A 1153433-nucleotide genomic window follows, 5' to 3' on the forward strand; every position below is an offset into this window, starting at 1 on the left:
TCAGTAAGTTTCGTCTTAGTGAGATCATTAGGCTGTCTATTTCTCGAAATTTCCCCATTAAATGTTAAATTTCTAACAGGCTGGGCACTTTTTGCTTGCTTCAGCTACTATCCTCTAGACATACTCGTCTTCTCTGATTGTTTCCCACTGTAATCTCTTTGTATTCAATAGGATCCTCAGGTGTGGACCTTTCCAAGCTATAAAGTCACTCTTCTCCAGCAAGGGAGCAGAGCTTCCAGTCCACATGGACTGCCTGCCCATCCAGGGTCCAACTTCTGAGCCACAGAATTGGGCTGCGAGACAGAGGTGGATGAAATGATCGCTCTCTTTTACTGAATTTTATGGAGACTTTCTGGAATAAATATGTCCTAACATTATACTGTTTGGCCAGTTTCCAGAGACAACCAATGGTTACTTTTAAAATTGTAAAAGTAGTTTTATTCCAGTTTTATTGCTGCCTTTTGGTGGGGAGTGAATATACCAAGACCCTCACAAAGCCATTCTCAAAGTCCCACCTGAACAAAATGATTTTGAATTATAATTTTGTTCCTTCAAACATTTCAGGAAACATTACTTGGCAAAAAGTATTCTTGATTAGACCTTTTATAGTTTATGAAATATTAAAACTGTTAAGAAGGTACCTAATTATTAGTGCCAGTTTTAAAAGAAATTTACGACTACAAAAGTGATGTTGTATTAAGATGAGGAGTGATGACTTGCACTTGCTTGCCTTTTGAAACAGCTGAACCCTTGGCTAGAAAAAAAGAAAAAAAAAAAAAAGGCAGGGGGGAGCTTCCTGTCTCCTCTAAACAGTTATTTCTGATTATTCCAAACTCAGAGACTCGGTGACTACAACAAGGAAATTGAACAGCAGTTATTTTGCTCAAATAAACATTACATAATGAGTTGAGAACATTTTTGTGAAAACACTGATTAGACACTATTTGCTTATTTCACACAACCCTCCATGAACTTTGATATTTTCCACAAAGGGATTTACTAAAGTAGCTTCCCGTTAGTATACTGAAATACAAAGTGATGTTCATAACTGTTAATTTAAAGTAACACCACCATCACTGGAGTACTTTTAGTTATATGTGATTGGGACTATCAAGCATGTTGCTCTTATTCAGTGTAATCCTAATCTCATGGGTATCCACTGTTGGGGGAGAAGGTAAGTTGAAAACAGATCCGAATATTTTAGTTCCTTTTCAAATGTATTTATTGATTGTGTGTGTATATGCATAAGATTATTTTTAAATGAATAAATAGCTGAGGATAATTTGAAAGGGTATCATAATATTCATCTATTTTCTGGAAATATTTTCCAACATGCAATTAGTAGGAAAATAAAATGAAGTTAATTCTCTCCATTCTCTAGTTTGCAAAGGGTAAATGGTCACCAAATAGATAATGTAAAGAGAAATCAAATGAGAGAAAATCTGCTATAATAAAGGTGACAAGGTGAAATATTAATGTAATTCTGCATAAACTCCGCAATGCCACTGACTGGAAAAATCAACCCCAAAAAGATTTGGCCACCTTCAATATGTTTTTAGAATTTTATTTTCATAGATTTGATAGTTTAAATTTTAAATGTTATTAAAATGAAGGAATTATCATTTCAGTCTAATTACAATTCAACAGGGAAATATATTTTAATGAAACAATAGAAAATATTATTTTATATGTAAACCAGTGAACTGCCAAAAAACTGTTCCTTCTGAGCTCTTCCACAAATTTCAAAAGTGAAATAATATATCACCTCTTTATTAATACTATATACTGGTTCTTATAACATTATAAACTATCCTATTTTATTTCATGTGAAAATTAAAGCCACCATATCAAAAGAATTGCAAACAAAATCTCTAACAGGATCTAGGATACTGATTAAACTATGTGTGTACATGGAGTTTCAGTCATTGTGCTATACTCTTTGATTTCCAGAAAGTTTTTCTTTTACTGCTTTACTGCTTTCTAATGTTTACAGATCTTTAAATTTTTTTGAACACTTTCTTCTCAGTCCTGACATAAGAGAAAAATATGAACAATAAAATACTTTCTTTTTAAGATACGCCCTTACAAATGTGGCAAAACATTATTTCTATGGGCCTGAAATTCATTTAATTTTGTTTTCACTTTTAGTACTGAGTTGTAATCACAGGAGTGCGATTGTATGAGTGTATTTGATTTTTCTTAAGTCTGTGTTTATGATATTTATTAAGTGGCTTAAACATCTGTTACAAATGGCATTACACAAGGATTTCTAAATGGGGGTGGAAGCAGAGGAAGGTAAGTGAAAATTATGAGGATAATATGTAGAATTTTGACAATTCCTAATCCAACAAAAAAATTTCAAACTTTAGTCCAGTCCCAGGATAAACTTTAGTGAAATTCTGTCTAAAAATTGTCTAGGTGTTAAATGACCTGTAAGTGTGCGTTACACTTTTATTTTGGTGTCTATTTAGAAACTGGCCAAACAGCAGAAATAACACACGAAAGCAACACTTTTGTACAAACAGAAAACTGCATGCTTCCAGCAGGAAAACATTAATCAAGCAATATATTGTACTTCATGCTGTAGCAAAGAGGCTAGAAAGAATATGACAACCCCACCCATGCCTCCCTACTACTTAGAAGGTCCTAAAAGAAAAGCAAAATGTAAATAGGCAAATAAATTGCAAGGTTTTATATACAGGTGATTGTGTGTGTGTGTGTGTGTGTGTGTGTACACTCATGCATCACTTAATGATAGGAAAACGTTCTGAGAAGTGTGTCTTTAGGCAATTTTGTCCTCCTGCAGACATAAACAGAGTGTACTTATACAAACCTAGATTGTATAGCCTACTACCTAACTAGGCTATATGGCCTGTCACTCCTAGACTGCAAACCTGTACACCATGTTACTGTACTGAATACTGTGGGCAATTGTAGCACAAATGTAAGAACGTGTTTATCTAAACATAGAAAATGTACAATAAAAGTACAATAGAAAATATTAAGAATGGCAGGCTTGTATAGGGCTCTTACCATCAGCAGGGTTTGCAAGACTGAAAGTTGTTCTGGGTAAGTCACTGAGTGAGTGGTGTGTGAATATGAAGGCTTAGCACATTACCATACACTACTGTAAACTTCATAAACACTGAATACTTGAGCTAGAGTAAATTTATTTCATTTATATATTTATTCAATATTTTGGGGGGGAGCAGGTGGTTCTTGGTTACATGGATAAGTTCTTTAGTACTAATTACTGAGCTTTTGGTGCACCCAGGATAGACTAAATTTATTTTAAAAACTTTTCTTCAATAATACATTAATTTATGGTAAGCTTTTTACTTTATCAACTGAAAATTTTTAAACTTGTAACTCTTTTGTGATACATTTAGCTTAAAACACATCTTGCATAGATGTACAAAATATTTTTTTCTTTCTATTCTTATTCTGTAAGATTTTATCTTTTATATTTTATTTATTTATTTACCTTCTACACCTTTTTGTTATAAACAGACACAAACACACACATTAACCTCGGCCTACAAAGGGTCAGGATCATCAGTACCACAGTCTTCCTCCTCCACTCTTGTTCCACTAGAAGGTCTTCAGGGCAGTAACACACATGGAGCTGTCCTCTCCTGTGATAACAAAGGTTTCTTCTGGAATAGTTCCTGAAGGACCTGCCTGAGGATGTTTTACAGTTATTTTTTTTTTAAATGAGTAGAAGAAGTAAACTATAAAATAATGATAACAACTATAGTACATTAAATACATTAACTAGTACCATGGTCATTTATTATCTTTATCAAGTATTATGCACCATACATAATTGTGTGTGCTATTGTTTATATGACTGGCAATGCAGTAGGTTTGTTTATACCAGCATCACTACAAACATGTGAGTAATACATTGGACTGTGATGTTGTGGTGGTCATCAGTTGATAGGAATTTTTCAGCTACATTATAATCTTATGGGACCACTGTGATATAAGTGATCCGTCACTGACCAAAACGTCATTATGTGATAAATGACTGTACGTCTGTATATATGTGTGTGTGTGTATACATGTATACGTGTGTGTGTGTGTGTATATATATATATATCTCAGAAGAAATGTATTCATAGTATTCTATCAGAATGTTGAGACAAAGAAAATTATTTTCTGCTTTTGAAGTGGGTGATTGTGTAATGGTAAGCTTGCAAAAGGACAATAACACTCTTAGCTAGCACCATTGCGGATGTGCACAATGGTTATACGATGCGTGTTGTAGAGCAAGTTCTGAAGGATAGGTAGAATACAACTGGATGATGAGAACAAAGTTATTCTGGATAGTGAAGAATACGTAAGTACAAATGTATGAAAATCAAGTACTATAACTGCAATTTTCGAGGAGCAAAGGATATTTAAAAGGAGTTATGATAGGTTAATACTATGAAGACACGAGGGACTCTTTCCCTCAATATCTTCTCCAAAACTATCTAATGTCGATTTTTAAACAGTTAGGTAATAAATTTAAGGTTTCACAAGGTTAAATACCACAAGAAGTATTTCAAATATTGTGCAACATTAAACATTACTTCTAGGTAGATTAAAAAGAGAAATTTCCCTCGATTGTCAGCTGAATTTCTGCATGCTTTTTCTAAATAAGGTGAGAAACAAAACAATTTCTTACGCAGCAATGCTATATTGAGAAAATATCTTGAGCTAAAAAATGAGCACACTATATTGAGGAAATATCTTGAGCTAAAAAAGCATTGAAAGATAAAGTACATCAAATCCATAGAATGTACTATATCAAGAGTAAACCCCAATGTAAACTATGGACTTTGAATGACAATAATATTGATGGGGAAGGGGGCTATTCATGTGGCAGGGAAGAGGAAGTGTTATATAGGAAATCTCTGTAACTTCCACTCAATTTTACTGTGAAAAAACTGTAAATAAAAATTAAGTCTAATAAAAATTATGTGTATACATATAAAATATATATACACAAAAAAATAGAGTCAAAACATGAAGATTTCACCCATTTTCTACATTGTTTTAATATATCTTGCACCACAGTGGGTATGGATGTATGTGTAAGTGTCTGTATACATATATCCAGTAGTATCCTCAGTATCCTTAGTATCCTCAAGGAATTGTTCCAGGACTCTTTTCACCCCCAGCAGATAACCAAATCCACAGATGCTCAAGTCTCTAAGAGAGAATGGTGTAGTATTTGCATATAACATATGCACATCCTCCCATATAATTTAAATAATCTCTAGATTATTTATAATATCTAATATAATGTAAATACCATATAAATTATTGTTATATTGTATTTTTAATTGCATTATTTTATCATTTTATTATCTTTTTATTGTTTTTTCTTTTTCAGATGTTTTGGACCTGCAGTATAACAAACATTTATATATACAGCAATTACCAGAATTTAGCTTTAATTTTATCTTAGTTGAGTTGTTCTTAGTGATTTTCTTATACTCTCTAAATTATTTCCACAAAAACTATATAAACTTTGTAACCAGAAAGTAATCAGAATATTAATAAGCAAAAAATCAAATTACCTACCCAACATTTTTACTGCACCAGAAAAAAAAAATAGGACAGATTTTTCTGGTGGAGATACCTATGACAGTCGATGAGTATAGAAAAAGAAAGAAATTTGAGAGCTGAGAGTAATCCTATCACTCCTCTACTGTACACTACACTGATCAGGGAGATTTGCCACTCTTACAGTCTACTTTCATTCTTAAATTGTTGTGTGAGGATATTGTTCTTGAAGACATTGCAGAAGAGTTCAGATTTCATAACACCCCAAAATATAAATTTTATATTCATTAACAATGACTTCCTCGGTCCGGCATGGTGGCTCACGCCTGTAATCCCGGCACTTTGGAAGGCCAAGGCGCATGGATCACCTGAGGTCAGGAGTTCAAGACCAGCCTGGCCAATATGGTGAAACCTTGTCTCTACTAAAAATACAAAAAAATTAGTCGGGTGTAGTGGCAGGCACCTGTAATCTCAGGTACTCAGGAGGCTGAGGCAGGAGAATCGCTTGAACCTGGGAAGTGGAGGCTGCAGTGAGCCAAGATTTGCACAATTGCACTTCAGCCTGGGCAGCAAGAGTGAAACCTGAAACTCCCCCTCAAAAAAAAATAAAAATAAAATGACTTCCTTAAATACTCTTGTATTCTTATTTAGTGATCTTTCTTCATTCCAAATTAGTACACTGGAAAGCATTTAAGCTAAAGGCATTTAAGTTGAATGAAAAACAAAACTATAAATGAGATGATTAAAATATAATCTAGTGATTCATTAATGTAGCTTTTTATTTAATTCTTCAGTTTTGTGTTATTTTTCCCAGCAACACTTTGTGATTTTCCAAAAATACGCCATGGATTTCTGTATGATGAAGAAAATTATAAGCCATTTTCCCAAGTTCCTATAGGGGAAGTTTTCTATTACTCCTGTGAATATAATTTTGTGTCTCCGTCAAAATCCTTTTGGACTCGCATAACATGCACGGAAGAAGGATGGTCACCAACACCAAAGTGTCTCAGTGAGTAAATGCCCTGTTCATTAAATGGATGTCATTCAGTGAATAAAGAAGGATGTGCCAGACAAGATCATAAGGTCTTGATAATCACAGGGGCAGTGACCAGAGGAGCTGGAAAGATGGGAGATGTAGTCCTCCTAGTTTGAGATGCCTCCTATGAGAATCAATGAAGAATAAACATATCAACTGTCTTGCATTACCTGGAAATGCTCTACATGTTGAAATATATTAATTGTTTTAGACTGATGATTAATATATTTGACTGCTAATATTTCTTTACTAATATTCATTTGGCAGCAGCCTGATCATAGTTTTCCTTTAAAATAAGTCATTTTGTATAGATATTCTGTTTTGAATTTACCATTCTCTTGCATATTGCAAGGTAAGGTTTGGTATTTTAACTTTTATATTTTCAATAAATCATTTATTTGGTCCTTCCAAGTGTAGCTATATTAATACTCCAATAAATATAGAGACCAGACTCCAATGACAACAGGTGTATTAAAGAAGAAAAACAATGGGAGAGAGATTAGATGAGGCAACAAAGGACATAGTAATGATCTTTCTCCTTTTGTAAGAAACGTTTATGGGAATTGTGAGAAATATTTATATGAAGATATGGTTTTATCCCTAGAAGAGTTTATAAACACAAGATATTTTGTTATAAAAACCATACAGCAACAATATGAAACATTAACTTTCTTTTATATGTACATATATAGGAACAAAAATATATTTCGTCATTTATACAATAGCATGACCTAAATTATTTTGAAAATTTACACATTATGTCAGTTTTCAAAGTTTTCCTTTCTTAATAAAATATTTTAAAATGCACTTTTTTTACTACTTCCATCTTGTACATTAATCAATTTTTGGTCCTTAGGAATGTGTTCCTTTCCTTTTGTGAAAAATGGTCATTCTGAATCTTCAGGACAAATACATCTGGAAGGTGATACTGTACAAATTGTTTGCAACGCAGGATACAGCCTTCAAAACAAGGAGAAAAGCATTTCATGTGTAGAACGGGGCTGGTCCGCTCCTCCCAAATGCAGCTTCACTAGTAAGCAAAATACTGCCTTCTAGTTTTGCTAATTATTTAAAGAAATAAGTCTATTGTTTATAGATTAAATATAGGTTAAATATAGGTTTCACCACTACTTCTATCATTATTTATTTGATTTTCAGTTCCAATTTTGTCTAAGTAGATGTGCAATAACATAGTTTGCCTACCTATATAAATCAAATGTACATAAGAAGAAGAAATATTAGAGAAGAATACACTTTGAAGATAATCCATTAATGTAACACCTGTTTGTTGTTTATATTATCAAGTTAGTTCACAATAAATGGTTACAAAACTGAGATATTAAAGTGCAAATAAGTCCAATTACAGTTAAAATGTCTTATAAGGAAGTTTTTAGTATTTATCTTTATTTAAATTAATATGTTTGAGTCAATAAATCATTTTCTAAGTTGTAAAAAGTCCGTACTTCTGAGAGGTATGTTTATTTGTGAGCAGCTTAGAACTTGGGAAACGATTCTTTTGGAAGTCTGTGGTATAAATGATGGCAACTCCCAGTCCTGTGTGAACTCTTGTAATTCTTCGTCTTTACTGTCTTCAGTAATTGTTCTTTGCCCAGCCCAATGCGATTCCATCCTGTGCTTGCACAGCTCAGTATTCAACCAAAAACTTAAGGAAACTTCCATAGCTCTTTCTCTTCATAATACTTTCTCTCTGCTACTATGTCCAGTAACTTCTGGCCACCACAGTCTCCAAGACTGACCTTACTAGTCTCAACTAAAGAAGACCACTACGTTCTTCCCGGTTTCTCCCTCCTTGCACAGTCCAGAAAAGGCCTCCCAACACACAACTGGGGCTATCATTGACTTTGCTTTACTATTTTGAGGTATTGAGGGTTTTTTCCTTTTTTCAGTCATCACAGTCCTGAACTGGGTGATTTCCAGCGTTCTGAAAATAAATTTTGTAAAATTTTCTAAATTTTTTTTCAGTGGGATGATATGTTGATAGCAAGTACTCCATCCTACCAAGAAATAAAATCTATGGTATGTTTTTCAAAAGATGGTGTGTTATCAAATATCATTCCACATCTTCAATTCTTAAATTCAAACCTCCAGAGCTGGGCACAGTGATGTGCACCCGTAGTCCTGATGTGCACCCGTAGTCCCCACCACTGGCAAGGCTGAAACAGGAGTTCAATGCTGAAGTGAGTTATGACTGCACCAGTGCACTCCAACCTGGGCAACAGAGTGAGAACCTTCCCCACTAGAAAAACAAAACAAAGTAAAGCAAAATGAAATTTAAACCTCTAGAAATGGAGTCTTTTTAAAACAGCTGGAACTGTGATACTTTTTCAGTAAACAGTTAAGTCCTGGTCTCTTTCAATTACAAGGGGTTAAAACATTATTAACATTTGCAAAAAGAAATAAAATAACAAATGTTACCAAAACTAGAAAATTCCAGTGATTGAAAAGGGTTCAAAATTTATAGGCTTCAATTATGGTATAAATATTTCCACGCCTTCTCTTGTCCATACCTGTTCATGTCGTGAACAAGCTCTCTTCATTTTGAGAGATGATGGCTATTGTCAGCCCAACAATTATATTTTAGAAGCTTGACAAATTAAGTTTGGCCAGCTGTAACCCATACAAGCTGGCTCTGTGTGCAGTCCGTAAGATTTTGTTAGTCTTTGAACAATTCGGTTGCTTTGTGACACAAAAAATATCTAAGACTTAAGTCATGTTTCCACTGCCCTGGAACTGGAATCAGCCATACCTCCAATAAGCCCTGGTTCCATTTAGTGGCAATGACATTTAGAAACTAAGTTGTCAGAATAAACTTGTTTCAAAATTTGGTAGATTTTATTTAATCAGAAAAAGCACATCTTGTTGTTCAGGTTCTCAGAATATTGCTACCTTTCCCTTTCTGCCCGTTGCTTATTCCAAAAGCACAAGACAACATGTTGAGGTTGCCAGAGCAGACGGAAGAAGTCAGAGTCTCCAAAGTGGAAGAATTCAGCAGAACACTCTATGTCCATTGAATGATAGCTCACAAACACCGTGGAGAGTTAATAAAGTTTCAGGGCAACTAGACTCCTGATGACAGCTTAGCTGCACAGTCTGTTTTTTCGTGTAAGGTAACATCTTACAAGTTATGGTAATCCATGTTGCAGGGATTAGTAGAGTGCCATATCTGGGGGTCGTTATTCCATTTACACCACCATGCAATAACGATATACGAATAAAGCAACTGGAAATACTACATTGGCCAAGATCAATTATTTTCTTTTTTTATATATACTTTAAGTTCTAGGGTACATGTGCACAACATGCAGGTTTGTTACAAAAGTAAACATGTGCCATATTGGTTTGCTGCACCCATTAACCCGTGATTTACATTAGGTATTTCTCCTAATGCTATCCCTCCCCCTACCTCCCACCCCACAACAGGCCCCAGTTTGTGATGTTCCCCACCCTGTGTCCAAGTGTTCTCATTGTTCAATTCCCACCTGTGCGTGAGAACTTGCAGTGTTTGGTTTTCTGTCCTTGTGATAGTTTGCTCAGAATGATGGTTTCCAGCTTCATCCATGACCCTGCAAAGGACAAGAACTCATCCTTTTTTATGGCTGCATAGTATTCCATAGTGTATATATGCCACATTTTCTTAATCCAGTCTATCATTCATGGACATTTGGGTTGGTTCCAAGTCTTTGCTATTGTGAATACTAGCACAATAAACATATATGTGCATGTGTCTTTATAGCAGCATGATTTATAATCCTATGGGGTATATACGCAGTAATCAGATCACTGGGTCCAATGGTATTTCTGGTTCTAGATCCTTGTGGAATCGCCACACTGTCTACCACAATGGTTGAACTAGTTTGCACTCCCACCAGCAGTGCAAAAGTGTTCCTGTTTCTCCACATCCTTTCTAGCATCTGTTGTTTCCTGACTTTTTAATGATTGCCATTCTAACTGGTGTGAGATGGTATCTCATTGTGGTTTTGATTTGCATTTCTCTGATGGCCAGTGATGATGAGCATTTTTTCATGTGTCTGTTGGCTGAATAAATGTCTTCTTTTAAGAAGTGTCTGTTCATATCCTTTGCCCACTTTTTGATGGGGTTGTTTTTCTCTTGTAGATTTGTTTAAGTTCTTTGTAGATTCTGGCTATTAGTCCTTTGTCAGGTGGGTAAATTGCAAAAATTTTCTCCCATTCTGTAGGTTGCCTGTTCACCCTGATGGTAGCTTCTTTTGCTGTGCAGAAAGCTCTTTACTTTAATTAGATCTCATTTGTCTATTTTGGCTTTTGTTGCCATTGCTTTTGGTGTTTTAGTCATGAAGACCTTGCACATGCCTATGTCCTGAATGGTAAGGCCTAGGTTTTCTTCTAGGGTTTTTATGGTTTTTAGGTCTAACATTTAAGTCTTTATTCCATCTTGAATTAATTTTTGTATAAGGTATAAGGAAGGGACCCAGTTTCAGCTTTCTACATATGGCTAACCAGTTTTCCCAGCACCATTTATTGAATAGGGAATCCTTTCCCCATTTCTTGTTTTTGTCAAGTTTGTCAAAGATCAGATGGTTGTAGATGTCTGGTGTTATTTCTGAGGCCTCTGTTCTGTTCCATTGGTCTATATCTCTGTTTTGATACTGTACAATGCTGTTTTGGTTACTGTAGCCTTGTAGTATAGTTTGAAGTCATGTAGCATGATGCCTCCAGCTTTGTTCTTTTGGCTTAGGATTGTCTTGGCAATGCGGGGTCTTTTTTGGTTCCATATGAACTTTAAAGTAGTTTTATCCAATTCTGTGAAGAAAGTTAGTGGTAGCTTGATGGGGATGGCATTGAATCTATAAATTACCTTGGGTAGTATGGTCATTTTCACGATATTGATTCTTCCTATCCATGAGCATGGAATGTTCTTCCATTTGTTTTTGTCCTCTTTTATTTCGTTGAACAGTGGTTTCTAGTTCTTCTTGAAGAGGTCCTTCACATCCCTTGTAAGTTAGATTCCTAGGTATTTTATTCTCTTTGAAGTAATTGAGAAAGGGAGTTCACTCATGATTTGGCTCTCTGTTTGTCTGTTATGAGTGTATAGGAATGCTTGCGATTTTTGCACACTGATTTTGTATCCTGAGACTTTGCTGAAGTTGCTTATCAGCTTAAGGAGATTTTGGACTGAAATGATGGGGTTTTCTAAATATACAATCATGTCATCTGCAAACAGAGACAATTTGACTTCCTTTTTTCCTAATTGAATACCCTTGATTTCTTTCTCTTGCCTGATTACCCTGGCCAGAACTTCCAACACTATGTTGAATAGGAGTGATGAGAGAGGGCATCCCTGTCTTGTGCCAGTTTTCAAAGGGAATGCTTCCAGTTTTTTCCCATTCAGTATGATATTGGCTGTGGGTTTGTAACAAATAGCTCTTATTATTTTGAGATACATTCCATCAATATCTAGTTTATTGAGAGTTTTTACCATGAAGGGCTGTTGAATTTTGTCAAAGGCCTTTTCTGCATCTATTGATATAATCATGTGTTTTTTGTCATTGGTTCTGTTTATGTGAAGGATTACATTTATTGGTTTGCCTGTGTTGAACCAGCCTTGCATCCCAGGGATGAAGCTGACTTGATCATGGTTGATAAGCTTTTTGATGTGCTGCTGGATTTGGTTTGCTAGTATTTTACTGAGGATTTTTGCACTGATGTTCATCAGTGATATTGGTCTAAAATTATCTTTTTTTGTTGTGTCTCTGCCAGGCTTTGGTATCAGGATGATGTTGGCCTCATAGACTGAGTTAGGGAGGATTCCCTCTTTTTCTATTGATTGGAATAGTTTCAGAAGGAATGGTACCAGCTCCTCCTTGGGGGTTGGGGAAGTTCTCCTGGATAATATCCTGAAGAGTGTTTTCCAAGTTGATTCCATTCTCCCCCTCACTTTCAGGTACACCAATCAAATGTAGATTTGGTCTTTTCACATAGTCCCATATTTCTTGGAGGCTTTGTTCATTTCTTTTTACTCTTTTCTCTCTAAACTTCTCTTCTTTCTTTATTTCATTAATTTGATCTTCAATCACTGATACCCTTTATTCTACCTTATCAAATCAGCTACTGAAGCTTGTGCATGCATCACGTATTTCTCATGCCATGGTTTTCAGCTCCATCAGGTCATTCAAGGTCTACTCTACACTTTTTATTCTAGTTAGCCATTCATCTAATATTTTTTCAAGGTTTTTAGCTTCCTTGTGATGGGTTTGAACATCCTCCTTTAGCTTGGAGAAGTTTGTTGTTATGAGCCTTCTGAAGCCTACTTCCGTCAGTGCATCAAAGTCACTCTCTGTCCAGCTTTGTTCTATTGCTGGTGAGGAGCTGTTATCCTTTGGAGGAGAAGAGGCACTCTGGTTTTTAGAATTTTCAGCTTTTCTGCTCTGGTTTCTCCCCATCTCTGTGGTTTTATCTACCTTTGGTCTTTGATGTTGGTGACCTACAGATGGAGTTTTGTTGTGGATGTCCTTTTTGTGGATGTTGCTGCTATTTCTTTCTGTTTGTTAGTTTTCCTTTTAACAGTGAGGTCCCTCAGCATTTTGCTGGAGGTCCACTCCAGACCCTGTTTGCCTGGGTATCACCAGCAGAGGCTACAGAACAGCAAATATTGCAGAACAGCAAAGATTGCTGCCTGCTTCTTCTTCTGGAAGCTTCATTCCAGTGGGGCACCCACCTGTATGAGGTGTCAGTTGGCCCCTACTGGGAGGTGTCTCCCAGTTAGGCCACATATGGGACAGGGACCCACTTGATGAGACAGTCTGTCCTTTCTCAGAGCTCAAATACTGTGCTGGGAGAACCACTGCTCTCTTCAGAGTTGTCAGACGAGGACATTTAAGTCTGCAGAAGTTTCTGCTGCCTTTTGTTCAGCTATGCCCTGGCACCAGGGATACAGTTTACAGAAGCAGCAGGCCTTGCTGAGCTGCAGTGGTCTCTGACCAGTTCAAGCTTCCCCAGCTGCTTTGTTTACCTACTCAAGCCTCAGTAATGACGGTGCCCCTCCCCCTGCCAGGCTGCTGCATCACAGGTCAATCTCAGACTGCTGCACTAGCAGTGAGCAAGCCTCTGTGGGCATGGTACCCACCAAGCCAGGCACAGGATACAGTCTCCTGGTATGCCATTTGCTAAGACCACTGGAAAAGCACAGTATTTGTGCATGAGTGTTCCGATTTTCCAGGTACAGTCTGTCACAGCTTCCCTTGGCTAGGAAAGGGAAATTCCTCAACCCCTTGCACTTCCCAGGGAAGAAATGTCCTACCCCGCTTTGGTTTCCCCTCCATCGGCTGCATCCATTGTCCAACCAGTCCCAATGAGATGAACCAGGTACCTCAATTGGAAATGCAGAAATCACCCATCTCCTGCATCTATCACGCTGGAAGCTGCAGACCAGAGCTGTTCCTATTCGACCATCTTAGAACAGAATTAAGATCAATTATTTTCAATGGCATTTTGTCTTTAACAATTAGATTAAAAAAAAAAAAAAGACTATAAACAACCAATAAAGAGCTGCCACGCAAAATACTAGAATAAAAACAGAGATTTAGGGATACATATTTTATTTTATCAAAATAAGGCACATTCTCTTGGGATTTGCTCAAGTAAACTGTGATCAATACATTAAAGTGCCAATAACAGTACATAAAACTAGCTAGTTTGAAAATATTTATAAGATTATTTGTTAGAAAATATTTCAATTTTATTTTCGTGTATGCTTGATTTCTTCAGATTATTTCATTTGTCTTGAATGTCAATTATTTTTACATAAGAATATATAATTGTATAAACTAATCTTTAATGAAAGATTATTAAATAAGAAAACTACACACATATTCATATACATATCTATTTCTAATTGAATCAGAATATATTCATAATGAGTTAGTTTTTACAAACATATTAGTGATAGAGTTGAGTATAATGGAAAGATTCAAAAAACCTAGATGGGTTTTTTAAAAGTCTTTTATTTAGTTACCCTTTTGTAAAATTGAGAATAATTTGCTTTTTAATATTCCCTTCAACTTAACATTTATTAGTTGTATCCTGTTTTGTTGTTTCACATATCTACTTTTTTTTGAGACAGGGTCTCACTCTGTCACCCAGGCTGGAGTGTAGTGGTGCGATTTCAGCTCACTGCAACCTCCGCCTCCTGGGTTCAAGTGATTCTCCTGCCTCAGCCTCCCTAGTAGTTGGGACTACAGGCACCCACTACTGTGCCTGGCTAATTTTTGCATTTTCAGTAGAGACAGGGTTTCAACATGTTTGCCAGGATGGTCTCGAACTCCTGACCTCAGGTGATCCACCCTCCTTGGCCTCCCAAAGTGCTGAGATTACAGACATGACCCACCATGTCCGGCCCACATATCTGCTTTTTATACATCTTTTTTTTTATTTTACAAAAAGTAATTAAATATGTTGCAATTTGATTTTGTTACTTGAAGGATTTTTTTGTGATTTAAGTGTGAAAAAACCTTCATATTCTGTATTATAAACAAATAATGTTATTAAACTTATGTTTTAAACAACAAAATTAAAACTCATATTGCTAATTAAACAAATGAAATAATTTACTGTATTAGTAACTTCACAGACTTTCTTATTACAATCCTGAAGAGATTCTCCTAGAAAATGTTACCTTGCTGCAATTTCCCAATTTGCCTGAGGGGTCTGAGATATAGTCATTGGATATAAATAATTACTTTATATGTTTTCTCAAAGGCAAGAATATATTTTATACTCCTCTGTATATGAAGCCCCTTGCATCTTATTTTCATATAGCACACATTAAATTTGTTTCTGCAATGAAAATTCAATGTATGTTCATTTAATTTTATTTTTAGAAGAAGAATGTCATGTTCCAATTTTAGAAGCAAATGTAGATGCTAAGCCAGAAAAAGAAAGCTACGAACTTGGAGATGTGTTGAAATTCTCCTGCAGAAAAAATCTTACAAGAGTTGGACCAGATTCAGTTCAATGTTACCAATTTGGGTGGTCACCCAACTTTCCGACATGTAAAGGTCAGTGTTTATTTTAGAAGTGATGAAACAAGAATTTGATTTTTATAATAATGCCTATATATTTTTATTGGAGCTTATATTACATCTATAATCTGACAAAGTGGTAAAATGGCAAAGGTAGTATTTTATTTAGAAAGGAGAAAGGGTGCAGTTCTGTAGTAATTAAGTTGCATCCATTATTTAGGTGTCCTTAATCAAGGAGTAATTCTACTTCTGTGTTTGAAAATACATAATAGGATTTTATGGGTCAAAATATAGTAGCTGGAATTGAGATGTGTTAGGATTTTTCCATCTAGCTCAATAAAAAATTTATACATTTTAAAAATATTGTATGAACAACATTATATTTTATTAAGTAATTAAGAAAATAATCAAGTCATTGCATATATGAATTATTCATTAGAAAACAATGATGATTTGTACGTGCTTCAGATGGCACTATTTTTTATCAAAAATGGCTTATCACATTATTTCAGGTATGTATTAGTCCATTTTCACAATGCTGATAAAGACATACCCAAGACTGGGCAATTTACAAAAGAAAGAGTTTTAATGATCTCACAGTTTCACGTGGCTGGAGACACCTCACAATCATGGCAGAAGGTGAAAGGCAAATCTCGAATAATGGCAGACAAGAGAAGAGAACCTGTGCAGGGAAACCTCCCTTTATAAAACCATCAGATCTCGTGAGACTTATTCACTATCATGAGAATAGCACGGGAAAGACCTGCCCCCATAATTCAATTACCTCCCACTAGGTTCTTCCCACAACATGTAGGAATTGTGGGAGTTACAATTCAAGATGAGATTTGGGTAAGGACACAGCTAAACCATGTCAAAGTATTTCTAGATATTAATAAAACTTATAATTATACATTGCATATGTATATTATATCACATATTAGATAACTATTTACTTTTATGTAGCATTCAGAATATTGACCTACTTAAAAATCTTCAAGAGTACAGCTTAATATCCTGATTATAATAAACAGCCAACAAAATATTGGTAAAGATGGACAATCAGGATGTTTAAATACAGAGAGGATATAAGATTGTACTAAGAAAATATTATTAATTTGGTGAAATGTAATAAGATACTTTGTATATGTAGGCAAATGTCTTTATGAGATAGCATTCTGAAGAATTTAGGACTAAAATCTCACTGTCATTTACTTTCAATTACTTCACAAAAAATAAGTAAATAGGGCAAAGTGTAACATTTTTATATCTAGATAATCAGTTTATAAGTGTTCATTATGCATTCTTTCTCCTTCCATTTGCTCAAAATTGTTCATCATGAAAAGTGTCAATATTTGAGGAAGTGAAAGAAGTCAATACACTATGTACACTGTAAAAAACACATGTCCCCAAAAATAGAAGTGCAATATAAAGATAATTAATTTCTAAGTCAAAAACATAGTAGCTCCACATTTTGCTATACTTATAAGACCATTTAAGCATTATTTATGGTTTCTTTATAATAGGACGAGTACAGTCGTGTGGTCCACCTCCTCAGCTCTCCAATGGTGAAGTTAAGGAGATAAGAAAAGAGGAATATGGACACAATGAAGTAGTAGAATATTATTGCAATCATAATTTTATAATAAAAGGACCTAAGAAAATACAATGTGTGGATGGAAAATGGACAACTTTACCCACTTGTGTTGGTAAATAAATATTAACATTTAAACAGCACAGTTACTATTACTTTGCACTTACATATAAATAGACATGTAAATAGATTTAAAAATATTTTCAGAGTAAGCACTCATTTTATTACATTTTCTTAGAGCAAGTGAAAACATGTGGATATATACCTGAACTTCAGTATGGTTATGTCCAGCAGTCTGTCCCTCCCTATCAACATGGAGTTTCAGTGGAGGTGAATTGCAGAAATGAATATACAATGATTGGAAATAACAAGATTACCTGTATTGATGGACTATGGACAGAGCTTCCTATGTGTGTTGGTGAGAAAACATTCCTAAACTTCATATTTGATTATTTATAATTTCGATTGGGATTGTATTAAGTGTTTAAATCTGGCTAGAATTACAACTTTATTGATACTGACTCTTCCTTTCACAAGTAAAATATGTCAATCCATTTATTCAGGTCTTACATTAAACTTTGCCATATGGTTTTATGAATTTCTTGTTATTACTGCACAGATTTCTTCACCAGTTTATATGGGATTTTTCTGGTATGATGAATGGAAACTTTTATTTACTTATATGCTTGAATAATTATACTTCCTATATGTAAGAATGTGATTTAATTGCATACATTAATTTTGTTTCCAGTAACCTTGTTGAATTTCTGTATTAATTCTAATATTTAATTTGGATATTGTATTTCTACAAATGATGGCAATTTAATACATTTTATTTCATTGCTCTAACTCAGTCTTTACCTCAGCATGTTCCAGATAGAACAACCTAAAAAATAACAGTGTAGCTTGAGTTCTATTAAATTCCAGAGTGTTTGGAGTCCCTCCATAGAAGAAGAGTAGGGGACTAGGACCCAGGAATTAGGCATGATCCTTGCTCTTTCTGTCCCCATAATTCTCTTATTTCTATTCTTAATTTTCTGGTCAGTTTGTCAGTTTCCTCCACAGAAGTAGTAAGTAGTACGTAGTAGTAGTCTGTCAGCCTGTGTGCTCTACTCTTACCTTGCAGCCTCAGGACTTACAGCCTTGACACTTAAGTATTTGCAGGTTTTCTTCCTGACACCCTCAGATCCTGGCCTCTTTTGTTCTATCTCTAGCAAACTCAATACATTAAAGCCTCTAATTTTGAACTTTAAAGACATGCAGATTTTCTGCTGCTGTTCTCCTTACAGAAACTGAAACAGAACCGCCTCTCTCTCCATCTCGTGGACTTTTGGATTATCGATTGGCCCACCCATTGCTGGGAAAAATTACAGTAGGTGTTGCCACCCATTGTCCCAGGCAAATACCTGGTCAATGGCCATCCATGATGACCTATTGTGAGGGAATGTTTTCCACTACCAGGAGCCAGAACTCTGTTATGGGAAGATGTAGATCATATATCTTCATGGTCATCAACTTTTATGCAAACATCAACCTCTAGCCCCATATGGGATAAATTAAAAATAGAAACTATTGCAGAGAAACACCTATAAGCATAGAAGTAGCAGAGCACACTCCATGTCTCATTATCCCAAACTTTTACACACTAAGGAAAAGGCTCCATAACTATCTACATGTTTATGGGAAATGGGAAAGAAACTTAACAATGAGAACTACTTAGACAAGTAGGCTTATTAGGAATGTATGTTCTGAAGCTCAGTCATGTTATTATCGGTGAGTTTTTCCCCTGAGAATACTCTGACTTACTGAGTCAGAGGTTTTGCTGAGCTTTTGAAATGTGAGAGTCATTGAACCTCAAGGAGGATCTAGATTTATCTCTTACTGATGCTTTGCTTCCTACAGACTTACCCATGTATTGCCTCTTTTTATTATTTAAATGTTTTGAAGATATTTAAGACAGTTTAGTGCAAAACAATCATACATGCGTACATTTTCAGAGCCTTTAACAATTCATTTGTAGCTTCCTAAGAACTATCCTTCAGTCAAAACTCCCGCCAGGAAAACCCATCTTGCACTTTCATTTCTCAGAAAACTTTCTGACCTCCTTTCCTGTCATTCAAAGATGGGATACAGTTTTTTGTTTCATTTTTTCTTTTTTCAACAGCATTGCCCATTTTATGCAATGAGATCAAGAATAATTTTTGTGATGTTGCTTAAAAGCATCAAACATAATTATGCTATTAATATTTCAGATATTTTATTGACATAATTGTTTAGTTTCTATTTAATGTTATTTTTTACAGCAACACACCAACTTAAGAGGTGCAAAATATCAGGAGTTAATATAAAAACGTTATTCAGGTCATCTGGGAATGAATTTAATCACAATGCTAGAATACGTTACAGATGTTTAGACATCCGTGGATACAGGCACTCAGTCTGCATAAACGGGAAATGGAATCCTGAACTAGACTGCACAGGTAAGATTTGTTTAAAACATTTTGTTGATGCTGTTCCTTCTTTACAAGAAAAATTATTTTGAAATTAGAATGTTTTTAAATTAAATATTTTTTGTGGCATACAATTTCTAAGCTAATAGTAAAGTTAGAAACTAGTTATAATACTCTTTCTGGACAAATGTTATTCTTTAAAAGCCTTGTCTTTCTGGTAAAGATGAGCGAGTAAAGCTGTTTTTACTCTATTACAGTCTCACAAAACCTTGAAAGAAAAAAAGAAATAAAGAACTGTAAAAAAAGAACAAAACTTAATCTTCAATGACTTTAAGAAACAATTAAAACCCCAATTATGAACTGTGAAACAAAACTAACAGATATTGCCAATTCTGGACCAGACAGTAGGCTGAGTAAAAAGTAGGCTGAGAAAGAAAATATATTTGAGTAATAAATTATTTCCCTAAGAATAAGTCCCACATTCCTCCAAGGCTTATATTCAAATCATTTAATTTGAGCAATAGGATTATAAATTACAAGTAATTATAAAATGGGGCACCCATGTTAAATTAAAATAAACCAGAATTAGAGAAAACAAAGTGCTTAAAAAGGAATGACAATAAAAGACAGAAGATAGACTGCAGACTTCTCATCAGCAATATAAAAAGCCAAAGAAAATAGGGTAATCTCTTCAAAGTGCTTAGTGAAAGTAACTGGCAACCAATTATTCTGTATACCAATATAATTGACTAATGATTCCAAAATAAAGAAATTTTCAACCACAGGAAGGATAGGAGTTTACACACAAGATCATAATTTGAAAGAAATCATATAAAATATACATTAATGAGATAAAATACTAATTTATAACAAAAGGTGTGAGGTCATTAGAAATTGTGAGGAAAAATACTGGAATATATTGTTAAACACATAAGGATTTCAAAATGATAACTACAATCTGTTTAAAGCAACTGGAAAATTTTTATGTTTATAAAATATTTGATTTTATTATATATTTTTTTCTGTTTGAGGAAGAGAAATATTCTGATAGTGGAAAGAAGTTTGAAGCCTTTTATGTGTCTGTGAAATGTTTACTTAAATTGGCCATTCAGCCCACAAATAATTCTGACAACTTCAAATATTAAAGCCCTATAGATCACTTTTTATAACCACAAACAAATAATATTAAAAGTGGAATAAAAGTTATCCACTTCCTTACCCTTCATTTTGGGTAGGGAAATAATTTACTTCCAAATAACCTAGCAATGTAATGTTTAAAATACTAAGAACTATGTTGTAATTATAAGGACACATAATAAAACCTATGAGGTGCAACATAACCAAAATTTAGAATGATGTGGCATTCTAAAAGTATACATATATACTTTTTCCAAAGTAGATAAGTTTAAGGCTATGAATGCCACTATGAAAGTATATATATATATATATATACTTTTATATATGTATATTTTTATATACATATACACTTTATATATGTATACTTTTATATATGTATATATGTATATCCTAAAAAGCTAGGGGGAAAAATGAATTCAGATATTAGGAGGAAAAGGAGATAATAAAAGTAAAAGCAGAAGAAAATGAAATAGAATCTTGTATTTCCAACTAATCCAAGCCATGAAACTAATGTTTTGAAAAGATTAACAAGCACTTTGGGAGGCCGAGACGGGCGGATCACGAGGTCAGGAGATCGAGACCATCCTGGCTAACACGGTGAAACCCCGTCTCTACTAAAAAATACAAAAAACTAGCCGGGCGAGGTGGCGGGCGCCTGTAGTCCCAGCTACTCGGGAGGCTGAGGCAGAAGAATGGTCTAAACCCGGGAGGCGGAGCTTGCAGTGAGCTGAGATCCGGCCACTGCACCCCAGCCTGGGCGACAGAGCAAGACTCTGTCTCAAAAAAAAAAAAAAAAAAAAAAACAAAAAACAAGCAGAGCTGTCTAAATGAGATGACTCTAATCAAGAATGGTGTGCATACACAAACATTTCTACAACCAAAGAGTAGATGAAAACTGAAATACAGGGAATAATAATATGAGTTCAATTTTTTTACATAAATAAATTACAAGCATAAAGAGAAGGAAAATACTGTGAGGCATAAGTATCATAATAAGAAAGAAGCCTTTTTTAAAGTTTTGAGAAGAGCCAGTAGATAGTAGTCTGGAGATTAGGTAAGAACGTTATTAGGTGGCAAATATTTGTTACACACGTTGCTTGTTCTTGAGAAAGATAATAAAATTTCTCATTTTATGCATCAGAAATACATGGCTTCAATAAGTTATTTGGTCAAAATCAAGACTGGAGCTTGTTTCCAGATTTTTATATCAGTGCTGTTTCAAATAGACTGTGTCTACACTAGGCAGAAATTTCTAAAGAGAATGTCCAACTCTATAAAGAAAGTAAGTTAGACAACTGAGATCATTATGTGTAATGTTCTTTTACCTAAAATATAAAAACAATAGTATTTGTGTGATATTTGAACATCTAAGTCACTTAGTTCGGACTTTGTTGATGAAATTTTCATTATTATTTGTACATTCGAGATTACAGACACCTTCAGCTTCCCTGTTTTCCGGCACTGGGACATCTAGGAGACTGATAGCAGGTAACTGCTGAGTCCCTAGATTGGCAGTACAGGCCTTGATGCTCACTCGAAAGAGTCTTGATGATACTTAATAAGTATTCATCTTTGTGACTATGTATTTAAACAAAAATACTTAAACCACCAAACAGAAATTCATAAACAATGAAAATGTTTAGTTTCCAAAATGTTTACAAAATACCTAAACAAAGAGGTAATAAGACATCTAAGTAGAAGAGCTTCTAAAGAATAAATAATATTGAAAAACTGACCCATCTATCAATCAAATGTGTCTGATATCCTCTTTTCATGTGCTCCTCATAGACTTTCTTCAAGCTCATGACCAAACTTTGCTAATCAAAAATGTATTCTAACAATAATAATATCAGGCTAATTTTATCTTCTTTTGCAGTTAATTACTGAAATAAGACCGATCACAAAAGACTGGTCTTGTTAATGGTTGATTAGAATAAGATGCATCTGGAATTAAGTACTTTAAGTTCACGCTTTTCTTAAACCAGTAAATCAGTAGGACAAGTCATATAAAATATAAAACACGCATCAGTGGACCCCAGTCCCAGACATCTATCTAGATTTCCACAGGAACAGTGTCTGTTTAGATTTGCACTATTTTGCCTTTCTGAGCTTGAAAAAATAAGGAAAAATCCAATAAAAATTTCTAGTTTAGACAATATGTATGTTTTGGCTTATTTTATACTGACCTCGGGTTCTGTTCAAAGAATTTATTAAAGATCTGTTGTATATAATTATCATATTTTTTAATCCAGCTAAACCAAGAAAGAGTAGATATGCATTCTTCCATCTTGATTTTTAAATGAAAATAGTATAGCAAGGAAAAAATGATATCTATCACTTTCAATATAATAATTTTGAAGGGAAGTGCCAGTAGACAGTAGCCACTCTCTGGAAAAACATGAGATGAAGAGATGAAGGAGACCACTGTAAGGGCATGAGCCCAGGTCAGGAGGTTTAGACAATGCTTTGGCATCCAAGTTGACCATTTAAAACTTTTCCCTAAGATAAGCCAAACAACCAAAAAAGAATTTAATTCCTAGTCCAACGGAGGCATTCCAGTTATGTTCATTACCAGTCATTCTCATGTTTACAAGAAAATGCAAGTCATGGAAATCCTATATTGAGATGTAGGGTTCAGTTATTAGGGGAAGTCACAGTTATTTCTGATTATCGTCATTTTTATTTTTAGTTCTAAATTGTTTAAATTAGATGTACATAACTTTTTGAATCACATGGGTTACTTAGAAAAAAATTACAGAAATTTATTTGTAAATCATACAAGAGAATTGACAGGAATAATGAACAGGAGATGCAAGAGAGCATCTGAAAAATTTTAAACTAATGGTTATAACAAAAACAATCACTTTTTAAACTAAACTATGGTGACACAAAAAATATTTGTTATTATAACATTTATATATAGGGAGAAAGAAAGAGAAAGTGATAGGGAGACATAGTGTGTGTGTGTGTGTGTGTGTGTGTGTGTGTGTGTGTGTGTGTGTGATTGAATGTTCCATTATCCTGAAACACTACCCTGTTGAGCTTTTTTCTTAACTTTTATTAATCATATAATTTAATTCCAATATTTTGTAGAAAAAAAGGAACAATTCTGCCCACCGCCACCTCAGATACCTAATGCTCAGAATATGACAACCACAGTGAATTATCAGGATGGAGAAAAAGTAGCTGTTCTCTGTAAAGAAAACTATCTACTTCCAGAAGCAAAAGAAATTGTATGTAAAAATGGACGATGGCAATCATTACCACACTGTGTTGGTTAGTAGTTCATTTCTAAGTAATTTCACTTAAAAAGAGGTTATTATTCCCCTTTGCTTTATCTAAAGAAAGAAAAAAGAACTTATGACTAATCTATTGCACTGTACCCTAAAGCCTTAAATTGCTAAGTAACCAATTCTGTCATTTAAAAAGTTTCTCTATGCGTTATCTTCAACAGTGTTCATAGAAGAAACAAGTTTGAAATTTCTACATCTTCTTAAAAACCTTTTCTAACATATTTTTACTGTACCTTTTCTATGTTTAAATATGTTTAGATATGCAAATATTTACCATCATGTCACAATGGCTCTATAGTATTCAGTACAGTAGCATGCTGTACAGGTTTGTGGCCTAGGACAGTGATACCCAACCCTTTTGGTATCAGGGACCTGTTCTGTGGAAGACAATTTTTCCATGGACTGAGGAGGTTAGGGGATGTTTTCAGGATGAAACTGCTCCACCTCAGATCATCAGGCATTAGATTCTCATAAAGAGCATGCAACCTATATCCCTTGCGTGTGCAGTTCACAATAGGGTTCAAGATCCCATGAGAATCTAGTGCCCCGGCTGATCTGACAGGAGGTAGAGTTCTGGCAGTAGTGCTCGTTCGTCCACCACTCACTTCCTGTTGTGCAGCCCACTTCCTAAGAGGCCACAGAGGGTACTGGTCTGCAGCCAGGGGTTTGGGGACAACAGGAGCAATAGGTTACACCACATAGCCTAGGTGTGTAGTAGACTACATTATCTAGGTTTGTGTAGGCTCACTCCATGATGCTCACACAAGGAAAAAAGATCCTAATGACACATTTCTCAGAATATCTTCTTGTCATTAAGTGCTACATGGCTGCATTTCAAAAACACGTATTTCAAAATATTACCTGACACTACATCAGCTACATCAAGGAGTGCTTAGTGCTGGACAAGATGTCTGATAATTGAACAATCTATTTAACTAAATAAAAACCATTGGTAATTTTGCCTAGAGGTATTTCCATAGGGAGTGAGTAAATAATTGCACTGTGTTCAAGAAAGAATGTGGGGTGATAAAGTAAGATCGTGGAGGATGAGAAACAAGTAAATGTATTCGAAAGGGGATAGAGAAATGAGGCAGTTGCCAGATAGAAGATATGGATAAAGTGAAATTTTACCTTATTGAATTGTGACATTTTCAGCATGTTTGTAGGTTGGTGAATGGTTAAGTGGAGAGGGAGAAATTGATGTTACAGAAGAAAGGAGATAATTCATGAAGAAGGGTCTTTTACTAGTTTAAAGGCTAAAGAATCTAGTGTCCTCATGAAGAAGTCAATCTGAGAAAGCAGGGACAGTAACTCAACGAAACAAGAGGAGGTACAAGTTATTTGGAACAGGATTACTTAGTGATTTCATATTTATGTTCTTGGTGACATATAAAGGGAGACCAGTCAGTACAATGGAATGTATTCCAACCAATCTTAGCATGAAGTTGTTTTTTTTTTAGTTTTCCCCAAAATCTCTTCATTAGCATGAAATTGAAACATTTATTGATAAGGAAAGATGCCTACAATATTATGTGGTATCAAAAAAGTAAATGCAGAAGAGTATGTCTGCAATTCATTTTCAGTAAAACTACAAGTTTATGATCATATACTAGTTGGTATATGCTATTTGCATAAAGTAATAATTACCCTGAGACTAGAAATGGTAAGAAAGTTGTTTACTTTTACCTTTCCTCATTAAATAACAATTGACTATTAAGGGGTGGAAGAGGAATCTAGACCAGAAGTTTACTCACCTGTCTCTCCTGCCTTAAATAAAAACTATTCCTAGTATTTTATATGAGTTTCACTTAACATGAAAGGAGCTACGATACGTTTTGAATCAGACTTTATAACAGAAATACTGTAATTAATTATTTGAATTTCCAGACGCCTTATATTAAAGATATGATACATGGTGCTTTATGATATTACTTTGTTTAAACTAACATACTGACTGTCTCTCAACAAATAAATGCTATTTTCCAGAGTCTACAGCATATTGTGGGCCCCCTCCATCTATTAACAATGGAGATATCACCTCATTCCCGTTATCAGTGTATCCTCCATGGTCAACAGTGATGTACCGTTGCCAGTCCTTCTATGAACTCCAGGGCTCTGTAACTGTAACATGCAGAAACAAACAGTGGTCAGAACCACCAAGATGCCTAGGTGAGTTCTTCATATTGTCTCGGAATCTGAGATTTAATATTCATAATGTAGTTTTTATGGACTAATTTCATAGAATAACCCTTAAGTTTCATTCAGTCAAAATCTTTCTTGTCAAATGTTAATACATACAAAGAAACATTTGAAAAATTTGCTTTAGGCAAAGTGAGAAAAATTTTTTTAAAAACTATAAATAAAATTTTAAAGACCTATGTGTGATAAGGTGCATTATGAAATTCTATAAATAGAGACCAAAGCTATTTATGGGGCCTATTCTCATACCATTAAATATCTTCATGTTATAAGCATCTACCTGAGAACTTCTCACAGAGACCATTTGAAAAACGTTGGTCTAGGAAAGCTGTCATTTAATACTGTATAAGGTCCTACTTGTAAACCTGAAAGCTTTCCCTAGTAGAACATCCAGTTGACTAATACTGACATGGCTTTTTACTTGCATGTTGGCAGAATTTCTGGCAGGAGAGATAGAAAATCTGGAAGAGTTATTGAGCCACTTTCCAAATCTTCACTATCCCTTCTTTTCACCCTATTTTTTTCTACTACAAAATAATGTCAATATACATGTTAAGTTTCCACAAATTCATGTGCACTTTGTGGCATTAAAAAAATTAACATAGTAGACTCCTTATGAAAACTTGGAGATTCACTTTTGGGGTTTAAAAGGAGATTCTTTTATTGGTCATGACAAACTAAAAGCGACAAGATACAAAGAATATGGGCGAATTAATAACACCAATTATGGGAAAAGGATGAACGTCAGTTTACTCTAGAATAAGCGGAAGAAAACTGTAATTTCCATAAACCCCTCTGTTTTCTGGTGTCCAAAAGAGACATCATGATAATAAGGATCTGTTCCTGCAACAGTTCTCACTATTGCCCAATGCCTCGATTCACAGGGCTAGACCAGAAGTTTCTTATAGTCTTGAAAATTCATCCTTCTGATGATGTCTCCTTCTTCCACCTTCTGTCGTAACAAATTACCCCAATGCCACTATGGCCTATACAGTGCTTCAAACCACTACTCTACGTGAGTCCCCTCTCCCAGGATATCACTAAAATTGTGTGGGAACTGAACTCAGAAAATGTTGAGTTAGTATAAGGCAGAAGTATCATCTGAACAATTTTGATAGAATGTAGAAAAACTAGGTTTCAAAGGTAACTTCCAGGGTTTAAGTTGGAGGGATTGATGGATAGACAAAAATGCCGTTATCTAATATTTTAAGTGCAGCAAAGTTTTAGATGGTCCAATAATTTAAAATAGGCAGAAATTATCATGGCCAGTGATCATAAAATAAATTTCCAAAAGAAAAGCAAGAACAAACTTTGTAGCCTAAAAAGTGTGTACCATGTGGACAATCAGAGTTTGTGGGAAGGTCCTTCTAGCAAAAAGAAACAGTATTTTGAGCAATGACAAACACACAATTACAAAAACAAACAAGCAACAAAACCCATCAAAGGTATCCAGACAATTCAAGGAAACATGATCTAAATATGAAACGTAAAATAATTTTATTTCCTATGAGATAGGAGATTAAGATTAGACAGCTCTGAAGAAATAATTTTTTCCAGCCAGGCGTGGTGGTTCACGCCTGTAATCCCAGCACTTTGGGAGACCAAGGCGGGAGGAATCACCTGAGGTCAGGAGTTTGAGACTAGCCTGACCAACACGGAGAAACTCCATCTCTACTAAAAATACAGAATTAACTGGGCATGGCTGGCATATGCCTGTAATCTCAACTACTTGGGAGGCTGAGGCAGGAGAATCGCTTGAACCCGGGAGGCGGAGGTTGCGGTGAGCTGAGATTGCGCCATTGCACTCCAGCCTGGGCAACAAGAGCGAAACTCCATTAAAAAAATAATTTTTTCCAAAACCAGACATAAATTTCTTTGGATGGTTTGTAGGTATTGAATGAAGTAGGGAGCCATTACATATTTTTAATAGCAGTTTCTTGACATAGTATCTTTTTTTATTTTTATTTTTTTCAAGACAAAGTCTTGCTCTGTCACACAGGCTGGAGTGCAGTGACATGATCTTAGCCCACTGCCACCTCCACCTCCCAGGTTCAAGTGATTCTCCTGCCTCAGCCTCCTGAGTAGTTGGGATTACAGGCACATGCCACCATGCCCGGCTAATTCTTGTATTCTTAGTAGAGACAGGGTTTCACCATATTGGCCAGGCTGATCTCGAACTCTTGACCTCGTGATCCATCCACCTTGGCCTCCCAAAGTGCTGGGATTACAGGCGTGAGCCACTGCGCCCGGCCAAATGTAGTATTTTAAAATTATCAGTTGACTAAGAACATGTGGTTATTTTATACCAAGAAAACATGCAATATGGGGAAATTATTTAAGGCCCTGGCAGAGATAGATTAGGGTCTCGATTAGTAGGTAAAAAACAGGAACCAAATGAAAGAGGGGTTAAAGATAACTTCAGAATTTCTCAATTTATGGGGAATATTCTCAGGTGCTTAACACATAAGAATATTTACAAATCAATCAAAATTCAATATAAAAAATATGTAGGGTACATAAACAGATAATGAAAAACATACGGCAAACATGAAAAAATGCTTGTCTACACCAACATAAAATTTCAATGAAGTGGCAATGTTCAACTAGGAAATTGGCAAAAAGAAAAAAATATATAACATAAAGATTTGGCAAGGATGTGGGGAGTTAAGCACTCTAATATACATAAAAGTGTATAATTACATATACGTGTGTATACATAATAGAAATATATATTACATATTACACATATTTTTAACATATGTGAATACACCTATACACATAATACATATATGTATTCATATAATATGTTATATATATTATATTTACTATATAATATACAAATATATATTTATACATTAGATATAAATTGATTACATTACATTAGATATAAATTGTATGTAACATTATATGTATAAAATTAACAAACATATATTACAATTAACATACATATAATGGTATGTGTTATATATACAAATTATATTATATATTATATATTTATATAAGATATATATAAATATATATAAAATGCTGATTTTAAGAAAGAATGAGTGATATCTGTGGTCAGGGAAGAAGATAATACTGTTTTTCCTACAGAAATCAAAGTTTCACAAAAGTTAAGATTCACAGATAGTTACATAATAAAAAGGGATATCTAAACAAACAACATTCATGCTGGTAGAATTTTTAGTAAAGTATAGCAATTAAGAGCTCAGGCTCTGAACTCATACTGGCAGGATCCATATTCTGGCTCAAAACACTGACTAAACTGTGTGGCCTTGAGAAAATCTTTTAGCATTTATTTCCTCATATGTAGCCCATACACAGTGCTAAGAACACCACCAAGAATAACTCAATCAATATTATTTTTAAATAAATATTAATATTTTTCATCATTTTAATTCCAAAATACTCTTAAATGCAATTTCACTATTCTATGAAAGGTAAAGATGTATTATTATTTATTTATTTTATTGTACCATTTCTTCTTTCAGATCCATGTGTGATATCTGAAGAAAACATGAACAAAAATAACATACAGTTAAGATGGAGAAACAATGAAAAAGTTTATGTAAAAACAGGGGATGCTGTTGAATTTCAGTGTAAATTCCTATATAAAGCAAAGATATCATCACCATCATTTCGAGCAATCTGTCAAGAAGGGAAATTTGAATATCCCATATGTGAAAGAAGCGAGCTTAATTTTCCTGAATAAATTCTTAAAACATACATCTATGCTAAAAGTAGCCATTATGTAGCCAATTCTGTAGTTACTGCTTTCATTCTTTCAGGTGTTGTTTAACTCAGTTTTATTTACAACTCTGGATTTTCAGAGTTTTTGAAATTTGTAAGCTGAGAGAACAATGCTTCACTTAATAAGAGGGGGTCTTAGTCCATTTTACATTGTTATAACAGAATATCACAGACTGGGTAACTTCTAACCAATAATTTATTTGTTTCATAAATCTAAAAGCTGGGCAGTCCAAGATTGAGGGGCTACATCTGGTGAGGGTCTTCTCAAAGCATCATAATATGGTGGAAGGTATCACGTGGCAAGAGAGCATGTACATGGGAGTGAGAGAAAAAGGGAGAAAGAGAGAGAGAGTGGTGGGGGCGGGGAGGAGGATAAACTCATCCTTAAAGACACCACTCCTGAGATAACAATCCAATCCCATGATAATGGCATTAATCCATTCAAGAAGGCAGAGCTCTCATGACTTAATCACATCCTAAAGGGCTCACCTCACAACACTGTTGCATTGGGAGTTAAGTTTCCACATAAACTTTCGGGGACACATTCAAACCACAGGAGAAAGTCATATTATTCCTGGGCAAATCACAATATGGGGAATTGTATTCATAAATGTCCACAGAGACAGTAAATGTTCTCGCTTCAGTAATAATTCATCTAATCCCTCCTGTTTGTCTCAAATTATAAGATAACTTTGAAGCTTTCTGAATTAACTTTATTTAAGAGGAAACGTAGATGTTATTTTAGTCTCTATCTTCATGTCATCATCACTTAAAAACCTGCAAAAGCTGTCAACTTTTGTGGTTGTAGCAAGTATTAATAAATATTTATAAATCCTCTAATGTAAGTCTAGCTACCTATCTAATACTGAATACCCCTTAAAGTATTAAATGCCCCATCTCCTATAAAAGAGTAGACTTTGAAGTTTTAACCAGTTCTTCTGTGGAGCTTCTAATCTAGTCAAGAGGTGATATACACATACGAAAAGATGAAAATTATTTGGTTACAAAATTGCATATACAGAATTATCTAGATGTGTATAAATGGTTGTAGAAGAAAGAGTGAGAGAAATAAAAATGATGGCTTTAATAATTCTATATGGTTTAGGTTTAAAAAATTAAAATAGGATGGTCACAGTGGCTCACACCTGTAATCCTAGAACTTTGGAAGGCCAAGGCAGGTGAATTGCTTGAGGCCAGTTGTTTGAGACAGCCTGTCCAACATGGCAAAACTTTGTCTCTAATAAAATACAAAAAAAAAATAGCCAGAGAAGGTAGTGCATACCTGTGATTCCAGCTACTTGGGAGGCTGAGGCAGAAGAACCTGGGAAGCAAAGGTTGCAGCATGCCAAGATCATGCCACTGCAGTCCATCCTGGGTGACAGAGCAAGACTCTGTCTCAGAGAAAGAAAGAAAGGAAGGGAAAGAGAGAGAGAAAAAAAGAAAAAGGAAGGAAGGAAGGAAGGAAGGAAGGAAGGAAGGAAGGAAGGAAGGAAGGAAGGAAGGAAGGAAGGAAGGAAGGAAGGAAGGAAGGATGGAAGGGAGGGAGGGAGGGAGGGAGGGAAGGAGGAAGAGAAAGAAAGGAAGAAAGGAAGAAAAAGGGAAAAAAGAAAGAAAAGAAAGAAAGAATATTCAAATTTTTCACATTTTCCCAAATTTTACATTTTTCATGTTGAACATATATTACTTTTATATTCAGAAGAGAGTAATCAAAACTGTCACTAACAAACAAGGCAATAGAAGATGGGTATAAAGACCATGTTAGTCATGATGCTGATTTCATGCAACAACTTTATTATTTTTTGATGTACCATAGTTTGGGAAAATACTAAACAGGAAGTATTAGAAATATATTTTAGATATTCCTGTACTTCACACAGCATTTCTTAATTAAAATATTTTTGGTCAGAAGGTTTTTTTAGGTAGCCTGGAGGATGGAGGCTGCAGTGAGCCAAGACGGTGCCACTGCACTCCAGACTGGGCAACACAGTGAGACTTTGTCTCAAAAAAAAAAAAAAAAAAAAAATTTTTAAAAGTATCTATTAAAAATATGACTAGTAAAACAGGTAAAAATTAAGACTTAAAATATTCATCACCACAGATTTGACAATTGATTCTTAGATATCACACCAAAACCACAAACAAGAAAATATAAAGTACAGAAATTGCATTTTCTCAAAATGTAAAATGTCATGCTTCAAAGGATACTATTGAAAAAGGAAAACAGAACTCACACAATGGGAAAAAAATATTTGCAAAATTGTATATCTCATAAAGTACTTGTATCGAGAATATATGTAAGGAACTTTTACAACCACAAAAAAAGAGAAATAAGGCAATTTCAAAATAAGCAAAGGATTCAAATAGACATTTCTCTAAAGAAGATATATAAATGGCCTATAGGCACATGAAAAGATGTATAACATCATTAATTATTAAGCAAATATGAATCAAAACCACAGTGAGATAACACTTCACACCCTCAAAGATAGGTATAAGCAAGAAGTCAGGTAATAACAAATGATGTCAAGGAAACTGGAAGCAACACACACTTCTGGTGGGGATACAAACTGGTTTGACCAATTTGGAAAACAAGCTGCAGTTTTTTAAAAAGCTAAACAATAATATTGCCGTTAATTCAGCAGTCTACTCCTAAATACATACCCAAGATAAATTTTTAAAAATGTGTCCACAAAAACACTTGTACACATATGTTTATAGCAGCATTATTTGTGTTAGCCAAAAGGAGGAAACAATCTAAATGCTCATCAATTGATGAATGGGTAAACAAAATGTGGCATATCTAAACAATGGAATATTATTTGGGCATGAAAAGGGAATGAAGTGATAATAGATGCTATAACATGGATGAACGTTGAAAATATTCTGCTAAGTGTAAGAAGCCAGTCACAAATGACCACATATTATGATTCCATTTTTATGGCATGTCCAGACTAGGCAAACATATAGAGATAGAAGGTGGATCTGTGGTTGGTTAGGGTTAGAGCTGAAGGAGAGAGGTTAGAAGCTGATAGCCAAAGTGTACAGGGTTTCTTTTTGAGGCGATAAATATTCTAAAGTTGATTGTGGTAATTGTTGTAAAACTCTGTGATTATATTAAAAAAATTAAATTATACCCATTAAGTGGGTGAATTGTATGGTATGTAAATTATATCTCAATAAAGACGTGACAGAAAATAGCAGTAAATGTTTACAATTCATGAGAAGGATACACTGGAAATTTAAAAACTAAAAATAGTTTTAAAATTTAGGCTTAGTAGCAGAATGTAGAAAAAATTATCTGGGGTTGAATAAAAAAATAAGAATTTGTTACTCACACTTGCTATCTATTGAAACAGCCGGCTTCATGTCTAGGAAGAAGGCAGGTAACAGTTTTCGATTCTGAGGGGGATATCTTGAATACAAATATTACCTGAAACTTAAATATATATATATGTGTGTGTGTTTTATTCTGAGTAAAATCATAACCTTATTTTATTTTATCTTTATTTTTATTTTTGTAGTGATGAGGCCTTACTATGTTACCCAGGGTAGTCTCAAAGTCCTGGCCTCAAGCCATCCTCCCACCTCAGTCTCCCAAAGTGCTGGGATTACAGGCAAGTGCACCACACTATTCCTGTAACAGTATTTTAAACCTGAACACTCCCTCTCAGTTCCTGAGAATTTTTCTAAGTTTCTCAAGCTATTCTGTGACACAATCTAAAGCAAGGTGTTTGAACAACAATATAGGGCTCGTTGCTTCACTTACCTTACCACTCCCCTCCAAAGTATAAAGGAAGCCAGACAAGCAAAAGGACTGAAATTAGAAATTACAGAAAACATTTCCTTACAGATATTTGTCAGGCGTCGTGAGTACCACAATCGCTTTTCTTGGGGGAGATGGGTAGAGCTTCATTCCCCATTCCCTCCAGTGTAATAAGAAGGGCTTCAAAGAGATTACTTGGGTGGGTTAATCAAGAAAAGACTGACAAAGCCTCCACCCCGACCGCCACTTGGCTCATCCCCCTACTGGAAATCTAAATCCTTTTTTACTAGATAGTAAAATGGTATGTGGTGGAGAAAATGAATTCCTGGAACCAAAACATAAAATGCAAAGGCTGATAGGATTATAAAATGAAAGCTGAAATGTTTAAGCAGGTTTTATGTAAAGTAGTTGTGTATCCTTTACCTAAATGTTTCGTGGAAATGGATATTGTGTCTGAGGAATGTTTCCCCTGCCTAGGACTGTAAAACAGGACGTATAAATCAGCCCTGTGAGCAATATTAACTGAACGTACTAAATGGGAGCCAGTAAGATTGTCCAAGCCTAGAGTTTAGAGTGAAAGTTGAGAGTGCTGGTGGGGAGGAATCCTCCACTTGAGAGCCCTTTGTGGAATGTTCACTGGGACTGATGGCAAAAGCCTGTGAGTACCTCCCAACAGCAACTACTAGCGCTTTAGAGGAGAGAACTTTCCACTTTCAGGGCATTTACTGCATTGCTATGGGAAAGTACCCTTCTGCAAATGGAAATAGCAGTGCACAAGACTTCCATAATAAAATGGAAATGATTTGTATAGGACCTTGCTACTTGGGGAGCACAAGGAGGAGATTCTAAGAATCAGGGAGCTACTTTTTCCCCTTGGCCTGACTTTTTCTCCCTTGGCCTGACTTTTTCAATTCCGACTTGACTTATGGATGACAATTTAAAGGTGAACAAATGACATCCTGTTTGGAAGCCGCTACTCTGTTTGAAAAAGCCTCAAGAAAACCTTTTTATTTTGAGATATTTATAGCTTACCAAGATTGAGTACAGTATATTTTTGTGAGCAAAATTTACCTTCTCTCTATCTAAGATCTCCAAAACTTGGAAACTATTCATGAGTATTTTTCTTTTAGAGAAATATAATTATTTGCAAAAGTTCAGTAAGAATCTGTTTTATTTTGTAACAGGATATAACTGGAGACACTAGTTATTTTACCAGGACTTTGACTGAAATGGCATATTTTCAGATATGACCAGACTGAGGAATTGAGGCCAACTTTAGAGCGCCAATAAAAAGCCCCTAGGAAAGGCTGGCCTGGTACCTTGTCTAAATGATTCCCGTGCAAAGTTTCTGACTTGTAGTAAGTAAAAAGAATGTCCCTTTCAAAAAGGCCCAGGAGCCTCAAGATATTTTGGGACCTCAAGAGGCATGGAATTTGTACATGTATAAGAAGCACAGTCTAATGGCAAGTGCTTGGCTTGGTTTCTGGCCTTGAGGCTTTTAAAAAGTCAAATCTAGGCCGGGCGCGGTGGCTCACACTGTAATCCCAGCACTTTGGGAGGCCGAGACGGGCAGATCACGAGGTCAAGGCGATCAAGACTAACCTAGCTAACACAGTGAAACCCCGTCTCTACTAAAAAAAACAAAAAAATTAACTGGGCGTGGTGGTGGGCGCCTGTAGTCCCAGCTACTAGGGACGTTGGGGCAGGAGAATGGCGTGAACCCAGGAGGCAGAGCTTGCAGTGAGCCGAGATCGTGCCATTCTGGACTACAGAGCAAGACTCCCTCACCAAAAAAAAAAAAAAAAAGTTAATCCCAAAGTGCTGGAACTACAGGCGTGAGCTGCTGTGCCCAACAATAATGCTTAATCTTATTTCTCTATGAGATTCTTCCTTCTCTCTCAAAAGCTCTGGAACCTATGGTCATTGAGCAATAAACTTTCTTATATCTTCATCCTCTTCTCAAGAAATTACAAACTCCTTCACATAAGGCAAACTTTGCTCTCTCCTTTGTGGACACTGCTTTCTTTGTATTCCTCTCAAACTGAGATTGTCTGTTAACATGCATCCACTCTTCTTGGGACGTGGAATCAATGTCCTTACTGATCTTCATATTTTTTCTCAGATTGTTATTCTGTTTCTTTCCTTCCTTTAAAATCCCCTTCTTGAAAGCTCATTCTTTTCAACGTTACCACTTGCCAAAATGTTTGCTGCTGTTATGGTTTGCCTCTGTGTCCCCATCCAAATCTCATCTTGAATTGTAATCCCCACATGTCAAAGGAGGGACCTGGTGGGAGTTGAATGCATCCTGGGGACAGTTTAACCCATGCTGTTCTTGTGACACTGAGTGAGTTCTCATGAGAGCTGATGGTTTTAAAGTGTGACATTTCCTCTCTTTCTCTCTCTCTCCTGCCACCATGTGAAAAAGATTCTTGCTTCCCCTTCACCTTCTGCCATGATTGTACATTTCCTGAGGCCTCTCCAGCCATGCAGAACTGTGAGTCAATTAAACCTCTCTATAAATCTCAGTCTCCAGTAGTTCTTTATAGCTGTGTGAAAACGAACTAGTACAGAAAATTGGTACTGGGAGTGGGACAATGCAATAGAGATACCTAAAAATGTGGAAGCGACCTTGGAACTGGGTAACGGGCAGAGGTTGGAACAGTTGGGTAGGCTCAGAAGAAAAAAGAAAGGTGTGGAAAATTTGGAACTTCCTAGGGACTGGTTGAATGGTTTTGACCAAAATGCTGATAGTGATATGGACAATGAAGGTGGTCTCAGATGTAGATGAGGAAATTACTGGGAATTGGAACAAAGGTCACTCTTGCTATGCTTTAGCAAAGAAACTGGCAGCATTTTGCCCTTGCCCTAGAGATCTGTGGAACTTCAAACTTGGGAGAGATGGCTTAGGGTATCTGGGGAAAAAATTTCTAAAAGGAAAGCATTCAAGATATAACCTGGCTTTTTCTGAAAGCGAACAGTCGTATGTGTTCACAAAGAGATTATTTGAAATTGGGACTTATGTTTAAAAGGGAAACAGACTGTAAAAGTTTGGAAAATTTGCAGCCTGACCGTGCAATAGGAAAGAAAAATCCATTTTCTGGGGAGAAATTTAAGCCTGCTGCAGAAATTTGCAAAACAAGGAGTCAAATGTTAATAACCAAGACAAGGGAGAAAATGTCTCCAGAGTGTTTCAGAGATCTTCGTGGCTGCCCCGCCCATCACGGGCCTGGAAGCCTAGGAGAGAAAAACGGTTTTGTGGGCTGGGCCCAGGGCCCTGCTACTCTGTACAGCCTTGGGACATGGCGCCTTGTGTCCCAGTCACTCCAGCTCCAGCAGTGGCTAAAAGGGATCCATGTACATCTTGGGCTGTTTCTTCAGAGGATGCAAGTCCCAAGACTTGGTGGCTTCCATGTGGTGTTGGGGCTGCAGGTGTGCAGAAGACAACAGTTGAGCTTTGAGAGCCTTTGCCTAAATTTCAGAGGATGTATGGAAACGCCTTGATGTCCAGCCAGAAGTCTGGTGCCGGGGCAGAGCCCTCATGGAGAATCTCTACTAGGGAAATGCAGAAGGGAAACATGGGTTTGGAGCTTCCACACAGAGTCCCCACTGGGAGACTGCCCAGTGGAGCTGTGAGAATAGGGTCACCACACTCCAGACCCCAGAATGCATTGCATTGTGCACCAGAAAACTCTCAGGCACTCAACGCCAGCCTGTGAAATCAGCTGCAGGGGACTGTACCCTGCAAAGCCACAGGGACAGACCAGTCCAAGGTCTTGGGAGCCCACCTCTTGCATCATTGTGTTCTGAATGTGAGACATGGAATCAAAGGAGATTATTTTGGAGCTTTAAGATTTAATAAGTGCCCTGTCAGGTTTCAGATTGCATGGGGCCTGCAGCCCCTTTGTTTTGGCCAAGTGCTCCCATTTGGAATGGGAACATTTACCAAATATCTGTAACTCCATTGTATGTTGGAAGTAACTAACTTGTTTGATTTTACCAGCTCATGGTCAGAAGGGACTTGCTTTGTCAGATGAGACTTTGGAATTGGACCTTTGAGTTAATGCTGGAATGAGTTAAGACTTAGGGGACTGTTGGCAAGGCATGATTGGTTTTGACATGTGAAAAGGACATGAGATTTGGAATAGACCGGGCTGGAATGATATTGTTTGACTCCGTGTTCCCACTCAAATCTCATCTCAAATTGTATTCCCTACATGTCAAGAGAGGGACCTGGTGAGATGTGATTGGACCATGCGGTCAGTTTCCCACATGCTATGCTCATGATAGTGATTGAGTTCTCATGAGAGCTAATGGTTTTAAAGTGTGGTACTTCCTTACTGTCTCTCTCTCTCTCTCTCTCCCTCTCTCTCTCTCTCTTCTTCTCTCTCTCTCTCTTTCTCTTCCCCTTCTATCTCTCTCCCTCTCTCCCTCTCCCTCTTTCTCTCCTGTTGCTATATGAAAAGGTCCTTGTTTTCCCTTTGCCTTCTGCCATGACTAAGCTTCCTGAGGTCTCCCCACCCATGCAGAATTGTGAATCAGTTAAACCTTTTTCCTGTATAAATTACTTAGACTCCAGTATTTCCTTATAGCAGTATGATAAAAGACTAATACAGGTGTCATCTCTAAGCTTTCTGAACTTTCCCCCTCAGTCACTAATTGCTAGTACCTCCTGGCTCAGTTTTCTTCCTTACTCCAAATTCTTTCATGTCTGTTAGCATTAACACCTGCTTTGCTGTACCACTCAACAAATTTGCTTCTCAATCCTTTATTGCCTCATCTCTGTTGCCACTTTTCTCAACTTTATGCTCCTATTGCCAGAGTACACTCCTTCCCATCATCTGAAACTCCTCAACTTCAAAAGTCACAAATTCATATATTCTACTCATTAATTACCATATTTATTTCTTCTGACTAGCTTACTCACACTTCCATGGACTGTTTTAACCACATCTATACTTTCAACCTAATGCACCTACTACTTTCTCACATCCTTTAAGAGCCTCCAGTATTTACTCTTTCTTTATGTCTCTCTTCAAATTAAATAGCTCACATTCCAATAACTCTTTTGCAAACAGCCTTAAATCTCTTGCTCCACTTTCCTTTTGATTGTACAGTCTACCAAATACCCATGGCTGAATAAACTTATACATCCATATTCTCCATTTATGTACATAAGCCGCCAAGTGTTGTAGAGAAAGGAAAAAAAAAAAAAAAAAAGCTTATGTACATAAGCCGCCAAGTGTTGTAGAGAAAGGCAAAAAAAAAAAAAAAAAAAGCAGATTAGTATCTCTAAATATTCATGACTCAGCACTGCTAAACAATCCTACTCTATCTTATTTCTGTCTGCTTAGTACTCACTACTTTGTTGTGATTAAGGCCCTTAATCTAAAATGGGAAAACGTTTAGATTTGATTTTTTTAAATATGAATTTTTAGGAAAATTAAGAGTATATATATTCAATCACGAAAGGGGGAATTTGTAAAGAAGTAAGTTTGGAGTACAGAAACACTTCTAATAAAAGATTTTGATCAAATGTTAAATAAATCTCCTATTTTCAGCAGCATTTGCTTATTTTTATTGAAGCAAAGAGTGATTTAGTATATACCCTCACATGAAGTTGGCAGTGTTCATTTTCCAAAAAGAAAATACATTTTTGAGATAGAGTCTCCCTCTGTCACTCAGACTAAAGTACAGTGGCACCATCTCTGCTCACTGCAACCTCCACCTCCCGGGTTCAAACGATTCTCATGCCTCAGTCTCCTGAGTAGCTGGAATTATAGGCACACACCACTGCGCCTGGCTAATTTTTTGTATTTTTATTAGAGGTAGGGTTTTACCATGTTGGCCAGGCTGGTCTGGAACTCCTCAAGTGATCCGCCCACCTTGGCCTCCCAAAGTGTTGGGATTACAGGCGTGAGCTACTATGCCCAGACACAAATCAATTTTTTTATATCCTCTCAAGGTGCTGATGTTTACTCTGACGACTCTGGTGCTATAAGTTTACTGTGCACAATATATATTGAGGCAACTACAACTACTAGCTCAAAAAATATTAAATTATTAACAGGCCTGATTATTCAGTATATGCAATCAAGTACTATTCTTTTCCTCAGCTTTACTGATACATAACTGACAAATAAAATTAAATATATTCAAGGTGTACAACGTGATGTTTTGATCTATGTGCACATGGTGAAATGACTACCATAATCAAGCTAACATACCTGTTACCTGGCATACTTACCTTCCATCTGTGGTGAGAATATTTAGATTCTACCCTCTTGGTAAATATCAGGTATGCAATATTATTATTAACTGTAGTCATCATGCTGTATAAAAGGTCTCTGAATTTAGTCATCTTATAACTGTAAGTTTGTACACTTTGACCAACAGCTTCCCTTTTCTCCCACCTTCTGACTCCTGGTAACTACTCTTCAACTCTTGGTTTCTATGAGTTCATTATTTTTTAAATTCCATATATAAGTGACATCATACAGTATTTGTCTTTCTGGTTTTTTTTCACAGTTTTTCTGCTTATTTCACTTAACATAATATCCTCTAGAATCATCAAATCATCATGTTGCAACCAACAGGATTTCCTTCTTTTTTAAGGCTGAATAATATTTAATTGTAGGTATATGTTACCTTTTTCTTTCTCTTTTTTCTTTTATTTTAATTTTAATTTAATTTTATTTTATTTTATTTTTTTGAGACTGGGTTTCACTCTGTTGCAGTGCAGTGGTATGGGTATGATCTTAGCTTACTACAGCCTTGAACTCCCAGACTCAACCGATCCTCCCTCCTCAGTCTCCTGAGTAGCTGAGACTGCAGATGAGCACCAGCATACCCGGCTAATTTTTTTTATTTTTTGTAGAGATGAGGTCTCAGTATGTTGCCCAAGCTAGCCTCGAACCCCTGGCTTCAAGCAACCCTCCTCCCTCGGATTCCCAAAGTGCTGGGATTACAGGTGTGGGCCACCAGCCCGGCCACATTTTCCTGTTTCATTTATGGACGGACACTTAGGTTGTTGCTATATCTTGCCTATTGGGAGTAATGTTTAATATCAGTATTGTAAAGAATTATTACGTATATATTTCTTGTTTTCTTTCCTTAAATATGGGTAAATAAAAAAGAAAAAATGGCCAACATGGTGACTTATGCTTGTAATCCCAGCACTTTGAGAGTCTAAGGCAGACAGATTGCTTGAGCTCAGGTATTCCAGACCAGCTTGGGCAATGTGGCTAAACCCCATCTTTACAGAAAGCAAAAATTAACCGGGTGTAGTGGCACACACGTGTGGTCCCAGCTACTCAGGAGGCTGAAGTGGGAGTATTACTTAAGCTCAGGAGGTAGAGGCTGCAGAGAGTTGTGATGGCACCACTGCACTCCAGTCTGAGTGACACAGCAAGACTCTGTCAAAAAAAAAAAAAAAAAAAAAAAGCAAAAAGCAGAGTAAGAAGGCAACAGGGAAAGGAAAATGTTAGGTATCTAGTTAATAGAGAAAATGCTTAGTGACTATGTAATTAGTATTATAATTACATTAAAAGTTTTAAATAGAAATACTTTAAAAGAGAAATTTTAAGCCCACTGTGACAATTTTCAGTTTTATTCAGGAAACAATGTAGCTACTATATGCAATGGACTGCATCAGCATTATAGGATGAAAACATAAAACACACTTTCCTCTTTCAAGGCACTAAGGTGCTTGTGGAGATAGACAGTTATAAGCAGAACTTTTCAATACACTGTGAGACACAGAAAGAAAAATACTGCATGATTCCACTTATATGAGGTAACTAAAATAGTCAAAATCACAGAACCAATAAGTAGAATGGTGGTTACTGGGGGAGGTGGAGGAGAAAATGAGGAGTTACTAGTCAATAGGCAAAAAGTTTGAGATAAACTAAATTAATAAGATCTAGAGATCTGCTGTACAACATTGTACCTATAGTCAAAAATACTATATTGTGCACTTAAAAAAATTTTTAGAGGGTAGCTCTCATATAAGTTTTCTTACCATAATAACATTTTTGAAAATTAACTCGTTAAAAAAAAAAAAGATTTTGTTCAAACAACTATATATGTGTGTGTATTATATATACATAGAATAAATATATATTAATATATATGCACACATGTTATATACACAACTGCATATATAATGTATAATGAGAAATGCCACAATATAAATGTGTTCAAGGAGGGTCGATGAGCATATCACCCAATCTGGGGGAAGGAGAGTCAGGAATGGTTTTCTTAAGGAAATGACTGTGATCTGACTCTCAGTAGCTGAGTGAGAGTTGTTGGGAATAAGTATAACATTCTTGGCAGAAGAAATCAAACTACCAATATGGAGAGATGAAAAAACGCATTTTGTATGAAAAGAAATATTAAGTAAACGTATATTGTTGAGGATAAAGAGCACACTGTAATAACAGCAACGTGATAGAAAAGAGACAATTTACAGAGGAACTATGTGCTAGAATAAAAAGTCTAGGCTTGTCCTAAAGGGAATGCAGAGACTTTGCAGGGTTTTAGGTAGACTAGAGATGAAGAAAGTTTGCATTTAGTAGGTTATTCTGAAAGTAATGTGAAACATGATTCAGAGAAGAAGCAAGACTAGAGGCAGACAGATAAATTAGGAGTAGACTATTTCATTAGTCCAAGAGTAAGACTATTAGAACCTAAACCACAGCCATGGTAGTAAAAATGAAAGAAATTGTAAATTCAAGAATTATTTCACAGGTAAAATTAGCAGGATTTAGTGATTGAATAAAAGTGGTATGGGAACAAAGTGTCGAAAGGAATCAGGACAAAAGCCAGGCTTATAACATTCATGATTAGATGAATGGTTATATCCATAGCAAGAGGAAGAAGAGAGAGATAGAGACAGAGAGAGAGGCGGGGGAGGCAGGGGAGTGGTAACATAAATTCAATTTTTATTACTTCACTTTCATGAGGTTACATACGAGTCTGAACCTGTGAGAAGAGGTTTGGGAAAAGATGTGGATTGAGAAGGGCAAAAAGCAGATGATGAAACCCTAAATAGTGCAAACTTTATTTAATGGGCAGAAATAGGAGTAAAAAGACTATATATGGGGTCAAGAATAGTAATCAGAAATGTAGAAGCATAATCAGGAGAAAGTGGAATGATAAAAGCCAAGAAAAAGCAGTTTTCCAAGAAGGAGGGAATAGTGAATATTCACTGCCACTAGTAAAATAAAGACTGAAACATACATGTGTTTCCAATACATGTTCCCAAACTTACATGTATTTCAGATTAAAATAAATAAATAAGTGTAGAAGACAATTTTCAGTTAGTTGAGAAGTTATTTACCCCATATTATTTCTTGTTATTTATATTTGTTTCATCTGTATCTTTCTATTCTATCTTTTTAAAAAATTCAGACTTTTATATACTACTTTTGTGTTTCCTAGTTCCTTAAGGTTTATATTTAGTTGTATTAACTTTTTCTCTTTGGCTTTCTTTATTGTTCTTTCTATAGTTTTCAGATTTATTTGTTTAGAATTATTTATTCTCATTTTTATATTGATTGATATATTTTAAGCTAATAGTTTACTCTGAATACTGCTTCAGTTATATCCTATAAATTCTGATATGCAATGTTTTCATTATTGTTTCCTAGAAATTCTGTCATTTTAGTTTATATTTATTTTTTGACCCCAGAATTGCTTAATAGAAAGTTTGTACATTTCCAGGGAAAATAGCCTTTGTGTTGTGCTTAAGTTTTAAATGTGTTGTACTATGATCAGAAAATGTGACCTATATTAATTTATATGGAATTTAAGTAGATTTTCTTTATGACCTAACATATATGGCAAGTTTTTACGACTGTTTTATGTGTGCCTAAAAATAAGTATATTCTTTATTATTAGGGAACAGGGTTGATATAGATCCATAAGATATAAAGTATTGATTGTTCGAATCTTCTATATCTTTGACTAATATTTTGTTCACTTGAAATGTTTTAGATAATAAATTTTATTAAATTTTCTTCCTATTTTCTGTCTTGTATAGTTTCTGCTTTATGAAATTTACCATTACATTAATTTATTATAGTTACTTTGAATTGTGTCTCCTTTTGCAATTAAGGTTTTATAAAAGGTCCTTCTTTGATTAATTTATTGTTTATGGCAGGATTTTCACTTTATCAAGCCTAGTATCCTTTATTTTTTGTTGTTGTTTAAATTGGTTGTACTTTTAAATAATGTACTTTTTTTAAAAGTACAGTTATGGTACAATACATGTAAATTAAAATTTACCATCCTAACCATTTTTAAGTGTGTAGTTTAGTGGCATTAACTACATTCGCGTTATTGTACAACCATAACCAACATCCATCTCCAAAATTCTTTTCCTCTTGTAAGACTAAAGCTCTGAACCCACTAAACAACTTACCATTTCCCTCTCCTTCCAACTCCTGGCAACCACCATTCTACTTTCTGTCCATATAAATTGTCAATGCTAGGTATCTCATACAAGTAAAATAATACTTTTAGTACAATATTATATAATATAATAATATTTGCTTAATGTAACTGGCTTCTATAATTTAACATGATTACCTCAAGTTGATGCCTTACTGTAGTTTTGATATACGTTTCCCTAATGATTAGTGTTGGGCATCTTTTCATGTGTTTATCGGCCATTTGTATATCTTGGCTGAAGAAATACCTATTTATATTCTTCAGTCATTTTTTTTTTTTTTTTTTTGAGATAGAGTTTCGCTCTTGTTTCCCAGGCTGGAGCGCAATGACAGGATCTCGGCTCACTACAACCCCCGCCTCCTGGATTCAAGCCATTCCACTGCCTCAGCCTCCCAAGTAGCTGGAATTACAGGCATGTGCCACCACGCCCAGCTAATTTTTGTATTTTTAGTAGAGACGGGGTTTTGTCACGTTGATCAGGCTGGTCTCAAACTCCTGACCTCAGGTGATCCACCCTCCTCAGCTTCTCAAAGTGCTGGGATTATGGGTGTGAGCCACCACGCTCAGCCAAGCAAAGTATTTTTTAAAACTTTGTCTTGTGGTAAATCTCACAGCAGATGAAAGCAGCTCGATTCCTACAATAACCTGACTTCAGGTGATCCACCCGCCTCGGCCTCCCAAAGTGCTGGGATTACAGGCGTGAGTCACCGCGCCCGGCCCCTCACTCATTTTTATATTCTGTTATTTGCCTTCTTATTTTGAGTTGTGAGAGCTGTTTATATATTCTGGATAAAAATCACTGATGAAATATATGACTTTTAAATATTTTCTCCTGTTTCACGGGTGACTTTCTCACTTTGCTGATTCTGTCCTTTGATCCTTACTCAATGTACTTTTTTCTACTCCTTTTCTTTTTAACTATTTTGAAGAAGCTAGTTTTAGTTGCGCCTTTTGCACACAACACTGAACTGGGTTTTGCTTTGGAACCAAATGAGAAAATACTTTTCTAATGAAGATTTAAGTTCTTTATAATAATTGTATAGGTTTTTTATATCTATAGTGTGTGCAGATGCAGCTTTTTAAAACTTTTCACTATATGGTCTCTTTTCAATGTTCATTATATTGCTGCTATTGCTGCTGTTACAGTAGTTTTTATTTATTTTGCTATTTAGGAAGAAGGGTATTTTTAGGTAGTTTATTTATGCTATGATTTTAAAATAATATCATACTTCCACAGATTTTGGGCAATGTCTATTTGTTGTTATCATTAAAAAATATAAAATTGGCTTACAACTTCTTTCTTTCCTCTCCTTCTTTCCAACTCCTCCATCTTCTAAGTTTATTCAATGTTAAGATCTTTCTTGGTGTTTATATTGGTTCTTTTAAATGTGTTAGAATTCTACTATTCTATTTCAGTTTTACATTTTATTATTTGACTCCCACCTATAATGTATGAAGGAAGAAATGAAGGGAAGGAAGGACAGAAAAAAGAAAAGTAAAAGACAGAATATAAGGAAGATAAAACAATTGAAAAGTCCATTAATGAAAGAATAATTAAATTATGTTACCCCTAGCTTGTAAAATGCTATTCAGTTATTACAGAGAATAAAGCCAACCTATATATGCTGACATGATAATAGTTTATTTTGGGTGAAAATGTAAGTCCTACAACAATATATATGGTACGATATGTAATATATAGCCCACTTATATATTAAAAAACAATGCTTTTCCAGTAGCTGGAAAAGAAGTCTTTGTGTTTCTGAAGGAAATCTAGGTAGTTCATCAAAGCTGTAACCCTAAGAATCAAGTACGTCCTCAAGAATCACTTGAACCTAGGAGGAGAAGGTTATAGTGAGCTGAGACGGTGTCACTGCACTCCAGCTTGGGCGACAGAGCGAGACTCTGTCTACAAAAAAAAAAAAACAAAAAAAAGGAATAAAGTGCTTACTTAGTCTTTTCACTTGCCTATCTCACAGATACCTCAAAAACACATTTCCAAAATTATTAATAAAACTCTTCATGCTAATCCGCACTCCCTCCCATTGCTTCTCCTTCCCATTCTTCCTATCACATTTAGATGGCCATCCCATCCACTTAGTCAAGCCAAAACCTAGGAGTTCTCCTAAACTCTTTTCTCTGCCTCACTGTCCCCCACATCTAATCAATTATCATTATAATGATGCCACATACTAAATATCTTATTTCAGCTTAGTTTGTACCATCCTGCTGCTGCCACCAGTGTAAGTGACTACCTTATCTTTGCTGGATGACTGCCTTATTTTCCTCAGTGATTTCTCTTTGCCCACACCTTTTCCCCGTCCGATCAGTCTCTCCATATTACAGTCAGTGATGTCTTTAAAAAATTCCCAGTAAGCATTGCATTCCATTTAGTGACTTCCAAAATCTTTAATTTGACCTACGAAGGCCTTCACAATCAGGGCTCCAACCTCTCCAAGTTTCATTTACTCCTCTCTGTCCTTCACTCCTTTCCACTCAGTCTGTACTGGATTTTTATTAGCTTCTTGGAAACGTCATGTTCTTTGCTGTTTTTCATGTTCTTTCTCTACATGAATTCTTTTATTTTCTCCCATCCAATCTCAGCCTATATATCACTTATATGTCACTTCCTCACTGAAGACTTTTTAAACACCCAGTACTAGGCAATATCATCTGGTGTTTACTGACAATGATGGGGTCTTTGCTGCCATACCTCATTTCATAGGGATTTGCTTGCATCTTTCCTCCGCTCCGAGAGACAAGCTTCACTAGAGCAGAAACAGTGTGTGTCTTATTGTTTTATTTTCAGTGGTTAGTGTAATGCCTAGCATATAGTATGAGCTTTGACTTTGCATATGCTATTCCTTCTACTTGAAATGTTTTTTCTTAAAGTCTTTTAAACCTAGACTTACTTTTACTTTTTTCCAAGATGCTTCCTATACCACACCCATACAAAAAAAATAAAATAAAAGTTAAATACTACTTACTTTGTGCCTCCACTTTACTTTGTACGTGCTTCCACTGTTGCACTTTTCAAAATTTTTATTTCTTTAGCATGTGGAGTTTACTTTTAGCTGCATTGCCTAAAGAATTTTTTATCTCCTCTCAACATATAAAAATCAGTGCATTTCACAATTAGCAAATCAAAACATATGGCAATACTGGACACAATATTCCCCCATGACAATAATTCACCTTGAGCGAAGTAGTTGTCCTGGTTAAACAGTGCATGCCATCTCCAGTTCATAGTGATAGAAATATCACTAGATAAGCCACAATCATCACCCATTTTGAGTTTGCAATCACTAGTACAAGTTTATCTCTTTTACTAAGTAAGTAGGTCATTACTTTGCATTCTTTGAAAAATAACAAGGAGAATTTTAGTCGTTTTGAATCCTGCACTACCCAGCATGTTCCCTGGGATAGAGCAGGTGCTCAATAATGTTATTTAATTGATAGATTGATGAATTTATTTAAAAAGATTACTGCTTTTCTGTTGATATTTAATTTTAATTAAATTTCCATTTTTATGGGATCCACTGTGGGAACCTACTACAGGAGATTAATTAAAATAATGAATATGAACTCAAGGACAGTTCTGAAATATACATATTTAACATTGAATGAATTAATACTTATTTAATCCACAGAGTTAGGTCAGCTGTGGCGTCATTTCCGAAAGAAGCTATTTCATACCCAGTAGTAGAGAATTGTCCTTTGGGCATTTGAGAATATCATCATAAGGAGAAACAGATCTTGAGTTAGAATAACTGAATAGTTTCTAGAAAGGAAAACTTGTTCTAATACCAACAACCAATCCTAATAGGGGTCCTAGTATCTGGGTACTACTGCTATTACATGTGCTTATGAATGAGCTGAAATAACAATTGGAACTATAACTCTCACTTCAGATGAAAAAGTGACAATGTTGCTATTTCACATCTCTAACAGACCTTGATAATACTGACAGTTGTTTTTTGATGCTTGTAGGATGCTCTTATTTCAGATTTGGTAATCCACATAATTCCAAAAATCATCTAATCTAAAAAAAGGCTTGAAAGTGTAAAATGTAAAAATGCCAAGAGTCCTGGGAGGCCGAGGCAGGTGGATCACCTGAGGTGAGGAGTTTGAGACCAGCCTGGCCAACATGGTGAAACCTCATCTCTACTAAAAATACAAAAAAAAAAAAAAAAAAAAAAAGTAGCTGGGTGTGGTGGTACACACCTGTAATCCCAGCTACTCGGAAGGCTGAGGCAGGAGAATTGCTTGAACCCAGGAGGTGAAAGTTGCAGTGAGCCAAGAGCATCCCATTGCACTCTAGTCTGGGCAACAGAAGGAGACTCCATCTCAAAATAAATAAATACATAAATAAATACAATAAAATTCCAAGAGTCATTCTTTCTTTAACTGTGTCTCTTTAACAATATTTGAGCACATGTTCAAATATGGTAGTATACTACCTCATAAACAATTTGGTTATTAACCTGGTAACAAATATTACAGGTAATTTTAAAAGTATTTTTACATTTAGAAAGTCCGAAGGGCAGTCTCTTCTGTCTTTAATAAAGCAGATTCTCTAATACAGCATATAGTTTCTTATCTCTAGTGTGTTTGGCCCTTTAATACTGACATAAACTTTGAATTAAGGGTAACAAAAGCCTTAATATTAATAAAGGTGATAATGAATGTGAATGTAAAATTTTTACACATACAGTATATTGAAAACAATGATATAGTCTAGTCAATGGGCATTAGGAAATGAAAATATTTTGATGTGTAGATTAATTTGTAACAGATGGAAGACATACAAAAGAGATTACGTTCTACATCAAATTATACAAACTAAAAATTAAACAACATTTATTGGTTTTTATTTATAAATAAAGAAATGTTCAGCACAAACAATTTAGGTTCAAATATTTAAGCAAGGAAAAACTCAGAAGTTTTTAACTTAACATACTTCCTCAAAATTATGTTTTATAAGGAATTTCATGATATATTGAAATATGACTCCTCTTTCTGCCATTCAATTCTATGTTCTTAAGGGTTCTTGATAAGACAGAGTCCTTGAGGGGAAAAAGAGAGATTTTTTAAATAAGCATCAATTGTAGTCAAGTGTTTATTATAATCTTAGCCTTTCAATTTTTCATATAGTCATTGTTTTTATTAAGTACTATTAAGAACAAATTATCTTACTTAGTAAATAATACCACCAGTTCCCTTTAAAAAACTCAATATTATTTACTACACTACTCACCATTTTTTAAATATTTTTCTACATGTTTACCTTTTTCTTTTGAAAGTGAGAAATTCATACTGTACCAAAACATTTAAATAGCATATAAATTTTTTTCCACCCTGATTTTACCACAATTAGAAATAAAAATAAAAAATTTTCCCACTATTGTGTGTCTTTTACATATTTTTTTATTAGAGCGGTCAAAGCATCTAAAAAGCTGGCTTTATGTAATTCATATAGCTCATTGTTTGCAATTTTTAAAACAGGACCACATGCACTTTGCCACTACTTATATTTTTAATATTCTTAGCTGAACAAAAAATATAATTTCCATTTTCTGTATATAGTGTCTTCAAAAACGGTTAAAATTCTGATCCTACAAAATGGTTTACATAATTTTATTATACTTTTTTTAACATTTCTCTAAGAAAATAGTTAAATTATTTCTTGTAAGTAGTAGAAGATGTATTTTTTAAATTGTAGTATGAGGAAACTCCTTAGTACGTGATTTCCAAAAGTTACATAAAAATGTGGTTCCGAAAATAAACACCGTATTTTCCACACTTTATTAGTAGTGCATGAAATTAGATTAAGAAGTAGGAGAAAGTGTGATTTTGTCCTTATCACAGAACATATAGGTTAATTTTTGCACTTTTAAATATTACACATATAAATTGATTTACTTTTCCATTTGCCAAAGTGTCACAAATATCAAATGGCAAATGTTGCTTTCACTTCAGACAATTCAGAAGGCCTGTCGAATTCATTACCACTTCCAGTTGTTTGCTTGGTACAAAAAAAATGAAGAAAATATTATTATTTTTTCTTTCCAGTTGCCATAAAGTAAGAGTGGTGTAGAACATAACATTTCTGAAATGTTGAATAACAATCTGACCAAAAAAAAACATACCTATAGGTGAAAGCCTCTTCTTACCTTTGTCTTGGAATACATCTTGGATATTTTAACTGCCCTCTGTCACATTGCATTCTAAGTATAGATCCAGTAATATATAATTCAGCTGGGTAAGTATCTCCTCTACAAATAAACTCAACATATTCACCATGCAAAATATGTGGTCTATTGTCAAAATCCCATTTCAGAAGTAAATTATTCTTTTCCATTTCAGTAAAAGATAATGTGCATGGCTCTGGGAACAACAACAAGAGAAAAAAAAAAAAGAAAGAAAGAAAAAGAAGAAAACTATCTTGTTACATCTCGGTAGGAACAGGAATCATTGTATTGCGTACTCATGAGGACCTTAAAATTCTCAGACGTAAGAGTAGCAAGTCAGTTAATTAGAATTAATATTTGAGTCATAAAATACGTTCAAATCTCACAGAAAACAGTGAGCCATTTCTCTCTGTGGTCCTGGATTTGGGGAAAAGGTATTTTCTGCCAGTCACTTAGTTTTATGTCATTAGCTTTTTCAAAGACAACAAACAAACAAAAAGAGGTATTTTGGGGGAAGCATTGACAGTTACTAATGGTCATTGATATCATGCTCTTTTCCCTTTTCCTTCTTCAGAAAGTTCAAATAAAATTATCATGAGACAAATTATTAATTGCTGTATAAATAACATTTTATGGAAATATAGACACTAACTAGATTCTCAACACTGACCAAAGCTTTATAACCTCATGCCATCCAAAATGGTTGACAGTTACTTCTCTTTAAAATGTCTAGTTAAGAAATATCAAGGCTGGATTAAGACATTTTAAATTCTAAGCATGGAAAGTATAATTGTGTCCTTTCCCATGTATACTAAACAAAAGAGAACCTTAAAGTGTGTATTAGGATACACACACACAAAAAAAAAACTCTTTGATTTTTTTTCCCAGAATAGAAACATTAATATTTCTAAAACATCAAATATCAGATTATTTCAGAAAATGGGATTTCTTGTGTCCTTATTTGTCTCCTGGATGACCTAGCATTAAGAAATAACTTCTGAGACAGGTAAAAAGGTTCAGAGTTGCTAATATGGCATATTAATCACATACCTGTAGTACATTAACAAACTTATTTACAGTATGCCCTGTCTGATTGCCTGCAGGGGATACATTTCAAGAACCCCAATGCATGCTTGAAACTGCAGATAATACCAAACCCTATTGTCATTCATTTGGAACACGTTTTTGTTCATGTCTTCTGCTCACAAATTTAAGGCCTCTTCCACCTCAACTAAGCATTTGTTATACACTGTGGCTTGTAACTTTTGCAGTCTGAGGTGCAACAATAAAACTTGCATGGATTTCTTTTTCCTTCTTTACACTTTCATAGATAGAAGACTCATTGTTTCCATGGATCTTAGCAACCTCAGCATACATTTATTTTTCTTTTCTTTTTAAGTTGAGAACTTCCACCTTTTCACTTAAAGGAAGAACTTTACGCTTCTTTTTAGCATACCTTGGGCAGGAAAGATGAAAAGGCATGAGATTTTATTATACTACTCAGTGCAGAATTTAAAATGTATAAACTGTTTTTCTTCTGAAATTTTCAATTTAACGTTTTCAGACTGCAGTTTACAGCAGGTAACTAAAACCCCAGAAAGTGAAACCGCTGCTGAGGGTACTGTGTTCAGTTATTTTTTTCAGCAACTACTTATTAAATGCCTATGTGTCAAACGTTATGCCGGAAGTGCTACAGGCGCTAAAAATGAACAAGAATTACTACAGTCATTACAAAATCGTCGTGAAAATGAAGTCAAGTAGTACTATAATTTAGAATGCCATTGTTCTACAAAACATGAGATTTAAATTAAAAGAAATTTAAAAGTTGATTCATGGACCTTTAACTTTCGGCTGTGGCAGAGTAGATCATACCAAACTCGGCTACGACAGAGTAGATTATATCAAACCAGCACTTCTATTAAGAAACCGAAAATCTGAAAAACAGGGAAACAAGCAAGCATTTCAAGGTATCAGAAAACCTCCAAGGAACTTAGTCAAGGAACTAAGGTTCTGGAAAAAACGTATTCAGGTGAGTTAAATGTCTACGTGAGGCTGGGCGCGGTGGCTCACTCCTGTAATCCCAGCACTTTGGGAGGCCAAGGCAGGTGGATGATCTGAGGTCAGGAGTTTGAGACCAGCCTGGCCAACATGGCGAAACCCCGTCTCTACTGAAAATAAAATAAAATAAATAAAATAAAATAATAAAATAAATAAACTAAACTAAACTAAAATAAAATATGCAGGCATGGTGGTGCTTGCCCGTAATCCCAGCTACTCGGGAAAGCTGAGGCAGAAGGATCGCTTCAACCTGGGAGGTGGAGGTTGCAGTGAGCCGGGATCGTGCCACTGCACTCCAGCCTGGGCGACAGAAGGAGAGTCTGTCAAAAAAAAATTCTATGTGCCATTTTTTCTCTTGAGGTGATCGTTGACTTTAAGTCTGAGAGATTAGATGATAGAGAATGGCCAGGATAGGCATAGAGCCAGGAGAACTTGTGAAAATCTCATCATAGAGTTGAAGACAGAAAAACGAGAATTTGGTAAACCAAGGCAGCCAGGACTTGAAAAGGAAAGAACTTAGAAGGATAGGAGGTGTAGAGATATGAGCTCGAGGCTCTGCGCTAGCTTTTCCCTGAGGTACTGCTTATCCCTGACTTGTATAGAGGCATAGGATGAGAAACCAAGCAGAAAGTAAACACAAACTTACAGTGGGCATTTGGCAGTCTCCCAGTAATATCAGAGACAGTCAAGGAAAAAAAGCTTTAATAAACACAACAAACTCTCCGTGAAGAGCCCTGGACAGTTACGGTCTGTGAGAAAAGGCAAGCAGAGTCAGAAAACAAATGTAGAGAAAGTTTTATTTTTCATTGTATTGAAACCAACTGCCTCTACCCTAATCATCAGCCAGAGGATGAAATGAGCATTCTTTGGAGTAAGTTGACATCATCCAAACCTCCTAAAATTTTCCATATGTAATATTTGAAATTCAATCAACTGTTAACAAAAATATCAAGAATTTGGGGCTAGAAAATAGTTCCAGATATTGGAGTTTGCAGATAAGCCTTAATAAAAAGTATGAATTATATGTTCAAGAAGTTGATGTTAAGATAGGATCTTTCATCAACTAACTCAAAGCTACAAAAAGAAATTATGAAATAGAAATGCAAAGATAATCGCTGAAATTGAGAACTCAAAAGATGAGTTTAAAGCAGATTGGATACATCTAAAGAGAGGATTATTAAACTAGAAGAAAATTGCCAAATTGAAACAAAGAAACAATACAACGAGAAAATTACCAAACAATTACTACTGTAAAACAAGAAGAAAATCAGAGAAAATATAGATTAAAGAGACAATGGCATAGCAAAAAGATGTAATATATGTATCATGGAATCACAGCCAAGGAGTGGGAAATGCACACTTTAAAAGATATTAGCCAAACATTTCTAAAACCCATGAAGGATATCAAGCACATCAAGATTCAAGGAATGCTACTAACTTGAAGAATAAAATGTACAAAGAAACCCACATCTAGGCCAACATAAATAATTTGCTGAGATTAAAAACAAAGAGAAATGTTAAAAACAGCAGAGAAAAAAAAGATACATTACATTCAAAAAGTATTATTAAGAACAGCATTTGATTATTTAACAAAAACTATAAAAACCAGAAAAGGATGAAATGACACTTTTTTTTTTTAGATGGAGTCTTGCTTGTCGCCCAGGCTGGAGTGCAGTGCCGATTCTTGGCTCACTGCAAGCTCCACCTCACAGGTTCATGCCGTTCTCCTGCCTCAGCCTCTCGAGTAGCTGGGACTACAGGTGCCCACCACCATGCCCGCTAACTTTTTTTTTTTTTTAATTTATTTATTATTATTGTACTTTAAGTTGTAGGGTACATGTGCATAACGTGCAGGTTTGTTACATATGTATACTTGTGCCATGTTGGTGTGCTGCACCCATCAACTCATCATTTACATCAGGTATAACTCCCAATGCAATCCCTCCCCCCTCCCCCCTCCCCATGATAGGCCCCTGTGTGTGATGTTCCCCTTCCTGAGTCCAAGTGATCTCATTATTCAGTTCCCACCTATGAGTGAGAACATGCGGTGTTTGGTTTTCTGTTCTTGTGATAGTTTGCTAAGAATGATGGTTTCCAGCTGCATCCATGTCCCTACAAAGGACGCAAACTCATCCTTTTTGATGGCTGCATAGTATTCCATGGTGTATATGTGCCACATTTTCTTAATCCAATCTGTCACTGATGGACATTTGGGTTGATTCCAAGTCTTTGCTATTGTGAATAGTGCTGCAATAAACATACGTGTGCATGTGTCTTTATAGCAGCATAATTTATAATCCTTTGGGTATATACCCAGTAATGGGATGGCTGGGTCATATGGTACATCTAGTTCTAGATCCTTGAGGAATCGCCATACTGTTTTCCATAATGGTTGAACTAGTTTACAATCCCACCAACATTGTAAAAGTGTTCCTATTTCTCCACATCCTCTCCAGCACCTGTTGTTTCCTGACTTTTTAATGATCGCCATTCTAACTGGTGTGAGATGGTATCTCATTGTGGTTTTGATTTGCATTTCTCTGATGGCCAGTGATGATGAGCATTTTTTCATGTGTCTGTTGGCTGTATGAATGTCTTCTTTTGAGAAATGTCTGTTCATATACTTTGCCCACTTTTTGATGGGGTTGTTTATTTTTAGTAGGGGCAGGGTTTCACCATGTTAGCCAGGATGGTTTTGATTTCCTGACCTCGTGATCTGTCCGCCTCGGCCTCCCGAAGTGCTGGAATTACAGGTGTGAGCCACTGCACCCAGCCAAAATAACAGATTTTAAAGCACTGAAATAAAATAAGGGCTAGGCTAGAATTCTATATCAGGCAAAAATATCCTTCAAAATTGAAGAAAAATAAAGACATTTGCAGACTTAAAAAAAAAACGGAAAAAATAATAAAGAAATAATAGTTTTCAAGCAAAAGTAAAATTATCCCAGTGAGAAACAGAGAAAAACTGGAAAAGATGAGGAGAAAATGCATTGATAAATATATAAGTAAATCTAAAAGAATGTAGTTGGACAAAACAATAATGTCAATCATATCTTTTGGATTTAAAATACATGTAGAATTAAAATACATGATATAGTAATACAAAATGTTGGAAGAGTAAATAATTAGTGTTTTAAAGTCCTAGAGAAGTAATAAAAGTTCTAATATATATTGGATTGAATTAATATTGTATGATATAATCTCTATGATAATGGTTAAGAAAAAATGACAGGAAAGTATAATTAACCAGCTAATAGAGGATGAAATAGTTTAACAAAAAATAGATTTATCCATAAGAAAGTAAAAATATTTTTAAAAAGAAAAAATAATAGAGAACACTGGGCACCATGGCTTACATCTGTAATCCAGCACTTTGGAAGGCCAAAGCAGGAGGATCACTTGAGCCCAGGAACTCAAGACCACTCTGGGCAACATAAGGTGACTCCATCTCCACTAAAAATAAAAATAAAAAAAATAGCTGGGTGTGGTGGCACATGCCCCGTCTCTACAAAAAAAAAAAAAAAAAAAAAGAAAAATCTAAAAATTAGCTAGGTGTGGTCCCAACTACTAAAGAGGCTGAGGTGAGAGGTCATTTAAGCCCAAGGTCAGGGCACTCCAGCCTGGGCAACAAATGAGACCCTGTCTCTCTTTATATATATCCATCTACCTATCTGTCGATAGACCAGCCTAGGCAACATAAGGAGATTTCATCTCCATAAAAAATGAAGATAAAAAAATAGCTTGGTGTGGTGGCACACACCCTGTCTCTATAAAAAAAATATATAAAATATATATACATTTCTAGATGTGTCTACATAGATACACAGATATTGAGACAGAGAGACAGAGACTTTGTTGCCCAGGCTGGAGTTCCTTAGAAACAAATATCTCTCTCTCTCTCTCTCTCTCTATATATATATATGTGTGTATGTATGTATGTGTATGTATGTATATATATGTATATATGTATGTATGTGTGTGTATCTACATATATATGGGTTGGTTCCAAGATGGCCGAATACGAACAGCTCCAGTCTGCAGCTCCCAGAAAGATAGACACAGAATACGGGTGATTTCTGCATTTCCAACTGAGGTACCTGGTTTATCTCATTGGGACCGGCTAGTCAGTGGGTGCACCCCACAGAGGGAGAATGGAAGCAGGGTGGGACATCGCTATACTTGGGAGTGCAAGGGGTGGGGGGATTTCCCTTTCCTAGCCAAGGGAAGCCATGACAGACTGTACCTGGAGAAATGGTACACTTCTGACAAATACTGTGCTTTTCCCATGGTCTTAGCAGTCAGAAGACCAGGAGATATCCTCCCTTGCCTGGCTTGGTGTGTCCCACGCACACGGTGCCTTGCTCACTGCTAGTGCAGCAGTATGAGATCAACCTGCGATGCTGCAGCTTCACTGCAGGAAGTGGTATCTGCCATTGCTGTGGCTTCAGTAGCCCACAGTGAAAACAAAGCGGCCAGGAACCTCGAACTGGGCAGAGCCCACCACAGCTCAGCAAGGCCTACTCCCTCTCTAAATTCCACCTCTAGGGACAGGGCATGGCAGGACAAAAGGCAACAGAGAGCTTCTGCAGGCTTAAACGGTCCTCTCTGATAGATCTGAAGAGAGCAGTGGCTCTCTCAGCATGGCGTTCGAGCTCTGAGAATGGACAGACTGCCTCCTCAAGCGGGTCCCTGACCTCCATGTAGCCTGACTGGGAGACACCTCCCAGTAGGGGCCAACAGATACCTCAAACAGGCAGAAGCACTCCTGGGATGAAGCTTCCAGAGGAAGGATCTGGTAGCAATGTTTGCTGTTCTGCAGCCTCCACTGGTGATACCCAGGAAAACAGGATCTGGAGTAGACCTCCAGGAAACTCCAACAGACCTGCAGCTGAGGCGTCTGACTGTTAGAAGAAAAACTAACAGACAGACAGAAATAGCATCAACATCAACAAAAAGGGCATCCACACCAAAATCCCATCTGTAGGTCACCAACATCAAAGACCAAATGTAGATAAAAACCACAAAGATGGGGAGAAACCAGAGCAGAAAAGATGAAAATTCCAAAAACCAGAAGGCCTCTTATCCTCCAAAGGATTGCAGCTCCTTGCCAGCATGGGAACAAAACTGGACAGAGAATGAGTTTGACGAGCTGACAGAAGTAGTCTTCAGAAGGTTGGTAATAACAAACTTCTCCGAGCTAAAGGAGCATGTTCTAACCCATCACAAGGAAACTAAAACCTTGAAAAAAGGTTAGATGAATGACCAGCTAGAATAAAAACTGTAGAGAAGACCTTAAATGACCTGAAGGAGCTGAAAAACACAGCATGAGAACTTCATGATGCATGCACAAGCTTCAATAGTCAATTTGATCAAATGCAAGAAAAGGTATCAGTGATTGAAGATCAAATTAATTAAGCGAGAAAACAAGATTAGAGAAAAAAGAGTGAAAAGAAATGAATAAAGCCTCCAAGAAATATGGGACTATGTGAAAAGACCAAATACCTGTTTGATTTCTGTACTGGAAAGTGATGGGGAGAATGGAACAAGTTAGAAAACACTCTTCAGGATATTATCCAGGAAAACTTCCCTAACCTAGAAAGGCAGGCCAACATTCAAATTCAAGAAATACAGAGAACACCACAAAGATACTCCCCGACAAGAGCAACTCCAAAACACATAATTGTCAGATTCACCAAGGTTGAAATGAAGAAAAAAATGTTAAGGGCAGCTGGAGAGAAAGGTCAGGTTACCCATAAAGGGAAGCTCATCAGACTAACAGAAGATCTCTTGGCAGAAACTCTACAAGCCAAAAGAGAGTGGAGGCTAATACTCAACATTCTTAAAGAAAAGAATTTTCAACCCAGAATCTCATATCCAGCCAAATTAAGCTTCATAAGTGAAAGAGAAATAAAATCCTTTACAGACAAGCAAATGCTGAGAGATTTTTGTCACCACTGGGCCTGCCTTACAAGAGCTCCTGAAGGAAGCACTTAACATGGAATAACTGGTACTACCCATTGCAAAAACATGCCATATTTTAAAGACCATTGATGCTATGAAGAAATTGCATCAATTAACTCATAAAATAACCAGTCAACATCATAATGACAGGATCAAATTCACACATCATGATACTAACCTTAAATGTAAATGGGCTAAATGCCCCAATTAAAAGACACAGACTGGCAAATTGGATAGAGTCAAGACCCATCAGTGTGCTGTATTCTGGAGACCCATGTAATGTGCAAAGACACATATAGGCTCAAAATAAAGGGATGGAGGAAGATCTACCAAGCAAATGGAAAGCAAAAAAAAAGCACAGCTTGCAATCCCAGTCTCTGATAAAACAGACTGTAAACCAACAAAGATCAAAAGAGACAAAGAAGGCCATAACATAATGCTAAAGGGATCAATTCAACAAGAAAGAGCTAACTATCCTAAATACATATGCACCCAACACAGGAGCACCCAGATTCATAAAGCAAGTCCTTAGAGACCTGCAAAGAGACTTAGACATTCACACAATAATAATGGGAGACTTTAACACCCCACTGTCAACATTAGGCAGATCAGTGAGACAGAAGGTTAGCAAGGATATCCAGGATTTGAACTCAGCTCTGGACCAAGTGGACCTAATAGACATCTACAGAACTCTACATCCCAAATCAACAGAATATACATTCTTCTTAGTACCACATCGCACTTATTCTAAAGTTGACCACATAATTGGAAGTAAAACACTCCTCAGCAAATGTAAAAGAACAGCAATCACAGCAAACTGTCTCTCAGAACACAGTGCAATCAAATTAGAACTCAGGATTAATAAACTCACTCAAAACTTCACAACTACATGGAAACTGAACAACCTGCTCCTGAATGACTACTGGGTAAATAACAAAATGAAGGCAGAAATAAAGATGTTCTTTGAAACCAATGAGGACAAGGACACATTTGTTCTCTGTGACACATTTAAAGCAGTGTGTAGAGGGAAATTTATAACACTAAATGCCCACAAGATAAAGCAGGAAAGATCTAAAATCGACACCCTAAGATCACAACTAAAAGAACTAGAGAAGCAAGAGCAAACAAATTCAAAAGTTAGCAGAAGGCAAGAAATAACTAAGATCAGAACAGAACTGAAGGAGACAGAGACACAAAAACCCTTCAAAAAATCAATGAATCCAGGAGCTGGTTTTTTGAAAAGATCAACAAAATTGATAGACCAGTAGCAAGACTAATAAAGAAAAGAGAGAAGAATCAAATAGATGCAACAAAAAATGACAAAGGGTATATCACCACCAATCCCACAGAAATACAAACTACCATCAGAGAATACTATAAACACCACTATGCAAATAAACTAGAAAATCTAGAAGAAATGGCTAAATTCCTGGACACTACACCCTCTCAACACTAAACCAGGAAGAAGTTGAATCTCTGAATAGACCAAAAACATGCTCTGAAATTGAGGCAATAATTAATAGCCTACCAACCAAAAGAAGTCGAGGACCAGACGGCTTCACAGTCGAAATCTACCAGAGGTACAAAGAGGAGATTGTACCATTCATTCTGAAACGATTCCAATCAACAGAAAAAGAGGGACTCCTCCCTAACTCACTTTATGAGGCCAACATCATCCCAATACTGAAGCCTGGCAGAGACATAGCAAAAACATAGAATTTTAGGCTGATATCCCTGAAGAACATCAATGCAAAAATTCTCAATAAAATACTGGTGAACTGAATCCAGCAGCACATAAAAAAGCATATCCACAATAATCAAGTCAGCTTCATCCATGGGATGCAAGGCTGGTTCAACATATGCAAATCAATAAACATAATCCATCACATAAACAGAACCAATGAAAAAAACTGCATGATTACATCAATAGATGCAGAAAAGGTCTTCGACAAAATTCAACAGCCCTTCATGCTAAAAACTCTCAATAAACTAGATATTGATGGAATGTATCTCAAAACAATAAGAGCTATCTATGACAAACCAACAGACAATATCATACTGAATAGGCAAAAATTGGAAACATTCCCTTTGAAAACTGGCACAAGACAAGGATGCACTCTCTCACCACTCCTATTCAACATAGTGTTGGAAGTTCTGGCTAGGACAATCAGGCAAGAGAAAGAAAGAGTATTCAATTAGGAAAAAAGGAAGTCAAATTATCTCCGTTTGCAGATGACATGACTGTATATTTAGAAAACCCCATTGTCTCAGCCCTAAATCTCCTTAAGCAGATAAACACCTTCAGCAAAGTCTCAGGATACAAAATCATTGTGCAAAAATCACAAGCATTCCTATACACCAATAACAAACAGAGAGCCAAATCATGAGTGAACTCCCATTCACAATTACTACAAAGAGAATAAAATACCTTGGAATCCAACTTACAAAGGATGTGAAGGACCTCTTCAAGGATGACTACAAACCACTGCTCAACAAAATAGAAGAGGACAAGAACAAATGGAAGAGCATTCCATGCTCATGGATAGGAAGAATCAATATCGTGGAAATGGCCATACTGCCCAAGGTAATTTATAGATTCAGTGCTATCTCCATCAGCCTACCACTGACTTTCTTCACAGAATTGGAAAAAACTACTTTAAAGTTCATACGGAGCCAAAAAAGAGCCCACATAGCCAAGACAATCCTAAGCAAAAAGAATAAAGGATGGAGGCATAATGCTACCTGACTTCAAATTATACTATAAGGCTACAGAAAACAAAACAGCATGGTACTGGTACCAAAACAGATATATAGACCAATGGAACAGAACAGAGACCTCAGAAATACCACCACTCATCTACAACCATCTGATCATTGACAAACCTGATAAAAACCTGCAATGGGGAAAGGATTCCCTATTTAATAAATGGTGCTGGGAAAACTGGCTAGCCATATGTAGAAAGCTGAAACTGGATCCCTTCCTTATACCTTATACAAAAATTAATTCAAGATGGAATAAAGACTTAAATGTTAGACCTAAAAACCATAAAAACCCTAGAAGAAAACTTAGACAATATCATTCAGGACATAGACATGGGCAAATACTTCATGACTAAAACACCAAAAGCAATGGTAACAAAAGCCAAAATTGACAAATAAAATCTAAATGAACTGAAGAGCTTCTGCACAGCAAAATAATCTACCATCAGAGTGAGGAGGCAACCTACAGAATGGGAGAACATTTTTGCAATCTAGCCATCTGACAAAGTGCTAATATCCAGAATCTACAAAGAACTTAAGCAAATTTACAAGAATAAAACAACCCCATCAAAAAGTAGGCAAAGGATATGAACAGACACTTCTTAAAAGAAGACATTTATGCAGCCAATAGAAAAATGAAAAAATGCTCATCATCACTGGTAATCAGAGAAATGCTAATCAAAAGCACAATGAGATACCATATCATGCCAGTTACAATGGCGATCATTAAAAAGTCAGGAAACAACAGATGCTGGAGAGGATGTAGAGAAATAGGAACACTTTTACACTGTAGGTGGGAGTATAAATTGGGTCAACCATTGTGGAAGACAGTGTGGCGATTCCTCAAGGATCTAGAACTAGAAATACCATTTGACCCAGTGATCCCATTACTGGATATATTCCCAAAGGATTATAAATCATGCTACCATAAAGACACATGCACATGTATGTTTATTGTGAAACTATTCACAATAGCAAAGACTTGGAACCAACCCAAGTGTCCATCAATGATAGACTGGATTAAGAAAATATGGCACATATACACAATGGAATGCTGTGCAGCCATAAAAAGGGATGAGTTTTTTATGTCCTTTGCAGGGACATGGATGAAGCTGGAAACCATCATTCTGAGCAAACTATCTCAAGGACAGAAAACCAAACACTGCATGTTCTTGTTCATAGGCAGGAGTTGAACAATGAGAATATCACACACCAGGGCCTGTCGTGTACTGGGGGGTTGGGGGAGGGATAGCGTTAAGAGAAATACCTAATGTAAATGACAAGTTGATGGGTGCAGCAAACCAATATGGCACATGTATACCTATGTAACAAACCTGCACATTGTGTGCATGTACCCTAGAACTTAAACTATAATAAAACACACATACATATATATGGAGAGAGAGAGAGAGAGATGACCAATTGGATATACATGGAGTATAGTAACATACACCTAGTATAGAAAGATGAGGTATAAACTGAAATATATTAGTAATTACATGAATACGTAAATGAACTAAATATTCCATTATAAAGAAAAAATTATAAACTGCATAAGTATATTTTAAAATAAGCTATATATTGCTTATAAGAGATGCACACTAAAAGTAAGAACTCAGAAGTTTGAAAGTTAAGGGATGGTAAAATGTGTACTATGTAAATGCTTGTCAAAAACCCTTTGGTGCAGTTAAGGAGACTTCAAGTCCAAAAAAAAAAAAAAGGCATTACTATATATGAAGGAGGTCTTTTAAAATTAGACTATGCCAGTATACCAAGATTTAGTGTCCCAATTTGTGTGTGTACCTAATGAAATAGCATCAAAATACAAAAGCAAAAATTGACAGAACTAAAATATGAAATGTTTTACAATGCCAAGTGAGAGTTTAACATGCTTCTCTCAGTCATTGATAGAAAACAAACACACACAAATCAGTACAGCTTTGGATTAACTTAAACATAAAAAAAAAATTCAAGCCAATTTGCATATATAAAGCAGTGAACCCAATAGTGACAAAGTTAACTTTTTTCAAGTACAAAAAGAACACATACCTAAAGCAAATATATGCTTGTTATAAAGCAAATATCAACAAATTTTAAAGTGTAGATATAATTCAAAATATGTCTTAATTGAATTAAACTAGAAATCAACAACCAAAAGAAAACTAGAAAATCCCCTAAATATTCAGAACTTTAAAAAGAAACTTCTAAATGATGCAGAGCACACAGAATGTATCAAAATGAATACTATAAAATTTTTGAGCTGAATGATAGTAAAAATCCAAGATATAAAAATGGGTTGGATGAAGTTAAAGTTGTGCTCAGAGAGAAATTTCTATTTTTAAATTCATTTTTTTAGAAAAAATGTAAATGCTGAAAATCAGTAATCTATGTATGCATCTAAACAAGCCAGAAAAAGAGTAACAAAAGAAATACAAGAAAATAGAAGAAAGAAAATAATAAAGATAATAGCATAATTAATAAAATAGAAAGCAACATTTGATGAATCAACAAATGCAAATGTTGGTTGTTTGAAAACACTAATAAAATATGTAGACCCTTAGTAAAGCATGTCAAGACAGATACATGTTAATAGAAGTAATAACAAAAGATACGTCAATAAAAACATCAAAAAGAGGATAGGAAGATGTCATAACTACTTTATGTTACTGGATTGGACAATGTAGCTGTAATGAACAGATCAAGAAACCACTCTCTACCAAAACTGATAGAAGAAGAAATAATTACCGTTATTTGTTAAACAAATCGAAGCTGTCAGTTTGTCTTTTCACAGAAAAACTCAAGTCTCAGATGGCTTTCTGGTTAACTCTTAAGATTATTAAGGAAGAAATAGCATCGATCCAGAAAACCAGAAAAGAGGGAACACTTCCCAATCATGGGATGAGGTCAGCACAAACTTGATATCAAATCAGAAAGGAAAATAACCGACCAGTCTTTCTCATGAAAATAGATGAGTAAAATATTGATAAATAAAAATATAACATAGAATATACATAATTTATCACAACTTTGTGGAATTTCTCACAGGAATACAATCATGCTTTAACATTCAAAAGAAGCAGTATAATTCATTAAATTTGCAGGGAAGAAAACCAAAAGTAATAACCATGAAATTATTTCAACAGACATTGCTAAAATTAAACACTGAAGATTCTTTAAAAATATATTTTTGCAAAATAGAAAGAAAGGTTTCTATACCTTTAACTTGATTTTTTAAAAAGTATTTGTAACAACACATAGAGGTGAATTATTGAAAGTTTTACTTGTGAGAATGGGAAACAAAGACATCTACTACCTCTTCCATTCAACATTGTACTGAAGCCCTAGCCAGTGAAAGAACATAAGAGAGATAAATAAAAGTCAGAATTGGAAATAAAAAATATTTTCTTATTATTTACAGATGTGCTATTTTATGCCTCTGAGGCCTTAGTAAATGTTGTTACTCTTACTAGGATGCCTTGCTAATAAAACATTAACTTGCTTCATCTTTCCATATTGAGTTATCCATTTCTTTATTTCCCCATTGTACTAATGTTTTCTATTATAGTACAAATCACAATAATGATAATTGTTAACGTTGACTCACACCACTATGGCTTATCAACTTATAGCCCCACATCAACCTGATGTGTGGTTTGTCTTTAATAAATATTTATTAGAACAAACTGAACTATAGTCATTTATGATCTAGAGGAAAGAATAGAAACCAGTGATGAAATAAGCACATGAATAAAATAACACAAATGTAGCAAATTTAGCATTATATTAGTGTTATGTTACCTTAAAAATGACAGCAAATTAAAAATATATAGTTTTACTTTTTTAGAGGCATATTTAGTAGTACCTACCTAAACACAATGGTGGTGTAGTCCACGTTCCCTCTAAACAATAGGCCTCCCTAGATCCTTGTAGGAAATGGTGATCAAAACATCTGTATTCTACTGAAGAGCCATTTTCATAGGTGTCTACTACTGAACTGATAATGTCTCCATGTTTAATAAGTGGAGGAGATGTGCACATTCCTTTAGATTCTGCAAAAATAAGTTTTAAAGTATACAATGAATTGCTATAATGAACATCCAGTACTTTGTAAGTGCTACAGAAATAAGTTGAGATATATAATATAAAGGCATTTTTTTTTTTTTTCAGAGACAGAGTCTCACTCTGTAGCCCAGGCTGGAGCATGGTGGCATGATCATGGCTCACTGCAACCTTGGCCTCCCAGGCTCAAGTGATCCTCCTGTCTTAGCCTCCCAACTAGTTGGGACTACAGGTACATTTTTCTTTTGAAGAGACAGGGCCTCACTATGTTGCTCAGGCTGGTCTTGAATTCCTGGACTCAAGAAATCTGCCCACCTTGGCCTCCCAAAGTGCTAGGATTACAGGCGTTAGCCACTCCACCTAGCCATAAAGGCATTTTTTAGGCAGTTCTGAAACATTTTTAAAATATTGAAAATATTTTTGCAATAATATTATACCATACAATTTATTTTCATAATTAGAATCACATTTTATAGTATTTATATACATATTTAAAACTATCAGAGTATTAACAATCATGATTTTATTTCTCCCTAAGTCTATGGGATTTTTCTAGAAGCCATGCTTTCTGTATATATTATCTTCCTTTTCTTCCTTATTAAAAGGAATAGTCCCTATATCCAGGCAGTATTGAGACAATGGGTCCCCAGAAAGCCCTAAGTAGAGCAATGCTTTACAGTGCTTGTTGTTGAGTGTCACAAAAAGGTGATTAATTCTCTGATAGTCTGGCAACATTTATAAAACCTCTTGATTTTTCCCCTTCATAAAATTGACTTATTGGAATTCAAAGATGTCAGCATGGCCATCCTATATTGGTATGTATGCTGATTGAAATTTGGAAGTTGGATCACTCCTCTCAACTTTATAGATTAGAAGATGATGGTGGTGAATTGGGGTCATAGGTATAAATTTTCTCTAAAGATCCGTGATGTTGAGCTTTTTCTCATATATTTGTTTGCCACATAAATGTCTTCTTTTGAGAAGTGACTTTTCATATCCTTTGCCCACTTTTTGATGGGTTGTTTGTTTTTTTTCTTGTAAATTTGTGTTAAGTTCCATGTATATTCTGGATCTTAGACCTTTGTCAGATGAGTAGATTGCAAAAGTTTTCTCCCATTCTGTAAGTTGCCTGTTCACTCTGAGGATAGTTTCTTTCTCTGTGCAGAAGCTCTTTAGTTTAATTAGATCTCATTTGCCAGTTTTGGCTCTCATTGCAATTGCTTTTGGCATTTTCGTCATGAAGTCTTTGCCCATGCCTATGTCCTGAATGGTATTGCCTAGGTTTTCTTCTAGAGTTTTTATGGTTTGGGATTTTACATTTAAATCTTTAATCCATCTTGAGTTAATTTTTGTATAAGGTGTATCCACAATGAGATACCATCTCACACCAGTCAAAATGGCAATTATTAAAAAGTTAAGACACAATAGATGCCGGTGAGGCTGAGGAGAAATAGGAATGCTTTTACACTGCTAGTGGGAATGTAAATTAGTTCAACCATTGTGGAAGACGGCGTGGTGATTCCTCAAGGATCTAGAACCAGAAATACAATTTGATGCAGCGATTCCATTACTGGATATATACCCAAAAGAATATAAATCATTCTACTATAAAGACACATGCACACATATGTTTATTGCAGCACTATTTACAATAACAAAACATGGAACCAATTCAAATGCCCATCAATAGCAGACTGGATAAAGAAAATGTGGTACATATACACCATGGAATACTATGCAGCCATAAAAAGGAATGAGATCATGTCCTTTGCATGGACATGGATGAAACTGGGAGACATTATCCTCAGCAAACTAACACAGAAAGAGAAAATGAAAGACCATATGTCCTCACTCACAAGTAGGAGTTGAACAATGAGAACACATGGTCATAGGGATGGGAACAACACACACTGGGTCCAGTCAGAGGGTGAGAGGTGAGGAGAGGGAGAACATAAAGACAAATAGCTAATGCACGTGTGGCTTAAAACCTAGATGACAGGCCAGGCGCGGTGGCTCAAGCCTGTAATCCCAGCACTTTGGGAGGCCGAGACAGGCAGATCACGACGTCAGGAGATCGAGACCATCCTGGCTAACACGGTGAAACCCCGTCTCTACTAAAAAATACAAAAAACTAGCCTGGCGAGGTGGCGGGCGCCTGTAGTCCCAGCTACTCGGGAGGCTGAGGCAGGAGAATGGCATGAACCCGGGAGGCGGAGTTTGCAGTGAGCTGAGATCCGGCCACTGCACTCCAGCCCAGGGGACAGAGTGAGACTCCGTCTCAAAAAAAAAAAAAACCTAGATGACAGGTTGATAGGTACAGCAAACCACCATGGCACACGTATACCTATGTAGCGAACCTGCACATTCTGCACTTGTATCCCAGAACTAAAGGAAAATAAAAATAAAATAAAACAAAATTAAAAATAATAATAATAAAAAGAAAAATAGCAACAAAATATAAATAAATTTTCAACCCAGGTAGCAGATATTGATCAAGTAAGATACTTGCAGAGAACATTATTATTTTACCTTTTCTAGTACATAAAGGATATTTCACTTCTCCTCTGTTGCACTGCACAGATAATTCAGACAATGGGGTTAACGGAGATAAGTCATATCCCTGTTTACATACAAAATCTATTAAATCTCCATGTAAGACTTTCCCTTCATATTTCCACTTCATCTCGATGTTATTTCTGTTCATGTAATCCACATTAACAGTACATGGCTCTGAAAAACAAAATGCTCTTTTAAATTCTTTGTCTGACAAATATAAAAGTGATATTTTTTAAAACAAAAATTATGACAAGTATCAAAAGCAATATTTTATAATTTAAATCATAATTAAGGCTTCTCACACACATATATACATATAAGAAAATACACACTTTATTACTATCAAATGAATCTATACATTACTTGTCATAAACTAAAACCACTTAATTTAAAACATCAAAAATACTGTTGAAGGGCATCAATCAGTTAGATTAATAATAGCTTTCTTTCTACAAAATAAAAACCTTAAACTACCATGTAGAAAATAATAGAAAACCTGCTAATGAATAAAACCAAGACTCCTGCCCTCATAGAGCTTGCCTTCTAATTGGGAGAAACACCTACAATACATAATAAATATAATAAAGACATGAATTGTACAATGTGTGGCAGATATGGTTTGGCTGTGTGCCTACCCAAATCTCATCTTGAATTGTAGCTCCCATAATTCCCACATGTCATGGGAGGAACCTGGCCGGAGGTCATTGAATCCTGGGGTGGGTCTTTCCCGTGCTGTTCTCATTATAGTGAATAAGTCTCATGAAATCTGATGGTTTTATAAAGGGGAGTTTCCCTGCACACAATCTCTTGCCTGCCTCCATGTAAAACATGCCTAGCTTGTCCTTTACCTTCCATCATGATTATGAGGCCTCCCCAGCCATGTGGAACTGTGAGTGCATTTAATTTCTTTCCTTTATAAATTACCCATCTCAGGTATGTCTTTATTAGCAGCGTGAGAACAGACTAACACAGTGGCCATCTTTAAACTACAGCATAAGATAACTTGGTTGAAAACAAGAGTACTGGAGGGGGAGGGGGTAACAAAAGAGTTAGGTGAAGAGAAGTTGCACTTTTCAGTGAGGTGATTAGGGTAGGCCTAAATAAGAAGTAATATTTGCACAAAAGTTTGAAGGGGACTGAGTGAACCACGTCATTTTCTTATGAAAGAGTGTCCCAAGCAACTAACCAGTGCAAAGGCCCTGAAGTGAGAACATTCTTGGCTTGTTTGTGGAAGAGTAAGGAGACCAGAAAGACTGGAGTGATTAGAGCAGGGAAGGGAGTATGGAGAGGTTAGAGAGACTCTTAATGTCTGAAATAATAATTCCTACAGAGACAATTCTATGCTTTATCATACCGTTGTGAATTTGTACTGATAGCCTTTCCGGCTTCAATAGATAAGCAAGATATACAAATCCCCTTTCTCTTGCCCTGATAACAATGATTAATCTTCATTTGATATTTCCTTTGATTCATTAGGACCAAACCTAACTCTCTTGAGGTGGTTGTTCCAGATATAGAATGATGTATTTCCTTTAATGCTGTTATTTCCTTATGAACTTGTTTCATTACTAGTTTTGCCCTAAATATTTTAATCTAGTCTTTGTCCTTAGAGATTACTGTATCTCCACTCAACACAATATCAATCAAATCATCAAAAACTTAATATCAAAACCATTTATAAAAATATGAGAGCAATAGAAAAATTCTACATGAATATGTGCCTGTGTCTGAATTTGAATGGGAACAGCCTCCTAAGAATTACTTGAAAGGTGGAAACTACTAACAAAAGGTTGAAAGAGCTCAAGACTTAAAACATACATTTATATATAAGTGTATATATATATATATACACTTAAAAATGGCTAAAGTAAATTTTATGTTATGCATAATTCACCACAATAAAAAAATACACTAATATTTTAGGGACTTTCTACTTAAAGAACTGGGAGGGAAAACAGTTGTGAAAAAAAATGATTTATACAAAATAGTCATTTTCATGATATTAAAACACAAGAAAATCACATAAAAGTACGAACATAAACATTCCATGTGCTCTCTTTCTTACCCAAGCAAACAGGTGGGGATGACCATTTTCCTTGTTCACAACGAGATATTTTTGATCCCCTCAGCAAGTAATATTCGTTACATCTATATTCCACGGAAGATCCTGCTGCATAGCTTGCCAGTAACCCATCGGCCACAGCCCCATTCATTACAACAGGAGGATGCTTACAATTCTCATTATTTTCTAAGAAAAGAGGTTTTGTTTTAAATTAATATGAGCTCAAAACAATATACTATAGTAACTCATACTGTAGTGTCTCAATATTTGTATTAATAAAATAATTTAGGACAATTGTTTTATAAATTCATTACAAATATGAAAAATGTTTTTCAGCTCAAATATTTTTAAAATTTGCTAAGCAAGAGTTGACAGCAAATATGTTGCCTAAAAACAACTATACGTATTTTTTCTCTTTTCTCAATTGTGAAGGAATTATGATAACAGACATTTCTTAAATCTATAGAATGAGAAACTATTCTTCAACCTAAAGATTATGGTCAATTCTAAAATTGCTCTTTGGCATTAACTCATTTTTATTTTCTTCTTTCTCATTCCTCTTCATCTCAGGTCTCAATCGACCCACCGAGGAAATATCCATTTTTTTCTCTCTTTTTGCTATCTTTTTTTTTTTTTTTTTTTTTTTTTTTTGAGACGGAGTCTAGCTCCATCGCCCAGGCTGGAGTGCAGTGGCTAGATCTCAGCTCACTGCAAGCTCCACCTCCCAGGTTTACACCATTCTCCTGCCTCAGCCTCCCGAGTAGCTGGGACTACAGGCAGCCGCCACCTCGCCCGCCACCTCGCCCAGCTAGTTTTTTGTATTTTTTAGGAGAGACGGGGTTTCACCGTGTTAGCCAGGATGGTCTCGATCTCCTGACGTCGTGATCTGCCTGTCTTGGCCTCCCAAAGTGCTGGGATTACAGGCTTAATCTTTTTGGTATCTTTCTCTTACTCTGTAAATTTCTTTAGCATCCTTCATAGCTTTTGTCTTATTCAATAAATATCCTATATAAACATGTGTGTGAAGATCTCGCTGTGATCTGATTAAGAAATGAGAAAGATGACAGGAATAGTAGCCCCCAGGAGTGATAGTGTAGCCTGGTGGTGCCCTTCAGTAAAATCAAAGACCAGGGACGTGTCTCAGAAGGGCATAAGGTTCAGAATGGCCAGATGCAAAATATCGGCAGGACTTACCCAAGGTCAAGAACAGAATGCTCTACCCTGACTTTGTAGGACACATGGGGAGAAGAAGCAGATAATGCTTATGGCCAGCCACTCAATCCACCATGCCCTTATTTACTTCTGTAATGAAGCACGTCATCATTTATGTGCTGTCATTTAGAACTTACAGGTCATGGCATGACATAGATCAGATAACCGTGCTCAGCACCAGTGTTCAAAAAGGTTTTTTTTTTTTTAATTCTTTACATTGACTTAAATTCTATAGATGGCTACACATACACGCACACACACATGCACACATGCAACGCAGAAGAGTAGGTGCTGTAGCAATGCGTTTCTAATTTGCCTAAGCCGTGGTCTCTTCCTAGGAATATGCAGATTAAAGTAACAGAATGGAAAATTTTACACCGTAAGTTTAGCTACTGATGGTAAATATAGCATACATACCAACACACTCAGGAGCAAGTGTCCATGTTCCACGATTACAAGTTATCTCATTCGATCCACGGAGAAGGTAGCCACTTTTACATGCATATGTCACTTTGTCCCCATTGTAATAAATCTTAGAGTGTAAATTTGCTGCACCATTTTCAACGAAGGGTGGTTCCTCACAGGCTACCCTCTCCTGTCCTTCTGAAAAGGTACAGTTGAAAGAGAACAGACCATTTATCTACACATGCAGATTTCATTTTAGCAAAGCTTCTTCGAGGTGTTACTAACCAATGCATTTTGGAGGTTCTGTCCATTTTCCATTTTCACAACGTATTTCTTCTGACCCATGGATCACAAAATTAAGTTCACATTCTATACGAACTATTTCTCCATGACGATAAGTTGTTGAATGTGTTTGAATTTTGGAGTTTATAGGCAGAGGTGGAGGAGGACATCTGTTTCTTCTTCCTTATGGAAAAAAATCAGCACCTTTAGTCATATAATTAAAAAATAATAAAGATTAAATAAAAAGGTCCGTTGTGTCAAGCATCATAGAGAGTATGGCAGACTGATTCCAGGAGCATTCCTTTGATCCCCACCTCCTGATGTTAACTTCCTTGTGTGATAACTCTTTCCATGAATAGGACCTGTAACTTGCTTCTAGCCCACAAAATACAGCAAAGATCATGGATTAGTATGTGATTATGTACACATAATTATGTAACATCAGATTTTAACACCATTCTTGCCAAGAGACTCTCTCTCCTTGCTAGTTTTGAAGAAACAAGAAGCTACATCATGAGCTTCCAAAGCAGAAGGGCTGTAAGGCAAGGGGCAGCGGGCTGCCTTCAGTTAACAGCCACAAGAAACAGAGGCTCTCAGTTCAGCAGTCTGCAAAGCGCTGAATGCTGTCAATGACCACAGTGAGATTGGAAGAAGTCTTGCCCAGTCAAGCCTCAGATGAGACTTCAGTCCAGCTAACATCCTGATTGCAGCTTTGTTAGCCAGGGATGCAGGGATCTGGTTAAGCCACACCCAAACTCCCAACCTACACACAATGGGAAATAATGTTTGTGTTGTTTTAAGCTGCTGAGTTTGTGGTGACATTGTTATTCACCAATAGAATACTAAAGTAGCAAGCATTTTACATTTATTACCTCCTTTAGTCCTAAAATAACTTTATTGTAGGAACTATTATTTCTCCCATGTTATAGACAAACTAAAACTTATGAAGTAAATAAATTAATAGCATGCAGCAGATCTGTTCTTGAACCCACGTCTGTCTAAATTAAAGTCTCCTACTCTAAAATACTGACCACACTACTTTCCTATTGCTGCTGTGATAAATTACAATTTAGTGGCTTAAAACAGCACAAATGTATCCTCTTACAGTCCTGAAGGCCAGAAGTCCAGAGTCAGTTTCACTGGACTAAAATCGAGGTATTAGGAGAGCTGCATTCCTGCTGGAGGCTTTGGAGGAGAATCAGCTATTTTGCCTTTTCTAACTTCTTGAAATTACCTGTATTCCTTGGCTCACAATCCCTTCCTCAAAACATTTCAACCTGTGGCTTCCTTTATCACATCTCCCGCTTCCTCTTCTGTAGTCAATCTCCCTCTGCCTCCCTTTTATAAAAGCATTTCTGATTATATTTAGAGTCTGGATAGATAATTCCAGATAGTATTCCTACCTTAAGATTGTTAACCTCAAAGTGTCTTTTACCAGGTAAGGTAACATTTAGTGGTTCCCAGTATTAGAATGTGGTTATATTTTGGGAGAAGAGAGATATAATTCAGCCTGCAACACTGCCTATTGTATGCCTAATGACTATTTACCAGAGAAAATAGGCTTGTTGTCATGCTGGCTAATTTGGAAGAGGAAAGGGGTATAAAAGGCCTTAAGTAGGTCTGCCATTTATTTTTGAAATAGCAATGTGGGAGGCGGAGGCAGGCTGATCACCTGAGATCAGGAGTCCGAGACCAGCCTGACCAACATGGCAAAACTCTGTCTCTACTAAAAACACAAAAAAATTAGCTGGGTATGGTGGCTGACGCCTGTAGTCCCAGCTACTCAGGAGGCTGAGGCAGGAGAATCCCTTGAACCTGGGAGGTGGAGGTTGCAGTGAGCTGAGATCGTGCCACTGCACTCTAGCTTGGGTGACACAGCAAGACTCCATCTCAAAAAAAAAAAAAAAAAAAAAAGGAAAAATATGCTTTTAAAAATTTGCTTAAAAAATCTTCTTCTCTACTACTATACCAAGGATGTCAAGCACGAATGAAAAATCATAAAATATTTAAAGTTACTGTACAGTGCATTTAGGGAATTATGATAGTTCTGGCAATTCCACTGCATACCCGTGGTCAGAGCCCTCATTTGTTTCCCCCAGCACCCGTTCCAAATCTTCACCACTTTCTTCCAAGTTGTGCCTGAAACTAGGCCTCATAAAACTTAGAAACTGGGCCTCATATAGAAAAAATTAACACCAGGTGGCTCTGGATAGGGTCCCACCTTGCCTCGATAGGGTCCCACCCTGATAGGGTCCCACCCTGCCAATTCCGGGAAACAACCTCATGGGGTCCCACCCTGCCAATTCCGGGGGTCCCACCCTGCCTCGAAGTTCCCAGAATCAGCAACTCCAAGAAAAAACCTCATAAGGTCCTGCTCTAACCAATTAGAACAAGACACCTTGCTCAGGCCATAGTTAGACCCAATTACCACGCGCCTAAAGCTTTGTTTGAATTTCGCGCCTTAAGCTGTGTTTGAACTTGTGTTTGCCTATATAAACAACCTGAAACAAGCACTCGGGGTCCCAGGGCCAACTTAGAGCTTGGGACCCTAGCGCGCTAGTAATAAATAACTCTCTGCTGTGAATCTTGTGTCGGTGATCCTTCGCGGCGACCCCTGCCCAGGAGGGAATCGACAGTTCGGTTCCAACATGCCTTCATGTCTTTCACCTGCCTGTCAATAGACATTATATCCCATATTACAGAAAATAAAAAACTACTATCAAACCCTTTGCGTCACCCTATCCTCCCAATCCTCAAACTCCTATTTATCTCTTAAGACCCAATGTAAATATTAGCCATCACTTCTGTGAATGCTATTCCACAGCATACCAATCAGAATCCCTAATGTTTATTCCTGCACTTTGTACCTGAGTTGATTGTACCATTTGTCACATTATAGCAATTATTTTTTCATATCTGCAATTATTTTTTTCATATCTTCTACTAGATAGGACCGTCCTCATATTAAATTGTATGTGTGTTTAAATAATTATGGATGTCTTCTGACAGGTAATTGCATCACCCATTTGGACACATCCAGTAATAGAAATGTGACCATAGATATTACATTTTTGGGCAGCTTCTACTAGATGACCTCTTTTCCCATTTTCACTTCTGGGTGTTAGTGTTCTGTTTTTTCTGCTTTCTACCTCGCTATTTTAGAGATTAATTTTTACATCTGGAAATATGTGGCAAATAAAGAGAAAGTATCCTTGCAAAGCTGCCAGATTGGGGTAATTAGGTCTAATAATTCCCAATAAGAAAAGTTATTTATTGTAATAAGGGATTTAAAATGTATAATATATATTTTTAAATAATAAATTTAAAAGATATAGTCATTTACAAACTAATACAAAACAAGATTTATTCAGGTGGAATATATTAAAGATTGCTGAAAATAGCACTGATTTAAAAGACAATATTTATTTTAAAAATAGGACTCAGGAAAAAAATTAGATATGACCACAGGAATTTTATCAGCGCTAATAGAGAGTAAAGCTGATAAAGACATGGCATTTTGTGAGTATTAAATTTAAAAATTTACCTTCGCATACAGGAGATTCTGGGTACCAACCGAAGTTATAGCATTGAATTAAATCAGATCCACTTAGATAATAATTTTCATGACAGAAAAACTGAATGACATCTCCTTCTTCATAGGTTTGCTTTACAGGATGAAAATAACCATTTTCAATTAATCTTAAAGAAGAGCACTTTAATTCTACAAATAAAAGAATGAATAAAATTACAAACAAATTTTTTTTCTGCTACAACAAAATTCACTATTTACATGACATATCTAGAATAAAAATTAAATTTGCCAAAAAGCTTATGAATTCATTTTATATATTTGTTAAATATCATTAAGCTTATTCTAATTTAATCCTGTGAGCTAAAATGAATTTTTTCTACTTGGGAGCTTTCAATTATCAAAGACTGCTATCAACATAATTAAAAATAAAGGCAAAAAAGTATGAAAAGATGAAATATAATTAGCATGACAACTTATATACACTTCTCTATGAGAAAAAGCTTTCAGAGTGAGAGCAGATTTTATTCCAAATGAGAACCTACTGGTACATTTTGGTGTGAGAGACCATCCGTATGTGAGACATTCTACCTCCTCCGTCTTCTTTCCTCCGGCTGTGTAGTAGCCAGTAGCACATTCATATTGTACTTTGTCCTTCACTTTGAATGTTTTCTGTGTTGTGGAATAATTTCCATTATATAATTCAGGAGCCAAACATGTTTCTAAAATTATAAAAATTATTTATTTTATAAATCTTTTTAATAACCTAGAATGTAAAAAAATATCAAAATGTGTTTTAACAGATCTTAAGAATATATGGTAAAATCAACTCTTAGTAAAATTGAAAAATAGCCCCAATTTTTCTTTGCCTCTATTCTCTTTTTTCATACACCTTGTGACCTAACCCTATCAGCTTTCTGTTCTTAAAATTCTGGTCTACAAGTGCTTGACCAAAGGCCAAAATTCAACTGAAGGCTTGTGCAGTAGCAATTGTGAAGTATGTGCTGTCTATGCATTTTTACAATTTAAACAACTTACTAACAAAGTATACATATATTTAAATTATTGAACTATTTTTAAGTATATCTGGCATTGGTTCACAACATAAAATAATGTACATGATCTTAAATTCTTCTGTAATAAAGGAAATAGTGACATACAAAGGAAAAGCTTCTTTTATTTTATTCCATTCCAATTCCTTTCATTGGTGCAAAGTAAGAACTATTGGTGTAGGTGTGCTGTAGGGATTGAGAACATTTGGATTAAGGAATCACCTAGTACTTGAAAAAAGTAATATCAACTTCCTGCATTGCAGACATAATGAAAAATAAATTCTATTAAATAATAGATATCAATATAAGCTTCAATATATTCAATATAAGTTTGACAAGCTCTTATCTTCAGTTTTAGGAAATGATTCTTATACCATGTTCTTTCCTACAGGTTGGTTGAGAAGACCATCCATCTGAGAGACATTGAACCACTTCTTCATCCTTCCCTCCAGTGGTTTTGTACCCTGAAGCGCAACCATAATGCATGTTCTCTTGAATTTTATACAATAACTTTACATCAGAGATGTAACCATTACTCAGGTCAGGCTTAGTGCATTTTTCTATGGGAAAAAAAAAATTATTTGTTTAACTTAATGATGAAACTAAACTTGTTTTTTACTAAATTGTAAAATTAAGCCAAAAGTATAATGTTATTATTAGCAATTTCATTTTGGAAATATCTGCATAAAATTTTTTTTAAAATAATCTGCATAATTTTTGAAAATTAACACTGACTTTCTTTGTATTTAGTATTTTTAGTTCTTATAGTAATTTCTACCCCTACCAGATCTACTTCTAGGTAGATTTACTAGATATATCAACAGCAATAACCATATTCAACATCCTCTTTTAAATGAAACTGGCTCAACCAAAGCCCCTTACTCTGGATCACCTGCCCTAGCGGAAGATCACTGATAGTTCGATGATAGTGTAGCCTGACATAAAATAATGAAATGAGTCAATTAGATTACCTTCTCACAAATTTGAACTCAAACTTTCAATTCAAAATTGAAAAACACATTTTTCAATGGGTATCATGAGAGAAGTTGGCACACAAAGGAGAGATGAGTCTTACAAATGATAAAGCATTAGAGTAGCAATCTTGCGCTTCCAGAGGCCAGCGTTTCAAGCACTTTTCTGGCATCCTATGCTTAATTATCAAAATAAGTTTCTTGTTACTTCAAGTAAATTACATCTCTTTGCCTTGTAATGTGATAAACAATTTCAGTTATTACCCTATTCCCTTCAACAGAGTATTATTAAAAACAGATAAAGAAAATAACATTTTCATGTAAAAGCGTTCTTTATCGGATTTCAAATTACGCCTTCATGTTGTAGAAAGACAGATGACTAGTGATTTTGTTCTTATCTACTAAAAGGTTTAACTGCTTTCTGTTTTTATTGGACCCCTATTTTTATATACGAATTTCTTTGAGTATGCAACGTTGAGTGACAGACACATCCAGCTGACTTACTGAAGCACCTTGGCTCTGGAGACCAGCCTTCTGTTGTACACGTGGTTCGCTCTTCTTGTCTTCCACTTTCGGTGGTATAACCAGCCAAGCAGAAAAATGACAATTTTTGGTCTATGCTCATTGGAAAGTAATAGCTTTTAAAAATATAGTAATATTGGGCAATTCTTCCATTTTCCACATGAGGAAAACCACAGGGTTTTTCTGAAATGAGTAAATGTCAAGCTGAAAATGGAAAAAGAAATCTAAAAACATAAATTTGTAATCAGGTGACAACACAAACTAAAAGTTTTTAGGGACACTTCAACTAGTACTTATTTTTCTTACTTAAATTTTCAAGGTACTTTTGTGATAATTCGAGCAGTCCTTTTATCATAATTGATCTGCAAATGACTTTAAACATCCGACAGTCATGGTAAAACTTAGCAGACCACCTTTTCAGAGAAGCTTTGCCTAACTTCGTAGAACAGTACTTTCTTTTTTCTTCCTAGAGACAGAGTCTGCCTCAGTTTTCCAGGCTTCAGTACAGTGCTGAAATATAGCTCACTGCCACCAGGAGCTCCTGGGCTTAAGCAAACCTCCTCTCCTGTAGCTAGGACTGCAGGTACATGCCACTACATGTGGCTAAGTTTTGTTTTTTTTTTTTGTAGAGATGAGGGGTCTCACTGTGTTGCTCACACTGGTCTCAAACTCCTGGACTCAAAGGATCCTTCTGCTGTGGCCTCCCAAAGCACTAGGATTACAAGAGTTGAGCCACTCCACCCTGCCTGCACTTCCTAATAGATATGTATTGCAAGTCACATATGTAATTTAAAAATTTCTAATAGTCACATTCATAAAAATACTAAGGAACAGTTGAAGTTAATTTTAATAATAGATGTTTATGTAACCTAATATATTGAAAATATTTTACAATATTTTACGTTCTTTATTTTCTTACTAACTCTTTAAAATCCACTATATATTTATACTTACAGAACATCTGATCTTGGACTAGTGACATTTTAAGTACTGTCTCCAATAGCTATATGTGGCTAATGGCCACTGTATTGGACAGCACAGTTCAGGAATAGATAAAATTTCTCCTTAACATATGCAAACTCATAAAAAATTTTGAAATAAATCGCATTTTTAAAGAAAAAAACAGACAACCAATTAAAACAAAGCAAGACTTGAGCAAGAACTTTGCAAAATAGGACATTTAAATGGTTAGAGACCTAGTACTTAGCATTACTAGTCATCAGGGAAATGCAAATGTAAACCACCATGAGATAGTACTGCATATCCAACAGAACTGCTGAAATGAAAAAGGCAAGTTATCTCAATGATTGTGAAGAAGTGAAGAAACTGGAACTTGCATATTTCTACAACTGAAAGTATAAATCAGTCCAAACTCTGTGAGAGAATACTTTTGCAATACATTTTGGGGTAAAATGTGTACAAACTGTATTACCCAATTGAAAAAGCATATATTTTTATACCAAAAGACATGTAAAAGAATGCTTATAGTAGCGTTATTCATATAGTCCAAAACTGGGAACAATCTAAATGCCTATAAATAATAGAAAAGATACACACGTTTTAGACTATGCATACAATGGAACATTATCCAAAACAGAAATGAACAAATGGTGAATCTCATAAACATAATATTGAGTGAAACAAGCCAATCACATATGAATTAACGTATACATTTGCATAACTTTTTAAAAGAAGACAAACTAATCCATGATAATAGAAGTCAGAATGGTTACCTTTGGGATTTAGTACCTTAGAGGGATCATTTTTGTTTCTGGGGTGCTGTCACTGTTCTATATCTTGATCTGATGGTGTAAACTTTTATAAAAAAATATATAAGTGTATCCTATGACTTTTGCATTTTTCTGGATATATTATACTCCAAATGAAACATACATTTTAAAAATTTATCTTCATGTTGAAAATCTTAAAATCATAAAAACGCTTAAAAGAAAGAAATACTTGAACAATCCTAGGAGCTGTGTTGGGAAGAAACATGGGCAGTCATGGATGGAAGAAGGCCTGGATCCAGTATGATTACTCTGGCTTCAATGCCTTGGTTGATCACTGTATACCTTAATGCTACTGTGAGACATAAAAGAGTAGCAGTGCTAGCCTAGGTCTGAAGGAAATGGATGTGGAATGATGAGTAACAAAACTTCCAGCATCTGATGGAGCAGACAGAAAAACATGGGCAGGATGGTCCCCATTCCCTGAGAATTCTTCTCACCATTTTTCACACCCAAGCACCAAAGGAATTTACAATAAAAAGAGTCTTTCGAAATAGCAGTGCAGTGGTGAATACACAAGGAATTTCCCTGGGGGGCACAGGTGCTTGTCAGGGAGGGGCAGCAAAATATTCTTTGCACAACAATCCTAGGTTGTGGCTTTAAAGACTGTCCTGGGACATCGCCCTCCACCACGAGGATAGACACATTACTTGTTAAGGTAGCTGGAATGCCTTGGAGAATATGAACTCCTGAGAAAAAATTAATGAGAAATGTGAGGAATATGCTAATCATATATAAACCAGAAAATCACAGACATCTGAACATACAAAAAAAGTATATGAAGAGATGGACACACTACTGATCAGAGAATGGTAAATAAATAAAAATGGATGTTATGAATAACCGTATAGCAACCAGTATAAAAATGGACAATATGAGGTGTTGGTGAGGATGATGAGAAGCAACAATTTACATCCTCTCTCAGAGATGATATACTTCGAAACTGCCATTCTGCAAAAGTAATCTCTCACTACTCACAGAAATCAAGTACAAGAATAGACTCAAGAATCCTACCTATGAGTGAATACAGACTGACGATATTCTCACAGAAAGATAAGTTGGTTATATCATAATATTCATTCTAGAGCTATTTGTGGTTGAGAGAGCTAGAGTAACATATTAAAACACTGTAGTAGGTCCCAGGGGAAACAGACTTCAAGACTGGGAATAAGGGGATAAAATGTGTAAGTAAAGTAAGAGTGAGACCTTTCATAGGCCGATAATAACTGCAAACCATGAAATGAGAAATACAGTTAATCCAATTCTTGCCCCTGAAGTGCACAATGGGAGTTGAGAGAAGCATGCAAAAATAAGATCATTGTCTCTGTCTTCAAGCTGCTTACTTTTTTGTTGCTGTGTAAAACGCATTGTAACCTTATAATAATTAGAAAATTGACTAGAATATTGCAATGGCTTTATGGTATGGATAACGGTCAATTATATCTTCTGGTATTTCCCTATTTAGACAGAAAAATAAAATCAAAAGAAATTCATGCAAAAATCATCCTATTATAGATTAAAAGTATAAAATAAGATGAATTCTGTGTCTTTCACTTTTATAATTTTAATTATAGATGTTTGGGTAGAAAACATATAGTAAACTATTCAACTAAAACACAATGAAAACTTATATATTTAATTTCAACGAATTCCCTTAGATGTTTATTTTAGAAAAGCTTTATTGCTGTAGCTTCCTTCTTTGTATGTTCACTCTTGCTAATGCTAAGTGACCTCCCTGGATTCTTCATCCTACGGCCTGATAATATTGATAATGTTCCTAAACAACATACCCATGTATACTGCCTACCTTCCACTCTCACACTAATCTTACACACTGGGCAATCTGACTATAAAGCTTTCTAATAGGGAGTCCACAGGTGTTGGTTTGTTTGGAAAGTCCTGATTTACATGTGTTGTCCAAACAATTATTAATAGAGCCCCTCTTTTACTTTCTAAGTGTTCCTGTTTGTACAAGCAATTGTATAGTTCACCTACTAATCGTTACTTAATGTCTCCAAACCAATGAATAATTCATTGGGATAAAAATCAAAGTCTCAAAAGTAGAAAATATTTATGGCTGTTTCCTTTTCAAATTTCCCACATGAAACTCTCACCTTATGAACAGAATTAAAATTGTACAAGTTTTCTCAGTATTAGGAGTGGATTCTAGCATAAATTTAGAATTAAAGTTAACATGTGACTTTGAAATGGACATATTGTTAGCCTGAAAACCTTTTCGAAGTATTTAGATCCTTGTCTCCTATGCCCTCTAGAGATACGAGGATTTTTGTTTTTCTAACTTATACTACTGTAAGAACACTTTACTAATTTTGCTCAAAGGAAAAGGTCTAAATATTATAAAAAGTCATATTTATAAAATATGTTATAAAATTGATATATGAAGATGAAAGAGTACACTAAAACTTGAGTTGTACAAATATTAGAATCTCCATTTATACGTTTTAGAGAATAAAGAATATTAAGAATTAATTTTACCTTCTGCATAGAGTTCTCCTGAGATTATCAATATGATGATAAAAGTCAGGTTTTTCAACCTCATCTTCAGTGATGTGCTTCACAAAGATTTTAACAATTCTAAAGCACTAGGAACTTGTCATTAAGTACACAATACTTCTCTTGAGGAAAAAGTTAATAATTTATAACCTCTCTCTAAGTCCTTTTGTAACAAGTCTTACATTTCACTTAAAATATTTTGAAATAATGTTAAAATAACACAACTATATTAATTGACATTACTTATCATGCCAGAGTCCAGTAAGAGTATTATAACTGATTAGGGCAACAATAGCAACAGAATAAATAATTAACACAGGCTGCATAAAAAAACTAGGTAAATTTTCAACCTAAGTTCCCAATTGTCAATTCATAAAGTTCACTTGAGGCCATGAATCTTTACTAATATTGATCAGGTAAAAAGATGAACTTAGGAACATGAGATAATGGATACCTGATGTTGAAATACGTTGTTGCCTAGATTGCACTCCTTAAAGAGATATAGAACCATATTGTCTCAATGATAAAATAGTATTACTTATAATAGTAGTATTTGACATTTAGAGAGTTTCTACTTTGTGGTAAGTGGTGAGATCAGCACTATGCTACATCAACATTCATTCATGAGAAATGTTAAAATGTCTATGATATAGCAGGACATGTAACAGTTTTGAGGTATTTAGCAGTGAAAAAATGGGATTAAAATTATTGTCCTCATGGAGTTTACATACTAATGAGTTTTAATTTAAAATACAAAATAGGAAAAAATGGTGGCTAGGAGGCAGGACTAACTTGCAACTCCCACTTGAATGGACAGAGCAGGATGTGGAGACTCGCATCATGAACTTTTGCTCCAAGAACTACTGCAGGGATATACCAGGAAAGCCAAGAGATTCCACAGACCCTCTGAAGGAAGTAGGCTGCTCCTGCATGAAACAGAAGACAGCCCACATACTGTGAATGCCCAAACTGTGAAAAGTGTGAAAGGGGTATTGTCCACCCCTGAACACATACCCTTGGGGAGCCTGAAGGTCTAGATCATGGAAGAAGGATTTGACCTTACCTGGAGCCGAGACAATTTAGAGAGCTGAGTGAAATACAGGGGTAGAGGAAGCAGGGAGTAACACCCCATGGTCTCTGTGAGTCCCCAGAAAACCATTTCTGACTTGACTCACAGGGGCTGCCAGAGGAACTGGGAAAAGACCACAGGGAGAAGGAAACCTCCAGCTGAACTTTGTAACAATTCCAACCGAACACAAAGTTTCCTGGCCAGAACTCGTGAAAAAGCGTGAATCTGGTGTGGGTGTGCAGACTCAACAGGTAGGGAGGCACAAAAGTCTGGCTTGCATTCTCAGCTGGGAGGCTGGTAGCCTGGGGCAAGTTCTCACTCCTGTTCCCCCACTGCCTGGAAACAAACTCGGTGCTTTTGGGAGGAGCACAGTAGAAGTGAGATTTGCTTGTTGGTTTGTGTGGGAGCTGGGTGGATGAGGTCTGTAACTGCCAGCTTTCCCCCACTTCCCTGACAACCTGCATGACACAGCAGAAGCAGCCATCATCCTCCTGGGAAGGTAACTCCGTTGACCTGGGAATCACACCCCCATTTCCCACAGAGCCACAACAAGCCCCACCCAACGCGAGTCTGAGCTCAGACATGCCTAACCCTGCCCCCACTTGATGGTCCTTCCCTACTCACCCTGGTAGCTGAAGACAAAGGTCATATTCTCTTGGAAGTTCTAGTGTCCCACCCACCACCTCATCCTCCCTCCCTTATGCTACCACAGTTGATGCTCTCTTGAAAGCACTACCTCCCGGCAGGAGGCCACCTAGCAGGAAACTAGTGCATTAAACAACTACAACTAAGGACCCTCACAGGGTTCATTTCACTCCCCTGCCACCTCTACTGGAACAGGTGCTAGTATCCATGACTGAGAGACCCGAAGACAGTTTACAACACAAGACTCTATGCAGACAACTCCCAGTACCAGCCCAGAGCCTGGTAGCCCTTCTGGTGGCTAGATCCAGAAAAGTAATAACAATCACTACAGTTTGGCTCTCAGGATGTCACATGCCTAGGAAAAGGGGGAGAATACTACATCAAGGGAGCACCCCATGGGACAAAAGAATCTCAACAGCAGCCTTGAGCCTCAGATCTTCCCTCTGACATAGCCTACCCAAAAGAAAATAAACCAGAAAGACAATTTTGGTATTATGACAAAACAAGGTTCTGTATCACCTCCCAAAAATCACACTAGCTCATCAGCAATGGATCCAAACCAAGAAGAAATTCCTGAACTGCCAGAAAAAGAATTCAGGAGTTCAATTATTAAGTTAATCAAGGAGGCACCAGAGAAAGGTGAGATCCAACTTAAGGATATCAAAAAAATGATACAAGACATGAGCAGAGAAATCTTCAGTGAAATAGATAGCATAAATAAAAAACAATCACAACTTCAAGAAATAAAGAGCACACTTAGAGAAATGCAAACTGTACTGGAAAGTCTCAGCAATATAATAAAACAACCAGAAGAAAGAACTTCAGAGCTTGAAGACAAGGTTTTCGAAGTAACCCAATCCAAAAAAGACAAAGAAAAAAAAATTAAGTGAACAAAACCTCCAAGAAGTTTGGGATTATGTTAAATGACTAAACCTAAGAATAATTGGTGTTCCTGAGGAAGAAGAAAAATCTAAAATTTGGAAAACATATTTAGGGAAATAATTAAAAAAACAAAACAAACAAACAAACAAAAACTTCCCTGGCCTTGCTAGATATCTAGCCATCTGTATACAAGAAGCTCAAAGAACACTTGGGAAATTCATCATAAAAAGATCATTGCCGCCGGGCACAGTGGCTCACTCCTGTAATCCCAGCACTTTGGGAGGCTGAGGCAGGTGGATCACGAGGTCGGAAGATCAAGACCATCTTGGCCAATATGGTGAAACCCTGTCTCAACTAAAATACAAAAAAAAAAAAAAAAAATAGCTGAGGATGGTGGCGTATGCCTGTAATCCCAGCTACTTGGGAGGCTGACGCAGGGGAATTGCTTGAACCCCGGGCGGTTGTGGAGGTCGTGCCACTGCACTATAATATATAGAAGATTATAGCAGAATGTGGTCGCTCACGCCTGTAATCCCAACACGCTGGGAGGCTGAAGTGGGCAGATCATGAGGTCAAGAGATCAAGACCATCCTGGCCAACATGATGAAACCCCGTCTTTACTAAAAATACAAAAATTAGCTGGACATGGTGCTGTATCTGTAGTCCTAGCTACTTGGGAGGCTGAGGCAGGAGAGTCACTTGAACCCAGGAGGTGGAGGTTGCAGTGAGCTGAGATCGTGCCACTGCACTCCAGCCTGGCAACAGAGTGAGACACCATCTCAAAAAAAAAAAAAAAAGAAAAAGAAAAAAAAAAAAGATCATCACCTAGGCACATAGCCATCAGGTTATCTGAAGTCAAGAGAAAAGGATCTTAAGAACAGTGGCAAAAGCACCGGGTAACAAGTAAAAGAAAACCTATCAGATTCACAGCAGATTTCTAAGCAGAAATCCTATAAATTAGAAGGGATTGGGGACCTATCTTCAGCCTCCTTAAAAAAATAATTATCAGCTAAGAATTTTGTATCCAGAAAAGCTAAGCTTCATAAGTGAAGGAAAGATACAGCCTTTTTTAGACAAACAGATGTTGAGAGAATTTGCCACTACCAAGCCAGCAATACAAGAACTGCTAAAAGAAGCTCTAAATCTTGAAACAAATCCTGGAAACACAACAAAACAGAATTTCATTAAGGCATGAATCTCACAGGACCTATAAAACAAAAATACAGTAAATAAATAAATAAATACTTAAATAAATAAAATCAATGTATTCAGGCAATAAATAGCATGATGAGTGGAATGATACCTCACATCTCAATACTAATGTTGAATGTAAATGGTAAATGTTCCACTTAAAAGATACAGAATTGCAGAATGGATAAGAATTCACCAACCAACTATCTGCTGCCTTTAAGAGACTCACCTAACACATAAGGACTTACATAAACTTAAGGTAAAGGGGTGAAAAAAGATACTCCATGCAAATGGACACCAAAAGTGAGCAGAAGTAGCTATTCTTATATCAGACAAAGCAAACTTTAAAGCAACTGCAGTTAAGAAAGACAAAGAAGGACATTATATAATGATAAAAGGCCTTGTCCAACAGGAAAATATCAAAATCCTAATTATACATGCACCTAACACTGGAACTCCCGAATTTATAAAACAATTACTACTAGACATAAGAAATGAGACAGACAGCAACACCATACTAGTGGGGGACTTCAATACTCCACTAGATATGCCACCAAGACAGAAAGTCAACAACAGCAACAACAACAACTATACCCTGGGACAAATGGACTTAACAGATATATACAGAAGATTCAACCCAACAACCACAGAATATACATTGTATTCATCAGCACATGGAACTTTCTATAAGATAGACTGTATGATAGGCAATAAAACAAACCTCAATAAATTTAAAAAATATATATATCAAACACTGTCTCAGACCACAGTGGAATAAAGTGAAAACTAACTCCAAAAGGAATCTTAAAAACCATGCTAATACATGGAAACTAAATAACCTGTTCCTGAATGATAACTAGGCCAACAATGAAAGACGGAAATTAAAAAATTATTTGGACTGGATAACAATAGTGACATAACCTATCAAAACCTCTGGGATACAGTAAATGTGGTGTCAAGAGGAAATCTGTTGTCCTAAAGGCCTACATCAAAAACTCTGAAAGAGCACCAACAGATAATTTAAGGTCGCACCTCAAGGAACTAGAGAAATAAGAACAAACCAAACCTAAGCCCAGCAGAAGAAAGGAAATAACCAAGATCAGAGCAGAACTAAATGAAATTGAAACAAAAAAAATTGTTTTAAATATGAATGAAACAAGAAGCTGGTTCTTTGAAAAGATAAATAAAATCAATAGACCATTAGATTAACCAAGAATAACCAAGAAAAGAAGGAATAAAATCCAAATAAGCTCAATTAGAAATGAAACAGGAGATATTACAACTGACACCACAGAAATACAAAAGATCATTCAAAGCTACTATGAACACCGTTACATGCACAAACTAGACAACCTAGAAGAGGTGAATAAATTCCTGGAAAAATACAACCCTCCCAGCTTAAATTAGGAAGTATTAGATATCCTGAACAGACCAATAAGAAGCAGTGAGATTGAAGTGATAATAAAAAAAATTACCAACAAAAAAAGTCCAGGGCCAGATGGATTCACAACAGAATTCTACGAGACACTCAAAGAAAAATTGGTGCCAATCCTATTGACACCATTTCACAAGACAGAGAAAAAGGGAATCCTCTCTAATTCATTCTATGAAGCCGGTATCACCCTATCACCAAAACCAGGAAAGGACATAACCAAAAAAGAAAAGTACCGACCAATATCCCTGGTGAACACAGAAATAAAAATCCTAATAAAATACTAGCTAACTGAATCCAACAACATATCAAAAAGATAATCCACCATTATCAAATGGGTTTCTTACCAGAGATGCAGGGATTGTTTAACATACCCAAGTCAGTAAATGTGATATACCACATAAACAGAATTAAAAACAAAATCACATGATCATCTCAGTAAATACAGTAAAAGTATTTGACAAAATCCAGCATCCCTTTATGATTAAAATGCTTAGTGAAATTGGCATGCAAGGGGCATATCTCAAGGTAATAAAAGCCATATATGATGAACTCACAACCAACATAATACTGAATGGGGAAATGTCGAAAGCATTCCCTCTGAAAACTGGAACAAGATAAGAATGCCCACTCTCACCACTTTTCTTCAACATAGTGCTGGAAGTCCTAGCTAGAAAAATCAGACAAGAGAAAGAAATAAAGGGCAACCAAATCTGTAAAGAGGAAGTCAAACTGTCACTGTTTGCTGATGATATAATTGTATACCTAGAAAACCCTAAAGACTCCTCCAGAAAGCTCCTGGAACTGATGAAAGAATTCAGCAATGCTTCTGGATACAAAATTAATGTACACAAATCAGTAGCTCTCCTATATACCAACAGCAACCAAGCTGAGGATCAAATCAAGAACTCAACTCCTTTCACAATAGCTGCAAAAAAAAAAAAAAAAAAAAAAAAAATTAGGAATATACCTAACCAAAAAGGTGAAAGGCCTCCACAAGGAAAACTACAAAACACAGCTGAAAGAAATCATAGATGACACAAATGGAAACACATCCCATGCTCATGGATGGGTAAAACCAATATTGTGAAAATGACCATACTGCCAAAAGCAATTCACAAATTCAATGCAATTCCCATCAAAATACCATCATCATTCTTCACAGAACTAGAAAAAGCAATCCTAAAATGTATATGAAACCAAAAAGAGAGCCTGCATACCCAAAGCAAGACTAAGCAAAAAGAACAAATTTGGAGGCATCACATTACCCAACTTCAAACTATACTATAAGGTCATAGGCACCAAAACAGCATGGTACTAGTATAAAAATAGGCACATAGAACAATGGAACAGAATGGAGAGCTCAGAAATAAACCCAAATAGTTACAGCCAACTGATCTTCAACAAGGCAAACAAAAACATAAAGTGGGGAAAGGACACCCTATTCAACAAATGGTGCTGGGATAATTGTCAAACCATATGTAGGAGAATGAAACTGGATATTCATCTCTCACCTTATACAAAAAAAAAAAAAAAAAAAAAATCAATTCAAGATGGATCAAGGACTTAAATCTAAGACCTGAAACTATAAAAATTCTAGAAGATAACATTGGAAAAACCCTTCTAGACATTGGCTTAGGCAAAGACTTCATGGCCAAGAACCCAAAAGCAAATGCAACAAAAACAAAGATAAACAGACGGGATTTAATTAAACTAAAGAGCTTCTGCATGGCAAAAGGAACAGTCAGCAGAATAAGCAGACAGTCCTCAAATGGGAGAAAATCTTCACAATCTATGCATTTGACAAAGGACTAATATCTGGACTACAAAGAACTTAAACAAATTAGCAATTAAAAAAAAAAAAAACAGTCCCATCAAAAAGGAGGCTAAGGACATAAATAGACGATTCTCAAAAGAAAATATACAAATGGCCAACAAATGTGTTAAAAAATGCTCGACATCACTCATGATCAGGAAATCCGAATCAAAACCACAATGAGATACCACCTTACTCCTTCAATGGCCATAATCAAAAAAATCAATAATAGATGTTGGTGTGGATTCAGTGAAAAGGGAACACTTCTACACTACTGATGGGAATGTAAACTAGTACAACCACTGTGGAAAACAGTGTGGAGATTCCTTAAAGAACTAAAAGTAGAACTACCATTTGATCCAGCAATCCCATTACTGGGTATCTACCCAGAGGAAAATAAGTCTTTATACAAAAAAGATACTTGCACAAGCATGTTAATAGCATCACAATTCACAATTGCAAAAATATGGAACCAGCCCAAATGTCCATCAACATCAATCAATGAGTGGATAAAAAAGTTGTGGTATATATACAGGATGGAATGCTACTCAGCCATAAAATGAGTTAATGGCATTCACAGTAACATGAATGGAACTGGAGGCTATTATTCTAAGTGAAGTAACTCAGAAATGGAAAGTCAAATATCATATGTTCTCACTCATAATTGAGAGCTAAGCTACGAGGATGCAAAGGCATAAGAATGATACAATGGGTTTTGGGGATTCTGGGGAAAGATGGAACAGGGCTGAGTGATAAAAGACTGCAAATTGGGTTCAATGTATACTGGTTGGGTGATGGGTGCACCAAAATCTCACAGATCACTGCTAAAGAACTTACTCATGTAACCAAATACCTGTTCCCCAATAACCTATGGAAATAAAAATAAAATAAAATAGAGTACAAAATAATTCTGCAAGGCAGAAGCTATTATTATTTCAATTTTGTAATTTGTATTAAAATATATTAACAGAAAAGTGTACATATGTTAAAAATTCTCACAAATTTAAAACATTCATGAATCCAGAACCCAGAACAAAGAAGGAATATACCAGCACTGCAAAATCCCCCTCCCAAGTTACTGCCTACATCTACTCCAGTGTTAAACAATATCTTGACTTCTAACAGCATAGATCAATCAGTAGTTTTATACTATATAAATGGAATCATATGGGAAATACATGTATATTTTTATGTCTGGTTCCTGTTGTTTAACATTTTGGTTCTGAGATTCATCCATATTTGAGGGTATAGTAGATAGCATCTTTTCTAAATGGTATTACATTCTGTAAATATGCCATAAATTATCCATTCAACTATTTATGTAAATTTGTGTTACTTACAATTTATAAAAATCATTGACATCTGCTTATTTTCAAATTTTTTTTCACACAGAACCTCTACCTAGATGCTATCATTAACATTTTACTATCGTTTTCTTCTTCTTCTTCTTCTTCTTCTTCTTCTTCTTCTTATTATTATTATTAATTTTTTTTTTTTTTTTTTTTTTTTTTTTTTTTGAGACGGACTCTACTCTGTGCCCCAGGCTGGAGTGCAGTGGCGCAATCTCGGCTCACTGCAAGCTCCGCCCCCGGGTTCACGCCATTATCCCAAGTAGCTGGGACTACAGGCACCCACCACCACGCCCGGCTAGTTTTTTTGTATTTTTTTAGTAGAGACGGAGTTTCACGGTGTTAGCCAGGATGGTCTAGATCTCCTGACCTTGTGATCCGCCCGCCTCGGCCTCCCAAAGTGCTGGGATTACAGGCTTGAGCCACCACGCCCGGCCTTCTTATTAATTTTTAAATACTTCAATTAACCTAATTTTTAAACAATAGGTCTCCAGAATGTATTCATTTTGCATAACTGAAACTTTGTAGCCTTTAACTAAAACTTCTTTATTTTCTCTAGCCTTCAGTCCCCTAGCAACCACCATTTTACTCTCTGTTTCCACTTGTTTGACTGTTTTAAATTCCACATATAAATGAGAGTATGGAGTATTTATGTTTCTGTGTCTGGTTATTTCACTCCACATATGCCCTCCATGTCCATCCTTGTTGCTGTCAATAGCAGGATTTTCTTCTTTTTTCAAGGCTGTATAATATGTCATTGTACGCATATAAAGTTGACCCTTAAACAATGTGGGGGTTAGGACTGCTGACTCTGGGCACAGTCAAAATTCTCCATGTAACATTTGACTCCCCCAAAACTTAACTACTAATACCATGTTGTGAACTGAAAGCCTTACCAATAACATAATTAGATGATTAAAACACATTTTTTGTTATATGTGACAATAGAGTAAGCTAGAGGAAAGAAAATGTAACTAATAAAATCATAAAAAGAAGAAATATATTTACTAAGTGAAAGTGGATCATCATAAAGGCCTTATCCTTGTCATCTTCATGTTGAAAAAAGGAGGGGTTGTTCTTGGTGTCTCAGGAGTGGCAGAGGCAAAAGAGGTGGAAGAAATGGAAGTGCAAGCAGGAGAGGCAGGCAAACTTTGTGTAACTTTGTGGAAATGCATTATAATCTCTGATGTTTTGTTTTATCATTTCTGTAAAAATGATTCTACACAGTACCAATCTTTCTTTCACCATTTGCTTTAGTTTCTCTGCCCATATCATAGAAGGGTTCATGTCATAAAAGAGACAAAAGTAGTCTTAAATAATCAGAACACTTCTGCCAGATTGTCTAATGTAAATTTGTTTTCTGGCACTGCTTCTTTTATATCTTCTTCCCCATGATTGGCACTGGTTCAGAAGCACTCTTCTCCATCAAGTCTTCTATTAATTTCTCTGTTGTGGTGTCCATTACCTCTTGAATTTCTACAAAATTTATATATTTAAACCTTTCACCCCTTACCTTTTGTTTTTTTTCTTTTGCCATATCCACACTGTTCCTTGATTGGCTCCATTGTAAATCCTGTGAAGGCATGCACATATAGACAGTTCTCTGCAGCAGGAATTTATTGTTTTATGATCGATGGCATTCAGAGCTGATTATATAACAACAATGACATCTTCAGTAGTGTAATTCTTCCATATTTTTATGATGCTCTTTCTTTCGGGATTCTCTATCTGCATGCTCTTCCAGAGCATTGACAATCTTTTCCATATGGTAATGTGGGTAATGAGCCTTAAAAGTCCTTATTACCCCCTGATCTAGAGGCCAAATTAGAGTTGTATTTGGGGAAAGAAGACGAATTCTACCTCTTCATTATTGAACTCATGGGGTTTTGCATGGCTAGGGGCATTGTCCAGTATCAAAAGAACATTAATAGGCAGTTCCTTACTGGCAAGGTACTTCCTAGCTTCAGGGACAAAGCATCCATGGAGGCAATCCAGAAAAAGGGTTCTCATTGTTCAACCACGGTTCTCTTGTTGTACAACCAAGAGACTGGCAACAGGTGTTTCTCTTTTCCTTTCAAGGCTCAGGAGTTACCAACTTTATAGATAAGGGCAGTCCTGATCATAAACCCGACTGCATTTACACTAAATGGTAGAGTTAGCATACCCCTTCGTGCCTTAAATCTTGGTACTTGCTTGTCTTCCTTACTAATAAATGCCCTTTGTATCAGTTTTTTCTATTTAGACCATTTTTGTCTGCATTTAAAATGCATTCAGGTAGATATCCTTTCTTCTCAATGATTTTCTTAATGGCACCTGGGAATTCATCTGCTGCTTCTAGCTTGGCAGAAGCTACTTCTGTTCTCTTGACATTTTTAAAACCAAAACTTTTTCTAAAATTATCAAATTATCTTTTGCTGTAGTTAAATATTTTCCAGCTTTAAATCCTTTACTTCCCTTTGGCTGTAAGTTGTCATATAACAACTTTTTTTTTTTACAAATTAAATTATAGCCTATAAGGGTGACTTTTGTTTAGCAATCGTGCACCTACATAAAAGCTACATTCTCAAGACAGAAAGATATTTTGCAAAAAGTGCAAGATTTTTGTGACTGTTGGCATAGATGCAGTGATGGCTATCCAAATTTCCTTTTCTTTCTTTACAATGTTCCTTATCCTAGAATAATTTACCTTGAAATTGTGGGCAATTTCATCTGCAGACCTCAATCTGCAGTACATATCAAGCAATTCAACCTTTCTTTTAATGTTATGACTTTTATTTGCTTCTGGGGAGCCCTTGCAGTATCACTAGTAGCACTTGGTATGTGTTCCCTGTTGCTATTCAAGGTTTACAGTATTGCACGAAATATAAAGAAGAATACACAAAAACCACGAGAGATCCTTTTTTACTGCAATACACAATTTACTAGAGTGATGAACTGCTCACATGGAAATGATTAGCATCACATGACATTTTAAGCAGATACAACACTGGAGCTCACTACATAATAACAGGAGGTGGCTATGAAATTATTGCAGAAGTACAGTATATACTACAATTAATTTTATGTGGTTATGATTTAATACTGCATACTTTTGCTTATTTACATTTATCTCGACTGTGAACGGTCTCATGTATGGTCTGCAAGTGTTTGTGTGTGTAAATTTTAATACATTTTGACTTTTTACAATAGATTTGTGTATATTTTATGGTAGCATATAATAAAAGACTATTATCTACATATATTTATGCATGCATGGTATATCTAACTTTTTCTCAATGTTTTTAATGTTTCTATGTTACACAGTTTACCTGCATGTTTTTTCAAACGTCACAAATTTCCAAAAAGTTTTCCAACACACGTATTGAAAAAAAATTTACATAGGAGTGCACTTCAACGGTTCAAACCCATGTTATTAAAGAGTCAACTGTAATGCTTTTGAAAATTCATTCATCTATCAGTGAACACTTAAGTTGTTTCCATATCTTGACTATTGTAAATAATCCTGCAATGAACATTGGAGTACAGACACCTCTTTGAGATACTGAGTTTAATTCCTTTAGACATATATTCAGAAGTGAGATTTCTCGATCAAATGGTAATTTTATTTTTAATTTTTTTTAGAAACCTCCACGTTGTTTTCTATAGTAGCTGCACCTTTTTACACTTCCACTAACCATGTATAAAGGTTTCCTTTTCTCCACTTCCTCACCAATAACAGGTCTGAGGTGACATCTCATTGTAGTTTTGATTTGCATTTCCCTAATGATTAGTGATGTTGAACACATTTTCATATACCTGTTGGCAATTTGTATGTCTTCTTTGCCCATTTTATAATCAGGTAATTTATTTTCCTATTAAGTTATAGGAATTACTTATATATTTTGGATATTAATGATTTGCATGTGTTCCCCAAAGTTCATATGTTGGAAATATAATCTCCAACATAAATGTGTTGGAAAGTGGGACATTTAAGATATAATTAGGTCATGAGATCTCTGCCCTCATGGAAGGATTAATGCTGTTTTCAAGGGGAGTAGGTTAGTTATTGTGGGTGTGAGTCCCTAATAAAAGGATGAGTTTGGCCCCCTTGATGGTTAATATTAGATGATATGGTTTTGCTGTTTCCCCACTCAAATCTCATCTTGAATTCCCACATGTCATGGGAGGGACCCAGTGGGAGGTGATTGAATCATGGGGGCAGGTATTTCCTGTGCTGTTCTTGTGATATTGAATAAGCCTCATGAGATCTGATGGCTTTAAAAGGCAGTTTCACTGAACAAGCTCTCTCTTTTTCCCTGCCATCCCTGTGAGACGTAACTTGCTCCTCCTTGCCTTCTGCCATGATCATGAGGCTTCCCCAGCCACGTGGAACTGTAAGTCCATTAAACCCCTTTTCCTGCATAAATTACCCAGTCTTCAATATGCCTTTATCAGCAGCCTGAAAATCGAATAATACAGTAAGTTGATACCAGGAGTGGGGTACTGCTGAAAAAATACCTGAAAATGTAGAAGTAACTTTGGAACTGGGTAAGAGGCAGATGTTGGAACAGTCTGGAGGGCTCAGAAGACAGAAAAATGTGAAAAAGTATGGAACTTCCTAGAGACTTGTTGAATGGCTTTGCCCAAAATGCTGATAGTGATATGGACAATGAAATCCAGGATGAGGTGGTCTCAGATGGAGATGAGGAACTTGTTGGTAACTGGAATAAAGGTGACCCCTGTTATGTTCTAGCACAGAGACTGGTGGCATTTTGTCTTTACCCCAGATATTTGTGGAACTTTGAACTTGAGAGAGATGATTTAGGGTATCTGGTGGAAGAAATTTCTAAGTAGCAAGGCATTCAAGAGGTGAGTTGAGTGCTGTTAAAGGCATTCAGTTTTGTGAGGGAAGCACAGCACAAAAGTTAGGAAAATTTGCAGCCTGACAATGCAATAAAAAAGAAAATCCCATTTTCTGAGGAGAAATTTAAGCCAGCTGCAGAAATTTGCATAAGTAATGAGGAACCAAATGTTAATCTCCAAAACAATGGGGAAAATGTCTCCAGGACATGTTAGAGGTCTTCACAGTAGCCCCGCCCATCACAGGCCTAGAGGATCAGAAGGAAAAAGTGGTTTCATGAGTTGGGTCCAGGGTCCTCATGCTGTGTGCAACCTAGGAACTTGCTGACCTGCATCCCAGCTGCTCAAGCCAAGGCTGAAAGGGGTCAACATAGAGCTCGGACCATGGCTTCAGAGGTTGCAAACCTGAAGCCTTGGCAACTTCCATGTGGTGTTGAGCCTGCCAGTGCACAGAAGTCAAGAATTGGGGTTTGGGAACCTCTACATAAATTTTGGAGGATGTGTGGGAATGCCTGGATGCCCAGGCTGAAGTTTGCTGGAGGGGCAGGGCCCTCGTGGTGAACCCCTGCTAGGGCAATGCAGAAGGGAAATGTGGGGTCAGAGCCCCCACACAGAGTCCTTACTGGGGTACTACCTAGTGGAGCTGTGAGAAGAGGGCCACCAACCTCCACAGCACAGAATGGTAGACCCACCATCAGCTTACACCGTGCATTTGGAAAAGCTGTAGACATTCAATCCTAGCCCATGAAAGCAACTGGAAGAGAGGCTGTTCCCTGAAAAGCCACAGGGGAAGAGCTGCCCAAGACCATGGGAACCTACCTCTTGCATCAGCATGACCTGATGTGAGACATGGATTCAAAGGAGACCATTTTAGAGCTTTAAGATTTGACTGCCTTGCTGGATTTCAGACTTGCATGGGGCCTGTAGCTCTTTGTTTTGGTCCATTTCTCCCATTTGGAATGGCTGTATTTACCTAATGCCTATATCCCCACTGCATCTAGGAAGTAACTAGCCTGCTTTTGATTTTCCAGGCTTATAGATGGAAGAAACTTGCCTTGTCTTAGATGAGACTTTTGACTGTGAACTTTTGAGTTATTGCTAAAATGGGTTAAGCCTTAGGGAATGGTTGGGAAGGTATGATTGGTTTAGAAATATGAGGACATGACATTTGGATGACATTTGGTGTGGTCCAGAGACAGAATGATATGTTTTGGCTGTTTCCTCACCCAAATGTTATCTTGAATTTCCACGTGTTATGGGAGGGACCCAGTAAAAGGTAACTGAATCATGGAGGTAGGTTTTCCATGTGCTGTTCTCGTAATATTAAATAAGTCTCACAAGATCTCATGGCTTTATAAGGTAGAGTTTCTCTGCACAAGCTCTTTTTGCCTGCTTCCAGCCACATAAGATGTGACTTGCTCCTCCTTGCCTTTTGCCATGATTGTGAGACTTCCCCAGCCACATGTAACTGTAAGTCCATCAAACCCTTTTTCCTGTATAAATTAACTGGTCTTGGGTATGTCTTTATCAGCAGTGTGAAAATGGACTAATACATTAGATATCAACTTGATTGCATTTAAGGATGCCTGGATAACTGGTAAAGTATTGTTTCTTGATGTGTCTGTGAGGGTGTTGCCAGATGAAATTGACATTTGAGTTAGTGGACTGAGAGATAGAGACCCGAGATTGACATTTGAGTCAGTGGAGTGGGAGAGGGAGATCCATCCTTAATGTGGGTGGGCACCATCCAATCAGCTGCCAGCACAACTAGAACAAAGCAGGTGAAAGAAGGTGGGAAAAACTGGTTGGCTGAGTCTTCTGGCTTCCATCTTTCTCCTGTGCTGAATGCTTTCTTCTGTACCTCCTGCCTTTGGACATCAGACTCCAGGTTCTTTGGCCTCTGGACTCTTGGAATTACACCTGTGGTTTGCTGGGAGCTCTCAGGCCTTTGGTTACAGGCTCAAGGCTGAACTGTTGGCTTCCTTGCTTTTGAGACTTTTGGATTCGAATTGAGCCACTACTGGCTTCTTTCTTCCCCAGCTTGCAGGAAGCTTATCCTAGGACTTCTCCATTTGATCATGTGAGCCAATTCTCCCTAATTAATTTCTTTTCATGTATACATATATACTATTAGTTCTGTCCCTCTGGAGAACCCTAATACAGATTTTGGTACCAGGAGTGGTTCTAGAGGAACAGAGTTTTAAGGATGGATTTCTTTAGTTGGTTTTGGAGTTTCTGGAGATGGCTGTTAAATCTGATTAGATCCAAAAATGCTAAGGACTCTATTTCTGATAGTATGGAGAACACTGATAGTTTTTGATGTGAATTGTTTAGATTCAAAATAAATGTATTTGGTACTCCTTATTAATTGCTCCTGAGAAGCAAGGAGTTTAGTGTCTCTATAAATAATACCTTTGACCATATGTGGAGAACCAAGGAATATGATGAAGTTAGTTGAGTACTCCTAAGTTCGCTGAACAAAGTGATGAAAGAAAAAGATGAGCTCGGGGATTCTAACTCCCAGCTCCAGGAGTGCATACTTAGCCTCAATTTTTCTAAGATTGCTCTGGGTGAGGGCCTTATCTCCACATTCGTATCCACAAATCAGACACAAACTCTTATCATGTGAGTGGCTAACCTGCAATGAAAGACGCATGCTCAGCGCCACCAGGTGTCTACTGTTAAAGTGAGGGCATTGATCAGGAAAGAATGGGACCCTGTAACTTGGAAAGGGGATCTGTGGGATGACCCTGATGAAGCTGAGGGCTCTAAGCTCCTAAATGCTAATGAACCTTTTTCACCAGAGGAAACAGTCTCCCCATCCCCAGTGGTGGCAACATTCCCTCCCTGACTCATGCTGCCATCAGCCTTTCCACCTTTGTCTGAGTAGATACATCCTGTGATGCCTGAGGCAACAGCAAAGGCCTCTCCAGAGGCAGTTGCTAGGCAAGACAATGCTAATTCTGCTCAGGACCCACCCCCACTACCCCTCTTTGCATCTAGAGTTGTAACAAGACTAAAGTTTTTGAAGGTCCCTAGAGGTGAGGTTCAGAGTGTTACCCACAAGGAGGTGCACTACACTCCAAAAAAACTGTTTGAGTTTTCTCATTTATATAAGCAGAAATCCAGAAAACAGGTATGGGAATGAATATTAAAGGTGTGGGATAATAGTGAAAGCACCATAAAGTTGGATCAGGCTGAATTGGTTGATACAGGCCCACTAAACAGAAATTCTGCATTTGATGTCACAGCTCAAGGAGTTAAAATGAGTTCTAATAGTTTATTTGCTTGTTTACCTGAAACATGGATCAAAAGATGGCCCACTGTGAGCTAGCTGGAAATGCCCTATCTCCCTTGTAGAGGGTTAATGTAGAGGAAGAGATCCAAAGGCTTAATGTAGAGGAAGAGATCCAAAGGCTTAGAAGATTGGAATGCTAAAGTATATTTGTCACTTTAGACCTACTCACACCAACTAGGAGGGTTCAGAAGACATACCCTTCACCAAAACCTTGTGAAATAGATTGTGAGGGAAACATCAGCATCCTTGTAGAGCTCGCTCTGTGATTACTCCTCTCTGTATGCTAGATCTTACTGTGAGAACTGTAGTCACTCAAATGGAAAACTTAAATGTGATGGGAATAATTGGATCCCAAGGTGGCAGGGGCCAAGTGGTGGCATTCAACCATCACATCAAGGTGGATATAGTTGCCATAATGGACAGCAGAGGCAAAGCAGTAATCAGGCAGTCTACTCAAGTAGAGCTCTGGCATTGGCTAATTAATCATCGTGTTCCTAGAAGTGAAATTGAGAAGAAGCCTGCTACATTCTTAATTTGCATAAGCCGAAAATTTCTAGGTCAAGTGGACAAAAGACTAATTTGAATCACAAAAAGAGAATCACGGCCCCTCCATCATTTTGCAGACTTGAGCCAGTTTACAGACGCAGAAACCCTTGAATGAAGGGGAAGCCAGGTCCCCTTGAGGAAAGACTCCACTACACTGCCAACAATTTATGCTGTTAATCTTTTTCCCATCCCCCCTCAAGGAGGCCTCTGGATTATTACCAGGGTGACTGTGCATTGGGTAAAGGGGAATGATTAGACCTTTAAGGGACCACTGGACACTGGCTCTGAGCTGACATTGATTTTAGGGGACCAAAAACATCATTGCAGCCCTCCAGTTACAGTAGGGGCTTATAGAAGTCAGGTAATTAATGGAGTTTTAACTCAGATCTGACTTATAGCGAGTCCAGTGGGTTCCCAGACTCTTCCTGTGGTTATTTCTCCAGTTGCAGAATGCATAATTGAAATAGACATACTTAACAGCTGGCAGAACCCCCACACTGGCTCCCTAACTGGTAGGGTGAGGGATATTATGGTGGGAAAGGCAAAATGGAAGCCATTACAGTTGCCTCCACCTAGAAAAATAGCAAATCACAAACAATATTTTATCTCTGGAGGGATTGCTGAGATTAGTGACACCATCAAGGACTTGAAAGACACAATGTAGGGGAGGTGATTCCCAACACATCCCTGTTCAACTTTCCTATTTGTCTGTGCAGAACTCAGATGGGTCTTGGAGAATGACAGCAGATTATTATAAGCTTAACCACGTGGTGACTCCAATTTGCAACTGCCTTACCAGATGTAGTTTCATTGCTTGAACAAATTAACACATCTCCTGGTGCCTGGTAAGCAGCCATTGATTTGGCAAATGCTTTTTTGTTTATTCCTATCCATAAGGCCCACCAGAAGCAATTTGCCTTCATCTAGCAAGGCCAACTATATACCTTCACTGTCCTACCTCAGGGGTATATCAACTGTCCAGCTTTGTGTCATAATCTTGTTTGCAGAGACCTTGATCACTTGTCCTTTCCACAAGACTAGTCCATTTCATTGATGACATTATGATGATTGCACCCAGTCAGCGAGAAGTAGCAACTACACCGAACTTATTGGTGAGGCATTTGCATACCAGGGAATGGGAAATAAATCTGACTAAAATTCAGGGAACTTCTACCTCAGTGAAATTTCTAAGGATCCAGTGGTGCGGACCTGTTGAGGTATTCCTTCTAAAGCGAAGGATAAGTTGTTGCCTTTGGTCCCTCCTACAACCAAGAAAGAGGCTCAACGCCTAGTGGACCTACTTGGATTTTGGAGGCAACACATTCCTCACTTGGGTGTGTTACTCTGGCCCGTTTATCAAGTGACCCAAAAGGCTGACCGTTATGAGTGGGATCCAGAACAGGAGAAGGCTCTACCACAGGTCCACGATGCTGTTCAAGCTTCTCTGCCACTTGGGTCATATGATCCAGCTGATCCAATGGTGCTTGAGGTGTCAGTGGCAGATAGGGACACTGTTTGGAGCCTTTGGCAGGTCCCCACAGGTGAATCACAGTGGAGGCCTCTAGGATTATGGAGCAAGGCCCTACCATCTTCTTCAGATAACTACTCTCCTTTTGAGGGACAGCTCTTGGCCTTTTACTGGGCCTTGGTAAAAACTGAACATTTGACTATGGGTCACCAAGTTACCATGTGACCTGAAATGCCTATCATAAACTGGGTGCTTCCTGAGCCATTTAGCTATAAGATTGGGTATGCACAGCAGCACTGCATCATTAAATGGAAGTGGTATATGTGATTGGGCTTGAGCAGGTCCTGAAGGGATAAGTTACATGAGGAAGTGGCTCAAATGCCCATGGTCCCTACTCCTCTCGCCTTGTCCTCTCTCCCAGCCTGCACTGATGACCACCTGGGGAGTTCCCTATGATCAGTTGACAGAGGAGGAGAAGACTAGAGCCTGGTTTGTAGATAGTTCTGTACAATATACAGGCATCACCTGAAAGTGGACAACTGCAGCACTATAGCCCCTTTTTAGTACATCCCTGAAGGACAGTGGTGAAGGGAAATCTTCCCAATGGGCAAAAGTTTGAGCAGTGCACCTGGTTGTGCACTTTGCTTGGAAGAAGAAATGTTTAGAATGTGTGATTATATACTGATTCAAGGCCTACAGCCAATGGTTTGGCTGGATGGTCATGAACTTGGAAGGAATATAATTGGAAAATTGGTGATTAAAGAAATTTGGGGAAGGGATAGGTGGATGGACCTTTCTGATGGTCAAAAACTGTGAAGATATTTGTGTTCCATGTGAATGCTCTCCAAAGAGTGACCTCAGCAGAGGAGGATTATAATAATTGAGTGAATAGGATGACCTGTTCTGTGGATATCAATCAGGCTCTTTCCCCATCCATGTCACTACCCAATGGGCTCATAAACAAAGTGGCTATGGTGGCAGGGATGGAGGTTACAAATGGGTTGAGCAACATGGACTTCCACTCACCAAGGCTGACCTGGCTAAGGCCATGGCTGAGTGCCAAATCTGCCAGCAGCAGAGACCAATACTGAGCCCTCAATATGATACCATTCCTTGGGTGATCAGCCAGCTACTTGGTGGGAGGTTGATTATGTTGGACCTCTTCAGTCATGGAAAGGGTAGCTGTTTGTCCTCACTGGAATAGACACTCACTCCATCCTGAACACAATACCATCTGTGGACTCACAGAATGCCTTATCCACCGTTATGGTATTCTTCATAGCATTGCCTCTGACAAGAGCACTCAATTCACAGCCAAAAAAGTATGACAGTGGGCTCATGCTCAGAATTCACTGACCTTACTGTGTTACTCATCATCTTGAAGCAGCTGGATTGATGGAATGGTGGAATGGCCTTTTGAAGTCATAATTACACCACCAACTCGGTGATAATACTTTGTAGTGCTTGGGCAAAGTTCTCTAGAAGGTTGTGTATGCTCTGAATCAGGGTCTGGAATGCTGCCACCAGAAGAAACAACGATCCCATTAAACTGGAAGTGATGATTGCCACCTGGCCACTTTGGGCTACTTCTGCCTCTAAGTCAACAGGCTATGAAGGGAGTTACAGTGTTGGCTGGGGTGACTGACCTGGACTATCAAGATGAAATCAGACTACTGCTTCACAATGGAGGTAAGAAGGAGTATGTCTCAAATACAGGCGATACCTTAGTGCATCTCTTAGTATTACCATGACCTGTGATTAAGGTCAATGGGAAACTATAACAACCCAATCCAGGCAGGACTATAAATGGCCCAGACTCTTCAAGAATAAAGGTTTGGGTCACTTTACCGGGTAAACAATCACAACCAGCCAAGGTGCTTGCTGAAAGCAAAGGGAATACAAAATGAGTAGTAGAAGATGGTAGTTATCAATACCAGCTACTACCATGTGACCAGTTGCAGAAATGAAGACTGTCATTGTCATGAGTATTTATTTCCTCCTTATTTTGTTAAGAATATGTTTGTGCACATATATACCTGTACTAAGAAAATATCTTTGTTTTATTTCCTTTTATCATGTAGTATAAGATTTATTGACTTCATATCAGCATTTAAGTGTTGTTAGCTTTATGTAATGGCATTTAGGTTAAGGATTAGTGTCCTTCCAGTTGTACAAAGAATAGCTTTATTGTGGCATAACGATGACCTTATTATTATCTTTATTTTGAGATTAAGTATGATTTTAGGAGAGGTATATGGGTGCCAAGTTGACAAGGGGTGATGGTTAATATTAGGTGTCAACTTAATTGGATTGAAGGATGCCTAGATAGCTGATATTGTTTCTGGTGTGTGACTGTGAGGGTGTTGCCAGAGGAGACTGACATATGAGTCAGTGGAGCGGGAGAGGAAGAACCCCCTCAATGTGGGCAGATACCATCCAATTGGCTGCCAGCATAGCTAGAACAAAGAAGGCAGGTGGGATAAGCTGGCTTGATGAGTCTTCTGGCTTTCATCATTCTCCCGTGCTGGATGCTTCCTTTTGTTCATCCTGCCCTTCAACATCAGACTCCGGGTTCATCAGCCTTTGGACCCTTGGGCTTATTCCAGTGGTTTGCTGGGGGCTGTCAGGCCTTCAGCCACAGACTGAAGGCTGCCCTGTCAGTGATATAGTTTGGTTCTGTGTCCCCACTAAAATCTCACATCGAATTGTAATTCCCAGTGTTGGGGGAGGGACCTGGTGGGAGGTGATTAGATCATGGGGGCGGATTTCCTCCTTGCTGTTCTCATGACAGTGAGTTATCATGAGATCTAATGTGTAGCACTTCCCCCTTTCCTCTTTCTCCCCCTCTGACATGTGAAGGTATTGGCTTCCTCTTGGTCTTCTGGCATGACTGTAAGTTTCCTGAGGCCTCCCAGCCATGCTTTCTGTACAGTCTGTGAATCAAACTGTCACAATCAAACCTCCTTTATTCGTAAATTATCCAGTCTTAGTTATTTATAGCAATGTGAGAAAAAATGAATACAGTTGGCTTTCCTGCTGTTGAGGGTTTTGGACTCAGACTGAGCCACTACTGGCTTCTTTCTTCCCAGCTTGTAGATGGCCTATCGTGGAACTTTACCTTGTGATCGTATGAGCCAATTCTTCCTCTATTTAATAAATTCCCTTTCACATATACATATACTCTTTAGTTCTGTCCCTCTGGAGAACCCTAATACAGATATCCTTTGGTTCTCCACATACGGTCAAAGGTACTATGTATAGAGACTAAACCCCTTGCCTCTCATGAGCGGTGATCAGGAATATCAAATGCATTTATTTTGCGTAACTCTCTCAGCAGTTCACACCAAGGATTATCAGTGTTCTCCATACTATTAGAAGTAGAGTCCTTAGCAGTTTTTTGGGTCTAATCATATTAAGTAGCTAAGTTCAGAAACCCAGAAACCAACTAAAGAAATCCTTCCTTAAAATTCTGTTCCTCTAGAACCATTCCTGATACCAAAATATGTATTAGTTGTTGTTGGGTAATAAATTGTTTCCAATATTTTATTATTGCCCATGTTTCTGCAATGTCAATACTGCACATGCTATTTTGCATATGTGACTATATATGATAAATCCCCAGAAGTGAAATGTGCATTTGTAATACAGATAGTGTATTATTTTTCTAATGAAATTATGCCTATTATGCCAATAATTCTTTTTCCAACAGCAGCATATGAGACAATGTTGGACCCATAGTACCAACCCATATCAACATTTATCGAATGCAGCAAAACAGTACTTAAATCTATAGCACTGACTGCCTGTATTAGAAAAGAAAAAGATCTCAAATCAATAATAACAGCTTCCACTTCAAGATTTAGAAAACGAAGAGCAAATGACACACCAAGTAAGCAGAACAAATGAATAATTTATTCTAAATGTCATATGAAAATGCAAAGGACCTAGAACAGTCAAAGCAACTTAGATGATTTACATCACCTTTGGATGATTTACACTAACTGATCTTAAGCCTTATTATAAACCTATGATAATCAAGACAGCATTATATTTGCATAAAAATAAACAAAGACATCAATGGAAAAGAGAAGCCAGAAATAGACAAATATATATATGGTCCACTGTTTTTTGACAAATGTGTAAATGCCATTCCATGGAGAAAGGCTAGTCTTTTCAATAAATGGTGCTGGAGCAACTGGCTATCGATATGTAAAAAACTAAACTTTGGTTCACACCTTACACTGTATACAAAAATCAACTTTAAATTGATTAATAAACTACACAACTAAAGTGATACGACTTCTAATAGAAAACATAGTAGAAAATCTTTATGACCTTGAATTAAGCAAAGAGGTTTTAGATACAATACATCAAAAGTATAATCGATAAAAGAAAAAGAAAACATAAACTGGATTTCATCAAAATTTAAAACTTCTGTTGTTCAAAAGGCACTATTAAAAGAATGAAAAGTAACAGACTAGAACTATTTGTAAACTACACGTCTAATAAAGAACTCATATCTGGAATATTTTCTAAACTCTCAAAACTTAATAAGAAAATAACTTAATTTTTAAAATGGAGAAGACTTGAATAAACACTTCACCAAGGAGGACATGTAGATAGCAATAAATAAATAAACAAAAAATAAAAAAAAAAACAGATGCTCAACATAATTAGCATGAGGAAAATGCAAATTAAAACCACTATAAGATAACGTTACTCATCTATATATAGAAGGCACAAATAAAATAGGCAGGAAAAATGTTTGAGAAGCTAAGTTTATTAAATAAACTGATATGTAATTATGCAATCCAGAGTAAGGATCTACTAAAAAGACAACTAGGATTGGGAAGTGAAAATGAAAGTGGGGACTGAGAGTTATACCACTTTTTATCTTTCACATTTTGTAACATTTCTTTTATCTTGCCTGTCCTAGGAGTGAAACTGCAGTTCAACGTACTAGTGAGGATGTTATCAATGCACAAGATGTAGTATGCGTATCATTAAATTTGACAGTGTATATTTTTAAAGGAATTTCACAGCAGATTATAACTTCATCCCTTATAGTCAAATTTGAGCTGTGGATGCAGTCCCACTATAAGCAGCGAGAATAGCCCTGTAATTCTTTATCTGCCAAATCTAACACACTTCCCTGGGAATGGGCAAAGGGGAAGCCCTGGTAAGACCGATGTTACTGCCTGCTGTAAGAGTAGTTAGTAGTACAGCTGAAACAAGGGAGTTAGGGTGTGAATTAAAAGTCCATTAGAAATTATTGGCCTGAGATTCAACAATAGAAAAATTGTTTTAATATCTGGAAGCCATCTTCTTACATATGTAACTTCATCTAAATATTTCTTGTGCAACTATTTATTAATTATATCTATCTTAGAGGAAATTGGTGCCAATAACATTTTTACGCTGGTCAATTATGTCCTACCAGTATAATTTACCAAAGTGAATAATTACTTATTAGTGCTAAAATTCTGTTAAGTGAAAAAGAAAAATAAAACAATAAAAAAGTCAGCAAGTCAGTCAAAAAACAAAACAATATTTGGAAAATACAGAGTCCCAAAAGCTCCCAAAACACTTTATTGGAACAAAAAGAGAAAAAAAAGAAAAAAAATTCTCCAGAGTTAATTTCCATATACTCTTTAATGCACCAATATATTTAGATCTATCCTAACCAAATCATAAGCACATAATTTCACACAAATTAGGTTTAATTCTTAAATTGTTCTAATCAAGTTATACATTAAGTAGTTAAATAGTCTCTCAATTTCTAGCTACTCCTGATTTATTTTGAACAGTTAAACACTTTCATGGCATTCATACATGGGCAGACTTTGAGATTCTATCAGATTTCAGCCATAAGAATTAGACATCTGTGGCCCTGAAACCGCAGATACTAGTAACAGTGACTCAAAGCTGTAGAAAAAAAATTACACTTCAATAGTGAATCATTTTCAGGTCTGTGGTATATAACTACACAACAAGATTCTATTATGAGCAATAGCATGTTCCTTCCACTTCAAATTATAACCCCCATCAGTTCAATGGTAAGAATTTTTAGTAAATACAGTGGTAGGTGTATTCTTTTTGTGAGCCTAGAAGGACTCACTTGCTTATCTGGATGCTTTAGCCAGTCAAGGATATGGATAAGGATGCCGTTGATATGAATTTGTGAGATTATTTTATCCTAGTCTCACTTCTTAGTGAGTAGACAGATCTTCCATTTCTAACATTTGTTTTATAAAAATTCCTCAACTTGCCTATAAAAAAGGTGTAACCAGCTATTATTTCCTTTTAGGAATATCATTCCATTCTAACTACTATAATACTTTAAGATAATAGGAATAATATAATCATCTTATGGCGTATTAGTTTGTTACATGCATAAAGCTATAAATAATTAGAAAATGAAGAAGGTAATGAACAGGTTATGCTTTTTTAAATACAAAGTCAGATTTCAAAAGTTGAACAGAGAGCAAAAATCACTTTACATACTCATGATTGGCTTTAATATTTTTTTACACTATACATACTGAAAATGTTTACATTTACTAATAAGGAATGCCAAGTGTATCCATCACCATTTGAATGGCTTGCAGGGGATTTGTGATTTCTTCCATGTTATCTCTTCTCAAAACCCAATCTGGCTTAAGCCTATTTAAAAAAAAAAAAAAAAAAAAAAAAAAAAAAAAAAATTCTGGCATTAATAAAGTTCTTCTCTTATGAGTTACCTTCACTTTTTTCGTCTTAGCTAAATTGTAGCTACTCCTGAACACATCATTTCCCTTACAACCTGCTCAAAGAGGTGGGAGAACTTCATATTATTGTCCATCATTATTTCCAGACTATTTCTCTCCATCCTTTCTAAAAAAATAATGCTGGCTTCTTTGATGCTTATGCTATTTAGCTTGCCCACTGCCTTTTGGTCATCGGCCAAACTCTCAGTGCCTTATTCCTTGTAAACCTGGTTCTTGGTCTCCTCTTAACTCCTGTCACCGTTCTCAGCAACAGCAACACCTATATGACCAACAACCTAGTCCGTTTTTGCCCCGCTTTCCTTGAATTCTACCTCAACTAATCCTTCTTAATATGATCACATACTAGACTTTGTCATCATCAGAAAGTGTGTGACCACGGAAATCTTAATTTGAGACTTCTGTTCTCCATCCACCATTTCTGATTCATCCATGTCATCTGCTCTAACACAGTCACTGAACTAGTTCTTCTACCCCACTGAGATCTCCACTTCATTTGGCCTCAACACATACCCAACTTCCACCAGAATGCTGTTCTTACTTTCCTGTGTATCTAGCTCAGGTGCATCAGTATTATCAAAACCTCTGCAAATGTCATTAACGGTTGTCTCTCTCTCCTACCAAACTAGTCTGAAAAATTCTACTTGGATTTCAAATTGAGTCAAAATATCTGCCTTCTCCATTCCTATACAGCTGCATATTACTAAAAAAGTTTACATAACCAAGCTGACTTTATTTTTTGCCAATAATTGCAAATCTAAAATGAGCATTTGAAATTGCCAGCATGCTCTCTTTCTCTCCAAGATGACTACCTTGGTCCTTTCTCCTTTTCAAACTTCCGCTCCATCCCCTCTGAGCTGCTTCTGAGTTGTTAAGTTTATAATCTCAAACTTATTGAGAAAATAGTATCAAACAGAGGGGAGTTCATGCATCTTCTCACATAATTCCCCACTATATGCATTTCCATCATCTTATTCTGTCCTGTTAAAAATCCAAAGATGTATCAATTGGTGAGTGAAAAAAGTATGGTATGACCATACAATGGAATAGTACTAAGTGATAAAAAGGAATGAAATTCAAATCCATGCATAAACATGAACACATTTCAAAAGCATTATGCTAAGTAAAAGAATCCAGTCACAAAAAGCTATCTACTATATGATTCCATATATGTGACAGCATAGAAATGGCAAAACTAAAGGTACAAAAACCAGATCAGTAGTTCCCAAAATCCAGGGAATAAAGAAAGAGAACTGATAAGGGGCATAAGGAAACTTTGTGTCACAGAATTATTTTGTATCTCAGTGATGGTAGTTTCCTAACTGTATACAAAACCAATTGAATTGCATACATTTAAAGGATACGTTTATACTGTCAATAAATTTTACCTCAAAAGCCTGACCTACATCAAAATTTTAAGATAATCTATTCATATGTTAGAATGAGTTTTTAAAATATAATGAATATTAAATTCTACCAAGTCCTTAAAAAACATGTAGAAATGGTCCCATTAATATATTTCAAGCAAATGAACTTATGTTATGCTGTGAAATATGCATGCACAAAACCAATTTATAACTATATTATACAATTTATAATTACGAGTATAATTATAAAGCTAACGGCTGTGTAACCACTCAGGTCAAGAAATAGTGTGTTGTCAACAATGTAGGATTTGTACCTAGTATAGAAAATTGCTAAGTCTCAAGAAGGAAGGAAGGAAGGAAGGAAGGAAGGGAGGGAGAGAAGGAGAAGGGGGAAGAAAAAAAGGAGGAGGTAGAAAGAAGGAAGGGAGGGAAAAAAACTAATTAAATGCCATGACAGTTCACCAAAATAAACTAAATCTTTTTGCCAATAAAATTAGAAAATGTCAATCTAAATTTCCAGAAGGAGAAATTTCAAGAATCAGGGTGATTATGGGAGGACTGGAGGCTGATATTTTGGCTAAGAAGGACTTTTGGCACTTCTTAAACAGTGTAGCTTGTCCTTCATGCAAAATAAAATAAATAAAATTAAATTAAATAAATAACAAAACTTATAACAAGCTTCTTAGCCTTAGTTCTTAACTATTTAATAGAAGAAGTTTGTTGAATAACTACTAAATATCCAAAGCTACAGTATAATGTTATTTCATTATTTACCAAGATTGCCTCTTTTAAATTTGCCAAACATTCCATTCTTATTCACACGTTGTTTCTCTATTGAAAAGCACATCTTGTTTGTGGTAAGTGCTCAATAAATATTTGTTAAATGAATGAATGAACTGTGACACAAATTTATAGACTGTATTCAACTGCTTACCTTGAAACTATTCTGGTTCTTACAGGTGTTTCTGGGATAAAAGGAATGCTTATAGAAGAATTCTTCTTTTGCTTGTGAAGTATTCTTTCAGTATTCATTTTATGTTTATGAGCTGTAAGTTTATAGAGACTGTAAATACGGTCAACAACTTTGGATCTACTTCGTACATCCTACAAAATAAAATGCACAATTACTAAAAAGTAGTAAGAATTAAAATTTTATCCCTTTAAGACTAGCAAAATCAAATATAACAAATAAAAACGATGCAGTAAACCTTTTTTTTTGAGACCGAGTCTCGCTCTGTCACCCAGGCTGGGGTACAGTGGCACGATCTTGGCTCACTGCAACCCCTGCCTCCCGGGTTCATGCCATTCTCCTGCTTCAGCCTCCTGAGTAGCTGGGACTACAGGCGCCCGCTACTACACCCAGCTAATTTTTTTTTTTGTATTTTTAGTAGAGATGGGGTTTCACTGTGTTAGCCAGGATGGTCTCAATCTCCTGACCTTGTGATCCGCCTGCCTTGGCCACCCAAAGTGCTGGGATTACAGGCGTGAGCCACAGCGCCTAGCCTGCAGTAAACTTTTAAGCTTTGAATAATCAAAGAAACCTCACCAAGTTTGGCAGGTAGATTGATTAAATTACGAGCTAATTTGTAAGGCAATTATAAAGAAGATAAATATTCAAAAGTTGCATAGTTAACTCCACACTGAATACAAGAAGGAATTAATATAGTCAACATAAGAATTATTATAGTCAACATACCTATCATATCCAGTTACCAAGTCTTGAAAAGTTTACCTCTGCAAAGTTTCCAAAGTCTTCTACTTATCTCTCAGCGACACAATCCTAAGACAAGCACAATCTCTTGCCTAGATCACTACATATCAACACTTGCCACCTTCCTTAATAGTCTCCCTATATCCACACATGCTCTCCCAAATTCATTCTTCCATCAGAAGCCAGAGTGTTGTTAAAATTTAAATTGGAAAATATAATTCCCTTGCTTTACCCTGCAGTGGTTCCCACTTATCGGGATAAAGGCCACAGTCCAATCATGGCCTATGGTTTCACCTATGTTAATTGTGACATTTAAAAAGAATGACTCAGAGGTCTCATCGTAGAAGAGCTTGAAATACAATTATGGTTACAACAGGAGGATAAGAAGTTATACATATCTGGTTTTCTATCTTGCTAGGATAGTTTTCTCTCTAGTAAATGGGAAATTGTTACTTATATGGCTGTAATAAATTTATTTTCAGAATTCAGTTTAATACGTCAGAAAGAAACAACTCATAGATATATCCTAAACTCATTTTATCAGTGCAAAAAGCAGGTTTGAACACACATAAAACCCTATTTTAGAGTGATAATTACTAAAGGAAAACCATAAAAGTCATAGATGTAAGATCACAGAAAAATAATCTTAAAGGAAGGCAACTGATTAATACTTACAGAGGCTCTATTTGTTGTCTTCAGTAAAACAGCCAACAAACAACAAGTTTTTGTAAAAATGCTTCCGCCTTTGTCTGCAACTTTATTACCAGGCTTTTCTCGGTATATCTGCAAAAGCTCCAATAGTGTATCTATACAATTTTCTACATCATAAACTGCTGAAGTAGTTTTCTCATACTTGAAGAGAACAGAATGAAATTAAAAGTTGTAATAAACACATACATTTACAAACAATCCAACCAAAAAACAAAATACAAAAGTCCATACCTATAGCCAAACTTTTGGACCGCCTGCAGTAAGTGCAAAGGACTTTGTGAAATAGCTCTGATATCATCATTTATAGATCTATCATATATGTGTATTCACATTTTAATCTTAATCTTTTCCCCCTAATTCTAAAGTTTCACATTTAAAAAAATCAAATTTAAAACCTCTGAAAACAAACATCTTGAAGTCAATAAAAGCAAACTTTTAAAGATAAGACCACTTTAGTAAGAATCTCTAAGGAAAAATATAACTTATCTGTGATATTATTAATCAGAGGTAAGATAATGATAAAGGCAGGATCTAATTAGTTACTCTATTACATGCTCCTTGAGAGGAAGAAGAGCTTGCTCGAAAATGAAACAAGATAAATTTGATACTAATAAGTCTAGGATATATTTTCCATGTCTTGTTTTTCTAATTGTATTATTAGATTCATAGTGAAATTTGCATGGTAACAAATAATGATACTAAGATAAAAATAACAAAACAACATAGCGGACACTTTGTGTGGCAAGTTTATGTATTAATGTGTATTAACTCAATCCTCACAATAACGTTTTGAGTACTGTTACTATACTCATTTTATAGTTGGGGAAAGTAAAGTACAGAGAAGCTAAGTAACCTATAATAAGCTATTGGGCTGGGATTCAAACTCAAACAGTTTGGCCTCAGATCGGTGTTCTTAACCACTACCTCTCAATAAAAATATTAGGTAAAGTGCTTTAAGTTGTCACTGAAAGGTTAAGTAGGAAAGAGAAATCTTTCAACCTTTGGTTGCATACAATATAGTTTGGAATAGTCCAAGGCCAAAAGACAAATTCTGATACACAGATCAACAGTTACAGAGTAACTAAGTTATAGCAATAATTTTCTTTCTCACGCTTTGCTAGATATGATTATAATGTGGTAATACTATTTTGATATAATGCAGTAGATAACACCACTACCTCTAAAGGCAGACAGAAATGAATCCAAATTCAATTCTACCACTTATCACACTAAGGTTCTTAGGGGAGGAACCTAACTTCTATAATTATTATTATTTCTTCTCTATAAAATGGGAATAATAATATGAACTATTGTAGAGGATGATTATGAGGATTAAACAATGCATGAAAAATACTAGCACGTAGTAAGTACTTAATAACTTTTAATCATTTTTAATATAAAGACTGAGGAAATAAAATAACACAAAAATTAGAATTTAAACCTACATTTATGTTAATAAACATTTTTTTCACCCTAAGACTCTTGCACATAAATTAATTTTAACTTAGAGATTTAAGCCCTAGTGATGAGTAAACACAAACTTAATTTGCAGGGCCTTATTTGTTGACCCATGAATATCTCATTAATAAAATGAAAAACTACCTTAGATACATTAAGCAAGACTTGCACAGCATATCTGATGACTTCCATACAAGGAACACTACGATTACAACTTCGGATCAAAACAAATATTTTAGAAATTGCTCCACTCTGGGCCATGTTCTCACAACAAAGTGGAGACAATCTAGTAACTACCTCTGAAAGAAAAAAAAAATAACATACAGGTAAATTTACAGCAACGAAATGAATTTTTAGCTAATAATGTACTATTACAACATTTTTTAAACATGTGAACATAAACTAACCTAGGTGTTTTAAGGCCTCAAGAATGGCAGAAAGGTGCTTATATGTCAAAAGGTAATGAAGGGCAAGTGCAGTTCTTTTGTAGAGTTTGTTTTCTTCTCGAATCTCCCTATTAACAACTTGAAGACTTAGTCGAATAGCTTTAATTTTTGTACAATCATTTTTCTTCCTCCAAGAATAGCCTCTCCATAATGCCTTAAAGAGATAAAACCGAGTAATTTTAAGATTATAGCCAATGTTTTCTATTTACATCTACATCTGTTTTCACAATGTAAACATTTTCAGTAAATTTATTTGACATGATCACATGCATTTCAATTAAAATTTCAAGTTCAAATAAACAGCAAAATCAATTTTCAAAAACAGAAATACAGAGAATATTCCTGTATGTAAACTGGGTAGCCTTTATTGACCAAAGATGTCTAAATCTATTCAAAATGTTAAAATACTTTTTTACTTATTGATTATAAACCTCCCCTAGAGTATTTGAAAATAAAGAGCTTAGCAATGAAATTATGGTAGTATAGAGCTTATGAGTTATTCTACTGGCTAATGTATTAGCTTTTTAAAATGGTGACTATGTTTTTATAGCATTAGATATCATGTAGATGATTTGCAAATTAAAGTTTTGAACTAAAACTATACAAATTTCAATTACCTGAATTTTAATGATTCCACTAGTGAATTTTTCTTGCTTTTTACGGAGGACAAAATGGCGCACTGCTTTCTGTATTACTGATGCAGCCCTATTTTGCTGGCTCAGACATTCTTGACCTTCATGCTCAATCTTTTTGATGCTATATTTCTGAATAAATTTCTTTTGTTGTAATCTTGCTCGAAACCATCTCTGTTTAAAACACAGACTTTTGTTTTTCATTTCTACTTCAGGTTTTTTTGTTTTAAATACAAATATACATTCATATATAAATGAAAGAAATAGAACAGTATATCAAGAAATCTTTCAGCTTTCCCCAGAGGCATTACTTCCCCACTCCACTTGGTGTAAAAACCTTTCCAGTCCATGTTGGGTGCTTGTGTGTGTGTGCGCACGCATATGCACAGGAGTATAGTTAATCCTGGACAACACGTGTCTGTGCACGCACAGGCACAGGAGTATAGCTAACCCTGGACAAAACGTGTCTGTGCATGCACACGCACAGGAGTACAGTTAACACTGGACAACACGTGTCTGTGCACGCACACACACAGGAGTACAGTTAATCCTGGACAACATGTGTCTGTGTACGCACACACACAGGAGTATAGTTAATCCTGGACAATATGTGTCTGTGCATGCACATGCACAGGAGTATAGTTAATCCCAGACAACATTGTCTTCATTTTACAATTTATATAAATTCTAACAAACTGCATGTATCATTCTGCAATTTTTTCACTGAATATTTTATATGTAAATATATGTTAATGTATATAAACTAGAATTCTTCTTCAAAATATGTAAAGAACTCCTATAAATCACAATAAAAAAGAATATCCAATGGAAAAATGGGCTAAGTGTATGAAAAAAAGATGTTAAAAAAAGTACACAGATAAGAACTTGAATAACCAACATATAGAATATAATTTTAGAATCTCTAGCCATCAAGTAAATCCAAAAAGAAAAAAAATGAGATGCTGTTTCCCATTCATTAGAATGGCAAAAATCAGAAAGTCTTCCAATACTTCATGTTGGCAAGCATGTAGAGAAACAGGGTACCCTCAAGACTTTGCTGGCAGGAATGTAAATGAGTACAATTACATCAGACAATAATTCACAACTTTATTACTGTGCCATAAAACATCAATCTATTTCTAACCCTCAAATCATTCTAACAGCTATATGGTGAAAGGCTAAATGTTGTACGACCTTAGCATAAAGCATTTGGAAATTGTTTATTACGTATCAAAAATTTCTAACAGAAAAATTATGTCCTATAGTTTTACTGCAAAGAAGAAGCAAACCTGAATACAGATGACTGAATTAACCTGCTTGTTAGCATTCTTCACAGCCAGGTAAAGTTTATAGGCTCTTTGAATTCTGAGAGCATTCAGGTGATAATATGCAGCTGCAGTGAAGTGAAGAAGTCGAATTTTCGTTTTCTGTTCTAAAATCTAAAGGTGAAAAAACAAAGCATATTCAAGTATCTGCTTCCTAAGTTAATCAATCAGTGTTTATTTTTTTGTATAACCTCAACATCAAATTATATAAACTAGCAAGAATAAACTAATTTTTAATCATTATAATTACTTATATTGTAAATCAAAGTAATTACAATATTTTACTATACAATATTTCCAATAGTGTAAATCATAATTCAGAGTGTAGAAAGCAAAATTATATTTTGGGTACTTTACTAAATAACCATAGAATCTAATTCAACTAGACTGCCCTACAACAGTGAGTTAAGGTTTGCAATGTACTTTTAATTAGAGAAGGGTAAAAATATTAAACTCAAAAAAAGGTTACAGAATTCCAAGCAGAACTCTTGGAAATGGTGATATTAAATCAGAAAAAATTATGTGAATTAATATCTCTGCTATTAAGTAGTACAGTGCAACTCTAGCATAAGACTCTGCAGAAGGAGCTTTCTACAGTTGCTGTTGGGCTTCAGACTTCCACTTGATGTTTAATGAACAAGATACAAACATTCCTCCTATTTAACTTCAAATCAAATTATTTTGTCTATGCCAGTACTTCACATATTGTAAGCTTAAATGTTATGACCTCCCTAAAAAGAATTCTCTCTTGCTGAAGATGTGGAAGCTGTCACAGGAATTCTGGTTGCGACACCTCAAAAGTTGCTTGGTGGTGGCAAAAAGCTACTAGAATAACATTTAACCTCTTTCGCATATGGAGCCTCTCTCTCATATTTTCAGTTCCTTTGTTAAGATTCATCACAAAGGAGAAATTTTATTTTGCGACTTTGGTGGTGAACACCTGTGAGAAACAGTATGACTAGGATCACAGAAAAAAAAATCTGACAGTCAGTGCTCTTGTCACTTACCTTTCTAGCAGCTGAATGAATTCAAGTTAATGGTCATATTAGTTCTGAAATTATTCTCTAAAATCCAAAGTTTCTTAACACTATTTAACATCAAGTGCTTTCATTTTATAAGACTGAGATATGCTACTTGAAAATACTTACTCTTTTTCGTACTAGCCAACCACGCACCAGTGCTTGTAGGATAACTGTAGACTTTTTAAATTCAATGTATTTTATCCTTTCACGCTTTCCAGCCTCCCTGGCTCGTATATATTTTTGTATGATCAAAGCAGCAGATTTCTGCCGAAGAAAGACCTGCCTTTCTTTATATCCTCTATAATGTGCTTGGATCAAACAAGCAGCTCGATGTCTCTATAAGGAAAAATTTACAAGTAACATTAATAGGTAGAAATAAAAGGATTTCTAACCCACTAGAAGTTCTTTAATTTCTCAATGAGATGGTATAATTATGATTTATAGTTTAAGAATGTCATGTTTCATAGATATGAAATGGTGATGAAGCATTATTTCTAAACTCACATAGGTCTATAGCCAAAATGAAGGTGTAAGCCAAGGGTCAAGGGTCAAGAGATACTTGGTGCTCTTCCCCTCTCATCCTCTTGATACTTTTCATTGTAAGAGGAAAAAGGACTAACATTACAGCTCAAATACATTTAATAAAAATGCTAGCTACAATAGAAAGAGCACAGTGATCATAAATAGCTATGACAGAAAATGTCTGTAGCTTGACAAAACATAGCACACCTTAGATTCCTCAATTACATAACACCCTGTGAGAATTACCAAAATGAGATACAGAGCCACAAAGTGAGCACATGATGTTGGAAATATGGCACCAAGAGACTTGCTCAACACAGGGTTGACACAAACCTTCAATTTATAAAAAAATGCAATATCTGCAAAGCACCATAAGGCGAAGTACAATAAAACAAGGTATGCCTATACCTCATATATTTTTAAAAACTAGCAAATAGTATTTTTATGGGAGGATATAATTTTCAATTGACTGAAATAGATGTGTGTGAAATAAATGCATACTTAGGCCTTAAAAACACTTTTTTTTTCCCCAGTGAAAGATTTATTTTTAAAAATTAAAAAATACAAAACATTCTGTTTTCTATTTCCTAAAGTAGTTATTTGCAAGTGAATTAATTTGTAATACCTACTTTTATCATTAAGAAGTGTTCATGAGCTATTTTTGCAGAAAGTATAGCTCTCCATTTTCTCTGAATGATAATTGCTGATGCTCTCACATTCAAAAACCTAAAAATTAGTTATTGGAAAGCAATTTCAAATTACTTTAACTTATTCAATGAGTATTTATTGCCTCCCCCCTTTAAACTATTAGAAGAGAATAAAATATAAGAAAGGCAATGACAGAATAAAAAAAGTGGGCAAGTATAATTCATAGTTAAGTTCAAACAATCAGAATTTACACACGCACACAAAAGAAGTTTTACAATTGGCAATATTCCAGTGGGTAAGAAATACGAAGTTCTACGATTCTAATACGGCACAGAATTTTGAACTGGATCAAAAGAAAGTATAGTTACCCAGATCTAGCAAAAAACTAGATAAAGGGGGAATGGTAGAAATAATGGTAAAATATAAGATTTGAGTCTGCATTGCAAGTGAGTCTTTGAGCAGATGGGAGGTGGTTAAGAAGAGAATGTGATTTACAAGCAGCATCAGATACTTCCTTTCATTTGAAAGGAAAGATAGGTATCATCAAAATATCTAAGTAGAGATATTTTGTAAACAGAACTGGAGAAAAATTTTTAAAAATCTGAGTGCTAGAGATTAAATTTAACAGATCAACATAATGCTAAGAGATAAAATGTGAGAATGGACAGGTTTTCTACTCTGTTCTTGATATTGTGGAAAAAGTAGAATGACTAGCTTGTTTTTTGCCATGTTTGTTAGAAAATAAGACCAAATGCCATTGAGTAAAATTCAGCATCTGTTACAGGAAAATTAGATACTGGTCCTTAATAGCTGATAGTAGCAACTGTATCTTTATATGCCTTTTAATTTTAATTTTTATGGCTATATAATAGTCGTAAATATTTACGGGGTACATGTGATATTTTGATTCAAGCACATAGCGAGTAATGATCAAATCAGGGTAACTGGGATATCTATCACCTCGAACATTTATCATTTCCTGGTATTAGGAAACTTCTAATTCTATTCCTCTAGTTATTTTGAAATATACAATAAATTATTGTTAACTATAGTTGCCCTATTGTGCTACTAAACAGTAAATCTTATTCCTTCTCAGTGTATTTTTATATCCATTAACCAGCCTGTCTTTATCTACCCCTGCTTTCTCCCTGTCCTACCTTCAGGTAACCAACATTCTACTTCTGTCTTCATGCGATCAATTTTATATGTTAAGCCCTGCTTCTACCCATGGGCTTGATCCAAACATTCCTCTCACACTCGTGTGCTTTCCTAAACCATCTTTAAAACCATCATTGATTCAATAATTCTGGGAGCCGAAGAAAAATTCTTATACTATGAACTCAAAAAAAGATGATTTGGTAACAGCTTGTGAAAATGTGTGTGTAAGAAATGAGAAATGTGTGTGAAATAGGGAAATACAATTAGCATAAGACAGGTTGGTAATTAGGGTCTTCATCATTAATGACAAAGAGTATGAGGAATAATACAAAGTTCAAAGAAAAAAGAATGAGTAAGAAAACAAATTTTGCCAGTAGTTAAGTCACCCAACAAAATGGACCAAAGCACTAATAAGAAAACCGAGTCTTAACTAAATGGTTTTATTAACTTCCACCTCTCTGTCCTTACTCTAATCCTTATGAACCTGAATTAATCAAGTATATGTAAATATTTTTAGTAGATTATATTAATTAAAGGCTATGCTCTATCTCAAAAAAGCAAGACAGTACAAGATATATTGTTTCCTTAATAAAGAAAATATCAACAAAACCAACCATATACATTAAACATAACAAATATTTAAAATAAAAATCAATAGGCAGTATACTTTTATGTAAGGACTTAGCTCTATCACACACAAATACTATTACATTTTCCACAGAACTATGATACATTACCATGTTCTCTCTAGTTTGGTATAGAAGCAACCTTGAATAATTTTAACAGCTTTTAATATAGCTAGATATTCTTTGTGTGCTCTCCAACACCTATACCAGGCTTGAATCTTGCAGGCAGCTTTCACTTTACATAAATATTTCTTGGCTCTATATCTCCTCCACATAGCCTATTAAATACATAAATATAACAAGTATGCGATGAGTTGCCTTTTTTTTTTTTTGTAAGTAAGACAAATCAGTATAAAGACAGTTAAAATAAGGTTAGTGCAGACAAAAATAAATTGCATAGTCGTATCATGACTCTATTAGACTCTGACACGTAGTGAGTCCTCTGAGAACAGTGGTGCTTACTATAGTGAACACCTATTATGTGCTTTATCACACATACCTTATGGCTGGCTGCCAGCCCAGCCTAACAAAACCCTAACCAGTATTTATAAATTGTAAGACACACATGTCTGAAAAGCCAGATGATGTGAATTATCCTCATCACCTCAATCCATTTGGAAGAACGAAAAGAAAATGAACACATTGACCTATTGCAGGTTCTGGGGAGAAAGAGGAATTCTTCCCAATCCATATTCACTTTGGGTTCTGTGTTCAGCCTGCAGGAGAATCCTGAGAGCTCCTGTGATAGGACTGTCAGACTTTCTGATTTTGACAACCTTCTGGCAGACTAAAGGTTTACATGACAGCAACAACTTATTGAACTAAGTACTAAGAAGATTAGTCCTTATAATCACATGGGTAGATAATACTATTAATTCTAATTTAGAGATGAGGAAATCAAGGCCTAGAGAAATTGAGTAACTTGTTGATGTCACACAGGTTAATAAGTGGCAGAGTTGTCTTACTTGATATTTATAAATATCTTGTAAAATGGTTAAGATCTCTATTTTACAAAAAAGAAAAAAAACCCAAAATTGAAATTAAGAAGGACTTGTTAGCACACAGCTGTTAAGTGATAGAGTCAAGATCTGAACCCAAGTCTATTTGACTCCAACATTCCTACTGGAACAGGAATTAAAAGAAATTAAAGACTGTGTAAGCAAAAACTCAGTTGTATGTAAGAAAACCCAATTCCCCTAGTGGAAGACAAAGGGCTGGAGTCCTTTAAAATTAACTGCCTGTTTTTCTCTCTGTGGATAGTGAGCCTTATCTCCCCCTTTCCCAGGCATTTTGAAGACTCTGTTTCTCTAGCTGTGCAGCTGCAAGGTCACTAGACAGATAATCTCAAGTCGTAAAACATGTTCCTTAAAAAGTAAGAAATAATGTAATACATATCTTAAATGAATAACTGTCTTTGTTTCTCACTTCTGTAATACGCTTCCCCCTGCACAGATCTCCCCACGCCCCATGAAATGCTTAAAGGTAGCTTGACACTGTTCAGGGCTCAGTCCTTTGGATGTTAATCCGACTGGGTTGGTGCACCTAAATAATTAAACAATTCCTTCTCAACCCCTTGGTCTCTCTGATTCCTTAATTATCCTGCAGCACTACAACAAATACTACAGGCACAACTTATATTTAGATTAGGTTCTAAATTCAGTTGATAATGCAATAATTATATATGGTCAAAATTACTCTGAGATGTCCTTAACTCAATCAGAGTATATTGTATATGGTTTTTATGTAAACCTGAATACATTATTTATGTATATCCCCAATACCTGCCACCCTAGTCTTAATCAGTGGTAGAAGAATGGTCTCAGAACTGTTTGTTTAAGTTGGTTATTTAACTGTAACAGTAAAAGACTGGTTAATGGTAACACTGCATCATAAAACCTTCAGGAGGAAAGGAGAATGTTTTGTGGATCACTTTGTTGTTTTTGTTTTGCTTGTGGCAGTTTTAATTTACTAGTTTTTAAAATCAGTACTTTTCAATGAAAACAACTTGACCAAAAATCTGTCACAGAATTTTGAGACTCATTAAAACAAAGTTTTAATGAGAAAATTATACATATGTATAGATATGTGTGTGTATATATATAAGCATATATATTTATAAATATGCATACTTACTTATATATACACACACACACACACACACATATTTAAACACACACATCACACCTGAAGAACATTAAAATTTATGGACATTGACTAGAGAAGCCAACTTGGCGTTCAGAAGAAAAGAAGACAGCTAAGAGATTATCAAGAAACCAAGGGTTGAGAGAGGAAACAAAGTGTGCTCAAATTCCAAATGCTACAGAGAAGTTCATATATATATTTTACATAGATATTTACATATATATGTAAGTATTTAGCAATGTATACTATATCCCAGTGGCTCCCAAACTTCGCTGCTCATTAGAGTCACCCGGGAGCTCTGAAAAAAATCCCACGCTTGTGTTGTTTCCCATACCAATTAGAATATCTAAAGGTAGGAGTATTTTTTAAAACTCCAGGTTATTCCAATGTGCAGTAAAGTTTTAGACCACTGGCATATGCTAAAAATTACATGTGTAAAAAACAATTTTATTATGTAATTATATGAGAAAAAATAAATTTTTATAAGATTGTTATTTTGGCTATTTAATCATTTCAAGTGAATAAAACCATAACTAACACATCCAGTGGACACCTTTCAATTGTGAACTTATCGGTAGTGTTTGGAATTCGAGCACTCCTTTCCTCTTTCAACCCTTGGTTTCTTGATACCATAATCTCTTAGCTTTCTTCTTTCCCTCTTAACACCTTGTTGTCTTCTCTTGTCAATGTCTGTGAATTTTGATGTTCTTCAGGGCTCAAGTCCCAGGCACTCTTTGTTCACTCATTTTATGTATTGCTCCTTGGTGATCTCATTATTTCCAGAACTTTAATTATCAGCATATGCCAATACTGTACAAATCGAATTCTAAAACTCACACTGCTCTCCTGAACTCCAGACAAACATAGTCAACTCTCTTACTAGATATTTCAAGGGAGTTACCTGCTAGGTACTTCAGACCTTATGTACTCCAAGCTGAATTCATTGTCAATCTCAAAACCTGCTCTTCCCTCTTTATTATCTATGTCAAGGTGTGAGGGAGTAACTCTGCAGAGTTACTTAAGCCATCAACATGGCTTGTCTCCTTGTTTATGCTGTATATAATGCCAACTTAACAATCCCATTGTCACAAACCTACACTGAACTGTAACTCTCACCTGGCTTACTGCCTATCTTTCATTTGGTCTACCTACTTCTAATCTTGCTCCTTTTCCAGTCCATCTTCCATATTCCTGCTGGAGTAAGTTTTGTTTTTTTTTTAATAAAAATGACTGTCATCTTCTCCTGCTTAAACTCCTCTAGAATTTATTTTGTCTGGAGCATAGAGACTAAATTTTTTCTTTCTTAAAAATCTATCAACAATCTTACTCCCTCTATTGCCAACCTGGTCCCATATCACTTTTTATTGTTTCTAGTTTTTTTTTATTTTTCCATGTTATCTCTTGCAATTGGAATATTCTTCTATACATTTTACTTGGCTATTTCCAATTCATGCTTCAGTGTAACATTTCAACTTAAATGTTACTCACTCTGGGAAGTCTCTGATCATGGAGACTAGCTTGATTTCCCATTCTGTGTTTCCTGAAACATACACTTCTCATGTTGTATTATAATTATACTTTCTTGTTCAATTAAGTTCCTTGAGGACAGCAACTAAGTATATCTTACTCATTGTCTATTTATAACACCCACTACAGCATTTGGCACATTTCTAACACTTGAATTTCTTGAATTAAAACATTACTTCTAAACTTCACGGTAATCCAGCAAGATATGAACATATTACACCTGGGTTAAGCCCCAGGTTATTGCAGGTGAAGAGAAATAGCTGCAGTACTTAGATTCAGTTCCTGGATCTGCCTCTCTCTGTGCAACATTGGCCAAATTACTTAACCTTTATCACTTCCTTCATATTTTAAAAGAGATAATACTGTACATTCCTCATACATTAGGCAAACAGATGAAACAAAATAATACAAAAGTGATTTGGAAGCCAAAGTACTAAACACTCAGAATAAAGTATGTCTAATAGGCTAAGCAGCAAGCAGCTCTGGTTAATAGATTATCAGAAGAACAAAGTTACTCTATTTTGCCTATATTATGCCAAATAATATTTCATCTTAGCTTACATTTTCTACTTAAAGAAATAACTTTGCCAAAGAGGGCTCTCATTTTCTCAAAATTCTTCTAAGAGTGCTACAATTAACCCACACTGAAATGTACCACAGGGTGACCATGGCCAGAACAATCCCAGTTCTGTGTTGTCTTAGCTGACTTACTGGTTCCCTTTCCCACTTTCAAAAATGTTCCACTTTGGAAGATAAATGGTCACCTCAACTAAGTATTTTTCTTTATGACCGGCTTAAGTTCATTTTATACATTCTAACAAATATTGGTCAAAACAAAGACTCACATTTTTATATTTAAATTAAATATAGAAATACCTGAATTTTTATGGTGCTATTTTTAATTTCCTGAAACTTCCGTTTCTGTATAAATCCTTTACTTCTAGCTTGAATAATGATAACACTGCTTCTGATCTGTAAATAAACTTGTCTTTGATGTTTTGCAGACAGAAATGCTCTGTAGTGATTTTGTAAAACCACTGCTGCTTTTCTATATAGTAAAAACTGTTTTCTGGTTTGCCACGTCCTAAAATAATGCTGTAAAGTGATAGCAGCTCTTTTCTGTTGAAGAAATCTTCTCCGATACACAGCCATCTGAAGGAAGAACTGAATTCGTAGGGCAGCACATTTCTGTGTTTCCAGTTTTCTTGTGACCATTCTACGAAAAGCATTTTGAATTGTTACTGCAGCCCTACTTTGAGAATGATACTCTGCTTCCTGTGAACAAGCAAGGCCAGAAGCTTTGTACCACTCTTGAATCATAACACCTTCACTTTGAACAGCTTCATATTGAGTTTTACTTCTGTAACAGCAGAGTGCAGATTGGTTAACAATGGCTGCCATCTTTTCCTCTGATACGATTTTCAATTTTTGTCTAACTTTCACGCCTCTAAAAGCAGCCTGAATAGTTCGTACAGATTTCTGAACTGGTAAAAAGCTTTTTCTTTCTGTTTTTACTCTAACATACAACCTATAATAATTCTGTATAACCACAATTGCAGTTTTCTTTGTTTGATAATCAACTTTGGCCCTGTGCATTCGATAGAATGACTGAATTAGTGTGGCAGCCCGGTGCATATTTTGGATATCCCTTCGTACTTTAAAGCCTCTGTAGTAAGACTGTATACAAATAACTGCTTGGGTACGCACTGCAGTTAGTTTTCTGTATCTTCTTTGAATAGAAACTACTGTTGCTCTAAGGTGGAGATAATGCTTCCTTATTTTAAAGGCTTTACAATGCTTCTGAATAATAATGGCAGCCTGATGCTGTTCCTGAATCTGTTTTTGTATGTTCATGTCCTGAAAACTTGCCTGAACACAAGTTTCTTTCTTAAGTTCATTGTGTTGAAGTGCTTTCTGTTTCTTTTTATTTGCTCTATATTTTTCTTGTATGATTTTTGTAGCCCACTGAAGCTTTTGGTAGAAACAATACTGCCTATACATTCTGTATGTGCTTTGTATTATGATAGCAGCTTTGTGTTTTTCCCTTAAATGTTGTCTTGCTTTCATTCCTTTATATGCAGTCTGAATAACCACAGCAGAATGCCATTGTCTGATATAATTTTCTTTTTGCAATTTTGCAGCTCTATATGTTCGATAATGTTGCTGAATTAGAATTGAAGCCTGTTTCCAAGTCTGAAATGTAACACATGTTCTGTGCATCCTGAAAGTAGCCTGAATGAGAATTGCAGCCCTTTGCATTTCTTGCAACTTCTTCTTTACCATCAGTCTTCTGTAAGATGACTGTATTGTAATGGCTGCCTTTCGTAACTGCAAGAATTGGTGCAATTTATGTTTGGCACAAATGGTGGCTCGATATTTCCTCTGAACAAAAATAGTAGCTTTTTTGAGGGAAATGAATCTTCTCCTCACCAGTAATGATCTAAACCTACTCTGAATAAGGGTTGCAGAGGAATGCATACTCTTCAGATGTCTTCTAGTTTTCACACCCCTGAATGCAGCCTGAAGGATCACAGCAGAACGTCTTTGTCTGAGATAATGCTGCCTCTGCAGTTTTGCAGCTCTGTTTGCTCGGTATTGCTGTTGGATCACAACAGAGGCCTGTTTCAAAGCCTGATATCTCATATGTACTCTGTGCATTCTGAAAGTAGCCTGGATGAAAGTAGCAGCCCTGTGCATCTCTCGCATCTTTTTCCTTATCATCCATCTTCTGTATGATGACTGGATTTTAATAACTGCGTTTTGTACCTGAAGGAACTGTAAGTGATGCTTTGTACAAAGATGTGCCCGATATTTTCTCTGAATCCAAACAGCAGTTTTCTTAAGAGACAGGAATCTTCTTCTCATCATTAGAGTTCTAAATCTCCTCTGAATGAGGGTTGCGGCTACATGCATCATTTTTAAATGTCTTCTAGCTTTGTTTCCCCTAAAAATAGCCTGAATATATATTACAGAATGCCTCAGTTTGTTATACCTTTTAAATTGTATGTTTCTTTCCTTCACTGCCCGGTATCTTTGCTGTATTGTTTTTGTTATTTTCTTTAACTTATTAAAATATGTTTGCTGTTTGTATCTTCTATAGTTTGACTGAATGAGTGTTGCTGCAATCTGCATCTTTCTAAGAGTCCATCTAACTCTTACTCCTCTAAAACTTGCCTGAAGGATTTTAACAGCTTTCAAAATTGTCAGGTACTTTTCACGATGCATTTTACCTTGATAATATGCTCTAAATCTTACTTGAATAACAATAGCTGCTTTTCTCATTGTATGGTAACTTATTCTTGACTGATGCATTTTAAACATGGCTTTAATAAAAGTGGCTGCCCTGTGCATGTGTTGAATGTGTCTTCTAACTCTAATACCTCTATAAACAGACTGGATTTTAATTGCTGTCTTCTTCAAATTAAGATACTCCTGATGCTGACGGTGTGTAATTTTAATACCTCGATACCATCTCTGAATTATAATAGCTGAAGCTCTATAGGTTGCATATTTCTTTTTGGTTTTGTAAGCTCTGTATTTAGACTGTATAGTGACTGCTGCTTTGTTGCAATCCTTTATTCTTTTTCTCACTTTCATACCACGATAAGCTGACTGTAAAGTTACTACAGCTGCTTTTGTTTTCAGATATAAGTGATGCTGTTCTCTTCCAATACTATAAGCCTTATAATACTTTTGAATCAGAAGAGCAGCTTTTTTCATGATTTTCCACTTCTTTTGTTGCACATGCATTCTATAGTATGACTGTATGATGATAGCACATTTATGTTGCCTTTGAAGCTGTCTTCTCAGTGTTTTTCCCTTCCACATTGATTGAAGTATTAGTACCGCATGACGGAGTTCCATATACTCCATACGTTGCTTCCTTCCTGCAGTCCATGCTCTGAAATTTTGCTGGATGACTAATGCTGCTGTTTTAAACAATCTAAACTGCTTCTGGGCCTTGGCCATTCTAAAAGCAGACTGAATCTTCAAGGCAGCTTGATGTTCTCTTCTAATCTGTTTCCGAACCTTCCAGCCATGATAAGCAGACTGGAGGGAAACCACAGCTGCCTTTGTCTTCAAAAAATGTGTTCTTGTATCATGAAGAGTCTTGTATGCCCTGTACCATCTCTGAATCTTTATAATAGATTGAAGCACAGATTGATATTTTACCCTTTTATTATAGCCTCTAAAAGCAGACTGAATTTTAAGAGCAGCTATAGATTGTTGTTTGATTAGCTGACGTACTTTGTAACCTCTGTAAGCTGCTTGTAAGCAAGTAGCTGCTTTTTTGACTTGCAAGAAGTTCTTCCTCTGATTGACCTGTGCTTTGTATGCATGATAGTAATTCTGAATGACAATAATTGCTTTACACATTTTCAGGTAGTACTGCCGAGCCTTTCTCATTCTGAAATAAGACTGCAGTGAAATAACAGCTTTTCTTTGTAACCTCATCTGCTTTCGGACCAGGTATCCTCTAACAAAAGCTTGCAGTTTGATACAAGATTCCCGCATCTGCATATACTCTTCTCTCTTTTGTGTAGTTATTTTTTTGGAACGGTAACATTGCTGGATAAATAGTGCAGCTGCTCTTAAATGCAAATATTGTTTACGTGTTTGTTTCATCTTAACAATTGACTGCAATTTTATTGTAGTATTTTTTAGACTCAAAAATTCCTTTTTAGAAACATAAGCACGATAATATGATTGAATCTTTATAACAGATGTGAGGATGTGAATATACACTTTCCTGGCTTGCATCCCTCTATATGCAGACTGTAGCACAATGACAGCAGAGCGTGTTTTCTGGTAAGATGCTAGAACTTTCCTGGTAAAAATGTAAGCTCGGAAATGAGTCTGAATTATAACAGCTGCTTTCTTCATCTTCTTATATTTCTGTAACTGTTGATGTTTTCTTATGTGTGCCTGCAATTTGATAATAGTCTTCTTAAGGTTTAAAAATCGAACTCTGTCTTGTCTCATTCTCCAGTATGACTGAATAACACAAGCAGCTCTAATTTGTCTACATAAATTATGAGCTTTCAGTCTCCTAAAAGCAGCTTGCAATTGAATGGCTGCAGCTCGTTTCTGCAAATAGTTGGTGCGCTCAATCTTTCCTTTCAGATATGCTTTGTAGTACTTCTGGATAGTTAGTATGGACTCTTTTTTTCTTTTATATAACTTTTGGGCTTGGAAGCACCGAAATCTTTTCTGAATGACAATAACACAAGATCTAATATAAACATATTTCCGTAATTCTTTATGCATTCTATACCATGATTGTATGACAATAGCAGAATTTTCTTCTTTAGCTCGTTTCCTTAAATGCCATTCTCTAAAAGCTCTTTGCAATATTACTGTAGCTTTTACTTGTGATTGCATTTTACGTCGCTTCCATTTTCTGAACATAGATTGGATTATAAGAGATGATGATTTTAGCATTTCATATCTTTGTTGATCTTGTTTTCTTCTTAAATAAGCACGCCAATGCCTCTGAATTGTAACTGTAGCCCAAAGATATCGTTTATAAGATGTAACAGCAATTATCATTCTTATCCTAGATTGCAGGATGATTGAATAATATTTCAATTTCAGAAATCTTTTTCTAGTGGAATATCTTCTCCAATAACCCTGGAAAAGGTAAGAAAGGACACAAAGTTAAATAGGCATAGCTTCCTATATTTAACACTTTTGAAAATACTAATTTTTCTAACATTCTGCTTAAAAATAAACACACTGAATTAGAAAACTAATTATTTTTTGAGAGATATTTGTCCCCTTTGTTTTTAGTTTAGTTTTTACATTGAAATAGCTGTAGCCAATTCAGAAATCTATCCAAATCCTCATATTTATATACTGCATTTGTATTCCAGAGTCATAAGAAACATAAGCAAGTTTATGTTATATTAGAAGCAAAAGAGTCAAAATAAAACTATAGAAATATTCTTTGCTATCTATTGATTCTAAGTAATTTCCTATGAGTTTATTTCTGGGCCTTATATGGTCCCCTTATTTCAATGTTTGTAAGCTACCTTATGATGACTAGAAACTCTTTATGTGAAGGATCCTGCATCATCATATTACAGGCCTGATAATATAAACATAGGAGTTTAGGAATAAATGAACCAGATCACTCTCAGAGTCATTATTTTCATTAAGAATAAAATTACTTCCTTTTCCCAAATTTAGAACTATAAATACATGGCTTAAAAGTAGAATTCTAGCAAGACTTGAGAAATGACAAAACTTTTGTCTTTTGAAAAGCCATGGTTACAATGGTTAACTCAACAATGTGTTGGCTCAACAAAAAGAGCTACAAACTCTCAAGCTAATTCCAGTTGCTGGTATCTAAAATGGTCCCAAGCTAATGGCAGTCAAGTTCTAGATGTTTTAGCAATAAGACCATTCCTTTGTACAAATACTCCAAACACTGCTAAGATTGGGGGTGGCATGGAAAGGTTGTTCTCTACTACATCTTACTTTTTCTCACATATAAGGAGAGTAATATAGGGACTGGGTACCTCATTCTCCTATAGCAGTATTGAGTTTACTTGCAGCTATGACTAGCCTAAGCACACCTATCCATGGGTGAGGAGACTTAAGGAGAACATGCACATCCCTTTTCCTGACCCTTTTCCTATATATTTTATTGCCTTCTTTCTCTACTAAACATTACCAGAGGTTTTGTTTGTACTCTTCAACCTGACAGGAAATGATTGTATACATATTGTTTCTCTTACCAAGAAGAGATGCACAACTAATTAAAATATTTATCCAACAGCAGTCAAACTTATTTGTACAAAAGTATTTTGAAAACAATAAACTCTACATAAAGTAGTTTTAAATTAGGGCAAAGTAAAGCAATAATAGTACTCAGAAATGCAGATATTATTTTTCTTTTGAGCACCTACCCCCAACAGATGTTTCTATGTAAAATCCTCAAACTAAGAAATTGAAGAATGAGTGTGTACTGATTGTTTTATACTTCAATAATCACTTTTTCTAAATTACTATTACCACTCCATTACTGAAATGTTAATCAATGTTGATATATAACATGGAAGATAAGATCATCTCCTCTCCTAACAGTTTTGCTTATTAAAATAACAATTTTTTCACCATTGTCATACAGCTCTTAAAAATAAATAGCTTTTACTAAGGAGCACATTACAAACAATTTTCTCACTTAATTCTCACAAAAATACAGTAAGTTGGCATTCTTTCTTCACTTAAGGAAAGGAACACTAATGTTACAAAACTTTTTGTGAAGTCCCACAGCAAATAAAAAGAATTGATATTAGGACCTAGATTATTACACCAAAATCAAGTGTTCTTTCTACTCTACCACAGATATCTGTCGTAGGTTGATTGCATTAACAGCCGAATTCTTCATCTCTCCCAGTAACTATAACCTGAGCCATACTTTGTTTTTCCACTTACAAAAGAGTTTCTCTGCTTCAGATATGGGCACAGTCATGGAAATAATGCAGTAGAGCAGTGTAACTCAATCTCCAGTTTTCTGGTCAGAGGAGGAAACAAGGCAGCCCTGAGGAACTAGAGGGTACTAGGGAGATGGCAGAGACTGGGGAGCTCAGGAAAGCAATCTGATAATGTTGTTTATGAATTTCTAGGTTCACCACCAAGCTGTGCACAATGTGGATCTCAACCACAGTAGGCTATAGTCTTTAAGAACTGAATAAGATACAGATCACAATCTAGATCTCAGACTGGCTTCTGGGTGTTACATAATGAAACTGATATGATACAAACATCACTGTAAAGGTTTTCAAAAAGGAACTGTCATTGAAGCTATGCCATGGAAGGCTGATGAGAACATATGGCCTCAACCCAATCGAGTGAACTAGCTGCTAAAACTAAAATATCAACATTCTCCATAGTATTTAAACAAAACATAGAGTCTCATAACATACAGAATTCAATTAAAAATTATTTGACATACAACAGAAAAATTTCAACTCGCACAGGAAAAGACAATCAATAGACGCCAGTGATGAGATGACAAAGATACTGGAATTGGAATTAACTGACAACGACTTTAGAGCAGATAAAGTAAAAATGCTACAAGTTGAAACTAATGGAAACATAGAAAGTCGCAGTAAACACATCAAAAATATGAGTAAGAACCAAGTGAGAATAGTAAAACTGAAAAGCACACTAACCAAAATGAAAATACACTGGTATGGTACAATAGCAGAATTGAGATGACAGCCAAGATGGCAAATATCTCAGCTATATGGGTCAATTCTGTTGCAACAAGTCAATTCTGCTATTATAGTACAAAAGCAGCTCCCAAATAACACATAAACAAATAGTTGTAGCCATATTCTAAAAAATTCTATTTATAAAAACACATGGTAGGCCAAATTTGGCTCTGACCATGTCAGCCTCTGACCATGATATGTCAACCTCTGACCATGATAGACCATATTGCAGGTCACAAATGAAACATTATCAAATAGGAAATAATTGAAATCACAGTATGTGCTCTGGTCATAAGGGAATTGAACAAAAAGTCACTAACAGAAAAATAATAGGAAAATCTCCAAACATTTAGAAAGTAAATAACATATTCTGAAACTTTTAATCATAGAAAAAGACTCAAGAGAAATTAAAAACTATTTGAACTGAATGAAAAAAAAATATGATATCAAAATTTGTAGTATGTGGCTAAACCTGTACTTAGAAGAAAATTTATACCATTAGTGGGTTATATTAAAAGTGGAAGGACTCAAATCAGTTACTCAAGGTTATACTTAAAGAAACTGTAGAAAGAAAAGCAAAATTAATCAAAACAAGAAATCATAAAGACTGAGCAGAGACCAATGAAGCCAAAGGGTTGTCCACTGAAAAGATCAAGAGAGTTAAAACTCTAGCAAGACTGACAAAGAAGAAAAGAAAAGATACAAATTATCAATATCAGGACTAAAAAAGGGAATATCACTTCAGGCTACCCAGGCATCAAAAGGACATTAAACACATACTTTGTATATACATATGGTAAATTCAACAACTTGGATGAAATGGATCAATTCTTTGAAAATTAGAAACTGCCAAAACTCATCAAAGATAAATAGTTCTATACAAATTTAAAAAACAGAATCTGGCCAGGTGTAGTAGTTGACACCTGTACTCTTAGCACTTTAGGAGGCCAAGGCGGGAGGATCACTTGAGCCCAGGAGTTCGAGACCAGTCTGGGCAATTTAGTGAGACCCTATCTCCACAAAAAATATAAAAATTAGTTGAGTGTGGTGGTACATGCCTGTCGTCTCAGCTACTTGGGAGGCTGAAGTGGGATGATGGCTTGAGTCTAGAAGATTGAGGCTGCAGTGAGCCATGTTTGCACTACTGCGCTCTGGCCTGGGCGACAGAGTAAGACCCTGTCTCAAAAAAAAAAAAAAAAAAAAGAAAAAGAAAAGAAAATCCAGAGAAGAATAATGTTTGAGATGATGAAAATGCTAATTGTCCTAATGTGATCACTATACAGTATTTGTATCAAAATATCACTATGTGCTTTATGAATATGCACAATTATGTCAAGTAAAAAGAGGAAAAAAAAAATAAAATAGAAATTTCCACTCTAAGATAGTATCACTAGTAAGTTTTTTAAAATGATTAAAGACAAAATAATACCAAATGTCAACAATCTCTTCCAGAAAACATAAAAGAACCCTGAAACTTCCCAACTCATTACACAGATGCAAAACTCTTCAATAAAATACTAGCAAGTGGAATTAATAAAATATCAATGCATATAAAAAAATACATCACTAATATTTGAATTTTATCTTTAGAATATAAGTTCACTGTAAGATTAGAAACCCAATAAATGTTAATATATACATTGAAGTAGAAATGTATTTAATGAAACCCAAATCTATACGTGATAAAACTCTCAGTAAGCTAAGAAACAGAGCCTCCTTCAACCTGATAAAGGGCATCTACAAGAAAACTACAGCCTATATCATACTTAATGTGTGAACAAGGCAAAGATATTGAATCTTACCACACCTATTTAGCATCATACTGGAATTCTTAGCCAATAAAATAAGTGGCGAAAATAAAAAATAGAAAGAGTATTTAGATTGGAAAGAAAGGCAGACAACATGACTGTCTATGTAGAAAATCTCAAATAATCTAAAACAAAAACAAACATAAAAACTTTATAGAAATAAGTGAGTTTTTTTTTTAACAGGATTAATAGTTAACCCTGTTATATGTTAAAGGCTTAACACACAAAGATGAATGTTTATAAAACAGAAATGAGAACTGAAATTAAAAAGCAATATTATTTATAATAGCTTCAAAATAAATAAGATACTGAAGTATGAATCTAACAAAAATCTGATCATGAACAACTCAAAGATCTAAATAATGGAGATATATGTCACCTTTATGAATCAGAATAATCAACATAGTAAAGTTATCAGGGCACCTCAAAATATCTGTAAATGTGATGCAATTTCAATCAAAATTTGACAATATTTTTTGAGGACATAGAAAAACTAACCTAAAACTTAAATGGAAAGACAAAGCAACTAGAAAATTCCAACTCATTTTGAAAAAAGAATAAAATTGGAAGAATCACAATATCCATTAAGGCTTACTCTAAAGCTGCAGTAATCAAGAAACTGTGGTATTAGTGAAGGTATAGACACATGTATTAATGAAACAATACAGTCCAGACAATCAACACACATGTGACCAACTGATTTATGACAAAGGTATAAAGACATTTCAATGTGGAAAGAAGAGTTTTTTACGACAAATAGTGTCGGAATAATTGGACATGTATATATTAAAAGAGTGAACATTGACCTAACCCTTACCTTAGATGAGAACTAACTCAAAATACATCATAGGTCAAAATTTAGAATGAAAAATTATAAAACTTTTAGAGTACTATGCTAAAAGCATAATCCATAAAAGAAGAAAAGTGATAATTGGATTCCATCAAAATGAAATACTTCTGCTGAACAAAAATCCCTGTTACGAGAATAAAAAGACAAACTGCAGATTGGGAGAAATCATGTGCAAATCACTAACAAAGAAGGAGGATTTACTTACGAGATATCCAGATTTCACCTACTGCCACAGTGCGAGGCTCAAAGATAGACAAATGGACCGACTGAATAGAAAGAAATACTAGAATCACACATATAAGAATAGTTGATGTCTACTACACAAATAGAACAGGGTAGAGAACCCAGAAATAAATAAAGCCACATATCTAAAACCACCTGACCTTTGACATAGTTGACAATTACAAACAATGGGGAAAGGATATGCTATTCAATAAATTGTCAGTGCAGAAGATTAAAATTGGACCCCTTCCTTTCACCACATACAAAAAATTAACTGAAGATGGATTAAGGACTTAAATGTAAGACCCAAACCAATAAAAACCCTAGAAGAAAACCTAGGAAATGCCACTCCGGATATCAGCCTTGGGAAAGAATTTATAACAAAGTCCCCAAAAGCAATTGCAACAAAAACAATAATTGACAAATGGGACCTAATTAAAGAGCTTCTGCACAGCAAAATAAACTATCAACAGAATAAACAGACAACCTACAGAACGGGAGAAAATATTTGTGAACAATGTATCTAACAAAGGTCTAATATTCAGCATCTATAAGGAACTTAATTCAAAAAACATATAATCCCACTAAAAAATGGGCAAAGGACATGGACCCTTCTCAAAGGAAGACACACATACGGCCAACAAATCTATGAAAAAATGCCTATCATCACTAAACATCAGGAAAATGCAAATCAGAACCACAGAGAGATACCATCTCACCCATCAAGACGGCTGTTATTAAAAAGTCAAAAAACAGATGCTGGCAAGGTTACAGAGAAAAGAGAACACTTATATACTGCTGGCGGACATGGAAATTAGTTCAGCTACTGTGAAAATCAATTTGGAGATTTCTCAAAGAACTTAAAAGAGAACTTCCATTTGATCCAGCAAACCCACTACTGGGTATATACCCAAAGGAAAAGAAATCATTCTACCAAAAAGATACATGGATCCATATGTTCATCATAGAGCTATTCACAATAGCAAAGACATGGAATCAACCAAGATGCCCATCAACAGTGGACTGGATAAAGAAAATGTGGTACATACACACTATGGAGACATACATGCGGCCAAAAATCATATGAAAAAAGGTCAACATCACTGATGATTAGAGAAATGCAAATCAAAACCACAATAAGATACCATCTCACACCAATCATAACGGCTATTACTAAAAAGTGAAAAAGTCAGATGCTGGCGAGGTTGTAGAGAAAAAGGAATGCTTATACACTGTTGGTGGGAGTGTAAATTAGCTCAGCCATTGTGGAAGACAGTGTGGTGATTCCTCAAAGCCCTAAAAACAGAAATACTATTCAACCCAGCAATCCCATTAATGGGTATTTACCCAAAGGAATATAAATTGTTCAATCATAAAGAAACACGCATGATGTTCACTGCAGCAATATTCACAATAGCAAAGACATGGAATCAACCTAACTGTCCATCAATGACAGACTGGATAAAGAAAATGTGGCACATACACAACCATGGAATACTATGCAGCCATAAGAAAGAATGAAATCATGCCCTTTGCAGGGACATGGATGGAGCTGGAGGTCATTATCCTTAGCAAACTAACATGGGAACAGAAAACCAAATACTGCAAGTTCTCACTTATAAGTGGGAGGTAAACAATGAAAAAACATGGACACATAGAGGGAAACACACACTGGGGCCTATTGGAGGGTGAAGGGTGGGAGGAGGGAAAGAATCAGGAAAAATAATGAATGGGTACTAGGCTTAATACTTGGGTGACAAAAATAATCTGTACAACAAACCCCCATGACACAAGTCTACCTATATAACTGTGAAAAAAAAATAAATTGGACCCCCCAAATCACTAAGCTTAAAGAAAAACTCAAGCTGGAAACTGTTTAAGGCAAACCTGTCTCCCATTCTATTCAGCTATCCCTGTGCTCACTGAGGTAAATGCATATCTGATGCCTCCTTTAGAAAGGCTAATCAGAAATTCGAAAGAATACAACTGTTTGTCTCTCACCTATCTGACCTGGAAGCCCTCTCCCTGCTTCGGATCTTCCTGCATTTGTTTCAAGTTATCCTGACTTTCCAGACTAGACCAATGTACTTCTTACATATATTGATTGATGTCTCATGTCTCCCTAAAATGTGTAAAACCACGCTGTGCCCCGATCACCTTGGGCACATGTCAGGACTTCCTGATGCAGTGCAATGGGTGTACATCCTCAACTTTGGCAAAATAAACTTTCTAAATTAGCTGAAATCTGACTCAAATTTTGGAGTTCATATAACAAACCTGTACATGTACCCCTAAACCTAAAATAAATGGTAATTTTCAAAAAAAGGAAATGTAGCACATAAGCACCATGGAATACTATGCAGCCATAAAAAAAAAAAGAAAAAAAAAAAAGAAATTATGTCCTTTGCAGTAATGTGCATGCAGCTGGAGGCCATTATCCTAAGTGAAGTAACACAGGAACAGAAAACCAAATATCACATATTCTCACTTATAAGTGGGAGCTAAACACTGAATACACATGGACACAAAGATGGGAAAAACAGACACTGGGACTGCTTGATGAGGGCGAGTCAGACGGAGTATGGGTTGGAAGACTATCAGGTACTATGTTGAATACCTGGGTGACAGGATCATTTGCACACTAAGGCCTAGTGACACACAATTTACCCATGTAACCTCTCTGCTCACATATCCCCAGAATCTAAAATAGAAGTAGAAGAAACAAAAAAAGAATACATAATGTATACTGAAGGTACCATGGCAACAGGGCAAGGATGGTAATTTCCGTAAAACATGTTGAAACAACTGCATATCCATATATTTTTTAAATGTCTTCTAAAACAAATCATCTAAAAATTAATTTTAGGTGAGATCAAAATGAGGAAAACAAAACATTCATGCTTATAGAGTATAACGTAGGCATACATCTACAAGGCCTTAAGATAAAGAAGATCAAGAAAACACTCCTTAAATAGTACACAAAAAACACTAACCATAAACGAAAAACAAGAAATTTCATTAGTAAGATATAAAACAGTAAGTTATAGCTTGGGAGAAGATACAACACACATATGAAATAAAGGCCTAATAACGATCATAGTATAAAGCCCTTTTATAAATTCACAAGAAGGCAAACAAACTAAAACAGTTTTAAAAGATGCTCATAATAATACTTCACAAAAGATTTCCAAAATGGAAAAGTTGTTCAACATCATTAATGAAGAAAAATCAAATTAAAACTACTCTGAATACTACTACATAATCACCAGAATGGCTAAAATTAAAAAGACAATTTCCAAATGTTCATGTAGACATGGAGTCATGTGAATGGTCATAAACACCTGGTGGGTTTTAAATCTTTGCAAGTACTTTAAACAACTCTTGGGCAGTGTCCACTAAAGTTGAAATACCTATAGGCATATCTCAAAGATATAGCAGGTGCAGTTCCAGACCACCACAATAAAGCAAATATTACAATAAAGTGAGTCACACAAATTTTTTGGTTTCCCAATACATATTGAAGTCATCTTTACACTATACTGCAGTCTATTAAGTGTGCAAAAGCATTATGTCTAAAAAACTACAATGTACATATCTAAATTTTAAAATACTAAATTGCTAAAAAATGCTAAGAACCATGTGAGCCTTCAGCAAATTGTAATCTTTCTGCTAGTGGAGGGTCTTACCTTAATGTTGATGGTTGCTGACTAATCAGAATGGTAGTTGTTGAAGATGGCTTTGGCAATTTTTTAAAAAATAAGACAACAATGAAGTTTGCTGCATTGATTGACTCCTTATTCAGAAAAGACAGCTCCATAGTATGCAATGCCACTTATTAGCATTTTACCCAGAGTAGAGATTCTTTTAAAATTGGGGTCAATCCTCCCAAAGCCTGCTGCTGCTTTATCAACTAAATTTATACACTGTTTTAAGTTTTACAAAAAGTAGATTTTTTTTTTTTGTTGTTAACGGTTAGGGTCTCACTGTGTCACCCAGGCTGGAGTGCAGTGGTGCAATTATGGCTCACTGCTGCCTTGAACTTCCAGGCTCAAGGGATCCTCCCACCTCAGCCTCCTGAGTGAGTAGCTGGGACTATGGGTGTGTGCCGCCACACTTGGCTAGTTATTTTATTTATTTTTTTAATTTTTTGAGACGGAGTCTCGCTCTGTCTCCCAGGCTGAAGTACAATGATGTGATCTTGACTCACTGCAACTCCTGCCTCTCAGGTTCAAGTGATTCTCCTGTCTCAGCCTCCCAAGTAGCTGGGATTACAGGCATGCACCCCCATGCCTGGCTAATTTCTGTATTTTTAGTGGAGATGGGGTTTCTCCATGTTGGCCAGGCTGGTCTCAAACTCCTTACCTCACATGATCTGTCTGTCTCAGCCAAAGTGCTTGGGATTACAGGCATGAGCCATCATGCCCAGCTTATTTTTATTTTTAAATGGGGTCTCACTTTGTTGCCCAGGCTGATCTCGAACTCTTAGCCTCAAGCCATCCTCCCACCTTAGCCTCCCAAGTTGTTGAGATTATAGGAATGAGCTACCACATTTGGCTACCAGGAGTAGATCCCATTTCAAGAAACCACTTTGTTTGCTCATCTGTAAGAAGCAACTCCTCATCTGTTCAACTTATATCATGAGATTGCTGCAATTCAGCACACCTTCAGTCACCACTTCTAATTCTAGTTCTCTTGCTATTTCTACCACATCCACAATTACTTCCTCCAATGAAACCTTTAACCAATCAAAGTCACCCACGAAAGTTGGCTGGAATCAACTTGTTCCAAACTCCTGTTAATGTTGATATTTTGACCTCCTCCTATGAATCATGAATGTTTTTGATGGCACCTAAAATGATGAATCCTTTCCAGAAGGTTTTCAATTAACTTTACCCAGATCCATCAAAGGAATCACTATACATTGCAGCCATAGCCTTACAAAAATGTGTTTCTTAAATAATACGACTTAAAACTCAAATTAATTTTTATCCATGGACTGCAGAATAGATGCTGTTTTAGCGGGCATGAAAACAACATTCCTCTCCTTGTCCATGTCCATGACCAGGGGCACTGTCAATGAACAGTAATATTTTAAAAGGAATCTTCTTTTCTGTGTAGTAGGTCTCAACCATTGACTTAGAATATTCAGTAAACCCTGCTATAAACAAATGTACGTCATCCAGACTTTGTTGTTCCATTTATAGTGTACAGTCAGAGTATATTTAGCATAATTCTTAAGGATCCTAGGATTTTCAGAAGGATAAATAAGCATTGGCTTCAACTTAAAGCCACCAGTTGCATTAGCCCCTAACAAGAGAGTAAATTTCTCCTTTGAATCTTTGAAGCTAGAAATTGATTTCCCCTTTCTAGATGCAAAAGTCTTAGATGGCATCTTCTTTTCATAGAAGTCTGTTTTGTCTTCTGAAAACTTTTGTTTAGTGTAGCCACTCTTATTAATGATCTTAGCTTGATCCTCTGAATAACTTGCTGCAGCTTCTACATCAGCACTTGCTGCTTTACCTTGCACTTTTATGTTATGGGAACAGCTTATTTCCTTAAACCTCATGAACCATTCTCTGCTAACTTCAAAATTTTTGCAGGTTCCTTACTTCTGTCAGCCTTTGTAGAACTGAATAGAGTTTGGGCCTTCTCTGGATTAGGCTTTGGCTTATGGGAATGTTGTGGTTGGTTTCATCTTCTATCTAGACCACTCACACTTCCTATCAAAGATCATTAATCTCAGATTACCATAATAGATGTAGTACTAATGAAAAAGTTGGAAATATTGTGAGAATTACCAAAATATGACACAAACATAAAGTGAGCATATCCTGTTGGAAAAAATGTTGACAGACTTACTTAACACAGGGTTGCCACAAACCTTCAATTCATAAAACACTCAATAGCTGCAAAGCACAATAATGCAAAGAGCAATAAAACAAGGTATGCCTATATGCCTTAAGAACAATTGCACTCCTAGTACAATTGAAGAGACTGAACACATTTCACACCAAAAGACATGTTCATAATACCTTTAATCATAATCACTCAAAACTGAAAAGCCAAATGTTCATCAAAAATAGAGCAGATTAAGTATAGTGTAGAATACGAAATAAAAAAATTAAACCATGGCTATACTCAACAACGCTGATAAATCTCAAAAAATGTAATAATATCACATCAAAGAATTTATATGGTTTGAACTCATCTGTAACAATTCAAAAAGTAAGCGAAACTAAATTATTATGTTTAAAGAAAACACTTAGGAAAATGGTATGATTAGCATAATGGTTAGCTTGAGCTGGGATGGGAGAGTTAATTGAAAAATGCCTTTTGCTACACTGGCAATATTCCATTTCTTGATCTAGGTGGTTTTACATTGGTATACATTTTGTGAAAAATCATTAGGCTCTATATTTTTATTTGGGGTAATTTTCTATGTGTAATATTTTACATTTAAAAAAAGGTTTAAAAAGACAACTATTTAAGTCAGAGAACCCCTCATTTATCAATAATGGTAGCCAGACACAAAAACTTTCAAATTTATAAATCAGATACATTGATGGGGTGAAGCTTCAATGGCATTTATAAATAGTAAATTTAAATAATGCACATCTCTCATGTTATAAAATATAATTTAATATAAAAAAACTAATTTACATAGTTGTGAAGACCATATTATCTAAACTTAATATTAAATATTTTTTCCTAAAAAGAAAAATAATATAGGTATTCTACAGAATAATTATAAGCACTATTTCCGTTACATGCCAACTAAGTGGATTAGAGAGAAAAATGTGTACAGTTGTTCCAAAGAGAAGTTTCCAGGACTCATAGCAAAGATAAAAAAGGACCTGGTTGGTTATGTGGATATACAAAGTAGAATGGTTGAGTATGCCAGCATGTCCCATAGAGTAGAAGACGCAACAAAGAAGACAGCAAGAGGTACGGAATTAGAATGTTTGCTTTCTCAGAGCAAATGCATTTCAATTATGTTTCAGCCTTCTGCTGAGCACCATAACGAGCTTTTGGGTAGTAAATATTTGTTAAATTAAGTATTAGATAAAGAATTCTAAAATATAATCATTGAAAACTTCATCACATTTTGCCTTCTTAAAAAAATCATGAAAAGTTTTTAAATTAAAAAATTAGTCCAGGATACTGTACCTGAATAAGTGATGCTGCTTTATTTTGAACTTTTTCCAGCTTTTCCTTTTTTAATATTAATAATTTTCTCTGTGCTAAGACTCTTCGCCAGTATTTCTGAATGATGAGTGCCGCATTAACTCTTTTTCTCAATCTTTGTTTTGCTAGAAAATTGATTACAGCTGATTGAATAATTCTTGCAGCTTTATCTCTCTCCTAAAATAAAAAGTCAGCAAATGTAAATTAAACACTCGCTTAAGACCTTAAATTATTCTTTGTAAGATAATCATATGTTAAACACCAATTAAATTGATCCTGGAAATACAACACCCCCACGCTTCTTGTGTTCATCTTTGGAGTACTGATAATTCCAGGCATGTCGAAAGGGCTGATAGGTGGGCTTGCAGATATGTTTGTATGATGAAACAAAGATTCCTAAGAAATAGTCTAAGATAAAGATCAGACATGTTTAATCTATCACAGATCCTCAGTAATCAAGATAAAGGCTATTTGAAGTGTAATGTGGTATGTTTCTCAGATTTGGGTCCACTAAATTCAGGACTGACTTTTAGGAAAGGGGTGGATTGTATGAAAAAAAAATGTGTTAGAGAATTGTAACAATTTCAACAAAGCAAAACACTAAAGGGGAGAAACAAAATACCTCCTCCTTTAGCATAGAATATATTGTGGTCTTAGGCCACACAAGCTCAAGAAAAAGAGTATAGTTTGGGTTATGAAAAGTGGTATCTGAGATGCCCAACACTCGTGGTCAAAGAGGAGCCAGCTCCCTAGTTATGTTAGAGAACAATACCCCCCATATCTCATTTGTTACTTCTGATAATAAATTGCTGTAAATAATAACATATTCTGTGTCCAGCACCATTCTGAACACTTCACAAATAATCCATTTAAATCTCACAACCACCACCCTAAGAAAAAATGAGCAAATACTACTCTTATGATCAGTAGAAAACTGAGGCAATGAGGTTAAGTAGCTTGTTAGTTTATTGGCATTATAGCCAGGATATGAACCAGGCAGTTTGGCTTTAAAGTAACTTTGCTATACTGTTCAACACTAGATTTCTCAATTTACGTCACTGGAATCGGAGACTAGAAAATGAACTATTTCCTCTGGTGGGAAGGAATAACTTATGGCAGAGATGTTTGGCAGCTATTTGTGTTGCTGTCTGGGACAGTCCACCATGCAAGGGTAGGCTCTACACAGAGATGAGCTATAATTCCAATTATTAATTAATAACAATCAGTGGATGGTATCTGTGCATGAAAATTATACAATAGGGGAAACAACTATGGAAATAATAAAATTGTTATTTTTACATATAAAAAAGGTGACCAATAGATTGAAACATAAATATGAAGGAATGGTAAGGGCTATATATTGGATCATTCCTCTGGGGAGAAAGAGTAGACAATTATAAAATCAGGCTAAGGGAATTATGTGTTTAACAAGTTGATTAAGTCATCTAACACCATTGTCAATGCCCTTCTGAAACCTATGGCCTTTAGGGATGTAGAGGCTCAAGTTAAAAGCACATCCCTATTAGAGTAAATAAATAAATACATAAATCAATAAAATTTTCAAATGTTGCAGTTCAGAAGTATATTGCATTTGAGTCAAAAGTTGTAAGAGTCAGGGCATTCATGGACAAAAAAGCTAAAGTAAATTGTAACTTATCTCAGTTTTTAGATCATCTCTATAGAACTAAAGTACAACCTTACATGCCATTAGAGAAGTTAAAGACGGAAAGTAAATAAATTAGAAGAGGCAAATATATTACCAAATTTAGCAAGTATTTGAAAATTACATATACTGATGATAAAAGTTTCCATGCCTGTCGTCATTGACCCTTTTTAATCAGACTGTTGTTGAGTCAGCCAGGTACCAGCTTATTTCTTTCATCTTGCCTTATAGATATAGGGCCAAATTCTAGGACTTCTTTTGCTTTGGAGTTTATGGCTATTTGTTGACAGGAAGAACTGAGAGCTGTAATGTACCAGGGGATGCTTCAATAATTCATCAGGTAATTTTAGTTACTTGTCAAAGTTTCTTTGTCACTGTAAAAGTTTCAGCCACTTCATTATTAATAGATTCATATGAATTATAACATAAAAGCAAAATATAAAACCTGAAAAATAGCTATCTCAAGTTAATATGTTTAGTAGCTTGTAATAACATAGGAAGCCTGCTGCTTAATGTTCTAAATAGAAAATGGAAAGATATAATTGGATGTGAGGTAATTGTATAAAAGAGGGAGTATGGTCACCAAGAGAAAGGAGAGAAGCAGTGGTCTGACTGGGTACAAGAAGTTTAACCATTAAGTATAGAAATTTCTCTTAATTTAGTCCTTCAAAAAATGGAAACTTCTACTATTTGCATTAAGGAAATAAATCAAGAAAAGGGTTCTCACCAGCAAAAAGTTAAGAAAATTCTACAGTTAATATCAGACTAAGACCAGGTGCAGTAGCTCATGCATGTAATCCCAGCACTGTGGGAGACAGAGTCAGGCAGATCACTTGAGGCCAGGAGTTTGAGACTACCTAGGCAATGCGGTGAAATCCTGTCTCTACAAAAAATACAAAAACTAGCCGGGCGTGGTGGCATGCACCTATAATCCCAACTACTCAGGAGGCTGTGGCACAAGAATGGCTTGAACCCAAGAGGCAAAATCTGAAGTGAGCAAGATCGCACTATTGCACTCCTGCCTGGGTGACAGAGTGAGACCTTGTCTCCAAAAGAAAAAAAAATCTGATTAATATAAGGCTATCTTAAGCAGAAAATAAAAGCAGAATACATATATATCTATCTCATGTAATTCTAAAACTCTCATTTAATGCAATATACAATGGATGAATCAAATAGCTTGAGGACTGGTCAGGGGAGACACTTTCCTGAACTCTTCCAATACCTGTGGAAGTATTGGAAGCTTCTAGGGGAATTGCTTTAGGAAAGTTTTCAGGAAGTTATTCTCCAAGTGATATGTAGGCAGAGAGGCAGATCCTGAGTTTAGGGGCACTATAGGGCACAGGGCATGTATAGTAGCAGAAAAGACCATTTGTGAGTATTAAGACCCTGCCTATTTCCCAAACTTTACTTTGGGAGTTTGAGTAGGGGAAAAGAAAATTATTTCAATTAGTCTTATTTCCAAGTCTGGTGTGATATGAAAAAAAACATATATTGTGTTTAAAAGTTGTCAAAATTTAGCTGTTTTACACAGCTACCAAGAACTTTATCATAGATGCATTATATTTCAAAGTTGAGAAGGAATATTGGGTGGAATGTATTTCTGAAATATTTATGATAAATGTTACTAGGCATGGATACTTGTTTTGTTTTTTTTTTTTCCCAAATAAATAAATACAATATTAGTTAGTAGATGGAATCGGGAGATGAAAAGATTGAAATAGTTTGTTCAACTTGATCAAGGAGATCATTTTTTAGATTATTAAAAATAACAATTTTCTCAGAACTTACGAAAAAAATGTTTTACATTAATGAAATTTTTGTACTATTGGGGTCACAAAGGGAAACAACAAATAACACCTCTATTTTCATGCCCAGAACCTAACATTTTGAAAAATTAATAGCAGAAACCAAAATACCAGTTTTAAAACTAATAAAGGATAAAGTAGGAGACAGCTTCATGGCAAACAAACTAAGCTTACTAGTTAAATCACAAAATCAGACACTTGATGCTCAGGCCCAGGCAGCACTAGTTGAGGTCAAGCTTCACACGGCACCAATTAAAAAATTAATGGAAAGCTCCTGCTCCCTAGAGGCAGGTTAGATTCCAACAGGAGGAAAGGAAGAACTGAGTTAAGCATCCCTATGTATTCCTCACAAATTTAAAAAGCAGATTAAGTTATTCCTCTTCCCTTCTTGGAACAGACTAAGTAAAGGGGTGGACAGAGACTGGAAGATATATCAAATGAAGAGAACATTAGCAATTAGGGAGAAATACTCATACCTTCCCAACCCAAAATACATATACACAATTCATTAAATTTATCTTAATAATGCCATACATCTGTAAAATGTAAAATCACATGAAAAATCAATCAACTGATATCTTAAAAAGTAGAATTCACACTACAGTGGTTTCATATTCTAGGAGTACCTGATGGCGTTTGAGATCTGTTTTTAGTTTATATTTTCTCCACGTTGTTTGTATGAGTCGAGCAGCTCTTATTTCTTTACGAAGATCCAAAAGCCTTGCACAAAGAAATGACAAATAGGTAATAACCACCTAAAAAAAACCCACAGAAGATAAAAACAGAATATCAACAGAGAATACAGTACTTACTATCATCTTCTGAGACTTTTATTATTGAATTAATAATTAAGAAACTCTTCTTTTCCTTACCTTTTCATCTGGAATTGTATTTGACATATCTGAATGATTAATCATAGCAGGTATTCCACCAAGGTCTCTAACTGCAGACCTAATCAATTGAAAATTTTTCTTTTCATTTTCTAGGAGCTCTTTGTATAGTTCTGAAGTATTTTCTATTATGCAGGAGGAAAGGAGAAATTAGACAGTTGTAGGTTCAAATCAGACATGGCAAAGAATTGGAAAAGTAACAAAAAGGGACTAACCATGATCAAATGCTTTAAGAGACATATCCAGAGAACTGTCATCAGATTCAGATGATGAATTTAATACCACTGAACCAGTTTGCGTACATTCCACAGTTTGAGTAGTACGCTGACATATAGCATCAAATGGCACATAGCAAGGATGGTAATGGTGGATCAGGTAACATAACACACGGCCGTCTGAGAAAGACACTGTAAAATTCTCCACCTGATTGAAAATGCCAGAAAAACAATTAACTGCATTTAGAAAGTAATATAGACACAATGGTTTGCAGAATACCTGTGAATGGTAGAGGCAGGGACTGGAGTGACAAACCTACACGGCACGTAATGGCAAGGTTGACTGTTAACCTCTAAAGTTTAAAAGAAAGGAATAAAACAGAGTCTCCCCTAGAACCTTATGTGAGATCATGGCACATCCAACACGTTGATTTCAGACTTCTAACCTCTGGAACTGTGAGAGAGTAAATTTCTACCTTAAGCCACCTAGTTTGTAGTAATTTGCTATGGTAGTCTTAGGAAACTACAACAACAAGCAATGAGAGTGAATTCTCATTATTTGTGAAAACTAAATTGTGAATACTGAACCATTGCACAGAGGAGAAATACAAGGTTAGTGTCCTGTGAGCCTCTGGTTATAAAGTTTATCAACCAATCCACACATAACCTTGTTTTACATGTGTTTCTGATCCAATAACACTAACTCATGGCCAACAGCATTATAATTCATGCCTGTATTAAAATTAGTTAACGCATATATTTTCTGTATATGGCACATCACAGTCTTCTCCTAAGAACACTAGACAGGGCTTCATTACTACAGTTGAAGGCCATTTTAAACAGGGAACTCACCAACAAAAAGCACAAAAATGCAAAAAAGCACAATGCTAAATAGGTCCTGAAAAGATGCTTTTTTACAGTATAAGAGCTGAAACAAAAAGACAGAGCACCACCTTGTTTGACATCAGCTAGCAACGAGTGACTAGGCATTCACACATGTCAATGAATGACCACAAAATACTGCAACTACTAATTTTGGCATTAAAAAGAAATTTTAGCTAGTATGCAAATTCCAAATATGGAATTAATATTGATGATCAGCTTTGTCTCTCTAGTATTCAGTTAAAACATAGAAGATTATCCATATGTTTAACAATTTTTCTACTAATAACTTCTTGGTATAACCATATTGCAAGGTTTACCATATTGAGTTACACATATCCTGTATCACTGTTCCTGTCTTATGTTTGTTACCAGATAGTTTATCCATGTGTTTAGGGGAATTTTTTTTTATATATTTACACTAAGAAGTATACTTCATACAGAAATATAGTGTCAACCTAACACATGATTATAGAGAGACTCAAATTTTGTTCTTCTTCTTCTATCTAGTGGTAAGTTCTTAGTTGTCCCTTTCTGCATGTGGGCTTATTTGAATTGACCTTTATAATAATGATACGATCCTTTTATGTGCCAGTTCTACACAAGCATCTTCTACTAAGACTTCCATCTAGGGCGTATTTTTCTTTTCTTAGTGATAAAATTATCATGTATCATACAATTGGTGACAGATTAGATGAAATACGATGAAATAAGGTATATGATAATACATTCACTCATTTGAGGGAGAGTTTGCTTACACAGATGAATTAAGAAAGTCAAGAAAAGACTTTATGAATTAAGTTTAAGTGACTTTCATCAAAATTTATTAAAATATATTGGGTTAAAACAAAAACAAAGAAACTTACCTTTTTATTATAGAAGGCACAAACAGCATTTACCCAATCCATCAATAACTTTATGTTTTCACTATATTGTTCAAAAGAACCACTATCCCTTTTGCCTTTTTTCTTATTAATAAGAGCATCAGAATGGCATGATAGTAGAGATATTGTTTTCTTTATACTCTTTGTGTGTTTTAGAAAGGCAATTTCTTCCTTTAATTGATCTAAGTTAAGGGAAATATCCACCTAAAACAAACATAAAAAAAGATAAATACTGTCATATTTTCCATATATTATTTTTAACCCACAGAAATCAAAGTAATTGTCTTCTACTTAGAGAAACTGTAGAAGATTTTTTAAACCAGAAAGTTAAAAAAATCAAAGAAAATAAAGTGGCTGAAATGGATATTTTAGTACAAAACAGTCATTTTTTTTTCTCCCAAAGGCAAACACCATCTACACTGAAGTGATAACATGTTCAGTGGTTAAGAACATGGGATTTGGGGCCACATGGGATTTATCAATGATGTAAACTGTAGTTTCAGTTTCCTCACCGGAGAGGTAGACATAACACCTACTTTGCAGGTGTGGTGAAGATTAGATTGAAATATATATATATATAGCGTTTATCAGTTACTGGGGCAAAATAAACCTTATTAAATGATGGTTGTTGTTATTCTTTATTAGATTCAAATTGTTTTTACAAATCAGTAATCAAAAATTGATAAGAAGTACAAGATGTACTAAATGTATAATACCTGAAAAGCAAATGCTATTTTCCAAAGCAACCTGAGAGTTTTTTCTCTGTGCCTATCCACAATATCCTTAGATAGAATTGTATTTCCTATAAAAGAAAAGGTTGTCCATTAGCACAATGTACACACATATCAATATTCAGTGAGAAGAATAAGTTTTAACTCTACTCAGTTTTTACCATGCTCATCACTTAATTCAATTCCTCGTGATTTAAGAACTTGAAGAACAATGTCAACATTGTGCATCTTTTGAAGACGACTTATTGCCGGAATCCTGAGTTTCTTTGAGAGATTCCAGTTCTGTGTGAGAAGTTCCATGGTTCGCCTGGCAGTAATAAAATATTCAGATGAAATTATTATAAAAACATATATGAAAAAATCATTCATTGAAATATAGTTATTTCCCACATAAACCCCAACAGTTACAGGGCTTTATGACCAGAAAGACTTCAAAATACTATCTCAAAACTCTGTTGCCCCATAGTTGGCAAGTAGGTTCTTATTTTAAGTTTGGGATTGAAGTGTGTGAACAGATGATAAGAAAATAAGACATACACAGACAAATGTACACATGAACAAAATAATAGGGCTCTACAGAGAAGAGAAAGAAGAAAGGAAAGGAAAGAGAGGAGAGGGATGTAGAGCAGAGAGGAAGCACATTTATTGGGATGTACTATATTCTACATGTCAAGCAAGTGCTTTATTTTCTTATTTTAGTTATCATGGTAAAGCCCACAATTAGTTATTGTTAGATGAAGAAACTAAGGCCCATAGAGCTTAAATGAATTGCCGATGGTCATAGAGCTGGCAATGGCAAAACTAAGATGAGGACTAAAATCCCATTTTACTAGTTTCCACAGTAATTCCTTCATATATACACATATATTGTATCTGTATATATATTATATGTGTATATATATGTATATATAGATATATATTATATATGTGTGTGTATGTATACACACACACACACACCCACACATCCACAAATATTTGAGTATCTACCTAACAAAGACAGAAAAAGCAAGCCCCAACTGATTTCTGTCTGCAACAAAAAGCTGGTTGAATTACTTACACAACCAAAGTCTCTAAAGGCTAGAAAGAGACTTAAGATAATTCTAGGCCAACCATTCAATCAATTGTAGACCAACCCATCACCCATGGCATTAATAGAGTAACCATCCCAAAGCATTCTCAAGTGACTTCAAAGATCTATAAACAGTCATTTTTCTGACACTTAACAAAATAGAAATTTGGTTACTCAAGATCAATCTCTTAACTACTTAGAATTCCTAACCGACTAAACAACATCAACATCCAACAGTGCTAAATCCTCAGTAACTCCTACAAAAGCATAAAAATGGGCTTTCTGGCCAGTCACAGTGGCTCATGCATTTACTCCCAGCACTTTGGGGCACCGAGGCGGGTGGATCACCTAACAGGAGTTCAAGACCAGCCCGGCAAACATGGTGAAACTCTGTCTCCACTAAAAATACAAAAATTAAATAGGCATGGTTGTGCACGCCTACAGTCCCAGCTATTCGCAGGGCTGAGGCAGGAGAATTGCTTGAACATGGAGGCAGAGGCTGCAGTGAGCCAAAATCGTGCTACTGCACACCAGCCTGAGTGACAGAGCAAGACTCTTTCCAAAAAAAAAAAAAAAAAAAAAAAAAGGAGGGGGGCTTTCTTTGTGGAAAAATAGCACTGAACATTAAACCAATCCTTGTTCCTCGTAGAAAGTGGAAAAAGTGTAAAAACAATTCCTATTGGCCAGAATATTGATGTGGTGGCTTGAATTTATTAAATAAATAAATTAGCCAACTAAAAAAAAATATGTGAAATATTTTAAGCAAAATGATCTTAGCTCATGTGGAACGGCTAAAGTGAGACAAAGCTGCAGTAAAGACTATTAACTTGTGAGAATACTGATCAAAAAGAAAAGAATGTTCATGGAAATTTAGCCTAAAAGAAGGCAAGGGACATGTAAATTGTTTTTCAAAAACCGAGGATTCATAAAAATCTAGAATCTCGTCCTCATAAATGTCAAAGAATTCCTCCATTCTGGCCAAGTGGTCCTCTGACCTCTGCTTGAACCTTCCAACACTGTGAACTGGTTTTTTGCTAAAGACATGTCTGAATATTGGCAAGTTTTTATACCAAACCCACACTCATCTTCCTGAAACTTTCATTGTTCATGCAGAGTTATTTGGCTTGGCAATAAACAATTTAATCACCTTTTAGTATAAGACCTTTCTTCAAATATCTGAAAACATTTATGTCCCAGAGTTTTCTCTTCTGTTCTATTTCTCTGAATATTCACGGTTCTTTCCATTGGTCTCCATGAAACATGGACATAAGGTTTTTTTAGTTTATACTCTAAAGTTATCTCTAGTCAAAACAAAGAAATTAAAAAGTATATCCAAATAGCTACTTTCCTATTCAGTTGAGTTTTTAGACAATATGAATTTTAACATGAAGACCGCCTGCGATTAATTTTAGCTACAATATAAGCAATTTAAAATCTCATAAAAATGTACCAGGGTCAGCTAAAGAGTTTGGTAAGTTTTATTGTAGAAGAGATATTTTATAAAGACCATTAAATCTGTGCTTCTCACACATTAACATTTAACTAGCTGTTTTGAGGCATAAGAACTTCCTAAACACACAGAGAAAATACTTTCATTGCTTTAAAGAAATCTCTTGCCTTGACCCCAAAAGTGCTTCCTCGATAAGGATGTAACATATTTTGGAGAGTTCCTTAGAAATAAAATGAGTATCTCCAATCCGGATACCCTAAAGAGGCCAATTATAGCAAAAAGCTAATAGCCATTCCTTCTAAGCAAAATTGGCTATCCATTACACATATCAAAGCCAATTTTGAGCATTCCAGTTTGTTATTGAGGAAATATTGTGTAATTTGAAGTTGGATTTCATGAGTTTATGTCCCAATTCCACTGTGGAAAACTTGGGCAATCTATTCTACCACTTCATCTTTTTTTCCTCGTATGTAAAACAAGGTTCACACTACTAAAAGTGATCTCAAATGATATAAAACTCATGAAACCACTATCAATAAAAAGTGTCATTTCGGCCAGGCGCAGTGGCTCACACCTGTAATCCCAGCACTTTGGGAGGCCGAGGTGGGCGGATAACGAGGTCAGGAGATTGAAACCACCCTGGCTAACACGGTGAAACCCCGTCTCTACTAAAAAAAAAATACAAAAAATTAGCTGGGCATGGTGGCGGTTGCCTATAGTCCCAGCTACTCGGGAGGCTGAGGCAGGAGAATGGCGTGAACCCAGGAGGTGAAGCTTGCAGTGAGCCAAGACCGCGCCACTGCCCTCCAGCCTGGGTGACAGAGTGAGATTCCGTCACAAAAAAAACCAAAAAAGTGTTATTTCAATGTTTGATATTTGAATTAGTTTAAAGGTCTTCCCAACTCCTATTCTGAGACATCAGTAATTATTATCCATGAGCCCTAGTCACATGCCACCAGGAAAAAAAGTGTGGCTAGGAGACAAGGTTTCTGGACATAATATTGATATACCATTTCCCTGAAAAAGAAACCTCCATTTTTTAATACTAAATTTATTGTACTAAATGAAAGAGCAACATTGAATAATTACACAAAGTGTTTTCCAGAAAATATTAGTCTATTCCTTTAAGCAAAATAATTCTATTTCTTATACTTACACAAGGCGCACTCCACACTGCAAGTCTACAGCAAGATTTGTAATGGCAAAATCAAATTCATCAAATGGTGTCTGAACATGGTTAACAGGTAATCCCAATAAGCCAAGGTGACGGGAAAGGTCACCTTCACCACTTAGGAAATCTCGTGAAAAAGCCAAAAGGATTTCTTTACTAGCCTATAAAGAAGTAAGTTCCAGATATTATATTCCAATATGATAATTTTGCTTATAATAAAAACAAATCCTCCAAATCATTCTGTACATATAAAAATAAAATGGTATAAAAATAGTTTCATATTATACATTAATAATGCAAATTTCATATATTTCCAACTTAAGATCTTTCTAAAAGTTGCTCATAATAATACACTATAAAAACTAGCATTAGTGTGATAATATACTACATCAAAATTAGGAAAGAAATTTTCTCAGAAATTAAATCTTCAGAAGCATAGTTTAATCCCTTTTCAAGTCAAAATTAAGAGTAATGATGATGTGCTGGTGAAAGGTAAACCAATAAAAATCAGGGATGGTTAGAATTACTGATGGGACTCACTAGACAGGCATTCCTATTTTACTCTCCTGAGTATTATTCTTTGGAAAACTAATTTTTTTCTAAAGAGAAAATACACCATAAAAGCAAGCAAAAGTCGTAAATGGGAAATATAAAATATAAAGCATAAAATGAAAAGCATACCTTGAATTCGGCATCTTTACAGAAGAGACAAGGATCATGATCAATGAGTTTGGAAATTTTAGCATAATCAAGAAAACAGATCAACAACAATAACTTTTTCAATGTAAACTTGGACAAAGCTCCTTCATGACCTTAAAGAAAGTACAAAAAAGCATAGCAAGTTCATCTATGCAAAGTAGATTTCATCTTAAAATATGATGATCATAATAATAATGTGTTAGTAAAACAAAAAGTGGGGGGTAGCAAGCACAACTAAAACACTATGTGCCTTTTTTAGTGCTTTATGTGTATAAATCCATTTAATCCTCCCAATAACTCTATGGGACAGGTATGCACCACTTAATATTTTCAATTCACAGATGAGGAAACAGGCACAGAGGCATCAAGAGATTTAGTTGGTCTTACTCAACAAATATTTAATGAACACCTACTACATGCAGGCACCATCATGGGTTAGATATATAGCACCAAACTACAACAAACATGACCTTCATAGAACTTATAACCTACTGGGGGAAGAGGATGGGTAGAGACAACAAATAGAATTATAAATAGTGATGGAGGAATTGATGGGGAATGAGGGTAGATGAAGGGAGAGTACTAGAAACAGAGACTTATTTAGATTGGTTTCTTTGAGAAAGGAAAATGTAAACAGAAACAGAAAGAATGACAATAAACCATTTATATATAGTGTGGAGAGAATGTAGGAGAGGCAGAGATATTTACCATCTCTATACAGATGAGGAACAGTGGGGTGTCTATACTCAGCTGCTATATCGGGATTCCAAAGTAAGCGATTCAGAATAAACATAGCCAACCCTGTGACATCACTGTTATCTTCCAAAGATATGAGTTCTCCATAAATTGTCTGAAAATAAATTAAAGCCAAAGTCAGAATTATGCTATCTCTAAGAAACAAAGGGATGGGACTGAGGAATGGCAGACCATAACCTAAGGAACTGGCAATGTTCTACTTTCTAAATGACATGGTTATTTGCTAAATAACTTCTTTAAACTATGCATACATGATTTATGTATTTCTTAGTGTATAATGGTGTACTTCGTAATGAAAAAAGACAAAGCTCAGGGCTAAGATAAGTCTTAATCATCTGACAAGCAACATTCCGATTTTAATTTTTTCATTTAAGTTAAAGAACTATCAAATATAGGCATGTTGTTCACATTTATTTATAACTGCCCCACTAAGTACATCATGAAGTTATAACAGAAACCTAAATACTCAAATTTTTATAATAGTTATCAAGGTAGAAAACATCTGCAAATCATCCAAGATAATCTGGAAAGTACAGGCCTATTTATAATCAATGATTTAAATATAAAATTAGTTTAACATTAGCATGCTTATTATCAATAATTTTTAAATCAATTAGAAAAAAACTAAAAAAAATCAAATTCTGCAACCCTACATTGACAAAATATAAAGATTAAAGCATGGAAAAGTATTAATTATTATCTACCAAAACAGAGGAATTTATCTTTATTTACTTTTTTTGGCCTTTGAAATTCTCTTAAAATCCTCAAAGGTCATGTCCATTTATTTAAAGAATCCTAGGGTATAGTAATAAGGTACCTGTAAAAAGATTATACATCTCTACCACCTGCCATAAACTTGCTGTGACTTGCAGGAGGTTAATACATTCCTAACTAGTTTGTTGTTTAGCTAGATAATGTGCTTTGGCTAATGGAATGTGGGTAGAGATGATACAAATTACATCAAAGAGGTTTTAAAAAGCATTGCAAGGTTCCATACAAAGTTATTGATTTTATTTTTGCCACAGAAAAGCTATGTCCCAAATATGGGGGGGCTCTATTTCAATCGAGGTTCCAGAATTCTTTCACGTGTGAAGTAGAGCTAATTGATATGTAACTTGCCAACTATTTAAAGGGAAAGGACACTGGAATTGAAATAAGAAATCCCAGCAATGACACCATAATACTGTGTAACCACAGTAAGCTTATTATTTATTCCCTCTGGACCTCAATTTATTGGTATATAGAAGTCAGATTATTACAAAGATCCTGTTCGGTCCCAAAGACTCTTCTATTCCAAAACCTGAAATAAATTGAAATAGTAATGGGAGACCCTACATTAAGAAGGTAAGAAACCTAGAAAAAATGTGAAAGCATACTAACAAAAGACTAAAGAATACAGATGCACAAAAGATATTATTAATAAAAATGTCTTTAAACAGCCAATTATTAATAGTATCTTTCTAATTCAGTTGGTTTCAACATTCTAGATATTACAAAGCCAAGTACTATGTAAAGAATGCAAATCCTGATGACATTTTTATGAGTACTATTTCATCAGATTGGTATAGGTTCAATTCCTGACCAATTAATTGGCATAGGGCAAGTCACTTTAACACCTAAGTTTCTGCTTCATTAGTGAAGTGGAAATAATAATACATAGCTCACTGAGTTTTAAGAAATTTAAATTAGAAAATGTATTCACAGCAGCCTTGTCTTTGCATTTGTAAATTTTCAAAAACGAGTTGATTATAGTTGTCATTACATCCAACACCAAGTTATGTTTAAAGAGACTATACAGTAAAATGCTGTATTACAATACAGTGTAATAATATATAATGGCATAGTCTATTTACCTAATAAGCATTTATTAATGGGTCTTACATTTTATACTAAAAGATGAATCAAGCTAACCTAATGACTTTAAACTTTTATAAGTAAAACCACATTTTAATAAAATGAGTCTATTTTACAAAAACGGTGTCATAAAAAATATTCTTTTAGAAACCTGAAATGTATGCTTACCTCTAGACCAATTCGAAGCCACAAAGGATTGTAGGACAACAGCCAATTCAGGACTTTCTGACGTTCTCCTGAAATGCATGTCAAAAGCAAATAAGTTCAAATCGATAATCAAACAGAGATAAAAAATAAAACTTCATGGAGAGTATATCAGTGGGAAAAAAATAATTGCTTATATGAAGTAAGTTAATTTAAATAAAATACACTTCTAGTCTTAAATATACGTGATCATATTCAAGTATGTTGGATTTTTGGCAGCAAAGCTAAAGCATGTATACCTAGCTTTGAAATACAAAATCTCTTGGGGACATCAGTATCTGGAAGAGATAACCTGCATTCTTATGTTCATTGCAGCATTATCCACAATATCCAAGATATGGAATCAATCTAAGTGTCCATCAGTGAATAAGTGGATAAAGAAAACGTGGGGTATGTGTATGTGTGTGTATGTATATGTAAACATAAATATATATGATAAATATATATATTTATATATAATGAAGTACTATTCAGCCTTAAAAATGAAAGAAATCCTGTCACTTGTGATAACATGGATCAATCTGGAGGATATTATGCAAAGTGAAATAGCCTAAGCATAGAAAAACAAATACTGTATGATCTCATTTACATGTGAAATCTAAAAAAGTTGAACTCATAGAAGCACAGAGAATGGCGGTTGCCAGAGAATGGGGTAGAGGGACTGGGGTGATGCTGTCAAAGAGGTGTAAAGTTTCAGTTACGCAGGATGAATAAATTCTGGAGATCTAATGTATACTATGAAGACTATAGTTAACAACAGTGACTTGTATACTTGAAATTTGCTGAGAGTACTTCTTAAATGTTTTCACCACACATACACACAAGAAGGTAACTATGTGAGTAGATATATTAATTGGCTTGATTGTTATAATCACTTAATAATATATACATATATCAACATCATGTTGTATATCTTAAATATATGCCATTTTCACTTGTCAATTATATGTCAATAAAGCCGGGGGAAAAAAAACACAAAACCTCTTGAATGTTTTTAAAGAATTAATGTCAAGATTTCTGCAAGCTTCTTACCCACATCTTTCCATAGGTGTCTATCTTTTCGAACAATTAACCGCCTAGCTTCAATTTCAATTTCAAGCTTTTTAATAGCTTTAACCATTTTTTCAGAAGTAAACAAACGACATGCTGCACGACGTAGTCTGTTTAACCTACACCGAGCAGTATAAGCTCTGAGAGACATTTCCTCTTTTGTCGGTGCTCTAGGAACACTTATTTTATGTTGATTCTCTACTCCCAAAAGAAGAGTAGCAGCATTTACTGGGTGAAAACAAAAGAAAGAATGTTTCTGGTTAAACAATATCTCTATATATTCTTAAATCCAGCAATAAAATGCAATTTCAGATGGTAAAAACAGAATCTATTCCTCACCTTCTCCAAGCTTACTCCTTAGGCCAGTCTATTATTGCAACCTGTTAGCTCTACCTGCAAAATGTATTCCAAGTCTAGCCACTTCTCACCGCCTCTACTATCACAGATTCAAACATGATTATCTCTAATCAAGACTACTGAATTAACCTCCTAACTGGTTTATCTGTTCCTGTCCTTTTTATAAACAGATAAAAGTCAAGTTTCTAAGGAATATAATTTTAAAAAATCAATTGAATTTTGGAATGTAATTTAATCTTTTATAAAACACATTTTCTTTTAAGAAAAGAACTAAAAATGGGGCTTTGCTTCCTTTTGGAAAAAAGTTGTTTTTTTTTTTTAAGTGATCTCTAAGATCACTGCTTAGAGAGCATCTAATCGAAAGACCCTTTTAATGTAAAAATCCAGCCAGGTACAATTGCTCACACCTGTAATCCCAGCCCTTTGGGAGGCCAAGGAAGGTGAATTACTCGAGCTCAGGAGTTCAAGACCAACTCTGGCAACATAGCAAGAACTCTTCTATTTAAAAATAAAAAACTAGCCAGGCATGGTGGCGTGCACCTGTAGTCACAACTACTCAGGAGATTGAGGGAGCAAGATTGCTTGAGCCTGGGAAGCAAAGTCCGCAGTGAGCTGTGATCACATCAATACACTCCAGACTGAGTAAGGGAGTGAGACCTTGTCTGCAAAAGCAAAAAAAGAAAAAAAAAATCCTATACACGTGCTTCTCTGACAAAAATAAATCAGTATCTGTCTGAACACCAGAACAATAGGAAAATCATCAGTTTAAAAGTTAGCTGATATGATGGTTCAACAATTTAAACATTTATAAGAATTTTTCCTTATTTTGAACTAAAATTGATCCCTATAACTTCTATGCAGGAGCTGCACAAAAGTTAAGTTTCCTTCTCTTTCACAAGAGAACACTTCAAATGTTTGACAGGCACATCTCTACCTGGTCCCTTTCCCAAGTTTTCTCTTTTCCAGAACAAACACTGAAATGTTTAAAAATTCCTCCTATGAATTGGTGTTTATAGTTTCCTCATAATCCTATAGCTTTCCAACATACTTCTTAAACTAAGGTATTTAACAGTGGGACAATATACCCAAAGTGGGCAGGCCACACAGGACTGATTGCATTGACTGATGAGAAAGAATAGAGAACAAAAAGTATATTTCAGTACTTTTGGTAAAGAAAATCTACATATATAAATTTATGTAAGTAAAAATTCTTACCTATACAAGCATTTAGGCTAATGAACAGGGAATTATGCCATTAATTATAATAACTATGTATAATTAAAGAATGACAAAGTATGTTAAAAATTTTATCTGTTAAAAGTATTATTAAATTTAAACATTAATATAACGTTTACCTTCAGAAGTATTTGTTTTTACAGTGAAGTCATCAGGGGTTAATATAAAATTTAACCACCAAGTGAAGCCCTGTTCCTGCTTTTCCTTCCAGCGCTCATCATAAAACATGTTTTTTGCAGCAAATGGCATCGGGTGTCTGGGAATATCTAAGAATACAATTAGGTTACTACATAAGAAAATTTCCTTTAACTTATTGTACGATATATAGCAAAAGCCACTTTTACTAGCAATATCATCATTAAAACACTGAACAATATTTGCTTTTCTACTACTTGAAGGAAAGAGCTGAAAGCATTTTGGGTATGAAATGTAATCAGAGCAAAATGGGGAAAGGTAAAGGAATATTTCCTGGTTATTTAAAAATACTAAACCACCACAAGTCAACTGCATTAAAGTCTGATAGAATACCTTTTTTATAATTGACGCATAATAGATGTACATATTTTTGAGGTACATGTGATAATATATTGATAGAATTTATACAAATCAGGTCAGTGTACTTGGGATATCCATCACGTTAAATATCTGTCTTTTTTGTTGTTGTTGTTGCCTTTTTGGTAGAATGCTTTATTTTCCTTTGGGTCTTTACCAAGTAATGAGATTACTGGGTAAATGGTAGTCCTGGGCAGACTGCTTGAGGCCAGGAGTTTGTGACCAGCCTGGGCAACATGGCAAAACCCTATCTCTACCAAAAACACAAATAAACGAGCTGGGCATGGTGGCACATCCCTGTAGCCCCAGCTACCTGGAAGGCCGAGACGGGAGAATCACCCAAACCCAAGAGACGGAGGTCTCAGTGAGCTGAGATCACACCACTGCACTCAGCCCGGGTGACAGAGCAGGACTCTGTCCCAAAAAACAACAAAAAAAAGACAATGTGAGAATCTTGAAAGCTCAGAGAGAAGAGCAACTCTCACAGACAAGGGCTCTGGATAACATTAGCAGCTGATTTCTCAGCAGAAAACTTGAAGGCCAGTAGGCAGTGGATTATATATTTAAAATAATGAAGAAACCTGTCAATTGAGAAATTGATAGCTAGAAAACTTGTCCTTAAAAAATTAGGGAGAAATTAAGACATTTCCAGACTTTTTTTTAAAGCTGAAAAAATCCATTTATCTCTAAATTTGCCATACAAGAAGTGTTAAAGTCCTTCAGGTTGAAATAAATGAGCTCTAGTCAGTAACTATATAAGTAAGCAAGCTATATGAACATATAAAGCTCTCTGGTAAAGGTAAATACTTAAACAAACGAAAAACAGTATTATTGTAATTTTGGTTTGTAACTCCGCTTTTTATTTTCTATAGGATTTAAAAGGTAAATGCATTAAATGCAATTATAAATTTGTTAGGTGGTGTACAATGAATAAAGATATAATTTGTTGCATCAATAACCTAAAAAGAGTAGAGCTATATAGCAGTAGAATTTTGATATGTCATTGAAGTTAAGTTGAAATAAATTCAAATTAGAATGTTATAACTCTAGGATGTTATATGTAATTTTCATAGTAAACAAAAACAAAATACACATAGAATATACACAAAAGGAAATGAGAATAGAAACAAAACTTGTCACTACAAAAAAAAACAACTAAAGATAAAACAAGTAAATAATTGAGAAAATACCTGGCAAAAATCAGTAACTCTGACTTATTAAAACTTTCCATGCTATATAAATCTGAAAACTCTATTTCACATAAAACTGGAGATGAAAGAGACAAATATTTACTTATAAAATTAAAAGTTATATAGGAATCAAACACTAATTTGTTTTAGAAAAAAATTATGAAGAGAGTAAAAATATGCCTTACAGTATCATATAATATCATGTTTTATAGCTCTGGGAAAATAGAAAATAAAATGTTCTGTTAGTATGAATCCTTCTGTGACCTAAAAAAACCCTATGGATCATACCATTATTACCTAAAAAGTCTATTCTCAAATGCCGCAGAGTGATAATTTTTATAAGGTAGTTATTAGTTTTAGATATGGAATAATATTGGTGATTTTAATTTTAGTAACATTGGATTAAGATGAAAGAATGAGAAGATAAAGGTCCCTCGGCAATATAACTCACAAACATGTTCAGAAGCAGTAAGTAAGTTACATTAATTATCTTTTGAAAGTCAATAATCTACGTTTTTAATTTATGCTGCTGGGTCCATTTATTCAACGAATAATTGCCGGTATGTGTCAGACATTGTTCCAGGCCTAGGAATGGATAAGTGAACAAAGATTCTGGTTCTTGTAGAGTTTCCATTAAAAGATCATTTAGTAAAATTTTTCTTCCCCCAAATTATAAAATCTGTAAGATGATATAACAACATGTATTAAAGTCATTGTGGGCTAGGCGTGGTGGCTTATACCAGGTGTGGTGACTCATAGCGCTCTGTCACTCATGCTAGAGTGCAGTGGCACAATCTCTGCTGACTGCAACCTCTGCCTCCTGGGTACAAGCAACTCTCCCAACCCAGCCTTTTGAGTAGCACGGACTACAGGTGCATGTCACCACGCCCGGCCAAGTTCTGCATTATCAGTAGAGAAGGGGTTTCACCATGCCGGCGGGCTGGTCCCAAACTCCTGACCGCAAGTGATCCGCCCACCTCGGCCTCCCAAAGTGCTGGGACCACAGGCGCGAGCCACCGCACCCGGCCTTATTTTCTACAACTTTGATAACTTTAGTGTATACCCCAAATCTGTAAGACATAATATTATCATTCAAATGCAACTCATGGCTCCTCATTGTACTCGGATTTTCTTTAGCTTTTGAATTCTTTATTCTAATACGTTTTAAGTGTGACACAAAAGCATGGGAGTTCTAATCAAAATCCAATCTTTTATCATAATAAAAACTATCAAGAAATTATTAGTAGAATTTAAAAAGGAAAATAGGCCTATTAAATAGATTTGTGTAACATATTTTATGCCTTTGAGTCCCCAACAAAGCCTCCGCTTCTATTTAGATAAAAAATGTAAAAATCACTACTGGATCTACAAGCAGGACTATGGTAAAGAAATTTCTCCGCCTAACCAGCTCCTTTTACATGATGCTACATGTTTGTTTTTTCATTTTGGCAAATGTTGATCGAATATCATCTTCGTGTTAGTCTACGTCCTAAGTGCCAGGATACAGAATCTGAAAAGATGGACGCAGGACCTGTCTTCAAGGAGTTCACACCTTTTTCTTTATTTTTTGAGATGGAGTCCCTCCCTTGTCACCCAGGTTGGAGTGCAATGGCGAGACCCCGGCTTACTGCAACCTCCACCTCTGGGGCCCAAGTGACTTTCCCGCCTCAGCCTCCCAAGCAGCTGGGACCACAGGCATCGGCCACTACGCCCAGGCAACTCTTGTATTCCTAGCAGGGACAAGGCCTCATCATCCTGGTCAGGCTGGTCTTGAATTCCTGACCTCAGGTGGTCTACCCGCCTCTGCCTTCCGAAGTGCTGGGATTACAAGCATGAGCCACCACACCCCGCTAGGAGTTCACACTTTAGTTGGGGAAAATGTACAATAAGCAAGCCAATTTTTAAAATGAGAACTTTAGAGTTAAATGCTACAAATACAATCTCACAGGAAGTTGAGATGTGGAATGATAGGACTCTCAAACAGAAAATTAAGAGAAACTCTTCTCTTACAATGTTTTTCTTTCTTTGTATTGGTGCTCAGCTGAGTCTACAGTGCTTCAGAAGCAGCCTTCATTTTATAAAAATCTATTATTTCTCATTCCAGTTGTTTTTTCTCTTCTTCGAGCTTCCTTATCTCCTCCTGTTGAACCGTTTTAAGATGCTCGGCCTTGTCGTGCAGTTCTTTTTCAGCTTCTTTAAATGTTGCTTCTTTCTCCTTGACTCACTGCATAAATCTGTTTCAACTCTTCTTCTTCCCTCTGACACTGATCATTGAAGTCTTGTCTTTTGGTTTCAAAGATGTCTTGAAAACTAAGTGGCTGGTTGTCTGGGCCCACATCGGTAAAGCCCATTTTCTGCAGTTTTTGATATCTATAACATTCATAGTGCTGAGTGTGGGTTTTTTCTTTTAGATTTCTCCATATTGGTACAAAGAAGCATATCTAGGAACTTAACGAAGTCACAGTGATTTTCATTTTCCACTTGGAAAACTCCCCAAGGGTAGTGACGGTCTCTGACCATCCCTTTTCCAACTTTCACTTCATACATACTCCCTACCACGGCATCGGATAACAACCCATGTTTTTGACAGGGCGCGATGGCTCTCACCTGGGAGGCCGAGGGGGGCGAATCACGAGGTCAGGAGATCGCGACCATCCCGGCCAGCATGGTGAAACCCCGTCTCCACCAAAAATACAAAAAATTAGCCAGGAGTGGTGGCGGGCACCCGCAGTCCAAATATCTGTCTTTTCTTTATGCTAGAAACATCAGTTATTCTCTTCTAGCTATTTTGAAATATACAATAGATTACTGTAGTGACCCTACTGATCTATTGAACATTTGGTCTTTATTTCTTTTATCAAACAGAAAGTTGATAGAATATCCTGTCATTTTAATACACACTTTAATAATTCTTCCAGGCTTTTATTCAACAACAAAAATCAATGTATTTCCATGTGAAATGCAATTAATGCTTCATTCAAGGTCATGTTTTCAGAGAGTTTAAGTACAATAAATACTTGCCTGTTTTTAAAGGTTTTATGAAGGTCAAATTGGACTGCGCCACAGCGATAATGGGTTTTGTCCTTTTGCTTGTTTTAGAAATTGGAGTTTTAAATATTAATAAATCTAAAATAAATTAGAAAACAAAATTAGGAGCATTAAAATATAAATTCCCTAAATAGGTCAGTGATTTGAAAGTTAAAGTTTGGGGTCTTCACAATCATATTCATTTAGCAAATACTTAATAACCACTGTACTCCAGGCACTAATGCTATGAATTCGGTGGTTTATCAAACCAACATCCAGAAGTTACAGACCATAAACCACAATTTATTTTGTGTTTATAGAGGCTAAAGTCTAGATTCAACCACAACTTATTGTGTCTGTATATTCCAGACTCTTTGCGAGGTGCTGAGAATATGCAGAATTGAAAAATATGGTCCCAGTCCTGAAGTAGTACTCAGTCTGGTAAAAAAAAAAAAAAAAAAAAAAGTTTAAAAATGGTAGAAGAGCCTTCCCAGACGGGAATCTACTTGAGTTAACTTATGAAATTAAAATTAGGCATGAGGAATGTGGCCTGTTGCCAGAACTGCAATAAGGATGAAGCAAAGAGTACACGTAGGAAATGACATACAAGAGGTTAGAAGAAGTAGGGAGGAGTTCAACAATGTTCAAAATAACAGTGGCAGCTAATAGTTAAATACTTTATGCCAGGCACTATCATCTTTTTCTCACACAATTATGAGAACAAATTTATGAGAAGTGTACTATTATTACCACAACGTATATAATTAGGATACTGAGGCTTTCAGCAAATAAGTCACATGGTCTAAGGTCACATAAGCTAGTAAGTAGCCAAGATTTGAACAAAGGCAGTATAGTTACAGAATCTTCACTTAATCACTTTGAAGCACCTACTGTGCTAGTGAAGAATTTTAATCAAAGAAGTAAAAACCCTCATTTACATTTAAGAAAACAGTATGGACAATGGAATGAACAGGGTTAAGATTAGAAACAGAAAATTACAAAGCAGTTATTACAATGACCCAAGGTGGATATGGTGAGACAAATTAAAAGAGTCAATGGAGACAAATCAGAGGAGAGTATTTTAATAGTGGAAGCAACAACCCTTAATACTAACTTATTAGAAAAGTGATAGAGAGTAACAGGCTGATTCTCAAATATGTAAAAACAAGATGGTTGATATAATGCCAGGTGGCTACCAAAGAAAATGCAATACAAATCACAGTAGCAAATAACCTATTGGAATAGCAGTTCACTTTCAAAAACAGGTTTCACAATAGCATATACTGCTACTAAATATAAGCAAAGAGATAAGAGTAGGGGTCAGCAAACTACATCTATCCCCCATGCAAAATCCTCCTGACTGTTTTTATATGTTCCACGAGCTAAATACAGCTTTTACATTTGTAAAGAGTTAAAAAAAAAAATCAAAAGAATAACATTTCATAAAACAGAAAACTTACATAAAACTCAAATTTCAGTGTTTATGAATACAAATTTACTGAAACACAGCCATACTCCTTGATTTGCACATTGTCTACGGTTGTTTTCCCACAAGGGGAGCAGAGTTGAGTAATTGCAATGCAGATCTATGTGGCCTGCAAAGCCTAAAATGTTTACTATCTGGACCAATAGAGGAACAGTTTGCTTACCCTTGTTTTAAAGGAATCTCAAACCTATATCAATTGTGAAAATAAGGCACATGACTAAATTGGAACATTTAAAAAGTAAATTTCTAAGGAGAAATTCCTCAATCTGAAACCCTACAGAAATTAGTCCCTCTCCCTGGAACCACTTTCTTCTTTAGGAAGTCTTTCTTGGAACCATCTCACACTTCCTTGCAATTTACACACAAACCCTCTGCTTTTGTGCTTCCATAATTCCCTTAGCATAGCATAATCACAGGAGTGAACACAACTTGAGAACAGAAATTATACCTTTCCTCCCTGTGTACACAGTGCCTAGAATAATGCACATCACATAGTAGGTACCTTATTAGTCAAATAAATATATCTAGAAAAATTGCCTTCTCTGTTCCTTTAAATTTGTCAGAGGTAGAAAGAGCCACTCGTGGTGACTTACTTGCCTCTCACATAGGCTCATAAATCAGATACCCAATATGTGCAATTCTAATTCTAGACAAGAGGCTCTACCAGGTGGCTGCCTCAAACAAACAGTAGGTGTTAGTGTCGACCCTTCAGTGGCTTATTTGTTCATTTATTCACTTATCCATTAATTCAATTCATCTTTTATTGTACTTCTTGTAGGAGATTAAAATAGGTATGTTCCTTATTATCAAAGAATTTATCTGATCAGAATGCATCTACAAGAAACAGCAAAGAAAAATAGTTATCAGGCAGATACAAGATGTCACATAAGCTGTATTCACATTTGCTAAGGAAATGTACCTAGCAAATAAGTAAAAAGTATAAGTTAATACAAGCTTATCAATAGCAGATTTACTAAACCAAAAGGAAGTATGCCCTTTACAGGTATACTTCAGATTTTATAAATAAGACTCACCAGTTTTCTTCTTCAGGTTTAATTTCTCTCTGTTGCTAATACATTTTGAGATGGGTGTTATCACATTTTTTGTTGTCTTAACAGCTGATGTTTTAGGCTCTGAAGGAGAAAAATGGATTCTTTTGATTTCTCGCTCTTCTGTATGTTCTGTAACTGCAACTCTCACATTTGCATCTTCCATGCTTCCATCACTCTTTCTTTTCCGAGCAACTGAAGCCGTTGTCAAAGAGGGCATTATTTGGTTTTTATAACTCTTAGATTTACTTAATACTGGATCTATAACTGGAAGATAAGAATGAAAGTCTTCTTTTTCCTTTTGATTATGTATTACTTTTTCATGTTCACCCACTGCACTGTTGAGACATCTTTTTGCTTTTGGTTTATTAATCTCAGTTTGGTTTTCTCTGGTACAGGTGGGCTTCCTTTTTGTAACAGTGGCAGAAAGTATTGGGCGTCTCTTAGGTTGTTTATCGTGGCTATGACTAGAAATATCCTGAACTGCAGAAAATTTAGGATTATTTTGTTTTATAAAACTGTAGTAATTTGACTTCATTTCTACTAGTTCTTCAAAAATAGCTTTGGGAGATTTTGAACCCTGATATTCAGGAATACATGGCGAAACTTCACTTTTGCTCCAGTCTTGAGGAGATTGTGGGACTTGAGAATTTTCATTTGATAATGGTACTTTATATGTTTGCTGAGATGTACACATATATGCCATGTTATCTTTTAAAAATTGATTTGGGGATAAAATAGGATTAACTGACTCTGATTCTAGATCCTGATTTAGTCCATAATTATCTTTTATGAAAGAATCTGGACTTAAAATTTTCTGATAAATTTCATGTGCAGTTGTTGATTGTAAATGCACAGGCTTCGAATTATCTGTCATAAACATATCTGATGAAAGACATGTTACTAATTCTAGTTCATTATTAGCTCCATGACTATTATTTACAAAAGAATCTGGACTTAGAAAATTTATTTGGCTTTGTGTAATGTTCAAAGTTGAAGAATAGTTGGGGGTAAGAATAAGTTTACTATTCTCTCCACTTTGATCATTAACATTTATGGAATTAAAGGAAGTTTCAGTTACAGCTTTCTCATTAAAAGAAACTTTTGAAACGTTGGCACTATCTACATTTAATAGTTCCCTATTTTCTGATGCATGAAGAGATGAGTAGGTAGTAGATCGACGTACAGAAAGCGGCAAGCAAGTTGCACCATGGCATTCATTGAAAGCAGGGCTAATAGGTGATATGGGTATTTTATTTTCTTCAAGTGTTAAAGAATTGTTTTCTGTTGGGGGACCGCCTTCGTTCATAGCCAAGTTTTCACAAGCTTGTAGTGGGCTCCTAACTCTGTCAACTTTTTGGGAAACACTAAATGTTTTATTAACATTTTGAATATTTGAAACCCTTCTGTTGTGACTTGTAGAGGCTGAAATTTTCTTCTTTTTAATGGTATCCCAAAGACTCCTCTGCAAAAATAAGGAAAATATACCAATTAAGTTTGTAGCTATTGAATATTACCTTTAAATAAGCAATATTACTTCAAGCCTGTTATCAAAATAAGTTTTACTTATTATTAAACATTTTCTTAATCATAGAATGGTTAAAACATTACCTTTTTCTTTTTCTGCTTTTCTGCGTTTCCTAGTAATATAGCTTGGTGTTTCAGAACATCATTTACAAGAAACGTCATAATCTCTCTTACTCGGCCTTCTTTGAATGGTGTCCAGTTAACAGAAATAACAATTTTCTCTTTAGGCTATAATCAAAACAATACATTATATAATTACAATAGTAATTACATAATAACCAAAACACCTTACATACAACTTACAATATAGTAGGGCTTAATAATTGTTAACCAATACTCTATATAGTAAACATTTAATAAATCAAATATATTTTTCCTACCCTATCTGCTCACTTAATTATAAGAAAAAAAGCCACTAAAAATAACACAGTTCACAACAAAATAAATTATAACATTTTAACTGTATTAAAGCAATAGAACAGAAAGTCTCTAAATCATTTTGTTTGAGTGGTTTCAAAAGATTTAATTGTACATTTCTAATTTTTAGATGTGTAGAGTACTTCTATTTCAAACAAAATGATCCTGCATTATGAAGACTTTATTTAAAACGAAATATATAAAGATGATCAACTAAATTCCTTTTTCCCCACAAATTCCTATAAGGTCCACATCATCAAACTGAGATTTCTTAAACAGTTATTATTGTTCCAGGCATAAGTGCGGGTATCCTATGAAACTCATTTAATGCTAACATCCCTAGGAAGCAGGTATTATGATTATGCACATTTTACAGATGAAGTAACTAATATCCAGAAAAGTCTGCCAAAGTCACGCAGGTACCTATCAGAACCCAGGCAACCTAATGCCAGAGTTTGAACTCTAACATCTACACCCTACACCCTGGCAGGTAGATAGAATCTGCCAAATTTAAATGCTGACATGACAAAACAAATTTTGTTTTTCAGGAGAGACAGACAAGTTTTTGTTTTAAAGGAGAAATAATATAACATCATAAACAACTGATTTTAAAAAATAAGAATGGTGCATTTTTACTCTATAAAATAGTTTATTCTAAAAATACCAACAAAATTTAGCTCCACATTATAACAAAAAAGAGTAAGTTGAGGTATGATGTGGATAGAAAAGAAATCTGTCTTTCCAAAGAGAGGAAAGCAGGCAGTGATTCATGAAACAGAGGGGCGGGGTGGGCAGGTTCTGAAGTGTAGATAGATGAACCATTGGTGACACACAAGTTAAGGGATCTCGAATTAGAATCTCTTTTTTCTGCCTAATGAAGTGGTTATTAGCCTACTAGTTCAGATCTCCTCGGCTAACGGTTTTCACACTTTTGGAGGTTCTACTCAATGGAAAGGTCACAGCAGTCAAAATAAAAACACAAATTCTCCCATCTTTGGTGAAGGGGATTGGAGCATTACTCTTGCAAATGCAATGAAGTAAAAGAAAGCTACAGGAGTTCTTGAAACAACATTTATAAAATTAAATTTAATGCAGCATTAAAATTACACTTACAGCAAAGAAAAAGAGGATTAAAATACTAAAGTGTGCAAACATAGTACACATACATACTGAAAACAACTCTGAATAGGTTTTTTTTTGTTTTATTGTAGGCATTTAGTCAAAACAAAGGCTCATTATTTCACCAGAAAAAAAAAACCAGTTACCTCGACTCTAAGGGTACAAATGGAAACTAAAATGCATATTAAGATGGCTGATAGAAAGTAATTCTAAAAAAGCTGCTTTAACTAACCAAGGTAGTCCTGTCAATCTTAAAAAATAGTGTTAAAAAAGCGCATTGTCTATAATTTAGAACTGCAAGAGCATTTCGCAACGCCTTAAGTCTAGTAAAAACGCTTGTCAATTTAACAGAGAAGTCTATGCAACTTGCTCCTAAAGATGCTAAGTGCGCGCGCGTTGATGTGCTGTCACCGCCCAAGTTAGCGTCTATCCTAGCCTTCATTTAGAGAAAATATATATAAAATATTGATACATATATATACTCACACGCATGTGTATGCATCAAGGGCCCACCCACAGTTATTAAGTGAAAGGGAACTGACTTTATTATCTAAGGGTCTTTTCTGATTTCTTTTCCAAGCATCAATCCTCCTAAGGAGGGTGGCAGGAAAGATAGCGGAGAAGCAGAGCACCGGCCTGGGGCACGCTCCTCCTAAGACCTACCTGCAACACGAAACAGCGCTGTGACACGCTGAAGCCCAGGTCCGCGGCCGGGAAGTGGGAGATCTTCACTTCTGCCACCTCCTCGTTAGGGTTGTCTAGGGCCAGAGGCAGCGTCCGTGAGTCTCCCAGGAGAACGTCCCCGAAACAGAGGAAAGGAGACCTGCAGAAGTGGCTGAGAGACAGGACCGGCGGGGAAGACGCCTCCTCCTCGGTCGCGGGGCCCCGCAGCCCCGCGGGCGGCCTCCGCTCGGTCGGGCTCACCTCCCAGCAGCCTCGCCCCACTCGCCGGTTCGCCATGGCAGCTTCGAGACTCCCCTGGATCTCCTTGACCCGCTCCCACGAGGCTGCTCCGGAGCGGGGATCCGGGATACGCTGACCGTTTCCCCTCAGGGGCGGCTGTAAAGGTCGTGGGAATGAATTCGGCCCTTTTTCTTTTCCACTAACCTACACCCTAAAAAACAGAAAACAAACCCAACAAACTCGCGAGTTCAAAAGAGGAGCCAAACAAGTATGGCGTTTTGACTCTGTTTAAACTTCCCGCCTCCACCAATGAGGACCTCCGGGCACCGCCCACCTCATCACGGGGCCAATCGGAGAGCAACATCCCCTGGCCAATGAAACGGCGGCGCTTCATTTGAACGATTTCATCTGGCCGCCAATCGCTGTCTGCGGAGAAGGTGAGACCCGTAGCAGAATCCTGGCCACCCTCTGAAACCTGGGGCTTAGAATTGAAATTCGCCTTTAGATTTTGGTTGTGCTGAAGGGAAGGGAGTCACAGCATTTCCACAGTACGTGTAGTAATCATTGCCGTTTCCAGGAACAATCACAGATAAAACTTTTAAGTAGGGAAAAAGTGGTTTACGTCACTCCTCTCATATGCATACCCCGCCCAGAATTATATTAATTAACTTTACTGTCGCGGTTTCCAGGGCTGAAGGGTAGACATGTAAAGATAATTAGTTTGTGTGAACATGCTTATTTTAGTGAATGAACATAGCAGGGACTCAGTACATTTATATGCTGTTAATTACCTCGGGACGCTGGGAGCAAAAGCAGGTAAACAAATGAAACCCGACATTCCCAGTAATTCATAAATGATCGTTTTGACTGGCAATGCCCTTCACAAATAACTTATTCGTTTTTATTTTAGTTGTAGGGATCTAATAATAATTATATCTTACATATTAGGGATTTTAAAAATTATTTATTTTGAGATGGAATCTCGGTCTGTCTCCCAGGCTGGGGTGCATTAACGTGATCTTGGTTCACTGCAACCTCCGCCTCCCTGGTTCAAGCGATTCTCCTGCCTCGGCCTCCCAAGTAGCTGGAATTACAGGCGTGCCTCACCACGACTGGCTAATTTCTGTGTTTTTGGTAGACAGGGGAGTTCGCCATGTTGGCCAGGCTGGTCTCGAACTCCCGGCCTCAAGTAATCCGCCCGCCTCCGCTTCCCAAAGTGCTGGGATTACAGGCCTGAGCGGCGCCCCACCCTATGCTTGGGATTTTTAAAAATCCTTTACCTATTTATCTCAATCTTCACCTTAAACCTAAGGTATCTCTTAGGGCATAGGTACCATTATTTGTACCTTACAGGGGAGGAATATAGGTCATGCAGCCTAAGTAGGAAGTGGCAGAACCCAGATAAGGTACCCAAGCCTGTAATCCCAGCAGTTTGGCCCTAGTCTTGCTCTTACCCACTACATTATATTGCCTCTAAAGGTAGTAGAAAACTTAAAATATAAAAAATAATGTCTGGATGTATGTATGGTTACACAAAGCATGTAAAGAGAAGTCAATGGAAAGTGAAAATAAGGAAGATGAGACGTGAAATTATATTTAATGGTATCCAATTTCACCTGAACCTTATTATTGGACCTTAACAATATTTAAATGAAATTTTTCCACTGGGCACGGTGGCTCAAGCCTGTAACCCAGCACTTTGGGAGGCTGAGGCAGGCGGATTCTTGAGGTCAGGAGTTTGAGAACAGCCTGGCCAACATGGCGAAATGCCATCTCCACTAAAAATTAAAAAATTAGCCAGGCGTGGTGGAGCACGCCTGTAATCCCAGCTACTCAGGAGGCTGAGGCAGGAGAATGGCTTGAATCTGGGGCGGGGCACGGGGGCAAGGTTGCAGTGAGCGGAGATCGTGGCACTGAACTCTGGCTTGGGCAAGAGAGCAAGACGCTGTCTAAAAAAAAAAAAAAAACTTTCCTAGAGGCTTAAAAAAAAAAAAAAAAAAAACAAAAAAAACCCAAAACCAAAACCCTGGAACAGAGCCTCACAAGTCACTTCAGTTCTCCTCAGCATCCACCTCCCACGACCTCTCCATTAGCTTAGGCTCCAAAAAATAAAACTTGGACAGAGGAGAGTGAAAGATATGCTGTGGGATGGAGGAAATAGCCTGTACAGCAAAGAGTTACAAGATTTTGACAGTCTAAGGTGGAATGTAATGGTGTTAGACCAAGAGGACAAATCATAAGGAACAATAAGGCCCAATTTACTGTAATGGGTGCGCTTTACCCATTTAAGTAATACAATGGCTGAAGTATCTGGGAATGACTTTAACAGTTTAATAGGTTCACTCATTGAAAACTGAACTCAGTAGCGGTTTACAGTGGTTACAGTCAGGTGGGTCAAGGCCAGGCACGATAGTTCTTGCCTGTAATCCCAGCACTTTGGGAGGCGGAGACAGGAAGATCGCTTGAGCCCAGGAGTTAAAAAGCAGCCTGGGCAACAAAGTGAGACATGGTCTTTATAAAAACAAAAACAAAACAGGCAGTTGGGTCGAAATGCTCAAATTACCTGGCATTCTGTAGACGAAGGAGGCCAAAAGCTCAGGAAGATAGGAATGTTGGAGAAAATCTACATGTGCAACCTACTTAGTCAAGTCACCTCTAAACATGCACACCCTCCACCCATTCTCCCTTTACCAAGGTGTTGATAAATGCATTAATTAATAATAAGGACATCTAGCATCCATGAAAAGATCTGGGTGACTATTTTTTACAGGCCAGAAATGATGATAGAGGATGCAATAATGAAAATTGGTTCTCTGATCTCCATGTGAATTATAGGATCCACAAGTGGTCAAAGCTGATTGGCACTTAATAGACAAGGTGGTATAGTTCTTACCACAGTGTGCTAATGGCAGAATTGTAATTAGAGGCAGGGATCTGTGGCAATGGCCAGTTTCTCAAGGGCCCTATAAATAAGATGAGCTATATACTATGGTGCTGCCTAACATATATAGGCAGAGAAATATCACATATGCAAAGCAAAAAACCTAACTGAAGCCAATGTTGTGGCAATTATGCCTTTTACCCACTTTCCAAACTTAAGACAGTTCATATACCCAAAGCTCCTTGACTAAAAAGAACCTTGCAACATGAATACCATAAATCTCTCAACAATTCCCCAGAGGGAACTGCAGTCATTTACCAACATGAATATGGATTGGGGACAGGAACTTTACCTCCTAAGGGTTATTAGATAATGAGATAATAGCTCTGCCTTTCTGCTATACTCCAGAATCCTAAAATGTCACTGTGGACCACCAGACATAGTGGGAGCTTCTCAAGAACAGGTGACAGATGGCATCTAAGTCAGAATCTGTCTTACCAATTGTCCTTTGGATCCACCCATTTCCAGAATATAAAATAGGAATACTTACTGACCACATTCTCACACTGGTTCCTAGATCCAAGGAACGAGGGCAATTATTGGAGAAAGGACCAAGTGGAAGCCCCTGAAAATGCCCATTTCCCCACCCCTCCAATTCAGAGATTATTCTGAATACCTGAGAGATGCTGGGATAGTGATTTTGTCCATGTACCCACTTTCTCTACTTATTTGGCCAGTACAAAAGCCAGATGGGTTCTGGAAAATGATAGTAGATTATAACAATTGTATGATGATGCCAATTACTACACTATGGTTTCAGATGTGTTATTTTTATACACAAAACAACACACCTTTGTCAGCTGGTTTGCAGCTATGAATCAAGCAAAATGCATTTTTCTTGTTTTTCCCCATTCATCCAGTATTGAAAAATGGAAGCACTTTGTACTTAAGTAGTAGTACAATGCTATAGCATTACTGTCCTGCCTCAGTGCTAGAAAAATTTCCTACCTATACTGTAATATTGTTCAGAGGGACCTGGATCTTAGTATCACACTGGTCCATTATATTGATGACATTTGCTAATTAAACCTGGTGAGCAAGAAGTACTTGTCAAGAATTGTGAGAGTCTGAGATTTTATCCCTCTTGCAAGCTAAAGTGTTAGCGTGCTAGTTTTATAAATGCCAGCAGAAAATATGATAGTTTTGGGTTAGAGACAAGACTTCATTATTCACAGAAAAAACAGTAGCTAGAGTGTCAGCATGTTCATTCACATTGATTCCTTCTGCTTCTTAAGTCTCATGGGACCATACAAAGGGCCCATGATGGATGCCTGCACACACAGTGGGTTGTATTACAGGAAAGGAAGAGTGAATTGGAGATTTGACTGTTTTTATAGTACTATGCCTGGGCAGGGAGGCATCCTATCATCCTTCAAGATTTGTACAAACACAATCCTGAGAAATGGCCTACGTAAAAATTAATAAGGGCTTCATATTCTTAGCATAGCCAGCAAGAATGTGTAGGCCTGCTCAGAGCCCATGATAAGTTGCATCTCTCAACAGGAGCAAGCACTCTAGATGCCAATAATAAAAAAATGTAACTCAGATGGGACAAAGTTCAGGGTCCTATCACATCTGTAAAGTTTTTAGGGATCCAATGGTCTGAGACATGTCAAGCTATCCCTTCTAAAATAAGAGGCAACTTGTACTTTGTATCATTTGGAAAGCCTCTTTAGATTTTGGAGGCAATGCATGCATTATTAAGATACATCTCATCAAACCATTTACCTAGTAAACTCTAAGACTGACATTTTTGAGTGAGGCCTGGAACAAGTAAGATCTCTGCAGCAGGTCTGGGCTGCAATGGCCGAAAACACTCATTCCATGACAATCCCAGATGCTCTGGCAAGTTTCCAGAGAAGTATCATAGTACAAAATTCCAGGTTTGGAGAATAAGACTATGCCTTCCTCTGCAGAAAATCATCTATCATCTGAAAAGCAGATCCTAATTGTGCTACTAGGTTATGGTAGAGACTGAATGCCTCATCAAAGGACTATAAGTGACTGTGTGATACAAACTGTTTATTATCAACTATTACCTAATCCAGGGATCAGCAAACTATGACCTAAAGGGCTGAATCTGACCCATTGGCTATATTTTTGTTGTTGTTGTAAATAAAGTTTTATTGGAGCAAGGCCACACCCATTTATTTACATATTGTCTATGACTGCCTTCACACTGCAATGGCAGAATAGCTGTGACAGAAGACATATAGCCTGTATAGCCTAAAATATTTAGTGTCTGGCCCTTTACAAAATATTTGCTAACCTGGGATCTAATCTAAAGGTCCATAAAATTTGATGTGAAAAGCAACATTGAGCTATCAAACAAAAGCAGAATCTACAAACCCAGGGCTAAGCAGCCCCCAAATACACAAGTTAAGTGCATTTTACTTGTATATTTACACAAACAGGTGACTCAGATTTTAGTATCTTTTACTACTTTGCTACTTCTCTCTCTCAAACTGCACAGGAAAAACTGGATATTTCCTAATGATAATTTCACAAGAAAAAGGCCTGACTTGTGGATGAAGCTGTATGGTAGGTCAGAAATAAATAGACTTGCACTACAGCTTCTCCTTAAGGGTGGATGGAAATATTCTCAGTGAGAATTCTGGATGGTACGTCTGGTAGTCCACTTCATAAGGAAGAGAACATGGCCAAAGGTAAAGCTCTGTGCTGATTCATGGAAAATGGCTGACAGTTTGGCCAGCTGATCAAACCTTTGGAGAAAACAAAATGGAAAATTGGTGACAGCTTGGTCTGGGGAGGACAGTTATATAAAAGAGCCTCTCAAAATAGGTATAGAAAGTTAAATTTGTGTTCCATGTAAATGCTCATCTGAGAATATCCATGGCTGAGAAGGAGCTCAAAAATCAGGTAAAAAGGACAATCTATCCTGTGGAGGTCAGCTTCTTCCCCCAGGGATCCATTTGCTTGCACAATGAACCCATTTAGAAAGTGGCTATGGCAGCAGTGGTGGAGGCTAAGAATGGGCTCAAGGTGGTTTCCCTGGCCAAAGCTGATGTGAAAAGCCCCATGTGGAGTGCCTAACCTACTGAAAGAGGCTGCTGCTGAACATCCAATCTAATTCCATTCTCCAGTGGGACCAGCTAACTACCTGTGGCATGTTGTTACATTAAACCCTTTCTATTGTGGAAGGAGCAATATTTTGCCTCTCTGGGATAAACATATTTTTCTGAGTATAGATTACTATATCTGCCCCCATTATCTATAGATTTATAGAAAGCTTTATCTATAAACCAATGAATATGTGATGGTTTTCACATATGTCCAAAATTTGTTGCTCTCCTCTCTTCAAGACAGGAAGTTTAATTTGTGTCCCTTGCATGTGGACTAGAATTAGTGACAATAGAAGTGATACTATATCACTTCCAAGATTAGGTTATAAAAAGACAACAACTTAAATCCTGGGTACGCTCTCTTTTTTGGATTGCTTTTGGGAAAGTGGTGTGTGTGTGGAGGGGTGAGGGGAAGCAGGGGCAGGAAGTTGCCATATCACTAGGCAGCTCTGTGGAGAGGCCATGTGATGAACTGAGGCCAAGGACCACATGAGTGAGCTTGGAAGTAAAGCCAACCCCAGTGAAGCCTCTAGAGATGGCAACTCTGACTTAACAGCTTGTTTTCAATCTCATGAGAGACCCTGAGCTAAAACCACCCAGCTAAACCCAGCCTAGATTCCTTACCCACAGAAACTGGGAGGTAATAAATATTTGTTGTTTTAAGCCACTAAGTTTGGTATAATTTATTAGACAGCAATAGTAAACTAAGTATCACACACAACATTGGCTATAATCAGAAGACTCATTTTGCAGAAATGTGCTCATGCCTATAGAATTTACTGGTCTTCTAACACTGAGAAGCAGCTGCTGAGATAAAACAGAGAAAGTCTATTGGAGGCTCAGTTATGGTGCCAGATAGGGATAAATAACTTGCAAGTTTGGGGGTATCATCCTATAGCCTACAGTTTATGCCTTCAACCAACAACCATTTCTCCCATAGCCAGAATGTATGTTTCTGGAAGTGAGGGGGATTAGAGGTAAGAGTGGCCCCTCTCAATATTATACAGAATAACTCATTTCACTAATGAATTTTACTACACTTCAGATTTCTGTCTAAAAAACAGCATAATATGACTACTTCAAGCATAGAACTCATTACTACTATTTGAATTTATATTACACTTAAAATTCATTAGTTTAATGGTTTATAATTTAATATATAAAATATTTCCAAATATATAGCTTATGAGAAAATGTTTTAAAATGTGCTGCAAGTTACTTGGTTTCAGAGTACTGCATTCCCATCCTGTGAAAATGTGATTCAATAAAACCTACATATGCTGTATTAGGACCAAAGAACTTCATATTTATTTTAAATATCAAAATAACACAAAGAACTAGTTCAATATACAGTACACTTCCTACTCGTCACAGAGAACTGAAATTTTCTATAAAGACATTTATACTTAGGAACATTAGACAACCAAAGTATGTATAAAACTCACAAGATATTTTACACACAGTTCACAATAATTAATTCTGATATTTTAGATTTTTCTGTCATTGCTTTTAAAGTATCCTTAATTAAAAACAAAAATTATTATTTGAGACTGAAAACAAGTTCAAAAGCATTTCTACTTTAATGTACATTGTAAATCCCCATAATCAAAACACTTACTACACAATGTGGAACAGCTAAATGCCCAGTTTTGTATTATTTTCTGGCAGCCACACTCATCAACTGTAATACAGTTTTATCAATAGGGATAAGAAGAGTCCAATTGTTGGAAGGAATCAAAATTTTGTAATTACATCACAGTACATTGTCCAGCCTTAACGCAAGCAGGAATACCAAGCAAAAAAATGTGCAGTAACAATGAGATATATCCTCCTCATTCAATACATCTTTTAGAATCTCCAACAGCAATGCAAGCATTGATTACTTTTCTTTACCTAAGAATTTGACCAGACAAGGTTACATTCTTTGTATAACCTCTATGCTCCAAATATAATCCTTAATTTCTCCTCTGAATATAATCCTTAATTTCTCTTTATGTAATTGGCTGCATAGGCTAAATTCAAATTGTTTTAGGATTTTTCTCAAGATCATAGATTTATGATCATACACAGCAAGCTGAAACATGAAAAGTAAACAAAACATAAACACTCCCTCTACAAAAACCTTCTTTTTCTCATCTTCCACACATCTTAATCCTATTACATCTATCTTATTAATGCTACTTCCGAAGAGAAAGAGCAGAAAGCATGCTAAGATTATAGGGAAAAGGTATCTTAAGTAAAAATAATTTTACAGGAAATAAGGAGGGGATTCCCTCTACCCTCAAAAAACAAACAAACAAACAAAAAACCCCACATTAGAGAAATGTGTAAAAGGGTAGGATATAAGGAAGAACTGTCTAGTTTCTAGAAGTTGTTTAGAAAATTATTCTCACATTATCCCTTATGCACTCTAACAGCAAGTAGCATTTACTATAACACTACTTAAAGTTTTAGAAACGCTACTTGTAGAGTATATTTCTAAGCATTTTAAATTTGGCACTGAATCTTAGAATATCCAAATACAACTTTCTTTAAAGTCCTAATTTTTCCTGAGTTTATCAACTCGTTATATATTGGTTAGGATGTTCCTGCTCCTAATAAGAAATTCATCTCAAACCATCACCTCTTGTTCAGTTTTAGGCAAACTGAAATAAGGTCATTCAGTGCAGAGTTGTGTAGTTATGGTTACTGGTTATTTAAAAGAGAGAGAAACAGAGACACAGATGCAGACACACTACTCATTTTATTTCACTTGTCAGATTCCTCTAATAAGCATGTAGAGACAGGCCCAAGAGTGGCTTCACAGTAACTATAAAGGCCACAACAGAGATTTTTTAAATGATATATAAATCATAAAAACAAATATTCACACTAACACTCAGTGCCAATTTGCCTATATAAACATAAAGCAACCTAAAAAAAAAGAAAAGCTGCCTAACCAGCAGGCAACACAATCATAACACCCATAACCAAAAAAATAAAAAATAAAAATAAAAATAAAAATCTATTAATCAGTACACTCTAGCTAGCAGAATCAATTCTAAGCAACTACAACACATTGAAAAGGCACAAAGCATTCAATGCAGAAAAGACTGGGTATAAAAGGACACTGTCAAAGAGCTACTGCTCAAAATCTGACGTTTCATCACTGATATATGAGAATGATATGGTAGGAAGAAAACTCAAGCTTATAAACATATCAGTCTGTGTTCTTAATTTGTTTGCAATTATATTGAAAAGCAACCAATGATAATTACTTATTATTATTAACCATTAATTAGCAGTTTAGAGTCACCCTACGAAGATGCTTTGACACTTTTTAAGGCTGATAGAAAATTATTAGTGTACCTATTTCATGACCTGCCATTGCCTAAAAGGAAGTCACTTAATAAAGCACCAATTTAAAACCGTATTTTTCCTACTCCTATTCTCCCAGCAATAAATGCCTTAATTACTTAAATGTATGCAAAGACTACTACCTTTACAGTTGGTTAAATCTTGCTGGCATAAGGACCAACCCCTAACGTTAAATGGGATTTTAGGCTGCAAAAAAAAAAAAAAAAAAATAGGTGGGGTTTCTTACAAAAATAACTTCAACCTGACTTAAAAAAAATCAAAGGCAAAAATTATTTTGATAGCGTAGTGTAAAAAATAGGCTTGTTTAGCATTTAGTAGTGTTCACTAACAAAGTAACATTGTATTAATTAAACTAAGGAAAACAGTATTCTCACTTATAATTGGTTTGTCAGTATGACTATTCCCAGAGTATTTTCTTCTGCTCCTATTTTTATACATATAAATACAAACAATAATCTCAGTATTCAAACTAACGACTTTTTAAAAAAAAAAAATCCATTATTCTAGGACTTCAACTGTGCTTCTTTGGACAAATAGTTATTCAAACAAGAAAGAATTTAAATTCTTTTAAACTATTTAATACCTACTAAAAATCTTTGGTGCATTTAAGTCAAAACCCATTAGATTAACACATTTCTGCACTTGATAAATTATTCCATTTACAGATTAAGTGCTAACTGCTATCTGCTAAAAATTAATTTAAAACAATAAATTATGCTCGCAAAATAAAAAAAAAAATTCTGAATGAGGCTAAACTTAGTTGCAAGATTCAAAATTTTAAGTACAGTTACAAAATAAATGGATTAGAGTTAGAGAGCATTTGTCCAAAATACTCTAAATCAAATATTACAAAAGGTCAACTGAAAAGAATAGGCCTCCTTTTATACTTTTTGTGCCAACTTTTGTCAAAAGCCTATGTACATTCAGTTTGCCCAAATCCATGAGGTTTTCACAATTGTAAAATTTTTTACATTTTTGGAAATTAGAGGCAGCAGATTAGTTTCATTTTGTTTTTGTTGTTGTTGTTTTCAATCATCCACTGAAACTATTTCTTTATCAGAATTATATTACACATCTCCCAGACTAGGTTAAGATTAAATGACAGGATGTAGTACCTGGCACATAGTAAGCATTCATTAATGCTAGCTTTCTTCTTTCCCTACTAGTAGCTCTGCCACTTACTGACCTTGTGAGCTTCAATGAGTCCTTTTATTTTAACCTCAAATTCTTTATCTATAAAGTGGGAATATAGCTTGTTCTTTCTATTTCAGGGATGGTTATGAGGTTCAAATGAGATAACATATATGAAAGCATTTTACAAAACAGTAAATCACTACTCAAGTTTAAGATATCTACAATAGTAACTAAATACAATTATATAATTATATTTCATTTTACTAAGAGATGTATTCCAAAAAAGTTGTATGTAAACCAATTCCTACAATTAAATTATATATTTAAAGCATTAGGACATTATTATTAAAAGAACTCTAAAGTAAATACCTTCAAAAATCAAAGTATTCTTTTCAATGTGAAAATGCAATATCTTCTTTTTCTTCCACCAAATGTATAATATACCATATACATACATGTATATAAATATATATATACTATCTGCCTTTTTATAAGTCTAAACTTTTCTACATTAGCTTATATGTAAGGCAGGCTACATTTTTATGTATGATTTCTTTCATTATAGTAAGATTTTTAGTTATAATATTGTCAGTCTTTATGATAAAAATCATGAAGATATGTATTTTTAAAAGTCAATTTGAAAGACTAACAGACTAACAGTACCTCATATAGTCAAGCTCAATCATGTAAGTACCCCAGATATAACATTTCCACACAAAGAAATAAGAATGCTTTAAAAAGGAGAACTTAGTATGTCCACTAATCTTAAGACAATTACAACCAAACCTTGATAAATGAAGCTAAACTCAGACTGGTTTTATTATTTATATGAGCTACTTTGGTTAACTGCCTCAATTTTCAATATTTCTTTGTTTTATCTTCGCTAGTATGGCAAACATTGCTGTAAAGTACCTTTATTTCTTAAGTGCTTCAGCAACAGTTTCCACCACTACTAATTGGTTAAACTTTATTCATTAAAACTTCATTATTTTATTTGTGATTTTTTTTTTCACAAGGGCGAGGCTAGACTTTACAGTTTACACACACAAAAAAGTGCTTAAAGCAATTAGGAGTGTAAACAAAACTGAAATAGAAAACTTTTAAAACTGCTATTTTCTAGTAGTTTATGTACAAATGACATGCTAATAATAAATCAACCCTGTCTAGTCTAATCTTCAAGCAACTCTACTAGGAAACATTATCTTAGTTTTTAGTTAAAATTGACTTGAAAATATGGAAAGTGCATGTCTTTAAAGGTATTTTATAATTTTGATTTTGTCCTCAATTTTAATTACTGAGGTTTTGCTGTAACTGCTATTTCCTTTCACCAAGTCCTCAACTTTTGTCTCATACAGAAATAAAAATTAAAGGTTAATTACAGACATTAGGCTTTTGTGAAGGCAAAATTAAAGATCTAGATTGCATGTAAATGTGTATATCAGTAGTGGTTCCATTTAATTAAACAATGTTCAGTTAAATTAGGCACAAATTTCATAATTTGTTTGGCACCGTTTCTAACAATTGAACACAAAATATCTAGGTTCTGCTTCCTAGAGTTTCTACCAGACAAGTAAATGAAACTAAAAGTAGCATGTTTAATTAAATTTCATCTAGTTACAACTGCTCTTTCCTCAGTGAGATGAAGATATATGCTATATTATATTAACATTTCTGAAATAAATAGTAAAGTACAAAAGGTGAACTTACCTTGAAAAAGATCTAGTTAAAACTCTCATATTTTTCTTGTAACACATTTTCAGTTTGTATAATTTAATGTCCAGACCTATGTTTGCCTTTCTTATTCGTAACAATTGAAGTATAGGCAAAAACCAATTATCTGGATTATTATTTCAGTCCTACATTTAACAGCTAATCTTACATTAGTTAAGCTTTCCGGCTTTGAGTATATCGAAAGTCCAAAGTCCAAAGGATAATGATAAACTAAAATTACAGATGAATGGAAAGACAACACAGAAATATCCAAGACATTCTTGTAAATTCAAATTCCTAATTTCAATTTTAAAAATTTGTAGGCCGGGCGCGGTGGCTCAAGCCTGTAATCCCAGCACTTTGGGAGGCCGAGACGGGCGGATCACGAGGTCAGGAGATCGAAACCATCCTGGCTAACACGGTGAAACCCCGTCTCTACTAAAAATACAAAAACTTAGCCGGGCGAGGGGGCAGGCGCCTGTAGTCCCAGCTACTCCGGAGGCTGAGGCAGGAGAATGGCGTGAACCCGGGAGGCGGAGCTTGCAGTGAGCTGAGATCCGGCCACTGTACTCCAGCCTGGGCTACAGAGCAAGACTCCGTCTCAAAAAAAAAAAAAAATTTTTGTATAAAGTAATAATGAATCTTAAGTTAGGATAAGAAACAGTTGCAACTATCAGTATACTCTTAATTCCTTTTTCAAGGCTATATGGTCCTCAAACTTGTTTGTAAGATGGGGAAGGAAGAAGAAGGGGAGGAATAAGATTAAAGAAGAATAAAAATTTCCACTGATGATTAAAAAAAATACTTCCATAATATCAGCGGCTAATAATTGCAAAAAATTTAAGAAACCATTAGAAGTTAGCACTGAATAATCTTTAAAAATCACAAAAATGTGCACAGAAATTTTATGTCAGAAATTTTGTCCAAATATTCATGTTCAGTAAATAGAGACACATAGTTTTCTTGATTTGAAACTGTTCTGAGGACTTGAGAAACTAGAGAAAATGAGAAAATAGCAGCCCCACAAATTTAAAAGCTATCAGCTCTACCATTAGCATATAACCGTCCAAAAATCTGTGGAATGTTTAGATTTACTCATGAATGATGCTCATTAGTAGAAATATTTTGAACACCAGTAGTGCTATCAAGGCCCAGTAATGTTCCAAGATAAGATTGTTCTCTAGGATCTAGCATTTGTTCAGGTCGAACTGGGTGAACTATATTTGCAGGTTGAGGAGTAAGAGTATATTTTTCCAGAAAAGCTAAATCTGCTGCTCGTGGATAATCAGTTGACTGTGGTTGTGATGACAGAATCTCATGAGAAGATGGTGGGAGAGTGGTAGTATGACGCACTAGGTCACTCGGAGTGTCAGGCATCTGAACTGGAACCAGTGTTACTGGAACACATACTTCCGCAGATACATTCTGTAACATCGTCTTGGCTTCCGATTGATAAACTTTGGGCTGGTCCATATATTGTTTTGTTTCTGTTTGAAAGATTTTGTCATCGGATGAGTACTCAACTGGCAAGGATACAAGTTTTTCCTCAGAAGTACTGAGAGGATCATCAGGAGATTTTATTTCATGAACATGGTCAATGTGGTATTTCAGCTTGTCTTTCCGCTTAAATGTTGCATTACAGTGCTGACAGTTGAAAGGTCGGGCATCAGAATGAATAACCAGGTGTTTTGTTAATGTCTTCTTAATTCTAAAAGACTGATTGCAAATTTGACACTTGTATGGTTTTTCACCTGTATGAACAAGAATATAATTAAATGTAAAATGTACTCAACTTGATAAGACAATGACTTCAAGTAGCAAACTTCAATGTGAATACTTGCAAGAACTTGATAATAGCAATAATACTGTATACTATCACAAAATGCAGACAGCACAGTAAACTGGTAAAAATAAGAGGCTTAAACATCAAAAAGATCTGGGTTTGAATTCTGGCTATCATACTTATTAGTCAAACATTTGAGCAAGCTACCCAACTTCTATGCCTAGTTTTATCATCTGTAATGTGGAATAATAATGATACCTACCTCACAGAGTTGGTAAATGGAATAAAAGAGAAAGTGGAGTAATAGGGCTTAGCACTGCACCTAGTACATAATAAGTGCTTGTAAACTATTATTATTGCTTACTTTTATTCCCATAGCCCTCAAAAAGTTAAACCAAAACACCTGATTTCCTCCCCCACACAAGGAGGATAAAAACTAAAACAGCAATTCTAATTAACCTGGTTCCTTGGATTAGATGAGAAGTAGTTATCTCTGGCCTGAGGTCAAAATAACAACAGTTGTTCAGTGGAAAGAACAAAGAAGTTGGACCTGTTTTTACTTCCCCCTCAGTCAGGTTCTCACACTATAGTTTTGTTTTGTTTTATATAAAACATTATAAATTCCTAAGTTAGCCAGGGTGGTAGGCAGAATGATGGCCTATCAAAGACGTACACACTCTGGTCCCAGGAAGCTGTAGATACTTATATGGTAAAAGAGACTTTGAAGATCAGATTAAGATAAGACCTTGAAATATGCAGACCAACAGGCGTACACAGGTGAGTCAAATCTAATCATAGGCGTCGTAGAAGATGGCCAATAACTGAGGAAGAATGGGTCAGACAGATGTAACATGAGAACTCAATCACTAATTGTTAGCTTTGAAAATGGAAGGAGGAAGCTAGAACATAAGGAATACTGCGGCCACTATAAGCTGAGAAAGGCTCTCAGTTTACAATAGGCAAGAAAACGAGAATCTCAGTCCTGGTCCTACAATTCCAATAATTGATTCCTGTCAGTAACCTGAATGAGCAGGAAACTCATTATTCCCTATAGCCCCTGGAAAGAAATACAGCCCTACCAAACACTTAGGTTTCAGCTTGGTGTCAGACTTCTGACCTAAAGAACTATATGGTAATACATCTGTATTGTTTAAGCCACCAAATTTGTGGTGGTTTGTTAACAGCAGCAACAAAAAACTAATATATCCAGAAACACTAATACTGCAGTAGACACAAAGGCATTATTTTAAAGCCAAATTAGAAAATTATATATTGATTGTCACATGAGTTTGTTGATATTTTCTTCTCATTTCTCCATTTGAAACATCATCCATTCTCCTAGTAAATTAAAATATAATTACATCTTCAAGTCGAATCATTAATATCAAACTATTATTTGTTAAATATTATTGTTAAATATTTTGTAGCCCATTGGAACCTTCAAATCCCACTATCAGAAAATTTAGACAGACTGGGAGGCTGAGTACCTAGTACTATTGAATTTTTACTTGTTTCTGGACTAACATTATTACTGATGTCACACATTATATAGATAATTAACTTTTCAGAAAAAGTATTTTTAACTGTGTATAGAACACACAGCATCTAACATTTGATTTTAGAAGTGAATGCCTATAATCAGAGATAATATGGAAAAGCTCAGAGGAGAGTGCTTTGAAAACAACAAAACTTACACTTCCAAAATGCAAGAACTTTTAAGTGCTTTCTATAAATCCCTGGCATCAATACTTGCCATGCAAGGAGCATTCTATAATTTGTTTTTAAATAAGAACACGACCACAGCAATACTAACACCATCAAGAAGTACAGAATTTACTTTTAAAGACAAAAGTTTAAGTTTTGAGTGTTCTCTGGCACAGAATCAGCATGATGGTCCTTGAGTATCTTCATTAAAAAAGTTTTATAAATGCAATGATGTTTTTAAACTTAGAATAATATTCAATCAGTTCAAGTGAATAACAGATACTTTTAGAAAAGTGTAATCCAAATGGGCATATTCCTTTGAGAAGTTTCGATTATTATTTTAAACAACTATCATTTTCAATAGAAAAATCAATTTAGGTTTTTAAAAAGATGAAAATTCATAAAGAAAATGTTAACATTATTAAATGTAAAAAGCACACCTAGAGTGCTGAAAGATACATAGCAGAAAAGGTGAAAACTATCAACTTGATGAAAAAATACAAATTAAGGAAATAAGCTTTCTGCAGTGAGAGTTTCTATAGTAAGATTATGTATTTAACAACAATAATGCAAGTGGAGTGCATCTCAAGATCATAAATCAGAGACATAAAGCAACCAAAAGGTCCCTTTCATTACGTACAGAAAGAAGCATTAAGAGTAGAAGGAAATAAACAATACTCAAAGAGATGTAAACTAATAGCTAAAATCATAGAATCTATGAGCCTTTAGAATTTAAAAATGTCATCCACAGAATCACCTTTCTTTAGATATTAAAAATTGGTGTGTGAAAAATGTACATTAAGAGACTTATTTCAGACTTGATAAGTAGTTTATATCATATCATGCCTCTTACTGATGAGGCGGAAAGATAAAAGATTTTTTAAAAATAACTCCCACCCCCAAATTACTCTTTGCAGGCATCAAAACACAGCCAAGTCAGCCAGAACCTAAGGGGGAAAGGACTGGTGACACAGGAAGTATAGAGGTGCTTTATTTTCTCCTCAGTGCACTTTCAGATTTAGTCTATGGGGAAATAGAGGCCAAGCTGCAGCCCAGCACTTGAGAAAATCTCACTGGAATAAGAAGATAAAAGTTGGAGTTTGGGACTACCAAAGAAGTGAAGGGTCAGGAGCCTGAAAAAGAAGGAACAACAGAGAAATGAACAAAAATATCTGTATTTGCCAACTATTAAAAGAAACATTTGCTGGGTGAGACAGCTGGAAACCAAGAGTCAGAAGGCTACAGGGTTGACCAATATTCAGCAATCCCAAGAATATGGGAGACAGAGATTGGAGTTCAGGACTCACCAAAGTGAGGAACTCTAGTAAAAACACCATGCTGTCAGTAGAGACCCCAATACAATGATGAACTAGGAGAAAGGCAGATCAGAAGCAGCCAGAAACAGAACAAAGTCCTCTCATATTCTATTTGCTTGTGAGAAAAAAATTAAATCTATCTGGAAGGAACACATGTTCAAGAGCTTCTGTAATTTTTAACTCAAAAAATCGAAAGTTCAATACAAAGTGACCAGGTATGCCAAGAAACAGAATCAAATGATCAAATGTCAAGAGGGGAAAAAATGCAATACATACACCCAAAGCAAATATTATACATAAAAGACTGGGATATAAAAATCAATATGATTAATATGTACAGGAAAAAATAGGAAAAGTAAATTTTACCAGAGATTGGAATCTATGGGAAACAAAGGCAACTCTAGAAGAGGTAAGTGAAGATGTCTAATGTACATGTAATTGAAGTCTCCGAAAGAAGAGAGAGAGTAGGCAACAGCAATATTTAAAAAGAAAATGGCTAAGAATCTTTCTAAATAAAAGAAAGACATCAAGTCACAGATTCAATAAACACTACAAACCTCAGAAAATACAACACACACACACACACACACACACACACTCAAATCAAGGCACACTATAGTAAAACTTCTGAAAACCAAAACCAGAAAAATCTAAAAAAGTAGCCAATTAAAAAGAGACATTTCCTTCAAATGAGCGACAATAAGACTGATAGTATATTTTTTTCAACAAAAGCAAAACAAGCTCCAAAACCAAAAATAACCTATCTAAAGTGCCAAATGAAAAAAAGCTGCTAACATAAATTCTACAGTCAAAAAAATTATTACTTATAAGGTAAAATAAAAACATTTTCAAACAAATAATATGGTGCCAGCCAACTGCATGAAAGAGAACTTTTCATGCATAAGGAAAATGACCCCAGGTGGAAGAACAGTAAACAGTAAAGAATAAATACATGGTTAAATCTAAATAATATTAAATATTTAAAACAAAAAAGCAATGTATTTGGGTTTTAAGAGACATGAAGAATTAAAATACATACAATACATAAGAGATAAGAAAGATAAGGGTGTTATAAAGATTTGCAGTTTCTGGAAAGTGACTAACAATTTCAATTATTTTATTTATCTTTTCTAGAAGGTAAGGTAGACTGTAACAATTTCAGAATGCACACTGTTATCCTGGGTAACCACTAAAAACATAATGAAAGAACACAGAATTAAGAAGTTAATTGAGGGAAAAATGACAACAACAATACTTAATGATTATAAACAAAGTGAAGACAAGAGAAAAAAGCATCAAGGAATCAATTGTGTAAACAGCATGATGATATATTCAAGCCCAAGTAAGTGAGAAATCACATATAATTTAAATGAGCTAAACATATAAATTAAAGGATAAAGATGATCAAAATAGATAATTAAATAATACCAAAAGATACATATCATAAATATAAGTCCAAAGAAGGCTTGGAACTAAAAAATATATATATTTAATATGAAAGTACCCAAAAGAGTGCTGGTAATCTTTACCATAATAAACAGCAACATTTTATAATTATGTAAAAGACCGTTCAACAGAAAGATTTGACTAATAATATATATCTAATACATGTATTATATTACATATATAATACATATCTTAATATATAACATATATTACATATATCTAATAATATAACCTCAAATTACATAAAGCAAAAAATGAAAAAAATCAAAAGAAATAAACAATTTACAATCATGGTTATAGTAGAGACTTTCACATAAATCTCTCGGTAACTTACAAAATAAGTGGTAAAAAATCAAGAATGTAGAATATTTGAATGGAATATCTTCTCTGACAAGAGTAGAATTACGCTAGGTATCAGTAACATAAACTTGCTTAGAGAATCCCCAAATATTTAGGAATTGGATAATACAATTTGAAGTAAACCATTAATGAGAGAATAATTTAGAACAGACAGTAGAAAATATTTTTAACTGAATTATAATGGAAATACGAAATTAAAAATGACGTATGGATTGTAACTAAAGCAGTATTCAGAGGATAACATGGCTTTCAAATACATACAATAAACAATAAAAAATACTAAAATTTAACAACTTAGGCATCTACATAAAAAAGGCAGGGAAAGGCAAATTAAAAAAAAAAAAAATAGAAGCTGGTGGCTGATAAGATGACTAAACAGGAACAGCTCCAGTCTGCAGCTCCCAGCGAGATCAACGCAGAAGGCGGATGATTTCAGCATTTCCAACTGAGGTACCCAACTCATCTCATTGGGACTGGCTAGACAGTGGGTGCAGCCCATGGAGGGTGAGCCGAACCAGGGTGGGGCATCGCCTCACTGAGGCTGAACAATGAGAACACATGGACCCAGGGAGCGGAACAGCACACACTGGGGCCTGTCGGGGGATGGGGGGTTTGGGGAGGGATAGCATAAGTAGAAATACCTAATGTAGGTGATGGGTTGATGGGTGCAGTAAACCACCACAGCACGTGTATACCTATGTAACAAACCTGCACATTCTGCGCATGTATCCCAGAACTTAAAGTATAATTTAAAAAAAAAAGAAGAAATACAAACAAAATGGAAGAAATACAAAGAGAAAGCAGATATGAAAAATAAAATAAATCAACAAAGAGAAAAATCAGCAAAACCTTGTGGTTCTTTCAAAAGATTAATAAAATCAATAAATCCTTAGCATGAAAAGACATATTACTAGTAACGGGAATGACAAAAAGCTTATCACTAAATACTATCATCACTAAAAAGATAAATAACAAAATAGCCCAAATTCTGCCAATAGATTTTACATTTTAGATTAATAGAATACCTTTAAAGTGAATAAATAAATTGAAAACATGACAGCTCTTTAACGGTCATACTAAAACATAAATTAAAAAACACACTTTAAAAAATCTTCAATTAGGCCCAGCATGGTGGCTCACACCTGTAATCCCAGCACTTTGGGAGGCCGAGGTGGGTGGATCACGAGGTCAGGAGTTGGAGATCAGCCTGGCCAAGATGGTGAAATCCCATCTCTACTAAAAATAAAAAAAATTAGCCAGGTGTGGTGGCGGGCGCCTGTAATCCCAGCTACTCAGGAGACTGAGGCGGGAGAATCACTTGAACCCGGGAGGCGGAGGTTGCAGTGAGCCGAGATCATAGTATTGCACTCCAGTCTGGGCGACAGAGTGAGACTCAGTCTCAAAATAAAAAAAAAGAAAAAAACATTAATTAAAACCTTTCCCTACAGAAAACAAACTCAGGAATTTATTCTGTCAATTCTTCCAAACACTAATGAGGAAATGATGCCAATTTTACACAAACTCCTTCAGATAACTGAAAAAGATAAATTATTTCCCAAATCATGTTTTGAGACCAGCATAGTTATGATAATACAGCCTGTCAGGGACATTACAAGGGAAAAGATATAGGCAATATGTCTTGTGAACCAAAAAAATGTACAAAATATAAGCAAATTGAATTCAATTATACAGGATAATATATCATAAACAGGATATATGCATGTCTGTACATTTGTTTGTGTGTTTGTTTGTTTGTTTTTGAAACAAGTTCTCACTCCATTACCCAGGCTGGAGTGTAGTGGTGCCATCCCAGCTCACTGCAGCCTCAATCTCCCAGGCTAGGCGATCCTCCCGCCTCTGCCTTTAGAGTAACTCAGACTACAAGCATGCGCCACCACACCCGGCTAATTTTTGGATTTTTCGTAGAGAAGGGGTTTTGCCATGTTGCCCAGGCTGGTCTTGGACTCCTGGGCTCAAGCAAACCATCCACCTCGACTTCCCAAAGTGCTGAGATTACAGGGGCTTGTGAGCCATTGCACCCAGCATGAACAAGATATATTCTATCTTCAGTACACCAGGAACAGAATGAACAAGATAATATATCATTAGCAAGATACTATGTCAAATCAGTCTGGGTTTATTCCAGAAATGAGGTTTCATATTCAAAAATCAATCAGTATAATTTACCACATAAATAAAATAAAAAAATATGATCAACTCAATCCCTCAATCAATATAGAAAAAACATAAAATTCAACAACTACTCATGACAAAAACTCTAAATAAACTAGGGATAGTAATTTCCTTATCTATCTACAAAAAACCTATAAATATATCATACTTAATTGTGAATTATTGAAAGCTTTTCCCTTGAAGATGAGAATAAGAAAATAATCTCTACTATCAATGTTTCTACTGGAGATGTGACCAAAGTAATAAGGTTTTACTTCCCAACCCCAAAAGACAGAGAGAGAGAGAGAGAGAGAGAGAGAGAGAGAGAGAGAGAAAGAAAGAGAGAAAGAGAGAGAGAGAGAGAGAGAGAGAGAGAGAGAGAAAGTGTGTTATAAAGACTAAAAAGGGGAAAACGAACCTGTCATTATTCACAGATGACCTGTTTGCATGCTTTGAAAATTCCAAAAAAGCTAGAGGCAAACTATAAAATTTAATAAGAAATTTAGCAAGGTCACTGGATAAAAAGTCAATAAACGAATTCAATTCTATTCCTATATACCAGAAACAAATAAAAAATAAAATTAAAAAAAGGTCAAAATTTGATTCAAAAATATCAAATGTCTAGGTATAAATGTAATGCAAAATGTGTAAGATAGCTACACTAGAAACCACAAAACGTCTTTGAAAAAAATCTAAACAAATTAATGGAGGTGTTCACAGACTGGATGTTATGCTGTTGTAAAGAAAATCAATTATGGAAAAGTTGACCACAGGTTCAATGAAATTCCAATAATTCACAGCAAGTATTTTTGTGTGTGGAAATTAACAGACTATTTATAAATTTATATAAAAATACAAACGGACAAAAATAATAAACACATTTGAAAATAACAAGTTGGCAAATAAAGCACACATATATGATCACTTAATTTACAACAATATGCCAATGAAATGTAGTGAGAAAGGATCGTCTTTCCAAAAAATAGTGCTAAAGCAACTGGATAACCATATGTTAAAAAAAGAACTTTCACCTTTACCTAATAACAAACACAAAAGCAAATTATAGAAAGTTCATGGATCTAGATATGAAAGTTAAAATAAATCGTCTATAAGGTAACAGCAAAAAATATTAATGACCTTGGGTTGAGCAAAAGCTTCTTAAAGAAAACACAAAAGAACTATAAAGAAAAAAATGATACATGACGTCTTTAAAATTCAAAATCTTTGTTCATCAAAAGACATCATTAAGAGTGAAAAGGTAAGTCATAGAGGAGAAGATATCTGTAATATATATATATATATATATATATATCCGGAACGTAGAAAGAATATCTACAAATCCATTAGAAAAAGATAGACACTCTAATTTTTAAAAATAAGTACAAGAATTAATTTAGTATTCCATAAAAGTAGATACCCAAATGGCCAATGAGCACAACAACAGGTCCTCAACATCAATACCCATCACAGAAGTGCAAGCCGAAGCCACTCTCAGATAGTGTTACGTATCTATCAGATGGATTAAAAAAAAAAAAAAAAAAAAAAACAGTATCAAATGTTGATGAAAATGTGAAGCAACTGAGATTTTCATACATGGCTGGTGGTGGTGTAAACTGACATTATTACTTTGAAAAACTACTTAGTAGTATCTACTGAAGTAGAACATATGCATATCCTATGAGCCAGGAATCCTAGGGCCATGAATATATACAAGAGAAAAGAATGCATATGTGTATGAAAAGACATGGACAAGGATGTTCACAGCAGCTTTATTCATAAGAGAACCAAGCAAATATAAACCAAGTATCCATAAAAGTAGAATGAATAAATTGTAACGGTCATATGAAGATGAAAATGAAAAGAAACAAATTACTGTCATAACGGAATCCACACTTAATATTAAGAATCCGGAAAAAAAGATTACATATTACATGATTCCATTTACATGAAGTTCAAATAAAATTAATTTTTGGTGCTATTAATATATATCAAAATATTATCTTTGCAAGGAGGTTACTGACTGGGAGGAGCCATAGAGAATCCTTCTGAAATCTTGGTAGTATTTTATATCTTGATCTGAGTAGTGGCTACATTGATGGATTCATTCATAAAAATTAATTGAGCTGTTTGAGATTTGTGCACTTGTGTGCTATACTTCAATTAAAAAAAAGCTTAGAAAGAAAATTCACCTTGAATAAAGAAATCAGTCAACATTAAAATCAAGTCCTAAATTTGTGGTCATCTTTATGCCAATTTAATGAATATGTTTCATCAAGACAACTGTTCAAGAATAGATGTAATCACTACATTCTGAAGATTGAACAAACAAAACTCATGATTAGAAAAAGCTATCTGTAGAAGAAAATCTTATATATATTTTCCAACTAATTTATCTAACTGTGTGGTTTAAAAATCAAAGAAATTAGAGAAGAGTCATAGGAGAACATAATAAATTTATTTACTCAACTAATATTTATTGAGTGCCAAACTCTTCACAAGCCCTAGGATATGCACTGATTGTACATACTCATCTGAAGCAATTAGGTGTACTGAACTGGCCAAAACTGAAACAAACACATCTTATTGTTTCTCCAGATGAGGATATGGAGAAAAGACATACTAATAGAAGAAAAAAAAGATATAGAGGAAGTCTAGTTAAGTAAATTCTAAAAACCAAAAATTTAGCAATATTTATAAATAATGAACTAAGAGTATCCTAACTAAGGAAAAAAAATCTGAAGAACAAAATTTTTCTGGTCACCTGCTGAGGGTAAGGATGGTTCAAAATCCTTCACCATTTCCTAGATAAACTATTCCACAAAATTACTATCTAATTTTACTCTATCTCTACATTTGGCAATTTTCCTTCTGATTAATAAACTCAGCAATTCTGCTTCCTTGATAAAGACACCCTAGCTAGTAAACATTAATATCTCATTTTCTAGAATGTAAATTAATGACATTCTGGCTAATCTATTCCCAGTATTTACTGTGAAGAATTACTCACAATACTTACAACTCTCAATGCACAGATAAAATTGAGTTTCTGAACCTATAAATCTCAAAAATGGACTTGGGAACATGGCGACCATTTCTTGCAAAAGCCACTCTGTGAAGTCCTGTCTGGGTAGACTGTTGGTCACTTTAGATTGGGAGTTGGTAAATAAAGTTTTATTGGAACACAGGCATGCTTCATCTGCTTACACAATGTCTGTGGCTGCTTTCAAACCACAACAGCAGAGCTGAAGGATTGTGACAGAGACTATTAGCTTGCAAAGCCTAAAACATTTACTATCTAGCCCTCAACAAGTATTTGCTGACTCTTGCCTTCTAATATTGTTCCCTCTCATTTCATAACAGCCATAGTCTTTGTCTTATTCCATCACAGAGCTCATGTCCTCAATTTTTTTTTTTTTTTTTTTTTTTTTTTTTTTTTTTGAGACGGAGTCTCGTCGCCCAGGCTGGAGTGCAGTGGCGGGATCTAGACTCACTGTAAGCTCCGCCTCCTGGGTTCACGCCATTCTCCTGCCTCAGCCTCCCGAGTAGCTGGGATTACAGGCGCCCACCACCACGCCCGGCTAATTTTTTGTAGTTTTAGTAGAGACGGGTTTCACCGTGTTAGCCAGGATGGTCTTGGTCTCCTGACCTCCTGATCCGCCCATCTCGGCCTCCCAAAGTGCTGGGATTACAGGTGTGAGCCACCGTTCCGGGCCATGTCCTCAATTTTCAAAGGACAGAGAGACTTGTCTTCTAATTCCAATTAACTGTGAAATATCCAGAGAGTGATGTTCCACACTGTCCCTGGCTACCAACCAATAACTATAAATCAGTGTTTTTAAAAATTTCGATGCAACATAGCCAGCACTAAATTTCTACTCTGGAAAAATTCTTGAAGTTGTACACAATTCTTAAATCATTTATGGTTTGAAATTAACTTTCTATAAGTTCACCATCTCTTTCAAGTCATGAGTTCTTTAGGTTAATTATTTGCAAAAGATATGGAAGATACCATTAAGTTTGTTTCCTCATTTTACACTTTTATTTATGCTCCCCCAAATTATGCCTTTTTTTTTTTTTGGAGGGGTGTCTAACTTTGCTTTTAACAGCAGCACTGTATCAGTAGTAAATCCTTTACTGCCACTATTTGCTACTAATATTGCCCAAATTCAGTTATTTACCATTCTAATATTTATGAAATCACTTATTTTTCTCTTCCAGAATAGCAGCTTGACAAAATCCGAATTGAATATAAAACAAAGCAGGCATAAATACATAAATGGGTTTGTTTCTTAAGGAAAACAAGGTTTTAAAAATGTTAATTTATTTGTAAAGGCAAACAAGGCTTCAGACAATATATAAGAAAGAATCTAACATATTCTGTATTTCAAACTGTAGTAACATTCCCAAGGGAGAAAAAGGAAAGATTTCAAAAATGACAACTTCTGGAAGGCAGCTGACGCAAAGCATTCTAATATAACTACCTATAAATCATGACTGGCTATGTAAAAAGGAAAACGACACGATGGTAACATGGTAAACAAGACAATGAGGTCATATTTGCATTACTCTTTGAAAAGAGAAGAGAATAAAAGATAACAAGGAATTTAATCTGAAGACTTAAGGAAAGCCTTCAGAAAGCGAAATAAAGAAGAACCGTAAGACAATCAGAAAAGGGAAAATTACAAAAATTAAATATCCTATGGATGAATTTTTCTCAAGTTTTATAAAATATTTAAAAGTATTGAAGCTTACATAACAGAGAATAGAAGATGAGTATATTGTTCAATCAGGGCATGAACTTCAACATAATAAGTAATACTCTTAATGGGGAAATCCAAAGAAATTTAACCAAGAACAACAAAGTTTAAATGCCTATATTTTACTTCTGATTACACATTTTATATATATATATATATATATATATATATATATATGAACTACCCATTAAAATTTACCTGAATGCGTTCGAAAATGCATTTCCAGACTTGATTTGCCTTTAAAAATTTTCTTACAAACATCACATTGATGAAATGTTGCTTTATATCTAAGAAAATAAAAAGATTTGAGTTTTTCAATATAATTTTAATAACTGACAATATTAACAATTATATTAATAACTAACATAATGAAAATAAGTTGCAAATTCATTTACAACTATATATATTATTCTCACATTAACAAAGTAAAGAACTCCAAAGAAACATGGAAATACTTTTAATGTGTTGAGCTTGCCTCTGGTTCTTCCTCTTCCAGTTACATCCAACAAACGAATCTATAAAAAGAGGTCCGTAGATTTTCAACTGCTTTAAGTCACTGAACTTTTATTATTACTAGCTATCCAAATATACAAAAAGAAAAATTGTAAGGATAGAAACAGATCAAGAGTGGCATAAAGGGGAAATGAAGAGCTATCTAGAAAGGGACATGGCAGAAATTTTGTGGTGACGAAACTATTCCATATCTTAATTGTGGTGATGATTACATGACTTGCAGAATTATACACTAAAAAGAATGAATTTCACTTTCTGTAAATTACACCTTAACTAAATTTAAAAAATAGATGCTCAGGCTGATTAAAAAGCATCTGCAGCAATTTCAAAACCTGCATTTATCAAAAGGGTAGAATTGCTCTCATCGGTTTGTGTCCTAACAAAAAATTGTAAATTTGAACTTATAAATAAAATAAATTTTATACCTAAATTTAAAAATGAAATTAGTCCTTTATTTTTATTATAAAATATTAGACAGAAATAAAGCAATAAGTTACCAAAAAAATTAACTTAGTAAGCACCACAGCATAGTGCCTAAGAAGTGTCTGAATTAACAGTTCTCAACTGAAAATTGTATTGTGATAATTTGAGATATTTATAAAATAATTATTATTTAAGTGGCAGTTATTGAGAAAGCCACATCATCTCACCTTGGAAGCAATTCATATGGAATGAATACATGGCAAAATAATTAAATCAAACTTGGGCTACTTAATCTTCTGTAAAACAGTTTGCTCTTAACATACCCATTGAGTTTTACTGGAAATGTTTAGAACATTGTTACCAACACGAAATAGCAACATACTATGCCTAGGATTTCAAATGTCCCTCATTTTTCAATTTATCCAACCCAACATTTATAAGACAACACGCAAAGGACTCTCCTATAGGAACTTAATTCTACTTGATGAAACAGATGGTTGTTTTTATTTTCGTTAGAGACAGGGTCTTGGTCTGTCACCCAGACTGCAGTGCAGCGGCATCATAATAGCTCACTGCAGCCTTGAACTCCTGGGCTCAAGCTATCCTTCTGCCTCAGCCTCCTGAGTAGCTGAGACTACAGGTACATGCCACCACACCCAGATAATTTATTTTCTTTTATTGTTTTGTAGAGACAGGGTCTCACTTTGTTGCCCAGGCTGGTGTCAAACTCCTGAAACAAACATTTACACAGATAATTTGGATTTTGTGAATTGAGGTTGTCAGTAATAACCCTGGCAAAACACTCCTAACCAGGAGTTATGGAATAATGCTTGGTCTACCTTATTCCATTCATATCCATGGTAAATATAAACAGAGATACATGGGCACATAGAGAAAGAGGAAGCAGTACTCGACTGGGGGCAGTTTTGCCCCCATAAAACATGTGGCAATGCCTGAAGACGTTTTTGTTTTTCACAACTGGGTATAGGAGAATAAGTGCTACTGGCATATAATGGGTAGAAGTCATGCATATTGACAAATATCCTACAACACACAGGAAAAGAATTACTTGGTCCAAAATGTCAACAGTGTTTGGGCTGAGAAACCTTGCTCTATACTATGAACAAAGTGATATTTTCAACACAAATATGCACAAAACACTTTAACTTCCTCACAGTGGACTTAGGATAAATTCTGTAGGGCCTTGCATGGCTAAGACCCTATGAAAATATATCTTGTCATTATCACATGGATGCTAAGCCATATAGATTTTCAAGGAAGGAGAGCATAAACAATTCCAACTGAAGCAGAGATGTCAGTAAAAAAAGAACTTAAAAATGCCTATTGGATTTGGCAACAAGGAAGTCATACTGATAACTGTTTGAGCAGAATAAGATCAGAGGTCAGATTGCCACACTGACTGGAATGTGAAGAAGTGGTTACTGAAGTAGTCACCATAAAAAAGTTTAGAAGCAAAGATTAGAAAAATAATTGGTTGGAGGGGTGTTAATCCTTAGCACTCTTTGATATGCTCACAACCTTTAATCTTTATCCATAGCCCAAACTTCATTCCTGAGATTTAGACTACTATCCATCAAATTTTATGTTGACAATTTATATTGAGCATCTCAAAGTCAATAAACACCAAACAATTCATCATTTCCCTCTATAAGTTAATCATCTCTTCTATTCTCTTATCTCAGTGGCTGGAATCATCCACCCAGGCTTGCAAATAGAAATCATCTATGACTGCCCTTATTCCCTTACTCCCCGAAGTCAATCATGAAGTATTGCTAACAAGGGCCTAAATGTTTTTCAAATAAATATCACTTTTCATTACTAATGCAACTCCTGACTTTAGTCCCTCATTATCTTTTTCTCAGATTATAACAGCTGTCTAACTGGTTGATATACTTGCCTCTGGACTTATCCATCACAAATCCAACCTCCATACATCAGTAAAAGCGATATACCTAAAATACAAATCCAGCAGTGTCACTCCTTTGTTTAAAATTTTCATTGGCTTGTTAACATGTAGAATGAAGCACAAGTTCCACAAAATGATACATAGGGCTCCATATTCTAGATCTACCACCATTAGCCAGTCTTTGCAAAAAAGTAGAGTCTACAGATTCTAGTTCCTCAATTATCTAGGCCAGCCAACAGGGCCACAGGCCTGTTAAATAAAAGGTGATGGTAGGTCCCAAAACTCCTTTCACAGGGTCCACAAGATCAACATTTTTTTCAAAATAATAAGACATTATCTGCCTTTTTAACTATGCTGACATTGACACTACGATGCAAACGGAACAGTGGGTAAACTGCTGGTACACTGCTAGTATCTTACTTAGCTCTAAGTAAAGCAGTAGTATTAAAATTTACTAATAATTGTATTCTTTACTACCATATAGTCACAAAAAGAAAAAAATGTAATGAAAGAGTAAGATTACTGATTTTATTATATTTTGCCCTTTCAGGCCTTGGCCTTTTAAATATTCTCTGATAAAATGAGAAGTACACATGAAGCACTTCTACTATATACCAAAACATGATGGTTATCTCAAGGAAAAGCACCTCTCAAAAATGAAATGAAGTGAGCTGGTCACTTCAAGACAAACAGCCACCAATGTTTGCTATCAATGATAAAATCTGAGCTTTCAAGCTAATATAAGAACTTTGGAATACTTGTATTTACCACTGTGATCTTGACAGCTTTCCAGTACTTCTTTCTGAGAGACTGGAGGCAATATTAACAAATGTGATCTGTTAATAGTATGCTGTGAAATGTGCTAACATTTGGAAAATCTGCATAACTCAGTGAGCCCATATTTTCTCAATAACAAACACATGATCTTACAAAATTATGCATGGTAAAAAAAAATCCATTCAATGTATAAGAGACCAAGAGATTGAATGTAATAGAGTGTGAAAACCTCATTAATCCTGTTTCACATTCCACCTTACAACTACCTTTAGGAAACTACCACTTGTTTAGCTTTAGTGTAGTAATAAAGAGGAATATCTATAATTACCTGAGAAGACTATTAACAATATTCCTCTTTTTTCAAACTACATATCTATGTAAGGCTAGGTTTTCTTCATTGCTTCAACCAACATAACATATCACAACAGCTATGACAATGCTGCAGTCTTCTATTAAGCCATGAGAGATTTATAAAAATGTAAAATAATGTTGCTCTTTTAATATTTTGTTTTGTAGTTATTTCTTAAAAAATCGCTATTTATGTTAGCATATGATAGCAAATGAATTAATATTTGAAAATGTCTTATTTCTAATGATTCAAATTATTTATTTAAATAAGTTATATTTTTATATTATCTTACATTATAATTTATATTAAGATATATTAATATATTAAAATATATTCATATTATATTATTATATAATTTATATATCTAAAAGCCAAATAATTTGTAAGGTTATAAAGAAATCATGAAGAAAAAAAGTTACAGGACCTTTGGAGTAAGTGAGCCTGTAGTTTTAAGTCTATCTGCACAATGAATTGAAGTTACTATTTCCTTTTTTAAACAGCATATCTTTATATCCCAGCAAATACTATCATTCCTTACATATACAAAATACAAGAGTTCAGTGAATACATTGATTCAATGAGTGAATCATCAAACAAAATTAATGAAATAAATAATAAATAAACCAACACATGAAAATGTAAAAAATGATTACAAATCAACACTTTCTACTACTCTTTAAATTGGTCTTTGATTTACTACATTTATATATACTATGTACATTTTGCTAATCATGCGCAGGACTATTAAGTTAAGTCTCTTGGCACTTTAGAACATGTCTGTTATTTATCATTTGCCCAAATGCCTAATCCAAAAACATGAATTACTTGAACGTTTTACACTTAGCAACTAACCTCAGTTAAACTTGGATATCTAAATTATATTAAAAAGCTGATGTTCAAGATAGCACATACCACCTTTAAATAAAATAATATTTTAAATGCTTAGTATGATTAGAAACAAGTTTAAATTCTGACTGCAAACATTTCCTAACAATTGCTGTCTTATTAAGTATAATATATAGTCAGTATATTTAGCTCTCAAAGAGCCTCAGCAACCAAATGCTAAGATTTTTTATTAATTATTGTTTACTTGCATGTCACCTTCCTGGCCTTTGAATTAACTGAAAACAAGGAGGAAAAAATATGCTTGCTGAATTCTTTTAGGTCCATAGAGATGCTACAGAATGTAGAGAAAAACAACTGGTTAACCTAACTTCAATTAAACAAAGTAAATTTAAAAAGTTACAACTTTCCTCAGAGACTTAGGCAATGTAAATTATGAAACATTTTGCTTTTTCACTTACTTTTGCCACACTTTCTCTCCAAGGTGTACACTTTTGTAATGAACAGTGAGATGATCCCTACGACCAAAACATTTTCCACATTCTTCACACTGATGAGCTTTTTCACCTTAAAATAAAGACCCAAATATTTTGATTATAATATACCTTTCAGGTTTTTATCCCCAGAAATAAACTATCAAACAGTAAGATCACATGATGTCAAATATAACAGGAAAGTAAAGCCACATTTTATTCTGCACTATTTGCTCTATATTCCTTACTCAAATAACTTTCTTCAAAAATTTATGCTTAATTTCATGGATGTGAATCTTTTCCCCGCTTGGAAAAAGAATCAATAGCCTTTTGCTGTATACTTCAAATCATACCTTTCAACGTAACAGAGCAAGATAAATGAAACTACTTCAAAACTTAGGCATTTAAAAAAAAAATAAATATATATATATCAAACACCTCAAATTGATACACATTAAGATGAGGCTGTCTTACTGTTTATAAAAAGGACCCAAACATTTTCAGATCTTTGTACTTTTAAAAGATTTTTCATCTGTGAGGATTTCTTATGTTTGCAATGAGCCAAAATATAAATATAATGAAAAATTCGACATAAGTCCAATTTCTCATCTCTATTCTTACATTTACTTACAAAGGCTTGGTTTAAAAAAAACAATCACTGTCTCAATACCAGTGTGCAATTAAGGCATGTGGCCTCTGAGTTAGAAATTAAGAATTCTCCTCCTAAAAATAAAAAGGCATAATTCCAATGGAAAAAGTCATCTGATTTTTAGTATATCTTAGAAGTGGTGATAACAACTGCAACCTACCTCACTGAGATCATTTCAGAAAATAATTACTATCTGTTGCATACTTTATATTCAAAAATTATGTTTAAAATAATAATAATAATCACCTGTTCTACCGTGCTCATAGAGATGGCTCTTTCCCATTATTGTGCTCACAGAGTTGGCTCTCTTAGCACTTCCTGAACATCAATCTGAGAGGAAAATACGAAAGAAATCCCCAGAATATAAAAATTATACAGTATAAAGATCTGAAATTGGTCAGGATTATTAAGGTACTCTTCTCCAAAAACAGAGTTTCAAAATTCACTATAACATATACTTTTAACACCCAATTTTAATCATTTCCCTTTTAACATGTAAGTTTCACCAACTTCTCAAATCCAATCAAAATCAGAAATATTATCACAGCTTCTCCCTTTAGGGAAGTGTCAATAGCAATTATTAGATATATCCATGTAATATGCAAAATGCAAATTTTGAGAATTTATTTAAAATTAAACTTTAAACTACACTTTACAGTCACAAAGGGCGACCAAATAATTAAAATTACAGTGACTATGTCATAAAGTTATGTCCCTTTTGGATGTTTTTAAAAAATGTTTTAGAACCAGAATTACAAAGAAGTGACGAGCATAAACCAAATTATTAAACTTATAGCCAACATAAACATAACATCATATGATGTTCTTTTCAGGTATTTAAAAAGGATTTTGGAACTAGCATTACAAAACACGGTATACCTGAATGTATTTTTTTGTGCTTTGTAAGGTGATCATGACGGATAAATGTTTTTCCACATTCATCGCACTCATATCTTTTATCATCATGATGTACTCGTAAGTGAAGTCTGTAAAGAAAAAAAAATTGAACACCATTAAAACTGGTGACACAGAAGGGAAAAGCTCAATAATGAATAAATGATGAATAAACAATGAAAACTGGGCTGTCTATTCAACTACTCATATATTATTGGCTTTATTTCTATGACCTTCAGAGTCCTTTTCAGTCTTTTACCACCTGACCCCAGGTCCCTACTCATCTCTTTCAAGAAAGCATTTCAACATTTGTATATGCTCAAACCACTTTTCAACATTATTCCTTCCCATCATATTAGATCCTAAATCTGGTTCACTGAATCTATCAAATGTCTAAGGTTATTATTTAGCTGACTGACCAAGACTCAAAAATATCAAAAGTGTAGTAATCAGAAAGGAATTAGAATCAGACAAATGAAGTAAGTGTACAAGTGACTAAGCATATCATGATAGCAAACGATACAGTAAATGATATGGTTTGGCTCTGTGTTCCCACCCAAATCTCATCTCAAATTGTAATCCCCACATATTGAAGGAGGGACCTGGTGGCAGGCAACTGGATCTTGGGGGCAGTTTCCCCATGCTGTTCTTGTGACAGTCAGTGAGTTCTCACAAGGTCTGATGCTTTAAAAGTGTTAGTAGTTGCCCCCACTCTCTCCTTCTCCTGCTTCACCTAGGTAAGACGTGCCTTGCTTGCCCTTCATATTCCTCCATGATTTTAAGTTTCCTGAGGCCTCCCCAGTCATGCGGAACTGTGAGTTAATTAAACCTTTTTTCTTATAAGTTACCCAGTCTCAGGTATGTCTTTATAGCAGTGTGAAAACAGAGTAATACAGCAAATAATGGAGAATTTGCCCTATTCTAGATAATTGTTATCAACCACAAACTGATATTTAATCATTTTCTATCTTTTATAAGAACTCCACTTCATGAAAATTACATTTTACTGCTTTTCTTCACACCAATAGAACAAAATGGGGCCCATTTTATAGTCACCCAAAGACAGTATAAAAGGCTTAGATTATTAAGATTAGTTTAAGTTGAATGAATTTTATCTCTGGAGCCTCCATCTCTCTACATATTCTAATGAAAGGAATAGCTTTCCTTTGCAAATTGCCAAAATAAGTGTTGATTTTACCAAGACCAACTGACTAGACTACCTCTAAAGGAGAAGTATTCAATTTAAACTTAAAACAAGATAAACAATAAATGAAAGTGTATACATTAAAGCCTTGTATATAAGAACAATTTAATAAAAATTAAAATTGTACACACATTTCAGAATTAGTTACATTATTATTTATTTAGAAAAAACTTTTCATAAACTGCAAATATGGTCAAGGATTCAACCGTAAAAATAACTAAATAAGATATAATCATTATTAATGCACAAAAGACTTTGGAAAATTGAGAATAGGGAGATTTTTGTTTTGCCTTTTATATTAAAATATTCTTTGATAGTAAAGAGTGGAGAAATGCACTAAGTTTAACTGAATTTTCATTCAGAGAAAAGTAATGAAATAAATATTTAAATAATGCCTTAGTAAAGCCTTCTGCAAACTTGGTGTGAGAAAATATTTAATAATATTTTATACCACAGAATAAAGATAATAAAATGTTTAGTAAAAAAAAAAAAATCCAAACAGTAAAGTTTCTGCACAACTTTGCACAACTTTGCATATCATAAGGACTAAGAAATGTTTCAATTCAACAAAGTAAATAGAACTAAATAGAGAATAATAAGAAAATAGAACTAAAATAGAGATATAATTCCATCTTAATAAAGGGAAAAAATGGTTTTACTTACCTATATGAACTTCCATGACGAAAACTTTGCCCACAAATACTACAAAGGTGAGGCTTTTCTCCACTATGGATTCTCAAATGTTCTTTCAAAGTAGTTCTGCATTAAAATATGTATATTCAAAGATTTTTAAAATGCCAATGTATATAGTAAATAGATTTGTGGAAAACTTACTAGAAAGGTATTCAAGCTAACTGATATTATGACAATTCTCTCCTCTTTCTCCTACAATAATTTTGTCCTTTACTATTCTCACTAGTATATAAACATGCTCATTATAGCTCTCTCTCCTTAAAAACAAAAAATACTTCAGCCTCATTTGCCATTGGTTTGCTCAGAGATTTAATTATACAAGTAAAGCAGACTTTCAAGAAGTATAATTTTAAAATGCTCATTATGACACTGAATTAAATTGATCTGAATTTTGATAGAGAGGGCTTAATAATATTGAAGTAATCCAGTTTATCAGTACTATTTCTTCCAAATATGTGCTTAGTATTTGTTGAAAAAATGTTGTAAAGCAAATAAAATGTTGTAGGTATTTCTAACTTCCAGGTGCTGATGTGAAAAAGGAACCTATATACAGAATATAATTATTGCTGTTCCTAAGTCTTCCAGCCCCACTGGCCCTGGATGGGCTACTATGAAACCATTACTCCTCAAAGTACATCACTAGCAATTCCTACAGTTCTAACCTTCAAAGCTTCCCCACATATCTAAAGTGCTGAGTAATAATGGACAAAGTTATTTTAAGGGGAAATAAAGCAAAAGGGAAATATGACTGACCTCTGCAGGCTTTTAGCTATCACTACTATAGTCATGTACTGTATAATGACATTTCAATCAATGACAGACCATATAAACAATGTTGTCCCGTAAGATTACAACGGAGCTACACAATTCCTATAACCTAGTGGCATCATAGCACAATACGTTACTCACATGTTTGTGGTGATGCTGTTGTAGACAAACCTACTACATTGCCAATTATATGTAAGTATAGCACATACAATTGTGTCCAGTACGTAATTCTTGATAATGATAAGCGACTATGTTACTGGTATGTATTTACTATACTTTTTATCATTATTTAGAGTGTACTACTTCTACTTATTAAAAAAAAGAAAGCTAACTGTAAAACAGCCTCAGGCAAGTCCTTCGAGAGGTATTCTCTAAGAAGGCATTGTTACCATAGGACATGACAGCTCTATGCATATACTGCTCCTGAAGACCTTCCAGTGGGACAAGATGTGCAGGTGGAAGACAGTGATACTGACAATCCTGACCTGGCGTAGGCCTAGGCTAATGTTTGTGTTTGTGTCTTTTGTTTTTAACCAAAAAAAGTTTAAAAAGTAAAACAAAAAAAAAATTTTTTTAAATACAGAAAAGCTTATATAAAATAAAATATCTTTACGCAGCTGTACAATTGTGTTTTAAGCTAAGTGTTACTATAAATAAGAAAGTTGAAAAAATCAAAAGTTTATAAAATAAAAATGTTACAGTAAGCTGCTGTTAATTTGAGGGAAAAAAATTTTAATACATTTAGTGAAACCTAAATGTACAGTGTTTATAAAGTCTACATTAGTGTACAGTAATGCCTGAGGCCTTCACATTCAGTCACCACTCACTCACTGACTCCCCTAGAGAAACTTCTGGTCCTGCAAGCTCCACTCATGATTGGTAACCTACACAAATACATATATACTTTTTTATATTTTATACCATTTTTACAGTACTTTTTCTATGCTTAAGTATGTTTAAATATATCAATACTTACCACTGTGTTACAATTGTCTACAATATTCAGTACAGTAACATGCTATACAGGTTTGTAGCCTGGGAGCAATAGGCTGGCTAAACCACATAGCCTACATGTGTAGTAGGCTATACCATCTAGGTTTGCATAAGTACACTCTATATTTGCGTGATGACAAAACTGCTTAACAATGCTTTTCTCCAAACATAGCCCTATCATTAAGCAGCGCATGACTGTACTTGGTTTTTATTTCAATCTCATACCTAGTAAGTTTAAAGGATGAATCTGAAATAAAAGTAGAGTTTTGCCAGTAGATGGTGCTCTTCTACAAGGCCCACCAATATGACAGTCTGTAGCTATACCCAGCTTTGAGGAAAATATCCCTAAAGATATTCCCAGATCTCTACCTATTAAATAGTTGTAGTAAAAGATAGAAAGGTTATCTTTGGGATTCTTATTTTGCCTTGTTTGCTTTTTCTTTTTACAGAAAGATCTTTAAGGGGAAAAATGAATGTATAATATATATAATAAACTTTATAATTTATCAATGCGTAAATGTTTTCATATAGTATACTGACTTTCCTATTTGACCATAGTATCTGCTATTTTAAGAACATGGCATTTCTCATTTTTTAATTATAAAACTCTTATATACTGCAGAGTATAAAAAATTTATAAGTACTGTTTAAAGAACAGTAAACACTTATATGCAAAATAAGAACATTACTAGTACCTTAGAATGTCTACCCCTACTCCTCCCTGATCTCATTCTCCTTACCACCCCCCTCAGAAATAATACATATATAAAGAATAAAAAACTAAACAAGATATCATATGCTTTTGAAAACCTGAGTAACAAGCACAAACCTAACAATATTGTCACTATTAGATAAAGGGCCCAGAAGACAGTACGAACAGGATCTCCAGATCAGAGTCTAGCTCCTTCTGGCACATCAGTAATTAAAGTGATGAAAAGTACTGGAAAACAAAGGTTTCACCATACTTGAAGTATCCGGCAGAGCTAGAATAGACCAGCTACTGAAAGTCTGGCAGAAATAGAGTCAAAATAAGTAGGCTGCTCTATATATTTTCCTTCTAAGTTTACCATGACCTGCCTCTAATTCTCATGGAGAGCTCGAAAAAAGACATTTCTATGAAATGAGTATCCTCAGTTAAATCAAGGAAAAGGGCATAAAGTATAAGAGTAGGAACCTTATTAGCACACAGAGGTACTAGACAGAGGCACAGTACAGGTAAGAAATCAGACCTTTCTAGCATTCTGTTCCCTAGTTAAAAGAAGAAACATGCTAGCAGGGACAGTGGCAATAATCCCCATCATGTCTTGGGTCATACTACTAACAGTCCACCCATTACATATGCTGTACACCTGACATCCTGGGATCTTCTTTCACCATCCTCCTGTGTTCTGTCTTTGCTTCTCTCCCATGTTATAGCTATTTCCCTTGTCTTCCTCTTTATGAGTTTATTCCCTCATTTTGGTGGAGCACACCCAAATGGTGGAGCACACCCAGTAGCTTTATGAGAAAGAGTACATTAAAAGCTTATTTTTTGGCACCACGAAAATATCTTTATTCTGTCTTGAGATTTTATTGGTTAGTTGAGAACAGAGCTCTAGGTTGAAGATTATTTTCATTCAGAATTTTACAGGTACTACTTTATGGTCCTACTTCTAGTGTTGATGTTGTTAAAAGTCCAAGCAGTTCTAATCAATGTATGTGACTTTTCTCTCTCTCTAGAAGCACAGAAAACCTTCCCTTTGTTCCCCATGTCTGAAATATCATAGTGATGTACCTTGGTACAGGTCTATTTTCATCTAAGCATATGATACGTCATTTCTATCTGGCAAACTCATACCTTTCAGCTCTGGAAATCATCTTGAATTATTTCAGTGGTGATTTTTCCCCCTCTATTTTCTCTGTTATTTCTTTCTAAAACTCCTATTATTCAGATGCTAGACTTGCCTGATCCTTTAATGTTCTAGGCCTTATTTTATATTGCTGGCTTTTGCTCTACTTTTTGTCCTTTAACCCTCTCGTTGAGTCTATACTTTGGCCATCATGCTTTGAATTTCTAAGAGCTCTAAATTATTCCTTGAGTGATCCTTTTATATATCATGCTTTTCTCATTTAATGGATTCTGTATCTTCAACTGAGGCAAAAAAGTAATTGTTTACTTCTTTTGAAATTTTCTTCTTCGTTAATAATCTGTTTCCTTAAACTTTTTTTTTTTTCTGTTTCTCTGTGTTGGAAACTATTTTCTATGTAAAAGGTTTTCCTCTTATGTATCATGATCCTTGACTATCCGCTCTTGATTAAGTATGATAGGCTAAAAAGTTGATGAGAAGGGCAAAGGACATAGATGGTCTTGATAACTCAGCCTTCACTGTAGGTGATCTGGATGTACCACTTGTTAGGGAATACATTTGCCCTTAGGTGCTCAGATTTTCAGGAAACAAACTTCGGATCTGCTGCCTGGAGAATAAAATCTAAAAGCCAAGATATTTGCAGAGATAAGGCCTGAAGATCACTGCTTTCAGCATGCAGAATATACCCCATCATGTAGCTATGTGGCATACTTTGGTCTAGCAATACTCTTGGGAGAGGGACAGGTGTCTACTAGCAATGGCATGAGTAGATGGTGGAAGAGAATCCAATGATATTAGTTCTAAAACTTCTAAAGTTTTTAATCTAGTGCTCCTTGTTCTGCCTCTCCTTCAACCCAGTTCCGAGGTACCTAATACTGCCACAGATTCTGTGATGTAAACTATGTTCTCACATTTCTGCATTTCCACTTTGGGGTTTGTCTTTCTTAGATCTGCTAAGTCAATTGCCACTGATCCATCTGTTTTATAGCTTCCAAATCTGTGTCATTCTTGTTACATTTCTGTTGTCCCTATCTTTGTAGCTTATTCTTTTTAAAAAACAAACAAAAACCCTTAATCTAGTTTTAGTGGGGTTTCAGAAAGACATAAAATATGTACATTAAATCATCCATCTAAAACCTGCAAATCTTGACTCCATATCATCTTCCATAACATTTGTGTAATTCCTTTTTTCCTTATATTTCAAACTAAAGCACAATTCATGCATGTTGTGTCTTACGTTACCCTAATGCTTATAAATCATATTCATTGATAGTACTAGGATGTTTCTGGGTGTGCAGATAATTCTTCACCTTTCTCGTACTGATTTTCCACAGATAAAGCAAGTCCATTTTCTCTTTCCACCATGAGTACATTCTATATGACGTTTCAAATTTCCAGTGTCATTAAACTGGCGACCACATATATCACATGGAAAAGGACCTAAAAAGGAAAAAAGAGTGTGCATTTAAAGTTTAAAGAGGAGATACTAAGTTAAATTTAATAGGTATGCTGTAAGTTCATGCCTATTCTGTTGGCACATATGTCATAATACACTGCAATTTCTCTTCTACGTTGTTTATTCCTAGAATAACATTTCCATATCCCTATAACCAAGTATAGGGCTCAGCATCTAACAGACAATAAATGTTGAACAAACTAATGAGTTAACAAATTGAAATGGCCAATTCCTTATTTGAAATCAGACTGGAACAAAGTAGAAATGGCTGCATACTAAAGTTTTTGGGAAAGTGCGTAATAAAAAACTTTGGAAGAACAAATGGAGGACTTAAGAGAGTTCATAGTTTGGAAATATTTCTATTTGGTGGTACAAAATTAAGCCCAGGCCTCTCATAGTAATACTGACATTAGTTGGATTTGGAATTTCACTATGATTTTACCAAATAAACAACTGGAGACAAGACAGGGTTCTACTGACTGACAAAATCTAAGACAGACAAAGAATGCGTAAAAAAGAAGTTTAATAAATACAGAAGCTATATATTTGCAAGAAGACATCTCAGTATATGGAAGGACAAACTGAAGAAACAATTCTAATGAATTAATCATAATAGCACAATAGAAAGAAAACAGAATTAAGACACTGAAATTCAGAAATATAACTATAAGCAAAATTGCTTGGTAGCCACAGTAGATCTGGGTAAATTTCCATGTGTTTTACACATTAGTATCTTTAACGTATTCTCATTTAAAATCTCTAACATTTCATTTTCCATGGCTCTAAACATTTTACTAATTTATTAACTCATTCAACAAGTATTTATTGATTCTTAATTCACATCAAGCACTGTGTTAAATATTATGAAAAATCTCTCCACTTCTTCGGAACCAAAAAAAGGCTCTAAGACATTGAGAAAAGGAAAGTCAGTATTTACATAGCTGAAAAATAAAGGTGAAGTAAATACAAGTGCCAAAATAAGGTTATTATGCAAAATATGTGGTTAGTCAAAGAATGAAATATCTACTAGTAAAACTTTTAATAAAATATGACTATATGTATAGCTGGAGGTTTCAGCTGGGCAAAGGAAGAAATGAAGCATTCTCTTCAATATTCAGTTACTTATGAGGATTCTTCAAAGAAAACAACAACTACATTTTTTTCCTATACTGGATATCCAGTTTTGCATGTGGCTAAACCTATTTAAACAACCTCCCGGGCTCAAGCAATCCTTCCACTTCAGCCTCTCCTCTTTTATTTATTTATTTATTTTTATAGACAACATCTCACTAGGTTGCCCAGGCTGGTCTCGAACTCCTGGGCTCAAGTGATCCTCCTACCTCTGTCTCCCAAAGTACTGGGATTACAGACGTGAGTCACCATGCCTGGCCAAGATCTGACTTTTAAAAGCCAAACTACAACTTTTACACATATATATTCATATATATTAAAAATTCTTCTCCTTTAACTGTTCAGATTGCATTACTTACATATCTTTCCCCCTGATTTAACAGAATATATATTCCTAATGTAGACAGTATGAGTACTGTTTTGAATAACCTAAAGCAGATGTTATCAAAATGTGATATCTAGATCATTTGCACCAGCACTACCTGGGAACTTGTACCAAATGCAAATTGTACAAGTTCCAAACGCAAATACAAATTTGGGGCCATACTCCAGAACTATCTCAATCAGATACTCTGGGAAATTCATTTTAATAAGGTCTCCAAGTGCTTGTGATATACACCAAATTGCATGATGCACTTATCTAAAGTATACAGTGATACAAGGGAACAGAAGCATAGAGATGGAATGCAAAAGAAGCTCTCTCTCTCTATATATATAATATTGCTTTGTGTATTTTATATTTGCATGTATACATACATATGTAAACATATGTACACACACAAACACAGAAAATACTCATAAGAATACTCTATTCGGTGTATTTTCTGAAATAATAGTGGCCCAAAATGCAAAGCTACTATGTCACAAGCCATATTTCTCAAAGGTCTTGGAAAGACTGAAAATTATAATACTTGAAATGACAACATATTCAGAGAAAGAGAATGAAAACCATGCCTGGCTCTACATTTGGCACTTATACAGTAACTCTTTTAATCCTCACAACAGTATCTAAGAAGTATGTATTAACTTCATTTTAACAAAAGAGGAAGTTGGAAGTCTGAGAGGCTGTTCCAGATCACATAGTAAGTGGCTAAGTCAGACTCAGAAAACAAGCCTGGCTAGAAAGTCTTCTACTTCCACTTCCACATCATGCCACACTTACTAAACTTTTTCTTCTATTAAATGTCAACTTAACCCAGTAAATGTCAACTCTTATTAAAAATCATACAAATTACCTAATCAGTTATAAAATATTTGTGTGTACACAGTACTAAAATGTAATGATTTATTTACTGGTTAGATTACCTATTGCACTATAATTTAATTTGGCAGAAATAGTATCCCCAGGTCCTAACATTGAGCTGATCATACAGTTAGCAGTTGTTCCATAAATATTTACTATTTTGAATGTTGAATGTACTTTCCTTGTGTATTTTCTGCCATAAATATTAGATAGTAGGTTAGCTAAGCCTTTCTGCCTAACATTTCTGGAACACCTCTCTCATTATTGGTATGCTGCAGGATGATAGAAGAATCTCTTAACAAGTCATAAAAATCTTTTAGTTCAACCACTTCTAAAGAATGCCCTTTTCAACAACTCTAACAGCTAGTAAGGTAAGTTCAGCATATGCTTGTATACTTGTATAATTTCACTGATGGGCAAGTAACTATTGTGTAAGACAAGTTAGTTTGTAAGTTCTAACACTTAAAAAATTATTATATTTCCCTCTGATGTTTCTACAAGGTGGGACCAAAAAGATTACCTAAAAATTTTCATATCAAAAAGAAAGAAGTGCACCAATTCTCCAATACAAACTACTTTTTTTGGAACTAAACTAAAGAAATTTCTCCCATGAAACAGAATCAAGAACATGTCAACTACAGTTTGGTAACTATAAAAACTGTTTCTACATGATGGCTTCTTAGAAATGCTGAAACTGGATACTGTGAAAGAAAACAACTTAGTAAAGGCAATTTGGAGAGATTAAGCTTCAGGTAAATAATCTTCCAGCATATACTAGTCTTATATACTAAACTCACAAAGATTAAGACTCCCTTGTTGCACAATAGTGCCTTGAAAGTATTTGAAGACAGCTGCTCTATCTTCCTTTCCTGGATAAAATATTTCAAGGACCATGTTTTTCACATGATATGATTTCAAGACTCTACATCACCAAAATTACCCATCTCTAAAATATATATTTGTCAATATCCATCTTAAATGTGGTATACAGAAATGAATGCAATTTTCCAGATCAATTCAAAATCAGACTATTATTTCCCTAATTCTGAAAAACAGACTTTTATTAATATAGTTTAAAACTACACTGGTTTTGTAAATCATATCATATTATTGGTTCACACTGTGTCCAAAAAGCCTCTGCCTTTATGATCGTCTGTAAAGTGAGTACTTTGGATGATAAACTATTTTATAGTTCTTAAAGACTTAATGACTAAAAGATCACTCCCTTAAGTTTACAACTATTTGTTTGTTTGTTTGTTTATTTATTTATTTATTTATATTTTTGAGACAGAATTTCATTCTTGTTGCCCAGGCTGGAGTGCAATAGTGTGATCTTGGCTCACCGCAACCTCTGCCTCCTGGGTTCAAGAGATTCTCCTGCCTCAGCCTCCTGAGTAGCTGGTATTACAGGCATCTGCCACCATGACCAGTTAATTTTGTATTTTTAGTAGAGTCAAGGTTTCTCCATGTTGGTCAGGCTAGTCTCGAACTCCTGACCTCAGGTGATCTGCCAGCTTCAGCCTCCCAAAGTGCTGGCATTACAGGCATGAGTCACTGCACGCAACCTAGTTTTGTATTTCTTAATTAATTTTAACATAATTTGTTATGACCTATTGTATAACATATAGATTTTTAAAATATGTTTATTTTCTAGTATATTAAATACCCTTGCCAGCTTTATGACATCTATCAATTTCATAAGCAATGAAGTGTATATTTTTATTTAAGTTGTTAACAAAGGTAATGAATTGAACACGGAGAGGGCCTCTACCTGTAATGACAAAATTCATTAGTGGGATTAATAGTCATAAATTTACCGAAGTATACTGCTATCTAGACCACAACTCTCCACCTTGGCCTAAGCATTAGGGAGGTATTTCATTAAATACTATAGTGAATTCCAAATATATTAAGTTTATTCTACTCCTTGAAAAATTATCTTTTTCCAAAATAAGAACGTCTCATCCTAAGCACTCACAAACCTATGCAACGTCAACTATGAATAAATGCACAGCTTATGCCCACTGGCACATTTGTCATCCAAAAAAGGAACAAAAAAAAAAACCCAACACACACAAAAAAACACATTGACACATCTCCAAGAACTGTGACATATACAGTACTCCTTCCAATTTATATGACTTTCTTTGCCTAAGCCAATACTCAAGGTTCACTAATGGTAGTTCAACAATCTCCCAAAATGAAACATTTAGGAATAAATCTAACAACATAAGTACAAGATCTATATGAGAAAACTACAAAACTCGATGAAAGAAATCAAAGAAAAACTAAACACGTGAAAAGATATCCCATGTTCATGGAAAGACTCAACTTCACAACATGATCTATACATTCAATGCAATCCCAATCAAAATCCCAGAAAGTCATTTTGTAGATATCAACAAACTGATTCTAAAGTTAATATGGAAAGGCAAAAGATCCAGAAGAGCCAACACAACATTGAAGGAGAAGAGTAAGGTTGGAGGGCTGACATTACTTGGCTTTAACACTTACTATAAAGTTACAGTAATCAAGACACTATAGTATTGGCAAAAATAAAAATAAAAAAAATAGATCAATAGAACAGAATACAGAGCCCAGAAACAGACCTACATAAATATGGTCAACTAATCTTTCACAAAGAAGCAAAAGCAATACAATACAGCAAGGATAGTCTTTTTAAGAAATGGTCCTAGTGCAAATGGATATCCAGACCAAAAAAAAAAAAAAAAAGAATCTAGACACAGACTTTACATCCTTTGCAAAAGTAAACTCAAAATGGATCACAATAATGTAGATGACCTTAGGTTTTGCAATAACTTTGCACAATCCATGAAAGAAACAATAGATAAATTGGACTTAATTAAAATTAAAATTTTCCTCTGTCACAGAAATTGTCAAGATGATGAAAATTCACAGCTTGAAAGGAAATACTTGAAAAGAAATATCTGATAAGTGTTATCCAAAATATACAAAGAACTCTCAAAACTCAACAATAAGTAAACAACTTGATGAAAAAATGGGCCAGCTGGGCATGGTGGCTCATGCCTGTAATCCCAGCACTTTGGGAGGCCGAGGCAGGTGGATCACCTGAGGTCAGGAGTTTGAGACCACTCTGGGTAACCTGGTGAAACCCCGTCTCTATTAAAAATACAAAAAACTTAGTTGGGCGTGGTGGTGGGCACCTGTAATCCTAGCTACTCTGGAGGCTGAGGCAGGAGAATCACTTGAACCCAGGAGGTGGAGGTTGCAGTGAGCCAGGATTGCGCCATTACACTCCAGCCTGGGCGACAGAGCAAGACTCTGTCTCAAAAAAAAAAAAAAAAAAATTGGGCCAAAGAACTAACAGACACCACACCAAAGAAGATATATAGATGTAAATAAACATATAAAACGATGCTCCACATTATATGCCATCAGGAAAATGCAAATTAATGCTATGAGATACCACTACAAACCTATTACAATGGCCAAAATTTGGAACACAGAAAACACCAAATGCTGGCAAGAACATGAAGTGACAGACATTCTCATGGGAATGCAAAATGATACAGCTACTTTGGAAGACAATTTGACAGTTTCTTATAAACTAATTATACTCTTACCATCTGATCCAGACCTTGTTCTCCTAGGTATTTAACCAAAGGAACTGAAAACCTAAGTCTACAAAAAAGCCTACATATAGATGTTTATAGCAATTTTATTTATAACTGCCAAAACTTGGAAGCAACCAAGATATCTTTCAGTGGATGAATGGATAAACTGTGGTATATCCAGACAATGGAATAAAGTCCTCCCTAGGTATCCGTGAGGGACTGGACTGGTTCCAGGATGGCCTGGAATACCAAAATCCATGGATGCTCCATTCCGTTATATAAGGTGGTATAGTATTTACATGCAAACTATGCACATCCTACCATAAACTTTAAATCATCTCTTGATTACTTAATACTAATATGATGGAAATGTGATGTAAATCACTGTTATACTATATTTTAAAGTGTATTTTTTTTATTGTTGTATTGTTATGTTTTGTTATTTCTTTTTTAATATCTCCGATCCACAGTTGGTTGAATCCACAGACATGGAATTCATAGATATGGAGGGCCAATTGTATCGTTTAGCACTATACTAAGTGGAAGAAGCCAACCTGAAAAGGCAACACAGTGTATGATTCCAACCATATGATATTCTGGAAAAGGTAAAACTATGGAGACAGTAAAAAGATCTTCAAGTAGTAGATGAGGTATCTAAAAAAAATGAACCATCCAACAAAGTACAAAGGTCAGTGGTTGCCAGGGGTTGGTGCGGGAGACAAATGGAGAAGCACAGGGAAATTTCGGGGCCGTGAAACTATTCTGTACGATACTATAATGATACATGTCATTACAGATTTGTCTAAAACAACAGAATATACAATACTGAGAGTGAACCCTAGTTTAAACTAGAGTCTTTGGATGATTATGATGTGTCAATGTAGGTTCTTCGATTGTAACAAATGTACCACTCTGGTGAAGAACTGCTGATAATGGGGGAGGCTGTGCATATGTGGAGGCAGAGGGTATATGGGAACTATCTATTCCTTCCTCTCAATTTTGCTGTGAACCTAAAACCACTCTTAAAAAGTCTTCTAGAAGAAAAAGAGTAATTCAGCTGTAGAAGGCTCCTCCAACATGATGTGATAATTAAAATTGTCATGGCTGCCTTAAGAAAAAGTAACTTGCTTACCCAGATGGAATTTTTCTTGATGCTTTAACCGAGCAAACCGTGATTTAAAATGTTCTTCACAATAGGTACACTTAAAAGGTTTATCTTGAGAATGTAGAATCATATGTTCCTCCAAGTGTGGTCTTCGAGTAAAAGATTTCTTACAAATCTAAATTAAAATGCAGACAAAATGTTAAGAGAACCTGAATTAAAAATTGTAATACTAAGCTTGTAATGAGAAAAAAAAAACAAAAAAACATGTAAATTCAATAAACAGACTTTTCTCCCAACAGTAAACTTACAAAAAGTAAAACTAAATTCTAATTGTGCAGAAAAAAAATGCTCTAGAGGAAGTAAGGAATGATTTTAAATTAGTACTAAAGGTAGCTGAATTTCAACTCTTTGCATTTCTAGTAGGGATATAGAATAATCATACTATCTTAATTCTAGTCAGAATTTCTAAATCCATGAAATATATTATTTTTTAGTCACTTATATGTCAGGAATAAAAGGTTCTTTTTTTTCAGTATTGCCATATATTTGAATAAAAATCTGAATAAGAAGCCACAGAAAAAGTATTTTAAAGTGTATCTCTTGAAGTGGTCAGTCTTTAAAAATTTGACATTCATCAGGTTTTTTAAAAGAGAGGTAGGCTGCTATAGTAAGAGCACCAACAATAATGACATAGCACATACTATATACACCAGGCACAATGCTAAGTAATTCATGGATTATTTCTCTTAATTCTCACAATAATCCTGTGAGACAGATGCAATTGGCATTATTATTAATGTTTTATAGCCAAGAATGATGAAACTTAGTAAGGGGAAGACACTATCTTATGCAGATTCAAACATTGTAATTAATAATTAACTTCAATTTCTAGAAGCTGAAATCAGAGAAATTGTGAGAATTTTGCTGTATATATAAATTGAATCTTGGATTAAAGAAGGCAAAAGTAACAGCTAGGGATGCCTTTAAAAAAGATTCACCTAGCCTGGGCACAGAGGTTCACACCTGTAATCCCGGGAAGCACTTCGGGAGGCCGAGACGGGTGGATCACTTGGGGTCAGGAGTTCAAGATCAGCCTGGCCAACATGGTGAAACCCCATCACTACTAAAAATATAAAAATTAGCTGGGCGTGGTGGTGTGCACCTGTAGTCCCAGCTACTCGGGAGGCTGAGGCACAAGAATCACTTGAACCCAGGAGGAGGAGGCTGCAGCGAGTCAAGATCACGCCACTGCACTCCAGTCTGGGTGACAAAGCAAGACCATCTCAAAAAAAAAAAAAAAAAAAAAGAAAAGATTAATGTAAATACTGAAAAAATACTTAAGAGGTACTGTAGAATAAAGATGTCCATAAGTACAATGGTACTCCTCCTATTGAAAAATGGAATCTAATTCCCTTCTCTTTAAATCTACCCAGGTTGGAGTGATTTTTTTGGCCAACAAAATGTAGTAGAAGTGATTTTCAGAGACTTCTGAGGCTATGCCATAAAGTCTAATAGTTTTTATCTAGGTTTCTTGGAACACTTACTCACTCTTGGAACTTAGCTGCTATGATAGAAAGAAGCTCAAGAAGCCTCAAGAAAAGACCAAAGTAGAGAAGAACTAAGGTTCCTGGTAAACAGTCCTTGCTGAGATTCTAGCCAGGAACAAACACCAAGTTACCTGTCCCATGGGTGGGCCACTTTGTTTTGTTTGACAGTCTGGCTGTGTCACCCAGGCTGGAGTGCAGTGGTGTGATCTCGGCTCACTGCAACCTCCGCCTCCCGAGTTCAAGTGATTCTCTTGCCTCAGTCTCCCAAGCAAATGTGCCACCATGCCCAGCTAATTTTTTTTTTTTTTTTTTTTTTTTTTTTTAGTACAGATGGGGTTTTGCCATGTTGGCCAGATTGGTCTCGAACTCCTGACCTTAGGTGATCTACTAGCCTGGGCCTCCCAAAGTGCTGGGATTACAGGCGTTAGCCACCATATCTGGCCTTGAGTGAGCCACTTTGGAAGTATCCCCAGACCAGACCAGACCATGCACTAGCTGAAAACTGTTGAGTGACTTCAGTTGACAACAAGTGGAACAGAAGAATTAACCTAGCAAATCCCTGCCCCAAATGTGGATTCCTAACACACAAAAGGGTGAGACATATCAAAATACTTATTTAAGGCCACTAAGTTTTGAGATAGTTTATTATGTCAACAACACATACCCAGAAATGAGGGAGAAAGTCTAACATTTTATATTCTGTGCAACAGTAATGTCACAGTTTACATATATAATCATAAATACATGGTATGGTGATTACAATGAAAATAAAAACTAGGATTTCTACTTCTTAGGTCCATCATCTAAAAACTAACCTATACCAGGCTTAATTTACAAAATATATTAGAATAATTTTATATAAAAGGAAAATTCTAAAAGTGAAATAAGCTAAGTCACATTACTTTAAAACCTAATTACTTTATTTCCCCAAAAGACATTTCATTTACTTTGGTTTTCTAATTTGTTTTAATTAAAAACTCTTACATCACATTTCCAACTTTCACTCTTAGTCTTCTTAATGGAAATAAATTCTTGTGCATTTTCTGGATGAAATCTATCAGAGGAAAAGAAAAGGGTTATTAGGAAAAGGTTATATTAGTTAAAGCAATAGTCCATGTGAATATGTTGACAGTAATTACCAGGATCAAGTACTGATTCCTTTCATAATGAGACAAGTAGGCACAGGTGAGCTCTTTAAGGAGGTATCATTATCATTTTAATAAATGTATATGTATACCTAAGTTTATGCAGAAATAATCAAATAAAAGTATAATCATCTTTTAAATACATTCAGGAACCTAGTTCTTTATACATAAACTGCAATGTAATATGTCTGATTTTTTTTTAGTCCAGATTTCAGTAAATTTAATTTTTAGAGTTAAATATATAATATTCTATTAAATATTCTTTATCTCACAAACTGTTACACATTAAACACAATGTTGAGTATAAGAATAAATTTCTTGGCCGGGCATGATGGCTCACACCTGTAATTCCAGCACTTTGGGAGGTCAAAGCGGGCAGATCACTTGAGCCTAGGAGTTTGAGACCACTCTGGGCAATAAAGTGAAACTCAGTCTCTACAAAAAATATAAAAATTAGCTGGGCATGGTGCGTGCCTGTAGTTCCAGCTACTCAGGAGGCTGAAATGGGAGGACTGATTGAACCCAGGAGGTAGAGGTTGCAATGAGCTGCGATTGTACCACTGCATTCCAGCCTGGGCGACAAGTGAAACCCTACCTCAAAAAAAAAAAAAAAAAAAAAAAGAGAAAGAAATTTATGAGTATAAAAACCACATATTCTGAAGACATACTTGCCAAAACCCAAGAAAGAAAACAGGATAATCAAAATGCTGTATCTCAATGAATGTCCAATGAAAGAATTGGAGATAAGCACTTTATAGATGTTTTTAGCTTTCTACATATTTAAATTAAAAGGCACAATAAAGTATATTATGGAAGCAAGATAATACTTGCCTCTTAACATGCTTGGCTAAAGTCTTCTTGCTTGCATGAAGTTTATTACAATAAGGGCACTTGTGCTCCTTCTTATGAAATTCTGTTTCATTACTGTGCTTCTTTCTGTGAACAGTTAGGTTAGACTTTGTCGAATAGCGTTGGTGACAAATATCACACTCAAAGGGCTTCTCACCTGTGTGAACACGGGTGTGGCTCTCATATTTTCCTATAAAAAAAGAAAAATTAAAATTAAATTTAGTACATTTGCTATACTGTGATTGGAATTTGACAGTGGAATAAAATCTCATGGTTTAGCAAACTTAATGTACGCACCTAAATCCACACACAAAACTAGAAAAAAGTTTACCTAAATCTCTACCTCTGATAAACCTAATGACTTACTATTTTGAGCTTACTGTTCAAAGTATACTTTTCCTCAAAAACTTGAGTCATTAAAAAAAAGTTATTCATGATCACACATTTTAAAAATTAAGAGGTTTGATACATTTTCTGAAAACTGTTGGCAAATTCTCTGAACTTTACATTTTTAAATGTATTTTAAAATTTAAAATTAACTTTTAGCAAAAGATCAATTCATCATTTAAGATTTATTATGTTCATATTTTCAGTATCTCTGTGGGTCCACACACCTGGATATGGATACTGGCTCTCTAAATAGAGGGTTATGTGACCTTGGACAAGTAACCTCTATATGCCTCAAATCTTCCTCATCTGAAAAACTGAGATAATAACAGAATTTACCTAATAGAACTGCTGTAATAATAAACAAATTCATACACATAACACACTTACAACAGTATCAAACACGTAAGTTATCAATTACTGTTGTCTATTATTATTACTGGGTAATCTGTGTACTGTGAATGTGCACATCTGGTCATTTGAATTAGAAATTTCGAAATATATTTCCAAGCAAAAGGCAATAAACATAGGAAAAAAAAATCAACATGAAAGGTAATTCTTAATTAAAAACTTAGCTTTGCTCTCTCCTGAAAAATAAATGTATAAATAAATTTTTCTTCAGATGAAAACTAATGTGAAAGTATAGCATTTCGGTCATGTACTTTAAAAAGGATATATCCTATGTATAACATGAAAATTATGAAAAATCCAAAATATTCCAAGGCCACTGAGGAAAAGGTATAATCATAATTATGTGCCTACCTAATAAAATAAAATAAATTCACTAATTTTGTAAATATATCTATATACAACTGATTTTATTAAGCAAGCAATATTATATTATCTAAAAATTAGTTATATTGCACTTATCACAATAAAAAAAACTGAGGAAAGGAAACCAAGGTATTTTCCTTAAGGTAAGGGGAAGGGTGTTAATCACAAGCAAAGAAAACAGAAGTATAATGAAAAATTAGGTATTTAGATGTAGAGCACAGTAATGGTATATGCATACCTGATATGCATATAGTCAGAAAACTCAGTCAATATTTAGGCATCTCCTAAATTAGCTACGTGATTTAAATCAAGCTAATAATTTAACCTCTCTTGAGTTAGTAACACTTCATGGGGTTGTGAGAAGTAAATACGTTAACAAATACACACAGCACTTAAAACATCCTGGCAGAGCCAGGCATGGTGGCTTATGCCTGTAATCTCAGCACTTGGGGAAGTCAAGGTGGGCGAACACTTGAGGTCATAAATTTGAGACCAGCCTGGCCAGCCTGGCAAAACCCCAAGTCAAAAAAAAAAAATTCCCAGCACACGGTAAACACTAATAAATATTAACTGTTATCATTATTATCATACAGGTTACTAGTCATAATATGGACATGTAGGTATACCTCAAATATAAATATGGATGCATCCGATTTATGAATGAATATCTGTTATAACAAATCAAACAGGGGTTTCAGCTCTGATAACGTTGTATACACTTGGCTCTTTTCCCTTGCCACTGCTAAAATTGCTTAGTATCTCTGTTCCCTCTCTGCTACTGCTAGAGTATACCCAACCATTTACACATGCATATACACATCCTACCACCACCACCTCCCCTGCTGTGTTCAAGGAATCAGATCAAATACTGAGAAAAGACAGAGGTCACTTTATGGATTTTTTTTTAAGTATTCCTTTATTGTGAAGGTTTTCATATTTCAGTTTTAACTCACCTTTTAAATTATGTAAATAATCATACTGATATTTAAAAAACTATAAACAAAAGTATACAGTCTGATTTTTTAATAACTAAACTTGGTGATTTTTGGAACTGGTCCATTTTTAACTGGGGATTGACTGCGCAGGTTTAGCACTGATTCTCAAAATTGAGAGACAACTTATCAACCTCCTACTGCTTAAATCTTCTCATTTTTATTTCTTTTTTTTTTTTTTTTGGAGACAGAGTTTTGCTCTTGTTGTCCAGGCTGGAGTGCACTGACGCGATCTCAGCTCACTGCAACCTCCGCCTCCTGGCTTCAAGCGATTCTCCTGTCTCAGCCTCCTGAGCAGCAGGGATTAGAGGCACATGCCATCACACCCAGCTGATTTTTTGTATTTTTAGTAGAGATGGGGTTTCATCATATTGGTCAGACTGGTCTCGAACTCCTGACATCAGGTGATCCGCCCACTTCGGCCTCCCAAAGTGCTGGGATTACAGGCATGAGCCACTGCACCCGGCCCTCATTTTTATGTCTTACCAAAGTAGCAGCATAATAAAAATCTTAAAGTATGAAAAATTTTTCAACAAATCATTTACTTGCTATGAAAATGCCTTTGCTGAAAAGATGTTAAATTAACAATTAGCAGCATTTTCCCTCTATTGAAAATCGAGAATTTCTTCTACGCATGCAAATAAAAATTAAGTTACTTATAGCTAAATACAAAGTCATTGAAATGGCAGTTGAATTAAAAGTTAAAATCACTTTGACTATTAAGTTTCCATTTCCCTACATACCAGGAGAGATAAAGGTTTAAGCAAGGAAAAAAAAAAAAGAAGAAGAAGAAAGTTTGTGAATATAAACTGAAATAGCCAAAATTAGATAAACCTCATGATTTTTTTAAAAACCATTTTAAATAAATTGAGCAAAATCAAGCAGACCAATGATAATACAGAAATTTGAATAAGTAAAATAATCTTTTAGTTATTAATTCAAATTTTATGCACATAGGCTTTGCATGGCCTGTTATTGCCATGGATTTGAATTTCTGAACAAGAACAGGCGAGAGAACTTTTGAGGGAATGCTGGACCCAAAAGAGCTAGGTAGATCTCTAGAGACTAGTGGGAAAATATATGCTAATCTTTGATTTTCATGTTTAAATCATTTGGTAGGTTTTTTTTTTTTTTTTTTTTTTTTGCCAGTGGGGAGGGCACTCCTTAGCACAAACAGTAAACATCTACAACTGTTTCTCTACGTTTACGGAGTGGGGCATTCAATAATAATGTATAAATCAAAATGTTCACTTCAAACTTATCAAAGTTTCAATTTAAAAAACAGTATTCCTTCATAGAATATTAAACTACACCCAAGCATTCCTGATCGTGAACAGAAAATACATAACATTTTATAACATAAGAAATTTTGTCCACAGCATTTTTCTGAACTGAATCCCAATATGAATCATGTCTCAAATCAGGAGTCATAAATTAAAGATATTTTCACATGAACAAATTTGACCTTATACAGAATTTATTCCCACATGGGTCATATTACCAATGTTAGATTTTGTATGCAGTTTTTACAAAGAGAAATATCACCAGATGAGTTTATTATATATGATATTGCTACATCTTAAAATGTACCTTGAAATAGTCATATGAGTTACTCTAAAGAATATGTAATTAAAATACTTAGCCTTAGAGAGTTGTGCCATTGTTATAACCCTTTTCTATTAAGAACTAAGCGGAATATCTGCAGGATGCACTAGTCACATTTTTTTTTTTAAAGGTATAAAACATGTTCTACCTCTAGAAGAGATTGTGAATTTAATCTAAGGAAAGATTTTAGTTCTCTGTGGAAACAATAAAAAAGATGAATTATCCAAATTTTCTCTCTCACCCCATCTGTCATCTCCCTGCTTTTGCCTGTTTATCCATTACATTTTTGGTGTAAGGGGAAAGATCAAAGGATTCTTATTTGCATGATAATTTGCTGAGAAGACAGCCGGTAACCTACGGAAAAATATAACTGGCAGAAAGGATAAAAGATGTAAAGTAATGGAATCAAATTAGTAGATTACATATTGTGGAACTAATGGTTCCAGCAGAAGGTCTCAAAGCTTATGCATCTCTCATAAACCAACCCCAAAAAAGCCAAGTTAGAAGCTTAAAGAATGCTAATTGGCTGTAAGCCCAAAGTCAAGTCAGATACCAACTTTTCAACTTAGTTCAAATAAACAGCTGCTTACTAAAAATTTACTTGAAATGACCTGAGATGTTACAAAGAATACTAGCCAAGAGTAAGATACGTAACTCCCAGGCTCACAATCTAAGACAGATAAATAACCCAAAATTGGGGTGGCATTTAAAAATTCTACAAAAGGAATGTGGATGGTATGAGAATAATGACGGTGGCGCTCGAACTCCTGTGTTATTTTTTAAATAAACTGTACTTCTAATAATAAAGATGGTAAGAGAGGACACTTAAGACACATGGATCTTCTGCTAAATACTCTTTTCATTCTACCCATCACTGGTCCACTTAGTTTACATTCAATGTATTATAACTCTCTGCTTTACTCTCATTCTATACCCCACTCCCAATGCCACTCATCTTCCAAGTCTAAGCTATATTATCATTCTGGTCCTTTGTCATATGCTCCTTCTTATCTCCCTGGCTCTTTTTTCATCCCTTTTTCCAATTTTCTTCTCCACACTGAAGCCACCATGATCTTTCTAAAATTCTTATACGCCATGGTTTCCTTTCTAAAATTCTTTTCAACGGTTCCTATCACCTACTGGATAAAGTCCAGTCTAGTTAAGTTATGTTGTCCAAAGTATATGCCTTTGTAGAGTATACAAGACATACAAAATCTGACCACCACTTTCTTGCCCACCTTCATCTCCTGTTATTTTCACTATGAAAATAACACCTGACCACCTTGAAACCACTCACACTTGAGCAATACAACATACCTCAATGCCTTTACACATGCTGGTCCTTCTGTCTTGTAAACTGTTACCTATTCTTTGAGTCTTAGCTCAAATACTATCTGCTCTGAGACACTTCTCCTGATTTCCTTAGTCTTCTGTAATTATCCTGATAAAATTATCTTTATTGTAACATGATTGTGTTTTTTTCATGTACCCATTAAACTCTAAGATTCTTGATGACAGAGAGTATATCATTTCATATTTGTTTAATAATGTTTGGCAGCTTAGAGATAATAAATGTTAGAACACCTATATTTTGTGCAATATTTTAAGTGATTCCCAAGAATTACCCCATTTAATCCTCATAATAACCTTTTCCTACCTCATGAGAAGGTACTATTAGCATCACATTAGCATCATCTCACTTTACTTATGAGGAAACAAAAACACAGACAGGTTAAGTATCTCACCCAAGAACACGATTCCAAAACACCCAAGCAGTCTCATATCACTGTAACTCATGCTTTTTAACTAGCAATGTATGAATAAGATATAGATAGATATAGATATACTAAGGTAATAGAAATGAGAAACTACTGGTGAAAAGCAAGCAGCAGGGCTAAACAAAAGAGAGGAATGGGTAAAAGAGTGGCATAATGTCAAATACATTCAGAAAGATCAGTCGGAAGTAAACCTACAATGTGACCTATTGACTCCCACAATTATCTGGGCTGAACTTGGAAAAAAAGGAAGGGGAAAGGGAAAGGGACAGAAGGGAGGGAGGGAGGGAGGGAGGGAGGGAGGGAGGAAGGGAGGGAGGGAGGAGCGAAATGTCCTCCTCTTAGTAAATTAGCACCTCAATCTTGAGCAGTGTTTTCCCAAATTGTGCAGAAAACTGTAGTTTCCTAGGATGCTCAAAGAAGTACCTCCAAAATATCTTGTGGTAAAACGATTTAAGGAAATACTGGGTTAAGCAAAATCAACAGGTTTCTTTACTAGAGAATCGGGCAGTTAATAGATTGTGAATTATATAGTTCCCAATCTTACTTGAACACAGAACCCTTCTTTTATACAGCATGTCACAGGACTAGTGAATGGGACGGTTTGAGATATTTGTGTTCCACCTACAATACCATTTGCGAACTCATCCCTATTCACTCATCTCCAAGTCAAATTAAGACAATTAAGGCAGAATACAGGAAGCGTGCACTAAGAGTACAAAGTCTAAGAAGTCTATTGGAAAGATGAAATGTTCTCAGATACTTCAACCCAAAAAGCTGTTCTCACCTCTATACACATCTTCACAGTATTTGTTTACAGCTCTACAACAGCATTTTATCCAGTCTAACTTTAACAATTTACTTGTATACATATGCTCTTGGAATTGTTATTGAAGAAGTTTTTTTATTCGTTTGCACACAGGCTCAGTTAGATTATCCAAAGTGTTATGATTCGGAGAGAAAATTATCCCAAAAAACATTATAAAAAGCAAAAAGTAGATACCACTGTTATCTCAGCATATAATGCAACATATTTTTACAGCAAATGATCACCAATTTCTTATAAAACCAATTTCCACCTATATCAGTAACATAAGTAAGGTAACACTGTAAGACATATGGGGATATATTAAACCGGGTAAGTAATTTTACCAGGTCAGATTGCACTAATGTTTTTATCATTATATGTGGTAGAATATATTTCACGATTTCATAACTTCAATTTACCTGGAAGCTTAATTGTTGCAACTGAAAAGTTCATATTAGAACAGTTCACATAAGACACTTCCAAGAATTACCTTACCTAGCAAATATTAGACAACTTGAAATTAAATATATACTGACATAAAACTTAAAATGATAGACTACATTTACAAATTCTTTTCCAATAGAAGAAAAATTGATTTATTCATTATTATAACAACCAAAGCTTCTTGGCCTTTTGGCTAAGGTCACATGTATAATATAACCAGAGTGCTACTAACTAGGATACTTCCCAAAGTCTTTATCTACAGTATTAAATTATATTCATTTCAATTTTATCCTTCACCATAGTTTAATCTAAAACATCCCCTTTCTATTAAATAGTGCTAGATACTGGAAAAGTGACATTTATAACTCATATATTACCATGCAAGGGGAAAAGAATATACAAATTACTAAATGTAATATAATCTACTTTTCTTTAATGACTTAAAAATAGTACCTATCACTGGAATTAAACTGGCATATAAATCAAAGCTCTACATGATAATTATTGACACTCTGGAGTCTTTCATATCAAATGACATGATCTAATGATGTGTCACTGGGACATGAAGAAAAGTAAAGGCTAATATAAATACTTAAATTAATTCCTGAATCACAACAAATTTAAAGTAACAGGATAAACACTATTGAAAACCAAAGTATTCTCCCTACATAAGCAGTCTTTTTATAAGCGATCTTTTTGATTAGAGATAGAAAACAAGTTTTCTTTTCTTACCTATCCGGTCAAATGTTTTATCACATTTAGGACACTGCAATATTTTTTTGTTGCTGTTCTGAATGACCACTGGAGTTAACCCCTCATGAATATTCCCTACAGAATCACCAGCCTCAGGTTCTTCTTCTGCATCATTATGATCCTTTTCACTTTGTTCTTCAATGTCAGAGTATTCATCTGACATCTCCTCCTCTAACTCATCTTCTTCAGCATTATATTCACTTCCAGGATCCTCAGAATCATTTCTATCTGACTTTTCCTTATCAAAATTTTCTTGATTCAAATTGTCTGACCCATCGCCACTTTCCTGTTCATCATCGCTGGTGTCATCAAACTTAACAGGGCACTTTCGATTCCTTTTTGATCTTCTTGTGGAGAAACTTCTCTCCAGCATTTTTAACCCATGTTTTTTCCCTAATAAAAGAGACCTATGGGTTTTAGCCAGATGATTCTCTAAAGACTTTTTATAACAAAAATGTCTACTACAGAATTTGCACTGATGATTATTTGATAGTCTTCCAGTTAATTCATTTAGTGTTTCTTCTGGTGATGACTTTTCAGCTAGCTCTGAATGAAAAGAGGCAACATTTTCGTTATTTAACAACTTCACTGCATCGATAATGTCCAAAAATTTTGCAGCCTCTAAAACAAGAGGTATTTCATATTTGTACACAAAAAATTCTGATGTGTAAAGAAATTCAAGCAAATGCTGAAAAACTGAATGTGTTACGTGATCCAGGGTGACAACATCAGTGCTTGGATTTTTGCTCAAACACGCATGAAAATAACTACTGCCAACAGCAACGACTACTTTATGTGCACTAAATTCTTTTCCTTCCACTATGATAAGCAAATCACAAAAAGATGGTTGCTTCTGCCTATCATCATTTAAATATTTTAGCAAATTCTTATTATACTGCAAAGAACTCAAAAGCTTTCTCTGATCTGGAGAGGGAGGAAGTTCCTGATAACAGTGAAGAGCTTCAGGAGTTGGTCTTTCTGCAGAATGAGTATAGGTCACTTGGTCACACTCCACTGCAACATTTCCTTCTGAAGAATCTTTATGATAGCCTAGATGGATCTTCTCAAGATTTGAAGTAACCTTTCTCCTCTTCTTCATTGCAGTGCAGCAATTTCAGAACAAGAAACTTCATAAGTGTCTTAAGTGATTTATAAAGGAAAACTAGATTGTCTTGGATAACAGCTTCTGAAGGGGCGTGCCCAAGGGTTTCATGGTCTGCAAAAGAGTGAGAACCACGTAAAATAACTCCATGGCAAAGCAATGCTAGATCAGCCAACGGCAATCATCAACGAATTCCTTCTAATTATAACTAAATGATGATAAAATCACAGCTTACACTCATTCGTGGCAAAGATTTTGGGGCGGAGAACAAGGAGGGCCGGGTTTAGAAAAGGCAGCCAACAAAAGAATAATTTTAAAGGAACCCAGGCACACCTTCCAGGCCTGATTCACGAACAGAGTGAAAATACCCTGGCAGAAATGGGAGAGATCTTCCAAGATCGTTGACTGTGCGGGTTGAGGAGGCTGTAGTCGTGGTTTAGGGGTGCTGGGATGGTGACAATAAGGCCGTGGCGGCCGCGAGATCCGAGTCTCTCCATTAACATGCTTTCCTCGGGCGGGCAAGGCACAGCTCTTCAGGAATAGAGAGCGTCCCTCGGCCAAAACCACCCGGTAAGAGACGGCCCCAGGAGGGGCGCAGAGAAGAAGTGGGGTCAACCAGAGAGACGACTAAAGGAAGCAGAAGAGCTTTCCCAGGCCCTGGCGAGGCGGAGAATGCGCTTGTAGTCGGCGATCCCGCTACCCTTCCCACCCAGTTTCCCTGGGAAAACGCCCCACAGATCCATTACCGGGAACCCAAGGCTCCCCCGCTGGCTCCCAGCAGCTGAGCTCCACTCTGGGCGCGCTCGCTCCTGCGCCTACCCACTTCCGGGTTCAGCCCCCCACCTCACCACCCCCTCCCCTCCCCTCCGCTCCTTCCCCTCCCAGAGCTCCGCCGCCTCAGCAGCCACCGAACACGTCAACTGCTCGCGCAGCCTCCAAGCCCTCCTGAGAGACCGGCGCGCGGCCCTGCGCGAACGAGTGCGCATGTGCGCGCACCGCGCTTTACGCATGCTCTGTAAGTTCCCCGTGCTCCCTTGGAGACCTTAGCTGCACCCCGAATCCGTTACTCCGGGTTTTCGCAGTGGCTCGGTGGCCTACTCCGAAAGAAAGCGTGAGGCTTTGCTGAGGGAGGGCGATGGGAGAGGGGAGGATTGGCGCAGAGTTTAGAAGTAGTTTGCGGAGGTGCCGTAGCACGGAAGGATTTCATCCTCACTGGTGTATTTAATAGTTTGTAATCGACCAAACAGCAACTGCCGGAAGCCAGTCCCAGCTGACCTACTGGGGTGTACGAAAGAACCCAGCGATGCTGATCTCGTTTCGTTATTTTTCTGATTTAAACGGCTAAATCTAAACGCGATTACTAAGAGAAAAAAATTTATACCTATCATTGTACACAGAAAAAAAAAATAGAAAACGTATATATAAGCGTAAAGCTGATAGGACAGGAAAGGAAGCCGAAACAAAAAGAAAAGAAAAATCCACAAGGACAACTTTTGGAACTAGTGCCTGAGATTTTGGATTTCTGAGAGTCCCAGGAGGTGCTGATATCATGGTCTGAGGACCGTATTATGAAGACCAAGGGCCTAGAGCGTGTGATTTTACAAGCATAAGGAATGTAAGATGAAGGCTGAGACAAAATAGGATGGCTGGCCTAATTTTTTTCCCCCACCCATCCATATTTTTGTCCCTCCCATACACATATAGCCTGACATCTAGAAGGGCCTCACTCGATGGAAGAACTGCAGAGGTGGACTCCCCACCGGCAGACAGGAGGAAGCTTTGAAGAAACTTGCCCGTCTCCGGTTTTCTTGGGAATTGAAAAAATAAAATTTTTAAGCCTTTCATGAAAATTCCTAGCAAAAACTCACATTCACATGGATTTGCACAAAGATTCATATCACCTGTGAGACTCATTACGCAAAAACTAGCCACACTGAAAAGAGAGTAAAATGTAAAACCAAGATAGAGAAAGAATGGTAGTCTGCAGATATGGCAATTATCAGAAAGTATATTTAAAGAAATAAAGGAAAATGAAAAAATTATCAAAAATAACTAAGCAGATTAAAAGAATAATTTAGAAGTGAAAGCTGTCATCATCTTAGTACTTAGAACATTGATGGAAATGTGTAAGTTTTTTATTAAAACAGAAGGGCTGATCCAAGATAGAACAGTATAAATGCAAAGAAGTAGAAAAAAATTATGATAAGAGCAAATAATGAAATAGTGAAATATACAATAAAGAGAACCAATAGAACAGAAATTTGGGTATTGGGATATGTAAAAGGTTTAGAAACTTTTGGAAAGATTTGGTATTGCCAGTTTTACCCCACTCTTCAAAAAATTTAAAATGGGTGGCAGGGGCAGGTCACATTTCATTTTATGAGACAAGCATAATGATTATACCCAAACTTGAAAATACATTGCAGGAAATGAACATTACAGGTCAAACTCATAAATTAGGTTCAAAAATCGTAGACCTACAAATGATGTGTTTGTGGTGTGTGTGTATGTGTGTGTGTGAGAGAGAGAGATACAACTGAACTAAACTGGATTTAATAAAGGAATGGAAGATTTACTTAGCACTTAAAAATAAACGTGTAATTCTTCATATTAACAGAATAAAAGGTGAAAAACCATTGATCATCTCAATAGATGCAGAAAAGTATTTGATAAATTTAACACAATTTTTTTTAAATCTCAAGGAAGAGAAAATGTCAATATAAATAGAAGCTACTGAAAAATTTTTAAATGGAGCAAATATCACACAATGAAACATTGAAAACTTCCATGGAATTTGAGAATAAGCCAAGTATGCCTTCTATCATTACTTGACTTTTTTTTTTCTTTTTTGAGACAGAGTCTCGCCTGTCACCCAGGCTGGAGTGTAATGGTGCTATCTTGGCTCACTGCAACCTCTGCCTCCCAGGTTTAAGCAATTCTCCTGCTTCAGCCTCCTGAGTATCTGTGACTACAGGTGCATGCCACCACACCAGGCTAATTTTTGTATTTTTAGTAGAGATGGGATTTCACTATTTTGGCCAGGCAAGTCTCGAACTCCTGACCTCAGGTGATCCACCCACCTCGGCCTCCCAAAGACCTGGGATTACAGGTGTGAGCCACGGTGCCTGGCCTACTTGATATTTTAATAGAGGCCTTACCTAGAGAAATAAGCATAAGTAAGAAATATAATGTATGTTTTGGAAAGGAAGATTAAAATTATCATTATTTGCTTTAAGTATGTTGGTGACATATTTAGATATTTAGAAAAATTGTTTTAAATCCTATGGATTATTTTTGACTTTTTAATTTCAATAGGTTTGGGGGAACAGGTGGTGTTTGGTTACATGAAAGAGTTCTTTAGTGGTGATTTCTGAGATTTTGGTGCACCCATCATTCAAGCAGTGTACACTATACCCAATGTGTAGCCGTTTATCCATCACCACCCTCCCACCCTTTCCCTGAATTCCCAGAATCCATTGTATTATTCTTATGCCTTTGCATCCTCATTGTTTAGCTCCCACTTATGAGTGAGAACATACACTCGATTTTCCATTCCTGAGTTACTTCAGTTAGAATAATAGTCTCCAATCCAGCTTGCTGCAAATGTCATTATTTCGTCCCTTTTTATGGCTGAGTAGTAGTCCATAATATATATGTATACCACAATTTCTTTATCCACTCGTTGATTGATGGGCATTCAGGCTGGTTCCATATTTTTGCAGTTGCGAATTGTGCTGCTACAAGCCTGCGTATGCAAATGTATTTTTCATATAATGACTTCTTTTCCTCTGGGTAGATACTCAGGAGTGGGATTGCTGGATTAACTGGTAGTTCTTTAGAGAATCTCCACACTGTTTTCCACAGTGGTTGTACTAGTTTACATTCCCACCAGTAGTGTAAAAGTGTTCCCTTTTCACCATGTCCCCGCCAACATCTATTTTTTATTTTTTGATTATAGCCATTCTTGCAGGATTAAGGTGGTATCACATTGTGGTTTTGATTTGTATTTCCCTGATCATTAGTGATGTTGAGCTTTTTTTTTATATGTTTGTTGGCCATTTGTATATCTTCTTTTGAGGATTATCCATTCATGTCTTTAGCCCACTTTTTGATGGAATTTTTTCTTACTGATTTGTTTGAGTTCCTGTAGACATTTCGAAGGTTTTCCCCACTCTGTGGGTTGTCTGTATACTCTGCTGATTGTTTCTTTTGCTGTGCAGAGACTTTTAATTTAATTAAGCCCCATCTGTTTACTTTGTTTTTGTTGCATTTGCTTTTGGGTTCTTGGTCATGAAGTCTTTGCCTAAGCCAATGTCTGTAAGGGTTTTTCCAATGTTATCTTCTAGACTTTTTATGATTTCACATCTTAGATTTAAGTCTTTGATCCATGTTGGGTTGATTTTTTTATAAGGTTAGAGATAAGGATCACCTCCTTGGTTAGGTATATTCCTAAGAATTTTATTTTATTTTTTTGCAGCTATTGTAAAGGTGGTTGAGTTATTGATTTGATTCTCAGCTTGGATGCTGTTGGTGTATAGCAAAGTTACTGATTTGTGTACATTAATTTTATATCCTAAAACTTTGCTTAATTCATTTATCAATTCTAAGAGCTTTTTGGAGGAATGGGTAGGGTTTTCCAGGTATCATATCATATCATATCAGCAAACAGCAACAGTTTGACTTCTTCACTGATTTGGATGCCCTTTATTTTTTCTCATCTGATTGCTCTGGCTCGGACTTCCAGTACTGTGTTGAATAGAAATAGTGAGAGTGGGCATCGTTTTTTTGTTCCAGTTCTCAGGGGGAATGCTTTCAACTTTTCCCCATTCAGTATAATGTTGGCTGTGAATTTGTCATAGATGACTTTTATTTTGTTAAGGTATGTCCCTTCTCTGCCGATTTAGCTGAAAGTTTTAACCACAAAGGGATGCTGGATTTTGTAAAATGCGTTTTCTGTGTCTATTAAGATGATCATGTGACTTTTGTTTCTAATTCTATTTACATGGTGTATCACATTTATTGACTTGTGAATGTTAAACCATCCGTGCATCCCTGGTATGAAACCCATTGGATCATGGTGGATTATCTTTTCCATATGCTGTTGTAGAGGATTTTTGCATCTGTTTTCATCAGGGATATTGATCTGTAGTGTTCTTTTTTTGTTATATCCTTTCCTGGTTTTGGTATTAGGGTGATACTGGCTTCATAGAATTATTTAGGGAGGATTCCCTCTTTCTCTGTCTTGTGGAATAGTGTTAATAGGATTGGTACCAATTTCTCATTCAATGTCTGATAGAATCCAGCTGCAAATCCATCTGGTCCTGGACTTTTTGTTTTGTTTTGTTTTGGTAGGCAATTTTTTAATTACCATTTCAATGTCACTGCTTGTTATTGGTCCCTTCAGAGTTTCTAACTCTTCCTGGTTTAAACTGAGGGTTGTGCATTTCCAGGAATTTATCCATCTCCTCTAGGTTTTCTAGTTTATGCACGTAAAGATGTACCCAGTAGCCTTTAATAATCTTTTGTATTTCTGTGGTATCAGTTGTAATATCTCTCATTTCATTTCTAATTGTGCTTAATTTGATTTTCTCCCTTTTCTTGTTTAATCTCCTCAGTAGTGGTCTATCGATTTTATTTATCTTTTCAAAGAATCAGCTTTTTGTTTTGTTTATCTTTTGTATTTTTTTTTGTTTCAATATCATTTAGCTCTGCTCTGATCTTTGTTATTTCTTTTCTTCTGCTGGGTGTAGGTTTGGTTTGTTCTTGTTTCTTTAGTTCCTTGAGGTGTGACCTTAGATTGTCTATTTGTGCTCTTTCAGACTCTTTGACGTAGGCATTTAAGGCTATGAACTTTATTCTTAGCACTGCTTTTGCTGTATCCCAGAGGTTTTGATAGGTTGTGTCACTATTATTGTTCAGTTCAGAGAATTTTTAAATTTCCATCTTGATTTTATTGTTGACCTAATGATCATTCAGGAGCAGGTTATTTAGTTTCCAAAGTTTTGAGGGTTCCTTTTGGAGCTGATTTCTAATTTTATTCCACTATGATCTGAAAGAGCACTTGTTATAATTTCAGTTTTCTTAAATTTATTGAGACTCATTTTGTGGCCTATCATATGGTCTGTCTTGGAGAATGTTCCATGTGCCGATGATATATTCTGTAGTTGTCGGGTAGAATGTTCTGTAAATACCTTTTAAGTTGATTTGTTCTAAAGTATAGTTTAAATCCATAATTTCTGTCTTGATAACCTGTCTAGTACTGTCAGTGGAGTATTGAAGTCCCCCAATATTACTGTGTTGCCATCTGTCTCATTTCTTAGGTCTAGTAGTAATTGTTTTGTAAATGTAGGAGCTCCAGTATTAGGTGTATATATATTTAGGACTGTGATATTTTCCTGTTGGACAAGGCCTTTTATCATTATATAATTTCCCTCTTTGTCTTTTTTAACTGCTGTTGCTTTACAGTTTGTTTTGTCTGATATAAGAGTAGCTATTCCTCCTTGCTTTTGGTGTCCATTTGCATGGAATATCCTTTTCCACCCTTTCGTTATATGTTGAGTCTCTTGGAGACAGCAGATACTTGGTTGATGAATTTTTATCCATTCTGTCATTCTATATTTTTAAGTGGAGCATTTTGACCGTTTACATTCAACATTACTATTGAGATGTGAGGCACTATTCTATTCATTGTGCTATTTGTTGCCTGAATACCTTGCTTTTGTTTTTTCATTGTGTTTTTATTTTATAGGTACTGTGAGATTTATGCTTTAAGGAGGTTTTATTTTGGTGTATTTTGAGGATTTGTTCCAAGATTTAGAGCTCTTTTTAGCAGTTCTTGTAGTGCTTGGTAGTGGTGAATTCTTTCAGCATTTGTTTGCCTAAAAAAAGACTGTATCTTTCCTTCAGTTTTGAAGCTTAGTTTTGCAGGATACAGAATTCTTGGCTGATTATTTTGTTTAAGGAGGGTAAAGATAGGGCCCCAATCCCTTCTAGCTTGTAGGGTTTCTGCTGAGAAATCTGCTGTTATTCTAATAGGTTTTCCTTCGTGGGTTACCTGATACTTTTGCCTCATGGCTGTTAAGATTCCTTCCTTCATCTTGACTTTAGATAACCTTATGACTGTGTGCCTAGGTGATGATCATTTTGCAATAAATTTCCCAGGTGTTCTTTGAGCTTCTTGTATTTGGATGTCTCTGTCTCTAGCAAGACTGGGGAACTTTTTTTTCAATTAGTCTCTTAAATGTATTTTCCAAACTTTTAGATTTCTCTTCTTCCTTAGGAACACCAGTTATTCCTAGGTTTGGTCATTTAACATACTCCCAAACTTCTTGGAGGCCTATGTTCTTTTTTTAAATTATTTTTTCTTTGTCTTGGTTGGATTGAGTTAATTCAAAAGCCTTGTCTTTGAGCTCTGAATTTCTTTCTTTTACCTGTGCAATTCTATTGCTGAGACTTTCCATTGTATTTTGCATTTCTCTAAGTATGTCCTTCATTTCCAGAAGTTGTGATTTTTTTTTTATTTATGCTATCTATTTCACTGAAGGTTTTTCCCTTGACATCTTGTGTCTTTTTTTATATTGCACTAAGCTGGACTTCACCTTTCTCTGGTACCTCCTTGATTACTTAATAATCAACTTTCTGAATTCTTTTTCTGGCAATTCAGAGTTTTCTTCTTGGTTTGGATCCATTGATGTTGAGCTAGTGTAATCTTTTTGTGTTGTTAAAGAACCTTGTTTAGTCATATTACCAGAATTGTTTTTCTGGTTACTTCTCTTTTGGGTAGACTACATTAGAGAGAAGATCTGGGGCTCAAGGGCTGCTGTTCAGATTCCTCCATCCCATGGATTGCTCCCTTAATGTGGTGCTCTCCCCCTTCCCCTAGGTTTGTGGTTTCCTGAGAGCCAGACTGCAATGATTTTTATTTTTCTTCTGGATGTAGCCACCCAGTGGAGCTACCAGGCTCCAGAAGCGTCTGCACAGAGTCCTGTGATGTGAACTCTCTTCAGGTTTCCCAGCTGTGGATACCAGCACCTGCTCTGGTATAGGTAGTAGGGGAGTGCAGTGGATTCTGTGAGGGTACCTGGTTGTATTTTTGTTAAATGTGCTGGTTTTCTGTTGGTTGGCCTCTAGCCAGGAGATAATGCTTTCAAGACCACATCACCTCCGGTTGTGTAGGAAGGATACAAACTTGCCCTAGACTCAGGCATTAGGCGGGGCCATAGAGTTCCCCAGGAACTATGTCCTTTGTCTTTGGCTACCAGGGCAGGTAGAGAAAGACTATCAGGTGGGTACAGGGTTAGGTGTGTCTGAACTCAGACTCTCCTTGGGCAGGGTTTGCTGTGGCTGCTGTAGGGATGGGGGTGTGGTTCTCACACCAATGGAGTTACGTTCCCAGGAGGATTATGGCTGCCTTTGCTGCATGTGGGTCACCAAGAAAGTGGGGAAAGCCGGCACTTACAGACCTCACCTGGCTCCCACACAACCCAAAAGGCCAGTCTCACTCCCACCATGCCCCACTAACAGCACCGAGTTTATTTCCAGACGGCGTGTGAGCAGGGCTGAGAACTTGCCCTAGGCTACCAGCCTCCCAACTGAGAAAGCAAGCAGAGCTTTCAGGTTTCATGCTTCCCCACATGCCTCAGCTTCTGTGCTGTGTCTGCACTCCCGATTTGCTCCCTCTCCCAAGTTCTGTCTAGAAACTTTGCATTCAATCAAAATTGTTCAGCTGGAAGTTTCTTTCTTTTGCTGTTTTTGTTTTGGTTTGGTTTAGTTTGGTTTTTTTGAGACAGAGTCTTGCTCTGTCGCCCAGACTGGAGTGCAGTGGTGGCGATCTTGGCTCACTGCATCTTCCACCTCCCAGGCTCAAGCAGTTCTCCTGCTTCAGCCTCCTGAGTAGCTGGGACTACGGGCAAGTGCCACAATGCCTGGCTAATTTTTTGTATTTTTAGTAGGGACAGGGTTTCCCCATGTTTGCCAGGCTGGTCTTGAACTCCTTACCTCAGGTTATCTGCCTGCCCCAGCCTCCCAAAGTGCTGGGATTACAGGTGTGAACCACAACACCTGGCCTCTCCTGTGGTCTTTTCCCAGTTCCCCTGGCAGCCCTTTCCAAAAAACCCCTGTGAGACAAAATCAGAAATGGCTTCCCTGGGGACCAAGAGTGTGCATAGGGCTATGTCTTCTACTCCCGTATTTCGCTCAGCTCTCTAAATTTGTCTCAGCTCCATGTAAGTCCAAATCCTTCTCCTGTGATCTGGACCTTCAGGTTCCCCAGTGGGGGTATGTATTTGGGGGCAGATGATCCCGCTTTTACACATTCACACTTTGGGGATTCAGTTTTTCCACTGTCTCCCGGGGCAGCTATCTGCTTCCTTCAAAGGGTCTGTGGATTCTCTCAGCTTTCCTGGCATGTTCCTATGGTAGTTCTTGGAGCAAAAGTTCACTATGTGAGCCTCCACACACTGCTCTGTCCATCCAAGTGGGAGCTGTAAGTTAGTCCTGCCCCCTATTCACCATTTTTTTTTCCATATGGAGAAATTATTAGTTAATGAAGTTGCAGGATATAACACTGAAGTAAAAATAAAATAGTATTTACCTATAACTACTGTGATAGTTCATTTTGTCAACTTGGCTAGGCTGTGGTACCCAATTATGGGGTCAAACATCCTGAGGATGTTGCTGTGGAGGGGTGTTTCGTATGTGATTAACAGGCAGTTAAGTAGACTTTGAGTAAAAAAAAATTACCCTCCATAAAGTGGTAGACCTCATTCAATCAGTTGAAGGCCTTAAGAGCAACACAGTTTTCATGAAGAAAAAGAAATTCTCTCCAGGAGTTCAAGGTAGAAACCCTACGTGGGTTTTCAGCTTGCTGTCCTGTGGAATTCAGTCTCAAGACTGGAACATCAACTCTTACGAGGATTTCCCATCTGTGGACCTGTCCCAGGGATTTCAGACTGGCCAACCTCCACAATCATGTGCGCCAATTCCTTCCAGTCAATCAAACAATCAGTCTGCCTATCTAGCCTATTGCTTCTGCTTCTCTGGAAAACCATGACTAATACAACAGCAATGAAAATTCAGATAATAAAACTTGAAAACAATGTCATAGGATTTCTTCATTCATGTAGCACCAACATCCATGTCTCTAAGATGCCAGAAGTTTTTGTCAGAGAAAGTAACAGGTGAGACAAGAGCCCATAGGAGAGAGTATAGTCTGCAGAAGGCCAAGAAAGAAAGGGGAGCTACACACTCTAGAATCTCTTTCCAGTGTCTTTCTTTTGCTGATCTGTCTTGGCCTTAACATCTTTAACAAGCTGTTTCACAAGTTTATTTCTAAAGATGAAAATGTTTTTCTTCATTTATTCAATAGAATATATATTGAGCAAATACTTTGTACCAGAAATATTACATTTTAAATAAGCTTAGTCATAAACAGATGTTTTTCAGTAGCATCAGAAATGTAGAATACCTGGAAATGAATCTGATGAATTATGTTCAACATTTATACACATTTCTCTATGACAGAAGCTGGAAAACTTTTTTATAAGTAGCAACTATGAAATATTTTAGTGTTTATCCCACTTTCTTCTGCATTCTAACAACGCACTAAAACTGTAAAAATTATTCTTGTTTTGTGAACCACACCAAATAAACCACAGGTTGGATCTGGCATATCAACAGCCATTATTTCCTAACCACCGCCTCTAAAACAGACTTCAGAGAAATTAAGAAGATTTAATAATTGAAGAAATGTGCTTCCTGTGCCACTGTAACAAAACACCACAGAATGGGCAACTTACATACAATAGAAATTTATTCCTCACAGTTCTGAAGTCTGGGAAGTCCAAGATCAAGGGGCCAGCATTCAGTGTCTGGTGAGGGCTTTCTTGCTGTTTCTTCACATGGCAGAAGAGATGAACACTGTGTGCTCATGTGGCAGAAGGCAGAAGAGCTAAACTAGTTACCTCTGGTCCTTTTATAAGGTGGACCTCTCATAAGAATCACTTCTCAAAAGACCCTGCCTCTTAATGCCACCACAAAGCGGATTAAGTTTCAACTCATAAAATTTGCTGGTCATTTCAGACAATAGTATGCCATATTCATAGATTGGAAAAATCAATATTATGAATATGTTAATTGTTATCAAATTAATCTGTAGATTTAAAGACATCAATAAATTGAAATTCATCAATATTAAACTTTTTTTCTTTTCAAAAGACAATGTTAAGAAAATAAAAAAGCAAGCCACACATTGGTAAAATACATTTGGCAAGCATATATCTGGCAAAGAACTTATATCTAGAATATAAAAAGAACTCTTAACTAATCAGTGAGACAAAACATATATACTAATATAAAATGGACAAAATATATACTTCATGAAAGAAGATGAGCACAGGGAAAGATCTTTTTTATCTTTAATTTGCATTTTAAGGAAAATGCAAATTAAAACCACAATGAGATACCACTATACATTCATTAGAATAACTGAAGGTATAAAGACAAACAGTATCAAGTGTTTATGAGGCCATAGATAAACTGAAAATCTCATACACTTCCGGTGGGAATGGAAACTGGTATAGCACTTGGAAAAACAGTTGAGCAATTTCCAAAAACATTAAACTTGCACATATATACAAACTAACCATTCCATCCTTACTGAAGAGAAATGAAAGTGTATATCTGTACAGTCTTATATACACAAAAGATCATGACAGATTTACTTGTAATAACCAAACATTGGAAACAACCCAAATGTCCAAAAACAGATAAATTGATAAATAATTTGTATATTTGTATAATAAAATATTACTTCTACACAAATAATAGAGCAAATTGATGATAAAAGCAACAACATAGGTGAGTCACAAAATAACTTGTTGAGTAAAATACAAAAGGACTCTTCTATCTGATCAAAACTCTAAAAACTGCAAGTTGTAATAGCAGAAAGCCAATCAGTTTGTTGTGTGGAGACAACTGGTGGACAAGGGTAGGGGAAGAGTGATAAATTACAAAAGGGCACAAGAAAACTTTTGTTCGTTACTTTGATTATAGTGATGGTTTCATGAGGGTGTACATATGTCATAACTGATCAAATTATACACTTTAACTGTACACAGAGTACTGTATAAGCCTAAAAAAAGCCATTAAAAAAGAGTGTCACCCAGACACATGAACAAAGACACACAATGAAACAAAACAATAGAAAATTCAGAAATGGATGCAAATTTGCAGGCAAATTTACTATATAAAAAGATAAAATTTCAAGTCCACGGCAAAAAGATAGACAATCCTGAAAATGAGAGTGGATAAAGAGGTGAACATCACAAATAAAAGTTTCATATAAACTTCTCAGCAGATCTAGAGAAATTCCAAATGGATCAAACGTTTCAGTGTAAAAATTGAAAATATGTAAGTACTATACCAAAATGCAAGCAGACTTCTAAATAACAGTAAAATGGGAAATAGCATTTCCCACAAATCTTAATTCACAAGTAATTAAGGCAAAAAAATGTTAAATCAACAATACAAAAAATTTTAAAATTTGCATGGAGAAGTTCCAATATAAGTAATAGTGTATTAAGTGATTCAACCCAACTCTCCTGCTGAGAATGGATACAACAAAATGTTTTTAAACAAGAACTTCTGTCCTGAATGCACAGAAGAACTACAAAGTCTATGTGTAAAGAATTGTGTTGACATGATCTGCAAGAAGAGTGAGTCACAAAAAGATATCCTGGTATTTGGGGGAGCTTCTCCCTAAAAATAGTTACTGCTTAGAAAGCAGCTGCTGAAAGGCTGATAAGACGAGCAGAGCAGATCCCTAGACTTGTGAGACAAAAACATAAAAATTAAAATTATAAGGACCTCAAAAAAGAAAGTGTCCTAATAAAAATCCCATGTGACTTGGAAAGCCCTAGCCTTGAGTAAAAGTATACCAGAATTCAGTCACCAACCACAAGACTGAAGCTCTTTTTTAAAACATTTTTTGGATAGATCATACATTTGGCCACAAACAAATCTTCTAAAATTTGAAAAGCTTGATGTTATACCAAGTATTTTTTCCAACTGAAATGGTATGAAGGTAGAAATCAATAACAGGGAGAATATTGAAAAATTTACAAACATATGGAGATTAAGCAACACACTCCTGAACAACCAATGGTTCAAAAAAGAAAAGTCAAAAGGGAAATTAAAAAATATATTGATACAAACTAAAATGGAAACACAACACACCAAAACTTACAGAATATAGCAAAAGCAGTTCTAAGAGTGAAACTTATAAACACCTACATTAAGAAAAAAGAAAACGCTCAAACAACATAACTTTCCACCTCAAAGAAGTAGAAAAGAAAGAACAAGCTAAGCCTAAAGTTAGTTTGGGCTAGCAGAAGGAAGAAGATGATAAAGATAAGAACCGAAATAAATGAAATAGATGCTAGAAAAAAAGCAATGAAACTAAAAGTTGTGTGCTTTTTTTTTTTTTTTTTTTTTTTTTTTCCGCAAGGGAGAAAAAACAAAGTTGGCAAACCTTTAGCTAGACTAAGAAAACAATAGAGAAGACTCAAAACCAGAAATGAAACAGGAAACGTTACATTTGACACCACAGAAAAACAAAAGATTGCAAGAGACTACAGTTGACCCTTAAACAACATGACTTTGAACTGCAGGAGTCCACTTACATGTGGATTTTTTTTTCAATAAATATAGTCTGACCTCCATATGCATGAGTTCAGCATCTGAAACCAAACATGAATGGAAAATAAGAGTATTCATGGGATGCAAAACCTTCTTATATGAAGGACCAAATTTTAATATTCACAAGTTCATGGGCCTACTCCGGGAATTGAGTATGTGTGGATTTTGGTATCCATGGGTGGTCCTGGAACCAATCCCCTGTGGATCCTGAGGGATGACTATACTGTGAACAACTATACACTGATAAATTGGATAGCTTAGAAGAAATGGATAAACTTCTATAAGCATACAACCAATCAAAGCTGAATCATATAAAAAGTCTGATCTGAACTAAAATAAAAAACAAGTAAAGAATTGAATTAGTAATGAAAAACCTCACAACAAAGAAAAGTCCAGGACCAGAACTTTCACTAGTAAATACTACCAATATTTAAAGAACGATTACTACTAATCCTTCTCAAGCTCTTCCAAAAACTCGAAGAGAAAGGAATACCTCGGAACTCTTTTCATGAGCCCAGCATTACCCTGATACCAAAGCCAGACCAGGCAGGATACAGTAGGAAAAAAAAAAAGTTACAGGCTAATGTCCCTGATGAACATAGATACAAAAATCCTAACAACAAAACAAAAAGACTGGCAAATTGAATTCAAAAACATATTAAAAGGATCACAAGCCTTGATCAAGTGATATTTATTCCTGGGATGCAAGAATGACTAACCATAAAAGTGATACATTAACAGAATGAAGGAAAAAACATGATCATTTCAATAGAGGCAGAAAAAATATTTGACAAAACTCAACATTCTTCAATGATAAAAACTCTCAACAAATTAGGTACAGAAAGAATGTACATCAGCATAATAATGGCCATTGGTATAGTGTATAGTTTGGCTGTGTGCCTACCAAAATCTCATCTTGAATTGTAGTTCCCGTAATCCCCAAGTGTCATGGGAAGGACCCAGCAGGAGATAATTTTTTGTTTGTTTGTTTTTTTGAGACGCAGTTTCACTCTTGTTGCCCAGGCTGGAGTGCAATGGCGTGATCTTGGCTCACCACAACCTCTGCCTCCCGGGTTCAAGCAATCTTCCTGCCTCAGCCTCCTGAGTAGCTGGGATTACAGGCATGTGCCACCATGCGTGGCTAATTTTGTATAAAGAGACAGGGTTTCTCCATGTTGGTCAGGCTGGTCTCAAAGCCCCAACCTCAAGTGGTCACCCGCCTTGGCCTCCCAAAGTGCTAGGATTACAGGCATGAGCCACTGTGCCCGGTGGGAGGTAATTTAATCAGCAAGGTAGTTACCTCCGTGCTGTTTTCTTGATTGTGAATGAGTTCTCATGATATCTGATGATTTTAAAAGGGACTTTTCCCCCTTTTACCCAGCACTTCTTTCTCCTGCCATCATGTGAAGAAGAACGTGTTTGCTTCCCTTCCACCATGATCATAAGTTTCCTGAGGCCTTCCCAGCCATGCAGAACTGTGAGTCAATTAAACCTCCTTTCTGAATAAAAGCTGAAAGGACCCCAGAGGTTATTGCAACTCAGTACTTTTCCCATTAATCCAGTCATACATCATTTATATCAATGACATATGTCGATAAAGAATGTAACTGGGTCTCAGTTTAATCTACTGGAACATATATCTGCATTTTTCTTTGCAATGGGAGCATCTATTTTGATTTAAATATCCTTAAATTGTTTGTCAGTTTTTACTTAATCATATCAACCAAGAGTTGGAACATCTTTAAATTTCTTAAACTTAACAGCATGCTCTTTTGCCCCCTATCTGGTCTTCTGAATGTAGTTTCCTTTCCTTAGAATATTCTTTCTCCAGTATGTTACCACTTTACCCCCATGTTGGTATAGTCCCATTCATCTATTCAAGTAGTTTCAGATTAGGCATTTTCTCCTTGAAGAAGTTTGCTGTGCATTCAAATGCAGGCTAATGTCCCTCTTTTATTTACTCTCAGAACACTATAGCTCCCATATTACATGGTTGCTTGCCTACTCACCTATGGAACTAAAATATCTATGAGGACAGAAGCCATATTAATTCTATTTATGGCTGTATCCTTAACAACTAGTAAAATGTATAGATCCTGATAATAAGCCAGTAAATAGTTTTGAATAAGTAAACTAGTTGGAAGTTGTCAATTAGACATTAGTGAGAAGCCAGAAGTATACTATAATACTGCATCTTGCTAATATTGAGCTACTCTTTTACCCTTAAGTTAGTGTAAAGATACAAGTTTTTCACTGGAGGAACCAAAATTATTATAAATCCTGGTGTGATATTTACCTTCACTAAAAATTAATTATGATTCAAAAGAATATAGAGCTAGATTATTTATTTAAATTAGGGCAATGGAAATTTTAGAAACTAGTACTCAAATATCATAGTAGTTAAGAGAATAATAGTGTACTGCAATGAGGTCAAAACTGAAGAGGGCCTACAGGCTCCTTTGAAAGACTTACATGAGTGTCAGCTGCCATAGGTCAGGAATGAGGACAGTTCCTTGTGATTTGTGAGAAACATTTACTCTGTCATCTTCAGAGAAAGACCAACTGAAGAAAGCATGGTTATAAAGTGACATTCAAGCCCTTCATCTTATAAAAGTCCCATAAAGAAAGAACATTCTCAAGAAAGTGAAAAGACAACCCACAGAATGGGAGAAAATATTTGAAAATCATAAATCTGATAAGAATCTAGTATCTAGAATATATAAAGAACTCTTACAAATCAACAATAAAAAACAACCCAATTTTTAAAGTGTACATCGAATTGAAATATTTTTCCAAAGATGTATGAATGCCAATAAACACGTGAACAGATACTCAATATCATTAGTACTTATGGATGGAAATACAAACCAAAGTCACAATAAAGTACCATTTCATACATATTAAGATGGCTGTAATTTAAAAATTGTTGTTGGTGAGAATATAAAATGATGCACCTATTTTGGAAAACAGATTGTCAGTTCCTCGATATTAAACATGTGACCCAGAAATTTTACTCCTATGTGTATGCCTAAGAGAATTGAAAGCACATGTTCACACAAAAATTTGTACATAAGTGATAGCTGCATTATTTATAGCAGCCTCAAATTGGAAACAATGCAAATGTCCATCAACTGATGAATGGATAAACAAAATTTGATATATCCATGCAAATAAATATTCACCATAAAAAGGAATAAAGTACTGACACATGCTACAACATGGATGAACCTTGAAAACATACTAAGAGAAAGAAGTAAAACACAAAAGACCACATACAGTATGAATCTGTTTACATAAAATGTCCAGAATACAAATTTATAGAGTTGGAAAGTAGATTAGTAGTTCGTAGGGGATAGAGAGAGAGGAGAATGAGGAATTACTGCTATTGGGTATGGGTTTTTTGGAGGTGATGAAACTGTTCTAAAATTAGATAGTGGTCATTTTGCACAACGTCACAAACATACTAAAATTGTCAAATTGCACATATTAAAATGGTGAACTTTACGATACATGAACTATATCTCAAAACAATATATTCTAAGAGACTGTAACAATATAGAAAAATACTTATGTAATACTTTTTATGTGAAAACAAATAGTACTTGTTGCCCATAGGGCATGATCACATACATAGGACGGAATTGCACTGAGTAAAGATGGGAAGACATTGCACCCCAATATTAACAGAGGTTGTCTCTGTGTAGTGGGGGTGATACAAGATTTTCTTTTCTTCAATTAAAAAAAATTTTGGCTCTTCTATTTTAAACATGTATTTTTATAATAAAAAAATTGTTAAAAGTACCATAAAGAGAGCAGATGATGTCATAGTCTTCTAGACTTTAGAGTCAAAATCAGAGCTTGCCACCTATGCCAGGGAAGGAACAAGAAAGGTGTGTCAGTTTATCATGAAACACAATGATTCTCAAAACTTGATGTTGTGTCAGGAAGTACTCTGCTACTGGCAAGAACTTTTTTTTTGTTCTAGTTGGGTTATACAATAGCAACCTTGAGAGAGTAATTTGAGATTGAAGGGTACTGGGTGATTGCTAGAACTCGTTTATATAATTAGTGAAGAAAGTGCCTTTTTTGAGATTCTCATATATGAGTATGGATTTGCCAGTCATGTAAAGTTTATATTTTTAAATTTCGTGGCCCAAGCAAAACAACATATTTATCCTCAATTTGGCCCATAGGCCCTATTGATGACCTCTACTCTGGTGTTTCACTTGAGTGGAATAAATGTGGAGGTCAGTGAAGTTGGATGCATAACCCCAAGAGAAAAGGATGTTGTGTGGGCTGTGTACATGTAAAAGTCCCTTGGATGTGGATGATACAAGGTTTGTGGATGGCAGGGAATAGGAGAGCAGGACATGATATAGGCAGATACATGGGCTTCAAAAGAGCTAATTTATTTTTACATTAATTTGAAGGAATAATGGACTGGAAGTAGTACTGGGGAACAAGGAAAGGAGGGATGTGTAGTAGGAAACACCTGTTTGAGCAGCTGCAGGAAAAGCAATATCCTTAGGGAATAACAAGTTTAAGTTAAGGCTAGAAGTTGGAAGGGGTATTTAGTGAAGAAGTTAAGAGTTAGGAAAACAGATTTACTATAGCAGCAAGTGCAGTGGAAAGGCTTGATAGGTAGAGTAGGACAGGGTTGTTGAGGCGTAGACAGTAAGAAGACTAAAGCCCATATAGCTAACAAGTACTATGGAAGCCCAAGTGAATTGAAGGTGCTCGTAGGTTTGTCATGGCCACTGAAAAGATTCATAATGTGTTTAAAAATAAGTATAAGACATGAGTATGACAAAATTGTCCACAAGAAAAAGAAATTGTCATTGATGAGAATTCAACCTTGGATAATGTTTTTAAAAATCTGACTCATAATTTTATTTGAAACTGGAACCTCAAGTACAATAAGGTTTATCAAATGCTTACTATGTCCTGAATTCTGTGGTAACTAGTTTAGTCTAGCAACACTTTTAATCTTCACAAAATCCTATGAAATAGATAATCCACCACTTACTGTTTTGTTTCTTTCACTTGATTTTTGTGCCTTATTTTCTTCACTTGAAAAATAGGGCTGATAGTAATAGTATGTACATCACAGAGGATTAAAAGAGACAATCCATGAGACACTGAGAACAGTGTCTAGTGCCAGGTCCATAAAGCTTACCTATTATTACCAATACTACTTCTTATATGACTGCTAATGTAATGACTATTCTTGTCATTTCACAGATGAGGCTAAGAGAGATTGAGAAACTTGTCCAAAGTGATGTCACACAGAGAATATGTAGAGGAGTAAGATTTCAAATGCAAATATCCTCACATTAGTCCTCTTACCTCTGCTGAAGCATTTGAATGGCTTCCATTTGGTTTTAAGATACACACCAAAATTCTCAACAAAACTTGTATGATCCAAACTGCACTTACCTCTAAGTTTTATATCATGCTTCCCTCTCTCTGTGCTCCAGCCACAGTGACCTTCTTTTACTACCTGTAAGTCAGATTGCTTGTTCTCTCCTCACAAACAGTTTTGTAGTACTGTCTCTGTGTTGGTGGCACTCACTGTCTTACATATTTTCATCCTTCCATGAGAAGAGTTCATCTCTTCTTTAGGGAAGCTTTTGTTAACTTCTCTAACTAGGATAATGACCCAGTCACATGTTTTCATGAAACTGCACACCTCTTCTTGGTAACACTTAACATAGCTATAATTTTTTGTGTGTGTTTTTCTGATTAGTACATTTCCTCCAGTAGACACAAGTCATCATCTTTGTTCTCCTTTGTGAGTCTGACCTACTATTTAACATGGAGAGGTTGAAAGAAAAAAAAATTAACTAAAATTGATTGCAAAAAAGAAAAGGAATAGAAGGAACACAGTAGAGTGTTAAATAATAAAACAAATTGGATAAAGAGTTTAGGAAATGAAGTAATTTTAAAAGAGATGAACAAAAAGTAAGAACTAAGTAAAATAATGTAAAAAGATGTATAAACAAGTAAATAATGAACTTAGAAGAAGTAAAAATAAAATGTGGACCAGCAACATAAAAACACTGGATTAGGCATTCAAGAGAGGTGAGAACAAACTGTCTTACCTAAGCTGGTTTCAAGCGGACTTCTAAGATGAGACAAGATCCAAGAAGATGGGTGTAGGGAAGGTGTCAGACCGTGAGCTTTAGGGAATAAAGATAGCTATTGTGTTTACTTTCTTTTGAGAAGAAGATTTAGGTTGATTTGTCAATGACAGCTAATGTTTGGCAAAGTGGTAACACAGGAAGAAAGATATATTTCTTAGCATAATTCTTGATATGGTTTGGATTTGTGTTCCTGCCAAAATCTCATGTCAAATTGGAGGAGGGGCCTGGTGAGAGGTGATTAGATCATGTAGGTGGATTTCTCCCTTGCTGTTCTGGTGATAGTGAGTGGGTTCTCAGGAGATCTGATCATTTAAAGTGTTTGGCATCTCCCCCGACCTCTTTTCCTGCTCTGCCATGTAAGACGTGCTTGCTTCACCTTTGCCTTACAATGTGATTGTAAGTTTCCTGAGGCTTCCCAATCATGCTTCCTGTACAGCCTGTGGAACTGTGAGTCAATTAAACTTCTTTCCTTCATAAATTACCCAGTCTCAGGCAGTTCTGTATAGCAGTGTGAGAACAGACTAATACAATTCTCTACAAGGAAGAGATCTACATGTCTTCTAATGAGCGGGCTAAACATAAAAAGGTAGTAACAGACTACAAGACTTGTGTTTTGCCTGGGGTGCATAAGGTGTGTAAAGTGAAGGATAGAGTATAATTACTTAGGAAAATAGAAGATATTTTTAGAGGCCATCTTGTTGTAGAGAGAAGAGAGCCAATGAGTAATAAAGCCAACTTCTAGCAGAAATGACTGTTAAGAAAAGGACCTCAGTTTTAGGTGGTAACTGCCTGAGTTGACAGTATGCCACTGATTCATAAGAAACAGGGGAAGATAAAACAAGGGGTGAGCAAAGATTTTGGTTGGAAAGATTCAATAACTATAGAATGAGTGTAGAATATTGTAGGATGAGTTCAGTTTTAGAGTCAAGACCCTCTGTGTTCAAACCATACCTCATCACATTCTGTTAGTGTCAGCTTTTATGCTTCTCAGACTGGAGTGAAAAACAATGTGCTCAATGTTTCAATTCTTTCTGAAAAATAATTTTACTAGTAGTAATAAAAATCTTTTACACTGTCAAAAAGCACATATATTTTGAAGTAGGATGAAACATCTGCCTGACGAATTTAAAAAATAAAGACATTTCTTGCTGATTAGTAGTAGCTGTGGGATATGCCTTCATATTTCTTGCAACCCATTTTCAATTTCCTTTGTCATTAAGAGGACTTTAGTTAAAAAAAAAATCAAGAAGCTGTATGAAACTGCTTTGAATCACTATAAAATTGGGGTTGGGTGGTGGTGAAATGACTTTTTGTATTGAACCACCTAGCCCTGATCCTAACATGTGATCTGTGCCCAGAAGTGCCATTTTCCTTGCCCTACTCCTCCTCTCTTCCATTTATGACAAGAATAGGTGATGCTTCAATTTTTAAGTTTAAAAAAATTCCTCTTCCAATATTGGGCAACTACAGACCTTTCCAACCAAAATCTTTACTCACAGGAATATATATATTCCTGTGAGTATATATATATATAAAATATATATAATAGAAATATATATTTAATATTTCTATATTAAATATATATATTTATATATAATATTATAATTATAATATAATATATTTATATATAATATTATAATATATAATATATATAATATAATATAAGTATATAATATATAATTATAATATAATATATTTATATATATTATAATATATAATATTATAATATATTTATATATAATATAATTGTATATAATTAAATATATATAATTAAATATATATATTTATATATATTTAATATATAAATATTAAATATATATATAATATTTCTATATGAAATACATAGTGGAGGATATTCTTTTAGAAAATATTCAATATATACAGGTATAATTTTAGTTTTTACTTTTTAAAAAAAATATTCCTTTAGCCGATGAAGGGGCAAGCCCCAGGAGTCAGGACGAGTCCTAATGCCATGACCCAGTCACACCACAGTGCTTACCCGTGTCCCGCCGGCCTGCTCCTTGTTGACCTGCACTGCTGCGGCCGCAGCCACACCATGACTGTGTTTGTCGTGCTCCTGTCCTTGTTGGTGGCGGGTGTTTGGGGGAAGGAGTGTAGTTCCCAGTCTGTTATTTTCATAAATGGAAATTGGCCTATACCAGGAGAGTGAATCCCGGACGTGGTGCATTGTCCATGGGCTTCTCTGTGAAGGAAAACCTTTCTTGGTCAGGACTTTCTGTGGGTGACCTATTTCATCGTCCTTGGGCTACCGTCATGGTGATGGTGAAGGGAGTGGACAAACTGGCTCTACCACCAGGCAGTGTCATTTCATACCTTTTGGAGAATACAGTTCCTTTTGGTCTTGACAGTGTTGCAAATTCCATTCGCTCTTTATTTCCTGAGGAAATTCCTGTTTTGCAGTTGGTTCTTAGTGAGGAAAGAGTGTATTTTGTAGGGAAGGCAAACTCAGTATTTGAAGACCTTTCAGTCACCTTAGGACAGCTCCATAATCACTTGTTTCAGGAATATTCCATTCTCAGTTCACTTCCCCTGAATTCTCTGAGTAGGAACAATAGAGTTGACCTGCTCTTTCTTTCTGAACTCCAAGTGCTACATGATATTTCAAGCTTGGTGTCTTATCATAAGCATCTAGCCAAGGGTCATTCTCCTGATTTATGTTCACTGGAACTGGCAGGTTTGGATGAAACTGGGAAGCATTATGGGGAAGACTCTGAACAATTCAGAGTTGCTTCTAAAATCCTTGTTGACATTCTTCAAAAGTTTGCAGGTGACATGTACAATCTTTACGGTGGGAATGCAGTGGTAGAGTTAGTCACTGTTAAGTCATTTGACACCTCCCTCGTGAGGAAGACAAGGACTATCTTTGAGGCAAAACAAATGAAGAACCCAGCAAGTCCCTGTAACCTTGCATATAATTTTGAATATTCAGTGATTTTCAACATTATGCTTTGAATAATGATTGCCTTGACCGTGGCTGTGGTTATCACCTCTTACAATATTTGGAACATGGATTCTGGATATGATAGCATCATTTAGAGGATTACAAACCAGGATATTCGAATAGATTGAATATTCATTGTGCCAGAATTAGAAAAGGGGTTTGGAAATTGGCTGTTTTTTAAAATATATCTTACATTGTGATTTAAAGTAGATAGTATACTTTAAATTTATTAAAAACTCACATTTTTTCTCTATTTGGTGTGTGCCTGTGGTTTTTTTATAGGGTGAATTATAGTATTGATGTGAATCAAACTGTATGGTGTAGATTCCATAATACACTGAAATATGATATAGCCATTTACTAACACGATTTAATTCCCTTTAATGAGTTTAGAAATAGGCACTGAAAGAAATTAAAACATTTAGAATAGCTTGTGCTATTTATTATGGAAAAAAAATGCACTGAATTTATTAGAGAAACTTATGAATGTTTAACTTCTTTACACAGCATAGGTGAAAATCATGTTTGGGCTGTTGTATGCTATGAACAATTTGTAAATGTCTTCATTTGATGTAAGTATCTCTGAAACAAGAGAAAACGTTTTTAACTTTGATTAGCCCTAAAATATGGATGTGATTATGCAATCACTTAGTTTTGAAACTCTTTCTGAATGACAGAGGATGGCTGCTTTTTAACCTTCTTCTTCAAGTTTGGTGACCCATACGGTCTAGTATGGATACTAAAAATATTACTTTTATCTAAGAAGAAACTAGCCTTGTGGAGTATAAATGCTTTTAATTATACACACAAAAATCATTGAAGCATGAATATAAAATATTTTTAGTTCAGTAACCTGTCCCCTTGTGTAAGTTACTATGGTTTGTGGTCCAACTTCATCCTATAGAATATTAAGTGGAAGTGGATGAGTTCTACTTTTTATGTTGGCGTGTACTCATGTCTATAAAGACTGACACGTTAATAATAATTCTGAAAAAATTTCTTTAAAGCTGTTGTACTTAGCCAATGTTTAATGTCCTATTTACATAATGGAGTCTGAAACTCAGAGGAACTCCTTGGGTACCCAAAATTATAATGTATATCTAATAGAGTGATATATATATATACACATTAGTTCTATATATTCAGGTCGCAAAACACAATTACATTTAAAAGAATTTTAGACAGAAGCAACTTTGAATATATTAAAGCTGCAGTGCAGAAACACATTAAAGTTTTAAGGATAAACATTTTTTCCACTGGAGGGTGCAATTTGTCAGTATATCAAAATATTCACAGTTCCTTTAATGAATATACTTTATAAATAATATCAGAGAACTGATTATTTCTAAGACACTAACATAGAATGCTAAGCAGATTTCATGAAACTTTAAATAAATGAAATTTCACCAGTAGGAATCTGGGCTTTATTCCACAATACACTTATGTGGAATATACTTATAATTAGGATCAAGTAAGCTAAACATAATTTTATTCTTTTATTACCTCTTTTGGATAACATACATGACTTTCTTGGCTACTAATACTGCAAAAATGTATACTAATAATTCATGCTGAAGATACAGTTCTACTTATTAAGTTTTATAGTTGTTTCCTTTAGCAGTCTATGCATTTATTTAAAATTCTTTATGAAATACAGATTTATTTTATTAGACTTTATACTCAGTAATAATGAGTAGTCTAAGATTAAATGTAAATTAAATAAACAAAATTAACATATACATTTAACTGAAACTTTTTTGTTATATACGTCATATAGTATGAAGGCTATTAGACAATGTGTACTTTAAATATAATACTAATGAAACATGAATTATAATAAAATCTAGAATTTATTAAGCACTGGCTAGGTATTAGGCACAGTTCTATATTTATTAACTTTGCATTTGTAATTTACTTACTCATCACAACAACCTCAACAAATAGATATCATTTTCTCCATTTCACAGATGAATTCAATGTGCCAAGTGACTTGTCCAAGTCCATACAATTAATATCTGAACTCCACTGAGATGGCCTGGCTCCAGAGCCCAGACTTAATCACTATTCAACAACTGTGTTAACCTTGTTGATGCCAACCACTGCTACTCAAATACCAACGTGTTGATTTTTATTTTAGACACTTGAAGTCAGGAACTTTCCATCATGAGTTAATGTTTCAAAGTTATCTATCAAATATGTGTTTATGTTTTCTATTTGGCCTAAATTAATAGAACTTCTTTAATTATGACTTAGATAAATGAAACTGTGGCAGAGCATCTTAATTGCTTACCCCAGCAGCTCTTTCCATCCCTCTCAGTAACAAAACACCAATATTTTGCTGGCACATTGCCACAGTATAAGACTACATTTTCCAACCTCCCTCTCAGATATGAATGACCACATAAATGAATGAATTAACGTTTGGCTACTTGTTACTTAGGCAATGAAATGTTAAGTGTAAGTGTTGTGTGGAACTTCCAGGGAGTCTTCTCAAAAACTAAGGTCTGTGATCTTGCTGCACTTACTCTTAGTTACTGTTTTCCACTACCTGCAGTGTGGGCATGAAGAGCAGCTAGAGCTTAACAGCTATTTTGGATCTTGGGGCAGGATAACAGAATGACAGCCAGACAAGGAAGGAACTACTGTCTCCTTTAAGCCCATATTTTGAGTCTTTCTAGCATACACAACTGTATCTAATCCTACTAACAAGTTTGATAGGTTTTTTTTTTTAATTTATTTATTATTATTATACTTTAAGTTGTAGGGTACATGTGCATAACGTGCAGGTTTGTTACATATGCATACTTGTGCCATGTTGGTGTGCTGCACCCATCAACTCGTCATTTACATCAGGTATAACTCCCAATGCAATCCCTCCCCCCTCCCCCCTCCCCATGATAGGCCCCGGTGTGTGATGTTCCCCTTCCTGAGTCCAAGTGATCTCATTGTTCAGTTCCCACCTATGAGTGAGAACATGCGGTGTTTGGTTTTCTGTTCTTGTGATAGTTTGCTAAGAATGATGGTTTCCAGCTGCATCCATGTCCCTACAAAGGACACAAACTCATCCTTTTTGATGGCTGCATAGTATTCCATGGTGTATATGTGCCACATTTTCTTAATCCAATCTGTCACTGATGGACATTTGGGTTGATTCCAAGTCTTTGCTATTGTGAATAGTGCTGCAATAAACATACGTGTGCATGTGTCTTTATAGCAGCATAATTTATAATCCTTTGGGTATATCCCCAGTAATGGGATGGCTGGGTCATATGGTACATCTAGTTCTAGATCCTTGAGGAATCGCCATACTGTTTTCCATAATGGTTGAACTAGTTTACAATCCCACCAACAGTGTAAAAGTGTTCCTATTTCTCCACATCCTCTCCAGCACCTGTTGTTTCCTGACTTTTTAATGATCGCCATTCTAACTGGTGTGAGATGGTATCTCATTGTGCTTTTGATTTGCATTTCTCTGATGGCCAGTGATGATGAGCATTTTTTCATGTGTGTGTTGGCTGTATGAATGTCTTCTTTTGAGAAATGTCTGTTCATATCCTTTGCCCACTTTTTGATGGGGTTGTTTGTTTTTTTCTTGTAAATTTGTTTGAATTCTTTGTAGGTTCTGGATATTAGCCCTTTGTCAGATGAGTAGATTGCAAAAATTTTCTCCCATTCTGTAGGTTGCCTGTTCACTGTGATGGTAGTTTCTTTTGCTGTGCAGAAGCTCTTTAGTTTAATGAGATCCCATTTGTCAATTTTGGCTTTTGCTGCTGTTGCTTTTGGTGTTTTAGACATGAATTCTTTGCCCATGCCTATGTCCTAAACTGGAAAAATTCCCTTTGAAAACTGGCACAAGACAGGGATGCCCTCTCTCACCACTCCTATTCAACATAGTGTTGGAAGTTCTGGCTAGGGCAATTAGGCAAGAGAAAGAAATCAAGGGTATTCAGTTAGGAAAAGAAGAAGTCAAATTGTCCCTGTTTGCAGATGACATGATTGTATATTTAGAAAACCCCATTGTCTCAGCCCAAAATCTCCTTAAGCTGATAAGCAACTTCAGCAAAGTCTCAGGATACAAAATTAATGTGCAAAAATCACAAGCATTCTTATACACCAGTAATAGACAAACAGAGAGCCAAATCAGGAATGAACTTCTATTCACAATTGCTTCAAAGAGAATAAAATACCTAGGAATCCAACTTACAAGGGATGTAAAGGACCTCTTCAAGGAGAACTACAAACCACTGCTCAGTGAAATAAAAGAGGACACAAACAAATGGAAGAACATACCATGCTCATGGATAGGAAGAATCAATATCGTGAAAATGGCCATACTGCCCAAGGTAATTTATAGATTCAATGCCATCCCCATCAAGCTACCAATGAGTTTCTTCACAGAATTGGAAAAAACTGCTTTAAAGTTCATATGGAACCAAAAAAGAGCCCGCATCTCCAAGACAATCCTAAGTCAAAAGAACAAAGCTGGAGGCATCACGCTACCTGACTTCAAACTATACTACAAGGCTACAGTAACCAAAACAGCATGGTACTGGTACCAAAACAGAGATATAGACCAATGGAACAGAACAGAGTCCTCAGAAATAATACCACACATCTACAGCCATCTGATCTTTGACAAACCTGAGAGAAACAAGAAATGGGGAAAGGATTCCCTATTTAATAAATGGTGCTGGGAAAATTGGCTAGCCATAAGTAGAAAGCTGAAACTGGATCCTTTCCTTACTCCTTATACGAAAATTAATTCAAGATGGATTAGAGACTTAAATGTTAGACCTAATACCATAAAAATCCTAGAGGAAAACCTAGGTAGTACCATTCAAGTTTGATAGGTTTTAAGAGTTCATTTTGTCTATCTTTTGGGCCTCAGTCCACCCCAGATCACAGCCTTTCTTCCTTTCCTGTTTTCTTTTTTTTTCTTTTTGACTTTCTATGGTAATCTCACTCCATCACCCAGACTGGAGTGCACTGGTGCGATCACTGCTTACTGCAATTCTGCCTCCCAGGTTCAAGTGATTCTCGTGCCTCAGCCTCCCAAGGAGCTGGGACCAGAGGAGCGCACCATTGTGCCCAAGTAATTTTGGTATCTTTTGTGGAGATGTGGAGATGGGGTTTTACCATGTTGCCCAGGCTGGTTTTGAACTCCTGAACTGAAACGATCCACCTGCCTCAGCCTCTCAAAGTGCAGAGATTACAGGCATGAGCCACTGTGCCCAATAGATATGATTCTACCATGAGGTCATCAAATATCCTTACAGGCTACATGAACTTTGAACATGTTATTAAACTACTAATATATTTTATGATTTTTTTAAATCATAATTTTTTAAAGATAATTTCTACCTGAAGTCCAAAATTATTGACTTAAATTATTCTACAAGTAGTAGTAACTTGTGTAGTAGTGATTTGTGATTGACTTTTAAATTGTCAATTATTAAAATACTTTAGTTTTTGCAGATTATATTTCCCCTTTTGTAACCAGGAAGGTACTTGTTTTAGACTGTGTGTTTGTGCCCTGTCCCCTGCCATCCATCTGTTGAAATCCTAATCCCCAATGGGATGATATTAGTAGGAGGTCGGGCCTCTGGGCAGTAATTAGGTTTAAATGAGGTCATGAGGGAGAGCCCTCATGATGGGATTAGCATCCATAGAAGAAGAGAGAGGCAATATTCTCTCTCTCCCTGTGTGTGCTCGCACCAAGGAAGGCCATGGGAGGTTGTTTTCAGGAAGAGGACTGTTTCCATGATGCTGTTAAAGATAAACCCGAGACCAGGAAGATAAAGAGGTTTAATTGGACTTACAGTTCAACGTGACTGGGGAGGCCTCAATCATGGTGGGAGGCAAAAGGCACTTCTTACATGGTGACGGTGAGAGAAAATGAGGAGATGCAAGAGCAGAAACCCCTGATAAAACCATTGGATCTCGTGAGACTTACTCACTACCATGAGAACAGTATGGGGGGAAACTACCCCCATGATTCAAATTATCTCCCACCAGGTTCCTCCCACAACATATGGGAATTATAGGAGTACAATTCAAGATGAGCTTTGGATGGGGACACAGAGCCAAACCATATCATTCCATCCTTGACCCCTGCGAATCTCTTGTCCTCATATTTCAAAACCAATCATGCCTTCTCAACAGTCCTCCAAAGTCTTATCTCATTTCAGCATTAAGCCAAAAGTCCACAGTTCAAAATGTCATCTGAGACAAGGCAAGTCTCTTCTGCCTATGAGCCTGTAAAATCAAAAGCAAGCTAGTTACTTTCTAGATACAATAGGGTACAGGTATTGGGTAAATACAGCCATTACAAATGAGAGAAATTGGGCAACACAAAGGGGTTACAGGGCCCATGCAAGTTCGAAATCCAGCAGGGCAGTCAAATTCTGAACTTCCAAAATGATCTCCTTTGACTCCATGTCTCATATCCAGGTCATGCTGATGCAAGAGGTAGGTTCCCATAGTCTTGGGCAGCTCTGCCCCTGTGGTTTTGCAGGGTATAGCCCCACTCCTGGCTGCTTTCACAGGCTGGCATTGAGTGTCTGTGGCTTTTCCAGGTGCATGGTACAAGCTGTCGGTGGATCTACCATTCTGGCGTCTGGAGGACAGTGGCCCACTTCTCACAGCTCCACTAGGTGGTGCTCCAGTAGTGACTCTGTATTGGGGCTCCAACCCCACATTTCCCTTCTGCACTGCCCTAGCAGGGGTTCTCCATGAGGGCCCCGCTCCTGCAGGAAACTTTTGCCTGGGCATCCAGGCGTTTCTTTACATCTTCTGAAATCTAGATGGAGGTTCCCAGACTTCAATTCTTGACTTCTGTGCACCCACAGGCTCAACACCACATGGAAGCTGCCAAGGTTTGGGGCTTACACCCTCTGAAACCATGGGCTGAGCTGTACCTTGGCTCCTTTTGGCAATGACTGGGACACAAGGCACCAAGTCCCTAGGCTGCATACAGCACGGGGACCTGTGGCTGGGCCCACAAAACCCTTCTTTCCTCCTAGGCTTCTGGGTCTGTGATAGGAGGTCCTGCCATGAAGAGCTATCACATTCCCTGGAGACATTTTCCCCATTGTTTTGGGGATTAACATTTGGCTCCTTGTTACTTATGCAAATTTCTGTAGCCAGCTTGAATTTCTCCTAAAAAAAAAAATGTTTTTTTCCACAATGAGATACCATCTCACACCAGTTAGAATGGTGATCATTAAAAAGTCAGGAAACAACAGATGCTGGAGAGGATGTAGAGAAATAGGAACACTTTTATACTGTTGGTGGGACTGTAAACTAGTTCAACCATTGTGGAAGACAGTGTGGTGATTCCTCAAGGATCTAGAACTAGAAATACTATTTGACCCAGCCATCCCATTACTGGGTATATACCCAAAGGATTATAAATCATGCTGCTATAAAGACACACGCACACATATGTTTATTGTAGCACTATTCACAATAGCAAAGACTTGGAACCAACCTAAATGCCCATCAATGATAGACTGGATTAAGGAAATGTGCCACATATACACTATGGAATACTAGGCAGCCATAAAAAAGGATGAGTTCATGTCCTTTATAGGGACATGGATGAAGCTGGAAACCATCATTCTGAGCAAACTATTGCAAGGACAGAAAACCAAACACTGCATGTTCTCACTCATAGGTGGGAATTGAACAATGAGAACACTTGGACACAGGGCAGGGAACATAACACACTGGAGCCTGTCATGGGGTGTGGGGAGAGGGGAGGGATAGCATTAGGAGTTATACCTAATGCAAAAGATGAGTTAACGGGTGCAGCACACAAACATGGCACATGTATACGTATGTAACAAACCTACACGTTGTGCACATGTACTCTAGAACTTAAAGTATACTTTTAAAAAAATGGGTTTTTCTTTTCTGCTGTATCGCCAGGCTGCAAATTTTCTGAACTTTTATGCTCTTTTTCTCTTTTGAAATGAAATGCTTTAACAGCACCCAAGTCACCTTTTGAATGCTTTGCTGCTTAGAAATTTCTTCCACCAGATACCTTAAATCATCTCTCTCAAGTTCAAAGTTCCACAAATCTCTAGGGCAGGGACAAAATGCCACCAGTCTCTTTGCTAAAACATAACAAGAGTCACCTTTACTCCAGTTCCCCAACAAGTTCCTCATCTCCATCTGAGACCACCTCAGCCTGGACCTTATTGTCCAATATCGCTATCAGCATTTTGGGTAAAGCCATTCAACAAGTCTCTAGGAAGTTCCAAACTTTCCCACATTTTCCCGTCTTTTTCTGAGCCCTCCAAACTGTTGCAGCCTCTGCCTGATACCCAGTTCCAAATTGGCTTCCATGTTTTTGGATATCTGTTCAGCAATGCCCACTCTACTGGTACCAATGTACTGTATTAGTCCGTTTTCAGGCTGCTGATAAAGACATACCCCAGACTGGGAAGGAAAAGAGGTTTAATTGGATTTACAGTTCCACATGACTGGGGAGGCCTCAGAATCATGGCGGGAGGTGAAAGGCACTTTTTACGTGGTGTCAGCGAGATAAAATGAGGAGATGCAAAAGTGGAAACCCCTGATCAAACCATCAGATCTTGTGAGACTTACTTACTACCATGAGAACAGTATGAGGGAAATTGCCCCCTTGATTCAAATTGTCTCCCACTGCATTCCTCCCACAACATGTGGGAATTATGGGAGTACAATCCAAGACAAGATTTGGGTGGAGACACAGAGGTAAACTATATCAAGGACCCTCTCCAAGAACCTGACCATGCTGACACCCTGTTCTTGGACTTCCAGCGTCCAGAAATAAATGAGAAATAAATATGTGTTATATGTGCCACCAAGTCTATGATATTCTGTCATGGCAGCTCAAACTGACAGAGACAAGCATTATGGTGTACTCTTCTTGAGTTCAAATAAATTTGAAAGTATTTTATGAGATTAGTAGCATGATGTGGTAGTAAAATTGAGTAAGTATGACAGCCATTTTCTGTAAAGGAACTTGGAAACTTCCTAGCTTCCTGGCATTTCCTCTTTGCTCAGACACAAGCCTAGAGTCTTCTGATTTGTCTTTTCCCTCCCCCAAATCTTAATTAATTATTTATTAATACAATTTCAACTTTTAGATTCGGGGGTACATTTGCAGATTTGTTCCATGGGCATATTGCGTGACATTGAGGTTTGGGGTATCAGTGATCCCGTCACCCGGATAGTGAGCATAGTGCCCAATAGGTGGTTTTTCAGCCCTTGTTCCCCTCTTTTTCTCCCTTCTCTAGTAGTTCTCAGTGTCTATTGTTCCCGTCCCATGTCTATGTGCATTCAATGTTTAGCATTCACTTTTAAGTGAGAACATGGGGTATTTGGTTTTCTGTTTCTGCATTAATTTGATTAGGATAACGTTCTGCCTGCTGACTTGTCTTTAAACTTGCCATCTGCTTCTCATTTTAAAGAAAAAGAATAATGAGGCTTGTTTTAAGATCTTTTCCTCACGATTTAAGCAAGATTTGGGGGGAAAAAAAGAACTACAGCTTCACCCTAGATTAGAAGATGACCAAAAGTCTATGGGAGATATGGAAATCATACAGGTTTTAAGATTCTGTCATATGTAATAATAACAGTAGCAACATAATATGGTTTTAATAATGCTATCTTCTATAGTATTTATAATATGTTCAGCAATATGCTAATTGCATTATATGTATTAAGTCATTTTATCCTCACAACACTCTGAAATAAGTACTAATGTTTTACAGCTGAGAGAATTCAGTCACATTGATGCTAACTTGCTTGAAGTCACTCAGCTGCAGTGGAAATATCAAGACTTCAACTCACGCTTTTTGACCTTACAATATTACTGTAACGTCTTAATCCATTCAGATAATTGTTAGAATTATTGCATTGAATTGGCTCAATGAAAAATACAATTAGAGAAATATAAAAAGCTATACTAAATATTTTTGGTCTGTACTATCAGATCCTCTTTCTTGGATCAAAGTGTAAATTTATGTAAATCACTGTTAGAATATGTATTGCATTAATAATACAAGATTTTTAATTTTTTAACCACCTTAGATAAGTTCCACAAAAATTTATAGTAGTTACTTCAAATTCTTCAAGTTTTTTCTATTTTATGGGATTTCACCATATGTAGGTCTTAACATAGATATGACAACTCAAGTTTAGATTCAGTCTTGGGAAATAATCACTATGTGGCAAATTGACTATCTGATAAGTTATTGATTAGTTCTCTTCACTTCTGGTTGCTCTTGCAGGTGAATAAAATTATCCACTTCCATGTCTACCAGCAGTATGTGAAAGGAAATAATAGGTAGAACTAGAAAGATCCTTGAAAATCAATCAATTACTCCTTATATTTTTTCAGAGAAAAAGAAGTCCCAGACTGATAAAATAGTCTTGACCGACATACTTTACCCAAACAAAGGGTAGAGGTAAATATAGAGCATGCACTCTAGTATCAGGAGTTCTAGGCTAAATCTTGGCTTTGCAATTGATTAATCAAAAATCTTAGACATGTTATTTAGTCTCTTGGAGGATCAAGTTTTTAACTGGCAAAATTAGAAATATTAAAGATGATAATATCTCATGAAATTGTCATTGATGATCAAATGATCAAATATAAGGCACAGTGTTTTGCAAACTATTAAGTGTTATGCAAATGTTTAGCTGTAATTAATAGACTTTGCTTCCCAATTTGGAGAGAAATGCTATAAAATGTGTATACCATCAACAATTTGGAATTGGTTCTTGTAAGAAGACAAGAGCAGAATAAATTATAGCTTCTTTATTACATGTTTTATAAAGAGTTACAGGCATTATGTTAAATACTAAATAATTAGACTACAATTCCTGCTTCATTTTAAAGTCATATGTTTATGATGTCATAAAATTATTTTTAGGGTCGTCCAGTGCAAGTAGAACAGGACTACCCCCTCATCATCTTATTTTTGATGTTTTTCATAAATTACATGTAATATTTGAAAGGAATGTCTACCATTTGCCCACTTCCAGACTCCTCTTATAAGGTATTCCACATGCTTGTTGCCAGGTGAGTAGACGTGAGACTGGATTCTGGTAGAGCTGGAATCAAAGAAGGATGTATGCTAAAGTCAGATAAAGTACAATAGGGGAACACTCTCCCATGATATAGCATTTGATACCCTGGTAAGGACCCTAGGAAACAGTGCAAACATGCTGATAGAATGAAATTTGTAGTATGAAGAAAGTGATGAGCCACAATAAGCAATGTAGAAAATTCCAGAAATGACATCCCAGAGGCTGAAATAAGGGATTAAAAGACTAGGCAAAATGGGCATGCTAACTGGATATACCATGTATATGGAAAGACCACCAGATACCTAGTTTCCATGGAAGGTCTAGAACCATCACTGTTTACAATCAGGAACATTTTGGTGAGAGAAATACCAATATCAGAGTCTTAGCAGTAGCTCTCTTCTGTAGACGAGGGTTGATGATAGGAGCCGCTATTTGTAGTAGGCTGAATAGTGCCTATCCCACCACAACCAAAGATGTCTCCATCCTAATTCTCGGAACCTGTGGATGTGTAACCTTCATAATTTAAGGGACTTGGCAGATTTAATTAAATTAAGGATTCTGAGATGAGGAGATTATCCTGGACTACATAGGTGGGCCCAATGTAATTATAGGGGGTCCTTATAAGAGAAAGGTAGGAGGGTGAGAGTTAGAGAATGCGATGTGACAATGGAAGTAGGGGTTGGAATGATGCAGCGATGATGTAAGGAATGCAGGCAGCCTGCAGAAGCCAGAAAATGCAAGTAAATGGATTATTCTCTTGAGGCTCCAAAGGGAATGCAGTTCAGATTACACTTTGATTTTAGCCTAGTGAGACTTATTTTGGATTTTGACACCCAAATCTGCAAGAGAATAGATTTTATATTGTTTTAGGATACTATGTGTGGTAATTTGTTACAGTAGTAATGGGAAACCAATACACTTAAAGAACTGGGCTAACTGGTGGAAATGGCACTCTAAGACAACAGAGATAAAATGGTAATGCTTAACAGTAAGGAGTCAGGTCGATGCAGTTACAGTAAAGAAGAGCAAGGTTTGAGTGGTAGTCAGCAGATGTGAGACAAAGAGGGTTATAAGAGATGATGACCAGAACATGGTGTCCTTAGGGGCAAGATAGATGGGCAGCCAACACAGATACTACTCAGTCTACACAGTGAAAAGAAATCAAGAATAGATGTACAGAAGGCTGAAGCCAGTTGCTTCAGTTAAAAAATCATGATTCCTCTTCTAAATTTTGGTTTTCAAACCCCAAATTCATTGACTGAAGGAGAGGCCAGGTCTCTAACAAAAAGGGCTCTTTGTTACCATATACACTTTCTAAGAGATCTAATACTATCACAGTAGGTCTTTCCTATATTTAGGTAACTACATTCTGGGGAAAGATAAATATACAAACATTTTAAGGACTGCTTAAACTCAGAATCTGAGTTGATACTGTTACTCAAGAGAACCAAAAATCTCATCACAGCCCCTCTATTAGAGTGAAGACATATGAGGGTCAAGTAATAGGATCCTGGCTCATATACTGCTCACAGAGTGCACTGGTTCCAAAGATATACTTCAGATTTATTTTCCTAGTCTTTGAAGGGATCGTTTAAATGGATATCCTTGATAGTTGACACAACTCCCACTTTGGTTCTTTGGCCTGGGAAGAAAGAGTAATCATAGCAAGGAAGTTTAAGTGGAAGTTGTTGAAACTGCATCCCCACGTGGCCAGATAGTAAAAAAAAACAAAAACAAAAACAGTATTCCATGTCAAGAAGAATGGTAGAAATTAATGCAATTTTTAAAAGTTGCAGAATTGGTGATACTGTATTTTCATTTGATCCACTGGTCTGATCTCTACAAAAGTGAGATAGTTCCTGGAGGAATGACAATAGATACTGCAAACTCTGTCAAGTAGTTGCCCTAATTGCAACTGCCATACCAAATAAGGTACCTTTTCTAGAGTCAATTAAAAAGAAATTAGGTACCTGTATCTGGGAAATGTATTTAAGTAGAATCTAAGTGGCACTAACCACAGTTCTCTACACTGTACCTGATCTCAAGGATGTAAATGATTGTCCTTATCTCTCTCCTCTACCGTGAACTCCAGAAGACCCTCACCCTCAGCTGTTCAAGGTGACTTACTGGGAGCATGACCCAGGCTCCCACCATGAGGAGTCTGAGCCCTTTGCTCACCAAGCCCTTCTTAGGGCACATCTTTTATACTTGCCCACTTACATCAAGATTGGTCAAGTATGTATCAAGAGCCACGTAGGTGAGGGCCAGACATGTTCCTCCCACCATACTACTAGCATATGCTTAACTGACAACCTATAGCTGTTGACTTATTCAAGGTCCACCTCAACTTTTGAGCCACGACCATGCTCTTCTCAGGGCAGGCCATGGCTGAGTATAATGGCAGTACATGGGCCTAATCATTTCTGCCTAAAGTAAAATCCCTCTAATGGGTTCTTCTAATAAGTTCTCTGCTCCAGAACTCCCCCACTGAGCTGGAGAGAAATTTGTCAGTCCTACATTGTGATTTGCTTAATCCCTTGCCAAATGCTGTCTCCTCCTTTTGTGTTTCGCAGATGTTACCTCCCCTCCCCCAATACCTTGTTTTTACTCCTTACTCCATCTCGGTGTCTGCTTCCTAAAGAACCTGAGTGACCAGCACAAGGAGGTAGGGTAGGGTAGAGGCATGTGGATGCACCTATGGGAATGAGCATATGGTATGAAGATATTTTTATTACTTGTTGTGGTGGTTTTAAAAATGTATTGATAATCTTCTCTGGTTCCTGGTTCCCTCATCTTGAGTTTAGACTGAACCTAGTGACTCAATTTTAATGAACAGAATAAAGGGAAAGTGATGATGTGCAACTCTGGATACTAGTTTATAAAAGGCACTGTAGTTTCCTGACTCTTCTCTCTTGTATAGCTTTCTCTGGGGGAAGCAAACTAGCATGTCATGAGGACACTAAGGTATCGCTGGAACAGCCCATGTGGTGGGGAACAGAAGCCTTCTTCCAACAGCCACCTGAGTGAGCTTGGAGATAGATCCTTCAGTCCCCAGACTGCAGCCTCAGGAAACAACCTGACTACAACCTCTTGGAAGATTGTGAACTAGAAACAGCAGTTTTTAGTTGCCAAGAGTTGGAGGAATTTGTTAAACAGTAATAGTTAACAAATATAGACCCTCAGAAATTATCCACAGTTGAAGAGGCACTGAAAAAAGAGAGAAAATGACTTGCTCAGTTTTCATCAGTCAGCCTCTGTCATCAGCCACTTCAGTGATAGTATAATGGTTCCAAAGATAGAGAAGTCATGTGGGCAAGGACAGAAGCTATTCATGGTTCCAGTATCATAGGCTCCCATTCACCAAGGCTTATCTAGCTACTGCTGCTCCTAGAAGTCCAATCTGGCAAAAATAGAGCACAACACTGAAACATCCTTTGAGGAAAGCAGTCAATTAGGCCAGATAATTACATTAGATCCTTTCTTCTATAGTGCAGAAATGGGCACATGCTCTTAGAATTCAGTTATGTCAGTCACATCCTATCCCATACTACTGAGAAACTGCTAGCCTGACAGAATGATGGAAGCATTTGTTGAAAGTACAACTGAGATACAAGCTCACAGATGCTTCCTTACAAGAGTGGGGCATCATCTTTCAGAAGATAGGGTATATTTTAAATCTTTGAAATATATGGCACTATGTCCCCAGTAGGCAAATATATGAGAACCAAGGGGTAAAAGCAGGAATGGCCCTATTTTCCCTCCTGTCAGAGACTCAGTAGGGGAACTTATGTTTACTGTCCCTGCCATTTTGATGCATAGAGGTTATCATGTTTTAAAGACCTCCTTTCAAAGTGGGGATGCTTCCACTTACGTCCCATTAATTAAGCTACAACTGTCACCTGTGCACTTCAGGTTGCTCATACTAAGAGACAGCAGTCAGAGAGAGAAGTCAACATTCTGAAAGAGGTAACTGAGCCAGATCATCAAGCAAAGGTAGGACCACAGAAGCTTGAAATATGTTAGTGCATTGTAGCTTGTTCATGTACTGCTTTTGGAATCCTGTGATTACCATGTGATTAAGTCTGTGTTACCCTGCTAGATGATGACAGACACATGGTCCTGTTGTCCATGTGCCTCAGTGGATAGGCTACCAAATATAAGTCATATGAGTGAGACTATCCTAGATTAACCAGCCATCAGCCAAACCACCCACTGAGTGTAGCAGAGGCTTGAGCAAGCCAACAGAGATCAGCTGAGGTGATTCAGACCACAGAATCATAAGTTAAATAAATGGTTGTTTTGTTAAGTACCTAAGTTTTAGAGTGGTTTGTTATGGACCAAGGGTGAGCTGATATAAGAAATAGCTTGCCAAGAGAAGAGTTTTAGAAACCAGAATACTGTGGCTATTTCTCTTAAAAGCTATATGATCCAAGGATCATTTTGAGAAAATGGGTATTCGTGCTTCTGAATCAAATATTTTATCATCTACCATGATCCCATCCTGGTGACTTGACTGCAACCACAGGTGAATCTTGAAGATTTCTTTATTTTACGTTAGGTTTAACCTGAAGTAATGACCTAGTAGCCTGCTTATGTTATCCTTTCCCCTGGTTCTACTTGGACCCAGCTTGGAATTCTTAATCTTATGGTTGTATTCTTTTGGGTTCCAGTACAAACACGTTTTAGACAGAAAATAGACTGTGATTATTAGCCATACATATTGTGGGGTGAACTTGAGAAGTAGCCCTGTACCCACCATGTAGTTATGATCTATATGGCTTTTATTTCCTTTTTTTTTTTTTTTTTTTTTGAGATGGAGTCTTGCTCTGTCACCCAGGCTGGAGTGCAGTGGCACAATCTTGGCTCACTGCAACCTCCGCCTCCCAAGTTCAAGCGATTCTCCTGCCTCAGTCTCCTGAATACCTGGGACTACAGGCATGTGCCACCATGCCCAGCTAATTTTTTGTATTTTTAGTACAGACAGGGTTTCACCGTGTTGGCCAGGCTGGTCTCAAACTCCTGACCAGCTTGTGATCCAACCGCCTCGGCCTCCCAAAGAGCTGGGATTATAGGTGTAAGCCACTGCACCTGGCTGGCTTTTATTGCCTTATTGCACTGGCTAAAACTTTCAGTACCATGTTGAATAAGAGAGGTGAGGAGTGCACATTCTTGACATTTCCGTAATCTTAGGATGAAAATATTCTGTCTTTCCCTATTAAAAATAATGCTCGCTGTGGGGTTTGCTTGTAATGCTCTTTATCAAGTTAAAGAAGTTCCCCTCTATCCCTATTTTTCTAAGAATTTCTATCATATATGGGAGTTAACTTTTTTCAAAGGGTTTTTATGCATCTAACAATATGATTTTTCTTCTGTAAGCCTGTTGATATGGTGGATTACGTTGATTTTCTAATGTTGAACCAGCCTTGCATACCTGAAATAAATCTCATTTTGTCGTGGTATATAATTCTCTTTAAGCTTTTTTAAAAGAATTTTTAAGAATTCAACTTGCTAGTATTTTATTGATATTTTTTGCATTTATGTTCAGGAGAAACATTGGCCCGTAGTTTTTCTTTTTTATAATTTCTTTACCTGTTTTAGGCATTAGGGCAATGCTGACCTTGAATGAGTCAGCAAATACTCTCTTTGCTTCTATTTTCTGGCAGAGATTGTAGAGAGTTTGGATCATTTATTCCTCAGATGTTTGGTGGAAATTACCAGAAAAAAAAAAAAAAAAAAAAAAAACAGAACACAGTGCTTTTATTTCAGAAGATTATTAATTATATTGATTACTAACTATTGATTCAATTTCTTTATCACATATTGGCCTTTCTCAGACCATTCTGGCTGTCATAACAAATTAATTTAACCTGGGTATATATAAACAATAGAAATTTATTTCTTACAGATCTGGAGGCTGGGAAGTCTGATATCTGGTGACAGCCTCTTTCTCAAAGATGGCATCTTCTTGCAGCATCCTCACATGGTGAAAGGGGCAAGGCAGCTCCCTTCAACCTCTTTATAAGATCACTAATCCCATTCACAAGGGCCTCACCTCTTAATTTTATTACTGTAGGTATTAGGTTTGAATATATGAATTTTTTGGGGGGGACACAAACATTTAGACAATAGACATTCCAGTTATTTATTATTTCTTACGTAAATTTTGTAGTTGGTGTCGCTAAAAGAATTGGTCCATTTCGTTTAAGTTACCAGATTTGTAGACACAGTTGTTCATAGTAATCCTTTTTATTGTCCATGGGATCAGTAGTGACGACTTGTCTTTCATTTCTGATATTCATAATTCGTCTTTTCTCTCTTTTTAAATGCATGTCATTTTGGCAGAGGTTCATCAATTTTATTGATTATTTGAAAGGATCAGCTCTCCTTTCACTGATTTTCTCTATTTTGTTTTCAATTTTATTGATTTCTGCTCTTTATTATTTTCTTCTTTCTGATTGCTTTGTATTTTTTTGGTCTTCTTTCTCTAGGTTCTTGAGACAGTAGCTTCAATTATGGATTTGAGACTTATCTTCTCTAATGAATGCATTTAGTGCTATTAATTTTCCTCTCAGCACTACTTTCACTGTGTCCTACAAATATCTATATGTTGTATTTTCACTTTTCACTGAGTTTAATATGCTCTTAAAATTTTTTGAGACTTCCTTTTTCCTCCATGGATTATTTAGAAGCATGTGTTTGAAGTGTCCGAGGGTTTGGACATTTTCCTGTTACCTTTCTGTTCTTGATTTATATTGATTTTATTGTCAGAGAACAAACTGTATAGATTTTTTTTAATAAGTTTACATTCCAATTCCATAAGAATGTGGAAACACAGAAACAAATGAAGACAAATAAAATGATCCCCAATTTCCCAACAGATGTGAACTAATATTAATGTTAATCAATTGATATTTTCATATATGCTTATTTATATGGATATCATTATACTTATCTCAATATTGTAGACAATATTGCTTTGATCTTATTATTCTGCTTTTTTCCCTTTACATTTTTCTTGCCTTAAATATTTTTGAAAGTATGATCTTTTTTTCTTAAATGTGAAATCTCTTTACAGTTAAGTACATGATTGTATATGTTTACCCTACATGTCAGTAAAAAAACCACCAACTAGACAGAGTATGGTGGCTCATGCCTGTTATCCCAGCACTTTGGGAGGCCAAAGCAGGCAGATCACTTGAGGTCAGGAGTTTGAGACCAGCCTGACCAACATGGAGAAACCCCATCTCTACTAAAAATACAAAATTAGCTGGCGTGGTGGAGCATGCCTATAATCCCAGCTACTTGGGAGGCTGAGGCAGGAAAATCATTTGAACCTGGGGGGCAGAGGTTGCAGGGAGCTGAGATCATGCCACTGCACTCCAGCCTGAGCAACAAGAGCGAAAATGTCTCAAAAAAAAAAAAAATTCACCAGCTATTGTAAAAATAGAAAAAAATATATCACAAAAGAACAAAAACATAGAAAGAAATCATAAGAAATATATTGAACTGTGAAAAGTGTCTTTCACATCCTAGTCTTCTGTGTACTTATGTATAGAACAGTATTGCCTTGGATAGATGCATTCCTTACTTACTCGTCAGTTGTCCATTTGCATATTCTGTCAGTTCCAGGGATATCAAGCTCTATATAATTTTAATTCTAGAAATGTACTAAGATTTTTTTATAGCTCAGGTTATAGTCTATCCGGGTACATCTTCCATGCAAGCTTGAGAATAATGTGTATTCTGCTGTTAGGTGGAGTGTTCTATAAAAGTCGATTAGATTATATTGTTTCATCATGTTGTTGAGTTTCTTCTAGATTCTTTCCGAATTTTTTGTCTAATATTTATATCAAATTTTGATATTAAAATATCAAAAATTAAAATTCTCAACTATAATTATTTGTCTTGTCTATTTGTCTTTTAAGTTCTATCAATGTTTGCTTCATATATTTTGCAGTTCTGATCTTGGAGACATACCCATTTAGGAATGCAATATATTCTTGCTTTGTAAAATGTTTCTGTCTGGTAATTTTCTTTGCTGTAAAGTTGACCTTACTTACTATTAATATTAGTCAGTGTTTAAATGATATATCTCTTAGTATCATTTTACTTTCAATCTGTCTATATTGTCATAGTTTGTATGGGTTTCTTATAGACAGCATATAGTTAGGTCATGTTTTAAAATCTACTTTGTAAATCTGTCTTTTAATTGATATATTTTACCCACTTACAAATAATATAATTATTGATACGTTAGGGATAACATCTGCAGTTTTATTTTTTGTTTTCTGTTTGTTTTCTTGATTTTAATTTCCCTATTTTCTTTTTTCTGAATTCTAGTTTTGATATATCCATTTTAATATCTCTATAATGTTTTCTAGTGTATCCCTTTGTAAAGCTTTTTTTTTTTTTTTTTAATACTTTAAGTTCTAGGGTACATGTGCGTAACGTGCAGGTTTGTTACATATGTATACTTGTGCTATGTTGGTGTGCTGCACCCATCAACTCGTCAGCACCCATCAACTCGTCATTTACATCAGGTATAACTCCCAGTGCAATCCCTCCCCCCTCCCTCCTCCCCATGATAGGCCCCGGTGTGTGATGTTCCCCTTCCCAAGTCCAAGTGATCTCATTGTTCAGTTCCCACCTATGAGTGAGAACATGCAGTGTTTGGTTTTCTGTTCTTGTGGTAGTTTGCTGAGAATGATGGTTTCCAGCTGCATCCATGTCCCTACAAAGGACACAAACTCATCCTTTTTTATGGCTGCATAGTATTCCATGGTGTATATGTGCCACGTTTTCTTAATCCAGTCTGTCACTGATGGACATTTGGGTTGATTCCAAGTCTTTGCTATTGTGAATAGTGCTGCAATAAACATACGTGTGCATGTGTCTTTATAGCAGTATGATTTATAATCCTTTGGGTATATACCCAGTAATGGGATGGCGGGGTCATATGGTACTTCTAGTTCTAGATCCTTGAGGAAGCGCCATACTGTTTTCCATAATGGTTGAACTAGTTTACAATCCCACCAACAGTGTAAAAGTGTTCCTATTTCTCCACATCCTCTCCAGCACCTGTTGTTTCCTGACTTTTTAATGATTGCCATTCTAACTGGTGTGAGATGGTATCTCATTGTGGTTTTGATTTGCATTTCTCTGATGGCCAGTGATGATGAGCATTTTTTCATGTGTCTGTTGGCTGTATGAATGTCCTCTTTTGAGAAATGTCTGTTCATATCCTTTGCCCACTTTTTGATGGGGTTGTTTGTTTTTTTCTTGTAAATTTGTTTGAGTTCTTTGTAGGTTCTGGATATTAGCCCTTTGTCAGATGAGTAGATTGCAAAAATTTTCTCCCATTCTGTAGGTTGCCTGTTCACTCTGATGGTAGTTTCTTTTGCTGTGCAGAAGCTCTTTAGTTTAATTAGATCCCATTTGTAGATTTTAGCTTTTGTTGCCGTTGCTCTTGGTGTTTTAGACATGAAGTCCTTGCCCATGCCTATGTCCTGAATGGTATTACCTAGGTTTTCTTCTAGGGTTTTTATGGTATTAGGTCTAACATTTAAGTCTCTAATCCATCTTGAATTAATTTTCGTATAAGGAGTAAGGAAAGGATCCAGTTTCAGCTTTCTACTTATGGCTAGCCAATTTTCCCAGCACTGTTTATTAAATAGGGAATCCTTTCCCCATTTCTTGTTTTTCTCAGGTTTATCAAAGATCAGATGGCTGTAGATATGTGGTATTATTTCTGAGGGCTCTGTTCTGTTCCATTGGTCTATATCTCTGTTTTGGTACCAGTACCATGCTGTTTTGGTTACTGTAGCTTTGTAGTAAAGTTTGAAGTCAGGTAGCGTGATGCCTCCAGCTTTGTTCTTTTGACTTAGGATTGTCTTGGAGATGGGGGCTCTTTTTGGTTCCATAAAAATATGGAACACTTCATGAATTTGCGTGTCATCCTTGCACAGGGGCCATGCTAATCTTCTCTGTATCGTTCCAATTTTAGTATATGTGCTGCCGAAGCAAGCACTGTAAAGCTTTTTAATGGTTGCTCTAAATAACTTACTATATATTTTTATAAAAATTATAAATAATTATAATTTGTAATTATATATAATATCTATCATAGTCTATTTGTGTCATAATTTTGCCAATTAGAATGAAGTGTATAAACTTTACCTTCCTTTATGCCCCTTTAGTCTCCCCCATTTATCATATAATTATCTCAAATATCTCCTCTACATTCACATAGAACAACATCAGTGTTATAATTTTTGCTTCAATCTTAAATATAATTTAGGAAACTCAAGAGGAGAAGAAAAATCTATTGTCTTCACTTGTATTTTTGCTTACCATGTCTTTCTTTATTTGATGTTCCAAAGGTCCTTTCTTTATAGTTTCCTTTATGTTTAGAGAACTTTTTTTTTTATTATACTTTAAGTTCTGGGATACATGGGCAGAACATGCAGGTTTCCTACATAGGTATACACATGCCATGGTGGTTTGCTGCACCCATCAACCCATCATCTTCATCAAGTATTTCTTCTAATGCTATCCCTTCCCATACCCCCCACCCCCTGACAGGTGCCAGTGTGTGACGTTCCCCTCTCTGTGTTCATGTGTTCTCATTCTTCAACTCCCATTTATGAGTGGGAACATGCAGTGTTTGGTTTTCTGTTCCTGTGTTAGTTTGCTGAGAATGGTGGTTTCCAGCTTCATGCATGTCCCTGCAAAGGATATGAACTTACCTACTTTTATGGCTGCATAGTATTCCGTGGTGTATATGTGCCACTTCTTTATCCAGTCTATCATTGATGAGCATTTGGTTTGGTTCCAAGTCTTTGCTGTTGTGAACGGTGCTGCAGTAAACATATGGGTGCATGTGTCTTTATAGTAGAATGATGTATAATCCTTTGAGTACATACCCAGTAATGGGATTGCTGGGTCAAATGGTATTTCTGGTTCTAGATCCTTGAGGAATCACCACATTGTCTTCCACAATGGTTGAACTAATTTATATTCCCACCAACAGTGTAAAAGTGTTCCTATTTCTCCACATACTATCCAGCATCTGTTGTTTCCTGACTTTTCAATGATCACCATTGTAACTGGCATAAGATGGTATCTCATTGTAGTTTTGATTTGGATTTCTCTAATGACCATTGATGATGAGCTTTTTTCATATGTTTGTTGGCCTCATAAATGTCTTCTTTTGAGAAATGCCCGTTCATATCCTTCACCCACTTTTTGATGGGGTTGTTTGTTTTTCTTTTGTAAGCTCCTTGTAGATTCTGGATATTAGCCCTTTGTCAGATGGATAGATTGTAAAACTTTCCTCCCATTCTGTAGGTTGCCTGTTCACTCTGATGATAGTTTATTTGGCTGTGCAGAAGCTCTTTACTTTAATTAGATCCTATTTGTCAATTTTGACTTTTGTTGGCATTGCTTTTGATGTTTTAGTCATGAAGTCTTTGCCCATATCTACATCCTGAATGGTATTCTCTAGGTTTTATTCTAGGGTTTTTACGGTTTTAGGTCATACATTTCGGTCTTTAATCCATCTTGAGTTAATTTTTATATAAGGTGTAAGGAAGAAGACCAGTTGCAGTTTTCTGCATATGCCTAGTGAGTTTTTCCAACACCATTTATTAAATAAGGAATTCTTTCCCTATTGCTTGTTTTTGTCAGGTTTGTCAAAGTTCAGATGGTTGTAGATGTGTGGTGTCATTTCTGAGGCCTCTGTCCTGTTCTGTTGGTCTATATATCTGTTTTGGTACCAGTACCATGCTGTTTTGGTGACTGTGCCTTGTAGTATAGTTTGAAGTCAGGTAGTATGATGCCTCCAGCTTTGTTCTTTTTGCTTAGGATTGTCTTGGCTATATGGGGCTCTTCTTTTAAAGTAGTTTTTTTTCTAAGTCTCTGAATAAAGTCAATGGTAGCTTGATGGGGATAGCATTGAATCTATACATTGCTTTGGGCACTACGGCCATTTTCATGGTATTGATTCTTCCCATCCGTGAGCATGGAATGTTTTCCATTTTTTGTGTCCTTTCTTATTTCCTTGAGTGTGGTTTGTAATTCTCCTGGAAGAGATCCTTCACATCCCTTGCAAATTGTATTCCTAGGTATTTTATTCTGTTTGTAGCAATTTTGAATGGGAGTTCACTCATGATTTGGCTCTCTGTTTGTCTCATTGGTGTATAGGAATGCTTGTGATTTTTGCACATTGATTTTGTATCCTAAGACTTTGCTGAAGTTGCTTATCAGCTTAAGGAGATTTTGGGCTGAGACGATGGGGTTTACTAAATATACACTTATGTCGTCTGCAAACAGAGACAATTTGACTTCCTCTCTTCCTATTTAAATACTCTTTATTTCTTTTTCTTGCCTGATTGCCCTGGGCAGAACTCTGTTGATTAAGAGTGATGAAAGAGGACATTCTTGTCTTGTGCCGGTTTTCAAAGGGAATGCTTCCAGCTGTTGCCCATTCAGTGTGATATTGGCTGTGGGTTTGTCATAAATAGCTCTTATGGTTTTGAGATACGTTCCATAAATACCTGGTTAATTGAGAGTTTTTTTTTAGCATGAAGGGGTGTTGAATTTTATCAAAGGCCTTTTCTGCATCTTTTGAGATAATCATGTGGTTTTTGTCATTGGTTCTGTTTATGAGATGGATTACGTTTATTGATTTGCATATGTTGAACCAGCCTTGCATCCCAGGGATGAAATCCAACTTGATTGTGGTGGATAAGCTTTTTGATGTGCTTCTGGAACCAGTTTGCCAGTATTTTATTGAGGGTTTTTGCACTGATGTTCATCAGAGATAATGGCCTGAAGTTTTCTTTTGTTGTTGTGTCTCTGCCACGTTTTGTATCAGGATGATGCTGGCCTCATAAAATGAGTTAGGGAGGAGTCCCTCTTTTTCTATTGTTTGGAATAGTTTCAGAAGGAATGGTACCAACTCCTCTTTGTACCTCTGGTAGAATTCGGCTGTGAATAAGTCTGTTCCTGCACTTTTTTTGGTTGGTAGGTTATTTATTACTGCCTCAATTTCAGAAATTGTTATTGGTCTATTCAGGGATTCAATTTCTTCCTTGTTTAGTCTTGGGAGCGTGTATGTATCCAGGAATTTATCCATTTCTTCTAGATTTTCTAATTTATTTGCATAGAGGTGTTTATAGTATTCTCTGATGGTAGTTTGTATTTCTGTGATATCAGTGATGATATCTCCTTTATCATTTTTTATTGCATCCATTTGATTCTTCTCTCTTTTCTTCTTCATTAGTCAGGCTAGCAGTTGATCTATTTTGTTTTTAAAAAAACAGCTCCTGGATTCATTGATTGTTTGAAGGGTTTTTCATGTCTCTATCACCTTCAGTTCTGCTCTGATCTTAGTTATTTCTTGTCTTTTGCTAACTTTTGAATTTGTTTGCTCTTGCTTCTCTAGTTCTTTTAATTGTGATGTTAGAGTGTCAGTTTTAGATCTTTCCCACTTTCTCCTATGGGCATTTAGTGCTATAAATTTCCCTCTAAACACTACTTTAGCAGTGTCCCAGAGATTCTGGTATGTTGTATTTTTGTTCTCATTGGTTTCCAAGAACTTATTTATGTCTGCCTTAATTTCATTATTTACCAAGTAGTCATTCAGGAAGAAGTTTTCAGTTTCCATGTAGTTGTATGGTTTTCAGTGAGTTTCTTAATCCTGAGTTCTAATTTGATTGCATGGTGCTCTGAGAGACTGTTACGATTTCCATTCTTTTGCATTTGCTGAGGAGTGTTTTACTTTCAATTATCTCATCAGTTTTAGAATAAGTGTGATGTGGTGCTGAGAAGAATGTATATTTTGTTGATTTTGGGTGGAGAGTTCTGTAGATGTCTGTAGGTTTGCTTGGTCTAGAACTGAGTTCAAGTCCTGAATATCCTTGTTAACTTTCTGACTCGTTGATCTGTCTAATATTGACAGTGGGGTGTTAAAGTCTCCCACTATTATTGTGTGGGGGTCTCAGTCTCTTTGTAGGTCTCCAAGAATTTGCTTTATGAATCTTGGTGCTCATGTATTGTGTGCATATATATTTAGGATAGTTAGCTCTTCTTGTTGCATTGATGTCTTTACTATTACGTAATGGCCTTCTTTGTCTTTTTTGATCTTTGTAGTTTAAAGTCTGTTTTATCAGAGACTAGGATTGCAACCCCTGCTTTTTTTTTTTTTTTCTTTCCATTTGTTTGGCAAATACTCCTCCATCTCTTTATTTTAAGCCAGTGTGTCTTTGCACGTGAGTTGTGTCTCCTGAATACAGCACACCAATGGGTCTTGACTCTATTCAATTTGCCAGTCTGTGTCTTTTATATGGGGCATTTAGCCTGTTTACTTTTAAGGTTAATATTGTTATGTGTGAATTTGATCCTATCATTATAATGCTAGCTGGTTATTTTGCGCATTAGTTGATGCAGTTTCTTCAAAGTGTCGATGGTCTTTACAATTCGGTATGTTTTTGCAGTGGCTGGTACAGGTTTTTTCTTTCCATAAGCAATTTTTATTTCATGTAGATCTGCTGGCAGCAAATTATCTTCATTTTTCTTTGCCTTAGAATGTCTTGATATCTGTTTCATCCTTAAAATATATATATTTTCTGAATATAAGATTTGGTGTTGACAATTTTCTTTCTGAACTTGAAAAGTGTTTTCTTATTTGCTTTTCACCTCCACAGTTTCTGATGGGAAATCTCTGTCATAAAAATAGATTTTTACTTACAGGTAGGGTGTAATTTCCCTTTCATTGATTTCAAGATTTTTTCTTTGTCTTTAATTTTCAAAACTTTCGTGATAATTTTCTTGGTGTATTTATTTGAGTATATTCTGTTTGGAATTTGTTCACCTTCTTGAATCTGTAGTTTTATGTCTTTTTCCAAATGGTGAAGCTTACAGCCATTATTTCTTCAAATAGTTTTTTCTCTTTTTTTTTTTGTCTCATCTACATCCCCTCTCTTTCAAAGACTCTAATCACACAAACGGTAGATATTTTTGTTATAGTCCCACAGATTCCTTATGCTTAATGTATTTTTTTCCTTCTATTTTCTTTATGTTGCTCAGATTGGGCAATTTCTATTGTTCTATCTTTTATATCACTGCTTCTTTCCTCTGTTCCCTCCAGGCTGCTGTCAAACTTATCTATTGAGGTTTGTTTGTCTGTTTATTTAGGTTATCATATTTGTAGTTCTAACTTTTTTTATTTGGTTCTTTTGTATACTTCTTTTCTGAGACTTTCTATTTCTTTAAGAGGCTTTAAAATTTTTTTCACTTCAAGAATATTTGTAATTGCTCATGGAAGCATTTCTATGATGGCTGCTTTAAAATCTTTGTTAGCTGGGCACAATGATGTGCATCTGTAGTCCCAGATACTCACGAGGCTGAGGTCAAAGGATCACTTGAGCCCAGGAGTTTGAGGTAACGGTATACTATGCTTGTGCCTGTGAATAGCCACTGCATTCCAGCCTGGGAGGCAAAGGTAGATCCCATCTCTTAAAAAAAAAAAGACAGATATTAAAAGCTTATTATAATTCACTCTAACATCTTTATCACCTTGGTATTGACATCTACGGATTGTCTTTTCTTTTTTTTTCCATTCACCTTGAGATATTTTTGCTTTTTGCTGTTTTGAGTAATTTTTTACTGAAACATGAAATTTTGCATGTTGTGTTAAGGGTCCCCGGGTCTATTTAAGCTTTCTGTACTAGCTGATTTCCTCTGACACTGCTCCAGCATGGGAAAGGGATGGATGTTCCTTGCTACTGGCAGGTCAGGGAGAAGAAGGGCAGGTTCCTTACATGATCTATGCTGACACCTAAGAGTGGGTGTCCTCTGTGACGTCCACTGATATTTTTCTTGATAAGAGAAAAAGGAATGCTTTATTATTGCTCCCATGTGCCTTCCACTGTCACCACACTTGGGGGATATGTCCTCACTGACATTGGTTGGGGGCAAAAGTTCTAACTTTCCAGGAGGGCTCCTATGACACCACCATAGTGGGGAGGGGTACTTCATAACTGTTGGGTATGCCAGGAAATTCAGGCTCCCCAAGTAGTCTACACTGGAAGTATGGGAGGAACCTTGTTGCCACCTGATAGAGATGAAAGTCCCAGTATCTACTCAGTCTCTCTGACACCACAGCAGGAACGTTAGGGTAACTTGTTAGAGCCTGGTAAGGGTGACAACCCACTCAGCCTATGCTGGCATAGGCAGAGGTAGGGACACAGTTCTTTCTGTGGTGTTTAGCTGGAGTAGAACAGTTACAGTATGCAAGTTTTCTGTATTACTGGGTTGCCCCTTTCCTGGTCCTTTTGCTAAAGAGAGCAGGATTTTATTTATTTATTTTTATTTTTTGTCTGTATTCATTGGCATTTCTGGGTTGCTGACTTCTTCAGTTCCAAGTCATACGAGTCCAAAAGAAAACCCAAGGAGCTTACCACTATGTCATTTCTTGTGCCCTGAGTCGTGTAGATGGTCTGCTTTCTTCTCACTACCTTTTAGAGTCTCCGTATATTTATTTTATATAAAATGTCCAAGGTTTCTAGTTATCTTTAGAAGAAAGAATGGGAAAAGCCTGTCTACTACAGTTTCCTGGAAGAAGTTTTGAGAATTATTTTAGATAATTAAGTGATTGAAAAAAAGATAAAAGGAAGAATACCATTTCATGACACATGAGAATTACATAAAATTCAAAATTCAGTGTCTATAAGTAACGTTTTAATGCAATATAGTCACATTCACTTTCATATTGTCTACAATTCCTTTTATGCTACAATGGCTGAGGTTGAGTAACTGTATCAGAGAGTCTATGGTTCACAAAGCCTAAAATATTTACTGTCTGAGCCTTTAAAGAAAGTTTGCTGATACCTGGCTTATATCATGGAATTACTTACATTTTATTAACAGTGAGTAGAGTACCTCCTCTACCAAAACTAAGAGAAAAATGAATGTATAAATTCTGATAGACTGTACTCAGTTTTAGGGAAATATAATTATCTATAGCAATCATAAGTAAATCCCCTTACTGTTAAAAATGTATATATACAGTTTTTAGTTTACGCCAAAAGCTACTCAGGTTATGTTGAATAAATTTTCCTTAAACATTGATGTCAAAAATCACTCTTTTACCATTCTTGGTTAGTGCAAAATTTTTTACTTGTAATTTTTTCTTCTAGAAAAGTCTGCTACAAATACTGTTATGTATTTTTTTCTACTGTCAAAACATTCCCCAAGAAACCTGAATGTTCCCACAAATATTTCTTATTATAAATGTTTTTGTATGTTTGTAACTTATTTTGCATGTTGAAATTCTATAACCAAGGTTGCAAGGTTGTCATTGTTATAGTGTTAACCATAAGAGTCATAAACAGCAAGTCGAACACTAAACTTGAAAGACATTATGCAAGAAAAGAACACCAAACCAATAGTATTATTTCCCATTTATCTAACCTTTCAAGGGCACTTAGCAGCTAGAAGAAGATTATAAATACAGACAGATTTCATGATTAGAAGGTTCATTAGTAAGAAGGTACAGAATACTAATCACAAGACTTTCATTTGCACTGACAAGGTCTGACCTTGCTAGCATTCATCAGTGACAGTGGAATTGCTCCCTGGTGGTATCAACCACATGAAACACACAGAAAACATGTTTTTCGTGGAGGAATTCATCAAAAGTAAGCAGAACTGTATCACACACCATTGCTTCCAGGAGTTCCCCCAGAGAATAGCTAGCATCTTATCTGAATCAGTTTGTTTGGTCTGTAAAATATAAAATGTTCAGAGAAACTCTGCATGTTAAAGAAAGTTTAAGCTTTGAAACCTTGGAACAACAACTATCATTTCACATGACTCTTCATCTTAAATCATCGAATTGACCGTGAATAGGTGCTTTGGTCAATATTAAATCTAGAAACATATATATAGTATACTCTGATATTAACTATTTAGGAATTATAAATATTATAAACTCTTGTAAATATTTCCATTTAAAAATACTGTGGCACTAAAATGATTATTACATTAAATAAATAAAATTGCATATTTTAAGTCTAGAAGTGCATTTTCATATTCCAATTATAAGTGTGTGTCAGGCGACTCTTTTCCTAAATGTCATTATTTTCTATGAAAAATGCCTTCATCGTCTGAAAGCCTTTTACTGAGTTCCGAGGTTTGTGATTGGACAAAACGGAACACAATTTTCTCATCTGCAAATAATTTACTGCTGATTTGTTGTAAAGTTAGCTAATTAAATAATTAGAAATTGTGTAAAATACAATATAATTTAGTGGAAGCACTAAGGCTCTGGAGTCAGACGGATCTGATTTTGAATCCTTTTAATTGCTTAACCAGTTACTGGACCTCAGTTTACTTATCTGCAAAATAGGAAAATACTACCCAACATCCATGCAGGGTTGAAATAAGTGTTAAGCAAATGGTGTTTATTATAACCAAACTCCAAATTGTGTAATAAATACTTTAAATACATTTACAGAAAAACAAGTAAAGAAGATCAACGAGGTAAGTGAAAATCTAATTGCATTGAGAGTTGGCTGGGCCTTAAAGATTCTCTGTTTATTATAACAATAACTTATTATTTTACATTTTAATGTTTCTGAAATTAATGTTAAAATACATGGACAATGAATCAGGTCATGATTAAACTGTGTACAGTTAGCATTGTCTACATACCGGCCAGCTTGTGAGATCCCCACAAGAAGGTGAATTTTGACTTTAATTTGGGTTTTCATCATGGATTAAAATGTCTTCATAAAGATTAAACTCTGATACAGAATTAAAAAGCTTTTATTAAAACAAAATGTGATGAAAGGCCACAGAAGAAACAGATTTCTCAAAGTAGATCATGAAGCTTTTATTTCTTTAACTTCAAAATAAATACTACAGTTAGACTTTTCAAAATTAAAAAGATAAATACAAAAATGCATATTATAAAGCCTATCTAACTGACCGCCTGTCTCTCAGCCACCCAAGTGTTCTTGCCATGGATAAATAGTTATTGGTCTTTCTTTTTATTTCTTGTAATGACATTTTATGCATATGTAAATAGATAAATTTAATCATACACCTTTCTTTTTGTAATGCAAGTGTTGCATACATACCATACATATCATTTTCCACATTGCTTTTTTATAATATCCTTTGGAGATTTTTATAGTCAAGCTAATAAATAATTTATCTTTTTTGCTTTAACAGCTGCTTAATGCTCCATTAAGTATTCAGACCATACATTTTAACCAGTCCCCTTTTGATGAACATACAGTTTTTATTCCCCTAAACTTTTATAACTACAGTGAAGTCATAATAATCTTGTACAAAGAACATGGAATTTTCAAATTAGGAAAGGTTGATATAAACTCGTTCATTTTGAAAGATATGCATGCAGGCTCTTGGACATTTCTGAGTGAAGGAGAACAGGAAATATGGTTAGAGACTAGAAGTGTATTAACTATAGGATGCTTTGAATGCTGTGGGATGATAATTCATAATATGACAGGAAATAGTATTGAACTAATTAAAGTAAGGAGAGGTCATGAAAAGTAGTATTTAAGGAAGATGAATGTTCTGAGTTTTTATTTCCTGGCACCCTGAAATTGTTTAGAGATTTGAGAAAGAGCTTTATAAGATTTCCTTGTTAGAATAAAACTATTGGTGTGATAGATACAAGCAAGCAAGATGACTAAATCAGACAGAAGTTGTAAGAGGAGGTAGAAAATTAGGACCTAAATTCTGAAAGATTAACTCAGATAAGAGAAGCAAGATAATACTCTGACATTCTAGGTAGCAGGCAAAGTCCAGAGTGCAAAAATTCAAGAGTGGATTTAGCAAAAGTATTTCATGAATTTTGAAACTAAGGAATAGGCTATGTGGTCTTTCCCCTATTTATACACTATTCTGAGTTTGAGTGACTCTGGGAGGGTTTATGACTGGGATATCAGGTTGTGATCAATATCTACAAGCACCATGCACTCCTGCTTCTCTCTTGCCATATAGATTTTCTCAGTTTGCTGTTTGCTTTTCAGTAAGATCAAATATATTAATATTTTTTCCTTACAGTATTTTAGTGTTTTATTATTAGTTGAGAAGGTTTTTCCCACTCCAAATCATATAGTCACACCTGTATTCTATTCTACATAGTTTATTGCACTATATTTGTCATTTAAATTATTAATCTATTGGAAATGTATATTGACGTGTAGTGTTAGGCAGGGGAAAATCTTTTCAAAACTCTTTACTATTATCCTGTGGCATTATTTTCTTAATGTTTTTCCTTTAATTCAGTCAATTCCTTTCATCTCTTCATCTTTAATTTCAAAGATAGTGCAAAACTCCTTTTAGATGGTAAATCTTTTCATAAGACCTGTTTTCCTTCTTTACTCATTTTAAAATATAGATGACTAGTATTTTCCAGCAAACTTTACAGTTAGATTATTTTAGGACTCCCTTCCTGTCTGCTTTCATTCTGTTAATGTCATCTTTCTGAGATCACATCACATCACATCACATCATATCACATCACATCACATCACATCACATCACATTGCATTGCATGGCATCACATCACATCACATGGGAGGGTTGGTTGATATACGTTATACCAGCTCAGTGATTCAGCAGCATAGGGGCGTAGAGACGGGGCTTGTGTAGTTACAGCAAAGGAATATTTTCTCTGTTCAAGCCTGTGTTTGTTGGTATTATAGTACCTGCCATTAGCTTTCCTGTCTAATTTACTTTTGTATCTAACCTTCATTATGGGCACATGTGTGGCTCTGGCTGACATCCTTCCTAGGAGAGTAGCTTACTGCTTCAAGGAGGAGCTGCACCACAGTCAGAAGAAGCCCTGTTTCCTTGCCATGTGGTTTTTGTATGGTATGGTTTTTCTTTTCCTTGTGTCTCCTGGAAGAGCTTCTTCTGAAAGTCATTAATCTGCAAAAAGGTTTTAAAAATGAAATAATTTCCATCTGTCTTCCATTCCGCCTACTTGGTAGTCCTTACTTTATATTGAAGTTTTAAGTGATTTCCATAAAATGTAGTTATAGCCTTTTTTTTTTTTTTTTTTTTTCCTTGAGACGGAGTCTCACTCTGTCGCCCAGGCTGGAGTGCAGTGGTGCGATCTCAGCTCACTGCAAGCTCCACCTCCCGGGTTCACGCCATTCTCCTGCCTCAGCCTCCTGAGTAGGTGGGACTAAAGGCACCCGCCACCAAGCCCGGTTAATTTTTTCTATTTTTAGTAGGGACGGGTTTTACCGCGTTAGCCAGGACGGTTAACCTGACCTCCTGATCTGCCCGCCTCCTGATCCGCTGGCCTTGGCCTCCCAAAGTGCTGGGATTACAGGCGTGAGCCATCAAGCCCGGCTGCCATTTTTTATTGAACAACAGAAACACAGACATCATGATACTTTCCATACTTTATCTTATTTGGAGAAATAATAAAACACAGTGGTTAAGAGCATGAACTATGAATACAGAGTATCTGATTTCCAATCACAGGTCTTCCCTCACAAGCTGTGAAAATTGTTCAATTTGCTTAACTTCTCTGTATTTTGGTTTCCTTATCTGTAAAATGGTGTTATAATTAAAATAAATTAGTATATAAAATACTTAAAGCAATGCTGAGCCCATCATAAGCACAATAGAAGTGTTTTGGTTGTTGTTGTTGTCTTTGTTTTAATGGTGGTAGTGGTAGTGGTTGTTATTTGATTTTCACAATAGATCTGCAAGGTACCATTTAAGAAACCGGCTTAAGAAACAGGTTCAGAGATTTTAAGCTTGTATAATATCATGTAATTGCTTGGTATACAGTTGGTATTTATTAAATATTTATTTAATGAATAAAGTTACAATGATAGCATTAAAGGTCAGGACTGGCTGACATCAAAGCTTGAGCCTTTAATCCCTATTCCTCAAAATATCTCTTCTACTTTTGTCATGGCAAATGAAATCACTTTCTCCAGAATGGAAGTTACATATTGATCCTCCCTGGTGAGAGGTGACAGTGTGCTAGCAGCCTTCACTCTCAGCACCTCCTCCGCCTCAGCGTCCACTCTGGTGGCGCTTGAGGAGCCCTTCAGCCCGCCACGGCACCGGCACCGTGGGAGCCCCTCTCTGGGCCGGCTGAGGCCAGAGCCTCCTCCCTCTGCTTGCCGGGAAGTGTGGAGGGAGAGGTGCGGGTGGGAACCGGGGCTGCGTGCGGAGCTGGCAGGCCAGTGCAAGTTCCAGCAGGCGGACACGGGCTCAGCGGCCCCGCACGGGGAGCGGCCGGTGGGGCTTAGCACCTGGGCCAGCAGCTGCCGAGGTTGTGCCGGGTCCCCCAGCAGTGCCAGCCCGCCGGTGCTGCACTCAAATTCTTGCTGGGCCTTAGCTGCCTCCCCGTGGGGCATGGCTCGGGACCTGCTGCCTGCCATGTCTGAGCTCCCCCTCTGCTGTGGGCTACCGTGCCGCCGGAGCCTCCCCAGTGGGCGCTGCCCCTTGCTCCATGGCGCCCAGTCCCATGGACCACCCAAAGGCTGAAGAGTGCAAGTGCAGCTCAGGACGAGCCAGCAGCTCTGCCTGCAGCCCGTGTGCAGGATCCACTAGGTGAAGCCAGCTGGGCTCCTGAGCCAGATGGGGACTTAGAGAACATTTATGTCCAGCTAGGGGATGGTAAATACACCAATCAGCACTCTGTGTCTAGCTCAGGGTTTGTAAATACACCAATCAGTACTCTGTGTCTAGCTCAAAGTTTGTAAATACACCAATTGGTACTCTGTATCTAGCTAACTCTCTATCTAGCTAACCTAGTGGAGACTTGGAGAACTTTTCTGTCTAGCACTCTGTGTTTAGCTCAAGGATTGTAAAGGCACCAGTCAGCACTCTTGTGTCTAGCTCAAGGATTGTAAACGCACCAATCAGCACTCTGTTAAAACGGACCAATCAGCTCTCTGTAAAATAGACCAATCAGCTCTCTGTAAAATGGACCAATCAACAGGATGTGAGTGGGGTCGGATAAAGGAATAAAAGCAGGTTGCAGGAGCCTGCAGTGGCAACCCGCGGGTCACATTCCAGACTGTGAGAACTTTGCTCTTTCACTCTTTGCAATAAATCTTGCTGCTGCTGACTCTTTGGGACTATGCTGCCTTTAAGAGCTTAACACTCATCATGAAAGTGAAAGTCTGCAGCTTCACTCTTGACAGCAAGACCACGAACCCACCAGAAGGAAGAAGCTCCAGACACTTCTGAACGTCTAAAGGAACAAACTATGGACACACCATCTTTAAGAACTGTAACACTCACCGCGAAGGTCTGTGGGTTCATTTTTGAAGTCACTGAGACCAAGAACCCACCAATTCCGGACACACCTGACTTCCTTAAATCTTTTGTTTATGACACTATATCTGTCAGAAATTCCTTAAATTTTTTTCTCCAAAGCTTGTTCGCTTCTCAAGTTTTCAGTGCAATATGGGCTTTCCAAATTTTTCATGTCTTTGTGAACACATGAATGTGCGTGTGGGATATGTGTGTGTGTTTTAAATAATTTCACTTGGTAATGTGGTGGTAAATAGAAGGAGGAGAGATTGTCTGCTTACTGTCAGTTTATCCAATATTGTCTGATAGTTATATTTTTCCTTATTTGGGATCTTTGTTAGTTACCAGAAATTGAACTAGGTTAATAACTCAGCCATTAATATTTTTAGGTTTTGCTTTTTACTTATGGTAGTAGGACCTTTCTTAATGTAACTCATATTGGACCTGGCCATCCACAGTTTTGTTCACACCCTAAATCAGGGGTCAGCAATCTTTTTGGTAAAGTTCTAGGTAGTAAATATTTTAAGCTTTGTGGGCCGTGTGGTCTCTACTCAATTGTAGTATGAATGCAATCATAGATAATATGTATACAAATGAACATAGCTGTGCTCCAGTGAAACTTTATGGACATAGAAACTTGAATTTTATATAATTTTTGCATGTCATGGAATATTATTTGATTTTTTAACCATTTAAATATATAAAAACATATTCCATTCTTAGCTTTCAGGTCTCGAAATAGGTGGCTATGTAAAGTTGGTCTTGCAAACCACAGTGCATTCTCTTCTCCCCCTTCATGCCCTATATGACTATAATCACTATTATTCTAGTGATTCCATTTTATCCCTCATACTAAGCTAGAATTATCATTCTTAAACTTAAATCACTAGCCTGATTATATCACTCCTATATCAGGACTCTACAGAAAAAAGCCAATAAGAGATTTTATATATATGTGTGTGTTTATATACATAAAAATTATTATGGGAATTGGCTCAAGTGATTATGAAGGATGAGAAGTCCTATGAGCTTTATACTGTAAGCTGGAGAACCAGAAAAGCCAGTGGATTAATTCAGCTCAAGTCCAAAGGCCAGGAGCTCCGATGTCTGAGGGCAGTAGAAGATGGATGTGTCAACCCAAACAGACAGAACAAATTCGCCCTTACATCTGTCTTCTTGTTCTGTTTGGGTTCTCAGTGGGTTGGATGACGCTCATTCACATTGGTGAAGGCAGATCTTCTTTACTCAGATTATCAATTCAAATGCTAATCCCTCTGGAAATACCTTCACAGGCACATCCAGAAAGTATTTTTTTACCAGCTCTCTGGACATCCATTAGTCTAGTAAAATTGACACATAAAATTAACCATCACAACTCCTCTCTTTAAAATTGTTTGTTGACTCTCTAAACTTACTGGCATGACATTTCCGCTCACAAAATCTGCCCGTAGTCTACTCTTGCAGACATACCTTTCATTACTTCTCTCTCAGCATTCCTTAGTCAAGGCAATTCCAATTATTTGCTGATTCTGCAAATAAATACATTCTGTTTTCTCCTGGGCCCTGAATTTCTTTATCAAACTCTGCTACTTGGCATACTTATTCTTATTTATTCTTTAAAAGTCTATTTAAAATGGCACTTATGAAGTTGTCTCTGAAATTTTAGAAAGAATTAATCACTTTTTCATTCATGCTTTCATAGCACTTTGAACATTTTTAAAAACAGTATATCATGTTATAATCCACTTTGTGGTTGTTTATACCAATTTTAATATAAGCTCTTCATGTAAGAGATTGAATTAATTCACATGTTTTCCCCCAAACCTGGTATATATTTTGGGCTTCACAAATGATTTTTAATGCTACAACAAAGAAATTACACATGAATATTTACATCAACCGTACTTTACCAAAAATCTGCTTTTTAGGGAAGATTTTAAAAATACAGATTATTTTTGGAAAGTACATAATATAATGTATGGGTTTACCCTTTTGCAAACCAAAGAATCATTTGATAAAGAAAAATTTCTCTAAAATTTCTTTGTTTTGAATTTTTTTCTTAATGGGTTTGAATTTTTAAGCTTATAGTTTCATTTGCCAAAAACTATTAAGGGTTTAAGGAAATAACAAGCTTTTTGTGCTGATAGCTTCGATTACCCCCTATAAGTAAGCCAGGTGAGAGAAAAAAAAGTCTGGATCTGATATTTTGAGAGGTTTGTTTTTGTAATAAACACATTGGCAAATAAATATTCCCAAAGCGCTAAATGTCCTAGGGATGCTAATGGTGAAAATGCTTCAGGCAGCTATTGATCCAAACTCTGGGCCTCCATTCTCTACCTCTTCATCCTCCTAATTCATATATCTCTTCTCCTTCTTTACAGAGAGGCTAGATACATTTATTTATAGATATAAGTATAGTTCATGGGAAGAAAGCCACCACACATATATTTGATAGAAAGCTTCCTGGAGATTCTTCAGACTTGTGTACCTTGTGATTATTTGCCTGGGAAGGCAACACAAGTTCTCCAAAGCAAGGGGTCAGCACATGAATCCCTTTGTACTTTTTTGGCCATTCCTTGTCATGAGTGATACTCACACAGAATCTGTGCAATCATTATTTATAGCAAGATATAAGAAAAAATATTATAGGGAGCTAAAGGTTTCAGTCCACAGATGATTTTTGAAATTAATATTGATGTCATTGATGACAACTACTCAGAATTGTTCACATTCTTTTCTTAGTAGTGTCACCGTGATTTATGATATGAACAGAATATGTTTTTTTTATATCGTCTCTCTTACCTGAATGTCAGGCTCTGTTGCTATTTCTACTTCTCTGTAGTGATGATAATTGAATGAGGAGAAGCAAAAAAGCTTCAGCTGTCTTAATTTCCAAATAGGAACATAAATTAACTAGAACCAGGGCTGCTTCCAGAACTCCAAATCAGTTTTTTAAAGTACACCTTTATCTGTCTTTAAATGAAATATAATAATTTCTGAAGGCAATTATAGGGTTTGAATAAAGTAAGTTTATATATGCCAGTAAGCTAATCAAATAATTGCTTTATCTTATATGACTTCCAGAATTTATAATATTTGTTTCCCCTATAATTCTGGAAGTATACCTCAATTCAATGATTGCAAACCTCAGTAACACATATATGCACATCTTTAATGTAGTCAGTGATTTTGTGACGGATCTTATCTTCAACAGGGTCTAATTTTTTCATGTGCCATCATGTACAATGACTTCACTCACTGGATTTTGTTGTTGTTGTTTTTAATTTTAAAAGCGTGGTAAGGACACTCAAACCTGTCATGAATACTTAATTAATTTTTTTGCCTGAGGTCTCTCATGGTCATTTCTCCTTTCGGTTGCCTGCATCCATTTCTCTTTCATTTGATAGCAGTGTGCTAAATTCCTTTTGGGGAGTTATACTTTTCCATTGAGTGTAGTTTTAAAATACTGTACTGCAAGTCAAGGTGCACTGCCCTACCCTAGGGAGGCTACTCTGACTCTCTCTTCCTGGACTTTGAAGGAAAAATAGGAAAAAAAATTAAAATTCACTCATTTGAATGGTATTTTCCTTATGAAATTGTGTGTGATGCTTATTGTCTGGACTCCACACCACAATAGTTCCATTCTATTCATACCTATTCTCTTGAATTCTCATCTATTCTGTGCTGCACTGAGTATGCTGCCAATAAATTATTTTCTTAAGGTAATTTGTTACTTGCAGTCCAAGAAATCTAAATTCTTTGATGTGAATCTAGCCATAGAAAATATTTATCAAGTCAGTACTTTTCAACTGTTCACATCCTAGTTGGAAATGAGCATTAGTAATTACAAGAAGGAGCCCGCAGTTGAATGCATGTTGATTACTGGCACATAATGCCTGTTTTGGAGAAAAAAGGACTCTTCTGCCTGTCAATCAATTGCTCAAATGTGCAAAGAAAAATGACAGACCTATACTTAAGAAATACTCCGTTTTTAAAACAATACCATTACCAACATCTGAAGTGTTGGAGCTAGGGGTAATAAAGCAAATTTAATGAGTGATTCATTCTGATACTTCATGAGTACCTAGCACTGATGTGGATTAAGTTCTGAAAACACAGATTTTGAAACAAACTCCTTTTCTTAACTTTCTGTAGGATAGTAGGAGAGTAGAAAGGTGTCACAACTTTCCCTATCTACTGGGTCATTCCCAACAGCATTTAAATGTTCTATAATAATATAGAACATATACACACACACACACACACACATATACACACACACAGACACACATTACAATATGTATTATATATATGTATGTATATATACATATCCCTTACATGTCCCTTGCATTTTCAATCTGCATTTATTTCTCCTTGCATTTTCTCTTGAACACATTGAAATTTCTCTTATCAAGGTCATCAGTGACTTTCATGTCACCAAACTAACAACCAGCTCTCAGTCATCATCTTAGTAGTAGATGACTTAGTTAATCACTCTGTTCTTAGAGAAATACTTCTTGGCCTTCTAGGTAACCATCTTTTCTGGATTCTCCTTCTACTCACTGGCTGCTTTTTCTTGGTCTTGTTCTTTTAGATTTGCTGAGCTAAGTGAGCCACAGAGATTAGTCCTTGTTGATTCCTTTATTATTATTATTATTTTTTATAATAATCTCCTCTTACCTGCTAAGTGTTATTATCTCTCCAAATAGCTTAATGTGCCTCATTATGTCAATTTATATATCTAACTCAGAGTTCTCTGATGAGTTCCAGATTCAAATATACAACTCTTTATTTGATATATGTACTTATATGTTTAAGACACTTATCAAAATTTATTTTGTGTAAATCTGTATTCCTGCTTTTTTTAAATGCTCAGTGAGCAGAAGGGCTCCAAGTGGAGTAAAGCTACATGTAATGAAATTCTATGTCTTTTGAGGAAATGTTTCACATAATTTTCTACTTTCTCTGAACAGCAGGAAATTGATTTTTCTCCTTTATTCTACTTCTCTCTAGCTCACAGAATACAGTAGAAAAAACTTGGAGGATGTCTTAGAAGTCTTTAGGGAAAAAGATATATTTAGTCCTATATTAGTCAGAATTCTACAAAGAAACAGAACCTGTAGGATTGGTGTGTGTGTATATGTTTGTGTAATTTATTAGGAAAATTGGCTCACATTCACTCCCATGATATGCCATCTGCCAGCTGGAGAACCAGAAAAGCCAAAGTGTTGTAATTCAGTCTGAGTCCGAAGGCTTGAGAACCAGGGAAGCCAATGATGTAACTCTTGATCCAAGTCCAAAGGCCTGAAAACTGGGGGGTGCCGCTGGAATAAGTCCCAGAGACCAAAGGCCTAAGAACTAATGTCTGAGGGAAGGAGAAGAGAAATGTCCTAGCTCAAGAAGAGAGAGTAAAATTGCCCTTCTTCCACCTTTTTGTTCTGTTTGGATTCCCAAAGGATTGGATGATGCTCACTTGCTTTGGAGAGGGCAGATCTTCTTTACTCAGCCTACTGATTCAGATGGTAATATCTTTTGGAAACACCCCCACTACACACCCAGAAATAATGTTTTACAAGTTATCTGGGCATCTCTTAGCCAGGTCAAGTTGACATATACAATTAACCATTACAAGTCTTTCACTGAATTGATCCTCATCTACTTGAATACCTACTTGTGGGGGTGAACTTTATTAAATAGCTATTCATTATATAGTTTTCTTAGGCTACACCAAAGAATTTTTTTGCAATCTCCACCATGGTTCCAATTTAGCCAAGATCAAGCCTGATCAGTTCTTTCTTTTATATTTACAGACTTCAATATCCCACTGTCTGAATTCAACCTCAGTCTCATTTCATCTGCTTCTCTACCACATAAATACCTCTAATCCAATGAAACCTCATTTTTTCCTTGTCTGTTCATAACTTCCCTCATTAGTTACCTCAGTTGCCATTGTCTCTAAGCATTGCTTGTAAGGCCTCCACCTATTACTTATCCTTCCACTCTGAAAGCTCTCATTCCTGAAGTAATCCTGTAGTCTGCCAGCTCTGCTTCTGTGCTAGAACTCTTTTTGCTGCTGGAAAGATCATGCCACTGTGCTTTTTAGCAGCATTACAAATGAATTTAGCTGGATTTCAGTTCAGCTGGACCCTTTACTCTGTTATCAAAGCTGGTAGATGAGTCTTGCAGCCTTTCCATTTCTCTGTTTCTTCAATTCGTCTCTTTATTTAAGTACTTGATATTATCTTTTCTTCTAAATAGTTAGAAAGAATAAATAAGAACTAGTATTTGATAACACAATAGGGTGACTATAGTTGCTAACAATTTAATTGTACATTTAAAAATAACTAAAATTGTATAATTGGATTGTTTGTAACCCAAATGGATCCCGTTTTGCTCACCTCCTCAGGAAGCTTGCTCCATCAAATATCCTTATCTGTTTCATACCTTCAGTTTTTCTGGTTCCTTTTTTTTTTTTTTTTTCTCTTTTGGCATGTATTTCATGTTAAAAAAAAGTATTTGGCCATAAATCCCTTTTAAACTTTGCCTCCCCGTCCCATGTTTTCTGCACACCCATCTTTTGGAACGTGTACTTTGCACTTACTGTCTCTACTTGCTAATGTTGAATTCACTCATAAAAATAACTGATATTTGGATTTTGTCCCAATGCTCCATTGATATTCCTGTCACCAAGGTCACTAAAAATCCCCTTCCTGCCAAATCGAATTGGTCCTTATCAGACTTCACTTTCCTGCAGCATTACCACTGTTCGTCACTCTCTTTTCTGACCCTCTTTCCTCTCTTCCATGACACCACAATATCCTGGTTATTTCTCTTAAATCTCTGGGTTCTTATCCTCCAATTATTAAGTATTAGTGTGGCTGCTGACCCTCTCCTTTTCTTACTCTACATTGTCTTCTCTTCTAGAGTGACCTATTGGCTGTGATAACTGAGATAAATCACTGGATCTTTGTATTTTTATCATCTATAAAATGGAAAAAATAGAACCTGCTTCATAGTGTTATGATAGATATTAAATAAAGAATGCATAGAAAGGTTTTAGAAAGTGTCTGGCTTATAAGAATGACTCAATATGTGTTAAATATTGTAAGATTATTCAGATACTGAAAATTGCAATATTGAAAAGGTATCAATTATCCCCTCATTAGCTTTTGCAATAAAGGCAATCCCCATTATACTTTGAAGAGTAGTTTTTCAAGAAACAACAGATGCTGATGAGGTTTGGAGAAATAGGAATGCTTTTACACTGTTGGTGGGAATGTAAGTTAGTTCAACCATTGTGAAAGACAGTGTGGTGATTCCTCAAAGATCTAGAAGCAGAAATACCATTTGACCCAGCAATCCCATTACTGGGTATATACCCAAAGGAATATAAATCATTCTGTTTTAAAGATACATGCATACATATGTTCATTGCAGTGCTATTCACTATAGCAAAGACATGGAATCAACCCAAATGACCATCAATGATAGACTGGATAAATAAAATGTGGCACCTATACACCATGGGATACTATGCAGGCGTGAAAAGGAATGAGATCATGTCCTTTGCAGGGACACGGATGAAGCTTTAAGCAATCATCTTCAGCAAACTAACACAGGAACAGAAAACCAAAGACTGCATGTTGTCACTCACAAGTGGGAGTTGAACAATGAGAACACATGGACACAGGGAGGGGAAAAACACACACCAGGCCTGTCAGTGGGGTCAGGGGTGAGGGGAGGGAGAACATCAGGACAAATAGCTAATGCATGTGGGGCTTAAAACCTAGGTAATGGGTTGATTGGTGCAGCAAACCACCATGGCATATGTATACCTATGTAACAAACCTGCACATTCTGCACTCGTATCCCTGAACTTAAAGTAAAAAAAAAGAAAGAAGAAAAATGCAATATTGAAAAAATATCAATTATCCCCTCATTAACTTATACAATAAACGAAATCCCCATTATACTTGGAATAGTTGTTGTTGAAAGGAGATAGAGCAACTGCTTAGAAAACTAATCTGGAAGATAAACTGTACAAGGGAAGGCAAACTTGTAAAAGAAAGTTTCAGGCCGGGCGTGGTGGCTCAGGCCTGTAATCCCAGCACTTTGGGAGGCCAAAGTGGGTGGACTGCCTGAGCTCAGAAGTTAAAGACCAGCCCCTGAGGAACACAGTGAGACTCCACATCTTTAAAAAAAAAAAAAAAAAAAAAAAAATGAAGAAGGCACATTGGAGCCTGGCTGTAATTCCAGGTACTCCGGAAGCTGAGGTTGGGAAGATCCCTTGAGCCCGTGCTGCTGAGGCAGCAAGCTGACATCGCGCTATTGCCTGCACTCCAGGATGGGTGACAGAGACCCTAAAAAAAGAAAGAAAGAAAGAAAGAGAGAGAGAGAGAGAGAGAAGAAGGAGGAGGAGGAGGAGGAAGAGGAGGAGGAGGAGGAGGAGGAAGAGAAGGAGAAAAAGAAACAACTAAGTTTAAATTTACTGGCAGAGGAATCACAAAAGTTTAATTAAACAAAAAATTTTTATATACACCGGTTTTATACATGATTTTGTAGTTTGGACATTGGCTATCCATCTGGGAATAAAGTTAAGTCTATAATTTAGAAATAAAATTAAATATGTAAGTTAGATCATTCATAAAAATTTATTCCATGTGGGTTAAAGTCATAAAATTTTAAGAAATTTTAATACATGTATTTTAAATTTTTAAAATAAAATTTGGAATAAAACTCAATGGGAATCCCTGTGTTAGTAAGCCTGATGAGAAAAAAAGCCTTCTTTAATAACACAAAAATAAAAGTCATAAAAAATTTTCAAAATCAAATAGTATAAAGAAAAACTATAAACTTTAAGAGAAAATGAAACTACTGAGAAGAAACATTTTCAACATTTATAGCAGACTAAGAATTAAGATCAAACCTTTATAAATAAATGCTACAACTAACTAAATAAAAATTCTTAAAGAGTTGATAGAAACGTGAATATGATATGAGTTGGCAAATCATTGAGGAGTAAATACAAATGCTAAAAGATGCTCAATTTTTCTAAATAAGAAAAATATGCAAATTTAAAATTTCAAGTTTGTTGTAATTAATTTAAAAAAATCTATACAAACATAGAATAAATAATATGATATACCTTTACATACCCAATAGCCAGCTTCAAAATTTATCCTCAAAATTTCTGTATTTGCCTAAGGTAAATTTTAGCGTTTACCCTAGAGAAACTCTTATGCATTTAAACAAACAGGTGTGAAAATGATTTTTATTAATCATTGTTTACGTAAAGTAAATTTGAAACATTGATGCCCAGAAAAATGAAATCATTAAACTATAGCACATGTATACTATGAAATGCCATGTGGCATTAAAAAGTATGTGAGTTAAATGCCGAAATCTTCAAGACACACTGTTTAATGAGAAAAGCAAGTTGCAGAATAATACATAGAGTATCATACCATTATTTAAGAAAAGAAGCAAAATAATATTTATGTCTCTATTCATCTATACATCATCTATCCATCATCTATGTATTTATCAAACTGTAGCAGAGAGTGGTATAAAATGATATTCATTAACAAATAACAATGATTACTTCTGGAGAAGAGTGTGGGATTGTTGTTTATCAAAGATCCTTTATCCTAATATTTGGGGTTTTTCACAAGAATACGTTTATAATTATGTAATTAACAATAAATACCATTATAACAATAATTAAGAACATTGGAATAAGCAAGTTGGGTGTGAATCTGAACTGCAGCACTTATTATACAGGTAACTTGGGTCTCTCAATCTCTTCTTTACCATTGTCAATTAGGGTTAACTTAATCTACTTTGTGGAGATGCTGTATTAAGTGAGATGATGTGTGTAAAAGAATCTGTAATACACAGAACTGAACTGAAGATAAATCTTTGTACCCTTATTAGATCAATTTTGAATATCAAGGAACTGGGAGATAAAGTACTTTTCTCCTCAGAAGACTGCATCTGCTCACCAGAGTTTAATTCAACAAGGGTGATGACCCTGTCTTAAACATGCAAATTACTGATGATGACTCTAGTGTCTGATATATAGCAGGTGTATATATAATATACCTTTTGTATAGTATGTGTAAAACAAACAAATGCTTGTACATTAATATGGCATCAAGAATTTCCACCAATAAGAACAGCTGTCCTACATTCTGAAATTGTATCTCCAGAACCTACTGCGTTCTGGATCTCCAGTTGGTTTTGAATAGACAGCTCAAATTGAATATATTTTAAAACTGTACCTTCTATTTTTATCTATAAATCTTCCTCTTCTCCTACTTTCTTTGTTTTATGGCACCTAATTTATTCATGAAAAGTCTTTCATCATTTTGATTATTGCTCTACCGTAAACATTTTAGACTTTAACGACAAATGCTGACTTTTAAGATTTTATTTTGCTTATTTTACTGCACTGTATGTTTTTATTTTTCTTTTTTAAAAAATTTAACTTTTAGATACTGGAGGTACATGTACAGATATGTTACATGGGTATATTGTGTGACACTGAGGTTTGAGGTATGAATGATCCTGTTGCCCAGGTAGTGAGCATAGCACCCAATAGATAGTTTTCAGCCCTTCACCCACTTCTTCTCAGCAGTAGTCCTCAGTGTGTATTGTTCCCATCTTTATGTCTATGTGTACCCAATATTTAGCTCCCACTTATAAGTGAGAACATGCGGCATTTGATTTTTCTCTTCCTGCATCATTTTGCTTAGGATAATGGCCTGCAGCTGCATCCATGTTCTTGCAAAGGACGCGATTTTGTTTTTTTATGGCTACAAAGTATTCCGTCTTGTTTGTGTATCACATTTACTTTATCCAATCCACCGTTGATGGGACCCTAGGTTGATTCCATGTCTTTGCTATTGTGAATAGTGCTGTAATGAACACATGGTTGCATGTGTATTTTTTGTAGAATGATTTATTTTCCTTCGGGTATATACCCAGAAATGGTATTGCTAGATCAAATGGTATTTCTGTTTTAAGTTCTTTGAGAAATCTTCAAACAGCTTTTCACAGTGGCTGAACTAATTTACATTCCCATCAACAGTGTGTAAGTGTTCCCTTTATCTACAGCCTCACCAGCATCTGTTGTTTTTTGACTTAAAAAAAAAAATATTCTTTCGAACTGGTGTGAGATGGCATCTCATTGTAGTTTTGATTTGCATTTCTCTGATGATCAGTGATGTTGAGCATTTTGTTACATGTTTATTGGCTTCTTATATGTCTTCTTTTGAGAAGTGTCTGTTCATGTCTTTTGCCCACTTTTTAATGGGTTATTTTTTGCTTATTGAACTGATTAAGTTCCTTACAGATTCTGGAGAATTACAGGACCTTTGCTGGATGCATAGTTTGCAAAAATTTTCTCCCATTCTGTAGATTGTTCACTCTGATGATAGTTTCTTTTGCTTTGCAGAGCTCTTTGGTTTAATTAGGTCCCAATTGTCAATTTTTGCTTTTGTGGTAATTATTTTGTTGCAATTTAAATGTAATATTTGCTAGGGATTCAGTGAGCTTTTCTAAATTGGAGAAGTCATATTTTTTCATATCTGAAAACTCTAGTCCATTAGTTCTTGGTACTTACCTTCTCCCAATTTTTTCCTCGCTTCTGAGATACAACTTTCTGTTCTATTTTCTATGTCTCTTTACTGTTCATTCTTTTTCACCAATTCCTTATCTCACATTGATCTATTCTAAAAAAAACTTCAGATCTTCTGTTTAGTTTATTGTAGTGTCATCTACTATTTAAGTTACTAGTTAAATTTTTCAAAAAGTTTTAATGACTTTTTTATTTTTAGAATTTATCTTCAGTTTATTTTCAAATAGGCCCATTTTTATCATGTCTTGTTCTTGTTTTATAAAATAAATGCATTCTTTCATCCCTTGAAAATTTTTATTTGCATATATTTAAAAGGCACAATTTGTCACATGGACATATTGCAGAGCAGTGAAGTTTAGGCTTTTAGTGTATCCATCACCAATGTACTTTACACCCATTAAGTAACTTGTCATCATCTGTCCCTCCTCCAACCCCCTCAACCTTCCAAGTCTCCATCGTCTATCATTTCACACTCTGCATCTATGTGTACACATTATTTAGCTCCCATTTATAAGTGAGAACATGCATTATTTGTGTTTCTGTGTCTAAGTTGTTTTCCTTCAGATAATGGGTTCCAGTTCCATCCATGTTGCTGTAAAATACATGATTTCATTTTTTATGGCTGAATTGTGTTCCATTGTGTTATATATGTAGACCATATTTTCTTTATCCAATCATCCACTGATGGACATTTCTTTGCTGTTGTGAATAGTACTGCATTAAACATACAAGTACAGGTATCTTTTTCATGTAATGATTCCTTTTCTTTTGGGTAGTTACACAGTAATGGGATTACTGGATCAAATGATAGTTCTATTTTAAGTCATTTGAGTAATTTCCTTATTGTTTTCCATAAAGGTTGTACTAATTTACCCATGAACAGTACATAAGAACAGTGCATTCTTTTTTTTTTCTTTTTCTTTCTTTCTTTCTTTTTTTTTTTTTTTTTTTTTTGAGACAAAGTCTCACTCTGCCAGCCAGACTGGAGTGCAGTGGCATGATCTTGGCTCACTGCAATCTCCACCTCCCAGGTTCAAAGGATTCTCATGTCTCAGCCTCCTGAGTAGCTAGGATTACGGTGGCTGCTACCACGCCTAGCTAACTTTTGTATTTTTTTAGTAGAGACAGAGTTTCACCATGTTGACCAGGATGGTCTCAATCTCCTGACCTCAGGTGATCCACCCGCCTCGGCCTCCCAAAGTGCTGGGATTACAGGTGTGAGCCACCATGCCCGGCCAGAACAGTGCATTCTTTGTATAACATATTTTCTCAACCACTTATTTTCTGTGATACTTTTTTTCTGTATCTTAACAAAGTGTTATTTTATAATCCCTTAAGTTAGCTCCATTATCATGAATCTTTTGAGTGTGAATGTTCCCATTCATTGTGTCCAATGTCTGCCATGGCAGTGGGTTTCTAGTTTGATTCATAGTTTTAAGCTGTGTGAGCTCATCTTTGGTAGAGGTTGGCTTCCATGGGAACCATTTGTGAACTGTGAATTGTAGCATTTCCACATGAGAGTTTAGTTTCATCTCAGTTCTCATTGATTTCTTATTTCTGAACTGCTCTTTTCTTTTTTTTTTTTTTTTTTTTTTTTTTTTTTTTTTTGAGACGGAGTCTCACGCTGTTGCCCAGGCTAGAGTGCAGTGGCGCGATCTCGGCTCACTGCAAGCTCCGCCTCCCGGGTTCCCGCCATTCTCCTGCCTCAGCCTCCCGAGTAGCTGGGACTACAGGCGCCCGCCACCGCGCCCGGCTAATTTTTTGTATTTTTAGTAGAGACGGGGTTTCACTGTGGTCTCGATCTCCTGACCTTGTGATCCGCCCGCCTCGCCCTCCCAAAGTGCTGGGATTACAGGCTTGAGCCACCGCGCCCGGCCTGCTCTTTTCTTTATTTCCTTCTTTCTTCCCTTCCTCCCTCTCTCCTGCTTTTTTCTTTCCTTTTGTCCTTCCTTCCTTCCTTCCTTCCTTCCTTCCTTCCTTCCTTCCTTCCTTCCTCCCTCTTTCCTTCCTTTTCTTTCCTTTGTTCCTTCCCTCCCTCCCTTCTCTCTCTCTCTTTCTCTCTCTCCGTTCCAAAAGTCAAGAATTGTCTATCTCAATTGGTTATTTTACTTTATTGCTGTTGAGCTCACTTACATATTTCTTACTTGGGAAGGATTGTTTTTGCTGTTCCTTGTATAGGTGCCCTTATCTATATTCTTCATTTTTATGAATGACATTAATAATATCCCAAATGCCAAAACTCAATACCTGATAAAATTAGTTTTCATGTTGCCTTATTCTCTATATGTCTTTAGATATATCTAGTTTATTGCTGTTTTGTTTTGTTTTATCATCCCCACTGTCTCTGCTTTAGTTCAGTCACTTATCATCTCTCTTGTGGACAACAGCAATATCCTTTTCTCACTGGTTTCTGTGCTTTCCATCTGCCCTTTTCCAACCATTGCTACATTGCTGCTAGATTTGTCTTTCTAAACACAACTCTGAGTATGTGAATTCACTACTTAAAACCTATTAATGGTGTGCTTTCCTCATATTGAAAATTAAACTTGCTTGATTTTGTGGATTTGCTGAGTCTTATTTCCTGACATCTCTTCACACCTACGTTTCTGCAATATCAGAATATTTCTAGTTTCTTGATTTGCCCAACTGCTTTAGGCCTCTATTCCTATATAATATCCTTTTCCTGTAAAACTCTTACACTTCAGTCTTGCCCTATTTATTTCTTATACCCCTAGTTTCTTCATGCTGCTATAACAAAATTTAGACTGGGTAATTTTTAATAACAGAAATTGATTTCTTATAATTTTGGAGACTGAGAAGAGCAACATCAAGGTACCAGCAAATTTGGTAGCTGCCAAAGGCCTGTTCCTCTTAGAAGGTTCCTTCTGTGTGTCCTCATGTGGTGCCGGGGCAAATAAACTCCCTCAGGCTTCTTTTATAAGGGCAGTAATCCCATTCATGAAGGTTAGGCCTAATCACCTTTCAAAACTCCCCACCTCTTGATACTATCACATTGGGGATTAGGTTTCAACATGTGAATTTGGGAAGCGGGGAAACCTTAGACTACAGCATACCCATACTTATGCTTGAAAATCAACGTAAATACTACTTCTTTTTTCTAAAGGAATTCCTGACTAGCCCAAATCTGACACATGGTACCCATTGACTCATTTTTATAATGGCTATATCCACTTAATTTTTTATATTCAAACTCCATGTATATAATTCCTATAACCATTCTTTGTATAACATATTCTCTCAACTACTTATTTTCATTGACACTTTTGTCTTTTGAAAAACTAATTTTCTTTGTTTCTTTGATTGTGACACTCATAAACACACCCTAACAGAAGGCTTTCTAATACCATCAGATTTTTTACCTGAGTCTATTCACTTTTTTTTCCAGTCTATCAATTGGCCTTACATGTTATAAATTCCTTAGTCTTGGGGTTCATTGTGGAGGCCTCTTTAGGACGAATGGAGATCAAGTTGGTTCAGTGTGTAGATGTCCCAGAATGGTATTGTTGCAAAAGGCATGAAAGAACACATAGGAATAAAGATGAAAAGAGACTTCACAAGATTTATTGAAGAACTAATGTTCTAGAAATCATGGGAAGACTCTGGTCCTAATGTTGATAGTGACCCACCAGACTCTGAGCACACAGAATAATTGCTCTGCTTCTCAATTCTCCAGTTGACAAAACACAGGGATTAGAGTAGGGAGTTAATAATGCTTCTGTAACCTGAAATTCTTTTGCTCTTATTGTTAAATTGCCCAAGTTAAATTATTTGCATGAGAGGAGGAAAAAATCTTTAAAAATAATAATTGTCATGAATTCTATAAAAATTAAATAATTTTAAAAGGATAAACCCTATTTTAGCAAGTAAATCTGTGAGTATGTGAGAGAATAATGTTAATAAAAACCATTAAGCTGACTATCAAGATATTAGAGACATGGGCAGAAAACATAAAGACTTCAAAATATATGTTATATAGTTAAACATCTGGCAGATTTATAAAGCTTTGTAAAAATCAGCCATAGAAATTGCATTTTAAAGAGTAAAAGTGAATAGTTTTAACAATGGGAAAAGGCTCTGTACTAGCACTAACATCAATTAGAAAATAAAGCATTCTGATTTTAATTAATGGATGTTTTCATGGTGTCTAATAAAAATATAATTTTAAGGACTTCAACAATTTAATCTGAGAAAATATCGTTGTATTTAAAACAAGTGTATTTTTTAAATAAGCAAACATGTTTACATTCATCAATTATAGTAAAACAAAAGCTCAAGAAATCCCAGAGCATATAATTTCATGAACCAAGAATAAAATGAGCTCTGGGCTTATGGACAAGATCTAGCCCTGAATAATCTCCAGAACTCTGTTCATTTTATGCAATAGTTTAAGTTTTATTCTGTCTTGGCCCAACTTATAAACAACAGAAATCTGAGTTGTGGGAATATAATTTATGAACAGAAAAGATTACTTGTCTGTGAATTGTGTTCTGAAGATGAAAGTAAATATACAAGAACATACGGTATTCCGTTAAAAGTTGCCAGATCATAATTATGTGGCAAGACAGTTATCAGAAATTAATCCATCTATTGAGATCGATTGAAGACACTATCCCAATGTAGGCCCTTTTGAGGAGACAGCATTAACAGAAAAAAACTCATAGCAAAGGCTTGAGGGGGGAAATGAATCCAATCCAGCCTGAAAAAATCTGCACCAGGTTTGAAAAATCACCCCATCCTCTGGTGTAAGTGATGCTAAGAAGCACAAACTGCTTTTTGAATCTAAGTCCCTGTGTTTTCTGTGAAGGAGCTGTAAGTGGGGTGGGACAGAGATGGCACCTGGGGATTCTGAGGCACCCGCTCCTCTCTGAGACAGACAGGGATCAGGAGCCGGATTGGGACCAGACCACCAGCAACACACCAGAGGATGTTCTGTAAATAAGACCATGGCACTTAAGAATATTAACTACCTTCTCATCTTCTACCTCAGTTTTTCACTGCTCATCTACATAAAAAGTAAGCATTTCCCACTTTGGGCATTTTTTCCTGGTTTATTTCTGGCTTATTGTATTTCTTACAAACAATGGATAATGTTACATGTTCTATAAAATACAATGCTAAAAAGGAAGTTTTTATTTGTTTTTTTAAGTGTCATGTGTTAAAGAAATCAGTGATACCAGTTAATGTGAACAGTCAATTTTAAGATTCTATGATTTCCAGTAGGTATTCAGGTACAGAAATTTTGTTTGTAACCTTTGTAGTAGTGAGCTGGAGAATGAAATGGTCACATAGACGAGAAGATATTTTGTTGTGTTTACACTTTTACAAAATAGATTTAGCCCTTACTGATTGATATCCTTTAAAAGGAAGTTATTCATAAGCTATATTTCATTTTATTCCCATGTACTATATATTTATCTTCACTTTTAAATAACTCTGTATTGCAACATTTGCTCTCATAATCAAGGAGATAGTCTCAATGTTTCCCAGAGAGTAATGGTTCAAAGTGTTTCTTTCACCAGAGAAATGGGCTTTTACTGTTATGTGTTTCTGTTTTATAAATGAAGATATTATTTTCCACAAACTTCCCCAAATAGAAACAAGAGCAATGTTTCTGAGATAATCTTGTCAGTTCTATGGCAGGATAGAAAATCAGAGGAGACCAAATGGCCCCAGCAGTGTGTTTATGAAGGACAGTAGCTATTGAACACGTTTAAAACGAAGACAGGGAGAGTGTGTGCTTGTCAAAGGGGCCATGTGATTTGTGTCTGTTGAATCTGAATATCAATAAGGCAAAGCATAGAGCAGCTGCCGTTGAACAAGACAACTTGGCATTAGCACACAGTGTTGTGTAATCTGGGTCACCTTCTGTGGCTGCACCAGTGAGATTGTTACTTGTACGGTTTACAGTTGAACATATATTAGAGACTGAGTGAAGAAATAAGTAAATGCTATGGGTAGGTAGCTGATGGCAGGTACAGAAAAACCAACTCAAACTTTAAACAAATGATCAGTAAGATACGTGACTGCAACACACAGGCACAAAGGAATTTTTTCAGAGATATATTTGTTGAGGAGTTGTTATTTAAATAGTTATCTACCCTCCTTGAAACTTAATGTGAGCCCCAGGTAATGAGGAATGAGGAAGAGAAGTGCTGTGTTTAGTTGTGCAGGTAGGAAGAAAAAGGGAGAAAAATAAGACATAAGATGAATGTGAAGTGACTTTATGGTGTGTTTTATGGCAAAGAGCTTTGTCATTCAATGCAATATATATGAAAATTCCTACAGTTTGCTGCAGTTTGTTTTAAAGGAAATGAATATGTGATATCTTTAATTAAAAAGATAATGACTATGAATTGATACTTACATATACATCATTTGTTTTTGCTCTCTTTGAGTAGGTAATTTTGATAGATTCTAAATACTTTGTAATTATTTGATTTGTTCTCCAGCACAGTATTGTTACTCATTTAAAAAAGTAAATTTGAAGTCTCATTTTCTTCAGCTTTTAAGTAGGTAGACTTTTGTCTGTGTTAATATATTTGTTGGCAAGATATAATCATATTGCCTTCCCAATCAAAACATGTAATTTAGACCTTGTTAGTTGAGTTTTTCTTTCCTACCTGACTTTAAAACATTCAGCTATCTAGCATCAGCCTTCCTTTCTACTCTTATCACCTAGTATTCTTGACATAAATTCTGTGTTCCAGACAAGTGAATAACATAATATATAGTAGTAAAAATTGCTGACATTGTGTTAAGCATTTTCTATCTCCTATATGTAATTTACTTCTTGTAACAACCCTATAAGATAGATACTATTATAGTAATTCACATTTTATAGAAGATGAAACAAAGATTCAAGTCACTATACCAGTGTATCTCAAACTTTGAGGCAACTCAGACAGCTGGAATGCCTGGTTAAAATGTGTAGCCTCTCAAGTCTAGCCCCAGGTACTTAGTGTCTTTATAGTAGATCCTGGGAACCTATAATTTAATTAGCTCTTCATTTCAAATACAGGTGACCAGAAGTTCTGACCTACACAATAAATCTTTATTAGGAACCTACTACATAATGATGCTAGGAATCATCAGAATAGTTAAATATAAACTATATTTAAATATAATATAAACTTTATATTTATAATATAAAATTTATATTTAAACTTTAAATTTAAATATAAACTATATTTAAATATAAACTATATTAAAAATAACTATAGTTAAATATAAACTATAGTTAAATATAAAATCTTTCTCTTCAACGAGATTATTTAGGAGAAAAGAGAAACAATATGAGCTTTATAACTGTTGTTCACTCTTACACACATAATAACCCTGTCAAGTAGAATTTATTATTAATTCCATTTTGCAGCTGAAAAAACTGAGGCACATAGAGGTTTATTAATTTGTCCAAGGCCATACTGCTAGTGAATGGTGGATCTGGAATGTGAACCTGGAGATCTGGCTCTGGAGTAACTTACATGTAGTTACTCCCATGAAGTGATAATGCATAAGGGGTTTAAGACACTGCTTGGAACATAATAGCAAACAAAGAAATGTCCATTATCCAGGTACGGTGGCTCAAGCCTGTAATTCCAGCACTTTGAGAGGCTGAAACGAGATCACTTAAGCTTAGTTCAAGACCAGCCTAGGCAACATAACAAGACCTCATTTCTACAAAAAAAATATAAAAAAATTAACGGGGCATTGTGATATGTGCCTGTAGTCACGGCTACTCAGGAGGCTGAGTCGGGAGGATCGCTTGAGACAGGGAGGTCGAGGCTACTGTGAGCGTGATCCTGCCACTGCACTCCAGCCTGGCAAAAGGGCTACATCCTGTCTCAAGAAATAAAAAGAAAGGGATAAATAAATTTCAGTTATTAATATCATATTAGTTGAAGGAATCAATGATTCTTCCTTTGAACTTTGAAATATGTTCCCTTAAATTTAAGAGACAATAATCACCTCCAGTTCCATACTGTATTTTGTATCTAAAGTTCTGCCTTGCTTAGCTACCAGGGGAATGCTGTTTTTGTTTTCATCAACCTTTATGTCCTTCCAGTTGAGGACATGTGACATGAGGAATATTAGAGCAGAGTGCAGGAAGTGACATTCACTTTCTGTTCCTGAGCAGGTAGACATTCTCCTAACTTGGAGTGGCAATGAATGTGTCCTGATTGTTTTCATACCTGTTCCATGATTTTGCAAAACTGGTTCTAATGTGTGGGACCAACTAAATTTTAATAATTCAAGAAGAGCTATTATTTTTTGCTTCTGATGTATTAAAAGAGAAACTTATTAGAGGGAGACTCTCCTGTGATCCATTATTCGGAGACTGTCTTAAATAATGAGAGTACTTTATAATAAACTCTTTTTGGGACCTCAATGTATGAATCTGTCCTGAAGAGTTTTAAAGAAACAACCATGCCATGAATTAGAAAAGTAATGTCTATGTCTCTAGTCCTTTATATTTGGGGGAAAACTGAATATTTTCAATGTAAATGCCACATCTGGATTAATTTGAAAGTAACTGTTTTTATCTACATTTAAAGTATGATCACAACATGTAAATAAAATGTGGTTGGACAAAACTACTTTAGAGTTACTAGAACAATGTTAAAGAATTTAGGGTAGCATCCAGTCTTCTAAACACCATTAACAATTGTTAAGTAATTGATTTGAATGGAGTTATTTTAAAAAGTACTTTCTAATATACCTAAAAGAATGAAGAACAAATAGAGATTAAATAAGAACTAACTGAATTTGCTTAATAGGTCAGAGAAGGTTGATGTTAATCATTAGGAAGTAATCACATACTCTTAAAATTCTACGTGTGTAGAAACATTGAAAACTTTGATCTTCACTGTGTAAGTTAATATCCTTGCAGCAGCATTTTGTAAAGTGCCTACCTAATTATTAGTGTGAGAAAAAGGTATCCTTTTGCTTCTTCATAAGTGAAATAATCTCATCAGTTTACAATAAAATCGTCACTACTCCGTGAAGGTTACCCAGGGTTTCCTACATCACACAGCAGAATTAACTCTGGCTTCTTTTGTTAGATACTTCTCTTAGGCAAATGAGATTTTCTAGAGAATTGTATGCTTTCTTTTTCATCATTGATGATTTTCAAAAATTATAATTCGTGGTCTCACAATATCAAATACTGAAATTCAAATGGACAAAAAAAGTTAGAGTGAGTGTTTAAGCAAATTGTGGTACATCTATATAGTGGAATATTATTCAGTTATAAAAAGAAATGAACCATCAAGTCACAAAAGCACATGGAGGAACCTTAAATAAATATTGCTATGTGAAAGAAGCTCGTCCAAAAAGGCTACATATTGTATGATTCCAATTTTATAACATCCTCTAAAAGAGAAAACTATAGAAGAATTATCAGTGGCTGCCAGAGAATCAAGACTGCAGAGAAGAAGCACAGGGGACTTTTAGAATAGTAATTATTCTGCATAATACTTTAATGGTACATTTGTCAAAATGTACAGAATTTTACAGTACAAAGAGTCTACCCAGTTGCATGCAAATTTAGAAAATCATTTAGGAAATCAAGGAAATCCCAAGAAGTAATTCAGACTTTGACACAACAATCTAACTGCATTATAAATGTATGAAATAATCTCACAGAGGGGTTGTGAAAAAAAACTGTTCACCTAAGTAGTTTATGTAAATTTCCTTAGATATTACCTGACGTGCTTTCACTGTTCTAGTATCCCATCCAAGATATCACAGTACATTTTGCTGTCTTGTATTTTGAGGTTCCTCTTGGCTGTGACAGTTCCTCAGGCCTTCCTTGTTTTTGGTGACCTTGAAGGTTTTGAGTTCTGGCCAGGTATTTTACAGATTCTCCCAATATTGAGGTTAGTTTTACGTTTTCCTCATGGTGAAACTGGAGTTATAGGCTATTAGAATGAAGACCACAAAGGCAAAGGGTTATCCTCATAACATCATATCAATAATATTATCAATGATTTATACACTCAACATGATATGTGACTGCTGATATTGACCTTAATCACCTGGGAGGTGATGTTATCAGGTTTCTCTGATAACTGTAAAGTTATCTTTTATTCTTCTCCATACTGTACTCTTAAAAAAGGAAGTCACTATATTAGCCCACACTTAAGAAGTTTGGAGTTATGATCACTCTCCTGGAGGGAAAAATTTACATAAATTATTTGAAATTCTTCTGCATAGGAGATCTGGCTCTTCTCTTTCATTTATTTATTTATTCAATGGTTTATTTGTATCAGTATGAATTTATTGACATTTATTTTATACTCTGGGTTATAATTCAATACTACTTTATTTTGTTACTCAAATTGTTCCAGCTTTGGCCTGTGGGAGTTCTTTTCAGTTGACTCCTATTTTCTTTTGACATACTCCCCATCAATGTGGGGTGCTTTTTTAAAAAGGATTTTCTTCCTTTCTGGTGCTACAGTCTGTTTCAGACTGATCTTGTGTATTTCCTGACCCAATCCTACCATAAACCACCATTTCTCCAAGGAGCCCTGTTTCCTTTTATTAGAGAATGGTAACCCAAACCAAGATCTGGATGTCAGGTGTGCTTGTTGCTGCTGGGGTGTCAGGTCTTTTAGGCAATCTCAGCTGAAAGAGCACAGAAATATGTCTGTGTACTAGTCTATGTATATACATGTTTCTATAAATATCTCTACATGTAAATCTGTGCTTGTCTGTATTAAGCCAAATATGAGTTCATATTGATGCCTCTAACTCCATTTTCACATGGATCATTCTAGCTGTCTCCCCTTGCTTGTGTATAAATTCCAGTTCCAACAGTAAGAAACCTGATTTCCACTATCTGCCATTTATTCACTTGTTTAAATTCAGTATACATATATAGCAGTATTAGACTGTTAACCCATACTCCTATGGGAAACAACTTTATCTGTTTAAGTACAGTACTTACACCTATTTCCTTTTGTTTTTAGTTTTTCAGAGTCTTGTTTCCAAAACTATTTAGGTGAACAGTTTTTCCCCAACCCCTTCTGTGAGATTATTTCATACATTTGTAATGCAGTTAGATTGTTGTGTCAAAGTCTGAATTACTTCTTGGGATTTCTTTGATTTCCTAAATGATTTTCTAAATTTGCATGCAATTGGATTGACTCATTGTACTGTAAAATTCTGTACATTTTGGCAAATGCACCATTAAAGTATTATGCAGAATAATTACTATTCTAAAACTCTCCTATGCTGCTTCTCTGCACCCTTGATCCTCTGGCAGACACTGATAATTCTATGTCTCTATAATTTTGTCTTTTATAGGATGTTATAAACTTGGAATCATATAATATGTAGCCTTTTTGGATGAGTTTCTTTCACATATCCAAATTTATTTATTTAAGTTTCCTCCATGTGCTTTTGTGACTTGATAGTTCTTTTTATTACTGAATAATATTCCATTATATAGATGTACCACAGTTTGCCTAAACATTCACCTACTGAAGGACACCTTTGTTGCTTTCACTTTGGGGCTATTGTATTAGTTTCCTAGGGCTACTGTAACAGTACTACAAACTGGGTAGCTTAAAGCAACATAAATTTATTCTCTCATAGCTCTGGAGGCTAAAGTCTGAAATCAAAGGTTAGAAGCACCTTGCTCCCTCTGAGACTCCACTTGGAATCCTTACCTGCCTTTTCCTGGCTTCCAGTGGTGTCATTCAGTCCTGGGTGTTTCTTAGCTTGCAGCTGCATCACTCTAGTCTTGCCACTATCATCACATGATGTTCTCACTTTATCTGTCTACCTCTCTTCTAGTCTTCTTCTAAGGATATCAGTCATGTTGGAGCACATTTACCCTAATGATCCCATCTTAACTTGATTTCATCTGCAAAAACCCTATTTGCAAATAAGGGCACATTCACAGGTACTGAGGGTTAGGACTCTGACATAACTTGGGGACACAATTCAACCTAAAACATCTACTATGAATAAAACTCCGATATGTGATTTAAAAAAATACTTGGTTAATACCACTTTTATTGGGTAAAATTGGTTTACAATGGATTTTTTTAACATAGTTTAAGTGCTCAATAAATATTTGTGGAGTAAATAGTTGTTATGTTTCAAGAAACATGATATAGATATCCTTGTATTAACATGTGGTAGAAGAAAGATTATGCTAAACAATGTGCCCACATTGTTCTCTTCTTTTTCCCCTTCTTTACACTGTCCCTACCTTTTACATATTCAGCCTTTCACTTTGAATTAAGTGTTCAGAAATTTCCTCCTATGTAAATTTGCCCTATGAAATTAACTTAGAGTCTGATCAATATGTAAAATAGCACTAGATTTAGGTGTAAACATGCTTTCATATTTCCTCATGACAAACAGTTTAGCTGTCTTCCATATTTGAATGTTCAATTCTTTAACCTACTTTTTTTCACAAACTGCACTCTTACTTAGGGCACCAAAAGATTACTTTCCTTTATTATTGATTCAAAAAGTGATTGCAAGTTATTTTACTCTGCATGTGTTATTTGTTGTGTTTATTAATAAAATATCATCTTTTATTTTATTTACATATTTTTGCCTTAACAATAAACAGTAAAATTTCTGAAAGGAAGAAGGTACTCAGTCATCTAGTATTAGATCACATTGGTTGCTATGGTTAGCACTCTTTATCTGTCATCTAGTGTCTTCCTAGTTTAATGAAAAGTAGTGATTCCTTCAAAGTTTCGATGCAACATGTTAAGTAGATTGTCCTATATTTCCTGGTTTTTGTCTTCAGAAGAGTTCTATTAAAAGCAAAATCCAAGGCAGTGTACTTTTAATAATAATAGTATGGAATACAGCAGTATGAGATACAGTCATGCTGTATCCCATTAGCATGACTATTTGGAGTTGAATGGTTTGGCTGGAACATAAATTTTACTGATTTTAGAGGTAACCAAGGTAAAGTTAGTTGTCCCTAGCCTTAAGATAGGACAATTAACAAATATTAAAATTTACTTTTTTTTCCGTAGTTTTTTCATTTACTGATTTATCCAATACATATTTATTGAGGGCCGTAAGTCTATATATCTGACAATGTTCTAGGCTCCAAGGGTGCAGTAGTGAACAGAAGAGACCACAATCCTTGATACTGTGAAATTTGTACTTCAGTGGCGTAAGACAGACAAAACCAAATAAATAAGTAAATCATGTAATTGTGAGCTGAAAAAAAGTGCTATAGAAGAAAGCAAAATAAGAGTAGCAGAGAGCAGCTAGACCGTGAGGATATCACAGTGAATAATATTTTGACAAAGAAAATAGCAAGTGCAAAGACCCTGAAACAGGAGTGTGCCTATAGTGTTTGAGATACTGTAAACTGTCCAACATAACTGAAGTGGATTGGGTAAAACAGGGCAAATTAGGAAAGGTGTCAGGAGTTTTACTATAAGTATCTCTTATTCTTACAATCAATACATATTTCTCATTCTTACAATACTACATAGTAGCTATTAAGCCCATTAGGACACCTTAAGCAAATGACAGCCTAGGGTACGTACTAAAAACACAGCTACAAGGGAATACAACTAAGATTTAAACCAAGTTTGTCAGATTCTAAACCTCCCACAAGCTCACATCAGCTTATTTATTCCAAAAGATAAACACTGAGGAATTTAAGAGGCCAGTTATTAAAGCGTTGGTGGCTTAAAATCAGCCACACTGGAAGTAATTTCATCACGGAATTTGGCAAACACTATAAATCAGGGTTTGGGAGGTTTTTTTTGCTTTTTTTTTTTTTTTTTCCAAAAAAACAGTTAGTCCTAAATAATAAAAGTTTTCATTCTACCTTTAAAATTTTTTCAAAGTAAAATGTTTATAATTTCAACCACTATCCCACTCTTGTGACTAAATCTGCCAAGGCAGGAATGACTGATATGTAACCTAGATTAACCTCATTGTGTAGTCCTTTTGGTTCTCCACGTAATTGTCCTGATAATTCCCAGATGGATGACTCTTTTCTCTACATTCTGAATTCTTGGAACCTTTAAATACTTATTTTACTTTAGGCAAATTAGTGAGAGCAGAGTGCTAATGAGGCTGAGTTTATGGTTCAATCTCAACACAATTCAGTTTGCTTTGCACAGAGACCAGCTCTGTACAACAAGTAATTATGTCTGGTCAGATGGTCTCAAATTTGTAGTTTTGAATACAAGGAGAGAAAATGAAATTACCTCAACAAATTAAGCAACACCATTGAAATAATCAGTTGTTGGTTTGCCGCAATAACTTTTTCACACAGGTGATGCATTCTTATTATTGTGTTTCTGTCTTTAATTTTCCTTATCCATTATTCTTTTAATATAGCTGAAGAATAAATATTTATATTCAGCATTAATTTTTAAATGAGTAGTGTCAGTGAATCCAGATTCTGGCTCTGGCCCACAATTAGTTATGTATCTATAAATGCATCATTTAAACTTTCTAGGTCTCTAATTTCTCACTTGTAAAGTGAGGGGGTTATATTATCTAATTACCACATTTTTTCAAGACCTACATTTTATGATTTCATGATTATTCTAATTGAATAGTAGACATTGATGAGCAGAGTGTTTTTAGTGACCTCACTCTACATGATCCAGCTTCCACTAGGTTATATTGCAACAAAAAACAAACCCAGAGTCTTAGTGTTAAAACAACAAGGTGCATATCTTGTTCCCACCACATATTGCGTGCAAGTTGGCTGCAGCTCTGCCTCATTTGTATGGTTCATTGCTATAGTGAATGTTTGTTCCCTCTCCTCAAATGAATATATATATTGAAGCCCTAATCTCCAAAGCGGTGGTATTAGTGGGTGGGGCCTTTGGTAGGGGATTAGGTCACAAGGGTGGAGGCCTCACACATGGAATTAGTGCCCTTGTAAAAGAGACATTCCTTACTCCTTCCACCATGTGCGGACACATGGAGAAGATGGCCCTCTACCTATGAACCAGAAAGTTGGCCCTGGACAGACCCCATATCTGCTGGTGCTTTGACCTAGGACTTCCCAGCCTCCAAAACAAGAACGACAACAAAAATTTTCTTGTTTATAAAGCCACTTAGTCTATGATAGTTTGTTTTGGCAGCCTAAATAGATTAAGACATTCATTTTAGGACACAATCTGAAGGGGCAATCCCCTTTAGAGAATGCTGTTTTAATGGCAGAGGGAAAAGGGTAATGGAGGAAGTATATAATAGCTCTTAAAAGCTTCAGCTTCGCTTTGACATACCTCAGTTTGGCTCACCTTTCATTAACAAAAGCAGCTCATGTGGCTAAGCCTGACATCAATGGACTAAAGTCCATATTCAGGCGTAAAATATTTGGAACAAATAATGTTTTCTACTCCATCTTTTTTCTTCTTTCCAGCTTCCAGGGATCAATTTATAACAAATTTCTTTAAATAACCATTAAAATAAATATTAGAAATTTAAAAGACTTGACAAAAATATTATTTCAGCAACTATATATTAAGCAGTTAAAATGAGCAAGGTCCACTGTTCTCCAGGCATGTACACTCTAGTGGGGTGGGCATGTGTGAAAAGGCTGTACAGACATTTTTGCCTAAGAAAATCATCTTACTTTTTAAAATGATGTCAGAAGTCTGTGCATGGATCTGGCTACTATTTTCACATGTAGATAGAGGTAGAAATTTTATTCTGAAAAATAAAACTAGTCTTATCTATGAAGAAATGTTTTCCGGAAGAAAATATAATCAAGCTTGCTTCGAAATTATTAGCCCTAATGAAAGTAGTTATATTTTGAGGTTAAGGTCAACTTAGATTCGGCAAACAGCATACATAGTTTGTAGATTAGGAATTCCTATTTCTCTCTAACCTCATTTCACTTATCGTTAGCACCTATACCAGAGGTTGGGTAAGGAAAGAGAGGAAAAATGAAATGTAAAGCTTTACATTTTATGTATCAGTGCCTGAAAATTACATCAAACACAGTATTGCAAGGAGCTACTTAATACTTTCACAGACTAGGATCCTTAAAAGAAGCCTTCACAGCCTACCCATTATAGTATCAACTGTATTTCTACAATTTATCCTAAAGTAATCATAAAATAATTAAAGCATTACTTTCTGTAATTATAAACTCAATTATAGATGTAAATATAAATTGCGTTCTCTTCACTAACCTCATTATATCAAAACTTTCTTTGTTTTCTGGCTTTTTTTTTTTTTAACAACCCCTCTGTGGAGCAACTGAAATCAGGAAATATATGTGCTGTTTAATTCTTTCTGCTCAGCTGCTTCAGCTAGCAGGCTAGCTATATGAACTGCTTGAAGTTCAGAATAGCTCTAGAACTAAGGCAAAGTTTGCATAAACGTAGTTTTTTCTGTAGGCGGGGAAATATGCAATTGTGTCTATATAGAGGGACTCAATGTCAATAGTGAAAGCAGCCCACTGCTCCCTACCCTTTTATTCTCATATTCTTTGTTTTTGGAGATAATACATCTCTAAAAGTTTTTTTTTTAATTAGAGTAGTCTATGATTCATGCTTTCCTTGCCTACCAGATACAACTAATCTCTGTTACCCAGTTTCTCTATGTCAGACATTAGGCTGAATGTTTTTACAAGTTTATCTCATTTAATTCAAACCTTGTGATGAAAATTTTATTATTTCTATTTTGCAGAGATATCTAAGGCTTGGAGTGCACAAGTAAAGCCACTGAATTGTTGATTTAGATGCTTAAATTATTTTTTAATGTGAGTAGTTTTCACAGAACCATATCACAAGGTCAGAATTTGGAAAAACCAATGTCATTATTCATAAGACCATGGACAATTTAAAACTTTTGGTCCTTCTGAATTAAATAGCCTTTTATAGATACAGCATGGAAACTCTGCATCCAGACTTTTGGCTTTATGAAGAGAAGCATTAATGTAAATATAATTGTTAATCGTAAATCAGAAAAACATAAGGGAGAGAGATGCAGTGAAAAGATCGTCAATCAAGGTTGTAAGTAGGTTCCATCTGTGAATAATAATCTATTTCTCAAACAATAAGAAATACAGGTTTTAAAGATAATTTAGCATGTATTCATCACCAGCTACATGTGCTGCAGGTATAATTTCAAATATCAACATACTATATACCCTCAAAGGGAATTTATTGTGTGACAGATGATAGAATTTCAGAGAGCCATGAGCTTTGGGAATAAACTGGCTTTAAAAAATCCAGATATCATACCAAACATGTATTCTATCAAGTACATTTCTTTAAGGCATTTTTTTAAAAACTCTAAAAGGTAGTAATTCATACTGGAATTGCTTAGATGATAGATTGTCACAAAAATATATTTTATTAGTTCTTAGGGTCAGTTGTAGTCCTTGCCATCAATATAACTATTTTTTTAAAGAAGGATAATTTTTATTATGTCCTTTTCCTAGTGGATATTTCACTGTTAATTGTTCATGGCTGGTAAACTAATATTTATGAAGACTCAAACATTTATTTAATTCACTATGCTTTTGTTGTTTCCTGACATATATAATCATATTTTGTAAAGTACATTGGTCAGTGAGATTATATATATGACATTGGATTAAAAAATTTAATGTGTAAAATAAACACATCGGGGGGGGCAGTCATTTAAGTGATAGGTTTCTGTGCTCCAACTCCTGATGCTATGATTTCATTGTTCCTGCGTTGTACCAAAATATCAATTCAAAAATAAGTCTTATGTAATTGTGATGCATGTCATTTACAGACTAGGTTTTAAGAGACACTAATCCATAAGTTAACAAAATGAAAGTTGGTAGATGATTGATTCTTAAAGTGTGGCAAAGACTGGTGTGAGGGAAAAAGTGGAAAGAGCAGAAGAGGGAAAAAGGCAAGAAACAATCAAGGGCACAGTACATTTGGGACTTAATAGAAAAATGAAACAGGGAAAGTGACGTGAGATGAGGGCGTATTGGCAGTGTCCACATAATTAAAGGCTTTAAATGCTATAATTAATTATCTTATACTAGAGTTTTCTTGTAGTCAGAGGTTCCCAAATGTTTTCACATTGTGGCCTGTAGAGAGAGGATAATGTCTGTGCACCATACTTGCTCATGTAGTCAAGACTGTTGACAACCAGAGGTGATCACTTGGTGGCTTTTGCAGCTCTGGCACCCTTTAGCCTACTCTTCACATGTTGGGAAGTGCCATGAAGCGGGTTTGAAAGCCACTGAAGGATTTTAAATAGGAACCCTGGTGTGCTCAGACTTGGCCAGAATGAGAAGGGAATAAAGAAGGGTAAGCAAGGCTGTAGTTAGAGAGACCTAGCATGAAATGATGGAGACCTCAAACAGTGTGTTTCTGGTAATGGCGAAGCAGAGTGGGCTTAGATACTTCAGGGGAACATTAACTTATTGTTTAATGAGAAATGAGTGACAGCAAAAGGGAGGATAGTGAAGGATGACTTCCAGGCCCCTAGTTTATGTATCTTAACAGTGTGGCATTATCTAAAATAGTAATGCACAGAAAATGTAGGATGAATTGTTACAATTTAAATCTCTTTATTTTGAAATATCTGAGGTACATTCAAGTGAATATATCCAGCAGGTAGTTGGATATATCCCTCCAAAGTTCAAAGGGGAGACCCAGTTAGAAGATAAAGAGTTGGGTCCTTACTTATAAATTCAGTAACTATCATCAAGTCCATCCTGTGGACTACTTATTAGAATAAGAAGAGAGAACACAAAAAATCTAGAGAGAAGTTCTATAAAATGATTTTACACTGTGGATTCAAGGCTTAAATATGAGTATTCCTACTCATTGGTCCATTAACTCTTCTAGGAGAAATAGTTGAAAATGAGAGCAAAAAATAGCATGTAAAGGAAGCCATATGTTATATATAATAGTGAAAAATTAGAAATAACCTTAATGTTATTAATCAAATTTGCAAGTTTATACTAATAAAATGTTTGAAACATAAATTGTGTTGCTTTGAGATCAAAGGAATAAATATAATCCAGTAATCGAAAGTAAATTAAAGCAATTTAAATACTTCCTACAGTCTCTTAAGAAAGACACACATATACACACATATACAATCAGAATATAAGGCACAGAGAAATATTCTTTTTCCATTTTATGTTCTCAATATCTTGTAAAAATATTATTTCTCCATTGTTATGTTCTCAATGTCTCTCACTACTTCCTAAGGTCTAATGTCTGAAAAAGGTTGGACCTTTCTCTTGAAATTCTCATAGGTTCTTTTCTTCTCTCAGAAATAAATCTCTACTCTTTCTTATATAAGTCCCCTCTCCTAGTTTCCCAAATTTTGTTTATTTCTTTCTAGTTGTCTTGATTCTGCATCACAAAAGCCCAGGAATAAAGTTAGTGAAGATATATTTTTTAATATAGGTGTATGGAAGATGAGCGAACAGAGCCAAATGTACTCCTGTGGGCAAGGAAGGGGGAGAGAATCTCAACACTTACTCAAAAGGTCATTTTTGTTTTCCATAAAGGTTAAGCAAAAACAGATAAATAAGTAAAATAAAATAAAAATAAACACATCAGGATGTCAAATCTTATGTAATCTATAATATGCAATTTGTCATGTAAAAAATATGCTTGGAAAAACCAAAGAAAAATGCTGGAGGGAAACATTTTAGAATTTTTTTTTCCTATGTTTTTCTGGGGAACAGATGGTATTTGGTTACATGAGTAAGTTCTTTAGTAGTGACTTCTGAGATTTTGGTGCACCCATCATCTCAGCAGTATACACTGAACTCAATTTGTAGTCTTTTATCCCTCACCCGGTTCCCACCCTTTTCCCCTTGAGTCCCCAAAGTCTATTGTGTCATTCTTATGCCTTTGAATGATCATAGTTTATCTCCCACTTATGAGTGAGAAGATACAATATTTGGTTTTTCATTCCTGAGTTACTTCACTTAGAATAATAGTCTCCAATCTAATCCAGGTTGCTGCGAATGCCATTAATTTATTCCTTTTTTTTTTTTTTGGCTGAGTAGTATTCCATCATCTGTCTATCTATCTATCTGTCTGTCTATCTATCTATCTATCTATCTAGATATACCACAGTTTCTAGAAATTTAATAGCAATTATCACTGGACTTCGAAATTACAAGGGATTGCAATATTTTTCTTTAATCTTGTTATAGGTTCTACGTTTTCCATAAATAGGCAAAAAACCTTCCATAAACATAAAACAGGATATTATTTATTTTAAATTAACTTTATTTTAAAAATAATTTAGTTATTCAAACAATAAATTTTAAGTCACACAGCTACTAACAGAAGTAGCTGTATATAGACAAAAGTATTAAGTAAATATTCGCTATTTTTAAATATCAAAAAGTTATATTAGAAAAATACCAGTTTCAAAAATACTCAAGAAAGGATAGTTTATTTCAATTATAAGCTATGTGTGTTTCAATCATTTTACTTAAATTCTAAATTCATTTTACTTAATTTCTTACCTGCAAACTGGTAATAATTATTTTAAACTGCATAGGAGTGTTGTATGAAAAATGAATGTGTGACACTCTACTATGTCTTAACTTGATTTGATCGACAGTCAGACTTGAGATTCACAGTAGACTTCATCAAGCACCAATTGTACTTGCCTTGAATAAAATGTGTAGGACCAGTGTCATAGCATGCACAACGACAACACAACAGAGGTCTCATGATTCTCAGACACAGCCTTGGATGTCCCAGTCATTCTGCACCCTGGGTGTGTGGCCACAAGGAATAAAGTTGATTGAATACAACTTCAGCTCGGGAAAACCATCAGCTCTGAGCTCCTCCCTTCAGTTTTTATATCAAGCCATGTGTATGTGACTGAGTAATCACATCTAATCAGGTTTATGTGATTAGCCCCATTTCTTCAGGGCAGTTCCATTTCATTAGTTCCCAATTACTCGCTAAACAACCTTGACAATGAGTTACACACGCTTAATCGTTTCCATGGAACTCTCATTTCTCTTGCATCAATATAGGAAAATATCTAACTATTCCTCAGTTGCTGCTGCAAATCAAAGGTCTAGTCTTCAGGCATTTCCAGAGAGGAGGCCAAAGAAAGAGCTGTTAGTCCTTTTTTGGTATATAAAATGCTCAGGATAGTGCCTGACACGTAGTAAGCAAACAAAAACCTCACAGAATCATTGAATTTGTTTTTTCAAAAGTGGCAAATAAAGTGTGTATTCTGATACTGTAATTTAAATAGAACAAAGGAATCCACTGCTTGGTTGTAATATCTTTTCTTCATTGATAATTTTCAAAATGATTGTTGCTAAAATCAGAGGTTATCCCTATGCCTCTGTCAAATTCCTTTCACATCAAATAAAATTAAATCCTATGATGTCCTTGAAATCATGTTGTGTTACAGGTCAGTGGTTATCACAGATGACTTTAAATATTCATTACAGGAATATTGAGGGATGATGGCAAGTCGTGGTCTTGAGAGTCATTGCTGACTTAGGCTATTGGAGTGTGAGTTGGTCATTAAACTGTGAAGGATCATTCATATCAACACAAAAGTCCCCTTGATTAGGAAGTTACCTAGTTGGTAACTAAGAATATTGGTTGAAGGAAGTGAAAGGGTAGTGAAAAGAGAAGTTGGTCCAAGAGCATGGCTTATAAGAGGATTGTGCAAGAAGATGGTAGTTAACTACTTTTTATAATAAATAACCATGAATTTGGGGGTCAGAGAGTGAAATAGAGAGATGACGGGGACAGAAATAAGGGATAAGAGAATAGATGAGGCAACTTGATAGAAGGCCTCACCCTTTAGAGAAAAGCCAGTAAAATACTCCTCTCAGTGGGATGTACAAGATACTAGTCACAAGAATGTCAAATTCTCATTTTTAACACATCAGTGTTACTGCTTATAAAGCCTCTCTGCATTGCCAGATCTTCAGTTCAATTTATTACTTTTATAGTTTTGGGGAGTAGAATGGTAGCAAATATTACAACTGGGCTATGAACAGATATAACATGACTCACATTGGCCTCTCTGTTGAAGTCAATGTGATAGAAACAGCTGTTCTTGAGGCACCGCAGTCCAGATGTTTGATGTGGTGACTGACAGCAAAGTGAGGTGTAACCTGTGGTCTGGTGAAGCATTCTGTGCAGCAGTGGAGCACAGGTGGATTACTCAGGACACTAAGCTCCTTCTCCCATATTTACCAAGGAAGGCCATGCCAGGGGAAACACACATGCTGATTAAATAATGAAAGAGAATCGTCTGGATAGAGTTGAAACATTCTCGATAAATATTAATTTTTAACCATTACTAGTTAATTTATTTTAGTTATTCTCTGAATTTGAGCAGAATCTCTTTCTCCTTTTTTTAATTCCTTGGGCTTGTGTGTGCTCTCAAGACTTAGAATGTGAGGTCACAATGTTTCCTGTGATACAGACTTGAAAGAGTATATAGGTCTTTCTCTGTACTCATTGTAGCTCAGTACTATTCCTAGCTTCTTAGCCCCTTCATGGCTTTCTAAAGGAAGGAAAAGCTAATTATTGGTGTTTCAGGACTGGGAAAAGCCAAGAAAAAAGGGATTTTTTTCCCTTCCTGTGGCATCAGTTTGATAGCTTGTTTTCTAGATAATAGAGGGAAGGTTACCTATCAAAGGGCACAGTCTTTTTCCAATAGCAATAGTAACAACCTCATTTATTGAGAACCGAATACCTAGAAACTCTGAATCTTACAAGACTTCTTCAAGGTACCTGTTATCTATACTTTAAAATAGCGCACAATTATTCTCATGGAAGTTAAGTGATTTGACAACTTGACAAAGTGAGTGACAGAGCTAGAACAGAATTAAAACCTCTTGTTATTCCCACTGAACAACCTATAGGTCTTGATAACCACAGACCTTAGAAAACTAAACATTTACTAATTGTTTATTTGTAATTTATTTTCCTAATAATAATGTAACAGATTTCAACTTTCTGTCCAAATTATTCTAATTACTAAAAGGCCTATACACCTGTAATGAAACATGAATTTTGAAATACACTTGCACAGAATATAATAAAGTTTTCTTAATCTTCAGTACTAATGTAGGTGCTTGGTGTCTGAAGACCACTGGCTACCTTGGATGACCTCTAAATGCACCCTCCAGCTCTGTGATTTTATCAAGAAATCACTGACATAGTTACCATATTTTGCATCATAATTTCATAAAATTTTTGTTTATATCTGTAATTTAATGCAAAGCCATATGGTTATCAGAAATAATGGATATTTAATTTGATTATTTAGGCTTTTGAGTTATTTTGTTTCATTCAAGGGAAAAAGAAAAACTTTTGAATTCTATTAATTTTCTGCTTCATAGAGAATTAGACATTTATAAATAAAAAGTTCATAACAGAAGTTCTCAAAGTAAACTTAGGTTGATAGATTCATTTAATGCACAATTCTTATATACGTGTGAAATTTCAAAAATTCATATTTGTGTCATATATTCATAGGTCACAGGAGAGGTAAAATGAGTATCTGGAATATGTCCTGAATATATAAGAAAATAAAGTAATATGTTACATTTTAGAAATCAGAAAGGCAGAATGTGGTAATAAAGGGTTTAGTTTGATAAGCCGTAAGGTGAGAACCATAAGTGGTTCCGGCCCTTGGATATGCAAAATAGTTTCACCTACTGTAACCTGGCTAATATATTGCTCCTGGTAGCCTGCTGCCACATCCAAAATTTTCTCCTCAGAGTTTGTCATTTTTGTGAATTCAGGCTCTTCAGAATGTTTCAATTACAAAAAGACGATTTTACATTAACCCGTCAACATAGATTTACTTTCAGTTTCCTAACTTAAAGTAGGGATTTGAAACAAAAAGAGCTAAAATAGGTCAATGGTGGAGAGTTTGGGGGAGATTGTGAGCATATGAAATTGATGATGGTGGTCTTTGTAACAGCATCCCTAATTCACCCCACAGGGGCATGGAGGCACTGACTTCTTGCAAGGGAGAAAGGCACTAGGGAAAGAAGATGGTGGAGACAGTAACAAAGCAAAATTTTCTCATGTGCAGTTTATACAAGGATGGCTCACAAATAGAATTATTCTACTCATGAAGGAAAAAGAAATACAACAAACCAAATGATCCACCTGAAATTATTTCCTCTTTAGCTACCCAAACAGGTAAAAAGAAATCCATACATTACATTTTACAATTTTATTCTGAAGAAGTGTCCACTTCTGAGCAAGATGGAGTAGGTGGGACTGGATTCACCCTCCAGCCTGAAGCAATAAAAAAAAAAAAAAAAAAGAAACCTGGCAACACATACAAAACAATGATTTTCAAGGCATCAGCTATCAGATAATGAAGAGTAGTCATCCCTAAGAAACAAACAAGGTGAGCCCTATTGCTTGAACTTACGACCATGAAAGAGTTTCCAGGCAACAGTACAGGGAGAGGGATTCGTGGAGAGCCAAGTGTTTGAGGAGACCTAGACAGATGAAATTCACGGGACAGAGCACCTGAGAGGAGAGCTGCACAGAGACAGACCAGAGATCTGCAGAAGCTTCCTTTTAGCATTCGACTGAGTTTATATCAGCACATGCATGTGAGGAAAGTTCCCAAGACCTGGGAAAGAATAAAGCTGAAATGATTAGAGATAATAATGCCCAGCACTCATAGATGGTTAAGAATTGTACCTGTGTCCAGTAGCCAGACTGAATAACTTCATGATTTATGAAACATTTGGTAGGATATTGCTTCGGTAGTTACAAATATTTTCCTCCAGATTCAGTACGGTCTTGTGCTGCTTAACAAATCTTAAAAGCAAGACCTAAAAGAATCAAACTGTTTCTAAACAACTGCATTCCAGAACAAAGATCAAGAAGGCATGCATAGAAACAGGAAAATAAGACCCAAATGAAGAGAAAAATCAATCAATCAAAACAGATCATAAATTGGTCCAGATGTTAGAATTACCAGATAAGGGCACTAAAACAGTTATTACAACTGTATTCCAGATGTTCAAAAAGTTAAGTAGAAATACGAGATATGAGAAAGATTCAAATCAAACTTATAGAGACAGAAATTACAAGGTATAAGATGAAAAGTACATTGGAAGGGATGAATGGCAAATAAGATGTTGAAGAGAAGGTTAGTGATTTGAAGATATAGCAATGGAAATGATCCAAAATTAAACACAAAGAGAAAAAAAGGATTAGAAAACAAAGCAAAGTAAAGCAAACAAAACACCCCCAAAACTGTGACAACTTTACAAAGTCTAAGACATGCAAAATTGGACTCCCTAAAAAAGGGAGTGAGAATAAAAGGTTTTGAAGAAATAATGGCTAAACTTAAAACAGGATGAAAACTATGAATACATAGATTAAACAAAGAAAAATATCTTGAATTTCCAGGCACCATCATGGGGAGAGTGATCCATGGAAAGCCTAATGTTTAAGGAGACTCAGTCAGATGAAATTCCCAGGACAGAGTACCTGAGAGGAGAGCTGCAAAGAGACAGACCAAAGACAGACCAAAACAAAACAAAACAAAACAAAACAAAACAAATAAATCCCAAGCACAAGAAACACACAAACGAAAAACCATACACATTTTCTTTCTTAATTATATCTCTTGCTTTTCTGTCATTCTGTCAATAAGCAGGAAATGTTTTCCTGAAATATAATTATCTTCTCTAATTCTTGAATAATATTTTCTTTTTGAAAATATTTTGTCTGTCTTTTTTCTTCTATGGAAAAGTTGTGCTCTCATTTCACTCTAATTTTGTTTCCTCTGTAGGTGCTCCCTATTTTCTTTCCGGTTTCTTAATGCATTTTCTTTATCTTCAGTGTATTTTGATGTGCCGCCATTGGGGATTTATGTTTACCGTGTCTTTATTTTTCAAAATGTTATTTATGATTCTTAAGACTTTTTGAGCTTCTTGAATGTGAAGTTTCACAAACCTCATGGGTTTGGAGAAAATTAGAACCATTTATCACTTTGAATATGGTCTCTTCACCATTCTGTCTGTTCTGTTTCTTGGTATTCCTTTTAGATGAATATCGAAGCCTTTTCTTCTATCGTTGTCTGTTAATCTCACTAACATATTTTCCTTTCATCTATTTCTTTTCAGCTGTGTCTAATATGCTCTAATTTGTTGATTTAGTTTTAAATGTCAGTGCCTACATTTTCCTTTTCAACAGATCTATTTGCCTTTTAAAAATGAACCTATTCTTTTTTATATAATGTGCTTTATTTTTCATATTATAATTTAAAATTTTATAAAGATACATATCTTACATAGTTATATATCTTCTATATAGATAGTTATATATCTTATGTAGATAATTATACATTGATAGCTATTTAAGTATATAGTTGTTATATATAGTTATTTTTATCTAGTTATATAAAAGTTATATTTGTCAGTCTATCTTAAGGGTTGGGGATTTAATCTATCTATTGTTTCTGCTAACTTGTGGCTTATTTGTTTTTCTTATGACTTAAAATTTTTTATTGTGAGCCTTTCTTCAAGAGGTTTTTAAAAACATTTATTGTATTTATCCTATGAGTACATTTTGGAACTACATCCTGGTCATATCTCTGTAGAATATTTTTTCCTGTGCCTTTGCAGTGGTCAAGGATACCACTGGCTCAAAATCAGTTTTTATGTTCCCTTTCTTGCGTGTGTGTGTGTGTGTGTGTGTTTGAAGGGAAGAGGATCTCAGGTCATATGGGTACTGTAAATGGGATAGATGCAGAGTCTCAGGGTTTTGATTTTCTAGAGGTAGGGTGTGAAAGGACAGGAAGTTATTAGCTTCATTGTTGCTCACCACATCCCTGACAGTGGGAAGATTATTTTTTAGGCCTTCTTTTTCCCTGAACAGCTCGTTTTCACATCCCCCAGCTCCTTTCCATGACCATTAAAAACTAAACTCTTGATGCATGGGATCCATTTTTCCCTCTTCTCCTCTCCCCTCTATCAGCCAACAAGACAGACACAGTATGAATGTACATTGAGTGTCATGCTGATTTTCAACTCTTTCATCCCCTGTGTTACCTAGTGATCTCCCTTTCCTTCACTTACATATTTAAATAATATTTGTTGTATCTGATTCATTATTTCTGAGTATTTGTAATGGGAGGATTTTAAGTTTACGTACATTTGCCCTCTCACTAAAAATAGAAGTTAATTATCCATTCACTAAAGTAAAAATATCTGTGTGGAAATGACATGCTTTTACAGGAAATTATGTTTCTTGTGCCTGGCTCTCTGGTACTAAATGCAAATGTATTTTTAATTGTAATGAGCTCTAATCAAGAAAGAATTTTTCTTTAAAACAAATAGCTTTCAAAATGAGAAATGAAACTAAAATATACTGTGGACACTAATCATCTCGATTTTATACTTACGCGACAATCTCACAGACTAGTCCAACTTTTGTAAATTTGCATTTGAATAGGTAATAAGTACTAAAAATAATAATTTCAAGACCTAGGATGACAACATTTTAAAACTTAATTAGTAATATTTAAATTTCCGTGGAAGATAATTCATTTCCTGGACAATATAGTCTTTAAAAACTCCATTTAAATAAAGATGTTAATAATGAAAATATTTAAATATATAAGTGAGTGGGCATGTGTCTTTTATCCCATTGTAATGAATTGATTTTTACTTTATTCAACACTATGGGATAATAAACATATGGCACTTTGCAAGTAGTTTATTTTAGCTTTTAATTACATTGGGGAATTTAATATTTCAGTATTTCCTTTATTTTCTAACATTAATTGGTTACATGTTTTATCAAATTAATGTTTGTGATTACTGCAAAAATCTTATACTCAAAATAGCTTCAAATTACTGTACATGATAAAATTTCATTTGATTTTTATCTCAATTCAGTCATCAAAAATTCATGACACTGTTGGATATTAGTTCGTGCTGTTATCTTTCTACAGTAAAAGCAGAATTAGCTAGAGATTTTGTATTTATTTCAAGATGCCACATATATTTGTCTTTTCAGTTTCCAGAGTCCTTAGCATACATAGTGCTTAATAGAGCACATTCCTGGACAGCCTGCTATTATTCATTGAAATTTTGGATTGTATATAATGCATTATATATGCATACATATGTACATACAACATTGCAAGTTTCATTCCATACAGTTCTTTGCTTTCCTGTCTATATTGTCCTGGAAGGCTTGCATTTAAGTTATGACCTAAGTTTGTTTTCCTTGAGTCTTTGGGAGGGGAGTATTTTTTTCATAAATGATATGTAAGAACTCTAAATTCTCATAAAATTATAAACATTTTTCAACCTCTTGGCAGGCTATAGAATTGTTAATCCTTTTTCAATGGTCTTTAAATGCTGTCCTGTTGCCTTCCAGCTTGCAGCTGGCCCAAGGTCTCAGTGAGGGTGGTGCTGGATTGTGTCATCAGGGTGCTAAACACCTGAGTCCTAAGGATCAAAGCTGAAAACCAAAGTAATGTATCAAATCCCAAGAGGCAGGCAAGAGCAAGGGTTAAAAGTATAATAGGGACAACTGAGAGCAGTGTGGGATAGCCAACAGGTTAGAGCAGCTGAACCTGGAGAAGTAACTTGGGGCTTTATCTTATAGGATAAAGATTCTGGCAGTAAAACATTTTTAAGCCAAAGAAAGAGTGGAACCAGACACTTAAGAACTTCACAGTATCACTGAGTTGTGTGTCTCATCATGGTATATTTTGTAGTTTATATTTCACCGATAATGGAATGGCACAATTCAAGCCTTTGGTTTGTAGCACTGCAGCATTTAATAGCTGAAATATATTTGAGCAACTTTATTTTGGTCACCCTCCTTTCTTCCACCCACATGATTAAGATTTGTTAATGGAGATATTTGTCAGACTGTACAAGATTGTGAATTAGATTTTCTTTTAAGTACAACATATGGCTGAGGATCTAATCTTATTTCTGCCTGAGACCTGGTGTACGTAGGATGATCCTAATAAAGTATTATATCTTCATAAAGACAAAAGCCAGACTTACTGTGAAACACAGCATCACACAGCTGGAAGAGGGCTACTTTGGTCTCTACTATTAGGTCTAAGAAAGATGACATGTTAACTCTTCTAAGATTTTTTAAAAATTTTTCTCTTAAGACGAAGTAATGCGTAATCCCTCATTAATAGATTTTATAGACAGAAGAAGGCTGTAAAAATATGAGCACTAGAATGGAGAATCTGAGTTCTAGAACTGTCTAAACTACAAAATACAAATTGCTTAAATCTCTCTTGGACTGTTTCTCTATCTGCAAAATATAGGCATAAATAATGTTCATAGCTATATTAACAAGAAACACTTTTTCATCACAGGTAAAATAAGGGGCTGTTAAGCCAGACTGCAGGCCTTGAATTCTACCTCTGCTACTTACCAGATGTTTGGCTTCAGAAAATTACTTTTGCAAGCCTCACTTTCTTTATCTATAAAATGGAAATAATAATGGTACTTATGCTATTTTATGAAGCTTAATTGATATCATCATGGTAAATGATTTAGAAAGTACCAAACTATGCCTGGAATATAGTAAACAGTACATTTTAATTTCTACTTGCATTATTCAATTAGATCACTGAATTTATTTCATCTTTTCTTGTATCAAAACTGCCTTGCTACAGATCCAGAAGTCAGTTGTATCTCCAGGTAAGAAGAAAGTGATAGACTTCAGAAATAAAGTGAAGTGATTTACCATTGAGACCCCATTTATCTGATATTGGAATCCCAGGCTTTTAGGAACTGATTTATCTGGTAACCAAGTTGATACGGTTTGGCTGTGTCCCCACCCAAATAGTATCTTGAATTGTAGCTCTCATAATTCCCACATGTTGTGGGAGGGGCCTGGAGGGAGATAATTGAATCATGGGGGCAGTTCCCCCGTACTGTTCTCATGGTAGTGAATAAGTCTCACAAGGTCTGGTGGTTTCATAGCGGGGAACCTCTTTCACTTGGTCGTCATTTCTCTCTTGCCTGCCGCCATATAAGACATCCCTTTTGCCTTCTGCCATGATTGTGAGGCCTCCCCAGCCATGGGAAACTGTGGGTCCACTAAACCTCTTTTTCTTTATAAATTACCCAGTCTCAGGTATGTCTTTATCAGCAGGATGAAAACAGACTAATACACAAGTCTCCTCCTTGATTGACTTCCTCTCTTTATTCTCCAGTCCTATTAGGTGTGTTTGTTCTTATTACCTTGTTCTTGCTATATTGGGCTTTTCTAATCCAGAGCTCTAGTTTTCCTATGACTGGGCTACTGAATCTTGTGGCATGGGTCATCTGAAACTCCATCAACTGCTTGCCATAATCTCAGTTCTGTCCCGTGTTTGCACCTTGTCCAACATTCCTGATATCCATGCTGTACTCCTTCCCCTTCTAATGATTTTCTTCATGTTGATTACCTGCTCCTAATTGTTCCTTTCTAGATTTAAAAAATATTAAATTGTGCTAATATACATATATTAGTTGTCTTTGGCAGTTAGAGTCCACAAGATTTGTTGGTTAATTGAATGTGTTAAGAAAAGATGAGAAAGGACCAAGATGAACCTGAGGATTCTGGCTTGGTCAATTGTGTGGCCAGTACTTCCATCAGCTTTCTAGCTGAGGTATGGAATATGGCAGGGGGAAAAGTGCTGCATGGGAGTACAGGATGAAGATGACCAGCTTTAGTATGTTTGCAAGTTGAGTTAGAATGGAGATATCAGATAGTGTGATAGCCTTCATGCTGAGGAAAGAGGGATGTGCTAGAGATTACAATTTGGGGGATATCAATCCATACATAGCAAGTAAAGATCTGATGATTGGGGATCACCCAGGGGAGAGTCCACAGGGGAAAAGGAAGAGGGCCCCTAAGAAGCAGTCATTTTAAATGACAACTGAGAAAAGAGAATTCACAAAGGAGCCTATAGAACTTAAGAGAGGAAAAAAAAAAGTCAGAAAAGTATGAAGTTATGAAAAAGAATAGCTTTAAGAGAAAGAGAGATAAGATAATTCAAATATCAAGACTTCAAGTAAGAAAATGACTCCAAGTGTGTTATTACTGGAGACCCTGGCCAGTAGGTTCATGGGGTGGTGAGGACAGTAGCCAGATGGCAGTTGGCTGCACACTGAGTGGAAGCTGAGTGAGAATAAATGGTGAACATAGACAACTGTTCTGAGAGGTCTGGCTGTAAAGAGGGGAAGACAGACACTACAGGAGCCATAGGGAAATAAAGGAGAGATAAAGAGGGTTATGTTATATACTTTGCTTCTTTTCTTTTTTTCTATTTTTAGCAAAAAATGTGAACATGCGTACATACTTACAGAGAAAAAAGAAATTACAAATGGAAAATAAAGAGAAGCAAGACCTTCTAGGGAAATAAAAGAATCTTATTCTGAGCACGGTGAAGTTTTATCCTTGGATAAAGAGAGAAAACGTGGTAGCCTGGTTAACAGGAGGAAAACAGGAATAGATGTATATGGATGTAGATAAGTCTATAACATTCGTACAGGGGAATTAAAGAAGGTACCTCTAACAGGTTCTATTTACTCTGCAAAGTAAATTGCAGAGGATGAAAAAGTGGGGTAAGAGGATTAAATGCTTCAGGCGAGAGGAACCTGTAAGTAGTAGTTTTCTCCACAAATTTTAGAGGTTAATAATTTTCAGTGTTTTGGACAAAATGAACAAGTTGATTCTAAAATTGAGTAGAATAACAAAGAAATAAAACTGGCTAAAACACTCCTGAGGAAGAATAATGACTTGGAGGGAATATGTCCTACCAGATAATATAGCAAGAATTATTATAATGCTATAATAATTTAAAAAGTATGACATTGGCTCGGGGTAAATATATAAAACAAAGACTCAGAAAGGGCCATATATAAATGGAAAATTATACATAACATAAATGGTATTGCCATCATTGAGAACAGAACAAATGGTATTAAAAATTTTTTGTCCAATCATTTATTGATATGGAAAACATAGAATTGATCTTCTTCTCATTTATACATAAAAACTAATTCCAGATAAATTAATTATGTGGGAAAAGCAAAAATTTTATACTTTAAAAAGGCAAAAGAGTATTTCATTACCTCAATGTAGGAATACACTTATTTAAGACAAAAGTGGTGATTATGAAAAAATTAAGGATAAATTCAATTACATTAAATTAACTATAATAGTAAAAAATACTGTAAGTAATGTAGACAAACTGGGAGAAGGAATTTGTGTGGCATACAATCAACAAGATAATGATGATCTTAGCACATAAAGCACTCCTTTAAATCAATGAGAAAGTGACAATAGACCAAATAATGTAATGGTAATGAGACACGAAGAGCTGTTTCACAGAAGAGGAAACACAAATCATCAAAAACATAAGAAAATGCAGTCCGTCTCACTAGTTATCAGGGAAATGCAAGTTCAGATCACAGATAAATGCCATTTTGCAGCCAGATTGGTAAAAATGATTACATCTTACAAAGCCAATCTAATAGACACGGGGAACAACAAGCAAGAGTGACTCTTACCTAGTACTAATGCATGTATACATTGGCGATAGCTCTGGGAAGCAATTTGAGGTTATTTTATAAATTTGACTGTAAATTTACTCTAACTTAGTAATTCCACTCCTACACACACACGCTAAAGGAAAAATCTTCAATGTGTATGTGCAATAGAAAATGTGCACAAAAGCGTTCATACAGCAAAAACTCTTGAAAAATAAAAGTATTTTTGCCTTGACAAGAAAAGAAAAAAACAAACTATGGTATATTTATACAACAGGTTGTTAGAGGATATTGAAAATGAATGAACTACTGTTATGTGCAATTACATGCATAAATTGTTAAAACCTAATGTTGAACCAAAAAAGGCAGGACTCTATAGACCAGGATGTGCTATACAGACATGCCTCATTTTATTGTACTTCGCAGTAATGTGCTTCACATATACTGCGTTTTTTCACAAATTGAAGGTTGTGGCAACTCAGCATCAAGCAATAGCATGTGCCCACTTTGTGTCTCGGTGTGACATTTTGATAATTTTTGCAATATGTCAAACTTTTTTAGTATTTTGTTACATCTGTTAGGGTAATCTGTGATCAATGATCTTTGATATTCCTATTGTAATTGTTTTGGGGCACCACAAACTATGCCCAATGACAACCAACTTAATTGACAAATGTTCAGTATGTCTGACCACTTCACTGATTGGATGTTCCTCTGTTTTTCTCCCTATTCTCCGGCCTCCGTATTCCCTGAGACTAAACAATACTGAAATTAGGCCAACTAATAACCCTATAAGGCCCTTTCAATGTTCAAGTGAAAGTGAGGGTCACCCAACTATCACTTGAAATCAAAATCTAGAACCCATTAAGCTGAGAGAGGAAGGCGTATTGATTGAGATAGGCTGAAACTAATCCTGTAGTGCCAGACAGCCAAGATGTGAATGCGGAGGAAAAGTTCTTGATAGGTGGGAACTGAACAATGAGATCACTTGGACTCGGGAAGGGGAACATCACACACCGGGGCCTATCATGGGGAGCGGGGAGGGGGGAGGGATTGCATTGGGAGTTATACCTGATGTAAATGACGAGTTGATGGGTGCTGATGAGTTGATGGGTGCAGCACACCAACATGGCACAAGTATACATATGTAACAAACCTGCACGTTATGCACATGTACCCTAGAACTTAAAGTATAATAATAATAAAAAAAATTTAAAATAAAAAAAAAAGAATGTTAAAACTGCTACTCCAGTTCACACACAAATGAGAGAAAAAAAAAAAAAAGTGAAAGGCTTATTGTTGAGATGGCGAAAGTTTGAGTGGTCTGGATAGAAGATCAAACCAGCCACAATATTTCCTTAAGCCAAAGCCTAACCCAGAGCCAAGCCCCTGCTCTCCTCAATTCTATGAAGGCTGGGAGAAATGAGGAAGCTGCAGAAGAAAAGCTGGAAGCTAGCAGAGGTTGGTTCATGAGGTTTAAGGAAAGAAGTCATCTCCATAACATAAGAGTGCAAGGTGAAGTAGCAGGTGCTAATGTAGAAGGTGCAGCAAGTTATTCATAAGATCTAACTAAGATAATTTATTAAAGTGGCTACACTGAAAACCGGAATATTAACTTGGGACACAAGAGCTCCTTTAGGTCAGCTTGGGCTAAAATCTGCTGCTGTTAGAAACCACATCAAATTAAAATCAGAAAAAACAAACACATTCGTGAAACTAAATACTCCTTTATGCAACTGAAGGGAAGTGAGAAGGTATGTCAAGTTCTCTTTAATAGTTCAAGATACTTTCCTAAGGCACCCACAAATCACACATATTTCCCCAATGTCTCATCTTCAATGAAGCTGTACGAAGTATAAGCATTTTGTGTGTCATCAACTTGGTTTCCAGCCATTCTACTTTCCCATTATCAGTTATTTGCTAAAATAAGACCCAGGCTCAAATGAAGAGGCCAATTATTGTTAATGAAAAGAAGATCTTGTTCATTTTTTCTGTTTATTTTTACTCTGAAGTAAAGGAGTTATTACTAGTAGCAGTAGAATATAAAAATAACAAATAATTGTGCCATCTGATAACTGTATCTACCTTTTGACATTGTTTAAAATTATCTACCATCTAGCTTTACTCTCCCCAACAAGTCTATTAAGTGTCAAGTCACCTCAAAGTCAAATGTCATGAAATTCAGACCCTGAAAAAATTAAGCGACTTGTCCTAGCTAGATTGATGATAAAATCAAAACTAAAATTCAGATCTTTTGACTCATGCTTTCCTTGAATCAAATCTAAATAAGCCACTTTGGATTTCACATGTCTAATTTGCCTTTATCTAATACATAAATTTATTTTCATTCTAACATTAAAAGAGAATGTTGTGTATTTGGAAAAAATGCTGTTGAAACCATGCATTGAAACTGGTGGTGTTGGTGTGTGCCTGTAGTTCCAGCTACTTGGGAGGCTGAGGCAGGAGTATAGCTTGAGCCCAGGAGTTCGAGGTTGTAATGAATTATGATCATGCCATTGCATGCCACCCTAGGTGACAGAGAGAGATGCATATATAAAATAAAAGCATAACATTTTAAATTAGACTTTGTGTATTGGATAAATGGAAGAGCAATACTCTAAAGATCTTTCAACAAATCTTCCTTATGCCTTCACTAAATGGAGAAGCTATGTATTGATATGTGGTAATACTATTGGTGGATCAGAAAGTACTAGGTAATTCTAAATTATAAGGTCATTATAAATACTAACTGAAACAGTTCTTCCCTAAAATCCTCATAGCACATCTCTCAAAAACGGAATGTAACATACCCTTTAATAAGATTATTGTCTAATTTTTTAACATAAGTCAAATGCAATTATATATTTGATTTTCTAATGGTTACATTTTAAAACATATTGATTTTGATTTTGAATAACATTAAATGTTTTTCCAAATCTGGGGAGGACACATCTATGAGTAGAAGTGACATGTGTTCAGGAGAGGTAAATGTATGTCCTGGTTCGGGCATATTCTCACTTAACCTCTATGATTTTCATATTCTTCATCTAAAGTTAGAGGACTTTATCTAGATGCCTCTGTGGTAGATACTATGGTATCTTGCTCAGCCTTCATCCCACCCTCCACCTATGTGGTTTTCTATACTGTAGATTCCGGAAGGCTAAAACTACATTTCTCACTTCCCTTGAAGTAGGGTTCTACACATAAATTAGGTTTCACCAATTAAAAACACTTGGGAGGCAGAAGTGAAGTGGAAATCATTTTCCTCTTTTGGCCGCATCCACAGGCTTGCATAGTTATGATGACATGAGGATCTTGGCAACAGCATTCCATTGTCCACTCTCTAGCTACCTAAGTGTCAAGAGGCAGTTTTGACAAAAGCAATGCCAACCCTCCCCATTCACCAGTGTTCATTCACTTGCTTAGTGAATGTTCAGGGACCATGGCAATGGTGGCAGTGACACAGAGGCAGTCCTAATCCTTGGATCATAGCTATGACCTTGTGTTTTGTACTCAACAATTCCAGTTTCAGCCTGAGAGTTCTGTAGTGTTCTGGCAGTCATTTCTGGAAGCCCTGGTAGAGTCCATTCTTCCATTCATTCCAGGGATGCCATTTGCATCTTATTCTTAATACTAAATTTATTTCTACTTAAAATACTTAGAGTTGGTTTTTATGTCCTGCTCTGAATCCTGATATCTAACTTTGCTGTATGCTTCCCAGGTCACTGGGGAACTTTATTTGGTTTCTAAAACATAGTCTCCAATATTTATGGTAATTTCTTAAATAATTTAAGTTTCTTTCTATGTAGAGTCTATTTGTAATGTAATTTTAATACTATCCTGTAATTATCCTTGTTGGTGTTCAGTACATGGGAGTCAAGTGTATAAACATATTTGTTAATGAATCAACAGCCTATAATTTCAGGAATGAGGATAACTATTAGGTGCTATTAAAATAGAGAACACATATATGTTCCAAAAAAATTATGTAATGATACAATGAATTAGAATGTCTGAAGTAGATATAAGAATGTATAATTAACTGTATTTTCTAAAAGGATTTTTTGGAATAATATGACAAAATATTATTTATATATACATACATAGAGAAGAGAAATAATTATGCAGATGACTGCTAATAATCTATGATTTTTTTATGAGCATCCTTTTACAACATTTATCTTGGTTTAACCATTACAACACCTGAATAACTATTTGATACTTGCAGTCACCTCCTTAAAGTCTTGATAATCAATATTAACTGCACATGAGCACTTTACGTTCTTCTTGAGCTTAAAACTATTCAAATACCTTCAATCCTGGTGAATATTTTCCCAAATTGCAAGGAGTTCTTGCAATCCCTCTATTCTTTATATTGTAAAGAATGTAATACAAAAAGATCTACATAATGTAGTTGTTAAATTACTCACTTTGGAAACTGATATTTGTGATCTAATTGAAAAAAAAAAAAAAAGCAAGAACTGAGTAAGCCTGCAACATTATCAGGTTCAATTCTGGGAATATCTTTGTTACAGAATTATAAGGAGTGAAACCAAGGATGGATGGTAGGTGGGGAAAAGGAAGTATAGTGTTCAGTCCTAGTATTGGTAAAGAGTGCCTGAAGACGAACAGCACCAAAGAATGTAAGCAGAGGAATAGGTCAGATCCAGGAAAGGAAGCAGGGTAGGGGACATTTATGAACATGTTTCAGAGGAAGCAGCTGGCCAGCAGCTGCTGGACACTCCAGAAACAGAGATTCAAATTGCTGTAGAGCAAATTGTAAAGTCCAAAATGTAGGAGAATGGGTGGGTCCCAGGTGGCAGGGAAATTGAATGGTCAAAGAAGAAAAGTCATGAAAACAGTTCAGCCAATAATAAGGATAAATCAGGAGAAAACAAAGAGAATATATTTGAAGTATCAGGAATGAGTATCATTTTGATAATGAAGGCATATTTCCTGTCCTAAATTTTGGGTTTTCTGTTATACTTTGGAAGGAAGAACTTAATCCACAGTAAACAGTCCAGACTGAACAGAAAACTGAAGGTACTGCACTGAGATGGAATATATACGCAGAGGCAAAAAGGCTGTCATATCCATTGGGTGGCAAGCTTAGGATTGTAGTGGAGTGTTATGTGGAGCAGTCAGGTTCTGGGAAGATAATTTTGTGCTGAGAGCAAGACTTAGGCACAGAAACTTCAAGGGACAAGGATCAAAGAAGAGAGAAAAATTGGTCCTTTGCTGAAAATTCACTTGCACCAAAAAGAAAATCACACAGAAAGGCATGATGTAAACATCCAAGGTCAAGTAGAGAGGGGTGCTGTCTGTGCTTTCTTGACATCTACAGTCATTTTCACAGCAGACAAAAGCCCACAGGTGCTCATTTCTAAAGCAGGGCTGATGCAATTAGCTATTACAACTCAATAGAATGATCTGTATTCTAGTCACATCATGTTGTTAGTTGTGTTTCTTAGCAGCACACTGAAAAAAGAAGTCAATTTGTGTGGCCTGACCATTTTTCCCTCTTACAGTAAAAACAAATGTTATGTCTGAAAATTTAGATCTTTTTACCTTTATTTTTTCTATTCAAATATATTTTGAATATAAGTGGTATCTGTAGGCAAAAATCAACTAACATTTATTAAGCACTTTTTGCTTGCATTAGAACTTACTAAGTTCTCATATAACTGATAGTAAAACTTTAGAATAAGAATCAGTATTGCAGAGTTCAAGCTTCAGACGTATTTCTAAGCAACTAAAACCTTGAGCAAATTACTTCCCCAGTTATTGGTTTTTACAACTGTAAATGAGGATGTTAAAAGCTGTTTTACAGCTTGTTTGGACAGGATTAAAGGGGTTTACATATGAAATTCAGTTAAGTTTAATGAATATTTATTAACAAAATAATGTTTGGCAAACAGCATGCAAAGGCTTTGGGTATGATACAAAGGAAATAAGTTATGGTTTTGGCCACTGAGGTCTTGAGTCTAAAGGGGGAGACTGAAATGTACACTTTAAAATTAGAGAAAATGCATGAACTGTGAGAGCATAGAGAAGTTCAGATTTAAAGTAACTAAAATAATAGCCACATTTTATCACTCTTGATGTTCAATAAGTAATTTTCTCATTTTGTTTAAATTATTTTAAAACCAAAAAACAAAGAACAGAAATGTCCGTTATCACTGATGGGTAGATGATTTACAGTTGTGGATGATGAGTTACTCATTAATGTATTAGTACTGGAGGTATTATGATGCAGTAGGTCAGAGCCCCAAGGCTCACAGCAGGCTCTGGTCCATTATAACTTAACTATATAACTTGGGAACATTCTGGATTCTCTCTCTCCCTGGCCTTTCCACTTACTAGCTATGTGACCTTGAACAAGTTACTTAAACTCTCTGTTTGAACTACCATTTAACCCAGCAATCTCATTACTGGGTAAATACCCCAAAGAAAATAGATCAGTCTACCAAAGAGATACATGCACTTCTATATTCATTGCTTCACTATTCACAATAGTAAATACATGGAATCAACCCAAGTACCCATTGATGGTAGATAGGATGAATAAAATGGGTACGTATATACCATGGAATACTATACAGCAATAAAAAATGAAATCACATTATTTGCAGCAACATGGATGGAGCTGGAGGCCATAATCCTAAGCAAATGAATGCGAAAATAGAAAATAAAATACTGAATTTTCTCACTTATAAGTAGGAGCTAAACATTAAGCATACAAGGACATAAATATGGGAATAATAGACACTGTGGACTACTTGGGGTGGAGGGGCATGGGATAAAAGTTACCTATTGGGTACTATACTTACTACCTAGGTGATGGGATCCTTACTCCAGTCCTCAGTATCACGGAATATTCCCATGTAACAAACCTGCACATGTACTCCCTGTGTCTAAAAAAAAGTTAAGAAACAAAACCTCTCTGTTCTACTATTTATCATCTACAAAACAGGAATAATGATAGGTTGTACATTGTAAGATTATTATGAAGATTAAATGAACTAATCTATATAAAAAAAAATTTTTTAAAGTGCTGGTAAACAGTTTGAACTTAATAAATGTTACCTATATTCGTGAATGTCATTTTTACTATAATGATACTGATGATGCTTTAGCATATCTTTTTGTAAAAGAGAGAGAATAATAAGATTTATTTCTTAGTTGTGTCATGAGGATTAAAATTAAAAATGTCTAGTTTAATAGGTCCTTGATAAATATGAACTGTTATGATAATAGTGATTACTACTAAAAATCATTCCCTATATGTTTAGCATTTCACAATATAACAAATGCTTTTATGTAAACAAATAAATAAAAAACAAAAATTTATAAACATATAAAATATGTGTGTTTTTGTGTATATATAGGATTTACAGTATCTACATATATGTATATATGTGGGTATATATACATACATTTATATATGCAGGTATATAAAAATATACAGTATATATGTTTATACACAAATGTGTATATGTATATATGTTGTATGTATATACTGTAAATCATATATACACAGATATACACACAATGACACACATATTTTATATGTTTATACTCACATATATTCATCAGTGTGAGTATGTATATTTATATAAATAATTCACAATTGCACAAGAGATGAACAGGCCAGATTGTTCTATTCCTATGTATTATTCACATTTCATAGTTTGTTCATTAGACTACTGTGGTCTTCTACAGAAGATCTTTGAATTTAACTGTCTTACTATGTCTTTGCTCACACACACACACACACACACACAGAGTTTCTGGTTGGTATATGGACTAACATAACACCTTCTGTTTAATTGATTCTGCATTCTTTTCTCCTTTCGTTTCTTCTGTTGCTGTCCTACTTCCATAAGTATAACACTGGAATCCACATATTTAGAGAAATTTATGGCTGGGCGTGGTGGCTCATGCCTGTAATCCCAGCACTTTGGGAGGCCGAGGCAGGCAAATCATGAGGTCAGGAGATCGAGACCATCCTGGCTAACACAGCGAAACCCTGTCTCTACTAAAAATACAAAAAATTAGCCGGGCGTGGTGGCAGGCGCCTGTCATCCCAGCTATATGGGGCGCTGAGGCAGTAGAATGGCATGAACCCGGGAGGCAGAGCTTGCAGTGAACCGAGATCGTGCTGCTGCACTCTAGCCTGGGCAACACGGCAGGACTACGAGACTCCGTCTCAAAAACAAACAAACAAACAAACAAACTAGAAATTACAAGAAAAATAATGTGCATGCATAAGCCAATGTAAAATCAAGACCCCATACATTTATAAATTCAGATCAAATTTTGGAAACAATAATTTTCTCAGAAAAGAGACTGTAAAGCAGATGAATTATATCTACAAAAACAATTCTTTTTGGTGCTCTTATTTTGTAGTATGACACAGAACAAATTCTTTACTGACAAAATATTGATGTAAATCCATGCAAATTATTGAAGACTTCTCCTTAAGGAACTATATATACTATCAATATGTTAGTCCTCCGAATAGTCTTAATGTCAGACATTCTGATAATCAGTGTCAACAAGGCTAGAGTAGAATCATAGTGAGTTAGTATTACATTGTTTAACTCCAATTAGTATAGACTTGTCTGCCTTCATCAAACATATTTAAGCAACTTTATAAGCCAGGCTCTGTGATGGGCAGAGGAACTACAAGAAAGAATAAGGTACTTTCTCTACCCTACAGGGCACATATTCCAGTTGGGAAATTGGAAGTGAGAGGGAATAGAAGTGAATGTATAATTAATTGATCTTCCTGGAAGTGTCACGCTCTATGCTAGAAGCATTTTACTAACTTTTTATTTTGTTCAGAGACCAACTTAGAAAACTTTTTGCTATCCTTATTCTATATTTGTTGAAACTAAGGCTAAAGTAAATAAAGCAACTTGTCTATAGTTATGTGACTAGTGATGGAAAGAGAGCCTGATATAGAGGAAAGAGTATGAACTTTGGAGTCAGATAATCCAGGATAATAATTACATTTCTGCTTCTTAATAAAGGGTGTATTACACTCAATGATATGGTTTGGCTGTGTCTCCACCCAAATCTCATCTTGAATTGTAGTTCCCATAATCCCCACGTGTCGTGGGAAGGAGCCAGTGGGAGGTAATTGAATCATACGGGGCCAGTTACCTGCATGCTGCTGTTCTCATGAAAGGGAATGAGTTCTCAGGAGATCTGACGATTTTATAAGGAGCTCTTCCCCCTTTTGTTTGGCACTTCTTGCTGATGCCATGTGAAGAAGGACATGTTTGTTTCCCCTTCTGCCACGACTATAAGTTTCCCAAGGCCTTCCCAGGCATGCAGAACTGTGAGACAATTAAACCTCTCTCCTTTATAAATTACCCAGTCTCGGGGATGTCTTTATTAGCAGTGTGAGAACAGACTAATATACTCAGTAAATCTTTTCCCCTCTGTAAGAGGTTCATATTGATGTTACTTTAGAGTTTTCCATGCCAATTACTTAAGAAAATATATATACACCACCTGACACCTCAATAGATGGCAGCTGGATAAATTACAACAATTATGTATGTTACCTATAATGTAAATATGTGTATATGTGCTTATATTTATACACATGCATATATTAAAACTATATTAATAAATATACATTTACATAAGAATTCAGAAACAAAAATTATATCTACTTCCATGACTTTCTGCTAAAATCTTATAAAAGAGATAACTTCAAGTTTTATAACTTGAAAAAAAATTTTCTTCATGCACCTGTTTCTTCCTCTCAATCAGGTCTTCAAAAACAATTTAAATAAACTCCCTCTGTTGCCTCTTCACTGTTTCTGGTGCCCTTGGGCTCCTCAGCACTGTGTAAACATCTCTAGGACTTCCTACCTTATCTTATTTATTTGTATCCCTCTCTCTCTCCCAAGAGAGGATAAGCTTTCAAAGCACCGAGGCCATGTCTTACTAAAATGTGCTTAGGTATAATTTTTCTTGTATTAACCCTGATTAAGATTTGCTAATGAGAACACTTGGACACAGCAAGGGGAACATCACACACCGGGGCCTGTCGTGGGGTTGGGGGAGCGGGGAGGGTTAGCATTAGGAGATATACCTAATGTAAATGACAAGTTAATGGGTGCAGCACACCAACATGGCACATGTATACATATGTAACAAACCTGCACGTTGTGCACATGTACCCTAGAACTTAAAGTATAATTTAAAAAAAAGTAAAATAAAAAAAATTTGCTAAGGTTCTTGGATCTACAAGTTGACATCTTCCACCAAATTTGGGAAATATTTGACCATTATTAATTCAAAATATTTTTCCTCCCTGTTCTTTTTCTCCTCTCCCTCTGGTACTGTAATTATATGGGAACCTACTTGGAATTATCCCACAGATCACTGCAGCTCTCTGCAGTTTTTTGAAATATTTTTTCTTTCCATTCTTCAGATTATGTAATTTGTGTTAATTGTCTTCAGATATGTGAATCTTTCCTTCTCTGGTTCCAATGTACTCTTCAGCCCATCAAGAATATTCTTCATTTCAGATATTTTACTTTTCAATTCTGAAATTCTCATTAGGTCTTTCTTATAGTTTTCATTTCTCTGCAAAGTTTTCTCATTGTTTACTCATATTTATTCTTTTATTTAAGTCCTTGAAAAATATTAAGTTCTTGCATGCTAATTTCAATAGTTATGTCATTTCAGTATTTATTTATATTGACTTTTTTCTTGTTTATAGATTATACTTTTCTGCTTCTCGGATGTAATTTTTATTGTATATTGGACATTCAGGTGTTCCTGATTATGTTAGCTTCCTTTAAATGATTTGGAATTTTGTTCTGGCAGGCAGCTAAAATATGTTTTTTCCCTGTAAATCTTGATTTTATTCTTTGAATGCTTTTATTTTGTTTTTGAATGTATGGCATCTTTCTCTCTGTGTAGTGTAGTCTTTACTCCTAAAGAAAGGCCTTTCTGGTTTCTCAATGCTTGAGATGTTTAGTGTCATGTCTCTCCATACTGGCTGAGCTGGAACTCCAACTCTCTAATTTTTGACATTTTTATCTCTCAATCTCTCAGCAGATGATATCTGCGAGGCCCCTCAAAGACCCATGATGATTAATGAGTCTTTCGAGCCCATCCTCTGAGTGGCTGTTTCTTCTCTGGTGCTCTGGCCTATACACTCTAATTGCTACTGCTGCCTATGACTCTGACCTCATCCTCTTCAGCTCAGAAACATTGCTGCTCATCTCATTGTACTCTGCCCACAGCACAAAAGCAATTCCAAATCCAAATCCCAGGAGATTGCTGTTGTATTCATGTGTGTTTCACGTCTAGCAAAAATCATAGTTCTGCACTAACAGTGCTCAGTTCCCAAAAATAGAAACCTCATTTATTTCCTACCTTTTTTTTAGTTGTTTACATCAGGAGGGCAAGTCTTGTACTAGCTACCCTGTCATTCCATCGCAATGGCCAAACTAGTTTGGTTTCACAGAAAGGCATTAAATATTTCCTGTGTGTCTTTGTGTTAAGCACTATTTTACACATATGAACTATTTATTATCTCATCATAACAAATTTTGGAAAAGCTTGGGGTTGACTATAAATGCTATGTCAACACAGTTCAGCCAAAGACACAGTTTCAGACAATTTCTTTCACTCAGCTCCAAAGCTGTGCCTGCATAAAACTAAAATAAACAGATGGAAAGCAAAACGTGCTGAGGGGTACAAAAATCCACATGTGTGGAGAAAAGTATCAGAAACGACATCTAATTTTTGCATTCATATAGACTCTCTAAGAGTGAAATTATACTTCATGAATATAAATATCCAAACAAAGTCAACGAACTGAAGCAAAGAAGTGTTTGCATCAACTTCCACATATTTGTTTAGACTTTCCTAAATAATGTGCTTAATTAAAAATAACCTTCAGGTGCAATGAGTTGCGTTGTTCAGTTTATTCAAAGTAACTTGCTCGAATTTGAGTGACTAGATGCATTTTTATTTTTGTTTTGGGTGAATTCAGTATCCTGAAAATGGCCAACACTTAATTGAATAATTTAAATTATTTCTTTTCAAATAAAATGTTTAAAATGTAACAATTGTTTCTTACACTAACATTCTAAAAGGATAATCTTAGAGGTGAATTGAGGTCAATAGCCATGTATAAAGCTTATTCTGACTTCATATTTTTGAAGATTAGCCTTTTATTTACAACAATGTTTTTTCTACTCAGTGCATCATTGCTACAGGTTTTGGTTTAAGAAGTAACCCTAGATATATCTAAGATCTTCACTGGGGTGCAGGGGTTTTAAACATCATTGCCATCATCATTCTTGCATCGTATCTTCATCACATGAGCTTTGGTTCAAAACTCTGATTTTAAACTATTTCAAAGTCAAGATTTTTATATGTGTCTGTTGGAATATAAGAACCAAAGCACCATAAACTCCAACTATAAAATTTGCTTGTTATTAATACACAAAGAAAGTGAATATTAAGAGATGAAGTCTGAGACAAGAAAACAAAAAAAGTAATTATGTTTGGTTTAATTTATACATGCCATTTTTACACAAAATGATGTCAAAATTTAATGTCACATTCAAACTTTAAAATTCATTGAAGCAAACTGTCTCCATTTACAGATGCCATGATATTATATGGAGAATACCCCAATGACTTCACCAAAAAAACATGAAAATTAATAAACAAGCTCAGTAACGTTTCAAGATGTAAAATCAACGTACAAAAATCAGTGACATTTCTATACACCAATAGTGAATTGTCTGAAAAGAAAGCAAGAAAGCAATTTCACTGACAATAGCTCCAAAAAAGAAAAAAAAAATCCCAGAATGCCTAGTAATAAATTTAACAAAGGAGGTGAAAGATCTCTTCAATGAAAACTAAAAAACATTAAGGAAACTGAAGAAGACACATATATCTCATGTTCATGGATCAGAAGAAATAATACTGTTAAAATGTCCATACAACCCAATGTACACCTCTGCAGCTATAGATTCAGTGCCATCTCTATCAAATTACCAATGACAGGTGGGGCGCGGTGGCTCACGCCTGTAATCCCAGCACTTTGGGAGGCCGAGGTGGGTGAATCACCTGAGGTCAGGAGTTCGAGCCCAGCCTGACCAACATGGTGAAACCCCATTTCTACTAAAAATACAAAAATTAGCTTGGTATGGTGGCAGGCACCTGTAATCCCAGCTACTGGGGAGGCAGAGGCAGGACAGTCACTTGAACCTGGGAGACGGAGGTTGCAGTGAGCCGAGATCACACCTTTGCACTCCAGCCTGGGCGACAGAGTGAGACTCCTCCTCAAAAAAACAAACAAAACAAAACAAAAAAATAAAAAACAAACAACCAAAAAGAGAACCAATGACAATCTTCCCAAAATGAGAAAAAAAAAATCCTAAAATTTGTGTGCAACCACAAAAGGCCCCAAATTACCAAAGCAATCTTGAGCAAAAATAACAAGGTTGGAAACATCACATGACCTGACTTCAAAATATACCAAAAGGCTAGAGTAACCAAAACAGCATGGTAAATGGCATAAAAATAGACACATAGACTAATGAACTGAATAGAGAGCCCAGAAATAAATCCCTGCATCTACGACCCACTGATTTTTGACAACGGTGCCAAGTATAGACAGTGGGGAAAGGACAGCCTTTTCAATAAATGGAACTGGGTAAACTGCATATCCACATGCAGAACAATGAAACTAGACTCCTATCTCTCACCATCTACAAAAATCAACTCAAAATTGATTAAAGACTTAAACATAAGACCTGAAATGAAACTACTAAAAGAAAACATAGGGGAAAAGCTCTGTGACATTGGTCTAGGTAAGGATTTTTTTTTTTTTTAATAAAACCTCAAAAGTCCAAGCAACAAAAGCAAATATAGACAAATAGGATTCCATCAAACTAAAAAGCTTCTGCACAGCAAAAGGAATTATCAATAGGGCAAAGAGGCAACCTGTAGAATGAGAGAAAATATTTGAAAACTGTACATCTATTAAGGGGTTAATATCCAAAATATATAAGAAGCTCAACACCAACAACAAAAGTTAAACTCATCAAAAAATGAGCAAAAGACTTGAGTAGATATTTTCCAAAAAAAGACATACAAATGGCCAACAGATATATGAAAAAAAGATGTTCAACATCAGAAATCATCAGGGAAAGGCAAATCAAGATGACAGAAATTTTCACCTCATTCCAATTAGAATGACTACTGTCCAAAAATCAAAAGATAACAAGTGTTGGTGAGGATATGGAAAAAAGAGAAACTTTGCGCTCTGCTGGTGGGAATATAAATGAGTACAGTCATTTTGGAAAATATTAATAGTTTGGAGTTTCCTCAAAAAATAAAAATAGAACTACCATATGATCCAGCAATCCCACTACTGTGTATACATCCAAAGGAAATGAAGTAGATACTTTGAAGAGATATCTGCACTCCTATGTTTACTGTAGTACCATTCACAATAACCAAAATGGAATCAACCTAAGTGCTCATCAATGGATAAATGGATTTAAAAAGTGCTATCACAAGGGAATATTATTCAGTCATAAAACAATAAAATGCTGTCATTTCCAGCAACATGGATGAACCTGGACGACATTATGTTAAGTAAAATAAGTCAGGCACGGGAAGACAGATAGCTCATGATTTCACTCACATGTGGAATCTAAAAAGTAGTTCTCATGGAAGTAGACAGTGGAATAGTACTTGCCAGAAGATGGGGAGGTTAAGGAACAAGGGGGGATAGGAAAGATTGGCCAATGGGTGCAAAGTTACAGTTAAACAGGAGGATAAGTTCTGGTGTTCTGTTGAAAAGGAGGATGACTAGAGTTAACAACAATGTATTGTATGCTTCAAAGAGAAGTTTTTGAATGTTCTCATTATAAGCAAATGATAATCAAAAGTTGACTTTTTAAATATGAGACTGTATTAGGACCTGATAATATCTTCTAATAAATGATTATAGGAAAATCACCTTAATTTACACTAAAAGAGACAATATTAAACAAAGGTATATTATTGGGAAATTCTCTAAAATGTTTAATGATGGCTTTAAAAATGGGATAATTTTGGGAGGCTGAGGTGGGCAGATCACGAGGTCAGGAGTTCAAGAGCAGCCTGGCCAACATAGTGAAACCCTGTCTCTACTAAAAATACAAAAAAAATTAGCCAAGCGTGGTGGCAGGTGCCTGTAGTCCCAGCTACTTGGGAGACTGAGGCAGGAGAATTGCCTGAACCTGGGAGGCGGAGGTTTCAGTGAGCCGAGATCACGCCACTTCACCCCAGCCTGGGTGACAGAGACTCCATCTCAAAAAAAAAAAGGGGGGGGAGAATGTTTTTAAAATATTCTCCTGTTTGAAAATATACTTTATTAATACATATGAGTTCAAACAATGGAAATACAGAGATTTGGTCACCAATTTAAAAACTAGTTTGTCTATGTAATTACAATTTGTTTTCTCTCTGAATGTAAACAAAATGTTTAGGATCAGTTTATTGCTTGTAATGTGTCATCATTTCTCTCTTTCTTTTTTTCTCACCCATTTAATTTGTTTACTCTTTTTTCCCCTGTGTTTCCAGCAACATAGGAGGATTTAGAAACAAAACTATCTTGGGCAGGGGGAGATGATGGCAAATGGATGAAAAACTGGCTTTTTGTCTTTTGGTGGTTACTATAGCAATAATCATGATGGGAGATTTTTAGCCGCAAATGGTTTCTATAACAACATGATAGGGTGCTTTAGAAATAGACCTGAGGTAAACAGATTCTTTAAGGGCCTCTTAACCCCTTTTATCCCACAGGATTAGCATCCTCTTGGAGGATGAATATTAGTTGGCTTATTCGATGAAAGGCTTAAAATCTTGCTTTTATTTTGTAAAGATTAAATGGTTAATTATTCTATAAAGACCCGGCCTTAGCCGATCAGCTCTTAGGCTCCTTTACTTCAGGAAATAATTGATAGCATCCTTACTTTATTTCTACACAGGAAATTGAAATAGTCTTAAAGATATGTACTTTATAGTATTCACCAAAAATTGGAAAACCGTAAATAGTCCTCATGAAAAAGTGTGTTCACTCTGATATAGATCACTCAAGGGTTCTTGCTTTACTAATACTTCATATACACTATTATTTCACCTGTTGGGCTCCCTGACAGGTGGAGCTTTTCTTACTCTAACTAATGGAGTCTGAATACTCATCCTTTATTAGGCTATTCAGTGTGCCCCAGAATAGACACGGTCCCTATCTGACTTATAATTCACTAGGTGTTACATGGAGAAGTTTAGTAATTTTTTTGAATTTATTAAATTTTAGTATCATAAAAACTGACATAGAAAAAAAGCAAAGGCCTCCCTTTTGTACACAAGCATCCTTCAAGAGTCCTTAAAAGTGAAAGACCAAGGGGAATTTATGACAGGGATATGGTACAGGAGTAGATGGTGGAAGGCAGAATATAATTTTTCAAGAGAAAGAAAGACGGAAGGCTTAAATTTAGTTAAGTAGTTAAACAGAGGAAGATGGAGATCAAGCTTGCTTGGTTGAGTTTAATAGTGAGTTGTTAATTATCTATTCTATTCTGTATACTATAGAGATATACAATGTTAAGTAGTATATGGGATTTATTTTTAAAACTAAATTATCATATCAAGTAAAACATTCTTATTAAACTATTAATTAAATTAATTGATTTGAAATGGCCATATATATGCAAGAATGATTTCATTTAAGGTATGATGTCTCATGTATTTTCTACAATAGGAACTATCCTTATACTTTTGTTCTTTTCTATTCAGTTAAACTGTCAATTTAAAATATCAGATATTCTCTTTCAACTCTCAGAAGGATGTCAGGAACCACGCATCTCCTTCCCTCTGATTTCAAACAGTACAAGCTTTCTTATTTCCCTGGTGTTTTGTGCTCTGCAATGAAGCCTCAGAATTCATTACATATCACTTGCCATAGCCTTCTGGGGTAGAGTTTGCCAAATGGATTCCTGGGAGATCAAGACCCATTCTCTATGTGTGCCATGGGGCTGTGCACATGAGCTGAGGCATGTCTGTATTCACCAAGGCCCTGCTCAGAACAGCATGTGCCAGAACACGCTGGGCAAGGAGCCATTCACAAACTCTTGAAAAATCTTATCCAGACCAAAGGCACAATGACATCGTAGTTGTTGCGCTCATTGCCATGGGGCTTTTAGCTGAATAAAAAGAAAATAAAAAATATATTCATGATGACTTCCAAGTTATCCAGTAACCACAGTAACCTGGGTTTTCCCCAAATTTGATCCACAACTTCAAGTCACCTGACAGAAACAAATCATTCTCTCTTTGTTCAAGCATAGTGATCCATAGAGTGAGTGAAACAAATTTCCCTGGGATAAAACCAATGAATCAGCAAAGCATGCAATCATCATATATTTATTTTACTATTAGAAGGTGGTATTCAAAATGTTATCAAAACCAAATACATACCTCATACATACAGGCATACTGAAAAGCATATGTTACAGTTCTTGAACTTAAGGAGTTTGTTTGCTAATTGTAAGGACAAGTCTTCATATATGGCATGAAGAACACTTTAGGATGCATATAGATAAGTATTAAATTGTGTCTTAACAATAATAAATTCTGTGGCTGCTCAGGCCAGGAGCTCAAGGAGCATGTAAAAATATGAAGAGGATTAATGGGAAAAGCATGCCTTGCATTGGACTTCTAACAATTTCAATATATATCACAGTTAAACTCTCAGCAAGTATTTCAAGATATTTTTTATTCATGGCTACTATGAGAAGAATGTCATAAAGAAGATAATTTAAATTCTGGAGGAATAATGTCTTACTCATAACCACACATTATTTTTCTAGACTTTAGTTCTCTACAAAAATGTGAGAGAACTGTTGAGCGCTGCACTATCCAATACAGTAGCCATTAATCACATAAGGCTTCTGAGCACTTGAAAAGTGACTAGAGTTAAGTGTGCTAGAAGTGTAAAATACACAGAGTATTTCAAAGGCTTAATGTTAAAAAGTGTAAATATTTCATTAATAATTTTTACACTGGCCAGGTATGGTGGCTCACGCCTGTAATCCTAGCACGTTGCAGGGCTGAGGCAGACAGATCACTTGAAGCCAGGAGTTCGAGACAAGCCCCATCTCTACTAAAAATAGAAAAAATTAGCTGGGCAGGGTGGCACATCCCTGGAATCCCAGCTACTTGGGAGGCTGAGGCATGAGAATACCTTGAACCCAGGAGGCAGAGGTTGCAGTGAGCCGAGATCGTGCCACTGCACTCCAGCCTGGGTGACAGAGTGAGACTCTGTCTCACATAATAATAATAATAATTTTTATACAAATTACATATTGAAATATAATGCTTTATACATATTTGGTTAAATATTTAAAATTAATTTACCTGTTTGTTTTTCATTGTTAACATGGTTACGGAAGACTTAACATTCCATATGTAGCTCACATTATACTTCCATTAGACAGCACTGGTATAGATGCTTGCTATTTAAGTGTAGTATGTGGACCAACAGCATCGGTATTACTTAGGAGCTTATCAGAAATGCCAAGTCTGAGGCCCCACTCCCCCTGAATCTGCAAGGTTAACAAGATCCTCAGCAGTTCATATGAACATTAATGTTTAGAAAATGCCGATCTAGATAATGTTTTAGATGTTTATTTTTATGACTCTGTCTTTTCATTTGGATTTTTTTCACATAAATGTTTTAAACTCTGGACATCCTGACCTAGCACATATTAGATACACAACCTTGGGGAAGTTATTTGACATTCCTGAAACTCAATTCCATATTTATAAAATGGATATAATACCTCCAATCCCATAATTTTTCTATAGGGATTAAATGAAACACAAGAGTTATGAAAGGAACCAATAAATTGGAGATATTTTTATAATATCAAAAATAACATTGAAAAATTAGATTATTCTAATCATTTTCATTCTTATATTGAGTGCCAATACTATTTTGATGTACAATGGAATGAACTAGGGTTCAAAGGGCTGTTTTCATTTATTTTACAAATGTCACTTATTTTTTTAACATTGTGTATAATAAAACTTAGCACACTGATAAGTCTCTAGTAGAGATATTAAAACTTTTGGATCTGCTTTTAGAACAAAAGTGTTGTGTAGCTAAATTTTCCTGCACTATCATTGTACAATTGACATTGAAATTATATCTGTTGATCATTGATCGGTTCTTCAAATGGCTTTATGGAGCGGGAAAAAACTTTTTCCTCTTTGTTCAGAACATTTTTAGCTTTACTGTGAGAATTTCAATTTGCTACAGGCAAAGAAACTAGTAAAATATAAGTCTATTCCATAGTAAAAGGGGCCATTCAAAAGCCTGTGGTTATTAAAATATACATAGATTATAATAAGGTCAGTGATTTCAGGCCTGATTAGCTTTAAATAAATGTAATGTCAAAGGAATATAATTAGATTCTCATTAAAATTTTTCATGATTGACAGTTAGTAAAAATGACCTTCACAACTTACATCATTTAGTCATGTTCTAAGGATGACAAAGGGCAGGGCATCTTCTATGAGGTAAATGTGTATGATTGCAGCCTGAGGCACGTGCATTTGGTCCCTTACCCTACCTAACCCTAATGCCCAAGACCTGATCCAAGCCAGACCCTGTGCTTAGGTGTGTAGGCTGTGTAAAGGAGGACCCACAAGCTCTAATTCTCATGGGGATGCTTTGAGAGAAAAAGAAACCTTTGAACCGGCAGGACTGGATTTCATCTGTGATGATGCTAATGATCAGAAATTATATATAAAAGCAAATAGCAATGTGCCTATCAGATACAGGGGATTTAAAATATGTTAATGGAAAACTTTCCCACTGAGGCCACTGGCCTTCTAAAGAGGAGCTAGTAGTAGAATAGGGATATTGAGATACAGGTGATGCCAATGAATTTTGGCCAAAACCAATCTTCTCACCTGGAGTAAGAAAGTCGTGTTTCAAGGAGTTTGCATGAGTATTAATTGTGGTTGATGATGATGGAAACCTGCCCAGATTATTGGGTATGATTCTCAGAGAACGTGTGCTGGTGATAAACTTGCATTTCTTAGAACGCCCAAAACTCTTTTTCCAATATGATATAGTTTCATTTTCTTGAATTTATTCATTCGTTAAATATGCATTTACTAAGCACCAACTATGTACGTGGTACTCTGCTAGTCAATAGACAAGTAACAAGATATATGTACTTTGGACCCTGCATTGAAAGAAAAAGCAAATAATGTTTTTTAAAAAACTACTTTGTGCTTGATTCTTATAAGGAACTTTATGTATGTTATCTCTTTTATTCCTAATAGTAATGAAAACAACAATGATGATTGATAATGCTGACTCTGTGCCAAGCCCTGTTAGGCATTTTATGTTCATTAATTTAACCCTTTATAACAACTCTATGAGATAGGTGCCATTTTTACAAAAATGGAAACTGAGGCACAGGGATATTATCTTGATAAAACTCATAGACTTAGTACGTGGCAGAGCCAGGATTTAAACCCAGGCACCAAACTTCATGTGCTTATCCACTATATATATGGCTCCACATCATTTTCTTTAGTAATCAGGACACTGAGGCTCAGTGACAATGTTTTTTCTTAAAGTCACAGGGATAGTAAATACTAGAATCAAAATTTAAATCTCTGTCTACCATAAATATGTCCTCTTCTGACTATATTAAATTGGCCTCAATTTAGTATTTAAGATCACATATACTGTAGGAATACAAAGGAAAAATGGTCTTAAAGGAGCCCATCTACTTCTTATTTTAACTGCTCCATGTGGATTCTATCACACTGTACATCAAAGTAAGTGATTTAACTGATGATTTGTTCTGCTTGATTTTATCAAAAGAGGTCAAAGTAAGAATTTCACAGTAAGGCTTAAATGAGAATTCAGGTTTCCTTGCTCACTCATTCATTATTCAACAAATTTCTATTGACTGTCTTACCATGTGCAAGCCATTCTGGCTATGTGCTGATTAAAGATATACCCCTCCTGCACTGCCTCCCTGCACACCCCAATCCTGGAACTAAATTTCATTCTCTGCAGAAAGCCAGGCTAAAGAGAATTCAGCAAACCACTTTATTCTCATAAATTATCATTCTTAGACCTGGAAATTTTGACAGTTCTGTCTCTAGTAGCATTGTTTATACCTCCTATTTCATTCTGATTACATTTCATTAGCAAAGCATAGCAAATATTTATTAAATCGTCAGTCTTCTAGGTGAAACAATATAAGACACCATTCATTTGGTTTTTTGGAAATATCAAATTTTGTGTTCACAGTTCCTCTATTCTGCTCTGATTATTTAGGTAAACATAGGCTAAATATAGGTAACTATAGAATTAAAATGTAAAAACTGTGCCTTCACATGTTTAGAAAATTACTCGATTTTTTTCAAGTAATGCCAACCATGTATATTGAAAAAAAATTACTCCATACCACAGGTGACATATTCTCTTCCTATCCCTAGCAGCAACTTCCACAAGTCCCTGTCTGTCTCAACAGTTTGAGGCAAAAAAACACCAGAAATATACATGTTCCAAAACAATGAACAAATTCCCGAATAACTTTATATATATTAGCGAGAATACGTTGAGGAGTGTTTATCCAGCTAAATATGAGGCATATTAAAAATTACTATTTTAACCCAGATATGAGCAATAATAGGAGTTCTATCTACGCCTCCTTCCTTTCCTTCTGCTGACAAAGGATACATTTAACTCTTGATGTTAATATCGTTAAAATGAGATCTAGAGACAGATATAATTAGAGAGCTAGGAAGAGAAATAAGTTAGTAAATCTTAAGAAAAGACTGAGCATACTGATGATAAGAGGATATTTAAATAGAATTTTGAAAAAGATCAAGGATCAATAATCATACATTTAAATATATATATGCGCGCATATACATATGCATAGTTTTACATAAAGAAACCATTAAGGTAAGAACGATGGCTTTGACAGTTAATACTCAAGAAATGTATACTGAGCACTTGTTATAAATAAATAGATATGGAGCACAATGTAAAGATATAGCAGATCCCCTGAACAACTAAGTCATAATCACAACTCTAATTTCATAGCTAGCATTTTGCTGAGCCAAGCATTTAAATGGTACTCGAAATTTATAGAGGCCAGGGACTGTGGCTCAAGCCTGTAATCCTAGCAGTTTGGGAGGCCTGGGTGGCTGAGGCGGGCAGATTGCCTGAGCTCAGGAGTTCGAGACCACCCTGGGGGCAACATGGTGAAACCTCCATCTCTACTAAAATACAGAAAATTGCACATTTTTCTTTCTTAAAATAAAATTCCTTCAGTGAAAATAGTGACTTGTACCTTTTTAATTATTTTTATTGCTATGTTTTGCACTTGTTCAGTAAATTTTTATCAAGAACTCAAAACTATTTCTCAACATCTTATAAAAGTAAGAGCTAGCATTTATCAAACACGATGTGTCTGCAAAGCATTTAAATTTAGTGACTTAATTCTTACAAAAAAAAAAAAAAAAAAAAAACCAGAAACCGAGGCTGGGAGAGGCAGAGCAGGCCTGGTACCCATCTGTTGCCCCTTTCCACTGCACTATCCTGGCTCACTGGTAAATCTCCTATGATTGCTAAATAGAAAAGTCAATGAAAAGATTGATAATAAAATCCACTGAATACAACTTTCAGATCCTTGATTGATGATTTTAAATTAGAGAATTACCTGTTTCATAGAAAAGTGCAAGGTGCAAGACTTTCAGGGAAGAGCATGTTAATTTCTCTATTTTAAGTAATATTTATTTAATTTTGGAATATTTAATTGGAATTATTTAATTTATTCCAAAATTAAATAAATATTACTTAAAATAGAGAAATTAACATGCTCTTCCCTGAAAGTCTTGCACCTTGCACTGTTTCATTGTTCTAAATAAACATACTCGGTCTCATAATGAAGCTAAATTACCAATGTGGCTGTTTTCCAAGTCAATTTAATTATTAGAAAATACACACACAGATGCATACACACACACACAAGAAATATATTTACTATTATTTGGGTTTTCATCTTCTTTAAAACTGGCCAAACTTCTTTTTACTTCTCAGCAGACAAAAAAACTTTATTTTAGCACTAGAAATACTTAATACAAATATAGAAATAATTGCTTATAGTAACTATATAAAATATTTTCTTGTCTCTTGTGCAGAGGTTTTCAAATTGCTGGTCTCAAAGCCCAGCTCCTTGGAGGTGTCTCTAGGGGAGGCAGGAGACTGGTCTGACTGGGATGCAAGGGACCTTCCCCTGCTTCTGCTGAGCAGATCTACTTTCCAATTGTGTACACTTGACATTTTCCTCATGACATTTTCCTTGAAGGAGTTCTGTTGCTCTTAAAAAGAAAAAAGAAAGGAAAAGAGGGAAAACAAAAAGTCTGAAACTCACTGTGGTAGAATTTCTTGTAATAGCCAGTAGATGGCAAACTTTACTGCAAGGAAACAATTTTGCAGCCTATATAATTTGGTCTGAAAATAGCAATTAAACTCTACATACAGTAAAATTTACTATCCTGTATGTAAGTCTTCTGTTAAAGCAGGAAACAAAATTCCCTATGGTAATTTCTCTGGGAACTAAATTTCAATTATAATTAAAATAATCCTATAACTTTTTTCTGTGTCCATTTAACTCTTGCTCTGAAGGTATTATCACTATGAAAATTATTGCATTGGTCACTGGAAGTACATACAATGTGCTAGGTATAATAATGAATATGACATAGTTTTTTCATTAGGATGCAGCCAACTATGTATTTTATTAATGAGTTTGGTTGAGGCAGCACAAAGGTCACAATGAAAGATTTTTAACTCTGTCCTCAATTATTTATAAATTTAATCGTGCTTTTTTTATTTCCTTGCAGATTCCTTTTGCAATAAAAACAACACCAGGTGCCTCTCAAATTCTTGCCAAAACAATTCTACATGCAAAGGTTTTTCAAAAGACAATGATTGTTCTTGTTCAGGCACAGCCAATAATGTGGACAAAGACTGTGACAATGTGAAAGACCCTTGCTTCTCCAATCCCTGTCAAGGAAGTGCCACTTGTGTGAACACCCCAGGCGAAAGGAGCTTTCTGTGCAAATGTCCTCCTGGGTACAGTGGGACAATCTGTGAAACTACCATTGGTTCCTGTGGCAAGAACTCCTGCCAACATGGAGGTATTTGCCATCAGGACCCTATTTATCCTGTCTGCATCTGCCCTGCTGGATATGCTGGAAGATTCTGTGAGATAGATCACGATGAGTGTGCTTCCAGCCCTTGCCAAAATGGGGCTGTGTGCCAGGATGGAATTGATGGCTACTCCTGCTTCTGTGTCCCAGGATATCAAGGCAGACACTGCGACTTGGAAGTGGATGAATGTGCTTCAGATCCCTGCAAGAACGAGGCTACGTGCCTCAATGAAATAGGAAGATATACTTGTATCTGTCCCCGCGATTATTCTGGTAAGTGTGATCATATCTGAATCACAGATGGTGTAATTAGCTCTCTCTAAGTGGCAGAAGCAGAGGTGACATTTTATTTTTCATACAATTGTTTATGAAAACGGCCAAGTTCTTGACAGGAATCAATCACTAGATAGAAACTTCCTAAACTATTGAAAACCCACTGAATGTACTGAATTCTAAGTGGTTGCCTGCTGTCACTGTTGCTGTTTTAAATGGAGCTCTACATGATTTAAAACTGAGATTCAGTCTAGAATGAGTGGGCTCCAGGAGAAGCTCAAGGGCAGTTCAGGTTTCCTCATCAGTGCATGTTCCTTTCATTCCAGTTCAAGCCTGCTTTCTAATCTCCAAAGTCTGGCACTGCAACCTTCTGGGAATGCAGTCTGGAAGTTAAAGGGTTTCTAGTGCTGACTTGAGTATGATCAACAGATCAGTGATAGCAAAGCTGATGGAGCATGGTATATCAGATAAACCATAATTTTTATTAAGGAAAAAAGCCTGTTCTTGTTTTATGTCTTAGAGCAAACAATTCTACCTCATATCTATCTATTCTTTACAATATTTCTGTTGATAGAATTTTATTTTAATAATAGAGTGACAAGTTGACAACTCATCATTACCACGTTACATGCTATTCAGCCTCTTCACACTCAGCATTTATCCTCCCTATCCTTTTGAATCACTGTTACTGTTTTAGGTCAGTTCTTCACGATGGCCACATTTCTTGCTTTCCTTTACTCTTTCACTTTTCCATTTACTTGTAAGGGGGTAACTTACCTAGTCTATGCTTTCTCATATGCATTCATTCTAACTTCTGCTCACCACTTTCTTACAGTTCCTGACTCAGATCTCTAAGACACCACTCACATTTTAATACTGTGTTTTCTCTTAGCATTTGCCATTTTTGTACCTTCCTGAGGCTTTCAGCTTTTTAACTTGCCTTCTTCTCCCAATACTTTCACACTTAGTTCTTTATTTTGTCAATCTTTTCCCAAGTGTTAAGCAATATAGCTATTTGGAAAATATTTCTCTTCAAAATTTGCACCAGAACCCTCCAGCATCATTTTGCTTTTAAACATTCTAAAACTATGTATTTTATAAAATAGACTTATTCCTAGCTGCTCTAAAATGAAATTTTTCCCTCTCCCTCCTCTCTTACTACAACCGATCTTCAGAATCTGCTGTTTTGACACTAAGATATGTTCCAAATTGAGCTTATCCATTCTTTTCCTTGGTTTAGGTTCATCTCAACTCTTGTGTGTACCACTACACAACCTCCCAGACGTTCTACTTATAGCTTCTACCTTCTCGAAGTTGTTCTGAACACTGCCTTTGAAATAACTTTTCTGAAATAGACCTATGCCGCAGTTCTGAAAAGCCTTGAGAACTTCACACTACACAGAGAATGATTTTAGCCTCTCCCTGAAAGCCCTTCACAATTTGGGCCCATGACAGTGGCCATGTCTTCACACATTCCACCAAAGCCTTCTACTTCCTCTAATGAATCTTCTTCATTTCCTATACAAGTCATTTCCTTCCCCCTGGAATGTCCTTTCCCACTTCATAATGTCTACTCTGAAGTTCTGCTATACTTTTTAAGACCTAGTTCAAATATCACCTAACACAAGGAGCGTTTCCAGGTTCCTTTCCGCCTAGAATAATAGTTTCACACTGCTGCAGTAATTATATTCATTATGTCTCTACTAGTTGACACCTGTATTAAAGAATCCTCCATAATTCTTTCCTATTTTACAGATATCTATGTTTTTGCCCCCCGCCCCGCCATGTTAGTTTCTAAAGGACAGAGTATTGTTTTATATTTATTCTTTAATTCTTCAATACTTTATGAGTTTCTATTAGATGTCAGTTAGTGGATTAAGAAGAGGAGCCCTCCGCTGGGCGCGGTGGCTCACGCCTGTAATCCCAGCACTTTGGGAGGCCGAGGCTGGTGGATCACGAGGTCAGGAGACCGAGACCATCCTGGCTAACATGGTGAAATCTGGTCTCTACTAAAAATACAAAAAATTAGCCGTGCGTGGTGGCGGGCGCCTGTAGTCCCAGCTACTCGGGAGGCTGAGGCAGGAGAATGGTGTGAACCCGGGAGGCGGAGCTTGCAGTGAGCTGAGATCCGGCCACTGCACTCCAGCCTGGGCGACAGAGCGAGACTCCGTCTCAAAAAAAAAGAAAAAAAAAAAAAGAAGGTGAGCCCTCTTCCTCCAAGAGCCTGGCCCAGTATTTGTGAGTAATGGTTGCTTAATCAACTGTTACTAAATTGTTCTAAGTTTTAAAATTCTTCCATATATTTCTGGGCACCCTTCCCCATCCTGAAACTCAGGTAAATGAATATTAAATGAGAATTCATTTTCTGTATTACTTTATGTATACTCTATGATGCTAGAATGCTTATGTCAAATGGAAAATTATTTTATCAAGTGACTTAATTATCACTACTATGCTAAAAGTTATAGGAAATATTTTAAAAGCTTATAAAACTATAGTTGTATGAAAAGCTCCTTGTTTCTTTGCCATACTGAAGTGTCTCTTTTCTTTGGTGAGAGTTATGGCAGGTGAATTTTAATTTTTTAAAAATTTTTGAATAAAAATAAGAAATTTTGTAGGGCTGGCTTGGAATTGCTTTGTTTACAATGGTCACATTTAAAAAATCAATACAGTTCATTAAGATAGTGCCTTCCATTCTCTGCTTCTATCTCAATATTGTGAATGGTAATTAAAAGGAATAGATATAAATCAAATTAATGTTTCATTCATTTAAACTATAGTATTGTGTAATAGTCTTCTATTTATAAAAAGCACACCTTGAAAAACTATATTTTACAATGTGTGTTTTTTAAATATCTTAATTAAATTGGATTTTAATGAATCCTTTCAGTGGTCTAAATTTAGGCATAAAAGATGGAAAGGGTGGCCAGGTGTGATGGCTTACGCCTGTAATCCCAGCACTTTCGGAGGCTGAGGAGGGTAGATCATGAGGTCAGGAGATGGATACCATCCTGGCCAACATGGTGAAACCACATCTCTACTAAAAATACAAAAATTAGCTGGATGTAGTGGCACGAGCCTGTAGTCCCAGCTACTCGGGAGGCTGAGGCAGGAGAATCGCTTGAACTGGGGAGGCAGAGGTTGCAGTGAGCCGAGATTGTGCCATTGCACTCCAGCCTGAATGACAGGGTGAGACCCCGTCTCTAAAACAAAACAAAACAAAACAAAAAAACAGATAGAAAGGATGTATTCTAAATGTGAAATGTGGGAAATGTAGTAAAATTCCATCATAAAGCACTTAACTTTTCATTTATGCTGTGGGTTGTATCACATCCCTGCAGGGTTCAATGGGAATGAGTCCCCTTTTCTCACTCAAACACTTAGGTTCACAATGAGGATGCTTTCCTTGTCAATCCCTGACACAATAGTGTTGTTCCCTATTTGGCTATATTCTTCCCTTGTTTTCTACGAAATCAGCTACATGTTATTATTTCAGCTTTTCAAGTGACATATGTAAAACTTTCTTGCAAACAATTTAAACGAGAGACTCATAAGGCAGATAAAAATCGGGTCTATTATTAGCTGGTTAGGCTTGTTCGGGTAAAAAAAAAAAATGCAGTAATAGGCTTGCTCACCAATCTCCTACACAAGTAGAATGGCCTGTGTTCTGGTAGCTTCTGGTAGTAGTTCTGGTAGTTCTGGTAGAAGTCAGTGTTTCTCAGCCCTGACTACTCATTAGCAAATTACCCAGGGAGATCTGAAACAGAGGTGTGCGTACTCCACTTTCAGAGGGTCAAATTTAATTGATGAGTCTAATGTATAGCTAGGGCTGGCTGCCAAATATTAAGTTCATGTGAACTTTATTTGGAAACTTTTCTTGCAGTATACCATCATTTAGACACACAGGGAGGTGTGTTTATTTCACTGCTATCCCATGACCACCAGTGTTTGTGGCAGCTCAGGCCAACTAACAAGAACCCCAAAGAAGGTCTGTAGAACCAAGGGAAAATCCAAAGTTGAGAAGGAAAGAAAAAAGACCACCAGCAATCAGCATGGATGTGCTGGAGTGCTCTGCCTCCACTTAGACCTCCTGATGAATCCTAGAAACTGTATTACAATGACCTAGCTGCTGTGCACTACATCCAAATTTAGAGTGATCATAAAGAACTCCTCTCAGAGAAAAAAACCTGCATTCCTCTGAGCAGCAAAGTAAGAACAGGTAATAAATTGTAAAAGGCAGAGAGGTAGAAGGGGAAAAAGAGCTGTAGCACATAGAGAGGGTTCACACCGCGTGAATTCTCCTCTGTGCACTCCATTATGCTTCATGGGCAGTGATTCATGAACTACAGAAATGGGCTCAGAGAGAGCCACTGAAGATGCTGGTGAGAATCTGCTGTGCATAAGCAAAAACTCCAATTGAAGCTGAAAGTAAGTGGATGAAAACTTTTTTAATGAAAAGAATATTAACTCTAAGCATGTGACTACTTTTAGTTCAAGTTTATGCAATGAATCATTTCATAATTGAGGCCTTCTTTAAAACTAGCCAGATTGATTAACGTACATTTTTCTCGTTCAGATGCCTGCAGTATGAGAAAAATAGGGCTGTAAGAGGGCAGAGAAAGGCCAGTTCAATGTATGTTGAAGCAAATCAATGTAGAAAAATATCTTACTTCCTCTATTATAAAATAGATCTTTGGTATAAAAGTAATCTTTTGGGAAGTAAGAAAATGCCCTATATTTAATGTACTTTTCAATTATATGATGAATTTTCTTGAGAAATAAAAATGTACAAAAATTCATTATATAGTCAAGGAAGTGTATTTGTACTTACAGAGTAGTTAGAAGACTAGTTAGTTCATGGAGACTAGTTAGGAGGCCGTTGTGATAACCCAGGTACATGATTTTAAGACCTGGCCTGGGAGAGTGGCCATGGGCATGAAAGGAAAGAGAAGGTATAATGTCTCTAGAAACAAAACTCACTTAACATTTATTAAGGTCAGAGTATTTTCAAACTTATGTTATTCAAGGAAAACTTGAAATCTCTAATATGAAAACAAATGCATTAAAAGTTTAACTGACATTGTCAATTTAATAAGCTTACAATGTATCTCAATGGGTCTCAAGTGTTGGCATGCATCAGACTCACCTATACAGCTTATCATTAAAATACAGTTTTCAATTCAACAGATCTGAGATGAGAGTCCAAGAATATGCATCTAAAACAAGTTCCCATGTGATGCCGATGATGTTAGTTTGGTGACTACACTTTGAGAACCACTGACATAGACAATTATGTGGATTTCCATGTGACATCCTTGACTGTTATTTCACAAAGTCCATGAGGCAAGGAAACACAAATCAATAAAAGCAGGGTTTTATATAAAGCACTTATTGCTAGTAACAGTTCTATGTACTTGATGATATGATTTGAGTGATTGCCTCCTCCAAAACTCATGTGTTGGAGACGTAATCACCAATGCAATAGTATTGGGAGGTGGGAACTAAGAGGAGGTATTGAGGCCATGAGGATGGAGCCTTCAGGAATGAATTAATGCCATAATAAAAAGGGCTTTGGGGAGTGGGTTCACCCCCTTCCACTCTTCTGCCATGTGAGGAACAATGTTCCTATCCTCTGGAGGATGCAGCCTTCAAGGCACCATCTTGGATGTGGGACTTTACCAGACACCAAACCTACTGGCACCTTGCTCTTGAATTTTTAAACATCCAGAGATGTGAGAAATAGATTTCTGTTCTTCATAAATTACCCAATCCTATATATTCTGTTATAGCAACACCAGATGGACTATAAGACACATGATATGGATTTTTAAAATATTTGTTGAAGTCATTAGGTCATTACTTTATTCAACACATATATATTGAGTACCTCAATGAATTGGGCATTGTTCTATGTTCTGAAAATGAAAGAGTAAAGAGAAGTGATGACATAGTTTCTTACATTCTGGAAAGAAGAGATAGATGTCTAGAAAGTAAGTAATCAATATAGTGTATAAGTAGGTTAGAGGGTAATAACTGCATGGAGAAAAGTAAAACAAAATAATAGTATTAGGGATTAACTTTAGGTAGAATGATCAAGAAAGTCTTCACTGAGAAGGTGACATGTGAATAAAGCTCTAAAGAGGAGAAGATGGGAACCAAGGAAATGTCTTGTGGAATAGCATTCCAGGCAGAGGAACAGCAGATGCAAAGGCCCTGAGGTAAAGAGTCCTTGCAATGTTTGAGGAACAGCAATAAAGTTAGTGTGACTAGAGTGAAGGACGAAAGAGGAGATAGGTCAGAGCGATAATGAGTTTAGACTGTTTGGGACCTTGTAGGCCATTGTAAGGACTTTGGCTTTTACTCTAAGTGAGATGGGAGATTATTAGAGAGTTCTGAGCAGAGAACTGGAATGATTTGACTTACATTTTAACAAGGTCACTCTGATCATCATGTTGAAGATACACTGAAGGGGGCGATACGGGGGAATTCAAGTGTCTAAGGGAGGTTAATACAATAGTCCAAGAAAATCCACTCTTTGGGGAAGGGAACAGTGAAAGAGACCTATCAAGTTTTTTAATTTATTTTTGTTTTATTTATTTATTTATTTATTTTTGAGATGGAGTCTCTCTGTGTTGCTCAGGCTGGAGTGCAGTGGCGCAATCTCGGTTCACTGCAACCTCCTCCTCCCAGGTTCAAGCAATTCTCCTGCCTCAGCCTCCTTAGCAGCTGGAGGTTGCTAAGGTTGCTCCTTACAGGAGCGTGCCACCACGCCCGGCTAATTCTTTGCATTTTTAGTAGAGATGGCATTTCACAGTGTTAGCCAGGTAGCCTGGATCTCCTGAGCCTGCCTCGGCCTCCCAAAGTGGTGGGATTATAGGTTTGAGCCATGGCGCCCGGCCCCTATCAAGTTTTAACAGTAACTTTCTCCCCTCCCTGTTCCACCCTTAAAATTTAAGAAGAAAATTAACAAAGAAGGATCATAGATCATGCAAACAAAATGAAAGCATGCCTTTCTCTTTCTGCCCTCTATTGCCCTCTGATGGCAATGTCTAGATTATTCAGAACAAATCTGTCCTTTAAAATATCCTAGCAAGAATGCTATAAGTCTTTCTTAGTAGCTTCTATCAACCATATTGCCATGCAGTCTTTCATGTGCACAGCTGAAACGTATTTTGCCTCCTTGGGTTACATGATGGTTACTCGTTTAAAGTGTCCTATCAGCACTTCTTTTACTTTTAATAATATTTCACGTTCCTCTTGGGCCTTCTCCAATGGTCCTCATCCATGCTGAGGCATCAGTCTAAGAGGTATGATGTAACTAACTGACACTGCCATTACAGTGGCACATATCAAAGACAAAATTCGATTTTCAGTCATTGTGGAGATTTGAATCTGGGCTTGGTGTTGTATCTTTTCTAAATACATTTTGATCAACTAAATCACTTTGAAGGCATCTATGGCAAATAATATAGATAATTTAATGGTCATGGGAAATAATTTGAGGAAAATAAAATATATGTTATTAAATATAAGGTTATTTCATGAGAAATAATGTTACTATTATATCAAAGAAAAATGGTTGTTTTAAATATGCTCTTAATTATGAAATTGATAACGTTTTATGGTGTCTTATAAAGAAATTAAACACTCGTTCAGGCTTTTGCTCAGAACTACAGTCATTTAAAGTAGTTTTTATGAAGAAATGAAGTTTCCAGGTTTTGACAAATGTTTGTTAAATGAGTGCACAAAATTACAAATAGTCAGCAAATATTTATATTTACAATGCCCTGGGCATTATGCTGGACTTTGGAGACATAAAAGTGACTAAGATAAAATTTGTTCCTGACAAAATGCTCACAGATTATTCTAGGATCAGAAATGTAAACAACAATTACCATCTGTCTATAAACATCATGCTGAGGAAGCACAAAGAAAGAAGCTGGTAATGTTGGTTGGAGTCAGAAAATGTTCCTAGAAAAAAAATGGCCTATGAATAGAGCGAAAATGCATCCCTTTCAGAATGTAAAACTGAAACTTGTATCCTCAGACTACATTTGCTATTATTATTTGAATAATAATATGTTGAATATCAAGGGACAAGGACTGCAGAGATATTTTGGAAAGGGGTTGCTATGATCTGAAAAGTTTGGTCTTTCCAAAATTTATATGTTGAAATGCTGTCCAAGGCAATAGTATGAAAAGTTGAGGCTTTGGGAGGTAATTAGATCATAGCGGGGAAGCTCTCATGAATAGGTTATGTGCCCTTATAAAAGAGGCCCAAGAGAGATCCTTCACCCCTTCTACCATGTGAGGACATAGAAAGAAGTTATCATCTATGAGCCAGAAAGACAGCTTTCTCTCTGACATGTGACTGCTCTTTCTCCTAGTGCCTACCTAGTTATCAGCAGGGTGTGTGCAGGTCCGAATGCGAAGAGGATGAGCTGAAAAATATATAGTAATATAAAGAACGGATGTGGTGGAAAGACGAATTTGGAAGCAGAAGACAGGGATTCCAAGCTCAGCCTAGATGTTCTCTAGTGGTTTGGTACTGATAAATAGCAATTATTATGAGCTTCCATTTCCTTGTTCAAACATTGGCATGGTAATACAACCTAACTCTTAGGGTCATGGTGAGAATGAAATGGATTTAGCAAAAGTTTTTCCATAAACTGTTTAGGCTCTGAGAGTTAATTGCCAATATTTCTGTCTCTTAAAACGTTGCTACTGATGAATACCTATGGTATCTAAACAATGTTTGCCTTTGTTTTTTACAGGTATCATTTTCTTATACTTGAATTGCTTTCAAGTAATCTTAACTTGGTTACTTAAAAGTATTATTTTTTGAATATTGTTAGAACTCAACTCGGGAATAGATTAACTGAAGGTCAAAATCTCTCTGCCACCCTTATAAATTTAAAGTGTAATATTTTAATATGCCTAGGCAAGAATTCAACTTCTAAAATGACCATATCATAAAATAAAGAACTAAGAAGTTATTACTATTTTAACAATTTTATATATTTAGGAATAATAATTATCCTAATGAAGAGAAACATAAGAAAGTAATTTGCTATGATTAAAACATTATAATTATGGAAGTATGAAAATATATAATATTTAATAGTGATGTATTTAACATAAAATGAAAATATTATAATTTTTCTATAATCTTTCAAAAAACTTATAAAATTAAAGCATCAACCATTCATAAAAGTAGTGTATTTTTCAAACATACCATCTTGGAGACTCTGAAATGGGTTACTCCAACTTTTTAAATTTGATATATATTTGATATATACTTTTTTACTTTCATAATTCTTTTAAAAAGTATGTGTGTGTATATATGTATAAAATATAGAAAGTGTATGGGGAAAGTCATTCCTATTGGGAAAATAATATTTTACTATCTTATGGTAAATTTTATGACATTTATGATGGAAGTAAAGTGGGAGAACTGGCATACAGATGCATTTAGAGAAAAATGGCTGGAGAATGGGAATGAAGAATGAGCTCACAGAATAGAAGAAACTGTTCTCCAAACAGACAACTGTAATCATTAGATACAAGGAAGTAGGAGAATTTCCTCCCAGTGCTCCACTCCTAGGGCTGACGAAGAGAAGACATTCTTTCTTTCTCTTCCTAGAATTAGTTTCAGCCTCCATGATATTCTGGGAAGCTGGTTTTGAAACAAGTGTCAAGAACATTCTTAAACTTTCATTGATGGTAAAAGGGTACCAAAGAGGACACCATATGACAAGGATTAAGAAAACCTGAAAAAAAAGGTATGTTTAATATGGAAACCACAGGTTTTTCCAATTTTGTCTAGCAGTAAAGCAAAACTTGTAGAAACAAAAAGGATTATAATAGTCATAATAACAAAATAATAAAATATAATAAAATAGTTAAATAAAATAATGACAAAGTATTAATAACATTTATTAAGATAAATTTTCTGTATCACAAGATTTAATACATCCTCAGTCTTACTTACATTTCAGATATCATTAAAAATGAAAAAACTATTTGGCTAAGTTATAACATGAAGCTAAGACACTGCTGATTGTAAAGTGCATCTCGGTTCTAGAGATGTTAAAAATGTGAGGGAGGAAAAAAAGGAGTCTTAGAATTGACAAAATTCGGCAGTCCTTCAGAGATAGAATCCTGGGCTTGTAAAATCTGCTTTAAGTGAGTGATTCAGAAAGAGAATTTTGTTATTTTTGGTGTCCTTAGGAAAGGTATGTCTAAATTCACAAGCCGGAAATCTCATTGGCTAAAACTCCAAAGATGTTCCCACTGAAAATAATAATTATCTACCTTTAATTTCTTCTAACATCTTGCTAAATATTGTTATGCTTATTTAATGTTATTAATCAGAGCAGGAAGTCATCTAGCCTCTCCCTATTGCTTTAGGATGTTAAACAGATTATGACTATAATATGTAGGAGGAGAACTTACTGTAAATCTATCATGGTAATGAAAACCGAATGCTACAGTTCCACATTGCTCTGATACTTGTGTCACCGACTTGCACTGATAATTGTTGTACTTGATATACACAAAAAGCCCCAAAATAGCATGCATAATTCTTATTCAAAAGAAAAATATGGTGCATAGAGACCTGTTAGGCATCAAATACATTGAATGGAATCTGAAATTTAAGATGATAGTCTGAAGACAGACTACAATTATTTCCAAAGCGTGAACTCTGCAGATAATGAGAAAGGCATTCAGAATGGCTTATCAACGACTTGCTGTGTGCATGGTGTGCTCCCTGCCCACTGTAAAGAATGATGAGGACAGCGTCAGAGTCAAGACCTGTTCCATCCTGATAAAATATAATGTGCATTATCTTGTGGCACAGAATGTTAACAAGGATCTCTGAATGCCGAAAGATGCCAATTGGAGTGCAAAGTCTCTAAATACTGATCAGAAGTTTGGGGCACAATCATTCTGAAACCATAATATGTTTTAAACATTTGCCAAAGACACAAATTTGACTTTTGGGCTTTTGATTTATGGCCCAGGCTTGTAGAAGCACTGAGAAGCTCTGTATTGGCATACAGTTTGCCTTCCTGTAGAGGTGGTTGATTATTCCATAGCTGTGACTTGATTACTCATGCATTCAACATTTATTGAGCATTTTTTAATATTCAAGAATATGTGCTAAATGCCACAGATACTGGTGTTAAAGGTCAAAGACCCTGACCTCAAGGAGCTCACAATTTTGTAGATAAAATAAAAAAATAAGCAATTGAGGACAATATATCTAGACATTTATATTAAGGGGAATTTTGAGAGCACAGTGGAGCAGCATTAGAGGCAAATATAAGTAAGTATAGTTTCCAGAATCATGGGATACACGAACTGGATATTTGGGAAGTAATTGGAGCTAGCCTGGGGAAGGAGGGAGTAAGGAGTGGGGCTTACAATTAAGGAAAACACCTATATGCAGCCTAGGGTGTTGAGATACAGTGGAGCTGTGAGCACACTGCAGTGGGTAGCACCAGTAGCATCTACATCTTTTAGAAGCTTCTACTGCATTACAAGGCAATTGTGCTTTACTTCAGAGACTGGCAGATAGAGAGGGGATAATGTCAAAAATTTAAGCAGACAATGGTACAATCATACTTGTACTTTATAGTGATCACATTTATATAGAAATCTAGAGAGTGAGTACGAAAAGAGAAGTTAGTAGTAGTATGAGCAGATGAGACATGATGAGGGTTGACTTAAGGCCACAGCCATAAGGATGGCACCTTAGATCCATTTCTAAGAGAGAAATGATGAGATTTGATGACTAATTAAGATATGGGGAATAGTAGCAAATAAGATGGTAACTCCTAGAACTATGGCTTGGGTGACCTGGATGATAATACCATTCACTGAGAGGAGAGTTTTGGCAGGGATGGGGGTGGAGCAGATCAGCATGAGTGGGGAGAGGAAGGTTATCATTATTTGGAATTGGGGAATGATGACTGTATTGTCCATTTTTCACACTGCTAATCAAGACATACCCAAGACTGGGTGATTTATACAGGAAAATGATTTAGTTAACTCACAGTTCCACATGGCTTGGGAGGTCTCACAATCATGGCAGGAGGTAAGGAGGAGCAAGTCCTGTCTTACATGGATGGCAGCAGACAAAGAGAGAGCTTGTGTAGGGCAACTCTCCCTTACAAAACCATCAGATCTTTTGAGACTTATTCACTATCACAAGAACAGCAAAGGAAAGACCCGCCCCCATGATTCAATTACCTCCCACCGGGCCCCTCCCACAATACCTGGGAATTCAAGATGAGATTTGGGTGGGGACACAGCCAACATATCAATGCCTGTGAGATAACTGAAGAAGACATTCTACAGACAGTATCAGAAGGATGATCTGGGCCAGACGCAGTGGCTCATGCCTGTAATCCCAGCACTTTGGGAGGCTGAGGCAGGTGGATCACTTGAGGTCAGGAGTTTGAGACCAGCCTGACCAACATGGTGAAACCCCGTCTCTACTAAAAATACAAAAATTAGCTGAGCATGGTGGCATGTGCCTGTAGTCCCAGTTACCTGGAAGGCTGAGGCATGAGAATTGCTTGAACCTGGGAGGCAGAGGTTGCAGTGAACCAAGATAGCACCACTGGTGACAAAGTGAGACAAGTGAGACTCCGTCTCAGAAAAAAAAACAAACAAACAACAACAACAAAAAAAAAAAAAAAAGAAGGGTGATCTGGTCTGGAGGTACAGATTGCTAATGTATACCTACATTCGCTTATGTGAAATGTCACAGGGCAAAATCTTTATGACTTCTGTTAGAGTGATCACCTGTTTCTCTACCTATAGTCTCTTCTCAACTACAAATAGATAAACCGAACATTTTTATCTTTCCCATTGCACCTTTAATCCCATGGCTTTTGCTGAAACTTGGCATTTATTCTATGAAACCACTTTCCACACAATCCTCTTTAAAGAGTTCTTATCTCCATGATTCTCAAGGACAAGAAGGAAGGCTGGCTTTCTTGCTGAAACCACTGTTCCTATGAGTCCACTGGTGGGACAGTTAACTTAAGTTTTAAAAGGATGCCTTCATTGGGTGGACAAGGGGGAAAAAGCATTGCAGAGAGAGATCAGTGTGTACAAAAACTTGGAGTGGTAGAGGTATATGGTAGGTTTGAGGAAAAGCAAACAGTCTGGTATGACATATGACTAGCACTTAGAGTGATGGCAGAATTTTAATAGGAAATAAAACAAATATTAAAAAGGTTAAAATAAGTTTTCACTTTACTCAAATGCAGTTAGAAGCCATTATGGAATTGTATGGACCATGCTTTTGGAATTTCGTGAGCTTCTTATTCTCGATCACCTTCATCTTTAATCCACTGCAGTCATACATTGATCCAATTTCAAGTTAGACTCTAGCGTCATTCAAACCTGCTTTACAACCAAAATTATCACCACATCCTGAGGCTTCTCATTTCCTTGCTTCTATTGAACTTTTGGCAGGACCTCTGTCACCTGGTCTCTCCATGCCCATACGCTGTCACTCCTTCTCTATCTTGACATCTCCCCAACAATCACAGACTTCATGAGAAGCATCTCAGGGATGTGTCTGTCATTGCTCTCTAAACCTTCTAGTTTTTGACCTTCAACTTTCCAGTACTGGAAAGCCCCATTTTCTACCTTCTTCTCCTCTCGCTGTAAGGCTATTAATCCACTTCAAATATTTATTACCTAATTTTAACTATTTACTATAGCTCTGTGGCTTTTTCTACTTTAATTGTTGATCTTTTTTAATGGTATTTGACATGCTGGCTGCTCCAAATTTTTCCAGTCTCTATAGTTTATACTCCCCGTAATATCATTTATATTTATTGATAAGTGAGTTTATGGTTATTCTAAATTCTCTTTTAGAGTTGTCCTTGCTTCCTGTCACTTTTCATACATTTTTTATTCTACCTACCCTGAAGAATTAAAGATGGAATGCAGGAAATGACAAACACGCTATAGTAATACCTACCATTGATGTAGCATTTACTGTATCCAGCCTCGTTGTTAGTAGTGACAGAGCAGAGCTCAGTCCTGGATGGTCTATCTAAAAAATTTATGTTCTTTCCACTTTTCCAGGACCTTAGTTATGCCAAGTAAAAGAGCCATGGAAAATCTCATTCACAGACTGCGTAAGAAATAGCTAAGCCTTAAAGAGCAAACCATTTACCTGGAAACAAGTGCTATTGCAAAAGTTTCCATTTTTATGGACATAAATTTAATGTTTAAGTTTTTTATTTTTCAAAAAACAATCAAATTTAATATGCTGGATTCTCTTTTAAGTTGGGTATTTGTTGAATCTCATAACAGTTGTAAATAATAGATGGTGTTAGAATATCCTGCTGCATTTTCTGTCAAGAAAAATGGGTACAAATCAAACTACTACTGACTTCTGAGCTATTTGAAAATCTTTTAATATCATTTTAATATATAATTTATTATTTGGGATTAGAAACACAGAAACAAAGATGGGTAAGTATGGATATTCCTCCTTTTGTGTCTTTTAAAACCTGTATGCAAATGTGATTATTGTATATCAAATACTGTTTTGACATTTAATAAAATAGTTTGTTATTTAAATACTGCTACAACCTGTAAAAATCATAAACTTATTTTGTTTAGCAAATAATACTTACCTACTAATTTTGGGAGGATAAGTACAGTTTGTTTTAATATAACATTACCTTAAAATGAAGTGTTAACAGCTTCTAATGATGCCATTAATTGCATTAAGTCACCAATTTTTGTATTTAAAGGTAGTATTTTACAAAAAGAAAAATTAAGATAAAAATGTCTATGCAAAATGAGCACTTAGATCAATAGTTGCACATTATATTAGTACAATAGATTTTTTTTTGCCGAAAAAAGTGTTTTTTCTCTAGCAAATAGTATGTATCAGGTACTGTTATAAGTACTTTTGAACACATTTAATTATACTAAGAGTCTTATGAGATAATTACCACTATTGTCTTTTTCACGTGAGGAAGCTGAAACATGGAAAGGCTGAGAAACTTGCCCAAGGTCATACAGCTAATAAGTGGCTGTGCCAGGATCCCGACCCAACTGTCTGGCTTTGGAGTCTGAGCTCTTACCCACTGTTCTCTCTGCTGCTTTACTAAATTAAGTGTTTAAAAATAATAGAAAAACATCGACCAGCCACTTTTAGGCTTCCAACAAAAGTGCAGTTAACAATAAACTTTGTTCTAAAAATGACTTATTTGTTTTCACGGACTAAACACCACAAGCTGTTGTATGCAATAATTCTTTGTAACAGCTGCTCTGCCTTGTGCAACTTCCCACAAGCACACCAAAAGTTAATATCAATTACAATTAAGGGGGAAATTATTTTGGGTAACAGAACATTTGACAAGTGCTCTGGTAAACAAAGCATTGTCAAATTGCTGAATTGTGAACACTTTGCTAAAACTTTTTCTGTTTTTTCTGTGCTGACTTTTTAAAAAGGTATAAACTGTGAATTGGAAATTGATGAATGTTGGTCCCAGCCTTGTTTAAATGGTGCAACTTGTCAGGATGCTCTGGGGGCCTATTTCTGCGACTGTGCCCCTGGATTCCTAGGGGATCATTGTGAACTCAACATTGATGAGTGTGCCAGTCAACCTTGTCTCCATGGAGGGCTGTGTGTGGATGGAGAAAACAGGTACATTTTCTCTGGCGTTGGGTGATTGCCTTAGAACTCCCTGACCAAGAACTATTTTACCACTCTGGTGAATTTAGAGCTCTCACATTCTCGGCTTAAAATTTGAGGGGGTAACTTTATACTTTAACTAATGAAAACATTCAGATTTCACTAAAAAGGGTATTCTTGGAGACCATCTGTCTCAAGAGGGAAGATTTTACAAGTAATTCTTGTAATAGTTTAGAACTGCTTATCCTATGGAAAACTGCCAATTTTTCAATTGCATGAAATAAACCTGTTGTAGATAGGAAAGGTGCAAAAACAAAACTATAGATTATTATATATATGTATATAAGGTTGTATCTGTATGTCAAGGATATAAATCAGATGACAACAATAAATCCTTTAAAAATGTTATACAAACCATGACCATGTTGGAAAGGGCAGTGATATCTAATTACTTATATCTTGAATTAATTTCCACGTGTTCAGGGAATTGGGTGAATATTTTTGAAAAAGCATAATGGTGAGAAATAGCCATGTGATTCTGCTTCAAACTGAAGTCTATCATTGGCTTTCAGGCAAAATAGAACAGCAATGAATTACCTCTCAATATGATGAATATAATAAATGTGTGTAACAGTAATTGAGCTCATATAAAACATTTTTAAAAGAACTTTCTAATACTTATTTAAGCCACAACAATGAAAAACTTTCTAACACTTGTTTAAGCCATGATACTGAGTTATCAAATGCATAACAATTTTTAAAAAGATTAGCACTTTAAATTATCTTGTTTGATCCTTCAACAGCTCAGTGGAAGGCAAGATGAGTATTAATGTTTCCATATTACAATAAGGAATCTAAAGTTTAGGGAAATGAGAAGACGCCCACAAGTTCACAGAATTAATTCTTTGCAAAAGGAGGACCAGAATCCAGTTTTTCTTTATTTAGTAAATAAGACATGATTTATCCCAAATCTAATTTCAAAGTGAATCAGAGTTAAAAGAAGAGCAATAAAAGGCACATATGCTTCAAAAATTTGCAACAAAATAATCAAAATAATAGACTTTTTTTTTTTCTTGCTCTGTCACCCAGGCTGAAGTGCAGTGGTGTGATCTTGGTTCACTGCAACCTCTGCCTCCCGGTTCAAGCAATTCTCCTGCCTCAGCCTCCCAAGTAGCTGGTATTCCATATGCCCGCCACCATGCCTGGCTAATTTTTGTATTTTTAGTAGAGATGCGGTTTCACCATGTTGGCGAGACTGGTCTCGAACTCCTGACCACAGGTGATCCACCCACCTCGGCCTCCCAAAGTGTTGGGATTACAGGCTTGAGTCACCGTGCCTGGCCCTCAAATTTTAAATAGAACAATGTGGTTGTATATTCTTTTTAAAATATAAAATATAACTTTTAATTACATTCCATGTCTTGTCTTTGACTTTTAGTTGTACCCCAATAATGCTCTAGGGGCGTAAATCTACATTCCTGGAGACAGGTAACTGGCCAACACAGAGACAGACAGGTCACAATGGAAATTTCCACACAAGACCTCCAGAGGAAAAGGAGGCTCACCCCTCCCTACTCCACTGTTTCCAGAAAGCCTCAGGACAGAAATGACACAACATTTTGATTCCTTTGGAAATGTAAACAAAACAAGGCTAAAACTTTGCTGTCTTTTATTCTCTCTCTTGAATATGCCATGAATAGTTTCCCTATTGTGCCATTATCTCTTTTTGCCTAAATTTTGAGATGATAGTCATAAGATCGATCCAATACAACCTGACTTTGTTTTCTCACAAAAATTTAAAATGTTTGCTATGAGGTATACGGGGTGGGGGGGGGGGGAAGAACTTCTTGAAGACCAAAGGAATTATGCAAATGGAGCTTCTAATTCCATGAACTGAGGTCCATTAGTCAGCCAGCCAAGCCCTTTGACCACAGGGTTCTTGTTACTAATGTTTTACCTATACTAGATTTTTAGTAGGTATTTTTAATTGAACAAATGGAATAGTAAATAGATTTCATACAACACATATGAAGATTATAGTCACTTATAATATTTGGTTGGTGATAAAAACACACACAGCCATAGCGAAGAGGACTCTATGTGCCTCATAAATTCATAGATATTCTTTTCCCAAGATCCTCATTTTGCCTAAGCTGAGTGTGCAGATCCATTTTTTCCAATACTAAATCCTTGAGGAGACCCTCACCTAAATTAACATCTCCTCTTAATAAAATCAACAACTTTCTTCATTAGATGTGTATTTTGGGGCTATTTGATAATTCCAGTGAATCCGTGAATAATTAGAAATAGTAAGGTTTAAATATTCTTGCAATCTAAAAATAAGAGAACATCATAAGTCACAATTCATTTAATGAAGGCTTTTCCTGAGTTTTTCATAATTTATGTTTTCATTTTTTCATATGAGACCTTATTAATGGGCTCTCTGTATAACAGAGTGCCATGATGGTATAAATCATTCTCTACCACCTTAAAACATGTTAACAATTTTATTAAGTGCTATTTAGTAGCAACATATTTAGTACCTTCAGATACATGGGATTCTTTATATTTAGTACCTTCAGATATGTGTCTATTCTTTATACACATACATAATTGTCACAATAACCTTGTAACATAGGTACTATATTCAGTTTATGAATGAGAAACTGAATAGTCATGATTTGCATGAAGCTGTACTTTTAAAAAATTAGCATGAAGCTAGATTTTTTAAAAGATAATAAGACATTAATAAGTAAACAATCATGCATTCAGTCCTGTATAGATAATTCCCCAGAGTTTTTGAGGTAGTAAGACTATGCCATGGGTCTTGGGTTGATGGACATGAAGAAACAGTATAAAGATATCTTATCTCAATATGACCAAGAGTTGACATGAAAATTTCATTACTTTCCAGATATAGCTGTAACTGCACGGGTAGTGGATTCACAGGGACACACTGTGAGACCCTGATGCCTCTTTGTTGGTCAAAACCTTGTCATAATAATGCTACATGTGAGGACAGTGTTGACAATTACACTTGTCACTGCTGGCCTGGTAAGTGACAAAATACCTTCCACCAATTATTTTTCATTTGTTTAGAATAGAAACATATCGCTTATAGCAAATGAAACGAAAAATTACTTTCGTTAAATGTTTTAAGTCAATTATTTCTTCTAGCTATTATTGTTTAATTTAGTTTTATTCTTCAGTGCTCAAACATATTTACCACTATACTAAATATTGTCTAAAGTAGGTTACTAAGTTGCCCAATGATCATAACCCTCTAGGGGAACAGAGGGGAAGAAAATCAATGAAAAGATGAAATTCAGCATGATCTTCATGGATAAAAATTCACTGGAAGATGCTGTCTTTTTTTCCAAGATATTCTTTTATATGGCAGGAATATATAGAAACCAATGAAATAATGTTAAACTATTAGGAGCTTTTACTCTCTTAGGCATTTGTAATGTAACCAGTTATATTTGTTAATACAATAAAAAGTTAATTATCTATAAACCATAACCAAAGTTCACATATAGAGAATAATTAGACTTGAGTGTAGAGGTGATAAAAGAATCAATAGAAAACAGTACGTAACATTTGTGTTACATTACAGGCCACAGGCAAATATTGATGCTTATTTTGGGAAACAAACTGCCTGACATACAGCTTTGCATTACATAACAACATTTTGGTCAATGATGGACTGCATATACAACTGTGGTCCTGTAAGATTACAATGGAGCTGAACAAGTCCTACTACCGAGTGATGTCATGGCTGTCGTAACATTGTAGCATCACTCACTATCCATGGGATTGTGGCGGTCCCTCAGGAAGTATTCCAAAAGAAGGCACTGTTATCGTAGGAGATGACAGCTCCATGTGTGTTATTGCTGCTGAAGATATTTCAGTGGGACAAGATGTGGAGGTGGAAGACAGTGATATTGATGATCCTGACTCCATGTAGGTCTAGACTATGGTGTGTGTTTGGGTTTTAATTTTTAGTAAAAGTTTAAAAGCTTAAAAAACTAAAAATAGAATAAAACATAGAATAAGTGTTCCTCTCAATCTTTAAGTTCCTCATCTGCAAAAGAGGGATAAAAATATTTTACTTGTAGTATTATTATGAAAAGTAAAATTATAAAAATAGAGTCTGGCACATATTAAGCACTCAAGAAAGGGCAACTATGTTGCAAGTTCTATACCACGAGGTGGAAATTATGTATGAGGGTGGGAGTTTGTAATGGTCAGGCAGTTAAGAACATCTACCTCAAGAAACCCAACTAGTACATGTTCCATTCATTCATGGATTCAAGCATTTAAGCCACATGAATTTCAGTGGCTAAAACAATAGTGATCTGGGAATAAAAAAGGTACTGTGCCTTCCTCCAAGTAGCCTAAATCCTAGTAGGGAGACATATGTCAAAACGTATATAGTACAATTTTTGGTACAATAAGTGGCTATAATAAATTCTGTAAAAATGAATAGAAAAGAAGTACAGGGATAGCTTGCTCAAAGAGGCACCATTTTAGATAAGCTAAAGATGGCTGAGCAAGTTCCATAAATGTACTCAGTAGCTGTGTGACTTTGGACAAATTACTGCTCTGAGCCTCAGTTTCCTAATTTATAATATCCACAGGATAGAGTTGTTTCAGAGATAAATCCAGTAATGTATATAAAACTCCTGGCTTATCCTGGAGCATAGTAAGCACTAAATAAAAGTTAAATGAATATCAAAATTAGAAAGTTGTGTAGTCCATTACTTATTTAAGAAATGAAGAACAGAAGGAGAAGAAGAAAGAAAGAAGCAAGAAAGGTGGCAGGCACATGCAGAAAAGAGCACATCTGGCTGGGTGCTTTGGCTCACACCTGTAATGCCAGCACTTTGGGAGGCCGAAGCAGGCAGATCACTTGAGATCAGGAGTTTGAGTCCAGCCTGGTCAACATGGTGAAACCCCATCTCTACGAAAAGTACAAAAAGAAGGAAAAAAAAATTAGCCAGGTGTGGTGGTGCACACCTGTAGTCCCAGCTACTCAGGGGGCTAAGGCAGGAGAATCGCTTGAACCCGGGAGGCAGAGGAGGTTGCGGTGAGCCAAGATAGTGTCACTGCACTCCAGCCTGCACTTGAGGGCGACAGAGTGAGACTTCGTCTAAAAAAAAAAAAAAAAAAAAAAGGAGAAAAAAAAGCAAAGAGCATGTCCAATTGTGGAACTTTGAGTGATTGCAAAAATGCTGGACTGTGTAGGGCTGGAGGTAGAGAAATGGAACCGGGGAGCTGGACTGAAGCCAGATCACAAAGCTGCATATCTGCGCTGCCAACTATGGGACAGAGAAGTAACAAAATCTGCTTTGTTAATTTCAAAAGAGTTCCCTGGCTTCGTGGCAGATGATAGAAGAAAATAAAACTAAAGGCAGGGAAATCTAGGGAGAAGATTCTTCAGTAGTTTGAAGAGATAAGTCTGTTTGCTAGAACTAACAGAATAGTGGTTGAAGGGTGGGGGGATAGCCCTGAGAGTCACATAGGAGGTGGAAATGATGTGGGGAGTAAGAAAAGGGCACAGGTTTAGGACAGTTTTGCCTCTGGATTTCTGCCCTGGATTACTGCACGGATGGTAATATTGCCTAGATAGAATATCCTGAATACCTTTGCAACCTATCTTGCTGTTGTATACAAAGATAAAAGTTAACACTACAAACTACTCTAGAAAAGGAGACCGTTTCTTCAGATCATGACTCCACTGCCACAGAACACAATGGCGAGAATCCACTGCTATAATTGCCTAGGGTCCTCATTTCAGAAGTAATTAATAATTACAAGAAGTGTCAGTCACCTTAAATGCTTAGCTTAAAAGATTTCCTGATGCCCAGATGTGATTGAAATTGTTAACAAACAAACATAATATAAGAACCCCGGGGATGTGACTCAGTATCATATTGTTTCTTTGTTCAGAGTTTTATAGAAAAGCTTGTTAAAACTATTGAATATAGTCTTGACTGAAGGAGTCTATTTATATACATGGTTAAAGAGAGCAGCAAATAAAATCCCCACAGAGCCTCAGGGGTGGGGACAGGACTGGCAAGACTATAAATCAGAAACTTCCTAATGTTCACGATTGGAATGAGATAATGCATGAGCCGGAAAAGCAAAAAAAGGATTTATGATGATTCTAAATTCCTCCCTAACCTGGTTTATGTGCGTCTCGAGTCAGAATGAGAAGGAAATTGAAAATAGTCCAGCCTTTCTTCAATAAGTCCACTGTGGCACAACAAATACCAATTAATAAAAACTTATTGTAGAAACTGTTATTTAATGTATTTGAAGAACCTTAAGTATGAAATAATAGTATTCAAAAAGTAGACATTCAAGTTTAAGAGACTCTGAATGGTCTTTGTTGGGGTGGTCAATATAAAGGATTGTTGGGTCTGGATCTGACATGTTCTTTTAGTTTCCTTTTTTTTTTTTTTTAAGAATGTTTTGACTCTAAGTTTCTTCTTCAGATTGTTGAGAAAGGCCCCAAGGGTCTTTTTGTAAAAAATGTATTACACTGTTGAGCTGCAGAATTTATGTTGTGGTTATGATTTAACATATTATCTCATTTAGGTGTTTATTAAAATTATTAATACAAAATGAGCAATCATATTATAATCTCATTATTTGCTTTTAATAGTCAATTCCCTGGTTTATGTGTTAAACTAGGATTATAATCTAAATTGTTATTTTCAATCTTTGAGTAGTACTAGTGACTGAAGGTCTACCACTTACATATTGCTCAGTATTGGAGTGGTAAATAAAATGAACACAGTCTCTGTTTTGTGAAGCACACAGCCTGCTGAGGGAGGAAACCATACACACAAATAAATATATAATTTAAAATTATGAAAGGAGCAATGAAACCAAAGAGTTGGGTGGCACGAGAGAAAATAAGGGAATCTTATTTATCTCTGTGCATGATGGAAAGTTATTCTGAGAAAGTAATACAAGATGACGTCTGAAAACTGAGTAAGAGTTAGCCAAGTAAACACTTGAAGGAGAGTTTTCTAGAAGAGAGAAAAACATCACAAAGACTGTGGGAATGCAGGGAGTTTTTAAAGTTATATTAAGGATGTTGAATTCCATTCTATGTGAAAGGGGAAGTTGTTGAATGAATTTAAAGACAAGACATACTATGATTTAGTTTACAAGTTTTATAATTCTCAAATGTAAATTCTGTTTCCAAAACATTTCTCAGCAGAGTTAAATGATATTGCAAAGGCCCTTAGGCGACTGTGAAGTTGAATTGTGTTTCTTTAAAAACATCAGGACTGGCGCAGTGGCTCATGCCTGTAATCCTAGCACTTTGGGAGGCAGAGGCAGGTGGATCACCTGAAGTCAGGAAGACCAGCCTGGCCAACATGGTGAAACCTCGTCTCTCTACTAAACATGCAAAAATTAGCTGGGCTTGGTGGCACGCGCCTGTAATCCCAGCTACTTGGGAGGCTGAAGCAGGAGAATCACTTGAACCCAGCAGGCGGAGGCTGCAGTGAGCCAAGATCACACCAGTGCCCTCCGCCCTGGACAATACAGTGAGAATCCGTCTTAAAAATATATCAATCAATAAATATAAATTTAAAAAAACTTTATACTTTTCTCTTACCATGTTACAAAACAGTTGATGTTATCCTGTCGAACATCAGTGTTATATTTGCATCCCACTAAATTTACATTTTGGGGCTTGCGCTATACACAATATATAAATACTCTTATAAATCAATACGAAAAACAGCCCAATGAAAAAACAGGAAAAAAAATGAAATGGTAAAAAAAAAAAAATGTTCAGCTCAATATTAACTGGGAAAATGTAAACCAAAATAACAGTGAGATACTATATTCTATCCAACCAACTGGTGAAAATTTTTGTATTTGGTGATAGAAAACATTGGCAAACATTTGGAGCCACATTCACAATCATCCACTGCTGGTTGTGCAAGTGGTACAACTAAATTAGAGATGTTTGGCAGTTTTTATTAAAATTAAAAATGTACATAAATTATGACCCAGAAATTCCACCTCTAGGCATAAACTCTAGGGTTATACTCAAACACTTACACAAACAGCCATGTATAATGATATTCATTGCAACATTGCAATAGCAAAAATGTACATAAAACAAAGGTTAAACTGTAAGACAATGGTTAAGGTATGACACATCTATATTCTGAAATACTTGGCAGTGGTTAAAAATTATGAGTTAGATCTATATTACTAACACTGGTAGACTGTGCAAGGGAGTGAATAAAGCAAGTTGCTAAAGAATGCATATAGGCCGGGCGCGGTGGCTCAAGCCTGTAATCCCAGCACTTTGGGAGGCCGAGACGGGCGGATCACGAGGTCAGGAGATCAAGATCATCCTGGCTAACACGGTGAAACCCCGTCTCTACTAAAAATACGGAAAAAAAAATCTAGCCGGGCGAGGTGGCGGGTGCCTGTAGACCCAGCTACTCGGGAGGCTGAGGCAGGAGAATGCCGTGAACCCGGGAGGTGGAGCTTGCAGTGAGCTGAGATCCGGCCACTGCACTCCAGCCTGGGCGACAGAGCGAGACTCCGTCTCAAAAAAAAAAAAAAAGAATGCATATAATATGGTTCCGGTTATGTTAAAACATTCAGATACACTAAAACTGTATATGTTCTTACAGTTGCCCATATTTGTAAAAGCAAAGAAAAAGTTCAAGTAGAGAACTTTCATTGATATTTAATATTTTAATTATCTATAAAGTGACAAATCATTTATGTTTTACTGTTCTTATTCCTGGTCCTAATAAAATAATCCAGCTAAGTCCATGCAAATTTAAAACAACCTATTACTCTGTTTCATTGAGTGTTAGGAAATAAGGATTTACCTTTACTTTGAGTTTTAAGATAATTTAGTTTGGTTTTGGGGATATTTGCTGACTTTTCAGCTATTCTCTTAAAATATTTTAAAATACAATTTCACAAATGAAGAATATTTGAAAAATTGGAGCCTTTCATTAAAATGTTCAGGTTAAATCCAGGTTATCCTGACATCCCATTTTATTTCAGGTCTCATCAATCAAATTTTTCTTTAAAATTTTTTGGTCAAAATTTTTTAAGTGATTTTACTGCTACTAGTACTTGTTTCCACATAAGCCTAATCTTATCAGATTCCCCTTACCAACTCCTTGAGGGCAGGCACATCAACTTGTTAAATCAATGCCAGTATAGCAGTCAGCCTCCTTTCAGGCAGATGCTCTATGATTCAACACCTTTGACTTAGCAGCTTCTCTGAATTTTTATCCTACAGGATACACAGGTGCCCAGTGTGAGATCGATATCAATGAATGCAATAGCAACCCCTGCCAGTCTGATGGGGAATGTGTGGAGTTGTCCTCAGAGAAACAATATGGACATATCACTGGACTGCCTTCTACTTTCAGCTACCATGAAGCCTCAGGTTATGTCTGTATCTGTCAGCCTGGATTCACAGGTGAGGCCAAGGAGATGGGATATGACTTGACTTTCTGGCATTTTATGGCAGAACATGGATTTAACCAACTGGGGTATTAGCAGGATCTGTGTTGTGTAAACTCCGTTGCTATGGTGCAAAGGGTCCCCCTTGTGGGCATGAAAAGTATCTTGTTTCACATGTCAGAATTCCTCAAATCACGAGAGAAATATTAAAAACAGGGATAAAAGAGGTATGAAAGGGGTGACATTTTTATATGTTATGCTGGGAATTGGAGTGCATCTCAAGTTCTTTACTTTATACACAGAAAATGTTGAAATTTTTATGCTATCAAATTTGATAATGCTGTTAAATTTTGTTATTCAAATTTGCTAAAAAACTTACTGTGCTTATATTTACACTGGGAAAAAGGACCTAGTCTCAAGTAATCTTCCTCAACGATTCTATAGCTGAAGTCATTCCATATATCAAATTTAAATTACTCTCTCTTTTTTTTTTTTTTTTGTTTTACAACTTTCTTACCTAAAACCCAGAGGAAATTTGCATGTCTGTTTTCCATTGAACAGTTTTGTATGTGTCTCCTTCCCGTTCTGAAAATTTTCAGAATTTTTGAGGCACTCTCCAATTCATTAATGGCTAGCAATTTACCCGCAATTGCATTGATACCACTGAGAAAACTAATTACAATCTAGATTTCTATCATGTTTCTTTCTCAATAGATTAAGTGATGCCTCTGGAAAATATTTCAGTTGTTGTTCAGGATTTCTCAGAAAAGTACATGAGAAATAAGAAAAGAAGGCGGTGGTCTATTTACAGTTAGGATTCTCTTTCAATGTTTCAGTTTTGAAGTTTAATGATCTTTGATTTGTGGCAGTGTTTGCTGCACGGTCGATAAAGAAAATGTTTACTTCCTTATTCACTGACCTTTCAAGGAGAACATACAGGAAAAAATTCCCTCAGGTGTCAATCAGCAAAGTGGTATTTACCCTGAACAAATTCTATCATGCATACTTCCTACCCTAGTTTTGAAAATGCATCCAAATAAATCTTGATATGACTAAACTGATTAAATGCATAAAACAAATCTTGTAATATATCGTATTTCCCAACTATTTAAGCTGCTAGAAATAAATATGAGATCTGCAAACATACAGGTCTTTCTGAAATATGTTTGTGTATTTACCTCACCTCTGGGGATATTTAAATTTCCTGTTTCTCTTTCTTACTATTGCCCCTTTTCAAAAATTTGTTTCCAAATTATTTGATTTTGGTCTGGTGTATGCACTTTTGTCAGCTACTTTATATTTTTCTTGGAATAAGGTGAAGCATTATAAACTATTTTTAAAATACTGGTTTTAGGGTCATAAAGGGGTGATTCTGTCAAAGCCAAAGAAAATTGCTAATATTGCCTCATCAAACAAAAGGAAATGGGTGACCCCTTGAATCTGCAGATCTAAACAGGAGAGGCAGTAGAATGTTCCAGAAAAAAGTGTTGGGCTTGATTTCTGAAGAGCTGCCAGGAATGACTATATGAGTTAAGATGTCCTGGCTGCCCCAAATCTCTGTGGCTTAATGAAATGGTTTATGTTTCACTCATGTGAATTCCAAAACTGGGTTCCCATCATCAGTTGTCCTACAAATAGCGATTCAGGGTCACAGGCTCCTCTATGCTTTTTCCTCGCTTCAAAATGTTACTTCCAAATTTGCTGTGCTCCTCTGCAGCAAGCCACTGGAGAAGGAAAGAAAATGGAGGATGACACCTGCAGGTTTTATGGACCAACCACTACAAGTAATGAATATCTCTTTTACCAACATTTTATTGGTCAAATTTAATCATATAACTACATTTAACTGCAGAAGAGACTAGAAAATCTAGTCTTTCTGTGTATCTAAAATAAAGAGAAAATAAGTTTGCAAACAGATAACCAATTTGACACAATAGCTAGAGCTGGTACACTGGGGATACAAACCTAGATCTTCTGATGCTAAGTTTATCCTCCTGCTTACTATGTCACATATTTTTATGTCTACATATGTTTTTCTACATTTCATTTTAAAATAGCTTTTTAAATGGTAATAGTATATTTATGTGCAGTTTTAAGAAATACAGGGAGGCCCATGTATACTTTACCTAATTTTCTCAATAGTACCATGTTGCAAAACTATAAGTCAGTATCAGACTTGGATATTGACATTGACAAAGTCCACATACAGAACAATTGTCATCACAAGGATTCCCCCTCTCTCCTTCCCTGCCTCCTCATCCCTTATCCCTGGCAAATACTAATCTGTTCTGCACTTGTATGATTTTGTCATGCCAAGAATGTTATATAAATGGAATTATGCAGTGCATAAAGTTTTAGAATAGGAGTTTTTTGTTTTTTTTGTTTTTTTTTTTTTTTCACTCAGCATCATTCTTTGGAGATTTATCGAGGTTGTGTATCAATAGTTTGTTCCTTTTCATTGCTAAGTAAAATTCGATGGTATGTATATATCAAAGGTTTTTTGTTTTTTTCTTTTAACCATTCAGCCATTGAAGGGCATCTAGATTGTTTCAGTTTTCAGCGATTATGAATAAAACTGCTAGAAACATTGTTGTACAGGCTTTTGTGTGAATGTAAGTATTCAGTTCTCTAAGGTAAATGCCCAGGAGTAAAATTGCTGGTTCCTATGATAGTTTCATGCTTAGTTTTCTAAGAAACTGCCACACTGTTTTCCAGTATGTCTGTACCATTTTGCATTCCCACCATCAATGTACGAGTGATCCAATTTCTTTGCATTCTCACCAGCATTTAATGTTATCACATTTTTTTAGTAGTCATTTTGATAGGTATGCAATGATATCTCACTGTGGTTTTAATTTGCATTTACCTCATGCCTAGTGATGTTGAACATCTTATATATGCTTGTTTGACATCCATTTGTCTTTTTCAGGAAAATGTCTCCCCATGATTTTTGCCTATTTCCTAGTTGTTATTATTTTTTTAGCTGTTGAGTAATTTTCCACATACAGACCCTGGGCATTTTTTGTGAGATTATACCTAAGTATATAGTATATACTTGAGGGATAGTAGATAGTATTCTGTTTTTAATTCACTTTCTACATATTCACTGTTAGTGTTGGGAAAGGCAGTATTGTGCATGTGGTCTTTCAAACCCCTACTCAGCCACGTAAGAATGGGCCTTGGGCCCAGAACACTTCCTTCCCAAGAGATAAAGCGTCCTCGCAGCCCATGCTGGAGTTATCACCTTGTGTGGGAATATCTTTCCCTGTTTCAGACTCAATATGTACTCCCTTGTTCTGCTTAAACATATGTATCATATGGCACCTAGCCAGCCCCACTGCTATAACTTTCTTCTGCGGGGAGGGCAAAAGGTTCTTCTGCTGCAGCATGAGAGGGTTACATGCTGCCAACTGCCCCGCATCTGCTACAAGGAGGCCCTTCTATTTATGGGGACTGACGCCAACTACATAGCTGACCTTGCTCTGTCTCTTCTTTATGTGAGTAAAACATTGTTCCATGTAGTACTTGACTGTGTTGTGTTTTCCTTGGTGACTCCGATACCAAAATGCAGTGGCCAAACGTGTCCAGACTGTTACTCCTGGTAATAAGCAACAGATGCCACTTGCTAGAGAGCTAGAACATAAAAATATGAGTGTTTCTTGGTTGTTGATTGTGTATAGTGAGACTTTGTTTAACTCATCGATAAGATCTAGGAATATTCTTTTTGTAGATTCCGGGACATTGTCTGCATGGACAATTATGCCATCTGCAAAGAGGAATGGTGTTATTTCTTCCTTTACAATACACATGCTACTTATTTTACGATGTTGAGTATGAGTTGTGAGAGCAGACATCTTGCTTCATTCACCATTTTAGAGGGAAAGCATTCAGTCTTTTACCATTAACTATGATCTCCATAGAATTTTTATAAATGCTCTTTTTCAAGTTGAAGTAGTTCCTCTCTACTCCTAACTTGCTAAGAGTTTTTAATCATAAATGGGTATTGCCTTTGGTCAGACACTTTTTCTGCAATTGATTTATCATGTAAGTTTCTTATTTAGCCTGTTGATGTGATAGATTGCACTGGTTCATTTTCAAATACTGAATGTGACTTGCATATCTGAAGTAAATCCCATTTGGTGTATTTTTTTTCAGTTTGCTAATATTTTGTAAGACTTTTTTGCTTCTAAGTTCATGAAAGTTATTGATCTATAGTTTTCTTTCTCTCTCTTTTCTTTTTTTTTTTTTTTTATACTGTCTTTGGTTTTATGATCAGGGTAATATTGACCTCATAAAATAAGTTGGGAAATGTTTCTTCATTTTCTATTTTCTGGAAGAGAGTATGTAAAATTGATGTTAATTATTCTTTAAATATGTGGTAGACATCTTCAGGGAAATCAGCTGATCCTGGAGATTCCGTTTTCTGGATCTTTTGAATTGCAGATATAATTTCAGTATTGTTACAAGACTATTGAGAATACCTATTTTTGGTGATTTGTGGATTTCAAGGGATTGGTCCTTTTTTTTTCTAAAAATTGTGTATTTTGCTGTTGTTGGATGGAGTATTTCTATATATGTCAATTAGATCATGTTGGGTGATTGTATTGATTGGATCTTCTATATTGCTGATTTTTCTGTTGAACTTCTGAGCATAATGTTGCTCATAGTAGTGCCTTGTTACTCTTTTAATGGCTGCAGAATCTATAACGATTTCTCTATTTTATTCCTAATTTTGACTATTTACATCTTCTCCTTTTTTGTCCATCTTTCTACAGGTTTATCAATTTTATTGATTTTTTTTAAACTAGCTTTTGGTTTCATTGATTTTCTCTGTTTTCCTGTTTTCAATTTTATTGATTTCTGTTCCTTTTTATATCCTTGTTTCTGCTTGCTTTGGGTTTATTTTCTGGTTTTTTTTTTTATTTATTTTTATTTTTCTAGCTTCTTGAGGTAGGAACTTTTATTATTGATTTAAGACCTTTTCTCTTTTCTAATATATGAGCATTATAAATTTAACTCTCAATACTGCTTTAGTAACTGCATCCCACATATTCTGATATGCCATACTTCCATCTTAATACTGTTCTGTGTATTTTTAAATTTCCTTTCTGACATCCTTTTTGACCCATGGATTATTTAGAAATAAGAATTGAATTGTTTAATTTCTATTTAGAAATTTTTCTCTATCTTTCTGTTATTGATTTTCAGTTTGATGCCATTATGACTAGAGAACACATTCTGTATCATTTCAAATAATTCAAATTATTTCAAATCTGTTGGGGCTTGTTTTTTGGCACAGGATACGATCTATCTTGGTAAGTGTTCCATGGTTGCCTGAATAAAAATTAAAGAACAACATGTGTTCTGCTATTGTTTAGAGGCAATTTGTATATATGTCAATTAAATCCCATTGACTGATGGTGTTGTTCACATTTTGTATATCCTTACTGATACAGAATAGCACTGTCTAGCAGTCCTATTACTTGTTTAGAGGAGAGGTGTTAAAGTCCCCACTTATAATTATGGATTTGTCTATTTCTTCTTTTAGTTCTATCAATTTTTCTTCATGTAGTTTGAAGCCCTGTTGTTTGGTGTATACACATTTAGAGTCGTTATGTCTTCCTGGTGTGTTGATCCTTTTATCATTATGCAATGATACCTTTTTCTCGTATTCTTTCTTTGCTTTGAAATCTACTTCATTTGATATTGCCATAAGCATTCCTGCCTTTTGAAAAATTATATTTACACAGTATATATTTTTCCACCCTTGTATTTTCAACCCACTTATGTCATGAAATTTGAAATGAGTTTCTTGTAAACAGTATATCAAAACAGCAAATTGTTGGGTCATGCTTTTTTAATTCACCTTGCCAATCTCTGCCTTTTAATTGGTGTATTTAGATCATTTATGTTTAAGTAATTAGTAATATTGTAGGTCTTAGCTCTATGATTTTATTATGTGTTTTCTGTTTGATTCCTTTCTTTCTCTTTACTTCCTATGAATTAGTTGACTATTTTTAGAATTTCATCTTGATTTCTGCATTGCATTTTTAAATATATTGCTCTGTGTAATTTTCATAGTGATTGCTCTGGGTATGACTGATCACAGCCTATTGGTTTCAGTATTTTACCACTTTAAGTGAAGTATAGGAATTTTACTTCCGTTTAGGTTTTCTTTCTTTTTTTTTTTTTTTTTTTTTTTTTTTTTTTTTTTTTGCTTCTGCACTTTAAAATATCCTTGTTGTGAGGGTCAGATGGTGTTATAATTTTTATTTTAATCATTACGTATAATTTAGAAAACTCATGAAAAGAAGGATACTCCATTTTGTTTACTTATATGTCTATTCTCCATTGTTTGTCCTTCCCGTCTTGGGCCTCAAGATTCCTTCTGTTTTTTTAAATCACTTTATTTAGGTTTACAGAGCTTTCTTTAGCCATTCTATGAGGGTAGGTATGCTAGCGACAATTTCTTTTGGTTTTCCTTTGAGAATGTGTTTATTGCGCATTCATTCTTGATAGGCAGTTTTATTAAATGTGGAGTTCGTGGTTGACAGTTCTTTTCTTATGGGATTTGAAAAACTCTACTACACAACTTTTTTTTCTGCACCCCATGGTTTCATATGAGAAATCTGCTATCATTGTAAAGTGGTGCTGGGTGCAGGGTTTGGGGAAAGGAAGGTGGGCTTGGCAGGCGGGAAGGTTTGCAGGCTTTTGCTCCCTTTTTCAAATACCAACAGAGTCCCTTCCCAACTCCCAGCTCAAGCCCTTTTGGAACTGTGTGCTGTCGTTGGCACCCTGTGGCGCCTCCTTGCCACCCCTGTCCTTTCCATGCCCGGGAGTGGGTCTTTCTGGCTCTGCAGAATGGAGACTTAAATCCAAGGTCATGGCAAAACATCTGAAGTTCATGGCCAGGACCGTGACGGTACAGGAAGGGAACATGGAAGGTGCATAGAGGACCCTAAACAGAATCCTCACTACGGATGGACTCATTGAGGACCTTAAGCATCGACAGTATTATAAGGAGCCATGTGGCCGGCGACACAGGGAAAGCTATGAAAGGTGCGGGAGGATCTACAACATGGAAATGGATCACAAGAACAACTTCTTGATACGAAAGAATCAGGCAGATCCGTAGCAGGGCTGCTGAGGTGGGCAGATCCGTGGGAGGGCTGCTGAGGCCTGTGGATGGGATACACAGTATGAAATCGTCATCCAGTTTTGTCTCCATCTCTTTTCTTTGTACAGTCTCATTTCCTATTACCGTTCTGCAATAAACTCAATCATATGCTTGCAAAAAAGAAAAAGAAAAGTGGTGTTGCCCTAAAGGTAATAGATTATTTCTATCTAGCTGCTTTCAGTATTTTTTCTTTGTCTTTAATTCTCAGCAATTTGTAATATGACTTGGTGTCAACTTATTTGGGTTTATCCTATTTGAGATAGTCTCACCTTTTAAAATCAGTAGATTTTTGCCTTTTGGCAAATTTGGGGGCTTGTTAGCCAATTTTTATTTGCATGTTCTTTCAGATCCTTTTTTTTTCCACTTCTGGGACTCTGATCATACAAATATTGGGTCTTTTGCTGTGCTTTCAGAGGTTTCCGAGGTTCTGTTTTTATTTTTGTTTAGTCTATTTTCTGCCTTTTGCTCAGATTGAGCAAATTCTTTTGATCTGTCCTCAAGTTATTGATTCTATTCTTTTTTGTCTCCCGTCTAGTATTGAGCCCATTCAGGGAGTTACTTCATCTATTGTTTTTTTTCAAGTCTATAATTTCCATTTTGTTATTTTAAGCAACATATTTTTTGCTGATACTTCTATTTTTTCTTCATCTCAGGAGAATTTGTAATTGCTTATTGAATCATTTTTATGATGGTTGTTTTAAAATTCTTGTTAGATAATTCCAATATCTGATTTATCTCAGGGTTGACATCATTTCATTTTATTTTCTCATTCAAGCTATGGTTTTACTGATCCTTGTGATGACAGATGATTTTGAATTGTATGCTGGACATTTTAACTGTTAGGTTAGGAGACTCCATGTCTTCTTTGAATTTTTGAATTTAGCAGGCAGTCACCTTTTTAGGTTTCAAGAACAGGTCCTGGCCTACTTATATGGACTGTGGTTCCAATGATCAGTTTATTTCCTGAGTCTTTGCTGTGCTGTTTCTGACTTTCTTGGCTTACCTTGTGCCATTGGGCCTCCCAGGTCTCTACTGATGATCCCTGAGTGGTCAGAAGGTGTTTCCTTAGGTGAGAATGTTCCATATCCTTCTGAGGAAGGGGAGTCTTGATTTATGGGGATGAAGAGGCTCCTTTGGTGGGTGTTGTGGTGAGCTTCTCCCTGTCTCTGGGGGTAGAGAGCATTTCCTAGGCTGAATACCTGTTGTGGTATAATCCCCTTTGCTGATCCCCCAGGCACAGGGTATCTCTTGAGAGAAGTAGAGAGTCTCAGAACTGTTAAGGAAAGAAAAGACTTCACATAACAGGCCATTGTGGTACAATAATTCTTTTTGCCATGGCCCCCTTGCCATATGATGCCTCTGGGGAGCGGAGGGGAGCCTCAGCAACAGAGGAGGTGAGCTCTTTCTCTGGCTGCTTTTTTCTTTTCTTCTTCTTCTTCCTCTTCCTCTTCCTCCTCTTCCTCTTCCTCTTCCTCTTCCTCTTCCTCCTCCTCCTCCTCCTCCTCCTCCTCCTCCTCCAGAAGGGCTGTGTTTAATTCTCTTTGCCCATTCTTCCAGGCTCACCCTGTGTTGTAGGTGGGACTCTCATTCAATCTGGGGAAAGAAAGAGCCAACCTGGGCCACCTTCTCTTGTTTCTGTTACTGACTGGGGGTCAGCAAACACCAGGACTGAGGCACCTTCTTGTATTATGCTGGAGGTTATAAAAAGCCCTGATGCTCTGCTGTTACACCTGGGATCTCTAACCAGTTCACCTTCCTCTTCTACCTTTCAGAGTTCTATTTGGTTGTTATATGTAGTTTTTAGTCATGCTTAGTGGGGAGAAACAGGGAGAGACAAGTCTATGCTGTCTTGTCCAGTCTAAAAGTCCCTATGTAACATTTGTTAAAAACACTTGTGTTATAGTAGGATAAGGAAAATTGTGTGATTTTTTTTTTTTTTAATGGCTTCAGGTAGAAAAGCAAGTGTTAACTTTCTCTTTATCTTCCTCATAGTACCAAGAAGTTCAAAATATAATTTATTTTTATCAATGAGATGACTATAATTAATCATTAATAAAAAACTTACTATTTCCCTTGCCTTTCTTTCACCCTGAATAGTTGGATATTCAACTTTATTTTATTTTTATTTGTTATACATCCATTTTATATTTTTCAGATAGAAAATATACAGTTTACTTTTTTGCATGCTATGTGTATTTACAGCTCTATTGGTTGTTAGATTAAAATAAAATTTCCATTATGATGAAAAATGTGTTTGTACATAGTACATATACTGACAGCTCCATTCAAAAGAACCATTCCAAGTGTTAAATACAGTTATAAACTATTTGTTTTTTGTATTATAATTAATAATGTATTTATTACTGTTCACTACTTGTGTAATTACCTTCTATATTGAAAATATTTGCATATGTAATGTAATTTTTCTAACTTTTTATAATGTAAAAATGATATATACCAGAGAAGAAAATTAACTGAGAGTCTCAGAATTATACTCAGGGATATAGAAATAGAGAGAACCTGAAACCATGGAAGATGAGAAATGAAAACAGGAACTCAAGGAGGCAGAGAATCCTAGTGAGAGAAATCAAGGCCTCCTGAAGGAGGATTAGCTTTTATTCAAGGTTTCTTCTAGAATTTCCAGCAAGGAAAGCAAGTTACCAGGGCCCAGAGAAACCAAAAGTCTCATTTGATGAGATAATTGAGAAAAGTCTAAAGATCCATTTCGATATTTTAATGACTAGAATTGAACCATGCCTCTAGAGGCAATAGTGGTTACTATACTCTAATTCTCCAAAATGGTTTCAAAAAAATTTGGCAAAATATGCTCATAGCTTGTCATAACTATTTGTGACCATAGTTGCAACACTCAAATTAAAATGAGAAGGGACCATTACCACTTGATTTAAATGTCTGTGCATTTATTTAAACCTGCACATCCACATAATTTTAATGGTAAGCAAAATAAATTTATAATTGGAGAAGGCCTGTAGTTGAGTAACACTATTCAGTCCGTTCCAAAGTCAGTAAATTATCTTTATTTTGTATGACCACCCTTGACCACTACTGAAGGAATGTTGGCCGCTTCTTTGTATTATGTTTGAGCTTTCCAGTCCGGGGCACTGGCCTCAGTTCTGGGGATAAAATGATGAGAGTACATGGTCTCTTCCCAAGGGAAAATGAAAGAACAGGAGGAAAATGATGCACAAAGTATAAGACAATATGATAACTGGCACAGTGGAGCCATAAAAAGGCACCATCGGATAAATCAGTAAAGAGGAACTTTTATGCTGTTTATGCGAGATGGAAGTTAGTGGAAATTATAAGAACCCAAACAGCTTGATAAATTCACATTTTAAAAATACAAATCAACCTTACTACTGAAACTTTTACAAGGATCTCATGACCTATGTGCTTACCCTTGAACCACTCTGTTCTAACCAGCCAAGTGGAATTGGAAGCAATTGATATGTCTTTCATGTGAACATTTCATTTCTGTTTATCAAACTATACTCATGATAATACCCTTAACAAGTTTCCAAACCATCTCATCCAAGTCCAATTTTCATTTCTAACTTTCCTTCACCAACTCCAATTAGCATGTACTCCAACTCAGAGGAACACCCTCCCTGGTCTCTGGAACGCTACATTGTTGCCTCTGAGGCTGGGATTTTATTCTGCTTCACCCATCTGCTCTCTGTATGGAAAGAACTGAGTGCAGCAGGGGATCCTATGAAGTCCTGGCTTCAAACCTCGGGCAAAAATAGCGAGTTTCTTAACAATAAACACCCCGATGAGAGCCACCTGGCAAAGTGACTGCACACAGGGCTTTCGTTCTCAACTTCATCCGCTTCAAGCACAATGTTGCTAAAAATGAAGCTTTCGCTTTTCCTTAAAAATCAAATCCTGTCACTTTACCTAAATTCAACTAAAATAGCCATAGAGGGCCAAACATACATCATTCAAAGTTTCATGTAGTCATGAAGGAATTAGGCAATGGGACAGTCAATATCTCCTGCTGGAAGAGAAATTTTCAATAGAATTTTTTCATTTGCTGACTTCACATTTCAGGAGCATTGTTCCTAGAGATGCACTTTTCTTTTTCTTACTTACAATTTCAAGTTTGAGAGTATAAATCCTAGGACTCTCAAACAGATATTTGATATGCATATAAAACTGTAACTCTAAAAGATCAAACTTCTCTTATATCCTTGTTTACTTCATAAAACATCTTTTCAACAGATTCATCTGATTCATTTACCTTCGCCTTTACCATGCATGTTGATTTCTAGAAACAAAACTATTCATCGTATGTATAACTATTTATGCTTGTACTCCTTTTGATTTTACTATGTTAGCTGCAATAACTAGGACAGGCATACCACATTATACACACATTAATTTAAAAAATTATTTTTATTGATTGCTTACTGCCTACTATGTACAAAGATATTCTAGCTAGGAGGAAAATTTAAAGGCTGATATTTGGAAGACCACATACAGACCAAAACACAGGCAGATATGTTTGTGAGACCCTATGACAAAGATAGATAACTGTGGCATCAAGGGCCTTGGCTGCTTTCTCAGGTTAGCATTCTTCTGTTGACTTGTAATCACACAAGTAAGGGAAAAACTCTCAAATGAATAATCAGCAGACAGGTGCCAACTCTTCAACTTAAGTATGCTGGCCAACACGTATTAGAAAAATTTTCTGAAACTAAAGAACAAAACCAGGAAATTCATCATTAAAGTCTTAAGGTGCTGTCCTGTCAACTTAGAAGACCTGAAAGGTAGATTTTCTTACCAGGGTTCTATTTTGATGAGAGAGATGTGGGCCACACCCATTTAAAAGAGCTTTCAGGAGAGTAATGTTTCCTGAGAATAGCCTAGTGTTTGTTAGAGTAAGAAGCTGAAGAAAATGATCAGAGGAAAGGTTGAGGATATTGGGAGTTGTCCTCACAGTAGACCATCCTGTGAGCTCTCATATGATGCGGTCAAGTGTGTGTTTGCTACTCATGAGGATGCCCATCTTGACATCCCCTGTTTTTTTCTAACTACCCAAGGTCCCGAATAGTTTGTTTATTAAGCCTGGTAATCATTAAGAAGAACAATATTATTGACCTACACCTGACCTAAAAAATGATTAATTATAGCTCTTTTCCCAATGTCTACTGCTTTAGTTTGTTGAGAGAGTCTGTCTTCTCACATCAACACAGACGACCCTCAGAAACACCTGTTTCCTCTTGCATCCGCTCCGCAACTGCCATGACATGCACATTCACCTAGAGCTTCACTTTAGCCCCCAGCAACCCAGTTCCCAGGGCAAGAAAAAGTATCCAAAACCTCTTCCTGAGACCAACCAATCCTCTTCCTGAAGAATTACATATCGCTTTCTCAAAAGAGGTTTTATTATATCTGCCATTAGCAAAAAACTACCCCTTAGTAATTACTTAAGCAACAATTAATTTCCGAAGAAGATATAATCAGAATTGATTATAACTTTTCCTTAAGTACATCAGGAACAATACCACTATGACTTATAAGTCTGCTTACCTCAGTCACCCACAGAAGTCCCAGCATCCCAGTTCATCATTTCTGGTCTTTATCCAAGAATGCTCTGTACATATCCCAATTTCATGCAATTTTCCACCCCATTCTGAACTTTTCTCTGTATGCTGAAGATTTAATAAGCCCAATTACCAATGTCCTCAACTTTTTTCTAAATGTTTCCTTCACCTGCTTGCTTAAGCTCAAACCATGCTATATTCTCAAGGTACCATTTCTTCTGCAGTCTTCTTGAATGGTGGTTGTCTTTTATTCTTCTTCCAAATCTCATGTTTGACTAGTCCCAAAGGTAAGCTGAATATCCTCATGTCATTGCTTCATCTAGGAAATTAGTCTTCCTTCCTCAATCAGAATTTTCTATCCAGTGAAACTAAGCCTCATAAGTGAAGGAAAGACACAATCTTTTTCAGACAAACAAATGCTGAGAGATTTCTCCACTTGCAAGCCAGCACTACAAGAACTGCTAAAAGGCAGCTCTAAATCTTGAAACAGAACTTCAAAATACACCAAAATAGAGCATTCTTAAAGCATAAATCTCACAGGACCCATAAAACAATAACACCATAAAAAAAAACACAAGGTGTTTATACTTTTGTTGATGGAAAATCAACAAAGAAACAATGGAATTAAACTATACCCTAAAACAAATGGACTTAGCAGATATTTATAGAACTTTTTTTTTAAAAAGTAGAAATTATATCAAGTACACTCTCAGACCACAGTGCAATAAAACAAAATCAACTCTAAAAGGAACCCTCAAAATCATGGAAATTAAATAACCTGCCCCTGAATGATCATTGGATCAACAATGAAACCAAGAAGGAAATTTAAAAGTTCCTTGAACTGAATGATAATAGTGACATAACCTATCAAAACCTCTGGGATACAGCAAAAGCAATCCTAAGAGGAAAGTTTATAGCATTAAATGCCTACATCAAAAACCCACTTCATGTTGAACTACACTGCTCACTACCTCTTTTGGTTGCAACATTCTTCCTACCTCATGGTACCTTCTCCTCAGTCACTGATTACCTTAATGTCTTACTCCTGTCATCATTTTTGAGGCTTTCAGCATCTGTGCAGACAACCGATATAAACCAATATCTCTGTTATTTGAAATCTTTATTTCCAGTGACTGTGACTGCCATGCCACACACTTCTGCCCACTTCTTTGATCATAACTTATGCCTTATTATTGCCAATAACCTTCCTAAAATACTTCATTTTAAATCATTCTATTTTATGACCAGAACCTCCAATTATTCCAGTTCATATACTTTAGAACTTTTTCCATTGAGCCTAGTCTGGTGTCTTAACCACTTTTATTCCAGTCATTGCCTTACTTACCTTCTGTCTCAGCTAAGGTTCCAAGGTCCAACACTATAATTATTCCCTTGCATATACCTTCAGCTCACCTGATTCTTGTTCTCTTCATTGTACTTGCCTGACAAAGGTACAATTATGGTTAAATCAATCCTCCACCTTCTCCACACCTACAACCAATTTTATGTGGTTGGAGAAAAACTCACAAACCACACACTGAATCGATGAGTGTCACTTTAAATTTATGGCGCCAAATCTCATGGGGCCTTTAGCACTAGACAACAATCCTTCTAGAGCTCTACCTCCTAAGATGACCCTTTTTATATCTTCTATTTCTTCAAACTTCCAACACCTCCTGCCTCATTGTTACCCTAAGTTGATCATCAAGTCTAATTTCATCAGGAATATAGTATCTTCCCTCCACCAAAAGTATTGTCAGTTCTGAGGTTTGATTTTTATCCTTTTTACAAGCTCATACGTTATCCTGTTACTGTTTTGTGAATGCCGGCAAAAGACATAAAACTTTGTATCAGGAAAAAATGCACAACCAGCAGCATGAGCCTTGGCTTTACATGAATTAATATTGCACCCAACTCCCATAGGGTTGGTACTATGTGTACCCAGATGAGTACTGCACAGGCAGATTTTTGTCACAACTGATGAACATTGAGTTGGGGAACTCATCTCTTTTATAGTAAACAGCAAGAAGCCTGCTCCTTGTCCCAGAGGGAGACATTACTACATTCCTCAGAGATGCTTGCTGCAAAACCAACCCCAAGAAATGGGCAGGTGAAGATCAGTCAGGGCCTTGCATTCTTAGGATTCCCAGTAAAAAACTGCCAGGACACACAAGGCCCATGATGAGTTGCTTCTTCTAGCAATCCCTCCCATGACCCCATGTGTTCTTGGCTGAACTCGAATTTTCATATGAATATGCCACTCCCTTAGCCACCCTGCTTAATCTGACTGACAGAGACTGGGGTTAAATCTGTTCAATTTGCCTCATGCAGCATTTAATTAAGGAGACTATCAAGAGGACTGTAAGCAATAAGATGAAGTCAACCTGTAGTATACATTTCAACTCTACCCCCAAGGCCCTGGACTCAGCCAGTTGTACATACATCCCAGGGGCACCAGTACATCTTGCTTTAGATAGCCAGAAAGTAGTCTAAAGCCAGTCAGTTATCCACTGTGACGCACGTAAGGGAGCTTAGATTGCCATACTGATCTTTGATGTCATTACCAATAATGACAGGGGCAATAAATGAGCAACCCTAACCCCCAAAGGAGAGACATTCCCCCAAATACAAACATATAACACAAAGGGACAGACTCTAGTTCAGAATTTCTGATTAAAATTCATTTATACAGTTGTTACATTGGTTTGGTTAATTCAGTACAATAGAAGCATCACTTGCAGCTCCCATTGCCATTTATGGCAACACTTAAGCTGCCTGAGTATTAGGAAAAGTGTATCAATATATGTTATTAAGATTGAGGTTGGGCACAGTCATTCACACCTGAAATCTCAGTGCTTTGGGAGGCCAAGGCAGGAGGTTCGAGACCAGGCTGGGCAATATAGTGAGACCCCATCTCTAAAAAACAACAACAACAACAACAAAAAACACAGTTGTGGGCCTGTTTGTACACATACAAGGCTGAGGAGGAGGCAGTTCAGGACCTTCCATTAGTGGTGTCAGGTATGGTGAAGTAGTTTAGGACCAGCCAAGTTTGCAAGAATTTTAGTGTTTTTATAACACCTGGACAAGGATGACAAATCCTGTAGTGAGTTTAAATTGTCAGCTGCAGCTACTCCTAGATTCAGCTAGACCATACAATTGTTTTGCCAGACTGCAGTGCTGAATCTAAGGAATAAGAAGCCTAAGTGACCCTTTGCCCTGAACTGCCTGGGGTTTAAAGTGATCTGTGCTCACTTGCTGGAATTTTTATTCTCCCTCCATGGCCATGAAACTAGGGTGTCCCAACCCAGTAGCTGTAACTTTACCTCTTCTCCAATCATCTGCTCATACCAATACCTTTTGTCCAGAGAGGTCAGACATGAATAGGAATAGGTCACTTTAAAAAATATTTACTGAGATTCATTATAGTTCCCACTTAGTCCAGTTAGGTCACTATAAGTAAATATACTACTTCGTAAGTAGTATATTCAACCAGTGGTCATTGTCTTTATGATCTAGGACCATGTTATTTCAATAAAAGAATCCAGGTAGCTGCATCAAGTTAAGTTTGAATCTCTCAGTCTTGCCTTTAGATGTGGCTGCCCTTCAAAGTGTGTACAAATCAAGGTTGTCACTAGGGGAAGAAAATACACTTCGGGTTCATAAATGATCAAGGGAGAATCATGCATTTTCAAAATAAGTTTATATAATTTTTCTACCCTTCCATTTTGATCATTACCTAGGAGTTGGCCAATAGGAGACAAACCCTTCCTGCCCATGACCATATTTAATGCTCAAACAGCCTTAATAAACTGTTTTAATAAAATCTGTGAGCCAGAAAGAGGCAAAGAAGGTAGATACAGAAAGGAGGGAGAGTCAGAAGATTTTCAAAAAGTCTATTCCATATCTCAATGATGCCAGCAGCCTTATCAGAGAATGATGAGAGTGTGGAATGTCCATTGAATATTTTTACTACTGATCCATTGCTAGAATATTTTTATTTTACTACTGATCCATTGCTGAATATTTTTACTACTCATCCATGGCCTTTATGAGAAAAACACACCATTGTTAGATTGTAGGTGGTCTTGAAAGCTGAAAATAAGAATCAGATTATCAAGCTGAAATAGTAGAAAAATAATCTAAAAATGTGTCAATATTAGCAAGGCACCAATAGTAGTCCCAAGAGAGGGTCAGAGATCTGACACAGCCAATTTTCTAGAAGTGAGCAGGGAAAATGCTCCTTGTAATGTGGCCTCCTTTACTGCAAAACAATCAGGCCAATTCTGGCAGGAATCTCCTCTGGTATGCAGTTTCTAGGTTAGAAACATATAGTCCTTTGCTGTAGTCCGTGGTAGTGGATATGTTTTCTGGTAAGAGGATGGATCCAGGTATTGATGGAAGCCATCTAGATAGATGTTGGGTAATCCATTTGATTCTAGTTGTTCTTATTAGGGGTTATAGCAACAGCCACCAGAAAACCATACTATCCCCCAGTTGGGAATGAAAGGAATGCAGGAGGTGGGGAGATTAACCTATGGGAGTAGAAGTGGGAAAAATCTTGGTCCTTCCTCTGGGGCTGCTGTCCAAGTGCCAGAGCTGCTTCCTACCCAGGTGTATCCTGATTATCTGATTAGTGTCAGGGCCCAGAAGACCCGTTTTTTCTTGCCCCCATGCATGCCATTGTGCTCTGCCCCATCACAGGGTAGTCACCAAGCAAGAACAGTGCCACGTCTGAGTAAGCTAGTAACTTGAGGTCTCAGATAACAAGTTATTTCTTCTTAAAGAAGTTGGTGTTGTGGAATAGGGAGAGGGAGGAATCAGGGGTCATAGAGGGAGAGAGCAGCTCTACATCAGTAAACAAAGTTTTACGTTCAATTTCAATTTCAATTCAATTTCTCTTGCTTGTGGCTCAATCAAACAAACTCCTCATGTTTTTGTTCTAACTAAAATTCTGTATTGAATAGAAATGATGTCATTATTGGCTCCATTTATTTCATCTTTCGATACTCCTTGACTCAGCAGTCACAGACACATTGCCTTCTGGCTGGAGCCACAGGGCTTGCTGCTCTATTGTCATAACCATGTTTTTTCCTCCTCCCACCTAGAGGAGATCTAGAAACAACAAAGGCACCATATAAGACTGCTTGTTTTAATCCCAATCTGATTGACGGGCAGGACCTCGGGGGTCCCTTACTTTCATCTTTCACCTACCACTTCAGTGAGAGTCCAGGGAATCCATCTCCTACATCTGAACCCATCCCAAAAGGCTCTTAACATTTTTCTTCCAGAAAGACATGTCTCTTTCAGGATCTCATCTTTGTTGCCATAACTGTTGGGTCTGAGATTAAATTTTACCCCATTTATAAATGAATGAGTTAGCCTGTTACTGTTTTATGGATGCTGGCAGAAGATACAAAACTCTTGGGTCAGAGACAAAGGACTACATTACTCACAGCATAGCAGGCTGCATGAGCATCATGTTTATGTAGGTTTCTCTTGCATTCAAGTCTTACAGGGGTGATTTGATAGATGGATGATGTACCTGCAGTGGATTTGCATCACAGCTGAGGAACAACAGCCTGATAAATTATCTGTTTTCATAGCAGGCAGTAAGCAAATCTGCTTTTTGTCCCAATTTTGAACCTCATATTTCAAAGTTGCTTGCTGCAAAAAGCAACCCTGAGAGATAGCCTGGGTAGAATGGTAAGGAAATTGCATTCTTGGTACAACCAACAAGAATTGCAGTGATTCTCAGTGTCCATGGTAGATTGACTCTCCCAACACCTACCTATCTATCTGTCACTCATTTACTTGCCACCTCTCAATTCCTGCCTATGTTTGGTCTACTTTTCCATTACAACATTCCCACCCAAAGTTTACTTATGCATGGCACCCTGTTCATTCTCTGTGATTCAGGATGTTTAGCAATTATTCTTTATAAATCTTGCATCATTGATTTTCCACTGTATTCTAAATCATTCTAATCAGCTTGCCTATCTACCATCTGAAAAAAAAATGCTCCTTAGAATGCACACACCTCATCAGATATCCTCTTCTCTACTCCAACCTTCTCTAAAGAGATGTCTATACTTACTCTCTACTTTTTCACTTCCCAGTAACCTCCCCAATAAGGCAATTTTTTCTACTTAAGTGAAAGCTTCCCTGTCAACAATTTCCATTTGCTAATCTAAAGCTTAATTTTAAGTCCTCCTCTTAACTGGCCTCTCATTTATAGTTATTCTCTCTGATCTGCTGGATATAATTTATTTAACATCTGCCCCCTTCTTGTTCACTATCAGTGTATTGCTAGCATATCCTCTATTTTCCAGACTCTAAATGCTGGAGTCCCCTAGGATTCAGTCCTTAAACATATTTTTTCATCCCTTGGGAAATCTCATGTAATCTCTTGACTTTAACTTTTAGATAGATGTTTACAACATTTAAATTTTTGTCTCCAGCCGTAGCCTGTCTCTTGAACTTCCCTTAACTTTTGTATTTAGATAGCTAAAATGATTTTTAAACATAACATAGCCCAGGCAAAACTTTTTTATTTTTTTATCTTCATGAAATCCAAAACAAAAAATTAAGCTAAACCTAACAAACAAAATAATCACAAAACAAAACAAAAATTCACAAAATGACAATAATGACAAAAACACTTCTTCCTCATCTCAGTAAGTGGTAACAACATATTCACCCAGTTGGTCAGGCCATAAATTTAAAGCCATATTTGATTTCTCTCTTTCTTTAATATCCCACATCTGATTCCTCCACACATTTTGTTGGCTTCTCCTTTAAGCTGTGTTTCAAGTGTGATTATACTTCCCACCTCTACCATTTCTACTCTAGACCAAGCCACTGTCATGTCTCACCTCAACTACTGCAATAGCCTAATGTTTTGGTGTGTTTCCATTCTTGACTTCCTAAATCAGTTCTCCACACAGCTTTGGTAGTAACGTAATATGCATCATATCATGTGAGTCTTCCATTCAAACAGTCCAGTGGTTCACATCATGTTCTCAATAAAACTTGTACTCCTTAACATATTCTTACAAGCCCTTGTATGATCTGTCCTTGGTTATCCTCTCCAAAATCACCTCCTGAGTCCTCACTCTCTTCACTTTTGCTAGGTTGGGGTCTTAAAGTTACTTGGTTAGGCCAAACTCATTTCTGCCTTGGGGGCTTTACATTTATTTTTCCCTTTACCTAGAAGACTACAGATTTTTGCATGGTGATTCCTTCTTTTAAATCTTTAGTCAAAGACCACTTTTCCAGAGAGGTCTATCTAAACCTCCCACAAAAATGCCACCTCTCTCTGCACCCCAACACATACAATCACATGCTCTGTTTCCTTACCCTTATTAATTTCTTCATACTTATCATTGTGTGATCTTATGCACACACACAGACACACACTTCCGTTAATTTTTAAGCTCCCCTCTCTCAGTCCTTACTAGAATTGTCCACCATGAAATAGACTTTGAACATCTTGACTATGGTAGCTCCATGACCTAGCACAGTGCCTAGCCCATAACAGGAGGCCCAAACAATATTTCATGAATATAAAAATGCTGAAATTACTCAATTGAAGCTTGAGAGAAATCTCAGGACTCTCAGTTGTAAGCATTGATCATTAACCCACATGTCAGGAAAACTTTTGCCCTTAGCAGCTAAAAACTTTAATAAGCCTTATGAAGATTCTTTCATTCTCCTAATCTAGATGTAACTAGATGAGCCTCAGAATTCTTGCTCTAATTATAGTGTATGCCACATTTTGATAAATTAAGTTTTCCATGCCACTTGACATATCATAATTTGAAAAATGTGTTCTCCTTATTTCAGATTGATCTTCCATTTTCAAGAGCATCTAACACCTTATCTTTAAGTTTCTCAGTTCCATTTTCTTCCTATCAAGAATCTAAAGATTTATTTTTTCAAAAATTCAAATATATTATATGAGCTTACATTTTCATGAGAAAGGCTTTTGTTAAAAATGAAACCCTTTTTTATGATCTCTTTTTTTTAATGGCTCATGACAAACCTATAGGAGTTATTATTGGAATTGTGATTAGAATCATTTGTGCAATAAAGCACTTCCTAGCTTAAGGCAAAATTGGCTTAGCTGTAGCCTGCTGTATCCTTCCGGCACTATCTTTGAGTCAAGTGTATGTTCTTAGTTAATTGGCTTATGACAAAAGTAATTTTGTCAGTTAGATGTTTCTGTAGAGCTGCCCTTGGTGAATTGGTGTCTTAAGACAGAGCCACAAGGTTTTGTTGACATGTAAGTTTTCTGATTTTTTTTTTCTGTTTTTACTTCATGACATCTCCCATAGTGTTTTAAAAAAGAGGAATTGTGGATAGAATAAGGCTATGTATGGGCAAGCCCTTTTTGGCACATGTGAAACCATCAGTTCTTCAAGCATCAAACAATGATATAGATGCCAGCCAATTGTGTAAGATTTTTCAAATTCAATCAAACAAAATGTCCTGCTCTCCACAATCTAATTTTTCTTCAGATTGAATTTATAGTTTAGATCAAGATGGGTTTACTAGTACGTTTTCCCAGGTGGCTATATTGACATCTGAAGGCTGCAGATTAATCTGATTTACTCCCATCTTTCTCCATTTTTTTCCTCTCTTTTCTCTTTCTTGTTTGCTCTTACCCACTCTTTCTCTCAATTATAATGGTTCTTAATGAATTCATTATATAAAGGATTCTCAGATCCAAAACTCTATCAACCCTTTCCAACAAAAGGGAACTAGACCTACTTTTGATGCCTCTAAGATGCAACTATATAAATTTCAGACTTGTATTTCACTCCTCTCATGGTAGTCTGACCCCAATAAGGAAGAGGGTCTGAATGAAACATTTCATAAGTGTCACAGATAATCTACTGCTGAAGCTGTATATGTTTATTGCTTTTTCCAAAGAGTTTTTTTCAGAATTACCCCTTTCAAAATAAGAGTTTACTCTCTACTGATAAAACTGTAATCAAGATCTGGTTATTATTTCTTGTTAACATTTTATTGAAGTATTACACACAGAGAAAAGTATACACATAATATATTTATAGCTCAATACATGTGTTATAAAGAGAACATGCTCATGTATCTAGTACCCAGAGCAAGATCATGGTTAAATGCATGCTACTTTCTTTTGAAGGAAATGACTAGTGCTAGTGTAGGTAGTAACAGAGGCAAAATTCAGTTCAATTGTCAAAACATTTTCAGATAATTAAAACTGTCTAGAAATGAGACAAGCATCCTTGCAAAGAAGAAAGATTCTATGTGATTAGAATTGTTTTTGGATACGAAAGATGGAATTCTTGAGTTGTTGATTGGACTGGATGACTTCCTTGGGTCTTTCCAACCAAAAATGTCTGTAAAATAAAACTCTGAAGATCAATGTTCTAATGGTAACATCAAGGCAATTATAAACGTAAATAATAAAATAGTATTTTCTAAAAGTCAGTGAAGATGATACTTAGGAGATATTTAAAAACCATTTTTCTTTTCTTTTTCTTTTTTTTTTTTGAGATGGAGTCTCGCTCTGTCACCCAAGCTGGAATGCAGTGGTGCGATCTCAGCTTGCTGCAAGCTTTGCCTCCTGGGTTCACGCCATTCTCCTGCCTCAGCCTCCCGAGTAGCTGGGACTACAGGCTCCCGCCACCATGCCCAGCTAACTTTTTGGATTTTCAGTAGAGACGGGGTTTCACCATGGTTAGCCAGGATAGTCTCAATCTCCTGACCTCGTGATCCTCCCGCCTTGGCCTCTCAAAGTGCTGGGATTACAGGCGTGAGCCACCAAGCCCAGCCCTTGCCAAAAAAAAAAAAAAATCGTTTTTCTAGCTCATTCAGTAAGTAAATTAAAAGAATGGTGGAATGGACTTTTTGCTTTCCATATCATAGACTGTTTTAAGTTAAGGATACTATAAGTGAAGTCTGGATGAAAGGTTATAATAAGTTTCATAAGATGGAAGATTTATATCTAAAGTTTGTTCCTTGCACTGGGTAAGTGCTGGCAAACAGTGAAATTATTACATGTCTTCCACTAATGATAACATAATTTTATTTTAGCACAAAGACGTTACCTAGATAATTTCTGTAACAAAATTTTTATAACTGTTGCCCCCAAATTCAACAACTGAATTAAGATTTCATCTTTGTGCACTTTTTCGTGAGAAAGTTTGTTTCTTTCATATTCTTCAATACGTGACCATCTCACTTTGTGATTTAAATGTTTTAATTGCTGCAGTGATTTAATACGTAGAAAAAAAGAGGCAGATAAAGATAAAAAAGGTCTAAATTTTCTACTTAACACCTTGGTTCTGCAGAGCCCAAGGTGATTAAACTGAAGGCAAAATTCCTTTAGAGTCACCTATGAGACAATATTCTGGAATATCATCAAAAGTTTTGGCAGAGAATCATTTTTGGGGTGGGAGGTTAAACAGAGGCTAGGGCTTCAAAATTTATCTATTCATATGAGCGAGTTTTAGCACCATTGACCTGGCCAAACTCCAACACAATTCATTATATTTTGCCTGTCTCAACCGCCCTTGAAATTCTAATGAGGCCCTATATTTCTTGTCTTAACCTACTTTCATAATATTGCTTGAAGCAGCCATCCAGCTGTGGTCATTCACTTAAGAAGAATCTAGATTTATCTAGCAGCTAACGGTATCCAGTATCTCTGATTTCCCCACAGAAGCAGGAAGGTCAGTGAATTTGTTCCAGTGAAAAGATTTGAACAGCTTACACAAATAGGTAAGAAAATCCAAATAAGATAATCCAATTTCTCAAGCATTTCTCATAGTGCTCTTAGTAGGAAAAATGAGAGACACAAGCACCCAGCTGGGCACTTAACTTCAATCATAGTTAAATTTTGTAAAGCCCCCAAAAGGTAAAATACTACAAGAAATTAAAACACCAGGAAGCTCTACACCAAGATGCTTTCCCGATCATCTGAAGCCTTTTTTGCCTTTGAATTCTCATAGTTGGCTCTTGTGTGCTTTGATCCCTCCTGTCTGAGCGCATCCCCATGCCAAATTACACAAAGCAGCCCAGCAGGACTGACAAGGCCCAGGAGCCAGTGCAAGTATGTCTGGCGCATCTCTCGTTGTTGAACTGTCCTTGTTGGTAAGGATTTTTTTTTAGCACGCAAAGCGTGTCCTTAAAAGCAGTAGGAAGAGGGAAGGGATTCCTCAGCTCTTCATATGTTTTCTTTCATGACCCCGATATCTTATCTGACAACCATTCCCATTTGAATTATTACTCTTAGATCCTGAAAAATCATTCATTAATACCATCTTTGTGAGCTCTTTTAAGCAATACCATTCTAGGGCCTTCAGCCAGCTTCTATTAAATGGTCCCTCATTCTGGTTTACTCTCATTCTCTTCCTTTTAATATTTTAGCCTGTTCAGGCATTATGCATTGGGAGAATAAGATATTTTTTCAGTGATTTAAAGGAATATATGTAATAGAAAAATAAGAGGAGACTAGATTATTACTATACTTGAATCACCCAAATTGTCTGCATAATCCTCACTTACTTCGTATCTCATAGGTAAATTCAAATTATAATAAACATGCTGACATAATCATCAAACATAGAATTCTCCTTTCAGTGGCACAGAATTAGTAATCATTTTCTTTAAGTCCTTACAGTGATATCTTACAAATATGTCCTCCATGAAGCATTCAGGCATCAATTTAATCTGCATATGTGTAACTAAACGTGATTCCTCAATGAATACAATTACTTTTGTTCTTTGTAGTAATTTCTCTCTATAATACACATAGTTTTGTCAAATTAAGAACCTATAGAAAATGATTAAAGACACAAGAGGTTACACATATAGTCTTCAATTTAACAGATGACAGCATAACTCATTGCAATAGTAATAACGAGTATTGTTCCTATCTTAATTTAATATGAAAACTTTCCACATCCTCTTAACTAACATGAAAAATTTCAGTAATTTACACACTGATTGGTGAAGTCAACTACATACTAACCATTAAGATAGTTGACTTCCTTAAAAATGTAAGTTCTGTGCTCTTTATTGTGAGGGAGACAAATAATTTATGGATTTTAATGAGTAAACTCTTCCCTTGCAGATGTGTTTGATGCTTTCCAGATAGTCTCTCCTTCTTTAGGCTGGAAGAGGTTTGGCTCAGGATGTAATTTTCAAACACATAAGGTGTGCATAGCACTGTGCTGGGCAGTCCCTTAAGACGCAAAGTGAGGAGAAACTGTGATGGTGATGGGGAGTAGGGACCGTGGATTCAGAATTCTTGGTGTAAAGGCCAATTATTAATATTATCTGTGTCCCTATATTTCTTCATATACAAAATATAGACAATAACAGTAACCTAACTTACAGGGTGGTTGGTAATAGGATAAATAAGTTAATATATACAAAATGCCTAGAACAGCACCTGGTGCAAAGAAAGCCCATTTGCCATCATTATATCAATGATTTGATGGCATTATATCTTTGCCATCAAAGAAAGTATTTGCCATCATTATATATCCCCCTAGAGGGCAGGCACCTAGGGCTCATGACTGTATTTCCAATACCTTACACTGCTCCTGGAATAGACTTGATAACCAATAAAATGTGATAAATTAGTGATGAAGGAATAGATAAATGAGTTCTGTGAAAAAAAATCTTCTTTTTAGTAATATACAGATATTTTAATTTGATAATTCATCCAGTAATTTATTTATTTATTGGAATAAAAAAGGAAATCTCAGAAAAGATACTCTAATAATTATTCAAAGATAGCAAGACGTTTTCCAAAGAAATATCTGGGTTTAAATCAGTCTGCTTTGAGTATCAAATAAATGTGTTTATTCATTATATCCACCAGAAGCTGCAAAATAGAAAATATGCCCAAACTAAAATTGTCATTGAAAAAAATCAGACACATATATGTATCCAGATGTCCAATAACAAAAAACTCTGGTCACATATTCAGCAAAGATTTATTAGGAGCAGACTCTGTGCCAGGCACTGTTGCATGCCCTGAAAAGAGTAAGCAGACAATAATCCCCGCCTTTGTGTAATTGACAGTCTTGGGAAGGAGAGAGACAAGAAAGGCACACACATAAAAACTCACTTTTGGGGCACGTTTTGCAGCTCTTCTAACCTCACTGACCTCTCAGGATGCAGACCTGCTCCAAATCAATGATTCTATAGGAATTAGATTAAGGTTCTTCTAAAACAGAAGTATGAAATTGGTAACTGCCCTCAAAAATCATAGGTTAAAATTATTTGTCCTCTATTTTTGATGCAGAATTCTGGACCACTATTCCAGAATCACTCAAAGGCTTGAGTGGGCCCAGAGTTACATTTTAGAATTCTTGGCCCTCCTGTGCTGTTTTCTTTCACCAGTTCACCCTTCATCCCATACATATCCCTGGTTGGGGATATATTTAGTCAAAACACAAGATGTCTATAACAGAGTTTCCATAGGAACTCAAACTAAAATTGTTGATATTGGGGAAAGCTAAAATAGGGATCATGCTAACAATTCTTTACTCGAGATTTTCTAAGCTTCATCTCTGAATCGTCAGATAACCTCAAGCAGGATGCAACTGGACCCACTACCCTCTCCATTGCAAATGCCTTTACATGACTATGAATAAGTGTGCCTGGAGTTGGTCCTGAAGCAAGAATTAAGGAACTGTTACATACAGGATTTCTCTACTTTTTCAATAGAACTGCTACTTAAGATACTCTGTTGAATTCTCAAATGTCACTTATACAAAGACCCTTTTCAGAAATTTCTGAGTTAAAAGTTGAAAGAAATGTCTTTTGACAACCTGATATGCAGCTTCCTTCTGTTGAACAATGTGACCTAAACAGACTCATGATATTTCTCTTTCTGTCTTGGCTACCATGAAGCTCGGAGTTCAGTTTTTCCCCCTCCATTCCAGTGTTTCCGGAGCTTTGGTTTTCTGGGATATTTTCTCTCTTCTTTATACATCTTCAACTCTATTAAACTGCTCTGGTATTTTTATTTTGTTTTACTGACTACCAGTTTAATTGAAACTCTGCCTTTTAATGTAAGCTACCACAAGTCCTTTGGGCAAATAAAGAGAATATATAAGCAAATAAATAATTATGAGCAATGGCTACTGAGCCTTAAAACCAGCGGAAGGTTATAGGAGCTTTTAAATAGACTCAAATAAGTTTAATGCAGAAGTTACAACCTGAGGGCCTTGGGCCAGATTTCACCCTTGGATATGGTTGATTCAGCAGATGTAATAATTTTAAAAGAAAAATTAGTTACCCAAATCCTTAAGTTAGAAAATTTCCAATAAAAACCTGAATTGCTCACTTCTCTACTCTCTGTGCCAGACCTTGTTTTAATACTGAATCATCTAAAAAAAAGTCCTCTAAAGTATCACCATTCTCATCATCCAAATCTCACAAATGAGGAAGCAAAGGCATAGAGAAGTTCAATAACTTATTTTACAGGCTCACACAGCTCACAAATGGTAAAGCTGGAACCTAAACTTGGACCACCAGGCTCCAAACACTCCCAGGTGGTCATGCTGTTACCTGGAAAGAACGATCCAGAGGCCTGGACCCACATTTCCCCCTGACAACAATGGATCCACTTTCCAACCTGGCATCAATAGCTGGAACTGAAAACAGCGGGTCTCTTTCGACAGTCACCTGGTGTTTGCAAGCGTTTCTGTTTATGACCCTTGCCTTAATTCTAAGTTGAGAGCATATTATCCTAAGATGGGAGCTGCATCTTAAATGTATTTTCAACATCCTGTAGGTTTAGTCTTTGCTTGAAGTTAATTAACATTGATGAGTCCCACAGGTCTCTATAGCTTCCTGTGAAGTCCTCAACATTGACAATAAAATGACCAAATGAGAACCGAAATACATTTCACTGTAGCGCAGCCCATAAAAGCAGTTTTACCTAAATTATTACCCAAAGTATTTCTCACTTAATTGTTTAGCATTTACGTGTAATAAGGACATGAATGACCACATTTGCATATTTGTACTGCTCATTTGCCCTGTGTGCCATAGTCAGTGCTTTAGAAAGATATGCGTGCCACCTGTTCTCTGTCAGTTATCTTTTCTCTCTGTTAAAGATTCTTGGATAGAAAAAAGTAAAACTAAAGCTAATCTCCTTCATTAAAGGTGGAGAGACTTTTAATAAAATGAGACTTGCTCTGCACTTCAGAGGACAGGCAGAAACCTTTGAAGGATTTTCTATCTGAGGAGTTTCCAGGGAGGAAAGGATATGATTTAGTCAGCTAGTCAGCTAAGCTCATTAATTCAGGTAACTTGTTTCTAAAAAAAGGGAATTTTCCTGTGAAATGCTGCTATTGCAAACCACCCTCCCCCAGCTCCTATCACAACTTCTAACCCTTGAGACAAGCCTGCTATTGTTAATTAGTCGCATTAGTTGTACAACTGTACGTTATCATTTGTTAAAGTCGCCTTACTGATTCCCAAATTATATTTTCTTAAAAAGTAGTTGAGAACTGCTTTTCCAGAACAATATATCTTTTACAGAACAATGTAAATAGACAAATGAAGCATTTCTTGAAGCTGCTCTTTGGTATTCCCTTTGATAGTCTATCAGGAAACTATATGTCTAATATGTAGGACTATATGTCTAATATGTAGGATATTAAATTGTGGAGTGGGAAGTAGGTTTTCAGCTTTTCTCTTCCTCCAGAGTCTTTCTCCTCATACTTCTCCTCCTGACTCTTCAGGGTGCTAAGTTCAATAGTACAAGTAATATATACATGTACAATATACAAGTAATAATAACACGCTAGAATATACATTATTGTTATACTGTTATATCCTTGTTATTATTAGTGTTATTATGATTACTATTATAATCTTTTGGTGATCTTTAATTCTGGATTGCAGGGCCAATAGAGAGAAAATAGCAAGAGTTGGAGGAGACTACTCAGAGGCAGTGGCAGGCATACTGAACACCTCAAGAGCTCCTAGAGCTGGCATTCATAATAATCACTTTAGGTATGAAAAGAAATAGTTAACATTTAAGAGTCTATTTTTAATGACCCAAAGATGATAGAGAAGAGTTCAGAGCTTTTAAAAAAGGAGTTAACAGCAATCGGGAATGGTTAAAAAACAATCTAAGAGCTTGAAATTGTAATTGAGTTAAATTCAATTACCTTGAAAATTCTCAAAAAAGGAACTATCCATTTCCCAGCAAAGTTGTTGATCTTTATGCTTCTAAAGCAATTTGTACAGGAATAAATTCTAACATTCACATGTCTAGGGGGTAAAACCGACATGCAAATGTTAGAATTTATTCCTGTACAAATTCCCCCAGTAGTGGGGGGTAAAACACTACCACTGGAACCGCATACCCCTGGATTGTGTTCACCAATGTTCAAATACCAGCTCTTGCCAGTTTCTTGCTATGTAACCAAGAACAGGTTACATAATTGTTCTGGCTAATAATGGATCTATTAATAAGGGATCAAATGATATGGTAAATGTACAGCTCCTAGAATACCCTGGCACACAGTAAGAGCTTTGAAAATATCTGTTATTATTAATCAACATCTTTGTATCTCTTCTCATACTCTTTAAGATTTAGAAACTCTTGAGATTTTTCAAACTTGTGAAGACCCAATTACCAATCTCTCAGTCAAGTTAGATTGCAGACCAAAGACAGAGTCTCCCTTAGCAGAGCTAAAAGTCCCTTCATCTCTGCATGCAAAGTAGACAGCACTTCCCTGAATTCATATCTGTCATAGAACTTTAATTTAAAAAACAACATGATCTGCAAGTTGCATTAATTCGTTTTTCCACATGTTTTATTTCTCAGAATTTATTTCTCAGAATTTTATTTCTCAGAATGGTCAAAACTGGCTGCAAGAAATAATAGTCTATATCGTCTTACTATTGCCATCACGTGCTCCTCTTTAACTCTGGAGATTCCTTACACAATGTAAGAAGGGGAGAGTAAATATGGGAGAAAATAAGCTGTCTCTATTATGTTGAGTGTTATTGGATTCTGCCTTTGAAATATTTTGAGGGATATGATATTAAGCTCTCTCAAGAAAATCTGAGAGAATATCTTCCCTGCTTTATTATCCTAGTAACTGTCACTTGTTAATAGTTTTATAGTTATCATAAAAGGCAATTCCATCGTTATATCTGTGTTTTTCTATAGCGATGAATATTGCCTACTACGGCCGGGCGCGGTGGCTCAAGCCTGTAATCCCAGCACTTTGGGAGGCCGAGACGGGCGGATCACGAGGTCAAGAGATCGAGACCATCCTGGCTAACACGGTGAAACCCCGTCTCTACTAAAAAATACAAAAAACTAGCCGGGCGAGGTGGCGGGCGCCTGTAGTCCCAGCTACTCGGGAGGCTGAGGCAGGAGAATGGCGTGAACCCGGGAGGCGGAGCTTACAGTGAGCCGAGATCGCGCCACTGCACTCCAGCCTGGGCGACAGAGCGAGACTCCGCCAAAAAAAAAAAAAAAAAGAATATTGCCTACTACAACTTCATTTGTTTACTTTCTCCATCCAAGTTAACAGTCTTCCCTGATAGAAAATTTAGATCACAAGTAGCTCGCTTTCTGTCACTCAACAGTCGACATCACTCCATTGGTCCTTGGCAGTAGAACTATCATGTTCACATTCTTGTTCCTAATATAATCTTTTTTCTTTTTTTGAGACAGTCTCTCTCTGTTGCCCAGACTGGAGGGCAGTGGTGTGTTCTGGGCTCACTTCCACGTCCACCTCCCTGGTTCAAGCAATTCTCCTGCCTCAGCCTCTGGAAATATAATCTTTAAAGCACAAAGTCTGGAGCATTTCGGTATATGTAGCTAGATGTAGCTAATGTGGCTACATTATGTTAATAAAGCTAATGTAGCTAATATAGCTACATTCAGCAAATATAGCTAATCAGGAACTTCATTCTTTTGGACACTGTTTGTAGAGAGGAATGTTTTCCTCTGCCATTTGTCTTTGGCAATTCTTCCCCTCTTCTAGATTTTTGTGTATCTTTTAAAGTGTGAATTTAACAGAAAGTTCCTCGTGTAGCTCCATAGAATTCTCTAAATCTCTCTATATCTTTTTTGGAGCTATATTTCATTTTGGCATCTGGCATAGTAAGAATGACTTGACCTTGGATGTATTATAAATAATTTAATAATGTTTCCAGGAACCTTCAGTTAAAGGAAACGAATGATTATTTTATTTAATTTTATCCATTTATTCTACAACTTTTTTTGGGTGCAACAATTTTTTTCTAAAAAGTTTGTTTACATAAATACAAGAGCCTTCTAGTTATTTTTTTAAACTATTTTTACTACAAAAAGAATACAAGTTCATTGAAGGAAAATTTGAAAAATACAGAAAGGAAAAAAACACAAAAGCATGGGGAGACTATTTCTGTTGCCACCAAACAAAAATAATGTATGTAATGTATTATCAGATTCTCTTCTGAAATTTTATCTTCTTTCTTTTTCCCCTAACCTCCCCTCACCAATCTGAGTATTAGTATGTAGTTATATAATTGAGACTGTTGTGTTGTGTAAACTCAACTCTCTCTCTCTCTCCCTCACTCTCTCTCTCTCTATATATAGTTAATATTTAAGACATGATCAAATTACCTAAGCATCATTTTAATGTCTCCAAAGTATTCCTCCTTATGATTTTGCTTTATTATCCCCTATTCTTGGACATTTAGGTAGAACCCACTATTTGATATTATATATAACACTGCAATGAACATCTGAATTGAAAATTAATTTTTGATGGATTTCTGGAAGACAAATTACTAAGGTACAGGACACTTTAAGTTTCTTAGGATAAAATAAATGGCAAAAGCACATTTAAAGGAGATAATAGTAGGACAAATGAATTTTCTCACAATAAGCCACTTAACCTAAACAATGTCATGATTATATCCTAAACATTTTTGGGAGACTAAGGGAAAAAAATCTATTTCGCAGCATGACAATATAGCCTGAATTCTTTAAGCATGTCAAAAATCTTACGTTTTCCTCTCTTCCCTATTCATCAAGTTTCCTCTTCACTGGTCCAATGAGATAGAGCCACAGGACTTTCATTTAAATCTCTTTTTCTACTGCATTCCCATTAGTGAGGAAATTAATCAACAGTTAAGAAATCAATCAATTAAAAGAATAATTAAATAGCTATTCTGTAAAGAAAAGAAGTAGAAGATGGCTATGAAAGAGTTTATAATCCAATAATGTAGAAATCAAACACACATTTAAAAACAAACAAACAAACAAACATAACCATGAAATTCACCCCTGAAATGCTTCATGAGAGAATTGCTACATTTCTTTATGTTTTAAATGAAATTAAATATTACTCTTGTTAATTGTCTCTTTATCTGTCCCAGGGATGGCAACTGTCCTTAAAATTTAGGAAGGACAACAGCAGCAACAATAATAAAAACCTGATTTTAAAATAGGCAAAGGACTTGAGTTAGACATTTCTCCAAAGAAGATATTCAAATGACCAATAAGCACATGAAAAGATGCTCAACATGACTAGTTATTAGAGAAATGCAAATCAAAACCACAATGATATGCCACTTCATTCCCATTAGGATGGCTATTATCAAACAGAAAAGTTACAAATATCAAGTGTTGGTGAGAATGTGGAGAAACTGGAACCCTTGTGCATTGTTGTTGGCAATGTATCATGGCGAAATACTGTGGAAAACAGCATTTGACTCCTCAGAAAATTAAACATAGTTATTACCACATGATTCCACAATTCTGCTGGATACGCACCCTAAAGAGGGGCAGCATTATTCACAATAGACAAAGATGAAGCAACTCCATCAATAGATGACTGGCTAAACAGAATATGATATATATGGTATGAATATTATATAAATATACCATACATATATCATGGAGTATGTTTCAGGCTTAAAAAGTAATGAAATTTTAACATATGCTACAACATAGATGAACCTTGAGGAAATATGTTAAGTGAAATAATCTAGTAACAAAAGACACAGATTTTATGATTCCATTTATAGAGTTCCTGGAGTAGTTAATTTCATAGAGTCAGAAATTAGAAGGGTGACTGCCAGCGGCAGAGGCGAAGGGAAGCAAGAATTTGATGCTTAATGAGTACAGCTTTTCATCTGGAAAGAAGAAAAAGTCCTGGAGATGGATGGTGGTGATGGTTACACAGCAATGTGAATGTAGTTAATGCCACAAAACTGTATACTTAAAATGATTAAATGTCAATTTTATGTCATGTATATTTTATCACAATAAAAAAAAGTTGGATAGGGCTATTGGTTTCAGTTCATCACAGTTGTTTAAGTGGTTTGTCAGAGGTCTAGGTCGCATGTCTTCAATCTTTTTATGTTAGAAATAGGAGCTGAGGCATTTTGTTGCAGTTTCCAAAGTCTTGAAAATTTAGTTTTCAGTGCCCTGGTATCCAGGAGCCACTCCACCAAACTCCCTGCCACCCTGCTGCGTGCTGAATGAAAGTGATGTGAGATCTTTGTTTTTGTCTCTGGTACATCAAATGTGCAACTCAAAACAATAACAACAACTGTGAACTTCCTTTTATTATGGTATTATTAAAGGATTGGGGAGTAGTGGCAGGTGGGACTGAGAAAGGGAAGAGGAGACATAGTAGAAAGGAAGTCAAATCTTTAAAAGAGATAATGTTAGCTTCTGCTACCTGAAAGAAATATAGGAAGAAGAGCCCAGAGAAGTGGGTGTGTGTGTGGTGGGGAGAAATATACCGGATATAACTGTGTTCTTTTATTAAGTCACTACATTATAAACACATTTATAAAAATGTATTTTGGATAACAAGAGAGAAGTTCAAACATAGCTATAACAATCAAATATTCTGTGCTCAGAGGAGGTAAATGGATGAATAGATAGCAGACATTTTTCCCATATGCCCTACCCTAGTGCCAGCAGTGGGAAGGGTGCTTATATTTAAATTTGAGACTCTGAGCAAGTCAAGAAAGCTGAACAAAATCTCCGAACATCCTCCTGGGCAGTAGAAAGAAGACAAGGTCAGATGGCACGTTTGAGAGTTTTTCATATTATAAGTATGTTCAGCTTTTCCAGGGCTCCAAGATTTGACCCAGCACACAGAATAGAAAGTGAGGCAGAAGTTACTTGGTTCCCTTCATTGTGCATAACATGATACCCTGTTTTGTTTACCCATAAATGTTCACTGTTGACATTTTAAACCAGAGTCAGTATAATACAAAAAACTTTAAATTAAAGATGTGAATTTTTAAAATTGTAGCTAAAATAGCAAATCAACATATTTTAAATTTTCCTTCCTCCTCTCATGAAAAAGATGACTCTAGGAGCTTCTGTTTGACTCTTGGTGATTGATCTCTTTTTAGGTAGAGACATTTCCTGTTAAAACTTCCATTTTCTAGCCCGAGGCCTTTAGGAACAGGCTACAATAGGCCTTAATAAGGTTATTCAAATATATTCACTTAGGTACTGAAGGTTCATATATTTTGTGACAACATTTAAAAAAAATTCTAAGGATTGTTGAAATACTTTCTCAAGAAACTCTCTCTCCAGGCAAAGAGTTGGAAGCAGAAAGTTTTGTAGTAGACAGCACAAAGGAGTACATGCCAAGTGAAATTAGAACAAGCAGGAGAATTCACTTGGAGACCAGGAACACAATTCCTTTTATGGCATATTAGAAGCATCCCAATCTTCCTCAATAGTGGTGTTCATCAAACAGACAACATTCTGAAATTCCCTTAAGAGGTTGCTGGAGTGAAAATAAATTCGTTTTTAGTGTGATATCCTCAGGACAGAAACCTTATAAAATCATTTGCCTTGTTGGCCTGTCCACCTCCTATAATAACTATTGATCCCACAGGCTAATTTCAACCAACTTTGATAGAGGGGCAAAGAGTCTATAGCTAGACAGAGGCTCATAAATTTCTTGTGGTTTCTTCTATTTCTTTCAGAAGAGTTGTTTAATGGTATCATTTTGAAGAGTATAAAAAAGCAAACCAAGTTTCTGCTGTGAAGTTGTCACTGTAATGGAAGATGATTACATCAGAAGAAGTTCAAATGGAAAAAAAATGTTTGTAGTTGCCTTGTAGTTTCCTGATAACAAGCAAGTGAGCACCATATATAACACCACATAGTGGCAGGCATCTTTGCTTCTGATAGTTGCATCCTGGAACTTTATAATAAATTCCACTCTTGGGTTTTGCACATCCAAGTGGCTGAGTTTTTCTTGTTTATTGGAGTTGAACTTAACCAGTTCTCACAAGTATACTGACATAATTGAAAGGCTTTCAAAGAACCAATGGTGAGTTAGTGAGGGAACAAATAAGAATTCAGAAAAAATATTAAGAAGGAAGCAATAGACCCTCCTACAGTAATATACAGCAGGGTGACAGCTCAAGTTCAAGTCTAGGATAGAGTCAGTATGTGAGAGGGTCCAGGTCTCCATGTGGTGGGAGATAGAGTCAGTATGTGAGAGAGTCCAGCTCTCAATGTGGTGGGAGATCTGCGTATAGAGTTTGTAACTGAAACTTGGGGGGCCCAGTGCAAAAACAGGTTTTATTCTGAGGAATGTATTCAAGAAACTATGAGAAATTAGGAATGAGGCCAGCAGAGGGCTTACAAGGCTGGTACAGCATCGCGTGGTGTCTAAATCCTAGGGAAAGAGGGAACTCAAGCAGCTGGGTAGCTCCTCATTACACACAGTTAGAGGTACCAGGGTGGTGCTGCTAGTACCTGAAGGCCTTTTGGTCCTTACTGTACACTTCCTCTACACCTGAGATCCTAAGTTTTCACTCTGGTGACAAGGCAAAAAAACAAAGATACACACACACACACATATATTTCCTACTTTAAAGTGAGGAAAAGGACTCAAAATCTGAGTCTAGCTAAGACCTCAAAGATTGTATGGCTGAATAAGAAAACCTGCAGGTTAACAGGATCATAATTATAGGCAGTTGGAATAAGTCTTGTGCTGAATAGGAACTGATACTATAAAGATAACTCAGATAATTTGTTTCCATAATTTTCATCTTTCAATTCTTTTTACTTGAACATGCTCTGAGCAGTAAATAAATAGGTTACACAGTACTGGGTATTCATTTTCCACACTCTGCTGGCAATATTGTTCAATCTCAAGAAAAGACCCAAGGAACTAAAAGGGAAAAGAGAAACAGGATAAATATTTTTTGATGAAACTTCTATAAGATGCAAAACATGAAACAATGGGGGCTCTAAAGCCTCACCTAAGTGAATCAATATGACTACAGAGCTTGTAATAAAATACAACACTAAAAATACTATGAATGAAACATAAAATGTGCAAAGTTCACCAGATCTTCAGCGGACTAGGGAAGCTGTCCTTGCAAAGGAATTAAGTCTTATTTGAAATGAGAAAGTGTAACTGAAGAGTTGGGAATTTCATTTTCTGGAGCTGCCACAATAGTACCCAAGTAGGGAATCAGCTTATAAATGCAGGTAGCTTGTAAATTTGGCACTTGATGAAGTAATATCCAGGGAAAAGGTACTTAATGTTCCCAGGGGAATATATGTTGTATGAACACATATACTGTGCTATAATAACAAAATATATACTACATAATTAGATTGAGTATATAATTTACAATGCAAATATAGTTAGGGCTGTTAATCAAATTAAACAGGACAGTTTAAAATACAGTTAAGAATACAGAGAAGAAAAAATAGATTAACATTTAAAAGCACATGCAAAAGAAGCACAGCAATGAATGCAGGACCAAAAAGTACCAAAAAATAGTATTGCATGCACAATGTGTTGTCTTCCTTTCTAGAAGTAGTCATGGGAACTAATATAAACAATGGCTTCTGAAAGCTAGGTTTGCTGCTCCGACCTTGATGGCTTCAGAATCTCAGCTTCTGCTATATACTAGATGGAAAATCCTCAAGTGAAGCCTAGCAACAGCATAGCAAGAGAAGGGCTGGCTACAGTGACTCAGTAGCTAATATTTCCAGTGAAATAGCTAGGCTGTTTTCAGTCTTCCTTTACAAATCTAGATGAATGTGCCAGGCACTCTCATTAATTTCTTGAAAAGTAGTCATCTTTTTTTCAAAAGATAAAACATTCATTAAGAGGTAAAATCAATGGAGAAATATTCTCACTGTTATTTTACTAGAAAAGGTATAAGGATTTAAATGATTTGAATGATCAAACTCTTTACCCAAAAAAAGTATTACCCAGATAGTCCAAACTAATACTATAGATCATGCTTCAGCCGATGTCATTTACCTATTATTCTAATCATAGCCCATTATAACCTCTGCTTTCATCAGCAAGAATAGAGTTTTTATAAAGGTTAAGGCACATTCATCTGTTCTTCTGCTTAATTTTTTCAAAACTGCTTAACTCTATAAATGTATTTCAATATGTATCGAGATAACAGAATAAAGTTAAGTGAATGTATAGGAATACAAGGTGCTTCTGTTAATTTAAAAAAAAAAACTACAATAACGATCTTAAGACTAATTTTAAAATCTCCCTATATATAATAGTGTTTAGTCATCGTTTCTTAAAATTTCCACAAAATTTATGACGTTTTGGGTGGCACTGTATATAGTTGACCTTAGAACAACATGGGTTTGAACTGCATGGGTCCAACTATATGCGGATTTTCTTCTGCCTGTGCCATGCTGGAGACAACAAGACCAACCCTTCTACGTCCACTTCCTCTCCAGCCTACTCATTGTGAAGATGCTGAGGATGAAGACCTCTATGATGATCCACTTCCACTTAATGAATAATCAGTATATTGTCTCTTCCTTGTGATTTTCTTAATAACATGTTTTCCTCTGGATTACTTTATTTTAATAATATAGTGTATAATACATATAACATACAAAATATGTGTCAATCAATGGTTTATGTTATCAATAAGGCTTCCAGTCAACTGTAGGCTATTAGTAGTTATGTTTTTGGGTAGTCACAAGTTATATGTGGATTTTCTACTCGTCAGTGGTCAGTGTCCCAGCCCCCATGATGTTCAAGGGTCAACTGTATAACTTTTATATCTATATACTATAGATATTGTAAAACTACTCATATTCACAATGATTATAAGTTATAATTATGTATTAATGTATATACTCAAGTTATAATCAATGCAATTATGATATAAATTTAAATTATGTAATTTTAATTTGTTTCTTTAATTTTTATAAATTTAATTTGTTTTTTGCCAGTCCTTTTCAAGGAATCTTTTCTGATTTCAGTTTTATTAAAGTCACTCTCAACACAGGGACACTGTTTCTGTTTAATGACAGGATTAGCTGCCAGTCCCTGTTTCTCTGGATGTGGAGATAACATTTTTATTCAGCAGGGAGTCTAAACCATTCACAGAAATCCTATTTTATACCATACGAGCAAACATATTAGGTTGCACTCAAATGAGATGGGGTATCTCCAAGTTATTTATCTGTTTTATGCCTCGGTTGGTTCCTAAGGCAACTAAAGAAATAAATAACTCTGACTTAGTAGGCAATCAAGGAGCATTGTTTGTACCATATGGTTGGCATATCGACCCTGGGGTATTGTTATTGCTACCCGCCTTCTAGAGAGGAGGAAGGCTGGGCCCCAGAGGTTAAGTAACTTGCTTGAGGTTACAGTTTCCACATTAAGCTGGAATCTAAATACAGCTGCTAATGGATGTCTCCAGAGTACATGCAGCAGAAAAACTAAGAGAAATTACTGTTCTATCTCCATCAGTGAAAATTGTCTAGTAAATTTTATGTAACCCACCATTATTGAAAGTAAGAGTTGAATGAAATAACTTTCTACAAGTTTCTTCTGACCTCCAAGTAATGTACATAATATCTGAAACTATTTGAAACCCTGACATTTACCATACAAGGAAGCAAAAAAACAAATTATTCATAAGCCAGAAATGTTCCCACCTTAGGCGCATGCTTTTGGTGGCTTGTTTAGAAGATTGCATGATATGCACTAAAGAAGTGTAAAAAATTAACAGAGCAGATTACCTGGAAATAAGTCCCAAGTTGGAACATGAGAGAAATACTGTATAAAAGTAAGTTACTTGGTGATTCAACATACCGCTCTCCCCATAATTTTTAGTCTTTAAGGAACCCCATGTCTTCTCTGTGCTCCAATGCTTCCTCATTATGCCCATGACTCAACATCCACTGTGTGCCAGCAGGGACCTCCCAGGTTCTACACACATTCACACACTCACAGCTTGTGTGAACTTTCTATTCTGTAAGTGATGCCAAACAACTACCTTGTACAAAGCAGGATATGACTGCTGGTTCAGACACGGTATAAAAAGGTCCTATGTACCTGATTCCTCTTAGCTGGGATGTGGAAACCTGAGCTAAGAGAGGATAAGCGTAGGTGTTGGTTGCCTTGGAGTTACGGTGCAGCTGGAGGGAGATACTACATTTTTGAAATGTAGTCAACAACCCAAAGGGAGCTAGACAAAAATAGGGTAAGTCCAGAAAGAAAACCAAATCAGACCCAAATTGAAAGGCAGCAAAGAAACCATTTCAAACAGGGGAAGAGGAGCCAGGTCTGAAGGTCAGAATCACCGTCTATGAAATGATATGCAAGTAGATGAGGGAATCAGTGGACAGCACTGAACCAGAGGCTTGAGTCGTGAACAGTTACCTCCTCCACTCTGGCCTGGAACTACCTCCAGAATGTCTTACCAGAAGCAGCACTTCTGTCTACGGCCATACCACCTTCAATGCGCCTGATCTCATCAGAGGCAGCACTTCTCAAAGTTCTGTCAGTTTCACATCGTCCAACTGTTGCAGATATGTTGACACATCTAAATGGACCTATAGTTTTCAGGCATGAAGTTGTTATAGAACAGAACTGGGATCCTTTCACCCAGCAAGCAGGAAAACCAGATATGCACGAGTGAGGCTGCAACAGTAGAAAGGACGGCATTTATTTGCAGGGTGAGAAGCAAGTAGAGGTAGGTAGCTAATGCTCAAATTCTGATCTCCCCAGTGGCTGACAAATAAAGGCTTTTAAAGGCAAAGGTAAATTTCAGGAAAGTAGACATTGCAAGCAACATTGTAAATCAATATGTGAAGGTTCACATTGTTTTTAGCTTAGAAGGGTGGGGTATCTTTAAATGGTGGGTTGGGAGGGCTTACACATAACAGGTAGATTCAACAGGTAGATTTCTGATTTGCAGTTAAGGAAGAGAGCTTTATTTAAAAATTGAGGGTCAGCAGAAGAGAATGTTAACTGGATCATGGGTATGACTCCCTTCAGACTCCTTAAGAAGAAATTCAGAACAATGCAGTGAGCAGAGTTCAGTCTTCAATTCCTGCTTACTTGAGGTCTATGTGCCAGTGGATCTGTTTGATGGGGGTCCTCTATGAGGGGATCTGCATTTCTAAAGGGCAACTAAGAGACACATCAGACTAGGCGTAGTGGCTGACGCGTGTAATCCCAGCACTTTGGCAGGCGGATTACCTGAGGTCAGGAGTTCGAGACCAGCCTGGTCAACATGGTAAAACCCCATCTCTACTAAAAACACAAAAATTAGCCAGGCATGGTGGTGGGCGCCTGTAATGCTAGCTACTCGGGAGACTGAGTAAAAGAATTGCTTGAACCCAGGAGGTGGAGGTTGCAGTGAGCAGAGATTGCACCACTGCACTCCAGCCTGGGTGATAGAGCAGCAAGATTCTGTCTAAAAAAAAAAAAGAAAAAAGAGAGAGAGAGACATATCTTAAGATGTTACCTTTAGTTTCTAAAAAGAAACCAAGCATCTCTGGGCTCTAACTTCCTTGGCTATTGTTTTAGGCTATTATTACCCTCTTGCTTAGCAAGTTACTTACTTTATAGCACTAGTAGGTGCCTAGAATTTTCCTTGAAGGAACTCAAGATTTTTCCTTTATTTCTATGCTTGGGGGGATCACAAGTCCCTAAGAGGGAATTGCTACTCCACCTCAAAGTTAATAAATTTGCCAGATTTTAAAGGTTCTGTGGCCTTTAAGTTCTAAGAGCCACTGGGTCTCAAGAAAGTGATAGAGGTCGGGCGCAGTGGCTCACACCTGTAATCCCAGCACTTTGGGAGGCTGAGGCGGGCAGATCACTTGACATCAGGAGTTCGAGACTAGCCTGGCCAATGTGGTGAAACCCCGTTTCTACTGAAAAAACAAAAATTAGCCAGGCGTGGTGGTGCGTGCCTGTAGTCCCAGCCACTCAGGAGGCTGAGTCAAGAGAATCTCTTGAAACTGAGAGGCGGAGGTTACAGTGACCCGAGATGGTGCCAGTGGACTCCAGTTTGGGCGACAGAGTAAGACTCTGTCTCAAAATAAAAAGGATCACTGTGTGTCTGGGCTCACCCATTTCTATCAGAACCCCTAATGTTTGTGGCACAGGCCAAAGAGTTTGGTCAGGGAATGTCATGAGTAGTGTCATTAAACCTGAAAAATTAGAATAAATGGTTAATAGTCCTAGAAAGACCATTAATTATCCTTTTATGTGTTTTTTTTTTTCTTTTCTTTTCGTTTCTTTCTTTTTTGAGATGGAGTCTCGCTCTGTCACCAGGCTGGAGTGCAGTGGCACGATTTCGGCTCATTGCAACCTCCACCTCCCAGGTTCAGGTGATTCTCCTGCCTCAGCCTCCTGAGTAGCTGGGATTACAGGTGTGCCCCACCACTCCTGGTTAATTGTTGTATCTTTAGTAGAGGCAGGGTTTCACCATGATGGCCAGACTGGTCTGGAACTCCTGGCCTCAAATGATCCGCCTGCCTCAGGCTCCCAAAATGCTGGCTGGGATTACAGATGTGAGCCAGGGCACCCAATCTATCATTCTCTTAATTAACCAAACATTTATTCTCCTCTCATAAAGCCTATGCTTTATTTAGAAAGATAAAGCTCAAGCCGGGCGCGGTGGCTCAAGCCTGTAATCCCTGCACTTTGGGAGGCCGAGGTAGGCGGATCACGAGATCGAGACTATCCTGTTCAACATGGTAAAACCCCTTCTCTACTAAACATGCAAAAATTAACCGGGTGTGGTGGCATACGTCTGTAGTCCCAGCTACTCAGGAAGCTGATGCAGGAGAACTGCTTGAACCCGGGAGGTGGAGGGTGCAATGATCTGAGATCATGCCACTGCACTCCAGCCTAGGCAACAGAGCGAGACTCTGTCAAAAAAAAAGAAAGAAAAGAAGAAAAAGAAAAAGACACTGTGTGTCTGGGCTCAGACACACAGTGATCCTTTTTATTTTGAGACAGAGTCTTACTCTGTTGCCCAGCTGGAGTCAACTGGCACCATCTTGGGTCACTGTAACCTCTGCCTCTCAGTTTCAAGAGATTCTCCTGACTCAGCCTCCTGAGTAGCTGGGACTACAGGCACGTGCCACCATGCCTGGCTAAAGAAAGAGCTCATGTAAACAAAATGATAATCATAGGTGAAGGCAGTACATGATATGCTACAAGAGAAGAGTTATAGGAAGTGAAAAGAGGGAATGCTTACTTTATACTAGGGTAATCAGGGGAGACTTTCAAAGGAGGAAAGAAAAAGTCATCTGTTAGGTGCCAGTCCATGGACCAGCGTTTGAGAAACTAGCTTCCCCCTTTCATTCACACAAGGGCTTAGAAAATAGCTATGGTTTAATCTCCTACAGTCTCCCTTTTCTCCCTTTTTTTCTTGTTTCCCATGCTATAGAGCAACAACAGTAAAAACAAAACTTCATTCAGTGTTCAGCTCTCCTAGCTACTCCCTTTCTCTGTCCTCCCTGATTCATACATACAAATCACAAAGCCTAAAGTATTTACTATCAGGCCCTTTACAGAAAAAGTGTGCATCTCTAATTTTTAGCATTAAGTGCTTATATGAGAAAAATAAAAAGATCACAAAATCAATAATCTCAGTTTCTTATATAAGATACCAGAAAAAGAAGAGCAAAAATTAAAGCCAAAGCATGCAGAAGGAAAGCCATCATAAAGATTATAAATAATTACACAGAAATCAATAAATTTAAAATCAGAAAATCAATAGAAAAAAAGATAAACCAAAAAGATGGTTTTTGAAAAGAAAGATAAAATTGATCAATGACAAACCAGTTTGACCAAGGAAAAGAGAAGACAAAAATTGTCAATATCAACAATAAAAGGAGAAATAACTAGAAGTTATACAGACATTGGAAATATAAAAGTATATTGAGAGCAACTTGGTAAAAATGAACAAATTTCTTTAAAAGCATAAATGACAAAAGCTCCTCTAGCGGAAATATATAAACTAAATATTAATTAAAGAAATTAAATTTATAGCTAAAACCTGTCAAGGAAAACCCCAGACTGGATTGCTTTGTAGGTGATTTATGTAAACTACTTAAGGAAAAATAAATGTCAGTTTTACACAAATTCAGAAATTAGAAGAGAAGGAGATATTTCAGGGCATGAGAGTCTCAGGGTATGAGACTTTTATTACCCTGTTACCAAAACCAGATAATTCCTTCAAGAAAAGAACTACAAACCAATATCCCTCATGAACACAGACACAAAACAACAAAAAATATAAATAATCCCAACTCAGTAATATATGCAACAGATAATATATTAAGACTAAATGAGATTAACCTGGGAATGCAAGATTCATTCAGCATTTAAAATTCAATTAATGTAATTCACCATGATAAAGAAGGAAATCTATGTGATCATCTCCATAGATATAGGAAAAAAAAGCATTTAACAAAATTCAACATTCATATGATAAAAACACTCAGCAAATGGAATTAAAGGAAACTTCCTCAGCCTGAAAATGACCATTTTCAAAAAACCTAGAGCTAACATAGTAATGGTGAAAGACTGAATGCTTTTCCCCTGAGATCAAGATTAACACTAAGGTGTTCATTCTTACCACTTCTATTCTACATTGTATTGGTGATCCTAGTCAGTGCAACATGGTAAGAAAAAGAAATAACAGTTACATATATTGGAAAAAAGTAATTAAAACTCCCTCTATTAACAGATGACATGATTGTTTATACAAAAAATTTCAAAGAATTTGCCAAAAAGAGACTAGAATAAATAACTTTAACATGGTCACAGGATACAAAGTAAATATACAGAAATTAGTTGTTTTTATACACTAGCATTGAACAATTTGAAACTGAAATTGTTTTAAGTATGATTAATTTTTTTAAAAGAAATAACTAGGTATAAATTTAACAATAGTAGCAAGATTAGATTGCCAAAAACTACAAAACACTGATAAAAGAAATTACATAAGCCCAAATAAATGAGCTACATGTCATGTTCACTGATTGAAATACTCAGCATTGCTAAAATGTTAATTTTTCCAAATTTAATCTCTGCATTCAATTTAATCCAAATGAAAATATGAGTAGCATTTTTTTTTTGTAGAAATTGATAACCTGATTCTAAAATGTGTATGGAAAGCCAAAGGAAATAAAACAATAAAAACCAATTTGGAAAAGAGAACAAAGTTGAAGGATTCACACTATCTGACTTCAAGATCTACTATAGAAGCACAGTAATCAAGATAATGTAGAATTGGCAAAGGATAGAAATAGATAAACACAATAAAGAATGCAGAAATAGGCTCACACACATACAATCAATTCATTTTAAACAAAGGTATAAAGCAAATCACTGGAGAAAAGGAAGTCCTCTCAACAAACAAAGCTAGCACATTGCATGCAGCCATATTGCAGGGAAATGAACTTCAACCCAAATTTTATACAATCATATGCAAAAACTAACTATATTAAAACTTAGATTTAATACAAAACTTCAAAGAAAACAGGAAATCTCTGGGATCTTGGTCTCAGCAAAAATTTTTAAAATTATACCTAAAAAAGCACAAATGATATAAGGGAATCTGATAAATTGCAGTTCATCAAAATTAAAAGTTTCAGCTCTTTGAAAGACACTCAAAAAAATAAGAAGAAAAACCATAGAATGTGAAAATATTGCAAAACATGTTTTTTCTTACGTATTGATATTCAGAATATTTAAAGAGCTCTCAAAACTCAATAATGAAAACAAACAAGTCAGTTTAAAAAATACAAAAGATTTAAATAAATACTTCATCACATAAGATAGCAAATAAACACATGAAAAGATACTCAATATCAATACCATGTCCATTGAAACCACATGAGATACCACTATGCAACTATTAACTATTTTATATACATGTATTTGTGTATGTGTTGAGAGAGAGGGGGAAGGAGAGGGAGTTGGTTATATATAATAATTGACATACCAAATGCTGAAGAGGATGTGGAATAACTCTCATGCTTTGGTGGCAGGGATGTAAAATGGAAAATAGTTTGGCATTTTTTTTCCTTATAAAACTAAAAATACACTTACTGTAACACTGAGCAATCTCACTCCCAATTCCTACATATTAGCCATGAGAATGAAAACATACTTCTACCCAAAAGCCTGTACACAAATGATTATTGCTTCTTTACTCATAATTTCAAAAACCTGATAAGAATCCAGATCTTCATCAGTTGGTGAATGGATAAACAGTCTTACCTTCTTGCAATTGAATGCTACTCAGCATAAAAAGACCCAAACCATTAACACATGCAACAACAAAGAATAATCTCAAAATCATTTTTCTAAGTGAAAGTAGCAAGCTTCAAAAGGCTACATATCAGATGACTCCATTCATATGGCAGGATAAAATTCTAGGGACAGTGAAGAGATGGGGTGTTGCCAGAAGCTGGAATTAGGGCATGGTATTGACAACAAAGAGCATGAGAACTGTTTTGGAGGGGAAGGAAGTGTTCTATATCTCAATTGTGGTGGTGGTAGTTGCACAGGGTATACCTTTGTGCACCTAACATGATGAATTACATGATATTTGAATTGCGTATCAATAAACACAACTTTAAAGAAGTGGAAGTGTAACAAAAGATCTTGACTTCCACTTTGCCAGAAGACACTATTGCCTCTGAGATGTCTATCCTAATCCCACTTTCTCACTCTTCACCCTACTGTAATCCAGTTTCTATCTCCACCACTACACAAAACTCATTTTTGTTAAGGTCAGCAAAAACATTCTGATTGCAAAATTCATCTTCAGTTCTTTTTATGACTTCTTACAACTTTTAGCATAATCAATAACTTCTCCTTTGAAATATTTTCCCCTTGTCTTCCACAATGCTGCTCTCTCCTAATCATGCATTCTTAGCATGATGAAAAGGCTCCTCAACCCCCTAAATATTGGTGCTTCTTAGATTCCCATATTTAGCCTACCTTTCTCATTTTCTATTTATCTATGACTCATTTGTTTTAAAGGTAAAGTTGAGCATTGTAAACAAGGGCATCACTTTTGTATTTTAGGGTATTTACCTTTCTATCAATTGGAAGATAAACTTGAAACAAGGCAAAACTGAAGGAAGGCAGGTAGGTTGGGAGATGATATGGAGAAGTGATGGATATCCAAATAGTAAGGCTTTGGAAGATAGGGATAGAGTAAAGAGATGTAAAAGAAAGAATCAGTATGGCTTGGCAATACACTGAACACAGCTAGGGCAGGAAAATAGAATTGTTAGATGAATGGTCAAATTTATGGTCAATTTATACAATCTGAATAATAGTGGAGTCTTTCAGCAAGTCAGCGAATGTAAGAAAAGGAAGAGGTTTGGGGATAAAGTGATTATTTCAACTTGAAAAATAATAAGGATATATATATTTTTTCCCATTTTTCCATTTATATGACATTCTGGAAGGGGTAAAATTCCAAGGACAATAGCGATAACATGTTGACAGGAGCTGCTGTCAGGAAATGATGTGTGTGTGTGTGTGTGTGTGTGTGTGTGTGTGTGTGTGTGTGTGTGTGTAATATGCAGATATAGATACTTTAGATGTGACTCTATATATGTGTAATAATTGTCTATTTCTTTTGGAAGTAAAGAAGCATTCAAGTCTCCATGTATTTCTCCATGCTATTCTCTCCACTTGCAGTGCTCACCTTCTTCATTTGTTATTTCCAATTCATCCTCCATGATATGATTCACATGCCATCTACTTGGCATGAGGAAATCTTCCTTGATTAGCCCCATGCCCTCAAGTCTACCTTTATTCCCTAACTCCAGGCTGTTAGATGCACATCTTTTGGTCATTTTAATGTCACATTTATAACACTCTAATGAATGTAGCCTTTAGGATACTTTAATGCAACTGTTGATTAGTTTAGTTGTCATTTTCCCACAAAAGATTGTTAGCTCTTTCATCTATGTCTTTCATCTATGGAATGTCAGTGCTTTTTACAGTGCCTGGCTTACAGGAAATAGTCAAACAGGGTTGCAGTCTTACACTGTTGGAAAGAACATGGTGTAAGAAATCAAATCGATACAAGTTTGAATTTTGACTCTTCTAGCCAGTCTGTGTGCTTGGTTAAATCGTTCAATCTCTTTGAGTTTAGGTTTCTATAAAATGGAGATTATAATGCTACTTTCCTCATCAAGTTTTTGTCATGTGTTAGTAAACTACTGCTACATAAAAAATTTTCCCCAAACTCTGCAACTTAAAATATTGCCCATTTATTATCTCACAGTTTCAGTGGAAAATGGCTTAGCTGTATTCTCTGCTCCAGAGTCTCTCACATGGCTACAATCAAAGTGTTCACCAGGGCTGGGGTCTCCTCTGATGGCTCAACAGGGAAGTAATCCACTTCACAGTTCTTGTGTGTTAGTTTTTGGCAGGTTCAAATTCCTTCAGGGTGGTTAGACTGAGGATCTCAGTTTCTGGGCGGCACTGAGTCTTCTCTAACAATGGCACTTTGACCAAAGTCATTATGAAACAGAGTCTTCTGGCAAAGTGGAAGTCAATATCTTTTGTTACATAATCACTGAAGTGACATCTCACGACCTTTGCCATATTCTATTGATTGGAAGCAAGTTGCTAGTTCCAGTCCAGACTCAAGGGGAGGGGCTTACCCAAGGATGTGAATGCGTGAATGTGGGGATCATTGGGAGCTATAGAGTCATATAGAACTCTGCCTACTACATGTCAGGACCAAGTTAATAAAACCAAAAGAATCAATAGATGCCTAATATTTTACATGGCAAGTACTCAAACAACTATTTATATCCAATGGATAAATGAACTCATCAGTGAATCAATTGTTCTGCAATTAACTGGAGTAACCACTAGATGGTGGTGCATCCTTCACAGCATTGTGCCATTAAAGTAGGGTCAGAGATTTTGACTATAAGAGCTTTTTTTTTTTTTTTTAGATAGCTAGACTGGGTGGCACAATCTTGGCTCACTGCAGCCTGCAGCTTCGACATCCTGGGCTCTAGAAATACTCCCACCTCGGCCTCTCGAGTAGCAGAACCAGAAGTAAAAAAGCTTTTTTTTTTTTTGATGATGATGATGATGATGATGGAATACACAAAAACACATTTTAAAAACAGAAACTATACTAAACTCCTAACTAAATCTCTTTTGAATCTCTGAAACTCTTACAAAATCTATCCTGCTTCTTCCTTCCAGAATAAATTATAAAATGTGCAAACAAAATAAACAGAAACTCCTCTCCTCACTTTGATGTACAAGGTTTCTCACTCGGATACTATCCAGTCCTGATTTAAGTTTCCTTTTACTTTGACTCTTAGAGACTTAAAAGCTTTTGTATTTCTGTTTTGAAATTTGTCTGTTACCTTTTTCTAAATTGAAGTAAAACATATTTATTGTAGAAAATTTGGAAAACATAGAAAAGAAATGAAGTTAAAAATTCTAATCTCACACCTAAAAATACTTCAGTATATTTATTCTGCCTTCTTTCCCTTCTTTTCCTCTCTGTTTTTCTCTATCCTTCCCTTCCCCAACACATACATACACAGAGAAATGGAAATTATATTATACATAACTTTGTATCCTAATAAATTGCTACCTCACAATATCTTTAAGCTTTCTCTTTGTAACACAGTTTTTGAGTCCTTGCCTTTTACTGGTGGGTTTAAGCATATATATATATATAGCTATTGTTATACCATATGCAGTGCCTTGCTCCTATCTTCTCATTTTCTGTTATCGTGGAGTATGGGATTTTTTTAATTGGTGTTTTAAAAATAATTTTTGTATTTTTTGTATATTATTTTGTTGATGTTGGTCTCCCCCAGTGTTTTGGAATTTCCATATTTTGTTTTCATTAGGCTACTTTTAAACTTAAAAACATTTTTAAAATATTTTAATCTATTCTCCTCTAATTATCAAGGTCAAAGTGAAATCATATTGTTTTGATTGCCCACTATGTAAGACAAATAATTTAGCATGTTTTAAATAAAATTTCATTTTTTTCCATGATAGCATGGTCTTTGCTAACAGAATCATGAGCTTGGGAACAAATTATTATTATCCAATTATTATTTTTACATTTTGAAAATTTATTTTTGGAGAATAAACTTGAACAATTTGTCATATTTTGTGTCTTCTTTTTCAAAATGATTTAGCCATACCTTCACATTGAACTGGTTTTAATGTTTATGGCCAGTTCTTTAGTAATCTGCCCACTAATATTTGATAATGTATTATTTTATGCTATTTAACTAATAGTCTTCCCAATGATATTATAATTTTTCCCTTAGTCACATGAAGCTTATCTTTAAGCATTTTTAGGCTATGCCCTTATCATAAGTACTATGTCTGTTTTCTACAAATTTGAATGACAGTTTCTCTGTGCACAGAATTTCAAGGTCTTAGTCTTTTATATTCAAAAATTTTTAACTGTTAATTCTATGATTTTGATATTCTTTTGGCATTTATTTGTATCTTTTAAATTTGTTTATTTTTATGTATTTTAAAATATTTTAATATAAATTAATATTTTTATGTTTTCCTTGTATTCACAGTTAATTTTTATTATTGTTTTTCTTCTTTTTGTTTTGTTTTCTTTTTAACTTTTATTTTAGGATTAGGAGTACATGTGCAGGTTTGTTGTATAGTTAAACTCGTATCACAGGAGTTTGTCGCACAGATTATTTTGTCATGCAGATACTAAGCCTAGTACTCAATAGTTATTTAGTTACTTTTTCTGCTCCTCTCACCTTACCCTCCACCCCCAAGGAGTCCTCAGTGTCTGTTGTTCCCTTCTTTGTGTTCATGGGTTCTCATCATTTAGCTCTCACTTGTAAGTGAGAACATGCAGTATTTGGTTTTCTGTTCCTGCATTAGTTTGCTAAGGATAATGGCCTCCTGCTCCATCTATGTTCTCACAAAAGACATTACCTTGTTCTTTTTTATGGCTGCATAGTATTCTGTGGTGTATATGTACCACATTTTCTTTATCCAATCACAGTTAATTATTTCATCATTATTTAGATGTATGTCTTTTAAAATTCATGTTGACTAAAAGAGTCATCCATTTTTATATGCTGTCTTCTGTCTTATTCAACAAGAAAAATAAGTCAGCTGTCTTTTATTGTTCATCTCCTTCAAGGTATTTTGATTTCTCTCTCAGTTACATGTGAAATTTTGAGGTCTAATTTCTGTTCTCCAGTCCCTTTATCTCTGGGATAGTTTCCCAGTTTTGTTCTCTTATCACAGATGTAGTTTTAAAATTTTTATTGAAGTACAATAAACAAAAAATTACATAAACCACAGTATTTAGTTTAATGAGTTCTCACCAACTAAACGTATCTGTATAACTAATTACCAGATCATACTGCTTTGATTATCTGCAGTACCAGTTTTCCACTTTTCTGCCCCAATGCAGATTTTAATAGCACTATTGCAATGCTAGTTTTAGTTTATTCTTATTATTTTGCACAGCATCCTTTTCTTCTCAGTCTGTAGTCCTTAATCCCATCCTGTTATCTTTTCAGTTATTGTTTTCATTTTTGTGTATTTTTGCTTTATTTCCATAGAAATCAATTTTCACACATATTATCATGAAAATAATGTAGTCTTCTAAAATGTTCTTGATGTTTTGTTATAAACCAAATTTTGGGCTTTCTTCCTTTAGCTCTTTAGCATTATGTTCCCTTTCTTTTGTGAAGCACTAGGAATGCATAATGTACGCGTGTATATGTATATATACTCAAACACACAACTTGTGTCTGTCCAATCCTCATGCATTCCCTCTTGCTTTACCTCTTCATAAAAGAACAGCGGTTTCTGGCCGGGCGCGGTGGCTCACGCCTGTAATCCCAGCACTTTGGGAGGCCGAGGCGGGCGGATCACGAGGTCAGGAGATCGAGGTCCATCCTGGCTAACACGGTGAAACCCCGTCTCTACTAAAAATACAAAAAATTAGCCGGGCATGGTGGCGGCGCCTGTAGTCCCAGCTACTCGGGAGGCTGAGGCAGGAGAATGGCGTGAACCCGGGAGGCGGAGCTTGCAGTGAGCCAAGATCGCACCACTACACTCCAGCCTGGGCGACAGAGCAAGACTCCGTCTCAAAAAAAAAAATAAATAAATAAATAAATAAATAAATAAATAAATAAAATAAAAAAGAACAGCGGTTTCTTTAATAACCTCCTTTTCCTAGCAGCCAGGTACATTAGAGGAGGCTGACTTCATTCTCAGTTTCAAAGAATAATCCTCTTTCCTCCTACTTCTTGCCATTGCTTCATTTAGAGATGAATATAAGTAAAGGTTTGCTGATGGCTTCTCGGGAAATTCTCATTTGTTCTTTAGGTAGAGCTGTCAGGCTGACGTGAATGAGGAAGCAGGTAGATAGAGTGCCACTTGCAGCCATCCTATAACTTCAAAAACGTCCTTGAGGTGAAGCTGAAACTTTGACCAGTGAGGTGAAGAAGTGGTAGATACCTGAGTTCTTGATCTTTTTGAGTCTTCAAGATAACCCTGCTGATACTTTTTTTTCTTGGACTTCCTCCTTATATGAGTCAATAAATGTTAATATTTAGGGAAGCTTCATTTAGGTGTTCTATTGCTTGCTGCCAAATCATCCTAACTTACACATGACTACAGTCTGATGTTGAAAGGAATTAGCTTGCGCTCTCTCTCTCTTCCCCACTGCCCCACTCTTCCCCACATCTCCTTAGCAAGTGCACAGCTAGAGCTAGTGTTTACTAAGAAAATAAATGTGTGAGGTATCATTAGCCAGGTTCACTGACCACCTTGAGGAACAGTCAAAGCTCCACCTCAGATACGTAGTAGAAATTCCTGTTCAAGTTCCGGTAGTTGGTAACCACCTGTTGTAATAATACTAAACTGTACTGGGATCTTACCTGTTTTACAAATACTTCAAACTAAGTGGATATCTTCTCTGTCACTTGTAAGATAAATAAAATATAGTCCTCTGTTGCTTTTGCCTTGTTTTGTTCTGCAAGTTGTCATTTCTTAAAGCATGGAGAAGACAGGGTATAAGAATGACAAGGAAAATAGTATTCAGACTAGCTCTGTAAAGCAACTGAGTGACCATCAGCTGACTCTTTCATTAGTGCAGACCCAGGGCTCTGAGCCTAATTGCAGATTGCGGGATATGAAAACCATGTCTCTGTACTTTCCTAAAAGTAGTGGAACTTGTCAGATGAGGTTAGTCGCCATTTCTGTTGCTACTTTCTTTGTTTTACATTGGTTTTGTTTAATTCAGCACCTTTTGTTTTATAGTTATGCATTTTCTTCAATTCAGACAGTAAGTTATCTTTTCATTTTATCTGTTACTATTATGTTATCTCTCATCTTTTTCTTGTCTTCATACACATTTTAATGGGATATTGACAGTAGCTACTAAATAGATGCTATAGAATGGATATGGGCCCCTGCTAAACAGCAATTATTGTTGATTACACATTTCAAACTTGTTTATATTGTTTCTATATAGCTAAACTTGTGATAGATATAAGTGTAACTAATTTGTATTTGGGCACTGCCAGATCTAAATTTAAGTTCTGGCACTACCACTGTCTAATTCTGTGACTTTCGGCAAGTTTCATAAGCTGTCAAAGTTTCCATTTATTCAGCTTAATTACCTCACTGTGAGGTTGTGAGAAATGAATAATACAGTAAAATACTTAGCAGAGTGACCTGCACACCATACCTACCCAATAGCAGTAGCTATTGTTAATAATGTGCTCAATATTCAGCATATTTTAATTAAATAGCTGTTAGAATTTATATTTACAAAATGGATGGATCTCTAACATAAATTTAACTTTTCAAGTGTTTCTTTTATTAATTTAACTTTAAAATTAGAGGGATTTTTACTTCTTTTTAACCAAATGACAAATTCCAGACATTTAGAGAAGCATATTACCCTATGGTTGGATAGTGCTTTGTATTTTGCCAAATAGAGCACTTTATATTTTCTAAAATATTTACATATTTATTACCTTTTCCAGTTCTCACAACAACTAGAGGTAGGCGGTGCAAAGGTGCTTACTCCTGTTTCACCATGGACAAAGTGAAAACTCAGAGAAACTACATGGCTCTTGTAGGATCACATATTTAACTGGAGCCATTGCTGGGACATTTGACCTCCAAACACCTCCTCTGTCTTCTATATTTATTAAATAGGCTTGCCAATTAATATATGTGAACCTAGTAATTAAGAAGTTAAGTCAGCCTATGTTTACTACAATATGCCACAGGTATTTTTTTAATCTTAAGGTTGTACTAAGAAAGAATGAAATCGAAAAATGGTTAAAGCAAAGATAAAATGTGGAGGGAAATTTCTTGTTGCATATTTAAGATATTCTTTTTATTCTATGAAGGACATAATGAAATCTACTCAGTTAATAGGCAGCATATGGTATAATCCAAGTAGGTTAGAGATTTTGGGTTTTGGCCAAATAGAAATTTTAAAGAAATATTTTGGTGAAGTAGTTTCTGCCTTTTATCAAGAAACCGCTATCAACTAAGTTATTTCTTCTAAAAGTGACTGCCATTGTTTAGGGACAGTTTAAATGCCAGTCCAAAGCCAGCTTCTTTGAACTTACACATTTACATGGGTAAGTAAAATTTGTGTCTCTGAAAGTGTTTTATTTCCTGCAATCAGAGCTTCTTGGCTTTTCCAGATCAAATATTCCTGTGAAAATTTGTTGAAATTTTAGACCAGGTCTGAGGAAGAGTGTTAACAGAATTAACTGGTATACTCATAAGAAATGCAGCTATCTGAGTCCAATACTGATTCACAGAATCGGAATTTCTAGGGATGTGTCCTAAGATTTTGCATTTTAACCACACCCACTCCTACTAAGGGATTCTTATGATATTATATTTTATAGAGTCAATACTATAAATTCTTCCCCCAGAAAAATGCAAAACAACAAACCACAAAATATTACATATATTTTCAAATAATTTACGGACCCGTCATGTCCAATCATGGATACATTAGATATCTGCAAATGCCAGATTTACCTTTGCATTGAATAAAGACTAAAGTTGTCTTCCAGTACATTAGGCTCTTTATGCAGGAGAAAAGACTGAATACATGCTCATTTTGATTACAGCATTTCACACATTTCATCAAGATATATACATTATAGCAGTACTGTGTTATATAATACAGTATACTAGGAAGTAAACATAAAAAGAGGTATTCACACTTGTAAGACTTACAATACAGTTAAGGAAAATAAATCACAAATATTTTTAAAAAAAGAATAGTACTCTATGCTGGGTTCCATGCGGATAAGCTCAGATGTTCAAGGACAAGCATGAATGAGAGTTACAAGTAGAAGGCATTTCAATATGGGTAAGTAGCAATGAGCAGAACTCTGAAAGAAAGTTGGGATTTTGAAAAAACTGAAGAGAAAGTAGCAGTTGAGCAGAACTCTGAAAGAAAGTCGGCGTTTTGAAAAAAACTGGAGAGAGAGAGAAAGCTTTGAATGTGTTTTAAATTTTATTCTACTAAAATATATCTTAATACAACCATTTATGTAGTAAGCAATGGAAAATAATGCTGGGAGATGAATAAAAGCCAGATTTGGAGGGCCATGAATGTCAGGCCTTACCAGGTCAATAATATACTTGATCTTTGATATTTTCATGGCTGTACAGAATTAAAATATTAATAAATTTGTAAAAAATGACAAACAGCACTACTAAAGAATGTAAAGCCAATTCTTACCATGGCAGAGAGAAAGCCAACATTTCTTTGAATAGCAACATCGAACTCAACACAAGACAGGTTTTTATAATTCACTGTAACTTGAGTGTTTAATCACTCACTTTTGACAAGACAAGGGAAAAAAGGACTAAGCAAGAGCAGAGCCCTTTCTGATGATTTACTGATCAAAGCCAATTAGGATAGTTCTGGTTGAACTGGGTTGAGTTTCTCTGAAATTACTTTTCAAAGTAAAGTCAACAAGAGCGAGCATGTGCAATGCTGTACTTTCTCCTTGTTAGTCCGTAAAGTAACTAAAAATCACTTACCTATATCCTCTGAGCTTCAAAGTATGACTTTTGAAGTGCAAAATCAAGTGAAATGTGAAACTGAAATGCAAGGCTTTTTGCAGCTATTTTGTCTTTCGTTTGAAGATCTCAGAATACTTTCCACACAATAGACTGAATCAAATCTTCCTCTGGGCTCAGCATTTTTTTTATCTGAGCTACCATATGGTTCTGAACAAATATCAGGTCTGGAGAGTGTGTATATGTGTCTCTTGCATCAGAACTTTAGAATAGTGTAATCATAAAGTAGAGCAAAGAATGGATACTGAAGAAACAATTCCATGCTTTATGCTGTACACACACACAATCTTAATATACAAAATAAGTTAGCCATATAGTAACACCACTTTTTCTGATATCATTAAGGTTGAGAATGGCCCATATAAAAGAGCTTTTGGCATAACATATTTTTATAATTCTTTTGGGAAAAAAGTTTTATTTTAATCATTTCACATTTAAATATTTCAGAAATATGTTACACATTTTCTTGCATTTCTAGCTAAAAAAGTTGCATATAATTTTGTGTCTTATTGATGACAATGTTATTATTTATTATCCTATGTTCTATAGATTTTGATTTTGTTCCTATTTTCAATATCTTCAAGGTACTATACTTTTTAATATTATTTATTAATAAATAAGCTCATCATATTATTTTCCTTGGAGGCAGCATGTTGTAGAGAACAAATGTCTTATCTCAGGAGTCAGGCAGACTGAGTGAGTACCAACCACAAGTTGGCTCGGTTTCATCATCTATGATATGAAGGTAGCAATACATCCTTCATCATTTATTAGAATGATTAAATGGCCACATAAATAAAGCACTTACCCCAGTGACTGGCACAGATCTGAGACTCAGTAAGTGTTAGTTCTGTCTACTCACATTTATTGTCTAGTTCTCGGCTGTCATTTCCTGCTGCTGAAAATGTACACAAAGTTCTCCCTTATCCTTTTCTTTTGCTGATTCTATTCCACTGCAAGCTGAAATATTTGATAATCAAGCTTGCTTTAATTGTATCTAAAATAATAATGAATGATGGACTAAGGCCTGAGGAAATAGTTAATAAACTTTGCAATCTCTAGTTTTAAACATAGAAACTTTTAGAACATATCTTCGTTCTTGATTATGTTCTGCATAGTTGAGGTCACATACGGGGATTGACCTCCAGAAAAGTAAAATTTAATGGGAATCAACACAGAGAAAAATTGTGGATATGATTACATCTAACTATGTGTTTAAGCAAATGAAAATGGAGTTGGGGAATTATGGCAAGACAAAACATTTGATAAGCACCTATGGCCTGGAACCATATGCTATGAACAATTGCCTCATTTAATCCTTATTAGTAGCCTTCTAAAAAAGTTACTGCTCTTTCCTTTTTATAGATTTTTTAAACTGTGACAAAATTATGAAATTATGAAAACGTCGACTCTTACATTCAGCATATTTTCCACTTAAAAATTATCTACTTAGAAATTATGCATGTAACATATTCTTTACTTAGAAATTATGATAGAATCTTAGGACTGGGAGAATTGTTAGAGGCCATTGAAATACATAACATACCTTTTCTTAAATTTCTATTATAATATCCATGCTGAATGATGATTCTCTCTAAATCTGCACAGCTTCAATGTCAGGAAACATACTGTCTCCCAAGAGAGCTGGTTCTATGCTTGATGAACATCAACTACTAGAAGATTCTGCACAGTGAGCATAAATAAACTATCCAAAGGCTTCTTACCATTGGTAGTAGTTTTCACAGTTAGAAACAAATAAAACATAAAATTCCATGTGATGGATCTTAGCTACATGAAGACCCTTCTGATAGGCCCTGGTATCTGCTTTTCTCCTGGTTAAACATCCAATTTTCCCCAAGAATTTCTCTAATGACATGATTTCAAGTAAAATCACTATCATATTAGCTTTCTTTATTGGAGTGTCCATATTTTATCTCTGCCTCCTAAAACAAAAAATATTTTGAGTTCAAATTGGGAGTTAGAAAGGGATTTTCATATCCTTTGCCCCAGATACTATCAATTGTCATGACAGCCCCAATGCCACATAAAATTTGGAAAGTCAGATCACCATGGATCCATATTTCAAAAATAAGTTGAGGTAATAAAGAATAAAGTAAACCATAGGCTGCTGTGGATCATAAAAGTGTTAATAATAATTATCAGCAAATTATCATCAATTGAAACTCATAGGTCTTCACCCAATAAGCTGTATCTCTTCTATTCAGTTTTGTGGTTTCTTCACCTCAAGTGAAAAGAGTTAACTCTTTACTTCAGATTAAGAGAACTGTCTTCTTTAGTTGACATGAGATCCCTGGCTTGCCTGCTTTATACCTATTCCATTCTGTTCCAGCCAATCCTATTCTATTGTTTCCCCATCCCCCATTCATTTTTCTCCCTTCCTTTTGTAAATCACTGTGATATATTAGATATATAGACTTATTTACATGTATTCATGTAAATTATTTAAGTTTGTGTATAAGTATATATTGTGTTAAAGTTCTCATTTTCTTTCTTCCTTTTTTTAACTTTTAGTTTAAGTTCAAGGGTACAAGTACAGGTTTTCTACATAGGCAACCTTCTGTCATGGGGGCTGTTGTACAGATTATCTCATCACGCAGATATTAAGCCTTATACCCATTAGTTATTCTTCCTGATCTTCTCCCTCCTCCAAGCCCTCTAACGGTACATGTCTTTGTTATATTGGAGAAGAAAGCCTTTTTCATCCTCCCCCTAGCAGAGCACTCCTCAAGTCCTATTGACCAGGATTGGGTCACATGCCCATGATCCAGCTGTAAAGGAGTATGTGAAAGAATATATTTGACATGTGTATTCTATATGGTGGGACACCTGTCTCTCTGTAAGGAATGGGGGTGGGACATGTTGGAGAACGACTACTAGAGGTAACCATCATTTCTGCCTAAGGGAGGTCATTATTTTTAACAGGTTCATATTGCCTATAAATTTAAAAAGTATGCCTTATATATTTTTATTCAAGTAATATTTATCCAAGTTCACTTATACTGTCCACAAAAAAAAGTTGATGAAACTCCTTTGAATGACTAGTATGCTCCAAGCATTTATAGTTATCTCATTTGGTTCACACAAAAATAATTATTTCATAGGCTTTATTCTTTCTACTTCATACGAAATTTCAGCTTAAATAAATTAGCTAATTTACCCAAGTTCTCATAGCCTGGTTTCAAAGCTCCGATTAGTATAAAAGTCAGTGTCATAGTCTGACTCCTAGTCCATGTTTATTCTACTTCATTATTCTGATTCCCTGAGGACTATTAGAAATGCCTCTCCAAGTAGATCCATTGATCAGAACCCTGAATATGTTACCTCTCCTTCTCATCCCACCCTTACCCTCGAGCCCCCAATAGATACATTTCTTCCTTCAGTCCTCAAGGCTATTGTCTGCTCAGCCTTCCCCACTACTGTAAGCTTGAGTAAACTGTATGCTTCAAGAATCAGGATTATATCTATTTTTCTTCACCATCATATCTCCTGCACTCACATACTGGCAGTCAAACTAAGGCCTTGATAAGTAAGTTTTAAACATGAATGAATAATAAATGAATGAAGACGTGTACTATTGCAATGTCTCTTGCATCACACATTTTTCCGCCTTGTTACTGGTTTCCATTACAACTTATCTGACCTCAGTGATATGGCATTTTTTTTTTTTTAATGTGGCATATACTGCCCATGATAAGGCATTAATGACTATTTTGTGATACAGTTACCGCCCCTCTCAGGTAACATTTTCACCTTTACTGAGGCTTCTAAGAGACAAGGTCTCAACCTAAAGGAATTGCTCTTATGGTGAGAATTTTAGGGAGTATGGTACTTCTAGGGGCCTTCATGACCTCTCAGCTTATACTGCCTATGTGAAACCTCTATAGGTCCTCAGGTTCCCCTTTAAGAAAATGTTAAAAAGAAACAAAAAAGAATTACTTTTTTTGTTTGTACTCTCAGTGTATCTCAAACACCTCACATATTCAAATCATTCTCTTGTACAAAATTAAATGCCATTGGATTTTAAAGGAGTGGAGCATAACTGGTCTTTCATAGAGGCTGGAATTTGTCTGATAGCACCACACAAGTAACTCTTGCCACAGTCTCAATTAATAAAAGCCTTTGTTCTTTTTTCTTAATTTTTCTTTCCTTTCTATCACTTGCATAGATATTCAATAGGTTTGAAGTTGCCATTAATTTCTTAACCACTATTCAAAAGCAAAACAAATAAAAGAAAACGAAAACAAAAACAGCATTTTCATTGCTGTAAAGCAAAATAAAATTAGGCCCTAATTTTCCACAATAGAAGTTGTCCAAAATGCTTATCTGTGGTTAGAGTCCCCAAAACTCATTTCTTCATAATAATAATGTCAGCGTTCAGTGTTGTGATCACAACACTCACTAGTGTGACTTAAAAAGGCGAGTCACCATATGCTAAGCAGGGATGGGATCTAAGAATAACAAGGCTGCCTGGTAAGCAGCACAAATGAGTCTTACTGTAAGCCCCACTGATCCAGCTTGGAGGGAAATGAGTCAAAACCAAGTCCCCATACTCTACCTGAGGAAGAGGTGACATTGGAAAACAAGCTCACACTTCTGGATATGGTCCAAAATGATCAGAAACTCACTCTGTCAACCTAGTAGGTGTTTGGATGGATATCTCTTTTTTAACAGAAGGATGTTTGGAGCCAGAACACATGGTTTTCACATTTTAATGGCGATGCTCATAGGTAACTAACTCTTTTCTTATATATGCTAATTTGCACCATGCTTAGTGTTTTTAAGATGTTTAGCAACTAATGTTTAATGCTATAACAGATATTACTATCAAATGAAAATTCGAACTTTTGAGAAAGGAAAAGTGGATATATTTATGCATTGAGTTTTTGGTTTTAGACAATTTCTACTTTGATTTCTATTTATTAAAATTTTTCTTTGATTTCTATTTATTAAAAATTTTTAAACCCTAAGTCAGTTAAAACAGATCAAGATGAAACTTCCTCATTTGTGTATGTATTTTATATATGTCTAGTGTATGTATGTCTAGTATATATATGTCATTTATATATGTCTAGTATATATATGTCTAGTGTAAATTATATAACTTCATATTAGATATTTCATTAACCATGGCTTCAGCAAAGTGAGAATTATGACAAAAATCATCTTCATATACAATGATATTAATTCTAAATATAAAGTCTGCATTCTTTTTATCCATTAATATGATTTATTCTCAAGAAAATATGAGATATGCCGAGTGGTAGACATTTTTGCTATCATGATTATTTTTGAAATACAGTATTATCATGGAATCAGATACCGAACTAAAAAAATTTTAGGAAAATAAAATAAGGTGACAGTTTTTAATTAATTAAATGAATTGACTTTATATAAGCAAATAACAATAAGCTTCAAGTAATCCATCCCATACTATAAATAATTGGACATAAATAACCAATTTGTATTCAACTAAAATACCCAATTAAGAAGACTGAATGGCCCCAGTGGTCCCATAAATATCCCCTAATCCTTTTATCTTGATTGACAGCAGATCTTGTTCTTTGCCCAGCTACTCCAACAACCAATACAAGACATTTTGATCTTTTTTCCCACTTTTAGTTTTCTGGGTTCATCAAATAAATATGTCGGACTTTATTTTACATTGGACATGTCAATAGAATTGATTTTAAGTAAAGTAAAAGCATAAACTGCTGTTTATCATTCTACTTTTCATACCTAATTCTGTTTGTTGTTCTTCTGACTATTGATCTTAATACAGGGTTTCTCTACTTTTTTTGTTCTTTTTAAAATTATGGTAAAATTTAAAACTTGCTTTTCTGTTTATATTTAAAAGAAACACATAATCTAATTATTGACATTTTATGAAAGATCAAATGCATAAATTTTAGCAATCATAAGAAAAAATAAAGTAGGCAATGGTATAGAAAGCACGACCATCTGCACTTATTTGCCCACAAAGGATAAATGAAAGTGTACTGTAAATTGTAAAGAAATAAACATCCTATTTCAAGCCCTAATAAGCTAATGGGTAAATAGTTTTAATAGCTGCCTAGTTGGTCTTCCTGTCTTTAGTTTCTTCCCACTTTACTCTGTGTTACATATTCCTGTGAAGGTGATCTTTATGAGAAACCATGTTGGTTTTCTGTCCAACAATTACATATGACTCCCCACTGCCAGAAAATAAAAAAATACAGTTAAAAACCTCATAAGTTCCCAGACCTTCTCCACTCTGGCTACATTGAACCTTTTTGTGTTTATTTTCCTATGTAAATCCTACGTGCCAACCAGATTGCCAAACTCATTGTCACCTCTAAATGTTAAGCTTTCCCATCGATGAGTGTTTTGTTTATTCACTTATTTACACATACAAGGACCTCTTTTTTTTTTTTTTTCTTTTGAGACGGAGTCTCGCTCTGCCGCCCAGGGCTCAGTGAAAGCTCTGCCTCCCGGGTTTATGCCATTCTCCTGCCTCAGCCTCCCGAGTAGCTGGGACTACAGGCGCCGGCCACCTCGCCCGGCTAATTTTTTTGTATTTTTAGTAGAGACGGGGTTTCACCGTGTTAGCCAGGATGGTCTCCATCTCCTGACCTTGTGATCCGCCCACCTCGCCCTCCCGAAGTGCTGGGATTACAGGTGTGAGCCACCGTGCCTGGCCACAAGGCCCTCTTTATCAACTCGATCTATATTTGAAAACCTATGTTAAATTCTATCTCTGTAAGACCTTCCCAGCCAGGTCTGAAGAGATACCTTTCTCTGGAGGCTCTGCAGCAGCTACTGCCAATACAATTAACTTAGAATCTATTGTATACTGTCTAGTGAAATCTCTTCAGTATTATCTTCATCTTCACAAATTTGTCTTAATTTTCCTTTATTAAATTCATTGAGGACAGGGACTAGTTCAAACTTCATGTTATCCACAATATTTTATACATGATAGATATATAATCGATATTTATTGATTTGACTTAATATGAAGATTTCATATCTAAAGGTGTTTCATTATCTGTCATTCAAAGTCCTTTCCCGGAAACTTTCCTAAGTACACTCTAATGTTGCCTGAGTTTGATTCTCATATATTATCGATATCTACTGGGAAGCTACTATGTACAATGCATTTCCATAAATATATATTTTGTCCTTCCATTATATTGTAAGTACATTCAGGCTAGGTCTACGTCTTCTAGTTTGTATTCTGAGAGTACTCTGAGAGTACATCATAGAGTAGCTATTCTATAAATTGAGAAAATGGTCAATTGAAATTTCAACTAAGGGATCAAGATATGGTTGCTGTCAGGTACCAAAGTGAATTATGAAATAAATAAAAACACAGGATGTTAAAGTAAATACAGATAACAGATTTCAGGTTTTTGAACGGTTTATACTTTTTTTATTTTTTATTTTATTTATTTATTTATTTATTTATTTATTTATTTATTTATTTATTTTGAGACAGAGTCTTGCTCTGTTGCCCAGGCTGGAGTACAGTGGCACAATCTCGGCTTACTGCAACCTCCACCTCTCGGATTCAAGCAATTCTCCTGCCTCAGCCTCCTGAGTAGCTGGGATTACAGGCCCACACCACCATGCCTGGCTAAGTTTTGTATTTTTAGTAGAGATGGGGTTTTACCATATTGGTCAGGCTGGTCTCAAACTCCTGACCTCGTGATCCACCCGCCTCGGCCTCCAAAGTTCTGGGATTACAGGCGTGAGCCACTTCGCCTGGCCAAAAGGTTTATATTTATGTCAGGGGTATGTGAAAATTCTTCAGAGGCAATTTGAAGGAGTGGATCTACAAGGAGATTTCATTGGAGAGGCTTGCTGCTGTATTGTGAGTTGAACCTTGCCCCTCAAATTGAGGGCTAGATGCTACTTTCTAAACCAGAGTGACCATAGCTTCTAGGAGTGTTCCAGTGTCATCTAAAGTTGGTGGGAGGGAAGGAACGGGCAACTTAGACTAGATTCTCCACCTGCCTAAGGAATCTAAAGATGAAAAAGTGTGATGACTCTTAACCCAAGACGTCAGGAAAGAGAGAGAAAGAATTGTTGCTGGCCGGGCGCAGTGACTCAAGCCTGTAATCCCAGCACTTTGGGAGGCCGAGGCGGGCGGATCACAAGGTCAGGAGATCGAGACCACAGTGAAACCCCGTCTCTACTAAAAATACAAAAAATTAGCCGGGCGCGGTGGCGGGCGCCTGTAGTCCTAGCTACTCAGGAGGCTGAGGCAGGAGAATGGCGTGAACCCAGGAGGCGGAGCTTGCAGTGAGCCGAGATCGCGCCACTGCACTCCAGCCTGGGCAACAGCGTGAGACTCCGTCTCAAAAAAAAAAAAAAAAAAAAAGAATTGTTGCTGTGCTGTGTTGGAAAGCAAATGCGCTCCCCTCCTACTGCAGGTTAAGTGGACGTGAATCCTGTGGTTCAGATGGGGAACCCGTGGTAGGAGCATTAGTAGGTAGTTTGTGTAAGAAGAGTTCTTCTCAATAGGCCTCTGTTGGAAGGTGAAAGAATCCTACTAAAAGAGTTGATAAAGAAGGAAGCAGGAGTAAACGTCAATAAACCAATAGCAAAGGGGTTGAGGGAGGAGCAAATATGAGCCGTCAGTAAAAGGAGAGGCAATGTCTGCCTGCCTTCACAGTACTCTAGAGTGAGTCCCAGCTGGAGGAATAGAGTGGGCTCCAAGGAACTCATAAGTGCCCCTTATAACAAATACCAACTTTAAACACCTCCCAGTCTCAGAAACCATGGAACCATATTGTATCAGTCAGGTGAATAATTTCTGTACTCCTTCCCCCGTTTTTTGACACCAACTTCAGTCTTCTAGGGGACAGAACACATAAATCTGAGGGTGGAGACAATGGAAGAATAGAAAGAGGGAAGAAGGCTTCCGAATACTCCTTCAAGATAGCCTGAAGTTAGCCTAGCAAAGACGATTTTATTCTAAATTGCATTGAGACTTTTGATCATTATATGTGACTGGCCATTCTAATTGCTGTGGGTGTTTTTTTTTTAAGAGATCGTGACACTACTATCAAATAGTAAGCCGAAAAGTCCTGGGGTCTGCTGAAGATTTTTATCTAGAGGCAATGAAACCCTTCCCCAGTTAAATATGTTTCAAGATAGGGTGGGAGAAAAAATCATGTTTTGCTTTTGTTATGCTGTATAAGTTATTCAATAGTTTTACCCTCAAATACTTGTTATTACTTTTTTTGTTCTTAAAATGCTTTGAAAATCAAGTTTAAGTAAAATATCTTCTAGTACAAAAGTTTCAACTTTTCATATTCAGTTATATTAAACTTATATTGGAACACCCCTTTAGAATATACTGTAGTTTACCTGTAATTCCTATGTCAGTTTTCTGTGCTTCCCAGGATGACTATATAACAAATAGATTAGTTCCATTCAGTTCTATTCTTTCTATTCATCAAACATTTAATAATTCATACCCTCAGCACTGTACCGGTGTTGTGGGTGGCTCTAAGTAAGATTATAACATGTCCACTGTTTTCACAGAGCTTGAAATATTTTTGAGTTGACTAAGCTTGTATGAAAGTAATCCTAGTACAGTAAAATATAAGTACAATAGAGTCCAATCAAGTGCCTAGATATGTAGATCATAAATGGCAGTAGATCAGCAAAGATTAACATTGCATACATTTATCTAAAAGTTTACACAAAGAAAGCACTTTGGTTTTGAATCAGATTGAATGCATTATAAAAATATTTAATCACTTTAGGAAGGTCATAATGAATTCATTCATTCCAAAATTAATTACTAAATAGCTAATACAAGCCAGGTACTATGCTGTTTTAGACATACATCGGTGAATAAAACAGACATTTTCCTTCCATCAAGGAAAGCACAATTTGATGAGATTCTAGACTAATATGCTGTCCAAGTAAATCCCTCATATAAAATTATGCAATTTACAGGGCATTACACATGCCCACACTTTCTAAATAGTTTATCTCAATGACTACGGTACTATTTGAATTTTGTCATTAGAGGATAATTCTTTCTTACTACTTTTTAGTAATGGCCAACACTTATTGAGAACTTGTTATATACCAGACAATGTTATGAATATTTACATGTCTTATCTTGTTTAATCTTTAAAAGAGCCTTGTGATGTAAATGCTATTATTAATCCCATTCATAGATGAGGAAGCTGAAATACAGAAAGTGTGTGTAACCTGCTCATGATCAAGCAGTATAGCTGGGGTTCTGATCCAACATCATCAATATAGGAATCTTTGGATTAAATTTTTAAAAACACGCATTTGGGCATAGAGTTAAATGGGAAAATAAGACATGCATATTAATAACAAACAATAAATGAGAATACACTAAATTATTAATTAAAAAACAGTGTGTACGATTGGATTTTTTTTCTTTTTTTTTGAGACAAGAGTCTTGCTTTGTCGCCCAGGCTGGAGAGCAGTGGCGTGATCTTGGCTCACTGCAATCTTCACCTCCCGAGTTCGAGATTGTCCTGCCTCAGCCTTCAGAGTAGCTGGGATTACAGGCATGTGCCACCATGCTTGGCAAATTTTTGCATTTTTAGTAAAGATAGGATTTCACCGTGTTGGCCAGGCTGATCTGAAACTCCTGGCCTCAAGCAATCCGCCCGACTAGGCCTCCTAGGATTACAGGTATGAGCTACCAAGCATGGCCAGGTTGGATTTTTAAAACTTACCTAATTTAGGCCAGGTGTGGTGGCTCGCACCTGTAATCCCAGCACTTTGGGAGGCCGAGGCGAGTGGATCACGAGGTCAGGAGATCGAGACCATCCTGGCTAATGTGGTGAAACTCCGTCTCTACCAAAAAAAAAAAAAAAAAAAAAAAAAAAATTAGCCAGGCGTGGTGGCAGGCACCTGTAGTCCCAGCTGCTCGGGAGGCTGAGGCAGGAGAATGGTGTGAACCTGGGAGGCAGAGCTTGTAGTGAGCCAAGATTGCACTACTGCACTCCAGCCTAGGCAACAGAGCGAGACTCCATCTCAAAAACAAAACTAGTTAATTTAGGGTCTGATGGTAAAAGTGCTTTGGAATTTACACTTCGCTCTTTCTACACCTCAATTTATTCTGTGAAAGAGAACTAAAAATATCTGCTTTGAAAACCTCAGAAAATTGTAGTGAGCACAAATATAATAATTTGAATGAAGATGTTGGGGAAACCATAAAGTCCTATGCATATGTCAGTTTTTATTGTTACTCTTTGTTCATCTGAATCTCCCTGGAAAAGCAACGGCCATCCCCTTTAAAAGGTGTTATACTTCTTCGTGTTACTTTTTTTAAAATGAATTCTAATAATTTCCTAATTAGATAGCTTTTTTGACTTGGAATCAGAAAACAAAAATAGAAAGTGAAGTTAAAATAATAAACAGGAAAGGAGCTTGTTATGGTGTAGACATCATGATTTACACTAGCATTGTAGGGAAGGAGGAAACGGGGACTTCCATTCACCTTAGAAGCCCTTCATGGTGAGAGCTGTTTGGACTATTTATATTTCTGGCAAACTCTTAGGAATTATGGGGAAATATAAACAAGATATAAGACAAAATCACTGTTTCCAAGTAGAATAGAATGAAATCTACAGCCAAGGACAGAATATACAATGTCTGAGAAAAAAGTACCGAAATAAATAAATTGTATCTTACATCAGTGCCAAGAGCGATCTTTTTTCTCTTTTTGGTTTGTATGATATTCAGTGCTGCATGTATATCTGACAATGATAGCTGGAATCAATCACAGTGTTTAGCAAATTATCTATTCCTAGAGGAAGAATACAAAGCCTGCCATGACTGCATCTTTTTTCTTCACGACACATGTGGAATATAGAATTGATTTTACTTTCCCTTAATAAGTGTTTACATTTTACTCCATTACAGTTCTAAATCTGAGCTATCCATGCACTTCTGCAAGATTATACATGCAAATTATGTGAAACTTCTATTTTTGATGCGAATATATCTAATTTTAACCCTTTTTTATTATGTAACAGGAATCCACTGTGAAGAAGACGTCAATGAATGTTCTTCAAACCCTTGCCAAAATGGTGGTACTTGTGAGAACTTGCCTGGGAATTATACTTGCCATTGCCCATTTGATAACCTTTCTAGAACTTTTTATGGAGGAAGGGACTGTTCTGATATTCTCCTGGGCTGTACCCATCAGCAATGCCTAAATAATGGAATATGCATCCCTCACTTCCAAGATGGCCAGCATGGATTCGGCTGCCTGTGTCCATCTGGCTACACCGGGTCCCTGTGTGAAATCGCAACCACACTTTCATTTGAGGGTGATGGTTTCCTGTGGGTCAAAACTGGCTCAGCGACAACCAAGGGCTCAGTTTGTAACATAGCCCTCAGGTTTCAGACTGTTCAGCCAGTGGCTCTTCTACTTTTCCGAGGCAACAGGGATGTGTTTGTGAAGCTGGAGCTGCTAAGTGGCTACATTCACTTATCAATTCAGGTCAACAGTCAGCCAAAGGTGCTTCTGTACATTTCCCACAACACCAGCGACGGAGAGTGGCATTTTGTGGAGGTAATATTTGCAGAGGCTGTGACCCTTACCTTAATCGACGACTCCTGTAAGGAGAAATGCATCTCGAAAGCTCCTTCTCCACTTGAAAGTGATCAATCAATATGTGCTTTTCAGAACTCCTTTTTGGGTGGTTTACCAGTGGGGACAACCAGCGATGGTGTCGCTCTACTTAAGTTCTATAATATACCATCCACACCTTCGTTTGTAGGCTGTCTCCAAGATATTAAAATTGATTGGAATCACATTACCCTGGAGAACATCTCGTCTGTCTCATCATTAAATGTCAAGGCAGGCTGTGTGAGAAAGGATTGGTGTGAAAGCCAACCTTGTCAAAGCAGAGGACGCTGCATCAACTTGTGGCTGAGTTACCAGTGTGACTGCCACAGGCCCTATAAAGGCCCCAACTGTCTGAGAGGTGAGAGAAAGCTGACTGCTATGGCTGGGAGTGCCGTGCCTCAGAGCAGAGCAGAAACAGCAAAAACAGCCACACTGCTTCTGCCTGCTATGAAACATAATGACCCCACAGGACTTCTGCTGCTGGTTGCCCGCTGATGAGAAAGAAAAGAAGAGGGCAGTGATGTGCATTAATTAATTTTGAGTGGATTCACAGGACATAAGTTTCACTCATACAGAGAAGTAAAAAAAAAAATAAGCAGATAGCTCCTTTCCAAAGAGGTTTTCATCTTTGTGTTTGCAAAATGCTCTTGCAATTTTACCATTGGTTGCATATCAGAAATGTATGTAAATCTTATTTGAAAGAGAAATAATTCTTTTGAAAAAAGGACCCTTAGACATAAAATTTGTCAGTGCCACATACTAGCATGATATCTTATGCATAGTAAATTCTCGGTAAATATTCATTTCCTTGCTCTCCTTTCTATGCAATTCACACTTGCTCCAAAATCATAATTAAGCATAGCGTTTTTATAAAACACCAATTTTATTCAAAGGTATCTTTTCCAAGGCTGCCCTGGGGAAGACAGATAATATACTAGGTGTCTTAAGGAAAAAAAAAGGAAAGAAAATGTGGAAAGTAACAATAGTAGAACTTGGTAGATGCCATAAACTAATTGATCGAATTTCTCTAGTAAACCACAGTTTGAAAAGTATTTCAAAATCCTTAACTTCCAACATTGTTCTAGAGATTGCTGTTGATAGTGATCAATACGTACCTGTTTCTTTTTATTATTATTATCATACATTGAAAAAGTCTGAGATGTAATTGTAACAGACTGCTTTGAAGTTCAGCTGTAATTTACCCCAAGATTTTAGAGTAACTTGAAGTAGGACAACATCTGGTAAGTAGTCTTCTCTGCTTTATATGAAGTAAAATTAAAACCAGTCTTAGCCTATACTCTATTCCATGTTCAAATGTCTAAGAATTATTAGAAACTACTCAAGGGTTTCCCCCTGACCACAATATTCATTACAAATCATGGACCTGTTTGACAATGAAGTATGGCATCTACTAGCTATACGTAATATTTTAAGTAGAATGGCAAGTTGTTTTGTGATTTTTTTAAGGAGAAAAAGGGAAATTATGCTGAGGCAATGTTCACTTTTTGAAGAAAAATTTAATTGACCTAAGGCAATATTTTTACTACATATACAAAATAACAAACAGATGCTGACTCATTTTGACTGGCTTCCAGATGCAGTGACCCATAAGGTTAATACTGACCATGGTGATGTTAACTGTCCTAGTAAATAGATTCAAGAGATGCCAGTCCAGTGGGTTCTGGTTTTCTTTATTTTATCCAACTTGGAAAACCATGAACTTTTCAAACCAAGTTCCTGAATTGGTTACCCTTCCCCGCTTCTCCCAGTTTCCTTATACTCCAACATTATTTGAAACTGTTTAACCCTCATGAAAATGTTTGACTTCAAAAGATCACTTTACAGAGAGAGAGTTCTGTAAAATCTTTTCTTTCTGAAAATTCTTGGTATAAATTTAAGGAAAATTATATTTTTCATATCACTTCTTCATTAGAAAATTAAACTATTCGGTATTTTCTGTTATCTAGAAGGAATGTTTCCTGGAGCGTTTACTCCCACTACAAACAATGCTTTTAAGCAGTAATGAGAACATGGAATCTTTCTGCTACTGTACATGTGTATTCAAGAGGGAGGAGACATACTAAAAAGCACAAAGGCAAACTTCAGCCCATTCATGACTTGCACTCTTATTTAGCTCAATGTTTTCCAACCATGGTACACGCTGTAATGAACAAGGAGATTGGATAGAAGATTTTGGTGGCTGACTAAACACAAAAGACATAGTGATTTCCAATAACTCAAGGTTGATCTTTTTAAAATAATCTAATTTATCAACAGAAAGAGTACTGAAAAGGATTTAACTAAGCTTAGTTTACAGAAGTGTCCATAAAGTTCTCTCAGCATATCTTGTGTTGACTGTTTGTAAGAACATGGAGCATTCAAGATATTACTACTTAGAATAAATGACATCACCTACCTCTTGCTCTCTGGTGAATATTTGACTTACAAAAGCAATTTACATGTCTCTTCTCTTCAGCCATATACCTAGATTTTGAGAATTTTATTCTCTTAGAATTGTAGTTTCCTAGATATAGAAGAGGCTTCATTCTATGATGGAATTTTTAACACTATTGTACCTGCCAAATGTAGTGGCTCAAATCTCTGCTTAAATACCTTCAGAAATAGAGAGATCACTCACTCCGTCTTGCCAAAAATTGCCCAAAAGTTATTTCCTTATATTGAAATAAAATATGATTTGCCTGTAGCTTTCCTTCATTGACCATGTTGCAATTCTGGAAGACATGCAAATGAAAATCTGAACTTGCCTGCTACTTGAGAATACTTAATATCTGAAGAAAAGTATCTTCGGCCATCTAAGCCATCACTTCTATTCGGGCTAAACTTCCTGTTTCTTCTAATGTTTGCCATATGACATAGTTTTCCACACTTCATCAGCTGCTTGCAGGTTTTGGAATATATTTGCTGCTTTCTATTCCTTCTAAGATGTGATGTCTGTATGTCCTTGATGATACAGTGACACAGGGCCACAACCTCCCTTATTCTAGAAAATGTGCTTATGCTTTTCAGCTTAATACAACATTGACTTTTTGGCAGCCACACTTCGTGATTGCATCATTTTGTATCATTGTCACTCATGATGCCACGTAGTCCTGTTTCTCCTACTCTAAACTTATAAGGCACATTTAGATCGAAGTGGCTCTCATTTATTCTTGTTAAATTTCATCTCGTTGTATTCCATCTGTCATTAAAGCTTGTCAAAATTGTTTTTCATCTGTATATGTTGTCCCTCTTCATAACATGTCAACCACTTGTATGAGAATCACCCTTCCAAATCTACAGCCAAGTCATACATGTCTTCAGGTGTTTCTAAAATCATGTAGCAAATCGCACATGCTGACTAGTTGCTTGTGATTTCTGAGGAATAGGATTGCTGAAGAGTCAGGCTTCTGAGAAAAAAAAAATAGTCTGCGTTTTGGCTTTTAATCCGGATCCACAAAGTGATGCTGAAGGCATCCTGGGATGACCAGCAGGCACCCCGCTACCCCTGAGGTTGAGTGATTCTGGGCATATCTTCAAACCTCAGGGGCTTCAAGGGCCAAATTTTCTTATTAAGCATTTTATCTCATATGAAAGTGCTGCAGTGTATTCAGAGATGTTAACCTCTTCAAAGGGGTTATTTTATCTAACAGTACACTTTTGAAAGCTACCGGTAGTTGCCTGGAGCAGGTGGTCTCCAAATGCAGATTCAAAATGCAATGTTCCTGTAGGAAATCAAGTCAGAGTTCTGAAAATATAGCCTTTTATGCAGAAGATCTTCAAACACAGATGATTGTCTAAGCAAGTTTTACTATAGTTCAGCTAAACTAAAATGTGTCTTACCTTTACCCAAACTTCAACTGGGCCATATGACGACATTTAGACATGCTGAAATATGCTCTTTTTGTCTGGTTAGCATTGGGATATAAAATCTTGAGGACAGCAATATCTTGAATACAGTGCTCTTGTCATGTTATCAATGCTTTCTAGATTGCAAAATCAATAGTCAATTTTCAGCCCCCATCTTGCTTAATTTCTCAATCCAGTTAACACAATTAAACACTCCCTCCTCCTGAAAACCTATATTCTCACTAGGCTTATGGGCCACCACTCTGCCTTGGTTCTCCTCTTATCTTACTGGCTACTCCTGCATCATTTCCTTTACCTCCACTTTTCTAATGCCTAAGGGCTTACTTCTTGGACCTCTTGTTTTCTCTCTATATACCCACTCTCTTGGTGATCTCATGCAGTCTTGTGGTTCTAAATATCTAATATGGTTTGGATGTTTGACCCCTCCAAATCTCATGTTGAAAAGTGATTCCCAATTGGGGCCAATGGGAGGTGATATATACTAACAAATCCCGCATTATCAGAACATCCTGCCTGAACCTCTATATCAACTGCCCATTAGTCACTTCCGCTTGGATATCCAAAAAGGCATCTCAAATTTAATATGGACTCCCACCTCACCCAAAAAATCTGTTCCTCCAATTTTCTTCCCTAGCTCTGCAAATGGAAACTCCATGCTTCCAGTTGCTTAGGCCAAAAACCTTAGAGATGGCTCCAGAAAATTCTATTGTGTCTACCTTCAAAATATTTTGAAAATCTGACCACTTTTCACCACTTTCACATTACCACTGATCCAAGCCATCATCATTTCTCTCTTGAGTTACTACAATAACGTAGTATAACGTTGGGCTTTTGCTCAAATATCACTTTCTCAGAGAGTTCCTCCCTGATTATTCTATTTAAAATTACAATTCCATCCCTCCAAATCTCCCTATTCCCTTTCTCTACCTGACATTTTGTACTAAAGGATTTCTCACCATCTGACATATTATACAGTTTGCTTCCTTATCTGTATCTGGTGTCTTTCCTCCAACTAGAATGTAAGCTTTGTGAGGATGGGAAGTTTTCTTCCTACCATATCACCCGTATTTTACAATGTCAGTTTTTATTTTTAGATATCTCAAGAGTTTTCTTGAGGCGATGTACATCAATAGCATTGCCACATATGAGCATCAGTAACTCCTCTGACCGCAGGAAATGCTGCGTGGGTTTCATACTCAGCTTTGCCCCTACTTCTCTGTTTCCTGTGCCTCTCCTACACCCAACCAGGACCACAGAAGGAAGCGTCCTTCTTTTTCCTTGCTCAACTGCCCTGCCTCTTATGTGAGATGTCATCCCAAGAGAAGATTTACTCATCTAATTCTTGATTTCTGTTGTCCCAATTTATGTTCTTTACAGATTAAAAACCTGAAGTTTAGAAAGGTTATGTAACTAGCCTAAATCACATGTTAATAGCAGACCTGGGACAAATACAGTTCAGGCTCTAATAAATTTCTTTACAAAGAATAATTAAGTTTAATGACATGTTTGCTTCAGCATGCCTCCAAGTAGCAAAGATTATGACTGCCTGCACAGTCTGCTTGCAGAGGTTGCATGAATTCCTCTTGTCCGAAAATTTCTTCCACCAAGTTGGAGTACAGTAGTGTCTGATATACCACCACTAAGGCCCATATTTTAGGGCAGCGAAGGGAAGATTCTTTAGTTTATCACTGCAGAGATCTTTTTGGTTTGTTTTGTGATCAGTGGGCCTCAAGTGTAAACTACAAACCAAAATATAGTTATTTTAGGGATAAAGTATACTCAGAAATCCAGAAAGAGGCCAAATCATTATTCTATTAAGTAAGCCTGTCCTGAACTTTAAAAGTTGTGTATGAGTGTGTATGTGTGTGTGCATGTGTGTGTGTTTGTGAAATGTATAATTCTCATCTTCCATCCCTTCTGTCTTTTGAGCCTTAAGATGTTTCTTTTTCTTTTTTTCTCCTCCTCTATTTTGAAGAGTTTGTGGCAGGCAGATTTGGCCAGAATGACTCCACTGGATATGTTGTCTTTACTCTTGATGAGAGCTATGGAGACACCGTCAGCCTCTCCATGTTTGTCCAAACACTTCAACCATCGGGCTTACTTCTAGCTTTGGAAAACAGCACTTATCAATATATCCGTGTCTGGCTAGAGCACGGCAGACTAGCAATGCTGACTCCAAACTCTCCCAAATTAGTAGTAAAATTTGTTCTTAATGATGGAAATGTCCACTTGATATCTTTGAAAATCAAGCCAAATAAAATTGAACTGTATCAATCTTCACAAAACCTAGGATTTATTTCTGCTTCTACATGGAAAATCCAAAAGGGAGATGTCATCTACATTGGTGGCCTACCTGACAAGCAGGAGACTGAACTTAATGGTGGATTCTTCAAAGGCTGTATCCAAGATGTAAGACTAAACAACCAAAATCTGGAATTCTTTCCAAATTCAACAAATAATGTATCTCTCAAACCAGTTCTTGTCAATGTAACCCAAGGCTGTCCTGGAGACAACAGCTGCAAGGTAATGATTACGCATACAAACTAGGTATATAATATATGTTAAACTTTTATTTTATTAAGAAGATAACTTAATAAAACCATTCTTTCTGTATAAAGATGATGTTACTGACCCACCACCATAGAATGATATTTCATCTATATTTTTCCAACAAGACTGTGAAATTTACATTGAGGCATAGAAATGTGGCCTTGATCTTATTGGCATCATGATCTATTTAATTAACCAAAATAACTTCAGCTATAGACTTCTCTCACCCTCACAAAATCAAATTACTTAAGTATAATAATATTTCAATTCCTAATCTCCTAATGGCTCCCCAGAGGTTTAACTGAATTAACTCTTTTTGGATGATATTGTTAACTCTATTTTAAATGCCCAGCTACTATTGCTTTGAACTTTTATTAAGTCAGCAACAACAAGAGAAATCTGAGAGGTAATTTCCTTCTGGTAGTTGAAATCCTCTGAAATATAATTTCTCAAAGCCCATGCTTTACTTTAAATATTCTATGTACTCTTCTAAGAGCTGCTTAAATACAAGAACTTGTCAGCTCTGCATGACCTTTCAAAGGGAAAAAGGGAAATGCATTTCTATGTGTTGAACATTTGTTGAGCTCCAACTATGGCCCTCCACTAAGCTTGGTTCTAAATATACACAAATGAATTATTGTAACATTGTTATGGAACGTTTTCAATGAACTAGGCAGTATTTTACATGGCTTAATCTATTTAGTTCTATTGAAGGACTACAGTGGAAAGCAGGCATTGTTGTTGTCCCAATGTATGTTATTTACAGATAAAGTAACTGAAGTTTAGAAAGGTTATATAATTAGCTTAAATCATATGTTAATAGGAGACCCGAGACAAAGACAGTCCATGCTCTAATAAATTTCTTTTTAAATACTTTCATTTTGAATACTTTTTGTGAGCAAGCTTGTGAAAACTCAAATAATAATACTATGTCTGTGATTCAGAGGCAGATCAGTGTGGGAAGGGCAATCAATGAGTTGGGATCCAGAGGACCTAGGTACCAAGTTTCACTGTTTTGCTTCTGTATAGGATCTTGGGCAACTGGAAACACCTTCTTTTTATCATCTGTAAAACCAGGAGTAAGAATCCTTCCTCAAATGATAATTAGTGCCTGTGAAAAGTGTCTGGTAATTTGTAAATTACAGAGGACGCTGCTATACTTGAAAAAATCCTCCCTGTGCTATAGATCAATTTTATATCTTTTTTCTCTCTCAGCCACCACTCTGCTCTTTTAGAAAGCAGTTGGTAATGGCAGTAGTCATTTTCATTCTATTTAGTTAACAATGGATATTAAAAGTTTAAAATGTAGAAATGCAGGGAAATTAGCTTTTTAAAAATAACAGGTATGTGGTCTCACCTTCAACATTTTTCTATTTATTTGCCAGTGCTTTTTATACCTTTGATTTCTTTTCCGCTCAGTCCAACCCCTGTCGCAATGGAGGTGTTTGCCATTCCCTGTGGGATGACTTCTCCTGTTCCTGTCCTGCCCACATGAGTGGGAAAGCCTGTGAGGAGGTTCAGTGGTGTGGATTCAGCCCGTGTCCTCACGAAGCCCAGTGCCAGCCGGTGCTTCAAGGATTTGAATGTAGGTAGAGTTCAAACCTATCATCTCGCCAGTTAAATTGGGACATCTGAGTTGTTCCAAGAGCAAACACAGAAAAAGAGTATAGACAAAGCCAGCTTATTAAAATCTATGGTTGTTTCCCCTATGTGAGTAGGCTAATAAACCTGACTGGCCTCTTGCCTCATCCTGCCTTTGGTGGGTGTCTGGATAGGAAATGGAGGTCACAGCAACACTAAACCTAGATGCTTAATCATTTAAAGCTGATTTCCTAAAGAAGAATTAGCAAGGTAATATTTGACTTTCCTTCCCTCATTACTGGGAACACAGAATAAATATGTGCGTGTTACACATTGTCATTTATTAACTATGAGGCCTCAGGCAATTCATGTGATCTCCATCATCTAAAGCTTCCTCACCTGTGAAATAGAGAGAACAATTTCTACTTTTTCAGTTTCTTTGTGATGATTCTGTGACCTTATGTGTAAATAAACATGTTAGGCACTCAATGTTTGCTATGAGACTTTCCCTCATTGTGAAAGATTTTCCTGTCCATCTTCTGCATTACAAAACACACTTTTCCAAATGTTAGCAATTTGAATACTATACAGTATTCACAATTTTGACACATCCACCCACTAACTATACTGTTATTTATATTCTGTCTTCTCACCTACTTCAAATAATGCACAGTCCAGTCTATAGCCAACCCTCTATGTTTGCACTGAATTCTAATTTCCTCCCCTTATTCAAAGATTGTGCTCCTAAAATTTTCTCTCACACACCAGTATCGATTTTTCCATCACTACAAAACATTTCCTTTGACACTCCCTCACTCCTATTCCTACCAGCTACCATTCCACTTCTCTGCCTTAAAGAATACGGAGAAGAAAAACCCTCTAATGTGTTGTCTGCAATATGCTTCCAACATTATCACTCCATTCTCTCTTTTACACCATACAGTCAGGCCCACACACCACCACCTCCCTCCTGAACTCTGTTAACCCAGAGATTCACAGGTCACCTTTGTCACTTCATTTAGGTTTCTATACAAACATCCTCCAACTTGGCTTTGTTTTTATTAATATCTCTTATTGTTCCTTGATATTTTGTTACATGTGCATTGATATATTTGTCTATGATCTCTTTCATCACGAGAATATAAGCTTCACAAGGCAAGAAAATTTTCTATGTGGTTTCTTGCTAGTAAATATTTGTTAAATAAATTGATATTATTTTCTTCAAATTTACTTAATATTTTCACTTAACTACTGTGGACATTAAGTACATTATCTGCTTACTATAAAAAAAAAATACATGCAGGATGCTGGATGCACGCCTATAATCCCAGCACTTTAGGAGGCGGAAGTGGGAGGATTGCTTGAGCCCAAGAATTTGAGTCTGCAGTAAGCCAGGATCACACCACTGCACTCCAGCCTGGGCAATAAAATAAGACCCTGTCTCAAAAAATAATAATAAAAAAAATAAAAATACTGCACTAATATAATGGAATGGAACTAGAGGATAGTTTGGCTTAAGGTCAGTAGCAATGACATACTATCTAGACTGGGCCCCCAAGTAACTGAGAAAAAGAGAAAAATGTATTTATTTTTATGTTTCTATACTTCAAAATCATATTATTTAAAAGACCTGTATGAAGTACATTACACTGTATGTACACTTGGGGAAGTTTTCTAGAAAAATATGTATACTTTTATGTTTCATATTTAAGAAATATGTACTACACATGTAGAGAAAACATGATGACTTGGCATAAAGAATGTAAATTGGTTTTTAATGAGGCACAAAATTTTAAATGATACTTTTTCATTATTCTACTTCTTCTATTATTCTAAAATAATTTCTTAATTATTAGTTTTACTGTTGATCTTTTGATAGAAGTACTAAAGTTGTTAGTCTCAGCTGTGTTCTACCTGGTGTCCGAATCGTTTTGAATATTTTCACAGGAAAAAGGAATAGGATTTCTAAAAACAGTAGCAGCCCCAAAACAATAGCCCTGATGCACACTGCTCTGCAATCTACACATCAAGCAGTTTAGGAGCTGGACAAACGTGTCAGAAAGAAGTGAAGTGAACCTTTACTGCTACAACATTGCCGATAGCAAAACAGTAGTAAGTCCAGCTCAGACACACCCAAAAAGTCCCAGTAGCATTTTTAAAGTATAGCTTAACTTAGTGAAGAGAGAAAACATAAATAAATAGGAGGTGTACAATAGGAATTATAAATCAATTTTCTAATTGATAGCTATTAACCCAGAATTCACTTTTACTACTCTATATAATTTTAATTTTATGTGATCTTATGACCCTATTATATTTTCTTTCCAAGGAAAATATATTGAAAAGATTAAGTCTAATGGAACAAGGTACTCTTGAGAGTACAGCTGATACATTACCCTGAGTTTGCCTTTAGGGCTATAATCATCTCTAACTCCATATCGTACCAAGATTTAAACATTTACAACTCACCTTAATTACAGGTGTGTTTATTATGGCAAAGTTCCCCAAAGAAAAGGCGAAGTGCAAAAGTGGTTATGTATATCGTGGTTTTTACCCAGATCAGAAGACATGATTTCAATGTGCTCAGCAGAGTTAATAAATATATTTATATAGCATTATAGACCATAGTCTTCATTTCAGAGTTGGAGAATTAATGAGATTTTTTCATTTTAACATTTACTTAAAAACATGTAATGAAACACTTGTTGCTCTTTTTTTCCCTAAATTCCCAACTCCAAAGCTGATTGAACACACACACACACACACACACACAGAGTAAAAAACAGTAAGATCAAGGTAATTGACTTATTTAATTAAGTCAAATAATACACTCAAATGATACACTGAAATTTTCTCCTGCTGTGGTTTCTAATCATTATCTCACTTTTCAGGATACAGGATGGAGTTATTTTCACAGAGTATTCATTTAATTCTGTTTACTGAGCACCTACTATACATCAGGGACACACAGGCACAGGCATAGGGATTTAGTGATAACCTAGGCAGGGAAGATCCTTGGTTTCATAAAGCTTACATCCTAGTGCAGAAAGACAGTCAAGGAACAAGTCAACAAATAAACAAAATTTTAAGTGGTAATGGGAGCTATGAAGAAAATTAAGCATAGACAGTGAATGCAGGGAGGCAGTTTTTTTAACTCGGATAGTCAGGGAAATCTTCTCAGAGGAGGCGACATTTGAGGAGATATTAACACTCAGAAAAGCCAAGTATAAGAAGATCTGGGGAAATAGTATTCCAGATATAAGTAACAGCAAGCGTAGAAGGCCTGCATTGGGAACAAGCTTGGTGTATCTTCAATGAATGGCGAAAAACTGTGGCTGTGGCATGTTAATGAGAAAGAGAGTGGTAGGAATTGGAATTGGAGAGTTAATCAGAGGTCAGATCATGTAGATGTTTTTTTTTTAACATGACAGAATTTTGTCATGAAATTTTTTTCTTTAAAAGAGAGACAGGGTCTTATTATGTTGTCCAGGATGGTCTCAAACTGCTGACTTCAAGCTATCTACCCTTCTCAGCCTCCCAGATAGCTGAGATTACACCCACAACTGACTCAGATCATGTACACTCTTGTGGTTATGTTTAGGATTTCTTTTTAGATGTGATGCTAACTAATGGAGTTTGACTAAGGAGTGGTTGTTATATTGATCTGCAGAGCAGCAGAAGCAGGGACACTAAGAAGTAATTAGTGTTAATGAAAGATGATGGTGGTTGGGTGTAGCGCCTGATAATGTAATCGTAGTGTTTTCAGGTCATTTGCTACTGAAAAGTGTGACACAATAAGAATAGATAATTGGCCACTGCATTGAGTAGCGTGGAGGTCATTCATTGTAACCATGAAAGTGGTTTTAGTGAAGTGACTGGGACAAAAGCTTGAGTGGCATATATAAAAGAGAAAATGAGGAATGATAAAATGAGACAATGGGGATATAAAACTATTAGAAGTTTTGCTGGTAAAGAAAATCGACAAAAAAGCAGCAGGATTGGGGGATGTCAGGGTACTGTTTTGCATGTATTTTTATTTTTTAAGATTAAAGCAATTGCACATATTTGTATATCGATGGGAAACAGCAAAATGGAAGGGGAAATGATTATGAAGGAAAGAAAAAGATTGCATAGAGAAATAATATGTTTAAAAGGTGAAAATCAGTAGGACCCAGGGCATAACTGGTAGAGTTGACATTGGTGGGAATACAGACAGTTCATCTATTACAGCAGGATAGAATACAGTGTGGATCCAAATAATATTGGGTTTACAGATTTGATGGATATCTGAGGTAGCTCTGTTTTCTCAAGAAAATATTATGTGAGATCATAAGCTGAGATAGAATTCGATATTTTAAGAGAGAGAACAAGTTGCTCGCTAATCGTCTTGCAGTATGGGGAAAAAGTTTGTAATAGAGAAATGCAATAGGATTGCCCAAAGTGCTGTGCTCACATATAGTGGGAGAGCAATTGATATGGTTGTATATGAAAGTACTTGGGTGTAGATACAGAATTTGCAGCTTGTTAAATAACTGGAGTTTTACCAGGTAAGTAAATCAGTCACTTGAAATGCGACTTTTAACTGCCTACTCTTCAGCTTAATCAGAAGCCAGACTCCACGGTTAATTTTCTGTGTCACCAAGCTAGATTTGCGATTTCTTTTGGCTCAATTTATTTATGTGTAAAATGAATTATCAATGCTTTATTTGTGGGAGCAAATGCAAAATAAAAATTGGCATGCGTTAGGATTTCACTGGAAATGTATAGTTTTGGTTTTGCTACCAAACCATCCAGGTTTGACATTCTGGCTTTCTTATTTATTAATTACATCACCATGAACAAAATTACTTAAATTCTGTGAGTCTCAACTTCTTCTTCCATAAAATGGGGTTAATAATAATACCTGTATTCAAAAGTTTGATATTAGGAATAATATAAAAGCACCTAGCACAGTGTGTAACATGTATCAGATAGTCAATGTGCAATGTTATTAACACGATGATCATTACTATTAATAAAGGTAATGAAGCAAACTATAGATTTAATAAAGTTGCTGATTATTATCATCTTGTCTCATTAGGTATTGCAAATGCTGTTTTTAATGAACAAAGCAGTCAAATATTGTTCAGAAGCAATGGGAATATTACCAGAGAACTCACCAATATCACATTCGGTTTCAGAACAAGGGATGCAAATGTAATAATATTGCATGCAGAAAAAGAGCCTGAATTTCTTAATATTAGCATTCAAGATTCCAGATTATTCTTTCAATTGCAAAGTGGCAACAGCTTTTATATGCTAAGTCTGACAAGTTTGCAGTCAGTGAATGATGGCATGTGGCATGAAGTGACTCTTTCCATGACAGACCCAATGTCCCAGACCTCCAGGTGGCAAATGGAAGTGGACAACCAAACACCGTTTGTGACCAGCACAATTACTACTGGAAGCCTCAACTTTTTGAAGGATAATACAGATATTTATGTGGGTGATGGAGCTATTGACAATATAAAGGGCCTGCAAGGGTGTCTAAGTACAATAGAAATCGGAGGCATTTATCTCTCTTACTTTGAAAATGTTCATGGTTTCACTAATAAACCTCAGGAAGAGCAATTTCTCAAAATCTCTACCAATTCAGTGGTCACTGGGTGTTTGCAATTAAGTGTCTGCAACTCCAACCCCTGCTTGCATGGAGGAAACTGTGAAGACATCTATAGCTCTTATCATTGCTCCTGTCCCTTGGGATGGTCAGGGAAACACTGTGAACTCAACACTGATGAATGCTTCTCAAATCCCTGTATCCATGGCAACTGCTCTGACAGAGTTGCAGCCTACCACTGCACATGTGAGCCTGGATACACTGGTGGGAACTGTGAAGTGGATATAGACAACTGCCAGAGTCACCAGTGTGCAAATGGAGCCACCTGCATTAGTGATACTAATGGCTATTCTTGCCTCTGTTTTGGAAATTTTACAGGAAAATTTTGCAGGTGAGCATAAAGTCCATATGAAGCTTGGTCTTTGAAGCTGTACTCTGCATCACTGTTCTTGTCAAATTGGAATGCTGTCTCCTCGAGGTATACATATATACTGTGCTGAACAGGGCTAACACTGGTCACTTCCATCACAACTTGCTCATGTTAAGACAGGATCTCATACACTACGATATTCTACAAGTCAGAAAGGTAGTGTTTAAGTCAGACTTTCAGCAAAATATTTTCTCAGTCATCTGTGTGAAAATGTGTCTCATGAACTGTAGCCCCAGGGTCTGACAGCTTCAAGGCCTTGGGAAACAAATACATTTACAATAAGCGCAAAAGCAGAAATGTAGTATTGTTAGGGAAGGCGTGACTTCTATTGCTAAAATAATGCCCTGGGCTATTTCAGGCAGGTAAATACTATAAAATCCCGAAAAGAGTACATTAAAGTATACAACTGACCCTTGAGCAATGCAGGGGTTAGAGGTGCCGATGTGTAGTTGAAAATCCACATTTAACTTTTAACTCTCCCGAAACGTAACTATCAGCCTGGTTGACCAGAAACCTTAACAATAACATAGTCAATTAACACATATTTTGTGTGTCATATTCTTCTGTCTTCTTACCATAAAGCAAGCTAGAGAAAATAAAGTGTTATTAAGAGAATCATAGGAAAGAGAAAACATATTTACTATTCATTAGCGGAAATTGATGGTCAAGGATCTTCATCCTCATTGTCTTCATGTTGATTAGGATAAAGAGGAAGAGAAGGGGTTGGTCTTGCTGTCTCAGTGGTGGCAGAGGTGAAAGAAAATCCACATATAAGTGAATTCACACCATTCAAACGTGTTGTTCAAGGGTCAACTGTAATTTCAAAACAGTGGTATTATAATTCTCAAATATAAAATAAATATGTTTCAATTATTTTGTCATTAATTATTGAGGAAACTAGTAAGATATAAAAACTAATTCAAAGGACAATCTAAAGAATATGTATATGTATATATACAAACAAAAATGAGTGAATGAATTTACTAATAAATACAAAACTGTTTAATATCCCATAGGGCAAGAAAACTAGTATTTGAAGTCATTTTTTCTATAGTGTGATAATCAGTTATACGGCTCACTACAGATAAATTAATTTGCATTTTGATAAACAAGATTTTCATATTAATGTTGTTTTTTACAACTTACAGAATTGTAATATAGCTTAGCGAAGAAAATATAAGGCGCAGACCACTGCAAAAGTGGATAATCCTAGATGGTCCTTTATATAAACCCAGTATTGCATTGAAAGAATACGCAGTGATATTCTTTGCCCATTTCAAAGTATTTCACATTTTTCTACAACTACAAAAGCCGTATTTTAGTTCTTGTAACCACCTCCATTTCAAGCTATATAAACAGAGATAAGAAAGAGTATTTTTCTTCTAAGTCACATTGCTTCAGTATTTCCATGTAAGAAGTTATTATTGTTTTTACAACTTACACCGCTTTAAATTTACTAAATAATTGAGTCATTATGGGGAGGTGAGAGGATTATTATTAACAAGTAATACATTCCAGAACTTCAGCAAGAACACCTGGAATGGGTTGGCAGCCTGTAGACATTACACTAATTCAGAGGTGGTACCTTAATTGCATGAATCTCCTGGCAAACATAACATGTAGGCATGCCTATACGAAGTTGTACATCTCTCCCTAACAGTTACTGTTGTTCTGAGCCTGAGAAAGCAAGGCACCGTTATAGGTGCTAAGTGTTCCCAACAGGTAACCTGCCTGTTTAAAAGCAAGAAGAATTCAGGATCAAATTCAGTACATTTCACTGTGAATTTTGATGAGTAAAATAAACACATAGGCCCTAGTAAGTAGTTCTCTAGAATTCCTTTCTGCCTAATTCATCAAAGTCAAGTTCTGAAAGACGAAAGCGCTCAAAAGTACCTTCTAATGAGATTCAGGAATTGTTTATTAAAACCAAGATGTATACAAAGCTTCATATTTGCATTGCTAATTGACCTCTTTCAAAGCTGGTTGACATTTTTTACTCTTTTGAAAAGTCTTTATGATATCTTCTTTTTAAAGTAGAATTGATTAGCTCTTGTGGGAAGAGACACACTTAGCATCATATTAGCTAGTCTATCCACATTAGCTGCAGCACACACAACAGGAGCAAAATTCAATTCATTTTACACTTCCTGAATATTTATTAGTTATCTGATGCCATGCACATACACAGTGGGTCAAAGGGCCTAAGCAACACTATTAAATTCCTTTTAAACATCAGTCCCTTCACACTACTAGATTTTGTCTAACAGTGAAGTTCTGCTTAGCTTCTAATACTTGTTCCACCTTTTATAAGGATTCTTTAACATGTAAAGCTTTGTTGCCATACCAGAGAGCCACACTCTGAATTCACATGCAGTTACCATCGTGTGCTATATACAAAGCTCCTGGACAGCATTTGGCTTGCATTCTTCGAAGCTGTGAATTATTACATAGGGAGCAGCAAGTCTTGGCAGGGCAACTGGAGTTCAGCTCTGAAAGCCAATAGAGAAATCACATGAGTGCTTGGGTACTAGAGTGCTGTCCTTGCTTTCCTGGCCTTTGTAGAGATGCAATTTTCTTATGGCCTTTATTGATTTATTAGCAAAGCAGCAGCAAATCTAGTTATAGCAAGTTATTTTCCAACCCAAAATTTATTGCCACCCCATGGCATAGATCTTATCTCACAAATGAAAACTGTGTAGAAATGGAAGATGTATAGCCATGCTTGTCATAGAACCCTCCAGCAGGAGCTTTTTACTGGAGAAAGCGATTCTTGTATAATGCAGCACAATTAAGCATTTGTAGCTCCTCCAGCCTGAGTACTTAATTAGCTTGGCACTGACTACATAGATGAATTTATCAAAAAAGTTTTCTTGAATGAGATGAACAAGATGAACAGCTGTGGCTGTTGCTTTTATCTCTCTAGACAGAGCAGATTACCCTCAACAGTCTGTGGGAATGAGGAGACAAATCTCACTTGCTACAATGGAGGCAACTGCACAGAGTTCCAGGCTGAATTAAAATGTATGTGCCGGCCAGGTTTTACTGGAGAACGGTGAGTCACATTAGAGCTTTCTGGAAGAGAACTCTGGGCTAAAGAATGATGGGATTACTCAAAGTTCATTTTCTCCTCTAATTTTTTATCTCAGTTCCCATAGGAAAATCTATGCTGAAATAGAGGTTCACACAGAGTGAAACAATAAAAAGAAGAAAAACTACAGTTTAGGTCAAAGGAGAGAACATTTTATTAGACAAAACTTCAAATAGGGAAAATGTTTTTTAAAAAATGTATAATGTGCTATTTTTTTTCTTGTAAGTACTTCTGAATTCATGTCTCTTTTTTTGTTACTAACTCTAATACATGATACAAATATGGTTGTTGTAGAAGTAAAATAAATTACAACTAAAAGATTGCCTCATAGAATTGCCTACAACCCAAAAGTATATATACCTTATCCATATGATTCTACTTTTCCCAGAGAAATTCTTCAACGCTTCACCTCATGCAGGAATTCTTAAAATGGAGTTGGTCAATGGCTTCAGGCAATCTGTGACCTGCTGAAAATACAGGAAAATTAGAATATGTATTTAAGTGGCTAGGGGTAAGTTCAGGGGTAGAAAGAATGCATACTGAATAGCTTTTATCAGCTGCTCAAAGGGATGTATGTCCCCAAAACAGTTATGAACCAGGGCTCTATAAAATACAGATACTATATAAGCAGATAATAAATAGTTAACCTGTGCCACGCACCTTACAAATCCCGTCAATTCTTATAGCTCTGTAAGGAAAGTTTTATGATTTTTATTTTGCATATGTGTAAACTGAGGCTGAGAGGTTAAGTGATGTATGAAGGGCCTGTCCACATGTATGCTGCAGTAAGGTTGAGCTGCCTTCAAAGCCTCTGCTCTTCTATTTGATGTGCCAGCATGACTGTAGGAGTAAATCTTTGCTCACCACATTTTTTTTTTAATGAGAAAGATGTTCTTCCATCTCATGTGTCATCCAGGGTAAGACACAGTGGTCTCTGATCAAACTTCCTACATTTAAAAAAATCAAATAAACTAAGCTCAGACGTATTTGACAAAGATATTTTGACTGAATCAATATTTCCCATAAGCATAGTTAATAAAATAATGGATATGTGAGTGCTCTCTGGCAAGTGCCCTCTGGATTAACTTGAATTTTCTGGTTTTTAGCTGGCCTCTTTTGCATCACAAAGATACAGATATTTTGCCACCTTTACAAAACAGCGGGGAGTCTAGGGTGCACCTGCGTTTTACCCTTCCAACGTTCTCTTTTATTTGCAGCCTGCCTTCTGTGGTTGGTTCTGTGTGGTACAGGCATTCCAAGTCTATATGTGCATGGAAGGAGATAGCCTTGAGTCACATTCTGCTTTCTGTTGCGCCAGTTTTGGTTCTGCAACTTATTAACTGAGACCATTCAGTTGTATTCCAATTCCATGTATCTTTCAAAATATCGCAAATATTTTCTTGTCATTAATTCTGAGTAATTCCACTATTGTCAAGTGCGGGTTGCTTCCTGGTTGGACATCACAGTTTCTGCCTAATGGCACAATGCATAGAACTCATCCAAAACCTTGGATTATTTTTCTCTGCCACTCACACCTTGTTTCTATTTACAACAAACATTTCAGTGTCCTCTGATATTTATTAGTTTACAAAATTTATATTTGGCATTTAGATTCAAATATATTTGAAACATAGAAAGAAAAGAAAGCTTAGAGTTTTCCTTATTTTCCCAGGAGACTTTTCTACTGGAAAAACTTACGTGACGCTAGATATTTCTAAAACATTGAACCTGTGTTCAGTAGATTCTATGCTTTCAAAGTCCTTCACCATCATTACTTAATTGACTGGATGTTAATAGATTTATTATTACTTTCCATGCATTAATTAACCTCTAATAAAAACGACAATGATGCTGATAATACATGTGTATCTATTGTTGACTGTTTCAACAGAAAAATAGGTGAGAAAGTGATGGAGTAGTTAGGGGAAAATAGAAAATCGTGGGCTATCTCCCATGGCCTAGGGAAATGTGACTTCCATTGCGTCCAAGGATATTGAAAAGCTATCCTCAAATAAATTGGCTTCTCTCCTGCCTTGATTAAACCTCCAAATTAGTGTCATCCTGACAGGTTTTGAATGATGGATGATGTGAACACTCTGGCCCACCCAAGACCGAGAATGCTTGGCAGGCTTCTGAGAGTTGTCAAGTTTTGCTCAGATCTAATCAGAGAAGTCTCCCTCCAGTCCAGAAGCATAAGCCAAAAAAGGAAAACAAAATGTCTCAGCTATGCTTGGTATCCAACGGGATAAGGAGGTGTTTTTCTTGGAAGAAATCTTTGTTTTCTTTTATACCTTGGGCTGGCCTTGCCCCACTACCTCATCCCCTTTCATTTTGAGCCTAGTGATTAGTCTCTGGCCCATACGTGCAAGTTTTACATTTTGGAAGGTGAGGGAAAGAATAAAGGAAAATTAAAAATTGTTTACATCAAATTTCAACATTATAAGCTGCACTGTAGAGATCAAGAAGAGCTAAGATTTTATACAAATTTTCAAAAGTAAAATAGCCGCTTTAGTTACTGTTCTATCCCAAGGTCTTAGCAGAGTGTTTGTCACATAGTATGTGTTAAATAAATATCCACTGAGTGACTGAATACATGATTGGTGGCTTAATCCATAAATATACAGAAAAACAAATTCTTAGTGGAAAATTAGGTTAAAAAATGACAACGTCCCAGGAAGAAGAAAACTTCAATTTACCTGAGAATTGATGTCACTTGTCTTGGAAAATTTGGCTTTTGAAAGTCATTCTACCTCAATATTTCAGAAATTATGCTTGGCTGTTGGAACACAGATTTATTAGCAAGTACAATCTTCTAATTATCAATTTTTGCTTTTGTTAGAAAAAAAAGGATTTCTATGGAAAATAATTCAAAACTCTCAGAATAAACCCCCCCCTCCTCCTCTTCCTCCTCCTTCATTTTCTTCTTCTGTTTTGTTGTTGTTGTTGTTGTTGTTTTTGTTGTTTTGTTTCTCTTTGGTGGGCTTTTCCCTTAGCCTGAGAGCTCTGATGCTTGAGGATCCTGATAGCCTGAATGTAGGCTTGCCCTGCAGACTCCAGATGGCAAAATACAGCCTCTCTCCTTGTACGCCTAATAAAGTGAACATTTATATAAGGTGGCAACCCCACTAATGCTCTTGAGCGTGACACTGGTGTATGCATGGCCCACTTTTCTCTTGGTTTCTAAATATTTGCATCTATTTTCTCATTTTAATTAATTCCGTGTATATGTATACATATGTGTACAAATTATTTCCATTAAACCCCAAATGTGTTAAAGAAATTTTAAGAAACATCTCCGACATTATCAAGTATATATAAAGTACGTGTGGATGGGTAGACAAGACTATGCTGTTCCAGATAGATAAGGCAAACTTTTCTTCCCATTTCACAACCAATGTATTCAACAGGGACCTGGGTTTCTGTTGTTCTGTTTATTTTGAAGGTGTGAAAAGGACATTGATGAGTGTGCCTCTGATCCGTGTGTCAATGGAGGACTGTGCCAGGACTTACTCAACAAATTCCAGTGCCTCTGTGATGTTGCCTTTGCTGGCGAGCGCTGCGAGGTGGACGTAAGCGACCTCTCCTTTTATGTCTCTCTCTTATTCTGGCAGAACCTTTTTCAGCTTCTTTCTTACCTCATTTTGCGCATGAATGACGAGCCAGTTGTTGAGTGGGGTGAACAGGAAGATTATTAACATATATTTGAACATTCCCAATTGAAAAAAAAGCCATTGAATTTCAAAAAATGCCTTGATTAGTTTTAGATCTCTGGGGGAAAAAATGGAAATAAAAACTATCTCAATAATTAAAATAAATTCAAGGCTTATTTTAAACATATCAGAAGTACTTTGTCTGTATGAGAACACTTGGACACAGGGTGGGGAACATCACACACCGGGGCCTGTCGTGGGGTGGGGGGAGGGGGAAGGGATAACATTAGGAGATATACCTAATGTAAATGACGAGTTAATGGGTGCAGCCCACAAATATGGCACATGTATACGTATGTAATAAACCTGCACATTGTGCACATGTACCCTAGAACTTAAAGTATAATAAAGAAGTATTTTCCTATTCTATCTTTGAATATGAAAAAAGTGTTCTTAATATAACTAGAAATATCTCCTTAACACTTCTGTACATGAATGACCACTGCAATTTCTTCCCAGTCTATTTCTGGGTACATTTATTTTCACATTGTAAGTTGCCCTCAATCACTATGATTCTATTTTCACTTCTGTTCTTTCAGTCTTATCTATTATTTATGACACAAAAATTGAGAATTACAGGCCAGGTGCGGTGGCTCACTCCTATAATCCCAGCACTATGGAAAGCCAAAGTGGGCAGAACACCTGAGGCCATGAGTTTGAGACCAGCCTGGCCAACATGGCAAAACCCCGTCTCTACTAAAAACACAAAAATTAACTGGGAGTGGTGGCACGTGCCTGTAATCCCAGCTATTCAGGAAGGTGAAGAGGGAGAATCGCTTGAACCTGGGAGGCAGATGTTGCAATGAGCCAAGATTGCACCCCTGCATTCCAGCCTGGACGACAGAGTGAGATTCCGTCTAGGGAAAAAAAAAAAAGAGAGAGAGAGAATTACTGATTATTACTGATTATATCCATCTATGTTTTTACATGAAGTTATTCAAGTGAATTGTTACCAGTTCTCTGATATGTGATAAATATATATAGAGAGAGAACTCAGGAATTTACATCAAGTCCCTAAAATTGTAGAAAAACAATTATCTAGTATCAGTACTCAAATTATACCACACTGGTATAATTTTGGATTCCATAACTGTCCCTCTAACAAAGTTACAAATAATCCTTTCTCTATTTCTTTTCCTGCAATACTTTCCCTTTTCCTAACAAATAGAACAATTTTTTTGTTAATTGTTTCTAAATTTATGAGCTCCTTGACTTTTCTATCACATGGACTAATTTCAGTTGCTTTTCAATGAATATTTAATAAAAATAAGAACTGTAGTTTATACATAAATTTAAAAGTATATATTGTAAAACTTGAATTTTCTTAGAGGCATGGTTTTCTAAGATTTGCAAGTAAATTTATTTTCTTAAGTATCTTTCTGAAAAAAATATGAAAGCATAGTATACAACGTAACCAAAATATATTTGACGTTATGATTTTTAAAAATAAATGTATACCTGAAATGACAGATCTATAAAGTAAATTAATAAGATATGCAAAAATTAATATATTCTTTATTGTAAAGATTTCAGAGATTATAAAATATTAATATTTAAAAACTTTGTTAATGTTTTCATTGTTTCCACCAGTATGTTATCATTTATGCTAAATATCTTTGTGTAGATACACTTTTCCAAAGAAGATGTTATTTGTGTTCATTTAAAGGAAAAATAGTTTGATCCTATGAATTAATTCAGAAAGCAACTAAAATAACAATGGCCTGCCAAATGTCATTTTGTAAATATGTCTATGACTTTAGGAGCTGTCCTGGTTTGAAAACGTGAGGACAATTTATCCTTTGGATGACATCTATTTAGTCCCAGTTAAGAAAGTTGTTTTTCTGTGGGAATGACCAAGGTAAATTTAAATATACCATTCAAACAAACAAGAACAAAATAATATCCTTGTTATAGAGTACATGTAGCATATAGTATGAAGTAATATACTACAAAAGCAAAGAAAATGTATTCTGTCTTGTGATAGTAATAGACAATTTTTACATAGCAAATTCATATCTTTTGGAGTAGTGGCAATCATTTCAAACTGGGAGCTACTAATTGTGAAGATTTTCCTTTTTACTCATCCATTTTCTTCACATCCAAGACTGCATGTGTGATGCCGCTGCTTCAGATGATTTGTTCCAAAGTTAAATTTTGTGACAAAAGACATGGGGAAAACCTTCCCATCAATATTTGCATTCACAAGTATTTGCAATAAGCATAAAATAGATTATAGTCAAAGACCATATGTATAGTTTTCACATTTACTCCCTTCTAGACATATCTGTACTTATGCACTTACAGGCTGTTCCAAATGTAATATGTTCTCTACCAAATATGGTTAAGAAATATTCACTCACAATTTCTTTCTCTGAACAATTCTGAGGCCTCTGGTGTCGCTGTAATTGTCAGTTGCTTTTCTGTTTTCCAAATGTATTGTTGTCGTGAGGTGTCTGACTTTAAAAAATGTTTTCCCTTTTCTTTTTGTTCTTCTGTATTTTCAACTGCATGTGTGGGACTATGGCTTTTACATATTTGCACAGAAAAATAAAATCTTTGTTTCTGTATCTTCTCTTTCTCACCTTCTAACGGTATTTGTATTTGTTTGCCTTGACTATGTCTTGTATGATAAAATGTCCACCAGCCATGCATACACACACACAGACACACACACACACACACAACAGAAGTACTAGTGCTGATCTTCCTGAACTGCGATCTCTTTCTGCGAAAGTGTCACTGCGTGTAAACACTGTGGCATCCAAGTAAAGTCGCATGTATGTTTCCTCTCTGGCAAGTAATCCTCTAGTTGGCCTTCTAAAGTTGATTACAACCTTAATTGTTCTTATTATTGGTTTAAATTGTCCCTGCCAAAGCTAGCCATTGTTCAACCTGGTTCTAAGAGGGGCTGTTTTACCCAAATGACAGAAATTTACACTAACTCCTCTGGACCAAGCTTCTAAAACATAGCCTATATTTACTTGAATAATAACGAATTCCATTTGCTCCATTTTTCAGATTTAACATTAAACTAAACAGGGCTATGTCTCTGTGTTTGGCCATGCCTTCTTCTTTGTGTGCGTACATGGCAAGTGGGTTTTATTACCCTTCCTTTTGCAAAATAGGAAGTATAGAGAATAGGCAAATTTGGAAAAATCAGTGTTTGAGGAGCATGGAGAGACAATTAAGTTTGATTAACACCGTTGAGGACTTAGTCTGTGCCAGGAACTGTGATAAGCCATTTTAAATACATTATCTTTTCAATTATCTTTTTTCAATATGAGGTCAACCAAAATCTTTTATCTTCCAAATTCTTCACTACATTTTCTTAAAAGATCTTTTGGCCATTTCTAGATTTTAAAATAGAAACTGTTATGCTTTAATTTTGCAATATTAAAATGAAACCTTTTCTGCAAATGGTGCTGCATAAAATTTGAGTTTAGTGAGTTAGGTAGGAAATCAGTGAAGAAATCTGTTTCTCAACTGCCAATATTACTACTAATATAAACTAGCTTACTTCTCTGCTTTTTTACTTATTCAACAAATGTTTAATGTATATCTACTATTTGCCATACTGTATACTAGGTCCTGGGAGTAGAACTATGATTTAGACACTATGCTTGCTCAAAATAAGCTGAAGTTATGGTAAAGAATGTGGGTTAGGCTGGGCGTGGTGGCTCACGCCTGTAATCCCTGCACTTTGGGAGGCCGAGGCAGGCGGATCACCTGAAGTCAGGAGTTCGAAACCAGCCTGACCAACATGGTGAAATGTTGTCTATACTAAAAATACAAAAATTAGCTGGGCGTGGTGGTGGGCACCTGTAATCCCAGCCACTCAGGAGGCCGAGGAAGGGGAATCACTTTAACCCAGGAGGTGGAGGTTGCAGTGAGCCGAGATCACACCATTACACTCCAGCCTAGGCAACGGAGTGAGGCTTTGTCTCAACAACAACAACAACAAAAAAGTGGCTAAACAAATAGTCTTAGGGTGTAACTGAGTGCCAGCTGTAAGGGAGCATATGGGAGGGGCATGTTGTCCAGTCTTACAGGTGGATATAGAAGGTTAAGGAAAGTTTCCTGAAGCCTTAGCTAAGATTTGAGGGAGTTAGACTATGGAAGAAGCAATGGCACAGTACTTGTGTTTCAGGCAGAAGGGGCTGGAGAGGTTGTGCACTGTGGCAGGGGGTATCACAGAGAGCGGCAGTGCTGAAAGATTGGGTGGTAGAAGGAAGCAGGAGTAAGCCCTTATACACTTTGGCAGAGACCTTGGTATTTTCCATAAGAGAAATGGAGAATCCTTGAAGGGTTTCAAATAAGAAAAATGTCATGATTATACTTGCACTTTAGAAAGATCACTTGGGCTTCTACATAGAGAATGGCTTTAAAGAAAGGCACGACTGGACCCAGAAAGAAACAGCTAGGAGGCTGCTGCAGTGATAAAGAAAAAACGAGATTTTGCACTACCACATATAGTTGTAGAGAAGATAGATTTTAAAAGTTTGAAGCATGATCGTTTGGGAGAAGCTGTGGGTCTAAGGGGGTGATAACTTAAATTTGGTGGATAATATTTTTAATACCTTTGTTGATTGAATAAATGAATGAATTTAAGATCTGTTGGATATCTAAATACAGTTATTAATCAGTGTACATATTCCATTCTGGAGTTCAAGAGGCATATCCGAATGTATATATTTGGAATATATATTATAGATCTATTGAGTTTTATATTCCATTCTTTGTGTATGTAATCCATTTGTATTATTTATTTACTGCTTTGCAACAATATTACTTCAAACTTGGCAACTTAAAACAACACATATTTATTATCTCGCAGTTTCTGTGTTCAGGAGCCCAGGCACGACTTAACTAGGTCCTCTGCTCAGGGTCTCACAAGACAGCATCATTCAAGCTGTGAGCCAGAGAGGTGGTCTCATCTGAGCTGAACCATGGGGGGATCCACTTCTGGAGTGAACTCAGGGATCAAGTTCACTAAGGCTGATGGCAGAAGTAGCCCTCAATTCCTGAAAACAGCCCTCAGCTCCTTGCCACTTGGGGCTCCCCAACATGGTTGCTTACTTCCTCAAAGCCAAAAAAGGAGGGAGAGATTCCAGCAAGATGGATGTTACCATTTTATATAACATAATTATGTAATTGTGTACATATAATCGCATATTTCTCCTCACCTTTATCATAGTCTGTAGGTCAAAAGCAAGTCACAGGTTCTATCTACACTCAAAGGGAGAGGGGCACACAAGGTGTAAACACCAGGAGGTGGGGACCAACCATGGGGCGTTCACTTAAAAGGGTGTCTGCCAGCTGGTTGCAGTGGCTCTCATCTGTAATCCCAACATTTTGGGAGGCCTATGCAGTAAGATCACTTAAGTCTAGGATTTCCAAGCCAACTGGGCAACATGGTAAAATCCCCTTTCTGCAAAAAAAGAAAATAAAAAAGAAAAAGAAAAAATACAAAAATAAGCTTGGCACGTGCCTGTAGTCCCAGCTACTAAGGAGGCTGAGGCTAGGTGGGAGGATCACCTGAACCTGGGAAGTTGAGGCTGCCGTGAGCCATGACGGCACCACTGCACTACAGCCTGGGCAACAGAGCAAGGTCCTATCTCAGGGGAAAAAAAAGTCTGCCACACCTTCTCTCATAGTATCTTTTTTACTCTCTGTGCTGCATTCTGCATATATTCCCTATAGCTATCTTCCAAGCACTGGTAGTCCACATATAATCCACTGATAGATTTTAAATTTTAAATTACTTTTAAAAATTCTGACTTTTTTATGTTACAAATCAATCTTTTCTCTTGTTTGTGTCCTGTTTTTTTTTTTTCCCCCCTCTATAATTGCTACCTTCATCTTACTTTCACATAATTAGGAACCTATTTAATAGTGTCTTTCAGACTGTTGTGTTATTTCAAGGTCTTGGAGTGCTCACCCTCCTATTTTTGTTTCTGCTGAATTTTACTCACAACAGAGTTTTTCTTCTTGTGGTTTGTAATTTTTTTTTATGAGCAAAAACAACTTTAAGAGGATGTTTCTTTTTCCAGTGGGATCTTTGTGGCTGAGTTGCATAAATGCCCTTGACTACAGTCTTAGCTTTAGATTTTTGCTAGGAAGCCAGCAGTTCCATTGGTCTAGTGCCTGTTTTTGTGTTCTCAGTTTGGGGATTCCCACAACATCTGGAGAGTGTAAATTTGGTCTCCATATACAATTTAGGTTCAAGCCCTTTATCAATGTGACACAAACTCTCTCCAACTTCATTTCTTACCTGTGCTCTCACAAATTCCACTCTCCAGCCACATGGAACTTTGCACCTCCCTTTGAACTTTTCACAGCTGCCACAGCTCTTCCCTTTCATACTGTTCCTCCCACCTAACCTGTCATTCCCTTCTTCTCTGCCTGACGTACTTTTGTCCTTCCAGAAATCTCCGATCTTGTATAGACTCTTCTAGGATCCTTTCCCTGATTGCCCTAGGAAAAGCTTACTATTTTATTCCTGCACTTTCTTGTTATTTTGTACTTATTTTTTTAGTGCTTATTGTTTGGTAATCATCTATGCATGTACACACAAAAACAACATCAAATAATGAACTGCTCAAGGCCAGAGGCCATCTAACATATCTAACTCAGCTCTACAAATGTCTGTAAAAGAATGATCACTTTACAGTAACATGGGGATCTTGAGAAGAAATTATATTGCTTCCTTATTTTAATATTTTTGTTTTAATGAGGATAAATGTGTAGTGTACCTAGAATAAAATTTATCATGATATACTTACAGCTAAGTGAGAAAATGCAGGATATTTAAGAATACAAATAACTGTTTATTCATAGTGGTATTTACAACAATGTCAAAAGAATAGCACCTATGTCAGTGTGCATTTTTATTTTCCCTTTTTTGTAACATCATAGTTATGACAGCTGCTTTAAAATCCTTTTCTGTTAATTCCAACACCTAGGTCATCTTGTGATTGGTCTCCATTTATTAAATTTCCTCTTGTATGTGGGTTTCATTTTTCTGTGTATCTAGTAATTTTGGAATGCATCCTGGTCATTGTGGCTTATACAATGCAGAGACTATGAATTCTTTTGTTCTTCAGAAAAAATATTATTTTATTTTGGCAGGCAGTCACTTAGCTGAATCAAACTTCTAGCCCTGTAGCAGTGCCCCTCATAGTGTGTCACAGCTGCAGTCTCTGCTCAGTTACTTTGTCTTTAGCTGGGTGACTTGGAGTGTACTCTACACGGGCATATTACAAGGGTTAACCAGAGATTTGAGCAGAAATCATTTTCGGAAATTGAGGCTCCACCCCTGTAGCTCTCTCCTTTCTAGAATTTTTCCTTCAGTTTCCAGCTGCTATGGTAAACCCTAACTCTTTTCTCTGGTTCTTCAAGCCTGTAAGATTGCAAACGTCTCTCCTAGTTTTAGTTAACTGGCGTGGTGTTGAGCAGAGACTGCACTCCAAAAAAATAAAAATCATATAGTGCCTCTGCTCTTCTTAGTTCAAATTCTCATACGGGTCAATGCATACTTTTGATTATTATCTGAGTGCCCTCAGATTGTTGTTTTTGCTATTCCATCTGGATTTTATTGCTGTTATATGCCAAAGGGTTAGTCTAGTAGAAGCTACTTTGTCCACAGAAGTGGAAACTGTAATTTTAAGAAGGTAATCTGAGATTGTAATCGCATAGGTATTTGGTCCCAGAACAAGATACATGGTTTTCCTTCTGATTTCCACACTGACAGCATCAATTCAAAAGAGCAGGTTTTACTTCTGGGCACTACATTCTGGGGAAAACATTGATGAATGCCAGGGCCTAGAAAAGGGCATTTTAGTTTATTTTAGCAGGTTTGTTACATGGGTATATTGTGTGATGCTGAAGTTTGGCATATGAATGATCCTGTCACCCAGGTAGTGAGCATAGTACCCAACAGTTCGGTTTTTTTTGTAAACAGTATAAGGATAAAGGGATATTTTGTCTAGAAAGAGAAGACTTAAGGAAAGCATGAAACTGCCTTCACATATTTGAAATGTTATCATGAGAATGGAAAAAATAGATTTGTTCCATATTAATACAGAAAGCATAAATAAGACAAAGGGATATAATTTGTTGAAAGAAGATTTCAAGTCAGCATAAGAGGAAGCAAGTTAACATTAGAAGTACTCAATAATGTAATGCATTGATTTGCACCAAACAGAAATCCCATCCCTGGAAGCATTCCAATAGAATCTGAACAGCCATATTTCAGAAATAGTGTAGAGAATATTTCTGCACTGATTGAAAGAGAAGCATGGACCTGACATTTCTTAAGCATCTGTGATTAGCTGATTAGCACAACTCATGCATTTTCTATGTATAAAATTTCTCAAAATTATGGCATAGATTACTCATGATAACAAAATTATGGGCTAGGTGGAAAGATGACATTTGCAAATTTTAGTTGAGGAAAGTGTAGTAGAGAGGGCTAAATAATTGGCCAAGATCACCTGATACTTTGGAGAAAGGAAGGATTGGGAATGATTCATATAGATTTTTCAGGTCATTAATACGTTGGACCATGTTATAGTAAAGAAATATTTGAGAATGAGACATTTACCTAAGAATTTTTATATATATATATATGTATGTATGTATGTATGTATATATATTTTTGAAATATATATATATATTTTTTTCAAATATATATATATTTGAAACGGAGTCTCACTCTTTCACCCAGGCTGGAGTGCAGTGGCACGATCTCGGCTCACTGCAACCTCCGCCTCCCGGGTTCACGCCATTCTCCTGCCTCAGCCTCCTGAGTAGCTGGGACTACAAGGAATGTGGTATTTTTAAATGCACTGATTTATTATGCTGCTTTCTCTGAAACTGAAAACCTAACACTATCGATTCTGCCCCATTCAGAGTGAGGATGGCCTCGGATGTTTGCCATGTTTGCCATGTGCTTCATATGCAGTTACAGGATTTTCTGAGCAAACTTCGAGGTCTGCTTTGCTTCATCCTTAATCATTTCCAAACAAGATCTGCAACAAAATCGAGGCATATAGCCAGACAATGGCAAGAGAGCAATTGGGAAAGTGTGTTTAAATTGTGCTTTTCTTCTTAAAATCGTATGGTAAAATACTGACATTAGAAAAACATTCCATTACAAATTGTAGGACGTCCCTTATAGGAAGATTAAGTGAATGCTCTTTCGACCACTACACTGAAATATATGCCACTGAAACATCAGATTGAATCATATGAACTTGCATATATTTGACATTTTGACTGATAAAAATGACAATTTAATACGGTTCAACTGACTCCATACGCCTGGTATTTGCCAGGATGCTTCTTAAAGTTTGGGTTGTTAATGCAGAAGAGAGAATTAAAGAGTTTAAAAGGATTTCAGGAATCATCTAATCTAACTTCTTTATGTATGAGATGAAGAATCTAAAGCTCAGAGAGAGAGTGCTTTACATAGGCTCTTCAGGTATCCCGGTCTCTCAACCCACAGTTCAATATTCTTCCTGCTGTTCTAAGACGATGCAGGAAACTCCCTATCCCATTTGCCAGAGAGATTGTGAATGAGAGTCTCAGAGTGCTCTAGGCCACTGCAGAGTCCCTGCATATGTGACCTATTTTAAAGCTACAAATTTATAAAACCCAATCAACATCGGCACTGCATTCATCAAAATGTAGTCTTAGCCTAATGATATTAAAAGTACTTTAAATAAACATGATGACAAATATAAATGGTCATTATATAGGCCTAAGATCTTAGAGGATGTAGGAGACAAGGCTGAGTCTGGCTTGATTTCGTGTTGGAAAAATGAAAGGATGTATGAGATGAAGGGACCTTACATATCAATTTTAGTAATAAATATTCACAGAAACGTTATGAGATAAATATTATAATGCCCATCTTATAGATGGGGAAGATGAGATTTAGAAGGGCTAGTTACCTGCCCCAAGGCCACACAACAAATAGGGATCAGAGCAGGTTTAGAATCCAGGAGTACTTAATTCCAAGCCACAGGTCTTCCTGGGATGCAGCACTATCTTTAGTAACAAACCCTGTAAGTTGATTCCTAAATAAGTTACGCATATGTAGAAATGGTTCAGCCACTATAAAAACCTGTATGAAGTTTCCTCAAAAATTAAAATAGAACTATCATATAATTTAACTATCATGTGATTCATGATTCTGAGTATATATACAAAATAATTGAAATCAGGATTTTAAAGACATATCTGCCCTCCCACATTCATTTCAGCGTTATTCACAATAGCCAATAGATGGAAACAGGCTACATGTTCAGTGAAGGATAAATGAATAAAGAAAACAAAATGGACTGTTATTCAGCCTTAAAAAGAACAAAATTCTGACACACGCTACAATGGGAATGAACCAGAAGTATATTATGCTAAATGAAATTACCCAATCATAGAAGGGCAAGTATTTTATGAGTTCACTTATATGAGGTATCTAGAAGAGTCAAACTCCTAGGAACAGAGGGTAGAATTATGGTTACTAGGAGCTAGGGGGAAGTGGAAATGGGGAGATGTCATTAAATAAGTATGTGTATGTGTGTGTGTGTGTATATGTATATGTATATATTAAATAAGTATATATAATTAAATTAGCATATAAGTATGTACACTTATATACTGTGTATATATACTAATTTAGGATACTTATAAATATATTAGTATGCTAATTATATTAGTATACTAATTATAAACATATTAGTATATAAATATATACATTAAATAAGTATGTGTATAAATATATGCACACAGACACACACACACATATATAGAGAGAGAGAGAGAGCGAGCACAAGAGAGTGAGACAAGGTCTTGCTCTGTTGCCCAGGCTAGAGTCCAGTGGTGTGATCACAGCTCACTGCAGCCTCAAACTTCTAGGTTCAGGCAATCCTCCTTCCTCAGCTTCCTGAATAGCTGGGACTACAGCCATGTGCCACCACACCTGGCTAATTTTCTTCTTCTTCTTCTTCTTCTTCTTCTTATTATTATTATTATTATTATTATTATTTGTAAAGATGAGGTCTCACTATGTTGCCGAGGCTGGTCTCAAACTCCTGGGCTCAAGCAATCCTCCTGCCCTGGCCTCCCAAAGTGCTGGGATTGCAGGCATGAGCCACTGTGCCCAGCGAGGTATAAAATTTTAATTATACTAGATGAATAAGTTTTAGAGAATGGCTGTACAACACTTGTGCCTACAGCTAATAATACTATACTGTACACTTGAAATTTTGTTAGTAGGATCTCATGTAAAATGATCTTACCATAATTTTTTTTAAAAAGTTACTTAAGAGAGACTTTAAAATATTTCAAATGGAGGAAAAATAAATAAATAAAATAAGAAATTGTTTATACATGTTATTTCGATGCATTATCAAGTACCAAAATTAGGTCTTTTGGTTCACTGATCTGTTTTCCTTTTATCTTTGCACACATTATTAAGATTTCTGCTTCACTAAGTATAATTAATGTTCTTCATTTCTTAATGTGAGGTCATTGCTGCAGGCTTCATGGAAATCATGCAACATAGGCTTTTCCCATCAGAACACATTTTTTCATGTGTTCTGAATAGAATGGAAACAGGCAACATACAGAGTGGAGCTCCTGGATTATAGGCACAACCAACTAAATTGGTTGGTTTGTTAAGCCATAGACAACTGTGGGGAATAACTAGGTTGATGTTTGCCACTGAGTTGACTAGCTAACCAAATCATGCAGCTTTTGTTAGCTGTCAAATCAATCTCATCATCTACTAAAATCTCCCTAAAATGATCATTGCCTTGGTACAATACTGGACTTATGGTAACCAGTTTTTTAAATAATGCATTTATTCATTCCTCTACCATTTATCAAGGGCCTTTTTCAGGCAAAGCTCTGAGCCAGGCATGGTAAGCAACTAAAATATACACAAAAAAGTGTGTTTGTGCTGTCAAAGAACTTAGGTAAGAAAATCAGGTACATAGCTTCATACATAAGAGTTCTCTAATTTTGTGAATCATAAAGATATTTCTAATGTGTCTATAATGATATATGTCAGTTATGACAAGGTTGGCCAGATTATTTATTGTCCAAATTGGAGCATTTTCAAAGTGAAAGAGAGCAACACTATTAATAATTATTCTAGGACAACAGCCTAACCTGATCCTGTTCTGGGCAAACTAGAACATATCCTAGTTATTACCCACCCAGCAGAATTATGTTTCACTTGATTCTCTTTAAAATGCCATTGACATCTATCACAGATCATTCAGAAATCAAGTCTACATGTTACAAATCAATTAACTGACAAAAATAACTCAAAGTAAACAATAAAGTTGATGGCATAGGGTTAGTTACCAATTTTCTTGAATTATTTTCCTTATTTTTTACTCAAGGAGAACTTTTGGCATCAGTTCCATCTATTAAAAATAGAGTTGTCAACCAAACTGAAAACTACTGGTATGCACCCGGATACTATGCCGTTGTCTTCTTTAACATGACATGAATTTAGTTTCTTCTAATTTTTAATTTTAAGAATGGGGTGTATACATTTTTATATAGTGTGGATTTTTTTTTTCTTTAATAACTTATGTTGCCTTTAGGAAATGCAGTTGCAGCTCATTGAATTCATTGCTAAATCATTTCTTTGTGAGAACAAATTGAATAGCATGTATAAGACTGTAGGAATTTACTATCTGAACAATTTTAAATACCAAGATAATTGAAATTGTCAATTGCTGTAATATTGTTTCTACTTAAAACTTCCATGACTCATAATACTTATTCATGGATTATACGTGTATAATTTTCCTAAATTTCTTTTTTTTTTTAATTTATTTATTATTATTATACTTTAAGTTGTAGGGTACATGTGCATAATGTGCAGGTTTGTTACATATGTATACTTGTGCCATGTTGGTGTGCTGCACCCATCAACTCGTCATTTACATCAGGTATAACTCCCAATGCAATCCCTCCCCCCTCCCCCCTCCCCATGATAGGCCCCGGTGTGTGATGTTCCCCTTCCTGAGTCCAAGTGATCTCATTGTTCAGTTCCCACCTATGAGTGAGAACATGCGGTGTTTGGTTTTCTGTTCTTGTGATAGTTTCCTAAGAATGATGGTTTCCAGCTGCATCCATGTCCCTACAAAGGACACAAACTCATCCTTTTTGATGGCTGCATAGTATTCCATGGTGTATATGTGCCACATTTTCTTAATCCAATCTGTCACTGATGGACATTTGGGTTGATTCCAAGTCTTTGCTATTGTGAATAGTGCCGCAATAAACATACGTGTGCATGTGTCTTTATAGCAGCATAATTTATAATCCTTTGGGTATATACCCAGTAATGGGATGGCTGGGTCAGATGGTACATCTAGTTCTAGATCCTTGAGGAATCGCCATACTGTTTTCCATAATGGTTGGACTAGTTTACAATCCCACCAACAGTGTAAAAGTGTTCCTATTTCTCCACATCCTCTCCAGCACCTGTTGTTTCCTGACTTTTTAATGATCGCCATTCTAACTGGTGTGAGATGGTATCTCATTGTGGTTTTGATTTGCATTTCTCTGATGGCCAGTGATGATGAGCATTTTTTCATGTGTCTGTTGGCTGTATGAATGTCTTCTTTTGAGAAATGTCTGTTCATATCCTTTGCCCACTTTTTGATGGGGTTGTTTGTTTTTTTCTTGTAAATTTGTTTGAGTTCTTTGTAGGTTCTGGATATTAGCCCTTTGTCAGATGAGTAGATTGCAAAAATGTTCTCCCATTCTGTAGGTTGCCTGTTCACTCTGATGGTAGTTTCTTTTGCTGTGCAGAAGCTCTTTAGTTTAATGAGATCCCATTTGTCAATTTTGGCTTTTGCTGCTGTTGCTTTTGGTGTTTTAGACATGAAGTCTTTGCCCATGCCTATGTCCTGAATGGTACTACCTAGGTTTTCCTCTAGGATTTTTATGGTATTAGGTCTAACATTTAAGTCTCTAATCCATCTTGAATTAATTTTCGTATAAGGAGTAAGGAAAGGATCCAGTTTCAGCTTTCTACTTATGGCTAGCCAATTTTCCCAGCACCATTTATTAAATAGGGAATCCTTTCCCCATTTCTTGTTTCTCTCAGGTTTGTCAAAGATCAGATAGCTGTAGATGTGTGGTATTATTTCTGAGGACTCTGTTCTGTTCCATTGGTCTATATCTCTGTTTTGGTACCAGTACCGTGCTGGTTTGGTTACTGTAGCCTTGTAGTATAGTTTGAAGTCAGGTAGCGTGATGCCTCCAGCTTTGTTCTTTTGACTTAGGATTGTCTTGGAGATGCGGGCTCTTTTTTGGTTCCATATGAACTTTAAAGCAGTTTTTTCCAATTCTGTGAAGAAACTCATTGGTATCTTGATGGGGATGGCATTGAATCTATAAATTACCTTGGGCAGTATGGCCATTTTCACGATATTGATTCTTCCTATCCATGAGCATGGTATGTTCTTCCATTTGTTTGTGTCCTCTTTTATTTCACTGAGCAGTGGTTTGTAGTTCTCCTGGAAGAGGTCCTTTACATCCCTTGTAAGTTGGATTCCTAGGTATTTTATTCTCTTTGAAGCAATTGTGAATGGAAGTTCATTCCTGATTTGGCTCTCTGTTTGTCTGTTACTGGTGTATACGAATGCTTGTGATTTTTGCACATTAATTTTGTATCCTGAGACTTTGCTGTAGTTGCTTATCAGCTTAAGGAGAATTTGGGCTGAGACAATGGGGTTTTCTAAATATACAATCATGTCATCTGCAAACAGGGACAATTTGACTTCTTCTTTTCCTAACTGAATACCCTTGATTTCTTTCTCTTGCCTAATTGCCCTAGCCAGAACTTCCAACACTATGTTGAATAGGAGTGGTGAGAGAGGGCATCCCTGTCTTGTGCCAGTTTTCAAAGGGAATTTTTCGAGTTTTTGCCCATTCAGTATGATATTGGCTGTGGGTTTGTCATAAATAGCTCTTATTATTTTGAGGTACGTTCCATCAATACCGAATTTATTGAGCGTTTTTAGCATGAAGGGCTGTTGAATTTTGTCAAAAGCCTTTTCTGCATCTATTGCGATAATCATGTGGTTCTTGTCTTTGGTTCTGTTTATATGCTGGATTATGTTTATTGATTTGCAAATGTTGAACCAGCCTTGCATCCCAGGGATGAAGCCCACTTGATCATGGTGGATAAGCTTTTTGATGTGTTGCTGAATCCGGTTTGCCAGTATTTTATTGAGGATTTTTGCATCGATGTTCATCAGGGATATTGGTCTAAAATTCTCTTTTTTTTGTTGTGTCTCTGCCAGGCTTTGGTATCAGGATGATGTTGGCCTCATAAAATGAGTTAGGGAGGATTCCCTCTTTTTCTATTCATTGGAATAGTTTCAGAAGGAATGGTACCAACTCCTCCTTGTACCTCTGGTAGAATTCAGCTGTGAATCCATCTGGTCCTGGACTTTTTTTGGTTGGTAGGCTATTAATTATTGCCTCAATTTCAGAGCCTGCTATTGGTCTATTCAGGGACTCAACTTCTTCCTGATTTAGTCTTTGAAGAGTGTAAGTGTCCAGGAAATTATCCATTTCTTCTAGAGTTTCCAGTTTATTTGCGTAGAGTTGTTTATAGTATTCTCTGATGGTAGTTTGTATTTCTGTGGGGTCGGTGGTGATATCCCCTTTATCATTTTTAATTGCGTCGATTTGATTCCTCTCTCTTTTCTTCTTTATTAGTCTTGCTAGTGGTCTGTCAATTTTGTTGATCTTTTCAAAAAACCAACTCCTGGATTCATTGATTTTTTGGAGAGTTTTTTGTGTCTCTATCTCCTTCAGTTCTGCTCTGATCTTAGTTATTTCTTGCCTTCTGCTAGCTTTCGAATGTGTTTGCTCTTGCTTCTCTAGTTCTTTTAATTGCGATGTTAGAGTGTCAATTTTAGATCTTTCCTGCTTTCTCTTGTGGGCATTTAGTGCTATAAATTTCCCTCTACACACTGCTTTAAATGTGTCCCAGAGATTCTGGTATGTTGTATCTTTGTTCTCATTGGTTTCAAAGAACATCTTTATTTCTGCCTTCATTTCGTTATGTACCCAGTAGTCATTCAGGAGCAGGTTATTCAGTTTCCATGTAGTTGAGCGGTTTTGATTGAGTTTCTTAGTCCTGAGTTCTAGTTTGATTGCACTGTGGTCTGAGAGACAGTTTGTTATAATTTCTGTTCTTGTACATTTGCTGAGGAGTGCTTTACTTCCAATTACGTGGTCGATTTTGGAGTAAGTACGATGTGGTGCTGAGAAGAATGTATATTCTGTTGATTTGGGGTGGAGAGTTCTATAGATGTCTATTAGGTCTGCTTGCTGCAGAGATGAGTTCAATTCCTGGATATCCTTGTTAACTTTCTGTCTCGTTGATCTGTCTGATGTTGACAGTGGAGTGTTGAAGTCTCCCATTATTATTGTATGGGAGTCTAAGTCTCTTTGTAAGTCTCTAAGGACTTGCTTGATGAATCTGGGTGCTCCTGTATTGGGTGCATATATATTTAGGATAGTTAGCTCTTCCTGTTGAATTGATCCCTTTACCATTATGTAATGGCCTTCTTTGTCTCTTTTGATCTTTGATGGTTTAAAGTCTGTTTTATCAGAGACTAGTATTGCAACCCCCGCTTTTTTTTGTTCTTCATTTGCTTGGTAAATCTTCCTCCATCCCTTTATTTTGAGCCTACGTATGTCTCTGCGTGTGAGATGGGTCTCCTGAATACAGCAGACTGATGGGTCTTGACTATCCAGTTTGCCAGTCTGTGTCTTTTAATTGGAGCATTTAGTCCATTTACATTTAAGGTTAAGATTGTTATGTGTGAACTTGATCCTGTCATTATGATATTAACTGGTTATTTTGCTCGTTAGTTGATGCAGTTTCTTCCTAGCCTCGATGTTCTTTACATTTTGGCATGTTTTTGCAATGGCTGGTACCGGTTGTTCCTTTCCATGTTTAGTGCTTCCTTCAGGGTCTCTTGTAAGGCAGGCCTAGTGGTGACAAAATCTCTAAGCATTTGCTTATCTGTAAAGGATTTTATTTCTCCTTCACTTATGAAACTTAGTTTGGCTGGATATGAAATTCTGGGTTTAAAATTCTTTTCTTTAAGAATGTTGAATATTAGCCCCCACTCTCTTCTGGCTTGTAGAGTTTCTGCTGAGAGATCTGCTGTTAGTCTGATGGGCTTCCCTTTGTGGGTAACCCGACCTTTCTCTCTGGCTGCCCTTAAGACTTTTTCCTTCATTTCAACTTTGGTGAATCTGGCAATTATGTGTCTTGGAGTTGCTCTTCTCGAGGAGTATCTTTGTGGCGTTCTCTGTATTTCCTGGATTTGAATGTTGGCCTGCCCTACTAGGTTGGGGAAGTTCTCCTGGATGATATCCTGAAGAGTGTTTTCCAACTTGGTTCCATTTTCCCCCTCACTTTCAGGCACCCCAATCAGACGTAGATTTGGTCTTTTTACATAATCCCATACTTCTTGCAGGCTTTGTTCATTTCTTTTTCTTCTTTTTTCTTTTGGTTTCTCTTCTCGCTTCATTTCATTCATTTGATCCTCAATCGCAGATACTCTTTCTTCCAGTTAATCGAGTCGGTTACTGAAGCTTGTGCATTTGTCACGTATTTCTCATGTCATGGTTTTCATCTCTTTCATTTCGTTTATGACCTTCTCTGCATTAATTACTCTAGCCATCAATTCTTCCACTTTTTTTTCAAGATTTTTAGTTTCTTTGCGCTGGGTACGTAATTCCTCCTTTAGCTCTGAGAAATTTGATGGACTGAAGCCTTCTTCTCTCATCTCGTCAAAGTCATTCTCCGTCCAGCTTTGATCCGTTGCTGGCGATGAGCTGCGCTCCTTTGCCGGGGGAGATGCGCTCTTATTTTTTGAATTTCCAGCTTTTCTGCCCTGCTTTTTCCCCATCTTTGTGGTTTTATCTGCCTCTGGTCTTTGATGATGGTGATGTACTGATGGGGTTTTGGTGTAGGTGTCCTTCCTGTTTGATAGTTTTCCTTCTAACAGTCAGGACCCTCAGCTGTAGGTCTGTTGGAGATTGCTTGAGGTCCACTTCAGACCCTGTTTGCCTGGGTATCAGCAGCAGAGGCTGCAGAAGATAGAATATTTCTGAACAGTGAGTGTACCTGTCTGATTCTTGCTTTGGAAGCTTCCTCTCAGGGGTGTACTCCACCCTGTGAGGTGTGGGGTGTCAGACTGCCCCTAGTGGGGGATGTCTCCCAGTTAGGCTACTCAGGGGTCAGGGACCCACTTGAGCAGGGAGTCTGTCCCTTCTCAGATCTCAACCTCCGTGTTGGGAGATCCACTGCTCTCTTCAAAGCTGTCAGACAGAGTCTTTTGCGTCTGCAGAGGTTTCGGCTGCGTTTGTTATTGCCCTGTCCCCAGAGGTGGAGTCTACAGAGACAGGCAGGTTTCCTTGAGCTGCTGTGAGCTCCACCCAGTTCGAGCTTCCCAGCAGCTTTGTTTACCTACTTAAGCCTCAGCAATGGCGGGCGCCCCTCCCCCAGCCTCGCTGCTGCCTTGCCGGTAGATCACAGACTGCTGTGCTAGCAATGAGGGAGGCTCTGTGGGTGTGGGACCCTCCCGGCCAGGTGTGGGATATGATCTCCTGGTGTGCCTGTTTGCTTAAAGCGCAGTATTGGGGTGGGAGTTACCCGATTTTCCAGGTGTTGTGTGTCTCAGTTCCCCTGGCTAGGAAAAGGGATTCCCTTCCCCCTTGCGCTTCCCAGGTGAGGCAATGCCTCGCCCTGCTTCAGCTTTCGCTGGTTGGGCTGCAGCAGCTGACCAGCACTGATCATCCGGCACTCCCCAGTGAGATGAACCCAGTACCTCAGTTGAAAATGCAGAAATCACCGGTCTTCTGTGTCGCTGGCGCTGGGAGTTGGAGACTGGAGCTGTTCCTATTCGGCCATCTTGCTCTGCCCCCCCCTAAATTTCTTTAAATTAAAAATGATTTTTCCTCCTAAAAGGTTATAAAGATCATGGCTATTATATTTTTCTCGCAACTGTAGTTACTGAAACACAGATTTGTTTCATTTAAACTGTAGAAATCTTTTGGAGACTAATTATACACAGAAAGGAAGCCACATATTAAATATAACATCCAAAACCAAATAGGCTATTTGCAATTAAAGTTATTTGAATATTTGGAAATTATATTCATGATTATTTCATTGTCTAGTTGAATTTATTTTAATTTAGTTTCACAAATAGCTACAAATATGTTACTTTTATCTACTTCCCCTAATATTTCTTTGATAATCCTATGCTGATAACAACACAGTTATAAAGGAAAACTGAAGTGCTTCTATATTTGTTATTTAAAGTGGGAAAATATGTATTAATGACCCATAAATGGCTGAAATTACTCTAGTTGATACCTAAACTCAGGAAAAAATTATACTTCCCAAAGTCCCAAGAGTTAAATTTATTTCCTTAAATTTTTCAATAGCCAGCGTCATCCTGAGTAAGTATATACTCAACAAATATCACCTAAGTGATTGAGATAATGAATGAGGTATTTTTGAGGTAATTTTGAAGTGTCAATTTCTAGCTTTGAGAGTTTTGTTTTTGTGCGTGTATGTGTGTGTGAATGTTTTTATTCATCCTGCTCCATAGTTACTGAAATTAAGATGAAAAAGATAGTATATAGTAAGTACAGAAAATTGTCCTATTTCCCTTTCAAATTTACAGGATGAAAAAGGCAAGGCTTGATCATTAGTCACTACTTTGTTGATGATAGTGTCTTGGAGACAAGTGAGCCACACTCTCCATTAGGAAAACATTTCCATCTAAGAACCCAATGCACAGAAACCCCATTATTCATTAGAATTTGATGTAAATTAACCCTTCCCTGAACCAATCCCAGATGCAGTCAAGATCCATAAAGATATAATCCTCACCTGTAACATAATCACATGGACACAGCTGAGGACACTCTCAAGGCAGTCCTGCAGATTATAATCAATTTGCCTAAAAATCGTAGTGGTTTGAGAGGAGGAGTGGATTTTCTCTTCAAAGTAAGACAAGTATGGTTGAATTGTAGAAAATCATGTCCTTTTCTTCCACTTGCTCTAAAACCAGTAAGAGCTGACCACTGCTGCAATATTGAAAAGACATTTTAAAGAATATATTGCTCATTGTTCTTTGACCCTAAAATCCTCATTTCATTTTCCTTTGCCTAGTCAAATACATTTGTTCTTATAATGTTCCAGTAAAGATTTCCTTGCTCCCCTTCCCCACACAATCAGTATTTGGAATGTCTTGTTGCCATACAATCCTAAATACACCTGTATCATAGCATTGTATAATAATACTAATAGTGGCTAATATTTGCCGTGTGCTTACTCTGAGCCAGAAACTATGCTAAGATCATTATAAGCATTATTTTACTTATTATTTTCAAAGTCCCAAGAGTTAAGTAATATTGTTTTCCTCATTTTATTGATGAGAACTCAAAATCAGAGAGAGGCTAAGGACCTTTTCCAAGGCTTTCCAATTCAGAAGTTGGAGCCACGCTTTCAGATCCCAGAGCATCTGCATCTATTACCAATTAGCTATACTGCAAAAGCCTTCATTTGTCTGCCCTATCCTCCATCCTGTGAGCTATAGGAAGGTGGAGAAAATGTCTCGTTTATCTTCATAACTTCAATACTTGGCAATCATTCCTGGCAGAGTAGTGCTTCACTATTTACCAAAGGAATAAATGAATGAATGAATGAATGGTATGTGGTGTGCACAGAAGAAATTAGAACATTTCCAGGACTGGGGGAAGGGCAGAAAAAGCTTCGTGCAGAAGACATTTGATCCAACTCTTAAAGCATAAGCAGGCATTATCTCAGAAGAACAAAAAGCACATTTCTCCTTGACTTGCTTTTTCGTATTGCTGATTGTTTGTTTGCTACCAAAGTGTTAATTTAATTTAAACTGTTGTTCACTGGAGAAATTAGTTCACAAATAAGTGGTATTCCTGTCAGCAAAGAGAGCTTAGAATGTCACAATGCCCATGTTTTTATTAATAGTGTAAGTGCCACACTGTGTTTATAATTATCCCTTGCTTTTGTTGATTATTAGTTCTTCTTAACGTAACTTCATGTTTAGAATTGTGAGAGTAGAGAAAGGAAAATCTGGAAAACAACCATTAAAGACGTAACTTTCCTTAGGGATCACCGAACAAGGGTTATAGACATAAGAGAAGAAAGGAAACTTAAGATAATCAACATCAACACAGACTTTTGAAGAGGCCCTAAGCAATTAGAGCAGAAATATGCCAAGGAAAAATGGGTGGTACCAGAAGAAAAGGAGGATCCAGGAAAGAGCTAGAAGAGTTCACAAGTAGAAAGAGCCCTACAGCAGCCATGAGAGTTTAGGGACATGGATGAAGATTTCTGTGTTTGCCCCAAAAGAAGCCATTAATAACACTAAAGCTTATCTTCCCCACCCACCCCCACAAATCTAGTTGTCAGAAAAGCCTTACAACAAATTTTCCAAATGTTCTCTTCTTTCCAAATTCAGTTGAGCCTGAAGGGTTTATGCTGTCCACTCCCACCTACTCATTGCCAATTCATCTCCCCTGCAAGCCACCTTCATATGCAGTAACTGCTCCCCACAGGATAAACTGACATTCTGGGCTTCTAGACAGGAAATCCAATGTTCTGTCCTTTCATAAGTCCCATGACAATGCAGAGAGCTGCTCGAGTCAGTGCCTTCCACATACTCTCTACAGCTGAAAGAATGCAAGCATCTTCCCAAAGTAACCATTCCATCCACACGTTTGTTTTTTCAGTATGTCTGGCAATGGGTAGTACACAGGGAGAGAAGATGGAAAGCAGGGAATCAGTAAAAGATAATACATAATTCCTATGATAATACTTTCAAGGAAACTGTAATCTATCTGTCGAGAAAAAAGAAACTACAAAACATCCTGAAAACAATTAATCCCTCATTTATGTTACTGAGTAAAAGCACAGTATAAATTCACAGACGTCTGACCACTATGAGCTATTGCAAGAGGGAACGTTTTCATGGAGGATACGGAAATTAAACTAGGTCATGACATATGAGAAATATTATTTATAGAACAGAGAATGGGAGCACATTCAAGAGAGAAAAATGTCACAAGTAAAGATGTGCTAGTGGGAAAAAAAGTTTAGATGGAATGAAGAACAGAAACTAGATAGGCCTGATTTTAATAGACAAAGAATGTCAGGAAATAGTAGGATATAAAAGTGGATAAATTAAGAGAAAGATTAGATGATGGATTCCATCGACCAAAATTTTGTAAAAATCCAGCCAGAGAAGAAAGAGTCATTCCATAATTCTGCGATTTAGGTATATGCCATGTTTTCTTCTCAACTATTTCCTACAGGTTTTGATTATATATGGCCACAACTCACTTTCTGACTAGAAAGGACCTACCTTACTCTGTTTGGACTGCTGTAACAAAATACCATTGACTGGGTAGCTTTTAAACAACAGAAATGTATTAGTACTGGAGGCTGGGAAGTTCAAGATCAACTGACCAGCAGACTTAGTGTCTAGTAAGGATCCACACATTTCCTCGTTCATAAATGATGTCTTCTCTCTGTGTCCTCACATGACGAAGGAACGAGGCAATTCTCCAGGACCTCTTTTATAAGGTCACTAATCCCATTCAGGAAGGCTCTGCCCTCATGACCTAATCGGCCCCATCTTCTAATACGGTGACATTGGCGATTAGGTTTCAGTGAATGAAATCTCGGGGGACATAAACATTCAGACCGTGCCAGGATCTCACACTAAAATGATAGCATCTTTCCTTCATGATGGATTTATCAATCAAAACTCCTGAATTATATTCTTTGACATATTCTTTCATTTTGGAACTCAAATCAATGCAAACTGTTTATTCTTCCAGAATTTTTAAAAATATATAATGTTATGCTGACAGAAAGTTTTTCCTGAGCAGATTTTTTTGGGAGTTTGGTTTTTGAAACTAGCTTATTAAATACACAAAATCTTCAGCCCAGTTTTGGATTTCTGCTCATTAGAAGTTTTCTCTAGGCATAGTTTTGTTAGTAAGTCTTGCTTTAATAGTAAGTCTTGCTTTAAGCCCCTCCTTTTCTTTTTTTCTTTTTTTTTTTTTTTTTTTTACTTAATTTGAATCTTTCTAAAGTTCTTAATTGAGGATTTTAATTGAGGGTTTTTAGAACTATGATGCTCTCCTATGTCTCTCAAAGGACCAAAGACATGTTTTGGTCTGGGGAGGTTCAGATATAATCAGATTAAGTCTTCCTTAACTAAAAATTGAGCAAATTCCCTGGATCAGCATCACTAAAAAGGAGTCTCTGGGGCAACAGACTGATGTTATTACTCACCATCTTAATGTATATAAAATTAAGAAACTATATTTACTCACTTCAGAACATTTCTAAGTTGTGGAGATCAATATAAAAGGTGCCTTATACTGAGCAGTGGGTGGTTTGAACATTTCTGTAATTGGTACAATCTGTTTTCAGAGCTAAGGAAGCCAGAAGATTATAAAAGCAGACCCTTAACTACGTGAGGGGAGTTAACAGTCTAGAGCACAAGAAAGTTTGCATCAGATGACCAGGATTCTTATGGTGCCTCTTTCGGCCAAGGGCTGTGCCTTCTCTGATATTAGGCCATAATAATCACATGCACTCAACATGCAATGCCTCATTTAGTTCTAACCATCAGTAGTACTGTTATTTCCACTTTACAGATGCTGAAATGAAGGCCCAAAGAAATGAATTGACTTACTTGGGGTCACACACTTCACCTAACCTCGAATCCTCAATTTTTCTCTAGTGTATAATTTTGAGTTTCTGTTTCCTAGTTTGTAAAGTGCAACATTTGGAGACTATTTTTAAGCAGACCGTCCTACCAGAAAATTCTAGAAGTCTTAACATTTCTTAATTGTAAAATAAGTGTTTTAAAAGAAATGCCATTACACATAGTTTACAAAAACACGAGTTTATCATGGTACCAACTATGTTCAGGGAACGCTGGAATGTCTTAAAGAACAGTTCTAGGGGCAAATGAGGAATGTAAATGGGAAAGAAATCATAAATAGTGCTCTATAGCCCTAATGGGATCCAGAATCTATGTATTTTTACCATTAAGTCCTGTGAGCACTAAAGATAATCACAGCTGGCAATATGTAAATTATTCTTATTTGCAGTTCCTTGAAGTTAAAGGTTGTGTGTGTTTGGCTGGTATAACTGCGTTGCCACTTAATTACCAATATAAATGCTCTCAAATTATAGAAACCAATATAAGCCCCTCAACTTAAAGATTTATTTACAGAACCCTAAGTAATGACATTGAGCTTCACATTCACCTTGGGAGGTGAGCTGAAGAGGATTAGCCTCCTGTGTAATTGTGCATAATTAGTCTTCTGCCTTGAAACAGAAAAGGAGTATTCAGAGGATTCCCACCATGGCTGGGGAGGACAGACCATGGCTGTCCTTAGCCATGGCTGGGGAGGACAGAGGACCACTCTGAAGGAGAAAATGAGCACCTTCGTAAAGAGGCGATGTGGGACAGAAAGAGCCTGGGGTGGGTTATGAGAGCCATGAAGGTGATGCACATGTGCATAAAGGGAAAGCATTTGAGTGACTGCCTCTTCAAATTAAATATTCTGTGACAGAAAAGTAGGCTGCATCCTGTGTGTTAGCTCTCATGGCACTTCAAGCTAGAGAGACGTATAACAAGAACCATCATCATTGGTCAATTTTCTTTTAAAGACTTGTCTACTGTTTTACTAATTCCATTGATCAGACATTGCAATTCACAAGCTCCTATTACATTCTCTTGGTTAAAAGTGAGGTCCTGATTGGGCTCGACACATGAATCTGTAGAGCTTTCCCCTCTACCTGGCAAACAATCCAAGTTGCACCTGGATATATCAGACCTTACTCGTCATTTATGTCCAGGAGTGCTGCATTTGTTTTACAATGCCATCTAATTTGTCAGCTCAGTTCAAAAAAATTTCAGCACCTGCAAAACATCATGAACTCTGAAGTTGACAGGAAAAGGAGGAAAAGATGGCATGTTGTTTGAATAGTTTTCTCAATATAGAAATGTATGGGTCTTGAAATTGTACATTAAGACAAAAGCGTAGCATGCCATGAATTGCAGGAGCTCATGGCGCAGGACATGCCAATTAGAATTTATGCTACACAAATGCAAAAGTATGTTCTTATAAGTTAAATAGTTTGACTTCTCCACATTTTATACACCTGTAATGTTGTCGCTCTTGATTTTGTGCATGATAGTGTAGAATAAGCTTTTTGCCTTAGACTTTTTATAGGCAGAAATGTGCCATTGCAATGAAATAACTTTAGGAGCATTTTATGGATGACTGTATTACCATCCTCATCAATTGGCATTTACTGAATTCAGGCACTATATATAATACTGATATACCTTATACAGAGTGGAATATGTGTGTATGTTTTAATAAATGATCCAAATTATTTTCAGGCCATTTTTACATGAATCTATAAGGAAATATAAGCTCCTTTAAAACGGTTTTGAAACTTAGTGTCTCAAAAGGAGTAGAAAAACAACTCCGAAGTTCCCCTATGCTCCTGGAAACATTAAATCCTCTTGGCAATGGGTGACATGTGAAAGGACTCCCTCAGTTTGCCCCGAAATACTCCCCTTGGTCCTAAAAACATTACACACTCCTTTAGTGAGTTATAGGCAAAGGAGCCAGTGTGTTTTGAGGGACAAGGTATAAATGCTATGGCATCCAAAAGGATTAGCTGCCTTTTCTGGAAAATTAGGAAATTGATGTGTAATTTTTAATGACGCATAAATTTCAAACTTTTCATCAAAGTCAAATTGTGCTGATGTAGTCAAACCTAATCTAAGCATTGATTCAAGAACCTGCTGATGGAGTGAAAATACATGGCAACTTGTTAACAAGAAGTACAATTATCTACAGCTCAGCAAATAACGCTCAGAGTGTCATGTAATATGCTGAGCTCAGGCAGCCTATAGCCAATGCAGATCTCTCTCTTTTTTTTTTTTTTTCTTCACGGTTAATATTTACAGTTGGAAGCAAAACATGGCTGCAATCTAAGTGCTGCACCTAACAAGGAAGTTGTTGGCTTGATACCTTGTTTCCTGACACTGAAGCACTGAAACAGCTACCTTCTTAATCATCGCCTGATGATATTGTGTTAAAACTGGAGGGGAGCACATGGCTGTTTTATATGAGCCACAACCCCGGGAGATTTTATTCATTGTTTAGTTGTTTTACTTCTTGATAGACATACTGGGATGTTAAAAGCATAGGACTGAAAGTTGTGCATTATGGAAGGAGTTTTTTCTTTGTTCTCCTGCTGAATTTTTCTAGGTCTGTGCAGACACTGTTTGTAAAGACAGTGTACCTCCCGACACCTACTGTGTGCTAGGCACCTTCCTAGAACTCAAAACAAAACCTTTCCACCCATCAGCCTACTTTATTGAAGTTATTCTCACATGCAAAGTCCAAAAAAAAAAAAAAAAAACCTAAACAAACATCAGTAATCCGAGAAGCATGATTGGTTACATAAGCATTGTGCACAGTAAGAGACCTGAAATATAAAATAACGATTTTTACTCTTCTTTCAGTCTGCAAATATGCCAACTAAGGGTAATACAGTTGAAATTATGGGGTAGATTTGGGGTTACATTTATATAGTGCTCTAAGGATGCAGCTATGCGTAATTAAACAAGTCCTGATAATTTGGATTTTAAGCTGCTTACTAACTGTGTGCCTTTGGATGAATTGCTTAAATCATCTTTTAAATATATGCAATAATCTCTGTATCATTAGATTGTGGTGAAAATTAAGAGATGGCATGTAAAATGCCAGAAAATATTAAATCCTCATCTTGTAGTTACTTTTTCCATATCCCTATGTTCCACCTTTTAGTTCTAATGTATTTTGCAGGTAATCCCAGTGTAGAAAATGAACCAAATACAGGAAAGATTAACTACTTGGGTAGGAAGCTCAAAGAATCAAAGACCTAGGTTTCATCTTTGTCGTAGAATTTATATATTTACTCTGGGTTCCTGAAACTAGTAAAAGAACCCTAACAAATAGTAGCAAACGAATTTTAGTAAAAGAGAACATTGAAACATTTAATAGAAGACCAACGTCTTAGAATGACTTAATAAAAATGTCTTTTAATATTGAGGTGATTTCTGCTCAGGTCCACCTCACAAAGAGGACCTGGACTGAGTTGAGCTATGCTGCAACTCTTTCTCGCTTGTCAAAGTTGTAGCTCCTCCTTGTGTTGCTAAATCACAGCAGATGGCTTCCTTTTACACCCAGCACTGTCAGTGGAATGTAAATGCGTCTCCTCACAACACTGAAAATACTAAGGCTGTGTGTTTAATCTGTGCTGTACAAGCAGAATGACCCTGAAAAGAACATGAGCACTGAGCACGTTTGGAGAATTGGCATCAATCCTTGGAAACAGGATTGGGGAGGATTTTTCAAGCCTAGTGACTAATCATGGTTTTCTTCCTGAGGCTCCTAACTCAGCCATATCCCTGAGGACAAGCAATCTAAATGGTGATTGAATAGAAAAGTTATAGACCCAAGGGAAATATTTTTTTTTAAAGGGGCAGTGGGAGTGTTATTTGGGGTATGGGAAAAAGTAGAGAGAGTTGTGCTGCACCACAAAATTGAAGAGGCTTAGTTTATAGTTTGAACACTCAATTCTATGTCTCCTTGGGAGTTAAAAAAAATAAAATTTCCCTGTTTCAGATTATTTAAGTCACTAAGAGGAATATTTTCTCTAAGCAATTACTTCAAAATTCAGAAATAATGTAAATAATTCATGTCAATATGATACCAAATATGAGACAAGAATTATTCAGAAAAAAACTATATTTTGAGAGTATGAATAACAAATTATAGAAATAAAATATAATCAAGCACATTATCCAGGTTATCTCATTTTTTTCTTAAATAGATGTGAGAGCTGCTTAGTAAACAGATAACCTGATCTTCATTTTATTAAAACAGTCTCCAAAAATTAACCAGTGGCTAAGGGAGAAGAGAACTTGTCATGCAATTTGTCTTTTGAGCCTTTTGTAGCAAAGGAACACAGTTCTTGTCACTTCTACTGCCCACCTTTCCTTGGGCAAGGGTCTCAAACTATTATTTAAAAAAAAGATGTGGTCATTGTGAATATCATAATTACCCTATGTACCATATATAACACAGACTTAGAGATCGCAAAGCATAAAATACTCACTTTAGCTTTATTGTATGATCTAATTTTATAGTAGGTTATTAAATTCTGTGCTAAATTTATACATAGAGATGGAGCAATTTTAGTTCAGCAGTATTTTTAAACTAATAGGAAAATGCTGTTAGACTTTATTTTTGTCCCCTCTAAGAATAAATGGTTTAGATTCCTCAATACAAATGAAAACCTAGCCTTCGTTTTTGTTGTGCTTTGGGGTATTTAGGTGAACTGTTAGTAAAGTCATACATTAGGTTTTGTTTGTTTGTTTGTTTGTTTTGTTTTGTTTTTTAAATTCTGCTAACTTTAAAACCTATAGACTTTTACCAAATGGCTTATGAAAGACTGACTTCTGAAAGAAACCTTAGTTCTAAAACTAAATACTATTTCAATAAATCCTCATAATATGAAGGTTTCTATCTTTGCTGGTTGTCAGGTTGCTTGGTGTTTTAAGTTGCTTTGAGTTCATAGGTTTTAGAAATGTTCACTTGGGATCTGATCAGCCTCTCAGCTTCACAGGATCCATCTCTGTTTAGACATACCAAGTCTCAAACTATTTTGAAGAGAGAAGGCTGTGAAGTGAAAGGCTTCCCATTAAAGCATGATGTGTGTCTTTCATCTTCCACTAGGCAGAGTTCGAAACTGAAAGTCTGATAATTTGATGTAAACTGACAGTGGCAATAGAAATGGCTACTTTTGAGATTATTTAAGAGAAGGTACAAAGTATAGACATTCATCAACGAAACACTAAAAGAAAGGTTTTTATTTCTATGCTTTTAAAAATAAGAATAGAGTAAATGGCACAATAGATTATATAAACAAGGACTTCAATGACAAGCTGTCAAAGTTAAAATAATATATTTTACATGGGTGACTTGAAACCACACTTTATCACCTACATGAGGGGAAGCCAATTTGAGTCTGGTCAATAAAATACAACCTCCAAAGTTGGGACTGGGGCAAAGCTGACATGTGTGGCAGAGTCTGGTGATTTGGCATCCACTTCTGCTGAGACACAGCAGGAGTTGGCACTGCTACCATCTGGGGTATATCCGACATTTAAACCCTATTTGATTAATCAACACTTATGCAGGTTGAAGGGACGATGCATTGGCTCTGCTCTGAGGCAGTTCAGACTCTAGTAATTTAATGCAGGTCTGAGGCATAAATGGGACTAGTGATTCAAAAGATGGATTTACTGCAGTCTCACAACTGTTGAAAATTAAAGTACATGTGCTGCAAGTTAGGGTTACTAGGGTATCTCATTATAGGAGGCTATTTTTTTTCAGAGGTTGGAATCTTTACTGAATTACTGACTTATTCGAATGTAGGCTTGGACCAAATAATTTTCTGATAAATTGGTCATAAATCCTCAGTAAAATAAGCTTGGTGTTCTCAGCATATCTATTGGCTTTTTGATCATTTTTATGGCTTTCCTTTTGCTGGTCAAATTATCCTTATATGCTCCTAAAGCTCCTCTGACATGGATTAAGTCAACACAAACCAATAGACCTTCATTACTTTGGCAACTGGTTTTGATTTGGGGGCAATAAATATGATGACACAGACTAGATTACCTCTGCTGAAGGGATATGTGATAAGCCGTAGGGATGTCAGGGATCCTGCATTACTTTTTCTGCCTAATGTGAGAATGAATTAATAGTAGCTTTTAACCAGTTGAAGAAAGTTGGAAAGAAGAAAGAAATCTGAATGAAAAGAGAACCGAGGTACGGCTTATAGGTTAAGAGCAGTGACACCAGTCAATCATAAGAAAGTCCATGAACACCCACTGTGTGTCCAACACCGTGCAAGGCACAGGCAGGCAGGGTCAGGGCCAAATATGTGAGGAAACTAACATGTGATTTGATCCATATCTTAGTGTCTAGTAGAGGAGATAAGACCATCAATGACAGTAAGATTTATTGTGCAATAAAAGTGTAGAGCAGAGAGAAATAAGCAAGGCCTGGAATAGCCAAGGAAGGGGTAATGGAAGAAGCAAGATCTGCAAATATGGGGGTTGGAGGAACTATTTTCTTTATAAAAAGTGTTTGTTAAATTATTACTTTTCCAACATTTTGCTTGGAAAAAAATGCAAACCTAAAGAGAATTGGAAAATAAAGTTACAACTAATGCATGTAAATCTTTAACCCAGATTACCAACTTTTTAACATTTTGATACTTTTGCTTTATCTCTGTCCCTATACATGTTTTTTTGTTTGTTTGTTTGTTTTGTTTGTTTGTTTGCTCAGTGATTAGAAAGTAGATGCAGATGTCATGACACTTTACCACTAAGTATTTTAGTGTCTCTTAAGAAAGAGGACTTCCTTCTATAACCACAATGCTAGTATCGTATTCAAGAAATTTAACATCTTATATGCTATCCATATTCAGACTTCCTAATTGTCCCAGTAATGTCCTTTATAGATTTTTTAAATCCAGGATACAATCAATTGCATTTAGTCATCAGTTGGCATGTCTTTTTAGTACCTTTTTTACCTCAAACTGTCCCCTGCCCTTTTATTCCTTTTGCCACTGAATATTCTCTTGCTTCTGGAATTCTGTATAAAATCAATTGGCATATTTATCCCTTGTCTTCTAAAATTATTTAGTATGGCAGAAATGGGATATGAAGAAACTCCAATCTTTTTCTGCACTACAAAATGCAGGTTAGCAGAGGACCCAGCAGATGCATAAAAAGGGAACTGAAATAATGAAGCTACTATGTTTAGAAAAAGTGATATAAGTCATCAGGCTAGGAAAGGACCAGCAGCGAGTACACATGAAATTGCTCCCTCCATTCTGGCCCTCCTGAGAGAGAGGAAGTCAGGTTTCTTGACATGGTATCTAGATGGGTTACATGCCCAGTTTTGGTAAACACTTCCCTGGCACATGAGCTGTCTGCCACTCCTATTCTATTTCTTCTCCATTTGTGGCTCTGCATAAGGAGTTACCCTTCTGTAAAGTTTTGCAGGCATGCAGGAAATGTCCCAGAACCACAGGCATGCTTTTTGTTCTCCTTAAAGCAATTGGATCATGGTGATTCCTTCAGCCTAAAACACACTTCTTTACCTCATTCTCCCAGCAACTTCCTTTGAGAAACTTAGAGATGCCATGAGGCACTTTCCTTTCTCCTTGTTTTTCCTTCATATTCACCTCTAAACTAACACCACCCATATGGAACTGTAATTGTTTATATAGCTGCCCCACCCCCAGGCACTACCACTAAATAGTGAATTATTTTAAAGATAATGGTTATGCCTTTTACTTCCATATCTCCAGGATCTAATATGCTGTCTGAAACTTTGAAGGCATTTGGTAATAATTTGTTAAGTAAGTAAATGAAAGCATGAATAAATGAATGAATGAATTTCACCACAAACAAACTTTCTGGGCTATACAGAACTCTTCTTGTGACTGAGAAGAACTTAATAATGTGTTAAACAGGGCAATCAGCATTACAAGTGTGTGAGTCAATAACAATTGATCAGCCATTTGCACAAAGCACTGCGTTTTATATTATTGGAAAGTTCCAGAGTAACGAATAGTCATGCCTTAGAGTGCTTAAGGGAGGGATGGATTTGGCTTAACTCACATTAAACAACAGCTACACATTCATGTGCATATGCTATGCCAGGCAGGGCTAGCTACAGCTCTTCTCAAAAATGTGCTGGCCCTGGACATTGCTGTGTAAGAGTCACAGGTGAGTGGAGTCACATGGGCTTCCCTAGAGAGGCTTTGCAAAGTAGAGAAAGTTTGAATTGTCTTTTAAAAAGAGGAGAGGCATGATTGAATAAACGGCATGTTTCAGGATGGAGAAGTGGTTTGGCAGGAGCAGGTGATTCCTGTTTGAAAAGGGGCAGGTAAAGAGAGTTGCCCTGCTGGAACTCTCAGCACTAGTAGGCTGCAACTGATGGTGACCCTCATGAGGAAATGGGACTCATTAGTAAAGAGGCTCAATTTAAACATTGTTGGGTGGGGTGGCGCATGCCTGTAATCCCAGCACTTTGGGAAGCCAAGGTGGGCGAATTGCTTGAGCCCGGGAAGTCAAGGCTGCAGTGAGCCAAGATTGAGCCACTGCACTCCAGCCTGGCGACAGAGTGAGACCCTGTCTCAAAATAAACAAACAAACAAAGAAATACAATTGAAATTAGCAATTTATATTTGATATGGATAGGTTTGATATAGTTCGTTCCCAGGGCTTCCTAGTCAGGTAAGTACGGTCATTGTTTTCTGTGGGGCTGGATAGAGGATGTAGATTCTGGAGGAAATAAGTGTATAGAGGATAGATGAATTACCTAGGGAGAAGACAGTTATGCCTTGGGCCAGGATTGTGACTGTGGGAATGCAGAAGAGAGAAATTTGAACAGAATGGTAGGGGAATTGGTTACAAATGGGTCTGGGAATAGAGTAATGAAGAGATGAAAAGGATGTGCTTTGAAAACTACAAGTGCTTGCAGCTCATAGCACTGAATGGGTTACACGCTCTGGATCTTTAGTTAGCAACCACTGTTTTCTAAAATGAAATAAAGAGAAGAAAAGAAAAAAAAGGGAGAGAAGCATGAATGTCCACATAGCTTTTCTGAGACCAAAATAGGCCAAGCTAATGTCCGGTAGTTCACCTAACAGAAACAAAAAGAATAATTCGCATGTAGCAAATGATAGCTGGCTGTGGCTTATTTTTTACCTTTATTTTTGTTTTTAATCCCCACTAGCAGCTCCTGATTGTGTCACTTGATAACGTTTCCATTCTAGATACCAGGGGGAGGAAAAGGTAAAAACAAACACATTGTTTGTTGATTTCACAAAAAGGAATAATGCTCAACTGTATTCATGTCTGGTTGGCTCCTTGGTCATATTATCCCTTACCTGCCACACCAATTCCTGCCTCAGCACCTCGGAGATGGCACCTCCCCTTGCTGCTTCCATTCCTCTGCTGGACACATGCTGAGGTTTTTATTAGCTAAAAATCCCAAGAGGCAGAAGCTCTGTGTTGATAAAGTCAATAGCTCATTGCATGTTGCTGGACAAGCTCTAACTTTTAACTCTCTTCTGCCAAGTGGCAGTCTGCAATGTCTTTGTGGAACAGACGCTGTTCCAGGTGCCAGGGAAACAACTGGGAACAAGGAAGGCAAATATCTGCACCTGAATGGAGCTTCCATTACAGCAGGAGACAGACATAAACGCTATAGACTTCACCTGGTACTGCGTACTTGAGAGAATGAAAGCTGATTGCAATCAAAGAGGATGGTCAGGGAAGGTCTCCCGAAGAAGGTGACAGCAAATAGTAACACCTACCTAGTTGAGTTATTAGGAGAATTAAAGCGTCTTCTGTGTTAAAAACATCTGGCGAACCACTGACACAGGGTCAGAAGAAATGGCTGGCCATTATCTTTCAACAATAAATTTACAAAGCATAATGAAATATAACTGATTTTGAGCTGCTCGGATTTGGTTCTTGTATGAGACAAGGCGATAATTTTTATTCACAAGGCCATGTGCTCCAAAGAAAACAATGCTATCACTGATACCACCTGCTTATGGAGAGAAAAATATGAAAGCAATGTCCTCAAACTTCTAGCTGCATCTGTGCTTCTGCCTAAAATCTGGTATCCTAAGTAGGAGAGAGGTTGTGAATTATCAGGGCTTTTGCTTGATACTTATTTTCACGGATCCAATGCCTATACTGGCTCCTGCCAGGGACTGTTTGGCTCAGCACTCTACTTCTAGCTAGCATTGTGATTACACAATTTGTTGAATGCAGGAATAAACTTGCCTATTTATGACCAATGTCACAGCACATGTCAAATCTCAGTGTCACTGGGCGCTTTCCCTAAAGGTCTACAAGAGGAAATATGTCATGCTTGAGTTAATGTTAAGAGGTTGATTGTTTAACCTGGAACTATAATTCCAAATATATATCCTTATGTTAAATCAGTTTTTTTTTTTTTTCCTCATTTATCTCCAATGTATCCACAAGAAATTTCCACAGTAGCTGTTCTAGCTTCTTCCTTCCTATTGCAGCTATACCATTCCTTCTGGTGTGGAAATCATATCAGAAGCTTCCCAGGAAGCATCTTCCAGGTTGTGGTTCCCTGGACGGTCCCATCTCAGCTCAGTTATTCCTCCCCTGGCTTTTTGATGACCCCCAATCAGCAGAGTTAAAAGAAATTGTAATCACGTGGTGAGAATTAATGAAAAAGCCTTTATATTGGATTCCTTGTTTTTCCAGCAAGGACTTCAAACCCTGCTAACTGCAGTCTTACAGCCCTTGGAGGGGGCCGTAGCTCACCATTGTTCTGTTCTCAGCAATCCCAGTGGGAGCTTATCTGTTTTCTGGGAGAAGCAGAGCAGCCAGATGAAGAGATGGGGCAGTGCCAAGGAGAAAATGATACTCAGCGTGCAGTGCAGATCGCTCCCTCCCCTGTTCCCTGCTGTCGGTCTGCTGCTTAGAGGGAAAGGTGCCTGGTGGCTCTCTGATCGCCGTCCTTTCTTCACATTCCTAGGCCTTTTATTTGGTGAAAGGAGCATCTGGCTGGATAGCCTCCTCCTTATCCCAGGACACTTCCCGAGTCCTGTCTTTTGGCTTTTTAATACCTTATTTTCCCCTTATGACTGTAAAGTGGACAGTGTATTTATGGTTGAAAATTGGCTGCTATAGCAATATTAATTTTAAAAACAGAGTTTTGGCACATATTCAATATTACTATGGAAACAGCCGTTTCTAACAATTCACTGATAAGATACAGTTCAAGGACTGAGGTCTGTGTGGGAGGTTTTTACCATCCACCAAATTGACGATCTACTTGTCAGAATAGCAATTCACAAGACCTGCTCTTCGAAGTTGTATTCCTTTTTTAAAAAATTTAGAGGATGAGCATTCAAGAGATGCCTTTATTTTGCTTTATATATGTAGACGGAAGATAAATATTCTAACTGGCATGTGAAAGACACAATGTGTTTAAAGTAATTTTTCCATGAATCACTAATTCTCTTAATTGCACATAATGGTCTTACTTGGTTATTCGATGTAACACTAAATACACACACAGACACAACTAGTTTCAGAAATGCACATATTGAAGCTGGAATGTAACCTGTAATCAATTGGCACATTCAAACATTTTAACTTGCCATCTTAAACTGTCTCCACATATTTCTATGTCACTGATATACATACAACTGAATTCCAGGAAAGACTTGAAGTAATTCACTGCACTGTAGTGTTTTCCAGGAGCCAGTTTTTAACCCCAAATATTGCCTCCATTTTTAACCACAAACATACTTCTGTTGGTTTTATAAAACGCAGGGATGAGAGAAAGGACCTCAGGGGGGTGATGGTGGCACTGTTAGTTCTTGAGTTCCCTCACTTTAAGTCAAAGCTTTCATGTTTGCACCTCCATTCACTTGGAAGTATGAGGTTATATTTTCCAAAACATCCTGCAATGCTTCATATTTTTTTCAGGACTCCTTCTGATATGTTTATTGTCTTCACATTATTTCAAATGCTGTCATTGGCCCTAAATATCATGAAAGATAGGTCCTGATGCTGACAACAGAATTTGTCTCATTTCTTTTATTTCCAGCTCATTTTGTGTTTTCCAAATTAGATGAACTCTCAAGCAATTAGTAACAGTTGATTCTGATAGGCCCAGATTGCACACCCTTCTACCAGCGCCACATCAGCACAGTGAGAGTGATAACCCGAAGCGCCTCCTTGTTCACACGTTCGGCCCTGAGTGGATGGTAGGAGTTCTGAAATCCAAACAGGATCAAGAAAATCAATCACGGGAAGGTCACTCAGGGTAATAAACAAGAGCAACCACATGGATCAAAGTTCTCGTACTGTGTGTATGTCCTATGAGAAGCTCTTTATCCACTGAATGCTATAATTCTCAGAACAATTCTAAGACATGGGAATTGTAGTCCCCGTTTAGTATACTTAGTCTACATATACTGTGGGAAAATGGTATGCGAGCGGAACTCTTAACCACTTCATTACACAGCCAGGAGTGGCAGAGGTAGGGCTACATCCCAGGCCTTGAATTTTCTCTTTCATTATTATGACATTTCTGAGAGAAATGAGAAAACAGTAAGTATCGGCTAAGTATACTAAACAAGTAGCAAAACTGGATTCAAATCCCTTTCTGTCTGCTTAGCAAGTGCATGCTGTTTCTAGTTCCCCTTCAGAAGAAACAGTATGAAATTTCTTTTCTGGGATTAAAAGGAAAACACACATTAACGTAGGCTGCTACGACATTCCAGCATACAATAATCAGGATGGAAGTTTCAAAATAGGTTTTGACGGTTTCACCATAGAATACCACGGCATAACCTTGCTTGGGTCCTATATAGGCCAGAACCCAGTTAATGTTTCAGAATAAATTCTCTTTGAGGAGAACAAATGAAACATCTATTTATTTTATTCTGCAGATATGGAGTTCAAAGTAATCACAGTTTAAATTAATCATATATACAATATACATGTTTAAAAAGTGGTTAATATGATAACTGACTACAGATAGCAGCATGTCATTTTTTAGGGGAAAAAACAACTTTACATGATATTTATAATTAATTTGAGGTATGTCTTTTCAGGAAAGGGTTATTCAAAAGCACAGTGTTAGAGCACAACCAATCCAAATAGGGCTGGCCTTAAATCTCATCCTGCACCTGGAGGCCTTCATCGTCAGTTCATGTGTCCCAGCACTTTCAATTATCAAAAGATCCATCCTAGTGCCGTATATTTTAAGCACAGTTGAAGAATAGTGGAGCAAAAAAAAAAAAGCCTTTCAACCATGGGAATTTAAAAGCAAAGGGCCCTGAAGAGGCGATTTCAAAACCCTACTCATTCAGTTCACTCTAAAGCTTAATGACATGCCCTATTTGATACAGTTAGGGGAACTCTTTCATCAAAAACTTTATATGAGACTGGGAATTGCAATACTGGGTTTGTAGGTTTGCTCCCTTGGTCATACTGCAAGGTCCTGAAGGAATTCTAGTTTATCTTTTAAAAGCAAGTAGAATTAGGGATAATGATAAATGGTATACTAATGACTACTACTATGTTTATGTGTTTGAGAACTTCCTATAGGCTGTGCTTTTTGTATTTTGCATTCTTTGTGTTTTATTTGGTCCCATCCTTTGAAATAGATATTAACATTCCATTTTATAGGTGATGAAAATGAGTTCCTCAGAGGTGAAATAACTCGCTGTGTTTGCACAAGTATTTGGCAGAGCCACGAATCAAACCCAGGTCTCTGCCTATAAAGACTGATCTCTTAACCACTTCATTACACAGCCAGGACTGATAGAAGTGGGGCTGGATCCAGGTCTTGAATTTGCTCTTTTATTTTTATCACATTTTTAAGGACGGCAAAGCAATGTAGATGAAGGACTTGGTTTCTCAGGAGTCCCAAAATATGTGAAACAGGTCAGCCCTCTGGTTCCACCTGAATTGGGGTACTAACAAGGACTCAGGACCCACTCCCATGAGTCCCTCTTCCTCTCCTGTTGCAGAATAGCAGATGAGAGGATCTAGGCAGCCTCAGTTTACCCAATGTAATCAATCTCAGGCTGAATGAGAAGAAAAGGGCCTGGAAAAGTTTAGAAAACGGAGACAAACCAAATGATTTTTCTCCTGTGTGCATGGGTGTGGACACTCCCAGCTCTCTCATCCAGGAGAACTGCCATTTCCTCCAACAGATGACATGATTTACCAGACTGATTAAGATGAAATCAACATCTAAGAACAAGAGTGTGCATTTTCTAAAGATCACTGGATAGTACTAAGGTGTTTTGCTGGTCAGATTTCATCTGCCCTTCTGTGTCCCAGCCTTTTGACCTTTCAAGCCCAACTCTATGGTTCTGTTCCTCTTTCCCAGGCCAGAGTTATCTTTATTGATAAAACATATAATTATTTACAAAAGCATGGCCACACAGTATGGATGGAGAGCTTGCCCTCTAGTTGACATAAACTATTTTTCTAAAAAACTACTGAACTCTCTCAAATTCTACATGCTTTACTTCAAAAGCTCCAGTCATTGGAGGATGAAAAGTTGCCATAACCCAGAATTTTTGACAGTATTGTGAAGGGGAGATGGGGTCGTAAATGTGTTTCTAATGATCTAATAGTACTATATTCTTGAATGTCTCCAAGGCACCTAAGACCAGTTTTTCCCAACCTGACCTCATATTCTTCCTACACAAACCTCATGTGAACCCAATTTTTCCTCATGTGAACCCAGTTACAATGATTGACATCCCAATCCACCTGCTCATCTAATGTGGTATCACCAGCCATCTTCATCCTTCCTCTCTTCCCCACTACCCCACACAGTCTGACACGGAGTGATGCTGAATATACCTCAGAAATCTCTCTCAACCATTCTTTCCCTTCAATTCTCACTCCTTTGCTAAATTTAGAACTAGCTAATCTCTTATCATGACTAATAAGATAAACTAACTGCTCTGCCTCCAGTTTCTTCCCCACCTACACTATCTCCCATCCTCCACCCTGTTACCAGATCTTATCTTGTCATGCTTTTGCTTAAATATCTTCAGTGGCTCCTCACTGACTACAGGAAAAAGTCTGAGTTCAGTGTGACATTCACATTTCTTGACAAGATCCTTCTACTTTACAGTATTTCCTCTCCCCAACTCTTTTCATCCTTTCCCAATTCAAACATACACATTCATGGTCAATGTCTTCGGTCACACTGGGTTTCTTACTGTTTCCCTAAATTCTAAGGACTTTTGTATCTTCTTGCCTTTTATATTTTGTTTTTGTTCTTGTTCTTGTTTGGAGACAGAGTTTGGCTCTGTCGCCCAGGGTGGAGTGCAGTGACATGATGTCTGCTACATCAACCTCCGCCTCTCAGGTTCAAGCGATTCTTCTGCCTCAGCCTCTCAAGTAGTAGGGATTACAGGCAGCCGCCACCACGCCCTGCTAATTTTTGTATTTTTAGTAGAGATGGGGTTTCACCATGTTGGCCAGGCTGGTCTCGAACTCCTGACCTCGGGTGATCTGCCCGCCTCAGTTTCCCAAAGTGTTGGGATTACATGTGTGAGCCACCGAGAGTGTCTCATTAAAGTGGAATTTCCTCCTTGGAGTACTTGAGCATCCATTAATCCTTCAAAGGACAATCATGTCTCATTCCAATCTTGCTCCACCTACGCCCCAAGACAATTCATCACACCGTCATAACACCTATCTGTAATGTATTATGGTTGTGTGTGTGTGTGCGTGTGTGTCTCCCACTTCTCCTATTTCCAGAATTTGAGCTCCAGATTCCAAATTTGTATTTGTCTTGGTATTTTCATTTCCTTGCTCAGTGAATACTCAGTAAATGGTCAATAAGTATTGCTGAATGAATGCACAAACTAATGAACCACATTTGAGCAAGGCTTATTGTGAGTAGATCCCAGACAATGCTATGAAGATATTAGAATATTATATTAATTATATAATAATTTAAACCAAGACACAGGGAACAAAAAGCAGAGACTAAGGATAGAAAAGATACTTAAACTCTCTAGGATGTTAAAAAGATTTCATTTGTAATAGATTGGTTTGGTAACGTGGGGATGAGTCCTAGAGAAAGCTAAATGAGAAGGTAAAAGAGTTTTCTCCTGATTTACTCTGACAGAAATACGTCTTTGAAAAAAATCAGTTTAAAAATTCAAACAGTAATTGCTTTCTGTCTTTAATATTTCTATGCAACTCAGTCCCAGTTTCATGTTACCCATTGTTAAACTGATAGAGTTCGGGTTTGCTAAAGAGTGTTTTGCAAACACATCGGGATTAACATTAATCAAACCACTGTGTAAAAATACCAATTTTGAGAGCCCAGGATCCAGCTCCCTTTGACAGGGCTCTACCTGCCGCTTTCTGTTGCTAGATGCTTGGAGTCAGCGTTAAGCGCATGCGCCTTTACAACCATTCAATTGCCATGTCGAATCCGAATCAGTGATTCCTGTGGAAACCTCTGGGCGAAACCAGCGTGTCACAGTCCCTCCTCTGTCTCAAGAATTTTTCCCACAAGACCCAACTAATTTAATTTGTTTCCTTTCCCCAAACAACCAAACGAAACAAAACTGTAAAACAACCATTTCTTCAGTCCCAAATCAGAACTTTTGGCAAGGGAGGAAAGAGATCATGAATAATACGTGGCTATAGATCTAGAATCATTTTACAAATATAAATGTGGGCTCATCTTTTGCCTTTGTTGCTACGTGAATGATCTCAGTCACTGAGATTGAGACTGAGCAAATACAGCAGATATTTCATGCCAAATTTTCTGACTGTAGACTTTAGATGCTAGATATATGATCACTTGCAAATGATATGAGAATAAGAAAATCTTTCTTTTAATACCTTGGTCTTTTTACAGTACTGAGTGGTACCAGCTTTCTCTGGTTGGTCTTCATTCCTGGGTAGTTCCATTGTCCTGAATATTTATTTGCCTTTGCTGTAGAATGCGCATCCCAATGATTTCAATCTTTCCAGTTGGCAGATGACTTGATCTCGGACATTTTCACCGCTATTGGCTCAGTGACCCTCGCCTTGTTACTGATCCTCTTGCTGGCCATTGTTGCTTCTGTTGTCACCTCCAACAAAAGGGCAACTCAGGGAACCTACAGCCCCAGCCGTCAGGAGAAGGAGGGCTCCCGAGTGGAAATGTGGAACTTGATGCCGCCCCCTGCGATGGAGAGACTGATTTAAGAGCATTCTGTCCCTTCAAGATAGGGATCCACACACTGTGAATGTGATGACTGTACTTCAGGGGTCTCTGACATACCTGACGATGTTAATCTGCAACCGGGATTACACTGGAACTACAGGAATGATTCCTTTAACCACCTTAAAGACTTTCACAGTGGTTCCACTCGACACCATTGTTTTATTATGTTATATCACCCAATCACGAAAAAAGTCTGTGCCAGTAATTTCAGCCTTATAATTAGCAAAAACATCTTCCAGAGAATGAAGTCTTCTGAGCAAAGCTCCAGTGTCTATCACTGAAACTCTTTCCTCCTTTCAACCTGGGGACAACTTTTAGTTTTCATTTTAGGTTTCTGTACTTTCTGTAGTTTCTGTGTAAACATATGGCAGTTTGCACAGAAACTGTAGTTTCTGCCATATGTTTACACAGAAACTACAATAAAAAATTGGCTACATTTCTCACTTCTCCTATCATGTGGTCAAAGGTTATTGTTGTATACCAGCGATGGGGTACTCCTGTATACTTTTGTCGTTCATTCATGGATTCAGAGAAAGCCATGGGAATGACCTGTGGTTCAAAAAAGTGACCCAATGGCAACAAATAAAAATCAAAATCTGGTTGTTCTCCTTTCTGAGTACTTTTTGCATTTTTGTGACATTACGTGTGACAAAAGTAACCTCTAGGAACATTTGAAGAACCTGTTTATGAATTAGATCTTTTAACTAAATCATCTCAAGTTGGTTACATTTTAAAATTATTACTCTTTGAAAAGGGTTGGTTAAGTCAAAATGCTTCCTAGATAGAAATCAAAACAGGAGGAAAACTCATATTCTCAAGTTCGAAAAATCAAGTTCTTTTCTTCCAACTGCTTTTAGGTAAACCAGTGCCAAACAGTGACATTGTCTAAAGGTAAGAACTCCAAAGTTAAATGTGTGCACTTTAAGGAGAATGTGTATAAGACTATGGGGTGTTTGGAGAAAATGCTGGGGCTTCTATTTTTATATTTTTTTTCTACAAAGCATCTGGTTATACTTTTATATGTGCTTTGAAATATATGAAACATGCTACTCTTGTAGAATATAAATAAACTTTAAGAATAGATGCCTATATATTCTGGGTATATGCTCAACATGTCTAATGACATGAATTTTTAAGTCTGGTCTAGAAGAATCCATCCATCTCAACTATTCAAGGATATCATTACAGCAACTTCCCTTCTCTTCTACGTCATCAGTTTTCCCATTGTCCTGGGGCATCCCTATCAGCACCAAACATGCTGTCATATTTCCTATCATAAAAAAGTTATCTCCTGTGGCCCTCATCTCCCTCCAGTAACCACCCCATTCCTCAACCCCTCTTTTCAGCAAAACATCTACAAAGGAGTTTTCTGTATTTTCGGTTTCCCTTTCCTTTTCTCTCATCCTCTCTTGAACTTAAACTAATTTGGCTTTTCTCATCACCGCTCCATGATCTCCACATGGTCAAACACAATGTCCAGTCCTCAGTCCTCAGCTTACCTGACCTCTCTGAAGCATTTGAAAGAATTGTCACTCCTCTTGAAATATTTTCCACACAATGGGACACCATTTCATCTTGGTTTTCTTCTTAACCTCACTGTCTATCCCCTCTCCATCTCTTTTGATAGTTTCTCCTCATTTCCTTAAACTCTGCTTTATTTTTTTCCATGCTGTTTATCACCCCCTGAGAGGTTGCGTATTTTGTTGTTGTCGTTGTTCTCTATTTTCTCTATCTAGAATTTAGGTTATATGAGGATAAGAACTATTTTTTTTTTTTTTACTCCAGTATCTCTCACCTAGAACAGGCCTAACCCATAGGGAAAACACAATAACTATTTTCTGGATAAATTAACAAATAATGAATGAATGGTGCTCAAATTTGTACCTGCCACCAGAGAAATCCGAAAGTGCCCAAGATTTGTGTGGGCTGTCACTGGATGCACTGGTCATGAAACTATCATGGCTCTGTAGCCTATCTAATGTCTTACTCAATCTCAGGCTTTTTTATCCATATCCAATATTGCTTTAAGTGTAAGTTCAAGAAGAAGCATGTCTCCAGTGTCTACCTGTGAAGTATACCATGAGCTATATTTATTTTTGCATTTCATTTGATACAACTTCTTAATAGAAGTTCATATGGAAAAGAAAAGAAAGAGCTCATGCTTGAAAAAATAAGTAGCTGAGTTAAACACACACACACACATACACACACATACAAACTAAAAAGATCACAGGATATAAAATGGTTCTATTGGCTTAATTAATCTGAGTATTTGCTGTATTCCAGTATCTAGCTTAGAGCTTTGCATAGGAATGTATGTCCAAATACATGGATAAGTGAGCGCATGCAGGCATGAATAAATGAGTGATTCTTTCCATGTGGACACTCAAGTACACGGACATTTACAGGCTGCCCCAGCAAGCCAGATCTCTTTATCTTTGAAAAAGCTAAATATTCAATATCTAACATCAAGAATGCTTCCAAATTGGCCCCATGAAGTATTTGTACTGAACTATCTTTAACAATGTAGACCTTGTTTTAGTGAAAAAGTATAGTATCTGCATAATCAATGATGGTGCAGCTTTTTAATTGAGTGCATTTTCAAAATTTGTGTTAGGATTGGTTTCAAAGACCACAACAAAACACCACAGCAATTCCTCTCATGCTTATTTACAATGTGACATTGCCACCCCTCCCACCAAGAGGAATCTGTTTGCCTTCCCTTTGAATCAGGGCTGGCCTTGTGATTTGCTGTGGCTAACGTAATGCCATGGAAATGGTGCTCTGCCAGACATAAGAGGCTTGCAGCTTCTGTTTTCGCTCTCCTGGAAGGCGACCCTCAGACTGCCATACTGTGAAGAAGCTTGGAATGAAAATAACATGTCAAAAGAGAGTCCCAGCCAAGCCAGCTGTCCCTGCTGAACCCGGCCTTAGTCACCGTGCCTGCTGGTTGCAATTACTTAGTGACCCACGTGAGAACAGCAAAGGAACCACCAGCTCAATCCACAAAATCATGAGAAACAGTACGTTGTTTTAAGCCATTAGGGTTTAGAGTGATTTGTTACATAGTAATAGAGAAATGAAACACAATTATTCACATCAATGAGGCAACCTAAGGAATACGGCAATATGAGGTACTTCTTTGATTCTGATTTCTTTGCTTTTAGAACTGCTGCTCTGGGAACTGGTGGACTGTACAGTGTTTGTTTGCAGAGCAACAATAACTAGTGCATTATGAATAAAATATGACACCTATATGTCAGATTTCTCTCAGGATGGCAAATAAGGGTGAAGAGTCATTTAATCCAAATGCAGGTCCAGAAGGCGCTGAGGGTCATAGTCCTTCTAGCGCAGCTGTTTGCAGGGTTTGGGGCATGGTGTAAAGTGGACACAGCCGGCCTACTTCCTGCCCTAGGGTGAACCCTGGCCCAAGGTAGCCAATGTAAAAGGCACACATCTGGTGTGAGTTTACAAGGAATGACAGGAAGCCTCCTTCAAGTGGACTCTCATGTGGCTTCTGTAGTCACAGTGAGTGCAAAGACAAGCAGGAAATAACAAATGACTGTGACTTAAATCAGCTGTCAAGACTTCCCCTATTTTATTCCTAAATTACCACCGCTTAATAGATCCTCTTATTTGAGACTGAGACAGGCATGGTCCCACAGTCTGGCCCTGTGTAGCCATAATTGTTATTATCATTACCAATTAGTATTATCTGCAGTAATTGAAGAGTAACAGTAATAGGGAATAGAGGTAGAACTAGAAGGCATCATAGCAATGATAATAATGATTACTATAACAACAATGAGAGATCCTTTACTGAGCCCTCGCTAGAGGCCAAGACTATCTTAAGCTTGCTGCACTAAATGCATTATGTCTCATTTAGACCTCATAACAGCCTTTGAGGGTGAAACTTTTATCTTCATTTCACGAGCCTTTGCAGACAAAGAAACATAGTTTTAAATTTCTGAAATGCCCCATTCAGGTGATCTGAGCTTAATCTGAAAACTGGGAATCACACCTGTATTGCACTGGCACATCATGATAACATTATTGGAAAATGCTTAACTGCAAGTAAGCACACAATACATAGCATCCATAGCATCTATGATTACTATTCAGATGAGATGAAGTGTTAGTAGGACAAATGACAAGCAGTAGTCATGTTTAAATGGTTTCCACACTCCCACCTCCTGCTTTATCTGCCAGACAAACCAAATAGGTAACTGCTTTCCTCCTATCCTCCTTCCCATTTATAATGTGTTTGTAAAATAAGCAGGTTTTGTGCAGAGAAAGATAATTTTTTCACGTCATTCCCATAACTCTGAATTGCCGCATGATGGTGGCCCCATCCAACTAAAGAATTTAATTCATCTGTAAGAATAAAATAAATGGTACACACCAGTTGTATGTCCTCAATGAAATTGTCAGAAATAAATCAAAAGGTCTCAGGTCTCTCAGACCTCCAAACAACTAATGATAGAGGGTTTTTTTTTTTTTTTTTTTTGGTTGTACATTGTAGAGATGACTTTATTATTATGGCTTTTTTGGCCCTTTTAGGGTTACTCCTTAAACCACTTTTGATAGAAAATCACCATCATCTTTTTTCATTAACAGCAAGAAATATTGGCCCATGTATCTTGATTTAAATCATCCTTCTGATAATGATTAGCTAGCCAACTTTCAACCTGGTTTTATACTCTGCAGGGGCATATCTGGAGTGAATATGACTTTTCAAGTTTCATCCTGCTTTCAGCAAAAGTGGAGTTTTTACTGCTGTGCATAGTGATGACAAAAATGCATGTTTCCCATTTAAACCGATTATCCTATGATTTGGTACCCAGGCTTTGCTTTACATGGTTCCAGAAACCTGGGAATAGCATCTGTCTAATATATTTGGCAGTGCCTGCCTGAGCACAGCTGCTTTAATCACCAATCACAGGGTCTCCTAGGATGGGAGGCAACAATCTCCCCTTGAAAACTGCTCCCAAATCCAGATCTTTCAGTTTGAAGTGGAGCATCTTTTAGAGGTGCTCATGGTTTGCAGCTTGAGGCTCCTGGCTCAAAATTGAGCGCATTCATGGCTGAAATAAGGGAAACTGAATGGAAGCAAATATAGGTGTTATGAAAAGTCCCTACAGTATAGGAGCTCCTGGACCCCATTTTGACTCAATCCTTCATGTCAAAGATTTGGCTTCAGCATGAATTAATTTATTCAGCTACATGCTCAACATCCAGCTTTGTATGGTTGCAAAAGTCTTTTACCATATGAGGCAGGTGGTCCACAAGACAACTTCTAGGTTAGCTTTCCCATACAGAGATCATTCAAAAACTCTATTTTTCAAGGTCAGTCCCATTTTCTAATGCCCACTTTAAAAAGAAATTGCTCTACATTTGAATCACTTGGGGATTTTTTTTTTTTTTTTTTTTTTTGGTAAAATATAAATAACTAGCACTAACCACCTGGAGTAGTTTAATTTGAAAATATTTTTTGCATAAAGAAAAATTAAGTTAAGCTGAACTTTACCTTAATTAAAGGTTAAAAATCATAATAAAAGTTTTCTTTTATTGGGTTTCCAAAGTCATTAGGTTTTCCAGGTCCAGAATATAGATATCCCATATAAAATATAGACATAAACCCAGGCTCAAATTTTTCTAAAAGTATTTATTATTTTTTAAATGCATTGATAATTGGTTCTCCAATAAACAGAAGGGAAGCCAGACGGTCCTCTTGATTGGTGATCTGAATAGAACATGGATTTCAGTTCACCACCCCTCCACTGCCAAATACCAATTTCATTCAAATATTGAATCTGCACTAATAGGACTTAAGTGTCTCAAATTGAACAAGAGCAAAAATCATCCATTTAATAAACTGTTTATCTGAAGCACCTAATGGCCCAAATCAGAGATTCCAATTATGCCAGTTTATTTAGTATTTATCGTGTTGATAGAATCAGAGGCCTTACCATGGGAGAAAAAAGGATGAAGAAAATATCATTCACAATTAGAGAGTAAAATGTAATGTCGTCATCCAAACTGACAGAGGGTAACTTAAATCATTTAAAATGAAATACAAATTAATTCTTCCACTTCTCCCTTGAAGAAACTGGCCAAACACACACCCTACTGAAAAAATCAAATTTGTTTATATTTACTAGAGTTCCAGTGAACTTTCAGAGTTCTAGTGACCTTCTGAAAGCATTTCAGTAGATTAACATCTGCCCTTAAGGGTTATTAGTCTAGAGATGAGATTATTATAAAAGACTCAAAGGTGTCAAAAGGGTAACTTATGTTGGAGAAGAGTGAAAATTTTTAAATATTGAAGTCTCTTTAGTGTCTTGTGATGAGCTGACTTCTGTAAGTATCTGTTCTTGTCAGGAATGGCAGCACTGGTAAGTCATCCAGGCTGTGATGGTGGCCTGCAGCAGTTTCCATCAGCCACTCCTATTCTCATCAGGCTGACTTTCAGAGGGCACTGCTGGACAAGGGTGGTGAGGATGTCCTCTTGCGTCGTATCAACTCTCCTAGGCCAGTAACATCTGCACAACTTAGCATTGCTCCCTTCACCCAACCTGGATCTCAGAGCTGCCCCTTCTTAATCACCAGGGAGCAACTGTAGGATAACACAACTCCTGCAACCCTGAGTTTAGTGGGAGACTAGGCCACTGCTACTGTCACACTTGCATCTCCTCAGAGGCCTCCCTCCATTCCAGACCACCCTTTCCAAGTACATTCCCTACTCCCTTGGAGAATTCAAGCAAAGCTCTCCACCTGTTCCTAAGGATGGTCCAATCTCAGGACACACAGACAAGAACCTGGCTAGGCCAGGATTCTACCAGATAGGTAAGCATCACTTAACTCTAATTAGAGGCCTACATAGGGATGTGGACAGTGAAAATCTGTCTAGCAACAAAAGCCCTGCCATCTTAGTGTAAACAGCCTCGGGCAGCTTCAGCTATTTTCTCTGGATCAGTGTCAGTCGACCCAGTTCACTTTCTCTTATTTCAGCATTATTGGCCTTTGCGACTTGCGAAGAGGAAGTATGATCTAACTTTTTCTTTCTCAGTGCTATTTATTTTTCAGCATTGATTTTTCTGTTTTGAGTTTAAACTTTATGTCTTAATTATTTTTTTGCTACCTTTTCCATCTAAAACTAGGAAGCAAACTAAGCTAACTTGTGACCTCTGGGCATCTCTCCTAAATTCTGCAACTCTCACATTCTCTCATGTATGAGATCACTGAGGTTAAATTAAATACTACAGGGGTCGAGCGCGGTGGCTTACGCCTAAAATCCCAGTACTTTGGGAGGCTGAGGCGGGTGGATCATGAGGTCAAGAGATCGAGACCATCCTGGTCAACATGGTGAAACCCCATCTCTACTAAAAATACAAAAATTAGCTGGTTATGGTGGCACACACCTGTAGTCCCAACTACTCGGGAGGCTGAGGCAGAAGAATCACTTGAAGCTGGGAGGCAGAGGTTGCAATGAGCCAAGATTGCGCTACTGCACTCCAGCCTGGGTGACAGAGCGAGACTCCATCTCAAAAAAAATTAAAAATTCTATGGGAATTTGATGCTCTCTTTAGAGTCAGTCCCCTCCTTTAACCTTGACTAGGTTCTTTGAAACTGGTGTCAGCAAAATCCTTCTTTTGCTGACAATTTCAAAGATGCCCAGACCTTGAAGGTTTTTAGCACTTGCTTATCCCACCTAAGACTGTTCAAAACACAAGTTTTTGAATCATTCAAACATATCTGGGACACAAAAATCGGATTTTAAAACAAGTACATATATCCCCTTTGGAACACTACCCCAGCAGCATAAGAACCACCCCCATCTCCACAGTGGCCATGGCAGACCCTGCCCAAGAGAAGTCTGAGCTCAGATCCACCTAACCCTGCCCACAACTGGCAATATTTCTCCACTTGCCCTGGTAGTTTAAGACAAAGGACATAAACTTCTGGGAGCTTTATGGCCGCACCCATTGCCTGAGAAACCAGAATACTTCCCCTGGACAACTTAGGGCAAGCTCAAATCCCACTGCTACTAATGCAGCTGGTCCTGTCTTGCAAGTGCAACCTCCTGACTGAAGGCCAACAAACTCACATTTACAATACCTCTTGACAGAATAATACTGTTCCCAGGAAGGAGAAAATGGCTGCATGATCTCAGCTAACACCACTGCCTGAAACACCCTAACTAACCAGAGGTCCTTTATCTATGTGACAATTTCACTACTAGTGTAACCAGCATTTGAGAGAGCCAGCTCACTAAGCCTGTCTACAACCAAGGATTCTCACAATCTGTCTGAATCCCCTGTGATGCCATCAGAGTGGGTGCTGCCCACTGCTGGGAGACTTGAAGACAGGTCCTATCACTGGATCCTTTGCAGACATTCCCCAGCACCAGTCTGGAGTCTGGTAGCCACACTGGGTGGCTAGACCCAGAAGAGCAATAACAATCACTGCAGTCTGCCTCTCAAGAAGTCCCATTCCTAAGCTAAGGGAGAGAGCACCACATGAAGGGAATACTTCCAAAGGGTACTGTGGGAGAAAAAAATCTGAACAGTAGGGCTTGAGTCCTAGATCTTTCTGCTGGTTGGAAGTTTCTTATAAGAGAGACACAACTGCAGCACTGGGAGCAGTAGGGAAAGTGCGTACGTCCACCACAACAGGCAGGCAGCCTCTGTGATCATGAATGGTCTTGGAGAAGGGTCCTAGTTCCCCCCAGAAGACCACTACAGTCACATCTGGGGCTTCTCACATGGGAATACAGCATGGATGCACTTATAGACAGCCTTTCTGGAACAATTCAAGTTCATTACAGCTCCACGGGAGGAGCACTCCACAGATTCAGGCCCGCACAAGAGGCAGAGTCACAATCCCTCCCTACTTGAAATATTAACATTTCTATAGAGGAAAAGAGGTGACTTTCTGATCTGAAGAGCCAGTATACTGGGGCAGGAGTGAGACTATGAGGTGGATAGCTTTCCTGCAGGCCTAGCAGGGGAGCTGAGGTAGCTCCCACCATTCACCCTGATAAAACCTCAGCACATCTAATTGAGAGCTCCCCCAGCCACCTTCATCAAGGCTGGGACTTCTGCCCACCATTGGGTATTACATCTACCCACCTACCTTACCTACAAGCAGTGCCTACCCAGGGATACTGCCCCTATTGGCTTGAAGCCTTAATTATCAACTCAGTAAATAAAATACCAGGGAAAAATTAAATAAATAAAGTGTACATTATGAGAGAATGAGATAAGTTTCAAGAAATCCCTGCCATTTCCAACCCCATAGGAGACAGTGAACTTGCCCACATACTAAGTACGTAACTACCATACTCAGGATCTGGAAAAGTGGGTGCACAAAGACTCTATAACTAAGGAACTCATATATAGTCTTCATCCCTAAAAGCACCAAGAATCAAATTAGGCTAAAATAAAATGCAAGCTAAAGTCAGATCTTTAAGAGGGAAAAAATAGAAATTAAAAAGAAAAAACAGTCTGTCAAATAAAAAATAAATTCAAGAACAATTGGAAGAAATAGTCTACCCAAAAGAGAAAGAACCCAAGAAGTAATTCTGGTAATATGACAAAACAGGATTCTATTAACATCCCCCAAAAGATCATACTGGCTCCCCAGAAAAACCAAGAAGAAATCTCTGAAGTGCCAGATAAAGAATTCAACAGGTCGACTATTAAGCTACTCAAGGAGGTACCAGAGAAAGGTGAAAACTAACTTAAAGAAATTTTAAAAACAATCTAAGATATGAAGAAAAATCTTCCAGAGAAATAGATATCATAAATTAAAAAAAAAAATGGAACTTCTGGAAATGAAAGACACACATATGGAAAAAAAAAATGCAGGGGAAGGTTTCAACAATAGACTAGAACAAATAGAAGAAAAATTTCAGAACTTGAAGTCAAGGCCTTCAAATTAACCCAATCAGACAAAGACAAAGAAAACAAACTAACAAAGTCTCCAAGAAATACGGGATTATGTAAAATGGCTAAACCTAAGAATAACTGGTGTTCCTGAGGGAGAAGAGAAGTCTAAAAGTTTGGAAAACTTATTTGAGAGAATAATTGAGAAAAACTATCCTGGCCTTGCTAGAGATCTAGACTTCCGAATACAAGAAGCTCAAAGAACTCCTGGGAAATTCAGAAGATCACCACCAAGGCCCATAGTCATCAGGCTATCTAAAATAAAGATAAAGAGTAGAATCTTAAGAGTTGTGAGACAAAAGCATCAAGTAACTTATAAAGGCAAACCTATTAGACTAACAGCAAGTTTCTCGACAGAAACCTTATAAGCCAGAAGACACAAGGGTCCTATCTTTAGCATCCTTAAACAAAATAACCATCAGAATCTTGTATCCTAAGAATCTTGTAAAACTAAGGTTCATAACTGAAGGAGAGAAAAAGTGTTTTTGAGACAAACAAATACTGACAGAATTCACCACTACCAAACCAACACTACAAGAAATGCTAAAAGGAGTTTTAAATCTAGAAACAAAACCTCAATGTACACCAAAATAGAACCTCCTAAAGCAGATATCTCACAGAGTCTATAAAGCAATAACACAATGAAGAAAAGCAAAGTATCTAGTTAAAAACTAATACGATGAATAGAACAGTACCTCACATCTTAATATTAGCATCAAATGTACATGGCCTAAATGCTCCACTTAAAAGATACAGAATAGCAGAATAAATTTTTTAAAAAAAAAACACTAACCAAATATCTGCTGTCTTCAAGAGACTTACCTTCAAGAGACTTACATGAGGACTCACATAAACCTAAGGGGGTAGAAAAAGATATTTTATGCAAATAGAAACCAAAAGCAGGCAGGAGTAGCTATTCTTATACCAGCAACAACAGTAATAGAAGCTATTCTTATACCAGCAACAACAGTAATAGAAGACAAAGAAGGACATTATATAATAATAAAAGGGTTAGTCCAAGAGGAAGATATTACAATCCTAAATTTATATGCACCTAACACTGGAGCTCCCAGATTTTATAAAACAATTACTACTAGGCCTAAGAAATGAGATAGACAGCAACACAATGTTAGTGAGGAACTTCAATACTCCACTGACAGCACTAGACAGATCATCAAGACAGAAGGTCAACAAAGAAACAATAGACTTAAACTACACCCTAGAACAAATGGACTTAACAGATATTTACAGAACATTTTTCCCAACAACTGCAGAATATACATTCTTCTCATAAGCACATGGAGCATTCTCTAAGATAGACCATATGATAGGCTGCCAAAAAACAAGTTTCAATAAATTTAAGAAAATCAAAATCATATCAAGTATCTTATCAGATGACAGTGAAATACAACTGGAAATCAACTCCAAAAGAAACGCTCAAAACTATACAAATACATGAAAATTAAATAATCCACTCTTGAATGATTTAGGGGTTAACAATGAAATCAAGTTGAAAATGTAAAAGTTCTTTGAAATGAATGATAACAGTGATACAATGTATCAAAACCTCTGGAATACAGCAAAAGTGGTGCTAAGATGAAAGTGTATAGCATTAAATGCCTATATCAAAAAGTCTGAAAGAGCATAAATAGACAATCTAAGGTCACGCCTCGAGGAACTAGAGAAATAAAAACAAACCAAACCCAAACCCAGCAGAAGAAAAGAAATAACAAAGAAGAGAGCAGAACTGAATAAAATTGAAATAACAACAACAACAAAAAAAATACGAAAGAAAAATGAAACAAAAAGCTGGTTCTTTGAAAAGATAAACAGAATTGATAGAACATTAGTGAGCTTGACCAAGAAAAGAAGAGAGAAGATCCAAATAATCTCATTTAGAAATGAAATGGGAGATACTACAACCAATACCACAGACATACAAAAGATCACTCAAGGCTACTACTATTCATCTCCTGGAATTCAACTCATTCCAGGAGATGAATAAGTTCATGAAAATATACAACCCTCCTAGATTAAATCAAGGAGAAATAGAAACTCTGAACAGACCAATAATAAGCAGCGAGAATGACATGGTAACCAAAAAAAAAATTGCCAACAAAAAACATACGGAACAAGATGGATTAACAACTGAATTCTATCAGACATCCAAAGAATAGGTACCAATCCTACTGAAACTATTCCAAAAGATAGAGGAAATCCTCTGTAAATCATTTTATGAAGCTAGTATCACCCTAATACAGGTACCAATCCTACTGAAACTATTCCAAAAGATAAAGAGGAAATCCTCTGTAAATCATTTTATGAAGCTAGTATCACCCTAATACCAAAACCAGGAAAGGACATAACAAAAAAAGAAAACTACAGACAAATTTCCCTGATGAACAAAGATGTAAAACTCCTCAACAAAAAACTCCTCAAATAGCTAACTGAATCCAACAGCATATCAAAAAGATAATGCACCATGATCAAGTGAGTTTCATACCAAGGATGCAGGGATGGTTTAACATACCTGAGTCAATAAACATGATACATCACATAAACAGAATTTAAAACAAAAACCATATGATCATCCCAATGGACGCCAAAAAAAAAACAAAAAAACAAAAACAAAAACAAAAACAAAAAAAAAACCTTTTGAAAAAAATCCAGCATGCCTTTAGGATAAAAACCCTTAACAAAATAGGCATAGTAAGGACTTAATTCAAAGTAATAAATATGACAAACCCACAGCCAACATTATACTGAATGGGAAAAAGTTGAAAGCATTCCCCCTGAGAAATGGAATAAGACAAGGATGCCCACTTTCACCACTTCTATTCAACATAGTACTGGAAGGCCTGGCCAGAGCAATCAGACAAGAGAAAGAAATAAAGGGCATCCAAATTAGAAAAGAGGAAGTCCAACTGTCACTGCTTGCCTATGATAAGATCATACACCTAGAAAATCCTAGGCTCAGCCAAAAAGCTTCTAGATCTGATAAATGAATTCAGTAAAGTCTCAGAATATAAAATCAATGTATACAAATAAGTAGCAGTGCTATGCACCAACAATGACCAAGCTAGAATAAAATTAAGAACTCAATCACTTTTATGACAACTGAAAAAAAAAAAAAAAGGAATATACTTTACCAAGGGGGTAGAAAGAGCTTTACAAGGAAAACTACAAAACACTGTTGAAAGAAATCATAGGTGACACAAACAAATGGAAACACATCCATGCTCATGGATGGGTAGAATAAATATTGTGAAAATGACTATAATGCCCCAAGCAATCTGCAGATTCAATACAATTCCTATCAAAATACCACCATCTTTCTTCACAGAACTAGAAAAAACAATCCTAAAACTCTTATGGAACCATAAAAGAGCCCATATAACCAAAGTAATACTAAGCAAAAAGAACAAATCTGGTGGCATCACATTACACAAATTCAAATTATACTACTATAGTAGCTGTAGTAACTGAAATGGCATGGTACTGGTATAATGTAGTCCAATGGAACAAAACAGAAAACCCAGAAATAAAGCCAGATACAGCCAACTGATCTTCAACAAAGCATACAAAAACATAAATCAGGGAAAGGACACCCTATTCAATAAATGGTGCTGGAAAAACTGGCAAGCCATATGTACAAGAATGAAACTGGATCCTCATCTCTCATCTTATAAAAAATCAACTCAAGTTGAATCAAAAAATTAAATCTAAAACCTGAAACCATAAAAATCCTAGAAGATAACGTTGGAAAAACTCTTCTAGACATTGGCTTAGGCAAAGAATTCATGACTAAGTCCTCAAAAGCAAATGCAACAAAACCAAAAATAAATAAATGGAACCTAATTAAACTAAAAGCCTTCTGCATAGCAAAAGAAATAATCAGCAGAGTAAACAGGCAGTGTGGGAGAAAATATTCACAAACTATGTATCTAAGAAAGGACTAATATCCAGAATCTACAAGGGACTCAAACCAATCAGAAAAAAAAAAAAATCCCATCAAAAATTGGGCAGAGGGCATGAATAGACAATTCTCAAACGAAGATATACAAACATCCAACAAACATGGAAAAATGCTTAACATCACTAATTATCAGGGAAATGCAAATTAAAACCACAATAAGATACCACCTTACTCCTACGAGAATGGCAATAATTACAAAGTGAAAAAACAACAGATGTTTGCATGGATGTGGTGAAAAGGGAACACTTTTTCAATGCTGGTGGGAATGTAAACTAGTACAACCACTGTGGGAAACAGTATGCAGATTCCTTAAAGGACTAAAAGTAGGACTACCATTTGATCCAGCAGTCCCACTACTGGACAGCTACCCAAAGGAAAAGAAGTCATTATAGGAAATGACATGGACATGCATGTTTATAGCAGCACAATTCTTTATTGCAAAGATATGGAACCAACCTAAGTGTCCATAAACCAAAGAGTGGATAAAGAAAATTGGGTAGATATACATAGAATACTACTCAGCCGTAACTAGGAATGAAATAGTCTTTCTCAGTAACTTGGATAGAGCTAGAGGCCATTATTCTAAGTGAAGTAACTCAAGAATAGAAAAACAAATATCACATCTTCTTACTTATAAATAGGAGTTAAGCTATGAGAAATGCAAAGGCATAAGAATGATATAATGAACTTTGGAGGCTTGGGTTGGAGGGAAGTTTGGGAGGAAAGTGAGGGATAAAAGACCACATATTGGGTATAGTGTACACTACTCAGATGACAGGTACAGTAACATCTCAGAAATCACTACTAAAGAATTTATCCATGTAACCAAAAACCACCTGTACCCCAAATATTATCAAAATTAATATTAACAAAATTTAAAAAAGAACAAGTTCATATAGTAATACTTCTTCACGTTTCTTCTAAGCAGCAGAATTATTCAGTTCACTCATTTCCATGTGTTTTGCCAATCTAAAAGATATTAGAATGATTTTAAAAAATCACAAAATATCTTGCATTTGGTGCCAAGAACAATACAATTAATTGAAATCAAACATATCATCTAAAATCTTAACCTGGGAGAAAAAAAAAATGGCGGTGGCAGAGAAGACTACGCGAAACAGAGGACATAGAAATTTCTGAAAGAAGTTGATTATCTTGAAAGATATTTTTTGTTACTGTCCAGGTCAAAAGAGCAGCATAACTCTAAAAGACATGTTCTGTTGTGGAGGGAGGCAATAATGGATTGAAAAGAGAGGGAAGGAGAAGATAATTAAATAAATACCGGTGACATCTAAAATGTGACAGGATGAGAAAGTTAAAAAAAAAAAAGTTCACCCTGTAAGGAAGGCCACCCAAGATAAATTACAAAACAAGATGCCACTAATTAGGCTGAAATTCCAACATTGCTCATTATGGTATTCAGAGTATCCAGCATAGCAAGATAATATCATGATCTGCCTTATAATATGCCCTGGGTCAAATTTGGCCAGGATTCTGTTAAATAATTTAAATAGATCTAGTTTCAAATGACCTCTAAATTCTTTCCTGCCAGATTAACATTTTTAAAATAATTAAATAAATATGTAGAACAAACTAAATGTTAGTTGCTTGTATATACTATTCACTTTGAACTTTAAAATACATAATGATCTTTACTGTTAACACTGCACTTTATTCACTGACAACATTATGTAAAGAAAGAGATTCTGATTGGATAAAAAGTTTCACATTGAAATTACTCTTCCAATAAATCAGAAGCCAGACAATTTTGATCCTTTGGTTTGGGTAGCTCTTATAAGTGCATATAATACTTCCCTATAATTTAATTTGAGAACCTTTACCCATAATTCATGCACAAATGACGAGAAAATTAACTTCCTCCAGGATTTGGAGCTTCAGAAAGAAGTTCCTGATTACTTGCTTGTGTTTCTTTCACACTTTCAGCATTACTTCAGAGTTAGTTTTAATTGAGACTTTTAATTTTGCTATTATTGAACTCAACAGTATTCCTTTTGGCTTTGGTTTTGCATTTCTGATGTGATGTATAGTAAGCCATTTACAAAGGATGGATAATTTATTTATCATATTCATGGAGAGTAAACAGATCCTTCCAAAGTTCTGCCATCTTGAACTAGTGGTATTCTATGCAATTTCAACACCAAGCTATTGAGTGTCTGCTATGAACCTGATGTCATATTAAGAGCTGGAGATTCAAAGATGAACAAAACAAAATTTGTGTTTTTAAGTGAATAAGTCATAATACAGTCATAAGAGACTGGCCATCAAGGTCAACGTGGATATCAGATTAATTCATGTACATGAAAATCAGTTATTCACTTAATTTTTTTCCTCTGATTCCTACCAGAGCATCTAGGAGCAACAGACACAAATAAAATATTTGAGCACCTGTGAAGCAGGGTTTAGGGAAAGGGCAAATAGGTAAACAGTCACAAAACCTTAGAGTAACTGTCACAATAGAAACTATACCAAGAGGGTATGGAATCTGTACTAAGACTACAGGGAAAAAGTGAAGTTATAATTATCTGGAGTTGTAGCTTCATTCAACTTGGCATATTAAGAAAACTGCTTGCTTATCTACACTGCCTTTTTGAATTCCATCTTGTCTAAATAATGACAATATTTTTCTTCAATTTTTTGTTTATTGTATAGTCAATCCAAGTTGCTTTATTTTTCTAGTTTTCAAGGAACAACATTTTATCACTTGATTTATTTATAAAAATCATCTTTCGTGGGAGCTGTTTCCTATGGTGGTCCAATGTGCTCTGAATTTTAAAGCACACCTACAGAGTGACTTTTCTTTACTTCTATAGGGGGTTTCAGAGTTGCCACTTGTTGTGGACTACGTTTTATTGTAATTTATTAGTTTGGGAGTACTATGATGTGTGCATAATAAACAGAATTTATGTACTCTATAATCTACTACAAACCCACATGAAGCAAATACTGAAGTTTGATTTTTGTATACAGAAATTTTGTTTGTTGGTTTGTTTCTAGGTTTATTTTTCCATCCAGATCCCTAGGCAGACAAAAAGTTCCTTTGTTAGTTTTCTGGGTCAGAGATTGGAATACTTCTAGTCCCACCTTAATAGACTAGGCGTTCCATCAAGGGTCTTGACACAGAGGTCTTAATTTGTCCTTCATACCTCTTGAGGACCAAATGCTGTATCTGCCGAATCCCTGAGGATATTAATTTGATATTAACTCACAGGAACTATACCCATACTTACCACCTGCCACCTCACTGACTCACCGATTTGGCTTTGTTTTGTTAGTTTTGAAGCCTCAATTACTCGTTTTGGGAGACATAGCAAATACTTTAAATATTTTTGGTATGTTTTATCTAACACTCTTGCCCTGATGTTGAAAGTCATTAGATTCTTCCATGCCACAAAAAAAAAAAAAAAAAAAAAAAAAAAAAAAAGGCATGATTTCTTGGTGACTTTAAGACTATACTTTGTATGGAATCTGTATGGAGTGAGATAAAAGGTCAGTAAGCAAAAATGTTGACATGTGCATTAGCCTTCCTAAAGTTACATGGAAATGGAATGTTTATAACTATACTGTATGTCAATGATGAACTTAAGGAATACATTTTTGCCAGAAAATTGAAGAATTAACCCTTCTTTTTAAAATGAGAGAGATTTCTGATACTGCATTAGTTCATTTTGCACTACTATAAAGAAATACCTGAGGCTGAGTAATTTATAAAGAAAAGGGATTTATTTGGTTCATGGCTCTGCAAGCTGTACAGGAAGCATGGCACCAGCATCTGCTTCTGGGGAGGGCCTCACGAAGTTTTCAATCATAATGGAAAGCAAAGAAGGAGCAAGAGAGGAAGAGGGGAGGAAGTCCCAGGATCTTTTAAACAACTACATCTTACATGAACTCACAGAAGATAACTCACTCATTACCATGGAGAGGGCACCAAGCTGCTCATAAGGGACGTGCCCTCATGACCTGATCACCTCCCACCAGGCCCCACCTCCAACATTGGAGTCACATTTCAACATAAGATTTTGAGGGGACAAACATCCAAACTATGTCAGATCCCACTCACAAAAGACTAATTGCAGGCTGGGTGTGGTGGCTCACGCCTGTAATCCTAGAACTTTGGGAGGCTGAGGCAGGTGGATCACCTGCAATCAGGAGTTCGAGACCACCTTGGCCTACATGGTGAGACCCTGTCTCTACTAAAAAGGCAAAAATTAGCCTGACATGGTGGTAGGCGCCTGTAATCCCAGCTACTCTGGAGGCTGAGGCAGGAGAATTGCTTGAACCTGGGAGGCAGAGGTTGCAGTGAGCTGAGATCACGCCATTGCACTCCAGCCTAGGTGACAAGAGCGAGACTCCATCTCAAAAAAAAAAAAAAAAAAAAAAAAGAAAGACTAATTGCCATGCGATTGCCCTACCACTATAAACAACAAGAAATTCAGAGAGAATATATGAAACATTGGTTTCAGATGTAAGACAACAGAAAGCAAGGACTTTGATCCATGAGAAAAGAGAAATGAGTAAAGTAAGCTCTACAATTGCATGGACTTACTGCCTAGAGGCAGCAGTTATCAGGCTGCAACAATGTGAGGGGGACCCTTTCAAAGCCTGGTGTTCTCACTGAGCTGAAGAGACAGAGATTGTATTTGAAGAGGCCATGGCAGCTAGAATGTGTGTAGCAGAGAAGTAGAGGATCGTTACAGATATCTACAGAGACGTCCCATTGTGTCTTTGTCTTAGATCCACAAATATGTGTGAAGAAACTACTCCAGGTCATAACGACTTATGTGAAAAGCATAAACAAAACAATTCCCAGATGTCAGATAGTTGGGAATAGTTTAGTTTTCCATCTGAGGGGAAAGACCTCCTAACATGGGTGTACAGAGAAGAGTTTTCCAATAGATACTGACTCAGTCAAAGGCCTAAACTAGCTTCACAATAAAGGCCATTCTGGACCCATAGTAATAAAGTTTAAAGCAAGCTTTTAAAAGGTAAATCTCATTTGTAAGGAATTTAACTGCATCCCAGAACAAAATGTCAAGACTATTTAAAGCAATACAATGAAATCTGGCATCCAAGAATATTTGGCATCCCATCAAAACTAACTAGACGTTCAAAAAAGCAGGATAATACACCCCATAGCCAAATTTTAAAAATCAATAGAAACAGGCCCAGAAATAACAGAGATGATACAGTTTGCAGACAAGGACCATAAAACAGCTATTACAAATCTTTGAAGATGATATAATGAGAAAATACATTGAACACACACACACACACACAGAGATCGAATTTCAGGAGGAAAAGTATAACATCTGAAATTTAAAAATATACTGGATATGGTAAATCAGTGGTCATGAGAAACTGAAAAGCAGCCAAAGATAAAAGACACTATTTAGGCCGGGCGCGGTGGCTCACGCCTGTAATCCCAGCACTTTGGGAGGCCGAGACGGGCAGATCACGAGGTCACGAGATTGAGACCATCCTGGCTAACACGGTGAAACCCCGTCTCTACTAAAAATAGAAAAATTTAGCCGGGCGTGGTGGCGGGCGCCTGCAGTCCCAGCTACACTGGAGGCTGAGGCAGGAGAATGGCGTGAACCTGGGAGGCGGAGCTTGCAGTGGGTCGAGATCGCGCCACTGCACTCCAGCCTGGGCGACAGAGCGAGATTCCGTCTCAAAAAAAAAAAAAAAGACACTTTAAGGAACAAAGGTATGAATTACAGCAGATTTCTTGTCAGTCTATGCAGGCCAGAAGACTGTAGAATGACCATATTAAAGCACTGAAAGAAAAAAACCATTAACCTGTAAAAACATGCAAAAAATAATTTTTCAAAATAACAGAAATGGAGAGAATTTATTGCCAGCAAATTTGCACTACAAGAGACAGTAAAGGATGTTCTTCAGGTATAAAGAGAAACGACGCATATGCAAATACACATCTACAGAAAGGAGTGCAGAGTGCCACAAATGGTAATTGTGTGGGTAAATATGAAAGACACTCTTTTCACTTATTGATATCTTTAAAGGTAACAGTTTCAAACAATTTTCAAAAAATAATAATGTATTATACAATTTACAAGATATTTAGATATATATACGACAGAAATACCAAGGACATAGCGGAGAACTATCAGGTTTTTACACCATATATGAAGTGCTATATTTTTAAAGGTAATTCATGATAAGTTTATGGTATGTATTTTAAATCTAAGAGCAAACACGAAATAAAATTTTAAAGAGCGATATAATGTAAGCCATAGTGATGACAAAGTGTAATCATGAGAATCATTCAATTAATCAAAAAGAGGAAGAAAATAGGAAAAAATAAATAAATAATAAATGGGACAAATACAAAGCAAACAGAAGTATGGTGAATTTATTCCAATGCATATCAGTGATTATATAAAATGTGAAAGACCTAAACAATGCAATTGAAAGGCAGAGATCATCAGGTTGGACAAAAATGGAAAACTCAGTGAAATTCTGTATACAAAAAACCTTCTTTAAATATAATGACACAGATTGCTTGAATGTAAAAGGGCAATTGTATGCCATGCATACACAAAGTAAGAGCGGTATTGGCTATAATTACATTGGAAAGAAATATTTTTAAAACAAGGAATATTACCTTTGATCAAGAGGAAAATTTCATAGTGATAAACAAGGCAGTTTATCAATAAGGGTAAAATCAAAAGTTTGAACAGGCTTAATAAAAGAACTTCAAGCTTTATAAAGCAAAAACTGATACAGCTCAAAGGAGAAAAGAAAATTTTACAATTCTAGTCAGAAATTTCAATACTGCTCTCAACTGATAGAACATGTAGACAAAAAAAATTAAAAATTATATAAATGACTGTAACAACATTATCAGTCAAATGGATGTCATTATTTATAGAACACAAAAGAATATATACACTTTTTTCAAATGCACACAAAATATGCATCATAAAACAAGCCTTAATACATTTAAAATGATTTAAATCATGCATAATATGTTCTCTAATTAACATATTATGTTAATCTAATTAAATTAGAAATCAATAACAGAAAGGCATTTGAAAAAATCTCCAAATGATAGGAAAGTAAACAACACACTTCCAAATAACCCATAAGTCAAAGGAGAAATTTTAAAAGAACATATGTATTTTGATCTGGCAGAAGAAGAAAGATTAAATATCAGTATCTCCTTAAGACAAAAGAAAAAGAAAAGATTAAACCTAAAATAAGCAGAAGCAAGGAATAAAAATGATAAGGCCCTAGGAGAGGGAGTGAAAGTGACAACTTAATGAATAGTTTCCTTTTGGGGTGATGAAAATATTTCGAAACTAAATAAAGGTGATGCTTACACAACACCAATGTACTAAATACTACTCAATTGCATACTCTAACATGGTTAGGTTTATATGCTAAGCAAATTTTTCCTCAATAAAACAAAATGATAAGAATATAAAGAAGTGATATAGAAACTGATTTAAAATTGAGAAAACCAATGAAACCCAAAGCTAGACACAAATTATTAATATCCGGCTCAAGCCTGTAATCCCAGCACTTTGGGAGGCTGAGACGGGCGGATCACAAGGTCAGGAGATCGAGACCATCCTGGCTAACACGGTGAAACCCCGTCTCTACTAAAAAATACAAAAAGCTAGCCGGGAGAGGTGGCGGGCGCCTGTAGTCCCAGCTACTCGGGAGGCTGAGAAAGGAGAATGGCGTAAACCCGGGAGGCGGAGCTTGCAGTGAGCTGAGATCCGGCCACTGCACTCCAGCCTGGGCGACAGAGCGAGACTCCGTCTCAAAAAAAAAAAAAAAAAAAAAAAAAAAAAAAAAAAAAAAAAGAAATAAAAGATGGAATATAGTTGCAGACCCAATAGATATTAAAAGAATAGTAAAATCATATTTTGAACAACTTAATGCAAGTAAATTTTAAAACTTAAACAAATTTCTTGATAGATACAAATTATCAAAGCTCACCTGAAAATGAAGAGATGGGCGGAAGAGTCCTATATCTGCTAAGTAATTGAATTCATAGCTTAAAACTTTCCCTTAAAGAAAACTCCATGCCCAGATGGCCTCACTGTTGAGCTAAACCAAACACTTAATGAGAAACTAATACTAATTCTACACAAAATAGTTCAGAAACTAAAAGGGGAGAAAAATTTCCCAACTCATTCTATGAGATCTAGGTTAGCTCCGATACTAAAATTGTAAAGGCACTAAAGAAAACTACACAGCAATATTTCTCATAAATGTAGACACCAAAATTCTTAGCAAGGTATCAGAAAATTGAATCCAGCAATAGATTTTTTAAAATAATACACTATGATTAAGTTGAATTGATCCTAGGAGTACAAGGTTACATTAACATTCAAAAGCCAAGTGACATTCTGGTTAGGTAACAATTGTTTAGAAAACAAAAAGCATAAATGATGAAAAATAAAACTGATAGACATTCTCAAATTAAAGACTTTTTTGTAAAGACACTATCAGGAAAATGAAAAGGCAAGCCACGAACTGGAGAAAAGGTTTGTAAAACATATATCAGGGACTTTTATCCACAATATATTTTTTTAAAGCCAAATTTTTACAAGTCAGTAATAAGAGAAACAACTCAATACAAAATGCACAAAATAACTGAATATAGTATTCTCCAAAGAAGATCTATGAATTGCCAATAAGCACATGAAAAGACTCTCATGATCTTCGGTCATAAGACAAATAAAAATTAAAACCAAAATGAGATACCATTACACACAAACCAGAATGGCTGAAATTAAAAGGATTGACAATACCACTATGCGAAGTGAAAAAATTCATTGATGCAAAATTCTTGAAAAGGCAAAACTATAGTAAAAGCATATCAGTGATGGCCAGGGATTAGGACTGAGAGGAGGGGAAGGTGCGAAAGAGCACAAAACAACTTTTTAGGGTGAGGAACTGTTCTCAGTCTTGGTGTGGTGGTGGTTGCTTGACTATGTAATTGTCAAAATTCACTGAATTATAGTTTTGAAATGGGTGAATTGTGATGGATGTAAATTACATTTTAATAAAGCTAATTTGAAAACATATGAAAGATGCACCTTGAAAGGAAAAGAATCTTCACATAAAACAATAGTTGTAGGTGTCAGGAAAGCAACTTCATAATCCTGTAAAAATCTTGAAATCAAAACACCCAAGGACTTTTAGTTCACCTTATAATTTCATGTTAAGAATTAATTTTGAGACCCCACAACAATCCCTAAGAAAAGTATTCCCTTATTTTTATACAAAATTATCCTTTGCCCAAAATATGTGTATGAGCACCCATGTCTTATCTATAATTATTTGATAAGAAATATTGGTTACATTTTTCTAGTAGAAAGTTTTTAAAATATACCAGTTTCAAGCCTTATCAATTCTAATTTTCTTATAAATTCAAATGATTTTCTAACAGTTTGTCAACAAGGTGTATATAGGTGTATACATATATAGGTGTATATAGTATATATATGTATACAGGTATAAGGTAAAGCACAGCATTTCTCCTTAACATATGTTTCACAAGTTGGGATTTTTGCCTAATGGGTTGTATACAATTTGGACATTTATCAGATCTAAGAAAACTTAGCTCTTTTTCAAAAATATATTTTAAGTATTAGATTTTGGAGAAAACAGAATGAAATATTAAATGAATATTATATATATTATATATATTTATATGTGTGCTATTTATATCTAAATATATATTATACATCTAGATATATATTCATGATATATATGTACATATTCATAAGATAGATATCTAATGGATATATATCTTGAAATAGTTGATAGATAGATAAATAGATAGATAGATATCTTAAAATCAGTCCCTAAATTAGAACTGGAGTTACCAAAAGTAATTTGTATATTTTAAATACATTATTTTAAATTAATGTTTAAATAGTGTTACTAAAAAACATCATAAATCTGAAATACACTCCATATTTAAAGTAGGTTGATTATAAAATAACAAAACTGAAGAATAAGTAGTTTGTCTTAAGTGCTGTTCTTGAACATGAGAAAAACAACTTTGTAGATGACATCTGTGGATATTCTGCAAGAGATCTTTAGATGTTCTCAGCAGCTTTAAAAGTCAATAATGGCTCTATATGAAAAAATTCACAACTTATGCCTTTGTATGTCCTCAAGCATGCTCCTATTGTTATCAATATAGTTATACAATAATCCAAGTAGAACTCCCCACTCCACCAACTAATAAGCACAAATACAATTAACAGAAAGAGAAAGAAAGAGGAGATAGATGCTACAGAGAACAGGTATATATAAGACAGATTATTTGAGATGAGATTATAGACTATGCTGGAAAGTGTAGAGAAGGAAAGAGAGAAAGAGGAAGGAAGGAAGAAAGAAGTAAGAAAAGGAAGGAAGGAAGGAAGAAAAGAAAGAAGGAGGGAGGGATGGAGGGAGGGAGGGACTAAACATTAATGCAATCTCCCAAAAAGATTTAGGGAATTCTGTACTGAAGATAAAGAAAAAACAAACAAATAAGAAACTTGCATAGAATATTTTATCAAAAAAGGATTGCCCAATACTTGTAGGAGAAAGTTGAAATAGAAAAGAAAGTTGTGTAGGGAATTCATGATAGTCACGCCATTTGATTTCGGCCCTGTACTTCTGTCTAATAGCAAGGGGGCTGAAGCCCAGCTGTGGGGTTCAAATCCCAGCTTGGCCTTTTGCTGCTATGGGACATTAAGGATATAATTTATCGTTTTTCTATCTTGTTTTTGTTTTTTGTTTTTTTGTTTTTTTTTTAAAAAAAAAAAAAACCTCTCCAGGTGAATCTAATGAAAGACTAGGTTTGGGAGCCTGTGGATGAGATAAAAGTCTAAGATTCTATAGTTGTATTTCGTGGTTGTTGTATTAGACTGTTCTTGCATTGCTTTGAAGAACTACCTGAGACTGGGTGATTTATAAAGAAAAGAGGTTAACTGAGTCACAGTTCTACAGGCTGTACAGGAAGCATGGCTGGGGGAGGCCTCAGGAAACCTACAATAATGACAGATGGCAAGGGGAAGTAGGCACGTTTTACATGACCAGAAGGAGGAAGAGAGAAGTGGGAGGTGCTATACACTTTTAAACAACCAAATCTCATGAGAACTCTCTCAACATCACAAGAACAGCAAGGGAGAAATCCGACCCCATGATCCAATCACTTCCCACCAGGCCTCTCCTCCAACAATGAGGATTACAATTAGACATGAGACTTGGGCAGGGACACAAATCCAAACTAAAGCAGTTGTACCCAGCAAACCACCATGAATTCAAAGTAAATTAGATACTTGGAAATATTTTCTGTCCTTCAAACTATATTGCAGCTGCTACATACATAGAAGTTTTTCAATAAATATTGAATAATTCAAAGAAGACACTTATTTTAGAGAAATAATTCTTATTCATCTGGAACCTTCCACAACAGAATCTTATTTTTGTATTATTGATGCACTATTTTCCACATATGTACAAAATTGTATGCATATGTAATAACTCATTTTTACTTCTAGGAAATTCCCAGACCCACTACTATAATAATACTCTAAGTAGGGTATTTTATTTATATGTAAACACAAGCTGAGATTTTTTTTTCTGCATCTATAAAATGAAGATGTGACCAGGCCTCTCATACAGAGACACTGAAGGTAATGATACTAATAATCCCTGTGATTGTAGCAGGCAAAGTTTTCATAATCAAAATCAACAAAAAATAGCCGAACCCTTGGCTTGCAGGGATAATATTTCTTTTCTTATTGTCAGGCTTTTGCTTCTTCTATATAAATAAGAAAGGTTTAGCATGTTATTCCCAGATATTCTGCACCCAAAGGGAAACGTTGTGCTTATTTCAATAGGAATTTGACCTTTGCTTTAGGTGAAACCATCAGAGCTCTTGGATGAGAAGCTCATCTTTCTGGCCCCTGAAGCATTGTTCATTTATACATGACTACATTTCATCTGTCCTTAAACCTTAAGTGGGGGTCAATAAACACAGTTGTTTGACTTGGACAGTACAACTCTTATATTCCTAGTGACATTATAACTACTTAACAATTCTCCTATGACTTTAGAACCTAATAAAATCCATTGACAAAACATAAGAATAAACAAAGTATACCTCTCAGGTAGGCCTGTCAGAAAGATGTAGGCTTAAATTTACACTGCAGCAGTTGCAAAGCTTGGAGATACAGGTATTAGGGTTCTCACAGCAGTCTAGCTAGAACACTATTGGGGGATAACTGGGCAATTATAAAAGAAGAGTCATCACCATGCTAAGTTTAATTGTGACCAATTTTATTTTAGAACTGCATTGTTGGGTGCTTTATGGTAATGTAGATTTTATTCAATATTTATTTTTGCATATTTTTAAAAAATTCCCAAAGTGGTGCTTTTATACACATCTTCCCAATAGTAGTCAAGTTTGGAGATGATTTATACTGTAGCCTCAAGGATGCAAGAACAATGAAGTAAATCACAATTCTGGGTAGGTTTTTACAGATATCTGCTACCAAGACAAGGAAAAAGCTCAGGGTTTTCAGTCCCTTTAAATAGTTCTTCATCTAACGCAAGAGAAATAAACTTTGAAAAAGTTCCATTTTCAACCCCTCCTCTGACTTTTTAAGTTGTAGGACTCATGCAGTTCATATTTGTTGCTGTTTTAGGCACTGCTATAAGTACCAAACTATAACAGACTCAAGAAATCCAGTTTTTCAATATAATTATTAAATAGTTCTCAAAATAACCTTATGGAAGTTACACTGTCGGAAGGATGGTGACTTGACATGTGATGCACTAAACATGCACAGTTTTTAAATTCTGCCTTGTCCTAAACATCATATAATCAACCAAAGCCTAGATTTGATAATGGACCTCAACAAGGCTCACATTTGAGAAATGAAATAACAAAGATGAATAGATTTATAGGTTCATCATATCAAAGAGGTAATCATTTGTGACTTTCCAACATTTTAAAATAAAAGATTGTATAACTTTACTCCATTCAACTAAAATGTGGCTTGAAAAAAACATAGCATTCTGGATATAAAGCATTCTGTTAACATTGCTCTTCAGTACCTTGCTTTATTATTATTATTTTTTGGTATGTTTGCATGTTGCATCCAGAGCTACAGATTTTCCACAGTGCTTTTCTGCCTCATTCAAGTATAATAAAAGTAGAAATCTATAGAAGCTCTAAGGTTAAACAAACTGTACATCATACAAAAAATTAACTTAATTTACACAGTCAAAAAGTATTGGCAATGCCCTTTATAAATCTTATCAAAGATGCATCACAAAGGATACTACAATCCACATATGTGGTCATCAGCATACAAATGCCATTTTGATTTAGGTGATACAGAACTGAGTATCTGTTAAATGTACACACGTAGAATCAGCAATTTGTACCGTATATATTTCTTTTAAAGTAACAGTATTGTCAATCTAATCTAAGGTACAGGATTTTCTTATTGCATATTTATTGTTGCTGAGGCAGTTAGTTATGATACAATAACATAATATCCATAATAATTTTAAATAAACAAAAACATTTCTCCTGGCAACAATATAAAGAATATATTTTTTCTAAAATCAATGAGAACATCGCTACATACAGATTTACTCAAATACCAAAAAACATGACCTTAAGGCATCTGCCAGAAAAACAGATGTACATATTTATATGAACTAAATTATGCAAGAAAAATTATTGCACAAAATCCTATTATTTTCAAAATAAAATATTCTTCTGTCTAAATGTACATAATTCCTTATTTCTTCATCAAATCATGTTAACTGGCTTGCTCAAAACCACTCTGCCTCTTCTTAAATAAGGTTTAAGAAACATTCACTGACAATATTACTGGGCTTGACTCAGGAAAGACATTAGTACTGACATAGGGTTTGCAAAAACTATTTCCTACATTAAGAAGTGCTTTGGAGGAAACTAGATTTGAGGATTCATTTCACATTCTTAAATATTCTGATTTACAAATATCTTAAGATTCAGGGTCTTTTATGCCAAACAAAATGGAATTTGTATAAGAAAATTTATTCATGAAAATAATCAATCTTTTCCTGAAAATCCACATTTTCTACCAGAGAATGAAGGTCTATTGATTATGAGACATTTCACAGTGTTCTCCTCTTGATCAGGAGTCTACTTCTTCACCTTAATTAAGAAACAATTCATTAGAATTCCTGAATCCTATTATTAGGATATTCGCATAGAATAGCACTAGTAACAGCAGTCACACACAGTTTTTATTTAGAAGGGAGGGACTTTTTCTACAGAATGCTGTTATTAATATAAAAATAGTAAAAATTGGATTCCCATTAACATGCATCCACACCTTCAGATACTCCTAAACTGAGTACAGTGGCTCTAAGTATTGAAAAGGAGCATCATTCCACTATAGAGAGCCCTGTGCTGCCTGGTTATCTGATAATAAGATAAACAAAGACACTCAGTTTCTAAAGGAGTCTCTGAATCTGCCCTTTAAATGTGGGTATCTTAGCAGCATAATATACTTAGCATAATAATTGAGAAAGTTAATGAAATTAGAAATGATACTATGGTTCATACTTAGAGCATGCTTTAAATTAAGCAGCTAGTTTTTTTTTGTTTTTGTTTTGTTTTTTTTAAATACTTTGTATGTGTATGTTAGAATCTCAGCTAATAACTTCCAGGCAAAGCACATTATTATCATTATTTTAATACAAATTTGCAATTCCTTTTCCTTTTAATTTATTCCTTCAGAGCAGGGGCTATGTCAGTTATTTTATTCCCCACATCCTCAGTTACTGTACCCTGCATATGACTGGTACAAAAAGCAATGAATAGTTTTTAAATGAACATGTTATTAATGAATTTTAATTAACTGAAAAAACAATCATGCTATATTTTGCTGCTTTTCTAAGACATGCTAAAGTAGATAATCATCAAAATATACCACTTAGTAATATTTTCACTTAAAAAAAACAGCTCCTAAATTCCAAGACTATTTCTCTATACCCCTGGAATATCACGGATGCAATATGTAAGGGTAAAAAGAAAAAAGTGAGAGTGGGATTCAGAAAGAACCATGACTCTATTACAGGCCAGATAAAGACTATGTACTAACGCCAGAAGTCTTTTTAGTTTATACAATTCTGTTATATAACAGGTGTTGCTTCTTTGAAAAATAATTTCAAAAAGCAGAGGAGCTTACAAATATTTGGTTTAGTTACTATAGAAAATATGGGCACTGTAGAATATAAGATAGCACTTTCCTTTATTTTGGAACTCACCCCAATTTAACTTCATTCTCACTATATCCACCATAATACTAGGAAGTCTAAGTTTAACAGCAGACTTTGAACTGGTTTGAAATACAAATATTTGGTAGTATTATTCTGGATAATTTTAAGAATAACATGCAGAATTTTTTTTCTGCTTTTGCTTTTAAAACAGAATAAAACCACTAATTTTGCATCAAAATAAGGCACGAATCACCTTTAAATACCTTGAGACAATTATTTATGAGTGGCTAAATATCCTCAAAACAACACAGTATTATAACCAAACACCTTGAAAGGTGGCTGAAAAGTAGCACAAAATTTGGATTTCTGAAGCCATGATGTCGATTAAGCAAATGGACTAAAAACCAAGTTTGACTTATGCTACACTTATTCTTCAGACTGAGTTCTGAAAAAACAAAACAAGAAACTGTACCTCATTTCAAAATCCATATTAAAAGGCTGATTTGCATTCTTTTCACAAATTATGAAGGAATATTTGCCAAGCAGATTAACAACCAGAGTAACCTTCTTCCCTTGATTTAAAACAGCTCTTTTGCTATATGGACTTCTTCCATTATAAACCTCAGTAAAGTAAGTTATAATTTTGTTATAAGCTTATAAAGGCAACATTTGACAAGAACCTTGAGCCTTCTGTATTAAAAAATAAGGATTAAACATTGTTTTCCTTAATGTATACAGTCCATATTTATAAGGGAAACAAGACTTGTCTTCTTATTCATAATGAATAAGTGTCCCAAATAACACATACCCATTTAGATTTTGAAACATAGGTTTTAAATTATTTCTTTAAATTATTTCAAACCCTCTTCTTGGATTTTAACTGAAATTATATTCTTTCAATAAATATTTAGAATATAGTCTTATTGGGGTTCTTTAATGGTTTCTTGAAAGTATTTTGTTTTTGTAATGTTGTAATGATTTCTTGAACATATTTTCTAAAAAGAAATGTAAAAAAAATCAGGTATAGAGTGGATATACTGAAAATGCTAATAACAATTTAACCATACTGTCACTGCTTTTTTCCCTGATTCTACCTGTTAATCCAGTCTATCATGAAGTCATCAGTACATGATTCCTTCTCAGACGAATTCCAAAGCTCAACAGTGAATCTGAGAAAGAAGAAACAAATTTTCTATACAGAATTCCCAATAATTTATGTAGATACTTCTCTGCCCTAAAGAAGGGGAATTATGACTCCTCACTCCTGCATGTAGTGACTTCCTTCAAAAACGACAGCATGGAAAGGGCAGGAAGAACTTTAGAGTGACAAACGCTACCACCTCAGCCAGGTTATCAAGCTCCGAGTCAGCATTCACACATCATGTTGACAGTACATATCCTTGATATGACCTGATGAAAATGGCACTTTACTTCTGTGATCATCTCCTCAAAACCCATAATCCCAGTCTAATCATGAAAAAAAATATCCAATAAACTCCAAGAGAGGAGCAAGCTACAATTTATCTGACAGTACTCTTGAAAGCTGTCAATGTTATCAAAAATAAGCAAAGTCTAAGAAACTGTCACAGGCAAGAGGAGCCTAAAGAGACATTCCAACTCAATATAATGTGGAATTCTGAATAGGATCTTGATGTGGAAAATAGATATTAGGAGAAAACTAAGAAAATTTGAATAAAGTATGGACTATCAATATTGGTTCATTAATTGGGGCAAATGTACCATAGTAACGTAAGATGTTAATAACAGGGGTAGATGGGAACTCTCTGTACTATCTTTGTAATTTTTCTGTAAATCTAAAACTTCTAAAATACCAAGTCAATTATTTTAAAAACTAAATTTGAGATGATGATATGAAGCATTTTGATAGAGAATTATTAGTTAAAAAAGTTTTTTTTTTTTTTTGGTCAGGACAGTTTATGTTGTATTTGGCTTTCTTGGGGTGGGCCCCTAAATAGCAAAGGCATACAGAGACTGTGAGAACTTGTTAGAGTGTCTCATTTGTAAACAGAAGTCATTAACTTCACATTGAAATTCAGTACTTCCTATATTTCACTGAATGAAAGGTAAATGTATACTTTTATACTTATTGGAAAACACAGCTACAGTGCTTTTATAAGCAAAATAAGTATTTCCATAAGAGCTTTTTAATCTTGAAAAGATGAATTTTGACCTTGATTTGATGAACAGAAAAAGGCATTATTGCTTTGCAGAACACTAATAACTTATCTTTCAAACTTTACATATACTTTCATACATTATTTAAGTATGCTTAATACAGCTTTAAGATTAAGGCAATTAGTGGGTTAACAGTTTCATCAGTTTCAGGCTAGTTTTGATAAGTTTTGATATCTTGAGCAGTTCATGCTCAACCAGATTAGTATAGTAGCTACTGGTTATGTGCATGGGTTATATATGCATACTTAGTTTAAATAAAATGAACGGCATTAAGCACCAAACACTGGGAAATCTTACGTTCAATACATACTTTTAACATACATACACACTAGTACCTGATTTAAAAGCACAGTAGAATTCGCTTTATATTTAAAAATCAATGCATTTCATATATCCTCAAAATGAACAGGTGAGGAAAGTGTTCCAAATGCAAAAAAAAAAAAAAAAATTAAATAGTAAGAGTTGCCATTCCTACAAATAATTCTGTTTATGATGCAGATTGCATTGAATCTCAAAATGTCTCCATAGAAGCTTGGATGCAAGATTTAAGCTTGGTTTCCATTTGTGTTTTTGTCTGAAATGTTCAAGCTTTGTTGGAAGTCAGATGTCATATGACATAATGATACTACTTCATGGAGCAGTCCAATATCTTCTGAAGTCTCTTTGGCTTCTTTCCCTTCTTTCTCCCAAGGAACAAAAGTCGATGAATGCCGCCCAAGACCAGGTATAAGCAGATCATCTGAAATCTGGGTTAGTGTTTCCCTGTTTTCTGCTTTTCCTTTATCAGTCTGGGAAACTTCAGGGGAAGTGAGTTGGAAATCCAATCCTGAAGCAGGGTCACTCACATTGTCAGCACTGAGGTGCCTGTCACTGTTTTCTTCTTTCAGGATAAACAGAGAATCTGTCAAACCACTAGAGGAAACCCGCTTCCTGGGAGATGGAGGGAGGTGTTTGCCATGGAGGGCACTATCATCTTGTCCAAGATTCCACTCTGCTTGGTCACCAGAACCACTGCAGAGGAAAGCCAGGTTATTCTCACTAGGAGCATTAGATTTATTCTGAAAAAAGAAGAAACAACAAATTCAGAAAACTTTTAATAAGCATTAATTTAGTACTTTTTTTCTCATTTTGAAATAAATGTTAATAGCGTTAAGTTCCTCTCAGAGAAAATACAGCATTGAGAGTTAATTTTACACACTTCCAAATGGCTCTATTAACAGGGATGAAATGGAATGGACTTTGGTTTCCATTGCCTTGCAGCTGTCACCTATCAAATTCAAACTAGATTATATAATTAATGCCAAGTTCTGAAGTCACTTACAATAAGAACAGGAGTGTCATTACTCATACTTCTATCTCTGCTGTTTTTATAGCATTCAGTTGAATTTGCATAAAACAATGTTAAAAAATAAAATCATGTTCATTTTTGGGTAAGAAAAAATGATTTGAATGAATACATTTAGTGAATTTTTTTGAAAACTCAGGAAATATAGGGAAAAAGTGAAAACATTTCACATTTAAAAAATTCCCCAGAGACAAGTATAAAATTAGACAGCAAGAAAACATTATTGCTTGACAAAATAATTATGACAATAACCACCAGAACTAGATAAATGAAAGGCAAAATACTAGAATTTTATTAATAGAAATAATTTCTAGTGATTAAATTTTATCAAATTTTTGAAGTTTTGACCCTTACCTATTTAGAGGCTAAATGCTTCTACCAACAAAGATTATAAGATCCAGAATGACAGCAAAGGCAAGAATATTTTCTTCTAATTTTACAAGTTAAAAAAATCTACTAACCGTAGGTTTATAATCAATGTCATCCATTGATCTAAAGAAATCCAAGCTCTTTGCAGCTGCCAGCTTCCCCTGATCTGAGCTGTGTGTGCTCAATGTATCAAGAATCTCTCCTAGTAAGTCCATTTCACCTGAGTAAGGAGTCTTCACTCTTGTTTCAACAGAGTCATCACTCTCATAAAGATAAGCAGAAGCTTCTTCACCATCTTCAGAAGATAACCTGAAGAAAAATAAAACACACAGTAGTAGATAAATAACCATATTTAATGCATGTAAGTAATCTCTCACCAATTACATTACATTAATGAGTTAACAAAATCAATAATTGGTTCATGACCAAATTCTTTATAGTGATATGTACACCAATTCAAATATGGAAATATTTTATACATGCATTAAGAACAAGTAAAAAGTTTACAGTACCTTATGAAACTGAAAGTAGAAGTAGGGCTTTTCACAGTTTAATTCTGTGGAATTTGGGACCCTAACTTCAGGAATATTAGATTGAACTACTTGGAAAGTTTGCTATAGCCTAAATTCACTTTCCATATTTAATACGGTTTTCCTTTATTTATTCACTTATTTTAGAGGAGAATGCACATCCCTTTATGTAGACAGAGATATATTTAACGAAGAAAGAGAATGCTCATTTTGTCATTGTCATGTATCAATTGCAAAAAGCTAAACATATATTTCCCTTATATTAAAATTAATTTTTAACACTTTTTATTACGTTTTCATCTTCTGATATCACCATAAACTTGTCTCCTGTACCCTCAATTCATTTCTTTCTATTGACTATTATCACCATTCCTGATATTTAACCTTCCTTTCTTCAGAATGAGTAAGAGCCTAATTTAGATGGGCTTCTATTGCCCCTTTAACACTATCCCAGGTATCTCTGTAGACATTATTGCTTTCCAAGAACAAGATATTAAGGTCCATCTTAGTTTCCTGTCCCAAGATATCCCCCACAACATTGCAGAGCACTGCAAGGTCCTTTTGCTGAAGAACACTGTAAAAGGGCAACATCTGAGCTCTAGGAGAGCATACTCTTCAAAATACCCTTTATTACCAAAAACTTCTGCTGTTAAGCCATACCACTTAATAGGACACCAAAATCCATTACTTACTTGCTTGCTCTTTCAATATCATCATCATCATCATCATCATAGAGAGCACCGTCAAGGCTCTTAAGAGGCCTTTTTAAGCGTGCCTGGAGAGAGATTGACAACAAATTGGCATTGGCAGTTTAAAATAAGGCTCTTTAGCAAATTTTAAAGAAACAATGTGATTTGATAAGAAACACTTTTGCAAGAAATATGCATTCAGGGTTTTTGAATATTACCCAATAACCTGACAAACTGGGACAGGAAGAAAGGGAAGCAATAAGGTATATTTATCTCAACACTTACTAACTTCTCAAACCAATAAAAAAAAATACAAAAAACCCCACAAATCACTGGATTGAATACATATGCACAGTCACACAGACTTTCAGGCCCTGATTTAGGAATACTTGACTTATACTCAATCATACCCCCATGCACCCATCACCCAGTTTCAACAATTACAGTATTTGCCAATTTTGTTTCTTTTATCCCCGGCCCACACTCTCCTCTACCCCAAGCATTTTAAAGCTGTGCTTCTCCAATCTTAATGTGCATATAAATCACTTAGGGACTTATAAAAATGTAAAAGTGTAGATTCTGGTTCTATAGTGTTTCTGAGTCTGAATTTCTGCATTTCTAACAAGCTCTTAGGTAAAGTCAGTACTGCTGAATCTTGGGGAGTCACACTTTGAATCATTAAGTTTTTGAAGCAAATCCCAGGCAACCTATTGATTCACCTGAAGTACTTCACTATGTATTTTTAACAACTTTTTTAAAAACATAACCAAAATGTCATTATCATACCTAGCAAGTTAATAATTGTTCTTTAATATCTTATATTACTCAGGCCATATTCATATTCCTCTATTTCTCCCCAGATTTTTTAGTATGCTTCTTTCGACCAGAATCCCAACAAAGTTAATGCTGTATTTGGTAGATATTTTTCTCAGGTCTCTTTCAAGGGACTCAGTTCAACCTTCCCTCTCCTATAAGCCATTCATACCCTTTAACATGTTATCCTGTCCTCATTTCCTATAAATTGGTAGCTATATCTGGAAACTTAGCCTCAGTTTCTTTTTCATCTTCCTTTGTTTTTGGCAAGAATATTACATGGGTATTGATATGTGCATTTTTACTTTATCATATGTGTAGGTACATAATGTTTAAATATCTCATTTTTGGTGGTACTAATTTTCATTAATGACTTCAGGTGTGATTCATTGAGCCATCCATTATACATCTCATTATCAACTTTTGACTTGAAGGTTTTTAGCATTCCATGATAACCACTGGCTAAATCCACTATTTCATTAGGGGCTAAAGAATTATGCTTTTCTAGAGCATTCCTTCTATATTTATTTGCTGGCATTCTATAAAGAAGAGCTTTACCTTATCAACTGTTTGACTATTCCAAAATACAATGTACAGGAAAGGCAGGACAAATCCTTGATTTCTTTCCTTTTAACAATTTTCAGAGTGATGACCTAGCTAGTGTCCTAACAATCTCCAAAGGCAAGTCATGAGTGTTTTTTTTTAAATTCCCATTATTAATAGATACTTAATGTTGTTCAACCCACCACAATTCTTCTTCTTGATGTTCAAATTGTTCCATCTTTGAAATATTACATGATTGTTTTTAAAATAGTCCTTATCTTTTAGAGCTATATCTTGAAATAGTCTCAGATTAAATGATACACTTTGGGGTATTCATTTCAAAATAATTTAATGGTGGAGAAAGGGCATAGGTGAGGCTGTGACTGAAATAAGATTGGCCATGAGTTGATAATTGGTGAAAGCTACATGAAAGGTTCCTGGGGATTTTTATAAGCTTCTCCTTCTTTCTGCATAGGTTTGAAATTTTCAAAATAAAGGTTTTTTTTTTTGTTTGTTTTTTAATGACCCCATCTGTTACCAGTGGTAGCCCTTTCAAGTTGATTCCTGTGTCCTTTGACATAAACTCAGAAGTGGTTAGTAAGCTTCCTGGTTTTGGCACAATAAGATGTCTCACTTCAACTTAGAATTTTTCTGCATCAAACCTGGAATCAGCCATTTCTTCTAAAAAAACCTGATTTCTTTAGATGGGAAATGGCATTTAAAGGTTCCAGTCTGGGTGCTATGGGTGCTCATGGCTGCAAACCATCCTTTTGAATGAACAACAGTAAACTTGAATTTGGAGACTTCAACCATGACACCAGAGAGGAATAACTTTCTGCCTTCTGATTTTGAGTTCCCAGTCTAGATAATTATCTTCTTTTATTGTAGCCACAAAGAGTAAGCAAATTTATGGAACCTATAGGACTGATCCCTACTCCACTCCCTCTATGCCACTGCTTGTGAGTGGCAGAAAGGAAGGAATGAGTAGCAAAATATGTTCTTATAACCCCTACTTGGAAAGTGTAGTGAGGTTCCCACAAGTTCAGTGATTAGAAATGTTATCTGGGGCCTATAACTGTCTAAAATTGGGGCCTATCACTTTACCACTATAAGTTTAAGGTACATGAGTTAAACAGAAATCCGCAGAGTAGCCTAAGAACAAAGCCACCACTCACAGCAATATTTCTGTGGGAAAAACATATTTTACCTACTCTCTCCAATACTCACAAAATGTAATACAATCCTTTGTTTCTGAAGACAAGCCATTATTATTACACTGAGCTCTGTATATGCTTGGCTTTATACCAGCTAGCATGTCCTACATTTAAGTTTTTGTTTACAAAAGAAACAAACTGAAACAAACAATGTCTATGAAGAAACTGAAACTTTATATTGCTATCAATTAAAATCACTACTCCTTAAGAACTAATACAGGAAGATTAGACAATACATACTTAACAGTGTTTATATTTGTAGAGTACTTTGCAAAACATTCTCACATACACACAGGGAATACAAAGTTAAATTAAGTCAAGTCTTTGACACTAAACAGCTCTAAGTCTAATGGACTCTACAATAAATCTGGAGGTATTCCCAGAGAAGTATATAATTTGCCCAAGGATACACATTTTATCAAAACTAGAAACCAGAAAACAGAACTTGTGTCTTTCCCTATTGTGTTGCAAGTCCATTGTTCATTTTCTTCCACAAAAGTTACCTTTATATTCTGTAGCTGTCTGCATGTACCATAGCTTCTCTCTATTTTTTAAGTCCAACATTTTTTTTTGTGAAACTACTGCTTTTTCCACAATCAAACATCTACATCATATAAGCTTCACAGATACATTTAAATTTTAGTTTCATATTTCCTAGCTAGATAAGCATTCTATCCATTTCTGTATAGGGATGTTAATGTGTATCTTATGATGAGTTTTAACACTAGAAGTAAAATTAGAAACAGAAGTAAAACTGATTAATATGTTGTTTTCCTTTCCTTGGCTATTAACCTTTGTGTTATCCATACTTACTATACATGTACTTAAAATTATTTACATATATGAAATAAGCTTCTTCCAATTAATAGTCATTGAATATATATCAACCTGTATCAGGAACTGCAATTTATATATGAGAAATAACAACGTCTAAACAGGTGATAGAATATGTCAATTGCTTGATGACTTCTACATCATTTTGTTAAGGTCACAAAAAAAGAAAAAAATTAAGGAGAAAAATAATCATAATGTAATCAGCATTTCAGATAGAGAAGAACAGCAGTAGAGATAATCTGGGACCATACAAGCTCAGCAGTTGATAGTGTTCTAGTGGGTTGCAACTCTGAAGCACAGTGCTTTCAGGGGAAATAAAGGACAGTTTTCCCCATGTTCAGAACATACAACACAGGGCAAAAAGGCCTGGTCACAATCTTAAAAACAAAGGTCTTTTGTGGGGAAATGGTAGTAAGTAAGCTTAGACAGCAGAAAACATACTGTGTATTCTTAAGGATGCCAATACCTAGCCAGTAACAGCACATCTTCATCCAGGTTAACAAATCACAGACATATCATTATTAAAAACATGCATATGAACTGCACAGGACTTGAAATGTAAATGACTATGAGAGAGAAAAATAATCTCAACTCACACAATAAAAATAAAAAAATATATACATTCTTTTAACACAATTGGGTATAGTGACTTATCCTTCAAAATCCAGCTCAAGTGTAGCCTCTGGAAAGCTTTATCTGGTAAGTATTCCTCTGTATGGCCACATATTTGGTAAACATTTGGCAAATGGACTATTAATATCAGTGTGTTATCTGCTCATGTGTCTACCTGCACCACTACACTCAGAGCTCTCTGTAAGTGGGATTCAAATTTCTTACTTCTTTGTGCTCTTTGCACCCTATTGTATGCCTTCCTAGCATGGAAGACAGTAGCATGAATGCAGTATGTGCTTACTGGGTGTTTGTGGATTAAAGAGATGCTAGAAATTCCAAGAATAATGTGGCTGCTGCCTTACTTTGGGGAAGTACAGAATAGCAGCTTACAGTAGGTTCTCAATAACTATTTGCTGATGAAAAAAAAAAAAAGAATAAATGGCATTTGCTTGCCTTTCGTTCATTAGGTCTTGCAAGTTCAAGGTCTGCGCCCTAGGGTTCCCTTTGTTCTAACCCAAGGACATCACCATGGCCTTCTTCAATCCCTTATATTTGTCCTGATTTGTCCTAGCACAGAACTTTGCATATGATGATTCCTCTACAAGAAAAGCTCTTCTCTTACCTTTATCTTCTTTGCACTGTCTTTGTCTATACACATCTATTCTCATTGAAACATGCAGTAACTGCCTACCCCATATTGAGTCTCTCTTATTCTGTCTTGTAGAACGCTACAGTCTGTAAATTGCTGACAGAGTGATCTTTTTAAAAGGCAAACCTAATCATGCTATACCCCTATTTAACGATATCCTTCAATGGCCCCTTACAGTTTTCAAGATAAAGCTCATACTCCTTGCCTTGCACAGAGGGATCTGGCTATGGCAGAATCTCTGAAGGCTTCACCTGCCACAGAGATGTTTGCTCCACACTACCAAACCGTCTCCTTTTCTTGTATACTTCTCAATGTCTTCTGCCTGTCCTACACGTGGGCTGATATGCTACCAAAACTTCTTTCTTCCTGGCTCTTCCCCCCAGCCTCCCCATTTTTTTTAAGTTATCCTTCAAACCCTGGCTCAACAGTTTATCATTCAGGAAACACTCCTTTGCTCACCAATTAATTTATACACCGTAAAGTTCTCTCTCCCACTGTACAGTAGGCTTTTGAGGGCAGACCCCTTGCCTTGCTAATTTAGCTCTCGTGCCCTCAGAATCTAGCACATTGTGTGGTACATACTAGTTCCAGAAAAACTGCAAAAGACTCTGAAAGGAGCAAAATGATCACGAGGTGTCTGATCAGTTGAATGATGAATGCTGTCTAGAAGGTCCTGTGGGGATAATCAAGTTCTGTAGTGCTCTGCATCTTTCGTTGTCTTTTAATTGTCTTGCCAGGATATAATTAGACAAATTGTACAACCAAAGCCTTACCTGAAGTGGCAGTAATGACAATCCATTATAATGGAACAAAGAGGTTGTTGTATTTATGGAATCAATGCCCACAGAACCCTCCCAGGAAAACTCACATGTTGCCTGCCTGAGAGAGTCCAACCTTACTGCGGTAAGAAAGACCCTTTTCTAGAAAACCAGGAACCTTAGCAAATTTGGAGACTCTCAAGAGGATCTCACCCTAATTTACAGATGTTTCAGGTAAACCATATGGTGGCAAGGTTTCTTAGGCTTAGTTGCTTAGCTTCAAGATAGCAAATAGCAGAGACTACATAAGCTCAATCTGAGGTTTCTTATGAAAATTTACATAAATAAGCAAATTCTGAAGCCCTAGCTAGTCAATACTGCATGGCTATAGATTTACAAAGCAAACTCAAGGAGGCTTAAATGTTAATTAACTTTCTAGTTGCCCCAATATAAATAGTCATGCCAAATCTAGTAAGAACAGCCTTCTTTTTGTGACTAAGAATAATTTTAGACATTATTATGAACACAAGCGGGGAGACTGTTGGAAAAATTGTGAAAGACTTTGAAATGGGAAAAAAAAATATTGCCGTCCTCCCAGTGGAATGCTGAGTGCTGTCTAGCATTCTTTTCCAGGATTTTCTGATACTATACAGGTCTGTACTATTCATGGGTTCTATTTTATAGCTCTGTAAAGATAGAAATTAACTTGTGAAAGGGTGATGGTAACGCAAATGTTTCTTGTCCACAGAGATGCAAGTAAATTTTGTCCAGTGAAGATGTAATTATTACACTGTGGACATTATGGTTTTGTATCTGTCCGCATGTACATTTCAGTACTCTAGACTGTTTCTGTTTTTTAGATTGTCCTTTATACCACTTTATTAGGGTTTCCATATTAATTAATGAGCTAATTAAAATATGAGTCATAAATTTATTTTTATTGTAAAATTATTCTTCAGGGCAGGCAGAAATGTTTTCTGAATAAATGAATATCCTTATACATAGTAGGTAGTTTTTGCTGAGAATCTATTAATGAACTGATAAGAAAAATATAAAGAATAAAGTACTATACTAGTTGATTGACATAAACATTTTTAGTGTCCATGAGGCACAGAAGGGTATTATATTCATTCATTCAACAAAGATTAAAGAAATGCCTGCTTTATGCCAGGCATTGGGCTACATGCTAGGGTACAATATGGCTAAGAAGAGGCTCCTTGTCCTCATGGATATTATATTCTAGTAAATGAGACATGAATTAAATTGAACAGTCATACAAATGAGCACAAAAATTATGACTTCAGTTAATTTGTACTAAACTATGATTGCCATGAAAGCCTTTCAGGAAGTTGATCTAGTGTGGGAGGTCAAGGGAAGTCTTTTCCTGAAAGATATTTGAGTTGAGCTCTGAAAAGTTAGTAGGTGTTAGTTAGATGATGGAAGATGTAGCAATATGTGCAAATGTCCAGTGGTGGGACAATCAGGACAAATACTAAGGAATGAAAGGTAACTATTGGTGTGCATTGTGGATTTTTTTAAGGGGCCCATTAAGACTTGCAATTATCCTCTTAATCACTAGATGGCAGACACACATTAAGACAACAAAAGCTGGAAATTTAAATTCAAGGGGGATTATAATAGTAAGGTGGGGGAAATCAAAGATTCAGCAGGGAAGTATGGGAGATGATAATTTAGTAGGGGCGGGTAGCCATGGGATAGCCTCTGGACTTACAGGTCCTGACAATGAAGAGCAATAGAAAGCCATTTAACCAACAAATATTTATTGAGAACCTACTGAAAGCTGCTACTGTGTATTCCCTGAAAGTTAGTAGCTGTACCTCATTTTTCTTTCGGTTCTTAGTATATTTTCACTTCAACATCCATTAAGCACTTATTACATGCATACTACTGCCTTCCATGCTGTGAAGCATAACGAAAGAAATGAAAAAGATGTTTCCTTTACTCAAGAAAAAATATAGGGTGAAATGTCAAAATACTACATATAATAGAGCAGTTGTAAATAAAAACTTTACTCCTCATTGTATGAACATAATTGATAAACTTTTTGATCATAGATGAAAATCTTACATAAATTACTGTTAATACTGATAGTGTCAAATTGTTGATGTTCCTAAATAATGAAAAAATAGGTTCAGTCAGCTAACAACATAACTGTAACCACATATTGTAAACACTGGTAAATTCTGGGATCTAATAAGAAGGTATAGAAGTTTCTGAACTGTACAGACCTGCTGCAGCTATCACATTAACACTGGTTATTTCACTAGTCATGTTGAGGCTGTGCAAATTAGTAACTCTCCTTGAAAGGTAGTACTACACAAAACAAGGGCACATTTTTGTTTGGATGTAAAATACATCATCAGAAAACAAAATAAGTGAAGTTTTACATCATTCTGATACAAAGAATTAAGAATAAAATGGGGAACTGGATGTCACACAACCTCAATTAGACTGCTCCTAGGGCCTAAACACACATAATTGTAAAAGTTTTGCTCCCCTGAACATGTAAAATGTCAAGTACACATCTAATATATGTAAAAATTCATGAAGTGAACATTCGTATAACAAGGGATGCTTGCTAAGAATGTGAAAAGGTACTAAATTAATGAAAAAGAAAGGCTATCAGCATGGAATACAACTTATTAGAGGAGATATTCTACTAGAGACACTGACCCTACAGGTAGATATTGAGTGAAAAAAACATACTGGTAAAGACAAGAAGGAAAAGTATTTTATATGAAAGAAAAAAATATAAGAAAATGTACACAGAAAGTGACAGAGGTAGAAGGACCAAGACACAAAACCATAGAACTTAATGTCTGAGGAGACCTCATGAAATTAGTTTAGTTACAGTAAGCAAAATAAATATTTCTTTTCACTGCAATGGTTTCCAAAAAGTGCATCAGAAAGTAGTATGATGAAAATCACTCCAAGGAGTGCACCAAGGAGACTGTCAACCTTGCAGTTACCATTTTGATCACCAGGTGGCAGACAAATATTAATAAGGCAAAATGCAGGGTAAATTTAAATTCCTGGGGGTTGGTAGGGGGAGGAATAAGGGATACAGGCAGATGAATGAGAAAATATAAATTTTTAGACATAAGAAAATTAAGATGCTTGTAATATATAAATTGTTTGAAAGTAGGTACAATCTGTACTACTACCTCCATTTTAGAGTTGAGGCAACTGAGATCCAGAAGTGTTACCTTGCTTATCTAAAGCCTACAACAAATCCCCAAGCTTATGTATTTTGCAGCCTAAGAAAAAAATACCTGCATGAAATAATATGTGAATAAATTAAAGAATAACATAGAATTATAATGGTTACATCTTAAAATGCATGGCAGTTTATAATTCGAAATGAGCTTTAAAAAGTTGTTTTAATTTGTATAGGAAATAACTAAAGTACAGAGTTAAAAGACTTACCCATGATTGACTTGCTTCAGTGTGTTAGCTGCTTTATGTGCTGTATTTTATTTCATTTAAATATCTACTATACAACAAATTTGGTGAACATTTTCTCTACTGTACATATTAGGAAACCAAAAGATTCACAAAGCAAAGTGACTTGGGCAAGACGAGGTAAATCATAAGAGTGTGACTCCAACCCAAGTGTTCTGACTCATGAACAGAACTGTTTTCATCATAACTATCCTAGATAAATAAGTCCAGAGAGACCCAGAAGAAATAAATGTCCAAGAACTAGCCTGAGAAAGGCTAGCTCTAAAAATGGCAAGCTTTAAACGTCATTTTTTAAGGCAGGTGGTAGTTACAGAATAAGAGTGCTAATGTTCCAGGTAGGTGAAATGTCAGGATGAAGAGACAAGAGCTGAACATTCCTTGCCAAAGATGCTGAAAACATACCTGTCGGGGCAAAAACGTAAACTGGAAGATTAACAAGATACCTGATGATTAAGGGCTATTATTATTAGGCTAAGGACACAAAATTTTATACAAGCATCAGAATTACATTCCTTGAGCAGGTGACTGCTATGTGAGACTAGGTCACTAGCAAAGATTCTGATGTGGCCCTAACACATCCAAGGACCCTTTACCAATTCCCCCAGTCCATAGTGATTTCAGATTCTTTGTCAGTTTTATTCATGTATTTCTCTACCACTCAACTGTCACCTGATACATTCTCCATTATAAAGGCAGTGTTTAATTTTAAGTACATACATCTCTTACCAAATCCTTGAGACTAAGAATCATATCTTTTCATTTGTTTTGCTTCTAATATCACTTCCACTTCCACTTAGAATGCAAAACCTGAAAGAGAATGTCACTCCCATCCTAACAATGAGAAAAAGGTGAATAATCTTTTTTTTAAATCATAATTTTTCTTGAACCTATGAGACCTGTGTTGCAAGTCAACCAAGAAAACTGAATTTAATATATTACAAGCTCCTCCAAGGAGAGATGAGAGACAGGATTAATTTCACTCTTGGCAAAGCACAAGGAAAGAGGTAGCTGCCATATAACAGGTAAGAAAAAAATCTGCTAAAATGTTAATGAAGTCTTAAAGGCCAACTATGGGCTAACATGTCAGCTTAGAATAGCTGGGAGTCTCAAAGACAGGGGGAGTTTGCACATGCAAGCTCTTTTCCATATATAAATTCCTGTAATTTTATTTCCAACTGAGGTAACTCTACTACCTGGTGCTCATAAGAAAAATTGGGAGCAGTACAGGAGACTGAAAAGCTCTCCCCTTGGTGGTTCAGGCTTGCAGGAGGTGACAGGCTGCACAGGGGCAGGCATGAAGTCCCACTGACTTTTGAGGACATTCATTTATATAAACAAAAGCCCTGAACTGCTGACAAACTCACTGCCTCCCAAGACTGCTGGGGGAAATGTAGAAGTAAAACCTTTATCTGCCCTAGGGAAGAATAAGAAACCTTCTTAAGCACAGAATCCTATACTGATACCAAGCAGGTCTACTACCACTGGGCAGGGCAGAAAAGCCTCGGCCACCTAAGACCAATCACAGATATAAGGAAGTTTCTCTGTCATGAAAAGAAAGTGGAAGGATGCTAAGAAAGCCCCACTCCTGAGGCACGGGGGCGCCTGGCCCACTTAAGATAAGCACAGAAAACACGTAAGGCTAGGATCAACTAACTAGTCACAGATGTTAACTGCTGTGGGGCGGGGGGGAAGCATTGAGAGGAAACCCTCTATATAGCTCAGGGGTACCAGGACTGCTGATAGCTCAGAGTGAAGCAAGAACACTGAGAAAGTTTTCCAGTACCTTCTTTAGAAGTACTCTACTCTAAGCACAAGACAATAGCAGCCCATTGCAGGTAATGATATCAACAAAATCAAAATCCAGCTCATCTTCCAATGGACTCAGCCTCTTAAACAAATAGCATTACAGAAGAGCCTGCCAATTTCTAGTTGTAAATACTATTTAACTCTTTCTACCCATTTCTGGGCGTAAATACTGTTTAACTCTTTCTATACATGGGGTCCAGCATTCAATTAAGAATTACCAGACATGAAAAAGCAAGAAACATAAAGATGGACAACATGCATGAATAGATAGAATGATAGCAGACAAATAGAATCTGTTTTTTTTTTAAAAGTCAAGTGGTAAAAAAAATTTAAATAATGTAAGACATGAAGAATTCTTCTGATTGGCCCATTGGAAGACTAAGGAAAGATTCCGTGATCTTTAAGACAGGTCAATAGAAATTACTCAAAATGAAACACAAAGAAAAAAGAGCAGGAAAAACAAAACAAACAAAAAATCAACAAGAAGAAACAAAACAGAGCATCCAAGAACTGAGGGATATTAGCAACCAGTCTAATTCATTCTGCTCCCAACACATAGTTGGCATTCATTAATTTTTTTGTGGTATGTTGTTATTAAAGTTGACAGGATATAAACAATATTACTAATACTTATGAAACTTCGGGTGACTGCTGGAAGAACAAATTCTGTCACTACACTAATTCTAATCTTCACAATAACTCTATGGAAGTGGACATAATTATCAATATTTTATAGATCTGAGGGCTAAGAGGATTAGAGAAGTTAGGAAAGTTATTCAAGTTCACATACCTTCCAAATGGTAGTACTGTTCTGGTCCTGTTCTCTTATACTACAAAGCCTGGAATCTTTACATTCCCACAGGGGGTCCTTCTATTAAGTGATGAGGGTGATGGTTTGATGTAAAAAGGAAGAGTAAAAATAAACATCAATGAAGTAAAGTCTTTCTGAATTTGTAAATAATGTTCCTTAGTAAGTTAAGAGGAAATAAGTGATCTTGAAAACTCTAGATCAGCAGGCCTAGCACAAAGTAGGTGTTCAGAGGAGGTATACAATCTCAAAAGCTGTAAAGCAGCACAACTAGATACTGGTTGTGTTGAACTGAATTAGACAGACTGTCCATTATGGTATGTCCATTCTGTTCACATTGCATTAAATGCATTAAATGCTTATTAATGCTAAGTTGGGGTCTGTTCTACAATTTGACTAAAGAAATCTGCATATTAGATTTTAGAGAGAATATGAGAAACCAGAACTGATCCCTTTACAGAGTGCTTTCACTGAATACAGATTAAGAAGTTTAGTGTCTATCTAAAAGATCCCAGAAACACAGTAGTTTATATTTCATTTCCTCATTGTTAATCAGAAACTACATAAAAACCCGTCCAGTGGCAACACTCTACCAGGCATTCTAAAAGACTGTCTCTCACTGAAGTGTGTTAATAGGTAGAAGGAAGGTCTTGTATTCACAGGAAGTCTCATTATTTAACTGTGTTTATATGTAATATGTCTGTGAACTGTTAATACTTTTAGCCAACTTTTAAAGACAGTTCACATGCCAAGTAATTACATCAATTAAAAAATTTTTAAATACATTGTTTCATTTATTTTTTTTGGTTTTTAATATTTGGAAATGCAAATTCTACCAAAGACCCTGCAGTAACTTTTCAGGACCAAGAGATTATTGATCAGTGCAAATACAAGTTTTATAAGATTATTAAATAGTATTCTCAAAACAAGTCAGTAACCCTTTGATAAATGGTAAGCTATTTGCAATTTCACTTTTGTTGACACGGTTTCAATATTTCAACATTTAAAAAGGTTTCTTAATACATGACAAGTCTACTGTATTTTCAATAAGACACAGAATTCAGTTCCTCTCACTAACTAATGTGAAGATGACTTTTCTAGCTTGGATAAATAATTTAAAATGCAGTACTGAAGAAAAGAACCATATTATTTTCAATCACCTTAGTAAATTATGTTTTCAAAAAAATATATAGCTAAGGATTAAAATATTTGTTAGTAAAATAATTATAGCTGCATTTTATTTCTCAGATTTACCATATTAATATAGAATTAGCATAAATGTGTGTACATGTGGAATCATACAAGAGTAGACAGAGTATAAAAATGCTTCTGGTGTTAAATGAATCAAAGGTCTTAACAGAAATTGCAATTACATTTTGGTCTCAGAATCAAATAATATTAGTTTTCAAAAGAATTTACTATAAATGTCAAAACCACTAATAAAGGCAAAAAGAGAACAGATCTGTGAAATAACTGGTATTATACTCAAATGTTAGAAAAGCCATAAAGAACTTCAGAGAAGGCTGAAAAACATAATCCTATTTTATAATTAGTATGGGCGCACAGGCCAACTTAAGATATTTATGTATTATTCTAGTGTTTTATGTTAGGAAGACATGGTAGGAAATATAACAATGTGTAGCAGATACAAATCCAGCTCAAATTATAAGATCCTATTATACCCCCATAGTTAGAGATCTATTGACATTTCTGAAAATTCCTTTCTCTTGGGGGACTTTAATAGGCAGCAGCAGTAGCCCTGCAAAGAAAAGACTGGTTTTTCCTTTCATCGACACCAGCATTGATCTCTGACAAACTTTAAAAGCAGACCTTTATTCAAAACCAGAAGAAAACTGGCATTTCTTTATCCTAAGATTCTTGGAAAACAATAACAACTTGTCTACAAAAGGTAGGCCCTTTTGGAATAAAAAAATGTTGTTAATTTAATCAAGACCCCTTATAAACAAAAAAGGTAACAGGGAAAAACAAAGTCAACTAGGACAGAATATAATGAGGAAAAAATATTAATGATGTGATTACTGATGTAAAGTCTAGAATGGTAGTATTCACTAGATTTACTAAATGGAGAAATTAAGTTACTTTGTTTTTGCTTCAAGACATTGTAATAAATGACAGTCATTTCTGGCAATAAATTTGAAGAGTAAAATTATAACATTAAGATGCATGTCAACTTTAAAATGTCTCAAAATATGTACTGAACATGTTCACATAAAAAGATTATCTTCCATTATATGTTATTAATATACCAGGTATTGTTCAGCAGAGCTAAACATTTTAAAAATGAAGTCCAAGCAAGTTATTGAAAGGAAGAGTTGGCTTTGAATTATTTCTTTGATAGAATTATGTTATTGAATAATCTTATGACAATATAAATGTCTCAGTGTGTATTCTGTTGTATATTCTGTTGTGTTTCTAAAAGATACACTACTCTGAAAGGCGTTAAAATTTTTTTGTAACTATCTTCTAAGGAAAGTACTACACAATGTCCACTAGAGGGCACCCTTGTAATCTATAACTGATTTAAAACAAACATTTAATTATTATCAAATTTAACATTTTAGAAATTAGTATTATTTCAACAGAGAAACAAAAGAGAAAAATAACTTTCTTTCACATTAACAATATGGAGGGCATATTTTCCAAAGTGAACTCGAAGGATCAATTTTACAAATTATTGACATTAGTATTAATATAATTAGACTACATATGTCCTTGGAACGCAGACTGCTAAAATGTGTTTTCATTTAGGCAGTTTTTTTTTTAATGGACATGTGTTAAAAGAAGAACATTCACTTAACTTATTTCAAGAGAGTTTATCACTTGAAGTTTTTTCTTTTTTTTTTTGAGGCAGAGTTTGGCACCATCTCGGCTCACCGCAACCTCTGCCTCTCAGGTTCAAGTGATTCTCCTGTCTCAGCCTCCCGAGTCGCTGGAATTACAGGCATGCGCCACCACGCCCGGCTACTTTTGTATTTTTAGTAGAGATAGGGTTTCTCCATGTTGGCCAGGCTGATCTTGAACTCCCGAACTCAAGTGATCTGCCGGCCTCGGCCTCCCAAAGTGCTGGGATTACAGGCATGAGTAATCCCAGTACCTGACCTATCCCTTGAAGTTTTATAATGTTTTCTTATTATTTTAACATTTCAGCTTGATAATAGTGTTCTCAATACTGAGCCAAATCAGTGATAAAAATAAAGATTGTCTTGCTTATCATGATTTGATCCAATTATTTGATTTTGTAAACATTTATTTTACAAAATAAACTATTCTTTCCAATTTTCTGCCCCACCCCTACTGCATGTAACAACTATTTTCTCTTTTTGATTTACGATTACTTTTTTTCTTGGTCAAAAGTAAGTGGTTACTTTCCTCTCTAAACACTGAGTACACCATTTTTCTCCTGACCAGTAAGGCAAACTATTCAACAGACGGTATTTTTCCAAAGATCCCAACAAGTATACAGTTTTCCTAAATCTATTACATCATCCGAACAAGAAACACTGTATTTAATTACATTCATTTTATTCCCAGAGTCCAGTGAATTAATATGAAGAATAGTGTTTCATAAATACAATACTATAAACCACACCCTACTAGGTGCAGACATCCCATCTTTTCTCATGCTTAGGAACTAAGTAATTTAAGACAACCTAAGATACTATCTTTCCTTATAAGTTTCACAGAAAATTTCATCTGCAGCATTTTAAAATATGACATTTATTATATATAAAAATAAACTATTTGGTTGCTCATTTTTTAAAAAAAATGCTAACATATTGAGATTTCTCTTAAGTCCCTATTCAATCAAAATATGACTTTGAAATGCTTTACTTGTAAGTCTCTACATGCATAAAAGTATATATGACTTCTGAGCATATTTTAAAATATAAAAGTATGTTACTCATCAACTATAAAATGAACTCATAGCTATTGTGCTATGTTCCACAAATCCATTAGAATGTTTTATAAACCATTAAATACATAAAGATTCAAAAAGACAAAAAGTTTCATTTTTAAGTGTGATATTACCTTGCATAATGGATAAAAATATAAAATCATAAGATTATATTTTATGGTTAAAGCATTCTTATTTGTGCATTCAAAAGATAACTATTTATATCTCTAGTCTATATGTGACTATATTAAAAAAGTAAAATAAATGTCCACCAGTTTAATAGTGCTTGGTCTAACAGTAGATATTATGACTATTAAACATATTTCTATTTATAAACACTGTATTTGGGTAAACATTCCAAGTGAGAGTATTTATCAACAAGCATACTGCTTTGTATCACACTGCAAATGAAAAATAACTTTCCACTCATATTTTCTCATGCTGTTATTACATAATTAACTGGAGAGGTTGAAAATCTAAAAAGATTGCTATTTGTCCCAGACATGAAATAGTTAAAAGTGGTGTGTGTGCATGTGGGTGTGTGTGCGCGCACGCACATGATCGTGTGCCAGGGTTTTAATAGGGCTTAACAACAAAAAGCTTCAGTCCCCCACTTTCCCTAGGTTTTGTTGTGGTGATTTTGCCTTGCTTAGGGCCATCCATCTGTTAATGTTGACTTGTAATACAGCTAAGCTCTCATGCTTGTTCAGTAGCATAGTTGAGGTGTCTGTGAGTCTCATGAAGACACACAGAAACATACACATTATAACTGTTAGACTAAGCCACGCATGGCTAATATGGAGCAATATCTCAGATATATATATAAATTTTACATCTTATTTAAAGAAATTTCTTATTCTTAGAAAAGAAAATGTTAATAAATGTTTACAAGTAAATATTTTAAAACATAATTTCAGATTATAGCCTTATGTTATCTTATACTTTTTCACTAAGTCTCCAGTATTCTATTGTAAAATAAAACTGATGAAAGAAGGTAAGTACATAGGATTAAGACTGTTCTGCACCATGACCAGTGGTCGTATTCTCAATGGACTCACTGGCCCTGTTTTCAATAAAACCAGAGAAGGATCCTTTCCCTGGAGTCCTGTTAGGCTGGGGCTGCTGTTGGAACTGTCATCTTTACACAGAAGAGAAAAGGGTTGGGTTTTACAAATGTGGAGCCTAATTGGGAGATCTTCATGGCTGTACCCTTGACATTTATTTAAGCCTCATCAACAAAACGGGAAATAGCCATACTAATTAGCACACCAGCACACAAATTACTATTTGTTGGAGGTGGACTATAGATTCATAATCTATTCCAAAGATAAGCTAAATACTGGAAAACAGGTTTAAAACACAATCTTAGAACTTTGTTCTTTTTCTTTTCTACAGCACACAGATTATAAAACTTCACAATGTTTTACTTTAAAATACATTCTTGGAATTCAAATGATCATAATCTCATTTTCATCTTTTGAAAAACAGATGAAAATAAAGTCTCTCACTGACAAGTCTAGCTGGAAAATGGAAATGTAAAGTTCTTTAGACAACTGAGATCCACTTCTGAAATGAATAATCAAATGGACTAGGAATGGGATGAGTGAAGACTACACTCAATTTTACTCACAATAAAATGACATACTTAAGGTCTTATAAACTTATAAATAAGATAGTTCTTGGTACAATAAGTTTTATATTTCTATTCAAGTCACATACTGGGATCTATGGCTTAGAATGAAGATGGATAATTTTAGGAGTCCTAACTACTTTAGTGATTAGAGATTATTAGTGATCCTGGACTGTAACTACCAAGAGAGAAGTCAGATGGTGCCATTGCTACAAAGACCTAGAGCTCAAGATATATGATACAGTAACCAGAAACAAATAGCTACCGATTATCAAGTACCAAGTATGTGGCAGATATTTTATATACATTATCTATAATGCCTACAGCATCCTGGGAAAATAACTTTTATTATTATTTTACAAATGTAAAAATTAAGGCTTAGGAATATTTTGTTTTGCTCAATGTTAAATCCTAGTACCTTTTTCAAAGTTAAGCTCTGTCTGGCTCTAAACTCCATATCCTTATTTCTAACTATCCCTCTTCCACAATCACTCCATCCAACACAAAGGCATGATGGTAGTGGTTAGATACCTAAGTTCTAGAATCAGTCTGCCTGCTTTTGAATTCCTATTCTGCTATTTATTACTTGTAGAACTTTGGGCACATTTATTAATCTCCGTTTGTTTCTAAATCTGTAAAATGGGGATAATAATTCTTGCCCTGACTGGATTGTTGGAAGTTTTAAATGAATCACGTAAATACAAACATACACAGACAGCCTCACTGTTATTACAAAACTGTCCATCTTCCCTATGTCCTCTGAGGCTGCTCTAGTGAATTTTTCTATTATTTCAACTCTACAAAAATTTAAGTTTCAAAAATAGTAATAAGAACAAGAAAATTGTCTAGATTACAAAATCACAAATGTCCCTGCAGAAATTTGCCTTTAGGCAATTAAATTCACCACATAACAAATCTTTTAAGAGAATTTGGATACTTGAGCCAGTTCTAACACGACAGTGATGCTACTTGTCAGTAGCCTTACAGTAGGAAGAAAAGAGTGTATTTTATTTCCACTTGTACCTGTTTTCACCTCTTTTAATGAGGTTCAACAGCTAGTAAACTAAGCTGTCTTTGAGAGAGGTATTAATGAGACTGAGCATTTCAAATAATAAACAGCACAGAAGAGACTAAATGAAGAAAACCAAATTTCTGTCTTCCAGAACAAAAATCTTTGCCTCTGCTAGGTACCTCCACCAGAATGTGAGCTCTTGTGATGCTGAAAAGATTTGTGGATCCAAAATATCTACCCTGTTTCTTTGGAATGATTAGGTAATTCATAAGCAACTTTTTAAAAACCAAAACTTTGTGGATTATGAATCATGTAGCTGTGCTTTTCTCTTCATTTTGGCTGTGCAGAAATAGGCCTTAACAGCTTCTTACTACATTTAACATTTTCCCTGCCTTAAAACTTACCTAATTTAAATACAGTTTAATCTTTCTATGGTTCTTTGTAAGACATGAAAGTATTTTTGGAAATAGGTAGAATATAAATGAATAGACATTAGTTTCTCTGGTATACATATTGATAACTAGACTTTGCCTTTAACCACATCCAAATATTTCTAGAAATATTACATATTTAGTTGAAAAGCTTAATATGCACAGATCCCAATATTATTATACTTGGAAAGTTAGGGTACAAGAATTTCTGGATTTGGTAATCATCATAAGACAGTATGACCAGGGCTCTAGCATCAGCTTTCTGCCTCTTCCATAACATACTGTATTATATTTCAATTAAATCAATGGGGCTGGATTATATCCAGAAAAGCAAACCAAAGAAGCTTCTGCAATATCAGACTGCAAAGAAAAGGCAGCAGACTATGGCTGATGACTTTTGATTTCCTTGCCCAATGTGCAAATACAGTACCCTAAATTCATTTCCACTTGTAGCCTTTTTTCTGGCTCAATTCTCAGAAGAGAATTAAGGCAACATAAATCCATTAGGGTAGGCTGACCTTAAATTTATCAAACCCCAGATTTGTGGTACAAATTTCAAGCCTCCAGGCATTTAAAAATGCCGACTTGTTTTTGTTATTTTGCAAATATGACTTTTTGGCAAATAGCATTACAACAGTTCCCCCTTACCCATGGTGGATATGTTCCAAGACCCCCACGGGTGCCTGAAAGTGCAGTTAGTACCAAACCCTATACAAACTATGTTTTTTCCCATACATACATACCTATGATAAAGTTTCATTTACAAATGAGGCACAGTAAGAGATTAATAACAATAACTGATAATGAAAAAGAACACTTATAATAATACTCAGAACAGCATGTAATTTAAATTTTATGAATTGTTTATTTCTGGGATTTTTCATTTAATATGTTTTGACCACATTGACTGCAGGTAAATGAAACCTTGAAAAGCAAAATAGTGTAAAGCCATTAGAAACAGTAGACATCTTGTGAGATATTGTCACAGTCCTTAAAACCACTTCTCTGACAACTGCTTCCACTGTTCACCCCACTCACCCCTACTGCCCTTCCTGTGTCCTTGGTAACATGGTACTCTCCTTGCCTCTCTGGCTGGAGTTTATTGAACCAAAGATTAATGCCTGGTCCAAGCGAGCTGATTACATTCTTCCTTAAGAAATTGGATTCTAGAATTATCCATTTCTAGTGGCTGCTTCAACTGAGGGCCTTTAAGATCTGTGTCAAGGACACAGAGAAGCTGAGAAAGCCAGAATACAGAATGCACAATGAACAAATAAGCAGAAAGAACAGGCCAAGCATTAAAGAGGGAATGGGAGGGGAGGAGAGAAATGAAGGAACAGGGGAGGGGAGAGGGAGGAAGATGGAGAAAAGAAGAGGAAGAAGAAAAGGGACAGAGAGGGAGAGAGGGAGGGATGGAGGGACGGAGGGACGGAGGGAGGGAGGGAGACAGACAGAGAGTGAGAGATGAGATGAGATGAGTAGGGTAGGGAGAGAAGCTGATATTCTTCCCTGATTACTTTTTCCATTTCCTAGTTCTAATCCTACCAGAAGCCTAGATATATTCCTGCAATTAGATGTCCTAAAGAATGCCTTTATCCTTATAATAAATGGCTTGATATTATTTTATCTAATTTGTGAGTTTGCTAACACTGTTAACAACTAAATAATTAAAATCAAGGATTTGACGATAATTTCAATGTAAATGTACCCTGCTCTTTTATAAATAAACGGTTGGCCACCAATTGGCTATCATTTCAAAGCAGTAACAACTCAATATCAATTCAAAGAAGTAACATTAGTAATGCAAGATAGCATGGACTCTGGAAGCCTTGGGAAAAAAATGTTAAGGGTGAAATGTAGCAGAAAAAAATTGCCAGAAGGCCCAAAATTTAGCTCTTTGTTAAATACATATGTGAATCTAAAACTAAAAAATCAAATTTCAGTTATAGAAAAAAATGCAAGCAAAATACTAAATTGTAATAGATATTAGTAGGCGAAAAATGATTGGGCATATGAACTCTTAAAAATCTTGCTATTAAGATATATACAACACAGGCTGGGCTCAGTGGTTCATGCCTGTAATCCCAGCACTTTAGGAGGCTGAGGAGGGTGGATCATGACATCAGGAGATGGAGACCATCCTGGCTAACATGGTGAAACCCCGTCTCTACTAAAAATACAAAAACAAAATTAGCCAGGCTTAGTGGTGGGCGCCTGTGGTCCCAGCTACTTGGGAGGCTGAGGCAGGAGAATGGCATGAACCCGGGAGGCTGAGCTTTCGGTGAGCCCAGATCGTGCCACTGAACTCCAGCCTGGGGGACAGAGCAAGATTCCGTCTCAGAGAAAATTAAAAAAAAAAAGGTATATACAACACACAGATACGTTTACCTATTTATATAATGGGACACATAAAGAATAAAAAGAAACATATATACTGGGTATACACATTTCCTGAAACTCAGATATTTATCATTTGAAAACAAAAGATTGTTATTCAGATATTATCAACATTTGCATCACAATTCTAAACACATAGGTTTAACAAATTCCTATACAGCAAGTAGGAAAATCATGCTAGAATTCTTAAAGAATAAGCCCTACTCCTCTCAATTCCTGTTATAGTTATTGCTGTCATGTCTACTGTAAATCATAAAATGCTAATGAATGCAGATAACTGAATTAATGACAATACATAGTAGCCCTGAAGACTTAGTATAAGTATACACTGAATGGAACCCATTATTCTATAAGGTTTTCCGTAACCTAATACAATTTTCTCTATCAGAATGTACGGTGTGAGGACTATAGTTAATAATACTGTATTGTATACTAGAAAATTACTAAGAGAATAGATTTTAGGTGTTCTTACTTTGCAAAAAAAACAGGTAACTTTGAGATAATAGATGTGTTAATTTGCTTGAGTGTAGTAATCATTTCGTTACGTATATGTATATCAAAACATCATGTTATACACATTAAATATATATAATAAAAAAAGAAACTGTCTCTAGAAGTTAACAGAAAACAAAAACAGAAATCAGTAATGTATTCTGTAATTACATTATCATAAAAATGCTATGCCATGTTAAAGGAAAGACTTTAAAATTTTTTTTAGATCTACTTTACGGCATGGTGAATATAATTAACAATAGAGTACTGTACATTTCAAAATTGCTAAGAGAGCAAATTTCAAATGTTCTTACCACAAAAAATGTTAAGTATTTGAGGTGATGGAAATGTTAACTAGCTTTATTTAATTATTCCACATTATATTAATGAATCATAACACTACTTTAGACCCTATAAATTTGTATAATTATAAACAGTCAACTTGTAATGAAAAATAAATTAATTAAAATATGAGGAGCTAATAATTGTCACAACATGAAACTGATATTTAGGAAATGTGTTTCTCCAATATAAATCTTTTTTTTATATATATATCTTAAAGTATCCTATAGGTAACAAAGATCTCATATTCTTTTTCACAGAAAATCTACTTGCCATGGTAAAGATATCCTAAATGCTCCAACATTAAGCCAGTAAACATTTTACGACAGTATTTGAGATGTTAAAGCTTGAAAACAGACAGGAATTGTGCATATTAGTGGTGGGGAAAAAAACAACAGAAAAATCAAAATCAATAGCAAATCCATCATTAGTTCACGCATTAATAAATGTTCTCCAGTTAACAGCAGTAACAAGACAATGTTTCTGACTTCTGGAATAATTATTTTACTGAAGGGCTTATTCTAGAACAGACAATCACTATTGACTATCAGTATGCTACAATTATGCAATTCTAATGTGAAAATATCAGCTTAAAAAATAAATAAATCAGAAGGAAATACTCAGTATGTTACAAAAATAGTCCCATGAAGTCAGAGAATTTTTGTGTTTTCCTTTTATATATACCTGGTATCTAGAAAAGTGTCTGGCATATAGTGTTGAAGAATGACTGAATTAATGGGATTTTTTTTTTTTTTTCCTACAAAGGCCTGGAGTTTCAGTACAGCTTCACTATCCTTTCCCATTCTTAAAGACTGTTAAGGTTTGAATTTTGTCCTCTCAAAATCATGTTGAAATTTAATTGCCATTGTAATGGTATTAAGAAGTGGGACTTTTAAGAGGTGATTAGGCCATGAGGGTTCCACCCTCTTGGGTGGGATTAGTGCTGTTATAAAAGGGTGAGTTTGCCCCCCTCATCTCTCTTGCCTTTCTGCCTTCCACCATGGGATGACACAGCAAGAAGGACCTCATAAGGTGCCAGTGCCTTGATCTTGGACTTTCCAGCCTCCAGAACCGTGGGAAATAAACTTCTGTTCTTTACAAATTACCCAGTCTCAAGTATTCTGGTATAGCAGCACAAAATGGGCTCGAAGACAAAGACCCATGGAAGCACTTTATGGCCATGTATACTTCCGTGGTGCCTGGCTAACCAGGAAAGCTAACTGAGTGTCAGAGATAGGGTTTCACCTCCTTCTGCCACTGATCAGTTATGAGACTTATGGCAAGTCTTGTGACCATTCTAGCTATCAACTTTCTCATCTGCAAACCTTGGCAACTGTAATAAATGAAGCTTTGCAGCCACTTCCAGTTCTGTATTTTTGTAGCTAGAGTCCACTCAAGAATTCTTTTTTGAAGCTAGATTTCTAAGGATACGATTTGGTATACACCAATTTTGTTTAGTTAGAGCCTTCATAAATGCACTTCTGAAAAAAAAAACAGAAACACTTATAGCTATGATTCTGAACACTCTGTCACTTGAGATAGTATTTTAAGTAGCATATAAAAAGAAGCTTTAAATATTTATAGCAGATAAAATAATCTAACTTTAGAAAAGAATAGACTTAGAGTACAGTAGTTCAGATTTTAATTTCTATAGACTATTTTAATGGCCAAATACCCATGTATAAGATTGATTTTATTTTTGTAGTAAAGGAATCCTCTGATTTCCAGTTCATCTTCAAGATATCCACATTCTATAAGAATCACATATTCAATTGTCTTTTCCCTCACTGGACTATGAGATCTATGATGGCATGGGCTAACAAAGCATGTGGAGACTGATATCTGAAACATTTGACTCTCGATCCCCTTGTAGCCTTCCCAGATTCCACCTACTCCTCCCCTTGACCAATACTGCAGGTTTTCTTATAAATGGATCCAAATTATACCTAAATAATTTATTGGAATTATATAATTTGAGAATGTGAAGGGATGAAGGGTAAATAACCTTACTTACCTGAGCAAGCTTACGCTTTTCTGAGTTTCCTCCCTTTTCATTGTGTAATTTGTAAACTGGTGTATATTGTACAGAACTAGAACAGGTTCCATAATCTTCATCATTTTCCTACATATGAAAAAATATACCGGCAATAATTGTAAAGCACTCCTTTTATTACTAACGCCTTAGATTAATAAACAAAGTATCTGATACACATACAAGTAGCAAAATAACACTTCAGCTTTAAGTGTAAAAAATCTAAGAAGAAAATGCATTTTTCTATAATCAAAATTAATAAATTTAATTTAATAAGGTTAATGATCAATGATCTTAATTATATTAGAAATTTAATTTAATAAAAATAATTTAAAATCTTGGATTACTTTGAATAATCAGAATAAAATTTATATAAAGATAATTTTTTATCACTACACTGGAAGTTTTAAGTAGTATGTTTTCTCCAAAGGTAAAAATTCAAAACATAACAAGTGATAATAAAATCTGCAAAGATATAAATTAAAATCAACACACATATACACATATTTACATATCTGCAATATTCATAGCTTAAATACATACATAATCTTTTGTAAATTAAGAACATTCTTCATTTTAAAGTAATACTATTGGAATGAGACTATCAAAACAAATGATGGCGTTTCTGGATTACTTCTACACAAAAGATATCTTTAAAAAAAATCTTAGCATAAAGCAAGAACTTCAATTGTGATATCAAGGCAATTAACTTTATGAGAACATACATCCTGTTAAAGCATCTTTGAAGATTTCCATAGTTCTGTGATAAAATATGCAAATAGTAAAGAGATTATTCAGTGAATGCATACAGAATAGCAGATAGTTGCCAGAGGGCTTGTTATAAAAAAACATTCTTGAACAAAGGGCTAAGCATATTTCAAAAGTCATTAAAAACATAAATTTCTAATTTGTAAAGTATAAACTTCAAATTAATACAAGAATCAAGGTAAAAAGGAAAAAAAATGAATATGACATACCTTGTGTTTTAGTTTACTCTTCACTTCCTTTAGTCCCAGCTTTGCATGATTTTTTGCCTAGAAAATGATAATAAATGTGCTTGGCTCAGGATAGTTCCATTACCATTTAAAGAATAAGTATACAAGACCACATCTAATGACAATTACTAACTATTCATATGATTTAGAAAAAGAATAGATTATAATCTAACACTCTATTTTCAGGGATATACATTATCACTTACTATTTTATTACACCTAAATCAGTTGGTAAAACCATTAGTCTCTTCTTCGTATACAAGTATCATATGAAGGCTAACATTTAGCCTATGTTGTTTCCTAAACTATTAAGAACACAAAAGGAATAAACCCGATTACTAATGTTAAAACTGTAACAAACTGGAGGAACAGAGAAAGTACATCCCAGCAGCAAGTTATTTGGGCAGATGTTTAACTTGAAGAAACTTTGGCAATTTCACAAAGCTTTATTAAGCGCTTTTACAGACAGACACAGAATTTTATTAGCAGAGCCATCTTAATGGAATGGTATTTTATATATAGTTTTTCTGGTAAAAATTAAAAGTCATTTAACAATTTAAAGCTATACTCATGTTTCACAGGGAATCTGGCCACAGCATTTGAGTTTCTCACATTCTGCTGTGATTCCTGTGGGGTATAACTTAACTAAAGACAACTGGGGGCTTTCATGAAAGCCCTAGCCTTTGTTCCACTAGAAATTCCTACTGACAGTGGCCAAGGTGAAAAAGAAGAGAAAAGGAATTCATATTTATTTTGTTTCCTAAATATATGACTGTGTGCTTAGCATGCATTATCTTAGGTAGTTATCACAACAATTCTGTAAGATTAGTACTACTATAATCACATTTTAAAACAAGGATAGTGACTCAGGGAGACTGTAATCTAGCTAACTATCCTCTAATTCACTTGATCACACTAATCTTTTCAGATACTCTACAGAGTTGAGGCTACTAGTGTCAGTCTTTTCCATGGTTCTATAATTCCATAGTGCACTGATTCATTTAAATAATTGTTGTCCTATGTCCTTCTCTGACTTCCTTCAGATTACCTGAAGATGGGATATAGATTCTCTCTATCCTTTTCAACTTACCAGTTTGAAGCTTAACAAAATGCATGTATTCTCCAGAGAAATGCTCCAAGCAAATGGCTTTGGTAATAATTTAAAATTGAGACCTAACAAGAAAGATGACTTTGAAAACCGCTTAGCCAAATAAAATATGAATTACACTTTGCTGTTATTCTTAAATTTATACAAGTGTGTATGATAACTCTAGTTTTCTTTATGACCCCTATCAGCATGGAAAAACATATGCATGAAAAGCACAGGAAAAAATTGTAACCATAAAAATAAGTATAAAAATGTTGTAAGAACAGGACGGAATCATTATTCGCTTTGACAAACACATATTCACTATTTCTGTAGTATGTTCAAAGTGCAGAGCAAAGTGATAGGAAAACAAATATAAAAGTAGGGACAGTATCTCTTACTGTACCTTCATGCTCTGCTATAACTCCAATGATGAGTATAAAGCCTAGTTCATGATAGGCACTCAAATAATTTGTGAATAAATGAGATAGAGGTAAAAACATGATTCCTACTTTTGAAAAATTTACTACCTATAGAAAACCAAGGTAAGTAAATTCCATTATACCACACAACAGAAATTGGGAGTTTTATTCATAGCAGTTTGTGGTAAAAGAAGGAATTTCAGAGTACAGATATCAGAAAATAAGCAGTCTGGAAAGATTAGTTTTAGAGACAACTACAAAGGTCACAAAATGACTGACTTACCTGCCCCAAACTTCTGGATTCAGGGATGATATGATCACAAGATAAATGATAAAAGTGATTAGGTATATTCTAAAGACCTTAATTCACCTGAAATTAATTAATTTAGGGAATAATTCTCCAGAGTAGAATTTTTTTTTTTTTTTCCCTGAGACAGAGTTTCACTTTGTGGCCCAGGCTGGAGTGCAGTGGCGCAATCTTGGCTCACTGCAACCTCCACCTCCCAGGCTCCAACAATTCTCCTGCCTCAGCGTCTCAAGTAGCTGGGACCACAAGCACACGCCACCACACCTGGATAATTTTTGCATTTTCAACAGATAGGTGGTTTCATCATGTTGGCCAGGCTGGTCTCAAACTCCTGACCTCAAGCGATCCACCGACCTTGGCCTCCCGGTGCTGGGATTACAGGCGTGAGTCACAGCACCCGACCCAAAGAACAGCATTTTTAATTTGAAAAGATTTTACTTCCTTGCAGAGAAGAGTTCAAAATAAAATACTCCACTGATTAGAAGGATAAATTTTAAAATAATGAATAGGGTTTTGAATATGTTTGCTTCATTGCTATGCTTTTGTGAAAAATATCAGGGAAATTAAGGCAAGACATGTATTTGGCAAAATAATACAACTTCTCTAAGACTAAAAAAAAAAAACCCTCAACTGCCTGCTCCAGAAGAAAATGAAGGGCTATTGACTGTGAAACTATTTTTAGAATCTTAAATGAATATGAGAAACAAGGATCAACATTACTTTGCTTTTTCACATGGTAGTTGTGTGCTATTTCAGTGTGAAAAAAAATCTCTTCAAAAACTGCACTTAAACCACCAGAAAGGTTTCCTAGGAAAGCCATAAAACAATGAAACAAATGCAGAGGCTGAAGTTTCTAAGGCAAAATGATAACCTTGTCTTACTTTGGCTTTATGGTTAGGGTTCAAATAACTATAATTTTGGGACTGTATTTTTTAATTAATTCTATAGATTAGCTTCCCTACTATAAAATTTAATATTTGAATGGAATTTTTAAACAGAAAGAGTGGCCACATTATCACAATTTTCAGTCAAGGAATAACAGAAGTTCTAAACTTTTATTAAAATATACTATTTTATTATTAATTCAACCACATCAATTCATTTACTGAGAAAAGCTTTTGAAGACAAATTCTTACAAAATCAAAACTATTGCCTTAAATATTTTTAGAAATATAAAATATATGACCTATTGAATTTTTAAAAATTTATTGAACACAACCCACTAGCTTCCCTCCTGAGAAGTTACTAGACTAGTATTAAGACAGAAATGTACATAGACAAAACAAGTGTGGAAACAGAAGGTCCTACAGATACAAAAATACGTATATAAACATTTTTGTGTAGGGTTGAGAAGACAAAAATATGTGTATAAACTTTTTTTGTGTAGGGTTCAGAAAAATTTTTCAGGGGAAATAATGTCTGAACTAAGTCCTACAAAATGAACTGGTGTTTTCTAGGTGGATAAAGGCCAAGAAACTGACATTCCAATTAATAGGAATGGCTTGACCAAGAATCAAAGGGCAGAGGAGAATATCTTATATTCATGAAACGAAGAGCAGCTAAGTATCTTCAGAGATATGGAAGGTTCTGAGGTGTAGGGGGAAAAGGAACTAGACATGAAGGGTTGGGTTTTGAAGGGTCTTAATTGTCATATTAAAGAGTTTTTTTACTTTATCATTTATTGTTTACTTTATTATTCTTACTATTATTTCCGGTTTTTTTCCTATAAGTCTTAGAGCAAGGGTGTCCAATCTTTTGGCTTTCTTGGGCCATACTAGAGGAAGAAGAATTGTCTTGGACCACACATAAAATACACTAACATTAACAAAAGCTGATAAGCTAAAAAAAAAAAAAAAAAAAAAAAAAAAAAAAAAAGAAGGAGAAGGAGGAGAAGAAGGAGGAAAAGAAGAAGGAGGAGGAGGAGGAGGAGAAGAAGGAGTAGAAGGAGAAGGAGAAGAAGGAGGAGAAGGAGAAGAAGGAGAAGGAGGAGAAGAAGGAGAAGGAGAAGAATGAGTAGAAGGAGGAGAAGGAGAAGAAGGAGAAGGAGGAGAAGGAGAAGGAGAATAATAATAAGAAGAAAGAGAAGAAGGAGAAGAAGATTACAAGAAAAATCTCATAATGTTTTAAGAAAGTTTAAGAATTTCTGTTGGGGCTAGGTACAGTGGCTCACACCTGTAATCCCAGCACTTTGAGAGGTGGAGGTGGGCAGATCACTTGAGGTCAGGAGTTTGAGACCAGCCTGGCCAACATGATGAAACCCCATTTCTACTAGGAAGACAAAAATTAGCCAGGGGTGGTGATGGGTGCCTGTAATTCTAGCTACTTGGGAGGCTGAGGCAGGAGAATCGCGTGAACCTGGAAGGTGGAGGTTACAGTGAGCAGAGATCGTGCCACTGCACTCTAGCCTGGGTGACAGAGTGAGAATTTGTCTCAAAAAAACAAACAAACAAAAAAAAGAATTTGTATTGGGCCACATTCAAAGCTATCCTAGGTCGCACGCAGACCACAGGTCATGGGTTGAACAAGCTTGCCTTAGAGACTCACTGAAGAATGTTAATAGATGGTAAATGCATCTTTGAGGGAAAAGACCTTGCTACATTTTTCTTTCTTTTTTTTTTCCCCTACTTGAGCCACAAGTACACAGCAAGAATGTAAAATGTTGTTAAATGAAATAATGACATTTTACAAAATGGCAGCCCATCATGAACTGTTTCAATTTGCTGCACAACTTTGCTGATAGCTTTGAAATAAAATGAGAACCATTTTTAGATTATATAAAAGAAACTACCCTCTGCATGCAATGTTATAATTTTAACAATTGAATTTTCTTTGGTCAATATTAATCCTAAAATTTTTAGGTTTATTTAAGAGAAAAATAGAAAATATTCAGAATTTACATGTCTATCATCTAGGAAAATGTCATATAATTTCATAAATAGGATTTTTAAATATCAAAAAAAACTTACAAATTTATATGCTGTCCGTACAGCAGGGGTTGCTTTGGTCATTGCTGTGTTGAATAGTGCACCTCCTTTCTGCAAAAGAAAAATGGAAAGACGGTTGGCCAAAATGTCCTGAAAACAAAGTATTATAGTAAGTTGCATAAAAAAAAAGAGCTTTACTCACAACTTAAAGACATACACAAATTATTTCATGTTCAGTGTTTTCAAGTTTCTATGTACTATATAATTTCAAACAAAATGTACACTTTCCACTTTATTCTTTAGTTGATATAATACATCACTTAAAAATCATTTCTTCCTTGAAGGTTAGGTAGACTTGAGCAATATGACTAGTAATTTGAATATATTTAAAGCTTGATAAGAAAGAAATACAAGTTTATCAGCTGTTTTAATATTGGGCAAATAAAGTCTCTGTCGGAGAAAGTTTCATATTTAAAAATCATATTAACAAAACTACATTACCACAAATTATAAAATTGCCATCAAACCCTACTAACCCACCTAATTTCTTCTTCTGGAAAATAATATAAGAGAAACAAGATTTGGCAGGAAAATCTTAATTTTCAAAATGAGCCATTTATCTTTAGACCAAAACTTTCCATTTAAAAATTATCTTAATGAGTATCAACAAACTATAAACATAAAATAAGAATATTTAAAATATGACAAAATATACAAACGTTTCAAATATTTCAAATAAACAGCATAAGTATAAACAGCATACTTTTGCTGAACATTTCTCCATTTATGTTAGAGTAAAAGAATAACATTTGAAAGCTTATGATTACCTTGACTGTATGAACCCATTGTTGATATGACCTCGGGTTCCCTGGAATATATAAAAATGAGATGCCAGGAATGGTTGATCAAAAATAAATCGTAAACCAAAATTTATCATGATAAATCATAAACCAAAATTTATCAAGAACTAGTATTTGTACAATTTTTAGTAGGCAAATTTTATATGCACTGTTGTAAAAGAAGCAATAAAAGCAATGGCATCATAAGAACTAATAAATTGCCCTAATTCTTAGGAATAGAGTAATTAGCAATTTTAGGAATAACAGAGAATCACTTTTTCTTCATCCATATCTGAAACTTAACAGTGTTCAATCTTCCTTCACTTTAATATTAGCCCAGAGGAGAAAATATAACCAACCTCTCTTTTGAAATCCAAATTTCTTATGTTTTTCAAACTGACTTTTCAATGTTTAATATCTATGTTGTTTTGTAAACTTTGCCTCTTTTACACAATTAGGTTTATTTTAAAATAATATTTCATGTACATAGAGAACTTTAAAAAAACTAGAAGAAAATTTAGAAGTGCAAAAAACTTTGGCAACAAAAAAACATTCTTCTACAACTGCTAAATATTAACAGAGATTAGTAGCTAACTTTATTTTAATGTAAGCTTGCAGTTTTAGTTTTGAAAATATCCTCTAGTTGTAAATCTGTTAAGTTAGAAAACTATTACCCAAGGAAATGTGAAGCAAATGCAGCTTTTAGGTTATAGGTTGTCGTGATTATGAAAAAGCTCAAGCGCTAAAAAAAGTAGTTCTAATAATATCTGGCAATCAACATATCTGGTTCCAAACTGATAAATACTTTAGTCAATAAGATGATATCAGAAGGTAAAAAAAGAAATACATATACAACTTATCTAATCTTTCCCATAAACTGATCTCAGTTAGATTTCAGCTACCTTCTTGTTTAAAAACTTAAATACTCCCTAAGTCACAGGGGTAAAAAGTCACAATAAAGAAACAAAATCCCAGGTCTGTTGTAGTGGCTCCTACCTATAGTGCCAGCTACTTGAAAGGCTGTGGCCGGGGCACTGTTTGAGCCCAGGAGTTCAAGGTGGCAGTGTGCTAAGATTATGCCACTGCACTCCAGCCTGGGAGACAGGGCAAGCCTCCATCTCTCTCTCTCTCTCTTTTTTTTTTTTAAGTCCCAATGGCTACTCAGACACTATCCAGTACAAAGAACCCCTAAAACATACTGTTCTCCTCTACTTTGTGGCTGTGGATTTTAAAAGATGTATCACCTTGCTCTTACAAAATAGAGACAAAATGATCTCAGTCCCAAAATTTCTTTCTAGCTGTTATCTTTGCATCTCTGATCAACATCAGGCAAGAAGTGTCCAGCTCTGGATTCACTTCTATATTTAAAATCTTACTCTAATTTAAAAGAAATCTCAAGAAACAATTTTTATTCTGAAAAACATCTCTGACTACTCAGAACACAGCACTGCACCTTTTCTGGGGATGAAATATGACGACAAACTTTTTTTTTCCACATTATTTAACTTGTGAAATAACTAGAGCAAAATGTAACTACCTAAAATAACCTTTGTAAAAATAAGTTGTACTGTTTAAAAGGTATGAGGTTTCAGGTGACATTTGGTTTGACCAAACTTTTAAAAGTATATTTCCCTTGTAAAATAGTAAAACATTCCAAGTTATCCTACCAACTTATTTCTCAGAGATATTTTTAAACTACAAAATAAACCACAGATCTTTACTCATCCAGATTATTCATATATGTTTATTTCTGTATTTAAAGAGCTCTCATCAGTTCATATACTTATTACTTCTCTACTAAAAATGGTTGAGTGGAAATCATATATTTAAGACTTCGTTATTATTCACAGTATTCTGTTATTATTCACAGTATTCTGGAAAATTCACAGTATTGTTATTTTAATTGTTTTCCCAAAATAAATGTAAGAAAGTGGAGGAAGAAACACCAGTTTAGCATTCTGTAACCTTTGTCAATACAGAAAACAATTTTTTAAAACCTCTGAACCACAAAGAAACTAGCTATCATAAAAGTTTCAAACCACTGTAGAAAGGTTAGGGTCTTATTTAGAACTATGAGGAATAAAAAAGCTAATTTTCAGCTCTGTACAAGTCATCACATGTTTTTATCTACATTATTTGAACTGTATTTTTCTACTGTAGAATAGGAAAACAGTGCCATAAGTGGTCAGTTCAATGAGAAGGAAGTGGGCTTTGAAGTCCAATGGACCTTTGGAGCTCAGGCCTACTCTATCCTTGTGAAGGATGTGATTTAGGATAAGGTCGTTAACTCGGCTGAGCATCAGTTTCTTCATTCATCAAATAAGCATAATAGTCATTGCCTTCAGGATTATTGTGAGGATGAAAGATAATGATTAAACAATGTTTGGTATGGTACATAGTATATTGAAGAAATATCATAAATGATCATTATTACTATAAACAATTTGCCAAAACAGAAAACTGGGGTTCTATGATGACGTATTATTCACTCATGTTCTCAAGGCTAGCAACTGAAAAAGAATAATAATCTAGGATTTTAATTCCCGGTTCATTATTCCTTCAAGTCTGAAAAACTACGTCTAAGACTGCTATGTAAAATATGATTAAAACTTAAGTTATACAGAGTTTCCTCTATATCACACCCAAGGCAATTATATTTGAAAGGGAAAGGGACTGCTCAAGGCTAATACCCTGAAAAAGAAGGTTAATAGAGAGAATTACCAGTAATAATCTAAAATTTCATAATATAGGGTCAAGGAAGTCCCTTGCTTTGATGTTAGGAAAACATGGTACAATTTAGGCAGATTCCTATTTTAAAAGTTTTAAGGGCTAATTGTGCCTTTAAATTTCAGTGCTTTTATGATTTAAGGTTCCTATTTCCACAATATTTATGAGAAAAGCACATTATTCTTTAGTAGTATTAGAAAAGAAGCTGTTGTTCTTCTAAAAATGAATTTGAATGCTGAAGAAATCCCTCAGAATCCTTCTTTTAAAATAACTGGATTATGGCAATAATATGCATTACTGAGGAAATCCTTAACATTATTTTTGTTAACAAAACAAGTGACTTTCTCACACTCAAGGACAAAATATCTATTTCTCACTTATGCCAAGACTTTCTCTTCAAATGTAGTTGCTTAAATTTCAGTAATTTGTACTTATTTATCTCAAAATATAAATTGGTCTAAATTGTTCAACAAGGCCGGAAAAATGCCATTAAAACTGATATTACCTACTGCTTCCTTCAAATTCCTTTGATACCTTAGTCAGTAAAACTAAATAAGAACAGAAAAATAAATAAAAGAACAAATAAAAGACTCATCAGATTATATGTGTAAACTAAGGAAGAAACACATGCTAGTGATGGAAAGTAACTACACACTCCTCATAAAAAGAATCTGAAAACATTTCTCCTTTTTAAAGTTAACTTGGTGTAAATTTAAAAACTAGTTTTCTTTTAAATGAAAAAAATATTTAAAGAGAGAATATGTGCTTAACTACTCAATATTCTTTACCTGCTTTTTCACAGACCAATACTATGTTTACTTAAATGCATCCTTTGTTCTACTCCTGTCCTGTTTTATTATCTTTTAAACTCCATGATTATTCTTCCCTTTACACATTCCTTTTAAGTTAAGTTAAAATTTTCCTTTTTAGTTAAGGTCAAAGATGTTGCAAGGGTCTCATGAAGGAATAAGGTGTGACATGGATTTCCTTAATAGTCCTGCTGAGGGCTCACAGGTCACAGGCAGGTTTTAAAAACATGCACGCATTCACAGATTCTGTAACCATACACTTCTAGATTCAAATGTGAATCTAGATGTTCCTTATCTGATTGTCCTGCACTGTATATTTTTAATCAGAGCCACAATAATGATAAAGCTCCATCATATTCATATTCATTTTATCATAACCATCGGCATTAACAAAAATAGTGTATAAACTACTATTGCAATGATAAAGAGGAGAAAATACATGTTTCTCTGAAATTTCCTAATTATTTTTGCTTAAAGGAACATAAGTTTTTCTTAGTTTTAATGTTAATTTCTGCCACAGTGGTCTTTCTAGGACTTTATGTATAAAAAATCTACAAGAAAGTCAAAAGAGATGAGAATTTTGCTTTGATTAAATCAGAGTAGGAAAGGGTTAAGTATTACTCTTGTTTACTGAATGTTTTTGCATTAAGAAAATCTATTATAAAAAACAGGATATCTTTGAAGTCACATAGACACATGTGGAATTGAGACTCTGGCCACTACTGGCTGTGTGACCTTGAGTGAATTATTGAGCTGAATACTCAATAAAAATGAGCTAATGAAAGTATCTCCTTGGGTGTTGTGAGGATTAAATGAGATAATATTTGTAGAGCTCTTGGGAGAGTTTCTGCCACATACTAGTGCTCAATAAATATAAGCAATTATTATATTACTATTATCAGGAGAGAAACAACAATGTTAGATCAGTTTACTTCTTTGAAGCATAGGTTGATTTCATGACATCAACATACTCTTCTTTCTCACAAGGGTAGTGTGAATGACAAATGTTTGGAACTGACCTCTAGGAACCATTTTGTAAAGACACACACACACACACACACACACACACACACCCCTAGCTGGATGGATATCTTCTAATTAATAGTTAGAACACTGCTAATTTTTATTATATTAGTCATCTTTTTATTTCAAATTCTAACACATTTGAGTTTATTTTCATCTACAAAAAAAGTCTGTGTATCTGTAACATAGAATAATTTAAAAATAATGCTTGACAGGCACAAATTTCTAAGGAACTTTCTTGCTGTACTCACTGGAATTAATATTTGTCAAATTAGGCTTTCCTTTTAGATAAGTACTGGCTCTCTCAAATTAAAATAAGAGTTCAAAACCTTTTCATTTTAATAAAGAACAACAAAGTAGTGGGCATTAAGTTGTATTGAAAATGTAGCAATTTCTAAGTCAGATACTAAATGGTAATCATATTCTCCTAACCTTTTTTAAACAATAAGGCTTTTCGTGAAAAATTTTAGTAGGCCCTCCCACCAGAAAAGTCACCTATCTCTACTCTATTACAGAGGTACCTGGACCAATGGTTAAGATTACAGAATTTAACTGTACAAAAGGATCATAGTTCTAGCCTCTTATTGTCACAAAATGTCATCTTCAATTCTATAAAAGCTAGTAGCCCCACGGGTCATAAAGATAATGAGACAGCAGTTATGTAAATACTGAAGAGATACCTCAAGCAACTTGTCCATGAGCTGACAATATTTTGCTTGTCTGAATTGAGAAGTAAAAAAGTCTTATTTTAACACAAAAGTTCAATTGAAGCTAAATTTTTACCCATGAACTGAGGGAAGCAAGGAGCTGAATGATTCCACATTCAGCTTCCTTGCTGAGTCAAGCAAACTAACTTTTCCCCAAGCTAAATGCTTTCAATGAAATGCTATACTTATATCAGATAAAGTTCCACAACTGCTGAGTTCATTTGTACTTCCTTTAATGAACCAATTATCTCAATGGTTTCTATATTTTCATGATGGGAAAATGAATCTTAAAAATAACGTTAAATTTTGTGGAATGTGTAGAGGAGTACCTATTATGTTTTGTCTTTTCATGTTTCATTTCTCAATTCCAGCATCTATTTATTTACACATAGACTGAAATTTTTTTTCCTCAAAACAAACATACAAAGAAGTTTTAAAAATTGCTATTATACCAGGTCAAAAATTAACACACTAAGATATAGAATACAGGGATTTTTGTTTATTTAGTACACCTAATATTTAGAACAGTGCCTAATACATTGTAAGCACTCAGCAAATACTCAGTGAATGAACAGGTCATTTCAAGGACTCAAGCAAAATGCTCTGCAAGTCAAGACTATACACCACAGCAATCGTGCAAAAATATCAGTTTGTAAGTTATTAATTGCCTAGATAATTATAATATTATTTGAACATTTACACTAGAAGGATTAATTGTATTTATGGAATGGTAAACTGGAAACTTTCCTAATGCTGCAGTGATCTATAAAGTAAAAAAGGTAAAGATATCTAGATAATAATACAGTTACTTAAATATGTAGAAAGAATTTTGGTGTTCAGACCTTTCTTTTTGGATTGCATTACCAATCGTAACTTTAGTTCTTAAATTCATACGCAGTAATAGCCATCATTAGTAGTTTTCTAGCAGAGAATACTACTATTCGGAAGGAAAGACAGGAAGATACGAGTTGACTGGATTTCTGTATTACTGATTTCCATCAATATTAAGAGATTATCCAGGCCAACAGCTACCAATTCATGAGGCCAACTTAATGCCTTGAGTAACAGATATCAGGCAAAATAAGCTAATACCATATCTTTTATAAGATGAAAAAAATATATTTAAGACATTCCATATTTAGGAGAAAATAGTTGTTCATGAAATAGGTTTTATCAGACACAAGTGCAAAGACTGTTATTGAGAAAATGGATAATCATATTGTAACTTGTCTTTACCTCCACAAAAGCCACCTGAAGTGATCTCTTCTTCAAATACATCAGAGAAACCCCTTCCTGCATTTAGTTTTGCCAGTCGACCATCGATAAACTAAAATTAAAAAGTATCAAATAAAATGTTATCCAATAAAATGTTAATTTTACATTTATTTTATAAGATTAGATTTTTACTTACATCAAAAACATTAATAACAGACTCGTATAAATTACACATATATGGTGTATATATACACACACATGAAAATTCTCAAACAATGGAAAGAACAGGTGCTCAATAAACAGTTGCTAATTAATTAAATCGCAAATGTACAGCAAAGACTCTAAATCTAACTTATTAGCAAAAAATAGCAAAGTGCAGTAGTAAAGGTCATAGGCTCTGGAAAGGTTGCTCAATGCACAATCTCTGCAGAGGGGTTTGTACAAAGGTACTATTGCCTTGCCAAGCCATTTACTCAAGGGGCTCTGTCTTCCCCAGCCAGGCCTGTTTTCCCAGTACCTGCCTCATGGTGTTGCTGCAAACAACAAATTAGATTAACCTAAGAAATGTGACACAGCAAGTATCTGTGAGATACTAGACATTACCTTTTTTTCAGCTTATTAACTTCATTCAGTAAAACACTACTTGTCTAAACTATTATATTCTAACACATAACAGAGCACCAAATAATTTTAACCATCTACAATGAAATCAATACAACTTTCATAGTTCCTGGCATACGTGATCACTGAATGATAAGAATTATGATTAGTAAGTTAAATACAGTTGAGGTAAATGCATATTGACTTGATATGCATGAGGCTATTTTAGGCGATATTTTTCAGTGTTCTTAAAAAAGAGGTTGGAAGAGTGGGAAACTGAAACTATCAAAAGCACCTGAAGATCATTTTCAAAGTGCAGAAATCCAAATACCCTGGAGACTATCTTCCATTGCCTGTCCTGCTCCAATCCTTACCTGTTCCAACATACACAGCATATCAGAATCTCACGGTATTAATGCTGCATTTGAAAAGTATCCTGGGTATTTTTATATGACCAACCCAAGGTGAAAATCAATGATTCTACATACACACACACACATACACACACACACACACACACACACACACACACACACGCGCACACGCGCACACACACACGCGCGCGCGCGCACACACACACGTATTACTAGCACTTGGTTACCTTTTATTTTGTTGATTTGTGGCACCTAGAATTTGATACGTTGTAGTTTACTCCATCCATAATGATGATGAAGTATCTTTAAGTCTTCCTTGCTTAAGAGGCAGGGGATAACATAGGAAAGATTTACATGCTTTTTGCAAGGAGGACTTGAAGATGGATTAAAATGTTCAGTTGCATCCAAAAACTAACTAATCCTGACCATAATTTTTTACCCTAGAAATTTAAATTTTACCTGAACTAAAATAAAGTAGTTGGTCTTAAAAAAAAAAAGAAAAAAAAAACCTCAGATACTTCCCTGGTTTTCTGTTTGAATGGTTAATGAACAAAACTAATTGAGATGAGTTGTACAGGACAATACAATATTCCTCAGCAGCAATTTAAGATAACTAATAGGCTGGGCATGGTGGCTCACGCCTGTAATCCCAGCACTTTGGGAGGCCGAGGCAGGCAGATCACGAGGTCAGGAGATCCATACCATCCTGGCTAACATGGTGAAACTCCATCTCTACTAAAAATACAAAAAAATTAGCCAGGCGTGGTGGCGGGCGCCTGTAGTCCCAGCTACTGGGGAGGCTGAGGCAGGAGAATGGTGTGAATCCGGGAGGTGGAGCTTTCCGTGAGCCAAGATTGTGCCACTGCACTCCAGCCTGGGCGACCAAGCAAGACTCCATATATATATATAAGCTGGGCATGGTGGCGCATGCCTGTAGTCCCAGCTACTCAGGAGGCTGAGGCAGAAGAATCGCTTGAACCTGGGAGGTGGAGGTTGCAGTGAGCCGAGATTGCACCACTGCATTCCAGCCTGGCAAGAGAGCAAGACTCCGTCTCAAACAAACAAACAAACAAATGTGTTGGGGGGGTGAGGAAGATAATAGCAGTAAGTCACCCAGTTATAAGACTTTGATACAAAAATCTCTTACAGAAAAAGTGAAGAAAGAATAGAAAATGAATCAACAGATTCACGTTCAAAATGTGGTTTACCCAGACCAAGGGAACAGAATAGAGACCCCTGAAATAAAGCTGCACACCTACAACCAACTGATCTTTAACAAAATTGACAAAAATAAATAATGGGGAAAGACACCCTATTCAATATATGTGCCAGGAAAACTGGCTAACATATGCAGAAGAATGAAACTGGAGTCCTACATTTCAAGATATAAAAAAATTAACTCAAGGTGAATTAAAGCCTTAAATGTAAGACCTCAAATTAAAAACCTTTCTTCCTAGAAGAAAACCTAGGAAATACCCTTTCAGACATTGGCCTGGGCAAATAACTTACAACTAAGTTTTCAAAAGTAAATGTAACAAAACCAAAAATTGACAATTGGGGCCCAATTAAACTAAAGAGCTTCTTTACAGCAAAAGAAACTATCAATGGAGTAAACAGACAACCTACAGAATGGGAGAAAATACTGGCAAACTATGCATACAACAAAGGACTAATATCCAGAAGCTATAATAAACTTAAACCAACAAGAAAAAAACAAGTAACTCCATTAAAAATTGGGCAAAGGACATGAACAGACACTTCTCAAAAGAAGATATAAGTGGCCAAGAAACATATGAAAGAATGCTCAACATCACTAATCATCAGAGAGATGCAAATCAAAACCACAATGAGATACCACCTCACACCAGTCAGAATGACTATGATTAAAACGTCAAAAAGTAACAGATGTTAACGAGTTTATGGAGAAAGGGAACACTTACGCACTGTCTGTGAGAGTGCAAATTAGTTCAGGCCCTGTGAAAAGCAGCTTGGAAATTTCTCAAAGAACTAAAAATAGAATTACCATTCGATCCAGCAATCCCCTTATTGGGTATATAGCCAAAGGAAAATAAATCATTCCACCAAAAAGACACCTGCATTTGTATGTTTATCCCAGCACTATTCACATAGCAAAGACAAGGATTCAACCTAGGTGCCTTTTAACAGCAAACTGGATAAAGAAAATGTGGTACATACACACCATGGAATACTTTGCAGCCATAAAAAAGAATGAAATCATGTCATTTGCAACCAATAAATGATGCTGGAGGCCATTTATCTTAAGCAAATTCATGCAGAAATAAAACCAAATACTGCAAGTTTTCACTTAAAAGTGGGAAGTAAACATTGGGTATACATGGACACAAAGATGGGAACCATAAACACTGGAGAGTTCAAATGGTGGGGAAAGGTGGGATAGGGGCAGAGGCTGAAAAACTACCTATTGGGTACTATGTTCATTATCTGGGATATGGGATTATTAGAAGCTCAAACCTCAGCATCATGCAACATACCCATGTACCATACCTACACATGTACCTCTGAATCTAAAATAATGAATGAATGAAAACAACTATTAATGGGAAAATGTGCTTTAATCATCCTTTTATCATCATCTAATGCTTCTGAGTGAAACTGTGGTAAGATAGGTTTAAATAAACATAGCCTAAAATAATGGAATCTTAGATTTTTTTAGAACATGAGTTGTTCTCACAAAACTTAGAACTATTTGAGGACAGGGACCATATATTACCCATTTTCACATCTTCATTATGCTTGGCATACAAAATGTTTCCTATAGTATAAATCGACATGGAGTGTGGAGTATAAAAGGCCTGCATCACAACTCGGCCACTTACTAGTTTTATGATCGTGGGCCACTTGTCACCTCTAAGACTATTTCTCCTTCTGTAAAATGGGAGTAATAAAAATATCTTATGGGGTATTACAAGAGCTAATTAAAATATTATGAAGTGTCTGCATTGTGTACACCAAATAAATGCTAAATAATAAAGTCCACTTCCCCCAGTACCATCACCTTTTCTATCTCTGTCAAATTTTTATGAGCTTCCCGAGGGAAGATCAGTCTTTCTTGTGTATGCATCTTCAATACCTGGCAAAATACCTGCCGTAAAGTTTGAACTGAGATGTTGTGGAAATACTGAAGTACACTTTAACAATGCTGAAGTTCATATACTTTTACCTGGTTTTAAAGTTAAATAATTATAATGCATAGAACTAATTCATTTCATTCTATCTTGAGATCAAAGCTAGGAACTTATAATGTTGGCATCTTTGCTATATATAATAGTAATTTTTTAAAAAGGTGGTTTAAAACGCACCCAAAATTTGACTTGCACACATTTGTAACACAGTATTATAAATCAAAGTGACCTAATTTGATGGACTAGTTATAATTTTTCTAAAAAAAATAAAGTGAAAGCAAAATGATAAAGTGAAAGTAATACATTACTGACAAATAGAACAAACTAAGACATCCTTTTAAAGGACTTAATTTGCTCTAAAAGATTAAGACTAGAAGACTTGCTAAAAGGTTTTCATTTTTATGTTTACTAGAAATAATCCATCCATTTCAGAAATAAGTGGAACAATTCAAGTCTAAAAGAGATAAATCCCACAACTATTTACTGATTATGCATTTTTGAGTATGAGTAACTACTTTGTCTTACTAACCTAGTGATTTGAGCCAATAGAAATTAATCACTCAGTAAAATGACACGTGTTATCACTGACTTTGCAAACAATCCTGTCAGTGGCAGACACCAATGTACACAATGAATTAAAATGTTTGTTCTTATAACAAAAGATTGATTGCATGCATATACATATATTGTATATAGATGCATATAAATAGACACCCAAGAATAAACTGAAAAGTGTTATTAATGAGTAGAATGCTGAATTTAACAGTTTTTCAAACACCTTTTTCTATTTTTATTCAATAACAGCTATTGTTCCCCCAAGTGGAGTTGGTTCATGGTTATACCACTTTAGTAACTCTGGAGCATTTCATAGTAAATAAAAGATAAGAACATTTTTAGTTACTGATGCAGATAAATAATTGTGAACTAATAAAATATCATCTCTGTTGGAAAAGCTATGACTCTATAATGTGCTATCACATGTTGTCTGATAAACAGTTACCTATATCATTTAGTAACCTCATATCTGTAGGTAATTGGAAGACATAAATTTTGAAAGAATTAGTTTGTGGTTATAAGTAATGACAACACTGTTAATAACAATTAAAGTGACACAGATATAACATAAAATTAGGTTGCAAGTAGATTTTTAAAAGAAGGTAAGAATTTGCTTTAAATGATGCTTTTATATAAATCTTAATATTTTTCTTTTTATTCCAAAAGAAAAAAATTAAAATCTAGACCTAAACATGTTAATTAATCACACCAAAACATAAATAACATAATTGGAAATCTTACAAAAATTCATAGATGTTATCCCATAGTATGGATTCCATAATTTTATAAATTATAAATATATAAAATTGATTTAAATAATAATATATGTAATTCTCAAGATCGATGACATTATTCCCTCTAAATCATCAACAATTGCAAGAACCAGATTTTGCTAATCCTTATGACATGATCTTTTTTGCTTTTGGAGATGTCAAGGATTTTAGGAGCCAGGAACCATGGACAAAAACAAATATACATATTACATAACACCAGAGGCCACCCCCTAGTTTTCAATCAGGGGTCCGTTACATCAAAATAATATACATAAAATCATTAATAATTAGTCCAGTCCATTATATTGTAGGAATGTCTCCCAGGGTGAGGGCACTCAGGTTTGCAGGTTTCCTTTCAAACTTGCTATGACATGATCTTAAAGTACTGTGACAGGTTACAAGATAAATATTTTCAAGCAGCAAAACTGCTTCTGGCTCTTCTTTTTGATATTGATGTCACTAAGGTTTTTAAAAGTGTTTTTATCTTCAAATAGCCACCTAATAGGACATTGAGTCAATTTAAATAAATTATCTGTTGCTTTAAACATACTTCAGTAAGTAATATTGTTAAATGAAAATTAACATTCACTATTCAAATTCATTTTTTAAATATAATTAAATATAAAATGAAGATTTCAAATATGTAACATAAAGAGTAGACTCCATAGGAGGCTTCTTTCCAAAAAATAAAAAGAATGTGTTTTGATCAAAGTCACAGATTACACTTCAAAATATCTGCCACTAAACTGGTAGGAATGTATATGTCCTCTAAGAGAAAAGTCATATGCCTTTTACAAATCTCTAATTATTTACCAGTCAGTGTATTTCCAGCATTGAATCTAAAAATCCTAAAACAAGTTATGCTATTATCAGTGTTCTAATTCCCTTAGTGGTCTAGACATATGTTATATAAATATTTAATTATAATCACTCCATCGAAACTCTATGACAATAATTGAATTTCAGGATTTTAATATTATTTTAAGAGAAATATTTGATTTTTAAAAAAATCTTTATAAAAAAGATTCTAGTAGGGAGATGAGGCAGTGGTAAAATTCTCTGCCAAGCCGAGGAAGTAGCAAGATTCAGTGGTTTTTTTTTTGTGCTAACATGGCAATCTTATTACTGAAGCAAAGCTGCAGAAGTGCTGAAGCAACACAATAAACAAATCTACAAACCCAAATTCCTTCCTGTAGGAAACCTTACTATGGCTCAGAAATTTATCTCACATTAGAAACCCTTCTTAGGTAAGATAAGAGGTAACTAATAGATTCAAGTTTTAAGAGCCAGAGAAAAATAGTTTCAAAAATCAATCAGCAATTTTAAGGATAAAATTTAAATACAGTAAAAAATTGCTTTCAAAAATAAATTAATTTCCCATGAATCTTTAAAATTTGCCTTTCTATATAATGCTCTGGGCTAAAATTTTAATAAGTAGTCTAATTTAAATATTTCTTCTTAGAAATGTTCAGTAGACCTTGACAGGTTAGTGAAAACTATACTCAAGTGTTACAATAAATTATATCAACAGATATTTATAGACACCTGCTAAATGCAAGGCATTCAGTTAGTAGCTATATATAAACACAAACTGCCTATAACAAGCGGGAATAAGTAAGGTAGGTCAGCTCAAACCAAGAAAATTAAGTATGTGAAAGAACAGAAATAAATTGTTATTTTTATGCCATTAGGTAATGAGATGACTATCAGGCTCCTGTATACTAAATTAGACTACCGTGGTATCACGAACAGGAAAACACTATGAAGAGTATTAAGAACCCATTCAGTGCAATGTATTATTAAAACTAATAACCTAAAATAACTGTAATAAGACAACAATACTACTTTCAAGGATATGTCAATTGACATTAAATAATGTGCTAAAGAATTTAGTCTGCTGAACTTTATGATCACCAGACCAAAAGAATCAACTAATTATATTATTCAGTGAATATTTAACTGAATGTATGCTGTATTCCAGGCACTTTTCTAGATACCTGAAATACAGGAATAAATGAAGCAAGCAAAAATCCAAGCCTCTGTGATGCTTAAACATTTAGTGGAGGTAGGGGAAGAAAGTTACCGCATGAAATAAGAAACAACAAACAATGTAGTATGTGAGAAGGTGATGAGTGTTAGAGAATAAGATAGACTTGCATAAGGGAAGTTAGGAAATCTAGGGCAAGGAACTTTCCATTTTAAATAGTGTGGTCAGGGTAGGTCTCATGAAGACAGCATTTAAGCCAAGTCTTAAGCCATGAGGAGGTTTAATGGGAGAAGAGGATTCCAGGCAAAGGGAGTAGCTAGAGTAAATACCTACACTGGAGTAGGAACAGGCACACGTACTCAGTAGGCCTGTGGGAGGCTCCAAGTATCAGGAGAAAATCCCACCAGCCATAATGACTATTCTCACTCAAAATTTATAAACTTCAACCTCCAATAGGATTTGAATACCAAGCAATTCTATTTTACTCTGCAGTCACTCCATTCACTCTCCCCACCCATTTCACAATGTCCTATCTTCTTTCTCCTTAAATGTTTAATGACCTCTCCCATTCTCTTTCAGTTGATGATCTTGCTTCCTAATTTCACCAAAAAAGAGAAAACTGAAGTAATTAAAAGAGAAATTCTACAAGCTCTAAGTCACACATTTACCTATCTCCTCCATCTGTGCTCACAGACTGTCTTTTCTCCTGTTATGAATAAATTGCCTGTGCTCATTGTAAAGACTAACTTTTCTAACAATTTTTCCTTTTCTCTTCTGAATATAGTTTTCTTAACTAGATCTTCCCAGCAGCATACAAACAGGTTACTTCTTCTCTTGACCTCACTTACTTCTCTAGTTATGTGCTATTCTATTCTTCACAATAAAATTCAAAAGAGCTGTCAGTACTTTGTGTCTATGTCCTCTCCTCTCATGCTTCAATCACAATTTCTATCTCACCACATCAGCAAAATTGCTCTTGCTAAGGTCATCATATATCCATGGTTACTAAATCCAGTAATCAATTCCAGGTCCTTGTTTTAATTAGCCTGTCATGAGCATTTGACAGTGTTGATCCCTCCCTCTTTGGTATTCTTGTTGGCTGCTAATGTAAAGTACTCTTGTGGTTTCTGTCTACCTAATTGTTCATCTACTCTTTCACAGCCTCCATTGCTAGTGCCCTCTTATGCTACTTTCTTATCATTTCTATTTACGCTTTTTCCTTTGGTAATCTCACCCAATCTACAGGCTGATGGCTTTAAATTCTACCTATATGCTGATGACTCCAAAATTTATACCTCCAGTCCAGTTTTCTCCCCTCCTTTATCCATCCACTTGCCTAATCAATATCCTGCTTGCATCTCCAGCAGACATCTTGAATTAGTATGTCTGAAATTCAACTCTTGTTCTGCTTGATGAAATCATCTTCTGCCCACAATCTTCCCCATCTCAATTTTAATTGAGACAAATATTTTCTTCCAGTTTCTCAGATGAGATAACATGGAATCATCCATGACTCTGCTTTCTCTCATCTTTATATCAAATTCCTCAGAATATCTATTGGCTTTATTTATAAAATAAACCCATATTCTGACCAAATCTCATCATATCTTCAATCAACAGTTCCACACTGCCATCAATTTCTCACCTAGATGATAGTAATAATCTTCTAGATCTTCTTTCTCTCTGTTTCCACTTTTGGCCACCCCACAGGATATTGCTGAAGTGACACATATTCCAGGAAATCTACATTGACTATATTATTTTAAATTGTAATCCTACCCTCACCTCTGGTAGTCCCTATTTACCATATCCTGTTCTATTTACTTTCCCATAGTACTTCTGACCTTTGAAGATCAACATTATTTTAAAATTATAATTTGTTATTAGAAATAAAAGCTTCACAAAGTCAGAGATTGTCTCCTTCTTTGTTCTCTGATGTATCCCACACAAAACACTGCCTATTATAAAATGGATACAGGCATATCTCATTTAACTGAACTTCACTTTACTGCACTTCAAAGACAGCTTTTACAAATTGAAGGTTTGTGGCAACCCTCCATTGAGCCAGTCTATCAGTGCCATTTTTCCAACAGCATCTGCTTACTTTGTGTCCCTGTGTCATATTTTGGAAAGTCTTGAAATATTTCAAACTTTTTCATTATAATTATATTAGAATTATACAATTATATTATATAATTAGAGTTGTTATGGTAGTCTGTGATCAGTGACCTTTGATGTAATTATTGTATTTGTTTTAGGGCACCAGGAATCACCCCCACATTAGTCAGCAAGCTTAATTGATAAATGTTGTGTGTGTCCTGACTGCTCCACTGATTGGTTATTCTCCCATCTCTCTCTCTCTCTCCCCTCAGGCTTCCCTATTCCCTAATTAATAACCTTACAATGACCTCCACACATCCAAGTGAAAAAGCTAAAAATGATGAAGCTTGTGAGGAACGCATGTCAAAAACTGAGACCGCCTGAAAGCCAGGCCTCTTGCACCAAGCAGTTAGCCAAGTTGTGGATGCAAAGGAAAAGTTATTGAAGGAAATAGAAAGTGCTACTGCAGTGCCCACATGAATGACAAGAAGGTGAAACAGCCTTATTGCTGAGATGGAGAACGTTTGAGTGGTCTGGACAAAAAAATCAAACCAGCCATGACATTCCCCTAAGCCAAAGCCTAATCCAGAGCAAGGTCCTAAGTCTCTTCAATTATATGAAGGGTGAGAGATGTGAGAAAGCTGTAGGAGAAAATTATGAAGCTAGGAGACATTGGTTTATGAGATTTAAGGAAAGAAGCCATTTCTATACATAAAAGTACATGGTAAAGTAGCAAATGCTGATGCAGAAGCTGTAGCAAGTTATCTAAAAGATCTAGCTAAGATCATTGAAGAAAGTGGCTAAACAACACATTTCCCAATGAAGATGAAACAACCTTCTATCAGAAGAAGATATCATCCAGGACATTCATAGCTAGAGAAGAGAAGTCAATGCCTGGCTTCAAGGCTTCAAAGTTTCAAAGGACAGGCCAACTCTCTGGTTACGCAATAATGCAGCTGGTGACTTTAATGGAAGCCAATGCTCATTTGCCATTTAAAAAATCCTAGGGCCCTTACGAATTATGCTAAGTCTACTCTGCCTGTGCTCTATAAACAAAACAAAGTCTGGATGACAATACATCTGCTTACACCATGTTTTACTGAACATTCTAAGCCCACTATTGAGATCTGCTGCGCAGAAACAAAGACTCCTTTCAAAACATGACTGCTCACTGACAATGCAGTGGCCACCCAAGAAACTCTAATAGAGATATAAAAGGAGATTACTGTTGTTTTCATGCCTGCTAAAACAATATTCATTCTGCAATCCATGGATCAAGGAGTAATTTTGACGTTCAAGTCTTATTATTTAAGAAATACATTTCATTAAGGCTACAGCTACCATAGGTAGTTATTCTTCCAATAAATCTGGGCAAAGTAAATTGAAAACCTTCTAGAAAGGAGGTACCATTCTAGATGCCATTAAGAACATTCATGATCCATAGGAAGAGGTCAAAAGAGCAACATTAACAAGAGTTTGGAAAAAGTTGATTCCAACCAGCTCTCATGGATGACTTGAAGGGATCCAAGACTTCTTAGAGGAAGCAACTGCAGATGTGGTGGAAACAGCAAGCAAACTAGAATTCTAAGTGAAACCTGAATATGTGACTAAATTGCTATAATATCATAATAAAACCTGAACAGATGAGGAGTTACTTCTTATGGATGAGGAAAGAAAGCCATTTCATGACATGAAATCTACTCCTGGTGAAGATGCTCTGAAGAGTGTTGACAATAATGAATTTAGAATATTACATAAACTTAGTTGGTTAAGCAGCAGAAGGGTTTGAGAAGATTGACTCCAATTTTGAAAGAAGTTCTACTGTGGATAAAATGCTATCAAATAGCACTATATGCTACACAGAAATCTACCATGAAAGTAGGAATCAATTGATGTGGGAAATTTTGTTGCAGTCTTATTTTAAGAACAAGACAACCACCCCAACCTTCTAGAGCCACCTCCCTAATCTCTCAGCAGCCATCAATACCCAGGCAAGAACTTCCACCAGCAAAAAAGAATGATAATTTGTTAAAAGCTCAGATTACCATTACCATATTTTAGTAATAAGGTATTTTTCAATTAAGGTATGTACATTTTTTAGACATAATGCTATTGCACACTTAATAGACTACAGGACAGTATAAACATAACTTTTATATGCACTGGGAAACAAAAAACTTTGTATGATTCACTTTATTGCAATATTCACTTTATTGCAGTGGTCTGGAACTGAACCCACAGTATCTCCGAGGTATGAGTAAAGAATACTTAAAAAGTGTTCTTAAATTTTAGTGTTCTTACTTTTTATGGCATTTCATTAATAATGTGTATTTCTGGGCTTTAGTCCAGGCCTCTTGAATCATTAGTTTTTAAGGTGAGACTCAAAAATATGCATGTTTAACAGGCTCTCCAGGTAAGTCAGTCTTACCAGAAGAGAGCAAGCAGTCTGAGACCCCACTCTGAGAAACTCTATTTAGGATATTACTTGAAATCAGTTAACAAGAGATGCTGGGGGAAAAAAAGTATCCTTTATCCTGATAAATTGTCTCCTCTTGTACATTTCTTCTTTCTGTCATTAAGTCTCTATATTCAACAAATTGAATAACCTAGAAGAAATGAATAAATTCCTGGAAACATACAACCTATTAAAACTGAATTATGAATTAACAAATAATGAATAAGGAGATTGAATCAGTAGTCAAAAATCTTCCATCAAAGAAAACCCCGGACCTGATGACTCCACTGCTGAATTCTAACAAACATTTAAAGAATATCAATCCTCAAACTCTTCAAAAAAAACTGAAAAGGAGAGAATATTTCCAAAGTTATTTTATGTGGCCAGCATTACTCTGACACCAAAGCCAGACAAGGAGACTCAAAAAAAAAAAAAAGAAAAAGAAAAGAAAAGAGAGCGAGAGAATTACATCCAATGTCCCTTAAACATAGATGCAAAAATCCTCAACCAAATACCAGCAAACCAAATTCAACAGTACTTTGAAAGCATCATCCACCATGATCAAGTGGGATTTATCTCTGGAATGCAAGGATGGTTCAACATTCACAAATCAATAAATGTGATATATACCACATTAACAGAATAAACGGCAAAAACCTTATGATCACATCAAAAGATGCAGAAAGACATTTGAGAAAAATCAACACTTCTGATGAAAACACTTAACAAATTATGTATAAAATAACTTTTCTCACCACAATAAAAGAAAAAATATAACAAGTTCACAGCTAATATAATAGTCAACGGTAAAAAGCTAAAAAACTTTTCATCTAAGATAAGGAACAAGACAAGAGTTCTCACTCTCACCACTTCTTTTAAACACAGAAGTGGAAATCCTAGTTAGAGCAATTCATGAGGAAACAGAAATAAGAGGCATCCAAATAGGGGAGACAAGGGGAGAGAAGGAAGGCAGGGAGGGAAGGCAGGCAGGCAGGCAGGGAGGGAGTGAGGGAGGGAGGAGGGAAATTGTTTGCTGATGGCATGTTGTTACATGTGGAAAACTCTAAAGACTTGACCAAAAAAACTGTAGGAACTAATAAGCAAATTCAGTAAAGTAGCAAGATATACAATTAACATATAAAAAAGTAGCATTTCTATAAATTAATAACTATTCAGAAAGAAAGTAACATAACAATTAAATTTACAATAGCATACAAAAATACTTGGAAATAAAATTAACCATAGAAGTGAAAGACCTATACAATGAAAGCCATAACACTATAAAAGAAACTGAAAATGACAAAATAAATAGAAAAATATTCCATGTTCATGTGTTCATGGATGAAAGAATTAGCATTGCTAAAATATCCATACTACCCAAAGGGATCTACAGTTCAATATAATTCCTACCAATATTCCAAAGAAATTTTTCTCAGAAATATAAAAAAATCTATCCTAAAATTAATATGGAACCACAAAAGACCTCAAATAGACAAAACAATCTTGAATAAAAGGAGCAAAGCAGAAGACATCACATTATCTGATCTCAAAATATACTATGAAGCCATAATAACCAAAATGGCATGGTACTAGCACAAAAACAGATATACGGACATATGGAATAGAATAGAAAGCCCAGAAATAAATCCATACATTTCCCAAAAACTGATCTTCAACTAAGGTGCTAAGAACACAAAATGGAGAAGGATATCCATTTGCAGAAGAATAAAATTGGGCACTTATTTCAGATTATATGTAAAAATCAATTCAAATGGATTTACAAACATAAGACCTGAAACTATAAAACTACAAGAAGAAAACGCAGGGGAAAAGCTTCTCAACACTGGTTTGAGCAAAGATATTTTGGATCATGACTTCAAAAGCACAGGCAACAAAAGCAAAAATAGACAAATATGATTGCACAAAGGAAACAACAGAGTGAAGAAACAATCTCTGTAATGGGAGAAAATATTTGTAAATTATATCTGATAAAGAATTGATATCCAAAATATATAAAGAACTCAAACAAATTAATAACAAGAAAAAAAATAACCCAATTAAAAATGTGCAAAATATTTGGGGAAAAAACATTGATCATAAGAAGACACACAAATGGCCAACAGTGAAAAAATGTTCAACATCACTAATCATCAGAGAAATGCAAATTAAAACCACAGTGAGGCATCATGTCATACCTGCTAGGATTTTTATATCAAAAAGACAAGAGATAAGTTTTAGCCAGGATGTGGAGAAAAGGTAACCCTTGTACATTACTGGGGGGACTGTAAATTAGTATAACCATTATGGAAAATAGTATGGAAGTTTCTCAAAAAACTAAAAATAGAACTATTATATGATCCAGCAATTCCAATTCTAGGAATATATCCAAAGGAAATGAAATCAGTATGCTGAAGATCTATCTGCATTACGTGTTCAATACAGCATTACTCAACAATAACAAATATATGGAATCAACCTAACTATCCATGAATGGAGGAATACAAAAAGAAAATGTGGTGCATATATACACACACACACACACACATACAATGGAACACTATTAACCCTTTACAAAGAAGAAAATCCTGTCAATTGCAACAACATGATTGAATCTGGAGGACATTATGCTAAGTGAAATAAGCCAGGCATCAAAAGACAAATAGCACATGATTTAACTAAAAAAGTCAAACTCAGAGAAGCAGAGAACAGAATGGTAGTTACCAGGGGTTGGGGTAAAGCAGACAAAATTTTAATTAGACAAGAGGAATAATAAGTTCAGGAATTCTACTGTTCAACATGGGAGTACAGTTAATAACTGTAACGTATAGTTAATAACTATGTGTTATACACTTGAAGATTGCTAGGAGAGTAAATTTTAAATGTTCTCACCACAAAATATGTTAATTATATGAGGCAACTGATTTGTTACTTAGCTTGATTTAGTCATTCCACAATCATAATTGATGTTAATTCTATAATCAAATTCCAATATCAGAACATCATGTTATATATCGTAAGTATATACAATTTTCATTTGTCAAAAAAAATTCATGATCTGGCACACTGGTTCACGCCTGTAACCCCAAACCATTAGGAGGCTGAGGTGAGAGGATCACCTGAGGTCAGAAGATCAAGAATAGCCGAGGCAACACAGCAAGACCCCCTATCTCCAAAAAAAAAAAAAAAATTAAACCAGGCTATACCATGGTTATTGAATTGTCCTTATATGACATGGGAATGTGTCTCCAAAGAAGTACCAAAGATAAGTTGAGAATGATCTAACCTCTCCAAAACTATATGGGATTTATTTTATCAAACAATAAGTACTCAGATGTTTCCTCACAATAACAATATAGATATCCAAGTCCACCAGAGACTTTTCAAATAAATTTTTATTCAATTACCTGGTAAGAATAATCTTAAGAAACAAGAATAAGATTTTTCCATTTATGTCAATAAAATTACATAAACACTTGATAGAATTGAGGGTATGCTTACAAAATGGAATGGTAATTTCATTAGAGGTGGATGATCTTGAGGATTTTTACCCTAATATTATAATTTATAAATTTATACACTTTAGTGAATGTACTATGTTATCTTAGTGTTTTCTTTGGTCATAATGAGGTTACCTTTAATGAAACAGCAATCTCCCTATCTCCCTAATCTTAGAGTCCTTACTTATTATTTATGGTTATCACTGTAATATGCAAATATTTGAGTACTCAAAATCACTTTTTATGTGTAATAATAAAAGACATGTTGAGGAGAGATTTGACTAAAGTTTATTTAGCACCCAATACTGACAAGGTCCTACGCAAGAAACTGGATATATAGAATGGAATCATAAATGGTCCCAGTATTAGAAAGGCTCATAATCTATTTAGAAAATTGTTATGTAAATGAGTAAGACAGTTATTTAAAATGTCAATATAAAAACACATATATGAGCATTATCTTTGATTTCTTATTTATCTCTACTCTGTCTGACCCATAAGTAAGAGTTGAAAATTCTACCTCACAAACATAAACAAATTTTGTCCTGCTTCACTCCATCTTGTTTACTACCACCATCTCTTCTCTTCTGGACAACTGCAAAAGCCTTATAATTGGACTTCTGCTACCTCTCTCTCCTTGAACATAGTAATCTGGGCAACCTTTATAAAATATAGATCAGACCCAATCATGTCCTAGCTAAAACTTCCCTATAGCATACTGTTCCATTTCAAATAAAAGGTAAACTCTTATGCCTTCAAAGCCTTGGATGATCTGTCCCTTTTATGCCATTCTAACCTCATTTAGTACAATTCTTTTCCATGACCACATTTCATTTATTCTGATCTTAGAAAATGCCAAATTCTTTCCCTCCTTTGCGTCTTTGTAACAGCAATTCCCTCTACCTGTAATGATGTTCTTCTTTTCATATCTCAAAACTGATTCCTTCTTTAGACGTAGCTTAAATATCACCTTTTCAGTAGTGCCTTTTCTGGTCACTCAATCTAAACTGGCCCCCCAGTCAATGTCTCATATACTCTGAACTTTTTGCTCACTGGTATTTTTCTTATTTGCTATTTGTTTGTTTGTTTGTTTGTTAACCCATTTCCTTCACTAGAAATACCAGCTTCATAAGAGAAGGCTACACATCTCTGAATCTCAAGTGCTTGGTGTAGCAGTACCTGACACAAAATAATAATCCATATGTAATTGTTAGAGTGGATAAACAAATAAAATGTGTTCAAACTAACATACGCACAGAAAAAAAAAGAGTACAGACTTAGTGAGGGGGAGGGACACTCAGGGAAGACTTTAGAGAGGTGAAACTACATATTAAAAAGAGAAATTACAATAACATGGGATAAATGCTACAAGGGAGACATGAATAAAAATCTAAAGGAGGGATCGCTTCCAAGATGGCCAAACAGGAACAGCTCCGGTCTGCAGCTCCCAGTGAGATCAATGCAGAAGATGGGTGATTTCTGCATTTCCAACTGAGGTACATGGTTCATCTCATTGGGACTGGTTGGACAGTGGGTGCAGCCCACAGAGGGCAAGCCAAAGCAGGGCAGGGCATCACCTCGCCCGGAAGTACAAGGGGTCAGGGGATTTCCCTTTCCTAGCCAAGGGAAACTGTGACAGACTGTACCTGGAGAAATGGGGCACTTCCGCCCGAATACTGCACTTTTCCCACCATCTTAGCAATTGGCAGACCAGGAGAGTCTCTTCTGTGCCTGGCTCAGTGGGTCCCACGCCCAGGGAGCCTTGCTCACTGCTAGCGCAGCAGTCTGAGATTGACCTGTGAGGCAGCAGGCTGGCGAGGGGAGGGGCATCTGTCATTGCTGAGGCTTGAATAGGTAATTAAAGGGGCCAGGAAGCTCGAACTGGGCAGAGGTCACTGCATCTCAGCAAGGCCTACTGCCTATATAGACTCTACCTCCGTGGGCAGGGAATAGCAGAAAAACAGGCAGCAGAAACTTCTGCAGACTTAAACGTCTCAGACAGCTCTGAAGAGAGCTCCCAGCTCAGCATTTGAGCTCTGAGTGGTTCTCCCAGCATGGCATTTGAGCTCTGAGAATGGACAGACTGCCTCCTCAAGCGGGTCCCTGAACCCCTGTAGCCTAACTGGGAGACACCTCCCAGTAGGGGCCAACAGACACCTCATACAGGCAGGTACCCCACTGGGATGAAGCTTCCAGAGGAAGATCAGGCAGCAATATTTGCTGTTCTGCAATATTTGCTGTTCTGCAGCCTCCACTATTGATACCCAGGCAAACAGGCTCTGGAGTAGACCTCCAGCAAAATTCAACAGACCTGCAGCTGAGGGAACTGACTGTTAAAAGGAAAACTAACAAACAGAAAGGAACAGCATCAACATCAACAAAAAGGACATCCACACCAAAACTCCATCTGTAGGTAACCAACATCAAAGACCAAAGGTAAATAAAACTACAAAGATGGGGAGAAACCAGAGCAGAAAAGCTGAAAATTCTAAAAGAGGAGAGTGCCTCTTCTCCTACGAAGGATCACAGCTCCTCGCCAGCAACGGAACAAAGATGGACGTAGAATAACTTTGACGAGTTGACAGCAGAAGGCTTCAGAAGGTCGGTAATAACAAACACCTCTGAGCTAAAGGAGGCATGTTCTAACCCATCACAAGGAAGCTAAAAACCTTGAAAAAAGGTTAGATGAATGGCTAACAAGAATAAGCACTGTAGAGAAGACCTAAAATGACCTGATGGAGCTGAAAACTACGGTATGAGAACTTCGTGATGCATGCATTAGCTTCAATAGCTGATAGGATCAAGAGGAAGAAGGATATCAGTGATTGAAGATCAAATTAATGAAATAAAGTGACAAGACAAGTTTAGAGAAAAAAGAGTAAAAAGAAACAAAAAAGCCTCCAAGAAATATGGGACTATAAAAAGACCAAATCCACATTTGATTGGTGTACCTGAAGCTGACAGGGAGAATGGAACCAAGTTGCAAAACACTCTTCAGGATATTATCCAGGAGAACTTCCCCAACCTAGCAAGGCATGCCAACATTCAAATTCAGGAAATACAGAGAACATCACTAAGATAATCCTCAAGAACAGCAACCCCAAGACACATAATTGTCAGATTCACCAAGGTTGAAATGAAGGAAAAAATGTCAAGAGCACCCAGACGGAAAGGCTGGATTACCCACAAAGGGAAGTTCATCAGACTAACAGTGGACCTCTTGACAGAAACCCTACAAGCCAGAAGAGAGTGGGGGCCAATATTCAACATTCTTAAAGAAAAGAATTTTTAGTCCAGAATTTCACATCCAGCCAAACTAAGCTTCATAAGTGAAGGAGAAATAAAATCCTTTACAGACAAGCAAATGATGAGAGATTTTGTCACCACCAGGCGTGCCTTACAAGAGCTCCTGAAGGAAGCAATAAACATAGAAAGGAACAACCGGTACCAGTCACTGCAAAAACATGCCAAAATGTAAAGACGATTGATGCTAGGAAGAAATTGCATCAACTGACGAGCAAAATAACCAGCTAACATCATAATGACAGGATCAAATTCACACACAACAATATTAACCTTAAATGTAAATGGGCTAAATGCCCCAATTAAAAGACACAGACTGGCAAATTGGATAACGAGTCAAGACCCATCAGTGTACTGTTTTCAGGAGACCCATCTCATGTGCAGAGACACACATAGGCACAAAATAAAGGGATGGAGGAATATCTACCAAGCAAATGCAAAGCAAAAAAAAAAAAAAAAAAAAAAAAAGCGGGGGTTGCAATCCTAGTCTCTGTTAAAACGGACTTTAAACCATCAAAGATCAAAAGAGACAAAGAAGGCCATTACATAATGGTAAAGGGATCAATTCAACAGGAAGAGCTAACTATCCTAAATATAAATGCACCCAATATGGGAGCACCCAGTTGCATAAAGCAAGTCCTTAGAGACTTACAAAGAGGCTTAGAATCCCACATAATAATAATGGGAGACTTTAACACCACACTGTCAATATTAGACAGATCAACGAGACAGAAGGTTAAAAAGGATATCCAGGACTTGAACTCAGCTCTGCAACAAGTGGACCTAATACACATCTACAGAACTATCCACCCCAAATCAACAGAATATACATTCTTCTCAGTACCACATCACACTTATTTCAAAATTGACCACATAATTGGAAGTAAAGCACTCCGCAGCAAATGTTAAACACAGAAATCACAACAAACTGTCTCTCAGACCACAGTGCAATCAAATACAAACTCAGGATTAAGAAACTCACTCAAAACCGCACAACTACAGGGAAACTGAACAGCCTGCTCCCGAATGACTGCTGGGTAAATAAACAAATGAAGGCAGAAATAAAGATGTTCTTTGAAACCAATGACAATAAAGACACAACATACCAGAATCTCGGGGACACATTTAAAACAGTGTGTAGAGGGAAATTTGTAGCACTAAATGCCCACAAGAGAAAGCAGGAAAGATCTAATATTGACACCCTAACATCACAATTAAAAGAACTAGAGAAGCAAGAGCAAACACATTCAAAAACTAGCAGAAGGCAAGAAATAACTAAGATCAGAGCAGAACTGAAAAAGATAGAGACACAAAAATACTCAAAAAAATCAATGAGTCCAGGAGCTGGTTTTTTGAAAAGATCAACAAAACTGAGAGACTGCTAGCAAGACTAAAAAGAAGAAAAGAGAGAAGAATCAAATAGACACAATAAAAAATGATAAAGGGGATATCACTACTGATCCCACAGAAATACAAACTACCATCAGAGAATACTATGGACACCTCTATGGAAATAAACTAGAAAATCTAGAAGAAATGGATAAATTCCTGGACACATACACCCTCCCAAGACTAAACCAGGAAGAAGTTGAATCTCTGAATAGACCAATAACAGGCTCTGAAATTGAGGCAATAATTCATAGCCTACCAACCAAAAAAGTCCAGGACCAGATGTATTCACAGTCAAGGTACAAAGAGGAGCTGATACCATTCCTTCTGAAACTATTCCAATCAATAGAAAAAGAGGGAATCCTCCCTAACTCATTTTATGAGGCCAGCATCATCCTGATACCAAAGCCTGACAGAGATACAACAAAAAAAAGAGAATTTCAGACCAATATCTCTGACGAACATTGATGCGAAAATACACAAAAAAACACTGGCAAACCAAATCCAGCAGCACATCAAAAAGCTTATCCACCATGATCAAGTAGGCTTCATCCCTAGGATGCAGGGCTGGTTTAACATACGCAAATCAATAAACGTTAATCCATCACATAAACAGAACCAATGACAAAAACCACGATTATCTCAATAGATGCAGACAAGGCCTTCGACAAAATTCAACAACCTTCATGTTCAAAACTCGCAATAAACTAGGTATTGATGGAACATACCTCAAAATAATAAGAGCTATTTATGACAAACTCACAGCCAGTATCATACTGAATGGGCAAAAACTGGAAGCATTCCCTTTGAAAACTGGCACAAGACAAGGATGCCCTCTCACCACTCCTATTCAACATAGTGATGGAAGTTCTGGCCATGGTAATTAGGCAAGAGAAAGAAATAAAGTATATTCAACTAGGAAAAGAGGAATTCAAATTGTCTCTCTTTGCAGAGGACATGATTGCATATTTAGAAAACCCCATTGTCTCAGCCCAAAATGTCCTTAAGCTGGTAAGCAACTTCAGCAAAGTCTCAGGATACAAAATCAGTATGCAAAAATCACAAGCATTCTTTTACACCAATAACAGATAAACAGAGAGCCAAATCATGAGTGTACTCCCATTCACAATTGTTGTAAAGAGAATAAAATATCCAGCAATCCAGCGTACAAGGGATGTGAAGGACCTCTTCAAGGAGAACTACAAACCACTGCTCAACAAAATAAAAGAGGACATGAAGAAATGGAAGAACATTCCATACTCATGGATAGGAAGATTCAATATCGTGAAAATGGCCGTACTGCCACGGTAATTTATAGATTCAATGCCATCCCCATCAAGCTACCAATGACTTTCTTCACAGAATTGGAAAAAACTACTCTAAAGTTCATATGGAACCAAAAAAGAGACCACATTGCCAAGACAATCCTAAGCAAAAAGAACAAAGCTGGAGGCATCATGCTACCTGACTTCAGACTATACTATAAGGCTACAGTAACCAATATAGCATGGTACTGGTACCAAAACAGAGATATAGACCAATGGAACAGAACAGAGCCCTCAGAAATAATACCACACATCTACCACCATCTGATCTTTGACAAACCTGACAACAACAAGAAATGCAGAAAGGATTCCTGATTTAATAAATGGTGCTGGGAAAACTGGCTAGCCATAAGTAGAAAGCTGAAACTGGATCCCTTCCTTACACCTTATACAAAAATTAATTCAAGATGGATTAAAGACTTAAATGTTAGGCCTAAAACCATAAAAACCCTAGAAGAAAACCTAGGCAATACCATTCGGAACATTGGTATGGGCAAGGACTTCATGATAAAACACCAAAAGCAATGGCAACAAAAGCCAAAATAGACAAATGGCATCTAATTCAACTAAAAAGCTTCTGCATGGCAAAAGAAACTACCATCAGAGTGAACAGGCAACCTATAGAATGGGAGGAAATTTTTGCAATCTACTCATCTGACAAAGGGCTGATATCCAGAATCTACAAAGAACTCAAACAAATTTACAAGAAAAAAAACAACCCCATCAAAAAGTGGGCAAAGGATATGAACAGACACTTCTCAAAAGAAGATATTTATGCCGGCAACAGACATATGAAAAAATGCTCATCATCACTGGTCATCAGAGAAATGCAAATCAAAACCCCAATGTGATACCATCTCATGCCAGTTAGAATGGCGATCATTAAAAAGTTAAGAAACAACAGATACTGGAGAGGATGTGGAGAAATAGGAAAGCTTTTACACTGTTGGTGGGAGTGTAAATTAGTTCAAACATTGTGGAAAACAGTGTGATGATTCCTCAAGGATCTAGAACTAGAAATACCATTTGACCCAGCGATCCCATTACTGGGTATATACTCAAAGGATTATAAATTATGCTACTATAAAGACATACGCACACGTATGTTTACTGCAGCAGTATTCACAATAGCAAAGACTTGGAAACAACCCAAATGTCCTCAATGATAGACTGGATTAAGAAAATGTGGTACATATACACCATGGAATACTATGCAGCCATAAAAAAAATGGATGAGTTCATGTCCTTTGCAGGGACATGGATGAAGCTGGAAACCATCATTCTCAGCAAACTACCACAAGGACAGAAAACCAAACACTGCATGTTCTCGCTCATATGTGGGAATTGAACAATGAGAACACTTGGACACAGGGCAGGAACATCACACACGAGGGCCTGTTGGCGGGTAGGGGACTGGGGGAGGGATAGTATTAGGAGAAACACCTAATGTAAATGATGAGTTGACAGGTGCAGCAAATCAACATGACACATGTATACCTATGTAACAAACCTGCATATTGTGCACATGTACCCTAGAACTTAAAGTATAATTAAAAAAAAAACAGTAAAAGAAAAAAAGAAAAAAAATCTAAAGGAATAGAAAAGACAGAATGATCAATGTAAGGGTTGACGTTTGAACAGGCTATGGAAGAATGACAGGAAGCACATTAACACTGGTGGTATAGTATGGCATAGACAAAACCTGACATTGTGAAATATATGTGTGAAGGAACATTCAATGTGATTGAATATTGCATTAGAATAGGAAATTGGGCAAGGATTTGGAGCCCAGAGAGAGACCAAGTGCCTTATATAGTGTGATATTCCAAGAAAGTGGCAGAACCAGGATACAAATGCAGATCTATCGGATTCCAAGCCAATATTCTTAACAGGGGTACAGACCTGCCATTAGTGACACTCAATTATGTGACTAAGAACACAAAGTCAAAGGATGCATATGGTATATTTAACTGAAATCTTAATTTTATTTTAATATGAAGGTAAGATGAAGGTAATACAACCAGTATTTAAAAAGTTTTCACTTTAAAATAAACACTGCTATGTTGTGATATAGAATGTACAACATGTATAAATGTTTTGGAAAAATGCAGAACGCTTTCTAAAATGTGCCTGTCACTGGGCTTCTACAGCCACCCCCTCATACTCTTTAAAAATATGTATTCTCTTCTGCCATGGGGGGCACTTTTATGGATAGAAAAGTTTGAGAAATACACATTTTTATTACTCAATGAAAGTTAGACAAGGTTTTGGGGGAACACTAAAAAAGATTTTTCCAATTTGAGTATTTATCATTTTCCTCCCCGATAGAGTTAGAATTTGGGCAAGCAGAATTATTTTGAGTATCTATTTTAATATACGTGAGTTCCTTCACTATTAAATAAGTTTCCTAACAGTAATCTAGATTATTAGTTAAAAGGACCTATATTCATGGAGATCCCATAAGTTTATAGTCCTAGGTGAGGCTCTTGGATTGCACACTAAATTCAATGAGAGTACATGAATAAATAAAAGGTGTTTAAAGTAATATAGGCACAGGAAAAAGGAGTACAGACTTAGTGAGGGGTAGGGACACTCTGGGGAGACTTTAGAGAGGTGAAAATATAAAAAAGATAAATTACAATAACATGGGATAAATTCTATAACTCAGACATGAACAGAGCTCTAAAGAAATAGAAAAGACAAGATGATTGACTTAAGGGTTGACATTTGAACTATTATAGCCACTTGCCATAGCTACATTGTGGTAGAGAATATACAACGTATAAATGTTTTGGAAAAATGCAGAATGCTTCCTAAAACGTGCTTATCAGTGGGTTCACACAGCCACCCCCCATACCCTTTAAAAAATGTATTCTCTTCTGCCACGGGGGTGGGCACTCTGTTGGATAGAAAAGTTTGAGAAATACACATTTATATTACTATATGAAAGGTAGGAAAGGTTTGGTTTTGCCATGGTCCTTAGCCACGGCGAATGTATGGTAAGATGAGCAGAAAAAACTTCAGTTCCAGGGGCCTTAATAACAAGCAATGTACAGAAGAAAATAATTTCCTTCATTGTATTAGTATGAGATAAAAGTAAGAGAGCTGAAAATGGCTTAAATATTTGTAAAGCTGCTAGCTAAAGAAAGACAGTAATGTCAGAGTTGTGGATTTAAGGAACTGTTTCTGGGATTCCTTCCAAATCCATTATCTAAAGAGAAATTCATACAAATGGAACCCACTATCATCCATCTAAGCTATGTTTATTTCAAAGTATCATGGAATGTTAGAGATGAGAGGTATCTCAAACTCAGTGATCTTTTACTCTAACTCATGTTACAGATGCAGAAACTGAGACCAAAAGAGGTTAAGAAGTCAACTGTCAATGAAAATACAGCCTATTACTGGATGATGTATAAACATTAAAAATATCTATGTTTCAACATAATATTTTCAGTAAATAGTAACAGTTTAAATAATAAAGCAAGGATAGTTGGTAGCTTATGCTTTGTTGACTGAAGGAAGGAGTGTCCAGGGGAGGGGAGATTTTGATCAAAGGATACAAAGTTTCAGTTAGACAAGAGAAATAGGTTTTTGAGATCTACTGCATGGTATAGTGACCACAGTTAATACTAACGCAGTGTACATTTCAAAATTGCTAAAAGAGTAGGGGTTTTTGTGTTTTGTTTTTTTTCTTTGAGATGGAGTCTCACTCTGTTGCCCAGGCTGGAGTACACTGGCACAATCTTGGGTCACTGCAACCTCTGCCTCCCAGGTTCAAGCTATTCTGCTTCAGCCTCCCGAGTAGCTGGGATTACAGGCGTGCGACACCTTGCCTGGCTAATTTTTGTATTTTTATTAGAGACAAGGTTTCACCATGTTGGCCAGGCTGGTCTCGAACTCCTGACCTCAGGTGATCCACCCCCATCAGCCTCACAAAGTGCTGGGATCACCAGCATGAGCCACTGTGCCTGGCCTAAAAAAGTAGATTATAAATGTTCGCAACATTGTAAAGAAGTATGTGAGGTGATAGATATGTTAATTAGCTTTATATAATCATTCTACAATGTGTGTGTATATTGAAACATCACATTGTAGCCCATAAACATACATTATTGTCAATTAAAATTTTAAAAAAATAAAATACAACAAAAATTATACAATTGTAATATTTTTTAAATGATAAGTAAACTAGGAGAATGTTGTCCTTCCTTTAAAGGTCCCTCCCTTTCAGGGACCTCTCTAGTTAGCCTCCCTAGTAGCTGGGACTACAGGTGTGCACCACCACATCCCGCTAATTTTTGTGTTTTTTGTACAAACAGGGTTTCACCATGCTGCCCAGGCTGGTTAGTCCTCTTTTTAAGGCTTTCCAAGAGATTCAGATAGGTCCACCAATCAGATTATCTAGAATAATCTTTATTTATAGTCAAATAATTAGGAGTTTTAATTTTATCTTTAAAATCCCTTCATAACAAAACTTAAATTACTGTTTGATGGAATAATTGGGGTTGGTAGCCTAGCCAAGTGGACACATTAATAAAACCAACACAATGGGAGCAAACTCAGTTTTTCTTGGGAAATGTCCTCATGTTACTCATAATTAAAAGGTGTTTTGTTTGGCATAGAATTTTAGGTATTTCTTTCTCAACACATTGAAGATGTCATGCCAGTATCTTCTAGATTCCATTATTACTCATGTGAAGTAAGCTGTCAATATTGCTCCTTTGAAGGTAATCTTTTTTCTCCTATTTAAATAAAAAAAAATTCCCTTTTTCTTTAATGTTTTATAGCTGAATATACACTGTGTGTGGGTATAGATTCTTTTTTCTTTATATTATATTCTTTCTTCTTCCTTTCTATATAAGAGCCCACAATCCTTTCAGTTTATTCTTTCCTTGCTTTTTATTTTTTTTTCTTGAGGATCAAAATCACAATATTGGTATTTATTTGAAAGACTTTAAAATTTATTTTAAACAGCTTACAAAGATTAGTGGTTATATTTGTAGAACACTTTATGTAACAGTCAATATTTGCCTTTCTTTATGGTTTTATCACATAAATATGTTTACCTAACATATTATTTAGCTTTTCCTGCTTTCGAATATTACATAAAATGTCTCATCACATATCTCTTCAGTAACTTGCTCCTTTCGATTCACTCATTTTCAGTTTGGCTGTAGTTAATTCATTTCCCTGATGTTTAGTGTTCTGTTGTATGAATGTAACAATCTACTGATTTTAACACTGATGGATATCTAAGATTACATCCAGACTTTGCTTTTATGAGCAATTTTGGTAAATGACTTTTGGTACACATTTCAGAATGCAATTTCTGGGTCACAGGAAATTCATATTCTAAAAATAAAAGGGTAGTACCAAAGTGTTAACTTGTGCAAATTTACACTTCAATAAACAGTTAAATCTTTGTCCCTTGCTCTATGTTCTTGCCCAAATTGGGGATTTTCAGGTTTTTAAAACTTGGCCAGTCTGGTGACCGTCAAGTACTATTTCATTATTTTTTATTTGACGTTCTCTGATTACTAATGAGGCTGAGTATCTTACTGATCATTATTAGTGATGCAAGTTTCTTCATCTGCGTGTGCCTCTTCAAATCTTTTGAACAATTAAATTATATTGGATGATATGTTTTTACTGGCATGTGGTAGTTTGTTTATTATACTGTAGATTCTAAATCCTTGAGCAATTTGTACGTATTGCAAATATACTGTTTTTTTGATGACTAAAAGTTCTGAATTTCAATCAAGTCAAATTTATTCCATCATGTTTTAAGAAACATCTATCCTTGTGATAGTTTGCTAAGAATGATGGTTTCCAGCTGCATCCATGTCATCACAAGAACAGAAAACCAAACACCGCATGTTCTCACTCATAGGTGGGAACTGAACAATGAGATCACTTGGACTCAGGAAGGGGAACATCACACACAGGGGCCTGTCATGGGGAGGGGGGAGGGGGGAGGGATTGCATTGGGAGTTATACCTGATGTAAATGACAAGTTGATGGGTGCAGCACACCAACATGGCACAAGTATACATATGTAACAAACCTGCACGTTATGCACATGTACCCTACAACTTAAAGTATAATAATAATAAATAAATTAAAAAAAAAAAAAAAAAAAAAAGAAACATCTATCTCCAAAGAAATAAAAACGTCAGTTTGGTGTGTTTCTTTCTAAATCTTTATACTTTTTTTTTTTTTTTTGGCTAAACTGTATATGCTAGGAGTCCCAATAAGAATAGCTGACATCATGGCATGTGCCTGTAATCCCAGCTACTCAGGAGGCTGAGGCAGGAGAATCGCTTGAACCTGGGAGGCAGAGGTTGCAGTGAGCCGAGATGTCGCCACTGCACTCCAGCCTGGGCAACAGAACGAGACTCCATCTCAAAAAGGAAAAAAAAAATAGTTGGCACCTTTCTCAGAGGGAAATTTTTAGTGTTTGAAAATTAGGTATGATTTTGCAATAAATAAAACAGGAACTTTTTGGAATCTGAATTGGAGCCATTTGATTCTTGAACATACGGAATAATTTGCCTGGTTTATACAGTCAATAATGCTTCATTTTAATCCATATATTTAACATGTCTTTTGCTCTTCCTTACTTCTTGTATCTCAGACCATCCAACTTGGATCTTTCATTTGAGAAGATTTTCTCCCTGAGGTACTTCCTTAAAGTACTTCCTTAAGGATTTCTTTTTGCTATTGGTGTATGAGTCAGGGTTCAACTGGAGAAGAAAAAACAGTTGGAAATTCTATATTTATACACATACACATGAGATTTATGAGAAGGAATTGGCTTACATGATTGCAGGGCTGGCTAAGCAAGTCTGAAATTCACAGGACAGGTTGTCAGTAAGGGAAAATCATGGGCAGTCTTGAGCTAAGGGGCAAAGAACCAAGCTGTTATCCACAAGTAGAATTCTCTCTCTGAAGGAAACCTTACTCCTGTTTTGTTGCTGCTGCTGTTGTTTGTTTGTTTGTTTTGACACAGGGTCTCACTCTGTCGCCCAGGCTGGAGTGCAGTGGCAGGCATGCTCACAGCTCACTGCAGCCGCAACCACCTGGGCTCAGGTATTCCACATTAGCCTCCATAGTAGCTGGGACTATAGGTGTGAACTACCATATCCAGCTAATTTTTGTATTTTTTGTAGAAACAGGGTTTCACCATGCTGCCCAGGCTGGTGAGTCCTCTTTTTAAGGCTTTCCAAGTGATTCAGATAGGTTCACCAATTAGATTATCTAGAATAATCTTCTTTATTTATAGTCAAATAATTAGGAGTTTTAATTTTATCTTTAAAATCCCTTCATAGTAAAACCTAAATTGCTGTTTGATGGAATAATTGGGGATGGTAGCCTAGCCAAGTGGACACATTAATAAAACCAACACAATGGGAACAAACTCAGTTTTTCTTGGGAAATGTCCTCATGTCACTCATAATTAAAAGGTGTTTTGTTTGGCACAGAATTCTAAGCATTTTTTCTCAACACATAGAAGACATCATGCCAGTATCTTCTAGATTCCATTGTTGCTGCTGTGAAGTAAGCTGTCAATATGTTGCTCCTTTGAAGGTAATCTTTTTTCTTCTATTAAAAAAAAAATCCCTTTTCTTTAGTGTTTCATAGCTGAATATACACTGCGTCTGGGCACAGATTCTTCTTTATTCGGTTTGGATGTTAAGACTTCATAAATTTGAAAATTTATGAAGTGTATTTTCACTGGTTCTGGCACTATCCTTTCAACTACTGTCTCTGCTCCATTTTCTGTCTTCACCTATTAGAACTGACTATATGAATTTAAGGACATTCTTAGTCTACCCTCTACGTCTATCAACTTCCTATATTTTCTATTTCTCTGTCTTTCCATACCACATTCTGTATAACTTCTTTTCCAAATATATCTTCAGCTTAGCAAACCTCTCTTCACTTATATCTGATCTGCAGTTACACTCATCAATTTATTTAATTTCAATTATTACATGCTTCCCTAACAGAAGTTTATTTGCTACCTTTTTGAAATTGTCTTTGCACTCTTTAAAAAAGTTTTTCTTCTCTGAACATTTTAAAGCTTGTTTCTTCTTTCAATATGTTAAACAGGCTATTTTCATATTCTATTTCTGATAATTCCAATATTTAAAATCTTTGTAAGTCAGTTTCATCTGTTGTTTCTGCTAGCTCTCATTTATGTTTCCTTGTATTTTTAATAATTTTTCTTTTTTTTTTTTTGAGACAGAGTCTCACTCTGTCGCCCAGGCCGGAGTGCAACAATGCAATCTCAGTCACTGCAAGCTCCACCTCCCGGGTTAATGCCATTCTCCTGCCTCAGCCTCCCAAGTAGCTGGGACTACAGGCACCTGCCACCACGCCCAGCTAATTTTGTTGTTGTTGTTGTTGTGTATGGTCTCGATCTCCTGACCTTAGGATCCACCCATTTCGGCCTCCCAAATGCTGGGATTACAGGCACCTGTTGCTAGGATCTAATACTTTTTCTCCTGTGAGTCACTGCACCCGGCTCTTTTAATAATTTTTAACAGTAAAATATCCTTTTGGACTTTTAGCTGGACGAATTATTTGATGCCTGGCTGAAGGTGATTTCCTGAAGAGCGAATACATGTTTACCTCTTCCTGAGGTCTGGGGGCACTAACATTTAGAGTCACTTTAAATTTGGTTTGAGTTTTGTCAGCCAAAATCAGAAAATATTAATTCAGGCTGCAAATTCCTGTGCAGGCTGACACGTGGTTACTTCTTAGCAGCACTTTTCCCTTCCCTCTACCCAGCACTAATGCTTTGGATGTATGAGTTTCCTTATAGATCCCCAGGAAACTGAGTGAGAAAGGAAGCACCTTTATTTGTAGTTTACTTGTACACTAAGTCTTCTCAGAATTACAGGAATCGGGTCTCCTATTACACTTCTCATTTGTAAAATGAGCACTAGGTTTTGTCTCTTACACTGTCTCAATGTAAGGAGTTCTTTAAATATTACGTTTTAAACTGTAGTATGTAGGTAATATATGGATCCGACCTTGCCATATTATCAGAAATAAAACTTCACTTTAACTCTTTCCTTAAAATTATATGCTGCTCTCCTGGGTCAAAGTCCTCTCAAATTTGAAGCATAAGCTGTGCTAAGAGATAACCAGAATAATTCTAGACCTATAATGGATCACGAAGTCATAGTTATAAATCTTTTATACCTAATAAATATTTTTATATTTTTTCAGCCGTATCAGTAGAATCTTTGAGGATTCATCTGTGTCAGTTTTTTACCAACTGACTCTTCTTTTAGACGTTTGTGAAACTGTCAACAAGAATCTTTTTCAATCCTTTCAGGGCTATCTTCATGTATCACTTTTTTAAGAATCATAAATATATCAAGTTCTAGAAGACAGCCAATTTGTGCAAGTAAGACTATCCACATTGTCCATATAATTAGTTCTTTGGTTGACTATTTTCATATTTTACATTTACCTCCTTGACCAAATTGTATTTTTTTAAAGTCCTACACAGATAGGTATTTTTAAATGTAATTTCTCTAAGAATGAGGCAGACATTAAGATTTGCTGAGCATCAACAAAGCACCATGCACTGTGCTGAAGTTACATGTGTTAATTCACATAAACCTTATTATAATCCTGTGAGGTAGGTGGTAATATTTCTATTTTAAAGAAAAAGAAACATGTACTAATGTAAAATAGATATTCTGTGATATAGTCAAGATGTAACCCAACTATACATGACTCCTAAAAAGTAAATGCTTCTGTAACTATGCAAAAAAATTACCATTTTGTTAACTTTATTAAGTGGTAAGGATCTAGTTACAGGAGCTCATAATCATAGAGAAGTAAGTTAGATATTCTACCTACCCATTCAATCCCTGACCCCCATATAATCTTCACAACTCAGTTTTGATAATGGAAGACAATGTCTCTTCTTGACAGAGAAAAATACAAAAAGGTACTGATATTGTACTCAAAAGCATGCACTGCATGACTAGCCTGGGACTGTACTGTGCTATACTTTAGCATTTATAAAGCACTATCACTTGATCTTCCTTTCAACCCTGGGAAGTAATTCAGTCTATGCTTGGAGACCTCTAGGGACAAAACGTTCCAAAAGCAGCCCACTCTATTTTTTGGAAATTCACAAGACATCTCTGATCATGAAATCCATGCTCCTTAAGTTTGTATATAGGATAACCTTAACCGTTTCCTTAATGTAAAACTTCACTTATTGGAAGACAGGTATCTCCCCCTGCCCCAGAGTATTTTGTAATCTCAGATAATTTTTAAAAAATTCCTCAGAGGTAGTAGCATTAATTGTTGCCATGTTGATTTCTTTACTGACCTAATTTGAAGGTTATTTTGAGTTATATAGTATCTTCTCTTCTAACAGTTCAAAAAAAATTGTTAAGACTGTCAGCTTCTCAAGGGCATTACTGACTTTTTATTCATTTTTGTATCCTGGCCCTGAGCACAGTTTATGACACACAGTAGGTCTTCATTAAATGCTTAATTCACATAGTAAACTTCACACTTAACATTGTCATGTGGAATAAGAAAAACAAGTGTTAAGAACGTAATTCAAAATTTGTATACAGAAACGAAGACAATTTAAGAGACTTGCTATGATTACACAATGGAATGACAGAACCGGTGCATCCAAAATTTCTGAAATCTGATGTCTAGTTACTGCTTTTTTGAAATAGCAATTATATTTTCTGAACCAAAAATCAGGACAAACAGCATAACCATGAGTCTTATTTTTAATTCTGAATGCATGAGTATTAAAAAGTCTTACAAAGCTTAAACAGTTAAATATTCATTTTATGAACTATTTTATAAACTGTATTACAATGGAATAATCCTATAAAAATACAGTTTGTTTACCGTATCAATCCACCATACCAAAATAACTTCTTCTAAGATGCCTTATATAAGTAAAACTAGTCATGTTGCTGCTGCTTCTGTGAATGTATATTCTTTCTCAATGAGACTTTAAGCTCTATCACATTTGATGAGAAATTTTTTAAAAGCAAAGTTATTACATAGTATTTCTAGAGTGCTATGTCATAACTAGTTACAGAGTTATAAAAGACAGAAAACTTTCCTGAAATTCTAGAAAAGATGCTACTCAGGGTTTGAACATAGTTTTAGAGTAATACAAACGTGTAAAACTGACGATGTTCTGTTACAAAAGAAAAATGTGGAGGTCCATTCTTACCTGCTTAAAAAGCTGGAGGTTAACTGCAGTTTCCAGGAACTGTTTCATCACGCTTGAGCGGTGCTTTACAAAACTCTCCTCACAGAAAGTGATGGGCTCACCCTAGATAGAAATAAAGATTTTAAGGGCATCAATAAAAGGTCAGAGAGAGCTAGTCTCTTTAAATCGATATGTGGAGAGTGATAGAGGCAGTGTAAGGTACAGAACCAACAGACCCTTCCTTACACAGAATAGTTAGATTTTATGGTAGTAGAAACATTCCTCTACTAATAAGCCTGTACTATAGCTTTTTAATCCAGGATCCCATGGACTCTTAAAATTGCTCAATTTTACCTCCTCAAGTAAGAGTAAATCCCCTAAAAATAAAGATTTGACATCATCAGATTATGAGTATTAAACATAGCACACATACCTGAAAATATCACATAATTTTATTGCATCCTGATTAGAAATAACATCGTTACTATAAAAACTGCTGCATGATTTTTGACATTCGCACTTAGTTGTTATGATCATTAATTTCTTTTTTAATTAATGAAAAGATTTTACAATCCCCTTCTCTTCATGATTGCAAAACAATTCAGACTGGATGCTTTCCAGGATAAGTCCTATTCGGCATCTGCTTTCATTAATCCTTTGCGCTAAGTATTCATATCTTTGCAAGCATCTTGCGGTAGCTCTACCAAGTGCTACTCCAAACCAGAAAGGACCTAAATCTCAAGTTCTACTGATTCCATTTTTTTTCTACTTATTCCTTTGCATGAATGCAGAAAATCATCACCCACTGGCTAATTCCTACCACTTATTTCCCTCATCAGTCTGAACAGTCCTCTAACCCATTCAACACAAAGTGACTAAACTTTATGACAAAAATGAAAACAGAGATGAATAAAAATGATTCATTCATTATAATGCACATTGTAGCAATATTTATGTCATATGAAAAAGTGTGCCTGCTTACCTTCTAATAGAACTTTGAAAAAATAACAATTATAATTTAATTACCATTATAATTTAATCTTAAGACTCAATATTATTACAGATATCTTTAAGTACAATTCTGAAAATAGGTTCCTGTATAAATAAAATAATGAGAGTAACTCTCTATGTAATTCAACTATTACCACTTTCTGATAAAGTTAATACACTATAGAACTGTACTGTCACATTCAGTAGACACTAGTCACATGTAGCTATGTACATGTAAATTTATGAAGATTAATTAAAACTTCAGTTTCTCAGTCATACTAGCTGTATTTGAACTGCTCAATGGTCACATGTGGCTAGTGGCTACTATATTGAACAGTACAGATATAGAACATTTCCTTTAGCATAAAAAGTTTTCCTGGATAGCACTGCTATAGGAAAAAGAAAACAAAATTCAAACAAATTATTAAAGAAGATAATTCAATAAACTCTTAAGCGGTGTCACCTACCACCAGCCACCAGCCAATGACTAATGATAAAAATGTCATTATATAATTTTATCCAGATGATTGCTGTTTTTTCAGGGGGGAGGGGTTAGGGAGGGGGTCATTCTGCCATGCAGGCAGGATTATAGTGGTTCATTCATAGCTCACTGCAGCCTTGACCTCCTGGGCTCAGGTGATCCTCCCACCTCAGCCCCCCAAGTAGCTGGGACTACAGGCACATGCCACGATGCCCGGATAACATTTTGTATTTTCTGTAGAGAAAGGGTTTCGCTATGTTGCCCAAGTTGGTCTCAAACTCCTAGGCTCAAGTGATCTCCCCACCTCGGTCACTCAAAAAGCTGGGATTCTAGGCACAAGCCACCAACCCAGCCTATTACTGCCAATCGTAAAGAGCTACAGATGATTTTTAAATTATATATTTTTTAAACTGGACTAATTTACATAAATATATTTTGGATGATCATAAATGTACTATATTGTCCACTATCACAGAATTTATAATCTACTGGAGGAAGAAAATCTACAATAGGCAAGCCTGTTAAAGATAAAGGTCTATTGTTTTCTAATCTCTAGTACTAGCATCATCCCTAGTTACACTGGAAGCCTGGTAAATGTTTTATGATTGAGTTGTAAAAATAAAATAAAAATAGCAAATGAGCTAAGCCTTATTCCATATGACATATCATCTTCGCAAAAATAAATACAATTTTAAAAATAAATATAAGTAATTGCCTCTAATGGCAGTTCTGGCATCACTGCTATTACAAAGTAATCAGGACTAATAGTAACTTTAGTTTTTATGTGATAGATTTTTCCTTAAACATGTAAAGATGTATTTCAAGACAAGAAGAAATGGATGAGACTAAAGTCTATGCTTTCTTAAAAGTTGGGCATAGTTTAATTATTAGCCTATGTGAATTAAGCTGGAAGAATTCTGTCCTCATTAACCTTCGAGTACTTTCAATCTCTCCAGAGAACAAGTAAAGTAAAAGCTCAGATTTGCTGTCCATCCACTTGTGATGACACAAATCATGGAAAAACTTTGAACTAAACCTTCAATTTGATTAACACGGTTTGTTTACTAAGAATCTCTGATAATAACAAAAGACAAAGCACTGACACATTAGAATTTTCTCTCAAGGAAAAAAATAAGTCTTTATTAATAACGCTCTAAAGTTGCATATATTAATACACAGGAACCTCAATTACTGCCATCACTGGAGGCCTCAATTATTGTCATCCTTAAGGCATATGCTATGAAACAGATTATATTAATAAATGACTCCGCAGTTTGAGTTCTTTAAAACCAAAGTTGAATTGAATGACATGAGAAGAATTTTGCCTATGATTTTAACCCAGGTTATGAGTATTTGAAGTTCATGTGGTTAACTACATTATCAAACATTTCATGGCAAAATCAATATGACTAGTTTGTCAACTGATATGCAGTGATGTTTCTCAAAGTGTGATCCAAGGTCAGACTTTTCCACAGGATCTGTAGCATTAAAAGTATTTTCATAATAATGTAAGTCATTATTGGCACTCTCGTGTCTCATTTTCTCCTGAGATCCAACAGTGTTTCCCAAAAGCTACCTGGTTGGCAATATTGCAATAGACTGAATACAGAATCAAATATCAGAATCCAGCTGACTTCTATTAAGCCAGATATTAAAAAGCCCTGAAAAAAATGTAAAACAATGATATTGTTCAGACTAAATTTGTTTAGGAATATAGCAATTTTTCATAAAAATGTTTTATATTCATATTTAATTAGTTTATACTGCTTTTAAAATAAATGTATATTTTTTCAGTTTTAATTTCTAATATGGTAAATATTTATACATATACCTCACATAAATGAAGGCTCTTTGATAATTTTTAAGAGTATAAAGACATCCGGAGACCAAAATGTTTGAGAACTACTGATATACAGTAACTAGTAGGGGTCAAAGGTGACTTCCAGATTTCTAGATTAACGGTCATAAAATGACATTATTTATTAGGGACTGAAAATATAGAAAGAAAACCACATTTAAGGAGAAGTTGATAAAATCAATATTGGCATATGTTTTCGGTAGTATTCCTACTGGAGCCTGAGACAGGGGTTCTTGTACAATTGATTTTCGCAGATCACTCTCAGGAAAAAGGTATTAAGGAAAACAAGACAGGACAGAGGAAAAAGTCAAGCAAGAATATGGTCTCAACTGGAGATGAGCTTCAGCCAAATCCCATGCGAAAGCACCAACTGTACCATAGACTTGATCCCACTTTGAGGCAGAGAGGCCAGCGTCTTACATCCCGTATAAGAAGTGTTCTTTTTCAATGCTGAGAGGTGCAAAGATGAGGGATGAACATAGTTTTCCCGGTGATGCACTTCCATTTAGCTAAGGGCAATTTTTAACAAAACAAATACAACAAGTACAGGGGATCTGGGCAGGGCACCAACAATATCTACCACCGATGTTTGAGAAACACGTGAAGGTATGTAGCACAAAGCTAGAAACTCGTGTTAGGAAAATTTGTTATTTAATACATACTTAAGAATTATCTGTACAGACCTGAGTATTAAAGTTGAGTTGATCACTCTACTTACAGAAAACGACTTATGCAATTAAGAAATACCCATCTATAATCTATTTTTTAAATGTTGTATTATTCATTCACAGAAAAATAAGTAAACATATGATTCTGTAGAGACACAAAGTAACCAGGTAGAAACATAAAACAATGGAAAAGAAAATCTCTTCATGAGATAATTCTGACATGACAGAAAAACTACTGAATATTTTGCTCCATAAAACAGTGATGAGGCAAAAAGAAAGGAATCAAAAGCAGTCATTTCGATGGAAAGCCCAACAAAGGAACATAAACAGCTATCAGGAAAACATAATCTGCAGTAGAATCAGAATAAAGTTTGTATTACAGAGAAGGGAAACAGATTTTCATAGGGACTTATTTTCTGCCATACATTCAAGGTTATTTTCATATATCTTATCGTGAACTCTGGAGGTCTGGGACTAAATTCTTGTTCATCTTTGCATTCCCTATGGCAGTGGTCCCCAAACTTTTTGGCACTAGACAGGGGTTTTGTGGAAGACAATTTTTCCACAGACAGCAGAAGTGGGGAATGGTTGTCGGATGATTCAAGCGCATTAAATTTATTGTGTACTTTATATTATTATGACAATTGTAATACATAATGAAATAATTCTACAAGTCACTACAATGTAGAATCAATCAGTGGGAGCCCTGAGCTTGTTTTCCTACAACTAGATGGTCTTATCTGGGGTAATGGGAGACAGTGACAGATCATCAGGCATTAGATTCTCATAAGGAGCATGCAACCTAGATTCCTCACATATGCAGTTCATAATAGGGGTTTCGCTCCTATGAGACAGGAGGTGGAGCTCAGGCAGTAATGTGAGCCATGGGGAGTGGCTGTAAATACAGATGAAGCTTCATTCCCTCACCTGCCACTCACCTCCTGCCATCTGGCCTGGTTCCTAATGGGAGTGGGGATCCCTGACCTGCAGCAACCAACCCAGTACTCTGCATTTTGAATGTTAAATAAATATCTCCTAGTTACTATATGAATTATTTACACAGAATAATTAAGCCACAAGTAAGTTATGGATGAAATAGAGCTGTTTTTCTACCTTAGTATTATGTTCAACTTCAGAGTGATAATCATTACTGACATAATGTTTGTGTGTGTTTGTTTTACAAATGAGTATCTTTCAAGATCTATATATTGTACCTGGAATAGAAAACTTTCTAAGAACAAGAAAATACTTAAAACGTAGATTAGATCTTATACTACCATGATGTGTATGACTTAGCAAGAGTTCACCGTGAAAGAAAATTTGGGTATCAGAAAGAATGATAAAGTAAAAAATGTGAAATATAATCCAAAACATCAACATTATACTTATTTGGTTCCTTAATACACCTGGACTCAATGTAATGTCACCATTACATAAGGAGTATAAACAAACTAAGCAAAAATGTCTGCATATTGATGGCTATTTTAAATTTAAAATCTCTGAAAGACTCTCCTGTCAGATATCTCACGGGAATGTTCAAATATTTGCAGATTCTCCCAGGAAATAATAATAAATGATTTTCAGGTTATACAGCATATTCCTTCTACATGTCCCAATGCTATTATTATGTAAGGTACAGCAACTCTACTTTCACAGTGTATTAACCATGGAAACAGTAATTTTCTTCCATTGTTGGCACTTTAGCTAGAAGTCAATGAAAAAAACCTCACAGTCAAACTATAAAGTTTAACCATCAGCGTCAAAATATTTTATTTGTACATATTATTTTGTTACTTTATCCTCAAGTTGCTGGATCTGTCTTGAAAAAAGAAAAACTACAGCTACCTACTAATGTTCTATTTACCTATGAATCAGCAACTTAAGATAGAAAAAGGAACTAATTTTTCTAAATTAGACATTGCTGTTTCTAACTTTTTGTGTGAATTTAAATACTTAGAAAAAATTAATAGATTGTGCATTAACTTTGTGCATACTATTTAAAAATATATTTTTCTTCCCCACAACTTAAGACAATGAGAAAAACATTCTCCATTCTCATAAAACATATCAGTGATATATAAATTGAACACTTCCTACCCAAGTCCCTAGTTCTATCTGTTCCAAAGTACTTGAGGAGAAACTGTATATTATTACTGAAGCAATAAAGCAAAATTCTCTCCCTATTAATTAGAAATGAGCAGAAAGAAAGTGCAATAAAACAACTTTTATCCATTAGAAAGCCAGATGCACACCAACTACTTCTTTGGTGGTAACCATCTCTCAAGTTAACAGGTCTATCTATGCTCAAGCAAGAGTAATGACATGAAAGGATGCGTAAAATGTTTTAGTAACCATAAAACTGTAAGGAGTAGTACTTTTCAACCTGGATTTTTAAAACTCTAACAAGTTGACAATTACAAATTTCTTAAATGGAAATGTTAAGATGAAGATTTAGTGAATGGCCTTTTAAATTATGGATGCCAACCCCATGTTTAAATTGCTTGAGCTTAATCATTAAATACAACAACATTACTTACTGATAATGTTTTAAAGAAAATAATCAAAAAGTGTTTGAAAGATACACTTGTCAAACTGTCACTCCTCCAACTTGTCAAACTGAGGTCCGGATTACTAACCAATCTTTATTTTTAAAGTAACTTATTTTTTATCCATTAGCAAGGTCAAGGCAGCCCAGGAAAGCTTGAGTGATGGAAACACATGACAGCACCTTAAGCATTAAAGCGAATAAACTTGAGTGTTACTTCTGTGCTCTCAGACAGGATAATCAAGTATGTCTTTGAATATACTAAACAATATTTTAACTCAAACAAACATTTCTTCAACATCAGCTATTATTCAAAAATGTGACTTTTTTATAGCTTGTGACACAAGTGATACACAGAGGTATAACTAAAGACCATTTCTTAGTTATTTAATACAATCATTTTAAAGTATTGTCATGTTTAAGGCAATGTATTCCTTTCTGGAAAGATGCTTTGTTTGTGGTTATGCTAAAGGGATTTTCCTTACTAAGTCTATTGATTCTATATTTTATTTTTAATAATGACAACATAAACAGCATTTACTACACGCCAACCCAAGAAGTATCATCACTTTTTTTTTTTAACAAATGCAAATACCAAAGCACTAATAGGTTAATTTGCCCAAAGTCATATAACTAGTTGGTCACAGAATGAGGATGAATCCAGTCAGTATGGTTACAGAGTCTTGTGCTCTTACCACTTTTCTTTCATTCATTTAGTACGTTAATTTTATCTCACATTTTTCAATTCTTAAAAAGTGGCTAACTTGCTGTTGGCTAAAATCCAAAAAAAAAAAAGAGTAAAACATTCATTACCTTATTTGAATTTCTAGCAACTTTAAGGAGTTTTATATTGTTCTCTGTAATTAAGGGTGGGTACAATTTATTCGCCAATCATGCCAACGTAACATTTAGAGAGTGTGGACTAGGCATTGTAAGTAACAACAATTTAGGGTTGCCAGCTTAGACATTTTAAGTACTTAATGTATAAAATAAATTACTCTTTAGCAGTATTTAGCATATGTATTTAGCATCTGTATAGGAATATGCAAATCATCCTGGAGGGTATTTTTCTCATAATCCACATCCTCTGGTTCCCCAGTACTCCTGTCTTCCTTCCTAAGGTCTTTGAGATTTGAGCCTTCAGGATATTCACAAAGGTCCTTTCTTCCTCTTCTGCAATAAGACCATGATAGCCACAACTGTCTCCCTGCCCCTGGTCTTGCTCAACTTTGATCTAACATGAACAACATCATGAAAGTGGTCTTTCTAATACACAATGCTAAGCACTACATTCCCATGATAAATAATTGTAAATACTGTGCATTAAGATAAAGCTGAAACTCTCCTGACTGAAAGGTCATTTATGACTGGTTCTGCTGCCTCTATGGGAGTGAATCCTAACCCTTTTTGGATTTATTCTTTTTTGAGAACATGGTGGAAGACATGAATACTCTCTCCAGAAAAACGCATATATTCAACAGTTATCTCCCAGGTTTCTTGTTTCCCATACATTGAGAAGGATAATGTTCTTTTATCATTTTCAGGTTCATTTTTTTTGCTACTGCTAGAGAAGAAATGACTGCATCACCCTATGTCACTATAAGCTCCTGGTGGGAGCACATGCTTAACATTATTTTTTTGGCCCAGAAGCTTCAGAGAGGGCCTATTATAGCTGCACTCAACATATATCTGATAAACATAAATTATATCTATAATGTATCCTAATAAACAGAATAAGAAGTATATTCTTATACAATGAAACATCTTGCCATTGACTTTTACTTTAGATGATTTTCTACAGAAAGAGAAAAACAGACGAATCAAAACTCCCTTTCAGTACAATATATTCAATCCTGCTGTATAGAGTATTAAGACAAAGAAGGGAAGAGAAGAATTAGAAGACTGAAGGGAAGAGGATGAAGCTGTTTGAGTAGTAGTAGTTACTCCAGGTAAACAAAACCATAAATGGAAATAGCATAAATATCAAATCATTTCTCCAATTTATATACCCACTATGAGATGCCTATGCCACCTGTTTCCATGAAGAAAATTCCTAAGACTTTGTATTGAACTTGGTCTTTCCATTAGTGAATACTGAATGCCTTTCATGTATCTTCATTTAGAAGTAATGCACGTTCAGGAAACATATCTTTTTTTCTTTTTCCTTTTTTTTTTTTTAGTTAAATTTAATTCATTTTTTTTTTCACTTTTTTTTTCCTTTAAGTTCTAGGGTACACGTGCACAATGTGCAGGTTTGTTACATATGTATACATGTGCCATGTTGCTGTGCTGCATCCATTAACTTGTCGTTTACATTAGGTATATTTCCTAATGCTATCCCTTCCCACTCACCCCACTCTATGACGGGCCCCAGTGTGTGATGTTCCCCTTCCTGTGTACAAGTGTTCCCATTGTTCAATTCCCACCTATGAGTGAGAACATGCGGTGTTTAGTTTTTTGTCCTTGCCATACATTGCTGGGAATGATGGTTTCCAGCTTCATCCATGTCCCTACAAAGGACATGAACTCATCCTTTTTTGTGGCTGCATAGTATTCCAAGGTGTATATGTGCCACATTTTCTTAATCCAGTCTCTCACTGGTGGACATCTGGGTTGGTTCCAAGTCTTTGCTATTGTGAATAGTGCCGCAATAAACATACGTGTGCGTGTGTCTTTATAGCAGCATGATTTATAATCCTTTGGGTATATACCCAGTAATGGGATGGCTGGGTCAAATGGTATTTCTAGTTCCAGATCCTTGAGGAATCGTCACTCTTTTCCACAATGGTTGAACTAGTGAACAGTCCCACCAACATTGTAAAAGTGTTCTATTTCTCCACATCCTCTCCAGAACCTTTTGTTTCCTGACGTTTTAATGATCACCATTCTAACTGGTGTGAGATGGTGAGATGGTGAGATGGTGTGGTTTTGATGTGCATTTCTCCGTTGGCCAGTGATGATGAGCATTTTTTCATGTGTCTATTGACTGCATAAACGTCTTCTTTTGAGAAGTGTCTGTTCATCATATCATTTGCCCACTTTTTGATGGGGTTGCTTTTTTCTTGTCAATTTGTTTGAGTTCTTTGTAGATTCTGGATATTAGCCCTTTGTCAGATGAATAGATTACAAAAATCTTCTCCCATTCTGTAGGTTGTCTGTTCACTCTGACGGTAGTTTCTTTTGCTGTGCAGAAGCTCTTTAGTTTAATTAGATTCCATTTGTCAATTATGGCTTTTGTTGCTATTGCTTTTGGTGTTTTAGACATGAAGTCCTTGCCCATGCCAATGTCCTGAATGGTATTGCCTAGGTTTTCTTCTAGGGTTTTTATGGTTTTAGGCCTAACATTTAATTCTTTAATCCATCTTGAATTAATTTTTGTATAAGGTGTAAGGAAGGGATCCAGTTTCAGCTTTCTACTTATGGCTAGCCAGTTTTCCCAGCACCATTTATTAAATAGGGAATCCTTTCCCCATTTCTTGGTTTTGTCAGATTTGTCAAAGATCAGATGGTGGTAGATGTGTGGTATTATTTCTGAGGGCTCTGTTCTGTTCCATTGGTCTATATCTCTGTTTTGGTACCAGTACCATGCTGCTGATCTTTTCAAAAAACCAGATCCTGGATTCATGGATTTTTTCAAGGGTTTTTTGTGTCTCTATCTCCTTCAGTTCTAGTCTGTTCTTAGTTATTTCTTGCCTTCTGCTAGCTTTTGAATGTGTTTTCTCTTGCTTCTCTAGTATCTTTTAATTGTGACGTTAGGGTGTCGATTTTAGATCTTTCCTGCTTTCTCTTGTGGGCATTTAGTACTATAAATTTCCCTCTACACACTGGTTTAAATGTGTCCCAGAGATTCTGGTATGTTGTGTCTGTGTTCTCATTGGTTTCAAACAACATCTTTATTTCTGCCTTCGTTTCGATATGTACCTAGTAGTCATTCAGGAGCAGGTTGTTCAGTTTCCATGTAGTTGAGTGGTTTTGAGTGAGTTTCTTAATCCTGAGTTCTAGTTTGATTGCACTGTGGTCTGAGAGACAGTGTGTTGTAATTTCTGTTCTTTTACATTTGCTGTGGGCTGCTTTACTTCCAACTACGTGGTCAATTTTGGAATAAGTGCGATGTGGTACTGAGAAGAATGTATATTCTGTTGATTTGGGTTGGAGAGTTCTGTAGATATCTATCAGGTCTGCTTGATGCAGAGCAGAGTTCAATCCCTGGATATTCTTTTTAACTTTCTGTCTACTTAATCTGTCTAATGTTGACAGGGGGTGTTAAAGTCTCCCATTATTATTGTGTGGGAGTCTAAGTCTCTTTGTAGGTCTCTAAGGACTTGCTTTATGAATCTGGTTTCTCCTGTATTGGGTGCATTTATATTTAGGATAGTTAGCTCTTCCTGTTGAATTGATCCCTTTACCATTATGTAATGGCCACGTCTCTTTTGATCTTTGTTGGTTTAAAGTCCGTTTTACCAGAGACTAGGATTGCAACCCCTGCCTTTTTTTGTTTCCCATTTGCTTGGCAGATCTTCCTCCATCCCTTTACTTTGAGCCTAAGTGTGTCTGCACATGAGATGGGTCTCCTGAATATAGCACACTGATGGATCTTGACTCTTTATCCAATTTGCCAGTCTGTGTCTTTTAATTGGAGCATTTAGTCCATTTACATTTAAGGTTAATATTGTTATGTATGAATTTCATCCTCTCATTATGATGTTAGCTGGTTATTTTGCTCATTAGTTGATGCAGCTTCTTCCTAGCGTCGACGGTCTTTACAATTTGGCATGTTTTTGCAATGTCTGGTACCGGTTGTTCCTTTCTATGTTTATTGCTTCCTTCAGGAGCTCTTGTAAGGCAGGCCTGGTGGTCGACAAAATCTCTTAGCATTTGCTTGTCTGTAAAGGATTTTATTTCTCCTTCACTTATGAAGCTTAGTTTGGCTGGATATGAAATTCTGGATTAAAAATTCTTTTCTTTAAGAATGTTGAATATTGGCCCCCACTCTCTTCTGGCTCGTAGAGTTTCTGCCAAGAGATCTGCTGTTAGTCCAAGGGGCTTCCCTTTGTGGGTAATCCAGTCTTTCTGTCTGGCTGCCCCTGACATTTTTTCCTTCATTTCAACATTAGTGAATCTGACAATTATGTGTCTTGGAGTTGCTCTTCTCGAGGAGTATCTTTGTGGTATTCTCTCTATTTCCTGAATTTGAATGTTGGCCTGCCTTGCTAGGTTGGGGAAGTTCTCCTGGAAAACATCCTGCAGAGTGTTTTCCAACTTGGTTCCATTCTCCCTGTCACTTTCAGGTACACCAATCAGACATAGATTTGGTCTTTTCACATAGTCCCATATTTCTTGGAGGCTTTGTTCATTTCTTTTTACTCTTTTTTCTCTAAACTTTTCTTCTCACTTCATTTCATTAATTTGATCTTCAATCACTGATACCCTTTCTTCCAGTTGATCGAATCGGCTACTGAATACAACTGTGCATGCGTCACGAAGTTCTCATGCCATGGTTTTCAGCTCCATCAGGTCATTTTAGGTCTTCTCTACAGTGTTTATTGTAGTCAGCCATTCGTCTTATCTTTTTTCAAGGTTTTAACTTCCTTGCAATGGGTTTGAACTTCCTCCTTTAGCTTGGAGAAGTTTGATTGTCTGAAGCCTTCTTCTCTCAACTAGTCAAAGTCATTCTCCATCCCGCTTTGTTCCTTTGCTGGCAAGGAGCTGCGTTTCTTTGGAAGAGGAGAGGCGCTCTGGATTTTAGAATTTTCAGTTTTTCTGCTCTGTTTTTTTCCCCATCTTTGTGGTTTTATCTACCTTTGGTCTTTGATGATGGTGACATACAGATGGGGTTTTAGTGTGGATGACCTTTCTGTTAGTTAGTTTTCCTTCTAACAGTCAGAACCCTCAGCTGCAGGTCTGTTGGAGTTTGCTGGAGGTTTACTCCAGACCCTGTTTGCTTGGGTATCAGCAGCGGAGGCTGCAGAACAGAGAATATTGCTGAACATCAAATGTTGCTGCCTGATCGTTTCTCTGGAAGCTTCATCTCAGTGGGGTACCCGGCCATGTGAGATGTCAGTCTGCCCCTACTGGGTGGTGCCTCCCAGTTAGGCTACTTGGTGGTCAGGGATCCACTTGAGGAGGCAGTCTGTCCGTTCTCAGATCTCAAACTCCGTGCTGGGAGAACCACTACTCTCTTCAAAGCTGTCAGACAGGGAAATTTAAGTCTGCAGAGGTTTCTGCTGCCTTTTGTTCAGCTATGCCTTGCCCCTAGATGTTGAATCTACAGAAACAGGCAGGCCTCCTTGAGCTGCAGTGGGCTCCACCCAGTTCAAGCTTCCTGGCCACTCTGTTTACCTACTAGAGCCTCAGCAATGGCGGGTGCCCCTCTCTCAGCCTCGCTGCCGCCTTGCAGTTGTATCTCAGACTGCTGTGCTAGCAATGAGCAAGGCTCCGTGGGCATGGGACCCTCCGAGCCAGGCACAGGATATAATCTCCTGGTATGTCGTTTGCTAAGACCATTGGAAAAACGCAGTATTAGGATGGGAGTGACCCAATTTTCCAGGTGCCATCTGTCACAGCTTCCCTTGTCTAGGAAGGGGAATTCCCTGACCCCTTGTGCTTCCCGGGTGAGGTGATGCCTCACTCTGCTTCAACTCACGCTCATGGGCTGCACCCACTGTCCCACAAGCCCCAGTGAGATGAACCCAGTACCTCAGTTGGAAATGCAGAAATCAGCCGTCTTCTGCATCGCTCATGCTGGGAGATGTAGACTGGAGCTGTTCCTATTTGGCCATCTTAGAATCCTTGAAACATATCTTAAGAAGTGTATCATGGCTGGGCATGGTGGCTCATGCCTGTAATCCCAGCACTTTGGGGCCGAGACGGGTGGATCACGAGGTCAGGAGATCAAGACCATCCTGGCTAACATGGTGAAACTCCGTCTCTACTAAAAATTCAAAAATTAGCCAGGCATGGTGGTGGACACCTGTAGTCTCAGCTACTCGGGAGGCTGAAGCAGGAGAATGGCATGAACCTGGGAGGCGGAGCTTTCTGTGAGCCAAGATTGCACCACTGCACTCCAGCCTGGGAGACAGAGTGAGACTCTATCTCAAAAAAAGCATCATATCATAACAGAGGCAAGGTAGAAGAGAAATACATCACACTAGAGCAAGAGAGGGACCATGAAAAAAGCAGATTCAAACCTAAGCCCCACTATTCACTAGCTAGAGAAACAGTGAGCTTACTCAAATTCTGTGAGTATCATCTTCCTCATCTTTAAAATATAAAGGGTAATATTTTGAAGGCTTGTAAAAATTCAACAAGAACACTTATCCAAAGAGCCTATCAATGCCTGTCATCCAATGGGTGTTCAATGGTCAGTTAATGTTTTCATAGTGATCAAAAATTATGAATATCAGTCAAAATAATGTAATTAACAAATAATATGTAAATAAGGCTGAAGAAATGTGTTAAATAAAATAAGTATAATTAATTCAGAGAAAGAAGGGGTCAGTACAAACTACAGCTTCCAGGATCATGAAGGAACTAGATGGCTATTAAAAGTCGGGATGAAAAGCATTGCCAGGAAGAAAGAACATTGTAAGTAAATGTGTGGAAGCCTGAGAAGCTTAGGACATTTGAAGTCACGGGCAGAATTCTCTGAAGTGAGGGCAAAGTTTAGAAAAAAAGGAAAACAGACTGCCTGCCCATGGTAAGGACCTTGAATGCCAGGTGAAGAGATGGCCCCTGAGACTGATCAGTCATTGGTCTACCCTACAGGTTTAATTCTGTTAAAAGTAAGGGAAATAATGGTTTATTTTTATGTGTATAAACAATCATAAAATTTTAAAAAGTAATGTCTAGTAAAATAATTCTTTTTTTTTTTTTTTTTGAGACCCAGTCTTGCTGTTGCCCAAGCTGGAGTGCAGTGTCGCCATCTTGGCTCACTGAAAGCTCCGCCTCCCAGGTTCATGCCATTCTCCTGCCTCAGCCTCTGGAGTAGCTGGGACTACAGGTACCCACCACCACGCCTGGCTAATTTTTTTGTATTTTTAGTAGAGACGGGGTTTCACCGTGTTAACCAGGATGGTCTCGATCTCCTGACCTTGTGATCCGCCCATCTCGGTCTCCCAAAGTGCAAAGTGCTGGGATTACAGACGTAAGCCACCACACCTGGCCAATAATTCATATTATTAACAGCTACTGAGTAATCTTTTCTTTTCCAATTGTACTATAATAGCTACAGGATACTCCTTAAAAATGTTTTTGAAACTTCTCTCTGCACTTAGCCCTTTTTAAAATATCAACCAAAATATATTTGATTGATATAAAATATTTTTGGTTGATATTAAAAAAAGGTCTAAGTGAAGAGAGAAGACATTGGTCTATTATATCAATGACCAAAAGAATTATAAAACAAAAAATTAATATACTTTTAATAAATTATGATATAAGCAATTTATAAAGATAATGGTTGAAAAAGCAGTTTATGCACAAAAAGAAATAATTTTCCTTAAAAGCTATTTCTTGTGAAAATAAATGGAAAATAATCATCTAAATGCATTCAGTATACATTAAAAAGGAAGCTTTCATTCAAAGATTGAGTCAGAAGAAATGTAAAGGCATAGAAAATGAAAATACTACCACTTAGCTCCTAAAAAATCCTAACAGCAGAAATGAAAACAAGAAAATATCAAAAGTAAAAAGAAAAAAATGTAGGCAACTAAACAAATAAATTTATAACAAAATGTGATCAATAAACAAGAAAGATACTCTAAGACAAAATTAAACATTTTTCACAGATATTAACAATCTGGCTTTCACGATAGTTTTTTAAAAAAAGTTAGTCACTGAAATCTTATACTCCTATCTGCTCAATGAAGCTTAAAGCGTGATAAAATTCAACAGTGAAATCTATAGTAACTAATATTAAAGATGGGATATTTTATTAATTTCACTCAGTACCCAACACACTGATAGTTTAAATCATTGAAGAAAATGTTCTCACTTCAATTTGCTCCTTTCTTCAAATCTGAAGTACTCAACAATTTTAAAATAAAAATGACGTTTAGTTTATAAAGATGAATATGTACTTAAATATGTCAAAATTCAAGCAAAGTGATATTTTTAACTTTCGATCCTGTACTGTAAACTTGAAATCAATCCCTATTTTAAAAATTTGACATAACCAGAATCAATCACTAATTTTGTGTTTCAAACTCATTTTTATGTTTTTACTGATGTTGAACAATTGAAATATGAATATGCTCTACTGTAGCATAGATTATTGGTTTCCAGTCTTTTAAAGAATGTGACCCTTATAACTATGAGCAATTTTTTAAGACTCCCCCATGTGAGATATGTATACTCTGTAGAGTACTATGAATTATATAATGCTTTAAAAATATACACGTCTCAAAAAGATTAGCATGTAAACTAGACAAACACACTTATAGAAACAGCAGCTGATTTCCCCATGCATTTAAGGAATCCTTCCAATAACTGGATGACCTTTTAGAGCTATAAGGATCACTTGAGTGGGAACCACTAATTCAGAAGTCAGTTTAGAGAAGATATAACCCCTTCACATTTGTTTAGTGCTTCATAGTTTACAACTGAGTTTAACACCACCTTGAAAGATAGAGCGGGAAGGTATAAGAATTCTCATTTTACAAATATGAAGATCAAAATCTAGAGAGAATAAGGAGACAGGTCAAGGTTATGCAGCATAGTAACAACTCCTATTAGATATCAGGTCTTCTTATTACTAAATCAATGTTTTTATCTCTTACAACTTACTCACCCAGTGAAGGAAGAATAGTCTAATAATTTCTGTAAAATCAGCCTAACATAATCTAACCAACAAATGTATTTTGACTTGCACCTTTTTGGATACTCTTAAAAACTTGGCTATAATTCTACACAATAATAATTAGGGTATTAAAACAGAAAGAATGAGAAAATGAGCTAAGATATGCTAAAGAGATAAACCCAGCTTAGCAAAGGGTCATGAATTACAAAGACAACAAATTTCCAAATATTGTAAAATCTTCAAGTTCTATTTTTCTTAAGTATCACTTTGTACCTGTCATTTCTAAACACATTAATCTAATAAGCCCAATTGTTTTATGAATTTCTTAAGGATCTTAACAAGATCAGGTAAGTGTTTTAACATACAGTAATACAGGCTGGGCGCGGTGGCTCATGCCTGTAATCCCAGCACTTTGGGAGGCCGAGAGGGGCGGATCACAAGGTCAGGAAATCGAGACCATCCTGGCTAACATGGTGAAACCCCATCTCTACTAAAAATACGAAAAATTAGTTGGGCGCAGTGGCGGGCGCCTGTAGTCCCAGCTACACGGGAGGCTGAGGCAGGAGAATGGCATGAACCCCGGAGGCGGAGCTTGCAGTGAGCCGAGATCGGGCCACTGCACTCCAGCCTGGGTGACAGAGCAAGACTCCATCTCAGAAAACAAACAAAAAAAAAAAAAAAAAAAAAAAAAAACCCAAAAAACTACAGTAATACAATTTTTCCATTAGTTAAGGAGTAAGTATTCCACTTCTAGAGTATTAAGAAGGTGACACAAATACTCTGGGAAATACTAATGGAAGAGTACTAAACAAAACTAAAAATAAAAAGTCAAAAATTGGAGATGAAATGTATGTTTTAAAACATAATATTTTGGATCTTAAAAGATTTCCATGATATTTTTCAAGGTGCAATATTAAAATGATGTCTCTTTTTTTCTGTCTCATTCCAAAGAACCATAAAAAAGCAAATTAAAACAGTGATGAAACAAAACGCTTACAGGTTTGTATCTCAGTGCATCTCTGTAGGATCCAAACAAAGCAGCCTGTGCTCTAAGAAAGGCCCTAGCTACTCCATCACCCGTAGCTGTAGACTGCTTCTTCAGTTTATTTTTCAAGGCCGAGACCTGCATGACAGAGAGGAACAGTTAAATTAACACCTCAGAAATTGGTACAGCGAGGTAGGAACCCAATCAGCAGGCAAACCACAGTGTCTTCAGGTCAGCCAAAAATTCATCCTGCTCCCTGATAGCTTATCTTTTTAACTGCAGAAAGCACCTGCTGGTCTGTTAATTGAAACGAAAGCAGGAGAGGAGAGTAACGTGCTAATGCAAATTGGTTTATGCTCTCTTTTTTTCCCAAGGCCTCTTGACATAAATAAGCTTTAATTATTTTACAATAAACTGCTTGTGAGCCACATTTCTACAGATTTTTAGCAATTACAACATGTGTCTACTTGTTTTGAGATGAAGCAGGTTGGGTTTTGTTCGTTTTTGCTATGTAACGTTATTTGTTACAGGTCCTCCAGGATCACTTACCATTTAATTTTATTTTTGGAAGTCTCATTTGCATACATAATTTTCCAGTCATTTGTTGAATAGTTTTTGTCATTATGAGATAAAGAAGAGGGGAGAGGAGATAAAGTTATTGAAATTATACCATGAGTGGAGAATTTTATGCAAATGTTATACATTGTCTCATTTAATATTCACAACAGTGTTCTAAGAAAAGCATTCATATTCCCATCTATGAATGAAGAAATAGAGGAACAAAGATGTGAATTCATTTGCCCTTACTATGTAGCTAATAAGTGGCAAAGCTGGGATCTAAACCTAGTTCTGTCCAGTTTTTTCCACTACCACATGGGTTTGAGTTCAATATCACTGTCTCATGAACCAGTAATCAGATTAAAACACTAAAGTTTCTAAATCAAAGAAAAATTTATCTAAAAATTTGCTTATTTTTAAAAGGTATTTAAGTTTGTTTTAATTTTTCATACATTTTTCTATCTTTTAATTTCAAGTGTTACGTATTTTAGAAAATGCATATTATTTATGAACAGAATTTTAAGTGAGATCATACTCCTGATGAAAACTCTTATTATTTAAGGAGGAGGAGATATAAAATGTTCCTATGCATCCAATTCACTGTACCAGTTCGTTTCACACAAAATAGTAAACTATATTCTATACATTTAAAAATATTGGTTCTCATATATATTCATCAATGCTTAAAATGGAAGCATGTTGTGTAACAATTCTGTTTTATTTAGAAATAAAACTGGTAAGACAAATTTTGGAAAGAATGCTCACTTAACAGAGCATATTCTTAGCCTTATGAAACTATCATATAACAAAATAGTGTCATTTTTCCTTTTATGTATATATGTGCATACATATATATGCAAACATATACACACATACATACACATGCACACATATACACAAAAACACATGCACACATATATACACATACACACATATATCTATGCAAGAAGGGTTATTTTTGTTTCTTTACGCAAGTAGCCCTGACTTCACTTGTAGATGATTGTAATTGAACTGTCAACCTAATTAACAACTAAACTTTGAATAATGCTAATGAGAAATGAACACAGCATCAGAGGAAAGACCAGCTCTACAGGTGATAAACCTTCACAGTAGTGACATTTTCCAGTGTAAAGTCACAGTTACTGTGATCTGATCAAAGAAACAGACCCCCATTGGGTCCAATTATAACCACAGTTTTGAAAAAATTATTGAGTTATGTTCATAATCTATGCAGAAAGGCCTTTGCAATGTAGGTCTTCTCCCCATAGCTGTGATCTTTTCAATTTATATCCAAGCTCCATAGATTCAGATAAAAGTTGAGAGCCTAATTCATTTAGCCCACAAAGTGCATAAACCAGGATTCATTTAAGAGAGGTTTTTATTATTAAAATCTAACCTCAATAAATGCATATTTTTAGGTAACCCACATATTCAAACAATAATAATTACAAAAATAAATCTAAATTAATATCCTTTATTCTGAAACTTCTATGCTATTTTTAAGTTTCAAATGCCTTCAATAACAATGGGAGTGAATATCAATATACATATTTAATTACTACATACACACCCCAAAAGATTATAATGTAAGGAATATGATTCCAGTCTTTTTAAAGTATTATTATACATAAGTAGTTGTTTTTTAAAAGATTTTTACTTTAGAAAATAAAAAAATTAAAATGCCCCTTACATCTCTGCAAAAGAAAATTCCTTAATGTGTACTTTTTAAAAATAAAACATGAAATTCACAACTCAGTTCTCCATAAATCAAGAAGACAATGTTCTCCAGACAATCACAACATGTATGCTCACTAAGAATACAGTCAAGTCAAGCCATTCCTCAACCTTCATTATACCAAATCCTTGACCACATAATTGTTGCTTGAGTTATACAGGAGTATTAAACACACTGCCACAAGCCATTCCAAACCAAATTATAAAAATGCAGCCTTCACTTCCAAAACTAATCAATGATAGCTCCTCAGCTCCCTGTGGATGTGTAGAAAGTAGAAAAAAGAAAGCACTTGTTCTAGAACTATGCCAGCCAATAAGGTAGCTATCAGTCATACACGCACTTGATATTTGACTTGTCTCAACTGAGATTTGCCATAAGAGTAAAACAGACACTATATTTAGAAGACTCAGTACAATAAAAAAAAACTCAAAAAATTTTATATTGATTATATTTGGAAGCAATATTTATATACAGGGTTAAATAAAATATATCATTAAAATTAATTTCACCTATTTATTTTATTATTTAATGTGGCTACAAGAAAACACAATCATACATGTGGCTCACTTTTTTGTTTTTGACAGTGTTATTCTACATGAGTATACTATCTAACTTCATACAGATTTTAAACTAAAATTGCCTGGCAAGAAATATAATTATATTTCTCCTTTGCCTCTTTCTACATTATTTCAACTTTTACAAATTACACAAAAAGAATTTTTCCTTGATCTACTCTAGTGGACTTCAATTGCCAGTACATCTGAAGTTGTTCCTGTTTTTCAGAGACCAGAAGGGCAGCTAAGTGTTTCTACATGTGCAAATGAATGCTCAAAAAGAGTCTGTAAGAAAACAATTGTTTTTAAAAATCAGTTTTAGATATAAGGATATTAATATAATATAAAATGATTGCATCAATCTTGCTGTGTTTCTGGTCTTTACATCACTGGAGTAAATTATCAGCAGTTACCAATGCCCTTTGCAGTGCTAATTAGCTTTTAGCAGTTTTTATCTATAAAAATGATGGTGTCTGTTCTGTACTTTTTTAATACCTGGTCTAGGAAAGAGCATTTTCTGCTTTAATTTCCAAACTTCTAAGTTTAGTTATGAAATAAATGTATCTCTTCCCATGAAATCCTAAGGCTTATACTCACCCATAACTCTGAATTCAGAAAAGCATTTGGAACCTTAGTCATATGGCTATTATCACATAATCCTATAAATATTGAAAAAATATCAATTGTTTTATCTTTTTATTCTTAAGAAAGTAAGCTAGCCTCAACCTCCAATGGCTAAGGATTACTTCACAAAGGACATTTTATCTTACGGTCTTTAGAGACTTTACACTCTGTAAATACATTTTTTAAAAAATCTAATTTAGTATTAGGATAGATCACAAATGAAAAGTTAAACAATGAAAAGAAAATTCAGAAATAAGCATCACTTCATTGCTCGTATCAAATGTTTTAAATTCCTTTCAGTGAGAATTCAGACCTCCAAGCAGTCATCCATGGGAAGAATTATAACCTGGATTTTAGCACAGTGGGAACTCACTGTAGCATGAATAATATTACCACCAATTTCCCACTTTTACCCTCTTAGCACTAAAGCGACTATGAATAAAAGGACAGAATTACATGAGTAAACGCAGCAAACAGGTACACGTTAAAAGAGCATAAGCCATGTGCACACAGTCTAAGTAATGAAGTAATTATACCAAAGGAGAGTAAGCCAGGAAGGCAGAGCATATAAGGGGGTTGAGTTTTTCCGAGAAGTGACAGATTTCCTCTTTTACTTAACTTTTAGATGTGATTTCTAGATATGTTTTTGCAGTAAAAATATATTAACTGCTATACCTAGAAATTTTTATTTTACTTTTAATGATCACAAAGAGAAACATCAAGGTAAAGAAGTGAAGATAAAAATAACTGTTCTAAAATAATATTTACATAATCTACACAACCTAAAACACTCCTAAGATATTTTTAAATATTTCCTTTCATATAACTAAACTGTTATCTAGAAACTACATATATTTATAAAAGTTAAAGTGTCAAAAAATCATCTGTAGAACAAAGATATAAAGTTGAAACCTTTTATTCTTCCATGAATCATGTTACAGTTATCACATGAATTAGATATTAAATCTCCATACTTCTTTAACCTTTCTAAAGTTCAGTTTATTAAGAAACAAAATTAACACTTCTCTCTTAATAATTTTCTAACAAATCTCTATTTGAAGATTAAAACAGTAACCTTTAACATTTATTAAATGAAAAGCATATCATATACTTATAGAGCATACCATTACATTGTTTCATTGGTTTAAAGTACCTGTCAAATCCTAACTAATATGGCATCATCTACAAGTATTCAATGAATTTCCAATAAAATCCAAAGGTCTTTAACAAGAACTACACATATTTTATGATTTCCCCTGCCTATCTCTACTATCTCATTTTGCATAATGTTTTTGTTTATTTCACTACAGCTATATAGGTCTTGAATCAACCAACCTCTTCCCCACAGGAAAAACTTTAAATATGTTATCTCTCCTCCCCCTCTTCTTCCTCCTCCCACTTGGCTTACTCATACTCACCATCATTGAGGCCAATTCTCCATAAAGATGTTCCTGATACACTGAGCTTGGCTGGACCACAAAAGGCTGATCTGAGTGTGCGGACTAGTAAAAATGGCATCTCAGTTTGGCTAAAATTATTTCCATATCAGTTTACTTATAGCAGAGATGGCTTTAAGTCCACCAACATCTATTCTCCCTTTCTTTGCTAATGGAAATCTTAAGTTTGGGCTGGTGCATATTTAACAAAACTAGGTTAACTCAGCTAGTTTCCAACATCCCTTGGAACTTGGTGTGTCCATATGGCTGGGTTCCGACAAATGGAATGAGTTGAGGAACATGACATTTTCAGGCTGTCCCTAAAAGGGATATGAATACCCCTCTGTGGATTCTCCTCTTTATTCTGGGGCAAGGTAGACAAACAGCATACCTTAAACCTGGAGTTGCATGCTATGTATTGAGGATGGCAGAGTTGTCCCACATCTCTGGAAAACTTACCTCTTAATTGTTATACAAGAGATAAATATATTTCTATTTTTATCTGAGAATGGGTATTTAGGTCTCTCTGTTATAGCAGCTTAGCTTGTACCCTAGTAAATACACCAAACAGCAAACAAACAGTATAAATGATAATAAACAGTATAAATGATAATAAACAGTATAAAGGATAATAAACAAACAGTATAAAGATATATGAGAGATATGAAATAAGAATATAGACCAAGCTCCTAACTGCTTCCATAGTTTCTCATATTGGTGCACCTGAAATCCCATCCTCAGTGCAACTGGCACAGCATCAGGTTCCTGCCACGTCATAAGAAAAATGAAACCTCAGGCTTGCAGCCTTTACTATTAAGCTGGAGAAGAACATTTGAGCCCCCGAGAATTTAGGCACTACCACATAAGATAATGCCTTGCTGCACCACAGAGGCACACATGGTTTTTTACTGTGTCACTGAGGTAGAACAGGCTCAGCCTCTACCTATCTCACCCTTAATCTAAATTAGGATACCACTGTAATTCTCTCCAACCGCACTCTGTTTCTTTATAACATTTGTCTCTATTTGTAATACTAGATGAGTGTTAACACACCATAAACTCTATGAAATAAGAGTATATGTCTGCTTGTTCACCACTATATACCTAGTTCTTAGCACGTTTGTACACAGTAGATACTTGATAAATACCTGTTGAATGAATGAATGAATAAATGAACAAATCTAACAACTGTTCCAGGCACAATTCTACAATTATTCCTCTAGTTGACTCAATCAAAGTATCTACGATGGTGCTCAGAAACACAATTCATTTAAAAGGTCACTTGGTTATTATGATATTAGCAAGGTTTGGGAACCGCTATTGTGACAGTGCTCACAATATTACACACAAAAAAGTTGCTTGAATGTGGAAAAATCAAGAATTTAAAGGACCAGAAATAAATTGGAAATAATTTTAAAAGCCAAAATCAAGGTTTACATTTTTCAGAAAAAAAAAAACGTATCTGCAGTAACAAGAGAAAGAAGCATGCTATTAAGATAATACATGGTGGGTGGGAGGAAGACATTAAAAGTAAGGCAAGGTAATTTAGTTGGAAATGAAAAGCCACGAGAAAGCCAAGGAACTTCATTGAGCAGTTAAAATCACTAAAAGTAACAAACAATAAATCAACTTTAGAATGACAAAAGTACAGAGACATAAAGGGAGGGATTACCAAAGCCTGGATCATTGCTGTGGGAAAGCCAGGTTCTCTTATTCAATTGAGAGAAACTAACAAAAATCTTTTAAATGTTTAGAAGCACAGTTAAGGTTTTTGGGTTTTGCTTTTGTCTTCTTTGTTTTAGTATTTAAGGTTTATATTTTTAAAATATACACCAAGAAAACAGTTGGGAGGACAGTAAAATCTATAATAGTTTACCTACAAACAACAACAAAAAAAACTACTTTGTAAATAATTATGTCTCTGACAATAACTATTTAAAAGAATAGCTGAGTTTCCACAGACATTCAGCTGGGTATGCAGAAGCACAATGACTGCCATCACAACATGGTCTCTTTTTCTAAACACAGGAAACAAAAGGTTATACTCATAGTCAAAAAAGTATATTTTATATATGCATCCAGGTTTCTCATTTTCATTATTATTAAAGTCAAATGGAAACATCCTTATAAAATGTTCTAGGAGGTAACTGTAAACAGACTTTAAAAGCAAGCTTCTATTACTAAAGATAAAAGAAGTGCAATTATATTTCCTTTCAGCAATCACGTATTGAACGCCTATTTACGAAGCACTGTACCAAGGCTGTGTGGCGGGAGCAAGGTACAACTAGAGGCCTGAATTCTACCAATTGGAGATTGAGAGGAGAAAAAGCATGACTATACTTTTCCAAGGGCAAACTAAAAGCAATATTTGTCTCCTGAAGTAATAAAATGTTCTCCAAATTACTCTAGAAGCTGAGTGAATCTTTCTAACCTGACCACCCTAGAAATTTGTTAGGGACTTCATTTACCATTAAACACAATAAGGATAACAGCAGAACTGTGGCAAACCTGGAACTAATATAATATTCTCTGGGGCCTATTTTTCTTTATAACATATATTATGACAATTTAACATGTTAAACCTTCATGTTAGATTACAGGAAATATTCAATGAATTAAACATATCCATTGACAGTCCGTGTGGTTCTAAGAGTTTAATTTGCTTACATAACTTAATATTTTTTAAAAAGTTTATTTTAGAATTATCTGAAAAAAACTAATTCTTTCAAGCTTATCCCCAAATTAATAAATTCACTTGAATGTAGATATTCAAATATTTGATATCAGAGATTTAGAGACTTTCTCCAGTTCTTATATGCTCTTAATGATTTTTGGTGATTCAGAGCAATTCGTGTCTTTCTTTTTTTTATCACAAAAAAACCATTTAAGGCACTCCTTCTTATGATTCCTGAAAGCTTCACTATAATATACATGATATTTTAGATAGCATCATTATAATAAAGTCTTTTCAATGTTTTAGTAATGAAATATGCTACATACAAAATATAGCTATCCTGTAACATACAGTGGTCTACAGTGACTTGTACAATAACTCTTAAGTGTACCATATTTTCTATATACCCTCATAGTAGAAAACACAAAATTATTTTCCAATAGTATTATATTTAAGACGAAAATGAAGTTTTAAAAATAGTGCTGAAAATCCTAATTTAAATCAAATGGATCAAACTAATATTTCTTTAATAAGTTTAAGTGGCAAGTAAACTTCTATAATATATTTTAAAGGAGTTATTCATTACATTGTATATCACATTTATATGAAAGGGACCATGGTCTACTGTTTCAGACACAGGCCTGAGGATCAACCTCTATGAACTGAATCTCTAGATGTACCATTAACAGTATACTTTCTGTGCCTTGATTTTCTTATCTAAAATAGGAATAGCATAATGACCTATCAATATTATTACTATTCTTACAATCTAACGAGTTTAAATTATTAGAGACAGTTAAGCAATACAGGTCAAAAAACTTGCCTGTTGTAACGAATACTGTAATACATGTAACTTTTTCAGATGTCAATTCATTTTTTCAGATGTCAATTCATTTCAGAGGTACTTTCATCTATAGGAATTTATAATTGTTTAATTTAATATTCATATGAGGAGAGAATTCCTAAATCTTATAATTCTAATTATTAGCTTAATTCCTGGTAAGAGGGTAATCCTATTTATATTTGAAATAGTAACAACCTCCAAATTGCTTTTTAAAATGTTGATGATAAAAATTAAAATGAGCAGGAATATCTCAGAAATACATTTTAAATTATTATGCAATTAAAACTAAATTGTATGCAGATTTGGAATAGGAGGTTTTAATACTGCATTTTCATAAATTAAAATCAACTCATTTGAGATTTCAAATGTTATATTTAATTCAATTGGTTCTTTTTCTCACCCTTATGAACATACCACAATAACACTAACTTTGATGCTGTAACTGAGTCCTAACATTTACTTTTTTTATTTCAAAACATTCAAACTATACTACAGATGTTTGAAGGTGTCTATTTGGCATAGCCACTAAAAAAATAAAGTCGCAATATATTCATAGACAAAAACTACAAGAGTATATTTTATTGGATCTACTGCCTTTAAAAGTTATTCCATGTAATAATCAATATCGTTAAAATCACTCCCAATAAAATATTTGTTTTTTTTCTTTTAATGATCCAAATCTATAGTGAAATGATGAAATCAAAAAACAAGTGTTCTTGTCAGAAGACAGGAAAAGAGGTTTTCCCCCTCCCTTAAGGAAAACAAAGGAATCCTGAAAGCTTTGCCCTGATTTATTTTTCCAATTTTAAATACCTTAAGAGTAGCGGAACTGCTACTGGCATGGTAGTATTTCTAACAGTCAATAAATCTAAAATATTATGTGTGAATATTGGAATGAAGCCATTAAGAAGATTACAGCATGCAACACAGCAGAGGGTCCACAGGAAAAAAGAACTAGTAATTCAGGACAACTGTGACCACTGACCTTTGAACAGCCAAGACCACTGGTCAATCTGACACAATAATAGAGCACACATGCATAGAAAGTCAACCAGCCCATAAGTATAATTTAAATGCTTTGGTGAATGATTTTAAAAGGACCCCCCCCATTTAAATCTCAGTTAACCTATTAAACAATCAAACAATACTAATAGTAACATTTTTCAGGTTTCAAGTATATTTTATCAATTTAAATCACACACAAAAAATTTTAGGAAGATCATTTGCAATTTTAACACATCTCATTTAAAACATTTACAATTGTCCTGTTCTGTCTAGTGGGGGTAGGGCAGCTTCTAAAATATGATGTGATGCTTCATCCTATTTCCTCCAAAATTATAAGAGATAGAAAACAGATGAAAAAGCTAAATTTATTAGAAATGGGTTCTAAAAATCACCCAAAATATTTTTAGAAAATTACCATAACTTTAAACCATCTCATACTTTCAGTAAATGGTCCTAGCTCCATCTCAGAACAATTTTTGTCTATTCTTTAAATTTCTCTGTAAGCCTGTGTCCCTGAATTTCAAGCATATATTTATTTAATCAATTTATACCACCTTTCAGTATAACTTTTATCTATATTTTTAAATATTTCAGTTATGTTTACATTGTTGTTCATGAGTAAATAACAAGATGGTCCCTTCTGTCATTTTATATATTTAGACCTTTACATGTGTGAATATTTAACTTCTCCATATATTTAAATAAATGTTTTAATCATCAAACTAATTCTACTAGGAAAGTAGTACTTCTCAATTTAAAAAAGAATCACCCATCAAAAAATAAAATTTCAAAGATTATTTTTCTCAAGAATCATCTGTCATTGATTGAAGCTGCCTATAAAAATTTTAATATCATGTACAGGAAAGCTGAATTTCTTTCTCTTTTTTTTCTTCTTTCTCTTTTTAACAAACAATCTTTCTCCCTAGGATATTAACGGTAGGAAGTACGTGCACATAAGGAAAGCGTTCCTAAAAGTCAGGATTCTATTTTCATAATTATTTCTCTATACAGTGAAAAACACTTTGAATTATTTTTAAATGAATAACTCTAATAATTTATTTGTGATTTTGTTTTTGCAAAAATTTTATAATGAGGTAATCTAGTTATAATAAGCTAAAAAGATGTAATTGTTCACTGGCCTAGGTTTAGATTTGTACATTCATAGCAAAAGTTTTACTACAGTAAGATAAGGTAGTTCAATTTTAATATGCCTCAAGGTCAGCAAGTATTTTAGGTTATTATGGGCATAAATAATCTGATTTTGACTTTAAAATCGTATTTTTCCTATCATTAGACAGAAGGACAATCAAGGCTGGTATTAGTGTATTTTTGAGTTTAGGATTTTTTAAATTCACTTTCTCAAATTCCTTAATAATGGATTTCAAAGTAATTCAATATTACAGAAAAATATGTTCTGAAGGTATATTTTTCCCAAATTTTAATATCCATATAAAGAATAAATGCTTTGATTTTTTAAAAGGAAGTTATTTTAACTTAGAACTATGTTATAAAGATATTTTTAAGTAGTCATTAAAATACATACAGAAACAATACTAGTTTGCATTTTTGTCCGATACTAAGGAATATGAAGGCCAAAAATAATGCACTTTTGGAGACTATTTAACATGACATACAGAATATGTCCCATTATAAGCTGCAGACACACTCACACACACACAACCCTCCGCAAGATCAAAGACCAGAAGAGAACTGGCACTTAATTTATCAGCCTTTACAGACAAAAGACAGTTTTCGTCATTTCAAAAGGATCAGATGTCTTTTATGACAAACTGGGTTTGCAGTTTAATTTACAAATAGAATTCTAAGTAAGCAGTCTTTGCTCTGCCAAAGCAAATGACAAACAGTGTAGGTTTTCATTCTTGCGGCCCTCAGCAGGATAGAAAAGATTAAAATAAAACTGAAATAATTTAGAGAAAACAAATAAATGTTTCAGAAAGTTGAGGGAGATCAAAGCCAGAATTTTCTGACCCCAACTGTACAAGCATTTCTTATTATATTGACCAGTAACATCAGATCATTAATTAAAAGGAAAAGCGCTGGCAGGTGGCAGGGAAGCAAAAGCCGATAATTGGCCCCCTTCTTCTTCTTGCCTTCAAAAACTCTCTCATTCTTTTGCAAGACATGCCACTAGGCAGACAGAAATGCCTACTTTGTAATATAATGATTAAGATGAGATGAAGAGACTTAGGTTTAAAGAAACTCTGCCTAATGAATGCATTCAGCTTTTTAATTATGATCCTACTTTTACAATAAGGAATATGATGTTCCATTCAAAATCTCAACTGCTAAAAGGTAAAAATATTAAATATGGAATCAACATTGATTTCTCTAACACCCCATGCAAATACCCAACCCTTTTATTTCAGATATTAAAAGTGGGAAAAATAACTTAGTAATTCAGAGGTCCAGGAGAAAACATATATGTTCACCACTGAATAGCCTTCATACTTACCACATCACTTGGTAGGTTGTTCAAGTCACTAAATGGTGATTCTAATGTGTTTGTATCAACATTTAACATAACAACATCTTCCAATGATTTATTTTTCGCTCTCTATTAAAAAAACACAATTATGAATACAAATCTTAGTATATTTACTTTACAAAGTTATGATGCGCTTGGAAACAGAAAATATTATCTTAACGCATTAGGCTTGGGAAAAGAAAAAAGGAAAATTCTATATTATAAAAGGATAGAAACAACTTTGCCTCCTGAGAAAGTCTGACTACAACCTATACGAAAAGATTTAGTAAAAATGCTTAAAATTGAATATTTGCTCATCTTATATTAAACATAACAACAACAAAACTTCTTATAAAATAGGCACAGTTACATCAAACCATAAACAAATTATATACTTTAAAATTTTTCCACTTAATTTCAGTCCCATGATACAAGAATTTGTGGCCAGCTCTATACCTATGTTTAGCATAAATCATATTGCAAGGATAACATAAACCAATAACTATGACTACAGCATTAAACTGTAATTTAAATTTTTTATCTATATTCCATACCAAAACGTATATGTTGATGATGAGGACTGAAAGCTGAATAAGAGAAAATAACAGGATAGTAATATGGAATTTATTGTTAGTAATATTTCTCACATGAATTTCAATAGAAGGTATCAAATTTAATAGCCTATCAGACTATCTTGACTTGTCTCATTTGTTTGAAAGTTTAATCAAAATAGTCAAATTATCTCAATATGTCTACAAATAATAGTAAATAAGAATTTTATCATATTTTTCATCCTTAAAATACTTACAGTTCATTTTTCCTACTTAAACTAATAGGTATACTTAAACAATTCATATAATTTTATTAGTCTTATTTAATTTGTAACAAATAGTATTATTCTTTAGTGATAAGTGCTCATTAATTAAATATATTCGTGAACTCTGAATTTTATAATTGTATAAGTCAACTAGCAATAGGTTAATAATTTTAGTGTAGTATTTTTAAAGTGGTGGTCTACAATAATAGTCATTTTTGAAAATTATCACTTAAAACCTTATTACCTTATATTTTAAATTAGCCAAACTGGTTATTTTACATTGATCATAATTAAAATTTCTCTGATCCATTTACAATTTCAAATCTCTGCATATGAGAATGTTAAACTTTCTAAAGCAATGGTAGTCTAAAGCAGAGAATTTCCACATGTTAAGAAAGGCTTAATGTCTACAATGAGGACAGATGATTCTAAAAATCTGTCTTCTTTATTATAAAGACTTAAAAGATGGCCACTTCTAAGATATTAGCAGAGAATCACCTACAGTGATACTATTGATACTACTTCAAAAATATTTACAAATACACTCATTTCCTTTTCTTTTCACATGTTTACAAATATGTAAAAAGCTTTAAGTACATATATGTGTAGTTACCTATAAAGTAACTATAGTATGACTACAATAACCTATTTTATAAGTAAAAATATAAATTATATTAATCACATTTGTGTGAAAAACATGTCATAATTTTGATTTTCCTCTTCAACTTTAAGTTCTCATTTTATGACAGAAACTATAAAGATAATCCAATAAACCTGACATATTTGTTAAGGGATAAAATGACTTAGTTTGTAAATAGCCTAAGATAAGGTTATGTGCCCACAAAGTGTTTTGTGAGGACATTATCACTAAACTCAGAACAAGGAAATTGGTACTACTATGATATGTACACTTTTTTCAAAACTGCTCTTAGTTTTAAAAACCTGGTAATTGCTAAATATTAAATTTTATTTAAGGGACCACTCAAAAAAGAATAGAAAAATAAATTCATTTCAAATTAATAAACTGAGATTCCCTGACATGAAAATAATTCTATCAATACATTAGCAAAAAAGGAAAAAATAGAGAGTAACAAATTTATTTTAATTTGGATTAGTATCAATATTTTATCTATTTTTTCTCTCCAAATTAGACTTCAACTATTTTTTTTTCTAAATAGGCATGGGAAGTCATGTGGTATATAAAACGGTACCTCTTTCTGTGTCTCACTGTTACATCTCATAAAGTTATGAGATACAAAATTAAGAAAATTTTAAAAATTGTCTTTTTCTTCAAAAATAAGAAAACATAGACTGAAATGCTTATTAAGCACAACTGTATGAAGTGAAGTCTTTCTCACACCCTCTATGTTTAACTTTTCCATACAATATGGCTACAAATATACTTATGCACATTAATACAAAGAAATGACACAGTGGCAGCAATCACATGATTTTATAAACTGGGTCAACATTTTATTTAGAATCTGTTGTACATTAAAACAATGAGATATTCCTCTACTAATTTATTCCTTATGACCTGCAGGCCTTAGTCTGCCTTGAGTTCATCCCCAAAGTCTAGTTTTCAGGCAGAACAAAGTGTCTTTAGCCTTTATTTTAGAAGGAAATTTGTATTTTAAAAAGATTCTGGCCATCCTTTACTCATAATTTCATTAAAACAATTGAAAGAAAGATGTTAAGGGATGTTAATTTCATGTCTTTGAACAAATACATTTAGAAGTTGTTACATTAGGTTGGTGCAAAATTAACCGCAGTTTTTGCCATTTAAAAAAACAGCAAAACCGCAATTATATTTGCACCAACCTAAAAAAACAATAAAATGTGTTGAAACTCTCTTGACCAAGAGAAAGGGAATAAGAAAATATTTTAATTATTCCTTAAAGAAAAATTGGTTGTAATTGCCAAGCAAGAAGCAAATATTTACTCAGTTCAGTCTTACATATTAAATATGTAAATAGCTGTATCAATATTTTAATTACAAGACCATTTTGGTAAAAATTAAAAAGCATAAAAGGTAGAAATTTTAGTGAAAAAAATCTTCCTAATAGTGCCATAACAAGAATGAAATTTGCACGACTGACATCATCTTGTAATAGATTAACAAGAAAGTTGTTGAATGGTATCCAATTGTTTTAAAAGCATTCCTGAAGTGCCCAGTATAGCTTCTCATTCACTAATAAACCAATTAAATAAAATAAGGCTGACTATTAAGACACTTAGATAAGTCCAGAGTATGAAAAATACAGAGATTTCAACCAGTCTAATCATGGCTTCAAATATTCTCATTTAATAATACGAGTCAATTTAAAGTTAGAATGGATTATTCTCTAAGACAACACTTTTTAAGGAGAAAACAATTCTTAAATTTGCTACTTAAAAACAGTATTGGTTTTCTTTATAGGTATCCAAGAATATGTGATAAATTTAATTGAATGTTTAAAATATATACCCTTTTCTACAGTATTTTGGAAAAGCTGAATCATTTGTTTTAAAACTTGATGTAGAATCATTATGCAAAAAAACCTGTAACATCAACAGGTAACCAACAACTTTAAATATTTTTCATCTCTATAATAAATAAACATGTTATAAAAATTATGTATCCTATTAGATTCATTAAGAAGCGACAAGTACACTAATATAAAAATCAAATTTGACGACCCTTTTTAGAAAACAATCCAACCAAGGTTAGATTTTAAATAAAGTCAAATTACTGATAAACTAAATGCTAGTCATATAATCTTGTAACAAATTAAGTACCTACTCATTCATATTTCATTTTATGCAATTTATCCTTTCACTGAAACTACCTTGGCATGTAAGAACAAGTTTTCTAGAAATGAATAAAAAATAAGGAGTCATAAAGTTATGCAACTCAGACTTCAATATTACAAACAAACCTACTCAAGATATTCATTTAAATATTTTTTTGTTATTGGTGAAACAAATAAAAAATGTTGCCCTAGCATTTTGTGATAAGCAAAAATGCCCAAAGCTAGAGTACAGGTCGGAATCCACAACCTGCACCTCCTAAAGGGGCATGACTCTCTCCCAATATGATCCTCAGGAGTTTTAAAATATATCAACAGACTCATCTTTGATCAAAGCAAGGACTGATGGAGTGTATACAGTGATGGCAACTAAGAGGAAAACCAAAGCTAACTCATTTAGGTTGCTCATTAGAAACTGGGTTAAAGTACAATCTGTACAACCAGCAAAAAAAGATAAATTTATCTGAATAAAACTGATAGCATCCAGCATAATGACACCACTCAATTGACCCAATCCTTTGTTTTAATTCAAGCCTTTTGCTTATTTTGTTAAGATGCTGACCCCATACCAAGACCTTCCTGGGAATCTCACTAATTTCAAGTTCCTGGTGTTAATAGTTCAAGGTCTTTCACTATAGGAATAACTTAAATGACAAAAATATTTTAAAATGATGCGGTAATGGTGGAAAAAAAATACTAAATTTTATATTCCCAAACAGAACTGAAAATTAAAACTTAAGGCTATATTCTAAAGTTAATGATTAGTATATTAAAACCACATTTAAAATATATATACTGATAAATGGGAACATAATGAAGTCAGCAAAATAAAAAATTTTACTTCATGACTCATAAGTACATAAATTTTGACTTTCAAAATATAGGTCTGAAAAAGAGATATAAATGATCTCAAGCTGCCATAAAAAAAGGCAATTGATCAAGGACTGAAGTTTTAGTATTTAAAACTTATATGATTTCTACCAAATATAACCTATTTTTATGGATTTCATGCCATAAAAAAATGGTCATTTAGTATGTTAATTTAAATGAAATTATTTCAATGTTCTTTTTAAAAATGATAAGCATACTCTAAATATGAAACGAGTCACTTCTTTGTCCTATTCCATTGATATTCCTTCAAAACAAAACTGTTTTAACTATTATTTTATGAGTTAATTTTATCACTATCTCATGTCTGAAAGATACTCACCTCTATGAGGCTGGAGTGTATTCCAATCAGGTATGGCATTGGGGCACTAAATTAAAAATATATATATGCATAGATTCATATAGTTCATTAAAACTGAAACAACAGTATAAGTAATTCAAAATGATTAAAAATTAAATGTACTAAATGCTCAGTTCCAGCATAACACATTATGGATATTCAAAATTATTCAATATATAAAGCTCAAATTTAATCTTAGAGGCCATTAATATATTTAAACTTAAGGTTGCTTTTTATAAACATCATAAAGTCATTTATAATTTAATCAAGAGTTATAATGTCTAAAAAGTTTGTTTGTTGGTTTGTTTTTAACTTAAGAAGAATATCAAGGTCTAGGCCATAGTCTGAATTGAATCTTTTCCATATACCTCATAGCAAATATATCCTAATCATCAAACTTATTTACATCCCTTTTGCACATCTTTTCCTATTCAATTAAATTCTTATTTCTATGATATTCTTAATACATATCTTCATTGATACATACCTCCTATGTCACCAAATATTAGGGTCACAGGGTCAGTCTGCAAATATTTATCAAGACTTATTGTTTGTCAGGCACTGTTCTGGGAGTGGATGTACAAAAGGAAACAATTTCCTCACCTACTGTGCTATCTTTCCCCTCGTATACATTGTCTTTTATTTACTTAATTGTATAAATTCAGATTTATCCAACTTTCACTTTTAATAATGAAATAATTTTAATAAATTTAAAAATACTTAAGTGTGAGAATAATCTTGAATTAATTAATTCGACACATGATATTTAGAGCAAAGCAGGTGCCAGGCCTTAGGATAGACACTTGGGAACATAAGAGACAATATAAACAGAATATATTCCCTATGGGTTTTATACTCTTGCAAAAAATATAGATACTAAATTTTTAATACATAAAATAAGAATTGCTGGTTATTTCAGAAATACTTCTCATGAAATACAAGAAGAAAATTATTCAACTTGACATTTCAAACCTAAAATATTATCTAACAGAAAAACATGAGAATTGACAGATATCTACGAAGGCAATAGTGGATATATGAAAAAATAGCTATTTTAAAATAAAACGTTTTTGGTAATTCTTTTACAGGCATCTTTGTGTTCTATTATCACACACCTTTTCTGTTAATGCAAACAGATAATCCTGTTTCTCAAAGGATTTGCATAATTTTCTAAACATCATTGTCATTATCAGAACAGAGATGTCCAAATTTCTGTGTGTTCACTTTGCTACTGAGAACCATCAACAGATTACACAGGCACCCTGACAGACCCAGAGATTTCACAGTAATCTTAAAAGTTCCAAATTTATTTAAAGATGGCTAACCACTAATCCATATATCCAGAATTTACAAAGTAAGTGTTAAAGTTCTTATTTTACTCCTCATTAGCCTGTACATTCTAGTTCATTACTTCTTATTGTACTAGATTCTAATTCCCAGTTGTCTTTGCCCTTTGTAGCTTTGTTCCTTCCTATTTATTTTTTTAATTTGAATGCAAGAGACCATCTGGAATTGATCTGATATTCTGGATACTTCACTAGGCTGAAAGTTGAGAACTTTTTATAGGCCTTGATATCCTTAAGACCTAAGAGATTTTCTACCTTCAAAAGGAAACAGGAGGAACAAATGTGGACTGTTCCACTACTTCCCTAGTTCAAGTTCTCATCCCTGAATTCCTTCTGGGGCTCCAGAGAAGACTAAAGTGCATATCACTAGCAAATCTAGGCTTCCACAACAAGGTTTTGATAACTTTAACAAAATGAAGTTAGGCAACTCCCATGATCTTAAATATCTCAATCCCTGCCTATATCCAAAATACCATAAAATTATTAAAGTCACTGCATAAACTTCCAGTTCACCTCAGGTTAGCTTATCCTACTCACAAGATTTATAGTACAGAAAAAGCCCATGCAGTCTGAAATTCAAAGTACATTTTAATGAAAGAGTTTTAAAATAGTTAAGCCTTCTAAAAAACAATAGTTACTAAGTCCATTTTACAAATGTTGGTGGGATAAATGGGTGGGTCAGAGTTTCATAAAATCAGAAGCAGACTGCTAAATAACCTACTGAAGTGCCAGCAAATACATCTAGGAAAACATTTTTTTAAACTTTATGGAAGACATACTTATTTTTTGAAGTATAAAAAACACATTTATAAAAATTATTAAGCTGGCATAAAAATATCAATTAAAAAGCTTGTATGCAAAATGTAATAATAACTTGATTACATTTAAAATGGGATCACTTGTTACATCCACATGTTCTCTTCTCACCAATTTCTCATAAACTCCAAAACACGGATGTGAGAACTGTAAATATTATTAACCTAGAGACTAATTTCTTAAAATAATTACAGTTTGCAGAATATAGAGTGAATAGTTGTTTCTTTCTCACAAAAACTGGATTGTGTAATCCTAATATGAAATCACTCAAATCTCATGAAATGTAAGTTTGCAACCCTAGCTTAAATTTCCTAATTCGATTAGAGCATTATCAAGTCAAGAAGAAATTCTTGGCAACACAGACGTTTTGTCCTCTGTGTGCAAAACTGTCCTAGATCTTTCTTTCAATGTAGTTATTTTGCAAAGATGGGATACAGAAACCTCCATATGATTGCTGCTTCTTTTTGGTAGCAATTATCTGTATTTAAGAATAGCTTTTTTTTTTTTTTTAGGTTTTCTTACAAAGAGACCACCAATGACATAGACCATAACAGCAGTCTATTGGGGTAGTCTGAAGTATACAATTTTCCCATTTGTTTTTTTAAAAAACCTATTCTCTCAGAAGCTAAACCTGCTCCTTTCATAAAAAGAAGAGTCATATAGCCTGACTCAATCATTCATGAACAAATAATAGATAATAATAATTTTACTAGCACTAAAGTCACATTATCTGTCATGTGTTTATGGATTCAGATAGGTTAAGAGTGCCTTGCAACATCACAGACTTGCCATATTAAAGTATTCTTATATTGGCTGATTAGGGAAAAATGCAGATGGTGTCATTTCCTCCCAGGCACCTTCTTTAAGCTACCAGGGAGTGTACGCCACTTCTTTTCATGTGTTGCCATCCATGGTCCTTTGTATGCCTATCCTGTAATACTTATAATGTTGCAGTACTGTGCTATGTGTGTGCATGTGTGCACATCTAAGTATGTGTGTATTTCTTGCTATCTGTGAACCCTGCAAGGGCAGAAACTAAATCTTATTCATTACATTACATATTCACAGCTTGGCAAAATATTTAGATGGTCACTAAATGTTTAATGAACAAATGAATGGATGAATCAACAAAGTAACAAGGCTTTATTGGTGGACCAAGATGCGATATTCATCTATGGTCACAAGATGGCATTATGGCTCTCCACAGTCCAACCCACAGCAGAGCTACCAGCTGCAAAAACAGAAATACTTTATGGAGGTAGGATTACCTCAGGAATCAGAAAGTTCCAATCATGCCAAAGAGTTAGCAAATATATATCTTTTCCTATCAAATCTTCATGATACTATTTTTGAACTGGAATATTCATAAAAATTATTTAATCAAATACTGTGACACTGAAGGGATGATCTGTAATTTTTTTCCCTTTTACATGTAGATCAGTATGATTTTAACCTCAAGGATGGAAATGGAAGAAAACCGTTTACCTTAGGAAACAGTTTAGTTTACCAAGTTTTCTGATGGCTATTCTTTAAAAAAATATATTATATTACACTACTCAGTTCCTATGATAGAAGCTGAGCCTATCATTGTGACCTTAAGGTTCAGGAAGTTTCAGGTAACTTCTTGTTTGAATATCACTGATTTACTCTTTGAACCAGGGAGTTTTTGGCATGGAAGCTGTTAGAACTCAACCCAAAGGCTATTTCAGACATTAGAAACTAGAAAGAAAATTCCAGGGACTGAAATATGAAACAAGTTTCCTTCACTGAATTTAATGACGGGTAGAAACTATCAGAAAAGCTCTGGAAAAAATTAGTACAGAACTGCCTGTGTCATAGAATAATTTCTAAATAACATTTTAGAAAATCTTAAATGTGTAATTCATTATAGATAATTGAACTTAATTAAAGGTGTGTTATCTCTTAAGAGGTTAGAACATTTTAATATAAAAATTAAGATGGCACTAACATCATATATAAAATGTAATTCTAAAGATACATTATATAAAATCATATATCAATATATTTCCAAATACTGCTGTAACATGTATTTTTAAATAAGTAAAGTTTAATTACTGAACAGTATATACAAAGATCTACTGCATATGTCAACATAAATAAATGAGAGACCCTCCCTTTAAGGAATGCTAAAATACTACAGGTATGTTGGTTAAAGAAAAACTCTAAAATGAATAACAAAGGGCTTATTTATAGATTTAGCTTTATTCTTAGACTTGTGTGTATAACGCTTAACAATATAAACTACATTCCTATAGTTTCCTGCCAAACAGTTTCTCCTTTCTAGTTCTCAAACAGCATAATAGTAATGGTAGGTCACTGGGCACCTACTTCACAGCATTATCAATTCTAATAATATTACCATGCTGTGGAAACACAACAATATATTAATATAATCAATATGTGGCCAAGTACATGTGTTGTCACTACAATCACTTGCTCTGAAGAGAGTTAGTCATAAAAAGTTAATAGAAACCCTCTATGTATGAACTTAAATCATTTTTAATCCTTAATACTTTCTGCCTTTTATGAAATAAGAAAGTTAAATGAATGCATTGATTCTAAAAGTGCTGTGTTTTAGTAACATTAGCTGTGAAATAAGAAAACACATTAAGGTCAAAATTGTTTCCTTCTATGTGTGTGCACAATGGTTTAGAGAAAACATCCCATCACATTTCTTAAGAATTAGGCTACACCTGCAGAAGATGATTATGCAATAAAGATAACATTTCCCCCCCTAGTTTTGAAGAAGGCCCAGAAGCTGCTATTTAGAAGTCTAATCCTTATTTAGACTCATGATAAGTATGCAGATTCTTCCAGGCGAAGAGAACAAGGAGGTTCTAGAGGCCTGGTTATTGGGTGGGATCCCTTAGGAATTGTGTCTAATGCCAGGAAACTTTTCAGAATTACTCCCAGTACTTTTCAGCATTGCTGTTCATGGTGGTTCAAGGCTGAGACTTTGACTTAAACAAAAAACAAGAATTCTTGTAGTAGAGACAACCCCTTTGTCAGTACTTGGTATTTGGTGGGCTAATATCAAAAAAAGAGGGGTAGAGTAGTGTGTTCTGAAGTAAAGGTAACGAGAGTATGCCCTGACAGAGACAATGTGGTTTCTGGCAGATTTGCCAGACAAATTCCGACACCTGGGATATTGAGTTCTCTAACTGACACCATAACTTCTATACAGTTTTCCTAAACACAACTTAAGACTGTTATTTTTTCCTATTTTGCATTATCTAAATGACTGCAGAAGAAATTCACAAAATCTAAAGAACTTTATGTTTGCTAAGTATAAATTTGTGCTACCTTTGAACAGAATTATTTTGTCCTTCATAAAAGCCATCTTTACTATTTATTAAAATGTAAGTTTCTGTGATTTCTTTTAAATATACCACCAAGTTTATCTAATTCACAAATAAACAGATATCTAATCATGAAACCTAAATTTAAAGGAGTCTGGCAAAAGCCAGCTTACCAGCAGTAGTCCAGCAGGTGTGGAGGAAGCACTGGGATGTATATGTGTTGCCAATACATTGGGTATAGGAGAGCAGCTGATCCATGGATACAGGCAGTTAACTAAAATTTGTAAAAGGATAACAAAAATAAGTAGCTGCTGACCTTCCAAACAAAAAGCAATGTTCAATGTATCAACAATGAACAGTAATCACAGAACAATTTACATAATGACATAAATCACATTGTCTTTACCAATTCTACATGTAAAAAGTCTTATGTCTCAGAGGCCCCTCTGAAACATATATAAAGAGCAAAAGTAGCTTCTTGGGAATCATGTAGTTATAATCATCTGAAAATACAAAGCTTGGGATTAAAAACTTAGAACATAAGTAAAACTGAAAAATTAGGTGTGCATCTTAGAAAAATTGCAGGAAATTACAATTTATACAGCATAGTTTGTGTATCACTCAGATTAATATAACATGATTAAATATGGAAAGGAAGAGAGGCTGAAAGCTCCTGAGGGATATCATTAGGGCAAATTGCCAAAGAATGAAACATGAGCCAGTCAGGAGAGTCTGGAAGCTGCAAAAATATCAGGGGACTTGAATGTTCGACAGTTGGAGCTTCAGTAATGTGTGAACTGCGGGTTATGGTATCAAGAGACTCTGTTCACTGACACATAGAATGTCACTATTGACCAGCGAACTGCCCAAGCTTGACAGCTGTACTACAGGAAGCCAAGTATATCATAATTTCATATTTAAACTGTTCATTCCAGATTAACATTTTGTTTCCTAGCTTTATATCACAACAGCTGTAATTACATTGTTGCTATTTTAAAGGTAATTGCCATTTTAATTGTTTTGTTTTGGTAAGCAGTTAATTAAACATTTTTTAGTGCTTAACAAAAGGATATCACCTTTTCTTCCATCTTCTGACCCTCATCAGAATTCTTTCAATATGACTTTCTTTCCATTTTAAATTATATTTCCATAAATGTAAAGTCATTTTTATGCATAAAGCAATAATTAAATCAGCATTCTTAATCATTTTAAAGTTTTGCTATAGTCTGTATTTCAAGGTTACCAATTAAATTATTTTATTCAACTTGAAGATCAGAATTTTTTAAAAATCTGAAAATGAACCAGACTTTCTGTAAACCATTTTCTCTATTATTATACAAAGATATTTAAAGAAACTACATAATAATCCACAATTAATTTTAAAAAATGAATGTACACAAAGCAATCCAAATCCTATTAATAGCCACATTTGTCTATGTTTAAGCGCAAAGTAGTTCCATTACATAAAAAGTCAATTAAAGTAATTTGATCTGAACCAAAACTAAAAATTTTTATTCAAAGTATATTCATCTTTGCCATATGTGTTATATTTTTTCCAGTCACGTTTTTAATCAGTTTTATATGGCAAATAATGTATTTTGATTTCACTTGGGATGTTATCATTAAAGAATTTTACTACCTTATACTTACAAGCTTTAATAGGTTATCATAGTATTCCTTCAATAAATATTACTTTTTAAATTCCTTAATTAGAGCCTACAATATGCCACTAGGAGGCATTCAAATACTTCCATTTAACAATTACAGACCATGGATTTATTTATGTTACAAACTGCAGCTAGCGGGAAATGAAAATGGGGTTGATCTAACTCATTGTGTCAAATTCTCCAAGAGCTCTCAGGTACTCCTTAGTTGTAAATTAGGCCTCTTTAAAATTGTATTAACTCTTTCCACCCCCTTTTTAACCTGATGGGCTAAAAGAGCTTATGCAGCTTTGAAAGCAGCTAATTATTCAATTTCTCAATCCGCACACAGATGACTTTTTAAACAGTTCATTCAAAGCCTTAAAAACAACAAAAAAGCTTTTATTGTTACTGAGCAAATAAAAACTGTAGCAAGAGGAAAAACACATTCTTAAAGTGAGGAATTAAATATAATACCTCACTTTATTTCACTGGGCATTTTTATCACTGGGCAATTTATTTCACTGGGGATACCCAGAGTCCAAAGCACTCTACTAAATGCCACGTAAATACTTTCCCTGACTCCTTACTGGTCATCCTTAAATGAAGTTTTATTAGTTATTCGCTAACAAAATTCAACATTATCTGATGAATTTGACTGATTTCTTAGAGGATGGTTTCTGTAATTATATGCAGAGTCACAAAATTTCTGCAATGGCCAGCATCTGGCAGAGGGTTATGCCTGCTAATCAAGATCTACCAGGAGAGAAGCAAGCTCTACAGGACTTGGCAACTTTCTGGATGTGGGGTATAGGTGACAAGGAGAGGACAAAATATATGACAACACCTCCCCAACCACAGTTCTGGAACTAAGCAACCAGAATGCATTATTAAAGGTAATATAGCAAAGTGTCAGGTTTAAGTAGAATTATAAGGCATCGGCTTTAGCAAATATTTATTCTGTTAACCATAAGACACCTAAATGGAGATTTCCAAAGAAGACGGAAGCATCCCAAAGATGATCCCCCATATTCACCTAGTAACATGCAAGAGCTGTATAACTTAAAAAGAATGAGAAAATACTATTATGGCATAGTCTTTTAGAGACGATAGCAAAGTTGCAAGTAAATAGAATAAAACAAATTTACTAGAAAATTTAACACATTCATATGTAAATTGAATAAAATCATAACATGTATATTACAGACACAAAATTAGGGCTCTGCCACCAACAAGCCATGTGACCTCTGGCACATCTACTAATATAACCATGTCTCAGTTTTCTAATCTTTAAAATAAGAACTCTATGCTAGATGATCTGTAAGTATTTTCTCTCATAGATCAAGCATTCTTTATTTTTAGATCAGATCAGTTCTATCTTTTTTATATTCTTACGTATTGAGATTTCTTCTATCCTGGTGGCTAACGGAATACTACGACTGGACTATAATTCAGATCCACTTTCAAGATATATCTAAAGGTTTAAGTGCTTTAAAGTGCTTTCATAAAGTCTCTAAGTGCTCTAAAGTCCATAAGGTAATTATGCAACTGAAAATATTATAACAATTTATTTGCTTAATTCAGCAAAAATTTTGAGTGCCTGCTATATGCAACTGAAAACCCTATGATGCAACAGGGACACAGCACTAAACAGAACAAAGTCCCCGTTTTATGGAGCTTATGTTTAGTGGAAAAAGCAAACAATAAACAAGTAAAATAAACATTGTCAGAGATGAGATCTATAAAGAAACCAAAGTAGGGAGTGATAGGGGTGGTGGGCTATTTTAGGAGGATTACAGAAAAACTCTAACGTGGTGACATATGTACTAAAACCTAACTGAAGGGAGAGCGCAAACTCGTGGATTTGGGAAGAAGAGCATTCCAGGTAAATTGAACAAGGCATTCAGAAGTCCCAGGTGGGAATATGCTTGGCATCTTCACAGAGCAATGGGGAGGTCAGTGAGATTAGACTGGAGAAAGTGGGAGAATGGCAGATGAGGTCAGATAGAGAAGCAGAATCAATGATCAATGACGGAGAGCCTTCTACGACATGGCAAAGACTCTAAATGTTATTCTGGATGACATTTTTACATACCTATGAAGAGAGTGCTATCATAATAAACTATTTACCTAGAACATTTTGAGAATATACAAATTAAAGGAAAATAAACTACATATTTTAGAAGTTTGGTTTGCAATATAAAGTACTACAAAGAAATGAGAACAATTCAATAAGCCAAGTAAGAAGAATCTTATTAAAGTTATTTATGATATATTGAATCTTTAAGCTTAAAGAAAATGAAATATCATATAGTCTTTCTTTGGGCTAGAATTACCCAAGTTTCATATGTCTGATTAGCGACAGGGCCAGGACTCCACGTTGCTTTTCTAATATCGTCAGTTGCTTCTTTAATACCACAGTTGTTCCTCACGAAAGCAGAGAAAAGTGTAAAGGAAAGAATTTCTATGTTTCAGTTCAAACATATCTCTGGCATTATATCCTGAAACTGAATAATACACTGCTATAATTTTCAGAGAAAAATGAATTTACCAAATAAAGGTTTATGGAAAAACATATTCTTATCTTTATGTAGCATATGAATATTTAAAATGCACATGTATTTTCATAAAGCATACCCAATATATTAAATTAATATAGTGCCAAAGAGCTGACTAATGCAAAATAGAAACATTGGGAATACTGATTTACTATGGACTTCAATTACAACCTAAGTATATATGCTAATCATGAGAAGGGACAAGAACTAATGCCCGTGAAACCAGACAGAGAAACCTGACAGTAAAGGTCAGCAATAGTGTACTCAGTCATAGAACAAAGGCATTTGAAACTTCTGGTTCCCAGGTCACCAGGTCTAAACATAGATAGTGCCACTGAAAATAACAGCAGCAAATGTTTATACAATTCTTACCGTGTGCCAAGAACTGTTATGAGTACTTGAACTACTCATATCTAATCCTCACAACAACCTCATGAAGTACTATTATCATTATTTCTACTTAACAGATAGACACTAAGACAAAGTTCAACCAACTGCCCATGATCATACAGCTTATAAACAGCCAAGTCAGGATACAAATGGAGGCAGGCTGGATCCAAAGTATAGTAACCGCTATTTCAAACTACCTTCAATACACGAAGATTTTAAATTCTCATCATTATAAGGCTTTGAATAACATCTACTCACTGAAAATACTGTGTTTTATACTAATTGTATAATAGAGAATGGATCTTTGGACCGAAGAGTCAAACAAGAACCACTGACCTTTGTATGAGAAATCTATGATAGACAGAGATCTGATTTACAAAACTTTCCTCAGGCAACACAGACTGTAACTACAGCAGGAAACTAATAGAACAGACTCTCCCAGAAAATGTTAAAAGGTTCTACAAGTTATCATTTCAATTTATGTCTGTGAGTACACCTAAGTTTGAAACTGAACCAAAGTTGTCCTGCTTTGTGATACAAAATCTGATTTGTTCTTCTTAAACTATATTTATAGAAATCAGCCTATTAATAAAACTAGAATTGTTTTAAGCAATTAAATAGGCATGTATTTTCAGGGAGGAGAAAAAGACATTTATCAGACTCCCATGGACACAGCAGAAAGATAATCCATCTCGTATAATTACCACTATGAAAAATAGTACAATTTTAACCAGCACGCCTTACAGGTAAAGGTATCATACAGACACATTGCTACTCACACTATTCTAGCCTCTGTATCACCTATCTAGATTGTGCCTCATTCTTTTGTAGAAATCCTACACTTCAAATAGAGTTATATGAGTTACTGCAGGGTTAAATGAGTTACTGAGGGGCAGATTTATATTCCCCAAGAAAGCATTTATTAATAAAATCTAAGAAACATATATTAGAGACCTCACCTGATTTTTAACTGAATCAGTACTTAATTTAGAAATTTAAGCACTATAAATAATTATAAGTATCAAGAGTAAATTGCTGCAGATGGGAATGTAATGAATTCCTCATAAAATTTTAAAAAAATTAGTGGAAACCATAAAGAAAACATCTGCTTAAACATATTTAATTTATATTCACATTTTAAAGTTTAGACCAAAAAAGTCAGCAGCAAGGTATTTGAAAACCACAACATTAACTACAAAATAGTCTCACTTAAGCAAAACTCTAATATTCAAATTAAGTGAGACTTATAAGAAAATGTTTGGAAAGTAGATATTCTATATAATGCAAAAACAATTATTTTTATTATTATACTTTATGTTCTAGGGTACATGTGCACAACATGCAGGTTTGTTACATATGTAAACATTTGCCATGTTGGTGTGCTGCACCCATTAACTCATCATTTACATTAGGTATATCTCCCAATGCTATCCTTCCCCACTACCCACACCCCACAACAGGGCCTGGTGTGTGATGTTCCCCTTCCTGTGTCCAAGTGATCTCATTGTTCAATTCCCACCTATGAATGAGAACATGCAGTGTTTGGTTTTCTGTTCTTGCGATAGTTTGCTGAGATGATGGTTTTCAGCTGTATCCTTGTCCCTACAAAGGACACGAACTCATCCTTTTTATGGCTGCATAGTATTCCAAAGTATATATGTGCCAAATTTCTTAATCCAGTCTGTCACTGATGGACATTTGGGTTGATTCCAAATCTTTGCTATTGTGAATACTGCCACAATAAACATACATGTGCATATGTCTTTATAGCAGCATGACTTACAATCCTTTGGATGTATACCCAGTAATGGGATGGCTGGGTCAAATGGTATTTCTAGTTCTAGATCCTTGAGGAAGCGCCACACTGCTTTCCACAATGGTTGAAGTAGTTTACGGTCCCACCAACAATTTCAAAGTGTTCCTATTTCTCCACATCCTCTCCAGCACCTGTTGTTTCCTGACTTTTCAGTGATTGCCATTCTAACTGGTGTGACATGGTATCTCATTGTGGTTTTGATTTGCATTTCTCTGATGGCCAGTGATGATGAGCATTTTTTCATGTCTGTTGGTTGCATAAATGTCTTATTTTGAGAAGTGTCTGATCATATCCTTTGCCCACTTTTTGATGGGGTTGTTTTTTTCCTGTAAATTTGTTTGAGTTCTGTGTAGGTTCTAGATATTAGCCCTTTGTCAGATGAATAGATTGCAAAAATTTTCTCCCATTCTGTAGGTTGCCTGTTCACTCTCATGGTAGCTTCTTTTGCTGTGCAGAAGCTCTTTAGTTTAATAAGATTCCATTTATCTATTTTGGCTTTTGTTGCCATTGCTTTTGGTGTTTTAGACATGAAGACCTGCCCACGCCTATGTCCTGAATGGTATTGCCTAGGTTTTCTTCTAGGGTTTTTATGGTTTTAGGTCTAACATTTAAGTCTCTAATCCATCTTGAATCAATTTTTGTTTAAGGAGTAAGGAAGGGATCCAGTTTCAGCTTTCTACTTATGGCTAGCCAATTTTCCTAGCACCATTTATTAAATAGGGAATTCTTTCCCCATTTCTTGTTTTTGTCAGGTTTGTCAAAGATCAGATGGTTGTAGACGTGTGGTATTATTTCTGAGGGCTCTGTTCTGTTCCATTGGTCTATATCTCTGTTTTGGTACCAGTACCCTGCTGTTTTGGTTACTGTAGCCTTACAGTATAGTTTGAAGTCAGGTAGCATGATGCCTCTAGATTTGTTCTATTGACTCAGGATTGTCTTGGCAATGTGGGCTCTTTTTTGGTTCCATATGAACTTTAAAGTAGTTTTTTTCCAATTCTGTGAAGAAAGTCATTGGTAGCTTAATGGGGATGGCATTGAATCTATAAATTACCTTGGGCAGTATGACCATTTTCATGATATTGATTATTCCTATCCATGAGCATGGAATGTTCTTCCATTTGTTTGTGTCCTCTTTCATTTCATTAAGCAGTGGTTGGTAGCTCTCCTTGAAGACGTCCTTCACATCCCTTGTAAGTTGGATTCCTAGGTATTTTATTCTCCCTGAAGCAATTGTGAATGAGAGTTCATTCATGATTTGGCTCTCTGTTTGTCTGTTACTGGTGTATAAGAATGCTTGTGATTTTTGCACATTGATTTTGTATCTTGAGACTTTGCTGAAATTGCTTATCAGCTTAAGGAGATTTTGGGCTGACACAATGAGGTTTTCTAAATATACAATTATGTCATCTGCAAAAAGAGACAATTTGACTTCTTCTTTTCCTAATTGAATACCCTTTATTTCTTTCTCTTGCCTGACTGCCCTGGCCAGAACTTCCAACACTATGTTGAATAGGAGTGGTGAGAGAGGGCATCCCTGTCTTGTACCAGTTTTCAAAGGGAATGCTTCCAGTTTTTGCCCATTCAGAATGATAATTGCTGTGAGTTTGTCATAAATAGCTCTTATTATTTTGAGATATGTCCAATCAATACCTAATTTATTGAGAGTTTTTAGCATGAAGGGCTGTTGAATTTTGTCAAAGGCCTTTTCTGCATCTATTGAGATAATCATGTGGTTTTTGTCTTTGGTTCCGTTTATATGCTGGATTACATTTATAGATTTAAATATGTTGAACCAGCCTTGCATCCCAGTGATGAAGCCCACTTAATCATGGTGGATAAGCTTTTTCATGTGTTGCTGGATTCAGTTTGCTAGTATTTTACTGAGGATTTCTACATCGATGTTCATCAGGGATATTGGTCTAAAATTCTCTTTTTTTGTTGTGCCTCTGCCAGGCTTTGGTATCAGGATGATGTGGGCCTCATATAATGAGTTAGGGAGGATTCCCTCTTTTTCTATTGATTGGAATAGTTTCAGAAGGAATGGTACCAGCTCCTCCTTGTACCTCTGGTAGAATTCAGCTGTGAATCCATCTGGTCCTGGACTTTTTTGGTTGGTAGGCTATTAATTATTGCCTCAATTTTAGAGCCTGCTATTGGTGTCTTCAGGGATTCAACTTCTTCCTGGTTTAGTCTTGAGAGACTGTATGTGTCCAGGAATTTATCCATTTCTTCTAGGTTTTCTAGTTTATTTGTGTAGAGGTGTTTGTTCTCTGATGGTATTTTGTATTTCTGTGGGGTCGTTGGTGATATCCCCTTTATCATTTTTTATTGCCTCTATTTGATGCAAAAACAATATTTTGTACATTTTTTAAAAAAAGAATTTATTTTTTAGAATAGTTTTAGGTTCATAGCAAAACTGAGCACAAATTACAGGAATGTCCCATATTCTCCCTGCCCTCACCCACGCATAGCTTCCTCCATTATCAACACACCCCACCACACTGATACATTGTTACAGCCGATGAACCTATATTGACACAACATTGTCACCTGAGTCCCTAATCTACATAAGAGTTCACACTTGGTGTTGTACATTCTAGGATATAAACAAATTTACAGTGACATGTATCCACCATTATAGTATCATTAAAATGCTCTGTTAAATAATTAGGTATAAATCTAAAAAAATATGTATACTATATATATAAGGAAAACTAAATATTCTAATAAAAGAAATCAAAGAACTAAATAAATGGAGAGATATTCCATGTTCATGCATAGGAAGACTCAATACTGTCAAGACGTCAGTCCTTCCAACTTGGTCTATAGATTACAATCCCCATCAAAATCCCAGGAAGTTTTCTTGTGGAAAATAAGAAGCTGATTCTAAAGTTTCTATGGAGAAGCAAAAGACGCAGAATAGTCAACACAATTCTAAAAGAACAAAGTTGGAGGACAGACACTATCTGAGTTCAAAACTTATTATAAAGCTACCATATTCAAAACAGTATAGCATTTATAAAAGAACATACAATTAGATCAATGGAGCATAATAGAGAGCCCACAAATAGACCCACATAAATATAATCAACTAATCTTTGACAAAGAAGCAAAGGCAATACAATGAATAAAAGACAGTCTTATCAATAAATGGTGCTGGAACAAGTGGACATCCACATGCCAAAAAAATGAATCTAGATACAGACCTTACACTTTTCATGAAAATTTACTCAAAATGAATCACAGACCTAAATGTAAAATGCAAAACTATAAAACCCCTAGAGGATAATACAGGAGAAAATCTACATGACCTAGGGCTTGGCAATGACTTTTAGAGACAACACCAAAGTCATGAACCATGAAAAAATTAATTGATAAGTTGGATTTCATTAAATTTAAAATTTCTGTTCTGTGAAAAACACTGCCAAGAAAATTTAAAACGCAGCCAGGGACTAAGAGGAAATATTTGCAGAAGGCATATCTGATGAGAGACTGCTATCCAAAATATACAAAACTCTTAAAATTCTATAATAAGGAAACAAACAACCCAATTAAGAAATGGGTCAAAGACTGTAACAGATGCCTCACCAACCTCAACAAAGATATACGAGTGACAAATAAGCATATGAAAAGATGTTCCCCATCACATGTCATCGGGGAAAGGCAAATTAAAACCATAAGGAGATACCACTACACACCTATTAGAATGGCCAAAATCCAGAACGCTGACAACAAATGCTGATGAAGATGTGGAAAAGAAACTCTCATTCATTTACGATGGTACTACAAAATGGTACAGCTACTCTGAAAGACATTTTGGTGGTTTCAAATAAACCTAAATTTTTTTATACTCTATTTTCTTCCTTCGTTCTCTTAGGGTGGTATCTTAGTCTCTTTGGGCTACTATATCAAAATACCTTAGAGTAGGTAACTTATTAATAATAGGAGTTTATTTCTCACCGTTCTAGAGGCTGGGAAATCCAACATCAAGGTACCAGTAGATTCAGTGTCTGGTAAAGGCTTGCTCTTTTTCCATAGATGGCACCTTGTTACTGCATCTTCACATGGCAGGAGGGACTGAACAGCTCCCTTGAAGCTCTTTTATAAGGTCACTAATCGCATTCATGAGGGCTCATGATTTCATTACTTCCTAAAGACCTTAACTCTTAATACTATCACATTAGGGTTTAAATTCCAAAAATATAAATTTTGGAGGACACATTCAGACCACAGTAGATGGTAAATTCTGATACTTCACTGCTAAAAGTTTATTCTAAACTATTTCCATCATACCCAGGTCCTTTGGAAAGTTCTAATCATCTCACATTTAGTCATTGGTTTATTAGCTCTTCCTGGCCAAATAATTCTAAATTTTTCTTTCTTGCTTGCTTCCTTCAAGTATTCATTCTTTCTTTCTTTCATTTTATAGTTTGGGAAACTGAGGCAAAGGTAAGTCAATTGGCCAAGATTACTAAGCCAGTAAGTGGGGCACTAAACATGTGCCAGACATTATTATTAGTGGTAAGGATACAGTAATGAACAAAACATACAAAAATCTGTGCTCTCAAGGAACTTACATTCTAGTTACCCTCTATATACCACCATTACTGTTGTACTCACCTCTTCACAGCTCTTTGGATTTCTGTGCTATCACATTATACGTAAACGCCAATACCCTCAAATACATCTCCTCACCTACATGACATTTCCCTATCACTAAATTCACTGCTTTCTAATTCTCACTCTCAAAGTCAATTCAATAGCAGCTTTTCTTTTCCTAGAGAAGGCCCTTCTACTTTTCCATCAAAATTAAAGAGCGTAACACTACAACACTCCTCAAATCTGCCTATATTTTCTCTTCACAAATATCTAAAACTGTACATTCTGGAGGACAAAGGGTTAGGATATTCATATGGTATATATAAAAATTACATAATTTGGCAATCATTTTTTAAAAAATAAATTATACAATATAAGAATCATTGTATTTAACAACTAGAAAGGATCCTAGAGATCATTCTTGTTCAATTTCTTCATTTTTTAGACAAGAAATTTCAGGGTAAAAGAAATTAAATGAATTATAAGAAGGTAGCTGATGTACTGTAGAGTAGTTGGTCTAAAACACAAATCTCTAATTTTAGAAGATACTATTAATATAAACATATTACTGTCACATTTTCAAACAATATTTCAAATAAACAGTAAATAAAAGCTGATTGAAGCTACTCTTTAACTATTAGTCATATTTGAAACCATAATTTAAAATATATCTCACCCAGAACAAAATAAAACTGATCGCAAACCACCAGCCACTGAAAAAGAGACAATCACAATGGCAAAGCAACAACAAAGTAAATCTAAATCTTTAGAGTTAATAAATATAATAATTTGCAATGAAATAAGAATAAACAATTACACATACACATATTTAATGTTAAAATTACTATATATATACCTTTATCTTATGTTTAACATACGTATGTATACTTAGCATGCATATCATATATATGTGAATATATGCATGTATATGTGTGTATATGCATACACATACTTATAAAGTGAAAATTTGCTGTTAGTAAATGACATCAAGAACTGTTCCCTTATAAAGAAGACACTAAATAAACACTTGGTAAAGACTCGTCCTGTGTATGCCATTCTACTCTCTCCCTTTTCTTACCTACTCTTAAGCTGATACTACAGGCAAAAGACTTTTGCTTGGAAATGTTTCTAAAACCCAGCCTCACCTCCCTCTTAAGGTCACTGTCCTAGTTCAGGAGCTAATCATCTCTTGCTTTTATTACTGTAACAGTCTTTTAACTGATCTCCTGTCTGTTGGATTTCCCCTACTCCATTTCTTCTTTTATAAGGCCACCAGTGTTACCTTCTCTAAAACAAAACTTGTCATGTCATGTACCTCATTTGCTTCCCCACAATCTGTTGGATAAAAGCCAAACCTCTTAAATTAGCAAATATGATTCTTCACAATCTGGCCACTGTTTATATCCCCAACTAGATTTTGTAGTCTGCTTTCTCTCTCTCCCACTCTCTCCATACACACACACACACACACACACACAAACAGTAATATATTAAACACATATTTCCTAGACATGATACAAATTCCTTTCAAGAATGAGGTGTCATATTGAAGTAAACTCTGTAGTCTACCACTCTACCCTCTAATATTTCCCATATTAGAATTTTTATCACATTGACTGTCCTTGACTCATTGACACTGTTATAGAATCACAAATTAGTAACTCTGAAATTCCCAGTACTTAGTACCTGACAAATAATAGCATTTATCAATGCACAAATGAATAAATACTTATATATCTCATCTTGGGAAAATCTACCCATGGCAAATATTTATTTTAAAATAAAGGCATTTCTTTGCTTCTCAGGTAGTTAACTATTTTTAACTCCTTCCTATTTAACAGAAGAATGCTTCTACTTGCATTTTAAGATGCCACTTGGCTAAATGGGGTACCATATAACACTGAATCAACAGGCTAAAGAAGAGGAAGTTAATCTACTGGCTTGAGTGACTGTTCTCAATAATCAAAGGGAAACTGGGGTGCTTCTATATAATACAGGCAAAGAGAAATGTGTCTTGAACCAGGGGATTCTCTATGGTGCCTCAGGACTTGCATGCCTAAAGTAAAAGAAATGAAAAACTACAACAACCAAAACACAACAAAAACTTTGAGGATTGAGACTCTTTGAGAATGGGACATTTTACCACATAAAGATCCTTTCCAGGTGAAATTCTAGCTGAGGGTGACAGAAATATGGAATGGGTAATAAGAGGAAGCCATAAACTAGATGAAGATCCTTTCCAGGTGAAGTTCTAGCTGAGGGTGAGAGAAATATGGAATGGGTAATAAGAGGAAGCCATAAACCAGATGAAGATCCTTTCCAGGTGAAGTTCTAGCTGAGGGTGAGAGAAATATGGAATGGGTAATAAGAGGAAGCCATACATACCAATTATGGCCTCTTGACCAGTTACATAAACAAGGGCTTCTCCTAGAGGAAAGGGTGAGAATGCCTACATTTGTAAAAATGATAGTTGTATGTTATTAGGTAGAAAAACAGATTTGTTTTATTGTACAGGAATTCAAATGTGTATAGAAGGGTACAAATAGAGGCTGAGTATCCAAAGAGGTGGGCTGTACCAATTATCAACTTACTGCCTCTCGGCTCAAAATCTGCCCCTCACTGCCCGATCTGTAAAAATGGATCTGGACTCTGGATATTTTTCCTTTTAGCAACTGGCATGATGTCAAACTTTGTCAGGAGAGGGTACTAAAGAGACAATGCAAAAAGAGAACTTGCTCCTGGTTCCAGTGAGACACTCTGCAGGCTCCTACAAAGCCTATGGCTCATCAAGGGCTGTCTCCTATTGTACGTGCAGCTTCCCTAGGGCCCATTTCCTGCAGCACAGGTGTCCACCAGGCTCCTATGCAGTGGGCAGTTTCTGCAGTGCCTGGCTCCTGCAGGTACTGGCAGCCAAAGGTTTCCCTCAGCACGCCTCTACCTTATAGCAGAGTACCTCTGACTCTTGCAGCACTTGGAGCCTTTCTAGTGCCTGGTTCCTGCAGCACAGGAGGCATCTCCTGCACCTGATTATTGGAGTGTATAATTTCCAACAACACCAAGTGGCCAGCAGCTTTCCTTTGTTAGTTTTTTAAAGGAGTGACTCCAGTAACACAATCCTAGTTAACAGCTTCACCTCAGGAGGCTTTATACTAGTCTGCAGCTAGTGAGGCATCTCTCTGAAAGCAGCTTCCCCAGTACCTCTCGTATGGCTTTCCAGCAATTTCTAAGGAATGGCATTTCTCTGAGGGCAGCTTTCCTGGGCACCCCAAAGGGCAGGATTCCAGAAAATTCTGCCAGTATGGCACCATAGCAACTCCTCTGCCATCCAATGAGCCACAGCTGTGCCCTCTCCACTGGAGTCTGGATCTCGCACCCAGATGGGGCTTCTTCCCTGGGTGCTCCATTGCAGCCCTAAGACTAGTAGTTGCTTTATATTTGGTATTTCTATAGTCTTTATAATTCCCTTCACTTACTAGAAGCCATCCCTTGTTACTCCAATCCCATGTTATAGTTTTTAAATTCTTTATATTAAACTTTCCTTGTTCAAATTACTATGTAGTTTCTCTTTCCTGGTCATACACAGACTGATACAAAGGCTATAAAGATTGATAAAAAACTAACAAAGGAATGCTGCTGGCCACTTGGTGCTGTTACTTTATGATCTTACCTACAGAACACTGCCTGACATGAGTTAAGCATTCCTTAAATGAAGAATGACTCAATGAATGAACAAATTAACATTTTTCATAGAAAGAAAGTAATAACCTTTCTATTTAGGAGTATATGAAGACCAAAGAATACCTAACTAAGTTCCCGTATAGGCTGAACAAAAGTCATAATTGCAATACAGATTCATGAAGCTGAAAAGGGTTTAAGACGTATTAATAAATTTTTCCCCACAGCATTACTATTTTTGCGTAGACTTTAAAAAAAAAATTACCTAGTAGAAAATAGCTAAACACAAATCTTCTTTTAAAGACAAAACCTACATAGAAATTAGTGCCTAGGCCGGGCACAGTAGCTCATGCCTGTGAACCCAGCAACTCTGGCAGGCCGAGGCAGGAGTATTGCTTGAGCCCCGGAGTTCGAGACCGGCCTCGGCCACTTGGTGAAACCCCTTCTCTACAAAAAAATACAAAAATTAGCGAGGCATAGTGGCGCATGCCTGTAGTTCCAGCTACTTGGGAGGCTGAGGTGTGGGAAGATGACTGAGATCAGTGGGCACAGGCTGCAGTGAGCCGAGATCACACCACTACACTCCGACACCTTGGCGACAGAGTGGCAACTCTGAGAAAGACAGAAAGAAAGCGAAAGACAGACAGACAGACAGAAAGAAAGAAAGAAAGAAAGAGAGAAAGAAAGAAAGAGAGAGAGAAAGAGAGAGAGACAGAGAAAGAAAGAAAGAAAGAAAGAAAGAAAGAAAGAAAGAAAGAAAGAAAGAAAGAAAGAAAGAAAGAAAGAAAGAGAAAGAAAGAGAAAAAGAAATTAGCACCTAACTTGGAAACTTCAAGATTTACAAAGAGACTTTTATTATTTAAAGAGACAAACGTCAAAGAGATAAATCAAGGGATACATTTCTGCTTGACAAATACACAGCTTCTACTCTGGCATTTTCAGAGTAACACTTTATATTTTACACTATAATATAATTAATGCTTTTTTATTTTAAAAACTTTTCTGATACAATTTAAATAATTAAATTTATTCTTCAATATATACATGAACACACACACAACCCATGGTTTTATTTGTTTTATTTTTTGAGACAGGGTCTCATTCTGTTGCCAGGCTGGAATGCGGTAGCGGGATTATGTCTCACTACAGTATTGAACCCCTGTGGTCAAGCAATCCTTCCACCTCAGCCTCCCGAGTATCTGGGATTACAGGCGTGTGACACCACACCCAGCTAATTTTCTTAATTTTTTGTAGAGACAGGGTCTCACTACATTGCGCAGGCTATTCTCAAACTCCTGGTCTCAGGCAATCCTCTCATCTCAGCCTCCCAAAGTGCTGGGATTACAGGCATGAGCTACCATACCAGGCAGGTTTTCAATTTGTAAAGACATTGATATCTAATACAAGAGTTTGACATATTCACTAATAATTAAAATTTGAGAAGGGTATGTAGTAAATGCTATGGTAGTTCAGAGATGAAAGATGTTACACTGGTTACTCATAAAAACTAAGCCTTCTGTAAAGCAAATCAGATTTTGAAAAACATTCAGAAGCATGCATGTGGGAGATTTTAAACACATATGAGGATGAGCAAAAAGTGCAATTTCATCCATTCACTCAGAAAATTATTGTTAAAATCTTCTATGGATACATATCACCACTGTCCTAAGAGACAGATACATTGTAGTGACTGACTGAACCAGATTTTAAAAATAAAAAAAAATAAATAAAAACCTGCCCTGATAACTTTATTGTCTAAAGATCTGTGTGAACTATAAGTAATTGAAAACCTTAGAAAGAAAGGTTTAGGGTCACATCACAGATAGTTTTTTACCAGATTTAGCAGTTTATAGGCAATGAGGAACCAATAGATGTTTTTTATTCTGAAGGATTGAGTAATTACATATAGAATGAATCTAAAATATGAGAAAACGAGAGGTCCAAATAGAAGATAAGTGCTAGCCCTAAAAGTGGTATTTAAAATGGGAGAAAGGTATAAATATGACATATTGAGAGATAATCGACTAGACCTACAAAGACAAGGAAAAAAGTCACTTCACTGTAAGTAATTCAAATAATAAACTGAGGCTCCTTAAGGGAAGGGATACTATATTGGGGCAGTTCCTATACTGGGGCAAAAGGTAAGGATGCATTTGGTTTTACAAGATGGTCATTCTAAGAGGCAAAATTGCATAAAGGTTTTAAACATATACTTTGGAATCATACAGAACTGGTTAAACCAATTCCTAGTACTATGGCCTTGCTCAACTTAGTCTCTCTCAATTTCAAAATCCACATTTTCATCTGTCTACCATGGATAACAACTGTACCTACCACATAATACATAATAATTAAATGAGTTAGTTTAAATAAATTTCTCAGTGGGGTAAGCAGCTCAAAGTATGCCCTATTATATATTGGCTATAATAATTACTAACATCATCATTTTATGTAAGTGAATTCAGTATATATGATCTGAAAATAATACCTGTGGAAAGTAATAACCACTGAATTAAGACAGTGGGCAGTTGAAATGGAGAACAGGAATTGGAGGCGAAAAGATTAAGGAGGTAGAACCTATAGGATATAGGTGGGGAAAACAGATGAGAGGGAGGAGAGATTCACCAACTTCGCCCTTTATAGTAGGAGAAGGAGACTATGGGGAAAAGATGGCGAGTTCCATTTTGGAAATATTGAATGGGATGTCAACAATGAGTTAAACTGCGTTACAAGAAAGCTCACTGGAAGAGAAAAAAATTTGCCTAACTGTAAAATGAAAAAAAAGTATAGTATGTAAAAACATATAAATATAGAAGGTACATTTTAAAATAAACACGTTGCCCTCAACAGTTTTACTAAAGAAACAAAACCAACACATATATTTTTTCTTTTATTTAATGTTGATTACCACTATCAGCACAAAATTGTCATTGTTGCATATGAAAAATACTAACATTAACACTGTAAGCTGTAAGGACAAGAAAAAAGAAAAAAAAATACTTGGTAAACTGAAATCATCCAAGGTCATTTTTATGGATATCACACAGGAAAAAAGCTTATAGAACCTAGGAGAATGACAATTTAATACAACGCTTTGATAATTCCACAATTGTTAAATTAAAATATTATTCTTTGTGAATTAAAAGCCAATTATTTACTTTTAGAACTCAAATGGACAAAATCATAAGGCAGAAATATGTGTTTATTTTCATGAAAAACAGAGCCATTATCACTACAGGAGTTGGAAGATACAAACACCTCTACTTTTCCTGTAACAGAAGTCTCCTCCAAAGTACCTTCACACATCCCTTCCAATAAACTGTTTCCTGATGACCTCAACAGTACCATTTCCCCACTCCAGTCATATTCACTTAGCACTGACTAAAAATACAATGTTCAGATTAGCTGTGTACATGTGAAATAATAAACTGGTAAGTAGAATTATTCCCAGTTTCAGATGACATAACTGGTTGCTTATGGGTTTGGGGAAGAATTAAAAACCTAAAAATTGCTTCTGGAATCTTTCCCTGAGAAATCATGATAACAATTTTTAACTGCACCACTCTGCTGCAGCTTTAAAAACACGAGGGGTAAAAATACACTTTAATAACCTTAACTAGGAAGCAGGACTACATAATCTCTATTCTCTCACCAAATGTTCAATTCCTCATCTCCAGAAAGTCTCTGCACTTTAGGTTTCAGATTAAATGCTGACACAGGTGGCATCATTAAGAGACAAATCAAGAATATGTATAATCCAGATGAAGAGGTTAAAATCCTCTGGATTGCCTTTCAGTCTGACTAAACCTATAAAATCTACATTTAATAGCTGATTTTCCAGAGATCGAAAGATTTCTTTTTACACATGCCCTTTATGGAGTTAATGAGAGAAGGAGAGAAAAGCATATGCTTAAATGCCTGGGGGCAACTATAACAAAGGAAGAAATTACAGTTTATTAACGTAATTCCAGCACTCATAACATATTGCTTGCTCTAAATATCCCCAAAATAACATGCACTACACAATCAAATCTCTGTAACTAATATGCTTATAGACTTTCTGAGGGTGATACTTACTAACTAAATAATGGTCAAAATAATAGCTAACATTTAGACATCTGCTTTTAAAAGAAGCATCCCTTCCACCTGCTTCTACAGGCCACAAAGATACACTCTAGTTAACATATTACTGACAGGATGATGAGAAAGCTCCTGTCAGATGCTGGCCAGCCGGGTGTTTGAGACAAAATGCACAGCCCCAGCTGACTAGTTAGAGAAAGTCTGGTGAGGTACAATTATAGAGGCATATGACAAGGCTTCATGCCTGACTGATTTGAGAACCAATGACATGGCTTTAAACAGCAATCCTCCCTACCTATGGTCACAAAACAGCAGTAAGTCAACTGATACACCCTTGTAATATCATGATTTATGCCTCTGCTTTGAATACACGAGACTCTAATACAACGTTCTGCTAGTCTACCAAGATTCACTTGGGGCTTAAACATCTATGGCCTACCTACAGCATGGATAAAATCAATGTTCTTGTTCAGGATTACCAGAAACCTTTCCATGTGTACTTGACAATGTATAAATCAACAGAATAACATATGAATCAACAGAATAAAAACAAAACTGATTATGTCTCAATTCATTAAACTCAAACATGCAAAAATATAATAACAGGTACTAACACAATACCACACTTTAAAATATAGGGAGAAAACCTATTAGAATGTTGAAAACATAACAATATTCTTGATATCTGTGCTTACATATCTTAAAATTGTTTAATTTTAAATTTTTTATCTTTTAAAGGTTAAAAATCTTTTTTTTTTTTTTGAGTCTCGCTCTGTCACCAAGGCTGAAGTGCAATGGCGTGATCTTGGCTCACTGCAACCGCCATCTCCCAAGTTCAAGCAATTCTCTTGCCTCAGCCTCCCAAGTAGCTGGGACTACAGGCGCATGGCACCACGCCTGGCTAATTTTTGTATTTTTAGTAGAGACAATGTTTCGCCATGTTGGCCAGGCTGGTCTCGAACTCCTGACCTCAGGTGATCTGCCCGCCTTGGCCTCCCAAAGTGCTGGGATTACTGGCATCAGCCACTGTGCCCAGCAAGAAATTATCATTTTTAACCACAAACAGCACCTAAAGAAAAGGACCCTCAAGCTAGCTGATTCTCTAATGAGAGTGTCACCACTAAAACCTACGGCAAGCTGTAAGGTTTATAATTATCATTCTATTGTAACTATGAAAAATCACGATTGTCAAAAAGTGAATACCTGAGACAAAATTTCTGAAACTACAATAGGATTATGAATGTTAGGCCACCTTTACATCGATTCTTCTAAAAATTAAGTTTGGCTGTATACTTAAAAAATTTAAAATGGATAAAACGTAATTCCTAACATTAAGTACATTATAGTCTCCATGATATATAAAAATATAAGAATATAAAAAGCTTAAAAACAAGCAAATTCATTGATAACTATTTCTTCTTTGGATGTTTCAGAGATATCATTAAATTCTTTTTAAAAAATAGTTTACTTTTAATTTGTTAAGAAACCAGTCCTTGACCTTAAATGCCAGTATGCACGGAATTTATAGCAGATATATTTTATATACTGTATATATAAAATAATTATTCTGCCGAGCACGGTGGCTCATGCCTGTAATCCCAGCACTTTGGGAGGCCGAGTTGGGCGGATCACAAGGTCAGGAGATTGAGACCACCCTAGTTAACACGGTGAAACCCCGTCTCTACTAAAAATACAAAAACTTAGCTGGGCATAGTGGCGGGCACCTGTAGTCCCAGCTACTCAGGAGGCTAAGGCAGGAGAATGGCGTGAATCTGGGAGGCGGAGCTTGCAGTGAGCGGAGATCGCACCACTGCACTCCAGCCTGGGTGACAGGTCGAGACTCTGTCTCAAAAAAAAAAAAAAGAAAGAAAGAAAAAAAAAGAATTATTCAAGATAGATTCAAGTAAAGCAGTTTCCTCCACAAAAGAAGACTAAGATCATGAAAGAGAACTTGAATGATGTTTCTTTTATCAGCCCAACAGTCCCAGAGAGTGAACCAAAACAGAGCTGGTAACTTAGAGGTGACATCACCATCAAGTTTTCATGAACCATCATAAACGATTGATAGTAAATTGACATCAAACATAGAAAACAGCACCCCCAAAATACTAAGCCTTTATGACAGCAATATTTTTTTAAGCCAAATGCTAAATTAAAAGATAATAACGTTAATTTTTACTCTAACTGCAGATGCAGACTATTAGAAAATTAAATGTAGAGGCCGGGTAAGGGGGCTCACGCCTGTAATCCCAGCACTGTGGGAGGCCAAGGCGGGTGGATTGCTTAAGGTCAGGAGCTCAAGAACAGCCTGACCAATAAAGTGAAACCCCGTCTCTAATAAAAATATAAAAATTAGCTGGGTGTGGTGGCAGGCACCTATAGTCCCAGTTATTTGGGAGGCTGAGGTAGAAGAATCACTTGAACCCGGAAGGCAGAGGTTAGAGTGAGCCAAGATTGTGTCACTGCACTCTAGCCTGGGCGACAAAGTGAGACTCTGTCTCAAAAAAAAAAAAAAAAAAAATTAAATGTAAGCTATTATAAAATTGTATCTCATAATCTCATATACCTCATAATTACTAAACATTTATTCTATGCAGATATCATTCTAAGCACTTCATATATATGTATTTCCTTAATCTTTACATCAACCCTATGAGATTAAGGCTACTATTGCTCCTACTCTACACTTAAAGAAACTGAGTCAAAGAGAGATTACTTGATATAAATTAAAACAAAACACCAATATTTTTCAAAAACATATACTCAGATTTATTTCCAATGCACAAATACAGTAGTTTATGCTTCACTCACATAGCTTATTCCCTCACTTTCTTTGGATCTCTACTCAAATGCTACCTCACTGAGTTGGGCACAGCGGCGTGTGCCTATAGTCCCAGCTACCAAGGCAGGAGGATCCCTTGAACCCAGGAGTTTGAGACCAGCCTGGGCAACATAGTAAGATCCTGTCTCAAACAAACAAACAAAATACTACCTCACTGGAGAGGCCTTCCTTACATAAAATGGAAACCTGTCCATCACTTTCTACCCTGTACACACACTCACTTTATCCATCATGTAACCCTAGCTAATAAATAATAGCTATTTGTTTGCTTACTTGTTTATAATCTGTTTCATGCCAGTCAAATAAGGTTAATGACTAGAAAGTGCCTGGCACATAGTATGTGCCTAATAAACATTTGTTACATGAATTAATCCTGATAAGAATTAGTTCCAAGGCCTATTATACAATCTTTTTAATCTTGAGGACAATATCCATTTAAAAATATCCTTTTTTAATCTTAAAACAATCATGTTTTAAAAATGAGAAGAAGGAGCTGGGGGGAAAGAAGAAGAATGGTTTCACTTCAATAGTAAGTTAAAAATAGCAGAAAGGCAAATTAAAATACCAAATGAGTCAAACTGAATTTCTTGACATCTCTAAAATGTGTAAGAAAAAAATTACTTGGGTCATTGATTAGTACTTTTTCTCTGATATTACTGCATCATTTATCCACCCTTACTCTTTTAAATGCATATATTTTTCAATATGTAAAGTGCATTTTCAACTTTTAGGGGTGAGCATATCAAATTATAATTCAAAATAAATTCATACAAATTATATGTACAATCGTATGTATTTTTTTCAACTGTAGAGTAATGGAAATAACCCAAAAATTAGAATCAAAAGACTCAATTTCACATTATCTGTCTCTAACTAGCTGTTTGGCCTTGAGGTGGTCATTTAATCTTGCTGAAAATACCTTTCTCACTGTTAAATGTTAAACAGATATCCTACAGAAATCCTGAAGCTCCTTCTACTTTAAATGCTAAAATACAGAATAACGTTTTTATTTCTACTATAGAAGAAGAAAACATTAAAAATATTGTTTTATTTATCAATTAATCAAATTTATGAAGAAAATTCATGCAATATTGAATAATGGTTTTTGCTAAATAAATACATCATAGATTACTTAAAACTATATTTAAATTCGTATTTAAAAAATTTAAGTTGAAAGTATTAAATTGTTAATGTGTAAATGAGAAAAAATTTAAAATCTAGCAAAATACTTTTGAATATTTTTCTATACCCAAGAAAAATCTTTATCTTCTCACTGCCTTTACCATATTAATAAATACCTTCCAAAAGAACATTTTAGTGAATGTCATAAAACCTGTGATTTATAAAAAATGCTACTTTGACTTTTAAGTTATTATCAGTCTGAAGAGCTGCTCTAAATCAAACTATTATACAATCTACTCCCAAACCACTACTTGGCAACAAAGATGAATCTACCTATTACCAGGTTAGGATAGCAGCTATTATCATGGCCCCTCGATTTCTTTCAAGTAGCTCCAATGGAAAAAGCCACAAGTGAATAATAAAAATCTCATAATAGCTCTTAAGAATTCTTTATATGGTAGAAGGCACTAAAATGAACTCTGGAGAGTTAAAAAGAAAAAAAAAAAAAACTCTCAGCTCCTGATAAGAAAAAATAATTAACCTGACTTAATGCATCTGAGAAGGCTTCCTATAAATCAGACTTTTGTACTTCAAGAGCCAGATTAAAACCATATATCAAAAAAGTATGTAGATATTGTCTTCTAAGCACACATAGCACATTTCTAAATCTGCAGAGATTTTTAGGTCTTTTTGTGAAACACTCAATACCTGCTACTTAAAAGAAGTGTGAAGTACTTACAGTGCTTAATTTGCTCGAGGTAATCACGATGCGCCTTTCATGCAGCATACTGGCATATAGCTGCAGCATGTTGTTCACATCCACGGCAACAAAATATTCTGTAAGATTTCTCTGCACAAGTGAAAAATAATTGTGTAAGTTACAGCGCACAGTGAACGTGAAGGAAAACATTTTACACATTTACCAGAAAGTCTTGAAGTTCAAAGGATATTATTTAAAATGGTATTCATTAAAATAATTAAGTGTAATACTAGTCTGCTGCCACATAAAGCACATAACACTCTATTATTAGTTGAAACATAACCCTACTCAAGGAAAGTATTTTCAGAGGATGATCAGAAGATCTCAGATTTCCCAACTTTCTTACCCACTAAGTATTTGAAAAGAAGCTAATTTCCTGGGCCCCAACCTGGACCTGCTGAATTGTCATCTTTAGTGTATGTCCCCAAGAATCTGCTTTTTTTTTTTTTTTTGTCACTCAGGCTGGGGTGCAGTGGTGAGATCTTGGCTCACTGCAACCTCCACCTCCCAGGTTCAAGTAATTTTCGTGCCTCAGCCACCAGAGTAGCTAGGATTACAGATGCACGCCACCACGTCTGGTTAATTTTTGTATTTTTAGTAGCGATGGGGTTTCACCATGTTGGCCAGGTTGGTTTCAAACTCCCGACCTCAGATGATCTGCCTACCTCGGCCTCCCAAAATGTTGGGATTACAGGCATGAGCCACCACACCTGGCCAAGAATCTGCTTTTTAAACAAATACTTCTGGTGATTCTTACATACACTGATGCTTCAGAAACTGCTGCCTAGACAATACATTTGAGTCTTTTCATGTTTGCCATTCACTATGCAGGCACAATCATCAACTGATACAACACAGCATGCACGAGGTACCCAAAGGATGACGTGAATTTATAAAACAGCTCTTTGGTACTTTATTAAGGAAATTCACTTGTTTATACTTCACATCAGGCTTGCTTTATATCCTCTATAATCAAATATAATTTGATGATGTTCTAAATTGATTCCTTAATTTAGCATTCTTATTCCCCACATGAAATGAAACTGGGATAAACTACATTAACTTTGACTTTTAGATCTTCTCCTTTCTTATTATTTATTTTTAATTTTCTATAATGAAACAAATAAATCGGAGAGCAACAAGCTAATTAAGGGATTGAATACGATATAACAAACAAAAACTGTAGTATCAGGTGGGCTATGACCTAGTAGGCTAAAACTTTTAGTTGGGCAAGAATATAAGAAATCCAATTATTTCTTCTATTTCCAGAAGGTAGAAACTTTACCATCACAAATTGGTAATCATGACAGAGCACAACAATAGAACCTGTAACTATCAGTGGGTGATGTTGAATTTGGTGGGAAGAGGTTTATTCCTTTCTTTCTCACCTTCCAATGCAACTCTCCATACAAAAATTCATGTCATTCAAGATTAGTATATTCCCTATAATCTAAAAGAAAGGTAATTTTTAGATGGGGAATTATTTCTCAACATAGGGTGCTGCCTTATGCTTATTCTCTTGCTTTCGTTTCCCTAAACAGGACTTTTTGCAAAACAAAACATGTTAATAGATATGTAAAAATATATATTCTCAGTGGCAGTTTTTCCTTTGAATGTTTGTTTCTTTGAAACTTTCAAAGCAATCTTCTTTTTAAAATGTGACATTTGTTAAATTGAGCTATTAGTTGTTTGTTAGTAAATGTAAGAGAAAGCTAAATAGGAGAGTGAGTAGAAGGAAGCAAATTTGACTTTGAAACTCTGAAGTGAAGGGACAAGGGTCATATAAGTCAAAGCATGGTCAGTCAGCCTTAAAGAAAACATTAGCAGGGAGTACCTGGCCCACAATGTACAGCAGTCATGACTTTAGGATCTATTATATAACCTGAGAGCTTTGATGATCTATCTCAGGCCCATACAAGAAACTTAATGCATAGCTTTTCATAAGGGTGTTTTGGAACCATCTGTACTGAAAACACCATTGATAGTGTTGGTTTGATATTAGACAATTTACGATTGTCTTCTTGGACTTCCTTCACTAACCACATGCTTTTAGAAACCACTCAGTAGGTTTGAAAACATTTGGAAAAACACTAGAATCCCAAAGTAAATAATAAGTATTTATTGAAATACTTTTTTCCTGTTGATTTTTCCTTTACTTTTGATCAAATTATTCCTACTGATTCATTTTAACTTTCCAAGGGAAGCTGAAGAAAAATGACATAAGGGAATATTTCATTTTCACAGTTATCCAAAAATCATAAAAGCATATTTGTTACTTCTACTTATCTATGTAGACATTTCTACAAATACTAATTTGTAACAACTATTAAAATACTGAAAATATTTCTAGTATGGCTAGAATTAGGACTTGAAATAAAATGCAAATTTTAGCAATTTTTATAATTTCTTACAATAGCCATCAAACCTTGCAAGATATGTATTACTTTAAATTAAAATCAGGAACTTAAGAACAGTTCATCTATGATTTGAAGCATTATATAGAAGGAATATAAAAATACTATGTCAATTTCACTAAAATAACAATTTGTGTGAAGACATTTCCCCTTGCTAGAATTCTTCTCCACAAGTAGAAGCCATGTCGTATGGTATCTCTTCTATCATATCTAGTGAAGCTGAAGACCTAACTGAATATATATGATCCTACCTAAAAATGACAGAAATAGTTTTCCTTCTATTATTGTCCTTAATTTTCCTTATCTACAACCAGATACTAAGAAGGTGGTAAAGAGGCAGACATATAAAGAAGAAAAGAAAATAATATCATTATTCCTTATTTCTTCATTATTTCTCACAAACACAGATAATTACAATGTATTCTATTTCTCTATACAAAAATGCACAAACAGTGAGACCAAAATAAATAAAATTCATAATACAGGAATAATTAAAGTAGAAAATAGAAAACTTACACTCTCAGGTATTGTTGGGAGTCCAGTTACATCAGGAGCAATGAAGTAGGAATGCTAATCAACAAAAATAAATCACATATGAAAGATAATTAAAATTGGTAGCATATAATTTGTAATGAAAATCAGAAAAAAATACATTGAGTAAATTAATAAATGCCATTGAATGATATTCAGGATTTGTTGAATTTGAGAGACTCTTAAATGAGTTAGTGGGTTTATATGAGATTTAACAATTGCATTACCATACAAAAAGTTAAGACTTGTTTAAAAATATTTGACCTTAAAATTAAAATAAAAATAGGAAAAAATCGTTAAGGAAAAAAAGAGTATATTACTGAAAGGTTTATTTTGTACATATATACCTACATATGTGTGTGTGTATATATAGTATATATAGACATACACACCTATGCATACATATAAACATACATATTATTAAAACACATTTAGTTGAGGTAGACTGGAAAAATTAAAGCTTGCTAACCAAATATATCAAAATCTATTAATATTCCTGAGTTTCTATGGTAAGTCACAACAAATCTCTTTTGTAAACATCAACAACCCTATTATTTAGCAAATAGCAATAAAATATAATTTTTCAATGTTTAAAACTTCTTAAACATGTAGTAGTCCCAGAATATGATCGTTACACATCTGCCAAACAAATATTTATGAGCTTCTACAATGTTTAAAGAAGTAAAACAGTTCATCACAATACTTACATAGAGTACAATGTGTGTATATATGCCTTCATGTTTCCCATGTTCCCAAATTTGACCACCCAGAATCAAAGTGCAACTTAATCATCAAAAAATGTTTTATTTTCTGTTCATATTAATCTTCAAAATTATTTTAATATCTTAATCACATAAGGACATATTTAATACTATCTTCTTATTAATGATTAGAAAAGAAACATTTTGGCCAGTATTTGAGCACAGTTGAACTAGTCAGAACAAGGCTAGTTAACACAGTCATAATGTATAATTTTCCAGGGTAGAAGAACAATAGGAGATAAATCACAAGATCTTTTGTGATCTTCAGACCAAAAACTGTGACAAATCTCATGCTGTGAATATACTTTAAAATTACTACTATTGAAAATGGACAATATGCATAGATTTTGGTCTCTATAAGCTACTTTTATTTGGAATGGTTTTTAATAGTACTATATTTCACAAAACTATGCTTTAAAAGATAGTACAAACAGAAAATACTGTATATTCCAAATGATTAATTTTCTTAAAAGAGTCAAATTTACCACTTCCCAAAGGGCTGGAGTGAAGCTTAAAGGCATAGTGAAATAAGTGATTATTTTTCCTATTTAATAGTGATTTTTAGAAGCCAATGTCCTTTTAACTCACCGGTATTAGAGCAGGCTGATCTTTCAGAACTTGCTCACAGGCAATAAATATCTCTTGGTTCTTATAATACATGAGAGAAAAAAATGAGTATCTTACTTTCATGGGAGAAGCTTACACAACAATTCGCTGTGTAATTGAGACAAACCCATGTAGCCAAATTAGCCACTAAAAAGCACTTGAATAACATTAATTATAAATATTATTTTAAATGCTGATTTACTAATTTTATGCTAGAAAAATCCTAATGAAAGTATTTTCATATTACAAGAGTAGAGAATGCTGTGGATATTTAATGATTTTGAAATGTTTCAAAAAAAGCATTCTCATTAGACATTAACTTTTTATAAAAATCTCTGATTACTAGTGGCCATTATCCACTTGTACAGGAAGAAAAACTTCCATAATCATTCATTTTAATCTGGCATCATAAAACTAAAATCTCCTCTAGTAGCTGAAGACAAGTGTCCTAGTCCCCAATTTGCCACTTATTTAACAGCATAACACCAGATACATTACTTTAGGAGTCTGTTATTGAAATCAAATGCAATTAATTAATCATGGTAAACAAACATAACAGCTGATTTTATCAATACTTAAGATATTATAACTAGGCTGGGTGCAGTGGCTCACACCTGTAATTCCAGCACTTTGGGAGGCCAAGGCGGGTAGAATACCTGAGGTCAAGAGTTTGAGACCAGCCTGACCAACATGGTGGAACCCCATCTCTACTAAAAATACAAAATTAGCCCGGTGTGGTGGTGGGCACCTGTAATTCCAGCTACTTGGGAGGCCGAGGTAGGAGAATCGCTCAAAACCGGAGGTGGAGTTTGCACTGAGCCGAGATCACGCCATTGCTTTCCAGCCTGGGCAACAAGAGCAAAACTCCACTTCAAAAAAAAAAAAAAAAAATGTAACTTTAGAATAGGTATACAAGACTTGAAACTATCAGACTATTAATTCAAGTGCATATAAGAAGGCTTAATTATGGAAATAACTATTATACATAGGAACAGAACACAGTCACTCAATTTCCTTTGACAAGATTATTTCAGCTACAATTTAGTTATTTCAGAAGAAAGTATTTTCTCCAGATGGGATGAAACTTCAATTTACTACAACCAACACCTGAATAGTTCTTCATGGTACATCCAGACATATCATTTTATTTGATTACTAAAACAACTTTCTGAAAAGTTGACATGCTCAATTTCTCAAATGGAAAAAAAGGATCACCTAAAGACATTAACTTTCTTGGCTAACATTACACATTTAGTGACTGTGACCTAACCTAAAATCTTCTAATCATAGGTAAAAAGGTGTAGAAATCTTTAATTTATGATTCTTATTAATAAAGAAGAAGTGTTTCAATAGCTGGTATTTTTGAGATGTATTTTTGTAAGATATTTATTTACCCCTGAACAAATATGATACTCAAATTTAAAGGGAGAACACATTTGTATTTCTCATTAATGCCACCTCCATTGTCTTAGCACCTTTATTTTCCTTAACTCTTTAACAGTATTAGAATCATTTTATAAATATAACACTTTCAAAGAGAAATGGTCATTTTTTTGGAAAATACCAGGCTCTTCTTTATTCTCCTTGACCTTTCCCTTGGCATTTCTACTGTATTTCCACTGAGCACAAACCTTGCATTCTTTGGGTGTCAGTGACCTGTAAGTCTAAGTTTCTTCTTAACTGCTCTTTCCCCCAGTTCTTTCACTGGATCTCCTTTCTTTTTCCCTATAGCCTATCTGGGCAATTAGAACTTGGCCTCTGTTCTATGCTCTTCTATATTTTATCCTTCAAATAGCTACAACTATGTCCGCTGCTGACTCTCAAATTTGGGTTAAAAATTCTAGGTTATTCTTAGCTTTTTATCACCCAGTCTACAAATGACTATTAAACCTTTCCACTTTGACAGTGTGCAACAAAAGAAGATGCAGACATAAAGCAGCAGAGAGGGTCACAGGAAAGAAAAAACACGTTAAGTTGTATGACAAGAGGTTTCACAAAGTTGAAGACTGAGCAAGTTCTAGACTAACAACACAGTCAACAAAGAGGCTTTAGTCCAAAAGGAAAGCATGATGTTCATTCAAGAAGCTGAACAAAACAACGTGACCAGAATACAGGGGGAAAATTGAAAGTTGGATTGAATCTAAGAAATGGATGGTCCTGAAAGCATGGCCAAAGTTTGGACAACTTTTATAGAAAAGGGGAAGCTACAAAAGGTTTTCAGCAGGGGACTTTATATAGTTTAACTAAGTGTAATCTGACAGTCTTTTGTAGAAAGGACTGGAAGGAGAGGCTCTAGACTAAGAACTCTTTGAAGTACTAAGCAACAGAACTAAGGTGCTAACCACCTTAGTCTACTACAAAATAGTAGTGGTTAAAGAATGGAATAATGTAAGAGAACACTACTATGACATGAAATCACAGGATGACATTTGAGTAAGACATATGGACCAATAGAACAGAATAGAGAACCCAGAAATAAACCCAAATACTAACAGCCAACTGATCTTTGACAAAGCAGACAAAAACATAAAGTAGAGAAATGACACCCTTTTCAACAAATGATGCTGAGATAATTGGCTAGCCACATGTAGGAGAATGAAACTGGATCCTCATCTCTCAGCTTATACAAAAACCAATTCAAGATGGATTAAGGACTTAAATCTAAGATCTGAAACTATAAAAATTCTAGAATATAACATTGGAAAAACCCTTCTAGACATTGGCTTAGGCAAGGATTTCATGACCAAGAAACCAAAAACAAATGCAATACAAATAAAGATAAATAGTTTGGACTTAATTAAACTAAAGAGCTTTTGCAGGGCAAAAGGTGCAGTAAGCAGAGTAAACAGACAACACACAGAATGGGAGAAAATTTTCACAGTCTATACATCTGACAAAGGACTATTGTCGAGAATCTACAATGAATTCAAACAAATCAGTAAGAAGAAACAATCCCATTAAAAAGTGAGCTAAGGACATGAATAGACAATTCTCAAAAGAAGATATTCAAACGACCAAGAAACATATGGAAAAAAAAGCTCAACATCACTAATGAATCAGGGAAATGCAAATCAAAACCACAATGTGATGCCACCCTACTTTTGCAAGAAAGGCCATAATCAAAAAATCAAAATACTTCTGTAAACATCAGCCACCACATTATTTAGCAAACAGCAATAAAACATAATTTTTCAACGTTTAAAACTCCTTAAACATGTAGTTATCCCAAAATATGATCCTCACACATCTACTAAACAAATATTAAACTGATCATCTGATCACTGCATCTGCGTCAATAATAGATGTTGGCCTGGATGCAGTGATCAGAGAACACTTCTACACTGCTGGGGGGAATATAAACTAGTACAGCCACTATGGAAAACAGTGTTGAGATTCCTTCCAGAACTAAAAGTAGAACTACCATTTGATCTAGCAATCCCAGTGCTGGGTATCTATCAAGAGGAAAAAGGTCATTAAATGAAAAAGATACTTGCACACGCATGTTTATAGCAGCACAATTCACAACTGCAAAATCGTGCAATCAACCCAAATGTTCAGCAATCAACAAGTGGATAAAGAAACTGTGATACTACTCAGCCATAAAAAGGAATGAATTAACAGCATTTGTAGCGACCTGGATGAGACTGGAGACTATTATTTTAAGTGAAGTACCTCAGGAATGGAAAACCAAACATGTATGTTCTCAATGATATGTGGAAGCTAAGATATGAGGATGCAAAAGCATAAGAATGAAATAATGGACTTTGGGGACTTGAGGGGAAGAGTGGGAGGGAGGGTGAGGGATAAAGGCTACAAATATGGTGTAGTGTACACTGCTAGGGTGATGGGTGCACCAAAATATCACAAACCACCACTAAAGAACTTACTCATGTAACCAAATACCACCTGGACCCCAATAACTTAGGGAAAAATTTAAAAATTAATTAATTTTTAAAAAGAGGAAAGCTATTACCAAAGAAAATATAATAACAACTTCCCTGTCTCATAAAAACACAGAAGACTTATTATTATATATACTTTGAGTTAGCTTTTCTCTCATTTTCTCTTGCAACATTATACTTTTCTTCTTTATTAAGAAAAGTTTATTATTTTAGAAGAAAAAAATTAATATAAATAAATTTTAATAGTCTAGCCCATATGCCAAATCCATGAAGAAAATTAATAAAAACATCCATATTTTATTATCTTGAACTTTGGGCATTTACAAAAACTCCCAAAACGTGAGTGTTTTTATATACAGATGGTACACTTCGTTAAAAAGTTTCAATAGTACAATAAATCCCGTCTCAGGCTTGCTGTCTGACAAACAGCAATTCAATCATATTTCCAGTAGTTTGCGATAATACCAGAAGATACATTAATGTATAGAGAAAGAAGATGAAACTTTTCACCCAGAATTTTTGTCACATATTTATATGTTATATGTCATTTTCTATTCTTACTAAGTACTGTTTTCATTTTAGGAGGGTTATTAAGCATGTGCGTATATTCCTTTATTATGCACAAATTTCACCTGAAAATCAATGTTTCTTTTTTTTCTTTGTTTTGAGATGGAGTCTAGCTCTGTCTCCCAGGCTGGAGTGCAGTGGTGCAGTGGCACGATCTCGGCTCACTGCAAGCTCCACCTCCCAGGTTCATGCCATTCTCCTGCCTCAGCCTCCCGAGTGGCTGAGACTACAGGCGCCCGCCACCACGCCTGGCTAATTTTTTGTATTTTTAGTAGAGACGCGGTTTCACCGTGTTAGCCAGGATGGTCTTAATCTCCTGACCTCGTGATCCACTCGCCTCGGCCTCTCAAAGTGCTGGGATTACAGGCGTGAACCACCGTGCCCAGCCAAATCAATGTTTCTTAGAAGTGAAATATCCTCATAGATTTGGTCACTTTTAGTTTATAATAAAATTTTTTAAATTCAATAATTTAACAAAATTATAAAAATACACACCCAATATATCAAGTTATGATAGTTACAGCACGTTAAAAATACACAATATTATCACCTTGTTATGTTAGTACTAGCAATGAAGTTTTCCTGGAAGCAGAGATGACTTGGCAAAGAATTGCCTGAAGGTTCACATGCTCTTAACGAAATTGAGACATAGCTATGACTCCCAAAAACAATTACTGATTGAATACTTACCACACTCAAATTTACAGGAGTATTTGCCTTTGGTACTGGGTGGTTATACAGTGATTTGAGAGTTTCATTCAAATCATTTTCCTAGGGCAAAAGAAAAAGTACATTTTATAAATAAAACATATACCAAGCAACTGCAATTAAAACTACTTGATAAAATAGTCTACTGTGGCTTTTCATATTTGACATATTTTATATAAATGTTTTCCACAGAAACATTTCAAATAACTGAAATTGAAATATGTGAGTCTAATAAATATGAAAACATATTTAAATTCCTTTATCCAGAAGAAAAATGGCAATATTTATATTTAGTATAAATGTGTATTTGAAAAACTTAGTTATTACAAAATATACTAATGCTATAAAAGGAAATTATCTAAATCATTAAATCCAGTAAGAACAACGGGATTGAATAAAAATAGTAATACAACTTTTTATCAGATCACAGAGTACTCTCATTTTCCATTTTCATTTTAAAATCCCAAAGCAATTTTTAAGGAATAGAAACAATTTAAGTAAGATTATTGCACTAAAATGGAATATACAGGTTATTCTAAATATTTCTTTTCTACATTGCTACTGGTCACTACTTGATCCACAATAAATGGGATTAAATAAAACATAGAGCAAATGTACTTCATAGGATTTGTATAATAATAATGTGCCTTGATGTGCACCCTCAATTTTTCTGCATCACACACTACAAATCCAGTAATAAATATACAAAGATTTTTATAGACATAATTATCCTTATTCTCTATTTTCATGTTGGAGAGAATAAATCAAAGGAAAAGGCAATTGTTCAGAGAAGTTAGCAATTTTAGTAAGTCTGGATATGAGACTTAGACTTCTCACGATCTTTCTTATGCCTTGTCTATCCATTTATACCAAAACTTAATAAATCAGATCTCTGTAACTACTTTCAAAAGTATTCATTCAAAACTACCTATCTGAAATACTCTTCAGAATAACATGAAAAGCCATAAACAATTTATCTCTTGATCATTTAAACAACAAAATGTATCAGAGAATACTGTAGATAATACCAATCACCTTTGTAAAAAAGACTCATATGATTATGTCTTAGAATTACCTTGTAGAAGGACTGCGAAATAAACAATTTATTTCTTGGGCTGTTAAACAATGAAGTGCACCATAGAAAATTGTGGAACATATTGATACTCTGTTTATACAAAATTCCTACAGGTACAAAAATTTTTAGACTAGTTTTTAAAAATCTGTTGCACTCTCTTACATTGATCAGGTAAGGATAACTTGAACTGTAAACATTATTTAAATAACCCATGGCAGTGAATTAGAAATGAACAGAAAAAAGTACTACAATTCCAGATTTACTTCTGGTTTAATTAATGCTATAAACTTGTAATATTTCTTCCTCTAAGGAACACAAATGGAACCTCCCCTATTTCTTCTTCTCAGAAAGCCAAAATCATATAAATTTGCTTATAGCTATTTTCTTTTACATATTCCAGTATTACTGATGGCATCAGGGAAAAAAAATGATACACAGTATGGAGATAGTAATAATTTATCAGTAAGAGTTACTAAAAGTTACTAAATAAAGGAAAAGTATTCAAAATTTGGACAAGTAATATAATTAATGTGAATTCCACATGTACATTCACAAAAACAAAGAACAAGAAATTATCATGAATAATTTAACCAGAATTCTGGTTTTGACTTTTGATTGCAAAAAAATAAATAGTTGTATTTCCAGTTTTATGTTCTTAGGCAAGTGAATGACTGCACAGCTTCAACATAAAATTATTCAACTGTAAAATGATGTTAACATATACTTCATAGAATTAAGCAATCAAATACATAGAGAAAAATATTTACATGCATGAACACATACACGTAAACAACTAGACTTCTGACAAACATTAAAACTTGCAATTACGTTATAAAAAATTTGGTTGACAAATTTAGAAGAGTAAAAGGACTACCTTAATTTATTAATAACACATTTAAATCCTATTTATATAAATAATACCTCCCTTACTTTCCAAGTGACAGAACTGATTATCTGACTTATAAACACTGTACTTTAATCAAAGTCACAAGGGTATTAGAAAATAAAACTTAGGCCGGGAGTGGTGGCTCCCACCTGTAATCCTCAGCAATTTGGCGGGCCGAGGTGGGTGGATCAAGAGGTCAGGAGTTTGAGATCAGCCTGGCCAATACAGTGAAACTCTGTCTCTACTAAAAATATAAAAATTAGCCAGGCGTGGTGGTGCATGCCTGTAGTCCCAGCTACTTGGGAGAGTGAGGCAGAAGAATCGCTTGAACCCAGGAGGTGGAGGTTGCAGTGAGATGAGATTGTACCACTGCACTTCAGCCTAGGGGATAGAGCATGACTCCGTCTCAAAAAAAAAAAAAAAAAAAAAAGTAGAATTTAAATCCAGGATTTCAGGGTTCAAACCACATTGCCAAAAGTCCAGTTACATTTGTACTACCAATACTGCATTAAGCTTCCTGGGAACATTTATAAAGATTTTAATTCTAAGGTGACCACACTCACCTTTATTTGGGACCACCACCACTTAAGGCAAATGAAGGATTTCAGCTGATTTATTAAAACCATTAATTTTTATTCTTACAAGCTTATTTTCAAATATAGTCTGTATCCATGTTTAACATAGTGCCTGTTTCACCATATTGGGCAGACAGAAATGTCTATACCATTTTAATTGAACTGTATCTACCAAGGCTATATAATTTTTAAAAATTAAATAAAAACTCAAAATACTATGCCCAGGAGGATATTTTGCTCCAGATTCAGTCAATAGAACTTTTAAAATGATGTAAAGAAATAAATGATTGTATACTGAAAAGCTGAAAATAAGCTTTTCCTATGGAAAAATTTAGGGTGAGGAAAATAACATTCTGTCTTACTACATTCCTATTTTAAAAATTCCATCAACAATTTTGTCGATGATTGCCTTTAAAGCACTGGCATACAGAATCCAGTGAACAAAAAAGTCACAATAGCTGGATATTAGTTTCTACAATTATAAAATGGAGATCCAAAAACTGAATATTTGAAACTTTCTAACGTATTTTTACTTATTCTACACCTTTTGACTCAACATCTATTTGCTATGGGAGACACAGAGATAGGACAGTTCCATCTCTCAATTATTACTTTAGTTGTGCAGACACAGTTACAACCCAGTGTAAATGCTCTGGAAACCTACAGAAAGTATCACCTAACTTAACCTGGAGAGTCAGTAAAAGTCTCTAGAGAAGTACCTGTGCTGACATTAGGTTTGTTTCAAAAGATAGTTACATTAACTCTTAAAAGACAAGTATTCTACCAGTAGCAATTAGTGAGTGGTTTGTAATCTTGACAGACAACTGTATAGAGCTATGTTCTGGGAAATTTAAGTGGCTCAAAATAATTAGATAGTACATTATGTGCAGCAGATGAGCGGGAGTAGATTAATCCAAAGAGAAGGTCAGATGCCAGATCATAAAGTTATACGTCATGCTGCAAACAAGTTTAAATTTTATTCTAAGAAAAAGAGGAGACTATGAAGCGATTGTAAGCAGTGGAATAACATCAGCTTCCAGAAAGTTCATCTTAAACAGAAAAGAGTGGTATGCAGACAAAGAGTGTGTCTGAAATACCCATAAATAGTACCAAGAGAAAAGAGAATCAAGAATATAACATAAATAACATCAAAATTTTAGGTGTAGATGGAGAAAAAAGGCCCAAGAGAGAAGCTGAGGACATAAGTAAAACGAAGAAGAGACAATGTCAGGGAAATCAAGAAAAACACAATGTCAAGAGTGACAGAGTACCATATAAGAATTTAAACAGATAACAAGTGAATGGAAAGCACACCCTAAATGTAAAAATTAATAGATAATAGACAATTATAAAGAATTTTAAAAACATTTTATTTCAATTAAATTGTATCAAATAGCATAGCTAATATTTTAGTAAATTAGCTCTTGTTAAAAACATCAAAGAATGGCTAGGCTTGGTAGATGGGAAGCAGAGGCAGGAAGATCCCTTGAGGCCAAGAATTTGAGACCAGCCTAAGCAACATAGTGAGAATCTATCTGTACAAAACAATTTAAAAATTAGCTATTTGTGGTGGCACCCACCCATAGTTCCAGCTATCTGAAAGAATGAGGTGAGTAGATTGCTTGATCCTAGGAGACTGAAGCTGCAGTGACTGATGATTGCACCACAGCGCTCCAGCTCTGGGCAACAGAGCAAGACTCTGTCTCCAAAAAAAATTTTTTTTAGAATCAAAGATTAAGGGAAAAATTTTTAAATCATTATCCCAGAGAAGTTTGTTCATTCAAAAGCAAACTTCAGCTTTTATTTCTATTTTTAAGAAAAAAAAAAAGCATACAGACTTTTATTGAGAGCTAAAACTATAAAATTCTTAGAAGAAAACATATGAAGAAAGCTTTGAAACACTGAATTTGGAAAAGATTTCTTGGATATGACACCAAAAACACAGGTAACAAAAGAAAAAGCAGATAAATTGGACTTCATTAAAATTAAAAACTTTTGTGCATCAAGTAACACTATCAAAAGAACAAAAGGGCAGGCAAACCATGGATTGGGATAGAATACTCACAAATCATCTATCTAATAAGAAATGAATATTTGACTATATGAAGAACTCCTACAATTCATCAACAAAAAACGCAACATGATTTTAAAATGGGCAAAGGACTTGAATAGATCTTCTACAACTTTTGACTCAATACCTATTTGCTATTGGAGACACAGAGATAGAAGACTTCCAACAAGTACTCCTCTAGAGACTTTTCCTGACTCTCCAGGTTGACTTAGGTGATGCTTGTTGTGTCCCCAGAGCATTTACCCTGGGTTGTAATTTTCTGTCTGCACAATTAAAGACCTTCTCCAAAGAAGATATAAAAATGGCAAGTAAATGTCCAGTGTTACTAATCATTAAGGAAATGCAAATTAAAACCATAATACACCACTTTGCACACATATTATGACGCTATTAAACAAAAAAGAAAAGAAAAGAACAAGTATTGGCAAGATTGTGAGGAAAACGGAACCCTTGTACGTTACTGATGGGAATGCAAAATAGTGTGACCACTGTGGAAAAATGCTCTCATGATTCCTCAAAAAATTAAACGCAGAATTACCATACTACCTAGTAATTCCACTTTTAGGTATCTACCCAAAAGAATTGAACTCAAAGGCTGGAACATTATTTGTACAAACATTTTCATAGCTGTATTATTCACAATAGCCAAAAAGTAGAGGAAGCACCCCCAGTGACCACTGACAGAAGAATGAATGAACAACTGGTGTATTCATACTCAGTCTCAAAAAGAAAAAAAATCTGACACATGCTACAACATAGATGAATCTTGAAGACATTATGTTAAATGAAATAAGCCAGTCACTTGGCACATAAGGACAAATACTGTGTGAGTCCACTTATATGAGATACAGAGGGTATTCAAATTCATACAGATGATACAACAGTGGTTGCCATGGATGGTGAGGGTTGGGGAGGAATAAGTAGATATTGTTTAATGGGTACAGACAGAGTTTTAGACAGGCAAGGAAAAAAAGATGTATTTTATTGATGATTGCAGATCAGCATTAATGTACTTAATGTCACAAAACTTTACACTTAAAAATGGTTAAAATGGTAAGTTTTGTTTTATAAATATTTTACCACAATTTAAAAATGGGGAAAAAATAGCTTACCAGTTCCTTAGCCAAGTAATCTGCAAGAGTATTTAGAAGCTTGTAATACACTTCAAACCAGGGAAGGTAACTGTAAAAGAATTATTTTAAAATGTATATACATAAAATTCAGAATCAGAAAACAGACAACATAAACATTTAATTCATATTAATTCAAACAGGTTAATCCTGAGGTCAAAAAAGAACTATACCCATTTTCTTTACTTTTTCAGCGAAGTTTTACATATTATTTATTACTAGTTTTCGTAAAACAAATCAGAATCCAGAGTTCTATTTAAAAAGTTGTTCATTACATACTTCTATTTTATATCAGCAATAGCTAAAATTATTTTCATGGTATTCAATAAAAGCATGCATAGGATAAAAATTAACCATTGTAAAAAAAAAATCACATAAAAACTAATTTTAAAAAGCTTTTAAAACAAAAGATTAAAAATATCTCCTTTTAAAATGTTGCTGGAGTATATAATACAACAGAACTATGTGTTTTTCAGTTCTTCAGAAATGATGTTTAAGAATGATGGCAAATTTCAAAATAACTCAATACAAATATCAAAAAGACTATTCTAAAAATTACAAAAAATTTTAAATGGCTTATATATCAAAACCAAACATAATTCAAAATTTAATTCATTGTACTAGATAAAAGTATAATTTTTATGATAGCTAAATATTAAATCTAAAAATCATTTATATAAAACAAAATCTATATTCCTTATTAAAAATTAAACTATTAGTATATTTTAAATGTCTAAAGATTTTAATGTTAAACTGTACACTTTTCATGTAGAATAAGAGGAAATCACAAAATACATTGTTGTTAATTATCAATTGACAAATACTCATTACTTTTCTTCAAAGCATTAACATGGTACTTTTAAGAGAAAATATTGTGATGCTTTTACTACATAATTGTACACAGATTAATAGTACATACACATAACATGTAAAATTTAAAAATCAGTAAGTAGAACGTAGAAAACAGGATTCTAACAGGATTTTTTTCATATAATGTCTGATTTGTTAGTGACTATGAATGATGCCTTTTGAATCAGAAACTGAAAGTAGTAATAAAAAAGGACGTTAGGTAAACTACAGTATCTTTACTCAGCATAAAATTATAGAGTTATTTAAAATTATAATTATAAATACTAAGTAATGACATGAAAATTCACATGATACTTTAAAATATCTACCCAACTCTGGTTAAATCTAACATATTGACTATATGTATTTATCTCTGTGTCCTCTGGAAATAACTATAAAATGACAATAAATGAATAGAAAGGGTATATATTAATGAAAACAAGCAAAATGGAGGAAAAAACAATAGCAATGCAGGTGGATGACTTTGTAAATAGGGTAAACAGACAGATAACTAACAGCAAAAGAAAGGAAACCAAAACCTAAATGCCATTAGAAAGGAAAAGGACCAGCAGAAGTGCTCCCCACAGAGTTCTGAAACACTGATTTAACAGTATCTCAAAGAAAAAAGGCCCTCGAAGTCCTATTTTCTTGGAATGAAACCCACATGCAATGTTTCCAATTCAGTTTAATACCTTCCTTTTGAATACAAATTAATAGCCAACCACCAGATATTTGAGGAAACACAAATACAAAATGATGTTTATATTGAACAACATAAAAGGAACTACAAGAAAACATAGACAATACAAACAGCTGAAGAGAACTCCAAAACTTATATTTAATATCCTTAGAGCTGAATTAAGAGCAGGAGGCTATTAGACGAAACTAAACTTTTCTAAAAAGTAAAAATAGAAAATTTTAGATAGGAAGAAAGAGTTTTAAGAAATTCTAAAGTCTGAAAAAAATTAAAATCAATAGAAAGTTTAGATGATAACTCCAGAAAATCTCCCAGAAACTAGAATAAAAAGATAAACAATCCTTGTAAGTTATATTCCTAGGTATTTTATTCTCTTTGTAGCAGCAAACCACCATGGCAAGTGTATACCAATGTAACAAACCTGTATGTTCTGCACATGTATCCCAGAAATTAAAGTACAATAAATAATAATAATTTACGCTCATAACAAAAAAGATAATAAGAGAAAAAATATTACACTATCAGGCCATCAATCTCAACTATCATGTAGCTATAGTCATTCCATAAAGAAAAAATAGAAGAAATAAATGAATGAAAGTTTCTTTTAAAGAATTACTGGAAATTTTCCCAGAACTTCAGACGTGAGTCTCCAGACTGAAAGAATGAGTGAATGAACAGCACAAAGAATGTTCCAAACCAGAGTATCACTGTGAAATTCCAAAACAAGGGATAGAAGAGTGCCTAAGAGTTTCCAAACAGACAAAACAAGTAACAAACAAAGGGATCAAGTTCAAAAATGTCATCAAACCTCTCAACAGCAATAATGAAACTTAAAAGATAATGCCTTCAAAATACAGAGGTTAAATTCTTCACACTCAAGACTTCTATGTCCAGACAAACTATCAATAAAGTGTGACGACAGATTAACAGCATTTTCAGTCAGGCAAGGACTCAAAACTTCACCTCCTAAGACATCCTAAAGGATGGCTAAAACAAAATAAAGGAGATGTAAAAGAAGGAATACACAGATGTAGGAGGCAAGAAATCTAAGACCTAGGAAGAACAGTTGTGCAAAGGCCTCGAGAGCAACCAGTTCAGACTGAAACAGGATGAAGGCTCTAGGAGGGAGATGGTAGAACGGGGTGTTTACAATAAGCATATTGACAACTTTGCCTGGAAGCCTGGAAAAATCTGGACAGGTGTGTGACACATCTGTGACAGCTTTTGAGGAATCTGGACATTAGAAATTACTATTGGTAATCTCAATTTTCCTATTTAAATTACTTAATTCTTCAAGCCCCAGTGCTTAGATGGCTATTTCACTATGTATATCTTCCACTTACAAATAAAACCCTTAAAAATTACTAATACTGTTATATTATTATCTAAATATAATGAAAATCAGTACACCACAGTTTCTGCATTCATGATAACTCAAAGAAATAGTTTTCATGCCAAATCTCCTTCTACCAGGACACATAATCCTTAGAGCACAATTGTTTCAATTGTAGTCATTTCAAACTCACATTTCAACTTTTAATAGCCCGAAGAAATTGCTATTTCCAGACAATTTCAATGTGTACTGTAGTTCCGACCTAAAAATTCAGATAAGATGAGACCTAATCTATTCAAAACATGTGCTGGTCTATTTCTATCCAACTCAAGGAGTTTTAAATAAAGCCAAATGTATTGATTGTAGGTGGCTGCATGTCTACCTATTAATGCTTACATTGTCATTTTCACCTTATTTAAATAAAGTGAGGCCTTTGGTAACCTGAATTTTTCTTTCCTGGTCTACTATAAAAACAAACAAACAAACAAAAAATACATATATATATAAAACCAACACTTTTCTCTATCTACATATATATCATAATTATGTTATTAGAAAGTGAGATAATCTTTTTCCTTTTCTAGACCAAAAACTCTTAACATTTCTTTCAATGTTCTGGTTTTCTGAACTTTATATTATTGTTTTTCACTGATTATCTTCCCCATTTAATTTCCTGTCAAATTGCGAAGGCACATCAGAACCAGATTTTTCCTTAAGAACCTAATTTATACAGATAAATATAATTTATCTGTAAGATTATATCCTTGTCTTTGAATAAATAATTGATTAATATACCCATATTTAGGTTACTTTAAAAAATTTAAACAATTTTTATTTGTGCTAGGCATTTTGGTATCTACGTAATTATTACTGTTTTTTACATGACCAAGAATAATAAGTTTTATTGAATATCATCCTGGTACCAGGCTATGACTTCATCAATAAATTAAACTAATACTGTTTAGAAATAAGCTTTACTCTTATGGGATATTTCTCATAGTCATCTCTAAGGCCCCAAAATACTTTATTATTTCTATTTGGGGAGTATAACTCACTAGTTAGTTATACATCCATCTGGGGGTTGAGAGCAGAATCTAAGAATCACAGAATTTATGTGTTAAAACAATTGGAAGTGCAGGAAGTAATATTACTTAAGGAGTAACTATATGAATGACAGTTTGTTGGATACTTATATGTACTATCTCATTTAATTCTTACACTAATGCTTTGATACATACTTGACTAAACTAAGATAAAGCAATGTATCTAGGGTCACAAAGCTATGTAATAGCAATCTTGGGATTAGAACCCTAATCAACCTGAGTAATATATGCTCAGGAGTCTGCCACAGACAGTCTATCACCCTATCTTGGCATGTATTTCTATATAGCGAGCCTTTTAATAAACATGTTCAATGACCAGGCATTTCAGGCAGCTAAATGAACTGAGACAAAAATCATTCTGTTGTAATCTTAAATCAGCCTGCCTATATGTTCTATCCACTGAAGCAAATTCTATCTTCCAAAATTCATCTGCTTATTTAATATCGAGAGCATTACCTTTATGACCTTTAAATTACAGTTTGTTCATAGGGGCAAATTTCCCAGCAAATAAAGATCCATTCAATGTGATTCTTTTAACTAACATTTTGGTAAATCCTTACAATTTTAGCTTGGTATTGCTTCCACGTTCATCACTGTCAATAAAAATTTTGAAAAGGGTATGGCTTGCAAAAGTGTTCAAGATGCCTCCCAAAATAACACCAATTATTTATCAACATTCTAAGTATGAAAATTTAACCTAATCAAAAGACTTATAATTATATCATCTAACCAACACTCTATACATAATTTGTGAAATATTAGAACAGACTCAAATTTCAACCACAGCACTCCCTGATACATCAGTATGTACTATCACCATACTAAACCAAGTCTAGTTACAAACAATGCTCTCTTTGTAAACACATACTGGCTCTCAGTGATAACTTTCTCCTTTTAAAGAACACATATCATTCATACTTTTTAATAAAAACACCACATATAAAAGTGGAACTAATCTATAATGTAGCCATTGCTCCTAGAAACGTCAAGAAAGCAAGGACATTTTCTGTTGTAAATAAACAACATCTACAGCAAAGAGTGCTAACTGGCTATTTGCAGGCTACGTCTAACCTAAGGGCATATTTTGTTTGGTCAACACTGTGTTGTTTTTTAATTAAATAAGTTGCCAACTTCCAAACCTGAGATAATTCACTGTAAAAATCCAGACTTCTTCTTCCTCTTAAAAATCAAAAGAACTGGTAATACTGGCCACACATTTTTCACTGCGCAACAAATGCCTAGGGCTGAGTTGTGGCTTCTGTCTTTGAGTATGACGTGTACAATTCAGATCACCATACATACCCCAACTTCCTATTGTTAGGCACCTAACAGGTTTCTCTCATTTGAGTCCCTTACCTGGTCCACACAGGTAACCGAATTCATAACTCCTGGTAAGCAGCAACTGCTCAACAGTAAATCCTACTGACTACTCACTTTCTTATCTGACAAGAAAATGATCCAGGGTATACAAATTAGTCCAGCAATTCCAATTTTAACTATACTCTGCATACACTTTAAGTCATTTAGACCTAAATTTTAATTATACTCAATTTTAACTATACTCTATGTACACTCTAAGTCATTTTGCCATATATTTAATATGGCAAAAAATAACATCATTTTTTAAAAGAAAATTACATCCAAAACTTTTGAAACACACACACATACACACACACACACACACACACACAGGTAAAAAACACTAAGTTATATAAGCTTATGTTGCTAGAGTAAGAAATGTTATTTTCAAGTCTTTATTTTGTGGTTTCTTAGGGAATTTTCAAACAATGTATGTTCAAAGCAATTCATTTTAACTGATTATCAATAAGGTAAAATGTTAAAATGTTTTTCACTAAATTTTATAGTCCCAAAGTGAGTCAAAGTCTGTATTCTTACAACAGAACACAAAAATCCTAGGAAGTTAAAAAAAATTACTCAACATATTGTAATAAGTGAATAAGACATTTCACTTGAATTTTTAAAACTTAACAAAGAATAACTGTGACTCTCGTAGTCTTGCCAACATATATAAATGTAAAACATTATGAGCAATTATTTTAAAACAAAGTACAGGAGATTAGTTAAAATTTAATTGTAAGATCATTTCCTTAATTTTCTGTAAAGACATAAGGCAAAAGAGACAGATATACATAAAGTCATGAGTCCATTTTGTGGTAGTAAGAAGACTTCCCCCACACTTCTACTTCCACTATAGAGCTGATAAAACTTTTACATTCAAAAGTCAAAGGTTAAATAAAGGAAAGGAAATGTTTTTTGTCAAATAGTCAGGTAACCACTAAAGTCTAAGCGATCAGCAGGAACCTAACTTATAGTAATCAAATAAAACTAAGGAAACTGCCTTTCCGTAGGAAAACGTCTAATGTCTAGAGGCTGTTTTTCTGTCTGGAAAATTGACACAAAATGTGTAAAATTGAAACATTCTGCTTCTGAGGGATTTGCCCAAAGGAAGAGTGTGAAAGCTTCAAGTTTGGTATGAGTTAAAGGGGGGAGGGGGAACTACAAAGGCCCTAAACATAAATCTGTCTTCCCTATTGGAGTATTTCATTTTGAACCCTTGGCGACAATTTTATAGTTATAAAATTATGTTACTCAAATTAGGTAAAAAAAGTTATTTCTTGCATTTTTGCTAGCATATGAAACAATTCTAAGTACAAATAATTGCCAGATTTAAATTAGTAATATCTCAGGATATTTTTGAAATCTTGTTAAAACTAGGATAGAAAGAACTAAAGAACAGAACAGTGACTCAAAATTAAACGTCAACTTTAATATTAAATAGGCCTAAATTCTAGTATTTTTTCTAAAAGGTGAACAAAATAAATAGAAATCAAAGAAATGTACTAACTTTCAAATCTTGTAAAGACCTAAATCCAGGAGAAAATGGACACATGGTTTACATAGCATAGTGTGCAATTTTCTTAGAACTCTGAGGTAAATCTAGATTACAGTAATTTGAAGTCCTATAATAGCATCATCCAGGAGTAGACAAAAGCCGCTTTACAGCATTATATACAAATGTTCCAGCTTAGAACTCTAAGGACTAGAAGAGTTTTTTGGCTTCTTTTTTTAAATAATGTATATGTCACTAAGCAGACCACTTGGCTAGGTAAACAAACACTAAATGACGTTGCTGTTAATTAATTGCCACTTAGTATCATTAGTATCAACATCTTTAACCTAAAAGAGTCTCTGCCAGTCAAGAAATCCAAGCAAAATTATTTTCTGCTATTTCTAATTAAAATATTCTATCAATTTGTACTGTTTTATTTTACTTTGTATCGATATACCTTAAAGCTTCTTAAATGTATGGCATTTTAATTATGTCTACGCTTTTATAAATACCTAAAATATTTTAAACTGTTCAATATCAACAAAAACTGAAGAGACATTCATAAATGTTTTTATTTTACAATTTTTGGATTAAAAGGCAAATTCAAACAGTAGAACATAACTCACAAATGAGAAGATTTTTAGGAAAATATATTTTATCACAATAGAAAAAAATTCATGTTTAGGATATTGGAAAGACGATAGGAGAAACATTAATTTCTATCTAAGAATATTAATTCCTTTGCTACTGACAACGAACTCTGGATAATCAAGCCATTATTATCTCAAAGTAGAACAGCTGCAAATGGAGAATGCTTCAGAATAAAGGCACTAACTTTGCACAAAAGACATCTTTAAGAAGAAGGTATTAACATTTTTTAATATCCAAAAGTCATAATACGTTTCTGGTAAAGATATAAGAAAGTGATTAAACATAACCAACATTCAGAAGGGAAATATTTTTGTGTGAAATCTCAACTTACAATAAAAGAAACAATAGCAATGAACAATTGTCAGATTAAGCATGTGTAAATATTTGAGGCACTTAGGGATGATAATATGAAAGCCATTGTAGCTTTTTCAATTTATGAACTCCTTTAGATGCATTCATTCATTTTACAAACTGTGAATAAAGACTACAGTTAATCATTTACTTTGACATCCCATAGAAAAATTTGTAAATGTATCTTAGCAAGTCTTTTGAAATAAAACTAGAACTAAATACCAAAACATAAGTGTCAATTATGTGTTCACGAATATACGTGACTTTTATTTTATCTTTTAAACTTATCTAGATCCTCCAAATTTTCTATAGCAAAATAAATTATTTTTGTTATCAGAAAACATGGTTAAAGGCATATATCTACGTCTTGCTTATGCAAGGATTTTATCATACTTCTCAATAAATTTTGGCCCTATTAAGCACATGAATTCTAAAAGTCAGGTCACTCCTACAAAACTGCAAGTAAAAAGGCTTTTGCCAGCTACTCATAAATAACTCAGAAAATGAGCATAGTTGATCTTCTCTCATATACTTCTGGAAGCAGCACAGTCTGTTATAAAGGAAGCTGGCCTGTAAATTAAGAGACCTGACTACCCTAAACCATTGTATGAATAGCTCATTAGATAATCCTACCTTCCTTTTCCCCCTAAAATTACCAGTTATTCTAAGTCTTGGCTTCATAATGAAATAAGACAAACTAGGCTGGGCGCAGTGGCTCACGCCTGTAATCCCAACACTTTGAGAGGCCAAGGTGGGCTGATCAGGAGGTCAGGCGATCAAGACCACCCTGGCCAACACAGTGAAACCCCGTCTCTACCAAAAATACAAAAATTAGCTGGGCGTGGTGGCGCGGGCCTGTATTCCCAGCTACTCCGGAGTCTGAGGCAGGAGAATCGCTTGAATCCGAGAGGCAGAGGCTACAGTGAGCCGAGATCGCGCCGCTGCACTCCAGTCTGGTGATACAGCGAGACTTCATCTCAAAAAAAAAGAAAAAAAAGATAAACTTTTTTCAACTACATCTTAAGGGTACAGTAAAATTAAGTAACCACTGTTGGAGGAGGAGAAAAAAGAAAATAATTTTAGGTGTAATAGAATTTCTCCAACCATCTTACAAATCATTCCCATCTGGTTGAACATTCTGTGTTGAAATTACAGAGAAACATCAGTATCTGGCTCAAAGATTATAAAGCCATCCCATTAGCAATATTTTTTTCTGTTTAAATCCCAATTTTCAAGAACACTGAATGAAACTGTGCCATTCCCATTCTTCTTATTTCATTTATTTATTTATTTATTTATTTATTTTTGAGACAGAGTCTCTGTCGCCAGGCTGGAATACAGTGGCACGATCTCAGCCCACTGCAATGTCCGCCTTCTGGGTTCAAGTGATTCTCCTGCCTCAGCCTCCCAAGTAGCTGGGATTACAGGCATGCACCACCAGACGCAGCTAATTTTTGTATTTTTAGTAGAGGCAGGGTTTCTTGACCTCATAATCTGCCCGCCTCGGCCTCCCAAAGCACTGGGATTATAGGTGTGGGCCCCTGCGCCAAGCCCCCATTTCCATTCTTAATTCTGCTATATCACCATGATCACCTGACTGGTATGGAGTGCCTATATACTAAAACACACTAGTAAGATAATTTCCTATCCTACAAACACACACATATTTTACCTGGCAAAAAATGATCTAGCTAAATTCCTACTAATTTTTCATATAATACCTATAGTTCCATATTTACAGTTTATTATCTATATAATAACATCTCAAAGTTTTAGAGCAGGAAAAAATTGAAATGATTTTTGCTTAATATAAAAAGTAGATAAATGCTGAAGTGAATAAAGTAAAAAAAGTTCAGGATATATCCCTTTAGATGTTTTTATAAGTACATACAATCATATATTAATATACAAATATTTATGTGTTAGCTATTTTTAAAATACATATACATTTATATACACATATAACTTGTTCTCTACAAATATAAGAACATACCACAAATATTATTTTGACATTTTTCACCATGTTACAACAGATCATAAATATTTCTCTAAGTGAGGGTATATATGTGTGTATGTTTTTCTTAATAGTAAAATAATGTTGCACTATTCATTTATTTTTTCAATAATTATCTATTAAGTCTTTTAAGAATTATGTGCCAGGCACTATTGTAGACACTGGGAATATATGAGTAAACAAAAGACAAAAATCCCTGCCCTCAGGAGGGTAACATTCTGGTGGGAGAGAAGGGAAGGGGTTGGGGGACAGAGAGGAGGTTACAAATGTACCATAATATACCTAATCAATTCCTACTGAGGGGCATTCATGTTGTCAACACTTTTACATTTATTTGTTATTATTTCTTTAAATTGACAGGTAAAATTCTATGTACTTATTGTGTATACTTGAAAACATTCTTTTCAAGTATAACCTCCTCTCTGTCCCACAACCCCTTCCCTTCTCTCCCACCAGAATGTTACTCTCATTGTTTGAAAACGTTGTTTTCAAGTACATATACATTGTGGAATGACAAAATCTAGCTAATTGGCATTTTTTCCTACTATAAACCATGCTATAATAAATACCTTTGTTCACACTTTTCTCCTCACTCTTAGAAATAATCCTGGATTTAAATTCCTAGAACTGAAGTTACTGACTGAAGAAATATGAGATTTTATAATTCTAATAGATACTATTAAATTTTCCTTCAAAAGCTTATACCATTTTATAGTCCTATAAACAGCATATGAAGTGTGTTCTCCCTCATGCTTATTTAAAAATTTTTTCAATTCTGCTAACCTTAATGGGCTCATTTCTTTTACCCTCAGCAATGCTGAGCACCATTCATAGCTGCATATATATTATTTACATTTCCTCTGTAAGTTATCAGATGCTTTACTTATTTTTCTATCAGATTATTTTTCTTATTAAGTTGTAGGTGCTTATTATGTATTTTGGCTATTAACTCTTTCTTACAGTGGTTGTAAATATATTTCCACCAGTTTATTATTTGCATTTTAAATTTTACTATGCTTGTCACCATACAAGCATTTTCATCATTATGTGCTCAAATACACAAATCTTTTAGGGATTCCATGTAGACTCTCGCTGCCACAGTAATTTTTTCCTTCTAGTTGACATTTAGAGTTTTATCCATCCTTTCAACAATTATAAAGCTAAAAGTGGTGACGGACCATCAAACCAGGTGGATAAACTTGGACCAAAAGCACCATAACTCCTCTTACTGTAGCACTTATAGAAATCTATCAAAATTCCTTTCCAGGGGATACACTGATTATAGCTTACAAATAGACATTTAACTATCTATAATTTTCCAATTTCCTGAATAAAATGCTGAATTCCATTATATTTGAATCCTCCACTCACTATTAAAATTAAATAGTTATCTAACTTACTGGTTATTCTCTAAATCAGCTGTTCTCAAAGAATCCCTTCACATACTGTCTTTCAGGAAAAAATATTAAGATATGCCATTAAAATCTTAAAATGTCAATATTTTTTCTAATTTACTAGGAAAAACAAGCTGGAGAATAGAATTTTCTAAATTTAAGACTTTCCTCTATGATTTTTTCATAAAGTTTTGATACCTCCTATTTCTTATCTACCAAAAGCACTGTCAAATGACAAAAATAAATATAAAAGGAAAAATGATTTTAAATAAAAGATAAAATATTCAATAATACTGTGAAATGTTCTGTTTATTGTATACATGACTTTACTTTTGGTTTTCATTATGTTTATATAATATAATCATATTTTCTGCAGGTTAAAAACTCTTCCTACTTTAAAGAATATACCACAACATTCAGGGTTCTTTTACATATACAAGTTTAGAACCACAGATAAAAATAATTTGATTATTGTACTTGCTTTAGAGTTTGTTTCCTACAAATTAATGACAATTGGGTTGCCAATATGGACCTTATACTATTCTTTCTGTCGATTAACAAATATAGTTCATGTTTTATATAAATATTTTCAAATAATGATTGCTTTCCTCAATTTAAACAGAAATTCCTAAGAATATTTATTCCACAAGCACATTTACAGAAACTGTTCTAAACATTCAATAATTATTTGTAAATGATTAATAAATTCAATGTATTCAAGAGTTCAAAACAAAAGGCTGAGACTCTTAAATTATAAATATCAGGAGGTCAGTTTAGAGGCAGTGAGGTAAGCTATAAAATACAGACTCAAATCTTACCTGAAAATGATGTTTACTCTCAAATGGGTAGACAAAAACAATAAAGGTGAGGTGAAGTGTGTGTGTGTGTCTGTGTGTATGTGTGTGTGTGTACTGAGAGAGAAAGGGAGAGTAGGGGAGAGGAGGAGAGAGGAAGAGAAATGCATGCTAACAACTGATGAATCTAGGTAATGTTTATATAAAAGTTCATTGTGCCATGAAAACTTTTCTGTAAATCTGAATTTTTTAATGAAAAGTTTCAAAAATTCATTGAGAAAAAGAAGAAAGCATATACAGCTTTGGTCTTTCCATCAGGGCAAATCCATCTTGGGCACAATGCATAAAGATATACTCCTGTTTAAACTGTAGCTTTTGAACTTTCAGTGTGAAACAATGATGAAAGGAACTCTCCCCACCATTGCGCATACTGTCATCTCCACCCCCACTCCCCAGCCAACCTGCTCCAAGTTCAAAAAATTAACCTACAGTTTTAAGCATGACATTCTTTTGGATAAAGCGTAAGTTTTAAGCACAATTGTTATCCAGATGAAAAAGTTGTGCTAAAGAGAGAACGGGGGCACATTCACAATTCTATTACGTATAAAGCAGTTAAGCACTTACTTTTGAATAAAGCTTGAAAAAAACTCTCCAGCTCTAACCAATGTTCTAAGTAAATTAACAAACACTCAATGAATGATACAAATGTAGCTAAATATTAATAGCAAATGAACAGAAAGACTGATTTTATAACAAAGTTTTCTTAGTAATATATTATTTCATAAATTGTTATTTCTTTTCCTATGAGCATTTCTAAGAAATCTAGCTTGACCAATATCCATATTATAATAATAGTATAATGTCCTATTTTTATAGACTACATCTGGATTTCTGATTCATCAGGACATATTGCAAGGATGCTGACCTTTAGATCCCTTTCTTCCTAACAGTCAGCAACTCAGATCCCAAGTCCACAGGCAGGACACATACTCTCAACTACCTACTGAATGAAGGCAGATAATGTAGGCAATTAGACAGGACAGATAGGACCTGTGGAAACTAGCAAGCCCATGACACAACTAAAAATCTGCTATTCAGTTCCAGTTTATTGTCGCCATGGCAGAATTAGTAGATATCCTCACTTTTCAAAAGGAATGTGAAATATGAACGATATACAAAACTTCCTAAAATTCGTAAGGTTAATGTCCTTTAAAATTTTTAAAACACCCAGTAGCCAAATGAAAACCTCTAAACGCTTCTACCAGGTTCATCAGTTTGCAACCTCTGTCTTAAAGCCGCAGTTCACTTTTAAAAATCCAAGTTCAGGTTCAGTGACAGAAAAGGGCATACATTAACTTATCTTTTTGTATTTCATTTAATAGGTGAAACTCCTATATTATTTGAATCCATCTCTTTATATTTAGTTTTCAAAAATAATTCTACAAAAAATTAATCTTTAAAAAATCGATTCTTTCAAGGAAAGTTACACTATGATAATGGTAAATCTTTAAACTTAACTGATTCTGTATACAGAAAGTCAGGAAAAATTATTTTTCAACTTGCTTTTAAAGAAAACAAGTTTTTCTTCATCCCAAGCACAAAAAAGTACAAAAGAGAGATACAGTTACCTATTTTGCATCCAATTTTTTTTTTACTACAAATACTCACCTAAGGATGCATAAACAAATTGTGCCTCCTGACGTGAGTCTGCAGAATCCAAATCTCTGTTTACTTTCAATGTCTGTCAGTACAAAGGTAAAGTGCTGTCCAACTTGATTCTGAGACACCCTAAAATATAGTAACATTATGAAATATTGTATCTTGTTTGACAATTTTCTTCAAGAAAAAAGCAAGAGTATATTCATATGTGACATTGGTTTCATCTTTCTAATCAGCTGGTTCTTGAAGCCAGAACTATGTTCTGAAACTAAAGCAAGTGTGAAATATATAAACACCAAAATAAGTTGTAATACCTCATAGACTGAACAGTTCTGCATATATTAATCTCTCACTAGCAAATCATAAGGTAGTCTACCATAAATGTTCATGAGACTAAAACTGCTCATATTTCATAAATTATCAAAATATTATTACTGAAACTGTAGAAGCTAGAAGTGATGACTAAGTCCTTTTCTTCAACTCTAGCCACTTTTCCTAATTATTCTAAAATTGCTTAGATAGCAAATCATGTCGCTTTAGAATCTAATGGTAGCCACCACCAACTCTATTTAATTGCTTCTCCTGTTGACATTCTCACCCAATAAAGTATCCTACAAAAATACCCTTGGTATATTTTTTCCTAGAATTCTCTTGTATAGCTATCAATACACTGAGAAATAAATTTCCAAGTATAAAATAAGAATATAATTTCTACCAAATAAAAAAGGCTTACCAGCTAAGCTGTAAAGAATTTTAGTCAACTTTGAAGTATCATACTACCATAATATGTGTCACACTTTGGTATAAGGGGCAATATAAAACGTTACATTGAATCTTCATTTCTACTTAAAATATATGAATATATTTCCTATTACTGGCTATAATCTTGCCATTAGATAACCATAACTGAACTTGCGCTTCCTTGTCCCAAAATAAAATATCCATGACACCTACACTTTGGTTTTGAAATAGCCACAGCGATTGTACAGAAGGAAATAAATTACTGCCAGTATCAATGCTACAAACAGTTTTGTCAGGAAATGTTGCATTTCAAATGCTGAACATTTAACAAATACACTTTTAAGGAGACAGGTTTTTCTTACACTTTAATAAACTCAAAAAAAAATAAACAAAAAACAAAAAACCCTCCAGTCACAAATGTGACCTCTAGTGTCCAAGGTTCATAATATGCTTTTCGTAGCTGGATCCTAAATCTTCCTTACTATTAATATGAAACTTGTAACTTTTTTTGTTGGGGGTAGGGCAATGATTCCTCAGATAAGGTAAAACAAGGAGTATCATTCATCAACAGTGCTTATTAGTACTGATTAGTCCATCATTCAGAAGGCTTTATCTTTAATACAGTAAAATCATAAAGTCTCACTAATATTTACTATAGCAAAGTATTTTCTTAAAATAAATATTCTTTCAAAAACTCTTCATATCACCCTCTTAAGAAAACTGATAATAAGAGTATTTAAAAAATCACATGAAAAACAATAAATGATCTGTTGTTATGCTCACAGGGCTGTATGTTCCATGAAATTTCAACTGTATGCAATTTCATCATTCAATATTTGTTCAGTTAAATATAAAAATAAGATTTGCAAAACTATAAGTTTCCCTATAGCTTTCCATAATATTACACTACTTCTATAAAGCTATTATTGAGAGACAAGTAGCCATGAGTTTTACAGCATGACACAGATGGTCTTTTCAATGAGGATGAAGTGAGATAGGAACCAGGAAACATATATATCAAGACATAACTCTAAGACTCTGATCAAGGTCATATTAATATTTTTTTTCCACTAGTGCTCACAATTTCTACCTGAAAAAGAGAGAATAAAGGGAAAAAATAGAACCTATTGGCAATAGTGTTTTCAGGCTTGTCTTAACTGGTCATAGTAGAGAAAATAAAAGATGTGATTTAAAAGGCTTCGTCTTCCAAATATTAATTTTCAACCTCTTTTCAATCTCTAGTAGCCTTTTTGTGAGAAGCAGTAAAGAGACGCGACATTTTATTTTATAAAAAAGCATATGTAATCATTTTTAAGTATGTACTAAAATAAGCTACATTTATTTTAAATGATACTTATACTGTACCTTTCAACGTCAAAGGGAAAACAGAACTTTGGCACACTCTGTAGTATTTCCTACAAATGGAAATTTCAAAAAAGAGAAATGTTTTAGAATATTTTTTAAGATGCAGTTAAAATTTAAGAGACATTTTCTAGGAAAAAAGTTGCTTTCTTTGTCCTTAAGAAAAATAGCACAGGTTCCTAGACTAAAATAATTGATTATTAAAAAGGAATTAAGTTTGTGCTTTGGCAGATTGCACTGACAATGCCACAGAAACCCCAGGGGGGAAAGGCCTGGCCTGAAGGGTATTAACACCCTTCACATCCCCGCTGGGATTCCCTTCAACAAGGCCATATGGATTTTACAAGAAGCACCGCACCATATGGGTAAGCTACGTCTGCTGCTACTTGTACCACAGTCTAGCCATAGGGACTTCTGACAGATCCTGGCTCAAAAATATAAATGTTGTTTCAATTAAAATGCAGGCAGAGAAAAGGGAATGAAGTTGGCAGCAGAATGAATTACTGAGAGGTATAACAACTCTACATGTCCCATAGTCAAACAGTTAAAAAAAAAAAAGAGAGAGAGAGAGAGACTTTCTATAGCCAAAGAAACATTTACATGATTCAATTCTTGGTATTGTTTTATCTTAACACTCTTAAAGAAATGTGTATCTAAAAACAAGCTTTCAAAAACATAGCTTCTATTCTGTGCACTTTCATTTAAGAATTGCCTAATATGAAAATCAATGCTTTAATAAAACACAGAAAATAATCTGAATGATTTTGAAACCTTCAGTTACTTAAGTCATTAAAAATAATTTAAAAATCTTTTAGAAACCATACACATTAACAACTACAATAAAATACAAATAATTATCAGTTACTTGGCAAACAAAGTCTTAAAAATCTATTTTATTTGAAAAATACTTAAAATTAAGTCTGATTCAAAAGTTAAACTTTAAACTTGAAGACAACATCATACAACTTCAAAGTCAGGCAATTTTACAAGACAAAGAGTTTTATAAGGGTGTTTCCTATTGAAAAGAAAAAAGAGTAAATATCTTAAGGCAGCATTCATCCTCACTGAACAATAGTTTCGCTACCACTTCTTTGCCACTAAAACTAAGGTCTACAGAAGTCATCGGTATCTGAATATTTTACTCCTATACATAAATATAGCATTGAGTGTTTTAAAGTGGAATTTCTTGCATTCTTTTAAAAAGGTAGACTACAATAAAGTGTCAACTAAAAATAAAATGTTATAAAACTTCAACATCAATACCTAAGAGAGCTTCAAGTACCTTAATGCACATAAGCAGAAAGAAAAGCATCTTGTAAAAAAAAAATCATCTATTCCTAGGGCAGGGTACCCTGGATTGCTTATAATCACGTGCTTTTAAAAGTATGAGCACAGATTCCACATTAAGCGAAAGCTAACTGTTTCACCACTGACAATATTTTGTTAAATGTAGTTTAAAAAGTCACTAAACTTGCAGTAAGTTAAATTCTGTAAACTGAAAAACAGTTCATTGCAAATGAGACCAGTTCATTTTCATTTGACCATTGCTTAATCCTTATCTTGTACTTCATAAAGTGAAACTATTCACTATTTTTACTATACATGTGAACACTATTCGGACCTCCTCCTATAAAATTGTCCACATAATTTCTGTAACAATAAAGAACAAATATTCAAAATTCAATACCTGCCTCTAAATACACAAATTAGTAATATATTTCACATTAATTTTAAGACTCAAATTAAGAAGAATGCTTCCCAGTTAGTTGCTCAATCTTTCACACCCTCCCCCTCCCTTCCTCCACAAGCAACACACATGCACACACTTCTGCGAAACAGCCTCAGCTCGCTTCCCAACTGGCAGAAGCATCCCTCAGGGGACAAGTCTTTAAACCTCCGCACTCTTTAAAATTCAACCAGCCAGCAGGTCTATAGACTAGTGTATAAACAGTATAGACAAAAAAAAAAAATCCTCTCTCAGCTTATGTCAGTGACAAAGCAGCTCAGCAGTTGACTGTTTCTCCCCTGACAGCATAAACTGGGTTTACACAGATCAATAGTTGGAAGTCCTACCTAGCTCCTAGGCCTTGGTTTTCTTCCTTAATTACAGGTGCTATTGAAACTGAAGTGTAAAAAAAGAGAGAGAGACTTGGAGGGAGGCATAAAACACATGCAAATAGCTTTTAGGAATTCTCTTAGCAGTAATATTAATTGAAAATTATACTTCCACATTTATTACAAAAGAGTGTATTAAAGCTGGTATTTTCACTACACAGTGTTTTTAATATGACACATATACAAACACACACACATGCACACACAAAATTCTAGGTTAGCATCCACAGATTATGTGAAAGGTTTAAGACAATACTCTCCAGAAGTTATCAATTTTTCCTTTTCTATAGACTTTTGCATTTAAAGAATATTCCTTAGCCAAGAAAAATTATTTGGGTTTCAGAACCCTACTAACTCTCCAAAATGTTTTATTTTTATGCCAAGAGTATATTGGCTAACATATGTCAAATGATAAAAATAGGAATAACAAAAAGAATGGATGGAATAGAATACAAAATTATGAACAGCAAAATGAAAGAGGTAATAATACATATTTCTGTGTATGTCCTAAAACAGCACTTCCATTATCATATTAATGACTGGAAACAAGGACTGATGAAAATTTATATTTTGGGGGGTTTTGGGCTCCATACCAGTATATCTCTAGTAATAAGCATTACAATAAAATTCATCTTATAAGAGAGAAGACAGCCAATTGCTAGGGTTAGAGTGGCATATTAATTATTTATCCCATCAGGTTACCATTTAGCACCATAAATTGATCAACTGAAAAGGAAAACAAGCATTTAAGAATTTACTTAAAAAGAAAAAACACTAAAGTTTACATCTTGATCAAAGTTCTTAGAATTTGTTCTTAGAACAAAGGTCTTTGAACTTATCTGAGAAAAATCTAAGATAAAATGAGATGTGTCACTGTTGATATCACTAATTGTTTTTCCTCCTTCTCAACTACTTTGTCCTCCACTGTACACTGAAATACTAGTGTTCTCTGAAATTCATAGTTTCTTCTCTTCCCTACTCAATAAGATATACCTGTAAGCAATCTCATCTACACCCATAGTTTCAACTATACCTACTAAATCTCTTAGTCTTGTAGTTTAGATATTTCTCCAGGATTATGGCTCTAACTACTTTCTGGTATCACTTTCTAAATGTTCCCAGACACCTCTAATGAAGAATGTACAAAACTGAAGTTGTTCTTTTAGTAATGGTCCTTATCACCTGAACTGGCAGCACCATCTACATAGTTACCCAAATCAGAAACACGGTAGTTACCATGACCCCTCCTTTTCCCTGACCCCCACATATAATTAATCACTCACCAAGTCCTTTCATTCAATTTCATAACTATCTTGCTCCAGATGTTCTCAATGGAGGTGGAAAGGATTAGAAAGAAGATGAAGGGGTTTTAGAATCACTTGGGAGTGTTTTTCAAAACACAAATTTGAAGGCCTACATGAAACCCACAAGGGTCCTGAGTCCTTAACTTCAGTTTGAATAGCACCAATAATTAAGGAGTAAGAGTAACTGTATCAGTTAAGGGTGCTTAATGTATATAAGGAAAAGTTATACTCTCATAGCAAGAAGTGATATGGTTGACTTGTTCAGAGACTGTTTAATTCAACCTCTACCTCATGGACACAGAAGTCTTCCCTCCTGCCCTGCTGGACTAAATTTGTTGGTTTTTTCCTCAGCTATCTCTACTCATGATCACAAAATGAGCTTCCAGAGTTCAGCACATCCCATGAAGACACAGCAGTGTTCAGTGAAAGAAGCTTCCCTTTCTGTCAGTCTTTTTATCAGTGAGGAAACCTTTCCCAGAAGTCTGATCCCTGACTTTCCCATTGCATTTAATTAGCCACAGTCATAAGTCACTCCTAAACTAATCCCTGGCAAGGGAAATGGTTACCTATGCTCAGTTTAGCCTTAGACCAGTTAGAGTAAAAGTCAGAATTCAACCCATTCATCTCCCGATAACCATGACACATGTAATTATAGAGAAATATAAGTGAAGTATTATATTTTATTTCTTAAGAATCCTCATAACGATATTAATCAAATAATAATTACATTTATACTAAAGTTCTCATTAAAAATATTACACAACATCATATAAGGACAATTTTAAACTATCTGTAATTTTATTTCATATGAATAACACTTTCAGAATCATTTTGCTACAACTAAATGGGCTACTTGTCTAATTTAATCTAATTTTTCACAAAGGCCATGAATTTCTAAAAAGATGATTACTTAATTTTGAATATTATCCCCCAAATAAGTGAGAATTACCTAATAATACACATTCATTCAATTTATTTATACTTTACACAAGAGAGTAATAACTGAGATTCCCAAACAGCACTTAGATGTTCCAGGGCACCACAGCAAACTCTCAGGGACACTGTCAGATATTTTAAATTTTCAAGGGAAACAAAGTTATATTAACAGGGTGATTAAATCAAGACATATTTTATAGGGAGAATTATATTAATTTGTCAAATTACAGAGATAGCCTATCTATCATCTTTTATTTTTTTAAGAAGTGTTTTACTCCCACTTATGAGTGAGAATATGCGGTGTTTGGTTTTCTATTCCTGTATTAAGTTTTCTGAGGATGATGGTTTCCAGCTTCATCCATGTCCCTTGGGGAATATATTTTTAAACTTAGGGCCAAAAAGGAACTGTCAGGACAATTATGCCCAATGTGGAATTTTTCTCTTGGATTTTACTTTTATGTAGTGTTTTCATTAGGAATAAATCCCTCTTCTACCCCGCCTCCTTAAATGAGGGAAAGTGCTCTGTGAATTCCAACACTAAAACTACTTAGGTTATTAAATCTGATCAAGTTATTTTTCACTATCGAGAATTTAAAATAAATTTATATCATTAGAATATTAAAATAACTGCCATGAAGCAAATACATTTGCTATAAAAAGAACTGTGCTATAAAATATAAATTTGAGAAATTTCAGTTCTATGTGCATAAGTCTTAGGTGATGAAACCTATGCAATCACTTTAGTTTGATCTAATGTCAATGAAAAGACTAGATTGGAAGTAGTGTAGAGTGACATTACCAAAAAAAAAATCAGAAGATTATGCATCTGCAGATTCAACCAACTATGGATTAAAAATATTTGAAAAAAATACAAATAAAAAACCAATATACTATAACTATTAATAGAACATTTACACTGTATTAGATAGTACAAGAAATCTAGAGATTATCTAAAATATATGGGAGGATGTGCATAGTTATATGTAAAAGTCCCATTTTATATAAAGGACTTAAGCATCTGCGGAATTTTGGTATCCATGGGGATCCCAAACCAACAGGATTATATATATACATACATACATATATATACACACACACATATTCCATGTATTTATATACTTACATGTATTATATAAATATATATTTAATATATAAATATAAAATATATAATATTTGTATATATAAATATATAATATATAAATAAATATATAAATATAGATAATATATATAAACATATACATACACAAAATATGTATGTATTTTGTGTATGTATATGTTTATATATATTACCTATATTTACAACAAGACAAGTGGTGTGCTTAGCAAATAAAAAGCAAAACACATTTATTCTCATAGGTTAAGAAAAGAGAAGCATTTTAAAAAATCAAAGTGTATATATAAGAATATGGATTTCCAGAGGGTTTTTATTTTTTTCAAAAATTCTATTAAAAACTGTCTTCAAAGTTATGCCCCAGCCAGGCATGGTGGCTCACACCTGTAATCCCAGCACTTTGGGAGGCTAAGGCAGGCGGATTGCTTGAGCCAAGGAGTTCAAGACCAACCTGGGCAACATGGTGAAACCCTGTTTCTAAAAAATATACAAAAATTAGCCAGGCATGGTGGCATGCACCTGTAGTCCCAGCTACTCAGGAGGCTGAGGTGAAAGGATTGCTTGAGCCCTGGAGGTGAACACACTACTTCACTTCAGCCTAGGTGACAGGGATCCTCTCTCTTAAAAAAAGTTTTGTCCCCAAGTTAACACTAGCTTTTAAGCAGAGATTTGAATATAAATTACCTAGCTCTATCTAAGAAAAAGACATTTGGGAAGACTACCACTCTTTTTCCCTGATAACCATATAACCTCTCACCATCTTCAGACTAAATATATCTCTGCTTCATTCACTCCTATACTAACTAGTAATATTTTCTAGATCAAGGGAAATAGATCATAAAATAGAACATTGCCCATAATATTTGCTTACATTTCTAGATACTAATGTATTTTTAGATGAATATCAAGTAATCATTTAAATCAAGATAAGTAGACTTAAGATAAGTAGGAAAATGCTTCAAGTTTTAGAAAGAAACAAGTTTTACAGCAGTTGACTGATGATCACTTACCATGACTCCAACCCACAGCTATGTGCTATCGAGAGTAAACGAAATACAATTCCTAATTTTCAAAACTAGGGAGACTTTAGATCATTAGAAAATAGATGTGTGCAACCCAATAAATATGTACATTTTAAAGTATGTGTTTTATTGAAAATAAAATTATATTCTTAGATTTAAAAAAGAAAATAGATGCATATTCACAAGTACACAAGCACACACACATTAGGCAGCATATCAAAGTAACCAAGTGCATGACGTAATTAACTCATTCAAATTCTGCTTCTGCAAAGTACTAGTTATGTGCTCCAGTTTCCTCATCTAGGAAATGGGCAAAAATTAGTGTCTATCTCATTAGATCACACAAGGATTTATTTGAGGAATTTATATAAGGATTAAGTGAAAATAAAATAAAAATCCATACAAAATGATTAGGATAATATCAAGCACATTAATCCCCCCAACAACTATTAGCTCTTTTATTAGTTAGCTATTTGTTCTAATAACTCTTGTTATATGAATTTAAATTCATATATATTTAACAAGTATTTACTAAGTACAGTACAATATTAAAGGTCCTGTGTCCAATGCCTGTTGCCAAAACTTTAACATACTGAGATATGACATGATGAAAAGCATTATACTGAATAACTTATCTGCTCTTTTGAAGATTTTTCATGTATTTTGTAAGTAGGTATGGATGTGGATACAGATGTATGTACAAATATATATTTGAATATATGCAAATACTTCTATTTAACCAAACACAATAGAAGCAAACACTGTTAACATTGCAAAGTTATCCAATGTACGTATCTGATGATTTCATCACATACAAAAAGCTTACTTTGGACTACTATATTGGCTGCTTTCGTTCAAATTAAAAACACCTTCAGAGTCATATCAACAGATATTTTCAATTTAAGGGGGACATACTGATCAACTTCTTTTATTAATGTACTTATTCAACAATCCAATAATAAAGATTAATCACCTTTTTCTTATCATTGCCTTGTATTACAGAATTTTGGTTTTTATTTGACTTTTGAAGCAATCTTTCTTTGTTCTTTGTCAGTCTCTATTTTACATTTCTCCTCAGTCTTGTAGACACCAAACCATTGATGCATATTATTTCTCTCAGTCTTCACACGTAGTCTATGTTAATACTATCTTTCTGTCATCATATTCACGCAAATATTCTCCATTAACTGCCCAAGCCATATATTAGAAAACTGACGTTTGTGCAACAGATGGAACATAATGATAAAATATGTTCCAGAGGAATAAATTATAATTAATCTTGTTTTTGTTTTGTTGGTTTTTTTTTTTTTTGGAGGGGGGTCCTGCCTGGAACCTAGTTCAGAACTATCCCTAAACTGCTTGTTTTCCCAAAATAGTAAATCCTGTGATAAACCAGATAGGACTCTTGTGGTTTATCTAGCTGCTTCAAGAAACAATAAGGCCTTTCATTTTCAAGAATAAATCAGGGACCCTACATTTTCAAGTGTCTGAAAATATACCTTTAGCTAGTTCTTATATTCTGGCATCAGTGGCATATTATTAATTATTTATTTAAGCCTTGAATGTCCTGCAAGTCTATAAGATCACCCAGTAGAAATGAGATTCATGGTGTATTTGAAAAGTTTGGAAAAATCATAACTGATTATTCATTCAGTTACTTGGAAGCTTTGTCTGGAAGAAGTAAATTATAATTACACAATTTTTAAAAACAGATTATTTAATGAAGACTACTCCTCAGCAAAGGTACAAGAACAGAAATTATAACAAACTGTCCCTCAGACCACAGTGCAATCAAACTAGAACTCAGGACTAAGAAACTCAATCAAAACCGCTCAACTACATGGAAACTGAACAACCTGCTCCTGAATGACTACTGGGTACATAACGAAATGAAGGCAGAAATAAAGATGTTCTTTGAAACCAATGAGAACAAAGATACAACATACCAGAATCTCTGGGACACATTTAAAGCAGTGTGTAGAGGGAAATTTATAGCACTAAATGCCCACAAGAGAAAGCAGGAAAGATCTAAAATTGACACCCTAACATCACAATCAAAAGAACTAGAGAAGCAAGAGCAAACACATTCGAAAGCTAGCAGAAGGCTAGAAATAACTAAGATCAGAGCAGAACTGAAGGAGATAGAGACACAAAAAACCCTCCAAAAAATCAATGAATCCAGGAGTTGGTTTTTTGAAAAGATCAAAAAAATTGACAGACCACTAGCAAGACTAATAAAGAAGAAAAGAGAGAAGAATCAAATCGACGCAATTAAAAATGATAAAGGGGATATCACCAACGACCCCACAGAAATACAAACTACCATCAGAGAATACTATAAACACCTCTACGCAAATAAACTGGAAAATCTAGAAGAAATGGATAATTTCCTGGACACTTACACTCTTCCAAGACTAAACCAGGAAGAAGTTGAATCCCTGAAGACACCAATAGCAGGCTCTGAAATTGAGGCAATAATTAATAGCCTACCAACCAAAAAAAGTCCAGGACCAGATGGATTCACAGCTGAATTCTACCAGAGGTACAAGGAGGAGTTGGTACCATTCCTTCTGAAACTATTCCAATCAATAGAAAAAGAGGGAATCCTCCCTAACTCATTTTATGAGGCCAACATCATCCTGATACCAAAGACTGGCAGAGACACAACAAAAAAAGAGAATTTTAGACCAATATCCCTGATGAACATCGATGCAAAAATCCTCAATAAAATACTGGCAAACCGGATTCAGCAACACATCAAAAAGCTTATCCACCATGATCAAGTGGGCTTCATCCCTGGGATGCAAGGCTGGTTCAACATTCGCAAATCAATAAACATAATCCAGCATATAAACAGAACCAAAGACAAGAACCACATGATTATCTCAATAGATGCAGAAAAGGCTTCTGACAAAATTCAACAGCCCTTCATGCTAAAAACGCTCAATAAATTCGGTATTGATGGAAGGTACCTCAAAATAATAAGAGCTATTTATGACAAACCCACAGCCAATATCATACTGAATGGGCAAAAACTGGAAAAATTCCCTTTGAAAACTGGCACAAGACAGGGATGCCCTCTCTCACCACTCCTATTCAACATAGTGTTGGAAGTTCTGGCTAGGGCAATTAGGCAAGAGAAAGAAATCAAGGGTATTCAGTTAGGAAAAGAAGAAGTCAAATTGTCCCTCTTTGCAGATGACATGATTGTATATTTAGAAAACCCCATTGTCTCAGCCCAAAATCTCCTTAAGCTGATAAGCAACTTCAGCAAAGTCTCAGGATACAAAATTAATGTGCAAAAATCACAAGCATTCTTATACACCAGTAACAGACAAACAGAGAGCCAAATCAGGAATGAACTTCCATTCACAATTGCTTCAAAGATAATAAAATACCTAGGAATCCAACTTACAAGGGATGTAAAGGACCTCTTCAAGGAGAACTACAAACCACTGCTCAGTGAAATCAAAGAGGACACAAACAAATGGAAGAACATACCATGCTCATGGATAGGAAGAATCAATATCGTGAAAATGGCCATACTGCCCAAGGTAATTTATAGATTCAATGCCATCCCCATCAAGCTACCAATGACTTTCTTCACAGAATTGGAAAAAAACTGCTTTAAAGTTCATATGGAACCAAAAAAGAGCCCGCATCTCCAAGACAATCCTAAGTCAAAAGAACAAAGCTGGAGGCATCACGCTACCTGACTTCAAACTATACTACAAGGCTACAGTAACCAAAACAGCACGGTACTGGTACCAAAACAGAGATATAGACCAATGGAACAGAACAGAGTCCTCAGAAATAATACCACACATCTACAGCCATCTGATCTTTGACAAACCTGAGAGAAACAAGAAATGGGGAAAGGATTCCCTATTTAATAAATGGTTCTGGGAAAATTGGCTAGCCATAAGTAGAAAGCTGAAACTGGATCCTTTCCTTACTCCTTATACGAAAATTAATTAAAGATGTATTAGAGACTTAAATGTTAGACCTAATACCATAAAAATCCTAGAGGAAAACCTAGGTAGTACCATTCAGGACATAGGCAAGGGCAAAGACTTCATGTCTAAAACACCAAAAGCAACGGCAGCAAAAGCCAAAATTGACAAATGGGATCTAATTAAATTAAAGAGCTTCTGCACAGCAAAAGAAACTACCATCATAGTGAACAGGCAACCTACAGAATGGGAGAAAATTTTTGCAATCTACTCATTTGACAAAGGGCTAATATCCAGCACCTACAAAGAACTCAAACAAATTTACAAGAAAAAAACAAACAACCCCATCAAAAAGTGGGCAAAGGATATGAACAGATATTTCTCAAAAGAAGACATTCATACAGCCAACAGACACATGAAAAAATGCTCATCATCACTGGCCATCAGAGAAATGCAAATCAAAACCACAATGAGATACCATCTCACACCAGTTAGAATGGCGATCATTAAAAAGTCAGGAAACAACAGGTGCTGGAGAGGATGTGGAGAAATAGGAACACTTTTACACTGTTGGTGGGATTGTAAACTAGTTCAACCATTATGGAAAACAGTATGGCGATTCCTCAAGGATCTAGAACTAGATGTACCATATGACCCAGCCACCCCATTACTGGGTATAACCCAAAGGATTATAAATTATGCTGCTATAAAGACACATGCACACATATGTTTATTGCAGCACTATTCACAATAGCAAAGACTTGGAATCAACCCAAATGTCCATCAGTGACAGATTGGATTAAGAAAATGTGGCACATATACACCATGGAATACTATGCAGCCATCAAAAAGGATGAGTTTGCGTCCTTTGTAGGGACATGGATGCAGCTGGAAACCATCATTCTTAGCAAACTATCACAAGAACAGAAAACCAAACACCGCATGTTCTCACTCATAGGTGGGAACTGAACAATAAGATCACTTGGACTCAGGAAGGGGAACATCACACACAGGGGCCTATCATGGGGAGGGGGGAGGGGGGAGGGATTACATTGGGAGTTATACCTGATGTAAATGATGAGTTGATGGGTGCAGCACACCAACATGGCACAAGTATACATATGTAACAAACCTGCACGTTATGCACATGTACCCTACAACTTAAAGTATAATAATAATAAATAAATTTAAAAAAAAAAGTATAAAGTCTAGTTAGTACAACTCATATTTACAAACTCAATGTAAAATTATATAAATAACTAATTTTTATGTATATTCACTTTGCAAATATTTAATACATTAGAATAGCAATCGCAGCTAATAACAATATAGAGTAATAAGAGCATTGGTAGGAAAACTGAAAAACAGTAGGGACTCTTGAAGACAGACATATAAACCAAATTGTGGCATGTCTAGGAGAAAAGTCCCAAAGGAAGAAATCATATGTAAATAGAGAAATAAAGAGTGAATAAGAAGTTGGCCAGGCTATATAGCATGAGGAAAGAGTGGTGGAGGGATGTAGGAGTGATCCTCCCATCATAGGAAAACATGTGCAAAGAAAGGTCTGGAGTTGAAAAGGAAGTACAAATGTTGAGATAGTAATAAGACAAACTGGACTGAGAAATAACCAGGGGACTGATTATATAAGGCCTTTAGGCCAATTAAAAATTTTGGACTTAATACAAAGGGTAAGGAAACCATTCCTCCTGGCAACACTTTCCATATATCTTCTCATTATAATTATCAGTAGCATTCTCTTTTACTTTCAAAAGTATGAGTTAAAATTTACAGTAGTGGAAATCAGCGAGTGGTCGTCTGGGGTAGGGGGAGGAGTGGAATGAGGAATCAGAGTGGATATTAAATAGATTAACCAGGAAGCAGCAGGAGGGAACTTCCTGGAGTGATAGATTAATATTTGGTATCTTGAAAAGAATATGGGTTACACAGTTATATGCATATGTCAAAACTAATCTCATTGTATATTTAAGATCTGCATTTCACCACATATAAATTATAGCTCAAAAATAAATTAATAAATATCTTAGTTTGAACAATAAATCATATGGCTACCATAAAAGAAATAAGGGCAATTTGAAGGGTTTAAAGCAAGGAAGGGTATGATTGGACTTCAATTTTAGCAAGATCACTCTGTCTATAGTGTGAGAAGGCTGAAAAGGGGCAAGATTAAACGCTGAGGGATCAGATATAAGGCTTTTATGGTAAATGAAGTGTATGGTGCTGGCCTGAAATAAGATAGCTGCAGCAAGAATGCAGAAACAGTCACAAAACTGAGATATACAGAGGAGTAAAAATGGAGACATCCAAGAGGTAGCTAGATAAAATTTCTGGTGCTCCACAGAGAGAACCTGGCCTGGGACTGGCACTGATTAAAATATATAAAAGCAATAAGAGATATACTACTGTATTCTCCAATGTTATGAAAGATAAATATCCTTCTTCATATTTTTATACTCCCATCAATAAGCAACTTTATTATAATATTCTCAAGTATGAAATCACTAAATTTTCTCTTACAAGGATGAAAACATATATCTTTATTTTCCTAATCACTTGTATCAAGACATAGGTTTTAATGTGTTCAACCACTTTTGATTTTATAATCACAATATGTGGTTGATTAGTTAGCAACCGGATCAATGGACTTAGTGTTGAACCAGAAAGCTCTAGTTGTTACCACTGGAAAGGTCAGTTGGAACAAGTATGTCTCCAAAGTTTTTGCGGCTGTTTTCAACTTTGGAGTTGCCCTAGGCCTAATCAGTGCCTGGCACATTACTCACGCTAAGAAAAAATCTGAACTCATGTAAAATGACACCATTTTAGCACCATCAGAATCAATTTACCCTGATAGACATTCCAAGTAATATGATTTAAAAGAGTCTGCATGCTTGCTTTATCTTCCTAATAAAGACAAGATAAAATAAATGCTCACTCTGTGCCAAGTTCTGACCTAAGCACTTAGCATACATTATCCCATTTAACCTTACAACAACCCATGTTTCATTCCCTTTTATGTGTGAAAAAATAAATTAAATAGAGGGACTGAGAGGCTAAGTAGCTTGTCCAAAGTCAAACAGCTATCAAATAATAGAGTTAGGATTTGAAAACAAAGCCAGAAACTTCAGACCATTATGCCCCAACCCTATGCATTTTTTACATTGTTTTCAACGAGATTGCAATCTATAGTCAGCAGATGCCTAAATCTGATGTCTACTTGATCCTTATACAGTGTATATTATCCATTTATACGAAGAGTTAAGATTATACAATTAATACTTCAGAACCAAGGTTCAATCTAGTATATAAAAAAATAAAGGGATGAGGTATGAAAGAATGGTAGGAGATCAGACAATATGTCGTAACAAATGTGAGTCTTATCTGCCATAGATTGCTCTATTCCCTTGAAATTATACCCTGGGGCCAAAAAGAATGCTACTTACATCTAGGCTTATTTGTTACTACTAAGAATATCAGATTTATAGTGAAAACATATATTTAAATATTTTCAAGTAAGACTTATAAATAAGAGCTTAAACTGATTCTTTCTCACAGATGAGCAAAACACCAAGTAATTAAATTTGAAGCATTTTATTTAAAATCTGGACCAGGCACGATGGCTCATGCCTGTAATCCCAGCACTTTGGGAAGCCCAGGCAAGTGAATCACGAGGTCAGGAGTTTGAGACCAGCCTGGCCAACATAGTGAAACCCCATCGCTACTAAAAATACAAAAAATTAGCTTGTGTGGCAGTAGGCGCCTGTAATCCCAGCTACTCGGGAAGCTGAGGCAGGAGAATCACTTGAACCCGGGGTGGGAGGTTGCAGTGAGCCGAGATCGCACCACTGCACTTTAACCTGGGTGACAGTGCGAGACTCCATCTCAAAAAAAAAAATACTGAAGCAAATTATATGTCATATTGAGAACAAGTGTCATATCAGAACAAATAATACTAGAATAACATAGGCAGGATGAGATTAAGCAAGGTCAATAATAATAGAGAAATATACCGTTGAGAGACTATTTCATCTTAAGCTCAGGATTGGGAATCTGTAAATAAGACAAAGCTATCTATACCTGGTGGTCAGATACACGTAGCTTGGATGGGAGACAAACTGGGGCCAGTTGTTATACTTTTAGCAATTTTATTCAGAAAACTTTGTTAGATTTCTTGTAACTCCTTCAACTTAAAGCAGGAACTAAGTACTTAGTAAGTAAAATAAAATTATATTCAGGTTTTATTTAGTTAGCAAGGTGTACTAAAAAAAAATCAAAACTCTAGGAGCTCCTAATACTTTTCCGTATTTTTAGGTTATCTTAAATTACACAAGATTTTTCTTCTACAGAAATGCACATGCCCATTAACATTATTTATGTATTCATTTTTTAAGGCTAGTCAAATGAAGTAGTGGAAGTAGAGAAGGAACAAAGAAATGTTAACTGATAGTGATCAATTCGCTGTAAAAACTACTGCACTCAGACCAGCCCCAAAATTTAAAATCTGAAGTCCTAAGTGCTTTTTTTCTAATTGAGTGTTTCTTGAAATTCCAAATAGAAATATTGGGAGCTTGTATTTTGTAAACTTATACTACCTTATCCATTATAGAAGACCCACCTCTTGGAATAAAAATTTAGTTCACACTTCCTGCTGATGTAATCTTTGGCCTCTTGCTGAGATTATGTGAAGATGCCAATTTTGTTCTTAGTTCTTATCATCTAGAATGCTTTCTATGATAAACTGAAATAAGAATACCAGTTGTTTTTACATAATAGAAAGCCATCAAAGAGCCCTCACCAAATAGCAATGAGTTTTGATCACTCCAGTCTAGTCTGCTTTGGCACAAGAGACTTTAAAGTGAAAACAAATTTACCAAGTCTCTTACAGAGGATTTTACTCAATAAGGGAGAAACTATAAATAAAATTCCTTAATAAGCTTTCTCAGTTAAAAATAAATTATTCTCCTGAATAAATTATATCACGCTTTCTACCTATTCTTACATTTTATGGAAATACATCGTAAATACGGGACAAAATAAAACAGGAATGACTTATTTATAAAAGCAGATTAAGGTAAATTCTGTGAAGTTAGATTTAACTTTAGATCAGCTAAAAAGAACTAAAATAGTTCTTCCTTTCACTCAAAATTTCCTTGAAAGTATAATACATTCAACAAGTCTCTACCACATTTTGCTATTGAGTTTTCTCAGCCTGCTGCCACTAGTAATCTCTAGTTTCTACATTTAGTAGCCTTTTTCCATTCTTTATCATATTTAACTTTTCTACAATGTGTGACACTTTGCTCAATGACTTTAACATGTGTTTATTAAGAAATGTACTATGTATGAAACTAGGATTCAAAGATGAAAGTACTCTGCTCCTTAATCTAAGAAAACCAAGATTTTGGACTAATTTCCTCCCATTGAAAAGTATCTTCCTAGATATCTGTCTCTCTCTTTTTTGGCGGGGGGTAGTTCTCCTCCTATCTTTGTCATTTCTTTTCAGGCTGCTTTGCAACTCCTTCTTTATATTGGTGTTCCCTCTGGACTCTGTATTCCGCTCTTACCTTTCCAAGGGGAATCTACTCTCACTGCTATACACAACTGATAAAAGCTTGGGCTCCCCAGCCAGAATGATAGATTCAGAATCCAGTTGAACGACCTAACAGCTGTGTAAAATCGTTCATGTAACTTTTCCTCTCTTGGCTTCAATTTCCTATTCTGTGAAATAAAAGAGCTGTATTGAGGATTAGATAATTGATATAATACAAATAATGTTCAATACAATGTCTAACATGTTGAAATGCTTAGTAAATGGGAGTCTTTATTTCTGAAGCAGAATAGTATAAATAGCTGAGAACATGAACACAAAGTCCAGAATGCACTGACTCAAATCAATGTTGTGCAACTTAAAAGCTGTGGAACCTTGGACAAGTGACATGGCCTCTCTGTGCCTCAGCTTTCTCATCTATAAAATAAGATAATAACTAATACCTACTTCATAGTGTTACCGTGAGAATTAGTTGAATTTACAAGAGTAAAGTGCTTGGGGCAGCATTAAGTAAGGTTTTTCTAAGTATTTTCAATGCTTCCAGTGTCTCCTCACAGCTGCATATTTTTTCCATTTGTAACAACTGTTACTTTGATATTTTAACCAGACTGCTTGAAGAAATAAAACACATTATGTCTACGACTTATCTAATTATCTTCTTCAAAAATTTCTCCTTTCCTTTAATTAATAGCATCACAATTTATCTAATCTTCCAAGCGAGAAATTTCAGTAACTCTTTACTCTTCACTTTCTTCATCTCTCTATAGATGCAGAAAAGGCATTTGACAAAATTCAACACTTTTTCATAATAAAAAATCTCAACAAACTACAAATAGGGTGAGACTACCTCAAAATAATTAAGGCCATATATGAAAAGCTCACAGTTAACATTATACTTAATAGTGAAAAACGGGGGCGGAGCAAGATGGCCGAATAGGAACAGCTCCAGTCTCCAACTCCCAGCGTGAGAGACACAGAAGACCGGTGATTTCTGCATTTTCAACTGAGGTACTGGGTTCATCTCACTAGGGAGTGCCGGACAATCGGTGCTGGTCAGCTGCTGCAGCCCAACCAGCGAGAGCTGAAGCAGGGCGAGGCATTGTCTCACCTGGGAAGCGCAAGGCGGAAGGGAATCCCTTTTCTGAGCCAGGGGAACTGAGACACACAACATCTGGAAAATCGGGTAACTCCCACCCCAATACTGCGCTTTAAGCAAATGGGCACACCAGGAGATTATATCCCACACCTGGCCGGGAGGGTCCCACGCCCATGGAGCCTCCCTCATTGCTAGCACAGCAGTCTGCGATCTAACCGCAAGGCAGCAGCAAGGCTGGGGGAGGGGCGCCCGCCATTGCTGAGGCTTAAGTAGGTAAACAAAGCCGCTGGGAAGCTGGAACTGGGTGGAGCTCACAGCAGCTCAAGGTAACCTGCCTGTCTCTGTAGCCTCCACCTCTGGGGACAGGGCACAGCTAAACAACAAAAGCAAAAGCAGCAGAAACCTGTGCAGATGCAAACAACTCTGTCTGACAGCTTTGAAGAGAGCAGTGGATCTCCCAACACGGAGGTTGAGATCTGAGAAGGGACAGACTGCCTGCTCAAGTGGGTCCCTGACCCCTGAGTAGCCAACTGGGAGACATCCCCACTAGGGGCAGTCTGACACCCCACACCTCACAGGGTGGAGTACACCCCTGAGAGGGAGCTTCCAAAGTAAAAATCAGACAGGTATGCTCGCTGTTCAACAATATTCTATCTTCTGCAGCCTCTGCTGCTGACACCCAGGAAAACAGGGTTTGGAGTGGACCTCAAGCAATCTCCAACAGACCTACAGCTGAGGGTCCTGACTGTTAGAAGGAAAACTATCAAACAGGAAGGACACCTACACCAAAACCCCATCAGTACGTCACCATCATCAAAGACCAGAGGCAGATAAAACCACAAAGATGGGGAAAAAGCAGGGCAGAAAAGCTGGAAATTCAAAAAATAAGAGCGCATCTTCCTCTGCAAAGGAGCGCAGCTCATCGCCAGCAACGGATCAAAGCTGGACGGAGAATGACTTTGACGAGATGAGAGAAGGAGGCTTCAGTCCATCAAACTTCTCAGAGCTAAAGGAGGAATTAGGTACCCAGTGCAAAGAAACTAAAAATCTTGAAAAAACAGTGGAAGAATTGATAGCTAGAGTAATTAATGCAGAGAAGGTCATAAACGAAATGACAGAGATGAAAACCATGACACGAGAAATACGTGACAAATGCACAAGCTTCAGTAACCGACTCGATCAACTGGAAGAAAGAGTATCAGCGATTGAGGATCAAATGAATGAAATGAAGCGAGAGGAGAAACCAAAAGAAAAAAGAAGAAAAAGAAATGAACAAAGCCTGCAAGAAGTATGGGATTATGTAAAAAGACCAAATCTACGTCTGATTGGGGTGCCTGAAAGTGAGGGGGAAAATGGAACCAAGTTGGAAAACACTCTTCAGGATATCATCCAGGAGAACTTCCCCAACCTAGTAAGGCAGGCCAACATTCAAATTCAGGAAATACAGAGAACGCCACAAAGATACTCCTCGAGAAGAGCAACTCCAAGACACATAATTGCCAGATTCACCAAAGTTGAAATGAAGGAAAAAATCTTAAGGGCAGCCAGAGAGAAAGGTCGGGTTACCCACAAAGGGAAACCCATCAGACTAACAGCAGATCTCTCGGCAGAAACTCTCCAAGCCAGAAGAGAGTGGGGGCCAATATTCAACAATCTTAAAGAAAAGAATTTTAAACCCAGAATTTCATATCCAGCCAAACTAAGTATCATAAGTAAAGGAGAAATAAAATCCTTTACAGATAAGCAAATGCTTAGAGATTTTGTCACCACCAGGCCTGCCTTACAAGAAACCCTGAAGGAAGCACTAAACATGGAAAGGAACAACCAGTACCAACCATTGCAAAAACATGCCAAAATGTAAAGACCATCGAGGCTAGGAAGAAACTGCATCAACTAACGAGCAAAATAACCAGTTAATATCATAATGGCAGGAACAATTTCACACATAACAATCTTAACCTTAAATGTAAATGGACTAAATGCTCCAATTAAAAGACACAGACTGGCAAACTGGATAAAGAGTCAAGACCCATCAGTCTGCTGTATTCAGGAGACCCATCTCACATGCAGAGACATACATAGGCTCAAAATAAAGGGATGGAGGAAGATCTACCAAGCAAATGGAGAACAGAAAAAAGCAGGGGTTGCAATCCTAGTCTCTGATAAAACAGACTTTAAACCATCAAAGATCAAAAGAGACAAAGAAGGCCATTACATAATGGTAAAGGGATCAATTCAACAGGAAGAGCTAACTACCCTAAATATATATGCACCCAATACAGGAGCACCCAGATTCATAAAGCAAGTCCTTAGAGACTTACAAAGAGACTTAGATTCCCACACAATAATAATGGGAGACTTCAACACTCCACTGTCAACATTAGACAGATCAACGAGACAGAAAGTTAACAAGGATATCCAGGAATTGAACTCATCTCTGCAGCAAGCAGACCTAATAGACATCTATAGAACTCTCCATCCCAAATCAACAGAATATACATTCTTCTCAGCACCACATCGCACTTATTCCAAAATTGACCACATAATTGGAAGTAAAGCACTCCTCAGGAAATGTACAAGAACAGAAATTTTAACAAATTGTCTCTCTGACCACAGTGCAATCAAACTAGAACTCAGGACTAAGAAACTCAATCAAAACCGCTCAACTACATGGAAACTGAACAACCTGCTCTTGAATGACTATTGGGTACATATGAAATGAAGGCAGAAATAAAGATGTTCTTTGAAACCAATGAGAACAAAGATACAACATACCAGAATCTCTGGGACACATTTAAAGCAGTGTGTAGAGGGAAATTTATAGCACTAAATGCCCACAAGAAAAAGCTGGAAAGATCTAAAATTGACACTCTAACATCACAATTAAAAGAACTGGAGAAGCAAGAGCAAACACATTCAAAAGCTAGCAGAAGGCAAGAAATAATTAAGATCAGAGCAGAACTGAAGGAGATAGAGACACAAAAAACCCTCCAAAAAATCAATGAATCCAGGAGTTGGTTTTTTGAAAAGATCAAAAAAATTGACAGACCGCTAGCACAACTAATTAAGAAGAAAAGAGAGAAAAATCAAATAGATGCAATAAAAAATGATAAAGGGGATATCACCAACGACCCCACAGAAATACAAACTAACATCAGAGAATACTATAAACACCTCTACGCAAATAAACTAGAAAATCTAGAAGAAATGGATAATTTCCTGGACACTTACACTCTTCCAAGACTAAACCAGGAAGAAGTTGAATCCCTGAAGACACCAATAGCAGGCTCTGAAATTGAGGCAATAATTAATAGCCTACCAACCAAAAAATGTCCAGGACCAGATGGATTCACAGCTGAATTCTACCAGAGGTACAAGGAGGAGCTGGTACCATTCCTTCTGAAACTATTCCAATCAATAGAAAAAGAGGGAATCCTCCCTAACTCATTTTATGAGGCCAACATCATCCTGATACCAAAGACTGGCAGAGACACAACAAAAAAAAGAGAATTTCAGACCAATATCCCTGATGAACATCGATGCAAAAATCCTCAATAAAATACTGGCAAACCGGATTCAGCAACACATCAAAAAGCTTATCCACCATGATCAAGTGGGCTTCATCCCTGGGATGCAAGGCTGGTTCAACATTCGCAAATCAATAAACATAATCCAGCATATAAACAGAACCAAAGACAAGAACCACATGATTATCTCAATAGATGCAGAAAAGGCTTTTGACAAAATTCAACAGCCCTTCATGCTAAAAACGCTCAATAAATTCGGTATTGATGGAACGTACCTCAAAATAATAAGACCTATTTATGATAAACCCACAGCCAATATCATACTGAATGGGCAAAAACTGGAAAAATTCCCTTTGAAAACTGGCACAAGACAGGGATGCCCTCTCTCACCACTCCTATTCAACATAGTGTTGGAAGTTCTGGCTAGGGCAATTAGGCAAGAGAAAGAAATCAAGGGTATTCAGTTAGGAAAAGAAGAAGTCAAATTGACCCTCTTTGCAGATGACATGATTGTATATTTAGAAAACCCCACTGTCTCAGCCCAAAATCTCCTTAAGCTGATAAGCAACTTCAGCAAAGTCTCAGGATACAAAATTAATGTGCAAAAATCACAAGCATTCTTATATACCAGTAACAGACAAACAGAGAGCCAAATCAGGAATGAACTTCCATTCACAATTGCTTCAAAGAAAATAAAATACCTAGGAATCCAACTTACAAGGGATGTAAAGGACCTCTTCAAGGAGAACTACAAACCACTGCTCAGTGAAATAAAAGAGGACATAAACAAACGGAAGAACATATCATGCTCATGGATAGGAAGAATCAATATCGTGAAAATGGCCATACTGCCCAAGGTAATTTATAGATTCAATGCCATCCCCATCAAGCTACCAATGAGTTTCTTCACAGAATTGGAAAAAACTGCTTTAAAGTTCATATGGAACTAAAAAAGAGCCCGCATTGCCAAGACAATCCTAAGTCAAAAGAACAAAGCTGGAGGCATCATGCTACCTGACTTCAAACTATACTACAAGGCTACAGTAACCAAAACAGCATGGTACTGGTACCAAAACAGAGATATAGACCAATGGAACAGAACAGAGTCCTCAGAAATAATACCACACATCTACAGCCATCTGATCTTTGACAAACCTGAGAGAAACAAGAAATGGGGGAAGGATTCCCTATTTAATAAATGGTGCTAGGAAAATTGGCTAGCCATAAGTAGAAAGCTGAAATTGGACCCCTTCCTTACTCCTTATACGAAAATTAATTCAAGATGGATTAGAGACTTAAATGTTAGACCTAATACCATAAAAATCCTAGAAGAAAACCTAGGTAGTGCCATTCAGGACATAGGCACGGGCAAAGACTTCATGTCTAAAACACCAAAAGCAACAGCAGCAAAAGCCAAAATTGACAAATGGGATCTAATTAAACTAAAGAGCTTCTGCACAGCAAAAGAAACTACCATCAGAGTGAACAGGCAACCTACAGAATGGGAGAAAATTTTTGCAATCTACTCATTTGACAAAGGGCTAATACCCAGCACCTACAAAGAACTCAAACAAATTTACAAGAAAAAAACAACCCCATCAAAAAGTGGGCAAAGGATATGAACAGATATTTCTCAAAAGAAGACATTCATACAGCCAACAGACACATGAAAAAATGCTCATCATCACTGGCCATCAGAGAAATGCAAATCAAAACCACAATGAGATACCATCTCACATCAGTTAGAATGGCGATCATTAAAAAGTCAGGAAACAACAGGTGCTGGAGAGGATGTGGAGAAATAGGAACACTTTTACACTGTTGGTGGGATTGTAAACTAGTTGAACCATTATGGAAAACAGTATGGCGATTCCTCAAGGATCTAGAACTAGATGTACCATATGACCCAGCCACCCCATTACTGGGTATATACCCAAAGGATTATAAATCATGCTGCTATAAAGACACATGCACACGTACGTTTATTGCGGCACTATTCACAATAGCAAAGACTTGGAATCAACCCAAATGTCCATCAGTGACAGATTGGATTAAGAAAATGTGGGACATATACACCATGGAATACTATGCAGCCATCAAAAAGGATGAGTTTGTGTCCTTTGTAGGGACATGGATGCAGCTGGAAACCATCATTCTTAGCAAACTATCACAAGAACAGAAAACCAAACACCGCATGTTCTCACTCATAGGTGGGAACTGAACAATGAGATCACTTGGACTCGGGAAGGGGAACATCACACACCGGGGCCTATCATGGGGAGGAGGGAGGGGGGAGAGATTTCATTGGGAGTTATACCTGATGTAAATGACGAGTTGATGGGTGCTGACGAGTTGACGGGTGCAGCACACCAACATGGCACAAGTATACATATGTAACAAACCTGCACATTATGCACATGTACCTTAGAAGTTAAAGTATAATAATAATAATAAATAAAATAAAATTAAAATTTAAATTTAAAAAAATAGTGAAAAACTGAAAGTATTTTCTTAAGATCAAAAACAAAGCCAAAATGCCTATTCTTACCACCTCTATTCAATATAGTACTGGAAGTCACACTCAGAGCAATTAGGCAACAAAAAGAAATAAAAGGCATCCAAATTGGAAAGGAAGAAGTAAAATTATTTCTGTTCATAGATGACATGACCTTATACATAGAAAACCCTAAAGAGTGCATTAAAAATCTATTAGAACTACTAAACAAATTCAGAAAAATTTGTTGTAGGATATAAAAATCAACATACAAAACGAGTTGTGTTTGTATACAATAACATCAAACTATTTGAAAAGCAAATTAAGAAAACAATCCCATTTACTATAAGATAAAAAAGAATAAAATACTTAGGAATAACATTGACCAAAGAAATGAAAGATTTGCAAATGAAAAACTATAAAACACTGAAGAAAGAAATTTTAAGAGACACAAATAAATAAAAAGACATCCCATGTTCATGAATTGGAAAACTCCAACATCATTACGATAGCCACAATACATAAAGCAATCTACAGATTCAGTGCTATCCCTATCAAAATTCCAATGGCATTTTTTATGGAAATAGAAAAAACAAACCTAAAATTCATATGGAACCACAAAGGATCCCAAATAGCTAAAACAATCTTGAGAAAGAAGAACAAAGATGGAGGCATCATATTTCCTGATTTCAAAGTATATTACAAAGCTACAGTAATTAAAACAGTATGGTACTGGCAGAAAGACAGACATATAACCAATGGAACAAAATAGAGAGCTCAGAAATAAACCCGTGCAAATATGTTCAACTAATTTTCAATAAGGGTACCAGGAATACACAATGAAGCTAGGATAGTCTCTTCAACAAACAGTTGGGAAAACTGGATGTCTACATGTAAAAGAACTAAATTGGACACTTACACTATACACAAAAATCTATTCAACATGAACAAAAGACCTAAGCAGCTTTTGGGCAAAGGGTTTGCCACCAGAATACAGGTGTCATGAAAACTACCCCTAAATCAAACCGAAAATGAAAAGGAAAAGACTTGTATCAACATCATCATCACTGGACATGTAGATTCATTCAAGTCCATTACTACTTGCCATCCAATCTATAAATGTGGTGGGACTGACCAAACAACCATAAAAAAATGTGAGGACAAGACTGCTGAGATGGGAAAGGGGTCCTTCAAGTATGCCTGGGTCTCGGATAAACTGAAAGCTAAGCTTGAGCATGGTATCACCACTGATATCTCCACATGGAAATTTGAGACCACCAAATACTACTACTATGTGACCATCACAGATGCCCCAGGACACAGGGAATTTATCAAAAACATGATTACAGGAATATTTATTGTATTAGTCCATTTTCACACTGCTGATAAAGACATATCCGAGACTGGGTAATTTATAAAGAAAAGGAGGTTTAATGAACTCACAGTCCCACATGGCTGGGGAGGCCTCATAATCATGGTAGAAGGTGAGGGAAGAACAAAGTCACGTCTTACATGGCAGAAGGCAAAGAGAGAAAGAGAATAAAGTAAAAGAGGGACCCATTATAAAACTATCAAATCTTGTGAGACTTACAACCACGAACACAATATGGGGGTGACGGCTCCCACAATTCAATTATCTCCCACCAGGTCCCTCCCACAACATGTGGGAATTATGGGAGGTACAATTCAAGATGAGATTTGGGTGGAGACACAGAGACAAACCATGTCAATATCAAACTGACTGTGCTATCCTTACTGTTGCTGCTGGTGCTGATGAATCTGAACTTGGTATCTCCAAGAATGAGCAGACTCATGAGCATATGCCTCTGGCTTCCACATTGATTGTAAAACAACCAACTGTTCCTGTTAATAAAACAGATTCCACCGACTCACCCTACAGCCAGAACAGATATGAGAAAATCATTAAGGAAATCAGCACCCATATTAAGAAAATTGGCTACAGACCTGCTACAGTAGCATTTTTGCCAATTTCTAAATAGAAAGGTGACAATATGCTGGAGTCAAGTGCTAACATACCTTGGCTCATGAGATGGAAAGTCACCTGTAAAGATGGCAATACCAGTGAAACCATGCTGCTTAAAGCTCTGAATTGCATCCTACCATCAATTCATTCAGTTGACAAGGTCTTGTATCTTCCCCTGCCCGATGTCTACAAACTGGTGATATTGGCACTGTCCCTTTGGGGCCAGTGGAGACTGGTATTCTCAAACCCAGCATGTGGTCTACTTTTGCACCAGTTAACATTACAACTGAAGTACAGTGTTGAAATGCACCAAAAAGCTTTGAGTGAAGCTCTTCCTAAGGATAATGTGGGCTTATATGTCAAGAATGTGTCTGTCAAAGATATTAGTCATGGCAATGTTGCTGGTGACAGCAAAAATGACTCACCAATGGAAGCAGCTAACTGCACTGCTCACGTGATTATCGTGAGCCATCCAGGCAAAGAGGTTCTGGTTATCCTCCTATACTAGACTGTCACACAGCTTATGTTGCTTGCAAGTTCGCTTGATTGAAACAAGACTGATTGCCACTCTGGTAAGAAGCAGGAAGGTGGCCCTAAACTCTTGAAATCTAGTGATGCTGCCATCATTCAGATGGTTGCCGGAGTGTTGAGAACTCCTCTGACCATCCCCCTCTTGGTCATTTTACTGTTCATAATATGAGACAGACAGTTGCTGTGGGTGTCTTCAAAGCAGTGGATAAGAGGGCTGCTAGAGTTGGGAAGGTCAGCAAGTCTGCCCAGAAAGTTCAGGAGGCTAAATGAGTATTATTCCTAATACCTGCACCCTAGTTTCATTCAGTGGTTGAAGAACAGTCCCAGAAGTATTTGCCTGAATAGGCCATTTAAGTTTAATAATAAAAAACAGGTTAATGACAGCAATGCATTATAAAACCTTCAGAAGGAAAGGAGAACATTTTATGGAACATGTTTGGGTTTTTTGTGTGCAAGTTTTTAGGTTGTTAGTTTTTAAAATAATTACTTCTTAATGAAAATAATTTGACCAAAAAAATCTGTCATAGAATTTTGAAACCCATTAAAACATATTTTAAATGAAAAAGAAAACAGACTTAAATATAAGACGTGAAAAGTGTAAAACTCTTAGGAGAAAACATGGAAAAACTTTCAGACACTGGTCTTGGCAATAATTTCTTGCCTACAACACCAATCATGGACATATGATATGGATGTTTATAAACACATGCACAGGCAACTAAGGCAAAAATAGACAAGTAGAATTACGTCAAACTAAAAATCTTATGCACCGCAAAGAAAACAACCGGAAGAGTGAAAGGCAACCTATAATATCTAAGAAAATATGTGCAAACCATACATATGATAAAGGGTTACTATCCAAAACATATAAGGATCTCCTATAACTTAACAGCAAAAAAAAAAAGACCTGATCAAAAATTGATTGAAGGACTTAAACAGACATTTCTCCAAAGAAGTCATATGAATGGCTAAGAGTTATATGAAAACATGCTCAACATCACTAATTATGAAAGAAATGCAAATCACAGTTGGATATCATTTCACACCTGTGAGAATGCTCATTATCAACAAACAAACAAACAAACAAAGATAAGTGTTGGAGAGGCTGTAGAAAATTGGCACCCTTGTATACCATTGGTGGGAATATCAAATGGTACAGCAGTTATGGAAAAGAGTTTCTCAGAAAATTAAAAATAGAACTACCACATGATCCAGCAATCCCACTCCTGGGTATTTACCCAAAATAACTGAAATCAGGATTTTAAAGGGATATTTGCTCTTCCATGTTCTCTGTAGCATTACCCAGAATAGCAAAGGCGTGGAAATACCCTATATGTCCATCAATAGATGAATGGATAGTGAAAATGTGTTATATACATACAATGGAAAATTATTCAGCCTTAAAAAAAGAAGAAAATCCTGTCATTTGCCACTACATGAATGAATCTGGAGAACATTACACTAAGTGAAATAAGTCAGTCTCAAAAAGACAAATACTGCATGAATCCACTTAAATGAGACATCAAAAATAGTCAAACTCACAGAAGCAGAAAGTGCTGGTTGCCAGCCAGGGTCTGTGAGCAGAGAGAAATGGCAAGTTGCTGTTCAACAGGCACAAAGTTCAGTCATATAACATGAATAAGTTCTAGAGGTTTGACATACAATACTGTGCTTATAGTTAACAATACTGTACCATAAACTTAACAATTTGTTTATAGCGTAGAACTCATGTATCTGTGCCTCCACAATAAAAAAAAAAAAAAAAAATCACAAATCCATTCCCTTTCCCACCTTCTCTGTAATCTTTCTCTAGTTGAGGTTCTCAACAGTTCTACTAAACAATTACCATAGCCTTCTAAGTAGTCTCTGTGTCTCCAACGGACTCCTTTTATCCAATTCAAATCACCTAAATCTAAAGTTACCTCTTTAAAATATAGATGTGATGTGGAAGCCTCCTAAATATGTACCATTTATGGTTATTTCCTATTAGTCAACACCAAAGCAGTTAGCATATTATACAAAGTTCTTGATAATCTGACCAAACTACCTTTGCAGCCTCAATATCAAGTTTCATATATCCTACACTCCAACCACATTAAATTAGCAGTAATTTGAACAAGTTCTTGTGCTTAATTTAATATTTTGTTACTTCTTCCCTTCCCTATGGCTCAACTTGGAGTTATCTGATGTTAATCTTCCTCCTTAATGTCCCATATCCTATAAATAATAACTCCACAGACAATCATGTAAAAACTTCAGACTATTACAATTTGCAATGCAAAACATATTAAATAATCCTAGTTGGTTATATCAAAAGGAGGAAGTTAAATATATTATTTAATCTCTTAAAAACCAAAATATTTATAAGGGTCATAGGGTATGATTATCAAATTATATTTTTCAGTATGGATTTAAAGACGCAGGTTGTGGCCTATAAAAGCAGTTGTTCTTGGAGATTCTTCTCTTTCCCTAAACTTTGCCTGGTAAGTTCATTCAAGAAGTAAATTCCACGTTATCATCCTCTTCCTAAACTCCAGTCAGAGGTTTCCTTCTACTTAGAAGATATTCCTATTAGAATGCGTGGCACATCATCTTCCCTCAAAATATGACCCTCTTACCATACGCCTTATTTTTACATATTCATGCTAACTTTTTCCTAATCTAACCTTTTGCAAACTTTAGAATCAGGAAATAATTTTTCCTTTATTAACACATCGATAACTAGTTAAAACCACATGAACTCTGTATCTGCATTTTACAAAAATGACCACTAGATTGCATTGTTGTCTGGTCAAATAGGCTAAGGATAGAGCTGTATGTTACCACTAAATATTAATTCACCAAGATAAGCTGCAATATTGTCACTTATCTAGAAAAATAAACATAAGTAAACATGTGACTATGTGTTTAAATAATTGTTACAAGGTAACAAAATAATTCATACTTTAAATAAAATATTCACCATCACAATTAGTTAAAATGCTTAAATTTAACAACCACGAAGTTAATTTTTGAAATTAGGTTCATTCAAAGGTGCCCAAATATTAAGCAAATATTGTATACTACTTAAAATATTTCCATGAAATATCATACCTAATATTATGTATTTAAGATTTAAAATGTCTAAATATGCAAAGGTCTATTAAAATGCACATTATTTATCTGAATCAAAATGAAACCATATCTCATAAGTAATACCATTCATCTGGACTCTTGTAGCTCTCTCTTAATATACAAATGCATTCCTTTTCTCCAAAACATGGCAGCTGGGAATGAAAGATTTCAAATTATCATTTTCACATCATATTCCATCATCTTTTCATCAGTTTCTCCTAGCTTTTCTTTGAGCTCCATTCTTTTACAAGAGGTCTCTTTTTAGATCAGTCCATATTTCCATAATCCACACTGCTGTTTCCTCCTCTTCTCCCCAGGGTAGAATAACCCCCACATCCAGAACTATGGCCTACAACTGTCATTAAGCCTTATAACAATAACAAGATAACAAAAGAACGGGTGGGGAAGAGGCTAGCTGGTAACATATGTTGATCAAGTTCAATATTTTCAGCTAATACACAATATTTTTCAACTTAAAAATTTTAATAATGAAGTGCCTTCATACCTACTTCTTCTCCTAAAGTGTACTTCAGGCTTAAATTTTAAACATTAATAAACAACCTGGCAATACTTCCTTTAAATCACTTGTCTATTAACAATGTGAAAGGGGGAAGGAAAAATAGAAATCACACCAAAGAGAAAGGTGAGATGGCAATTCATGGATAATTATTCATTTTATAACCCACTCAACTTAGCCTTATTCTTAAAAAAAAAAAATTAGAAAAATTCCCCTAAAAGTCATTTTAAAGCAATATATGGTTATAATAAACAAAAATTATTTCAAAGTAACATATTTTATGAATTAATAATGACTTTATGCCAATTTTGCAAGACTTCATTTTCTATCAAGTAATATTTTAAATGCTACTTTTGTTTCCATTATTTGTTTCGCTTCACAGTTAACTAACTTTAACTTCTTTTCAAACTAAAGATAAATTGGAAATGCAAAACTCTGAACTGGCAGAGAGATTTTCATGTCATGTTATATTTATGTTTTCTCTTCTAACTTTAGGAGAAGTGTTTCTAATTCATCAGCCTATGTTAGGTAACCTTGAAAAAATAATTCCACTACTCTATTTCTCTCCAAGATTCATAACTCTTTATAGAACTAAATTCCAATTTCACTTTTGACAAACGTTTACAGCTTAATAAAGAGTAAGTTTTTGGGAAACCACATTTATTTCTTTCAATCAGAATTATTTATCATTATTTAATTTCTATAGATTGCTGCATAACATCAGACCTTGCAGGTCTGCCTTGAATCATTTATATAGTTAGAATATAAATTTCACTACCATAAAAATGGATATAAAAACCTCATCTCTAAGATCTCATTAAAGTAAAAGTCTGTTCATCCTTCAACAGAAAAATAAGGTCATTTGTACAGGGGTTTTCAAATACAATTTTATTATCTAAAATGTATGCAAAAATATTCTTTTCAATAGGAATCTGCTAGATCAAATATTCCGGCAAACACTTCAACTATAAAGCAAAGTTCATAAAATATCACTATGTTTTTCCAAATTAGTTTCCCTATTTGCAATAAAATTTTAAAATTTTAGCAGCAAAGAATATAAAACAAGCATGCAGGTAAAATAAGAATGTGATCATGTTTTGCCTTGAGCTTCCTGAACTGGGCTTGCCTTCTAAAGAAATAAAAATCTAGTCTGCATAAAGATAGATACAAAGATATATTTATGGTGATGATTTTAGATTTACTTTTGTACATTTTCCCACGTTTGCCTCTTATGCTTCATTCTGATTCATCTTTTTTAGTCACAAGAATATACAAAAATGATAATAGTGGTTGTATCTACAAAGAAGCAGATAAGAAATTACCTAACAGTTAACTAACTTTAACTTCTTTTCAAACTAAAGATAAATTGGAAATGCAAAACTCTATTTTAGCATTACCAAAATACATGATTAATAAAATTTTTGGAATACGAAACCAAGTAAACAGCCATAATATAATTATAATTACCTTACATTTACTCATCATCTCTACAAAATTTATAAATTTTTATTTAAACATTAAGAAATTAATTTGCTTCAGAAATACGAGTTTATATGTAATATTCATAGGGACAGAAAAATGAGTTTATACATAATATTCATAGAGAATTTACTATCACAAAAATTGGTTCAAGACATTTCATTCTTTACATTTCGTAAAACAATAGTTGATATAGAATGCAATGAAATTATTTTCTGTCTGATGCAATTGACTCATAGTTAAAAATGACAGAATCAAGCCCAAACAGCCAAAAAACATCAATTTTTAGAAATCCACAATCATTTAAGTATTTGTTTTCAAAGTATTAGAATTTAATAAATTATTTCTGAATAATTTAGATACTATTTATGATGATGCAAGAAGCAAAATTATAGAATACTCAGTGTGTCTCAATTTCAAATAATGAAAAACTAATCATTCCTACAAAATACCTTTTAAATCAATACAAAATTTTTAAAATTATGAATATATTAAAAGTTATTTAATAATAAAACAGCCATTCTTCCTAAACCATGCAGACCTTAACTCCTACCTGCATCCTTTTTATATTCAATAATGACCCACTAGTCATTATTAAATATAGAAACAAAACTGTATATAGTGCTGCATATACTGGATTTAATGTCAGCTAAGTAGCTGGCTGCCTTCCATTCATTCCTATGAAGATGCAGCTGAAGGGTAAAATTTAAAATTCTCTGCTATTTTTGCATAACACATAATTTTTACTACTATTCATTCTTACAGTTATAGTTTAAACTGTTTCCAGATAATTTCTACCAAGACTTGATTAATTAATGGTATTTTTATTATTGTTATAATTTAAAATAATCATGTAACATACACACTTTCTAAAAGCATTTCTTAATGCATTTTTATTATTTATCATGGAAGCACATACTACTAGGTTGTCAGCATATATTGAACTTCAATTTCACATCCTACAGAAATGAGGGGCAGGGGAGAAAACAAACAAGTCAGGTACTATCAGGAACAGTCAAGGACCTATTAAATCTTCATGCTACCTAACCCCTCTGCTAAGTTACATCATTTCACTCAGACTTTGCTGAATTCCTATGATATGTGTCATAACACCAGTTTGAAATCTTTCCAAGTTTAAGGTAGAACACCACTCTTAAATCCATCCCTCTTAGATTACCTTGCCTATTACTTTTCCAAGAAGATTAAGATAAGTTATCATGAGTTTATTCAACTTCCTCTCACGTGTCACTCATTCAACCAGCCGTTCAAAAACACTTACTCATATCTTATCATGTTCCAGCCACTCTACTAGATGTGGAGATTGAAAAATGAGAAAGTTCTGACCCTTTTCCTTCAAGAAACATACAAACAGCCTAGGATAGATAGAGACATGCAAAAAAAAAAATGAAAATATAGTTTAGTATTAGAGATACATATAAGAAGCTATGGAAGTACAGACAGGTTGCCTTGGAGGTTCAGGAAATCCTTCAAAGAAGGACTAATTTTCAAACTGAGTTTTATAAATAGAACTGGACCACACAAAAGAAGAAACAGAATGGAAAAGAAAAATAAAAACAGAAATTCCACAAAAGAAAAGAAGAGAAAAGAAGAGAAGTGAAGAGAAGCGAAGCGAAGCGAAGTGAAGCGAAGAGAAAAGAAAAGAAAACAAAACAAAACAAAACAAAACCTAAGAAGACAGGGATAGTGTGTGAAGGAAGTCTGACCATGCCCTCTCATTTGCTGAATACCTACCACAGTGCTTCAGATAGACCTTACTCCTACAATTAATCCTGTGAACTATTATGTTACTAAGAGCAGGGGATATTTTTTGACGGCAAAAACCATATAACTGACAGGGTTAGGATTCAAACTCATATTTATATTATCAAAAAATTATGTAAATCTTCAATTAAATAAAAGAAATAACGTTCCAACGTCTCTATCACTCTACCACAACTTCAAATCATGAATTAACTTCATCATTCTGTCTTTCTACTACAATAGGGTATCACACTCAAATATCTGAACTATATGGCAGTGTTCTCCAGTCTCACCTTAAGAGGACCAACTAAAGGACAAAATTCAGTGATCAAAAAATAAGGCTTAAAGATCACCTTCTATGTACTCCTCCTAAACACTAGCATTTCCTCACGAATCTGTCTTGCACTCAAGTTAGAAGTACAGCCAGAACACAAATTGGATAGTTAAGACCCATAGGTGTGCTATATTCAGGAGACCCATCTCACACGCAAAGATACACACAGGCTCAAAATAAAGAGATGGAGGAAAATTTACCAAGCAAATGGAAAGGAAAAAAAAAAAAGCAGGGATTGCAGTCCTAGTCCCTGACAAAATAGACTTTAAACCAACAAAGATCAAAAAAGACAAACAAGGGCATTACATAATGGTAAAGGGAACAATTCAACAAGAAGAGTTAACTATTCTAAATATATATGCACCCAATATAGGAGCACCCAGATTCATAAAATAAGTTCTTAGAGACCTACAAAGAGACTTAGACTCCCACACAATAATAGTGGGAGACTTTAACATCCCACTGTCAGTATTAGACAGATCAATGAGACAGAAAATTAACAAGGATATTCAGGACGTGAACTCAACTCTGGATCAAGTGGACCTAGCAGACATCTACAGAACTCTCTGCCCCAAATCAACAGAATATAAATTCTTCTCAGTGGCACATGGCACTTATTCTAAAATCGACCACATAATTGGAAGTAAAACACTCCTCAGCAAATGCAAAAGAACAGAAATCAAAACAAACAGTCTCTCAGATCACAGTGCAATCAAATTAGAACTCAAGATTAAGACATTCACTCGAAACCTCACAATTACATGGAAATTGAACAACCTGCTCCTGAATGACTCCTGGGTACATAATGAAATTAGGCAGATATCAAGAAGTTCTTTGAAAACAATGAGAACAAAGAGACAACATACCAGAATCTCTAGTACACAGCTAAAGCAGTGTTAAGAAGGAAATTTATAGCACTAAATGGCCACATCAGAAAGCTAGAAAGATCTCAAATTGACACCCTAACATCACAATTAAAAGAACTAAAGAAGCAAGATCAAACTAATCCAAAGCTAGCAGAAGACAAGAAATAACTAAGATCAGAGAAGAACTGAAGGAGATAGAGACATGAAAAACTCACCAAAAAAATCAATGAACCCAGAAGCTGCTTTTTAAAAAAATAACAAAACAGATAGACCACTACTAGCTAGACTAACAAAGAAGGGAGAAGGAGCAAACAGACACAATAAAAAATGATAATGGGGATATCACCACTGATCCCACAGAAATACAAACCACCATCATATAATAATATAAAAACCTCTAAGCAAATAAACTAGAAAATCTAGAAGAAATGGATAAATTCCTGGAGACATACACTCTCCCGGGACTAAATCAGGAAGAAGTCGAATCCCTGAATAGACCAATAACAAGTTTTGAAATTAAGGCAGTAATTAATAGCCTGCCAACCAAAAAAAGCCCAGGACCAGATGGATTCACAGCGGAATTCTACCAGAAATACAAAGAGGAGCTAGTACCACTCCTTCTGAAACTATTCCAAATAACTGAAAGGAGGGATACCTCCCTAACTCATTTTATGAAGCCAGCATAATCCTGATACCAAAACCAGGAGGAGACACAAAAAAAGGGAAAACTTCAAGCCAATATCCCTGATGAACATCAATGCGAAAATCCTCAAAAAATACTAGCAAATCGAATCCAGCAGCACATCATAAAACTTATCCACCACAATCAAGTCGGCTTCATCCCTGGGATGTAAGGCTGGTTCAACATATACAAATCAATAAACGTGATCTATCACATAAACAGAGCCAAAAACAAAAACCACATGATTATTTCAATAGATGCAGAAAAGGCCTTTGATAAAATCTGACATCTCTTCAGGTTTAAAACTCTCAATAAAATGGATATTGATGAAACATATCTCAAAACAATAAATGCTATTTATGACAAACCCACAGCCAATATCACTGAATGGGCAAAAGCTGGAAACATTCCCTTTGAAAACTGGTACAAGACAAGGATTCCCTCTCTCACTACTCCTATTCAACATAGTATTGGATGTTCTGGCCAGGGCAATCAGGCAAGAAAAAGAAATAAAGGGCACTCAAACAGGAAGAGAGGAAGTCAAACTACTGTGTCTGTTTGCAGACAACATGATTTCATATTAGAAAACCCCATCATCTCAGCCCAAAAACTCATTAAACTGATAAGCAACTTCAGCAAAATCTCAGGATACAAAATCAATGTCCAAAAATCACAAAGCATTCCTTTACACCAAAAATAACCAAGCAGAGAACGAAATAAATCATGAATGAACTCTCATTCACAATTGCTACAAACAGAATAAAACACTTAGGAATACAGCTAACAAGGGACGTGAAGGACCCCTTCAAGAAGAACTACAAACCACTGCTCAAGGAAATAAGAGAGGACACAAACAAATGGAAAAGCATTCCATCCTCACGAACAGGAAGAATCAATATCATGAAGATGGCCACACTGTCCAAAGTAATTTATAGATTCAATGCTATTCCCATCAAACTACCATTGAATTCCTCATAGAATTAGAAAAAAACTATTTTAAATTTCATATGGAATTAAAGGAGACCCCATAGAGTCAAGTAAAAAGTAAAATCCTAAGTAAAAAGAAAAAAGTTGGACGCATCATGCTACCTGACTTCAGACTATACTAAAAGGCTACAGTAACCAAAACAGCAGGTACTGGTACCAAAACAAACATAAAGACCAATGGAACAGAACAGAGACCTCAGAAGTAACACCACAAATCTACAACCATCCGACCTTTGGCAAACCTGACAAAAACAAGCAATGGGGAAAGGATCTCCTATTAAGTAAATGGTGCTGGGAAAACTGGCTAGCCATATGCAGAAAACTGAAACTGGACCCCTGCCTTACACCTTACACAAAAATTAACTCAAGAGGGATTAAAGATTTAAATGTAAAACCCAAAACCATAAAAACCCTAGAAGAAAACCTAGGCAATACCACTCAGGACACAGACACGGGCAAAGACTTCATGACAAAAACAACTGCGACAAAAGCCAAAATTGATGAATGGGATCTAATTAAACTATCAGCAAAAGAAACTATCATCAGAATGAACAGGCAACCTATAGAATGGGAGAAAATTTTTGCAATCTACTTATCTGGCAAAGGACTAATATCCAGAACCTACAAAGAACTCAAACAAATGTACAAGAAAAAAAAAAATCCCATCAAAAAGTAGGCAAAGGATATCAACAGACACTTATCAAAAGAAAACATTTATACAGCCAACAAACATATGAGAAAAGGCTCAACATCACTGATCATCACAGAAATGCAAATCAAAACCACAATGAGATACCATCTCATGACAGTCAGAATGGTAATTATTAAAAAGTCAGGAAACAATAGATGCTGGTGAGGCTGTGGAGAAACAGGAATGCTTTGTTGGTGAGAATGTAAATTAGTTCAATCACTGTAGAAGACAGTGTGTCGATTCCTCAAGGATCCAGAACCAGAAATAACCATTTGACCCAGTAATCCCATTATTAAGTATATACCCAAAGGAATATAAATCATTCTACTATAAAGACACATTCACACATTTGTTTGTTGCAGCACTATAATAGCAAAGACATGGAACCAACCCAAATGCCCATCAATGATAGACTGGATAAAGAAAATGTGGTACATATACACCATGGAATACCATATTGCCATACAAAGGAATGAGATAATGTCTTTTGCAGGAACATGGAGGAAGCTGGAAGCCATCTTCCTCAGTAAACTAACACAGGAACAAAAAACCAAACACCGTATTTTCTCACTTACAAGTGGGAGTTGAACAATGAGAATACATGGACACAGAAAGGGGGACAACACGCACCAGGGCCCGTTTGGGGGCCAGGGGTGAGGGGAGGGAACTTAAAGGATGGGTGAATAGGTGCAGCAAACCACCCTGACACATGTATGCCTGTGTAACAAACCTGCAGGTTCTGTACTTATATTCCCCCACCTTTTTTTTTTTTTTAAGAAAGAAGATAAAAGAAGAAAGAAGAAGAACCAGAGCAGCTCACATCTGATTCCCAGTCCAATCTTCCTTCTCCTCACAGACTTCTGGAAGACAAGAACCATGTCATCTTCTTTATAGCTTTACTGTGCCAGACAAGCAACTTTCAAAGTACTCTGTGAGTAATTTTAAATTCTTAAGACAGCTAAAGCTACATGCTAATTGCCTAGGCTACATTCATTTGTTTAATATTTGGCAAAATTTTTCATCTCTAATTTAAGAGTAACAATCAAAAACATAAAATGACTTGAAAATACAGCATTACCTTTATAATTCTTTCAATTTTCCTACATATCTATTTTATCTGTTTATTATACACAGTATAACTAAAGACATCACCAAAAATATTGATGCCTATATTTCATAAAGACCTTTGCTCTTGTTGTGTTACTATGAAATGTTTCCCTATCTCTGGAGAGTATCAATAAAGTAGATTATAAAGCCTCATAAATTAAAGACACTCTGTACTGACTAACTTACAGAGAGAAATGTACATAAATAGAATATTCCCAAAACATCTATAAAATAAGGAAGTTGAACTTCTAATATTTCAAATGAGCTAGACTTTCAAAATAATCCTTAGAGGATTCAAATTCATATTATTAAGGTAAATCTTTAGAAAACTCAAGTTTTATAACTGACTTAATAAAAATAGCCATGTCTCCTCTGATTTAATAATGTTAAGGACAGAGCAAGTACACATTTTAATCTACTTGGGTATGTTTTCCCCAAATGTATACAAGTTACTGAACTAATAAGCAACTATGACATGTTAAGGTTATATAAAATGTAAATTTCTATTTAACCAAACTTAATCACTATTCTGGAAAACTTCATGTCAGCAGTGATTATATTATGTAGTACATGTACTTGAATATAATTTCCAAAATCCTTAGGTAACCGAAAAATGGAATTGATGTTAAATTGACTTAATCAATGGATAATTCCTCAGAACACCAAAACATTAATTACTAAGCACAATTTGTCTATATACTTTTTCTTCTTATTTTTGTATGCTATCAAAAGGCAATTATCTTGGAGTTATGTTAACAGATGTGTTCATTTTTCCTATTTTACTAAAATATAAAAGAGATGTGGGCAGCTCTGGCAGTCTGTTAAAATGCTTGTGTATGATGGAAAGTTCTCAATCATCTACCCCTCAAGTGTTGCTGTTGTTTTCCTGTAAGACGTTACTTAGATTAAAAGTTATAATACTATGAGTGTTTAAGACTACACTAGGGGCAACAGTGTCAAAGAAACAACTGAGTATATACTTTTGTTTTTTAAAGAAAAAGAATGGTTTTGCCCTAAATCAGCAAGTTCACTTCAGCTTTGCTTTTTTTGTTTTGTTTTGTTTTTGTTTTTGTTTTTAAGACAGGTTCTCACTCTTCACCCAAGCTAGAGTGCAGTGGCGGCATCTCAGCTCACTGCAACCTCTGCCTCTCTGATTCAAGTAATTCTCCTGCCTCAGTCTCCCAAGTAGCTGGGATAATAGGCCTGCACCACCAGGCCCAGCTAATTGTTTTGTGTTTTTGGTAGAGACAGGGTTTCACCAGTTGGCCACATTGGTCTCAAACTCCTGACTTCAAGTGATCTGCCTGCCTCGGCCTCTAAAGCGGTGGGATTATAGGTGTGAGACACAGCAGACAAAGCAGCACTTCAGCTTTGCTTTAAGAAAGGAAGAAAGGAAGAAAGGAGGAAGGAAGGAAGGAAGGAAGGAAGGAAGGAAGGAAGGAAGGAAGGAAGGAAGGAAGGAAGGAAGGAAGGAAGGGAGGGAGGGAGGGAGGGAGGGAGGGAGGGAGGGAGGGAGGGAGGGAGGGAGGGAGGGAGGGAAAGAAGAAGAAAGAGAGAGAGAAAGAAAGAAAGAGAGAGAGAGAAAGAGAGAGAGAGAAAGAGAGAGAGAAAGAAAGAAAGAAAGAAAGAGAGAGAGAGAAAAAAAGAAAGAAAGGAAGAAAGAAAGAAAGAAAGAAAGAAAGAAAGAAAGAAAGAAAGAAAGAAAAAGAAAGAAAGAAAGAAAAGAAAGAAAGAAAGAAAGAAAGAAAGAAAGAAAGAAAGAAAGAAAGAAAGAAAGAAAGAAAGAAAGAAAGAAAGAGAAAGAAAGAAAGGGAGAGAGAGAGAGAGAAAGAAGGGAGGGAGGGAGGCAGGGTGGGAAGGAAAGAAGGAAGGAAGGAAAAAACACAACACCTCTATACTCATTTTCCTTATTGGGACTTACTAAGGACCCTGGAGAGCTGTTGTTCATGTATAAATATTGAAATGTATTATATTAGAAATTAAATTTGATACATTTTTAAGAGGTATGGATTCATATACTAACAATCATGAATTTGTTGGATGTTAACACAAATACCATAAATGATGATGTTATTACTTTTCATCATCATCATTTTGACTGCAGATCTCTGAGATGTCTTAAAGTGTTTGCTCTTGAACATGAGCACACAATGGAATAAAATGTGATTTTTGTCTTGTTTGATAATATCTGACTCTGAAAAGAAGCTACAAAAATTGTTAAAATAAACTTCAGTCAATTTTGATGGGTTTGCTTCCCTGGCTTACTGATTATATTTTTTGCCTACAATAAGAAAGTTATTCCTACCTCTATGGCAATTCTCAAATTTGAATATTCACGCTTTTTTTATTTTCTTGGGTTGCAAACATTCTCCATTTTTTTCAAATCTCTGATGCCTCCTCTCTTCACTCACATAGAAAATTGTTCAACATTTCTTGAAACGATAAAAATCAAACTCATCCTCTCTTCTTTACTTTTTCTCCATCTCTCCCCAGTCCCTCAAAAATAAACTTTTTGGCCAGACTCATGCCTGTAATCCCAGGACTCTGGGAGACCAAGGTGGAAAAATCACTTGAGCCCAGGAGCTCAAGACGAGCCTGGGCAATAGGGTGAGACCCCATCTCTACAAAAAATAAAAAACACTAGCCAGAAGTGGCGATGCATGTCTGTAGTCCTAGCCACTTTGGTGGCTTGGGTGGGAGGACTGCTTGAGGTTGAGGTGGGAGGATCGCTTCAGTTTGAGCCAGTCATGATGGCACTACAATACTCCAGCCTGGGCAAAAGGGTTGGACACTGTCTCAATCAATCAATCATCAATCAATCAATAAAAAATAAAAATAATTTTTTTCATGCAATCTCTTTTTTCCCTTACGCTTGTACTCTTTTCCATTCCTAATGTAACTGATTCTTTCAGATCCTTCTTACTTTTCACTGTACTGAAATAGCTACCAAACTAATTTCCTCACCTCTAGTTTCTACCACAACCAATCCATACTGAAATCTCTCCCACTTGAAGGACCAACTCTTCAGCAAGGCAAACTGTACCAAAACCCAGCTCATTTATATAGTTTTATCTCCCAATACTCTCCTGTACAAAACCATCCACTGTATCAAAAAAAAGAAAAAATATATAATCAAAGCTCCTGAAATGCCATGTCATTTGTCCCACTGGTTCCTCAATTGCCAAAAGAAGGAAAACATACTGAGAGAAGCATATAATAAACCAGTGCCTACAGGGACCTACAACTCCATGTTATGATAAATGGATTGATATTCTTTGGACTAAATTACATATTGCTTTTAAATTCTAAAGATACAAAGAGAAAAATTATTAAAATAATCTTTTTTAAGGGAGCTAAAATAAGTAAGGAAAGTTTGAGACAACATTCCAAGCAGAAGAAAAACAATAAAGCTAAAAATTTAACAGTACATGCCTTTGAGTCAGACAAACATGTCTTCAAATCTTAGCTCCGCCTCTTACAAGCTCTGTGACCTCAGGTAAGTTTCTTACTTAAGACTCAGTTCAGGGATGATACTATCTCCCACTAGTCCTGGGAGGATTTAAAAATAAAATGAAGTATGCACATAAAGCACCTAGTTATAGAGCCCAGTGCAGAGTGAAACAAAGAGCTTTTTAAGATTATAATTAGTGAGGTGGCCTCAGACAGAGAAAAGGCTAGTTAAGGAGCAGGCAGTTGGCAGAGAAAAGCAGTAATATGGAAAAGGGTTAAGAAATGTACACAGAGTACTTGTGTCTTCTGTAGAATTCAATAAATTCCCTAAAAACCGTATAGCAAAACGATTATTCAAGGTCCTTGACTAGATTCCCATGTAAAGCTTGATTTCTTTAGATGTAAAATGAAACAGATACACAAAATGGTATCTAAAGTTCCTTTCAGCTCTAACCTTCAAGAAGGCTATAAGAACTGTTGTAAACTAGAATCCTAAGAGTTATGAATGTTCATCACCATTACATGGTTAAGAGCTTCTGTATTTCACTAAGCATATGAGGGCTTATTGATGTTCCAGTGATCTCACAGTTTCAGAAACAGAACAACAATTAAGCCCCAAATTTAAAAATTCGAAGCTGGACCTGACAAGTATATTATCACTTTCATGTGAACCCAAAGTTGGGAGTCTTCAGAACCCCTAAAAATGCTCAGGGGCAGTTTAAAAAGTAAAAGATAGAAACTCAAAAAAAAAAAAAGAACTGAACAGGAATAGGAGTTTTATAATTGGTTGAACAGACAAGACAGAATTGAGAAACATATATACACACATATATGAATAGCAAAATGAGTGAGCAAGGCTCTAATCTAACTACAAGCTACTTGAGAACAAATGCAAACTTCTTATTCCCAAGCCATGTCTTCACTGTAGGAAGTTCCTTTACATACTTAAGATATTTATAAATCTATCCTTTCTCTAAAAAGTTAAAATCAAATTATAATTCTATACCCTCTTTTTATGTGAAACCATGGTCAAAGGTTGTACTAGATGTAATTAATATTTACCACGCCAATTTATCAGACTTCTTGAGTGTAATTTCCAAGTCTTTCAGATTGACTTTCACATCTAGAAAAGTATTCTTTCATGTTTATTCAAAATCACATGTCTGTAGGCTTATTTCTGAATGAACTGCTTTAAACACATACTTTTATCAGCTTTCATGTTTGTAAATTGTGAGAACTGCATCTGTGAACTTAAATTATAGTAAGTTTCTGTATTGTGAATTTAACAGTGACAAGATTTGTCTTATCCCCTTTATTTGAAGACATAAGAAAGGAACCTGGTCATCAGGCATCCAGCAAAAAGTACTTATTTCTACCAAAACTTAAATTTGTATAATAAAAAACCTGGAATAAAGTGTGAAGCTGTAGGACAAAACATAGGGTAAACACTTCAGGATGCTGGGTTGGGCAAAGATTTCATAAAAAAAACCTTAAAAGCACAGGCAACAGAAACAAAAATAGGCAAATGAGATGATATAAAACTAAAAAGCTTCAGCACAGCACAAGAAACAACCAGCAGACTGAAGAGTCAACCAACAGAATGGGAGAATATATATGTAAACTAATCATCTGACAAATTATTAAGTTCCAGAATATACAAGGAACTCAAACAACAGCAAAAACACAAATAATACAATTTTAAAATAGGCAAATGAGATGTATAGATATCTCTCAAAAGAAGACATAAAAATGGCCAATAGACACATCAAACAATCTCAACATCACTGATCATCAGGGAAATGCAAATCAAAACCACAATGAACTATCGTCTCACCCCAGTTACAATAGTTACTATCAAAGAGACAAAAACTAACAAATGCTGGCAAGGAGGCAGAGAAAGGGGAACTCATACACTGTTGGTGGGAACTTAAATTAGTATAGCCATTATATAAAAAAAATAGTATGGAGGTTCCTCAAAACACTGAAAACAGAACTATCACATGATCCAGCAATCCCACTATATACACCAGGTTAGGAGTTCGAGACCAGCCTCACCAACATGGTGAACCTCTGTCTCTACTAAAATTACAAAACATAGCCGGGTGAGGTGGCACGCGCCTGTAATCTCAGCTACTGGCGAGGCTGAGGCAGGAGAATCACTTGAACCTGGGAAGCAGAGGTTGCAGTGAGCTGAGATCGTGCCACTGCACTCCAGCCTGGGTTACAAGAGCAAGACTTTGTCTAAAAAAAAAAAAAAATTGACATATAATTCTACATATATATGGGTACATTGTGATATTTCAATACATGTATACAATATGTAATGATCAAATCAGAGTAGTCAGCATATCCACCACCTCAAACATTTATCATTTCTTTGCACTGGGAATATTCAAAATGTGCTCTTCTAGGTATTTGAAAATATATGATAAATTCTTGTTCATTATAATCACCCTACAGTGTTATAGAACACTAGAACACCAGTCCTCCTATCTTGCCTGTGCTTTTAAGGTTTTCTTTATGAAATCTTTGCCCAACCCAACATCCTGAAGTGTTTACCCTATGTTCTGTCCTACTAGCTTCACACATTATTCCAGGTTTTTTATTATACAAATTTAAGTTCTGATAGAAATAAGTACTTTTTGCTGGATGCCTGATGAGCAAGTTCCTTTCTTATGTCTTCAAATAAAGGGGATAAGATAATCTTGTCACTGTTAAATTCACAATACAGAAACTTACTATAATTTAAGTCCACAGATGCAGTTCTCATAATTTACAAACATGAAAGTTGATATATACCCACTCCTGACTGGGTACATATCCAAAAGAAAGAAAATCAGTATGCCAAAGAGATACATATTTATTGCAGCACTATGCATAAGAGCCAAGATGTGGAATCAACCTAAGTGTCTGTAAACAAATGAATGGATTAAAAAATATGGTATATATACAAAATGGAATATTATTCAGCTATAAAAAAAGAACAAAATCCTGTTGTTCATGGCAACACAGATGGGCTTGGAGGATATTATGTTAAGTGAAATAAGTCAGGCACAGAAAGACAAATGTCTCATGTTCTCACTCATATTGGAAGCTTAAAAAATTGATCTCACAGAAGTAGAGTAGATGAGTGGTTACTAGAGGCTGAGAAGGGCAGGCAGGGGTTTGGGGCTGATAGCCAGAGGTTAGTTAATGGGTACAAAATGACAGCTAGATAGGAGGACTAGTGTTCTAGTGTTCTATAACACTGTAGGGTGATTATAATGAACAAGAATTTATCATATATTTTCAAATACCTAGAAGAGCACATTTTGAATATTCCCAGTGCAAAGAAATGACAAATGTTTGAGGTGATGGATATGCTGATTACCCTGATTTCTTCATTACATATTGTATACATGTATCGAAATACAGTGTACCTATAAATGTGTAGAATAATATGTCAATTTTATTTTTTTTTTTAGACAAAGTCTTGCTCTTGTCACCCAGGCTGGAGTGCAGTGGCACAATCTCAGCTCACTGCAACCTCTGCTTCCCAGGTTCAAGTGATTCTCCTGCCTCAGCCTCGCCAGTAGCTGAGATTACAGGCACACGCCATCACACCCAGCTATGTTTTGTATTTATAGTAGAGACGGGGTTTCACCATGTTGGTGAGGCTGGTCTCAAACTCCTGACCTCGTGATCTGCCCGCCTCAGCCTCCCAACGCGCTAGGATTACAGGTGTGAGCCACTGCGCCCGGCCGTGTCAATTTTTAAAAAAGCAAAAAAATAATTGGCAAAAAAATCCTTAAATCTGTATTGTTTACTGTATATTATATATAAAGCAACATCAAAATGATAAATCTATAACAAAGTTTAAATGATTTTTCTATTTACATATATCATATAAAATTACTTCATCATTTTGGTCATACTAAATATTGAGGAACTATAGAAGACTATAATATAAAATGCAAATGGAATAAATTCATCTAGTTGTCTTGCATGATATATTTTTTAAAGAAAGTAAAGCTATAGGTAAGAACTACTTTAAAATGAAAAAATAGTGATAATTCAACTTCTATATGTAAATGACTCAGATATTACTGTCACAAGGAGAGAACAGATCACTTATTTATGGCAGTAACACTTATTTCTAAGTACACAGAAATAATAAGACTATATTTAACAAAGATTTCACATTGTCAACCTTTTATTGTTTTTAATGTTTTCAAAGATATATTCTATAGATAAATTAAACAAGTATAAACTATGTTGAAAGTTTAAACATCTAGTCCCTATGAGTTTCAATATAAGGACTTCTTCATCACCCATCTACTTGGTAACTTTAAAAGATTCTTCCATATATTCTGCACACATGCATTTTTTTCTCACAGTTGATCAAGAGAAAATAATTTTAGCAATCCATGTTTGCTATTAGTTACACTAGCAACAGCAGCAGTAATAGTAGCAACAATCATAATACTTCAATTTTTTTTTTAAATTACGTAGTACCAACCTGGTCTCCAAAGTCCTCTGGGAATTTCCACAATACCACAGGATCTGTAAATAATTGACATGTATAATTAAACAGCAGCAAAATAACACATTTAAAGGAACAGTCTTGGTTAAGCACTCTTAAAATTGTCAAAGCTACTTTAATTACAACATTTAAATTTTTCTTTAAACATTTATAGTTGATGACATTCACTTCTTTTCCTTTCTATAATTAAATATTTTGACTTTTTAAGAAATGTAATGACCTTCAAATAGAAATAAATGATATTAATAATTTGGCCAGGTTATTAAAAATCATTACTGTATTTCTTTTAGTAACTCACTTTTTTTTTACATATCTTAGATTTTAAGATTTTAAACTTTGAATTTTCTATTTTAAGTACACTTTTAAAATACTGGTATTACTTTGAAAAGAAAAATATAAATGTATCAAGTATGTAATAAAATATAGCCCTCAGAGACTAGACCAAAATACACCTTAAATATCCATTTAAAATTCCAATTAAGATTTACAAAAACTGTAATAATATTTGCCTTCTATCAGTTTTTAAATCTCACATTTGCAGTAATAGGTAAGTTGGTAAGTAGATGTAAAGCAGCTCATTTAAAATACAATTGATATTTGCAGGGCATTTCACAGAAATTTTTCTAACATGTTTTATCTAGTAATTAATATATATAAACCAATATTGTTTTACAAATATTCACACCTGTTTTTCATTTTCTTTGTTTCTCACAGTATTTCTCTTCTACTTAACACAATAAAATGCTAATATCTTAGTTCAGTAAGCACTAATAAATATTTTAGTCATATACTTATGGTTTAATTCTGTCAAAAATAAACTTCTGAACACTTCAGATGTGTTTTAAAAGGATAGTGAATAATGGATTATTTCTTCTGGACAAAACAAAACTTGAAAGCCCAAGATAAGACTAATACGAGTAACAAGTACCACCCATATGACAGGGTTTGAACTCCACGCCAAGTAAAAAGACTTGTGGCTCAAAGACGACACTTCATGTACCAATCAGTGAAAACTTACAGCTTGCTTCCATTATTTCCAATACTTCATACCATTTTCTAAAAAATATGATCTAAGTATATATACATATATATTTCAAAACTTTTAATTCCAAAACTCAATAAATGTCTAGCAGCATTTTTAGCATGAGCTGGCTCCTCTTGTGTTTATACTTAAGTTCCACAGAAGTTTTTCAGGTATTTTACATTAAAAAGAAAAAAGTAAGTTTTCGACAATTAAACTTTTTATTTATTAAGGACTAAAAAATTTCCATATAAATAATAAAAATCAATAATTTAAAACATCTTATATAAGAATAATACATTACAAATTTATGAAGGTAATATTAAATGATTATATCCTCATATAAAACAAAACGTATACATTTCTAAAATAAATGTGGAATGTATTATATATCACCTAAAAACACTCAAACATAAATGTCTTGTGGATAATTATGTTCCCAGTTAAAAAAATAGACATATATTTACATGGCAGTTTTACCAAAATGGTAGCTGCTAAGATTTGAATCTCATAAAACAAAGGCGTATGACAGAATTTTCATAAAACATTAAATGAAAGTTTTATCTTCATAAAGTAATATAATTACTAATGGCTACATAAACAAATCTTCATGCAGAAATACAGAACAGTTCTTTCTCGTGAATAATGAAATTACAGAGCTTCAATGTGAATATTTAAAATATCCCTTTTAAGTAACTTCAACTTTGTAATTACTATTTGAGAAGATGTTTGTGACAACTTTCTTACAACTGTCTTAAATAAGGATATTTATGTTATCGAATAGCTTACAGTTTGCACTTGTGTTTGTAGCATTTACCTAAATATGTTTTGCTGCCTGACTTTTCCTCACTACCATTTTTTTTTCTGTACACTCTGTTTTTTCGGAGGGAGAACAAATAAGTACATGAAAAATGCATCTATTGGTTTAATCACAAAGTAGAAAATATCCTAGCTATTTTCATTAAATTAAATTTACCCTCCAGCACTCAAAAAGTTATTATAATCATGTGCATCCATATTTTGAAATGGATTAACTTAGTTACTGCCTATGTGATTAGATTTAGACCACATCTGACACATCTTTGTAGCAACTTTTCAGAAGTACTGCAAAGGAAGAAACAAAAGGGCTCTGAAAAAAATAATCCGATTCAACAACTTTACGCACAAAGACTGAATTTTCTGTTCCCTGAGGATTACTTTCCAGATACTCAATCTGATCTGGCAATGTTAGGTCAATTTTATGCTGATTTTATGGGTGAAAGGATGAGAACTGCTGGTGGGAATCATTGTTGCCAGTTATGACTGATATACACTGTGTTTCTCTTTTTTCCAATGTCTACCAGTAAATCAAAGGAAACTCCATATCTTAATTAAGAAAAAAAAACTTTACTGCCAACATTCTAGAAACCAAATAAAAAGGAAGAATACTTGATTTTGACATAAACATATTAAATCTCTTAGTTTAATAACAGATATTACAGCATAGTAAGAAAAAATACAAATTTTTATTAAATCAGTAACTTTAGAAGATGAATATTTAAAGTATGATTTGCACATCATCAACATAAGGATTCCAAATTCACTATTAAGCCTTTTTTAAAATGTAAAGTAGGATAAAGTCAGTAATATTTTCTTTCCCAATCGAATATTTCACATTTCCTAGTCCTTAACTGAAAACAAAATTAAAATAACTTAGAATACCAGTGAGATTCTACTATACTACAAAAAAAGTATGCAGTAAAAGATTTCCAATTTGCACAAAAGGATAATATTTACTTAATTCTGTGGAATTCAAAGACGATTAAATATACAGTATCTTCAAATTTATGCATTTGTAAAATTGCAGTTCACAGACTACATACTTTTGGAAAAGTATAACATATAATATTAGTATTTTTCTCAATTATGGATTTCAGTACCTGATATACCCACACTATAGAAGAATATGTATGAAGAAACTAAGGTCAAAACAATGAGGATTGTTATTTACTCATTTAGCTAGGTAATGTCTGAAGTTACAGCTTTCTTTATTGAGATGTGAGAAGCACATGTTTTAAATAATTTCCAATATTTCACACATTTTTGTGGCCAATTTAAGTTCAATTTATTGCATTCAAAAATCTATGCAGTGCTAAAGGAAGAGAAAAAGTCCCTGCCTTACAATGCCCTACAACATTCACGGAGAGAAACGTCAAAGGGCAATTTCATTTTTTGTACAAAATATTCTTTTAAGTGAGGGATCCTGTAGGAACATTTGAACTCAACTTGAAAATTCACTGGCTTAAAAATGTAAAAAAAACAAAAAGTGTTCCTAATGAAGCAATGATGTTTTCTGAATATAAATGAGCAAAAATCATTAAAGAAAATATGTGATTTTTTGGTAATGTATGATTTTTATTCTTTCATCTGTGGACATATAATGGTCAACTAAACAAAACAGGGTCTACCACTTACAGAAAAGATGAGCATCTAAATATATAATGTAACAAAACAATGCATTTTTATGATACTAGAAGAAGGGGTACTGCAGGAGCACATAATTAGGAAATCTAATTTAGAGAGTCACTAAAGGACTTCAAAAGGAAAGGACAAAAATTGACAAAAGTTAGACAAGCAAGTAATCTGGGCCATAAAGTGGGCAGGGGAGAACATTCTAGAGTGAAGAACCAGTATGCATAACATCTTGAAGGTTAAAAGAAAGCAGAATACCTTTTAGAAACAGAAAAAAACATCTAACATATCTAGAATGTAGACTAAGAGGGAGAGAACGTTTAGAGATAAAGTTGGATTAGCAAGGGAAGCCACTGAAGCAGACAGTAGTATAAATCAAGTGAGAAAAAACAACCAGAAAGGGAGAATGCAGCTAGAGTGTGTGCTGTTATGAAAGTCAAGAGAAGAGGGCATATCTAAAAGAAATCCTCCAACAAGTGCTGCAACACATTGAGAGATGATGACTGAAGGATGGCAACTACATTAAAAGACATAATACTACAGTAAGATGAGCATCAGAGAAAGGGTAGGAAAGAGGTGGCCGATTTAAGATTATGGAATGAGTGAGTATGAGGAAAGAGAGGCAGTATGTACAGAGGCAATTTGCTTAAGAAGGAATACACAAAGTAGAGGAAAGTAAAGGTAGACAGAAAGATTAAGCTGGAAACATTTGCTTTTTTCTTTTGACTGGTACAGACTTGTACACGTTTAAAAGGCTATGGGAATTAATGAGCTAGCAGAGAGCCAGCAAAGAAGGAATACAAGATCCCTGAGAAGACAGGAAGAGTTGGAATTCAGATCAATACAGTGAGAGGAGCCTCAGACAGAAGCTGAAGTATGTTTTCGATTGTTATAGGAAAAAGAGAAGTGGAAAGACATAAACCCAAGTAAATTTGTAGTGCAAAAATATGAGTTTTGTGAAAAAACTGCTAATATTTTTCTATGTAGTAGGTAGTTCTCTAAGCAAAGCTTTCTGCTAAAACACAAAAAAAAAAAGTTGTTGGAGCTTTAAGGAGGAGGTATGAAATAACCGTTTCAGGCAATGTTGAGTTCTCAATATAGATAGATATCCAACATGGCATTTAATGGCAGCAAAGTGGGATTTCTCGAAATTGGTGGATTCTGTCGGGGTGAGGTTTCTGTCAGTCAGGTGGATGGGAAGACAATCTAAAACAGTGGCTGCAGATCTGAATTACGTATCTAAAGCTAATAAAAGGGAAGTCATATTTTCCGAAAAATCCATTAATATTATATGTTATACCAAACCATACAAATGTATTTTAAAACAGCATATTTTCAGTTAAAGGTCTACTACATATAACTGAAGACTGCAGGATTCAGAAATAAGATGATATAAATAAATGGAAGTATACGTAGAATTATGAAACCACATAGCTGAAGTCTGGGTCTTCTACTTATGAATCACACAATGCTTTCTGTGTATGATCAAAAGTAGGTTTTGAAAAACAGCAAATCAACTTCCTTGTCTCTTTCTCCCTCAGACTCTCTAGGTTGATGTTAAAAGAGTCTCATCTATTTATCCAAGTGTACTATATAAATACATTTTTTGACACATGGTATTTTTGAAAAAGTTTGTTATGCATGTAATTTAATAAGTATAGTTAAAATTATATTTTATTACATCTGCCAAAATAATTTTCAAACTCATTAATTATTGTAATTCTTTTTGGAGACAGGGTCTCACTCTGTCACCCAGGGTAGAGTACAGTGGCATGAGCATGGCTCACTGCAGCCTCACTCTCCTGGCCTGAAGCAATCCCTTCCATCTCAGTCTCCCAAGTAGCTGGAACTATAGGCATGCACCACCATGTGCAACTAATTTTCTTTTTTTTTTGGTAAAGATCAGTTCTTGCTGTGTTGCCCAGGCTGGTCTTGAACTCGTGGGCTAAGGTGATTGTACCGCCTCAATCTCCCAAAGTGCCAGGATTACAGGTGTGAGCCAACACACTCAGACTTATTATAATTTTATATTCAGCATGACTGGGGGAAAGAAAAAAAAAAAGGGAAGTAATTCACTCAATCATTTAAGGCCACATATGACTTTGGTGAAGCCAGAGATCCAGAAGACCAACACTTTTGCCATTTTTCCTTGGCACAGACTCGAGCAAAACACAGATTTACTGCACTGATAGAAAGATATCACTTATTTTGAAAAAGCAGTAATAAAAAGCTTCAATGATCCACTCAAACAAGAATAGTATGATAGACTGTATTATAAACCTTAAGACTATAAGCAACAGTGAAAATAAAAACAAATTCCTTGCTGGTAGGTCTTAAATTCAGACTACATCTAATCTTGATAAAACATATAAAAGCAGATGTCTGTACAAATTATTCTGAAGTTAAACTATAGATGATAATATTTAATTTTAGCATCTTCTTAAAGGTCTAATTCAGTAGTTCTCGAACTTTAACAAAAACATCTAGACAAACAGATTGCTGGGTCCCATACATAAAACTTCTGAGGTGGGCCTGAGAAACTGCATTTCTAACAAGCTCTCAGGTGATACTAATGTTACTGGTCTCAGGAACACACTTTGAGAACTAAGAGCATAGACTATGCATCTCTCACAATGATAAGCATTATGTGACACATATTAAGATATTTAATATTCATTATAAATATTATTTAAAATATGACAATAAATAATTTATATTTTCCTTTATTACATATATACTTGATATGACAACAAATATAACTTCATAGGGCTAGAAACATCAACTATGCCACTTAGAGCAGAAAATAACTTTAGCAAGAAAAATACCACCAAAATGTTTTTAAAACCTTTTCTATGCCAGTAAATACTACTGATACTATAATTCCATTTCCATATCCCAAAGAAAAGAATTTTATTTCAAAACTGAGTGTTTTGTGACACTGGAACCATAGATTTAAGGAACAATTATGGAGGACTATATTTACGTGTACACAAGATACACTGCCTATAATTCCCTCTAACTTTATATGCTGTATGCTGTATATATACATACTGGTAGTCCATACCTAAACAAGATATATGTCCTTTTGTACTTTTCCAACTCAGATATGTGAGAAAATTTTTCTTGCTGTGCTGTCTTACAATGCTTTCTTTCATGAATTTAAGCAATTAGTTCCAATATGAACAACAGAAAGACTATCTGTGAATGCAAAAAAAAAAAAAAATAATAATAATAAGGCCTCTTTTATTTACTTATTTGGTATTTCAAGAAAAGGTTCATTATACATGGATAGAAACTTTGTATTTTCTGAATGAGAAAGGACATTAAATACTCTTTTTTTTTTTTTAATCACCCAAAGTTATACTGTATCCTGTGTCTAGAGCTAGTAACTATTGAAGTCAAGACCAGGATTCAGGTATCCTTGCTTCTTATACAACATCCTTTCTAAACTATGCTGCTGCAATTTGCTATACTTGGTTGATCTTTGATTTTGCTCTTCATTCATTAGACAGTAATTTAAAGAATATCCACAAGTCTAAAAAGTTTCTTAGTTATCTATAGGAAGACATTCTCACCAAGCCAAATATTTAAGTATTTCGTAAAACAATGGCCTAAATCTTACAGACTTCCTTTAAATAATACTTGGAAATTTGTATGTGAAGAAACCTAGAAAAGGAGATTAATTACTAATAATACTCAATTCAATACCTACTCAATCTGAAATTATTTTTCATTGAATCATGTAAGTTTGATTCATACATATAAAAACCTCACAGAAATGAAAATATTATTTTAAGATCTTTTACTTTATAATCACTTGCAAAAATAGAGATCACACTTCTATTTGCTGTTTTACATAATGCATACATTTAAAATTAAAAGTAAGCAATTTTGAAAATATGTCCATTTGTTTGCCATTCTAAAAATGCACATAAGCAATGGTGGAAATAAAATTTAATATAATAATCCATTGTGATTATCTTCATTCTAATAAGCCATCCTGGAAAATCAAACTAGCACTTTAAAATAATTGTGGTGTTTTTGAAACTCAAACCTTAAAAAACAATTTGGATAACGGATAATTCTAATCTTTCTAACATTTCTAGAAAGATGTAAAATCAGCATCACAACTTAAAACAAGGAAGCTCTTTTTTGAGCAAATATTAGCAAATTCTAACTAAGGTCATGAAAATGGAACTTCAAAGAACCTTAAGAAAATATAACTCATAACATGTTAGATATATCATTTTGCTACATCCATTCCTTTTAAACAGGACCTATTATAATAAAATGAAAACCCTCATCAATCACCTGATAGAGTAATTCCAAACTTAACCAAACAGGGATAATGGGTGAGAATTGAATTGAAAACACCTTGACAAAGAAAGCAATTTCTTTTCTTCGCACTCCTCTGAAGCTGTGGGTGATCATGGTAATCGAACCATCAACAGTGAGGGGCCATCTGTCCCAAGGGCCCTTCATGAGAGTTTAAAAAAAAAATCAACAACAAAAAAGGGAAAGAAATGCTGTACCCCAGATGTTCAATCTTGATTAATCTATGACAAGGAACTTACAACTGAGAATCAATGTTTTGACATTTTTCAGATACTAATCATTAAAAGCGAACACAAACGTTTTTACAAGAACACAGGGAAAAAATTTAATAGGTTGCTTGTAGAAAGATGATCTGTCATACAGAACCTAATCTACCTTTGAGTCAGCTAAGATCTTAAAGTTGCTTTACGATCATATCCTAAAGCAATAGCTTTTATTATGATTCCTTTAAGGAGGAAAGAAGGTAAGAGGCCATGCTTTAAGTTAGCATGAGACTGTCACTTTTTATAATTCTTCATAATTTTTCTTTATAAAAAATTATAAAAAACCAAGTATATGGTTAAATAGAAAGAAGGCATGTATTTTTATTCACAACACTCATTATACTTAACTCTTTGAAGTAAAACATTTTCAAAAAACAGTCTTAATGTGAAAATTCATAATGTAAAATTAACTGAACTGCTCATAAAACAGCTTTGTTTTATTCACGACATTTAAAATAATTTTCATATCACACCAAAAAGTAATTTTGGGTAGACGTGCAAATGCTTCAAAGCTTTCTTGTTTGATATAAAGATGGTCTAAAGTACAGGAGACTTCTAACACTCCTGGATATAACAGACACAGTTTCAATGATTTGGGAATAAGCTAAAATTCATGAATAGAATCATACTAACTACAAAATGACTTAAAGTTCACTAACAAAAAAACATGTGTAAGCTACATCAAGAAAAACTACTAAAAATATTTTAAAATTAATTTTAAAATGAAAAATACATTAAAACAAATCATTAAAGAACCAAATTAAACCACGCATGACCTTTCTTTCAGGATACTTTCAAGTTAGAATAAAAGTAAAGGTGGAATAAACTTAAGATTCTAATGAATATAATAAAGTCACTAAGAAACTTACTGTAAATGCAGTAATTCTTACTTATCTTTGTATCTACAAAGCCTAGGAATGGATCCCGTCACCCCAAAGAGATGGCACCTCAGGCACACGACAAAAGGAAAGTACAAATGCCCTCTTGAAGAAGAAACACTCAACTTAGGTCTTGCCTAACATAAATGTGTAATTAAAATTACTACAGAAAATCTAAATACCTGTGATTATAACCATCAGACACAAAGAATGGAATTATGATACTAATTTGTTTTGTTCCCCCCTCACAGCTTCATATATTAAAATTACTTGAAACAGCATATAAGGATGTTTAAAATGTTATATAATAAAATAATAATTCAAAACATGAACAAGCAAATTTTGAAAACTAGAACATTTAAAAATATAAAAATATAATCTATGAAATTAAAAGCTCAATGAATAGAATAGCACATCATATAAAACTGAAGAGAGAAATAGTGAACTAAGTCAGACACAAATGATATTAAACAGATTGAGCCATAAAGAGACAAAATAAATGAGAAAAATAAAAGAGGTTAAGAAAAATGTAGATCAGAATAAAATAAATCTATTTAAATTTCTAAAAGATCAGACCAAAGAGACCAGAGTGTATATAATGGAGGAGGAAAGAAAATAATATTAGAAGAAATAAAGGCTCATTTTCCAAAACTGATAAAAGACAAATCTTTAGATTTGGAAATAACAAACCCAAGCAAGATCTCAAGAAAGACATGACTAGAGGCATCGCAATGAAACTGCAAAGTATAAAAAGATATGGATACCTCTCAAAGCATCCTAGAGAGGAAAGAGATAAGTAGAAAACTATATATATTATTATATCGACAGCAGACTTCTCAATAGCAGCAATGGAAGCCAGAAGACAGTGGAATAATATATTCAAAAACTGTGCAAACAGGAATGTAGGGAAAATAAATACATTTTCAGAAAGACAAAACTGAAAGATTTACCATGAATAGACCCTTTCTAAAGGAGCTGCTAAAGAAATTGTAACAGAAAAAGTATCCTTTTTTATAAAATGCAAGAAATTACATATTTCATGCATGCAAACATACATATAAAACAATGTTTACTGAAGCACTGTTTACAATTAGCCAAGTTTTGAAAGATAATCTATATGTCCATCAATTTGAAAATGATTATAACATTATTATTCTAAGAAACACTATACAACCCTGAAAAAGACTATAGCCTTGAAAAAAAGTTATATTTGTTCATATTGAAAAAAAATCTAAAAGAGTGATAAATGAAAATAATGAGACAAGGTGAGGTCAGAGAGTTAAAGGGGAACAAGCAGAACATAAAGGGCCTTAAGAGTGATAAAATGGAACCTGCTTACACTCTCGGAAAGGGAGCTACAGCAGCATTTGAGTAGAGAGGAAACATGCTCTGACATATTTTAACAAGATCACCCTGGCTTCTGTGTTGAGTATAAGCTGAAAGGTAATAAAATAATAAACCCATTTATGACACTACAGATAATATTTAAAATGAACCTCTTGGGAAAAGAACTTATATCATTCATATATATATATATATGAATGACTCAGATATATATATACACACACAATTTGTGGTAAAATGTCAGGGAAGGAAGCAGATAACATAAAATTTACAAGATGATCTACCCTCCTGAGACAGAATTCATGGCAAGGGCAATAAGGGTCCAAGAGTCCAATGGAAACTCTCCCAGTAGATTATAGTGGATGTTTTATGAACCTGACCCGGACCCAGTGATCTTGCTGGCATGTAAATACTCTGAAAAGGAAAGAATGGTGTTTTATACAACTAAATGAGTTCTAAATCTGCAGAACTTCAACACAGATGATAAGTCCTCCCTACTCACTTTGCAGAACCACAACCCAGGCTGTGAAGGATCATATGACATTAAAACTGCAAAGACCTGTGACTAACAACATCATCATGAATGGCAGTCCAGGAGCCAAGTGCAGCAATAATGAAATAGGCTATACTTCAAACAATGGGCTAAGATGAGGGTGAATATCAATGTCAGCACCCACCAGTATCAGAAGTATAATACTAGGTAAAGCACTATAACAAGGCCTAGACAAATGATTGCATCAGTGATATGGAAATAATTGCAGTGGGACATTAAGAGCAAAGGCACGAAGCATAGTAGTTAAGGTAGAAAAGCAATTCCTCAGTACTTATGAGATATCCCTGGAAGGCCACAGAAATAGTAAAAGAGAATGAATACCTCAAAATGGAATCAAGACCCAGAAGGTACTCAGACAGAGGTTATCAAGCTGGAAAAAAAACTGAATCTAAATATCAATGTGATGTGATGTCATCTATACCTTCATGTTAGAGAAACCTAAGGACTTGTGGGGAAAACCTTCCAAATGTTCACAATAAAAACTAAGAAACTTGTTAACATAAAACTACAATAATAAAATGAACACAACACAGCTATTACATTTCAGTTCTCGGGTCTCTCTTGATGAAGAATGAAAAGCAAATGAAAGTAGAGATGTGAATATTTTGTCCTGTTTCTAATTAAATATGTTGATTTATTTCTAAAATCTTCCCTGATGGTATCCAGAATTTTCTTAAACTAATAATGGGTAAATATCATTAATCTTTGAGGTCAATATTATGACTGGTAAATACAACACTGTGATATTGGCAAAAAGAATCATTTCCTTGAAGGGGCAGAAAACGATTAGTCTGAACATGCTTACTAATAATTAAGTCCGACAGTAATTTTCACCCATTTTTCTTAAAACATATAATTATCAGGCACGGTGGCTCACGCCTATAATCCCAACACTTTGGGAGGCCAAGGCGGGCAGATCATGAGGTCAGGAGATTGAGACCATCCTGGCTAACACAGTGAAACCCTGTCTCTACCAAAAATACAAAAAATTAGCCAGGCGTGGTGGTGGGCACCTATAGTCTCAGCCACTTGGGAGGCTGAAGCAGGAGAATGGCGTGAACCCACAAGGCAGAGCTTGCAGTGAGCCAAGATCGCGCCACTGCACTCCAGCCTGGGAGACAGAGCGAGACTCCATCTTAAGAAAAAAAAAAAGAAAAGAAAACATAAAATTCTCAAGTTACTGGGAATTATTACAAGGCTACAGTAACCAAAACAGCATGGTACTGGTACCAAAACAGAGATATAGACCAACGGAACAGAACAGAACCCTCAGAAATAATACCACACAACTACAACCATCTGATCTTTGACAATCCTGACAAAAACAAGAAATGGGGAAAGGATTCCCTATTTAATAAATAGTGCTAGGAAAACTGGCTAGTCATAAGTAGAAAGCTAAAACTGGATCCCTTCCTTACTTCTTATACAAAACTTAATTCAAGATGGGTTAGAGACTTAAATGTTAGACCTAAAACCACAAAAACCCTAGAAGAAAACTTAGGCAATACCATTCAGGAAATGGGCATGGACAAGGACTTCATGTCTAAAACACCAAAAGCAATGGCAACAAAAGCCAAAATTGACAAATGGGATCTAATTAAACTAAAGAGCTTCTGCACAGCAAAAGAAACTACCATCAGAGTGAACAGGCAACCTACAGAATGGGAGAAAATTTTTGCAATCTACTCATTTGACAAAGGGCTAATATCCAGCACCTACAAAGAACTCAAACAAATTTACAAGAAAAAAACAAACAACCTCATCAAAAAGTGGGCAAAGGATATGAACAGACACTTCTCAAAAGAAGACATTCATACAGCCAACAGACACATGAAAAAAGGCTCATCATCACTGGCCATCAGAGAAATGCAAATCAAAACCACAATGAGAGACCATCTCACACCAGTCAGAATGGGAATCATTAAAAAGTCAGGAAACAACAGGTGCTAGAGAGGATGTGGAGAAATAGGAACACTTTTACACTGTTGGTGGGACTGTAAACTAGTTCAACCATTGTGGAAGACAGTGTGGTGATTCCTCAAGGATCTAGAACTAGAATTACCATTTGACCCAGCCATCCCATTACTGAGTATATACCCAAAGTATTATAAATCTTGCTGCTATAAGGACGTATGTTTATTGCAGCACTATTCACAATAGCAAAGACTTGGAATCAACCCAAATGTCCATCAGTGACAGACTGGATTTAGAAAATGTGGCACATATACACCATGGAATACTATGCAGCCATAAAAAAAGATGAGTTTGTGTCCTTTGTAGGGACATGGATGAAGCTGGAAACCATCATTCTCAGCAAACTATCACAAGAACAGAAAACCAAACACCGCATGTTCTCACTCATAGGTGGGAATTGAACAATGAGATCACTTGGACACAGGAAGGGGAACATCACACACCAGGGCCTGTTGTGGGGTGGGGGGAGTGGGGAGGGTTAGCATTAGGAGATATACCTAATGTAAATGACAAGTTAATAGGTGTAGCACACCAACATGGCACATGTATACATATGTAACAAACCTGCATGTTGGGTACATGTACCCTAGAACATAAAGTATAATAAAAAAATACTTTGCCATGTATTTCAAATAGAAAACAGTGATCTGATTTTGAGGCCAATTGGGCTGGATTCTACTTCTAAGTAGAATTCAAGAGCAAACACAAGTTCACAAGGATAATCTGTCACATGAGATTACACAAAATTGCCATATATCATAGATCAGAGGTAAGAAGAGTCACAAGAGACCTTGTTTCCTCTCCCTACATGGCAGGCTCCCTTATGTTCCACTAAAAAAATGGCACATCCTTTGATACTCTACATGTATACAGGGACTGCTCCAAATCTCCCAGCTTCCCTCCTAAAGTGTCAAACTAATGGTTGAAAGTTCTTCCCAATGTCCAACTAAATCTATCAGAAGATAATTTAACCCTTTACTCTCTTGTTGAAGAGCTGTGAAAAAAAAAAAATGGATCACTACTACATATAATTTAAAACAAATTAAAAAACTTTTACTGAAATTCTATTTTCCATTGTTCACAAATAATTTCCTCTATATTTACACAGTGGTTCTCAACCCTTTCTGTTGATTAGATTACCTAAGGAAGATCATTTAAATTTTTAAAAAGTGACCTTCACCCCACCCACTACCATTCTAGACACATCTACAATTGTTTAAAAACTCCCCAGGTGATTCTTATGTGCTGTTCTGGTTGAAAACTACTGCCACAAATCTTTCTGTAAAGAAATTTTCTCAAGCCTTTTAAAAACCTTCTGCCATTTTTCAAGTTTCATATACTGTTTTAAACTTGACTAAAAACAAGAACAGAATATATAATGTGATATCTAAAACTAAGTGTTTTTATAGATATTCATAAGCATAAATGAAGCGAAAATTCTGTATCTCAAATTCAGTTTTCCCAATGACTTCATTACACTATCCCCTTGACTAATGTCCAACACTGAATCATATCCGTCTAACTCTACCTATGGAACCCAGACACCAATGCTAAAAGTTTCAGAATCAGCCTTCACATGCCTTCTTCGTCCTCTACGTCTAATCAGCTGCCTAACCATGTTAGTTATTTCTTCAAAATGTAGCTGTCATTCATTACTCCTCTTCCATATTCATCTTAGTCTAAATTCTTATTGCCTAATTATTCTTCTTGCCACTCAGCTCTTCTCAACTCACTGCCACTAAAACTTAAGAGTTTTTATTATTCCTCCCTTCACAGAAAAATATTCAGTGGCTTCAGTTACTGCTTAACAAAACCCAACTCATCAAACTGTGTTAATATTTAATCACTCATATAGAACTTTCAAATTTTAACATAACTCCATTTACTAAAACTAGTGTTGCAAAATTCTGCACTTCCTACTCAATTCCATCCTACCTATCTAAATGTATTTCCCACCAACTCCAATGCAAGTTTTCTACTCAATCCCAGTGTCCTTTCACATAAATAAAATTTACTCCCAATTCCAAGGCTTTACTTACACTCCAACACATGCTGCACCCTCTTCTGAAATCTTATGTTCACTTTTCTCTCTCTAAAATCTATGCATTATTCCTGACCTATGCTATGAGACCTTCCCAAAACACAACAACCACACAGACTGTCCCACTTCCAGGCAATAACCATCGCTACTTAACCATCTTATTTGTGTCTCCTCATTTAAACAAAGCTCCTGAAAGCAGGCATCATGTTTCAAATTTTAATGTACACTTTATAAGGTAGTTTTTCAGTTTTTTATTGAGTATATTTTCCATTCCTTCCATTCAATGGAAATATATATATATATAAAATGGTGCAAATAAAATTATTCCCTATCATATCAATTTTTCACAGTAAATGTCATAAACTTAATTTGCTTATTTTATTTTATTTTTTATTTTTTATTTTTTTTTTTGAGACGGAGTCTTGCTCTGTCACCCAGGCTGGAGTGCAGTGGCCGGATCTCAGCTCACTGCAAGCTCCGCCTCCCGGGTTTACGCCATTCTCCTGCCTCAGCCTCCCGAGTAGCTGGGACTACAGGCGCCCGCCACCGCGCCCGGCTAGTTTTTTGTATTTTTAGTAGAGACGGGGTTTCACCGTGTTAGCCAGGATGGTCTCGATCTCCTGACCTCGTGATCCGCCCGCCTCGGCCTCCCAAAGTGCTGGGATTACAGGCTTGAGCCACCGCGCCCGGCCTGCTTATTTTAATATGCTTATTTTAAGAAGTAACTAGCTTACTCTAAGATAAATCTGATCAATTTTGATTTAAAGGTAATATAATAAATCAAGTAATTGTTAACACTAAAGAGAGTGAAGTGATCTGTCCTTATTTTCACTACATATTTTCACTAAAGATAACAAGCAAATCAGCAGAGTAAAGCCATTACTAATTAAGAAAGCCCCATACTTTGAGAAAGAAATAGGCAAACAGTAATCTAGTAGAATAAATAGTAATTATACAAATTACTCTTGGTCACTGGCCACTGACGTGTTTTTAGTTAGACCCCATAATGTACAGCACAGTACCTCTCAAGCTTTTTGGTCTCGGGACTGATTTATTCTCTTAAATATCACTGAGGTCATCAAAGAACTTTTGTTTAGGTGAGTTACAGTAAATGACATTTATGTATTAAAAATCAAAACTTAAAAATTAGTAAAGCACAAAAATCTCCAAGTACACAGTTCATTAGTCATCAGAGTTATAACTTCATCATGTCCTGAAGCCTATGCAAAAATCTACCATATACTTGTGAGAAATGGGAGCGAAAAAGGCTAACAACGTCTCACTACTATGAAAAAAGTTCTGACCTCACAGAACTCCTTAAGTACTCCAGAGAACTGCCACAGGCCGCCAGACTACACTTTGAGAACCAAAGGTATAGCACAAACAATTTTAAAAACAGAGTAAAATAATGTTTTTATATATGGTATAAACTTGTTTTCTAATTAAGATTTTCTTTAAAACCTGAGAAAAAGTATAATTATTTATTCATTACACAAATATATTCCCTTTTACAGGTAGAAAAGACAAAGGGGAGATTTCAAGGTTAAATGCCTTTAAGATATATAGGTAATATAAATGAGTGGAATGAGCCTATAGAAGATAGACTATAAAAGGACATGTAGTAAAAAAATAGATCCCATTCCCTTTCTCAAAAGAGCAACCATTATTCAGCTCCAGCCATGTGGAATGTGGGTCCAGTGTTGACAGATACTTTCAATTTTTCAAGAAAATCCAGAATATTTATGGAAAACAATCACTTAATTTTTAAGTTGGGAAAAATAATTAAACATTCCATGAATACAATATAAGCCAAGTAAGGTGTGTCGGGGGCCATTATTTTTTATCTCTGTATTATGACATGGGAACTTCAATTAGAATCACATGTTTAAAGTAAAGGGCTACTTGAATTTTTTAATCTGTTATGGTGGCTTTTAGACTGAAAATAGTTTTTGTTTATCTAATTTTTTTCAAATGTGCCACACTAAATGCAGGAAAGTTAATCCTAATTTTGCAGACTCTAAGGTTAACATTTTAAAAGAAAATGAACATTGACATTATTAAACCTGTTTCCTTGAACTTAAGAACATTAAAAAAAAATAAGTTCGATACAAGTTGTTTAATCAGAATTGGTACATATATACATTACATATGTATATTATTTGACATTTTTGAGATGTCTGAATTTTACAGGCACACTATCAAAAGAAAATACAATCTCAGAATAGGGTTGATCACTTTAAAAATTAGCTTACTAGAGCCCATAATGTTGATATTACCATATGACAACCTCATGATTCAACATGAAGGACAATTGAAATCTGGGAGGATACTGGCCACTAGAAAGTTTCGAGGAATAGCAGACACTACTTTATTCTGGTAACTTCTTGAGAGCATTTACATCACAACTTGTAAGAAACAATGAGAAAATGAGACAGCCAAAAGGATTAAAACAGATTAGCAAAGAACTCATAAAGAGAAGAATTATGTCCTTTGGAACAACAAACAGAATCACACATTTAGAAAAATAATTATTGGCTGAGAAACTAGCAGGAAGACAAACTGAAAGAAAAAGAATAAATTTGAAATTCACGACCTCAGACCAAAAATATGCTTATATTTGTTGTATATTCTAATACTAGTCTATCCTCTAGGAAAGTGAGCAATTAATTCCCATTTAGGTTGTCCTACCAAAGGTAGTCAGGAAGTAAAACAACAAAAGAGTTGGGGGATTATCATTTGAACTTTAAAACTTTCAGTAGTATATAATTATTATCTTCAGTGAATTCTTAAAGAATTCACGGCATGGTAGTTACGTGGCTGGATACTGAAGTCAAACTTCATATAGACATGCCATGCATTGTCATTCACTCATTACACACCAGGTGTCCAATCTTTTGGCTTCCCTGGTGCCATACTGGAAGAAGGAGAATCATTTTGGACCCCACATAAAATATACTAATAATAGCTGATGAGCACAAAAAAAAAAAACAAAAAAAAAGGAGAATCTTTTAAAATAGTTTAAGAAAGTTTATGAATTTTTTGGCCACATTCAAAGCTGTCCTGGCCACATGCAGCCTGCAGGCCATAGGTTGGACAAGCTTGCTATACCTGATCTTTCTCAAGCTACACAGCACTCTATGCCTCACTTTTCTCCAATGTAAAGTAGTGATAATAGCAGTACCCACCTTGAGAGATGTTGATAGGATGAGTGGAGATTATATATGTGTCTGTGTGTGTGTGTGTATATATATGTATAATCACTATATCATTATATTCATTCACTATCACTATTCACTATCACTATATTCATTGTTGTAAGGCAAGATGGAAAAAATGCTGAGATACTGAGATACTGATGCAGAAATTTGACCATAGTGAATAGAGATAATGCATTAAGCAAAACGGTCGGTTATTACTTGCTCTTTCTTTCTCTTCATATAAATTTACCTCCCCTCACCCTGGACCTTCCCAAGTCTGGTCACTTGTTTTGTAATGCCATCCTCTATACTTTTGTCTTAAAGAGTAATTCCTTATGAAATTTTTATATTTGTTGTCAACTAATTATTAGTTCAAAACTTAAGAGCGCTGCACAACAGCTCACCAGCCATTCCTAACTGGCCCACCTATGTGTTTCACGTGTTTTTCTTTCCTTCAACTCACTCTCAGCTTCTACTTTCTATACTTATCTCTTCGCCCTTACCTCATTATCACTCAATCGCCAGCACAATCTCTCCTCTTTCTCACTTTCTCTATCTCCTTTTCTCATTTTCTGTCATGGGAAAAGTGAAACTGAGTAACTACAGGAAGAAATGTGTATTGTTACCAAAGGGAATCGGAATAACAGAAGAAACATTAAGTTAGTTAAAAGATACCATGGCAGACTGATCCTTAGAATATGACTCAAATAATACAATATAAGTTGCTGCTTCCCCATATGTATAGTTATTCTTAGGAATAAGTTACATACATTAATACATCCAAGCAAGAAGCCCAAGTGCATAAAACCTTAATTAATTATTAATTATTGCTCAAGATTGATATGTGACTGACAGGAGAAGGAGAAGCAATTAGTCAAGGTTGGTAGATAAAAGCAGACAGATGACACAGTTATTAGCAACTTAACTTCCATCACCTCTAAATGGACTGTAACTACATTCCTGGTATTGATAATGCCAATATAAGATCAGACAGAAGTCTCTGGATTCTTTGTACACTAAGATTGCAACCATCTTCTCCAAGGAGTTGTAATAATAACACTGCCCACCAGACCTATATATCAACAGAATAGGTACCAAAATGCCAAATACCAAATTGGAGACTGTCTTAATTATGTACCGCAGATATGCAGTGTCCTGCTTCTTTATTTCTACAGACACAGGTGATCATATTAAATAAGGAAATTGGGGGAAAAAACAATGAAGAAAAAGAATCAAGATTTGGTACTCATACAACAAGAAAATAAATATTGAAAACTTGAAGAAGTCTATAATGGAGCTTCTTAGGAAAAAGAGTAAATATTAGACATCTACTGTTTCCTGCATTTATGGTGTGGTCTGCAATATACAACCTCCAAATTAAGAAGTTTAAACACCTATGTTTAAGAATAAGCAAAAAAAGTTTAGAAATATGCATGTATTATTAGAACTCAAGTATCCACCCCTGACAGTTATTTGCTTAACCTGTTTTTATAAACACAGCATACAGACCTCGATGAATGTTTCTCCTGTTATTCTTCTACCTTACCCAACATTTTTCCCCCTTACCAGCTTATTTTACGGTCAGAGGTTAAACTGCTAACCCTTCACCTTCCAGGAAAGTTTTTTTTCCTCTCTCATAAAAGGTTTTTCACAGTGTGTAGCAGTCGGATTAGCTCTTCTCTTCGAGAACAAAAGCTCTGTCTTTGTCTTCGTTGTTTGTGCATGGAGCCCCTACATCAGAGGAAGCTGCTCCTACTCAACATGCACAATAATGATATTGTGAGGCCCCACGAAAGCCTGGCCTCTCAGTGTCTAGACTCTCATCCAACCAGCTAGCCAAAGAGAAAATCCTGTCAAGCACTCAGCTGAAAATTAACTAAGGTATCCTGTTGAGAACCTGATGAAGATGTTATTTGACCATACGGTAAAACTTTCTATTGTTGAACATAAAGATAAGAGAAAAACTTTCAGAACTCAATGCTTTAACAATCCTGGTCACCAATTCACACATGGGTCAGTAAATGTATTTTACCAACATACAACCCCTTCCTCTATACGTGCTCTTAAAATAATGCGCAGGCTTATTTATGACATTCTAATCTCTTGCATTTAAAAATCTGTGCAACTAAAAGATACATTCAAAAAACTTATATTTTATTTGCAGTGTTTACATTAAATATTTATCATTAGAAATTCCACTACTGTATTTGTCACTGAAGGACTCAATCAAAATGCAAAAGCCAAAATAAAAGTGTCATATCTTTTCATATTCCTGAATAAGTTTTAAAATATTGAACAAAAGAGAAACAGCAAACTAAAAAGTAGATAATTGATTAAAACTTAGAAATGAAAATAGAGTATATAAACCAAACCATTCTTACAAAAACTATTTGTAAATTTTTTAACCTGTAAAAAGTTAAACACATTAGATAAATTTAAATTCGGTCGTACGATGGCAGTAAAAGATGATTCTCTCAAGTATGCTGTTATGGGTGAGTTCATGAATATTTATGAGGGGCTTTTGGGACTGTTGCAGTTTATGAAATATCATTTTGTAATATAAACCAATAGCAACAACCAATACTGAAAATTATTAAGTGAAAACTATATATGATTGCAACCACATTTAATAAGCTCATATTGAAATCTAAAAAGGAATGCACAAAAATAGATGTTTTGTGTTATTGCTATAAACAGAAAAGTCTTTTCCCTTCTTTCAAAATTGACTGCAATACATTACATTAGTAATTTAAAAAATAAACTTTGCAGAATAATAAGAATAATTCAAAAACCTACAAATGGACATCAATTAATGAAAGACAAGGGTGTAACTACTGTATACAAGATTCAGAATTAAAGAATACATCATTTATTACATACTCTACACAGTAATATAAATTGATTTCCCAAATTTTAGGAGAAACAGAAATATGCTTTTTTTTAACCTACAATAAACTTAACAAAAGTAATACATTTATTCTTAAGGGGGAAAAAAATCAATGCTATACATAGCAGATGTATGGCATGGAGGAGTATGTTCCTACTCTTTTAATAGACACATGAAAATCTAAGCCCGGCAAACAATATTTAAATTGAAGACTCTGGAACACACTGAATAAGTGAGAACTGGCAGAAAATGTTAAATACTTCATTCCTCCTTCTGTGGAAAAAACGGACAAAAATTTAACAAAATTTAAAAGGACATTTCATAAAACAATCACACACAATTATAAGAAAATAGATTTGGTTAAATCTATATTATATGTGAATAATACAAAAGTTAACAGAATGGCACAAAAACCAATATTGAATGGGTCCAACATGGCTACCATTTAGTATCTTTTATATCAATGAATTATGCAATCAGTAAAATGATTACAGTACCAAATACATCCACCCAAACATTGGAGGCAGAATGGCTTTATTCCACTCTATGTTCTGCAAAATACCTCTGCTTCAAGAGGTTATTTCCTCAGAATACTACGCGGTTCCACCGTGGCTTTTGGCAATTAAACTAAATAAAATTTAAAAGCACAAGACCTCGGAGCATTCACCATTTAAAAAAAAAATTACTCTGAAGCTACTTCTCATGGATTCTTGGGTACATTTCCTTTGTTGGAAGAAGTGATCTAAAGTTTTGCTTAACAGTTTATGTTCACTTTAGTGTGAACTATGAAACATTCCATTTACAAAGCGTTCTTAGACTTTTATGAATTTTAAAGGGTATTATTCAAAAATACAGGTTGGGGCCATCTTTTCTCCTCCCGTGGAGCCGCCGCCACGAAGGTCGAGCTATGAGGTTTCAGCCAGTACAAGGTCTACCCCGGACACGGGAGGCGCTATGCCAGGACCAAGAGGAAGGTTTTCCAGTTTCTTAATGCAAAATGTGAATCAGCGTTCTTTTCCAAGGGGAATCCTCAGCAGATAAACTGTACTGTCCTCTACAGAAGGAAGCACAAAAAGGGACAGTTGGAAGAAATTCAAAAGGAAAGGACCCGCCAAGCAGTCAAATTGCAGGGGGCCATTACTGGTGCATCTCTTGCTGATATAATGGCCAAGAGGAATCAGAACCTGAAGTTAGAAAGGCTCAATGAGAACAAGGTATCAGGGCTGCTAAGGAAGCAAAAAAAAGCTAAGCAAGTACCTAAAAAGACTGCAATGGCTGCTGCTAAGGTACCTACAAAGGCAGCACCTAAGCAAATGATTGTGAAGACTGTGAAAGTTTCAGATCCCAAGTTGGTGGAAAACGCTAAGCTGGCAGATTAGATTTTTAAATAAATATTGGACTTTTTTTAAAAAAAGAAAATATGGGCTGGAATACTGCAAACAACCCACTCTTTTGATTTCAAGCTCAATTTTAAGCTGCAGATTGCAACTTTTATTGAATTTGAATAGCAAAAATTTTGAGTCAGAGAGAACATAAGATCTACTCATTTTGAGACTTAAGATTAAACGGTTTGCCCAATTATTTCTTTCTTCTATCTGTCTGTCTGTCTATCAATCGAGACAGGATCTTGCTCTCTTGCCCAGGTTGGAATACAGAGGCATGGGCACAATCATAGCACACTGCAGCCTCAGTTGAGGCTGCCTCAGCCTCCCAAATAGCTAAGACTACAGGCGTGTGCCACCACACCCAGCTAATTAAAGAAAATAATAATTTGTACAGACCGGGTCTCACTGTGTTGTCCAAACTGGTCTTGAACTCCTGGCCTGAAGTAATCCTCACACCTTGGCCTCACAAAGCACTAGGATTAGAGGTGTAAGCCACCATGCGCAGTCTCTCATGTTTTAAAATAAAATAATAATTCTTTGTATGTCATAAAAATCATCTCTGAAATAATCTGTGATACATGTGTTACTGTAACCTTTCTTTACAAATGCCCATACTGCATTCCTGTTGTACTGGAATGGCTATTCCTTAGCTCCAAGGCTCTACTGGTTTTGCTTGCCTTTCTCTTAGACTGTTATCCATATTTTTGTTGTACTGCTCATTCTGAAAACAGCTTCCTCTTTATTTGTGACTGCTGAGTACACACCCAAACATCTATTCTTTTGAATGTCTCTTTGAGACTACTTCATAAATGAGATTTCTCAATACTAGCATTTATGCAAGACATCAAAAGTCTGTTGCTATGTCTCTTGAAAATCACTGAAGACTGTCTAATTGCACATAAAAAGGCCTATTCTGAGTCTAAATCATCCTTCATCTTTTGATAAGCCTTCATCCATTCCTAACTCTATCACAGTTATTCCAATTGCACACAAAGGGCATATCAGAGACACTGCTCCTTTCCTACAATCAGCTATAAGGCAGCATACCAATAATCCTGACAGCAACATCTCCAACAGAGTAGTGGGAAAGTCATCTGCCCCATGTCAAAGTGGCTGTATCTAAGCATCACCATAGCCCTATTCCTTTAAACAATGGCTTCAAACTTTCAGATGCATAACAATCACCCGGAAAACTTTTTCCAAAATGTAGATTATACTCCCACCTCCATCCTTAAAATAATCAAAGTATGTCCCAGGAACCTGACTTCTCAATAAATCATCTATAGTTCTAAAACACATACTGACAAATACTGAATAGCAGTTCTTTCTAAACACTTGTGGACATCCATCTAGCAACATTAAACATTCCATCTTGGAGGTATGACAAAACTCCGCAGGCCCCTGAAAACAAGATTTTTGCACTCTATTAGACTTGTTTACCTCTATCTACCAAGTGTTATAGGAAGTTCTCCTACTTACTCATTACAGTGAGAATGCAGCAATGATCCTTATTCATTTTTAGGCCTTTTCTTAGCTAGACAAGAAAAATATTCACATAGGTATCCAGGATCTAATTTACTACAGGTAGGGAAGCCTCAAGATTCTAATTATGCAAAACTTGATGAATTTAAAAATAAATACTTAGAATTCTGCTTCAAAAAAGTAAAACAAGTAAAGCAATGCCTTCCTGTTGAGTTACACATCTGCCTTTAGTCCGGTAGAACCGTGTTTTCCAATCACCTTGAGGAAATAAAGCATTACTTAGTTCTAAGACAAAATTTCCAGATTCTGCTGAAATTGCATTAGAAAAGAAAGGGTAACATAGATATCTTACCTCGAAAGCAGATAACCTAGCTCATTTTCTTCCAGCAGATTTTGATTACCTTCTAATTTCCGACAATTTAATGTCCCTATTTACTTTCTCCTTCAACTGTATTTACACAGATTTCTCTGACACCTGTTTATTACATTTCTTCTCCTTGCTGTCACTGATCCAGTATCAATTAGCATGCATGAGAACCTTCTGTTGTATAACAGGACAAAGGGGAGTATCTAATATTATAATTGGAAAAGAAGCTTTCATGACAAATTATTTTGAAACAATGCTGAAGTTTGAATTTAAGGTGCTATTTTTCTCATTTAGACACAGAAGTATTTTCCTTTCGAAGCCAAAAAATATTAACATTAAATCCACATAGAGAATGACAGTCAGGTTACAACAATTCCCTCTTTTCTAGGAGCTACATCCTATATCCAGGGTGGGTTTTCAGTAGTTGCATCCATAATTGGTGAATGTGACCTCAGGCCAGAGTTGATAAGTCAAACATATGACCTAACCTGGGCCAGTTTCTTTCTCATAGAAGACTTGGGTTATGAACTGTGAAACATAACATGGAAGATGCTGATGCAGAATCACTTTTTGGCAGAAAGATGACAGAAGATCCTCAGAACTTCCATGGTAACTATATTCTCAAAAATTATTTACCCATGTACTTAGTCACCATAGCTTTTCTTTTAACCATGGATACAGAATGTTAAAGCAACACTTTTACATCCATAAACAGGACATCTGCCTCCAGCCAACAGAAAGTACAAACTGTAGTTGCTGTCTCCCTCTTTACCAACTAAAAATCTAAAAAAATACATTAAACAAATTTCAGACATTAGTAAATGCAAGAAAGTGATCCCTGACAGAGATAAAACAAACCAGGTAAACCTGACAATTGGTCTTACTATCTGGAGTTTCCAGGATGTGGCACAAGGTGGGAGAAACCCAGGCAGAGTCCAGTGGTCTCTCTGAGATGAGGTTGGAAGGCCAAAGCATCTAGACTCCACAAAGAGAACAGGAGAAGAAGCTGCACAGGAATATAGCTCTGGAGAGCTGCAGAAGGTTCACCACCAACCCACCCAAGACTTTAGTGCTGATGATCAGTGCACACATATGAGGAAACTACCAGACACTGAGGAAAGAATCATCCAAAAGAAATGGGGGGAAATCCCAGAATCAGCTGACATTCACACCACCCAGAGTGGGAAACCCTCATGATCAACAGAGTATCCTGTACAGTACTCAGAGGGGTAATACCTTAGCAGTGGGACAAAATCAGCACTGGACAGAGGGGTAATACCTTAGCAGTGGGACAAAATCAGCACTGGACTGAAGATGACTCTGGTTTCACCTACCAAAGCTTAAAAGCAAGCCTCAAATGTTCAAACTGTTTCCAAATAACTTAACTGTAATCTCAAACAAATCCTTAAGGGCATATGGGACATTTAAGAGAAGAAACCATATACTGCACCACAAAGCAAGTCCTAATTGACTTAAAAGGATTCAAGTCATACCATGATATTCTCTGGAATTATATTATCAAAATATACCAGAAACATCACAGGAAAATCCCCAAATATTTGTAACTTAATTAACATACTTCTAAATAACCTAATGGTCAAAGAAGAATCAAAAGGAACTCTAAACGGAAATAAAAACAAAACTGATAAACTGATCAAAAGTAAGGACTATTCTCTGTGAAAGACAATGTTAGTTAAAAGCATGAAAAGACGAGATACAGATGGCAGAAAAAAATGCAAATCCAACAGTCATTGTATCCTGGATATATTAAAATCTTTCAAAACTCAGTAATAAGAAACCAACCCAATAAAGAAAATATAAGAGAAAGAGCTGAACAGACATTTCATCAAAGAAGATATACAGATGGAAAATAAGCAAATGATTTCATCTTAATAAAACATAATTGAGTCTTAAAATGCTTCCACCAATTTCTAAGAAATCAGATCTTTACCTCTAAATTAGAATATGTAATGTGTTAAGATATTCTTAATAGTTCCTTTCAGTTACCCTATGAAAATTTTGCACCATCAAATATGATTTTGCATCAGCAAAGACAATCACTACAGCCCTGAACTTGTGTTTGATTTGGGGCTGGGCAGGCATACAACCTAACTATGAGCACAAAAGGAAGGAGTGTGCAATTTTAATTCTGCTAAGTTGGTTAAAGTGAGACTCATTGACAATGAGCAGAAACTTGAAAAAGGTAAAGAAATTACTTGTGCAGATATCTTGGAAAAGTGTATTAGAAGTAAACAAAAAATGCAAACCCTTGAAGGAGCATGCTTGATGTTGTTCCAGGGATAGCAAGAAGCCAGTGTGGCTGCAGTTAAGAGAGCAAGGGAGAAAAATGGGAAAGGATGAGGTTAGAAATGTAAACAAGGGAGATTTGAGCCAGTTATATGGAGCCTTGTGGGTCCCTGGCAAGTCTTTTATTTGAATAATTTGCAAAGGCAGAAGGATGAGTAAAAAAGGAATTATGAGCAGGAGATCCCTATATGGGGAAGACTGAGTCTCAGAAAGTCAAGGTTTGAGAATTGAGGTTGTAGACAAATTTCTATTTTTATATCAAATATGCTGTGCAATATATTTTGAGAACTATCAAAAGGAAGATGAAATCCTTGCTTCAGTGAGTTGATAATATAGTTGAAGAACTAAACAATAATACAGTTAAAATGACAGAATGTTTAAATTACAAGGGCTTTCAGATAGTCTATAGCTTTTGTTTACCTGAAGGAACCTGATTCAAGAAAGGGAAAATGATTTATGCAAGATCATATAACTAGTTATTGGTTCAGGCAGAACTAAATTGCCACCTTCATTAATAAGTTCTCTTAAAGTCCAGTTTATCAATGGTATGAAGGACAAGCTGAAGAAAAGACTATACTTATAAAGCACTTTTACAAGATAAATAAGCATTTGTCACATTCACTTGCTTTCCTGACTTCCAAATTTCTGTCCTACAATTTTGAGGGAAGGAGTGAAAAGCAAAGCTAATACCTATGTTGATAAGTAAATTTAGTGGATCAAAAGATAAAAATCTTTCTGTATTTTGATAAGAAAAGCATACAAAGCTTTTCATATGAAGACTACATTTTCTTCCTAACAAAAAGAAAAAAAAAGACTCTATTTTCTGGAATTTCTCTAGGCTACAAAGAGAAAGGATAAGACAAGTAAATCATTATCCTCTGTGTTGATAAAGCTTGCTTCCTTCAAATCAAGATAAAACACCACTGGCTGGTAAAAAATAACATCTCCTGCAAAAGTCCTCTCACTGAAGTAGTAGTGCTTCTGACATACCCCAAGACAGAGTAACCAATTAATTCATGTGCATATTCCAAAGATCATCACTTCCAACTCAAGCCAACCAAGGATATATTACTCAAATAAGGGCTTAAAGTGATTACAATGATGCCATCCTTATTTATGCATGTTTATAGAGTAATTACTAAAGCAGTTTTAAACTATTAATATACTTTTAAAATTCTAATGTTAGAATATTAATCTTCAAAGCAGAACAAGCCTAACGGTGAGAATGTCAATACACAATCTTTAACACATTTCTGCACAATCGTTTGAACCTAATTATCAAATTGACAATTTAAAGTAATTATAAAGTAACACAAAAACATACCTTTTATGCCATTACTAAAGATTTACTATTTAAAAAAACTTTTAAAAGTAGTTTCAAATATTTAATAGGCAGAAAACTTACAACATTGGTATCTATACAATTTCACCAGGTAAAGAATTTAAAATTTCAGCTTCATAATCCTATACACAGAATGAATACAATGGGCATAAACTACATACACCCAAAAAGAAAAAAAAAAAAAAAACTAAAATAAAGGTGGCAACCCACACCTATGGTATGCAGAAAGGCAGAAAGAACATTAAACTTCATTTAGAGATTCAATTTGCAGTCTCAGCTCTTCCACTTTATAACTTTGGAACCTTAAGTATGAAAGAACTTCACTGAGCTTTAATTTGCTCAATAAAATGAGGATAGAGGATAGCTATTGAACCTAAGAAAGTTGTTGAGAAAATCAAAATTAATTTAAAATAATATACGTAAAATCCCTTTCAATCTGTAAAATAGTACACAAATTTACATTACAAGGAGAAATATTAAATATAATACAATGGCACTATTTCAAGTCTTAGTTGATACCATCTAATATAGCAATCCAATTTCTCTAGTAATATTTTTCTTTCAAAAACTCAGTTCATAAAAAGTTTTATGTTATCAACTGTAGGCATATATTTACCTGGAGGTAAATAACCACAAACTAATCTGTCATATAACATCCTAATTCTCATCATTACCATAACAATAATATCAAGGGACAGAATTTTTACACTTCAGTTTCATATTTCTACTGTGTGTTTTGTGGAACAAAACGCATTTACTGAGTACCTACTTACATGACACTCTAAAGAATCTTAAAAAGAAGAAAAGATAACATCTCTGACATTAGCAATCTTGCAGTCTAGCTGGCATAATACTATATATTCATAAATAATGCAAATTAAAGTGATAGACTTCACTTTTAGTCATGGGGCAGTAACAGGCACAAACCAGCTGGCCCACCATAAACAATGTAAAATAAAGTAAAACTGTATAAAATATTTGAAATAGGCCGGGCGCGGTGGCTCAAGCCTGTAATCCCAGCACTTTGGGAGGCCGAGACGGGTGGATCACGAGGTCAGGAGATCGAGACCATCCTGGCTAACACAGTGAAACCCCGTCTCTACTAAAAATACAAAAACTTAGCCGGGCGAGGTGGCAGGCGCCTGTAGTCCCAGCTACTCGGGAGGCTGAGGCAGGAGAATGGCGTGAACCCGGGAGGCGGAGCTTGCAGTGAGCTGAGATCCGGCCACTGCACTCCAGCCTGGGTGACAGAGCGAGACTCCGTCTCAAAAAAAAAAAAAAAAATATTTGAAATAAATATTTTTAAAAGTTGAGCAATAGGAAAAGTAAGACTGTGGTCTCTGGGAAAAATAAATTACACAAAATGAGCACTACAATCTCTCTGACTTTCTGTCTGAAGGCACTTTCAGAACTGCAGCCCACAAAGAACTACAGTCTTGCTGAGCAGCGGAAAAAGAGAAAAAAGTTTGGAGGTGAAGCAAACTTTGTGGAAGAAAATATCAAATACAAGGAGCATCAGAAATCCATATAAGGGTCATATTAAGTCTTTGGCCAAACACTAGGTTGCACAGGTACAGGGTGACACTCCTGACGATGCCTGGGAGTGAATAGCTGAATGAAGACTCTGGTGATCACATAGTACCAAGAGACAGAACAAGCAGGTAAAACCATGAACATGTGAGGAATTCAACTGAGATGGCTCAGAAAGGTCACACTGTTAGGAGACAATTCCAGGGGTCTCTCACTTCTCTTCACTTCTTTACAGCAGAGATAGATGACTAGGTTTTATTCCAGACTATCTTTTCCAGGATGACTGCTTAACAGGGGAAGTAATTATTAACAAAGTTTTAAATTATTAACATGATATTAACAAGATTAAAGCAAACACCCTTAGAAAATAGTCTCCATCCCAAGCAGAGAGCACATTACCTTATAGCCTTGGAAGACAGAAACACAGATATACCTTGAAGATATTGCAGGTTCAGTTCCAGATCACCTCAATAAAATGAGTATCACAATAAAGCAAGTCACACAAATTTTGTGATTTCCTAGTGCATATAAAAGTTATGTTCATACTATACTGCAGTCTATTAAGTGTGCAATAGCATTATGTCTTTAAGAATGTACAAACCCTACTTTAAAATTACGTTATTGCTTTTAAAAATGCTAACAATCTTCTGAACCTTCAGCAAGTCGTAATCTTTTTGTTGGTGGAGGGTCTGCCTCAATGTTGATGGGTGCTAACTGATCAGCATGGTGGCTGCTGAAGGCTAGGGTGGCTGTGGAATTTCTTAAAATAAGGCAACAATTAACTTTGCCACATCAATTGATTCTTCCTTTCACAAAAGATTTCCTTGTACCATAAGATGTGGTTTGATAGCATTTTATCCACAGTAGAACATCTTTCAAAACTAGAGTCAATCTCAGCTGGTTACGGTAGTGCAGGCCTGAAGTCCTAGCTACTAGGGAGGCTGAGGCAGTAGGACTGCTTGAGCCCAGGTGTTCAAAGCCAGCCTGGGCAACATAGCAAGACCCCATCACAGAAAAAAATATCGGAGTCAATCCTCTCAAACCCTTCCCTGCTTTATCATATAAGCTTATGTAATATTCTAAACCCTTGTTTGTCATCTCAACAATGTTCAGAGCATCTTCACCAGTAGAGTCCATCTTAAGAAACCACATTCTTTGCTCATCCATAAGAAGCAACTCCTCATACATTAAAGTTTTATCATAAGACAGCAGCAATTCGGTCACATATTCAGGATTTACTTCTAATTCTAGCTCTCCTGCTGAGGTGGAGAAAGTTTTAGTGGTCTGGATGGAAGATCAAACCATCCACAACATTGCTTTAACTCACAGCCTAATCCAGAGCAAGGTCTTACCTCTCTTCAATTCTGGGAAGGCTGAGAGAGATGTGGAAGCTGCAGAAGAAAAATTTGAAGCTAGCAGAGGTTGGTAGCTTCACACATACCCACCACATCTGCGTTACTTATTCCACTGAAGTCTTAAACCCCTCCAAAGTCATTCATGAAAGTTGGAATCGATTTGTTCCAAACTTCTGTTAATGTTGATATTTTCACCTCCTCCCATGAATCATGAAATATTCCTACACACATCTAGAATGATGAATCCTTTCCATTCACCAAAGAGATTTTTCAATGTACTCTGCCAAGATCCATCAGAGGAATCAGTCTCTAGGGTATCTATAGCCTTCCAGAATGTATTTCTTACATTTAGACTTAATGATATAAAACTTGCAAGTCAAAATTACTCTTTGATCCATGGGCTGCAGAATGGATGTTGTGTTAGCAAGCATTAAAACTTTTGTCTTCTTGTATATCTCCATCAGAGCTTTTGGGTGAACAGGTACATTGTCAATGAGCAACAATACTCTAAAGGAAATCTTTTTTTCTAAGCAGTAGGTCTCAACAGTGGCTCTAGAATATTCAATAAGCCATGCTATAAACACATATGCTGTCATCCAGGCTTTGTTATTCCATTTAGAGAGCACAGGCAGAGTAGATTTAGCATAATTTGTAAGGGCCCTAGGATTTTTGAATTGATAAATGAGCACTGGCTTCAACTTCAAATCACTAGCTACATTAGCCCATAACAAGAGTCAGCCTGTATTTTGAAACTCAGAAGGCAAGAACTGACTTCACCTTTCTAGCTCGGAAAGCCTTACATGGCATCTTCTTTTAATATAAGGCTGTTTCATCTACACTGAAAATCAGTTGTTTAATGTAGCCACCTTCATCAATGATCTCAGCTAGATCTCCTGGATAACTTGCTGCAGCTCCTACATCAGCACTTGCTGCTTCACCATACACACTTTCATGTTATAGAGATGGCTTCTTTCCTTATCTCATGAACCAACCTCTGCTAGCTTCAAATTTTTCTTCTGCAGCTTCCACATCTCTCTCAGCCTTCCCAGAATTGAAGAGAGGTAAGACCTTGCTCTGGATTAGGCTGTGAGTTAAAGCAATGTTGTGGATGGTTTGATCTTCTATCCAGACCACTAAAACTTTCTCCACCTCAGCAATAAGGGTGCTTTGCTTCCCTATCATTTGTGTGTGCACTGGAGTAGCACTTTTCATTTCCTTCAATAACTTTCCCTTTGCATTCACAACCTGTCACAAACAGTTAGTTGGGTGCAAAAGGCCTGGCTTTCAGCCTATCTCAGCTTTTTAAATGCCCTCCTCACTAAGCTTTATCATTTCCAGCATTATATTTCAAGTGAAATACATGTGAGTCTTCCTTTCACTTGGACACTTAGAGGCCATTGTGGGGTTATTAATTGGCCTAATTTCAACGTTGTTGTGTCTCAGGGAATAGTGAGCCCCAGGAGAGGAAGAGAGATGGGGCAACAGCTGGTCTGTGGTGCCCCATCTCTCTTGTTAGAACACATACATTTATCAATTAAGTTTGCCATCTTATATGGGCATGGTTCATGGTACTGCAAAACAATTACAACAATAACATCAAAGATCACTGATAACAGATCACCTTTTTTATGTATACATAATATATAATAATAACGAAAAATTTTAGAAGGTTCAAAGTTATACTATCTTGAGTTATAACTGTCTGCTTAATACAATTACACCATTTTCACTTCTAAGAACCATCTCATAATTTAAAGAATGACATGGCTGAGAAAGATACTTTGGAAGCCATTTATAGGCATTGCTGAATTTAAATCATCTTCCAAATACTATATTCTGCCCCTTTCTTTATTGTAATAGTTTATCTGAAAGTACAAAAAAATTAGTAAATTGCTTTTACTATGCAATTCTAAAATATCAAGTCTACTGTCTCCAATAAAAAATCAGTAACTCCTTTCATAACATTAAGGTCAAGTTATTTGTAAAGACAATGTCAATTGAAACTTTTTGGCACTTACGACTAATCCATTATAAACAACTGTCAATCTTAAAAACACAGTTCCAGTAAACATGTAGTTACACTGGGAACATAAGAAAGTACAAGGTCGGCATGGTTACTCATGCCTGTAATGCCAGAACTTTGAGAGGCCAAGGCAGATGGATCATATGAGGACAGGAGTTCAAGACCAACCTAACCAACACAGCAAAACCCGTCTCTACCAAAAATACAAAAAGAAATTAGCTGGGTGTGGTGGCACTTGCCTGTAATCCCAGCTACTTGGGAGGGTGAGGCATGAGAATCACTTGAACCCAGAAGGCAGTGGTTGCAGTGAGCCAAGATCATGTTACTGCACTCTAGCCTGGGTGACAGAGACTCTGTCTCAATAAAAAAAAAAAAAAAAAAAAAAAAAGACAGAAAGAAAAGAAAAAAGGAAACAAGAAAAAAAAAAAAGAAAGAAAGTATGAGAAGCCCACTGGCTATGCTAAACCAAAAGAATGAAACACAGCCAAACTAATTTTACACCGTGGGTCTATACAAATAAATAAACAAAATTCATCCTATTTTTCTATATTTTTTCTTACATTTCCCCTTATACAAATATGAGAATGTTTCACTTTATTCACTTCAATAGGACAAAGTCCTTAGAGAAAGATTGAAAAGAGCTGATAATCGAACTCCCAAATTTTATGCTTATTTCTTGTTCTAGTGCTATCAATTTTCTGACATATTTAACGTAGGCAGGAAAACGTTCTCAGTAAATTGAGCATTTGAGTCTACAAATGTCTTGAAGCACTCTGGCAAGTTACACATATCCCATGTCGCTTTTGGTTTCCCATCTCTTCTTTGCTTCTAACCTCCATGCAAGTTTCTTCTTTTTTCGGGCAGCCTGTGAATTTTCAACTTCCTTTTTGGCTTTTACAAAGTTGTGGCAGGCAACTGCTTTGGCAATTTTTACACCAAGCTCTCAAGGAGCTAGCTGGTTTCTGAGTTCCTCAGTCTTCTCAATATTCCACTCCTCCAAAGACTGGTCTATCCTTTCTTCAGGGCCTGATTTCTCAACTTTTTTCCCTTTAACATGGGGGTCAAATCTATCACTGACTCCAAAATACTGAGTAAGCTCCTTCCACTGGGTTTCATTTGAGGACTGTTCACTGTGAGATTCTTTTTCACTCCTCAGTTTATCTTTTCTGGAGCGTTTTCTTTTTTTCCCTCTGAAACTTGAGGTTGCGTTTTTCTGCTCAGAATGTTTTTTATGTAATTCTTGAAATTTATTCTACATGTCTAGGGGAATTCCAAAAGGACTCTCTTCATAGGCATTACATTCGACTCTGTTTCAGTTTTGGGTTCATCTATCGAGAATCTATGATTTCTGTTTTTCTGATACTCCCATCCTCTTTATCTTCTTGTAAGTTAAGTCCAGAGTCCTCCAATGTACCTTCATCTTCAGAGTTTCACTCAACATCACTTTCATTTAGGCCAGGAGGTAGCAGCCCACTCCACATCTTTTCTTCTGTCAGAAAGCAGTCACCTGGCAGCCATCTTAAGACCCCGTCCAAAAATGTTTTAAATATTGGGAGAGTTACCAAAATAAGATACAGAGACACAAAGTGAGCACATGCTGTTTAAAAAAAAAAAAAAAGGCACCAGTAGACTTGCTCAAGGCAGGACTGCTACAAACCGTCAGTTTTTTAAAAAATGCAATACCTACAAAGCACAACAAAGCAAAGTGTAATAAAACAAGATTTGCCTAAAGTATCTGCCTCCAACAGCAACAAGCAGGCATGCTTACTGCACACTATATGCTACTTGGGTTTCCTACACTCAGGATTCCTCTTCTATAACACATCCAACTGCATTTGCAGGCAACCACCTGGGTGCATTCACACCCCACTCCTGTGATTCAGGGGCAAGGAAAACTGACACAAATTATCGATGCTCATGTCACCTGTGCCATGAATAATAAAGTCCTCTATCTCTGATCGTGGAAACTCATGTCTTCTGATAGCATCAATGAAACCATAAGAAGCTAACCAGTTAGCACATAAATAGGATAAAATTTCCAACTCTACACAGTTGTTGACACACACCTTAGGAGTAAGACTACGTTAGCCTTAGAGGTAAAATACTCTAGACCCACCCAAAGATTAAAAACAAACCTTGAAAGACCTAATTGGTCCATCAAAAATTTGACTGCCCACTGAAACAAAATGTGATACTTAGTTTAAAAAAGATAAATTTCAAACTGTCAATAATATCATATCCAAAATATTTAGCATATAACAAAAAATTATCAGACATGCAAGGAACCAATAAAATATCAGGGAAGTAGGGGTGGGGTGGGGTGGGGTGGGAATGGGGGCATGAAAAGTAAACAGAAACAAATCGAAAACGAAACAGATATTAGAATTACCAAACAAGAATTTTTAAAAAGAGTTACACAGTAGGCAGAACAGTGACCCCTCAAAGATATCTATATCCTGATGCCTAGAACCTGTGACTGTATTACATAACGTAGGAGAATTAAGATTGCAGATGCAGTTAAGGTTGCCAATCAGCTGACCTTAAAATAGGGAGCATATCCTAGATTATCCAAGTGGTACAATCACAAAGATCCTTAAATGTTGAAGACAAAGCAGAAGTATCAGCATCAGAGTGATAAACTAGGAAAAAGACTCATCGGCTATTGTGGGCTTTGAAGACAGAAAGAGGCCAAGAGCCAAGGAAGGAAGGCAGCCCCTTAGAAGCTGAAAAAGGAAAGAAAACACTCTCCTAGAGCTTCCAGAAACACAGCCCTGCTGACATCTTGGCTTTTGCTCAGTGAGTACCATTTCAGTCTTCTCCTTTCTAAAACTGTAAGATAATAAATTTATATTATTTTAAGCCACTATGTTTGCAGTAATTTGTTACAGCAAAATGAGAAATTAAAACAAGCTATTAAAACTACATCTAAGTATTTAAAGGAAAAGATAGAATGAATTAACAGATAGAGATCCTCAGTAGAAAAATAGAATCTATTAAAAAGATTCAACATCTAGAACTGAAAAAATACATTATTTGAGACAAAAACATTCACTATATGGGCTTAACAGCAGATTGGATACTGCAGAATAAAAGATTAGAGAACCTAAGTACAGAATAATTGAAACTGTACAAACTGAGGCACAGAAAGAAAAAATATTGAGAAAAATAAGAGTCCCTGTGACTCATGAAACAATATCAGTCTAACACACATGAACTGTGTCCCCAAGGGAAAAAGAATAAAGGAGGATAAACAGAAAAACAGTTTCAATAAAATAATGTTCAAAACTTTTCTGAATATATGTATGTACATATATAGATAAAAATTTATAGACCCAAGAAGCTCAAAAAGTCCCAGGCAGGATACATACAAAGAAAACTAAACCTAGCACATAACAACCAAATTTCTGAAAACCACAATAAAAAGGGAAAACCTTAAAAGCAGACAAAGGAAAAAAAAAAGATATCATACAGATAATGATTTAAAACGTCTGCTTAGGTATCATCAAAAACTATGCAAGCCAGAAGACAACAGAACATTATTAAAAATGCTGAAAGAAAAAAACTAGAAATCTATTCCCAAGTAAATTATCCTTCAAAAATTAAGATATAATAAAGACATTTTCAGATAAAACCTGAGACAATGTGTCACCAGCAGACTTGATGTACAATTAATATTTCAGGCTGAAAGAAAATCATACTTCAAATTTACATAAAGGAAGAATGCAAGGAATGGTAAATAGTAGGTACATAAGATTTTTTTTCCATTTCTTAACTTTTTTAAAAAGGAACTGTCTAAACAAAAATAATTTATTATGGGGATTCTCTTATTTAACAGTTTCAATTTATAGTGAAGTTTTTTGTTTGTTTTGTTTTGTTTTGTTTTTGAGATAAGATCTTGCTCTGTCGCCCAGGCTGGAATGCAGTAGCACCATCACGGCCCACTGCAGCCTGGAGCTCCTGGGCTCAAGTAATCCTTCCCCTAAACCTCTGGAGTAGCTGGGATTACAGGTCCACACCACCACACCCAGCTAATTTTTTTATGTTTTGTTGAGATGAGGTCTCGCTATTTTGGCCAGGCTGGTCTCGAACTCCTGGTCTCAAGCAATCCTCTCACCTCAGCTTCCCAAACTGCTGAGACTACAGGCGTGAGCCACCATGCTTGACCAGGATTTTCTTTCATATAGAAAAAATAGTGTATGACAGCAATAGCACAAAGGAAGGAAAGGAGTAAAATATAAGTGAACTCTGGGAAGGCTCTTATACTCACAGTGGTATAATTTTAATTCACTGTAGATATGACCATAATAGATATGATCATATAATCATGAAATAAAATGTAATCCTTAGAGCTACTAAAAACAAAGCCAAGAGAAGAGAAAAGCATAAAATACTAAAAAAAGAAAAATACATTAACCTAGAAGAAGACGAGAAGGAAGCAAAAAGGAAACAACAATCGAAACAAAAACCAAAAGTACAACTATAAAACAAATAAGATAATGAATTTAAACCTAACCATATCAATAATTACACTTAACACAAATGTGTCAAACATTCTAATTAAAGGCAATGATTGTCAGACTGGATAGAAAAGCATAGATAGATAGATAGATAGATAGATAGATAGATAGATAGATAGATAGATAGATAGAGATAGGTAGTTTGGTAGGTTGGTAGGTAGGTAGTCAGATAGATAGATATATATAGATATAGACATAGTTTAGACATAGACAATTTAGAAAACAAGACTGGAAAAAGAATTTTATGCAAACACTAATCAAGAGGAAAGTAGAGCAGTTCTATTCATATAAAAGTAAACTTAAAAGACAAAAAGCATTACAAGCAAATTTCTGAAAACCACAATAAAGAAACAACCTTTTGAACTAACCCTTTTAACATACGAAATTTCTCTCTGTCAGAGAAAAAGAGACAGAGACAGAAAGAAATTTCATATGTTAAAATGGTTAGTTCATAAAGAAGATATAATAGTTGTAAATGTGTATGCTTATTGCAACAGAGCTTCAAAATACATGAAGCAAAACCTGACAGCACTAAAAGAGGAAACCAAGAAATCCACAATTATAGTTGGAGAATTTAACACTCTTCCCCCAGTAAGTGAAAGAAACAGATCCGAAAAAATAAACACATAAAAGGTTTGAAAAACACTATCAATCAACTTTATCTAACTGGCATTTAAACAATACATCCAACAACCGTAGAATATACATTCTATATAAGTGCACACTGAATTTTAACGAAGATAGACTATCTCATGGGCCATAAAACAAATCTCACATTTCCAAGGATTGAAGTCATACAGAGTATGTTCTCTGACCTAAATCAAATTAAAAATAAATAATAAAAATATATCACAAAGAATCTCAAATGTCTGGAAATTAAGCACCCCATTTCTAAATAACGCATGGATCAAGAAAAAAGTGACAAGTGAAACTAGAAAATATTTTCAAGTACATAACAATGAAAACACAATATATCCAAATTTGTAGGACACAGCTAAAACATTGCTTAAAAGTCAATTTACACATTTATGATTACATTAGAAAAAGAAAGGTTTAAAAATTAACACTCTAATCTTCCACATTAAGAAGCTAGAAAAAAATTAAATCAAAAGTAGAAGAAAATAATAAATGTTGGCCAGGCGTGATGGCTCACACCTGTAATCCCAGCACTTTGGGAGGCCGAGGCCGGTGGATCACTTGAGGTCAGGAGTTCAAGACCAGTCAACATGGTGTAATCTTGTCTCTACTAAAAATACAAAAATTCGCCAGATGTGGTAGCATGCGCCTCTAATCCCAGCTACTCAAGAGGCTGAGTCAGGAGAATCACTTGAACCCAGGGGGGCAGAGGTTGCAGTGAGCCGAGATCACACCACTACACTCCAACGAGACAGAGAGAGAGAGAGAGAGAAAAGAGAAGAGAACAGGAGAGGAGAGGAGAGGAGAGACAGAAGAAGGAGGAGGAGGAGGAGGAGGACGAGGGAGGAAGGGGGGAGAAGGAGAAGGAGGGGGAGGAGGAGGAGGAGAAGAAAGAAAAAGGAGGCAGCAGCGGCGACGACAGCAGAAATCAATGAAAACAGAAAATGGAGACATCAACAAAATACTATATTGGCTCTCTGAAAATATCAATGAAATTGATAAACTCCTAAACAAGACTAATAAAAAAAGAGAGGTGATATGTGAATTATTAATATTGGAAGAAAAGGGGCTTATCACTGCAGATCTTACAAAAATTAAAAAGATAAATATTATGAATGGTCTTGTGCCAATACCTTTTACAATTAAATAAAATTCCTGAATTTTGTTTAAATTTCAAATTCCTTGAAAATTACCAAAACTGACACAAGGAGAATCCAAAAGTCTGATTAATCATTTATCTGCTACAGAATTTGAATTCATAATTAAAATCCTTCCCACAAAGAAACCTTTGGGCCTAGGTAACTTCATGGGTGAATTCTATCAAACATTTAAGACAATGGTATCCGTATAATTCAACTAAATTAAGTTTCTACATACATTGAATATGTAATTGTAATAAAGCAATTTTATCAGAAATATATTGAAAACACTAACTTCTGATTTTTTCCTGAGTTTAGTAGCTCTTTGGCAAAAACACCAAAAATAGAAATTGTTTTCAAAGACTAATTTTTTTTCTTTCTTTTTATTATTATTATACTTTAAGTTCTAGGGTACATGTGCACAACCTGCAGGTTTGTTACATATGTATACATGTGCCATGTTGATGTGCTGCACCCGTTAACTAGTCATTTACATTAGGTATAACTCCTAATGCTATCCCTCCCCCCTCCCTGTGGGGGACCTAGTGTGTGATGTTCCCCACCCTGTGTCCAAGTGTTCCCATTGTTCAGTTCCCACCTACGAGTGAGAACATCCAGTGTTTGGTTTTCTGTCCTTGCGATAGTTTGCTCAGAATGATGGTTTCCAGCTTCATCCACGTCCCTACAAAGGACATGAACTTATCCTTTTTCATGGCTGCATAGTATTCTATTGTGTATATGTGCCACATTTTCTTAATTCAGTCTATCACTGATGGGCATTTGGGTTGGTTCCAAGTTCAAAGACTAACTTGACTACAAAAAAATTTAAACTTCTGAATAAAGAATATAAAACAAAATTAAAAGATAAATGTTAAATTGGAAAAATATCAATATGTGATAAATAATTGGTTGCTATAGATAAAATTAAAGCCTTTATCAAATGTGCAAAACACAAAAATATAAAATGCACCAAAGAAATATTAATGCCAACATGAAATACTGGCCAACTTTTCTAATTAATCAAAATATAAAGTAAAGCAAGATAGGCAAATATGTTTTCAAAAATTAAAAAAGGGAAACATCTCTGGAAAAGGCAAACTGTAGAGACAGTAAAAAGATCAAGGGTTGGAGATAAGAAGGCATCGATGAAAAGGTGAAGCACGGAGAATATTTAGGGCAATAAAACTATTTCTGTATGATACTATAATGGGGGATATGTGTCATTATACATTTGTCAAACCCACATAATATACAACACGATAAGTGAACCCTAAACTATGGCTTTGGGTGATAATTATGTGTCAAAGTAGATTCATTGCTTATAATGAATTTACCACTCTGGTGGGAGATGTTGATAGTGAGGAAAGCTGTGCATATGTCAGGGCAAGGGATATATGGGAAAACTCTTTACACGGAATTTTGCTATGAACCAAAAACTGCTTTAAAAAGGAAGTTGATGGCCATGCGCAGTGGCTCACAACTGTAATCCAAACACTTTGGGAGGCCGAGGTGAGCGGATCACCTGAGGTCAGGAGTTCGAGACCAGCCTGGCCAACATGGTGAAACCCCGTCTCTACTAAAACTACAAAAAAACGCTGGGTGTGGTGGCGCACGCCTATAGTCCCAGCTACTCAGGAGGTTGAGACAGGAGAATCGCTTGAACCCAGGAGGAGGAGGCTGCAGTGAGCCGAGATCGCGGCCCTGCACTCCAGCCTGGCAACAGAGCACGACTCCAACTCAAAAAAAATAATAAAAATAATTAAATAAATAAAATAAAGTATATTTTTAAAATACATATACAACTTCAGAGACTAAGTTAAAAAAACTAAATTATTTTAATAATATTTCAATATTGACTATTAAAATTATGTTTTGGACATATGGAATACTAAATTAAAAAACTAAATTATTTTAATAATATTTCAATATTGACTTAAAATTATGTTTTGGACATATGGAAGTAAATAAAATACATTGTTAATATTTTTTAAAAGAAGATTAATACCTAGTATTGTTGAGAACTGTGGTACACAGAGGCTCTCTTAACTATTAATAAGACTATGTATCTTTTCAGGAAGGCAATCTGCCAATACATATCCAAAGTCCAACAATGACACTCAAGAACTTATTTGAAGCAGATAATAATACAAGTATAAATGAGATATATACACAGTCAGCCACAAAATAAAATTCCAGGTAACTATTAAAACTGATAAAGTAGGCCGGGCACAGTGGCTTACACTTATAATCCCAGCACTTTGTCGGGCCGAGGCAGGCAGATCATTTGAGGCCAGGAATTCCAGCCTGGGCAACATGGCAAAAAATTAGCCAGGTGTGGTGGTGCATGCCTATAATCCCACTTACTCAGGTGGCTGAGGAATGAGAACCACTTGAACCCAGGAGACAAAGGGTGCAGTAAGCCAAGATCGAGCCACCACACTCCAGCCTGGGCAACAAAGTGAGACTCTGTCTCAAAAAAAAAAAAAAACTGATACAGTAGATCTATTTTCAGACACAGGAAGATGTTCATAACAAATTATCAATTGGTAATGGTCAGATAATAGGATACCATGAACAGATGAATCAGTTTATGGAAAATGCATATTAATGCAAATATATTCATATAGAGATGAGTAACAGATTGTTCAACAAAATATTACCCATTATATTCTCTGGGTGATGGAATTCTAGTCTCTTCATGTTATTTTCTTCTTCTGTTTGAATCTTTTGCAATGGGCCTGGAGCTTTTGATAAAACATAAAGGCATTTACACTCATACACATACATAGGCATACATACACAGACACATACTGACAGTATTTGGCTTACCCTAACTTCCAATTTCTCCTAGCAAAGAAAAATTTCATTCTACCTAAAGAAATCATTCACTTGAATCTGTAATTCGAGGCAAGTCTCTCAAGTCACTATACTTATCTGATATAAATATGAAGTTTACTGGGAAAAGTGTGGGTTTTAGAGTTGAAATCTTGGTTCAAGTCTGCCAGTTATATGTATCAGCCTGGTCCCTCACTTTTCTGTGCTCCACTTTCCTCAAATGTAAAATAGGAATACGAGTATACATCCTATCAAAAGATGGGTATGAGAATCAAATAAATAATTCATATGAAAAATACTTTCTCAAAATACTTTCTAAATTATTAGTAGTGGAAGTATCTAAATTATTAATATTGGTAGTATACCCTTAAGAGTAGCATACTGCCCAACAGAAAAAAAAAAATACAATGATACGGGATGCCAAAACAAAAGAAGAAAAGATCAGACTTTTAAAAATGGGAAGAAAACTAGTAAAGAGAAAATATGTGAAGAAATATACGCAGATAATAAAGAAATAAAATAAGCTTAAACTAATAAGAATTTGCATTTTTTTAAAAATCAAATAAATGGAGAAGTAGTTGTATTAGTCTGTTTTCACACTGCTGATAAAAACATACCCAAGACTGGGCAATTTACAAAAGAAAGAGGTTTATTGGACTTACAGTTCCACAAGGCTGGGGAGGCCTCACAACCATGGTGGAAGGCAAGGAGGAGCAAATCACATCTTCTGTGGATGGCAGCAGGCAAAGAGAGAGCTTGCGCAGAGAAACTCCCATTTTTAAAACCATCAGATCTCGTGAGACCCATTTACTATTACAAGAACAGCACAGAAAAGACCTGTCCCCAGGATTCAGTCATCTCCCAGCAGGTCCCTCCCACAACATGTGGGAATTATGGGAGCAACAAATGAGATTTGGGTGGGGACACAGAGCCAACCCATATTAGTAGTTACAAAGTGGTCACATGGAGAATAAAATATCTGTACGTTTAAAAGTATAGGGAAATATACACAATGTATAGTAAAACCAAAAAATATTTTTCACCACTGGCATCAGACTAGTTCTTCATTAAGAGTGCCAAGGATTATTCTACACATAGAGTCTAGGAAGGAAGAATTAAGGAACAGAATATTTTGATTAGCTAACAGACTGATAGAATTAATATATTCACCTGTTCCTCTGTGGATTTTAGTCTACCAGGCCAGACGCTGTTTGTTCCTAAATGTTTTTCCAACCATTAGAATATGCTTCCATTAGGCTGGGCATGGTGGCTCAGGCCTGTAATCCCAGCACTCTGGGAGGAGGAGGCGGGCAGATTACTTGAGGTCAGGAGTTCAAGACCAGCCTGGCCAACAAAGCGAAATCCCATCTCTACTAAAAATACAAAAATTAGCCGGGTGTGATGGCATGCGCCTGTAATCCCAGCTACTCAGGAGGCTGAGGCAAGAGAATCACTTGAACCCAGGAGGCAGCAGTTACAGTGAGCCAAGATCGCGCCACCACACTCCAGACTGGGCGACAAAGCAAGTCTCCATCTCCAAAAAAAAAAAAAAAAAAAAAAAAAAGAATACGCTTCCATTAAACAATTAAATTTATTATTTAGGGAAAACAATGGCATAAATAGCCAGACTTTCAGAAAAACATGGGTCACTAATAATAAGCTAATAATAAATTTTATTCATTATCCCTTTTATTTAAAAAAATTCATTAAAACAGATGAACATTAGATACTTATGTGTAATAATTCTCAGAACGCATAATTAGAATTAATCATTATTAAAAAAATACTATGCATGAAAGGGAAAGAAATATTTGCATAAATATAATACATCTCTCATAATCCTTAATTTTTATTGCCATTGTGAAATTTTGCAATTCTCTCTCCTAGCTTTGGAGTCAGAAGCCCTCACTGATATACTGTGACACTATGCCATTATATATTAAATATATTTATATACATACACAGACACATATATGTATATAAAACAAAAGAATCTATTTCTTCTTGCAAGTGACAAAAGAGATGTATGTATCTGCAGTTTGCTTAAATTATATTAAAAATAACCATCTATTTAAAAGCATAGTCATATAATTTATTATCTCTATTGATCATCACACGTTTACAGAAGAAAGAGAAGGAGGATCATAACTGTTCTCATTTTAAGACAAAGAAACAGGCTCAGAGTGGTTCAACTGGAACTCCAACCCAATTTCTAACTCCAGTCTAACTCTAGAGTTCTGCTATCCTACCTAGCAGCATAAAACAACAGTGAACAAAAGCAGTGAATAAAAAGCCAGTCTCACCAAAGAAACCATAAAGAGAACATCCCAGCCTGTGCCTCTCTAATGGGTAAGAAGAAATAAGAACATATTGATCCCCTCAACCCTAGGAGACCCCAGGTCATTTACCTCTTATCATTGCATGAAGTCCATTTGCCCAGAAGTACCATACAAATATTGTCATTTTCTATGTGTTATAACATAACTAAAATTAAGAAACACTGTTATTGAGAACTCAGGAATCTACAGAAAGGTCTTACATAAATTCGACAAAATATAAACTTCATCAACATGATTAAATTACCTATAAAAAGGAGATTTATATCAATGACATAACAGAATCTTGCTTCAAGGATAATTTCTGGACTTAAATTTAGCATTCACTCAAGAAAGTTATATAGGAATTCAAATGTCACCAACAAGATAGCCTTGAATTTTCTGTATTTTTTAATCATTCACAAGCTGCAATACTTAGTTTTGGTTTACACAGACCTCACAACCAATTACACCATACCTCTCAACTAATATTTCTTTTGAGGACCCTACATTTGTGTAATATCATCTTTAATCTTAGCCTGTCATCATTCCTTCGAGGATATAAGCCCAATGTTATTTCTAGTCTAACAACTTTCAAGCTTAAAAATATTAGCTCTTAGAAGTTTGAAAACTTACCCATATACGGAATTCTCACTTTGCTGCTGACGTTGTATATGTGAAAAATCTGGAAGAAAGGAGTGCTAAAGAAAAGTCACATTGTAATTTTCAACTCCTGTTTGGCCTCTCTACATCTCACCAAATCTTTATATCGATGCTGTCAGATTTGATACTACAAACTTATTCTCTGCTAAATATCCTTTTCAAAGTGAAATTCACTAATCACAGTGCAAAATATGTTAGTGTCCTCTATCCTCCTCTTTCCTGACACTTCTGCAATATTAAAGAGGGGACTTCGAAGTTACTATGTGACCTTTCTTTAGCATTCCTATCTTCCAGATTGATCACATATATCAAAATAGGAGGAAAGCTTTTTACTAACAATTTCTGTTGAAGTGATCATACCTTTTTTCATACAGCTAACAACCACAACGCAGAAACCAAATAAGTTTATATCTACATGGTGCAATCTATGAAGCATTTTCATGCTATTATGTATTTGACTCTCATAACAATTAGAGATACACAGTGCAAATATTCTACAAACGTGAAAAATGAAAGTAATAAAATTTAAAGGACTTGATCAAAGTCAGACATCTAACAAGTGATGAAGCCAGTACCAAGAGCTATGTTTCAACTCTCGGTCCAGTATCTTTCCATTCCACCATGATGTCTAACAGGTAAACTATCTGTCTTATCTGTAAGAGGATTCCAGAGTTCAGGCTTTTAGAGAATCATGGCATCAAAATTATTACTCCTGTTCACCTTGAAACAGAGATTTAATTACCTATTCACAGTCCATCAAAGCGTAAGTATTAGTTTTATTAGAATGTGTCTGTTGCATCTTATGACATTCTCTCTCCTTGTTTCTTTACTAAAAAGGAAAAGTTTCAAAGGGCACACTAATTAGAACAAGAAAAAGCACAACTGGCTGGGCGCGGTGGCTCAACCCTGTAATCCCAGCACTTTGGGAGGCCGAGGCGGGTGGATCACGAGGTCAGGAGATCGAGACCATCCTGGCTAACATGGTGAAACCCCGTCTCTACTAAAAATACAAAAAACTAGCCGGGCGTGGTGGCGGGCGCCTGTAGTCCCAGCTACTCGGAGGCTGAGGCAGGAGAATGGCGTAAACCCGGGAGGCGGAGCTTGCAGTGAGCCGAGATCGCGCCACTGCACTCCAGCCTGGGTGACACAGCGAGACTCCGTCTCAAAAAAAAAAAAAAAAGAAAAAGAAAAAGAAAAAGCACAACCTTTCCCAAAGAATAGAGAGTATTTCATTAAATTTTTTTTTTTTTTTTTTTTTTTGAGATGGAGTCTCTCTCTATCGCCCAGGCTGGAGTACAGTGGGGTGATCTCGGCTCACTGCAACCTCCACCTTCCAGGTTCAAGCAATTCTCCTGCCTCAGCCTCCCAAATAGCTGGGGACTGTAGGTGCACACCACCACACTCGACTAACTTTTGTATTTTTTGGTGGAGACGGGGTTTCACATGTTGCCCAGGCTGGTCTTGAACTCCTGGCCTCATGTGATCCACCCACCTCAGCCTCCCAAAGTGCTGGGATTACAGGTGTGAGCCACCACACCCGGCCTTACATACTTCTCTTAAAAATAAAAACTTTTTAAAAACCAAATAAAAGAAATTAATATAAAATAATAAAAAGAAGCAAAATACAATTAAAAGTAAAATTAAAAACTAAAGAATTAAGCTAAAACATTTTAAAGTAATATAAAAATATTAAACATCTAATGAATGAAAAAATAGATGCCAAATACATTGAAGATAAAAGTGAAACAAGGCAGGAATACAAATTCCAAAATAAAGTATCTGCACCACCTTCATGCAGATGAAGTTGCAAACTTTGGGCCAAGTTTCTGGTTACAGATCCCACAAGCAGAAGACAGGACCTTTGGTCTCCCCTTTATTTGCAGAAGATTCAACACTTACATCATTCTGGGTTAAAAATAAGTATGTGGGAGAAAGATATCTCTTAGAGAGCAGCAGATTATTCATCTCTTCCCCATAAACCAGGCAAAAGCACCCTCAATCTACTCTACTCAAACCCAGATTTTAAATTAAGTTTTAACTCAGAATGAGATTGAAAAATCCCTTAACAGTAATACATAATTTTTGTGTTTTGACCAATTCAGCCATATCTTAAAAAGATCGACTTTAATCATACTTAAAATTGTTTTAAAATAAATGTAAAGGCCGGGCGCAGTGGCGCAAGCCTGTAATCCCAGCACTTTGGGAGGCCGAGACGGGCGGATCATGAGGTCAGGAGATCAAAACCATCCTGGCTAACATGGTGAAACCCCGTCTCTACTAAAAAATACAAAAAACTAGCCGGGCGTGGTGGTGGGCATCTGTAGTCCCAGCTATTCGGGAGGCTGAGGCAGGAGAATGGCGTAAACCCAGGAGGCGGAGCTTGCCGTGAGCTGAGATCCAGCCACTGCACTCCAGCCTGGGCGGCAGAGCCAGACTCCGTCTCAAAAAAAAAAAAAAAAAAAAATTGAATTATATGTTTAGTCTGTCATATATATTAAACACAGTGTAAATTATACATTTTTGAAGAACTAAGATACCCTGAAAATGTAAAGTGTAAGCCATCTTAAAATGTATAGGATGACTAGAAGGCAATTCTAATCTTGATGATTTAGAAGGCATTCCAGAAGTGTTCAGTGACTTCGAACATTTTTAATGCTTTCATCAATATTTTGAGTATATCACAAGAAAATAGCAGTAAGGGATGCAAGGTTTAAGGTAGAAAACTTGATATGAATGCCATCTCCTTTCTTTCCATATCCATTTATAAACAAAATGATCATTGTTAATCTGGACAATTACTGAGGGAAATGAATCAAAAAATTACCAGCCAGGCATAGTGGCTCACACCTGTAATCCCAGCATTTTGGGAGGCTAAGATAGGCAGGCCACTTGAGTTCAGGAGTTCAACACCAGTCTGGGCAAAATAGCAAAACCCCATCTCTACAAAAATTAGCTGGGCATGGTGGCGTGTACCTGTAATCCCAGCTACTTGGGAGGCTGAGGTGGGAAGATCACGGTGAGCCCAAGAGGTGGAAGTTGCAGTGAGCCAAGATCATGCCACTGCACTTCAGCCTGGGCAACAGAGTGTACCTTGTCTCAAAAAAAAAAATTACCAAAAGACTTTATAATCCCCCAAGAAGAGTAAATTATTAGTCAATGGGTTTCGTAATAGGTTTTATAATGAATTTTAAACAGCTATATCAGCTCTATCAAAGGCAAAATTTAGAACAATGACATACATTAAACATTAGACTGTGGATTCATTTATGTCTTCAACTATTAAGCTAAAATGAGGCAAATATTTACAAATTAAAATGTTGTCTTTCAACTAGCATTCCATTTCAATATGTCCACTGTTTAGGGTATATATTCAATGTCCCTAACAAACACTACTGTAATCATTAAAAGTTGGAAGCTAGTATTTTCGTACATAACAGTTCTCAGCTTATTATTTCTTCTCTAACATGTCTAAACCTGTACATAGTGAACAGAACCAACACATAATCTTGATGAAATTGTGCTGCTCCTTATTGTCAGTGATTATTCTGTAGGTATTCATCAACAAAATCACACATTTCATAGTAAAACTAAGACTCAAAAACTTAGTTCTCAAGTCTTGAAGTAATAAGAACAAAAAAATGTTTAAAGACATTTTCTAAAAACCAAAAAAATTAACTTCATTAGCTGCTCATAATTATTAAATAGAAATTGCTCTTTTAATTTATATATGAGTAAAAATGATGAAGACCTTCAAAAATATTTTCTAAATATTATATTACTTCCTCTTTCAAATATCATATCTAAAATACCCTGGAATCTTGAAGGAAAAAAAGAATCCTTTCTGAACCACTCCCATCCAAGTTTAAGAGCACCTATAATTTTAATGCATAGACCTTGAGAACATATGATGTTCCCATGTATTAAAACACATTTGAACTTATTTGGGTTTCATTTGAACCATGTTTTCTGTATAAACATATAAGTTAATTTCAAATAAGTTATAATTAATTTGATGATAATCTTAAGAAAATAAAAGTCATCTAAGTTTTTATAACTACCCAGGTGATAAAATTTTAAAGGACTGCTTAATTCTAGTTAATAGTAAATTTGAATACTAAACACACCCTCATGCTGGTGCATTTCTGCTATCAAACCAAGATAAAATTATTTAATGAGTAATTTCTGGAATCATATATATCCGCAGAAGGCTATCAGATGAACTAAACTGGTTGTTGTGTGCTTTTCTTCAGATTCAAGTGATAATTAAGAAGGAACTGAAAAAGGAAAAGGTTCTATCTTGATCTTTACCAGTTCTGCCTACAAAGTTACAGTTTGTGGTTTTTCAACAGCTCTATTTAAAAAAAAAAAAAAAAAGGTTTTTTTAAAATAAAATGCCCATTGCTTGTGATGACAAAAATCTGCAAGCTTTCAAAGTCCTTTATGTTCAAATTTTTTTAAGATTTAAGAAACCTTCAATAAGTATTGATAATCAGAACCATCTTTTACTAATTTCACTTTAATAACAATATAACTTAGCAAGTAATCATTGAACACCATTCAAGTAATCCCCAAATCTGCAAAAGATTCAAAGAGGTACTTGTCCTTAAAAGCCTGAAATCCAGTAAACAACATAAATCAGGACAATAAAGACCGAGCACAAGATAGACTATAACTTCCACGAGACAGATTCCAAAAGGCTTATTAGTCAGCAACTTTTTTTTTTCTTTTTTGAGACAGAGTCTCGCTCTGTCACCCAGGCAGGAGTGCAGTGGCGTGATCTCGGCTCACTGCAAGCTCTGCCTCCCGGGTTCACGCCATTCTCCAGCCTCAGCCTCCTGAGTAGCTGAGACTACAGGCGCCCGCCACCATGCTTTTTAAATAAAATTGTATTGTGTTTATTTGAGGTGCCCAATATGATGAAATACATATAGGTAGTAAAATGGTTGCTATAGTGAAGTCAATTAACGCATCTATCATCTCACATACTTACCTCTTTGTGACAGGAGCAGCTAAAATCCATTTATTTAATAAAAATCCCTAATACAATACAATTTTATTAACTTTGGTCTTCATATTGCACATTGGATCTCTAGACTTGTCCATCCTATATATCTGCTATTTTGTATCCTTTGACCTACCTTGCCTCATTTCCTCTGCCCCCAACCATGGTAACCACCGTTTCATTCTCTATCTCTGTGTATCTGAGTATTTAAAAATATATATTCTACATATAAGTGAGATCATGCAACATTGTTCTTCCTGGGTCTGATGTGTTTCATTTAGCATAATGTACTCCAGGCCCATCTATGTTATAGCAGACAGCATTATCTCCCCCTTTTTAAGGCTGAATAATATTTCATTGCACATATGTATACACACTACATTTTCTTCATCCATTCTTCTGCTGAACTATTATAAGACCCAGCCATCCCTCTTCTGGAAAAAAGATAAAATCACCACCTTGTAAGGACATCTACCAGCTTGGCAGTAGCTCACACCTGTAATCCAGCGCTTTGGGAGGCCAAGGCAGGAGGATTACTTGAGGTTAGGAGCTCAAGACCAGACTCCACAACAGAATGAGAACCCATCTGTACAAAAAATGTAAAAATTAGCCAGACATGGTGACATATGCCTGTAGTACTGGCTACTCAGAAGACTGAGGCGGGAGGATCCCTTGAGCCCAGTTCGAGGCTGCAGTGAGTTATAATTTTGTCGCTTCTTTTTACATTTTTTCTTTAAATTTCTGAAGCTTCACTTTAACAAATCTTACCTGTTTAATACTGTAATACTGAAAGGAATTTAGCAACAATTATTAAACCCATAATACCCTACACAATTTCCATTCCTTTTCTTTAAAATCCATCTGAGTACCTTTATCAGTTTAACAATTCAACAAATATTCACTGAGCACATATTACGGGTCAGACACTGTTTTAGGCTCTGAGTAAACAAAATTAAACGCAACAATCCCCTGCCAAGGCAAGTTACACTGTAGCAGAGAGATCCTTTATCTTCTTCATCAGATGCAACTATTTATACCAAAAGCAAATTACTCTTAATTATTCACACAAGATTTAGAATATGAAGTAAAACTCCAATTAACTTTAGAAAAAGATAACCACCTGACACCCAATTGTCTCTCCCTCTATTACCTCACAACTACCTCAAGATGTCCCCACTTCTCTACTGTTCCCTAAGCAATGAACTGAGTTAGGTGCCTTCTTCGTACTTCAGTGCTATATGCACTATACAACCTCTACCACAGCCTTTACTACTCTTATAATTATTGACTTGAAATTGACACTTCCCCTTCAAGAATGCCATCTTAATTGCATTTAATCTGTGCATGACACACAATTGGCACTCAGAAACACTCACTGAAGGAATGAGAGGGCTGAATACTTCCTATGGTGTTTAAGCTCTTCTTCTGATGTCTTTTAAGAATATCACAACAATTCTGATCAAGCCTAGAATCAGGGATTTGCTAAAATGAGTGGCTTTTTAAAGTTGCTGCAGAAGATTTCACTGCTATTAGAAAAACACGACTGTTCTAAAGGTAGCACAGCATAATTGTTAAGAGCTCAGGCTCTAGTACCAGAGACAAGTTCAAATCCTAGTCTTACCTCTTAAGTTTGTGTGCTTTGGGCAAGTTGCTGAACCTTTCTGAGCCTCAATTTCCTTATGTTTTGAAAAGAATAACAGTCTGTAAATTTTATAGTTGAAGTGAAGATAAATGGAAGATGTAGGCTCTTGGCACATTTTCTGACATATTATAAATGCCAAATAAATAGTTTCTATTACTCTTTATGTAGAACATCTAACTGAAAGCCTAATCAGAGAAAATAAATTGAAAAATAAGGTTCTGAAACCATGACATTATAGCTTTAGTTCATTAACTAGGCACTTTAAGCAACAAAAACAAGTCTTTATGAAGTTCACTGAATTAATACTCTGACTAAATATATACTTACTAAAGTTGTTAATCACAATTACAAGAGTATCAATACATATGGTGGAAAAATAGTAAAATGAAACCAGAATTTGGCAGTTACAGGTACATTTGACCCTTAGTCAACACATCTTTCCATTAAAACATTGCTTCTCTTTAAATGATTTGAGTTTACAAAGTTTTCTTTAAAAATAAATGTTCCCTTAAAAATACATAATAAAAAATAAAAATAAATGTTTCCCTGAAGGCTGTCTATCAGTTGTTCACACCTCACTGTTAATTAATCAGATACATACTTTAAGTAACACCAATATACTTAAAAGAAATTGTTGAAAAGTGGTGAGAAGAGAAGAGGGGTAACCTTAGTGGAACAGGCCTATATAACGCTCATTGTGAGAATTTTTACAGTCACCAGGCAGCATGATGATAATGACACCTACAAGGTGACAGCAGAGGGGATCCAGGAATTGTAAAAGGCATCAAAGCAATTCCCCTCACACTCCATGGGATTACACTAAGTGCTCTTTAAGGAAACTCAAGTTCTGTTACTCTACTTTTCTCTTATTCAACGTCATAAGAATTAGTACCACAATCTCCTAAATAAATACTTCTAAAAGGCCAAGTCAGGACCACCTTTTAGCAAGTTCCCCCACAAGGCCAATGACTGACCTATCACAGAAACGTGAACCAAGACATTACTTTCTATAGATAAAATTAAATTACTACTTGAAATAAATCAAGAGTTTGAAAGTGGGAAAAGTTTTTCAATGTTAAACATTAAGCTTATTTCCAGGGAAGAAAGATTATTTTGGAAATGATTAAAAATCAAAGAGCTCAAATGTGATATTCTCATTGTTACCTAAAATACCATGGCCATCTGCGTAAAGCATTCTAAACATGTCTATTGCTAGTATTATATGAACACTTTAAAATGTATACTGTACACAGTAAATTATTATCCTCTAACTTGCAAATAAAACATGAAAATTTAGAGAAAAAGAATATATTATCTGAGCTTAAGAAAAATCTGAAAATGAGAGAATATTATCAAAAGCACATCAGGAACATATCACCTTGAAAGTCAAGAAAACAGTTATAAGAAAAAACCTGAACAAACTCGCACTGTGGCAACACAGCAGTGACCAAATAACAGTCTTAAAGCATACCACTGTGAAATCCGCAGCAGAGGCCAAGCAGCCTCTCACATTTAACAGTGGAAATCACGAACATAAAAAACCAAGAGGTCACCTTAGATTAAAGTGGCAAAAATAAAGAACCTGTAAATAAATGGAACTACGTAATGAGAAAGTGATAACCAAACCATTAAAATGTAAACTTTGCAACACACCTATGAAAGCAATAATCAACAAATATTGAACAGTGAAATTTGATTTGCTTTTTACACTTGCAGGCACCTATGTGAAGGAGGATGTAATGCCCCAAGCCATATATAAAAGTACATATATTCTCAACTATTTTCTATATAAATCAAGAAGGGCATAACCCAAGGACATGGTTCTGAAGAATCACATTACATTTTGTTCCTGGCTAGCAGTATAAAAGAATACAACAGTTTCATTTTTTTTTTTAATAGAGATGGGGGCCTCACTATGTTGCCCAGCCTGGTTTTCATCTTCTGACCCCGAGGGATTTTCCCACCTCTTCCTCCCAAAGTGCTGGGGTTACAGATAATCAGCCACCATGCCTGGTCACAGTTTCATTTTCTTCAACAATTTAGCTTATACAGTTTGGATTACTCTAATTTATCCTAGTGCATCTGAATTGAGAGAGACTCAGAGTTCTTAAATGAACACAAAGTTACAGCAAAAACAACTATCATGGTAACCACATTTTACTCAGACTTTTTCCATGTTGGACAATAATGCAATACCTCCTAAACTACTTTATTATCTGTACGATTCATCAAGGTTCTAAATGTTAGAGTTTTGTTGGGTTTTAGTAGGTATGAAAGGTTATAGATAGGTTTTAAGATAAATTCACAAACATTATATATAGCAACTGTTCTTATAAATCTTTTGGTATGAGGAGAGGAAAGGAGACATAAGCACTGAATGAAAAGAGCTTGAGGATGGGGTATTCCAAAATAGCCCATTCCAAGACACATATGGACTTCTATTTCTAATACCCTTGTACTGTCACATCAGCACACACTTAAAATCACTTCTACAGCAGTTCTCTGGGGATTAATTTAATCAACATTCATTTATTCAATGGCCAAGCATTAAGTTAGGTCCAATTTATTTTTATTTTTTATTTTTTAGAGACAGAGTCTCCCTCTGTCGCCTAGACTGGAATGCAGTGGTACAATCTCAGCTCACTGCAATCTCTCTCCGCCTCCTGGGCTCAAGGGATTCTCCTGCTTCAGCCTCTCAAGCAGTTGGGACTATAGCTGCTTGATACCACACCTGCTAATTTTTGTATTTTTAGTAGAGACAGGGATTCACCATGTTGGCCAGGCTGGTCTCAAACTCCTGACCTCAAATGATCTACCCGCCTCCGCCTCCCAAAGTGCTGGAATTACAGGTGTGAGCCACTGCACCCAGCCCCAGTTTCTTTTATTCATTCCATAAATATTCATTCAACATGTCAGATGTGTTAAGTTTTTTCTTAAGAATACAAATTAATAAGTTGTGGTTCATGAAGAACTTACCTCAAGCAGGGCAAACATACATTTAGACATAGCAATATGTCTCTAAATGACCATATTAAACATATCCATAAGAATACAATAAGTGCTAAAATACCAAGCAGAAGCAAAATGTTGTAGAGTCTAGTGTAGATAGTATCACTATAGACGAAAAGTTATCAAACGCAAAAAAGTAACTTTAGAAATACCTTTCTTGTGCAGGGCATGGAGGACACTAAGAATTCTTTGGCTTAAGGTTCTAATTTAACAAAAAAGCGAAAGGCAGTTAAACTGTTAACATAAGTTGCAGATAAGAAAAATTGATAATTCAATACTGGGTTGGATAGGCAAATCAAAGTAGAAAACTGGTAGCAAAGAAGAATTTGTTCCTAAGAGAAACTGTTCTAGGTAAAAAGAAAGGAATAAAGAAAACAAGACTTGCTAAAGATGTTTTAAAACTACTATTAAATAGCCAGAACTATTAGATCAAAGATTCACTAAATATGAAGATGCAAATCCTAAAAATGAAAAGTGATAGGGAGGGAAATGGGATGAGTTAGGGTCTGAAACCACAAAGAAAAAACTCAATAATTGTTTTAGGTGGGTTTACATTGGATTCATTAATTCTAGGGAACACACTGTATTCCCATTTGGAAAAAATTACTTGTACTACATACAGCTTATACTCAAATATTTCCTCACATGATAAAACCACCTATACACACGAAGTCACTATGCAATGGGAGGCAACAGAGCAGTAGTTAAAATACAGACTCTGGACAGACTACCCTGGGCAAGTTTCATCATTTCTCTGTTCTTCATTCAGATTCTTCATGTGCCAAATGGAAACAAGCACTTCCTATATCGTAAGATTTTTGTGAGGCTTACATAGTTAGTACATGAAAAATACCCAGAATTGTGCCCAGCACAGAATAAATACGACATACTAGCTGCTGCAGCTGCTGCTCCTCCTCCTCCTTTTCCTCCTCCTCCTCCTTTTCCTCCTCCTCTTCCTTTTCCTCCTCCTCCTCCTCCCACTACTACTGCTCCTATTACTACTTGGAATAAACCATCAACAAAATAAAAAAAGAGAAAGCTAGAGTACCAAGGCCACTTCCCAGAAGAGAAATGCTTAGAGGCATCCCCAATCTTTTATTGAGGAAAAGTTACTTTTCATTTCCCTGAAGATTAAGTCACTTTGGGGAAGGTGGGGACAGTATGGTAACAATGACCTCTGTTAACAGAATTGAGGAGAGGCCATCACTGCTGGCTGTACTTCCTTGCCTGCTGGAAGGAAGACAGACAACAAAAAGAAGAACACTAGCAATTATCTTGGAGATCTACCAGGAAGAGCAATAAGATCTCAATTTTGGCACTTCACTCTTGGACAGCTGGAGCAGAAGTTACTGGGAGGTTGTTCTGCCAGGGAAACCTCCACTTAAAAAAAAAAAAAAAAAAATGCCACAACCAGTCTGTCAGATACCACCAGAACAAATTCTACTAACACGTAGGGGACACTATAGGGAAATGCTACCAACCCCTCTCATGGCATTGTTTTAGATTTGTAGAGTGCTCCATATGAAACTAACAAGCTATTTTCCAGAATGTTCTGAAATGTGTTGTTCTCAAAAAACAAAACAAAACAAAACAAAAACATTACGCCTCTGAAACAAGTACAAATAGCAGTAGATCAGATAAACATCACAATCTTACCAGAAGAGTTTTATCAAGTTATGTTTTAAAAGCTAATGTCATTTCACACTGTTAACTAACATTTAATTAACAACCTGTCTCTGAAGATACTTATCTAAGTTATTCAGGATAAATGAAAGCATTTAGACTTATCCATTAAAAATGAACAAGAGAAGCATGCCAAATACCTTAACATAGTATCACCAATCTTAGTACAAACCAAATTTACTCTAAATATATTTTCTATTTGATCAGTCATCAAAAAATAAATATTCTGAGAGTTTTTTAACAAAGTCATTTTAATTGATTTCTCAACATCTATTCATTGCCAATTTAAATAAATCAATCACGATAGTCTTGCCACCCACCCCTCTACCTCTACCCCACCAGTGATAATTTCAGGAATTGTCAGGCCCATGCCAACTTAGGCTACCAGGATCTAAGGAAAGGCCTTCTAGGGGATTTGGGAAAAGAAACTTTCTGACTCTAAATAGAGAAATTTAAAGCCAGTGTCTGTCACCCCCAGAGTCACAAACGAAAAAGCAGAGTTCCAACTTCCACTGACGGTCTTAAAACCACAAGGAATCTAAGCCCTCCAATGACACCATTACTGTGAGTGGCAGAAATGAGACGCAGAAAGCACCTGGATGTTGGATGACTTCTTGTATGAACTATATCAAGCTTCTCTAGTTTCTCTATTATTTAAACCAACCTTATGTTTGTAATCCAAAGCAACCTAATTTATACATTTTGTTTTCCAAGTCTATTACTATTTAAGAATTTCACCCATGCTCATTTAATGTTAGCAAAAAAAAAGTTATCATACCTTAAACAAGCACATATCAGAGCCTCATTAAAACATATAGGTACTAACAGTTAAATAGGAGGATTCCAATAACTTTTAAAATAATTTTCATATATTTTTCTATTTAAGATTTAACTATAAAGTAGAACATTGATAAAATATTACAGAAACATAAATCTCTCAATTTGGCAAAAAAAAATTACTTTCATAGCCCTCTTATAGTTACTGATTTTATTATTTATAGTTACTATTTTATCATTTATTATTTATTATAGTTATTGATTATAGTTATTACTTGCTAGATCTTAAAATATTAGCCATGTTCATACTATTTAAGTCATAACAAAAGAAAGGTTACTGCTTCTTAACAGGGCTGAGTTTAGTTTTTTTAAATATCTTTAGAATTTTCTGCCAATTAGCCATATAGAATGGATTATTTGCAGCCTACAGAGAAGCCAACATTATTTAACCATTTATCATATTTACAACTTTACCAGGCTAGATATAAACTGTTAAAATACAAATGAAGATGTTTCTAAAAAATAGTGATTTAAATAACAACAGCAAAAAGACAAGGTATAATATTAAAGCAGGGCAGAAGTAGAAGATACAAACTGGAATAACTAGTTCATGAAAAGTGGAAAAGAGGAAAAGAGGAAGAAGGGAGTAAACCACTCAAAAGTCTTTATAAAAAGGTCACAATCTCTCTGACACATGCATAGATTGGGTGTTATATAAGGCAAATTGATCTTTTAACAAGATCACTTTAAAACACATTTAAAATTAGAAAATCCTATTTTCCAAATGAAATTAGCTTGTTGTGTGAGATATATATATGTATATATACACACACATATATACACATATGTATGTGTGTGTATATATATACATATACACTTTTTTTTTCTTTTTTTAGACAGAGTCTCACTTGGTCACCCAGGCTGGAGTGTGGTGGTGCTATCTCGGCTCACTGCAACCTCCACATCCCCGGTTCAAGTGATTCTCGTGCCTCAGCCTCCCCAGTAGCTGGGATTACAGGCATGGGCCACCATGCCTGCATAATTTTTGTATTTTTAGTAGAGATGGGGTTTCACCATATTGGTCAGGCTGGTCTCGAACTCCTGGCCTCAAAGGATCTGTCCACCTCGGTCTCCAAAAGTACTGGGATTACAGGCGTGAGTCACTGTGCCACGCCTTTACAAACAGTATCAGATGAGCATTACTTCACACACCTTCAGTAATGTTATGGTAGGTATTTTTTAGATTAACTCATACCATAAACACACTATAGAAGAGAATTAAATGGAGCTGAAAATATAATGTATCCATTTGAGTATTCATTCTACCTAATATATCCATTCTTCAAAGAGAACCTGGTTGGGCCTCAAAATAATGCAAATGGATAAACTTTACTACATACAGGACAATAAAAGATAACTTCATCAACCAGAAAAGGCTCCCTACAACCTAGGATCACTCCTTGCCAATGGACAAACCTGACCACAGCTGCAGTTCAAACAGACCAGGAGTACAGTAGTAGGGCTGGTGGAGCCAACAATGTGTGACTTCATACTAAAATTAGCCATGCCCATTTCACCACAACTGGGTTGGGCTTCTCTATCTTAAGGTGTGCACCTCCAAATTACTTGAGTATGTAATTGCTGGATAGTTTCTGAAGCTAAAAGTGTCAGCAGACTTTCCTCCAAGGCTTTAGGATGGCCAACCAGTCTCCACAAAACCCCTATGCTTAATCATCATGCTATCCAGGGTCTAAGCACACAGCAAGTAAAGACATATACTGTAAGTATCTAGAAAGACATAGCATGCAAGAACACATTAAAAGAAAATAGGCAAGGAAAGATATTCCTTATTCTTGTCTGCTAACCGTGCCCCCTACTACACACAAGCACAATATACAAAATGACAAAAGTGGAGGGAAATGATGAAAATCATGACATTAAACTACTATGCTCTCATCTTTTCAGGAAATTGTACAGAACTGACAGCTGAAACCCTTCCAAGTAATTTCACAGTATCATTTACCTCCCTCCAAAAGTGCTGTGCTATTGGAGTAAATCCAGCAGAAGGGGCTACTCAGTCTGCATTCTGCATTCTGAAAACATCAGAAGGGAAGCAGTGTAGCTTCCATTGGTACTAGCAGGAGAATGTGCACTAATGTTTAAAAAAACACACTAAATTTCCAAACATAAATGAAAGAAAATGAAAAGACACGCCCTTTCACCAAAACTAATGATAACTTTATCAATGAATGGTGAAGTTGAGTTGTAAGTTATATGGGCTTAACAGACACCTGAAATTCAAGCTGCACAGATAACGTTCATGATTTTTACAATCCCAGGGCAAAGACTTGACATCTATTTTATTACCAGCAACTTGAGACACTCAATGCAGGATACACATTTAGTAGTATAATTTTCCTATTAGTATCATGTTCCAGCAGCCCACAATATTAACACTTGCTTTGAGAGATTCAATCAATTATTTTAAGAATTAACAGAACAGGCCGGGCACAGTGGCTCACACCTGTAATCCCACACTTTGGGAGGGCAAGGTGGGTGGATCACTTGAGCCCAGGAATTCGAGACTAGCCTGGGTAACGTGGTGAAACCCTGTCTCCACAAAAAATACACAAAAATTAGCCGAGCATGGTGGTGTGCATTGGTAGTTCCAGCTACTCAGGAGGCTGAGGTGGGAGGATCACTTGAGCCCAGGAAGGAGAGGTTGTGGTGAGCCCCAATCATGCCACTACACAGCCTGAGGAACAGAATGAGATCCTGTCAAAAAAAAGAGACCTTGTCAAATAACAGAACACAGAAGACACATACCTTCATTTTCAGAGGCATGACATTTCACTTTCAACACCAAGTCAAAGGTTCTGTCTGGATTTGCCCTAAAAGGAAAAAGTTTAAATTAATTTCCTATGACAAATGAACATCTCTATGAAATTTGTATTTTAATTCTAAAACTATTCTTATTTTTGACTCAATACATTTAATGTGACTATATTACTACAGTATAGTAGAAATAACAATGCAAGTGTTTTCTCAATTGAGCAATTTAAAAGAGCTGAGACTTAGGAATTCTGAAACTTGGGGCAAAGCATTTAACCTCTGAGACTGTTTTCCCTTACCTATGAGGTGCCTTGTCCACGTCACAGAATAACAGTGAGGATTATAAATCAAATAGCATATGTGCAAGTACTTCATAAGTACTAAGTGCTACAAAAATGCAAAGTATTGATTTTATCTTACTGGATCAAATTTAAAAGCCAGAGTGTCCTTAAGTGTCATTATACGCTACCAACAGAGTTTGACACAGGCTCTCAGGTTCTCTCCAAAGGACACGCAATGTAAGTGTAAATGATGAATACATGGTCCCACCTGCCAAGTTCTAGATCACCATAAAACATTTATAATGCTCCATGAATGTGATACGTTGCATATACTTTTCTTGAAATGTATTTACTGTACTTAAGCATATTTAAAGCAGCAAACTATCCGTAACTCTGAGGTTAACAAAATAAAAAGTCTTCGTTTTATCTATTATCTTTGGAGAAACTAGCCATCTGCTTCCATGTTAGATTTCCCCACTAGAAACTGTAAGTTTGCTTTGCTTAATTCAGAAGTGATTGACTTTTTTACTAACTTGCCATATTAGCAAAATTTCAAAGCAACATTGGTTCCATTTCAAAAAGTGAACTGAAATCTACTGAAACACTTTTTCTTCATAACATTGCTATTCAAATCTCTCGTTCCATCATAAGGTAAAAGATTAGGTCTGGTACCACAACGGCCAATGTGTTAATATCTGTTATTCCTGCTAACAAGACCTTAGTGCCTTTGTACATTGGCTGCATTTAATATGTACTTCCTTCAAGAAATGAATGCCAGCTCTGACTTTTAAAAAAAAAAAATCTTTTTTTAAAAGGTTTTCTTATAAGATATGAATCTGGAAACATAGGAAGTGACAAGACATATAAATTAACTTGCAAATATACATTTTCTCAGCCTTCCCACTATTAACGTGTTTCAATGGGAATAATCTGGGCTCAGATGACTTCCTCCCTCTTAAAACAATTAATGTCAAGAAGCATACTATTTTTACTCACTTATCCTGCCCACTATGATGTCAAACACACTGAAGAAAATAATTCTATTACATAATTTCCCTCTTTCCCTAATATTCTTTAGACTCTCTCTTAGGTGTAAAAGTTAAATATTGACTCAGTTTTACTGCTGTGAAATTCAACGGCCTTTCACAATAACACAAATATACACGGTATTATTTTAAACTTTGTGAGAAGGAGGTAGTAAAGGGTGGGTAAGCGAAGTAAGAAGGAATTCTTTACAAAGTTAAGTTTCAGAAGAAAAATACACAACTCATGCCTCTAAGATACCCAGAAACATAATCACCTCCGTTATTAAAATTGCTTTTTCCCTAATCTCCTGAAGCAAAATAGTCGTTGATAAATACTCTAGCGCACACATAAAAACACCCTCTAATTGGATACCGTTCTGCAAAGAACCATGCATCTACAGTGCCTGCATAAAGAAACACCAGAGACCAATCTAATTTTATAAGCAGAATCACAAGAAAACATCCAAGACAAAACTAACAGACTTAAGAAAAAACCGGTTATATTAATGCTAAGAGAGCACTCGGAATAATAACCTCTTAACCTCAACGCCGACTCCCTCCCGGACACCACACGCACACAGGCAGCCCAAGGAGAGTCACATCTGACACACTCAGGGGAAGCACGAGAACCCCTCAGCGGCGGTGTCAGAGGCCGCCCGGCCTCCCCCTGTCCCCCGAAAGGCGGGCGTCGACAAGGCGCTAGTGGCCACTCAGAGAGGAGCTGCGCCAACCCCGCGGGGCCGGCGACGCAGGGCGGGCAGGCTTTGCGGCCTAGCGCCGTCCCGCCGGCCGGCCAGAGGCTTGGGGGCCGAACGGCACCCCCAGTCCGCCCGGCCAACCTCTGCCGCCCTGGGAGCCGGTTGAGCGTGGAGGCGCTGAGGAGCCGAGCTGGCCTGGGAGGGGCCGCCGAGGGACGCCCGCCCTCGACGCGCCCGGGCCCCCCCCCACTCACTTGATCCTGCAGTCCATGGTTACATGTCGGTGTGGGGCTGTCCGTCCGGCCCCCGCGCGCTGGCCTGGAAACCCGCAGCCCGGCCGCGCGAGGGTCGCGCCGCCCCCGCCCACGCCGGCGGCCCCACCGGGAAGGAGGCTGCTCACAGCAGCGGCGGCGGCGGGCCCATGTCGGCTGCGCCCCCGGCACTTCCCCGCCTCCCACCCCACCCACCAGAGCCTTTCTGTGACAGCAGCGGCGGCGTGGCCGCCGCCCCCGTCTCCGCCGGTAGCCGCCACCAAAGCTGAGGCCTTTCAGTTCCTGCGACCGGGGCCGCCCGCTGCGGCTCCTGCACCTTCTGCAAATCAGGAAGTCGCCGGGAGGGGGAAGGGGCGCGCGGGGACGCGCCCGGCGGCTTCACCTGGGCCGTGCGGCTCGCAAGTCGGAGACTGTGGAGGAGGCGGGGGCCAGGTCCCCGTGCCCGGGCGGCCAGAGGGTGCAGGGGGAGCGCTAGTGCCTGCCGGTATGGCCCACGTACCGCTTTGCCACCGAGACAGAAAGGCAAGGTGCCCCCTGTGTCCTCAGCATGAACCAACCGGCTTCCTTTCTGGGTCCAGTCCAGATTCCAGGGTGTCGGGGCTGCAACCCCACAAAGGGCTAAGTACCTGGAAAAGTACCTCGACCTGCAGTGTTTCCCACACACGTACACACAGACTTGGGTTCCTTTCATTTCATACTGCAAATTCAGAGCTCAAATTGATGCCCCTGGCTCTTGCGTCACTCCAGCTGTGGCCTGGTTACAGCTCTCTGAAATTCAGAGCTACCCCCTCCTGATTCAGGAATGTTCAGACATGTGCACCTGCTGAATAGCCCTGTCAAGTAGCCAAATGGTAGTGCCCCACTTGCCTGCACATGTGGGAGGCAGACATTCCTGTACCACAGACTGCAGTAATAACCAAGGACTAACTTTTGAACACATGTACATAGTCGCAGGCCTCATAGACTGGCAGTTTAGGCGGGTTCAGGGAGGGCACCACTGAATAAGCGTGGGAGAGGCTGATTTACACAGCCCTAAAGCATATGTGAAGCAGGTTATGTGCACTCTCACCCAGTACGTGCCGTAGGTGTGTGATAGATACTTTCATCAACATTTTACAGATGAAGAAACCAGAGAGTAATGGCAAAGCTGGAGTTCACACCAGGTCTATCTGATGCTGATTATTTACTTCTACCTCATATTGCCTGTCTTCCTCCTCTGCTGTCTCATATTTAGGATCTACTGAGAAAGGTAGAAAAAGTCTTATGATGGACATTCAAATGATTGTGGAAGGCCAGGCTCTTACACAGAGATCTTCTGGGGAAGGCCTTCTCCCAGCTAACACTGCCACCCTTGACACATAGCCACAGTGTTTCTTCCAGAAGGTGGTTACTTCAGACTTTATTCATGCAGAAGTTAAGATGATGAGAGGAAACCAAATGTGGTATGAATGTAGTGTGAGTCATGAGACATAAAAGTCAGAAAAGGAGTCTCAAGAATTAAAAAACTTAGAGTCAGAGAACCTGAAGTTACACTCAGTTATACAACCTTAAACTTTCTTACCAAAATTGGGCACTACTTGGTCAACAAAATGAGAAACAGTGTATAGCCATGGGTGTATTAGTCAAAAATGAGGACGGGCCATAACTGGGAAACCAAAAAAAAAGTGTCTATCATAAAGTGTTGTCATAGCTTGACTTGGGGTGAGACACTTCAGTTTCTCGGTTCCTACATTTGTAAAATGGGAATTATTACTTGTATATCACATGAGCAGTGTGATGTTCAAGTAAAAAAAGGTGCTACAAATTTGTATTATCTTTTGAGAAATTATTCTATGAATTTCAGTTTCACAATTAGGCAAACTATACTACATAAGTTTTCTTTTCTCAAATAAAGATTTTTCTGCATAAGTGACCATACTCCAAAGCCTTGAAAAAAAATTTCGTAAACTAAAAGCCACTTCTGCCCCAAGTGTTACTGAATTTCTCAAACTTCTCGTTTCGTTATAATTAATTAGTTCCAAAGAAAGGAACCCTACTTGGGGTGACCATGTTGAGGACTTTTTAATTTGGTGTGAGGAGATAATAATACAATTGTTTTCCTCATCCACTGTTGGGATTTTTTTTAAATGACAGTCATACCCTTGCACAGTATAAAATTGTTCTTCATTCCATTTATGTTAAGTATATCAAGGGAAATACTACACATTCACATCCCAAAGCCGATCTTTTCAAGCCAGCTTTTAGGCTGACCGTAATGAAGAGATTTATCTGTTCTGATATTACTGAAGTAAAAGGGATAGAAACATAGGTGTACATGGTTTACATGCATGAAGTGTTAAAAAAAATTAGAAAACAAATAGTGTACACTTACCTTGGTAATAGGTTTAATGAAATCAATGGTATAACTTTCGTAATACTCATTTCATATAGAACTTCCTATATGACTGATAGAGAAGTGTACAAAGGGCAAACCTTCAAATTAGTCTTAAATCTTCCCAAGATTATATTTCAGCAATGCTATTTCCTACTCAACAATTAGTACTAATAGTTTTCAGGACCATACCAGTCAAAGAACATAGTCTGTATTACTGTCAAAGAACATGGTCTATAAGTTATTAACTTTTTAAATGTTTCAAGACTTAAATGTTGTATGTGGTTTGTAAAGAATATATATTCTGCAGCTTTGGGGTACAGTGTTCTAAATATATGTCCATGATCAAATACGATGATTGTGTTGTTAACATCTACTACTGAATTTGCATCTGCTTGACATAATTCGGTTAATGGGAGAGATGAGTTTAAATATCCTAACATGATGGTAGATTTTTCTATTTCAGCCTATAGTTCTTTCAGGTTCTACCTTACACAGTTTGGGGCTGTGTAATAATAGACACATCAGTTTATAATTTCTGAATCTACCTAATAAATACAACCGTTCATCATTATGTTGTTACTTTCTTTACCTCTAATCATATTTTTGCCTTAGATTCTAAACAGCTTTCTTCTGAATAGTATTTGTCTGGTGTTAGGATATCTCTTTTCATCCCTTTACATTCAAACTTTCTAAACCATCGTGTTTCAATGTATCTAAAATTTTTAATCTTGATTTTTAATCTAGTCTGATCATCTTTGGCTCTTACATCAAACTTTTAAACAATTTGCATGTATTAAAACTGTTGACAAATTTAGGCTGGGCGCAGTGGCTCACGCCTGTAATCCCATCACTTTGGGAGGCTAAGGCAGGTAGATTAGTTGAGACTAGGAGTTCAAGACCAGCCTGGCCAACTTAGTGAAACCCTGTCTCTGCTAAAAATACAAAAATTAGCTGGGTACGGCGGGTGGTGCAAGCCTGTAGTCCCAGATAATAAGGAGGCTGAGGCTTCAGAATCACTTGAACCTGGGAGGCAGAGGTTGCAGTGAGCCAAGATCATGCCACTGCATTCCAGCCTGGTTGACAGAGTGAGACACTCTCTTAAAAAAAAATAGAGAGAGAGAAATGCTGATAAATTTAAATCTATTTCTGCCATCTAATTTTGTACTTCTCGTTTGTTTCTTCTGATCTGTTTTTTTCTTTCACTTTTGCATTCTTTAGGATTATTATTTATGCTTTCATTTCTGCCCCACCTCTTCTAGTTTGGAAGTTATTTACTCTGTTTCTATTCATTTAGGAGTTATCCTAGAAATTTTAATAGGTACATTTTAACTGATTAAAGCCAGAGTTCACAAGTATATCCACCCTCTCTCAAACAATACAAGGACCTCTAAAACCCCCTTCAAAATTAAAATCCCCTCCAAAAATGCATTATGAATGTTGTTTTATACAGTCCATGTTTGTTTAGATTTACTCAGAACTTTACTACTTACTTTGCCCTTCTTTTGTATTTTCATCTTAGATCTTCCATCTAGGATCACTTTCTTTCTGCCTAAAGTTCTTTCCCTTTTTTTTTCTTTTTTTTTTTTTTTTTGAGTTGGAATGCATTTATTTATCCCTCATTCTTGAAAAATATTTTCAATGATGAATTCAAAGTTTACTGTTATTTCTTTCTGCATATTATCATTACACTATCTTCTAAGTTCCCTAGTAACAATTGGAACTTTAAAAGTAATCTTAAAATGTCATCTGTTTTTTCTCTCTGACTGCATATATGATTTTTCTTTTTTGTCTTTAGTTTTGTATAGTTTCACTGTGAAGTATCTAGTTGTAGATTTTTATTCATCCATCTTTCTTGGTTTCTTTAATTTTCTTGACTCTAGATTGGTGACTTTCATCAGTTCTGGAAAATTCTGGATTCCTTTCTTTCCATTCCTTCTGGGACTCTGATAACACATGTATTTTTCTACCCTCCATGTTTGTCAAACATCTCTTTTATAGTATGTCTCTCTTTTATCTCTCGAGGCTGTATTCTGGTAAATTTCAAAAATATTCTGTTCACTAGTTCTTTCTTCAGCTTTGTCTCATTTTCTGTCAAAGTCATCCATTTAGTTTCTAATTTATGTTATTTTTATTTCTAAAGTTCTGTTTGGTTATTTTCCAAATCTGTATTCTCTTAACTCATTTTTTCAGCCTCTCTTTAATTTATTAAAAACATTTAATATATATAGTTAAAATTCTATTTCTAAACATTCCAATATCTGAAGCATTTGTGGGTCTGCTTCTACTATCTGATCTTTTTTCTACTTGTTCTTACTTATGGTCCCTTGATTTCTTCTATGTATGTGATTTCTTTTTATGTTATGTGATCCTTAGAACTTTATATATAGAAATTGAGTGACAGCTGAAATGAAAATGAGTTCTCTGGAGAAGATACTAATTTACTGCTGCTAGATGCCTGGGATCACTAGCAATTCAGAACCATAAATACTAAATTCTCAGGTTGAAATTCTTCAGATCATTCATGTCAGACCTGGTTTGTAGCTATGAATCCTCTGGGAAGCTTTTTTACCCTTAACTCTGCTCCATTGTTTGAGACAATTGTCCTTGAATACCTTTGGGGTATTGGCTTTATGAAGAGTATCCTATTGGATTTCCTACATTAAGAAGGGTCTGAAGCCACGTAACACCATGATAACAGTTCATGGTCTTCCAGTTCATCCAGCTTAGGAAAAACCCTAAAGATGAAGATGAAAGGTGGCTTTTTTTTTTTTTTTGAGACGGAGTCTCACTCTGTGGCCAGGCTGGAGTACAGTGGTGTGATCTCGGCTCACTGCAACCTCCACCTCCTGGGTTCAAGCGATTCTTCTGCCTCAGCCTCCTGAGTAGCTGGGACTACAGGCACCTGCCACCACGCTTAGCTCATTTTTCTATTTTTAGTAGAGACAGGATTTCACCATGTTGGCCAGGATGGTCTCCATCTCTTGACCTCATGTTCCACCCCCATCGGCCTCCCAAAGTGCTGGGATTACAGGGAAAGGTGGCACTCGTGGCTACTTTTATTTGTCCCCCATCCTCCACCCCTAAATATTTCCACTTGATTGCTTGCTCTTTAATGCATTGTAAACTTTTTAAAATACTTAATTCTGAATTTTTAGTTGATTTTCATGAAAGTTTTGATCAGACTATAATGAATGATTACTTAGTTCTGACTATAGTGTCATGTAAAATGGACTAATTGCAACTTTTTATCCACCTAATAATGTCCACCTTCCTCAAACCATGTCCAAAAAGTCCCCAACTTATATATCCTTATATATTAACGGTGTAGAGAAACCCAAGTTCAGGGCTTTTAGTAAGCCAACTGCCCTGATTTCCAGTATACTATGACAACTGGAAAGGTAACCCCTGGCTTCCCAACCCCAACCACTTATTCATTGAATCCGTGTAGTAATATGCCTTAGACAGAAGTGAAGAGTTACTAATACCCAGGACTACTAAAGTTGACAGCTCCTTTCCCTTCTGAATATGAAATAATAAACACTATTATAAACTCTAGAATGGTATTTTTAAAAATAATACTATTAATAATGCTTCAGGTTCAATATAACTTTACTAGACTCATAAGCCTCACCAATATATATTAAGATTTTGAGTTCTAAACAATTAACTTAGAAATGAATTTTTTGAGGCAAGCATCTCATAAGTTGTAGCCAACATGTATCCAAGTCAGGTATTTCCTAGATTGTAACTCTACACAACCTCTGATTAGTATTCTTAGGTGAAATTTATGAATAGTATCACCACCTTCATTTATTATAGAAGAAAAGTTATGAAGTATTTAACAAATCAAATTTATTGACACTCTTAGGAAACTATCTTTAAATTATTTTATCAGGACCTGCCTTTTAATATTGACTGAGATAGTGTTGCTAAGGAAAACATTCTCCTGGCATGTTGTCCTTTTTATACTTAGCAGCAATATCATGAATTTGAATCTGAAGGTAAATCTCCCTCAACAAGACATGTGAAATACTTTTAAAATAAAGAGAGATGGAGGTAAGGATTTGGGAGCAATATCTTCCCTGAAAGTATGCCTTTCTGAGTTGTTTCACACCTCAAAGCTTATAGAGTTAGCATTCTATGTTGATTTAAAATCAAATTTAATAAAAACGGTTGTCTTCCAGTTTGTGGACAAAAGAACTCAGATAAATTTTGACATCTTTACTACGAAATCTGAACATATCCAAATATCTCTAACATTCAAGGGGTAAATGATGATATTTGTTTATTTTGCTGTTAAACTTTTAGTAAGAAAATATAGTAAAGTTATCAGAAATAATACAGCACAGCAAAAGATCTTCTTCTGCCTTTTTCAGGTGATTTGCCAAAAATCGTAAATAAATTTTCTTACCTCTGACCAGCTTCTGCATGTCCTCCCTTATCTTTGTTCCTCAATCTGCCAGACATTGTAGAGCTTAAAATAGTCCTTGGAGTTCAGAACAAAGAATAATTGAAGCAGAGTGTCACCAACAGATGGTAATCAGTGGAGTCAAATTTTCTTCAGAGATTCTTTGAGGATTCTCATTTGGACTTCAAGAAAGAGTGCTGTGTTTGTGTAACCCTGAGGCATTGCATGGGAAAGAATTTCCCAACCCCACCTACAAGATACTCCACATGAATACAGTCTTCCTTGTATGGCGGCTCTGCTCACACCCATTTAATACTCTCAGGAGAATGAGTAATCACATCCAATGAGCAATGTTATTAGAATTTACTGGAAGGAAACATAAATGATCATCTAACATGATGATAATAGTTCAACAGAATCAGCAGCCCCTATAAGCAACCTTAGTCCTAATGTAAATAGAGAGATTATCAAAACAAATTGCTATGTGCCAAGTACTGCTTTCCTAAAATATGAGAAAATAACTAGGCAAACATTACATGCATTTGTATATGATCGATTCTAGAAGGGAAAAAATGCAACATTCCAGCAAATAGAACTCAGTCAAATACCAGGTCAAACGGTATAATTCCACAGCAGAAGTTCCTATGAATCATAAACAGAGATTTGAAACTCCAAAACAGATGACAAACTCCCAGTCTCTTACTATTGCAAATTATAACAAGATAAAAATGAACAAGGACTGAGAGTTCTTCTGGGCTTCAAAAGTTTGGACATCATCTTTCTCTCTGCTGTTGTTTTTGATGTCACAGACCCAAGTCTTAGGCAAGTAAGACTTGCCCAAAAATGGTCTTATCAGACCATTTTGTAATCTTCTGTGGGAAAGAAGGAACAGCAGAATTGTAGTGCTGTGAAACTGATCAAGGTCTTCTTAGTTTGGTGAGAACTTACATGTTTCCTTGTAAAAAGGATGCAGTCTCACCTGACTTTCTTCATTCACGGTGCACAATTCCAGTAGTTTCTTCCTTTCTTCTTGAGATTGCCAATCAAGACAACTGGACTTGGCTGGAATGGGAAGGAGGATTTTGGACCCATGTTCCTGTCCGTATGCCTGACCATAGGCATGTGACTTACTAAAATTCCTGCATCAGTGTATAGTGACTTCTTTCTGCCTGCTGCACAGCTGTTTCCTGGGCCTTCCCTTCACTTCCCTCTTGGACTGAGTTATGGATCAAGAACATATGACATTAGCATGTATACTGTGCATAGTAATTATACTGTGTTCTCCCTATGGTTACTTAATAAAACTACCAAATAGGTGCTGCTAATTCGGATTCTGTGATGATGTAGGTACAGCCATTGATTATTACACAACCCATTTATATACCTATCTGATTTTTAATACAAACATGTTGTACTTCCTCTTTAAATAAGCAGGCATTAATTATCACATAATTTATGCAAGAATTCATGAGGAGAGGCTTAATATTAGAATTAGTAGGATGGTTTTAAATCAAGTGGCCTACTAGAAACAACTTACTCCAGCAAACCAGCAGGCTTAACTACTCCCAGTTTGTGGAAAAAAAAAAGAAAACTTTAACATTTGAGTCACTATATCACTTCATACACAAAGACTTCATGGACATACCAGAAAGACAAGCCTTACCACATTTGCATTTATTCTTTTTTATAGTTGTTGTGATTTTGCCAAGTGCTTTATGACCATTTTTTATTAGCTAGGCCTCTCAATAGTTCTGTGAGGTATAGATTAGTAGGTAAAACAGGTACTATAAATGATGAAGCAGGAAGCTAACTCTCCAGGGACATTTTATTCCAAGAGCACCTGTGTGGAAGAATGCACTTTCCCATGTCTGCCAGAGGCATCAGGAAATAAAAGTCAGTCTGCATACTACTGAGTCATTTACAAAAGCCGTTTTCTTCATAAAGCACATATGCATCTCTCTTCACTCGCTCACTCTTGGTTTCTCTCTCTCAAATCAAAAGCGAGCAAAGTTCAAGTGAGTCTATATTTCAATTCAGAAGCATTTATTATCGTATGTCATCTCCCTTGTTAATATCGTATTTTTTTAAATCCTCAGTCAAGGTGATACCTTGTTGATATATTTAAATATGAATTATAAGCCACACTAAACACTTGTGTAGTCATACCTTTCTTTAAGAGTTCTTTGTACAAGTTGCTGGATAAAAAAGGCATTTATGGGCTGGGTATGGTGGCTCATGCCTGTAATCCCAATACTTTGGGAAGCTGAGGTGGGCAGATCACTGGAGGTCAGGAGTTCTAGACCAGCCTGGCCAACATAGTGAAATCCTGTCTCTACTAAAAATACAAAACTTAGCCGGGCACGGTGGCATGGGCCTGTAGTCCCAGCTACTCTGGAGGCTGAGGCAGGAGAATCGCTTGAACCTGGGAAGCGGAGGCTGCAGGAAGAAGAGATTGTGCCACTGCGCTCCAGTCTGGGCAGCAGAGCAAGACTCTGTCTCAACAACAAAAAAAAGGCATTTATGTAAGAAACAGAAAGAGATTGTTTTTTATTACTTGTTATTACTCTCTCATTTTACAGATAATGAAAGCTAATGTTGAAAGAAATATTCTTAATGAAAGTAGTCTATAGACAAACTCCATCTTTTAGAGAAACGCTTTGTCTAAAAACTGGATTTCATGGTTCTTAAAGACAAAAATAAAAAACTAAAACTAAAATATAATTCTCTATGGACATTTATACAAATTGAAAATAAATCTGTCATGATTCTGTTAATGAACCTGTTGATTATTTTTCATTTTATATTCATTTTATTGTGTATTTGTGGTATGATACTTCACTTAACATGCAGTTTTTAACCCTTATGTAAAAAGTATCTATGTAATAGGGTTTGTTCTTCAATGAAGCATGGGGGCCTAAAGGGAAAAATGCCAATGAGGATAAGCTGTGTACATAGTCAAGATGTATATTATTGAAATGGATGCTAGAACCAGCTGCTAGGGTGGAACTGATTTGGCATTATTTTATGATGGGCTCAATCACTTGCCCTGAATCAGTGTTCAAATCTTATCTTTTTTGGTTTGTCCATTGTGTTTTCTACTTCTTCTCCAAGTTGCCTCCTCTGGTTCTAGACTATGCTACGGAGTTGCCCTTGACTCATCCAGAACTTGCCCTATTCCTTTGACTGAATAAAGCCGTCAAAGATAGCTACCTTTTGTTTTCAGCTATCTCGCATTTTTTTCTGCATGCTTTCACCTCTCCCAGATGACCATATGTGTCTTGGCTCCCAAAGCCAAGGAGCAGTTGATACATATTTTCTACGTGGTTATAAAACTAATAATACTCTTTCGTAAAGTTTAGCTTCTTTGCCTAAACTAGTATTATTTTTATCACTACAGACCATATAGTTTCTGCCCTCATGGAGATTATAGTCTAGTTAATAAAGACCAAATATAAGCATGCAAATATAAAAATAATAAAATCTCTGATAGTAATGAGTGCTAAAACAAAAAGAAACAGAATAATGAGATAGAGTGATGGGCAGAAGACTATTTTAGCTAAGATAGACAAAGCAGGCCTCTCTACGATGAAGATATTTGAACTGCATCTGGAATGACAAGAAGACAGCAGTTGTGTAAGGATTCAGGGAATAAGGCTTCCTGGCAAAGGGAACAGGTTAATCCAAGTCCCTGAGGCTGAAACAAGCTTGGTACATTTAAGGAAAGCTAGAGTGACAGGTAAGGATAGTAGGAGATAAGGCCAGAGAGGTAGGCAGAGGCTAGATTGTGAAGAGTTTTTGCAAGCCATGGTGAAGATTTGATTTTATTCTACTTGCTATAGGAAACTACTAGAAGGAAATAATCATGGGGCAAAGTAGGGGTCTAAGGGAGACTATGAGGCTGCTGCTGTGTAATTCAGGAGAAATAACAGTGTTCCAGATTATAGTTGCAGTGCAAGCGATAAGAAGTAGACAGATTTCAAATACATTTAGCAATATAGCCACCGGAATTACCAATAGGTTGGATGTGGATAGAAGAAGGTGACTATTAGCTTTTGGGCCATTTGATAAGGAATAGAGGTGTGGATAGATGTGTGGGTATGGGGTGAGAAAGGAACCAAAAGTTCTACTTTAAGTATTGAAAGATTGAGATGCCTATTAGACACCAAAGTAAAGATGTGTCATAGACAACCTCAGGGATTTGGATTAACCTGTTCCCTTTGCCAGGAAGCCTTATTCCCTGTCTTTAAGCATTAAAAGTTTGAGATGCCATTAGACACCAAAGTAAAGATGTGTCCAAGACAGTTGTCACTCAGGGAAATCACTCTGCATCTTCCATCCTATGAACCTCAGCTAATAGCATTATAATTTCCAGGCATGTAGAAAGACAACTGAAGTTTCTGAGGCATGTTTTTGGCTTACTGGTACACTGAGAGCACATTGATTGGTAAGGCTTTCCAGACTCAGGTTATCAGAAAGACAGATGAAATTTTCAGACTTTATCCTCTTCCCTGGGCTTTCTTTAATGATTCATTGCCCCCAGGAGACCCTATGCAAAAGTGAAAGATAGAGTCGCATTATTTTGGTAATATATACCAGAAAGCTTAAAACACATAGCAGTAAAAGCATTCATAAATTCAACCAAAAGAAGAGGAAAGGAGTGTCCTTGCACTCACCATGGAGGCATTAAGATGCTCTCTGATTGTCTCACATTCTGTGACACTAAATGAAGGGCACTACGGGGGTTATGGGAGCAGGTGGGTGCTTGGCAGCTTAATAAAGCTTGGATAGGATCTATAGAATCACTAAAATGACTTGTAAGAGCACCCCAACATACCCTGAAATCAGGCCTTAAGTCCTGTAAACATAAGGGTAGAAGTCCCCCAAGCCAGACACACACACTGCAATGTGCACCTCTGGTTATAAACAGTTCCTATAAGAAGCACAGAGTAAATTAGCCATTGTTGACTCACTCTGCCCTGGGCTGTCCAGTCAGATTCAGGCATGTGCTAATTAGTATGATAGGACAGAAGCTTCTTGAGCTGAGATCTTCCGTTTAGATCCTCCATTTAGTTTGCTTGGCAAGCACAGAATCAAGTTCAAGTGGTAAATTTAAAAACACAGTATTAAGTGCTACCAAATACTAAGGCCAGCACAGGTGAAACTCAAATCATCAGGACAGAAGGCAGAAATATTTCTATGGAAACTTTACTGTGTCCCTACTCCCACCTTTTAACAAAGAAATTTTTTTAAAAAGTGAAATAACAATAAAATGTCAAAAAGTCTCTAATAATTAAATTATTCCTATGTGTTACCACACTACCTTATGCTACAATGCCCCTAGAAACCCCTCACAGCAAAGGCCCTCAAATGAGTTTACATCTATTGTGTCCCCAAAATTTAATCACTCTAGAACCTAAATATACACAGATCTGGCCGTTTTATCCCCCAAATACTGGGCTCCCTAATTTCATAGAGTAGCCAGAAAGTTTGCAAATAAAGAATATAATGGAGAGTGACATCAGCAAGATGATAGAAAAGGACTTTCCAGGGTTTATCCCCTTATAGAAATATCAATTTGAACAACCATCGTACACGAAAATACCTTCACAAGAACTAAGGTGAGAGATTATGGCATCTGGGTGAAGCACGGAAATAAGATGCATTGAAGAGGGTAGGAAGGACAGTTCATATTACACCCTTCCCCAAGCTCGGATAGAGCAGCTCGGAGACAGAGATACCCTTCACATGAGGGAAGGAGAGTGAACTGAGCACCCAACTTTGCTGCACATCCCAGCACCAGGCCCACCTCAGTGAACCCCAGGGGGAGACTAGACCAAGCCACCAGCCTGGTACCCGCAGACCTGGGCTCCAGGCCCACTCCAGCATCAGGCTGGCCTCCACTGTCACAGGTTCCAAGACAGCCCTAGGTTCTAACAGCGCAGCCCCTGCTGCCCCAAGCTCCAGGCTCCAGGCCTACCCACCCCAGCTCCAGGCCAGCTTCTGCAGACTCAAGCTTCAGAACTTCCCTGCAGATATAATCTTCCAGCCTCTAGTTTGGCCTCCAGTCAGGCTCCAGGCTCATGCAGGCTAGGCCAGTACCTGGAGCGCCAGGTTTCATGCCTGCCTCAGGTTCCAGACCAGCCCAGGGCCAGGTTGGCCCACACAGCCCCAGGCTTTAGGTAAGCCCCCTGGCCTCAGGCCCAAGGCCAGCACCCACTGATACAGGATCCAGGCTTGCCCAATACCAGGCCAGTCCCTGCAGCCCCATCTTCCAAGCTGGCCGCTATAGCCCTATACTACAGCATACCAATGGTCCAGGCTCTCCAAGTATACCCTAGTACTGGGCTAGCCCCACAGACTCAGGATCCAGGACTGCCCCAGTGGATCCAAGTTCCAGTCCAGCTCCCATTACCCAGTATCCAGGCCAGATCTTGCACCTAACCTCAAGGCCAGCACCCAAACACCCAGACTCAGGCTGGCCCCATAGCCCCAGGCTTCAGGTCAGCCCCCATGGCTTCAGGCATGAGGCCACTATCCACAGTCCTAGGCTCCTACCCAGTCTCCACAAACCCAGGCTCTACACGTGCCCCAGCACTAGGCCAGCCCCAAGCTCCACGCTGGTCCTTGTGGTACTAGGTTCCAGTAGACATATGGTCCAGGCCCGCTCCGGGAGACTTGGGATCCAGGCCCACCAATATGGTACCCTGGTGCTAGACCAGTCCCTGTAAACTGAGACTCCAGGACCACCCCTGCAGATCTATTTTCCAAGCCAGCCCCTATGGACCTAAGACCCAGGCCTGCCCTCACAAACTTAATATCCAGGCATGCCTTAGCACCAGATAGGTTTCTGTGGACTCAGGCTGCAGGACCATCCCAGTGGACCCAGATGCCAGGCCAATCCCAATGCCTGAATGACCCCTGTGGACTCAGGCTTAAGGCTCGCCCCAGCACCAGGTTAACTCCTATAGACCCAGGCTTCAGGCTAGGTCACACAGACATGGGCTCCAGGCCTGCATTCACAGACCTAGACTCTAGGTACACTCCCATGGACCCAATCAACAGGTTCCACCCCAGTGAATTCAAGTGCTGGGCCCAACTCCATGGACCTGGTGCCAGGCCCACCTACCTGCTAACCCAGGCACTAGGCCATCCTGCCCAAGTATGAACAGCAAGCCTACCCACAAACCATACCAGACAGCTTCCCAAGAATTTCTGCATAGGCTGACTGGTGATGGGCTTTTCCCAAACCAAGTCAGTTTGCAAAGACTGGAATATATCTCTACTTCAAATGTGCAGACACTAATAGCCACAAAGATCAAGCACCATCAAGGAAATATGACACCACCAAAGGAACAAATTAAAGCACGAGTAACCAACCGGAAAGAAATGGCAATTTATGAACTCTTTGACAAAGAATTCAAAATAAGTGTTTTAAGGAAGCTCAGTAACTTTTAAGGTGTATAGCATAGTGCTTTATTATACATATACATTGTAAAATAATCACAACAATCACACTAAATAACATATCCATCGGTTCAAACATTTGGCTTTGTGTGTGTATCATATGTATACTTAAGATCTATTTTCTTCTCTTAGCAAATGTAAAGTATACTTCACAGTATTATTAACAATAATCACCATGATATACATTAAATCCCTAGAATTAAGTTTGTTCTCTTGAACCAACATCTCTCCATTTCTCCCACACTTCAAACTTTGGTAACAATCCTTTCACTCTCTGTTTATATGAGTTCAAATTTCTTAGATTCCACATATATGTGGGATCATGCAATGTATGTTTTTCTGTGTCTAGTTTATTTCATTTAACATAATATGCTGCAGGTTCATTCATGTTATTGCAAATGGCAGAAATTCCTTAAGGCTAAATAATATCGCATTGTATATAAATACATGACTTTTTTTTAATTTTTATTTTTTGAGACAGGGTCTGGCTCTGTTGCCCAGGCTGGAATACAGTGTTCTGATCTTGGCTCACTGCAACCTCTGCCTCCCGGGAACAAGCGATTCTTCCATGTCAATCTTCTGAGTAACTGGGACTACAGGCACGTGCCTGGCTAATTTTTGTTTGTTTGTTTATTTGTTTTGTAGAGACAGAGTTTCACCATGCTTCCCAGGCTGGTCTTGAACTCCTGAGCGCAAGTGATCTGCCCACCTCAGCCTCCCACAGTGCTGGGATTACAGGCATGAGCCACCACACCCAACTGACATTTTTTTTATCCATTCATCCACTGATGGACACATAGATTGGCTATTGTGAACAATGCTGGAATGAACATGGAAGTGCGGACATCTCTTTGACATAATGATTTCATTTTCTTTGAGTATATATCCAGGGGTGGAATTGTCAAATCATATGGTAGTTCTAATTTTTATCTTTTGAGGAAACTTCACACTGTTTTTCACAATGGCTATACCAATGTAAAATCCCCCCTCCCCAATAGTGTACAAGGATTCCCTTTTCTCCACATTTTCACCAATACTTGTAATCTTCTGTCTTTTTGATAACAGCCATCCTAACAGGTGTAAAGTGACACCTTATATTGGTTTTGATTTGTATTTCTCTGTTGATTAGTGATGTTGAACACTTTCTCATACACTTTTTGGTCATTTATAAAAGTATAGTTTTGTATGTGGTAGAATTATGTTCTTATCAGCTTAAAATATACTTTTTTTAAACTATGAGATATTTATGTAATCCTCATGGTAACCACAAAGAAAAAAAGCTGTAGTAGATACATAGAAGACAAATATAAAGGAATCAAAGCATACCATTGGGGAAAATCATTAAGTTGCAAAGGAAGACAGTAAGAGGAGGAAAAGAAAAGAAAAGCAATACAAAAGCAACTAACAAAAATGCCAATAGCAAATTCTTACCTATAAACAATTATTTTAAATATAAGTGAATTAAATTATCTAATCAAAGATATATAATGCTGAATAGATTATTAAAAACTATATCTGACAATATGCTGCCTATACAAGACTCACTTAAGCTTTAAGGACACATATACACTGAAAGTGATGGAGTGGAAGAAAATACTTTATGCAAATGATAACCAAAAGAGAGCATGAGTGTCTACAATTATACCAGACAATATAGACTTTGGCCGGGTGCAGTGGCTCACGCCTATAATCCCAGCTACTCGGGAGGCTGAGGTAGGAGAATCGCTTGAACCTGGGAGGCGGAAGTTGCGGTGAGCCGAAATCGCACTATTGCACTCGGGCCTAAGCAACAACAGCGAAACTCTGTCTCCAAAATAAAAAAAAAGAAAAGAAAAAAGACATTAAGCAGAAAACTGTAATGAGACACAAAGAAAGTCATTACATAACGATAAAGGAATCAATTATTTAAGAGAACATACCAATTGTAAATACATATGTGCCCAATATCAGAGCACCTAAATACATATAGTAATTAACAGAACTAAAGGGAGAAACAAAGAGCAATATAGTTGTAGTAAGGGATTTCAATATCTCACTTTCCACAATGGATAGAACATCCATACCAAAAAATAAAAATAAAAAATCAATAAGGAAAGAGTGGACGTTAATAACACTGTATACCAAATGGACCTAACAGATACATATAGAACATTGTATTCAACAGTAGCAGAATACACATTCATTTCAAGTGCACATGAAATATTATCTAGCATAAATCATACGATAGATTACAAAACAGTTTTCAGCAAATTTGAGAAGACTGAAATGATATCAAGTATCTTTTCTGACCACAATGGTATAAAACTAGAAATCAATAGCATAGAAAATTGGAAAATTTACAAATATGTGACCATTAACACATGCTGAAAAGTCAAAGAGGAAATGAAAATAAATTTTAATTGTATTTATTTATTTATTCATTCATTCATTTATTGTAACTTTTATTTTAGGTTTAGGGGTACATGTGCAGGTTGGTTGTACAGGTAAATGGCATGTTACAGGGGTGTGGGGTAAAAATTTTATTTCACTACCCAGGTAATAAACATAGTACCCAATAGGTGTTTTTCTCTCTTCCAATCCTCTGCTCTCAAGTAGTCCCCAGTGTCTGTTGTTCCCCTCTTAGTGTCCATGTGTTCTCGTTATATTGCTCCCACTTACAAGTAAGAGGATGCAATATTTGGTTTTCTGTTCCTGTGTTAGTTTGCTTAGGATAATGGCCTCCAGCTCCACCCATGTTGCTTCAAAGAACATTATCTCATTCTTTTTTATGACTGTGTAGTATTCCATGGTGTATTTGGAACACATTTTGTTTACTCAATCCACTGTTGATGGTTATTTAGGTTGATTCCATGTATTTGCTGTTGTGAAAAGTGCTGCAATCGACATATGTATGCATGTATTCCATAGTAGAACAATTTATATTATTTTGGGTATATACCCAGTAGCAGAATTGCTGGATGGAATGGTAATTCTGTTTTAAGTTTTTTGTGGATTTGCCACTGTTGTTTACAATGGCTGAACTAATTCATACTCCCACCAGCAGTTGATAAGCATTCCCTTTTCTCTGTAATCATGCCAGCATCTATAATTTTTCTTTTACTTTTCAATAATAGCCATTCTGACTGGTGTGAGATGATATTGTGGTTTTGATTTGTACTTCTGTAATAATTACAATATTGAGCATTTTTTCATATGCTTCTTGGCCACATATATGGATTCTTCTGAAAAGTGTCTGTTGGCCAACCACAGTGACTTATACTTATAATCTCAGCATTTTGCAGGGCTGAGGCAGGTGGATCATTTGACCTCAGAAGTTTGAGATGAGCCTGCGCAACATGGCAAAACATCTCCACCAAAATTACAAAAATTAGCTCGGTGTGGTGGCATGTGCCTGTGATTGCAGCTACTCTGGAGGCTGAGATGAGAGGATGGTTTGAGCCCAGGAGGTGATTTCAGTGAGCCAAGATTGTACCACGTCACTCCAGCCTGGGAAACAGAGCAAGAGCTTGTCTGAAAAAAAAAAAAAAGAGAGAGAGAGAGAGAGCGCGCGCGACAGAGACTGAGACAAAGGCAGAGAAAAAGACAGAGACAGAGAAAAAAGTGTCTGTTCATCTTCTTTGCTCACTTTTAATGGGGTTGTTTTTTGCTTACAAATTTGTTTAAGTTCCTTATAGATTCTGGATATTAGACCTTTGCTGGATGCATAGTTGGCAAATACTTTCTCCCATTCTGTAGGCTATTTACTTTGTTGATAGTTTCTTTTGCTGTGCAGAAGCTCTTTAGTTTAATTAGATCCCATTTGTCAATTTTTCTATTTGTTGCAATTGCTTTTGGCATCTTCATCATGAAATCTTTCCCTGTACCTATGTCCAGAATGGTATTTCCTAGGTTATTTTCCAGGGTTTTTATAGTTTTACATTTTATATTTAAGTATTTAATAGATTTTATTTTATTTTATTAATTAATTTATTTTTTTTTTTTAGACGGAGTCTCGTACTATGGCCCTGGCTGGAGTGCAATGGCGTGATCTCAGCTTACTGCAACCTCCACCTCCCAGGGTTCAGGTGATTCTCTTGCCTCAGCCTCCAGAGTAGCTGGGATTACAGGTGCCCGCCAGCATGCCTGGCTAAATTTTTGTATTTTTAGTAGAGACAGGGTTTCACTATGTTGCCAGGCTGGTATCAAATTCCTGACCTTGTGATCCGCCTGCCTTGGCCTCCCAAAGTGCTGGGATTACAGGCATGAGCTACCACACCTGGCCTAATCCATCTTAAGTTGATTTTTGTATATGGTGTAAGGAATGGGTCAAGTCTTGATCTTCTGCACATGGCTAGCCCGTTATCCCAGCACCAATTATTTAACAGGGAGTCCTTTTCCATTGCTTCTTTTTGTCAGCTTTGTTGAAGATCACATGTTCGTTGGTATGCAGGCTTATTTCTGGGCCCTCTATTCTGTTCCATTAGCCCAAAAGATTAAGGAATTTTGCATCAGTGTTCATCAAAGATATTGGCCGTACGTTTTTATTTTTGTTGTTGCTTTTCTTTCTGGTTTTGGCATCAGGATGATGCTGGCCTTGTAGAATGGGTTGGAGAGGAGTCCTTCCTCTTCAATTTTTTTGGAATAGTTTCAGTAGGAATGGTACCAGCTCCTCTTTATATATCTGATAGAATTCAGCCGTGAAATCTGGTCCTGGACTTTTTTTAGTTGGTATGTGTTTTATTACTGATTTAATTTTTGAAGTCTTTATTGGTCTGTTTTGGAATTCAGTTTCTTCCTGGATCAGTCTTGGGAGGTTGTATGTGTCCAGGAATGTATGCATTTCTTCTAGATTTTCTAGTTTGTGTGCATAGAGGTTTTCAGAGTGGTCTCTGATGGTTATTTGAATTTCTGTGGGGTTGGTAGAAATGTCCTCTTTGTCATTTCTAATTGTGTTTATTTGAGTCTTCTTTTTTTTTTTCTTTATTAGTCTAGCTAGTGGTCTTTTTAATTTTTTCAAAAAAGTAACTCTTGGATTTGTTTATCTTTTGTATGGTATTTTTGTGTCTTAATTTCCTTCAGTTCAGCTTTGCATTTGGCTATTTCTTGTCTTATGCTAGCTTTGGATTTCGTTTGCTCTTGCTTTTCTAGTTGTTCTAGTTTTGATGTTTAGTTGTTAATTTGGGATCTTTATAACTTTTTGATGTGGGAATTTAGTGCTATAAACTTCCCTCCAAACACTGCCATAGCTGTGTCCCAGAGATTCTGATATGCTGTATCTTTGTTCTCATCAGTTTCCAAGAATTTCTTGACTTCTGCCTTAATTAATTATTTATCCAAAAGTCATTCCAGTGCAAGTTGTTTAATTTCCATGTAATTGTGTGGTTTAGAGTGATTTTCTCAGTATTGATTTCTGTTTTTTGCCATGGTCCAAGAGTTTGGTTGGTATGATTTGGGATATTTTTGAATTTGATGAGTATTGTTTTATGTCTGATTGTGTGGTTGATTTTAGAGTATGTGCCATTTGGCAATGAGAAGAAAGTGTATTCTGTTGGTTAGGGGTGGAGAATTTTGTAAATGTCTTTTAGGTCCATTTGGTTAAGTGTTGAGTTCAGGTACTGGATATCTTGGTTAATTTTCTGACTCAATGATCTGTCTAATACTGTCAGTGGGATGTTGAAATCTCCCACTATTATTGCTTAGGAAACCAAGTTTCTTCATAGGTCTCTAGGAGCCTGCTTTATGAATCTGGGTTCTTCTATGTTGGGTGCATATATTTAGAATAGTTAGATCTTCTTGTTGAATTGAACCTTTTACCATTATGTAATGTCCTTCTTTGTCTTTTTTGATCTTTCATGGTTTAAAGTCTGTTTGGTCTGAAATTTGGATTGCAACCCTTGCTTTTTTCTGTTTTCCATTTTCTTGACAGATTTTTCTCCATCCCTTTAATTTGAGCCTATGTGTGTAACTGCATGTGAGATGGGTCTCTTGAAGACAGCATACCATTGGGTCCTGCTTCTTTATCCAGTTTGGCACTCTATGCCTTTTGGTTTTTCCCTGAAATAGCCCTCAGGAGAGCCTAAGAACATGTGTGCATCACTCTGTCTTTTAATTGGGGCATTTAGCCCATTCACATTCAAGATCAGTGTTGATATGTGTTATTCGCTATTTATTGTGCAGCTTTGTTTGTATGGTTGCCTTAGAGTGTCACTCGTCTATGTACCTGTGTTTTTGTAGTTGCTAGTAATGGTCTTTCCTTTCCATATTTAGTGTTCTTTTAATGACCTCTTCTTTAATACGTATCTCATGGTAATGAATTCTCTCATCATTCGCTTGTCTGAAAAGGATCTTATTTCTTCTTCACTTATGAAATTTAGTTTGGCTGGATATGAAATTCTTGGTTGGAAATTTTTTTCCTTAACAACGCTGAATATAGGTCCCCAATCTCTTCTAGGTTGTAGGGTTTCTACTGAAAGATCCACTGCCAGTCTAAAGGGTTTCCCTTTGTAGGTGATTTGTCCCTTCTTTCTAGCTGCCTTTGACATTTTTTCTTTCATTTTGACCTTGGAGGAGCTGATGATTATGTGTCTTGAGGATGGTCTTCTTGTATAATATTTTGCAGGTGTTCTCTGCATTTCCTGAATTTGACTGCTGGCCTCTATAGCAAGGTTGGGGAAGTATTCATGGATGATATCCTGAAATATATTTCCAAGTTGCTTGTTTTGTCCCCATCTTTTTCAGCAATGCCAATCATTAATATATTTGGTCTCTTTCCATAATCACATATTTCTTGGATATTTTTTTGTTCCTTTTTATTCTTTTTTTTAAAATTTCTATATGACTGAGTTGTTTCAGAGAGTCATTCCTCAAGTTCTGAAATCCTTTTCCTTGCTTGGCATATTCTGCTGTTAATATTTGTGATTAAACTATGAAATTTGTATAGTGTGTTTTTTTAGCTCTATCAGATCAGTTTCATTTTTTTATGATGGTTATTTTGTCTCTCAGCTCCTATATGGTTTTATTGTGATTCTTAGATTCCTTGGATTGGGTTTTGACATTCTCCTGAATCTTGATGATCTTCATTACTATCCATATTCTGAATTCTGCTTCTGTCATTTCTGTCATTTCAGTCCAGTTAAGAATCCCTGCTGGGGAACTAGTGCAATCATTTGGAGGAAAGAAGACACTCTGGCTTTCTGAATTGCCAGAATTATTGCACAGGTTCTTTGTCATCTGTGTGGGCTGATGTTTCTTTAACTATGGTGTAAATTGAGTACCGTCAGTAGACTTCTTTTCTGGATGTTTTCAGAAAGTCTAGGCTTTGTGCTGGGTCTTTATTTGTAGCTGAATTATTATCCTTGGTTTAACAGGGGGGTTATATTAGCAAAGTATTTTTCGTGTTGAAGTTTTGGGCTGTGATCCAGTAGGTGACACTTAAGCATAATGGCCAGTAGATAGGCTCTAACTCAGTCATATGGCTCCTCTGTATTTCCTCATGATTGCGGCCATGCTCCCTCTCAATCCTCTGAAATTGTTCCTCTCCCACTTGAGTGCTGGATGCAGATCTTGGGTTAGCCCTCCCAAGGCTGTACACTGCAGTTCTGGGGTGAACTCAGGTTTTATGTTCCCTCCCAGCTTGGAAGCAGCACGGGAAGGGACCTTAGTAGTGGTTATGGCAGATGGTCTTTCATTTGCCTCTTGGGGCTCCACCCCAGAGAGATGCAGAGCTGCTGTGGGGAAAAGAAAGAGAGATCAGACTGTTACTGTGTCTATATAGAAAGAAGTAGACATAAGAGACTCCATTTTGTTCTGTATTTGAGATGCTGTTAATCTGTGACCCTACCCCCAACCTTGTCCTTGCAAGAGACATGTGCTGTGGTGACTCAAGGTTTAACGGATTTTGGGCTGTGCAGGGTGTGCTTTGTTAAACAAGTGCCTGAAGGCAGTCTCAAAAAAAAAAAAAAAAAAAAAAAAAAGTCATCACCATTCTCTTAATCTCAAGTACCCAGGGACACGTACACTGCCAAAGGTCACAGGGACCTCTGCCTAGGAAAGCTAGGTATCGTCCAAGGTTTCTCCCCATGTGATAGTCTGAAATATGGCCTCGTGGGAAGAGAAAGACCTGATCGTCCCCAAGCCTGACAGCCGTGAAGGGTCTGTGCTGAGGAGGACTAGTGTAAGAGGAAAGAAGCCTCTTGGCAGTTGAGATAGAGAAAAGCATCTGTCTCCTGCCCATCCCTGGGCAATGGAACATCTCGGTGTAAAACCCGATTGTATATTCTGTTTACTGAGAAAGGAGAAAACCACCTTAGGGCGAAAGGTGGGACTTGCTAGCGCAATGCTGCTCTTTATGCACTAAAAAGGTTTATGAAGATGTTTGCATATGCATATCAAGGCACAGCACTTTTCCTTAAACTTATTCATGTCACAGAGATCTTTATTCATGTCTTACTGCTGACCTTCTCCCTACGATGATGATGATCCTATTATCCTGCTACTTTCCTTTTTCTAAGATGGTAAAGATAACTATCAATAAATACTAAGGTAACTCAGAGACCGGTGTCGGCGTGGGTCCTCCGTATGCTGAGTGCCGGTCCCCTGGGCCCACTTTTTCTTTCTCTATGCTTTGTCTCTGTGTCTCATTTCTTTTCTCAAGTCTCTGGTTCCACCTAACGAGAAACGCCCACAGGTGTGGAGGGGCAGGCCACCCCTTCAACTGCAATCAATCAGTGCAACTGGTGGGATGGGACAGCTGTGCTATTAGCCCAAATCAGGGGATCCTTGCCTGGTGATAAGCAGCAGGGTGGGTGGGACTCAGGGGAGACAGACTGGCCTCTTCTCCTTAGAGTAACTGTGGCTTGCTGGAGGGGTGGTTAAAGTACTCAGGGTTTTTGCTCCTTCCCTAGTCTGAGGGCAGCAAGGGCAGTACCACTGCAGTGGTACTGGCAGAGGGGCTTCTGGGAGCTCCACTTCAGAGAAATGCAGAGCTGCTGCTACTCGGAATGTTCAGCCGGGAAGTGTGGCAGCTGAGCTGCTGGGCTGAGCTGGGGACTCCACTTGTTGAGGAGTTGGGGGTCGAGGGCTCACAGGGAAGATAGCCTGTATTCCTCTCAGGATGGTGACTGTAGCATGCTGTAAGTGCAGGTAAAGCCCTCAGGCTCTTTGTTTATTCCCTAGACCAAGGGCAGCAGGAGGAGACCTGCTGCTGTGGCTCTAGAGGAGGGGCTTTTGATTACCTCTGGGAGCCTGTCCCCAGGGAATCTCAGAGTCACTTCCAGTGTGCTCAGCTATGTGTGGGGTGACTCATCTGTGGTCCTAAGCAGTGGGCCCTGCCTAGTGAAGAATTAGGAGTGGGGACTCACAAGAAAGAGAGACTGGACTCCTCTCCATGTGGTAGCTACAGTGTGCTGGAGGTGCCAGCATATCAACTAGGCCCTTTGTCCCTACCCCAGCCTGAGGGTAGTTAGGGCAGTACCACTGCAGCTGCAAAGGCAGATGGGTTGCGGGTTGACTCTGGGATTTCCTCTTCAGAGAAATGCAAAGCCACCTCCAACTGAAGTGTTCAGGCAGGGGACAGGGTAGTTGTACTGGAGTCCCAGCCCCGTCCAGTGAGAAGTGGGTATGGGGACCTATATGAATAGTCTACCACTTTTCCAAGGGGTGGCTGTGTTGTGCTGGGAGTCTACACCAGTCCCTAATCACCATGTACCCTCCAGAGCCTGAAGCAAGAGTGGCAAGGGCTGTGGGACAGCAAACATGGTAGCCTGCCTCTCCGAGAACTCTGTTCCAAGGGAGTCCAGAGCTGATGCCAGCCTGAGAGCCCCGGCATGGGGTAAAAAGAAATTTTAAAAATCTTGAAACAAAGGAAAAGGATGCAGTAAAAGCAGTTCTAAGATGGAAGTTTATAGCAATAAACACCCACATTATGAAAAAGAAAGATTTAAAATAAACAGCCTAACATTATATCATGAGAATAAAAAAAGAATAAGTGATTTCCAAAGTTAGTAGAAGAAAGGAAATAATAAAGATCAGAGCAAAAATCAAAGGAATAGAGACATATATATATAACTGAGATGCTTTTTTGAAAGATAAAATTGACAAATGTTTAGCTAGAATAATTTTACAAAAAAAGAGAGAAGAGACTCAAGTAAATAAAATTATAAATGAAAGAGGAGATATGCAGCTAATACCACAGAAATATAAAGGATCCGAATGATGGCAGTGGTGGGCTGTCCAGAGAGCTGGCATCATCTTGTCTGCAGCAGAGAGGCATAGGTGGTGGGAGGATCAGCAGTGGTGTCAGTGGGACCCATGTGCCCCAGGTCCCCAAGGCAGCTAACCGTGCCACCCCCACCCTTGCAGGACTGGGCAGGACCTGCTCCCAGTCCTGAAGCCTCTGCCACAGCCTCAACTTCGCTCCCTGCTGCGTCTTGGGAGCCTGTGAGCACACCTGGCTGAAGGTGCAGCCGGGACTCATGGGGCCGGCCCCGAGAGTGTCAGGTTTATTTGTGCAGGGTTGGCCAGGGACACCATGCCACCTTCACTTCGCCTGCCACCACCACGGGGAAAATGTGGAAAGGAGGCAAGCAGTCCCTGGAGTCTGCCCCTGGGAGCCACTGTGATGGGGATGGACCAAGTTGCCCACCAGCGAGGGAGCCTCTGCAATGGGGCCAGGCTGAGTCACCCACCAGTGGAGGAGCAGTGTGATCAGGTAAGGAGGGGCAGGCATACAGGGGCCCTGAGGTGGAACTGGTCCTGGGACGGTGCCACGCTCCATCAAGCCAGCAGAGCTGCAAGCAGGTAGAAGCCTCACCCTCCCAGGCACAGTTGCAGCTGCCCAAGTTGCAACTGTGAACCCAGGAATTTCTGCCCTCTTGGGGGCCCAGGAAGACTTCCCCTTTCCAATGCAGGCTTGGAGGTGTCTGCTCCCACTGCCTACCTTCTCCCCACTCCCAGTGCCCACTCTGATCTCAGAGCAAGGTTGGGGCTGAGCCTGGGTGCTGTCACAGCCCAGTTGGGTGTGAGCACACTCAGGGCAGTACTGACATGCCAGCTCTCTACTGCCTTGGCTTCCTCCAGACTTTGGGCACAATGAATATGGAAGAGAGGCTAGAGGGTGCTGAAAGCAGCTCAATGCTGGCCTGCAGGCACTCCTTTGCATGAACAGCCTGGTTGACAGGAATGGTGGCAGGAGGCAGACAGGCTCCTGGGCAGAAGGGATGAGTCTCCAGTGAAATTCCACCCAGGGGGGGCCTGAAGCCTAGGGGCTGAGCTGGCAGTCCTATGGACCAGAGTGGGAACTTGTGTTGCTTTTTCTGGGCCCACCTATGGCCATCCACGGACCAATCAGCACATACTTCCTCCCTGTTGAGGCCCGTAAAAGCCCTGGACTCAGCCAGACTTGAAGGGATGATGGAGCAACCAGCCACAGAGGACCAAGTGGGCAGAACAAGCCCAGTGGACCTCAGCAAAGCTTGGGCAAAGGCATCACTGCTCACAGAAATTTCTGTGGTACCTGGTGTCTCCAAGCTTACAGGGACCATCACATTCTCCAGTGTCAGCCATGGAAGGTGCTTGTGGTACACTTGGTCCAGCCACAGCCTCACAGGGAGCCAGTGCCCATACCGCTGCCTGGAGCTGCCTATGCTGCTGCAGCCAGTATACCTGGCTGTGTGCAGTGACCGGACCCCATGCTCACTCACACACCCCTTGCTGCTCCGTGCCTGACTCACCTTTGGTAGGCATGGGATCCAGGCCAGTAGCACAAGCTGAGAGCAGCCTGCCAGGCCAAGTGGGCAGAATGAGCCCAGTGGGCCTGAGCAAAACTTGGGCAAAGTCACCACTGCTCACAGAGGTTTCTGGCTGGCAAACTGACACCCCGAGAATCCTGTAACAAGAGACCACTATGAATAATTATATTTCCCCAAATTGGATAACCTAGATAAGATGGATAAATTCCTGAAAACTTACAACCTACCAAACCTGAATCACAAAGATATAAAAGTCTAAACAGATCAACACGGAGCAAAGATAATAAATTTATAATTTAAATAAATCTGCTATCAAAGAAAAGCTGAGTATCTAATGGCCTTACCTGTGAATTCTACCAAACAATTATAAATTAATGTCAATCATTCTCAAACTATTCCAAAAAATTAAGGAGGAGGGAACACTGCTAAACTCATTTTATGAGACCAGAATTTATCCTGATACCAAAGTCAGACGTTGGACATTTTAAGAAAATAAAATTATAGCCAGGCACAGTGGCTTATGCCTGTAATCCCAGCACTTTGGGAGGCTGAGGCAGACAGATCACTAGGTCAAGAGATCGAGACCATCCTGGCCAACATGGTGAAACCCCGTCTCTACTAAGAGTACAAAAATTAGCTGGGCATGGTGGCACACACCTGTAATCCCAGCTACTTGGGAGGCTGAAGCAGGGGAATCACTTGAACCTGGGAGGTGGAGGTTGTAGTGAGTTGAGATGGCGCCACTACGCTCCAGCCTAGAGAAAGAGCGAGACTCTAAAATAAAAAAATAAGAAAATAATAAGAAAATAAAATTATACTCCAATATTCATGATGAACATCAATGCAAAAATCATCCTAAAAGCCACTCAACAAAATACTAGCAAAACAATTTCAACAGCACATTAAAAGTATCATATACCATGATCAAGTGGGATTTATCCCCAGGATGCAAGTGTGATACATAAATCAGTAAGTGTGATATACCACATTAACACAATGAAGGGCAAAAATCATATTATTATCTAAATAGATAGGGGGAAAGAATTTGACTAAATTCAACATCCTTTTATGATTAAAAAAAACTCTCAACAAATTAGGTATGGAAGGATTGCACCTCAGCGTAATAAATACCATATGTGACAACCCATAGCTACCATCAGATTCAACGATAGAAAGCTGAAAGCTTTTACTCTAAGATCAGGGACAAGCATGTCCACTCTTGTCACTTCTATTTGATATAATGCTGTAAGTCCTAGACAGAGCAATTAGGCAAGAAAAGGAAATAAAAGGCACCCAAATCAGAACAGAAGTAAAATTAACTCTGTTTGACAATGACATAATCTTATATATGGAAAACTCTAAAGACTCCACTATATCCATCTTTTCCTGCTGCTATAACAAAATATGACAAACTGGGTAGTTGATGAAGAATAGAAATTTCTTTTTTTTATTTCTTTTTATTTTTTGAGTCAGAGTTTCGCTCTTGTTGCCCAGGCTGGAGTGTAAGTGCAATGGCATGATCTCGGCTCACTGCAACCTGTACCTCCCAGGTTTAAGCAATTCTCCTGCCTCAACTTCCTGAGTAGATGGGATTACAGACATGCACCACCACACCCAGCTAATTTTGTATTTTTTAGTAGAGTCAGGGTTTCTCCATGTTGATCAGGCTGGTCTCAAACTCCCAACCTCAGGTGATCTGCCCGTCTTGACCTCCCAAAGTGATGGGATTACAGGAGTGAGCCACCACGCCCAGTCGAAATTTATTTGTTATAGTTCTGGAGGCTGGAGAGTCCATGATCGTGGTACCAGAAGATTAGGTATCTGGTGAAGACTTGCCCCTGCCTCCAAGATGACATTTTGCTGCTGTGTCCTCACATGGCAGCAGGTGGAATATCAAAAAAGATTAGGATGCTCCCTTTAAACTCTTATAAAGTCCCTAATTCATTTATGAGGGCTTTACTCTTATGACCTAATCATCTGCTAAAGGCCCATCTCTTAATATTATCACACTGGCAATTAAGTTTCAACATATGATTTGGGGGACACATTCAGATGGTAGTATGTACCAAAAAACAGTTAGAACTAAGAAGCATATTTAGCAAAGTTGTATGATATATAATCAGCATGCAAAAATCAGTGGCATTTCTATACACTAACAGTGAACTATCTGAAAAAGAAACTAAGAAAACTATCCCATCAGGGAAATACAAAGCAAAACCACAATGAGATATCGCCTCACACTTGTTAGAATGGCTATCATCAAAAAGACAAAAAAATAGCAAATGTTGGTGAGGATGTGGAGAAAAATGAAGCCTTGTACACTGTTGGTGAGAATGTAAATTGGTACAGCCTTTATGGAAAATGGTGTGGAGGTTCCTCAAAAAAATAAAAATACAGCTACAATATGATTCAGCAATTAATTGCACCACTAGGTATATAACAAAAAGAAATGAAATCAGTATGTTCAAGAGATGTATGCATTTCTATATTCATTGCAGCATTATTCCCATATTGATGAGAGCTTCTTTAATTACTAATTAAGTATCTTCAGCACACCTGTTGCAGGCAAGCAACATAAAGACTTAAATTAGTCTGAACAATAATGCCACCTATCTATTTACTGAAACAGCATTTCTCCTCATGTATTAATAGCCTGGTACTTACAGTCAGTTACTTGCTGTGAGAGTCACACCTCACTTTGGCTTCTAATGGGGAAGTAAGAAGCAAGCATCAGCATTGTTTTGCTTCCAGCTTCCATGCCTGTGTTCCTGCTGACCCATCCCATTTGTATGACCCTGCCTCTCCCTCCTACCCATCCTTCCAGGTCCAGTTAAGGTCTTCTCTCCTCCATAAAAACTCCTTCCACTACTTTCAGTCAATAGTAATATGTCTCTCCTTTGTGTTCCTACAGCACTTTTAGCCAATCTTTAGCTGTTCAATATTTAACTGCTCCTTGCTTTATTATATATACAATAATTTAAGCACTTCCAACTATAAATACCTTAGGAGCAGGAACTATGATATCTACTTTGTGTGTGTGTGTGTGTGTCCCCCCTCTTTGGTGGCTATTTGATATTCAGTAAATGTTTACTGATTGATTAATACAATAGTGTGACAACCACCAGGCAAGGAAAGGAAGAATGATAAGCTGCTGCGTGGTAGACACACCTGACAGTGATAACTTGACTTGGGCATACCCTGAGATTGACCCTGTATGGCAGATGCACGTGAATGTATGTTTGGAGTTCTGAGCTAAGGGAATCCAGAAGTGGCAAACCCACAGATCCATTCCTTATCTATGAGGCGCCATACAGCCCTCCACCCCACATTTCCCCATGGAACACTGGCCATACAGAAGCTCAAGGCCCTGAATTTTGCATTAAATAAAGGTCGACAGGTGGAAGTTGTTAGGGAAAGAGTGTTAAGTGAAAATGCTATATAAACTGCATGCCTTTTGCAAGAAGTTGCCGTTCTCCTGCCAAGCTTGCCGCCGCTGGGCCTTCTTCTGTGTATGTCAAAATGAAACCCCATGTCTCATTTCCTGACTCTAGGTTTCTTCTTCAGCCTCTTGAACCGGTGCCATGCCAACTGAAGTCAATAGGGATTTAGCACAACTATTATTGTTATTCTGAAACTTTTAAGACTCTGGATTTTACCGTTTCCAGGATGGGGTTTATTTGTAAAACTTTGTTTCCATAAGAGTTTGATAAAAGGCATTCAGCTCAATGCATAAAATGATGCTTGAATGAATTAAAAAGCTAAAAGCTGAAATGAAAAATGAATATGAATATTAACTGAATATGAATTTTTTCTGTAAAAAGATTTTAATCCATAAAATCAAAATGGCTTAGAATATGAATGCTTAATTATTTTATTGTTCTAATAGTTTGAGGATGGGGAGAAAAGGAGCATTCCTCAGCAAGTAATAAGGATACATCAGTCAAGTAAAGTTTAGAGATTTCTCACAAAGGCATCAGATTAACCTTTTCAAATATAAGGTTCCGTACCTTCCAGACTCTTCTGCTTCTCCTTTCTCCCAAATTTTACCAAACCTATTTAGCATTTCATTCATTCGTCTCTTTTTGAGTACTGTTTTTGAGTACTTATTTTCCTAGCTTCTAGGTATTTAAAAACCATAGTGACTGAACCACATAACCCTAGTATTTGTTGTTAGAAAGCAGTTAAGTTTTGTTTGAAAAATATGTCTTCTGTACTTCCATAGAGCAATGAGTTGTGAACCTCTCACAGTTGTAGATCATGTTGATGCTGCCCCTTAGTCACACCTCACCTTTCAGCCTGATGAAGTATTTTGCAGCAGATGTGGCAAATGTAGAGGTGGAGCGGAGCTGTTATAAGCATTTTCTGCGTTAAGTGGTAGGGGTTTCCCCTGCTGTTCCCTTTGGCCGACGGCCTCTCAGGGTGTTGTTGATGAAATTTGGTCTCTTGTCACATCATCTTCGGAGTTTGGCAGCAGCTACGCCCTCACGGTTTCTCATGCATGATCATGAGTTTATGGATACAGTAGCTAAGCTCTGATGTTAAAAACTCCAGTTAACTGACAAATTCCTCAATAGAACTTTGACCAATATGACCAACGGCAATCAGCTTTTGCTTTCACATAAATAGTGCTTTGTTCTTTAGGTACACAAAAAAGCTTACTTTTCTTTTGATAAGTGTACCAAAAAGCTTACTTTTTCTTCAAGCATTTCACTATGTCAGAATCTTTGCAGTTGCACTTAAACCTATATTTCCTCTGCAGCACCACAGGAAACGTACAATAATCATGATCTCTCACCATGCATTTACACTAGGAGGGCCATCAATTAACATGTTTCCAGCACACCTGTTACCTGCGGTGCTTGGTATCTACATTCAAAATCTTTGCCTGATATATTCTAGTGAACAACATCTATGTAACTAGTCCATAGTGTTTTATATTCACAAATTGACAGAATAAATACAGTCTTCTGTCATCAGGCACGTTATCCATTCAAAAATAAATATATCAGATATCTGGGGTGTTCCTATCAGTAGTTCTTTAAACTATCACCCCTAAAAATCATTATTTCTATCAGTGACTGAACTTACAATTTCTAGAATGAAAATCATCTATTTTAATGCTAACTTTTTTCTCTTAAATGTTTGGTTTTTAGATTTTAATAAATACCAAGCAGTTTTGTAGAATTTTTTTTGCAAATTTAATTTAAATAAAACAGCTATGATATAGAATAGCCTAGAAAGGAAATTTGACATCATTTTTATGGCACAGGCTAACTTCGAAAATTGACTTAAATAACCCGTGAGTCCATAAAAATTTTACCATTGATCTCACTTAAACTGCCTTGAACCTTACCTTTTTGTCATCCCGTATTACTGTCTCACATTTCTAATAAGCCTTTGCCTAATGACCAATTTACAGGTAGATTTGCTTCAATATTGTGTTAGAATCTCAGACTACATGATGTAATTTACGTGACTCAATGTGGATTCGGTCTCCCCTCTTAGCCCCTAAGAAGGTGGCATATGTAGAAATAGGTGGAAAGACGTCCTCGTTGGAATCCTACACATCCTCAAGAATAGAGGCTTTTCGTTGTTATTTTAGTCCTTTCACGTCAATCAATCTGCAAAATATGTACTTAGCCAATGCCAGCAAAATAGAAGCATATCCATTTAGTTTAGTTGTTAGGCATGAGGGTGTGAAGGAAGAGTCATTAAAACACTCACTAAATCACATATTGGTAACTTGGATCCCTCAGTCATGGACCCAGAGACAAGAAAAAAACCAAGAAAAACCAGTCCTCGCCAGGGTGCAGTGGCTCACGCCTGTGATCCCAGCAGTTTGGGAGGCCGAGGCAGGCGGATCACGAGGTCAGGAGTTCAAGAACAGCCGGGCCAACATGGTGAAACCCTGTCTCTACTAAAAATACAAAAATTAGCCGGGCATGGTGGTGGGGGGTGCTTGTAATCCCGGCTACTGGGGAGGCCGAGGCAGGAGAATTGCTTGAAACCGGAAGGCCGAGATCATGCCACTGCAGTCCAGCCTGGTCAACAAGAGCTGAACTCCATCTAAGAAAAAAAAAAAAAAAAAAAGGAAAGAAAGAAAAAACAAAAACTAGTCCTCTCTCCACGGTGTAGTACATCAGTCCCGGAGGCACACAGCCCAAGTTGTTTACAACAATTCAGAATGTCAACATTTTACATCCTGTTTGAAAGTTCAGGCATAGCCCCAGCTGTATTTCCAAACAAAATCACAAAGCAACAGGAGATGCTATTTGAATGGTAAGAAGGGTGAGTAGGCTGTAAGGAGAGTGTCTTGTACATGCGGAGCCTCGAAAGAGCAATCTCCTTTGGAGAGGGAAAAAGGCAACTGGAGAAGATACTGCAAGCAGGGAGTCAGAGGAAGAAACACCTTGTTCATTTCCCCTTTCTTGGATCTCCTGTTGCAGCTTTCCTTGGGTTGGATCCAACAACAACAACAACAACAAAAAAAAACAGCTGGTATAAGAACTTATCTAGGTCGGGTGCAGTGGCTCATGCCTGTAATCCCAGCACTTTGGGAGGCCAAGGCGGGCAGATCACCTGAAGTCAGGAGTTTGAGACCAGCCTGACCAACATGTTGAAACCCTGTATCTACTAAAAATACAAAATTAGCCAGGCCTGGTTGTGCAAGCCTGTAATCTCAGCTACTTGGGAGGCTGAGGCAGGAGAATTGCTTGAAACCGGAAGTCGGAGGTTGCAGTGAGCTGAGTTCGCACCATTGCACTACAGCCTGGACAATAAGAGCGAAACTTCATCTCAAACAACAACAACAACAGCAACAACAAACTTATCCAAGTCAGTCTCCCAGAGCAGACAGCAGAGTAAAGTAGACTAAAGGAGTCATCTAGAGGGGCAAATAGAAGATATTCAGCCCATGGTTCATTTTGTATTATTTAACATATTAAACTACTTCTACCCTTTTGAAGTAAGCAAGTCATAAATCCTAGATTCAAAACTGATGTATACTAAAATAGCAGTACGAATGCATTTGTTTATTTAAGTTCATTTTTTTTTCATCCAGCATTCAAATAGGCATTGAGGGAAAAACATTGAAAAGGAAAAAAGAAATCTTCTTGATGACATGCTTATCCAATTTGTTTCTTCTTTCTCTTAGACTGGTTAAAGGCCAAAACTTGCCTTTCCTATTTGTGTCCTCAGGTTCTATGTATTTATTTGAATCATCCAAAGAATGCTAAGTATCATGCTCTCCTCCTATCCTGTATTTTCTTACCTCAGGGCCTTCTTGGGTAACAATTAACTCATACTGAACTGTACTATATGACCAGGCTGTTCATGAAGTCTCAGTGTCCATGCCTTTTAAATGAAAATGATACTCTTTATAATGTCCTTGAATATGAAGCTAAAAGAATGAGACTCACATACTCTCCCTCGGACTGTCATTTAAAATGGAAAAAAAAAAAAAAAAGGAGACATAGAAGAGACTGTCATTTAAATATGAAGAACAAAAATGTATTTCAACTCCCTCCTCGAACCCTGCTACAAGGATCGCAAAGAGGAAAAATGGCAAACACACACACAAACTAGAAAATATAACATATGCCAGCATACAAAAGATAAAATCTTGAAACAGAAAAAGGAATTGACTTAGGAGTCCAAAAGAAAGCTGAAATTTAAGCATCAATGTCCAAAAGATGAAAACCAGTTCCCATTGCAGATTTGTGGAAAGACAAAGGAATTGGAGGCAATGGGTACTTCAGAAGATGGGATTGTGGATGAGACTGAAAAGAAGAAGACTTGAAAGTCTTTTAAAGTAAGTGGAATTTTAACCCTTATCTGTCCTACCTCATACAATGAGACAAAAAGGACTTCCTAACAGAAGATGCATTTACTCTCTAGTGCAGTCAAACCACAGGGGTTCAAGTACATCTGGCAGAGCTAATGTGGTTGGGGGGAGGGTAAAGTAAAAGGGAGACACCTCAGACTTAAAATGAGAATTAGGAAAAGCTGACATACTAATTGTTGCTATCTCTGGCTCCCTTTTCCCAAAACACTAGCAGCCAGGTCTGGACATGGTGGTTCACACCCGTAATCCCAGCACTTTGGGAGGCCAAGGTGGGAAGATTTCTTGAACCCAGGAGTTCAAGACCAGCCTGGGTAACAAAGCAAGACCTCATCTCTATTAAAAAAAAAATATACATATATATATATATATATATGTATACATATATATATATGTATATGTATACATATACATATACACATATATATATATGTATACATATATATATATATATATATATGTATACACACACACACACATTGCTTCTACCAGCATCCCTGGAAGATAATGGAAAAATGCCTTTAAAATTCTAAGGAATTTAAAATTCCATACCCAACCAAACTATTAGTCAAGTATGAGAATAGAATAAAGACATTTTCAGAAATACAAGCTCTTAAAATTTACCTCCTGTGATCTCTTTTTCAGAAAGCTATTAGAGAATGTGCCCCAATAAAACCAAGAAAGACAAAGATATAGGATTCAGGAAACAAGGGGTACAACTTAGGGAAAATGTAAAAGGAATTTGCAGAATGACGGAGAACAGAAATACCAAGATAACAGCAGTCAGCAGACATAGAAAAAGACCAGAATAGAGCAGGACAGAGGCCTCTAAGAGCAATGTCTCTGAGACGAATATAAAACTGATTGAGTATAGCTAATATTTACGAACATGTTTAGAGGAGAATTAGTTCTAATATTGGAATGAGACAATTGGTACAAAAACTGAGGAAACCAAAATATGAGGCAACTGTTTGCCATCAAGTAAAAAAAAGAATATGAAATAAAATATAGAGTAAACTATAAGACTCAGCCATGAATATTATACTGTGATTATATTGCATGTTGATTTATCTAAAAATGTCACTATCATTACATAAAGAAGGTGAAATGAGGGGAAGCTGTGATAGAGACAGAGGATAGATAAGTGCTGTGCAAAACAGAAAAATCCTTATTTACCATAGCAGAAAGTCAGTGGGTAATGCCCCATGTTGAATTTCCCACAAGCAGACTCTGAGACGGAGATCGACATGCTAGAAGTTTATTGGGGAATGTTCTTTGGAAAGAGAAAAAAAGCAGAATTGGGCAGAAGGAGCAGCTGGGCTGTAGTAGAGTCTCAAAGAAGGCCTTTGCTCATTCTATAGGAACTGTGATGCTGGATAGTTTCACAAAGTTGTTTGGCCCAAGTTGGGGCAAGGGAACTAGTCGTTTATGCTCCTGTATATATAACTTCATTGAATGTAGGCCTCCCTGGGAAGAGGTTGTGGCACTGGCAAAGGCGTTTCTCTTCAGATACCGATGCCTGAAAACTTAGGCTTATCTGACAGAAGCACTCACAACAGCTAGGGGGGTAAGTCTTTTTATACCTAAAGGTGCAGCTCATCACAGCATCCTCAATCGGTATATCAAAAAAGCTAAAATCCAGAAGTTGCAGACTAGGCATACTTTTTTACATTACGGAAATATATAAAATAAAAGAGCTAAAAAAAAAAAAAAAAAAAAGGAAGGTGCTAAATGGAATGGGAAGAGGGAGTGGGGAAGAATGGGGCAGATACTGACTGCTGTTTTTCATTGTAAGGCTAGTACCATAGGACTTTAAAAGCTTGAAGGTCAGAGCTTTGGCCTTTTTAAAAAATTTTTAAGTGTAGCTAAGGAAGTAGCCATTGAGAAGAATATCACTATAATGATCATGGTCCTTAATCCTATTAGAACTAGAGGTCACAATGTAGAAAGGGATAGTGGTAGAGTTTGGGAAAGGAGGTAAATAAATAACTTAAAGCATTCTGCATAATAATGTGGAAGGTTAACTCCATGAGCAATTTAAACATTTTGCATAGTAATGTAAAAGCTAACTCTGTGGAAGGCAGGGGTAGATAGCCTTGCAAAGGAAGAAGTTAGGAAAATGATTATCTTTCTCCTTAAGGGTCTAAAAAGTCTAAACTCTTAGAACTAACATCTGTCTTGATTCAGAGATTACTATTTGGCTGGCACTGCATTCAGCCTCATGAGATAAAGGCAAAAGGTATTTCCAATGCACTTCTCCACTTTGGCTTTTTGATGAGATTTGGAGAGCCAAAGTCTATACTGGACTGGTCTGCTGAAGTTATTAAAACTGAATACCAGCCGGGCGCGGTGGCTCATGCCTGTAATCCCAGCACTTCGGGAGACTGAGGTGGATGGATCGCTTGAGGTCAGGAGTTCAAGACCAGCCTGGTCAACATGGTGAAACCCCGTCTCTACTAAAAATACAAAAATTAGTCGGGCATGGTAGCACACGCCTGTAATCCCAGCTACTCAGGAAGCTGAGGCAGGAGAATCGCTTGAACCCGGGAGGCAGAGGTTGCAGGGAGCCGACATCGCGCTACTGCACTCCAGCCTGGTCCACGAAGCAAGACTCCATCTCAAACAACAACAACAACAACAACAACAACGACAACGACAACAATAACAACAACAAACCCTGAATACCCAGGTTTAGGGATATTAACTATAAGACAAAAGAGGCTGGATCCTGGGATAATAACAAACTCTGATAAATATACAGTTATGAATTCTCCAGAGACAAGTAAAACTTTGCACAGAATTTAAAGGAAACAAACCCCCTGGAGGGGGACAGGGACATAAAACACAAGTTAGAGACCGAGACCATCTTCAGGATAATTCTAGGTAAATTGATCAACTTCTTTGGTGTTAGAAAATAAGAAATGGTGTTTGAACCTTTGTGTCCCTTAAACATGGGAAAGTTACAGCTAAGGAATCTTTTGTCTATTTATTGTGTTTGGTTATTTTTTCCTTCAAACCGTTATGTCCCAGTACCATAAGGAATTGTTTTACATTGTTTCCTTCCTCTGCTGTTATTCCTTTTATTTTCCCTAATCTTCAGTAAAATTAAACATATCTACCCTATTGTCAGGAATCTCCTTCTAGACTGTATGGCTCTTCTGTGGTCTTTGCCATCACTTCAGAATCTGCCATGACCCTGAGCGATACTGTGTAGTCTGCCCACCCAGCAAGGCCTCCACAATACCCAGCGGTCTTCCAGATTTAGACACGTCTTCTGCTTGTTCATTCTGGTGTAGCAGCGGATGAGGGGATAGGAAACCAACAGAATGGCCCTGTGCCTCTGTATCTCTCATCCATACCCAATTTGAGCTCCTTGGCTCCAAAACATGTTTGGAGTTACTCTCCTGAGGGAATTTGGGCACAGCCAGTAATCTCTAAATTGAGTAATCAGTTGGAGTCTCAAACAGGAAGCAGATGGCACTCTCAAATTGGGATTAAATTCAAGGAGGGTTGATTAACAGGGGGACTAATTGAGAAGGTGTGGCAGTGTTGGAAAGCCACAAAAGAACCTGAGCTAACAGCAGCAGAACTATCCCACCGCTAACGCCAAAAGGCTGAAGGCAGAGATTGTCAAAACCCAGTAGAGAAAATTAGATTGAGCAGAGCAGTGACCTTTAGAAGAGGGACTTGGCCAGCTCAAGGGAGCTCCTCAGGAGAAAAGGCAGAGTTATTGATACCCTGTCCTCATTCTCTAGCTTCCTGCCAGGGATTCCCTGTGACTAAACCCTACTGCTAGTCAGAGGGCAGAGGCCCCTATTGATTTCATCCATTAAAGTTTGGCCTCCCAGAAGAAGAAGCAAGGTGAAGGATGATGAGTGGTAACAAGGGGCAAATGGAAGATACCCAGCACACCAAAAAACCATTCGGATTCTGATAATTGACCAAAGTTATTAAGTAGCTCAAATTATGAATGATTAACATGTTTTAATACAGAATTTCTCTAACTAAGGTTAAAGAACACACATGTGTTCCCACATGTAAATGCTTTCCAAGAGGTATACAGGCAGGGATAATTGTAAAAGAATCAATTTCCAGATGTTCAACTTTCATATGTATACATTTCTAAAATGTTCAGCTTGAAAATGAGTCTCTCATTTTGCAAAGGCAAGTACTATATTTTACTTATCCAAAATCTTAAAAAAAGATATTTTACAAGGATATATAAAACTCCTTGGGCTCCAAATAAAGGGAGAGCATTTCTTAATGAGAAAGCCCCATAAATCTCTGGGGCTTCCTGTCTCTTCCATTCTTACATTTATTTCTGTTAATGTGAAGCTTGTTAGAAACAGGGTATTTTGGACTATATTGGGATATTATTAATTTAAATATATGAAAGAATGGATTGTTAAAGTGGTAACAAGTTTTCTTACATGATTTTGCCTCTTCCTGTGTTTAAAATGAAAAATAATTCTTTTTGGTCATTATCAACATTCATCCATATTAAATAGTTACTTGAAAATTACAGTTAGAATGTCATTAGTTAAAAAGTAAGGAACTTTTGAACAGTTGAAGAACTGTAAGTTCGTGATAACTCTTTTAAATATAACAGAAATACTTCTTGTGTTAGGAAAACTTATCCACATTATGAAAGTAAGGCAAAATGATAATAATTGTGTGCCTTTTAAAGTAATTCTGAAATATTGTCTTCTCTTATAGACCAACCTAAAGAATGTCTAGTTCTCTCACGGAATGTACCTTCATAATTTTTTTAAATTTTTATCTTTTTATAAAAGAGACAGGGGTCTCGCTATGTTGCCCAACCTGGTCTTGAACTCCTGGCCTTGAGTGATCCTCTGGCCTTGACCTCCCAAAATGTTGGAATTACAGGCATAAGCCACCATACCCAGCCATGAATTCACATTTGACTTGCAAGTTACTAATGTTTATGGCTCAAATTAGGTAAAGTTAAATGTTAACCTGTAGAACATTGATACAAATAACTTTTGTTTAGCAGAGATGAAAATAACTTGTTGGTCCAGGTGCAGTGGCTCATGCCTGTAATCCCAGCACTTTGAGAGGTAGAGGTGGACAGATCACTTGAGGTCAGGAGTTCAAGACCAGCCTGGTCAACATGGTGAAACTCCATCTCTACTAAAGATACAAAAATTAGCCGGGCGTGGTGATGCACACCTGTAATCGCAGCTACTTAGGAGGCTGAGGTCAGAGAATCGCTTAAACCTGGGAGGTGGAGGTTGCAGTGAGCTGTGATCGCACCACTGCACTTCATCCTGGGCAACAGAGTAAGATTCCGTCTCAAAAAAAGGAAAATAACTTGTTCCAGGCAGAATGATAACCCCCAAATTACAGTTGTATTGCCTGCAGATCATTTAACCAACTTTACACTGAAATTCTGCATTCTTATGTTGGTGTTATGTTTCTTGCATTGACTGTATATTCTCCAATCTATCCTATATTCCTTTAAACCAGGTTGCCTGTATTCTGGTTCCTTCATTATTAAAATAAATTCATGTTTAATGTGTGGTCACTACTTCAAATGTGAGACTATCAAAAATGTCAAGATACTTTAGATAAAACAGAAAAATATTTTATCATGGTATGTTATTCAATTGGGTAATGAAACCTTCTTTACAAATTATATTATGAAATATTTATTTTCTTTATAGTCAGTTATCATCTTATAAAATGTTTATTATCTTCTATGTCATATTAACAGAAAAAATAAAATCATATGATAGCTGCTGGACCAGTAAGTCTTAACAGTGTATATATTTCCTCTTCCATGAAATATGTAAGAAATGTTTGATTATAATATTCAGACAAAGTAATGGATTTTTTCTTGATTTTTATATCTAATTGTCATCTAATGATTCCAAAAATTCAAACATCGAAGTTTGATGTACTATATACATGCATACCCACACACATTAATTGAAGGAAAGATATACTTTATTTCCTTTTCATAAATTAATAAAAATTTTTAACTATACTTCATATTATTATTTATTAAGTAATGAGAAGGGACATTTTTATTTATTACTTTAGTAATCTACAAGATTGATAAATTATATTTGTTTCTGTAGAGACAGGGTCTTTCTATGTTGTCTAGTTCCAAACTCCTGGCCTCAAGCAATCCTTCTGCCTTGGCCTCCCAAAGTACTGGAATTACAAGCGTGAGCCACCGTGCCCAGCCAATAAATTATGTTAAATACACATTTCAATCTTGACTGCTTTAATAACATTTATGTATTTGTGTATTTATTTATTTTGAGATGGAGTCTTGCTCTGTCACCCAGGCTGGAGTGCAGTGGCACGATCTCGGCTTACTGCAACCTCCGCCTGCTGGGTTCCAGCGATTCTCCTGCCTCAGATTCCCAAGTAGCTGGGATTACAGGTGCCCACCACCACGCCCAGCTAATTTTTGTACTTTTAGTAGAGATGGGGCTTTGCCATGCTGGCCAGGCTGGTCTCGAATGCCTGACCTTGTGAGACACCCACCTCGGCCTCCCAAAGTGCTGGGATTACAAGCGTGAGCCACCGTGCCCAGCCAATAACATAATTTTGAAATATGTTTGGCAATATATTCCTGAGTGTTTTTTATGAAATGCATTGAAATTCATACTACATATTTTCTTGAAAAATACAGGTAGACACTTTACAACATATATGGCTATAAGATCTGGCTTTGGGAGGCAAAGCTTCAGAGATGTGGGTAAAGGAAGATGACCCAATAGAAGTCTCCAGCAATCATTCCCCGCTGTAGGAACACCAAATTGAATGACAATCCACATAAAAAAGCACCTTCATAAGAATCAAAAATCATGTGAGCAATCACAGTACCTGGTTTTAACATCAATATTAAGGAAAGAGGCACTGAAGAGGGTAGGAAAGATAGTCTCGAATTGTCTACACTGCCTCTCCCCCATCCCCCAGCAGTGACTGTGTGGCACAAAGACAGAATCTGTGTTTTGTGGGGATGGAGAGCATAGTGATTGTAGGACTTTACATTGGAACTCAGTGCTACCCTGTCACAGCAGAAAGCATCATAGGGTAGAATTTAGCTAGAGCCTGTGGAGGGGGCATTTAGACCAGCCCTAGCCAGAGGTGATTCGACCATCCCAGCCATCAAACCTAAGTTCCAGCAAGCCCTGCCACCATGAAGGAAAGTGCTCTGGGATCCTAAATGAACTTGAAAGTCAGTCTAGGCTTCAAAGACTACAATTCTTGGGCAAGTCCCAGTGCTAAGCTGGGCTCACAGGCAGTGGACCTGGGGGCACGTGACCTAGCCTGGGCAGCTAAAGGAGTACTTGCATGACCCCTCTTCCAAGTCCAGGCAACACAGGTCACAACTCCAGGGGAGAGTCCTTCCTTCTGTTGAGGAGAGGAAAGGGGAGAGGAAAGAGAACATTCTCTTGCAACTTGGATACCAGCTCAGCCATAGTGGAATAGGGCACCAGCCAGAGTCCTGAGGCCCCCATTCCAGAACCTAGCTCCTGGTGACATTTCTAGACACACCTATAGCCAGAAGGGACACCTCTGCCTTAAAGGGAAGGACCCAGTCCTGGCAGGATTCACCACCCGCTGAATAAAGAGCCCCAGAGCCCTGAATAATCATGAGTGGTGGCCAGGCAGTACTCACCGTGGGCCTTGAGTGCAACTCAGAGCAGTGATTGCTTTAGGTGTGACCCATCATGTTTCCACCTATTGTGGCAACAGGAGAGCCTCCTTTTGCCTGAGGAAAGGAGAGGGAAGAATAAAGGCGACTTTGTCTTTCAGCTTGGCCACAGTGAAATAGAGCACCAAGCTAGCTCCTGGGGTTGCCAATTCCAAGACTTGACTCCTGGATGGCATTTCTGGACCTGTCCTGGGCCAGAGGGGTACCCACTGCCCTGAAGGGAGAGACCCAGGCCTGACAGCATGCACCACAGCTAACTGAAGAACCCTTGGGCCTTGAGTGAACGTCAGTGGTAGCCAGACAGTACTTGTTGTGGGCAGTGGTGCCCATGGGGAGAGACTCCTCTGTTTGAGGAAAGGGAAGAGAAGAGTAGAAATGACTGTGCCTTGAGGCTTGGGTGCCAGCTCAACTGCACTAGACTAGAGCACCAGGTAGGTTCCTATGGTTCTGAACTGCAGGTCCTGACTCCCAGACAGCATCTCTGGATCTGCCTGGGGCCAGGGGAATCTCACTCCCCTTAAGGGAAGAACAGAAGCCTGGCTGGATTCACTCCCTGCTGATAGTATAGCTCTTGGGCCTTGAATGAACATTAATGGTAGCCAGGCAGTGGTCACTGTGTGCCTTGGGCAAAATCCAGTGCTTTGCTTGCTTTGAGTCTAACCTAGCACAGTCCCAGTGGTGGTAGCCACAGAGGGGCTTGTGTCACCCCCTCCCTCAGCTCCAGGAAGCTCAGCACAGAGAGAGACTCCATTTGTTTGGGGGACAGTAAGGGAAGAGAACAAGAGTCTACTTGGTAGTCAAGGAAATTCTCCCAGATCTTACCCAAAATTACCAAGGTGATACCTCTGCAAGTCTATAAGAGCCACAGCATGACTAAGCTTTGGGTGCCCCCTAATGCAGATATGGATGCAATGATTAAAGACTTAGATCACAACACCTAAGTCCCTTGGGATATTTGGAAAGCCTCTCCAAGAAGGACAGGTACAAACAAGCCCAGACTGTGAAGACTACAATAAATACCTAACTCTTTAACGTCCAGACACCAACACACAAGCATCAGTACCATCAAGAAAACATGACCTCACCACATAAACTAAATAAAGGACAGTGGCCAATCCCAGAGAGACAGAGATATGTGACCTTTCAGACAGAGAATTCAAAATAGCTGTTTTGAGGAAGCCCAGTGAAATTAAAAATAAGAGAAGAAATTCAGAATCCTATCAGATAAATTTAACAAAGAGATTAAAATAATTACAGAGAATCAAGCAGAAATTATGGAGCTGAAAAATGCAATTGACATACTAAAGAAGTATGAAGAGTCTCTTAGCAGAGTTGATCAAGCAGAAGAAAGAATTAGTGAGTTTGAAGACAGGCTATTTGAAAATACAGTCAGAGGAAACAAAAGAAAAAGAAAGAATAAAAAAAATGAAGCACACCTACAATATCCAGAAAATAGTCTCAAAAGGGCAGATCTATGAGCTTTTGTCCTTAAAGATGAGGTAGAAAGAGAGATCAGGGTAAAAAGTTTATTCATAGGGATAATAGAGAACTTCCTAAACCTAGAGAAAGATATCAATATTCAAATACAAGAAGGCTATGGAAAACCAAATTTAATAAAGAAAATGTGGTATGTATACACAGTGGAACACTCTTCAGTCACAAAAAAGAATGAGATCCTGTTATTTGCAACACGGATGGAACTGGAGGACATTATGTTAAGTGAAATAAGCCAGATACAGAAAGACAAACTTCATATGTTCTCATTTATTTGTGGTAGCTAAAAATTAAAACAATTGAACTTGTGAGATAGAGTAGAATGATAGTTACCAGAGGCTGAAAAGGGTAGTAGGGGGCAGGGGGAGTGGGGATGGTTGATGGGTACAAAAATATAGTTAGATAGAATGAGTAAGATCTAGTATGTGATAGCACCACAAGGTGACTGCAGTCAACAATAATGTATTGTACATTTAAAAATAACTAAAAGAATATCATTGGATTGTTTGTAATACAAAGAAAGATAAATGCTTGAGGTGATAAATACCCCATTTACCCTGATGTGATTATTATGAATTGCATGCGTGCATCAAAATATCTCATGTACCCCATAAATATATACACCTACTATGTACCCACAAAAAGATCTGGCTTTGCCAATTAGGTTACGTAAAAGCACTTTCTGTAAACTGAATAAGACAAATATGCAGCTGTAATGTTTTGTAGTAAGATACATTTTATTATATTAAAGAAAACAAAAAACTCAAAAGTTTCATGAAATTAAACATTTCTATTTTCCAAAACTCTTCTTAATGTATAAAAGTAAACGATATGTCCCTAAGCAAAAGGGTAACTAGTACAATTAACAGGTATCTAATTCTTGGTAACAACTATTTGGTGTGTATTCCAAAAATAGAAAAATGACTCTAATTACTAGTAATAAATCACCTTGTACATAAGATGTTTTCCAGTTCATTGCTCTTAAAAAGGCAAAGTTGAAAAAATAAGATCCAATACAATTGTTAACCGATATATTATAAAAATAATTTTATTTTTAAATTGACAAATACAAATTGTATATATTTATGGTATACGACATGATGTTTGAAATATGAATACATTGTAGAATGGCCTAATGAAGCTATTATAATTCACATATGCATTGCCTCACGTACTTTCTTTTGTGGTAAGAACCTTGAAATCTCTTAGCAACTTTCAAATATACAATATATTTATAAAATAATTTTAAATGGTAGATCAGTTTTTGATTTTTGACATATAACTTGAAAGACAGTCAAATAACTGAGTGACACTGCTATAATAAGACTTCCTTTCCCACCTATTTATTTGCAAGGGCAATGAATATTTCAGCACCTCCATCTATAAAAACTGTTCACGACAGAACAGAGCCCTCAGAAATAATACCACACATCTACAGCCATCTGATCTTTGACAAACCTCAGAAAAACAAGAAATGGGGAAAGGATTCCCTATTTAATAAATGGTGCTAGGAAAATTGGCTAGCCATAAGTAGAAAGCTGAAACTGGATCCTTTCCTTATTCCTTATATGAAAATTAATTCAAGATGGATTAGAGACTTAAATGTTAGATCTAATACCATAAAAACCCTAGAAGAAAACCTAGGTAATACCATTCAGGACATAGGCATGGGTAAGGACTTCATGTCTAAAACACCAAAAGCAACGGCAACAAAAGCCAAAATTAATAAATGAGATCTAATTAAACTAAAGAGCTTCTGCACAGCAAAAGAAACTACCATCAGGGTGAACAGGCAACCTACAGAATGGGAGAAAATTTTTGCAATCTACTCATTTGACAAAGGGCTAATATCCAGAACCTACGAAGAACTCAAATAAATTTACAAGAAAAAAACAAACAATCCCATCAAAAAGTGGGCAAAGGATATGAACAGACATTTCTCAAAAGAAGACATTCATACAGCCAACAGATACATGAAAAAATGCTCGTCATCACTGGCCATCAGAGAAATGCAAATCAAAACCACAATGAGATACCATCTCACACCAGTTAGAATGGCAATCATTAAAAAGTCAGGAAACAACAGGTGCTGGAGACGATGTGGAGAAATAGGAACATTTTTACACTGTTGGTGGGATTGTAAACTAGTTCAACCATTGTGGAAAACAGTATGGTGATTCCTCAAGTATCTAGAACTAGAAATACCATATGACCCAGCCATCCCATTACTGGGTATACACCCAAAGGATTATAAATCATGCTGCTATAAAGACACATGCACATGTATGTTTATTGCAGCACTATTCACAATAGCAAAGACTTGGAATCAACCCAAATGTCCATCAGTGACAGACTGGATTAAGAAAATGTGGCACATATACACCATGGAATACTATCCAGCCATAAAAAAGGATGAGTTCGTGTCCTTTGTAGGGACATGGGTGCAGCTGGAAACAATCATTCTCAGCAAACTTTCGCAAGAATAGAAAACCAAACACCGCATGTTCTCACTCATAGGTGGGAATTGAACAATGGGATCACTTGGACATGGGAAGGGGAACATCACACACCGGGGCCTATTATGGGGAGGGGGGAGGGGGGAAGGATGGCATTGGGAGTTATAACTGATGTAAATGACAAGTTGATGGGTGCTGATGAGTTGATGGGTGCAGCACACCAACATGGCACATGTATACATATGTAACAAACCTGCACATTGTGCACATGTACCATAGAACTTAAAGTCTAATAAAAAAAAACAAAAACAAAAAACTGTTCGCGCTGAAACTATGACAAATTCAGGTTTAATTTTGTTTCATATTAGCAAAAAGTCATATTTGTCCACAGAGACATACACTATCCTTAAAGCCTATTAATTTTATTAAAATTTGCATTTCCATTACAAATTTACTCATTTAACAGCATATTTATTTTTAAACTTAAAGAATTAAAACATACACATTTAAATAATAATATTACCATTCATAGCAAGTATTTATATTACATTTTAGTCCTTTTGTACTAATCAAAATTCAGTCCAGAAAAAATGTTTAATAGTATGTCTAATACATATAGCAGTTAAAATAAAATTTTAATATCAAATAAATATTTGAAAATATTCATATTTCATGTTGAAAATATGAATTTACACACATTTTTGTGAATAGAAGTATAATAGAAAGTTCAATAAAGACTTTAAAGCATAAAAATATTACATTGTGATAAAATGTAAATATGAATTTAAGGCAAAAAAGGGAAGAAGTTCAAGTTCCATATGTGGAAGCAAAGCTTGTTCATATATTTGTTAGTTAGATGAAAGTAGGGATCAAATTGTTGAATATTTGTAATCCAATTAATGCATTTATGAAAGTGAAGTCAGCAAGTTTTTCTGGTTGTTGTTGTTGGTCTTGCTATGTTGCCCAGGCTGGTCTCAAACTCCTGGGCTCAAGAGATTTTATTAAAATTAAGAAACATTTTTATTAAAAGAGATTAAAAAGTCAAGGTACAGATTGGAGAAAAGTATATATGTGTGTGTATATTCTCTGATATACAGACATTGGACATAGCTATATCTGGTCTATATAAAAAAATATGGCTAACAGGCTGGGTACAGTGGCTAATGCCTATAATCCCAGCATTTTGGGAGGCTGAGGTGGGTGGATCATCTGAGGTCAAGAGTTCAAGACCAGCCTGGGGAACATGGTGAAACCCCTTCTCTACTAAAAATACAAAAATTAGCCAGGCGTGGTGGCAGCTGCCTATAATCCTTCCACTCAGGAGGCTGAGGCACAAGAATCACTTGAACCCGGGAGGTAGAAGTTGCAGTGAGCCAAGATTGTGCCATTGAACAGCCATGGCAACAGAGTGAGACTCTGTCTCAAAAACAAACAAACAAACAAAACCTAACATATATATACATTTATGTCTTCATATGACATATATACAATTATACCCAACATATATATTTTGGTATCTTATAAATGGTTCATATTAAAAAATGTTTCAAAATCTCCTACTAACTAATAAAAAAGCAACTCAATAAAATGGACAAAAGACTTGAACAGTCGCTTTGTAAAAGAAGATGGTCAAATGAATAATAAGCACATTTAAAAAGTGCTCAACATTATTAGTCATCAGGGAAATGTGAATTAAAACCAAAGAAATCTTACAGTATATTTTTCACAAGACTAAAATTATAAGAAGATTGATAATACCAAGTGTTGGCAAGGATTTGGAACAACTGGAACTCCTATACCTTTTGAGTGGGAATGTAACATGCTACCACCACCTGGAAAATGTCTTTGGCAATATCTATGAAAATGTAACATTTACAATACCCTACAACATGAAAAATTCCACTTCTAGGTGTACACCCAAGAGAAAGAAGTATACATATCCACCAAAAGACATGTCCGAGAATGTTCATAGCAACGCCATACATGAGAGCCAAAACCTGAAAACAACCCAAATGTCCATCCATAGGAACTTATATAAATGAATTTGAATATATTCATATAACAGAATACTACTCAGCAATATAAAAAATGTACCTTTTCTATATGCTACAACAAGATGATTCTCACAGAAATAATATTGAGCAAAAGGAGGTAGTCACAAGAGTATATTCTGTATGATTCTATTCATACAAAGCTGAAGAATAGAAAAATTGAATCTATAGTGATAGAAGTACAAATAGACGTTGTCTGTAGAGAGCGTATTCACTGGGAGGAGGAATGAGGGAAGCTTTTTAAGTGATGAAAATGTTCTAATCTAGATCGAAGTGGTGGTTACTTGGGTGTTTATATATATGTTAGAATTTATTGAACTGTTTTCTTAATATTCATATACTTTACAGTATATAACTAATACCTCAGTTAAAAGGTTAAAAGAAGATTATCAAATATAAATTCTTGTTTTCCTCTTTTCTGTAACAAAGTTAGCATTTTCCACATTCCCAAATTACCATACAGAGGTACGCTATTTAAGATGACAGAAGATCTCAGTTTATAATGGCAGGTGTATTGTAAAAGTCAAAGCATCTTAAAGATAGATAAGGCCTAATATAAAAGGATGATATCATAAAAGTACAATGGTATATAAATCAGTGAAGAGGAAGTCTTGGCCCATCATACATACACAGTGGTACATAACAATTTTACATTCACAGGTTTAGCAGTAAGTCATTCAAAATGAAAGGATGAGGTACACTGTGGAGGGAAGATGATGGAGAACTCCAGAGCAGCCAATTAGGGTTCAAAGAGGAGTCTATTTTTGGAACTGTTCCTTTAATGATTAGGCTCACCCCAGTCTGTGGGAAGAGGCCAGTGAATTGCAGAGTATTAACATCCTTTCTAGTCTTATTTTGGATTGGAATTCTTACAATGGTCATATGGTACAGATGGAACAATTGCAGCTATAGGCTGAGGCCATTTCTGTAATCCTCAGCCAAATTGCACAGACTTTGAAGAGAATGAGGATCTATGACTTCCTAGATCAAGGTTACTCCTAGGCAACAATAAAGATGACTGGACCAGGCAAAATATATTCATATTCAATCACAGAATTTATTATCTACACTTAGCCAAAGTCTCCAACATCCCACAGGCACTGGAGCATGCAGGCTTTATTTTACTTTTTTAACCTTCACTTCTTTTCTTCATGATTTAATCTTTTTTCTGTAGCACCACCACCTCCCAGACTGACACCCCTTAACTAGACATGTGTTGCTCAGTTATAATTACTATTTGCTTAATTTGCATGCATCTTCTTTCATTTTAATGTCATTAGCATGAGGAAGAGGCTTCTGCAAAGGCAACTAGGAATGCAATATTTTTAATTCAACCTTTACTAAAACCCTGAATCTACTTGGGTGCTTGGCTCATCTTATCTCTGTGGTTCAAAGCAAGTAAATATTCTAGAGTTTCTTTTCCTCGTGTTGTCTGTTTCTCTCCCAGCCTTGGTAACCTACTTATACTCCCCTGAATTCATACATTTTCTTTCTAGTCATAACCCTGATCCAATATCCTCTCCTTCCAACCAAGACTACCAGTTCAACAAAGGACAACTGCAGCAGGCTATCTCAGGGCTAAGAACTCTAACTAGTGCACAGCACTGAATTGCACAGTTCACTTCTGACCAGCCCTTCATGAGACAAGACTGCAAACCCAGGACGGGGAGAAACAGGAAGAGATTAAAAAATATTATTCACCAATTATGTAAGGAATCATATGTTAAATGTATGAGTTACTTTCTATGAATCCTTTTACAAAACAAAAACACACACACATACATATACACACATACATACGTATATACTTATATACACACATACATATACACATACATACATAGGTATAATCACTCTCTAATTCATCTCTTTTAAATGATGTTTTCCAATTTTGTGATTCATCTGTACAGCTGATACATTATATCTAGAACTGACAATACTATAATGACAAACTTTCTACTTTAAGACAGGGTTAAAGTATTTCCCCTCTAATCTGTACCCAAAAAAACCCCCACAATATCTATAATTTTTAAAAATCTTGCCATTTGAGTCTTTGTTGCAACTTACACATTGCCTCAGAGTCCCTAAAGAGGATCTGATTTGCCTGAGATTTATTTCAACACAAAACCCTAGAATCAGATAATCCCCACCCAGATGCTACCATGCTGCTGCCTTGGGGTTTGGGATTTAGCCTTGGAGGCTGTGGCAATATTCTAATTTCCAGAAATACATGTTGACAATCAAAAATTTCCTGGACTTACCATTAATTATCATGCTTTTCTTTATATCGAGTCCTTATCCATGTGTTAATTATTTCTTTGCTGGGCTAAAGAAGGGCTATGTTCTAGTGAAAAAGAAAAGGTGCCAGAACATAGATGAAAATATTTAGGGAGATCAGGTGAAGATAGAGTTTAAAGAATATTAATAGGTTCTGTGTTTATTTTTCTTGTCTTTTCCGGCTGATTGAATTAATCTTGTCCAAATTTAGATCAAAAACAAGTTTAATTAAGATAGAGTTCAAAGAAGTTAATAATACAGTGATTTTTTACAATCTAAAATTCTCTGTGTTCTATGCCCACCAATTCATTTACTAAATCATATTTTAGAAATATAACTAAATGAGGCCCAAGAATCATTGTTTTCCTAAATTTCAGCACAAAATGTTGCTCTTCTATATCTGATGTTGAGAATGGCAAACTTTTGCCACTTCCAAGAAAGTGTGGTCTTGGAATATAAACTGAACTATAGAGAACTTTAAAAAATGACAGGTGCCAAAAGAAAACAGAAAAATGAGTAAGTGGGAAAATAAATCTATGGAAGAAAAGCTAAAAAATAAATATGGTATCACTAAAATAAATGTAATATTTTCAAAGTAGCTTTCAAAAGCATTTACTTGAAATAACCAGGCATGGTGGCTCACACCTGTAATCCCAGCTACTTGGGAAGCTGAGGTAGGAGAATTGCTTGAACCCAGGAGGTGGAGGCTGCAGTGAGCCGAGATCATGCCACTGCGCTCCAGCCTGAGTGACAGAGTGAGACTACATCTCAAAAAATACATAATAAATAAATAAATGAAAGTATTTGGTTGAAATTAACCTATGTTTATTCAATATTATGCTGTAGAATTTAACATACAAAAGATGAGTTATCATTAGTGTTAAAATGAAACTATATATTAATATGAAATAAGGATTTCATTGAGAAATAAACATTTAAGTAGAGCTTAAAATAGCTGATTATTAAAGGATCACATTTGATATTGCCTTATTTCCTATGGCTGCTGTAATAAATTACCACAAACTCAGTGGCTTAAAACAATACAAATGTATTATCTCATAGTTCTGGAGGTTAGAAATCTGAAATGGTTTATGGGGCCAAAATCAAGATTGGCAAGGCTGTGTGTCTTCTGGAGGCTCTTGGGGGAGATTAGGTTCCCTTGCTGATGACCGTTATAGGAAGAATCTGTTCCCTTTCTTTTCCACCTTCTAGAGACTACCTGTGTTCCTTGGCTCGTGGCCCCTTTCTCTGCCTTCAAAGCCAGTGGTGTAGAATCTCCAAATCTCTTTCTCTCTCTCTTTCTGACCTCTGTTTTTCTGTCGTATCTCCTTCTCCATCCCTGATCTTCCTGCCGCCTATTATAAGGACTCTTTTAATTATATTATCCCCACCTGGCTAATCCAGGATACCCTCCCCTTTTCAAGACAATTTAATCACATCTTCAAAGTCTCTTTTGCCATGCAAGGTAACATTTTCACAAATTCCAGAGGTTAGGACGTGGACGCCTATGAGAAGATGGGGAAGACATTATTCTGCCCACCACGAGTATATTCATATTCTTAAATGAAATACAATATACTATATTTTTATTAAACACTGTACATTTGAAAAACATTTAATTTTAGTTGGTGGACAATCAATAGAATTCCAATATAGTTTTAAAAACAGATTATACCATAAAATTACATATGCTCTATGACACAACCATTCTACTCCTAGACATACAGCCAACACATCATGTATGTTATGTTCATCAAAATCGTGTACTCCAATCTTCAGAGCAGCATTGTCCAAATGTCTCCAAACTAGAAACTATCTGAATTCCCACCAACAATTAAACAAATAGATAAGTTGTGGTGTATTCATGTATGGGAATATCAGGTAGCAATGAAAAAATATTTAAATCTACACAAAATTATGAATGAATTTCAGAAACATAAGGTTGAGTAAAATAATCCAAACATCGGCTGGGTGCAGTGGCTCACGCCTGTAATCCCAGCACATTGGGAGGCCAAGGCGGGCGGATCACCTGAGATTGGGAGTTCGAGACCAGCCTGACCAACATGGAGAAACCCCGTGTCTACTGAAAATATGAAAAAATTAGCTGGGCATGGTGGCCTATGCTTGTAATCTCAGCTACTCGGGAGGCTGAGGCAGGAGAATTGCTTGAACCCAGGAGGTGGAGGTTGCGGTGAGCTGAGATCAAGCCATTGCAGTCCAGCCTGGACAACAAAAGCGAAACTGTGTCTCAAAAAACAAACAAACAAACATAAGAAATTAAATAGTTCAGGAACAGGCAAATTAGCAGAAGGGTGATTACCCTTAGTAGGAGGTAGTGACTAAAAGAAGGCATGTCAGGAACTACTGAAGTTCTGATAACATCCTATTTCTTAACCTGGATGAAGGTAAACTGAATGTGTTCATTTTGGAAAAGTTATAGAGAGGCACACCTATGATTGATGCATTCTTCTGTAGCTGCATCTTATTTCAATGAAGAGTTTAATAATGTAAAAAGTATTGCTCTCATTTTTCTTTTCTTTTTCTTTTTTTTTTGAGATGAAATCTCGCTCTTGTTGCCCAGGCTGGCGTACAATGGTGTAATCTTGGCTCACTGCAACCTCCGCCTCCTGGCTTCAAGTGATTCTCCTACCTCAGCCTCCCGAGTAGCTGGGATTACAGGCACCCACCACCACACCAGGCTAATGTTTGTATTTTTAGTAGAGATGGGGTTTCACCATGTTGGCCAGGCTGGTCTCGAACTCCTGACCTCAGGCGATCTGCCTGCCTCAGCCTCCTAAAGTGCTGGGATTATAGGCATGAGCCACCATGCCCGGCTGCTCTCATTTTCTTAAAATATAAATAAATACAAATAGAGACTTCTTTCAAGTTGTAAAACTTAATGCCAAAACTTACTGCTAAGATTTTAATGCTATTTTTATATGTTCAAGTTATATACACTGTACCAACAAAAATAAGCAAGTTAGCTCTTCAGTTTCGTACTTGTCACAAATTAAGCTGCAACTGAAATGCTATCTCATACATGGCATTTATGAAAAGCCTAAGAAATATTTGTTAATATTCAAAAACATTAGCAAACAAAATTGAAAAGCAAGGTCTCTTGTTCTGATGCAGATATTGACAATCATAATATTAGCATTAGCAAAGTAGAACTGAGAAAACAACTTTTACACAACTATATCCAAAAGGATTTGATTGAGTCTATTTATTGAACAAATAATTATTGACTTAAAAAAATCTACTAAGGCACTGTGCTGAGCACTGGGGATAAAATGAACAGGAAAGATGAGTCTTTGTCCTCAGAATATTTACATTATTGTGAGTGAAACCAAAAAGTACGTGAACAATTGACAACAAGGAAGTGATAATGAAAGGTTTCTATTGAGCCATGAAAAGACATACCTGCATCCTAAATGCATATTGCTAAGTGAAAGCAGCCAGTCTGAAAAGAATCTATACTATTTCATTTCATTTATATGACATTCTGGAAACAGCACAATTAAAGAGATGGTAAATAGATCAGCGGTTACCAGAGGTTCAATGGAGTGGGTTCTGTAGGTGATGTGGTTTGGTTCTGTGTCACCACCCAAATCTCTTCTCAAATTGTAATCCCCATGTGTGGAGGTAGGGACTTGGGCAGGGCAATCAGGCAAGAGAAAGAAAGAAAGCATATTCAAATAGGAAGACAGAAAGTCAAATTGTCTCTGTTGGCAGATGACATGATTGTATATTTAGAAAACCCCATTGTCTCAGCCCCAAATCTCCTGAAGCTGATAAGCAACTTCAGCAAAGTCTCAGGTTACAAAATCAATGTGCAAAAATCACAAGCATTCCTATACAACAATAATTGACAGAGAGACAAACCATGAGTAAACTCCAATTCACAATTGCTACAAAGAGAATAAAAGATGTGAAGGACCTCTTCAAGGAGAACTACAAACCACTGCTCAAGGAAATAAGAGAGGACACAAACAAATGGAAGAATGTTCCATGCTCATGGATAGGAAGAATCAATATCGTGAAAATGACCACACTGCCCCACGTAATTTATAGATTCAATGCTATCTCCATCAAGCTACCATTGACTTTCTTTACAGAATTAGAATAAACTGCTTTAAATTTCATATGGAATGAAAAAAGAGCCCGTACAGCCAAGACAATCCTACACTAAAAGAATAAAGCTGGAGGCATCACACTACCTGACTTCAAACTATATCACAAGTGTACAGTAACCAAAACAGTGTGGCATTGGTACCAAATCAGATATATAGACCAATGGAACAGAACAGAGGCCTCGGAAATAATGCCACACATCTACAACCATCTGATCTTTTGACAAACCTGACAAAAACAAGTAATGGGGAAATGATCCCCTATTTAATAAATGGTTTTGGGAAAACTGGCTGGTGATATGCAGAAAACTGAAACTGAACCCTTTCCTTACACCTTATACAAAAATTAACTCAAGATGGATCAAAGACTTAAATGTTAGACCTAAAACCATAAAAACCCTAGAAGAAAACCTATGCAATATCATTCAGGATCTACAGGATAAAGACTTCATGACTAAAACACCAAAAGCAATGGCAACAAATGCCAAAATTGACAAATGGTATTTAATTGAACTAAAGAGCTTCTGCACAGCAAAATAAACTATCATCACAGTGAACAGGCAACCCACAAATTGGGAGAAAATTTTTGCAATCTATCCATCTGACAAAGGGCTAATATCCAGAATCTACAAATAACTTAAACAAATTTCCAAGAAAAAAAAAACCCAAACAACCCATCAAAAAGTGGGCGAAGGATATGAACAGATACTTTTCAAAAGAAGACATTTATGCAGCCAACAAACATATGAAAAAAAGCTCATCATCACTGGTCATTAGAGAAATGCAAATCAAAACCACATTGAGATACCATCTCACACCAGTTTAGAATGGCTATCATTAAAAAGTCAGGAAACAACAGATTATGGAGACAAGCTGGAGAAATAGGAATGCTTTTACAGTGTTGGTGGGAGTGTAAATTAGTTCAACCATTGTGGAAGACAGTATGGCAATTCCTCAAAGATCTAGAACCAGAAATACCATTTGACCCAGCAATCCCATTACTGGGTATACACCCTAAAGGATTATAAACCATTCTACTATAAGGACACATGCACATGTATGTTTATTGTGGCACTATTCGCAATAGCAAAGACTTGGAACCAATCCAAATGCCCATCAATAATAGGGGGGATTAAGAAAATGTGGCACGTACACACGATGGAATACTATGCAGCCATAAAAAAAGATGAGTTCATGTCCTTTGCAGGGTCATGGATGAAGCTGGAAATCATTCTCAGTAAACCGACACAGGAACAGAAAACCAAACACTGCATGTTCTCACTCGTAAGTGGGAGTTGAACAATGAGAACACATGGACACACAGAGGGGAACATCACACACCGGGGCTTGTCAGGGGGTGTAGGGGTAGGGGAGGGATACCATTAGGAGAAATACCTAATGTAGATGACGGGTTGATGGGTGCAGCAAACCACCATGGCATGTGTATAGCTATGTAACAAACCTGCAGGTTCTGCACATGTATCCCAGAACTTAAAGTATAAGAAAAAAAAAAAATGAACTAGATATACTCTCGATAATTCCTGTCAATCAAACTGATGCCCAGTATTTAAAAATTGAGAATTCACATATTGGATCTTTTATAATGTTCTCCTCTCCACACACTAACCTTTTGTTAGGTCCATATAAATTAGTTGTATATTAGTGATGCCTGCAGAAATTGAGACTGGTGAACTGGAAGAACTCATCCATAGCCAACCAGGTATTCCCACAACCTAGTCCTGAGAGAGGTGTAGAATTCCAACTCATAAAATTTAAAGACCCATGAAACTTGATTTTGATCCAGACTAGCATGGATATCCAAAAACTACAATGGGTAGCTTTCCAAGGAAGAGAAGATTCTTGTCATCAGGTGGGCCTCAGAGTCACCACCCCATAGAAATCTGTCTTCACTGGTGTGAGGCCCAATCGACAGTTGGAGGATCCTGAAATTACCATCTAGAACTGGGATGAGGGAAACTGAATTCTGGTCAAACTGAGAGAGTAAGAATTGTGGTTCACAGTGACGCTACTAGACCAGAAGAGACCTGAATTTAAATCAGAATAAGGAAAAAAGTTATTGAAATTTGACACATAAAATAGCCATTATATAGAGATGTTTAGGGTCAACGCTTCCCCTATTGCTCAGGGAGATAATGTATACAGCGGTAATAATAATATTAAAAATAAAGACATATGATAGTAGCTAATATATTTTGATCAATTATCTAATAATAATCATAATCACTTATTGGGTGCTTTCTAAATGCCAGGTACTATTCTAAATGTTTTACTTCAATTAATTTAACCCCCCTAATCTATGGGGTAAATAGTATGTATTACTCCTATATTGCAGATGAGGAAACTGAGACACAAAGAAGATAATAAACTTACCTAAAATCAAATGGACAATAGTTAGCAGAGGTAGAATTCAAACTCAGGCATTTTGGCTCTAAAGTCTGCTTTTAACTAGTTTGTTATGTGTTACTTCATTTAATCTTCACAGCAACACTCTAGGTTAGTTACTATCATTAATCACATTTCCTAAATGAAGGTATTGAAACTTAGGTTAACTAATTTTCTCAACATCATACAGCAGGATGCATAATCCAAAGAAAAGTCCTTTTGATGACAAAGTCCACACTCTTAACTATTACAGTGTGGCACCTTCTATGGCACATTTCAGGAAGGAGTTACAAATACACTGACAAGACCAGCTTTCATTAGCCCGGGGTGTCGGGCAAGGAGTAAACAGAGCCTATGGATGACATCATCATGGGCTCTGAACAAAGCTAGGGTAGGCAGGATTTGTGTCATTAGATAAGAATTTGAATGTTAAATTTTAATTTATCAATCCTACAGCTTGTATTACTTATTTTGGCCCAATTTTCCAATCTGTTAAAATTTTTTAAATCATGTTATCTCTCTGCTCTGCCTATGAAGTAGCCATTCCTCAGTCCTTTACTTTCTTCATAAACTTGCTTTCCCTTAAAACAGTCATGTTATCTCTTCCAAAGTTTGATCTTCTGAACATTTAACTTAGCAGTGTTTTGGGGTTTTCATTCAAAAACAGTCAAAGAAACAATCAGGGCTGGGCATGGTGGCTCATGCCTGTAATCCCAGCACTTTGGGGGGCTTAGATGGGTGGATCGCTTGAGCTCAGGAGTTTGAGATCAGCCTGGGCAACATGGCAAAACTCCTTCTCTACTAAAATTACAAAAATTATCCAGGCATGGTGGCACACCCTATAATGCCAGTTACTCATAGGGGCTGAGGTGGGAGCATCACTTGAGTCCAGGAAGTCAAGGCCGCAGTGAGCTGTGGCGCCACTGCACTCCAGCCTGGGCAACAGGAGTGAGACCGTTTCAAGACAAAAAAAAAAAAAAAAAAAAAGAAGAAGAAGGAGAAGAGGAAGAAGAGGAAGAAGAAAAAAGAGAGAAAAGAAATTATCAAAGAAAAACTTTCCCAGATGTTGTAACTTTCACTAAGATTTCTATGAAGAAATTTCTATTTCCACTCTAAATTAATATGGAAGAAGCAATCCTTTTAAAATTTCTCTCCAACTTCCTTCTTTCCCCCCTCTTTCTCTATGGACTTTATTTCTCTACCCATCCCCCTCTTTATTTTGCCATTTCCCCTCATCATACCACTGACTCCTGAAGCTGAATCCTGTGAGTCAGAGACATGTACTTCTGGCCTTACTTCTGACTAATAACATTTCCTTGAGGACGTAACTTCCTCCTTTCTTTTGTTTTGGTTTCTTGATCTTAAAGACGGCCACAATAATACACGATATCCTAAATATCTCAAGCAATGATATAAAAAACAGAACCACTGCATTACTAAAAGTAGTATTTTTCCTTGTAAAATTTAGATTTAGAGTTCATCAGGTGAGCCATTATGAGGCTTCCTGGGTTGCCTCCTGGGGCTATAATATTCCATTTTTAGTTTTACTTTGCCTTGCAGCAAAATAATCATTTCATTTGAAGAGTGCTAGTAGAACAAGGCTCCATTCAATTATCAGGTCAGATTCCTCCTATTTTTTTTTTTCTCATAGAAATGTGGTAAAATGCACAAAATTGAATTAAATGTATTTCTACTAAATATCTTACCCAACGGCACCTGAGTCATTGCTTCATATTTTAAGCTTCTTTCTAAGGAAAAGAAAACCACTTGTCAAAGGATTTAAGTTTTGGGTAACACACCAAAGCAGTATGGGGGAAAAACCATACACACACACACACACACACACACACACACACACACAGAGAGAGAACGAAAAAGCTACTTACATAAATTCCTTAAGAATGATTTATACCCAAGAGATATACTAAATTTGAGTCCTTGAAATATTTTCTACCTCTCCTCAAGGTAAAGCACATGCTACATGAAATTCTTGTCATTTCTTCTGTCAGCTCCCTGAATGAGAAGATTGCTATCAGTTTTCTGATAGGCAAACAAACTAAAATAGCAATCAGAGGACTTTGATCTTGTGGTGACATAGTTTGGCTGTGTCCCCACCGAAATCTCATCTTGAATTGTAGCTCCCATAATTCCTATGTGTTGTGGGAGGGACCCGGTGGGAGATACTTGAATCATGGGGGGCAGTTTTCCCCATACTATTCTCTTGGTAGTGAGTAAGTCTTATGAGATCTGATGTTTTTAGAAGGGGAAACCCCTTTTGCTTGGCTCTCCTCTCTTGTCTGCCATCATGTAAGATGTGACTTTTGCCTTCTGCCATGATTGTGAGGCTTCCCCAGCCATGTGGAACTGTGAGCCCATTAAACTTCTTTTTCTTTATAAATTACCCCGTCTTGGGTATGTCTTTATCAGCAGCATGAAAACGGACTAATACATGGAGTTTTGTTTTTTGTTTTGCCAGTTAATCCATTAGCCAAATAGCATATTTTCAGATTCAGCTTGTGTTTATTGAACCTACTATGTGCCAGGCACATTTTGTCATTTAGGACCCACAAAAGCAAGTTTAGGATCCTCTGTTATGAGGTATCAATGTCTGCTGTACTGTTCCTTCTTGGCACTCATCAAAACTATAACCAACTCATTATTAATGCAATTGTTTGTTTAGTATCTATTTCCCTCTATAGGCTATAAGCTTCACAAAGGCAGAATCTGTGTGTAAACTGTTCATTTCTATAACTTCAGTGCCTAACTCAGAACACACAGTAAATATTGCTTAATGAGTTGACAAAGACAAACAAACAAAAAAAAAACCCAAAAACTGAAGCTCAGAGGTTAAAACTGTACAAGACCATACTGTTAAATGGCAGAGCTGTGTCTAGAACTCAGAGCTTTACTCCAAGAGAAGTTCCTGTTCTCATGTTATTTTCACTTACATTTATTACTTGCTTTTCAGAGATTAATTAAGAGAATACAAGAAGGAACATGGAGGCGAAAGCTGGCATTCCTGGATTAGCAAAGCAGTATAGAGGGTGTTTTATTCTCCCTGGTTGCCCAAACTCCAGGTCACAAGTCCTATGTAGACTGTTATTTATCATTCCATTTTTATTTATTTATTTATTATTTATTTTTAGAGACAGGGTCTCACTCTGTCATCCAGGCTTGAGTGCAGTGGTACGAGCATAGCTCACTGAAACCTCAAACTCCTGGACTCAGATGATTCTCCCATTTCAGCCTCCTGAGTAGCTGAGACTACAGGCAAATGCCACTCAGCTAATTTTATGTTTTGTAGAGACGGGGATCTCACTTTGTTGCCCGGGATGGTCTCAAACTCCTGGCGTCAGGTGATCCTGCTGCCTCAGCCTCCCAAGGCGCTGGAATTACAGGCTTTACGCACTACACCTGGCCTTTTCTAGACTTTTAAAGAATACTATTTTTGCAGAGAAAGACTTTTGGACTTGCACACTCCACTTACTATAGAATAAGGTGGAATTCATCAGGTTCCCTACTGTACACTGTCAAAAGAAATCAATTAGGAAAATGGCAAAAGTGTTTCACTTGTAATTTGTCTCTTTTCTATTGTGGGTTCCTAATTACAGGAGGTTCTAGGCTAGCCTGACTTGCTACAGCAAGTTTAATACTTGAAAGTGGAAATGTTTAAACCATAAACATTAGTAGATTCTAAATATATTGTTTTTTATTTTAAAGCATTTCACAGAAATATATTTATAACATTCTTCAAAAGGAAAATCTTCATCATGAGAAAAAGAATTTAAAGTTTTAATAGCACACAATAAAGTCTGAAATTGTTTTATAGCACAAAATCCTTCAAAGTAATGCAGGAATAAACATCATTTTTCCTGCAAGTGTGAGTCAGGGATAAACATTGCAGTAAAACATACTGTAGAGGAGTTTGTGGGACAAAGTCTGCTACTTTGCTCTGGGTTAAGATTCTGAAGTATTCTCATTCACAGTAATGATGGCCAAAATATGGGTTCATTTTCCAAGAAATTTATGTTTCTTGGACTTTCTGCCCAGCTGGTGTATTGACTTCACAGCGTTCTGTTCCAAATCGCAGTTCCAGCTCATCACCAATTCAATCCTGTAGTGATCACAAAGGATGGTGGTACAGGGTCTTGAGCGTGTGGAGGAGGGAAGAGGAAGGGAAGTGAAATCCATCTTAACTTTGAAAAGCCCAGTGTTGACCTGCATTTTTTAGGGTGATATAGTCATTCAGACATGCTGATTGACTACAGATCCTCCCTGCTTCTGTTTTTTTTTCCACGCAAGAGAAGACAGGCTGTTTTTGCAATAACCTTTCTCACTTCTGCCCACACTGGTGACTCCACTCCATGCTTTAAATCATTGTGTTCATGAGGTTTAAGTAAACCTCCTTCCAAAGCTCTTCAATTCAGTGGCATATTGTAAATCACCTGCTGACTTTTTCAGTTGCCTGGGTATTATTTCGAGGGTCTATGACTTTTTTTTTTTTTAAGCAGCAGATTTGTGGCAAAAGCTTGGCTGAATTTTCTTTATAATTTGTCCGATTTTAAATTTTAACCACAGCATTTCCATTAATCTTAGTCATAGTTTAATGGTTGTGCTCTCTCTCATGTTCACTAAATAATTATTTCATTTCACTAATTATGACATTGTTCTTCAGACACTTCTCGGGGGCTTATAATGTTTCACAATGACTCCTAATCAGGTTCAAACATTTTATGTGTTCTTCTAAAGCCTAGCATTATGAAATCAAATGATCACCAAGCTTACCTCCCACTCCTGCAAAATTGCTTTCACCCTCTCTGGGCCACCATCCTCCACATACAGCATGCTACTGCTACTTCATGCTTTTTCCTCATAGTCTCCACAGCTTCCTAGTATGCCATCCTCATCCTCAAGACCCATTCAAATGCCACTACTGGGACCCATGTTGGATTCCAACTCAGATTTCTCTTTCTTCCTATTTTCCTTTTATTGTCCACAAACATTTTAGCTATCCATTGTGTATCAGCTTGGGCACCAGACAGACCTAGGTTGAAGTACATGTTCTACCCTTATCAATGTGACCTTCTTCACATTATTTCACACCTCTCACCTTTGCCCAGAATCTTTATCTATAAAATGAGAACAGTAATAGATTATCATGAGGATTATATGTGTAACTTTATCAAAATGCGTAGCTCATATTACGTACTAAATATGCAAATTCCATTCCTTTTTACCCTATAATGTACTTTGTTTTATGTGTCTAAGTCCTGGTATTTCAATGGAATCCCCCAAAGGAGGAGTATTATATACACTTTTTTTGCAATCTACAAAAAGTCTATTTTATATTAAGGCATATAGGACATGAGGAAAAAATAATAAACTGGAACAGAAATTGCTCTGCTTCCTAAAAACAAATAAATGAAGAGTGTTCAACGCCTGTGGACACTGGGCTATGAGCTCTTACGGTAGGAGAGGTCCCTAGTGAAGGTTGCTAATTCTAGTAGGGGTTGCTCAAGACTCTGGAGCCACTCTGCCTGCCTGACTCAATGCTGACTCTGCCACTGACTAGCTGTGTGCCCTTGGGCAATGTCCCTGTGCCTCAGTTTCCTCCTTTGTGAAACAGGATAATAACAGTACCGACCTTATATGTGTGTTGTATTAAACGAATTTAGATATATATAAACATTGTGTGGCATGTAAATGCCATATAAGTGTTTGCTGCTATTACACCATTGCTATTATTGCTGTTGTTATTATTGGAACTGGATAAAAAGGGGTAGCTGTGGTTAATTTGAGAAGCAATGTAACATAGTAGAAAGAGAATAGAATTTAGATTCAGATAGACCTGGGTTCTAGAAGGCCTTATTTCTTACAAGTTAAAGTCTCCTGGTCTCAGTTTTCTAATACATAAGGTGACACTGATCCTCATACATTTTTGTGAAGATTACTTAAGATACTAATTGTAAGGTACTTAGCACAGTGACTAGTACAAATAAGGTGCTCAAAAATGCAGCTGATATTTTTGTCATGAATATTGTGTTATTTTTCCTAATCTATGATAAAATGAACCATTATTTTGTTTCCCACCAAGAACAAAAGGAAATATTGCCAACTAAATAATGATGGGCCATCAAGGTAAATTTCATTTTGGATGAATAAAAATGTGAAAAAAATATTAAAATAGATGAAATGTACTAGTTTTGCTAAGTGATGGATCACAATATAGCCAATTTCAGAGGCGCCATGGTTTAGAAGGTTTAGGAAGTAGAGATAGTGGGAAGAAATGTGTAAAGGGAAGTCCCTTGCCTTGTCAGGGGTTTCAAGGCCTGAATTCTTACATTTCTAGCCTGAGTGTGTAACAGTACATCATTTTCATGGCCATATGCACTGTAGAAAACTACCAGGAACTCCTGACTTTGCACGCATTCTTTTTTCTTTCCCAAATATCTGGCCATAAGAGTTTCAACTAAGTAAACACCACTAAACTAAACTCTCTATGAAATATTTTATTAGTGTCTCTTCTCAGGCGTCTCCACTTTAAATTCAAAAATAGCCCAAACACAGAAATTGCATAGAGGATTTCTTAGTTTTTGAGGTTTTTCTTTGTAACTACAGCTGCACAAGATTTTCATTCCATTTCCTCTGAATGACCATGAGAAAAGTCTCTCCTTTGTCTTTCTCTGGTTCTAAGACCCTAGAGAATAAATTGAGTTTTTGGGACATTGCCAGATATGTGATAGGTCCACAAGGAAAACAATAAGCAATCTTTTCTGTTTGGAAAGACTAAATTCAGAGACTACTGCCCTGACAGGTTAGACATAAAACTAGTCTTCTCTTCTCTCCTCTCCTCCAGCTCCTCTTCTGATTAGCTTTCCTTTGAAGGTTGACTGAGATGAGTTAGAGTATCTTTTCTAATTCAGATCCAGTGGGTGTGGGGGCGTTACAATTTACACACAGAACTAAAAACCTTGTAATGCTACATTCTAAATCATCACTATCACTGAGTTTAGTCTAGTGCCACTGGCCTCATCAGACACATATTTCTCTCTGTCATAAGGGATTTTTGGTCAGCTTATTTTAAAGTTTTAGAACACAACTGTTTCCTTTTCATTCCTACACATTCTTCATTCAATATTAATCTAAACCGCCTTTTAAAAACTGTACCTTATTTTATTGCCCAGAAATGCTGCAATGTTCATTCTTATTCCTATTTCTAAACATACGGCACTCATCTTCTTGCCACTACAGGGAAGGGAGGAAAGGGCTGATTATCGGAGATCAGGAAAGGGATTTCAGAACAGTAACGTGTGTGGTAGAAACAGAAGAGCACTCCACGCATATTTGCGCAGTCTTTCTATTTATAGATGGAACAACACTTAGATGCTGCCCCCAGCAAACGGGGACATGGCTGATGTAGATAGCGGAGTCCCAGCTAAGCAGCTAAGTATTGGAAGAAATTTTCCCGCTCACATAACAGTCACTTCCTAGTGCTATTTTGAAGTAATGTGAGAAAGATTCTGTGTCACCAATAAGGAATGATTTATCCCCTTAAGTAAATCTAAGGATGGTCATTTTCTAGAGGTAATGGTGTTACCAGGTACAACTGAAAATAAAAAGTTTCTCTGCAAAGCTAATTTGATCAAACCAAATAAGACAGAATACAACCAATTGATCAAAATACTCCTACAAAGTATCTCTGGCCTTGATTCTAGTTTGTAAGATTCTTAATAGCAAGGACAATTTTACTTGTATTTGACTCCCCTACTGTTTTAGAATGACATCTGGCAACTTGTGAGTTCTCAACAAATGTTTGTTGAATTGAATAGAATTAATGTTCAAGATCCCAGCCATTGCTATAAACACACATCCTAAAGAAACATACTTTTTACGTAACTCACATAAAAGTAGAAAAAGTTAATTATAGATCAATGATAAAATACAGATAAGTAAACAAAAATTTCAGCCACAATTTTACCAACAAAAGCAACTTCTTTCTTTTTTTTCTTTCTTTCTTCTCTTCCCTTCCCTCCCCCCCTCCCCCCTCCCCCCTCCCCCTCCCCTCCCCCCTCCCCCCTCCCCTCCCCCCTCCCCTCCCCCCTCCCCCCCTCCCCTCCCCCCCTCCCCCCTCCCCCTCCCCCCTCCGCTCCCCTTTCCCTCCCCTCCCCTCCCCCCTCCCCCCTCCCCCCCTCCGCTCCCCCCTCCCCCCTCCCCTCCCCTCCCTCCCCTCCCCCCTCCCCCCTCCCCCATCCCCTCCCCTTCCCTCCCCTTTCCCTCCCCTCCCCCCTCCCCTCCCCTCCCCCCTCCCCTCCCCTCCCCCCCTCCCCTCCCCTCCCCCCCTCCCCTCCCCCCTCCCCCCTCCCCCCTCCCCCCTCCCCCCTCCCCTCCCTCCCCTCCCCTCTCCTCCCCTTCCCCCTCCCCCCTCCCCCCTCCCCCCTCCCCCCTCCCCCCTCCCCTCCCCTCCCTCCCCTCCCCTCTCCTCCCCTTCCCTTCCCTTCCCTTCCCTTCCTTTCTTTTTTTTTGACCCGGAGTCTGGCTCTGTTGCCCAGGCTGCAGTGCAGTGGTGCTATCTTGGCTCACTGCAAGCTCCGCCTCCCGGGTTCAGACCATTCTCCTGCCTCAGCCTCCGGAGTAGCTGGGACTACAGGCGCCCGCCACCACGCCCGGCTAATTTTTTGTATTTTTAGTAGAGACGGGGTTTCACTGTATTAGCCAGGATGGTCTCGATCTCCTGACCTCATGATCCGCCCGCCTCGGCCTCCCAAAGTGCTGGGATTACAAGCGTGAGCCACCGCGCTCCGCCCCTGTCCTTTCTTTTTGAGACACGGTTTCACTCTACCTCCCAGGCTGGAGTGCAGTGAGGCCATCATGGCTCACACAGCCCTGACCTCCCCGGCTCAGGCGCTCCTCCCACCTCAGCCTGTGTAGCTAGGACTACAGATGCATGCCACCATGACCAGCTAATTTTTTGTATATTTTGTAGAGATGGGGTCTCACCATGTTGCCCACCCTAGTCTCGAACTCCTGGGCTCAAGAGATCCGCCTGCCTCGGCGCCCCAAAGTGCTGGGATTACAGGCTTAAGCCACTGCACCCAGCCCTGACAACTGCACCTAGTATTTCAGCAAATAATTGCTTTTAGAATAGAGTCTGAATTTCAGAGTTTAGAATTCCAAACTCAGTGGAATTGTATGCAGTCCCTACCATAACATGATCACGATCAGCAATTCCAACAAAAATGCAATGGACTAATGTCATAGAACTTTTTAAATAATAAAGGAAAAAATCCTGTTCTAACTCAAAGTCATAAAGATTAGTGAAGGTGGGCTTCCCCAGGAAGGAGACCCTGAGAAGAAGTAAGGCATGCAAAAGTCTTATTAGGGTTTAACATCTAAGAATGAAAAAAAAGAGAGAGCAGGGTTGGGCTGCCAAACTGAAAGCAGATATGACACATTTCTACGAGCCCAGGAGGGGCTCCAGAGCAAAGACTGACTATCCACGGAATCCTGTGTTGGGTGGAAATGGCTTGATTACCATCTTGCTCACTCTTTGTCTCGTGGCCTCCACAAGAACAGCATGAAGGTGAGCTAAAAGCTGAGGTGGATCCAGACAAAGCTAACAGCTAGAGGCTGACAGCTCTCCATACTCCTTGCAGCTGACCAATGAGACCTTTACTGAAAATGGATCTGGGTGATACCTCCTTGTTGGACACATAGATATTCTCTTACATTTTCTTTCAAAAGAAAAGTGTGGGCTGGGCGCAGTGGCTCATGCTTGTAATCTCAGCACTTTGGGAGGCCAAGCGGGGAGAATGACTTGAGCTTAGAAGTTTGAGATGAGCCTAGGTAATATGGTGAAACCCTGTCTCTACAAAAATCTGAAAAAAATAGCCAGCCATGATGGCAAGCGCCTGTGTTCCCGGGTACTTGGGACGTGGGTGGGGTTGGGGAGGGGGGGGGGCGTTGTTCCTGAGGTGGGAGAATCTCTTGAGCCTAGAAGGTCAAGGCTGTAGTGAGCCATGTTCAGACCACTGCACTCCAGTCTGGGCGACAGAGTAAGACCTTGTCTCAAAAAAGAAAGAAAAAAAAAGAAAAAGAGAGAGAGAGGTGGTCGAGGGGTGTGGAGGGGAGAGAGAGACAGAGAGAGAAAGAAACAAAAAAAATGTGGAAATGTGGGATTTCAAGACCAACCAACCTGGGCAACATGATGAGACCCCATCTCTACAGTAAAATATATTTTTTAAATGCATTGTCCTTTGATATCTTTAATCAAATATTGGAAGAATATATCCTCAATTTTTATGCTATTTGCAATCAACATAATGGCTAGAGACATGAAACACTTTTTTAAAAAAAAATTTCGAGACAAGGTCTTGCTCTGTCAACCATGTTGGAGTGCGGTGGTGTGATCATAGCTCACTGCAGCCTCAAATTCCTGGGTTCAAATAATTCTCCCACCTCAGCCTCCAGAGTAACCAGGTCTACAGGCCTGTGCCACCACACCCAAACAATTTTATTGTGTTTTATTTTATTTTGTAGAGATGGGGTCTTGCTTTTTTGCTGAATCTAGTCTTTTTTTTTTTTTTTTTTTGAGACGGAGTCTCGCTCTGTCGCCCAGGCTGGAGTGCAGTGGCGCAATCTCGGCTCACTGCAAGCTCCGCCTCCCGGGTTCACGCCATTCTCCTGCCTCAGCCTCCCGAGTAGCTGGGACTACAGGCGCCCGCCCCTGCGCCTGGCTAATTTTTTCTATTTTTAGTAGAGACGGGGTTTCACCATGGTCTCGAACTCCTGACCTTGTGATCCGCCCACCTCGGCCTCCCAAAGTGCTGGGATTACAGGCATGAGCCACCACGCCCGGCCAGAATCTAGTCTTGAATTCCTGGCTTCAAGTAATCCACCTGCCTTGACCCTCCAAAGTGCTGGGATTACAAATGTGAGCCGTTGTGCCCAGCATGGCATGATACACTTTAATAATTAATCTGCATTATTAATTATTTTCCCCTCACTTTCTCAAATCTAGACCACCAACCAAACAATAAATTAAGTGCTGATTTGTATTACAGAAGTGTCTAATTTCTGTGGTGTAAATACTCCCATCATGCTAATTTCAAGCTACCAATGTGATGCCACTCAGCTTAGAGCTGGGAAGAGATGAGTGATAGCATGCTGTTATATAGTATTTCCTCCATACAGATTTACAATAGATGTACATAACCCCAAGAACACAGATAGTTGTAGTATGTACAATAGGAACATAGTAAATTGGAGGAAAATAATTAGCAAGTGATGAATTTTAGGTATTTGTTACTTTTGTTCTTAATATAATTTGCATAATTATGTTTATAAAATTTAATTTTTAATAATTTTTATTTTTAATAACCACCTTACAGAATTTTGACAACTTAATAGGCTCCCATGAGACAGCATGAGTTAACTCCAGCACATGACTGCAACTCAGAAATTTCCCTTTTAAGTACCTACCCTGGAGTAACTTGAGTCCATATGCACAAGGACTGAGGCACAAGAATATTCATTGCAGTGCTATTTATAATAGGAAAGAGTGAAACTGACGTACTTGTCCAAAAGTAAAGATACTGATTTAAAACGTGGGATTCATTCATATAATGCAATATTAAACTATAATTTTAAAAGATGAATTATATTCTCACATATTGACATAGATCAAACCCAAAAGAAAGCTGTAAGTGCCTTCATGCGATGTGATAACAAATGTGTAAAATTTTTAAACATAAAAACACTTTTTAAAAAATAGGATCTGGCCCTGTTGCCCAGCTGGAGTGTCATGGCATGATTGTGGCTCACTGCACCCTCAACCTCCCAGGCTCAAGTGATCCTCCTACCTCAGCCTACCAAGTAGCTGGGACTACAGGCATGCATCACCACACCTGGCTAATTTTTTTATTTTAATTTTTGTAGAGACAGAGTCTCACTAGGTTACTCAGGCTGGTCTCAAACTCCTGGGCTCAAGTGATCCTCCCGCCTGGGCCTCCCAAAGTGCTGGGATTATAGGAGTGAACCACTGCATCTTACTGTAAACACAGCTTAAATCTAGTTTATAAAAATCTGCATATATAGCCCAGGTGTAAAAACATGTATGAACACAAAACATACAAAGTTCAGAATTGTAATTACCTCCAGGGAGAGAAAGAGGGTGGAATAGGACTTTAATGGTATCTATAACATTTTACTTCTTTAAAGAGAGGATGATAAAAGAGACAATGCTCAGATGATCTTAACAGTAATCGTAAGAGAAAGACAAAATCAACATTATATGCCCCTAATAGAAGTACACAAGGTATTTATGAAATATTCTTGCTCAAAAAAAGAGAGCTTATCTCCACATAAATGTCTAGATTCAACCCCCAATTTTCTGAAAAGCAGGGAACAAAGAAAAGTGTTGAGTGGAGCTATTGGGATACAATCAGAAAAATTTAGAGTATATAAATTATGAGAGCTAAGCAATCTATCAACGAATTGCAATGTACAGACATCACTTTGGTTCTGATTCAAACAAACTTATAAATTATGAAAAACACAGGAATATTTGAATACTGAGTGAATACTCAAGGATGTTAAGGAATTCTATTAATTATTTAGGTGATATATGGTAATATAGATCTATTTTTAAATTAATCCTTTTATTTTAAAAACTAATGTTTAAAACTGTATGGATGAAGTGATAATGATGTCTAGAACTTGCTACCAAATAATCTAAGGAGATGGAGAAGTGGGTAGGTATGTAGATCAAACAAGATTGTTGTTTCTTCTTTTATATGTTTGAAATGTCATATTAATACTTTAAAAAAAAAAAAGGAGGAGGATAAGAAAGAAAAGTGAATTCAAGCAAGAAAAATGTAAACATCTATTACAACCAAGTGGTTTAACATGTATCATATCTAAGTGGGTGTCATTTTATTTTTTGTATATTTGGTGAGTTTGAAATATTACATAATTTAATTTTTAAAAGATTTAAATTTGTATAAATACCTCCATAATATCACCAACATAAAATATACTCTGACTATATTTTAAATACCATGATCCAGCCTGAAGGCAGGGAGACAGATATGTTATCAGCAGTCAAATGAGGGCTTCTCACAGCCTGCTGCTCATATACACCAGACACTTTTGATTTATCCTCCTACCAGATTCCCCCAGCCCCTCCTCAGATAGTGAACCACCACTATCTAGTGCCATGAACCAGAAATTAACCCTTTGCATCTACCTCAACAAAAAAGCCTTAGTTCTAGCTGAGTAGCTTGACTGTCTCTTTCAATTAAATATATCTTCAAATTATTTATACTTTGCTCCCCGGTGAATGTCAAAGTTACAAGATTAGTTCATCAAAGATGGTGTTTGGTCTCTAGAGTGCAACATGCCTTGTTCTTGTGTATGTGAAGAGGGTATTTGCATGTTCTGTTGTGTTTGCTGCAGTGTTTATAATTTAGGTATTTGAGTTGACCATAATGGACCCCCATCAGAAGTTTTCTATAAATGAGTCACATATTTCTAAGTCTGTCCAGCCATCTAGGATGAGAACAGAACATTAAAACATCTGGTATGTTACTCTGAAGTGTTATCGGGCCACTTAATTGTTGCTAAATAGTTTCAAACTCTAAACAGTGATTTAAACATTCCCTATGCAAGATACTCTCATACTCATTAGAACATTTTAAAGACTATAAGATATTCTCCTTCATAGCTATTCATGAAGAGGCATCTTCAAATTTAAATTCATTAAAAAACAATGCTGATCAGAGGCAGAGAATAGCTTCCACATCCTTCTGAAGACATTATGCTTGGCTTTTGTTTTTGTTTTTGGTTTTTTTTTTTAATATAAAAACCTTGTTTCTGAGCTTGGAATCTTCAGAACCGTGTTAATCTAGTTTTGTAGTGAAAACAAAATATTTTCCATTACTCTGCAGATATATAGAGGTGCCTGAATGTATCTCCACATGAAAAATCAAAAGGTACACAGGTCACTGGGTCAGGCTGCTCTGTGATAAATGATTCACTGGAGAGGCAATATGGAGTTATTCAGAGTGCAGATTTAGAAACCAGAATGCTTGTGTTCAAATTCTATCTGCGTCATTACTAGTTAATTGACTTAGGAAAGCTACCAAACTTCCTTGCGCCTCACTTTGCCTTCTTTATAATATGGGGATAATAAAGTTAATATATGTAACATACTTAGAACAATGCTTGTCATATAATAAATGCTACATAAGCATTAGCTATTGTCATTTAATCCTGCAAATGACTAGCACCATTTCACAGATAAAGTAACTAACTTCTTCAAGATTAAAAATTTAATAGTCGCAGAACAAAGTTTGAATCCAGGTTCTGTCCAAAGCCTGTGTTTTCTTCACTGCACATCCTGTCTTCCATGTCTTTGTGAGTACATACCAAGCTTCTGTGTCAACAGGAGAGCCATGCTTATAATATAACATGACATTTAACCTAAAACTTAAGTGACTTTGAAATATTTTAGAATAAGGGAACTGAAAATGACAAAACTTAATTGTTCAAGTAATAGATTGAGAGATTCTGATCAGACATTGAGAGAGATTTGGAAGAGAGTTTGGGTATCTGATGATGAACACTTTGATGTAAATGTTCAGAATATTTAAACTATTTCTTGTTGCAATAGTTTTAGTGAAGAAGTTGTATTTCACATACTAGCAATAAATATTAATGGTCCCAGGATTAAATATGAGACAATTATGAGTCGTAATAATTCCCTTCAATTCATCATGAAAAGAAAGATGCATAGTGAAAAAAATGACAAGTTTGAAAACAAATGAGGCCGGGCGCGGTGGCTCAAGCCTGTAATCCCAGCACTTTGGGAGGCCGAGACGGGCGGATCACGAGGTCAGGAGAGCGAGACCACCCTGGTTAACACGGTGAAACCCCGTCTCTACTAAAAAATACAAAAAACTAGCCGGCCGAGGTGGCGGACGCCTGTAGTCCCAGCTACTCGGGAGGCGGAGGCAGGAGAATGGCGTGAACCCGGGAGGCGGAGCTTGCAGTGAGCTGAGATCCGGCCACTGCACTCCAGCCTGGGTGACAGCGCGAGACTCCGTCTCAAAAAAAAAAAAAAAGAAAAAAGAAAACAAATGAGAAAATATAAGAAACGTAAGAGATAGACACAAGGGAAAATACTGTGTGAAGAAAGAGGCAGAAATTGGGTGCATCAGCAAGCCAAGGATCATCAAGGATTTCAGACAACCACCAGAAGCTAGAAAAGAAACATGGACAGATCTCTTTCAGAACCTTCTGAAGGAACTACCCCTGCTGATACCTGGACTTTGGACATCTAACCGCTAGAACTGTGAGAGAATACATTTCTGTTGTTTAAAGCCACCCAGGTCGTGGTATTTTGTTAGGGAACCCCTAGGAACCTAACGCACATATATAGATAGGCTAATTCAATGACCACTACCAATAAATGATCAATGATTTAATAGAAGGTTTCTGCACGGAGCACACTCTTCTTTAACACACTGTTTTTAGCTGTTCTCATTTGAAGTGTGTCAGAACAGTTTAAAACACACAAATAAACATGTACATAAAACAATTGTATTTGAAGACCTAAGAGATGACAGAAGTATGATTTGGCATTAAAGACTATTTAACATTAAATACATTAAACATGCACCATTCATCAAATAAGTAAAACAGTATGCTGATAAGAATAGTGCAATCATAAGCACATTTTATTTAAAAAAGACCAAAAAAAGCCTGCTGACAGAAAATGTGCAATTACTTGAAGAGGCCTTTAAAAACAAAGGCTTTAATTATCCTTACTTTAAAAAATCTTATAAAAACATAAACACTGAAGGAATAACTTGAACCTAAAGTGTAAAGATTTTATCAAGTTATCTTCTATAGAGCACCATCTTACATCTTTTAGTGAACAATTTGATAAATTCCTGACAATTTGCTTGCTGCCTAGGACAAAAAGAAAGGTAAGTAAGTGTCTTTAAGGGGCACCACTCAGATTAGATTCATATTTTGTTTCCTGTACTCTCTGCACCTAAGCTATATCCAGAGCATCTTTAAATATAAGTAAACAAATACATCATTTCTTTGTCTGCTTGCTTATATACATTACTTAAAGATGCATATGGCTACTTGCAGTGAACATGAATATGGAAAACATAAATGTCATAAACATAAAAATTATACTTCTGAGGTTTGCTTTTAGACTTGTTTTTTTATTTGCTGTGTTTTTGTTTGAATTAATTCTTTATTTCCTTATCGAGAAGCCAGTGATATAACATGTTTAAGATTTTCACTGAAGAAATAGAAAACTCATAAAAGGGAAAAAATTTAAACAGTATCTTAGGGATTCAAATCCAATTATAAGTATGGAGATGTTGGGTTCATGAATTCTGAAAGACAGAAGAACATGAATCCAAAATCTATACAATTTTCTTTTCAGCAGATGCTACAATGTCAGGCAAAAAGAGATGCAGATAAATCTCTTGTGCAACCTCAGAAATCAGACATTTCAACACGTCAAACATATTCTGTTCAAGAAAATGATATGATAAAACATTATACAACTGGTCCCTCTGAAATGGCAATGAAAAGGTTGAAAATACATGAACTTATTTTTTTCTTCCATTAAAAAATTAAGCAATGTTAAGCAGAATTAGAGCTATATAATTAACTCTGTAAAAAGTTTTCACAGCATTTGTACACATTTAATTTCGTCCTCTATACATTGTAGCATTTGCATCAGACTTACTTAGTGAATCTTTAAATATATACATAGTTTACCCTTGAACAACTGCAGGGGTTGCAAGTACCAATGCTTGCATAGTCAAAAATTGGTGTATAAATTCCACTCCCCAAAACTTAACTACTAATAGCCTACTGTTGAATAGAAGCTTTACCAATAAAATAAATAGTCAATAAACACATATTTTATATGTTATATGTATTATATACTGTATTCTTATAATGAAGTAAGCTAGAAGAAAAAATGTTATTAAGAAAATCATGAGGAAGAGAAAATGTATTTACTATTTATTAAATGGAAGTGGATCATCATAGAGGTCTTCATCCTTGTCTTCATTTTGAGTAGGGGTGGCAGAGATGGAAGAAAATCCAAGTATAAGTGGACTTGTGCAGTTCAAACCCATGTTGTTCAAAGGTTAACTGTTCATGGATAGTGAGTTTACATAGAGCTGACACTATATTGGGTCCTCAAAGAAGCAGATACTGGTATAGGGTTAGAAGAGCCAACAGTTTATTGGGAAATAACACCAGTGAAAGATTAAAAAGAGGAGGCTGAAGAATTGGGCAGGGAAAGCCTTCAGAACATGATGCTCATGGGAAAGGAAAGGGAGAAAGGAAGAATGTGGTTCAAACCAGGAGGCATCTCTGGTAAAGTCTTAAGCAACCCAGTGGATAGCTTGGAAAAAAATATTGCCTGTAAGAAGAGTCCCATGTTGGACAGAAATGACAAGGTCTTTTTACCGCTTTAGTGTTCAGTTACTGGTTGGAAGCTGCCCGGGAAGAGCATTTCTTCAGCCCCAAAGCTAAGATGTGTCCTGAAGGCACTGCAACTGGAGACTAACAGCTAGCTGTACTCCTTTTAGCTAAATTGCCTTTATTCTTTTGTTTTTTTTTAATATATACTTTAAGTTCTAGGGAATATGTGCACAACGTGTAGGTTTGTTACATATGTATACATGTGCCATCTTGGTGTGCTGCACCCATTAACTCGTCATTTACATTAGGTATATCTCCTAATGCTATCCCTCCCCCTTACCCCCTCCCCATAATAGGCCCCAGTGTGTGACGTTCCCCTTCCTGTGTCCAAGTGATCTCATTGTTCAGTTCCCACCTATGAATGAGAACATGCAGTGTTTGGTTTTCTGTTCTTGTGATAGTTTGCTGAGAATGATGGTTTCCAGCTGCATCCATGTCCTACAAAGGACACAAACTCATCCTTTTTTATGGCTGCATAGTATTCCATGGTGTATATGTGCCACATTTTCTTAATCCAGTCTGTCACTGATGGACATTTGGGTTGATTCCAAGTCTTTGCTATTGTGAATAGTGCTGCAATAAACATACGTGTGCATGTGTCTTTATAGCAGCATGATTTATAATCCTTTGGGTATATACCCAGTAATGGGATGGCTGGGTCAAACGGTGTTTCTAGTTCTAGATCTTTGAGGAATTGCCATAAGGTAGAGCTGAGTAACACCTGGCTGCTACACATAGAAAACCTTGCAGCTCACGTCCTTAGTCACATTTTGATGGGATTGTTTGCTTTTTTTCTTGCTAATTTGTTTGAATTTGTTATAGATTCTGGATATTAGTCCTTTGTCGGATGTATAGATTGTGAAGATTTTCTCCCACTCTGTGGGTTGTGTGTGTACTCTGCTGACTGTTGCTTTTGCCATGCAAAGCTCTTTAGTTTAATTAAGTCACAGTTATTTATCTTTGTATTTATTGCATTTGTTTTTGGGTTCCTGGTCATGAAAGCTTGCCTAAGCCAATGTCTAGAAGGGTTTTTCCAATGTTATCTTCTAGAATTTTTATAGTTTCAGGTCTTAGATTTCAGTTCTTGATCCACCTTGAGTTGATTTTTGTATAAGGTGAGAGATGAGGATCATCCCAGTTTCATTCTCCCACATGTGGCTTGCCAATTATCCCAGCACCATTTGTTGAAGAGAGTGTCCTTTCCCCATTTTATGTTTTTATTTGCTTTGTCAAAGATCAGCTGGCTGTAAGTATTAGGGTTTATTTCTGGGTTTTCTATTCTGTTCCATTGGTCTATTTGCCTATTTTTATAGCAGTACCATACTGTTTTGGTGACTATGGTCTTATAGTACAGTTTTAAATCAGATAATGTAATGACTCCAGATTTGTTCTTTTTCTTAGACTGGCTTTGGCTCTGCGGGCTCTTCTTTGGTTCTGTATGAATTTTAGAATTGTTTTTTCTAATTCTGTGAAGAATGATTGTGGTATTTTGATGGGAATTGCATTCTATAATAGAATACTACTCAGCCATAAAAAGAAGTGAATTAATGACCTGGATGAGATTGGAGGCTATTATTCTAAGTGAAGTACCTCAGGAATAGAAAACCAAATATCGTATGTTCTTACTCATCAGTGGGAGATAAGCTATGAGGATGCAAAGGCATAAGAATGACACAGTGAACTTTGGGGTCTCGGGGGGAAAGTGTGGGAAGGGATTGAGGGATGAAAGACTACAAATTGGGTGATATATATACTGCTCAGGTGACGGGTGTACCAAAATCTTACAAATCACCACTAAAGAACTTACTTATGTAACCAAACACTGCCTGTTGCACAATAACCCATGGAAATCTTAAAAAAATAAAATAAAGATAATTTAAAAAAGAAAACCTTGCAGCTCTTCTTCCCACACCACTGGAGACTTGATCTCACACCCTGTCCTGCATCGCCTTTACAGGCCTACCCCCAATATTCTCACTCCTCTCAGCCCTCTATAAATGTTACCATTAGTATTGTCTATTAGAGACAATCCCCTTTCAGACACCCCAAACCTCTCCTTACCTCCACTCTCATTCATATACATGTTGAGAACGACTGAAGACCACACAGGCTCTCAAGAATTGGAAGTTGTATTACAGCCAACTACTTATGGGTTAAAAAGGCTTTTGCCAGATGGCCTAGCATTGCATTTTAGGTAAAGAGGTGGTTCAATCTTTTAACAAGTTACAGAAAATTTCATACCCTGCATACTTGCAGGTAAGTTAGAGAGAAAAAGAACTTCCTATTTCCCATCTCATTTGTTTGTTTGACATATATCTATTTACATCATATCAAAATAACTCTATATTTTCAAATAAATTGAATTAACTTTCTATTTTTTAAAAAAGAACTCCGCAACATCACTGATCATTAGAGAAATGCGAATAAAAACCACAATGAGATACCATCTCACACCAGTCAGAATGGCTATTACTAAAAAGAAAAAAATAACAAATGTTGGTGAGGTTGTGGAGAAAAAGGAACACTTATACACTATTGTTGGGAGTGTAAATTAGTTCAACCATTGTGGAAAGCAGTGTGGCAATTCCTCAGAGACCTGAATACAGAAATACCATTTGACCCAGCAATCCCATTCCTGGGTACATAGCCAAAGGAATATAAATCATTCTATTATAAAGACACATGCATGCGTATGTTCACTGCAACACTATTCATGACAACAAACACATGGAATCAACCTAAATGCCCGCCAATGGTAGACTGGATAAATAACATGAGGTAAATGTACAACACAGAATACTGTGCAGCCATAAAAAAGAACGAGATCATGTCCTTTGCAGGGACATGAATGGAGCTGGAGATCATTGTCCTTAACAAACTAACACTGAAACAGAAAACCAAATACCACATGTTTTCACTTATAAGTGGAAGCTAAAAGATGAGAACACATGAACACTTAGAGGGGAACGACAAACACTGGGCCCTTTCAGAGGATGCAGGGTGGGAGGAAGGAGAGCATCAGAAGAAAAAACTAATGGGTACTAGGCTTAACACCTGAGTGATGAAATAATCTGTAAGATAAACCCCCATGACACAAGTTTGCCTATGTACCAAACCTGCACTTCCACCTATGAGCTTAAAATAAAAGTCAAAAAATAAATAAATAAAATAAAATTAGAAAAACAGAGAGTTTTGACTTTGAACTAATAACTATATTCATTATTTCTTACACAAATATTTCTTACACAGAATATATTTCTCACACAAATGAGTACATTATACTCTGTTCTCTAGATTCCTCAGAACATATCAGAGAAGAAATGCTTACTTCAACATTTATGCAGTAGCAAGTTGGTGGCAGGGTAAATTATCTCATGATGCCTGAATCATAGTTCCCATATCCTACTACTGATAAACAGTCTGGCTTTTTTTTTTTTGACAGAGTTTCGCTTGTTGCCTAGGCTGGAGTACAAATGGTGCAATCTTGGCTCACCGCAACCTCCGCCTCCCGGGTGCCAGCGATTCTCCTGCCTCAGCCTTCTGAGTAGCTGGGATTACAGGCATGTGCCACCATGTCCCGGCTAATTTTCTTTTCTTTCTTTCTATTTTTTTTTTTTTTTTTTTTAGTAGAGATGGGGTTTCTCCATATTGGTCAGGCTGGTCTCAAACTCCTGACCTCAGGTGATCTGCCCACCTCGGCCTCCCAAAGTACTGGGATTACAGGTGTGAGCCACTGCGCCCAGCCAGTCTGGCTTTCAAAATCTAGTTGCATTTTCAAAACCCTGTACAGATTTTACCCATTTTTCCCCCCAGCTTTGAAAACTACAGAGGAGGAAGTAAGCAACCATTTTTTTTTTCTGGTTATTCCAAAAACGACCACTTATTGGGAAGTGGTTGTTTTTTATTTGTGTGTTGTTGTTGTTGTTGTTGTTTGTGTCACTTGTGTGCTATGTTTTAAGGCAGGAGCTGCAAACTCAAGGGCTCATGAACTAGGTAGGTATCTCAAATTAAGAGACAGGCAGTAGGGATGATGGGCACAATAATGAAGCGGACCACACAGGCCCAGTTGAAAGCCTGAAGCTCTTGCCCAGCTGCGGCACATTGGTTACCCAGTAGGAATTTAGGCCCAGTGGCCAAACTTTCAATTTTCCAAGAGAAAACAGAAATACATATTTTTATGTGGCAAACATTTTTGGAAGGCAATTTGTCAATCTATCAAATTATAAATTGTGCATTCTCTTAATGTTTCCTGTAGAAAAACCCTATCAGGTACACAAGGATATATGTAAAATTGCAGTTATTTATAATAGTGAAAGAGGGGGAAAAGTTACAAGGCCACCAACATAGGATTGAGGAAACAGACTGGGTATACTACAAAATGAAAAAAACTATATAAACATGTCTATCAAAGCATTTTTAATTTTTTCTTTCCTTTTTCCTTTTTCTTCTTTCCTTCATTATTTTCTTCTTTCCTCCATTCTTTTCTTCTTTCCTCCCTTCTATCAGTCTATAAGTGGAAGCACCTAAATTTTGCTCATTAAAGCATCTGTCACATAGAACAACAACAAAAAATGGTTGCCTCCAAGCTGACTTCTCTTTTCTGCTAGCCTTCAAGTGTTACCGTTTAGTTATACAAATGTAAGACAAGAAGGCACCTGTTTTTGGAAAGGATAACAGCACCTTTTATTTAACAAGATTGTCCTCTTCCTGGCACATAAAGAACCAACTTGCTTTAGACGCCACTAGAAGGAATGACCTGTACCCCAATTCCTATTCTCTGATACTCAAAGTCCACAAGACTTGTGGGAAAAACAGACGGGCTCCTTCTGAGACGCAGTGGTAGAGCAGGGTGGTAAAATCCTAGAAATAAATTTACCCTGAGGTAACAAAGAAATAGCATGAATAAGCCAGCCCTTGCAACTGGGTCTTTGAGAGAAAGGAAACTGTAGTTCTTGAAGCATTGCTGCAGTCCTCCTGAGGCTGACTTCAGCACTGGGCGAAGTGACTGTGTGGAAAGTCAGAGCAAGTCATTAAGAGCTACAGGCCTTGTGATCCCAGGCAAGTTTTTCTTTCCCTGAGGAATCACTTTCTCTCCCAGGGCTGCTCTGGAGAGGCAGGGCCTTGCCCCAGCATCTGAGATAGTGGCCAAACTGGGCACTTAGTGTAATTCTTTTTTAAAAAATGTCAACTTTTATATTAGATTCAGGGGGTACATTTGCAGGTTCGTTACATGGATGTTGGTTACATATGTGATGCTGAGGTTTGGTGTATGAATGATCCAGTCACCCAAGTAAGAGAGCATAGTACCCAACAGTTAGTTTTCTAACCCTTGCTCCCTTTCTTCTCTCCTCCCTCTAGTAGTCTCCAGTGTCTATTGGTCCCATCTTTATGCCCACGAATACCCAGTGTTTATCTCCTGCTTATATATGAGAACATGCGGGATTGGTTTTCTGTCCCTGTGTTAATTTGCTTAGGAAAATTAATTGGATAAAGAAAATGTGGTACATATACACCATGGAATACTACACAGCCATAAAAAAGAACAAAATCGTGTCCTTTGCAGCAACATGAATGCAGCTGGAGACCATTATCCTAAGCTGAATTATTTATGCTGTGGATTACAGCCTTGAAGATGGCTGTTCCTTCAGAGAGAAAAATTCCTATAGGCTAGAACATTTGGAGACATTTTCAGGAAATCATTGGGCATTTGAACTGAGTCAAAAACACTAATCATCCCAAGAAAAATACTTTAGCTTTAACTATTTCACAAAGTTTGACCACAATAAATAAAAACAACCATGATAAAATTAATTCAACAAATACTTGTTAAGACAACAACTGAGTCTGCTAAGTATAAAGCTGTATACTGGGCACAACGGGATATAATGGGGTAAAAAAGATAACCAAAAGTTGGTCACTGGCTTCAGGGAACTTACTGTCTAGAACTGGGCTGTTCAACATGTAGCCACTTGTCTCATGCAGCAATTTAAACTTAAATTAACTAAAATTAAGTAAACTTTAAAATCCAGTTTCTCAGTCACAGTAACCACATTTCAAGTGCCCTATAGCCACATTAACATCACAGAAAGTTCTATTGGACAATACTGGTCTAGAGTTGGGGGATGGTGGCTGTGGTTTCCAGCTTTGCAAACCATACAATCTCTATTATAACTACTCAGCTCTGCTGTTGTGGCACAAAAGCAGGCATATACAATAAGTAAATAAATGAGCATGATTATATTCCAATAAAACTTTATTTTCAAAACTAGGTGGCAGGCCAGCTTGTCTTGTGAACAATAGTTTGCTGAGCTACTAGCTACAGAAGGAAACCACTAACTATAGTATAAGGCTGCAAGATAAGAATAGAGAATTGAGTAACTTTCTGTGGGAATTCAAACAGTCTATGGATGCATTACCTACAATAATAAAGTATTTTTGTCTTAAGCCACTCGCTTTGGGGTGATTTGTTAGGCAGCAATAGATAATAGATAGAGTTAATCATGCTGTGCCCTTAATACCTGATACAGACAACTTTCTGAATACCAAAATATAGTTTATTTACCATATTTTTTATTTCCCAGTGCTCAAAATTCACATCCTTTATGGATCCTTTGCCACCCCTCCATGCAAATCTCCATGCAAATCTACTCTCTAACATTTTAAAATCTCTACTACTGCACGTTGAATTATAAGTATTTGTTATATGCCTTTCTCCCTAGGTATGGAAGTAAGCTCTTCAAGAATAGAGTTTACGACTTTTTTATTTTTAAATCCCTAGTGTCTAAGACAAATTTGGCACCTAATAGGCATTTAATAAGTGTTTGTTAAATTAGTATAGCCAATGACTTGATATTACTGTCAGCAGCCTCAGAGCTTACATACTTAGCATTTTATACAGCTTTTGTGTACTAGGCATACAGTAATGTTTATTCAGCCATTGCTTACATCCTTGCAATAACTCAATATTTTATCTGTTCAAAGAGTCACTGAAGGCCAGGCATGGTGGCTCATGCCTGCAATCCCAGCACTTTGGGAGGCCAAGGTGGGCAAATCACTCGGGGCCAGGAATTCAAGACCAGCCTGGCTAACATGGCAAAACCCCGTCTCTACTAAGAATAAAAAAAAAAAAAATTAGCCGGGGATGGTGGCACACGTCTGTAATCCCAGCTATTTGAGAGGCTAAGGCACCAGAATCACTTGAACCAGGGAGCCGAAGGCTGCAGTGAGCCGAGAGAGTGCCACTGCACTCCAGCCTGGGTGACAGAGCCAGACTCTGTCTCAAAAACAAACGAACAAATTAAAAAAAAAAAAAAAAAAAAAACACTGAAACCATAAATTCCTATGTATTGTGCTTGATTTATCTAAATTTTCAACCCATGCCCTTTTTGCTCATAAATATAACAATCTTGAAAGAAATTACAGTTACAGTTTTTGTGTTTTTTTCTGAAGAAAATTATGCATATTTATTTTATAAAGTGGCATGATTTACGTTTTGGCACTAGCTGAAAGGTAGTTTTGTTTTCACCTAAAGCTGCTGTGAATATATTTACTGAAGTGAATTTAATTTGCATATTAAATTTACATTTTTATGACCAGGAGTTGTAATGGAAAACAAGAGAATTAGACACACAAGAAAATGGGAATTATTTACTCTTTAATAATTCAATTGTATCTGGTTGAAATCCTTCTAATAGAGTAAAAGCAATCACAGTGTTAGACTATAAAATATTACCAGATTAAATGTATTTTCACAAGAAATGGCCCAAGTAAATGACTGTATTCATCTTTCACAGTGGAGAAACCCATTCTGTTGTAAGTAATCGCATTATGTTAAAAGTCTAGATAAATAACCAGAATTGTCTGTTATTGAACAAATAAATAAATGACTTCCTCTTAAAACTAGTGTTTCTTAAAACGAATAAAGTTCATTATCTGCTTGATATATCTTTAAATCTTTGATTAATGTTAAATAATAAATCAGAAAGCAAATAGACCAGCAAAAAAATTGATATTATAAGGGATACATTTTTTAAACACACAGTTATTACTTCAAAGTAGATATTGAAAGAGGCCATTCATAATGGCCTTCCAGAGTCACACAAAAATATGAATCAGATAAAACTGCCCTAGACTGTATTTACTTTCTATGTATTAAATTCAAATATTATTAATTTGCATCACATGTGATTTACTCTCAAAATTTGCAAATTATTGAATATATGTATCAGAAAAAAGCAGTCAAGAAATAAACATTTAAGTCTCTAATTGTCTAAAAAACACTATCACATTAAATGTTTTCTATGATTTACAAATAATTGTTTTTATTAATTTGTGGCTCCAGTTATAGCAACTACTGCAGATGTGTCTTTTTCCTGGAGCAAACTGATACCACTGGTATATAACATGCAGCTATTGGGGCAGTAAATACTTTCATTCTATGCTAATCAAAAAACACAGTTTCTTTCACCTGAAAGGACAGCAGGATACCTTTTCTATCTTGTTCCAGAGTGGTGACAACTCACTGGTTCTGGGCCACAATTGAGCTCATGGAGACATTTATTGTATTGTCACTTCGCAGGAGCTCATGCTGGTCTCTTACCTTGATATCAATGTAGTCCAGGTATGCATGATGCCTTGATAAAATTCTTGTGTGCCAGAGCATAGGATACTAATTCCACCAAAATACATGGATCTACCACTTCCATAAAATTCCTGAAGAGCCAGTGACATTGAGCATGTCAAGATACCTTCTCCGAAGGAAAGAAGTTCTTGTACCTTCTCACAGCCTACTATAAAAAAAAAAGGCACAAGGCTTGGTAAACATCTTTTCATTTTGGAAGTAACAAATATCATATTTAAACATACCGTTTATATCCATTTGTCAGATTTGCCCAAAGACTGAATACTGTTTTTTTTGAGACAGAGTCTGACTCTGTTGCCCAGGCTGGAGTGCAGTGACGGGCTCTTGGCTCATTGCAAACTCTGCCTTCTGGGTTCAAGCAATTTTCCTGCCTCAGCCTCCGAAGTAGCTGGGATTACAGGTGCATGCCATCACACCAGCCAATTATTGTATTCTTAGTAGAGATGGGGTTTTGCCACGTTGGCCAGGCTGGTCTCAAACTCCTAGCCTCAAGTGATCTGCCTGCTTTGGCCTCCCAAAGTCCTGGGATAACAGGCATGAGCCACTGCGCCTGGCCAAGACTGAATATTTTTAATGGATCCCAGTGCAAGTATAAACTGAACAAAAATGTAATGCAATTACAATGAAGCTTTAATCATATTCAAATGTCTATGATCGGCTGTGACACTTTTGGCAAATCTGGAGGGAAAAAATCTAGTGTTGGCTCCCAAGGTCTAAGAGCAAAGCCATGTATTTTAACAATAACAATGCTCTTTTCAGAAACAGCTCTTAACTTGATTGGTCCCTGGCAGAGAATGAAGCCTGACTTTGGTATGTTCATAAGGTTAGGTTCAGAAATTTTTAAAAACAACAACAAAAAGAAAGTCTGACTTTGGAACATCAGGTGGCAACATGACGCTATTGCTGTAACAAACTGGGGTTATTTGACTTCCTAGTCATAGAGTTAGACAAACTCAGTGGCATTACATTATTCAGATGGAAGTGAAATATATGGGTTCAGACAAAGTAGACCCTGAAAACACAAGTAAATTGCGTTAACAACTGATTTTCATTCCCAGCTTGCCTGTGTATTTTGCTCTGTCATCCTCCTTCAATCTCTATTTATGACTCATGGGGAGTTTCTTAATATTAATTGACCAGAAGGGGAAAAGTTCAAGCCTTATTTACAGGTATTACTGGATAATTTACTGGCACCCGACAGAAATTCACAACTGACATTTTACAGTCCCATCCTGGGTTGACTCTTTGAAAAGCATGTGTAGGAGAGCATGAAGACAAAACCTTTTAATGGTTTATCTTGTCCCCTTTGCCTTGAAGGAGAGATAGCCTTAGGCAAATACCTACGCTTTTCTTTCCTCCTGGGACTTCTCTGGGTCCTGTCCTGGCATCTGCAGTGGTGCTCAAAGCTGGAGCCTCCGTGGAATGGTCTAGAGGTTTGTAGGTGACATGCTTTCTGTTATGGTGAATCTGGGATCTGACCTTTTGGAAACAACACTTAGGGAAGAAATGATTCCTCTAGGTACACAAAAATGGTACTATTAAATTGGAAGCCAAGACTACCACTTGGATATTTCAGATTCTTCATGCCTTTAAGCAAATAGACCAAAAGTGAGCTGATCTTTGTTATTGGTTTGGATGATGAGTCCTGGATATTAAGAGAAAAAGAAATACTAGAGACAATGGGATATGAAGCTGTATAGACAGAAGCCAGAGAAAACAATAGATCTTCAATTTTCAGTGTTAAAAATTAATGGCATTTTAATTTTGACTATCATGGAGTAACAGGGACCAGATTAATTCTCCAGTGTTAAAGAACTGGAAACATTAGATGACAAGCAGTATAGAACAATAATCTTTGAGAAAAGGGAAACAAAAGAAACAAGCCCCCTACAATTATCCCAGTTTATTGTTTAAAGAGAGGGCCTCCAGGCTATAGTAGTTAGAAGAGGCCCCAAACAGACCCTGGAAGTAGTGCTGAGCTGAAAAGACAGAATTCAGAGTAAAGAAAGGCAAAACAGCTAGATTTCTGGGTGTAATTTCAGGAAGAGTGCTGCACAAAAGAAAAAAAAAATTGGGCTCCAAAGATCTGTCCAGGTCTAGGAGTCTGCTGTAGTCTATGACCAAGAATTGATATGCACATGATTGTGGAGAAAACTACATAAAGCCTGAGAAAGGATCAATGGAAGGGAATAGGTGGACTTTTCCCTGGAGATCCAAGGGATAGGGAATATTTCATGTTCTAATCAATCAGGGGGAAAGACCCCTGATTAAGTAGGGAATTGAGTAGACTCCTTAGACAGTTATTACCTCAGCAGTGGAATCGCGTAAGTCCTCAGAGCAACAGCTGCTCTGGACCTGCCCTAACAAAGTTAGGAAAAAAGATTTAAAGGTAAAACTGTTTCTAAGCAATTCCACAGAATCCTAGAACAAAATCTAATAATATCTAAGGAGATTCAGCAAAATACAACAGTAACTACAATGTTTGGAATTAAATCAAAAATTTGCCATAGAAAGAGGCAGGAAAGTGTAAACCCTAACCAGAAGGGGGGAAAAAAAACTATCAGTAGCAACAGATCTCTAACGACAGAGATAATGGAATCGTAAGAGAAGAAATGTTTTTTAAGAAAATTATTATAAATATACTTCATATATCCAGGAAGATAAATTCTCTTCTAAGCAAGGAAATTTGAATATTAAAAAGACTAAATTTGAAATTCTAGAGATTAAAACACATAACATTAATACCTGAAATGAAAAATATAATGAATGGGATTGACATCAGATTAGATATAGCACAATAAAAGATTAGTGAATTTAAAAACAAAGCAATAGAACATCTAAAATGACACACAGAGGTCAGGCTCCATGACTCATGCCTGTAATCCCAGAACTTTTGGAGGCTGAGGAGGGTGGATCACCTGAAGTCAGGAATTTGAGACCAGCCTGGCCAACATGGTGAAATCCTGTCTCTACCAAAAATACAAAAATTAGCTGGGCATGGTGGTGGGCACCTGTAGTACCAGCTACTCGGGAAGCTGAGGCAGGAGAATTGCTTGAACCCGGGAGGCGGAGGTTAAGGTGAGCTGAGATTGCACCACTGCACTCCAGCCTGGGTGACAGAGTGAGGTTCCATGTCAAAAAATAATAAATAAATGAATAAAATGACACACAGAAAGACAAACGATGGAAAAAAAAATAAGTAGACCATTAATGACCTGTGAATCAACACCAAGTAGTCTTAACATAATGTAATTGGAGTCTAAGAAGGAGAAGTGAGGTAAACAGAAAAATAAATGGCAAAAATAAAGGCAAAAATATTCCCAAATTTGGTGAAAAATACAAATCTATAGATCCAAGAGGCTTAATGAACCCAAACAGAAAAAAAAAAAAAATGACGATAACCACACCAAGAAATCATAGTTAAATGATCAAAACCTAGCGATAATTAGAAAATCCTAAAAGTAACCAGGAAAAAAAGTTAAATTGCATGGAGAGGACTAAAGATGGAGTGACAAAAGTGAGATACCACTACATACCCACTAGCATGGCAAAAAATTAAAACTGTAAAAAAAAAAAAAATTAACTCTTTTTCAATACTTTTATTGCTGCTAGTGGGGTTAGCCCTGTTATTCTGAGATGTCTGTGTGTTTATTGAGAATATGGCAAATAAGCAAGTATGACAGTCTAATTATATTGTCCTTCATGGCCTTGAGAACTAGGATTATCAGCAGTGTAAAGGATATATTGATGTGAAATAGAAGCACTACAGATGTAAGCCCTTTCTAATTCTGAATTGAAAATATAAATATGAGCTCATAATATATTTTATTTGAAAAAATAATCCCTACTATGTTCACTGAAAAGGCCTAGAAGTAGTCACCCTAATAGAACTAAAAACCCACTAAAAAAAAAAAAAAAAGAAAAAACTAAAAAGAGCCTTGGCTTGTGATATTATTTTGCTGTGTCCCCATCCTAATCTCATCTTGAATTGTAGCTACCACAATTCCGAAGTTTTGTGCAGGAGATCCAGTGGGAAATAATCGAATCATGGAGCAGTTTCCCCCATACTGTTCTCATGGTGGTGAATAAATCTCACGAGATCTGATGGTTTCATAAGGGCAAACCCCTTTTGTTTGGTTGTCATTTCTCTCTTGTCTGCCACCATGTAAGATGTGCCTTTTGCCTTCTGCCATGATCAGGAGGCCTCCCCAGCCATGTGGAACTGTGAGTCCATTAAACCTCTTTTTCTTTATAAATTACTCAGTCTTGTATATGTCTTTATCAGCAGTGTGAAAACGAACTAATACAGCTAGTTCTAAGTCTAAGACAGAAAAAGTACAAAATGAGTGTGGAACACTTTCGTCATACCAAGTAGCAAAGAAACCATCAAAGATTACTAAGATCATGTCAACCGGACTCACAGCATTTAGAACACTGGCCAAGAAGAGTATCAGTACGAATAATAGCTGCATGCTGGGCATAGTGGCTCACGCCTGTAATCCCAGCACTTTGGGAGGCCGAGGCGAGCAGATCACTTGAGGTCAGGAGTTCGAGACCAGCCTGCCCAACGTGGTGAAACTCCATCTCTACTAAAAATACAAAAAATTAGCCGGGTCTGGTGGCAAGTGCCTGTAATCCCAGCTACTTGGGAGGCTGAGGCAGGAGAATCGCTTGAACCTGGGAGACAGAGGTTGCAGTGAACTGAGATTGCACCATTGCACTGCAGCCTGGGCAACAAGAGCAAAACTCCATCTCAAAAAAAAAAAAAAAAAAAAAAAAGAAGAAGAAGAATAGCGGCAATGGCTTAAAACATAACAAAAATATGTTCAAAACGATATGTTTGTAGTGATGGAAAAAAACTCTTAAAAACCTAATTAATCACTGTTGGATGATTCTAGGGAACAAATTCATTATGAAAACTGGTAAATAAAGGGATACAATCAAATATTTATCTTTCTTTATATGAACTGTAACACTGAGTAACTAAATGATAGATAAGTAGAATTTTTCTCTTTAGAGAGATATTTCAGCTAATAAAGAACAAAGGTTACAATTATAATATCACTATTTTGTGATAAATTAATGGAAGTAGATACTAAGCATTAACAGCCAATAACATCACAAAAAGAGAGCCAATCAAATATTTTGTGCCTCCCAATAAAATATAACAATATCTATAAAGTGTTTTGGCAAGAAAAAACAAACTAATCTAAATATGATCAGTCTCTAGAGCCAAAGTAAAAACAACTCAGTTTCTTCAACAGATAAATTTCAAAGGGGAAAACAGTGTACTAAGGGGAAATTTATACATTAAGCACTATAAAAAAAATTATGGCATTTAAGAGACAATTAGGAATTTTAACAGTATCTATTTGTTGATATTAAGAAAATATCCCTCTTCATTTAGGTACACTTATAGTATTGTGATTACGTTTTAAAAGAGTTCATATCTTGTAGGCATAAGTACTAAAACATTTACGGGGTTTGGTATCTGCTACAAAATATATTTGGAGGATAGATGGGCTGTAGATGAAAAAAGAATTGCTATGATACATGCGGATTCATTACATTTTTTCTGTATGCTTTTGTATTTCTACAGTAAAGATTTTAAGGTAATAAAAAAAGAACAATAATAGAACTCAGAAAAGTAATGGAAGACATGGCCAGGTGTGGAGGCTCACGTATGTAATCCCAGCACTTTGGGAGGCCAAGGGGGGTGGATCACTGGAAGTCAGGAATTCGAAATCAGCCTGGTTAACATGGCAAAGCCTCATCTCTACTAAAAATACAAAAATTAATGCGGTTTGGTGGCACGTGCCTATAGTCCCAGCTACTTGTGAGGTTGAGGCAGGAGAATCACTTGAACCTGGGAGGCAGAGGCTGAAGTGAGCTGAGATCCTGCCACTGCACTCCAGCCTGGGTGACAGAGTGAGACTTCAACTCAAAAAAAAAAAAAAAAAAAAAGAAGAAGAGAAGAAAAGAAAAAATGGAAGACCATAGCAACCCTAAAAAGGTTCACCCAGAAATCAAATCCTTCAGAAATGATATAATTTGTTCAACTACAGAGTATATATAATTTTTTAAAACCTTAAAGATATACCATTTTAGGAAGAGAAATTTCAATTAGTTTATACGAATGTTTAATAATAGGTCATTGTTACTACTACATGAAAAAATCTTGGTTATATTTGCCTCTTTTTAATGAATTTCAATTAATTAATGTATTTTTTCTTTTTTTTGTCCTTGTCCACATAAAGTCAGAGTCAAAATATTCTAGTTTTCTTTTACAGCACATGCCATTATTGCTTTCCATAAGAAGAAATACTGCTGCTGTTCCTAATATTTATCAAAAAGCAAGGAAGGAAGGAAGGAAGGAAAGAAGGAAGGAAGGAAGGAAGGAAGGAAGGAAGGAAGGAAGGAAGGAAGGAAGGAGGGAGGGAAGGAAGGAAGGAAGGAGGGAGGGAGGGAGGGAGGGAAGGAAGGAAGGAAGGAAGGAAGGAAGGAAGGAAGGAAGGAAGGAAGGAAGGAAGGAAGGAGGGAGGGAGGGAGGGAAGGAAGGAGGGAGGGAGGGAGGGAGGGAGGGAGGGAGGGAGAGAGGGAGGGAGGGAGGAAGGAAGGAAGGAAGAAAGGAGGGAGAGAGGGAGGGAGGGAGGAAGGGAAGAAGGCATTTGGTTTTTGTGTTCTTTCTGAACAGCTTGGTCTAGGAAGCTCTATGTCACTAGAAATGGCAGAACTTTACCGTATATGAGTCGGAGGGGCTGTGTTCTACTTAAAAATAGTTTTTTACAAAATATTTTTAGTGTTTGAAGTGAAAACAGAAAAAAATGAACTGCTTTTTTGTATCACTTTCAGACTTGTAAAACATTTTGACTGGTAATATGTTTCCATTTTTGCAAAAATACTTTATTTTTTTGAGGGGAAGTGGGAATGAAAAAACATAAGAAAGAAAGTTATGGAGGAGGCAGAAGAAAAAGGAAAAATAATAAAGACAGGAAGGGAGAGTGGGGTTATTTTTCTCAAAAAAATTGCATTGTGGCAGAAATTTCAGGAGAAGGAACCAAGTCTCTAGCCTCAAGACATAAAACATTAATGGGAAAGATTAACATAATACCATTATATTTTCAAAGTCCCAGTAAAATCCATCGGTGAAATGCATGTTCCTATTGTGCATGTATTATAGTAGGCACATTTTTGTAATTATTAAGTTCTTTAAATAAAATTATTTCCTTCTTGTTTTTCATTCCAAAAATTTCATTTATTGCATGTAAAAAAAATATACAAAACAATATATAGAAAACACTGATTCCCTCTTAGCCCCAACACTGAGGTAACCAAGGTCATCGACCTGGTGACCACCCTCACTTCTCCCTTTACATATAAATGCATGCAAAGGCAGTTTGAAGTTTGTTTGTTTGCTGTTTCAAACATCAGATATACTATAAATATTATGCTGGAACTTGCTTTACTCACTTAACTGTACATCATGGACCTCTCATATCAACAGACAGAAATCTAAATCATTTGTTTAAACAGTCACTTAGTAATATTCTATTGTAAGAGCTTACTGCATATAAATATTGCCCTATTAATAGGCAATTATATTGTTTCTTAATTTTTACTACCATAATTAATGCCACAATACAGCTTCCTTAATGTGGCCTTAAATAATGATATGTATATATGTATATATGATTTTTTATATATATATACACATACACACACATACATACATACATACAGGAAAGCCATTTAAAAGTGGAGTTGGGCCGGGCGCGGTGGCTCAAGCCTGTAATCCCAGCACTTTGGGAGGCCGAGACGGACGGATCCGAGGTCAGGAGATCGAGACCATCCTGGCGAACACGGTGAAACCCCGTCTCTACTAAAAAATACAAAAAAACTAGCCGGGCGAGGTGGCGGGCGCCTGCAGTCCCAGCTACTCCGGAGGCTGAGGCAGGAGAATGGCGTAAACCCGGGAGGCGGAGCTTGCAGTGAGCTGAGATCCGGCCACTGCACTCCAGCCTGGGCGACAGAGCCAGACTCCATCTCAAAAAAATAAATAAATAAATAAATAAATAAATAAATAAATAAATAAATAAAAGTGGAGTTGGCAGGTCAAAGAGAATATATATTTAAAATTATAATAGACATTGACAGCTTTCTTTCCAAAATGTTTGCAATTTATATTCCCACTAATAATATATCACAGTGTCCATTTTCCCATTTATATCTTACCAACAATGAATATTATAGCCCTTTTTAATTTTTGCCATCAGATAGGAAAGATGGTAAATTATCAAAAGAACTGTTCTGCCGTGTTTTCCTCAAATTGAATTCACAGTCTATCTGTTTAGGTCTCTGGCATCTATAGCTGGTTTGCTTCATAAGGTCAGCATACAGACTGGACTTAAGCAGTGGTTTTCTTTGCCATGCTCTGAGGTCCCAGATTGACTACAGGAGACTATATCATTGGAATTGAACTACCAGAAAAAAGGCATGTTATATAGGTTAATACCACCATTGTCATATATGAAAGATACCTTCATATTCACTGGAAACAAAATAATAGAAACACAAATCTGAGGGGTTGAAGAAGCTATCCAATGCTTGAATCTTAACTATAAAATCTCTACCAATTTATTATTTCACCTCTGCTTAAATTCCTCTAATGATGGAGAACATAAAAAAGCAGACAGCCTTTTCCATAATAATAAAGCTAACTTTTATTGAACGTTTATTCTGTACCAGACAGAAATGTAAGTGCCCGGCAGGAAGTATCTCATTTAATCCTCACAAAAACCCAATGGGGGAGGATTTACTATTATACCTATTTCACAGAATAAACCAATGCACAGATCACACAACTGGTGAGTGGTTGTATTGGATTCAAAGTCAATGGGAAGCCATACTCAACCTCTACACCCTACTGCCTCCCAGAGGCAGGTTTATAAAACTGTGAATGCTAACTCTTTATACAAAGCCCAATATTTCTTCCTGTAACTTTGTTTCATTGCTCTTACTTCTACTGTGCTGGTTTCCAAGAATTCTCTTTAAACCTTTTGCATATGAAAATACTACCAATATTTGCAAACAGCAATGAGATTATCTATTTGTCTTTAGTTCTAGAAAAAAAAGTGTGTTTAATGGAAGCCTAAGAAAAATCAGCTCATAGAATCCACCCAATGGCAAGAGAGAGAAAAGGTAAGTGACCAAATCTCTTACTTATTATAGACCCCAAGTCAAGCTAGCTATGAGTCTTTATAGGAAATAGGGCTAAAAATTTCAGGAGGAGGAACCAAGTCTCTAGTCTTAAGACATAAAACATTAACGGGCAAGATTAACATAAAACCATTATATTTCCAAAGTCCCGGTCAAATCCATCAGTGAAGTGCATGTTCCTAAAAGGACTTCCAAAAATACTTCAAATACCAAAGGATTAAGGTCCTTTAGGAGTACAATGACAAATGAGAGTATGGCACTTATAAGAGACAAGTTTAATAATGTTCCAGTTAGAGGAATTCAAAGATAATGGAGGGTACAATCATAAAATTAAAACAACCAAAGTTTCCACATTTATCACAAGAGAATGGATTCAGTAGAAACACAAATAGAAAACAAACAAAACCAGATGGCATAATAGAAGTAAAGTGTGCCTGCGATGAACATCTGGTATGTCAGTCAAAGATTCAGCAAGAATACACTAATGTAAGGCTGACCTTACTAATGTAAGGACTCTCTCTCTCTCTCTCTCTCTCTCTCTCTCTATCAACATACGCTTTTTGTTTTTAAAATACCTGAGATTTAGATCATATTTTCCATTTGTAATCTCTTTAGTCACAGAATTATTTCTTCTCACTTTTTTTCTCTATCCTTTGCACTCTCAGAAAAGAGAATAAAATTCGCATTTTTCTTAAAATCCAGGTCACATTAACATTATAGTTCTTTTATTTTGCTAAATTAATTTGTACACATGTGAGGTCAAGAGCTTGTGGAGCTTTATTGCCACAACTGCCTTGCAGCTTTTCACTGCTTATTTTTCAATGCATTCATTATCACTTCTTTACATTCAAGATAACAGCCTAAACTGTATTGCAGTCTCGCATTGCAATAATTTAGAACTAAACACTAAACATTCCTTCCAAATACTAAAATAAAAGCTACAGAGAAGGAGGAGCTTTGTTAGGTGATTATGGATTTTGCATGTGTGTGTGTGTGTGTGTGTATTCCACTTATCTATAATTTGTAAAAAAAGTATATATTTATATAAATTTGGTTTTACTTATTTTTAAGTAGTGGATTCTTAAGATATATGTTAAATCTATCTGAATATCCCTTTTATTGGTTTGCTTTCAACTTGATTATGAATTATTAATTGAATAAATTGAAGACAATTTAACCAGATACTATCACTTTGGAGATTTTAAAATATTTTGTTTTCTAAATTTAAGTTAAATAAATACGCTTTTTAAAAATATGGACTTTAATGAAAAATAATATATGTATTTTCAACCTCTGAACCACTATACTACAGATAAAACATAACCATTGATGTATCTATTTATTTCATAAATTTTAAACAATTGTTTTGTAGAACATATAATAGAGAATTGGCTAGCTTGAGACAAACATTTTAAATATACTTATAGAATAACTTTTTCCTCTTTGCATCAGAGAATGTTAAGGTTTAAAAGACTTACAATTTTCAAAAGTTGTACTATTCCTATTACTTGGGATCCTTTTTGTCAAGTCTTTTACCTATTCTTCTATTGGCTGCCAGTATTTTACTTAACGCTTTGTAAAAAAAAAAAAAAAAAAAAAATCAATATATACTTTGGAAAACTTGCCATATTTACTAAAGCTGATGTATTAGTTCATTTTCATGCTGCTGATAACTGGGAAGAAAAAGAGGTTTAATTGGACTTACAGTTCCACATGGCTGGGGAGGCCTCAAATCATGGCGGGTGGCAAAAGGCACTTTTTACATGGTGGCAGCAAGACAAAAATGAAGAAGATGCAAAAGCAGAAACCCCTGATAAAACCATCAGATCTCATGAGACTTATTCACTACCATGAGAACAGTATGGGGGAAACCACCTCCATGATTCAAATCATCTCCCACTGGGTCCCTCCTGTAACATGTGGGAATTATGGGAATACAATTCAAGATGAGATTTGGGTGGGGACACAGAGCCGAACCATATCATTCCGCCCCTGGCTCCTTCAAATCTCATGTCCTCACATTTCAAAACCAAACATGCCTTCCCAACAGTCCCCCAAAGTCTTGACTCATTTCAGCATTAAGCTGAAAGTCCACAGTCCAAAGTCTTATCTGAGACAAGGCAAGTCCCTTCTGCCTATGAACTTGTAAAATCAAAAGCAAACTAGTTACTTCCTAGATACAATGGGGGTCAGTCATTGGGTAAATACAGCCATTCCAAAGGGGAGAAAATGGACAAAACAAAGGGGTTACAGGGCCCATGCAAGTCCAAAATCCTGCAGGGCAGTCAATTTTTAAAGCTCCAGAATGAATCTGCTTTGATTCCAGGTCTCACATCCAGGTCATGCTAATGCAAGAGGTATGTTCCCATGGTCTGGGCAGTTCCACTCCTGTGGTTTTGCAGGGTACAGTCTCCCTCCTGGCTTCTTTCACAGGCTGGTGTTGAGTGTCTGTGGATTTTCCAGGCACACAGTGCAAGCTGTCAGTGCATCTACCATTCTGGAGTCTGGAGGATGGTGGGCCCTCTTCTCACACCTTCACTAGGCAGTGTCCCATTAGGGACTCTGTGTGGGGGCTCCAACCACACATTTGCCTTCCGCACTGCCCTAGCGGCGGTTTTCCATGAGAGCCCCGCACGTGTAGCAAAATTCTGTCTGGGCATCCAGGCATTTCCATACATCTTCTGAAATCTAGATGTAGGTTCGCAAACCTAATTCTTCACTTCTGTGTACCCACAGGCTCAACACCATGTCAAAGCTGCCACTTTGGGGCTTCCACCCTCTGAAGCCATGGTCCAAGCTCTATGTTGACCCTTTTTAGCCATGGCTGGAGTGACTAGGACACAGGGCACCAAGTTCCTAAGCTACACACAGCTCGGGGACTCTGGGTCTGGCCCATGAAACCACTTTCTACTCCTAGATCTCTAGGCCTGTGATGGGAGGGGGCTGCCATGAAGACCTCTGACATGCTCTGGAGACATTCTCTCCGTGGCCTTGGGGATTAACATTGGGCTTTCTTGTTACTTATGCAAATTTTGCAGCTGGCTTGAATTACTCTTCAGAAAATCGGGTTTTGTTTTCTATCACATTGTCAGGCTGCAAATTTTCCAAACTTATATGCTCTTTTTCCCTTTTAAAACTGAATGCCTTTAACAGCACTCAAGTCACCTCTTGAATGCTTTGCTGCTTAGAAACTTCTTCTGCCAGATATCCAATAATCTCTCTCAAGTTCAAAGTTCCACAAATCTCTAGGGAAGGGACAAAATGCTGCCAGTCTCTTTGCTAAAACATAACAAGAGTCACCTTTGCTCCAGCACCCAACAAGTTTCTCATCTCCATTTGAGACCACCTCAGCCTGAATTTCATAGTCTATATCATAATCGGCACTTTTGTCAAAGCCATTCAGCAAATCTCTAGGAAGTTCCAAACTTTCCCACGTTTTCCTATCTTCTTCTGAGTCCTCCAAACTGTTCTAACCCCTGCCTGTTATTCAGTTACAAAGTTGCGTCCACATTTTTGGGTATCTTTTCAACAAAGCCCAACTCTACTGGTATCAATTTACTGTATTAGTTCGTATTCACACTGCTGATAATGACATACCCTAGACTGGGAAGAAAAAGAAGTTTAATTGGACTTACAGTTCCGCATGGCTGGGGAGGCCTCAGAATCATGATGGGAGGCGAAAGGCAACTTCTGATACAGTGGCAGCAAGAGAAAAATGAGGAAGATGCAAAAGTGGAAACCCCTGATAAAACCATCTCAGATCTCGTGAGACTTATTCACTACCACAAGAACAATATGGGGGAAACCGCCTCCATGATTCAAAGTATCTCCCACCGGGTCCCTCCCACAACACATGGGAATTACAGAAGTTACAGTTTAAGGTGAGATTTGGGTGGGGACACAGAGCCAAACCATATCAGCTGAGCATATGCATATAGTGTGATCCAGCAATTAATTCTACTCATAGTTTTATACTCAGCAGAAATATGTGTGTGTGTGTGTCACCAAAAGACATGAATAAGAATGTTTATAACAACACTTTTCATAATAGTAAAACTGTAAACTAAATGATCAGAATAGTATATAAATAACATTTAGGTGAAAATAATCAATTGCTATTGAAAGTGGAGGTATAGCAGCTACGGGCATAAGGGAGTTTGGAGGGTATTGGTAATGTTCTGTTTCTTAATCTAAGTGCTGGTTAAACAGGTGTGTTCAATTTGTGAAAATCTGTCAACCTATACAATCTATTTACAATCCACATAATCTATTTTTGATATATGCATCATAAATCCTTAAAGATCATTTGATACAAACCATTTCTTCAGGGATTTACAAATTACTCACTTACAAAACTATGAAGATCTGTTGCCCATTTTGCAAACTGAAACTCATATGTATTAAATAGAGATAACTTTCCTGTGTTTAAAAGAGAATGGATGGGGTGACTGAGTGTCTATCTGGCTTTGGCTTTGTTTTAACTTTTAGGTAAAGATTTATGCAGTCAACTTTCCAAGGTTTTAGAGCTAGACCTGCATTCAAATCCTGAGCTTACTACTTACTATCTACATTTCATTACCTGAAAAATGGGGGTAATAATAGCTAATTTGAAGGTTATTGAAAAAGTTAAAGATTATGTTTGCAAAATGTCTGCCACAGGCGGGCAATCAATAAAGACTAGGCATTAATTTTAGAGAGTCTCACCCAACAAAGAATAGGCCATAAAAAATGTAGTCAGAGTGTACTAGTAAAGCAGAGAAATGTTTTCTTTCAAATGGAATCTAAAAACAGACAAAAAGTACACCTACTAACACATGTGTTTAAACCAAAATTAGATCACTCAAGTAGAAAGACAAGATTACACCACCTTCCTGTCATTTATTATTTGGGGAGAGGAGGAAACTAGGAGGCATAAATATTTCTAACATATTTTTTTCCACTGAAAATAAAAGATTATATGATAGCAGAGAACTGACATGTACATTGTTTTGAACTAATAAGCACTTTCTCTAGAAAAAGAACATTGTTTAAAACAATAGGGTTTTTAAAAGTTATTTTTATTTGTGGTAAATACTCATAATATAAAAATTATCATCATAACCATTTTTAAGTGTATGGCTCAGTGGCATTAAATACATTCATACTGTTGTGCAAATATCACCATCATCCATCTCCAGAACTCTTCATCTTGCAAAACTCTGTATTCATTAAACAATAATTCCTCATTCCCCCTTCACCCAGACCTTGCCAACTACCATTCTACTTTCTGCCTGTATAAATTTGACTACTCTAGGTACCTAGTGCAAGTGAAATCACAATGTTTCTCCTTGTGTGACTGGCTTATTTCACTTAGCATAATGTCTTCAAGGTTCATCCAGATTGTATCATGTCAGAATTTCCGTCTTCTTTAAGATTAAATAATATTCTACTGCTTGTTTATACCACATTTTGTTTATTCATCCATCCATGGACATTTGGGTTGTTTTTACCACTTGTCTATTGTGAACAATGCTGCTATCAACATGAGCATACAAATACCTCTTCAAGCTCCTGCCTTCAATTATTTGGGGTATATACCAAGAAGTGGAATTGCTAAATTACATGATAATTCTATTTTTAATTTCTGGAGAAACTGCCATACTGTTTTCCAAAGCAGCTGTACCATTTTACATTCTCACCAACAAAGCACAAGCGTTCCAATTTCTTCAGATTCTCACCAACACTTATTATTTTCTGTTCATTTTTATATCAGCCATCCTAATAGGTATGAGGTGGTATTTCTTTATGGTTTTAATATGTATTTCTAATAATTTGTGTTGTTGAGCATCTCTTCATGGACTTATTGGCCATTTATATATCTAGTTTGGAGAAATGTTTATTCAAGTTCTTTGCTCATTTTGGAATTAAATTGCTTGGATTTTTTGGTTGTTGAGTTTTAGGAGCTCTCTATATATTCTGGATATTAATATCTTATGAAATAGATGATTTGTAAATATTTTTCCTTTTGGTTGTCTTTTTACGCTGTTGATAGTTGTCTATTGATGCACAAAATTTTTACATTTTCATGAAGTTCAATTTTTTTCTTTTTTTTTTCTTATACCAGGATGGGGGCTTGAGATGTTGCCCAGACTAGTCTTGAACTCCTGGACTCAAGTGATTCTTGCAATTTGGCCTCCAAAAGCACTGGCATTACAGGCATAAGAACCACACTTGACCATGAAATTCAATTTCTCTCTTTTTTGTTTGAGACAGAGTCTCACTCAGTCACCCAGGCTGGAGTGCAGTGGTGTTATCTCCATTCACTGCAACCTCTGCCTCCTGGGTTCAAGCGATTTTCCTGCCAGCCTCCTGAGTAGCTGGGATTGCAGGCATGCACCACTGCACCCAGCTAAGTTTTTTGTATGTTTAGTAGAGACGGGGTTTCGCCATGTTGGCAAGGCTGATCTTGAACTCCTGACCTCAGGTGATTCGCCCACCTCGGCCTCCCAATTTGTCTTTTTGTTATTGTTATTGCCTATGCCTTTGGTGTCATATCCAAGAAATAATTGCCAAATCCAATGTTGTGAAACTTTTACCCTGTGTTTTCTAACAGTTTTCCAGTTTTTGGTCTTACATTAGCTGATGGATCCATGCTGAATTAATTTTTGTATATGATGTTAGATAAGGATCCAGCTTCATTCTTTTGGATGTGGATATATCCAGTTTTCCCAGCCCCATTTCTTTAAAAAGACTGTCTTTTCCTTATTGAATGGTCTTGACACCCTTGTCTAAAATCATTTGACAATATATGCAATGATTGTTTTGGAACTGTCTATTCTATTTCATTGGTCTATATGTCTGTTTTTATGTCCCATTGTTTTGATTCCTATAGCTTTGTAGTAAGTTTTGAAATCAGGACATATTCTTTATTCTTTTTTTGCAAGATTGTTTTGGCTATTTGGGGTCACTTGAGATTCCATATGAATTTTAGAATGGGTTTTTCTATTTCTGCAAAAAAATAAGTCATTAGGATATTGACAAAGATTGCATTAAATCTGTAGATCACTTTAGGTAGTAGTGACATAGGAACAATATTATATCTTTAGATTTATTTATGCTTTCCACTTATTTATATTCTTTATTTTAGAAAGTTTTTGTAGTTTTCAGTGTACAACCTCCTTATCCTTGGTTAATTCCTGTCTTTACTCTTTTTAGTGCTATTGTAACTGGAACTGTTTCCTTATCATTTTTTTTAGATTTTTCACTGTTACTGTATAGAAATGCACCTGATATATGTTACTTTGTATCTTGTTATTTTGTTGGATTTCTTAATTAATTCTAATGTTTTTGTGGAATTTTTTGTTTTCTACATATAAGATCATAAGGTCACATTATTTGCAAACAGAGATCATTTTACTTCTTCTTTCCCATTTGGATGCCTTTTATTTCTTTTTCTTATCTAATTGCTCTGGCTAGGACTTCCAGTACCATGCTGAATAGAAGTGGTGAAAGTAAGCATCCTTGCCTTCTTCCTGCTTTTAGAAGAAAAGCTTTCAATGTTTTATCACTGAATATGATATTTGTTGTGGGTTTTTCATATGTAACTTTTATCATTTTGAGGCAGCTTTTTTCCATTCCTATTTTTTTGAGTGTTTTTGTCATAAAAGAGTGTTGATATTTGTCAAATAATTTTCCTGCATGAATTGAGATGATCAGGATTTTTGCCTTTCGTTCTGTTAATATGGTGTAATACTTTGATCAGTTTTCATATTTTAAGCCATCCTTGCATTCCAGGAATAAATTCCACTTGGTCATGATAAATAATCCTTTTAACATGCTGCTGAATTTGGTTTGCTAGTATTTTATAGCGGATTTTTGTATCAATATTCACAAGGGATATTGATCTATAGTTTTCTTGTAATTTTCTGACTTTGGTATTAGTGCAATGTTGGCCTCATAAAATGTGTTAGAGAGTGTTTCTTTCTCTTCAATTGTTTTTGGAAATGTTTGAGAATGATTGGTGTTAGTCCTTCTTTAAATGTTTGTTAAAATTTACCAGTGAAGCCATCAGGTTCAGGGTTTTTCTTTGTTGAGAGATATTTGATTAGTGATTTAATCTACCAACTAGTTATAGGTCTATTCAGATTTGTTACTTCTTTGTGGCTTAGTGGTGATATGGTTTGTATTTCTAGTAATATGTCCATTTTATAGGCTTTTCAGTTTGTTGGCATATAATTGCTAATAGTGTTCCTTTTTGTTTCTATAAAGAATTAGTAGTAACATTTCCACTTTCATTTCTGATTTTAGTAATTTGAGAATTTGATAGATACTTCTCTCTTTTTTCTTAGACTATTTTGTGTCATATTAGCATAGTCACCCTTAATCTCTGTTGATTACTCGCTAAAGATTTGTCAATTTGGTTGATCTTTTCAAAGAACCAACTATTGGTTTCATTGATTTTTCTGTTTTTTTTTTGTTTTTTTTTTTTAATTCTGTACTTCATTTAACTCTGCCCTAAGCTTTATTATTTCCTTTCTTCTGCTGGCTTTGGGTTTACTTTGTTCTTTTTCTAGTTCCTTAAATTGTAAAGTTAGGTTGTTGATTTGAGATCTTTCTTGTTTTTTAATGTGAGCATTTATAGCTATATTTTTTTCTCCTTAGCACTGTTTTCACTGTGTCCTATAAGTTTTGGTATGTTATTTTTATTCTCATTTGTCTCTTACTATTTTGTATTTCCCTTATAATTTATTCTTTGACCCAGTTGTTAAGAATATTTTAATTTCCACAAATTTGTAAATTTTACAGTTTATTTTTCATTATTGATTTCTAATTTTGTGCTGTTGAAGTCAGATAAGACACTTTGTATGGTATTTATCTTTTTAAACCTATTGAGACTTAATTTGTCTCATGTGGTCTACCTTGGAAAATATCCCATATGCACTTAAAAAGATATGTATTCTGTGTTGTTAAGTTGAGCGTTCTGTATATATGTTAGATCTAGTTGGATTATTGTGTTGTTCAAGTCCCCTATTTCTTTATTTCTTTACTCATGTTCTGTCAGGGTGTTCTTTTTTTTTTTTTTTTTTTTCTGAGACAGTGTCTTGCTGTGTTCCCCAGGCTGGAGTGCAGTGGCACTATCTTGGCTCACTGAAGCCTCTGCCTCCTGGGCTCCAGCAATTCTCCTGCCTCAGCCTCCTGGGTAGCTGGGAATACAGGCATGCACCACCACTCCTGGCTAATTTTTGTATTTTTAGTAGAGATGGGATTTCACCATGTTGGCCAGACTGGTCTCAAACTCCTGACCTCAGGTGATCCACCAGCCTCAGCCTCACAAAGTGCTAGGATTACAGGCATAAGCCACCACACTTAGCCTTCTGTCAGGGTGTTCTATCAATACTGAGGGTGGGGTATTGAAATATGCAGCTATTATTGTGAAACTGTCTATTTCTCTATTCGATTTTGTTGATTTTTTCTTCATATTTTGATGATTATTGGGTACAAAAGTGTTTGTAATTGTTATATCTTTTGCTGTATTGAAGCTTTCATTTATGAGTGAGTCCGTCTTTGTTACTGTAATTTTTTTTGGATTTAAATTCTATTTTGTCTGAGATTAGCGTAGTCACCCTTAATCTCTCTTAGTTACTAGTTGCATGGTATACAGAAAGAAAATATCCTTTTCCCTTACTTCACTTTCAACCTATTTGTGCATTTAGATCTAAACTGAGTCTCTTATATTCAACATATACTTTGGTCATGTTTTTTAAATCCATTCTGCCAATTTCTGTCTTTTGATTGGACAGTTTAATCAGTTTACATTTAAAGTAATTTCTTTTTTGTTGTTGTTGTTTTTTCGCATTCTTTTTTTATTATTATACTTTAAGTTCTAGGGTACATGTGCACAAGGTGCAGGTTTGATACATAGGTATACTTGTGCCAAGTTGGTTTGCTGCACCCATCAACTTATCATTTACATTAGGTATTTCTCCTAATGCTATCCTTCCCCCAGTCCACCACTCCACAACAGGCCCCAGTGTGTTATGTTCCCTGCCCTGTGTCCAAGCGTTCTTATTGTTCAATTCCCACCTATGAGTGAGAACATGCAGTGTTTGGTTTTCTGTCCTTGTGATAGTTTGCTGAGAATGTTGGTTTCCAGCTTCATCCATGTCCCTGCGAAGGACATGAACACATCTTTTTTTATGGCTCCATGGTATTCCCTGGTCTATATATGCCATATTTTTTTTTGAAATTTTATTTTATTTATTTATTTATTTTTAATTATTATTATACTTTAAGTTCTAGGGTACATGTGCATAACGTGCAGGTTTGTTACATATGTATACTTGTGCCATGTTGGTGTGCTGCACCCATGAACTCATCAGCACCCATCAACTCGTCATTTGAATCAGGTATAACTCCCAATGCAATCCCTCCCCCCTCCTCCCTCCCCATGATAGGCCCTGGTGTGTGATGTTCCCCTTCCCGAGTCCAAGTGATCTCATTGTTCAGTTCCCACCTATGAGTGAGAACTAGCGGTGTTTGGTTTTCTGTTCTTGCGATAGTTTGCTGAGAATGATGGTTTCCAGTTGCATCCATGTCCCTACAAAGGACACAAACTCATCCTTTTTTATGGCTGCATAGTATTCCATGGTGTATATGTGCCACATTTTCTTAATCCAGTCTGTCACTGATGGACATTTGGGTTGATTCCAAGTCTTTGCTATTGTGAATAGTGCCGCAATAAACATACGTGTGCATGTGTCTTTATAGCAGCATGATTTATAATCCTTTGGGTATATACCCAGTATTAGGATGGCTGGGTCATATGGTACTTCTAGTTCTAGATCCTTGAGGAATCGCCATACTGTTTTCCGTAATGGTTGAACTAGTTTACAATCCCACCAACAGTGTAAAAGTGTTCCTATTTCTCCACATCCTCTCCAGCACCTGTTGTTTCCTGACTTTTTAATGATCACCATTCTAACTGGTGTGAGATGGTATCTCATTGTGGTTTTGATTTGCATTTCTCTGATGGCCAGTGATGATGAGCATTTTTTCATGTGTCTGTTGGCTGTATGAATGTCTTCTTTTGAGAAATGTCTGTTCATATCCTTTGCCCACTTTTGGATGGGGTTGTTTGTTTTTTTCTTGTAAATTTGTTTGAGTTCTTTGTAGGTGCTGGATATTAGCCCTTTGTCAGATGAGTAGATTGCAAAAATTTTCTCCCATTCTATAGGTTGCCTGTTCACTCTGATGGTAGTTTCTTTTGCTGTGCAGAAGCTCTTTAGTTTAATTAGATCCCATTTGTCAATTTTGGCTTTTGTTGCCGTTGCTTTTGGTGTTTTAGACATGAAGCCCTTGCCCATGCCTATGTCCTGAATGGTATTACCTAGGTTTTCTTCTAGGGTTTTTATGGTATTAGGTCTAACATTTAAGTCTCTAATCCATTTTGAATTAATTTTTGTATAAGGAGTAAGGAAAGGATCCAGTTTCAGCTTTCTACTTATGGCTAGCCAATTTTCCCAGCACCATTTATTAAATAGGGAATCCTTTCCCCATTTCTTGTTTTTCTTAGTTTTGTCAAAGATCAGATGGCCGTAGATGTGTGGTATTATTTCTGAGGGCTCTGTTCTGTTCCATTGGTGTATATCTGTTTTGGCACCAGTACCATGCTGTTTTGGTTACTGTAGCCTTGTAGTATAGTTTGAAGTCAGGTAGCGTGATGCCTCCAGCTTTGTTCTTTTGACTTAGGATTGTCTTGGCAATGCGGGCTCTTTTTTGGTTCCATATGAACTTTAAAGCAGTTTTTTCCAATTCTGTGAAGAAACTCATTGGTAGCTTGATGCAGATGGCATTGAATCTATAAATTACCTTGGGCGGTATGTATATGTGCCATATTTTCTTAATCCAGTCTATCATTGATGGACATTTTGGTTGGTTCCAAGTCTTTGCTATTGTTAACAGTGTTGCAATAAACATACGTGTGCATGAGTCTTTATAGCAGAATGATTTATATCCCTTTGGGTATATACCTAGTGATGGGATTGCTGGGTCAAATGGTAATTCTAGTTCTAGATCCTTGAGGAATTGCCACACTGTCTTCCACAATGGTTGAACTAATTTACACTCCCACTGACAGTGTAAAAGCAATCCTATTTCTCCACATCCTCTCCAGCATCTGTGGTTTCCTGACTTTTTAATGATTGCCATTCTAACTGGCATGACATGGTATCTCATTGTGGTTTTGATTTGCATTTCTCTAATGACCAGTGATGACGAGCATTTTTTCATGTGTCTGTTGGCTGCATAGATGTCCTCTTTAAAGAAGTGTCTGTTCATATCCTTTGCCCACTTTTTGATGAGGTTGCTTGTTTTATTCTTGTAAATTTGTTTGAGTTCTTTGTAGATTCTGGATATTAGCACTTTGTCAGATGGGTAGATTGCAAAAAGTTTTCTCCCATTCTGTAGGTTGCCTGTTCACTCTGATGGTAGTTTCTTTTGCCATGCAGAAGCTCTTTAGTTTAACTGGATCCCATTTGTCAATTTTGGCCTTTGCTGCCATTGTTTTTGGTGTTTTAGTCATTAAGTCCTTGCCAATGCCTATGTCCTGAATGGTATTGCCTAAATTTTCTTCTAGGGATTTTATGGTTTTAGATCTAACATTTAAGTCTCTAATCCATCGTGAATTAATTATTGTATATGGTTTAAGTAAGGGATCCAGTTTCAGATTTCTACATATGGCTAGCCAGTTTTCCCAGCACCATTTATTAAATAGGGAATCCTTTCCCCATTTCCTGTTTTTGTCAGGTTTGTCAAAGATCAGATGGTTGTAGATGTGTGGTATTTTTTCTGAGGGCTCTGTTCTGTTCCACTGGTCTATATATCTGTTTTGGTACCAATATCATGCTGTTTTGGTTACTGTAGCCTTTTAGTATAGTTTGAAGTCAGGTAGTGTGATGCCTCCAACTTTGTTCTTTTTGCTTAGGATTGTCTTGGCTATGCAGGCTCTTTTTTGGTTCCATATGAAATTTAAAGTAGTTTTTTCCAATTCTGTGAAGAAAGTCATTAGTAGCTTGATGGGGATGGCATTGAATCTACAAATTACTTTGGGCAGTATGGCCATTTTCATGATATTGATTCTTCCTATCCATAAGCATGGAATATTCTTCAATTTGTTTGTGTCCTCTTTTATTTCATTGAGCAGTGGTTTGTAGCTCTCCTTGAAGAGGTCCTTCACATCCCTTGTAAGTTGGATTCCTGGCTATTTGATTCTCTTTGAAGCAATTGTGAATGGGAGTTCACTCATGATTTGGCTCTCTGTTTATCTGTTATTGGTGTATAGGAATGCTTGGATTTTTGCACATTGATTCCGTATCCTGAAACTTTGCTGAAGTTGCTTATCAGCTTAAGGAGATTTTGGGCTGAGACGATGGGGTTTCTAAGTATACAATCATGTCATTTGCAAACAGGGACAATTTGGATTCCTCATTTCCTAATTGAATACCCTTTATTTCTTTCTCTTGCCTGATCGCCCCGGCCAGAACTTCCAACACTACATTGAATAGGAGTGATGAGAGAGGGCATCCCTGTCTTGTGCCAGTTTCCAAAGGGAGTGCTTCCAGTTTTTGCACATTCAGTATGATATTGGCTGTGGGTTTGTCATAAATAGCTATTATTTTGAGATACGTTCCATAATACCTAGTTTCTTGAGAGTTTTTAGCATGAAGGGCTGTTGAATTTTGTCAAAGGCCTTTTCTGCATCTATTGAGATAATCATGTGGTTTTTGTTGTTGGTTCTGTTTACGTGATGTATTACATTTATTGATTTGCATATGTTGAACTAGCCTTGCATCCCAGGGATGAAGCCCCCTTGATTGTGGTGGATAAGCTTTTTGATGTGCTGCTGGATTCGATTTGCCAGTATTTTATTGAGGATTTTTGCATCGATGTTCATCAGGGATATTGGTCTAAAATTCTCTTTTTTTGTTGTGTCTCTGCCAGACTTTTGTGTCAGGATGATGTTGGCTTAATAAAATGAGTTAGGAAATATTCGCTGTTTTTCTATTGATTGGAATAGTTTCAGAAGGAATGGTACCAGCTCCTCCTTGTACCTCTGGTGGAAATCGGCTGTGAATCCATCTGGTCCTGGAGTTTTTTTGGTTGGTAGGCTGTTAATTATTGCCTCAATTTCAGAGCCTGTTATTGGTCTATTCAGAGATTCAACTTATTCCTGATTTAATCTTGGGAGGGTGTATGTGTCCAGAAATTTAGCCATTTCTTCTAGATTTTCTAGTTTATTTGCATAGAGGTGTTTATAGTATTCTCTGATGGTAGTTTATATTTTCTGTGGATCAGTGGTGATATCCCCTTTATCATTTTTTATTGCATCTATTTGATTCTTCTGTATTTTCTTCTTTATTAGTCTTGCTAGTGGTCTATCAATTTTGTTGATCTTTTCAAAAAACCAACTCCTTGATTCATTGATTTTTTTGAAGAGTTTTTTGTGTCTCTATCTCTTTCAGTTCTGCTCTGATCTTAGTTATTTCTTGTCTTGTGCTTGCTTTTGAGTTTGTTTGCTCTTGCTTCTCTAGTTCTTTTAATTGTGAAGTTAGGGTTTCGATTTTAGATCTTTCCTGCTTTCTCATGTGGGCATTTAGTGCTATAAATTTTCCTCTACACCCTGCTTTAAATGTGTCCCAGAGATTCTGGTACATTGTGTCTTTGTACTCATTGGTTTCAATCTTTATTTCTCATCTTTATTCTCATCTTTACTTCTGCCTTCGTTATTTACCCAGTAGTCATTCAGGAGTAAGTTGCTCAGTTTCCATGTAGTTGTGCAGTTTTGAGTGAGTTTCTTAATCCTGAGTTCTAATTTGATTGCACTGTGTTCTGAGAGACAGTTTGTTGTGATTTTCGTTCTTTTACATTTGCTGAGGGGTGCTTTCCTTCCAATTATATGGTCAATTTTAGAATAAGTGTGATACGGTGCTGAGAAGAATGTATTTTCTGTTGATTTGGGGTGGAGAGTTCTGTAGATGTCTATTAGGTCTGCTTGTTGCAGAGCTGAGTTGAAGCCCTGGATATCCTTCTGTCTCATTGATCTGTCTAATGTTAATAGTGAGGTGTTAAAGTCTCCCATTATTATTGTGTGGGAGTCTAAGTCTCTCTGTAGGTCTCTAAGGACTTGCTTTATGAATCTGGGTGCTCCTGTATTGGGTGCATATATATGTACCATTATGTATGGCCTTCTTTATCTGTTTTGATCTTTGTTTATTTAAAGTCTGTTTTATCAGAAACTAGGATTGCAATCCCTGCTTTTCTTTTTTTTTCTTTCCATTTGCTTGGTAGATCTTCCTCCATCCCTTTATTTTGAGCCTATTTGTGTCTTTGCACGTGCGATGTGTCTCCCAAATACAGCACACCGATGGGTCTCGGTCTTGACTCTTTATCCAATTTGCCAGTCTGTGTCTTTTAATTGGGGGATTTAGCCCATTTACATTTAAGGTTAATATGGTTATATGCGAATTTGATCCTGTCATTATGATGTTTGCTGGTTTCTTTTTTGCCCACTAATTGATGCCATTTCTTCATAGCATCGATGGTCTTTATAATTTGTCATGTTCTTGCAGTGGCTGGTTCCAGTTGTTTCTTTCCATGTTTAGTGCTTCCTTCAGGAGCTCTTATAAGGCAGGCCTGGTGGTGACAAAATCTCTGAGTATTTGCTTGTCTGTAAAGGATTTTATTCCTCCTTCACTTACGAAGCTTAGTTTGGCTGGATATGAAATTCTGGGTTGAAAATTCTTTTTTAAAAAAATTTTGAATATTGGTCCCCACTCTCTTCTGGCTTTTAGGGTTTCTGACAAGAGATCTGCTGTTAGTCTTATGGGCTTCCCTTTGTGGGTAACCCGACTTTTCTCTATGGTTGCCCTTAATATTTTTTCCTTCATTTCAACTTTGGTGAATCTGACAATTATGTGTCTTGGAATTGCTCTTCTCGAGGAGTATATATATACATATATATACACACACACACACACATACACACACACACACACACACACATATATATACACACACACACATATATATATATATATTCTGGAGATTAGATTTAAGGAGATTAGATGACTTGCCTGATGTCACCCAACTGACAGTAGCAAGCCTAAATGAACCTCAGACCTTTTCCCAACATTTTTAATGGACATTTAAAAGGGATTCTTAATAACATTACTGCATATTTCTCATCAGAAACTTTGAAGGCCACAAAGCAGTGAGTTGATATATTCAAAATGGTAAAAGAAAAAACTCCGTCAAACAATAATACTATGTTTGGCAAAAATTGTCCTTCAAAAGTAAGATAAACAAAACCTGAGAACTGATTGGGTGTAGTGGCTCATGCCTGTAATCCCGGCACTTTGGGAGGCTGACGCTGGTTTATATTTGAGTTCAGGAGTTCAAGAGCAGCCTGACCAACACGGTGAAATCCCATCTCTACTAAAAATACAAAAAAAAAATAGTTGGACATGTTGGTGCGTGACTGTAATCTCAGCTACTCAGGAGGCTGAGGTAGGAGAATCACCTGAACTCTGGAGGTGGAGGTTGCAGTGAGCCAAGATCATGCCACCACACTCCAGCCTGGGGAACAGAGTGAGACTCTGTCAAACAAACCAACAAACAAAAAAACCAAAAACACAAACAACAACAAAAACCTGAGAAATGCCCTGCAAGGAATGCTAAAGTGAGTCCTGCAGGTTGAAATAAATGATACTAGACAGTAACTTGATGCCATATGAAAAAATAAATAGTAAGGGTAAATATATGGGCAATTATAAAAGCTAGTATTATTATAACAATCGTATGTAACTCCACTTTGTTTTCCACATGATTTAAAAGACAAATGCCATTTAAAAAATTTTTAACTTTCCTTTATTCTTAGATATATAAAAGGCTATGACTTTATTCAAGTAGCTGACCTACCTTGTTATCAGCTGGTATGGAGTGTGAAAGATATGAATGTAGTAATCTAAAGGAAACTTACTAGATTCAGAAATTTACCCCTTATAGTAAGTTAAACTACCTATTCATGTTTCTATTTTTGCTTTATACCAGTTGTAGAGATGATGAAATGGATCAACTATTTGAATAAAGTCATATCCCTTCCTACCTTTAATAAAGGAAATTCAGATCTTTCATGTTAGCGTAAACCTTATCTAACCTATCAGTTTATCTAAATTTACTCTATTTATAAACACATTTACCTTACAAGTTTAACGAATGCTGCTATTTAGAATTCAGTAAACGTCTGAGCAACAAAAAATAATTTGGAACTATATAAGTTTTGATAAAAGATAAAAACAAAGTACTAATGGAACTCTTGTTCATAACTGGAGACATCTCCTGAGTAGTCCAGTTTAAGCAAAAAGCAAACCATGACATTATTTTTCAAAAAAAACTCAGCAAAAGGCACTCACAAAGCACTTCGATCACATAAACTCCAATTTTACCTGAGTAATCCAATATATTCATAGGAAAATCTGAACACTACGAGCTAGTGGACTAAATTTATTTTTCCCAGAATATGTGAAATCTAAAATTTCTATTTGTATCCCTACGTTATTCGTAACATGACCAATATTCAGTCGGTGAGGGAGGTGAAGACCCAGAAAGGCAAGAAGAGGTTAGAGCTTATCCCACTTATGCCCCTCCTGTGGTACAAGGCAGGTATTTTCTTCGAAATTCGTCTCCCATCCCGTGAAAGAAGCAAGGAAGGAATGAGAAGGTAGAACGGTAAGGTAGGAAGGTGGGGGAGGCGGAGGCAATTTTGAGTAAAACGAAGGGAAAAAACAAAAACCCGGGGAAATATCAAAGGGCGCCCCAGGGGAGCAGGGGTGGGGGTGGGGATTGGAGGAGGGCTGTGGTGGGGGAGGGGAGAACGGAGCTTCCTGAGGAGACGTTGCGGCCGCTGCAACGGCGGCGGCGGCGATGACGACAGCGACGGCGACAGCAATGGAAGAGGTTTTCGGCGCTATCAGGCCTAGAAGAGGCGCAGAGTCGCACCCCCGACGGCGCCGGCCTCGAGCGGCTTCACGGAGTTATGGTGCTCCCCGGGGTTGCAGGCCTGGTGCAGGTGGACCAGGGTGAGGGGCTTCTTGGCGGACTCCTCCCGGATGACGACGGCGGGCTAGTCGTCGCCTCAATGGGGGCCTGCAGGACGTACCACAGGGCCCTCAGCTCCCGCTGGCCTCCTCACGATGCGCTGAGCACGGTGTAGTTGCAGTAGCTCATGAAGTCATCGCCCCCGTAGGCATCGCCGGTTCCGGGGTTGCTGAAGAAGAGCAGCAAGCGGCCAATGTGCCTCTGCGTGTAGTTGGCGGTGCGTCCCACCAGGCTCTCCGCGGACACGGAGAACAGCAGCTGGTCTTGGATGGCGCGGTACATGCGTGGCGGTCGGCTGGGATATCTTTCATCTCCAGATTCCTGGCCCCCAGGAAGACGGCAAGCTTCCCTTTCTTGCGCCTCAAGCTGGACAAGTGCTGCATCTCGGCCTGGAAGATCCTCTCCTGGGCTTCCTCTCCAGGACCATCCTTCTTTCTCGCATTCTCTGTGCCTTGAAGAGGCGGGGAGGCTGGTTTTCCAGATCCATCTTGGCTAGATCTTCAGCGACAGAATCGAGGTTGCTGTTATCTTGGAACTTCCCCAACTCCTGCTGATGCTTCTGCTCCATCTCAGTCACGTCTAGGAGCAACTGCTTTCTTTTCTTCTTGTCGCTCTTGGGGACAGAGTTCATGCCCTGGATGCGGGCCTGTGACTTGAATCGCACTGGTGGCGTCGCAGCATCCGCTGCTGTTCACTCTGCAGATCTCCCATGATGTTTAATGGCAAGCAGGAATAGAAATTTGGTGGCAGTTGAAGTACCAAAAGACTGCAGGTCCTCAGCCTGCCCTAACCATTGCTCTCTCTCCCACACCTCTTTCACTGTGAAGTGAGTCCCTTAGTCAGATGCTATGTTGCATGGGATTCCAAGCCTATGAATCAGACATTCTATAAGCCCCTGGATTCTGGTGGCGGCTGAGGCAGAAAGGCAAGTTATACATAGAATGAGGTATATATCCCCGTGGGGATAAGCCACTGATCCTACAAACATGAAAGAGGCTCAATATACTTGACATGCCACCAAGTAACCAGCTGGTGTCCTTGAGGGGTACTGCCACATCAGGAGCTCAGTCCTAGTCTCTGTTGCTGACAGACTGAACATTCAGGGGCAGCAGTAGCTAAACCAGTCTTGTAAGTAGAGTCTATTCTGCTGGGCCTATCCATAGTCCTCCTCTTTGCCAACATGGTCACTTCATATATGTGTTCACCATACCAATTTCACCAACTAAGTCATTTTTGTCTACTTGGTTGCTTGGTGTCTCTTCTATAGCGAGTGCTCTCTTAGAAACCTGGCAGTCTCTTCAGTTAATGAGTTCTGGATCTAAAAATTGGCTCAGGTAACTGAGCAAGAGACTGGACATTTTGTTGGGTGGCCATCCTTAGCATCATATTCTTCCACTCTTGACACTTTTTGTTGTTTGTAGATATTAAGTAGCAGCTTTGTTGGCTACCTATTTTGCCCCTAGGAATGCTATGCTCCATTAACCATCTCTATAACTTCCTGTGGTTCAAACTCTTTTGGCTGCCCCTCCAACTTAGTCAGACATTATGGTAATTCTGGCTTCTTGGTCTCTGGTGCTTAAACCCCATCACCTGGCCTCTGTTCCATCAAAGCTCCATCATCCCCTTGGATTTCAGCAAGCTCAGTTTACTACCTCTCCTTCTCTCTGGCTTTTAGAGGAGAGCCATAACTGATGATGTTGGCAACTCTCTAACCAATGCATTCCTAAAATGGCCTTAGTGAATAGTACATTCTCTGGGCCATTCCAGAGAACATATTTATCTTATGAGTCGTCCAGCCTCACAAAATCTATCCATTCTCAGCATCTTTATTCCTTCCTCTACCTTCTCCCAGGCCATCTTGGGCATTTGCACTCCAGTCAGTGTTGTCCTTCACCTTTTTCAGCTTTGTAAAAGTCACTCTAGGCCAGACACAGTGGCTCACACCTGTCATCTCAGCACTTTGGAAGGCCAAGGCTGGCAGATCACTAGTGGTCAGGAGTTCGAGACCAGCCTGGCCAACATAGCAAAAACCCCATCTCTACTAAAAACACAAAAATTAGCTGGGTGTGGTGGTATGTGCCTGTTAGCTACTCGGGAAGCTGATACAGGAGAATCACTTGATCCTGGGAGGCAAAGGTTGCAGTGAGCCAAGATTGCACCACTGCACTCCCTTCTGGGTGAGAGAGAAAGACTCTGTTTCAATAAATAAATAAATAAATAAAAGTCACGCTAGCAATGATTTTATAACATCCTGGAGCCCTTGATAGGATATTAAATCCTAAGAAAGATTCTCTAAGTCAAAAAATTATTCCAGTCCTATTTTCTACCATGAAAATTCAGTCTCAGAGATTCTCATCCGACTTCTCCTGATACATGGTATTAACAATTCTTGTACTTCCTTGGTGGGTTTTCTCTTTTGTCTCTTATCCAGCTTTCATCAGCTGGATTATGCTGGAACTTAACCCTAGATATCAGCCTGGAAGCCAGGAAAAGAGGTGCAGAAGCTCCTGAGGGAGGCACTGGTTGCCTTGTGGAGGAGAGGCTTCTAAGGCAATTTCCAGCACAGGGGAATTTCCAGCCATTATTAGAGAAAGATGGGCCACCTCTTGCAAGCTTTGAAGTTTCAGGGTACTCCAGGTATTGAAATTCAAGTATTTCAATCCCATGTTACAAGGTTCCAGGTTTCCCCAACTGGAGTACTGCCTTTAGTACACCAGACCTGTCTAGGCTGAGCATCCAAACATTTTCTATCAGAGCTACAGTCTCACCTGTGAGACCACAGCTCAGCTGTGTCTGCTCTTCCACTGTAGAAGATAATAGTCTGTTGTAAGCTACCCTAGAGTCCTTCAGACACTCACACCTAACCCTTGACTGATGGTTAATTGCCCTCAATTTCTCATTTTCTTTCTGCAGGGAACTGATTCAACTTAGCTGTAATCGGCCAACTCTACTATATGTAAGCATTTCCCCACCATATCGCAAATACCTGAATCATCACACCTGAAGGACATTCCCCTCCATGACATGTTTTCCTAGGTCACTATTGGTGAAATCTTTAGCACTTAGGCCACCACATTATGCCAAAGACTATTCATGTGCCACCTGCCTACCAACTAGGACGAGATTCTCTTTGTTCCTGGTAGTGAGTGAGCCAGTTAAAAATCTTCATCTTACTACTTGTTTTCTCAGACCATTCTCAGCACCACTTGTGTTAGGTTGGGCCTACCAAGAAACAGATGCTAAGACAGCATTGGACATGCAAGATACTTTTTGGAAGAGATAGCAGGAGAAGGCAGGGAGAGCTTTAAGACCATACACAGGTCTGACACCTATGGAAGGAGAGAGGGAAGGCGGGAGAATTGGGTAAGAAAAGTGTCAGACTGCAATGCATTTCCAAGAAAGATTCAGACAGGCCCTGAAACAAGTCCCACATCTTACCCAAATGGGCCTGCCTTAGTGCTCCAGTGGTGCTGTCATTTCTGAGGGAGTTTTTGTCTCCACATTAATCAAGAGGGGCTGCTGCTGGGCCCATCAGTTAACTATGCTCCTTGCAGCTGGTGATTTGAGCAGCATATTTTATGGCCCCCACTTTAAGTAATTAGGGAGACTTCTTATATTTAAAAAATAAATGACAGCTATCATTATTATCACTCATTTAATTTCTCTATAATAACTCAGTTCTCTGGTGTGTCAAACAGGAGTAACTTAGCATCTATTGAATCCAATTTATGAGAGTTTTTTGACACAAATATAACACTTCATTTAAGAGAGCACTGAGACATTTAAAAATTATAAAAAATAGTACTAGTGAAAAGTCTAGAGAACAGCTCATAAATTTTCCCTTTTCTTTAGGGAAACAAGATTGAGATTGGGTGAGGAGATACTAAGTACCTCAAGCAAATGAACCAGAATAAATATTTAGGTGTCAGTTTAAATAAGAGGGTTGAGTATTTGCTGACCAAATAAAAATTGTTGAATCTAAAAATTAGAATCAACAATATGTATTTATATGTAGCAATCTGAAAACATGTCATAAGACAATGCTTTTGAAATTATTCCACCAAAGTGGTTACCAAAATATCTCTTTGGTACTTTGGAAAAGAAAAAAAAATCATATATCCAAAGAGAGATTGATTTGAAAAAACTTTCACTCAACATATTTAATGGCTAAGTGCTCTGGGCAAGGAATGTATACATGTTTAGTTGGAACAACCTAATGCCCAATTGTAAGATTCTCTTCTAATTTCTTTGACTAAGTTTTATTACAAAGGCAATGTCAAAAAATATAGATAATCATAAGGATAACATAATGAATTTACATAATCTCATCTACTCTGAGAAAATTCAGCTAATACTTCTCAGATCTTTTTCTATGCTTATGTATTTTTATGTATGTATATGTGTGTGCTCTATTTTATTTAAAAATTGGATCATCCTATACATATATTTTAAAACCTGACATAATTTAAGTAATCCACTAATTGTTGGACAGATAGGGTATCCCACCTTATTCTCTATTGTTACATACTTGGCCTTTGCCTCTACTTTTCCTAATAAAAATGGCAGAGCAGAAATAATTAGTCAAATAAACCAGAATATTTTTTAAGTATAACAAACTTTTTTGTTCTATTTTTTCATCAGAAAATTGCTTAAGCACTTAATCAGACATACCATTGATTTCCAAGAAGAGTTTTGTGGCTTATATTCCCAAAACATCCTTGTCCCAGCCAGCGTGTGGGACAATCTTTTCTTTTAGAGTGTATATATTTTATGAAAACTTGTATTTCAGTACATATGTACTACGTCTTGAAGCAAACTTTATTTTTGACTGTGTGTCACTGTCAACAAGGTCTGAAAAACACTGCTTTTTTTTAATTATTATACTTTAAGTTATGGGGAACATGTGCAGAGCATGCAGGTTTGTTACATAGGTATACATGTGCTGTGGTGGTTTGCTGCACCTATCAACCTGTCATCTACAGTAGGTATTTCTCCTAATACTATCCCTCACCTAGGCTCCCACCCTCCAACAGGCCCTGGTGTGTGATGTTCCCCTTCCTGTGTCCAAGTGATCTCATTGTTCAATTCCCACCTATGAGTGAGAACATGTGGTATTTGGTTTTCTGTTCTTATGTTAGCTGAGAATGATGGTTTCCAGCTTCATCCATGTCCCTGCAAAGGACATGAACTCATCCTTTTTTATGGCTGCATAGTATTCCATGGGTATATGTGCCACATTTTCTTAATCCAGTCTATCAATGATGGGGATTTGGGTTGGTTCCAAGTCTTTGCTATTGTTAACAGTGCCACAATAAACATACGGGTGCATGAGTCTTTATAGCAGAATGACTTATAATCCTTTGGGTATATACCCAGTAATGGGATCACTGGGTCAAATGGTATTTCTAGTTCCAGATCCTTGAGGAATAGCCACACTGTCTTTCACAATGGTTGAACTAATTTACACTCCCACCAACAGTTTAAAAGCGTTCCTATTTCTCCTCATCCTCTCCAGCATCTGTTGTTTCCTGACATTTTAATGATCACCATACTAACTGGCGTGAGATGATATCTCAATGTCGTTTTGATTTGCATTTTTCTAATGAACAGTGATGATGAGCTTTTTTTCATGTTTGTTGGCCAAATAAATGTCTTCTTTTGAGAAGTATCTGTTCATATCCTTTGCCCAGTTTTTGATGGGGTTGTTTGGGGTTTTTTTTCTTGGAAATTTGTTTAAGTTCTTTGTAGATTCTGGATATTAGCCCTTTGTCAGATGGATAGATCGCAAAAATTTTCTCCCATTCTGTAAGTTGCCTGTTCTGTTCTCTCTGATGATAGTTTCTTTTGCTGTGCAGTAGCTCTTTAGTTTAATTGGATCCCATTTGTCCATTTTGGCTTTTGTTGCCATTGCTTTTGGTGTTTTATTCATGAAGTCTTTACCCATGCCTATGTCCTGGATGGCATTACCTAGGTTTTCTTCTAGGGTTTTTATGGTTTTAGGTCTTACATTTAAGTCTTTGATCTATCTTGAGTTGATTTTTGTATAAGGTGTAAGGAAGGGATCCAGTTTCAGCTTTCTGCATATGGCTATTCAGTTTTCCCAACACCATTTATTAAATAGGGAATCCTTTCCCTATTGCTTTCTTTTGTCAAGATTTGTCAAAGATCAGATGGTTGTAGATGCGTGGTGTTATTTCTGAGGCCTCCCTTCTGTTCTATTGGTCTATATTTGTGTTTCGGTACCAGTACCATGCTGTTTTGGTTACTGTAGCCTTTGTAGTATAGTTTGAAGTCAGGTAGCATGATGCCTCCAGCTTTGTTCTTTTTGCTTAGGATTGTCTTGGCTATGCGGGCCCTTTTTTGGTTCCATATGAAATTTAAAGTAATTTTTTCCAATTCTGTGAAGAAAGTCAATGGTAGGTTGATGGGGATAGTATTGAATCTATAAATTACTTTGGGCAGTATGGTCATTTTCACGATATTGATTCTTCCTATCCATGAGCATGGAATGCTTTTCCATTTGTCTGTGTCCTCTCTTATTTCCTTAGCAGTGGTTTGTAGCTCTCCTTGAAGAGGTCCTTCACATCCCTTGTAAGTTGGATTCCTAGGTATTTTATTCTCTTTGTAGCAATCGTGAATGGGAATTCACTCATGGTTTGACTCTCTGTCTGTTATTGGTGTATAGGACTGCTTTTTATTTTTGCACATTGATTTTGTATCCTGAGACTTTGCTGAAGTTGCTTATCAGCTTAAGGAGATTTGGGACTGAGACGATGGGGTTTTCTAAATATACAGTTATGTCATCTGCAAACAGAGACAATTTTACTTCATCTTTTCCTAACTGAATACCCTTAATTTCTTTCTCTTGCCTGATTGCCCTGGACAGAACTTCCAATACTCTGTTGAATAGGAGTGGGGAGCAGGGCATCCTTGTCTTGTGCCGGTTTTCAAAGGGAATGCTTCCAGTTTTGTGCATTCAGTATGATATTGGCTGTGGGTTTGTCATAAATAAATAGCTGTTATTATTTTGAGATATGTTCCATCAATACCTAGTTTATTGAGAGTTTTTAGCATGAAGAGCTGTTGAATTTTGTCAAAGGCCTTTTCTGCATCTATTGAGATAATCATGTGGTTTTTGTCATTGGTTCTGTTTATGTCATGGATTATGTTTATTCATTTGCATATGTTGAACCAACCTTGCATCCCAGGGATGAAGCTGACTTGATCGTGGTCAAGCTTTTTGATGTGCCGATGGATTCAGTGTGCCAGTATTTTATTGAAGATTTTCACATTGATGTTCATCAGGGATACTGGCATAAAATGTTCTTTTTTTGTTGTGTCTCTGCCAGGTTTTGGTATCAGGATGATGCTGGCCTCATAAAATGAGTTAGGGAGGAGTCCCTTTGTTACTATTGTTTGGAATAGTTTCAGAAGGAATGGTACCATCTCCCCTTTGTAGCTCTCCTTGAAGAGGTCCTTCACATCCCTTGTAAGTTGGATTCCTAGGTATTTTATTCTCTTTGTAGCAATCGTGAATGGGAATTCACTCATGGTTTGACTCTCTGTTTGTCTGTTATTGGTGTATAGGACTTCTACTCTGGTAGAATTCGACTGTGAATCCGTCTGGTCCTGGACATTTCTTGGTTGGTAGGCTATTAATTACTGCCTCAATTTCAGAACTTGTCATTGGTCTATTCAGAGATCCGACTTTTTCCTGGTTTAGTCTTTGGAGGGTGTATATGTCCAGGAATTTATCCATTTATTCTAGATTTTCTAGTTTTTTTCTGGGAGGGGGGTAGAGGTGTTTATAGTATTCTCTGATGGTAGTTTGTATTTCTGTGGGATCAGTGGTGATATTCTCTTTATCATTTTTTATTGCATCCATTTGATTCTTCTCTCTTTTATTCTTTATTTATCTGGCTAGCAGTCTGTCTACTTTGTTAATCTTTTCAAAAAACTAGCTCCTGGAATCATTGATTTTTTTGAAGGGTTTTTCATGTCTCTATCTCCTTCAGTTCTGCTCTGATCTTAGTTATTTCTTGTCTTCTACTTGCTTTTGAGTTTGTTTGCTCTTGCTTCTCTAGTTCTTTTAATTGTGATGTTAGGGTGTCGATTTTAGATCTTTCCTGCTTTCTCCTGTGAGCATTTAATGCTATAAATTTCCTTCTACACATTGCTTTAAATTTGTCCCAGAGATTCTGGTATGTTGTGTCTTTGTTCTCATTGGTTTCAAAGAACATCTTTATTTCTGCCTTCATTTCGTTATTTACCTAGTAGTCATTCAGGAGTAAGTTGTTCAGTTTCCATGTAGTTGTGTGGTTTTGAGTGAGTTTCTTGATCCTGAGCTCTAATTTGATTGCACTGTGCCTGAGAGACTGTTTGTTATGATTTCCGTTGTTTTGCATTTGCTGAGGAGTGCTTTACTTCCAATTATGTTGTCAATTTTAGAATAAGTGTGATGTGGTGCTGAGAAGAATGTATATTCTGTTGATTTGGGGTGGAGAGTTCTGTAGATGTCTATTAGGTCCACTTGGTGCAGAGTTGAGTTCAATTCCTGGATATCCTTGTTAACTTTCTGTCTCGTTGATCTGTCTAACGTTGACAGTGGGGTGTTAAAGTCTCCCATTATTATTGTGTGGGAGTCTAAGTCTCTTTGTAAGTCTCTAAGGACTTGCTTTATGAATCTGGGTGCTCCTGTATTGTGTGCATATATATTTAGGATAGTTAGCTCTTCTTGTTGCATTGATCCCTTTACCATCATGTAATGCCCTTGTTTGTCTCTTTAGATCTTGGTTGGTTTAAAGTCTGTTTTATCAGACTGGGTTTGCAACCCCTGGTTATTTTTTATTTTCCTTTTTTTACTTTCCATTTGCTTTGTAAATATTCTTCCATCCCTTTATTTTGAGTCTATGTATGTCTTTGCAAGTGAGATGGGTATCCCCCAATACAGCACACCAAACGGTCTTGACTGTATCCAATTTGCCAGTCTGTGTCTTTTAATTGGGGCATTTAGCCTGTTTACATTTAACGTTAATATTGTTATGTGTGAATTTGGTCCTGTCATTATGATGCTAGCTCGTTATTTTGTCCATTAGTTCATGCCATTTTTTCATAGTGTCAATGGTCTTTACAATTTTTATGTTTTTGCAGTGGCTTGTACCAGTTGTTCCTTTCCATGTTTAATGCTTCCTTCAGGAGTCCCCGACTCTCTTCTGGCTTGTAGGGTTTCTGCTGAGAGATCCACTGTTAGTCTGAGGGATTTCCCTTTGTGAGTAACCTGACCTTACTCTCTGGCTGCCTTTAACACTTTTTCCTTCATTTCAACCTTAGTGAATCTGACAATTATATGTCTTGGAACTGCTCTTCTCGAGTAGTATCTTTGTGGTGTTCTCTGTGTTTCCTGAATTTGAATGTTGGCCTGGCTTGCTAGGTTGGGGAAGTTCTCCTGGAAAATATCCTGAAGAGTGTTTTCCAACTTGGTTCCATTCTCCCCATCACTTTCAGGTACATCAATCAAATGTAAATTTGGTCTTTTCACATAGTCCCATATTTCTTGGAGGCTTTGTTCATTTCTTTTCACTCTTTTTTCTCTAATCTTGTCTTCTCACTTTATTTCGTTGAGTTGATCTTCAATTTCTGATATCCTTTCTTCCACTTGATCGATTTGGCTATTGATACTTATGTATGCTTCATGAAGTTCTCGTGCTATGTTTTTCAGCTCCATCAGGTTATTTATGTTTTTCTCCAAACTGGTTATTCTCGTTAGCAATTCCTCTAACCTTTTTTCAAAGTTCTTAGCTTTCTTGCATTAGATTAGCACATGCTGCTTTACCTCAGAGGAGTTTATTACCCACCTACTTCTATCAATTCATTAAACTCATTCTCCATTCTGTTTTGTTCTCTTGCTGATGAGGAGCTGTGATCCTTTGGAGGAGAAGAGTCATTCTGGTTTTTGGAATTTTCAGCCTTTTTGTGTTGATCTCTCCCCATCTTCGTGAATATATGTATCTTTGGTCTTTGATGTTGGTGACCTTCAGATAGAGTCTCTGAGTGGATGCCTTTTTTGTTGATGTTGATACTATTCCTTTCTGTTTGTTAGTTTTCCTTCTAACAGTCAGGTCCCTCTGCTGCAGGTCTGCTGGAGTTTGCTAAAGGTCCACACCAGACCCTGTTTGCCTGGATATCACCAGCAGAAGCTGCAGAACAGCAAAGATTGTTGCCTGTCCCTTCCTATGGAAGCTTCGTCCCAGAAGGGCACCCACCAGATGCCAGCCGGAGCTCTCCTGTATGAAGTGTCTGTCAACCCCTGATGGGAGGTGTCTCCCCGTCAGGAGGCACAGGGGAGGCATTCTGTCCCTTATCAGAGCTCGAATGCTGCACTGGGAGATCTGCTGCTCTGTTCATAGATGTCAGGCAGGGATGTTTATGTCTGCTGAAGCTGTGCCCATAGCCACCCCTTCCCCCAGCAGCTCTGTACCAGGTAGATGGAGGTTTTATCTATAAGTCCCTGACTGGGGCTGCTGCCTTTTTTTCAGATATGCCCTGCCCAGAGAGGAGTCTAGAGAGGCAGTCTGGCCGCAGCGGCCTTGCTGAGCTGCGGTGGGCTCCTCCCAGTTTGAACTTCCAGGCAGCTTTGTTTACCCTGTGAGGGAAAAACCGCCTACTCAAGCCTCAGCAATGGCAGATGCCCCTTCCCCCCATCAAGCTCAAACGTCCCAGGTCGAGCTCACATTGCTGTTCTCCCCGTGAGAATTTCAAGCCAGTGGATCTTAGCTTGCTGGACTCCATGGGGGTGGTACCCGCCAAGCCAGACCACTTGGCTCCCTGGCTTCAGCTCCCTTTCCAGAGGAGTGAATGGTTCTGTCTCGCTGGCATTCCAGGTGCTATTGGGGTATGAAAAAAAAACTCCTGCAGCTATTTCAGTGTCTGCCCGAATGGCTGCCCAGTTTTGTGGTTGAAACCCAGGGCCCTGGATGGTGTAGGCACTGGAGGGAATCTCCTGGTTTGCCGGTTGTGAAGACCCTGCAGTATCTGGGCCCGAGTGCACCATTCCTCCCGGTACAGCCTCTCACAGCTTCCCTTGACGAGGGGAGGAAAGTCCCTCGACCCCTTGTGCTTCCCGTGTGAGGTGACACCCCACCCTGCTTCGGCTCACCCTCCATGGGCTGCACCTACTGTCCAACCAGTCCCAATGACATGAACTGGTTACCTCAGTTGGAAATGCAGAAATCACCCACCTTGTGCGTTGATCTTGCTGGAAGCTGCAGACCACAGCTGTTCCTATTTGGCCATCTTGCCAGCCTCTAAAAACTTTTAACAATTGGAGAAGCTGGCTTTTGAAATGCTTGTATTAATCTGTTCTCACACTGCTATAAAGGACTACCTGAGACTGAGTAATTTATAAAGAAAGAGGTTTAGTTGACTCACAGTTTGGCAAGCTAAAAAAAAGAATGGCTGGGAAGCCTCAGGAAGCTTAAAATTATGGCAGAAAGTGAAGAAGAAGCTAGCACATCTTACCATGGTGGAGCAGGAGAGAAAGCACGGGAAGTGCTACTACAAACTTTCAAGCACCAGATCTCATGGGAATGTACTCACTATCAGGAGAACAGCAAGGGGAAAATCTGCCCCCATGATTTAATCACCTCCTACCAGGTCCCTCCCAACAATGGGAATTACAATTCAAGATGAGATTTGGGTGGGGACACAGAGCCAAGGCATATCAATGCTTAAGGAGACAGTTGTAAAATCAAGCTGTGTTGTGTCTTATCAGATTTCTGAACACCAGTGATTGAGGAATATTGACTGTTAACCAAGCACTGTCATACTATGAATGCTCCCATTTTTCTTTATAATTTTTGAAACACATATGTTCACAGGTAAATAAGTTTGATGTTTGCATGTTTTTTGAACTTTATATAAATGATTTTGCATGTACATATTCTTCAAAACTTTTTTTCATTAATATTATGTTTGTGAGATTCTTTCATGTTGATTTGTGTAGCTGCAGTTCATTTGCTTTCATTGCTGTCCAGAATCACATTGCTGGATGACATTTTCATGGTCTACAGGTTTTTGTTTACAAACTATACTGTTAGGAACAATCTTCTACAAGTTTGCAGACACACATTTATGACACTTTCTTTGTCTCCTCTAGCTGCTATAACAAAATACCTTAGACTGGGTAATGTATAAACAACAGAAATGTATTACTGACAGTTCTGGAGGCTTAAAATCCAAAATCAAGGCACCAGCAGATTCAGTGTCTGGGGAGGGTTCTCTGGTCTCTTCCATGTGTCCTCACATGGTATAAGGGTAGTTCTCAAACCTCTTACATAAGAGCACTAACACCATTCATGAAGGTGGAGCCCTCATGACCTAATCATTTCCCAAGTGCCGTATGCTTAACACTATTACATTGGGGATTATGTTTCAACATATGAATTTGGGGAAAACACGGCAGATATATTGTCAAAAGTGAAATTATTGGTTATAAGACATGCATATCTTTGACATTATTAGAGTTCAAAGTTGTTTTCCAAAACACTTGTGCTTATACTCCTACCCACAGAGTATAACTTTCCTGTGTTCCATTCTCAAGACAATACTCAATATTATCAGACTTTTTTTTTTTACAATCTGTTGGTATAAAATAATAACTAATTGTATTAATTTGAATTGTCATAAGGAATATAGTCTCAGCATTTTTTCATACTTGTATTAGACGTTTATGTTTTCTTTTCTTGAAATAACTGTTCATGTCTTTTGACATTTTATTAATTTGCATTGTTCTTACCAGTCCATACGAGTTTATATTTCTGGACAATAATCTTTTGTCACTTATATATGTTAAAAATATTTTCTCCCAGTTTGTGGCCCGCCTCTTTTATGGTATATTTTGAAGAACAGAAGTTTAATTTTAATTTAGTCAAATTTATCTATCATTTTCTTTGTGTGTTATGCTTTTTTTAAAAATTATACTTTAAGTTCTAGGGTACATGTGCACAACGAGCAGGTTTGTTACATATGTATACATGTGCCATGTTGGTGTGCTGCACCCATTAACTCGTCATTTATATTAGGTATATCACCTAATGCTATCTCTCTCCACTACCCCCTCCCCACAATAGGACCCAGTGTGTGATATTCCCCTTCCTGTGTCCAAGTGATCTCATTGTTCAATTCCCACCTATGAGTGAGAACATGGGGTATTTGATTTTCTGTTCTTGTGATAGTTTGCTGAGAATGATGGTTTCCAGCTGCATCCGTATCCCTACAAAGGACACGAACTCATCCTTTTTTATGGCTGCGTAGTATTCCATGGTGTATATGTGCTACGTTTTCTTAATCCAGTCTGTCACTGATGGACTTTTGGGTTGATTCCAATTCTTTGCTATTGTGAATAGTGCCACAATAAACATACTTGTGCATGTGTCTTTATAACAGCATGACTTATAATCCCTTGGGTATATACCCAGTAATGTGATGGCTGGGTCAAATGGTATTTCTAGTTCTAGCTCCTTGAGGAATCGCCACACTTTTTTCCACAATAGTTGAACTAGTTTACAGTCCCACCAACAGTGTAAAAGTGTTCCTGTTTCTCCACGTCCTCTCTGGCACCTGTTGTTTCCTGACTTTTTAATGATTGCCATTCTAACTGGTGTGAGATGGTATCTCATTGTGGTTTTGATTTGCATTTCTCTGATGGCCAGTGATGATGAGCATTTTTTCATGTGTCTGTTGGCTGTATGAATGTCTTCTTTTGAGAAGTGTCTGTTCATATCCTTTGCCCACTTTTGGATGGGGTTGTTTTTTTCTTGTAAATTTGACTGAGTTCTTTGTAGGTTCTGGATATTAGCCCTTTGTCAGATGAGTAGATTGCAAAACTTTTCTCCCATTCTGTAGGTTGCCTGTTCACTCTGATGGTAGTTTCTTTTGCTGTGCAGAAGCTCTTTAGTTTAATTAGATCCCATTTGTCAATTTTGGCTTTTGTTGCCATTGCTTTTGGTGTTTTAGACACGAAGTCCTTGCCCATGCCTATGTCCTGAATGGTATTACCTAGGTTTTCTTCTAGGATTTTTATGGTATTAGGTCTAACATTTAAGACTCTAATCCATCTTGAATTAATTTTCGTATAAGGAGTAAGGAAAGGATCCAGTTTCAGCTTTCTACTTATGGCTAGCCAATTTTCCCAGCACCATTTATTAAATAGGGAATCGTTTCCCATTTCTTGTTTTTCTCAGTTTTGTCAAAGATCAGATGACTGTAGATGTGTGGTATTATTTCTTAGGGCTCTGTTCTGTTCCATTGGTCTATATCTCTGTTTTGGTACCAGTACCATGCTGTTTTGGTTACTGTAGCCTTGTAGAATAGTTTGAAGTCAAGTAGTGTGATGCCTCCAGCTTTGTTCTTTTGGTTTAGGATTGTCTTGGCAATGCAAGGTCTTTTTTGGTTCCATATGAACTTTAAAGCAGTTTTTTCCAATTCTGTGAAGAAAGTCATTGGTAGCTTAATGGGGATGGCATTGAATCTATAAATTACCTTGGGCAGTATGGCCATTTTCACAATATTGATTCTTTCTATCCAAGAGCATGGTATGTTCTTCCATTTGTTTGTGTCCTCTTTTATTTCACTAAGCAGTGGTTTGTAGTTCTCCTTGAAGAGGTCCTTCACATCCCTTGTAAGTTGGATTCCTGGGTATTTTATTCTCTTTGAAGCTATTGTGAATAGGAGTTCTTTCATGATTTGGTTCTCTGTTTATCTGTAACTGGTGTATAAGAATGCTTGCAATTTTTGCACATTGATTTTGTATCCTGAGACTTTGCTGAAGTTGCTTATCAGCTTAAGGAGATTTTGGGCTGAGGCACTGGGGTTTTCTAAATATACAATCATGTCAGCTGCAAACAGGGACAATTTGACTTCTTCTTTTCCTAACTGAATACCCTTGATTTCTTTCTCTTGCCTGATTGTCCTAGCCAGAACTTCCAACACTATGTTGAATAGGAGTGGTGAGAGAGGGCATCCCTGTCTTGTGCCAGTTTTCAAAGGGAATGCTTCCAGTTTTGTGCATTCAGTATGATATTGGCTGTGTGTTTGTCATAAATAGCTCTTATTATTTTGAGATACGTTCCATCAATACTGAATTTATTGAGAGTTTTTAGCATGAAGGGCTGTTGAATTTGTCAAAGGCCTTTTCTGCATCTATTGAGATAATCATGTGGTTTTTGTCTTTAGTTCTGTTTATATGCTGGATTACGTGTATTGATTTGCATATGTTGAACCAGCCTTGCATCCCAGGGATGAAGCCCACTTGATCATGGTGGATAAGCTTTTTGATGTGCTGCAGGATTCTGTTTGCCAGTATTTTATTCAGGATTTTTGCATCAATGTTCATCAGGGATATTGGTCTAAAATTCTCTTTTTTTGTTGTATCTCTGCCAGTCTTTGGTATCAGGATGATGTTGGCCTCGTAAAATGAGTTAGGGAGTATTCCTTCTTTTTCTATTGACTGGAATAGTTTCAGAAGGAATGGTACCAACTCCTCCTTGTAACTCTGGTAGAATTTGGCTGTGATTCTGTCTGGTCCTGGACTTTTTTTGGTTGGTAGGCTATTAATTATTGCCTCAATTTCAGAGCCTGCTATTGGTCTATTCAGGGATTCAACTTCTTCCTGGTTTAGTCTTGGGAGAGTGTAAGTGTCCAGGATATTATCCATTTCTTCTAGGTTTTCTAGTTTATTTGCGTAGAGATGTTTATACTATTCTCTGATGGTAGTTTGTATTTCTGTGGGGTCGGTAGTGATATCCTTTTTATCATTTTTTACTGTGTCTATTTGATTCTTCTCTCTTTTCTTCTTTATAGTCTTGCTAGCCATCTATCAATTTTGTTGATCTTTTCAAAAAACCAGCTACTGGATTCATTGATTTTTTGGAGGGTTTTTTGTGTCTCTATCTCCTTCAGTTCTGCTCTGATCTTAGTTATTTCTTGCCTTCTGCTAGCTTTTGAATGTGTTTGCTCTTGCTTCTCTAGTTCTTTTAATTGTGATGTTAGGGTGTCAATTTTATATCTTTCCTGCTTTCTCTTGTGGGCATTTAGTGCTATAAATTTCCCTCTACACACTGCTTTAAATGTGTCCCAGAGATTCTGGTATGTTGTATCTTTGTTCTCATTGGTTTCAAAGAACATCTTTATTTCTGCCTTCATTTCGTTATGTACCCAGTAGTCATTCAGGAGCAGGTTGTTCAGTTTCCATGTAGTTGAGCGGTTTTGATTGAGTTTCTTAGTCCTGAGTTCTAGTTTGATTGCACTGTGGTCTGAGAGACAGTTTGTTATAATTTCTGTTCTTGTACATTTGCTGAGGAGTGCTTTACTTCCAACTATGTGGTCAATTTTTGAGTACATGTGATGTGGTGCTGAGAAGAATGTATGTTCTGTTGCTTTGGAGTGGAGAGTTCTGTAGATGTCTATTAGGTCTGCTTGGTGCAGAGTTGAGTTCAATTCCTGGATATCCTTGTTAACTTTCTGTCTCGTTGATCTGTCTAATGTTGACAGTGGGGTGTTAAAGTCTCCCATTATTATTGTATGGGAGTCTAAGTCTCTTTGTAAGTCTCTAAGGACTTGCTTTATGAATCTGGGTGCTCCTGTATTGTGTGCATATATATTTAGGATAGTTAGCTCTTCCTGATGAATTGATCCCTTTACCATTATGTAATGACCTTCTTTGTCTCTTTTGGTCTTTGATGGTTTAAAGTCTGTTTTATCAGAGACTAGGATTGCAATCCCTGCTTTTTTTAGTTTTCCATTTGCTTGGTAGATCTTCCTCTGTCCCTTTATTTTGAGCCTATGTGTGTCTCTGCATGTGAGGTGGGTCTCCTGAATACAGCAAACTGATGTGTCTTGACTCTTTATCCAATTTGCCAGTCTGTGTCTTTTAATTGGATCATTTGGTCCATTTACATTTAAGGTTAAGATTGTTATGTGTGAACCTGATCCTGTCATTATGATATTAGCTGGTTATTTTGCTCGTTAGTTGATGCAGATTCTTCCTAGCATCGATGGACTTTACATTTTGGCATGTTTTTGCAATGGCTGGTACCTGTTGTTCCTTTCCATGTTTAGTGCTTCCTTCAGGATCTCTTGTAGGGCAGGCCTGGTAGTGACAAAATCTCTAAGCATTTGCTTGTCTGTAAAGGATTTTATTTCTCCTTCACTTATGCAACTTAGTTTGACTGGATATGAAATTCTGGGTTGAAAATTCTTTTCTTTAAGAATGTTGAACATTGGCCCCCACTGTCTTCTGGCTTGGAGAGTTTCTGCCAAGAGGTCTGCTGTTAGTCTGAGGGGCTTCCCTTTGTGGGTAACCGGACCTTTCTGTCTGGCTGCCCCTGACATTTTTTCCTTCATTTCAACACTAGTGAATCTGACAATTATGTGTCTTGGAGTTGCTCTTCTCAAGGAGTATCTTTTTGGTGTTCTCTGTATTTCCTGAATTTGAATGTTGGCCTACCTTACTAGGTTGCAGAAGTTCTCCTGGATGATATCCTGAAGAGTGTTTTCCAACTTGGTTCAATTTTCCCCATTACTTTCAGGCACACCAATCAGACATATATTTGGTCTTTCCACATAATTCCATATTTCTTGGAGGCTTTTTCATTTCTTTTTACTCTTTTCTCTACACTTCTCTTCTTGCATCATTTCATTCATTTGATCTTCAATCTCTGATACTCTTTCTTCCAGTTGATCGAGTCCATTACTGAGGCTTGTGCATTTGTCATGTAGTTCTCGTGTTATAGTTTTCATCTCTATCAGTTATTTTAAGGACTTCTCTACGTTGGCTATTCTAGTTAGCCATTCATCAAATCTTTTTTCAAGGTTTTTAGTTTCTTTGCGCTGGTTACATATTTCCTCCTTTAGCTCTGAGAAGTTTGATCGACTGAAGCCTCCTTCTCTCAACTCGTCAAAGTCGTTCTCCGTCCAGCTTTATTCCATTGCTGGTGATGAGCTGTGTTCCTTTGGAGGGGGGAGATGCGCTCTGATTTTTTGAATTTCCAGCTTTTCTGTACTGCTTTTTCCCCATCTTTGTGGTTTTATCGGCCTTTGGTCTTTGATGTTGGTGACCTACTGATGGGGTTTTGGTGTGGGTGTCCTTTCTGTTTGTTAGTTTTCCTTCTAATAGTCAGGACCCTCAGCTGTAGGTCTGTTGGAGTTTGCCTGAGGTCTACTCCAGACCCTGTTTGCCTGGGTATCAGCAGCAGAGGCTGCAGAAGATAGAATATTGCTGAACAGCAAGTGTTGCTGTCTGATTCTTGCTCTGGAAGCTGCTTCTCTGGGGTATAGCCAGCTGTGTGAGGTGTGAGGTGTCGGTCTGCACCTTGTGGGGGATCTCCCAGTTAGGCTACTCAGGGGTCAGGGACCCACTTGAGTAGGCAGTCTGCTTGTTCTCAGATCTCACAGGGACATTTACCTCTGCTGAGGTTTCTGCTCCTTTTCGTTTAGCTATGCCCTGTCCCCAGAGGTGGAGTCTACAGAGGCAGGCAGGCATCCTTGAGCTGTGGTGGGCTCCACCCAATTTGAGCTTCCTGGCGGCTTTGTTTACCTACTTAAGCCTCAGCAATGGTGGGCGCCCCTCCCCCAGCCTCACTGCCACCTTGCAGTTAGATCTCAGACTGCTGTGCTAGCAGTGAGGGAGGCTCCATAGGCGTGGGACCCTCTGGGCCAGGTGTGGGATAAAATCTCCTGGAGTGCTGTTTGCTAAGACCCTTGGTAAAGCGCAGTATTAGGGTGAGAATTACCCAATTTTCCAGATGGTGTGTCTCACTTTCCTTTGGCTAGGAAAAGGAATTCCCTTCTCCCTTGTGCTTCCCAGGTGAGGCGATGCCTCACCCTGCTTCAGCTCTCACTGGGCGGGCTGCACCCGCGGACCAGCACCAACTGTCCGACATGCCCTAGTGAGATGAACCTGGTACCTCAGTTGAAAATGCAGAAATCATCCGTCTTCTGTGTCATTCATGCTGGGAGCTGCAGGCTGGAGCTGTTCCTATTTGGCCATCTTGGGTGCACCCAGGTAAAATCTTTCTGTGTTGTGCTTTTTATATCTTGTTCGAAAAAAATTCTCCTAACTGAAAAGTCATAAAGTAATCTCATGTATTGTCTTGGAAAATGTAAAGTTTTACATTTCACTTTGAAGTATTTTATTCAGCAGAAGCTGGGTTTTACATATAGTGTGAAATAGACATCTTTTTTTTAAAAAAAATATACTTATCTAAATAAGCTAGGACTACTGATTAAATAGTCTACATATTTCCCACCGAACTTCAATGCCACCACTGCATTATATCAAGTTTCCATACATTTGTGTGTCTGTTTATGAGATGTCTGCTATGTTCCAATGACTATTTTTCTACTACCACTTATCCAAGTCCATGTTGTCTTAATTGCATTACTTTTACAATATATCCAGACATCTAACAGGGTAGTACCACCCCATATCTTGTTCTTTGTTTTCAAAGTCTTTTGTAGTAGTATGCCCATTTATCTTCCATATAATGATTACACTTGGAATGATTTCATTTTAAAATCAACTTTTCATGTTCAATGAAAATCCCTGTTGGTTTTCACCATGGGAAATACATTTAATATAGAGATCAGTGTAAGAACCATTGATATTGCTATTATAATTGAGTCTCTATCTATAATGCTTTTCAATGGTTTATGCTGTCTTTTATGTCCTCCTATAAAGTTTTAAAAATTTCTCCAAAACGTTCTTGCACATTTTTTGTTCTATTTGTTCCTGGATACTTTATATTTTTGATGTATTGTAAATCTGTCTTTTAAAATTGTATCTTCTAATTATTTGTAACATATATAGAAATAATCAAGTTGGCTTTTAATGTGAATTTTGAACTCCAATAACCCTGTACATTTTCATGTTAGCGCTAATAGGTAATTAAACTTTTTGTGTATTTTATGACAAATGTATGATATTTTATTTCTATCTTTTCAAAGTTTATACTTTTTATTTACCTACCTTGTCTTAATGCTGATAAGGGATTTTGGTACATTGTTGGAAATGGGTGGTGATAGCAGATATCTTTATTTATTCTGTGTTTTAAAGCAGTCTTCTAAAGTTTCACCATTTAGAATGATGTTCGCAGTCGATGTTTCCAGCTACATTTGAATCATTTTAGGAAGATTCTTTCTAATCCTATGTGCACAGTTGTTTAGAAGTACTAGTTTTCTGGTGAACTAAACCTTTTGTGTTTATGTCCATTCCTTTACATTCTAGTAATGTTTTTGTCTCAAAGTTTATTTTGTCTGATATTAATATAACAGCTTTCTCTTGGTTAGAATTTGCTTGGTATATATTTTTCTTCTTTTCTCTTTCAAACCTTCTGCACTCATATTTTGTGTTTTTTAAAATAAAATAGATATTTGAAAACTCATTTCTAATATTTTTTATATTTTAAGAGGTTAGTTCACTTTTACTAATGATTACTGATATATTTTAGTTTATTTCCCTAATTTTATTCTTATTCATTCCATTTTTTTTTTCTCTTCCTGCCATATTTTGGATTGACTGATTTTTTTGCTTATGTCATTTTTTTCTGTTTTCAAAATTGCATACTCTTTCTATACTTTTTGTGGTTACTTTTGAATTTTAGCAAGCATATTTAACTAAATCTAAGGTTACAATAACTTTTTACTCCTCCAAACAATTCAAGATTTTAAAACTCTTTAATTCTGCTTATCCCTCCCTAGGCTTACATCCTACTATTGACTATTATTTTAGCTTTATTTAATGGTGTTTTTTAAATCCCATAAATTATACATTAGGATCATAATTTCAAATAATCAGCCTTTGTTTAGCTTTACTCACAAATTTACAATTATCACTGCTTACCTTCCCTTCACACATCTCAGTCCTTTCTGCAGCACATCATTGAGGAGTTCCTTTAGTATCTACTGTTGATCAATATTTTAAGCTATTGTCTGAAAAATATTTTTCACCCCTATTCTCCAACAGTAGTTTACCTTGATATCCAATTCCAGGTTGACAGATTTTTTCACAACTTTTAAAAAACAGTATGCCATTATTGCCTTCTTGTTTCTATTGTTGCTGCTTTCAAACCAGCTGTTACTCTAATTCCTGAGTAGATAACTTGCCTTTTCTCTCTGGCTTTTTAGAAAGATCTTCCCTTTGTTTTAATGTTCCACACATTCACTATGAGTGTTCATAAGTGCCTATTTATTTTTAACCTGTTCAGAATTCAGTGTACCTCCTGAATCTCAGATTCTATGTGTTCTACCAGTTACAGAACAAAATTCTTTTTTTTTTTTTTTTTTCAGACAGAGTCTCACACTCTGTTGCCCAGGCTGGAGTGCAGTGGCACAATGTTGGCTCATTGGAGCCTCCACCTTCTGAGTTCAAGCGATTCTTGTGCCTCAGCCTCCCCAGTAACTGGGATTACAGGCATGTGCCACCATGCCAGGCTAATTTTTGAATTTTTGTATTTTTTTAGTAGACACGTGTTTCACCATATTGGCTAGACTGGTCTTGAACTCCTGGCCTAAAGTGATCCACCTGCCTTGGCCTCCCAAAGTGCTGGGATTACAGGCATGAGCCACCATGCCCGGCCATTACAGAACAAAATTCTTGCTACTCTTTCCTATTCCCTCCATTATCTCCTTTTAGAAGATCTATACTATAGATCTTCTAATTCTGTCTTCTATGTCTTTTTACCCCATTTAAAACCTCACATTTCTTGCTCTTTCTGTGCTTAATTCTGGATTTCTTTGTATATGAATATTTTTTCTAATTCTTGATTAATTCAAATTATTATTATTATTATTATTTTAGAGATGATGTCTCACTATATTGCTTAGATTGGTCTCAAATTCCTGGGCTTAAGCAATCTTCTCACCTTAGCCTCCTGAGTAGCTAAGACTATAGGCAGAAGCTACCACTCCCTGTTTCTTTAATTCTAATTAACTATTGTTTCACTTGTGCTGAACCTGCTCTTTAACCCACTCATTGAGTTTTTAATGTTAGCTATTCTTGTTTTCACTGGTGAATTTTCATTTAGTTGCTGTTTATATCTATCTGGCTTTTTAAAATCTTTTATCCTGTTTCTCATGTTCCAATTCTAACTCTTATTTCCTTACAAATTTAAAGCATTATTTTATATTCTCTATCCACTATTAAATTGTTTGGCCTAAGGCTGCCTCCTTATGTATTTTAAGTGCCTAAAGGTTTCTGCGTACATAATAAACTGTAACAAAACTTGATGTGTAAGCAGAATGTAACCTACTCTTGTAACAAGCATTGGAGTATCGGCCAATCACAGTAGCTAAAATTTAGTCAACCATAGGCAGCCAACTGTTCAAATCATGTAAGGTAAAATTATGTAAGGTTCATATAAGTTAAACAGCTAGCTGTAACCAATCCAGCTGTTTCTGTACCTTACTTCTGTTTTCTGTATGCAACTTTTTTTTTCTCTCCATAAATGTGATCCAACCATGTGGCAGTCCTGGAGTTTATCTGAACCTGTTCTGGTTCTGGGACCTGCCCAATTCATAAATTGTTCTTGGCTTATGTAAACTCTTTAATTTGTTGAATGTTTTTCTCTTAACATCAGCAATTTTATTTTTGGAAATTTTGGTTGTCAAATTATGCTGTTTGTTATTTGTGTTTACATGATGCCCAAATTCCTCATGTGTTTTGTAATTTTGGGCTGTGGGATTATGTTCAGCAGGGCTTTTTCTACAGGAATCTTATGAGACAAGGATTAAGGTTCTTTTTTTTTTGTAAATTCTCTAGAAATAATTTATTTTTCTCTTTTTGCTTCTCTCAAGCAACCAGGGATTTTACCAACCTAAGACAAGTTCTTGTTATTGGATTTTACTGGACAAGGGTTTTCCTGATGTGGGTTTTACTTAGGAAACATAAACTTTTAATCTCAAACTCATGTGTGAGCGGACATCTCTTCATAAATTTTCAGGGGAGCTTGGACAGAGATAGACAAGTGTTCTGCCTTGTCCCATGATTGGCAGGTAGATTTAGTTTATAGTCCACCCATCCACTAAGGGCCGGGCTGTGACTAAGGTAAGTTCCTTACTTGCTTCACCCTAGTCCTGGCCTGACTAAGGGTAGAGCTCTTTGAATGCTCCAATTTTACAAAGGAATCTTGGCTTAAATTACTTGCCTGGCACAGGCCAAAGCTCTTACTTCTGACTCCATTCAGATGCTAAAACCCAATCATCATGGTTACAAAGACTGACAAATTTCTCCAGGGCAACAGTAGTGCCAGAGACAAATTACCTCTCTAATGTTTAGCTCAGTTTTCAATTTTTCTCTACTTTATGTAGGCTCAGCTACACATTTTTAAGATATAGTTTTATTTTTCCATTTTAAGGGTATCTACTATGCCATATTCTTGGAAACCAAAGTTCCCATAAGGAAATCTTTCCCAGTAGTCTCCCTGCAGAATTTCCTCTCATGTGTCATTGGCCACTTGCTTGCATAAATCAATCAGTGGCAAGAAAACTGTGGTTTCCAAAATTTAATTAAAGACTAGTCAGGACTTACCTCAGGGACACATGTGAAAGTGATGGACAATGAAACAAAATTGGGGAATGGGGGGAATAGCTTTTGGGGAGACAAAAATAGCATGTCTGCAATATGGATAATTTAGGGGAGACTGGGCAGATTTGTCTGACTAGAACCATGTGTTTGAATTGGAAGGCAGCAGAACCTAAGACTGAAAAGGTATGTCAGGTGTGAAGGTGTGGGAGTACCATGAATGCCTAGGTAATTAGTTAATATTTTATCCTACATGTACAGTTGTGATATTGAGGATTTCTGAACCAGAAAATGATAATAAAAATGTACTATTTTGTAAATAGTGTTGACAATGAATTAGAGAGGGAAGAGACTAGAGGCAGTAATTATAATTTAGGAAACTTTGCAGTAACTTAGGCATGAAATGATGATGAACTAAACCATGTTAAATTGCAATAGGAATTCAAAGGAAGGGAGACAAATTATGAGAGAAGAATAAATGGAATTTGGTGATTCAGTTGGATATTGGATAAGTTAGGGGAGAAAAAAACAAGTATTTGGTGCCCTTAAATATATTTGATAGTGTGATAAAGACCAGTTTTCTCATTTGTAAAATTGAGGTGATTATATATTTAATACTTATCTTAAAAGAATGTAAATATTACAGTTTCTGAATGTACTTCAAAAATTATGTAAGACTATATAAATCTTTATTAGGGCATCTCGACCATATGTAAGGATTTAATTTGGGTACTGCAGCAGGAGCTAGTAGGTGTGTCTCTATTCCTTAAGGCTGTTATAGCTCATTGTGCTGGGAGAAGAACTGCTGGGAGAAGGGACATATAAATTTTCCTGTTAAAGAAAGGTATGAAGAGCAAAGGATTACAGTGGTAAGTCAGGAATGGAAAGTAGAGTTGAAGAATGAGGCAATATGAATGGTGAGTGAAGCAAACTCACTTCTCCGCTGAGTAGGTTATGTATCTTTCAGCAAACTTAAAGGATGTATCTTACAAATAATTGCAGCCAAAAAAAAAAAGGAGCCTGATTTCTTAGATTACTACTTAATGGAGAACTGTCCAGGAGAAATGACTGATGAGACACAACAACAGTGGATTTTGGATAAGTAAAAAATAAACTTTTTCCCCTTTGCAGCTTTATCTAGAATTGACAGAAGCTTACATTTATGGTGTACAATGTGATGTTTTCATATATGTATTCATTGTGAAATGATTAAATCAAGATAATTAGCATATCCATCACCTCACTTTTTTTGTGTGTGGTGAGAATTTTAAGATCAATCTCTTTGCAATGTTTCAGTATACATTATTGTTAACTATAGGTACTATGATGTACAGTACATCACTAGGACTTACTCATCCTGTGTAACTGGAACTTTGTACCCTTTGACTAATACCTCTCTGTTTTCCCCTCCCCCAAATCCCTGGCAACTACTATTCTATCTCTGCTTCTTTGAGTTTGACTCCTTTAGATTTCCCATATAAGTGGTATCATGTTATTTGTCCTTCTGTGATTGGCTTATTTTACCTAGCATAATGTCCCCCAGGTTCATCCATGTTGTCCCATATTGCAGGATTTACTCCTTATGGCTGAGTAGTACTCCATTGTATGTATATACCACATTTTCTTTATCCATTCATCTGTTGATGAACATTGTGGTTGCTTCTATGTCTTGGTTGTTCTGAATAATGCTGCAATAAATATGGGTATCTCTTCAAGATCCTGATTTCAATTCCTTTGGATAAATAACCAGAAGTGGGATTGCTGGATCATATTGTAGTTCTATTATTAATTTTTTGAGAAGCCTTCATATTGTTTCCCATAGTGGCTGTACCAATTCATGTTCTCACTGACAGTATATGTTAGGGTTCCCTTTCCTCCACATGCTTGTCAACACTTGTTATTTTCATTTTATTATTACTTTTGGATAATAACCATCCTAATAGATATGAGATAATAACTCATTATAGTTTTGATTTGCATTCCCAATTATTAATGTTGAATACTTTTAGCTATATTTACAAAATAGAATCCTATACATGATGAAAAGGAATGTGCTAAAGCTACATGAATTAACATAGGTGCATCTCACAAAGTTGACGAAAAATCAAGTTTTATAAGGTTATATAGCTGTATGAAATCATTTATGTAAAGTTGAACAACATAAAAAGCAATACTCTATTGTTGAGGGATACTATATTGTTGAGCAATACTATATTGTTGAGGAGCGATACTACATTGTTGAGGGATATACATGTAGTGAAAGGGATGTATGGTATCTTAGTCTGTTTCTGCTACAACAAAATATTTGATACTAGGTAATTTATAAATAACAGAAATTTATTTATCACAGTTCTGGAGGCTGGTAAGTACATGATCAAGGTGCTAGCAGATTCAATGCCTGGTGAAGGCTGCTGTTTCCAAGATGGTGCCTGTTGCTGCACCCTCACATGAGTGCAAAAAGGGGACAAAAAGGAATGAACAAAAAGGGAGACAAAAAGGAATGAACACTGTGTCTTCACAAGGCAGAAGGGAGGGAAAGGTAAAAGAACCTAGCTACTTCCCTCCAGTCTTTTTATAAGGACATTAGTCCCATTCATGAGTGTAGAGTGCTCATGACCTAGTCACCTCCCAGAGGCTCCACCTTCTAATACCATCACATTATTGATTAGGTTTCAACATATAAATTTTGGAGGAACACATAAAGCCATAGCACACCAGAAATGATAAATTCAGAATGTGGGGAAGATAAATATGCTTGGAGTGCTATGCACAGGGAGTTACAACTGTGTTTCTAATGTTTTCAACTGGGTAACAGGAATATGGGTATTGGTTATACTCTCTTCATATTTGTATGTGTGTTCACATATTCATAATAAAATTTAAGAGGCACAAGAAAACTCATCCTTCCTCTTTCACTGGTGTGACAGTCCATCTGTATTGCTATAAAGCACTACCTAAGGCTGGATAATGTATAAAGAAAAGAGGTTTATTTTGGCTCACAGTTCTGAAGGGTGTACAAGAAACAGTGTCAGCATGTTCTCCTGGTGAGGCTTCAGGAAGCTTCCAATCATGGTAGAGGGCAAAGGGGGAGCCAGCATGTCACATGGTGAGAGAACAAGAGCGAGAAGAGGAGAAGAGAGAGAGAGCACACGAGAGGGAAAGGAAGGAGGGGCCAGGCTCTTTTAAACAACTACATCTTGTGTGAACCCACAGAGTGAGAACTCGCTCATTGCTTTGAGGACAACTTGAAACCATTCATGAGGAATCTACCCACAAGACCTAGACACCTCCCATTAGGCCCATCTCCAACACTGGAGGTCACATTTCAACATGAGATTTGGAGGGGACAAAACATCCAAACCATATCACCTGAACATTGCCATGTCTGGATATGATGCCTGAAACTGTAGCAAGCCAGGCTGTCATTCTAAGGCAAGCAATAAGAGTATCAAGTGGGCTCACTCAGAATGCCAGGGTGAAAGACAAAGAACTTCGGTCCTTCCTGCTGCTACAAAGCCATTGAGCCAGCCTACCCTGCAGCACTTATCTCTGGACTTCTTATTTTGTGACATGATCAATGTTCTCATTTTATGCAAAGAGAGTTGCCATTTGCTGTCACTTGTAACCAAAAGCATCCTAATAGCATCCACAAAAGCTCTCTTCTTCAAATCTTTTTCTTGCCTAAAATAAGGTGTTCATTCATAGCTCTTATCAAAATCATAAACATTCTTTAATACTCAGTTCAAATTCTTCTTCTGTCATGCAACTTTTTCTCACCAAGAAACTTACAAAGATATCTCCCTATTCTGAATACCTGTATCACTTACTGTCTATAACTATTTAGGGCTACTCAAGGAGTAGGTTATTTATATGCTTACAGTCAATATGCTTTGGAAACATGATCTCTGGAATCTTGACATATAATTTTAGCTCATTGTACAAAGCTTTTAATTAATGGAAAAATCTGTTTGATTATGTAGGTATATAACAAGCTCTTGTCATTTATAAAAAAATAGTCATCATTCAAACAACCTAAGCCTCATTCCATTAAGGATTGATGGTAAAACAGGCAACTATTAAGCAGCAGAAGGCTAACATACAAAAAGGCTAAAAGCACAAAAGTGGTTTCCCAGTTCAGCAGTAACAACAGCTAATATTTATGAGCTCCCACTATGCTAGACATCATGACAGATGTTTTACATATACTATGTTATTTAACCTTCACAATAATTCAGCTTTGAGATACTGTTCACATTCCACAGAGGAGGAAACTAAGGTTTAGTTTAAATAATCTCAATGTCACAGAATTAGAAAGTGAATAGGTTAAGATTCAATTCACATCCTAATGCCTTCAAAGCCAATGCTCTTTCAACATGCCGTGCTACCACTCAAGAACATATTCATTCAGTGAATTATGGGTGAGTCACTGTCCTTAACAATGGAATAAGATGATAGGAAGAATATATGTTTCTATCATAAAACTTAGATTGTATACGAATTAAAAAATTATGTTACAAATGTACCACTGACCATTTCAGAAATCATAAGGTGGGCATAGCACTTAATATTTTGCAGCACTCAGTCAGCCATGAAACTTTGCTTTTTCTGTTTTTATTGGTCCAACAATGCAATGCAAACAGGTTTAGCTTATAACAATGCTGTCTGAAATGTGCCATCAAAAATATCATCAGATGGAGCAACTGATGTTGATGACATTCTTACAGAATTATACAAAGAAGAAAACTCACATAGCAATAGTACAGTTTAACTGCACATTGAAGAATCACATTCCACAGGATTTCAAAGATGCATCAAATTTACACCTGTAGAAAACCTAAAGGGGTTGTGTGTGCTGTGTTGATCACTGAGCCATATCGCTCGTGCCCACCACTGGGAAGATATTAACATGTATCATACTCAGTAGACTAGTCATACACATCAATGTCATGGATATTTGACCTAAAACTCAGTGTGCCTTTCATTCCAGTCATGGAACAGTGGACATGGTTTTCTCCCTCAGGCAGCAACAAGAGTGCAGAGAACAATGCTCTGATTTGTATGTTGTATTTATGGTCTTAACCAAGATCTATTACAAATGTGTTGATATGTGGGAAATCCTACAAAACAGTGGCTGCCCATGCAATTTTAAAAGCATGATACTAATCCATTTATCTTACAAATGTAAAAATTCTTCCTTTTTTTTCTAACAATATTCCTGGAGATTTCACTGTTATACTAAATATACATAAGAGTGGGTTTCATATCTAATACTTGTATAACAAAAGGGCTAGAAGTAATTAGTCTGGATATTTTATGTGACAGTGATTGTATACATGTAGTTTATAATTGAAATGATTGTTCAGGGTTAACAAGGCTACACTTCACTGTCAACATATACTTACTTCATTTGGAATGCAGCTCATACACTGCACTTACCATTAATTCAATGACTGTTTGGGGGAAACTTACTAAATGGATTGCCAAATAAAATCACAGTATGTTGTTATTTCAGTATATTGTGTCTCATAAACAATAGCCAGAGAACAACTGATGTATTGGCAAAACCCAATACTGCTTCATAACCATAAAATATTAGGGAAAAATACATTTGTATAATTTATTTGCTATGTTACTCATATGTAGGTTTTTGCCGCCATTATTCATTCATCTATTCGTTTAAACAAGCATTTTTTAAAGCATTTCCTATGAACTTGTGCTACTGGAGATACAGATTATTAAGACAATCTTTATCCTTAAAGACCTCACAGTCTGGCAGTAAAAACTCATGAACATAAAATTATACAATAGGAAAGTGCAAAAGTAGAGTCATGCTTTGGATATTATGGGAGCCATGGGGTGGCATGCCGAGCCAGCCTGCAGAGAAGACTGGGGAAAGGAGACAAGGAGTAGAGTGAGCAGTCAGGAAAAGCTTACTAGAGAAGGTGGCACATAGGCTGAGGCTTTAAATACAGGTATAACTTCATTAAGGACATGAGCTGAAGATTGAGGTGATGAGAACAGGGTATTTTTTGTCAGACTAAACAGCAGATGCAAAATATGAATAATAAATCTCCAGCACTTATCAGAGTGCCCTGATACACAGTAAGCCCTCCTTATATATTATTTCCATTAAGAAACCATTCTGTTATAGCTGTAGTCAGGGGAAAGAAATGATAAAGACAACGAACAATGATAGAAGCAAAGGAAAGGACCAACTTGAGACTTTTTGACAAATTGGAGACAATTTGAGACTTCACAGACGAAACTGGCAAGAGTTGGTGATGGTCTGGATGGGGAGATGTAGAAAAAGTGTACAATTACTCCAAGATCTCTGAATTTGATGAATGATTGGGCACCCATGCCTTTAAAATTGAAAATAAATGGAAAAGTAAGATTTCAAAGGCAATGGTGATTAAGTCTGTTTTAGACATGATGAGTTTGGGGATTTTAAACATCTATGTCTAGCAGGCAGATGGCTAGATAGGTATGTTGCTCTCAAAAGCTTTGAACATGATAAAGAATCATTACATGGTAATAGATTAAAAACATAAGCATGGATAACATCACTTGGAGAAGGATTATACAGTGAGAGCAGTGGGCTGAGAATTGCTGAAGAAATCTGAAGAAAATCAACATTTAAGGATGGAAAGGACAGAAGAAGGGCTCTTTAAAAATTCAAAGAATAATCCTAAAAATAAAAAGCAAATTTTAAGAATTTGGGGTTGAAGAAGTCAAGAGAATAGCTTTGAGGGGCAGAAAACTGACCACCTTAAAAGTACAAGGAGTATTAGTTAGGGGAGTACTGTATAAGTGCACTGGATTTAGTAACACTTTAAATTGGCAGTGCAGGTAGAAGCCAGACTACCATTCTATTAGAGAATGACTGAGTGGATGAAGAGATGAAATGGCTAGATTACTTCATATTATATAGCTCATCTATACTCGTCCAAGTAACAAAAACAAAATGGAAAGATGAGAGCCAAATGCAGCAGTGCTCTAGGCATGTAACACTAGTGAAGTCACATCCACTGTGAAGTCGGCAGAGATTTGCTGGACTTGCAAATAGAAATGGTTATAATTCCCAAAAGAATTTTCTAAGACCAGCTCTGTGAAACAAAGTGTGCCATTGGATGTCCGATTAAATGAAACAAAGATTCCCTATAGGCAACCTTAGGGGCATGTAACATTTGCTCTCAATCATAAGAATTGATAGTGAAAATCCACTCTACATGGAGCATGACATGTCATAACACACCATTCGGGTATTTAGAAAACATCAAATACATAATCAGTGTCCAAATGGAAGTGTGCAAAACCGGCAGTAAATGGACAAGAAGTCTGTTGGTAGCTCTGTGGTTCCAGCAATAATTTGTCCACTATCAGCTCAATACATTCATAATTCATTAAAAGGTAACACTTAAAGTCAAAGGCAGCATCTCAAGGGCTTAGATCAGATCATTTAATAATATATGCATCTGTCTTATTTGTCAGTAAAATAGGTCATTTTATTTAATAATATAATTCAATAAGATTTCAGATTTAGTATCTCTTTCACTTAGTTTTTTACAGAAATATTTGCAACAATACATATTTTCAAATATCCAATACTATGTATAGAAATTTAATATTAAAATTTCATCACATATTTGTCCAGTAATTAGGAATATGTATTTGAGAATAAAAAACTGCTGACTCATTTATCCATTCAAAAATTCATTATTCATTATTCACCTTGTACCGTAATACTTTCTGCAGAAGTACAAGTTGGGCTGTGGAGATAAAAAGATGAAAATGACATGTTCCCTATTATGACCTGTTGGGAAAACAATGCAAAAAAATACAAAAAGTTGAAATGGCACAAATAATTGTGAGAAATCAAAGGAAGGCTTTTAGAGGGGACAGAGGAACATAAAAAAACTTTAAAAATGAACTTTTAAATACTAAATATTAAAAAGGACTGGGTGGGCTGGCGGAATTTTCTTTGCTTTTGAAAGTCACGCTATAGTGGTCTTTTGTGAATTGTATCCTCAGCATTAATACAGGCCATTTTCAGCAATAGATTTGGATTGGTTGCCCAGAGGCAGATCCAGGGATAGACCCTGATTGGCTTAAGTATAATCTATACTCAAAAGACTGGTTCTGAAATGGGCACATGATAAAGATATGGCTGACAGGACGAGGACCAGAAAGGATGAAACCATGGGAGCTGTCTGCAGCTATATTTCACCAATGAGAAAAATGCCTGCCTGAAAAGAGAATTAGCATTGAAGAGGCTAAGCAGAAAAATGAAAACCAAGCCCTGTTGAATCCTGAATCAAGTCATGCTTCATGGTTATATGAGCAAACACATTCGTTTTATTGTAACCCGATTGAGTTGTGTAATCTGTATCTTGCAACCTAGAGAGTCCTAACATACCTATTTAAAAATTAATATCAATGAAATCTAGGGGAATGCATTTCTCTGATCTCCCCACCTCCAACATAACAAGCATGTTCAATATTAACACAAATATCCCAAATGATATAATCAATGTTATAAAATATATCAAATATTACATTACATGTTACACACAGAGTTGTGGCACAAAATGACTCTTTCTAGGGCAAATCTAAATGTAAATACTTTGTAAATAAAGTTCAAACTTTATGCAACACTCTAAGGTGGGACTTAGTACCCCAATTTCATACAGTTTCGTCTACTATGAGCACAGAGAATCTGAGAAATAAGCACACGATAGAATAAGCTAAGGGTAAAGCCCTGAGGAGGCTTTCTAAAACAAGAGACATAATGAATGAAAGTTACTTGGTGAGAAATGACATGGACTCTAAAGTATGAAGATCAAATGAAAATTGAAGGGGGCAGGTAATCTATTCAACATCTAAATGATAATGGGAATGGAGAAGACAGAAAAAAAGAAGTTTTTGGTTAATTCAGTAATCTGCTTTACCAAATAATCCGAAATTCATTTCTACATCTCTTTAAAATTGCTGTTTTTAGGCCAGGCGTGATGGCTCACACCTGTAATCACAGCACTTTGGGAAGCAGAGGTGGGAGGAGCCCTTGAATCTAGGAGTTCAAAAGCAGCCTGTGCAACACTGGGAGACCCCATGTCTACAAATAAAAAATTAGCCAAGCATGGTGGCACACACCTGTAGTTCCAGCTACTTGGGAGGCTGAGGTAGGAGGATGACTTGAAATCAGGAATTAGAGAGTGCAGTGAGCTATGATTGCACCACTGCACTCCAGCCTGGGCAACAGAGTGAGACTCTGTCTCAAAAAAAATAAAATTAGTTTTTAAATTTTGAAATAATTATAGGTCCACATGCAGTTGCAGATATGGTACTGTATTTACTTCACCCAGTTTCCCCCAATGCTCACACCTTAATGCTAACAGTACAATATGAAAACCAGGAAGTTGACATTAAAACAACGTATGTATAGCTCCATGGCATCTTATCACATATAAATTTGTGTAATCATCATGGTCAAGATAAAGAATTATTCTGTTACCCACAAGATCTCTGTTGTTCAAGCCCTTTACAGTCACTAACACCCTCTCATCTCCACCAAAAGAATTTCATGTAACAATACGTACTCTTCCTAGATAAGATAGTTCTATTATTTTCTATTTAAATATGGTCTAGTCTATTTCATTCCTGTAAAATGCTGTCTCTACCCTTTGAATCGATGACATGGCCTATTAGTGGATCCTGATCCTTAATTTTAAAGACAATGCAATAAATTAATTTCAGGTTTTTGTTGGTGCGGGGACCTGACTTATGGTGAATGTGAGTAACATCACAGTTGTTCATTTTTGGTGATCTCAAGTTTGGTCCCACTCTTCCGCAGCTTTCCCTAGGGTCCCTCCTTCGCTTTCCAGATTTTAAACTCTCCTCAGATTACTAAACAGTCTCCAGATCCTAATTTTTTATTCCAACAAAAAGAAAACCAATTTGCAAAACAGAATTCCAATTTATTAATTCACTGAGATTTTTAATGAACCAATAGGATTGTTTCGATCAGCTCCTGCTAAGATTTAAGAAAATGACAATATGACTACAGGGTTGCATGGTAAACACAGAAACCAAAAAAACACATAGTGATGGTCTATAGTGGTTTAGTCACCTTTCTCCTATACAGCTGAAGAATCAACTTTTGTCCTCAAAGATAAATTCCTGCCCTCAGTTCTTCAATACTGAAGAGCACTAACAAAATTGGTACTCTTCAGCCCTCCTTTTCTTGAAACCCAGACTGGGGGTAGGAAGAAGGGGTGGTGTTAATTTAATGCTAACACCTGAAATTACCTCCTGGGCTTGCGATAATTTTCTCAAATTCAATTCTGTGACGGTATCAAGATAACTTTCAACTATCAGAAAGGAAAAAGGGTTTTAGTTTTGATTTTGTAACTATTCAGCAACATGAACACAACACCTTTTCTTATTCAGTGTACGATTTTACTTTTGGCCCTTATTTTAGGGTGGGCCAAAGAACCAAGCAAAGAAGGCTCCACTTCCACCTTTATTCGTATCACATATTACCTGGAAACACTCAGCCTTTTCTGGATAGGCCCAAGGTGGTGATTCACAAACCTCAGGTCTTTTGATCACTTCCTGTTATCTTAACAGTAGTGGAGATTATACTGAATGATCCCAAGTCCAGTTTGACATGAGAAAAAATGTCAACCTTTCAGCTGGGTGGGCGTGGGGGGAGAAGAAGAAGAGCTTAGAATTCAAGTCCAAAGATGTGGAAACAGCAGGCTCTTCCCCGTCCTGGCAGCTCATTAGAGCCTCGTTAGCTGCCTTAAAAGCCCATTTTATTTCCGCAACGGGCCCGGTGGTGAAGGCAGAAGGCTCAGTCCGTGGGCCTCCACCTGCTCCCCTGGCAGCGCAAACCGACCCCACGCAGCGGTGGCCACGAGCTGCCCAAGACCGGCTCGCCGGGCTCAGGCCCGCGTTGGTCGCCCCTCCGGGCCCCAGCGCCGGGTGCTCCGCCTCCCAAGACCGGCGGCGGCATGGCGGCCAGGCAGATCTGGGCACTGGCGTGTCCCGCGCTCTGGAGGCAACCTCCCGCCGCCCCACCGCCAGCACCTCTCTGGGTCCGAGCTGGGTTCCGACAGCAGCTCAGTTTAACCCTCTACTCTGCTAACGAGGAAAACTGCGGCGGCTCCGCGCCCGGCACGCCGAGTAGGCCGGAGAAAAAGGCGAGGCCTTCGGTGAGCGAAGAGTTAACGGTGGCGGAGCGACGGATCGCAGAGCTGCACGCTGCCGCCTGCGCGGTGAGACCCCCTCCTGCCCGCCCCGCCCCGCCCCGCCCCGCCCCCGCCGCGGCCGCCCGGGGCTCGGCGCGCCTGCGCATCCCGGGCCTCTCCGGACCCGAAGGCCGCCCGGCAGAGGCAAGAGTTGCTGGACGCCGGTGCTGTCCTGCCTCGGGCGACACGCGGCACGCACACTAGCTTCCAGCTCCGACCTTTTCGCGGGAAAACTGGCCACAGTTCGTGTTCTAGACAAAGGGTTTATTTACCCTGTATCTGTCTTGAGTATGAGTGTGATTGGTTTTCCAATCAGCGTCCGAGCTAAACTCCGGTCGCGGTGTAGGACCCACTGCTGGTGCACTCTGTTGTGGTGTATGTGTGTGTGTTGCGGAAGGGGGTGTCAAGGAATTGATGGAGAAAGTGGAGAGACTGAGAAGTCACAACAAAAATGTGTGTTTTTCTGCATTGTCAGTTGAACACTTAGCCATCCAGTGATTCTTAAAAATGAAAAAAATAAGACATTGACACATTTATTTTAATTTTTCCATTGGCTTCTTGTCCTTTCTCTTAACTCTTAGCGGGCGGAGTAGAGGGAACTACAATCTGGCGTTTGTAGACACTCGAGCTGTTTTCTCTTGTTTTGCGGATTTGACAATTGCCTGTTAGTACCAGTATCTAAACTTCTCTCCCTTTACGCCTTCTAACACAGTCTGCGTGAGTTTAAAGGCAGCTTGGTTATGTTATTACCTTTACAAAAGAAACAGAAAAAAAGAGAAACTGACTAAAGATAGAAAAGAAGTATGAAATGAACCCATTTAATAAGCTGTGTGTGTGTGCCTCCAGTACTTGATGGGACTGATATTATATGGTATGACTTAAGCCAAAGGGGTAGAGAAGAAAATCTCAGAGCTTACCTCAAATTGACTTATTTCAGTAATGACAGTTAGTAGGCCCTGAGAATCCATGTCGGTCTGACCCGTTCAAGTGTTGAAACTGAATAAAGACTCATTAGGAAGTGACTGGCAGCTTTTGATTGTTCTTGGTTATGCTCTCCTTTAAAAAAAAAAAAAAAAGTATGTAATTTGTTCTCATAATTCACCATATAGATATGGTAGATATTAAAGAAAAATTTCATTCTCTTTAGAGCAAACACCAGTATCATGTGAAGAAATTTTCAATCAGCCTAGGGAAGGAAAGGAACTTTTTCTCACTCGGGAAATCCACACTTGTTTCATCATGTCAGTATCACAGGTTAAATGACTATCCAGGAGACCATAAGTAAGCCCAGTAAATAACAAGCTGCTTGTTTTTCTTTTTCGACAAATCAGAGCCCCCTCACGATGGTCCTTCTTCCAGCCTCAAGGCAGATAGCTCTCTTACCTTTCTCTGGGTACCGATGCGCATCACTGAACATCTTGCTCTCCAGTCAAACTGTCAGCACCCTTGCCTCATCTTTGTCTGTGGCCACCATTACGTGACGCTCATTTACTGAGGACAAATTAAGTTTTTGTGGGCAGCCAGCAAGCTCAGAGGTGCTCAATCAACATGGAAAGCTGTAGAGCAGGCGCATGCGCAGGAGCAATCTGTTAGGCTTCCAGGTTGCCAGATAATTGCCCTCAGAAGACTCCCAGAAGCTATGAAAAGTGAAAAGAAGCCTGCTACAGAGTTCCTAGTGTTTTTTTGTTTTTCTTCCAAGTCTCCAAACAGGAGCTTTGTAAATAAATAAAGAAGTGAGGTCCTGACAATCGGTCATTCTAAGGTAGTGCTGAGTGCTCCTGATTTCCTGTAATCTGCTTCTGTGGTCCCACTGGATTTGGGAAGCCTCTCTCAGACCAGCCTTGGGACTTGCTTGGATTTCTGCTGCCCTGCCCTGCTCTACCTTTGCTGGAATGCATTAGGGTGAGACTAGACTTAACTGTGCCTGTCCTTTCGCTACACACTTTATTCATGAAACATTGGGTTAAAACCTCAACCAGAATAAAATATTCTGCCATTAAATAAGACACTGAAGAAGTTGTTGGTGGTTCATACAAAGTGTGTTTGTCATAAGATATGCAAGTTTCATGTATATTTTAATGAAAAAGGCTCTGTACAAGATTGATACACACTGAGTTACTGCGTGGTAAAAAGGTTATATAAAAAGTGCATGGGAACTTTCCTCTACAAAAACCCAAGGCTAAGTAATATCATCCACACGACCCAAATCCACAGAAAAGGTTGTGTTATTTACTTTTCCCTTCCCACAAAGTACTTGAGACGCCTTTTTAAGTCATGTTTGAATGTAGATAGAATATACTTCCTTGACATTTGAAATAGTACAATAAAAGTTTCTTTTGATCAAACTTGTCAAAGCAGTGAGAGTTAATATGTTAAAACAATACTTTTTTTTCACTTAAAAATACAACTAATAACACACCAGCAAAAAAAAAAAAAAAGTATAAAATGTGCAATGAAGTAACACATGAAGGTAAAGAAAGTGTTCAATAATAGCAAAGGTAATACTTTTCTATAAGGACCGTTGGTTTTGATTAGCGCCTTTTCTGTAAGTTTAAATCATTATCCACATATTTTAAGTACTGAAATTCCAACTGCAACTTCTGAGTGAAAGTTCATTTTCAGCCTCTTAAGCTCTTAAAATCATTTAAATCACCTGTTATTAAGCTTGTTACCTAGAAACCAAATGAAAAATATCAGAGCAGTGGCTACATAGTTATTAGGTACAGAGGAGTTCTTGTTTTTCCATCAACTTCTCATTTTTCTCAAACTGTATATTTTCTCCTTATGTCACATAAAGTTGGATTGTATATAATGCTGGAGTGCTTTTGGTCTTTAATTGCAAGTGCCACTAAAACTGCTGGGAAGAAGTTTAATATTGTTTAAAATTTTCTGCAGTATTTTATGAGTAGACATAATGGTGAGGAGATATGATGAATATTGAGATTAATGAATTGTTTCATTTTATTGCACTTCAGGCTGGCCAGCTAAACTATGTGGATCCAGCTACTGGCTATGTGGTGCTCACACAGATTGCCCACTTGCAAAGAGGTGAATGTTGTGGCTCTGCTTGCAGACATGTGAGTAGCAATTCTCGCATTACAGCAGCAGTTTGCGGTGCTTCTGTAACTTCGTAAATACCTATTATTTGAACAACAAGTCAAATAAAAAAGCCAAATAGACCTGGAGCGCACTTTTTACAAGCTACTTTAGCCAACGACAATGAAGTCCTTAGTACCAACGTAGGACCTTTAAAGTTAATGGAATTTTGTAAAATTTCACTGTGAGCATCAATTCCTTGAAATGCTGTGATTTGAAATTCATGGGAGCTCTTTATTACAAGGAAACTTTTCATGGGGTTTCAAATAAGTTGTTTTCATTAGGCAAGTACAAAGAGGGCAGGAAAAGAAATCTAGAATGTTGCAAACTAGGTCCCTCTTCTTTATTAGTTGAATAAATAGAAACTCACCCAGCATTGAGAGGTAGGTTTCCTTCAGATAATGATTTTTTCTTTTCTTCTTTTCTTCCTTCACTCCCTCCTATTTTTCCTCCTGTCTCTCTCTCTCTCTTTCTCTCTCTCCCCCCCTGCCCACCCTTCCTCTCTCTGGTTCTTCCTGTGGCTTTTTTCCAGTCTGTGTTTGAAATAACTGTGAAACAAGATTGTACCGCATGTAGTGCCTATACATTTCCTAAAATGTTTATTTCAATAGGTACCTCTCTATGTTCACTAATTAAGATAAACTAACTTCTCCTTCCCTATTATAAGCAAAAAGTAAATGGAAATGGGTTCTTCACTATTACTTTTTAAAGGCAAAGTGGTGAGGTAAATTGTTATCGGTCAAGATTATAAACAGTAACAACCTCTGTTTACAGAATACTTTGTATGTTTTGGTGCAAGAAGGTGTAATTTCCTTTAACTGGCCACTCTATAATTAAAGAATAGACACTAAATGCATGTATTAACTATACCCAGGATTAAAAATTAAACCTTCCATTTTATGTAAGTTCCTGTGCCCTTAGCTGTTTCTAATCAAATGCCTAAGAGCTTTTTGTAAATTGAGGACTTGAGGATTTTCTAAAAGTGGATTTTTTTGACAGTAAAATTCTTAAATTTGGAAGGATGAATTTAGGAAATGGTTCTTGGATGCTAATTAGGACCATTTGCCTGAGGTTGCCAATATTCTCTTAGTCTTCAGGACCTGATAGATCAAATGATCTATATAAAATTGTTAACAGTCTCTCTTTGTCACCATGAGAAGTCTGCTTTTTCAAGATGATTGTTAAATATTTAGTAATAATTTGTTTTTATCTTCTGCAGTGTCCGTATGGTCAAGTCAATGTTAAAGATCCATCTAAAAAGAAGCAATTCAATTCATATTTTTATGTTTGACAACAATTTCATCTCTGTTCTCTAACTGTGCTTGTATTTTAAAAAAAATAAAGCCCTAATTCAGAATTGCTGGGTTATGAGTTTTGAACACTAGTTTAATCCTAAATACATATATTAAAAGAACATCAATAAAATGAAAAAGCTAACAAATGTTTGTGTGTTTCTGAAATGGCACATTGATAGTTATTTTCCTTTCTTTTTGCTTCATTATCAGACACATATGTTGAAGAAAGAAAATAATGGCTGTTCCACTAAATAAATAGTAGCAATCGGGTCACATTAGTAGCTCTTGGTTTTTCTTAGCCTCCGTTCTCCTACTGTTTTCTCATTCAGTGTTAGCAATCCAAGGGAGGTTGCTGGCAAATAGAAGAGTTTTAATATATTCTTCATTTTATTTATATCTTGAGCTATATGGAGATTGATATAATATATCGTGCAGCATATGAATGCCCAAGAAGTGCCGCCCTGCATCAAGAAATGCTCTCATCTTCCATCTGTTCTTTCAATAAAAACTTTAAATCATTTTGACTTGAGGGTTAGGCAGCTGAAGATGTGTCACTTAGACCATCCTTTCTTTTGTCCCCCACCCTTTCCTCCTGTATTTCTTTTGGCATTTCCTAGGCAAACCTATCTTTGAACATTTTATTAGCTGTACACTTTTCATTCACTGCGGTGATGCCGGTGGGCATCAGTCTCCAGCCTGAGTCAGGAGCTTACATGAGCTTCTTTCCACACCTTCCCTGCTTCCTATGAGGATAGCAGTCCCCAGGAAGCCCTTTCCTAACCAGTTGCAGCTGCTCAGAAAAATGAGGCTGCTGCCCACTTGGAAGACTGGCTTTGCCCAGAGCTGACTCCCAGCCTTCCCTCAGTGAATCTGAAAGGTTCTTGGACATCTCAGGGGTCTGCCTCAGGTTCTGCCTGTGGCCCAAATAACAGCTCTAGAAATCTTAAGCAAACAAAATGTTTTGGTACCTTCTCCCACATTCAATTCAAAATAAAAGCCATTTTTAACCGTGAAATAAGCGAGAAGAAGCCCAATAAGGTTCTAATTTTCCTCTTGATTATGTCTTTTTTTTTAATGTCAACTATTAAAATGTCTCCCCAAATTGTTGCCTTTTTTTGTGCCCTACTTTTACTGGTGCTCTAACCATGGTGCCCTCAGTAACACTGCCCATGAGCCCTGAGAGGTAACAGCAGGATGGTAAGAGTGGTGTCTGTGGACTGGTACTGTCCTATCTGGAAACTACTTTGAGAGGAGTAGGAGAAGGTGATCAGCATTGTGATCATTGAAGCAGTTTTCCAGAAAAGCGTAGGGCTTCCTGGGAGCCAGTTTCCTTTCCATTTTTTGGTCAAGAAGCAACCACAGTTCCATGTTTTCTGCTCGATTTGAAGATTAACAAGGCCATTTTCTGTGTGGGGCATAGATAATGTTTCTTTAGCAGCCCCCCAAGACAGAAGAGTCTAAAATGTCGTCTTCCTGGAGAATAGGGGAACGAACAAAGGAAGTTCATTTTGAAAAGGGGTCTGAGGTAAGACTGTTCTGAGAAAGCCCCTTAGCAGGTGGAAAGATGCCTCCTTCCTCTTGGCAGCTCTTGCCTCTTCCCAGTGCTCTCCCTGTAGTAGGAAACTGGCCGAAAAAGAAAGGATGTTCATCACGGAGGACCCTTATGTGGGACGTTTGTAATTCTTCTCGGCAATTCTTCCTGGCAGAACTTCAAGCCTTAAGGGCAACAACAGCAAAGGAGCCACTGGGGGGCTGCGGCTGGGACTAGGGAAGAGAGATGCTCATAGTCTTCCCTGCTCCTGGATCCAGAAGGAGGGCTGAAGTTTGCTGTAGTTCTAGAGTGATGCATGTGAACAACATGTTAGGGGTGGCAGCGGGGGCGGGTGCTTCCACATTAAATACAATATGGCCACATAAATGGGTCTCCTGTAAGAGCTTTAAGCTATATTGTATTCGCACATTGTAAAGTAAAATTCAGGTTTCTTATTAGGTGTATATATACAAACACATGTGGATGCCAAGAAATAGAGACTTACTTAGAGACTTTAGAGTTTAAATCAACTCTGGTGCTGCTTCACTTTCAAGGTTTCTGGAGACTCCTTCTGCCCCAGGGTGCAATAAATCAAGGGAAATTGATTTTTAGGTTGTTTCGTATGTGAAACGACCCAACGAAAACCGGGAATCTTGTTGTGAAGGTTATCAGGGTGGGATGTGAAGACAGATCCCTGCAGCGTTGATTCTCGCAGCAGGTGGATCATGATGCACACTCCTCTCTCTTCAAGAAGCAGCACTGCCCCCACTGTTTATACAGAGCAGGGAAGAGAAGGGCTTTTATTTTTTCAAGTAAAATTTAAGGTTCCCAAACAGGGTGTGTTTGAAACAGCGCCCTTAGAAGTGGAGGCACTCTTTGGGCCTGGCACGTGTCTTTGTTCCAGAGCAGCACCCGTTCTCCAAAGGCATTGGCAAAGTCTGTTCCACACACACGGTTCCACTGTCAGAAATCTGTGAATCTTAGATTTGTCTCCAGGCAAGACTGGGGAAGAGAGCTCACTACCAGACAAATGGCAATTGGCATGTTGTCTTCCTATGAGCACTTTGAGATCCCACAGCCCCTGGCTAGTGCAAAAGGAACCTCGCCCTCCACTCCTTGCTAACACCTGCCATTTCATCTTTTCTAACATTCAAGCCATGGCTTGAGTTTGTGGATTGGATGTCTATGGTGGAGGAGTGAAAAATCGGTGCTATTTTTTCACTACCATGCAAAAATTAAGACATAATCCTGGATGCCAAAACTATCCCCTCCCCTCATTAAAAAAGTAAGATATTTAAGTCGGGGGTGGAGGGGAGAGAAAGTCTACATCCTATTTCGCCAGTCTCTCTGAAGAGCCTAATTTCTGAGAAATAGGTTGTGGAAGAACCCGTAACTATCTTTAGCCAGAGACTGAGCTATCCCTGGAATGTCCAGCGTACCCTGGACCTCTGTCTGCTCTGATGTGTGCTGGGGTGCCCAGGGCACTGGGTTGACCTCTGTCCCCATAAACAGCTTCGAGGTTGGGCTCATGACACAAAACGCACAGATTCACGTGGCTTTCCTTTCTGGCACTGCAGGCATAAAAGACAGTGTTAACCAAGGAATCGTGGACGCTAGAGGAATTGGGAGAGCTTTAACGACCACATCCTCCAAGCAGAAATTTGTATTCAAAAGTGTGAGCTTCGGTGCGCGTTTCAGTGTGAGTGCGCCTGCGTGTGTGTGTGTGTGTGTGTGTGTGTGTGTGTGTGTGTGTGTGTGTAGAATGGATGTCGTTACCAAATACCTAAAACGGTATTGGACCGCAAAGAGGTTAAGCCCGGTTGCTTTGGACAGGGATGAGTTGAAAGCACCCAAGAGTTTTTGGGTGGGTATCGCCGTCCATGCATTCGATGGCCTCGCTGATGAGCATAGAAGATGAACCCGGGAGGACTGTCTTTTCCTGGCTGCGAAACCTGACCGATATAGGGGATATTCTAGAAGAAAGAGCTAAGGAGGCCAGGGCGGAACGAGGAAAGTCAGGCGTGGGGGAGATTGAAAGGTAAACTGGTGGGACTGACCGGGCTGGTGGGACTAGTTAGCGAAGCCAAATGTTTGGGTAGGAAGAGAGATCTTGTAGGAGGTACTCCGAGCGACATTCCTGAATTTGGGATGAAAAGAGAAAGCCAGGGAGCTCGGGTTCCCAGCTTCTGGTCTGTTCCTTACCGACCCTAAAATATATGGCAGAGCTTGTGGGGCAGGCGTGGAGGCGGCGTCCACCCCCACGTGCCCCACGTGCAGCCTCAATCCCACGCGGTTTTCGCAAGCGGCTTGGAGGCAAGCGGTCGTCCCCCCACCCCGCCCACTGCGCCCTGGACCCAAGCCACGCACCGCCAAGGAGTAGCTATGGTGGCACGTGGAGGAGGGGCGGGTAGGCAGGGCGGCACCATCACCCGGACCAGCATCTTGGAGCGGCCAATCTCACTGCTCATATTCTCCTCCCCACTCGTGTGGGAGCCTTGCTGTAATCCCCCGCCTCCCCATCTCAGACTGTGAGGGGCGCACCGGGTGGGGGAATGGGTAAATAACTGGCCCAAGGCCCAGCTTCCCGGTTCTCCCTCCACTTTCCCGCTGCCTGACTGCGCGCCGGGCAACGCAGCCCCTCGGGAACCTGACACAAGGTAATGTGGCCTCCACCCCGTCCCAGGTCTGGCTGCATCCCCTCGAACCCTTGCCTGCCCGGGTCCAAGTGCGGATTTTCTCCCGGAAGGTTAACCACCACCCCCATCCCCTAGCCGGGGCCCGGGAGGAAGAGATGCCCCGGCTCTCCTGTTGACCCCGCCGCAAACGCCGACTTCGAGCGCAGAATACTCCCCAGAGTGTTGGGTTCTTGATACCCAGCCCGGGAGCGCGGAGAGTGAAGGAGGGACCGGGAGGGGAAGGCGGGGACGCGGTGGGTGAACAATCAATGGCTTAGCCTAGTTTCCCCGCAGGAGCTACCGCCCATCCACCGTCTATGCAGGCACCAGCTGGCGGCAGCATCTTTTAGGTACAAGCTGCAGGGAGGCAAAAGCTGGCTGGGGGGCCGGGAGCCCAGGGCACGCCGCGGGACTCCAGCCCCCCTGCTGCGCCCCAGCCTCAAGATGCTCTGGGCTTTATGAGGTTGAGTTACCGCCGAGTCCTCCATTAACACCTCCTCTGATTATTGAGAGGCTGGAAGGGCTGAACGCAGCCTCAGAGCGTTTCTCTGGGCACTGGCCCACGTCTGTGCCCTCTGCCCACCCCTTCTTCCTCCCCCTCCCGATTTGGAAGCATAAACAGAAAATAAAAGACAGGTGGAGAGAGCTAAGGGTCAGAGGTGAGGGAATCAGATCAACTCCAACGGGGTGGGGGAGAGAGAGAAGGGAGAAATTAATTTTCATCCAACGCTTTATTTATTTATTTGGATTAACAGAGGGACCCTCAGCGAGACTCGAGGACTGACCCGCACCTCTGGCCGCCGCCTCCCGCCTTTCCTCGCCGAGAACCGAGTTCTAGTGGGGGAAACGTCTGACATCTGGACCTCAAGGTAAGACCCTGATGGAGATGTTTTAGTCGGAGTAGTTTTCTGTCCTCGGAGTGCGCCCGGACGGCCAGGAGTTTCAGGGACGTCTTGGGAGCCTACCAGAGGAAGGTCCGGCTTTGCTCCAAGCCGAGTCCCTACCTGAGGTCTCCGCGGGAGGAGCGGTTTGGACGCGCCCCACCGGATGGGAGGAGGTGCTTGGGGAAGCCGGGCAGTACCGCCCGGCTGACGCGCGGCTTTTCTCTGCCAGTGCAACCACCATTACGGCGTGATCCACTCCTTTTCCTCCAAGAATGCTGAACGGTACCACTCTAGAGGCAGGTGAGTTATGTGCCAGGTTCCTTGCGATGTTCTCTGCCCCTTGGGCCAGTGCGTATGTAATGTAAGTGTGTGTGCGTGTGTGTGCGCCTTCGCTGAACGAAGAGGAGTGTGTGTTTGTCTTAAAAATTAAACCGCGCTTCGTAGGCTCAAAAAAACACATTCGTTTTCAGAGTCTCCTGATAGGATTCCTGAAACCTTCGTTTCCCTCTTTTTGCCTTTCTCTTTGACTGTCTTCGACTTTCCTCAGGATCAGGGTCCGGGGCGCCAGGCAGAGGTCCTGGTTCCACTGATCCTCCAGTAGTCAGTGGCTCAAGGGACGCGCTCCCGACCCTCCCCTGAGCTGCTGGGGATGTCTCTTTCTTGGAAGGGATGGAAGGGGGGCCGAGAAGACACCGTTTCTCACCCGGGTAGGGGTTAACTGGAAACTGGCTTCACCCACATTCTTTTGTTGTTGTTCAGTCCTAACCTAGCGCAGCAGTTTCTGCGCCGGATCTCAGCGGACGCAGTGCGGGACTTCTCCCTTTATTTCTGCGGAGCTGAGGGCAGGCGGCGCAACAAATCTCAGGTAAAAGAGCATCAGATTTCAGAAGCGCTGTGTTCTAAACTTGGCGCACGCCCCTTTGGGGAGAAGAGCCCCGGGGCTATAGAGGATAGAGGTTTGAAGGAAGCAAAAGTCGGCGAGAGGCTTTTTGTCACAAAGGGTGAGGGTAGGCAGAGAACGTGCGAAGGGGCAGGGCCTTGGCCGGGGACTACCGCCCAGCGAGAGACTGGCAAGGGTGTGCAGCTGGAGCGTGGCCTCGGGTGCCCCTTTCCAGGCAGCCGAACTCCGCCTGTCCCAGCTCTGCTTGGCTCACTTCCATTTGTCTTGAGGGAGGCCCCTCTAGTAGAACTGAATCAGAAGTGCGCCCGTGTAGCAGCCTCAGTATAGATCTGCCCACCCAGGTGTAGGGGGAAGTTTTACACATAGAGTATTTCAGTCTCCACTATCTGGAGAAAGGCCCCAGCGTGTCCTGGCAATCCTCTCACCTTCCATCCAGCGCAGCCCGGGCATCCAGGGACAGGTGGCATGGCACTGAACGCATGGTTCCGAGCCTCAGGATGACGCTGACGTTTCACTGAGCCTTGGGGTGCTCAGGACACTGCCAGAAGCTGGATACTGTTTTAAGAGTCTCGCCTTTCAAACCAAAGGGGCTCCTTAACCAGCTTAACACGGTCTGGAGGAAAGGTAACACCTCCTTCTTTAAAGGGCAAACTTAGAGGCACAGAATCATGGCCTCCAAAATTCAGGTAGAAAGAGACCTTAAGTCACCTTTGCTCTCAAAAGATGCACGTTTGTCGGGTTACTTCTTCCCTCTCAACCCTAACTGTCCTGTGGGTTTAATTTCCCTTTCCTCTCCCCTGGGGAGTTCTACTGGGCTCAGGTTCTTTGCCCAGGTAGACCCACCTGAGCCCGCGACAAGGGCGCTGCAGTCTTCTTGACCTTCATAGACATTCTGAGATCTCGAACTCTCAGTTCCACCTACTATGCTCCACTATAGTCTGGCTGTCCACTTTCCTAAAAGTGGCAACAGTAGCGGGATGGGTGCTGTCAGAATAGAAAGGAAAGAAAGCTTAGTGGACTGCGTGTGCTCAATTGTGAGGGAGAGTAGTGTTGGTCAAGGGACCTGCCCCATTATTCCTGGTAGAGCTCTGAATTTAGAGGAGACTTAAGATCCTATCCCCGATGCAGGTTAGAGAGAACCACATGCACCTGTCCCATCAAGTGAGGAAGTGGCGCAGCCCAGGAACTGAAAAAATGAACACTCTAATTTTTATAGAACACTTGCGGGCCATTCAGACTAGATTTTTTTTTTTTTTTTTTTTTTTTTTTTGTGGTCACCAGCCACTGGGCCTCAGCCCCTCTGCTGGAGAGGTGAAAGGAGTACAAAGATGCTCTCTTTATTTAAAGTGCTTAACGTCCTTTGAGAATGAGGAGCGGGGAGCTCTTAGGCAATCTCTCTTGGGGACTCCAAGACAAAAAGTAGAAAACCCAGGGTCACACACCCAATTTGAGGGCATTCCTTCCCACTCTTCATGGGCTTCCTCCTTAGGAACTATGAGAGGAGGCAGGTCTGGACCCATGGGGACCTATTTCTGCAGAGCTAACAAGGACCTCCCAAACTCCAGCAGACCCCCACCCCACCCCCAGCTTTCTCCAGACTTCCTGCATTTGCCGCGAAGGAAGAATCCTGGCAGTTTGCTTCTTTACAGGAAGTAGCAAATGCCACTGAATGCAGGAACTTATAACCTGAGTTTTATAAGAGCAACAATAGCTAGGATTCAACTTGGAAACTGATTGCAGAAGGTGTTCTGCCTTGCCTGTATCTAGATGATTAACAAATACGTGTGGAATCGAAGAATGAATGGATGATTGGAGGGCTTACAAAACCTCTGTGTTTGGCTTCCCTGGAGACTGTAAAGTTCTGGCTTTTTCCTGGAGTTGTTTAACTTTCCCTGCATGCAGTCTCCAAAGTTTTATCTCTTGCAAGGAAACAGTGGTATTCTTGCGTTCTTTGTTGTTGATTTTGCTGAGTAAGGGCAATATGCAACAAGAACCAAAACTAATTTCAAATACCCCCATTTGGGCATTGGGAGAGGGTTTAGCACAGAAACTAGACAAAGTCAGTTGAAGTCCTGTATTTACTTTTTGCTTGGAGCTTCCTTGGGTGAATTGACTGAGGGGATTTCTCAGAGACTCCTCCTCCTCCTACTCCTCCTCCTCTTTCTCCCTCTCCTCCTCCAGCTCTGAGTCAGTTTAGCCTCTGACTTGTGTGAAGGCAATCTGCCCCTTTGTGAGAGGACCTGCTGTCTCTGAAAGGACTGCTGCCCCCAGCCCCTCCTCAGGGCCCTTCTTGTGTGCACGTGGGTTTGAAAAGCTCATTGATTCCCATCCAAAGGGGCTAATTACATTACTTACAGTAAATAGCAGCCCTGCTGTCAGGTATAGCTGCCAAAGTAAGGAGGAGGGGGATGTCTCCAGCTTAGTTCACTTGATTGGCTTCATTTTTGTGTGAAATTGTGTTTTATGAGCTGCATTCTGGCACCCGGAGGACCTAAACTGCGTCCAGTCTGCAAATAACATTATTTTTGACCCTGAGAAAAAAGGAGGGGAAGCAGTAGAGTCTTGAGTTTCATGGAAGAGGCCACTCCAGCAGCCTCAGAAGGCAACGCTTTGGGACAGGAAGTCAGGCTGCTGCACCAGGGGCCGCTTCCTCCCTCGCTTTATTTCTGCCTTCCTTCCTTTCCCTTCTTCTCATCCTCTCCCTTCCTTTTTTCTTTCTTTCTTCTCTCCCTCCCTTCCTCCCTCTTTCCCTGGATTTTCTCCCATGGTCTTTCTAGCTTTGGCCACAGTTCCCTGTCGGGCTCCCCCGGGCGGAGGGAAGCGGGTCTGCGGCTGGGCGGCTCTTCTGAGGTGTCTAGGATGTGCCAGGACACAGGCACCGCAGTCCTGGGAAAGGCGGCGGGAAGTAGTGGGGAACGCAGGCTGATGACCCGGACGAAAGGAGCAGAGAGCGGCCCGCGCGTCCTCCTCCCTGGGTAAAGCCACGCTGGTTGCTGCCGCAGCGCTGTGCTTCGGGCCCCTAGGGGGCCTGTGGCCGTTTGAATGAATCGACAATATAAGAGTATTGTGGACACTTTTTAATGGGGCCGGGGAGGGGCCGCCGCTAACGGGAACAGAGGGCGACAGAACAATCCCACCTCTTGTGAGGAGCAGGTCTGCCATTCTGCTTGTCCGTTCTCACCTTCCCCTCCTCCAAGGCAAAGAGTCCCTTTCACACCCTTCTGAGTGTGCGGGTGCGCCCAGTTTTACAAGTCCACTGTCCTGCCAGGGTAGTGGGAGCAGCACGCGATGGGGCTAGCGCCCAGTCCTGCGGGGCAGGCGCCAAGCTCCCGGGAGGCCCCAAGTCGCTTCCTATATTGGCAAGTTTCAAATGAGACATTAGAATCTCCGGCAGCCTTCCTTCAAACCTGAACCTGGGAAAAGAATAAGCCGCCCTATGGCCAAGGCTCAATTGCATACCCATGTGTACAAGTCCATGCCCTGTCCCATACACTCTGCTTTTCTCAAAGAAAATTGTTTTGCCAAAAGTAACCCTGCGAAATGTAGACGCTCCAAACGCCCTTTCCACTTTGGATGAAGCCCGCACCTAGTAGGGTCTCCAGCCCTCAAGGAGGTGAGGCAAAGACCTGCATTGTCAGACAGCTGCTTTTAAAAGTGGATTGAGGAAGATGGGATGGGGAGGAGAGGAGCCAACATTATCTCCACTTCAGTGAAGTGCTTACATTTCTGCGCAATATTTATGCATTTCTGGTGACAGTCCTGCAGGCTGGGGATGAAAAAGTCCACAAGGAGCAAACCCAAAGTTTGAAGTTGATATTCTGTGTGTCCTGAGCCAAGGTCTGATCTTGAACTCGAATCAAATAGGCGGGCTCTAGGCCTCCTGCACCAGGGCGGGGACAAGAGCTCCTTTTCCCCTTTAAAACATGACTGCTGGGAACTCTTGGATGTGTGTGTGTGTGTGCGCGCGCGCGTGTGTGTGTGTTTTGTGGGGAGGTAAATGCCCCCTCCTCCTGCCTCCCCGCTCTCTATCCCCCCACCCCTTTGTAATGTTTGTCCTGCTTGCCCATCACCAGGGGGTTGAGAGGAGTATGACAGGTCTTTGTTGTCTGAATAAAAATCCGTGGCAGCTCCGGGGAGAGAACTCCTCCTACTAAATTATCAAAAATGGGCTGGCTTTAGTCTCTTAACAAATTGGACGCAGCTCAGGCAGGAGCAGTCCCCAACCTAACCTACAGGAACTGGGAACTTGCAAGCAGTCAGGGAACGCTGAAAATAGCACTTTTTTTTCTTTCTTTGTGTTCAAAACTATTTTCTTTCTTCACCAGATTTTGTTTTCCTCCCCCCGCTGCAGTTGTTTCCCATTAGTAACTCGATCTCTCAGAGCAGTAAGATTTGCCTTCTACGCCTCTTTTCTCCTCCACCCGAATTGTTTGTTTTCTGCACATCTCCTTCAGGGAGCCGCTGAGGCTTCCCCCACCACTCTTCCCACTTATTTTTGCTTCCCCCAGGCCCCCCAAGCAGACCGATTTCCACTCTGTCTCTTTCTTCTCCTCTTCTCTCTCCCTCTTTCCCTCCATCCCCGAGCCTCTCTGCGTTCCCACAGCGCAGCCCTCTCGGGTCCCTTGCCTCCCTCATTCGGATGAGCTGAAAGCCCCGGGCGTGTGTATATGGAAATAGTGGGGTGCCGAGCAGAAGACAACTCGTGTCCTTTCCGCCCCCCAGCCATGCTCTTCCACGGGATCTCCGGAGGCCACATCCAAGGCATCATGGAGGAGATGGAGCGCAGATCCAAGACTGAGGCCCGTCTGGCCAAAGGCGCCCAGCTCAACGGCCGCGACGCGGTAAGGAAGGGCTCCGCCGCGGCGGTAGCCGGGCACCCCTGCGCCCTCTGTTAAGCCAAGCAGACTCCCTGGCCGGAGGAGATCGGGGGCGGCGGGTCGTAGAGACGTCCGCTTGAGGCTGGCGGGTGGGTTTTCTCCCGTCCACCTAGGTCTGCAGGGCTAAGAATCGTCGTTTTTCTGAATTGAAATGTCTTCATTAGCTGGCTATCCTCTGTCGCAGCTGATTCCGAAAGAGCAGGGAGAGGAGCTGGGAGGAGGTGGAGTGGGGAGGTGGCGTTCTCTTCTACAGACCTCAAGGTTCCCTTGATTCCGGGGCGGGAGTCTCCCCGGCGAGGATCCGCAGCTCCGAGAGTAAGCTGGGGGCAAGCAATAAGAGGACGGCGCGCTGCCCGGGCGTCCGAGCCAAGCGGGAGCCCAGGTGGCCTTAGTCTCTGGCCCTGATGACCGGACCTTTGGAGCAGATTCGGACGCGACTGGGTCATTTCCAGTTCTCTAGACGCTCAGGTCTTGGGACCCCTAACTGAGAGAATCTCAGGGTTTCTGGCATCCTGACTCAGTCCCTCTAACGAGACAGCACTACGTTTAGCGCCGGGACCGGGCGGGTGTCATGTGTAGGGGGAAATCAAATAAAACATACGGAGGAGCGCGGCACCCAGTCGAAACGCATGAACTTTATAACCAACCCTTAAACAAGCTAATCAACTACCACCGTTTCTACTATCCATAATGATAAAGTTATGTCCTCCTAATAAAGAAAACCAATTACTTATCTAAGTGCTTCCCTTTCCCGATTACTAACTGGAGCGGGGGAAACTACAGAAGTCTCTGGAAATGATTTCAGCCAAACATAGCTGTGTAGATCCTTTGGTACCACAGTAGGACTTGTAGCCCAAACTAATCAGGAGACTGCTCTAGCCCTGTCAGCTGGGTTTTGGGTCCGGCCAAGTATCCCAACTGGTGAACGTGTCTATATTTGTAACACTCATTCCGTGCCAGGGCCCTTGGTCAGAGTAAAGGGCTAAACTTTACTTTTTCAGGCCCACTGAAATTTCATGGGGAAGTTCAACCCATTTCTGCTAGTCGTGAGGGAAATGTCCGGAGGTTAACTCCTTTTCCCTTTTTCTGGTCATCACGTTTAAATCAAATAGTAGCAACCTAAACCCAAATTTTCCAGTGGGGCTGGGATCCTCAAGGTGGGGTCACTGGGGCATCCTCAGTCTGGTCAGTGGGACCCAGAAGGGAAGCGTAACTTGGGCACTAAACAGATTTTCAAGACAAAGGTCTTGTTTGTATGCCTGTTGATGCTAGGGAAAGAGGGGACGGTATAGAGCGGGCTGGACAACGGACCCTCTTTCGGAACAGCCACTTTACACACTTATTGGGAACGGGACCAATAGTCCTGAAAATTAGGGAACAGCAGGGTCTGCCAAATATATCTCAATCAAAACAAAGTCGACCAAGTTATGAGCACAGGTCCAATAATCTCCTTTGCTTTTGATTTCAATGCTGCTTATAAGAATTTAGACAAATCGAACTGTAATTTTTTTTGTTTAAAATAACCTGTGCTCGTTGAAATTTCCATTTCACTCCCCAATCATTTCCGTTGTTTTATTTTGTGTGCGTCGAAAGCCACAATTTTTAGCTTGTATTTATTTGAATTCGGAAACGACCCCCAAACTATAGTCAATATTCTCCCAGTCCTTTTTAAGCGAGGCTTCTGATGGCCGGAATGTCTTTAGGCTAATAGTCCCGGGAGGACGCGAATGCCGGTTTAGGCGGATACGGAAGAAAGCGAGCGAGCCGCAAAGAGAGAAATCACAAATGTTTTCCCCGACTTTTGCATTTGTGCAGTGGACCCTGGCCCCTGCCGCGCTCCCTGCACGCCCTGGGCTCTGTCTTCCTGGGGGAGAACCCCGCGTCGTGCGGCGACACCGCGCGCCCTCCTCAGCCTTGCGGTGTGCTTTCTTTGCAGGGCATGCCCCCGCTTAGCCCGGAGAAGCCTGCCCTGTGCGCCGGCTGCGGGGGCAAGATCTCGGACAGGTACTACCTGCTGGCTGTGGACAAACAGTGGCATCTGAGATGCCTGAAGTGCTGTGAATGTAAGCTGGCCCTCGAGTCCGAGCTCACCTGCTTTGCCAAGGACGGTAGCATTTACTGCAAGGAGGATTACTACAGGTACTCCCCTACACCCCGACTTCTTACGCCCGCCCAAGTACACCTGGCGGGGTTATCTGCCTGAGCCCAGAATCCCCTCTCCGTCTCCCACCTTTTGCCCCATTCTGGGTGCGGTTATCATTTCGGAGACCAGGGAAACCCACTGCATATGCCTTCAAGCTGCAATCTCCCTGACCGACGGTGAGGGTGGGTGGGAGGGACATTCAAGGTCTAGAGCTTTATCAGCGAATACCACGCGCTCCCATCACTTCTCAGCTTGGCTGGAGGAACTTCGGGAAATCTGGGGAAGAGTAAATGGACGTGGTCTCCGTCGACTGAGACTTGACTGGGTTTTTGTTTTCCGCTTGCTACGAATTGGGCAAGTTCTGCGCCTTGAAACTGAACTAGTGGCTCGGGCAGCAGCAACAGACTGTTAGGTTTTCGCAGGTGGCAGGAGACTCTGTAAATGACTATGAAAAGGAATAAATGCCATTGCCAAAACCCAAGCCACTCGGTTCCGAGTTCCTTTTATCGCTAGTTACAACCATGTCCGCCAGATTGGAGAGAAAAGTCAGCAGCAGGCGTCTTTATTGATTCTTCTCAGTTATATTTCTGGATTGGGAAAGACAGAACTATGTGCAGATGACCTAGCTCCGCTCTCAGCCCAAACAAGATAAGTGGTTAAAAAAAAATAACCTTTCCTCTACAAAATCGTCATTTTCCAGGACTGTGTCGGCATGTTTTCCCGCACACTCGCACATCCAGGAATAATTATATCTTCCTTCATTCATAGAATATTTTGTAATTGATTAACTGTTTTTACTTGGCATGGCAATTTAATATTCTAGTACTGTTAGATCGTTCTAACTAGTGGTTTGCTTTTTAAAATTTTTTAAAAAATTTGTTTTAATGTTCACTTTACAGAGAAGAAAACTAAGACTTAGTTGCCCGATTCTTCTGACTTTAATGTAAGGATCCTTTGTCTTGGTTTATCAGAAAAGGTCGATGGGCAAATAAAATTAATGCCCACTGTCCTGTCCTCCTGGAACCCTCCCAGGTCCCAGTCTGAGGCCACTGCAGACCAAGCCCAGGTGTCGCGGGTGGGAGATGGCTTTGCCTTGCTTCAACTAGCACCCTGACTCAACTGTTTCCTTCCAGAAGGTTCTCTGTGCAGAGATGTGCCCGCTGCCACCTTGGCATTTCCGCCTCGGAGATGGTCATGCGCGCCCGAGACTCAGTCTACCACCTGAGCTGCTTCACCTGCTCCACTTGCAACAAGACTCTGACCACGGGCGACCATTTCGGCATGAAGGACAGCCTGGTGTACTGCCGCGCCCACTTCGAGACCCTCTTGCAAGGAGAGTATCCACCGCAGCTGAGCTACACGGAACTGGCGGCCAAGAGCGGCGGCCTGGCCCTGCCTTACTTCAATGGTACCGGCACCGTGCAGAAGGGGCGGCCCCGGAAGCGGAAGAGCCCAGCGCTGGGAGTAGACATCGTCAATTACAACTCAGGTGTGCCCCCTATCCTCACCCCCGGCGCAGCCCCGGCCTCCCTGAGGAAATTTCATAGAGCTCCTTCCCCGTCCAAAGTCTTGCTGCAAGAGTGTTTTGCCCGATGCCTCTGTTCTCACCACAACCCCCTGTCACTCTGAAGGAAGGGAGAGAGGGAGGAGGAGGAGGAGGGAGGGGAGGGAGAGGCAACACTTTATTTAGGTTGTGGCAAAAAATACATCCATAACTATGGGGCTGTAGTGATTTCCCCCAAACAGGCAGAGCCAAATCGTTGTTGCCTGTTAGTTAATGAGCCCATTAGTTTCTGGCTCTCAGTTGGAGCAAAACAGCCCCAGGGCAATTTCTTTGTGGAGGCCAAATTATAGATCCTGGAGGAGGTTTCCTAAATACTGAAGAAAAAAAAAAGTCTTCAGAGCCCAACCCCAGTCTGTCTAGAGGGGTCAGAGGCTGTGGTCACCAGCCCAAAGTTAATCAGGAACATGGTTGGCAAGAGTGTTGAAAAACCTAATCCCTGATCTTGGCAAAAAGCAGTTGTAGGGGTGGGAATCACTCTCCACAGCTGAGCTAGCCTGTGTCTTTCCTAAGTCAGGATATTCATCCAGCCGTCTCATTCCCTGTGTGATAGACCATCCAGACATCCAGACCCCTAGCCAACTGAAAGAACCTTCAGGTCGGGCCCCCTGAGGAAGCTTAACGGTATCTCAGACCATTCATTTATATTCAATCACTTTCTCTCTTCATTAAAAACAACCGGCAGGCAACAAGTCAAGAACACATTCTTCCTTGCTTTGGGGGACACGCCTATCATGTGTCAATCTCACATGCATCAGTTTCCCATTGTTGGTAGTGGGCCCCCATTTCCCCTCCTCCAGGTGAGGATGGTGATCCACTCTGCAGATGATACTCTAACTCTGAGCAGAACAGAAGCTCTTTTTGTGAGTCCCAATCACTGGAAAAAAGAGGTATTAGAAAGGCCTGGCTAACTTTTGGGGAGCCTAAGGAACTTAACTGCTTTGGCTTTCAGTGCCCTGGCCCAGACCTGGCTGAGAATCTCAGCAGACTGATGCTCAGGACAGGGGAGACCATTCTGTTGGAAGGAACGTTGAGGACCTTATTATGGCAACCCCACTCTATTACTCCGAATGCCCCCAGATCCACGCATGGGCACCCCAGAGCACAGGATTTTGCCTGTTTTTCTCTTCCAGTTCGCAGAGCCTGGTATGGTGCCTGATATTGCTAGTCAAGGTAAAGAACAGTGTCCAGCCAGTTAAGTGATTTGCCCAAGATCACACAGCCAGTGTGAATGTGGAGCTAAGGGTCCTGCTCTGAGTTTAGAGTTTTCAGGAGAACCCACACGGGATGAGTGGTTGCTCTCTCAGACCTCTGTTAGGCTCTCTCCTGGGGTTCTCTACCGCCTGATCTAACAGAAGAGGAGAATCCTTTATGGGCAAGCACAGCAGGTGGCCTTGCAGGGAGAATGGGGAGCAATGGGGAGCAATGGGGAACACTGTGCGGCAGCACTTGTCCCTAGGGGGTTCATACCAGGGTTGCCGGATGAAAAGAAAAGGACCTGCCGGCTCACTGCAAATCTCACCAGGGTCGGTCAATCTGTATGAGGGCAGCGGGTGAAGCCCCAGGTTTTGGCAACCCTCAGTAGTGGCCGTGCCCTCACACTGGCCCCTGCTGTGCTGGGGCGGGAGATTTGGTTAGGGGCCACTTTGCCCAGCATGCTTACTTCATCTTCTTTGATGCGTGGTCCCCAGGGCAGGGCAGGCAGGGCACTAATTGTTCTTTATTAATAGAAGATGACATTGGAATCTCAAGCCACTCACCAAGGCCCTAATGCCCTAATGAGAGGGGGAAAGAGAGAGAGTGAGAGAGAGAGAGAGAGCGCGAGAGTGCCACTCATACACAACTAGTGAGATTTTTTTGGAAAGAAGGGATCTCTCAGCCCAGATAAAGTCCAGAAGGGTGAAGATTTCTAGCCAAACAGTAGGCAAGCCTGACTTTTTTATTCTTTATTTAATCTAATTAGCTAAATTTGATTTTGCCTTGGATCTTACTTCATGTTAGATCCAAGGAACTTTAAGAACAGTAGCATTTAGATTATTTTACTTCTCTGAAAATAACTAGAGTGTACAAATTTATTTTTAAGAAGAATAAAAGAATCCCTTGGAGCCCCTTAGGTCTTTAGTTTGCAAATTAATGCTGCTACAAGTTGTTGTGGAGAAGGTCACTTTTGTCTTGCTCCCAAAGGAGGGAAAAATTGCTGAGGCCCCCTTAGCCCGAAGAGTTTGTACCTTGCATCACTATAAACTGGATGCCTCTTAGTTAACATCTACTCCATCCTTTCTGGACTTTTCCCAGAGATACTAGTAAATATTATATATATGTTAAAGATTAGGTTAAAATTATCTATGGGAATTGGTTTGAAGATTCCTGACCAGAAATCAGACCATCATTTAAAACAGTGCTTGTGAATCTGATGCCACTTTGTTACAAAACTAGGGAAAGAAACCCTTCAGCAAATTAAACACGTGTTAAAATGTAAAAAAATAAAATAAATCCAGTTTTAACTCATTGTTTTAGCCTTCTTTGGATTTTATCTTGCCATCTCTCATTAAATGTAAACATTAAATGTAAACAAGTCTCATAAAGGGTAAGACTGATACTAAACTAAGTATAATTTACATAATAATATGTTTTCAAAATGTGCAGAAAACATGTTTGTGATTCAAAGAATCTCAGAGAAGATGTGAAACTTGGCAAAGGCCAGCTAGTGCCTGACATAGGGCAAATGCCTTTTAATGAGAAAGTCCCTAGTTTTGTTTATACCTCTGTGCAAATTAATCAGGCAAATATTTTAGAAAGAGACATAGAAAGTTTACCTGAAATGGTAACTTGAAATAAAGCCCTCTAGGGATGAGAAGAAGATTTAGTTTAGGATAGGGAGCTCTTATTTGTGTAATTTAAACATTAATTGAGAGATTAAACTTTGGCCACTTCTCAAAATATCCTTTCCTTAAGTCCTTTCTTCCTATCCAAACTTTTAAGGTTCCTGGTGGTTAAATTAGCCTGGCACTGACCCCTAGTGGTCTTCCAGGGATCAGTTAATTCTCAGAAGGTTACATACCTTCACAGCAGACACTCACTTTAGGATGGGTGACCATCACGTAAGTGACTGGAAATAAAATACTTAGATCTTCTCATTAACTTTGTAATACTATATGTGAACTTACAGGTAGATATTTAAGACAGTTTTAAGAGTTATCATTTCATCTCATAATTCGGGGAGTGGGGAAATCCCCTACAGCTATAGAAACAGGCCTTGGAGAAACAGTCATTTGCAAGTTATATAATGCATGTGTAGTTAAACATAAATAATATCAGATAATGCACTGTTACTCTGTAGAAGAAATAGGTTTCTCGATTAAGTTGCATAATATGAGATAATGCATCACAGGAAAATCATATATAGTAATATCTGTTTAATAAAGACCCAACAAGCTATCTCCTTACACATTGGATTATGTATTTTGTGTGGAAATGGGGCCTATAACTGTATTTAAAACACATTAAAAGGCTCTGCTGAGTTTTTAATCAGCAATAATGGATATAGAATGTGTTTTCAGGGAAGAAATTTCATCAAATCTTACTATAATTATTTTTCATAAATTTCATTTTAGGAACTAATGATTATATAGTCATGTTGGGAATCATATTCATTTCTATATATTACCCTGGTGTGGAGTGGGGGAAAGATGGCCAAGGGCATTATTTAAACACCAAGTCTTCGGTCCCAAGTGTAAAATTCAATTTGATGTGTTGTTCAGGAAAGGTTACATGTTACATATGATAGGAAAGAAATCTTACTTGAAGAACCCTCCGATGACTAACGTGTGCCTCTTTGACTATTTTTTTGTGGGTATATTTATAATCTGGTTATGAAATATGGCTCAGTTTACTGGAGATAAGTATAGTTTGATAGTAGGTCATAGAGATGCTGTTTCATCCATTTGAGGATATGAAACTGCAATTCTGTCGAATATTTGAACTTGACATATCCCCACTGGGCCAAAATGGGATAAAATGTAATGCATACTCTTTCTGTTATCTCTGGACATATGGTACCCTTTCTGGTGGAGTTTAATAAGCCTATGTTTTACATTCAAATGTGTATATCTGACTTGGATTCTACTTCAAGTTGATTTAATTTTGCATTAATACCCACTTGTAATTTACTGATGAACAAAGGGCCCAACGTCTTGATTGAATGCTTCTTGAGCTCCTGCCCCTGTGTTTGACTCAGGGAATCAGTCCAAAGGTGAATATGGTAGAGTCATTTCCCTCAATGGACTCACCTGTTCTTTTGCCAAGTGTGTCCTCCTACTTACTAGACATTTGTTTGTATCTAGTCTTATCACATTAGGAGGAATTTCTTATTAAGTGAGTTTTATATGTGTCTGACTTCTTGGTTGATGACTACAAAACTTCTGTATTTCTGTAAATATGCTGATTTGCTGAATAGTTTTTAAAAAGTTATTATAAACAGAGCCTACCAGGCAGATAACATTTTATTAAGCAGATTGGAAGAGCTAATATTAAGGGATGCCTCCCTTTTTTAAGATTCAGGTTTCTTTCTCCCTGGAATGACATGATCAGGTTGGTTTTAGATTTTCTATTATAAAGCAGTACAAGGCAGGATGATTAGATCTAAATTTATATAACTATCTGAAGGAAGAATTTAAAGAAAAAAAATTGCCATGCACTTTAATGTGTGAAGTTGGCTGAAGTTGGTTGTGTAAATATTTCACAAAATGTTTTCATTTTACAATTGTATTTCCTATGCAGAGCCAGTAGATTCTTGGAAATGACCCTTTAAATGTGCAGCTTTACATCCTGGGGATAATGACTTTCTGGCTGGTTTCAAAGACTGGGTTGTTTTGCCCTTGGTGCTAAGAAAGTCTTTGTAAGGGGAGAGAAAATGCCGCCCTCTCTCTGCCAGGCCAGCCAGGGGCACAGCTCACATCCCACTCACACACATCTGGAGCAAAAGGGACTAAGATCTGAGCCTAGAAATAAGCACCATCAGTGTCTCTCAACTGTGAGCTGTGGGGAGCGCTTCAGGCATGAACCGTGTGAAGGGAAGTCTGGGCTCATTCTCTTTCAGAAATATTTATTAAAATCACTCCAGGGGAAAAATATTTTCTTTCTGGTATAGCTCCGCGTTAACCAGTCATAGCTAAAAGCTGAAACAAATAATATTCTTATGTTTACGTAATAAATTCACAAATTTTAAATTTCTAACTTCTCCTCCTTTTTCAGCCTTTTCTAACTTTTTCCTGACTGAGAGAGTTCTAGGAATATGAGAAAAGGCTAACCATTAGAACTGACCTAGATGCTTCCTTAGTTGGCGGGCTCTCAGAAACTTTCAGACTTGAGAGAGTGGTAATACTTGTTTCTCTACGTCTCATGACAAGAAGCAGTACCTTCAGACAGTGTGTCTCATTCCAGAAATACAGACAAAAGGTAGAGTCTTAAAACACTGTGAGTGCAGGCAATGGGAAGCTGGTACAAATAACTATATTAGAAAAGGGTTTCTTCTTTTCACTCTCGTAGGTCTCTCTCACTCCCACTTTACTACTTAGGGTTTGTTCATATTCTCAAATTCTTCTAGCAACCATTAAGCAAAAGACAGAATTTAACCAATATTTTTCTATTGCATAAACTTTGGTTGTATCTGCATTAACAGACAAGTTCAGCTTACTTTAGCAATGATCTTCTTTCTTTTTGTCTAGATACTACTCATAATTGGGTTGACAGCATTTTTCACTGCTGCTTTATTACCATAGCAGTGTCCTACAGCCTGCCATCGTGTCAGCTAATGCAAGAATTTCCACTGAGCAGTTGTTTGTTCACTGTTACTGCAACAGGTTGTAATGAGAATGAGGCAGACCACTTGGACCGGGACCAGCAGCCTTATCCACCCTCACAGAAGACCAAGCGCATGCGAACCTCTTTCAAGCATCACCAGCTCCGGACCATGAAATCCTACTTTGCCATCAACCACAATCCGGATGCCAAGGACCTCAAGCAGCTTGCCCAGAAAACAGGCCTGACCAAAAGAGTTTTGCAGGTAAGACACGTGCATCATTGACTGTGCATACATTTCCCTTCCCCTTGCCAGTAAAAATAGTGCTCTTCCCTGGTTGGAGTGATGCAGCTATTTCCTGTATTGCTTCTTACTAGTTTATCTTAGCTATCTCCCTAGAGGATGTTCTGAGATTTTGCAGGGGCTTCCTGGAGGGTTCCCAAACAGAGACCCAGTGTCTTTTTAAATACAGCCACATTCTCTCTACGTATGTGGAGATGGGCCCTCCAAAGGCAGCACAGCTTGACTCACTGCTGTGCAAATGTGAGTGATGTTATTTGCACAGGCCGTGGCTCTATAGATTTCCATTAATATTATGCTCAGTGAACAGACTTGAGAGGGACCTGTTGGCACTGTGTTAACTCGGCAAACTTTTGGCAGCCTCACTCACCTTCCAAATTCAGGTGGAACTTTTTTCCACTCCTGAAAAGCCAAAAGTATGGTTAGTGTTTCAGCAACCAATTGGAGCAAGTATTTTCCTGCCTTAACAAACCATAATTAAAAACAAAGTACTGGAAGTTAGTTCTGCTGTCCAATTGATTTCCTAAACTCATCATGGTCAGAACATATAAGTAATGAAATTATAATAGGTTGCTGTAAGTCACCTGTGATCTTCTCTCACTTCTTGGTGACAAATAGCAGGCATTTTAAATTCTGCTAAACAGTTTCAGGCTGTTTGAGGTCTGTGACCCTGGGAGTTTTTTCTGTGTGAAGAATATACACCGTGTTTTGGGCTCACGAATGGCGTGAAGTCTGTTTCAGTAATGTCCATTTCATATGAGTGATTCTTACTTTGCCATACTTTCAATGGCCCTGCCCTTTCTCAACAGTTATTGTAACAGTTGAGGAATCATCGTGTATTTCCCCCTCTTTATCACCATGTATTCATTTTCATGGTATATCCGCTTAAGCATCAGTTGTTCCAAGTGGCACTCGTTAATGCTACAGGGTGGAATAAGTGCATTTGAGAGATAATAAATCCGTAGTGTTACTTGAATGTTTTAAAAGAAAGGAAAAAAAGCCCCTTTCCTCCTAAGAAAAACAAACAATTATATTTAAAAGGAGAAACATATATCAAAGAAAAAAAAAAAAGAAAGAAAAAGAAAAAGAGAGAAAGAAAAGAAATATAAAAATGAACATCGGTAAAGAAATCAATTGGGATTGGTTTGCAGGTTTGGTTCCAAAACGCACGAGCCAAATTCAGAAGGAACCTTTTGCGGCAGGAGAATGGGGGTGTTGATAAAGCTGATGGCACGTCGCTTCCGGCCCCGCCCTCAGCAGACAGCGGAGCTCTCACTCCACCCGGCACTGCGACCACTTTAACAGACCTGACCAATCCCACTATCACTGTAGTGACATCCGTGACCTCTAACATGGACAGCCACGAATCCGGAAGCCCCTCACAAACTACCTTAACGAACCTTTTCTAACATTGGTTTTTTTTTTTTTTTTTTAATTCTTCCTCTTCTTTTTATTATTATTCTAATTATTATTATTTTATTATTTACAAGACTTTTTTTTTTCTTCTAACCCACAAGATAATTGGGGAATAAAAATAACAGCTTGGTGTGTAGCATCTGCAGCCACTTGGCAAATGAGTTTACAGTATTGTCTCCTTTAAGTGAATATATTTTGTCTACAAAGTGTATTTGGATTTTTAAAAAAAAAATATTAATTAGGTCTTTCAGTTGGTAAGGAGAGTTTTTGAATAATTCTAATAAGTGCCTCTTAAAATTGTATGTTACTTATTTCCAGAATCTCGAAGAAAAAAAAAAGAGTGGTATTATTATGGGCAAATAATCATATTCCCAGTTCAACGATTAGGTTAATAAAGAACCAGATAATTAATTAGTTACTTTTTAAATCTTGCAATTGTATGTGTGATTATGGAGTTTTGAAAACATTACATTTTTTAAATCTTAAAACTGAAAACTTGTTTTTAGTGTTTCTATTTCTTAGCTGAACTGCTAATTCAAGTGAGGAATATGATGAAATAAAAGCATTAACTACAGACATTTAAAATAGTAATGATTAATTAGGTGAGAAATCTATTACAGGAATGTGACTTTTCCTTCTTTTAGGGGTGTACATCTCTAAAAGCTTTTTACTTGACTATTTGTTTTTCAACATTTGAAAAATACTTAAGTTCCCTGTGTATCCATGAAAATTCTGCATAGATTTTGACATTCCATAATTTTAACCTCCTAAAGCTAAATTCAATAGCTCGGAAACCATTCTTTCTAAGTTACTTTTTTTCCCAGGGAAAATGGAAATAAGCAAAATATAATGTTTTAAGAAGTAAAAAAAATCAGTATAATTTAATTAATAGCTCTATTAATTGGCTTCAGCTGTACCATGATATTGTATCTGGCATTCTATATGAATAATGTTTAAAATACCCAGCCTGGTAGACTTATACCAACAATCGCTTTTGTTTTGTTTTATTTTATTTTGACATAGGTTGACTTATGTATTGAAAATAATTTTTCTGATAGTAGAGATTTGAAGTTATTAGTCTTAAAGTAGATAAACTCAGAAGCCTTGTGGATGCTGATCTGAATATATTTCCTAGTTTACAGTAGTATTTTTTTTCTTTTAATTTAAGCTAAAATCTTAATGGTCTGGGCAGTGGTGAATGTTCATCTATTACGCTTCTGTTGTAGTTAAATACCAATTAGATTGTGGATTTCCTAAAAAAAATAAAAAAGAAGTCAAGATATATGTCTTGCTTTAGTGGATTGTTAAGAATAACTTTGCACATATTCTCCACTTTTTGGACCCCTTAAATCTCCTTTGGTGGTCGAAGTGGCTATTTAATAGATGTTAAAGGTGTCCTTCTGGCTGTATAAATGTGTGGTTACATATTGACAGTTCACTGCCCACATTAAAGTGCATTATTGTAACTTTTGCTCAGGGTCTTTAGAAAATTAGCACAGAAAGTAGCTTATTTTTTAAAAAAAGATGATGGAAGATAAGTTAACACTGTAACAGAAGAAAGGTGTGATTGCCATTATATATTTAGCAAGTATGGTTATCATCTTATATGGAGCTTAAATCTTGACTTTTCATATTTCTATTACATTTTGGGCATTTACCACTAACCAGACCAAACAACCTTGGTAAGGCTGAGATCTTATTAATACACTTTTACAGGTAAAATATTGACACTTATAAATTTTGTTCTTTGACAGAACAATATATGGTACTACAGATCTACTTTATTAAGTAGACTAATTATAACTCAGTTCTCCTATGTGCCTTATGATATAACTTGGAAGTAAGTTTGTGAAAAATCAGGATATATGTGTTGTTTGTTAAATTAACTGTTTTAAGCCCTTTTGACACCTCACTAGTTTTGTACTGTTTTACCTCTTATTTCTGAAACTCTTTTTATGGTGTATCCTGTTAGAGAGGACAAACATGTCATAGAAAGCAGTTGTGCACTCTTTCAAATATAGTTGATAAATTCAATAATCTTATATATTGAGCTTCGTGTTTATAGTACAGTAAGTGGTCTAGCAAAATTGTCCATGTTTCTTTGTTTATTGATAAATGCATTGTATAGAAACTATTTCCCCTAAATATTTATGGACCAAACAATTGTGATATATCCTATTAAATTTGTGTGAATAAACCATTTTGAATCTAAGGAGTTTTCTTTCCCATCAGTTTTATTTAAGTTTTAACCGTACTAGTGTGTTCCAGCATCCTATATAAAAGCTATTCAAATGGTAATACAAAATTTTTAGAAATATTTAAACATACAAATAGTTTTTAGATTTCCAAACTTCTGATTCATATGAAATGTTACACATTGTTGCACATGCAATGTAATTCAACCTAGAAATACCTTTGAATATATTTGCTTATAACAAAAGTAATGCCCCATTGATTTGACTCAGTCCAATTTTTAGAATAAAAAGGCTAACTAGCATATAAAGTAATTGCATGGAAAGAAACCTTAAATATGATTAAGATTTCATGTTAGGTCTATTGAGCACAAATGGATATTTGTAAATCTAAATAGAAATTGCAGACCCCTAAAAGCCAAGTTGCTCTGTAGTTAATAAATTGTCACTATGATTTTTTTCAGGGAGAACAAATCTTGGGGCATTACAGCCAAACATCCCGACGTTTGAAAATTCCCTAAAGTATTAAAAGAAGGGGAAAAGTTTGATCGGAAATCCACTGCAGTGAAGACAAAGACACTATTAGGTTATGATAATCATACATTAAAAAATTTATTGAGCCAAAAAAAAAAAAAAAAAGAGAGAGAGAGAGAGAGAGACTTAAATGTCATTTACTGAATGTTAACGAAACTTGTGTTCTTTATGGTGTCTAACACAACTGAAGGCCTGACATTATGTGGTTTAAACAAAATTAGATAAACCATGTACAAAACCAGAGCAACCTGGCAGTAATATGCCCACCCCATATTTGAAAAAAATTATTATTGAAAAAAATTTCACACATTTGTCAAGCACAAATAGTTGTAAAATAAAGTCCAAAACATTCATTTCACCTGCTTGCTAATGTGTATTAGTCCTGTTAATGGCATTTTCCAACTGTAAATTCAAAGAAAAGCTATCACCCATTTAAGAGTATAGGGATCAAACCCCAGTAATTTTAGTATTATTGTTTATTACTTCCTTTTTAAACAGAAATCTCTGCATGCACTTTTACATATGTCACCTCTAGTGTACACCTCTGTATGATGACTTATCTTTGCTGTTTCTTGTATGATAAATAGCTTTCATTAATAAACATTTATTTGATGCAAACATAGTTAACTTTATGTTAAACACACGCTGTTGAAATTAATTTTGAACACTTAAAGAGGCAGCACAGTACATTTACAACTTGTTATACTAATGAAAAAATACAAACAGCATAATGAGATTAAATTCTGGTAATCTAGGATAAAATTACTTGGTTTTTACCTTTTCATGACTTATTTTCATTTGTTGTATTCAATTGCCACATGTATTACAAATAAAAAATAAAGTGAACCCAAATTACAACAAAATAAATCTTAGAATAAACTATTGTGTAAAATTTCAGCAACTTTTTTAGATTACTAGGGTAAAATTTATAGATCCTATGTGAGTTTACATGTTTGCTATGCAATGAACAAATTTATTGAAGTATACAAATATATTCTGAACTATAAAAAGATCCAATCTTTGCATAGTTCAAGTTACATATGACTATTACAAACAAAAAAGCAAATGGAAAGACAGACAAATATTTAGGAATGAGGTTTTTTTAATTGTTAAAGGGAATATTTGAAGAATAAATTTTTAGCTATTCCTATTTAGCTGTATATCCAAAGCATATGTTAAACAAACTAACATATAATTTCCAGAAAATTTTTCATTATGATGAAATTTTTATTATATACAAATGAACCCTATGTAAATGATGTAACTTTTATGAATGACAGACATTAAATATTTCACTTACATGTATTCTCAGAATTTGAATGTTTTCTTAAATGCTTTCACTTCCTGAATACTAAAAAGAAAAAATTTTAAAGAAGAGAGAGCAACTTACTACTAAAAAAAAAAAAAAGCAATGCACCATGACAAGTAGACTATTTTGAGTGATCACAAATCATGTTGGTTTTGTCAGTAACTTGAATGTTTATGCCTCATTGAAACCTCATCCACAGCTATAGCAGCTTAAATAGATTTTCCAATGCATTTCCAGCCAGTTTATTCAAATCTTTGCCCTACAGTCTTGCCTTCTTTCGCTGTTCTGTCACCTACGGCAATTTCATTTAGAAGTATTTTGGAACTTCGCCTGGTTTTACAGACCTTTAAATATTTGTCTGGTATGTGAAATGCAGGAAGAGACCAGAGAGGGAAAGAACATAACTGAAATTAGACATCTGAAAAAAATAATACAAATTTGAAACAGGCACATTTTTTAAAACAAAAAAAAAAAAAAAAGAGAGAGAGAGAGAGAAAGGAGTACTAATTATGTGAGTGGGAAGAGAAAGCGTGTGAGGCAGAGTTGTAAGGTCTATTGTGCTTTACTGTGATGTAAAGCAGTCTTTGAGTCTGAGCAACTGCACACTTACTGTTCGGTGTAGAATAGAAAAATGTGGACCTCTTAGTTGAGAGCAGGGCACTAAATTTTCATAGCTTCTACCTCCCAATTGCCTGGGTTAGTCTAACTTCTGGCAGATTGATCTTGGGCAAAAAGCTTCACGGAGAGTTAGTGTCTGTGCGCTTTGGTTGAATAGCCACCTTAATACTGACTTACATAGTGGGTAGGTTTTTGATACCTCAAATAAGGATAAAACTCCATAATAAAGGACCCAAAGCAAACACTTTTAAAACTTAGGTGATTTTTCATCACCTAAAACATAAATAGCTTTATTAAGCAAAATCCCAGTGGAATCTACCATACATTCTTTTATAATAACCCTTTTTGGGAGTCAAAGTATTGTTTTTTATTAGTCACATATAAATATCATCTCATTTTCTGTTGCAGTGTGACTGCAAGGCATGTTGTGGTGGAAAGCATTAGAACTGGGAAGCTCTGGAATGGAAATTTGGAATCATGTCATTCTAGGCTCTTAAAGAGAATATTAGGGATAATACTGTTGTAAAAAATAAATATAAACACCTAATTTTGTATGAAGTTTTGCTATTTAAATTTTAACTATGTTATAAAAAAGCTAGCTTTACTTGTAGAGAGTGCGTGTACTCTTGAGCTCATTCAATAGCTTTAACATTTTGTAGTCTCTTCCACAACAGGGCAAAATAAGCACAGTAGGACTTAGTCCAAATTGAAGAAATATCATTGAATTTTCTTTGAAACCACCTATGTAGATAAGCTCTGGATTGGCCTTTTAGATATATTTTCTGTTTTTAGTAATTGGGAACAAACTCTCAATATTAATATAAATAAAATGCCTCTAATGTAAAGCCACAGCCCTTTGCTTCCAGTCAATGTCAAAAATAGGAAGTTTTGTTTAATGGTTCGCTGTTGATTTTAAACATTTTAATAATACTTGCTCTGCCCTCACAACAGTTTGTTTTCAGAATAATATTATGATTTACCTTATTTTAAAAATAAATTATAATTCTAACTTAAAATATTATTTTAAATGCCCTCTGGGAAGATTTCCATTTTATTTTATGAGGTTCCCTGGCAGTTGGGGGTGGGGGGTGAGGTCGGGAGAGGGAAATTTCAGAACTGTGCATGATACTCAAGGAAAAGTCTATGACTATGATGTAAGTAGTAACATTATTGCCACAACTAAATTTCTGTTTAACTGTGTCGCAGAATAAGATAATTTTATCTAACATCACTCCCTACTTGCAACATTTCTCTGTGAATATTAACATAGTTAACCCTCCCTTATCATGTATCACATCAATAAGTTTCTCCTCCCTTGGATTAATTTTTGCTTCTTTGCATTACATTTTATCTTGTGCTAAGATAACAAAAAGCAAGCAAGAATAAAGATCCAGATATTAGCCATATGTAGAAAGTTCCTGGTGTGCATTTCTGTGTACTTTTCCCTCACATATTAGAATTGTCAGGAACGTTTTTTTCTTTTGGAACTTTCTGTTTACATTTTGCATGATCTTATAAATTAACCTGAAGAGTAATTGGATACCTTTTATGGTTATTTGAAAATAAAATTTGCTACAAATAAGATGCTTCAGTCTCTGTTGCCTCATATTATGCCTGAATATATTAATTTTTTCTGTACTTTCATATCAAATCAGAAAATATTAACCTTAGAGGATATTTAAATTGTTATTTATGACAAATATACAAAGATGAAGAAATTGGAAGGTGAAATTGCCTTTACTTAATCATTCTCATTCTGCTTCTTTTCCTTTTCCAAAGCAACAAAAATTATGAAGGGCTATCAGCTTTAACTTCAACATTCAAGGGTTTTGACAGCTTGCATCACTTAAAGTATATTTATTATTCAGTAAACTTTAATTCTGTAGAATAAATGCCCTTTATGAAGTGTGATTTTTGAAAGCACAAAGGCATTTCAGGATTTCAAGCAGCCAAAGCTGCTTGAATTCTGCAAACAGAGTAGTTTTTCAGAAGAAAAATATAGTGGAAAGTAATTGTAAATATAATATTTGTAACGTTTTACCTGATTGGTCCAAATACTGCACATGAATTTTAAAGAGTTATAAAAGCCTCCAAAATGTTCGGATGTAATTATGTGATGATTATTTTTGTAGTATAAATTGAGACAGTTTATTTTATAAATACAATTACCTAGTTACTTTATTGAGTGCAGATTCTGAGGTCTCCTTCTGGATATATTTTTTTCTTTTATTATTATTTATTATTATGTTTTTTGAGATAGAGTCTTACTCTATCACCAGACTGGAGTGCAGTAGTGCCACCTCGGCTCACTGCAACCTCTGTTTCCCGGGTTCAAGTGATTGTCCTGCCTCAGCCTTCCGAGTAGCTGAGACTACAGGTGTGCACCACCACATCCAGCTAATTTTTGTATTTTTAGTAGAGACGGGATTTCACCACGTTGGCCAGGATGGTCTCCATCTCTTGACCTCGTGATCCACCCACCTTGGTCTCCCAAAGTGCTGAGATTACAGGCGTGAGCCACCACGCCCCACCTCCATCTGGATATTTTAATGACAAGATGTTTATATTTCCAAGGGTTCTGATATATTTCCCTAGTTTTCTTCTTAAATTCAGCATCATTAGCCTGTGTATGTGTGTGTGTTGTATATTTTCATCCTAACACCCATAGAAATATATATATTTTTAAGAAAGAAGGCTCATCTCTTCTAAAGCCAGTTTTTAATTGAAAGCCAAAAAAAAAAGGTAAAGTAATGGCAATTTTTCTTCAGCTGAGGTATTGTAATTGTAATAGGCCTACTTTCTGTTAGCCTAACATAAAGCTGCGCTCCCCAAAGTCTCCCTGCTAATGCAGTAGAGGATCTTTCTAGGTTACTTTCTTTATTGAGCTTGGCCATAACTTTGCTTTTTACTGGAATTGTGTTGCCATTTTGAACTTCTCTGTTCAACAAAGTTTGGCAAATGCTTATAGTTCAACACAAACAACCACATCAAAAAAGGTAATTTTTGTTGGAATGGACAGTATAATTTACTTCATTTACTAAAAGAGGCACAGCAGAAACAAAAGGTTATATAGGACAGACACAGTGGTTCACACCTGTAACCCAGCACTTTGGGAGGCCGAGGCAGGAGGATCGCTTTAGACCATGAATTCAAAAAGAACCTGGCAAACATGGCGAGACGCCATCTCTAAAACAAAAAAGCCCAAAAGGTTCTTTCACAAATCAAAGGGACTATTTTGGTTTAATTTCAACATTATGGGTCTATTAAAGTGGCTGGACTTCCATGAGTTCCTTAGTAAATATCAACTATACATTTATCAATCAATCCATATTTATGTACACGTAAGTACATAAGTGTCACGCTCAATGTGCGTCCTATGTAATAAATGCAGCTAGATCCTGAGACTTCACCACATATGCAACTTCAATATCCTGAATGCCTAACTATTAAGTGTTGGATTATGAAGCCTTTGGTACCAACACTGATGTTTTCTGTTTTTCCAGAGTATCTTGTATTGGAATTTATCACTAATAAAAGTTCTCACCATGGACTTTGTTTCTGTTTAGACTTGGATATTGATAAAAGCATAGAATCATTCTGTGTACCAGAAAGAGGGTTACTAAATTGTCTGGTTCAAATTCTCATATTTTTTCAGTTGAAATGGAAAGCACCCAGACAGATGTGTATTGTTTCTAGTTCAGAGACAATTTTTGGCCTTCCTCAGAAAAATGTGTATATCAAGAGTTTCCATTTGGATTTACACGTTTTTTTTTTTTTTTTTTTACTGTTGCTGAAACAATGTAATTGCAATAATATGGCACTATTGATACCTCTTATGTATTGCTCCTGAATTGTTACTGGAAGTTGCAATTCATTTAGATAGATTACGATTATTATAAAACACTGATGGCTATTACTTCATTGAATTTTCTATAAATGTTCACAGCTTCCATTACCCATCAGCGGCTTACCACTATTTCTCCTAAATTCTCGTTCATATCACTTCTATTCCCATTACACTATTGAAACCATTTTTCTTAAAGTTAGCAATTACCTTTTTCTTACCCAAATCTTGGTATTTCCCCTGTCTTTATTCACATTTACATTTGTGCCAGATTTTACACTCCTTATTACTTGCTTCTTTCCAAAATGATTTCCTCGCAGGCCATGCACCCGCTGCTTCTCCCTGGGGTTCAGCTGAATCAGAGCCAGCACATCACGGTCCAGCTTCAAAATCTCCTCTCCACTCTTGCACTGCTTGCTTCCTGGGAAACAACATTCTATCTTAAAGGCTCAACATTTTAGTGATGACTCCAAATATATTTCTTGAGATATTTCCACCTGACTTCTGTTATTGTTTGAAGGGCAGCATAAATAATATTGAACTCACTTTGTCTCTTCAGCAAACTTCTGGACTTTTTGCCATTTTTGTTAAAGATGTTACTGAAGTTTCTCCCAGTCACCTGCACTGGGAGTCATCAATTTCTCCATCGACTTCTTCTCCTTTTATTTTTTTCTTTTTAAAATTACCTTTGGTAATCATTCTGTTACCAAATCCTGTTGATCCTTTTTTCATTCTATGTCTTTAATCTCAGTCTTCATCTACCTCTTTTATTTTATTTTATTTTTGACATCCTCCTGATCATTGTACTCACTAGAACCAAGTTTTCTTAATTGGTGGGAAGATATTCTCTGTAGGACATCATATGAGTTGTTTCAGATTTTGTGCTGCTTCCTCCATCTCCACTCTCTGCAGCCCTATAAGAGTAGAACCAATGATCAGACTTTTTAAAAAGATTATATCTAAACTATATGAAATAACTTTCTTACTAACAGAGACTCATATGATCTAGAAGATTTTGATCATTCTCTGTGGGGATTTAAAAAGAGCCTGGGCCAGTTGCAGTGGCTCACGCCTGTAATCCCAGCACTTTGAGATGCCAAGGCAGGCGGATCACCTGAGGTCAGGAGTTTGAGACCAGCCTGGCCAACATGGTGAAACCCTATCTCTACTAAAAATACAAAAATTAGCCGGGAGTGATGGCACGCACCTGTAATCCCAGCTACTTGGGAGGCTGAGGTGGGAGGATGGCTTGAACCCGGGAGGTCGAGGTTGCAGTGAGCCAAGATTGCACCATTGCACTTCAGCCTGGGTGACAGAGTGAGATTCTGTCTCCAAATATAAATAAATAAATTTTTAAAAAGGGCCTGATTATCACTTATTTGCAGTAGCTGAAGGAGAGCTTTCTCAGCCCATGTGTAATTAGAATAGAATATGCAGTCATGCATTGCTTAACAGTGGGGACAGATTCTGGGAAATGCATTGCTAGGTGATTTCATCATTGTGTGAACATCATAGAGTGTACTTAAACAATCTAGCTAGAATAGTCTACTACATACCTAGGCTGTATGATATAGCTCATTGCTCCTAGGATACAAACTTGCATAGCATGTTACTATACTGAATACCATAGGCAATTGTAACACAATGCCTAAACATATCTAAATACAGAAAAGGTAAGGTAAAAATGCTATAATCTTCTTTTTAAACTTTTATTTTAAATTCAGGGGTACAAGTATAGGTTTGTTACATAGATAAACTTGTGTCATAGGGGTTGGTTGTACAGATTATTTCGTCACCCAGATATTAAGCCTAGTACCCATTAGTCATTTTTCCTAATCCTCTCCCTCTTCCCATCCTCAACCCTCCAAAAGGCCCCAGTGTGTGTTGCTCCCCTCTGTGTGTCCATGTGTTCTCATCATTTAGCTGCCACTTATAAGTGAGAACATATAGTATTTGGTTTTCTGTTCCTGTGTTAGTTTGCTAAGGATAATGGCCTTCAGATCCAATCATGTTCCTGCAGAAGACATGATCTCATTGTTTTTATGGCTGCACAGTATTCCATGGTGTATGTATCATTTTCTTTCTTTCTTCTTTCTTTCTTTCTTTCTTTCTTTCTTTCTTTCTTTCTTTCTTTCTTTCTTTCTTTCTTTCTTTCTTTTTTCTTTTTTTTTGAGATGGAGTCTTGCTCTGTCAGCAGGCTGGAGTGCAGCAGTGCGATCTCAGCTCGCTGTAACCTCTGAATGTCTGGTTCAGGCGATTCTCCTGCCTCAGCCTCCCGAGCAGCTGGGATTACAGGCACATGCCACCACACCCAGTAATTTTGGTCTTTTTATTAGAGACGGGGTTTCACCATGTCAGCCAGGATGGTCTCGATCTCCTGACCTTGTGATCCACCCACCTCGGCCTCCCAAAGTGCTGGGATTACAGGCATGAGCCACCGCGCCCGGTCCACATTTTCTTTATCTAGTCTATCATCGATGGGCATTTAGGTTGATTCCATGTCTTCTCTATTGTGAATAGTAAAACTGCTTTTTTAACTCTATGTATGTAGTAAAATTGCTAGTTTTGAGGAATCACTTAAGATAGCTCATATCTGCAGTCCATCATTGACTGAAATGTTGCACAGTGCATGATTGTACTTGTTAATTTTACTCAATAAAATTCTAAATATTAATTTTATATTAAAACAAATATGAATACACAATATAAGAAAATAAAAGTGTTGCTTGAATTGTAAAAATAAAATCTGCTACTTCAAAGAAAGTTTTGGTTTGCAGGTGGATATCCTAAGATTGTGCCCCAGGTTCTCAGGAACAAATTGGTGGAGGAGTTTGAGAAGTGGGGAAGGAGTAGAGTAGAATCAAGGTTCATCTGGTTCCAAATGTGACAGGTGTGTGAAGTAGAATAATCAGACCGTGCAGTGGCTCATGCCTATAATCCCAGCACTTTGGGAGATTGAGGTGGGAGGACTGCTTGAGACCAGGAGTTCAAGATCAGCCTGGGCAACACAGCAGTGCCTTGTCTCTTAAAAAAAATAAAAAAAATAAAAAGCCGGGTGCGGTGGCTCAAGCCTGTAATCCCAGCACTTTGGGAGGCCGAGACGGGCGGATCACGAGGTCAGGAGATCGAGACCATCCTGGCTAACACGGTGAAACCCCGTCTCTACTAAAAAATACAAAAATCTAGCCGGGCGAGGTGGCAGGCGCCTGTAGTCCCAGCTACTTGGGAGGCGGAGGCAGGAGAATGACATGAACCCGGGAGGCGGAGCTTGCAGTGAGCTGAGATCCAGCCACTGCACTCCAGCCTGGGCGACAGAGCGAGACTCCGTCTCAAAAAAAAAAAAAAAAAAAAAAAAGAAGCAGAAGAATCATGGGCTTTGGACAGACAGACAGACAGACCTGGGTTCAGATTCTACCTCTTCCACTGTGATTCTAGTTCAACCCTTCAGTTGCTCACATTCCTCATACTTCAGTCTTTATTTGTGATTCCTTATGTCTAATCTCTCTTGGCTGAAATATTCACTGTATGTTGCAAGAGTACTCTTTCTAAATATTGCCTTTCAATGATTCCTTCATCTCAGGAACTTTAAGAGATTCCCATTGTAGATATGGTTAAACACAAACTCCTCTGTGAAACAGTCAAGGTTTCTTGTAATATGACCCTGTCTCACTTTAACCCCCCGTTGTGTGCATCACATGATGTATTAATTATCTGTCATGTTTTTTGCATACCATATCTTCTCCAATTATAAAACAGTTTTCATTACTTCTTATATGCCCAAATCTTACAAATTCTTTTTCATCACTTATTGCATGCACAATACAAAATATTAACAAAGAAAAACTTTTAGAAGAAATAAAATCATCACCGGTCATCACCATCATGATGATAAACCATCATATATCATCCATACACATTTTTTCAAGTTTTCTTCCAGTCTTTGTATTTTTTGCAAAATTATAATAATTTTGTTAAAGTTCATAGTTTGCTATCTGAGACATGGTAAATACTCAATAAGTGGTAATAGAATTTGAATCTCAAAGCCATCAATTATTTACATTATTCTGTAGTATCTTCATGAAAATTCCCTCTATCAACTCGTCATAATTGATGCCTTCCTTTCTGACCCCTCCATAGCACTCATTGTGTGTCCCATACATTTGACCTGAATATTAGGCCTTTATTATATACATATTACAAGTCTAGTTATGTCCTATGTCTTCCCCAAATATTATATACCTTTCTATTTTTGAGAAAAGAGGTTTTTTATACCTCTATTGTATTTTTAAAGGTATGAGGAAAATAGTAATTGTTCAACAAGCATTTTAAAAATTGAGTTGTGAAGCAGTAACTCTTTCATAGATAAGACATTTTGTCTAGAATTCTGGGGGAAAGAGAAGCTTTCATTATGAAGAGCTACTGATGGCACTCAACAATCTTCATAATGTCGGTCGGGGAAAGGCAATGATGTGGACCCAGCAGGACTTGTTCAAGTCTTACTTTCCTTCTCTGAGACCAGTAAGTGCTATGTGGGGTTAGCCTCTCGAGAATGGAAGTCAGAGTGCTAACTATTTTCGTCCTATTCTGGAGCAAACAACACCCAGCATCATTATGAATTTCTCATATGGGGAGCATTCCAGGGACCAGTCCTGGTGCCTTGATTGGGAAGGATAAAATCTTTTTGCCCTAAATCTTTTGGTTATGTTACTGTGGTAGTTCTTTCTATTTTGTAAGAAGTTACCACTATAGAGTTTCAGGAGGCACACTTGAAAGGAATTCAGAGACTCAAAGGAGCACTGAACAAGCCACTAATGATGACCACACAATCGCTACTACTGAATCATAATGCCTTTCATTAACGACACAGGCATTTAATTGTACTGTTCACTTATCTGTCCTTGAGTTCTGAGTCTTGGTTTGAGTAAGAATGTGTATTGCTCTGAGAAGACCTTCTTATATATCCATAAGGCAAAATCTCACATTTCAATAAGCATAAATATTTCTTTGGTGCCAGATTAGTGTTAAACTACATTTTCTCCTGTTGCTGGTACCAAGCATGTCTGACTAAATATGACCTGAAACCAACAGCGTTATCTTATCAATACATAAACTCAGAGCAGAAATAAATTCTGCACATTAGTCAAAGCATGGCATCAAATCTTTTTTTTTTTTTTGAGATGGAGTCTTGCTCTGTCAGGCAGTGGTGTGATCTCTGCTCACTGCAACCTCTGCCTCATGGGTTCAAGTGATTCTCCTGCCTCAGCCTCCCAAGTAGCTGGGATTATAGGCGCCCACCACCACGCCCGGCTAATTTTTGTATTTTTAGTAGAGATGCGGTTTCACCATGTTGGTCAAGTGACTAGGCTGGTCTCGAACTCCTGATCTCAAATGATCTGCCTGCCTTGGCCTCCCAAAGTGCTGGGATTATAGGCATGAGCCACCGGGCCCAGCCAGCATCAAATCTTTGAGGTGTTCACAGCATAGCTGGGGAGTGTTCGCCATGCTTCCATGGCTGCATCATCCTGGTTAAGAATTGCTTTGTAAAAGAAGGAGGTGTGTGCTGGTTTCTCCCCAGGAGCCTACAGCTCACTGGTGTTTATTATTTTCCAAGGTGGGTTGTAGATTTTGTATTTTTTACATTAGAAAATAGGTATTAAACTCCTCTACCAAATTGTTGCTAAGTCCTTATTAAGTATGAACTATTTGAGATGCACAATGACCAGTAATTGGCTATCTCTACATTAATAAAATACATATGGCCTTTAGATAAGTATACACAGATGTTACTAGCAGGGGGATTAATGAACATTGAATCAACTTTGAAATAAGAGCTCTGGAACACTTTTTCCTTTTGAGACAGGTGAACTTCTAAGTTGATCAGGCTTACAGATGAGAACATTTTATATCCCTTATTCTCAAATTCTTCTTTTAAGCAACAAACATTACTCATTGAACTTTTTCCAGAAAACTGAATGTATAAATCAGATAAGAATAAGGCTATTCTGGTGGAGAGAAGAAAGCATTGGAAAAAAAAAAAAAGCCGTGGTTCCACCATTCTGTCTCCAACACCTTAAGTCTTGCGATGGAGTCTGGAAACTTCTAAGTGAACACTTTAGAAATCACAACTTTGGATCCAAACCTAAAATCCTGTCAAAGACTTTGATATATAAAGGAACAAAAGTGATACTCTTGTGGCAGTCAATTATATGGGGAAAATGTAAACATGACAAAATAAAGCTGTAACCTCGAGTGAATCACTTGAACAGTGTTGGCCTTGGAGAGGCTGCCCTAACTCAGCTTCCAAAACTTACTTGATCTGAAGGTTTATCTGGAGTGCTTGCTAAAGGAAAAGGGGGGAGGGGGTCTTCTGGCCCTCACCCTCCTCCATATAAGAGGCCTGAAATCATTTTCTTTTTCTTCATAAATATACCCCAAGTGATCAGGCAACTTTGGGAAAACATTGGATCAGATGCTCTTTACTTTCAGCACTAACGTTTTGATGATTCCATTTAATTCCTTGAGTTTTTCCATAACCTGTAGGACAGGAACGTTTTTCCTCAGATTAGTAAGGGTAGAGCAGCTCTGAAAAGCAGGAATTTAAACATGATGGAGTAATGGCAGTTACACAAAGGTGTCTGATTCTCAGAGAACTTACCCAAACAGCTGTCAGGAGACTTTTAGAAAGTGGCAAAAACTAGGGTGTACATTAGAAGGTAGTGCTTGGAGTTCAGCAAGCTATTAAAGTGTTTCACGAGTTTTTTTAGGGTAAAATATTTTCTGAATAATAACATACATATCTCTGCATCTTTCCAGGCCTGGTCTATCTTGGGGTACCAGAGGGCATCATATAACTTCAGACACCCAAATTCCACTGTTCTCTTAGACCCCCTACTGGAAACATGTGAAAGTCCCTAGGGGTATATCTGTCGAGTACAAAATACAAGATGACTTCATGTTCTCCCCTTCAGCTCTGATTTTCCCTGGATGTCTTCCTCTCATAAAGCTGTGTAAGGGTGCCCATTAAAAGAATGCACTATTTGCATCAAAGGTTCTGCTATTCTTTAAACGTCCTCAGAGAAGGGAAACGACTCCTTCCCCACTCACTGTTGCACTTTTCAGGTCACCTGGGATCCACGCAACACTGTGGGAACTCCCTTGTCACAGAGTGCTTCCCTCAACTTCTTCTGGTTTCTCCTGTCCGCAGACCTTGATATCAACCCAGAAGACTGTGTGGGAGAGATACCATTTGAACTCCACTCCACCCCAGGCAGCCATATACAATCCTCCTTCCTCACTTATTCCCATAAAGAGGTCGTCAAACAACTAACACCTGCAAATCCACTCTTGTCAGGTCTCCATTTTGCCAGACTTGATTCGACGTATTGGAATCTGAATTTAGGCTCAGGGTTGGAGAATCACTATGTATAGTTATATAGATTGGTAACTGATTTGAAAAAAAATCCCACAGAGTACCTATTAATGATTTACTATACCCTGTGGGATGTGTCTAGGGGCTTCTTCAAGGACTTTTTTTCAACATTTTTATTAGTGAATTAGTTTGAGGACAGAGCTGTCAAGCTAATCACACTTGCAGATGGTACAAAGCTGGGAGGGACAGAAAATAAAGTGGATGGCAAAATCAGAATTAAAAAGAGATTGGAATGCTGATCTGAGCCTAACAGATAAAATTTAGTGGGAATAGAACATAAAGCTACATGTAGGTCCTAACCTCCACCTGTATAGATATGAGCTGTAGTAGTGACTTTTACATTTATTCTACCATGGACTATTTTTTTTTATTATTTATATTTATGTATTTATTTTTGATTTTACTTTAAGTTCTGGGATACATGTGCAGAACGTGCATGCTTGTTACATAGGTATAAGTGTGCCATGGTGGTTTGCTGCACCTATGGACCCATCCTCTAAGTTTCCCCCCATCACCCTCCACCCCCTAACAGGTCCTGGTGTGTGTTGCTTCCCTCCCTGTGTCCATGTGTTCTCATTGTTCAACTCCCACTTATAAGTGAGAATATGCAGTGTTTGGTTTTCTGTTCCTGTGTAAGTTTGCTGAGGATGATGGCCTCCAGCTTCATCTGTGTCCCTGCAAAGGACATGATTTCATTCTTTTTTATGGCTTCATAGTATTCTGCTACCATGGAATACTTTCATCAAATAAAATCTTGCCAGCATTTTCATATGTAAGAAAAACGTGTTCTGGTTGAAGTGGGAATGGAGGCTCTGGGAACCCACTCCTTACTCCTCCTCACCCCTCTCCATGGCCCCTGCGGGCTTTCTGTAAAACACAGTTTGAAATCTCTTGGGCTCTGAGGTGGCAGGCAGAGTGAATGTGAGGAGAAAGAGACAGGAAGGCTGAAGAGATGGCTAAGCAGCACATATGGGAACAAAATCCAATCAATTTTAGTACCAGACAGACTCAATAAGAGCTAAAGGTGTGATATGGTTATCCCTTGAACATGGTGATTTTATTTGGGTTGAGGTAAGTGACACAGTGTAGTAAGACTGGGGAATATGTCTCTCCAGGACAAACCACACAGGGACATCATGTTTTCATAGCACTGTGATCATCTGAAAGCTATACTTATGTTTTCATTAAGATTTTATTATTATATCATAAGGATTTTCCACATGGTTAGATAATTATTATTTGTAATGGCTGCATACTGTGCCATCATGTAGGTACTTTGTGTAACCACTCTTCTACTATTGGAAGATTGGGCAGGGCTGTCAAATACAGCTGCACAGACTGTGCACTGCACAAGTCCAAAGACATTATTTTCAGAGACTATAATGATTACAAAAAGTTGTTCCTCTTATTTTTTTGTAATTATTCCTTTAGGTTGCCTGCTATTCAAACTGCTAAAATTTCTTTTTAAAATTATTTATATAAATTTAAGGGGTACAAGTGCAGATTAGTTATGTGGATATATTGCATAGTGGTGAAGTCTGAGCTTTTGGTGTAACCATCACCCAAATAATGCACATCGTACCCACTAAGTAATTTATCATTCTTCATCCCCTTCCCATTCTTCCACCCTTCCAGATTGCTAATGTCTATTATTCCACACTCTGTGTCCATGTGTACACATTATTTATCCCCCACATATAAGCGAGAGCCTGCAGTGTTTGATATGTCGTCTTTTAAGGTCAGACATACACCAATGGGTATAGCTGGAAAATAGTATGAATAAAACAAAATATTTGTTCCTCCAGTATTTAGAGAACTAGTAACACCTGAGTATGGTGTTTTCTCATTGGTCTATGTAAGAAGAATGACTGAAGCAGTTAAATATTCCACACAGGTTCCCAGTATTCTTTCTACAATCCACAAATGAGAAATTTTTTTTTTTTTTTTTTTTTTTGAGATGGAGTGTCACTCTATTGCCCAGGCTAGAGAGCAGTGCTGCTATCTCAGCTCGCTGCAACCTCTGCCACCCAGGTTCAAGCAGTTCTTCTACATCAGTCTTCTGAGTAGCTGGGTTTACAGGTGCCTACCACTGGGCCAGGCTAATTTTTGTATTTTTAGTAGAGACTAGTTTTCACCATCTTGACCAGGCTGGTCTTGAACTCCTGACCTTGTAATCCACCCCCCTTGGCCTCCCAAAGTGCTGAGATTACAGGAATGAGCCACTGCGCCTGGCCGAGAGGAATTATGAGTCTGATTCTCCCAAATGAGCAGGTTGGTTTCAGGTTTACATATAACTCCCCTCTTACCTTGTTCAGTACTCAGTTTCCTTATCTTAAATGTAAGTGATTTAGATAAGATTATCTCAATGTTCTCATCAATTTTAAGGTTTCATGGTTCTATTATAGTTTCCAGTCAGTGAAAAACATACTTTTAGAGAAAGATGTGATAATGCCTCATATGTTGTCTTCTGATTGAATCCATCTATTCCATGTCAGAGTCATGCAAACTCCTTGTAGAGATTCTAAAGCAACGGTTCTCAAAGTATGGTCCTGACTCTGCTGTGCATACCCCAGACACTTTTAAGGCTTCCATAAGGTCAAAAATATTTGTATAGTAGTATTAAGATGTCATTTGTAATTTTCACTCATATTTTCTCGTGAATATTCAGAGTATGAGAAATTTATTGTTGTGTTTCCAGATTCCATATTGCAACTGACCTTTAAAAAACATTGTCATGTTTTGGTGTAGTGTCAAAGAAGACTATTGGCAATTAACTGGCTCTTAAAATATTCCTCTCTTTTCTAATTACATATCCTTATAAGGCCAATTTTTCTTTATATAGTAGAACCAAAATAATGTCTTAGATTGAAAGCAGAACCAGATATGAGAGTCAATTTCTAATACCATAAATAGTGATATAAATAAACTTCAAAAACAAATATCTTCAGGATCCTCAGTAAATATTGAGTGTAGAGGGATCCTGAGACCAAAAATTTGAGAACAGGTGTTCTAAAATGTTACCAGAATTGCCACACTACCTCATGAAAGAGGCTGGTTGCTGGTGTTACTCTCCTGAACTTCCCTCCTTTTCTGTCCTCATTTGTTTACATGAAGGTCCATCAGGAAGAGCCATCAGCAATTTGAAAAATGATCATTCTGCTATACTCCTTGAATTCTTATATTTGATTTATTTGAACCTGCGACAGCATTCCATTTCATTCCCTCTCTAGCATTTTATTCTTATATAGAATTCAGAACTTCTTCTCTGAGTTTTGTTTCAATTAAGGGCACTCTTTAGGAGCTCTATATAAGAATAAAATGATAGAACATTTGTTATATCTCAAGGAAATAAAAATGTAATGTAGGGGATGGAGCAGAGGATTGGAGGCTGAGATGAGGGTGGTAGGCAATATGGGAGGTCCAAGATTCAAGGAAAGAGATGATACCCACCTTTCCTTGAATCTTTTGTGTTCAAAAGATTCCCAAAACAAGGATGCAGGAATGACTGGTATTATATAGTCACTGTGGTTGGAAGGGTCCCACAGAAAAGAGATGGAAGTTTTTTTCTGGGTTATTCTATGTTTTACTCTTTTTTAAAGGGCCAGGATGGGCCCAGATCAGTGCATGATCTGTATCAGTAGGACCCAAAGATGCACTCAAATGAAGGGCCAGTTTGTGAGTGCTACTGCAGAGCCTGAAAGCTGTAGGGTGAATGCTGAATACCTTCAAATCCTTGCATTCATTTGAACTGACTCATTAATAGGACTTCTGTTTGGTTATTCACAATCCAGAAATCAGTGGAGAAGGGAAGGGACGATAGGACAGAGTATACACATAGATATAATTTTTGTACTTTCATGTAACTTCCTAATGGATTTTCAGATGATTCCTAGCCTGTTGAGCTCCCCATCCCTGCCCAACTCCCTTTTTAAAAACTTTTTAAAGGCCGTATCTCTGTTTTTATCTGATTCAGAGTGAAGACACATATCACCTAGGTGAGGCAGACAGAGGCTGGCTTCGACCCCTGCTAGAGAGCATTTGAAGGGACACAGTGGCTTTTATCAATGCCACAGGCAGAACTCAAGCCCTTTCATTCTCAATCAGGTCACCAGTAATGAGATCCTGGAACCTATCCCCAGGGTCAGCCCCTGATGTTACCGTCAAGCTCACTACAATTTGGGCTCATCAGATGGAACAAATGAAGAGGGGAGGTGACAGCCAAAATCCTAAGCAAATGCTAGAATGATTACATGAAGGCAGCCTTCAAGCAAGGTTACAAGTATTCTAAGGTTACTATGATATGCAGTCATATGTGAAGTGGTCTAGCAATGATTATTTTCATACATGAATTTTAAGGACCTGAGTAAAATATTTATAGAATGGAATTCATTCATCTCTTGTCATTCATTCACTCATCTATACACTTTTTGTTATATTCCAAGTCCTCTCACTCCACCTTTTCTGCACATTTGAATGACAAAAAGTAAAACTTGTCTGAACCTAACTAAACATTTTCTTCATGACCACAGTAAAACAACTGCCTCTGTGAGAGAACTTTGCACGAGAGGTCAGATGGGTATTATGGTAAGTTCACAATACTAACCTCAATGTTTCCTGGCAATCCTACCTATTATTTCTCTGATTAACCGTATCCTCTGCAACAACTTTTCAGTTGTTCCACTCTTTTCAAACCTCTAACACCAACTTCTCCACAATATCACCAATCCTATGTTCCACTTATTCTAAGCAAATGGCCTGGCCTATTTCCTAGGAAATAGAATCCATTAGATGGGAATGGCATCAACTTTCTGCTAAAACATACCAACTTAGCCACATCAAAAGTCAGTGTTTCCCCTCCTGTCACAATAAAGGAGGGCAAAATCCATCTAAGCTGTGTGCAGTGGAGTGTGCCAGGTATGTGGGAGGATCACTTGAGTCTGAGCAACCTCGTGAGACCCCATCACACACACACGCACACACACACACACACACACACACACCCTTCCATCTGTGGACCCACATTCTTTAGCCTTTTCATGAAATTTGTACAACCATTTATTCATCTTTTGTATTGTATGCCAACTGATCTCCTCATTGTCCCTGTATTAGTCTGTTCTCACACTGCTATAAAGGAATACTGGAAACTGGGTAATTTATAAAGAAAACAGGTTGAATTGGCTCATGGTTCTGCAGGCTGTACAGGAAGCATAGCGGCTTCTGCTTCTGGGGAGGCCACAGGAAACTTACAATCATGGCGGAAGGCAAAGAAGCAGCGAGCACTTCACATGGCCAGAGCAGAAGGAAGAGAGAGGCGGGAGGTGCCACACACTTTTAAACAACCAGATCTCATGAAAACTCACTCACTCACTATCACAGGAACATCACTGGGGATGGTGCTAAACCATTCATGAAGAATCCACCCCCATGATCCAATCACCTCCCACAAGACCCTACCTCCAATATTGGGGATTAAAATTTGACGTGAGATTTGGGTGGAGAAACAAATCAGTCCCTAAAGCCCACTCTTTCCTTTTTTCATATATAATATTTTCTATTTCAAAACATTTTTGCAAACTTCAGTTTATGACGCTTAAAGAGCCAGTTAAGATTGTTACTTTGTATCTCAGGACTGGAAACAACACTAAAGGTTACCCAGATGAACTACTGACACAACCATTAAGCCACTCCACTGTCCCCACCACGCCTCTGTTTATGTTGGACTTGATAATTCCAACAATAGATGTTTACTCTCAAAGGTAGTATATTTTATCACTGAACTTCCTCTAGTCCAAAATGATTAGTATAGTTCCATACATAGCTCTTAGAAATACTAATTTTTCTTTGAAAATAGTAAAGACTTTTTTGTATTCTTTTTTTAATATTTCAAAATTGCTATAAAAAGTAGGTTTTTGCCAGGTGCAGTGGCTCAAGTTTGTAATCCCAGCACTTTGGGAGGCCAAAGTGGGAGGATCACCTGAGGTCAGGAGTTCGAGACCAGCCCAGCCAACATGGTGAAACCCTGTCTCTACTAAAAATAAAAAAAATTAGCTGGGCTTGGTGGCAGGCACCTGTAATCCCAGCTACTTGGGAGTCTGAGGCAGGGGAGTCACTTGAATCCAGGAGGTGGAGGTTGCAGTGAGCCGAGATCATGTCACTGCACTCCAGCCTGGGTGACAGAGTGAGATTACATCTCAAAAAAAAAAAAAAGTAGAGTTATTTTTCTTAAAAAATTGTTTTTTATTTTAGGTTCGGGGTACCTGTAAAGGTTTGTTATATAGGTAAATTGCATGTTGTAAAGGTATGGCGTACAGATTATTTTGTCACCCAGGAAATAAGCATAGTACTTGATAGGTAGTTTTTTGGACCTCACCCTCCTGCCACCCTCTCCCCTCAAGTAGGCCTCAGTGTCTGTTGTTCCCTTCTTTGTGCCCGTATGTACTCAATAAACCCACTTTCTATCCAGTGTTTGTTATTTTAAGGAATGACCCCATGATTGCCTGTTATGCAAACTAGAAATCCTGGAGTCGTCCTTGACACTTAGTTTTCTTTAATATCAGATCTGTCATCACATTCTGTCCATTTTTACTTCTTAAATGTTTTTCAAACTCACTTCCCCCTTTGCTGTGGTATAAGCTAACATCTTTCCTTTATTGGACTACAGCAAACATTTTTAACTTGTCCTGCTGCAGCTACTCTTGACCCGTTTAACTTATTTTGCAAATTATGTGATCTGTTCAAAACGTAACTCTAATGTTACAACCCCAACCCCACCCCAGTCATCCTGCTTTAAGCCCTTCCTAGATTGCTCTCCATCATTTTACAAAAAAAAAGGCCAGAGTTTTATATTTGAGATGGAAGCACCATCTTTTATGCTCCTCCTGACTTCCTGGGCTTCAGCCACACTGGCCACGTTCTCCTTCAACACAGGCCTTTGCAGCGCTGCTCCCTCAGCCTGGAATGTGCTTTGGTCCCTTTTGACCTGTTATAACACATACTTATCCTTCATTTCCAGCTTAAGTGACACTTTTTCAGAAGCACACCTCAGACAAGACCAATTTTCCACAATAAGCTTTCAGAGCATCATGTGCCTTTCCCTTATACAACTTATGACAGCTGCCATTTTATGTTTATTTGTGAGATTACTTAATAATGTCTGTCTCCCTCACTAGCCTACAAACTCATGTAGCCATTTCTGCTTTGCACTGTATTTCTAGCATAATGCTAGGCATGTAGTAGGCACTTCATAAATATTTATTGAATGGATATGGATTGAATAAGTGTTCAGGGCACTGTTTTGGATGCTTTAGGGCACTGATTCTCAAACTTTAGCGTCAGAATCACCTGAAGGCTTGTTAAAGCACAGATTGCTGGGCCTCAACCCTAGAATTTCTGATTCAGAAGGTCTTGGGTGTCACATAAAAATTTACATCTAACAAATTCCAAGGTAATACTGATGTTGCTGGTCCAGGGACCACAATTTGAGAACCATTGCTTTAGGGAATTAAACATATGACTATGATATGGTCACCATCTTCAAGAAATTTACAATTTTATTCTGGGTTTGAAACCAAAATTATAACTGAGAAAATTATTACAGTGAAAGAAATCTGACCTAACTCCATCTTGCTTCTAACTTCCAGGCTGTCCTTGTTCATATCCGGGCATAGGCCCAACTCACTTTGGGAGGAACTTAGTTTATAGTTTAACTTTGAAACAAAGACAATAACAGCCCTTTCTCAAAACAAAATCCCTTTCTACCTGGAGACTAGACTGCCTTTGCAGGACTAAAAAATTAGCCACAAAATTAGAAATTATGGTTTAGGAGTCATGCAGCTGGAGGCTACAAGATTCTGACTCTCCCTAAATTACTCCTCAGGATAACCTCGCTATTGTAAAACCTAAGATCAGCGCTTGAGATATTTTGCCGACCCTGCACTTAATGGATCAGCGGGCACCATCCAGATCAATAAACTGGCTCATCTGGTCTTGTGGCCCCCACCCAGGAGCTGACTCAGCACAAGAGGACAGCTTCAACTCCTTGTGATTCGTCTTCAACCCAACCAGTCCACACTCCCCACTCACTGGCCTCCCACCCACCAAATTATCCTTAAAAACTCTGATCCCCAAATGTGTGGGGAGACTGATTTGAGTAATAATAAAACTCCATTCTCCTGTACAGCCAGCTCTTTGTGAATTAAACGCTTTCTCTATTGCAATTCCCCTGTGTTGATAAACCGGCTCTGTCTAGGCAGTGGACAAATTGAACCTGTTGAGCAGTTACGGGGGCAAATAGTAGAAAGGAGAAATTTCAGTAAAAAATACAGTATTTAAAAATTGTGGCAGCCAGAAGTAGAAAAGGCATTACGTGATTTTGCCTCTTGTCAATGCACATAATTGATGGCTATATTAATTTTATGGCCAATAATTATTACTGGTGTTTATGGAAAACTGTTGTTTTGGAAATGTTTATATCACTAGTTGGTGATATAAAGTGAGTCTTAAAGGAAATTTAGGAAGAACTGAAGGGTTGAATTCTCGGGGTGGAGTAGGATGAATAAATATATGAAAAAGGGACAGTTAGAGCTGATAAAAGAAAAACTTCAGCCAAATTAAACGTAATTGCTCAAATTAATAGAGCAATGAATGATTTGTGAATCAGGCAACCCCTAGAATCACAGCAGATTCACAGAGACTCCAGCGCAGCCACATGGTGGAAGAAGATTTATAGACAAAAAAAAAAAAAAAAAAGGGAAATGACGTACAGAAATCGGAAGTGAGGTACGGAACGGCTGGATTGGTTACAGGTTGGTGTCTGCCTTATTTGAACACAGTTTGAACACTCAGCAGTGTATGAATGGTTTAAGTATGGCCACTGGGATTGGCCAAGACTCAGCCATCGTTGCAGGCACATACTTCTAAGTTAGGTTTTCAATCTTGTCCACCTATTAAGCTAGGTTGAGATTCCTCCACAAGGACTCAAATATAGGAATTCGGAGAACTTCTCGGGGAATACTTAGTTCGCTTTAACAGAGCAATAGTACAAAGGAGAGGAAGCAAGCAATGTGCCTGAAGATAAAGAGAATAAGTTCATTCACCTGGAACCTGGGATTCATGCAAAGGAAGAATGTAAATTTAGGCAGGAAGTGGAGAGAAAAAAGGAAAGCTTTGAGCATGAGAGCAATAGTATAAAAAGTGGTGGGCTAGTAACATTTGTGTGTGTGTTGGAGGTGGGGGATGAAATTATATCTATATTGATTCTTTGTTCCTTATCTGTTATCTGTCTTATTTTAAAAGAAACAATGGTTCTGGGAAATACCAAAGCCTCCTCCTGTACAGCAGCACATATTCCAAACTAATATGTGCTCCACTGAAACTGTCTTTGCAAAGATTGTATCAGTGAGAAAATTACAGCAGTGGGGAGATCTGATCTAACCCAACCTCTATCTTGCCTGTTCCTCAATTATTCCTGGGCTTTTGGGCCTAGCTAACTTTGAGAGACATTCAGGTTATAGTTTAAATGATAAAACTCAACTTTGTAAGCTACTGAAAGACCCCCAGGCTGTGGGGAGGAGAGGAATCTGAATTCTGCTAAGGTGTAGACTGGTCAGAAGATATGCAACTTCCCAATTACCTTTGCTTATAACCTCACTATGTAGATTGGCCTTTTGAGATATCTTTTCAGGATTTTTGCATGTCTGACACGCATGGCTTATTTGCATGTCTGACACCATTGGACCCATTGACCAATGACTTTTCTGTGGCCCCACCCAGAAGCAACTCAATGCAAGAGGACAGCTTCAACTCCCTATGATTTCATGTTCTCCCCAAGCAATCAGCAGTTAAGCACCCACCCCTTCCCCCTAACTAAAAACAAAAACAAAAACAAAAAAAAACCCTAACCTGTGAGCCTTTGAGGAGATTCATTTGAGTAATAACTCTGCCTCCTGCGTAATGTGGTTGGTCTTGTGTCAATTAAACTCTTCCTTTACTTCAATGCTGTGGTCTTTACTTGTGCAGCAGGCAGGAAGAAACCGTCAGGGGGTTACACCATTTCTGTCACTACAGTCTCTAGTATGATGTTGAGAAAGCCCAAATAGCAGGACAAAGAGTGTCAAAATTTTCGTAATGTTTGGTTTTTGTGTGATTAAAAACCAGGTCCTGGAACAAGTTATCATAGCCCATTAAGATTCTACTTTTTAAATGCAAGGTGCCAAAAACATCGCTATTGTCTGAAAAGATTCTACAACTACCGTTGCATCAAATCCTTTTCAGAGATAAATTGCAAAATACTCAGAGCTGCAATAGAACGTGCACTGTTCAAAGTATAAGGACTTAAGTTACAGGGAAGTACTGTGCCTTGAAAGTGACTGACTTTCCCTCGTGCTCACACCAGGTGACAGAGTGTCAAACCTGGCACAGTCCAGTTGTCATCAATATTCATTAACAACCAGGAAACACATGGAAACACAGCTCTTGATTTTCTATGCAGTGGAAACTCTTTGTTTTAGAGTATGTCTCTTTATAAACAGAATATTTTTCAATATAACAAACTATCAAAATATTTTGTATCCCTTCATTTGTGTAAAGAATACTCCATAGATATAGAATTAAATTTCACAAAATTGAACTGAAATAAGTCTGGGGCTTTTTAAAAATGTGATTAGATAATTTTAGGCATATTATATTTCACATTCTCATGCCGGTTACACAGTAACATTCTGCTAGGAAATTTGCCAAATGTTTTATGCTCATTCCAGTAAGTTAGGTAGGAGAAAACATTTTTTACCCCTAAAAGAATGCAAACACTTCATCATCCATTCACCAGTGTGAAAACAATATTTAAGAAGAAGTTCTCTTCCACCCACGCATCTACTCCTCAGGATAACAGTTTGTCTTATGTGTAAATTCCTTCTGGTGACTGCCACTTGTGTCTTGATTTTAAAAAGCAATGAGCCTACACTCAAAGGCAATCATTTCTACCAGTATCTCGACCTTTCCTCCTCTCCCTTAAATCTGACCAGTGTCAGAAGAGAAGGTATCCTTTCCTCCCTGGCTATCAGAAAGCAGAGTTGTGGTGTGTTTCTCTTCTCCTGATCAGGATGGCTTTCAACGTGTTCACTTTTGAAATTCATTTGTCATATTTGATTAAAGTTCACTGGGATGAGCCAACACTATTTTCATACTTAGAAATGCCACCAAGAGGCTTTATTTAGTTCAAAGTGCACAGAAAACTTCTGACATTCTACAGCATATATTGTCTGTGGCACCTTGTCATGTCACTCTATCATGTATTTTATTATTTTAGTGCTGTGTGCTCTGTGTAAATAATTTCTCCTAAGATTGTAGGCTCCATTTGGGGACAGCACCAGATGCTTCTTTCGTGGTCTTTGGGGCCTGTACCTGTACCTGAGCATTGCAAATACTTGTACATAGATAGATTAACGAATTAAGAAAAGCACTTGTAAATTCTGGACCATTTGTTAGTTACTAGGGAATCAGATAATGAGTAGAACCTTAAAAGTCAGTACTAAAGTAATGCTTTTATTTTGTTTTCGTGGATGAGATAGTGTGACAGATTTGTGTATCTTAAACAATAATTATATCAGGAAGGAAAAGCATAATCATGTAACATCAAACAATATCATGTGTGAGGACAAACAGAAGGATATTCTAGGAATTGAATCCCATATATGCTATACTCATGAAGAAAAATAAAGGTTGGCTTACTTTGTGCTCAGCCTGAGGCAAGACAATTCAACTGGGTCATGTTATAGACTGAATGTTGTGACCCCCGCAATTCATATGTTGAAGTCCTAACTCCCAGTGTGGCTGTGTTTGGAGATGGGGTCTCTAAGGAAGTAATTTAAATCCACTGAGGTCATAAGGGTGGGTCTTTGGGGTTGATATCTAAGACAAGACACCAGAGAGCTGGCTCTCTTTCTCTCTCTAGGGATGCACCAAGGAAAGGTCGTATGAGGACATGGAAAGAAGGTGGCTGTCTAGAAGCCAGGAAGAGAGTCCTCATCTGAAACCAAATTGGCCAGAACTTGGATCTTGAACTTCCAGCTTCCAGTGCTGTGAGAAATAGATTTTTGTTGTTGAAGTCAACAACTGTGTGTTTTGTTATGGCAGCCTGAACTGACCAATACAATCTGCCGTATCTGATCTCTATTAGCTGTCTTCTATTTTCTTCTCATTTTTATTAGTCTGCATCCTACCAGCCTGAAGGTGAGAGAGTGAGAGTGACTCTTAATTATCCTTGCTTTAAAGGCAACAAAAGGGTGCCACCTAAACACGGATGCACTGCAAGCCAGGGTAGTAAATAACCTGGCAGCTATCACATAATTCTTGATTTATTCAACAAGTTTTTTTTTTGAGGGTCTCCCATTTGTCAGGCACCATTCCATGTGCTAGGATATGATAGCAGGCAGACTACATGAAGCTTGTATTCTAGTTTATTGTCTATTATGGTCAAAGAGAGCTTAAATGCCAACCTAAGCACAATATAAAAATAGTATTCGATGACAATTGAAGGCAGTTGAGTAAAGACTTGGAAGAGGAAAGAGAGAGAGCCAGGTAGCTATCTGTGAAATGAGAATTCCTGTCGTGAGATGGCCTGAGTGCACCTGGGGAACAGAAAAGAACAGAAAGCAGGTCAGCATGGTGGAAGGGTGACAGCCTGAACAGATGAGCTCAGAGCCTTAATGGGTGCAGGGGAAGCTGATGATGAGGGGTCTTTCTTGTAGGGCATTCATCACACTGTAGTTTTAACTCTGTGGGGGATGTGAAGCCTGGGTGGGTTGCAGCAAAGATGTGATCCAATATGTCTAATGTCTAACATTTTAACATGATTACCTGGGCTGTGGTGTTGAGAAAGGTCTGAGGAGCCGAGAAACTTTTTAGGAGACTATTGTGATAGTCCAGTCGAGAAATGATGGTGGATTTAACCAGGCTAGAGTAATGGCAGTGGCAAGAAGTGATCACATTTTGAATGTATTTTGAAGGTAAGATTCAAACAATTTGTTGACAGGATTGGATATGGATGTGAATGAAAGGAATTAAGAATCATCCCAAAAATTGTAAACTCAGCAACCAGAGGATGGAGATGCCATCGGCTGAGGTGGGGAAGCTGTGGGAGGAAGGGTCTGGGGTTGGGGGATGGGTCACCAGGATCTTGGCTTTAGACAAATTAAGTTTGCAATATGTATTTGATATTCAAGGGGAGATGTTGAGTGAGCAGATAGTAAGCAGTAGTTAAGATGGAATCAATGACATGATGTGTGTCTGCTGGTGGGAAAGATATCTCAGAGATGGGAAAACTGATAGTGGAGAAGGAGAGGAGAGGTTTGCTGGAGTGACATTCTCCAATAGGTGAGAGGAGATGGAATGTGGTGTCCCTCCCAAAACTCAGGCATTTATTCAAACTAACAGGAAAAAGGCGGAGTTTGTAGCACAGATGCAGGGGGTGGGTAAATGTGATGTTTAGGAGCTTGTGGAAATTCTCTACTGACTACTTCAGTTTTTCAGTGACAAAGGAAGAAAGGTGACAGCTGAGAGAGAAAATAGGTAAGGGGGTGTGAGAGGTTTGATGAAAAAGAAGATATGAAACAATGGTTTGGGAAAGCAAGAATGCATGGACTCAGAAACGATGGCTGAACTGCCTGCCAGTTGGAAGGGTCCCCTTTAAGGTTACGGTTGTGAATTTAAACAGAGACTGGCCTGTCTCCAGCCACAATCAGCTGAGCAGGTGCAGGCATGGATTAGGCAGAGAGCTGGAGTTTTGCCAAGCAAGGAAGACAAGGTGAGAGAGGGCCCATGGAGTGAAGGGTCTAACCAAGGGAGCAATTATCATGATGAACTACGAAGGCTGAGCTGTTACAGAAGAGCGATGACACGATGGGGCTGTGGGACCTTGAAAAGGTGGCGGATCAACAGATCGAGGTTCCCTGGGCTGGCAAAGGATTGCTGGAGTCATGGTACCAGAGGAAGTGAGCTGGTGTGAGAGGAGGTGGAGGCCAGAGAGTGAAATTCTTAACATGGAGACTGTAGCCACTGTGTCCTGAGTCCTCAAATCCAATTTACAGAAAGGCCTTTGACTAACAGGTAAAATCCATTAATTAATGAGAGTTTTAAAGTTTAAAAGTGCCCCCATGGCTGCAACTTCTGTTTGTTACTGTTTCCACAAGCAGAGGGCAGGCTAATAAAAATGTTACTGTATTCCTGGAAGTTAATGAATAATAAAACCACATGCCTGGAAGCAACTTCAAGAGGTCCTAGTTCAGATGATTTTACATTCTCCCACCAATTCTGAACATCTTGCGGAAGAAAATGCCACCACCCAGGTGAGTTGATCATTTGCTGCCGAACACTCTTGTTAGGGTTGTAGATTTTGTAAAACACTTCTATTGAATGAAAATCCTATGTCCTTTATTTTCTTTAGGGAAGAGAGAGAAGAGCAGGTCAACATTATTTGTTTAGTAACCCTTAACATTAGAAGGCAATTTTAAATTCGGATTTGGTGTGTGGTTTCACCTGGAAGAGAGGTAGCGAAAGACCTCTAATGGCAAGAGACAAAAAAATTGGTTAATGTGCATTGCGATGGAAATGTCCCACCCTTCATGTTAAAAAAAAAAAAAGAGAGACCTTTATGTGTCATTACAACGATAGCATGACATCTTAGCCAGAAAAACTGTGAGCCCCACATCTGAAAAAAAGATACAATTTATGTTTCCAAAACTGTAATGTCAATATATATATATTTTTAAAGTCCATACTGTTTCTGAGTTTGGAGCTGTCTCCTTGCTAATTCTTTGCATTGGCTTGAATTGTACTTGGAATTCTCTGATTGCCTGTTTGTGCCTGGGAACACAATTCTCCTTTCTGGTTTTGCAGAGATGTGGAGTAGGAGGGCTTGTTAGGGAACTTGTTACATTTTGAACCAGCTGACTCAGGTGCTCTTGAGGGGAAGTTTGTTCTGAGGAGAAACTCTATTATTATAAGGCCTTATTAGGGTTTTTAAGCCTTGGGCTTTTTGGCAGGTCAATGTGCTAAATCATTAAAAAATATGGAAAGTCAGGTAGAAAGTCTTTTCTCTTTATTTTTTAAAGCATGGAAACACGCACACCAGACAGACTAACCAGAAATCAAAGTGGAGGGAAAAACAACTGCTTCTTAGTTGTTGCTATTGCCGTTACTGTTACTGCAAACTGTTGATGGTATGTTTCTGGTTCTGATTAAAGGTAAGTAGATTTTAAAAGGAAATTCCTTTTAATAAAGGGGCCTAAATAGTCCCAAATTCAAGAGAGAAGTGAGAACAAAGATTGATTATTCTCAAACTTACCTGATTTACTGCCGCAATAGGTACCTACAGAAACATTTTCACAAAATCCTACCTGAAAAGTATGAGAAGGGAGCCGTTAGGAAGAAGTATATGATTTCAAGGTGGTATGCTTCATGTGGTGAGAAGAGGATGGGACGTGATTAGATGTGTAAAAGAGGAAGGTAAGAAGAGCTATAACAGACTAAGTTGAAAACTCATTTGAACTAGCTAAAGGGAAAATGAAACGGGAAGAAATAACTGCAACTTCCCATTCCCTGCCTCCCTACCCTGGAAACCCCTGGTAACCATCATTCTACTCTTTGCTCCTATGAGTTGAACTTTGTTAGATTTCACAATTAAGTGAAATCATGCAGTATTGGTCTTTTTGTGCCTGGTTTATTTTGCTTAGCATAATGTCCTCCAGATTAATTCACATTGTCACAATTGACAAGATCTTCTCCCTTTTAAAGGCTGAATAATACTCTATGGTGGACATATACCACATTTTCTTTATCCATTTATCTGTGGGATGGGGAGTAAGCTGTTGATCAAAGGGTACAAAGTTTCAGATAGACAAGAGGAATAGATTTTGAGATTTTATTGCACACCAGGGTGACTATTGTCAATAATAATGCATTATATAATTAAAAATAACAGAGTAAATTTCAAATGTCTTATTATAATTATAAAAAGTGACAGGAAAGCAAGGTGATAGAGATGTTAATCAGCTTGCTTTAAACATACCACATTGTATACACACTCAAAATATCACATTGTATCCCATAAATGTATACAATGATGAATTTTCTATTTTAAAAAGTGAAAAAAGGAAGAAATAATTGTGGTTGAATCTGAGGGACAAGAAATAGGGACTGGAATGACATTGGGACCAGATAGTGGCTCCCTTTTCCTCCCCTCCCCTCTCCAGCACCACATGGTCTTTTGCCTCGGTTTCTGTCTTCACTTTTACTTTCTCCCACCCACCTCACTTTCCTGTCATTGGGTGTTTGCTACTCAGCATGTGTTCAACATGGCTGCACCACTGCCCCTGAGTGCACATGTGCTGAGATGAGGGAATAGAGTAGCTAACTGACTTGCCTCTCTCACAATTCCAAATCACTGAGACAGAAATTCTGAGAGGCACCATTGTGATCTCAAGATGAGGCAGTGTCATCTGGTACAAACCAGAAGGCCAAATTTCTCCCTGTAGGAGGGGGTGGATAACGGAAGTTTTCTGAGAGGCCTGTGGGATGGGGTAACATCCCAGGTGTGATGACTTTATACTAGGTTGACTTAAATGGGGACTTTGGAAGACGTATAGTTTGCATCGTCCAGTTTTTTCGCACAACTGTGTTTCTGTTGACATGTTGAGCAATCTCTCTCCTGAGACTTGAGAGCATTTGGGGAATAGCATATATCACAGTTAATTGCTGGTTCAGGCTGGCTCTTGCCAGTGGATCACTATTCTGTCATACTCAAAAGACTGGGTGACGTGGTGTGAATTCACAGAGCTCACTGCTGGTAAACGGGGACCTGCTTGCCTTCTTCATCCCTCTTTTTCTTTAGTACAATGAATTAAAATTATTAAGTGGAGTTTATTTTTTTATCTTTGAACATATTAAAACTAATTTAGTAAATGTGTATTTAAATATATTAATTTTATTACATTTTAAAAATATTTGGGAACATTGCAGCACAAAGATTTTCAATAAATATGACCATAGGCCCAGTTAGTAGCATATTTCTATGCTAGAAGTGTGATAAACTAAAAGAAAATTTGTATTTTTGGAAAAGATTTCTTGGGAAAGATTTCTGAATTTCATAAGTAACCTGGAAACTCTTTAGTGAACGAGTGGCTGTGTATTTCTGCGTCTATTTGGATTAGTATAGTAACAAACGTGTGAAACCACATCATCTGCTGTGAGTCAAATATTGCTCTCTGGGGGCTGCAATATTTCACACATCCTCCTTTTTGAGGGTAAAAAGGGGAGGGGAGAGTTTCTCTCTTTTCTTAATAGAATATATGTTTTCATTTAATAGATTTTGGAAATAAAATTTAGGTCGTGTTTTTCTTCTCCAAGTTTAGCATGCCTTTTGGCTCACATATTTATCTTGCTAGGAAGCTTTTCAAAACTACTCCTTATTTTGAGATACCATCCTCAACTAAGAAGTAAACTGTGAAATTCTCTGTGGTTCTTTGATTTAAAACACTTGGAAGGCATTCCGTTTGTGTTTGCTTGTGTTGATATGTCTATATTTTAAACATGAAATGCTAGGTTCCATTTTCATTTAAATAGCATTTTTAAAAAAATTTTTTTGAGACAGAATCTCTGTCTTTCACCCAGGCTGGAGTGCAGTGGTGCAATCTCGGCTCTCTGAAACTTCCATCTCCCAGGTTCAAGCGATTCTTCTGCCTCAGCCTCCCTAGTAGCTGGGATTACAGGCACGTGCCACCATGCCTGGCTAATTTTTGTATTTTTAGTAGGGACGGGATTTTACCATGTTGGTCAGACTGATCTCTAGCTCCTGACCTCAAGTCATCTGCCTGCCTCGGCCTCCCAAAGTGCTGGGATTACAGGCATGAGTCACGGCACCTGGCCTAAATAACTAATTTTCTTGTGGGTGAGTTGTCAGGAGCATCTCAGTGAAGAACAGACAGGAAAGATGGCACATATTTATTTCTTCATTTTATTAATAAAGTGTTATGAAACATTAACCAAGATTAACCTATATTGGCATTATTAATATAATCCTCCTGACTATCAGCCCATTAGCAGTAATGGGTAATATCTTATAGAGATAAATGACTATAAATATGAAAGTGGATTTGAGATGATATCAGAGTCTAGGTTATAGTAAGGATTTTCATCCCTGCTCTGTTAACACCTTGATGTACAGACTTGAACAGGATACCTAATATTATGGCGAGGTTCTTCTCATTCTATCTGATGAGAGAGAGAGTATCTAGTGGCTGATCTTTTCAGGGATGGAAATCTGCAAACTGAGTCATTCACGACACACTCTAACTGTTGGTGTTAAAGACATATTGACAGAGTAGAGATGTCAGGGACGCAGGTAGGCTGGCCAGCTAGACAGATTTTCACAGTGAAGCAGTAGTTTGATGGAGTTTCCATACCCTGGGACATGGGCCTCTGATTTGAAGGCAAAACATCTTGATTTCTTTTGCCATGTCTTCTGGACTTTATCAGGCTCTTCAGGTCTGGCTCATGTTAACTAAATTAACAACAATAACAGCAAACACCTGATTTCATTAAAATAAACAAGTTCTTAATTTCCAGAGAATATGCCCTTTCAACATTCAGATATTTGTTTCTGCCATTTAGGGATCCCAGTTTCTAGAACTAAGTTACCAGCAAGAACATATTTTTAAATAGAATACTGCTTGGAGATTGTGGAATCGGAGCAAAGATAATTGGATTTGTTTAAATGATATTTCAATGATGCTGTGGTGAATTTCCCCTGCTTCTCAATTGGGCATACTTTTTCTGTGACTCATCCTCTAGATTAAGCATCTTTTTTTTTTTTTTCCCGATTCGGAGCCAGGTAAATGCTGTCAAAATCTTGGACTTTGTGTTTCCATGAATTCTACATCCCATGCAGATTGTAGCCCTTCTGCCAACACATTATTTTATTAGGCCATAGCTGTCTTTAACAGTCAATCGTATTTTCCTGTAGCTAAGTAATGTTGATTGAACTTCGGGGTTCTAAATCTCTCTCAGCCACATACTTTTAGGCCATATTTTAAGGTGGGCTTCTTCCACAGATGGCCAATTTCATGATAGTAATAACTTCTGGCCAGGCACACTGGCTCACGTCTGTAACCCTAGCACTTTGGGAGGCTGAGGCTGAGGCTGAAGAATTGCTTGGGGCCAGAAGTTTGAGACCAGCCTGGGCAACACAGTGAGATCTTGACTCTAACAAAAATAAAAATAAATAAATAAATAAATAAATAAATAAATTAGCAGGGCATGGGGGCATACATCTGTAGTCCTAGCTACTCAGGAGGCTGAAGTGGAAGGAGGATCTCTTGAGCTCAGTAGGTTGAGGCTGCAGTGAGCTATGATCACTCCATTGCACTCCAGCTTGGGCAACAGAGCAAGACTCTGTCTCTAAATAATAATAATAATAATAATAATAATAATAATAATTACCCTTTTTGTAGCCTATAATATACCACCAGGCTCATGTTATCTTTGTTAGTTTTCAGACTGTGTATTATAATATCTATTTTTGAAGTAAGAAAATTGACACTCAAAGAGTTAAAAGGACTTGCTTTTTGTTACACAGCTTGAAGGGCACTGAGTTGGGATTGATTGACTGATTGATTTTTTTTTTTTTTTTTGAGATAAGGTCTTTCTCTGTCATCCAGGCTAGAATGCAGTGGAGCCATCTCAGCTCACTGCAACCTCTCCTTCCTGTGCTCAAGAGATCCTCCCACCTCAGCCTCCTGAGTAGCTGGGACCACAGGTGTGCACAACATACCCAGCTAATTTTTATATTTTTTATAGAGATGGAGTTTCTCTATGTTGATTAGGCTGGTCTCAAACTCCTCAGCTCAAGCAGTCTGCCCGCCTCAGTCTCCCAAAGTGCTCAGATTATAGGCATCAGCCACTATGCCTGTCCCCAAGTTAGGATTTAAGACCAGTTCTGCCTGACTCAAAGCTTGTACCTTCTAATGTTGACCCCTCCTACTTTTACTTTCAGGGGATAACTAATATCTAAGTTTTCAGAGAACTCTACTTTCCCCTTGTATCCTGATTATAGTAGAAAAATCTATATTTTGGTATGTAATGCAGAGTATTTGTACCAATGTGACAGAAGTTCTATATGTCTAACATTTATTTAGCATTTAATATGTAACAGATATTATTGAATATGCTTAACAAGCATATTTTCATGAACTGCCAGGGACAATTGTTTGAAGTTGATAGTATTATTATTAACAACATAGAGTTGAGAAGATTGAGTCACGGAAAAATTAAATAACTTCTTATAGTGACACAAGTTGTGACTCAAACTTATGCTGTCTGCCTAGTTTTGAGCTCTTACCTAGTATACTATACTGCCTCTTTGGTTAACAGAAACTTTAGATCTGAAGTCCAAAGATTGTATTGCCTGCCTTGTGTGGACATAGAAGGTTTGTTTAATAAAATCGATAGGTACTTCAAGCTAGATTCAGTGCCATGATACAATAATAAATAAGACTTTTCTTTTAAAAATGTTGTAGACATGTAAGTGACATAACCATAACACAAAGTGATAAGCAAGGAGCTATATGGTGCCGGGAGAATACAGATGAGGAGGAAATTAATTCTGCCTCAGGGATGGGAATGAGAGGGCACTACACGGAGGAAATGAGAAGTGATGAGTAAGGTAAGTCCTAAAGTAGAAGTAGGACACAGGCAGAGGAAAGGGAATGGGAAAGAGAAACATCGTATTAGGCAGCAGCAACAGGCCTGGAGGCAAGAAAACACAGGGCTTGTTACAGAAGGAATTGAGGGATGTTGCTGGAGCAACCAGAAGGTGCTATTGTGGGTCTGGAAAATAAGGCCAGACAGTCAGACTGGGACCAGATTTTCAAGAGCCTTTTGTGCCTGGAGTTTGGATGTTGCTGGCAATGGAGAGCCATGGAGAGTTTTGAGCAACACGGTAACACGATTAGCTCAGATGTGTGTGGAGAATGGGAGTTGAAGGGAAGCAAAGACTGTGATTTAGAAGAGCAGTTTTATAATAATACAGGCAGGAATAAAGGATGAGGGTGTAGTCTAGAAAAGGAGCAATGGATATGAAGATTGCTAAAGCAGAATCTAAAGGAAATAGTGGCTGATTAGATAAAGCCAGGGAGCCAAGGATGACCTTGTGATTTTCAACTTGGGCAATAGAATGAATGTTGATTTTCTTAACCAGTATTGGCAATTTAAGATGAGGAGCATTTTGGTAATGGGGTCTAGTTATTGTTGTTTGTTTTTTGACATATTTTATTTTCAAATATCACTTAAACATTTCTAAGTTGTTAATGTAAGTTTTAATTTGTAGGGTCTAACTTTTTCCCCAATATAACATTTTCTTTTTAATCAAAATACTTCTAGAAACTGATAATTTAATTGATCAGACTTTTATTGAGTATCTACCATGTATTTGACTGCAACAGCTATTCAGTCTTTAGAAGAAACAAAGGCAATTGTCAGAGTCGAGAATCCTTAGTTGTTCTCTGGCCAACTTGTGATTTTGAAAGAATATTACAATACATACTCAATGTCTACATACTAAGTAAAAAGTCCCTCCTATTTGGACTGCATAATTGGTATTTCTCATAATGTCAACTACTTGAAGACTAATTTATTCTTCTTTAGACTACTCATTTTTATGTTCAGAGGGTTTTCTTTTCAAACTTACCTAAGAATTTACTTCCAGTAATTTATTTTTCCCATAGTTGTTGGCATAATCCTGATTTGCACACTAGGATCAACATATAACAAAAACTGGACTTTAGAGACTAGAAGAAAAATTCTGACAATGAGAAAAAGGCACTTCCTTTAATCCTCTATTTTCTGATTTTTGAACTATTTATGGATACTCTGATCTAAGGAAACATTTATTGCAAACATGTAACAGACTGTATTGATTCAGGAGCCAAACAAAGTAGCATTTGGTGAATAAGATATCTTGTTTTTTTTTTTTTTTTTTTTTTTTTTGAGATGGAGTCTTGCTGTGTCGCCCGGGCTGGAGTGCAGTGGCCGGATCTCAGCTCACTGCAAGCTCCGCCTCCTGGGTTTTACGCCATTCTCCTGCCTCAGCCTCCCGAGTAGCTGGGACTACAGGCGCCCGCCACCTCGCCCGGCTAGTTTTTTGTATTTTTAGTAGAGACGGGGTTTCACCGTGTTAGCCAGGATGGTCTCGATCTCCTGACCTCGTGACCCACCCGTCTTGGCCTCCCAAAGTGCTGGGATTACAGGCTTGAGCCACCGCGCCCGGCCAAGATATCACAGTTCTGTCAAGTGAGCCCAGGCACAGGATTTGAAGACAGAAAAGACTATGTTTGGATCATACAGTTTAGGATCATTGCTGATTTATTAAAAACGGTCCTTTCGCATTCCACAGGTGGAAGAAAGCTAAAGCACAGCCTTCTTGTTTGTGCTGGGTGGCTGCTAACATATGCCATCAGAGCAGGTGGACTGGCAGGATCAGAGACAGACCAGGGGAAGGCAGTGGCGGGCCAGTGTGCCCTTCCCTCCCCAGGAATTTGAAAAATTTTACTTTGATGACCTCTAACTGTGACTATAGTCCATGTCCCTTCCAAACGTGGGGATATTTTTTGGCTTCACTGTGTGTGTGGTGTGTATGTGTGTGTGTGTGTGTGTGTGTGTGTGTGTGAGATAAGGATCAGTAGTCAAATTCTTTCTTTTCTGACCTATATGATAAACAGAACAACAGTGATATTTATTGCATTCTTGGACTGACAATCCATGAAGTTCTGAGAAAAAAAGCTAAGCTTTAAGTATACAATTTAATGGCTGGTAGTATATTCACAGATATGTACAACCATTACCACCTTCAATTTTAGAACATTTTGACCACATCAAAATACAGTATGTATCCTTTAGCTGTCAGCACCATATTCTCTCTACTCCCATCTCCCAATCCCTAAGCAACCACTATTCTACTTTCTGACTCATAAATGTGTCTATTCTGGACATTTCATATAAATGGCATCATATAATATGTAGTCTTTTGTGACTGGCTTATTTCATTTAATACATTTTCAAGGTTGATCTGTGTTGTGGCATGTATGAGTATTTAATTCCTTTTTATAGCTGATTATTATGACATTGTATGCTTATACCACATTTTGTTTAGCTATTCACCAGCTAACAGACAATTGGATTGTTTCTACTTTTTGTCTGAGACAAATAATGCTACTACCACATTTGTGAACAATTTTCTGTGTGGACATTTGTTTTTCATTTCTCTAGGGTGTATACCTAGGAGTGGAATTGCTGGATCATATCTTTCTTTAACTATTTGAGAAAATGCCAACATTTTCCAAAGCAGCTGCAATATTTTGCATTTCCACTAACAGTTTATAAGCATTCCAGTTTCTCCACATTCTCTCCAGCATTTGCTACAATCTGACTTTTTGATTATAGCCATTCTAGTGGATATGAAGACATTATCTTATTAGGATTTGACTTGTATTTCCCTAATTACTAATGATAACAAGCATCATTTCCTGTGCTTATTATTTGTGTATCTTCTTTGGAAAAATAGCTTTACCCATTTTTAATTTGGGTCACTTGAGTGACAAAAATTCTTTCTGCATTTTAGATACAAATCCCTTATTAGATATGTGATTTGCAATTTTTTTTTTTTTTTTTTTTTTTTTTTTTTTTTTTTTACCATTCTGTGGATTGTCTTTTCACTTCTATAGAAGAGAGTTTGGAAAATGATGGTATTAGAGCCTAATGTTAGCCCGCATTTTTTTTAAAATCCAAAATGTGGGGAACAGGTAACGCATGATAATTTATAAGAGGGCAGAATCTGTTAGTGGTATAATCAAGGAATGTATCACATAATAAACATGTCATAATTGGAAGGGCCCTTGGTGTGAACACTTGGACTACCAGGACCTCATTGGTAGGCAGATGAAGAGGATGAAGCCAGAGCCAGGATGAATTAGTGCCAAGGGAAGTGATCAGGCTAGATAACTGGTTTAGTCCTTTAGGAATGTGTCTCAGACACCAAAGGAGTCTTGGCCCCAAATAGCATGTGTGTTCATTTGGGCTGGTCTGAAGGAAGAGGTATAGGAACACAACTTTCTGTTAGAGTTGGCACTTGAAGTCAAGAGGGTGGCAACAACATGGTTCCTAATGTTGTATCTTGAAACTTGATCTAAGACATGCCTGAAGCTGGCCTCAGGACCTCCCTGGCTCCTGTTACTGCATTAGCTGTTGTGTCTTTCATTGGCAAAACACAACTCTACGTATCTCCTTCCCATGCTCTGTTTCTTGTCTCCTGGACTGATCCTGGTGTTCTGTTCTGTTTCTGCAGGATCATATTTTCTGCCCCTTCCATGTCAGTGTCTTTATCTTGCTGATGCCTTATGGCAGCTGTGAGATAAGCAAGAAATACAAGAGTATTTTGTGAATCCAAATCTGTACTTTGAGTTTCCTTAAATTAAATTAAGGTACATGGGAATTCATTAATTAGGCAATTTATTTTTTATCTCTTACAGTGGAGGTGAATTTTGATTCTTATCCAAGCAGAGTACAACTGACTTTAGGTCAGTTATACTTAATTAATTAGAATTTAATTTACATTAATTTATTAACTTATCTTAATTTAAACATAAGTTATTTTAATTTCTCCCTAATGAGAAGAATTAATTACTAAAGAGTAAGAATTGTGTCAAATAGGATTAATCTTTGGAAGACTGCAAACAACTATAAAACACAGATATTTTTCTGATGCCCCGTCACCACCAGGAAGAGATTTTTGCTCCACTTGGATGACATCTCCCCAGTTGAGAACGCATACTTTATGTCTTGATGTGTAACATCTGACTTGGTCTCTTGACTTAGAAAGATATCAGGTTATGGAATGACTTTAGGGATTGACATTGGCATTTAAATTTGTCACAGAGCAGCCCCGAAGTGACACAATTTCCAACCTTCTGGCAGGCTTCTCCAGGAATGGACCCGGTAATTCATTCAATTAATCAATACACACTTACTTTCAATGAGCACCTATCATTACTGCACCATGAAGGTAGTACTATCTACACCAGGTACATGTGCCATGGAAGTAGTGGGGATACAAAGATGAATAAGATAATACAATTTACTGGCAAAGATACACTTGAAAGCTGGCATTTAAAATATAATCTTCCCAGTTTAATGCTAAAGTTATTATGGGAACGTTGAATAGGGATGCCCTCATAGCAGGTGAGTGGGAGAGTTGTTAAGGGAGGCTTCCTGGAGAAGTGGACACCATCAACACCATCAGAAAGACTTCATGGACTACTTGTCCAGAATCAGACCGAGGAGCTCACCTCGTCTGGTCCCACTCCTGAGATTAGGAAGGGGAAATGTCAGGTTTGCAGGGCAAGAAGTGGGAAGCATGTTGCTTCCAGCATATTTTACTGTTAGCTGAATAGTGCAATGTATGTTTGTATTGTATATAATGTATATATATAATGTGTGTGTATATAGAGTAGTGAATATACATATATATTTTCTACTCTTCTCCTTTCCTATCGTCCTGTCCTCAGCCCCACTTCAACTAAAAGTAAGCAGTATTAACTATCTGGTGGTTGTTTTTTTAAAATATATTTTTTGCCACTACAAACAATGTTACAACAAATTCCCTTTTATATTGTTTTTTCTTCAAAAAATGTTACTTTTCTGATTACAAAATAATTGATGTTTATTATAGAAGCACTGGAAAACTTTAAAAAAAGGATAATGAAGAAAATGACAAAGAAGGAAAAAAATCAACCACAGCCTACCCTCCAGAAATATACTCTTTCCATGTTTAGGTGGCTATTTCAGTTTTTCTCTATGCAAATACAAGTGTGTACTTGCATACGTACACACATTCTTTTTTTATTAATATGACATTGGGATCATGCCATGTGGGCTGCTTTGAAACATTTGTCTCTCAGTTGATGTATTGTCAGTATCTGCCATATCACTAAAGAATCCTCTGTATTTAAAAATTCTTAATTGACCGGGCATGATGGTCTGTACCTGTGATCCCAGGTACTCAGGCGGCTAAGGCTGAAGGATTTCATGAGCTCAGGAATTTGAGGCTGCAGTGAGCTATGTTCACACCACTGCACTCCAGCCTGGGCGAGAGTGAGACCCTGTCTCTAAAAAAATAAAATTATTATTTCATTTAAAAATAAAATTATTATTTCTTCTTTTTTTATTTGAAAATAAAATTCATATTTTTTCCCTCTTATTATGAAAATTATACATACTTATTATGTAGGTCTATCTACATGGGTGTGTGTGTAAAATACAGATTGTTTTTGTGTGTACATATGTACTAATTTTAGGTTAGATTTCCACTTTAAAATTTTTAGTATAATTAATTTTGCATATAGGTAACAGAAGTGAGGTCATATGGCAATACTACTCAGTAAATTGCATTTTTTATTAGACGATACAGCTTGTACAAGTCAGTTTATACAGACCTATTTTTAAATGGCTGTATGGTAGTACATTATTTATTAATCAATTTCTTTTCAATTGATTACCAACTAGTAATTCGGCATCAATGGACGGACATTTTAATTATTAACAAATCTTTTTTCCTTATAAAGAGTGCCAAATGAATAACTGATTAAACATCTTTTGGCATTAATGACAGCATTTGAATTGGAGTAATCCTTAGAAGTTTCTTGTTTAATTTTTTTTTTTTTTGAGTCAGAGTCTCACTCTGTCACCCAGGCTGAAGTGCAGTGGCATTATCACTGCAGCCTTGAACTCCTGGGCTCAAGAGATCCTCCTGCCTCAACTTCCCGAGCAGTTAGGACTATAGGTGTGTGCCACCACACGTGGATAATTATTTTTTACTTTTAACATTTTTGTGGAGATGAGGTCTCGCTATGTTGCCCAGGCTACTGTATGATTTTTAGGATGTTTGTTTTCTTGTAGATTAAAACTTCGTCTTACTTATGTTTGTTGTAACATGTCACAAAGTACCTGGCACATGGTAAGTGCTCAAACCATGCTGTGAGCATTTTCTAAAGAATAAATGTAGAAGTTTAGAATTTTTGAATTAAATCTTCCTTATTTAAGGTTTCTTTCCTTCCTCCTCTTGTTTCACTTTACTTAAAACTTTCAATATTAAGAAGAAAAAAATAGGAGACAGAGGAACCACAAAAATGAATGTTTATTCCTTATAGTTTCCGTGCCTCACAGAAAAAATACAATCACGATTTTTATTAAATATTTCTCAAAAATCATCAAAACATACCATGTGTTAGATTGATTTTTAGGGATCTAAATTGACTAAGTATAATTAATAAACATTATCTCATTTTTGGCAAATCAGTAAAAATTTCAACTTTTAGTCAAGTGCTGCCATAGATTATAATTATACGATTATAATTATATATATATATATTCGTTCAAACTAAACTTTCCTTAGATGAGAGGTGTTTGACCCTCTAGCAATTGTAAAGTGCAGGCAGCTGCAGCAAAGACAGAAGCCAGTTTCATGGTTAGCAGTAAAAAAAGGAGCATCAAAGTAACAGGGGAGCCTGGTATGATGCTATGCACCCTGTTGGCAGTCAATAAATTCTTGCTGACTACTGACTATTACAAGTTTTTTAAGCCTATGTGGGGTGATGGGGGCAAGAAAAAAAATGGTCCCAGGACAAATGCTGTTAGAAGGGGCCATTTCTGACAAAACTTGAACCAAGAGAGAAGTTCCTCGACAGTATAAATGAGGGGTTTCCAACCACGAGCCATTCTGCTCCGATAATGCCTGGAATCACATCACCAGGAATAGCTAAGTTGTTAAGGAAGACCTAATGGAGTTTGCTATTTATAAATTACACATTTGCTCAATGCTTTTTTCAAATTATTTAACCAACATGACATTGCATCAGGGATTTGACCTAAATCATAGTCATAACTGCATTTTCTTTTGGAGAAAGTTGGGACTTGTTTTCTCCTTTCACAAGGTGTTGATGTCCTAAGAGGTCACCTTCAGTGTTACAGGTGATAAATTATAGCAAAAACATTCAAATACATTGTTTTGCATAATGTGGTGTACCTTTCCTTAGATAAAGAAAATGCTTTTTATAACACCACCAATGTATACTCTGTTTGCATACAAATAAAGGTCTTTATAAGATTTTAATTAAAATGCATTGTACTTATTTATTAAAGGTTTTCATAAAATGTAATTTTTATAATCAAAATCATAAAGATGCATGCTTGAAGCATTCCTATACAGGTTTAAGATGGGAATAATGAAAGGTGGCTTATAAACTGGTGCATTTTCAGAAAAATATATCACTATGCCAAAATATGTTAGTCAGAGTTCTTTGATGAATGGCTTTCATAATTATGATGACTGTGAAAGAGAAAAACTAATGAAAACATCTACTCTCTTTTGGTTAAAAAAAATTAACTTCTTTTTCCCCAGTAAAAGTAGAGACACTTTAGATTTTAGGACCCTCTTGGCTCCTAAACCTAAGTGCTGCTTGAAAAATGGCCCTTTCAGTTTTTAGCCAGCAGCCACAGTTTAAATCCACAAGAGAGATGCCTAACAACTCTGCTTTAAATGGCAGTCTGCCATTTCGGAAAATTGTAGCTTTTTGAAAAAAGAAAAAAAACTAGTAAGCCATGTAATTCACCCCGTTGGAACTAGATGTAAGTTAAGGAAAAAAACAAGTAGGGTGAGCAAAAAACCCTCCTAATTCTTATTTTAAAACTCTTTTAATACTTGTTAGAAATGGGGTCTACAGTCACAGCATCCAGAGTAGCAGGTCAAATACAACAATTTTTAGGAACCTAGTTTCTGTTAAAGTGAAGAAATTATAGGTACCATTCTTCCACTTATATCTGGACATACTGAGAGTTGGCAGACAGCTAAGAAATGGGCTACCCCAAAATGGTATAATTTGTAAACTTTGGGAAACAATGTTTAATACTGAATACCAAGTTTTTCCTACCTTACTTGTGCTGCATATTTATCTGGTCCTTTGTGTGTATATATATATATATATGTGTGTGTGTGTGTGTGTATATACATATGTTTATTCATATCTCATTGTCAGGAAAAGGCTCCTAAATGTAAGAGCACTCTTATGACCAGACCAGCATTCACAAAGGAAAAGAATAAGCTCATTTAAGATTTGATTTCAAGTCTAAGTATGTGATTGCCAAAGTCACGTAATAAAATGTGATCAGATACTCTGCAGATGAAAGATATTACAAATTCAAATACCCTTAAGAAACATAATAATTTTTGCAAGTGTATCCACTTCTGAGAATGTCAACATCCAACATGTGTTTATTGAGCACTTACACTGTGCGATCGTGTGCTTAGGCACTGGTGATACGAGACTGAGCAAAACCAAACACTTTCTCTGTTTTCAAAAAGTTTAGATTGTAGCATTAAGTACACTAACAGATTTTGGTTTCCAAATTCCACTGCCCTCTAAAGAAATCGGGGCTCCTTTGAGAGATGGCTGGTTAGATCCTGGGATCAGGGAAAAGCAGAAGGTAAAACTGGAATATTTTGTTGTATCACAAAGGAAAAAAGTACACAAAGAATGATGGCTATATGTCGAAAGGACACAGGAACTGCCTTGAAGAGGATCTAACAAGACACAGAACAATTTGAGCACCCACCCTCCCAATAAAGGGTAATATATGAAGATTATGATTAAAAAAAAATGTGTGGGTATTTAAAACAGCAGACGGATGGTAGGAGGGTTTCTGTACAGAATAATGCCAGTTTATAAATGTAAAAAAAAGTATAGAATTTTAAAATCGCTATTCTTCAATCCCATATATAATAATTGATTCAGGCAAGGATTATCAATGGATATTAAACCCATTAGATAAGTTTCTGATGGAACAGGATATTCACAGAATTTCAGCTCATTATCTCCAGACTATGATTAAATACAGAGGGAAAAGTTTCCTCTTACAGTGGATAAATCTGGCAGACATCATGTTAAAGAAGAGATCAAACCTATGATCACAAATGATTGGGTAAAGTCACATTATGCATGTACTGATGTAATATAATGGAAAGTACATGCCATCACCCATGTAATATTTTTCAAGGAGTGTTTAACCTGAATATAATCATGAGGTAAGAATAAACAATTCAGATTACGAAACATTCTACCTCAGCAAGTCAATTAGCTGGATTTTTCAAAAATATCAATGTTATGAAAGACAGTAGAAGACAGGGGGACTTTCCTAGGTGGGAGGAGACAAAAGGGACATGATGGCTAAAAGTCATGTCCTTGATTGGAATCTGGATATCAAGCATTCACACACACACACACACACACACATGCATGCATGCACATACACACTTTGTAACATAGCTAGAAAGAACATTTTGATGACAACTGGGGGAATTTGAATATGGACTTACATTTGAAAATGTCATTGTGTAATATTACATTTACTGAGAGTGATAATCATATTGTGGTTTTGAAGGAGAATGTCCTTGTTCTTAGGAAACATGTATGAGGAACTTAGCGTAAATTATCTTGCTTATAACGTACTTTCAAATGGTTGAGAAACAAGTTGAAATACATACACACTGTGGTTTTGATTTGCATTTCTCTGATGGCCAGTGATGATGAGCATTTTTTCATGTGTCTGTTGGCTGCATAAATGTCTTCTTTTGAGAAGTATCTGTTCATATCCTTGGCCCACTTTTTGATGAAGTTGTTTGTTTTTTCCTCATAAATTTGAGTTCTTTGTAGGTTCTGGATATTAGCCCTTTGTCAGATGAGTAGATTGCAAAACTTTTCTCCCATTCTGTAGGTTGCCTGTTCACTCTGATGGTAGTTTCTTTTGCTGTGCAGAAGCTCTTTAGTTTAATTAGATCCCATTTGTCAATTTTAGTTTTTGTTGTCATTGCTTTTGGTGTTTTAGACATGAAGTCCTTGCCCATCCCTATGTCCTGAATGGTATTACCTAGGTTTTCTTCTATGGTTCTTATGGTTTTACGTCTAACATTTAAGTCTCTAACCCATCTTGAATTAATTTTTGTATAAGGTTTAAGGAATGGATCCAGTTTCAGCTTTCTACCTATGGCTAGCCAGTTTTCCCAGCACCATTTATTAAACAGGAAATCCTTTCCCTATTTCTTGTTTTTGTCGGGTTTGTCAAAGATTAGATGGTTGTAGATGTGTGGTATTACTTCTGAGGGCTCTGTTCTGTTCCATTTGTCTATATCTCTGTTTTGGTACCAGTACCATGCTGTTTTGGTTACTGTAGCCTTGTAGTATAGTTTGAAGTCAGGTAGCGTGACGCCTCCAGCTTTGTTCTTTTTGCTTAGGATTGTCTTGGCAATGTGGGCTCTTTTTTGGTTCCATATGAACTTTAGTTTTTTCCAATTCTGTGAAGAAAGTCATTGGTAGCTTAATGGGGATGGCTTTGAATCTATAAATTACCTTAGGCATTATGGCCATTTTCATGATATTGATTCTTCTTATCCATGAGCATGGAATGTTCTTCCATTTGTTTGTGTCATCTTTTATTTCATTGAGCAGTGTTTTGTAGTTCTCCTTGAAGAGGTGCTTCACATCCCTTGTAAGGTGGATTCCTAGGTATTTTATTCTCTTTGAAGCAATTGTGAATGGGAGTTCGCATGATTTGGCTCTCTGTTTGTCTGTTACTGGTGTATAAGAATGCTTGTGATTTTTGCACATTGATTTTGTATCCTGACACTTTGCTGAAGTTGCTTATCAGCTTAAGGAGATTTTGGGCTGAGACTGGAATACTATGCAGCCATAAAAAAGGATGAGTTCATGTCCTTTGTAGGGACATGGATGAAGCTGGAAACCATCATTCTCAGCAAACTATCACAAGAAGAGAAAACCAAACACCGCATGTCCTCACTCATAGGTGGGAATTGAACAATGAGAACACTTGGACGCAGGAAGGGGAACATCACACACCGGGGCCTGTTGTGGGGTGGGGGGAGCAAGGAGGGAATAGCATTAGGAGATATACCTAATGTAAATGACGAGTTAAGGGGTGCAGCACACCAACATGGCACATGTATACATACATAACAAACCTGCATGTTGTGCACATGTACCCTAGAACATAAAGCATAATAATAATAAAAAAAGAAACACACACACATACATTTACATACACACAAATATTTGTTTTATATATATAAAGCAAAAACATCAAAATGTTGAAAGTTAGTAAATCTAGGTAAACGGTATATGAGTGTTCATTGTATTGTATTAGTATTTTTGTAGGTTTGAAGATTTTCAGAATAAAACATTGGGTAAATAAAAAAGAAGTTAAGTCTAATGAGATCTTTAAAACAAAGTCATTCCTTTCCTTGTAAATGGACATGAAAACTGGCCTAGATCACAGTGTGAATGGGATTAATCCCTCTTTCCTCCCAAAGCTTACCATATATAGAGTTTTTATGTATTGTACAAAATTATAAAATTTTGTCCAGCAAAATTAGAATCATTTAGCCAGAAATAATTGTAGGCCTATTATCTGTTCTAGTCTCACAATCAAAGGCAGATGGTTGAAAAAACATGTTACGACTGGTAATTTTTGACTTTCCTCTTATGGTTCTCAAGGATTGATTCATTAATTCATCTGTTCACTCAGTCAATGAGCACTATAGGCCAAAGCCTTGTGCTAGGCTACATGGAGACACAGGAGGCCAAGACAGGAGCCTGGCTACCTAGGAGCCCCTCTTCAGGGAAAGTTAGAATAATAAGTCAGATTGAGAACCATATATATATACTTTAATGCTTTCCTACTTGCCCCAATGCATATGGATTATTCCTTTTAAATCGTACTTTCCATTTTTTTTTTTTTTTCCTCAAGATAGAGTCTTGCTCTGTCACCCAGGCTGGAGTGCAGTGGTGCAATCTCAGCTCACTGCAACCTCAACCTCCCAGGTTCAAGCCATTCTCCTGCCTCAGCCTCCCAAGTAGCTGGGATTACAGGCGCCCGCCACCACACCCGGCTAATTTTTGTAGTTTTAGTAGAGATGGGGTTTCACCATGTTGGTCAGGCTGGTCTCAAACTCCTGACCTCAGGTGATCCACCCGCCTCAGCCTCCCAAAGGACTGGGAATACAGGTATGAGCCACTGTACCCAACCCCAAAATTTTATATTAAGAAGTGTTCAGAATTTGAAGCATCAGACTGCCAATGTTCTATAACTGGAAAAACATGTAGAAACATGACACATTTTTTGAAATTGGCAGGTGCTAACCTGTGTTGTCTGCTAAGATGAAAATGTGGCTTGGAATTGACTATGTACAAATGTTTATTCTGCTCTGTGGGAATGTTTATGAAAAAATCACTCAGCTCTTTGAACAGAAAGTGTCATCTGAAAAACAAGAGGAACTTCTTGGAAAAAGAATCTGTTTACTGGGAGATGGAAGCCAAGTTTTTCTAAGAATTCTAGCACTGTACCCTGCATAGACATGATCCCTTAAGAGGACAGGGATATTTCTAAACCAAGTGAATGGAATGAAAAGATTGAGAAGACTGGGGCTGTAACAGCTGTCACATATTGATCAGATAGTTTATATAACAATTCTAGTTGGCTAAGTTGGTGTTCAATTACTTAATTCAATGAGAATTTATTGAACACCCATGAAATGTCAACACTGTTTTAGACACTTGGAATGCAGAGATAAATAAGGCTAATTTCCCATTTTGGAAGAGAAAGGGTGATGTAAGAAGAGGCAAGTGTCTGTATATTATCTATGCAGCTGGAGGATGGAACACAGGAAGCAGTGTCAATGTAACTATGAGTGTAGACAGAAGGTCAGCCATGGAGAGCCTTAGCAAGCATACTGTGTCTGGACATCAGATGATGGGGGTAACTAAAAATTCCAGTACTCTAAGTGTGGAAACAGAATGATCAGAGTTGCATTTCCCTGCTTTGGCAAAAATCATTGTAGATGGAAAGAAAGGTATAGATGAGACAGATATTAAGAATGTGGAATCCAGAGGACTTAGCAATAGATCTGTTGTCAGGGTTGAGGAGTCGAGAATGAATCCAGGTTTGTAGCTTTAATGTCTGGGTGTCACTGAGAATGGGAGTGCAAAATGGAAGCAGGTTTAAGTCAGAATATGATTTTACTATGTTCAATTTTAGGGACAGTCTAAAATTTGAGGTTAGCCAATAGTTAGTTGGATATATAAACCTTCAGAATTAGAGAGTAGTTTTACTTAGTTTTTCATTCAAGTAAGGGCATCAAGCTGCTGCCTTCTTCTCCTTCTCCTTCTCCTCTTCCTTCTTATCCCTTCTCCTTCTCCTCCTTCTCCTCCTCCTCCTTCTCCTTCTGGTTCTCATTCTCGTTCTCGTTCTCGTTCTCATTCTCATTCTTACTCTTATTCTTCCTTTCTCTGACAGGGTTTTGCCATGTTGCCCAGGCTGGTCTTGAAATCCTGAGCTCAAGAAATCCACCTTCCATGGCCTCCCAAAGTGTGAGAATTATGGGCATAAGCCAACATACTCAGCCTGGATCTTGTATGAAGTTGAGCTTATCAATGCAATGTAAGATGTGTGACTATAGCAGACACAGTCAGTGCTCCACTCCACTCCCCTTATATTCCTTGATGTATTTTACTGTTGCTGAGCACACATCTCACCCTACCCCCTAACTGCTCCCCTTGTACTTCTGACTGGTTTGGGTTTTTATAACCCACCTGCCACTCTGCATGGAAGAGTGCCTTTGGGCTACCGGAGCTGCTTTGTCTACATGCCACAGATCCCAGAGTGCCTGGAGTTTACATTCCCCACCTTCCCATCCTCCACTTCACAGCCCAAAGACCAAAGAGTGCCAAGCCCAACTCCCTTTGCCAGGAGCACCCTTGGCACACAATTTGTACTCCAGAGCTCCCCTGTAGGATCAGGCTAAGATTGGGACTTGGCTTGAAATGGCCCCTTGCTTGACTTCTTGCCCTCTCCTATTCTGCTTTCATCCTCCCTTCCTAGTGTCTCCTGGAATCACTTCTTTAATAAATCACTTGTACACGCTTCCTTATCTCAGGGTAGGGTCTGCTTTTGGGGTACCTGCCTAAGGCAATGACAACTCGAGTAACTGAAGGTATTTCTTTCCACATGATCCCTTCTAATACCAAATCATTTTAATTTAAGCTTAGTTTACATATATAGTTTGGTGTTTATTTTATATAATTTTTTATAAAAGTTTAATGATGATATAAAGAAGTCCATGAATAAAAATTCATAGACCTAACCGGAGTCCCATAAGATTTTTCTTTTACCAGTATCTCACAATTTTAAAAGCCTAACCTAAACCATTATAATTATGCAATGTTTTGATTTAAATCTATATTATTAACTTTATTTGTTAATGCATGCTATATGTTAGGCACTATGATAACTGCTTTGCATGTAATTTTTTTTTCTTTTTTTGAGATGTGGCCTCACTTTTTTGTCCAGGCTGGAGTGCAGTGGTGCAATCTCCACTCACTGCAACCTCTGCCACCCAGATTCAAGTGATTCTCCTGCCTCAGCCTCCCCAGTAGCTGTGATTACAGGCATGCACCACCACACCTAGCAATTTTTTTTTTTTTTTGGTATTTTTAGTAAAGACGGGGTTTCACTGTGTTGGCCAGGCTGTCTCAAACTCCTGACCTCAGATGATCTGCCCACCTTGGCCTCCCAAAATGCTGAGATTACAGGCATGTGCCACCATGCCCAATCTTATTTAATCTTCTTAGCAAATCAACGAGATTGATCTTATTATCCCCAATTTACAGATGAAGAAACTAAGGCTCAGGAGGTTAAGTAACTTGTCCCAGATTGCAGAGTAGATAGCTGTATGCTGTTTCAACTCAGGATTGATTCCTAAACCCATGCACTTGCTTTCACACTTCAATGCATTGAAATGAAAGAAATAATAAGAAACATTTAAATACTGTCTCTTGCATCTTCAGTAAAATTACATGAAAATGTGTTCTTTTGCAATATTTTTGATTTAATAATCCTATGAAAATTTTTACACAGTGTAAAGCAGTAGAAGTTTCCCATGAATAATCTTTGCCTCAACAGTGGTTTGGAAAGGAGTACTCCCTAGTAGTAATGAGAGAACTCCTCATGAAGAGACTCCTGGATTGTGTGTGTACATGAAGAGACAATTCTTTGAACAATGATCATTTGGGCATTTTAGGCTGTTTAAAAATATAATCAGCTCCCCTGGGACATTTGAATGATGAGACAGTAGAAAACCATAAGTTAAGAAAGACAGTCATTTGAATGACTAGATTCTTTCTGTCTCCAGCTTTCTGAAAGATGGATTAAATAGTGCTTTTGTTTTGGGATTGTTTTAAGAATTGCTAAACATACTGTTTCATAGTTTTTCATCAGTTTCTCTATCATTCCTTGGCCTCAGGAAAGGCTATTGATAGGACTTAACCAGGCAGAGAAATGGGCACCATACTTGCTCTGGGAGCTGTTTGAAAACTCTCAAAGGAGATGTGGTTAACTCTGCTTTTGTGTGATGACAGATGGGTCATATATTTGTCTAAAAAGTTAGCCATTGGTTGTAGATGCTAAGTGATAGTAACAAAAACTGCAGAAATTTATCAAGAAGAATTTTGTGTAACTTTATAGAATCCATTGCAACTAAATAAAAACAGTGCTGCAGGAAATACAGAAAAAAAAAAAAATCTGTGTGCCAATGGAGGATAAGACTAAAGAAAGGAAAAGAAAGTACAGAGACAGTCTGGCCCTGAAAGTCTGATTTAGCTTCTTGCCTGGGAGTTGAGTATATAAATGAAAGAGGCATGCAATCCGATGTGCTGAGAGGAAAAGAATTAAGAACATCTGAGTTTCTGTGAGAGAAGAAATGGCCTTCCAAAATCTGCTCATTTCTTTGGGAAGTAACTGCACAAATGTTTTACCATTCAATAAAAGTTCCCAAGCATGTGCTTGTTTCTGTTGTTTTAAATGTGCTGATTGAAAACTGTACCTGAAATAGCTTTGTAGGCTGGTATCTGATATGTATCCGTTTTAAATGGAACCAGTCATGAGAGCGGGCTAGCAGTGCGGGTGCTTGATAAAGGGGACACGGATGTGAATCATTTAGAAAAATGATGCATCCAGACTAGCCAGAAAAACAATAAGGTGTTGAGAAGGAGACGAAGGAACTATGGATAGAAAAGGAATGGGCAATAGAAAGCTTAAACGCAGGGAGGAAGGAGTCAGAGAGATATGCCAAAAATAGTCAGATGTGTTATCAAAACTTCAATTTCAAATTGTAGCTTTTTAGTTTGAAATCCTCTCTGCCCTTAGCAGACCTCTTTGTCCTTATATATTGGCCCTGTTTTTGACCGATTGCTTCATTCTAAACCTTTAGCCTTCCATTTTCAACACTTCACTTGAAATGATTCAATTCAAGGTAGATGTTGCTTGGGGAGAAGCATATCCAAATCCATATGACAGATTTGAAATCATATTTATTTAAATAGACACTCTATTTCCATGAGACTTCTCTGGACACTGGAAAAAAAAAAAAAAGCCTGAGTAACTCTCCTCATTAAAATATCTCTTCCTGTGTGTGCTGAGAATGTCAAATGGCCACTGCATTCTCCTCCAGGGAGTTTATAATCAAGCCCAGGACCCAGTTAGATGAAAAATAAGGGGGGCTTTTTTTAGTCTTAACAAAGTCATATTCTTTCTTCCACCAATCCTTGCCCTCTGTAAAAAATAAAATAAAAATTTTAAGCCTGTTTATAAAAAAATGTTTCCACCTATTAGGCCATAATAAGGAACAGGAGTTTTATTTAGCATAGAGGCAGAATAAAGTCATATTTTCAGTCTGTTCTGCACACATGCATAAGAAACAGTTAGGAGCATAGACTTCTAGACTTTTTTCTGATAATATTTTTTTTTTCCTGAAATATTAAGGGTTTACCAAAACCTTCCATTATTCAATGTCTAGCATGGTGTCGGATGTTAGAAACCATGCAGTAGAGATGAGATATACACTATCCTAAGTTTGCAGTATACTAGAGAGACACACAAACATGCAAGTCAATGTGGAAGCATTTTGCACAAAATTCAGAGATGCAAATTCAAATGACCCCAGGAGCCACACAGGTAATATAAAGGTGTGAATGTTAGCCTGGGTAAGGTATCTGGGACTAATGGGATGTATGGTGAAACAGAAGACTTAACGTTGAAATTAAAATTAACAAAAAACTTAACAAAGCACTAACCACAAAATGACATCAGGTTTGGCAGATAGGGTCTGCAACTATAAGTTTGCCACATCTGGCACAGATAAATGGAATACTTATGTGATTATACAAATGCACTGAGAAGAAATAAAGAGAGGTATTAAAAATACCAGCAGCTTGGAGATTAAACGAGTGGTCTTTATCAGGGAAGGTTTTCCAGAGAAAAACCATTAGCCATGGTCTAAACTAAGGACGCATTATTGCACTGAAGACCCTGAGAATGCAGGAGAGATCTACAGGCTGAATGACGTGTTCTAACTGGTATTTTCCTCTAAATATCCCTCTCAAACTATGACTTTTTCTTAGCTGTGTCTAACAAATTTATTTCGAGACTGGGAAAGTTAAAGAAGTGGAGATGGGGAGAACGGATGATGGGACTGACATCAGAGGGAGGCACATTACCCCCTTTTCCAAACAAGTAGATGCAGGAGCTGGTTCTGGAATACAACAGTCTCGACTCTAAAACCTTGCCCACTGTGCCACTGTGAGTATCAAAATCAGCTGTGCACTGCAGTAGACGTAAATCAGCTAGCTGAGTGCTATTTCTAATTCTCTGATGATGAATCACACACATTTATTTCAGTGTCAGAGAAAAATTTCCCAAGAAGCTCTGTGAGCATGAAGATGTCATTTATTTCAAAGGAAAGAAGTCTCCTGTATTTATCTCCGTGAAGGCATACTATCCTCCAACACGATAATTGGCCATGTTAGATTGATTTTTGAAAAATACACCTTCCTGAGGAAAAATTCTGATTTCCTGGTGCAATTATCTTCTGGATACGATACTTATTTTTCCAGTAAAAGCTTTTCATCAAAAGCTCTTCAGTAGGTAGTTTAAACAAAGGTTTTTAAAACATACTAACAACAAACAGCATTTGAAAAGTGAGGTACGAATGGCTTTGTTGAGGATTTAAACTTTTCTTTAAAATAATCTTAGGTGTTGGCAATTATCTGAATACCAGAGGCTAAAATGAATTAGCAAAGACCACCAGAAAGTTAGACAGTGAGTCTGCCAAATAAGAAGCTCAGGATACTAAGGCGTCTCGGAGATGGCATGCTCCAATTCAAGTCTTAAGTTTCTTCTGTGATAGCCCAACTGGTGATACAGCTTCTGTTTGAAGTCTTCCAGTATTTAGAGAATTCACTATCTCTTGATGAAACTCATTCCGTTTTTCTTGACTCCTCCAGTCATTCATACATTCTTTCTCAAAGTGAAAAAAAATACCCCTTACTTCCACTCACCAAGGGACCCACACTAAATTAGTTTCAATCTTTTTGTAAATGGATTTTCGTGTATTTAAAGGTAACTATTTTCATACTTTTCATAGAGTCATTAAATCTTAATTCCTTTTCTGTTTTATTTTTCTAGTTCAATGACAGTGTTGCTTGTGTAGAAGATGTGAGGATGTTTTCTGTGGGCAGATGGTTTTTTTTCCTAAACTCGGCCAAGGGCTGGGTGGAGTGGGTATACGTGGTACATATCCATGAAGGTCACCCTCCTGGACTAGGAGTTTGGAAAAAATAAAATTAGTAATAGATCTGATTCCTGTGCTCACAAATTCTACAATCTACAGAAGGGAGCACAATGCACTGCTCAGGGCTACTTCATAAAAGATCACATGAGGATGATGTCATGTAAACTCAGATGGGGTTAATCTGGGAAGATGTCATGAAGGAGGTGGGGGTGCAGTCAGGAGTTGCGACAGTGAGGTGTGTTGTTACAAACTCTGGGTCAGAAATAAGATGTTAAGAGTCACTTTCGAAGTGGTTGGCTTTCTTAGTATTTGCTTATGACAGAGATTGATAAATATAATTAAACTTTGGCCAGGCAAAAATACATTTCACACCCAAGGGTTGTGTACTTATGAACTGTGTGTAATTTATTTGTCACACAGTTCTAAAGGTAGTTGGTATTTTTATTCTGAGTATATATACCAACATGGATTTTTATCATAGAGTGAAAAGAAATTTCACCAAATTATTTGATAACATCTCTGAGTATGTAACCAATACATGTAGAGATGGTAACACAAATATCTTCCATTAACTACGTTTTCCCAAAATAATTTCTTTAGGATAAAATTAAAAACTTGTTTGACCCTTCATCAATCACTAGGCTTTGCTGAGCATTTTCTTCAACTCTCCATCAATGTTTCCCCTTTGGGCCTGAAACTGAGCATGGAAAATTTCACCTTACCAGACAGGCCTTTTTGGAAACCATACACAGTGGGACGGGGGGTTAAATTTATATTTAACTTCAAAAGATTTTTTCTTCCACAAATGATATAATATGGGGTACTGAGCAATCATTTTTTGGTATAATTGAGCTAGCTTGTTGGTCTGTTCAATTATTTATGAGCCACTTACAGATTTATTTAGGTATTTGAGCATACTCTGACCTCCATCTCTCAGAACTGAACATCCAGAGTTTTTCTTGTTTCCTTTTTGGGTGCATAAATAAGAGAATTTCATGTCAGTAAAAAATATTTCCATGTTGCAAAACAATAAGGTGATTATGTATTATGCAAAGTCATTGGAACCCCTAAAACATAAGGAATGAGAAAAATTGACATAGATCTCACATATGCTCCATACTGCTGTGATCTAAAGCTGAATTAAGGAAAAGGTGGGGGCAAGGTTGGGAGGGCAAGGAATTTGCTTCTCTATTTCCTCATTTAAAGTTTTATGGTTTTAAAAAATGGACAAACTAGGGATTTGAGCATTTGGAAATATTAAATCAAAAGTGCCAAACTTATACTTAATACAAGTACCAGGAATTAAACATTGAGTTACAGAGATGAGGGTACTGATTATTTATTTATTTGGATTTATGTATTTGTTTATTTGTTGCTTTAAGTAATACAGGATAAAGACTAGTAGAATACAGAAATTAAATCTTTTGCAACAGAAAGGGAGAGAAAAGTGAATATAGGTGGAGAAAATTAAGAAGCAATAAAAGCAACTTGGTGAAAGTCTAGAATACTTATTATTAGATACAGGAGGCAGTGGGAAGTAATAACTTTGATTGGTACTGCCTTTTTGTTATAGGTGTCCTGGAATTCTCTGGGAAGGTGCAGACAGAGCGAGGTCATGGAAGTCATAAGTATTTGGAATGAAATGGGGAACAATGCTAGTGGAGCAGTTGCCACTTATAACTGCTAGAAGGTGTGCCCTGAATCTGTCAGCGAGATTTCTGACTGGGTTGAGTTGGATAAACAGCAGGGCAAGGAGACCAAACCTAACTTACTTTTACTCTGGGTCTTCATCGGCCTCCAGAGAAAGTGACAATCTCACTTACGTTATTTTTTATTATGATGTTTTGGTTTTAATTCTGCTGAACTTACTCAATGTAAGTCTTAATATTGTGGTTTTCAGGCCTTGTATGAGATTAGCACGTTTTTATGACTATAGTTTTCCCCGAACTGCCTACAACTATCACTGCATCAATTATAATTAGGTAATTCAGGATTTTTGATCACACCACTTACGGGATTTCACTTGTTAGTTTATAGTACAGCTTGATTATTTTAGATAATGTATTCAGTCCCCACAGCTTTGTGGTGGCTAACTCCCTCCACAATTCCTTCCCTGAGCTCTGCCAATTGTAGGCGCTACTTGAAGAAACTTTAGGATAAAAAAGAGCATGAAACTAACCCCCAAAGTGTCAAAATGGTAGGACGTATCTTGCATGACTTCTAAACAGTAATAATTATTTAAATAAAAAAGGGAGAAATAAAACTCTCTCCACAACAAAAGTCGTGGAAAGAAGGCAGAATTTAGGTTCTTTTCTTCATGATATATTTCAGGAATTTAATATACTAATATGCACTACAAATCATCAAGAAAGAAGGAATACTGTATGCCACATTTCCCAAATTTATTTGAGATAAAAACGAATCTTTGGCAGAACATCCAATAGAGACAACATTGAACATAACACGCTTTGAGAAACGTTGGCCTACGTTAGTTGATTAAAGCTTTCACCTCTAGGGAAGGACCTTGTTTCAATATAAAAAATTCAATGCAGAAACTTGACTGTCATATACACGTAAGGTTTGCCAAGTCTGCTAAGCAAGAGATGGGCAGCTCTTCATTTCCTCCCCGTCCTACAGCCTGAGGTGGGACTAGACACAGGGAAAGTATAGTGACTCTAGGCTCTGGAGACATATTTCACGTCACCATGGTGCTCCTGACTGTATCTGTCAAACTTGGAAACAACATCATTTGCCTAATTTCATCAAAAGCCAATTCATCAAAGTATCAGTTCACCCAAGAACCAATTTTCTTAATTGACTGATTTCTAAACACTTGCTTCTTATAACTATGCATAAACTTGATACTCACATTGAATAAAATGCTTTATAACAGTTTTTGAGCATTTCACAAAAAGCTCCAGTGGCTAGGTTTTTTTCTCCCCTGAGACGGAGTCTTACTCTGTCTCCCAGGTTGGAGTGCAGTGTTGTAATCTCGGCTCACTGCAACCTGTGCTCCCCGGGCTCAAGCAATTCTCCTGCCTCAGCCTCCCTAGTAGCTGGGATTACAGGCATGCACCATGAAGCCCTGCTAATTTTTGTATTTTTAGTAGAGACGGGGTTTCACCATGTTGGCCAGGCTGGTCTCAAACTCCTGACCTCAAGTCATTCGCCCACCTCGACCTCCCAAAGTGCTGGGATTACAGGCATGAGCCTCCGTGCCCAGCTTCAGGTTTTCATAATTGAGTTTAAATATTTAACCTGTTTCTGGCTCAGCCTCCTGCTGCTGTGTCTGGAGGAGGTGAGACAGAATGGAGACAGTGCTGGGAAACGAGGCCTGTCCCAGCCTGTGCGGCCGGTCCTGGAGACCATAGGGATGGAGGAGCAGAGAGTCATGGCAGCATCTGAGAGAGAAGTCTGGGTTCCAGAGAGTGGAGAAGTCTGGGTTCCAGAGAGTGGAGGAGACAAAGTTCAGAGAAAGTCAGAGAGGGGAGAAAAAGTAAAGAGGAGTAAGAGGAAAGAAGAGTTTAGGTCAGGGAGGACAGTCTGAAGTCCCCAGAGTCCCATCCTTCTTCCCACATATCTCTTAGGCTCTGCTAATCCATCCAACATGAATTTCTCTGACCCTTAAACATATTTTACTTAAAACCATAGTAAATTAGTGAATTGGTAATTTGGTGAATAGTCCAGTCAATGAGTCAATTGGCTTTTGGTGACTACGTAGATCCTGAGCCTCCTGGCTTGCAATATTAATTCCAACTGTCAGTATTTTGTTCATGGTTATAGTCCCAGTGCCTTGCATAGTGTCAGACACAGAGGAAAAGCAATAAATATTTCTTAAGTGAATAAAGACAAGAATAATTATATGAAGGTGTGAAGTATCCAGAGTTGACTAGTCTCCAGATGACATGCCATTTGGCATTCCCTATGCCGAGACCTACTATGGGTGATTGAAAAAACTGATTCGATAACTACTCATTTAGTGGCCTTAAGAAAGCAATGTCAGGCTGGGCGCGGTGGCTCACACCTGTAATCCCAGCACTTTGGGAGGTGAGGCGGGCGGATCATGAGGTCAGGAGATCGAGACCATCCAGGCCAACACAGTTAAACCCCATCTCTACTAAAAATACAAAAAATTAGTGGGTGTGGTGATGTGTACCTATAGTCCTAGCTACTTGGGAGGCTGAGGCAGGAGAATTGCTTGAACCCGGGAAGTGGAGGTTGCAGTGAGCCGAGATTGTGCCACTGCACTCCAGCCTGGCAACAGAGCAAGACTTCATCTGAAAAAGAAAAAAAATGAAAAAGAAGGCAATGTATAATACAAAATAGAAATGCGGAAGGTTGATGAAATTTAATTACCATTTTAGGAGAGAAAGTGCATGTTTGGCAGTCTTTCAAATTATCTCTGAAATCAAATTAGTTTCTTCCTTTCTTCATCTTGCACTTTTATTTTATATTGTGTTGTTGGTTTTTTGTTTGTTTTTTCGAGATAGGGCCTTGCTTTGTCACTCGGGCTGGAGTGCAGTAGTATGATCATAACTTACTGCAGCCTCGACATCCCGGGTTCAAGCAATCCTCCCACTCCAGCCTTTTCAGTAGCTGGGACTACATGCGCACATCACCAATCCTGGCTAGTAATTTTTTTTTTTTTTTTTTTTGATAGAGACAGGGTTTTGCTATGTTGCCCAGGCTGGTCTCCAACACCTGGGCTCAAGCAGTCCGCCTGCTTCACATGAGCCACAGCACCTGGCCTATTTTATATTGTTAATAGAATTCTTTACAATTCATTGATAACCAGCTGCTGTGACTCCTCTCATTTAATAGCGCTTTGTTCTTTGTGGGGAATTTGAGTTTTTTTAGAATCACTTCTTTCAGCCATTCTCTCAATTCAGTTCAAATAGGATGCCCCACTATTCTGGTAAGGAACTCAGCTCTGTAATAATTAAATACGACTCACATCCAAATTTTATACTTCAATTTGATTTCATCTCAGTGGCTTATACTCATTTAATTTTATGTTTTCAGTGATTATTATTACTTGCTTTTCAATAATGCAAAATTCTTTCATGAAAGAAATGGGATCTTTATGTATCACCAAATATGTTGTGTTAAAAAATAGCTTTATAATGAATACTTTCACCAAACTGCATATAACATGCAGTAATGCAGACTGATTCATGTATAGGAACTATTTCTGAATCAAATAATTTTTTAAAACCAACCTTTTTATTGCAAATTTCAAATATTCACAAAAATGAAGAGATTACTATACAGCCTACATGTCCTCATCACCCAGCTTCAGCAGTAACTCAGAGCCAGTTGTGTTTTCTCTGTATCTGCTCAGTCCCACTGGATTATTTAAACCAAACCCTAGACATCATATCATTTTATCCTGGAATATTTCAGAATTATTTCTTAAGAGTAAGTAAGAGTACTTTCAAAAAGTATAACCATAGTAGCATTATCAACTCTAAAAAAATTTGTTAATATCCACTTTTTACTTTTCCCTGATTATGTCATACTTTTTAAAAAAGTGTATTCAAATTAGCATCTACATGAGGTTGAATAGGCTTGAATTTTCAGATTTCATTTCTGCTTGGTTAGTCCATTCTAGTTGAAATATTTAAATGTTAAATATTTAATGGGCTTATTTTCTAGGCTTATAAAACATGAAAGATTATCCAGCCTGACAGGGGTTTAGAAGTCTTTTGTTGTTGCTGTTATTACTGTGATATTTATAATCGCATTAGTAATTGTTGTTGTAGTTTGCTTTTAGTAATGTGGTACAGTTATGCTATTAGAATTAATCTTTTGGGTTGCTCCAATTATTCCCACACCTTAATTCAGAATCAGTTTTGTTATGTTTTTATAGTACAGTATAATTGAATACAACTGAAGCACCTATACAACAGTTAGAAACATATTTATCTACAAGGAGGACTATTTATATCAGTGGCTCTGGGGCAAGCTTTTCAGATCTTAATTACACCCAAGGGAAATAACTGCACTCAGCAATATATTAAACTTTTGATGCTTCTGAAGTTCATTACCATACAATAACCACATTATCTCTCATACCTTGTTTTAAAATTTTTGCATTCCAAAGCCTCTTTATTGGCTGCATTACTTGGTAGTAACAGAAACGAAAAGGAGCTGCTACATTGTAAAGCTGGTTTCTTGTGTGGGTGGAGTACTGAAACTTACGTGTGTGGGATATTTCATGTTTCCTTCAACTCAAAGGATGATTATATTTTTAATCTAGATTTTGTTCATGAAAAATAGGCTTGCAAAAAGTATCTGCAGCCAAATAGAGATCAGTAATTAACCTCTCTCCCCACAAAACTCTCTAATTTTCTGTACTATGCAAGCAATAAATATTCATTATAGAACAATTAGAAAGTGCAAATAAGCACAAAGAAAAAAGACAGAGATGACAACTGTTAACCTTCAGTTTTCACTTTCTTCTAAACTATTGTATAATATAATACATGTATCACATATATCTTTATATTAATTTATAATAATTCAAATTCTACAAACTACTAATATACTTTATTCAGTCAACAATATATTATGAACATCTTTGCATGTTAATTAATATGCTGCTACACAATCATTTTTTGTTGCCGTTCCACTGTTAGACTGACACGATGTACACATTTATACTGTCTCTGATTTTTTATCTTATAACCTGTGTGAGAAACATTATTATACATTAAGACTTGTCCAATTAATTTTTTATGATAAATTACTAAAAGGCGAATTGCTAAAAGTTGGCAATTTTAAAGTTTTTGAATCACAATGGAAAATTAGGTTCCACAAGAATTCTACCAAAATATTGCACTAGGCTTTCTCGAGTCTAAAGGGTACTGTTTCCTCACAGGTTCAGCGACCCTGAGTAGTATTATTTTTAATCTTTTTCTATCAAATAACAAAAATTTCATCTTGTCGTGTTAATATACATTTGCTGTATTATGAGAGAGTAATTTTTGGTACGTTTATTGGATATTTGTATTTTTCCACAGTGCGCTGACACTTTGTATTTTTAGACTTGTTTTATTCTGTAGCATATGTCTTTTAAAAATTAATTTGAAAAAATATTTTTACATATAATGAGTTAATTCTTTAAATGCAATATATTTTGTAAATGTTATCCTACTTCTTGCTTTAACTTTGTGGAGTTTGTCGCTGTTATTATACAGAAGTTCTTTAAGAGGAAAATTTTACCAATTTTTTTCAACAGAATAAAGGGAACAGTTGTTTCTAATATAGAATTAATTGTTTCTGGAATTTCTACTCTCTTCAACTGATCTGTTTTTTCCATCCCTAGTACTTTAAACATATGTTTTATTCTCTGGTAAGAAAGACCTCCTAATGCCTACTGTGTCTTTGCTTTTTTTGTTTTGTTTTAAAAATATTTTTATTACTTAGCAAATTTAACTTTCCCAAACATTTATTTTTAAGTATAATTTAGAATCATTTTGTTGATTGAAATTGGAACAGCAATTGAGGTAATTTAATAGCTGAGTTTGGGGAGAATCAGCATCTTTATAACATTAAGCCTTCTAGTGAGGAAACATGTTATGTTTCTCCATGTATTAAAGTTCCAGGGAAACAGAATCAATAAGATATAGATATAGATCATAGATTATATCTATATCTATATATGTGTGTATATACATCTTTTATATGTATCTTTATATAATATATATCTTTTATATATTATATATGTGTATATATATAAAATATATATAAAATATATATACACACATTATATGTAAAAGATATATATACACATATATATAATATATATATACACACACATAGTATATAATATAATATATATTATATTTTATATATAAAAGAGATAATACATAAAAGATATATATAGATAATATATAAAAGATATATAATACATATCTTTATATATAAAATATATAATAATATATCTTTATATATATTTTACATATTCTTTTATATATATGTATATATAAAAGATACTTATAAGAAGGTATTGGTCCACATGATTATGAAGGCTGAGAATGCCCTTAATCTGCCATTTGCAAGCTGGAGACTTAGGAAGGCCAATGGTGTAGATTCCATTTCCATCGGAAGCACTGAGAACCAGGAATGCCTGGGAGGGGGGAGGCAGAGGAAGTGAATTTAATTTCCCTCTGCCCTTTTGTTCTATACAAGACCTCAATGGATTGTATCATGCCCATCTGTATTAGGGAATGCCATCTGCTTTACTCAGTCTACTAATTCAAATGCTAATCTCTTTCAGAAACACCCTCACAGACACACCCAGCAATAATGCTTAATCAGATATCTGGGCATCCCAAGACCCAGCCAAGTTGACACATAAAATTAATTATCATACTCCAGATATTCAAGTTTGTCCTTATGACTCTCAGGAGTGTTGAGGAGTTTTATGTACATGAGTTGTATTTATATCCCTTAATAAATATTTCTGGAGCACTTGGTCTATGCCAGGCACTGTTCTAGTGCTGAGGATACAATGAACTAGACAAGCAGGCTGATGTTCTGGTATGAGGAAATAGAAAGTAAACATACGGACAAATTAATATATTTGTTAAAACTCCGTAGTGGGAAGTATTAAGAAGACAACAAAACAGGGTAGTGAGATAGAGTGCAATTGGGACGTGGGGTCAGGGAGCTCCTTTAGCAGGTGGTCAGGGAGTCCCCTCTAAAGAGATGGCGTTTGAGAAAAGAATGTTCTAAAGATCCAGTTAGCTGAGGACATTTCAGGAGAGTGGCAAGCAAATGTAAAGCACAGATTTGATTGAGTTTACGGCGTCTGGATCAGCAAGCAGGCTGGCACGGTGCAGCAGATTGAGCAAGGAAACAGTGTAATAAGTAATTGATATCTGAGGCAGGCAGTATCCAGATCACGGTTGCATTTTTAACCCGGGAAAAGGAGTTTTGCTTTACCACTTTGTTGCATCAGGTAGTCACTGAAGTGAGTTCTAAGCAGGGGAGCGATGTTATCAGATTTATGTTTTAAAAAGGTTATCCTGGCTGCAGTGTTGGAGATGCACTGTAGTGTGAGATGGGTGGACGCGAGGATGCTTGTTAGAAGGCTGTTGCAGTACTCAGAGTGGAGAACCAAGGTGAAGATAAAAACAGTAGCAACAATGAGCAAGAGCAGTTTATTAGGTAACCTGAGTGCTTAATTAATCAGAGCAAAATCAAGATTGTGACTTCCCAAGAGGTTGCCTTCAAAGCAGTCGCTGATGCCTTTCAGGGCAAGAGATAGGACCCAGGAGGCAGGCTTAAAACGTTTTGGTAAGGTAATGCTAAATTGTGCATCAATTCCAGACAGTTATTTTTAGAGTACCATAGTGCCCCATTGTCTTCGGAATATATGTTCCAAGACCCTCAGTGGATGGCTGAAACCACAGATAGTACTGAACCCTATATACGCTATAGGGTTTATTTGCTTTTTTCACCTGATAGCCTACACTACTATTAAGTGACTAACAAGCAGTGTATTAGTTTGTTTCACCCTGCTGATAAAGACATACCTGAAACTGGAACAAAAAGAGGTTTAATTGGACTTACAGTTCCACATGGCTGGGAAGGCCTCAGAATCATGGTAGGAGGTGAAAGGCACTTCTTACATGGTGGCAGCAAGAGAAAATGAGAAAGAAGCAAAAGCAGAAACCCCTGATAAACCCATCAGATCTTGTGAGACTTATTTATTCACTATCACGAGAATAGCAGGGGAAAGACCAGCCCCCATGATTCGATTACCTCCTTCTGAGTCCCTCCCACTAAACATGGGAATTCTGGGAAATACAATTCAAGTTGAGATTTGTGTGGGGGCACAGCCAAACCATATCAAGTGGGTGGTGTATACAGTGTGGACATATTGAACAAATGGAGGATTCACTTACTGGGCAGGATGGACCATGACGGCTTGAGATTTCATCACACTACCTAGAACAGTGCACAACTAATAACTTATGAATTGTTTATTTCTAGAGTCTTCTATTTGATATTTTAAGATTGTGATTGACAGTAAGTATCTGAAGCTGGGAATAAGAGGGACTACTGTATTTTGTTCCGTTTTGAATTGAGATACTTATTTTTTTTAAATCTTGCTGTGAATTTTTCAATATCTTTTTTATTGGAGACAGAGTCTCATTCTGTCAACCAGGCTGGGGTGCAGTGGTGGGATCTCGGCTCACTGCAATCTCTGCCTCCTGGGTTCAAGAGATGTTCCTGCCTCAGCCTCCTGAGTAGCTGGGATTGCAGGCATGCATTCACCATACCCAGCTAATTTTTGTATTTTTAGTAGAGACAGGGTTTTTTCATGTTGGCAAGGCTGGTCTCAAACTCCTGGCGTCAAGTGACCTGCCAGCCTTGGCCTCCCAAAGTGCTGGGATTACAGGCATGAGCCACCATACCTGGCCGATTTTTCAATATCATTTTTGTTGTTGTTTAAAGACAGGGTCTCACTTTGTCATTCAGATTGGAGTGCAGTGACAATCCTAAGTCACTGTAGCCTCGAATTCCTGGGCTCAAGGGATTCTCCCCAATCAGCCTCCTGAGTAGCCTTCGGAGTAGCTATAGGGTTAGGTCACGACACCCAGGTAATTGTTTTGTTTTGTTGTCTGTAGAGACGAGTCTTACTATGTTGCCCAGGCTGCTCTTGAACTCCTGGCCTCAAGTAACCCTCCTGCCTCAGCCTCCCAAATGCTGGTATTACAGGCCACCTTGCCCAGCCGATATCTATTATCTATTCATGACTAGTAATGTAAATTATAAAGTTTCATTTTGATGAAGAATAAGCTTCATCTAAGCTCCCTGGTCCACACATATCAGATGAGAAAACAACAACCACCCTATAAATCAGTAATACAAAGAATGCAGGAGTATTCACCAGTGACAATTTTAGAACCTGCAGACACTATGCCTTAACTGGGGATTTAAAAAAATGCATGTACTACTGATATAATTCATATAAAGGATTAGATAGTGGTACAATTTATCTATTTAGAAAAATACTTTTTATCTCATACTTGTAGAGAACCCCAAATTTCCATAATTAACTTTCATTCTTCATTGCTTATCATTGTTAATAACTTGTATTGCTTATTACTTCATAGTTAACCAATGTATTTAGTGCAAATTTATTTAGTCTTTCATTGTTATACTGTGAGCACATATGTTATTACTTTCATTTCATAGATAAGAAAAAATTCAAACACGTGAAATTATTTGCCCATTAAAAACCTCTCAGTTGGAGAGTGGTTGACAGAGTATTAAAACTCTGGCCCTCTCTCTCCAGGACCAAATTATTTTTCTACCAGTCTACTGTCTAAAGATGTTGGTATAATTTTATGTTATATCAGAAAATAACTCATTAATATTCATGGTTATTTGTTTAAAATTCACTTTCATAATCTAGAAAAAGCAAAATCCTGAAGGGATGAGGCAGGTTTTAAAGAGGGTGGGACATGCAGGGATTCTGAGGGTGAGAAGGTTGGTGATATTTGGCATTTGTCAGTCTTGTACACCCCTGGGATTCATTTGAGACTGCTAAGTCCAAGACTCTTACCAGAGAAACAGCTCACTGCTTTGAGGCACCTTGTGAACCTGCTCAGGCTTCCTGGCATAGATGGGGCAAGAAGGAAGGGGTAAGCAGGCGTTGCATTGAGTTAAACTCTGGTCTATTTCATTCAAGCTCCTCAAATGCTGAATTTATGTTTTTGTCCTAGTAGTACGAAATACTTTTTAGATATCCTTTGATTATCTCACTAGATTTGGAAAAAAAAAAGAATATTTATCCTTGGTGGAAATCTGCCTTATTCCTAATAACACTATTGGTTATCTCTGACTGTTTTTGTCATTTTTGTTGTCCATCAGTATGAAAGTTCATATGGACAACTGTGAGTGTAGTAGGCCCTGAGATAAGTTTATTCTCCAAATGCTATTGTCTGGATGTCTGTCCCCTCCAAATCTCATGTTGAAATGTGACCTCCAGTGTTGGAGATAGGGCCTTGAGGGAGGTGTTTTGGTCATGGGGGTGGATCCCTCATGAATAGCTTGATGTCTTTCCCATGGTAATGAGTAGTAACGAGTTCACACAAAAAATATGGTTGTTTAAAGGAGCCAAGCACCCGCCAACCCCCGCCTTTCTCTTTTGCTCCCTCTCTTGCTATGTGATACTCTGGCTCCCCCTGTGCCTGTTGCCAAAATTGCAAGCTTCCTGAGGCCTCACCAGAAGCAGATGCTGATGCTATGCTTCTTGTACAGCTTGCAGAACCATGAGCCAAACAAACCTCTTTTCTATATAAATTTCTCAGCCTCAAGTAGTCCTTTATAACAATGCAAATAACAATGCAAAACAAATATGCCAAACTACCCCAGGAACTGAGAAGTATTCAAAAGTTTTCTTCTCAGACTGGCATTCCTTGGATAAATCTTGTCCTGAGTTCCTCCTCAAATTCTATTTGTTTTTTGTCTGTCTTGACTTGCATTTTGTTTATGAGAGTCTAATTCTAAGAGATATTTCCTTTCCACACTCCTTGTTGCGATTTTATAATTTTGCAAGGGTCTGGGACATGAGCACTTGTAACATTTTGGATCAACTTTTCCCATTTTCTTATGGGTTTGTCTCAATTTGAACTTAAGTGCACTCCCTCTCTGTGCTAGACTTCTGCATCTTCCATGCACTTACGCTATAATCCAAATTTGTGTCCTTCTTTTTCTAAATGTCATAATTTCCCCAAGGGTAGTTTAGAATTGCAGGGGCTACTATGGGAAACTTTTGTTATGACCAAGATTATTTATTTGAAAGGTGCCTTAGCACAAAAAAAGAAACACAATTTCAAATATCCAGTGTTCTGCATTTTTTCACTGGTATAAGGAGGCATCCAAAAGAAATTCAGATTTCAAAACTGTGGCCTTAAGATAAGAAAATATAAAACACCTAAAACTATCTCTTTTTTAGATCCCCTTAATTCAAAATTCAGACCTAACAGCCTTTTTTGTACAATTATCAAACTATTCCTCTGACCCTAGTCTTCCCTCCTCTGTTTCCCCTGCCTTCATCTCTCCCTTTGACCAGTTCCCCGTGCCTCCTCGATCACCCCAAATCCCAAGACTCCGTTACCTCTTAGAGTTAAACGTCCCTCAGAACAGAGAAAACACTTCTTAGAGCTGATTTTAAGTCCTGTTCTTGCACAGAGCTCAAAGTCATGTGAAAGATTTTCCATGGTCCAGACAAGATAGACCACAATTTTCAGAAGAATATGGAATAGTTTTAGGAAGTTATAAGCCAGAGCTCCCAGATGTATACCAATTGGTTCATATGTTAGTGAAAACCTCAGATGTTAAAAATTGTATGACAAAAGGCAGGATGGGGAACCCCAAGAGTTACTTAAAAGATTTTAAATTGAAGAGGAAACCAGAGGGGTTTAGTAAAGCTGTAGATGTTGGCTAAGGTCTTTTAGAAGCTGTCCTCAGAGTCTGTTCTATGAAAGCAGATTACACTCCAATCCAGTCCTGTGAGTAAAGAAAGGATGCATCCATGGAAGGCTTCAGGGATTGGTTCTTTAACATAGTTAGAAAGCACTGAGAAGCAGATTGTGAAACAAATGTGACTCCAGCTCTTGCCTTACTTTTTGCAAATGGTATTAGCCCTAAATAGAGGATTCAATAGTAAGCATTAACTCTGATGGGAAGTAGGCTCTTTGTCAGAACTCTAAAACCTCACTGAACTTTTGAAAGAGCCTTAGAACTCAGAATAAACAAATGAACTTACACATTGTTTTAGTCAGGGTTCTCCAGAGAAACAGAACCAGTAATAAAGTGTATACACTTATTTAGTATGAGGAATTGGCTTACACGATTATGGAAGCTGAGAAGTCCATGATCTGCTGTTGGGACTAGAGACCCAGGAGAGCAAGTGGTGTAATTCTAGTCTGAGGGCACGAAAAGAGGAGATGAGATATTCCAGCTCAAGAGGACAGCTAGGAAGCAAAAAGGGGTGAACTATTCCTTTCTTTGCCTTTTGTTCTATCCGGGTCCTCAATATATTGGATGAAGACCACCTATTCAATGGGTTGGATGATGCTCATCTGCACTGAGGAGGACAATCTACTTTACGGAGTTCACCAATTCAATTGCTGACTCTGTTCAAAACACCCTCACAGACACATCTGGGAGTACATTTAATCTAATGCTCCCTAAACTCTATTCAAAACACCCTCACAGACACACCTGGGAATACGTTTAATCTAATGCTCCCTAAAGACTCTAATGCTCCCTAATGCTCCAACAGTCAAGTTGACAACATAAAATTAACCATCACACACACACACATATCGAGCTTGTCCAGCCTGTCACCCATGGGCTGCATGCAACCTAGAATGGCTTTGAATGTGGCCCAACACAAATTTGTAAACTTTCTTAAAACATTATGAGAGTTCTTTTTGATTTTTTTTTTTTTTTTTTTTTGCTCATCAGCTATTGTTAATGTTAGTGTATTTTATGTGTGGCCCAAGACAATTCTTCTTCCAGTGTGACCCAGGGAGGTCAAAAGATTGGACAACCCTGATATACATGTTGCCACTCTAGTTATTAAACCCTGGGAGAAGGTCTCTTAGTAAAGATACTTTTAGATACAATACACAGAAAAGACCTAGGGAAAATAATTACCCTGCATTAGCAAATAAACTAAAGGAAACAATGAAACAAGTACTCAGTGAACATGCTCAGAGGAGGAAAAATCAAACAACCAATTTCCCATTTGTCCTTGAATTCATAAGAAGAAATTTATCTATTAAAATATAAATTTGGTAATTTTTAAACTGATATAGGTGCTATGATAGATTTATCAATCTTAAATTCTAGCAGTGTTACAGAACCTCTGTAGGAGTCAACAAACTACTCAAGTGATGGATACCTCTAAGAAGCCTCATATATTTTCTATGTCCCAGCCTTCAACTGTCACCCTGGAACTTTTACTCAAGGACTATTCTTTCCTCCTTTGCAATACCATATCCACTAACCGGACAGGGAGGGATTTACTGTCCAAATGGAACCACCAGATCAAATGCTTCCCTTCCTTGTAGCTCTGGTGGGCTCTCTCATTCGTAATGAGATCATAGCTGATTGAGAGAATTGATTTATCAGCACCCTTACGTCTAAATCAAAACTAAAGATCTCAAGAAAGTACTGGCTTTTGGGGGGCCAAAAAGTTCTCCTGGGATAGGCAGGATTATTGAGGCCAAACACACACCAAGGGTCAGATTGAGTCGTTGAAATTTCTACCCCAACTTGCACAAGACTAAGCAGACTAAAAGCAATGGTTGAAATCCAAAAGTTGAAAGTCTAATAGATAAAGGGTGTATCATATTTTATACAGCCCTTGTTACACTCTTATATTCCCAACTAAAATCAACCAAACCAACCAACCAAACAAACATAAACAAACAAACAAAAACTCGCTAGGTATGGATATAGGCTTTTTTTTTTTTTTTTTTCTGGGACCTCAGAACTGTAAACAGAAAAGTCATTCCCCACTTCCCTGTAGTGCTAAACCCCAGTATTATTTTACCTCTGGTGCCTCTTGAGATAGCATATTTTATAGTTGTAGATTTATGTTCTAGAATTTCTTTAGTGTTCCTTTAGAATCTAAAGTTTAAATCAAAACAGTCAATATTTATCCTTCTCCTGGGAAAATCAACACTATTCCTGGACTATTATGCCCTAAGGATTTGCTGAGGCACTATCCTATTTTTCACAGTCCATCAGCCAGAACCTCAAAGATATTCAAGTTTCTTTTGATTCTAATCTTATCCAAAATGTGAATGACCTTTGTTGTGTTCTAAAGAGGAAGTAAGCTCTAAGATTGATTCTATTGATTCCATCTAACAATAATACCGTTTTAGTTCAGAACAGATATGAGGTTTCCAAAGAAAGATACAATTTTGTCAAAGTAAGAGTCATTATCTAGGACATGATTTTTCGCAAGAAGTTGAATTCCTGACTTCTGACAGAGTACAAATAGTTTGAAACTTTGCTATGCCAGAGACTAAGAGATGGTTAAGTGTATTTCTGGGTCTCACTGGCTACTCAAGGCAGCAGTTTCACTTTTCTGAAATCATCGCCCCACTATGATGTAAGTAAGTTCTTGCTAATGGAACCTCTTCACTGGGAACCTAAACATGAATAGGGCTTTTATAACTTAAAATTAGTCCTCCTTCTACCACTCACTCTGTGTTTGACCTAGACCTAGTTATTATAAGGCTTTCTGTCTACTTCTATGTGAAAGATATCGATAATTCCTTGGACTTCTGATTCCATTTTGTGAGAATTATCAGAGATCAATGAATGGTCTCTCTCTTGACCCAGTAGCAAACACCTACTCACCTTGTCTAAGTGCAATAGCAGGAACAGCTGCACTAGTGGGGGCTTCCACCAGCTTGACATTAGGCTCTTTAAATCTAATAGTTCTTCATGGTGTACAGGTTTTGTTGCTCACAGCAAATACACAGTATTACTTAGCAAGGAGACTTGCCTCCTATGTAATCATATTATTTTCTTGTTCACATATTTTCATGTATCGTTGCAATACTTTGAATTCTGAAATTATTTTTTTCATAACCTGAAAAGGGAGAAAATCTTGACCATGTAACCTCTAGTTATGATGTATGTTCAAAATTGATTTATTATAAATGACTTGGGAAATCTATACTTAATCTTCTTTGTTGGTATGCCATATCTGTGTTCTGAAACAGGAAAATATCAGACAGAATATGCTGTAACAGGTCTTACTTCGTTCCTGGATTATGACTTCTTGCCAGTGGCAAAATCTGCCTAGATGGTGGAACTTGTACACACAAGAATTTGCCATGAGCTAGAGATTAAAGGGTTAATAAACACACAGCTAATAGATCTCTTTTGGGAGGGTCCATGATTTTGGAATGCTTTGGAAACAAAAAGCGTAGACACCCGAATTAAGAGTATTCAGCAAATTAAATCACTAATGAGATGCCAATTACAAAAGTGGGTGCTTATACAAAAGAAGCTAGTGTGAAGGCTAAGAAAATATAAAATGTCTAGGATGATCATTACACCAGGCCAGTAGCCCTCACTGAGATCCTACCCAAATCCTTGAAGAGGTTCAAGGAGGCCATTATAGAACATCTGCAACCAACTCTAGTCAGGAATGGGTACTGGGAGAAATATGGGTTCAAAATGGATGTAAATCAGTCCCCTTCTTTGCTCTTTTGCAGGTTTAAAGCTACCTTTATCTATGCTAGTTAAAAGTCACTATTCTTAATGTTGTTTCTTCTATCCTTATCTGCTCCTTGATATGAGCCCAATAAGTTGCTACAATGTGCTAGTGAACTGGTTAAGCATACAACTAAACTGAGTATTGGGGTTGTAAATGTTTTCATTTGAGAAGCTATTACATCCCTAGAGCTGCCATAACATATCACCACCAACTAGTTGGCTTAAAGTGACAGAAAGTTATTCATTAACGACTCTGAAGGCTAGAAGTCTGAAATCAAGGAGTTGGCAAGGTTGGTTCCTTCTGGAGACTCTTAGGAGGCATCTGTTCCCTGTCTTTAGCTTCCAGTGGTTGCTGGCAGTCCTTGGTATTCCTTGACTTGCAGCTGTATCACTATAATAACTGCCTGTGTGTCTCTGTCCAGATCTGTCCCTCTCCTTGTAGAGATATCCGTCATTGGATTAAGGATCACCCTAATCTAGTTAGCTTCATCTTAACTTGATTATATCTTCAAAGACCCTATTACCAAGAAAATTCACATTCCCAGGTTCCAGGTGCACATGAATTTTGAGGGGCCAATATTCAACCAAGAACAGAGAGCCACACAGCTTCCCTTGCTTCCAGTCCTTGTCATAATCAGTTGGTTTTCTGGACAGATGGCTTCAAGTACTTTGTGACTTTTTAGATGAAAAACATCACAAGAGCCCAGGTACCCAGAAACCCACAACTCTCTATTATGCCATACCTAGAATAGGAGGTTTCTATCTCCCCTAAAAATACTTAGTGACATTTTGTGGGAGCTAGCTTTTGTAACTAGACCTTTACAGAAATAGAACTTGAAAGAGGGCTAGGGAACAGATGGTGTATATTTGGAGTATGTCTCGCTTTCACAGATCTTACAAGTAAGACACATGATTTGCTTTTAAACTACCTAATGATGTCCATACTACAAATTTCATTGCTTGGCACCAAACTTTTCTTGATAAGTGTTGTCAAAATATTACAGCACTGTTTGTCAATCCAATAAATGTTTTTTGGCCACAGTGAATCATTGAGTGGCTCCTAATGACTGGCTTTGAATTAGTAGCACAACAGCCTACTAGCTACTGTTGTTCTATTCCTAAATAGGAACAAATTATCTTGGTAAATGGACACCTTCTTTCAGTATACTTCTTAACATCACCTGGGGTCTGCTTTGGCTTATGTATTTTTCCTTTAGGAAAAATAGATAATTAGAAAACATGATTCAAGGAAAAAAACTAGACCTTGAGGTAAGAACCCAAATTGTAACCTCTCAAGGGGAATTCTGGCTTGCTTTCTATCTCTTTGGCTTCTTCACTTCATGCTTTACCAAAGGCCCAGAAAGTGGGAAAGAGCCCTACATGCTGCGATTAGGGGAATAACAGATGACTTGGATTAGACAGTGTCTCCTCGTCTGAGAGGTTCTTGAAATTGGCAGGTGGTAGGACAAAATAGAGCCACCTTAGATATAATATTGGTGTCTCAAGAGGGATCATGTGTAGCTGTAAGAGAGGAATATCGTACTTATATCTCTACATATTAATGTTACTAAAAAGAGCTGGGATACCACAAAGAAAACAGAAAATTAGGTAATTTGGTTAATAACCTCGTATCAGGTTCTGTGGGCCATTCACACTGGGGATGGGATCTTTTCTATTGATTTAATGGTGAAACTCTTAGCTCCTGCTTGGGAAGTGGAATGTAAACACTGATAATAACATTTCTTTTAGCAGGTTGTGACAATTAGTTGTGTGAGCTTCAAAGTCTTAAATGCTGTTGTATAGTCTCTATTTTATGAAATGATCCAACAAATAATCATCAGCAAAAAGAATAAGAAAGTCCGACATTTATGGAGGTTGGAACAATCAATCACTTGTGTTATGGGTAGAGTTGTGTCACCCCAAAAAGAGGATGTTAGAATCCTAACTCCAAGTACTTCAAAATGTGATCTTATTTGAAGATATGGTCTCTATAGAGCCAATCAGTTCAAATGAGGGCCTACCTGGGTGGATCATAATCCAGTATGACTGGCATGCTTATAAAAAATTTGGACATTGAGACAGACATGCACACAGGGAGAACTCTATGTAAAGAGGAAGGCAGAGACTGGAGTGATGATTCTACAAGCTAAGGAATGTGAAAGATTGCCAGCAAACCACCAGAAACTAGGGAAAAGGCATGGAACAGATTCTTCCTCATGGCTCTCAGAAGAAATCAATCCTACCAGCATAGATCTCGGACTTTTAGCCTCTAGGACTGTGAGACAATACGTTTCTGTTGTTTAAGTCACCCAATATTGTATACTGAGCCCTAGCAAATTTATGCAACTGGAAACTTGATACATGATTTTGACACTTCTAGTAGCAGAGAAGATCTGGACTGATCACACACTAAGATATTAATTGTCTATCCCTCAGCTCAGGCTGAAGATACTTGGATCCTGTAATTACAATTACTTATCCCTATACAGCTTATTGTCTACAATAATGTAACTTTACTATTTCATTGTCTTCATTAGTATAAATGCACTATTTCAGGAAACTCTTGCCTAGAAGAATGAAAGTTGGAAATAACTTTATTGTTATTGTTATTATTGTTTCTGTATTCCAGAAAGTTCTTCAAAGAACCATTAACTTTTCAACAGAAAGCATCCACCAAGGATAGTCTATGCCCTAAGACTCTTTGAACTCATGTCTTCAAAGTCCTTGTCTTGCTGAATGAAATATTCTAACCCTATCACTAATCCTAAACTATTACATCATGCTCTTATCAAATCTTAAGCTCCCACCCATATTGAAAGACACACCTTAAGCCAGGCTTCAATTCCTGATAAAATCTGACCTTGTATCTCCCTGTTTGAGATACTACCAAAGCTCTGTACTTGCTCTCCCTTATAAAGGTTAGCAATAAACTCACTCTGCCTTATCAACAAGATATGTTATTGGTATTTAGGAGCCATCATTCTAAAGAATGAGGCAGCTTTTAAGTGACTAGCACAAGTAGTGATTCTGAGACAGAGAAGTGATGGAAGTAGAGTGACAAAGGATGAGTGTGAGTCATTTGAGCACCCTTGCCAAAATAGATGGGACCAAAAGAAACCAAAGTATCTAAGAGGTAGTGGTAGTTGGAGGAGGGGAGCGATGATGAATATCAGTTATATGAACAATAAACCTTTGATCTTGATTGCAATACTAATTACTTATATTGAAATTTTAAATCCATGTAAGTATCTTGTAGACTTGCTACTCAAAGTGTAGTCTTGTAGTTGAGCAGCATCAGAACCCCTTGAGAGCCTGTTAGAAATTCAGCAACTCAGGCCACCCTCAAGACTACTGAGTCAGAATCAGCATTTTACCAAGACTCCCAGGGTGACTCACATGCACAGTAAAGTTTGAGAAGTACTAGACCCCAACAGATCTCAAATGGAGCCGAAGAGTTTTGTATAGATATTCAGGTTTTCCAGAGGCATGCTGTGTTAGAATTTTTGTGTGGAAAGTCCTAGAAAATGAGGACAAGTTTTGGTCATTCTTGGAAATTGAAGCAAGTAAATGAACATATTATAGGTGGGATCTGTCATTGCTAGATGGAGGCAGCATATTAGAGTAGAACAAAATCAGAGGACTCAGAGTTCAAGTTCAGTTTTGTCCTTGAGTTACTTCTTACTTGAATTTTGAGCTTCAGTTTCATCTCAGTATAAGAGAATAACAGCATCTCCGTAAGGAAGATCTCATAAGAGTTAAATGCAATTATAGGTGAAAAGTGCTTTGAAGCTATAAATTCTTATATCCATATAAATCAGTTATGTTATTTGACAAGTAGCGTATCCCAGAGGTAGTTTACTCTTATGTTCACGGTAATGGTCTTTCTTAAAATTATTCATCGGTGATCTTAGGGTAAGACAACTACAATATGATTTATATTTCACAGATATTTTCTAAAAAATAATTTGTTTTGTTCTGTATATATTTTCATATGACTATGAGTGTATGGGTTGATTTCCTCCCCCCTTCCCCCTTCCCCCTTCCCCCTTCCTCCTTTCCCCTTTCCCCTTTCCCTTCCTTTCTTTCCCTTTCCTCTCCTCTCTTCTCCTCTCTTCTCCTCCTCTCTCCTCTCCTCCTCTCCTCTCATCTCCTCTCCCCTCCCCTCCTCTTCTCCTTTTCCTTCCTTCCTTCCTTCCTTCCTTCTCTCCCTTCCTTCCTTCCTTCCTTCCTTCCTTCCTTCCTTCCTTCCTTCCTTCCTTCCTTCCTTCCTTCCTTCCTTCCTTCCTTCCTTCCTTCCTTCCTTCCTTCTCTCCCTTCCTCCCTCCCTTACTTGTTTCATTCAGCAATTTCTACTGAGTGTCAAACACTGTTCTAAGCCCTGTACTGTGACTACAATAGTGAACAAGGTTGACGAAGTTCCTGTCCTCATGAAACTTATATTTTAGTGGAGAAATCGATTATTAAAAACAATGAGAATATAATTTCAGCTAGATGAAATTCCTATGAATAAACTAAAGCAGAATTAGGAGATAGAAAAGGATTGAGTCATGTATGTAGGGAAGGAGGGGGCATGCTATTTTAGACAGAGTTGTCAAAGAAGGCCTCTCTTGGAGTGAAGTTTTATCAGATAATTAAATAAAATGACAGTGAGTCATATTAAGATCTGAATGAAGAGGATTTAAGAAAGAAGGAAAAATCATTTGTAACATTCTTCTCATTCATCATGTTTGAGGAAAAGCAAAGATACCATTCTGGTTGGGGGAGACCATGGAGGGCCATGGAGGGCCTTAAGGCGATGGTGAGAAGTCTGGAGTTTCTCCAAAGTGTGGAGTGGGGCAGGAATTTTTGTTTATAAATAGGTGTACCATCTTTTATGGGTTTGGTGTGATTAGTTCCTCCAGAGTCTGGACAACTCTTGATAAGCAGATAAAGTATCTGAACCTGAAAAGCTGAGGACTTGCTCCTAAAATTGACTTTGATGTGGCTATGATGCTGCTGAACTATGTGACCCTTTCTGAAGCAGACAGCTAGTTGCCGGTTTTGATTTTTTAAAAAATGTGTCAAGATTCTTTTCATTGTAAGAATAGAAACCTATCCAAAAATTTATCCTAAATAAGCTAAGCAAAAAAAAATTTATTGACTCATATAACTGAGCAGATTATGGTTAGCTGTTGATGAGGTTCGATTTAACTCAATGGCCACCTGAGGTCATTATATTGGTTCCATTCCCAGGTTTCAAAAGGTGGTCTCCTGGAAGCTAGAGGCTTTTATTCCTGACTGTAGCAGTTTTTAGTCTCAATCCTCATTCCCTCAATTATCAGAGGATATGCTCTCTCTTCTCGAATGGCTTGGGGTATGGAGAGGGTAGAAAGAAAAGAGGGAAAGCTTATTTCCCAGAAGCCCTAGCAAATATTCCTCAAATTTTGTTGGATTAAAGTTAGCCATGGGCCCATTCCTGAATCAACTCTGTAGCCAGTAAGATGAAATTGTTTTAAATTGGCTAAAGTTAACAGAGCCTACCTCCAGAACTAAGGATAGGGTCCATCTTATCCAAACTGAACAGCATAAAATGTGGAAAGAAGTGAGTCTCTAAAGAAAAATCTGTGTGTGTTGGCAGAATAGTAGGGTGAAATGGATGCTCGGGGGACACCAAAAAAAATGAATGTTAGACTGGATTTGGGCAAACTATAGCCTATGGGCCAAATCCTCCCCATGACCTGTTTAGCATAGCCCTGGAGCTAAGAACAGTGTTTACAGTTACAAATGATGGGGAAAAATGGAAAGAAAAAGAATACTTTGTGACATAGGAAATTATATAAAATTTGAAGTTCAGTGTGCATAGTAAGTTTTATTGAAAATAATCACACTCATTTGTATATATATTGCTTATGGCTATTTTCACACCACAATGACAGAGTTGAGTAGTTACAATAGAGTCTATAGGGCATGCAAAGCCTAAGTAAAGCCTATTTACTGTCTGGTCCTTTACAGAAAAAAAGCTTACCATCTGTATTAGTCCATTTTCATACTGCTATAAAGAACTGCCAGAGACTGGGTAATTTATAAAATAAAAAGTTTTAATTGATTCACAGTTCAGCATGGCTGGGAAGACCTCAAGAAGCTTACAATCATGGCGGAAGATGAAGGGGAAGCAAGCCACCTTCTTCACAAGGAAGCAGGAAGGAGAAGTCCTGAGTGAGAAGGGAAGAGGCCCTTATAAAACCATCAGATTTTATGATAACTCACTCATTATCATGAGAACAGCATGGGGGAAACCACCACCATAATTCAATTACCTCCACCTGCTCTCTCTCTTGAGTTGTGGAGATTATGGGAATTATGGGAATTACAATTCAAGATGAGATTTGGGTGGAGACATAAGATGTAACCATGTCATTCTTTCCTGGCCCCTCCCAAGTCTCATGTCTCTTTCACATTTCAAAACCAATCATGCCTTCCCAACTGTCTCCCAAAGTCTTAATTCATTCCAGTATTAACCTAGAAGTCCACAGTCCAAAGTCTCACCTGAGACAATGCAAGTCCATTCTGCCTATGAGCCTGTAAAATCAAAAGCAAGTTAGTTACTTCCTAGATAAAATGGGGGTACAGGTATTGGGTAAATACAGCCAATCCAAATGGGAGAAGTTGGCCAAAACAAAGGGGTTACAGGGCCCATGCAAGTCTGAAATCCAGTGGGGCAGTCAAATCATAAAGTTCCAAAATGATCTCCTTTGACCACATGTCTCACATCCAGGTCACACTGATGCAAGACGTGGGCTTCTGAGGCCTTGGGCAACTCCACCTATGTGGCTTTGCAGGGTACAGCCCCCCTCCTGGCTGCTTTCACAGGCTGCCTGTGGCTTTTTCAGGAACACTGTGCAAGCTGTTGGTGGATCTACCATTCTGGGATCTGAAGGATGGTGGCTCACAGCTCTATTAGGCAGTGCCCTGGTGGGGACTCTGTGTGGTGGCTCTGACCCCACATTTCCATTCCACACTGCCCTAGCAGAGGTTCTCTATGAAGGCTCCACTCTTGCAACAAACTTCTGCCTGGACATTCATACATGTTAAATCCTCTGAAATCTAGGTGGAGGTTCCCAAACCTCAATCCTTGACTTCTGTGCACCTGCAGGCCCAACACCACATGTAAGCTGTCAAGGCATGAGGCTTGCACTCTCTGAAGCAATGGCCTGAGCTGTATGTTGGCCCATTTTAGCCACAGCTGGGATGCAGGGCACCAAGTGCCAAGACTGCATAAAGAAGCAAGGCCCCTGAGCCCAGAACAATAAACCAATTTTTCCTCCTAGGCCTCCAGTCCTGCGATGAGAGGAGCTGCCAGGAAGGTCTCTGACAAGACCCAGAAACATTTTCCCCATTGTCATGGTGATTAACATTTGGCTCCTTGTTACTTATGCAAACTTCTGCAGGGGCTTGAATTTCTCCCCAGAATATGGGTTTTTCTTTTCTACTGCATTTTCAGCCTGCAAAATATTTAAACTTTTGTACTCTATCACCTCTTGAATGCTTTGTTGTTTAGAAATTTCTTCTGCCAGATACCCTAAGTCATTCAAGTTCAACGTTCCACAGATCTCTAGGGCAGGGATAAAATGCTGCAGTCTCTTTGCTAAAGCATAGCAAGAGGCACCTTTATGCCAGTTCCCAACAAGTTCCTCATCTCCATCTGCAACCACCTCAGCCCGGACTTCATTGTCTATATCACTATCAGCATCTTGGTCAAAGCCGTTTAACAAGTCTCTAGGAAGTTCCAAACTTTCCCACACCTTCCCGTCTTCTGAGCCCTCCAAACTGTTTCAACTTCTGCCTGTTACCCAGTTCCAAAGTTGCTTTGTAATTTGGAAAATACCAAATTTGGGTATCTTTATAGCAGCACCCAACTCTCTGTGGTACCAATTTACCGTATTAGTCCATTTTCATACTTCTATAAGGAACTGCCCAAGACTAGGTAGTTTATAAAGGAGGTTAAGTTGACTCACAGCTCAGCATGGCTGGGGAGGCCTCTGGAAACTCACAGTCATGGTGGAAGGTGAAGGGGAAGCAATGCATGTTCTTCACAAGGCGGCAGGAAGGAGAAGTGCCAAGTAAAATGGGGAAGATCCCCTTATAAAGTCATCAGATCGCATAAGAATTCACTCACTCTCATGAAAACAGCATAGGGGAAACCACCCCCATGATTCAGTTGCCTCCACCTGGTCTCTCCCTTGACACATGTGGATTATGGGGATTACAATTCAAGATGAGATTTGGGTGGGGACACAAAGCCTAACCATATCACCAATCCCAGTACTACAGCATCTAAATCAGTATAAGCAAAAAAAGGAGGTGATGGCTAAAACAACTGAAAAGTTCAGGGATGGATATGCATTTAGGTCTGGCTAGAAGTAAGAGCTACAAATGTTTCCACCAACATTTTCCTCTGTCTCCTATTCTTGCTATTTTCATCCTTTCTCTTGTATTTCTCCCTCTTTTGCCATGACTCAGCTCTGCTTTTTTCTGTCAGCTTTGTTGTTGGGAATGCTTTTCCTAGGTGGTAGCAAGTGCACCATGGATAGCTCTAGATTTATGTTGTTCCTACAGCTAGTGAATCCAAAAACCATGTATTTCCCAAAAGCATTAGCAAAAGCCCGGAGAAAAATTCTGACACCTCTGCCTTGGAACTATAGCTCATCCCTGGGTTGAATTATTGTGCCTAAAGAGTGAAGGATTCTGATTAGCCAGTCTGGATGATGTGCTCGCTCTGTATCTGGGGTCCCTAGGTCACCAGTGGGTAGTAGGAAATTTCCAAAATGGAAAGATGCCAGAAGACAAAAAGCATCAGATGTTTACTACAAATCTGCCCTTTAAATTTTATAAAAGATTAATTCTTGTTTTAATACATACTAATCAAGTTCTTGATTTTATTTCCATATACTTATTTTTAAAAGTTTTTTTCAATACATATGTATGATCCAAATGTGTCGAGTGATGCCCATTTCCCATTTTGGAGAATTTTTTAGGATCTATTCAATGATAACTAGTTGGCATTGTAAAGTAGATTTTTTTTTTCCCTAAAGCCCATTCAGGGGAATCTATGTCTGTTTATCCAGTCGAAGCATGAAACAAAAGGGAATGTTTCACAGCAAACAGCTTTTAGAGAACAGTTGCTTGGGCAGTTTTTCCAGAGCAATGGGATTTAGATGTGGTGGAAAATACATAAGGCCCAAATACCTGATGAAACTTGTCAACACTTTTAATTCTACATCTGTTGTTGATCACACTATGGGACTTGTTAATATGTTTATGATCATGTTGCCACAATGGAAAACACCAAGTTAAATTGTCATGTCTAGTCAGGTAGGGCACCAGGTCCTTCATGTATATTTGATGACAAACAATTCCATTAAAACATGGCTGGGTTATTTCATTAATGTAACTCATAGAAAGCCTTGTGTTTGGTTTTGTTATTCTTTGTGCCCCAGGCATAAGCAAGTAGAAGAATTCAAGACACTTAAGCCAAGAAAGTGGAATAGTAATTAGTTCTCCCATTAACAAAACATCAGTTTTGTGTGAAGTGCTAGTTAGGTTTGCAGGGTTGTCATCTCTCATCTGGTTAGCAAGTGAACAGGAAAGCTGGCTTTTTGATATGGAATGTGCTAGGGTTCAGGTACTCGCTAAGCACTTCTGGTTGTTAAAATTGGGAAACTACCAGGGGCTTGTACTATCATGTTGCAATTAATGTTCCCTATCAACACTAAAGTAAACCTTTTTTAGCAATAAGTTAAAATCGATTTTTTTTTTTTTTTTTTTAATGCTGGCTAGATGTAGGAGGGTGAGGCAGTGGATTGCTTGAGCCCAGGAGTTTGAGACTGTCCTGGTCCACAAGGGCAAAACCCTGTCTCTACAAAAATACAAAAATTAGCAGCGTGCACCTGTAGTCCCAGCTACTAGAGAAGCTGAGGTGGGAGAATCACTTGAGCCCAGAAGGTTGAGGCTGCATTCAGCTGGAATCACACCACTGCACTCCAGCTTGGGTGACAGAGCAAGACGTTGTCTCAAAAAAAAAAAAAAAAAAAAAAAAGATTTTTTCTTCTAATCTGCAATATGTCTACCTCCTCTCTCCCTGCCCCTCCAAATTCCCTACCCCTACAACAATTTGTCTTTGAATGAGTTACTAATGAGATAGAGTTACTACTCAATAAAGCCTATCAGGTTTGAACATATCACATGGAGACTCTTGTATGATGTCTCACTTAAAATACTTCATACTTTAACAAAATTATTAAATAAAATCTATTCAAAGTAATCAAAGAAAATGAATTTAGTGTTGCACAGCCAAGTGGTATCTGTAAGGTTTATGTAACTGAATTCTCATAGACTGCAGCAATGCCGGACCTTTGAGGAACCTTGTCTAATGCACACTCTCCCTCTATACAAAGTGCCTAGCAGAGTACCTGGACCACAATAAGCACCACATAAATGAATAGACAAAACTGTACCTCTTCATGCACACATCAACCTCCATCTTGCTATACTTTGATACATATTTTAACTTCTACGCTAAAAGCCATTGTCCTTAAAGGCAGAATTCATTATGAACCACAGTATCGTGCCTTTCATGTCTAGCACACGTTACATATCTATTTTGAAGTGAAAATATAACATTAATTACATCTGAAATGCTTTACCCATAGGAAGTAGAAAATGTAAGTGTACCTGATTTCCTCTTAATAATGGCTTATCTTATTTTCTCATGAGAACTATTTTTAATTGTCTTCATTAATGATCTGGACAAGGTAGAGGGATTTAAGCAGATGGTACTCATAGCTGGTCTTTTATTCTCAAACATTTAAAACAAAGTGAAGGCCTGGATAAAGTTGTAAGACAGAAGACATGGAATCCCAAGTTGAAATACCCGCTGGTGTTTTTCAGCAGCTTTATTTGGGAATGATCTTTCCCCTAAGGTCTACTGGCTGGAAGATCAAGTGAGGAATAGCTCTCTCAGAATGACATTTAGGTAGAAAATAAAAATGCCAATGAGAAAATACTAATAATGTATTTAGAAGCATTGACTATGGGTAGAAAATAGGAAATGAAAGGCAAGAGACAAAACCAAATGGAATGTCATCTGTAAAAACAATATGGATGGCAGGTATTATGGCTCATAAGAGGGAAAAACAAGAAACTCCCAAATTTCTCAGAATTTTATAGCAAAATGTGACACAGTAGGTGATGCCCTTTCAGGTTGTATAAAAAAAGAGTTTTTAGTTTCTTTACTATGAGCTTATGAAATTATGGGCAGTGCCTATTTTTGCTCACCATATTACACCTAGTACCTGTGACAATGCCCAGCACATAGTAGGTGCTTCATAAATGTTTGATGAATAAATAATTTATAGGGTCAAAAGCCTTCAGCTCAAACTCTGCTTAGCCTTGATATTGAGGTATGAAGACAGAGACAAACCTAAAGTAACTAAAGCATTGGGAGAAAACTGTTTATTTTTATATTTCTGCCCTTTTCAGTGTTTCTGTCATTTGCAATCTTTTCTACCTTCTCCACTTCTTATTCTTTTTAATATAAAGAGAGGTGCAAAAGAATTGCTTAAAGAAAGAACTTTCCTCTTGGGATCTACATAGATTTCTGGTAGTATGAACATATACTTTGAATAATAATTTTTTTTATATGTGTGTAACACCTTTCCACTAGAGAATATTATTTTGGTTTGAGAATTTCCACATTTTCTGTAAACAAAAAAATTATTCTCCTTTGTGGCAAGGACTTGAAAAAGGAATTATTCCCAAATAGGTCTCATTAAGACAACAAAATCAGTTTATGTCCCAAGAGCTTCTCTCTCTGCACCATCTTGCAGCAATCCCATCTGTTTTTGACTGTTGGTGTAACAGTTAAAGTAGTATTTTAAGTTAATATATAGCAACAAGCTAATTTAGCAGACATGTTAAAAGAATATGCTTTTATAAAAGCTTGCTTGTCAAAAGTGATGGAGTTTGACTAAGAGAAATGGTTAAAGAAGACCTAGTTGTTAAAACCAATGTTTACCTTTACAATTAATATCTTTTAACGGCAAAGGAAGAAGCCATCATAAATAGATGATTTGAAATGGATTACATGCTCCTAAATGCTTATTTCATGTGAAATAGCTCAGTACTTAAATTATTGTCAGTTAAATAATAAGATCAGGCTCACTTGTGTTCCTGGTACTATGCTAGATTAAAAGAATAATGTTTTGAACTTACCCCTGTTTCTTTGACCTCTTCCCATAAAGCATGAGGGTTACTAAGCACCAAGAAAGTCTACCACCATATTTCAAGCTGACTGAGCATTTAATATAAACAAACCTTACAATTCTTTGCTTGTCTATGGTCAAATCCTTGCCAGAGTATTTTATATTGGCTAGTGTTTGAACATAATCATTATTTTCTGCCTTCAAAATTATCTTAGTGAGTGCTATAAATTTAAGATATGCAAATATTTAGTGAATAGGTACTATCTGCAAAGCAAAGTGGAATATGAAAAGTAGAATAAGATTTATTATTTAAACCATCTATAATTTCACAAAAGGATTTAAAGCAGAATGTTCATTTACCTCATTTGAAAATGGAAGAAATATGCCCACATTGCCTATTTCCAAAAGGTGTTGTAAAGATCAAATGACATAATTTGTGCTAAGTATGTGTCAAGTATGATACAAGACAAATGCAGTACACTAATTGTGTTAGTCCATTCTCATGTTGCTATAAAGAAATACCTCAGACTGGGTAATTATTTTATTTTAATTTTTTCATCTTGAAATCCTTTTTTAAAAAAAATTTTACTTTTAAGCTCTGGGATACAAGCACAGAACATGCAGGGTTGTTACATAGGTATACATGTGCCATGGTGGTTTGCTGCATCTATCAACCCATCATCTAGGTTTTAAACCCTGCATGCATTAGCTATTTGTCCTAATGGTCTCCCTCCCTGGTGTGTGATGTTCCCCTCCCTGTGTCCATGTGTCCTCATTGTTTGACTCCCACTTATGAGTGAGAACATACAGTGTTTGGGTTTCTGCTCCTGTGTTAGTCTGCTGAGAATGATGGCTTCCAGCTTCATCCATATCCCTGCAAAGGACATGAACTCATTATTTTTTATGGCTGCATAATATTCCATGGTGAATATGTGCCACATTTTCTTTACCCAGAGACTGAGTAATTTATAAAGAAAAGAGGTTTAATTGGCTCACGGTTCTGCAAGCTGTACAAGAAGCACAGTGCCAGCATCTGCTCAGCTTCTGGTGGGGTCCCCGGAAGCCTACAGTCACGGTAGAAGGTGAAGGCAGAGCAGGCGCATTATGTGCTGAGAGTGGGAGTGAGAGAGAGAGAGAGCAGGGAGATTCCACTCTCTTTTAAACAACCAGATCTTGCATGAACTACCAAAGTAAGAACTCACTTGTCACCAAAGGGATGGCACTAAGCCATTTATGAGTGATCCATCCTCATGATCCAAACACCTCCCCCCAGGCCCACTCCAACATTGGGTATCCCATTTCAACATGAGATTTGGAGGGGACAAACATCCAAACCATATCATTAATATATATTAATAATCTGTGTATTAGGATTCTCCAAAGAAACAAACGCAATTTTGTGTGTGTGTATGTGTGTGTGTGTGTGTGTGTGTACACCTATATATAAAACCTTTTTTTATTATAAGGTATCAATTCACACAATTATAAATGTGAAGAAGTCCCATAATTAGCCATCCACAAGCTGGAGACTGGGTAAGGCCAGTGGTGTAGTTCAAAGGCATGAGAGCCAGTGGGTTGATGGTATAGATTCCTTTCCAATCTGAAGGCCTGAGGACCAGGAGCACCAAGGGCAGGGGAAGGTCAATGTCCTAGCTCAAGCAGTCAAACAGAGGGAGCAGGAATCCAGTGTTCTTTCACCTTTTTGTTTCATTTGGGGCCTCAACTGGTGGGTAGATGACCCGTCCACATTGGGAAGGGCTATCTGATTTACTAAATCTACCAATTTGAATGCCGATCTCCTTCAGAAACACCCTTAGAGACACACTGAGAAATAATGTTTAGTCAGACATCTGGAATCCCATGGCTCAGTCAAGTAGATGCATAAAATTAACCATTACAATCTGTAATTAAATAATGTTAAATGTTTTAGAAAGTCTTTTAAATTAGAACATTTTAACTCTTCAATTCTAGAGCCAAAGTTTAATCATGTCCTGGGAATTTTGGAATATTGGGTTATGAGCAAGGACCATATTTAGGAAGATGATTTGGGCTCAAAGTATTAGAAGCCCTCACTCAACTCAATCTGACTTAAATAACGGGATATATTAATTTCACACAACAAGCAGTTCAGAGTTATGGAAGGATCCAGGATCTTCTCTGGCATTCCTTTTCTCTGACCACGCTCAGATCCTCAGGCATGATAACAAGCAAAGGAAAAAAATATAGGGACAATCTCTCTCTTCCTCTTTAAGGAAATCTTTTTTTTTTTTTTTTTTTTTTTTTGAGACATTGTCTTGCTCTGTCTCCCAGGCTGGAGTGCAGTGGCATGATCTTGGCTCACTGCGAAGTCCTCAGCCCAGGTTCATGCCATTCTCTCGCCTCAGCCTCCTGAGTAACACCTCAGCTGGGACTACAGGCACCCACCACCATGCCTGGCTAATTTTGTTTTTGTATTTTTAGTAGAGACAGGGTTTCACTCTATTAGCCAGGATGATCTCGATCTCCTGACCTCATGATCCGCCCACCTCGTCCTCCCAAAGTGCTGGGATTACAGATGTGAGCCACCATCCCTGGCGTATAGTTAATCTTTTAAAGATGCACCCCAACAGACTTTACGTCCTGTTCCCTGATGGGAATGACATCATATACTCAGTCAAAGTCAGTGAGAATGGGGCTCCCATGACTGTTTTATACAAACCAAGCTCTTACTTTGGGTATGAAACGGGAATCCATGAATGGATTGGGATTCTGTAAGAAAGGAAGGGGTGGGAAATGAACGTTGCTGTGAATAATGAACAAAAATCACTATGCATGGGTCTGGGTTCTTAGGCCTCCTCTCATCCAATATGTTGTTTTAATTACCCCATACATTTATTAGTTTATTTCCCTGAGACTGACTATTTCTTATACTTCAGATTCATGTTGCCAGGATTCTGCTAGGTACCACAAATTTAATTTTTATAAAACAAATTTCATTATCTAAACTCTTAAGCCTATTTATACTTGACCTTGGCTAGTAATGTTATCATTTTTCCAGGGTGACCAATTTAAAACATAGCATCAAATTCTTAGACACGCCTTTCATTGAGGGAGGGGATTATATCCCTGCCCCTTACATCTGGGCAGGCTTATGTCTGCTTTGACCAATAGAGTACAGTGTAAGTGATGCTATGTGACTCCTAAGCAGGTCATAAAAAGCCACAAACTTCTTCTTTACACACTGGGACACTTTTTCTTGGAGGTGTGAGTCATTATGTAAGAAGTCTGACTTCCATCAAGAGGAAGCCATCAAGAGGCCACATGGACAGACAAAAAAGAGAGAGAGAGAGAGAGAGAGAGAGAGAGAGAGAAACCTAATGAGTTCCAGCCATTAGTCACACCAGCCTAGGTTCCTGACATGAGAGTGAAGTCACCAGATGATTCCGGCTCCCAGTCATCAAATCAATCCCACTCATTGCTCTACAATGCCTGGGAGGGACTGAAGCTCTTCCTATATAGAATATTTCCTATTCTAGATGGTCCTCTGCACTGATGCTCCTCCTATTGAGTGGTGGGGTCTATGTCCCCTTGCCTTGAATCTGGGCAAGCTATTGACTGCACCAACCCATAAACTACAGAAAAAGTGATGCTATGTGGTTTCTGAGGCTAGGTTATGAAATGTCATGCAGCTTCTGCCTTGGTCTCTAGGATCACTCACTTTCTGGATGCTCCCTTTTGGGGTCCTTTGCCTCAGCACCCAGCCATCCTGCTGAGAGGAGCTCCAGCCACATGGAGAGGCCACATGCAGGTGCCATGGTCAACCATCCCAGCTGAGTACAGCCTTTGAGTCATCCCAGCCCAGGTGGCAGATATGTGGATAAATATGCCTCCAGGTGGCTCTAGACCTAAATTCCCACACATTGGAGACTTCCAGCTGAGGCCCCAGACATTATAGAAGAGACAAGCCATCCCCACTGTGCCCTGTTTGAATTCCTGACCCACAGAATCTGCAAATATAATAAAAGGATTGTTGTTCTGTGGCACTAAGTTTGAGATGGTTAGTTATGCAGCATTGAATATCAAGAATAGTGAGTACAACTGGTTATTATTTTAAGCCACTATAGCTTTGGGTGGTTTGTAATAAACAAAATACCCAGCTACTCAGGTTTGAAAACATGTTTCATTCTTTGCTTTCTTTCACTGCATGTCCATTCAGAATTCTTATTTCATGAAATCTATCTTTGTTATATCCTTTGATTTTATCTTCTTTTTAGTCCCACTGCCACTGTTTTGGTCAGCTATTTTGTCCCTTTTCTAGACGACTGTAATAGTCTCTGAAGTGATCTCCCTGCTTCCCAGCAATCCTTCCTACTATCTCCCTACACACCCTGCCCAGTCTATGCCATCCACTGCCACCAGAGTTGTCACCATAAACCTGGAAACGTAAGGACAGTACTGAGTTCCTGCTCCAAAACTTTCCGTGGCTCTTTCATAGGGCCTTCAGAACTCCCACAATTTTATCTTCTAGCCAGAGAAGTCACATATCTCTTCTCAACATGCTCCTTTCTTTGTCTTTACTCAAGATGTGTCTTTTAACCTGGAGTCTCTTTTCTCCAGTGTCCACTCTTCAGTCTAATTCACATCTTCGCATCTTCCAATAAGGTTGGTAAGGCTTCCTAGACCTCCTATAGACAGAAATAGTTTCGTATCCCTAGAGGACTTCATTTATACTACCGATAAAGAATTTATTAGGCTGGGCACGGTGGTTCATGCCTGTAACTCCAGCACTTTGGGAGGCGGAGGTGGGCATATCACCTGAGGTCAGGATTTCGAGACCAGCCTGGTCAACATGGGGAAACCCCATCTCTACAAAAAATACAAAAAATTGCTGTGTATGACAGCGTGTGCCTGTAGTCCCAGCTACTCAGGAGGCTGAAGGCAGGAGAATCACTTGAACCTGGGAGGCGGAAATTGCAGTGAGCCGAGATTGTGCCACTGCACTCCAGACTGGGCAACAGAGCGAGACTCTGACTCAAAAAAAAAGAAAAAATAATAATTTATTATATCTATCTCATATTATAGTTATCTATGTAAATGTTCTATCATCCTCACCACTGTGATCTCCTAAAGGTGGGAATTAGTTTTTATTCATCTTACCACTTTTGACCTGTGGCAGTACATCATCATGAGTCAATAAACATTCACAAAATGAATCCAATAACTTATTTGTTCTGTCTGTTGTCAGATGATTCCTTTATCATACATTCACTCTTCAATTAAGTTTTGTATTCATTTTCTAAAGTTGTCATAACAATCACCATAAAAATTTAGTGACTTAAAACAGCAGGCACTTATTTGCTCACAGTTCTGGAGGCCAGATTTCTGAAATTGTGGTGTGGCAGGGCTGCTCTCTTCCTGGAGGTTCTGGAGGGAATCCATTACTTGCCTTTTTCTATCTCCTGGTGGTTTCCCAGCATCCTTGACACTCCTTTACTCATGGCCATATCACTCCAATCTCTGCCTCTGTCTCCACATCACTTATCCTCTGTGTGTCTGTGTCAAATCTCCTGTCTCTATTTTATAAGGACATTCATGATGACATTTAGGGTCCACTCAAATAATTCATGATATACTCCTCTCAAGAGCCTTGCTTAATCATGTCTTTTACAAAAGAAATTAATAATCGCAAGTTCCAGGTATCTGACATGGATATCTTTTGGGGGACCATTTTTTGTCCTGTTATACTTCTTACAGCTACTGAAATGTGCTCTCTTTATACTTCTTGTCCTCTTTTTGCTGATTTTTTCCCTTTCCTGGGAATTCTTACTAAACAGAAAATATTTGCAGGTCCTTTTTTAAGTTTGTTTTTTTTGCCTTAAATCTCCTTTCAACTCTATTTTTAAGTATTAAGAACCAATATCCATTGTGTGGAACGATCTAGTGGCAGTGAAATTCTCTATTTATATTTGTATCTCCTTGTCCTTTCCTGGTTTTCATTAATAAATGTTGTAACAAATGAAATTCCTTTGTGGCATATGCCTGCTAAATAAGGTTTTGATTTTCTATCCAAAATATACACCTCACAGAACATGATGAGCATGCTCAGTATGTCTTTTACAGGTGACAAGAACTAGAAGAGGGTAGTAGTTAAAAATATTTACATCTGTAAGTAACAGAAAAGCAACACAGAGTGGCCTTAATAAGTGGGAGTTTATTATTTTTACTAACAATATTGCTGTTGACCAACTGCCTTGACATTTCAGTTAATGATCTCTTAGATTCTTGTGGATTTTCTTCAGTCAAGAGATGGCTTCATCAATAACTCCCAACATCATATCTGTGTTGAAGGCAGGAAAGGAGTGCGACACTCATCATGTTGCTTCTGCTTATGAGAATAAAACAAATGCCTTTCGAAAATCCCCAGCAGACTTGTGGTTATATCTTATTGGCCAGAACTTTCCCTAGTTTCAAGGAAAGAAGGGAAATTGGTATTTATCCTCTATAGTGAAGGTGGCAAAGTAGAAGGGGGTTTGAAATGTCTTGTTAGAAGAGCTGCCTTAGAGTTCAAAGTGGCCTTCTTGGATAGAATTAGCATTCTAAAGATCATCTATCAAAGCTAGAACTGGTCCTGACTTTTCAGTCTTATGTAGGCATTGACCACAGAAAACTTGTTTAGAGTTTAGCTTTCATCACTTGAGATGCCGGTGAAAAACCTCTTTATCTTTCAAATGACAGAATAATGACACCAAAAGGCTTCCCCTGATCATGAGTGTTGAAGGACTACTCTATACCAAGAGCTGTGAAGGGGTTGAGATCATTACCCTACTTATATACAGAGAAGTTAGTCTGTTGCTTACATGGAGTATCATGTAAGTGACCTCGAGAACATGTGAGACTTCTAGGTCAGAGACAAGGGAATCTGTTATCCACACTAATAGTAGTAGCCAAAGTATCAACATTTTCTTTCTCTCGTTCCCTGAGTCCCAATTGCCACAGGGTGATGTGAAGAGGGCAAGATGATACTGGCACATTTACTGGATTGGAGGAGAAACTCTGAGCTTATGAAATCTGAATATTTTATACTGGATAGTAAATATGCCTGCCCTTTGCTCTAGAGGGAAGCATTATCAGTACCTTTCAAAGATGCTCACTATGAATGATCCTTGAAATGATAGTCTGAAACAAAGGCAGTCAGTGCCTCTGCTTGAAAAATATGCAGAAATGGGAGACATTCGTGGAGAAGTGTCCCAGCACTTCAGTCCCTCACACACTCTTGTCTGCTAACTCCATTCTAACTGGCCATCACCACCACCATTGCAAAATCAACAGAATTGGTTTGTATGTGCCATATTGATTTGGGAAGTTTGCTAACTCTTTTTAAAATGCATCTAATGATAGTCATGTAATTCAATGCCCAACGTCCCTTCTCACTGCCCAGTCCCTCCAAAGACCCCATTCCAGAGCTTCCACCATGTCCATTGGCACTTTCCCTAGCATCAAATAAATGCATTCCTTTCAAATTTTTATACTGAACAAGTTGTTGACTGAAATACAAAAGGGTCTAACCTGAGCAAAGAATATGTCAATTACACTATTGGTAATGAGTAGTGCTGATTAAGTCTTCTGACAATAGGGACGTGAGAATTCATCAACTCTGTTAAAAGGATAATGAGTGGTTTGGGGCATGCTATGCAGGCTTGAATTAAATAGATTAAGGGAGAATCTGACCGCAAAAACTTCATAGCAGGTCACCTTCAGCTGAGCAATATAGCTGCCTATTGACTAGCAATGAGATTAGATTTCTGTTGAAAGCATAATAAGTTAACAGCTCAATGGGATGAAAAAGTAGGTTTTAAAAAGTGAAATTTGATCCATTTTACCAGAAGTACAGGCCAAATTCTTTGTTAAACATAACACCTCTGAAAAAAGAAAACGACATCTTCAAGTTATAAAGTAAATCATATAGATTATATTATAGGAAAGAGGTTTTAACTTTTTTTTTCTTTCGAGACAGGGTCTTACTCTGTCACCCAGGCTGGAGTGCAGTGGCGCGATCTCAGCTCACTGCAACCTCTGACTACCAGGTTCAAGGATTCTCGTGCCTCAGACTCCAGAGCAGCTGGAATTACAGGTGCACGTTACCACACCCAGGTTTTATACATATCTCTCTCTCTCTCTCTATATATATATAGATATATATATATATAGAGAGAGAGAGAGAGAGGAGAGAGAGAGAGACAAAGTTTCACCATGTTGGTCAGGTTGGTCTCGAACTCCTGACCTCATGTGATCTGCTTAAAATGCTTTTAGCATTTTATTAAGCAAATATGTTTTTAAAAAAACTGGCTAAAGAATTTCTATTGGGAATTTCAATAGTACCAGAAACTAATAGGCCTAGAAAAGTCATTCATATTTCGATAGGGACATATTGGGCAATAGTATTTCGGAGTGAGCATTTAGTGAGAGCTCAGCAGCCAGTAAATCATGCCAACCTTTAAACGGCAAGACCTTTAAAAAATTAGATCTACCTACCCATGCTCCATCACTGTGATGCATCAGAAATCATGCCTGGGAAGAGAATTGATCTAGAAATAGTAGCCATTTCCATTCATGCTCTTTAAGCATTTTATTGATAATTGATAGGTTCCCACCATGATCTCAGATGTTCAAGGATTTGACCAGTAGCTTTCCCACATAAAGAGGTCAGGAGCTTGTTCTGAACAGGTATCCAGATGAATGCACCCAGGAGCTTGCTGACTGCTATTCCTATTTTACAGCCAACTCCATTTATACCATCCTCTATGCCACACACCGCACTTGGGTTTTCCCTTGCTTGGGAAAACCTTCCCTTCTTCTTTCCACCAATAGAAACCTGCTATTTTTCACCAATCTATGGCATCCCTTACTTCCTGGGAGATTTTCCTTACTTTGTGTTTTTCAGCATCGTGATTATAATGTACTGCATTATCAGTTCATATGGTGTTGCAAACTGCTGTTGTTACTTCTGTTTATTTTCTATCTCCCTCACAACAAAGTCTCAGTGTCTACGATAATGCTAGGCATTCTGTGTTTAAAAATCTTTTCCTTGCAAAATGAATGCCTTTTAAGCCCACCAGGAGCCAGGAGGTGAGAACAAAAGCAAGAAAAATCAGTTTCATCACTGAGATCATCAGAGCAGCTGAAGAGATTCTCACCTTTGTGTGAGTCATGCTCCCTGCAATCTGCCAGCTGTAGGGAAGCTCTGATACAGATGGGAGTGGAAAAGAAGGTTGAAAAGCAGTTTCTTTTATATATTCTTAAGAAGCATTGATTCGATTTTTCCCTCAGTTTTCATAATTGAGATTTTGGTGTTAGGTAATGTCACCTATTTTAGGGTGGTGCTATACACTAGGACAATGATCTTCCATGGTTTTTCCCTGGAGCAACATTTATATCGGTTCAAAAGTAAAATATTCACACTTCTGCTGCCTGTTTGGAAAAGGGGCAGTTATCTTATGCAAGTCAATGTGAATAAAAAGGGGAGAGCGTGCAGGACGTGAGAGGAGGTCAAAATGTATTCATCTATCAAACCAAGAGATCAAGGAAGAAAGTGCGATGGAAAGCTGTGGTTCTTTGACTTTAGTTACAAAACAAGCATTTTCAGAGCTTATGAAAAAAGAAGATTCCTGAGCCTCCACTCAGACTTCCTATATCAGAATCTGTATGTGTGTGTGGGGGGGAGAGGGAGAGCAGGAATCTACATTTTTAATAATAATAATAATAATAATAATAATAATAAATGGGATTCTTATTCAGCAGATCTGAAGACCACATTTTAGGAATTGGAGACAGATGAACCCAGCTTAGTTGCATTATAGCAGCATGGACTTAATCACTCTAAGGCTAAGTTTTCTGTCAAAGGGGGGTAATATCAACGTATCTCATGGGGTTATTGGGAAGTTTGAAGTGATAAAACCTGCATGGTGCCTGCACAGGGTATATTTGAAAATATTTACAGTTTTGACATTTTAGAAAAGGTAGCAGCTTTATCTATCTGAAGTAATCCTCCATTTAAGTGATGTGAATTGGCAGAACTTTTTTCACGAGGACGTGTGTAAAGAGTGAAAGGTTGAAATGCCTGCTCTTTCATTTCTATATTGTTGGTGATGCAGAAGCATCCCAGGTTATGAAATGCACTGGGGAGAAGATAATTTGCTTATTGGAAGCATCACCATCTACTGTTTTTTTTCCTTCCCATTTTCCATGAAAATAATAGCTCTGAGGATTAGTTCTAAAACTAGGCAGTAAAACTTAAAATTTTTACAACACCAGACTTGTTCAGGGCAGTGGTTTCTTTAATAATGTAGAATGAAGGGAATATTCTGGGGATGCACAATAATCTTCTATGAAATCCAAACCCAAAAGTTAAAAAAAATTCCAAACCACTCTTTTTCTTAATAAACTATTAGGAGCTAATTGTTATATGACTTTATATAAGCCTTTAAATAAATCTATAATCGTGTCTCATTATGAGACACTGATACACAAAACCTCACACTTTGAAAACTGGCAATTTTGAAAATGATTGAGATTCTTGAGAAAAATGAGATGAGTTTAACTTCAAATAGCCAGTGTCTCCTACTACATTTGCAATGACAATATTTACCAAAATTTAATTTTTCAAAATTTTTTCATGTACATTACTTTTATAAAACATGGCTTAACTATATTCAAATTTTCAGCTTATACAGACCTTTGAATAACAAACTGAATTTTTATCTCCTGTCAGATAAAGTAGTATTTTCTTTTATTTTATGTCTCTTGCCATATTTAAGTTTCAAATAGTTACCATTTTCCTTATTCAGTCTTTAGCTTCAGCATTAATCATTTCAGGCTATGAAATCATAATTCTTTCAACCAGCTTCATAAGAAGCCCACTGAATCCCTTGGGTCATTTTAGTTACTTTCCTGGATTATTTCCATTGTGATTTTTTTTTTAATAAAGAGAAAGAATATGATGCCTTTAATTTGTGTTTCAGTGCATTTATTGACAACATCTTCACCTGACAGACTGTTTCCTAAATATTAAAAATTAAATAAATTGATTTCTCAAGCTAAAGTAAAAATAACAAAAACGAATAATGTGATTCAATTGTATATTTCCAAAATTTGCCTTCTTTAAAGGATATTACAAGATAATTGTTTCGCAGAATATTCAGCCTGCATGATAGGCTTTGGCTGGGTCCCCACCCAAATCTCATCTTGAATTATAACTCCCACAATTCCACATGTTGTGGGAGGAACCTGGTGGGAGGTGACTGAATTATGGGGGTGGGTCTTTCCTGCGCTGTTCTCATGATAGTGAATGAGTCTCATGAAATCTGATGGTTTTAAAAAGGAGTTCCTCTGCACAAGCTCTCTCTTTGCCTGCCACCATCCATGTAAAACTTGATTTGCTCCTCGTTGCCTTCTGCCATGATTGTGAGGCCTCCCCAGTCATGTGGAACTGTAAGTCCATTAAACCTGTTTTTCTTCCCAGTCTCAAGTATGTCTTTATCAGCAGCATGAAAACGGACTAATATACTGCAAATAAAACTACATCTAAATGTAAATTCATACGCTCAGAATGTTAGAGTTGAAAAGGCCTTAAACATTATCTAAGTCCTTTTTTACAGGATAAATAATTTTAAAATTCTAGCATAACATGTTTTCTGTTATTCTTTTTTTTTTTTTTTTTTTTTTTTTTTTTTTGAGACGGAGTCTTGCTCTGTGGCCCAGGCTGGAGTGCAGTGGCCGGATCTCAGCTCACTGCAAGCTCCGCCTCCCGGGTTCACGCCATTCTCCTGCCTCAGCCTCCCGAGTAGCTGGGACTACAGGCGCCTGCCACCTCGCCCGGCTAAGTTTTTTTTGTGTTTTTAGTAGAGACGGGGTTTCACCGTGTCAGCCAGGATGGTCTCGATCTCCTGACCTCGTGATCCGCCCGTCTCGGCCTCCCAAAGTGCTGGGATTACAGGCTTGAGCCACCGCGCCCGGCCTTTTCTGTTATTCTTAAGCCGCATTATTTACAGATACCTTAGTCAGCCTAGCTATTAATAGTAAACTCCCATCAAGATGGCTATGACAGTTTTTGGATGTCCCCAAATTGTCACTTCCTTTGCTTTGTTTTGTACTGTTAATATTCAGAAATACATTTTCTCTTTTTAATAGCTATACCTGATATTTAGATATTCTAAATATTTAGTATTTAGATAGTAGATGCCATTCACCTTTACCAGTATTTACATAGTTATTGAAATAAGTAAAATATAATTTAAGTAACAAATATCAAGATAGCTTAGAAGTGACAAGTAAAACATAATTCAAGAATGTTTTAAAAATAGCATTTTCCTGATTATAAAGGTAAAATTTGTTCATTTTAGAAAATTAGCATACTGCACAAAAGCAAAAAGAAGAAAATACATTTCCAGCATTCCACTATCTTAAACAAAAACCAAACCTTTAATGGCTTGCTATATATATAAGTAAATTAAGAGAGACAGAATGTAAGGATATACTTGTACAACATTTTTTGTGTAATTATTTACACACTACAATTTTTTCAGCTATAAAAAGTTGAGGCCAGGCATGGTGGCTCGCACCTGTAATTCCAACATTTTGAGAAGCCAAGATGGGTGGGTCAACTGAGGTCAGGAGTTTGAGACCAGCCTGGCCAACACAGTGAAAGCCCATCTCTACTAAAAATAAATAAATAAAAAAAAAATAAAAAATTTGCTGGGTGTGGTGGCAGGCACCTGTAGTCTCAGTTACTCAGGAGGCTGAGGCAGGAGAACTGCTTGAGCCCAGGAGGCAGAGGTTGCAGCGAGCCGAGATTGCACCATTGCACCCCAGCCTGGGCAGTAAGAGTGAAACTCTGTCTCAAAAAAAAAAAAAAAAAAAAAAAAGTAGATACATGTGTGTCTTTATTGTTAGGCACTTTTTTGGTTACAGCAGTTTTTGTTTTTTAGATACTGGTATCTAAATCTAAATACTAGAGGTTAGATCTAATTTTTTCCGGTTATAATAAGAAATTATATGATTGACTAAGGGACAGATGCCTGTTCTGTTATAGAAATCATTACAAGCATCATCTTAAAACTACAAGAAATGCATCTATAGGTGCATTTTTAGGTTAGTCATCATACAATCTTCTAGTGCATCTGTAATTAGTGCAAGAAGACACTCTAGACTAACTTTGTTTAATAATATATTATCATTAACTACTACATAAAGTTCTTATTTATGTAATTTTTAAAGCCAAAAATGAGCAGGTAAAATGAGGATGAGGATTCCTAATAAAGATATAATTTATTAGGAATATAGCATTCAAGAAGGATTCTTTAGATTTTAGAAAGATTTAATAGGTATCAGAGATTTAGTGTCATTTGATGTTTTAATAAAAATCTTCATGAAAGTTGATATTACTGGTTTATTTTTCTCATTGCAATTTCTTCATACTAACATTAAAAATAAAGTCTCCTGAAATATTTGATATAGGCTTTTTTCCCCACATTGCTTGGATGATGCATATTTGTTTTCATGCTAAGATATTGGAAGAGCTTTAGAATTGAGAACTGCCTGTAGTTTCTTTACTCCTCTCTCTGACTCTTCACCTTCTTTACAATTTTCTATCATCTTTAGGGAAGGATTTTATTACCTTTATAATAACTTGCTATCTATGGCCACTAGACATCTCTGTCAGCTTCTCTTTTACCTTCTTCTCAGCATGAAAAAATATTTATCCTTTCTGATGCTTTCCTGATCAGTCTCCAGCTTGCTTTTTCATCCTCTTCTCTTGCCGTTTCCCCAGGTTTCTTCTACTTATTTATCGAAAAGTAACTTAGGAATAGTCTGATTCTGGAGGTCCCTGAAGACTTCTAGATTGCCATGGCAAGGTTAGAATGAGAACAGCCTACTGTCATGCCCTCAGAAGACCCCCTCTCCAACTTGTATGGTCACTGAATACCCAGTAATGGGTTAAGTCAAAACTAGCAATAATGAATAATGATACCTGACTGCAGGGAGTATTTAGATACTTGGAGTGGACGGAACCATATATGCCATATCTTTTTGTTTCAAAGTTGTGTTGCTTGAGAGAAAAAGTGGTACCCTTTTGGGAAGGAAGTTACAAATTATCTCTGAAAGCAAAGTGCATATAAGAGAAAGTTTCCAGTGTAATTTGGAGCAGGGATAGTGACTCAGAATATGCTGTTCAGAAGAGAGTTCTAAGGACAAACATGGAAATGGTGTTATAAGTAAATTTAAGAAATGGAGAATCTAACAGATATCTGAGAAGAGTCTAATGTATTGTTCACATACAGTAAATTTTAGGTGACATCTTCTTTGTTAACCCAATGCTATCATAGTAGTTATACTGTTAGCCATAATTTTAAGTTTAGAGGAGAATTGAAGATTATTTAACGAGTCCCAAGCCTATGAGAACTAAAGAAATTTCCCCAATTCACCTTAAGTGGAAACTTTGTATGGTACTGTTGAGATTAAACCTGTGTCTCTTGTCTCTTAGTGTGTTGCTTTCCTCAATATTATTTTTTATACATATAGGGAGGTGTGCACTATTTATTAGCTTTTGTCTTGTTTCTCCTTAGTACATTTATCTAAATTCTCAAGAATTTAGTACTGGTCCGACATAGTTCAAATTGATCTCTTTAATGATCTATATAGTATAGTGGCTAAAAAATGATGACCTTCAAGTAAGACAGATCTGGATTTTAATTCTCTCTATGCGATTTCTTAGCTATGCAACCCTGAGTGAGTTAGTTTACCTCTCTGTACTTCATTTTTTCACATCTGTAAAATGCAACTAGGACGAGCTACCTTGTGTATAGGATTGTCTCATAGTAGCATCCACTACATGCTTTAATGCATTTAAAGTGCTCAGTGCATTGTCTGGCCCTTACTATATGACTCAGTATCATTGTTGTTGTTGTAGTTGTACTTCATGTCATATTATGGCATGAATTATTACTTAAGTAGGAATTGAAAGCAAAAATAATAAAGTTTGATTACGATTTAAAAATCTGCTGTCAAACCTTAAATTGCCAATGGAAATCTGTCCCGATGTGTTTGAGTGTAAGGAGAGTTACTGCTGAGAAGGCAACATGGATCCAAAACCTCATGAAGTCCCTCAGGCCATGAAGTCTCCAAAGAGGTGGACTAAGAGAGGACTCCTGATGGTGTCCTAGAGAAGCAGACTCAAATAACAAATCCCTGTGTAACTGCAAAGTTTTATACAAAGTGGCATTCCATGCAGAGTAGAGAATATGATGTAAAGAGCCAGCAAACATTATGAGATCCCTCCCCTGCAGCACATAAACAAAGTGAGGTGGAAAACAAAACAGAAAGTCTGCATGATAATCCTCAGCAATACACCGCTTCATGAAAGGGCATTTTAGTTCAAATGTGGGAAGCTGTGCCAAAAAAGCTGAAGGCAGGCAGGCTGAGCCAAATTAGAACAGAGTAAAAAATTTGTCATACCTTTGTAATTCACACAGCAGCATATTCAGCTCGACTACAAGCTGTCCAGATGTTGGCCATCTGACTCTTTATAGCTGTGGTCTGTTTTTTCTTTAAAGCCCCCTTTCCTCCTCTGAGTTCCCAGACACTTGGCATTTCTCTTGAAGTGGAACCTAAGTTGAATAAAGAATTAGTCTTCTTTTCAATTTTCAGTCCAATTTATCTTTTTAAGAGAAATATTTTGAAACCAACAAAGTCCTTGATTAAATTTACATCATAGCAAGAAAATTTCGCCAAGTGATTGGTTTAATTGATAGCCCTGGAGCCAAACAGGCCCGGAGTAGAATCTTGGATCAATCATTTACAGGTTGTGTAAGTTTAGGCAAGCGATTTAATCTGTCTATGCCTTAGTTTTTTCCACAGTAAAATGAAGATAATAGCAATAATACCTACCTCATTGCCTACGATTAAATGAGATAATGTATTAAAACATGAGCCGTAGTGCTTGGTACATAACAAGCTCTTAATGAATGGTAGTTGTTTTTGTTACAGTATATTTTAAAATCTGTTTTATTCCTAAGGTCAGTACTTCCTATGAATTCTACAGACAAAAGCTTCCAAGACGGAGAGGATAAAGGAAGAATCGTTTTGTATCAATTTATTGGTAACTTTGTCATTTAATAAGTATTGACTTCAAAAGAGGATGTAGCTCTAATTTGGAGATATAAAGAATATGCGTGTGCCTACATATGTATCTTAGCACTAGAATTAGGCACTGGAGAATTCATCACTGTCATATGGCAAGGTGAATACTTACTGCCATGCAGAAGCCAGTTTTCTCCATTTGTTCAGGGGTTAGCCTTGTCCATCCTCCATTAAAAGAATGACTTGGAGGCTGTAAGGAAAGAACTGTAACTAAACTCTCTCTATTGATTAGAGGGGTGAGGTTAGGGCAAAAAGTTGGGCTGATACTTGGAGGCACAGTCAGAATTTGTTTATGTAGAACCGGTCATTTGATAATTTTGAGCTTGTTTTTATTCTTTTAAAATAACGAGGACAAGTGTGGTGGCTCACACCTGTAATCCCAGCCCTTTGAGAGGCTGAGGCATGTGGATTTCTTGGGCCCAGGAGTTCAAGATCAGCCTGGGCAACATAGTGAGACACCATCTCTACAAAAGATACCAAAATTAGCCAGTCATGGTGGTACATGCGCCTGTAGTCCCAATTACTCAGGAGGCTGAGGTAGAGGATCTTTTGAGCACAGGAGGAGATTGTAGTGAGCCAAGTTTGTGGGACTGCACTCCAGCCTTGGTGACAGAGAGAGACCTTGTCTCAAAAAATAAAAATAAAATAAAACAAAATAATGAAAGTAAATCATAAAACTCAACCATTGCTTAGAACAAAATTCCTCTTTATCAAAGAAAATGGAGCTCACCCTAAATGTAATGTCCAATGTTAGGTACCTATGTAATTTAGGGAAAGCTAGAGAGAAAACTGGAGATGTATTTTGTGCAATAAAATAGAATCTTCCCCTTTGGTGATGTTAAATGTCATAACATTTCAATGGATAGCATAAGGTCTGACAACATACAAAATGAACTCATCCAGTGATATGTGTGGCAAAACAACAGCTGTGATTGTTTTAGGTAATAGAAAAATAATTAATGTATAATGCACAATGCTGAAAAGCACTTCCATTTGATCACAAACAAAAATATAACATTCCTTCTGAAGTTTTTAAGTATATGAGCAAAGAAAAACCAGTGGTTCCCAAATCCAACTGATCATCAGCATTCCTTAGGGCTCTTCTAAAAAATTCTGACTCTCAGGCATTGCCCCTGCAAGTGGTGATTCTGAAGGTTGACAGAGAAGCCCAGGATATCTTTTGTGAACTCTTCAGGGGACTGTGATGATCGTATAGTTTGGGAACCACTCCCTGAACTATACTGTGCTGTCTGCTTAATAGGTCTTATATCTTCTTCTGACCTTCTTCTGACCTTGGTGTCTTAAACCAAGAGATTTGTGAGTTAAGATGTATGTGTGTTGTCAAAATGGATAATAATTGAAATTTCAAAGTCAGAATATGATGATAACCACTGTGGAACACTTGTTCTTCACCTCAGTTTGTGTGAAATAACTGGTTAACCAAGTTTGTTCAATAGTTACTGAGCAGTCGTCTTTCAGATGTCATCTATGTGTTAGTTATATAAAGTGAACACAAGTGAAAAATATCCCTGTTCTCATAGGCTTTATATTTCAGTATAGGGAAACAGAAGAGTAAATAAATACATAGAATATTTAGGAAATAATAATATGTAAAAAGTTAAGGGAGAAGGTGAGTGCCAGAATGTGTGTATAAGTGCGAGTATACACTATGGATTTTAAATAGAGTAGCTAGAGAATGCCTCTCCGAAATTACATTTGTTCAAAGACTTGAATGAAGTAGGGGAGGTAGCAATACTGATATCTGGTGGGAAGAAATTCCTCACAGAGGGAATAGTAAGAGATGAGTGTGTTAGTTTCCTGTTTCCACCGTAAAATTAGCTAAAAACAACAGAAATTGATTCTCTCACAGTTATGGAGGGCAGATTTCCAAAACCAGTACCATTGAGCTGAGATCACTGGCAGTATCACTGGCAGGGCTATGCTTCTTCTGAAGTCTCTGGGGGAGAATTCATTTCTCTGGTGGCTACTGGCTTTCCTTGGTTTATGGTCACATCACTCTCATCTTCAAGTCTAGCATCTTCAAATCTCTCTCTGCCCCATCTTCACTCTGTGTGTGTGTGTGTGTGTGTGTGTGTGTGATCTTTCTCTTTCTCCCTCTTCGAAGAATATATGTGATTGCATTAAGGTCCACCCAAGCAATCAGTATAAAATTTTCACCTCAAGATTATTAATTCAATCACATATACAATGACTTTGCCATATAAAATGACATTCACAGATTCCAGGGATTAGGACATGGATATCTTTTGAAGGCCATTTTGCAGCCTACCACAATGAAGATATGCTTGATGTATTTGAGGAATAGCAAGAAGGTCAACGTGGACAGGGAAGAATAAGAAAGAAGAGTATAAAGAGGTGAGATGGAGAGGGAATGGTGAGGAGATCATCAACGGTCCTGCAGATCATTTTAAGAACTTGGCCTTGTGCTTCAAATGAGACAGAGATACACAAGACAGTTTGAATAAAGAAATGACATGATATACGATTTATGTTTTAACAGAATTATTATTTTGGCTGCTGAGTTAAGGCTAGTCTGTAGGGGGCAAAGACAGGAGCAGGAAGGTTGGTTAGACGGTTTTAACAATAAGCCAGGCAAGAGTTGATGGTAGCTTGGATTAGACTGGTGAGAAAGGGTTCGATTCCAGATATATTTTAAAGGTAGAACCCAAAGGATTTGCTGATGGATCATATGTGGGGTATGAGTCAACAAAAGGTCAAGGATGACTTCACAATTCTTCGCCTGAGAAAATTTAAGGATAGAATAGCCATTAACCAAGATGAGCAAGGCTGTGGGAGAGCTGGTTTGGGAGGGATCAGGAGCTCGGCTTTGCACATATTAAATTTGAGAAGTTCATTGATTTATTGGAGGATGTTTCAGGGAGAAAATCAGGCTGAAGACATAAATTTTGGAATCATCAGCATGTGTGTAGTATTAAAGACTAGGAGACTAACTACATTCCCAAGTTGGTGAGGGTAGACAGTGAAGAAAACTGTTGCAAAGACTGAGCCCTGGGGGCATCCCATGTCTGAAAGGTTGAGGGAAGAAGCAACTAGCAAATGAGGCTGAAAGGAGGCCACAGATGTAATAGAAAGAAAAAGGAGAAAGTGGTGTCCCGGCAGAGAAGTGTAAAAAAGGTTTGAAAAAGGAAATGATAATTATGACAAATGCTCCTTATAGGTGAAGAAAGATGAGAGCCTGAATGGAGTCAGTAATTGTAAAGAGAAATAGAGGAGAGGACAGGAACTGGAGAGATGGAGAAACCAGACAAGACTTTCGAGAATTTGCTATAAAGAGGAGAGAAGACACAGTGGGGTCATTGGAGTGGGAAGTGAGGTTCTTTGAAGTTTTTTTTTTTTAGATATTTATTGCTAAAAGGAATGATTGAGTATAGAAGGAAAACACATGATGTAGGAAAGATAAAAGAGAATGGAATCTAGTGCAGAAGTGGGTGGGTTTGGCCTCTCCAGGAGGAGGGCAGTCTATCTCTTCTAATATAAGGAGACAGATGGTGAGAGGTGGCAGACAAGGTGTGGGAGTGTGCAAGAGTTCTCTTCTCAGTGCTTACATTGTCTCTCTGAAATATGAAGCAGGTTACCAACTAAGAGTGAGCACAGCAGGGCCAGTGTTGCAGGTTTGAGAAGAGAGAAGGTATGACATAATTCTCTGGGAGATATGAGAGTAATGTGCTGGGGAAGTGGAGAGTAAATGTCAGCAGCATTATGGACATAATGAGGTTCTTGGCCTTGAATCTGAAGTCAGAGAAGCCAATGTGGTTGTGTGGTTGTTCTGTGGCTACTTCCAGCAACAGGAACACAGGTGTGGAGTTGACAGACAGGTACATTGAACCAGAGCTGTGATTTAGACAAGCCAGTTTTATAACGTAAAAGAATGGCATGGAGTTGAGGATGAATGTGAGGATATGTTGATAATGATTGATCATTGAATTTAAGCTAGGTAGGAGGGAATTTAAGACATGTGAGAGTGTGGTCACATGGGAAAGTTGAGAGTGATAGGTCATAGGCCTGGTGCTGTGAAAGTATGTAAAATCAGGTTTACAGAGGGATGTGATAGACTGATTGCAAAAAAAAAAAAAAAAAAGAAAAAGGTGGCCCTATTATCAATTCCTCCTTAGACACACGCCTCTCCTCCCATCAAGAGGTGAAGTCCTTGTTTAATTCTCTTATATCTAGGCTGGTCTTGTGACTTTCCTTCGCTGATGGAATAGAGCATAAGGCCTTAAGCACTTCTACTTACTCCCTTGGGCATTTGGCTCTGCTGTGAGAACTGAGAACCAAGCCTGGGAGCAAGGAGATCACGTGAAGCAGAACCAAATCATCCTAACTGAAGCCAGCTATGCTATCCCACAGCCTACATACCAGCTGACCACATATGCACAAGACAATGTGAGATTAGCTAAGCCCAGACCCGCTCAGCAGCCCAACTTAGCAGAATTGTCCAACCAACTCGTAGACTCATGATAAATAATAAAGGACTGTTACCTCAAGCTGCTAAATTTTGGGGTTGTAAGACTATAAAAAAATACCTAACTGATAAAAAGGAGGAGCTAGAAAGAAAAACTGTAGTAATTAGAAAGTTACAACACTCTCTAAAATTGAGATGATGAAAGCATTTCAGTCTTTGGTAGAAACAAGGTCTAGGGCATAACTATGGGATGAGTGGTTGAGGGAAAGTAGAACATAAAATCAGGGGAGGAGAAGAGCTCAAGAAACTGATCTATGTGTATTGAAATCACCAAAAATCAAGGGAAGAGTAGTGTTAGAGAGTGTTACAGCAAATCCAGAGTTAAAATCTTCAAGAAATGAGACAGCCTGACCAGACTCTAGCAGACTGGTAGGGGGTAGGAATGGATGGCAGTCCGGTGATATGAGATTCAAAGCAGGAGTATTTTTTCTGAAAGATGGAGGGAGAAGTTTCTAGAAGTAACAATGAGCAACAAGGAAAACTCTTAACTCATCTCCTGGCCCAGTGGCATATGGACTATGGAACTAAAAACAGCCACCACTTGAGAAGGCTGCAGGGGAAGCTGTATCCTTAAAGAAATGTAAGAAAATGAAGAAAACAATCAGAAAAGAGACATAAAATAGAGGAGATTTTGCTGATGATGGAATGCTCAATCCAGAGGGCATAATGAATGGGTTTTAGGGGTTGGATATGGGTGGGAGATGGTAGCATAATAGAGAACGTAGACAGCTTCGTGAAGACTGAAGTTTGGGAGGTGAGGGGTGCCTAAAGTTTCTGTGGTAACTGGCATACGCCAGGCAAATAGGGAGTCGATACATCCCATTTTCCCTTGGTAGTCTTGGTTTACGTCGATTATTGCAGAGTCATGGCCAGTTTAGCATTGACCTGGACAAGTGCGCTGATTATGACAATTTATGAGGGTATTTCACAGATAAAGGGCATGACATCAGTCCTGGTAGGCATGACTGCGGTGATGGTGATGGTGAAAGAGTTAGGCTTGTGGGTAGGGAAGAGTGAATTTTCAGCTCTTCTAGATGGAGCTATGGAGGACAGAGGGGGTCTTACTCCAAGCATGAGGGGGTTCATACTTAACAAAAGCTAGAAGAGGGATCAAAGGTTAAAAATGAACTTGGATAAGTTTATGCATATCACAGTATGTATTTATATTTTACATGAGATTGGAGTTCCTTAATTGAAATGAACTAAGAATAGATAACGTAAGCTTAATTTTAGAAAAACCTTGACATATGCCGAGTCAAATGTGGAACACAAACCCATCTCTTCCACAGTCAGTAAATGGTACCACCATTCATCCAATTATGTAATCCTGAAGCTTCAGAGTCACTCTGTGTTCTTCTCATTATCGCCCTTCCCATACCCAGTTCATCAGCAAATTTTATAGGCCCTATCTTCAAAATATATCCTGAATCTGGTGACCGTCCACTACCCTTACCACCTCTACCACCACCACCCTAGCCACCATTATCTCTTGCCTGGGGTTTGGCAAATGTGTCCTAACAAGACCTCTTATTTTCAGATTATGTCACTCCCTTGTTGAAAATCCCCCTAAAGCTTCTCATCACTCTTAGAACAGAAATCAAAAGTCATTATTATATGCAAGGACAGGGGTCAATAAACTGTAACCTTCAGGCCAAATCCAGCCCACAGCTTGTTCGCATTTAAAATTTAAGCTAACATTTTAAATTATTTTTTAAAAATAAAAAAAATTATTGACTCTTTAAAATAATATGCTATTCTCATTTCAGTGTCCATGAATAAAATTTTACTGGAACAGCGATGCTCATTCATTTATGTATTTTCTTTCACACTACAGCAGCAGAGTGAGCAGCTATGGCTGAGGCCATATGGAGGCAAAGCCTAAAGTAATTACCAATACTGCCTGGTGTTTTATAGAAAAGTTTACCACCTGCTGCCCTACGAGATGCCTACATTATCTGAATCCTGTAACCTCACCTTCTACCACTTTCCCTTGTTTCCTAAACACGTTTTGCTGAAGCTCTTTTATATTTTTTAGATTATACTTTATGTTCTAGGGTACATGAGCACAATGTGCAGGTTTGTTACATATGTATACATGTGCCATGTTGGTATGCTGCACCCATTAACTCGTCATTTACATTAGGTATATCCCCTAATGCTATCCCTCCCCCCTCGCCCCACCCCACAACAGGCCCCGGTGTATGATGTTCCCCTTCCTGTGTCCAAGTGTTCTCATTGTTCAATTCCCACCTATGAGTGAGAACATGCAGTGTTTGGTTTTCTGTCCTTGTGATAGTTCACTCAGAATGATGGTTTCCAGCTTCATCCATGTCCCTACAAAGGACATAAACTCATCTTTTTTATGACTGCGTAGTAATCCAGGGTGTATATGTGCCACATTTTCATTATCCAGTCTATCATTGATGGACATTTGGGTTGGTTCCAAGTCTTTGCTATTGTGAATAGTGCCGTAATAAACATACATGTGCATGTCTTTATAGTAGCATGATTTATAATCCTTTGGGTATATCCCCAGTAATGGGATGGCTGGGTCAAATGGTATTTCTAGTTTTAGATCCTTGAGGAATCACCACAGTCTTCCACAATGGTTGAAGTAGTTTGCAGTCCCACCAACAGTGTAAAAGTGTTCCTACTTCTCTACATCCTCTCCAGCATCTGTTGTTTTCTGACTTTTTAATGATCACCATTCTAACTGGTGTGAGATGGTATCTCATTGTGGTTTTGATTTGCATTTCTCTAATGGCCAGTGATAATGAACATTTTTTCATGTTTCTGTTGGCTGCATAAATGTCTTCTTTTGAGAAGTGTCTGTTCATATCCTTTGCCCACTTTTTGATGGGGTTGTTTAATTTTTTTCTTGTAAATTTGTTTAAGTTCTTTGTAGATTCTGGATATTAGCCCTTTGTCAGATGGGTAGATTGTAAAAATTTTCTCTCATTCCATAGGTTGCCTGTTCACTCTGATGGTAGTTTCTTTTGCTGTGCAGAAGCTCTTTAGTTTAATTAGATCCCATTTGTCTATTTTGGCTTTTGTTGCCATTGATTTTGATGTTTTAGTCATGAGGTCCTTGCCCATGCCTATGTCTTGAATGGTATTGTCTAGGTTTTCTTCTAGGGTTTTTATGGTTTTAGGTCTAACAGGTAAGTCTTTCATCCATCGTGAATTAATTTTTGTATAAAGGTGTAAGGAAGGGATCCAGTTTCAGCTTTCTGCTTATGACTAGCCAGTTTTCCCAGCACCATTTATTACATAGGGAATCCTTACCCCATTTCTTGTTTTTGTCAGGTTTGTCAAAGATCATCAGATGGCTGTAGATGTGTGGTATTATTTCTGAGGGCTCTGTTCTGTTCCATTTGTCTATATCTCTGTTTTGGTACCAGTACCATGATGTTTTGGTTACTGTACCCTTGTAATATAGTTTGAAGTCAGATAGTGTGATGTCTCCAGCTTTGATCTTCTGGCTTAGGATTTTCTTGGCAATGTGGGCTCTTTTTTGGTTCCATATGAACTTTAAAGTAGTTTTTTTCCAATTCTGTGAAGAAAGTCATTGGTAGCTTAATGAGGATGGCATTGAATCTATAAATTACCTTGGGCAGTATGGCCATTTTCACGATATTGATTCTTCCCATCCATGAGGATGGAAAGCTCTTCCATTTGTTTGTGTTCTCTTTTACTTCATTGAGCAGTGGTTTGCAGTTCTCTTTAAAGAGGTCTTTCGCATCCCTTGTAAGTTGGATTCCTAGGTATTTTATTCCCTATGCAGCAATTGTAAATGGGAGTTCACTCAAGATTTGGCTCTGTTTGTCTGTTAATGGTGTATAGGAATGCTTGTTATTTTTGCACATTGATTTTCTATTCTGAGACTTTGCTGAAGTTGCTTATTAGCTTAAGGAGATTTGGGGCTGAGACAATGGGGTTTTCTAATTATACAATCATGTCATCTGCAAACAGGGACAATTTGACTTCCTCTTTTCCTAATTGAATAACCTTTATTTCTTTCTCTTGCCTGATTGCCCTGGCCAGAACTTCCAACACTATGTTGAATAGGAGTGGTGAGAGAGGGCATCCCTGTCTTGTGCCAGTTTTCAAAGGGAATGCTTCCAGTTTTTGCCCATTCAGTATGATATTGGCTGTGGGTTTGTCATAAATAGCTCTTATTATTTTAGATATGTCCCATCAATACCTAGTTCATTGAGAGTTTTTAGCATGAAGGGCTATTGAATTTTGTCAAGGCCTTTTCTGCATCTATTGAGATAATCACGTGGTTTTTGTTTTTGGTTCTGTTTATATGATGAATTACATTTATTGATTTGCATATGTTGAACCAGCCTTGCATCCCAGGGATGAAGTCAACTCGATCATGATGGATAAGCTTTTTGATGTGCTGCTGGATTTGGTTTGCCAGTATTTTACTGAGGAGTTTTGCATCAATGTTCATCAGGGATATTGGTCTAAAATTCTACTTTTTTGTTGTGTCTCTGCCAGGCTTTGGTATCAGGGTGATGTTGGCCTCATAAAAGGAGTTAGGGAGGATTCTCTCTTTTTCTATTGATTGGAATAGTTTCAGAAGGAATGGTACCAGCTCTTCCTTGTACCTCTGGTAGAATTTGGCTATGAATCCATCTGGTACTGGACTTTTTTTGGTTGGTAGGCTATTAATTATTGCCCCAATTTCAGAGCCTGTTATTGGTCTATTCAGGGATTCAACTTCCTCCTGGTTTAGTCTTCGGAGGGTGTACGTTTCCAGGAATTTAGCCATTTCTTCTAGGTTTTCTACTTTATTTGCGTAGAGGTGTTTATAGTATTCTCTGGTAGTAGTTTGTATTTCTGTGGGGTCGGTGGTGATATCCCCTTTATCATTTTTTATTGTGTCTATTTGATTCTTCTCTCTTTTCTTCTTTATTAGTCTTGCTAGCAGTCTATCAATTTTGTTGATCTTTTCAAAAAACCAGGTCCTGGATTCATTGATTTTTTGAAGAGTTTTTTGTGTCTCTATCTCCTTCAGTTCTACTCTGATCTTAGTTATTTCTTGCCTTCTGCTAGCTTTTGAATGTGTTTGCTCTTGCTTCTGTAGTTTCTTTTAATTGTGATGTTAGGGTGTCAATTTTATATCTTTCCTGCTTTCTCTTGTGGGCATTTAGTGCTATAAATTTTCCTCTACACACTGCTTTAGATGTGTTCCAGAGATTCTTATATGTTGTATCTTTGTTCTCATTGGTTTCAAAGGACATCTTTATTTCTGCCTTCATTTCGTTATGTACCCAGTGGTCATTCAGGAGCAGGTTGTTCAGTTTCCATGTAGTTGAGCGGTTTTGAGTGAGTTTCTTAATCCTAAGTTCTAGTTTGATTGCACTGTGGTCTGAGAGACTGTTATAATTTCTGTTCTTTCACATTTGCTGAGGAGTGCTTTACTTCCAACTACATGGTCAATTTTGGAATAAGTGTGATATGGTGCTGAGAAGAATGTATATTCTGTTGATTTGGGGTGGAGAGTTCTGTGGATGTCTATTAGGTCTGCTTGATGCAGAGCTGAGTTCAATTCCTGGATATCCTTGTTAACTATCTGTGTCCTTGATCTGTCTAATTTTGACAGTGTGGTGTTAAAATCTCCAATTATGATTGTGTGGGAGTCTCTTTGTAGGTCTCTAAGGGCTTTCTTTATGAATCTGGGTGCGCCTGTATTGGGTGCATATTATATTTATGATAGGTAGCACTTCTTGTTGAATTGATTCCTTTACCATTATGTAACGGCCTTCTTTGTCTCTTTCAATCTTTGTTAGTTTAAAGTTGTTTTATCAGAGACTAGGGTTGCAACCCCTGCTTTTTTTTTTTTTTTTTTTTTTTTTTCCATTTGCTTGGTAGATCTTTCTCCATCACTTTATTTTGAGTCTATGTGTGTCTCTGCACATGAAACGGGTCTCCTGAATACAGCACACTGATGGGTCTTGACTCTTTATCCAATTTGCCAGTCTGTGTCTTTTAATTGGAGCACTTAATCCATTTACATTTAAGGTTAATATTGTTATGTGTGAATTTGATCCTGTCATTATGATGTTAGCTGGTTATTTTGCTCGTTAGTTGATGCAGTTTCTTTCTAGCATTGATGGTCTTTACAGTTTGGCATGTTTTTGTAGTGCCTGGTACTGGTTGTTCCTTTCTGTGTTTAGTGCTTCCTTCAAGAGCTCTTGTAAGGCAGGCCTCGTGGTGACAAAAGCTCTCAGCATTTGTTTGTCTGTAAAGGATTTTATTTCTCCTTCAGTTATGAAGCTTAGTTTGGCTGGATATGAAATTTTACGTTGAAAATTCTTTTCTTGAAGAATGTTGAATATTGGCCCCCACTCTCTTCTTGCTTGTAGAGTTTCTGCTGAGAGATCCACTGTTAGTCTGATGGTCTTCCTTTGTGAGTAACCTGACCTTTCTCTCTGGCAACCCTTAACATTTTTTCCTTCATTTCACCTTTGGTGAATCTGACAATTATGTGTCTTGGAGTTGCTCTTCTTGAGCAGTATCTCTGTGGCGTTCTCTGTATTTTCTGAATTTCAATGTTGGCCTGTCTTGCTAGGTTGGGGAAGTTCTCCTGGATAATATCCTGAAGAGTGTTTTCCAACTTGGTTCCATTCACCCCATCACTTTCAGGTATACCAATCAGACATAGATTTGGTCTTTTTACATAGTCCCACATTTCTTGCAGGTTTTGTTCATTTCGTTTTACTCTTTGTTCTCTAAACTTCTTTTCTCACTTCATTTCATTCATTTGATCTTCAATCACTGATACCCTTTCTTCCAGTTGATCGAATTTGCTACTGAAACTTGTGCATGTATCACATAGTTCTCATGCCGTGGTTTTCAGCTCCAACAGGTCATTTAAGGTCTTCTCTATACTGTTTATTCTAGTTAGCCATTCAACTAATCTTTTTTCAAGGTTTTTAGCTTCTTTGCAATGGGTTCGAACATTCTCCTTTAGCTCGGAGGTTTGTTATTACTGATCATCTGAAGCCTTCTTCTCTCAACTTGCTAAAATCATTCTCTGTCCAGCTTTGTTCCATTGCTGGCGAGAAGCTGCATTCCTTTGGAGGAGAAGAGTCACTCTGATTTTTAGAATTTTCAGTTTTTCTGCTCTGGTTTCTCCCCATCTTTGTGGTTTTATCTACCTTTGGTCTTTGATGATGGTGACGTACAGATGACGTTTTTGTGTTAATGTCCTTTCTGTTTGTTAGTTTTCCTTCTAACAGTCAGGACTCTCAGCTGCAGGTCTGTTGCAGTTTGCTGGAGGTCCACTCCAGACCCTGTTTGCCTGGGTATCACCAGTGGAGGCTGCGGAACAGCAAATATTGCAGGACAGCAAATGTTGCTGCCTGATCCTTCCTCTGGGAAGCTTCATCTCAGAGGGGCACCCAGCTGTATGAGCTGTCAGTCGGCCCCTACTGGGAGGTGTCTCCCAGTTAGGCTACTCGGGAGTCAGGAACCCACTTGAGGAGGCAATCTGTCAGTTCTCAGGTTTCAAACTCTGTGCTGGGAGAATCACTACTCTCTTCAAAGCTGTCAGACAGGGACGTTTAAGTCTGCAGAAGTTTCTGCTACCTTTTGTTCAGCTATGCCCTGCCCCCAGAGGTGGAGTCTACAGAGGCAGGCAGGCCTCCTTGAGCTGTGTTGGGCTGCACCCAGTTCAAGCTTTCTGGTGGCTTTATTTACCTACTCAAGCCTCAGCAATGGTGGACGCCCCTCCCGCAGCCTTGCTGCCACCTTGCAGTTAGATCTCAGACTGCTGTGCTAGCAGTGAGTGAGGCTGCGTGGGTGTGGGGCCCTCCGACCCAGGCGCAGGATATAATCTCCTGGTGTGCCAATTGCTAAGACCATTGGAAAAGCACAGTATTAGGGTGGGAGTGTCCCGATTTTCCAGGTACCCTCTATCATGGCTTCCCTTGGCTTGGAAAGGGAATTTCCCAACCCCTTGCACTTCCCAGGTGAGGTGATGCCCCACCCTGCTCTGTGGGCTATGACAACTGTCCGACAAGCCCCAGTGAGATGAACCCGGTACCTCAGTTGGAAATGCAGAAATCACCTGTCTTCTGCATCGCTCACGCTGGGAGCTGTAGAATGGAGCTGTTCCTATTCAGCCATCTTGGAACCTCCTGGTTTAGCATTTTTTGATAGGACAGGTTTGGTGTTGATGAAATCCCTCAGCTTTTATTTATTTGGGAAGGTCTTTATTTGTCCTTCAGGCTTAAAAGATATTTTCATCAGATATACTATTCTAGGATACAAGTTTTTTGTTATTGTTGTTTGTTTGTTTGTTTTCCTTTAGGGTTTTAAATATTTCATAGCACTCTCCTCTGGCCTGTAAGGTTTCCACGGAAAAGTCTGCTTCCAGGCATATTGAAGCTGCATTGTATGTTATTTCTTTCTTTTCTCTTGTTCTTTAGGATCCTTTCTTTATCCTTGACTTCTGGAAGTTTGACTGTTAGATGCCTTGAGATAGTCTTCTTTAGGTTACATCTGCTTGGTGTTCTATAATCTTCTTGGAGTTAACTGTTAATATTTTTCTCTAGGTTTGGGAAGTTTTTTGATATTATCCCTTCAAATAGACTTTCTACCCCATCTCTTTCTCTACCTCCTCTTTAAGGCCAGTAACTCGAACTCAGATTTGCCCCTTTGAGGCTATTTTCAAGATCCTATAGGTTAGCTTCATTGTTTTTTATTCTGTTTCCTTTTGTTTCCTCTGACTTTTTTTTCTAGTAGCCTATCTTCAAGCTCACTAACGCATTCTTCTACTTGATCAGTTCTAATGTTAAGATACTCTGATGCATTCTTCAGCATGTCAATTACATTTTCAACTCTAGAATGTCTGCTTGATTTTTAGAATTATTTCAATCTCTATTAAATTTACCTGATTAAATTCTGAATTCCTTTTCAGTGTTATCGTGATGGAAACACCCCTTAGACACCCACTACTGGGACTGCACTGCATCAGACCTGAAGCCATTACAGCACTGGGCCTTGCACAGGGCCCTTTGGTTGAGGGTGGCAACCTCCTCCAGTTCCTGCATGTGTCCAGATGCTACACTAAGAAAATAAGACATTAAAACAACAACAATGCTTTTCCAAACAACTGCAATAAAATTTTCTTTATTCATTTCATTAAGTCCTATTAAGTTAATGTTTGTTCTGCTGGATCTTGGGTTACAAGTCTCATGAATCCTGGGCCTAGTGGTGCACACCTGTAATCCCACCTACTTGGGAGGCTGAGGTGGGAGGATTGCTTGAATTCAGGAGTTTGAGATGAGCCTGGGCAATATGATACGACCCTGTCTAGTTCTGTGGGCTATACAGGCATCTGCTTCTGGAGAGGCCTCAGGAAACTTACAATCATGGTGGAAGGCAAAGGGGAAGCAGGCACGTCTTATGTGGGTGGAGCAGGAGAAAGAGAAAGAGCCTGAATTGTTCTTCTAATTTTTTGTATTTTTTTTCTGTATTCTCTTATATCTCACCAAACTTCTATAATATCATTTTTCCAGAAATTCATAAATGTGTTTTTCACTGGGATCTGTTGCTGGAGATTATTATGTTTCTTTGGAGGTATAATATTTCCTTGTTTTTTTCATGTTTCTGTGTCCTTATGTTGATATCTATACATTTGGTATAACAGTAGCTTCTTCCAATTTTTTGAATTTTCTTTCATAGGGGAAGTCTTTTTCCTAAACATGTATCTATAGTGTTAGTTGGGTAGAGCACTTTGGCTTTGATTCTAGGTGCATGCAGTAGGGTAGTCTCTGTATGATTTCTTTGGCTGTAAACAGCATCAGTGGTACCTTTGATTTCCTCAGTGTCTTAGGGTGTGGTTGCTAGTGGCAACTGTGGTAAAATTTTTCTGGAGACTGGGATGTCAGATGAGCCAGTCCTTGGGCTCTAGTGGTGACAGTGGTGAGCTGGACATGCCAGTAGCTGGGCCTTAGGGTGGTGTATGTTGGCAGCAGCGTTAATGGGTCCAACTGGGTTGATTCTTGGGTTTCCAGGCAACTTGCTTGGGTGTCAGTAGTGACAATGGTGGGCAGCACCAGTGGCTGGGTTCTTGGTCCCCTGGGCAGCCTGTATGCTGTGAGCAGTGGAAGTAGCAGTGGTAGAACAAGCCTTTGGTTCTGAAGTGGTCTGAACTGGTGTTGGTACTGGTTATGATGAGCAAGGTAGGCTAGTTCCCAGGCCTGCAGAGTGTATGTGCAGGTGGGTGTCTGTTATGGTGGTAGTGGCAGGATGGGTGGGCCCAACCTCAGGCCGTAGAAGTAGTGCTTAGGTGCCAATGATGATGCACCAGGCTGGACAATCGCCAGACCCCTGAACAGCATGCTTAGGCACTGGAGGGTTGGAGCCAGGTTGCATGAGCCTGTCCTCAGGAACCCCAGTGGTGTGTGCAGGTACTGGCTATGGTAGGCAGGGGAAGGTTAATCCTCAGGTCCCTGGCAGAATGCTTGGACAGGGGCAGCAGTGCCTGTGCTGGGGTCCTGCTGCTGGGCAGATGGGGTTGCTTTCAGTGGCACCAGTTGTAGGCAGGTGGCTGGAAAGCATGCACTTCCCTCATGTTTTGGATCTAGCAGTAGAAGCCCATAGCAGCAGTGGCTGCAGGCAGGTGAGTCTGTTCTCAGGGCAAGTGAAAATGCATGGTGACTCCACTGCTGGGGGTGGCAGGGTCACTGCCAAGGGCTTAAGCTTTGGCACTGGTGGCAGCAGCTAGCCACAAGAGTGGCTGCAGACAGGAGGTATCAACGGGGATTCAGCGATGTGGAGACATAGGGGCTTTGGAGGGCCAGGGGAGGATGCAGTGAGTTGGGGCCAGGCTCTCAAAATGACACCTTCCTGTAGCTACTTAGAACTCAGTGGTGGTGTGAGGCCCAGCACAATCCCCCTCTCTGGAGCAATGCTTTTGTGTAGTCTCCACACAGCTTCCCATATTATTCTCAGGGCCCAGAAGGATTGAAGGGATCACCTGTGCTAGGATTTCAGGAGTCCATGGTGGGAATGTGGACTACTGGGGATTTCATACCTTTTTCCCACAATGGGCAGCCTCTCAAGGCTCATAGCCAATCCTGGTCAAGCAGGCTGCCTCCCTTTCCACTTCTTTCTTGCTTTAGGTGTTTCTTCTTAGTTCTTTGTTGAATTTCAGTGTTCTCTGTTAGATTATCTATTCAAAGAGTGATTATCTACTTACTATTTTAGTTCTTCTTTGTGGAGAAGATGGGTGCAAGAGTCCTCTAGTCAGCCATCTTGAAGACCTCCACAACATATGCTTTTATCTCTTGTGAGTATGTACCTAGGAGAGGAATAGCTGGACTGTGTGACTCATTGGTCATATATGTTCCTCCTTTTAAGCAACTGCCAAACTATCTTCTAAAATGGTTGAACCATTTTACATTCTCATCTGAAGTTTACAAGATTTCCAGTTCCTCCTCATCCTCAACAACACTTGGAACAATAAACCTTAGTAATTTTTGCTAGCCTAAGGTAGTAATGGTACCTCATTGTGGTTTTCATGGAATATTTCATTGAATATTTCTAATGACTAACAATGTTGAGCAACTTTTCATGTGCTTATTTGCCATCCTTTTTTGTGAACTCTGTTTAAATCATTTGCTTGTTTCTTAATTGAGGTATCTGTTTTCTCACTTTTAAGTGTTGAGAGCTCTTTATACATTCTAAATGTCAGTCTTTTGTCAGATATATACTTTGAAGATATTTTTTCATGGTTTGTGGCTTTGAAAGTCTGTGGCTTTAACAATGTCTTAAAATAGCAGAAGGTTTCAATTTTGTTAAAGTATAATTTACCTATTTTTTCTTTTATGGATTGTGCTCTTGGTGTTCATAGCTAAGAAATATTTTCCTAACCATAGGTCACAAAGATTGTTTCATGTAAAATCTTCTATAATTTGTATAGTTTTAGGATTTACATTTAGGTATATAATTCTTTTACAGTTAAATTTCATATGCAGTGCAAGGCATGGATAGTTATTTTTTGCATACACACACACACACACACACACACACACACACACACACACACACATATATATCTCCAATTGTTCCAGCACCATTGTTAAAAAAGACTATCCTTTTCCCACTGAATTGACTTTGTGCCTTTCTTGAAAATTAGTTGACCGTATATATGTGGATTTATTTCTAGATTCACAGTTCTGACCCATTGATGTATTTGTTTGTCTTTACACCAATAGCACAGTCTTGATTATTTTGGCTTTATAATAAATGTTGAATCAGGTACTGTTACTCTTCTAACTTTGTTTTTATTTTTCTAAATGATTTGACATTTCCAGATAATTTGTATTTACATATGAATATTATGATTAGCTTTTTTTTTTTTTTTAATAAAAAAGCCTGCTGGAATTTTGAATGGGATTGGTAAATCTATAGATCAATTTAGGAAAAGTTGACATATTAACAATATTGACTCTCCTGACCCGTGAACAAGGGGTTCATTTATTCAGGTCTTCTTTAAATTTCTCCTAGAAATGTTTTTGCAGTTTTCAGTGTACAGGTCTTAACACTTATTAGGTGAATTTATCCCTGAGTATTTCTTATTCTTTAAAGCTACTGTAAATGGTATTGTTTTTTAAAATTTTACTTTCTGATTCTTCATTGATGGTAGATAGAAATATAATTGATTTTTGTTTATTGATCTTGTATCCTGCAACCAAGCTAAATTTACTTGGTAACATTTTGGGGAGATCCCACCAAAATTTTCTGAATAAACATATTGTTTATGAATAAAAACAGTTTCAATTTTCTATTTTCCTTTTCTTGCCTTGTTCCACTGGCTAGGACATTTGATGGTACAAGGTTAACAAAATGTACAGAGAGCAGACATTCTTTTATTGTCTGCACCTTAAGGAAAGTGTATTTGTATATTTGGTCTTTCACTATTAGGTGTGATATTAGCTGTAGGATTTTTGTAGATATGCCCAGCATCTGATTAAGGAAAGTCTTTCATATTTTCAGTTTAGTGAGAGTTAAAAAATTATCTCTTTTATTTCAATATTTTTGGGGTAAAAGTGTTTTTTGGTTACATGGATGAATTGTATAGTGGTGAAGGCTGAGATTTTATGGCACTGGTCACCAGAGTAATGTATATTGTAACCAACATGTAGTTTTTTATCCCTCATCCTCCTACCACCAAGTGAGAGTTTTTATAAACAATGGATGTTGCCTTTTCTCAAGTGCTTTTTCTTCATCTATTGATATAATCATATTAAAAATGTAACAGTTTTTAAATTATGCTTAGTTACATTGGTTGATATTTGAACATTAAACCAACTTTGCATTTCTGGGATAAATCATACTTGGTCATAATGTATTACCCGTTTTATAAATTGCTGATTTAGATTTGAAAATTTTGTTTAGACATCTTGCATCTATATACATAAAGAATATTGGTCTATAGTTTATTTTTTTCTTGTAATGTCTTTATCAGGTTTTGGTATCAGGATAATGCTAGCCAGAATAGAATGAATTGAACAGTATTGATACTTCATATTTTAGAATATAAAATTTAAGACTTTTTCCATTAAAAGTAATGCAATGGTGTTACAAAAAAAATGGAACAAGTAAACATAAAGTAAATGAGGCATTCCTCTACAATATAAAGACACAACAGTCACTTTTCTTCTGATAGAATTTTAAAAAAGAGAGATACTTATGCTTTTTATATGTATCACTTATATTTTCTTAAGATATCTTAATCCTTGTTCACATTTCCTTATAGTTTTAAAACATCATTTTAAATGTTTGCCTTATATTCTATTGAGTGGATATAATATAATTGTACATATTTCCTAATGTCCGAATTTTCCTTATTATATTGGTAGTATAAATATTCTGTAAAGAATGTCTTAGAAAATATTGATTTCCCACAATTTGGATTACACTCTTAGAATAAATACTTAGAAGTAGAATTACAGCACAAAATTTGTGAATATTTGTATGACTTTTACATGTTTTTGTAGAATGTTTTCAAACAAAAATAGGGTACCAGAGTCCTTGAGTCCAATGAAAATGTATTAAAATACGTAGAATTAAGGTAGCATTAAATGTTCTATAAGAGCAAATTGATGGAAATGTTAACAAACTTCCAAAATCCTGTGTATATTTACTGAATAATTTAACTTTGGCTCAATATGTTTTTAAAATACAATAAATCACTTAATATTCATAATTTTGGAAAACCCAAGAACAGTTTTGGAAATTCCCAAACAATAATGGTCACAATGGATTGATGAACACAAATAAATAGATGTATATTATTAAGTGCATTAGGCAAGTATGGCAAGCTGTCTTTTGCTAGCTATGGAAGACTTGTTTAAAATTATTTTTATTATTCTCCAAATTATTTTTAAAAAGAAACTCTGCAAATAGGTTAGTCATCATTAAAGTGTTGAGTAAGATGTCTGAATAAGGTTATTTCTGTTTTCCAAAGGTTATTTTCTAGGAATGTCACAGAATTATATAGCATTTAAGTACGTTTATCTTACTTTTAGATATAACAAGATTCATACAATTTCTGAAAAGCAAATGGAAATGAGATAACTTATTAAAATAAGAGATTTTTGTAAAAAAGAATATATTATTTTGATTTCTGTATTAGTCAGGCTTCTCCAGAGAGACACAACCAAAAGGAGATAGATGATAGATAGATGATAGATAGATAGATAGATAGATAGATAGATAGATAGATAGATAGATAGATAGATAAGAGTGCAAGCTGGAGATCCAGGGATGGATAGTATGCTCTGTCCAAGTTCAAAAGCCTCAGAACCAGGGAAGCTGATGGTGTAACTCTCAGTTTGAGGCCAAAGGCCTGAGAACCTGGGGGACCACTGGAGCAAGTCTTGGAGTCTAAAGGCTGGAGAGCCCGGAGTTCTTATGTCCAAGGGCAGATAGAGAAGAATCTCCCAGCTCCAGGAGTGAGAGAGAGAGAGAGAGAGAGAGAGAGAATTTGCCTTTTTACTGCCTTTTCTTGGTTCTATTTCAAGCCCCAGTCGATTGGATTGGTGCCTGTCTATACTGAGGGCAGATCTTCCCCACTCAGTCCACTGACTCAAATGCTAGTCTCTTCTGGAAACATTCTCACAGATACACCCAGAAATGATGCTTTGCCAGCTCTCTAGGTATTTCGTAGTGCAGTCAAGTTGACATCTAAAATTAAAGATCAGTTTTACCCCATGTTATCTGGGCACCCATATGTATCTCCTTATGCCATACCTAATCTCCAAATAAAAATAACAAGGTGATAGTTCCACCTAACATGCAACTATCCTGCATACAACCAGAAATGTACAAGTCTTTAGCTCAGAAGACAAGGTGAAGTCCTTGGGCAATGTTTTACCTTTTTCCTGATCTCCTGTAACATAAATACTATGATCTAAAATTAGTAATATTAAATGCTGATATAAATCAATAAATTATAAAACAAAGATATTTGCATAATATATGCATATATTCAATCATATTTCTAACAAAATAAGGAAGAAATGCTTATGATGATTATAGTCCTCATTTCTGTAACTGGTCACGCAGTTGTAGTTGGTATTTATAACTACTTTATTCTACTCGATCTGTATATTCCTTGCCTTTAGGCAAGCACCTTAGCTGCTTGTGGTTCTTTACCTGGAATACTAACCCAACCCTTCATTCCTGGAGAGTCTAGGCCATTCAAAGTCTTGCCTGGATTGGGTTATTATAATTTCCCATTGATCTTAGTCACAGGACATGGTAACACTAAGGGATGCCCTAAGGAAAATCCTGTATTCCAGACATACTCTTCCTTACCTCCATTGCAGAGTAGTAGTCCAATTTCCCCTTGGTAGTCTGGATCAATCACCCAGTCCAATATTGTAACTCCCTGCTTAGCCTATTGATTCAGAGGCATGAGGAACCCAAAGTGGCCAGGTGGCAAAATAGTTTCCAGTTCAGTGGAATCACTGTATCTTCTGGTGGAAGCATTTATCCCTCTGGAACTAACATCTCTAGACCAGCAGAGCATAAAGTTGAGGGAACAGGAAGCAAAAATTTTACTAGTGGGTCACTAGGGGTAATGGTGAGTGGTGCCATTCCCATTTCGACCCCATTGATTCCTGGACCTGTGGATCCTCGCTATGGGAGATATAATACTGTATTATTGGACACTGACTCAGGGCATTGTATACAGTCTTCTGGAGAACCTTGCCCCAACCCTGCAAAGTATCATCATCTAGTTGGTGTCATAACTATGACTTCAAAAGGCCATTCTACTATTCCATTAAGCCAGCTGCCTCAGGATAATGAGGAACATAGCAAAACCAGTGAATTCCACGAGCATGAGCCCACTGTCACTTTCTTTGACTGTAAAGAGAGTTTCTTGGTCAGATGCAATGCCCTGTGGAACCCCATGATGATTGATATTTATTGTCTTATCTGTTTTTACAAAACCATTTTCAATACTTAATATTTTAAATTTATATATCATTATCATTTTGTTTTAAATCAAGGCACATTTTCTTTAAAGTCAACATGAAAATATTTTAAGTAAAATATGTTATTATAGCATTTAATATCATAATTCAATATAATAACACTAATGGGTTAACAATGACCTTTATTAGAATCTTTATAAGATTTTTTTAAAAATCTGGGGCCGGGCGTGGTGGCTCAAGCCTGTAATCCCAGCACTTTGGGAGGCCGAGACGGGCGAATCACGAGGTCAGGAGATCGAGACCATCCTGGCTAACACGGTGAAACCCCGTCTCTACTAAAAAATAGAAAAAACTAGCCGGGCGAGGTGGCGGGTGCCTGTAGTCCCAGCTACTGGGGAGGCTGAGGCAGGCGAATGGCGGGAACCCGGGAGGCAGAGCTTGCAGTGAGCCGAGATCACGCCACTGCACTCCAGCCTGGGCGACAGAGCGAGACTCCGTCTCAAAAAAAAAAAAAAAAAAAAAAAAAAAAAAAAAAAAAAAAAAATTTCTGGTACTACATGTTTTTCTCTAATCAAAAAAAAAAAAAAAAAGTCAATGAGGCATGATGGTTTATGCCTGTAATCTCAGCACTTTTGGAGGCTAAGGTAGGAGGATGGTTTGAAGCCAGGAGTTTGAGACCAACCTGGGCAACGAAGTAAGACTCTATCTCTTCAAGAAAAAAATAAGTCACATTATAAGATTGTTGTAATGCTCATCTTGTCAAAATCATGTATTTCATAACTGTGGAAAAACATTTTCCCCTTAATGGTATGCATTTATGACAGCCATGAAAATACACCTTGCTGACCTCCAACTATGGGGATTATAATTGACCAAGATTATAATTGACCCTAGCTGCTGCCCTCTGAAATCTATTACCATGTTTGCACTGAGGCCACTCTTACCATAGGGTTCTCTAGTTAATGGCTGAGCTTGACAGAGATGGTAAGGCAGACCTGTTACTGAAAGATACAGGGCTCCTCTGATGGCCTGCTTTGGCTCGTGCTCACTAATGTTTTTCATGGAACTTCAGTAGATTACATGGCAGTCTAAGATGCTGCCTTCCTTTCACCCTTTCTTCTTCCTCTCTTCTCCCCTTTCCTTCATCTGGGGGCACACTTGCATCTTGATTTGACAACTTTTAACTCCTCCCATTTTTTCTCACATGAGCATTTTCCCTAATAAAATTTTTGCATTGTTAATCTCATCTTAATCACTGCTTCTCATAGGAACCAGGCTAACACATCAATATAGAAAAATCTGAATTAAAACCATAACCAACCATAATTGCTATTTGTTTGCTTTAAAATTATACATAGGGTTAAATTTATATTGAACACACACACACACACATATACACACACATATATATATATAATTTTTTTTTGAGATAGGGTCTCACTCTATCACTCAGGCTGGAGTGCAGTGGCACGATCTCAGCTCACCGCAACCTCCACCTCCCAGGCTCAAGTGATTCTTGTGCCTCAGCCTCCTGAGTAGCTGGGATTACAGACATGTACCCATGCCCAGATAATTTTTGTATTTTTAGTTGAGATGGAGTTTCACCATGTTGGCCAGGCTAGTCTTGAACTCCTGATCTCAAGTGATTCTCCCATCTCAGCCTCTCAATATGCTGGGATTACAGGTGTGAGCCACCATGCCCACCTGAACATATACATTTTTAGATATAGTGCATGCTCCTAAGTCTTGCCTATAGTTTCAGTATGACAGATGCATTCATCAAACATCATCTACCAATTAGATGTCTTGTGCTTCTGATTGAAGGTGCATGCTCAATGTCAAGTTCAGCAGAGGTACCTAAACAAAACTTTTTGAAGGGCAAACACATTAACAAAGCCAATGAATATTTTTTAAAACTTTTTTTGTGCCCCAGAGATCAAAGAGCATAGGATGTAGACAGATATGTTCAAATTTTAAGCATAAAATAACTTTATGGTGACATACTGCCACTAAAATATAAAGGGATTGTATACAAAGGACTACAACACGTTACTTGGGAAATAATACTAATTACGAAAAGGGAGCTTTTTTTTCCTAATGTAGCAATGCTGTGAACTCAGTCAGTAGGATTGTTACTCCGAGTTGCTTTTCTGATGATGACTGCATTTTGCCCCGGAGCCATTTATCTGGTTCCTTTTAAAACCAGCAATATTTGCTTCCAAGATGGCTGAATAGCATTTGGGTGCAGTCCGGTCATGGATATTTTCTCTTTACACCTCTGTGTTATTCAATAAGTGCTCAAACTATGACTTCACTGTCATTAATAGTGGGCTCTAAGCAGTTAATTAAAAGGCTCACACAAAAGAACTACAAATAGCAAGACCCGTAACATTTGTCTGGAAAGTGGGGTGTTTAATAGGTCCACTGTTCCTTCCCTCCAGCCTTTGGCAAGAAAGATTCCTCTTGCACTACTCATCAGAATTTTCTTGGATTTACCTATAGGCTGTGTAAGACTTTCAGAGAGAGTAGTAGGTTCAAGGTGATTGTAAAATTAAATTTTAAAAGATTTTTTAAAAGGAACAAAGAATGATTTTGAGTAGATGGGTCATTTAAATTTTAGAGTTAGTTTCACCATAAAAATTAATCAAACCATCTGGTTTTCACTGAAAGGTATAACATAATACAATTTTAGTTCTGAATTTTAAGTAGCTTGTGTAAATAAACTTTAAAAGCAATGTACAATTTTACGTCAGGAACTAACTTACTGTTACAATTTTATTGTAGAATTAATATTAATTAACATACCTGAAAGAAATGTCTTGCATTTTCTTAATATATAAAATGTATTAAAAGGTAAAACGGGAGTTTCATTAACCTAGGAGCACCACAAAGATAGTATAAAAATCTTTTGTACTAAAAATAAAGGAATATGATTTATAATTCTAGGGACAATTCCGAAAATAAAAGTAAATTAAGCATTAAAAGCATCATTTTTTAGCACTTTGGTTGAAGGTCCTCTCACTGCTCCAGTTATACCTGCCTTGCCTTTGTCTCTTTTAATCATCATGTATCTTCCTTCCTCCGGTCCCCAGCATTCAGAGCTGAGAGTGGCATGAGAGGTGTCTCTGAAGCCTCAGGGTGACGTGATGGGAGCCCTGGTGCCCTCACTGCCTGCACTGCCAGGGCTTAATTAGCTCAGCTAGTATAACTTAAGGCGAACTCTTCTAAAGCTGAGATTCATGTTACATTAGCCTTAGAGACACCTTTTAATGCATATGGGATTTTTCTCCCTGTATTTCAAAAGTGCTTGGGGATTTGCAGGATTGTGCATAGAACTCAGTTTCAACTATATTCGTGTATATACAGACACACACATCATACAAATATGTGTACATATATTTCAGAGGAAAATGTAAATTTGGAAATAAATTAAAGAATGAAATCAACAGTATTTTTTAAATGTTTTACATTGTATTTTTTTAAAAAGATTATGAATATAATTCTATTAGTCGTTATTGAATTGCTTACTCTACGTGCCCCCAAAGTGCATGCACATTGACTCCAAGAGGCTTGAGAATCCTTTTCTCTTTTTATTACTGTATCTTGAGATTCTGGAATGATGCGTGACACATTTATTGAATGAACAAATAAATGAATGAAAGAAGGAATGAAGTTTTAAAATGACAGTTATGTAACTTTTCTAATTTTCTAACTAAGGAAAATAATAACTCTTTTGCAAAGTTGTGAAGAAGATTAGATGATACAACACAGGTATGCTCTCAGCCTAATTATTGGGAAAAAAAATTGGTTGCCTTTTCTGCTAGAGAGTGGTCCTGCAAATGTTTGACGTCGACCCTGTGGGAGGCATTTTGGAAATCAGTTGGGGAGTCCTTGGTTATGAAAGGGAGAAGTCATTGGTAGTGTCAGGGATGCTAGATGTCCTCGACGGCATGGGAGAACTACACACAATAAAAACTGCCCCATGTCATAGATGACTTTTGATTGCCTCACTGGACATTCATGTAGGTGAAAAACTTGTTTATAGTTATTGAAACTAGGACCTCACTCCATATTACATATAAAAACAAAATATTTGTACTGAGTATAAATTGTCAAGAATGCAACTACCATGCAAGTGAAGTGAAGATTGAACTTTAAAAAATATTTTCAGTGGAAAGCTTAGTATTTGTGGTATTTCAAAATAGTTTTAAAACATTTGAATCATATGAAAGGATGTAAAATGAAAAACAAAAATCTCCCTTCTCTCACTTCTATTCCTAGCTCCAGTCCTAAAGATAATTCTTTTTGAACAGTTTCTGGTTTTTTAGGTCTTTTGCAATTATAATTGTCATTTCACACAAATGAAACTTAACTGAAATTTCAGTATGAGCTGAAATTTATATTAACATTTCTTAGTACATCAACCTCAAACAATATCAGTGTATTTAACACTACTTTCCCTTCCTCTCTTTCTATCTGCTAGTTATCTATTATTTTTACATTAAAAAATTTATAAAATATATTCTGTATTGTGTGAGTCTTCTATGCTTTTCTTCTGTAGGTCAGTTCTTTAAAATTAAATGAATATTTGAAGTGTAATTTGGATGTAAGTATTATAAACTGGAGAAAAACTGATACGAATGGGCCCATTAAAACAGGGAATTTTATTTTATATTACAATTCTCTGTTTAAGAATAATACAGTCTTAGAGTCCAATAGAATCCCTTATTTTCCTGTCAGCTTTTCTTGTTCCCACTCATTCTTGTTATCGCATTCATTTTTTGGTGGGTATTCCTCATGCTTTTTTGGAGTATTTATTCAAGCACTTTTTTCATATGAGTGCATGAAAGGTAATTTTCTTTAACTTGGTTTTGTATATCCCCAAGTGTCTTTCTCTTTTAATGTCTTCTCTTACATTCGATAGTTTTAATTTTGTCTCAAATTGTGGAGAGGAAGTTGTTTCAGAGTGTTCTAGCACTCATTGATGCTAACGACTGATATCTATGAATTTGTAAGGTGTCGGATTTTCCACTGTGAAAGCTTTCCTGATTTTTCTCTTTATTTTTAGAATCTAGATTATTTACAAGCATAGACATTTTCTTCCTTTATTATTGGTAGGCTCTTGTAATCAGAATATGTAACTATTTTTTAACTCAACTTTTGAGTTAAAAATAAGAATTTCTATTTTATTATTTTCTACTTCTATTATTTCCAACTTCTATTATTTCCATTTTCTTACATCTGGAGCTATTATTACTAGATATTTAAATTTTGGAATCTCTATGTTTCTTAACTTTTCTTTTGTCCTTTGGGCAAATGAATCATTCTATGTCTCAGTTTTCTTATGTATAAAATGGGAATGATAATAATAGTATCATCTTAGATTGTTCAGTAATGCCAAGTGCTTAGAGCAGTGTCTGGCATATATTAGGCACTAGATAGGTACTCTGTGGCATATAGTAGGCCTATATATAACTCTGTATTATGGGAAGTTTCCTTGATTTTATCTCCCTGATTAGCTTAATTGAGAACTGTCCTTTCTACTATTCAAATATTCACTGAATATTATAATAGCAATCACATTAGCAAATTCCCAAGTCTCTTATTTTCTAATTACTATTTTTTGTAGCACCTCTTTTTTTAAAAAAATTGCTTTCTGATCCCTGTGGACCATATACCTGCACACGGACATATTTAATTAACTAATGTTTACTGTGATTACTGGTACAGATGACTTTAATCTAATTTAATAATAATTATAATAATTTCAAAATAACAATGTTATCCAATTCCCAAATGCTTCAACTTAGCTTCTTTCTTTTCCTGTCTTCTATTAGACTGAGTTATCTGATTCTCTCTCTTCCTCACACTATTGGTTTGAAGTGACAGATTCCATCCTAGTCTTTTAATTATTACCATGGAATTTTATTATGCATATCTGACATAAAAGTTTAAATTTTATACATTTTGGCCAAGTAGAACAAGGGCCTTACAATGATTAAACTCTAAACTTAAATGCTATTTTTGTCTAATTTATTTTTCCTTTTATTTTAAAATTACTCACGTTTATAAATTTTTTTGCTTACTGTTGCTTCTTGCAAACACTTCCCTCTTCCGAGTCCAATTTCCTTTTACTCAAACTATGCTGTTTATAAGTTCTTTCTGCCAGAAAAGGAGGACACCCCAAGACAGCATTCTTCAATCTTGCACAGGAAAGAATTCAAGGCGAGTTGTGGAGTGAAGTGAGAAGGCGTAGTTTATTGAAAGCTACTCAGTTACAGACAAGGGCGACCTCATCTTTGTCTTAAGTTTTTCTTAGATAGGGATCTTATCTATGTAAAAGCTAAACTAAACTGTATCTACATGCAAGTGGGCTGACGACATGACAAAATTTATTATTCTACTGAGTTAAAGAAAGCTATCATTGTTTTCTTTTAGTGCATAAATACATCAAAGCATAACTATAATTATCTTGGAAGCACATATTGTTACGGGTATTAGGACATCCGGGCTTTCTGTTGTTGTAGGAGTGCGTCCTTGCAGGTATCTTTAGGCTGTGTCCCAACTGTAAACGTCTTATGACTATGGGTCATGACAGGCAAGGAATGTGCCTTGCTACTCTCAAGATGGAGCTGAACTTAAAATGGCATTACTCGTCCAGGTGCGGTGGCTCACGCCTGTAATCCCAGCACTTTGGGAGGCTGAGGCGAGTGGATCACGAGGTCAGGAGTTAAAGACCAGCCTGGCCAAGATGGTGAAACCTCGTCTCTACTAAAAATACAAAAAAAAAAAAAAAAAAAAAAAAAAGAAAGAAAAAAAGAAAAAAATTAGCCGGGCATGGTGGCAGGTGCCAGTAATACCAGCTACTCTGGAGGCTGAGGTGGAGAATTTCTCGGACCCGGGAGACGGAGGTTGCAGTGAGCCAAGATCGCGCCACTGCACTCCAGCGTGGGCGACAGAACGAGAATCCGTCTCAAAAAAAAAAAAAAAAAAAAAAAAAAAAAAAAAAAAGGTGGTATTACTCGGGCTCTCCTAGGCGCCTGCTTCCCTAACACTTTCACTGAGAATCTTTTGGTACTAAACTCACTCTTTGAAAGCCTAAAAATGTCTTTATTTTGCTCTTTTTCTTGAAAATGCACTTGGAAGATATCAATTCATTGTTTTCGGACCTCTTCGTATTGTCTATTTTTATAGGTAATTTGTCCTTTCTTCTCAGTTAAGTTTAAGATTTTCTTTGTCTTTGATATTCTGCAGTTCATCTACAATGAGTCAAGAAGGTACTTCCTTTTATGATTGACTTTTGAACAACATGGGGATTAAGGATGCCGACCCCCTTATGCGGTTGAAAATCCACATATCCAAGTATAACTTTCTTTTTTTTTTTTTTTTTTGCTTCAAACTTCTTCTTCTCCCTTTTTTTTTTTGGATTGACAGGGTATATGTCTAGGTTTGTTAGATGGGTATATTGCGTGATGCTGAGGTTTGAGCTTCTAATGATCCTATTGCTCAAGTAGGGAACATGGTACCTAATAGGTAATTTTTCACCCCTTGTCACCCTCTCTCCCTCCCCATTTTGGACACATATAACTTTTGACTTCCCAATAGTCTACTGTTGACCAGAAGCCTTACTAATAACATAAACAGTCAAATAATACATATTTTGGTGGCTACAATATTATTACAATAGTACAGTATGTAGTTCAGTTAATTTTATGCAGCTACGATTTAATATTGCATTTTACATTTGTTTACATTTATGTGAACTGTGAATGGCACGATGTATGGTCTATAACTGGATGTGTAAGTTTTGATAAATTTTAACTTTTTATAATAGATTTGTGTACATTTTATGATAGTAAATAATAAAGGCGACTGGTACCTACATGTATTTTATTCATCCATTACATACCTAACTTAAAAATTATTTTTTCAGTATTTCTAGGCAATGGGGTTTGTCTGTGAGGTTTTTTTTTCAAATTATCACAAATCTCCAAAAAATTTTTCCAATTTTTTTTTGAAAAAGAAATCCATGTGTAAAATGGACCCATGCAGTTCAAACCTGTGTTGCTCAAGGGTCGACTGTATTTATTTTTCCTTAAGTTTTTGTCTGATTTTATGATTCAAATCATTACAAATTTTGAAAAAAATTCAGCAATAATCTTCTTTGAATATTGCCTCTCTTCTTTTTTTTTACTCTTTCTGAAACCCCTCTTACTCAATGGATCTTCACAATTTACTTCCATGCCTTATAACCTCACTTCACTATTTTCTATCCTTTCATGTCTCTATTTGAATATTTTTCTAGGTCTGTCTTCTAGTTTACTAATTATATTTCCGACTGTCTAGTATGTTGTTTAGACCATTCATTTGGTTTTAAGTCTCAATCACTGTGTTGTGCATTTCCAGCTATTACATTCAGTTTACTTTCTATTTTTTTTTTTAATACTATCATATGTTTCTTGTAGTTTCTATCTCCTTTTGCCATTTAAATTATTTTAAATAAACCTACGTTATGGTCAATGTATGTGCAGTATGTTAAGTTCTTGAAATGCTGTTTGTTATACCTTCTGACTCTTACTCATGCTCAATCATTTTTGCATGTGATTTGTAATTTTTGTTCATGAGCTGATCTTCAGTGGATTTTTTTTTTTTTTATGACAGTTCTCAGGTCCTGTTTGTTGAAGGGTTGATACAGAACAGTTTTGGATGTGCTTCTGCCAGGCAAATGGATATGGTGGGACCAGACTGGGGACAACTTTTACATTATATTTTTTGCATTGAGAGAGTCTCTCACTAAATAGATGAAATTGTAACTGCAAATTGTCATGGGACTGTGACATGCTTTTTTTTCCCTATATCCCTAAACTCTGGACAAAGATAAATTTTCTTGCTACACACAGGGACTATTGAGCAGTATTTTTCTAGTCTTTCACTGAGAAGATAGTCTTTTGAGAAGCCTGGTTTTATATACGGGACTGAGTTTCAATTACTGCATACCTATGCACCAAAGATTTCTTTTTCTATGCCTGAATGGCTGTTAGAATCCAACTGTCTTGCTAAGATTCATTTCTTGACGTGACAATATTACTGTATTTCTTTATGGTCCTGTTTTTCCATTCCCTCTTTTGCTTCTGTCACTTGGAAACGTCCCTTTCTTTTCTTTCAAGTCCAATTTTGTAGTAATTTTTATTGTTGCTGTTTTATTTCATGTATCATTGATATGCATTTTAGCTCATTTTATCACTGCCTACCAATTTGCCCCCACGGAAATTCTAATCATTTATACATTTTGAAGTTCATTTCTTTTTTTCTTTAAATTATCTCTGTTTTCTCTGATGGCATTTCCCTACTTTCTGTGCTGAGGTATCTGAAATTCTTATTTTTTGTTTATATTTTTGAATAAAAAATTGGTTAGCTTATCATAGGCATTTGATATGGTTTTCTCTTCCTTTCTTTCTCCTTTTTTTTCTCTCTCTCTTTCTCTCTTTCTTTCTTTCCCTCTCTCTCTCTCTCTTTCTTTCTTTCCTTTCCTTTTCTTTTCTTTTCTTTTTCCCCAGGTTTTCACCCTGTCACTTAGGCTGGTTGGCTCACTGCAGCCCCAAACATCCGAGCTTAGTCAATCCTCCCATTTCGGTCTCCTGAGTAGCTGGGACTACAGGTGTGTGCCACCACACCCAGCTAATTTTCTTATTTTTTGTCTCACTATGTTGCCCAGGCAGGTCTCGAACTCCTGGCCTGAAGTGATTCTCCCACCTCAGCCTCCCTAAGTGCTGGGATTTCAGGTGTGAGCCACCACACCCGGCCTGGTGTGGGGTTCCTCTAAAGTTTCATAATTCTCTTTTCTGACATGCCACTTCCTTAAATAGGAGGGCTAGTTCTAGACTCTATCATTTTCCCAGACCTGTTGGAACCTTCATTATTACTACTGCTTTACTATAGGATGGAGTGCTTTAGTGTGTTTTACCACTGGATGGAGCTGCCTTCTCTTTGAATTAATTTCCTCAGTTACCTGATGTGATGGTTTATCGTTACCTTTGACTCTATTCTGCTCCTCTTGCAGGCTTTGAAAATATAATAAATTCTTCTCCAGGTAAAAAAGCAAGTTTGAGTTTTATCCTTGAGGGCTAAAACATATACTTCATATACTTTGTATATGAGGAGGCAATGAGTGAAGGAAAATTGCCTAAATGATTTGGCTATGCCAACAGCAATTATATATTTAATTGTCACCACAGTCCACCCCTTCTCTTGGTGGTAGCTGCTTCTGAACTAATAGCTCTCCAGGACCCTTTTGAAAAGAGTCATTCTTACTTCTGATGTTTTGGAATAAAACTTCCTGACTTGTTTTCTTCATCAATTTGAAATTTTTTGGCCCTTCTTCTAACTTTCCAGCCATCTTATAGTTCCATTCCTTTAAAAACACTGATGTCTTTTCAGTGAGACCTCCTTAATGAGAACAAGATGCATGTATTCAGTCTGCCATCCTAAATCAGGCACCCTTATCAATATTCTAGAAGGAAAGCATTTAAATAAAAAAGCAAATGTATTTTAAAGTTTTTATAGTAATTTAAGTAAAGCATACAAATATAAAAATGAACAAATATAAATGTACATCTCAATGAATTTTTATGACGTGAATACCCATGTGTCTAGATCATGAAACAAAATACTGCCAGGATCCTGGTTTGGCAAGGGAGAGATGTAAGATTTGTTCCCCAAAAAGATCATACTTCTACAAGTGGAGAAGTGCCTCTCTCAGCTGTCTCTTGGCCAATTTTTGCTCCTTCTCCATTGGATAAATGAACATTTTGAAAGTTCTTTCATTTTCTGGTTTTATTGAAAACTATCTTTGGACACTTGCAGGTTGTCACAAGCCATTTCTTCCCTTTAGCCACCGAACCACACTTGCCTGAGAGATTTTGGACTATTTCCTAAGGAGACTATTTTGGTCTTTATAACATATTGTCCTTATACTGGTCACTGCCATCAGAATGAGTCTAAGTGGCTCTTTCAGGTAGTTCAGAGGTTATAGTATTTTCGTCTTTCTAGTATAGAAATTTGAAAAATTTAGAGATGTATCAGGATTTTATATAAATAAATATGCTGAGTAATACAATAAAATTTTAAATTTCCACATAATTAGAAAGCTGCAAAAATCATAATGCTCTACACATAGTTGCTAATAACTGTGGAATTCTTTCAGGTTTTATTTCCATATATTTAGTCGATCCTATCAGCTAGATATTTCTTCAGGCCCCTTTTCCACCTAACTCAGTCCATCTTCAGTAATTTAACTATTACACGCATATAAAAGCTTTTTCATGGTTCACTGGATCAATAACTTGTCATGGCTTTCAAGTGTATTCAGATTATTTGTCATCTTTTTTTAAACAAAAAAGTTTTTGGATTATTTTTCATCTTTTAAAGCAAGTGGCTTCTGTATAGATTATGATTGAACTTTTCGTTTTCATCTGAAGTAATTGTCTGCTCTGGGGTTTTCCTTCTTCTCTGCTGCCCATCTTTCTTTTATCCTGGAGACAAGATATGTTCACGGATGTAGCAACAATTCCACATAGCAGATGAGAAGGGCATGGAACACAGGGGAAGGGGTAGCAAGAGTTAGCAGTAGAAAAGAGCAGAAAGGCAGGTATTCTAGACCATCATTCAGCTGAAAGCTATGGGACACTACTGAAGGATATTAAGCAGTGGAGCAGTATGGCATCCCAGTTCTTACCCATTCTATATAGAGAAGAGAGAGTCCAAAAACCACAGTTTCCTTCATGTTACACTCTAGTTCAAAAATAATGCCCCCCTATGACCTTCTGAATCCACATCAGATTTCCTTCAGATATCTAGATGGGTGAGGTCACTAACTGCTGCAATTAACATTAAAATGTTTTAACAATACTAAATTATGATTATAAATAAGATGAACAAGTGCTACGACAAGTTACTGAGATAGATTAAATCAGAATTAGGTCATTATGGGCATGAGCATTCATTAAAGAGATGAAAATTGAGTTATATTTTAGCAAATATATGTGTATATATTTATGTGTTTAATTATATGTTGAATAAAGACTGATGCGACTGAGCAGAGAGGTATTTCAGGAAAGGAGAATTACACAGACACAAGAGTGAGTATGAACACCACATGTGAAGGATCGTGAAAACCCTCCCATGATTAGATAGAATTGAACAGACTGGAAGCTGGAGATAGACTGAATCAGAAAAAAGAGGATCAGGGATGAAGTCCTTAATCTGAATGAGTGTAGGTTCTTGCAAACAAAATAAAAAATTTTATTTAAGAGAAATTCTTAGAATATATTTTTATTTTGAAATGTGGTGAGGTTCAAGGGAAACTTAAAGGGAGAAATCTTGAAGCAAAAGAGATTTAGCCCCTATCAAAAGGCTGTATTTTGACAAATGGATACTAAGCTAAAATAATAAACGTGTTAATCAGAGTGTAGGGTACTGAGGTGAAGAGAGGTAGGAAGGGACTTCAAGGAGCTGGGGGCAGCTGTAGAGAAGGAGTGCTGATGGAAAAGTTGGCTCCATCGAGTGAGCGCTGAGCAGTGAAGATTATTGGAAAACTAGCGAGGCAGGAATAAAAAAGTGTGTAGAACTCAAACAACTCAAACACTGTTTTGGCTAGAACCTTCTCTAAGAGAATTTAACAATGTAACTCATGATGCCTTCAGATTTTCTCAGCATGTTATTCTGAATCAGTGTCTTTTTTAAAGTCTTTGCTAAAGTCATAAAATAAGAAAGTTCAATATTGTCAAAACCAAACAAAAAATAAATCATTCTGCTATAGTTACCTGTACCCTCAAACTTGGTGTTTATAATTCACACAAACCTGTGAGAGCCTTATCCTTTATTATATACAAAAGTTTGTCATGGCTCTAGTATTATTTCTCTCTGTTGCTAGTAGAAAAAGACCCATACATACAATTGTTAATAGAAATAAAGGGAACAATATGTAATGACAAAAAATACAGCTTATGAAGGGGAAAAAAAAAAAGGACCCCAATAGGAATGAGGCATTATCTATACTCTATGGAATGTAATAAACATTTTTAATGGCTTTTGTTCAAAATCTAGTGTTGCCCTTTCTTTTTCCCCCCTCACCGTCCCCTCTCTCCCTCTCTCCCCCGCCTCCTTCTTTTCCTTCCTTCCTTCCTTGCCTTCCTTCCTTCACTTCCTTCCTATCAAGATAAAAATAATTGACAGTCTTCATCAATGACAGCTGTTATATCTCCACTCTGAAGAATTAAAAAGAAACCCTAAAGTAGCCTTAAAATGATGCATAGGACACAACTGGGTTGAATAGAATCCTTTGGAGGACATTATTCATCTGCAAGTCTTGAGAATTTGATGTTTTTGTGCGTGTATGATTTGTGTGTTAGTTGTGTTAATTATACATCATGTTTAGAAAAATACTTTTTGTTGAACAGTGTAAATGTCAGTCTCATTAGCCATCATTATTATCCATCAGGATGAAGGCACTTTCAATGAATGATAATTTCCCCTCATATTTCTGTGGATGCATACAAATGTAAACTTTGTTTTTTATGTTCGTTCATCTCATTTTCAGCATCAGTGATGCTTCTTTCTTTCAAAATGTTTTCAAACCAACTTCTAAACTTGAAAAATAAAAATTGGCCTTATTATAAACTACTAGCTTAAACTAGTTCAGATTAATTCATGGGGAAAAGAGAGAGTAAACTCACAGAAGGCAACTAAATTCTAATAATGTTAGCCAGGTAGTTTGAAAGGAGAAAGTTGGAGAGGTACAATTTGATACTGATAATTTAAACTGTCCAGTTTTAGCCTGACCAATGCAAATGACTCTATCTTTACCCCATTTCCAACTGGATTCTCCCTATTTAGATATAGTCGTCAGTGGGCTTTTGCTAAAATATGCTTTCTAAAAGAAACTACCTGACAGTTAAAAATGATGATATATAAGTTCATCCAGTCCTCTGGCATTATTATTGAGTCAGGGCTATAAAAAAATCTTACACTTTTCAGACCAGGAGTGGTGGATCATGCCTGTAATCCCAGCACTTTGGGGGGCTGAGCAGGTGGATCACTTGAGGCCAGGAGTTTGAGACCAACTTGGCCAACATAATGAAATTCCATTTCTACTAAAAGCAGAAAAAATTAGCCAGGTGTGGTGGAGGGTGCCTGTAATCCCAGTTACTGGGAAGACTGAGGCATGAGAATTGCTTTACCCTGGTAGGCAGAGGTTGCAGGGAGCCAAGGTCACACCACTGCACTCCCTCCTGGGTGACAGAGACTGTATCACACACACACACACACACACACACACACACACACACACACACACACAGAGTCTTATGCTTTTCAAATAATTTTTGTGTCTGTTTTGACCCCTATAATAACATGCTGAGATACGATCAGAAACTCCTAGAGAATGTCTCCCTAAAATCCTTACTTGTGGTTACACTAAGACCCAAAGAAGGAAAATCATCTGCCCAAGGTTATATTAATAACATCAGTAATTAGTGGATACAGTGCATTTATTATGTTGCACATTTGATACTGGGCACATAGGAGATAATAAATATTTGCTAAATTATGCTGTTCTCATTTAAATATGTGCAAAACTGAAAGACATAAAAAAGTGGTGACTTAAGTGAGGTTTCATAAGTTAATGATAAAACTGGAACTGGAAATTTGAATCACAGTTCATTTTCTTTTCCTTCTCTATCTCTGGACCTGCCATACAATTGAAGATCTAGATTCAGATGACTTTTTTCAAGCCTGGAACTTCTCAAGAGCTATTGAACAACACAAACAAGGAGAGAGGGATCAAACAGCAACAAAATATTGAAAATCAGTTTTCCCTGAGGAAAATGGCACAACCAGAAAAGAGTAGATATTATTTAGGAACTGTTCTGTAACAGCACTGATTCCTGGTCTGGATACTATAATCCAACTGTAATTGCTGGTGGGAATCTACTGAGTTAGGCTTTATCTCCTTAAAAAGTAAAAAAGTCCTTAGGACTTCATCAATATGACAAAAAGCATTTGTCAAGAATGGATGATAAAATGTTCACTAAACAATGAAATGAAATTGTATACTACAAGTGTTGAATAATATACAGAAATGAAGACAATGAAACTTTAAAGCTAACTTTCAGTCTCTTTTTTCACTTATATAAAGGTAAGCATTTGGCCTGATATATTTAAGAACATTTTTCTTCTCCTAGTTTATTTTGTAAATTTTTCTATATTTATCATCTCGTTCTGCATTCTTGACTGACCTGTCTCATATTGATCTGCAGTATACTATTGAAACAACCTCGTTGTCTGGGGTGCCACCCAAAGTTATTTGTCTCACGGCTGAGGAAATCAAGGATGTGGACACTCCAAGGGTTATAACGGTTAGAGCAGCAGTTTAATAAGCAAGAGAAAGAGAGAAAGCTCTCTGCTGCAGAGAAGGGTCCTGAAAAAGGGTTTCTGTTCCACAGTGAAATACAAGGATTTTTATAAATGAGCTAGTGGGAGGGGGTATCTCATCTACATAAGGCACAAAAAAACAGTTAGAACTAGATGTGTTATTTGCATAGGGCATGAATCTCTAGCAGCACCCCCACCAACCTTTTATTGCACAGGTGGGCCTTTAGCCTAAATTACTCCATGTTGTTTATCTTTATTACTGCACATGTGCTAAAGGGGCAGAACCCTCCATGGTGGACCTGACCAGTCCAAGGTACTTCCTCTTATTGGCACAGCTGCAGACACCCCCATCTTGTGCAAGTTTCCTTATCTGAGTATGTCCAAAAAAGGAAAGGAATGTGCTCACTAGGGCCCACTGTGCTTACTGGGGGCCATCATATGTAGGTGAAGCTTGCTGATTACACAGGAGGCTCCCTCTCTGTGCTGGAACTTGCTTGTCTATATTTGCAGCCTGATCTTCCAGGCTGCTCTTTGTTGGAGAGGGAATTCTGCCAAGGACTGTTTGCACTAAGTATCTGCCTAGCTAGTTTCCTCCTTCTCTCTCACTGTCATTTCCTTGTGTAAGGATTTATAAAGTCTTAATTTTTCAAAGTCCAGACTACAAATAGAAAATATTCAGCAATGGCAGTCAATGGGCATGATTGTGGTTTAGTCTGATGAGTGTTTTTCCTTTCTCTTTTGGCATCACGAACTCTCAATTCTTCCTTTTGGGCATTTCTTCCCTCTCCCAACTCTACATGGCTCTACTGGGGCTATTAAGCATCTTCCCATAACCTCAGCCTTCAAATATTGGCCACAGGCTAGACATATGAGTTAGACTTCAGCAAGAAGAGATCTCACCTTATTTATCAATGGTTTGTAAATTAGCATTGATATGCTTTGGTTTTGTGTCCCCATCCAAATCTCATCTTGTAGCTTCCATAATTCCCACGTTGTGGGAGAGACCCGGTGGGAGATGACTGAAACATGAGGGCAGGTCTTTCCCATGCTGTTCTTGTAATAGTGAGTGGGTCTCATGAGATCTGATGGTTTAAAAATGGGAGTTACCTAGCCCAAGCTCTCCCTTTGTCTGCTGCCATCCATGTAAGACGTGACTTGCTCCTTCCTGTGTTCCACCATGATTGTGACATCTCCCCATCCACGTGGAACTGTAAGTCCAATTAAACCGCTTTCTTTTGTACATTGCCTAATCTCAGGTGTGTCTTTATCAGCAGCATGAAAACGGACTAATACAAGCATACACGGCAAGTTGGAACCAGGAGTGCTCTTCCTGGGACTTTTCAGGCAGAGTACCCAGGAAAATTGACTGTCCTGCTCACATTTGGGGTCATGTAACAAGAAAGTTGTAAACTTGAACATAAGAGAAAATTAGAATACTCAATCACAATAAATAGGAATTCAAAGTTATGATGTAATAAATTAAAAAGTTACATTCTTCAGTCTTTGGAAAATAAAATTCCCTTTGATGTTTACTTGCTCAAATTGTGTTTTTTGCCAATTTTTTTGTGATGTTTACTTGCCAATATTGTGTTTTTCTTGTGATACTGTAGGCATTGCATAGTTTTTAATATATTTTAACTTTAAAGATATATTCTCCACTTGTGTCTGATTTGAGAAAACAATGTAAGGTTTTCTTTTTAAATTCCTAGTAGACACTGGGTCATTAACGGATTTCATGGGAAACTGTTTACACAGTTGCAATAGTTCACGCCATGATTATTTTCAGTATAGTAAACCTTTCTTTTAAAGGTGATAATTTTATATCCAATGTAAAAAATTAATTTTGGAATATATACTCACTGAGTAGAGGATTTGTAAAACTAGTCTCTTTACTCTCTTCACTGGTATTAGTCACATTCGATAAGTTGGTTTCAGTGTCAAGAGTTTGCAATTTCTTTGCAAAAATAATTATTTATAAACATCATTGCTTTGTCTTTAAAAATGTATTAATCTCTTTGATGCTTTCAGGAAAATGATGTACAGTGAATTTAGTGCTGGTATAATTTTGCTCATAATATTAGACAACTTCAATATCATGCCCAATGAGCAAATAAATTTTAAAAAATATTTCAAAAGTGAAACTTTTGTTTGTTTTCTAGACTAGATATGTTTATTAATATCATCAGTTGTTTCTAAAAGTAGTGTCCTACCTCTGGTTGATTTTTGGGTGGCATGATATCATCAACTTGGCTATCCGGTAGCAGAATCAAAAAAGATTTCAGGATGTGTTTGCCATATACTTTACTGTTTCATTGAATTTGCAAAGTAGTTGTATAGATCTGGGAAAAGATAGAATGTGATGGTATCAAAAGGGAACTTATCTGAATTTTTCATTGTCAAATTTACATAACACACAATAGGAAATGGAGAATGTCTAAATCTTTTTTTTTTTTGAGGATCTCCTTTGTAATCTGTTTCTACACATATTTGTCACACTGTTGAATGCTTGGTTTCTCAAATTAGTTTTATCTATAAAAAAATCTTTAAAAATAGTCCACTAAAAATGGCTTCTTTTGGAGTCATGTGTTCTACTGGACCAAATATTTGCACTTTGAAAATCTGCAAATCTAGCAGTAAGTGTTTTTTCCAAAAATTCTGTATGACCTGTCAGTTTATTTAAATTATTAAGTTATTTTTTCTAGATTTTTTGGTATTTGTGGTATGTCCACTTTTAAAAATCTGTAATTTGTTATGATTAGTTTCTTATTCTAAATAATCGATTTTATATCTCAAAAAAATTAAAAACTCCAAGAATTCAGCAAAAAAAAAATTCTACATGGTTTTATATAAGACTGGATCTATAATAATTAAGATCTGTTTAATTACTTTATGTCACTTAAAATAATTTCATTCATTGCATCTGCTACAATTTTAATAATTTAGTTTTGTATTTAATTCTCTAAGAGTCATAGTATTATTTGACATTAATATCTGCATTCTTTATAAATGTTCTGCTGTATCATTATTAGACACTGCTATGGTTTCTGCCAAATGAAGAAAATTTCCATTACCAGGCTCATAAAGTGTCTTGGATGATTCTCTGGACATCATGGATTGTCTTGCCAAAAATGGAATCATGTGCATTATACATTTGACATTATGCAAATTATTTCTCTCATTTTTCATGTTGCCTCTTTCTGCAGCATTGTTAGCACACACTTTTCAAATCTGACACTTTTGAATACTTAGAACATTAGTACTGACATGCTAAGATCTGTATTAAATGATGCCCACCACTGCACCCATTCTCATTCTTCAAACTATTACTTTTTATATCCAAATAAGTTTTTTAATGTAAATGAAATACAGAGTCTTTTGAGGTAAAATAAAGTAACTAGGACATAGGATTATGTGTAATCATCTAGATGGTGCTTGTGTGTGATAAATTCTCTAAAACATCCTCCTTTTAATGTAGTATCATTTTATAATGTTTACGTTTCTTACTTGAGGTAGATCATTGCCAATAAAATTTTAGTGTTATGTAACAGTCAAACTGTATGGTCATATGCCTGTAAACTAAAATATGTTTAGTTTTTTAAAATCTGTAGCTTTAAAAATTTGTGATTTTTTAAAAAGAAACCATACATTTAGTTGACATGGCAGCAGAAGTGAAACTTATCCTTTACTTTTTGGTAGGCAGCATGTGTCCATGCTAACTTTTGCTCAAAGTGGTACTTGTAATGACTTCTCCTTTTATTGTAGATTTACATCTACTTTCACCATATATGTACATATATTCAATATTCCAAATATTTAGAAATTTTATAATCTTAACACTTTAAAATGTATATATTTTTTCTGATACCTGGAGAGAAACAATGTAATGATTACTATTTTGTTAAAGAATTTTTAACATTTTGAAATAATGGTATGTGACAAGTTGTTACATTTTAATAGCAGTTTAGTTTTGGATAGATGAATTTTTCCATAACAACAAATAATAGCTGCTGTAGTATAATTATTAGATTATCATATAATAATGCCAAATTTATATTCAAATAATACTTTGTGAATTATTAAATGGTTATTACATGGAGATTTGGAACATAATGACTATTATAAATGTCTATTTAAATTGGGAATTCAGAAATATTATTCTAGAATAGTAAACAACTGACAGATGATATAAACTGCAATTTGAAACATCTAATCAACCCAGTGCACTCATACACCAACAAGAGATTTTTTAATTGAGATATTTACTAATCAATACATTAGTCCAAAAAACAATAACAGCACTATGTTTAGAAACACAGGTATTTTAGATGTTGTTAGATCAACTAGGTTTTTAAAGTATTTAATTTCATTTTGTAAGTTATAGTAGAATGACATATATTGATCATATTACAAGATATTTTACTGCCATCTGCCAAAAATTATCATAATAAATAAATGGCCCATATTTGGAGTTAATTAAACTGTAATCATAGAAATAAAATATTCTAATGTAGCTGATGTTCCATTAGATATGGTGCCCTTGTGCAGTACAGAACCTGAGCAATCATACATGGCAGCCTTGTCCCAACCTCACGGAGAAAATCTGTCAGTGCCTGAGCTTTTCCAGCACTGCATGGCAAGTGAGCTAAATTTGACCTCTTTGTCAAGTCTCTCTTCATCGTGGCACAATTTTGCATGACTGAAAAAGACACAGTTGCCAATATTATGCACTGCCAACTGTGTCTATGCAGGACTTTGGGAACACAATGGCCATTGCCTGGCAAGTTTCAATTTCAGTCATTTTAGCCTACGGTCATACCACCCTGAACATGCCTGATCTCGTAATTTTAGCCTGAAAAGTTGAAAAGTGTTTTTGCCTGTTTTGAGGGAAACTCTTCATATTCTTTGGCCATTTTTGAGAAAATTAACTAGAGGGCGTTTGCAGCAGAAGAAAAGTCTGCTCTTTGCTTCGGTGTTTCATAGAGACCAAGGTTCAAACACTGATCCCTCTGCACATAATCATGGTGTCAGCAGATGGCCTTCTCTTTTCCTCATTAGGGGCCATTGGTATGGGCAGACAGAATGATATGCAAGAGGACCTGTGCTGGGTGAGGGCCCTGCTTAGGAGGAAATGAATTGACTGTGAAGGGAGTTGCCCAGGTCAATTTTCTACCAATGTAACAGTTTGTTGGACACATACTTGTTGCATATAATTTGTTGACCATATATTGCTCAAATTAGATATTACATATATTTATGTAAAATATATGTACACTTTGAGAAATGTAAAGCACGAAGGTGTTATTACATTAATTTATGACATACCAGGCCAGGAAAAAAAAATTAGGTATCAGACCAATGGTTCTCATTCCCAGCTGTGCATTCAAATCACCTACACATTAAAGGTAAAGATTCCTAGGCCTTATTCCCGAGATGTTGAATCAAAGGTCTGATATTGTGCCAAGGAGTCTGTATATTTTTAAAACTGTAGGGATGATGCTGACAGACATACAGGTTACTGGCTTTTTCTATTTTTCCCCCAGTATGATTCATCCAACTCTCTTCTATCCTGAAGCACAGAATAGGCCTACCTCTAAAAGCAAGCATTAAAAAAAAATTGCTGGTGGGGCGCGGTGGCTCACGCCTGTAATCCCAGTACTTTGGGAGGCTTAGGCAGGTGGATCACGAAGTCAGGAGTTCAAGACCAGACTGGATAAGATGGTAAAACCCCGTCTCTACTAAAAATACAAAAATTAGCCGGCTGTGGTGGTGGACGCCTGTAATCCCAGCTACTCAGGAGGGTGAGGCAGAGAATTGCTTGAACCCGGGAGGTGGAGGTTGCAGTGCGCCAAGATTGTGCCATTGCACTCCAGCCTGGGCAACAGAGGGAGACTCCTCTCAAAAAGAAAAAAAAAAAAAACTCTAAAGGTCTACCATGTACATGGCATTGTCAGCAGTATTATAGAAAATAAAAATATGAATAAGATCCAGTTTTTAAGGAGCTTAGACTCTAGCAGGGAAGAGAAAAGATAACCTGAAAATGGTAAGGCTATGGGTGAAATCATCACATTACATGTTCCATTCACAAGAAGTCTGAGGTGTTTCTCCAGGTCTTAGTTGTTTTACTCGGTATAGTGTTGTTATTGGGCTTTCTAGCTGACATTCCGAGATAAAGAAGCAAGTAAATTATTACATGCTAGTTAAGGAAATTCAGCACAAAGATCCTTTGTCTTAGGGACAAAGTAGGAATACTTTTTGCCTTTTATTAATATAAATAGAGAGCTGTACTTTAGAATTTAAGATTCCATTGAGGCTTAATATGCACCCTTTTATTATTGTTGTGGATATACTGTCTACGTTTATTTAAAAAATAAACATGCGGCTTTCTGAATTGATCTGTAATGTATAAGGACATCATTATAATCACAAATATGGTGTTATTATTCCACATTCATTGTGTTTGAAGGGTAGCTTAATGCTTATAATTCCTTCCCTATTTTTCCACAACTGATTTATCACTTGTCTGACCCAACTTCCCTCCATTCCATTGTTCTGCTCTCTCCGTACATCCCACTTCACAGAGGAATGTTAATAATGGAATATGTTATTTATCTTTTCATTTACATGCTTCTAAGCTGCCATTAATCACTGCCATAAATATTCTCACATATATGCTTTATATATATACTCTTACTGGGTCACTGAACTAATAAAACAGCTTATTCTAAGCATTGTTGCAAATCACAGCCTATAGTTAGTAAAATGCATAAGGCAAGCATAGATTTGCAAGATATCTTGAGTCAGGTGAAAATGATGAAAATCTTCTGTTTCTCAAATAACACATGTATTATTAGTACTATTAGGATTATTATTAGTAGTAGTAGTACTATTAGTACTGTTAGGAGTATTAGTATTATTAAAATTAGCCACTATGTGTTATGTTTAATACCTACTATTGTTTTCACAGCTTTTAAATATTTATAAAATAAAATAGTTCTAAAATAAAGTTGAAGATTTTGTGGCTTCTTTTCCATATAAGGAAGTGGATATGATATTACCTCCAAATAAAAAATTTTACCTGGCCTTGGGTCTTTTACTAATGTCAAATAACCTATCAGATATTAATCCATTAAGAGAGCTGTACTTTGAACATTTTATGTGAGTTATCTTTCCTCTAACTGCTTTTCTCTTCATCTGCAGAACAGATCAATTTCTCAAAAGGTGTGGGGCTATAAAGTAAATATATTTTTATTGTCTCTTTGGGGAGAGTTGAATCTGAGGAGCAGCCATACAAGTGGGGACCCTGTAATTCTTTTTCTCTCATGAGTTTAATGGCACTTACCATGACATGGGCAAGAGTTTATTTTCTTCCATTTAAGATGAAAGAACTATCTGTATGATACTCAGGATACAATCCAGGTCCAAAAATGCCAACACTAGAGCAAGGATGTAGTAAAAAACCTGTATTAGAGTAAAGTCATCAGATCCGTGTCAGAAATATGGGTATCAGAATTTGAGGCAAAGCAAAGGTGACAGAAAAAGTGGTACTAGAAACACAACTTGCTTGAGCGAGGTTAGCTCATCCATTCATTCACTTATCCATTCATTTAACACATATTTATGGATCACCTACACTGTGCAAGGTGCTTCCCTTCATGAAACTTTAATTGGGGGTATGTAGGACATGGTGGTAGAGGTAGACAACATTCAATCATTGTATTAGTCTGTTCTCACACTGCTGTAAAGATACTACCCAAGACTGAGTAATTTATGAAAGAAAGAAGTTTAATTGACTCACAATTCTGCATGGCTGGAGAGACCTCAGGAAATGTACAATCACAGCAGAAGGCAAAGGAGAAGCAAGTACCTTCTTTGTAAAGTGGCTGGAAAGAGAAAGAGTGGAAGAGGAACTGCCAACCACTTATAAAACCATTAGATCTCATAAGAACTCACTCACTACCATGAGAACAGCATGCGAAAAACCACCTCCATGATCCAATCACTTCCCACTAGCTCCCTTCCTCACCACATGAGGATTATGGGGATTACATTTCGAGATGAGATTTGGGCGGGGACACAGAGCCAAACCCTATCAATCATATATGTTTTTATTTGATTAGAAATACGATAGGAATAGTAGATAGTACATGGTGTTATATAAAATAGGAACGTAGGAGTTAAGAGAAGGCTGCCTTGAGGAAGCAATGACTAAGATAAACTTAAAGGGTAAACAGGAATTATTAGAACAAAATGCACAAAAGCATGTGGTCTGGGTCACTTTCCAGCTGGAATCAGTACAATGTGAGGCTAGAGAGTAGGGAGGCATGGAAGGTTAGGTTAACATAGCACAGTGTAGAGTTCAAAGTCTTAGAAATCCAACAGGCAAAATTCAAATTCCTGGTTCACCTTTGTACTAGCCTCTCTGAGCCTTGGTTTCTTTAACTCTCATAAATAAATAATACATGGTAAAATAAATAACGAATAATATCTACCTATCAATGGTGTTGGGAGAATTAATTTCATAATTTTTCTACTCTCTAAGTTATGATTTCATCCACATACCAAGCCATCAATAATCCAGAACTCCTTTGGGCTATTTTTGGAGTTTTTAATGACTTATGCCTTAGTGCTGAAATTGTGGTATTAATTTGCTGTGTAATTGGGACTCTCATTAATTTTGTACATATGAATTCCATAGCATTTTTGATAAAGAGTTTAAGTTTCATAATCTGGAAAATATTTATCTCCTGCATTTTAGGAAATAATCAAATATGTAAACGGAAGTGTTTCAGAAGAAATGAGTTGACTTTGTCACTAGGGGGAGATCTAGCCAGGTTTTGAAACTTGCCCCAACTTTCAGAGTGGAGAGAATTTTTTTCTGAGAAGTTATGGTGTAGGAAAAGGCACTGAAAAACTTAGCAGTCCTAGCAGGAGGATTGGAAAGTTTCTCTCTTCTTCTTTTAGTGGCTTTTGACTGTGTTATATGTGGTGGAGAATAAACTTTAGGGGATGCAATTAACAACATGCCCAAATGCTGAGGCGGTCAGCATGTTTGAACAAATGGTTTGAACATGGTTCTCTAGGCTGAATTTCTGGCAGTATAGAGGCTTGGAAGTATCACGCAGGGCCAAGACTTCAGAGGGGAAACAGACAAAAGAGAACTGAGTGGCCTGACCTGGCAGCCATCTGAGAGGGTATGTAAGCTTGATAAACACCATGTTTTCTCACTGAACTTTTCAGTAACCATAGTCTGTGCGTATGCATATAAGTACTTTTTTCCATTGCACATTTTTCTAAGTACATTTCTCTGTAATCTTGAATTATAAGCGCTTCTGAAGGAGTAGCGGTAGTTTATCTTGACCATTCTGTAGAAGAAAAAAGTCAAGGAATGCTAGGAGGGGAACTAGCTCTCAAAGGAAATGCTCTACAAATTAATTACCTGAGGAACTAATTCACAGAGGGGTGTATTGACACAGGCTGTTAGAATTAAATTCAGTTAATTATGCTTTATCAAAAAGAGATTTAAGCATTAGAACTTTGTTAATAGCAAACGTTTTATCTTCTTAGTTCTCTTCAAACTATCAGTGCATATATTTTATTTTATAGAGGACACTTGGAATGAAACTATAGACTTTCATTTAAAAATTAAAAATTAATATAAACATGAAGTTAATATAATTAGTCACAAGGCTGTTTTTAAAAATTGTTTCAAATATACAGTGGACATTAAATGATTCTAATTATATAATTTATAAACATCAAATGTTAAACCTCTTACCAAGTGTGAATTTATATTTAACAACTTGGCTATTGCCTTACTAAGCATACTTTCTTAATGTGAGTTCCATTAATATAAAGGTCAGAAGATTCAAATTACATTAGGTATGGTTGAATTAGGTATCTCTAGAAAACTAATAGAAATACTGTATTTCTTTCTGATTATAAAAATTAATATATAGTAATGAAATTTAAAATCATCTGTAATTTCTTTACTCAGTGAGAAACACTATTGACATGTTGAGTTATTTTATTCTAGCCTTTATTCCATACAAATTTATTACAAGAATTAAATCATGCTATATACATATTTCAAATTTTGATAATTTTTTTCCCAAATAACAATGCTGTGTTGTCTCCATAGTCCTTCCATTCTACAAATGAAGTACATTTTAATGCTCTCCTTTTAAGCACAAAAGCACTATCTACTGTTTTTTAAACTACATATTTATTTAACCTTTTCTCTTGTCATTAGAAGTCTTCATAAATATCATTTTAAAGGTTACAAGATACTTTATGAGATAGATGAATCACAATTCATTCTACAGTTTTCTTATTATTATTTAGTTGTTTCCAATAAATAACCCTGATGAATGTCTCTATTTATAAAATTTTAGCCACATTTCACTGTATTTAATAAGGATCTCTCGTGTTGAAACAAAAAACTTTCTTTGACTTTAGCAAGATCAGATTATTGTATTTTTAGGTAAAAACTATAAACCACGACTAGTGGAACTAATAAAACTGTAAGAATTATGTTGATACAATAATGATATTTTTTAATATTAAAAAACTCATCTCAGGAATTCAATATAGATTTTAGAAGTCCCACAAAATTCTACCACCTCAGTTATTAGGAGTGTCTTCATATTTGAGGATATATAATATAGAATAATTATTGCTCTCACTTAAAAAGTACTTGTATTGTGCTAAGCACACTGCTAAGTGTTCTCATTGATATGTGCTCTTTTAATCATTAAAGTAACCCTATGAGATGTATATTTTATTATTAATAAATAATGCCTACTGCATATGGCTGTTATAAGGAGTAAATGAACTAATATACTTATGAAATGTATCAATACACGTAAATATGTATCATTTAACTTTAAATGCAAGTAACGCATAGAAAAACATCAGGATGAATATTGCTAATGAAGATTACTGCTGGAGTGAGAGGGGAGGTGAGAAGGTGGGAAACAGGCATGGTGGTATAAGTCAAAGTAGACTTTAGCTTTATCAGTAATATATTTTTTCTCAAAAAGAATGTAATTATATATTACTTATTCAAATAAAATTAATTTAAAAAGACATAACTCTGCAATTTACAAGAGAATACGTTTAATTATTGTCTTGTCAACCATATTTTAATGATTTGCAGTTCATTACCTCCTTGACAGAGTTTGGAAAAAGGATGGCAGTATAAAAATTTAATGCCAAAATTGCAGGAGCCCCTGAAAATTAGTCTCTAATAAATATGAAGAAAAGGAGTCCAAATGGATACTACATGTCAAGGGCAAAATAATGTTCTTTGCAACACAATTTACATTCCACTTTTATAGACATTATAAGATTTTATCTTATTATACTATAGACACTATAAGATTTTATCTTTTTTTTTGGTATAAGTTTATTTTTAGGTTATTGCCTGTAACTTCAACAATATATATTGAGCACTCATTCTGTTCCAGAGACTGTTCTAGTGAATAAAACAAAGCCCTGCTTTCACTGAAGTTGGAGAGAGACACAATAAATGAATAAACAAATATGCACGTGTTAGCTTGTGATAAGCTAAAAAGAAAAGTAAGCAGGATAAAAAGATTGAGAAAGGTGAGCTGGGATAAGGTAGAGAGGTATGGGGGTGAGCTGCTTGAAATTCGGTGGTCAAGAAGACCCCTCCGAAGAGGAGACAGTTGAGCAGTGGCCTGAATGAAGTGAGGGCATGAGCCCTGGGAATATCTGAGTAAGAATGTTCCAGACAGAGGGAATGGTGAGTGCAATGGTCCTTAGGCCAGAAGTGTTCATGACACTTTGTAGAATGGCAAGGAAGCCAGCCTGACTGGAGTTGAGTGAGCAAAGGGGTAAGCCTGAAAGGAAGCCAGAGGCTAAATAACAGAGGAAGCCACAGTGAGAACCAGAGTCAGTGCTTCAGTGGCTCCCTCACTGTAGTTGTGTTTTCTGGCAGCATATGCCAAGATTGAGTTTGAGGGTGCAAGATATTTATCAGGGGTCAATATCAATGAAAGGAAGGAGGAAGAAGTAGGATTGAGTAAAGGAAGAACCCAAAGCCAGCTTTACCAAATTTCAGTAGATCCAGCAAGAAGCTTATGCTCTGTCCTTGTTCAGTCACCAGCTCTGTGGGACCCTCGTCCATGGGAGAGGTAACTCTGCTGAGCTGAGGCACACCTTGAAGGAATTGGTAGCTGGCAGTTCTGTTGTGACAGCACTTCTTGCAGCTGGGCAGCAAGGATTTTCTTGAAGGGAGATATGAATGGTGCATCTCTGTTCTACCATATTAGGAAATTTATTAGTGTATATGCTATGGGAGTAGGTTAGAATTTAAAATATATATATAAATATTGAAACTTCTTTGATAAAGGCCAGTGGTCATTCTTGATTAATATAGAACCCTAATAAAATAAGAATGGATTGATATTTTCTTAGTTTGATAAAACTAGGTATCTCAAACTAAAATCCAGAGCCATAATTTATAATGATGTATTAGAAGAAATCCCATTAAATTCAGCATGCCTACTACTACCAGAATTATTTGATAGCTCTCTGGAAAGTCTGATCAATGAAGCCAGAACAGAGGAAGCCTAAAATTTTTCAATAATGGAAAACATGAAGTATAATTACCATTATTTACACATGACTTTTTTTTTTTTTAATCTAGAAAAGCTAAGAAAATTGAAAACGATTAAAAACAGTAAGAAAATTCAGTAGGGAAGTTGCTTATGTTTAAAATATAAAATTCAATAGCTTTTCTGTATATCAGGGGTTGGTAAACTTTTTTCTGTAGAGGGTCAGAGAGTAAATATTTTAGGCTTGCTGTCATACAGTCTCTGTTACAACTTCTTAATTCTGCCGTTGTAGCACAGAATTAACCATAGACAACATGTAAATGAAGAGGCATAGCCGTGTTCCAATAAAACTTCATTTTAAATACAGGCAGCAGACAAGATTTGGCCCATATTGGTAGTTTGCTGATCCCTGCTATATACATTTTAAAATAGAGAAATTATAATGAATAGAAATCTGATTGAAAACAGCAAGCAAAATGATAAAAATATTACAAACTTTATTTAAAGAGAATATGTAAGATGTAGAGAAGAAATTTACTGGGGGACATGAAAGAAACTTCAAGTGAGTAGAGAATAAAATCTTGCTTTGATTATGAAGGTTCTATATTGTAAAATGTCAGAGTCTCTTTAATTAATTCAAGGGAGTCTATTTAAATATTTACATGATTTTTAAAATATCTCTTAGTATTTTTAATGCCTATACATTATTGTCATGTGCATATACTATACTTTAGTCAGGCTTCTATTAATAAAAGCTTTGGTGCTGCTACCTTTTTTAGCTACCACTAATAATTTCTGCAATAAATATGCTTGTACATGCTGGAAAAATCATGAAAATAAATCCACAGACCAAATTGCCAGAAATGGGATTACTGGATCAAACATCATGTTATTTTTAATGTTGATGAGGTTGTAACAAGCTGCCTAAGAATGTCTTTACTTCACATGTTTTCTAGAACTGGGTGGCATCAGTTTTTAAAAATATTTCTGATGTATGAAAAAGTATATATGTTAGGTTTTTAACTGTTAATATCTGATATTATGAGAGAAGGGAGTTTTTTCTTATGCTTACTTATTGTCTTAGTCTTTGGGCTGCTATAACAGAACACCATAGACTGACTAGTTTATAAACAATAGAAGTTTATTTCTCAGTTCTAGAGGCAGGGTAGTCCATGATCAAAGTGCCAGTAGATATGATGTCTGATGAGGATCTGTTTCTGGTTCATAGATGGTGCCTTCTTGCTGTGTCCTCAGATGTAGGAGAGGTGAATGAGCTTTCTTGGGCTATTTTATAAAGGCACTAATCCCATACATGAGGGTTCCACCCTCATGAGTTAATCACTTCCCAAAGGCCCCACCTCCTAATATCATCACTTTGGGGATTAGGATTTCAACATATGAATTTTGTGGGAATACAAATATTCAAGCCATAACATTGATCATAGGTATTTTTTTCTAAACTGCTTATGTCCTATTTTTGTTTATTTGATTGCTTCTCACTTTCTCATTTGTTTATGTGATCTCTTTATTAGTTATGAAAACTATCTCTCTGCAATTATCCTTGCAAATCAGGTTATGATTTTCCAGTGTGTATAAAGAAATTACATATTTATTTTCTATACGAGTTTGAGGCTCTGTGTACTTCTTAGAAATACCAACCACTTATATCCATCAGGACTCTGGAAAAAAATCACCTTTCATGAGGCTTTTCCTAATCACCTATCTACAATATGTAGTATATACTCCAGTAGGTAAACAAGGAAACTGAGTGTCAGGAAGGATAAATATCTGACTCAAGGTCACACAGCTAGCAGGTAAGAGAACTTGGAGCCAGAATTTAAGTTCAACATTGTCTGACTCCAAAGCCAATACTGCTATATTATCCTGTCCCATCCTGGCCTTCTCCATCTCACCTGGATAGAAATATAAAATTTTAGGTTTGGAAGAGATTTTTCCATACAGGGTCTTAAAAGATAGATCAGGAGGGACATACTGATTCTTGGTAATAGATATTTCATGCTCTTCAGTTTAACTGACAGTTATCCCTATTAGAGAAGTTCTCAGAAATATTTGTATGATTATCTATATGATGTATAGAATCTATGTTATTTTTACATGCATTAAGATACTCATTTTAGTACCATTCCCAGATGTTAAACATTATTACATGCAATTATTATTATTTGCATTAAGAAGGTTATAATTCCTAGCTGGATTTAATAATTAATTCCCATAAGTATAGTATTTATTATTCAGAACATTAGGTAGAAGCAGAACCATCACTTTCAGTAATTAAGAGTTTCTATGAAACTCTTTTGGAATGAATTTTCAGATTTAGTACAAACAAAAGGCTGATAAATGGCATATTCCTGTTAAATGTCATGAAAACAAAATATATGCTTTCTGTCAGTAAATCAAAATTACTGGCAGCTCAAGAAGAATGCATAATCAGAAGAGCTGGTTAACATAATGTTAACTAATTCTTCATATCTGAGTTATTTAAGATGAATTATTAATCTTTACTGACAATACAAATGATACTATTAGAATTGAAAGGCTGAGGCTTAAAGGTTCTACTTAGTAGGTCTAATTTGTGTTCCCATAATTTAACAGTTAATTGTTGAGTATGGATGAGCATGTTATAACACTGTATTCGCTCCTATTTTGGATAAAATCATGTGAGAATGAGGATTTGCTTAGTTAGGAAAAGGTAAATTATATTTACTGCTGTTACTCATCCAATGTCAGTTTTAAATTCCTTCCTTCAAATTAGTAGGATATAGTTTTTTGGTTTTCACGGGTTATTATGACATATAAGTTTACTGCATTATTATTCAATTCAACAAATATTTATGAACTCCTAAGCACTGAAGTAAATGTTGAAGAGAATATGGATGATGAAGACATGGTCCTTGCTCTTGAAGGGAGTGGGAGAGAGCTAATATAACCCAAACGTTATCTGCCATCTCAGTTTCTTGCTCTGTACCCCTAAAATTAATCTGTCCTTTCCCTTCATTGTCTGGATACAGAACTCAGAATCTTTTTGCATTCTCCATACAGGAGCAACTTTCACAAAAGTACTGTGAAAGATGTAGACTTTGCTGGTGCTTACAGAATTCAATAGAGAGTAATAGTTAAGAGCACGATTCCTAGCTGTGAGTTATTGGGCAAGCAACTTCATGCCTGTGCCTTAGCTTCCTCATCTATAAAGTAGGGATAATAATAGTATTCAACCCATAGGGGTGTAGTAAGCATTAAATAAGTTAATGTGTGTAGAGTAAGCTTCTGTAAATGAGCACTGTAGAAAGAAACATTAGCTATTATGTTCATAGGGGTGACAGAGAAAATGGTTTTCGTTACATAGCACATAGGAGGGGGAAAAAAACCTCTAAAATTCCAATTAGATATTTCTGTGCTCTCCAGAAGTAACCTCTGTATCACCTGGCACCGGAGATGGGTTAGATTCGGAATGAGTCCTCTAATTTATTCTCTCCTAATAGCGTCATCTCGAAGGCTTGGCTAATGAGTTGCACAGGCCCATAGATCACCTAAAGGGAAACTTAAATACAGGTCTGTGGAAAAGGTAAAAAGGTCAGGGCTACATACAGAATTGTAGTAATCATTTGTATGGAAAAATTGGACAAATTTCAACAGCGACAGTGAAGAGGAAGGATGAGCAGACAGAAGGAGAAGAGGCTGGGAAAAAATCTTTAAAGAATATTGTTAAAAGTTTTAAACATAAAATATATACTTCCAACATAAGATGCCAGACTGAGCACGCGCTATGTAAGAAACCTCATTAAAATTATAGTAAAAGAAAAAAAGATGTAAACGTACAATGGAAAGAAAGTGTGGTAGATATCAGAGGATGTTGGAAAAGGCAAACTGCTGAAAAAGTGCTGACAAGTGAAGCCGAGCTTAAAAATCCCCATAGAGAGGCTACAGCAGAGGAGAGAATAGAGGCCAGCCTGACTAGCAGCACCCTAAGGAGAGGCTGGATTCATCAGATTCCAGATGAATATCAGGCCAGATTCATCAGAGGGTAAGGTGGAGAAGGAGGGCTGAAAATAAGGATTAGTTATGTTTCTATTTGGAACTTTTGACAATGAATCCTAAAAGATAGTGGAGTAATTTCCTCCAAGTGGAGGGAAAATGACATAAATCCAGAATTCTCTACCTAAATCATTAATCCTTGTTAGAGCTGAATAAGAACATTTTGTAAATAGGTAAGGGGCCAAAAAGTTTGTCTTTCAATAACTTTTCTAAGAAAGTTATTTGAGTATGTGTTCTACGAAAGAAAGAAGCAAACCAGGATAGAATAACCTATGGGATTCAGAGAACAGTGTAACCAGCTCAGGGAAGCAGTGGAAAGAATACTTGTTCCAGGATGAGGGTTGGGCAGCAAGGCTAGTGGAGCCAGTCTGAATTGACAAAGAAGGCCATAGTGGTTGAGTGTTGGAAGAACTCAAGGATAAGAAAATAGCAGAGTGGGCAAGGGATGAGAAGAGTGATTAGGAACTCCAGGTCAAAATGATAAACTATGCAAGAAAACCATGGCCTGAATATGAAGTAAATGACCTAGGATGCTGCATGACAATGAATGCAATGGGCTCCGAGGAATTCATAGAGTAAGAAGCTGAAAGACAAAGAAAAACATTTGTAAACAGAAAGATAAAATAATTATACAATAAATTCAGGATTCGAAAGTATAACAAACTGAAATGTGACACGATTTCGAATAAATGATGAATAAGAAAGGAGAATCTGTTTGAACCTGATCTTGGGAAGATCCCCTCCTGAGAGTGTTCATGAGTGTGGTGTCTTGGAGAAGGGAATTAAGCATACTATAATAGTATGGTACAATGGTGACACCATCAAATAACAGAACTATTATTAATTGGTTTCAACCTATGGAATCAAACTAGGCAAACACTGAAGACTCTCTTTGAGTATATAAAAGAATGTAAATGTTATGAACCTTCACAATATAAAAGTAAGAATTTGACCACAACATTGAGAAGTGGAAGGGGAGATGTAAAGTGGAGGGAAGCATACAGATGATAACATGGTCGTCTTACAAAGGGGGAATAAAGATAACAAGTAGAGGGGTCAATATTAGAGATATAATTCTATTGGGGAGGGAGAGAAAAAGAGAAGCGGTTATAGATGAACTAGTTCTTCATCAAACATGGAAGAAGTCAACAGATAGTACCTGATGCTGATTATTCTAAAAGAGTTGTATAAATGTGGCAGAAGTTTCTAGTTAGCACTTTAATATTTATTCTCATGTTCTTTTATACAACAAAAATGAATCAGGGTATATGACCATCCAGGTAAAAACTGTTATTTCCCTTACAGCTAAGTATGGCTAACAGAGATGTGAGCTGAAGTAAAGTGTGCAATGTTCAGATCATGTCTTTAAAATAAAAGGAACATGGCCTCCCTTCCTTTCTTGCTCTACCCTCCCCAGGTAAAGCAGAGAGCCTGGTAACCATGTAGAAAGAGCTGTATCCTAAGGAGGCGAGAATAACAGGATAAAAGAAACCTGGGTTCCAACACTACCAAGTTGCCCTGAATTGCGTACTGAGACTATTATGTGAGAGAAAAATAATTTCTATCTCAATTATACCACTATATTTTTGGGTTTGGTGTTAGAACCATCTGACTTGCATCCTACTCCTACAAATAATTATGTAGAGACATAAAGGTAAATATGTAAGACTTTTAAAAGAAATGATTGCAAGTTGTTTTCTAGAAAAAGAATTAGTGTGGAGTGGTAGCTGAATAGAGGATATACATTGCTTTTTATTATAAATCTTTCTATGCTATTTAATTTTAAGCATGTGCATGCAATGTTTTTATAAAATAAAATGAAAGGTAGTTATGTTAATTAGATAAAAATGGAACATAAACAGCTGCAAAATAAAAAATGGATCACCCACTCTCTTGTCACATTGAGAAAACATTTTGGTGATTTACTTCAAGCTATTTTTCTACATTTTTTTTCTTTGATTGAAAGTCTACATATGGGGAATGAACAGAGAAAGGAGACTTCACCCAGGAGACTAAAGAGAAAGATTTGGAGAATTAATGGGTAAACCAAGAGAATTCAGTATCAAGGGAGCCAGGGGAGGGTAGGAATTCAGTAATGACACATTGGTCTGTGATTTCAAACACCACAGAAGAATCAGTAGGTTGAGATCTGGGAATACACTAACTGATTTTGATCTTGTAGATCATCAGTTTGGCTGTTGATGATCTACAAGAGAGTGAATGTGGTAGAAAAGAGACAAGCTGGTAATGACTTTAGAATAATAGAGGAAAACGAAATAGATCTGCTAGAACTCAGTGTGCAAATAAGAAAATGGTAGGATAAGAGTTTGGAGAGGGAGGATGGGTACAAAGTCATGTAGAGCTTGTGAGACATAGGGAGGACCATGACTTTTATTCTAAATACCAGTTTGAAATGTTTATTATTGTACATATATATTATTTTAAATGAACCTGAACTCATGTGGAGAATGAACTCTAGCAAGCAAGATAAAAAGCAACATAACCAGTTAGAAGGTTATTGCAGTTATCTTGGTAGGAATTAATGCTGGCTTGTACTTTGGTAATAATGATGAAAGTAATGAGTGAGTTTGGATTCTGGATATAGTTCGGAGTTTGGTGCCAAAACCTTTGGGCATGCATAGGATGTGGGGTATGAGGAAATGGAAGAGCTAGTGGGTGAATGGGAAGAGAATGATACCAAATAATAAGAAAGATTTAGGAAGGAGTAGGTTTTAAGTAAGAAATCAGGAGTTCCAGTTTCAGATACCTATTACACATCTAAGCGAAGATGTTAAGTAGCAGTTGGGTATAATAAGCTTAAAACTTAAGGAGGGTTTACTCCAAAATTCAAAACCCTACGGTCATTAATATATGAGTTGTCCTGAAAGTCAAATGACTGGATGAGATCATACAGGAAGTGAGGCAGACAAGAAAGATAAGAATTCCTAGGACCAAGTGCTGGGTCATGTACCATATAAACATCAAGAATTAAGCTGGATGAAGAGAAAGAGTGGCCAAGACAAGAAGAAAACCAGGAGACTGTGTTGTGAAATCTATGTGAGAAAGTGATTGAAGAATAAAGGGATGCTTGTGTGAAATGCTGCTGTTATAGTTTGAATGTGTCCCTAAATTTCATGTGTTGGAAACTTAACCCCCAAGTTTACATGTTGATGGTATTGGAAATGGGGCCTTTTGCAGGTAATTAGGATTAGATAGCATCATCAAGGTAGGGGCCCCATGATGGCACTGGTGGCTTTATAAGAAGAGGAAGAGAGACCTGGGCACACATGCTCTTGCTCTCTCACTATGTGATGCCCTCCACCATGTGATGATGCAGCAAGAAGGCCCTCACCAGATGCCAGCATCTTTATATTGGATTTTCTATCCTCTAGAACTATAAAAAATAAATGTATTTTCTTTTTAAATGACTAAGTCTGTGGTATTCTGTTATAGCAACCGAAAAGTGATTAAGACAGCTGCTGAGAGGACAAGTGTGATGAAGGCTGAGAGAAGTAGTGATCCATCAAGCATCTGATGGGATTACAATAAATTGGTTCAAAAACAGTGGTAAAAGTTCTGCCTTGAAAACAGGGCCATTTCTTCCCTCAAGACCAAAGGAAAAGAAAAAATGGGGGAAATAAGTTGATTTTTTAAAAACCAATGAAGTAGTTTATAAAGTAACATCCTGAAAAAGTGAGACTATGGGGATTAACAGGAGAAATAGTTTGAGAAGGTTGCCCTGGTGAATTACATTGGAGATAAACTGAGGGCTTGCCAAGTGCACTGTGGGCTTGAGATTATCTATCTTGGATATGTAATCAGCTGGATCATGGGACTTTACTCAGTAACTCTCAGTGGCTTGGAAATGAGAGCAGAAATAGATAACTGGGTTAGTACGTGTTATTAACTTTTAGTAATATTTGCATGTAAAATATTTAAGGTAAAAAGTAGTTTTGATGTTCTCAATTATATAGATAATTTAGGCATAATGAATATCATGTTTACTAGTGGGTCAAATAAATTTGGCATGTAGCAATAACAATGTGCTCTCCTTCTTACTTATAATTTCTGTTTTTTCCCCCATAGAAATTCAGTATTTTTGTATTAATTCTACCAAATTTGTCTGTCTTACGACTTCAGAAAAAAATACTTAAGACTTTTCTTCCACTGATTTATTTGAAAAATCAATAAAACAAAGAAAATAAAATGGGAGACACATATAGACTATATTAAAAACATATATTAAATCTGCTGAGCAATTCTAATTGGACTCATTGACTATTTCTGCTCTGATTACTTTGGACATAAGTTATATGGGCCAGTATTTAGTTTGTAAGATATTAGGGAAAGGAATGGATTGTGATGTTTTATATTTTCCTCTGACTACAAGATTGACAAATAATGAACCTTTATGACCGGAAGTGATTAGCTAACCTTGTGGCAGCCTCGTAGGGACCAACAGAGGCTGGAGATTTGGTTATAATTATGCTAGAAAATTCTGACATGTTTTCTCTGTATCTATGACATGAAAGGCTGATCTCAGAGACATAACCAGGGCTGCTGAAATGGGGTTAGAATCTGATTAAAAGAAAACAATTTTTAGGCTCCTCACAGCATTTGACTGGGCTTCAGATCCCCTTCCACCCCAGGTTACATTTGTACTGGATTCTCCCAACTTATTCAGCTCTAAACCATACCAAGGAATCTAAGAGTAGTTCACATAAAGATGTGATTCTGTCATTTCAAGATCACTTGCTTCCTTTCTGTTATATTCTTCTTTCATACTTTTCTATCTCACTTTGTTTTTTCAAAGCTCTGTAAAGGGCTAAGAAAAAAATATCATTTTAAAAAACAACCAAACGGGTACTAGGTATAGCTACTGCTCAAATAGTCTCTGCAAAACTTCGAGAAACCAAAAGGGTCCTGAACCTATCCATTTGGAAATCACATTACATGCAATTCAAGCTCATGTCAATGTAACCAAGGATTCTGTATCACTGTAAGACAAGTCTTCATACCATACCTTTCTAGTTTTAAGACATTAGAGAAACTCCATGACATCTTTCCTAAGATAATTACCTAAGTGGGTCTGGACTACACAAGGCAAGTGACAGTCCTTCCTTTTTGTTGTCAAAAGTGTTCAACCCATTTTCCCCTGCATTACAAAGGTAGCTACAGGTCTCTTTCTACACGTGAGTGCGGCTGTGGGGGAGGTTGGTCCTGATTCTTCATCTTCAGAGGAGGTGATGAGAAGCAGAACCACAGAGAAGCCTTGGGTTTCCTTACTCATCACATTGAAGTAATCCTAAATACATCGTATGGCTGTAGTGCCTAGGATTCCAGAGTTTAAGAACAGTGGCACTATTCTATAAAAAATGAAACAAGGGATTTTATGATAAGACAATTTTAAACTGAACTAAAAGCATATAATTAAAGCCTATTTGAGACTTCACCATCTGACTCTGAGCAGAGTACAGAGACCACATATTTGCAGTCTCCCAGGCATGAGTAGTGATTCAGTAAGTGTTTGTTTAAATAAAAGTTTAAATGAAAATTTATTAATATATTATTTGGGTAATTAGATTTAATACATTCCCAAATTTTTGAGACTTAGGTCATAAGCCACTAGTTCAACCATTCGCCTGACCTAGTTTCACATTATGGTCTTAAAATTGTGTGCCAGACCTGTTAGTAAAGATAATAAAATTAAACATTTTTTGAGCTAGAGGGGACTTGCAATTTGATTCTAAAATTGAACATTGCTTGACTCATCAAGATATTATAAGCATCTGTGAATTCAGTGAGTGATCTCAAAGGAGCTTAAAAATATGTGAAAGGAAAGGTTTAATAGCCTCCTAAGCCCTGAGAATTATTCATGTTGATGAAATTCTGCTTTGGGCTTTGGGCAAATGCTCCATCTTCTCTTTTTCTTTCTGATTTACAGGCAATTTTAACACTTCAACCGAAGGCAGTCACACCACACTGTTAACCACATTTCCAAACTGTTAACTTTGCTATAACCTTCAATCGACTCAAGCTCAGTAATGCCAGGAAGTAAGAGGGCAGTTTAAAATACTAAGTGTGGCAAGGAAATAGATAGTAAAACAGAGATGCAAAGAAAATGCCTGCTATGCATTTCAGCTAAGTCAGGCATGCAAACACTTCCGCTGGAAAGATTTAAAAACTGCATTCAGTGCTTCAAAACCATCAGTGATCTACTCAGGTTCTACTCATCAGTGATCAAATCCATTAGACAGTCTTAAGTTTCAAATTCCACTGCTGAGGATATGGCTTTGTCTATGCATATTGTCTGAATCAATCTGAATCCTGAAGGTTTGCATTATACATTCTGTGGCATTGGACATGGAGAGTTGGGGTGGGATTGCAATGTGAGGACACATCAAGGCAGCTGTATCAGTGCTGACTTCATTACCAGAACAAAGACTCCCTGACTGGAAGAAACCTTTGCCATCATCTAAGATAACTTCCTTACTTGAATATCTCTTGCTAAATTAGTGTTGGCTTTTCTATTAAAATTTTGTGTTTGACCATTCTGCATCTAGTTAGCACTTTTGTTTCAAGTATTTTAATGCAATGCCACTTGGCAACCAAAAGTCTATGGCATTGGTATGTGAGCTGTAAATTGTATCTTTTAGATGGTAACAACCTGTACAATGTAAAGATTAAAAAACAGAGATCCTAACTAGTTAAATAACCAGCCAGCACCAGAGAGATAGAGACAGACACAAAACTAGAAACAACTTTTCTCTCCTAGCTATTGTCTGGAGCCTTTTTTTATAGTGCCACATCAGTTATTTCTGTTTTTATCTGGCCACCATATGGAAGGTAGGTACAAGGGTCCTGTATATACTGGCAGGTGAATATGGAGAATTTCTAAGTGCTGTCATCATGTTCTGAGAAACTGAGATTAAACTTTTCACGGGAGAGAAGGCAAGACTAACCTTGGTTTCTTGAGAATGGCATAAATGGCATAAACAAATGTGAAAAACTCTAACAAAATGCAATCATAGAAGTGTCAATACGGAGCTTGGAGTTAGAGGACCTGGGTTCTAGGCCTGGCTCTCCCATTTCTCACAAGCTGGAGTAGCCTGGATAGGCTAAGCCAGATGTGATGACATTGAGGAACTCAAAAGCATACACCCCCTTATCAATTATAATTAGTTTCCCATTATCAAGCAGAAGTCCAAGCCTGGTGCCAACGTTTATAAGAACAAATTTGATCCTGCTAAACCATCTTAGAAAACCAGTTGTCTCAGGCATTCTTGATGGATTTCAAGTCAGAAATAGGCAGGATTCTTTAAAACAAGCTAGTCTTTTTTTATGGCTATGGGTTCCAAGAGACTTTGATTATTGTGCTTCATTTTATCCTCTGTAAAATTCTTATGGAACCATTCCTACTTGTGATAACGCCATGCAATGAAGCCAAATTAAAGGGAGAGTAAGAAGAGAAGACCTAATATTTATAGAATAACTGATTTTTCAGCCATTTAAAAAAACACCTTATCTCATTTAAGCTTCAAAAAAATTATTGGAAGTAATCATTTTATCTATTGTACTAATGCAGAAATTGAAACACAAAGAGGTAAACTAACTTGCTAATAAATCATAAAGGTGAAATTCAAACCATTTCTATTTTACTTTCAAAATGTTAAAATTCCAATCTTTTCACTCTTTTCACTTTTCACGCTCTTATACTGCACTGTATAGTATATTGGGCAAAGCCTAAGATATTTCATATTTTCACTACTGTATGCAAAAAATAGATTTGATTTTTAAAGTCTGAAGCATAAGATCACACATAATCACTAAGGAATACAGCAAAGATTAACTCTTTTCTCTTTCAGTTAGAATCTGCTTAGAAATTATTCATTAAGGGTAGGAAAATTAATTTCTTTTTGCATAATGAAAAGAAAAATGTTAAAATTTTATGAGTATAATTATTAAAAGAAAATCTTAAAAAGTTCCAAAATACTGTATTACATTTAATATTATTATTTTATTATGTAATCTCAAAACAGAACACATTAACTAACATATTTTTATAGTAGTCCTCAACTATGTATTTATGTAGTGTTAAAATTCTTCCCATTTTATAGTTGGGAAATATGAGAAAAAGGAAGGGACTTCGATGAGTTTACCAGGTCAGAAATTAAAGTATTAAACTCTGGTTCTAGCTCAGGGTACACAGATTTTGAGAAAAGATCCCTGTAAACTGTATAATACCACACAAATGTTCGTTATTTGTGTTATTACCCTTAGATGCGGATGGAGTCCTACGTAGCATATTCAGTTCCTTGTAAGCAGGTGTCCCACTTGATGACTTGGAAAACTACTGACTTGTCTATATAGTGTAGAAGGTTATATTTATTATGTAAGTAAACAGTGTTTGGTATATATATATTTTCTCTTTATTAAATCTCAAAGAGTAAAAATAAACAAAAACTAATAATGCATCAAATGGTCATTTCTTATGGCATTCTCTTTTTTCCCTTTTTTCCTCTCATCAAACTCTCAGCTCCTCTTTTTTTTCTCCTTGTTCTTCCTCTTCAAAGATAGAGATGATATTAGAGATGGGAATGCAGTGGAATTATTTTTAGATTGTAGCTCTTTTGACTTTGTCTCTCCTTGGGTATTCTGGGACCATCATCATTACTGGCTGTGATTTGATGGAGGCTTCTGTGAGCTCTTTTTGGTCAGCCAGTCACCCGGTCAGCTTGGAATTCCAAGTCTGAGAGTGTGACACACACTGCACAAAAGACCCCAGCAGCAAGCTGCTCCCTGTGAATCTTAGATATCACTCATTCTACACAGGCTTTGGTCTTCATTTCCATTAGGGGGCACTTCTGTTTGTAGCTTCAATAAGCCACACTTTTCCTTTTAATTCCTGGGCCCACTACAATTTTAAAACAAATTGACATACAATACAAGATACAATTTGAGTGGTACTGTAGTTTGATCGTGTCCCCAAAGTTAATGTGTTGGAAACGTGATCCCCAATGCAGCTGACATTAGCCCACAGGATAATAAAGTCGCATTGTGATGTGGTGCCTAATGAGAGGTGTTGGGGTTATGGGGTCACTGCTCTCCTGAGTGGATTAATGCCATTATCATGGAAGTGGATTCTGAGAGATAAAAATAAAATTCTACATCCCCTAACTGATGGAACTGATCTTTTGGCCAAGGGAACCCCAAAGAAACCTTGGAAGTTGAATTCATGGCAATTCAGGATGGGAAATCTGGCATGTTTCATTAGACTCCCTCCCTTGCTTACAGTCATTAGATTTTCTTCCCTGAAAGCTAAGCAGAAACCAGCCATTTCAAAAGCTACTAGTTGATGCTCCTTGGTGGTGTAGTGGTTAGGATTTGGTGCTCTCAAAAGACTACTAGCTTATCTTCCCAGGTACAGAACAAAGACATTAATCATTCCTTCACACCTCCCTGAGACATCTGCTTCCTCTATTCCCTTTTTCCCTCATATTTTCACCTTATCTTATGTAAAACATAGATTTACTGGGCACTAACTAAAGTCTTACAAGTATGTAATCATTTATCTCACTGCTGACCCCCACAGCCCTTTTTAAGGAACAAGTATAGATACTAAGCCTCCTAAGAACTTCTTGGAAAAAACAGCCACAGATGCTTCTGTGACATGCAGTTTTCCTGGGCATGCCCTCAGGCTGGCTCAATAAATCTCATATTTGAGACTTATGCCTCAAACACAGATTTTGGCAGTCAGTCCTTACAAAAAGAGGAGTTTGACCCTCTCCCCCACTCTCTTGCCCATGTGATATATTTGCCCAATAACTTTTTAGTCATTATAAATTATCCTGTCTCACATATTCTGTTATAGCAGTACAAATGGACTAAGATAGAAAACTGGTACCAAGTGGGGCTGTTGCTATAATAAATACCTGAAAATGTGGAAATGACTTCAGAATTGGGTGATGAGCAGAGATGGGAAGAGTTTGGAGGGACAGGCTAAAAAGAGCCTGTATTGCTATGAACAAAGATGTAAGGACAATTCTGAAAAGGGCTCAGAAAACAGGAGGGCTGTAGGGAAAGTCTAAAAGTTCTTGGAGATTATTTGAGTGGTCATGATTAGAATGTTGGTAGAAGTATGGACTATAAAGCTTATTCTGATGAAGTCTCTGAGAAAAATGAGGATCAAAGTATTGGAAACAGAAGGAAGGGCCATCCTTGTCATAAAGTAGACTAGGACTGAATTGTTTCCATGCTCAACAGCTTTATGGAAGCAGAATTTAAGAGTACTGAACTAGGATTATCTGGCAGAAGAAATTTCTAAGTAAAATATTGAAGGAGATTTTGTAATCATCTGGTAGATTCTTTCTGTCCACTCCATGGTCAAAATCAATTCACTGGGACCACAGCATTGCTGTGTAGAAAGATTTTTAATTGACTTGAGGCCAGCCATGACACATGGGAGACAGAGTTATTACACAAAACAATCTGAAGGCTCAGAGGTTAGGAGTTTTCCAGGATAGTCTTGTGGGTGGAAACTAGGGAATGGGTGTTGCTGATTGGTTGGGATGCCATCATAGGGGTGTGGAAAACAGTCCTTGTGTTCTGAGTCTGCCTCGGTGTGTGAGGGCCACGGGACCGGCTGAGTCATGAGTCATGAGACCAGGTGGAGTTAGCCAATCATCAGGAATGCAAAAGTCTGAAGAGACATCTCAAAGGCCAATCTTACGTTCTATCTTAGTGATATTAACATGTGTAATTGAGGAAGTTACAAATCTTGTAACCTCCATAACAAATGGCTGGTTATCATTTATCTATGCCTACATCTTAGAGGAATTCAGGCCTCTTTCATAATCCTACCCTTGTGGGCTTTCATTAGTTTTACAAAGGTGGATTAGTTTTGGGAAGCACTATTATCATTCTTGCGTTAAGGTTAAACTATAAACTCAATTTTTCCCAAAGTTAGCTTTGCCTATGCCCAGGAATGATCAAGGACAGTTTGGAGTTTAAAAGCAAGATGGAGTCAACTCTGTCAGATTTCTCTGACTGTCATAATTTTGCAAAGGCAGTTTTATTGTGTGGCTTATTTTAACTGCATACAGTAAAATGATAGAAGAAATAAATGACCTATAGATGAAATTTATAATTAAAAGGAAAGTAAAAAATAAAAATTTGCAAAATTCACAGGCTGGCCATATAAAGAACAAAAAAGCATGCAAGGATCTGGCAAGTGGCCCTTTGATAAAGGATTAACATGGATAGAAGGAAGCCAGGTGGTATTCATCAAGACAATGGGAGGATGACTCTGAAAGTATTTCGGAAATCTTCAAGGCTTCTCTTCTCATCTCAGAGCCCAAACTCTAGAAGGGCAGAATGGTTTCAGGGGATGGTCCCAGGGTATCCTTGAGCTTGCTGATCAGGGCAATGCTCCCTGCATTCTGGTGCAGTACTCTTTGGTCACCCCAGCTATGGCTCAAGTAATCCCAAGGAAAGACTTGTCCCAGGAGCAGAGCCACCACAGTGAGTCCCCACTAGAGTAATGCCTAATGAAGCTAAGACTCCAGTACATATACATCCACCAGCATGAAGCCCCAGCCTGGGAGAGCTACAGGTACAAGACTCCAACCCACTAGAGCTGCTGTGTGGGCTGTCAGCAAGGTCATGGAGCGGGGCTGCCTGAAACCTTCAGGGCCTGATCCTCACCTCTGTGTTATGAGAAGGCAGGGCATGGAGTCAAGAAAGATTATTATAAAGTCTTAAGATTTAATATTGTTCACCCTGTTGGGTTTCAGACTTACATAGGGCCAGTTACCTCTCTTTTCTTGCCTATTTCTCCCTTTTGGAATGGGAATGTCTATCCCACGCCTGTCCCACCATTATATTTTAGAAGTCGATAACTTGTTTGATTTCTTAGACTCACAGTTGAAGAGGAATTTGTCTCAGCATAATTTATGCCTTGAGTCTCACCCACGTCTGATTGAGACTGTGTTCTTAGGGCTTTCGAGTTGGTGCTCGCATGAGTTAAGAGTTTTGGGCTATTGGGATGGAGTGATATTTCACATGTAAGAAGGACTTAAATCTTGGGGTCCAGGGGTGGAATGCTATGGTTTGAACACATTTCTCAAAGTTCATGTGTTAGAAACTTGATCCCCAATGTGGTGGTGTTGGGACATGGGACATAATTGGAGATGTTTGGGTCTTGGGGGTCACTATCCCATAAGCCTCATAAATGGTTTATGCTGTTTTCATGAGAGTGGGTTCCTTATAAAAGGATGAGCTCCTCCCCACTTCTTGCCCACATAATGCCTTCTGTCATGGTATAATGCAGCAAGAAGGCCCTCATAGGATGCTGGCACCTTCATCTTGGACATCTCAGGCTCAAGAACCATGAGCTAATAAATTTCTGTTCATTATAAATTACCCAATCTCAGGTATTCTAACAGCATAAACAGACTAAGATAAATGGCATGTGAAGAAATTCAGAAAGAGGTATGGATATTTAGAAATTTACTCTCCCATCATCCCTATCAACTTGTGAAACTTTCTACAACCTGTTATTGTGTCACATAGCTGATGATTTCACAATGAGTAAACAAAATATTCAATACTCGATCTTCACTTGTGAGTTCAGTTTATTTCAGGCTGTGGGATAAAAACGTTCTTAGAAGACATTTAGAACTTTCCTATTTGGTAGTTCAGCATTATCAGCCTTGCTGTTGGTGTGGTTCTAATTCTTGGGTCAAGTACTTTGGAACCTGAGTCCCTCCACTGCATGCCTAGTACTTTAGATCCTCTAAACCTGAAGACTTACTTCAAGTTTGTCAGTTTTTTACTCTCTTCTCATAAAATTCTAGTATAGCGTGATGCCCTACTGTCTCTTGATAAAGCTCCCTAATGCAAAACACCTTCCTATTTTCTGCCACTGGACCACCTGTGGCTATGGTATACCTATGTGGTAGGCAGAACAATGGCTCTCGAAAAGTGTCCACATCCTAGTCCATGGAACCTGTGAATATGTTCAGTTACATGTCAAAGAAGACTTAAAGTTGCAGATAAAATTAAGGTTGCAAAACAACTGACCTTAACAGGGAGATTATCTTGCATTATTATCTAGGTAAATCCAATGTAATTGCAAGGATCCTTAAATGTGTAAGGAAGCAGAAATGTTAATGTTAGTGTAATCCAGAGCGAGAAAGACGTGACTGGTTACTGATGGCTTTGAAGATGGAGGAAGGGGCCCAGGAGCTAAGGAATGCAAGCAGCTTCTTAGAAGGTGGAAAAGGCCAGGAAACAGAATCTTCCCTGGAGCCTTTAGAAGGATTGCACAAACTTTGTTTTAGTTCAGTGAAACCCATTTATTACTTTTGACCTTCATAACTGTAAAATGATAAATTTGCGTTGATTTAAGGCATAAAATTTGTGGTAGTTTGCTGCAGCAGCAATAAAACACTCACACATCCTGCATGTCCTTCTATTTCTTTTATTTGTGTTTGACCTCCAGTGAATCAGCTGATTGTTTTTGTCTGTTATTATTATTATTGAAAGTGACAATGTCTGTTGGTAGGTCTGGGTCACAGAACTATTCTGTTCTGTTAAGGTTAACCTTCCCATGCCCTTATCATAGCAGTTAATACTCGAAAGTTCACCAAATGGAACCCAAGATTCAAGAACCCTAAGAATCTCAGTCAGGCAGATTACATTTGTAGATTCTGATCCATCTAACACCAGTTTCCCCTGTCTGGACTCATGGACAAATAGCTGTGCCTGTGTGATTCCAAGTTTTTCCTATAAAATGAATAGTAAATTTCATTGGAAAGGATTCTTATGATGATTCAAAGATTATGCTAAAAAAGTGCTTAGCATGGCGTAGTACCTGGCACAAAGTAATCTTTCCATATGTATTTATTTTTATTATTATCATCAACA

At 36.5% G+C, this 1153433-nt stretch overlaps 8 protein-coding genes, 2 long non-coding RNA genes, 1 other non-coding gene and 5 pseudogenes across 69 annotated transcripts; 8 read left to right on the forward strand and 8 right to left on the reverse strand.

The window, feature by feature from the left end:
- Positions 1–975: 975 nt before the first annotated feature.
- Positions 976–30005, forward strand: CFHR5 (complement factor H related 5). Its single transcript, XM_005540303.5, has 10 exons — positions 976–1174; positions 6371–6565; positions 7449–7625; positions 15469–15645; positions 17133–17315; positions 17439–17618; positions 19504–19680; positions 23881–24063; positions 26067–26249; positions 29771–30005. Exons 1-10 carry the CDS (start codon positions 1117–1119, stop codon positions 29989–29991), a joined length of 1734 nt encoding a protein of 577 aa, XP_005540360.3. The 5' UTR covers positions 976–1116; the 3' UTR covers positions 29992–30005.
- Positions 30006–49077: 19072 nt separating this feature from the next.
- Positions 49078–82245, reverse strand: F13B (coagulation factor XIII B chain). Of its 7 annotated transcripts, none has more exons than XR_012430959.1 (12): positions 82145–82245; positions 77844–78044; positions 76743–76928; positions 75862–76038; positions 75332–75508; positions 71791–71970; positions 71518–71703; positions 69892–70074; positions 67800–68000; positions 65078–65260; positions 50415–52366; positions 49078–49307 (listed from the first exon to the last, which is right to left on the reverse strand). XR_012430959.1 is itself a non-coding variant. In XM_005540307.5 (12 exons), the coding sequence occupies exons 1-12, from the start codon at positions 82206–82208 to the stop codon at positions 49274–49276; spliced, it is 1983 nt and encodes a 660-aa protein (XP_005540364.2). In that variant the 5' UTR covers positions 82209–82245; the 3' UTR covers positions 49078–49273. The 7 variants fall into 7 exon arrangements, 6 of the variants coding, with proteins under 6 accessions (XP_005540364.2, XP_005540363.2, XP_073887676.1 ...); XM_005540307.5 differs by having other exon boundaries at positions 50415–50628; positions 71518–71700; XM_005540306.5 differs by having other exon boundaries at positions 50415–50628.
- Positions 82246–104587: 22342 nt separating this feature from the next.
- Positions 104588–169498, reverse strand: ASPM (assembly factor for spindle microtubules). 4 transcript variants are annotated; one of them, XM_005540311.4, is made up of 28 exons: positions 168993–169498; positions 166878–167021; positions 165252–166731; positions 162726–162830; positions 158082–158228; positions 156352–156597; positions 155284–155351; positions 153214–153355; positions 152488–152618; positions 151792–151967; positions 148278–148423; positions 148102–148187; positions 147368–147589; positions 145620–145827; positions 145387–145529; positions 145141–145269; positions 141026–141220; positions 123633–128387; positions 119199–119365; positions 117285–117381; positions 116260–116469; positions 115100–115225; positions 113772–113960; positions 113116–113308; positions 112853–113007; positions 111215–111391; positions 109763–109932; positions 104588–107360 (listed from the first exon to the last, which is right to left on the reverse strand). In XM_005540311.4, exons 1-28 carry the CDS (start codon positions 169287–169289, stop codon positions 107258–107260), a joined length of 10407 nt encoding a protein of 3468 aa, XP_005540368.3. In that variant the 5' UTR covers positions 169290–169498; the 3' UTR covers positions 104588–107257. The 4 variants fall into 4 exon arrangements, 3 of the variants coding, with proteins under 3 accessions (XP_005540368.3, XP_045250348.2, XP_073887704.1); XM_045394413.2 differs by having other exon boundaries at positions 115076–115225; XR_012430961.1 differs by lacking the exons at positions 104588–107360; positions 109763–109932; positions 111215–111391; ... (6 more) ...; positions 119199–119365; positions 123633–128387 and having other exon boundaries at positions 141081–141220; positions 145141–145234.
- LOC135968836 (septin-14 pseudogene) lies at positions 161512–162341 on the reverse strand (annotated as a pseudogene).
- An 11113-nt stretch (positions 169499–180611) lies between the features above and the next one.
- ZBTB41 (zinc finger and BTB domain containing 41) lies at positions 180612–228893 on the reverse strand. Of its 7 annotated transcripts, none has more exons than XR_012430963.1 (12): positions 228807–228893; positions 226938–228174; positions 219403–219610; positions 218411–218480; positions 215907–216054; positions 208659–208788; positions 203711–203806; positions 201829–201935; positions 200289–200394; positions 195451–195510; positions 195194–195282; positions 180612–183208 (listed from the first exon to the last, which is right to left on the reverse strand). XR_012430963.1 is itself a non-coding variant. In XM_074031636.1 (11 exons), the coding sequence occupies exons 5-11, from the start codon at positions 216007–216009 to the stop codon at positions 182553–182555; spliced, it is 1287 nt and encodes a 428-aa protein (XP_073887737.1). In that variant the 5' UTR covers positions 216010–216054; positions 218411–218480; positions 219578–219610; positions 226938–228174; positions 228807–228893; the 3' UTR covers positions 180612–182552. The 7 variants fall into 7 exon arrangements, 4 of the variants coding, with proteins under 4 accessions (XP_073887737.1, XP_005540371.1, XP_073887720.1 ...); XR_012430964.1 differs by having other exon boundaries at positions 182706–183208; positions 195412–195510; XM_074031636.1 differs by lacking the exon at positions 195451–195510 and having other exon boundaries at positions 219578–219610.
- Positions 228894–243136: 14243 nt separating this feature from the next.
- Positions 243137–743727, forward strand: CRB1 (crumbs cell polarity complex component 1). Of its 11 annotated transcripts, XM_045362339.2 has the most exons (13): positions 301716–301939; positions 353388–353969; positions 369465–369660; positions 372563–372702; positions 378950–379132; positions 446309–447265; positions 452750–453297; positions 454744–454909; positions 459986–460892; positions 463855–463983; positions 467462–467588; positions 469490–469587; positions 508547–508680. In XM_045362339.2, exons 1-12 carry the CDS (start codon positions 301870–301872, stop codon positions 469580–469582), a joined length of 4098 nt encoding a protein of 1365 aa, XP_045218274.2. In that variant the 5' UTR covers positions 301716–301869; the 3' UTR covers positions 469583–469587; positions 508547–508680. The 11 variants fall into 11 exon arrangements, with proteins under 11 accessions (XP_065395244.1, XP_073887779.1, XP_045218274.2 ...); XM_065539172.2 differs by lacking the exons at positions 301716–301939; positions 469490–469587 and adding an exon at positions 243137–243232 and having other exon boundaries at positions 508547–509380; XM_045362302.2 differs by lacking the exons at positions 469490–469587; positions 508547–508680 and adding an exon at positions 743591–743727.
- On the forward strand, positions 249928–251194 carry LOC102139036 (renin receptor pseudogene; annotated as a pseudogene).
- Positions 271863–271969, reverse strand: LOC123570823 (U6 spliceosomal RNA). Its single transcript, XR_006695034.1, has one exon. It is a non-coding gene; the product is annotated as a U6 spliceosomal RNA (small nuclear RNA).
- LOC102142769 (uncharacterized) lies at positions 384946–386425 on the forward strand (annotated as a pseudogene).
- LOC135969414 (uncharacterized) lies at positions 463276–467661 on the reverse strand. Its single transcript, XR_010584665.2, has 3 exons — positions 467530–467661; positions 464380–464486; positions 463276–463420 (listed from the first exon to the last, which is right to left on the reverse strand). It is a non-coding gene; the product is annotated as an uncharacterized lncRNA (long non-coding RNA).
- DENND1B (DENN domain containing 1B) lies at positions 535020–814667 on the reverse strand. 29 transcript variants are annotated; one of them, XR_012430982.1, is made up of 24 exons: positions 814453–814667; positions 811672–811736; positions 751869–751912; positions 706750–706799; positions 704653–704772; positions 690930–690999; positions 685193–685273; positions 678652–678705; positions 675701–675811; positions 652410–652510; positions 646737–646782; positions 641909–642010; positions 630018–630143; positions 612704–612805; positions 579964–580054; positions 573450–573490; positions 572665–572733; positions 567865–567921; positions 566870–566977; positions 543119–543201; positions 541989–542205; positions 540518–541240; positions 539081–539155; positions 535020–536916 (listed from the first exon to the last, which is right to left on the reverse strand). XR_012430982.1 is itself a non-coding variant. In XM_005540315.5 (24 exons), exons 1-24 carry the CDS (start codon positions 814500–814502, stop codon positions 540728–540730), a joined length of 2442 nt encoding a protein of 813 aa, XP_005540372.2. In that variant the 5' UTR covers positions 814503–814667; the 3' UTR covers positions 540134–540727. The 29 variants fall into 29 exon arrangements, 26 of the variants coding, with proteins under 26 accessions (XP_005540372.2, XP_045218608.2, XP_065395273.1 ...); XR_012430989.1 differs by having other exon boundaries at positions 814336–814469; XR_012430990.1 differs by lacking the exon at positions 814453–814667 and adding an exon at positions 680016–680075.
- Positions 772402–774215, forward strand: LOC102146091 (large ribosomal subunit protein eL24-like; annotated as a pseudogene).
- On the reverse strand, positions 785167–786126 carry LOC102139410 (protein FAM204A pseudogene; annotated as a pseudogene).
- Positions 814668–958343: 143676 nt separating the features above from the next.
- C1H1orf53 (chromosome 1 C1orf53 homolog) lies at positions 958344–963139 on the forward strand. The gene is made up of 3 exons (XM_005540324.4): positions 958344–958629; positions 961578–961679; positions 962918–963139. The coding sequence occupies exons 1-3, from the start codon at positions 958366–958368 to the stop codon at positions 962987–962989; spliced, it is 438 nt and encodes a 145-aa protein (XP_005540381.3). The 5' UTR covers positions 958344–958365; the 3' UTR covers positions 962990–963139.
- A 3851-nt stretch (positions 963140–966990) lies between these two features.
- LHX9 (LIM homeobox 9) lies at positions 966991–989112 on the forward strand. Of its 6 annotated transcripts, none has more exons than XM_065539237.2 (8): positions 966991–967181; positions 967955–968068; positions 968313–968383; positions 973707–973825; positions 975798–976000; positions 977138–977493; positions 983427–983629; positions 987738–989112. In XM_065539237.2, exons 3-8 carry the CDS (start codon positions 968356–968358, stop codon positions 987792–987794), a joined length of 966 nt encoding a protein of 321 aa, XP_065395309.1. In that variant the 5' UTR covers positions 966991–967181; positions 967955–968068; positions 968313–968355; the 3' UTR covers positions 987795–989112. The 6 variants fall into 6 exon arrangements, with proteins under 6 accessions (XP_065395309.1, XP_015303018.2, XP_073887914.1 ...); XM_015447532.4 differs by lacking the exon at positions 987738–989112 and adding an exon at positions 984817–985208; XM_074031813.1 differs by lacking the exons at positions 966991–967181; positions 967955–968068 and having other exon boundaries at positions 968308–968383.
- Positions 989113–1015287: 26175 nt separating this feature from the next.
- Positions 1015288–1100141, forward strand: LOC123574057 (uncharacterized). Its single transcript, XR_006698911.2, has 2 exons — positions 1015288–1015349; positions 1099914–1100141. It is a non-coding gene; the product is annotated as an uncharacterized lncRNA (long non-coding RNA).
- The last annotated feature ends 53292 nt before the right edge of the window (positions 1100142–1153433 follow it).

Source organism: Macaca fascicularis, chromosome 1, assembly GCF_037993035.2.
Source record: "Macaca fascicularis isolate 582-1 chromosome 1, T2T-MFA8v1.1".
Classification (NCBI taxonomy): domain Eukaryota; kingdom Metazoa; phylum Chordata; class Mammalia; order Primates; family Cercopithecidae; genus Macaca; species Macaca fascicularis.

Excerpts from the sequence above, each read along its gene's own strand:
- ZBTB41 (XM_005540314.5), bottom strand. The coding sequence starts at position 228,057 with ATGAAGAAGAGGAGAAAGGTTACTTCAAATCTTGAGAAGATCCATCTA. Across the intron at positions 208,789-215,906 it reads TCAAGAAAAATTCCATCTGG|GTCCTTTTCCATGTGATATA; the intron begins GTAAGCAAGTTA and ends TTTCCTTTTTAG. Across the intron at positions 195,283-200,288 it reads GGAGAGAAAGTGTGGCAAAA|ATATAAAGCAACATTTCATC; the intron begins GTAAGTGAAAAA and ends TTATTTTCTTAG.
- C1H1orf53 (XM_005540324.4), top strand. The coding sequence starts at position 958,366 with ATGGCGGCCAGGCAGATCTGGGCACTGGCGTGTCCCGCGCTCTGGAGG. Across the intron at positions 958,630-961,577 it reads TGCACGCTGCCGCCTGCGCG|GCTGGCCAGCTAAACTATGT; the intron begins GTGAGACCCCCT and ends ATTGCACTTCAG. Across the intron at positions 961,680-962,917 it reads GTGGCTCTGCTTGCAGACAT|TGTCCGTATGGTCAAGTCAA; the intron begins GTGAGTAGCAAT and ends TATCTTCTGCAG.
- CFHR5 (XM_005540303.5), top strand. The coding sequence starts at position 1,117 with ATGTTGCTCTTATTCAGTGTAATCCTAATCTCATGGGTATCCACTGTT. Across the intron at positions 17,316-17,438 it reads AACTTTACCCACTTGTGTTG|AGCAAGTGAAAACATGTGGA; the intron begins GTAAATAAATAT and ends ACATTTTCTTAG. Across the intron at positions 26,250-29,770 it reads AGAACCACCAAGATGCCTAG|ATCCATGTGTGATATCTGAA; the intron begins GTGAGTTCTTCA and ends TTCTTCTTTCAG.
- LHX9 (XM_065539243.2), top strand. The coding sequence starts at position 973,652 with ATGGAAATAGTGGGGTGCCGAGCAGAAGACAACTCGTGTCCTTTCCGC. Across the intron at positions 973,826-975,797 it reads AGCTCAACGGCCGCGACGCG|GGCATGCCCCCGCTTAGCCC; the intron begins GTAAGGAAGGGC and ends CTTTCTTTGCAG. Across the intron at positions 976,001-977,137 it reads TGCAAGGAGGATTACTACAG|AAGGTTCTCTGTGCAGAGAT; the intron begins GTACTCCCCTAC and ends GTTTCCTTCCAG.
- ASPM (XM_045394413.2), bottom strand. The coding sequence starts at position 169,289 with ATGGCGAACCGGCGAGTGGGGCGAGGCTGCTGGGAGGTGAGCCCGACC. Across the intron at positions 152,619-153,213 it reads TCCTCATCTGTATAGAGATG|GTCATGAAGGAGCTTTGTCC; the intron begins GTAAATATCTCT and ends ACTTTCTTTAAG. Across the intron at positions 147,590-148,101 it reads AAATAGCATTTGCTTTTCAG|GTGGATATTTCCCTTAACTT; the intron begins GTATTATACATT and ends TGTTTGTTTTAG.
- CRB1 (XM_005540319.5), top strand. The coding sequence starts at position 301,870 with ATGGCACTTAAGAATATTAACTACCTTCTCATCTTCTACCTCAGTTTT. Across the intron at positions 447,266-452,749 it reads AGGCCCCAACTGTCTGAGAG|AGTTTGTGGCAGGCAGATTT; the intron begins GTGAGAGAAAGC and ends TCTATTTTGAAG. Across the intron at positions 454,910-459,985 it reads GGTGCTTCAAGGATTTGAAT|GTATTGCAAATGCTGTTTTT; the intron begins GTAGGTAGAGTT and ends TTGTCTCATTAG.
- F13B (XM_005540306.5), bottom strand. The coding sequence starts at position 82,208 with ATGAGGTTGAAAAACCTGACTTTTATCATCATATTGATAATCTCAGGA. Across the intron at positions 76,039-76,742 it reads AACCTGTAGGAAAGAACATG|AAACATGTTTGGCTCCTGAA; the intron begins GTATAAGAATCA and ends TTATAATTTTAG. Across the intron at positions 50,629-65,077 it reads TACACCACCATTGTGTTTAG|AGCCATGCACATTATCTTTT; the intron begins GTAGGTACTACT and ends TGTTGTTCCCAG.
- DENND1B (XM_005540315.5), bottom strand. The coding sequence starts at position 814,502 with ATGCTGAGGACACAGGGGGCACCTTGCCTTTCTGTCTCGGTGGCAAAG. Across the intron at positions 706,800-751,868 it reads CAGAGGACTTTGGAGACCAG|GAAATACTACAGAGTGTGCC; the intron begins GTTGGTACTACG and ends TTCCATTTGTAG. Across the intron at positions 680,076-685,192 it reads CTCCTGTAAATTTGAGTGTG|AACCAAGAGATATTTATTGC; the intron begins GTAAGTATTCAA and ends ATGTATTATAAG.